The sequence below is a fragment of the Schistocerca piceifrons genome, chromosome X (genome assembly GCF_021461385.2).
Source record: "Schistocerca piceifrons isolate TAMUIC-IGC-003096 chromosome X, iqSchPice1.1, whole genome shotgun sequence".
Lineage (NCBI taxonomy): Eukaryota > Metazoa > Arthropoda > Insecta > Orthoptera > Acrididae > Schistocerca > Schistocerca piceifrons.
This window is the reverse complement of record NC_060149.1, coordinates 176,648,908-177,802,340: the sequence shown is the minus strand read 5'-3', so window position 1 is coordinate 177,802,340 and position 1,153,433 is coordinate 176,648,908. Positions and strand designations below refer to the sequence as shown.

The window sequence follows — 1,153,433 nt, the reverse complement described above, 5'->3', positions numbered from 1 at the left end:
TGATTGACAAGCACTTAACATATTGTCCCCCACCCCTTCCCCCTCCCCATTCCCCTGACCCCTCACTGCTACAGGTGCACTTCCAGGTCTGAGTTATTGGAATAGGCCCCCCCCTCTCACTCTTATCAATTTGATTAACTACTTAATTAAACTATTCATTTAATTAACCTCTCTGGTGGGAAAGTGCCATGCCATGCTGCCAGGGCCCCCCTAGCAGGAAGTTTAAATTCCAACAGGACAACGCAACCTCTACTAATCAAAGAAAATGATATCTCTACCTCCACTAACCTAAATCACCCAACTGCCACTTCCTAGTATGAACTGGCGCAAAGTTCAAATTCCAATAGTATAATGCACTACACCACTGTTATCACTACCAAACGAAGAAAATCGCCAGGAAATATCTCATTTGGCCTACCTAAACTAACCTAAGTCACCCGACTACCATCTCTTCCTACGAACTGACACCAACTTTTAATTTTGGCGGTAAACAAAATGCAATTGCCAAATACCTACTAACCTAAGAAAATGGCACGAAAGAAAAGACACTTGTACTAACTTCAGTCGCCAGACAGCCACCACCTCCTTAGGATTTGTGGGAAAAGGACTTGGACATAAGACTTTATTTGAACAATTCCATGCAGGTGTGTTCACCACAAGGTCAGGACTCCAATTGACTTAGTACACATCGCCAACACCAGAGGGCACTTTCATATGTGACGCAATCCAAGATGGCGACACCCAGTGTATTAACCAAGAGCTCCAGACTCCAACTGACTTAGTACACATCGCCACGTCAGGTGATGACGCAAGTACCGTTATTCAAGATGGCAGCATACAATGTGTTCAGCAAGAGGCCTAGAACATATTCACACCACCAGAGTGCGCTACTGTGGACTTGGAATGAATTTTCGCGAATACCACGCCCAACTGGACATGGAAGGAAATAGTTAAAGTCCACACCACGATCCTCAGCCGACCGCCACGTCCCCTTACCGATCCATGTTGGCAGGCTAACGTGTATTAACGTGTACTAACGTGCACAGTGCATGACGCCATCCAAGATGGTTGGGTGAAATGGCGGGAAAACAGATCTGAACACAAGTCTTTATTTTGCAGCCAGTGTCTCCACCACAAGATCTAGACTCCAATTGACATAGTACACATTACTGACACTAGATGGCGCTGTCATCCCTCATGTGATGTAATCCAAGATCGTGGTCCGGAGGGGAAAATGGCGTGGAAACAACTCAGGTTACGCTGGGCCGCTGGATAGAGTAAGGAGTGAGTGCACTACATTTATTTTCGATTATTTTATTTAGCCAACGAGTTTATTTATCATACTCACGCAAAAGACTCTCCCTAATGTGCTTGGCGTCACAATACACAGTCTGCAGACACGCAAACAACTCCCAGTTTTCCGAAATAATTTCAGTACAGACATGAAAACTGCTCCTAAATAATACAGCACAATGATTTCTAGACACGCTAAGTACTCGTAAACTGTCCAAATAGAGCATATCACAGCCTACAGACGTGCTCGCAAAATAATGCATTCAGCACGCGCTAGCACCCTCCGCCTCACTCTAACCAAAGGACTGTGAAGTGACGCGGCCATCAGATGTCAAACCATGCACAGGCCCCCGCTCGAGTTACGCAGGCATGAGGCGACCACATCCCTTTCACAGTTGAATTTCTGAGAAATTCCCATGCAAATACGTGTTCACATAGATACGGCTCCTGGCGCGACCGGCCAGGGACGCGCGCTCCGTCGCACCCGCCAGCCACCGCCACTGAACTCAGGTGAATGTCGCGTCGATACAGTCACTGTTATACCGACATCGCAGAATTCCAAGGTGCAGTCCCCATACGCGAGACATCTCCTAGCAACAGATGTCTTTAGCGCCTATGGCACAACAGCACACCACGCATTGCTCCTTGCACGTCATGACACACCCCTTTAACTATACATAACTGCACAGCCTTGCTCTTACCTCTCCGCGAAACGTACGCGTCTCGACTCCGCATCTAAAACTTTCTCAATATTATTCTTACTCTACAACGCTTCATCCACCTAATTCTGTAATCCCCAGAAATAGTGAACGTTCGCTTTTTTAATCTCTCACTTTTATGAACGGAAATTCTTCTCCTAACAGAACCTCTTTACGAAAATAATATCCAATTCACTCGTCCAACCCTTCCTGCTCTCAATATACGCAAACGTCCTCAACGCTATGTAGATGCTCCTATTTCCCAGAAGAAAGGATGTGAATCAATCGAGCATTATTATTCGCTCTTATCAAGTTTACCCATCGAATTACTGATACCTCCAATACTGAAGTACTGTCCGCCATTTTTCCGTGTGCAGACGTGACTTTCAGCGGTTATTTTACACTGATCACCATATTGCACGGGCAACTAAACGTCGCAAAGTCCCATACATATCGTCAAATACAGAGAGACTCTTACTCAATTACACTGCTCTCCCACTGAGGACAGGAGCTTGAATATTGAGCTACAACAGCTACATGATACAATAAACTGCAAGTGGTATATTTCAAGGGAATAATGTCACATAAATTAGCGTACATAAACGTGTACTATCGTGCACTAACGTGCACTAACGTGCAGTAAAGTGCACTCGTTTCCCCTCGGCACAATCTCGTTACTGCTTCTGCTCCAAACCAGCTTCGTAGCTTGCTCGTTTTTGTAAGCACATCTCCAGACTCGGGGATTACAAGAACACACATATTTTCACCATAATATTATACCATTTTCGCTGTACTTGCGCGATATCAAGCACTGGGCAGCATCCTATCAATCGCTAGCGCAACATAATTCCCAAGGTATAGAATGGAAATTATTTTTCTACAAACCCCAAACTTTAGCGAGGTACAGCGATGATATTTCCAGTCTCGAATACTGATGTCGGTGATGTAACAAAATCCCAATCACTCCTATAATTTACAAGCCAACTAAGGTCTTTCCCATGTCTAGAGAACAGGCAAACATGTTTTCCACATGCTAGATTCACCTACCACAATCGATCTTCTCTCAACTAAATAAAGGCGCGAAATGTGAAGAAGCAGTCAACCAAACAATTTACATGGAAGAGAATACCGACGGTCCAGTGCAAACGCATCTCCATACACAATCTTCTCAAATTTCCACTTGATGACGACAGCCTCCCAACACATACTATGTATTAGTTCACTATTCGATCGTCTAGAGGACGTCAAAGTTAACTCAGATACATTCCTGTACTCCAACAGGCCTCTCCATTGGGACGGCTGCTGCCATCAATGGGAAACGTGAATCATTCCCACCACAGGCCATGCATACACGGAATCATTCTAGAAAACCGGTCACATATATTTATTATCATTATACTTACAATTAAATGCTACGATTGCGATCTCGATTGAACGGCATTCGACAACGAGTAAAGCACCGGAAATACACCCTGCTGTTGGCAGTGGCTCTGGAAATAGAAATATCACTACCATTGTTATGACTTGACATACTCTTCCCTTTGCTATCACAGTACTCCAAGTCAAATCCATACCCTCCTTACGACTGTACATAGAAATTTCCTTCCCAAAAACACATACTTTATAAGCCTGATGCTCAAACGCGAACCTATCACCCATCTCCTACTACTACTAAGTATAATAATTCGTCAATAACTCAGTGTCTATAACACTAAATAATTCTGAGAGAAATTCAGCGATCAGTCGATATGTCTAATAAGTTTTTTATTGTGAATAGTACCACGCTGTCTTAGATAGATAGACTTAATCAGTCAGATGTTAAAACAACCAGATCGCAACAACTACTGTATGTTACTGCCACAAGCAGTATCCATGTTAAAACATGGCTTTATAAATCTAGGTACGACATTACCTCTGAATGAGGTGGTTTTTTGTAAATACCGAGACGGTGATTGTAGGAATGTGTATTATCAGACCAGCACATAGCCCACGATGCAACCTCGTGACAAAATCGGTGAATTTTGAAAGTGATTTGGCAAAGGGACGCGGTATGTGACCGGTATTTGCAACTCCCTCACGCCGCTAGATATTTAGCCAGTATGTGTAACGTATTCTGTCTCGATACCATGTCAGAGGTTCCGTTATATATCCACTGAGTTAAAGGCGATGACTGAATGAGAAAGTTTACAAACGGTAGTAAATCGTATGCTTACTGAGGTCGTAAGAAATGTACACTAGCTTTTCAGACCTCTAGTGTTACCCTATCCGACGCATTTTTACGTAAATCAACCAAGCTATCATCTCTAAAGTATTATTATAGAGTCTATGATCGGTACCAGGAAGCTGTTGGTAAGAGAGAGAACGTAAACACACGTACTCCTAAGGCTATAACGTTCTGCACTTAAAAACGGGCTATAAAGTTAGATAGCCTACGTTTCCGACCTATCAGACGTATGGAATGTAGCGTTGTTAATATTGCATTGTGAGAAATATATTTCAAGCGCATAACATACATCCTTCTTCCCGGTTTCTCTACGATGAACTAACTTATCAAACTGTAAAACGAAAAAACTACTTCCGTGAAACATTTGCTCAGTGGATGTATCGCGGAAGCTCTGATATGGTGTCAGGACAGAATGCGCTACAAATACTAAGGAGTTATCTAGTTGGGTCGGTGTGAGGGCGTTGAAAATGCCTCTTACATACCATGTTCCTTAGGTGAATTACTTTCAAAGTTCAGTGATTTTATCATGATGTTGCATCGTTGGTTGATAATACGTATTAATACGACCACCGTCACCGTATTTGTCTGGAAAAAACTACCTCATTCAGAGGTAATGTATCGTACCATGATTTGTAAAGCGGGTATAGCTTTTAACATGGATACTTGTATGCACCTGTAGAACCAAGACCGCTTGTGGCAGTGACATGCAGTAGCTGCTGCGATCGGTTTTTTCTTTAACATCTCTCTGATTATGTCTCCCTTTCTTGGACGCTGTGGTAGGACTCGCAAGAAGAACCTAAGAGACATGCACACCCATTGTTGATTTTCAGTCAGTATTATTTGGTATCGTAGGAAATCAATTATTGATGAAGTATTATACTTTGTGGTAATGGTGGGTGCGTGATATGTTCGCATTCGAGCATAAAGGTTTATAAAGTTTATGTTTGTGTAAAGGAAATGACTGTGCCCAGTCGTATGAAAGGTACAGATATTTCCATTTCCAGAGCCACAGCCGTCAACAGGGTGTATTTCCGATACTTCGCTCATTGTCAAATGCCTTTCAATTGAGACCGCGATAGTAAGATTTAATTGTAAGTATAATAATAAAAGATATATGTGATCGGTTTTCTAGAATGATTCCATGTATGCGTGACCTGTAGTGGGAATGATTCTCGTTTCCTGGTAACGGCAGTAGCCGTCCGAATGTACAGGATTGTTGGACTGTAGGAATGTATCAGAGTTGACTTTGCAGTCCTCTAGACGACTGAATAGCTAACTAATACGTAGTATATGTTCGGCTGTTTTTGTGATCAAGCGGGAATTTGAGAAGATTGTGTATGGAGGTGCGTTTGCGATGGAGCGTTATTCCCTCCCATGTAAATTGTTCGGTTGACAGCTTCTGCACATTTCGTGCTTTCATTTAGTTGAGCGAAGATCGATTGTGGTGTATGCATGTAGCATGAGGATGACACTTTTACCTGTTCTTTAGACATGGGAAATAACTTACTTGGCTTGTAAATTATAGGGGTGATTTGGAATCTGTTACATGACCGACATCGGTATTCGAGAGTAGAAATAACTGCTTCCTCAATTTGCTTCTAGTTCCTCAGTAGTTTACAGCACACTGCAGCTCGATAAAGTTTGGAGTTTGTAGAGAAATAATTTCCAGTCTATACCTTGGAAATTAAGTTGCGGTAGCGATCGGTAGGATGTCGCCTAGTCCTTGATATCGAGAAGAACAGCTAAACTGATAAAATATTATGGCGAAAATTCATGTCTTCTTGTAATCCACGAGTCTGGGGTTGTGTGAAGAAAAGCGAGCAAGCAAGGAAGCAGAAACGGTAACGCGTTTGTGCCGTGAGGAAACGACCCCGAATTTCTAGAACAGATCTGAGGTGCTGTGGGCACCTGTCAGGCATAGATGCGCTAGTGCTGAGACTGGTATATATACGGTACTGTCCGTCTCTGAGGTATATGTATGAATGATGTAAACGAGATTATTTTGTGTGGCTGAGGATATGAATTGTATGTTTATTACATCGACATGGTACGCGGTGATATATTGCCCAGATGGACGTCGGTTTCACACTGCAACATTCAAGCTCCTGTCCTCGGTGGGACAGCAGTGTAATTGAGTAAGATTCTTCTTGTATTTGACGATTTGTACGGCATTTTGTGAGGTTTAGTTTTAGGTGCAATATAGTGATCAGTGTAAAATAGTTTATTACCGTTGAATATCGCGTCTGTAGAAAGAAAGAACAGGTTGAAAGTGCTTCCCAAGGACTGGGGGAGAAAGGTGACGTATAGCCAGTGTGAGTATAGCCATACCATAGTTTTTTTTTGGGTGCTGTACAGATATAAAAGATAACTGCACTGTTTGTGTAAAATGTGTATATATAGTATTGTAAAGTTACTGTGGCTTACATTGTGTAAAATGTGTCTATATCGCAAAGTATATATATTGTAGAGTTACTATGGTTTATGTTATGGAATGACTAGAGAGAATGACTGTGTGTCCTATCGTGAGGCACGTATAAATTCAGCACATCGATAACCGTGAGGGTATGAGCGAGATTTTTTATGTGAATAATTATTTGCACTATAGATACTGAAGCACAATCGTAAAGAGGAGACATTACATGTACATTGAGCCATACCAGACTGTAGCAGCAATGGTAATATTTAATTGGAGTTACACTGGTAAATATCTTCCTGGCTTCCAATATTCTTGTGAGTCTCCTACGTATTTGATGATCTGCACATACACTCCTGGAAATGGAAAAAAGAAAACATTGACACCGGTGTGTCAGATCCACCATACTTGCTCCGGACACTGCGAGAGGGCTGTACAAGCAATGATCACACGCACGGCACAGCGGACACACCAGGAACCTCGGTGTTGGCCGTCGAATGGCGCTAGCTGCGCAGCATTTGTGCACCGCCGCCGTCAGTGTCAGCCAGTTTGCCGTGGCATACGGAGCTCCATCGCAGTCTTTAACACTGGTAATATGCCGCGACAGCGTGGACGTGAACCGTATGTGCAGTTGACGGACTTTGAGCGAGGGCGTATAGTGGGCATGCGGGAGGCCGGGTGGACGTACCGCCGAATTGCTCAACACGTGGGGCGTGAGGTCTTCACAGTACATCGATGTTGTCGCCAGTGGTCGGCGGAAGGTACACGTGCCCCTCGACCTGGGACCGGACCGCAGCGACGCACGGATGCACGCCAAGACCGTAGGATCCTTCGCAGTGCCGTAGGGGACCGCACCGCCACTTCCCAGCAAATTAGGGACACTGTTGCTCCTGGGGTATCGGCGAGGACCATTCGCAACCGTCTCCATGAAGCTGGGCTACGGTCCCGCACACCGTTAGGCCGTCTTCTGCTCACGCCCCAACATCGTGCAGCCCGCCTCCAGTGGTGTCGCGACAGGCGTGAATGGAGGGACGAATGGAGACGTGTCGTCTTCAGCGATGAGAGTCGCTTCTGCCTTGGTGCCAATGATGTTCGTATGCGTGTTTGGCGCCGTGCAGGTGAGCGCCACAATCAGGACTGCATACGACCGAGGCACACAGGGCCAACACCCGGCATCATGGTGTGGGGAGCGATCTCCTACACTGGCTGTACACCACTGGTGATCGTCGAGGGGACACTGAATAGTGCACGGTACATCCAAACCGTCATCGAACCCATCGTTCTACCATTCCTAGACCGGCAAGGGAACTTGCTGTTCCAACAGGACAATGCACGTCCGCATGTATCCCGTGCCACCCAACGTGCTCTAGAAGGTGTAAGTCAACTACCCTAGCCAGCAAGATCTCCGGATCTGTCCCCCATTGAGCATGTTTGGGACTGGATGAAGCGTCGTCTCACGCGGTCTGCACGTCCAGCACGAACGCTGGTCCAACTGAGGCGCCAGGTGGAAATGGCATGGCAAGCCGTTCCACAGGACTACATCCAGCATCTCTACGATCGTCTCCATGGGAGAATAGCAGCCTGCATTGCTGCGAAAGGTGGATATACACTGTACTAGTGCCGACATTGTGCATGCTCTGTTGCCTGTGTCTATGTGCCTGTGGTTCTGTCAGTGTGATCATGTGATGTATCTGACCCCAGGAATGTGTCAATAAAGTTTCCCCTTCCTGGGACAATGAATTCACGGTGTTCTTATTTCAATTTCCAGGAGTGTAACTTTGCGGGTTTAACTGTCAATACAATTTAGCGATCTGTGCAAAATAAATCCAGAAAATCCCAGAAAGAAAAGGTGGATGGTGCTTCGATACCAGCGGAATCAGTAATTCGGAGGGTAAATTCGATAAGAGCCAATCAGAATGCCCGATTCATTCACATCGTTTTTGCTGGGATATATGAGGCCCTACATAGCGGTGAGAACATTTGCGTATGTTGAGAGCTGAAGGCTATCACGTTAGGTCCGCGAGGAAGACAGCGTTCGGCGCTACTTTCGTAAAGAGGTGCTGTTTCGTGCATACAAACTGATACATCAAGAAAGCGAGCGTTAACTATTTCTGGATCAGTATACAATTCCCGAGAGGTCGAGTTAGCTGTTATTTTTTACAAAGCCACGTGACGTAAGAATAACATTGGGAACGTTGTTAGATGCGTTTGTAATTATGTGCGTGCAATTGGCCGTGTTGCATCAGTCACGCTGGGTAGTTAAGTATGGTTGAACGCGTGTGTCATGTCGCGCTAGGAGCAATGCGCCACGTGCTATTCTGTTATCCACGGTAAAGACAAGTGGTGGCTGGAGATGTCTCGCATATGAGACTGGCGTGAGCGCGCCTTGGAATTCTGTGACGTCAGTGTAACGGAGACTATATAGAATCAACTTTCACGTGCGTTTGGTGGCAGCGGCTCGTGCGTGTGATGGAGCGTGGAGTCTTGAACGAACCTCTGTGTGTGGTTGGACAGCTGACGCCGGCGCCACTTCGCGGAGGGAACCGGTGGTGACAAAGGGCGCTTGTTCGTGGTGATTGCATTATTTTGGGAGCAGCTCTGGAGGCTCTATTTGGATAGTTTACGAGTACTTAGGGTGTCTATACAGCATTGTGGTGCATTATTTAGGAAGAGTCTTCAAGTGTCTACTGAAATTATTTCGGTAAATTAGGAGTTGGTTACGTGTCTGCAGACTGTTTATTGTGACCCCAAGCACGTCAGAACATGTGTTTAGTGTCAGTTTGATAAGTTTACTCCATCCCTAAGTAAGTTCATTCGAAATAAATGGAGGTCAATCCTTCCTTACTCTCTCCAGCAGCCCAGAGCAGGCTGAGTCACTTTAGCACCATTTCCCCCTCCAGACCATGATCGTGGATTACGTCACATGAAGGATGACACCACCATCTGGTGACAGTATTGTGTACTTGGTCAGTTGGATCCTAGATCTCGTGGTGGAGAGACTGCCTGGAAAATGAAGACTTGTGTCCAGAGTCGTTTTCCTGCCATTTCCAGCCCACCAGATTTGATTACGTCACAGGAGGGATGGCAGCACCCTATGGTAGCAGTTTTATGCACTATGTCAGTTAGAGTCTAGATCTCGTGGTGGAGACACTGCCTGCAAAATAAATACTTCTGTCCAGAGTAGTGTTCCCGCTATTTACCCCCACCATCTTGTGTTACATCATGAAACGGACTACACCATCTTCTGCTGGTGGTACTGGGTACTAGACCTCGTGGTGAACACACTGTTTGCCTCCATCATGGATAACTGTACTTGCGTTATCACCGGACGTTATGGTAGTGCTCTCTGGTGGTGTCGATGTGTACTAGGCCTTGTGGTGAACAAAATGTATGCAGCCATCTTGAACAACAGCTACTGCGTCATTAACTGACGTCACAGTAGCGCCCTCTGTCGTCAACGATATATACCAAGTCAGTTGGAGTCCTGACCTCACAGTGAACACACCTGAATGAAATTGTTTAAATAATAAAGACAAGTCCTTTTATCCCACAAATCCTTAGGAGGATGTGTCCGTCGGGCGACTGAGGTTACTGCAAGTGTACTTTCCTTCGCGCCATTTTTTAACTTAGCAGAGAAATGCAAATTGACCTTTGTTTACCGCCATAATTCAAACTTGGTACCAGTTTGTAGGAAGAGGTGACGGTCGGGTGACTTAGGTTAGCCCAAGTGCCCTACCTTCACTCGATTTTCTTTGCTTAGTAGAGATAACAGCGGTGTGGTTCATTGTCCTGTTGGAATTCATACATGGCGCCAGTTTGTAGGGGAAGGTGCCGGTCGGTTGACTTAGGTTAACCCAAGTAAGCTATCTTTTTGTGATTTTTTTGCTTAGTAGAGATAACAGTGATGTGGCGCATTGTCCTGTGGTAATTTGAACTTCCTGCCATTTTTTGTGGGGGAGGGGCGTGAGGCACTTTCCTGCCAAAATTTAAACTTCCCGCCAAAATCTGCCATCTTGGATAACGGCACTTGCGTCATCAGGTGACGTCATGACCGTCATCTTGGATGACGTCATCGCTGCCATCTTGGATAATGGTACTTTGGGGTAGAGTAGCTTTGTTCCAATACTCACGGAATAATAGCACTGCCTAGTTCAGAGTGCTATGATAGCAGTTAGTAGTGGTCCACAAACTGTGTGTCAAACTTGCATGAACATTATATATAACAGAGGACTCTGATTTATGTTGCATTGTCGCCCATCGCTTGTGACACCATTGTTATTTCACAGGTAAGTATTGTCAATCTGCTTTATTGAAATAAAACTACTAATATTATTTGCTTGAATTGTTGTACAGAATTCCGAGAACGCAGCATTCCTCAGGCACCCTATATAAGACGAGTGGGCAAGACCCCACAATTTGAATGTCCTCTGACCACTTCCGCAACTATATTACTGCTTGGGCCATTAAAAATTAAAAAGTAAGGAGCTGCGACGTAGTGAAGTATCGACCTTGTCATGCCAATACCAAGTCAGAGACAATGTTTCGGATAACGTTTTTCAGGTTCAAATGCTAGCCTTTCAGTAGGGTGAAATAATATTTTCTTTCTCCGCAGTAGACTACCTTTGATAGTTTGATAAGAGTTCTGTAAGTGAAGTTATGACACGGGCCGTGTAATGTTCCATAATGTCGTCACAGTGGACTCGTCCTTTGCTGCAGCAACACGGGAACGGTACAGACGCATTCATTGCAAGTTTCAGTCCGCTAGAGTAATGCGGTGATGTTCTCTCAGTTTGCTGAATTTGCTGTTTCTAGGGCTTTCTGAAAGTGGGTGAAGTTAATTTAGAGCAGCAGTGAGCTAACAAGTCTTGATTCAGACTTATGCACGCCACGAGGAGAACTTCTTGAGAGATGTGATGAGTATATTTAATCAACAGCTCAGAGGTGAAGGTTACAAGAGTAACTATTTGTACTTGCTTCCGGGGGCAACACTTAACCACAAACGGATTGCATGGCTAAGCTTATAAGACTTGAGTTCATTTTAAATTTCATGATATCATCTTCATTTACCTTTCACAGACTCTCTAATTCCCCTTTAACTTACACCGAAGCAATTAATTTTCTGAAGAAATTAGGAATAGATCTTTATGATTCTTCTCTTTTGTTCGTTTTAGTAGTTAGCTGTATTGTTTCGCTTGTGACTGTTAATGTGCCGAAACGTTATGATTGTGATTATTCCAGAGCAGTAAAAGGCTGAATAATGATAATAATATCAAATATGAGAACTTTTAACATTGCAGGGCGTCAGCAATCGTGAATAATTTAATGATTATAAAGAATCCGCCTCGATTGCGAATAGAAACTGGATGTTGACATAGGTTTCGGCGCGGATAACCACGCCTTTTTCAGAATACACTAAAACTACAAACTGCCTACAGAGGCATGGTCCAACATTAACACAGAACGCCCAGAAGGTCAAAAGACTCGCATAAAATGTAAAATAAACGGTACGTGTGTACCATGTCAGTAGCTGTACTTAGCTCAAGCGTCAGAAACGTGCTTCCTCGCCCCAGCCAACGTTCGTTGGGCCATCCGTGGAAATTGATATCCCACATATATAGTTTCAGCCTATCCACGTTCTATAGTACTATAAAATCGTCCTCGAGCTAGGACATTGTACATACACACTGCGCCTTTGATCCGGTCATCGGATCACTTTCGTAACACATTTTCTACCAATCACATGGAAGAAGACTATTTCTCAATTTTTGCATGCGCGTTCCTTTCCGACATTCTCACAGCCTAGCTGCCGGCGCCACCTCAGTTTACCTGAGAGCACGCGGTCCACCGAACCTTGGCTGGGGTGCGGAAGCACGCTTCTGGCGTTTGAGCTAAGTACAGCTACTGACATGGTACACACGTACAGTTTATTTTACTTTTTATGTGTGTCTTTTGCCCTTTTGGGCGTTCCGTATTAATGTTGGACCATGCTTCTTTAGGCAGTTTGTAGTTTTAGTGTGTTCTGAAGAAGGCGTAGTTATCCGCGCCGAAACCTAGGTCAACATCCGGTTTCTATTTGCAATCGAGGCGGATTCCTTATAATGATAAAATATCAAATATACTTTCGTTCATCAGCAAACTGCAAAGAAGAATCATTTTGTGTGTAATGCACACAAAATTGCTTGTTGTGCCATTGAAAAAACAACAGAAAATCTTCCAACGTTCGTATTAATTTTGGTGGAGTACATGAGCGCCCTGCGGTGGCTGCGTTGTTTATCACTAAACTCTTTCTAGACAGCGCCGCGGAGAAAATTTTTTGGCATAACCAGGAGCAGGTCCACGGATTCAAGTAGTTGATAGTGCGAATTACGACAAATCCAGGCCGTCTGCCCAGCTACGATATATTTCCTGAACCGATGACAACACTAAAAAGGGAACTTCCCGCATAAGTCAGTTAATTCACAAGTACCGCTGCTCCACTTGAGATACCTTAAACGCTACCTCCAAACATTCATTTAGGAATCATCCAATTTCTAGTAAATGTGTTCCATGGTAAGACGATTAATATTTGCACCCCGTACAAGTCTAGTTGTCATAAATCGCAAACTGTTGCTATGGTATAAATGTTGTTACACCCATGAAGCAATAAACCAAAAATTGTGGACAGGGAAGCAATAAAGAAACGAAAACACTCTTTGCTGGAATGCAAATAACGAAAAAATTCCCAAAACTATGGCGTTTCTCCAGCAAAGTATTGGCGTAATCTTTCTTAGCAAAATCAAGCCACGATTTTCGAAAAACTTCAAGATATCACAATTTAACTATACCGCATGTATGGGTGGCGGTACCAATGTATGAAATTCGAAGAGTGACATGACATTACTGTTTTGTATTAGCTCCCCGAAATAAAACTTGTACCGGCTGATAACGCAAGTGTTTTAAGTGGGCGGGACGATTAAGTAATAACAGCAGGTAATTTAATTTGTAATCATCCTACGAGGCACATGTTGCCAATTACTTCACACGTATGTTGGTTTCCATCATATTTTCGCGATCTTTCTGTCGTAAAAACTACTCGCACCAATTCCTTTCGAGTTTCAACGGTGGAAGATAACTAACAAGTTTAGGAAAATCTATGATAACGATGCACAATCCAGCCACAAAAACTAAAACTCAGAATACTGATGGAAGTTGTGAGCAACATGGAAACGATGCATCGATGTACCGACTCAAATTTACGAGCTCACATCGTATTCCGTATGGAACGTAACCGCATGATGATACTTTGCTTTTCGCGTACATCAGTGTCTTTACCGCCCATACTAAAATAGAGAAATGACGCCGTTTTAACCTCCTGAGGAGACCCATGACCTTTCCATGAGATTAGTTTATAAAATTCAGTGTCTTGGCCACATAATATTTTATTACAATTCTTTTCGATTTCAGAGTTGCGCTCAACATCAGATAAAAAATTTAGCAGCGTCACTTAGGCGCTTAGTCTAGTTGATGTAACGTCTATGCGCCTACGTGAAGCTGATAAATTTAAAATCTGATAACGGCTGCAAAGCCGAAACCGGAAAACAAACACACAAAAACCATTGCTCATAAAATTCTACCGAAGCCAACAATCATTCCACAATAAATGATTCACCTGATATCGCTGTTTCACCAAGAGAGAAAGCACAGGCTTTCAGAAAAACGTAACATAATAGTTTACATGAAATACCGCCCCCATTGATCGTTGCTGCATCGTTAGCGTCAATAACAAAGTTATTAACCTATATACGACGAAAATGAGCTCATCATTTTAACTAATGTACGTGAAATTAAGATAATCCTGTCCCAACTGAAATTTCGGAAACGTCTGGTGTTGATGCTTTTTACAAGATATCACCAAGTGCTCAGACATTCCCAGTTGTCATAGCTAATGCTGTACTACGTTAAAGGCATGTTCTCAGTCAACAGAATCGTGCGAAGATAATAACTGCACTCAAACCAAACAAAAAAAGGGTCCTCAATACAATTATCGAAAGATCAGTCGCTAGCCCCCATTTTCAAAAGTAGCTCTACATAAAACACTTATTTGAATCCATGAAATGCCATGTCTCTCGCTTTCTTAGCAATTCTTCCGCCGTAACAAGCCCGCAATATTCATGATTTGGCAAATCTATTTCGTTTTAACTTTGTGGCCATATCAAGTATACATAATATTCAGCAGACCAGCGACTATGAGGATGCGGGCAGAAATGATAAGAAAATTCTATAACAGTTATATATGCAGAAATTGTTCTAGCTTTCAACAGAATTTTGCGTAAGATGATAAAACTAACATTTACTTCATACATGACAAGGTTTCTATACTCGTATCTTAATCACCGTACTTTTCGTGTATGCACCGCTTCTGATCTTTCACTCTGCTGGTGCTGGAGCTATACAAAATTCCCTTTTGTGGTTAACACCAGTACGGCTATAGTATACCTTCATCCGTTGACGAAACGGCGGTGAATCGCTCGGCAATACTCTAACAAATATTTACGATAAATCCGAACGAACTAAAACATTGGTTGCCAAATTGCTTTCAGAATACCACATCAAAATAACTATGCAACAGAAGTCAATGAACGACTTCCGTCCAGAACATAGAACCAGTAAATAATTTTTATGTCTAGTGGAACACGCATGCAGCGCGAACGGTAGGGAACATATTGCAGGAACAGTCTTTCTCTACATCGAGAAATTTCGACAAAGTCTGGCATCCTGGCTTAATTTGCAAATTGTCCCAATTAGACATTCCAGGAAACATGATTAGTATGACTGACTCGTCCCTGGTGGAGAGAAATAACTCTTAGGTACGGCAAACATGTCAGTACGACCAGGACTGCTGTAGCTAGGATACCGTAGGGCTCGGTTCTGGGTCTTGCACTTTACACGCTCTACATTAACTTGATAGGTGCCCGAAATTCGGAAACGGATTACTAAGGCAAGAAGCAATGGCTCTACTGCTTTGTAACAACTGTAACCCCTCCTGATGGTTATTGGTGGGGAGTGGAAGTTATGGACAAACAGAAGGTTTTACAGGTGTATCATCCTACCAACGATCCGTACGGGTCGGAGGTATGGTCTATGTCATCAAGGACACGCCTAAACAAACTACTATATTTATAATTAAAAATCCTTCACATCATTGCAAACTCCGACCGATATACGCCAAACACTCATATTAGGGACCGATTAGGTGGACGATACTTCACATATATACAAAAGAAATATGGAAACCTCTACGAGAAGCTTCCGGCCCCCCGCACCATCTTATTTCACTGGATAGGTACACGTCACCCCGACGCTTCAGGTACAAGATCTACATCCATATTCAACAGACATTTCAGGTGTAACGTATTACAACAATCATACATGCACACAATCATTCAGACACACAAAACGTGCCATTCCATTAATCATGAAACCCATGTTGGAAGTCAGACGGGATTCCATGAGACAAAATCTAGACAATGAGATGTTGCCACGTCTTTTGTTAGGGAAAGACATAACTTACAAACATTTCTGCTGTTTACAGAACGAATTATCACTCTGCAGCGGGGTACGAACCAATGTGAAACTTCCTGGGAGATTAAACCTGTGAGCTCCACTGGTACTCTAAACTTGGATCTTTATCTCACACGGACAAGTATTCTACCGACTGATCTATCCTATCACGGATCAGCCCCCCTCCACACGTCTTACTTCCACCAGCACTTCGTTACCTTACTTCCTTCTTCTAGCAGGCTCAGTTCCGCAATGCTGCAATAGAACCTCTGCGAAGTTTGGAAAAAGGAAAGAAAAGAGATTTGGATTTTACGTCCCGTAGACAACGAGATCATTAGCAACAGAACCCATGTTCGTAGCGTTTATTATTATTATTTCTAATGTTTGGGGAAGGAAAACGTTCGTTCTCGTGGAAAGGAACTATCGCAGTATTCGCCTGTAGCGAGTCAGAGTTCACAGGTTCGATCCTGGTGTCACACAGAGTTTTAATCTGCAGGAAGTTTCCTTTCTGCTGTTTCCTGGAGAAAGCACAGGGCTTGCAATCAGCAAAATTTACGGTTTTACTTCACGTTCTGCTAAAACTTTTGACATCTGTCCCTGTACACTACGTTTTCAGTTTTTTATATGTATTCGTGAGATGCCTATCTACTAGAATAGAGTGCACACAGAGGGCTATATCCGACAGCATACTAAAATTTTCGATGAGGGTCACGCTGTAAAAGGCCGGATGAATCAAATAATTGTCAAGGAGGTCAGCTTCCTATAAACAGTCGCGATGCGTAAATGTTAGGGTGGGATTGACCTACATTACTTAAAAACAGTCACCATAATCCGTTTTCATTTCTTACAGACAGCATTGGCTCTGACAATTTTGTTAATGCCGCAGAGCCGGAGATATCTTTCCATTTTTTTCTCGGCATGTACCCGAATTAAGTTTTTCTTCCTTCCATACAAAGAAGTGGTACCCTGTACTCGATATTCCTGAAAACACAGGCACATACAGAAATGCATATTGCTGTGGTACTCATAAGAAACATCTCCATACACGCACTGATCACCATTCTCGCTCAAATGAAGCCAGTTCTGGTTTGAAGTGAACGCCCCCCACTGCAAATGTCATTACTTTCTCGTCGATTCTCCATCAGTCCAATCCTGTGAGGAACGAAACCTATTTTCGTCTTTTATCTAACGCCTCTTCAATTTTACTGAAATGTATAAGTACTTATACTGAAATAATTTCAACAGCCATGTACTCAAGTCACGTAATACGCGATTGCAGTTAGAATGAGATCGTGATAAGATACCGTTCATTTCGGTAATGAGGGGAACGTTATAGAGTAAATTTCTCCTGCTAGTGACAGGTATACCCTAATGAAAACAATAAGATACAAGACTCAGTTTAGCTGTAAGAAAGGGAAAATCGTTCAACTAGTGGGGCAGGGTGAGATGTGGAAGTGAGAGCAGCAGGACGTTTTGGCACGGTGTGCGCTCTAGCCGGCAGAATCTGTGGCCAGTGCTGAGGAAACCCGACAGACAGCGATACATTTCGCAGTCAAGAAGGATTGCAGGCTTAATCCGCGCCTCTGCCACAACGTCTTGTCTCGCACTGCTACTCCTGGCGTGATACAAGTTTTCTAACTTGGCTCACAATATGAGAACTACGGGGTAATTTTTCTGACGACTTTTGCGAAGAAGCAAACCAACGCTTTTTGTCTGTGATTAAACTTAAAATTGAACGTGACGTCAAGGTAGATAGTGTGGTTTTCGTGCAGATAGAACACTGCATATAGAACTGTAAGTGATTTCTACAGATGTTGCTTCTACTTTGTGGATGTTAGACTATAACTTAGATATTACAAAGGTATGCAGCCCACGTGTAACAACTTATGGACAGAAAAATTACAGTTTGAGATGTGAAACAAAACAAAGGTAATCTTACGAACTTCTTCTAAACAAATTTCAGGTACTTCTAATCGTCTAAAACTGTACTTGAGCTTAATTGAACTTTAGGGAATTGGGATATGCACAGCTCTGTTTAAAATAACAGCTCAATGAAGTCTGTACAGCTACACTATTAATGACAAATAGCTGGAGACAGCGTTTGCCACAAAATTTCTAAGCGTAACTATCCAGAGCGATCTTGAGTGGAATGACCATATAAGACAGTCAGTGGGAAAAGCAGACACAAGACTCAGATTCATCGGAAGAATATTAGGGAAATGTAACTCATCCACGAAGGAAGTGGCTTATAAGGCGCTTGTTCGCCAGATTCTTGAGCGTTGTTCATCTATCTGGGATCCCTATCTGGTAGGAGTGATAGAGGAGATAGGGAAGATCCAACGAAGAGCGGCGCGTTTCGTCACGGGATCGTTTAGCTGGCGAGAGAGCGTTACGGAGATGCTAAACAAACTCCACTGTCAGACGTTACAAGACAGACGTTGTGCATCACGGAGAGATTTACTATTGAAATTTCGGGACAGCAATTTTAAGGAGGAGTCAAACAACATATTACTTCCCCCCTCCCATATATCTCGCGCATTGACCACGAGGAGAAAATTCGAGAAATTAGAGCCAATACAGAGGCTTACCGACAATCATTCTTCCCACGCACTATTTGCGAGTGGAACATGGTTGGAGGGATCAGTTAGTGGTACCGAAAGTACCCTCTGCCACACACCATTATGTAGGTTGCGGAGTATGATGTAAATGTTGGATTCATGGTGTCAGTTCCCTCCGGCACTATTTCAGACATTGGTCGAGTCGATGCCACGTCATGTTGCGCACTTCTGCATGCTTGCGGGGGCCCTACTCGATATTTGGCACGTGTAACAGTTTCTTTGGCTCGTCAGTATATAATTTACGCAGGACAAGAAGGAACATCTTTTGTATGTAATGAGGTTGGACATTTCCGCACAAATTGTCCGTTTCTTGTCACGGTCTCAAAATCCCATTATGAACAGCCTAATCTGATTCTCCAAATGAAAGCCACTGTGCCTAATCACGTTTCTGAAGGGCAAGGCGAGCCATTTCGTGATGGTCCCAGCGCACTGCCGCCGTTAGCCTTGCATCGGGGCTTTGCCACATTAGCTTCCGCACCGCCTCCACCTGCACTTCAAAATAAGCGTAGACGGACGCAAGATAGTGAGGAGTCAGACGATACCTCTTCGCCTTTCCGCTGTACCAAAGAGATACCGGTGGAGGGGGCCTCTCCACTCCCTGAGTTTAGACCGGATGATAACATGTCGGTTGCTTTTCAAGATTCGAAAGCGTCCAGCACTCCCTCCGTCCTGACTCCCGGGACCGAGACCGCTTCTTCATAATCACAGATGATAGGCCTGTTCCGGAGCTCCTTACTTTATCTACGGACTTGCCAGACATCCCTGAGTCGTACCGTATTCCCAACTTTATTCTGTGCCCCTAAATGGGGAAGCGTGCTACAAGTCGCTGGTGTTGGAACCCAAATAGGCCCAATTGTGCCAGCGGCACATGGAGTGAAGGTTAAAGGAGTATCGTCAGTTTCAGATTCCGTTGATTCCCAGGAGCCGCACTGCCAATATCTACCTGATACCGAATTTCCGCAGGACCCCCCCCCCCCCTCGCCCCACGTTGCCCCATGCGCCAATCGTTTTGCCGCACAGCTGCAACAAACAACGTTTTCTACCTGAGCTGGCGGTATAGCGAAAAAAGGAAAAAAAAACAAATAGGGCGGAAGAGAGGGATCTACCTCTTTACATTCAGATTCATCTGTTGACTCAGCGATGGATTGTTAACGGTTATTTGCAGGCAATCAACTGCATAGCTTTGGTAAGCGATAGATGCAGGCCTACACCTTCCTTACCTTGAATGTGAACAGAATTAGTTCCGAGCTTAGACTTGCGGCGCTGCAACAGTTTATTTAAGATTCAGGCCAGATATGATATTTATCCAGCAAGTGTTATTTGAAACTTTTTCTATTCCCGGCTGTTCTACTTTCTTTAACGTGGCTTCTGAATTATATAGTGGTACTGCGTTATTTTATAGATAGGGAAAAAAAATAACTGGTTTCGACATCCTTGATAACGGTCGAGGAACAGGTTGCACTTTTCGTAACCTTCTTTATGTCCCTTCATTTTATGGTCGTTCCACAAATCGTGCGTGTTTTTATAAAGAGGATATAGTTCATTTATTCCTTAAAATTTCACAGAAACTTCTGTTAGGCGGAGATTTTAATTGTGTTTTGCATCCTGTGGATCAGACCTCCAATTTTAATTTTAGTAAGGAACTGGACGAGCTGGTGCATTCTTCGAGAATACGGGATGCGTAAGTCTGTCAATATCCCACTCTCGTCAGGTACACGCATTTCATAGCTACTTCCAGCAGCTGACTCGATCTCTTTTATCTTTCTGACTCTGTATGTGGACATCTGTTTACTTTAGACGTGATACCCTCTTGTTTCAGTGATCTCTTTGCCATAGGTGTAACTTTAAAACATGTGCCGCAACCAGTAAAACTGCGTCGCCTCCCGGGATGTTGAGCACATACCTCTTATAGGATCCTTCCGACGAGATTATCGTTCTAGAGGTTTGGGACCGTAGCTTGCGTTTGCAGGACCGTTATCCTTCTGTTATAGAATGGTGATCAGGGCACCCCAAAGAATTTGCTCCACAAAGAGTTAATGCGTTTCGGCTCTGAGATAGCGAGGGATCACCGTCGGACCCAGGAAATTTATTATTCCGTCTTGCGTCAGCTTTATGATGGTGCCAGGCAAGCACCCTTACCCAGGCAAGCTCCCTTACGGGTTACGGATGTCCGACATGTTAAGGCGAAACTTATTCAGATGAAGAAGCGAGAACTGGAAGGACTCAGGGTGCGATCAAAACCCCGATCCTTCCTACAGGATGAGCCGACCTCCTTATATCACCTTATCCGTTTCTGGACGCGTCACAACGAACATGTATCACGTCCCTTACTCACACCGAAGGTCACATACTGACATCCAACGTGACATTTCCCCAGCGATCTATAATTACTTCACCGAAATTTATGACGGCCCTGATACTGAAAGAGTTGCCCTGATGAATTTATTCCTCTCCTCCACTGCGTGGTTACGCCCTCATTAAATGATCGCTTTCTAAGTGACTTTACTTGCGGTGATATATATCGCCATGTTGTTGATTCACCATCGCAAAAATCGCCGTGACTAGACGGTATTCCTACGGAATTTTATGTACGTTTTTGACCTCTTATAGGTGGTACCATTACGTCAATGGTAAATGAGGTGATCCGCAAGGGTTTGATTCCTGAACCCTTCAAGGTTGGTAAAATCGGACATCAAGACATTAATTAATTCCGCTCGACCACGCTACTTAGTTTCCATTACAAAACTCTTGCCCGGGCGGTTAATAGCCGTTTTTAGATACTGCTAGAGAAAATTCTTGCTGTCCACCAAAGCTATGTGCCTGGAAGCAAGATTCTGACTTCAGTAGACGAGTACCGCGACGTTGTCTCGGTGGCTGCAACGACTTCTCTCTCTGAAGCCTTGCTTTTTGTTGATTTTAATAAGGCAATTGACCGGGTCAGTCACGGTTTCTTGATGTAGGTCCTCAAGGCGACCGGTGGCAATCGTACTGTGTGCCTGGTATTACCCAATCGTTTTACTGCTATTCACGTATCTGCCCTAGTGAGTGGAGAACTTAATCCCCAAACCACCATCCGACGGGGCTTACCGCAAGGGAATCCCCTCTCCATATCTTTTTTGTCTCGTTTCTAGAACCCCTGCTTCGCCGTATTGCTGATCAGTTAAGTGGCTGGAAGATATTAGGAGAAACCTTCTCGGTACGAGCGTACGTGGATGATGCTATGGTTTTGCTTCGTCGTGTCGATGGTATATCCTTGCTCAACGACATATGGAATTCCTTTTGTTATCTTTCTGGGGACCGCATTCATGATCGGAAATGTACCCTGTTACCATAGAAGGGTTTTCAACACGTTGTCATTTCATGGGCAACGGTCTTTGCTCGCCACAAATCGTTGGGAATTACCGTGGATCGCTGTCCAACGAAAATGGCTGCAGTGAATTGGCGGGAGGTGATGAATCGAATTCAAGGGGCAATTCTTGGAAACGAACGCCGTTCCACTAGTCTCCCTCACAAAGTGCGGATCTTAGACTCCTACATTTTCAGCAAAGTGTACTAAGTTGCACAAACATTCCCGCTCCCCGCAATGATGGCGCGAAAATTGATGCCAATGGTTGCAAGGTCCCGTCCTCTTGGAGGGTTGTGACTTCCCAATATCAAAGTGAAGACTCCACTACTGGTTATACGGCGTATCGTTTTAACATGTACTCGAGCAACTCGTTCTGTTACATTTCGCTTATTTAAGTGTCTTCGACCGGCCAGTCTGACTCCGCCTGCCGATGTTGGCCGCATCAACTCTAAACTGCGGCACGTACGTGAATTTTATATTGTAATTTGTCTTCTGGGAGCTGACATTCTATCAATGACACAGCTTACCACCAAATGGTAACTTTCTCGTTATGGAGTGCAAGCATCCCTCCCCGCAGTTCAAATGGCCGCGCCATTCGTATCCTTGAAAACAGTGTGGTTTCACGGCTTCCTATCCTCCCGACGGACGTCGCCTCCTCGTGGTACAGGGTCATTCCCAATCTGATCCCGAGCAACGAACGCCTCCATCGCATTGATCTTAGTGTGACTGGTCTTTGCGAGACATGTCATCAACCTGATACATTACCACACAGGTTTGTCTCTTGTGGAAGAGAACACTGGCACTGGATACGCCGACAACTGGCCTTCCTTGTCACACGAGCAGACGCACACTGACACTCGAAACGTAACAGACGGGTGGGGACTGGGTTACTAAATTGTTGATAGTAAAATGAAACAAGTGAGTGACGTTACAGGGTGCTCATATTTGGATGTACTCACTGAAGCCGTACTGGTGGCGCTGTAGAGTATTGAAAAGTGAAGTACTACCTCTTTACTTAGCTACCTACATAAAGTTGATGACAAAATGGTTCAAGTGGCTCTGAGCACTATGGGACTTAACTTCTAAGGACATCAGTCCCCTAGAACTTAGAACTACTTAAACCTAACTAACCAAAGGACATCACATACATCCATGCCCGAGGCAGGATTCGAACCTGCGACCGTAGCGGTCGCGCGGTTGCAGACTGTAGCGCCTAGAACCGCTCGGCCACCCACCCGGCAAAGTTGATGACAGTCGGTTGCATTTAATAGGAACCCTGCCAACAGTGATAACTTTAACAAATTCTGTCGCCATCTCACTCTAAGTTGTTGAATCCGTGAGACATGGGTCATTCGCTAATTGTGACTCATGAGGCCCCTTTTGACAGCTCAGTTCCCCTGCACCTAACATCTGTGAAAGGGTTGGCGATTAATAGTGATATTAACGCCAGAAAATGCGCAACAGTAAATCAAATTAAATGAAAAAATCCTGCTTTTACTAACATCTTCCTCACAGAAGTATGACAGAATACACTGGAATGCAGCGACAACACAAGACACATGAAAACGCTTTAAAGAGACAAAAGACTAAGTACTAAAATGGGCACGTTAATAAAAATTGAGACTGAAGCTCTTTTATTAAATTTATGTTCAAAGCTAAACTACCGGCTTAATTCCCAGTAATTCCTGGCTTCATATTTTAACTCACGTGTTTGCTAAAACTTTGCTGAGTCTTAGTAACACCGTTAGTAACTCATAAGCTCTCCAGGAAACTAGACACTGTAATAGAAAACTACGGATCCTTCAATCCTATACCGAAAAGCTTTTCTTCCTCTCACCCGAAAACTAACTACGACGAATTCTCTTGAGCACTGTAGCTCGAGTTACACAGACGGCGTCTCTCCGCTTTCAACTCCTCTGTGTAGAACTTTCAGCTAGTTACATCGTGCGGTGTAGCCACTATTGCCTTAACATCGCTCTTTGCACTCCACACACGCCAATCTGCCCTTGAACTACCATCATCACCAGCCTAACACGAACTGATTCCCCCCCATTAGGGCCGGCCGCTGGTGGCCGAGCGGTTCTGGCGTTACAGTCTGGAACCGCGCGACCGCTACGGTCGCAGGTTCGAATTCTGCCTCGGGCATGGATGTGTGTGTTGTCCTTAGGTTAGTTAGGTGTAAGTAGTTCTAAGTTCTAGGTTACTTATGACCTCAGCAGTTGAGTCCCATAGTGCTCAGAGCCATTTGAACCAACCCCCATTAGGATCGGGTACACATTCTTGGCCGCTTTTAATATTTTGATTGATTGTCACATACACATTGTCAGAGACGTGCTCATATTGCTCACTCGGCTCACTTCTAACCCGCTGCCTCGCTTGTTCGCCCAGGTGAATATCCTACCATAACTGTCATCTGGAATCCGAAATGTTACCTTTAACTGGGAAGTCATAATTTTTAGCTGTCGTCCCCCATTCATTCGGTGTTTGCTATTTTTAAAAATTTCTTTATTAATCTTTGTCGTTAACCATTAACCACAGAAACGAGAAATTAGAAACTCTTTACACAATATCACAGTGTAGGCATTGTAAATTACGTTAGTACCAGTTAAACTTAACGGTAAACTGTGTACATTCATACATTCAACAGAGTCCGTAAAACACATCGTCTCGCGCCAGATCCTTTGTTTCTGTCTTAGAACCTAATATTTGCTTCTTGCAAAAAAGAATGGCGATACTGACATATTCCGTGGTGGACAGCTGCCGAAACAGGTCCGCCACAGTTGTAGGTTAAGGAATTCCTGCTTCGATCAAGGCCTTGTTAACTTGCTCGTTGTCTGTCGTAGCACGAACAGATTTTTCAGATAGCCTCGGAGCTCTCAGAGCTGCTATGGTTGCGTAAAACCCCAACTGTAGCATAGGCATAGCAAAAATTGCTGTGAATGGGCTAGCTGTTGTTTGCAGCGTTCCCTGGGCACTTGCACCCGAGCACGTAGCTAAGCCTTCTTTCGGCTTCACAGGTACGCGGCGTAATGTGCATCATTCCCACTTACTCGTCGGAGACCATTATCCAAGGACATATGATACTTGCGGCCAAGGTTTTCCATTGCCCTTTCATCCAAAGAATGATCGGTACGGAACTTATCGTTATCTCTAGATTAAAGCCTTCCACAATCACCTATCACATAGTGTCGTTATTGGGTGACTGTTTGGGGATACGGGATGAATTGAATAGAATTTTTATTTTGTGTGATGAATCGCAGGTTAACGCAGATGAGCAGGAAAACCAATAGTGTAATGTCCGAACAGTGTATCTGTGGTGTGCTGAATGATTCAGTCAAGTCGATTAAATACCTCAGCGTGACGTTGCAAAGCGCCTTGAAATGGAACAACTAAATATGGTCACTTGTAAGGAAGACCAATGGTAGCTTCGGTTTATTGGGAAATTTCTAGAAGTATGTAGTGTAGAGAAAACTTGAGCGTCCATTCTTGCGTACTGCTCGCGCGTTTGGGGCCCACACCAGGTCGAATTAAAGGAAGGCTTCGAAACAATTCAAAGGCGTGCTGCTAGATTCGTCACTGGTGGGTTCTATCATCACGCCAGTAATATGGAAATGCTCCATAAACTCAAAAGGCGCCCCCTGGAGGGGAGAAGAAGTTCTTGTCGTAAGCTTAGGAACTGATGACCTTAGCAGTTAAGTCCCATAAAATTTCATACACAGTATAGAGAGCAGCAGTGTATCTTTCACTTCCATGCGAAGATCGCATGTCACGCCATTGCTGTCCGCTGGGGATACCAAAAAACTCACATATGATACGTGACTCTCAAACCGTATAGCTCGTATCAGCATTATTTCTATGTGTCATTTCTCACATTATTTCTGGCAGTTAATTTTTGCAATAAGAGTTGATCCCAACTGCAGTTATGGAAGATCTGCTGCCTAAAATACCTGCTGAAATTGAAGTCATGAGGAAGAATATTGCAAAGATCCGTAGAATTAAATATGCATTAGCACGATGCAAATGATTTTGATGCAATAGAACATCTGTAAGTTGTGGCTATATAAGAGCAGTACTGGCTAAAGTGTCGGTCGTCGTATAGTTAAAAATATGGTGAAGTGCACGTCTAAATAACTTATATGTATGACAACCGACAGTTTGTCAATTAACTTAAAAGCAAAAGTTTAAAGATATTACACTAATCTCGCAACCTTAAAGACAAATTATGGCCGCTTGTAATATGGAACCGGCCGGTATGGCCGAGCGGTTCTAGGCGCTTCAGTCTGGAACCGCGCGGCCACTACGGTCGCAGGTTCGAATCCTGCCTCGGGCATGGATGTATGTGATGTCCTTAGGTTAGTTAGGTTTAAGTAGTTCTGAGTTATAGGGGACTGATGCCCTCCGATGTTAAGTCCCATAGTGCTGAGAGCCATTTGAACCATTTTTTGTTATGTGGAAATCTTAGTGACGAAGCGCAATCTGTGGTAAATGTTTCGTTCCGTAACAAAAGAGTAGAACGGTGTGTACATGACTGTACGGCTACATCTACATACATACTCCGCAAGCCACCATGAGGTACGACTGCTAGGCATACGCTTTTCTGTTCCACTGGCAAACTGAGGGAGGGAAAAGCCAGTGTCTACATTATTGTGTACGACCCCTAATTTCTCTTATCCTAAGGACAAACACACACACCCATGCCCGAGGGAGGACTTGAACCTCAGCCGGGATCAGCCGCACAGCCTCTCCAGACTGTGAACCAGTACTGTTGGACAAGAGCCATCTGCAGGTAAGGACGTGTACGTAGTGGCAGAATTACGATTGAAATCCTTTTGAGCACGGAGCAGATTGCCTGTACTGGCGATGGTTGTTGATGGCAGCATGGCCCTGGGTTCGAGCAGTAGATATCCGGGTAGGGGGCTCTCAACAGGTGATGTAGGATCCCAGATGGCCCAATTGGATAGCTCTAAGTCCACAGCATCGGAATTGGCACCAGCAGCAGGGCCGCAGTTAACAGTGGCAGAGTCTGGAGAGAGTTACTGGTCGACGCTCGTGGACTCGTGGGGCGACATAAAGTCCCTCTCAAGACTGCTAGCTGCCAAACATTGATACCAACGAGTAAGAACTGCAAGTATTTATACAGTCTTGGCACGTTCTAGTTTAGCTACAGCATCGGTTTCTATCACATAAGCCACAACATGTTCGTGGCTCAGATGTAAACTGCAACTGGGCCGTCAGCAGTGCAATGGCTCTGCCTTTCTGCTGAGTTGGTGATATTCCAGCTGTTGTAGCTCGGCAGCGCGTTGCGTTATGGTAATTGTCCAGCGTCATAACGGGAGTTCCTGTTGTATCAGCAAGCAGCCCCTGATGTAATAACGTTCAGTCAACTCTGGTCTGACTCGCGGCCTCTTGCATCAGCTTTGTCCGGTGTCTTAATGTTACTCAGCTGCGACCATTCAGTTATTTGAAGATCAACAATGCTGTTAACATGATACCTTCTTTGATGAGACCTCTGGAATTGCCGCGTTTTCCACGTGTAATTCACTCGATAAGATAAAACACGACTTATCGTTGGACAGGAGCCTACCTCAGATATTTGGTGGGTAAGTGGGTAAGAAATCACATTTGCCGAGCCGTAAATTGTATTCATGTATGAGAAATCGATATGGCAGGTCGCCGAGCGCACAGAGCGTTCTCTTGAAGCTGGCACGGTCTCATGGCAGATGGGCGAATCGGAGTGTGCTGCAGGTTCTTTAGTCAGTACAGATCCGACGACGCCGGCCGCGGTGGTCTCGCGGTTCTAGGCGCGCAGTCCGGAACCGCGCGACTGCTACGGTCGCAGGTTCGAATCCTGCCTCGGGCATGGATGTGTGTGATGTCCTTAGGTTAGTTAGGTTTAAGTAGTTCTAAGTTCGAGGGGACTGATGAAAAAAAATGGTTCAAATGGCTCTGAGCACTATGGGACTTAACAGCTGTGGTCATCAGTCCCCTAGAACTTAGAACTACTTAAATCTAACTAACCTAAGGACATCACACACATCCATCCATGCCCGAGGCAGGATTCGAACCTGCGACCGCAGCAGTCGCGCGGTTCCGGACTGCGCGCCTAGAACCGCGAGACCACCGCGGCCGGCAGGGACTGATGACCACAGCTGTTAAGTCCCATAGTGCTCAGAGCCATTTGAACCATTTTTGAACAGATCCGACGAAACTTCGACGTCTACAGGCATTCCAGGCAAAATAATGATACTTTCATTGAGTCGTGGCTCGATAGAGACCGTTCCTACAGTACCGTTGAAAGTTTCTTCTCTCCTTGGTTTTGCTCCGCAGCCGTGAAATCACGCTGCGTGGAAAATTCAATTCGCGGCGCACCTCACGCTGACTCTGATGGCTTCTAATCTGCCAAGCAGTCAGCCACTCTGAACGTCTTCTAAATGTGTTCATTGTATCATTCTGCATCAGTCTGACGCAAGAAATTTTGTGGAAGCCCCACACAGTACACAGAACCATTATCCCCAAGACCTCCGTCTACATGGAGAGTTGTATGTAGTGCCGCACTCACATGGGGTGTACAAATTTTATCATGTCGTCGCACGAAGTGTCAATGTAAGGCAATATTATAGAACCTCGGAGGTGCCTTCTACTAAATTTACACTTATACTCATGCCAGAAACTGTAATACGTGTAGCAGTCTTTAATCCTGCGACTATCATTGCCCAACTTTCCTGTTTCATTCACGAATGGTGCGCGCGAGAACTAATGTTAGTTTACGCACATGCCTTGATATGTGAAGACCTAGGCCTCTCCCCACCTTCTTCTTTTTAGTTATTCGCTTGTGTTTCGCTGTTCCTTCTTATACTTCTGCTTCTTCTTCTTCTCTGTGTCCTCTCAGCTTATACTTCATTTCCTTGTCCCTAATTCATTGATTTCAAAATACATTTACCTACTTTCTTGTGTGTGTTAAAGACTTCAGACATCTGCATGTGCAGGCGTGTATAGGTTTGGATTCAAGAGAAGGACGGAATGAAAAAAAGTCAAGAGGAGCAGGAATGAAGAAAAACACGAAACAACTACTTTTTTATGAAATAAAATAACGCAATAAACAAAATAAGTGCAATTCTACTTTTGTATTTTAATCCACTGCCTGACTAATTAATTAATTACGGTGAGATAAGGAGTGTTACTTCAGTCACAAATTACTGCGTTGAACATGCTAAACAGCGCAGGTGGCTCTTCACTAATTGTTGCACTCAACGAACTCGTCACGAGAAAACCGAGCACACCTGCAAGTTCCCTAATCCGTTGTTAAGAGGTTTGCGTACCTCTTGTCTGGTGAAGTTGTCTCTTGTTCTCCGCTGCTCGCGGCTCCATACGTGAATACAATCAATAGTGACTGATGTAAATGGGAAAATGCCAACGCTACATTTTTTTGTAAACATGAAGGAAAATACAGTTTTCAGAGCCACTCTAATCACAACATATAAATCCGTTTCTGCGGATCTAATCTTGACTTACCAAACTGCATTTCAGTATCATAAAATTATTTCCACACGACTCTCACGACAGTTTGGATTCACATATAAACCTTGTGTGATGCACCTGCAGTCACGAAATCGCTTATGAATGTACAACACCAGAACATGTAAAGCACGCATGTTGTCCGCATTAAAGTTCATTACGCACAACCTCGTGAGATAGATTCACTGTTTCGCGGTTGCCTGCACACGGTGCGTTTATGATTGGTCGGTTTACTCTGCCAGTCACTGAAAATATTAAATAAAACTGTAATTAAAAAATGAGCTTCATTTTGGAGTTACTGAAACCATGGTTACGAAGCTTTCAATGTGTCCAATGTCGTCACTGTAGTTGTAGTTTATATTACCACGTAAAGCGTTAAAATTATTCAGAGTATGGTGACACAATAGCTCCATACTTAACAATCTTATACAACCGTTCGCTCGACGAAAGATCCGTACCAAAAGACTGGAAAGTGGCACAGGTCACACCAATATTCAAGGAAGGTAGTAAGAGTAATCCACTAAATTACAGGCCAATATCATTAACGTCGATATGCAGCAGGATTTTGGAATATATTTTGCACTCGAACATTATGAATTACCTCGAATAAAACGGTCTATTGACACACAGTCAACACATATTTAGAAAACATACTTCTTGTGAAACACAACTAGTTCTTCACTCTCACGAAGTGTTGAGTGCTATTGACAAGGGATTTCCAATGGATTCCTTATTTCTGGATTTCTGGAAGGCTTTTGACACTGTACCACACAAGCGGCTTGTAGTGAAACTCCATGCTTATGGAATATCGTCTCAGTTACATGACTGGATTCGTGACTTCCTGGCTGAGAGGTCACAGTTAGTAGTAACTGACGGAAAGTCGTCGACTAAAATAGAAGTGATTTCAGGCATTTCCAAGGTGGTGTTATAGGCATTTTGCTGTTCCTTATCTATATAAACGATTTGGGAGACAAACTGAGCAGCCGTCTTAGTTTGTTCGCAGATGACGCTGTCGTTTATCGACTAGTAAAGTCATCAGAAGATCAAAACAAATTCAAAAACAATTTAGAAAAGATATCTGTATGGTGCGAGAAACGGCAATTGACCTTAAATAACGGAAAGTGTGCGGTCATCCACATGAGTGCTAAAAGGAACCCGTTTAACATCGGTTACACAATAAATCAGGCAAATATAAAGGCCGTAAATTCAACTAAATACCTAGGATTTTCAATTACGAACAACTTAAAAAAAAAAATGTTCAAATGTGTGTGAGATCCTATGGGACTTAACTGCTAAGGGCACATCAGTCCTTAAGCTTACACACTACTTTAACCGAAATTATCCTAAGGACAAACACATACACCAATGCCCGAGGGAGGACTCGAACCTCCGCCGGGACCAGCCGCACTGTCCATGACTGCAGCGCCTGAGACCGCTCGGCTAATCCCGCGCGGCGAACAACTTCAATTGGAAGGAACACATAGAAAATGTTGTGGGGAGGGCTAACAAAAGGCTGTGTTTTATTGGCAGGACACTTGGAAAATGTAACAGATTTGAGAAAGAGACAGTCTACACTACACTTATCCGTCCTCTTTTAGAATACTGCCGTGCGGTGTGTGATCCTTACCAGACAGGATTGACGGAGTACATCGAAAAAGTTCAAAGAAGGGCAGCACGTTTTGTATTATCGCGAAATGGGAGAGAGAGTGTCACCGAAATGATACAGGATTTGGGGTGGACATCATTAAAACAAAGGCGTTTTTCGTTGCTGAGGAATCTTCTCACGAAATTCCAATCACCAAGACCGATGAGCTCGCTGTTTGGTCTCTTCCCCCAAACAATCCAATCCAAATCCAATCACCAACGTTCTCCTCCGAAAGCAAAAGTATTTTGTTGACAACGACCTACATAGGGAGAAACGACAACCACGATAAAATAAGGAATATCGGAGCTCGCACGGAAAGATACAAGTGTTCGTTCTTTCCGCGCGCTGCTCGTGGTTAGAATAATAGAGACCGAGCAGTGTGGCGCAGTGGCTAGCACACTGGACTCGCATTCTGGAGGACGACGGTTCAACCCCGCGTCCGGCCATCCTGATTTAGGTTTTCCGTAATTTCCCTAAATCACTCTAGGCAAATGCTGGGATGGTTCCTTTGAAAGGGCACGGCCGACTTCCTTTCCCATCCTCCCCTAATCCGATGAGACCGATGACCTCGCTGTTTTGTCTCTTCCCCCAAACAACCCAACCCAATAATAGAGAATTGTGAAGGTGGTTGAAAAAAGAATGTTGAAATGTGAATCCGTCAATCCTGTCTGGTAAGGATCACACACCGCACACCGCACTTAACTGCTACGGTCATCAGTCCTAATCTTACACACTACTTAACCCAAATTATCCTAAGGACAAACACACACACCCATGCCCGAGGGAGGACTCGAACCTCCGCCGGTATCAGCCGCACAGTCCATGGCTGCAGCGCCTTAGACCGCTCGGCTAGAAGGTGGTTCGACGAACCCGCTGCCAGGCACTTAAATGTGATTTGCAGAGTATCCATGTAGATGTAGATGTAGACTAAAGAAATGTGTAGCTTATGTGGAGCTGCTCAACCGTTGTACCCCATTCTTATATAAACTCCCTGCGCACAGTTATTGTGCTAGATGGACTGCCGGTAGCCCTTTGGAAATTCACGAGTTATTCCTCCAGCAGATTTTGTGAGATTTTTTACAACCGCTCTCGGTAATGTTCTACGGTTCTTGTCCATGAAGTCTGCCGGGTCTTGGTGAGCTGTTTGTGAAGTTGAAATGCAAAGAAATAATCGCAGCTAAAATGACAGTCGACTTGGAACTTGTAGAAGTGTTGAAATATCCCTGATGGATTTGTTACTTAGGTGATATCCAAGACTAGCCCTCGTTCGAAGTCACTGAGCTCTTGTGACCGACATATTCTGCTTTTAATGCTTCTCTACGGACAACAAAATGCTCCCCATCTCGTTTTATAAGAACAGGTTCGACTCCCGTGATATCAGTGGTGTAACCCGCATTACATACTCATGTACGAATATTGCTGATCATATAGCGTATTCAAATATTCCTGATGATTTTCAAATTCAGTTGAATCCTCCTAGTGCTCGTTTCTGCAATTCTGGCATTGATGTTATTGGACTACTATACAACGGGTACCACTGTTTTAATAATCATCTCACAGAGTTAAGCCGGCCGTAGTATCCGAGCGGTTCTAGGCGCTTCAGTCTGGAATCGCGTGACCGCTACGGTCGCAGGTTCGAATCCTGGCTCGGGCATGGATGTGTGTGATGTCCTTAGGTTAGTTAGGTTTAAGTAGTTTTAAGTTGTAGGGGACTGATGACCTCAGATGTTAAGTCCCATAGTGCTCAGAACCATTTGAACCATTCACAGAGGTAAAGTTGCTTAATTTATTTTTTGCAGGTACATGTTTGCAGTCATGATACAGATTGAAATCCCATCTGACAGTAATGTAAAAGACTATCTGAGTAGCTTAACAAAATTGGTCATCCATATCCCATTTATTCACTCCTCTACCGGGTTGCTACGTATGCCTGTGAAGTAGATATCGCTAGTTATGTACAATAATGAGACAGAATTTAGGATGAACTGCAAAATTCAGAGACAATGAGTAAAATAAAACTGATTTTCATATAGTGTTTGTGAGAATGTAATTTTATGTTTTCGTAACAAATTATTTAACGGATTGCTGAGAGGTAAGACCCACGGAACTGTAAATTCCCTAATATTCATAAATAAATTGGTTAATCTGATAATTAATCAGCAAAGTTTAACTTCGGGAATACATATTTCGATTAACAATAATGTGCATATGAAACAGGTTATGTACATTTCCGGTGTATGAACTTCTGATAAAACTCTCTAAAGTAAATAAAGATGTATAGATATTTTTTATGAAGTAGATGAAACCAGAAACTGAATTGTGTAAGAGCAGAAGCACTAGCCTTTTCTTAAAGTAGCTTCTTTTCTAGAAATTTGCATAATATCCTAATTTAAATGCATTAAAAAGTAATTTAAAACGTAATTCCCATACTTAAAAACATGAGTCGATTATCGTAACTTTAATTGGTTGTTAGTACGGTTTATGGTGTCAGTCTGAAACAGGCGTGTGAATAAACCTGTCGCATGCAACTCACCGTTGCCTGCTCCGTTTATCTCTTCTTCCTATTAATAAAGTGTGGCAATAAGTCCATAATGGACAGCGAAAGCTTCGGATACTTGTACAGTGCAGATCAATAACGAAATGAATTTGAATCTTTCCCCTTGCCTGTCCTTCCTCCTTCATTTCAGTTTACGGACTCCAAACAAGCGAAACACGCGAAAAGAGCAACAGCCGCCTGTTGGATGCACGTGAAGGAAGTCTAGGAGGAGACAGCTAGCTGAAGTGGCGAGCGGTGCAATGTTCTGAGACGTGAGGAGCTGCTGCAGTAGTTCCCAGCGTACTCCCCTGGTGGTCGTCTGGGATGCTATCAATGACGTCTTGTCTGCTTCCACTTTAAATTTCCGCCGTACCTTTAGCAGGTGCACTGCCATCTAAATAGCCCCTCCAGGGCTTGCCGACAACTTCGACAGACTCTTCAAGAATTTATGTGCAGAAGTTTCCTCTGGGATAATAGAATCACAGGACTCTATTCTCACGAGCTCCACTCCACGTGCCTCTGAGCAAACGTTTGTTTAGTCCAGCTCGTACACACGAATATCTGTCACTAAAGTTGTCTACAGAATTTCTCTACATTCTTTCCAAAACACTATTCTAAATGCAGTGACTTGCAGGAAACAACCATTTATGTAGTACAATGTGACATTACTGAATTCCAAAAAATCTAAGACACCGGTACAGTAATTGCTTTACAAGTTCCTGATATGAAATTTATCACTTTATTTAAAGAGATTTTATAATGTCGGTTTGCTGCATCTGCATCTTTATCGTGAGTGAATATAATCTACCTCAAACTGCGTTCAGGAGAGAAAATAAGTTTTATATTAATTAAACTGCGAAGATACTTTCCATGTTAGAAAGTGTGATAAAACTGTCGAAAAAGCAAAAATTCAGTGTCAAAATACTCTCTGTCGTTTGGTTATAGTTGGTATTGAGACGGATGAAACTTCCCGACTCCAGCAAGTTATGTGAAGAACATTTCTTGGGAGAAATAGGTCAATTCTTTGTTATGTAACGTGGTCAGTAATAATAAAGAGATAATAATAATAATAATAATAAAATTAATGATAACAATTGTGTAAACAAAAGGGGCTGGAGAGTAATGTCATCAAGTACAGAGCACATCTACACGGGAGGTTTGTTTCACTTCACTGACGAAACCTGAAATGGGCATATTTACAGGAGTCGTTGTGATGTTGAGGTCCCTGCTGAGTACCTTCACAGTGGTGTAAAGGTGTTTGCCACTCTGGTTAGCCACAGTGCGCGTGTCTTCCATCTACTGTGTTTTCTTACTCATGCAGTTAAACTACGCAGACTGGCGTGCTGGAGCATTCTTCTTGGTGCACTCCGCTAAAGACCAAGAGACATTGTCTACCCTGTCCGAAACTTCACCTGCTAAGGAGGCTGATATGTGTAGGCGAAGGTGCAAAAGCTTCCTGGCTACCTCATCTAGCCTTCGGCACGTATCTGGAATCCTCTCTCTCATAAGTGCCAAGCCGGCCCGATGTTTTATCTTGTGTACCACTCTGGAATTCATGTGAAGTGTCATTCTGCCGAAAAAGGGTGTTACGATTCCATTTCCACATATCTGCAAGAAACTGGGAGAACTCAGCATCTTCCCTTTCCTCTGTCGATCTTTATTTTCTTGGTACATCGGTACATCTCCTTGCCGTAACGTCTCTTGATGCAATTCCTCAGACTTTCAGGCGATCTGTTGACATCCTGAAGCGTTGAGTATTCTGTCTGATATCAGCGTCGTTCTTCCACGAAATTCAGACAACGTGACTCGTCGTCCTTATCAAGTGCTACCTGAGACAGCTGGTAGAGTGAGAGGGTCTAGTGTTTATGCCTACACCCATCCCCTATCATCATCGGTTCCAGGTGTTCCATCTGCAGTCCGCTCGTGCTGACAGCGTTCTTAGGCGTTCCCTCTTCGATCAGGGGCCCCTGTCTGTGGGATGGCGTTCCGCTTTTGGCCACCAGCGGTCCCAGGCATCCTCTTTGCAGTCCGCTCCCGCTATAATCGTTCTTAGGCGTTCCCTCTTCTATCCGGTGCGCCAGGGTGAGAACTGGCACTTCGTCTTCGGTTACATGAATCTGTCTATGTGCTGGCGTCCCATTTTCGGTCCGGTGCGATTCCCGTTCTTCCCTTTGCTGTTGGCTTCCACTAGAAACGCCCTGAGACCATTCATTTCGGCCTAGTGCGCCTGGTGCTCTACCTGGGATTCGTTCGATAAGGTGTAATCTCTGTAGACAAATGTCTTCAGAACTCCGTACTTCAGCACTAGGTGGTGACAGCTGCCGGCTTGCAGGTGTAAATTATTGTGTGTAGTTTTCCAACATACACTGTGGCCGAACGAACTAGCTTTCTCCTTTATATAAGTACATCCAGAAACGGCAACTGACCTTCCTTTTCATTTCCATGGTGAATATGAAATTTGAGTTGTGTAAGTTCAGATATTACATAAACTTATTGGGCTTATCAAATGGCTCTGAGCACTATGGGACTTAACATCTGTGGTCATCAGTCCCCTAGAACTTAGAACTACTTAAACCTAACTAACCTAAAGAAATCACCCACATCCATGCCCGAGGCAGGATTCGAACCTGCGACCGTAGCGGTCACGCGGTTCCAGACTGAAGCGCCTAGAACCGCACGGCCACACCGGCCGGCTTGGGCTTATACCTACTATGAGTCCGGACCACAAAGTTGTCATTCACATACTTGAATAAGCATGTGGGTTAGGATCTAGCTATCTCCTCTTCAAATTTATCCATGAACATATTGGCAACCACTGGAGACAGAGGGCTGTCCTTCTCTCTGCTCGTAATATAGGCCCCCATCAGGAAAGTGAGTTGAGATCAGTTCAAACGAGTCTTTCAGTGGGACCTTATTGAGTTTTGATACCAAATCAAAACTGATTATTTTATCAGATTCTGTGATATGTAGTTGCTTTCGACATTGCAGAAGACCAGTGAGTAACATATGTGGTGAAAGCACTTCTCCATATATCGGAGTAGCAATTTCTTCAAGTACTAGGCTGTTGGGCACGTTGATGCACCAATGCTGCTGGTGTTGCACACCATCTTTGTCTACTTTTGACATTTAATATAACGCTCTTGTTCGTGCTTGTTTAATGACGTTGTCAGGCATTTAAGTTTCCTTCAAGATATTGCTAGTCTTGTCCACTTACACCACAGTGTCACATTCTTAAAGTCTGTATGCAGGTTCCTCCAGAAGTTGATACACACCCTCACCATAATCATCCTGCTGCAGAACGACTGTAGAGTTCCCTTTGTGACCTGGTAATACCACGATGCTGATGACTTCCCAGCCGGCCGGTGTGGCAGAGCGGTTCTAGGTGCTACAGTCAGGAACCGCGCGACCGCTACGGTCGCAGGTTCGAATCCTGCCTCGGGCATGGATGTGTGTGATGTCCTTAGGTTAGTTAGGTTTAAGTAGTTCTAAGTTCGAGGGGATTGATGACCTCAGCAGTTAAGTCCCATAGTGCTCAGAGCCATTTTTTTATGACTTCCCGCATCCTCTTGAATGCAAGCTTCTCATTATTTGAGATGTTCGCCTTTTTAACCATTGCCCTGGTGAACACTCTTCAGATTCCCCAGCATTATTCTTCTGTCACATTTCGTGAAAGTGTCTTGGCTACTCGTTCAATTCCGCTGACGCAACCTGAAATGGTCACGTTTTTAGGAGTCATTGGAAAGTACCTGAGTACCTTCAAAGTGGGGTCTCAAGCTGCTTGCCTCTTAGGTTAATCACAGTGAGAGTGCCCTTTAACTGTTATGTTTTCTTATTCATGTGCTCAGTCTTCGCAGATTTGCATGCTGAGGCATACTACACCGTGCACTCCACTAGAGAGCAAGAAACACTGTCCAGCCTGACCGAATCTTCACCCGTTAAGGAGACTGTGATGTGCAGGTGGAGGTCTAAAAGCTTCCTGCTGGCTACCACTTCTAGCCTGTGGCGCCACCTTGAATCCTCTCTGTTACAAGTGCCATTGTCTTCCGACCTTTCATCATGTTAGACCATCTAGAGTTACCGTGCTACTTAATTTTAGTGAGAACGGGTACTACGTCTCCATCACGACGTGTCCGCAGCTCGTGGTCTCGCGGTCGCAGTGTCCCTTCCCGGCCACGGGTGCCGGGTTCGATTCCCGACGGGGTCAGGGATTTTCACCTGCCTCGAGATGACTGGGTGTTTGTGACGTCCTCATCATTTCATCATCATTCATAAAAGTGGCGAGATAGGACTGAGCAAAGGTTGGGAATTTGTACGGGCGCTAATAACCACGCAGTTGAGCGCCCCACACCACCAAACATCATCATCGTCATCCATCACGACATTTCAGGTGGAAAATCAAAGAACTCAGCATCCTACCTCTCTTCAGACAAAACTTGTCCAGCTTCTTGATATTTCAGTACATATCCTCCCTGTAGGGTCTCTTGATGTAATATATCATACTTCCCCGGCGATCTATTGATATGCTGAGTTGTTGGTAATTCTGACGGATATTAGCGTTGTCCTTGCACGATAATTCGACAACGTGACTCGTTGTTGTAATCGGGTGTCACCTGAGACTGCTGGTCGAGCGGAATGGGTCCAGTATTTATATCTACCCTCTTCAACCTCCATCGTTGGCTTCAGGCGTTCCATCTGGTTTCAGATCCGGTAGCAGCCTCTTTCGGTGTTCCCATTTCGATCCTGTCTGTGGGGTGATGACCCCTCTTGGGACTGCTTCTGTCTCAGGTGCTCTTTCTGCGATCTGCTCCCACTAGAAACGTCCTTATTCGTTCCCTCTTTGGTCCGGTGAGTCAAGCCAAGCGCTGGTGTTTCGTCTTAAGTTTCATGCACCCATTTGCGCTCTAGCGGTCTGTTTTCAGTTCGCATCGTTTCCAGGCGTTCCCTTTTAGGTCTGCTCCAGTTATAAGCGCCCTGCGGCGTTCCATCTTCGGTCCGGTGCGCCTGTTGCTCCATCTCGGATTCGTTTCCCATGTCCACACACTCAGTACTTTTTTGTGGAGTTCTGCTACTGCCACCATTGCGTTTTCAGAAACTCCGGCGCAGGAACCCATGCTCTACTGAAATGGAATCCAGTGTTACCATTCATCAGGTTATTCGACGGCTTTATTTGTATAAGTCCTCTTATAACACTGTCTCAGTATCTGGGGGTCTGTCTAAAGAGCCTTGTTTCATCGTAGTTCATGGAATTACGGAGTTCCAGACAGTGTTCGGCAACGGCTGATTTAGTTGCATGTCTTAGTCGGGTGTGCCTCTGATGTTCTTTGCATCTGATGTCCACTGTCCTAGTTGTTTGGCAGATGTATGACATGCCACTTGTTATAAAGGTATATCATAAATTCCTGGCATTCGTAGTAACAAGCCGTTTTCCACATTACCCAATAGCCCTCTTATTTTGATAAGTGGACTGGAAACCTATTTTATGTTGTGCATCCAGAAAATCCTGCCGGCTGAGGAACAGATCCTGTATAAGGCAAGTACGCCACGCTCTTTGCCTCATCTTGCTCTTCTTCTAGATTGTTTTGTGGAGTGACTGATCGAGGGGTCATCTCACTCTGTTTGGCCTTGTATCCATTCTTGCAGAACACTGATGGGAAGTGCTCTGTACCTGCTGCCATACTATCTGACATGGCAAGATGTTTGCTCTCTGTACCAATGTCTTCAGAACTCTGTTCTTCTGCACTGGTTCGTGACAGCTGCTGTCTTGCAGGTACAAATCAGTGATTGTAGATCTACGACGCACACTGTCGGCAAAGGGACCAGCTGATCTCCTGTTGACGTGTATGGCAACTTGTCATATTTTTCCTGTTCCATGGTGAACTTAATGTTTGGGTGGCGTTAGTTCACGTATTCCAGAAACTCGGTGAGTCTATCCCTACCATGAGGCCAGATCACTAAGGTACCATCCACATTTCTGAAGAAATATGTGGATTAGAATCAACTTGTTTCTAATGCCTCTTCTTCAAATCTCTATGTGAAAATATTGGTAACCACTGGAGAAGAGGGCATCCCATGGCTACATCTTCTGTCTGGTCGTGGTATTGACCCCCATACAGAAAATAAGTTGAGGTCAGTGTAAGGCTGAAGTGTTCCAGCAAAACATTATCAGATTCTTCTCCAATGTGTTCCAACGATTCTTTCAGTGGAAGTCTAGCAAACAGAGACACCACATCAGAACTGAACCATAATATCAGATTCTGTGACATGTAGTTGCGTGAGACACTGCAAGAAATCCCCCAAATTTGGGATGTGATAAACACAATTCCCTATATATGGGAACAGCTGATTTTTCAAGTACTTGGTTGGGTACTTTGATGCACCAAAGTTGCTGTCAATCAGGTCCAGTGGCACAGCTTGTTTATGCACTTTTGGCAGCCCATGTAGTCTAGGTGGTACTGATAATCTCGTTCATAGTCGTTTAATGATGTTGTCAGTAATTCTGATTCCCTTCAAGAGATTCCAGGTCTTCTGGTCCACTTTGACCACAGGGTCACATTCCAAAAGTCTGTATGCAGGTTCCGCTAGAAGTTGACGCACCACCTCATCATAATCAGCCTGCTGCAGAACGACTGTAGAATCCCCTTTGTGTGCTGGAAACACCATAATGTTGCTGTCTTTCTAGAGCCTTTTTAGTGAAAGCCTCTCATCACTTGAGGTGTTCCACTTCGGAGTTGAGTTTTTATCCAGGTGATCAGCCAACAGGCCTCCCATTGAATTTCTTCTGTCACATTTGGTGGAAGTATGTTGGCTACTGGATGAAATCTGAAATGGGCACATCCCGAGGTGTTGGGAATATCGGCCGATGTTAGCGTCGGCCTGGCTCGATATTATGACAGTGTGACTCGTTATCTTCACCAGGTGCTACTCGTCGAGTGGAATGGGTCCAGTATTTATATCTACGCTCTTGTACCTCCATCGTCGGTTTCTGATACTCCGTCTTCAGATCTCACTAGCAGTCTCATGTGGCTTTTACATTTCGAAGCTGTATGTGAGGTTGCGTTCTATTTTGGATCCGATGCGATTGAGGTTTTCTCCCTGCGGTCCTCTCTCGATATATTGTTTCTTGAGCCTTCCCTCTTCGGAGTGGTTCCCAAAGCCAAGATGTATTACGTGTTTTCTCCCTTGTATTCATCTGCGTTAAGGATGAGTAAGATTGTTAAAACTTCCGATATATGTTATATCGATAATATACGCGGGTATTGATACTATCGTGACCAAGTTATCGATGCTTTGGCATATCGGTTCTTTTGTCTTATCGAGAGATATCCCCGGAGTGAAACACTTCTGACATGTGTTCTATGTATCAAATATGGTACTTGCTATAAACATTTCAGACAAAAAGGGTTTGTTTCCCATCATATATCATCGCAGTAATTTGTGTGGCTTTTGTGTCGAGTCTACGTTACTTTTACACTGCTTTTATATTTTCTTTATGCAGTCATTCATGGGGTAAGGAAAGCGCATATTCTGCCTTATACTTGGGGGTGTGGAGTGGTAATTCCCACCATTCTCACACACTGCTGATGTTTTCGTTTTGCCCGTCGTACTTATCAGTTGCACCGGTAAAAATGACTCACGAGAGTAACAAACTTTCATGAATATGCAGTACAGTTTCATTCATGTTCAAATCTGTTGCTAATTTGTATTACTGAATATAAAATTACATTAAGCCCATTGTAAGACATTTACTGTTCACATTCCAAAGACTGGTAGCAGCCGGAATGGGCAAGATATCTGCCGATGAGAACGCTACTGCCTATGAGAAAAGACAGACAATAAAAAATATCACTTTCGACTCTCTGTAATTAACGTGTATGAACGAATACATCAGTCATTACGACGAGAGCGTTGGACATCGATATTACCAAGAAAAAGTATCGATCTTTTTATATATCGATGTCTCTTCCCATCCCTGTTCTCAGTGCTGACGTTTCGTTATCGGTCCGGGTCGGTTGCAGGTGTTCTCTTTGTGGTCTGCTCCTGCTTGAAGCGCCTTCCGACGTTCCAACCGTCGGCCGCTATGGCCGAGCGGTTCTAGGCGTTTCAGTCTGGAACTGCGCTGCTGCTACGGTCGCAGGTTCGAATCCTGCCTCGAGCATGGATGTGTGTGATGTCCTTAGGTTAGTTAGGTTTAAGTAGTTCTAAATCTATGGGACTGATGACCTCAGATGTTAAGTCACATAGTGCTTAGAGCCATTTTTTTGCCGTTCCATCTTCGGTTCTGTGCATCTGGTACTCAATGCTGGTTTCGTTTCCCGATTCCACATATAACACTACTGGTTCTTTATAAATTAGCAGTTCGCCGATAGTAATACTGCTGTGGAAGAATTTGCAATGTCCGTTATCCTGCCTAGTGGAAAGGTATCGGTTTGTTTTCCGTTTCACAAAAGATTTCTATTGAAAGTTAGCAATAGCAGAACCAAGACCCCATTATTTATAAGTAAACTGCACTTACGTAAAAGAAAATGTTCGCCAGCCCGATTAGGGGAAGTTGTGCCAAGTACTAGCTCTGTCTATAAAGGAACTTAACTATTAGGATTGCCTTTGACAATCTGACTCTGTCCTAGTTTGACCAATGGTAGCTAGTTACTTATTGTAGCGCACAAAAGCTATAAGAGTAACAGTTGCACTTATTTAGTGTTGTTATTGGAAATATAGTGAAAGACTGGCTCAACTACGGCATGGTGTCCCAGAAACTACGCTATAAACTGACTCAGATCAAAACTAAACATTTTATTTAATAGACAATATGAGAAACGCTTTTAATTATAAATAAGTGAAAATATAAACACTGTTACTTACAAACCTGCGCTGGCCCTTCAAGTTTATTGGCTAATAAAGTATTTTGAATTATCCCAGTTTTAATTCTGTAACTTTAGTAGTGTACTGAGATTTCGGTAAGACCAACGTTTAGGCGAAGCATTTTAGATCATCTCTTTGCTATTGTACTTAAGTGAAACTCAAACTATCCTTTTATGAAAAAAACAGTTGGAGTACTTCAAAATCAAGTTCAGTGAATAGTTACAAAATTTACTGCTCTACCAAAGTTGTTAAATGTATTACAGAAAATAATTACTTTCCAGTTGAATAAAAACTTGAAAAAGTACGTTGCCTCGGTAAATAAGTAGGGATAAAATATTGATCTTCGATACAAAGCTCAAACAAAATAGCATTATTATTTGAATGAGAAACCAAATAGGTCGTCCGTGCACTTATACAGTACTCAACTCATAATTTCAAAGGTAGATGGTGGCTGTAGCGAATTCCTGTGACTACTCAGAAAGGTGTAAAAGTACGCATGGCACTTTTTGCGTACGAAGCCCTGTAATTTCTCTTTCTTAGCCTCGAGTTTTCGTAGTACAGAGCTATTCAGATCTTTCCGTTTATACTAAACGCCTCTGAATATCTTGAAACATTTCGCAATACGAGGAGAATTTGCACTGACAAAACTGACTTTTACTGGTTTCTGAACTTTATCTTCATTTTGGAAATGCCTCATGTTTTACAAATGTATTCAGTTTTCATTTTTCGTGTCATTTCTTTAATGAACTTCATTAGGAAAGTACAGTCTTCATATTTTCTTTTGACACACAATTTAGATCTTCTGGTAGCCTTTATAAGTCATCTGCTCCGTAATTGTCTGTGCCTTTGGTATAAAAGATCTCGTAATTGAACTGTTGAAGGTACACTGTCCAGTGGTTAATCTGTTGTTTCATAGGTGGCAATGTTTCAGAAAGGTCAGTGATCTATGTTCTGTGTGGATAGCTAGTTTATTCCCCAGAAACAATTTCGGAATTTTTTAATCTCCATATGATGGCTAAGGCTTCTTTCTCCGATACGTTGTAACTCTTTTCGTATTTATTTAAAGTACTATTTTGGAAGACTATTGTTTTGTGACCTTATTGGTCTGTATTACTTGTTTCTTGGAAAATGTGAATCCTCGTTCCATACGCACTACAATCTCCATTCATATGACTATGTTAGTTCGAGGTGGTGTAAAACGCTATTTCTCAGTATTTCACTTTTAAATTTTCGAAATTGTCTTGGCCATCTTAAGTCCTAATAAAAGAACTATTTTTTCTAAGTAGGTTATTTAAAGGGGGACTGTGAAATGTTTGCACCTTTTAAAATTAGCGATAGAACCTACAAGGATCAAGGGAAGCGTTACGTTGTTGTTTGTTCTTTTTTAGTAGCATTTAATTTTTCCGTGTCCTTGCCAGTCACCGAAGTAGTAATGATATGGGCTAGGAATTTTATCTTTCCTTTAACAAATTCACATTTCTTTTTAGTTTTGATGTCATTCACCCTGCCTGAAGAGCAGAGAAGACTGTGTTTAACAATCCACACTGCTCTTGCGATGAACAAGTCGTCTACATATATTTCAATCTAGCGCATAGTTTACGTCCTAGTACCCAACGTAAAGCTATGATCACAACCGAAACAGCTGTATTAAGACTAAAGGGACAACTATGTGCTGGTTAAACTTTCTAGCAAAGAAAAATGGAGTATATTTCCGTGATTCTGCATTCAGTGCCATCTGCCAGTATCCAGCTGTCATGTCAAATTAGGCCTGGTTAAGTATCCATATTATGAAATTTTAGCAACATGTCATCTAAATTTTCACTTAGATCTACTCCTCTTTTGACAATCTTATTTAAAGTTCGTGCGATATTCACCATTGGCGCGCCTCCACTTTATTATTTACTATTACGAGAGTACAATTAAATTAATTGTTGCTTCTTTCAATTACACCCCATTCAAACATTTTATCTATACCTGCCTGTACAGCTTGTTTCATAGCAAAGGGAACCGAATGATGTCTCACGAAAAATGGTTCACGTGCCAGTGATTCGACATGCTACTCACTGTTCTTAACTAACCCAGTTTTCTCTGAAAATACACCCCAGTTTCCCTCAAATATGTTAAAAAGTTCAGATTTTTTACTGGTGTAAGGTACTGTAAGCTCTCAGTGATTTTTTTAACACCATCATTTTTCCGATCACCATCAATTGAACTTTTAAAGGGGTAAATGTCAAAAATTATGGACAAACCTTCATTCTTTGTCAATTTAGAGTTTCAGTGTCTCAAACATAGTGTCTTGTGAAATTTCAGTTTCTTCAAATACTACCTCCAAATTAACGCATTTATTGTCAATTTTGACAACTTCATTACTACAGTCAGTAATTATGTTTCCTGTTGTAACCAACGGATCCTCAAAATCTTCGTGGCGTTCAAATCTGGAACGATCAGGTTATCACGTTCGACTCCTCATGATTTTATTGAGAATATCGCCAATACTTGACTTTTAAATGGCTTACTGATTTTGCCACTAACCCTACGACTTTGACATCATTTATGGAGGTCATTAGTAATCCGGATTTGTCTGTAATGTACTCAAAAATGACTGTGATATGGCACTGATTTATGATCTAGTGTCTGAAAGGACTTTCAAACTAATATTGTAAATGTCGACAGGACTGGTGTTTTGTTTGTTTTACTGTCAGAGATCTTTCGTTCGTCCCATAACAAACCTTGATCGATCATATGATTATTCTAAGACATTTTGTTTGCTGGCAGATCACATATGTCTTCAGAATGAGATTTTCACTCTGCAGCGCAGTGTGCGCTGATATGAAACTTTCTGGCAGATTAAAACTGTGTGCCCGACCAAGACTCGAACTCGGGACCTTTGCTTTTCGCGGGCACTTGCCCGCGAAGGGCAAAGGTCCCGAGTTCGAGTCTCGGTCGGGCACACAGTTTTAATCTGCCAGGAAGTTTCACATATGTCTTGATGTTCTTCTGGTCTTCAGATTTCAGATTCTTTTATGACTGAATCCGTTGTTGACCAGGTGTCGTATCACCCGGAGCCTCTTTCTTTCTTGCTTCTATGTTTACCTCTAGTCCTTGTTTTAATTTTCTTCATTTGGTGAAGAGCTGTCTTCAAGTGTGACCATTCTGGGTCACTGCTTGGTTCTAACACAAACACTTTTCTTACACACACGTTAAATTATTCTTCTGATCTTTTGTCAGATTTTAAATACTCAGGGTCACGTTTTCTTCTAAAGTTAGTGGTTCTTTTTCTGTCACGCCAAGATCTGCAGCAAAGTAATCGTCTGTACCGGCTCTAATAACGTTTGCATTTAGTTCTTATTTTGTGCTGTCGTCGTAAATTTCAATAATTCTTAAACAGTCGTCTGAATGTACCTCTTCCTCCCTATCGCAAACAGTTTATTTTGTGGGACGTTTCGTTAGTCAGGAATGATTCTTCTGCAAGCTCAGAATTTCATCTTCTTCCTTTCTTCTCTTCAGTGCGACCGTATTTCTTTCCCTGTTATTAATTTCAATATTACCGGCAGCAAGCGCAGTTTGCGCGGCCAGTTTTTCCCACTATCTACCACCTCTTTAACAATTACTGCTCGAGAACTTCGTGCGGCGCTAAACACTTCCATTTTCTCCTTGCTATTGGGGCATGTACTATTCTCTACGTGTCTGTTTCTCCTTTCACTACTATCGAAGTTTCTGGTAATTTTTTTTTTTTTTCCTCTCAGTAGCACCGCTTTAGAACTTGGTACAGATCAACGATCTGTTCGCACCAAACTTCAGTCCCTGACAACCCATTTTTGCTAATATTAGCATAATTTAAACTATTCTCGGCGTTTTCTTCCTCTCCTATGAACACGTTTCCTCTCTCCACTGTATCGTTATCTACCAAAACAGGTTCACTGGAATCTACTGTGTCACCCTAATCCTGTTCTGCCGTAACTACAGCTTCCGTAAGGACAGCTGATTGACCTGATGTATTCGTTACTGGCGGGCTCTCTGTCCGCAAGCTAATATTCGCTCCATCACCTGACTGCGTGACTCGTTCCTGAGCATACCTATAACATCACTTGGAGCAGCCTGCAGCGCTTCACAGTCGCTCACTCGTACACAAAGCACATTAATTTCATAGCGGTATTGTTTCTTACGTTTTGACCGTGAAAATCAGTCCGCGTTAGATTATCCAGCAACATAGGCACTATATAGTTTTCTGCGATGTTGCTGCCGTGGTGATGTAGCAGTGCAAACCCTCTACTGCGTACTGCTGACGTACCACGACCTTTGTCCCTACCTCGTTGAACCGTATTAACGCGATACCTATCACCATTATTCTGTTCACTGTCATAGTGATTACCTCTATTACTGTTGTTACTTTGAGGATAATCACGATTTCTTCTTCAACGATCTTCATCCCTAACTCTTTCCAGAAATGGAGAAATGATTTTATGATTGCTCACTAAGTAACTCCTCTAATCATCTGGCAGCTTTTTCTATAGTTCCTAAATAATCTCAGACTCGTATCGTCTATCTCTTAAGTGTGTAAATTTTCGGTAGCACGATTCGCAGAAATCTTTCATGGAGTTTCTGCCCCTATTGTCATACAGTCTAGCCATTATCAATTGTCGCCATTAATCTTGTTTCAGTTCTGACCAGTATTCCTCAACAAAATTTTGTTTGAATTCCTTCAACGTCATTTGATCCGTGATTAAATTTAGTTCCCCATCGTTTAACATCACGTGCTAATGAGCTGATAACTACTAGTCCCCCCATAATTTTTTCAGTAAATCCTGTGGATGCCAACCAGTATGTATTTTGACAGGATCAAAGCGTTTCTCGCTCTCTAACCACTAGTCTGGTCTCTAATTTTATGTGGAAGTTCACAAACTTTGCCTCGAATTTCCTAAGTGTTTTGATCACATTTCTGTTCGCAGCTCGTTACTTGTTTGCCTAGTACCTTTTCAGAGTCAAATACTATCTCTCTGAAATGTGAGGTTTCATTTCTACATTTTTTCAGACCGAAAACTCTTTCACCTACTTTCGGTACTACTAATGGTCCTACCGTTTCTTGTATCTTTATGATTTATGAATCGAAACTTTCATTGCTATCATTAATCTGCAGCTGCATAGTGGGCACATTGATATTTATCGTATTTACTTTACATTTCATGACCTTAATTCCAATACCCAAAACGCCTACTTTTTCCATCTGTTTATTGATCTTTAGACGCAATGTTTCCGTTGGATTATTAAGGCCGCTAATACCACTTGCCTGCGTTTTCAGTTGATTCTCAAGGCAAGTACCTTGCACCTTAATTTGTGTAGATAAAAATTTTAATATATCGCTGACGCTCAAAGGTTTTTCACTATCCTGCTCTACCATATCCTCATGCTCTGAAGACTCAACTGATTCATTCACCTAGTCACAATCTTTCACGTAGCCTTTCTCATCCGCTCCGTGCTTTAGTTCTTGTCTCCTTTGTGGCAGATTCATTATCTGAATCTGATCGTTTAAGTATGTGTAGAATTCGAGGTAAGCCAGTTGACACTTTGAGCCACTACTTGCGCATTCGTTTCGGTAACAGCTATCGGATTACATAACGGTTCTCGGTACTCGCTGTACCCTGCCATTCTGCTCCCTTTGACCTACTATTGTTTTTGTATCCATTTTAATACTATACATGAATTACAGTTTACCTTCTAAACTCTCCCACTGTTTGATATTATTTGCTTCATTGAATGTACTGCAAGTTGGTGCCTCTGGACACTCAATGCTTGTTATACGTTAGTTTCACTCTTTGTACATTTTCTACGATCTGTATTTTAATGTACAACAAGGAAAAGTAAGTCCTGTCACGTGGAGCCAAGTATAACACTACCGGTTCTTACTGAATTAGCAATACGCTGATAATGTTATCCCTATGAAAGAATTTCAGATGACAAGAACTTGGAATGACTGTGATCGTGGGCAATGGATAAGGTATGGAACTATGTTCTTCAAAAGATTTTCGTTGAAAGGAAGCAGTAGCAAACCAAACGGGAATCGAATCAAGGTTCTATTAGTAATAAAGTAAACCGTAATTACAAGAAAGGGAACGGTCGCCGGTTTAATTAGGAAAATTTTTATCAAGTACTGGCTGCTCTTCTTGCATCATTCAGTACACAATATGCGAACACTTTGCATCCCAGCCACCGACTAACTCTTGCCAAAAAAAAAAGCCTTGAAATTCGACCACCAAATTCATCTCTTCTGTTCCCTACAAGCCAGTTTCGTTTCAGAGGGACTTCCCTAAATGTTTTACGTTATTGTAAACGTAAAATGGTTCAAATGGCTCTGAGCACTATGGGACTTAACAGCTGTGGTCATCAGTCCCCTAGAACTTAGAGCTACTTAAACCTAACTAACCTAAGGACATCACACACATCCATGCCCGAGGCAGGATTCGAACCTGCGACCGTAGCGGTCGCGCGGTTCCAGACTTAAGCGCCTAGAAACGCTCGGCCACACCGGCCGGCCTATAAACGTAAGTTCCGTATTCATGAACCGGTATTAATAGTACAGTTGTAACACTTCCATACTCCTACAGAACATTACTTTTAAAATTGAATCCCTAAATTAATTATGTTGATATAAATGGACATTAAAAATGGATATAACTTTGTTATACATGTTACATTAAAGAGCTTTGTGATACAGAAATCACATTAATCATAAGCAGACAAAGAAGTTAATCAGATAAGTATAGGTGATATGGATATTAGTGTCACAAAGTATTCTTCTATGTCAGTGGGTTACTTTGTGATGCATACACTGAGACTGTTGGTCGTCACTCTGAAGAGTCGATACGGTTTAATTGTTGCTATGAGGGTAGAATGTTTATGTCAGAAATATTCTAAAAGCTCCAGCCCAGACCACAATCTGCTTTGGTAGAAGTTCAACAGGGTAACTTGCTGATGAGCGCCACCTGTTCTAACGTATACGGCAGAAATTCACATATCGGATGTGCTTGGCAACCGATCGTAGATTATCGGTGTCCCGGATCTTGCAAGTATCATGTAAGGTATAATACCACTCTCTGATTTCCATATTTGCTTTTTCAAACCATTATTTCTCTTGGCCGAGTACGGTTGCGTGATGGTTACCGCAAGTCTCGCATTTCCCAGGACAGCTGTTAAAATCGCTTACGGTGAATACGTTTTCTGGGATTCAGTTAAGTTAATCGAGGCAAATACTGGTATTTGTCGTCTGAAACTTATCTTTCATCATTCTGAGCTCGTTCTCCGTCTCTAATCATCTCGTCGTCGACGGAAGCTTAGGTCTACTGTTCCTTCGTTACTCCCACCCGTCCATTCCTCCGTCCTTCCTTTCTTATAATTCATGTAGCAGCGAATGCGTCCGACCCGTTAATATTTTTCGATAATAGTTGTTACAATGACATTGACGTACATTTGTATTTAGTTTGGACTGATGTATTATGTGGTCATGGGTTAATGGAATACATCCCATTAGTAATAAAAATAACACTAACGGCCCAGTCGCTGTAATTTCAAACTATCAAGTTATTATACCTATAAATAGTAATGAACTGAACTCATTGCTATATATATTGTCTAGATAGTGTTTAATTTTCTCGGCAAATCAATCACGTACTTTAGTCAGCCGGTGTGGCCGTGCGGTTCTAGGCGCTTCAGTCTGGAACCGCGTGACTGCTACGGTCGCAGGTTCGAATCCTGCCTCGGGCATGGATGTGTGTGATGTCCTTAGGTTAGTTAGGTTTAAGTAGTTCTAAGTTCTAGGGGACTGATGACCTCAGATGTTAAGCCCATAGTGCTCAGAGCCAATCACGCACTTTGAGTCTCGGTAGCCTGAAGAAACAACTGTCGAACGAAACCACTAGAGTATTTTCACTATTCATCGTTACATCAGCCACTATGCTAACTTACAGTTCCTCTGAAGACCTTAAGTGGCACCTCTGAACTACGGGATCCCTTCTGTACAGAAAGAATGTTTGCCCTTTCTTCGAAGTCCCAAACCAAACCCTTCAGCTCCGGCTTTTAGCGGAAAGAGAGTAAACAACTAAAGCACTAGTCGTCGAAGACCCAAGGCGGGATGCCAACCAAAACATTTCAGCAGTGTCTGTTACAGCCCGATATTTCTTGCCATTATTGGCTGCACCTCGTAACGTAAAGTGCCAATCAAGGTGCATGAGCTTACAGACCAAACAGCGCAGATTTATTTTTGTATATTTAGAGCCTTCAGTCTTCGTGTATCAGACCTTCCCTCTTTAATTGTCAGATAGAGTATACCATCTTCAAACTACACTACCCTGGCCGATATTTCTACTGTCAGCTGCGGTTATTCCTCGTTTTCCCAAGAAACAACAAATCGCATACCAGATTCGAGTGATGATGAAACTAATTACTGTTTTATTTAGATTCCGTTAGTAAAAATGATGTAGAATCTCGATAACATTTTTTTTTCTTTCTTTCAAGATCCGCTGGCAAATGTTGCCGCATGATTGGCTGGGAGTCTCTCAAGAGGATGTTTAGCTTCCTGGTTGCTAAGAATGCATGAACACATATTTTGCCACATACAGTACTTTCGAATATAAATGCAAGATATCATCTTTAGAGATTTTACATCTAGTATTAGGTAATGGTGCTCCGGAATTATCAACGCATTACAGTCTTTAGTTATACTTCTTACGTTTCCTGTCATTAGATACCCATCTTTCATTAATCTATCGTCTTATGCCTTGGAATACCGCAGAGACCTTTCTTGGTCCATAAACCGTCCATTAGCCTGGTGACATTTCTGTATCATTGCACTCAAAGCTACATCTTCCATTCTACTCTGCTCTGTAATCCATTGGTTTGTTTTCCAACAATTCTCACGTGAATCTCTCCATTGCGAACTTCCAGTTTTGAACAGTTTTCTCGTTCAAAGACCAAGTTTAACTACCATAAGTCAAATCTAGTAAGACACATTGTTTGCAGACTTTCCTTTTTTTTAAACACGTCGGAACCTTAGTCATTAAAATTCAACTTATTTTGCCGAAATCACTCCAGATCAGTTTCAAAATTGTTTTGCTATTTGTGCCGTCATTGTCTTCAAGCGCTGTAAATACGGCCCGTCAATAGGTATTGCGTTTGAAGTGCACTGTGGCCAGCAGATATTCATTTTTATGCAATAAAAAGGAGTAGTGATGGTCGGTATGGAGAGTGCACTCCATGTAGAGGAAGGGAACATGAGAGGACAGTCTACTAAGCTTCTTCAGTTCTAAAATTCCGTTTCAGCGTACGCAGAGTGACTATTAACAGTTTCATTTCTATCACAGCCAAATTAAATGTAGTGTCATTGAGCATCACCATTGAGATAAAAGTTTTTTGTCGTAATGGTGATCTTTTTATCATGATAGCAAATAACGGTTTGCTCTAGTAGCATCTCTTCGTGTTACATAGAAAAATGCTCTTCTAATATTTATGGACTATGGCACACAGCTTAGACAAAATATCTTGTACTCGTGGTTGTTGATACACTGATACTAGTTTTGGTTCAAAAATGGTTCAAATGGCTTTGAGCACTATGGGACTCAACCTCTGTGGTCATCAGTCCCCTAGAACTTAGACCTACTTAAACCTAACTAACCTAAGAATATCACACACATCCATGCCCGAGGCAGGATTCGAACCTGCCACCGTAGCGGTCACTCGGTTCGAGACTGACGCGCCTAGAACCGCACGGCCACACCGACCGGCGGTAGTAATTTTCACACTGTGTTGGATGACATATTTTGCTGTTGTAAACTGATTCCCGAATCCGTGTAAATCGTCTGAATATGGAGCCATTTGGCTTTGAGGGGGTTGGGGTTGTTTGGGGGAAGAGACGAGACAGCGAGGTCATCGGTCTCATCGGATTAGGGAAGCACAGGAAAGGAAGTCAGCCGTGCCCTTTCAAAGGTACCATCCCGGCATTTGCCTGGAGCGATTTAGGGACATTGCGGAAAACCTAAATCGAATGGCCGGATGCGGAATTGAACCGTCGTCCTCCCGAATGAGAGTCCAGTGTGCTAACCACTGCGCCACCTCACTCGGTTTTGGCTTTGAAAGTGATAGTGTGTAGAAACTATAAAGAACAGTTGGACGATAAAGAACAAGAAAGAAAGAAGGGGCATTACAAACATTCATTTTCTTACGTGAATTAATTGTTAATCTGTACATGATTTTTTGGATGTGTTCCTTGTAAAGTAGTTTTATGTTATTGTAACTGATTTTTGGCCCTGAAGTCAAATTTTTCTATTACATTCATTCATTCGTTTATTGACCTTTATCTGCATTATAACCAAACAATGAAGGATTAGGCTGTTGCCTGTGCCGAACTCACAAACAAAATCATTCCCGTCTTTTTCGAGGTTTTCCAGTATAACTTTTCCCACTCGCCTTGTAGTTCAGAATCTTCTGGGGAATTCTGTGGCCTAGCATTCATGAGGGGTTGACTCCAGTCTCCACGGTATTTTTGAATTTTTTCATTCAAGTTGAAAATATTTCATTCTTTTCTAATATCTTCACTTGTAATGCTGTCTCTTCTTGTGCAGACGTTCGTCTTTCTTAGGAATCTCATTTCTACTGTTTGAATTTTATTTCCTTGTTATTTTGTGGTAACTCAGCTTTCGTTTCCATAGGATAACACAGGTACCGCCATTAATTTATAGAATTTCATGATTGTCTCTTTTTATACTTTATGGGCCAATGTTCTATTAATGGTACCAGGAACAGCTTGTAATTTGGGTATTTTGTTTTCAATATCAATGTCAAAATCAAAACTTAGAGCAAAGCGTATATAAGAGATTTGAGACACTTCCTCTAAATCTGAATTGTCAGAAACAGATTTTAATCTGACTGAATATTTTCCTCGGAGTGGTATAATTTTGTTTATTATTAGAAATTTTAAATTTGTACTTCTTGCAAATTTAGTTCAGCTGGTGTACTTATCTTTGGAGGTCATCTTCGTTCTTTTGAATAATAACAATATCATCATCAAACAAAAGTACAGTCAGGTATTCCTCATTCGTTACCTTAATTTCTTTGATTACTTTTCGATCTTAAATTCTCACCATTCTTATGAATTCAAAATTCTATTCACTCATTGTATAGAGTTGTTTCCCAATTTTCGTTTCTTAGCTTCTAAAAGTATGTTGTTTCAGCTACTCGGTGCGTTGGATAGCGTCGGATGTAGAGCTCTCGTTGCGAAGGTGAACAGGCCCTCGTAAGATTCCACCCCTCCCTACTTCCCCAGTTGCCTAAGGCGAGTCTGTTATCTCTGTTCGCAATCTCCGATTGCGAGATAAACAATGCTATCCTAAAATATCAAAATGCAGTACTCAATTCTGGAAGGTTGTTTCATACAAGAGAAAGAGTGACCCTGAAGTCTCTGGCTTCTCCTCTAGGTCTCTTAGCAATAATTACAACTGAACCATTCCAAAGAATCATCCCAGAAGCAGTAACAGATTCTGGGTCTTTCAGAGTATTTAAAAAAACAACCACCTCGATGGCCTTGTCAGTACGTTTGTGTCTAAGGGTTGATGAAAATTTCCTCACGTTGTCGGCTAACTGACTGCAGCCAGAGGATCTTTTTGGACTGGAGATTCCTTTCCGGAGCGAACCTCTAAAGCAGATATGGCGCTGAGAGTCCACCGCTGGCTCCTTTCGCTAAGTGAAGCCATTTGTAAAGCCTCTCATTTCGTGTCTGTGGTTCCTTTCATCGAGCTGAGGCTGTTACGGACAGGGATCCGCCGCTTCCTTTGCTCTGACGCCTTATGACCAGGATCGCTAGCGACTTTTCCCCGTGCCTGGCAACAGAATGTCGGCAAATATACGTGCATAGGCTGTTCAGAACAAATTAACTTTGCGGTTCTCGCGAATTTAAACCTTATTTTTGGCTTAGACTGTAATTACCAAACCCCAAAATTAAGACAAGTATTGCTGGACATGAAAGTTGCCGAATGTTACTCGCAGGACTTTTCCATTTACTGTATGCGGCTAATTAATTTTTCTTGTAGCACCCCTCATAGTGAGAGTATTGTTCAAATATGAGTTAACTCTATCCTGCAAGAAAAGTAGTTTTAATTATGCCTAATGTTGTGAAAACTAGAATAATGCTGCTATTTTGTCTAAAACTGACAGAGTGAGATCGTGGCTGTGTACAATAAATTTAAGTTGATTCTTACAAAGAAGAAGACAGCAACCAGCCACTATTAATATTGCTATTTATTTAAGAAAATAGCACCGTAACCGGTTTCGAACTGACAAGTTCTTCATCAGACGGCTGTTCACATGATTTACAAGATAGACGTTACACTAAACTGACGATCATGTAAAGTGTATCTTGCAAATCATGTGAACAGCCGTCTGATGATGAACTTATCGGTTCGAAACCGGTTACAGTGCTATTTACTTAAATAAATAGTAGTATTAATAGTAGCTGGTTGCTGTCTCCTTCTTTGTAAGAATCAACCTACATTAATTGGAATAATGTTCTTTCACCTTTTTAATATTTTGATGCCCTAGAGCAAACACAAATAGAAGATATACTGCAACAAGTCCCTTATTATGTGTCTTTATTTATGCCAATATGAGATTTTGCCTTTCCTTTTTTTTTTACTTGGGATAATACATTATATCTTCATCAATACAACGTTTTCGTAGACTACAGTTTGAAAGCTGTAGCTGAACTGCGCAAAATAGTGATTCGTTTGTTTCATTGATGCACTGATGACGCGTGGCACGTGCCATGTGATCGATGTATATGTTTGTTTATAATGTAAATTAACCTAAAGTCTAATCATAGTTTTCCTATATTTCCAAACTACTTTTTAGGTTAGTTGCGTTTATAGACTTAATATAGCCTAACTTGCTACGCTACCAAAGAAATTCGCATGCTGCGACTATGCATTGATGTAAGCTGTTTGCGACACACGAACATTTGCTCCGGACTTGGACTCGAACCACTGATGTCATGCGCGCATACTGACATTGTATTATGAAGATACAGACACTGCATAAACACAGACATTGTAACCGTCAATGACGTAAGTTAAGACTTGATAAATGCCTTTCTATGACCAAAATACGAATTATACCCCAATCACTGATTAAGCACATCATAATAATTTCGTGTGGTTCAATGGTCGACTGCAGGTCTTTCAATTGGATGTTACTTCTGTGACTTGGGTGCTCCTAAACTACTCCGTTTTTGTAATTCGAAGTGAATTTTACGATATAACCAATGCATCCGTCAGCTATTTCGAAATCAGTAGTGGATTAATTACTTCACAAATCAAATGGCTATGAGCACTATGGGACTTATTATCTGAGGTCATCAGTCCCCTAGACTTAGAACTACTTAACCTTCACTAATCTAAGGACATCAGGCACATCCATGCCAGAGGCAGGATTCGAACTGCGACCGTAGCAGCAGCGCGGTTCCTGACTGAAGCGCCTAGAACCGTGCGGCTACAGGGGCCGGCTAATTCTTTAACAGCAATCTGTTATGCACGCGTTCGGTTCAGTTCATAAAGAAGTGTGATAATAACATGGTTGACTGCCTGCGAAAATGCAGTGCAAACATACCAGTGGCGAATCTTTTGTGTATACTGATAACTTTTGCAAATGCTAAAATTACGATTCGTGCTATTGCCAATGTCACGCGCCACAGCTTCGCAGGTTGCAGCTACGGCGCCTTATTTCGCGGGCTGAAGTCGATGACCTGAAACAATAGCTTTCGTTACTCGGTATAAAAGTATTGACAATTTGGAACATTCAAACGATATTAACTTATATAAAAACAATTATAAAACAAACGGGTCACAAAAAAATCTGTTTTATAACTGTTATATAAGAAACTTGAAGCGACTGTATGCAGTTTTTCGCCACAAAAGCACAGATTGAGTTTACGTAAAACTGTGAGGGTTTGGTCAGACGTGGCGACCGTGTCAAGACTTTCCGAAATCTCTGTTGCATAAATGGTGACGCAACTGAGAAAAAGTCCTGTTAAGTCGCTTTGCCGTGAAAGGACTTTCCTAAACCTCTGTTGCATAAATAGTGACGTAATAAAGAAAAAGTCCATTGACATAGCTAGACGTCGTCGGAATATTCTTTGCAGATCAATTGCACAGACTGGTGTGCGTTTACGTAACTTACGATGTTTGAGTCAGATTTTGGTAAAGTCTAAGGACTTGAGCTTGCAAACTAGTGACAGAAAATTATTCACAATGTGGTGAAAAATTTTATTAGAGTGCACGTTTCGAGATGGAGCCGAATAGTGACGCAGCAGATGGGAACACCGTGTTAGCGAACATGGAAAGTTCACCCGATTACCAACAGATGACAGCTGTAGAGAAATGCATATACGAGCAAAGAGGGTAGATACGCCAGGATCTTTTTTTTTCCAAGATTAATGTCTGAACCAATCACTATACGCTCAGTGTATGTGAAAACGAAACGTGAAACTCATGAAATGGAGAATGGGGTACTAGACCAGAGCATAGTACAGGTGCAACAACCTTTCGATACTGAAATAAGGGAACTATTTAGGCACCTGAGTGGTAATATACGTGTCGGGAACAGGAATATGGGTAGTCTACGTACACATTTCACAGCTCAGTTGGAAGAGACCGACAAGAAAATGGCGGCGAATATGAATGAATTGAAAACTGATTTTAATGATAATCTGAAGAAGGTAGAACACCAATTGGGAACGAACTTATATATCTTTTCTCAACAAAGCTATAGAGTAATAGAGCTTGGTAATCCTATGAGTTCCACGAAAAAGGAAATATCACATGTTCAAACGTAGGTGGCTGACATCAACGCTAGATTCGAGAGTGAAATGCAGTGAATCGAAGAGATTGTTGTACCTATGGTAGTTGGAAAGATGCAGACATTACTTCCGGTAGTAAAAACCGATACTTCTGCAGGAAGAAATGCAGAGATTTCAGCGTTAAGAAACACAGTTTCTACTGTACAGAATACTATGGGTTCTTCAGCGGTGTACGAGATGTTGGGTAACCCTACCACTGAAATTCGTAAAGTAGTAGAATTGTTGTGTTACAATTACAGAACAGGACAAGCAGTGTTCCATTAGTAATACAGAAATCTGAGCTACGGAGCACAGGCGAAAAATATGATTCGTTAAGTGTTGGTACCCTCCAAATTTAATAGAGAACTGTGAACGAGTACTGCCGAATTATATGAATAATAGGGAGAAAATTAATGTAGTGGCTGACGCACTAGCAAGTAATCCAAAAAGATGGGGTTCAATCTCGATACCGCTAAAATGATATTTGCAGAATTGAAAGACAAGTTTTTGGAAAAATTGTGTTCTGCTGAAAAATAAAACAATCTGTGGCACGAATTTATCATCACACGAATACCAGATAACAACGGAAGGAATTCCACGAAAGACATTTGTGCGTGGTTTCAAAAACTCGAATACCTGAAAGATAGAAAGCTTGAATCTGAGATAGTATGGGATCTCTGGAGAATGCTTCCAGAGTAACTATAAAAAATTCGAAGAGGTTTTGGAAATGGTAGAGAATAAAGATCGTTGGCGTGAAACTCGTGAACAACTAAATTTAAGGGAAGTGAATGTGTCTGATGGGGTTGACCCTGGTCGAGGTAATTTCCACAATAACAGAACGCACAGTGACTAGCAAAACTAGATTGCACGCAGGTCGAGATCCAGGCAGGTGCTGGTAAAAGCACTTGAACCCAAAGACGACAGAAAACATCAGTATTTTAGAGGTGAGTTTAAGAGCAGGAGCACAAAGCATTGTCCGATTTGAAAACGATTTTGAAAGAGGAGCTGTAATTGGAATACAATAGAAATGAAAACTGTGGATGTAAGCATGGAATAAGTCTAACAAGAACCAGTTCAAAGAAAGAACAACCAGTCGGATATTGAGCGAAATGGCTGTACGCAGATTGCAGTAAAGTATCTGTGTGAGAGTTGGTCGGAAGTGCAGATAGAAAGGCAGGTTGTGGTTTCGAATGAGAATGGCCAAGAGATGGATGAGGAAGACGAAAAGGAAGCATTTGTGAAGACATTCAGTCAAATGTATGACGGGTTTGAAGAATGGTAAAACAAAGAAGGTAGTGATCTGAAGAATGCTTTACCGACAATAAAGGGACATAAGTAGAAAAATAGGCATACCAAAAAGATCCTTTCCAAAGTTGATGCAGATGAAATAATCCCATTCGCTGATTATGTAGAAAGACTCGATTCAGTTAAAACAGCAACTTTAGAAAAAGACGGACACTATCCAGACATGAGGTTAGTAGAAAGCCATGCTGATTTAAGTGTTTAGGAAGTAAAGGAAGAATGTTTTGTTAATGACGACGATTAAATTAGTGGCAGTGATGACGAAATTGTATTCCGTGGAAAAGATAGGTATAACCATGTAGCCATTCAGAGATTAATGAAAGCGAAGAAGATTAGGTATCTGATGATGGAGTAACAATATTGCTGCAAAGTACATGTATAGATGCTGATGTGATACAGGAAGATATAGTAAGCCCGTGGGTAAATAACGATAATATATTTTACGAATCTGATGATTTTGTGGAAGAGGAGTGGAGTCTGAGAAAGAGGCACATGGACTCACAGATCTCGTGATATCATGTCGGAATAAGAACAAGGTCGCCAACTATACTGAGAGCAAAATAGAGGCTAGTGAGAATGAAGAGGAAACGTCCTCACTTCAAGATGCGTTTGCACAGGTTACCGCCACTCATGAAGATCCAGTAGAGATAGAATTTGAAGTTGATAAAACCAAATATCGAGAAGATGAGAGTATTCAACAGTGGGAGAAAGCAGTGAAAGATATGAGGAGGAAGAAACCTCCGGAAAACGATCACGAACTTAGGCTCGGACAGATTGAATGGAAAGACCTGGCAGTAGAAAAGGATTTGTTAAGCAGAATAGAAAGTCAGATATCCAAACAGAAACTGTATTTCCTACAGAAGTATATGGGAATCATCCTGCATACAGGAGCGCAAATAAGTGCTTAATCAAATGCCGTAATTTAAAATAACAAAAATAATTCTGGTGTAGAAGTTATGCCAGTAAACGGCGTGAAATACGTGTATTATGCAGTACATATTGTCACGGCGGTCACAGGCTTGAAAACATTATGAATTCTTTGAGACAGCACAGGATTCTCTATTGAAGAGATTTTGTGAGAAAGGGAATCCAAATGTTCAGTAGAAGAGTTGACAGGGTTCCCATCACGTACAGAAAGTACCGTTGATGAAAAGAAAGAGATGCTTAAAACTAATATGAGTAAGCAAGCAGAAGCCAGGTTGAAGAGTAGGAAATTTAATACTGGCGATTTAGTTTTGGTTAAGACCCACAAAAATGAAGTGTCATCAGCCACAATATAAGCAAGTTCAAGTTTGTATATAACAGCCCATTGTAATTGTAAACTGCCCCAGTACCAATGCATTTTACATACAGTTTGCTATATCAAGAGATCGTTATGAATGCAGAATATTACAGATTTAAGAAGATATGAACCAATAAGTGTGGCTAAAAAAATCATACTTAAAAGAGTAATACTAATGGAGAAGAACAGCTTAGCACCTTGTATTTCTGTTTAACAACGTCTTTGATAAATATCTAAACTATATCTTGTAAGTTTCAAACATGGAAAAACACAAACATGTAATATACAGGTACGGTCATAAGACGAAAAAATGGCCTTTGTGACAAAATTCACTTTGAAAGTGAATAATACATGATGTGTTATATATAAAATAGAGAGGAAAATAATGGTTAAACAACCAAAAGTTGAGGAAAAAGCGAAAGAGACACGTAGGAACATGGGATACTACAGGGCTCATTGTCATAGTGAAAGCTGTAGGTATAACATGACATAAATTTTGAATTAATTGTGTATGAAGACACTGATACAGTGACGTAGATGACAGCAGTAGATAAGGATTAAAAGTTTGAAATATCTGAAGAAATTTTAATTTGTAACTACAAGAATTTCCTCAATAGTGTTTTTGCGAAATGAAGGTCGCCTTCTCTCCAGGGATTCCGGTCTGAATAGGGATGTTGATCGAACATGCCAGAAGCAAATCCAGTATTACGTGATTGATATAGAGAAAGCGTTCAACAGTGTTATTCGTTAGTGCATAAGGAATGTCTTCCGCAGGAAGCAAAAAGGTTTTTCTGTTACCAAAGTCCATCCATCAAACTTACTCACAGTAAAGTAAAATAAAGCTCGAATGCAGTGAAATAAACACCAAATAAATGTTGTCAGTCACCTTTGCATGGTTCTCCGAGAATTAGAGAGATATGTCGTAAATAATACTAGAGAGTAACACAGCACTGCTACAGTACGCTTTAGTTGTCGTTGCCTGGCCTTCCCCGGCGAATGATAATAGGTAAGCCCGGGCGTTACTTCCATCTCGAACCTTTAGTCGTGCACAGTAGACAGAACGTGGAAGATGAGACTTCTGCGGGTCACCATTTGCCCATTACCCGGCTCTTTCTGAAAACCAATGACCGTGCGATGTATGCAGTTTGAATACTGTCGGTTGCATAGAGAGGGGCACTGGTGCTTCCACTAGCTTGACAGTTAACGTACACATGAGACATAGAGGCTTTGGCCTCCTCAGATATGAGGAACTAAGACGGAGAACGCACCCTCTTGGCCACCGGAGTGTTTTTTCTCGTGGGGATTGCGGGAATCGAAAGGGTATCCTGGTGAGTCTGCATTAACCATATATGCGTAGAACTTCTCTTTGTACAGTCAATGTGCGTTTCTTACCCATATGACGGTAGTTTGCCAGCTAAATAGTTCGTATCCGTATCGCAAAAAGCCGATCTCCTCCTCAGATGTGTGGTGGAAAGCACGCTGCATGCAAGGCAGTTCTTTCTCCCGGAAGTCCGCAGCACACCACTACGCTATTGCGAGATTTTGCGCAGACTGCAAAGCATAGATGTTTGTCAACAGATGTCACGTAAAAGCTGCATGTCTCTGTGGTCACATATACACTCCTGGAAATGGAAAAAAGAACACATTGACACCGGTGTGTCAGACCCACCATACTTGCTCCGGACACTGCGAGAGGGCTGTACAAGCAATGATCACAAGCACGGCACAGCGGACACACCAGGAACCGCGGTGTTGGCCGTCGAATGGCGCTAGCTGCGCAGCATTTGTGCACCGCCGCCGTCAGTGTCAGCCAGTTTGCCGTGGCATACGGAGCTCCATCGCAGTCTTTAACACTGGTAGCATGCCGCGACAGCGTGGGCGTGAACCGTATGTGCAGTTGACGGACTTTGAGCGAGGGCGTATAGTCGGCATGCGGGAGGCCGGGTGGACGTACCGCCGAATTGCTCAACACGTGGGGCGTGGGGTCTCCACAGTACATCGATGTTGTCGCCAGTGGTCGGCGGAAGGTGCACGTGCCCGTCGACCTGGGACCGGACCGCAGCGACGCACGGATGCACGCCAAGACCGTAGGATCCTACGCAGTGCCGTAGGGGACCGCACCGCCACTTCCCAGCAAATTAGGGACACTGTTGCTCCTGGGGTATCGGCGAGGACCATTCGCAACCGTCTCCATGAAGCTGGGCTACGGTCCCGCACACCGTTAGGCCGTCTTCCGCTCACGCCCCAACATCGTGCAGCCCGCCTCCAGTGGTGTCGCGACAGGCGTGAATGCAGGGACGAATGGAGACGTGTCGTCTTCAGCGATGAGAGTCGCTTCTGCCTTGGTGCCAATGATGGTCGTATGCGTGTTTGGCGCCGTGCAGGTGAGCGCCACAATCAGGACTGCATACGACCGAGGCACATAGGGCCAACACCCGGCATCATGGTGTGGGGAGCGATCTCCTACACTGGCCGTACACCACTGGTGATCGTCGAGGGGACACTGAATAGTGCACGGTACATCCAAACCGTCATCGAACCCATCGTTCTACCATTCCTAGACCGGCAAGGGAACTTGCTGTTCCAACAGGACAATGCACGTCCGCGTTTATCCCGTGCCACCCAACGTGCTCTCGAAGGTGTAAGTCAACTACCCTGGCCAGCAAGATCTCCGGATCTGCCCCCCATTGAGCATGTTTGGGACTGGATGAAGCGTCGTCTCACGCGGTCTGCACGTCCAGCACGAACGCTGGTCCAACTGAGGCGCCAGGTGGAAATGGCATGGCAAGCCGTTCCACAGGACTACATCCAGCATCTCTACGATCGTCTCCATGAGAGAATAGCAGCCTGCATTGCTGCGAAAGGTGGATATACACTGTACTAGTGCCGACATTGTGCATGCTCTGTTGCCTGTGTCTATGTGCCTGTGGTTCTGTCAGTGTGATCATGTGATGTATCTGACCCCAGAAATGTGTCAATAAAATTTCCCCTTCCTGGGACAATGAATTCACGGTGTTCTTATTTCAATTTCCAGGAGTGTATCATACTCTGCAGATGTGACGTGACCTCTCAGAGTCGATGATTTGTTATGTGTAAATAGTTTGTTTTCCTACACTGTGCCTATTGCTCAGTCTCTTTTGGGTGACAAGGTCGTATATATACTTCGACTTTTCGCATGATGATTTACGAGTCTTATAGTGACGTCACATATTAACAATGCATGGGCTGTCTGTTTAAAGGATTGTGTTATGGTATATTAATTGTCTTCTTACTCTTTTTTTCTGCCTGGGAACACTAGCTGAGCGACACTGACCTCGCTGATGGAGTTTCTAAAAGCTTAATGTTTGGGGGAGCTTGTTTCGTACTGCTCCAGAGAGAAACGGGGGGAGGAGATGGGAGTGCTTGGCGCTTATCTGCAAAGCCGCCCACATATTTTCGGCGGCGTGTCAGGACCTTTTTACCTTTATTACAGTGGATGGGATGTCTTTCTCTGAGTGCACGCCTTCATACCACTGTCTTCTCTGCCAACTCCCACGACAGCCGCACCTGGCACCAAGAGGATTAAACACGCATTGCTTGTTTCAATAAAATGTATTTCTTCACCACTGCTTGCTCTGGCTCTTTCGGTCGCGTTAGAGGTGCCGGCCGTGGCAGCGGCAAAATGGGTCGTTGCGACACAGATGTCGCGTTCCATCAGCATTTATCTGGCAAATAAAGGGACGAATTCCTCTTGTGCTGGCCCCGGCGAAGGTTCGAGTCGTCCCTCGGGCATGGGTTTGTGTGTTTGTCCTTAGGATAATTTAGGTTAAGTAGTGTGTAAGCTTAGGGACTGATGACCTTAGCAGTTAAGTTCCATAAGATTTCACACACATTTGAACATTTTTGAACCTCTTGTGCTAGGTGTGTGTTTATTGCTATTTAGTATTTGTTACACATGCATTATTTACGCGCGTCATCGAAATCAGTAAACATAAGCATTTTCACTTGATTTCATAAGTTTAGTTTATATTTACTTAGATTTTATCGTGAGGGCTTTATTATTTTTGCCAATAGGAGATTGAGCTCGTTTTAACGCATGCACTTTAATGTCACACACACACACACACACACACACACACACACACACACACACACACACCACACACACACAGCCGGCAGGGGTGGGCGAGCGGTTCTAGGCGCTACAGTCTGGAACCGCGTGACCACTACGGTCGCAGGTTCGAATCCTGCCTCGGACATGGATGTGTGTGATGTCCTTAGGTTAGTTACGTTTAAGTGGTTCTAAGTTCTAGGGGACTGATGACCTTAGAAATTAAGTCCCATAGTGCTCAGAGCCATTTGAACACACACACACACACACACACACACACACACCAGTAATGATGGGATGGTGCAGCAAGATTTTAATTCGTCTGTCTGTCATCTGTGGTATTTCTTTACGTTTAATGTCTCTGCAACAGCATATTTGACGTTGAATACTTCTTTGTGTTAATTGCAATAAGAGCATATATATTCTTATACTTTTACATGAAGGCATATAGTTCATGGAAAACATGGAAGAATATGGCAAGATTGTTAAGCTGTGGAAAATATGAAAATATATGGAAAATTATAAAAATTTGAATAAATACATAAAAATCGTAGAATTGTCGAAAATATGGAAAAATTGTGAAGAAATGAAAAATGAGAGTACTTACATACTTGCGTGGGGGTGGTGGTTATTCTCCGCTGGTACTTTGAATGACTAAATTCACGTAATTATTATATCACACTTTCTTCTTTATTGGTAGTCTCCATAGACCTCGAATGTTCTCATTGTCATAAATTTGATTTAGTATTCTTTGTAACAAATACCAATACCGTGAGCAAACAAACCTGATAGACCTCTCGCTATGGTGCATTGAACTCGAATGGAGCATTCCACGCAGCGGCTGCAGTATTAAAAGAGAAAGGGACAATTAATCCGAAAGGTCCAAAGCGTGGGGAGGGGGTCACCTTGAATGTGTCATATATATGTGCGTGGGCGGGGTTCCCAGAATTACTTATCTAAACCAATAATGACTAGTTCTTGGCTTGGAATTACAGTACCCCAAATGCATGGGAAGGTTGGTGGATAAGGAGTGGGGGAGGGGTACGTTCCCTCTCTCAAGATCATATATACTTAGAATCTCAGCGTCATGTTCATCTAGCTTACTCAAGGTCAGTGTATCCTGACATGGGCTACGTCATCATTAAATTCAAGGTCACTTGTTTCCAGATTGCCCACCACTAAAAGGCGAACGCTGTGCTCACTAGTATGGTGAGCGACTGAAACTACATGAACTTTAAGACCCACATAATTGTTATCCGTTCTACTTTTCAGAAAAGTATGTAAATGTCGACACTAAAGACATTTCGTTGATCTGTTTGGTTGATTCTTCATCGTTGTTATATTCCATGTAGTGGTACAGATGTTTTCGACTCCAATCATAATTATTTTAATATTTAACAAATCTAGAATTAGAACTGAAATTTGACATGAAAGAGATCGCAATTTTATATTTCTTTCACACGTCATACATAGGTATATTTTATCTGTGCGTCGGATTGTATCTTTCTAACTCTTTGATAGGAGTATGCAAGGTGCTTCATATCGTCCAATTTACACCTGAGATCGCTTCCTTATTCACCTACGTACATTGCAGTCAATCGTTTACGTCAACATACAGCAAATATAAATATACTGTGAATGTTGCCCTGTCATCTCTTTCTGATTAGCAACAAAATGTCACTCTTTTATGTAACCTCTTGTTTGCAGTTTCATAAAAAATATTGAGAAAATTCAGTTGATAATTTTGTTGTTGTTTACGAATTAATATCTTTCCCATTGCAGAGGTCAAGAGAGATACATTTTTCATACTTCGGCTCGCATTATAGTCTCCTGTTGTGATAAGTGACAGCTGTGATCGATTTTGCCTTTATAAGTCCAGCTTTTACCTCAGTTTTGTGAGACTGTGGTCTTTTGTCGCTCCGCTAATGAGGCCTGTATGACTCTCTGTGGAAGCAGCATTTTCCGCATTCCACGAACTCCGGGGATGCTGGCGGCGAATTCTCCGCTGCGTGCCGTCCTAGCGGCGTGCTAATGTGTACCCTCTATCGATTTTACGAGTCGTCGTTTTGTGTGGCCGCCCCCTACCCGCCCCCGCCACCCACCCCCTTGCAATTCTCCTATTATGGTTTCAGACAGGGACTCACAGCTGTGGATGTACACTGACCCACTGCGGCGCCTTCACGGATCGCGCCAAACGCACGTGCTTCCTGTGTATTGACATAACGCCTTCCCGGAATGCTTGAACATAATTACTCCGAACAAGTACTTTGAAGTCACATTACCTCGCGGCCCAGTTGCCGTCGTCGTATGTACAACGGTTCGTGAAATTATCTCCCTGTTCCTCTCGAGTGACACTTCGGAATCATCCGGTCGTTCTGATCTGCACGTGGATGTTTTCATACCGACTATCCCTTTATGTGTTTTTTCGACGCGCTCTTACGTTTTGTGGCTGTATGTCTATGTGAAACGTTTCAGCGTCGTTGACATCTCTGTAAACGACATGATGAGTCCACCATTCCTTTATGCCATTAGGAGATCATTTCATCCTAATACATTTTTGGAAGCGACTACATGAATAACATGCTGGATAATTCTCTTCTAATCTGTACTCGTAGAATTGCCGTAAAAACTTGACTCTTACAACGTTAAATTTCGTGGTCCGGTTCTTCTCCCGGGTGGCATCCCCAAAATCATTTTTCAACACCCTCCATCTCTGTGATTCTATCGTACCTTCAGTTTTCAGAATTCTTAATTATTTCAGAAGTTGTAATCCCACCGATTTTGTTCTCGTTTGGAGACCTCAAGTTATATGTAGGAATTTAGTGTAACCATACACTAATATTTCTTCATTTCTGTTTCCTTCGGCATTTATCCTGCTGAGCAACAAAGTCCACTGATGACAGATGAACGTCCATCAACAGTTCCGCAGAACCATTCGTTCTCAAACATGTGGCCTGTCGCGACGAGGCGTCGGTGTTCATGCTGCATCGAAGAACGGCGCCGTTGGACGCTTGCCCACTTGTAAAGAAGCAAAAAGGGCAAGCTCTGCCGCAGCTGCCGGTCGAGGACGTATCCGGAGACGCAACAGTTAATACGGGACATACTATTGAACACGAATTGTTACAATAGGGACTTCACACCGAGCATACTGTGTGTGTGTGTGTGTGTGTAATTGTTGACCCACATGTACGGTTCACATGGATAAGGAGATTGAAAGACCAAACAATAGAAACAAAATGTTAGGTAGGATAAACCGGGCTGTTCATTACATTGTTTCTCACAATAAATCCACTGGTGAGGGACTTTCATCCGAAGTATCAGTCAACCCTGAAGCGTCCCCTTAGAAAAATTATACATGACTGTGCTTAAACTGACACACAGTATTTTTAGCGCAACGCAATCTGACTTTCAAAAATCCCTACAAAATAATGGCTCTGACTAACATTAACCTATACCTTTCACAAATCACTTACCTCACAAAAATCTTCGTTACTCGAACTACTGCAATACAGCGAGCGCCGCTACTGCCAGCTAAATAAAAGATTCAAACTACGGAAGGCACTAACTACTGATAGGCATAGTTAGCAAATGAAAGATTTTAATAGAGAACAAACAATTTATTTACCTTAATAGTCATCAAAAGTCATAATATATATAGCAGTTCATGACATCCAGTCTTACAAATTTCAAAACTCCGCTATTTCTCTCCCCACATCCACCACTGATGGCGGCTCACCTCCAACTGCGCAACGCTACGCGCTGTTCACATCCAGCTGCCGCTGCCCAACACTACAATGGCAGACAACAATGCAAACTAGCCACAGACTGCACACAGCACAGCCAGTGATTTTCGTACAGAGCGCTACGTAACGTTGCCAATAAGAAAACATAAACAGCCTACTTACAACCTTTCTGATATATACAGGAACAATGGAAGCTGTGTATTATGTCTATATGTTGTTTAAATCTATATGAAATCTTCATTTGCAAGTACACAAAGAGGCGCATTTATTTTATCATACGTATTACTCATTGAAAACGTCGTTAGTAGTTTGGAATGCAATGTATTTACAGTTTTGGTTTGTTTAATAAAATTTAACACCTACAGCTGTACTTGCGATGTTATTTATTATACGGCTACCAGTTTCGCTGCTTCAGTACACGATCTTCAGGTTTCAACTGACGCTGGAGGGTTTAACTACAATCGTATACACGATTCATCAGTGGCCAATATCTATTAACTCGCATTCACAGACTGCCTGCAACAACAATGTTGTGTTTCCAACGTCGTTGTTACAGGTAGTCGGTGAAAACCATTTCATATATATGTTACGATTGGAGTCAACCCCCACAGAATCAGTTAAGGCCTGAAGATCTTGTACTGAAAAACCGAAACTGGTAGCCATATAATAAATAACATCATAAGGACGGCTATATGCGTTCTATTTTGTTACGTAAGTGAATGGAGGAAGTCCCTCACAACTCCAATCAGAAGGATGGACATACCAAAATTTCGGTTTGCTCGTGGATGTAAAACCAGTCCGTTAATTAAGAGATAATCCTGTGTTTCCTACTTACAGAATTAGCCACTTACATCTCGACGCGCCATGCCTTCACATTTTAGAGGGTTTTTAGATGATGTTTTTAGCTAATTTATATGATGCCTTGTATATGACACATTAAACGTTCTCATTATGGAAGCAAAACACCAATATTGTTTAATTCTGGTGCTATACTACGATATTTATGTCCCCTGTAATGTTACTGCTTTGAACAGGAATTAAGTTTTGCCGTGATCGAGTATGGTAATGGATGTTAACCCTTGCAATACCAAGAGGAGGGGGGACTTAACGCCCACCTTTTGAAAGTAATATGATCGAGTCATCTACTTTATATTTTCATGTATTTTGTACTTAAAAATTTAAGAAAATCATATTTATTGTTTTTAATGATTTATTATACCATATTCCATACATTTTTTTAAACTTTTCGGTAAAACGTAACCCAAAAATTTCAGTCTTACTAGTGAATATGACTTTTCGCAACAAATGTCATATTCATATTTTGAAGTTCAGGACCCTTCTTACACATCTATATGTATTTGAAAAGTATTTTATAAATAAAGGTAAATTTCAGTTAATGAAATATATGATATTTTAAATATTTTTGTGGTGGTCATGAAGTACCTCTCCCTTCCGTGTACACATTACGGAAAATGCGTTCGTATTTCTAAGATTGTGCTAAAAGATATTTTCAGCTTCTTTGGTCCCACTTATTCATCAGAGCCGCGCGGGATTAGCCGAGCGGTCTCAGGCGCTGCCGTCGTGGACTGTGCGGCTGGTCCCGGCGGAGATTCGAGTGCTCCCTCGGGCATGGGTGTGTGTGTTTGTCCTTAGGATAGTTTAGGTTAAGTAGTGTGTAAGCTTAGGGACTGATGACCTTAGCAGTTAAGTCCCATGAGATTTCACTAACATTTGAACATTTATTCATCAGAACCCGTTTACAAAAGATGTTTTTATCAAAAGTTAACAAAAACCAACGAAATTTTTATTCTAAATTTTTTGTGGTCAGCATTAAGTATCTCTCCCAGGTAGTACACGTTATGGTAAACGCGTTGGTATTGCTAGGGTTAATCGGACTGTATTTCGTAACATGAGGGATTAATTACTGACAGGGAGCAGCAGACACTATAGAGGGAATCGAACCAACGGTATTACAAAAAAAAGGGTTCAAATGGCTCTGAGCACTATGGGACTTAACTTCTAAGGTCATCAGTCCCCTAACTAATTAAACCTAACTAACCTAAGGACATCACACACATCCATGTCCGAGGCAGGATTCGAACCTGCGATCGTAGCGGTCGCGCGAATCCAGACTGTAGCGCCTAGAACGGCTCCGCCACCACGGCCGGCAGTACGGTATTACAGTTGGGAAGTAATTTTGTGTTCTTGCAAATGAGTGCAGTCGCCAGCCTAATCGGGCACCATAATCCCGAGTAAATATACTACTAACGAAGTAAGCTACGTGCTGTTTTAAACTTTGCTTGGAACTGAAACCTGTTTTGTAATTTTGACCTGAAAACTACAGAACACTGGAGCATGTATTATCAGAGTCACTAACCATGAGCGACACAGACGAATGATTAAAATGTATTAACAACAAACTGATACATCCTAACGCACACTGGCTCGTTTAAAGTGTGAAGGATAAAGCTCAGTACAAAGCACACTCTTAAAAAGAGATAAGCACAGATAATATGGAGGTGAGGTGGTTTCAATACTTCACTATTAACAGACAGTAAATTTGAAGTAGTTACGGAAATGTTATGTTAACTAACATGAACACTGTTTTGATGGGAAGCATATAAATCTTTGCGTTATACAAAACATAACTGTAGTATGGGGACCCTGAATATGATATGGTTTTTATAAGCTGTAACAAATTATGGCTTTAATTGCACAAACGTTTCTGGAATAATTACTGAACTTCATGAACACTTTCCCTATAAAGTTGCCTACACTACTGACTCAACATAAGATAAGGGCCCAGAAACGGTTCTGTCTATTGGCGTAATTTAGGCCTAACAATTCTAACGAGACACAGTAATGCTATACACATAAACACAAATAAATAAATAAAACAGCACTGTTACAATCCTGTAATTCATATAACATGAACTTTTATGGCATGTTCGTGGTATTTAAAATTCACTGTTCTATTATGCAACTTTTGGTACTGTGCAAAGCTTTTAATCCTGTGACGCATAGCGCTCACTACAGTGGACAGCTGTTAATTAACACTTCTTTGGTGTTTCCTATCAGTCCTCACGCTGCAAAAGCACACAGTCCGCCTCCGTGGGCATTCCCTACTTGTTTTGTGCCCTGCATGCATTTCAGGCCTGATGATTGATTGAAAACGCCAGAGGAGTGACCATTAAGATCGGCCCCTATCGTCGAAATATTGCAGTACCGACTTAATTAGAATTGAAAGTAAGTACTGTAATGAAGTATTTTTCAAGCACTCATTCTTTTGAAATGTTTTAATTACACACCTTGATGATCATGTGGTCCGCCCCAGTAGCTGAGTGGTCAGCGTGACGGATTGCCGTCCTCTGGGCCCGGGTTCGATTCCCGGCTGGGTCGGAGATTTTCTCCGCTCAGGGACTGGGTGTTGTGTTGTGTTCATCATCATTTCATCCCCATCCGGCGTGCAGGTCGCCCAATGTGGCGCCGAATGTAATAAGACCTGCGATATGGCGGCCGGACCTGCCCCGCGAGGGGCCTCCCGGCCAATGACGCCAAACGCTCATTTCATTTCCATGATCATGTGGAGCATTTGATACAAAGGATTCACTAACGACTTGAGAAAATTATTACTCCGCGAAAGTTAATAATTATTTTGAACGGTAATGATTCTGTTGTTCATTATAATCGCAAACGCTCGGTTTATTTCAGCAATAGGAAGAGGAACCCATTCAGTTGAATAACTGAGAATAAATCAGTGTTCTCGACACATAGTTAAGAATGGAACCGTCATTATTTAACAGTTCAGCACATGACTGGTCCATGCAGATACGTACACTACTGAACTTTACTTGTCTGGAAGGTGGTTTCTATAGTGACTTTCCGTGGTAAAAGAACGAAGTCGTCAGGCGTTATAATGGCTCCTGATGAAAAACGTTCTGCAAAATATTTTCTTGGAGTCGCAATTTCAATATTTAGAGCAAACCCATACCTGCCATGATCAAACAGCCATTATAAATCGAAGTTCGCGCCATAATTAATCAACTCTTGGTACAATTCTTCGCTCATTAAGAACTCAGGATGCAGGCTACCGACTATCTCTTCCACAAAGAAATCTTGCGCTATTGCACGCCAAAACACCTTTTACACTCTAGTCTAAAAATGCTCGTTGCTGAGGAACTTCCCTCCGGGTTTTGCAATTCATACAATCCTACAGCACCTAAGCATGAACCAGTTATAGTTTTAATACGTTAACACGTTTGCACAACGAAAGAACACAGTTTTAGAGAAGGACATTTACAAGTCAATTCAAATTATATAACTTTAAATAAATGAGAACAGTTGATTCCACACGTGTTAATTCAGAGAACATTATAACACAGATAATACAGTATTCATAGAAACACAGAATTTGAAAGAAAAAATCAGACAGTCGGTCTCAGAAATAAGTGTTACAGCCTCCAGCTAGCTTAATACTTAAACAATCCAGCAGTTTTGCATATCGCTGTTGTAACCCAACATGCTCTACAGAGTATCGACATGTTACCTTGGCCTGCTCGATTATCAGATCTGTCGTCAATCGAGCACATATGCGGGCAACAAATCTAGCGTCATCAACCGACAGCACTGACTGCCCGAGTGCAGCACGCATGTAAAGCCGTCCTACAGACTGACATTTGGCAATACATGCATGTTTGTATGCTTGCCTTCAACATTCTGGCGGTACTGGCATTTTACATTCGCAGTGGCTTTTCTCGGACTTTAGAGCAAACCCATACCTGCCATGATCAAACATCCATTATAAATCGAAGTTCGCGCCGTAATTAATCAACTCTTGGTACAATTCTTCGCTCATTAAGAACTCAGGATGCAGGCTACCGACTATCTCTTCCACAAAGAGATCTGTGATCTTGCGATTTTGATCATTTACGTATGTTACCTAGACAAATGTATTTCTGTAATTTCAATACTCTACATTAATTACTTTTTGTTGCAGCTGTTTCTTCCCGTCAGTGTAATATGAAGTAACTAGGCTCAAGCTGTTGCTGTGGTCTTCAGTCCGAAGATTAGTTTGATGCTGTTCTCCATGCTGCTCTATGCCGTGCGAGCTTCTTCATCTCCGTATAACTACTGCAGCTTACACCCTTCCGAATCTTCTTATTATATTCATCTCGTGGTCTCCATGTACGATTTTTAGCCGCCACACTTCCCTCCAGTACTAAATTGGTGATCCCTTTATGTCTCAGAATTTGTCCTATCAACCTAACCCTTCTTTTGGTCAAGTTGTTCCACAAACGTCTTGTCACTCCAATTCTATTCAGTACCTCCTCATTAGTTACGTGCTCCATCCTTCTAATTTTCAATATTCTTCTGTAAAACCACATTTTGAAAGCTTCAATCCTCTTTTTGTCTAAACTGTTTATTGTCAGTGTTTCACCTCCATACATGGCTACAGTCGCGACAAACACTTTCAGAAAAGGCTTACTGACACTTAAATCTGTATTCGATGTTAATAAATTTCTCTTCTTTAGAAATGCTTCTTTTACCATTTCCAGCCTACATTTTATATCCTCTCTACTTCGACCATGATCAGTTATTTTGCTCCCGAAATAGCAAAATTCATGTACTGTCTTAAGTGTCTCATTTCCTAGCATAATTCCCTTAGCATCACCTAACTTAATTCGACTACATTCACTGTCCTTGTTTTGCTTTTGTTGATGCTTGTCCTATATCCTCCTTCCAAGACAATGTCCATTCCTTTCAATTGCTTTTCCAACTACTTTGCTGTCGCTGACAGTATTAGATCGTCATCGACAAACCCCAAAGTTTTTCTTTCTGTTCCCTGAACTTTAATTCCTACTCCACATTTTTCTTTGGTTAAGTTTACTGCTTGTTTAACGTACAAATTGAATAAAGTCAAGGATAGGCTACAACCCTGTCTCACTTCATTCTCATCCACTGCTTCCCTTTCAGGCCTCTCCACTCTTATTTCTGATATCTGGTTCCTCTACAAGTTGTAAACAGCTTTTCGCTCCGTGTATTTTTTGCTTGATACTCTCAGAATTTCAAAGAGAGTAATCCAGTCAAATTTTTCGAAAGCTTTCGCTACGTTTACAAATGCTAGAAAGGTAGGTTTGCCGTTCCTTAACCTATCTTCCAAGGTAAGTCGTAGTGTCAGTATTGCCTCGCGTGTCCCTACATTTCTCCGGAATCCAAGTTGATAGTTGACGAGGTCTGCTTCTACCAGTTCTTCCATTCTTCTACGCTCATAAGGGCCATCAAACTGAAGAATTTGCGTCAGTATAATTTTGTATCCAATATAGTTCTTCGAAAATAATACCCTCCGCTTGCAGATGATGTTTTCCAGCGAGACGGTTGTCCATAAAATAAGCGGAAGTGACGTGTATGGTTAAAAATGCGTAATGGGGAAATTCTATCAAACGCCATGCTTCGAAATTTGCCGGATAATAGTGACCAAAGGTCTCGTATCAAGTACTTGTAGAGTTCACGCCACGCTGAAATGCGACTGGTCTGGCGAGGATGGCTTGAGCGTTCAGCTTCATCAACGTAAGTTTGTGATAGATAAACTCTACATATTCATGTTCGTCATCTTCTTGTTAATTACAGGTGAAACAACAGCAGTAGGCATTGATGGAAAGGGCATTAACCAAGTGCTGGTCGATTAGACCATTTCGGCATTTGTCTGCAGTGGCTTAGGGAAATCTTTGTCAATCGAGATGGGAAGGGAGAACACTGACTTACATCATCCCTGAAACTGTGTAAAGACATTTAGAGTTGAAATTCTACAGTTGTTTGTAGTTTTCAAATAGATAATGCACAGGATTTAACATCTCTATCATTCTCACACCAAGAAAATAAGCTATAATGTACCTATGTTTTTGGATAGGGCCCGCCTTTAGCAAACAAAACTGTGTTTTCCTATAGGCGGACCCTATCCAAAAACATATGTAGGCCTATTGTTAAAGCCAACACGGGAAAAAGATCTTCAACCCCAAGATGATAATGTACCTTGGTAAAACAACTGTATTAGTTTATTATCAAGGCTTCCGATTTGAAACAAAAAATGTGAACTACAATTATTTTAGTAAACTGTCTATTTATCGTAGGTGAGGCTGAGGTAAGTTAGCACAGATTTTGGGTTTTGAATTTTCTATTGTTTTCTGCAACACTTGAGGGGATTATGCTGAATGCGGCCGATAGCTTAAATTTTTGACCATAGAACCATGTTGGACCCATTAATGAAATACGCGTCAAGGTTACCGCAAACATATTTTCCCCCAAATGCTTGCATCTATGCAAACGAATCCCAGGTCCGGGATTAGTTGGCCTTATGTGTGAGCTGGCGTAAGCTGGTACGCATAAGGATACTTCGACAGAACAGAGCAATATTCGAGGAAAAACATTTTATTATATCCAAACTTGTGATAAGTTCCTTTCCAAAGAATAAATTATTCAGAAAGTAAATTACTAGTGAAGAAATTGCATTTGCACAAAAAATAATATTGCTTTATTATATAAACAACAATATGAACTTAAATGTATGAGCAGACGATTAATCCTTAAAAGTTTATTCTTATTACTATTGCTACCCACAGTTATTTGAATACAATTAGATCAATGTTTTAAATGAACCACATATGTAGCTGTTTGACAATCGTATATTTGAGTAGGTGGATTCAATTTCTGCATAAGTTTCCTTTGGTTGTATCCAATTGCATCATCCTCGTCTGTGTGACGATGGTAGACACGTGAATCTCCTTACCATCGACTTCGGCGTACTTATCAGGGTGCTGGCGGGTATGATACGTCACCAAAACAGTCATTTATACGGAATTCAGGGTGATCAGGATGCCCTTGAGATTGTCGACGATCCTTTGCTAGTCTTGTATGATGTGACCTGTTCGAATGATTTTGACGTTTTGCAGCATTCGCGGAAACTGTCGAATGAGAACCTTCATCTTCTTCTAGACAGCAGGCTGAGGTTGAAGGCTCTTCGCCATGGAGAGATTTTTCAGCCTCTGAACTGTCATTAAGGAAGGCCAAGCCGTCGTCATTTCCGGCATAATTAATAACTAACATAACTGATCAGCACGCCGTCATCAGAATCCGTACATGAAAATTCAAACGAACGTTTTCTGGGAAGGTTGTTTTTTTCAGCCATAGCTGAATTAGTGTCCTGACCTGGCTGTGGGAGAAAGACGAGTTTTTTTCTGGGGCGACGTGTATTTATTCATTTTACAGGAATTGTTTCTCTTTTAATTAACAGTAATGGAGCGTTTAATTGTCATAGGCGTGACACGAGTTGTCACAGGTTTTACAGGTAACCCCGTATGTAATTACGCCAGCTAGCCTCACTTGCGATATAAAAAATGAAATAGATACCACAGCGTCCGAAACGACAGAAACCAAAGATTATGAACTTTGCATGTACCAACAGTTAACCACTCTTTCGAAAACTTCGATGAGCAGATGCTCAATTCCATCGACATGTTCACCAGAACAAAAAAAATTCCCATCACAAAATTTACTCAACAGTCAGAAAAATGATTAAAGAGGGGTCCTGCTTTCGCGACGCTTTCAAGCAGATTGAAGTTGCGGTGGATGTTGCACCTTTACATACACTCCACACTAGCAAGCTTGCAGTACTCTATCTCCACGGTAGCAGAAAATAGAAGATGTGTGCCAACTAGCTCATTATACCAACTAACCAATGCCCCCCCCCCCCGCCCAACGCTTAAAGTATTTACTTGGCTTATTCTCACAGCACGCTTGCAAGGTGCGAAGGAGAAAGATTTGTGTCAAAAATTGAGTTCATAACCATTATCAGTCTAGAAAACAATGGTTACAGAGGTTGATATAACAGCTTTAGTAATAATTATATACTAATTATTATTTCTTAATTGATACTCCGTAATTATATTTAGTTAATAAACAGATAAGAGACCACTAGTACTTTTTATGGGAGAAAATTACTACACTAGTAAAGAATAAACCAAATGAATCCGGAGGATGCGTGTAACACCATACCAGAAATTGGGATGATTAAAACATCAGAGAAAAGGTGCACTCGTAGTGCCACCAGCATCCCTTCTTCAGTGTCTTGAAGATTCAGTGTTACACCATATTAATAAGGCCCATGAACCAATGCAAATAAGCGCAAACTGGTGATAGTATACGTCGTCTTCAGATGGCGCCGCTGCAGCATGTGAGATCTCGACCGAGGAAACAAGATATGTTTCTGCGACAAGCGATCAGGTTTGTCGACAGTATTGGCATGTCGCTGGAGCACTGTTTCAGGTTGAGACCTGTTCGTCAGTGGTTCGACGCCGCCTGATGAAGACTGGACTGTTGGCATGCATGCCATATCACCTTCCACTGTCCACAAACTGGGAGTGCCTGAGACCGCAACGAACACATGCACAGCTCACTTCTGGACGAGTCCCACCTTAGTTTGTGCTACAGTAATGGTCACAGACGTGTTAGATTCTTGGGTGGCGTATACTACCACCGCCAAATGTGATGCTTTGGGATACCCTTGGGTGCGACATGTAACTTCGTATCCTAAACGTTGAGGACATTTCGAATGTCAGAAATCACATTAAAATGCTTTAGAGCCAGATTCAGTCAACTTATGCCTTGTCATGTCAATAAGGCAACGCTACAAAGGTAAGAACAGCTGTGCAAGCTCACTTTGAAATGTAACAAGTGCCTCTGTTTCCTTGCTATTCACGTTCACCTGACATGTTCACCAATGAACGGGTTTAGTATATGTTGGAGGGAAACATATTTCTTACGATACTCCAAAAGCCACTCTTTATGTTTTTTCGACTCATGCAGCGGTCATGTTACGGAACATTCCGCAGGAAGATTTTATATCCATAACTAAATTGTTCTTAGCTAAATATGGCATGTTAAATAATCACATAAAACATATTAGTTGACCCTTTTGCGCTCAATTAACTCAGTAATTAACGTACCTGGAGTGGATGACAGGTTGCCATTGAGTGGACCACAGCGAACAATACTTAAATACCTGAAAACACGTGAAAAATGTAGAGTATGTTGCTGCTGATAACCATTAACATTAAATGACGAGGAATGTAATTTATTTTATTCGGTACTAGTGGAACCTTTCAGTGTTGTAATACATTAATAATGACCAAGACCAGTAGACCGGTTTGACTGAGGACGTGACAGTTTACACGTGTCATCGGAGTTGGGTTGTACAATGTGGCTAACGACCATTTGCGATGTCAGCTTATCAACCTGGTATAGGATCTTAACGGCCTTTAACGACCAGTGGTGATTTAACAACTAACAACACGCTTATGAATGTCTACTTTATGGCAAAAAGAGGAGAATTATTCTTTCATGTCCCTCCATGATAATATTATTAGAGACGGAGATAAACCACAAGTGGGTCAAGGGTCCCAAAGGAAATTTACGGGACGATATTCAAAGAGAACATCGTAGCATTCTTCTTCGTTAATGCAATAAACTCTAGAAACTCTAAAACTGGATGAGCAGACGGGGATTTGAACTCCGCTCCTCCGGAAACCCCAATGCCTCAAGCACTGCGTTACCACAGTCATAAGAAAGGTCGGGGCACTTCTCAAGGCTGACCGCTGTGCTATCTGTCGCGGCGTGCGCCGTCTGTGAAGACTGATGGTTCACAGTTTCCTGCATCAGAGAACTCCACTGAGAAAGTTGCCGCTGCTAACGACCGGCAGGACAAACTTGAAAAAATCAGACTTCTGCGTTCATACAGCACTTGAATCGTTGCATGTCAGTGAGTGCCTACGGGAGTCACATGTGACGTGGCACCTCTGGCGGTTTGACTGTTGTAACCTTTTCAAAAGTAACGTTCAGTACGTTGTGCTGAACCTTCTCCATGTGCAGGCGCTTCAGAAATCTTTGTGAGTGAACCCAAGCGTGCTAAACTAGAGGCCAAGAATAACGCCCTCTCTGCTCCAGGTGTAGACGTTAATCATATTTCCATTCTACATCTACATCTACATCTACATCTACATGCATACTGCGGTGGGTACCACAACTATCATCTTCTCTCCCAAACAGAACGAGGGAAAAATGACTGCCTATATGCCTCTGTACGAGCCCTAATCTCTCTTATCTTATCTTTGTGGTGTTTCCGCGAAATATAAGATGGCGGCAGTAAAATTGTACTACAGTCAGCCTCAAATTCTGGTTCTCTAAATTTCCTCAGTAGCGATTCACGAAAAGAACGCCTCCTTTCCTATAGAGACTCCCACCCGAGTTCCTGAAGCATTTCCGTAACACTCGCGTGATGATCAAACCTACCAGTAACAAATCTAGCAGCCCGCCTCTCAATTGCGTCTATGTCCTCCCTCAATCCGACCTGATAGGGATCCCAAAAGCTCGAGCAGTACTACTCTGACGGTCCTCTGGAAATTATTTTCAATTTTCTTGCGTTCATAGTAATCATTCATCCACTCATGCTGCTACTAAGTTGTATATTCTCCGAGTAAAATAATTTGCTCACAACAATTTGCCAGTAAATACCAAAGGACCATTTTCAACTATAGATGATCATGTAATTTATATACTATGAGCTTCTTGTGCCTTAAGTCAGAAATAATACCACATCGATCGAGTTCAATGTAACCTTCTTAAAAACAGTTTACATCAGCCTCGTGAACTGCAATTTTTTTATGTGGAACCTCTTTCGCAGTACCATTCTGAGTACAGGCAAACACTGCCCACAGCCATCTTTGTAAATAAAAATGTAAATATAAAAAGCTCTTCTCTCTTGACCTGAAAAAGAAACTTGTACAAACATTAGTACTTAAAGTTATTGGTTACAGGGATGTTATCCTGCAGGGTCCTTTTCAGGAAAATTCACGACACCTGGAATTCGTTATGAATGCCTATGTTCCACATTCCACCATCACATGCACAGCTATCCTGGCTACGTGCAGACAAGAGCAGATATTTCCATACCCTTTGTCTTCTCTGCTATTTTATGAACGTACACAGTCTCCCGTATTTCTCCTCGACCTCAGCGCTATTGTTTGAACAACATGGTAGAAACGGCCTTTTCCATTAGAAGGAAATTCTTTCTGTCCCTCTCCAGCGTCCAGAAACTTCTCAGCAGCAGGAACCACACTCTGGGATAATCTCCCGCATTATATTAAAAAACTGAATAACATCTGCAGCTTCAGAAGGCAACTAATGACATATCTACTAAAGCAGCACTAATAAATGCCTTTGTCGGAAATTGGAAATTTATGGTAACGTCTTATGGGACCAAACTGCAGAGGTCATAGGTCCCTAGGCTTACACACTACTTAACCTAACTTAAATTAACTTACGATAAGGACAACACACACACCCATGCCCGAGGCAGGACTCGAACCTCCGTCGGGGAGAGCAGCACGGACCGTGACAAGGCGACTCAGACCGAAATACCATTGTTCTCGTACGCAGTCGTAGACCCTATACATCATTCTGTGCAACCTGATCTTTCTCCTATCCCCGTATTCTTATCTGGCGCTGTCTCCTTAAATTCCCTTTCTCCAGAACTCGCTGTATCAGAAAACATCGGCTTTGTACGCTTATAAATTCTTTTTATATCTACCCCTATTATTATTGTTATTATCGTCATTACTGTTTTATCATAATTATCATTGTTAGTGGCATCAGCAACCGTAGTAGAAGTACTTCTAGAATTAACTTAAAATACACTCCTGGAAATGGAAAACAGAACACATTGACACCGGTGTGTCAGACCCACCATACTTGCTCCGGACACTGCGAGAGGGCTGTACAAGCAATGATCACACGCACGGCACAGCGGACACACCAGGAACCGCGGTGTTGGCCGTCGAATGGCGCTAGCTGCGCAGCATTTGTGCACCGCCGCCGTCAGTGTCAGCCAGTTTGCCGTGACATACGGAGCTCCATCGCAGTCTTTAACACTGGTAGCATGCCGCGACAGCGTCGGCGTGAACCGTATGTGCAGTTGACGGACTTTGAGCGAGGGCATATAGTGGGCATGCGGGAGGCCGGGTGGACGTACCGCCGAATTGCTCAACACGTGGGGCGTGAGGTCTCCACAGTACATCGATGTTGTCGCCAGTGGTCGGCGGAAGGTGCACGTGCCCGTCGACCTGGGACCGGACCGCAGCGACGCACGGATGCACGCCAAGACCGTAGGATCCTACGCAGTGCCGTAGGGGACCGCACCGCCACTTCCCAGCAAATTAGGGACACTGTTGCTCCTGGGGTATCGGCGAGGACCATTCGCAACCGTCTCCATGAAGCTGGGCTACGGTCCCGCACACCGTTAGGCCGTCTTCCGCTCACGCCCCAACACCGTGCAGCCCGCCTCCAGTGGTGCCGCGACAGGCGTGAATGGAGGGACGAATGGAGACGTGTCGTCTTCAGCGATGAGAGGCGCTTCTGCCTTGGTGCCAATGATGGTCGTATGCGTGTTTGGCGCCGTGCAGGTGAGCGCCACAATCAGGACTGCATAAGACCGAGGCACACAGGGCCAACACCCGGCATCATGGTGTGGGGAGCGATCTCCTACACTGGCCGTACACCACTGGTGATCGTCGAGGGGACACTGAATAGTGCACGGTACATCCAAACCGTCATCGAACCCATCGTTCTACCATTCCTAGACCGGCAAGGGAACTTGCTGTTCCAACAGGACAATGCACGTCCGCGTGTATCCCGTGCCACCCAACGTGCTCTCGAAGGTGTAAGTCAACTACCCTGGCCAGCAAGATCTCCGGATCTGTCCCCCATTGAGCATGTTTGGGACTGGATGAAGCGTCGTCTCACGCGGTCTGCACGTCCAGCACGAACGCTGGTCCAACTGAGGCGCCAGGTGGAAATGGCATGGCAAGTCGTTCCACAGGACTACATCCAGCATCTCTACGATCGTCTCCATGGGAGAATAGCAGCCTGCATTGCTGCGAAAGGTGGATATACACTGTACTAGTGCCGACATTGTGCATGCTCTGTTGCCTGTGTCTATGTGCCTGTGGTTCTGTCAGTGTGATCATGTGATGTATCTGACCCCAGGAATGTGTCAATAAAGTTTCCCCTTCCTGGGACAGTGAATTCACGGTGTTCTTATTTCAATTTCCAGGAGTGTATTAGTTCATACTCACATCGGCCCTACTGACGCTCATATAATTTTAATACTGTTTATCTTTATAAAATTGTTATTTATTAGGTAACTATTGTGTGAAAAAGGTACCGAATGTACGAGACCCTGGTCAGATGTAAGAGAGGGCCTGATGGCCCTAACCAGATCAGTATAAATAAATAAATAAAAATGAAGGAGGCGAAAGTAAGGCAACGTTCTCCGTGTCGTTCAGTTGAACCTAAGGGATGTCTCCTCGTGAATGGGCAGTGCGGCTTGTGGGTACTATACAGCCTGTCAAAATGTAAGCTAAAGAAAAACACAGGAGCGCTCGTGTATAAACGCGCGTGCTTAGCAGTAGGGATGATGATACGCCGGCCAAGGGGCGGAGTTTAAACACGGCTCTTGGCTACCGGGTAGACGGCATGGCACGAGAGACACTCAACACGCCGTAGATTTCCCTGCCGCCAAAATACGTCACACCAGCTCAAACAGACGAGGAGTCATGGCAAGAATATTCACTGAACATCTTGGAGAACTAGTATTCACTTACACGACCCAAAAAAAAAAAAATCAGATGGCTCTGAGCACTATGGGACTTAACAGCTGAGGTCATCAGTCCCCTAGAACTTAGAACTACTTAAACCTAACTAACCTAAGGACATCACACACATCCATGCCCGAGGCAGGATTCGAACCTGCAACCGTAGCGGTGGCGCGGGCTGAGACTCAAGCGCCTAGAACCGCACGGCCACTCCGCTCGGCTACACGACCCAGTAACGCTGTATTAGTTCAGAAATATATACACTAATTTCCTACCACATTAATTCCATGAGAATCCAGTGAGGTGACAGAAGAAGTATACTAGTTTATACTATAACCTTAACAGTTTAAACGTTACAAGCAATAGCCAATTTTGTAATCAAACAGATGAAGCCAGAATAAGCACCTCTCCACGGTAACACGTATTATGAAGTTAACACAGTGTAGACACAGCCATAACCTGTTTCGTGTCTTACTTATTTTACGCTATTCATCACTAATGATAGTTACATTAAATTTATTAAAATCGGAAATTAATAAAGGTTTTTCCAGGTGAGTTTATTGCAAATGTTGTAGATTGGCCACTTAAATTTTACGTTAGTTTATAAACGTGTTGTTTGTGTAAACTTATGTTACAAAATATTTCAACATGTATGTTTTAATAACAAGGAACTTAGTACACGTATAATGTTGTTTGTAGGCGGAAAGTGACTGAAAGAAAGAGGGCTAGATGTATTATGTATAGCTTTAATGTTTTGTTTCTAGTTTTTGAATGGCGGCCATAAAAGTAAATTTTATTGCTGCGAATAAGGAAGTGTGACGTAAGCAAGGCGATATCAGCGAGACGCGCTTGTGGGGCGGGGTGCTTTTGTGCTTGAGTCGCTTTAGCGGTCTGTCGGCGGTGAGTTAGGAGTAGGTAGCGCTGGAGATAAGACTTCGTCCGGCTTATCGTCCGTGCCAAGTGTGAAGCAGTGAACATTAAAGCCTGTTTAAATTATAAGTAGAAATGAAAATGTTTTCGTTTCAGGGCGTTGCTGGAGCGTATATGCATCGTAGCACGACTGCAATGACGGTGCCTAAGGATCGATATGTAGGCGAGGGAATAGTGTGGCATTCGTGTCTTTCCGAAGTGCGTGCGGTAAATGTGTAAAGGTGAACTATGGCGACTTTATTACTAAATAGGCCCAAACTGGACCAACGTACTGTAATTATTTTCTTGAATACTGAAGAACAAGCACTGATGGACTTCCATAAGAGAATGAAGAACATGTATGGGGCAGCGTGGCTGTCGAAAACAAGCGTTGTGCAAGGGTGGGCCAAATTCTGTGCTGGTCGCGCTTCCACACATCACGGCGGTCGATCTGGGAGGCTACACAAGTGGGAGGCACACGAGCACCCGGCTTATACTCCAGATCTCTCACCATTTGATTATCACGTCTACCGTCTATTAGAAAACGCCTTGAAGGGTCAACGATTCCTGTCGGACCTGGATATGCAACAGGCTGGTACGGACTTCAAGTAGCAGGCCACGGTGTTTTACCAAACGAGTAACTACAAACTGCTGCGCCGTGGGATACCGATACAGACAGTACTGTTTCCAAACGGAAACGTTTTGATCACCTCTAATATTTTCTCGCGAAATGGTAGTGCTAAACAGCCACGGGGCACCAGCAGTGGTAGGCAGCCCGGGTGGCTGACAAGTGGGATAAAGATATCATGTAGAACTAAGTGGGAATTAAATCAAAATGTTAGAAGTAGTTACAATCAAGTTACAGTAGCCCATTACAAGCAGTATTGTAATGTGCTTAAAATGTTATTAGGAAGGCAAAGAATATGTGGTATGCAAGTAGAATAGCTAATTCACAGGATAAAATTAAAACCATATGTTCAGTTGTGAAAGAAGTGTTTGTCCAGCAGCACCAGGTCGACGATATAAACTCAGTTCCTAGTAAAAATATTTCTGTTACTGAAAAATCAGATATATGTACAGTATAACGATCATTTTCTGAGCATTAATGGTAAATTAAATAAAAATTTAGTTTGTACGGGAAATCATGTAACTTTCATGGCAAATGCCTTTCCGAGATTGATGTCCGAAATACTCCTCTGTGAAACTGATAAGGGGGACAATGAGTCAATAATTAAATCACTGAAGACTAAGGACTCTCATGGTTATGATGGAGAGCCTAGCAGAGTATTAAAATACTGTGCTGCACATGTTAGCCCTGTATTTAGCAATATTTGTAATTTTTCCTTTAGAAATGGTCAGCTTTCTGAACGATTAAAGTACACAGTAGTAAAGCCGCTTTACAAAAAGGGAGAAAGGAATAATGTAGATAATTTTAGACCTATTTCTATGCCTTCAGTGTTTGCTAAACTTATTGAAAAGGCTGTGTATGTAAGGATAATTGACCATTTTATATCACACGACTTGCTATCAAATGTACAGTTCGGCTTTAGACGTCGTTTAACAACTGAAAATGCTATATTCTTTTTCCTCTGTGAAGTACTGGATGGGTTAAACAAAAGGTTTCGAATGATATGTGTTGTAACTGCGACCTGGACGGTCGCGGGGTAGCAATGACGGAAACAACAATACAACGGGAGAGGACGGACATGACCAACGAAGGACAGAACGAATACAACAAGATCGAACAACTGAGTCACCAGTACACAGAACAAGGAAGTAAGCTATCTAGCGCGAAGCGAGGTGTAAACCGACGTACGCGAGGTTAGACTGGCTGATATATATATATATATATATATATATATATATATATATATATATATATATATATATATATATATTGTGTTCCACTCTGGCGCCCTCACAGTAAAAGCGGGGCAGGAGGCGCGCGCCGCCACAGCTTATGGCGCGATGGTGCAGAGTCCTCTATGGGTCTTCGACGTCCATGACGTCTGGCGCAGATTCAAATCCCGTGGCGCGCGGTACCAGACTAGTCAATTTTTTTATTTAAATAGGGAGTTTGACTTTTTATCACAAATTTTGCTCCAGAAGTTGACCATTACGGAATACAGGGATTAGCTCACAATTGGTTTACCTCTTACTTTAGCAACAGACAGCAAAAGGTTATTATTCACAATGTAGAGAATGGCTGTGATGTGGGGTCTGAGTGTGGTAGGGTCAAGTGCGGGGTGCCCAGGGGATCAGAGTTGGAGCCACTCCTGTTCCTTATTTATATAAATGACATGCCCTCTAGTATTACGGGTAACTCTAAAATATTTCTGTTTGCTGATGACACTAGCTTGGTAGTAAAGAATGTTGTATGCGACATTGGCTCGGTTTCAAATAGTGCAGTGCATGATCTAAGTTCTTATCTTGTAGGAAATAAACTAACGCTAAATCACAGTAAGACTTAGTCTCTACAGTTTCTAACACACAATTCAACAAAACCTGACACTTTAATTACACAGATTGGGCATATGACTAGTGAAACTGAACAGTGCAAATTTCTAGGTGTTCAGATACATACTAAACTGTCGTGGAAAGCCCACGTACAGGATCTTGTTCAGAGACTTAATGCTGCCATTTTTACTATTCGAACGGTTTCTGAAGTGAGTGATCGTTCGACACGAAAATTAATCTACTTTGCTTATTTCCATTCGCTTATGTCGTATGGTGCTATATTTTGAGGTAACTCTTCCCATTCTAAAAGGATGTTTTTGGCTCAGAAACGGGCGGTTCGGGCAAAAAGTGGTGTACGTTCACAAACATCTTGTCGACCTCTGTTCACCAATCTGGGTATTTAGATATTGGTCTCTCAATATTTGTATACTCCTTACTGTCATTTCTTGTTAACAGTATTAGCTCAAAAATGGCTCCGAGCACTATGGGACTTGATTTCTGAGGTCATCAGCCCCTAGAACTCAGAACTAGTTAAACCTAACTAACATAAGGACATCACACACATCCATGCCCAAGGCAGGATTCGAACCTGCGACCGTAGCGGTCACGCGGTTCCAGACTGTAGCGCCTAGAACCGCTCGGCCACTCCGGCCGGCGAACAGTATTAGCTGCTTCCCAAGAATAAGCAGCTTTCATTCAGTTAGTATTCGGCAGAAATGAAACCTACATTTGGGTCGGACTGCCTTAACTTTTGTGCTGAGTTCATTTTCAATAAGCTACTACTCGAATTCAAAAATCTTAGTAGTAATTCACGCGCTTTCAAATCGAAAATGAATAGTTTCCTCATGGGCCTTTCCTTCTATTCTGTCAAGGAGCTCCTTGAAAAATTAAGCTATTTCTTGTTGTATTGTTGACTGCGTTTACTTAAGCTTAAGGATTGACTTTCTTTGGGTTTATAAATATTATATGTTTATCTATTGTTACTTTTATGTTGTAATTTCATGTACTGACACGTTTCATGACCTCGGAGATTTGCTCCTAAATTTGGTCCTAGTGAACTTGACGTCTAAATTAAAAAAAAAAAAAGTAAATCGTTGGACGGCAACTACAGTGTCACCCTGTATTAACCAACTAAGTGCGACAGGCATGAAGCACCCTCCCACAAACTGACATTCAGTACCCGCAAAACACAATGCATGCATGTTTGCCAGCTTGCATTCAACATTCTGGTGGTTACACCGATTATTAATAGACCAGCAAATAACATTTGTAAAGGCTTATCTCACGCTTAAATTTATCTGTGATCTTGTAATGTTAATCCCTTATATATGTTAACTAGACAAATGTAACATTCCCAGATGCCTGCAAATATGTATACATGAGTAATAAAGATGTAGAATGTTAATCAATTTTTTTCTTATTTGAATAGCTTGAAGAGTCACCGCCAAAAAATTTCATTCACTACTTTTCAGCATATCCTTGTAAATATTTGTCCTCTTCAGTTATTTAATTTTCCTATTTCACATATGTTATTTGAAAATGTTGCACTATTTCATCGATTTCGTGGTAATGCAGTGAAAATCTCATGGTCCTACTGACAAGTTCTCAAAATGTGATTAACGGACTCTGTGTTCCAGCCAAACTCTTGCTAAGTTACTCATATACCCGATCCTCTGTTACTCGGTCCGTAATTTTTAACACTAATTTTACTAGTTGGTAGAAAGAGGGCAGCTTTCAAACACGAGACTTTCAAGATTTTACCGCAGGTGCAGTGGCACTATACGGCAAGAAAGGTAATCAACATTGGAGTTTCCCGCCGATTTTATGTATTAAACAGTATGCTACTAGAAAGTTGACTCCCTGTTGTGAGAGAGCCGGCCGAAGTGGCCGTGCGGTTAAAGGCGCTGCAGTCTGGAACCGCAAGACCGCTACGGTCGCAGGTTCGAATCCTGCCTCGGGCATGGATGTTTGTGATGTCCTTAGGTTAGTTAGGTTTAACTAGTTCTAAGTTCTAGGGGACTAATGACCTCAGCAGTTGAGTCCCATAGTGCTCAGAGCCAACCCTGTTTTGAGAGGTAAAACATTGCAAATCTGCCCCGTGGTAGTCACCCGCATGCCCCAAACTGGCATATGACATTACTATGCGAGTTAACAGCAATCATTTTGTTCAAACTTGTCGTACAGGGAGTTTCGTAGTCTTTGCATCAAACGTCTAGGGATGATTGATCACGTCATGGGGAACGAGTTTTGCTACAGACGAAACGTTCGCCGACACTTCCCAGCGGCTCTAGGCATCCTTCACCATTCGTCGACCTTGAGACAACTAGGTTTCATCAGACTAGCGTCGTCCACTAGTCAGGTCTGCTGCATGCTACCTATCCCAGGAAATTCTGATTTTCAACAAGAAGACCATAAGACATAAGACTGAGTGTCTGTAAACGGAGAATGGTACTTAATAGAATCGAATGAGGAACTTGCTTTTCTCTAGATAATTCACACAATGGTTTTGAAACACCCGGCGCCTAGTTACCAAATATTTAAATTTAAATATGACACTTACTCTAATTTCAAACTAGCATCCTCTTGCAGTAAACAACATTATTGCATGTGTGGCATCATTAAAGCTTTAATTAGGTTCAGTTTCCATTGTTCAACATGGAAGGGCAGGCTGATGCAAAAAAGGCTAATAATGCGACTTCAGTATCCAGAACAACCACCTCTGGCCGTAATAACGGCCTTCATATGCCTGGGCATTGAGTCAAACAGAGCTTGGATGGCGTGTACAGGTACAGCTGCCCATGCAGCTTCAACACGATACCACAGTTCATCAAGAGTAGTGACTGGCGTATTGTGATGAGCCAGTTGCTCGGCCACCATTGACCAGACGTTTTTAATTGGTGAGAGATCTCGAGAATGTGCTGGCCAGGGCAGCAGTCGAATGTTTTCTGTATCCAGAAAGGCCCGTACAGGACCTGCAACATGCGGTCGTGCATTATCTCGCTTAAAAGTAGGGTTCCGCAGGGATCGAATGAATGGTAGAGTCACGGGTCGTAACACATCTGAAATGTAACGTCCACTGTTCAAAGTGCCGTCAATGAGAACAAGAGGTGACCGAGACGTGTAACCAATGGCACCCCATACCATCACGCCGGGTGATACGCCAGTATGGCGATGACGAATACACGCTTCAAATGTGAGTTCACCGCGGTGTCGCCAAACACGGATGCGACCATCATGATGTTGTAAACAGAACCTGGATTCATCCGAAAAAATGACGTTTTGCCATTCGTGCACCCAGGTTCGTCGTTGAGTACACTATCGCAGGCGCTTCTGTCTGTGATGCAGCGTCAAGGGTAATCGCAGCCATTGTCTCCGAGCTGATAGTCCATGCTGCTGCAAACATCGTCGAAGTGTTCGTGCAGATGGTTGTTGTCTTGCAAACGTCCCCATCTGGTGACTCAGGGATCGAGACATGGGTGCAGCCATGCGGATAAGATGCCTCTCATCTCGACTGCTGGTGATACGAGGCCGTTGGGATCCAGCACGGCGTACTGTATTACCCTCCTGAACCCACCGATTCCATATTCTGCTAACAGTCATTGGATCTCGACCAACATGAGCAGCAATGTCGCGATACGATAAACCGCAACCGCGATAGGCTGCAATCCGACCTTTATCAAAGTCGAAAACGTAATGGTACGCATTTCTCCTCCCTACACGAGGCATCACAACAACGTTTCACCAGGCAACGCCGGTCAACTGCTGTTTTTGTATGAGAAATCGGTTGGAAACTTTCCTCATGTCAGCACGTTGTAGGTGTCGCCACCGGCGCCAACCTTGTGTGAATGCTCTGAAAAGCTAATCATTTGCATATCACAGCAACTTCTTCCTGTCGGTTAAATTTCTCGTCTGTAGCACGTCGTCTTCGTGGTGTAGCAATTTTAATTGCCAGTAGTGTATTTATGTCGATTATATATGATGACCTTCAAATAAGAATTATCACAACCATATCCACACCCTCTTTTGTCCCATTGTAGGAGTCTTGTGTCTCTGATCGGTATATCTACAGACTTCACGCCATACTGAATTTTTTAACTCTGAAATCATGTGCATCTCTGAACTTCTAATCATATGTTCTTTGTCCGGTACATAAGTAATTCTGAAGTCTACTTCCGTCACATGTATCGTTCTTGATGACGCAATTTTCACAAACGGGACTTTACTCAGTCAGTTTCTGATTATTATCAATGAGGACAACTCATTAGGTAGCAGTAACTGTTGTATTATGGACAGCTCAATACAGTAACTGGTTAGCGACAGTACTGCAGACTTAATATCTGCCATTGCATGCCACAACGTTTCAGTTACTAGTTTGACGTTCTGAATTTGGCTGGACAATTCGAAATCTGAGCTAAAATGACTATGAATCCGTTATCAACGGGTTGTGCTTCATCCAGCTGCAGGCGATGGAAGCGTCAACGTAGGAAAAATTATTTTGTTAAAAAGGTTTGACCTCACCATTACAGTAAGTCCCTTGATGTGCATGTAAGCCGCACTGCCATTAATGGACGGAAGGTAAAACCCCTTCCGCGGTCCGCTGCTTCTTTCTTAGAAACGTGAATTGCGGTGGAGTGCTTTTTATCGCTTTTAAAGCTTCCATGAAAGATACCTCGGGGCACTTTATATTCTGATGAAACTAGTTGATTCTCCTTACCATGGCCGAGCTTTTCTAATTCATCAGTGTCATATTGTGTTGGAAAAAAGGTAAAGGCAATTTATTTGTTTCATTTAAGCTTTCCGTAGAACACACTCTAATGTATCACATTTTGAAACTAATTTTCCACTGAAAAAAAAATATTCCTGTTACCTCTCACATTTAAAATTCTTGATATACTGCTGGAATGCATTCACCTTTCGAAACACGAAAACCAAGTATATAACCGAACTTCTCCTCATTACTTAACAATATAGGTGTTCATTTCAAATTCTCATGGAAAATATTTATTGACAAAAATTAATAAATGGAGAAATGGCTTTCAACTGTATCACGATCTATTCACTTATCAAATGGCTTCTTAGCGTTCTTCAGTGTTATTTCACGAGGGAAGTTTAGTCGTTATTAATGAATTATAATCCGTTGATAAAAGAGAACTGTAGTCGTAATACAATTCCTCTGTGTAATGTTTGAATTTTCGGCCCTATTTTGTATTAATGTAAGATAAATATGTATATTTTTACAACTGTGTTCCATTGTTGAACGTTGTCATTGTAGAAGTAGTTCTTCTCAATTGAGCTTCTCAAATTGATTTCATACAGACTTTTCAGCGTATGCACCGCAAATGGCTAAAGTAAATGTTGGCTGAGAAACAAATGTTGTTAGAATGAAGTCTTGGTAGTCTTTTTAAATCGTCTGTGGGATATTGTTATTTAACAGGATTTTCAGTGACGCTCACTATGCGAAAGGGGTTTCCTAGAGACTGGGGTGACGCTAGGTTACTTTCCATTCATCGAGAAATCCGAAAGGAAGGAAGGAAGGAAGATTAGGTTTAACTCCCCGTCGACATGGAGGTCGTTAGAGACGGAGCACAGGTTCTGACTGTGTCAAGGATATGAAAGGAAATCGGCCACACCCTTTCAAATGAACCATCCCGGAATTTGGCTGAAGCGTTTTAGGGAAATCACGGAGAAATAAAATCTGGATGGCCGGACTCTGCTTTGAACCGTCGTCCTCCTGAATGCGGGTCCTGTGTGTTAACCACTGCGCCACCTCGCTCGACTTGAGAAATCCACAACAAGTCACCTTTAAGGGCAATGAAATGTTATTACATTCTGCTGAGATTCGTAGCGTTACTGTGTAACAAATACCTGATCACAGGTAGGAAACAATTTGACCTCACTGTAATCAAAATGGTTTTAGTGTCTGTTAGGTACCTGTAAGCCTATTGCTGACTACATCTTTCATATCGCGTAAGATGAACTGAAATGCTGATCGATGTAAAGATTCCCTTCTGGCTCGCACTTCTGTTGTGACGTGTAACCCGCTAACCTCTTTTTCTCTACGAGGAGTTCCAAATGCTTCTCGTAAATTCACTGCTACCTCCTTTATGCAAATTACATCTTATTTTCCCATGCAACTGTTCTGCCGTATCACTCGTGGCATGCTCATCTGAATGGACAGGTATTCAGTAGCAAAAACTGTTGATATTGTTCGCGGTAGAAGGTCTACACACACAGTCCAAATGTGCTAATGACCGAGGCACATAAACATCAAATTTCTTTTGTAGAGACTATTGTGAGCAAATATATAACATATCACGCATCTGAAATTTGGGGAGTTGATCCCAACTGATTTTAGTTAATTTTACACACAACTTTCGGTGCTTGTGTTTTCCATCACCACCGAAGGTAAAGAGACTTGAAGTATCAGGCGTATACTTAGACCAAAACGAATATGATGATCTTCATCGATGAATACTCAGTAAAATATAATTTAAAAGTTTACATAGTTTTCTGCAGTTTCATGAGATATTAAAAAAAAAGAAAAAAAACCGGAACGAGGATCAGGCTTTAACGTCCCGTCGACATATATAGCATTAGAGACGGAACATAAGCTCGGAATGTTGCAACGATAGTAAAGGTAATCGACCGTTTTTATTCATAGGAACACTCCCTGAATGGGTCTGAAGCGACAGAGGGAAATCACGGATAACCCCAATCTGAATGGTCAGATGCGGATTAAAACCGATGTCCTTCACAGTGGAACTCCAGTGTACTAATCACTTTCCCACCTTTTTCATCTTGAGAACTTAGCAGAGTTAAACCCCCGGTCGTGACTGACACAGTCCCAAATTTATGGTTAAGCTTCCTAATATATAAGAATTTTATTCATAGACGCGAGGTGATCCAATAAAGAATGTGATTTCATATTCTTGACACTGTTCTTATATACGTTTATGTTAGTGTTGTGAGGTGAATTCTAAGGACGGCGATAGGGGGTACAGATCTGTTAGGCGTAGCCAAAGGTTTATGAAGAATTCTTCATATCATAGCTGTTGATGATTTCTTCAAAAGTGTTTAGGTCTTGGGTAGATATCCCTCAGCTGAGCCAGTCATCCATGAGTTACTAAATTCTAGCCTACAAAGCGCGCTGGAGGATATCGTCACTAGGTAGGAACGACTCTTTAACCATTTATTTTCGTTTGTACATGTATTGTATGATTAACTATCAAGAACAGTAGCTACTTGAGCTGTAGAAATTGTGCTTCCCAAAAGTAGATGTTTACTTCATTCGAATAAGCTGACTGAGTACGACCTGTAGTGTTTTGTTGTTTGTTTTCGTGGTCTTCACTCCGAAGACAGGTATGATACAGCCCTCCGCGCTAGTGTATCCTCTGCAAGCCTCTATCTCCGAATAACCACTCCACCACACATCCGTTTGAACCGTCTTCTGTATTCATCTACATCTAAATCTACATACATACTCCGCAATCCACCAAACGGTGCGTGGGGAAGGGTACCTCGTACCACAACTAGCATGTTCTCTCCCTGTTCCACTCCCAAACAGAACGAGGGAAAAATGACTGCCTATATGCCTCTGTACGAGCCCTAATCTCTTTTATCTTATCTTTGTGTTATTTCCGCGAAATGTAAGTTGGCGGCAGTAAAATTGTACTGCAGTCAGCCTCAAATGCTGGTTCTCTAAATTTCCTCAGTAGCGATTCACGAAAAGAACGCCTCCTCTCCTCCAGAGACTCCCACCCGAGTTCCTGAAGCATTTCCGTAACACTCGCGTATGATCAAACCTACCAGTAACAAATCTAGCAGCCCGCCTCTCAATTGCTTCTACGTCCTCTCTTAATCCGACCTGATATGGATCCCAAACGCTCGAGCAGTACTCAAGAATAGGTCGTATTAGTGTTTTATAAGCGGTCCCCTTTACAGATGAACCACATCTTCCCAAAATTCTACCAATGAACCGAAGACGACTATCCACCTTCCCCACAACTGCCATTACATGCTTGTCCTACTTCATATCGCTCTGCAATGTTACGCCCAAATATTTAATCGACGTGACTGTGTCAAGCGCTACGCTAGTAATGGAGTATTCAAACATTACAGGATTCTTTTTCCTATTCATCTGCATTAATTTACATTTATCTATATTTAGAGTTAGCTGCCATTCTTTACACCAATCACAAATCCTGTCCAAGTCATCTTGTATCCTCCTACAGTCACTCAACGACGACACTTTCCCGTACACCGCAACATCATCAGCAAACAGCGGCACATATCTATCCACCTTATCCAAAAGATCATTTATGTAGATAGAAAACAACAGCGGACCTACCACACTTCCCTGGGGCACTCCAGATGATTTGCCTCACCTCCGATGAACACTCACCATCGAAGACAACGTACTGAGTTCTATTACTTACCCCTTGGTCTTGCTTCATAAATTTGACTCTCACACTTCTTTCCACTAAGAAACTGACATTTATCTGATGCCTCTCACTGTGTCGTCTCTGTAGGATACCTTGTGCGATAAATTTCTTTTTTCCCTAATTCGACACAGTACCTCTTCATTAGCTACTCGAACTAGCAATCAAATTTTCAGCATTCTTCTGTAGTACACCATTTCAAAAGCTGCATTTCCTTTCTTGTCTGAAGTGTTGATCGCCCACGTTCCAATACCGTATAAGACTACACTCTGGACAAATATATTCAGAAAAGAATTCAGAGGACTTAAATTGATGTTAGAAGTTAATAAATGTCATGTTTTCATAAAAGCTTCCCGCCTTGTGGACAGTCTCCATTTTCTATTTTCTCTACTTCGAAGATCATCGGTTATCTTACTACGCAAATAATAAGACTTATCGTCTACTCTGAGTATCTCTCTCTAACCCCACCATAAAAATACTTGTCACTACAATTAAAGAAAGAGTTGGTAGCTTTGGAGTGCTGAAAATGGTGTGCAACAGGTACCAAGAGGTTACGTTACTCTCCTCCACTGTCCTAACGCGGGACAGTAAAGTGGTGTGAACGTCCCAGTCAAGACGTGGAGAAGCGGTTGAACGACTGAAAGGAGCTATCGTGCTTGCATGTGCCCGTGACCACTCAGTGAATGAAGTCGCCCAATTTTTTGGTATACAGGGTGATTTTTCCCACCGTGTACAAACTCTGTCGACTGATTGATGAGAGGATTCGGAAAAAAAGGTCTAATGACCTTATGTCCGGAAGTTCATGGTCTCCATACTACAGACCATTCATTCAATCATACTTTGTTACAGAGACTGCAGTCTAATACACGCTGTACCATGCATCCACCGTTACAGAATGCAAGGTTTCCTTCTAGAGAGTGGTACTGTTCTTCATACGTCATGCCCCAGCGCCTTCTCCTGCCATAGTAATTGGTAACGTTCTGTCCGGTTCACTTCTCTTGCTGACTCGCCGTGTAGTGGATGTGATACAGCGTTGTACAGAATGGTTGCGTATTCGGATAGAGAGCTTACCGACATGGTGTTTACTTACGGAAAGTCAAATGGCAACGGACTGCGGGCAGCAAGCTGGTGCCAGGATACCTATACCCGTCATCAACCACAGCATTCAATGTTTGCAACAGTGTTCCGCCGTTCTGTCTGAGACAGGGGCGTTTCAGGAAGCAGGAATTCGTAAAGGACGTACCCGAAACGTTCGGTCACCAGACTTGGAGGAAAATGGGATTAACACTGTGGAAGGTGACCGCCATGTCAGTAGCAGGTAGTTGGCCCGCCAGCACGGGGTAAGCCAGACGACCATGTGGAACATTCTCCATGACAGTTGTTTCTACCCTTATCACTTAGAACGTGTGCAGGGCTTACTAGCCACAGACTTTCCACGTCGGGACCAGTTTTGTCACTGGTTTCTTCCCCAGACAACCACGACTGCAGGACTTGTATCATCCATCCTATTCACAGGTGAGGCTACATGTACGCAGAGTGGTATCTTCAGCTTTCATAACAGTCGTCTGAGGGGTAATATGCAGAACCCCCGTGGTATGACGACAGCGAATCATCAGCATCGGTGCAGCTGGAATGTGTGGTCTGGGATAATTGGTGACCATATTTTGGGACCAGCATTCCTTCAACATCGCCCAACAATCCGGAACTGTTGGCGTTTCTTGCGGGTGACATTGCCTTCCAGGCTAGAAGAAGTATCATTGATGATTCAAAGAGTTATGTGACGGGTACGTGATGGTGCTCCACCCACTTCGGCGTTAACGTACGGACGCATCTCAATCGTGTCTTCTCTGGTAGATGGATCGTTCACCGGATCTCGACCCGTCCGATTTCTGGTTGTGGGACCATCTCAAATGTATCGTGTATTTAGAGCCCATTCCAAATGTGAAGACAATGGAGCAGCGTATTCATGCTGCCTTTGACACTGTTCGTATGCAGCCTGGCCGATGTGAGACAGAACATGCTAGAGCGCGTACACGCATCCGTTGAGGCACCTGTAAACCATTTTCAGCACATGCTGTAACTATGGCTGCATGGTACAGCGAGTAGTAGACTGCAATGTCTGTAACAATGTATGATTGAATAAATGGTCTCTAACATGGAAACCACGCATTTCCGTGCATAAGTTCATTAACCTTTTCTGTTCCGTATCCTCTCATCGATCAATATCTAGAGTTTGTAGACTGTGGAAAAATCTCCCTGTATAAACGTGGACAGACTAACGTGTCAACAAAGAAATGTACCAATCGCAGTCGCTGTAACACTGTGTAGTAACAGAAATTGTAAAACGATCCTAGGTTACGGAGATGACTGTCACGCCTTGTCAATGACGATTGTTTCCAAGCACTACAGGAACTGTTGCGGCAGTGAATGCTGGCCTGACATTACGAAGGTAATTGCTTGTAATGGACATTTGGAGTGGGAAATCGCTTTTATTTCAGCATTTGAGCATTTCTCATAGCGGCACGTGAAGCTATAGGTCTCCAGTGAGTCACACATCAGACTGGACTGCTACTAACGGCATATAGTGTGGTCCGACGAGTCGCAAGAACGGTTATTTTAGAATGACTAAAGGCGGCGAGTTCACCAACGGCGTTATAGTGCGCAGAGAGTATAGTTAGGCCAGAAGTGGTCCTGTGATGCTTAGAGAGTGTTTTGCGTCCCGTGATTAGGGCCCACTCGTTATAGCTACCGTGAGCATGAACCGTGACTTTTGTTTGTGCATTTTCGGTGAAATAGTGTTCCTCATCCCTCTACATTTTGACGTTGAGTACCCTGCGGACATTCTCGTTTTCCAAGATGGCTACAGCCGAGTACACAGGGCAATAGCCGGCCGCGGTGGTCTAGCAGTTCTAGGCGCTCAGTCCGGAACCGCGCGACTGCTACGGTCGCAGGTTCGAATCCTGCCTCGGGCATGGATGTGTGTGATGTCCTTAGGTTAGTTAGGTTTAAGTAGTTCTAAGTTCTAGGGGACTGATGACCACAGATGTTAAGTCCCATAGTGCTCAGAGCCATTTGAACCAACACAGGGCAATACGCGTACATTCCTCATTTAAATAACACTCAGACAACTTAACTGGCGCCCTTAGTCACCAAACCTAAGACCCACTGAAAATCTGTTGTTCCAATAGCAGATAGTGTCACTGGCAGATATTACAGGCAATATTACTGGCCATTCTGTAAATCGTTAACTCTATCAACAATATTCTAAAGCAATTCTTTCATGGCAGAGTAAGATCTGAATTCAAGGAGATGGTATGTCACGTTAGTTGGTGCTCCACATTCTGAAAGTAGTTCATTTCTATTTTTGAGCTAAGTCAATGATATGCGAAAGCTACATTTGTTGCTGAAGTCTAGGGTTAGAGAAATATTTTCGAACTGACTTGAAAAAATGTGTGCCGACATGAACTGAAGTAGCTTCACAGATATAACAATAGATAGAGACAACGATAGTTTTTATGTATTAGTAAGAAATCAAGAAGCTAAATTCGCGTATATAACTGACTACTAATGGCACGGACTACACTATCTTACCCAGAGTATCTGGAAACTTATTAGCAGACTTGAGGATGGGGCGTGTCTACCCCTCGCCTTTATGATGGATTGAACTCTACTGGACATACTTTCAATGAGGTATCTGAATTTCTGTGGAGGAATAGCAGCCGACTCTCCCTCAACCGCCAAAGATAGTGATGCTGGACGTCGGAGTCTCGAGTGAAGTCGGTATCTAAGTCATCCCAAAGGTGTTCCTTTGGGTCCAGGTTGGGACTCAAGTAAGGCCAGTCGATTTCAGGAACATTATTATACACAAACTACTGCCTCGAAGCCGCTTCTTTATGACAGGGTGCGTTATCATCCTAATACAATCAATCTCCTTCTCCTAAGTTTTCGTTTACTGTACGCAATACACACCCTGTGAAATGTGATCATATCTTACCAAATTCAGCGCTTTCTTAAGCACGATGAGCAGTTTACACCATACCCACGAAAAACACCTCAATACCGTAACCCACCTCAGCTGTATTGGATTACCATGGGATACAGAGTGGTTCATCTCTCTAAATCAATGTTTAAAGTCATTCACTACCCAGTGTGTAACTCTGCACATCATGATTGGTTTCGTGTGGAATTTACAGTGAAGAGGCAAAGAAAACGGTACATCTGCCCAATATAATGTAGGGCCCCTGAGAGCAAACAGAAGTGCGGCAGCATGATGTGGCATGGGCTCTACTAATGACTGAAGTACTGCTGGAGGGAAGTGACGCCATGAATCCTACAGGGCTGTCCATAAATCTGTAAGAGTACGACAGGCTAGAAAAAAAAATTGAAATGAGCGCATGGCATCACTGGCGGGAGGCCCCATCTGGGGAAGTTCGGCTGCCAAGTGCAAGTCTTATTTCAGTCGACGCCACGTTGGGCGACTTGCGCGCCGGTGGTGAGGATGACATGATGATGAGGACAACAGAACACCCAGTCGCCAAGCGGAGAAAATATCCACCTTGGCCTGGAATCGAACCCGGATCCACTTGCATGGGAGGCGAGCACGTTACCATCCAGCTAAGCAGGCGGACTGATCTCTTCTTAACAGCACGTTGGAAGGCATCCGAGATACGCTCAGTAATGTTCATGTCTGGGGTGTTTGGTGGCCAGCGGAAGTATTTAAACTCAGAGGAGTGTTCCTGGATCCACTCTGTAGCAATTCTGGACGTGTGAGGTGTCGCATTGTTCTGCTCGAATTACTCAAGTCCGTCGGAAAGCACAATGGACATGAATGGATGCAGGTGGTCATATAGGATGCTTATATACGTGTTACCTGTCAGAGTCGTTTCTTGACGTATCAAGGACCCCATATCATTTCAACAGCACACGCCCAACACCATTACAGAACCTCCATCAACTTGAACAGTCCCCTGCTGACATGCAGGGTCCATGGATTAATGACGTTGTCTTCACAACAGTACACGTCCATCCATTCTATACAATTTTAAACGAGACTCGTCCAACCAGGCAACATGTTATTAGTCATCAACAGTCAAAAAAATGGTTCAAATGGCTCTGAGCACTATGGGACTTAACATCTATGGTCATCAGTCCCCTAGAACTTAGAACTACTTAAACCTAACTAACCTAAGGACAGCACACAACACCCAGTCATCACGAGGCAGAAAAAATCCCTGACCCCGCCGGGAATCAAACCCGAGAACCCGGGCGTGGGAAGCGAGAACGCTACCGCACGACCACGAGATGCGGACCATCAACAGTCCAACGTGGGTGTTGACGAAGCCCAGGCGAGGCGTAAAGCTTTATGTCGTAAAGTCATCAAGGGTACACGAGTACCTCCTAAAGCCCATATCGATGATGTTTCGTTGAATAGTGCTTACGCTGACACCTGTCTACGTCCCAGCATTGAAATCTGCAGCAATATGTGAAAAGGCAGCAATTCTGTCACGTTAAACGATTCTCTTCAGTCTTCGTTGGTCCAGTTCTTGTCGGATCTCTTTCGGTCGCAGCGATTACCGGATTCCTGATGTTCACGGTAGACTCGCGAAATGGTCGTACTGGAGAATCCCCACTTCATAACTACCTCAGAGATCCTGTGTCCCATCGCTAGTGCTCCGACTGTAACACCATGTTCAAACTCACATAAATCTTGATAACCTGCCATTGTAGCAGCAGTAACTGATGTAACAACTGCGCCAGACACTTGCCTTATCTGGGCGTCGTCGACCGCATCGCTGTATTCTGCCTGCTGAGGTATCTGTGTATTGGAATGCGCATGCCTGTACCAGTTCCTTTGGCGTTTCAGTGTATAACGGAAATGTATGACTTCCAAGGAGCTGTGCGGCCATTGTAGCGAATTCTTTTCAACCCTCTACGAACAGTCATTGTGCTAGCTGAACCACTGGTAGCAACTTTGAACCCACGAGTGATTCCTTCCGCTGACGTCATGTGACTTTTAACAACCACCTTCTGTAGTGATCAACGGTCCCTATTTGCCAGTACATGAAATTCGCCTGCTCTTGGTTTAGCTGTGAATATTCCTTCTCGGTTCGACTTCAGAATCATATCACCAGCTGTAGAAGAGTTCATATGTCTCCGACGAATTTGCTGTCGACGTGGCATCCAAATCCACGCCGGAGGTCACTGAGTTTTCCCGACCGACCTGCTCTGCTGTTACTGGTTCTGTATTGACAATGCAGTACTTCCCGCCTTCTTTTATACTGGCGAATGTAATATATCGTATATTGTGCTCCACTTGTGAAACGTTATTCCCGTGCGGAAAATGTGAGCAGTATTATTGCGATGCCACGCGAGCTATGCGCCACACATATCAGATGAACACTGTCGATTCGTCTGCGAGAGAGATTAGCTATATTTGCATTCCGGTAAGGTGGTACGTGTCATCCGGCCGGAAATAGACTTCCTGGCGAGATGACACTTTGCTCCCGAGTGCCTTCCGCCGGGCCGCCTACGCGGAACACCCAGATATGGCCGCCGGCAGACACACCTCACCAGCTACTCGATGCCAGTACCAAGATTCCTCTAGCCGTCTGCAGCGCGTCTTCCTCCATGCCGATAATAGCCCGATAATCTCCTGGTGAAATGCACCGCATTTCTCACTTAAATCCGTCTGCCAGTTCCGTTTGTCTCATAGCAGTCACGACTTAACCAGCTCGTAGAGACCTAATATTGTAATTGACAATGTGCAGATTATTACTTCTTTTTTACGAGTAAAAGTAATTTCCAAATTTCATTTGAATAACCTTGGTCCAAGGCACTGCTGATTCTACAAATACGAGTGGCGTACAATAATTACTGTAAAACATTTTTTTTCCAAAATAGGCTTGTTTTAGCCAGGGTTTCAATACACTATATTATTCCCACTCTTTTGGCTAAAAACTATGTATTTCAACATAATCTCCGTTCAGTGCGATGGTCTTACACCAACTTACTGGGAGGGTCTGCATGTCCGCGTAGTACCACTCTACTAGTTAACGTCGGAGCCAATGTCTTGCTGCATCAGTAAACTACCCATCATCCACGTACTGCTTTCCACTGAGTGCATCATTCATTGGGCCAAACACATGCAAGTAGAAGGATGCTTGATACGGGTTGTAGGGTGGATGAGGAAAAGCAATCCAATTAAGTTTTGCGAGCTCCTCTGGAGTACCCATACTTGGGTGAGGCCTTACGTTGTCATGGGGAAGGAGAAGTTTGTTTGCATTTGTGTGGCGACGAACATACTGATGACGTTTCTTCGATTTCCTGAGGGTAGCACAGTACACTACAGGTTATATCGTCGCACACTGAGCGAGAACTTCAAACAATATAACCCCTTCAGAATCCCAGAAGACCGTCACCATGGCTTAACCGGCTGAGGGTGCGGTTCAAACGATTCAAATGGCTCTGAGCACTATGGGACTTAACATTTGAGGTCATCAGTCCCCTAGACTTAGAACTACTTAAACGTAACTAACCTAAGGACATTACACACATCCATGCCCAGGGCAGGATTCGAACCTGCGACCGTAGCGATCGCGCGGTTCCAGACCTAATCACCTAGAACCGCTCGGCCACAGCGGCCGGCTTGAGGGTGCGGCTTCGAACGTTTTATTCGGAGGAGAGACACTGCGGCTCCATCCCATGGACTGCCATTTTGTTTCATGTTACAAGTGGTGACGACATGTTGCATCGCCTGTGGTGATGTTCGACAAAAAATTGTCTCATCAGCCTCGTAACGCGCACTCAGATCCGCACAGATGGTCCATCGTTGCTCTTCATGGTATTCTGTTAGGCGGCGAGGAAGCCAGCGACCACACACTTTTCAGTACCCGAACTGGTGGACGAAAGTGTCAGAACTACCAACAGAGCCGTCCAGCACCGAGGTGTTAGAGTGTGATTCTTCGATCACCTCGATGGAGAGTGTCCTCACGTTTCAACGTTGAAGGAATCACACCTGGGAGATCGGACAGGTTTGTGCGACCTTGTTGCGATGATAGACTCCTCCCCCAACGACCAACCGTGGTTTTCTTCACTTCCAGGTCTCCGTAGTCATTCTGCAAGCGCCTGTGAATATCTGCGATGTTCTGGTTTCCCGACAAATGGAACCCAATGACAGCTCTCTGCTGGCAACGCAGCTCCATTACAGACTCGACTTTGATGGGTATGTATAGCATCGCCACCCATAGGAAGTTCATGAAACCGTAGGACTGAAGCGAGAATATTCCGCGATATCCCACGACGAATTCCTCATTTTTTTCAGCCAAAAGCGACCGAGAACTAAAATGGGTTGCATTACTTATTTAAAGCTCCTCGTAAATGTTTCTGACTGATCACCTTATATTCATGATGCCGGCGCAACTAATCCTCATACATAATTTGCAAATGCCATACTCAAGTGTAGTTCGAGATATTGTGATTCTTGTGATTCACTATTACTGAAGATGCAAATGCGCAAATGCAGCACTCAAATGCAGTTTAGTATGTATTAAAACCGCCTTAAAAGTTCCTATCGCTACAACTGTATTAAAAATAGTAACAATTGGCTGAGTCTATGAGGAGTTTCATAACATAATACCGAATGCTGTTATATTTGAATTTGTTGGAGGAGCAACGCAGCGAAGGAGGAAGATGAGGAGATTAATGTTTAACATACTATCGACAATGAGGTCATTAGAGACGGAGCGGAAGCTCAGATTAGGGAAGGATGGAGAAGGAAATTGGTCGTGCCTTTTCAAAGGAACCATCCCGAATTTTTCCTTAAGCGATTTAGGGAAATAACGGAAAACGTAAGTCTCGGTGGCCAGAAGGGGTTTTTGAACCTTCGTCTTCCCGAATGCGAGTCCAGGGTGCTAATCACTGCGCCACCTAGCTCGGTGGTAGTGCAACGAAAGTATCAAAAAATGGTTCAAATGGCTCTGAGCACTATGGGACTTAACATCTGAGGTCAACAGTCCCCTAGAACTTACTACTACTTAAACCCAACTAACCTAAGGACAACACACACCTCCAACCCCGAGGCAGGATTCGAACCTGCGACCGTAGCGGTCGTGCGGTTCCAGTCTGAAGCGCCTAGAACCGCTCGACCACACCGGCCGGCAACGAAAGTATCGAGAGTGTAACGATGATCAGGGCAGACTGATGAGACGGCACTCCCTTTCTCTTTCCTATAGTTTGTCGTTTCGTACGAAGTCTGCTGGTTTCGTGATTTACGTAATTTATTTTATTTTGACATTGTGGCCATACGTCCTTCATGTCGCTACAGTCGTGTCGCCAGTAAACCTAAGGGAGGGAAGTCATGTACATGTAGTTGTCTGTGATTCGTGTAAACTTGATTCTTCTGTCTTCGTATTTTGATTGTTTGTGCCTCGTGTTTTCAGACGCAGAGACCTTAACTAAAGTGGAAAACTGCCTAGAAACCACACTCAGGCTGCTCAATGTATCAGACCGACGGTCGTTATCCGTTGTGTGATTGTCTGAAACCGATTAGAATATGGCTAAATTTCATATCTCACAAACTATAGCACTGCACATCGCGCTATACTGGCATGTCGGTCTGTTTGAACACTTGTTGTTAATTTAATTTATGCTTATAATAAAGTGGCATTTGTATATGATTATTTCAGTTAGATATCAGGACCTTGAGGATATCTATTGCGCATAGCTGACAAACGACACGCTACAAATAATATGTTCCTAACAAGTTTAAAGTCCATCTGCTGTGTTTAAGACTTATCACTCTCTTACGCTTCTGGGTAAGCTGCTGAAGCACTCTCTTAGTTGAAAATAAGAATAGTTGTCTTACGGAACACTCGATGCTTCAGTTTTTAACTTCATTTCAGTTCCGTATCGACGTCTGTGAATAAAATACTCTTAAATATATCTACTTTATCCTAAATAGACAGAAGTACCTTCAAATGACTTCCATGGTACCGTATTAGAACCAGGACTATACATCTTACGTGTTGCTCACTCATTAATGGCGTTATTTGCAGATTCAGATTTTTAATAGATAACGCAGCTGCCTTTAAGGCTGAAACTGCACAGCTATCCAATATTGATGCTATTACTTCCGAGGATTACGTAGACTGAGGCGTGAGGGAACAGCAAGTAGGTTTCGATTCATTGATAAAATACTGTGAAACTTCAGTATGTCTACGAAAGATATTGACTATAAAGCTAACTGTGCGACGCACGGTGTAATATACAGGGTGATTCAAAAAGAATACCACAACTTTAGGAATTTAAAACTCTGCAACGACAAAAGGCAGAGCTAAGCACTATCTGTCGGCGAATTAAGGGAGCTATAAAGTTTCATTTAGTTGTACATTTGTTCGCTTGAGGCGCTGTTGACTAGGCGTCAGCGTCAGTTGATGTTAAGATGGCGACCGCTCAACAGAAAGCTTTTTGTGTTATTGAGTACGGCAGAAGTGAATCGACGACAGTTGTTCAGCGTGCATTTCGAACGAAGTATGGTGTTAAACCTCCTGATAGGTGGTGTATTAAACGTTGGTATAAACAGTTTACGTCAACTACCCGAGGCGATGGATCGGCCGCCAGGCAGCCCGTGACAGAGCACTTCATCACTGGCCTCCAAGAAGCCCTGATCTTACCCCCTGCGATTTTTTCTTATGGGGGTATGTTAAGGATATGGTGTTTCGGCCACCTCTCCCAGCCACCATTGATGATTTGAAACGAGAAATAACAGCAGCTATCCAAACTGTTACGCCTGATATGCTACAGAGAGTGTGGAACGAGTTGGAGTATCGGGTTGATAATGCTCGAGTGTCTGGAGGGGGCCATATTGAACATCTCTGAACTTGTTTTTGAGTGAAAAAAAACCTTTTTAAATACTCTTTGTAATGATGTATAACAGAAGGTTATATTATGTTTCTTTCATTAAATACACATTTTTAAAGTTGTGGTATTCTTTTTGAATCACCCTGTAGTTCGGTGACTTATCAAGTTACAGTAACACGGACGGGGAAACACCAAGCAACTAACAGATTCAGAATATACGAACCTCAGACGCACATGGAAGGACACCTCTTATTATCCGATATCTTGCCGCAGTTGTATCTACGATTATTTTTCAGGAACCTACAATCTTCTACAGTTTGTTTGTTTAATCTCATTAACCTTATTACCATATCCTTACGAATTAAGATTTTACGTTATTATAAACTATACTGCGACGTTAACCGGTAATGAAAACGTTTGTCAGTGTGTTGTGTGTGTTTCTAAAGATACGTAACAAGTAGCCTAATATGAAAGCTATTTTCGATACAGTGTTGTGTTTAAATTCTCGTGTATATTTTATGGATCTCTGCATGTAAAAATTGTTACTTTGTTCGCCTATGATGTCTGACAATGGTTTAAGTTGTTTTTGTGAAATATCAAAGTCTTAGTTTATTTTCGACGATACGGGATGTGGTGCGCTTAAGAAATGACGTAACAGGCTTTTCAAGAAAAAATTCTGTCTTCCGAGTCAATAAACACTCCTTTTGTCAAAGAACAGTGCAGTGCACAAGAAATGATAATGAGGAGAAGCTCTGTTCTTGTGACTAACTCCTATTAATTCGATGCCTTGTCTTAGTGACATACTATACTATGAATGATAAAATAAGAAACAGAAAAATCAGATATTTGTAGCTGCATTATTGATATGATGTTGTGGTAATGCCATCTACGCACAGTACCATAGAGTAGTTGAAGCATATCAAGTAACTGGAATGCACAAATTATTGCTGTTAGTTGCTGAATATTGTTAATAGGATTATTGTCCTGTCTCAGGTGCCTATCAAATCGACTAAGTTCTGGAAAAGAGAAAATCCGTCAATGAACGATTTTTGCTGGTTTGTCCCGAAAGCTTGGAGTTCTCTTCACGGAACCCCATTTGTTGAGGAATTATTGAATCTGTGAGCAGCCTTACGTTATATCAGCCAGGTTCCTATTGTGCTCACACTGCCACGGATTTTGCTCTTCAAGATATCATGCTCAAATGTATTCCAATGTGACTACAACTGGAACATGGATACAAACAGCAGCGAATAATTTCGCCGCAGATAGCATTTACGGATGTCATGTTAGTATCACATACTGAATAAAAAGTGATTAAATTGGACGAACATTCGAAGTAATGGGTGACCCCTTGATACCGCTGGAAATATCAACTGCGGCTATTCGATAAAACAGAAACCATTATTACAGACTAGTTGGAGATGGGTATGCACTACGTAGTTTGACTTTTAAAACACGAAACTATTAATACTGCAGTATGAGTTGCGTTATGACGAAACAAATTTAATGATATTCCCATAGATCATTTGTGAGCATATCTGAAGCCATATATTGCCGACCTCAACCCAAAGACTTGCAAAATTCGTATCATTACAAACTGCAGCTTTTTCAGTGACAAATGTGGACGAACGGTTTTAGACTGGCCTGTAATGATCTGTCAGATAAGAGTACATTCCTAAGTTGGAGCTACATGTGTTACTGCTTTTAAGGAAGACTCCGAGATAAATTAGTTGACTGCACACAAGACCGTGGAGAATCGTATCACAGGAAGTGGACGGACAATAAGACAACAAGAAAGAAACAGTAACTAAACGTAAATGAATTTTGTCCATAGTGGATGCTGTTGAACTCCGTGACGGCTCCTTTATAGGGCGCAGAAAAATTTCCACTACCAGTCACAATAAAAGGTTATTTATTTGTCACACGACCGGTTTCGGGCTTGCGCCCATCCTCAGGTGTTTATACATTCATGTACATGTTTATATTGCTGGAGATCACTATATAAATACAAAAAAAATTATTTGCTGGTGACTAAAGAGATACAAGTGCGACAATTGTAAGTGGCAAGGCAGCGTAACTATAATAATGATGCTTCATATTTATGTAAGTACAGATATATTGGGTTTCACAAATAAATAATTTTACAGTCGACGGGCAGCCACGACGTCACGTACAAAAGTTTTCATGACTGTGAATCCCAGCCGGAAAAAGATAATCTTAGGTTTTTGATTGAGATTTTTCGAATATATGACTTTGCACGGTCACAAAATCCGTTCGGTTTTCAGGCACACACTTTGCTAATATACCATGAGGATCAGCCGTCAAGTATAAATGAAAAATAGTACCATATAAATAGCGTATTTCGAATTAAAAATTCGGATTTTCGGGCAATATTTTCATGTATTCAGGGTTCACCGCCAGGCCGTTAGGATCGTCGCGGTCGTTCTCTGCTTCCGTATCGTAACATCGACCTTGCACTCCTCATATCTGCTGTTCTGTGGAGCAACCGAGCGGTCGCTGTCACGCCTGTTTTAACTGACGTAACGCGTCAGGGAATCGGATGCCGCGCCGCCAGCGCCAGTCGATTACCCATGGCGCAGATGTCTCCGGCAGGGCGCTCGGCCTTTGCGTAGAATGAGCACTCTGTCTTCTGAAATTGGTCTCTGGTGGCTTGCATATCAGTAAAGTGAACTGCAGCGTATTCATGTAGACGTAGATGTAGCACATGTAGATGAACGATGTGCACAGCTCCAGCCCGAGGCACTTCAAGGTAACGGTTGTCTCGCGGAAAGACACTGTCGTTTCAGGTACAGCGTATATAGCCACTTGTGGAGACATTGAGAATTCATCGGAACTTTCGGAATGCAAGTAGTTGAATAGACGTTCGCCTCACTGCAATGGATAAACTGTGGCAGCCCCGTAAACAACCAATACCATACGTAACATTATAATATGTGCACGAAATATGAGTACATTATAACTGGAAAAATTGTTGTTTTCATACGCTATTAAACACTCGAAAATATGTAAATGACCTACACTGCAGAAATTTAGGGGAATGATGTGAACTAAACACTGTAATGTGGGTACGGTGATATACTGCTCTATTTTTAAAACGCTATAAAATGCGTTTTGTAATCAGTTTTTCTATTTGACACTAAATCAAGAAAAACTGAGTACCACGTTATATTTGAAATTATCAACGTGTTGTCAAAACGAGAGCGAATAAGCTGTTTAGACACCAAATCGCGAAAAATTTGGCAATTTCTTTTTAAAGCCCGCAGTACCGTCCTATAAACTCATCTTAAAATAGTGAAAAAATTCAAAATAGTTATAGGTCTATGTATGAGGCAGACATATTAGCTAGCTTCATGAAAATTTTAATCTCAGTTCATCAATACTTTACGTGACGGAGTAACAGGACCCTTTCCATACAGTCACCACTACATTTTTATCTATATTGGTGTCCAAAATTAAAGCGACAAAAGGAAATTTTGTAATGTTGCATTTATTTTGCTACAAAACGGTACAAACACGTATAGTAAACTAGAAACAATCTAAAGAATATACATTGCAAATAAATGCAAGATGCATAACGGTAGAAGAAATATTATTCTTTCTTTCCTACTGAATGGATTTGCACACACATTCAGACAACTGGTTAATGTGTTCAATATGGGATGTGACCACCTCTGACAGCAATACAGGCCTGACAACGACGGGACATGCTGTGAATAATGTAATCAGTCTCATGTTGAGGCAGTAACTCCCAGTCTTCCCACAGAGCTGCTTGCAGTCTAGGATAGTGGTTGGTGGTTGCTGACGTGATGCAAGCCGTTTCCGTAGTTCATCCCAGACACGATCTCCGGGTCTCAAATCGGGAGAGCGAGCAGGCCACGACATGCGTTGACTATCTTCCGCTTCCAAGAAAACATCAACCAACCGTGCTCTATGAGGTCGAGCATTATCATCCATCAATACGGCGTCTGGACCCACAGCACCTCGCAACAACCGCAAATGAAGACCCAAGATTCATCACGACACCTGACAGCAATTAAACCTTGCCGATTCACCCGTACAATTTCATGAAGACGGGTTCTTGCAGTAAACATAACCCCTGACGACACTTTTGGGATCCTCCTAGATCTCGGCCACTTTCCACAATGTTTGCGTGCCGAAATCGTGTTCCACGTTCAGATGCGAAACAATCTAGAATCACTCAGCAGACTAAATAGTGACTCATCTGTGAAAACCACATTCTCTCACTGTTCGACCGTCCTAGTGGCTTGTTGATGACTCCACTCTAGACGTTCCCTTCTGTGAAGACGCGTCAAAGGTAAACATACAGCAGTCTCCGACAATAAAGGGCACTCTGCCGAAAACCTTCTGCACACTGTTTGCCTCGATACAACGCGTGCAGTGGATGCTGCAAGCTCACATGCCATATGCTGTGCAGTACGGAGGCGGTACTAAAAAAAGAAATGGTTCAAATGGCTCTGAGCACTACGGGACTTAACTTCTAAGGTCATCAGTCCCCTGGAACTTAGAACTACTTAAACCTAACTAACCTAAGGACATCACACATATCCATGCCCGAGGCAGGATTCGAACCTGCGACCGTAGCGGTCGCGCGGTTCCAGACTGTAGCGCCTAGAACAGCTCGGCCACTCCGGCCGGCGGAGGCGGTACTGTCGTGCCCTTACAGCCAAATAACGGTAGTCTCTTCTGAAGTCTGCACTCGTCTTCGGGATACAGGTTCGGCCTGTGTAAACTGTCGCCACATGTGAGAAACAGCAGAACGATTCACATTAAACCATCGGGCCTCATTCCTTTCTTTCTATGGCCCTCCACCGCAGAGAGTCTGGTAGGCATCTTCTCTGTACCATCTTGCACCGCCTGTGACTGTGTACACAGCGATTGTGGCTGTAGGGCTACCTGACGAACACTACCCCGTTCCATAGGTGCCGTGGCGTCATAGTTAGCATGCAAGTCCGTTGACCGGAATGCCATCTTCCGTGCAGAACACGATCGTACTGACGTCTGGTTGACAGTTTGTATGGTCATACCGTGAATTAGACACAGGACGGGGAAACAGCGCTTTCTTGCTTTAGTTTTGGACACCGGTGTATCAGTAGAAATATTACTCCAGATTGATTTCAGGAAGATCACGTAGTAGGGTTATGGTTGTTAGTATATCCTTGACGAATCTGTACAATCTGTCAGCGTAGAAGGACCGCACTGTTGAGGTGACATTAAGCGACAAACAAAAAGCGGTGTATATTTGAGGTTTTTTCTTAAATTTCTGAATCGATTAATTGAATATTCTGACCTCTGTGTTTCGCTGAAAATAGTGTTTTGTAGTTGCTGTATGGAACAAATTAATAACAGTCAGCGTCCTGAAGACATGTAAATTATTGAGTATTATTGTAAGTAAGAGGGCTTTCTGTAGGAAGATCTACACACTCATATTGTGTAGCAACTGTCCCACATAAACCAAGCAGTTGTCTGTTATGAAAATGTAGCTTACACGCTTTGTGACACGTTTAAATTATTTTACGACCGACAAGCGTTTGATTTTAGCCGTAAATTCATTATACTGTGAAACTGCTTTCCACGGGTTTGCATTACAGCAGTTCAGACCACAACCCAGCATAGGTGAAATTTGTAAGTAGTTTAGCTTAACTGAATTGATTGAAGTAGTTGTTACCTCAGTGGAAATGTGTTCGAAGACAGAATAGTTCACATCCTACCATCCTGAGCAAGATTTTCGAGGTTTTTCTAAATCACTAACTTGAATAAGCGCACCTCTTCCTTACTGGTTGTAAATTATATAGTGAATGTATTTAAGTCGCAACCATTCATTTTGCCTGTTGTCAGCGAATGAGCGCTGTTCTGTAAGGGCATGGGAAGCAATCATCTGTCTTTATTGACAATGAGGCGTCCAGCAGTAACCCAGCGCCGTCTGCAGTGGCTCCGAAGAACAAAGGGGAAATTGACGTAGCAGTAGAACCACAGGATCTGGCGAAGAGAAAATTCACGTAGCAACTGGACCACACGGCCGGCCGGAGTGGCCGAGCGGTTCTAGGGCTACAGTCTGGAGCCGCGCGACCGCTGCGGTCGCAGGTTCGAATCCTGCCTCGGGCATGGATGTGTGTGGTGTCCTTAGGTTAGTTAGGTGTAAGTAGTTCTAAGTTCTAGGAGACTGATGACCTCAGAAGTTAAGTCCCATAGTGCTCAGAGCCATTTGAACCATTTTTTGGAACACACGATCATTTTAAAGAAATATTTAGAAAAACTGTACATCACGAAAGAATAAAAAAAAAATAACAATCTTCAAAGAGGTTTCTAAAATTATACCAGTAATAAGTGATCCGTATTACAAAGATGTGCCAAAGGTCTGTGTTAAGCCGAAGTCATCTGATGGAGAGCAAAGAAGGTGACATATGAAAAATGTGTCAGTATGCGCATCAAAGGTCATAATATCAACGTGAAAATTATTTATAACAGGGAAGAGTGATCATTCTCCAGGGAATGGGTTTTTCATATCGAGCAAGCTGCTGAGACAGTGACTGGCACGGGAACTGAGATACAGAAGGAAGTCACACGCAGCAAAGTGACCGTACAAGACCTTAATAAATGACAACAGCATGGCATGTTGAAAATTTAGTCCACAGTTCGTAACGCAACCGATCACTTACCACTTTGTACTAAGTGTTAGTTTGACGTTACGATAAGGGAACCTGCAAATCTCCTTCCTCATCCTTGCCTAACCATAGCTTGTTATCCGGCTCTAAGAACGTCGTCTTTGACAGGACGTCACACGCTATACAACTGATGTGACAATGGATACAACACTTGCAGTCAACTCTTGGGTACTGAGAGCTATCTGAATAGTGATAAGTACATCACAGAGATTCTATGTCTGTGAAACTGCACTGTGTCCACATAACTCCAAATTCTGTAACTCAGCAGAGCAATACCCAACCACATGAGTCGAGAAAAGTGCAAGGCTTCTTCGAATAACGGCGGCTTGCAGTGCTTGCGTGGACTTATGATTCTAACCAAGTTCAACCTCAACCAGAGAAAAAGCTTGAGGTTACTGTAGTGTAGAATATATCTATGTTTATTCCGCGACGTTCTCAACTGCTTCGCGGGGTTAATGATGTCACATTGTCAACAAATTTCACCAAAACTCTGCCCAGCGTCACCGTGGACGTGTCATACGACCAGAAGGTCGTCAAAGCCCCTCTTATCCGAATGTCACCCCTTATGTTGACGTTTCTGCGGCGGAGGGCAGAACTGCGACACCCAGCGTTCAAGTCACACGGTTTTCTTATGGATGGCCGCTCAGAATCGACACGAAAAAGACTCAGGGGGTGGCATGAAAGGCGTCAGTGAAACTACACCTTGCATTGGGGCTCTGATTCCCACACATTTCGCGGTCGAAAACAACAGCTCGCTGTGCGATGAGCTACAGGAATACATTACTGGCCATTAAAATTGCTACACTACAAAGATGACGTACTACAGACGCGAAATGTAACCGACAGGAAGAAGATGCAGTGGTATGCAAATGATTCGCTTTTCAGAGCATTCGCACAAGGTTGACGCCGGTGGCGACACCTACAACGTGCTGACAGGAGGAAAGTTTCCAACCGGTTTCTCATACACAAACAGCAGTTGACCGGCGCTGTCCTGGTGAAACGTTGTTGTGGTGCCTCGTGTAAGGAACAGAAATGCGTACCATCACGTTTCCGACTTTGACAAAGATCGGGTTGTAGCCTATCGCGATTGCGGTTTATCGCATCGCGACATTGCTGCTCGCGTTGGTCGAGATCCAATGACTGTTGACAGAATATGGAATCGGTGGGTTCAGGAGGGTAATACGGAACGCCGTACTGGATCGCAACGGCCTCGTATCACTAGCAGTCGAGATGACAGGCATCTTATCCGCATGGCTGTAACGGATCGTGCAGCCACGTCTCTATCCCTGAGTCAACAGATGGGGACGTTTGCAAGACAACAACCACTTGCACGAACAGTTCGACGACGTTTGCAGCAGCATGGACTATCAGATCGAAGACCATTGCTTCGGTTGCCCTTGACACTGCATCACAGACTGCGATGGTGTACTCAACGACGAACCTGGGTGCACAAATGGCAAAATGTCATTTTTTCGGATGAATCCAGGTTCTGTTTACAGCATCGTGATGGTCGCATCCGTGTTTGGTGACATCGCGGTGAACGCACACTGGAAGCGTGTATTCGTCATTGCCATACTGGCGTATCACGCGGCGTGATGGTATGGAGTGCTATTGGTTACACGTCTCGGTCACCTCTTGTTCGCATTGACGGCACTTTGAACAGTGGACGTTACATTTCAGATGAGTTACGACCCGTGGCTCTACCCTTCATTCGATCCCTGCGAAACCCTACATTTCAACAGGATAATGCACGACCGCATGCTGCAGGTCCTGTACGGGCCTTTCTGGATACAGAAAATGATCGACTGCTGCCCTAGCCAGCACATTCTCCAGATCACTTACCAACTGAAAACGTCTGGTCAATGGTGGCCGAGCAACTGGCTCGTCACAATACGCCAGTCACTACTCTTGATGAACTGTAGTATCGTGTTCAAGCTGCATGGTCAGCTGTACTTGTACACACCATCCAAACTGTGTTTCACTCAATGCTCAGGCGTATCAAGGCCGTTATTACGGCCAGAGGTTGTTGTTCTGTGTACTGATTTCTCAGTATGTGTGCACGCAAATTGCGTGAAAATTTAATTACATGTCAGTTTTAGTATAATATATTTGTCCAATGAATACCCGCTTATCATCTGCATTTCTTCTTGGTGTAGCAATTTTAATGGCCAGTAGTGTACTTTCTTGACAACCTTTGACGGTAGTGACGAAAGTGACACCCTCGAATGTTTCAACCCTTCTCGATGGACATTGTGGGGCTGCATCCCCATTGAAAGTGATCACTCCTCTTTGTAGTGCAGTGCGACTGAATGTTTGCTCTCGTGTACAGTGTGGAGCCATTAGAGATCGTTCAAAACCAGTCGACGAAAATTTGAACATGATACGAAGTATCAAAGCGAACTTCAGCTTTTTCTGCCCCGTTTCTTTCCACATACCTCTGACGTGATCACACGGGAGTGCAATATTAACAGGTGCGTTAATTAAATGGCAGACGGTCCCTCTAAGAACCCCCCGCCCCATTCCCGAATTCGGCAACACCCTCGGTGGTACAAACGCAACATACGTACCTGTCAGAAATTTCGACATCAGTTGAGCATGGAAGCTGCTCTTGTGCTTGAAGCTAGGCAAACAGCACCAGACGAGTTTCGAATGGGTTACCTAATCTTGCGACATCATTAACTCACCTTACAGCTCACATGAACTTTTGAGCTGTGGCCTTTTCTTCGCCTGTGTAGACTCCTTGCTGTTTGAGGCGCCGCCAAGACCATGGGTGACGTGGCAGAGCACCATTACAGAGGAAGGTAGAAGATACCCTTACGCTAAACTGCAAACTTTCGTGTCTCAATGAGACAACTACTTCAATAAATTCAATTAAGCCAACCTACTTACAAATGTCACCTGTGCTGGGTTGTGGTCTGAATTCCTGTAATGCAAACCCGTGGAAAGCAGTTTTACAGTATAATGAATTTGGGGCTAAAATCAAACGTTTGTTGGTCGTAAAATAATTTAAAAGTGTAACTCAATGGGAGTGATCCTTTAATCCTGTTGCACATTGTAGCTGTATGCGTTGTGAGCTGCGCCACAGAACTTCCTTCTTTAGATGACAGTGGTCAGTATGTGGAGTTCTATACAACTGCGCCCCACAAAAAGGACATTTAATTGCCATCTTGAATGATGCATCATTCACCTGCGAGTCGTTCATGGTAATGTTTTTCCCATACATCCCATCATTCTCGCTCAATTTTTGGAGCTCAGAGAGCAGCCATTTCGTAGGATTATCCACTAATTCGAATTTGTTGCGACTGGAGCCACACTAGCATAGAACGTGATGTGTTACAACATACGGTACGTCCCATTCTGTGAAGATTGTACAGGTGGCAGTCCGATCATTGTCACAACACACCTCAGGTGCTACGAGGCACGGGAAGTCGTGTATGACGAAGGGACATCGCTCCTGGTGGTCGGCGTTCATTAATTTTAAGAACCTTTCCCCTCGGCAGGCATTCCTACAAGTACCGAATTCTGGATAGAGCAGTCAATAAGGTACCTTTCAAGACACTCATTTGTGGTAAACGAGTTGAAGCATCTTCAGCAAATATTCTCGATCACCATGATGTTTGAACAACTGGGAGGAAAGTAGGCGGGACATACTTTGATGCACACGTAGTCTTCCTTCTCGCCCTCGTAGATCAGCAGCAAATCTACATTTCTGTAGCGGTGACCAGCTAATTTTCAAAGGTAGAGAGGTCCCAGTACTTCATGCTTAAATTTTTTGTTCTTTACAGTGTGCGCATGGCCATTTTCGTCTTCTCGCTTGCTAACACCAACATCCAGGCCGTAGACTTTAACTGAATAAGCAGGATTCTGCCTCTCGAATTTTGTTAGATCTTGATTTCTTACGGAACAAATAACATGACCTCGTCTAAAAAACTCTAACTCAGGCTATCTGAAAAATCTGGTAACACTATAGGCTGCGGCAGTCCCTGGAGGAAGTCTTGTCTTCTGTTCGAAGTGTTGTGCTACATTAACGCCTGTGGTCTAGTGCTGAGCAGCGCGTAGTCTGAATGTAACGTCTCGCTTTCGCAACCTTCCGTTGCCCAAATTTCTTGTGGCTCCTTTCGTCTGAATTCTGAGTGTAATAGTACCATAGCTACAATGCATTACACTTTCTGACACACGGGTAATGCCAGACCCGACGAATAACAATTTTGCAAAAGATTTCTTGGCAGACTGTCTGCCTGTAAACGTCGCATGCGCCAGACCTAGCTGGAGGTCTGTTAACTGACACCCAGGAGCGGCTGCTTCGGCTTAGCTGCACTTCCTCGCACTTTTTGGAAAGCCTTAGATGATATAGAATGCTTTACTGTTGTTGAGTGATGCTCCATAAAAAATTGTATTATTTATATTTCACGCTCGGCAGCAACGGAGGCAGACGCCCCTTTTATATACAGGGTGTTACAAAAAGGTACGGTCAGACTTTCAGGAAACATTCCTCACACACAAATAAAGAAAAGATGTTATGGGGACATGTGTCCGGAAACGCTTAATTTCCATGTTAGAGCTCATTTTAGTTTCGTCCACCTACGCTCAATGCAGCACGTTATCTACCTGTGCTGCTAGAACATGTACCTTTACAAGTACGACACAACATGTGGTTCATGCGCGATGGAGCTCCTGCACATTTCAGTCGAACTGTTCGTAAGCTTCTCAACAACAGATTCGGTGACCGATGGATTGGTAGAGGCGGACCAATTCCGTGGCCTCCACGCTCTCCTGACCTCAACCCTCTTGGCTTTCATTTACGGGGGCATTTGAAAGCTCTTGTCTACGCAACCCCGGTACCTGATGTAGAGACTCTTCGTGCTCGTATTGTGGACGGCTGTGATACAATACGCCAGTCTCCAGGGCTGCATCAGCGCATCAGGGATTCCATGCGACGGAGGGTGGATGCATGTATCCTCGCTAACGGAGAACATTTCCTGTAACAAAGTGTTTGAAGTCACGATGGTACGTTCTGTTGCTGTGTGTTTCCATTCCATGATTTATGTGATTTGAAGAGAAGTAATAAAATGAGCTCTAACATGGAAAGTAAGCGTTTCCGGACACATGTCCACATAACATATTTTTTTTCTTTGTGTGTGAGGAATGTTTCCTGAAAGTTTGGCCGTTTTTTTGTAACACCCTGTATAATGAGTACTGTATTACACTAATAGGCAAGATAACAAGTGTGGCTATAAAATAATTTTGTAGTTTGTGATCCAATCAGAAAACCTCACTACGTTGTTTAACGTTATTATTAATGTCTTATATCTCGTTTCTTTTCCTTACAGAAGCGAATCTTCGTGCAGTTCTTTCATCAGGAATTTGTATGTTTTCGTAAACCACATTGAGTAATTGCACTTGTTTGATTTCATACAATAAATATATGTGTGATTAACTGTATGAATGACTTGCAGTCCACGGTATATAGCGAAGTAGGAACAGCGCAAATTTCAGGATCCATTTATGGATTATCGAGAACTTATTGCTCATCGAATATTTAATATATTCAATTACATTTAAACCAACAAAATCGCCCATTTTTGAAACTACCCAGAGTGAAGGCAAATTTCCAACGTCTGTGTCAGGAAACGTCTACCGGGATGCCTGGTTGCTGTTTCACAGATTTAGCACAAAGGAATTACACTGAGCAGCAAAAAATTTATGACCACTGCCCACTGTGACCCTGGATGCGCCTGTTGGCTTTGTGTGCACGTGACTCGATAGCAAAAGTATGTAAGCCGAGCAGACACGGACAAGTGGTCAACCTAGCGAAGATATGAGCAGCAAATGGAGAATTCCGTTCAGATAAGCGACTTTAACAAAAAGCAGATTATTATTACGCAGAGCCTGTGTACGAGTATCTCGGAAACGGCGAAGCTGGTCGTACGTTTACGTGCTACTGTTGTGAACATCTACAGAAAGAGGTCGAAGAACAGCGAAGCTACAACTAGGCGCTAAATGGTTGGACGCCTACGACTCTTCACAGAATCTGGCTTTCGGAAGCTTGTCTATTATGTAAAGTAGGACAGATGGTGGTCCGCGGCGTATCTGCCGAACGAGCATAATACTGGTGCACGCAAAAGTGTTTTGGAGCACGCCGTTCATCGTACATTGACGAACATGGAGCTCCGCAGCAGTCCACCCTTCACATGTTGGCCCAAAGACATCGCCATTTATGACTGCAGTGGGCACGGGACCATCGGGATTCGACTGTCGATCAATGGAAACCTGTCGGCCCCTCCGGGAATCACATTTCGATGGTCGCCTCCACAAACGCCGTCATCGAGGTGAACGCGGCCCGAAACATGCAGTGCTCCACGGACACTGGCTGGTGGGGGCAGTATTATGATACGGGAGACATTCTAGTGCGTTTGCATTGGACCTGTGGTAGTAATCGAAGATACGCTTACAGATCCTAACCACCTGCATCCTTCTTCTGTAGTGGTCAATCCAAGGATTGGTTTGCAACAGCTGCAATGGCAGCTTGTCTCCATTCTGTGCGTCTTTCAGCTTTTCTCTTCATTTCTTTATAGGTGTTACATCCCACATCTTTCGCGATTGATCCATGTACCTCAGTCGTGGTCTTCCTCTTGGTCTTTTACCCTCGACATATCCCTCTATGATTGTGTTCAGGAGTCCTTTATGTCTTAATTGATGGCCTGTAAATTGCACTCTTCTTTTAACAATGAAACTCCAGAAGCTTCTCTTCTCACCTGCTCTTTCCAGAACCACTTCGTTTGTGACCTTGTCGATCCATTTTATTTTGAGCATGCGTCTATAGCACCACATTTCAAAAGAATTTAGCTTCTGCTGTTCCTCTGTCCCGAGAGTCCATGTTTCACACCCATAGCATGCCACACTCCACACATATGATTTCAAAAATCTTTTCCATTTAAAATTTAATTTCCTGCATCTATCCATTTAAAATTCTAAATTTGTGGTGATGTTATGGGATCAAACTGCTCAGGACAACACACACATCCATGCCCGAGGGAAGACTCGAAACTCCGACAAGGGGAGCCGCGCCATCTCTTCAAGCTTTATGTCTTCCCCCACGGCGATGTCATCTTTCAGCAGTAAAAGCAAGCAAAGAACATTACGAAGGCAAGGAACAGTCTAGTTAGTATGCATTATGTGTACAGATCTCAAGGTGAAAACATATGATGGCGAATAATGGTGCATTTCCCACATTTACAGCTTATTTTCTGTGCTAACGAACATAATTTTCAGATTCTTCACTGCTGAGCCCTCAAATGAATTGATTATTAAGTGGCATCTAATAATTAGTTAACTCTGTTTCTTCTTGCTTCCATCCCCACCAACATAGTTTTGCATCCTCGTGGTAATCGTGAGATTCCGTTTGTATTTCGCACAAGACTGTAGGCAGACAGAGTCGATTCCGAGGTGCAAAGTGTATGATACCTTATTGTTTCGTGACGTGTGGGGTAAGCTCTATTTCCAATTACTTTTTATTTACCTGCAATAATTCTCCGTGTCAAGCTATTAAAGTAACTGTTTTATTCTTTAGCATTCTGGGGACATTTTAATAGCGAAGAAAAATTGTGTACCTCAATATCTCACATGCTGTATGCTGCGTGAGCGGTATCACTAGCTTTGGTATTGCTGCACTGATATTATCTAACATCGACGTTAACAGGTCCCTTCTACGCCATAATGCTTCATAAATGGGGAATTATAGAATAGATCTAGCTGAATGCCTTAATTATAGATAGCCTGAAGGGCGACGTTAGGAGGTATCAGAAGCTAACTATGCATAGAAACGAAATACACTCATACCTTCCCATTGAGAGCTCGCTGAAGTCGAGCACAACACTCATAGTGGCCACTAGCACGGCTAAGGATTGGCATCACTATTACCAATATTTTCAAAAAAATGGCTCTGAGCACTATGAGACTTATCATCTATGGTCATCAGTCCCCTAGAACTTAGAACTGCTTAAACCTAACTAACCTAAGGACATCACACAACACCCAGCCATCACGAGGCAGAGAAAATCCCTAACCCCGCCGGGAATCGAACCCGGGAACCCGGGCGTGGGAAGCGAGAACGCTACCGCACGACCACGAGATGCGGGCACAAATATTTTCAAACCCTGTGATAGTGGATTTATCTCCTTACGTTGTCCTGAATTGTTGTGCTATAATGACTCGGCGTTCCCTTTCCATTTCGATGGCATAATCGTCATGTAACATTAGGCACTGAGAAATAAAATTTAGTTTTTGTACTAAAAAAGCTGTCTTACTTCATATAATTAACAACTGTTCTTACTTTAATGTTGCATTGTAAGTCTCAGCGACGGATATTACGATGATATCGTTGGATCAGTGGTTCCAAACGTCTTGTGATGCAAGGGCGGCGTGAAATGTCAGTTCCAATCGTGGTACAGGCCAGTGTACTCTAGGCTCTTATTTTCCGTTTTTTTTTAACGGAGTTGCAAATTGCTAGAAGCAAAACCTTTAACAAAATCAGATGAAAGCTTTTACACAAGCTCGACTCGGTAAGCTGTTTAAGGTTATCGGCGTCTTCACTACAGAAACGGCTCTGAAGACATTTGACTCGACCGTCAACCATACGAATCTGAGTTTTGTTCCTCGCATAGGACCCATACGTCAGCGGAATACTTATGAAGTGAATATGGTTCCTTTGCTCTAAATCTGTGAAACAGCAATCAGGCAGGGTGGTGGACGTTTTCTGACACCGTCGTTGCTAACTTCCGTCCACTCTGAGTAGTTTCAAAAATGAGCAATTTTGTTGGTTTAAATCTATTAGAATACCTTAAATATCATTTTCGAGCAGCCTTGAGTTCTTTATGCATCCATAAATGGATCTCAGAATGTGTAGAGTCCCTGCGTTGCTATAGAGCAAGGACTGTAGGGTATTTACACAGTTTATCGAATACGTTTACTATAAGAAAACAAACAACGACAGTTACTCACTGTGGCTTGGTGGAGAGGTAAGAATTCCTGACTAAAAAATTGCGTGAAAAATCGCTTCTGAAAGAAATATAAACGCGAGACAAAGCTTTATTAATAACATTAAACAACGTTGTGAGGTTTTGCGATCGAATTACAAAATATAAAATTAATTTAAAGCCATATTCATGTCTTGCCTGTTAGTGTATTACAATACTCATGATATAAAAATGAGTCGTCTGCCTGCATTGCTATAAAGTATGAAATGCAAATCGTCGACGTTTTTGTGGAGCATCATTCAACAACAGTAAAGCATCTTATACTGCCCAAGCGGTGAACGTTAGCTGAAGCTGTCGAAAATAGGGAGGAAGCGCAGCTACCTGGCCCCGGGAAGCTCTGAAGCGTACGGCGTTCTAAGACAGATAGTTTGCCAAGAAATCCTCACAAAAATGTTATTGGACACAACTTTAAATACCGTTGTGTCAGGAAGTGAAATACATTATACCTGTCCTACCATTACACTCCGGACTTCGGCATTCAGGCGAAAGGTGCTATAAAAGCTTAGGTTACTAACGGCTTGGAACGTGAGACGTTGCACTCAGACAACGCACTGGTTACACCCAGACCACGGGCATAAGTGTAGCAAAACAAGATTCCCTCTAGGAACTGCAGAGCCTACAATGTTGCCAGATTGTGCCGATAGCTGGACTTGGAAGTATTATCAGCGCGGTCCCTTCATTTGACCCATCCATAGTGATCAGCGAAGTCGTAAACTCTACTGCAGCTAGCCGCCGGCCAGGTTTTATGTCAAATACTGTATCTCACTTAACTGAATGATGTGCCTGTATGTGCTGGTTTTCTGAACTACACTCCTGGAAATGGAAAAAAGAACACATTGACACCGGTGTGTCAGACCCACCATACTTGCTCCGGACACTGCGAGAGGGCTGTACAAGCAATGATCACACGCACGGCACAGCGGACACACCAGGAACCGCGGTGTTGGCCGTCGAATGGCGCTAGCTGCGCAGCATTTGTGCACCGCCGCCGTCAGTGTCAGCCAGTTTGCCGTGGCATACGGAGCTCCATCGCAGTCTTTAACACTGGTAGCATGCCGCGACAGCGTGGACGTGAACCGTATGTGCAGTTGACGGACTTTGAGCGAGGGCGTATAGTGGGCGTGCGGGAGGCCGGGTGGACGTACCGCCGAATTGCTCAACACGTGGGGCATGAGGTCTCCACAGTACATCGATGTTGTCGCCAGTGGTCGGCGGAAGGTGCACGTGCCCGTCGACCTGGGACCGGACTGCAGCGACGCACGGATGCACGCCAAGACCGTAGGATCCTACGCAGTGCCGTAGGGGACCCCACCGCCACTTCCCAGCAAATTAGGGACACTGTTGCTCCTGGGGTATCGGCGAGGACCATTCGCAACCGTCTCCGTGAAGCTGGGCTACGGTCCCGCACACCGTTAGGCCATCTTCCGCTCACGCGATGAGAGTCGCTTCTGCCTTGGTGCCAATGATGGTCGTATGCGTGTTTGGCGCCGTGCAGGTGAGCGCCACAATCAGGACTGCATACGACCGAGGCACACAGGGCCAACACCCGGCATCATGGTGTGGGGAGCGATCTCCTACACTGGCCGTACACCACTGGTGATCGTCGAGGGGACACTGAATAGTGCACGGTACATCCAAACCGTCATAGAACCCATCGTTCTACCATTCCTAGACCGGCAAGGGAACTTGCTGTTCCAACAGGACAATGCACGTCCGCATGTATCCCGTGCCACCCAATGTGCTCTAGAAGGTGTAAGTCAACTACCCTGGCCAGCAAGATCTCCGGATCTGTCCCCCATTGAGCATGTTTGGGACTGGATGAAGCGTCGTCTCACGCGGTCTGCATGTCCAGCACGAACGCTGGTCCAACTGAGGCGCCAGGTGGAAATGGCATGGCAAGCCGTTCCACAGGACTACATCCAGCATCTCTACGATCGTCTCCATGGGAGAATAGCAGCCTGCATTGCTGCGAAAGGTGGATATACACTGTACTAGTGCCGACATTGTGCATGCTCTGTTGCCTGTGTCTATGTGCCTGTGGTTCTGTCAGTGTGATCATGTGATGTATCTGACCCCAGGAATGTGTCAATAAAGTTTCCCCTTCCTGGGACAATGAATTCACGGTGTTCTTATTTCAATTTCCAGGAGTGTTTATAGTATTGTTTCTTGTCTCACCAATGTGCCTGGATTGACATGCGCTATGATGCAACAAGTGTTGTGTAGTAATATGCATGTGAAAATTTTGTTTAAGGACACATATCTGGTTGTTGTTGTTGTTGTGGTCTTCAGTCCTGAGACTGGTTCGATGCAGCTCTCCATGCTACTCTATCCTGTGCAAGCTTCTTCATCTCCCAGTACCTACCGCAACCTACATCCTTCTGAATCTGCTTAGTGTATTCATCTCTTGGTCTCCCTCTACGATTTTTACCCTCCACGCTGCCCTCCAATGCTAAATTTGTGATCCCTTGATGCATCAAAACATGTCCTACCAACCGATCCCTTCTTCTAGTCAAGTTGTGCCACAAACTTCTCTTCTCCCCAATCCTATTCAATACCTCCTCATTAGTTACGTGATCTACCCACCTTATCTTCAGCATTCTTCTCGATTTGTTAATCGAGTGATATGTTTCTATTACCCCTGTATGATAGTGGCACATGTCCGTTCAAGAAATTAATAACTGTCATGTTGGGTGATTTGTGAAACTGGTAATAAAAAAGTAGTTTTTGTTCTGCATTTGATGGTTTACGTGTTAAACTGTTGTCGTCGCAGTACTTTCCTGCAGCTGTAATTCAGGATCTTTCCAACAAAGTTTATATGCTCGCTCTCTATTCAGTCCACGCGTGACGTCAAGGTCCAAAATAACACCCAGCCAGAGGATGATATACATGGTGCTTTCAGGGTCAGTTATAGGTCCTACAAATGTGTCAACAGAATTGCCAATTACGGTGGGCTCACGTCGAGGACGCGACATGGTACAACTCCGTTATACACTTTTCTGAAAATAACATTGAAACTTTGTTCGTAAAATGGAGCGCTCTAACACAAAAGCTCTAAGTCAATAGACAGTAAGGTCAGAGGTTAAAATACTGTGCTGACTGGCTCACTTTCCCCTCGCGGCCGCCTGTGTAGCGTGCTCTCTTCTACTTACCCTCATTAATAGTGCAACTGAATTTTCTGGGCAAACTACGTTACTTCATCTAAAGTGATGGGTATGACACAAAAATCGTTTACAGAATAGCTTGCAATCTGCTGGATTCCGAAAGGCCACTCAGTGAAGTGAGATACAGTTACGCTGATTCTTTACTCCAGCACACTGCCCACATTTTAATTTTGAGATGTTGTTTAGTGATGATTAGTTCAGATAATGAGTATAATAAGATAATTGATAAAAAATTTGTACGAGCCAGTCATCAGACAACATATTCAAAAATGTTACACACTAGTATGTTTGCCTCGTTGTGGAAACAGTAATAGGGCCATTTTTATTTCACGCATCTGTCAACAAAGTAGGTAGGTTTCATCATGGTTCAGCGTCCGGCTCCGGTAGCTGCGTGGTCAGCGCGACAGAATGTTAATCATAACGGCCGGGTTCGATTCCCGGCTGGGTCGGAGATTGTCTCTGCTCAGGAACTGGGTGTTGTGTAGTCATAATCATCCTCATTTCATCCCCATCGTCGCACAAGTCGCCGAAGTGGCGTGAAATCGAAAGACTTGAACCTAGCGAACGGTCTACCTGACGGGCGGCCCTAGTCACAACATGGTTCGGCGGAAGTCAGGTGGATTTTCTGGACTGGTCTGTTCAAACGGCAGTGGACAACCTGAGGATCAACTCTTGTGTCGGTTGGGTACCACATTGTAGGCTAAACTTATTGTGCTATCGCTGCCTATCCCGCAGGTCAATACAAGTAGCCGCCTCTCTGGTAAGAGTAGAGCGCGAAGAGAAAAGCACGAATTGTGTCGTTTTATCTTCCGGGCCTCTTACATCAGATGCCACAAATCTTTCCAAGACCTATTGTCAGTGTGTAAGAGATAATGGATACAAATCAGACTTTAATCGAATCTTAACTACAGCTTGACCTCATGATAAATAAGGATCTGTATGCTATTAGCTACGTGGCTTCTGCCTTCCAAATGATGAACAATTTATGTCAGTAACTGTCTGGCTGATGCGATAATTATATAGAATGGCGTGGATCTATAATGGTATACTCAGTACCCCAATGTGTGACAAAACTTGCCACCTATGGATGTAATATTTGATTACTAGTGAATACATTTTTTCCATTATTCCCTAGAACAATGATGTTGAGAAAATATAGAGCTAGTTTTAGTTGAGGAATAGCAGTACTGTCGCTCATACTGCCAATTTGGTATACCGAAAGGGACTGTGTCATAGTATGGAAACACACAATCGTTTTATTGGACAAAGAAGAGCGGTCTACTTTAAATACATCTTGCGTAAAAATGTCTTATGTTAGAGGAACAGTATCCATACAGTGTACCATCATATGGCTCAAAGTTTTGTTACAGATTCTGTATATGGCGATTATCGAAGCAATGGAATTAAAAATTTAACTCATCGTGTTGGTAAACGTCATCTGCTCACGCACGCTCTTCATAGCTATGGAGCAAAGTGACACTGTGGTTAGCACGATGAATTCGCATTCGGGAGGACAACGATTCTAATCCGCGCCCGGTCATCCAGATTTATAATTCCCGTAATTTCTCTACATTACTTACTGCAAATGCCTGGAAGGTTCCTTTGAAAGAGCACGATGATTATATAATTCGAGCTTGTGCTCCGCCTTCGATGACCTCGTTGTCGACGGGGCGGCTAACACTATTTTCCCCCCCTTCCTATTCTCGGCTAGCTTACACTGATTAAAGGGCTCTGAAGATCTGAAGTTAATTTAAAAAAAAAAAAAATGTACTACACATGGTAAATAACTGCATTGCAGTGTCTACACACGATACCAAAGCTTTTGGAGTAACAATAGTATATTTTATTTATTTGGTTCAAATGGTTCAAATAGCTCTGAGCACTATGCGACTTAACTTCTGAGGTCATTAGTCGCCTAGAACTTAGAACTAACTAAACCTAACTAACCTGAGGACATCACACACACCCATGCCCGAGGCAGGATTTGAACCTGCGACCGTAACGGTCGCTCGGCTCCACACTGTAGCGCCTAGAACCGCACGGCCATTTATTTTTTTATTTAACGTGATCTGATAAGGGCCATCAAGCCCTCTGTTACATCAGACCAGGGTTTCATACATACAGTACCTATTACATCATAGTTACCTAAGAATATTACAATTTTAATATGAAAACTAGCATTAAAATGATTTGACTGTATGAAGAGGTGGTGTGAGTAAATTACGTATACTAACTATGAACTGACGAACTTAATACTGGCATTATACAGGGTGATTCAAAAAGAATACCACAACTTTAGGAATTTAAAACTCTGCAACGACAAAAGGCAGAGCTAAGCACTATCTGTCGGCGAATTAAGGGAGCTATAAAGTTTCATTTAGTTGTACATTTGTTCGCTTGAGGCGCTGTTGACTAGGCGTCAGCGTCAGTTGATGCTAAGATGGCGACCGCTCAACAGAAAGCTATTTGTGTTATTGAGTACGGCAGAAGTGAATCGACGACAGTTGTTCAGCGTGCATTTTGAACGAAGTATGGTGTTAAACCTCCTGATAGGTGGTATATTAAACGTTGGTATAAACAGTTTACAGAGAATGGGTGTTTGTGTAAAGGGAAAAGTTCTGGACGGCCGAGAACGAGTGATGAAAATGTAGCACGCATCCAGCAAGCATTTGTTCGCAGCCCAGGAAAATCGACTCGCAGAGCTAGCAGAGAGCTGCAAATTCCACAATCAACTGTATGGAGAGTCCTACGAAAAAGGTTGGTTATGAAACCTGAACGTCAACTACCCGAGGCGATGGATCGGCCGCCAGGCAGCCCGTGACAGAGCACTGCATCACTGGCCTCCAAGAAGCCCTGATCTTACCCCCTGCGATTTTTTTTATGGGGGTATGTTACGGATATGGTGTTTCGGCCACCTCTCCCAGCCACCATTGATGATTTGAAACGAGAAATAACAGCAGCTATCCAAACTGTTACGCCTGATATGCTACAGAGAGTGTGGAACGAGTTGGAGTATCGGGTTGATATTGCTCGAGTGTCTGGAGGGGGCCATATTGAACACCTCTGAACTTGTTTTCGAGTGAAAAAAAACCTTTTTAAATACTCTTTGTAATGATGTATAACAGAAGGTTATATTATGTTTCTTTCATTAAATACACATTTTTAAAGTTGTGGTATTCTTTTTGAATCACCCTGTATTTTAGTAGATATGTCATTACCTGACAGTTGATATGTTATATCGGTTACGTGAAACCTAAACCAAGTATTTTGGCTTTATAAACAAATTTTCAGAAACGAATATTAAAATTTTGGTTGAGCTAAATAGCTCACACATTATAGCAGCAACTTATGCTCTTAGCAATTGTTCGTAGTGACGACCGTCATCCTCAACGTATATAACACGAGATATTTACAGAAGTGAACACGTTCTCCCCTCGCTTGTCCAAACTGTTTGTGTTGGGGAGTAACTGCTTATTCCACAAAAACTCTCCACACTACATTCTTCGAAGCGTATATTTCGCGGGCCAGTTGAATGACAGTTATTGTTGAATTTCTCCCACTCTACTCAAACCCTTTCCCTGAATTCTAACATTAGAATAATCATTTGTCGAGAATATTAACCTGTTCTCTTTGGACTGAAGAGCTCAGCTTCTCACAAGTTCTTATCAACAGTGAACCATTTTTCCAATTTGTATGACTCTTGTTGTGAAACTTTTGTACGCCTATATTCGTTCGGCTTTGGAGGCACTGCACCTTTACCTGAAGTGTGTCCGTCGGTAGGTCCCTTTACGAGTAATGGTGCATCTTCGACAACCACTCGTGAACCGTTACCAGTACTAAACCACACTGCAGACACATTTCAGATGATGATGTATCGTATTTTGAGGCACCACCACGAACGGCAGGCAGCAGGCAAGTGTTTGTTACGAAAAATAAGCACTTTCACAAACCCGTGCATGACATGCATTCCTAATACAGGAACTCGACCCGTCTGAAATTTCCATTTGTTAGCCATTGGTTCCTGATTTCAAAATACTCAGGAAAGGATCCTTTACCGTGCACATAATTTTGGAACTGAAGGTCTAGGACACCCTCAGAGAGTGTTGGGTTGAGTTGGGTTGTTGGGGGGAAGAGACCAGACAGCGAGGTCATCGGTCTCATCGGATTAGGGAAGGACGGGGTAGGAAGTCAGCCGTACCCTTTCAAAGGAACCTGCTAGCCACTGCGCCACCTCGCTCGGTTTAGAGAGCGTGCCATGCTGGTTGAGCAGCTTATTTTCTGGGACACACATTGGCTCAAATGGCTCTGAGCACTATGGGTCTTAACATCTTAGGTCATCAGTCCCCTAGAACTTAGAACTACTTAAACCTAACTAACCTAAGAACATCACACATATCGATGCCCGAGGCAGGATTCGAACCTGCGACCGTAGCAGTCCCGCGGCTCCGGACTGAAGCGCCTAGAACCGCACGACCACCGCGGCCGGCACACACATTGGCATATGTGAACTGTCGACGCTCCGTAAAAATTCACGGCAAAAGCAGTGTTTGCTTCAGCAAACGGTCTTTACTTTTGGAAGCAGGAAGACAGGAAACTTATAACTACATGACGTAAAGATAAGTAATATCAGATACCATACATATACTAGAAATGAACGTAACGACTGTAACCCGGCTAAGCGTGGAGTCGCAGTCAAGTTGAATGGCAGATATAGATCATTCCATGGTGGCATACCACGCTCTCCGCAGCCCCTACCCCGATGATGGGTGACAGATTCCGAGAATTTTCTGGCCAGCGCACTAGTCAGGGCAGTTCAAGGCAGCAGAGGAAATATATGTTCTTGTGTTGTGTTGTTGAAAAGTACGTCATTGAGGTCTGGAACGTAGAGCATAGTCACGGGCCACCACGTGTCAGAAATGTAACGCCTTCTACCCCAGTTAACGACTATGCGAGCCAGTGGTGGTGGCCCTGTGCACTCACTGGCATCCCATACCATGACCCGAGTTGCTTTTCCCGTATGACGGAATGACGATGAGGTATATTATGTAATTGAAAGTGGAGGGGGGGGGGGAGAAAGGAAAGGAATGGGAAGGAACTAATGGTATCAGCTGCATCGGGAATCTGTGCTGGATACGCGACGATGAGTGAAAATGGGTACGAGACCAAGACCCGAACCATGGGTCTCCCGTTTATTCGGTACTTGCGTCAACCACTGCGCCATCCAGACTCAGTGTTTATCGCAAAGGCGCGGACAACGTAGGCATGCTCTCCGACCGATTCACATTCCCACCAAGCGCCGCCTATACACAGTCCCCGTCCATGTCCTCCATGATCGCTAATTTTATATTCCCACTGGAGGTCGAACGAAATGTGCATCCACACTGAAGGCAGTGGATGAACTGACCATCGAAGTGAATCAGTAATATTAACGCGTGGCCTCTGTTCTTTCGAACATGTCGCAAAGAGCAGACACCCCGCATGGGAATGCAGTCGGGCAACGTTCGTTGTCCACGGACCCTCCACACTTGGGTACGTCGACCGTGAAGCTGTACGCAGATGTGGTATCACTCCTGTGTCCAGTGATGTCGTTGGGTATACCAGTGTCGGTGTGATTCTCCGCTGCCGCGGAGCATAGCATTGGTCGCCGTGCTGACAATCCTTGGTCCTAGAGACGTCGTCACTCCACTTGTCTAGCTGCAAACAGGCTGGTTTCCTGACTCAAGGTACATGACGTGGCTGTAAAACCCTGCTACAAACAAAATGTATCTCATATCCGGTGCTACCTGCGTTAGGGCATTGAGACCGTGAATGGCGTTGTGTATGGCATTCCTGAGTCCATGGTTCCTGTATTCGTATGACAGTCTTGGGATCCCGACCATCGCGAACCGCAAATTTCGGGAAACATTGAACTAGAATCTGATTAGCCATGTTACTACCGACTCGTACCGACAGATATACCTCATTCTTACACGGAGCATAACACGATCTTCTCAGAAATAAATAACATTCAAATGCGATTTCTGAACGGAAAACGCACTGCGTAATTGTTCCTTATGCGAGAAAACGTATACAGAGTTTTCGGAAATTAGCACTAGGAGAGGTGCGTCAGTAGATAATATTTTGAATTAGAACCCGTGTCTACAAACGCACTGTTTCCGTGCTACAACCATATTGGTATCATGACAACTTTTACAAGCAATTGACCCATTAATAGCCAAAGAAATTGCTCGCTTACTCGTTGACAGCTTCTCTTCAAGGTGATGCCGCACGGCCTATTTCAATTCAGGTGTGCGGCGTCTCCTTGGAACATCAGTCACTCCTGCTGACGGTGTAGGTACCCTTTCTCGAAGCCATTGCGTAATTCTGGCTAAAAGGGTATGCGATGAAGTCGGCCGTTGTGGAGAACGGTCTTCGTAATAGCAACGTAGTGCTCTTCCTTTACAGTGAGCATAGACTGCCAGCCGCGGTGGCCGAGCGGTTGTAGGCGCTTTAGACCGGAACCGCTCGACTGCTACGGTCGCAGGTTCGAATCCTGCCTCGGGCATGGATGTGTGTGATGCCCTTAGGTTAGTTAGGTTTAAGTAGGTCTATGTTCCAGGAGACTGACGATCTCAGATGATAAGTTCCATAGTGCTCAGAGCCATTTGAACCACTTTTGGGCATCGACTTTCAGAAGGACCATGTCAGTGTATTCTGGTTCAAATGGCTCTAAGCACTATGGGACTCACCATCTGAGGTCATCAGTCCCCTAGACTTAGAACTATTTAAACCTAAGTAACCTAAGGACATCTCACCACCCATGCCCGAGGCATGATTCGAACCTACGAGCGTAGCAGCAGCACGGTTCCGGACTGAAGCGCCTAGAACCGCTCAGCTACAGCGGCCGGCTGTAAACGTGTACTCAACCATGTTGCTCTTACACTGAGAGACACGTGAATGAGTCTGGAACCGGGTCAGAGACGTAGGACAGACATCAAATGATATGAGCTAACCTGATGAAACTACTACCCCCTCCATGACTACGCTGCTGCATGCCCGCCCGGCCAGCCGCGCGGTCTAACGTGCTGCCTCCCGAGCGGGAAGGCGTGCCAGTCCCGGCGCGAATCCGCCCGCGGATTCGTGTCGAGGTCCGGTGTGCTGGCCAGTCTGTGGATGGTTTTTAAGGCGGTTTTCCATCTGTCTCGGCTAATGCTGGCTGGTTCCCCTTATTCCGCCTAAGTTACACAATGTCGGCGATTGCTGCGCAAACACTGTCTCCACGTACGTGTACACCATCTCTACTCTATCACGCAAACATTAGGGGTTACGCTCGTCTGGTAAGAGACGTTCTCAGGGGCGGCGGGGAGGGGAGCGGGATTCACTGGGTGCCGAACCGCAAAATAACCCTGGGTTAGGTGTGGGGCAGCGGTGGCGTGAGTGGACTGCGATAGCCTGTTGTGGGGTTGTGAACCACTGAGGGCTACAACGGGGAAGAAGCCTCTCTGTCGTTTCTAGGCCTCCGGTTAAATACACATACACATATACACATCCTGTTGCATACCTACCTTACAAATATGTTTTAAAATTGCTGTATCACGGGAACGGTACGTTTCTGGACATTGGTTCCTATTCAGAAGCCGGCCGGGGTGGCCGAGCGGTTAAAGGCTCTACAGTCTGGAACCGCACGACCGCTACGGTCGCAGGTTCGAATCCTGCCTCGGACATGGATGTGTGTGATGTCCTTAGGTTAGTTAGGTTTAAGTAGTTCTAAGTTCTAGGGGACTTATGACCACAGCAGTTGAGTCCCATAGTGCTCAGAGCCATTTGAACCATTTCCTATTCAAAATATTGTCTACTAACTCCGCTCTACAAGTCCTAGAGGTCTGAAACGGGGATTTCCGAACACCCTCTATGGCGTTCCTTCTATCTGCTTTGTGAAGTTGCACTGACATGCTAATCACATGGATATCCAAGACTGTAGTAAATTGCGTGTTAGTATTACGGTTTTACATGCTGTCTTCATGTTGCTGCTCTTTTAACGGGCAGCATTGCATTATGTGAATAAGTATACGAGAATTCTTCATAAAGTAATTTAGTAAGGTAAGTAAACCAAGTAAGAAAAATTAGGAAAGTAATAATTTAGGCGTATCAGGCCTCTTTAAATAATAATGGGGACGTTCTAAGAATTGTTCAGTTCCTTGACAACAAAAATCCGGTCCTTGGTCACGGAGTGTCAGTAACCGGTGTGTGTTAACGTCCACAACGTAGGAAAATTTCATTCCTCCCAGACGTTCTTCCTCGATTGTCTGTAGATTATCCTCTGTGGTCGAGTCGATGTCCTTCCTTTTTGATCACGTCCCCCTCGTCTGTGAGGTCTGGGCCAAATTGTTGGCATCATTGCGCTACAGCTGAACGCGCCATTTCGTTTTGTCTATATACCGCCAGAACTATACGTCAAATCTGTGTGAAATTTAGGCGCTTTGCCTACATGAATGGCACTGTCCCGCCTACTTCATCTTCAGAGTACATTTCCAGTTTCCGCGTAGTTTCACTCCCACACTCTATTCGAGACGTAGCAGAAGTCCCTCCTTAATTACATAGATAATAATAGTGAATAATATTAATTATTATTATAATTTCTGAAGACTTTTCATTTTATAATTTCAAAACGTCTCTTCCTTGTTGCAATATAATATTTATTTACGCTCCACATTCGTTTCACCCTTTACATTCAAGACATTTTCGGTGGTATTTTTAAACACAAATTTTTTTCTTATACATTTATATCCGAAACAGTTCACATCACAAATTTAAATGATTAAAATGTTACTTAATGTTATTTCGCTGTGTTTACTCTCATCTGTTCATAGTTTACAGGGCTTACTTCCATTCCACTTTTGAAAAATATGCACATGTTCACTTCCAGATTTTTGGTCTTTTAGTTTTCGTACTTCGTTTTAAGTAAGACAAGAAGTGTGAATCACATGACTGTTGATCTAACGAGAATTTCAAATTTACCGTACTCAAACTGTGAACACAATTTTGGGATGAGTGTTTGTTCACTAGGCGCCTCTTATCTTGATCGTGTATATAAATGTTGACAACCTACTGTCTCTTCTTTTGTGTTCTTTATCTTTCTTTCCCTCCGTTTCTCTCTGCCTCCATTCCCCCCCCCCCCCCCCACCTCTCTCACCCTCTCTGTCTGACTGTGTTTGCGTGTGATTTTGTGTGTGTGTGTGTGTGTGTGTGTGTGTGAATGTGTAGATGTGTGTGTGTGTGTGCGTGTGGACTGAAGATGACGGCCAAGCAAACTTGTTATAACTTAAGACATTGCGATTAACAATGATATTAATTAGTTTAACACTTATTAACCTGTATTTAATATAACTAGAAACAAGAGTAATAATGTCAGAAAAGAAGACTGAAATGGGAGTAACAGTACCTTTTATAAAAAAACAGGTAGTTAAAACAGAGTGTTTCATTAAATGAGCGAGGGAAAGTGCGGTTTGACTACATTATGTTGCAGACAAGTGCAGCGTAGTTACAATTAAACCTTAGCTGTTTGACGTATTCCCAGTGAAAAACAAGTGGTCTTATGACATTGAATCTTAGTGGAAACATTTGTAAGGACATGCGGATGAGAAGGAACGAATACACTATTGAAAGAAACACATGATTATTTCCACAGGAGAGGGTAACAGTTCCATTTTACAAATGTGACTCACTGTGACAACTATATGCATTCACGACAGCCAGCCGGGGTGGCCGAGCGGTTCTAGGCGCTACAGACTGGAACCGCGCGACTGCTACGGTCGCAGGTTCGAATCCTGCCTCGGGCATTGATGTATGTGCTGTCCTTAGGTTAGGTAGGTGTAAGTAGTTCTAAGTTCTAGGGGACTGATGACCTCAGCAGTTAAGTCCCATAGTGCTCAGACCCATTTTTGAACTCGCGAAGATCAGCACATCCATCGCTGCTGTTTTGATAAAACAGCTTTAAGAGTTAAGTCCTGCTCACCCTGTCCAGACTCATGTTGACTGTCTGTAACTGTAATGCACACCGGTGCTTATATTTCAACCCTACACCGCCGAACCAGCTCTGGCGCATAATGGCAAGTCATGGCACTAACATTACTAAAAACGCATATTCTGCAGCGTACAGTATGGAAATCACTCCTATAAACTATTAACCCATACGGTAAATAGTTTCCCGCCTGCGCTGACTCAATTAGCGAAAGTTTAATTACCTTCACTCCGTATGTGGAAAATATAGTGACTACGCGATGCATATTTTCTTTTCGTCATTCTCATGTACAGTAAGTTTTCGCGTTAGGACGTAACATTGCTGTGAAGTGTGCCGAGGAAGGCTGCTGGTGTGGCAGCGCCAGCGACCGGCTTCAACTAAATCCTCTCCCATTCCCTGCCAAAGCCCCTCCCCCACCCACACCCCACCACCCTTCCACAGCCACTGCGCCGCGATTACTCTCTCCTCCACACCTGACGTTGCCGCCGCCGATTTCAGATCTCATCGCGTCGCTTTAATTTTTCCCTCTCGCGGAGCGTGATGGATACGAACCCCGTCATTAACGGAAGAGGGGTGGAGGCGACAAATGCGAAAATATGAATGATAGCAATACCAAAGGATGAGAACAAGACGGGATTTTCCTCTTTTTGTATTCTCTGCGGCCACTAGTCTCGTCTACAGTTCTAACAAATTACTTTTTCCGTCAACCAGATTCCTATCTTCTGCTGAGAGGTTCATAAATCTCTTTGAGGGTGCGCTACTACTAACCTTCTTTATGTTCGTGAAAATTTCTCCACAGATTTATTATTACGTTCAGCTTTCAGTACGTGCACGATCGCCTTGTGGCAAATGCGTTCCTTCTGATAGTATACAAAAACAGTTCCGTTTATGTAAGTTCCGTAGATATTACAACCGACAGTCATCTACGTAGCATTCAATTAGATCTTATTTCTTTTTCCATCACTCGACTGTTTGTCACACATGTGCAGTTTACGCAAATGAAGCATATTTACTCGAATAAAATAGCGCAAAAGTTTGAATCACACAAACATATGTAGTACAAGTGAAGTAACGCTGAAGAACTTAAGTTTGTCCGGTATTTTACCCCACCGGAGAACCTTATCGCAATTTTTTTTTTTTACTTATTGAGTTCTTCTTGGTGGCCAGCTATACGAGCTACACCGAGATCAGTCATCAATATTAGACTTCATGGCTTGTATTAAAAATGACATAATGTAAGTGTTCAGGCAATTCTCCCCACAGCGTTCTACAAGAACGAGTTATTTTCACATTTACAGTAACCCCGTACCTTTAAGTATCCACATAAGAATCAAGTCTTCTCTGAGAACCACACGATCACATTCGAACAGTCACGCCTGTCAACTTCACTGTAATTATCACGCAAATTAATAAATATTGGTTACTGCATATTCTCCAGATCTGTCTACAGGCAACGAAAAGTTAAAAGAGTGATTAACTGTTGCATAAAATGATTTTCAATTTGGGTGTCTGCATTTCACCTTCTGCGAAACACATTATATTTCGTTTTTATTATTTACCCAGATATGTTTCAGCACCTACGTGTCACCTTCTGAAGCTTTCGATATTTTATGTCAAAATATTACATAAATTTTGTCGTTGTTTTAATGTTCGTAGTCGGAAAACTGTAATATGTGCGTTTTTCATTTCTTTCATTTTTCACCTGTAATTACATTAATTGTGATAGTGGATTTGTTTAGCCGAGCGGTCTCAGGCGCTGCAGTCATGGACTGTGTGGCTGGTCCCGGCGGAGGTTCGAGTCCTCCCTCGGGCATGGGTGTGTGTGTTTGTCCTTAGGATGATTTAGGTTAAGTAGTGTGTAAGCTTAGGGACTGATGACCTTAGCAGTTAAGTCCCATAAGATTTCACACACATTTGAATATTTTTGGATTTGTTTAGGTGTGCTTGCATGTCATCAACAAAGTAAAACAATTTTCCGAGAGTAATAGAAGTACGCGGTCCGTACTTACTTTTCCCATACTTTGTTGATTCATTGGTGTGTTTTGTTGTTTGATTGCAGTTGTGATTGAAAAACGTGTACGCAATTACAATCAAACAAAAAGACACACCATTAATTCGGCACAATGTAGGAAACGTTGATACAGGACGCACACCACTACAATTCCTGAAAATATGTTTTCAGAATCAATACTTCACTAAGCAAACTATTCTGACTACTTTATAGATGACATGCGCTGTAAAACCATGAAAAGGCGTAAAAGAAACAAGACCTCTACAAATTCTGTTGCAAAATTTATATAATTTCTGGTGCCCAACGAAAAACTTTTAAAAACCGCTCTTATTGTAGTTTTAGGTTTAAGATAGAAGAACGACGACGAACTATGTATAAGACTTTTACAGAAATAAGAGATCCGTAGGATGTGGAACATCCAACAAGATTATAGTGGCAGTGGTCTTTTTTTAGTATTTAGCATGGTTTATTGGCAGTTACGTCACCGCGGCAACAAAAGTGAAGCCCACTGATCAGGTTAATCTCATTGCTAGATGGTTCAAATGGCTCTGAGCACTATGGGACTTAACACCTGAGGTCATCAGTCCCCTAGAACTTAGAACTACGTAAACCTAACTAACCTAAGGACATCACACACATCCATGCCCGAGGCAGGATTCGAGCCTGCGACCGTAGCGGTAGCGCGGTTCCAGACTAAAGCGCCTAGAACCGCTCGGCCACACCGGCCGGCTCTCATTGCTAGAAGTTAATACTGATGCATGATGAATTATTTAATGAGAGTACCGTTAGCTGAATGTTATTAAGGCTGTGGAGATCGGTGTCAACTAGAGTAAAATGCTTCTGGCGTGTGCAGAGCTACATAAACGCGTACCATCACCCTCTGGGCATCGACATTTCCTGCAGTCTCCGCATTTCAGCATTTAACGTGATTAAAGCACTGAAAGTCAGAGTAGGGATGGAAATTAGATCTGTCATATCCATACTCCCTGAGACTTCACGGACGGAGAGGGTCTGTCATGCTATTCTAGTAATTATAACATCGAGTCAAATTTACAGAGAACTCGACGGTACGAGCCCACCTATTGTGACGTTGCACTCTCTCTGGCCTGTATGCTTGTTCTGAAACATTTGGCAGAGGTGTCATAATACCGTTGTCGCCTCTCCTGATGCAAAATATGGCAACTCGTTGTTGATATCCTGTATAATGGCACAGGACGGAGTTGACGTTTGATCTCTTCTTGCACATTCTCTATCGGGGAGAGATATGAGGATCAGTACTTCTGCATCTTGCAGACGGGTCAGAGATACACGTCTCATATGTGGACGAGCATTGTCCTGTTGAAAAGTGGCATCACGGTTCTGTCATGTGAGGTTTGTGACATGTGAACACATGATGTCCTTGACACGTTGTTGTGCCGTCAGAGTTCGCTCAACCGTTACTAGACGTCACCTGGAGTCATACCCGATGACTCCCAATACCATGACTCCAGGAGTAAAGCCGCTGTGCTTCTCAAAACAGTTGGAAGAAAGGGTCCTCTCCACAGGTTGCTGCGATACTCACCGACTAAGGTCTTACAGGGTATTTCAGAATAGATAATCATCGATGAACACAATGTGACGCCATTCATCAGCAGTCCATGCTTCCTAATGACGGCACCACTCCAAACGCAAACTTCTTTGTTGTGGTGATTACGGCAGCGTCCGCACAGGACGATAAATCCCTAGTCCGGCTGCTTCTAATCTCTTGCCAATGGCGCGGGAAGACGTAGAGTTACAAGTAACCATTACTTTTTCTCGGATGGAAGACGCAGATGTAAAGGCATTACCTTGTATCTGCTGCACAAAATGGCGATCTCCCCTTATGTTGGTCAGACATAGACGACCAGAACGTTGATGAAATGTATGCCTGCCCTCATGTTCCCATGCAGGTCAACATCGGAACACCGTCACATCCTGATAACCCACAAATCCTTACATTACACGATTCGATCATCAGGACGTACGGAGACTCACAATGAGGCCACTTTGAAATTCTGTCAGGTGCTGATAACACTGTCTCACACGACTATGCGGCATCTCCATGTCCTTCAAAGTAATCACTCAGCATTTGTTACTGTTTACGCCCCTTACCAGGCGTGGTAACACATCACGTGTTTTTTTTCTTTGGTATTCTCTTTTAATCTAACATCTGGATGCAAGAACAGATCAAATGTTGCAAATGAATAAATGAGTGAATGTAACACCTAATTTAATATTATTTCAAATGTGTTAGTATAATTAGGCATTATTGTGTTTAAGGAAAAAAAACTTTATAAAATAGATAGTTAAAAATAATATGTAAGTTTTAAAAAATCTACATATTACCCATTGCCGACATGATGCAAACATATATCCTCATCCAGAATCCAGACTGCATGTGCTACAGGTCCGCTGTAGTACGCTACTTCCTAAATCACAGATTTTTAAATTTTTTATTTTAGAATAGCCTGTAATGTGCAGTACTACGCTACACAGCATTACGTCACACTCTACTACTGTACTTGGTATCAGAACTGGAATTCTTCATTTTGTCTAGATAGTTAGGCCCTGGAGCGCTGAGGCGCAACTCACGATTCACAGGGGCTATGCTGCTGGGCCACCCGAAGTGCATCTACATCTACATCTATACTCCGCGAGCCACCTTACGGTGTGTGGCGGAGGGTACTTATTGTACCACTATCTGATCCCCCCTTCCCTGTTCCATTCACGAATTGTGCGTGGGAAGAACGACTGCTTGTAAGTCTCCGTATTTGCTCTAATTTCTCGGATCTTTTCGTTGTGATCATTACGCGAGATATATGTGGGCGGTAGTAATATGTTGCCCATCTCTTCTCGGAATGTGCTCTCTCGTAATTTCGATAATAAACCTCTCCGTATTGCGTAACGCCTTTCTTGAAGTGTCCGCCACTGGAGCTTGTTCAGCATCTCCGTAACGCTCTCGCGCTGACTAAATGTCCCCATGACGAATCGCGCTGCTTTTCGCTGGATCATGTCTATCTCTTCTATTAATCCAACCTGGTAAGGGTCCCATACTGATGAGCAATACTCAAGAATCGGACGAACAAGCGTTTTGTAAGCTACTTCTTTCGTCGATGAGTCACATTTTCTTAGAATTCTTCCTATGAATCTCAACCTGGCGCCTGCTTTTCCCACTATTTGTTTTATGTGATCATTCCACTTCAGATCGCTCCGGATAGTAACTCCTAAGTATTTTACGGTCGTTACCGCTTCCAATGATTTACCACCTATGGCATAATCGTACTGGAATGGATTTCTGCCCCTATGTATGCGCATTATATTACATTTATCTACGTTTAGAGAAAGCTGCCAGCTGTCGCACCATGCATTAATCCTCTGCAGGTCCTCCTGGAGTACTTACGAGTCTTCTGATGTTGCTACTTTCTTGTAGACAACCGTATCATCTGCAAATAGCCTCACGGAGCTACCGATGTTGTCAACTAAGTCATTTATGTATATTGTAAACAATAAAGGTCCTATCACGCTTCCCTGCGGTACTCCCGAAATTACCTCTACATCTGCAGATTTTGAACCGTTAAGAATGACATGTTGTGTTCTTTCTTCTAGGAAATCCTGAATCCAATCACAAACCTGGTCCGATATTCCGTAAGCTCGTATTTTTTTCACTAAACGTAAGTGCGGAACCGTATCAAATGCCTTCCTGAAGTCCAGGAATACGGCATCAATCTGCTCGCCAGTGTCTACGGCACTGTGAATTTCTTGGGCAAATAGGGCGAGCTGAGTTTCACATGATCTCTGTTTGCGGAATCCATGTTGGTTATGATGAAGGAGATTTGTATTATCTAAGAACGTCATAATACGAGAACACAAAACATGTTCCATTATTCTACAACAGATTGACGTAAGCGAAATAGGCCTATAATTATTCGCATCTGATTTATGACCCTTCTTGAAAATGGGAACGACCTGCGCTTTCTTCCAGTCGCTAGGTACTTTACGTTCTTCCAGCGATCTACGATAAATTGCTGATAGAAAGGGGGCAAGTTCTTTAGCATAATCACTGTAGAATCTTAAGGGTATCTCGTCTGGTCCGGATGCTTTTCCGCTACTAAGTGATAGCAGTTGTTTTTCAATTCCGATATCGTTTATTTCAATATTTTCCATTTTGGCGTCCGTGCGACGGCTGAAGTCAGGGACCGTGTTACGATTTTCCGCAGTGAAACAGTTTCGGAACACTGAATTCAGTATTTCTGCCTTTCTTCGGTCGTCCTCTGTTTCGGTGCCATCGTGGTCAACGAATGACTGAATAGGGGATTTAGATCCGCTTACCGATTTTACATATGACCAAAACTTTTTAGGGTTCTTGTTTAGATTGTTTGCCAATGTTTTATGTTCGAATTCGTTGAATGCTTCTCTCATTGCTCTCTTTACGCTCTTTTTCGCTTCGTTCAGCTTTTCCTTATCAGCTATGATTCGACTACTCTTAAACCTATGGTGAAGCTTTCTTTGTTTCCGTAGTACCTTTCGTACATGATTGTTATACCACGGTGGATCTTTCCCCTCGCTTTGGACCTTAGTCGGTACGAACTTATCTAAGGCGTACTGGACGATGTTTCTGAATTTTTTCCATTTTTGTTCCACATCCTCTTCCTCAGAAATGAACGTTTGATGGTGGTCACTCAGATATTCTGCGATTTGTGCCCTATCACTCTTGTTAAGCAAATATATTTTCCTTCCTTTCTTGGCATTTCTTATTACACTTGTAGTCATTGATGCAACCACTGACTTATGATCACTGATACCCTCTTCTACATTCACGGAGTCGAAAAGTTCCGGTCTATTTGTTGCTATGAGGTCTAAAACGTTAGCTTCACGAGTTGGTTCTCTAACTATCTGCTCGAAGTAATTCTCGGACAAGGCAGTCAGGATAATGTCACAAGAGTCTCTGTCCCTGGCTCCAGTTCTGATTGTGTGACTATCCCATTCTATATCTGGTAGATTGAAGTCTCCCCCTATTACAATAGTATGATCACGAAACTTCTTCACGACGTTCTGCAGGTTCTCTCTGAGGCGCTCAACTACTACGGTTGCTGATGCAGGTGGTCTATAGAAGCATCCGACTATCATATCTGACCCACCTTTGATACTTAACTTAACCCAGATTATTTCACATTCGCATTCGCTAATAACTTCACTGGATATTATTGAATTCTTTACTGCTATAAATACTCCTCCACCATTGGCGTTTATCCTATCCTTGCGGTATATATTCCATTCTGTGTCTAGGATTTCGTTACTGTTCACTTCCGGTTTTAACCAACTTTCCGTTCCTAATACTATATGCGCACTATTTCCTTCAATAAGAGATACTAATTCAGGAACCTTGCCCTGGATACTCCTGCAGTTTACCAATATTACGTTAACTTTTCCTGTTTTTGGTCTCTGAGGACGGACGTTCTTTATCAACGATGATAATGTCCTCTCTGGTAAGCCGTCAGGTATTTTATCGTTTCGCCCAAGGGGGGGGTCCCTCTAAACTAAAAAACCCCCGTGTGCACGTCACACGTACTCTGCTACCCTAGTAGCTGCTTCCGGTGTGTAGTGCACGCCTGACCTGTCTAGGGGGGCCCTACAGTTCTCCACCCAATAACGGAGGTCGATGAATTTGCAACCATTATAGTCGCAGAGTCGTCTGAGCCTCTGGTTTAGACCCTCCACACGGCTCCAAACCAGAGGACCGCGATCGACTTTCGGCACTATGCTGCAGATATTAAGCTCAGCTTGCACTCCGCGTGCGATGCTGGTTGTCTTCACCAAATCAGCCAGCCGCCGGAAGGAACCAAGGATGGCCTCAGAACCCAAGCGGCAGGCGTCATTCGTTCCGACATGTGCTACTATCTGCAGCCGGTCACACCCAGTGCGTTCAATAGTGCAGGGATTGGCAGATGGCCGTCAGGGACTCAGGAAATCCCCGAGGCGCATGTCCTCGCTAGTTCTGAAAGGTTTTTGTATGTGGATGTTCTGCCGTGGTGCGTCTCTTTGTCATGATGTATGGCCTTTCCTTGGTTACCTCTCGGCCACATAGCCCTGCAGTGCGTAAGCTGATATTGTAGCTATCAGCAAGATCAGCTTGTGTCACACTTCCTCATTCCTTATTATGTTCTTGACTAATGTTTCACCAAGGACATTTCTACAATGGTCAGTAATATCTTGTCTAATGGCACACTCAGAGACGATGTGGGCCGTGGTGCCGACTCCCCCCACATTCATTAGTGTTTGTGGTGCGTTGTCGCATTTTCAGTAGGTACCTCTGATATGACAGGTGGAGTATAGCTGCTTTGGCCAGAAGGAAATATGATTCATTCTAGATCATCCTTTAATGTCACAGAGGATTTGGTTGGCTCTGCTCCCTCTTTCTGGCATGTCCCAGATTTCTTGCCATTCTCTATCAACGTATCCCTTATTTCCTTATTTGATGTGGCTTTTGTGCCCCGTATCTCTTTTACCTTACCGTATTCACACTTTTTGAGCCATTATTGTGCATCTCTCTTCTTTACGACTAGGCCCAGTGGTACTAACCCTAGTTTCACTTGCAGCGCCTCAGTCAGCGTTGTTCTATACGCCCCTGCCAGGCACAGGAGTTCACTTCTCTGTGCTCGCCGAAGAGCCTGTGCTGTCTTTACCTTTCTGGCTCTACGACCTAACACGCTTCACATGGCTCTAAGCACTATGGGACTTAACATCTGAGGTCATCAGTCCCCTAGACGTAGAACTACTTAAACCTAACTAACCTATGGACATCACACACATCCATGCCCGAGGCAGGATTCGAACCTGCGACCGTAGCAGTCGCGCGGTTCCGGACTGAGCACCTAGAACCGCGAGACCACCGCGGCCGGCAGTGATTATGTCGTCTGTGCTATTCACAACATACGTTGCGTGATTTTTCGTATCCTCGGTGTATTTCCCTTTGCTGAAACTGCACTGCGCTGGGCTCATGCCAGTTACCTGTCTGTGATCTCTCAGGCAGCGGCACAGAAGCTTTTCTTGTTCTTTGACTAGAATATTTACCAAAGAAATTATCCTGTGTGGTTTCGGGTTTCTTGCATCTTTGTCTTCCCCTTTTTGTAGCGCCAAAATATTCTTTATTTTAAAGATTCTGGACACACATCCCAGCTACAGAAATTCATTAAATAGCACTGTTAGATATGAAACAACGTGGTGGAACACTTCTGCCGTAATTGTATCTGGCCCAGGTCCTCCGTCTTCTTTAACTTCATTATTTCCAGCCTCACTTCTTCCTGGGTGAATGGAATCATGATCTGATTATTCGCACGCTGCTCTGGTAATTGAGAACGAAGACGCTGACAGTACTCTGTGTCTTCCATCGTCGTACCGTGCGGGTACAGCGCTCTCAGTAGGTACAGCACTGATGTCTCTCGCTGTTACATCATAGCGCCTACTGCATCGGCATCCCACTTTTCCAGGAAAACCTACGTCGTCTGTGTAATCAAAACAAAGACCTACCGGCGGCTGCAACACAACACACCACTAGGTCTCCACCAACAGCCGAATAGGGAGCGCTACCCATTCGCAGAGCCTGCAGAACAGCTTCACCAAAGGTCGCAGCTAGCCTAGGAACTACTTTGCTGCGCCAAGTACGTGATAGCAAGTAGTTCCGGCAGAAACATCCGCCAACGGGATTTATAAGACGGCGCACTGCCGGCAAAAGGACAATACGACCACGTTTTTCTGTCCATTTTCGTACAGTCACTTTTTTCTTCGAGCATAGAGTTGGCGTATTACTGCACCCCTCCTCTGTACTTCCACCGTCGGAGGGTGCCACGGAACTTAAAGTCCCACCGCCACACCTTCAACGTGCTACGCTCGGTTGTTATTCAGCCGTTGCTTTGAGTCTCCTCTCACTTGTCCACCAAGACAGTTAGGATCTGAACCGGTCACGTTGTGTATCAGTAAACTGCCACAAAAAAAGGCAAAAGGCAGTTCGACGCACCGCTCGGAGGGATATAGAGCTACCGCCCCGGCAGCCACGGCCAGACGCCTCTTCTACCTCGCTGATATCTTGGTATAGTCTACGAACCTCTTAACGTTATAGAACTGTTAGAGTTCGCTTCTCGTGAAGAGACGGGTCTTTATTTATATTATTACTATTATTATTATTTGTTATTCTTTAATTGTGTCGATCGGCTGTGGGGATCGACTCGGTTGTTCTTTTCGATACTGTATTATTGTTTCGTTTTGGTGAGTCCAATAAATTGTTTTCGGACTTGTCTTCCGCATTTCTATTCTGCTGGCGCAGATACTTCGTCTCTAATCTGTCGTCATCGTGCAGTCGAATCGTATCAAGGTTGATACTACAGTGGGTGACTGAACCTCGTTTGTTACAAAAGTGTATGGTAAACCCACCATCTGTAACCATTTGATCTTTGACATATGCCTCCGATTTTTGCTTTTTGACTGTGCGATAGAAACTCAACTTTCAGTGTCCTTATGTTTCGTCTAAGCATCTCAGGTAGCGTCTTCTAACCTGCTTTGCTCTGCATCGTAAGGACTGTAGGTCAATACACCATGGAATTTTAAACTCTTCCTACTTCCTAGCACACGTTGGTGTCTCTTGGTCTTGCGCCGTCTGCAACGCTCGCACTAATTCTTTGACTCCGTTTTAAACATAAAGTTCGCGGCCATGCAGTGTTTCTGTTTTGAATTCCGCCTTCAAATTTTTCAGCTCTCTTTGCGCATATTGTACGTCTATACGCTCAAGATGGATGTTAATGTGTAAGTAATCATTTGCATCTGTTATTTTGAAGTAACTATGATTATGGTCACTTGTAAGTCCTTGACAGACAGCTCAGGTTAGAATGAGCTCAATGAATTTCCGGTCTGACTATTTTTGTTGTGAGTTTCGAAGGCAGGTGGGTGGAGAGGCATATTCGTGACATGAAGCCCAAATTCTTGTATATCGTGACATCGCATTCTCATCTAGTTGGAAAATGTGTCTTTCGTGTCCATCCGGTAACGCTGCTATCTTTAACCTTTCTATGTATGGTTGGATTTCCTAACTGCATTGCAATTATCGATTAATTACGTAAATTTTTCTTAAGACAGTCATTACTTCTGCTGACAACGCGTGTTCGTCGCAGAGTTGGTCTTTGTCACTGTAATATTTTTATGCAGCACCACAATTTCAGTCATTACTCGATAGTCTAATGCCATGTCTGGCATGGGGAGTACTACTCGTGTACACACAGTATGTGTAGGTCCCTCTCTAACACTTCTAACAACGTGAACAAACAAAGTTCACTCTGGTGTCCATTCCAACAGTCACAGAAAATTGCAGCTGCAATCAATTGCGTACTCTCCGGTGGAGTGTATGTGGCGAAGTTACAGACGTCCGGCTATGATTCTGGGTGCTTAGCTTTTTTCTTGTCAGGCTGTGTATGTGTGGGTATTAAAACTGCTTTGAAACTTTCAGTATCTTGTTATCCATCCACGATCTAGTAAACGATGGAAATATCACATTTCACAATTTCTCTGTAGCTTTCGGTTCTGTAATTTGTAAAATAGTCTGACAGAAAAAAATAGACCTTCCGCAGTTCGTAATGGAAATATCATGTTTCCCGCGAGTTGCGCCGTTGCAGAAACCGATAGGAAAATATTCAGTTTCTGACTTTTGTTGTCCATCGTCTGTCTGACATGGAGATAGATAGTGGAAACAAGGGAGAAAGAGGAAAGTTTGAAACGAGCATGTGCGTTACTGACGTGCGAGCTGAGGGTGGAAATGAGGAAACTAATAATAAAATTTATTGTATGGAGTGTCGAGTTTCTCTCGGTGGGCATTGGGCAGACACAAGAAGAGGAACGAAATGAGCGCAATGTCTGCCGCGAGGGAGCTCAACGCAGCTGAGGCGAGGGAAATGAAACCCGCTCCAACCTGTCCAGATAAGGCTGCCTGCTTAGCTCGTGCATGTAATGCTAGAGGACCTGGATTTAATTCAGTTTCGGAACTTCTAGGTTTACGGGCTTCTATCTCAATTCAGTCATATTCGCATGGCCAAGTTTATTTTCAGTTGGAAATTTATTAGCCGAAGCAACACATTACACTGTCATATCAGAATTATCGTCCATCCATCAGTGAAAGAAATGACAGAACGTAATTTTTTTCCCCCGAAGACTGACTGAGACCTGTAGATTTAGATACACACTGCCTCTGTCTCGCCCATTTTCCCTGTAAAATTATATGATACGTTATATCAAAACGTAACAGACTTTCTTTTTAATGCAAACTAGAGCTGCACTGTTTAGTATTGGATTGTGCTCCGTATCTGCTGCGATGAGTTATGAATTTCATGCATTTCTGCACGGCAAAATACGAATTTTTCTGGAAGACGAATACCAAAGACGTGGGCAGGGAAGCTGATTGAAGAGACAGTAGAGTACCCAAATTTAGATTCCTCATTGCAAACTTGTAATAAAATTTCAATGAGTTGTAAAACGGTGCTTCAAAGAATGCACTGGAAGTACATTGCCTTTTAAATGTGGTTGAATTCTAAATAACTACAAATTTCTAATGAAATAAAGGTGATACCTTACTCCAACCATGACATAACATTGACATCTACCAAACCGATTTCGAAAAGATAGTTTTAAGCACTTAACAGAAATCTGAAAGGGGCTTGACATTCACAAACGATTATGGTGCGCAGTGCGTGGCACCGTATACAGTAGACGTTAGGAAAACAGATGTAACTGAAAACATCCATTCATACTGCGAAAACGTCACGACGTGAATTGTTTCAAATACAACGTATGTTGGGGTCAAAATGGTGTAATATTTAAAAACCCAGACGGAAGATATTCATAATAAAATATGTAACATGTCTGAGTTAAAAAATACCAACATGCCAGAATGTATAACGCTTTTTGTTCACAAACGAATATGCTTAATGTTATTAACTACCTTGTAGCTGCTGGGAGAAAATCTTATATTAAAGTCATAAGGAGGAACTGGAATAAGGAGCTCCTTACTGTGCGAATTACGAGATTCATTTCTACTAGTCCAAAATACATATGTCATTAATGTGGAGGAGGCTGTCCTCTTGTCCTTATACGACGTTCTCGATACAATATCTGACGTAAACTAGGAGGGAAAAGACGGTTTAAAAGATGTAATTAGAAACGCCATTCTGGATACTGTCAGAGAAAATTCCAACAGATATCGACCTTCCTATGGACGAAAAATATGTGATAGGTGATGTTTCCCTAAGCAGTCCAGATGTATAGCTGCCGCTAGCAGCGTGGGGTTACTAACCCCGAAATGAGATTCTTGACTCCAAACTGAAAGCTACTAAAGGTGATACGGCAGTTGGCAACGTGTCGAAACGACTTCTAGATTTTTCAGATGGCGTTAGTGAGGACAATTCCGCGATACAAATTTTGGGGAGTAGGGTCTTTCTCAGGGACAGTGTCGTGTATATTAAGGAATCTTATCGCCAGTGAGTTTTCTCAATACCCTGTGGTGGCCGTTATCACGATTTAGTTATGTCACGTCCAGCAGACATTGCCCAATACTACTCAAACACTAAGAAATGGTGGTAGTAAAATTCCTTGTCGATAGAACGATAATTCAAGTTTCTTAACAAGTATTTTTCCCACGACCACAAATTTAGTGAAAAAATATTGCTTTCCATCTCAACTCCTGTCAGCTATCACTCTATCACATAACACAAGATCTAAAATTGCCCTAACTGAGGTAACATGTTCTCTTTACTCGCTTTCTTAGTCTGGAAAAACGCTATCACGCAGTGCGTCAGTTTCAACAAATAAGTCTATCAGGCAATTTCTCTCCAACTTTCGCATTCAAGAGTTGGACACAAAGGATCTTTTGTCGTAAGTAAAGCATTTCTTCGTGTACACTTCCTGCCTTACCCCATTTTATTACAAAAGAAATCAGGTATTTCTCTTGTCTTACAATGCGTCTCATTATCAAGTCTCTATAGCGGATAGAATAACCTCCCCACCCCATCCGACCCCTTCCCTTTCTGACTGGTACCTAGTCTCCTCAAATATTGACATTAACGCCAGTCTAGTTCTGTCCCTTAATTACTGGAAGCCTTCAGACTTTTCTACGAAGAGCTAATTAAATCTGATATTATCTTACACAAAAGTGGCTGGTGAGAGGTTGTTTTACAACTTTTCAGCTTTCCTTAAGTCTAAGTATCGCTCTGGTAAGAATATCTATTCTAATTATATTCTTCTACAGAAGTGCTTGTCATATCGCGGTCAGTGTTTCGAAGAGTTGTATCCGACGCTGAGTGGCAGCAATTATCTTAAAGTGGTCCAAGACTTCCTCTTCGTGTGCCGCTTCATGCAGGTATTTAGCTGCGAATTTGTACGGTATGTGAAATAACCTTCGCAAGGCCCTGCTCTAGCGTGTCTGGAATCTGAGAAGATGAGTCTTTGCTGCCGTACCCCATGCAGAACAGCCATAATCCATTATCTGCATCTGGTCTGAAGTGATCTTCTAAAACATCAGCAGGAGCGTTCGCTTTTTCCTCAGGTCGGTAACACATCCTACCTGCGGTTTTCAGGGGCGGTGTTCGAGTTCTGGTGGTGGTGAAAGTTCTGACTGTCCCACGCTGAGACATCAGGTTGTAGCGAGGAGAGTTCTCAGCTGATCGCTGGTGCTTAAGATTGGAGAGCGTCGCATTAATTTGCCTCCTTACCAAATAAGTTCTTCGCTTGGCATTGAGGTCTCTCATAATAGGTCATTCTTTGCAGCGGTGATTGCCCTTCCTTGTCATTTCTTGAATTTCCCTTCATAGAGTGGGGACGGGCGCTCTCATGTTGATGGTGGCCGAGTGGGAGCACCTACGGCTTCAGTGACGGTGGTGCTGGAAGTAACAAGGAGTTTGTCAACACGGTGTACCTCTCTAGCCAATGACCACTCCAGGAAGCGTGATAAATGCTTGCTACAACTGTCCCAGTTTGTCTGCCGAAGATTCTTCTTGATGCCTCTGGTCACTGGTTCCATGTCCAGGCATGTGATCAGAAGACAGAGGTCCTACAACATTAGATGTCACAAAACTGTTGATGCCTTTTCTGATAGCTATCAGGATTTCCTGTATGTGGGTAAAACGTTGGTTCAGTTGGCCCACAAAAGTATACGTGTTGTTTATCAGCCACTTGCAGTAGTCGCCTTCCACTGTGGTTGGTGGTTATCTAGTTCCATGCCGCGTGTTTCGAGATGAGATCACGATCCACAAATAGTTTCCCTCTCCGTTGTAACAGCTGCCGTTCGTCACCTATACTCAGAGGTCTTCGAGACGGTGTCTAAGCTGCTATGAATGTAACGGTTCCTGAAGTTCTCTCAATAGCTGCTGCCGTTGTATCAGTAGTCTGTAGTTTTGGTTCAGGTGCAGCATATCGGCGAATAGATGCTTTCATGTAGATGGCTGTGCAACCAACGGCAGTAACGTGATCAGTCCTGTAGCATCGACAGCTAGCTATGTCAGTTCTAAGGCCGGGCTTCGTGTGAGTTTCAGTCATTTAGCGTATATCGAAGAGTTCGTCTCCCAAAACCTGTTGAAATTCTAACAGGTGAGAAAATAGTCCACTGGCATTGTACGTTAGGTACTGTAGGTCCTCAATTCTTCTGATTCTGGATTGCTGAGGTGTGGCTTCCTGCAATGGTGCCTCTGCTGATGGCTGCGTCTACAGCTTTAGTTACGCTACCAGGTAAACGAGCTAGCGTTCTACTGATGTCAGCGGTTGCTATTGTCCAGTTCGTGAGTAGTCTGGCCATGTCCGTAAGTTTCAGTTTGACTGTCTGCTGTGATTGCTGTATTTTGCCTTCTCTCCTGAGGTGATTTGGTTGTTGATGCTGAGATATCGGTAGACCAGGAAATTCTGCCCCGTCAGTATGGGTCTGGCTTCTGACTCCCTTGACAACGTATCTGTATGTTGCCAGTAGACCACATGTGGATTCCTTCCAGATGCCATGTTGCCCTTGTATTCGCCGCTGCCTTCTGCTGGCTTCCTTGTGCATCTGGCATCTTTTGTAATTTGCGGGATAGCTCTGCTAACAAAGTGCGCATTTAGCAGGGGTGTGTCCCGCTTGTGTGAACTGTCTGTAGTCATGGGGTCAGCTGCACTTGACCCCGACCGGCAGCAAAGTACAATGGCATGCCACTTGGATAAATCCTTTGCAGCAGGAACACTGTGTGTGTCCTTGAGAAATTTTCAGCTTCTCGACTTTGTCGACTAGTGGCAAAGCCTCATTAGTGTACAACACTATCGTCAAAAGAACAAATAGTCCTGCTACGGAAAAAGCCACGCATAACACGATTATATGGAGAATTGTGCGTATATTATACACCTGGGCTATAATGTTGCGCCCCTCCCCCCCTTACATTTTACGGGATGTGATCGTGATGTATGACTAATGGATATGGAAATTAGATTGTCAGTTCTTTTCCTAAAAGTTTTCTAGGCTGTTAGAAAGAAAGTCAGAAAAAATTAGGTAACATTAAAACTAGCATCTTTCTCCATGAAGTTCATTAAGTGGTTTGTTTAATGGATTTACGGTTTCCAGGCTATTTAGGCAAAGAAATGATTAAATTTCAGAAAATCAGAAGTAAATTTGGTCTACTTTCCTGCTGTTCCCTAACATAACTACACATACATATACAACTTTACAAGATATGGCCCTGAGAAACACATAGCAATCATTTAGCTACTACGCCAACATACGTGTATTGTTTTGACATACAAAGGCAACGTATTTTTAATCATCACGTTGTGCTAAAAAAATTTGGCCAGGGGGACTTCTATGTTTCATTTTGTAAAAACAACAAATTAAATACTTAAATATTCTATTAGCATAATGCACATATTTGAAGTTGTTAAGACACTTTAATTATGCCTTTCTTTTGATAAATGATCTGTCAAAAGCTAAAGGTAGGGTGTGGTCGCTTTATATTTTCATTCAGAATTTTTATGCAGCCCTGATTTATTGTTACTAAGCAATTTTCATTTTATGGCTTTGGTGTACTTTCCTGAATTTAATTTATAACCAAAGGATTTCTAGCCTTGATTTACTCTAATCTTATTTACTCACTTTCACTTTACTTAGTGCTTCACAGAGAGTAAGAATATTAAAATTGTTAAAATTGTCTGAAAACATCTTTCAGTACGTAAGCAAAATTTCACTTCTGCACTTCTACCACGTAAATCGTACAACACTTTTATCTGCACTTTAAAAGTTATTCTACAACAATTATTTTCAGACATTTATTCAAAGATGAAAATTAGTGCTCGAAGATACTTAATAAAGCACAAAAAATGTTTTTAACAGGTTCTTCGGAATAATTAAACACCAGAAAATAATCCTATATACACTCCTGGAAATTGAAATAAGAACACCGTGAATTCATTGTCCCAGGAAGGGGAAACTTTATTGACACAGTCCTAGGGTCAGATACATCACATGATCACACTGACAGAACCACAGGCACATAGACACAGGCAACAGAGCATGCACAATGTCGGCACTAGTACAGTGTATATCCACCTTTCGCAGCAATGCAGGCTGCTATTCTCCCATGGAGACGATCGTAGAGATGCTGGATGTAGTCCTGTGGAACGGCTTGCCATGCCATTTCCACCTGGCGCCTCAGTTGGACCAGCGTTCGTGCTGGACGTGCAGACCGCGTGAGACGACGCTTCATCCAGTCCCAAACATGCTCAATGGGGGACAGATCCGGAGATCTTGCTGGCCAGGGTAGTTGACTTACACCTTCTAGAGCACGTTGGGTGGCACGGGATACATGCGGACGTGCATTGTCCTGTTGGAACAGCAAGTTCCCTTGCCGGTCTAGGAATGGTAGAACGATGGGTTCGATGACGGTTTGGATGTACCGTGCACTATTCAGTGTCCCCTCGACGATCACCAGTGGTGTACGGCCAGTGTAGGAGATCGCTCCCCACACCATTATGCCGGTTGTTGGCCCTGTGTGCCTCGGTCGTATGCAGTCCTGATTGTGGCGCTCACCTGCACGGCGCCAAACACGCATACGACCATCATTGGCACCAAGGCAGAAGCGACTCTCATCGCTGAAGACGACACGTCTCCATTCGTCCCTCCATTCACGCCTGCCGCGACACCACTGGAGGCAGGCTGCACGATGTTGGGGCGTGAGCGGAAGACGGCCTAACGGTGTGCGGGACCGTAGCCCAGCTTCATGGAGACGGTTGCAAATGGTCCTCGCCGATACCCCAGGAGCAACAGTGTCCCTAATTTGCTGGGAAGTGGCGGTGCGGTCCCCTACGGCACTGCGTAGGATCCTACGGTCTTGGCGTGCATCCGTGCGTCGCTGCGGTCCGGTCCCAGGTCGACGGGCACGTGCACCTTCCGCCGACCACTGGCGACAACATCGATGTACTGTGGAGACCTCACGCCCCACGTGTTGAGCAATTCGGCGGCACGTCCACCCGGCCTCCCGCATGCCCACTATACGCCCTCGCTCAAAGTCCGTCAACTGCACATACGGTTCACGTCCACGCTGTCGCGGCATGCTACCAGTGTTAAAGACTGCGATGGAGCTCCGTATGCCACGGCAAACTGGCTGACACTGACGGCGGCGGTGCACAAATGCTGCGCAGCTAGCGCCATTCGACGGCCAACACCGCGGTTCCTGGTGTGTCCAATGTGCCGTGCGTGTGATCATTGCTTGTACAGCCCTCTCGCAGTGTCCGGAGCAAGTATGGTGGGTCTGACACACCGGTGTCAATGTGTTCTTTTTTCCATTTCCAGGAGTGTAGTTGAATGATTAGCAATAAATAACACGGTGAACCATATTTTATGTTTTACAAAATAGTCATTAAAAAAAGTTAATTTGGAAGTGATGGTTTATGCGATGGTTCGTAACCTGTCGGGTGTAGGCGTCTGGTATGACGGATAGTAATAGCGTCTACACTACCCATGGAACGGCGTACAAGATTCTTGACTTATGGGCTAATTAATTCTTCTTGGCGTCGTTTCAACGTTCTTAACGCAGCCAAACAACTTGTACTAAGGCCGAAATGATTCAGCAGTCATCATCCGAGACTATTGTGCAACAAATTACAGGCAAGGCATCGCCTGCATCATCTGAGTGTTCCCTCTTTCACTGTCCCTTCTCGTTCCCGCTCCCTCTACAGGTAGCGAGACAAAAATCCCAAACAGCGCTTACGCTTCCCAGAGTAACACCCGTGCAGCAGAAAAGCGCGCTATGTTTTATACAACAGATATTCTGCACATTGTCCCTAAGCGTGTACAATTTTATACAAACGGAAACTTGCACAAATACATAAAATTACATACACTAACATTTTCATTTCGTTAATCCACAAGAAAATGCTGTTTAGTAAATTATACATCTTACAATTCTTTACATAAGTTAGAAACATACATTAGCAAAGCACTATGAATCTAAGTATATATCACACTTTTCAAATAGTCTTCACGTATCACAGTTACAATAAGACAATGCAAAATGAAAAAAAAATTATATAAATTTCAACCACCGATTGAATAATGGTGTTATAAGCTAAAGTATTTCTCAATGCTCTGCAGTGTCTTGAAGTATAATGACTCGTCACGTCGTTTTCCTCGGTTTACCTCTGTAGTACAAGTAGTCCACAACAGTAACCACAAAAAGTCAAATCCTTCTTATAGTTCTTTGTTTCTCACATCATTAGAAATGCCGTAGATAGCTGTCTTCAACCTCTGCGACTTCACCATGGCAAAGGTGAAGTACGGTATCCCTCTCGCTTGTACAATGTCCATGACTTTGACATAACTACAGACATCAGTCAACTTCAGTATACCCGGTATCTCTTGATACTGTGCCCGCACCTCGTGGTCGTGCGGTAGCGTTCTCGCTTCTCACGCCCGGGTTCCCGGGTTCGATTCCCGGCGGGGTCAGGGATTTTCTCTGCCTCGTGATGGCTGGGTGTTGTGTGATGTCCTTAGGTTGGTTAGGTTTAAGTAGTTCTAAGTTCTAGGGGACTGATGACCATAGATGTTAAGTCCCATAGTGCTCAGAGCCATTTCTCTTGATACTGTAGCACGAGCTGTTCTGTGTCTTAGGCTATGGCTGCTGCGCGGCTCCATCTTGATTTGCATGAGTGCATTCCTGAATAACCTTACACCTGTTGCTGGTCTCCACAACTGACACTTCCGTGACTTGCTTCCGTTTCGCCTGCCTCTTCTTCGGCGGGTTAATGAAGCCTTCTTCATCTGCGATAATGGCCTGCTGTCTGTTTCCTGGAGTGGTGTTGTCATCTCTTCTTTCCCGTACATAGGTCTTCACAAGTGCAGAACGCTCGAATTACATTTCCTCCTCGCAGGAAAATTCCGTATTGCATGCCCTCTCGCAGACAATGCACGCCGCCTTGCCCGTCGTACTCAAGTTTGCCTCCCGCTATAGCGATAGTCGTTTTAGCGGTAGCGGCTGGTGGAGCGGCACAGCCAGACAACAGACGGCCGACTACCACGTGGTCCAGGCAACTGCCTCGGCCACGCATAAAGACCTTCTCTTGCATTGAGATCGCGCATTCGAATGTTCACAATCGGAAACACGACCATCGTGGCGTAATACGTCAAAAAACGAATTCATGGCGCTGCTAGTTTCGTAATAGACCAAAGACCTAATAGATGGCGCTGTTACATTTTTCTTTGAAAAAGACATTTTTTCTTTGAGATTTAAACTTAAACATATTTGCGAACATGTTTTTATACGTTGATATGAGAAAGACGTGCACTTCATTCACCATTCAGTGCTTGTATTTCATATTTCGAATCCAGCATTCTGGTATTCGGTAAAATAATAATTCAGGCAATATTAATAATTTCTATCGGTTGCCTGATTTATTTGACGATTTTTACAGTTTGTCTCACACTGATCTGTGGGAGGAGCTTGGCGCTAGAAATTTTATTTATTTATGGGCGAGGGCAGCAGTCTTCCTAGCAGCCATGATGGCTTCCCGTTTCCCATCCTTTTTCCGATCGCCAGGGTAGCACGTGGTGTCGTTTGAAAGATTCAGTAGTGGCCAAAGTTTCTCCTGTTCTCAGTTCCCCAACCTGCCTTACCAACCTGCTCGATTTTAACGTCGCGAGGTCGCCTCCTTGTGAGATTCCGGCCCTCTGGTTGGTCAGTTCAGGTGCGCGCCCGTTTTTCGCCGGTAGGGGCCAACCGCCTTCCGCGGGTGGATGTGGTCAAAGGGGCAGTAGTGCAGTTCTATTGTGACCGTGCCGGAGACCGGAGGTGCTGCTTCCAGGAGATGAAGTTCGGTAAGCATGAGCGCCGACGTGCACTGTAGACTTGCACCCTGCGGCCCAGAGGGAACCTTATAGGTCATTGTGAATAGTTTCGCGTCTTGCGGGTTTTATTCCTTTAGTACGGGAGGCTATCTAGCGATTCACGCACGGCCGGCCGGAGTGGCCGAGCGGTTCTAGGCGCTACAGTCTGGAATTGCGCGCCCGCAACTGTCGCAGGTTCGAATCCTGCCTCGGGCGTGGATGTGTGTGATGTCCTTAGGTTAGTTAGGTTTAAGTAGTTCTAAGTTCTATGGGACTGATGACCTCAGAAGTTAAGTCCCATAGTGCTCAGAGCCATTTGAACCATTTTTGATTCACGCACAGTAACATCTTTCTTAGTCTTTGCCTGATTCATGGTGGTGGTCGTTGCATGCCTGCAACCCCTTCCTTTACTAAATGGGACCCCATTTGATAATACGGCGATCGTTACTAAAATTCCTTTTCTCCTGCTATCGTGGCTTGTTATGAACGTACGTTGGGGCAGGCTGCTGAACTCGAATCTTTCTACCCCCACCCCCATTTGGTTGCATTATTGTTTAATTCTCAACTGTTTAATAAATGAGTCGTTTAATCTTACATTCTCTCTTTCATTAAGTGAAATCACCCCTAGTGTAACAGAATAATGCAGGTCTATAGCGGTTGCTATAAGGTCGTGCAGGTCTCTCGCCATTAACGATAGTATAAAGATTCAATATCGCGCGCCTGGCACGACCATTGCACGCATGGCACCGATAATAGTAATGATCATTTTCAATTAGTCCCCATTGATAAACTGGGAAGTGTTCACGGCTTAGTGTGAGTAAGTGAGCACTAAATCCACTTGATGTGGTGGAAGTAGTGGCCTCCGTTTTACCTTGCTGGTTTGGACAAAATATCAAAAATCACAGCCCCTACAGCAAGGAATAGTGACCTGTAAAATAATAACGAGCCACCGCTTTTATATGTTGTACATAATACACCGAAGTGCCAAAGAAACTGGTATAGGCATGCGTATCCAGATACAGAGATCTGCAAACAGGCAGAATAAGCGCTGCGGTGGGCAACGCCTATATAAGACAACAAGGGACTGGCATGGGTTTTAGATCGGTTACTACTGGTTCTGCTGCTGCTGCAGTAACAGGTTATCAAGATTTAAGTGAGTTTGAACGTGGTCTTGTAGTTGGCGCACAAGCGATGAGGCACAGCATCTCCGAGGTGGCGATGAAGTGGGATTTTCCAGTACGACCATTTTACGAGTGTACCGTGAATATCAGGAAACTGGTAAAAAATAAAATCTCAGACATCGCAGCAGCAGGAAGAAAACCTTGAGAGAACGGGACCAACGACGACGGAAGAGAATCGTTCAACGTGACAGAAGTGCAGCCCTTCTGTCAATTGCTGAAGATTTCATAGCTGGGCCATCAACAAGTGTCAGCGTGCGAAACATAACCATTCAACGAAACATCATCGATACGGGCTTTCGAAGATGAAGGCCCACTTGTGTACCCTTGATGACTGCACGACACAAAGCTTCATGCCTCGACTGGGCCCGTCAACACCGACATTGGACTGTTCATTACTGGAAACACGTTGCCTGGTCGGATGAGTCTCGTTTCAAATCTTGTCGAACGGATGGACGTGTACGGGTATGGAGACAACCTCATTAATCCACGGACCCTGCATACCAGCAGGGGACTGTTAAAGCTGGTAGAGACTCTGTAGTGGTGTGGGGCGTGTGCAGTTGGAGTGATATGAGCCCCCTGATATGTCTAGATAAGAGTCCGACAGGTGAGACGCACCAAGTATCCTTCCTGATCGCCTACATCCATTCATATCCATTGTGCACTCTGAAGGACTTGGAAAATTCCAGAAGGACAATGCGACACCCCACACGTCCAGTATTGCTACAGAGTCGTTCCAGGAACCCTATTCTAAGTTCAAACACTTCCGCTGGCCATCAGACTCCCCAGATATGAACATTGTTGAGCATATCTGGGATGCCTTGCAAACTGCTGTTGACAAGACATCTCCACCCTCTCGTAGTCTTTCGGATTTATATGTAACCCTGCAGGATTCATGGTGTCAGTTCCCTTCAGCACTACTTCAGATTTTAGTCGAGTCCATGCCATGTCGTGTTACGGCACTTCTCCGAGCTCGCGGCGACCCTACACGATATTAGGCAGGTGTACCAGTTTCTTTGGCTCTGCAGAGTACGATTCAACACAATAAACGTAGTGCTTATACCTTCCTCAACGTGTTTAATACATAGTTTCATGCCAATATTATTGGTCAAAAAAATATCTCTGTTACGTTTTCATGACTAAACCTCCCTTGAGAAAGTGTAGAAGGGAACAGAACTGTTTATTTTTTTTTTCATCGCTGAACGTAATCCAAGTTAATAATTGTAAAATTGGTGGCACAATGTATATGTTGTATAACGTATGGCTAACTCAGTAGCACGATTCACAGATGCAGGCTCCTACGCAGACCCCTCCGGTGGCACCACCGTGCTACAACATTGCGCGTGTCACTGCATCGTTTGTTGGAGAAATTGTTGCTGGGGGTGTGGGGGTTGGCACCTCCCTAGCTGTGCTTACCCGGAAAAGCAGACATGTAAGAACGGCTGACATCACAGCACATACAGTAGCTTACATACCATTAGTCACCATAACAAAACTACTGATTCGCGCGTGCTGACCCGCTTCAAAAATGGTTCAAATGGCTCTGAGCACTATGGGACTCAACTGCTGTGGTCATCAGCCCCCTAGAACTTAGAACTAATGAAACCTAACTAACCTAAGGACATCACACACATCCATGCCTGAGGCAGGATTCGAACCTGCGACCGTAGCAGCAGCGCGGCTCCGGACTGGAGCGCCTAGAACCGCACGACCACCGCGGCCGGCGCTGACCCGCTTGATAATTACGATATGTCCGAAAGGACTGACACCACTGATTATTTGCAGCCGCCTAGAACGAAATTAGAATTATATTAATACCGTTGGCTGCCGACGGGCGTTTGTATATATCAACGGGGATAGGTGAAAATGTGTGCCCCGACCGGGACTCGAACCCGGGATCTCTTGCTTACATGGCACACGCTCTATCTACCTTTTTTTAATAATCTAAATTTGTTCTATATTGTTCGTTTACTTTGTTTGTTGACAGTCGTTCAGGTTGTTCGTTGATCCATTCCCTCAGTTTTTTTTTTTTTATTACAGAGGGCAGCTAAACCCTCTGGCCGAACACGCTGGGCTACCGTGCCGGCCTCTATCTGAGCCACCAAGGGCACTGGGGATAGCGCGACTGCAGGGACTATCTCGCGCACGCCTCCCGTGAAACCCACATTCTCACCTTTTATGTCCACACACTACATTTGTAGTGTCCCACCCCAACGCACTCATTACTCGTGGAAGACATTTTTACCAGGTTCCGTATGAGTTAGGGGAATATGTGTGCATCCGCTCAGAAGAAGACGGTCATGACCGGTATTGCAAGAACTATATACTTATATGGATATGGTGTCTGTTCTTTCGGACATGTCCGACATGATCTATGGCATGGAGCCGCTCATTTGTTAGATACTTCCCACAGGTCGCTTAATACCAAGTCGATCTGATATGTGTCGGAAAGAAGCTGTGATAAATGTGGCGACAAATCACAGTCCACCGCAACAGTGGGAACTTACGTTCTACGACGCTACAGGTTACACCACTCAAGAAAAGGAGTTCGGCGCAATCATAACAGAGTTCCACAATGAAAGCCGCGATATGTGCAAAGGTGAGCCTGATGCTCCCGATCGGGACCGGCGGAGAGAGGGATACTGGCACAAGAACGGCAAGTAAATGCTGCGTGTTGGTAGCCTCGATACTGATCAATTGTTTGTGCATCGTGGCCATGTAAGGTTCTGCCGCACGATAGCGGACGTTTGTAAGACCAAGCACTCCTGCACGCAAGGGCGAATGAGTGTGTCACACGTACTTTGAAGATGTACCCAGCGTCAGATAATATCTGAATGCCACTTGAATACAACAACCTATCGTAATCGGCAGCGGTAGAATATGCGAAATATGAACCATTCTGGATGCTTCATAGACACTCAGGTAGGCAACAGGCTGCAAAGGGTCGAGGCGGTGTAGGGAGCTGATCATCATACGGATAACTCTCTAAATTTTACGAAAGTTGACCACTGATGTACAGCGCGTTGAAGACGTAAAGGTAATCCCAAGATAGCGGAGATGTTGGACACAGGACAGCGGCACCAAACCTTCCTGGGGTAGCCCGCGACCAATAGGTAGCGCCGTGTATTTGCGCGCATTCATCACACTGCCAGCCGCTCTCCCATGATCCGTGATGGTGTCGAGGATCCGTTCGACCTCCTCCCGAGAACGAACCAGCAGCAGGAGGTCATCTGCGTATGCACGACACCGGAAGATGTAGCCGCGTAAGGAGAGTCGAGACAACTGCGTCGTCAGCAGGCTTATGAGCAGCTCCAGCGCCACTGCATAAAGGTACATGGATAGGGTGCAGCCTTGTCGGTACTACTGTGACATCCGGACAGTGGCCATCAGAACTGCACAAAATATTCTAGCACGCCTCCCGTCAGGACAAAATTCTCAGCTTATCCATACACTACTACTGTAGTGCTCCTTGTGCCTTGTGCATCATCCTCATTACTCGCGGCATTTCGCCGAAACCCGTAAGAGTTCGAGCCAGGTTTGCATCCGTAGTGAATATATATATATATATATATATATATATATATATATATATATATGTGAGTCTCACATTCCTTGAGGAAGCCTATCTATCTGATGCCACTTGGGCAGCTTGCGTATCAATTTCGCTCCCTATTACAGAAAAACGCTTACATTTGACCTCACGTGGCTGAACGGACATCGCTCCAAGCTTCCTCTGGGCACCTTCCAGCACATTTTAGCTATACACTGAAATCTCATCTTATGGATAATTTAGTTCCATAGACGTATTTCTAAATAAAAACTGATATCATGTGCAATATAGAAAACATAGATGTGTACGCTATATTTAAATTGAAGTACGTTCTACCGGTAATGAGAGTAATATTGAAGACTGATACCCAAATGTTGTAAATTAAGCCATTGTGCTACTTCATGACCCACAGATTTCCAGCTGTGGACTCAAACTAATCATGTTTCATATTACCTCGGTAATAATTGTAAAAATGAACTAAGGAAAAGGAAGTTTGCTCCAGTCATACTTGCAAGATACGCTGATGCAATCAAACAAGCGTGTACAATGGAGGGATGTATTCGATGTGTTGTATTTGTGTTGTATTTGTTGTATTTGTTGTATTTGAGTTACAGAATTCTTCATCTGTCCCGACTGTCTTAGTGCTCTGCAAGCTATCCAGAGCACTTTCACAGCAGGAAATGTCCAGTTCGCCCAGGACGCCTTCTTCACCTACAACATGTAGGGAAGAAGGACATGATTTGCTTCACACGTTAGAGTTCCGCGCATTGCAGTGGCAGAAAGAAAAGTCCAATTTGCCTGCACGAAGTAAACAATGACAGTATGTGAAGTTTCCCGACATGCAGTGCTCTTATTGTCGAGGCGCAAGTTTAATATGAGGAAAAGTAATCTAAAGCGAGGGACAACAACTTTGTCAGTGGCCAGCCACATTAACTTGCCGAAGTGCCATATTACGCATGGGTTGCTTCTCCGGTGGGAGGAAGCTATAGTTTTCGGTGCTTGTGGCGTACCATATCTGGTGCATGTTGTTTAAACTCTACGGACTTTTTGTCCGTTTTTGGCGACTGTTGGATGATTTCATGGCGAACTTTAAAATTTTGCGTTGTAGCAGGCGTAATCTCCATATTTTTAGGACGTAGACCTTAATTTGTACCAGCGGTAATTCTACTACGCTATCCACTTCCAATTAAGAATCATTTTACCTCATGTCAGCTGAAGATTTAAGGAAATTGTGTGTGTATGTGTGTGTGTGTGTGTGTGTGTGTGTGTGTGTGTGTGTGTGTGTGTGTGTGTGTGACCGAGCGCACGCTCAGACAGGTATCCGAACGTTTTATTACGTTTGAGAGTGGATAGCGTTCTCGTGTTTTTTTATGTACTGCGCATAGGGGCACTAAAGCAATTATTCTTTCCGCCATCCATAAGCAAATGGAAACGAAACAAACATTAATACGTCACACAATGGGAAGTACCCACTGCCGTGCATTTCGCAGTGATCTGCTGAGTATGGCTGTAGACCTAGAGCTCGAGCTCAGTGGACATCGTCAATAAAAGCCGAGCGGTACGTGCCGGTTCCTTTTTTAATTAATATTTAAAATAAACCACTTTTGTTCGGATGTTTCAGCAGCTATTTCAGTTCTTTGTCAGTGTTACGGTGCGCTTTGTTGTATTCACCGTAATGAGAAAATAACGCTTAGCTACCCTGTGATGTTCCATTTTTTAGGGGAAGGGGAGATACAATGCGAGCCGACAAATCACCATAAAATGTAAATTGTATTGGCCAGTTCGTTTCTATTCTAGGATTCATTTTATCTCACAAATAACCGATCTTCTCCGTGTGAAGAATGCTTCTGAGTTACTCATATACAGATGCCATATGAGACAGTCCAAAATTTTGTTTTACAGTGGTTCATTAATAGCAACAATTTCTCCTAAAATATAATTTTAAAACTTTATAATCAAAATAGAAGTTTCAGGGAATGACTATAATTACGAACACTGGATTACGTTAAATGCTTGATCACCCTCCAAAGGCTACGCTGACAGTGAGTTTACGGAACACAATAACTCGTAGCTCGACTTGAAACCTAATGAGGGTTTTTCAGAGTTTTGGTGGTTGAGAGTTCGTATTAGAAAATGGTTCTGAGTAATACAACTAAAAGTCAGATCAGGAAGTCACAAACACTGGCTCTTTGTTTACCGTTTTACACTTAAGAGCACATAAAAACAATTTCATGTGGATTTATCTAAATTCCCGTACAGTGGGTAGTATGGGCAGAATTGTAGCACAGCGTACCGTGGACATTGAGGTCATTAGAAATTCCCTATGAAATCTGATGATCTCAATGTCTTTTTAACTTTCTAGCGTCTCAAAAGGCTAATACAAATAATGAAACAAACCAGCCTGATCAGTACTTTCACTATCACTGCTTGAAGGAACTGGGCTACGCTAGCATATATCTGTGGTCCTCACTGCTTAATGTAAACGTTACATTATTCATCACAAAAAAGGTACGCATCGTTTCAAGCCTGGCGTTTGCGATGACTGAGGTACCTTGCAAATAGCAAGAGAAGGAATGGATTTCCGCTATGCCGCTGCGTAACGTTGGTGCAAACTCGCAGACGCACCCACTAGGGAATTCCTCGCTGTCAGCCAATTTCCCAAAGGTGCTGGAGAAGCTATACATGCATCGGCTATGATGGCTGTATCGGAGAAGATGAAACGAATTACAAGCGACAGCGACACCCTACACCAAACAGCAGTCTTCTCGGAATCGATATTTCAGGTGTATTTGACATGACGCAACTCTCCGGTGCCATTAATCAAGTGAAATCGAAGGTGTACCACTTTTTCGCAGAATTGGTCGAAGTCTTTTCATTTGTTTACCGAGGACCTATAGCTTTCTTCTACTTTTATTTTCTTAACACTGAATTCTGTGCAAAATTACGGTAAATGCATGTAGCAAAAGCTTCAAATTATAATTCATTTTCTTTGATGGGCTTACCTCACAGGACCCACATGATCAAATCGGCGAAAACTTCTCCACTAATACCTATAGAAAGGCATGCGACCGAATGTCTACACTAACAATCCACAGATCGTCTGCATTTCTCAGCCTTTGTCAGCAAGAAACCTAAGACAAATTATTAGGAAACACTTAGGAATTAGAGATTGTCAGTGAGGCCTGTCGCAGGAAATAAGTCAGCATACGACATTTTATGAGAAGTCAGTTTCAGTACCTCCAACGTAATTTTTATTCGTTTGTACTTAGAAATTTATGCAAAACAAATTTGCCTGTTTCGCCTTACAATTCCATTTTCAAGTGCACCTGTGTGTGTTGTGAACAGTGAAACATGTTAAGGTCTTGCTCATGATCTGTAATGTAATTTTATAAATTACTATTTTACTTACGTCTAGGTGTCTCGACAAGTATGTACGTTATCACAGACAATTTTTTTATCGCTCTCGTCGGAAATTTGCTATAAGAGGAGCAGATCCTGATTGCTATAAAATAAACTTGTTAAAATAGCATTGCACTGTTGATAAATCGAGGGTAGATAATAAGAGGCATAGACCATACTAGGCCGAAGGAAAGCGCACTACTCTTCCTTGCAGCGAAATAGATTATACTATGGTACACCAGCAAATTATAGCCACGTAATTTCACTTATGATTACTGTAAGACATTCGATTACTTTGCCGTCAGTACTCGGGTGGATCAACGTTCACTCTGCAATACTGGTTCAAATGGCTCTCAGCACTATGGGATTTAACATCTGAGGTCATCAGTCCCATAGAACTTAGAACTACTTAAATCTAACTAACCTAAGGACATAACACACACCCATGATCGAGGCTTGTGATCAGTCTATAATGGATTGAGCCGTGTCTACAGAAAACGGTGTGAGACATTATTCAAACCGGTCTAATATAACTTCCCCAACTCGATATCTCAAACGGCACCTACTCGTGGAGGACATCTAAACACAAACTGCTCAATGCAATTTCCGGTGTTTGTCGGAGGGCATTTTGGGTACCACATTCATCTTCCCAGTCACCTTCCTTTTTGTTCCATCCGGGGGTAGTAGTACATTGCTGAAACAATTTTTTTCATGCTTACATATTGGGTAAATTCTTAGGGAAAGTGGTGGGGTTGGTGAAGGGGGCGGGATGGCATCTAATATTTAAGTGGACACATGACAACACACTGGAGAGATTGGTTTTTGCAGTTTCCTGGCGCGAACGTAGATTTTGTGAGTTACCGAACATTTCACTCTCATTTAAGTATATGGCCGAAAGAGTCAGCCTTCAGAAATTGTGAAACGACCCTGTCGCCCAGGACCGTGCGCCACAAAGAGCGCAGATTCGCCACGAGATAGGGAAAATCAGCCGTCTATTGTGCTGAATGAGGCCTACTCACCGTAGTGTGTGAGTGAGACAGAAGAGAACGTACGTCACAGGGAAACCCCGTACAAGCTGTTTGTGGCCAGGGAGACGTAGCAGTGTTAAATAAGGCGGACCTAAAATCGTCCATAAAGGGAAACATTTATGAAAACTATTTAATTTTGTAGTAATTCGGAATGAAGCCACAGTAATTTTAATCTACCATCCTTAATAAATTTTCATGGTAATCCCAATAAAACTTGAATATTGATCATATCTGTAATAGTTTCCGATTTACTATTAAAGTGAAATTAACGAGTTTTGTAACAAAGACCTGAATGCTAAAATCTGAACGCCTTGGTCGACATTGACTATCGATATTTCATGTGGAAACACATCATTAAAATTACGAATGTTGTAAATATCAACTCTGTAACTTCATTTGTTTAAAATATGTAGTAAATTTAAATTATCAGTATTTACAGTTAAGCATCAGAGCATTTCCTCCACGCAAAACTCATTGAACGATGACAGCATGACTCCTTATTGAATCATTAGGTAATAGAATATTTGTTGTAAAGTTTAGTGCACAATAGTTATTTTTGTTCTTTATTTATTTATCAGAAAGCACATTGGTGCAAGGCTACTGGCCATGGCAATCAAAGGTAAGAGTGAAATTGTATTGGTTACATGTAAAAGAATTTAATGTTTATTATGTAATCGATATTATTGTTACTTTATTTAGAACGTAAAAGTGATCAAGCTTCGATTTTTTAAATATGTTAAAATGTAAAATAATGTAGACTAAGCTGTAGCCAATCAGATGGACGGCTTCAGGAAAGGAAACTGGCCTAGTCAGTTGAGCGAGGATACTTGGCGCGAGGCAAACGCGCCCGGGTTAGGACAGTGCTCCTGCAGACGCGAAAGCGGACGGTCGGTCTTCAGGTACCTAGAAAGTGAAACGACTTAGAAAATATCTCCTTGTGTGGCATCGCAGGACTTAGTCCCTGTGCGGTGAGCAGCCGCGCGCCTGGTGTGGACTTCAACTTTTCGCGTAGATAACTTGTATTTCGCGATTGTGAATGATCGAACTGTGTCAAATGGATATGCGCTTGAGTGTAATAGTAACTCCAAATAAGACCACTTTCGCTATTAGTTTGCTTTCTGAATAAACATTATTCTAACCGAATCGCTACTGAGTGGCCTGCATCATTTATGGGTCGTTAACTTAGTTCCCGATATTATTATTACTGTTCAACCCCTAGATGAGTTCGATCCAAGACATTTCGGCGATGAGGAACCGCATGTGAGCCCGAACATCTTTGGGATTTAGCTCGCAATTTGGTGCAGCATATTCTTTAAACTTATATTTTTTTTTTATAAATATCACGTTACGTACTCAAAACATTTATCGTGTGACGACAAAACGTAAGATAAATCGTAAAGAAGTTGCAATTTTAGTACATTTTTCCTAGATCACTGCAGGACTGATTATTACATGAGTTATTGGATTCAGTAATTCTACGTATGGTTGTTACACTTGCATGATTTTGGGAACTGTTTATGTTAGTTTGATTTCGTGTGCTCTGACACAAGTAATTTTTACCGAACTTCCGTGGGGACCTATGATGTCATACTCGGTTTATGGTACTATGAGAAACAAATCTTACTGTCGAACCATTTTAATCTGAAGTTAACGTATTGAAATTTGATCACTCACCAATAAGGGATGTTTGTATCAATAATTGGTGAAATAAACTGTATTTTATGTTTTATGTTCATACGGCACATTCTGTTTGCTTACTGTGTCCTTGCTTTAGAAACAGTTATTTGATAAATATAAATCTAGTCAAATTTAGAGACATTGCGTTAGTCATATGTAGTCCGATCTGTAAATACTTGAAATACACATATCAAAAAAACATTAGCATCATATCGGTTCCGAGAGTTCCGGAAGGTGTACAGAAAATTGGAATAGAGATCAACATAAACAACATTCCCGCCCTTTTTATTGCTCATGAAAACCACACATTGCATGTTGTATCACCATACCGGTGGTGGTCCAGATTGCTATACACACCGGTACCTCTAATACCCAGTAGCACGTCATCTTGCATAAACGCATGCCTGTATTCGTCGAGGCATACTATCCACAAGTTCATCAAGGCACTGTTGATCCAGGTTGTCATGCTTTTCAACGGCGATTCGGCGTAGATCCCTCCGAGTGGTTGATGGCTCACGTCATCCATAAACAGCTCTTTTCAATCTACCCAGGCATGTTCGATAGGGTTCATGTCTGGAGAACATGCTGGCCAACCTAGTCGAGCGATGTCGTTATCCGGAAGAAAGTTATTCACAAGATGTGCAGGATGATGGCTTGAATTGTCGTCCATGAAGACGAATGCCTCGCCAATATGCTGCCGCTATGGTTGCGCTGTCGGTCGGAGGATGGCATTCACGTATCGTACAGCCATTACGGTGCCTTCTATGACCACCCGCGTTGTACGTCGGCCCCACATAATGCCACAGCAAAACAACAGCGAACACCCACCTTGCTGCACTCGCTGGACAGTGCGTCTAAGGCCTTCAGTCTGACCGGGTTGCCTCCAAATACGTCTCCGACGATTGGTTGAAGTTATATGCGACACTCATGGTTGAAGAGAACGTGATGTCTACCATGAGCGGTCTATTCGGCATGTTGTTGGGGCCATCTGCATGGCGCTGCATGGTGTCGAGGTTGCAAAGATGGACCTCGCCATGGGCGTTGGGAGTGAAGTTGCGCATCATGCAGCCTATTCCGCACAGTTTGAGTTGTAACACGACGTCCTGTAGCTGCACGAAAAACATTATTCAACATGGTGGCGTTCTGTCAGGGTTCCTCCGAGCCCTAATACGTAGGTAGCAGTCACCCACTGCAGTAGTTGCCCTTGGGTTGCCTCAGCGAGGCATGTCATCTACAGTTCCTGTCTCTTTGTATCTCCTGAATTTGTTGTGGATTTACTGAAGCATCAACGCGAAGCTCAGCAGATTGACAGGCAGAGAATGACCATTTTCACGTCCTGCGTGTTGAACCGTCTCCAGTAGTACGGATACTTTTCTATGGAAACACTACAAAAATCGATTCATGGAACGGATATTCCAAAAGCAATGACGGTTTCTTAAAGTATCATAAATTTTTCCAGATATTACAGTATGTGAGTTTGGAAATGGTACCACACTTCACGATTATAGTAGTTCACATGCGTGTGAAATCATAGACACAAACATTACGTATGAGTCATAACTTTGAGAAAAATTTGACTGAGCTATTACCTGCGAACAGATGATGTGCTATTCTGTAGTGCTGCTTACTATAATAAATGAAAAACGAGTGATTTTCGGATGTACGGAAATGGATTCGTTTCCTTGAACTGCTGTGTGGTATCTAGTCCCAATGTTCGGTTGAGACTATCCCTCTCTCCTGGTTAACTACTAGCTACTTATTTCAGTAAATTAAACAGTAATGGATTATCGATAGGAATACTCTGTGAAGAGACGATTTAAAAAGGACCTTGTAAAAACCTCTCCGTTCACATTAGGGTTTCCTGTGACTTCCATAAAAAGACATACAACAGAGAAATTGAACTTTGTTCCAGTATGCCACCAACAAAAATTTCATATCACTTGTAATTCATAAGTATAGTCTAACTAATGTTACGAGGAACCAATTTTTCGTCTGCAACACGTTACCCAGAAAACCTTCACAATCTGACATTGTTTTCTCGATTACGCAATCACGATTCATCTGGCGCTGTTTATGTGATTTCGTCGGCATCTGTACAACAAGAGCAGCACATAGCGTACACAATCTCTTTATGTGCTCATTCTCATCATTCTGTTAAGCAGTGTTGTGTTGTTTACCTCTACTCCTGCTGGGCGCACAATTTTAATCTGCCACTAGAGATTACAATCAGCGTACAGTTGGTGCAGAGAGGAAGCAATTTCGCCGAAATACTGGCGGATTTGGCGTTATTTCAAAACATCAAGGCAAACAGCAGATATAACAGTCGGGGAAATAACGCGAATTTCACGACACGTGAGCGATACCGGCATTTTGCGGTAATCACGTGCAAATTTATCCTCTGTCTGCGTATGGAGAGGAGCGTGTCCGAAGATGGGACGTCGATTTACTTGTCGCTGAGATCTGCTGTTTTAGAGAAGTAAAAATCTAAATAGCTATTTGGTATAATGAAGCAGCGTATTTAATAAAATTCCATAAATCTATGGAGCTCAATAACAATTTAATGTTTTTAAACTCCTCTTACGAATCAACTGCTATTCTGAACTAGTCAAATATTCCTGTGATTTTTTTTCTGTGCAAAATTAAATTTATTTTTCAGTTTCTACGTTTACTAATGGTTCACTGTGGGTGGTACGCCTGTGTAACATTTTTTCGCTAATGCCACCATATATAATTACCTACATATATGAGAATAACAGAATTAAATAACGGTTTCACTATTTTACTACTTCTAATAGACACTAATTCACTAAGCGTGTAGACTGTTACTTTGAGATGGCGGTGAGGGGGGGGGGGGGTCACAAGAATGGTGGGAAATACTTCCCGTCTATTACCTATACGAAAAAAATCCGGAAGTTCGTCTATGGTGAAGAAAGCAACTACAACTGACAATCATAAAAATGGTGTACGCCAATTTATGGTAAAACATTGAATTTATACAACACTAGAGAACTCGGCAATGCTTTGCAACCACTAAATATGTTTCGGAGTTGGATATCCCTCCTATCCCCCTTCTCCCCCCTCTCTCTGCGCATCTTCACCTTCTCCCTTCCTTGTATTCCCCTCCACCCTCCCCTCTCTCTCTCTCTAAATTTGAGCCTTATTTCATGGTATTTCAAGCGAAACCTTGACTGGGCACTGAAGACGCTTATAATGAATAGGTAAATCAGTTGGGGGTCATTGGTATAGGGAATAAGAGAGAGACCTTTCCAGATGCTGAATCTGAGGGTAGTAGCTTCAGCGACAGTATTTCGCATAGTTTTAACGTGTGAGCGGGTAGGATTACAAAGTTTCAGACGATTTAGATTCCGTACTAAACTAAAAAATTGTGTGACATCATGACCGAGAGCTCCCATCCGGAGAAGTTCGGCCGCCGGGAGTATGTTTTATTTCAGGTGACGCCACATTGGACGACTTGTGGGTCAGTTACGATGATGAAAAGATGAGAAGGACGACACAAAACCTAGTATCTGGTGATAAATATCCTCCTCGTTTCAGCTGTGTATGTTCCATCACATGTATTGCATTCCAGTTGGTATATTCCTGATTTATGATAAAGATCATTTTTTCCTACTGTTTTTGGGATACTAAAAACTCGGTTCAGAAATACTTCTCAAAAACAATAGAAAAAATTGATCTGTATCAGAAATCAGGAATATACCAACTGAAATCTTAGACATGTGATAGAAGATACATATGTCAAACCAGGAGGACATTTGACACCTGATACAAAGAACATGTAAGAGCGTGTAAGTATAGTACAAATCATTCGTCTTTTGCAGAACACTTACACCAACACGAACATAAAATTATACCGAGACACATAGACATCGAAATCATAATGATAAACAACAACTAGAAACACCTCCTCTCTTTACGAGAAAAGTACCACATCCAAAGAACCATAACAGTAAAGAAACAACTCATTAATGATAATACCAACTTGGCAAACCAGACACTCCCTAAATTGATTGACCACTTAATACAACATTAAATACATACATATAATCACGGGCTCCATTACCATCACCATCTCCTCCCAGTTTCTATCCTATAATCAAATTCTAAAGGTGGCAGGGGTAAAATACAGGGAGCGAAAGGCTACTTACAATTTGTACAGAAACCAGATGGCAGTTATAAGAGTCGAGGGACATGAAAGGGAAGCAGTGGTTGGGAAGGGAGTAAGACAGGGTTGTAGCCTCTCCCCGATGTTGTTCAATCTGTATATTGAGCAAGCAGTAAAGGAAACAAAAGAAAAATTCGGAGTAGGTATTAAAATTCATGGAGAAGAAATAAAAACTTTGAGGTTCGCCGATGACATTGTAATTCTGTCAGAGACAGCAAAGGACTTGGAAGAACAGTTGAATGGAATGGATAGCGTCTTGAAAGGAGGGTATAAGATGAACATCAACAAAAGCAAAACGAGGATAATGGAATGTAGTCTAATTAAGTCGGGTGATGCTGAGGGAATTAGATTAGGAAATGAGGCACTTAAAGTAGTAAAGGAGTTTTGCTATTTGGGGAGCAAAATAACTGATGATGGTCGAAGTAGAGAGGATATAAAATGTAGGCTGGCAATGGCAAGGAAAGCGTTTCTGAAGAAGAGAAATTTGTTAACATCCAGTATTGATTTAAGTGTCAGGAAGTCATTTCTGAAAGTATTCGTATGGAGTGTAGCCATGTATGGAAGTGAAACATGGACGATAAATAGTTTGGACAAGAAGAGAATAGAAGCTTTCGAAATGTGGTGCTACAGAAGAATGTTGAAGATTAGATGGGTAGATCACATAACTAATGAGTAAGTATTGAATAGGATTGGGGAGAAGAGAAGTTTGTGGCACAACTTGACCAGAAGAAGGGATCGGTTGGTAGGACATGTTCTGAGGCATCAAGGGATCACCAATTTAGTATTGGAGGGCAGCGTGGAGGGTAAAAATCGTAGAGGGAGACCAAGAGATGAATACGCTAAGCAGATTCAGAAGGATGTAGGTTGCAGTAGGTACTGGGAGATGAAAAAGCTTGCACAGGATAGAGTAGCATGGAGAGCTGCATCAAACCAGTCTCAGGACTGAAGACCACAACAACAACAACAACAATCAGCGACCAGGCGCATCCCCACTCACATCCCCCAAAAAAAAGATTGGAAAAGAAATTTTTCAACCCACCCCCACTCCTCTCACATCTCTGCGTGCGCACGCACGCACGCACGCACACACACACACACACACACACACACACACACACACACACACACACACACACACACACAAAGTTTTTTCACAGGTTGGCAACACTCAGAACGTGAACGAAAACAAACGAACAGACATAAACACTGTTACTGTTCGGAATAAAATAGTTTAAAAAACTGAAGTGTAAATAACGGAGCTCAACAAATACTGCAGAATAGCAAAAACCGCCATGTGCATGTGTGAATCGAAGTTTTCGGACGTCAGCCGACTCTAGCAAGGACGGAAGAGCAGAATATGCAAAGAAACACCACAAATAACTTGCACACCAACTTTATAAACAAAACGCTGTTTCTAACATAAAACAACCAACAATGTACAAACACGTGTATCCAGTTTGCAGAATAGCCATGGATGTTTCATAAATAAAAGTGAAACGCGTTTGGTGTGATTTTAGTCACAGCTTTACACATAATCTGTAGCAGTATTCTAATCATAAGCCGGTAAGTCATAAATAGTACTTCTCTGTTCCCAGTTAAAACTGATTACGAAAAGGAAAACTAAACAAAACAGTACAGTGTAGTGTATAAAATTGTTTACAACAGTATGTAAGGGGAAAGACTACATATGGGAGAAACAATTCCTCCCATGGTTTTAATACCCCGCTTTCATGGTTAGACCTGACTGCGACAGAGAAAACAAAATCGCACATTTTAGCCGCGTGGTCTGAGGCGCCTTCCAACAATTTGCGGGGATCCCTCTCCTCCTCTCCCCAACGGCAGTAGATTTGAGTCCTCCCTCGTGCGTGCGTGCGTGCGTGGGTGCGTGTGTTGTCCTTAGCGTAAGTTAGTTTGTTATGTTATGTAGTGTCTAGGCCTGGGGACCGATGGCCTCAAGACTTTGGTGCCATAGTACCTTACCACAATTTTCCAAATTTCCACACATTTTCATAGCACGGCATTTTTTTTCTCACAATCAGTTTTAGTAGAAAACCTGTATATTGTTCTTTAAAAACTGTAAGGCCCATCATGTCTGTTCCAATATTTATTAGACCCTAGTGTAAAAATTTGTTGCAAATCGGTCAAGAACTTTTGTAATTTTTTTGATAACGTTTCCCAGCTTCCCAGCGCAACTTCTGCAGTGTATTCGAAACAACCTTGGAAAGATGTGGGTGGGCATTTTACTGGCAAGCTGTTTCGACTACGCTGCAGAAGTTTTGCCGGGAAGCACATTCTCATTCTCCATACAGTCTCGACCTCTCCTCATGCGATTTCCATACTTCTGGAGCCATGAAGAAAGACATTCGTGGCCACCGATTTCTTCGGACGAAGAGGTGCCCGCCTGTAAAATCATGGTTCCGTAGACAGCCACAGAAGCTGTTCCCTGAAGGCACTGATCATCTTGTCCCACAGTGGGATAAATGTTTTAAAAGTTACGGCGATTGCTTTTGAACAGTAAACAGTTCGCTTACTTATTTTCCAATTGTCTGTTTCTCATTTGACTGCCGCTTATGCTTTGTGCAGTTGCGCTGAAATGCTAACCATTGGACTTTAAAAAAAATGGTTCAAATAGCTCTGAGCACTATGGGACTTAACATCTGAGGTCAACAGTCCCCTAGAACTTAGAACTACGTAAACCTAATGAACCTAAGGACATCACACACATCCATGCCCGAGGCAGGATTCGAACCTGCGACCGTAGCGGTCGCGCGGTTCCAGACTGAAGCGCCTAGATCAGTTGTAGAATTTTGGAACACGTCTTATGTTCGAGTATAATGACTTTTCTGGAGACTATAAATCTACTCTGTAGGAACCAGCACGGGTTTCGAAAAAGACTATCGTGTGAAACCCAGCTCGCGCTATTCGTCCACGAGACTCAGAGGACCATAGACACGGGTTCACAGGTAGATTCCGTGTTTCTTGACTTCCGCGAGGCGTTCGATACAGTTCCCCCAGTCGTTTAATGAACAAAGTAAGAGCATATGGAGTATCAGAACAATTGTGTGATTGGATTGAAGAGTTCCTAGATAACAGAACGCTGCATGTCATTCTCAATGGAGAGAAGTCTTCCGAAGTAAGAGTGATTTCAGGTGTGCCGCAGAGGAGTGTCATAGGACCGTTGCTATTCACAATATACATAAATGACCTTGTGGATGACATCGGAAGTTCACTGAGGCTTTTCGCAGATGATGCTGTGGTGTATCGAGAGGATGTAACAATGGAAAATTGTACTGGAATGCCGGAGGATCTGCAGTGAATTGACGCATGGTGCAGGGAATGGCAATTGAATCTCAATGTAGACAAGTGTAATGTGCTGCGAATATATAGAAAGATAGATCCCTTATCATTTAGCTACAAAATAGCAGGTCAGCAACTGGAAGCAGTTAATTCCATAAATTATCTGGGAGTACGCATTAGGAGTGATTTAAAGTGGAATGATCATATAAAGTTGATCGTCGGTAAAGCAGATGCCAGACTGAGATTCATTGGAAGAATCCTAAGGAAATGCAATCCGAAAACAAAGGAAGTAGGTTACAGTACGCTTATTCGCCCACTGCTTGAATACTGCTGAGCAGTGTGGGATCCGTACCAGATAGGGTTGATAGAATAGGTAGAGAAGATCCAACGGAGAGCAGGGCGCTTCGTTACAGGATCATTTGGTAATCGCAAAAGCGTTACGGAGATGATAGATAAACTCCAGTGGAAGACTCTGCAGGAGAGACGCTCAGTAGCTCGGTACGGGCTTTTGTGAAAGTTTCTAGAACATACCTTCACCGAGGAGTCAAGCAGTATATTGCTCCCTCCTACGTGTATCTCGCGAAGAGACCATGAGGATAAAATGAGAGAGATTAGAGCCCACACAGAAGCATACCGACAATCCTTCTTTCCACGAACAATACGAGACTGGAATAGAAGAGAGAACCGATAGAGGTACTCAGGGTACCCTCCGCCACACACCGTCAGGTGACTTGCGGAGTATGGATGTAGACGTAGATGTAGAACCGCTCGGCCACCAGCGGCCGGCCATTGGACTTCCGAGCTAGTAATGCACTTAATGCCATTTAGACGTTTGTTGCGTGCCACCTTCGTGGTGCTGCTATTTTCATGGTTAGTTGTGTAACCGGAGCCAAATACTTGACGTCCTCATGTGTTTCGAGTTCAGAAGTGAGGATCTGTGGAATTCGTACCTCTAGTATTCTGCAGCAGTACCTTAAACTATCAGAATCCTACATTTACATCTAAATGGATACTCTGCAAATCACATTTAAGTGCCTGGCAGGGGATTCATTGAACCACCTTCACAACAATTCGCTGTTATTCCAATCTCGAACAGCGTGCGGAAAAAACGAACACCTATATCTTTCCGTGCGAGCTCTGATTTCCCTTATTTTACTATGATGATCGTTTCTCCCTATGTAGGTCGACGTCAACGTAATATTTTCGCATTCGGAGGGGAAAGTTGGTGATTGAGTTGGGTTGTTTTGGGTGAGGAGACCATACAGCGAGGTCATCGGTCTCATCGGATTAGGGAAGGACGGGGAAGGAAGTCGGCCATGCCCTTTCAAGGGAACCATCCCGGTATTTACCTGGAGCGATTTAGGGAAATCATGGAAAACCTGAGTCAGGATGGCCGGACGCGCGATTGAACAGTCGTCCTCCCGAATGTGATCCAGTTTGCTAGTCGCTGCGCCACCCCGCTTGGTAGTTGGTGATTGAAATTTCTTCAGAAGACTCCACCGCAACGAAAAACGCCTTTGTTTTAATGATGTCCACCCCAAATCCTGTATCATTTCAATGACACTGTCTCCCCTATTTCGCCATAGTGTAAATCGTGCTGTATTTCCTTGAACTTTCTCGATGTACTGCGTCAGTTTTATCTGGTAAAAATCCCACACCGCACAGCAGTATTCTAAAAGAGGACTGGTTGGTTGGTTGGTTGGGGAAAGAGACCAGACAGCGTGGTCATCGGTCTCATCGAATTAGGGGAGGATGGGGAAGGAAGTCGGCCGTGCCCTTTCAGAGGAACCATCCCGGCATTTGCCTGGAGCGATTTAGGGAAATCACGGAAAACCTAAATCAGGATGGCCGGACGCGGGATTGAACCGTCGTCCTCCCGAATGCGAGTCCAGTGTCTAACCACTGCGCCACCTCGCTCGGTCTAAAAGAGGACTGACAAGCGTAGTGCAGGCAGTCTCTTTAGTAGTTCTGATACATTTTCTAAGTGTCCTGCCAATAAAACTCGGTCTTCGTTTAACCTTTCCCACAACATTTTCTATGTATTCTTGCCTATTGAAGTCGTTCATAATTGTAATTCCTAGGTATTTAGTTGAATTTACAGATTTCAGATTTGCCTGACTTATCGTGTAACCGAAGTTTAACGGATTCCTTTTAGCGCTCGTGTGAATGAGCTCCCAGTTTTCGTCAGTTGGAGTCAACTACCAATTTCTGCACGACACAGACCTTTTTTTCTAAATAGTTTTGCAATATTATTTGATCTTCTGATGACTTGACTAGTCGATAAATGACAGCATTATTTACAAACAACCTAAAGCGGCTGCTGAGATTGTCTCCTAAATTGTTTATGTAGATCTCTCCTTTACTGAAAACATCTGTTCGATGGTAGACGGAAACACCACTACTCGCTAACCACTACGCCTGATTAACTCAATCACTAATTGAGGCAGCATAGAATGACTTACTCGTGTTTATCGTCTAAGCACATGTCGATTCGATGACCAGCCGGATTGGAGCCATTGCTCCAATTCACCAAAAATTTAATCATACATTCTTGCTACTATACTGTAGTAATACAATAAGTAAAATTTCGTTATCTGCTAATCTTCATGGTATTAAAATATTGAGATCCAGCATTACAATTTCTCAGTCCAATTGTCTCCAATGAACCATCTATTCATTTGGTAACTACTTTTCACTATTTCTTGAGTTCATCAGTGGTATAACAGTTGTGAGTGCCGTTAGACTACCACGTAACCGTTTCCTTTGCAACTTTTTGATGGGATGGGTGTTTCTCGAATACTAAGTACCGGCAGGTTCATGTTTCTTTCCAGCTCCTACATCAGGAAGTGCTTAGTAGTGGCACGTGCGCGATTTGCCACTCAACTGCTAGTACACGGTTAGTCCTCCACTATAGCGGTGTGCAAGTAAGAAGGCAGGTGCTCGATTTGTTCTGCACATAAAGGGATGGAAACTTCTTTGCTGAGTTGATATTGTGCTCTTTTTTTTGTGTCCCAGAACACACGCTCCAGCTGTGTCTGGGAACTCACAACGCCGGGGTAAATGCGATGTCAGGACCCTGCTTATGCTTCTGACTCACCGTAGAAAAATTTATATGCTAGAAAAACTAGCGCTGTTGCTTCTGACAGATCTGAGAAATCATTATTTAAACTACCTGTTAACAGCTCCTTCCAGCCACAGGTATTTAACAAAATGTTTGTTACTCACCTCTGTGTGGACGCTGCTCAATTCTGCAATGTTTATCCCTCTGGCTAGAGGCCCAAAAGTGCTCAGTTCCTTTGGTGTACAGATTTTGAAATTCTGGTACGATATAATTTGACTGAGAGTGGGTAAAAATATGTCCTCCAGTTTAAGTCATCGTATGATTAACATCGCATAGATCCTAAAATCCAGCCTCACACCTACCCTAGCTGTATTGATAGATACAAGGTTTTAATGTATTCATGGTAAATGGGTCATAGATTTATTATAAAAGTGATAAATCAACTGCTTTATGTTTTTGTATTTGCTTGTTAATGCAACAGTTGACCATGAAGACCATATCAGCAATTTTAGATGTAATTTTTCTTCAAACTGAGCTTGAATGTAAGAAAGTAAGTGGAGTTTATCTAAAGTTAGTGGCAATATTGTTTTCTTTTTACATATGCTCATCACTGTATTCTGATAAAGGGTATTTTTCGAGCTCTGTCAACTGAGCCGTTGAGTGCGGTGACTTTACCACCCAACCAATTATATGTCACACACTTCTTTCGCCTTTCAGCCGGTCCTCGAAAGGAAATATGTTAACTCGCACTGACTCTGCCAGTAACTGTTACAAAATGTGGTTGCTTCATTGCATTAGATAGGTTTTATGTTTCTTACTGTTGTCATTAGTGGCAGAGATAGAAAACAACGATTACACAAATAAACAAATACACGGATGAGGGGAGCATATTACTAATACTCCTGTCGGAGTCTGTTACGTCATCGAGAATGGTTGAGTGGCACTCTCGTCTGCCTAGTGTTTCCTTTACGTTTCTTTGTTTATCTCTCACAGACGTACATGTTTCTCTGCTGTAACCTTAACATAACATGTCCTTTCTTCCTCGTGCTGCAGCTGCGCAGGAAACAGAAACAATTTTTCTCTGGTGAAACGAAAATAACCAATACTTTGTTTATCTTTCGAGAACCATTATGTCTGGCTTTGTAGCGACGATGTATTTTCTTTTGCTGTTCTCGTTACACCTTCGTGCAGTATTTCTAAATACTCCTAGGTAGAACAGTACTGAAGGTTCTTGTTCCACACGCGTTAAAGACTTCTCGGTGCATGACGGTGCGTTCTGACTTCTTACTCATTTCTGATAAGTTGCTCCTTTTTTACAGGAACAACCACTGGTGCGTGCTTCCGATTTCGTATGAACGATATCTCCCAGGGGTCAACATCATCTGCTTAAAAGACAAGAAGCTACAGCAAGTAAAGAGTCTCATTGTTTAAAAGTGTTTATTATTTAAATACGGGTGTAATCTCTACTTATGTCGTTTTCTATTGTGCGTTTTAGATTTTCATTAAATGACGGATAACATATGTCTTTTGTGCTGTAGATCTTCATTTTTGTTCATTTTTAGAATACCAAATGTAATATGATATAACTACCAATGCATTATTGTACGAAGTAACGCGAAGCAGTACAAATCTATCGTTCGTGGGATTAGGTTTTACGTTGTTTCTAAAAACGTTTAAGCGATATTAAAACTTAAGAAAGGCAACGGCGAGTTCAGTACAATGTTTTCTGTGCGGGAAATACTGTGTTTTACAGACATAATGCCCTCGTACTGACACAATTAATACGTGTTTGCATTTGAGAATAAATACTACCGTGCGTTGTCACTGGCTTACGGGTCATTAGCTTTGTTCCTAAATTTGAGATAACTAGTATATTTTGCGAGGTGACCGGCACCGGGCTCAAAGTAGAGAAACTTAACTACAAGCAGACAATGAGAACAAAGTTTACGCGAAACACAAGAAATTGTTCACCATTAAATCTCTGTCTTTGAAGTGGGTGCAATACGTATCCTGGTGGACTCTCTAGAGTCAAAGCACTGACCGAGATACCAAAGTTCTTGAAGTCCGCGCTGTGGAAGCCAAGTCTTAGCATACCTCGAGGATAACTGTCTTATCGGTGACGAAGATTCCAGTCGTATAGTGGCGCCGGACGTCAGATCGCGGAAGGATTCCAGGAAAGCTGACAGACGAACAGCGGCATAAAATTCAGAGCTCGTCCCTGGAGAACTCACTAGCCGTAGCCGTGCACGGGGCTAAGTACTTTTGAGGCGTCAGCAAATGGTGAGACCTATTTCTGACTATATGAGGCTGTGGAAGTGAGTGGGTCCACACCGAATGTACCCTCTAGGAGCTACCCCATTGCTGCCTGTTGGCGGTGATTGCAGCCGGAACTGCAGTGGCCGTGTTGGCTGTTGTAGCCCCTGCTACTTTTGGCCGCCCGCGGAGCAGTGTTGTTGTGCGGGAGGACTAAAAGAGCCACCATAACTTCACTCCCCACCTTGGAAGAGACATGATGGGACATCTCAGCGTCCCAGAAGGTTGTGGTGCCGCTGTGTGTGTCCTGGGGAAGTGGAGAACGTGTGGAACTTCTGTCGATGTTCAAGAACTACCTCACGGAATGACGACAAGAGTAATGCTTCCGTCGTTATAGAACTTTAACTAACTGTGTAAAGAAGGAAAGACGACGATAGATTATATGACACGTCACCGACGAGGTCATTGCAGGAGGGGCAAAAGCTCGAGTTGGGCAAGAAAAGCGAACGAAATCTACTGTATAAACTTTTCAAATGTCTAAGCCTTGCATTTTCTGTAGCCGATTCAGGGAAGCCACGGAAGAACAAAATCTGGATACATTAAATAAATTCAGAGTTGCGATTAAGGACAACCATGAGCTGTAGAATGGAATGACGACACTGAAAATTTGTTACGGGCCGGGGCTCGAACCCGTATTTCCCACTTATCGCTAACGGTCACCTTGCCATTTGGGTATTCGTGCACGACTCATGGCCAGAACCAAAGGAACGTAGCCTCATAATCGGAATAACACAGGCACTGAAGTATCGTATAGTAAAAATCTGGATAGTCTGAAAGTGAGCCCTGTGTTTTACCTCTCTCAGTAACTCAGTTTGCACTTACGATTCATTGAAATGCTGCTTGTAGGCAAGCATCTTTCACATTCCAAACACTGCACATACTACTGAAAAAGTTATATTAGATTTGATTTTCTTTAAGATTGTATACAGGTTGTAACTAAACGTCATGGACAACCTCCCGATTGTTGTCTTCGAGATTACCTTTAGAAATAAATTGACTACCTTAACAAATGTCCAGTAATGTCAACCGAATAGATGCAAATCGTTGAGTTTATAGAGGGCACACCTTCGACGACAAACGTGAATTTGTAAGCTGAAAAATCACAAGCAGAACTTCTTGCACGTTCAGGACGTAAGGTGGTACTGAACGCGTCGTCCACGTGCTGGCACAAAAATACTTACGAAACGGCTAAGCACAGTGGTGACATAGAAGGCACGCACTCTTACTGGCGAAATCCCCAAACGGAGGCATTGGCTCCTGTAACTTTGACACGTAGTAGCGTCGTCATATACCACTGCCGAGCGCTGGTTGCTATCCCCAAATTTTTTCCTTAAAAAAGCCTGTGCAGCCCTTCGAAATTTGTCAGTATAGTTTTGTTTCACCCTGTAACGTCCACCTCTCTGATACTTTGAAAGATGTGTTTTGATTCAGCCAGCCTTCATTTCGATTATGTATTTTTGCATATCGACTGGGGCAGAGTTCTTTGGCATATTTCCCGACCGATCGCTGATAGATTTCGATATCCCTCCGTTGCATAGGAAGTATTTCGGTTCTTTGGCTTGATTATCTCAGTCAATGAACGTGTAGGGCGTGTTGATGCCACGTGATCGCGTTGTTTTCGAAGGAAGGGAAAGTGGCAGTTGCAGTTAGGCAGTTTTAAAGTGTCAGTTGTATAGAAGAGGATGTACTGAAGCTGTCCTAAGTGGCCTTGCTATGTATTGCAGAGCATTTTATTATAAATTAGTCGCGCAGAGCAGAGTTGCGCATGAACTGCATGCTGTTGCGAGTTGATGTGAGCAGACAGCGCTGAGCCGCAAGAGGCCAGATATGTTACTTTATCTGTCTCGTACAGACGTTCTGCAGAAACTGGACTCTCCATTTAGTTTGAGAAATCGCACTATATTCTGTACTATATACTTATACGGATATGGTGTCCGTTCTTTCGGACATGTCCGAAAGAACAGATACCATATCCACATAAGTATATAGTTCTGGCAATACCGGCCATGACCTCCTTGTTCTGTGCGGATGCACACATATTACCCGAACTCTTACAGGACTTGGTAAGAATGTCTTCCACGAGTAATGAGTGTGTTAGGTAGGGTCACTACGAATGTAATGTGTGGACATGTAAGGTGAGAATGTGGGTCTCGCGGGAGGCGTGCGCGAGATAGTCCCTGCAGTCGCACTATTCTATGTGCCCTCGGTGGCTCAGATGGGTGGAGCGTCTGATTACCCTTTTCGGTTGCTAAACAAATATCTTCAGATTTGAAAAGTAAGAAGAAGTAGAAAATTGGCTTTAGGTTAAAACGACTTTCACCATCTTTAAGAAAATTCGTTATTTCAAAGTAATGAACCTTAAGTAGCGAAAAAATACCACTCATGTTAGAGACTGCATCTCTGCGTACACTATAGGCTGTAATGCCATCGTCTGGTTGCGTATCTCGAAACTATGTGAATAAATGAATACTATCTATCAGGCCAAGCTGAACAATTAACGTTTCTGCGACACATATTATTTAACCCCACTACGGTGTTTATTTAGAACATACACTTAAGATGTTCGAGTCAAAAGAGACCCGGTTTTGTATTTTGTTTCCTGTAGGTTCATTTTTATACATTGGTATACTGAAATAGTAAGTAAAGTTATTATTTACATACTTAAATACATTTATCATTCAAAGTAAATAATAGAAGAGTATACAAACCCAATAATCGAAAATTATAATTATTTGTGTGTTGGTTTTACTTCACTATGCCTAACTTTTAATAACGGTTTTTACATGTGTATGTAAGATGTTTATTCGAAAATGGTTCAAATGGCTCTGAGCACTATGGGACTTAACATCTATGGACATCAGTCCCCTAGAACTTAGAACTACTTAAAGCTAACTAACCTAAGGACATCACACAACACCCAGTCATCACGAGGCAGAGAAAATCCCTGATCCCCCCCGGGAATCGAACCCGGGAACCCGGTAGTGGGAAGCGAGAACGCTACCGCACAACCACGAGCTGCGGACTAAGATGTTTATTGCAAGTCAATTTTTTTCCCACTTAACATATTTCACTGAACTTCTGCTATCAGTTTTTCCTTATAGATGACGTCTGCCTCCCTTCTTTCACCTAGGATAATTTTCTTCCGATGTGGAGCATGGAGATACAAACAATGTTCTTCTCTCTAAACCTTCCCTTGCAGCGTTTTCTCTTGGATGATGCCCTCGTCTCTTCATACCCCCATTAATTAGATTATTGCCAAGAGTTTCTGGTAATAGTCTACTTCGCTGTAGGATGTTTGCTTTCCATTGGGGGTAAGTCGCCTGGTGTAACACATAACGGTTGCATGCGAACATGGTGATGATATTAGAGAACACAACAATAGGCTATCTGTTTGTCTTCCTCTCTACTGTGTAATTACCGGCAATCTTGTCTAGTACGTCCACAACTCCTTTCGTAGCGCCGTTGTCTAATATAATTTGAGGTTTTCTCTTGATGCCATCATTGATTTTTGCATTGTGGTGCAGAGTGCTTTGCACAACAACACATTTGCTTTTCTTTGGGAAATGTGATACGAGCGCTGTTGCCTGTTTGAAAGCAAATGTTATGTGCAATTAGGAATCCCTCTTGCCTGCAATTGTTTTGATGGGACAGAGGGCTTGTTTTTTTCTGACCATTGTGATATTTCTCTTCATTGGCATTAGCCTTAGCTCGTAGGAGGTGAAAGGCTAGTCGCATGTAATTTTATGCCCTTTCAAGCCATAAGACAAGTCAGTTACAACCCTTAACTTAATTTCTTTTCAGGGGCACTACCTGGTCATTTCCCCTCATGTGGCTCAACGTTGGATACATAACGTGTTTCATTATCACAAAGTACCCAAAACTTTTGCCTGTTTACAAGGCATATTCTGGAGGAAAAGGGAGTTCCCTCTGAATGCAACAAGTTGTTCGTCTACCGTAATACACATATTTGGATTGTATAACTTAAGTAACATCTTTACTCATTTCTCCCACAAATCGCTTATAGATCCAAACCTATCTAGTTCACGTATTTGTAGTCTTCTCTCTTGGTCATTAAATACAATAACCCTTCATATGTTTTGAAGGTTTCTAGTGACACTGCAGCTCTGAAAGCTAGACGCCTTTGTACTCATCCCATAAACTTTCAGCAGACTCATTATGTGACTGCTGCTAATAGTAACAGACCTATTTAAGCATCTAGGTCAAGAACATCTAATTTTTCCACTTACCTCCATATAAACTCATTCTTTCAGCATTAGAATGGGCGAGTATAATGTTTTTAATTGAATGGCGGGAGGAACAATTTGAAAGCTGAATACTCAATTGTAGTGCGAGAAGTGGCACACCTCATTCGTCCTGGAGTTAAGTGAACTGTATTACATGCTACACGCCGTCCCAGTTGAGAAGGGGTTCTGTCTTCCATTCAGTTGATTTACCCCTTGACATCATAAGTAAACTGCTTACCATTTGCTGCTCTGGTGTATCTTCTGTGACTGCTAGTGAAGATAAAGAGCTAGATCCCGAAATATGATCTTCATTCTTTAAACCTTCTTCATCACTATCAGATATGTTCATCAGTGTGTCTGCTATTTCGTCATCTTGCAAAGAGGTCATTATCCTGAAGAAAAAACTATATTACATGCTACACGCCGTCCCAGTTGAGGAAGGGGTTCTGTCTTCCATTCAGTTGATTTACCCCTTGACATCATAAGTAAACTGCTTACCATTTGCTGCTCTGGTGTATCTTCTGTGACTGCTAGTGAAGATAAAGAGCTAGATCCCGAAATATGATCTTCATTCTCCGAAACTTCTTCATCACTATCAGATATGTTCATCAGTGTGTCTGCTATTTCGTCATCTTGCAAAGAGGTCATTATCCTGAAGAAAAAAAACATACGAAATACATGATTTGTGAAGGTAGAAACCTAGTCACCTGAGCGGGGTGAATCACTTTACAAAGTGATGTCGTTACAGGAGAAACCAATGAATCGCACTACCTTTTCCCTCATTTACACAGAAATAAACATCCCAGTGTTAAAAAAACCATGGCTTCAATTCCTTACACACACCTTACTGCACCTGTACATGTTCCATTGTTGGCAAATTGAATATTGTGAGAATTTGCTGTAATAATGAAGTTTAAAATACGCCCGGGATATAAAAAGACCAGAACAGCCTGAGGTTGTTATTCATTTAGATGCAATAGCAATGCTCCAAAATATATTTTTTTGTCGGAATTCGCTTCACTAACGGCCAAAAAAGTCAATGAAGGCAGTTTACTGAAAGCAAATATTTTCAAAATTATAAGCCATCAACTATCATCACGGGTAAAAATAGACCCGAACACCTTACTAGGATTAAATAGATGTTAAAACGCAGACGAAATTCACAAAAGCATACCATGCTCGCTGATGAGCCAAGTTTTCACTACACTGTTCTTTACACCAAAGAAGTTACAGAGTGAAATTCTGAACCTATCGAGACAAAAGAAGTTATTTTCGTAAATATCAAGGAACTTCTTCTTCTTCTTCTGTTTATCCATTAACCCTAGCAATAAGAACGCATTTTGCAAACGGTGTATTACCGAGAGGGGTGGGCGGGTACTTTTATGCCCGCTTTAAAAAGAATGAAAAAACAAGATTCGTTAATTTTTGTTAACTCCTGATGCGTAAGTAGGGTCAAGAAATTGAAAGTATCTTTTAGCTCACTCTTAGCACAACCAAAGCATTGTCAACAACAAGAACTACCAAGGAGGGGTTTTTTTGTGACCACGAACAAAAAATTTTAAATTACAAATTTCGTTTTTTGTTGTGGACTGTTACAGACAAAATACCTTCTAAAAGAGGTACTAATGTGTATGGAGAGCCCTAAACGTGAAAATATTGAATATGACGTGCATTGTGGAAAGTCACATCTACTACTAATAAGGAGACGTCCCCAGCAGTGGAACAGACTTTTTGAAATCATCTGTACGGTATTCTAGGTTAAGATGCTACAGACGAGTGTTGAAAATTAGGTGGACTGATAAGGTAAGGAATGAGGAGGTTCTACGCAGAATCGGAGAGGAAAGGAATATGGGGAAACGGAAGAAATTGCAGTGATGTTAATACATAGAAATAATTAAAATTACATTGTTCTTTCATAAAAAGTGTATGAATGTGCCAATTTCTTCGTTTTTACAGTTATTTCTGGCAATTTTGTCCATTTGCTGGTGCAAGTATAGTTAGATTTCAGTTACATTTCACTTCCGTCGTTGTCGACGTAGTTTATACAGTAATATACATAGGCAACGAGATTGTTCTCGTCTTTGAAGCTAGGGATGTTTTGAAATCTGTATACATTGTCTTGTTGGTGTTAATTTCAGGCGTTGTTGTCGTTAATACTATTCCACATTTCAGTTTAATCCGCTCACTTAAGCCAAGGATTCGTGAACAGTCTGCTGTTATGTACAGCAGCACTGTGTCAGCCAAGCCACGATGTTTACAGTAAGGGTTTCCCGTGTATCCCAGGAGGTATCGCCGTGATGCTATAGGAAACAGATCGTTTAAGACAGTGTAAGCGGCCGAGGATAACATTGAATTTATAGTTGCATCCGAAAAGTTAGACTACACTATCTTTCAGTTAAGATCTTTGTGTTTTATTTGGCTGACCAGTTTGTGGACTTTTTCTTTGTGTTGTTCTTCCGTAATCTTTTTCGACCTGAAGTTCTTTTTAATTGGGAATTTTTCTGCAATTCCAGCTGTGATTTTAAGAATACGACTAATACACGTGGGTGTCCGTCGTTGAGTTCCATTTCTTGTGATGATTCCCTACGCGGCATTCAAGAAATTCGACCGACTTGCTGATTGTTTCAAAGACTTCATAAGGATTTTAACTATCATCGCTGTACCTTAACTTCAAGGGTTTATCAACTGGAGTAGCATCCCTCTCCAGATGAACCATCGTATATACTTCTTTATTTGAACAATATATTTTCACTCTGTGGGTGTTATTTGAGCTGTATACCACATTTTTGAAAGAGTCAGCATACTGTCATATTGTATCCTTTGAATAAGATTGAATTTCTCAGTTCTGTGCGCTATTGAAGCGCGTCTTACATCCTCCGCCACTGATTTGGAATTATTCTCAACCAGGTCGTTCGTGTTCTTCAATTTAACGCCAATCACTTCCAATTCGCCGGATTCTCTGATGGGCTGTGGTGTGAGTTGTGAAAGTTTGCTCAACGATAATAGCCGGGTTTTGTTGTTGTTTATTGTTTTTCTGCTGCTTCCTTAAAAGAACCCATTGGGTGTTGGGTTGTTTGGGGGAGGAGATCAGACAGCGAGATCATTGGTCTCATCGGATTAGGGAAGGACGGGGAAGCAAGTCGGCCATGCCCTTTCAAAGGAACCATCCCGGCAAATGCCTGGAGCGATTTACGGAAATCACAGAAAACCTAAATCAGGATGGCAGGACGCAGGATTGAACCGTCGTCCTCCCAAATGCGAGTCCAGTGTGCAAGCAACTGCGCCACCTCGCTCGGTAAAAAAACTCATTATTTCTAATATCTTCCCAATATGTTGATACTGCTGAGTACAATAGTTATATCGTCGGCATAAGCGTTAACGGCGAACGTTTGTTCACCAACATTTATTCCAGAGATTATGTGGGTTGCTGAGCGTATCACTTCTTCCAAGGAATCATAATTATGAATAATGTCATAGATGACGTGCATCCCTCCTGGACTGAGTGCTGAACAGAGAATTTTCCGATGAAGTGGCGGTTCTTTCGGTGTTTCGGAGACTATTGGATTCCGGTCTGGTAGTAGCAAATCTGTTTTGGCCTGTGGGGAGGTATAGTGTTGCAACACATTCCATGAATATTGGTGACTGATTTTGTCAAAGCCATTATCTATGTCGATGCTCAACAGTCCTATCGTTTCGGTTAGGTAAATCCATGAGAAGAATGTCATGTTTCTCAGAGAGCAAACTCCACCAATGACCTTCCTGTTGGGAACACTACAAGTTAGCCGGGCCCGAATATCTCTGGAAGAGTCTGTTTGTCTCACAGCTATTATAAGCTCCATTATTTTTGAGTCGGCACGTAACACAATTATTGACGTATCTTGAATTCGAAGTTTTGTATACAAGGACTATTAATCATGGTTCATTTTCTGAATATTTTTGGCCCACTCTGTGTTTCTTTTTCATGAGCTCCGTGAATTCCACTTTGATAACTGACCAGAAGACTTTGTAAAATTGTTATGGTATGCCAGAAGAATTCGTAAAATTCTTACGGTATACCGTCAGTGGCCGGACTCCTATTTCGTGGTTAGTATTTTATATTGTCTTCAATTTCTTCTTCTCATATGGGCTCCATCAATATAGTGACATTTTCGTCATAGGGAATTCGTGCTGTACTGTAGCAAACTTGCTGTCTTGGTAGTAACTCATGGCTGCTATCCGAAAGTCTCCGGAAATGGTCCTTAATACGTTCCATATTACTGGTATCGTTTCCGTAGAAAGACGTTGTATTTACGATAAATCTCTGTGTGCGCCGTTTGCGTTCACTACTGAGGTGGTAGATGCTCCACTGTTCCACTGTTCACCTTTTCAAGTGATTATTTTGCTTGAGAGTTCTTCATCCTTTAGTTTTAGGATCTTATTTTTGAATTTTTTCAATGCGCGAGGTCGGTGTTCCCCGTTATCTACTTTTTCTTGGAGTTCTCGAACAATCACAAAATAGAATTCGATGTTTTTCCTTCTAGTGTCACTGATACTATACGCTACGTTTCTGAACAGTTTACTAATTCCAGGTTTCACCAGTTTACCCCACTATTCAAGAACGCTACTAAAGAACCACTTCTGATCAACCCATGTTCGATAACTTCCACGGAACTCTGTTTATGCCCACACAGTGCTAAACAGATTGCAGTTTAACTTTCAGTATCGCTTTCCCATTACGTTGGGCTGCAGTGGATCTTTCATTTTAATGAAAACTGCATGGTGGTCCGAGGAATCGACGGAGATTATTTCATAGTCCTATACATCTATTCCTGTTGTGGTATAAAATCTGTCCAGTCTGGAGGCTGAAAATGGAGATATGTGTTGTTGGGTCGTGTGATGACTAGTCCATTTATGACGCCTATCAATTGCAGTCCTCCAGAGACGCTATTCTGCCGATATTACAACACAAAATCACCCCTCATTATTATTTCACCCTAAGCGTGTCTCATAAAGTACGGGACAGTTTCACTAAACAAGTTTTCTCTACTAGTTCTGTAATTTGTTCCTGATTGGGCATAAGGGTTTAATATTGTTATTTAATTTAGTTTGGCTTTGACAACGCGTCCATCCGGTTGCTTTTCTAAGTTCTCTATCTCCAGTCTCATTCTCATTAAAATGCAGCAAATCCTATGGCTAGAGCCGACATATTTGTGCACAGTGTATTGCGGTTGTTGGTTCATCTCCTCGTAAGTTACTGCCTGAAGGAACGCAGTGTCCAGGTCATTAGTTTTTAAAATATTCCACAGAATCCTCATATTTTTTTCACTTGTTATTCCGGAGATATTTAGCTGGAGTAGAGTAAGCACCCTACTTTTGTTCACTGCAGGCTGTTTAGCAGTTTTCATGTCCATATTCCCCTGATTAAATGTCTTGTCCGGATCAGTTTCCAGAAAGGTCACTTTCCATTTCCCCTTTTTCGACATCCTGGTATTCTATATCCGCATATTTCTTATTTTTCCGACTTGGAGCCTTTACATCTGGTTTGGCTTTCACTCTCGGTGCCTTTTAAGCATTTTCAGATTTTATAGACTTCTGGTTAATAATACTTCCTTCTGTTGCTTTAAATGTGTGCCTTGCAGATTGTGTGGTGATACTGAAAGTCGTTTCCATACAACCTCTTACTTTGCTTTCCCGTTTATAGTCCAGTCACAACTGCTGTTTTCACTCAGCTGTTGCTGTGTGGTTGCCTGGCCTGTTGTTTCCTGCAGTGGTTGGTGTTTACTTTCCTACTAAAGACGGCTCAAGGGGCTCGCCACGTATGGTTGCGCAGACTGCAAAACGTCTGTGTCCGCGAGAGATTCCATCCCAATCTCGGGTCCACCCATTGTTGTTGTAACGTTATCGGGCTTCTGTTTCCTTGGTACCTGTGCCGATTTTTCTTCGGGGACTTCTTCGGAGCTCGTATTGCCCATTTATAATGGTCGTCTCTTGTTGTCCTTATTTCGATGAGATAAGAACTTCCATTACCATGTCTGTTTCGTTTTCTTGCTATTGAATTAAAATCTCATACCTTCCTGGGCAATAGTTGCACACTGATCTTTGCCGGTAGCATCCGTTTGATCTTTGTCTCAGTTCTTGTGTTCGTAATTTGTTAGTGGTCTCTTGTTTAAGGATGGGAAGTCCTGTTCAACTAAAATACGGGATCGGTCAGTTGATTCCATGTGAGTATCCTCGGTGTTGCCCGTTGCAGTACTTGAAGGAATCAGTTTTTGAGTCTCCAGTCTTGTACACTGTTACAAATTATTTCGTAAAATAAACACTCGCTGTGAGCAGTTTTCTCGAAGATGTCCTGGTTCATTGCACACGTAACATAAGGTAGTTTGTCCAACATATGTTATGTGTGAAATTACAATGAAATTAATATCTTTAGCTGCTTACAGGCGTTGATAAATATCCACGGGGACAGTTGAAAATGTGTGCCCCGAGCGGGACTCGAAGCCGGGATCTCCTGCTTACTATATACATATATATTATGGGTCTCTTGCAGTCGCCTAAAAGAATGTGGGACGGGTTACTGGAAGTAAGAGAGATTCGTACAGATGTAATTTCGATATAGCACTGAGTCCTCTATCTAGTAGACCACTCTTCAAATTCGATGCTTTTAACTTGTCCGTAATTAGAAAGTACTCTTATTAAGTCCATGTTGTCTATCTCTGGGGGAATATTTAGCACCCCAACAGTTTGTTGTTCGCTGTTAGCGTTACTTATATCATCGGTACTGACAGAATCATCACGATGACGGAATTCAGTTTTGCCCTCGCTTTCCAGTAATATTCTAACATAGCAGAAATACGCAATATAGCAAAAAGTTTCCATAGCTGTAGGTTGCACATGTCTTTCACTCTTGTGAAAGGCGATCTTCACAGTATTCTTCGTGATCGAATCATTGTACATATCCACGTACCCCAACACTTGTTTACGTAACCAGTGAGCTACAAAATGGGCCGCCGCAATGCACGTCTGCACAGGCAGCGACTAAACTAAGCTGTTGATCTACATAATTCTTCTTTTTTAAGCCATAGAGAAGCATGTCGATTACTCGCAAACGGGAGCCCACCACGGCGGGTGGCTGCAGTGTGTGATATCTACGACATTAACCTATGCCACCGCAGACATGGTTTCAAAAATTCGATCCAACGGCTAGGGACCTCTCCTTGTAACTTAAAATTTTTGGGCAACGTTTAACTGAAAAATAAAATTTATGGAATCCAGCAGAAGACTTCATTAAAAACAATGAATATTTTCTTTTTAAGTTTTATAATATGAGGTATCTGGATTTATTACTATATCTTAAAAAGTTGGGCTTAAAATTCCGCTCTCCCTTCATCCCCAACCACCACCACCACCGCCTTGGTGTTGCGAGGATTAATGGATATTGGCGACTACATGACACATCTTTATTCTATGAGCTGCAGTATTTAACAGCTGTTCTACGCTTGGTAATCCTGTCCACTGCTTTGTTATCTAACCAAGATATTCTTCCACCTCCTTTTCTCCTTTTTCCTTAATCTTCCCTTCCACTATCAACTGTGGATGCTTATATTTCGTGTTCGGTAAGATACTGCCTAGGTATGCAGTTTTCTTCTTTCAAACATTGTTACCATTTCTCATTGTTTGCGAATTCTTGGCAATACTTTAGTTTTAGTTACTCTTGCTGTCCACGGTATTTTAAATCAAAGGTCTCGCTCTTCCTTACTGTTTTCATATTTAGAGCCCATCCTTAAGAATCGTATCGAACCGTAGACCAGATGTAGCATATTACAAATCGAACTCTTAACGTTTAATTCTAGGTCTGTGTGTGAGAGAATTTTCTTAAATTTTATTAAGGCGTTACGGGCGTTCTCTGAGCAACATTTTATCTCCATTTCTGTTCCCCAAACTTAACAGAACAACCTTCTACAGTACTTAAGCATTTATGCTCTTTATTTCAGGAAGCCATTGAATCTTAGTTTTGCATTTATTGAGAGTCGGGCTGCCGTGTGACAATCATAAGATTCGTGTTTTTGGTGTTATTATTCAGACCTAGATTACTGCGGTAATCTGTTACTACGTTGAAGAGTTCTTGACGATCATCTAAATTACCAACAATCAGTACTGTATCATCAGTATAGTGCATGTTGTTGATGAGAACTCGGTCAACCTTTATGCCTTTTTCTGTACCTCCAAGTGCTTCCAGCAAAATACTCTCTGACTACAAACTGAACAACAGGGTTGACAGACTGCATCCTTGTCGGACTCCTCTACGGAAATTAGCAAAGTCAATGACCTCATTATCAAACTTAACTTGTGCTGTCTGATTCCGATATAAATTATCTATACAGCGTTTGTCCTTCCGACTTATATCCATTCTTTTGAAAACTTCCGTTAGTTTATCATATTTTACTCCATCGACGGCTTTTCTACAATCAGTTTTCATCCTGATAATAATAGTTTTTCTTTAGAACTTGTTGTGCAACTATTGCTCCTGTTGCAGCTAAAATTTTCCTAAACCTAAACTGCGTTTCACCAATGAGTTTCCAATATTTTTTCATATAAACTTTGAAATAATCTCAAGGACTGGCTCATCAGACCAATGAGTATATGATCTTCACACATTCTGACATTCTTGTTCTTAGTTAGGATCTGAATGATGATAATAGCCATTACGCTGAGGAATGATCTGTATCACGAACTTGGTTAAAACTTTTGAATAAGACTCTTTATCAGAAAGTTTGAGTTCCAGTGGAATTTCATGAAGTCCTGTTCCTTTATTGGTTTTTGAATTACATATGGCTTTCTTGATATCTTCTTTTATAAATATAGGTCCTGTTAGATTATTATTCATAGAAATTACAACATTTGGTCTATCATCCGAAAAATTTCATGTTTTAGTCTTCCCATATCTCTTTCTTCTCTGCGGCATCTATTTTATTATCTTTGTTGACTCTCAATGAGACGATGTTTACTTCCTTATATCCTAGCCGATTCTTTTATCTACTAGACCAGCTAATAACATAAATTTAGTTTAAAGGAGGAAAGCATGATACACGTAAGAAATAAGAAAAACATACGACGCTTATTAAGAGTATACAGTTCACATATTCTCGTTACGAACTGTAATACGTCGATGTACGTAAATTATAAAAAAATATAAGGCTTTGGTTGGTGCCGACAAGCACCTATGACGTTTAGTGTTCTGATAGTTTCAAACAGTGATGAACACGCTTTGACTAATTTTTACATTTTTTTATATTGTATTGTTTAGTATGATACGTACTACAATCGTGACAAGATTATGTCAACTCTGTCCTGAGGTACACTTCTTAATAAGTATGGTGCGTATGTCTTATATTTTACATTTTTCATGTTCCTCTGTCTTGCTATTAATTTAAGTTGGAACTCGTTCATTGCCTTACTTTTAACTAAAGAAAATTCTTCGTTTGTCTCCAAAGATTCATAACTGCACTCCGTAACTTTGTTGACATAACTAAAACTGTACTGAAAACTTGGCTCATTAGTGAGCGTAGTAGGTTTTTATTAATTCTGTTCGCGCTATAATACCTATTTAAATAACATATGCCCTAAATAGTTAACTGTTCACATTGATCTTGCAGACAATTTCCATTTATTTACATGTTCCTCTGTACGCAATCAGACGATGGCATTCCAGCGTACAGTGTGTGTAGAAGTCGAGTCTCTAGCATGAACCGTATTTTTTCAGTGCTTAACTTTCATTACTTAGAAATAGCATATGTTCTTGAAGGCTTTAAATGTCATTTTAACCTAAAAGCCATTTTCGGTTTCCAGTTACGTTACAGATCTGAAAACGGTTGTGGAGAGACAGAAACTAGTAATCAATTGTAAAGTTTTAATGCAGTGAAGGCAAAAAGGAAGATATGTTTTAAAAAGTTAAAAGTTTTAGACAAAAACTGTTTCACACATCCAATCTCATAATTGCAAAATTTATTTTAATAGTTAATAAAATCTAAGAACTGACCTCATTTGCTTTCAAACTTTCAAAGAAAAATTCAGTCTGCAAAGAAAGGTCCGTCTGCATAAAAATTATTTTCAAAATTATATATTCAGTGTAAGCGCTAACATTTCTTTAGTCGATTACCTTATTGACTTACAAAATTGTAAGTTAATTTGCTTAAAGAATGCTCTTGGCACGAAAACATTTGGCTAGCGAGTGCCAGCCATGAAAACTTGTTCACAAGGATGAAAACGATCAACAGTATAGACTAGATGGAGAATTTTTTGCTGCATCGCCTTGCCCCGCCATCTTACTACGAACGGATGGCGAACCGAGTCTCAGGCAATCTAAATGCTAAACAATATTGGATGCAAAATGTGAGAAACGATTGTTCGAAGCTCTTGGCATGGTTAAGCGATCTGTGGCACCAACAAAAAATGTACCGAGAGCTGTAGCTATGGAAATACACAGATTTTTGAAGAAACTGCACATCTGTAAAAGGAGAACTTTTTGCCAGATATGCATGTGACATCTGAATGGCTTAATTAAACAAGTGGCAACACTGTTCTTGTGCATCGACAGCTACAATTAGAGTATAAACAGTGGCCCAGGTATTCGTCGAGGGGCAGTATAACTAGTGTTTCAGCATAGTAGTTACAAACAGTAATAAGAATTAAAAGGTACCATAATGTTCTACTACGGATAAACCAACAACCGAAAAATACACACATCAAAAAATATTTTGCATCACATCGGTTCCGAGAATTCCGGAACCTGTACAGAAAATTGGAATAGAGATCAACATAAACATCATTTCTGCCCTTTTTATTGCTCATGAAAACCACACATTGCATGTTGTACAACCATACAGCGAGACCTTCAGAGACGGAGGTCGGATTTCCTGTGCACACTGGTACCTATAATACCCAGTAGCACGGTCTATTGCATTGACGCATGCCTATATTCGTTGTGGAATACTATCCACAAGTTCATCAAGGCACTGTTGGTCCAGATTGTCCCACTTCTCAAAGGCGATTCGGCGTAGATCCCTCAGAGTGGTTGGTGGGTCACGTCGTCCATAAACAGCCCTTTCCAATCAATCCTAGCCATGTTCGACAGCCTTCATGTCTGGAGAACATACTGGCCACTCTATTAGAGCGATGTCGTTATCCTGAAGGAAGTTATTCACAAGATGTGCACGATGGGGGCCGCGAATAGTCGTCCATGAAGACGAAGGCCTCGCCAAATGCTTGCCGATATGGTTGCACTATCGGTCGCAGGATGGCATTCAAGTATTTTACAGCCGTTACGGCGCCTTCCATGATCACAAAAAATGGTTCAAATGGCTCTGAGCACTATGGGACTTAACATCTATGGTCATCAGTTCCCTAGAACTTAGAACTACTTAAACCTAACTAACCTAAGGACATCACACAACATCCAGTCATCACGAGGCAGAGAAAATCCCTGACCCCGCCGGGAATCGAACCCGGGAACCCGGTCCATGATCACCAGCGGCGTATGTCGGCCCCACATAATGCCACCCCAGAACAGCAGGGTACCTTCACCTTGCTTTACTCGCAGGACTGTGTGTCTAATGCGTTCAGCCTGACCGAGGTGCCTCCAAACATGTCTCTAACGATTTCCTGGATGAAGGCATATGCGACACTCATCGCTGAAGAGAACGTGATGCCAATCCTGAGCGGTCTATTCGGCATGTGATTGGACCCATCTGTACCGCGTTGCATGGTGTCTTGGTAGCAACGATGGACCTTGTTATGGACGTAGAGAGTTAAGTTGCGCATCATGCAGCCTATTGCGCACAGTTTGAGTTGTAAAACGACGTCCTGTGGCTGCACGAAAAGTATTATTCAACATGGTGGCGTTGCTGTCAGGGTTCCTCCGAGCCATAATCCGTAGGTAGTGGTCATCCACTGTTGTAATCCCCTTTGGGCCGCCTGAGCGAGGCATTTCATCGACAGTTGCTGTCTCTCTGTATCCCCTTCATGTCCGAACAACATCGCTTTGTTCACTCCGAGACGCCTGGACACTTACCTTGTTGACAGCCCTTCCCGGCACAAAGTAACAATGCGGACGCATCGAACCGCGGTATTGATCGACTAGGCATGGTTGGACCACACGAGCCGTGCACCTCCTTCCTGGTGGAGTGACTGGAACTGATCGGCTGTCAGACCCCCTCTGTTTAATAGGAGCTGCTCATGTATGGTTGTTTACGTCTTTGGGCGGGTTTAGTGACATCTCTGAACAGTCACAGGGCAATATCCACAGTCAACGTCTATCTTCAGGAGTTCTGGGAATCGGGGTGATGCAAAACTATTTTTAATGTGTGTAAATATGATAAGATTTTCAAAATAGAATAGCGTGCCGCTTATTTGTATACATGGTGTTAGCGCCCGATAGCGACCCAGAAGGGTTGCATTGGATTCACACCAGATGAATTTTGTGGCCAATACATCAACGTTATTTCACTACAATGCTCTTCAAACCACTTTAACACGATTCTGGCTTCCAGTCAAGGACAGTTAAACTGCTGAAAGACGACATTGCTGTCAGGAAAGACACAAAGCATGAAGGGTTGCAGGTGGTCCGCTGCTAAAATGATGTCTTTGACTACTGTCACAGGTTCCATGCAAGCGCAGGATACTGTTTCCTAAAGCATAATACTGCTTCCACCAGCCTGCGCCCGAGGCGCGGTGCATGATTTGAGCCGACGTTCGCCTCGATAACGGATAAAGGAGACGACCATCGACCTGTTGCAGCAAGAAAGATGATTCATCCGAAAAGCTGACAAGTTTACAATGGTCCACGGTCGACCGCCCACGGTCCCGTGCCCATTGCAGTCGTAATTGTCGATTTCCTTCGGTCAACATGGGAATACGTAGGATTCGTCTGCTGCCAAGTTCCATGTTCAACAATGTACCATAAAGAGTGTGTTCCGAAACACTTGTGTGTGCTCCGGCATTGTGCTCTTTAGTCAGAGATGCCACAGATCGCCATCTGCCCTTTACAAAGCATAGAAGCGTCCGACCCCCACGTGCTGCGAAGACGCCTGGACGTCTAACCACTGAGAGCCTAGTTGTAGTTTCACTGTCCTCCTAACTCTTTCCGTGGATACTCACGACGGTAGCACGTGAACATTCGACTAGCTTCGCAGTTTTGGAGATACACATTCAGCGGCTCTGCGTAACAATAATCTGTCCTTTGTCAGAGTCGCTTACATCAATGAATTTCCCAATTTGCAGCACATGGCTTAGCTAGGGTGATCTCCAATCCGTCTCACCTCCGCTTGCATACTCTCCTTACAGCTTCACGTGCCCGCATCGCCACCAGGCGGAAGAAGGAAGTAAGACTGGGTTAATCGAAGAGGTCATTAGAGACGGAGCACACGCTCGGATTGTGTCAAGGATGAGGAAGGAAGTCGGCCATAACCTTTCAAAGGAACAATATCAGAATTTATCAGGAACGATTTACGGAAATCACGGGAAACCTAAATCTGGATGGCGAGAACTTTCAATGTCCTACTTTCTCCTATGATTACGAAAGTATTTTCTAATGCCAACGTACATGTGAAGTTATGACTATCATAATAAAATAAGAGAAAGATTTAAGTGTTTTTTTTTTCGCATGCGCTGTTCTAGAGTGGAACGGTAAGGAAATAGTCGGAAGGTGTTTCGTTAAACCCTCTGACTGGGATATCAGTGTGAACTGCAGATTCGTAATGTAGATGTAAAACAATGTTTGTCTAAAAGTTTAGTGAACGGACAATTTTTTTTATTCTATTGCTTAAGCCTTGTCCCACAGTTACGCAGGGTCAGCCATCTTTAATCGGATTTGGCATGTTAATGGTTAAGGGGTGGCCGGATGCCCTTCCTGCCACCACGCCGTACCCCCCAGGACGGAATTAGTGTACTCCAACCGTCTGCGTCGAGTGTAATCCAAGGAATAGTGCGAATGAGTTCAGATGATTGTGAGCAGTGTAACTGAGGTGGAACATGGGGACCAGCCCGGTATTCACCTAGCGAGATGTGGAAAACCGCCTAAAAACCACATCCAGGCTGGCCGGCACATCGGCCCTCGTCGTTAATCCGCCGGACGGATTCGATCCGGGACCGGAGCGCCTACCCGAGTCCAGGAAGCAGCGCGTTAGCACTCTCGGCTACCCTGGCGGGTCTTAGTGACCGGACAAATACTGGCATGTTAATCGTAACGTGTGCCACAAATGCCTCCTTACAACATACGATGTGAAGCATATTCTTACTGCTGAAGCTCTTAAAATAGAGTGAGTCTGATGATCTGTGTCACAATACAGAATTTATAAATCTTAAATTTCGTCAGAAAGTGCGTTGAGGGTGGTAGAGAACAAATCGCTGTTGGCGCAAGTGCACGGAACACGTGCTATGAACCGAGAACAAGTTATACTACTTATTCAAAGGGTTTGAGGTAGGAACTCTATAGAACACACGAAGGCTAGGTTGAGCATGGAAAAGAGTGACGACAGACATCAAGCATGTGTAAGAGGACCTAGTACAAAATCCCTGAGACTGATATTAGAAGGTCGCGTGTTACCAATGCCAATTTGGACACCATTAAGGAAACAGTGACGCTAGTGCAAGATCTGAGTATCCCTTGGGTGGTTTCCGAGTTCGTGGCTGCCTCCATGTGTGCAACGCCATAGTCAAAGAGTGTAAATATCAGTTCCGCCTAACGTATTTCTTCCTAGTGTCAACGCCTAACTAAATCAGTAAATACTTACGACAATCTGAAATACAACTGTGATTGAGTGTAAGCTCAGAAACGAAAGGGACATGTACTTAGACGGGACTAGACGGCGTTTCTGTCGCGGCCCTACAAAGGCTGATGGTGCGAGAAATTCAAACATCCAAAACGGCGGATGACGAGAAATTGAAAACTGGAAGATGGTACTGGAGGGCACTTTGAAACTGCAAGATACACTGATGGGAAATCCAGAACTTCAATATGATAAAAATTAAAGAAATTGAAAAATTTATAGACAGGTAATGAAAATAAAAGAAAATCAGAAAAATCCAAGCTGGCAGAACTAGCACAATTGTGGTTTGCAAAATGGCTCTGAGCACTATGGGACTTAACATCTGAGGTCATTAGTCCCCTAGAACGTAGAACTACTTAAACCTAACTAACCTAAGGACATCACACACACCCATGCCCGAGGCAGGATTCGAACCTGCGACCGCAGCGGTCGCGCGGTTCCGGACTGAAGCGCCTAGAACTGCATGGCCACACCGGCCGGCTGTGCCTTGTAACCCCTTCCCCCTCTTTCCCGCAACCCCTTCTATCTACTGTCCCCGCCTCCAATAACATCGCACTTCTTTACATTGCATTGCAATTAAACAACCACTCATAATGCAGCCGCAGAGACACCATCTTGGCTGCGCTAAATAGTATCCAAGCAATATAAATAATATCCTGGTAAATACTTTCGAACTTAGCTCAAAAAATTCAGAGGGTGCAACTAGCTGTATTTCCACATCTAAAATATGTCACCAAAATGCATCCACGCAACTGATTATTACATCATATAAACTGGTATATGATGTGAGGCCACACTCTTCTCTGCCATGTCCCGTCTGAAAAGCTGACTCTGAGAACACGTAACGGTAGCTTCGGCTGATAAGTAACATATCGTTGTGTTGTCCAACTTTTCCTGTCCACGCATCCACATTTAATGATCTTAGATTCTGAACCTTACCCAGTGTCATCCCACGCTTGGCTCTTCTGCTTCGAATCTGATTCTCAGCTATTATGGGCCCCACACACAAACCAAGTAATATGAGTGTGAAAAGGGATTCAATTTTATCTGATCAGTCTCCCGAGTTTGATGGGCTCTCGTCCTACCCATTTAAAGACGTCGCTGAAAGAGCTAACTCTATCTAGATTTGACTACGGTAGTGTGGCGTTCAATAGTGGATGAAAGGACATACTAAGAAAACTATATGATTATCAGTATAGACATACTAGGTTATGCTTAGGCAGTACGGTCACTAACCATGCGAACACCCTCTTAACTGAAGCTCTTCAAATGCCCCGCAAATTCAGGAGGAGTTGGTAGTAGACATATATGTGCTTAGTAGGATGTCCTTTTTCAGACCTTCCTTTACGCTTCAAATCGGAGGCCCCCGAATTGATTTGCCGGAATGCAATGTTCCTCCTTGTCCTCCTCTCCTCCCCCCCCCCCCCCCCCATCTTGCCTCTCCTTCTCCTCCTGCCCTGGTGATTAGTCCCAGAATATGAATGAGGTAACTTGTCCACAAAGAACCAAAAATCCTTGGCACAAGTTTGCTCCCTATCTGTATGCACAGTTACTCAGTTGTCTTCCATAAAGTGCATATACAGAGGGACATCTAATGCAATATAATGTGCGAAGTATATAATAAACGGTCGGACTTTTAGCAGGTATACGCCATTGGCTCCATATATAAAGAGGGACAACTTGTGATATGTGCCTTTTTCTGTCCACAAATACAAGTCTCCAACATATTTTATCTCTTAAAGAAACTTCAATTTGTTTCTGCGAAAGCTGCAGATATACTGGAACCCTTAAATACGTTAGCTGTCGAACAATGATATTAGGCAGAATTTCTATTTTCTTTCCTTTAAACCATTATTCTTCAAATGAAAAGCCCGAACACGTACCATTCAGTTATTGGTTCTTCTTTTGACTGGAGAATATTCTATCTCTAATGAAATCGTTTCCACCGAAAATAGGAACAATAACGTATATATAAGCACAAACACATGGCCGTATGTTTGTCTCTCCGCCTCACTCGCTCGCTCTGTCAGATACATGTGAGCACACATGCGCGCACACACACACACACACACACACACACACACACACACACACACACAAAAGCATAACACCGGTTAGGAGATGGAAGTATTACAGAGCCGTGAGATACGGCCAAATCGCTGACGCAATATGGGTACGTAACGTTTCGATCACTTGAAAATGAAAAATAAATTTTTGTATTGTTTCAGCCTAATACAATGAATTAATCAGACAAAGCATAGAAAATTGATTGATCTCTATGATAATTGACGTCGCACTCATTCAGAAGCAGACACAGTCAAGTTATGTATGAAATGAAGTAAAATTATATAGTTTATGGCAGTGCTACGTAATGTAACCGTGCTTCATACTGAGCGTTCGTGAATTGACCTTCATGATTGCAATAAGAATTATTTTCGGTTTGTTTAGACAATGTAATTATTATCACAAAGCCTTTCTTTATAGGACAGGGATTGTAGGCCGATTGGAAATACATAAGTATGTCGTTTCTAAAAGTAAGATATTATAAAATGTATAGTTGATTTAGACATTAGGATGCACGATGTTTTTACCAAATTCTCAACTGTACACTGCCCGGTGGCTGCTCCTAGCTTATTGGACTATACGAAGGAAAAAAAAGGAAAATTAGTTACAAACAATGGTGGCCGCACATTTTACTCAATATGTAAACGTCGCTACAAATATTGAGATTTAGGTTATGATATATTTGATATGCCTGCCATCATTGGCGATGATGTGGCGCAGACCAATAGCGAAATTCTGCGTGACGGCTGAAGAGTTGGAACATCGATGCTGTCGATGACCTCCTGAATTGTTGTTTCCAGCTCAGCAATGGTTTTGGGGTAATTGCTTTGTATCTAACCTTTAGCGAAGACCTATAAAAAGGAGTCGCATGTGTTCTGATCCGGAGAATATGGCGGCCAATCGAGGCCCATGCCAGTGGCCACTGGGTACCCAGAGCCAGAATGCGGTCTCAAAAAAGCTCCTCCAGGACGTCAAGCTCTCTCCTGCTGTGACTGGGTGGAGCTCCGTCTTGCATGAACCACATCCTGCCGAAATCCTGATCACTTAGATAATGGGGATGAAATCAACTTTCAAAGCCTACACATACCGTTCGGTAGCCGCCGTGCCATCAAGGAATATTGCACCGATTATTCCGTGACTGGACATTGCACACCACACAGACACTCATTGAGGGTGAAGAGATTTCTCGATCGCGAAATGCGCCGTCTTAGTACCCCAACTGCGCCAGTTTTGCTTATTGACGAACCCATCCAAATGAAAGTGGTCTTCGTCGCTAAACGAAACCATAATGCGCAAACTAATTCCCATCATGCTCCGCGACCAATCGTGCAGTTTGAACATCCTAACGCAAACCGTTCAGAAGTTACGACGATTTTATTTCATATTGCTCAATAATTATCACACTGTGTATGTTCTTCTGTTAAATAGAGGAGTCTCTGTAATCCAGCTCAGCCGTGCAACCATGTAAAACGTCGTGGTATCTTGACCTTCATTGCTTACATATTCCGCCCTCACAATCATATTCCGCCCATCAAGACGCTTCATTCGAACCCAAACTCGATAAGATAAAGTCAGTGTTGTAAGAATTCATGTAAACGATATGCAAATAACAAGTAAGCGCACCGTGGTTGAAATACTCGAGGCTGGCGTACACACATACATTCCAGACATGATGGTCACATAAGCTTTGGCCGGCCGAAGTGGCCGCGCGGTTCTGGCGCTGCAGTCTGGAACCGCGAGACCGCTACGGTCGCAGTTTCGAATCCTGCCTCGAGCATGGATGTGTGTGATGTCCTTAGGTTAGTTAGGTTTAACTAGTTCTAAGTTCTAGGGGACTAATGACCTCAGCAGTTGAGTCCCATAGTGCTCAGAGCCATTTGAACCACATAAGCTTTCAGTTTGAGAGAGGCAACCACACGCCAGGAGGCCGGTCCCAACCCGTCTACGTCGGCCGGTGACCGCTCGTAGAGCAGACAGCGTTTGCCAAAGTGAAAGGACGACCCCGTGTTCGGCTTAAAAGTAAATTCCGCTACATTGTGTGGGAGCGGCCAGCCTACGCATTCTTTACACATAGCATGCAGTTTCAGAGATTTTCACAGGAAGACAGCAAACGCCAAACGCCGATACTACAGATTTCCGGATTGGTCGCCTTAAACGAAACGTCATTTTCCCGTTTTAGAAGAGCAATGCTGATTGGCAGACAATATTTCTGACGCCTTGAGCTGAAGGAGTAATGGAAGAGACCGACAGATATACCTCTTCACGTCTGGCGTGGAGAGGGGCCATTCCGTTGTCGCTCTTGGAGCGAGAACACGTAACGAGAGCGTGCGCGCTCGTACGTGTACTCAAAGAGCGAGGAACAAGTCTCTCCTCAATACTTCAGTGGGAGCGCACCTCTGTCTAGAGGGAATCGAAGTGCGACTCTATATTGAGTCCTTGCGGTTAAGCGTTGTTCACTGTGTTGGCCGCCACACTTATTGTGCGGTGTGAATGGACAAAGTTATAGTTAAACTCTGCGAGCGAATTTTGAGTGGCATCGCGGTGGACTGGTTATCTGACCGGTGTACCACACCTTAGACCAGGGGCGAATAGGAGTCCTTGACTTCATCAAGGCGTAGGGAGAGTTTGATTGGTGAAGGTCAATCCAGATAGAACGAGAGTTATCTTACTTGTCAGTAGCGAGCGGCGCAGACAGCAGTCATCACAGCTTACGGTATTGTGCGCTACAGCTCTTGCGAGCCCCATATTTCCTCCACAACAGTACACTTCACTGCATTTCACACGCGACAGCCTCGACCGTAACTAGCAACGTTCTAACGGATAATTATTCAAGTTGAGTAGGTGTGTCTCTCAGCCATTCCGCCAAGTCAATAACAATCTTAAACTTTGTATAGAAATTTCATTAGCGAATCCTATCCTTAAGAGGTAACTTCACATTCCGAAAAGAGCCCGGAAATAACGTGTTAAGTTGATAACTAAAAGTGCCATTGTGATTTCTCAGAAGTTTTGCAAAAATAAATAATAACTTTCGTTAGTTTCATGTTTTTCTTACACTAACTAGCACTACTCCAGTACCCAAGTATCCCACTAGTTATGTAAGAAATTTTGTGAATTTTTGTGTCATTTCCTTACAGCGGACGACTCCAGAAGATATTTATTGCTGAAAGCTTTTCAGGCATTTCTCTTTAGAACGTTAGGAGCGTCTGTCTGACTTCTGTAGTAGCTTGGGGGTGGAAATTGCATCTTGCAGGAGCCACAGGGTAAAGGGTACATCTCAGATCAATCCCACGCTCACAACCAGTACAGACGGTGTGCAGGGCCCTTCCCTGTGGACTGGTGACTATGGGTGATGACAGATTCCGCTACTTCACTCACAATGTGAACTGGCAAACAGATTATCTCTGGTCGCTCCATAGAGAGAGATTCGTAAAACCTCTGAAGCAGTCCAGTGTGTGCATTCCATATAGTTAGCCATGCGCTAAGCTCTGTCAATGTGTCCTGCGACCGGTTGGCCACTCACTGTTTTGCAAGGGACCGGTACTTACAGCCTAAGTTAACCGCAGTCACTTGAACTCTGCGCCAATATCATTTCGACGCGAGTGCTTGTTATGCTGCATGAAGAGCACTAAGCTGCAAACATCAAAAGCCCGTTACACTGCGGAGCGCTTTGACCGATAGAACGCAGGAATTCCGAAGACACTTGTAACCTCGCTGACAGGATTGGGGTAGGAATGCATGCAAACGTTAAGGAATGTCTAAAGAGCACTCACGTATTTGTGCGAATACTCTGAATGCAGCTGGCTCTTTAGCGGCAGCAGGCTGCCACGTTTCAGGAGCAATAGTCTGGACTAATTGATTAAGGACTCTTAGACAATTAGTTCCCAGACGAACGGATTGCTTAGTGTCACAGATGTTTTGCTACTACTTTGCTACAAGAAGTTGATACGTAGCACCATGACCCGCTCTGTCCTCACCGAGGACTTTTTCCTTCCGCTACAATTATCTAGGTGAATGTTAAGAGTATTTTTACAACGAATTCGTAACTGTCGTCGTTTGAAAAACAATTATTTACGTTTTAATGCCCCATGCCTGTTTATACGTGGTTGTGCCATTTTCTGTGTGTGCTAATTAATTCAATAATCAAAAGATTTTTTTTCTATAACTTTTAGTGAGACGAAACGATGCAGATTTTCTCTTACAATTAAAATAGTGCTTTCAGAAACTTTCAATTTATATAACAGTTTTAATACTTTCGAAAAACAATTTGCTGACCATTTTCATCTGGCATCTGCAACTGTATCGAACATTTCTTCCTATTTTGACGAGAGAATCTAACCTAACAGTTTTTCACTCGTAATAAATGTTTCATATAATTAGAAATGGGAAGGTCTGTGCACTTTCAAGTTATTTTGAACTATTTTTGTTGTAAAGAGACTGGTTACCAAATGTTTGAACTTTCGTCTCCATTTGAAATAGTTTTTAGGTGTGTCAGGCAGATAGAAAATAGTTTGATGCAGGCTGTGTGTACTACGTTTGTGCACTTGTATGTTCTGTTTGTCACCGTCGGATATTCCCTTTATTCACTACACTTGACATTTCACTTTCTAAATGCGTATATAGGACGTGAAACAGAAATATTCACGATGACTAGTACGTACTCTTTGCATATAAATATTTGTATGAATGTGATAAGGATAGTGAGCTTATTAACTGAACGTCTTGATCTCCAACAGTTTAATAAGAAGAGTAATATGCAGTTGCTCTGATGTGAAATATTAAGGCTGGTGACACGTGATAAGATGCTGGAGAACTACTCTGGTGTTTGGGAATAAGAACATTATATATGACACTGTTTTGTGGCTTTATATGACAACAACGTCTGATTTATCAGTATTCTGAATGTAACAACAATGTACTGTTGCGTATCACAATTTACAAACATAGTTTATTTACATGCGAGTGAATTTTTTGTCGTAACATCCAGTGTGCAATCAGCTAATGTAAATTTTCGATTCCCAAGGCACTATTGCCTGTAACTGCAACTACCAAACGAAATAGCCTCCACTATTTCCCCATAAAACGCATATTTCAGCTATAACTTGTCGTAATTTTCAAGTTCTTTAGAACGTTCCCAGTCAAACATCTGTAATACACAGAGGTGACAAGTCATGGGATAGCAATATGCACATATACAGATGACGATAGTATAGCCTACACAAGGTATAAAAGGGTTGTGCATTGGCAGAGTTGTCATTTGTACTAAGGTGATTCATGTGGAAGCCTATCCAACGTGATTATGGCCACACGACGCCAACTAACAGACCTTGAAAGCGTAATAGTAGTTGGTGCTAGACGCATGGGACTTTATGCATCGCTAGAGAATTCAATATTCCGAGATCCACAGTGTCAAGTGTGTGCCTAGGCTACCAAATTTCGGAAATTACCTCCCACCACGGACAACACAGTGGCCGACGTCCTTCGCTAAGCCACGGAGAGCAGAGGCGTTTGTGTAGAGTTGTCAGTGCTAAAAGACGATCAGCACTGTGTTAAAAGACTTCAGAAATCAGTACGGAACGTATGAGGAATGTATGTTAGGACAGTGCGGCGAAATATGGCAGTCATGGGCTATGGCAGCAGACGAGCAAGGCGAGTGCCTTTGCTACCTGTAAGACATCACCTGCAGCGGCTTTCCTGGTCTCGTGACCCTATTGGTTGGACACCAGATGACTAAAACTGTGACCTGGTCAGATGAGACCCGATTTCTGTTGGTGAAAGCTGATGGTAGGGTTCGAGTGTGGCGCAGACTCCACGAAACACATGACTCAAGTTTGAAAAAAGTCTCTGCGCAAGTTGGTGGTGGCTCCATAAAGGTGTGGGTTTACAGGAAATGGACTGGGTCGTCTAGTTCAATTGGACCGATCATTGACTGTAAACGGCTATGTTCGGCTTCTTGGAGACCATTATAAGCCATTATGGACTTCGTGTTCCATATCATGTCACTGGGCCATAATTGTTCGCGACTGGTTTAAGGAACATTCTGGACAGTTCGGGCGAATGATTTAATCACCCATATCATCCGACACGATTCCTGTCTAACATTTATGGGAATAATCTAGAGGTCAGTTAATGTACAACATCATGTACCGCCAACACTTTCGCGGCTATGGACGGTTGTAATGTCAGCATGATAAAATATTTCTGCAGGGGACTTATAACGGCTTGTCGAGTCCAAGCTACGTTGAGCTGATGCACACGCCGGGAAAAAGGAGGTCCGACACGATATTAGGAGGTATCCAATGACTTTTGCCACTTCAGTGTATTTTCTCTCGTGGGTTTCCATGGCTCAACCTCATTCTCTTATAGTAGTTTTCTGTGCATGGTGACTTTGAAGTCCCTCTTACCATTAAAGACACCAATTTCAAAAGGGCTGGGGAGAAAAGCCGCCCCCCCCCCCTGCCCTCTAGAAAAAAAAAATATTCACATACCCAGCTCGTATTCAGTCGTGTTAAAAAGAGACGTATCAGTTGAGAAACACCAAAAAATTAATGGATATTTTCAAGAAGCAAGTGTGCAGAGAGCTATCTGTTTCGAAATCTAAAAATTTTGATTACCGCGAAAATAACATGAGTCCAAGATCTCTTAAAATAACCCGAACGCGTATCATATTTTCACATAAATAAGAGATATCCTGGACTTGGCACATGCTGGAACACGTCTGGTTGAGAAAGAAGGAAGAACGAAATTTGATTTTTGGAAGAAGGGGTTTTTATGAAAACTACGTGAGTTTTAAAATGCATCTTCCATCACATCGCTTTATGAGGTTGAGAAAGGCGCTGCATAGACGCACAGCACATCCGAAACGTACTGTTTTCCAATTCCCAATCGGAAAATCCGTTAAACCCTCGAACGGCCATCTATATTTTGGTATATGCTATCTATTTCAATCAAATATGCTACGACACAATTTATTCTTTTCTCCATCTTTTGTACATAAAGTAGGATTCAGCATGAACAACGCTATTATGAAAGACATTCAACATAACAAAACAGTTCTAAATAACAGAAGACTCTCGATACGCGAGAAACCATTGCAGAATATACGCACATTACACAGCGGTGGATTGTATATCACACGAAGAAAAGTAACGAGACATCGATCACGCTAAGAAAGTTGCGGAGTTTCCCCATAAAAAGGAGACTAGGGAAATTGACTCAAGAATTCAGAAAGAGACAAAGATTTTTATTGGGCGGCGTGGCCACAGTCTTATATCTTAAGACCAAAAGAGCTTTTGCGAGGAAATGGACAATTAAATTTAACGTTAGCAGGAACATGTGTTGTTTCGTGTAACGCATTTAGTTGCGATATAGAGGCGAAAGGGGAATAGAAAGCGTCCAATAATCTCGGTTCCGTGTGTTCATACGAGCAGGCGGCGGAATTTGTGTGGCTCGTAGCATCGGCGGGATTGCGCGCCGGCTCCCGCTCTTGCTCTGTAATTGCGGCTGTGGTGCTGCGCGCCTTCAAAGGAGCGTGTGGGCCGGAAGAAGGTAGCCCAAAACTCCGGCCTGTTGAGCCCATCGAGAACCGGCAGATGCGAGGGAGGTTGCAGATATTAGCAGAAAACCCCAACGGATAACAGAAAGCCCGCACCTGTTATCGGACAGTTCTCTCCTGCAACAACACACAAATACTCCGTTCTTCACTTCTTAGCGAGTGTCACTTTTACTTTTCAGCCTCGTTTCAGAATTTGCGTTGGAGAGGTTAGTATGTGAGGAGCAATGTCAGTAAGAATTCTGTCACTTTTTATCTACATGACTACGTGGAGAATATTAGAAAAACACAAGCATTCCACAGCCCCAGATTTTTTAAAGAATCTAAATGGCATGTATAAAACGACTTCACACGCTGGATGAGTATAGTCTGCGTAATTTGCATTTTAAGAAGATTTAATTTTTCTCGCATCTCCGTGTTAATGTCGTCGTACTCCTGAATTATGTGATGTGCAGTGATATGATTTTGCAGCTACATGCAGTGGTATATGTGAATACTGTCAGCAAAATGTCTTGCGACTACAGAAGTAATAAATTAAAACCTCATTCCTTATGGCGAAGTTTTACTGCGTGAACAGAGAAAATGTAGTAAACGATAAACTGTTTTTGTTTCAATATTTTATGACGGGGTGGCTGGTGTCGGCGAGAAAAGATCCGAAAAGTTCTAAAATTATGTGTAAAGTTTGTTGGAAGTCGTTAAATGCTTTCATTCTCAAATACCCGATGAAAACAGCCCGGCTAATATGCGCTGTTTCAGTTACGCTACGTCAACACATATACACAGTTTCCAACTTTAATACTTGACTTACTGTGTTAAGCCTTAAACGTAAGACTATATTTCGTGACGAGCATATTATGGCAGCATTTCAAATTCCCCTGGAAACTGTTAGATAGGCAACCTGCTACGAGTAAATTTGCCCTCGTGCCTACTTTAGCTGTTTGCTTAGAACACAGAGTAAATTTACTATCTATATTCACAAAAATACATTTATAACCTTGAGCTTTCAGCCCTGAAAAGCTACAGAAATGGATAGGACGTGCATTGAACTTTCCAGTCACTCTAATCTTAAACTTATATTTGTCCATGTTGAACGCGAAATTTTGACCTCTGTATTACGAAATTTATAAATTAACACTTACTCCTACAGTCACAAATATTTATAAGCAAGATGCGTTTCAGAGGCGTTCTGCCATAACCAGGTGCATAACTGTTGGTTTTTCATCAGTGGTGTTACACATTTGCGTTAAGTGCGAAAAAAAAATTGTGTGTTTGACAGTGAGGTTATGTTCAGAAATATTGTTGTCTCTGTCCAGAATTATTATTTTATGTTAGTGTGCAGCATTCTATGCACGATATTGTACTGTTTAAATAATTTCGAAGATATTTTACACACAAGCCGTGGCAATATGTCCTTATCTGTGACACAGAGCACAAGACAGACACAAAACCTTGCCTTCAGACTTCCCCATACAGTTGTTTACAATGGATTTGCAAGAGCGTTCAGAAGATTCTTCAACAGTGAGAGGTGGATATCATCTGTACGACTGATAAGGTAATACATACACAAAGAGTACAGACATTTTTGCTTTTGAAAGCAGTAAGTAGTGCTAGATTTTCTACTGCCATTGTCCCGCATCGTGCGCAGAGTCGGCAGGGTTATGTACGGATTTGGAAAGGTTAATGTTAAGGGCTGGCCAGATGCCCGTCCTGCCGCCTCCCCAGACCCCCCCCCCCCCTTGAGAGATGGAATTAGTGTACCACAGCTGTCTGCGTCTAGCGTAAATCATGAAACAGTGCGAATGTGTTTCAAATGTCTGCGAGTCGTGTAACCGAGGCGTGATGTGGGGAACGGCCTGGCATTCACGTAATGGGATGAGGAAAACCGCTGAAAGCAGTAAGTAGTAAGTAGCCTATAATTCCACCATCTTTAATTTTTTCGATTACACTGATCAATGTAGCTTTTATGCATCAACAGGCATTATGTAATAGCTACAGCTGACGCACCATATTCTCAATCTCAGATGTTTAACCTCAATTTAACATTTCTTTCGCTAGTAACTACGTGACCTATATTGAGAGGCAATAAATCAATAACAGAGTAAAAGAACGCAAACAAAGAATTGAAGAAAATAACAAAAAAATTATTCGAGAGAAAAAGATAAAGGATTATATGAGTATACAGACCTGCATATATTACCCAAAATATCAGGTGAAGTTTTTATGTTTTCCTCTTTTATTTAACCTGACTGGTGATTTCTTCTTACAACATAATTACAGATTAATATTTATTGTAATATTATGGTGTCGTTTAGATGTTCAAACCCGTAAGTGTATTAGCTGTAAGAAATAAACCTTTGTATTAGAATTCTTCCTGCTTCTCTAACAGTCTGGAAAAAGAGAAGTGTGAAAAATTGTCAGCAGACATAAATCGTAGACTGGAGGACAATTGGAGTGCCACTGACACTGTAGTAGCACCACATCGATCACACATACACTGTATGGAAAATAAAACTGCCCCAGAAAACATTTATAATATAGAGATCAGGGGCTGAATGACCTGGTGCAGCTGTACTTCTTGTGAGCGGGATGGCGTTGAGCTCTCCATCTTGTGTTCTTTGCAGCAAGGCTGTGGGCAGGTACCTGGGGGATGTCCGACGACCAGTCATGAAAACAGTAGTTACTTATAAACGTTTGTTCAAACCTAAAAATGTAATGGTCGTAATGTTAATAGACGGGCGTCAGTGCCACCAGGGTGCTGGCTGGTCTCGGTGGGTGAAATGTGCGTAGATCAGCAGCAGCATCTTGTCATGGCCAACATCGTAGTATTCCACACGCACAGTGCTGTGTGGGCGACACCTGAGAGGTAGCACCCAGCAGTCTTCTAAATTTCTGTAGCATAACCTGAAGTGACATGATCATGTGATCAGAAATGCCGTCTTCTTGGATCTTTAGAGTATGTAACAATTTCGATACCTGCAACTTATTAGTATTAAGTGGTAGTAAAAAGTCTCAACGTGGTGTACTCGAACGTGCTAAAAATACAACTATTAGGGAAGACGATGTGATCAACTGAGGAACGCTTTGGTTTGTATTTATTATTGCAGCAACTGGACCATCATGGTATTGATGTTGGTAACATAAATTACACTGAACATGTACGTCTATTACCAAGAAGAATTTAAATGAGTTTACACTCATTACAGACTCATTAAGTGATAGCATTATGATGAGTAAAATCTGTGATCAGGAGAGATGGTAGAAACAATTTGAGGATGGAGAGTTTCTAATGTTACAGAAGGAAACGTGTGGTGCATCTAACATTTCTCTATTTGGTGAATTCACAAAGTTCATGGCATCGAGGTGGAATTACCATCTCTCCTACAAGGGAACGACAATGTCACAGCAAATGGAATATTGGAAAATATCGGCAAGGAAGGACTGGAAACCATTTCGTGGAAATATAAATAAATGTGGCTGTATCATGTAAAGTGGAATTGGCTGACGTTAGAATAGCTGTACTAATGGATCAGCTGCCAAGAAAATTGCGGCAGCTGTATGCAGATGACTGTTAACTTGTGGATCAGGATATAACGCAAAAATTTACTAGAACAGCTGTGTAACTACATAACATCAAACAACAATCTCTCTGCGAAAGAAGACTACCGAGGAAATAGCAATGAAATACTGAACAATGATAAGACAATTAGAATAGACTGTTTAATGTGGATGAGCTCCAGTTGCAAAGACATATAACAAATTTATATCAGCAATCACAAGTCCAGTAGTGAACAAAGATATTAGAAGATATTGGTGACCTTCTCAACGACTTTATATTGTGATCTGACATGAGTCTACCTGTCTTCATAGCCGTGATAGTTAACTCACATATGTGTGGTGATACTGGACTCGGAGGTAAGCCTGTTCGTTCGAATCCTGGTGGTGAAAAATTTTCTCTTCCAGTATTTGGTTTGCAAGTGGGGGAGAGGTAGTGGCGTGAAGCTTCTGATCATAAGTCTTTGCGTCAATGTCATCGATAAAATTACAAACCTCTCCGCAGTGTCACTGCCATGGATTAAGTTACAATCTTCTTGTCGGTGTCTCATGATAGGAGAATTTAATGGTGATCCGTCTGTCGGATGGTCACAATAAGCTGAACGGCTCCCTCACAGCTATTAGAGATCAGTAGGCTATGTATAACTGTGGGTATCACTCTCTCCCTTCCATTCATCCATAACAACATAAACTCAACGCTACACAGTAAACACTATCATCATACTCATCCACACGAAAAGATACGCACTTGACGTTTCATAAGACAGCCGAAGAAGGCAACGGCGACCCTGCCAAGACTGGCGATGCAGGAATACTGCATCTGTTTCCCTGAGGTGATTTCGGTTGGGATCACGTCCGCTATTTTTGATGTCCCACATATGACAAGGTGAATACTGGGCTGGTACTCACGTCCAACCTCAGTAACACGATTCGCAACCATTTTGAAAGCGTTTTCACACTTCCATCTGGATAGCAGTAGAAGCAAACAGATGGGGTTCAATAATTCTGTCTGGGGCGGAAGGGTTGTAGACAGGAATACCGTCCGGCCAGCCTCTAGCACTAACACCGCCTAATCCACAATAATACGCCATCCCCTTGAAAGGTGTGACCGAGCGGTTCTAGGTGCTTCAGTCTGGAACCGCACGCCCGCTACGGTCGCAGGTTCGAATCCTGCCTCGGGCATGGATGTGTATGGTGCCTTTAGGTTAGTTAGCTTTAAGTAGTTCTAAGGTCTAGGGGACTGATGACCTCAGATGTTAAGTCCCATAATGCTCAGAGCCCTTTGAACCATTTGAACCATCCCCTTGAAGGTACGGGATAAGGCCAGGAAAAATAAGAAAGAGTATGACCTACTTCACGAAATGTAGGATGCATGTTGTGTCCATTATACCATAACAGTCCACATTCCTAGTTTTTGTTGTAGTCTGCGATACCGGCAAAATACAATGTCCATAAACACACTCTAGTGCCGCGCTCGAAGTTCAATGTACTGCATGGCGCTATCTTATCCCTATTTATATTTGTTTTTCTGTAAACCTGCATATCATTAGCTTTTTGTGTAATAGTTAATATGTATTAATTGTAATACTTTAATCACATGTATTTAGACTTTAAGTTCTTAGGCTCGGTCTTTCTAACTTGTTACGAAGGTGGTTCCAATTACATGCGGGTGCTGGAGTATGTTGTCAGCAATCGTGACAACGTACATAACTTTCCAAGTAGTTCAGCTTTCACAAATTTTGTAGTTGTATCTAAACATCATCCTGATAAAAAAAGTGGTTCAAATGGCTCTGAGCACTATGGGACTTAACTTCTGAGGTCATCAGTCCCCTAGACTTAGAACTACTTAAACCTAACTAACCTAAGGACATCACACACATCCATGCCCGAGGCAGGATGCGAACCTGCGACCGTAGCGGTCGCGCGGTTCCAGACTGTAGCGCCTAGAACCGCTCGGGCTCCCTGGGCCGCTCATCCCGTCAGCTAACTGCGATTCACAATAATTAGGTGTGACTTTTTCGATCTTTTACTTATATTTGTATGCTGCAACTGTGTGTACTTTTATATCACATTACGATCAGCTTTGTACAGTCCTATCGTGTTATCACCTTTTGTAGGATTCGGAGCTGAAGATGGGCTCTGACAATTTAGGAAACCACTAATCCGATTAAACACAAAATATGATCCAGACTGTGTTTGCCTTTCTCGATTACTGTTTTGTCCATAGTTTTAAGAAATATGAGAAATATGACACAAGTTGACTAGTTTATCATGGACGTACCTGTAATTCAGAGATTAAAATATACGTTGAATATTATCTAACACAAAACTGTAATTCACACAAAATTAACAGTTTCTTACACTTCAGGGTTCATTGCAAGAAACATAATTTTATAGCCACTTGGAAGCTGCAGGTTGGACGAGATAACGTGTAAGCTCGAGTTCTGTAAGACTAGATCTTATTTAACGTCACAGAACTGTGGAATCTTGCTATTCTTTCAGAATTTCGGGCAGTATAGTGCATATTTCACATTAGTATTACGTCAACGTAGGCGACCTGGTGACTGATTCTGAGGAAATCAACTGAATTAAACACTATTTCTAGAATTTTCTGAATTTCAGCGTCTCGTAAAGCACTGAATGGAAATGGATCGCGGACAGTGGGTAAACGGATCAAGATACTAGCATCTGATTTGTGTTGCTACAGACGTATATCGGCAACTAACGTCAGGTAAAATATGAAATAAAGAAGTGTTAAAAAGAATAAAGAATGAAATCTATGAGAATCGTTATAAAGAAAAATGAGGAATTCTTTGACCATGATGAAAACATCACAGAATAGTACTGTCGCAACAATAAAATCTTCATGGACCTCTTGTGGAGTTTATCTACTGTGTGTCTAAGACGTTCCTGAAGATATATCCACTCCTTAATACCTGGGGCGAATATCTACATCTACATCTACATCTATACTCCGCGAGCCACCTTACGGTGTGTGGCGGAGGGTACTTATTGTACCACTATCTGATCCCCCCTTCCCTGTTCCATTCACGAATTGTGCGTGGGAAGAACGACTGCTTGTAAGTCTCCGTATTTGCTCTAATTTCTCGGATCTTTTCGTTGTGATCATTACGCGAGATATATGTGGGCGGTAGTAATATGTTGCCCATCTCTTCCCGGAATGTGCTCTCTCGTAATTTCGATAATAAACCTCTCCGTATTGCGTAACGCCTTTCTTGAAGTGTCCGCCACTGGAGCTTGTTCAGCATCTCCGTAACGCTCTCGCGCTGACTAAATGTCCCCATGACGAATCGCGCTGCTTTTCGCTGGATCATGTCTATCTCTTCTATTAATCCAACCTCGTAAGGGTCCCATACTGATGAGCAATACTCAAGAATCGGACGAACAAGCGTTTTGTAAGCTACTTCTTTCGTCGATGAGTCACATTTTCTTAGAATTCTTCCTATGAATCTCAACCTGGCGCCTGCTTTTCCCACTATTTGTTTTATGTGATCATTCCACTTCAGATCGCTCCGGATAGTAACTCCTAAGTATTTTACGGTCGTTACCGCTTCCAATGATTTACCACCTATGGCATAATCGTACTGGAATGGATTTCTGCCCCTATGTATGCGCATTATATTACATTTATCTACGTTTAGGGAAAGCTGCCAACTGTCGCACCATGCATTAATCCTCTGCAGGTCCTCCTGGAGTACGTACGAGTCTTCTGATGTTGCTACTTTCTTGTAGACAACCGTGTCATCTGCAAATAGCCTCACGGAGCTACCGATGTTGTCAACTAAGTCATTTATGTATATTGTAAACAATAAAGGTCCTATCACGCTTCCCTGCGGTACTCCCGAAATTACCTCTACATCTGCAGATTTTGAACCGTTAAGAATGACATGTTGTGTTCTTTCTTCTAGGAAATCCTGAATCCAATCACAAACCTGGTCCGATATTCCGTAAGCTCGTATTTTTTTCACTAAACGTAAGTGCGGAACCGTATCAAATGCCTTCCTGAAGTCCAGGAATACGGCATCAATCTGCTCGCCAGTGTCTACGGCACTGTGAATTTCTTGGGCAAATAGGGCGAGCTGAGTTTCACATGATCTCTGTTTGCGGAATCCATGTTGGTTATGATGAAGGAGATTTGTATTATCTAAGAACGTCATAATACGAGAACACAAAACATGTTCCATTATTCTACAACAGATTGACGTAAGCGAAATAGGCCTATAATTATTCGCATCTGATTTATGACCCTTCTTGAAAATGGGAACGACCTGCGCTTTCTTCCAGTCGCTAGGTACTTTACGTTCTTCCAGCGATCTACGATAAATTGCTGATAGAAAGGGGGCAAGTTCTTTAGCATAATCACTGTAGAATCTTAAGGGTATCTCGTCTGGTCCGGATGCTTTTCCGCTACTAAGTGATAGCAGTTGTTTTTCAATTCCGGTATCGTTTATTTCAATATTTTCCATTTTGGCGTCCGTGCGACGGCTGAAGTCAGGGACCGTGTTACGATTTTCCGCAGTGAAACAGTTTTGGAACACTGAATTCAGTATTTCTGCCTTTCTTCGGTCGTCCTCTGTTTCGGTGCCATCGTGGTCAACGAGTGACTGAATAGGGGATTTAGATCCGCTTACCGATTTTACATATGACCAAAACTTTTTAGGGTTCTTGTTTAGATTGTTTGCCAATGTTTTATGTTCGAATTCGTTGAATGCTTCTCTCATTGCTCTCTTTACGCTCTTTTTCGCTTCGTTCAGCTTTTCCTTATCAGCTATGATTCGACTACTCTTAAACCTATGATGAAGCTTTCTTTGTTTCCGTAGTACCTTTCGTACATGATTGTTATACCACGGTGGATCTTTCCCTTCGCTTTGGACCTTAGTCGGTACGAACTTATCTAAGGCGTACTGGACGATGTTTCTGAATTTTTTCCATTTTTGTTCCACATCCTCTTCCTCAGAAATGAACGTTTGATGGTGGTCACTCAGATATTCTGCGATTTGTGCCCTATCACTCTTGTTAAGCAAATATATTTTCCTTCCTTTCTTGGCATTTCTTATTACACTTGTAGTCATTGATGCAACCACTGACTTATGATCACTGATACCCTCTTCTACATTCACGGAGTCGAAAAGTTCCGGTCTATTTGTTGCTATGAGGAAGCAAAGTATACGCCTTTCTGAAACGAAGACACATTGCAAATTAACGCAGAAGAAACCGCGGAAGATTTTACTGCATTAACATGCCAGGGGACCTTCACATGCATACTAGTTAACATAGAGTCGGAAGATGAAAAACCTCAAGGCCAGACAAAATGATTACCCTCGATGTTAAGTGTAGATGAAGAGCTAACACATAAGGAGATAGAGGAAGCATCATACTTAGTCAAAAGTTTAATTACCGCAAAAACTAAGAAGTTTCTGTGTTGTTTTAAGTGTTCAGCATTATCTGGACGGCGTTAAAGTTCTCTTTGAGTGCTACGGAGTAAACATATCGATCCACTTCTGAGACCCTTACAAATGACAGACTCATTTCAAAATACTGGGTCAGTCTCAAGTGATATCCGAACATGCTATTCACAATTCTGTATTTCCTCGTCATTCTGAAAATCGTACCACAAACTGCGCCGTAGATAAATATCGCGTGTTCTGCGGTATACTTAATTTGATACGGTCAATTATAAACCACAGGAATTCATCTGCGTATTCCATTATTTATTAGTCAACGGATATAGGGTTTCGAAAGCTGTATTATGTAATTTAATTAACGCGTATACGTTCACATGATCTGGTTAAAACAGAATGTGTTAAATGAGATGCTTGACAAGTTATTGTGTGGGAAAAATAAGCCTGTAAAACTAGATGAAATGTTTTCTGTTACAATACATGAAGGGTTCATGAAAATGAAAAAATACATGAAAATTACTCTAGTTGGCTTGATGCTACCAAAATATCTGTAAATGGCACGTCTGTTACACAGTGCGAAAACGGAATTAAAAGTCCTACACACATGACAAAGGGCCACAGAACGATATCAAACAGCAAAACAAAGTAAGTATCAATCGAAATTTTCACAAACGTGTTCAAGATAACGGCACGTACGGGGCAATATCGTCAAAGGGAATCGTAAAGAGAAAATGTAAACTGTCAGCTCTCACGGCAGTGCCCTTTCCTGTGAAATTGCTTGCATGACAGCATAAACGTATTCGATGATGTAAATTACCAGAGGCTACGGAAAGGCTCATTATGAAGTATAGAAAAACTGGTTTTCTGCGTCTCTGTTGAGTGAGATGGAAGTGATGACACCACCTCACAAACGATATTAATATTTTACTCTCTGGTTTACGTACTCATTGAATTTTTTTCACGAAATCGTTTCTGAGAAAGAAGTAATTAATTGCTAATACATCGAAGTTGTGAATGGCGTAAGACGGGCTTGAATATAAAGTAAAATGGGAAGTTAACACCAGCTTAAGTTACTACTAAACAATTCATTTATTGAAATTGTGCGGTGTTAATACACACACGGACATATAACTTGCTCAGCAGATTATACTCCCCATTTTTAATTTAATTGCCGTCCGTATTCCGATCCTCAGCGGCGTCTTCATTACAGAAGGCAAAATAAACTGTACAATATGTTTTACTCTAGCGCCCTTTAAGGTGACTTCCGTTTTTCACAATTGATAATATTTCTTTCCTTTTATGTATTTGCTATGTTATTACATCTTATTTCTAGAAGAAACAGAAAAAAAACTAAAGGGCCTCCGCTCATAATGGAACAGCTTAAACGGATCTACATTTTTTATCTCGCCAATTATGCCTTTGTAACACCAAATTCTGAATACCAGTGATAGCTCGCATTTCTGGACTTTGACTACGATTTTGAAACGTTGTTGATTGTGAGTTATTAATGGTGACCTGACTTTCTTCATCAATACTGCGTTGGGCTCACATAAATGGACTCGTAAAGTTCGCTCTCTACTATACTTTCAACTAGTCACTTAGCGACAGCCGTGATCTACATATTCTAGAATAAGACTGCTATCAGTGGATCAAGTAATTTTGTTTCGAATTGAGGGAAATCCAATGTTTCGAATATTGTGAAACTAAACATCAGAACACTTCTGGTGATCTACTTGGCAGTGTACGACGGCTATTCCCAAAATACATCTAAAACCATAAGAAAAAAAGTGCTGAATTATTGTCTGTAATGGTACATTCATGGATACCCGTTTCCATCAATAGACCAGTCGATTTCCGTGAATGGACCATTAGATATGTATCCGAAACTACGTGATTAAACTCCTGTTATTCGAGTATGCAACAGCTGTGTGGATTTGAATATAGGGACAAAGTATAATTAAGAAATCCACGCAGGGGCCAGCATTGCCCCAAACGAAGAAAAAAAAATACAAAAAAGAAGTCAACTGAAGTTCGACATCGGATTATACGTTTCGATAACAGCACAAACTGTGCTGCCAGTATATGCACGTTTGGTATTTTGGGTGCATAACGAATAAATATATAATAATTATTCATTGAAGTGATATTTCACGTAATATGATTAAGAGGCATCCAGAATTGATACCACTTTTTAATATAACGAATTAATTCTTACTGTTTGAAAGGAATTCCGCGTTACATCGCTAACTGCGTTCACACAGCTGAAAAAGATCAGAGGGGGGCCCTTTTTCTTATGAGATTTCCAATAGAGCGCTGACAGGCGGCATAAACCGGTAGTGAGCTGGCAAGCGTCCGATTATTTCTCCTGGGAGTTGGAGTGCCAGCCCAGCCGCAGCGCTGCCGTCGCCTGTTGGACGGGGGCAGGCGCCAACGTCCGATCTGACATCCTACACCCACAACCACACCGGCCCGAGGGGTTTCAGAGAGATATTGCCATCTTAATATAGCCACTAATCTTACCGATGTGTCCCAGAGGAAACTGATCTGATCTTCTGAACTGCAGAGAATCCGAAGGACGTAGGATCGACTGTATTCAGCAGAGGTTATGCACACTTCCCTCCGAATTCCAAACAAATTATACACGTGAACATAAATAAAACCGGAAACTGCAGGGCCGTATTCCTGACTGGAAATAGAAGCAAAATGGTCCTATGAACAGGTGTCCAGAAATGGACGGTGTGCGTGTAACGACAACAAATCGTCCTAGAATGAAGTACAAAGCAGCATCGCATTCACGTCGCAACAGATGTTCAAAGAGGCCTGCAAGGAATGCGATGCATACGTTAACACGTCGCATCACGGATTGCTGTCCCTCCGAATAGTGTCACAGGCGTCATGAACACGCTATTGAAGGGTCTGGTTATAAGTAACCGGTACAACATACACAACGCTTTTCAGATACCTCCCAGAGGTAAAAATCCAGGGAGTTTAAGAGCGGTGATCTAGCAGGCCATACTACAGGGCCTCCGCATCCTATCCATGCCGTGAAAGATGATGTTCAAGTATCGGCGAACTGTAATGCCGAAATGGGGTTGCACTCTATCATGCAGAAACCACGTAAACTCTTGCATTACCAAAGGCATATTCTCAGCCAGCCCAGGCAGAGTATTCCGCAGGAAATCCAAGTACGTTCCTCCTTCGAGGCGTTGTGGAATAATAACAGGTCCAAGTATGTAGTCACACACACTGATGCTGAACCGATGTTGATGAGACGACTCAACCATTCCACGAGAATTGTCTGTAGCCCACAGATGATGATTATGCAGACTGATGATGCCAGTTCTGGTAAAGGTTGCTACGTCGGGAAAGAGGACTGATGACAGAAATCCCATAAATGGTTATGGTCTGGTGCAAAAACCATCGATAAAGTTCTTCCCGTAGAGTAAAATCAGCTGCTGATAATCCTTGCACTCGTTCCAGGTGATATGGAAAGTAGCGGCTGTCATGGAGGGTACACACAACCGTACTTTGGCTTACGCCATGTTGGCGGGCACTTGCCTGGAGCTTGTACTAGAGTTCGTCTCAGTAACCTGTAGAACACGGTCCTCCAAATCTGGTGAACTCACAGTTCGGCTCCTTTCTGCACGTTCGTCTATCTGAAAGGACCCATGATCACACAAATTCCCAAAAAGAGCTTGAAATGGTGTCTGGTGTAGCTGGTGTCTGTGAGGGTATTCGTTTTGGTATAGCTGTGCTGTATCACGACCGTTTCCATCTGCTTTTCCGTACACAAACACCATCTCCGTTTGTTCAGGAGATGAATACTGTACCATTGTGCTGCTTACAGTAGCTGCTTCAACCATGCAGCCTGCATCAGACAAGGAACACACGGTACGTAGTCAGAGAAACTTTCATTTGCTAGCGTCGTTTACCGTGGCAACGCCGCATTTCCGGACACGTCTTCACAGGACTTTTTTCCTCAATTTCCAATTAGGAATCCATCCCTGTAGTTTGTCGGCTTTATTAATGTTCACCCCGTATATACGGCGCCCGAATACAGCTACAACTTCTGCATCTACACACATACTCTGTAAGCTACAATACGGTGCAAGGTCCAGGGTGCACTGTAAAAATACTAGTCATTGTCTTTCATGTTCCACACGCAAGTGGAGCGAATGAAAAACCACTGTGTGTATGCCTCCTTACGAGCCTTAATTTATCTTTCCCTGTCTTCGCGGTGTTGAAGCGAAATATACGTCAGTGGCAGTTGAATCATTCTGCAGTCAGCCGCAGCTGCCAATTTTCTAAATTTTCTTAATGTTATCCAACGTATTCCCATTTAGCTATTCTTAATAGTACTACTCGAAAAGAACGTCGTTTGCCCTCCAGATATTCCAATCTGAGTTCATAAAGCATTTCTGTACAACTCGTATTTTGGTGGAACCTGCCGTTAACAAATATTGCACCACTATAGCTTCGATTTCTTCCATTAATCCGACCTGGTACGGATCCCAAACACTCTAAACAGCATTGAATAATGGGTCGCACTAGCGTTCTACACGTGGTCTACTCGAAAATTGACTACATCTTCCTAAAAATTCTTCCATCCTACAACTGACCTTGTAATGGTCACCTAAATAAAGAACCATTACGGCACTCCAACCCCATTTCTCGATACCGGTAATATCGTACTACTTTTCTGTGAAGCAACAGACATATTTTTGTGACAATATTCACATTTGGTTTTATTAATGTATAGGTACTCCGATGTATCGATATATTACAGTGATATGGTTCTCGTGTGTATTCATTTCTGTGAGACTGTCATAATCTTTGACTTACTTGTAACCGTTTTGGCGCGAATGCTCACAGAGCAGTCTTTGTTTCACTTTGCAGAAGTTAAGTTGTTATTTCGCTTTGTAAAATAACAGTCAAGTCTTGTGTTTTGTTGAAGTGGAAATTAAATATATGAAGATTGATACAAAACTGTTTCCCTGATGATGTGACAATTAAGAAGAAGTATATGTGAATTTACTAGAAGTTTAATAAAAATGTGGATCGTGAACACCAAGTCAAAAATTATTTCTACCATACCATTGTTCTGATCTGGGATTGTTTGATCATTAAGAATTTCCTGAAAAACGCATTTGTTAGGTCTTCAAATATTGCTAAAATAAAGATCTGGACCTTCTAGCAGTCAAAGTGGACTCACCCTAGAATCAACAAGATGAGCCATAACAACTTCGACGAAATCTACGTGGGAATCCATTCAAGATAAGTGCCCAAATTAATGACTTTTTTACAGTGACTTCATTTTTTCCATTCTGACGATACCATCCACAGTCAATAACTTTGTTGTTGCCCAATAAAGCGAACATATGCTGCGTGAGCAACATTATTAATCTGATTTCTAACCTACTTTGCAAGTGGTGGTATTGTTAGAACCTCCCGTGCTCGTTCCATTTCATATCGCTTTGCACCGTTTCCTCTAGATATCTAATCGACCCGTATGTGTCAAGCAGCATACCACTAATAATGTTTTTCGAACATTCAGGGATTGTTTCTCCTATTCATCCGCATTAATTTATATTTTTCTACATTGATAGCAAGCTCCTACTCGCCACGCCAAATGGAATTCTGTCCTGTATCTACCTGCAGGCACTGAACGACATTTCCCTGTACACCATAGTGTCGTCAACAAATAGTCACAGATTGCTGGTCACGATACTCGTCAGATCCTTTACGTATATAGGAGACAGGATCAGTTCTACCACACTTCCCTGTAGCACTCGGAATGATTCCCTAGTCTCTCATGAACACTCACCATCCAGTAAAACGTACTGGGTTCCATCATTAAAATGTCTTCGAGCCACTCACGTATACAGGAACCTATTCCGTATGCTCAGACGTTTGTTAACTGTCGGCACTAGGGCACTACGTCAAACGCTTCGCGGAATTCTAGGAATGTAGAATATCCCATTGCCCTTCATCTATGGTTTGCAGGATATAATTTGAGAAAACTGCACTTTGAGTTTCGCACAATCCATGCTTTCTAAATTCAACGATTGGTAAAAGAGCGAAGGCTGACGCTTAACATTGAGTTCATCCATCTAATGGTGTAACTTTCCATCTTAATCAAACAAACGAGTTCATTGTGGTATGGCGCGGCGTAAGTATAGAGTATGGCAGCATCTGTCTAGCTCCTTCTCATTCACATTTAGTACACATTAGGCCTCAGCGGATAGCAAGAACAAGCCGTATCGCCATTCATTGAGTTGATCGAGCGAGGTAAAACATGTCACGGTGTAAGAAGAGAACTCGAGAGAGAAAGAGAGTTGTGCGATAACACACTCCAATAAACAAGCACATCGAACAAAAAATTAGCCAACCCCCCGAGGGAAAACCACGTTAACATTGTGTAACACCACCTTTTGCCTTGATAATGGCTAGTTGGCGAGGAAGATAGTTACTTCAGGTATGCCACACACAGCCGGAAACACTCATTAATGATAAGATTGCGCAACGCTATAAATTTGCGAAGATGCCACCTTTCAGCAGCAGTTCCGAAGAGTCCCAAAAAGTTTCTGTGGAATTGAGACTGGTTGATCAACGAGCCAGTCGAAGTGCGTTAAGATGTCTGAGTGCTCGTCAAACCAGAAAAGCATTTGTGCACCGCAAAACATCACAAAACCACCTCTGTCCTGAACTAACCCCATCCCGTCCCCCACCACCCCTCCCCCGCTCCCCACACACATCTACATCCACATCTACATCTACATCTACATATATACTACTCAAACCACCGTGGCGGAAGGTACCCTGTACCGTTACTAGTCATTTCCTTTCCTGTTCCAGTTGCAAACAGAAAGAGGGGAAAGCAACTATCTATATGCATGCATACGAGCCCTAATTTCTCAAATCTTATCTTCGCGATCCTTACGTGCGATATATATTGGCGGCAGTAGGATCGTTTGGCAGACAGCTTCAAATACTAGTCCTCTAAATTCTGTCAATAGTGTTTCTCTAAAAGAATGTCGCCTTCCCTCCAGGGATTCCCCAGTTGAGTTCCCGAAGCATCTCCGTAATACTTAAGTCTTGTTCGAACCTACTGGTAAAAAATCTACCCGCCTCTGAATTGCTTCGACGTCTTCCTTTAATTCGACCTGGTACGGATCCCAAACACTCGAGCAGTACTCAAGAATAGAGTGCACCAGCGTCCTATATACGGGCTTCTTTGATGGTGAACCACTCTTTCTTAAACTTCTTCCAATAAACCAAAAGATGGCCATTCGCCTTCCCTACCACAGTTCTACAGTTCTCACAGGCTCGTTCCAATTCACATCGCTTTGCAACTTTACGCCGAGATATTTAAACGAATTGACTGTGTCAAGCAGGACATCGGTAATACCGTAACTGAATATTACATGTTTGTTCTTCCTACTCATCCGCATTAACTTACATTATTCCCGATTTAGAGCTAGCTGCCATTCATCACACCAACTAGAAATTTAGTTTAAGTCGTCTTGTATCTTCCTACAGTCACTCAACTTCGCTACCTTACCGTACACCACAGCATCTCAGCAAATAATCACCGACTGCTGTCCACCCGGCCCGCCAAATCAGTTACGTACACAAAGAACAACAGCGATCCTCTCACACTTCCCTGGGGCACCCCTTGCCTCTGATAAACATTCGCCGTCGAGGACAATATATTGGCTCCTATTACTTAAGAAGTCTTCGAGCCACTCACATATGGGTGAACTTATTCCATATGCTCGTACCTTCGTTAACAACCGGCAATGGGGCTCCGTGTCAAATGCTTTCCAGAAATCCAGAAATAAGGAATCTAGCTGTTGCCCTTAATCCATAGTTCGCAGCATATCATGTGTGAAAAGGGCAAGCTTAGTTTCAAACGAGCGATAGTTTCTAAAACCATGCTGATTTGTGGACTTAAGCTTCCCAGTCTCAAAAAAGTTTATCATATTCGAACTGAGAATATGTTCAAGGATTCTGCAGGAAACAGGAGTTAGAGATGTTGGGCTGTAATTTTGCGGGTGTGAACTTTTATTCTTCTTATTCTCTGGAATCACCTGCGCTTCCTTCAAGTCGCTTGGGACATAGTGCTGGGCGAGAGATTCACGAAGCTACGTAAGGGGCCAGTGCCGTACAGTACTCTTTGTGAAGCGGAATTTGGGTTCCATCTGGACCTGGTGATTTATTTGCTTTCTAATCTTTCAGTTGTTTCTCTACGCCAGGGATGATTATTACTATGTCGTCCATTCGAGAGTCTGTCCGATGGTCAAATGACGGTATGTTCTTACAATTCTCCTGTGTGCACGATTTATTGAACGTGAAATTTTAAATTTCGTCTTTCTTTTTGCTCTCTTCGACCGCCACACCAGACCGGTCAACAGTGGACTGAATGGAGCCTTAGACCCGCTTAGCGATTGTACATAGGACCAGAATTTTCTCGGGTTTTCTGCTAGGTCTTTTGCTGGGATGTAACGGAGGTTGTTGTTATATGCTTCGCGCATGGATCTTTTCACAGACGCTGGAACCCCTATTAAACTTTGCTTGTAGTAATTTGTACTCTCTCTTCTCAGCCGAGAGTACAACAGCCTCTTCTTCCTCAGCATCTTGCGAATTGCGTTATTAAACCATGGTGGGTTTTTTCCATCCTTTATCCACTTACTTGGCTCATCACTCTCCAGACCACGATTTACGATCTGCTTAAACTTTGCCCATTTTACTGAAACTAAGTGATGTCAGGTCACTGTCTAAGTGAGATGTTAATAACTGTTTGTGGCCGAGCGGTTCTAGCCGCTTCAGTCTGGAATCTCACGACCGCTACGACGCAGGTTCGAATCCTGCCTCGGGCATGGATGTGTGTGATGTCCTTAGGTTAGTTAGGTTTAAGTAGTTCTAAGTTATAGGGGACTGATGACCTCAAATGTTATGTCCCATAGTGCTCAGAGTCATTAGAACCAATAACTGTTTATCTGCTATATCTAGCAGAAACACTCTCCTAGCCTTTACAACTGATTTATTAATTTTCGTGAACATAGCTGCTCAAATAACATCATGATCTCTAATCCCCATTTATAAACTGACACTGTCGATAAGGTCAGGGCTATTTGTAGCTACAATATCTAAGATACACGCCTGGAAATGGAAAAAAGAACACATTGACACCGGTGTGTCAGACCCACCATACTTGCTCCGGACACTGCGAGAGGGCTGTACAAGCAATGATCACACGCACGGCACAGCGGACACACCAGGAACCGCGGTGTTGGCCGTCGAATGGCGCTAGCTGCGCAGCATTTGTGCACCGCCGCCGTCAGTGTCAGCCAGTTTGCCGTGGCATACGGAGCTCCATCGCAGTCTTTAACACTGGTAGCATGCCGCGACAGCGTGGACGTGAACCGTATGTGCAGTTGACGGACTTTGAGCGAGGGCGTATAGTGGGCATGCGGGAGGCCGGGTGGACGTACCGCCGAATTGCTCAACACATGGGGCGTGAGGTCTCCACAGTACATCGATGTTGTCGCCAGTGGTCGGCGGAAGGTGCACGTGCCCGTCGACCTGGGACCGGACCGCAGCGACGCACGGATGCACGCCAAGACCGTAGGATCCTACGCAGTGCCGTAGGGGACCACACCGCCACTTCCCAGCAAATTAGGGACACTGTTGCTCCTGGGGTATTGGCGAGGACCATTCGCAACCGTCTCAATGAAGCTGGGCTGCGGTCCCGCACACCGTTAGGCCGTCTTCCGCTCACGCCCCAACATCGTGCAGCCCGCCTCCAGTGGTGTCGCGACAGGCGTGAATGGAGGGACGAATGGAGACGTGTCGTCTTCAGCGATGAGAGTCGCTTCTGCCTTGGTGCCAATGATGGTCGTATGCGTGTTTGGCGCCGTGCAGGTGAGCGCCACAATCAGGACTGCATACGACCGAGGCACACAGGGCCAACACCCGGCATCATGGTGTGGGGAGCGATCTCCTACACTGGCCGTACACCACTGGTGATCGTCGAGGGGACACTGAATAGTGCACGGTACATCCAAACCGTCATCGAACCCATCGTTCTACCATTCCTAGACCGGCAAGGAACTTGCTGTTCCAACAGGACAATGCACGTCCGCATGTATCCCGTGCCACCCAACGTGCTCTAGAAGGTGTAAGTCAACTACCCTGGCCAGCAAGATCTCCGGATCTGTCCCCCATTGAGCATGTTTGGGACTGGATGAAGCGTCGTCTCACGCGGTCTGCACGTCCAGCACGAACGCTGGTCCAACTGAGGCGCCAGGTGGAAATGGCATGGCAAGCCGTTCCACAGGACTACATCCAGCATCTCTACGATCGTCTCCATGGGAGAATAGCAGCCTGCATTGCTGCGAAAGGTGGATATACACTGTACTAGTGCCGACATTGTGCATGCTCTGTTGCCTGTGTCTATGTGCCTGTGGTTCTGTCAGTGTGATCATGTGATGTATCTGACCCCAGGAATGTGTCAATAAAGTTTCCCCTTCCTGGGACAATGAATTCACGGTGTTCTTATTTCAATTTCCAGGAGTGTATATTCGCGTATAGTTTGGCAAGCTAGCTGCTCGGGACAGTTTCCAGAAAACATGTTCAAAAGAATTTGCATGACTGTCTGTCCGTCGTAAACCCCCCCCCCCCCCCCACACACACACACACAATGAATCCATTGACACCCCAGTCCATACTCGGTACGTTAAAGTCCCCTCCAACTAGTATTGTATGAGCTGAATATCTCCGTGTTACTGACCGTAGACTTTCTTTCAATGTCTCTGGAACTGTCACAATGGAGTCGGGTGGCCGCAAAAACATCCAACAACTAAAATGGTTTCACCTACACCTGTTATGTGCGACCAGATAACTTCAGTGTCACAATGAACTTCAACCTCAATAGAGACAATATTTTTGTCAACTGTAGTGAACACTCCCCCTCCTATGGCCTCTAATCAGGCTTTCCAACATACGTTCCACGAGTGGATAAATATTTCAGAGCTTTCCACTTCGGGTGTCAACCAGTTCTCGGTCCCAAGAATAATTTGAGGAGAACGTTCCTGGAGGGTAGTACATTCGGAAAATTTATTACGAATAATTCGACAGTATACTTCTAAGATTTTGACATTCGAAATGTCTTTACTCTGAATGCCGTCTGACTTCCCTTGTTGCGTATTGACTAGCAAGTGTTCGTCACAGCACTTCTAACTACCATCTAGTCTAAGAATCTCTCATGTGCACTCCAAAAGTACTCTGCTACCCGTATAGTTGCTTCCATTGTGTAGTGCACCCCTGACCTATCAAGAGGAATCCTACAGATCCAAACTCTGAGGGTTAAATGCCCTTATCATGCCTTCAGCAAATTCAGAACTAAAAGAGCCAAAATACCCGCTCGTCAGACCACACCACACGCCTTCAGTCAGTTTCTGTATTCTTTAGCCCTTTGGAGAAGTGCAGATACAAGTGCCACTGTCAGCAATGGCCCTGTCGAGATAACCACTTAGAAATGTCGACTGTGTGCAGTTTTCTTTCCGGTGTTCTCATGGAAAGCGGTTAAGATATGTCTACATTCACTGTCGACAGCCGTTCTGGTTTTAAAATGATTGGCGTTGACAAGGCGTGACATTCGTCTCCTGTCCCAGTCGCTTAGGATGTTTTTACGACCACAGTTCTTATGCCGTGTCACATGGCTTTAAACCATTTCTTTTAGAGACGCTAGACAGTTCATGTTTTTGGAACAACAAATAGGATAAATTCATTCACGGTGTGCTCATGGAAAGTCACACACGATTGCTCTCACTGCCGTTCTGTCACGCTTCCACTTCGACCCATCTTACTTGCAGATTCCTTACAACAAACATATCGCTTCACCATTATGCCTTACGTCATCGGCAGAGGATCACATGAGCAACTGGTATCAGTTTTGCAACATCTATAGCGCCATAGAGCGACCAGTGTGCTCTTTTGCTGGGGTTACTGTGGATAAGAATAATAAATGTAGGCCTTATGTAGGATGTACGATACAAAGTGCATCAAGAATAAAACGTATTCCAGACAACGTATTCAGCAATTTAAACAATTTTATGTTAGACCGCACGGCTAACCGAGCGGGCTCAAGTTAGATATTAATTGCTCTTCGAAATTCGGGGCATGAGTGAGAGTGCACTAGACAATTTGAACAAGACGTGGGTGAAAGAATCTATAGTGACTCGTTTGAAAGTCCTACATTCATTCTGAGTGCCTAAGGGACTACGGAAAATCTGATATTAGTAGAGATTGGAAATGCATCTCACTGTTCTATATATGAAAAAATAAGTCCCTATCTTCCATCATTGCCCAACATCGCTCGAGATGCAGCCGCTGTAGATAGACTTTCACTGTAGTGTTGCAAACAGCTGAAGATATGCTTCAGTATTTGCAGAACACAATCGTGGAATCCTGAAGAAGCTACACTGAAGTTGAAAACGTACTTGCATAGTTGTAAAAATGCCTTTCACCCTATTTTCGCAACACACAATTGATGCAAAACTATCTGCATCCTATACAGACTGTGATATCATACATAATCATCCACAAGAAAAAACCAGCAGAAGATATCACTGACATCGATTTCTGGCAATCCACTGCCCCCTGTTCCCCCCAAATGCCACACCAGCCACTACAGTAACAAACAATGGACAGAGAGTTCTAGGTTAATCTAGTTTAAGACACTTTATTTTTAAGTAACATTACTGTGTATGTATGTATAAACGCCTGACGATGAACAGAACATGTTCGAAGCGCGTTGTATTATGGTAGATTAAACACATAACAAAAAATAAAAAAATTACTGGCAGCAGAAATTACAAATAAATAACTGAAAAACTGTTACATGTTTAATTATTTTCTTTTACATCAAACTGATAAAATTTCGTGTTACCGATATAATGCATCTATTTACACAAATATTATTCAAAGCTGAATGTATTTGCTCGATTTCTGTTTCTTACTTACACCCACACATGCTCTGAGAGCAGTCTGGTATGATTTCGAAGCGATCTCGTTCCATTAATGGAGAATACCCTTACCGTCACTGATAGTCAAAAGCTACAGCCTTTATCAGTGTAAAAACAGCGGTAGAAGTGAGAGAAAGCTTGTAGTAACACGTACGTTCCGTCCAGTGTGGATCCACATCTGTGTGTAATGTATGAAGTATTTCAAATCGTCTTGTTTGTTTCAATGATGCGGCAACCGCGCTGATCAGTTACTGCAGCACAGCAATGAGTTTTCTTCACAAAAGCCAGCGTCCGAATTTTTGTGCTTACAAAATAATCAGTCGCACGGTCTGAAAATGTAGAGTTTCTGTGCTCCACAAAAACACGAGCCCAGCAATCAAAATTTACATCTCATTCAGGCGGCTCCACCCACGAACCTCGCCTCTCCCCCAGGAAAATATGCCGCCAAGTTAATGGTTCCACACTCCAGCATAGCAGAGTGAATGCGAGCAGACTTGTTTTTCATGTATTCATTATGCCATAGTAAAGCCAAGAAAGAATTCCACTGAAGGTTTTTAGCTGGTTTAGAGCTTGGAAAATCTACTACATTTTTATCAGAGAAAACGTTCCGTGGTCCATTCAAGTGATGGTTCAATAAAGGAAAAATCTCCAGTCAGAGGCTTTATATCTGCATTTTTTTATGTTTAACATCTGAACGAGTATTGTCGGGGAGTACATTCCACCTTCGTTCTCTTTAGGGATGGAGATTTTAGCATATTTATCCTGCTAATATATTTATCTAGCTAAAACTGAAGGTCGTTTGACTAAATTGAAGTTTGATTTCGGCTAGTAAGAGCTAACAAATATGTCATAAGTTTCCCTGTTTCTGAAACGAAGTAACACAAAATAGACTGTGTTATTCAGTAGACGCGGAGGTAGTTTTGCGTGAATTTCAATTAGGATTTAATTCCTTTCAGTTTCTAGTAATTTTTCAGAAAGATAACGGTTACCCTTAGATAATTTTCTTTGTATAAAAGTGTACGCCCTGAGTACGAGGCTACCTTAACTGAGATGTAGTTGGCGGGTGGGATCAGCCAGATGATGTAAAACTAATAAATAAGAGGTCTCTCAGAAGTTCCTTGCAAATGTGACAATCTTTCTTAGAAAATTCCATGTAAGATCACAACAGGAATGAATGCCAGTCACGATAGTACGCCAGGATCGAGTCGTTAAATAGAACTGCCAGGATCAGTCTGTCCCATTTTCGTCAGATTTCTGGAGCAGCTCAGACGTACCACTGGAGTCAGGTAGCCAGAGCCCACCACAGTGCATCTCGTGCTAGACTACATGCTGACCACAGTCTTCTCCTCAGAGCTCGCATACTCAGTGAGGTTGTAAGAGCCTGTGATGGAGATGCTGACGTTTACCGTTCACAAGGAGTGGATTACGCGGTCAAAGGACGAACCACCGGCTAGCAGTCTGCACCTAACAATAAGACTCAATCGCCTACAGACAAGGTAACACGTCGTCATGTTCCACTGCACCTGCTGCGTGCAGTGGCCGCGAGGTTTGAGGCACCATGATACGGATTGCGCGGCCCCTCCCACCGGAGGTTCGAGTCCTGCCTCGGGCATGGGTGTGTGTGTTGTTCTTAGTATAAGTTAGTCTAAGTAGTGTGTAATTCTAGGGACCGATGACATCAGTAGTTTGGTCCCTTAGGAATTCACACACATCTGAACATCATCCACTCCACCTTCCCACTACTTGCTGTTCTCTCCCTCGCTCGTTGGAAACCAGTAACGCCTTTCTCATTATCTGAAGACATTCATTCCTACCGCATTTCTACACTGCTGGGTTTGACAACATGTGAAACCTTCCATACTAAAGAACTCATTTTGTCTGATTTCAATGTAATCCAGAAATGATGATGAGATGATGAGGACAACATGAACACCCAGTCTCCGGGCGGAGAAAATCCCCGATGGGACCGGGAATCGAACCTGGGACGCCGTGATCAAGAGGCAGCAACGCTAGCCACTAGACCACGAACTGCGGACTCCCGACCTGAACGAACCCAGTGGAACAAACTAGGGATGATTAGGAATTCAACTTCGCTCCAGATCCCTGCGTCCAACATCACTGGCTTCTCTGGTTTCGGCTCTTGAGGACTAATGGGCTGCCATTCCTCCACCGACATTCAGACATATCACTGAATATGTCCTCAGTGGAGCTCAAGGCGTCATAAAGGCGACGGTTGGACACACCAATATTAATGTCCATTAATAGAAGCTCGGATGCATTTGATCAGATAGTGTATTTAAGTTGTCAAGTTAACTTATTGTTTCCTGCCGTGGTTTGCTTTCCGTTTGACACTTCCTGTTCATCAACAAAGTAATGAATAGCTTTGAATAAATAATGTAACAGTACACTGCGGGATTTGCGGCTGTAAGTAGGATCGAGTACGATGATTTCGGGGATAAAGCGGACAGAATATTTCCGATGGATTACACTTCGCAAGAACATCAATCGTCATTACTCATGAAACGTGATGATATTGGCAAGTTGTAACAGCCAGATTTTACACGCAGGGGATATGTACACCTCTTCATGCCCTCCTCACGAATATTATTTTCACTCACCTTACGTCTTGTGTAGTTGCGTCCCTTGCGGAGAAAATTTCGTGGGTTCGTAGGTCCATGGCAGCACTCACATTTTAATGAGGATCGCTATAAGTTTAATAGATTGTCTGGCTTCACAAGCTGCGAAATGGTCTCGAATTGAACAGTGACCCTAATATAATATAAATTTCCTTTACTTCACGTCTATGGTCACAAATCTTTTTGTCATCGGACTACCGGTTTCGATCTATAATGACCATATCCACATCTGTTTTATAAAAACATGTCCTAATATACTGTAGTGACGATGCCACTATGGCTCCAGTATATTAGGACATATTTTTATAAAACACATCTGAATATGGTCATTACAGACCGAAACCGGTAGTCTGATGACAAAACATTTGTAATCATAGACGTGAATTAAAGGAAATTTAGATTGTCTGGCTGTTGGCAAAGAGCACTTAAATAGTTTTTATGATTTATATGGTACTATTTTGTCTATTCCGAGAACTGTTCTCTGTAATCACAATCACGTTGAATAGTAATCATACAAAATTGAACCAGAATAAAATCCACAGTACTTGCAACAAGCTCTCTCACAGCATTCGTCATTATCCTTGCACGCTCACCCTTAGACTGAAGCCACCCTTCGCCAAACAGTAACCCATCAAACGCCGAAAAAGTCTATGCTTCCTTGTAAGGCCATGCTTTGGACAGCTTGATGGTTACGAGAAAATATATTTCTAAGTCGTTTGTAATCGACCACGCGTCCTATGCGTGATCACGACGCAGTAGGTCTCGCCAAATTAAGTTTAGCCGATATTTCACAATATTATATTTTGCATATACACTGAATCACCAAAGAAACTGGTGCAGACATGCGTATACAAACACAGAGATACGTAAACAGACAGAATACGGCGCTGCGGTCGGCAGGAAGTGTCTGATGCAGATGTTAGATCGTTTAGTGCTCCTACAATGGCAGGTTATCAAAATTTAAGTGAGCCTTAACGTGGTGTTACAGTCGGCGCACAAGCGATGGGACACAGCATTTCAGAGGTAGTGGTGAAGTGGGGATTTTCCATACGATCATTTACCGTGAATATCAGGAATCCGATAAAAATCCAAATTTCCGACATTGCTGCTGCCGGAAAAATATCCGGCAAGAACAGCACCAACGACGACTAAAAAGAATCGTTCACCATGACAGAAGTGCAACGCTTCCGCAAATTGCTGCAGATTTCAATGCTGGTCATCCACAAGTGTCAGCGTCCGAACCATTTAACGAAACATCATCGATGTGGGCTTTCGTAGCCGAAGGCCAACTCGTGTACCCTCGATGACTGCACGACACAAAGCTTTACGCCTCGCCAGGGCCCGTCAACACCGACATTGGACTGTTGATAACTGGAAACATCTTGCCTTTTCGAACGAGTCTCTTTTCAAATTGTATCTCATGGGGGGACAACCTCATGAATCCATTTACCCTACATGACAGCAGGAGACTGTCTAAAGTGGTGGAGGCTCTGTAATGGTATGGAACGTGTGCAGCTGGAATGATATGGGACCCCTGACAGGTCTAGATACGACTCTGATAGGTGCAACGTACGTAAGCATGTTGTCTGATCATCTGCATCGATTCATGTCGATTGTACAATCCGACGAACTTCGGCAATTCCAGCAGGACAATGCGACAATCCACACGTCCAGAATTGCTACAGAGTGACTCCAGGAACAATCTTCTGAGTTACTCCCCAGACATGAACATTACTGAGCATATGTGGGATACCTTTCGACGTGCTGTTCATAAGAGATCTCCTCCCCCTCCAACTCGTACGGATTTATGGACAGTCCTGCAAGATTCATGGCTTCATTTCCCTCTAGCACTACTTCAAATATTACTCGAGTTCATGCCACGTCGTGTTGCGGCACTTCTGCGTGCTCGCGATGGTCCTACGCGATATTAGGCAGGTGTACGACTTTCTGTGGCTCTTCAGTGTATCTTATTATGTGGCTGGAATAAGTGTTCCCCGGTAAATCAGCATCATCTTTCAGATTTGACGGATCTCAGCACAAGACCAAGAAGCCAAAAACATAACAACTGGTTTTAGAAGGTGGCTGGCACACATCGAATTCAAGCAATAAAGAAGGTATTATGCCATCCAATTCCGTATGTTATTAGTAAATGTCAGAAACAGGCTAGTAGGAACTTTTATGTGGTATGATCTGAATGCGACAGACATTACTTTGTTACAGAAAGACAATGAATATGCTTCAAATGGCTAGAAACAAACTATGAAATATGAGTGGTCTTCAATAAATGTTGTATTGGACAATGAATTATTATTATTATCTGTTAGATCTAACACCTAAAACGTTGCCTCATTTGTGTTAAGTGATGCTCCCTATCGAAGAATCTACGAGGATGCACGTGCTTAGCCAAAGGAAGTTGTGAAGAATTCCAAACCACTCGTCAAATCTGACCAGCGACACTACTGAGACGGCCGTTGTGGCCGAGCAGTTCTAGGCGCTTCAGTCCAGAACCGCGCTACTGCTACGTCGCAGGTTCGCATCCTGCCTCGGGCATGGATGTGTGTGATGTACTTAGGTTACTTAGGTTTAAGTAGTTCTAAGTCTAGGGGACTGATGACCTCAGATGTTAAGTCCCATATTGCTTAGAGCCATTTGAACCATTTTTGACACTAGTGATTAGGCAATTTTCTTTAGCACGTAAGAAGTAGTAAAGTGATTATGACGTCAAATAATAACTTCTACTTGAACTACCATGTATCAGGAACCCTGTGGGAATGGGGGCTGGGGGTTAGGTGAGGGTGTTATTGTTATAAATGCTTTCAAATATTGAAATCTTGAAAATGACACTGGGAAATGTGAGGTTTACGTGAAGAAGTTCTACGTGTAGAAATGGACAAAAAATTTCTAAAACAACACACGTATTGCAAAGCTTACTCCACCGTCTGTGAAGACGGCTCCTCTTGCAGCGTGCTACGATGCTGGGCACGGAGATTTCAGTGTCTACTACGACTGTTGACACGTACCTGTAAGCAAGCAAAAAACTTAATTACAGAACTTTATTTTACGAGGTGATAATTAAAACTTTGGCAACTCCTGTGAAACGCTGTGAAAAAATATCCTGCCAAGCAGCAGGATATCTGCGGTAACAATTACTTGAGGCTCCGTCGTAATGATCAAGGTTAGTTTCCTTTTCTGGTCTAATTTCAAATACGTATAATTTTATTGGTCTGTGGAAGTTGAGTCACGTTCTTATTCCGTGATTATAATTAGAGATTTTTTTACTGGCTGGTAAATCTATTCAAAAGATTCTGTCAGAATTCCAAACTCTTAAAACTTTTTAATAATGAGCCACATTATTTTTAGTTATTAGTTTATGCCTTTGATCACCAAAAACGATTCCATAGCTGAGGAATGTGTGTACATGGGAACAGTATGTAATTATGCGGTATTTATTGTTCCACCTTGATTTCAAAATGGTTCAAATGGCTCTGAGCGCTATGGGACTTAACTGCTGAGGTCATCAGTCCCCTAGAACCACTTAGACCTAACTAACCTAAGGACATCACACACATCCATGCCCAAGGCAGGATTCGAACCTGCGACCGTAGCGGTTTCGCGGTTTCATACTGCAGCGCCTAGAACCACTCGGCCACCCCGGCCGGCGCCTTGATTTCATGACTCTAGCGATTTGACATGGAGATTAGATTCCCTTCGTCTGATTATTACAACTGATGGTTAGTATTCATCCCTACAAATTTTGTTTCAGCCCCATGATTTTAAACGATGTGATAAACTCCTGAAATTTAATCCTAATCTCGCAATCAGATATTACTGAGTGTATTCTGTCTTTTTATCGGTATTATCTTCCATGTATGAAATTTTAGAGCTTCCATCCACTACGAAAAGTACAATACTTTGTCATTTTGCATTAACTTGCTATCATCCATCGAAGAAACTTCCCTCTGGCGAACAACATGACAAGCGAACACGTTGAGAGTGCTGTTTATCCTTTCTGATAAAAGCGAGATGTAAAGATCTTCTAACACGTCTTACAGGCACCGTCCTGCATACACACAGTGACAAGTGTATATCTAACAGTGAATCACAATTGTCTTAAGTGAAAGAAGCCTTCAATTTTCCTGTCGTGTTGCTCTTATTTAGGACATTCGAAAATTATCGAAGTAATTGTAAATTTTTATGGTTATGATGAGCGCCGATTGCTTTTTTAGTTAGTGTCCAAATGAATTTAATGCACGCGTCGTACACAGAACGTCTGACAGAAACACAAAGTAAAAGAAAGTGACCGCGAAGAAACTGCTCCATGTCATTAAGTAACGAAACAAAGTGATGGATGTTTCCCGAGGCATAGTTTCTATTTTACAGTAAATATAAAATTCCATCCACCAAACCGCATCTCGAGTCGCCATACACAAAGAATTATCAAATTATCAGAGGAATTTCTTTCCAAAAACCAAACTGTTGCTGAAATAATTGTGAGAATTGTAGTTCTGAAGAAAATTTATGTTTAAACTTCAGAAGAAAGCTCATGAAACGCCTTCACTAGAAAAACAGTTATTATTGCAAAAAGTATTCTTTATTGCTCTTGGCATAACAAGCGCGATAAAATGTATCGTTGTATTTACTAACTAGTTAACCGCCTTCAGCCATGGATAGAACAGACCGTTTGTAGAATCTGTAGGAGAGCAAACAGATGTGGAGTACCAAGAGTACGACATAACAAGAATGTACTAAAATTTTCAACTGCACAGATTTAAATAGCTCGCACAAAAACTGACAGTGTGTTTACTTTAAGCGAAATAATGTCGAAATGAGTTTTTCATGAGAAAAGAGATGTCGCTATTGTTAGTAAGTTTACTTGTGGACTAAACGTCACTAATAGTATTATGCAACCTGAAGAGTAACTAGAAAGTTGGTTGAGGCGAGTGTTTTCCCACATTGACACCTATTTGCAACTTCTGATCGATGAAATCTCGATGAGCGTAATGGTGACAGAAGCAGGCCGATCTATTGCACTACATCGAGGTGTAGCCAGTATAACGGCAGTCTTCATGAGACACTTAGAGTAACTCATTCAAGTCACGAAACCAACACCGCCTGCGGCAATCATGTACATGGGATGTTGTAGCACCACGAAAGAATACGTCGGGAATAGAAGATCGCTATTCCCGAAACTGAAACAAGCGGGACTGAAATGGGACCTTAATAGTTAAGTCTTTCTATGAAATGGTTTGAACCGACAGAGGACCACGTGGCTGCAAATGAAGATGTACTGAAGCTGAGAGAGAGTGAATATCTGCGACACTTTATGGGAAAAATCGATTAGTCCTTCCTTCAACTGGGTGTAATTGCACGCCCTTTAAATATATTGTGGAAAAGAGTTCATTTCGATAGCACAGACAAGAGGCAGCCCTGACCGTGGAGGCATTAGTAACAGCTGGCATTTCATAAATCGTCGTCATTATAGCTTGTCAACAAATCCACCTAACCGGCGGGGAAATCGGAATTACGACTATTGCGCTGTTTCTGGTTATCTACAGTGCTATTATAAGATATGATGAGGAAATTGATAGCAAAAGAATTTGACGCTGTATGTTCCAATGCACTTTATGTGTGGTACTGTAAAGAAGGTACGTTTACACATATTCGCTGACACTTCTTGCAACAGTGCTTTATCTGAGACTATTATTACATTTGTATTCGAAAAACATATATCTTTCTGATATGACAAAACGGAACTGTGATGTTTGGCAGTTCTTTGAAAGAGCAGTCGATCAAAATGAAGCTATATGTATATCGTATGGGGGTCCTACGTCATGGGCAGAGAAGCGGCTGACGCCTCAGTCAGTTAAAACGATGCCACAAAAATTATTTCAGTCATGAGAGGCCAAACATTAAGGACGTCTTGAAGTATGAAATGGAGAATTATATGAAAAAGTTTCGAAACCAAAAAAATAGGTAAAAGTGGACCAAATTACGGAGAATGCATAAGAAGCAGCCGAACTCACCTTTAACTGTTATTCTGTAACTCATAAACTGCTTGGTTTCGTTTGATAATGATGATAATGAAGAAGAAGAAGAAGAAGAAATAAAAAGGAAAAGGTCTTGCATCTCTGTTGTGGAAACACAATGTTCGCTGTTTTACGAAGCAGTAGTGATTATTCTTAAAAGTGGAAACGTATTAGCAATATCTCGAGCGTGTCAACAAGCCTCTAAAATGAAATAGGTACCTCCCTCTGTACGGAGGAAGTGACTGTTTTCCAGGACCATGTAGATCGAGTGTTTAACACTCCATCGCTGTTTATTCGTCGGGATAAACTCGGAGGCTCCGATGGAAATAGTTCGAGAGGTTCACCGTCGTAAAAGCTGCTCCGTTGTTGTTGTTGTGGTCTTCAGTCCTGAGACTGGTTTGATGCAACTCTCCATGCTACTCTATCCTGTGCAAGCTTCTTCATCTCCCAGTACCTACTGCAGCCTACATCCTTCTGAATCTGTTTAGTGTGTTCATCTCTTGGTCTCCCTCTACAATTTTTACCCTCCACGCTGCTCTCCAGTACTAAATTGGTGATCCCTTGATGCCTCCGAACATGTCCTACCAACCGATCCCTTCTTCTAGTCAAGTTGTGCCACAAACTCCTCTTCTCCCCAATTCTATTCATTCTTCTGTAGCACCACATTTCGAAGCTTCTATTCTCTTCTCGTCTAAACTATTTATCGTCCATTCTTCACTTCCATACATGGTTACACTCCTTACAAATACTTTCAGAAACGACTTCCTGACACTTAAATCAATACTCGATTTTAACAAATTTCTATTCTTCAGAAACGCTTTCCTTGCCATTGCCATACATTCTGCTCCGTAACCAGATGATATCGTCATAGTCACCATTTGCTCTACAACTAGTATCAGCGTTACACATTCTGGCCAAAGCAACGACGTCGCTGTCCAGATACAATGCATCGACGCCAGTCGATCGTTTCCCCGGCGGCACGCCACCTGTATCCCGTAGTACTGCCGGTCCTCGAAGACATGTTCGAGTCTGGTGGGCGCCGAAGTGCGCCAGACGATACCGAGCCTCTACACTCAGCGGCGTCGCAATTCCACTGATGCAGACAGCCTGCCGTCCCGGACATCGACATGCGGCCGCTGCCAAGCACTATCAATTCCGGCCGCTCAGCCGTCGAGCGGCCCTCTCGACAGAGACATCTCAACACGCCTCCCTACGCACAGGCTCCAGCCAGCAGGTAAGCTCTTGGCCTCACAGTTGCTACGGAAACTTGTACGTAGACTACATACAGGCTGTGTGCTCTGTGCATCACAGACGTCACATGACATGGGCAGAACAGAAGCCAAGAGCCTCCTCTTCAGCACCGCTGTGGACACAGTGGTATTGTAGCACTTCGTTACTTCTGCTTTCCTAAAGGAGGCGTAACTAACGCACCGCTGCCATCACGATTGGCCGACCGCAGTGCGGCCGCTGGTTCTGGTCTCCTAAGTTACTGCACACGTGATTGGAGAAAAGTTATCGAAGGGCACGACGAAAAACGGAAGAATACCTTGACCGTGCTCGTATCTGGTGCCAACAATATCCCTGTCTTATTTTGAAAACTCGTTATCTCCAGACATGTGCTACGTATCTTGTGTACTTTTGAGCTGAACTTGTGAACTTTACTTGCCCTGTTGCTGTATGCTACATTTCCTTAAGACGAACTTGCAGCCTATTCTACAGCTTGTCCTTCACCATACTCGAGTTGCGCCTAGCAATGTCGTGTCCTACTGTGTATTTCGGCTTTCTTAAATAGACGCTGTTGATGATACAAAACAGAAACATATAAGGAACAACGTCCATTACACGACTAGGTCACTAGAGACAGAGCACGAGCTCGTATTGTGGAAAGGTACGGAAGGAAATCACTACGTCCGTACCAAAGGAACGAAACCAGAATTTTCCTTAAGCGACGTAGATACATCGTGGGAAACATATACCCTGATGGCCAGACGGGCAGAGAATCCAGTATCTTATCACTACGCCAACTCACTCTTATTTTTAGGAACACACTGTTACGTACCTCTCACTTCATATACTTTGCAAATTGCGTCGAATGAAGTGGCCAAAACGCACACAGGGTGGTCCACGGTTCCAATCGTAAGCTTCTAGCAGCTGTAAAGAGCATAAGGAACCCAAGTCAGGAAATGTACTATCTCGATGTAAGAGAAGTTTGAAAATCAGATCACTTACAAATCTCCCGCTTCACGGCACGCACACAGAGGAGACAATGAGCTGTGAACTGTGGGCCGGCCGGAGTGGCTGTGCGGTTCTGGGCGCTGCAGTCTGGAACCGAGCGGGTCGCAGGTTCGAATCTTGCCGCGGGCATGGGTGTGTGTTTGTCCTTAGGTTAGTTAGGTTTAATTAGTTCTAAGTTCTAGGCGACTGATGACCTCAGAAGTTAAGTCGCATAGTGCACAGAGCCATTTGAACCATTTTTGTGAACTGTGGGCTCTCCAGGAGGAGCTTCACCTGGCGACGGTGCTGTTCGTTGCACAACGTTTATCTGCAACGCATGCTTTCATACACACTGTTCACAAATCCTACAGTTGCACGTAAATAATAAGCGATGCACTGAGGCAATCGGGAAATGTTCTCGATGCATGCAGTATGCAGCTCAGGGAGTAATGTTTCCGGTCGAGCTAGTCAGAAATGTTCTACTCAGAGATGGTGTAGGACTTGTCAGCACAGCAAAATATGGCTACTCTTCTCAACTGGCCATGTTCTGCAAGATATCTCTACAGCTTGAAGTCAGCGCCGGCACACCAGCCGGGAGCGACAGAGAAGAGAAGGGTGTGAGAAGAGGTCAGCCAATCGCACGCTGACCTACTTCCCTCCAGGACGACAACACGACAGCAGAGCCCCCTAGGTGAAGAGGACATAAGCGCCGCGCCCGACTGATGCAGCCCACTTCGATAGCTACTTCAACGTTAGCCACTACACCAACTGACGCATCGTAGCCTTTTGTTTGGCCATCTCTATGTAGCACAGTTAGAGATCAGCAGTTACTGCAGTTCAGTTGACAGACTTCGTTAGTAGCACTCGCTAGGACCAGAAGTGTTACTTGTGTTTGTCTACTCTGAAGAAGACTGATTATTTTGTATGTCGCCATTTGCTTGTGACGCATCTGTGTAATAGCGCTTGTGGGCGATCATGTATAAAGGACTAAAAGAATTCTCAGATGAAAGTTACGTATTTGTACTTCTCTTATTGTAACAAATCTCCTTAATACGAGTTGTTTGCTTGTTTGTGTAGCGAACCGAATATGCAGGATTCCTAGACACAGCATACATAATGTTAGCGCATGAAAGAAACCAACGATGCGAGAAAACAAATTTAACCCTGCGCATGAATCCAAATGACCGAATACGGTGGCCGAAGATGAGACACTTCTTGCCTACCTCGCAAATTCTGTTTCTCTCTCGTAGTTTGACAACTTCTCTCAGCCAATTATGTCTTTGTTGTCTGCAATCCTTACCAATGTGCTGCCTTTGACTCTATCCCCCCATGATCATTGCCTGTTCCAGGTATGTAATACTAAGAATTAGACAGGGCAGGTTTCGTGATGTATTATAGAGAGCTCATATTTATGTTGAGTGTCAAGAATTTGTATGTCTTGTAGTTACAACACAGATACATGTTTTCTGTACTTTTATTAACTCTACAGCACACGCTATTAAGTGACTGACTCCCACATAGCGAGGCGGTAAGCTCTAAGTTTGTCTCTAGCCAATTATTATAGTATGAAGTATGGATACCGGGTTACTGTTGGTAGATTCTAATTTCCCTGTTACCATTCTGCACGGCGATCTCTTCTTGGGTTTATGTGAAACTGGGTTTTGAAATACTTTTTCAACTGTTGCCTTCTGACGTCACCAGTTCCTTGAGCGGTTTTTTTTTTTTTTTTTTTTTTAAGCCGTTGTACAAATTAATTGTGAGAATAGAGACGTGTGTAAGAGAGTCTTCTACACGTTGTCTCTCATCGGAGTGCAGAGGTTCTACAGTTCACTTCATCATCAAGTGCCATTTTTTGTGTTTTTAACACAGGTAGGAAGTCAAATTTTGGGGTGCTTCAGTGACAGAGCGAACGTAGCTATAAACTGAATGGCGGAACCTTTAACCACCGTAATCAGCTTTGTAGAACCGAGATATGAACTGGCTCGTGGCAATAGTATTTGCACATCTTCTTCCTTTACGTACTGCGGGTATTCAGTTCAGAGGGACATAATACTTTCTATGTGAAAGATGTACTGCCGTTTTGTTACAGTGACACATTGAGAGTTAAACAAAATTTTAAACGGACCAATGTAAGGGAAAGGACATGTCCCACAGAGACCGATGCTCACATGCGCGTTTTACTTACGTTAGTAGCGACCCGCGATATGAATACGAATTAATAACGGTAACTCAGCACAGCGGCGTTGTATTTCGTCCTGGAACTTGGCAGCCCACCATCTCCAGACGTGGCCAATTGTCATTCTCTGCTGAGCAACGAGGAGTTCTGTGTAGGACACAGGGCACGAATTCGGGAAGACAGCCTCAATATTGACTTTGACAGGTTTTAATTACTTATCTTTTTTTACAATTTCTACCTTTCTGATTTATTTTTCTTTGTGGTCAAATGTTCGAGCGGGGCGAAAACAATACTCCCCAGAAATTACACAGTGGATTCTTACCCGAATTTTCATTGCCAAACGAATAGTGGAAAATGGAAAAATGGGGCATCAAATTGACCAGTGTGAGGTCTGTTTTTTTCAAAAAGAGATTTGATTGCTTGAATGTAATCGAGGTGATTAATAATTAATTAATAATTTGTGAAAAAATTCAAGTATTTCACGAAAGTAGCTGATAGCTATGGAAATTAAGTGTCGAAAAATATCAAATCACAGGATAAACTGAAACGCCACAGCTTTCTCTTGATCTATATATTCTTAACAGCAATAGAATATCGATGGATATTTAAATATGTTACATTGCATGCTTTCTGAACGAGACCTGAAAATAGAAAACAAATTAAAAACAGGTAAAATATTTTGCGAAATAATTGGTCTAATACTCAGAAATAAATTAGTTTAGAGAGTTCATTTGACGCGCCATTGAGTGATGATCGAAAGGATGCTCGGCAAATGAGGTGCTGATTGAGAATTTAAAGTATAATGTTGATCTTAGAACCCTAAAATTTTAAAGAGCTGCAGTGCATATTTGTCTGGTGGAATGTCACTTAGTGGTCTCCTTACGTCAATAGCATATGAGCGTATTAGCTGCTGCACATGATTTCCAGCACCATTCAAAATAGTGTCAAATGTTTCTCTAATCTCTTTTAATCCTTACTTTTAGACAAATCATTTCACAAAATTTGTATTGTGATGTTAGATTTCACACGTTTTAGAAGATTTATTCTTACAAGTACAAAATTTATTTCTGCTTCGATACTCGGCGATGCGCGTACCATAATATCTATTACGCATTCGACTGTTCATTGTCGATTCGCCTAGCGTATCTTCTACAGGAAAACATGTCGTGGGCTGATAGATCAGGTGAGGTTAAGAACAGTTTATAAATAGTTATAAGAATGTTGCTGTACGGTAGCAAATAAAATAAATTTCTTCAAGTTTAAGAAAAGTTTTGCCATTTGCCGTATTTCTCACTTCAGAGCAACGCTCACACCTTCTAAAGTAAATTTGGAATGATACATGATGTTTTTTTCAGTAATTTTAAAAAATCTGTTACCAGATCATAACTCTGAATTATTTGTCCTAGTAAACAACATTTCTGATCCTAATTATCATCGAGTTTTTTTATTTATTTCAATAGTAAATCGTGCAATTTACGGTAGTGACACACCGGTAAGATATGTACTTTAACCGGGAGTTGATTCTGATGACGGATGGCAGAGCGAGGTAGCTGCTGATACTTCCACAGAGTGCTGATACAAGTGGTGGTGTAGGTGATGGAGGCTGGGGTGGAGGGAGGGGTAGCGAGTTGTATCGCATTTCAAACAGCGGTGGGGAAAAAACAGGGCGAGAGCGCAGTAGAGCTGGCTAAGTAACATGTTCATTAAGAAATTTATATAATTACATCAAATGAGTAGAGCACGTGTACACGTGAAAGCTTTATTCACCATAAGCTTGTTACTAACATATTTTACAGAAGGTTTCAGTCATATATCAGTAAACAACCGCAAGTGTAAATGCATTACAAACTCGTTAAACGATGACTGACGCTGTGCGATGCAATATACAGGTAAAAATTTATCAAGTTGCAGTTTCAGCGTTGAACTACGCTATCTTCAGGTCCCTGACCGACGTGTAGGAAAAATCTACCTAGGTTGTGATCAAAATAGGTACCAGCAATCCTGGTATTAGGAGATATTTACTACAGTGATCACTTCAACCATCACCTGCCGACAAACAAAGATGGCGTAGTAGATCGCTGAAACTGGTTACCTAATATAATAAGATTGCGAATTTGACGGCTGAAAGGTGTTTAATTTGACATCCTCTATCTAACAGCCGAGTACCGCAACCATCACTAAAACGATGGACATACAGAGAAATCCAAGTAGTGTTGACACACCAGCTTGACCCCGCCACCCCACGGCTCCGTCAACCCACAAAAAGTGTTCATAAAGGTGTTGCCCTCCGTAAGGTCATTTTAAACGATTAACGACTAGGAACGAAGGAGAGACTGAGATTAGGGGAAAATCCTGAGGAACTGTCTAGAAAGTAGATTTTCCGGCTCAGCTCACCCGTAATACACTTTCGCCTGAATGGGACGCCTACTAAGTACGGTTGTGCGGTTTCAAGAATTAAACCGACGGTGTACTAAATGTGAAAATTTTCTGCAGTAGGCAGGAACATGTTTTCAACTTAATACCCCGTGTTTTTATGACATGTGGTGGATTTGTTTCTTTTGCACATAAATTCCTGCTATATTTCAGTCAAGTCGTAGTTAAAAGTTGTACAGTGGAAAGGTGGCTGCTAGAAAGAAGCACCAGAATATAGGTTTAAGCGTTGCTTTTTCCTTTTCTTAATGAAAATTTGTATTTATGTATGGTAAACCTATTGGTAGCTGTAAAAATTTGTACAGCAGCAACATTTATAAAAGCTTAGTAAGCACAAAAAAGCTAAACCTACACCAATATATAACAATACTGATGAACTTTCACGTAAAAAAGTTACCGACATTGTAGTTAAGCTTAATTTATGCGAAAACAACGAAATAGTTGAATTTAAAAGTTTAGAATTGTCTTTTTTTAAGTGTCATATTTAGGAGGGAACAGTTGCCAAGTTCTTCAGATTCCACAAGGGTCCCCATAGTAACCTCATGGTTCTTGTCTGTTTCATGTTATACTGCATTGCACATACAACAATACAGTATCACATATCACACAGTACGTCATTGCTGAATCTCAGTTGTTCATCGAAAGACCGCATCACAAGACTGACGTAATGTCTCAGAGATTTTGTTTGAGTTGTTCATGATTTATCATGTAACTTAACAATACTATGCGCTGGAGACTGTCACAGCTTCTAAATTTCCCAACATAGTACGCAATAAATGTCAGCATTGCGACTGGTGTACAAAGAATCAACATGGAGTGCTTGTCTTAGGTTTTTGCCGGTGTGCAGTCGCGAAAGACGTGAGAACTTGGCAATTAGTAAGTTTCCAACGGCCGGTGCAGACAATCCCCAAGGAAGAGAACTCCTCTTGGATCGTTACTGCAGCAATCAGTTGGTGACAAGAGCCTTTTTCTTCCAGACAACGTAACTGAGGCAACACGTAAGGCATAAAAATTCGGGAACACCTCACCAAATAAAACTTACATAATGAGATGTGCACACTATTATATAAACGCTGCAACTCATTGTTTTACCGCAGATGAGAACATTCATACATTATAACAATAATAATGTCGCATAAATTGGTCGTTTCGAAGTTATTTGTACGTGGGTCAATAAACATAGAAAAATTGAGAACATTGTTTCATACTTAAAAGTTTTCAGACTTGTGGCCTCTGAATTGGCCTATAAAATTTCGAAGATGTAAAACGCATGTATCAGACATACTAAGACAAAAAAAAGAGGCACGACGATGACCAGTAAGGAATTATCAGAATGGGACGGAAATCGGTAGATGTGATGTACGTGTACAGACAAACAAATGATCACAATTTCAAAAACTTGGATGTTTATTCAAGAGATAGAGCTTCACAAACTAAGCAAGTAAACAACACGTTGCTCCACTTCTGGTCCTTATGCTAGCAACTACTCGGATTGGCATTGGTCTATGGTGCCATTTCACTTCAGAGTGCGGCCCCTTCGGCTGTCATCCGATGCACACAACATAGCGGTAGGTCGATGATATTCTACGCCCTGTTTTGTTGCCCTTCAAGGATAACCATCTAGGGCTTACATTTCAGCTAGATAATGCCCACTCGCACACATCAAGAGTTACTACTGCTTGTCTTCATGCTTGCCAGACACTACTTCGGCCAGTGAGGTCGCCGGATCTATCCGCAATTGCGAACGTTTAGAGGTTTATAGACACGGCTCTCCAGCAAGCTCCACTTATACAGAATATTGCATGATAACCCTTCAGGAGGACATCCAACAATTGCCTCAATCAGTGCTAAGCCGAATAACTGGTTGCGTAAGGACCAGAGGTGTAGCAACGTGTTGTTGGTTGGTTGTTTGTGGGAAGAAAACATCAAATGGCTCTGAGCACTATGGGACTTAACATCTGATGTCATCAGTCCCCTAGAACTTAGAACTACTTAAACCTAACTAACCTAAGGACATCACACACATCCATTCCCGAGGCAGGATTCGAACCTGCGACCGTAGCGGTCGCGTGGTTCCAGATTGAAGCGCCTAGAACCGCTCGGTCACCCCGTCTGGCCTTGGGGGAAGAGACCAAACAGAGAGGTTATCGGTCTCATAGGATTAGGTGAGGATGGGGAAGGAAGTCGGCCGTGCCCTTTCAAAGGAACCATCCCGGAATTTGCCTGGAGCGATTTAGGGAAATCACGGAAAACCTAAATCAGGGTGGCCGGACGCGGGATTGAACCGTGGTCCTTCCGAATGCGAGTCCAGTTCCTAACAACTGCGCCACCTGGCTCGGTGGAACATGTTGTTGACTTGCTCCACTTGCGAAGCTCTTTCTACCGAATACACAATCCAATTTTCTTGAAATTATAATCTTTTTTCTTTTTACTTACCTGAGATTGTATTTCGGATCATACTATCTGCTCGTAGTTTTCTAGTTTTCTCTTCATGATGAATTCATGAGATATATGTAGAGAATGGAGTATTTTTCTTCAGACTTCGCGTAACGGAGCTCTACGAACACTGATAGTAAACCTCTCTGTGATGCACATCTAGTCCTAGCGTCTGATCCAGGAACTGCATGACCATTACCACGAGGCTGTAGCGCTTACCAAACCAACCAGTGACGAAAAGCGCTGTTCTTCTGTCTTTGCGTTTTATCTTTCTTTTCTGCTAATACTAGCTGGTTGGCTGATTTATTTGGAGGATGGGACCAAACAGGAACGATCCTGGCATTGGCTGCAGCAATTTATGGAAATCGCGGAAAACCTAGATCGGGATGGCCGGACGAGGGTTTGAGCCGTCGTCCTCCCGAATACTACCTGACAGTCGCCTCAAACTGGCTAACGATACATAAAATTAGGTCAAAGTAAAGTTGTGAGGCTAGTTACTTAGGGGGACAGTAAAATTTTATTAGTAATCTTCCAATTAATCCGTTTTACATTTGCCTTCCCTACTAAAATGATGTGATGGTTCCACTACAAAGCACTTCGGACACTTACTGCAAGATAAGTAATGGTTGGGATTATTTACAGTGGTTGAAGTACAAATGTGTGCTCAAACAATAACACTTATTTCCTTCTGTTTATGCACAATACATTAAAAGCTCCTAAGATGTATTTTCTAGGTGTTTTATAATAATTTGTATTACACAAACGATTGTCTAATACATATAGTGCAAAATTAACTTATACTTTAATGCACGATGATCTCTCAGTTGAAGACGTGATATTCCAACCGACGTTATATTTAAAAAAGAAGCAGAGGAGGAGGGGGTAACATTCAAAACTGCCAGAGTTCTTACAGCCATACATATTCCTTTACCTCATGCCCCCATAAGTACTCTGAAGTTTGCGGACAAAAAATGGCTCTGAGCACTATGGGACTTAACATCTGTGGTCATCAGTCCCCTAGAACTTAGAACTACTTAAACCTAACTAACCTAAGGACATCACACACATCCATGCCCGAGGCAGGATTCGAACCTGCGACCGTAGCGGTCACGCGGTTCCAGACTGAAGCGCCTTGAACCGCACGGCCACAACGGCCGGCGTTTGCGGACAGTCCTTGTTTTACGTTTGCTGTAAACTTACTACTCTTTACGTGGTATGTCATATTTACTCAGTCAACACCGTTCCAGTCAGATAAGCTACAGTCATTCTTCATGACAATCAACGTTTGTTGAGCGGTCAGCTATAAAAATAAACGTACGACATACATTGCTTTCTCGGGAATCCATGCTTTGCGCCTTGTCGTGTCTTACCCGAAGGACACTGTATAATGTGCAGCTGATATTTGCACAACATTTAACCAAAGCCTCATTGTTACATACACTTCACACTGCTAAATGTTTACTTCTTTAGTAATACTTCGCTCTTTAGGAATCATCGTAAGAGCTCGCGATGTAGAAGCACGTGTCATGAGTGATGTTGTTAAGTACTGATGTAGATGGCGACAGTTCAGTTAATTTGGAAAAAAAAACTGGTCTCGAAAGAGGATTACTATTACACTAATGATGATTGATCCTAGAAGTTCTAAAAATAAAATATTGGAGTGAATGTAAAGCACTATACAAGATTATTAGTTTGTCACCCAAACAACAGAATTTTTAACTTCACAACATATCAACAGATGTGAAAGTTACGGATGAAAGGTATGGCTACTAGATAACAAGCAGCGGTAAAGTTTATATTTCTGAACTGAAATTGTGTGGGAATGTTCTTAATTGAAGTCCAAATTTTTTACTTGTTTCAATAGTATATGAGGATGTTTCTTTACGTATGAGATGTATTTGCAATTTGTGATGCAAATTAGAGAAGAAATTCCAGTTCTATGCGTTTGGGTTTCGGTCCAAGGCGGGAGAAAGCTAGGCTGTCTTCCTTCAAATCAATGTGCAAACAGTAATGAGATTAGGGGCGCGTTAAATGCATTCCCATTATTTTCTTAATTCTCCAATAAATTTCTTCAATGTGTTGTCTTTGTGTTTCATTTTAAATATTTTTGTCCATTGGTTTAGACCAAATTCAACTACAGTAGTATTTAGATGAGGGAATATCACTCTATATTCTCATACATTTCGTTTTTATAAATGCCAAGATATCGATATAAGCTCTTTCTTCCCTTTTTGGAAAAAGTGTTTCCCAGTGTTTCCTGATACCACTTTATGTTCCCTAATTTGTGGATTTAGAGTTGCGATTTATATATAATTTTATAAGAAGCGAAAATTACGGTGTTCTGCGATAGTGCACGACGTCACAGCTCCCAACTTTGTTTCTTCGGCTTATCTTTCCCAGTGTAATAGCTTGTTCAGCCAACCAGTGTAGATCTGAGTGACATACTCGTATGGATAGGCACTCAGGGTAATCAAGCTAAACTATATACAGGGTGTATCAAAAATAATCATCCGTTTTTGGCACTTCTATATTTCTGAAACTAATAAACACATACAATGAATTTAGGTTTTTGATGAACGGGAAACTCTAAAACGTTTTTTATACCTTTTCTTAGGTGTTCAATATGCCCCCTTCAGATGCACGGCATATGTCAATGCGGTATTCAAATTGTTCCCACACTGCAGCGAACATGTCTTCAGTTACAGTTTCCACAGCTGCTGTTACGCTATGTCTCAGTTCATTCATTGTTGTTGGTAACAGAAGCACATAAACATAGCCTTTTATATACCCCCAAAAGAAATAATCAAATACAGGTCCGGTGACTTTGAAAACAAGTAATGTAAGGCTGAATCATTTGGTCCAGTGCGACCAATCCATCGTTCAGTAATCCTTTGATTTAAAAATTCCCCAACTTCCAAATACCAGTGTGGCGGTGCCCCATCATGTTGGCAAATGGAGTCGTTCGAATTAGTCTCCAACTTCGGGAAAAGGGAGTTCTCTAGCATATCGAGATATGTGCTTCTTGTAACAGTTTTCTCGGCAAAGAAAAGTGGACCATACGCCTTTTCCCGTGATACTACACAAGACACATTAAATTTCGGAGAGTTCTTCTCATGTTGTACAACTTCATATGGTTGTTCCATACCCCATATTCTCACATTACGATGGTTCACCCAACCATTTAACCGGAATATTGCCTCGTACTAAACACTAAGCGTGAAAGAGAACTGTCATCCTTCATCTTGCCATGAGCGAAATTACTGAACTCCACACGTTGTTCTTTATCACCTTCACGAAGAGCTTTCAGCAACTAAATTTTGTATGGTTTCATGTGTAACGGTCGACGCAACACATGCCAGACGGACATGGGGTATGTTGAGCTGTCGAGCTGCACGGCGAACGGATTTCTGCGGACTCCTTGTGAAACTATGGCGGATACGTTCGACGTCTGTGTCAGACACTCGGGGAGGCACGGCGATTTGCCTTTACACAGACAACCTGTTTTTCGGAATTCTTCATGCCATCGTCTAATGCTCTATGCTGTAGGAGGATCCACACCATATCTAGTGCGAAAGCCACGCTGAACAGTTATTACTGACCCGCACAGCGCAAAACGTAGAACACAAAACGCTTTCTGTTCTCCGGACACAATTTTTACTAGAACTGAAGTGGTCGCACACTGCTGCTACCTAGCGGGAAACTCGAGAGTTTGATCTTTCCAACAGTACGTTTTACACGCACGTATCTCAAATAACGAAATAGTTAGTATTTTTTAAAAATCGTTCTTTTTAATACTCTCTGTATACACCTGCAGTATATACTATTAATACTTCAGTAGTGGCAAAGGAATCGGGGTCGAGATTTATATTCTACCAAACGCACATCGCTGAAGACAACATAATTGTTTCTTTTCATTTTATTCGTATATTTCAAACAGGCGAACATTCCGTTCACGAGTTGCCTACCTCCGCTATGGTGACCGACTGAAACATGCAGAAGTCAAAATGATTACTGACTACAAGCACTCGTGATATAAATGGCCTTCGGACGGTTGTGGACGGCTTCGGTCACAGACATGCACTTAATTTACAGTCATTTTATTTTGCAGACTAGGAAATATTGCAGAATGGCAACATCAAGTTTTATGATCAGTTCACTAATGGATTTCCCAGTATCAACACTGATCGGCCAGAACGTTATGACCACCGACATACTATCGATATAACCCCGTCCAGGCAATAGCAGTGTCACACGGCGAGGAATGAGTGCTCTTAAGACACACTCACGGTGCATGGAGTATCAGTGAGCGTGCTGTCCGTGTGTAGAATGGAGAAGGCGCGTGATCTATCTGGGTTTAACCGAGAGCAGATTGTGGTGACCCGGAGTGGCATTTCGGAAACTGCACGGTTTATCTGGTGTTCGAGGAATGGTGCTGTCAGTGTCTTCAACACGTGGCGAAACCAAGGTGAAGCGACGTCCAGGCGTCGAGGGGTTGGACGGCCACCCCTCATCACAGATGTCGGACTCGTAGGCTAGGAGGACTGGTAAAATAGGACAGGCGGCGAACTGTGGCGGAACTAACATCAGACTTTCATGCTGTGCAGAATAAAAGTGTGTCTGAACACACAGTGCACTGAACACTTCTAACGATGGAACTCTGCCGTCAGCGATCCATCCATGTGCCAATGTTAACACCAAGACGTCGGCAACCACAACAGAAATGGGCACGTGACCATTGGCACTGGACGTTGGGGACAGTGGCTGAGCGCTGAATGGTCTGATGAATTCCGATACCTTCTTCACCATGCCGATGGGAGGGCACGAATCCGTGATCTTCCAGGGGAATAGATCATTGACACATGCACATGTAACGCGGGACGGAGACAAGCTGGCGAAGGCTCCATTATGCTCTGGGGAGCTTCCACGTGGGCATCCAAGGGTCCAGTGGAGCTCGTGTAGGGAACCATGACGGCTAAGGTGTATCGAATACTGGTTGCAGAAGACGTATACCCCTTTATAACGATCATGTTTCCCGACGGCAGTGGCATTTTTCAGCAACATAGTGCACCATGTCACAAGGCCGGGAATGTGATACAGTAGTTCGAGGAACACTGGCGAGTTAGTTGACGTGCTGGCCCCCAAAATCGTCAGATATGAACCCAATCGAACACATCTGTCATGTAATTGAACGTGGCGTTAGAGCTCATCACTCCTCCCTGGAATTTACGGAAATCAGGTGACTTGTGTGTGTAGATGTGGCGTCAACTCCATCCAGTGACCTGCCAAGGCCTCACTGCTTCCGTGTCACGACGCGTCGCCGCTGCTACTCGTGTCAAAGGTGGATGTACCGTTTATTAGGTAGGTCGACCTAATGTTCTTGCTGACCTGTGTATGACTGAAGGTAGTGGGACACGTCCAGTTTTTTTTTTCATTTCGAGTTAATGAGGCTTAAACACAACAGGCTGATGACAGTTCTCGAACTGAGATACCTGAAATATTGCAGCCCATCACTTGTTACATGGGATTACCGTTTCTTTCTACTGTCATCACTCAGTTATATTTAAGCCTCAAATATATGGCAATGAACAAATTTCGAGGTGCACCACTATTGAAATAAGGCCTTCAATTGACGTAGGATTTTCTCTAGTGAGCTTCCTATCGTACGGTTAGCACATCTGGCTGTCCTCCGTCACTGCGCTGTGTGATTACCTGCCGCATTACGCGAGGACGGCTCTGAGAATTGCGCCCGCCTCTGATCCTAGCCTGCATTTGACGTCACAGGTGCTCGAGAAGCCCTTCATCCTCGCAGCTCTGCTCGAAGCTGCACCGCCTGAATCTCCCACCTTTACGTATGCGCATAGAACGAATAAATGAAAAGCGCTAAAATAAAAATAATGTCCTTTGACAGAACTCGTCTTATACTCTCCACCTCAAGATTATTAAAATCATAGGAATCTTAAAGAAAAAATTAATTTTGGAAATACAGAAATAATAAAAATGAAACACATCCTTTCGGAGAGGGGGGGTTGACTTATGGGGTCCTTACATAATCACAGATCTAGGTCTTGCATGATATATTTGATGAAATGTTTAAAACCGTATAATGAGAATGCATAACAATCACTATTTATTTCACACACAAAAATCTAAAGGTATTTTTCCGATATTTGCTCTCAAATAATTAATGAAGTACGCAGTTGATGGGTGAAGAATCCAAATATTGTTAGTGCGATATTTTGGAGGGATTTTCAATACTAGTTTTCAACTAATATTGACTCACATATAAAGATGTTCAGTTCAAGGCTCCTTGTCATGGCTCACTTGGCTCCCCTTGTCAGAGGTTCGAGTCCTCCCTCGGGCATTGGTGGGTGTGTGTGGTCCTTAAGCCGTCGGCACACGGACCGTGCATCCGAACGTCGAGCGTTGAGCGTGCCGAGTTTCTGACGTCATAGCGTGGAATAGCACGTTCGGGAGTTTTTCCGAACGTGCAGAGCAATATCTGGCATGTCAGATATTCTGAGCGTGCTTCTGAGCGTTGACCAATGAGATGGCACAACGCCACCTACGTCACACGCACGCCGTCTCCCTTCAGTACAGAGATGTGAGGCGCCATGTTGGCATTCATTTCATGCTTATATGTATATATGCCGTTTCGGAGCACCAGCAAATTCAGAATCACTGGAAAACCCGTTGTTAACTGCGTGATTCGTTCCAATAAAATAACGAGAAACGTCATTTTCATGGCAAAGGAAGTATTGTAACTTGCGTATTATGAGAGTGGGCTGTTTGAAGGCAGCGACACACGGAAGATCCACCCAAAACGCATTGTTCTTGGTACAATTTGTTATAATTAGTAACATATCTACGTTAAGGTTTTCTGCAATGGGTAACATACTTTGATTAGTTGTTATGTCTGTGTTGTTGGTTTATCGTAATGAGTATGCCGGCACGGTAGCTCAGCGTGTTTGGTCAGAGGGTTACGTGCCCTCTGTAATACAAAAAAAAATTAAAAAAAACTGAGTTAATCGACCAACAACGAACTTCAATGGATATCTTATGACGTCCGCCCCGAGCAGATGCAACGAACAAAAGCGAACAAAATGAGATAAAAGAAAAAAAAGTTGCGTCATTGTCTTGTAATGATTTGGAAGTGGGGGCGGAGATTCGCGTCTTGACACTGCTAAATTTTATTTCCTAATATTCGCGTTTTTTTAGGTTATGATACTTTATTATTAGTTTAATATAAGTATATACTATAATATTTGTTGTTATGTAAATATAAGTTCACCTTTTTTTGAGATGTGACTGTTCGATTGGCTTAATCTACAGGACAGCTTGCGCTGCTTGTATAAAGATATATTGCTCCTTTTTCTTTTACGCATCGTAATTCACATGTTGCAAAGATTCTGCTACTGGGTAGGAACAGTGATTAAGTAAGACTGACCTTGGGGTTTTATTAAAATGTGGGAATGATGAAATAATGTTTATCTTAAGCGGAGAAATATTCCAAATTTGTACTGCACTGTTTGTAATGGAACTTTTATATGTCTCTGTCCTTACTGATTGGACATGGTACTTTCCTTTTCGTGGACAATGGAGGAAATGTGGGTTTTAATAGAGTTAACGTGGGAATTTTAGGCGGACCCGTTGAGTAAACAGTGTGATTTACGAACTAGAAACATCCCTCAACTGCCGCCGGAGTGCGTTGCGATAGCGTATATCACGTTGGAGCCCACGTATCGTATGCACAAGTCGCATCATTCCTGAACGTTCAGCGGCACGTTGAACTTGGCACGCTCAATGTTAACGTTCGACAGCACGGTCCGTGTGCCGACGGCTTTAGCGTATGTTAGTTTAAGTGGCGTGTATGCCAATGGACCGATGACCTCAGCAATTTGCCCCCATAGTTCTTACCACAAATTTCCAAATTTCTGTTTGTGTTTATATCTCAGTTCATCGGGCGGCAAACTTCACCAACGCTGCAGCGCGAAGTTGGAAACTAATTTCCACAAATAGTTAGTCGTATTCAGGAATCTTTACATAGTTTTTAAAACACGCAGCATACGTCTAAAACATATGGAAACATTATTAACATTTATCTTGACAATTCTACGTCTTAGTCTGTGGCACCTGAGTGTCCCGACTCAGTTACTCTGCTTCTCGACTGGTACGACGTGGTGTAAAGATATTCTGTGAAAAAGCCGTCTACTAGTTTTTTTTAGTATTCCTGGGAGGTATTGGTAAATGGAAACGACAGTCTCCCTACTCCGATTATATTTTCTACCAGCGATAACTGTCTGATTTGCCGTTACCTTAGTAAACACACAATTAGTACATAGAACCAGGGAATTTCTGCTCTCACTGGACTTCAAATGGGGAAGCTAGTAATTTACTTACATCTCTCGTCTACCATATACGCAATGCAGTCCGTTCCTTGCAGAGTACATCGTTTATTAAACTATGAATTTAGATTGCACAACGGGTATGGTACAAACACATGGAGACGAAATACACAGCACATAATCTGGTTAACTCATGATGATAAATACCTATTACTTTTTCTCTTCAAAACCCTGAGCTATTGGCCATTAGGTGGATTTCGTACGATACGGAAATGTGTGACGTGCTTTAACATTTTCAAATCAATTATGATCAAAATAGGAGTTAATTACAATATTCTAAATACCCAAATAAAGCAAATAAAACAGTTTTGAATTTAATATTGAAAGAAGAATGGTCTCTTAATATATGTAATTTATATTTAACATTCTGCCAAGACCCAGTAGAACTGGGGGAAGGTGTGGATGCGAAAACTAGAAAATTTCACAAAAGGGAAAATACGTCCGTCATGCAAACAAACAATGTTCTGAGAACTTTACCACCTTATTCCAATGCCATGCAACCATATAGACAAAGGAAAAAGGAGGGTGAATTACAGTGCTAGAGGATTCAACATCAGAGCTTTCGAACAATATTTAATAAACTCGATAACTTCATTTAAATTCCATCCCTGCGTCTTATATTGGGGTTCTTTCCGTGTAGAATACCATGGTACAGTCATTGGTAGTGCCTATGATCACTCAATTTTCAATTATATCACATGTGGTGGTCACGTGACACATGGGAAACGATAAAAAATTCGCGATGAAATCATTGGAAGCATGCATGAGAACCGTGAGTAGATAACTCAAGGTGATTACTCATTTTATTACCCAAATCAACAGTTACAGAATTTACTAAACATGGGTATGGCAGTGGAATTTATCACTCAACCTCATTAACTTACTCATTTAACTCAAAATACTTGGTCCAACGAGTTGAGAGATATTAAATTTTAGATACGCACGAAGAGATTCAAGTTATTAGGCACAATTACTGGAGGCACGTGGCTGTGTAGAAAAAGAACAGAGGGCACTGTCAAGTTCACCCATTTCATAGGAAATACAGAGGAATTTAACAACAAATAAAATTAAAAATATATCCGAACACGTACTTAAAAAAACTGAATTATTCCCTAACACAAAATAAGCGGTAAACGTAACTAGATTGAAATCTAACCTTTTCGTTATTGCTCTCTGACTGAGTACTACAACTTCCAATAACGGCTTCTGAGTTTTATATTCAATATATAAGTAACTTCCCCATACTAACGTGTCGCAAAAATCCACCTGTTTAACGTAGCGAATTTTAATCTGGAAGAAAGTCACTTTAACACATATACTGATGCTGTTTATAGTGTTATTAGCCACCGGAGTAAGATTGACATTGAAAGGATCGTAGTTTCGTGGCAGCGACCAGACAGTTCGGATGTTGGTTCCGGAAAAACATGAAATATTTGGACAAGAGTAGTCCAAATATGGCAGTGTAACGTTCCTGGTCGAAAACTACATGGTAAAATTTTGGGCTAAATCACCAACATGTTGACTTTGCCTTACTGGAGTGTAATAATCTGACCGTGTTGATTAGACAGTGATGCTTCTGTTGTATAGGAACGTGCCCTTCTTATAAGACTAGAAAAGTAGTCGGTATGCCGGTAATCGGTTTCAGTTTGTTTCTCATTTCCAGCCCATACGTCATGGTTTTCGCTTACACTGATAAAATAATTCAAACTATAGATGTTTATTATTCAGTTTTGTACTTTTAGATGTATTATGCTTGCCCTAAACCCAGAGGAATATTACACCATCGAGGTTGTCATTATAGCATGTGGGAGCAAGAATTCTGAGCTGTCTTGCATACACCGAATCACACTTTCGTAACCTGGCATCAGAAAGCAAACGACTATAGGGAACATAACTTAGTTTGGCATACATCTGTGAAAATATACAACGCCGTTATCAATGAACAGGGTGTTGGTAACATTCTTCCTTCGAGTCCGAAAATCACTCATAAATACCGGTTAAAATAAGTAGTCCAATATAATTATCTGGGCTGTTATGCCGTCGTCGGTTGATGAATTCTGTGGTGATTCCCAACGTTTTGTGTGTGTTGGACCTTCCATCGAGCTACGGACCCCCTTGAAGATGTCTCCCGCAGTCGCAGACGAAACGTTGGGAATCACCACAGAATTCATCAACCGACCATGGCACAACAGCCCGGATAATTATAATGGACATGATATTTCCGGCCGTGAAAGTCTACATTTTAGTATACGAGGGCATGCTTAAATCTAATGTCTCCGAATATTTTTATGTGAAAACTCTTAAAGCTTTTTACATAAAACAAACTTTTTTACCGTTCTGCATACTTATTCTTCATGTATACGCTTTTATTTCGTAACATAGCCATCCTGGTGACAAATGCATTTCTCCCAACTAAGGACCCGTTTGTTGATACCGTCACTGTAAAGTGTGTGACTTTGTTGACGGAGCCACGATCTCACCTGTGCTTGCACCACTTCATCACTATCACATTGACATCTTCGAAGGTGTTCTTTAAGTTTTGGAAACGGATGAAAAGCGGATGGGGCTCAGTCGGAACGACACGGAGGACGATCGATGACAGTGAACACAAGGCGTCGAATTGTTGCAAACTTTGCATTGTTCGTGAGTACAATGCTGATGGAGAGCGTGCTACATGTGTGGACGAACTCTTTTGCAGTTAGAAACTCGATTACAGCACTCTGTTTCTCATACATCGACATAGTTACGTTACACTCCGCTATGTTACACGCTACAGTTCGGAGTCCTCTAGTGGCTAAAGTTTGTAATTTGGGTCAGCAAAGCTGGGAAGACCGAGTAATATGTAGGGCAGATAATACCTCAGTCGGTAGTGAGAAAGGAATAAGAATTGTGAGGCATTAGTTTTCAGCACACCCTCGTACAACACTGTTCGTTGCAAGATGAAATTATCGTTAATATTATATATTCCTAATAAAGCGTTTTAGTCAGTACCCAGTTTTTATTTTATATTGGTTAATCCCATTAAAGTGCGTAGCTAACGCATTTCTAGCGCATTTTTCCCGTACCAAAGTGCTTATATCAGCATTTATAGTCCATACTTCAGGCGTTTTTTGTGTTTATATTCAGACATCTTCTAATATGTTCAGTGACTGTTGATGTGCCTTCCACTCGTCACAGTAAATGAAACGAAAGAATCACACTGACAACACAAAAATCAGTCTACGTAAAGAAGTGATCAAAGTGGGTATGAAAAAATCGAAATTTTCAGATATAGGTAGCAAATCTGTAGTCCTACAACAATAGAAAAAAGGCCATTTATAGTTACCACATCATTTCTGCTGACGATACTGAGTATGCATAGTAAATACCCGTGACTACCGTCTGTTTCAGAGGTTTTTTTTTTTAAATGTAGAAATCACCACATTTTTGTAACCTAGAGATGATCTCTTATTGGATTTTTAATACGCAGTTAACAGATTTAAGCCATTGCCTGATCGCTAAATATCCCAGACATTATTGACATTAGCGGTTTATACATACTTAAAGGCAAATAAATGGAAGGGTAACAGCCAAGTTAGTCTGTGTAACAGCAAATAACGGAAGTGTTATGTCATGTGGCTTAAGCGAAAATCTCAAATCGCGACTGTCACAGTGAGAAAGTGAGTGGAATCTGCTCATTTGATTACACCTGTAAGTAAACTGTCATCAGTCCTTATGACATGGGCTCAAATGGCTCTGAGCACTATGGGACTTAACTTCTGAGGTCATCAGTCCCCTAGAACTTAGAACTACTTAAACCTAACTAACCTAAGGACATCACACACATCCATGCCCGAGGTAGGATTCGAACCTGCGACAGTAGCGGTCGCGCGGTTCCAGACTGTAGCGCCTAGAACCGCTAGGCCAACCCGGCCGGCTATGACATGGGGAAAACTGTAATTTATTAGTGAAATAGTTACTTTTTCAGTCGTATATTTATCTGCGTACAGATATTCAGTATTACTAAACGATCAAATAAATAAATTCATGTTAGTCGTTAATCACATACCGCTGTTTGTCACGTATTTAGCAAGAAACTGTACTCACAAACCTCTCCACAGCCCTTGATGGTTACGTGTTCATGTAATTTCAAAGGGCTTCTGAAAGAGCAGTATTTCGATCCGCTACTGACATACCGATAGGGGCATAATTCAAAGAAATTTAACGGTGCCTCCGAAATATGAAGAAAAATAATCAAGTAAGATTGTGGTTAAGCATCATGCCGAAGAGAAAGTCATTGAAGACGGAGCACAATCTCGGATTGAGGAAGACTAGGGATGGAAACCAGCCATGTCCATCTCAAAGGAACCGTTCCGACATTACCTTCATCTATTTAGGAAATAAGGGAAGTTTAAAATCATATCCCTATGAGATACACACGGACGGCTATTGATACTCCATGTGCGCTCATACACACTCGCATATACACTCACGCCGACCACAGTCGACTATAAGACATCCGGTATTTATTGTTATTGTACGATGCTGATATGATTTGGACGCTAAAATGTTTCACAAACTGATCAAATGGTAATGGGAACATTTACCAACTTTATTTGCTTTAATTCCTCCACCAGCAACTCTCGGAGGCGTATTCAAACATATTTCATACTTATCGAACGTTTCACTATGAAAGAGTTCAAAGATTTTATCATACTAACCACTTTGTTTCTGTGGCCAATTAATTACCTGTGTTACATCTCCTCTGCTATGCGTTTGAGCGATTACAATGGAGGTCTCGGAATACACAGAGAGGCATAGCCAGGGCACTATTGTTCACAATACGCTTTGATCTTGGTCTGGTATGCTGTTTGACACTTGATATTAACGTATGCACTATCACCGATTGGATCCAATTACAGGAAACTATACAAAAAGGGGAATCGAAGTCGGATGCAACGCTCTCCCTAAGGGAACTGAGCTCACGATTGGTTTTTCAGATTACTGTTTCACAGATTTGTGTAAGATAAATGTGAATATTTTTAGACTCTCATAAATTTGCGTGACAGTTGACAGATAACGTTATCTAAACACAGATCTGATATTCGACACGGGAAAGGAAGTGTTATTACTGCTTACGCGTGTATCCTGAAACCAGCCAAAATACCACAAGTAAATACGCATTTGTGGTAGAATGGGAACGCTTCATCATTGACTTATATTACAAGAAGTATTTAATAAAACTTGCGGCAAGATTTCTGAGATAATAAGAAGCAAATAGGGGTTTGTTTACGCACGCTAATCACTCAGTGTGACTTGTGTTTGACAAATTGTAAGTGAATTAGTCATAATCTTTTCTTTATTACGTCCTTATTTTTCGAGTACCTAATTGATCAAAATGTAAGATAACGAATAGTATACAGCTAAGAATGAAATAAGTTGTTGCTTCTTCCTCTTCGGATATACGCAGTTATTTGTAACCGATACCTCTATTCGCTATTGAAGCCATTCCCTACGTCAAATTTTTCACGTAACAGCAATTACAGTTAAGCGTAAGCAGACGGCGAAAATGGTTTCAGGATGTAATCACGGAGGACGGAGATTGTGGGCAGTAAAATTAGTTTCCCTTTAGCAAGACACCAGTGTTCAGTGGGTGCTAGTAACTGGAATAATCTTGCGGTTACCGCAATATTCGTAGCGCAATTTCCAATTAACCATACATACGTGTACATATTAACGCATTTACACGTAACCGTAATTTACATTGCATATTGTATAGGCTCTAGATGGAATGGGAACAACAATAAAAATTGTTATAGCTCCATTCAAATTAACATTGATGAGAACTCGAGGATGTTTACGCAAATGGAACGATCCGTAACTATTTTCTCTGTTACTTAATTGAACGCCTTATGCTTGCACCTGATTCTTCGTATTTCATTCTAATGACGAATATGATTGATATCGATATCATTTTTTACTGAAAGTTTTGCGTAATGGTGGACAATTACACTGCAGTTCGACCCATTCAGAAAGGGGATATCTACAATGTGTTTTGTAGCTTCATTTCTTCCACTTGAAGGATTAATGATGACGTATCAATTTAACTGGTCTAGGATCATACATGCCTGCAGAGGCTGCTGATTATGAATTATTATGTAAGAATTTCGCTACGTTTCTGACCTTGCTCTGGTTATTATGTTAAAGCAAAGAAGAAAAATTATAATCAACAACGCACGCAAACGACAGTGTTTAAAACCAAGCCCCACAATAGAACGAAAATTTTAAGAGCTAACAAACGATAATTATATAAACATGGGATTATGCTATATAGAGAGAAATAAAGGAGGAGCTGTCTACATGACAGTAAATACTGCTTACCCAACAACTACATATTTTCCTATCATGTGGCCTCAGTCACTTACAGATAAACTCTGTTCACATAAAAACTCAAAAATTATAACTCAGAATTTCATTTTATCACTGTGGTGTATGATAGTTAATGAGCATGTATTACTGCATGGATAAAAAATTAACGTATACTTCGAAAGAATTGATTTTTGAACGTAAAATATGCACAAAACGGAAATACCATTTTGGTACTTTGCATGTAAAGTTAATGAGGAAATTAATTACTTATGATGGTAACACAGCACACATCACGGTGTGTGATACTGTAAATGAGTTCCATTACGCTATTGTAACTGACCTAAGGGATGAGAGGGACTGCGAATATCAGCAAAGAACATGTCTGCTTTGGCTCGAGGGGCCGTGTGGTGCGGACGTTCTGTTTACGTCCCTAACGTGATGTGCGCGCTTGGCGTTTGTATACTTGATACGGTCGTTTCGCGTGTACTACTGTTTTCATCCATTACAATGTCCAACTCTTATAAACAATCGACGCTGAAATACAGTTTCTAGCATGAATCTGCTAGACCTAAAGCTCTGGAAATAGAACGTTTTCTCAGAGACGTTGTGAAGATCGCGAGTTAAGAACTTATTGGTATACACCTTTCAATAGTACGCAGTGTGATGTATGTCAAGCTTCTCAACGATGCATTCTGCGACAAAGATCCTTCGAGAGACCAAAAATGGACCCACGTTCTGTCACTCCTAAGGTAATATGGATGGCGTGGAGATCGACTATGCTGGGCTGGGATTTCAGACGATCATAATCTTCGAATTTACTTTCGAACTGCTCAGGACAAGGTTGTCTCAGCGCTTCGGCCTTCCGGGACAGTGTATGGACATTTTGCGGAGAAACGGGCTCCTTTCAGCACATACCCAGTCCTTAAGGGCTTGCGTCAAGTCCGCATTACTTTAAACAAACACGTCCCGCCTATTTATACATTAGATGACGCAGCACCGCCATCATTTACGATGGACAGCCTAAGACGTGTTGAGGGTGCGGCAAAGAAGGTCACGTCCTGTCCGAATGTCTGCAGAGGAGGATAGCATAACTACCACGTGTCGACCCGATTCTTCCCCCGTTGCCTAGGTCCCCACCTATGACATATATGGCATCGCTCAAGAACTCTGTTGGCACGTTGCCGCCTCTGACGGGCACTAGCGACTCTCTGCGGATGACTGAGCCACCACAGAGGAAAGAAGCGACTTCCACGCCCATCACAGATACAGCTACTGCCCCGACAGCTATGTCGACGGACGGTGAAGCTGCTGGCGGAGGCATAAATGTTGATAACATGATAGTACCCACGGCAGCATTCGTGCCAGAAACTTGCCATTGTCGTACACGGAAGTCCACTGACGTACACAATGATCGCCAAAGCAGTGCAAGAGGAGATGGAGGAACCATCTGATGACCGCGAAACACAGTCGCAGGCAGATGATGCTTCATATCGCCCAGACGATAACGCGCTGACAGAAGCCATGGATACACGCAACCTGTGCTCACACACTGGACTGGACATGGTTACACCATTGTCAAAAGTAGCAAAACCTGACGATGATTGCCGAGGTGAAAAATGCTCCCCTGCCACTGCAGCGCCAACGCCAACGTTGAGCCCTCGAAAGTTCTAGCGGATGATGCGGTCCCCCGCCCATCTCTGTCGGCGAATAATGACGAAGAAGAGACCACGACTGAGGTTGTGCTGGAAACCGAGCCCTCAGCAGCCCACAGTCAATAAATTTCTGGTGATGTGTAGGAACACGTGCGCATGGACACTGCAGAAGATGTTGAACCATTGCATCCATCTGTTGCAATGAGTGTACATGCGCCAGTATACTTGTGGTAGACCAATGGATTGGTTCCACTCGGTTAGAAAGTGAAGTTTCAATTGCTGTGCGATATGCTACGAATGTAAGATGTGGACTTTCCACTCGTGCAAGCAGTTCGTTTGGAGACCTTTTCGGGCTTCTTCGGTTACTCATTGTACGTTACGCCTGCTATTAATGCTGGTAGTGGTACGGCTATACTGGTGCTAGATGGCATAGAGGTAGACGAGGTGACGTATTTCCGGTCTGCCAGAGGGTTGGTGAGAATCACACAAGATACACAGGTTATAAAAGTCTGTGACCTAACGGCACGGACAAGAGGTGCAGCTGGTCGCGTTTCCGTTTGGAGGATATCACACTTCTCTTCCTGGGACCCTATGATAACTGTATCCTTGGTGGTAACTTCAATAGTGTACTTTCCCGAAAGATCAATATCCCAATTACACCACGTGTCCTGCACTCTGGTGCAGGAGCTACGTCTTCTACACACTTGGGAAATGGTGCACGGTGACCAGCAGATACACATCACCAGTGACTCTGCTAGTCGTTTCGATCGCAAGTATGTCTCGCCTGATCTAGCAGCAGCGACGATGGAGGCGGAAACATGGTCGTTAGTCTTTTCCTATCAAAGCCCATACATAGGCACAGTCTTTCTCTGTTGTCAGAAGATACGAAGCAGTCGTAGCTGTTGTAAAATGAAAGTAGCGCATTTTCGGGAGCCTGAATGTTGGCGACTCGTAGTGGACACATGGACCACCTGTGAACAACGACTGTCGCGATATCAATCCACGCTGAAGCGGTGACTCGAATGCGCCATACCGTCACTTCGGCCCGCGATGACGCAGTATGGTAGAGGATAGTTCCTTTGGCATCGGCACACGACAGATTATTACTTTCCGTTGCTCTGAGAGTGTATGATAAGCCCACCGTCTCCTGACCGACAGGAGCTAATTCGTGGCACCGAGGCGAAGACCATCTCACATACGCAGCGTCGTTTCGAAGGTGTCGTGGTGCTAGCAGGTTGTGAAGATCGGGTCGGCGATGAACCTCCGTCTATGCACCGTTTTCTTCGCGAAATGCAACAGGGATGACGAACGATGACCCACGTTCTTGACATGCCACATGGTCGCCGTTTGACTCCACAGCCAGACATTGTGAATGCATTTGTTCACTACTACCAACGGTTCTACCATGAGGAGCATTACAATGGTGAACCTTTTGCTGATGTGCCACATTCAATATCGAATATCCTCGAGAGCCCAGCAGTGGAATCTCTTATGATTCCAGTTACCTGCGAATGCTTCGAAGAAGCCATAGCAAAAGCTACTAACAACACGTCCCCTGGTTCCGACGGAATTCCTTGGAGTTGTACTTGGACTTTCAATATTTGATGATTCTTAGATGGACCTCGACGTGTCAAAATAATGATGACGTCTACTGTCCCACTGCCTCCGTTCCTTGTTGCAGGCATGATTATCCCGATCCCCAAGCCCACAAGGGGACGAGGGATTGAGAATAACACCTCGCTAACCATGTTCTACAGTGACGTTAAGACCTTGACAAGGTTTCTGGCGGCGCGACTTAAGAGCGCGTTGCCCCAAGTACTTTCTATGGAACAAGCGTCCATCGGAGAAGCTAATAACATGCAACGGCGCTTAAAGACTATCGCGATCTAATATCCTTCACAGAGGCCTGTCGCCTTCGAGCTCCCCTGATCGCAGTGGGCTTTGAACACAATTTTGACAGGGAGGGCCATGGTTTCCTTAAGGCGATGATGGCCCACATGGCTTTCCCCCAGCCTTTAGCAGTGCGTCCTGCGACTTTTCCGTGTTGCATTATCCAAAGTACTAGTTAACGGATGTGTGGCGGGCCTCGTGCCAGTTTCGCAATCGGCCCGCTAGGATTGCTAGCTCTCAGCTATCTTATATGCTTTTGAATCACTTATAAGCAGACTGAATTGTTGTCTCACAGTAATAACGCTGCGAGGACACACATTTCATTGCAGGGCACATGTGGGTGATCTGCTCCTTCTGGCCAGATCACCATGAGGTGAAGTTGGCTGTGAAATAGATTGTGTGATGCGGGGCGGCGGCGTGCAATCATATGAACATGGGTGAGTCTGGAGTGATGAACAGAGGTAGAGGCCTCCAGGAGGGTACTGTATCACCAATGCAGTCGATGAACATTTTCACATAGCTGGACATTCTCTTTATCCACACTGATTCTACTCACGGCGGCGATTAATTATATACGCGTTCTACAGGCGGTACGAACAGGCGTGACGGAGCACTTATTACGAGCACTGGATATGGTCCGACGAGTCACCTTCATCAACAGCCACATGGCATCCAGCATACCGCTCCTGGTTCATATTTTCCCGATGACGGCCGTGATGGCACAATGACTACGGGCGGCATTCAGTTATTTCGTCAGCGTTGGACGTATCCCCAAGATACGGGTGGAAACCCTTACTCTCAGCACACGCGATGTTGGGTTGGGGTTTGTCATCGTAGGCAGCGGCACTGCATGTCTCCACAATGTTTACGCTGTGGAGTCATCGCCATCCCGCCGTAGCCCTCAGTGGTTCACAACTCCACAACAGGACACAGCAGTCCACCCATCCCACATCCGCCCCACACCGAACCCAGGGGTTATTGGGCAGTTCGTCCCCCAGTGGACCCCCCCAACCACCCCATAGGGAACGTCTCATACCAGACGAGTGGAACCCCTATGTTTGCGTGGTAGAGTAATGATGGTGTACGCGCACGTGGAGAACTTGTTTGTGCAGCAATCGCCAACAACCTCATTTCAAGATACACGCGCTCACTGAAATGCACCCCTTTGACACCAAATCATGGCGACTGCTTTCCAGCATCCTCTTTAGATGATGTGGCTCGCATGGATGGACATTCGTTGTCTCTTTCATAACACGGAGTTTATTTGGTGTACTGAGGATGCACCACTCAGTATCCCAGATGGCGAAAACTTTACGACGTAAGGCCGATCGGAGATCAGTCTTCGGCAGGCCGATCTCCAGAGTTGGCTTACCGGTATCCTGTCTGGCCAGGCTGTCAGCAAGTACAGTGGCCGGTATCCCGACATGTTCTGGGGTACAAATGATGGTCATTGAACGTCCACTGCTGCCGAGGGCATAAACAGACATCGAGACCAGACCGAGCATAAATGTAAAAGTGTCACTTTATCGGACGAATCCTGTTCTTTGTTACACATTAGGTCAGTTATCGTGCCTGGATATGCTGTCATCTAGGCGAACGGCTGCTCCTAACATGGGCCGCGCGGCGGCCGCCGGAAGGTTGGATAGTATTATGTTATGGAAGACATTCGCCTGGGCTTCCATGGTACCTGTGGTAGTAATCGAAGACATTATGAGATCTGTGGTCTATGTGAACGTGACTGCGGACCATCTGTTTACGAGGATGCTTGATGCCTTCCCCTTGACGATGGCGTCTTTCAGAAAGATAACTGTCTGTGTCACGAAGCGAGGATGGTGCTACAAGCATTTGAGGAGCATGGTGGTGAACTCAGTCTTATGTCTGTACTACTGGGCGCCAATTCCGCGACCACAAACTTGTAGTCGCAATTTTCGGGATTTGCGTGACGTGTACGTATATGTCTGGTGCCACACACCCCTGGAAACCTAAAAAGCTATTGTCGAAGCCATGCTACGCTGAATCACTGAATGCACTAACTTTCACAATTAAAAAAGAAAAAAATATTTTTTATTCCATGCAATATTTAAATCAGGAATTCAAGTAGAATTAACGTATGTGCGATCAGACGAAACCTTTAGTCTAACGGTTTGCCTTTGTGACACAAATGTATATGGATGGTTCAGCGTAAAAGTGTCGTGTGTAGTTCAGCATTTCCTTACCATGAGCTGCGTCTGGCAGAGTCGTGGAGACTTAAGCCTAGCACACATATCTGCGTCCACGATTTCAGGTAAGTAAGTTCTCATCGCATGTCAATAGCGTATGAATGGTGGCGCTTAAAACTGTAGTGTGTCCTGGCCATGATGAACCACACTTGCGAATACAAGATCAAAATGGCAAGAGACATTAGAGGAGGCCTAAGGTGTTCATATACGACGTTTCGCTATTGATGTTTTAGCAGATAGGTGACACTGCACAAGTGTGTAGCGTCGTTACATTTTGCAAACTATGAAGGCAAACATGACATCATTGCAGATGGAAACCGGGAAAGAGGCGATGAGAAAGCCCCTGAACGACAATTTTCCTACTCTTAGTCCTCTGTGCAGATCTAAAACAGGAAGTATATGTAGTTGCCCTACAGCTGAAGATTCGTTCGGTGTCTCTGTCTCGGTCTTAGTTTATGCTGAGTGTCAGGAGCAGATCTGTCTGCAGCACTACATATGCTCGGCCTGACAAGGCACTTTCTATAGCCAAGTCCTGCAGTTCAGTGAATTGCCTTTCGAACACTAAACGTCAACAATTTTATGTAATCCAAACCAATTATTTACATCCGTAGATTGCTTGGATGTATTTAAATGGGAGAATGAATTAAAGTCTTGTGGACTGAGATCAGTTCCGTACAGATGGAAACGAGAGGGACGCGTGGAAGAAAGATTCGCCAGTGTCGTCAAAAATATGGCACACAGCGTGGGCAACACGCTGCCTTTTTTTATTGTATCGTGTTAACACAGTACGTAGTACCTATTTAGTAGATCTAAGTTGACGAACGTCTTACCGTATCTGTTTGCGGTACAAACCGGTTTCATGCACTCCATTGTGCGCGATTGATCTTACCACTCTCCAAGTTTTTCCTAAATATTCATCAACATTTGTTTCACTTCTGATGAATGGCTACACCAACGTTTTAAATCCGAGGCTTCGGTTTTGACTCTCCTATCTGTAGTTCACGTTTCAGAGATAGCTCTTGTTAACCTGACAAGTTCAATGTATTTCTCCAGCGATCCCCTTTCGGTCAGTTGCCAGTTCTTAAAGCTGCTGATGAGGCACGATCCTACAGCAACTTTTGTGTTATGCTAATTTCAAGTAAGTAGTCTTAAACTTGAATTCGTTATCGGTGTCGAGTGCAGAGTACCCGTAGATTTTCCATTAGTCTTCTTTTAACGTGTTATTCAGCATAACTTCTACCTCGTACCTATGGTGTTTTGAACGGTATAGGTACGTTCTCACTTTTTTTATATGAACGAGGCCAACTGATTGATTTTCCTTCATGCTAATCTGGTGGTAGCCTGCATTCTAACATGATACTTCTGCTGACATGCACCGCTCTGCCCTTACAAGTCCTGCTAAGGTCCTATTCTTTTCACGCGTAAAAAGTGTTAGTACGTATACCTTCTCATCTTCCGTTTGTAAGTACATTTATTTAGGAAAGAACTAAAACGTTTTCACAAGTTGTGCACCCTGTACCGTTATTTAGGGAAGTACTAGCCGGTCGCTGTGGTCGAGCGGTTCTAGGCGCTTCAGTCCGGAACCGTGCTAGTGCTACGTCGCAGGTTCGAATCCTGCCTCGGGCATGGATGTGTGTGATGTCCTTAGGTTACTTAGGTTTAAGTAGTTCTAAGTCTATGGGACTGATGACCTCAGATGTTAAGTCCCATATTGCTCAGAACCATTTGAACCATTTGAGGGAAGTACGACTCCTGTTCCAGTATCCACGAATGTTACACTACAAAAGCCGAGTAGTCCAGAAGTAAGTATCATAAGCAATGACACTTAGCTGTCAACACAGTAGTCTGTGTGATTACCTTTTATGTGCAGGAATTATCTTCAATTTCTTGTATTTCGCTCTATTGAAGATCAGAAGCGACTCTTGCGTTTTCTGCAGAGGTTGTACACTGACTCAGAATTATTTTCCATCATTTCCTGTGGGTGATATAGCGTGAGTTAGAGAAGCAACGCTGGCATGAATCTCATTCGAAGCTCTATTCTCAGAAAAATCACCGCATTCAGTGCTTTCACTTGTCGCAGGCAATATCTCAGCAAACGACCACAAATATATTTATTCATAAGAAACGGACACCTTCCCCGTTGCTTCCTCATGCTTCCACTGGAGAGAAAATAGGAGAGCCAGAAGACAGCAGCCTAAGCATAATAAATGGCAAAGGCTCGGTGCCAGCCAATAATTAGAGGCGCAGCGAACATGGCGGTGCGTCGTGCATTTTGCGAGCCGCCGCCCGGCCGTCTACCTCGCCCCAGGGGCGAAGACATTTAGCAACGCAGCGCACAGAATTTGACTTGCAGTCTCCTTCTTCCGCTATTGGTATCTAGGACTGATAATATGGGCAACCATTGTTAATTCAAGTGGGTACACTCTTCGCTGGCTCACAATAATGGCCTCCCTACATACAAGGGAAGCACCCCAGCTGTAAGGGCTAAGCCGTTATAAAAATGATATTGTAATTCGAATATGTGTCTCTTATACGGGGGACTGATGACTTCAGATGTCAAGTCCCATAGTTCTCAGAGCCATTTGAACCATTTGTCTCTTATACCATCCATCAAGATCTTTTATCTGTGAAACTCTGTATTTGTGTGCAGTCTATTCATATATTTGAAAGTTAACGAATCCAAAGGCTACAAAAGTGTATGCCAATGACACCCAAGCCTTCAGAAGTCAGCCTCTCAGATAGGTACCAAACGTTGTAAGTCGATAGAGTATCAGCCAAAACACCGATTTAGTTTGTTCTATGTGCGGTTGATGACGTCAGCGGTTGGAGATTAAGGCAGCAAAGTTAAAGTTCTTATACATTGGATGCCGTATGAGACTTAATCTATTAAAAATTTAATTGTTTATAAGTTCGTTATTTGTCAGTATAACTGGCTGATACTCAAACAGTTGATTATTAGTAACTGTATCTCTCATTTAAGTAATGGAAAGTCAAAATGTAAGGACTTTGATTTTTCGACAAAAAGTGGTTATCCCGTACGCGCGCTGTAGTCTCACTGACAGCGCGCGTCTGTTGTCCAACGGGACATGCCTAAAAGGTAATTAAAAGTAACACCAGAACTACGGATCACAAGAAAAGCGTATCTGTCAGTATTGATCAATGGGTCTCGCGTGTGTGATTTGTGCGAGTAATTGTTCTGTAGGTCTCGCATTGGTGAGTTGGTAGAGTTTGAGGATGACGTATGAAATGGCTCGCGTTCAGACCCCAGTAATACCAGGAATAGGTCCAATGTATCGGCAAAGTGGACTATTCTTGGCGAAGACGTGCCTGGAACGTGCCTGACTGCCTTGGGGTTCTGAGTGCGTCTACCCACAAGTTGGCGGGGAGCTGGTTCCATTTTGTTTGATCCGCCAGGAGGGCACTTGATTAATTCCATTTGTGTTTTGTTTGTCATTCATGCTAATTACACATCATCATTTTTTGCCTGGAGGGCATCCTATGTAATCTAATCAAATAACAAAACAAATCTATAAAGTACTTAAAAAAATAAAGAAGTTAAGGCGACCGCTCGCGATAAGGGGGAAATCCAAGATAAAAAAAACACTGATAACAATTTTTTAACCGTTTACGGGTGAAACAGTCCAATTGGAGAACATTTTTCTGACACATAATACAACTTTTCGAAGTTTGTAGCAATGTTCTTTTGGCAGTCTGCTTTCTCTTCGTTAGTTGAAAGTAACAAACACATGTGTGACAAAATACCACACCTATCTATACAGATGTACTCCATAGGTTTACCAGTTTCAACTAACGAAGCGAAAGCAGACTGTCAAAAGAAAATTACTGCAATTTCCGAAAAGTCCTTTTACTTGTCAGGAAAATGTTCTCTCATATAAAAATTTCACACATAAACAGTTACAGTAAGTTGTCGTCAGTGCGGTTTGAACGTGGAGCCTTAGGCATCACGAACTCACACTCCACCAACTTTTTTTTACCAACTCGTAACGACATACAGCGTTCAGTGTATCTGAGTGTCCCACATCTGGAGGTTTGGGTGTGAGAAACAGTACCGTATAACAAATGATGGAGACCAGCATATTTACGAGAGTTGTAAATGAGGTATTACTGAAAAAAAAGATTAATAACTTTTTCTAAACAATAAATGTTAACACGTGCGGTAATCACAGAATGATATTTCCCGAAACGTAAATTGCTACGTTGTCATACATTCGTCCCTTATTCGTTATCCAAGTGTAAATGTGGAGTTTTAGTGAAGTGGTAGAGCCGGCCAAAGTGGCAGTGCGGTTAAAGGCGCTGCAGTCTGGAACCGCAAGACCGCTACGGTCGCAGGTTCGAATCCTGCTTCGGGCATGGATGTTTGTGATGTCCTTAGGTTAGTTAGGTTTAACTAGTTCTAAGTTCTAGGGGACTAATGACCTCAGCAGTTGAGTCCCATAGTGCTCAGAGCCATTTGAACCATTTGAAGTGGTAGAAACACAGTGGTATGGAACACTTCATGGCAAAGATCGGGGCAATGTGATCACTGTGGCTCTTAATGTTCGATTACCACTGAGTGGATGGATTGAAAATGATGTAACATGTACACAAACTGGAATTCTCAAGTGTGCTGGACTTTAATGTCTTCATCGAAATGCCACATTTGCACTTCGATGTTGAATAAGGGGAGGAAGTACAGCAACAGAGCGACTATTTTGGGATATACAGGGTGACGGAAGGAAAGAAGTACAATTTCGGTTAGTTATTAGACGGTTTAGCGTGTATTTATATCAATATAACCTATAGATAACACACTAAAGAGTCAAAGAAACTGGTACACCTGCCTAATATCGTGTAGGGCCTCCGAGGGCACGCAGAAGAGGCGCAATACCACGTTGCATGGACTCGACTGATGTCTGAAGTAATGCTGGAGGGAATTGACACCATGAATCCTCCAGGGCTGTCCATAAATCCGTGAGAGTATGAGCGGTTGAAGATCTCACCTGAACAGCACGTTGCAAGGCATCCCAAACATGCTCAATAATGTTCACATCTGGGGAGTATCGTGGACAGCGGAAGGGTTTAACTCAGAAGAGTGTCCGTGGGGCCACTCTGTGGCAATTCAAGACGTGTGGGGTGTCGTATTGTCCTGCTGGAATAGCCCAAGTCCGTCGGAATGGACAGTGGACATGAATTGATTCAGGTGATCAGACAGGATGCTTACGTATTTGTCACCTGTCAGAATGGTATCTAGACGTATGGGGAATCCCATATAACTCCAACTGCACACGCCCCCCACACCATTACAGAGCCTCCACCAGCTTGAACAGTCCCCTGATTACATGCAGGTTCCATGGATTCATGAGGGGTTTCTCCATACCCCTACACGTCCATCCGCTCGGTAGAATTTGAAACGAGACTCGTCCGACCAGGCAACATGTTTCCAGCCATCAACAGTCCAATGTAGATGTTGACGGTCCAAGGCGAGGCGTAAATCTTTCTGTCGTGCAGTCATAAAAGGTACACAAGCAGACCTTCGGCTCCGAAAGCCCATATCGATGATGTTTCGTTGATTGGTTCGCACGCTCACACTTGTTGATAGCTCAGCACTGAAACGTGCAGCAATTTGAGGAAGGGTTGCGCTTCTGTCACGCCGAACGATTCGACATCGTTGGTCCCGTTGTTGCTGGTACCTTTTCCAGCCGCAGTGATGTCACAGATTTGATGTTTTACCGGATTGCTGATATTCACGGTACACTTGTGGAATGATCGTATAGGACAACCCCCTTTCATCGGAGATGCTGTGTCCCATAGCTCGATCGCTGACTATGACACCACGTCCAAACTCACTTAAATCTTGATAACCTGCCGTTGTAACATCTGTAACCGATCTAACGACTTATATAGGCGTTGCCGACGGCAGCGCCCTATTCTACCTGTTTACATATCCCTGTATTTGAATACGCATTCGTATACTAATTTCTTTGGTGCTTCACTGTAGTTCTACACGCATTGGCATTACCGAAAAGCCAAACACAAATGCTTATTTCTTAAAAAGTACATTACTCAAATGGTTTTCACCTTTGACGATGCACTGCTGAAAATGTTCGCGGAAGCTTCTCATTACGTTCTCAGTCATTTATTGAGAAATTGCCTCTCTCTCTCTTCCCAAGTTGCGGCTTGCGACTCGTATATATTGTGGAGTGGCCGTAAAAGCATTGTTCTTGAGGTGATCCCACACGAAAACAACAGGGGCTGAGAGATCATGAGGTTTTGCTAACCATGGTTTGTGTCCGAAAAACATCGGAAGTTTTGTTTATTGACAAACCCAATCAGACGAAAGTTTGTATCTTCAGATATAGCAAGATTTTTCCGAAATGCGTCATCCTGGTTAGTTCTATTCTGTAATGTTGTGCAGAAATTGCGCCTACCCGCTTTATCTCTAAGCTGTAACTGTTGAGCCTCTCGCAGATTCCCTCCTGCGGGTTCGGGGGTTTGAATTGGCCCGCGGTATTCCTGCCTGTTGTAAGAGGCCAGTAAAAGGAGTCTCCAACGTTTCGGCTTTTCTGTGATGGTCCCCTCTCGGGTTTGACTTCCACCTTTCCCAAATTTCTGTTGACTGTGCGTGCCGTTTGGGGAAGGACGCCTTACGTGGTGTTTTTTGTTTGCCCATCGTGCACCAAGATCTTGCATGCTACTTATTGTCGTATAGCGGACTTTGCATCCGACGTATTATGGATTTCCTTCTTATCGTCTCCTGCGCCGTCCCATCCTTCCCGCCCAAGACAATTCTGGACCATTTCGGCACCCGAAATACAGCGCGGTAGCCAGTCCGTCGTGGTGGGGTTGTCATGTATCATGTATAACCCCCTGACAACACAGAGATCGCACTGCTGATGCTAGAGCTGAGATCTCCCCGCGTATGCTAAGGAGTAGGTGCCCATATTTTTTGGGGCACCAGGGCTCCAGACAATGGCCATCCCGCCAGGTGGCCCTTGCTGATGCTGGGTGGCGCACGTGGGGAGACTGTTGCTACCAGCTCTGCGTCTGAGTACGATTTGCAGATTTTGGCGTCCCCCGACGACCTCAATCTCGCCCCTACCTCGGACGCAATGGTTCTCGATTCTGGCTCTCCTTCGGTGGTGGTATAAGACCCAGTGGCGTAATCTACATCCTCAGTCCCTTCACGCCTTTTCCGGCTGTGGACAGTGGAATTTTCCAGTGGAATTGTAACGGTTTTTTCCATCACCTTGCTGAGCTCCGACTATTTGTCAGCCTTCACCCTTTTTTCTGCATTGCTCTCCAGGAAACTTGGTTTCCGGCGATGCGAACCCCCGCCCTCCGTGGCTATCGGGGTTATTATAAGAATCGGGCAGTTTATGAGAGGATCTCTGGTGGAGTCTGCGTCTATGTTCTTCACTCTCTTTACAGCGAGTATGTACCTCTTCAAACACCTTTAGAGGTTGTTGCTGTTTGGGAGAATACACCGCAGGCTGTTACTGTCTACAGTATCTACCTGCCGCCGGATGGTGATGTCCCACAGCATGTCCTGTCTGCGCTGATAGCCCAACTGCCGCCACCTTTTCTGTTACTGGGCGACTTTAACGCACATAACATTTTGTGGGGTGGATTGGTGGCAACAGGCCGAGGCACTGTTGTTGAGCACGTGTTGGCACAGCTCGACCTTCCTCTCTTAAATAATGGTGACTTCACTCATTTCAGTGTAGCACATGGCACGTACGCAGCCATCGACCTTTCGGTCTGCAGCCCTGGACTTCGACCATTTGTCCAATGGAGTGTGCATGAGGACCTGTGCGATAGTGACCATTTTCCGATCTTTCTGTCACTGCCACAGCGTCACTCTTCTGGGCGCCTCCCCAGATGGGCTCTGAATAAGGCTGGCTAGGACTCGTTCTCCTCCATTGCCACTATTGAGCTTCTTTCTCATGACGACATTGATATGGTGGTTCACTCGATAACCACCGGCATCGTTTCTGTAGCGGAAGCTGCAATTCCCTGTTGTTCCGGGTCCCCTCAGCGGAGGACAGTGCCTTGATGGTCACTGGAGATCGCTGAGGCGATTTGGGATCGCCGGCAGGCCCTCCAACGTCATAAGCGGCACCCATCACTGGAACATCATCTTACTTTTAAGCGGCTCCATGCCCGAGCCCGACGCCTTATTCCCCGACGGAAGCAGGAATGCTGGGAAAGGTATGTCTCCATCATTGGCATCCGTACCTCTCCATCGCAGGTCTGGACCAGGGTTAGGTGACTCTATGGATATCAGGCCCCATCAGCGTATCTGGGCTTTCCCTGAATGGACCAGTCTGTACTGAATCAGACACAATTGCAGAACTCTTAGCAGAGCATTATGCTCAGAGTTCCGCTTCTACGAATTACCCGCTGGCCTTCCGCTCCCTGAAAGAGTGGTTTGAATGTTGGAGCCTTTCATTCCATACGTGCCATTCCGAATCGTACAATGCTCTATTCAGTGAGTGGGAATTCCAAAGTGTCCTAGCTGCTTGCCGTGATACGGCTCCCGAGCCGGATCGTCTCCACTATTAGATGCTCAAACACCTTTTATCACTCAATCTGAGGGTCTGTCTCTTTTGTGTGTTGAGTCTGTCCTTCGGCCTACGGCTTTCGATTGGGGTTTTTAGAGTGTCTCTTGGTGGTTGGCTTTTACTTTTCTTGTTTCCATGGTCGGCTAACCACTGTAAAATTCTGTGTGCTTTAAATTCCTTTTTTCTGGTCTTTGTCTGTGTCTTTCTTGTCCTGTGTCGTCCCTTGTCACCTCCGTTGCTTGTTTTTATTCCCTATGGGTGTTTCATGGTCGTGGAAAAAGGAACCAATGACCTTTGCAGTCCGGTCCCTTCAACCCCACAAACCAACCAACCTCTCGCAGTTTATAAAGATGATTCTTTAAATGTTTTTCACAACCCTCTGCTAACACCTGCCAGGCACTTGTTTGTAGCTTTCTGCAGTTTCGACTGACAGATCGCTGTGAGCATCGTAGCAGAGCTGCATGAGCTACTCGGATATATTCCTGCTTTATAACTGTTATTTCAGGTCCCTTGGACTTTTCATAGCTTACCGAACGTGTCACGCTCTATTATTTTACCTACATGGATGTTGTCCTGCGTGGACCACAGAAATGGCTGTCTCTTCTCAAGCACTTAGCGCGTTGGACAGCTAGAACGCTCTCCACACGATATTGGCACAGTACGCACCTACACTGGATGGGTTCCACACTGAACTCAATGGTATAATGCTGAAGATGGCTCGAACACGTCTACGTATTAGCAGTGTGGCCAACTGGAAATCTGCTATTTCCCGTAGGCCACCCAATGTTACTTCGTAAGTACTATTTATGTTATATTCACAGTTTTCAGCAAATTATTAGATTTTTTTCCCAAAAAACATTTGATTTACTATCCTTGTGAATGTGCCTGTCACTAATCATTGTATCTTCATCGACTCGTACGTCTGTAGCATTTACATTCATTAATCTACAAATATCAAACTACACAGATGCGGAATTTCACAGATAAATGAGTCTGATATGTAGCAGAAAATATACATCTCCGTCTGTTGTAAGCATTTTTATTTGGTTTTATATGAGGTACATGTCTTGTCAGTGTGATATATGGTTAGGTATTACATTGAGTATAAGAAACCTACGAATACAACATTTTAGAGCGTTTAGAGAAGCGCCATTTTCCCACAAGTGTTCCATGAAGTGTTGGAGACTAATGATGTTGAGAGACGGTGTTCAAACTGCTGTGTGATTAATATTGTTTCATAGATGTTGCTGACCACCTATAGAATTTTGGTGCAAGGTGAAGCATTTGGTGCTCGAGTCACCGACAGACGTGCCAGAACAGCTGGTTACCCGTTTGGCTGAAGCTGCAGCCATTATTCCTCAAACAGTTCTTTGTTTTGCGAGTGTTACGTTATCATTAGTACGCAGTTGCCAGTTGCCCATTAATGTAAACGGATGACATTTTCTGCATCTACATAGATAATCCACAAGCCTCCGTATGGTGCGTGGTGGAGGTTACCTTGTACCACTACTAGTCATTCCTTTTCCGTTTCCATTCTCAAACAGAACGAGGGAAAAACGACTATCTAAATGTCTCCGTACCAGACCTAATTTCTCTCATCTTATTTCTGTGGTTCTTACATGAAATGTGAGATGGCGACAGTAGAATAGTTCTGCAGTGAGCTTCAGTTGTCGGTTCTCTAAATTTTCTCAACAGTGATCCCAGAAAAGAACATCGCCTTCCCTTCAGGGATTGTTATTTGAGTTCCCAAAGCATCTCCGCAATACATGTATTTTGATTGTACCTAACGGAATGAAGTCTAGCAGTCCGCCTCGGAGCCGGCCGAAGTGGCCGTGCGGTTAAAGGCGCTGCAGTCTGGAACCGCAAGACCGCTACGGTCGCAGGTTCGAATCCTGCCTCGGGCATGGATGTTTGTGATGTCCTTAGGTTAGTTAGGTTTAACTAGTTCTAAGTTCTAGGGGACTAATGACCTCAGCAGTTGAGTCCCATAGTGCTCAGAGCCATTTGATCCATTTGAGTCCGCCTCTGAAATGGTTAGATGTCTTCCAACAATCCCACATGTTTCGTATATCAAACACTTTAGGAGTACTCAAGACAAGATTTGCACAAGTTTTCTACACGCGGTGACCCACACATTCCTAAAATTCTCCCAATAAATGTAAGTCACCATTCGTCTTCACTACTACATGCCTTACATGTTCCTTCCGTTGCATATCGCCTTGAAACATTACGCCTAGTTATTTAACCGATGTGACCGTGTCAAGTGGCAAATTATTGTGTTCGAACATTGCATTTCTACATTCAGAGCTAGCTGTCATTCATCGCATCAACTAGAAATTTTGTTTATGTTCTCTAGTATCTTCCAGCTGTGTCTCAACAACGTCATCTTCGCGTACACACCAGCCTCAGATTGGTGCTCACCGTGTCCGTCACATAATTTACAGGGTTTTACAAAAATGTACGGCCAAACTTTCAGGAAACATTCCTCACACACAAAGAAAGAAAATATGGTATGTGGACATGTGTCCGGAAACGTTTACTTTCCGTGTTACAGCTCATTTTATTACTTCTCTTCAAATCACATTAATCATGGAACGGAAACACACAGCAACAGAACGTACCAGCGTGACTTCAAACACTTTGTAACAGGAAATGTTCAAAATGTCCTCCGTTAACGAGGATACATGCATCCACACTCCGTAGCACGGAATCCCTGATGCAGCCCTGGAGAATGGCGTATTGTATCACAGACGTCCACAATACGAGCACGAAGAGTCTCTACATTTGGTACCGGGGTTGCGTTGACAAGAGCTTGTAAATGCCCCCCATAAATGAAAGTCAAGAGGGTTGAGGTCAGGAGACCGTGGAGGCCATGGAATTGGTCCGCCTCTACCAATCCATCGGTCACCGAATCTGTTGTTGAGAAGCGTACGAACACTTCGACTGAAATGTGCGGGAGCTCCATCGTGAATGAACAACATGTTGTGTCGTACTTGTAAACGCACATGTTCTAGCAGCACAGGTAGAGTATGCCGTATGAAATCATGGCGGTGAATCGAGGAAGTACAGTACATACTGACGAAACTAAAATGAGCTCTAACATGGAAATTAAGCGTTTCCATACACATGTCCACATAACATCTTTTCTTTATTTGTGAGTGAGGAATGTTTCTTGAAAGTTTGGCCGTACCTTTTTTAACACCCTGTATGTGTATAGAGAGTAAGGGAGGTCCTACCACACTTCCCTGGAACACCTCCGACGATACCCGTCGAGGACAACGTACTGTGTTCTGTTACTTAAGATGTCTTCGAAACACTCACGTATATGGGAACCTAACATCTCTCAAAGGATGTTCATCACACGGCCGTTTGAACACTGTCTCTGTACATCACTAAAGTCAGAACCTTCATGGGCCCCTAGCGGTGAAATGTTACACGTAAAGAAGCATTTCATTTTATCGACTCTAAAACTATAAAATTTTGTATACTTAGTTTATCACACTCCGTGTATTTCGTCACCCTAAAACTATCATCTAAAAGATACAGTGGTACTTTTAAGTGAATGCTGGTCTATTTTTACTTCGATTAACAGTTACACGAGGTCGTGAAATTGCGACGGAAGCACAGGCGTAATCTTACTACAAACAGAAAAAAAATCAATTTTGATACCTGGAATCTTAATTTTCCGTACCGTTAATCCTATGTAGCATGGTTTCCGCTTTATCAAGGTTTGGCAAACTTTACTTTATTATTTAACTTTGTGTCCGAATGCCCTTTCTTGCCTCTACAGTCGTTAAGGTAACCTACGGGAGGGAGTCGTGTCTGCTGCCTGTCTGCGAATCGTGCACCCTTCATCCCATGCGATATCGTACTTTAACTGCTCGTGTATTACATTCTCTGAGGTGGTATTTGAAGGATCAGCTCAGCATTTGCCAGGACGAACGCAGGAAACCGTCTATAAACCACACTCAGGCTGGCCGGCGTACTGGCTATGGTCGTAAATCCACCATGCGCATTCGATTCGGGTCTGGGTCATCTCCATCCCTCGCAAGCTAGCGGACTGCGCGTTACTAAATACGAGCAGATCAACATTGCGTTCTGAAATGTCATTACGAAGTACAAATTTATTTGATGTTTGTAGCTTTTTGCTGTGGACTGAATGATACTCATGTGACTCTCAATGCAGATATGCGTCATCGAAATAAGAGATACTTTGATACTGTGTATTGTCATTCAGCATGATTGAATAAAGTGTAATTAATTCGCAGCCTGCGCTGATCAGGTTTATCGTGGAGTGTTGCGAAGTTGAATGTCACAGACTGTGCTTAAAGGATGTTCATAGTGAAACACTTACTTTTTCGTATCTTTATTAATTGGTTAAACATAGTTGTAAAATAACTTTTTCATATAAACAACTAGAGAGCATTGAGGCAGATTTTGAAGAACGCCTTTAAAATGTACCAAGGTACATGAGAACTCTGGAAAAGTGTGTTTAATGGCTGTGCTAGTGATAGCAAAATTTCGAAATTCTGTATCCGTTAATTGTAGTTTGATGTAATCGTAGCCTCGCAATACTAACGTAAATCGGAAAAATTCTATCCGATCGGGAAGTTAAAGAGCATGTCATTTAGCTTTTTAGATTACATAACGCAAATCAAATAGAAAGGGCGTAGGAAACAGAGTTAACAAATAATTTAAAATACCATCGAATCTATAAAAATTTTGGTCTTATTGTTTCATGCTTACTAACTTGTGCAGCTTATAGCAGCTTGTCATTTGTACAACCATTTCTTAACATTTTAGTATGATAAAAATAAAATGAATTAATGTTAGCAATAATGTATGAAACTTGTGTACAGTATATATATGAATAAACGGCTGATGCATTCAGAAATTGTAACGATTAGGTGCGTGTTTACCATCAATCATTGCCAGCAAAATTTATATGGATGCTGCAAGTTCGTAACGATTAACATCTGGTAAGTTATGATTGTTCTCTGTTATTTCCAGAAGAAATGTAAGCGTATGCCCCTGCCTTAAGCTGGACCCAATCCTACGGAAAAAATAAAGCAAATTGATCTGAAAAAAACTTTGTTAGTCATCAAAATCTTATGATAATCATATCACCTGAAGAGTCACAGAATTCAAATGTCTTTCTGAACATTGTATCACGTATTCTTATAATTTCCCTCCTCCGCCCATTGTGACGGAGACCTGAAACGAGCATTTTAACTTTCAGTGCATTCGTATTATTCTTCAGAAATAAAATTACTTTTTTTTGTTCTGTACATAAAAACTTGAAGTTAAATCTTAAAAGTTTCATACAAGAAAAAATTATCCGCAAATGTGTTACATGCCTGTGAAAACTGTAAAAGCATGACTGTTAATGTATGGATTGCTCTTGTTCTGCATGTGAATACTTATTGAGCTTCTTTTCCTTTTTCTCATCTGTTCTACCCTATTTTTTCCGCTCTAATCGTGATCAGTCAGCTACTCCTAATTCGATTCTTTGTTCCTGACGCAAATTTCTCCTATTCGGCCCGGTTTGTATTTGATGTGAATATTACTTTACATAAAGTTAATTAAAATGATACAACATCATACCTCGTCAGTCCAAAAAATATCCATACTGGCTTAACAGCACATAGTGAAACATTAAGATAGTAAATTTACTGCTGCAGGTGTTCCACATAGTCTCCCTCCCACCGCTTTAGTACAGTGTCCTTACAGAACGTTCCTACAACCGTGGGAATGTGTGGGATGTTGCTCAACTCATGCATCACAATGGCCTGAATGTTAATTATTTCGTCAAAGGGTTGAACCTTCATGCGACTTTCTGTACTTCGTCGTTTCGTGGCACACTATGTGATCAAAAGTATCCGGACACCCCCAAAAGCATACGTTTTTCGTATCAGGTGTATTGTGCTGCCACCTACTGCCAGGTACTCCATATCAACGACCTCATTAGTCATTAGACATCGTGAGAGAACAGAATGGGGCGCTCCGTGGAACTCACGGACTACGAACGTGGTCAGGTGACTGGGTGTCACTTGTGTCATACGCCTGTACTCGAAATTTCCACTCTCCTAAACATCCGTAGGTCCACTGATTCCGATAGTGAAGTGGAAACGTGAAGGGACAACTACAGCGCAAAAGCGTACAGGCCGAACTCGTCTGTTGACTGACAGACACCGCCGATGGTGTACTGTGTCGTATTGTGTAATACGCAGACATCTATCCAGACCATCACGCATAAATTCCATACTGCATTAGGATCAACTGCAAGTACTACGGCAGTTAGGGTTGTTGTTTGTGGGGAAGGAGACCAGACAGCGAGGTCATCGGTCTCATCGGGTTAGGGAAGGATGGGGAAGGAAGTCGGCCGTGCCCTTTCAAAGGAACCATCCCGGCATTTGCCTGGAGCGATTTAGGGAAGTCACGGAAAACCTAAATCAGGATGGCCGGACGCGGGATTGAACCGTCGTCCTCCCGAATCCGAGTCCAGTGCCTAACCACTGCGCCACCTCGCTCGGTGGCAGTTAGGAGGGAGGTGATAAAACTTGGATTTCAAGGTCGAGCAGCTGCTCATAAACCACACATCACGCCGGTAAATGCTAAACGACGCCTCGCTTGGTGTGAGGAGCGTAAACATTTGACGATTGAACAGTGGAAAAACGTTGTGTGGGGTTACGAATCACGGTACACAGTGTGACGAACCGATGGCAGGATGTGGGTATGCCGAATGCTCGGTTAACGTCATCTGCCAGCGTGTGCAGTGCCAACAGTAAAATTCGGAGGTGGTGGTGTTACGGTGTGGTTGTGGTTTTCATGGAGGGGGGCTTGCACCCCTTGTTGTTTTGCGTGGCACTATCACAGCACAGGCCTACATTAATGTTTTTAGCTCCTTCTGGCTTCCCACTGTTAAAGAGCAATGCGGGGATGGTGATTGCATCTTTCAACACGATCGAGCAGCTGTTGATAATCCACGGCCTGTGGCGGAGTGGTTACAGGACAATAACATCCCTGTAATGGACTGACCTCCACAGAGTACTGACGTGAATCCTATAGAACACCTCTGGGATGTTTTGGAACGCCGACTTCTTGTCAGGCCTCACCGACCGACATCGATACCTCTCCTCAGTGTAGCACTCCGTGATGAAAGGGCTGCCATTCCCCAAGAAACCTCCTAGCACATTATTGAACGTATGCCTGCGAGAGTGGAAGCTGTCATCAAGGCCGAGGGTGGGCCAACACCATACTGAATTCCGGCGTTACCGATGGAGGGCGCCGCGTACTTGTAAGTCATTTTCAGCCAGGTGTCCGGATACTTTTGATCACATAGTGCTGGTTCATATTGATAACACCAAGTCACCACACACATGATTTTTGCTGGAAAAAAAATTGCCCGCATTTTGCATTTCATTCACTCAAGTCCTGGGAGGCGTCCACGTGTCGTCGATTTTGCTCTGGAGTCAAGCATGACAAACTTTGCACAACGTTTGTCCCCTTCAAATTAATACGTAGATTCTTGAATTTACAGATGTTGCTTCATTGCGATTTGTGAGACAGCAACGTTGATACACTAGGGGCTACTACTTAACACCGTCTGGTGTAAAACACATCTGTTGTTCCCAGTTGTTAGTTCAAGCTGCCACCGTAGTTACTGCGCTTACGACACTTATACGCCTGGAATAAAATCAGTCTCAGAATTTTTTGGACGGATGGTGTATACTGATCACTATGAGTGTTATTATCTTGGATTCCTTTTCATTCGAATGAATTCGGTTAGGACCAAGCAAAGTACTTTAAATGCTTGTAGACATTCCTCTGTGGAGATTTGTTTCATCACTTTGCTATAGGCATGATTACTTGCTTCGGACAAAGTTGCCCCCGGTCTTCTTCCGTGTATCCTCCTGGTCACCTAGACATTATTGAACTTTAGATGAAACACTTTTATGGTCTGAATATCTAATTGTGTGATGCCTCTCGAGTTTTGTTTTTTCAGTCCAGTTCGTGGACTCCACTATTGCTTTACTTCTGTTTTCATAAAATTGAACTATTTATCTTGTAAGTATGGTTTCATTCTCTAGCTATGATAGCGCAATTTTAATCAGCGTTTTATGATATCAATGTCTGAGAACTCTCTGAACAACTGATTGCTTCTGATACTGAATTTATCGCCTATGACTTTTAGTCTGGTGACTTTTGTCATATACTATTTATAATTAATGCACTGTGCACGTTGCACAGTTAACAGTCGAAGATGTTTAATTAGGGATAAGAGAGCACCTGAAACTCTAATCCTGCCACGTGAATTAAAAGCATATATACATAATTTCTTCTCTCTTAAGATACTCGTAACATTTTGGCATTATAGTAGATGTGATAGTTATAAATGACTGAAAGAAACAGCATTTCTGGAAAAGACGTTAACCATTTATATACTAGCCATCGACCATAGGCCGGCCGGTGTGGCCATGCGGTTCTAAGCGCGTCAGTTTGGAACCGTGTGACCGCTACGGTCGCAGGTTCGAATCCTGCCTCGGGCATGGATGTGTGTGATGTCCTTAGGTTAGTTAGGTTTAAGTAGTTCTAAGTTCTAGGGAACTGATGACCTCAGTAGTTAAGTCCCATAGTGCTCAGAGCCATTTGAACCATTTGAACTTCGACCATAGATACTAGTAGACTGGCCTTGCTGTGCAGAAGCTATAGGGCTGGTGTGGCTCCAACATAAACCACGTAACTGTTGGCAAAACGTGGCGGGATTTCAAATCAGCGGTCTGCCATCCTATGTTTGTATCGTATTTTACCCACATTTCTCAATTGACTGCCAAACGCTTCCAACAAAAATTACTTTTTTATTTACGAGAAATTATGTCAGAACTACATTTGACCTGGATTTGTTCACAGTACCATTTACAAAATCTAACAAATGCACCGAACGCCCCTCTGGTGGGCAGCGGGACGTAATTACTATAAACTATCAATTAAAGTAAATTCTTTTAAACAGTAAGAGTGGGCTCGTATCAAAACTTTAAATATTGGATTCGCCGCGTTTTGAGGTCTAGTCACTTATAAAAAAAAATGGGATATGGGAATTATGTCAAATATAGGTGCCAAAATTGTCGACTTTAGGAGCAGATCCATTTTAGAGTATCAATTTTAGGTGCACTTCAAAGGTGCAGTTCCTACTATTTTTACAATAGTTTAAATTATCAGTTAAAAACGAGATATTTTAGACGAAAGGTGAGACTTTGAAGTTTCAGAAAATAATTTTGGAGCCTACATTTACAGGGTTATTACAAATGATTGAAGCGATTTCACAGCTCTACAATAACTTTATTATTTGAGATATTTTCACAATGCTTTGCACACACATACAAAAACTCAAAAAGTTTTTTAGGCATTCACAAATGTTCGATATGTGCCCCTTTAGTGATTCGGCAGACATCAAGCCGATAATGAAGTTCCTCCCACACTCGGCGCAGCATGTCCCCATCAATGAGTTCGAAAGCATCGTTGATGCGAGCTCGCAGTTCTGGCACGTTTCTTGGTAGAGGATGTTTAAACACTGAATCTTTCACATAACCCCACAGAAAGAAATCGCATGGGGTTAAGTCGGGAGAGCGTGGAGGCCATGACATGAATTGCTGATCATGATCTCCACCACGACCGATCCATCGGTTTTCCAATCTCCTGTTTAAGAAATGCCGAACATCATGATAGAAGTGCGGTGGAGCAACATCCTGTTGAAAGATGAAGTCGGCGCTGTCGGCCTCCAGTTGTGGCATGAGCCAGTTTTCCAGCATGTCCAGATACACGTGTCCTGTAACGTTTTTTTCGCAGAAGAAAAAGGGGCCGTAAACTTTAAACCGTGAGATTGCACAAAACACGTTAACTTTTGGTGAATTGCGAATTTGCTGCACGAATGCGTGAGGATTCTCTACCACCCAGATTCGCACATTGTGTCTGTTCACTTTACCATTAAGAAAAAATGTTGCTTCATCACTGAAAACAAGTTTCGCACTGAGCGCCTCTTCCATGAGCTGTTGCAACCGCGCCGAAAATTCAAAGCGTTTGACTTTGTCATCGGGTGTCAGGGCTTGTAGCAATTGTAAACGGTAAGGCTTCTGCTTTAGCTTTTTCCGTAAGATTTTCCAAACCGTCGGCTGTGGTACGTTTAGCTCCCTGCTTGCTTTATTCGTCGACTTCCGCGGGCTACGCGTGAAACTTGCCCGCACACGTTCAACCGTTTCTTCGCTCACTGCAGGCCGACCTGTTGATTTCCCCTTACAGAGGCATCCAGAAGCTTTAAACAGCGCATACCATCGCCGAATGGAGTTAGCAGTTGGTGGATCTTTGTTGAACTTTGTCCTGAAGTGTCGTTGCACTGTTATGACTGACTGATGTGAGTGCATTTCAAGCACGACATACGCTTTCTAGGCTCCTGTCGCCATTTTGTCTCACTGCGCTCTCGAGCGCACTGGCGGCAGAGACCTGAAGTGCGGCTTCAGCCGAACAAAACTTTATGAGTTTTTCTACGTATGTGTAGTGTGTCGTGACCATATGTCAATGAATGGAGCTACAGTGAATTTATGAAATCGCTTCAACCATTTGTAATAGCCCTGTATTTAGTAGTATTAGAAGGTAGAAAAAAATTCTCTTCTTGTGTTGACTGTAGGTGCTCTTACCTTATTATAATCTGACTTGTATATACAAAAAGGAGCGTTTGTGCACATGGCTTAAAGTTTTTATTTTTCAGGGCCTGTATCCAAAGCTGCCTTCGGTTTTCATTCTTAGTGAACCTATGAGTAGGAACGAGAAACAGTTATACTTATGATGTGGACTGCTAAGGCATCCAGTCCACAGTGACGGGTAGCCGAAAGAAAGGCACGCGTACACACACGCCGACTGGCGTGAAGTCTGGAACAGGATAACTATTAAATGCTAATAAGAAAAGTATGCAGCTCCTCGAATACTTAACTTTATTCTTTGTTGGTTTACAACGTTCTTCTTGAGACATTTATACGATAACTATCAAACTATGTAAGGCTAATGGCGCCTTGCTAGGTCGTAGCCATGGACTTAGCTGAAGGCTATTCTAACTGTCTCTCGGCAAATGAGAGCAAAGGCTTCGTCTTTATAGTCGCTAGCAATGTCGTCCGTACAACTGGGGCGAGTGCTATTCCGTATCTCGAGACCTGCCTTGTGGTGGCGCTCGGTCTGCGATCACACAGTGGCGACACGCGGGTCCGACATGTACTAAATGGACCGCGGCCGATTTAAGCTACCACCTAGCAAGTGTGGTGTCTGGCGGTGACACCACAACTTACATCTGTAACCGAATTATTACAGATACTTTCCAAAAATGTAATATGAGTCTGACTTTACAGGCATCACTTTCAACACTTTACGTTACGTGATACTCTATTTCAAACGTAAAAAAACATATAAAAGTCACTTCAACAGATTTCTATAAACGCATCTGCACTATCATAGAAACACACATGAAATGTAATGCCATTTCCCCCGACAAAACGCTGAGTACAGCCATAAGCGCTACACGAAACAACCATGTTTTGCGAACATTCACGTGACTTTAGCCCAGAGATGTTAGAGCCACGAAAATGACGGCAGGGCCAGTCTATTATATTTATGGTCGAAGATACTTGACCACAGTACTGAATTCTAAAGGTAATCTTTGTTGACAAATACGGACGTTGTAAGCTTTAAATGAGGCGCGTGAATGGCAATGAGGTGCGGGGATGCATGTTTATCAAAGTGAAAGGTGTGTGCGGCCCCCTCCTCTGCCGGAGCTAATTAGTCCGGAGCAGCAACCGCGTCTGCTCGCCGACGCGCGCGCCCTAATCTTCACCGCAGAGATCGGCTCGTAGCGGCGTAAACACCAGCCCAGCCCTCTCCGTATTATCCTAATTAAGTAATATGATCGTATTCCGCTTGACTTCTGTTCGAAATCAGTTCTAGACATTCCAAATACAATATTCCTTATAATAAAAAGAACGGTGGGAAACTAATATGAATCAACAGAAAGACGAGAAAAGTTACGTAAAAGAAACTGCGTAATATGAGGCGAAGTAGCAGAGAACCAAAAAAAAACGTAAGAAAGGCGATATTTTTGTGTTCATTGGATATCCAGAACGAGAGCTAGCGTGATGAAATTTATTATCTCGGTACTGCGTAATTTAGTGTTGTAGGTTTTGTCGTTAGACTCGTTCACGTCACACTTTTTTTCTGTGTGTGGAATACCTCTTTCAGTGAGTTGGCAACTTATGCTTAAGGTTTCAGATCCCTACAATGAAGCCTTTTGGTACGCAGTGATACACATCTTCTCAGACTGAAAGAATACATAAATTATTTTACCAAAATGCAAGCTTACGTAACATGGCTTTAGTTGTTTTTTTTTTCAGTAAACAGAGATATATCGCAGTAGGTGGGTGCCAAAGATAGTAGTAATAAACTTCAACACTGCTAGGTGCACACCTATTAGACGAAAATTCCATACACTCCCTCTCTTCTGTAGACAGGTGCGAGCTCTTGAGGTTATAGGTTACTCGTGCTGCTATATAATAGTTACTATTAATTTTTGTAATTATCATAATAAATCAGTATACTGCGCTGTCATGTCTCCGGAACACCCAAATGTGGTTCAAATGGTTCAAATGGCTCTGAGCACTATGGGACTCAACTGCTGAGGTCATTAGTCCCCTAGAACTTAGAACTAGTTAAACCTAACTAACCGAAGGACATCACAAACATCCATGCCCCAGGCAGGATTCGACCCTGCGACTGTAGCGGTCTTGTGGTTCCAGACTGCAGCGCCTTTAACCGCACGGCCACCCAAATAACAACGTAGTTTAAGTAGTGCATAGTTTCAGTAATTAGTATATGTAAATCACGCATTTAATGAAGTCACTGTTAGCAGACGGATAATGACGATGAAAAATAGAATGTCTGACAGTTATAGGAAGTACTCTAGAAACAGTATAGAAAGATAATTAGTGATCTTTTATGAAAGTGGGAAAGCACGTAGTAAGCGATAAAAGAAGTATAGTAAGAGCTCTTCTATTAGTGTTTACTTCTCTTTAACAAACACGTACAAGATATATCAACTTGTGGTGTAGAGAATGATTCATAGAAGAATATACACCGATAAATAAATGGATCAGAGAAAACTCCGGAGTGAGGAATGTGACAATATGTCTAATGAAAATCTAAGACAGTTGAGCTAGATACGTAGCCACGCAGTAAACGCGGTAGGGATTTACTCTATTTTGAGAGACATCGAAAGACACAGACTGCTACTGGTTGGAAGGTTTGTAGAAGATACTAGAAAACGTGCATAAATAACAGAGGGGGGTAGACTGAAATGACTATAATGTGTGGAGAAGTCTGCGGGACCTATTTATGCAGCAGAGGTGGTCAAATGGCTGATAAGAATCATAATTTGTACCCATAAAGAATGTACAAACATTGAAAAATAAGATATATTACACTGATATAGGTCTGGAAACGCATCATTTCGATGATAGAAGTCATTTTTGACAACTTATTGTACATACAGAAACAGAACGCAACAGTACAACACCTCAAACTCTTCTCACATGAAATTTTCGAAATACACTCGTTCTTACTTCTGTAATTCTTAGTGAGTGTTAAAGCCTGGTGATCTTCCATCTAGGCTCAATTTCTTAGAGAGTAATCTACTTGCTCTGCCACACAAGATACCTTTATCACGTCCATGAAACATATAGTTAATACTCATTTCAGGTTCCATAACGGAGGGTTAGGAAAAGGTTGACAGTTTCTGTAGCCTCTATCTTTTCCGGACCTAATCCGATAATTATTTGTATGGCATTTGAAAGCTCATGCTCATCGCACGTCGGCACGTTACATAGAGTCTTCGTGACCTTATTCCGGAAGACGTTGAAAGATACATAATACTCCAGGGATGCATAATAACATCTGGAACGTAATGTAACTAAGGGTTAATGCGTGTATCTATGCTAACGGGAGACAGTTGAACATTTTACGGTGGAAATAGTTTAATATCAGGAGTTGGTACGCTTTGTTCGTGCGTCTTTTCCATGCTTCACGCACTATAAAGAGTAGTGGAAACTATGTTCTCATAAGGAAATAAAGGGATCCCGGATCCACGTCGATGTAGCATGTTTTCTTCTGTTTGAGAGGAATGTTTCCTAATGCTTGGTTGTATCTTTTTGTTAAACCGTAAGTACCGGATGGCCTATGTAACGTACCCATACATACTATTCCATGAATTGTTCAAGAAATCGAAACAACGTGGCTTTGTTACTGCTAAGAACCGGCTATAGATTTCACATCCTACGATAACTGATCATCAGATGCTGAGCAGTCGTAAATAAAGTTGTCTTTGTTTTAACACACTCTTATTTCTTAGTCGGCCGCTGTGGCCGAGCGCTCCTAGGCGCTTCAGTCTGGAACCGCGCTGCTGCTACGGTCGCGGGTTCGAATCCTGTCTCGTGCATGGATGTGTGTGATGTCTTTAGGTTAGTTAGGTTTAAGTAGTTCTAAGTTCTAGGGGACTGATGACCTCAGATGTTAAGTCCCATAGTGCTTAGAGCCATTTGACCCATTTTTCTGTTATTTCTTCTTGAAGGGGTTTCACCTCCTTATTTGATGACTTATCTAGGGTATAGTTCTAAAGCAATGGACTCTTATTTCACCTCAAGTATTTGGGAAATCTCACCGATGAAACTTTCTTTTACGGTCGTGCTTGTTTGAGTTTCTCTTGTTTCGTTAGTATCGTGTGGCCAAGAAGTTGAATGTGCTTCCATTTGATGGATATAAAGCTTCCTGTCGTTTGTAAATACTGCTTCGTATTTCTTCATCGTGGCAATTCCGTTATTCACTAATGCTTAGAGACGCTGTCGTTTGTTCTGTAGAAGATCTTTCTTAACAGGGCAACCAGGTACTCATTAGCTTTGGGTTCGACCCAATGCTCTAGCCCGCGACGATAGTGATGAGGCAAAAGTCTGATATCTTAGTTCCAAAAATATTAGTTCGACTCGTGAAATATAACTACAGGATATTCGATGAAGAAAGGTCAGTCTTCGCGTAGTTTGGTAGAACTGATAATAACACATATAACATGATATTAAATAGCTACGAAGCATGTCATTTTTCCTTATAATGGAAAATGTTCTGTATTTTCATTAAAAAGGACATAATAGTTTGTGTTTGTTCAGAGGTGTATGAATAAATAACAGTCCGTCACAAAAGAATTATAGTTAGAGGAAGCGCATTGATTAGGGGAGCAGGCAGGGCGTGGCCAATAAGCAATGCGCGGGAGCGAAGGAAGAGTCACATACGAGCAAAGAAATAGACGCATGAATTCGGATGACATGGGGCTGTGCGTGTGTATAGTCGCTCGCTACTTGAACTACATAATTATTAATAGGCTGATACGATAGAATCGACATTATTCGCCGGCCGCGGTGGTCTAGCGGTTCTAGGCGCTCAGTCCGGAACCGCGCGACTGCTACGGTCGCAGGTTCGAATCCTGCCTCGGGCATGGATGTGTGTGCTGTCCTTAGATCAGTTAGGTTTAAGTAGTTCTAAGTTCTAGGGGACTGATGACCATAGATGTTAAGTCCCATAGTGCTCAGAGCCATTTGAACCATTTGAATTTTGACATTATTCTTCCAGAAGAAATTATGAGCCAAACAAAGCTATTATTGAGCGACTTGTGTGGCAGAACAAGTTGACTAACATTTTGAATAAAACAATTTTGGATATTTGGCAGCGTCATTGTAAATTACCAAAACAACAAAATTGTCAACGTTTCGACCGACTTGCTGCGATGCTCTTCAGGATGGTTCACAATAAATCGCCCGAAGAGGGCGGCAGCAAATTAGTCGAAACGTCGGAATTTTAGTTGTTTTAGTAGTTTCCAGTGACGCAGTCTAATACCCGAAATTATTTTACACAAAACTACACAGGCCGCGGAAGCCCTACGAACTTATAGAACTTGACTAATAATTCAGGTTAGGCTCTCCAGCAGAATATCGTCACCTTAAAGCAATTACAATCTTCCAGTAGCAGTGGCCATGGACCAGTGAAATGATTAGCTTTTGATGTTCTTGTTGTGGTCTCCCGTCCGAAGAATGATTTGATTCACCTCTCCAAGGTATTATATCTTGTGCAGGATTCCTCAACTCTGCTTATCTACTGCAACACGATACAAGGTGTCCCAGTAGTCGGTATTCAGGGATGTGATAGGAATGCTTATCCGAAGCAGGAAAATGCAGTAACCATGGGCTCTAAAATGCATACCTTACGAGCTCTGAGCAGTGCGTCTTGGATACTGTGAAATATACACTCCTGGAAATGGAAAAAAGAACACATTGACACCGGTGTGTCAGACCCACCATACTTGCTCCGGACACTGCGAGAGGGCTGTACAAGCAATGATCACACGCACGGCACAGCGGACACACCAGGAACCGCGGTGTTGGCCGTCGAATGGCGCTAGCTGCGCAGCATTTGTGCACCGCCGCCGTCAGTGTCAGCCAGTTTGCCGTGGCATACGGAGCTCCATCGCAGTCTTTAACACTGGTAGCATGCCGCGACAGCGTGGACGTGAACCGTATGTGCAGTTGACGGACTTTGAGCGAGGGCGTATAGTGGGCATGCGGGAGGTCGGGTGGACGTACCGCCGAATTGCTCAACACGTGGGGCGTGAGGTCTCCACAGTACATCGATGTTGTCGCCAGTGGTCGGCGGAAGGTGCACGTGCCCGTCGACCTGGGACCGGACCGCAGCGACGCACGGATGCACGCCAAGACCGTAGGATCCTACGCAGTGCCGTAGGGGACCGCACCGCCACTTCCTAGCAAATTAGGGACACTGTTGCTCCTGGGGTATCGGCGACGACCATTCGTAACCGTCTCCATGAAGCTGGGCTACGGTCCCGCACAGCGTTAGGCCCCTTCCGCTCACGCCCCAACATCGTGCAGCCGGCCTCCAGTGGTGTCGCGACAGGCGTGAATGGAGGGACGAATGGAGACGTGTCGTCTTCAGCGATGAGAGTCGCTTCTGCCTTGGTGCCAGTGATGGTCGTATGCGTGTTTGGCACCGTGCAGGTGAGCGCCACAATCAGGACTGCATACGACCGAGGCACACAGGGCCAACACGCGGCATCATGGTGTGGGGAGCGATCTCCTACACTGGCCGTACACCACTGGTGATCGTCGAGGGGACACTGAATAGTGCACGGTACATCCAAACCGTCATCGAACCCATCGTTCTACCATTCCTAGACCGGCAAGGGAACTTGCTGTTCCAACAGGACAATACACGTCCGCATGTATCCCGTGCCACCCAACGTGCTCTAGAAGGTGTAAGTCAACTACCCTGGCCAGCAAGATCTCCGGATCTGTCCCCCATTGAGCATGTTTGGGACTGGATGAAGCGTCGTCTCACGCGGTCTGCACGTCCAGCACGAACGCTGGTCCAACTGAGGCGCCAGGTGGAAATGGCATGGCAAGCCGTTCCACAGGACTACATCCAGCATCTCTACGATCTTCCCCATGGGAGAATAGCAGCGTGCATTGCTGCGAAAGGTGGATATACATTGTACTAGTGCCGACATTGTGCATGCTCTGTTGCCTGTGTCTATGTGCCTGTGGTTCTGTCAGTGTGATCATGTGATGTATCTGACCCCAGGAATGTGTCAATAAAGTTTCCCCTTCCTGGGACAATGAATTCACGGTGTTCTTATTTCAATTTCCAGGAGTGTATATTTTTTACTGCAGGCTCTTTACTTTCCATGTTTTGGGAAGAGGTAGTATAGACCAAAACAAGAAATAATATTATTAAGTAAACATGGACTCTAAAAGGAACACCTTAAGAACTAGGATCACTTGTTCAGTAGAAGAAATTTGTTTCACTGTATCGTAGATGGTGAAGTACTCACAGCTCTTGAGGTATACATTTTAGAGACCATGTTTACTAGAAATTTTACTCCGAATGGTCGTTCCTGTCATATGGATGAATACTGACTTTTCCTCCTGGAACACCCTGTGTTCGTTTTAACCTTCTTACTGCAGTAAAGCCTTGGTGACCTACAAATTTTACCCCCAACAACCCCTATCATTAACAAACCGACGATTCTTTGATGCTTCAGAATTTGATCTATCAATAAAACTCTTCGTTTGATCAAGTAATGTCAAAAGCTTTTAATTATCCGAAAAAAACACCTAATCTTCACCATTCTCCTGTGGCATATTTCAGAATGTTCCATTGTCTCACAGGCTGAACTGTTTATCATCCACGTTCCACTTTCATACAAGGTTACACATCAGTAAATGGTTTCAAAGAAGACTTCCTAATTCCTAAAATTTACATTAGATATTAGCAAACGGCTCTTTTTGAGAAACTATTTTTACGTGTGTCCAGTAATCGCGTAAACGTGAGCTATAGTGACATTAGTACCGAATGCGACCAAATAGGACCGAATCTCTGTTGAGGAGTGGGTCAATCTGGACCAACAGCGCCTCGATGAACTTGTGGATAGCATGCCAAGACGAATACAGGCAAGCATCAATGAAAAACGATGTACTAATGGGTATTAGAGGTACTGGTGTGTACAGCAATCTGGACCACCACTTCTGAATGTTTCGCTGTGTCGTGGTACAACATACAAGTGTGGTTTTCGTGAGCTATAAAAAAGGCGAAAATGATGTTTACGTTGATCTCTATTGCAATTTTCAGTACAGGTTCCGGAACTCTCGAAACCGAGGCGATGAAAAACTTTTTCTTATGTGTGTATTTTTTTCACTCTTCCGTTTTTTTCTTATACTGGCTTGCCATTTGAGCTCTTGGTATTCATACAGCTTCTTCTCTTTATTACAAAGGACCCTTTAATTTTTATATATGCAGCATCTATCTTTCCCGAAGCCATGCTTCTGTGTCTTCACATATTTGATGTAGCTTCGATAGTTTGCACTTCTTGTTACTCTCAGGCTTCGGACATCTGTTTCCTCTGGTATCTTTTTCCGACCGTAGCAGCAGCGCGGTTCCGGACTGAAGCGCCTAGAACCACTCGGCCACAGCGGCCGGCCCCTGCTTCGGACACTATTTACTCAAAGCTTCCTCTTAAAGTCCCAACCACCTCTCTTTTTCTTTTTTGGACTATTACACATCTCATCCACTTAATTTCTTACTTTTCTACAATTTCTTCAGTTTTAATCTTAAAAAATAAATTATGGTCAGTACGCACATCTGCCCCTGTTAAGTCATAAAACACTTTTTTCAATCCCTTCATCAGCTGCGAAGCTAGAAGGCATATAAATTCGTGCTACGGTAGGTGTTTGCCTTGTGCCCATCTTGGCTAATATAATGTGTCTATTACGTTGGCCATGATGCCTCATCAGCATTCGTATATTGTTATTCATTTTTAGACTTATTCGTACATTGCTCCCATTTGATTTCATGTTGTTAACCTAATTCTCACCGACAAGATGTCCTGGTTCTTTGCCTCTCCCACTATATCCAGCTTTAAGCTATCCATTCCTCCCTTATGTTCTCTAAACTACCTACGCGATTAAAGGACCTAACGCCCGACTTACCAGTCCATACAACACCAGATTTGTTCCCTTCGATGAAAATATCCTCCCGAGTAGACCACGTTTGGAGGTAAGGACGGGGGATATTTTACCTCCACAATGTTTTGCCTAAGGGAATACCATCCTCATTAAGCAATACGGTGAAGCTACATAACCTGGTAAAACATAACGGCTGTAGTTTGGTCTTGCTTCCAGCCGTTCGAAGTGCCAATTACAGCAAAGCCATGTTGACTCATGTTACAAGGCTAGATAGGTCAGTCATCCTAACTTTTGCTGCTGCAGTTGCTATAAAGGCCGCTGCCGCTCTTCAGAAAGAATATGCTACTCCGGCCTCTCTACAAAAGCCTATCTGATATGTGTGCACCTGCGGTATTATTGTTTGGGCACTCAGGCAATTCCACCATGGCGAGGTCCATGGTTGATAGTGGGAAATTGTCAATATGTTTGCAAAATGCTAAATCTTGCTTCACCGTGAAACGCTGAACCTGCAATAGAATCCTGTATTTGGTCCATAAGTGAGCATTGTTTGATGTTAGCACGTTGACTGCCACGAGGGTGCTGGCGAACACAGAGCACGGTGTATTGATGGGCGAGGCCTTCTTATTTGTAGATCATTGACTCTGTCCATCATGGATTCGGTTGGCCACGGCTGCTTGTAGGATCAGTCCCGTAGCTACTCCCTGAGCTGAGGTTAAGGAAGCGCGACTCACTATCCGGTTGCAGTATCTCATCTTTCGTCAGGCATGTAAGCTCCTCACAGCTGCCATGTCACCCTCACACCATACTGTTGCTCGTCCGCCTCTGGAACGCCTTTTCTGCAACTTTCCACGGGCCACAGTGTCATATGGGATCCGCGTGCAACGTGTGCTGGAGTCACTCAGTCTAGAGCAAGTACAACCTCAACCGAGAGTTTTAACCGTCTGCCGCCCTGATTACTGCAGAGGTCCAGGTTGATTTTAGATATAGTGCAGTACAGGAGAAATTGCAATCCTCCTCTTGTTTTTAATGCGATACTGGCTGACATTTTGTATGAGAACCACATCTCAGTAGCTATCTTTACGAATGGGTCCGAGCAGGGAGACTCCGTTGCTTGCTCTGTCGTTTCCTCGGTTCGTGTCCTCAAGTTCCAACTGCGTCAGGAATTTACTGTCTTCGACGCAGAATTATATGTGGTCTTGCGGGCACCGGGGCAGACGAGACGTTCTTCCGGGGCTTAATTCCTTGTCTTTTCCGATTCTCTGAGTGCCCTTCACTTTCTCCAACGTTTAGACCCTGCAGATGACGTAATCCAAAATAACCAGGATGTCCTCCAACTACAACGACTGGACAAGGAGGTGTCTTTTAGCTGGTCCATGCTACATGGGTATTGCGAGGAACGAAAGAGTGGATCTGGCAGCCAAGGAGGTCTCTCGTGATCCTCAGGTATTTTAGTGTGGCATCCCCCTGCATGCTGTAAGGTCGCTGTTGAGTTACAAAGTTATGCTTCGATGGGAAGACAAGTGGCTGGAAGTGGCAGACAATATGTGGCCGTGGCGTACCTCCTTCCAGCCACTCGACGGGACGAGGTCCTCCTTACTCATCTTCGAGTAGGCCACAGCCCTAGAACGCATGGCTTCTTACTCTGACGAGAGGACTCTCCAGTGCGTGGTGCTTGTGGCTTACACATCACTCTGCGCCACACTTTATTGGACTGTGAAAACGGCGTCAGGCGAGAAGCTCTGCCGTGACCACCGGCGGCATCGAAGCAGTCAGCCTGTTGAAGACAGTTCATTTACAAAAATGTCACTAAAGGATGTGAAAAGAGATCATTATAGTGATTAAAGGCTATAATGTAATCTGATGCCAATATAAAATTTATTGATTATTAGACTTCATACTCAAATGAGACGTTTTACTGTAATTTCTTGTACATTGTGTGTAAGTGTACCCTTTCTTTCCTTTGCTCTATAAAAACGGCATTGCACATGAAATACATTGTCTGCTCGTAAATGAGAGTAGTCTGTGTTCATCAAAACAGTGTGCTTCGATGACAATAGTGTTAAATGAATTAATAACTGATCTATACGTTGTGACAGTTAATATTGAATAGGTCACAAAAAAGCATTTTGAGATTAATTTCTTTTGATCTCAAACCATAGTATTGTAAAATCCAAAACAGATAGAAGGTCTGTTCTTAGTAGTATATTATAGAAGTTAACAATAAATATGAATTATAGAGAGACAGGCGAAATTCCCTCAGACTTCAAGAAGAATATAATAATTCCAATCGCAAAGAAATCAGGTGCTTACAGATGTGAAAATTACCGAACCATCAGTTTAATAAGTCACAGCTGCAAAATGCTAACGCGAATTCTTTACAGACAAATGGAAAAACTGGTAGAAGCCGACCTCGCGGAAGATCAGTTTGGATTCCGTAGAAATGTTGGAACACACGAGGTAATACTGACCTTACGACTTATCTTAGAAGAAAGATTAAGGAAAGGGAAACCTACGTTTCTAGCATTTGTAGACTTAGAGAAAGCTTTTGACAATGTTGACTGGAATACTCTCTTTCAAATTCTGAAGGTGGCAGGGGTAAAATACAGAGAGCGAAAGGCTATTTACAATTTGTACAGAAAGCAGATGGCAGTTATAAGAGTCGAGGCACATGAAGGGGAAGCAGTGGTTGGGAAGGGAGTGAGTTGTAGCCTCTCCCCGATGCTATTCAATCTGTATATTGAGCAAGCAGTAAAGGAAACAAAAGAAAAATTCGGAGTAGGTATTAAAATCTATGGAGAAGAAATAAAAACTTTGAGATTCGCCGATGACATTGTAATTCTGTCAGAGACAGCAAAGGACCTGGAAGAGCAGCTGAACGGTATGGACATTGTCTTGAAAGGAGGATATAAGATGAACATCAACAAAAACAAAACGTGGATAATGGAATGTAGTCGAATTAAGTCGAGTGATGCTGAGGGAATTAGATTAGGAAATGAGACGCTTAAAATAGTAAAGGAGTTCTGCTATTTGGGGAGCAAAACAACTGATGATGGTCGAAGTAGAGAGGATATAAATTGTAGACTGGCAATGGCAAGGAAAGCGTTTCTGAAGAAGAGAAATTTGTTAAAATCGCGTATTGATTTAAGTGTCAGGAAGTTTTTTCTGAAAGTATTTGTATGGAGTGTAGCCATGTATGAAATTGAAACATGGACGATAAATAGTTTAGACAAGAAGAGAATAGAAGCTTTCGAAATGTGGTGCTACAGAAGAATGCTGAAGATTAGATGGGTAGATCACATAACTAATGAGGAGGTACTGAATAGAATTGGGGAGAAGAGGAGTTTGTGGCACAACTTGACTAGAAGAAGGGATCGTTTGGTAGGACATGTTCTGTGGCATCAAGGAATCACCAATTTGGTACCGGAGAGCAGCGTGGCGGGTAAAAATCGTAGAGGGAGACCAAGAGATGAATACACTAAGGAGATTCAGAAGGATGTAGGCTGCAGTAGGTACTGGGAGATGAAGAAGCTTGCACAGGATAGAGTAGCACGGAGAGCTGCATCAAACAGGTCTCAGGACTGAAGACTACAACAACAACAACATGAATTAGAGCACACTAAAGTTTTGTTCACGACCCTTGTGATAGAAAACAATGATCAATACGGTTGTAGACAATTGTTTTAAATTTCTTGTGTCCACTTGCTTGGCGACCTTTTGTAAACAAAGTAATCCAACATTATAGAATGGCACTATTGACAGCTCGCTTGGTTGTGCAATTCTAGATCCTTGTGTTCTGTGTTTGCATTAAGAAAGCATTGTTGAGAACATTAGGCAACACATACACTATCAAAATAATTTAAAGTAGTAACGTGAAATTTACGAAAGAATCACAGAACTACACTCCTGGAAATGGAAAAAAGAACACATTGACACCGGTGTGTCAGACCCACCATACTTGCTCCGGACACTGCGAGAGGGCTGTACAAGCAATGATCACACGCACGGCACAGCGGACACACCAGGAACCGCGGTGTTGGCCGTCGAATGGCGCTAGCTGCGCAGCATTTGTGCACCGCCGCCGTCAGTGTCAGCCAGTTTGCCGTGGCATACGGAGCTCCATCGCAGTCTTTAACACTGGTAGCATGCCGCGACAGCGTGGACGTGAACCGTATGTGCAGTTGACGGACTTTGAGCGAGGGCGTATAGTGGGCATGCGGGAGGCCGGGTGGACGTGCCGCCGAATTGCTCAACACGTGGGGCGTGAGGTCTCCACAGTACATCGATGTTGTCGCCAGTGGTCGGCGGAAGGTGCACGTGCCCGTCGACCTGGGACCGGACCGCAGCGACGCACGGATGCACGCCAAGACCGTAGGATCCTACGCAGTGCCGTAGGGGACCGCACCGCCACTTCCCAGCAAATTAGGGACACTGTTGCTCCTGGGGTATCGGCGAGGACCATTCGCAACCGTCTCCATGAAGCTGGGCTACGGTCCCGCACACCGTTAGGCCGTCTTCCGCTCACGCCCCAACATCGTGCAGCCCGCCTCCAGTGGTGTCGCGACAGGCGTGAATGGAGGGACGAATGGAGACGTGTCGTCTTCAGCGATGAGAGTCGCTTCTGCCTTGGTGCCAATGATGGTCGTATGCGTGTTTGGCGCCGTGCAGGTGAGCGCCACAATCAGGACTGCATACGACCGAGGCACACACGGCCAACACCCGGCATCATGGTGTGGGGAGCGATCTCCTACACTGGCCGTACACCACTGGTGATCGTCGAGGGGACACTGAATAGTGCACGGTACATCCAAACCGTCATCGAACCCATCGTTCTACCATTCCTAGACCGGCAAGGGAACTTGCTGTTCCAACAGGACAATGCACGTCCGCATGTATCCCGTGCCACCCAACGTGCTCTAGAAGGTGTAAGTCAACTACCCTGGCCAGCAAGATCTCCGGATCTGTCCCCCATTGAGCATGTTTGGGACTGGATGAAGCGTCGTCTCACGCGGTCTGCACGTCCAGCACGAACGCTGGTCCAACTGAGGCGCCAGGTGGAAATGGCATGGCAAGCCGTTCCACAGGACTACATCCAGCATCTCTACGATCGTCTCCATGGGAGAATAGCAGCCTGCATTGCTGCGAAAGGTGGATATACACTGTACTAGTGCCGACATTGTGCATGCTCTGTTGCCTGTGTCTATGTGCCTGTGGTTCTGTCAGTGTGATCATGTGATGTATCTGACCCCAGGCATGAGTCAATAAAGTTTCCCCTTCCTGGGACAATGAATTCACCGTGTTCTTATTTCAATTTCCAGGAGTGTATGTCACATTAGTCGACATATGATGGCAGCCACTTCTCATGGTTGTTGGAAAGAGAAAGCTTTTATCGGAATTATTGTTTCACAGACACAACTCGCTAGATATACATTAGATTTTCTACTCCTGGCGTTCCGTTGTTAACTTGCCCACTTCTCTTTGCTCGAACGTCTGTCCACAGAATGTTTATGTTATGGAAACTAGGAACGGTTAGATTCGTAGCTACCTATTGTTTTCTGCTACTGCAGGAGTGCGATCGATTGCGAGTGGATCTGTATGTTTTCAGAACTAACTTTTACATTTTAAAGTTAGAGAGCTGGCTAAAAATACCACACGTGTTCACTAATATAGAATAGGAATGTATGTTGTAACTTCATGGTTACTGAAATAGCAACGCACTTTATGATGTGGAAGTGCTGCGACTGTAGAAAATCGTCGGCTCTTTTGAAAACGGTGAATACCAGATCATTGTTTTTATTCTAACGCACTGCGTGGAAACCGCATGCAGCCTAATTCTCATATTTTATCTGCATCTGCAATGCAGTATAAAGTTACAATCAGAACGATATCCTGGTTCTGCTTACGTACAAGCCATGATGTTCCTCCGTCGGTACTATCACACTGACATACGGTCGCATCGATAAAACGTACTACCCAAGGATGGTAGCAGAAAAAAACACATGATATAGTGGAAACAAACGTTTCCATTAATATATTTTCGCTCCGATCGGTGACACGTTAAGAGAACGTAATGTGCTAATATGCAGGAACTACTGGTGGCGCTGCAGTCCGGAACCGCGGGACTGCTACGGTCGCAGGTTCGAATCCTGCCTCGGGCATGGGTGTGTGTGATGTCCTTAGGTTAGTTAGGTTTAAGTAGTTCTAAGTTCTAGGGGACTTATGACCTACGATGTTGAGTCCTATAGTGCTCAGAGCCATTTGAACCATTTGAACTACTGGTGGACGTATACTTGGAAGATTTAGAAAATACGGTGTTCGAACAATTAGAAAACGCACCGAAGGCCAGTGGAAAAGCAATGTACTTTCAGAATCAATTTATACTTCTAAATCGGTACGCATGTGACCGCATGCCCTACCAATATAGTCCAAAACGACGGACACAAAAACGGGATTTTTCTGGGGCTTATACCTCGGGTTTTGTTGGTGACAGAAAGTGTTTTAGATGGGCCTTTATATACCTAACAAAACGACCTCCTAACTGTACCTGTCCTACAGTACAGGGTACATTTTTGAATATTAGCAGATCGATTGGTTCCTTTCACATTAGACGTGGTCTACGGTTCGCCTTAAGAGGCTCATGGAGGTACCATTTAGTTCATGGGCATTACCTCATGGGTCATCCTTCTATTTTGCTAAGGAGTTCCTTGTAAACTTGAGGTCATTTTTACGTTATATTGTTGATTGTGTTTACTTAAACTTATGGCCTGACTTTTTTAGGTTGATAAACGTTTTGCTTTCATCTGTTATTACTTTTATGTTTTAATTTCATGTATTGACACGTTCCACGACCTTGGAGATTTGCTGCTCAATTTGTTCCTAAAGAACTTGACGTGTAAATAAAAATAAAATATAGCTAATGTACGATATTCAGAATGTAGAGAGAAAGGCAGCAGGAATGTTAACAAACCTGTTTGACTCACGGAAGAGTGCCGCAGAAACGTTCAAGAATTTGAATTGCCAATTCCCTGCAATAGACGCAAATTATCGACTGAATACCGTATCCCTCTCTTTCTCTTACACTTCAATTGTCTCCTTCGCTCTGTCTACACCACAACCACTCTCTAATATCTTCCAGTATTTATTACTTTTTCGTGTCTTTCCCACTGTCTGCTCTCTCCATATGGAAAAGTGCGGACATGTTCGGCTTCCAACACTGTGGGAAAAATTTTATAGGTGCTGAGGAAGGTAGAATCAGGCAGCTGGTAGCCCACTTTTCAGTCAGAGTCTCTTAAACAGGATCATCTTCGCTTTTGTTGTGCTCCTATACGAGCATTTTTCCACTGGGTCCCTTCTTTCCCCTGCTACAACACGGCATGTCACTCATATGAAAATAACTAGTGAACAGGGGTAAAATATAGGTAATATAAAGACTGTCAACGAAAATTTTCCGCTTATAGCGTTCGAACCGTCTTACCTCCAAGTGGAGTGCCATTCCACAGGCGCTAGTTAGCTACCTCCGCTACGAAGGCAAGGTTACTATGATACAGACACCAAAGGTTTTGTGGACATTTCGTACACATTCCACCTATTTTCCTTATAAATAAATGATAATAAAAATGTTGCTGTAATCACTCTGTCGTACGAAGATATATGCTGTAAAGTATCTCCGTTATCATTAGAAGGGTTCTGGGAGCGCAATGTTGAAGTACTGAAGCACATACAAAATTTATGTGCACGTAGACTCCGGCCTGAGTTGCAAAATTAATTTGTCTTTATTTCAGTTTGTCAGACGTAAACTATTATCATTTTACTGACCCATAATAGTTATTTTCATATCCTACAACCTAAGGTAACTAGTGAACAGGGGTTGACAAGAAGTTTTCCAATAATTATCCATTCAAGGATAAATGCTCTGTCCTGCCCACAAAGAAAGCCTTAACTCAGTGACAAGTACTCCATATAATGGTAGTTTTGATGGTGAACATTGGTGTGGTTTCGAATCAAACGTTTTTCTGACAGGAAGTCAAGAAATAAGGTATCTTCCTCATTACCTTGATCCACGCCTTTCAGAATGTCACGTGAGAAATGCAAAAGTTGGTTTCACATGATCGATATTTTCCTAATCCATGGAGGTCATTTTGTTCTAGATACTTCACTGTGCTTGGGCTCAGAATATGCTTTAGTAGACTTTTGTACAATCAATGCAACTGCTATTCTTTTATGTGATTCATGTCTCGTTTCATGGAATATAATCGTCGTCAGTGATCTCAAAATTACCTAAAGGGTGTCATGCTGATTCAATTGAACATCAAGGAAACGTTTTCCTCTCGATCTACTGATGGATGTCTTCATTACTCTCAGAACTCTACTCACATATTCGAATTTTTTATATTATTGCAAATGTCGTAATGGTCTACATTTATAGCTCTGGCTGCCATGGCGGTTCATACGGGCAGCAGAACAAATTTTGCAACTATGGTTGCATCCGTTTCGGTATCGTATAGAGAGTACAAATACATGAGAAATTATACAGGGACTAATGACCCCATGAATGTACAACTAATATCTTACTTCCTACGCACTCGAGTCCCTTCACATTGCATCATACGCAAGAGCAACATATTATCATCGTTTTCCCTGATAACTGAATTACTCGTGGCTATACAAATATTCGTCCATGAAACCACAAGACCTAACACTGTACCAAAGTTTATGGGCTTGGATTAACAAACAAGTCCACAAATGAAAGTAGAATAAGAGAGATAAACTGTTAGATTACTTCAAGGAGACTATGCCAGGATAATGGGACACAGATAAGTACTAAGAGATCAACATTTTCCGAAAGGAAGGAACTGCAGTAGGAGGTGAACGATATTTGAAAATTTATTTTGGACTTTTTAAAACTGAATATAAAATGTCTCATAACTGTTGTGAATTCGGAAAAGTGTGTGACTGTTAAATATGTATTATAAAGATATGAAAATAATTATAAAACCTTTTATATTTTAAACGCAGCAAAAGGTTATAATAAGTAGCGTATAGAAACAAAGAAATAAAATTATGCCTTACGACGGAAATATATGCAAGTGTTTATATAGAGGATATTCTAAGAATTCCCTATGTCTGTCTTAAACGATTTTACCGCAGTTGGCCACGTACATCACCTTCCGGAATATGAAACCTTCCTATTGGGGTTAAGCATAAAATACTGCCTCTTCGCACTAGTATTTACTGGAAAAGTGAAATAACGACTAAATACTATTCATTTGCAGAAAAGCAGCTGGCGGCGACACATGTGTTACTGCCTCAGCAATTGTCACAGTCACAGTTTGTTGCAAAATAGTTAAAAGGAAACGTAAAAATTTCACTTCGTCAAAACATCACTAGCTGGCAACATTATGTTGCGACGGTGCACCTGATTACCATCAGGATTTATTGGTACCATCATTTCGAGAATGGTTGTATTCCACAAAGCAGAAAACTTGCTTCTGTACAGGGTAATTGAACTGCAGTGAATAACTTATATTACCTGTAAAAGCTTCTTTGGTATGAATCTGTCCTAAATTGGGAACAGCTACTAGCTGCAAGCCTCATATTTGGTCATTGTACATGTCGTTTGTCTTGGAACGTTGCGGGACTGGCCTGAACGAGATCCTACCAGATCTGAGTGACAGTTTCATTAACTGCCCGTAATTCCACCGAACGCTGACGGTACAGCACAGCAATTAAACCTCCACAGCATCTACGCGCTGTGCAAACCAAAGCCGTGGCCTTCTTGTCCCACGAGCCTTGTTATAGACAGTTACAGAGTGATTACAGCAACATTTTTATGATCATTTATTTATAACGAAAATAGGTGTAATGTGCACGAACTGTCCATAAAACTTTTAGTGTCTGTTTCATAGTAACCTTGCCCTTGTAGCGGAGGTCGCTAACTAACGCCTGTGCGGTGGCACTCCACTTGGAGGTAAGACGGTTCGAAGGCTAGAGTCGGAAAATTTTCACTGACAATATTTCGCCGTCAAGGGGAGGAGAAGTGGCAGGATACATACACTGAGTTGACAGAGGTCACAGTATGCCTCCTAATATCGTGTCGGTTCAAAATGGCTCTGTGCACTGTGAGACTTAACATCTGAGGTCATCAGTCCCGTAGACTTAGAACTACTTAAACCTAACTAACCTAAGGACACCACAGTCATCCATGCCCGAGGCACGATTCGAACCTGCGACAGTAGCGGTCGCGCGGTTCCAGACTGAAGCGCCTAGAATCGCTCGGCCACACCGAGCGGCAATATCGTGTCGGACCTCATTTCGCACGGCGTAGTGCAGCAACTCAATGTGGCATGGACTGAACAAGGCATAGGAAGTCCCCTGCTGAAATATTGAGACATGTTGCCTCCATAGTCCCCCATAATTGCGAAAGTGTTGCCGGTGCAGCATTTTGAGCATGGACGGACCTCTCAATTATGTCGCATAAATGTTCGATGCGATTCATATTGGGCTATTTGCGTGGCCCAATCATTCGCCGAAATTGTTCAGAATGTTCATCAACCGATCGCGAACAATTCTGGCCCGGTGACATGGCAAATTCTCATACACAATAATTCCACCGTTGTTTGGGAACATAAAGCCCTTAAATGGCTGAATATGGTCTTCAAGTAGTCTAACATTCAGAGGACTCAGTCCATTGCAAGGAAACGCAGCCCACGCCATTATGGAGCCACCACCATCTTGCACAGACCCTTATTGACATCTTGGGTCCATGGGTCCATGGCTTCGCGGGATCTGCGCCACCTCTTAGCAACTGGATTCGGGACTCATCTAATCATGCCACGGTTTTACAGTCGCCTAGGGTCCAACGGATATGGTCACGTGCCAAGGTGAGGAGCCACAGGTGATGTCATGATACTAGCAAGGCCCTCGCGTTGGTCGTATGCTGCCATAGCTAATTAATGTCAAATTTCGCCGCACTGTCATACTTCCTCGCTCTATCTTTCTCTTTCTCTCTCTCTCTCTCTGGCCAACGGCCTTGCCGCAGGCCGCAGTGATAACTCCTGTTTCCGTGAGATCACCAAAGTTAAGAGTTGTCGGACTTGGATGTGTGTTGTGTGAATACCTAACGGACCAAACTGCTGAGGTCATCGGTTCCTAGACTTACACACTACTTAAACTAACTTATGCTAAAAACAACACACACACACCCATGCCCGAGGGAGAACACAAACCTCCGGCGGAAGGGTGACTTGGATGGGTGATCGTCCGGGTCTGCCGAGCGCTGTTGGTAAGCGGGCTGCACTTAGCCCTTGTGAGGCGAATTGAGGAGCTTCTTAGTAAAAGTAGCGGCTCCGCTCATAGACACCAACAACGCCCCAGAGAATGGTGGGCTGAAAACATTCCCCTCCTTGTCCGCGTCCAGTGACCCGTTTTAGCTAAGTATGACACGGCGGTGGGTTGGTACCGTTAGGCCTTCCGAGGCCTGGTTGGACGGAGTTTAGTTCAGTCTTTCTCTACACAAAAACTCACGCAAAAGATTCCTCAGCAACGAGTAGGCCCAATAAACACTGGGCGATGTAATTTTTGTCAAGCAGCAGTCCAGTGCTCTGCCTCGCATCTATTCTATAGGTTAGTCAATGAGCTGTCTTTTCGCATGTACAATTACGAGGAAACAGAATTCCACTCTCACAATTTAAGATATATTTTTATGTCGCCCAATGGGCTGTTTTCCTTTTCCGAAATTTCTAGAAAAAGGAGTCGTAAACTTCCACTTTCAAATTCTGTTTTAAATAACCCAATAAACTAACTTCCCACTAAGCGAGGAAGAGAAATTGTCAGTCCACGAGAAGTGGTGCAAGGCTGTCATATTTCCATTCCCACAAGGCAACGAGAGAAGAAAATGACTTTTAACAGTAACAGTCATTCTGTTTCCCACGAGGAAGCAGATACGAATATCTCTCGACCAGCCTGGTACCCTTCTTTTGTCTACAAAAAGCGTTACTGTCGTAAACAGCATTCCAAAAAGCCGTTCTTTGAATAGAGAGGACGACTTGTAAAAATAATTTATTCTGTGCTGGCAGAACGTAAGACGAAGTTCATTATAGTGGGCGTTTTAATCGGAGTCTCGAACTGCACAGCGTGTGGGCTGCTGTTTGTGAAATCCTGAGCGCACAAGCATTACCGACGTTGGAGCAGACCGTATGGGATCTATAAACTCCAACCTGGTGGTCAGTACCTGTATCACCAACCCCTGCTCCAAGCGGTCAAAAATCCGCTGTCCGAGGATGTAGAGTGACTGACATATTTACAGACTATGTTGAACGCGTCCATTTCGCTTGGGAAACTTTGCGTATTGAAGTTTTTGATTTCCAAACAGTGTACGATAGAATAGAATTCAACTACATTAAAAATGTCATGAATAAAGTGGGGTTTGCTAGAAAATTCATGGAAATTATCTGTGTAGGTTCGTGAAATGTGCCCACCAGAGTCAAGATTTATCATAATCATTTGGAAAACATACTGGTGCACAGGACCCTCCGCCATGATTGTACTTTGTCTCCTTCTCTCTATGCAATAGCTACGGAAGCATTTCCTCAAAGATTACAGACGGCACTGACCGGATGCTGTATATACGTGTGAAGATTTCAGTAAACATATACGCAGATGACCTCAGTCTAATTTTAAATAACGGGATGATAGGGCCAGCATGGATGACATTTTCAACGAATTTCAAAGAGCCAGCGGAGCGAGAATCAAAGTGGATAAATCAGTTTTATTGACCTGGGTGCCAATTTTCATCATCGACTGCACCTATGGTTGCGTAGAGTTGACGAAACGGTGAATCCCAAGCACATGTTAGATCTCAGCTGGCAGGAGAAAGTGCTGTCAATCAAAACGACATTAAGAAGCCCATACAGTCGAAGCCTAGACAGAATACAAATGGCTTTCTACATTAATGTTTACGCATTATTCAAACTCATTAACGTGGCGACAGTCGTAGCTATACCTGAAACATATGCGAGACAGACACTTTTTGTGGCAGAGTGGCACGTCTGGAAGTTCAGTTTGTTCTAACTGGCGTTTCTCAATACAGCAAATCCGTGTATAACACTGGATTGGGGTTGAGAAATGTGTACCAGCGGTGCATGGTAGTAGTCATAAAATATGCAAGAAAAATACTTACAGAAGGTGCATGACACAAAATACTTTCAAAATATTTTGACCCTCAGTTAAGCCTGCCAATTTATATCGAACCAGAGCGCCAAATTTACAGATACTGCTACAAAGAAACAAGCAACTTAGGAGAGGACGTCCTGAAGCAATCCTAAGCAGTAGTCTACCAACAAGTAAACCATCGCGCCCCTATGCAATATACAGCAATTAAATATCCTCACACAAATAGCCCACAAGTGTAGAGAAATGTCGAAGCAAAGATTTTACCCACCAATAGAGAGTTATGTGGCTAGGTGTCATCACGGAAACCAACCCAACGCTTGCTAAGTAATTTAAAAGAAGATAGTCCTCCTCAGCCTTGTGCGGTGTGTGCTGTGTTGAAGCGAATATGGAACACATATATCTATGCAAGAAAACGTTTAGTATTGGAACTGAGTAAGGAAAAATCTCTCTCTTACTACAATCAACGTTCGGTCTCAGATAGGAACTAGGCATGGAGCGCCAGTGCATAGTTATCTAAGTATGATTCACGAGCCCAGTTACGAAAGAAAAAGGACGATGTAGAGAACGCTTTAGTCGGTAACATAATCGCCTGAAGGATTAAGACGTTTGAGAAAAACATTTTAATTTTACAAGGAAAAAGAATTACCGTAGAGGCTTTCCTGAGACCACACTGAGAATACAACAGAGAAAAATCTCTGCTTGGTGTTTATTATTACTGCTGTTATTATTATTGCTATTACGTATAAAAGTAAAAGAAGGAATTGATTTTTTGAAATATGCATAAACACTTGTAAAACCTTCTTATTTCAGTTCATTAAAATATGTAGTAGAAAAGAAAAAGGTGGCTTAATCTTTTAAACTCGACAATTCTCCCCAAGGAACTTGAGAGGCTATTCGCCTGTGGCCTATCCAAGACTCTGTCAGGTTCGTGCAACACAACAAATTCCGGACATGAAATTATCTACACAGGTACAGGGAAGTTAAGACGTGTGTTAGAGGCTCGATATTTGCAATAACTGATATCATTCATATTATCAGCATTAGATATTCATCAGTCGGTAGAAACATGATATGGATTATGACAAAATGAACCAACAGCAGTGCTATACGATATATGCCAGTACACTATTTCACTGACGCTTTTCAGAGTTGAACCTCTAGATTGTGAAATGGAAATCACGGGAATCGAGATACGCTAACAGAAACAAGGGAGGTCAAAAGATGACTGTATCCATTTCAAAAGGGACAGGAGCTGCTGTGACCTCAGACCGATGGTACAATTCGGCTGTATACAGTTTACGTCACGGGGCCTGTTTGGACTCCAGTTCTTCGAACTAGCAGATAATTAGTGTCCCTACGTGCCAGTGTGGCCTGTGATCAAGTTTGAGAGTAGTGGCTCCAACTTTAAGAAAGCTCTCCTTCTTCACTAATTTTAATATTAATTTAATGATGGACTGGAGAAATGTAGGGTCCTCTCCACTCGATATTCTCCCTTGCAGGCATGACAACATTGGTATTTGTTGGCTAGAGGCTCAAATGGCTCTGAGCACTATGGTACTTAACATCTGAGGTCATCAGTCCCCTACTTAAACCTAACTAACCCAAGGACATCACACACAACCATGCCCGAGGCAGGATTCGAACCTGCGACCGTAGCGGGAGTGCGGTTTTGGACTGAAGCGCCTAGAACCGCTCGGCCACAACGGTCGGCTGTTGGTCAGAGGAAATTAGTTTGGTAGTCGAATTGATTGATTTAATTAGGTATGTCTTTAATTATGCACTAGTCATCACATTAGCGTTATGAATCTATAATTTGATGTCTGTATTAGTTTTATTTCACTCTCTCTCTTTGTTTCCTGGTGGCAAGGGCCCTCTGGGTTGCTTCGCTACGTGCTACGTATGTCCACGAAAACTCTGTGAGTTAAAACTAGCCGCCCGGTGTGGCCGTGCGGTTCTAAGCGCTTCAGTTTGGAACCGCGTGGCCGCTACGGTCGCAGGTTCGAATCAGAAGTTAAGTCCCATAGTGCTCAGAACCATTTGAAACATTTTTGGTTACAACTGCTGGTAGTGTGTCAGTTTGCAGAAGGTAAGTTTGCATTGACAGCTTCAGAAAGGCTAGTTATATTCCAGGAGACATACACTTGTTCTTCTTTTATCCGATATTTACACTCTTTGTGTGGAAACTTACCTGAGGCACAACTAAATGTCGTGTGACTAGGGCCTCCAGTCGGGTAGACCGTTCGCCGGGTGCAAGTCTTTCGATTTGACGCCACTTCGGTGACTTGTGCATCGATGGGGATGAAATGATCATGATTAGGACAACACAACACCCAGTCCCTAAGCGGAGAAAATCTCCGACCCAGCCGGGAACTGACATTCTGTCGCGTTGACCGCTCAGCTACCGGTTGCATAACTGTGAGCGAAGTATGTTCGTAGCATATGCTTCCTCCATAAGATGGACCATTTATAAATTCCGTAAGTCAAGTGATGGAGTCAGTGACACGAAACTGGATCATTAAGATGTATTCTAGTATTCATTAAGCCCACTGATTAACTGTTGGGAAAAGTTAGTGATTCCTGCATAAATGTGCTCTTAAACCAATGTCAGATAGTGTTGAAACTGTTTATTCTTGGGTCAGCACACACAGTGTACCAGTCGGTATTTTAATCGGGAAAATTTTCTGTAGTCATTCTTCCAGGTACTTGGAATGTAACCAGGCCGCTTACAGTGACAATGATACTTAAGCTTGTAAGCAACACAAAAGGTAAAAGGGCTGTTCATATTTTAAGAGCTAGTCCTGCTTTGACATTGGTGCGCACCGTGTTAACTGCGACTGCCGTTTCGGCAGTCCAGAATGGGCACGTCGCCCAACGATTATGAAACAAATTCGGCCGAAGAACCCGATACGGAAGCCAACCGGTAATTTCTCGATAAATCTCGTCACTAATTGTCACGGATAGATTGAAGCCAATTTTACTGTAATTGCAGCCTGAATAAGCGCCATGGACACTATTCCGATGTCATCTGTATTCTGGGAGAGTACTTATAGCAAATGGGCGATACTGGCGGATTTGGCGGTCAATTTTACGCAGGTTACCAGTATTTAGAGTGAGCTCAGTTTACGCTCTGAAAGAAGACACCACCGCGTGTTGTAACTGGACACGAAACAGCAGTAAAATTTTATTTTGCGCTGTAACACCGTGATCAGTAAAAGGATATTCGCAAAAACACTGTGTACAAACGATACCTACTAATGTTCATCGAAACCTCGCTCGTTTCGCGCACCACTAGCCACAACAAATTATCACGTCTTGTTTGAACATTTTTGCTTTGCTGCGGAATATAACTGCACTGATATTATGTCAGAAAATTGGGCTAGAATATTAACTTTCGACTATGATACAATTACAGTTTTGATCTTTTCTACATTCTAATAACAAACATCTCCCCTATCTCTCAGCCCACGGAATCTTAGTGGCGTTACATCGTTAACATACATTCGTCCATCACCATGTTACCTGTAATGGAATTTATCTTTAAGGTTATTTTAACGTCAGGAACAAAATTATACATCTGAGAGAGAGAGAAAAAGAGAGAGAGAGAGAGACAGAGAGAGAGAGAGAGAGAGAGAGAGAGACAGAGTGAGAGGGAGAGACAGACAGACAGAGAGGGAGACTGTTTTCCACAGAACTGATTATTTAAGCCATGTTGGAAGTTTTTTTAAATTTTCTTTTAATCCTACTTTTATCGGGTGCTAAAGACCCACAGATCCTGCATCCAAACCACTACAAAGGAAAGGAAGAACGTTTATGGTTTAACGTCCCTCCGTAAAGAAGGTCGTTATAGGTAGAGCACAAGCTCAGATGAAAGAATTAGGTTGAAGGAAATCGGCTGTGTCCTTTCACAGAAACCTTTTCGACATTTGATTAGGTAATTAGGGAGAGTCACGCAAAAACCAAAATATGAATGACCAGACGGCGATTAGAACCGCCGTCCTGTCTAAAACGAGTAAGGTGTTTTATCACTACACAATCTCCCCCGCTTCCAGACAAGTGTAGCCTTCATTATCGCCCCCATCACCATCAACATCATCATCGTGATCATCAACTTCATCAGAAAAAAACAGTCTTCAAGTAAATTCGCCATAATATTAAGTGAAAGTGATATATACGGGGGACGTACTCTTGCTAAGATTATATCAGGTTTTAGTATCTACATATATACTCCGCTAGCCACCAAGCGGTGTGTGGCGGAGGGCACTATTCGCACCAAAGTCATATTTCTCCTCCCTGTGTTCCACTCGCGGATCGCGCGAGGGAAAACCAACCCTCTAAACCCTCAAATTTCCCTTATCTTTTAATGGTCATCATGCGTGATTTGAAAGTTGGTGCTAATAATATATGCTCTACATCCTCGGCGAAGATCGGATTTTTTAATTTAGTGAACAGCCCCTTCCGTTTAGGGGGTCGTCAATCTGCAAGTGTGTCCCACTTCAAACCTTCTATGAGTACTGTAAGCAATTTCCTTTGTTGAAGGACTGCATTGCTTCAGGATTCTACCAATAAACCGCAATCTAGAATTCACCTTACCCGTTACTCGTGTAATCTGATCGTTCCATTCGAGATCTTTTCGAATAGTTACACCAAGATAGTTGACGGATGTTATCGCTTCCAAAGACTGGGCATTTATTTTTTACTCGTACATTAATGAGGATTTTCGCTTTGTTATACACTGTAGGTTACACTTACTAATATTGAGAGATAACTGCCAGTCACTACACCACGCATTTATTTTCTGCAAATCCTCATTGATTTGTTCATAACTTTCGTGTGATACTACTTTCCTGTAGACTACAGCATCATCGGCAAACAGTCTAATGCCGCTGTCAACATCCTCAACCAGATCGTTTATGCCCGCATCTCGTGGTCGTGCGGTAGCGTTCTCGCTTCCCACGCCCGGGTTCCCGGGTTCGATTCCCGGCGGGGTCAGGGATTTTCTCTGCCTCGTGATGGCTGGGTGTTGTGTGATGTCCTTAGGTTAGTTAGGTTTAAGTAGTTCTAAGTTCTAGGGGACTGATGACCATAGATGTTAAGTCCCATAGTGCCAGCCATTTGAACCATTTGCCATCGTTTATGTAAATCGTGAAAAGCAGCGGACCTATTACGTTGCCTTGGGGCACACCTAATGTTACGCTTGTTTCTGTTGAAGTCTTCCCATTGAGGACGATATACTGCTCTTTATCTAACTGCATGTGTCATCGGATAGACCATAAGCGCACACTTTCTGGAGCAAGCGACAGTGCGGAACTGAGTCGAACGCCTTTAGAAAGTCGCGGAATATGGCATCAACCTGGGAGCCATTATCTAGAGTCTATTGCCAGTACGGAACTGAGTCGAACGCCTTTAGAAAGTCGAGGAACATGGCATCAACCTGGGAGCCGGTATCTAGAACCTGTTGTATATCATGCACAAAGAGGGCCAGCCGTGTCTCGCATGACCGCTGTTTTATAAAACCGTATTGATTTCTGCAGATGAGCTTCTCAGTGAGTAGAAACGTCATTATGTCTGAACACAAAATATGTTCCATGATTCTACAACAAATCGATGTCAGTAAAATTGGCTGGTAATTATGTGCATACTACTCTTTTTATAGATTGCTATAATCTGGGCCTTCTTCCAGTCCCGTGGAACTTCCCGCTGTTCCAATGATCTCTAACAGACGATGGAAAACAATGGTGCTATATTTGTAGCATAGCCAACATGAAATCTTACGGGTATACCGTTTGGGCCAGATGCCTTCGTGGCATCTAAGGATCTTAACTGTTTTACGATCCCAGATACACTAAACACTATGTCAGCCATCCTTGCCTTTTTTAGATAATTGAAAGGGGGAAAGGTGCAGCAGTCCTCTACCGTAAACGAGTTATTGTAAGCTAGGTTTAGAATGTCGGCCTTCTGTTTATCATCATCCGTTGCATAATCCGTACTGTTAGCAAGAGAAGGTATTGAATTATTTGTAGCGTTCATAGATTTTACGTACGACCAAAAATTTTTGGGGTTATTTTTAGAATCTGCATATAAAATATCTCTTTCAAATTCGTTAAAGGAATCTCTCATTGGCCTTTTGACAGCTGCTTTCATTTCGCATAATTTCTGTTTGTCAGCGCGACAGTGACTACGTTTAAAACGACTGTGCAAAATTCTCTGCTTTATCAGCAACTCCATGATGTTTTTTGAACCAAGGTGGATCCTAACTCTCCCCTATATTTTTGCTAGGCACATATTTCTCTAGCACATTATGGACAATACCTTTAAATTCCGACCAAAGATGCTCACTATCTTTGTCTCCCGCGGTGAATGCTTGGATCTGAGTCTGAAGATATTAATTAATGACACTTTTATTTGCTTTCCCACGCAAGAAAACTCTACGCTGTTTTTATTTTATTTTATTTTATTTTATTTTATTTTATTTTTTTTTTTTTGCAACGTCAACTGACACAGAAGCTTCAACGACATTTTGTTGCCAAGGTATCTAATATGTTCCCATCTCGATTTGGTTTTCTAATCAATTGCTCAAGGTTGTATGTTGAGAGCGCTCCTAGAATAACTTCACACGAGTCTTTGATTCTGCCCTCTGTGATAAACGTGTAAGTTTCCCAGTCAATGGACGCCAGCTTAAAGTCTCCACCTATAACTAATGGATAATTTGGATATTTATTTCCTATGTACTCAAGACGTTCTCTGAAACGTTCTGCGACGTTTATTGCGGATGCTGGTGGTCTGATTGATAGCTGTATCCAGACTATTTCACAGTCCGACCCAGTATCGATCTCAACAGCGTTTAAACAGCTTTTAACTGCAATAAACACACCACCTCCCATAGCATCAGTCCTTTCATCCTAAACATTGTCCAGTCCGAGTTCAAAATTCCACTACTATTTATGTCTGGTTTCAACCATCTTTCGGTACCTAATACAATATTGGCATTACCACTATTTCGGAGAGTAACTCTTGGATCTTGCTAACATGAGACTTAGCATATTTAAATGCTTTGGAATGACCTGTTTAGGCGAACTAACAATTTTTACAGTTGACACACCCACATCAGTGACATGAACAGGTAATTTTTCAGGCCATCAGTTTGTTTCCCGTGGGGAGGAACCTAATCTAAAAAAGAACTATGTGTACGCCACATGTACTGTGCTATCCATGTAGCTGCTACCTGTGTGTAGGGCACCACTGATCTATCGAGGGGCTTAATACAACTTTCCACCCCATAGCGTAGGTCGAGGAATCTACAACAATTTTCGTCAAAGAGTCGACGTAGCCTCTGGTTTAGATTCTCCACTCGACTACAAACCAGAGGACCACAGTCCACCGAGCGAGGTGGCGCAGTGGTTAGACACTGGACTCGCATTCGGGAGGACGACGGTTCAATCCCGCGTCCGGCCATCCTGATTTAGGTTTTCCGTGATTTCCCTAAATCACTCCTGGCAAACGCCGGGGTGGTTCCTCTGAAAGGGCACGGCCGACTTCCTTCCCCATCCCTCCCTAATTCGATGAGACCGATGACCACGCTGTCTGGTCTCCTTCCCCAAACAACCAACCAACCAACCACAGTCCTCCCTGGGTACGATGCTGCAAATCGTCATCTTGGCTTCCACTCCTCGAGAGATGGAGGCCGCCTTCGCCAATTTTGCCAGCCGTCGAAAGGACCCAAGGATTTCCTACGAACCCCGACGACTGGCATCGTTGGTGCCGACACGTGCAACAGTCTGCTGCTGGCTGCACCCTTCACGCTCGATAGCCGCCGGAAGGGCCTCTTCCACATCCCAGACAAGGCCCATCTTGAAGTATTAGTTTCTAAAAGGGAAAGCCCGACTCTGGAGGCCGCATTGATATTGACAAAAGTGATTAGAGAGACAGTGTAGCTGCTAAAAAATTTGGAAGGTCAGCCCACACTTCTGTTAAGTTGTTGGTGCTTGAGTCTGCAGTCGGGAGGAACCGTCTGAGACGTATCACCCCGAAGTATTTGAAATAATCATGGAGTTCAACTGAGAGACGGGAATGATGATTTTAGAGTTGCAACAAGCACGGCCTTCTTAAGAAGTCCTCAAAGGTTACGGATAAAATTACTGGGAAATTTTTGAAAAATTCCCTCTATCATCCATACTGAGGTGTTAGAATCCCCTTCACGGTTCACAGGAGCATCAGGGACGAGGTTTGGCGTGACGTTAACCCTATGGCACACAATAAAAGAAGGAAAACTGTTGCCAGTAGCATTTACAGCCACTGCCACTGTTTCGAGATCCCTTGTTGGGGGGATATGATGCCAACTTTGGTGGAATCCCATTGATCCAGCCATCCTTTTCAGCTTGTGGACTGATGTCACGCCAGTGTCGTCAACATTCCTAGTCATACGGTGCATGACTGTCGTCAGATTTTTGAAAGATCCCTAACGGCTGTCATGTTAAAACTCTTAGCACTCGGCAGACAAGTAGATTGAGGTAAGTAAAATAATCGCATGGCTGGGTGACATCATCTTGGAGTTGTTCGGCCGCCTTGTATAGCTCTTCCGATGTGATACCACGTCAGTGACTCGCGTGTCGATAAAGATGATGTATAAAGAGTAGGACAGCGCGAGTACTCAGTCCCCAGGCGAAGAAGATCGTTGTATCAGCCGGGAAACGCACCAGAGACTCCGTGGTCATGAAATAGCGCCACTAACCACTACACCGCGAGCTGTGGGCTAGGGTAACAGGTTCTGGTCGATATAGACTTCTTTCCGTTCATGGAAGATAAAGTCCAAATCACACCGATGTATCAGGTTCATCCTGAGGTAGTTGCATATTTCGGCTGCTCGCAAAGGAGTACTTGTAAGCAAGTCATCTAACTTCTTTTCGTGTCGACTCAAAGTAAATGTCCGAAGATTTCTCTATTGTTCAGTTAGAAGTTTTTCCTGCTCGGATCTGAATATCTACAGGCATAAGAACACAAAGAGTTAATAATAGGTCTACCGGCCGCTGTGGAAGAGCGGTTCTAGGGGCTTCAGTCCGGAACCGCGCTGCTGCTACGGTCGTAGGTTCGAATCCTGCCTCGTGTATGGATGTGTGTGATGTCCTTAGGTTAGTTAGGTTTAAGTAGTTCTATGTCTAAGGGACTGATGACCTCAGATGTTAAGTGTCATAGTGCTTAGAGCCATTTGAACCATTTTTTGAATAACAGGTCTTTTTATAAGTTTTGATGAGTTGTTAGTATGTACTGAACTGGTAAGGTGAATGTGATTTAATAAAATATATATCGTAATTTTCGTCTTACCATAGCGAAACTGAGACCAAAGACGCTCAGAAACGTCGACGGGTCGTGGTAACACTCGGTTCAGTCCAGAAGAAACCGCACATGTTTGGTTCCACTTCCAAGGTCTCTGCAGATTCAGAGTCTACCACTTAACGTCAAATGTACTACAAAATAACATCTATTCAGACTGGTTTGTCTTTCAACAAGACATTCGACACTGAAGATAAACTCAAATAATAATCTCATATTATATCATCTATCCATTGATTAAGTTTTTTGTACGCTGGGCATTTTTTACGATTACATTCTGATAGTTACATTAATAAAGAGTCTTATACTATAGTAATAACAAAGCAGATTGAACAAGGAAAAAACCAGTTCTACGTGTAAACTTTAACCGCCACTGAAGATCGTGAATCCAGCGTCAAATTCTTTACGTTTGAAAGTAATCCGAGGTCTTGATGCTGGATGGACTCTTAACGTCATATTTGTCACAAGAGATAGCACGAATCTTGTAATTAAAAATCAACTGCTGCTGGAAGTCTTCTCTAAGATTACCTTGTTAATTCTTTCGTCTGCGGCCACTTCCCCCAATTTTTCTTTTGAAATTGGAAATATTTGTTTCACCTGAAAATAATATTGCCCTTTAAAAATATAAATAAGCAATATTAAATCATAAGGGTTAATTATACACAGACATGGTACAAGCTTAAACAGTATGTGAATTAGCTTTGCACCCTCTGTGAAAACTTGGTTCCTTAACCAATTTACTGTTTTAACTTAACCCCCCAAGCTTTATTCACGAAGTGATAAAGTAATCCTAAGCTTTAAACTGCCACAGAGGAATTATCTAGTCCGATTAACCATAATAATTTACGAATAGCAAAAAGTACTATTTCTATTAATGCTACCATATTCCTGTAGAATTTTACTTACATGAAGAAAAAATAAAGAAACAGATAATTTCGTCCACCTCACTAACCACTCGTTCGGCAGGTTTGAGACCTGTCTTAGTCACGTGGCAGTTCAAAGATGAGAGTTGTTACACATTCCTATCTGCCAAACTTACCTCGGTCAACTCTGTTCCAAAACTGAAGCTATGAGAGCTGATGGTGAGTCATGACAGCATAGTTCAATTGATAAGAGCATTCCAACCGGATGGCACGTGTGTAGGTTCAGTTCTAAGTCCGGCACAGTTATGATCTATTAGCGAATTTCTGAAAAACGCACACACCCCAGCAGAGTGAAACAGTCATGTACAGTCATGTCCTGAAGAAAATCCCTCCTTCATACAATGAATATTTATGGAGAATGTTAATGGAACCTTCTACCCAATTGTCTTGATTGGTATTTAGATATAATGGCAGCATAAGAAGTGTCCGGATGAGCAACGCCTCACCTACTCCCATACTAAGGAAATTTTCATCTACCGTAGTCATTCAACATATATTCGTTGAAATATAGACTTCTGTATCCATTTAGTACATAAAAGGGTGCCTGCAACTTAACCCCGATTATATTTTATAATATCTTTTCACTTAGCCGAATAGTAACAGCGGGCTCAAAACGCGCCTGCCATTTTCAGCGGCCTATGTGAACTCACAGTCTCTGGAACTGGCAGGGATAGACAGCAACTGTGTTTCATCTTAAAGTGGCGGGCGTATTGATTCAAGATCAAGATGCAAAAAAATGGCTCTGAGCACTATGGGACTTAACGTCTGAGATCATCAGTTCCCTAGAACGTAGAACTACTTAAACCTAACTAACCTAAGGATATCACACACAACCATGCCCGAGGCAGGATTCGAACCTGCGACCGTAGCAGTCGCTCGGTTCCGGACTGAAGCGCCTACATCCGCTCGGTCACAGCGGCCGGCAATCTAGCTGGAAACCACTAGCGAGGGTAAAATTTTATATATATATATATATATACATATATATATATATATATATATATATATATATATATATATGACTGTGGGTCACACTACGCCTAGCGCATAACCACGCGCTAAGAGAGTAAATGAGTGAACGAATCTTTTTTTTTTTTTTTTTTTTTGTAGTAAGGTAAGGCATTAGGAAAGGAGATAAGGAATTTTTATTGTCTGTAATACGACATACAGTCACTAGTAATCCTTATTTTACAATTGTTGCCTACTTTGGCCCATATAAGCAGATACTCGTCAGCATTCAGCTTATTCTTTCTTCTTGTAGACAAAGAAAAGGGCTTGTCGGGAACCAATGTACCATAGGGAACCTTAGCTAGTAGGCTGCTTATTGAATTGGTCAGAAAGGTCAATGTCTATTGCCTTCATAGACTTGTACACAGGAACACTGCGCCGCCAACGGCGACGGTAACCACGTCGCACAGGCATTGCAGTGGTACGTTAACACAAGTGAACGTTGCCAGCCAACACCCAGGGACACCCAAGAGCAAAGCATCCGCACGCGTCTACAGCCGCAGAGCTGCGGAACAAAGAACTCCATGCGGGCCTGATGCAAACGTTTTGGCTTGGAAGACGTGGAGTATAGCGGAGAGTACAGACCTTTTAGCTGAGGTTCCCTATGGTACATTGGTTTCAGACAAGCCCTTTACTTTGTCTAGAAGAAGAAAGAAGAAACTGAATGCTGACGAGTATTTGTTTACATGGGCCAAAGTAGGCAATACCAAATGCTGGCCAATTCAATAAACAGCGCCTTATTTTATTGACAGTTATCAATATACATACACGATTAATCAATATACATATGAAGGTTGGAACTTAAATAGTGGCAACTATTTATTCACAACCGATACAAAAGAGTTACATGTTTGCACCTGTTGCTGTCCTTCAAAGTAGTCACCAGCGTTGTGTAGAACCCGTTGCCAGCGACGTGAAAGGCGTAGTACCCCCGTTAGCAGAGCCAGTTCTGTTGATGGTGCGAATGGAGTGGCCAACTGCCTGTCGAATCTCTGGAACAGTTCTGAAGCGAATGCCACGATGTGGTTCCTTCATCTGCGGAATCAAATCAAAGTCACAAGGACTTAAGTCCGGGGGGGTATGGTGGATGGTACAGTACTTCCCAGTCCCATTGGCCGAACAGAGCAGCCACAGCTTGCGCTGTACGGCGCACGCGCATTGTAGTGCAAAATGATGGGTTGATTGCGCAGAAAGTGTCGCCGCTTCTTTCGCAAAGCTGGTCGCAGGTGATGCTCCAAAAATGAACAGTAATACTGTGCATTGACGATCTGTCGCAGAGGAACGTAATGCGTTGGGATAACACCATCACAGTCGTACACGAGAATCACCATAACGTTGGACCGCTCCATTCGCTCAACAGAAGAGGCTCTGCTAACGGTGTACTGCGCCTTCCACATCGTTGGAAACGGATTCTACACAACGCTGGTGGCTACTTTGAACGACAGTAACGCGTGCAAACATGTAACTCTTTTGTATCGGTTGTGAATAAATAGTTAACACTATATAAGTTCCAACCCACGTATTATATATATATATATATATATATATATATATATATATATATATATATATATATATATATAAGCTTTGCGTGATCCGTATGGGTCCAATCGCACATAATAATATATATATATATATATATATATATATATATATATATATATATATATATATATATATATATAGATTCCTAACTCTTAGTCGAAAGCAATGCAGATTTTTAGTTCTTACCTGAACGCTATTAGGAAAAGAGTAAGTTAAGGCGGAGGGCAGGCATGACAGAATTAAACACCCGTATCAGGGATATAATTAATGGTGACAAATAAACAAAATTTAGTTCCGTTTACTCTTAGGTAAAAGTAAGCGATGAAAAGACGCCAATAATCGACGTTATGTAAGGTCTGTGTTGCCCCCGAAGGCTTCATTACTACGATGATTAGTTTCAACTGCTGACGTCATCAGTGACCCTGTAGTTGTGGCATTGTACTGCCCGGTGTGCGTGTTTGCTGCAAGTGAGGAATAAGCAACATTTCAACATGATCGCCCCTAAATTGAGACTTCACAAAAAGTTGTTACTTTCGTGTATCATTTCCACCATAGTACCTGATTGGTAGAAATTGGTTCAAATGGTTCAAGTAGCTCTGAGCACTATGGGACTTAACATCTGAGGTCATCAGTCCCCTAGACTTAGAACTACTTAAACCTAACTAATCTAAAGACATCACACACATCCATGCCCGAGGCAGGATTCGAATCTGCGACCGTAGCAGCAGCATGGTTCCCGACTGAAGCGCTAGAACCGCTCGGCCTAGAAATCGGTAGCAGTGAGAGGGACGGGAGGGAACTTTTCTCATGTGTGTACATCTATCTCCTATTACATGTTTAAGGGATACGTACGCACATCATTTTTGTGTACGCATATGACGAAGTACCTTTCGAATTATTTAAGTTTCATTGGGCTCCTTGTATAATTAATTTTAAAAATCGGTAGTTCTGTTTTCGAGGTTCACATAGTAATATTATGATAAGTGTATTAATACACCTCTGGCAGAGACTCACAAGTACCGACGATGGGACGTGAAACTATATCTTCCACTCTTCTGGAAGCCAACCCGTGAAGATTATCAAGTTTTATAATTTACATTTTCTTTTCTATGTCGTTGTTGATGTGACGTATTTAACTGCTAACCATTCGTAGAAAACAGCATTCTCGGCGAAGAAAAATTAATCACCCAATAAAGGGATACATGGTTTTGAATGGTTGAACGAAATGCAGTGGCTCTACCATTTTTGTGTAATTCATGTTTAGGTAGTATGATTTTTACGTATGACGTTAAATTAATTTATGGGTGATCCACCAAAATTTCCGATGACTATCAGAACTGTTTGCGAGCAGAGGCCGTTTAACTCGTTCCAGTTTCGTAGTTACTGTGAATAAGCATCTCGTGATTGGAGAATATGTGAAATAAGTCTAGTACCAATGCAACAATGAAGGTTATGAATCTAGAAGCTGCCCCCATAACTGCAGAAAAACAGATCGATATTTAATTACAGAAATTGTCTCTGATTCCTTCATGTACGTAATTATCATTCTTTTCTCTATATTAACAGCTAAACAGTAATGAATTTCAACATCATTTGTAGTAATTGCGATAGATGCCCCAGCAAGGCATTACATTTGTGTAGCGCATACTTAACATTAACCTCATTGTTCTTCCCAGCTTACGTGATCTATGTTATCCAGGATTTCGCTGCAGGTCATTCTCATAAGGGCTGTGCACTGTTTATCTCGCATTCATGTATTTCCGTGTCCAGTGCTGCAAACATTCGTTTCTACTCCTTTCAACCCATTCTAAGAACATGATAAAGTTAATTTTACAAGCAGTTTAATTCTCACGCTACTGTATGATTGTAATTTGTATGATCGGCAACTGCTCTTCTGGAACCAAAAAGAAATTATAGATTTCTTATTTATTTACTTGTGTCCACAACATAATATACATATGTAGTGTTAGTTTAATATCAAAAAATCACAATTTCACCATTTTGGTAGTTAATAACGTCCTCAGTCCGTATAACATTTTGATGCATTCTCAAAAAGTTATTCATGGTGCCTCTTGCACAATCAGACGGGCAGCCAGAACCTTAATAACCAGTTCCCGTTCAGCTCTTACTCAGATTTCATGCACCAAACCATCACGTGTTCTCAAAGGAAAAAATCTACCGTTAATAACTCCCATATTATTGTGTATTGCTTATAGCAGTAGTACATGCCACCACCGCATATATGCAGAAACTAAGCGGTGTACGCATATCGTACCTTCCACAATATTAATTCCAACCAATGTTCCGTATTGAAATATAATTTAGGATCCTCTACCATAGGTATAATCTTGGTATCGTAGATGTGATACTCGTTGGATAAGAAGCCGCAGGAGGAAGTTCTATTCCACGATCATTTTTCACAGTAACCAGAAACAACGTTATTATTGTGCTATGAAATATAACTTCCACATCGTTGAGAGGTTACGGAATGAAGTTATGGCAGTAATGCTTGAGACCCGTCAAAAGGAACAGAAGAAGCACTCACAAGACCATATTCCAAGGACTTTAGCTGTAATATCCATGGCAGGAAAATAACCATTCCCATAGTGTGTTTCTTCTACACTGAGCGTTGCGTAATTGTTACATGAAAAATCGAAATGAAATTAACGTAGTCTAAAACTTTCATGAGCTGTCGCACTGGGGATGTTGACGCAATAGTTGATAAATTGTAGTCATATACAGGACTAGTAGGTTTTAAATCCTAGTTCACCCATTCTGATTTAGTCTTCCATTGGTTCCCCTATATCACTTGAGGACAAAGCAGGTTTCTTCAAAATTCCTCCTCAACTAGGTCTAGGTGCCTTATAAGCAGGGCATCTCAACTTGGTGCCAACCAGTAAATTTCTTTCCTTCGAGAGCTCCCCATTCAGAGGATTACAAAGAACATATGTGGAGGTAAAATTTTAATTTCTTCATTGCTCCTTTCAAGTTTCTCTATTTCCAAATACACGATGGCATTGGAACTGTAAAATACATCAGAGATGACTCTTTAATTTAATCCTGTATTGTTTGAAGAAGGGAAGGCAGAAACTTGAATCTATCTATGAATCAAGACTTCCCGTTAAGAGTAAAATAATCATTGCTTTCACAAAATAAAGATTCACCTCCTCGAAACTCTTAGCCGCATCTGACCAGCTGCCTATTTGCAGTAATAACGGAGAACAGTTTCTGACTTGAAGCTGAGCACCCAACGTTTAGTGCTGTAGGCCACTAAAACATGAATCTATCTAAAGACGTTTCACAGTGTGATAAAAACAGAATTGAACACTCTCTTACACTTTATGGAAGTAATTTACCGAAATCATATGAGCCGTTATTCCCAGCTGCCTGTGGTAACCTCTTTCGAAAAATTCCCCAACTTATGCACCAGTAGGCCACCTCCAAAAAGCGGAGGTTGCCCGGAATAATTTACCGAAGAGGCACGCGGGAAAGCCGTTGCGCGTCCCTCTCAAGTATTGATACGAGTTACGACAGCGGGAGGTCGCCAGCGCTGTACCGGATACCTCCACATTGTGCCTTTTTGTATGAGAAAATATGCGTCTTTCCAACAGTTTTTACAACTTTAGTACTCTTATGTCAAGAAACCACACATCTACTACTTACTATAACGGTTTTCAGGTATCATACAAATCTGAGAACATCCGAAGCAAAGAACTCGGTACTTAATATGTTAACTGTTAGACACTACCACCGTCTCTGTGGAAAGAAAACATAACAACAGGAAACGTTATTTGTGTATAATGCCAGGTCACAAGCTCAGGGAAATTTAAATATCTGTATTTTATAGAGATCAGTATGTAGACGCATGTACTTGTGATAGGAAGCTGAAAAGTGCCTCTTACTGCAGGAACGAAGAAGTTCACACAGGAAAACTGCTTTCTACTTACCTTATCCAAGAACATATCAAAGAATCAGGGAAACATAAGTAATTATTGGGTTTAGTGATGCCAGTAGGGTATCCTCCAAAGAACTGCAATAGTAAAAATGAGGTGGGGACATTATTTGAATACTAAAGTTGTATTCTAGCAAGTTACTCACAGAGTGAGGAATACTGATTGATTATGGCTTCACAGATGTTCAACGCGCAAATATCAGTTTACTTGATTGTAAATACGCTCACAGACCATGAAGTACAGGTAGTTATGGCAAACTATATATTAGTACATAATACTAAGGCCTTTTCCAAGAAGTGAACTAAGCAAGAAAAAAACCAGTCCATCAACGTTATACGGGGTGGAAAACTCGGGTTCTTCTGTTTCCAAATACATAGAAAGCAAGTCTACGATCGCCAGTATTGGTTTTATTCAATGACCGGTTTCATTCGTAGTGATCATCTTCAGACGATATGTCTCTTTGAAGATAACGAAAGGGCAAAAAGAATGTATAGCCATGACTGGTATCATCACGTGGTACAAAAACTAGATAAAACTATGATAAACATTATTGACCTGTAATGTAGGACCGTCGTTAGTGTGTGACAACGACGGCCCTACGATGTGAGTCGTGATTATGTACTACAGTTTGATCATTTTATACTGTGTGATCTTGCCAATAATGACTATAAACTTTATTTGTCTCTTTTGTTAACTTCAAGGAAAGAGATCATCTCAAGGTGATCATTACGATCGAAGCCGACTGTGGTAGAAAACGAATACTGGTCATCATAGACTGTTTTGGTTGTTAAACTTTCGATCGCAGTTACCTTCAAGGTGACCGTGTCACCCCTTATCGCTTCTGTTTTCACTCTGCTTTCCATTATGCCTTCAAGTGAAATAATAGTTACGCCATTGCTTTCTACTCAACTCCAACACATTCTTGTGATAGGCCCATTCGTTTAGAATGTGTGCCTTCTGTGTCTTCTTTACGTGAAAGGAAATCAGCAAACTGCCTGAGAACAGCTGAAAGACGCATCATTCCTAGGTCCCAGCACATTAAAGTTGCCTTGACTGGGATGGAAGACACTGAAACGGATAAATAAATAGAAAAAAATACGATAAACAAGGAAGACCGAAAACCAACAGTTCGGCATGACACGAATGCTAGTTAATAGAGAAGCGCATGCGCGCAAAACCAAAGAAATTAGCTCCTTGTGCTGTGGCACAAGAATCATCTAACAGAATAAATGTAAACAGCTTTCTGTTAGACAAAACATTTTAGGATAACTTAATTCAACGTCGCTCATGTGTGGGCTGGACGCATGGACATCCGTAAAAGTAGTTTCGTTTGACGTATTAGTGCTTCTGTTTTGGGTCGCACTACCAGACCAGAAAAAAATCACCACGAAACTAGAGTAAAATAAAGCTCTAAAAATTGTTTCTATCTAAATTAATCCTTTTATTCAGTATGCTGGATGAAGTTTTCATATTATGAAGTTGTATTTTATCATTGTAACTCCCTCTAAGCTTACTAAATTTTTTTTGCAATTTCTTGCTGCACGTGGTTGCATTATACGACGCACTATCATGATCTATGCAACGTTAAACACTACTTGATATGCTTATAAGTCTGTGAGAAGTGTGGTGAGTTTCCCACATCATACGAGGTAGTATCCAAAAGGAACCGACCAATTTTTTAACTTATTTATTTACATTTTGAGCACAAACATTCAGCCCCTTCAAAGTACTCTACACTTGCACTAATTTACTCCTCTAATATTTTATTTCATTTTTTTAAACACTGTTTGAACTTACCTATTGTGGTGCTTGATTTTTTTATTTACACGCCAACTTCCGTAGGACCAAATTGAGGAGAAAATCTCCAAGCTCATGGCACGTGTCAGTACATGAAATTACAACATAAAAGTAATAACAGATAAAAATAAATTGTTTATGACCCCGAAAAAAGTCAATCCATAAGTTTAATTAAACACAATCAACAATAAAACAAGAATCAGCTTAATTTTTCAAGGAACTCCTTCACAGAATAGAAAGAGTTACCCATGAGGAAATTCTTCAGTTTAAGATTTTTGTATTCTAGTGGTAGCTTATTGAAAATGGATGCAGCAGTATACTGCACACCTTTCAGAACAAGAGCTAAGGAAGTCCGATCCAAATGAAGGTTTGATTTCTGCCGAGTATTAACTGAGTGGAAGCCGCTTATTCTTGGTTATAAGCTAATGTTGTTAACAAGAAATGACAGTAAGGAATATATATATATATATATATATATATATATATATATATATATATATATATATATATATATATATATATTGAGAAGCCAATGTCAATATTCCCAGACACGTAAACAGGGATCGACAAGAGATTCGTGACCTTACACTAGTTATTGCCCGAACCGCCCGTTTCTGAGCCAAAAATATCCTTTTGGAATGGGAACAGTTACCGCAATATATAGTACCATACGACATAAGCGAATTAAAATAAACAAAGTGAATTAATTTTCATGTCGAACCGTAACTCACTTCAAATTCCGTTCGAATAGTAAAAATTGCAGCATTAAGTCTTTGATCGAGATCCAGAGGGGGGCTTTCCACGACAGTCTGCTCTCTATCTGAACACCTAGAAATTTCAACTGTTCAGTTTCACTAAACATATGCTCATTCTGTGAAATTAAAACATAAGGTTTTGTTGAACTGTGAGTTAAAAACTGTAAAAACGGAGTCTTACTGTGATTTAGCATTAGTTTATTTTCTCAAGCCGTGAACTTAGGTCATGAACTGCACTATTTGAAACCAAGCCATTGCTGCACACAACTTCCTTTACTGCCAAGCTAGTGTCGTTAGCAGACAGAAATATTTTAGAGTTACCCGTAATACTAGTGGGCATATCATTTATATAAATAAGGAACAAGAGTGGCCCTAACACTGATCACTGGGCCACCCCGCACTTTACCGTACCTCACATCAAAGCCATTCCCAACACTGAAAAATAATGACCTTTTGCTGTCTGTTGCTAAAGTAAGAGGTGAACCAATCGTGAGCTACCCACAGTATTCCGTAATGGTCCAACTTCTGGAGCAATAGTTTATGATGAACACAATCAAACGCCTTAGTTAAATCGAAACCTTTTGTTTACCAATCCAGTACCTCACGGAGAAAAGAGAATATAGCACTTCCAGTTGTTAAACGACTTCTAAAGCCGAACTGTATATTTGATACCAATTCGCGTGATATAAAGGATAACTTAAACTTACATATACAGTCTTTTCAGTAACTTTAGTAAACACTGATGGCATAGAAGTAGGTCTAAAACTATCAACATTAACCCTTTTTCCCTATTTGTAAAGCGGCTTTACTACTGAGTAATTTTATCGTTCAGGAAACTGACCATTCCTAAAGGAAAAATTACAAATGTGGCTAAATACAGGGCTAACGTGTACAGCACAGTACTTTAATCTTCTGCTAGGCAGTCCATCAGATCCATAAGAGACCTTAGTCTTCACTGATTTAATTACTGACTCAATCTGCCCTTTGTCTGTATCACAGAGGAGTATTTCAGACATCAGTCTCGGAAAGGCATTTGCCAAGAAAGTTATATGGTTCTAAGCAGAAACTAAAATTTTTATTTAATTCACCGGCAATGCTCAGATAATGATTGTTAAATACTGTGCATATATCTGATTTAACAGTAGCGGAAATATTTTTGTTACGAACTGACTTTATATCGTCGACTTTGTACTGCTAACCAGATACTTCCTTCACAACTGACCATATGGCTTTAATTTAACCTGTGAATTAATTATTCTATTTGCATACCACATACTCTTTTCCTTCCTAATAACATTTTTAAGCACCTTACAATACTGTTTATAATGGGCTACTGCAGGTTGATTGCGACTACTTCTAACATTTTGATATACACACATCAAAAAAGTTTCGCATCAGCCCGGTTCCCAGAACTCCTGAAGATAGACATTGACTGTGGATATTGTATGACAGACACAGTCCCTTTGACTGTTCACAGATGTCACTAAACCCGCCCAAAGATGTAAACCACCATGCATGAGCAGCGCCTATTAGACGGAGGGGTCCGACAGCCGATCAGTTCCTGTCATTTCACCAGGAAGGAGGTACACAGCTCGTACTGTCTGTAGTTCAACCATGCCTAGACGTTCAGTACCGCGGTTGGATCGCGCCCGCATTGTTACTTTGTGCCAGGAAGGGCTCTCAACAAGGGAAGTGTAAGGCGTCTCGGAGTGAAATACAGCGATGTTGTTCGGACATGGAGGAGGTACAGAGAGATTGGAACTGTCCATGACATACCTCGCGCACGCCGCCCAAGGGCTACTATTGCAGTGAGTGACCGCTACCTAAAGATTATGGCTCGGGGGAACCCTGAGAGCAAGGCCACTATGTTGAATAATGCTTTTCGTGCAGCCAAAGGACGTCGCGTTACGATTCAAACTGTGCGCAATAGGCTGCACGATGCGAAACTTCACTTCCGAAGTTCACAGCAAGGTCCATGTTTGCAACCACGACACAACGCAGCGAGGTACAGATGAGCCTAGTAACATGCCGAATGGACCGCTCAGGATTGGCATCACGTCCTCTTAACCGACGAGTGTCGCATATGTCTTGAAGCCGACAGTCGTCGGAGACGTGTTTGGAGGCAACACAGTCAGGCTGAACGCCTTAGACACACTGTCCAGCGAGTGCAGCAAGGTGGAGGCTCCCTGTTGTTTTGGGATGCCATTATGTGGGGCCGACGTATGCCGCTGGTGGTCATGGAAGGTGCCGTAACGACTGTACGATTTGTGAATTCCATCCTCCGACCGGTAGTGCAACCAAATTGGCAGCATATAGGCGAGGCATTCGTCTTATTGCCACCATCGTGCAGATCTTGTGAATGACGTCCTTCAGGATAACAACATCCATCGACTGGAGTGGCCAGCATGTTCTCCAGACATGAACCGTATCGAAGATCCCTGGGATAGGTTGAAAAGTGCTGTTTATGGACGACGTGACCCACCAACAACTATGAGGGATCTATGCCGAATCGCCGACCAACAGTGCCTTGATGAACTTGTGTATAGTATGCGACGACGGATACAGGCATGCATCACTGCAAGAGGACGTGCTACTAGGTATTAGATGTACCGGTGTGTACAGCAGTCTGGACAACCACCTCTGAAGGTCTCGCTGTATGGTGGTACAACACGAAATGTGTGGTTTTCATGAGCAATAAAAAGGGCAAAAATGATGTTTATGTTGATCTCTATTACAATTTTCTGTACAGGTTCCGGAACTCTCGGAACCGAGGTGATGCAAAACTTTTTTTGATGTGTGTAATTCCTGCTTCGTTCTACATAATATCCTTGTCCCACTAGTCAGCCACCTGGGTTGTCTATTGCTGCTAGTACCCCGTTTAGAACGTTCTAATGGAAAGGAACTCTCAAAGAGCATGACAAATGTGTTATGGAAAGCATTATATTTTTCATCTATGTTATCAGCACTGTAAACATCTTACCACTCTTGTTCGTAGACAAGGTTTAAAAAACTCTCCATTCCTTGATTAACTTTCCTACATAGTTTGTGATTATATGTGACCTTTGTTTGAGTACCTAAACCGTTAGTGTTAAAATTTGTGCATCATGGTCTGTAAGGCCATTCACCATTTTACTAACAGAATGCCCATCTACTAATGAAGAATGAATAAAAATATTCTCTATGGTTGTGCTACTGTTCCCCAGCACCCTAGTTGGAAAAAATAGTCTGCATTAGATCATATGAATTTAGGAGATCTACCAACATCCGTTTTATTGCACCATCATACACAAAATTTATATTGAAATCACCACATATAACTAATTTCTGGTACTTCCTAAAAAATGAATCAAGAACCTTCTCTAGCTTGACCAGAAATGTTATGAAGTCAGAGTTAGGGGACCTATAAACAACAACAGTTAGAATTTTAGTTTCACTAAATTCAACTGCCCCTGCACAACATTCAAATATCTGTTCAGTGCAGTGCCGTGATACGTCTATAGACACAAATGGTATACTGTTTTTACGTACTTTGCCACTCCTCCATCCTGCAAGGAACACATTAAAAAACAGCCAGCATATCTGTATCCTGGTGAAGGAAGCCTCCGAGTTGTCAAATTATTTTTGTGGTGCTCCGGTATACCAATAATTTCAGAGTCAACATCTATAAGGAGTTCACTAACTTTATCTATAATAACTCTTATATTCTAATGAAATAATTACTTCTCTACTAGGAAACATGACGTCCTCTGAAGGTGAGCCCTTAATTAGAGGGACTTCCTTTACGCGGGTATACCTATCAGATGGTTCAAATGGCTCTGAGCACTAAGTGACTTAACTTCTGAGGTCATCAGTCGCCTAGAACTTAGAACTAATTAAACCTAACTAACCTAAGGACATCACACACATCCATGCCCGAGGCAGGATTCGAACCTGCGACCGTAGCGGTCACGCGGTTCCAGACTGAAGCGCCTTTAACCACACGGCCACACCAGCCGGCACCTAACAGATGACTTCAATCTAAAAAAGGTGCAGCTCTAAAACCAACTACTACAGGAATTTCTCCATGAGTGATCCCACCACCACCCACTACGCTGTTACCTATAAGCTTTGCCAGCCTCCCCTTCCTCTACCTATTGAGGTGCAGGCCATGCCTAGTGAAACCCGATCTGCTGATAGACCCAACTGGCACCATTGGGAAGTGACCCATGCCCTCTGCCATCAGCGCCCTCCCCAGCCCCATGTCAACGCGCCTAACAGCCGCATTGAGATGAGGCCGATCATGACGCTGAAACAATTACACGAAATGCATATTAGTGCCGCCAGTCTGAGTAGCTATCTGTACCAGGTCACCACCTATATCATATTCCCCGTCCCTATGAAGACTGTTCCCTGCTCCACCCGCTATCACTACCTGAGCCCTCCTTCGTAAAATTCCTAAATAACTCCACTATGCTGTCAGGTACCTGAGTCAAGCCTGCACTGGGCTTCACAGTGCTGGTGACCTGGTACTCACTCCCCAACACTTCCTGCAACTCCTGTTCCATATCTCTACTGTGCGAACTACCTAGCAGCAGAACCTTCTATTCCTGTTAGACTTTGCAACTGACCTAGGCTTCCTATCTGCTGAGGATTGCTGCATGTTCCCTACATCTACAGCTACAGGAGGTTCTTCTCCACTCAACTCTGACAGTGGCTCAGATCTATTGCATATACGCGAAGTGTAACTGTCTGATACCTCCTCATCCTAGCTGCCTTCTTGCCAACTGCCAGTTTCCATTCCCCACCACCGTTCACCTTCCTCAGCCTATCTTGTTCCTCCTCTGCGCATAGCAACTGCACCTGAAGGGCAAAACTCTAACGCTCCTGCTACTATATCTACTTATTTCTACTATACATTCTGCACTCCCAGGAGAAGATCTCGCTAGAATGCCCACTGGCTTCCCCACTGCATTCCCCCACTGGAAATACTTGGACAAATCCCACACCATAACGCACTACTCACAAACCTACGACAGAGCCCACACTTCTCACTCAAGGTAAAAAAGAAACTATACACCTACATTACCTAAGTTCAGTTACACCAGTATAACTATTTATAGAAGTAACAATAGCGGTCTCGAAATTCTCTGCGTACTAAGAAGCAACTATTTCCCTGCTTGACAGCAGCTCCGTCATTTTTTCTTCATCTCAGCAATATTATCACAACGCTTTCCTTTCATGTCTCTTTTCATTCTAGGAAAACGAAAGTCGCAGGGAGAAAGTTCGGGTGAGTATGGAAGGTGCGGAACAGGAGACTTGTAATTTTTCGTCAAAAATTATCATACTGACAAGGCTGTGTGAGCAGGAGCATTGTCGTGGTGGAAAAACCAGTCACCCATCTGCCACAAATCGGACCATTTCCGTCGCACACTGTTGCACAATCTTCTCAAAACTTCCGAACTTCAAAACATTAAATCGATGACTCCTCTCACGTCGAAAAAACATTTTTTTTAATGTCTGATTTCACCTGACGGCCTTTCGTGAGGCTAGGCGAAGTTCAAGTCTTCCACGGACATGATTGTTGCTTTGATTCACCCGTGATAATTTTTGAAAAAGAGTCTGTATCATTTCGGGACTCTTCTTTCAAAACTCACCATACTTCCAAGAGATCTTGTTTTCGTTCAGCAATCAGCAGTCGTGGCACGAATTTGAAAGCCACTGTTTTCATTCCCAAATCTTCTTTAATTCGCTGCGCTTAACTCCAAGTCGCTTCCGACAGCTCCACAACTTATTCAGTGATCTGCATTCGATCTTCGTTGATCGTTCCACTAATGTTTTCAACACTTTCATGTGTTCGGGCCGTATTAGGACGACCAGAACGAGGTATGCAATCAACTTACATTTCACTATTTTTGAAACAGGAGTGGCACTCAAACACTTGAGTTTTCCGCATAGCATCGCCCTTGTACGCCTTTCCTGCTATTTCAAGAGTTTCTGTTCCACTTTCTCCGAGCAAAAATCAGAATTCCTCCAGCGCATGCTGTTCTCGAATATCAGACATTGCAAAAACGGCAACACAAAAAACAGTTGTCTCTATAAACTCTGCGTAAACTAGTCCTGACCTTCTTCAGCGTACGCACTCGGCTTACTTATTATGGAATTTTTCGGCCTATGCGCTCCTAGTGGCAAAACGCGGTACTACAAAAGCTCTGCCCACCAAAAGTTAGTTCGGTTCCTTTTGGGTACCCCCTCGTGTTATCAGATTGTGAGAGAGCCTGAAAATATTACACGAGTTAGTGTTTAGCTTGACATTTTAGCTACTAATTCTCAAACCGGTGTTGTCAGTGACTGAACTCATCAGTTATGGAATGATGGTGAAAGACAGTCAGAATTATTTGCTGACTAAATAATGATATTAAAATACGTATAACAAAATTTAGTCACAGTAGTTTCTTTTGGTAGTGTAGTAATTTAAATAAGAAAAATCCAATGGCGGATCCTAGAGCCTGGGAGTACACTTCCACAAAATTAAATTCAAATGTTTTAAATTTATGTGTGGTTACTACGTTAGGTTGGTGTGACATCCGCAGAATTTTTGCCGACAATTTTTGCACGGAATTCGACATGCCTGATGTGAAATGAAGTGCCGCTCCTTCTGATACATTTGTGACATACACATTTCAGCGACTGTGTACCACTAATTTTGAGTCATAATTGATGGATGTCGGATAATAATATCAAGTGAAATATCTGTTGTTAATAACAGTGATGATGTAAATTGCTATTCACTCCCTTCAAAGGAACAAAACAGATGCCAGTATGTCGGTAATAATTAATTGTTTTGTAACAACTTTGAAGCATCTCATCTGCATGAAAGCAAAGTAACGTTATTTTCAAAATAGATGGTTTTATCGGAGAACCACGTATGTGATTCACGATGTGCAGGACAGCTATGAATAGAATTTTTCATCCCATTACACGCAGATTCAGGTCAGGCAACTGCGACAATTAATTTACACAGATTGTTTTCCTCTTGATTAAGATAGTCTACCAAATGTTTCGTTTTGTGCTGCCATACCTCAGATAATGTAATTACCTTTTCTCGTTATGAATACCACCTACATTTTCACGCTTGCTATTCCCGCCTGATTGGATTCCACTCATCGGTGGCCGACGCTTAAAACTTTTACCCAAGACGAGTAGCACATTTTCCCCAGCGGCATCCACTACACGTTGTTCAATAGGTATGAGGTGTCCTCTTGCAGTAGCTGGGCAAATAAATGATACAAACCACCGTTTATCACGTGTTGCCATTTGACGTTGTTAGTATTGCAGTATCGCACGGGTGGCATAGAAATGTTCTTTTGCATGAAGGGTTTTAAGTACATTACATTAAACCAAAAGAGACTAGTTTATCGAAAGTTCTATCGTCAGCGCTATTAGGGTAGGAAACCGTTTCCAGTGGGAAGCACCCAAGCATTTGATAGGATACTCTTCTCCCACGTAAGTTTTAATAGAAGTGTTTTCTTCGCTTATGAGGAGTGGTATTGTGTAAACGTGGGTGACAGGACTGATACCGATAGTACGCCGATTTAGAAGGCACAGAAGTTAAGGTTTCGAATTTCTATTCTTAAAATCTGGGTTCAAAATTTTGGTCCAGCCAGTAAGATTTAGATTTTCTGATGTACCTTTACATCACTCAGATCTAGCCTAACGACCTCGTCATCAACTGCACGACTGATCTTCCTTTCCTTCATTGTAATTATCTAGAAGTCGACGATAAGCTAAACAAGAACATTGTTTGTTACATTCACTGTATGATTCTGCCCTTTTTGCGCTGCGCATCCTTGTTGGGAACCAAATTACACTTGCCTTCAGATTTATGAGATGAGCGTTACCGGACCGTTGGAGTTCTTCATCAAATAGCTTAGGTTCCCTCTAGTCAATTAGCTTAAAACTGTCTACTTAAAAGGGAATCAACGTCAGATGTGTGTCTTTAGCGTGCAGCAACTACTGATTGCAATATCTGTGTACAAACTACAAATACCTCTCCCCCCCCCTTTTCCAACCCAGAGAATTAAGCCTTTTCCCTGATGAGAAATGAGGCCGTCTGGGTGTAATTCGCACACATCGTCAGAGAATGGAATTCACAACGGCGAAACGTCCAGCGGCGGAGAGACAACATAAGAAGCAGATCAGACTGGAGCACGCAGAATACATATGTTGCCTACCTCGAGTGTTTGCTGCAGACTCAGAAATTAATCAAACGAATTGAACTTCATACTTGCGCTGACAAATGATATCGTACACAGACACTACACTGGACTTTAGTGTACTTGTAGCAGGACGGAATGAATTCAGGCCTAGGACGGTGGATAGCGCTGGTTCCACTTCGTGTATTGTAAAATATTATCTGTATATCGCAGAGCATCTGCCCTGCCACTGCTACAACACTGGTTATGTTAATAGATGGAATTTGCGTTAGTACCTCTCTCTTCTACGGGATTGGCTCCAGCTTCTTAATGTTAACTGAGTCTAACCCTGATTTTGTTCTGAAAGTGGTGCCCTGTTAATTTATTACTGGCACTTTCAGGACGCCTTTTAGCACCCAGTAAGAAGTCTAACGTAATAAATCTAGCCACAGCAGAAGCTTGCATTCAGCGAAATGCGGCCCAGTTACATATAGAACAGACTGCGCAGTCTGGACTACAAACACTGAGGTCAATATTATAAAGGTAATAGCTGTCAGAACTTAGTTCCTGATGCAATGTGGAACTGAGAAGACGAAATGGAAAGAATTGAAAGAAAAAGAAGCAGAAAGTCTGCTATCGATACAAGTACGAGAAGCTGGGGATAAAGACCTTCCTAGTACGCATGAACCTAAATACCTGATGTTACATCAGAAAAGGACCCTACAACGAATCTATACTCATAGGTGCCCAGCAATTGCTGTATCTTTCACGCAGGGTCCACAAATTTATAAAACCATCTTCGAATTGTGTTCCACTGGATCGATATTCAGTAGGAAAGACGTTTATATACCCCCTCAAGTCAAAACTATACAAAAATCTGTTTTCTCGCGTCTAGTTTAGAGATGGTTTCACCATAACGCTGCCTCTACAGCTCTAATTGGTATAAACTACGTGTCAATAATTACACTACTGGTCATTAAAATTGCTACACCAAGAAGAAATACAGATGATAAACGAGTATTCATTGGACAAATATAGTATACTAGAACTGACATGTGATTACATTTTCACGCGATTTGGGTGCATCGATCCTGAGAAATGAGTACCCAGAACAACCACCTCTGGTCGTAATAACGGCCTTGATACGCCTGAACATTGAGTCAAACAGAGCTTGGATGGCGTGTACAGGTACAGCTGCCCATGCAGGTTCAACACAGTACCACAGTTCATCAAGGTTAGTGACTGGCGTATTGTGATGAGCCAGTTGCTCGGCCACCATTGACCAGACGTTTTCAATTGGTGAGAGATCTGGAGAATATGTTGGCCAGGGCAGCATTCGAACATTTCCTGTATCCAGAAAGACCAGTACAGGACCTGCAACATGCGGTCGTGCATTATCCTGCTGAAATGTAGGGTTTCGCAGGGATCGAATGAAGGTTAGAGCCACGGGTCGTAACACATCTGAAATGTAACGTCCACTGTTCAAAGTGCCGTCAATGCGAACAACAGGTGACCGAGACGTGTAACCAATGGAACCCTATACCATCACGCTGGGAGATGCGCCAGCATGGCGATGACGAATACACGCTTCCAATGTGCGTTCACCGCGATGTCGCCAAACTCGGATGTGACCATCATGATGCTGTAAACAGAACCTGGATTCATCCGAAAAAATGGCGACTTGCCATTCGTGCACCCAGGTTCGTCGTTGAGTACACCTTCGAAGTCGCTCCTGTCTGTGTCAAGGGTAACTGCAGCCGTGGTCTCCAAGCTGACAGTCCAAGCTGCTGCAAACGTCATCGAACTGTTCGTGCAGATGGTTGTTGTCTTGCAAACGTCCCCATCTGTTGACTCAGGGATCGAGACGTGGCTGCACGATCCGTTAAAACCAGGCGGATAAGATGCCTGTCATCTTAACTGCTAGTAATACAAGGCCGTTGAGATCCAGCACGGCGTTCCGTATTACCCTCCTGAACTCACCGATTCCATATTCTGCTAACAGTCTTTGGATCTCGACCAACGCGAGCAGCAATGTGACGATACGATAAACCGCAATCGCGTTAGGCTACAATCCGACCTTTATGAAAGTCGGAAACGTGATGGTACGCATTTCTCCTCCTTACACGAGGCATCACAACAACGTTTCACCAGGCAACGCCGGTCAACTGCTGTTTGTGTATGAGATATCGGTTGGAAACTTTCCTCATGTCCGCACGTTGTAGGTGTCGCCACCGGCGCCAGTCTTGTGTAAATGCTCTGAAAAGCTAATCATTTGCATATCACAGCCTCTTCTTCCTGTCGGTTAACTTTGGCGTCTGTAGCATATCATCTTCGTGGTGTACCAATTTTAATTGCCAGTGGTGTACAATATACCTCAAATATATAACTTTGATTTGGTTATGATTATGTGCTACCATTTCGTGTCCCAACACAGGCCCTATCACAACCTTTGGACAAAAGTGAGGCATGCGTGGTGCAAGGAGGACGATGACAACAGTGTGAGCAGAGGTTTACTACGTTGCAACGTAGGGAGTGGAAGAGAGCCTCATAGGATGCTTGGCACAGGTGATTTGGGAACGGAGAGAAGGAAATTTTGGCTTCGTACGAAGTGAACAAGGGTGGAAACACTTACGGATTTAATTTAAGAACATTTTGTTTCCCAATAGTTCAGTCTTATTCGGAGAGGTGTCTCACAGTGGCTTTACACACTGAAGAACCGAAGAAACTGGTACACCTGCCTAATATCGCGTAGGGACACCGCGAGCTCGCAGAAGTGCATCAACACCATCTGCCATGGACTCGACTAACGTCTGACGTAGTGCTGGAGGGAACTGACACCATGAATCCTGCAGGGCTGTCCATAAATCCGTAAAAGTGCGAGTGGGTGGAGACCTCTTCTGAAAAGCACGTTTGCAAGGCATCCCAGATATGCTCAATAATGTTTATTTCTGGAGAGGTTGGTGGCCAGTGGAAGTGTTTAAACTCAGAAGATTGTTCCTGGAGACAATCTGTAGCAATTTTGGACGTGTGGAATGTCGCATTGTCCTGCTGGAATTGCCCAAGTCCGTCGTAATGCACAACGGACTAGAATGGATGCAGGTGATCAGGCAGGATGCTTACGTACGTGTCACCTGTCAGAGTCGTATCTAGACGTTTCAAGGATCCCATATCACTCCAACTGCACGCCCACACCATTACAGAGCCTCCCCCAGCTTGAACAGTCCCCTGCTGGCATGTAGGATCTGTGGATTCATGAGGTTGTCTTCATACCTGTACACGTTCATTCGGTCGACACAATTTTAAACGAGACTTGTCTGACCAGGCAAAATGTTTTCAGACATCAACAGTCCAATGTCAATGTTGACGGGCCCAGACGAGGCGTAAAGCTTTGTGTCGTGCAGTCATCAAGGGTAAACGATTGGGCCTTCAGCTCCGAAAGCCCGTATCGATGATGTTTCGTTGAATGATTCACACCCTGACACCGAATGATTGTTCAGTACTGATATCTGCAACAATTTTCGGAAGGGTTGCACTTCAGTCATCGTTGATCCCGTTCTCGCAGATCTTTTCCCGGCCGCAGTGATGTCGAAGACTTGATGCTTTACCGGATTCCTGATATTAACGGTATACTCGTGAAACGGTCATACGGCAAAATCCCCACTTCATCGCCACGTCGGAGATGCTGTGTCCCATCGCTCGTGCACCAACTATAACACCACGTTCAAACCCACTTAAATCTTGATAACCTGCCGTTGTAGCAGCAGTAACCGACCTAACAACCGCGCCGGATACTTGTCTTATATTGCCGTAGCCGATCGCAGCGCTATATTGTGAATGTTTACGTATCTCTGTATTTGGATAAGCTTGCCTATACCAGTTTCTTTGACGCTTCGGTGTATCTTTGCACATAAACGATTACACCCTACCAGTCTGTATGCTAGTCCTTTCCAACAACTCCCGGTCCTGAGTTCTGTCTATCACATTCAGAGATGTGCACACTGCTTGGCACTCGTCCCAATAACACAAGATCATGTACTTCAACCGAGACATCATTTGTTCCTCATTATATTCTGAGGTACAGAAAATATCAACTATAACTCGTTGCACCTCAACACAATCACTCGCAGTAGGAGACAAGTGCGAGACGGTACTTTTTCCACATTATACCCTGCCACACAGAAAATATCAACTATTAGTCTTGCAGCTACCAGAGACAAAATCTACAGAGGTTATTATTCTCTAACAGGCAGAAAATTCAACATAACTGTTGCTGGACATTTATTGGAAATCCAGCTGTACTCTGTCGAATGTGAATAGAATTCTCGCAGTTTATACTGTATCAGCATCAAGTTGTCACTCTTTGGTGACTGCTCCTGAAAACTCTGCTGCTGTACCGCTCCTAGCTGCTTCGTGGTACTCACTGTCTTGGATCCCCGCACTTACTGTATATAAACTGGCTTTCTCAGAGCTTTTGAGCGAGGTTCTGGCGATTAGGTGTTTTCCCTGATTCTTCTGAAGACCTTCCTAAGGACCCTTCCAGAACCTTCCAAAAGGTTCGCGAACATTCTGGCTACATGCCATGCAAGCGTCAGCTTGGTAGCGGAGGGTATTGTACCCTCCTAGCCATGACAGCGCCATCGCTTCCTCAGCAAGTTGTGAATAAATCTGACTTCATACGGAGTGCACGGCCACGTTTTGATGTCTGCCGCACACTACGCTTTGTGCATCATCTTAAATATTACTCACAGTAAAGTTTCTCTCTTTTCCTTGCAGCCATTACATTTGTTACATTAATAAAATTCTACAGCGATGAAACCTTCCTCCCGCAAAATAACTCGTGATCACTTACACAGTGTGCCATTAATTCGTTTAATTGTACAAATGCATTTTTAAAGATTTTTCCTATAACGCAATAACATGATTTTCATTTTTCTTTTTTCCCACTATTCTTTCAGTAAAGTTCATTTTCTTCTTCATTAGTACGTTTCTCATAAATGACGACGTCATTTGCCCTTCTCGATCGAGTAGACTCAGGTGTATTGACTACATTAGTCTCAATACATACTGACTGGCAACAATTTCCACCGCCAAAACGGTTTTTGAAATGCTTAAATATTTATTTGCAACACGGGCAATGCAAGCAACACCAAACTTTAACTATCACTACAGTTAATGTGGAGGCTACATTTGTAGGTATAGAATAGTGTTTCTCTCTAATCTCATGGTCCATTTCATTTTGTTCTTGATCAGTTTGTTGCTCCACATCCTCCAGTTTTTTCTCAGCTACCAGTAGGTCGCCTAATGTAGTCCCTACATGTCTTGGTGTAAATTCTAATGGTACGTTTGATAGGTTCAGTTTTCTCTCCAGTTTTTCACAACAATCTATTTCCGTGTAATACTAGGTGTAATGTCTTTTCCAGTTATAGTGGTCTATGTTATTCTATTCGTCTGGATGCACAGCTTCGATCCACCACCTTTGAAATTTTTATAGAATATCAGCAATCCCAGGCCACGTAGGTGAATATCCCTATAAGCCTATTCCTTACTCAGAATAGTCGCACTTTCTTCCTTCAGACATATATGTAGAAATTTATTATCACTAATATGCGTCCACATAGTGTTTTCTAAGGTAATTAACTTTTAGGTGCAATTCTTTGGAATGACCCCGCTTTGTAATAAATGGACTTCACACTCGTCCTCACTGGACATGGACCACTTTATAAAAGTTTATTTAAATATTTGTATCCCGTTAAGTCCCCTCTTTGCATTGTATTTGATCTGCTGAGAGTCCACCATAGAACTTCTTAGAATTAACTAGTACTAAATACTCTCTCCCTGCCTGTATATCTGCAGTATGTCGTTCCTTGTATCGTGGTTCATCTCTTGTTGTGGTTTGGGGTGTCAACATTCTATAGAAATTGAGCTCATTGTTTTCTAGTAGTGGGATGCTAATAACATATCATAATACATTATCTGACCTCTAAACTCATTATTTTCAGCAGAAGTAACCTTACATATATTACTACCTGTCTTCAAGTTTGTGTTTCTGGCAATGTAACTTTTCTGTTAACAGTGATACGCAGCAGTATAGTATGGGTAGATTTACTTATGAAGTGTTCGCCGATACTAGTCTCCTGCGTGGATTCACTGAATGCCGTGGAAGAGCGACCGTGGAACAGTTTTTCGAGATGTTCCCACAGCGACAGCAATCACCCCACATTGCGTTCTGCGTCTGAGAGTTGTTGCCTTACAATGTGTTTCGTGCTGTAAGTTTTTGTGCTTGTGTATCAGCAGCTGTTTACGAAGCATCAAATGTAATTCTTGTAACAAACAGAATAATGGTAATTAAATTACTAGTATGTAGCAAGGTACACCAATATTGTGAGACAATACCTCTCCATAACTCTATGAATTTAATCGGAGGTGCATGTGGCACACCGACCCAATCCGACGGAAGACATGTACTCAAGATGCCAAATACGCGGCGGAAGTACATGCGAAGAGCTGCAATCACCGAAAGGTCGCTACATGTAATTCCTCTCGTGAACATCTCTCGCCGCGGTCTAGATAAACACAGCCGGGTTATCCGACAGGCTGGTATTTTCTTCCACTCTGCATGGTTTCCATCTCGCTGGCCTCCAGTTTATCTCCGCTACGTTATCGCGTCGATTCCGTTTCTCGTTTGATGCCTGTTTAGGATCTGTTGCTTGTCTTTCATTTACTCGTCTCGTGTTATTAACGAGAACGTCTCGGCTAAGATACTTGTCAGGCCACCGCGTCTTCTCAGTTCTGCCCGCCTTCGGGCTACATCTACACTGTTACTCTGCAATTCATAATTAAGTGCCCGGCAGAGGGTTCATCGAACTACCTTCAAGCTACTTCTTTACCGTGCCACTGTCGAATAGCGTGCGGAAAAACGAACAAGTAAATCTTTCCGTACGAGCACTGATTTCTCTTGTTATTATGATCGTATCTTCCTATGTAAGTGGGTGCCAACTAAATATTTTCACACTCTAAGGAGAAAGTTGGTGATTGATATTTCATGAGAAATTCCTACCGCAGAGAAAAACTACTTTGTTCTACTTCTGTTGGTTCAACAAGCGAATTCTCTCGAGTTGGTTCTTCCCACTCCTGAGATTCCGTCGCCTCGCTGCTTCAGCGTTTTGGATTGACGATATCGAGCTTTGTCATCACATCAGCAATGCAACATGGTCCTCAGGATGCACTAACTATCTTTTGTAGTTCTATTTTCTATCCGTCCCGAAATAGACATTAGATATAATTGAAGATTTTATAGCACTCATTTTGTGAACCAATAGAAGCAAAACTTCAAAGCGTGGTGCTCTACACGGTCTTATCCTCTTAGCCGCGACCCAAGAAAGTGCAACTCGTCCAACGAAAAGCCCATACCGTTTTATAAACCGGCCGCTGTGGCCGAGCAGTTCTAAGCGCTTCAGTCCGGAACCGCGCTGCTGCTACGGTCGCAGGTTCGAATCCTGCCTCGGGCATGGATGTGTGTAATGTCCTTAGGTTAGTTAGGTTTAAGTAGTTCTAAGTTCTAGGGGACTGATGACCACAGATGTTAAGTCCCATAGTGCTTAGAGCCGTTTGAACCATTCGTTTTATAAGTTACTCGTTTCCCCATTGAAAAACACATGCGGAGGGGTTTCGTAATGGCAGAAGTATCCTCTCCTCTCGGTTTTGTTTCATCACCAGAAATGAGGAAGGGGGTATATGAGTGAAAAAAGTGACGCACCCAGAAGGAGAGGAGCGAACGAAGTGAAGTTTCAAGGGTTGAGGGGATATGTGAATTTATGGTAGTTTTTGCAAAGTCGAGACAGATTTACAAAGAAATTTACGGTAGGAGCCCACTTGTCAGTATGACTTTACCCGCCACCACTCTACGTGGATACACGCTAGTAGTATGATGATAATGTTTCGTTTTTGGGGCATTCAGCTGCGCGGTTATCAGCTCCAGTACAAATTCCCAAGCTTTACACAGTCCAGTCTCGCTACTTTCACAAATGATGATGAAATGATGAGGAAAACACAAACACCCAGTCCCCGGGCAGAGAAAATCCACAACACGGCCGGGAATCGGACCCGGGACCCCGTGGTCCAGAGGCAGCAATGCTAGCCACTAAACTGCGAGCTACAGACTACACGCTAGTATGAATGCATAAGTCCATGGCATCCCCTCCCGGAGCGAGAGCTGGCCCATTTTGGAGTCGACATCCAAGGCGACCCGGCGTATGTTCTATTGGGGACAGATCTGGGGGTGTAATGGACGTCGGCCCTCCACGGCGATGTAGAACTGATATTCATTGCCGAACACAAAGCGACCCCTTCTAACACCAGTCTACGCCTCCCGATGACGACACCACTCCAGACACAGACGTTTGTGTTATGGTATAACGGCAGCGTGGACATGGCACGATAATTCCCTTACCTGGCTGCTGCTAGTCTTCGATGAATGGTGGGGTATGGCACAGAATATTGTGGGGAGTCCTTTACGGGGTCTCGGATGGCAAGCATTAATGTGAAGCGTTACGATGCACTTGGTGCACAATACTGTGATCCTCGTTGTGGTGATCAGACGTAGTCGTCCGAAATTTTGACAACGAGTATACCGTCCTCATGTTCCCTTGCAGCCAAACATTGGGTCATTGAAACATCCGAATGCTCTACAAATCTAGGTAGTGAACAATACGATTAGTCGGCTGAATAGAGACCTACAGTGAGGCCCCTTTCAGACTCTGCCACGTGCTGATAACGCCGTCTCATAGGGTTACGCAGCATCTCCGTGTCCTTCAGTCATTACTCAACATCTGACGCTGTTCACGCCCCTTATATACCTCGCCAAGCCAGGTAAGAACACTAAACACGAAAACAGTAATGCAATCTAGTCGTCGTTCTGCGTGTCACAGAGAATTGCAAACCTAATCATTTACATACCTGCCGATCTCATACACGTGTACGAAGTTAATTTGACAGTCGACAGTACCTTAGATTTTCCCGCATGCATCCCTTTACCATCCGCACTGAATTCATTGCATTACGGTATGATACCAGTGATTCATCCTTCCTCAGAACCTGAAAGATAGCGATTTGTTGTACGCAGAAGAGCCAGAGAAACTGGTACACCTGTCCAATATCGCGTTAGGACCCCGCGAGCAACGCAGAAGTGCAGCAACACGACGTGGCATTCACTCGTCTGATATCTGAAGTAGTGCTGGAGGGAACTGACACCATGAACCCTGCAGGACTGTCCATAAATCCGGAAGGGTACTGGAGATCTCTTCTGAACAGCACGTTGCAAGTCATCCCAGATATACTCAATAATGTTCATGTCTGGAGAGTTTGGTGGCCAGCGAAAGTGATTAAACTCAGAAGAGTGTTCCTGGAGCCACTCTGTAGCAATTCTGGACGTGTTAAGAGTGCATTGTCCTGGTGGAATTGCCCGAGTCTGTCAGAAGCCACAATGGACATGAATGGATGCAGATGATCAGACAGGATGCTTACATACGTGTCACCCGTTAGAGTCGTATCTAGAAGTATCATGGGTCTGATATCACTCCAATTGCACACGCCCCACAACATTACAGAGCCTCCACCAACTTGAACAGTCCCCTGCATACATGCAGGTTTCATGGATTCATGAAGTTGTCTACAAACCCGTACACGTCCATCCGCTCGATACAATTTGAAACGAGACTCGTCCGACCAGGCAACATGTTTCCAGTCATCAAGAGTCCCGCAGTCCGGAACCGCGCGACTGCTACGGTCGCAGGTTCGAATCCTGCCTCGGGCATGGATGTGTGTGATGTCCTTAGGTTAGTTAGGTTTAAGTAGTTCTAAGTTCTAGGGGACTGATGACCACAGATGTTAAGTCCCATAGTGCTCAGAGCCATTTGAACCAGCCATCAAGAGTCCCACGTCGGTGCTGACGGACCCAGGCGAGGCGTAAAGCTTTGTGTCGTGCAGTCATCAAGAGCACACGAGTGGAGCTTCGGCTCCGAAAGCCTACATCGATGATGTTTCGTAGAATGGTTCACACGTTGACACTTGTTGATGGCCTGTCATTGAAATCTGCTGAAATTTGTAGAGTGGTTGCACTTCTGTCACGTTCAACGATTATTTTCAATCGTCGTTGGTCCCGTTCTTCCAGGATACTTTTCCGTTTTTCGGCCGCAGCGAGTCGGAAATTTGATGTTTTACCGGATTCCTGATAGTCACGGTACACTCGTGAAATGGTTAAACGAGGGCATCCCCAATTCATCCCTACCTCGGTGATGATATGTCCCACAACTCGTGCGCCGACTATAACACCACGTTCAAACTCACTTATGTCTCGATAATCGGCCATCGTAGTAGCAGCAACCGATCTAACAACTGCGTTAGATACTTGTCGTCTTATATAGGCGTTGCCGACGGCAGCGCCATGTTCTGCCTGTTTACATATCTCTGTACATATGCCTATACCAGTTTCTTTGGCTCTTCAGTGTGTTTGTACGTCGTGTTGGCATGTTGTGATCCGGTCTCCAGTAAGGTTATACACCACAATAGCCATCACGTACTCTTGGAACTCTTCATTTGTAGTAATGGCGTTTTTGTAAAGAATATAGTTAAAATAATCTTACATACGGATGGAATTTTAATCAACAAATCTTGCAGTCATGGAAATACTGGGGTGTCAGTTTGGTAGCGTATATTAAAGGTATTTGTGATCAAAAACTTTCTGTTTTGGTCGGTGTGTATATGTAATATTTGTCTGATATTCTTACTCTTGTATGTTGCTTCTAATTATATTAAATAATTTAAGATTTTTGTTGCATACATACGTTTAATACTATACAATAAATAACATGAACTGTGGTACTGTTTTAGTTGCAACATGGTCCAAATCCTTGGTAAATTTCTAGAAATATTTGTTTCCTGGTTTGGCTATTTTTCCCTTTTGTTAATTTTATCTTTATTTTGTACACTACGACGTTTCGGCCGTTTAGACATTCACAGGTTTATTCTATCTTTGACTTGTTTTCCACGAGTTCAGAGCCCTCTCCCACCAGTAAATTTCAAAAATGCATAAAATAGACACTAGTACATGGCTCGGCTTTATGCTATTGCTTCAACACAACCACATATCAGGGCCGTCCGTTCCACCACGCAATGTCCATGAAATTAGATGACTATAATCCAAAATATACGCGTTTAAGAGGTTAAGAAACTTGCTTCAAAATGGATACACAGCCAAAAGGTCGTAGTATACATAACAAAAATTTTAAACAAAGTTGGCATTTTGCACGCTTGCTGTATTAATGTTATTTGTCGGTGGCTAGTTTCAGCCTTCTAGGTCCTTCTCAAGTGAGTTTGTGGTTCTGTACAAAACAGGTTATGCTACGTTAACGAATAGAAATGCAGTGATGTGAATGTAAAATTATTTTAAATACATTACATGTATCAGAAATCTGTTGTTGTTGTTGTTGTTGTTGTTTTCGGTCCAAAGACTGGTTTGATGCAACACTGCATGATACTGCGTCGTGTGCAGGCCTCTTCATCTCCGAGTAACTACTGCAACCAACATCTTTCTGCATCTGCTTACTGTATTCATCTCTTGATCTCTACGACTTTTACCCTTCACGCTTACATCTAGTTCTTAACTGGTGAGCTCTTGATGCCTCAGAATGTATTCTACCAACGTATTCCTTCTTCTATTCAAGCTGTGCCACAAAATCGTCTTCTTCCCAATTCTATTCGGCACCTCCTCATTAGTTACATGATCAACCCATCTAATCTACAGCACTTCTGTAGCACCACATTTCAAAAGCTTATATTCTCTTCTTGTGTAAACTGTTTATCGCCCATGTTTCACTTCAATACATGGTACACTCCATACAAATACTTTCAGAAAAGACGCCCTGACACATCCGTGCTGGATGTGAACAAATTTCTCTTCTTCAGAAACAGTTTTCTTGCCATCATCAGTCTACATTTCATATCCTCCATAATTTCAACCATCATCAGTTATTTTTCTGCCTAAATCGCAAAACTCATCCACTACTTTAAATATCTCATTTCCTAATCCAATTCCCTCATCATGACCTGATTTAATTCGACTACATTCCAGTACTCTCGTTTTGCTTTTGTTGGTGTTTATTTTATATCCACCTTTAAAGAAACTTTCCGATCCGTTCAACTGCTCTTCCAAGTCCTTTGCTGTCGCTAACAGAATTAGAATGACATCGGCAAACGTCAAAAATTTTATTTCTTCTCCCTAGACTTTAATTCCTACTCCAAATTTTTCTATCGTTTCCTTTACAGCTTGCTCATTATACAAATTGAATAACAGCGGATATAGGCTGCAACCTTGTCTCACTCCCTTCTCAAACATTGCTCCACTTTCCTACCCCTCGATTCTTATAACTGCCATCTGCTTTCCGTACAAACTGACATTCTTTCGCTGTCTGTATTTTACCCTTGCCATATTTAGAATCTGAAGCAGAGTATTCCAGCCAACATCGTTAAAAGGTTACTCTAAGTCTACAAATGCTGTAAACGAAGGTTTGCCTTTCCTTAACCTATCTTCTATGAGAAGCGATTGTGTTAGTATTGCCTCGCGTGTTCCTACATTTCTCCGGAATCCAAACTGATCTTACCCGAGGTCGGGATCTCCCAGTTGTTCAATTCGTCTCTAAAGCATACGTGTTGGTATTTTCCAGCCGTATACTATCAAACTTATAGTTCTGTAATTTTCACATCTGTCAGCACTTTCTTTCTTTGGAATTGGTATTTTTTTAGTGTTCTTGAAGTCTGAGGTGTTTCACCCGTCTCATATATCTTGCTTACCAGATGGAAGAATTTTGTCATGGCTGTCTCTCCAAAGGCTATCAGTACTTTTGACGGAATGTTCTATATTACGGGCCCTTGTATCGACTCAGGTCTTTCAGTGCTCCGTCAAATTCTTCACGTAGTATCATATCTCCATCTCATCTTCATCTACGTCCTCTTCCATTTCCATAATACGGCCCTCTAACATATCTCCCTTGTATAGACCCTCCATATAGTCCTTCCACCGTTATGCTTTCCCTTCTTAGCTTAGGATTAGCTTTCCATCTGAGCTCTTGGTATTCATACAGGTGGTTCACTTTTCCCCAAAGATCTCTTTAATTTTCCTGCGGGCGGCATTTATCTTACCCCTAGTGATACATGCTTCTACGTCCTTACATTTGTCCTCTAGCCATACCTGCTTAGCCATTTTGCATTCTCTGTCGACATCATTTTTGAGACTTTTGTATTCCCTTTTAACACGCTTCATTTACTTCATTTTTATACTTTCTCCGTTCATCAGTTAAATTCAATATCCTTTTTATTACCCATGGATTTCTATTAGCCCTCTTCCTTCCACCTACTTGATCCTCTGCTAGTTAAAAACTATGCCTTACGTACTGCAATATCAGCATCTTTCAATTTATGTTTTCTATTAGTTTCGGTTCACAAATGCTGTCCTGCTGGTGGACAGCTTGACATTTATAAAGGCATTATACTGAACAAAGAGTAAAGCCCAGTTTCATTTGGATGGGTTCATCAATAAGCTACACTAGCGCATTTGGGAAACTGAGAATCCGCATTTTGCGATCGAGAAGTCTCTTCGCCCTCAACGGGTGACAGTGTGGTGTGCAATGTCTAGTCAGCGAATAATCGCTGCGATTTTCCTTGATGTCACGTTTACTACCGAAGGGTACGTGAAGGTTTTGCAAGATGCTTCCATTCCCTTTATTCAAAGTGATCCTGACTTCGACAATACGTGGTTCATGCAAGACGGAGGTCGACCCATCGAAGTAGGAGAGTGTTTGATGTTTTTAAGAAACACTTTGGTGACCGCATTCTGGCTCTGGGGTACCCAGAAGCCACTTGCATGGACCTCGATTGGTCACCATATTTCCCTGATTTGACCACATGCGACACCTTTTTGTGGGGCTCTCTTAACGACAAGGTGTACAGCAATAACCCAGAAACCATTGATTTGCTGAAAACAGCGATTCAGGAGATCACTGACAGCATCGGGGCATGCAGAATTTCGCTATTCGTCTGCGCCATATCATCGTCAATGATGGCAGGCATATCGAAAATGTCAATAACCTAAATCTGAATATCTGTAGTGACGTTTACCGATTTAATAAGGTGTGTGGACGCCGTAGTTTGTAACTAACTTACGTTTTTTCATCTAGTTCAATAACTGTTACCCTGTATCATATCCACTGAATTGTAAACTATTTATCTCTTACGAAATCGTTTTCAGAACAGGAGGCTCCATTCAGAGTTTCTAAATAAATAGGCAAATCTTCTGTTCCTGTCACATGTTTCGACATAAACTGCGATGTGCTGAAAGTAGTGCAATGCTGCGTACGCCTTGTGGATGGTGGTTGGGCCAAACTCATTTTCAGAACGATTGTTGTTTGTGTCAACTGCACTGAATAAGATCAGAGATGAATTTTGTCGTGGAGACAATGTTGATTACTGATCCTGTACTGGTACATGTCTCTCTAAACGGTATCTTTAGAATCCCTGTCTACATCTCAAATGGTATAGGTGAACTTTCTCGAGTCAGATACTGTTAAAGCAAAACTCCATGTCTCAACTGAGTGATAAACCTCACATTCCCTTAATCTTCTGCAGACTGATATTCGCTGCAAATATACTAATGGAAGTATGGTGTAAAATTAGTATTGCTGAAGAATGCTCCCGAAATAGAATCTTTTCATGTCCTTTTTGTGAATGAAACGTGATGTGTGTCTTTCTTCCCTGTCTGCCATGCTGACGGTTTCACTTAGAATAAAAAGAAATGAGGTACAGTTGAAACAAACCCAGGAGATAGGAATATACCAGCTGGATTAGATCATGGAGGGACAGTGTTTACGAAATCAGATATTGGATTGAAGGAAGGAGGATTTGGAGTGTAACGTCCAGTCGATGATGTTTGATAGGGTTTGTAGGGCGCCCAACTGCGCAGTCTTCAGCACCCGTACACAGCCCTAGTTTTTACACAGTCCAATGTTTTTACACAGTCGAATCTAGCCACTGTTACGAATGATGATGATGAAATGATGAGGACAACACAAACATCCAGTCCTCGGTAGAGAAAATCCACAACCAGGCCGGTAATCGAACCCGGGACCCCATGATCCACGGGCAGCAACGCTAGCCACTAGACCACGAGCTGCGTACACGTCCAGTCGAGATCGATGTCATTAGAGACGGAGCACAAGCATAGAATGTTTCAAGGATGGGATAGGGAATCGCTCGTATCCTTTCAAAGGAACAAACCCAGCATTTGCTTGAGATTTATGAAAATAATGGAAAAACTAAATCTGGATAGCCGAACGCGTATTTGAACCTTCGTCCTCCCGCATGCGAGTCTACTGTCCTAACCTCTGCGCCACCGCGCTCGGGGATCTTGTAGTGAAAGAAGCAGATAGAGACCCAAATTACAACTGCGTAATGATGAAGAGTAAGATGCATTTGAACAACATCGCAAGGAAAAATCAACGTGGAACGGAATACTGAAATACTAAGAAATGATTAAGTGCGTTTAAATTTCTGAGGCGATAGATACTGCGATAATGAATACCACAGTCGATAATTCAGTCGAAGAAGAATGGACATCTCTAAATGAAGAAATCGTAGAAGTTGGACCAATAGAAGTAGGTACAAGACAGGTAAATGCGAAGAAACCTTCGGTAACTGAAGGAATGCTTCATTTAATCGACGAGAGAAGAAAGTACAAACGTGCTGAGAAAAATACATAAAATACATCGGCAAATTCACTTACGAATAAAATAAATGGGAAGTGCAGGAAAGCTAAGACGAAATGGCTCCAGGAAAAATCAGAATAAATCGAAAGAGATATGGTCGTCAGAGGGATAGATTTAGCATGTTTGGTAACATTAACGGTGCATTAGGAATCTTGTGTTTGCAACGTAGAAGACGTGGTGAAACCTTTTGGTATGTAAGACAAGTTCCCTTATTTTTCTTTTTTTAAAAAAAAGGAACACCTCTGTGGATGCTGGTGATCTTCCTGCAAACAGTGCGGCAACGTCGAGGAAAGGAGAATGCCGTTCGGTTCTATTTCCACCGTAAACTGTGGACTTCTGCGAGTTGAAGTGCTCGTGGAATATTTCAAGTTCTTCTTCTTCATACGGCCATACGACGGAAGTGTCGTCAGCATAGTGGAGCCGGTATTTTGGGTGCAACGTTGCGGAGTGAAGTGGCTATTCTTCGAGCGCTGCCATAAAGGGGACCGCTACTACTCGTACCCCATTGCTATTCTGTCCAGCCACTCATAAAATTTGCCTTTCCACTTGAAATAAGCGGTCGTTATATTCCGTCGCACGAGCTTACAGACATCTGGTGCCATACGCTCCCGAAAAATATTCACCGTCTCTTCTACTGGTGCATATGTGAGCAGCAGCGTCATGCTAAAGCTCCCCATAAGATCTCTGGCCCAAATGAACTACTCCTCTATGATGATGATGATATGTACAGAAAATTTGGCATCTACAGGTGTGACGTATCTTCCGTTGCAGTTTTGGGGATGACCACTTCTGTCATTTCTAACCATGGCAAATAGTCGAACTTTTTATCGAATGTTAATAACATGATGTAGTAGGGGAACCTTGAAATTTTTGTGATATCATTACCAGTTAACGAGATTCGGGGATTCAAAGTGACCGTTCTTATACACGTAATAACCGGTTAACTGTCGTAATGGAAACATGGCAAGGGTTCTAGGGTCATCGCAAGGGTTTGGAAATCACCGTACTAAAGGATGCTTTTAGCCAGCTTCTATCACTAACAAAAGCTTATGACGCACTGCATCTGTATAATGGGCACTTCAAGCGTATACAGATATTCCCGAAGTGGTTCTCCAGTGACAAAAGTGGCCTAACAGGGTCTTAACACGACTGAAGAAACTTAAGATGACTGTAGACAATTACTTAAACCCGGAAGGACTGCAAATTCAGTAAAATGTTTGTAGTAACATTTTTATTCTTGTAAGATATAAATCATAAGGCGGGTGTTTTCGATGAACTATGATTGACGAGCAAAATATCCAGAAAACATGTAAAGTGAAGGGTTTTGTGTTTACCATATACTATGCGTACTTATTTGTTGTTTATATGTAACAAAGTATTCTGAGGAGCGAAGAAATTGGTACAGCTGCCTAATATCGCCTAGGGCCCCCGGGAGCACGTGATATGCACTCGACTAATGTCTGAAGTAGTGCTGGAGGGAATTACACCGTGAATCCTGTAGGGCTATCTTTTGTGGCGGCGTTCGTAGCGACAAGCAATTCGCTTTAGAAACGGCTTGCGAAGTCACCGCCACACTTTTAATAGCGGGCCGACCGGTCCGCTGGAACAGTGAACAGAAAGATGAAAACCCAAACACTCTGATTAAATAAAAGTCGGTACTTATCTTTATTAACGAAGATACAGAAACACAGTAGTGAACTCCGTGTCTACAGAAATCTGTCTAGTTCGAGTCGGAGCGGCTAGGTCAGCGTCGGCTGACGACAAACAACAACTCTGCTGCGATGAACACACAACTGACTAGCAAGTACACAATTCGGTGGCGAGTATACAACTGAGCGGCGAATACAGAACTGTCCTAGCGCTCGCGACTCCAGCGCTTAAGAAACCAGAAGCCAGCGGTGGCGCGCGCAGACTTGCGGCGATTTCCTGTCTCGCTGGCGCTGCTTATGCGGACGGCGTCCGGACTTTGATGCTGCCAACGTTTTGGCAGCGGGCTCGGGTGGCATTACTGGCTAGGATACAACACTATCCATAAATCCGTAAGACTACAAGGGGATGGAGATCTGTTATGAACAGCACGTTGCAAGGTATCCTAGATATGCTCAATAATGTTCATGTCTGGGGAGTTCGGTGGAGAGCGGAAGTGTTTAAACTAAGTAGAGTGTTTCTGGAGCCACTCTCTAGCAATACCGGATGTCTGAGGTGTCGCATTGTCCTACTGGAATTGCAAAAGTCCGTCGTAATGCACAATGGACATGAATGAATGCAGGATACAAGATAAGATGCTTATCTAAATGTCACCTGTCAGGGTCGTATCTAGACGTATTAGGCGTCCCATATCACTTCAACCGCACATGACCCACACCATTACAGAGCCTCCACCAGCTTGAGCAATCCCCTGGTGACATGCAGGGTTCATGGATTTATGAGGTTGTCTCCATACCCGTTCACGTCTATCCGCTCGATATAATTTGAAACGAGACTCGTCCAACCAGGCAACAAGTTTCCAGTTATCAACAGTCCAACGTCGGTGTTGACGGGCCCAGGCGAGGTGTAAAGCTTTGCGTCGTGCAGTCATCGAGGGTACACGAGTGGGCTTCCTTCCCGAAAGTCCATATCAATAACGTTTTGTTGAACGGTTCGCACTTTGGCACTTGTTGATGACCCAGCATTGAAATCTGCAGAAATTTGTGGAAAGATTGCGCTTCTGTTACGTTGAACAATGCTCTTCAGTATCTGTTGGTCCATTACACCCAGGGGACATCGGCTGGTACGTACTTTTCAGTTTAATAAACTTTACCAACAGCCGTACACTTTAAGATATTTTATTTTATTTCGAAAGCAACCAATTTCAGCAATTCATTTTGCCATCTTCAGGCCCCATACGCTTTTTACGAATCAACGAGTTTACCGTATAGCGCTATAAAACTGGATATCGTGATCACAATCGTTGTGCAGCTGATTGTCATGCTGAACGAGACGACGCTCCAGATGTGGACGAACTCTTCGAATTCGGAACTCGATTACAATACGCTGTTTGTTCACGCAACGACATAATTATGTTAGATACTACCATGTTACACGCTATCATTCCGAGCCTTCTAGTGGTAGAGGGCTGAAAATTTCTACATACGAAGAAAAGAGTTGTAGAATGTTAGCACTGTTTTCCTTTATTTAAAAAGCGTTAAGAGTTTTCCCATAAAAGCGTCGAAAGCATTACTTCTCAGTTGCTCTCCTAGATTAGGAAGCCATAAACTGAGAGTAGTAGTTGTGGTCTGCTATTTGGGAGCAAATTAACTTATGGTGGGCGAAATACAGAACATATAAAACGTAGACTGGCCATGACAAGGAAAGCGTTACTGAAGAAGTGATATTTGTTAACAACGAATATAGATTTAAGTATTAGGAAGTGTTTCCCGGAACCATGAGACTGTTACCGTCGCAGGTTCGAATCTTGCGTCGGGCATGGATGTGGGTGATGTCCTTAGGTTAGTTGGGTTTCAGTAGTTCTAAGTTCTAGGGGACTAATGACCTGAGATGTTAAGCCCTATAGTGCTCAGAGCCATTTGAAGTCTTTCATGAAAGTATTGTCTAGAGTGTAGCTTTACATGGACGTGGAATGTGGACGATGAACATTTAAGACAATGAAGGAATAGAAGCTTTTGAAATGTGGTGGTACAGAAGAATGCTCAAGTTTAAATGGATAGGACACGTAGCAAACGAGGAGATACTGAACAGAACTGGGAAGACAAGAAATTTGTGACATAACTTGACTATAAGAAGCAATCGGCTGATGAGACTCATTTTGAGCCATCAGGGGGAAACTAGTGTAGTACTGAAGTGAAGCACAAGGGTGAAAACTGTAGAGGGAGACCAAAATGTGACTTAAGAAAGCAGGATCAAAAGGATGTAAGTTGCAATAGTTATTCGGAGATGAAGAGGATTGCACAGATTAGAGTAGCGTGGAGAATTGCGTCATGCCAGTCTTCGAACTGAAGATCACAGCAACAAACAACAACAACACGCGTTTCTCTGTAGATACGTCCCCGCTGTTATTTTTACAAGCCCAGTATAATGTTATAGTGTTAGGGGGGCAGGTAAGAAAGTGACGAAACACTCTATTAGTGTCGGAGGATAAGTTAGTTTCAGTAAAAGATAGGTCTGGCGCATATTTGCTACTAAAAAATATTTCTTTAATTCTGAATATCTAGCCGGCCGGTGTGGCCGAATGGTTCTAGGCGCTTCAGTCTGGAACCGCGCGACCGCTACGGCCGAGGGTTCGAATCCTGCCTCGGGCATGGATGTGTGTGATGTCCTTGCGTTAGTTAGGTTTAAGTAGTTCTAAGTTCTAGGGGACTGATCACCTCAGATGAAGTCCCATAGTGCTCAGAGCCATTTGAACCATTTTGAAAATCTCTGTTATTATATTAAATTATAGTAATGCGTTGATTCTTTTACCCATATTTGTAAGTGTTTTTCTTGAGAAAATTAGCTTATGTGGAATGTTGGGAAAAATGGGTATAACCGTAGACTGCAGTGGTGTATTGACAGAAGGCACATGTTGGCAAGACTGTTTCGACTGCGCTGCAAAATTTTCGTCGAGAAACCTTTAGACATCCTCCATACATCCTCCTAATCTCTTCCCATACAATTCCCTTCATTTTGGAGGTCCGAAGAAAGACATTCGTGTACGTCGATTTGGTGGGGACGAAGAAGTACACACCTGGGTCCAAACAAGATTCCGTAGACCACCGTTAACACTTTTCCACGAAGGCGTTGACAGCCTAGTCTCACAGTGGTATAAATGTGTTATAGATATGGCGATACTTACTTTCCTCCACGTGTTTCGCTTTCATTTGACTGCCCCTTACATCACACATCAGTGCTCCAGAGGCATGGCGAGGCATGAGGTTACACCGTGGTCCTGAGATAAGATCTTTATCTGTCTTTGAAACGTCACAGATGCTCTAGATCCGCACACCTCTGCAGCGGGGCTCAGCTCAGAGGTAAGCCAGTTATGATCCTGGTAGTGGATGAAATTTTCACTGTCTGTATTTGGCCTACAAGGTGAGGAGAGATTCTGGCCTAAAGTTCCCGATCACCCGTCCAAGCCTCTCCGCATTACCCCATGAAGTGAGGGCGTGTTAGACTGATGATGGTGATCCCTTCGTCAGATCATGACGTTGGGCTTGGCAGAAATGGTGTTTGGATGGGTTGAGGTTGAGTTGATTTAGGGGAAGATACCAAACAGCGATGTCATCGGTCCCATCGGATTAGGGAAGGATGGGAAAGGAAGTCGGCCGTGTCTTGTCAAAGGAACCATCCCGGCATTTGCCTGAAGCGATTTAGGAAAATCACGGAAAACCAGAATCAGGTTGGCCGGACGCGGGATTGAACCGTTGTTCTCCTAAATGCGAGTCCAGTGTGCTAATAACAGACACCTTCGTGCTTTTTGAGAGGAGTAGCCTGTGTGCTGGGACTGTATTTCGGCCCCTCCTACTCTGATCAACATCATATGACACGAACATAACACTCACTATAACGCACCCATTACACTCACCTACATGCCACAAATACACGTGCGCGAAAACTCTTACATATCCGCAAGGAAAGGGGCAGTGAGAGCAGGAAGATCATTCTTTCCGCTAGACGGCTGAACCAACCCCACAGGATATCCTATCCAACAGTGCCATACGACATTTAATTTAATTTAATTGATAAAATACGCTGCAAAATTCCACATACTCAAATGCAAAAATTTCCTTTCCCCTATTTTTAGACTTCGATGAGTGTAGTACAAGAATCCTGTACTGAACTTCGACCTTTGGTTATACGATCACAAATATCTGGCCGTTTCGTGATCGCACCCATAGCACACAGATAAAATTTAGCTATACAGCGTTCTGATGGACACTACAGAGTTCGAATGATTGAATGACTGAATGCAAACTGGGACTTAATTTTTCCCATCGGGAAGCTAGCTGCCTTTTAGCGTGCTTCTCTTTTTCCAAAGTAGTTTCATATGTATTATACGCGCAAGATAAGAAAAAAATTCTTATTTTTGCACCTGAAATAAAAGCTTCGAACTTGTCAGTCTGAATCACTTCGTATTCGATTCTTGCAGTTAAAAATTTTCTACGGTTTACAGATTAAAATTTGTACGATTTCATGAAGCGTGCACTTTTTCCACTCCCATTTTTCCATGAATTTCTTTAGTAATGTATAATGGATAAATTCCCTTACAGTAACTGATTCTTCTGTCTGTGGAAAAAAATTCGGACGATTGTCTTTACGTCCGCGCGGCTCTTGCACCGCGTGCAGGTCCGTTTTTGTAGATACGCCAGTTACATTTAGAGGGTCAGAACGAAATATCTTTAGAAATTTACTGACACGTTTCCTATCCCATTCGTTTGACTGATACATTGCTGTTTTCTATAGTTCAGTAGTTCCATTCATATACCTGAATTTACGAGAAAGTACGTCTAAAAATTCGTCACGTTTCACGCATCAGATAACTGACGCTGGCGTTTTCTGTTGAAAACTGAATCTAGCGTCACTGTGGATCTCCATAGAAAGCAGGAAAAAGCTGTAGTACCGTATCACCTGTGTTATCAGATAAGTCTTATTCAGAATGTTTTTTGAACCAACGCTGTCTTTCAAATAATTACCAACCATCTGAAAATAAAGTTACAAAATATTTCATTCCTTTTCCATTTTAACATAACCTTGAAAGAAACTTCCTTTTCATTGAGCGCTGTGATGTTAGCAGAGATTTTATACGTCTTCACCCACGCGCTGCATTTCCACGAACATTTTTTCTGGATTCTTTGTAGCTTTCAATGTGTTCCTCCAAATATAAATGACTGTACATGGCTATTCAGCTACCCCTACACATGTGTTAAGCACCCTGCTAGTCTATATCTGTCTTCAAAAATCGCGCTTGACATTTTCATATTCTTTCGCACGCTACACATAAACAATTCGTCCTACAGAAAAAATGACCAAGATCTTTTTGTAGATTTACGTATTTAAACTTTTTACTGGGATAAGTTTTCGCTGGACGCCATGGTTTTTGAGTTATTCTAGGAAACCGTACAAAAGCGACTCTCAAACGCACCTCCACCCCTACACTGATCCCTCACCAGACAGGATTTCTAGCGTGCTGTTCGTGACGCTCCCTCTTTTCAGCGTACAAAAGCATCCGACTACACGAACTATTCCCGAAATTCGACCTTTCTTGTTCTCTATTGATTGGGCTATTACACCAGCAGCAAAGTCGTTTGTTTAGTTAACATTATTAATTTAAAAGTGCCCTTGTGGATAATGAAAGGAAAACGACTTTTGTAAACGTTACGCTAAAACTAATTACATTGACAATTCTAACCAAACTTAACCCTAACAAGCACAGTCGTTTCGTAGTCAGAATACAACGATGTAATTGTTTATTTTATGCTGTTAAAATTCACTGGGAAATAGTTCGTGCAGCCGTAAATATTTGTACAGTGGTTGGGAAGGTGTGCCATGAACTTCATACTTTGAATCACGACCGGTGGGGGCTGTGTGTGGATGTAGAGGTGCGTTTTTCTTGGGTAGCTCGAAAACTACGGCTCTAGAGAAAATATATCCCAGTACAAAAGTTAACTGCATTAAATTTACTGTAGGACTATAGTTTGCGCGTAGCGAGCGAAAGAATACGAAAATCTCATACCTGTTTTTTTTTTTTACGTGAAATATAAATTTGCTGGCTGCATAAAACGACATCGGTAGAGGCTGTTGAACTACGACTGAAAAAGTATTTACTGCACTTTTTGACATAGTAAGTCAGGAAATTGATTTGATCTGCGAAAGGTGCCCTAGAAGTAGACCACTAACGACTTTTTTCTTCAGCAGCCATCTAGTCCCGCCATGTAGCACACAGCTTAAGGTATAATTTTTTTTACGTACATGTTTCCTGCGTCGTCGTCTTACTGGCGATTAAGAAAAGATCCCTGTTTTCTGATGCAACGTTCCACCGTCACGCTGGACGTGACCTCTGTAGTATGCCATGATTTTATGTGTATATAGCTATAGCTGCGCTCACCAGCACGCAGTCGTGATTTCTCAGACCTCCTCCCCCCCTCGCCCCCGCCTTACCGCACCCCTACGGATTAGCCGAGTTCTCTGAAGTTCTCATCATTTAATACGACTCAGGGGGCATGTATGCCTTCTGAGATGCCACAGAAACTTCAGAACAATCCCTCTCTCCCCCACCCACCATTCACGATGTGAAGCTTAGACTTGTTACTTCCCATCTTTGAACTATGCTTCATCAGACATGTGGTTTGTTGCTAGAATAACCTATTAAAATTTATCTCCCCGCTAACAAATCTACCATTTTTGCCAGGAGTAGCAACATTTACGTTCGAATTATTTTCCTTTTCTTCATTCGTAGCTTGTTGGCTATATTATGTGCTTATATTTTGAGTGAAGCAGTGTTCTCTCACTGTAACACGAGGCGTTGCAGAAATTTTGCCATGTTTTGCCGGTGGTGCGTCAATGGAAGTGTATGTCTCTTTATCCCAGGCTGTTTCAGATTTTTGGTACTGTTGTGGCCAATCTGCTCATACAAATTCATGAAGCTTTAACAGTCTTCGTTACAGTCAATAAAATGGTGTGCCTACTGACAGAAAGAGGCAGTCCCGTGTTTCCATATATTGTTGTGCAGAAGTGTGGTAGTAAACGTGAGAGTAAAATTGCAGCAATCACCCGCCGCAATGAGAGTGACGATAAGCTAGTGCTGAGCACTCGCTATTACCTTGGAACACCGCACTGAGTTTCAGGGAGGTCAGACATACACTATGTGATCAAAAGTATCCAGACACACGGCTAAAATGACCTCAAGGTTGGTGGCACCCTCCATCGGTAATGCTGAAAATCAATATGGCGCTGGCCCACCATTAGCCTTGATGACAGCGTCCACTCTCGCAGGCATACGTTCAATCAGGTACTGGAAGATTTCTTGGGGAATGGCAGCCCATTCTTCACGGAGATCTGCACTGAGGAGAGGTATCGATGTCGGTCGGTGAGGCCTGGCACGAAGTCGGCGTTCCAAAACATCACAAAGGTGTTCCATACGATTCTGTGCAGGCCATCCCATTACAGGGACGTTATTGTCGTGTAACCACTCAGCCACAGGCCGTGCATTATGAACAGGTGCTCGATCGTGTTGAAGGATGCAATCACCATTCCCGAATTGTTCTTCAACAGTGGGAAGCAAGAAGGTGCTTAAATAATCAGTGTAGGCCTGTGCTATGATAGTTCCACGAAAAACAACAAGGGATGCAAGCTCCCTCCATGAACAACATGACCATACCATATCACCACCGGCTTAGAATTTTGCTGTTGGCACTACACATGCTGGCAGATGACGTTCACATGGCATTCACCATACCCACACCCTGCCATCGGATCGCCACATTATGTACTGTTATTCGTCATTCCACACAATGTTTTTCCATTGTTCAATCGTCCAATGTTTACGCTCCTTACAACAAGCGAGGCGACGTTTAGCATTTACCGGCGTGATGTGTAGCTTACGCGCAGCCGCTCGACCATCAAATCCAAGTTTTCTCACCTCCCGCCTAGTTGTCATAGTACTTGCAGTGGATCCTGATGCAGTATGGAATTCCTGTGTGACAGTCTGGATAGATGTCTGCTGTTACACATTACGACCCTCTTCAACTGTTGGCTGTCTCTGTCACTCAACCGACGAGGTTGACCTGTACGCTTTTGTACTGTAAGTGTCCCTTCACGGTTCCACTTCACTGTCACGACGGAAGCAGTGGACCTAGGGATGTTTAGGAGTGTGAAAATCTCGCGTACAGACGTATGACACAAGTGACACCCAATGAGCTGACCACGTTCGAAGTCCATGATTTCCGAGGGGCGACCCATTCTGTTCTAAAAATGGTTCAAATGGCTCTGAGCACTATGGGACTTAACTTCTGAGGTCATCAGTCCCCTATAACTTAGAAGTACTTAAACCTAACTAACCTAAGGACATCACACACATCGATGCCCGAGGCAGGATTCGAACCTGCGACCGTAGCGGTGGCACGGCTCCAAACTGTAGAGCCTAGAACCGCTCGGCCACTCCGGCCGGCCGTTCTGTTCTCTCACGATTTCTAATGACTACTTTTGAGGTCACTGATATGGAGTACCTGGCAGTAGGTGGCAGCACAATGTACCTAATATGAAGAACGTATGTTTTTGAGGGTGTCTGGATACTTTTGATCACATAGTGTAAATGTAAATGATAAATTACCTAGCATATTCTAACAGTAGAGCATGTGGACGTTCGCCTTGTAGTCAAATAATACGTTTAAGATTATAAAGACACAGTTCTATGATGTTTTAAGATGCATATATTGTGTATGAAACCGTCTGAAGAAAAGGAAGAGTTCACTGTCAGCGTTTCATATTCGTGTCACTGTTGCTCAAGGAAGCGATAACATTGCTTTTATAAAGTTCTGCAAGATTGATTCGATCATTCAGGCGCGTGACTGTTACGGAAATTGATAATGGTTTTTTTTTTTTTTTTTTTTTTTTTTTTTTTTTTTTTTTTTTTTTTTTTTTTTTTTGGAAATTATGTTCTTTTGAGATTTTGATGTTGGTTAAAGAGTTTTTGTCGAGTTTTACAGAAAAGCTCTCTCAGTGTTTATGCCATTTCTCCACACTATGCCAGGGGTACTAAGTCTGGCATCGTGCGCAGAAGACCTTCTGTGAAATTTGTAAGGTTTGCAGAATCCCGTCTTGCAGTACACAATCTGTAACTGTGTGTAGTCTATTTCATGTAGCATTTAATACGTTCAGCAAGCGTTCTCGCAATCAGAAGATTACCAAACTTGGACTGGTGCGGAGGCCTCGACATTTGGTTTATACGTTTTACTCAATCACAAATAAATTTGCCGACTTGTTTCTGTCACGTGAAGACAACTGGCTTATATGAATAGCTTCAACTGGGGTTCTTTCTTCATCTGTAGTGGATCTGTCTTACGACAGGTTTCAACGGGATGCTCTTCATCATGTCCTTTTCTGAGCACCTTCCTTCATATTCTTGTATAATTGTCCATTATTTCAGTTCTCTTCCTATCTCTTCCTCTGATTCCTTCCAATTTTCCCTCTACAAATGTTGACTGCAGACAGTACCTACACATTATAGCCGACCCTGGTGTGGCGGGGTCAGGATGTCAAACTTCTGAGGGCTAAGGCTTAGTGGTAGACCAACGAAGGCGTAGAGAGAAGCGGCTGTCAAAAATATTAATTTATTTTCTTTCATTATTTTATCCATTTTGGATAGAGAACACCGAAGCCGATCTGTGTCTATTCGTGTGCACTGTGCATTCCTATGGACTTGGGCTATTTCAGCAGGACAATGCGACACACCACACGTCCAGAATTGCTGCAGAGTGGCCCCAGGGACACTGTACTGTGTTTAAACACTTCCGCTGGCCACACAAACATCATATGCAACCGGCCACAAGCATATTTGAAATGATTTTGTTGTACCGTCAGTAGTTTCGGGCCTGAGACCATCGTCAGATGGTAGCGTTCACTTCTTTTCTAGTTTTACATTTGTTACCTGAAATGTATCAGTTTTTATGACTGCATAGTGTACAAAACGTTTTAAATTTGCGTCCTAAAATATGACAAATTTTTGTGATTTTATAGTTTTACACTTATACGTGCTCTACATACACCCACTTCATAAGAAGCCCTCTGTCGTACGATGTGACCGAGGGCTTTTCATGCAGTAAGTACAATGTATAGGGCATATATAAGTATAAAACTAAGTAATCACAAAAGCATTGTTATTTTTTAGTACGAAAATGTGAAACCTTTTGTAAAGTACGCTCTAACAAAAATTGTTAAGAACTGAGGCACCAAAGAAACTGGTATAGACATGCGTATTGAAACACAGTGATATGTAAACAGGCAGAATACGGTGCTGCGGTCGGCAACATCTATATAAGACAACAAGTGTCAGACGCAGTTGTTTTACCGGTTACTGCTGCCACAGTGGCAGGTTATGAAAATTTAAATAAGTTTGAAAGTGGTTTTATAGTCGGCGCACGTGGGATGGGACACAGTATCTCCCAGGTAGCGATGAAGTGGGGAGAATTTCACGAGTGTACCGTGAATATCAGCAATCCGGTAAAACATCAAATCTCCAACGTCGCAGCGACCCGAAAAAGATCCTTCAAGAACGGTACCAACGACGACTGAAGACAATCGTTCAACGTGACAGAAGTGCAGCCCTTCCGCAATTTGCTGCAGATTTCAAAGTGTCAGCGTGTGAACCAGTCAACAAAACATCACCGATATGGGCTTTCGGAGCCAAAGGACCACTCGTGTATCCTTGATGACTGCACGACAATCAGCTTTACACCTCGCCTGAGCCCGTCAACACCGATATTGGACTGTTGATGACTGGAAACGTGTTGCCTTGTCGGACGAGTCTCGTTTCAAATTATATCGAGAGGACAGACGTGTACGTGTATGGAGACAACCTCATGAATCCTTGGACCCTGCATGTCAGCAGGGGACTGTTCAAGCTGGTGGAGGCTCTTTAATGGTGTCGGCGTGTGCAGCTGGAGTAATGTGGGCCACTGACACGTCAAGATACGACTCTGACGTACGTAAGAATCCTGTATGATCATCTGCGTCTGTTCATGTCCATTGTGCGATCCGATGGTCTTGGGCAATTTCAGCAGGGCAATGCGACACACCACACGTCCAGAATTGTTGCACAGTGGCTCCAGGAACACTGTACTGTGTTTAAACACTTTCGCTGGCCACCAAACTCCACAGAAATGAACATTATTGAGCACATCTTGAATGCCTTGCAACGTGCTGTTCAGAAGAGATCTGCACCCCGTCGTACTCCTTGGGACTTATGGACAGCCCTGCAGGATTCACGGTGTCAGCTCCCTGCAGCACTGCTTCAGACATTAGTCGAGCCCATGCCACGTCGTGTTGCGGCACTTCTGCGAGCTCCTACACGATATTAGGCAGGTATACCAATTTCCTTGGCTCTTCAGTGTATTTTAGGACATAAATGTAAAACGTGCAAAGAAGTCAACGCTACCATCTGACGATGGGCTCAGTCCCGAAACTAGAATGGTACAATAAAATCATTTCAAAAACCTTGTGGCCGTTTGCAGTATTTCCTACTCCGTAATTAATTTTCTGCTTGTACATCAACACTATGTCGATATGGGGAGGCACGAAAGCCCCCACCCTTCGGAAAGAGGGTCGGAAACCGGTCAGACGACTGCTAGCGACCAGCCAGCTGATTGCAACACATAGTTGTACTCCGCTTTGCTGCCGACTGCACTCGGTGTCGTGCACTCGCCCCTGTTGCACGAGCCACTGGACCGGCATCAGCGCAGCGTGGAGACGGACAGGAATCTTGTAGAAGTAGCCAAGTCCGCAGTGAATGACCGAAGCGTGCAGGGAGGAGACGCGTCCACCACGGTCTCGTAGGGCGGCTACTGTGTCCTATCTGGTGCCCCCGGGCAGCTGTGCGGTTGGTGCAGGAGTGAGCCGGTGAGACCAACACCGACTCAAAATAAGGCCTCGGCGCTTGTTCGTGACGTCACGTCAGCTAGACACGGCGAACGCCAGGTCTGTTGCAGGCATTCTCATAATGGTAGTGTCTCCCTCTCTGACACAGGAAAATGTGAAACTATTGGCAATAGTTGACCAACACACATTGTTCTGAGAGATTTCTGCAATCAATTAATTGAGCAATTCATTACACTTCTTAACAAATAGTGTACTCCTGAACTTAAATTTCCACCTGTTTTAAGCATTGACATACAAAAACAACTTCATGGTCCAGCAGCAACAGAATTCGTGCCACTTTACCTTATTTGTAAATCTGAGAAAGTTACGTTTGTACTGGGTTGCTTTTACAAGAAACTGTGAACATATTGGTGCTCTTTTTTAGGTATCTTGGTTGACTATGGGGTGAGGAGCATTGCATGTTAATGAAATATCTTGTGATTGTACACGTTGGGGGACGGGGTGGGGGACAGAAGAAAAAGCAAAAGAGAGATACTTGTTTTTTTTTCGATAACAAAATGGATCAAGTAAATATAGTTACTTGAATGTAAAATTTCCGAAGCTTGCAATGGGGCAAAGCATCTTCTCATTTTGATCTACATTTGTTTCGACAGGATTCAGTAATACAGAACTATGATCTTCATTTGTAGCTTTACGATAGTAAGAAAATCTTTCATCTAAATACCAAACATTTTGTCCAAAAATAAGAGATTTATAGTGATAAGCACGCCCAGGCGTTTCTGCCTGCAACAGTCCTGGCGTTCGCCGTGCCTAGCTGACGTGACGTCACGAAAAAGCGCCGAGGCCTTCCTTTGAGGCGGTGTTGGTAAGACCCATCGCACTGTGGCACCAAGTCGTGAGAATGCACAAGGCGGCGTGAACGAACTGTTGCGAAAGGGGCGTGGCCACCAAGCGAAAATATCAAACGGTGGACAATGGATCCACAGTTTTACGGCCGGCCGGTGTGGCCCAGCGGTTCTAGGCGCTTCAGTCTGGAACCGCGCGACCGCTACGGTCGCAGGTTCGAATCCTGCCTAGGGCATGGATGTGTGTCATGTCCTTAGGTTAGTTATGCTTAAGTAGTTCTAAGTTCTAGGGGACTGATGACCTCAGATGTTAAGTCCCACAGTGCTCAGAGCCATTTGATCCATTTTTTGAACAGTCTTACGTGAGCGCACACAAGCGGAGCGCATACAGCGAAGCGATGCAGCGAAGCGGACGCTATCACTTGGTTCGGTATGTTCGCGCGAAGTGGACGCGTTATCGCGTTTCGTTTCTCGGGTTACAATGTCTGAAATTTTGAGCAGTGCTCTTCAAGAAAGTTGTGTATTGTGGGACATGAGAAATGAAAATTGTAATAACAGAGTAAAAACAATCTGTGAATGGGAGGAAGTTACCAAAGTAATTGGTACTATAAATAAATACATACAACACATTAATTAAGCAGCATATTTTACATTCTTTGCGTAAGATTTTGTTTAAAATACAGTTTAAAACTGTCATCTTTTGCACGGCTACTCGCTATGCAGTATCTTATCTCTTTGGTAAATAGTCTTATGCAATCTCAGTCTCATTCCCTCAACCGAGATAAATAAACATATAGCTCTCACGAAACGTACTCCATTTTCTAGACTGGTTTCGATAGGTTTACGCAAAATGGAAGAATATTATATCACAATTCTTGCCTAAGGTACCCGATAGCTTTACCTATCTTTAGCATCACATACAGATTTTGTCCTTTCTGGAAAAGGGTTCATTAAATATTCCTTTAGAGTAAGCGCTGCAGGCCCGCCCGGTTGGCCGTGCGGTCTAACGCACGGCTTTCCGGTCGGGAAGGAGCACCGGTCCCCGGCACGAATACGCCCGGCGGATTTGTGTTGAGGTCCGGTGAGCCGGCCAGTCTGTGGATGGTTTTTAGGCGGTTTTCCGTCTGCGTCGGCAAATGCAGGCTGGTTCCCCTTATTTCGCCTCAGCTACACTATGTAGGCGATTGCTGCGCAAACAAGTTCTCCACGTACGCGTACACCACCATTACTCTACCACGCAAACATAGGGGATACACTCGTCTGGTGGCAGACGTTCCCTGTTGGGGGAGGGGGTCCACCGGGGACCGAACCGCACAATAACCCTGGTTTCGGTGTGGGACGGTGGAGGGGTAAAGTGCACTGCGGTAGTCGTCGTGGGGTTGCGGACCACTGCGGCTGCGGCGGGGACGGACCCTCTCCGTCGTTTCTAGGTCCCCGGTTAACATAAGTGCTACAACTCCTATGGTACTTGATAGTGGATCCTGGCAAAAATTCTTCTTTAGGTATTTTTATTCTTGCCATTTATATTGTATGTTTGCAATGAGCAGTCATCAAAACCACCTGCATCTTTCTCTTTACCGTAGAAGCCTATCTTCACCATAACAGATCTAATATTTGCACCAGAGACAGTTAATAATTTATTCTAAAGGAAGGATGGGTAGCAATGATACACGGAATCAGATTTACCGTGTTTCTTAATGTGAATGTGTTTCCCATCAATAATTGCGAGACAATTAAGGAATTGACATCTGTCACAAAAACCATGTACTTTTTGTTGAAGTCGTCTTCTGTTGATTTTAGCATGTGCTTTATTATCTAAGTCGTCGATCTAACTTAACAGATTTCTGCAACGATTGGGGAAACAGCAATATCTGAAGTGAGTGGGCGGAGCTGTATTAGTTGAATTTAATTTCAGAATGGACAGTGTCCACGAAATTATCAAATGTTGCAGGTAACATTAGAGCATACTCCTCGAATAGCAAAGGTAGACGTTTCAGTTCTTCGTACAATTCGTGAAATTATCCACGTATTAACCTTTCTAGGAAGGTGCATATTGTATTACTACACTCTGCCGGCCGCTGTGCCCGAGCGGTTCTAGGTGCTTCAGTCTGGAACCGCGCGATCGCTACGGCCACTGGTTCGAATTGTGCCTCGGGCATGTATGTGTGTGATATCCTTAGGTTGGTTAGGTTTAAGTAGTTCTAAATTCAAGTGGCTGATGACCTCAGATGTTAAGTCCCATAGTGTTCAGAGCCATTTGAACCATTTTTCCATAATGACTCTACTGTGCTGACTGGCGGCCGTTCTGAAGGCGCAAAAACGTGTTTACTTCCACCAACTCTTCACGACTGTGTGAGGTGTAGGGAATTTGTGCGTGGCACGCTCAGGTAGCACCCTCGGCGTCAGTGCGCTCGAATAAAGTACATCATCTTCTATTTTCTCCATACTGTAGCGAGACATGCCTTTCGTTTCAACTTTAAAAACCGTTTGTATATGTTGGCTACATTTAGCAGGCAGTAACAGAGCACCCAAAATGAACAAAACGTAAAGCAGCCAGCGACCACGCCTTGAGCTGTAAACCCTTAAAATTTTATGTGATACATTACTTTAAAAATAAGTATTACGATAAGTATGACGGATATCTAAAAAAGAGACACTTCATCTTCGAGCTGTGATGTGGAACGTTACGATAAGACAAAAATCAATTTTTGTGTCCGTTCGTTTTCTGAGAATCGAATGTGAAATATTTTATAGTGAAGAAAACACAAAACGGAAAGAAGTGGTTTCTAATTTTTTAAAAGAAAAGGAGAATCTGCACAGAAAAACTCCACGAGTCAATGTAGCTTCGATTTATTAACGTACAGTATTTTTTACAGCAAGAAAATTGGAAAACTTGCTGTTTTAAAGTATCGGGATCAGCTGTCGAGCGGCTGGGTTGTGCACGTACGACAGAGTACCCGCATCACATGGCTTAGCGTTGGATCTCTCGCCTGTTAGCGTGTTCCAGCGCCGCGCCGCCTTCACATTAGACCGCTCACATAGGAGGAGTTAGTGTAGGAAGCTGGTACTGTGACTGAGACTCGAACACGTGGCTGCTGCTGGCGGCTCTATGTTGCTTCCTTTCGACCTGGTACACTCCTGGGCTGCGAATTATTCTGCCACAAGATCGACAGCTAGTTATTCCAGATATGGGCGCACCTGTTCAAAATGGTTCAAATGGCTCTGAGCACTATGAGACTTAACATCTGAGGTCATCAGTCCCCTAGAACTTAGAACTACTTAAGCCCAACTATCCTCAGGACACCACACACGTCCATGTCCGACGCAGGATTCGAACCAGCGACCGTATCGGTCGCGCGGTTCCAGACTGTAGCGCCTAGAACCGCACGACCACTTCGGCCGGCGCCAGCATGTTACACGGAGTGAGTCTAGCCAGTCTCGCAATATTTCGACATCGTTGTTGCCTTTCCCCAAATGACGACACGCCATGCTCGCTAGCTACCGGCGGGCAATGCAGTATTCCACCACACCCCTCGTATATTTTTCACTTAAAATGGTAGCTGCGCTGTAGCAGAATATGCCCCAGCCAAGATTTTTTCTTCTAATCATCTCCAATAATCTTCATCATTCATCTGTTTCCTTTATTCTTAAGACTGTCAGTACACATCACCTTAAGCATTCTTCTCATATCCACATTTCAAAACTGTCTTAACATCTCCCCTCTGTCTTTTCAACTCACCTTATTTCACTGCTGTGTAACACTACTCTCCAGACATATCATGCAGGAAATTATTTCCTCACCTCCACTGGAATTCTGCTAGTTGTTAGTAAATGCTTCAGCTTTTCAAATGCTTTCTTTCCCACATATATCCTCCTCCTTATTTCTTCTGTACAGTTTCCGTTCCATGCCAATAAATCGCACAGGTAAAAACGTTATACCTTTTCTCCGTCTTCCTTAGTCTCATCACCTACGTCTTTCCTATATTTATCTTCATTTCATACTCCTCGACCCTTCTTGCAATACTGTTCTAAACTTGCTGTAGCTCCCGTTTTGATTCTGCTAGCACTGCTTGATGGTGCGCGTGTTTTATAGTCTTTGTCCTTACTTCCCCAATTATTGCACTCTCTCCTACATCCTCTAAGGCCTTACTTACCCGTTCTGCTGCAAGTATGTTGAATACCTTCGCTGGTAGTGACCATTCTTGCGTCACACCATTTCCATGCTCTCCTCATTCCGCTCTCTGTCACTTTCTACTTTGCGCACATCTCCTTTACTAACCTATCGTTCTCTGCTATATTAAGATCTCAGTACTGTACTTCAAGTTGTGGGACGGCAGGCAGTAATCAAATGGTCGATCTTTTTCGTTATGTCGTTATGAAAAGACTCTTAAATTGTCTATGCTTACTTTACACTTACCTTCGCCGTTTACAAGAGGCTGAAAACTATTTATGCGGTCAGCCGGAAAGTGGTAGAGAACATACCGACCATAATTTCCAGTCTGTAAGCCCACACGACTCTTTGTGCTCACTGAAAGAATAAATGGCTCTGAGCACTATGGGACATAACATCTTTGGTCATCAGTCCCCTAGAACTTAGAACTACTTAAACCTAACTAACCTAAGGACATCACTCACAGCCATGCCCGAGGCAGGATTCGAACCTGCGACCGTAGCAGTCGCGCAGTTCCGGACTGAGCGCCTAGAACCGCTAGACCACCGCGGCCGGCTCTCACTGAAAGAAAATGTTTCTGTTTGACATTTACTCAGCAGGATCAGGAACTACGACTATAAATAAAAGTTTTGAGTTTTAACTGTTTTATACATTCTATAAAAGTTCACACGCATTAAATATAGGTCTTAGTATTCTATATAATGCGTCTACTGGAAACAGCTCTATTAACAGTTCAGAAGAGACCTTTAGGGCAAGTTCCAAGAAAATGGTCTATCTCCGTGACTTCTAATCATCAAAAGTTAATTGCTCTCCTTGAAAGTGGAAAATAATCTCTACACTTGCCAGGCAGTTTTGTCAACATTACGGACGGCACACAGACAGTTACTTCCATGAAATCTAAGCGATCCAGGACGGTGTACAGTCTCGCGAGTTATCTTCCTACTTTTACCGAAAACACATTCAATTCCGCCCATCTTTGACGTCATCCCAGGCGGTTGACTGGCGCAAAGCAGATTGACGTCTCGGTGTCAAGTGTCTCTTCTCTGCCTTCTGGCTGTATTTATATAAGGGCACAGCGGACCGCCAAATGGAACACCTGCTATCAAACGTCATAGGCACAGAGGGCAGTATCTGAATTCCCCTTTTTCAGCCACGTATTAATTACTAGCTCTGTCGTTTAACAACTTACAATTTTGTTAATTTTCATGCAAACAGAGTTAAGTTCATTTTAGTTACTGAAAAAGTTTTGGCTCGACTGGGTTTAAGCCTTTCCGGCTACAACTCTGAGAACAGAACCAACAGTACAACATGAACTCTGAACTGCCTCTTTCTCTTTAAGATTCCTTGTAACTGTAGTTATTTACGATACAGTCTTGAAACTTGGTACGACTGTATTATGCATGAATGTAATCAAGGGGTGTAATCAGAACTTCCTGTTACTAATACAATAGATACTTGATACACCACGAATAAGGACGTTTTTGTTCCCAATTTGGTTTTTAGTAAATACCTTGAAAACTATTTGAGTTACCTTATTAGTGTTACATATTTAATGTTTTTACAGCAAATTGAGGCTACATACGAAGTTTCATCTTTTTTTTGGTAAGAACGCCGATTTTAACTAAAATATTGTTATGAGCAAGTTAAGGCTTGTAACTTTTAATTGTAACATTCATCTGCACATTCTGAAAGTTTTTAGCTTCGAAGTTTTATTGTGCATCCCCACTTTTTTTTCTTACGACAGTATATTTTGCCTAACACATTCATTTGATGTAAATGTAAATGTCGTGTGACTAGGGTCTCCCGTCGGGTAGACCGTTCGCCGGGTGCAAGTCTCTATATTTGACGTCACTTCGGCGACTTGCGCGTCGATGGGAATGAAATTATGATTATTAGGACAACACAACACCCAGTCCGTGAGCGGAGAAAATCTCCGACCAAGTCGGGAATCGAACCCGGGTCCTTAGGATTGACATTCTGTCACACCGACCAGTCAGCTACCGGGGGCGGACATGCATTTGATAATTCTGAGACTTTACAATGTAAACGTTAACATACCTAAGCATAGATCTACGAAGTTTGGAAAAATTATTTCAGTTTTTAATTTCACTCTTAGATCATGGTGCAGTCCTTTCTATGTTAAACACAGGCGAGTAACGATGACGTGACGCTGGTAGTAGTGAAATGGCGTAAGCCGCGGCACACTCGCTCGTCTCTGTACTTCCTACAATGATACAGCGCTTGTTTTGCCTTACATTCAATAAAACAACTATATGTTATTCCCTATCATTCTTCCTCCAATCATCCTCAGACAATCTGTAAACTGTCAGTAGATCCCACGCCCTTGTAGCAATAAACACGTTTAGAAAGCAATGAAAAATCCTAGCACGGTATACCAGGAACTCCTGTGGAATTTTCTTAAGAGTAAAGTGAGGATTCGTTAACAAAGCGGCGTGCTGTTTCAGTAAAACACCAAACTAAAATGAAAGAGAAGCCTGTTTCAAAACTAGTTCTGATTATCGTCGTGACTGAAGTGTTCGTTAATTTTACATCATTACCCCAAAATGATGTAATGGTTCCTTCATAACTCCGTTGCCGGTTTTCCACAATATTTCAATCCAATTGGACATCTAACAGCGTAACGAGGGAAACGTTGACGATATGTTAAGCCCTCCTAACACTTCTGAATACAGAGAACAGACACCTCAGTGACCGGAAGGACAGTTATTAATTTTGTGGGAAAAAAACGGCACCGTATCAGCTTCGAAGCTGGCCCACCTACATGGCAGTCCAACACAGTAACGTTGCTCAATGTTGCTGTTCCTCGCTTGGACCATTCAGTGTATCTCTTTTGCTTTTTTTTTTTTTTTTACAGTTCAGTACACCTTCTTCCTGTTTTCTTGCTTCATCTGTGTTCAGTTTTTGACGGGCTCTGCACTGGGACCTCTTACCAAGAAGTCTGAGGGGGAGCGATGGGGAGTTTCCCTTGTAAGTATTCACCTATTTAAATGAAACAGTGTATGGTGGCTGCAGTAGAAGGTAAGAACCGACTCATCTCCTCACATCGAAAATACACCTACCATAAATAACAGTACATGATAGTTGCAATAAGCGAGGGATTTAGAAATAAACCATATGAGACATCACATCTGAGTGTAATACCCGGCACCCGCTGCGTATTTGTAAAGGCCTGATGAGGTCGCTAAAATAATACACTAGAAGCTTGGACAGCAGTATGAACTGATGAAAGTCTTTCCCCCTTAGTACACATACGATATTGTCACTATTGTAGAAAAAACGTCATAATTTACACAAACCATAGTATACTAGTGGAGAAACTCACTCAGTGCAATTTTCGTGACATAATAATAATAAATAAATAAAGCTGATTACGTCACCCTGTACTTAGAAATAGCTGTACCTAACACCTATAATTTCCAAACAAGCTGCAAAGAGATGACGACCAAATGCAGGGACATCCCAGCTCAAGAGAAAACGGAACTCTGTTTTCTGTATATCAGACACCAGTGTTATAACAATGCAGACGGAGTTCATGCTTTCATTAGAACATATGGTGCGTTTTTTTATTAGTTGTCCTAAAATATAAATAATACATAATTATAAGCACACCACACAGATCGTTGCGTTACAGATTTGAACTGAAAATGGAAATGAGCAGATAGGTGCAGGAATATTATTTGCTTTGTGAGGTGGAAAATCATTTTTGAAAATTTTTCAGGAAAGAGCTGTTAGCTAACTCAGTTTGTTCATTAAGGATATAGTCTGTGGCACTGTTCTTGTGTGTATGTATTTCTGCTTCTTCTAATATATTCATAGGGGCTCCTTTTTCTGCTGGATGTAAAATTTTTAAGTTGTTCTCAGTGTTTCACACTGAATGGTTCTCTTCAGCAATGTGGGCTGCAGATGCAGATTTGTTAAAGTTACCAAGCCTTAAAGCATCAATGTGTTCTTTCTATCTAGCTTCGAAACTTCTGCCTGTCTGTGCAATGTAGAATTTTGGGCATGCATCATATTTGAGCCTGTATGTTCCTAAAATACTGTAGGGAATCTTGGAGTTATATACTTCATGGATTACTTTTTGTTGTAATTCATTATTTGTGTAAAGTTGATTGTGATATTTTTATTTTCAAACAAGTTTGCTATTTGGAATGATAGTGGACCTATGCATGGGAGAACAGCACATTTAGGTTTGGCTTCTGTGGAACACTGATTTGTTTTGGAGTTCATGTTTTGTGGTATACTGTTAAAACCTGTGGTTTTTGATTCCATTTTGCTGTGGTGTTTTTCTATTATTATGGTTTTATATCCATTATTATGAACAATTGTTTTAATTATATTGATTTCATTTTGTTGGTCTCGGTCACTCATTGGTACTTTTTTAATTTGGTGCACCATAGCTCTGAAATATACCATTTTTTGTCGTCAGGGGTGGCAAGATGAGTTGTCAGTTTTGACATCTGTGGTGGTAGGTTTTCTGTAAATATTAAATTGATGTTTTTGGTTGCTATTACAAATCTTCAGGTCAAGAAAGTTAATGCTTTTATTAGTTTCATGTTCAACCATGAATTTAATATTTTTGTGTATTTTGCTTAGATATGGTGCTAATGAATCATTTCATTGTTTGTACCATCAAAAAGCAAGATTATATCATTAAAATATCTTCAGTAGTAGATTATATTGTTTGAGATGTGCTAGTTGGTTAAGAAGAATTTTTGTTCTATATGGTTGATATAAATATGAGCCAATATCCCAGCTAAGCTACTTCCTATTGCCAAACCATTATGTTGTTGGTACAGCTTGTTGTTGAAACTAAAGCAATTATGCTCTAGAATAAGTGTAAGTTTTTCTATGAGCTCATAGATCTCTACAATACTAATTTTCTTATAATGTTAATAGTATCTTTGACACGGATGTTGGTATATAGGTTGACTATGTCTAATGATGCTAATTTAACTGTTGGTGGGATGCTGATGTCTTTAATTAAGCTTATGAGTACATGTGTGTTATGTATGGCGTAGTTACTTTCAAATGGATAGCATTTGGTAATGAGGTCTTTTAGTTTATGGCTTATGAAGTATGTTGAGCTGTTTCTTGAGTTAAAAATCGGGCAAATGGGAGAATTTTCTTTATGAACCTTTCACTGCGCACGCAGTTTTGGTGTTGAGGGATTCATCGCTATACAGTTACGTACTTCATATGCAAATTTATGTGTGCAACGATAAGAATGTGGTGGAAATGTATTCTGTGACAAATCTTAAGTGTTCAATATACAAACATATGTGTTCAACGATAAGAATGTGGTGAAAACTACGAACATCATTTGTTGGACGAAAACTATGAAAACAAGTACTCGAGACCGACGTTTCACGTAAGTCACATCCCAGTGCAAATCGGCAACGCAACCATCTGTGTGGCGTGCTTATAACAATGTATTATTTTTATTTTAGGACAACTAAAAATATAAAAAAAGACGCACCACATCTTCCAATGAAAGCATGAACGCCGTCTGACGATGAATTGTAATGTTTCGAAACCGGTAATGGTAACTTTCGAATAAAGGAACTTAAAATAAATTTGAGGCTGGTTGCTGCCTCAACACCATCAACATTGGTTTTCAAATAACAGCCACGGTATCCAACCATGTCATCATATGACAAAATTGCAGTATTGCAGTTGTGCTGAATACCTGCAGAATGAAACGACGGCTTCCCACTAAGTTCACAATTTGGTCACATCTTTTGTTTAAACCGTTATCATTGTTATATCAATATCATGTACAAATAAGTGAATCCATTAATAATAATCCAGAAATCGCAATCCCAGAACCCTTGTGCTACTTTATGAAGTTGATTCTACATCCATTCACCTAGGTTCTAGTTGCACAAGCCTCTGATACACCGATCTGTTTTGTTTTACCATTTAATCCACCATTGCAGTCTGGTCTCCGAAGGGACATAATTTTCTCTGGTTTTCGCCTTACCACAGTTATGGGCATAACCGCATAATCTGCCCGCTGGATTCGATTTGCCGCGCGGGATTAGCCGAGCGGTCTAAAGCGCTGCAGTCATGGCCTGTGCGGCTGGTCCCGGCGGAGGTTCGAGTCCTCCCTCGGGCATGGTTGTGTGTGTTTGTCCTTAGGATAATTTAGGTTAAGTAGTGCGTAAGCTTAGGGACTGAAGAGCTTAGCAGTCAGGTCCCATAAGATTTCACACACATTTGAGCATTTGATTCGATTTCTTCCCACGATGTTTGTAACGTGAAGTGTGACGTCCACAAATCTCATACTTCGCTGATTGTCAGTTTTATTTACTGTCCAGGTTCATAACTTTATAGTGTTAAATTTCTTTCGAAGTTATCTAAACTGAAAAAATAATGTAAATCTTCAGCTTTCTTCTGTGTGACAGGGCTTCAGAACTTAGGGATGATTTAAAGACTATAAACGCTGGTTTCCTGTTAATTACGTCTGGCATTATCAGGTACATGAATTTCTCTTCTTACATGAAACTTAGTATATCTCCAGAAGGAGTCTTGTATTGATTTAAACGTCAGATTAGGAAATAACCCGCCTCGTGTAACGGAACTGAAATGATGGTGGGCTGACAGTAATTTGGAGCCCGCACGTTGGAAACGGGCGCGCTGGTGTGAGACTGCCAGGGAGTGCACCCTGATGCCATCTATTGGCGAAACTGGGAATTAGCGCTGCCTCTCAGACAATGCACTAAGCTCTCGGAGTCAAATGTATTCTTTTTCTTGGTAATTATAAGCTATTACTGTATGATTTAATGTTATAAAGCGCTAGTAGTAAATTATTATGACTGGTATGAACTCCAGGGTAATAAATATAAATATTCTTAAATACTAAATGATTTCGGTGAAAAGGTGGTAGGGGAACGCCCTCACTCTTGGTGATACGAGCGTAGCTAGAGGTAGCTGGAGACACAGGGACTGAAGAATGAAATGGCCTGGGGAGTGTTGACGTGACTGGACGTGCGTAACTGTGCTCACGCAAAAGTGATTGTGCAACAGCGAAGAGACGAATATCGTCGCCGTTTGTGGAGTAGAACGCAACGAATGGTTGTCGAAGCCGTCTCTATGCCACTGGGGCTGATTGTAAGAGTTCCTGCGCCCAGATTTTATGGCGGACGTGCAGTAGCTTATACGAGTGCTACAGCTCGTAGTTACAGCCGCCATTGAGGGCATGAGGCGTGAAGAGCTGCGTTAGCCACATGCTTCTCACCACCAGCACCTACACGTATACCCAAGGCAAGACTGCTTGCAATTGTTAAGTCGAACTTTGTATACATGTAAAAGGAGAATACCAGTTTTCTTTTGTGCAAGTGCAGAAGACAGAATATAGTAATGAGTAAAATTACGACACATGTTGTTCATTGTGAAGTGTAGTAACCTGAAACATAGTGTAGTGAAATCAGACTGAGGCCACCATCGCCTCTTTCATTTACAATTCTTTTGGGCGTAGAATACTTTAGCGTATAAGAATGTTGAAAAGAGCAATGGTCACACCAGAATGAGTCTCCTATTTATAGTTACTTAAATTTTTCTGAGTAACCTTTCAAGTAAAGTCACTTAACTAATTCTATATCAATTGTCCAAAGAGTAATATCCAAAATCATTAAATAAGTTGACGGATAGAATTTTGTTAACCTAAGTTGCATAAGTTGTCTTGGTGGTAATTACCAAGCCAACTCACAGAAATTGAGAGAGTATTTGCTTTGTAGAATCACCTAGAATGATCAGAAATAGTAATATTCAGAATTAAGTTTAAATTCAACTCAAGCCGTTTCACTTTGAAACGAGCCAAAAAACTGATTTATTCTTTTGCTCCTTCAGAGCTGGCGACCGTAGTTATAAGTATTTTCAGGAGGATTCGACGGTAAGTCTGCTGCTCTCGTCGTGCTGATAGGATTACCCACTGCTGCTAGCAGTGGTGATTGGATACATAAGCTCACTACCAAGTTAAGTGGGTCAGGTAGGCAGTGTTACCGTGTGAACTGTAGGGCACTGTAGGCTGTGGATTGAACCCGTTCAATCATCACAGCTCTTTGGGAAATAGTCCGGTTAGGAGTGTACTAATCATTAGGTAAATACTGGCGAGTAACGGTCAAAAATGTATACGCAAGTGAATTTAGCAAGGTCCATGTAGCACCTAATTAATGTGGTGCAATGGCGAGGGTAGCAGTGGAGTAAAAGTGAGCTGAGCTTGTGGCAGCTGTGCTGTCTTCAAAGATTAATAACGTGAATTCACTACTACCTCTTACCATTAGGGCTGAGCTATTTACGGTTAAAATACGTAGCAGTAAGCGCAAAGGCGTGACAGCTACAAGTCCGTATCGGCTTTATACATACGGAAGTAGGAAGCGGGTCATTCCGTCAGTGGAGGGGGTTAAAACAACCGAGTCAGTTGAGAACATACCCCATTTACTGATGGAAAGATTCGGCGGTTCGGTCGCACTCGCTTACACTGATCTGCGGAGGTACGTTTGCACATCACTATATAACGCTTTCTAGCATGTTTCTAGGTCGTCTTTGCATTCGTTCATCGACACGGTAATGACTGAGAGCTCGCTATTTAAGATGCCAGATAAGTTTTACACCATATCATTTTAGTTTGTCAGGATATATAATGGATATACACAATATAATTTTAGTTTGTCAGAATATGTAATGGGAATATCGCACACTAGACAGATTGAAAGTGGGTACATTCCATCAAAATGCCTCAGTTTGAGTTCCGTACTTCTGACACGAAACCTGCACGTACCATCACCTATACTAATACTCGTATACTCTATCATAATGCAGTACAGTTTGTCATGGCGAACGCTGTGATGTATTTGAAAACTCAGTGAACAAGATATATGTAGGTGTTTAGTTACGTCTAACTTATATTCTTACACTTTTGATCGAGAGCTATCTATCATAATCCTTTTTTTTTTATAGTCAATACTTTCTGCACTTGATAATGAAAAGCGCCAACATTAACGGGAAATTACGGTGTTGTCGCAGGGTGTATATAAAGAAACACCGACGTTGCTTACTATGTTCCGTGGAACAGCAATCAGGTCATTTTTCAAAACGTATATCACTGTTCATAGAATATAATTTCCGAGCTGTGGAAGATCGCTGTTGAATAACAATGGAGTCAAGCTCCTTCAGATTTTGCTCCGTCGGGCAATTAGCAATGCACTCCATTAGTCATCAGTGAAAAGTGAACGCAGAAAATATTTACAGACTCTCGTTAACGGTTTGCGTGATGACGAATTACGAACAGTCTGTGCTCCCCACCAGCGTAGTGCGCCTTAACAAATAAACGGAACTTACTTGTTACGGTTTCAAACCCCGTCCACAACGAGCTCATTAGTGGAGGTGCTACTTGTTAGCCCTGCTTACGCGCACTGTGTTACGCAACGCGAATAGAATAAAGGGGATGAGGTGAAGTGACTGTGGCCAGAAACACATAAGATCCCCAAAAATATACGCCATGCGTTTCCTACAATGGACTGGAGAAGCTGTAAAACACTACAGCCAAATTAATTTGGATCTGGAATGTTTCTGGAGGCAGCCATTTGCATGCTAATATGCGACAGTATTACACCTGAACAACTTTGCTTACGATATTTACAAAAAATATGACATAAGCTGATTTCTCTTGATTCTGTAGTTTGATATGGTGCAAGAACATACCTCCTTGCCTGTAGTCGAAATGAACGATGGTAAGCCTCTCGCACCACATTTTTTCAAAATTAGTTTCAAACAAAGTTATCTGCTTTGGCATTGTCAGTTTTCTTAATGAATAAGCATTTTAACATTTTTACAGTTGGAGTTAATAGTAATAATAATAGAAATTATAATAATAACAATGTTAATTGAATTTTCCGTTGATGCCTGGTGGAACATGATAATCGTATTAACAAGGAAAACATTTCCTATGTTCTGCAAAATTATATTTATTTCATCACAATCTGCTTTCGGTTTCTCAGGCGATCTTCATGTGACACCTAAATGTCGCAAACACAGATAAACATTACCCGCGACCTACACAGGTATTATTTGTACAGACGATGCACAAATGACCGAGTGTTTACATACGAACACATTCAAATGGTTCAAATGGCTCTGAGCACTATGGGACTTAACTTCTGAGGTCATCAGTCCCCTAGAACGTGGAACTACTTAAACCTAACTAACCTAAGGACATCACACACATCGATGCCCGAAGCAAGATTCGAACCTGCGACCGTAGTGGTCGCGCGGTTCCAGACTGTAGTGCCTAGAACCGGTCGGCCACACTGTCCGGCTACAAACACATTACATTTCTTGTCACATACAAACAAAAGTGGTTCAAATGGCTCTGAGCACTATGCAACTAAACTTCTGAGATCATCAGTCGCCTAGAACTTAGAACTGATTAAACCTAACTAACCTAAGAACATCACACACATCCATGCCCGAGGCAGGATTCGAACCTGCGACCGTAGCGGTCACTCGGCTCCAGACTGTAGCGCCTAGAACCGCACGGCCACTCCGGCCGGCTCACATACAAACAATTACATTAACTAAAAATGGGAAGTAAACAAAGTTCTTATATGGAAATACATTTAACAATTTATGAAAAATATGAGGACTTTACGGTTTTAATCTAGAATTTGTGATGAAAACTTGACTTAACAAAGGGAAAAATTGAAATTGAGTCTGTTAATTAACTAATAAGCTGACATTCCATGTCATGCGTTTGTTGATTTGCAGTATTTTCAATAGCGAAATCTTTCTGTTCCTCTTAACAGAATGTAAAACTTCACATTCGACCTTATATGAATGGTTTTCTACTAAAAGATGATCAGTAGAGGTCGAATCTGTCTTCCTTAATCTCCAGCTTCTCTTATTTTTGAGAGTTGCATCGAAGTGCTTTAGGAAAGGTATGTTTGAGTTCTGAACTTCACGTACCATAAATGAAAAAAATTACAGAAATCCGATTGCCATGTGGTACCACTGTAAGCGGAGATAAATATTTTAGAAGTTCAGCCTACACTCTTTCACGTAGAGTTACAGAAACACACACTGCACGTGATCGCTGCAGATTGCCTACGCTCTCCTATCTCTCAGGGGCATAAAAAATTTTGAAAGACGTCTAGCGTCTACAGGAAGCATCAGCGAAAATTTTGTCCGCAAACATAAGTTGTTCCCTAGACTTGAAAATACCCTGCGTATGGCAACTAACATTAAATTAAAAATTATTTGCCAGACTGATCTTTATGTAGAGGAACACAAAGACTGTGGTGGTGAAATGATATTGTACCAGCGAAACAACATAATTCCCACAGTTGCAGTTTACAGATCCTTAGTAACAATTTTTTTAGACTGGAGGACTTCAAACAAATTTTGTCTTACTCTGCGAGTAAAGATGAAGTAAACCACACTGTGTGGTAACAACAGTACCAGTTTCTGAAAGAAGTCGAAGATAAATTTGACAGTAAAATATTACCTCGAATTCCTAATCTGGGGTCTATTTTAAATAGTTCCACGAGAACTTTAGAAGATAAAGACAAAAAGTTTGGAACCATTATTAAAAAAGACATTAACATTAAACCAATTTTAAATTATATCTCAGACCATTATATTCAGTTAGTTATTTAGTTAGCCATACTAGACATGATGATTCGTAGGTACGTTTCTTGGGTGCGATTGTTGCGTCAGGCTTCAGAGGAGGAGACGTTTTGCCAACCGGCGGCAGTGACAAGAGACTATCTTAGGAGCCGATACCTCAAGGACTGTGAAGTAAAAGAATTTCGTTATATACGTTATTAAATAACTAACTGCGTAATTTTATTTTATTTAATGATTCTATCATTTTTATTCTAGGTACATCTTAGGGCTTAATATCGCGATGACTGTGTTGTGCCAATATGAGGGAAACCCTCAATAGAGCGGGAGACATAATTTGGGCATTTTTGAGGTTCTAAATAAGTCAGTGACAGGATCATAGGTTCTCAATATGAATCCCAGTTGCTAGTCTATCGATGAACAGACATAAAGTTGCAGATGCCACAAAATGCAACAACATAGGCTGCCGACATTCCTAAGACCATCTTTATGCATAAATGGAGGGTTGAGTTTGCTGAATTGTACACGATACTGAAGCTTTCTGCGAAAATATTTCCACGAATCTGTGACCCTGCGTTAATGATCCTATATAGAGTGCGACCCGTAGAATACGTAAATAAGACTTCATTTATGTGGGACAATAGCATCAGGGTGTACTTACATTTTCAGCCATTGCCTAAGTGCTATCCATTCCCGCTCTGTCAAATTTTACGTTATCCATCTCAGAAATGGTATTTTCCAATAAGATATTGTTCCATTCTATACCGTTGGAGCTTTAACTTTTAAAGGGTCGTATATGACATCCAATTGACTACACGGCCCTGGTAATTTTACCCTGTCATCCAGCTGTCTCTAATGTTAGGTATTATTAATCGCCGACCATAACCTAATTATTTTCACATGAACGACTGGATTTATATGACATATACCTGGACATCTGCTCCAATACACTTTTCCCCATGTACCGAGGATTTTATGAATCTAACACACGACCAGTAACAGCTGTTTTGCTGACCCACGCTGGCCAAGCAAGCTGTTAGTTGGAACCTTGTTATACTCTTGACGAAGTCTTTTGCCTATTTAGGAAGGCCACTATTCACTTTAAATGGTTCAAATGGCTCTGAGCACTATGGGACTCAACTACTGAGGTCATTAGTCCCCTAGAACTTAGAACTAGTTAAACCTAACTAACCTAAGGACATCACAAACATCCATGCCCGAGGCAGGATTCGAACCTGCGACCGTAGCGGTCTTGCGGTTCCAGGCTGCATCGCCTTTAACCGCACGGCCACTTCGGCCGGCACTATTCACTTTAGAGCAGGGTTTAACAACTGGCCGGTTTTGAGCGCAAGTACTCGCGTCTGCTCAGGCACGTGCTCGCGAGCAAGTCCAAGGTCGTGGAGTAGGGAGGGAGGGGAGGGAGGGGAAATGCGCGTGCACGTTTGAATAGGGCCGCAGCTTGCCTATTGAAATCGCGACGACTCTGTAACGTTTAAAGTACTTCGATCAGCTCTAACAGTCACTTCACTGGTTAAGAATCATGTCAAGTCACCGTTGTGTAACCCCAACCATGCATTCGCAGTTGGGAGGAATTGTATCTGTTTACAGAAAAAGATGGTGTTGCAAAATGTTTAGTATGTCACAAAACGCTGAATTCTTTTAGGAAATTTAATTTGCAGCGACATTTTATGTCGTACCACGCAAAAGACTATGAAGTGGAAAATGTGATGGACCAGATCGTGCACAGGAAGTTATTAAACTTAAAAGAAAGCTATCCGAAGAAGATCTGGACGACGAAGAAAAATAAACTGAGGCAGCTCTCAGAGTGAGTTACAAAATTGCTTTGCTTTTAGCTAAACCCTGCGCCCCTTCACTGATGGCGATTTAATAAAAGAATGTTTGGTAGTTGCAGCGGAACATTTGTGTCCATCTCAAGTTGAAGAGTTTCGGATTGTGCCATTATCTAACATGACCATTATGCATCGCATACAGAACATGGCAGGCGACGTCCAGAGCAAGCTTGCAAATATCTGTAAAGATTTTATGGCTTATTCTATAGCTCTGCACGAAAGTGTTGATATCACTGGAACAGCGCAGCTTGCCATATTTATTAGAGGTGTTAAAAGAGATCTTTAGGTGAGGGAGGAGCTCCTCGATGTAGTAGCCATGACGAACACTACAACCGGAGGTGATATTTTAAGTAGTATTGAAGAAAGTGTTGAAAATATAGGACTGTCGTGGAATTCTTTAGTTTCAGTGTCTACAGACGGTGCACCAGCGATGACAGGGAAATAATCAGGTTTCGTTGCGCTGTTGAAGGAGAAAATGCAAAAACTGACCGTGCCGAATGAAATATGGGGCGTTTACTGTGTGATCCACCAGGAAAACTTATGTGCATAGAGTATCACTCTAAAAAATATAATGAGTGTTGTTGTTCCTACAACCAATTATATAAGGAAGCATGGGCTACAACACAGACAATTTAAAAGCTTTCTTGAGGATGTAGAAAGCCAGTGTGGCAGCCTGCCTTATTACAGCGAGGTCCGCTGGCTTAGTCGTGGCGAATTATTAAATCGATTTCTTTGTCTATTGGATGAGATACATATGTTCATGGAAATAATTAACATGTGTGTTCCTGAATTGAAAGAGCCTTCATGGAAATGTGATCTCGCATTCTTAGCAGATTTAACTAGCCATATGAATGCTTTGAACATTCCACTACAAGGTAAAGATCTGCTAATTACTCATTTCATAGATCGAATACGAGCTTTTAAAATGAAATTGACACTTTGGGTGAGTCAGCTGGAAACAGAAAATCTAGCTCATTTTCCTAAATTATCATCCATGCAAGATGTTTACAAAGATTGTGAACGTTATTCCCATAGTTTAGTTGCCCTTAAGGAAGAATTTGATCAACGCTTTCAAGATCTGACAGCACTAGACAGTGATTTTGATCTGTTCTCCTCTCCATATTCAGCGAATATTGAAGAGATTCGTCCTGAGCTGCCACTAGAAATTATTGACCTACAGTGTGACAGAGAATACAGAGACAAATTTCAGAACAAGAAAAACATTTTGGAATTCTACAGACACTTTCCTCAGGATAGATTTCCTCGTTTGCACAAACTGGCGGCTACAATAATATCAATGTTCGGTTCCACGTATGTTTGTGAACAACTGTTCTCTGCAATGAAATGTAACAAGATGCGCCTGAGAAACGCATTGTCTGGTCAAAATTTAAACTGCACGCTGTGCTTACGATGCACAAGAACAATTACTCCGAACATAGACGCAATTGTAAAGGGCAAAAAGTAACCGAGAATCTCGCACTTCAGTGACACCTTTTATTGTGTAATAGTTCACAAATTAATACGAATGTAGAGGCATACACTAAGCTAATAAAATTATGTGGCACATGTACATTCTCCTTTATTTGTTTCAATTGTCGCTGTAATAATTCGTGAGTGATAAGGTGGCCGCTGATCAACATTGACTGGCGGCAGCTGTTGTGTGCCCCACGTGACTCTCCCCACTCTCAGCTCTGGTCTGGTAGTGGGGGTAGCGTGCTCGCACTGCTCCCTGCTCGCGCCTTGCTGCTCACAGCTTGCTCTGCGAGCACGTATGTTGTGAAGCCCTGCTTTAGAGTTGGATTTCCGATGGATGTGCAATTTTTTTAAAATATATAGTTCACGGATATGAACCATGTCCTAATGCATCATCTGTGTCAGTTACTGTTTATTATATGGATTCGTGTGTCGTATTTAAAATCGGCTCTGTGTTAATGGCCACAGCCTTACTTGTAGTTTTAATTGACCAGGATGATAACTAAAAGCGCAATATTACCTGTATCGATGGAATAGTTGTTCTGCTTGTGTCTTAATTATTTGTTAGTGTCTGTGTAATTATAAATGAATTAAATTCTTGAAATTAATACAGAGCCACCGCTGCTGAGTAAACAGTACATTCCTTAAATTGGCCTAAGACTATTTTTACTAGCAGGCTGATAGCAGATGTGATTAAAATAATCATGCAGCGAACTGCAGAGGTGTGTTGCAAGTACTTCTTTAGATATCGGCATTACAATCTAAAAGTGTTACCGGCCCCTTGAGAACCCTAACTAGCGCGAAATCTGTGCTTACAACAGCTGTACGTGTTCTCTTATAAGGCGTATTCAAAATGGTAATTGTGAACTTCTAAATCTGCATGCAACGACCGCTGCCCGTTGTGTTGCATTTAGACGAAATACGCGTATGAGCTGCTCTTGTCTTCGCATCGTCGGGTGTAACTGGCGTGGCTTTCTAAACAACGTCGTTACACATTCTTCCATACAGGCTGGATAGCTATCTCTTTCTGAACCAACGCTAGTAACTCATTTGTAGAATGTCCAGCACATTCGTACCGTCAAGAGGCGATATGTCGTCACTGTTTGACACAGGAACCCCGTAAGAAGAGCCTCTCCAAATCATGTAATCTCCTCTACAGGTTTTGTAGTGATATTAGTATTATTCTGTCGACTAAACTAACGTACGATGATACTAAACATCACTTCAGTCATTCTTAGAGCTACCGTATAGTTCAATTTTCTAAGCCATTGTGACTGGCGATTTCGACAGCCGTAGTAACATTTGGGTCTGTAATAATGAAGATGAAAATTGGGCAACATCACGAGAGTGTGCAGAAACGAATCACCTTATCCTAATCCACGGTGCAAAACTATCTGCATCATTTAACAACGGCAGGTGGAGGCGAGGCTACAATCCCGTCCTCATATTTACCATTAACAGCGTTAGGCAACAGTGTGTAAGGTCCGTCTGTTCTACAGTACCTAATTTACAACATACACCAATAATCTGTGAAATATATTCTGCTGTTAATCCTCAGATAACTCCATTTCGGAGGAAGTTTAACTTTAGAAAGGCTGACAGGTGGTGATTTGCAGATTTACTGGATGCCGAAGTGTCTCCTCCAGAACCAACACCAGAACAGTACGACACCTTGACCATGGCACTAAAGAGATGTTTCAAAATATCTATACCTCGTCACTGTTGAACGTCTTAAGTCCCTGAGCTCACATCAGATCGGGCAGCCTTATTTACAGAATATAGCAAATTATTTAGAGAAAACCCTTTCAGTGAAACAACTATAAAATAGGAAACAAACACACTTCCTCTATAAAAGAGTCAAAAAGGGGAAAATGCATTAAAACAACAGAAAACCTGGATCTGAAAGGAGACAGTCATAAGCCTTGGAGACTTCTGCCACGCCTGTGCAATGACCCACCTAAGACCACACACACCAAAATATCACTGCCAACCAAATAGCACACCAGGTAAATAGGAAGCTCAGCCATAAATCCAAACACCCAAAGCTACAAAGAACTGAGCATGAGGAGAATAACAACTTTTCACTCCCATTCACGATGGATGAATTACAGAAGGCTATTAAACAGAGTAAAACTGTTAAGTCATCTGGTTTGAACGATGTACGAACTGAGCAAAGTAAGCACTTTGGATTAGGAACAAAATAATGGATTCTCTAACTCTTCAATAAATGTACTGATAGCTGTCAAATTCGAAAGATATGGTGGAAGAGCCGAGTAATTGCTATATTGAAACCTAGTAGACAAGGAAACAGTCCAAACAATTTTAGACCAATCACACTATTGTGTCACCTTTACAAACTGCTAGAGAGAACGATTTTAAACCGTTCACACGTTATTGAGCCCTTAATTATACCTCAGCAAGCTAGATTCCGCCCTGGTAAAAGCCTCACGTCTTACACAGTTCATTTTCATCAGGCTCATCGCCAAACTTCTGCGGAACCGGAGGTCCTTCTGCCTTGAACTCTAAGGACAGCATAGCCGATGGAGGTTACAGAAAAATGGCCTTCCCCAGGGAAGTCTGTTGGCTCCATCTACTAACGACCAACCCATAGTCCCCAACTGTTGGAGTTTCTTGTACGCTGATTATCTCGCTCTGACAACCCAAACCACAAACTTCGATTCTTCAATAGAAATCGACCTAAAGAGTGCTCCTGAAGGTCTGTCAAAATACTGCAGAATAAAGCAGCTAATACGAAACCCATCGAAGACACAAGTGTCTGCTTTCCATCTGAGAAATGGGGAAACCATCCGCAAGTTACAGACACAATGGTCACCTGTTAAATTGGAACACTATGACACTCCAAAATACCTAGGAATTAGACGTTCAAAAAACATGGAATGAATCTCAAATCAAAACTCTCCACCAGGAACAACCTACTGAGAAAACTGGCTGGATCACAGTCAAGATGAAACCATCCAAACCCCTGGAATGGCATTACGCTACTCCGCAGCAGAGTATGCCTGTCCTGTTTGGTATAAGTCAGCACATGCCAAACAGGTGGGTATACCCCTACACGACATATGCAGAGTTATAACAGGCTGCCTGAAGTCAGCTCCAGTCGAATGGCTCTTCCACCTTGCAGGAATTGCGCCGTCTCCTGCCCGAAGAGAAATAGCAGCAGACAGGGTCAGAACGAAGGAGTCCCATTCATGGTCTACACACCTACTCACAACGACAAAGATCAAGGAAAAGTTTCCTCAGAACATCGAATAAACTAACAACCACTGATGAAGAAGCCAGGTTTCAACTACGGAGATCTGAGACATCTCACCCTCTTGGTTGGAAAAGATTTTCAAAATCTTTACCACATGGTCATGATGATAACTGGCCAATCTGGTAGTTGGTCAATAGGCTGAGGTCAGAGATGAGCAGATCACGGCGAAGTGGGGATACATTGGAGAAAACAAAGCCTAATGTGACTGCGGGGAAGAACAAACTGTTCAACTTATGCTTCAATGTCGACCGTGTCCAGCCACCTGCACAGACGATGACTTTAACCAGACAACAGAAAATTCACTGGAAGTGGCCAAATTTTGGTCAGAGATTATATAAACTGTGTTGATCTGTCAGCAATTGTATCAAAAGTGTTGTATGTATGTTTCTGATACGAGAATTTAAAAAAAAAAAAAGGGAATATTTGCTCAATATTAAAAAAGGAATGTGCTTCAATTTCCAATGAACTGTGAATATCATCGCCAGTTTGATTATTCTACGACATAAGGTAACAGCTGTCTCCGTCCGGAAATGCGATAAAAATTCGCTAATTCTAGAGGAGAACTTCTTTTCAAAATACGTTTGTACTTCCAGTCACCGAAGTTCAAATGAATGTCCGAAAATCGTGCCAGACTTCCTGCGAAATGGGTATTTAGGTCTGCAATAGCCGCTCGGCGTGTGAATTTGTAGTGGGCAGCACCTTTCTTTTCATTTTTCATTTTCCCCTTTTTTCGCTTCAGGCGTGGCAAGGCACTGCTAACAAGCACGGCGAAACATTTTTAATTCGCGGCGACGTGATTACGTCGAATTTTTGAACCGTAAAATGGAAACAGCAGAGGAAGGACGCCAATTCAGATTTCAGCTGCCATCGGCCTGGAGCTAGAACTTCACTTTCTGCTCTCCGTGGAAAATGTATATCGCATTATTTATTTCACCCTGAAAGCGTGTGACCCTGTATATACACGTCACAGCGCCGCGGAATAAAGCTCTCACCTGTGGACTTGTGTGTGGGCGTGTGCCTCTCTCTCTCTCTCTCTCTCTCTCTCACACACTCACACACACACACACACACACACACACACACACACATGCGCGGGCTCGCATTTTGAGAAGGAATAAACAATAAAAATTTCATATATGGACAAGGGTATCGTGACTAGAATGCAATGAATTACGGAATTTTCAAAGCGCAGCAGGAGTCCATGCGGCTAAACTTAATAAATCCCAGACAGGAGAGACCGTTTCACGCAACAATCCCAAGATTTGTGTCAAAGTCTTACTGTTCCACATTGCCTTGCGTGGATTCTATCTCTTCTCAAAGCCCAAGGATTACTTTTGTCTAAGACTATTACTGTCTTCAACGTTCCACCTATTAATGTGGTCCATAGTCTTACGCACAAAGAAAAATAATCAATGCCCAAAGACAGAAAATTCTCACCATTTCTATCACTCATGTCAAATTATGGAAATCATTCAGTATTTTGCACTCAAATTCGAGACTGAAAATCACTGATTACACATAACCGGTATTTATTGGAACTTGGACAAACGTTAATATTCGGTTTGTGGGCAGTGTAGTGTCAGGAGTACTAGAAATAACTTGGTGTTAAACTTAACATAAAATATGGAAAAAATTAACTGTTTTTGAAATGATTTTTCCGAAAGTAATAACTAAACTATATCAGAGAAGCAATGAACGTACCTTTCAATGATGATCGAAATCACTAACTGAAAATGACGTACATCAAATGTTTGAATAATATGTTTTATTTCTTACTTTTAGACATATAATTTCACAAGAAATTTGACCATTTCTTTTTCATACGGCATTAATATCAAGTTTTTTCAAAGTATATACAGGGTGCTACAAAAAGGTACGGCCAAATTTTCAGGAAACATTTCTCACACACAAATAAAGAAAAGATGTTATGTGGACATGTGTCCGGAAACGCTTAATTTCCATGTTAGAGCTCATTTTAGTTTCGTCCACCTACGCTCAATGGAGCACGTTATCATGATTTCATACGGGATACTCTACCTGTGGTGCTAGAACATGTGCCTTTACAAGTATGACACATGTGGTTCATGCGCGATGGAGCTCCTGCACATTTCAGCCTCAACAACAGATTCGGTGACCGATGGATTGGTAGAGGCGGACCAATTCCATGGCCTCCACGCTCTCCTGACCTCAACCATCTTGACTTTCATTTATGGGGGCATTTGAAAGCTCTTGTCTACGCAACCCCGGTACCAAATGTGGAGACTCTTCGTGCTCGTATTGTGGACGGCTGTGATACAATACGCCATTCTCCAGGGCTGCATCAGCGCATGGGGGATTCCATGCGACGGAGGGTGGATGCATGTATCCTCGCTAACGGAGGACATTTTGAACATTTCCTGTAACAAAGTGTTTGAAGTCACGCTGGTACGTTCTGTTGCTGTGTGTTTCCATTCCATGATTAATGTGATTTGAAGAGAAATAATAAAATGAGCTCTAACATGGAAATTAAGCGTTTCCGGTCACATGTCCACATAACATATTTTCTTTCTTTGTGTGTGAGGAATGTTTCCTGAAAGTTTGGTCGTACCTTTTTGTAACACCCTCTAGATCAAGTAACAGATGATAAGTTTCAAACTATACTGTAACTTTTTATTTATTTTATTTTTCAGTCATAAAAGAAAAACCCACAATTTCTACGACAATGTAAGTTTTTATGTGCAAAATAATTAAGGCTTGGGAAAGGGAACTTTTTGACACTTCAATTACGTAACTAATAGGAGCTGTTAGTGAAATATTACAATTTGCCACATATCCCTAATTAAGTTGTCCTTAATTACCTTGATTACTTGTAGCAATTAAATATTTTTTTGCAAAAGTAGACATGCTGGCCAAATTCACTACATATTTCCAGAATGACTCCACATTTGTGTATCTCCCACTCTTCGCTTAGCTATTAAAATTCCAACCAAAATTTTCCTCATTTCACTAATTAGATTTATCTTATTTATCTTCATTATTTTCAAGCAATGAAACCCGTTTTTGAAAGTATAGACCATAGACTGTTCAATTTCATACCCCGATTATCAATTTCCATCTTTTCGTTTGGTTACGAAAATGCAGACAATTATCCATTGTGTAACTCCATGGAATTCTTGTTTTCGTGCCACTGTTAACATTTTATCAAAAAATTGGGGACCACATATGAAACGTAGTGACAGAATTCCGTCATCGTGGGAACAAAATAAGACACAGCTTACAAAGCAAGGAAGACATGAAAAGTAAACTACCACAATAGGGAGATACCTCACAAAATGTTTTTACCAGTATCAGAGACAGCCCATAACTTGATCAATACCGCGTTGTATTGAAGTGAATTATGGGCTATAGGAAAACCAGAAAGGAAAAGAATCGAAGCGTTTGGGATATAATGTTATAGAAGGTTGCTGGAAATTAAGCGGATGGATAACGTAAGAAATGATGTGGTCCTCAGCAAAATCGGCGAGGGAAGCAGCATGTGGAGAACAATGAAGAGTAGAACAAACTGGATGATAGGATACACGTTCAAAGCGCAAAAAGGTAAGGGATGACAGAGAGTGCAATAAATACTACAAATAATTGAGTACTTTTGGTGTAAGTACTACTCGCAGATGAGGAGGCTGGTATATGAGCGGATGTAATGGCGAGTTGGATCAAACTAGTCACAAGAGTGAGGAAACTAGAGTCCCACAAACTGGAAGTACCATTATATTCGTTAATTCGCGTCACATTACGTATTACCTGTAACTGTTCTTATACCACTAACTGCACTGCTAATTATCACGAAACGTGTCCGTAAGTAATAAATAAATGCAATCAAGAAACTAAATTTACTGCAGAAGTTAAGCACTTATGATTGAAATTTGGAGCGATTTTGGTTATCACTGCTGAACTAATAGGAAAAATGTTAAAGGTATTGTAATTACTTTTGTTCGTTTAACAGCTCTACTCAAGCAATAGACAAACGACATATGCCATAAACGGAATATCTCAAACCTTTCGGATCAGCATTATGCAGGTGACAGATAATCTTGAAATCAATATTTTCAGGTACGGAAGAAATGGTCGTACTTGATAATTTAATTCGTTGGCATCAACAGTGTAAACCCTCTAACAGATCCTTAAGCTCATACCTTAAGTTGAAAGTGACAACACTGAATGTCAATGCGTTCTTTAGAACGTAATCAGATGACGGAACTAAACTCTGGTTTCACAATGGTCCATTACTTGACCGACCCTGATTCTCGTAAACTTGTATATTTATGTATCTATGTGTACAGAGTGTCTCCCCTAAGAGTCGTCAGGCGCATTTCCTCTGGTGTTTCGCAAATTTCCGTACTTCCGTGTTTGCTTTGTGGAGCTGGAGTCAGAACAAACAAACACCACTCTTCACATCTGTCATGCGACGCTGTGTTGGCGGAAAGCGTCGGTTTGTTTTCCGTTACAAACAAAAAGATTTTTAAAGCGGAATTTTACGTTCCCATTTGATAGAGTGATCCCAAAATTATTCCAGTGCAATATTTATTACATCGAACTTCGTTAACATGAGCAGTAAAACACGATGAATAACAAGTACTCCAGCAGTGACTGAGCAGCGCTACCACATTTCGGTAGCAGTCAGTGCGGGCCAGAGCAGTGCTGTCGCTACAGCAGTACTAGTTATTCCTCGGGTTTTACTGTCCCTGCTAATACATATCGGTAAAACAAATTCCGCACTAGGCTAATACCGGACATGTCCGAAAGAACAGACTTCACATACATGTGATTGAGATGAGGACGGCCAATGACCTCTTCAGTTTGAAAGCGCGGAAGGCTCTAATTCTTATAGGAATCGGCGATGCCGTGAGTAATGAGGATAAGAGGCAAGGGGCACTGCGTTCGTAGTGTATGGATAAGTTCAGAATTTGAGGCGTGCTAGGGTAGTCCGTACAGTTGCGATGACCACAGGGTCCGGATGGCGCAGTGGTCAGTGCATCTGCGTAGCAAGCAGGAGATCCAGGTTCAAATCCCTATCCGGAACACAATTTCAACTGTTCTCGTGGACTTAAATCAATGCCCTCTCGCACCAAATATGTAATTCCCTTGTGTCTTAAATCACAGTGACATTGTAGCTCAGCAATGAGCCGCTCGAGATCGTGAGTCCCTTATACCGCAATACTCTGAAAGTATCCCTTAACATCCTCTGAATGTTTGAAGGTGGAGTTGTGGTCAGAAACAATCTGGAAAGCTTGTAAAGATGTTGCAGGATACGGTTTGCTGAGAGATAACAATTAAGAAGAAAGTTCTGTACGTTGTGCCATCCCCCAGTTAATTACAATTGAAGTTAGCCAGAGAACATCGTTATATTCTGTTTTGTTGCTCTTCGTGGCAGACCACCCTCGGCTTACTTCTCAGCAGGATGACGTCCGACCGCACATGGTGAGAGTTTCTGCTACTTGTATTCATGCTTGTCAAACGCTGCCTTGGCCAGCTAGGTCACCAGATCTCTCCCCAGTCGAGAACGACTGGAGAGTTATGGACAGAGGCTTCAAATCAGCTCGGGAGGGATTCTGATAATCTAACGCGCAGTTGGACAGAATTTGACACGATATCCCTCAGGAGGACATCCAAACACTCTATCACTCAATGCCAAGTCGAATAACTCATTGCATAAGGCCCACAGGTGTACCAATGCGTTATTGTCTAGCTCTATTTGTGAAGATCTTTCTCTTGAATGCATCATCAATATTTCTGCAATAGTCATCAGTTTTTGCCGTAAATGAACATCAAATCTATCGATTTCCGTCCCATTCGAGTAATTCCTTCGCGGTGCGCCGTTCATTATTATCTTGGAGTGCATGTACTATGGTCGAATACAACAAAAGTGTTGGGAAGCAGTCAAGCCATTTCAGGTGACTGAAATTAGGTGCCGCCTGAGTATATATTTATGCCACCACTCTCTTAGTCTGTCTCCTCCTTCCTTTTCCCTCTGTCCATCTCCTCCACCACCATTTTACCCATTTTCTCCTCCCCCTCTCTCTGTTAACCTGCTCCTACCCTTTCTGCCCAGTCCGCAGCTCGTGGTCTAGCGTTGCCGCGTTGCCGCCTCTGGATGACGGGTTCCAGGGTTCGATACGCGGCCGGGTTGGGAATTTTTCTCTGCCTGGGGACTGGGTGTTTGTGTTGTCCTCATCATTGAGCCGGTCGTGGTGGACGAGCGGTTCTAGGCGCTACAGTCTGGAACCGCGCGACCGCTACGGTCGCAGGTTCGAATCATGCCTCGGGTATGGATGTGTGTGATGTCCTTAGGTTAGTTAGGTTTAATTAGTTCTAAGTTGTAGGGGACTGATGACCTTAGAAGTTAAGTCCCACAGTGCTCAGAGCCATTTGAACCATTTGAACCCTTCTACCCTACTGCTGTTTCTCCCTCCATCCATTACTCCTCCTTCCTCTAAGACAATGTCCTCTTTCTCTGTCCTCTCCTCCCCCTCTCTCTGTCCATCTCCTACTCCTATCCTTCTTTCTGTCTATTGCTCCTCCCTCCTCTGTCCATCTGCTCCTCGTGCCTCCCCTATCTCTATTCATTTCCTTCTCCCCCTCTAAATCCATCTTCTCCTCCACCTCCCTGGGTCAATCTTTTCCTCATCCTCTCACTACCCAACTATCCCCCTCCTGTCTCTGTCCATCTCCTCCACCCCCTCTCTTGACCACCTTCTCCTCTCCGCTCTCTTCGTTCATCTTGTTCATTTACCTTTCTCTGTCCATTTGTTCCGCCCCACTCTCTACTCAGCTCCTCTTTTTCCCTTTCCCTGTCCATTTTCTCTTCCCACATCTCTGTCCATCCCTCCTCCCCTTTTCCCATTCTCTTTACATCTCTTCGTGCTACCTCCGTCTGTTTATCTCTTCCTAACTGTCCATATTCCCCTCCCCTTCTCCTGTCGATAGCTTCCTCCCCCTAGCTGTGTCCATCTCCTCCTTCCCCATCTCAGTCAATCCATCGTCTCCTACCCTCTCCTCTGTCCACATTATCACCCCAACCCCAATAAGAGGTTTATGTTTCTTACACCCACAGTATTTTTTTCCGTATAGTAAGAAGAATGTGAACCAATCAGTGGAAATCGATTCAGTTGTTTAGAAGGACATTTTTACCCGCTGCTCTTGTCGCGTACACGCATGTATTATATATTTAACATATTTCACACGTATTTGTAGACGTAGTTCACCTGCAACTCAAGCGAATTTCGCCCTGCAGCTTCATTTCCACGCATCTCAATGTTTATAACGTCATGTTATCTTAACTATGTGTCGTACAGTGACATAACTGTGTATCTACATTGAACGGTTAGCGACATTTGTTGCAAATAGTGTTAATGGCAAATAAGTAATAATTGTAAACGTCATGCCTGATGAGTAAGTTTTAATGCATGAACACCAAATCGTAGTAAGCGATAAACTATTTTACCAAAATGAATCTCTGTGGTTCCAGAGAACCTTTGAAGATTCAGCCACCTATGTCTGTTTCGCTTTCAGTATTTTGTGGGTACTGTCAGCGAGAAAAAGTTTCGTAAAAATTTGCAGTTATGTGTAAAGTTTATTGCAGATCACTAAATGCTCTCATTCTCACATAGTTGACGAATAAAGTTTGGGTATTCGTGAGTAGTGGCCTACACTTTTTTTGCAACCCCCAACCCTTTGATAAGTAGGTTGTTCTTACCCGCACAACGATTCTTTGCGGACGGTAAGTCGTACGTGTACCAAGTTTGGTTAACATCGGTGGAATGATTTAGGAAGAGATGAGGAACGTTCCTGCATACATACATTGTTATAATATGTATGGATTCTTGGTTTTTCTTACATCTTTCCCGTACTCTCATTAGAAACAAATATGGCACAAACGGCTTAATACCATTTGCTTATTTAACGTAGTACCAAAATTTTTATCGGTTTTTTCACAACTCTTCAGATACACTATGTGATCAAACGTATCGGGACACCTAGCTGAAAATGACTTACAAGTTCGTGGCGCCCTCCGTCGGCAATGCTGGAGCCCACCCTTAGCCTTGATAACAGCTTCCACTCTCGCAGGCATACGTTCAGTCATGAGCTGGAAGGTTTCTTGGGGAATGCTCTTCAACAGTGGGAAGCAAGAAGGTGCTTAAAACATCAATGTAGGCCTGTGCTGTGATAGTGCCACGAAAAGCAACAGGGGGTACAAGCTCCCTCCATGAAAAACACGACCACACCATAACATCACCGCCTCCGAATTTTACTGTTGGCACTACACACGCTGGCAGATGACGTTCAACGGGCATTCGCCATACCCACACCCTACCATCGTATCGCAACATTGTGTACCGTGATCGTCACTCCACACAACGTTTCTCCACTGTTCAATTGTCCAATAATTACGCTCTTTGCACCAAGCAAGGCGTGGTTTGGCTTTTACCGGCGTCATGTGTGGCTGATGAGCAGCCGCTCGACCATGAAATCCAAGTTTTCTCACCTCTCGCCTAACTGTCATATTACTAGCTTTGGATCCTGATGCAATTTGGGATTCCTGTGTGATGGTCTAGATAGATGTCTGCCTATTACACATTACGACCCTCTTCAACTGTCGGCGGTCTCTGTCAGTCAACAGGAGAGGTCGGCCTGTACGCTTTTGTGCTGTACGTGTCCCTCCAGGTTTCCATTTCAGTATCACATCGAAAACAGTGGACCTACGGATGTTTAGGAGAGTGGAATTCTCGCGTACAGACGTATGCCACAAATCACACCCAATCACATGACCACGTTCGAAGTCTGTGAGTTCCGCTGAGCCACAATTCTGCTCTCTCACGATGTCTAATGACTACCGAGGTGGCTGATTGGAGTACCTGGCAGCAGGTGGCAGCAGACTGCACCTAACATGGAAACTGTATGTTTTTCGGGGTGTCCGCATACTTTTGATCACATAGTGTTATTCGTGGTTTCTGAATTTTTTGAACGCTCGTCGCACAGCCGTCCTTACATTTGTTAGCAGAGATTCAGGCCCAGCTGAGTATGCCTAGCTTGAAACTCAACTCTTAGGGAGTGTTTTTCTGTTACACAGCCCACGATAGTGCGACGATGTACAGTGTATCAATAGGCTATCAAATCTCTGGCCGTTTGGGCTTGGGCGTCAGGTTCTGTCTACGTTAAAATGTTGTATGCAACAGATGTCATAGCATCCAATAATTCGCACAAAACGGTGATGTAAATATATTTTGATGGGGTAAGGTTTAATTAGTTACTTCCTTGGCTGCGGACGCCATAGGAAAGATTTAAGGTAGGTGAGAATGTAACGACCCAACCAAGTCGTTAGAGACAGGGTACAGGCTCTGTTTGTCTTTGGTGAAATAGGATATAACTCATAATCTTGTGTAAAGAATTTGGCAGCCATAAAGTTATTCATTTAAAACCAAAAAGCAGCCATTAGGAAAGCACAAAATCGTAAATTGTTTAGAAAGGATGGCCTTCTATCAGTGACTGAGATTTCGTTACTACCTGAAAACAAGATAGAGTATTACATGAGGGGAAAAAGATGTTTATACTTACAAACACATCAATTGATCTTGGCGGGGCAGTACCCTTTTAGGTGTATTGTCGAGTGATGCCCGAAGCTCGTTATCTATGTCCGCACTCCTCTATTAAAGGCTATTAAATCTTAATTGCTACACTTAGCTTAGTAGGAGATGTATCGTGAATGTCATTCACACTAAGAAAAAATTACTTATGGGTAAAAATGTATGTTGACTAATATATCCTTCGTTTGAGTGGCACTGCAGTCTGAATGTAAGGACGAAATTCGTGAAAATATATTTCCTTTGTTCGCTGTGCTATCTGGATTTCTTCAGTTTAATTTGATTACGTGTAACCAGTTTAATTTAATTTGAAATTGTGCTTTCAGAACTCCCTTTTCTCCAAAATTATGAATGCGTAGATCAAAGCGCAAGGGAGTCCAACGAGATATAAATTTTAATTTAATCTGTTATACTCAGTGAATGAAACACCATTATACGGCGTGACAGTCAGGAAGGAAATAGATTTTATTTTCAATATCCGCTTCCTGGAGTATGATCCTGTTGATAACTGTAAAGGTGTAGTCGTTCTTGGCAGGTAGTCTTGGTTAAGGTAAAGGTGTTTCAGTAACTGATACGTAACGAGAAAATGTTTACTGGTTTATCAAGTAGTGAGGATTCGACTTTCGTTTCACAAAGGACCGTGTCTGGTGTGCTGCCACACGCATGAGTAACTTTACTCATTTTAAACGTCTCAGCTGGATCAAATTAAGAATTTAACTACTGCGGTTCATCCTTGTTAGAGGAACATAGCGAGAGTGAATAGTGAATTCGGTGGAAGTTTTCTTACCTGAAATCACACCTTAACTCTAATATCAAGGTAATGTTTTGAATCGGAGTAAGCGGTTTATAGAGCTTCACCAGGACCGCGGAATCTGTGTATGTGGTGGTATCTGTGATTGTGAATTCTTTGTCCAACTTCCAATTCTACGGAAGAGTGTCAGCGTGGAATGACGTAAGGCAAGGTAGTCATAATGAGATTTTTGCATCAAAACGTAATATAACTCGTAGGACCTCATGAAGTCGCCTTGCTCCTGTGAGATCTGTAACTGTGCTTTCAACATTTTGTACTAAAAATATTGTATTGTCAACCGCACCTTTGTGAGCTAGATAATTCGTATTGATACTACCACTGATAAAAAGTTAAATAAGAATTATGTCTTTAAAGTTTTAAATGATCATGAAGCAAAGAAAAGGTTTATATAATTTTCTTGATATTCTGATCTAATTATATATGAACTGACATGATAGACTGTATTAAACTGCCATGGCGAGTGGTTATCTTACTTTAGATGTACCGCATTTCTCTTGGTACGCTAACTGTTACACACAATGATGAAAGCAGAAAGGTGTTCCAAAAGTGCGTGGTCATTGCTCTTAGAGGGTACACAGCTGTCTTGCAACTAGTTGAGATGATAGAAAATGTAGAGATGCTAAAAATGGTGGATTCTTACCTTAGTTTACGATTTTTAAATAAATTAACCCCTTGAAATTGTGGGGCGGCGGGTGGAATTTTTGTTATTTAAAATGTTTTGTTTTTCCCGGCCGATTAGCAACATATGTGGGGCGGCGGGTGGAATTATTGTTGTTAAATGTTCCTATTATTTATTCAGTCTTTTGCCGTTCTCAACACTGGCTCACTAACTACAATATTGGCAACCAGAAAGTGATTAGCAAAACGTGAAGCCTGTAATTAGAATTCCTAGTGCCCACTTCATCTGAGAAATACACTTATAGCTACAGCTTATAGCTCTGAGGAATTAGGAGATTGTCTGGGATTCATAGTCAAAAACGATTCTCTAAAAATGTTCACTATATTCTGAAAGTCACAGAACAAAAAGAGTCCACACAATCCAACTAACTACCAGAGCAGTTCTGAGTCTAATGCGGTGATGCAACTATAATTGTTCAAATTAAATGTTTAAGTGAATGCTCGCCACAATTTGATGATAATGTTCATCAAACGCCACGCTAAATAATGGTAGAATATCTGTCCCGTGAAAATACGACATACGCAAACTGAAGATAGATCATTAAAGTCATCCCAGAATTAACACTTCACTCGAAAACGATTTCATGGTTACGCGTATCCCGAGTAACTTATTACGGCATCCGAGACTGTTTATAGCAATGATACCAACGCGACGCGACTCCCGGCACAGGGGGTGTATTAATCAGCGTCTGGAGAGAACTAGGGCCTTCTTCTCTCGCGCAGCGTTCTTATATATAAAGCCGCGGTGCGGACGGCTAAGGGAACGCCTGATCTATTCCGCTCTCCCGACTAGCCGCTGGGCTAGTAATGCAAAATGGTTCAAATGGCTCTGAGCACTATGGGACTTAACATCTGAGGTCATCAGTCCCCTAGAACTTAGAACTACTTAAACCTAACTAACCTAAGGACATCACACACATCCATGCCCGAGGCAGGATTCGAACCTGCGACCGTAGCGGTCGCGCGGTGCCAGACTGAAGCGCCTTTAACCGCGTGGCCACACTGGCCGGCCCTAGTAATGCACCACTTTAAATTATTGAATAAATCATCGCTTCCTTTGCGGATGGCCGATGAAGCTCTCAATTTAAATGTGCAATCAGCAAACAGGTAAGTAATCATAATAAAAGTCTGATGTGGTAAGTCAAATATTTTGGGCGAGAGAATTAATTTAATTACAATACACGCAGTAGACGAGCTCTGAACTTGCCCTTTGGAGATACACTATCGCTATAGTTTTATAGTTATTCAGTTGAAACTTCTCACATCTTTATGATTACAGGGGATCTCCCTTCTACTTAAATTTAAACATCCTAGCCTTATTATTAGCCTACTTAATCTATCTTGCTTCCTTAATTTTTAAGACAAAAACCAGAAAATCATGAATATAAACTAAAATTTTAATTTGTGGGATCCAGAATACTGTTTCTACTAAATTATTATGCAAAAGGAATCTAAATACAAATTTTTAAGTTTCTAGCTCTTTTCTGTTGCGCCAATGATTTTTACAGAAAAAGTCCAAATTTCGAAAATGGTTAAATTTATTGAACTGACATTCAACACATATTGATTTAGTATTAGTCCTGACATGCTAGAAACGTTTCAGGCTATTTACTTGATTTTTAAAGTATTGCGCAACATTTATGACGTCAGAGCTAGTTACAGCGGACTAGGCTGGCACACAATGGAAAGACTGATGTGAATTTTATACGGTGTGAGTAGGCTGCTTCCCTACAACGTGCAGGTAAGTAAGCGGCAGAGGCGAACAATACGAAACTCCGCGGCTTGCAATACCAGAAGCTTTCTGATGTGAAAGTAGGCTGATGAGCCACAAGACTACGACTACTGTCCACCGCGAAACCGGGTGTCGGCCGGTGGCGATACGACCATGTGATGCGCTAAGGAAACTATTAAACACAGTAGAGACTAATGGGGAATCTGTTGCTGCAAGGAATGACAGCCACACATAAGGACCAAACATAAAACCAAGCAAGAAGAATGAAAGTAAAACATCAGTTCAAAAATGGCTCTGAGCACTATGGGACTTAACATCTGAGGTCATCAGTCCCCTAAAACTTAGAACTACTTAAACCTGACTAACCTAAAGACATCACACACATCCATGCCCGAAGCAGGATTCGAACCTGCGACAGTAGCAGTCACGAGGTTCCAGTCTGAAGCGCCTAGCACCGCACGGCCACCGCGATCGGCTAAAACACCAGTTGATAGAATTTTGTCGTAAACTGAAAGTTAAGAGTTTCCAGTACTGAAACTCGCGTCTACGTATGAGGGATGGTTCTAGAAACGATACGGATCGCAAATGGGGTAACCAATTGACAGGAGCTACTTTCAAACAGGGCAGATAGGTATGACCGAACGCCTGGGAATGAGCGTCTCGGAAAAGGTGAAGCTGTTCATATCTTCGTGAGAATGTGTGGAAAGTGGGTGAAGGACGTTGAAACAACGAGCCTGTTAGAAGGGGTCGGACTTAACTGTTTGTTGCAGAACGTAAAGGTCGGGCACTTGTTCGCTCTATAGAGTTTCGGCCACCTCTCCCAGCCACCATTGATGATTTGAAACGAGAAATAACAGCAGCTATCCAAACTGTTACGCCTGATATGCTACAGAGAGTGTGTAACGAGTTGGAGTATCGGGTTGATATTGCTCGTGTGTCTGGAGGGGGCCATATTGAACATCTCTGAACTTGTTTTTGAGTGAAAAAAAAACCTTTTTAAATACTCTTTGTAATGATGTATAACAGAAGGTTATATTATGTTTCTTTCATTAAATACACATTTTTAAAGTTGTGGTATTCTTTTTGAATTACCCTGTATTATACTAGAACTGACATGTGATTATATTTTCACGCAATTTGGGTGCATAGATCCTGAGAAATGAGTACCCAGAACAACCACCTCTGGCCGTAATAACGGCATTGATACGCCTGGGCATTGAGTCAAACAGAGCTTCGATGGCGAGTACAGGTACAGCTACCCATGCAGCTTCTACACGATACCACAGTTCATCAAGAGTAGTGACTGGGGTATTGTGACGAGCCAGTTGCTCGGCAACCATTGACCAGACGTTTTCAGTTGGTGAGAGATCTGGAGAATGTCCTGGCCAGGGCAACAGTCGAACATTTTCTGTGTCCAGAAAGACTCGTATAGGACCTGCAACATGCGGTCGTGCATTATTCTGCTGAAATATAGGGCTTCGCAGGGATCGAATGAAGGGTAGAGCCACGGGTCGTAACACATCTAAAATGTAACGTCCACTGTTCAAAATGCCGTCAATGCGAACAAGAGGTGACGGAGACGTGTAACCAATGGCACCCCATACGATCACGCCGGATGATACGCCAGTATGGCGTTGACGAATACACGCTTCCAATGTGCGTTCATAGCGATGTCGCCAAACACGGATGCGACCATCATGATGCTGTAAACAGAACCTTGATTCATCCGAAAACATGATTTTTTGCCATTCGTGCACCCAGGTTCGTCGTTGAGTACACCATCGCAGGCGCTCCTGTCTGTGACGCAGCGTAAAGGGTAACCACAGCCATGGTCTCCGAACTGATAGTCCGTACTGCTGCAAACGTCGTCGAACTGTTCGTGCAAACGTCCCCATCTGTTGACTCAGGGATCGGGACGTGGCTGCACGATCCGTTACAGCCATGCGGATAAGATGCCTGTCATCTCGACTGCTAGTGATACGAGTCCGTTGGGATCTAGCACGGCGTTCCGTATTACACTCCTGGACCAACCGATTCCATATTCTGCTAACAGTCATTGGATCTCGACCAACGCGAGCAGCGATGTCGCGATACTATAAACCGGAATCGCGATAGGCTACAATCCGACCTTTATCAATGTCGGAAACATGAGGGTACGCATTTCTCCTCCTTCACGAGACATCACAACAACGTTTCACCAGGAGACGCCGGTCAACTGCTGTTTGTGTATGAGAAATCGGTTGGAAACTTTCCTCATGTCCGCACGTTGTAGGTGTTGCCACCGGCGCCAACCTTGTGTGAATGCTCTGAAAAGCTAATCATTTGCATATCTCAGCATATTCTAACTATCGGTTAAATTTCGCGTCTGTAGCACGTCATCTTCATGGTGTAGCAACTTTAATGGCCAGTAGTGTAGTTAAAGAAGTATGGAACAAGAACGGACTACGGTAGCGGACCACAGAAGCTTGGATGTTAGGTGGCTGTGGTGGTGGTGGTGGTGGTTATGGCGATGATTATGACGAGTGACGGTGATGGTTACAGTACCTAATTGTGGATTACTATCACGAGGACACTGGATACATGATGGTATTACAGTCCGAGAAAAGATCATATATACGGCAATTTACAGGTCTACTTTGACAGATATGTGACAGGTAGTTGGCCGTGGTCGTACAATAGACACCGTCACGGCATTTGCCTGAAGTAATTCAGGGAAATCACGGAAAGCCTAAATCGGGATGGCTGTATGGAGACTAGAGCCTCCTTCCTCCAGAATACGATGTTGGTCTGTTTAAACCAGCACAACTCCATTCCGTTTATTCGCAGTGCACAATAGTGTTTCGAAGGAAAGTTATTGACTAATATAGAAAGCTGATGATACACTTTTCATTCATTTATCAGTGTCGATCACCGTAAACACTACGCATGCTATACAAAGAGTTGGTGAGCTCAGAAAAATAGTGAGATGTTAGTATTAGTGATTGCAGCACTTTGTAATAATAGTGCGAAAGTGAAACGATAGAAACATTTTCATTTTTATGAATATAAAGTGAAGCCTGTGGCGCTCAGCCTGTGAAAGGGCTTCTCGCCTGAACGCCACGGCTCGCCTTTTACTCCCAAGAAAGGTCACCGATACTCATTCAATTTGATAACTCGGCGAATGGACCGGAGGTGTCCTGGAGGGCCTAGGATAAGGAAGTTCCTACCCGGAATTGAGCGCACGACCTCCAGATCCTGAATCCAGTACCCTACCTGCCAGATAATCATAGAAATTTTAGTTATTATTGTAATTATTATTAGGGAATTCTGCCAATAAAAGGAATTTGTTAAGCAATTAACTCAATAAACTTTACTTTACATTCTCCTTGTTATTTCAGCAGGTTTTCATTCTTTCCGAGAGGGCTTGTTTACGTTCTTCCGACCACTTTAGTGTCTACTGTTTTTGTCTTGGTTGCTCTGCTGTTAATTTCCTGTTTGTCTGTCTACTTTGTGTATGGAAATGTCTCTTTCTGGACTATCGGTTGGTCTTATATTTGCACTTTTGAGGTCCTTTCTAATTTCGCTCAGCCATATTTGCGTTTTTGATTTCCTTTCTAATTTCGCTCACCCAAGGTGTTGAGTTCTTAAGTAATGTTACATTGTCTATTATCCTTTTTGTCAGTCGCTTTGCTGTTAATCTGTTAAGATGACCAAATAATTTTATTCGCATTTTCTTAATGTCAGTTTCGATGTTTGAAAAATTTTCTGTGTTGCTTTTAGCCCGTCCTTCTTCTTCTTCTTATTATTATTATTTACTTGTTTTAGGTGTTTTACTAAACACCTAGACTGTTTTATGTAAGTGAGCCGTCGTTTAACAGACTGTAATTCTAACTTATACCTTTTTCAATAAGTTAGTCTTAGCAAAACGCCTTTGTCCCTTGGTAAATTTATGGTGCAGTTTTATTCCTTGACAGAAAAATAATTTCGCGTGTAACGACACGAGCCTAGTCAGAAAGTCTTGCTGTCGTAAAGTGGGGCACTCATCACAATATGCTGTCCCAGTGTTGAGTAACAGCGTTCACCGGGCGTCACTGTCAGCCTACTGGTCAGTGCCTGGTCAATTACCATAACCACACTGGTACGCGACTCACGTGAATTCTGCACCCGCAACAGCATCCAGTAGTCATACGTTGTGGTGTTGAAGTCGCCGCTCTTCCGTAATTATGACAGGGCCGCCTGTTAACGGGTTCCATCCGCCGCTTGGACCAGTGGTCGAACTCAGTCCCTTCTCGCCATACAGCTAGTCACCGGCCCGTGGTACGCTCCCTGGAGCGCCATCGGCTTCCCGCACTCAGCGAGACGTGTCAGCCTGTCGCGTCTGCGCTGACGTTGCTCGGCCGTTAGTACAAGCATTTTGTGACGGCCTAATATTAAACTTGCAAAAATCAATACCTGAAAACAGAAAATATGAGCGTTCAGGAAATTAAATTTTAAACAAAGTTTCTTTTTCATATAATTCTGTCCAAGATGGCGAAAATGGCCGAGAAAATCCGTGAAGTTACGAAAATCTGCTTTTTCCTAATAAGTAAAGAGCTATAAGTCCGATAGAAAAATGGTGAAGTGGAAAGTTGCAGGACTTAAAAAGATCCGTCGACTGGTTTTTATGAGTATCGATTGTTCAAATGTTCAAATGTGTGTGAAATCGTATGGGACTTAACTGCTAAGGTCTTCAGTACCTAAGCTTACACACTACTTAACCTAAATTATCCTAAGACAAACACACACACCCATGCTCGAGGGAGGACTCGAACCTCCACCGAGTATCGATAGCTTTGTCATGTTTCGAGATATATATACTAAAGACTGTCAAAAAACTTTAAAAATCTGGTTCTCTGTAACTCGTTAACATTCAAGATCCCATACTCGTTATTAACTGTAGCTGTAGACCGCAGTAAGTCAAGAAAGTACATGTTTACACTTTTGTTGGGCGCGTTTTTATGATTAAATTTCTCAGTTTTTATTTTATGGAATTATCTTTATGGAACAAAATTGCTGACATTTTTGGCTAATTTAAAGAAAAATAATTTGTTCTACGACCTACTACAGCCAAAAAAAATCTTCGTTTTTACAGATCTAGTGGACGCAATTAACATTGACGCACTTGATGGAGATTAATAATAAATGCTCATATTTTCGAGAAAAAATACTAGGGTATGTTTCACAGACTTTTAGTGTTAGTAAATGAGTAATAAAGTGAAACGTGCAAGCGCTGAGTGCGTCAGCGGGAGCGGTCGGCGGAGTGGGGAGAACCGGCGGGCGCTCTCTCTCAAAACTGATTGTACACGGCTCGCGCTTGCATTATCTCTGAGAGGCGGGCTCTCTTAGCTCCGCTGTGAGGCGCGGCCTGGCGAGTAACATGCTTTCTCTTACACAAATCGCAGCCCACTTTTCCTGATAATTGCTGCGCTACACTATAAATGCATGATCTTTCATAAGTTTTACTGCCGTCATCGTGTGATCAGCAGTGGATGGTCCAAGAATAAACATGATACCATCGCCGTTCGGATCCTAAATGGCAAGCATATCGATCTTCCTCGGATCATGAGAACCAACGCTGACCCCACAGGCCCAACAAATTGTGCGGTTTCTTTTTTTTTTTTTTTTTTTTTTTGAACTATGCGAATTTGTTAACGTTACAATACTTTCACGAGTCTTGCTTGTTGGCGTCCTCCTGACATGTATATAATATATACTATACAAAGAAGAATCTGCAAGCAACAGATCCCTATTGCACCTTGTCAGACGTTCGTCTTGGATTCCAAATTTTTCTGCGTAGTACGTGGTTCTTTCATCTCACAAAGTGCGTCAGTATGAATCATTGCCTATACTATCCTATATCGGAGACCAACACAAATATCGTGTTTCCATGTCACATTTGAAGTGTCAGTTTTAAAGTTCACTGCAGTTCAGAGAAGTGTCACAGAAAGAGGCTGCATTAACGTGTTAGCCATACGAATTTTACTCCTTGATGCGAAGTTCACAGTCTTAAAATTTCAAGTTTTCTTACATGCCCCTCGCAACGTCGATTTCGTGCATACATATGCTAACAAAAATGGTGAAGCATCCAGAGGCCATTGTCGGGTGTCAATGAAATTTAGTACACTTACACATCATAGGTAGATACTTAACGACTGCCGGCCGCGGTGGTCTAGCGGTTCTAGGCGCTCAGTCCGGAACCGCGCGACTGCTACGGTCGCAGGTTCGAATCCTGCCTCGGGCATGGATGTGTGTGATGTCCTTAGGTTAGTTAGGTTTAAGTAGTTCTCAGTTCTAGGGGACTGATGACCTCAGATGTTAAGTCCCATAGTGCTCAGAGCCATTTGAACCAGCCACTTAACGATTAGTTAGAACTGCAGTTCTCTTGTCCTTTGCAAAACATCACCGTTCAGGTACACCCATCGTCAAATTTAGTATCAAGGAAGCTGCATGTTACATCGATAACACATTAGCTCAGTGCAGTGCATACAAATTGCGGAGATGCAGGTCACAACAGTCTGCAATCAGTCGATATTTATAACTGTTAAACAATATCTTGACTTTCGACCGTTGGTCATGGATTTATTTCCTGTTTCAAACAGTATAATTGGAAATCCTTTTTGTTGGTTTAAGTCCATTCAGAACTGATATATGAAAAAGTGATTTTTTATGGTCGGTAACGCAGACACTATGGCTTTCTGTGATGACAAATCGTCATTTCGTTTGTCTTTTTTATTTTCGGGAGTGACGAGTTGTCAAGTCTATAAAATCGTGCAACGTAAAAAAAGCGTGTGTGAATTCCTAAGCGACCGAACTGCTGAGGTCATCGGTCTCTAGGCTTACACATTACTTAAACTAACTTATGCTAAGAAAACACACACACCCATGTCCGAGGGTGGAGTCGAACCTCCGGCGGGAGGGGCCGTGAAATCCGGGACATAGCGCCTCTAACCGCGCGGCCACCCCGCGCGGCTCCGGAAACAACGCTGACCACGAGTAGAAGATGTAATTATGGCAGTAATATTAAGGTGGAGCTGATATGTAGCCCAGTCAGTGGATGACAGAAGAAATAATGAAGCAAGGAAAATACTTGCTCAAGATATGAAAACACTAAGACGATGTCCTTAAAGTTTATGGGTGGGTGGCATTAGCCTACATAATATCCAGGAGAAAGATGGATGTGTGTAGCTGAAATTGTAATCAATGGATGGTTGCTGGTACACCAGTGTCCTACATTAAATCTGTGACCCCACTCCAGGAGTCAGTACTGGCCGACAGCGACAATGGGAGTGAAGTGGTGGCAATGCGTAATTTTCCTTTTTCTTTATGTTGTGGCCAAACAATCACTGTGTCATTTGAGAAATACAGAGGGGAGCGAGTGTGCTGGGACTTGCCCCAGTTCACTGCTATTAGCGCGACGTCATTTTGGTCGATATCCACGTTTTTACGAAAAAGTGAAGGCGCTAAATATTAGACTTAAAAAGATGAAAATTGGAAAATTGGTATGAAGCGTCAGTTTGATACGAAATCTTTAACGATGTGACCCCATTAAGCTACCTCTAACAGTTTCCAAGTAATTTATTGAAAACTAAATTTGGAACATAAACGCCTTATTTCTAGTAGATTAAGTATCATTCATATTAATGATAGAAAGTTTTGATTAGTGCAACTGATGAAACCCATTAGATAATGTGGCTAAACAAGTTTCAAGATTTTGATGAAAATACCAATAAATACAAGGTCTAAAAAATGGTTCAAATGGCTCTGAGCACTATGGGACTTAACATCTCAGGTCATCAGTCCCCTAGAACTCAGAACTACTTAAACCTAACTAACCTTAGTACATCACAAACATCCATGCCCGAGGCAGGATTCGAAGCTGCGACCGTAGCGGTAGCGCAGTTCCAGACTGAAGCGCCTAGAACCGCTCGGTCACCAGAGGCCGGCAAATACAAGGTCTCTTAAAGATGTAGATCAGAGGTCATGTTCCACTGTCTGTTCCGTTTTAAAAATTCTAGACGGTAAAGTTTAAATGCAGGCGAGCTAAACCTTTTTTCGTGATTAAAGCTGACTTAACTCCATTAATACTAAATTAAGTCATGACAGCGTTATAACATGGTCCGAGAAAGCGGCCATTTGCAGGCTGCTACCGGGGCATGAAATGGATGACGGCAGGTGTTCACTTCGGCCGTCCGTTGCGCCCATATATAAAAGCGGCCTGAGAGGCAGTGACAGTTCACTTCGCTCCGAGCCATCACTCTGTCTGAGTCAGTCTAACGCCTGCATACTCGCTGCCTCGGATGGCGTTACAGACAGGCTGCTACTAAACTCCTGTTTTCAGTAATGATAGAAAGTGAACTCGCGAGGACTGTACACCGCCCTGGATCACTTATATTTCGCGGTATTTTTGTGCCGCCATAATGTTAACAGAGCCGCGTGGCAAGTGGTGATATTATTTTCCACTTTTGCGGCGAGCAATTAACTGTGAATAATAAAACTCAGCCGCGTGGGGTAGCCGTGCGGTCTTGGCCGCGTTGCACAGTTTGCGTGGTTTCCCCCGTCGGAGATTGAGACCTCCCTTGGGCATGTGTGTGTGTGTGTGTGTGTGTGTGTGTGTGTGTGTGTGTGTGTGGGTGGGTGGGTGGGTGTGTTGTCCTTAGCGTAAGTTAGTTTACGTTAGATTAATTAGTGTTTAAGCCTAGGGACCGATGACCTCAGCAGTTTCGTCCCATAAGAACTTACCACAAATTTCCAAATTTTCCTATTAAAAATCAGAGCGAAGGACTATTTAATGGGGACTTACCATAGAGTTTACCTCTGAACTGCTCATAGTGATGTTTATGATAGAGAGATCATCATTATTATTATTATTACTATCAGGAATATTACTACGTTTGGCCTGTGAACTTTTCTTACGTATAACTGAATCAGTTAAAGCTCAAAACTTTTATATATAATTATTGTTCCAGATCCCGCTAAGTAAGCAGAGAGTAGAAACATTTCTTTCAGTGCACAAAAGAAGAATGTGACTTGCAGACTCGAAACTATGGTCAGTATGTTCTCCATCGCTTTCCAGCTGACCACACAAGGACTTTTCAGGCTCTTGTAACAGACGGCGCTGACGCTCCACAACGAGCTTGAATTCATTGCCAGTATACCCCCCCCCCCTCGTCCCTCTGCGGTGTTTACGCAGCAGATAGAGTTACCTTGAAAGAGGTTAGAGGTCCTGTCATTCCAGAGCTTGTACCAGGAGGCAGGAGGGAGGAGGGGGTGAGAAGGGGCAAGTGTTGGAGCTTTCTATATCTTCACTTTAAAGAGCAAACGATACGCTACGCATTAACTATTACAAGATATAACGTTTCTCAAGCTAAACGGCAGATGAAATAAAGCTACACGTGTACCTCTTAGCTGGACATCAACAAGTGTACCGAGCGAGGTGGCGCAGTGGTTAGACACTGAACTCGCATTCAGGAGGACGATGGTTCAATCCCGCGTCCGGTCATCCTGATTTAGGTTTTCCGTGATTTCCCTAAATCACTCCAGGCAAATGCCGGAATGGTTCCTCTGAAAGGGCACGGCCGACTTCCTTCCCTATCCTTCCTTAATCCGATAAGACCGATGACCTCGCTGTCTGGTCTCCTTCCCCAAAACAACCCCAACAACCAACTCAACAAGTGTCTATTGTTTAGCGAGTGAGACACCCATCCCTGCCGGCCGGTGTGGCCGAGTGGTTGTAGGCGCTTCAGTCTGGAACCGCGCGACCACTACGGTCGCAGGTTCGAATCCATAAAATAGTTTTTGCTTAAATTACTTGTTCTTAGGTTAATTTGACATTTACTTGATTTTATCTTCTGTCCCCATTCAGCTGTTTACTATTATTAATACCTTTCGTTTAAAATATATTGGTCAACGAACGTTTCTAGTTTTTTAAACACCATCGGTGAGCAAAGCCCGTCCGAATATTTCCGGCAACAAAGAATTATGTATTAATGAGGCGAGAGGTAAGATTTTAATTAATTCATGGTGAAGTCTGTAATCTACCCCTCCCTTTCTCGTTGTTGCTACTGTTTACGGTGGTGAAGTCTTATCAGGCAGATTCGAGAGTAGTAAGATTTTCAATAAAATTTTTACTTATCTTTCCTCGCACAGTCGGCTCCAGATCTTCATGTCTAGGGGTCTGATCCTTGAAGCTGAAATTCTCACGTTTTTGAATAACATAGTTCAATGGGTCTAAATAATTGTGAAGAACGTCATGCAGAATTTTTGTTTTCATGATAATTTATTGTCTAATATGTTAGTATATCACACTGTCTTTTGGATTTTCACAGTAACAAAGCCGAAATTACATTGTTCGTCCAAAATACAGAAATACGTACGATCACATCAGAGGCATACTTACTACTACTTCACTCTGCGGTAATAACAACATTCCAAAGGGTTTACAATTTTTCTTGACAAATGAATTTCTATTAATTTTGATTATTATTTTATACATGAAACCAGAAATAAACGTAATGAGCAGCACTAAAATGGGTAGTTAATAATATAAATTTTAAATGTGTCAAATATTTTGTAATTTCATATGTTTTCTTTTAAAGAAAAGACATTTTTAACTGTACATTCAGAGCTAGTACATATCGACTGTAACAACGAAAACGAAGCAACTCCTTTTCATAAATTTTAACTTGAAATATAACATATTGCGTATAAAATTATACCAAATTTTTCAGAAAAACAGCTAAGATAATACTGACCTGTCCAAAATTCGAAAATATTTCTGGTGTAGACTACTACTGTAGAGGAAAAGTAATACTAGAAGAGGATGTCCCTTTACAAGTCCGATGGCATCACAAAGAGTAGGAACCCAGCCAAAACACAGATCGATTGGACTATGGCGAGAAAATATTAATATACTAAAAATTTTATGGCTGGTAAACAAAGGGCAAAACTCAGTATTGCAGACACCTGTAACAAAAAATATGAGTGCCCCGCGTATTAAATTAAAATAAGTTATAAAGAATTGATGGTAGTAGCCGGCAGGAGGGAATATGTAAGATTGGAAAGATAGACGCACATACACTACAGAGGCACGGAAAGGGAAAAGGTGTTAGCAGATCGAACTGATCGAACTGCACACGCACGGAGACAGGAGCCGCGTAATGAGAGGAGTCAGGCCGCTCCGTCGCATTGTCGCCGCTTCCACAGCGGCACCTCCTACTTCTCTGCATTTTTCGAATCAATACGCGCCGCTTGCTGCAGCTTCGCTTCCGCACCAGTAAATAGCGGCGCAACTCGCCGTTATTGTGCGAGGATTGCCGGTTCGGGCTGCGGGCGCATTGTTTCTGCGGCAGGCAGCAGACAGCCGACGGCCGGCCCGCCACGGCCACGGCGCGCCGCAATTGTTGCGTCTGACATTCTGCGCCCATCTTGTCACGCTCCGGATTCTCACAAGCACGTGGAAGCGGTCTCGTGTCGTCGACCAGTAACCTCGGTCAGCCTTTTCATACACACATCAACACTGAAGCTCCAAAGAAACTGGTATAGGCACGCTCAGTGGAAGCATACGAATTTAATGCATATTCTACTGTGTCATCAACACTTCATCTAGAGCAAACTGTAGGTTGTTACAGTAAATGCGTGAGACAGCTCCAGTGTACCGGGTGGTTGTAATTAAACTGCAACTACTCACAGAGGTCAAGTGCGGGCTGTAATTATCACATGGCAGCGAAACATGGTAGATATTCTAATGCGTTAATGCAGAATCGATTTACGCTGAAAAAAGTATTTCCAATTTTGGCCACCAGGTGCATATCTCAAATCTGAATCCATGAATGCAAGAAAGAGGTATAGAAATATTTTCTTAAGTAATGGATTAGAAACGGGACGTGGGTGAAAAAGGACAGCCGCGCGGGATTAGCCGAGCAGTCTGAGACACTGCAGTCATCTACTGTGCGGCAGGCCCCGGCGGAGTTTCGAGTCTTCCCTCGAGCATAGGTGTGCACGTTTGTCCTTACGATAATTTAGGTTAAGTAGTGTGTAAGCTTAGGGACTGATGACCTTAGTAGTTAAGTCCCATAAGATTTCACACACATCTGAACATTTTTTTTTTTTTTTTTTTGAAAAAGGACAAACAATTGAGAATGGCATAATGTTGATTCTATTATTAATCTCAGATTACAAAATTTGTTCAATACGAGCACCGGTGATGTCGAAGAGATTTTGAAATCGTAAAACTACGTTCTCAGCAGTTACTCACAGCAGTTCCGGTGGAATGTGAGCAACATGTTCCTGTACACTGACCTTCAGACAGAACGTGTCCCTGGTAAGCGGGTTCTTTTAGATATCCCCAGAGCCAAAAGTCACTTGGATTCAGATCAGATGATCTTCCAGGCCAAGCATCTGGAAAAGCTCTGGAGAGAACACGTTCGTGGAAGGTTGCATTAAGATCTTTCACAGGACGAGCGTTATGAGGTGGATGAAAACAGTGGTTTCCACACAGTTACGCTCTTCTAAATCTGGAATCACATGCTGTACAAGGAGTTCTCAATAACGTGCAGCGTTACGGTGCACCTGACAGGCCCTCTAGATCTGTTCTCTTCAAAGAAGGACGGGCCGAGAATAAAGGTGCTTGTGAACCCACACCACACAGCCACAAATAGCGAGTGCCATCGCTCTTCGTGCAGAACACGAGGTTTAACAGTGCCCCGAATTCGAGCTGTTCTGTGTATTCATTACACCCTATAGTGTAAAATGTGCCTCTTCACACAACAGAATAAGGTCCGGTCACATGCCATCAACTTCGATCCGTGCCAGAAACCGGTGAGGAAATTCAGAACTCTGCTGCGGATCATGAGGTTTCAGTTTCTGCTCCGTCTTGATCTTGTACGAGCAGGAGCGTAAGACTGACGGTTAAACTTCCTACGGGAAGCTGACCATTGGATGGAATATTCTCGTGACACTGCGCGAGCTCTGGCACTACCCGGAGTGCATGCTGCACGGTCAGTTACAGCAACAAAAACCTCGTCAGTAGCTTCCACGTGCATAGGATGCCTTCCTTTTCCAGGTTACAAAACAAGCTCACCTATGTTTCCGAATTTCATTATAGTTTTGTTTAAAACAATAAAGACATCGGGCCTCACCTTAGAACTTTCAGTACGCGATATTCTGTAAATGCAACAATGTAATTACTACCGTTCTCATCAAACAGTTTCACTAACAGCGCACTGTCTCTCTCCTCGATAGCCATACTGCTCACTCACGTTATGGCTTGTCGAAAGAAAGCGTGGATATCACACTGTCATAAAAACAGTGTACAACGCCAGATTAGCACCTGATACCACAACTAGAACTAATTTGTTTTTCAGCGTAAATCGGTTCTGCATTAATTCATTAGCGTATTTATGAAGTTTCGCTGCCATACGATAGTTACAGCTCGCACTAGACTTCCATGCGTAGCAGCACTTTAGTTATAACCAGCGGTACATCCATGTTCTGACATAATAAAATCGAAATTGCACTGAATATCATTTTGCAGGCAAATTGTATATAATATGAATAGGGTATAGAAAAATTTCTGCTACCAGTCACAATAAAAGTTTATTTATTCGTCACACGACCGGTTTCAGGCTTGTGCCCATCCTTAGGTGTTTATACATTCATGTACATGTTTATATTGCTGGAGTTTACTGTTTGAATACAAGGAAAATTATTTGCTGGTGACTAAACAGATACAAGTGGACCAACTCTAAGAGGCAAGCCAGTATTTGTCACCACTTACAATTTTATCTGTTTAGTCACCAGCGAATAATTTTCTTTGTATTCGAACAGTGATCTTCAGCAATATGATCATGTACATGAATGTATAAACACCTGAGGGTGGACACATACCCGAAACCGGTCGTGTGACGAATAAATAATCTTTTATTCTGACTTGTAGCGGAAATTTTTCTACACCCTATAAAGGAACAGTCACGGAGTTCAGCGACATCCAATATGGATAAAATTCACGCATTATGAATAATATAGAACAATCAACTAGCTTGTTATACTGACATAGAAACAGTTCAGTGTAATAAATACAATCATACAAATCGTATATTTCAAAAGGAACAGAGTGAGTAAAATTTCCAAACCACTCCATAAAAGCTTTTATATAGTCAGCAATTTTTTATGTGAGAAACGAAGATACTTACGAATTAAACGAGGAGCCACAACTATCTTTTTTAGAGGTCTAATATTAATATCTCCTACAGATCCACTTCATGATACCTTGTGAATAGAATCTGATATCTTTCTACAGCTTTTTTTCTACAAGTCATTCAACATTTTCGTACCAATAATTTCGAAATCGACTGTGTCCATGTTGGTTACTCTTCGATGATACATCAAGAACATGCTCCCGCTGTTGAGAAAATCAAGTTCAACAGAACTGATAATCGAGAATCTTGACCGCAGATATGTCTTGCAGTCTTTCAGACGAACCAGCACCGCTGCCCCAGACTTGGTGTTGATCCATCGCGTGTTCAATATCGGATGATAGTACCCCTTCTCTGCTGGACATACCCTCATACGGCGAAAGACGAGACACGTCATGCACAGAGGCACATTGCCGACCACGATAGTTACGGTTGTGCAAGTATTGTAGTGTATAGAGGCATAATGTTGTAACAGCGTACTAACCTCCAAATCTTTGAAAACCGATGAACGATATTGTGACATGTACACCTTCCCCATGTACATCTTTACAGCGGCGCATTCGGCGGTAACTTTATTTTTATGGCTGACACTGCGCGACCGCATCCAACAGCGCAGGTGGAGCAGCTCTTTGAATGAGAGAATATTCGTCGAATTGACTGGCCTGCCCATTCCCCCAGCTTAAATCCCACTGAGCACGTGTGGGATGCGTTGGGGAGACATACTGCAGAACTTCCACCTGCACCAGCGACCATTAAGCGGTTGTCAACCGCACTGATACAGGAATTGACCCCCGTTCGTCCGCAGCTCGTGGTCGTGCGGTAGCGTTCTCGCTTCCCACGCCCGGGTTCCCGGGTTCGATTCCCGAGGGGGTCAGGGATTTTCTCTGCCTCGCTATGACTGGGTGTTGTGTGATGACATTAGGTTAGTTAGGTTTAAGTAGTTTGAAGTTCTAGGGGACTGATGACCATAGATGTTAAGTCCCATAGTGCTCAGAACCATTTTTTTTTACCGCCTTACCATAAGAACACCTTGCCAAACTTGTTGCCAGTACGACAGCACGTGCAGAGTATCCACTGCCGTCCATAGTTACCGTACACCGTACTAAGTAACACGTACCTTATAATTTCTTGGGAACCATCACGAAACGGAGAGATTTCGAAGTAATTATTGCCTTTGAATAAAAGTGTAATTCCTTTTAGATTCATTGCGTATTTCTGTCAAAAAAAAAAAAAAAAAATAGCTCTGAGCGCAATGGGACTTGGCTTCTGAGGTCATCAGTCCCCTAGAACTTAGAACTACTTAAATCTAACTAACGTAAGGACATCAAACACATCCATGACCAAGGCAGGATTCGAATCTGCGACCGTAGCGGTCGCGCGGTTCCAGACTGTAGCGCCTAGAACCGCTCGGCCACTACGGCCGGCTATTTCTGTCAGCTACCTTCTGTGCCATACTGTAGCAGTTCTCTCTATGCATGATGCGAGTTTCATCGTTTCATCGAACTATGTTACCTGACAGTAACACATCATGCGAAAGTCACTGTAATCCTTAAATTCTGAACACCACTGTATTATGTTCTGATAGTGCTCCACAAGGTTTGTCGCTGGACACTCAGTTTATAAAACACGCACAAGGCGTTAAGGACATATTAATTTTTAGATTTCATTTTAATTGTGAAACCTTCCTCGTTGAATAACTTTAAAACAATTTGTTTGATCAGGGCACGTTTTCACGTACACGCTCGTTTTAACTTCGTATTGTTTTTAAAAGTGTTATTGGTTTTTGTGTAACTATCTCCGATCGGTTTTTGGTAAATTTACATCGTTTTCCAGCAGCCAAGACAAAACACTCTTTAAATTTGTAGCTCTACTGCAGCCGCGGGTTCTCTGGTATTCTCAGTGTCCGTCAGTCCTCGTGTCTGAGTACTACAGCCGTTTCTGGGCCATGCCGCGACGTCATGGCGAACGCTATAGCGCTGGCGTGTCTCCGGCTGGTTTCACCGTAGTGCAACCGGCACGCCCCCTCAGCCGTCAAATATGCGTGCACTGCCGCTCCTTCCTCTCCCGTCACAGCTAAAGGCGCGCTCACAGCCACGTCTGATTTTTAAAGTTCTAGCTTTCAGCCATAATGTTTGTACCTTATAAAAAGCAATTAATGTTATACATTCAATTATGTAGGGTTCGTGTGGCGCCGATTCAAGAACAGTATTAATATACGAATATCGTACACTAATCCGGCCCCATATAGACTACGGTTTCCTTTGCTGTGGTTGGGCCACTGGTTCTGCCCAACAAACTCTTGGCAGATGCCAGTAAAAAGCGATTGGTATATCTTGTGTGAACTGCTGTCCGCCACTATGAAATCCATTCTGGTTGAAATAATCATCCTCCATTCGAACTCAGGAGACAGTACATTGACCTAAAATATCAATTCAAATTTTGAATAAAATGATTTTGGCTACAGGGCCGCGTCGTTGTGACTTCTGAAAGAGCTAAACTACCGGCGTTTCGACCGACTTGCTGCGGATTTCTTCAGGGCGGAGTGAAGAAGTTCGCAGGAAGTCGGTCGAAACGTCGGATGTTGGCTGTTTCATTTGTTACAGCGATGCGGCCCAATACCCAAAAGTATTTTATCGACAGTGACACCGACTGTGGAAGCCTACGAACTTACATCTATTTAAATGTCCCTTTGTTTTCGAGGAGTCATGTACTGAACGACGGATATTTCCCTACTATATAATGGTTTATAAAGAAACTTCCACCACTAGAATATATCTTTAACAAAATTTAGCACTCCGTCACAGAATTGCAACAGTTTCACACCATCACTGTTTCACGATATATTACGGGAATACGACCACAGATTACAATATTCGCACAAATAAACAATCCTTCTGGTAACAATAAAACTTCATATTGTGACGATCAGACCCGATATCGTGGCTAATTCTAATTTCCTCCGAAAGCCTCGTCAGTACGAGTAGAGCTCACTGCGATGCTACGGGGATTTAAATTCGCTGAAGATTTAGATAATGATACAGTTATTATACAGACAGATTCGCGATTAGCATTGCTGCTCACACGGAAACCTTTTTATCAATAATAGCAATAATTACATCGTTTACCAGATTATAAAGCATATTGCAGGACGTCAGCACCTCACAGAAAAAGTACCATGCTATGGATAAAGGGTGTAAGACGACAAGCGAGCGTCGGCGTGCTCTTTTTTCCTCTGCGTGTCTGGAAATGGCATCCTGCTGTGACGCGCTGCCCACAAGGCGGCAGCCGGACCACGCTCACCTTCCGTTTTCCTCACTGTCGTCTCGTCTTCGACCTTCTATATAATACTTGATATCTTAAAAAATAACATTGTTTGACATAACTCTTGACACATTAAAAAGAGAAACTCCCAGTGGAGTGACATCGATCGTTGTTATGATATAAGGGGTTGACCACCTGTGGCCCCATACTACAGAGGTAGAGCCGAAATTAAAACATGTGTCAGCGGTTCGATATTATAAGCACCAGGTAGAAACATAATACGAATTTCGTGAAAATAAATTGAAAGCAATGAAGTAAGAGACGTGACAGTCCACCACTTGCCTGACGCGTTTTTAGGTGCACCGTGGTATTACGGCCAGTGAAACTGTCGGCACTCTTGCTAAGAGTGCCATCTGCCGTGTGACAAATACGTAAATACATGTTCCTTACACATACCACTTACAAGACGTGTGGTATCAGATGATAACCTTGTAGGACTGTAACCGGTGTCTATCGTACCTACAAACCGTATGATATTATGTAGCTATATCACCAAGTATCCCTGCACTACGGCGGTAATTCCTTAGTATGTGAGACAGGAGGTCTCTGATCACGAAGTTCCGCCTCCTTGGATGGTTTCGACTGCGCCTCTGTTGTAAATCGACCATATTATTTCCGGCTGCCCACCACAATAATTGGTATCGACGTATTTACAGCAGTGCTTTGTGCTTCGTGGGCAATGGTAATGGAAATACTACTGACAACGAATGACGTGTCACTATATAGGCGTATAAGCGTAATTCGGGAGAAATCGAGAAAGACGGAAGAATGTAAGTAAACTGTTTATTATTTCAAGATCAACTGTCATAACTGTTACTACATGTATCCCACTGTTAGACAAGACGGCCAATGCCTTCATGGAATAATCCTTGGAGTTGCCTATGGAAACATGATTGTTCCCTGGCGTGAATCTCTTCTTGGCCTGCAACAGGATGATACCGTCCGTTAGCATTCCTGGGTATTCTTCAGTTTTTGCAGTTTCCATATACCACTGTGCGTTAATTGCGGCGCTGTGTTCCAGAAAACCAATGAGCAACAGGTTGATGAACAGCGTCTGCTAGCACATCGTTGATGCTTTTCTGGTTTAGACTACTTTAGTTGTGGTTTAATTTTTAGTTGTTCCGCAGCCCTATGCAAAAAAAATGGTGCAAATGGCTCTGAGCACTATGGGACTTAACATCTATGGTCATCAGTCCCCTAGAACTTAGAACTACTTATACCTAACTAACCTAAGGACATCACACAACACCCAGCCATCACGAGGCAGAGAAAATCCCTGACCCCGCCGGGAAGCGAACCCGGGAACTCGGGCGTGGGAAGCGAGAACGCTACCGCACGACCACGAGATGCGGGCTGCACTATGCATTTATTATGTTTAACACAGCACGCTTTTACTCACACTATTGTGTTATGTTTGGTTTTACACTTCTAAGTATGTGTTTTAGTATGAAAACAGTGGTGTGCGTGCAAGTGTGCTGCGAAAAACATAAGAAATGCATAGCGCTGCAGAACAACTAAAAATATACCACAACTATCAGTGTCTAAAGCAGAAAAAGATCAACGATGTACTAGCAGACGGCGTTTCCCGGTGTAAGCGAAAATCACCACCACTGGTAATGCAAAAGTGAAATGCATCTGGTGAAAAAACTCACGAAATATTGTAGTAGCAATGACAGAACAAAAGTACCCTCAAGAATTGTAAAGCAACTACGGACAATATAGCCACACGAATGAAGAATTTAGTTTAAAATCTTTGGCCCAATCAAAATTTCACTGTACCACATACTTATCTTTGTACCTAATGATGGTGTAACAGACGAAAACCGGTTTGTGAATTAAATAATAAATATTGTAGAATATTACACCAGTGTTTTGTGTGATTTCATTCATGCTCTATGAAATATTCTACCAAGAACTGACGGAACAGCCAGCACTGCCTCTTACTTATTTCCAAACTGCGAACGCGAAGAACTTCTTCGTGAGCAAGAGTGGGCAAATTCATACACGTTTCCGCTTTTCTCATTTCTCTTGTGCTCAAGTCCCGTGATCATTCACCGCCATTTTCTTATTTTATTCCAATGTTCCCAAATTTTTTGGCCCGATTATCACTCCAGGTGCCGATTTCTGCGGCGTTTATTTATCTATGACAGTACTTTTTTCTGTCCTGTTCTTTGCAGGAGGAGCATATATTTAAATGAAAGTAGCTCCACCATTTTTTTCCCTTTGCGTGCCACTCCCGAGCGGACAGTTCCAATTTTTTAAACCAATTATCTCCCTCCTGTTTTATGTCGTTTGAAAAATTAAATTATAGATGAAACACTGGAAAACAAAAACAACGCTTTGAGAGCTAAAAACGTTTCATCGATTTGCAGCAGATAATTACTCAGTAATGAGAGAGAGATTTATTGAGCACAGATAACTATGAGTACATAATCAACCAAACGTGTATGATGGCTCTTTTCTTCGCCTATTTTAGTTTCCATTGTCTCACGCTTTCAGCTATTGTCACTAACCTCACAAAGATGACACTACTGGAACAATGGTTCTTGCAAAAGTGAGATAATCCGTACGTAGTATACAAATCGAAGTGCTCATATACGCGTATGAACAGCCTTATGTCACACATTTCCTCCTAAACCACTGGACTGATTTCAACCAAACTTGGTACACATATCACTTACTGTCTGGAACGAATCGCTGTGGGGTAAAAGCCACCTATACTATGTGATCAAAAGTATCCGGACATACCCAAAAACATACTCTTTTCATATTAGGTGCATTGTGCTGCCACCTACTACAGGTACTCCGTATCAGCGACCTCAGTACGAAATCGTGAAAGAGCAGAATGAGGCAATCCCCGGAACTCAAGGACTTGGATCATGGTTAGGTGATTGGGAGTCACTTGTGTTATACATCTGCACTCGAGATTTCCACACTCCTAAATATCCCTAGGTACGCTGTTTCCAATGTGATAGTGAAGTGAAAACGTAAATGGACACGTACAGCCCAAAAGCGTACAGCCCGATTTTTCCTGTTGACTGACAGAGACCGCCGACACTTAAAGAGGGTCGTAATGTCTAATAGGCAGACATCTATCCAGACCATCACACGGGAATTCCAAACTCCATCAGGATCCACTGCAAATACTATGACAATTAGGCGGGAGGTGAAAAATCTTGGACTTCATGGTCGAGAGGCTGCTCATAAGCCACACATCACGTCCGTAAATGTCAAACGACACCTCGCTCGGTGTAAGGAGCGTACACATTGGACGATTGAACAGTGGAAAAACGTTGTGTAGAGTGACTGATCACCGTACATAATGTGGCGATCCGATGGCAGGGTGTGGGTATGGAGATTGCCTGGTGAACGTCATCTGCCAGCGTGTGTAGTGCTAACAGTAAAATTCGGAGGCTATGGTGCTATAGTGTGGTCGTGTTTCTCATGGAGGGGGAGTCCACCCCTTATTGTTTTGCGTGGCACTATTTCAGCACAGGTCTACATAGATATTTTAAGCACATTCTTGCTTCTCACTGTTGAAGAGCAATTCGGGGATGGCGATTGCATCTTTCGACACAGTCGAGCACCTGTTCATAATACACGGCCTTTGGCGGAGTGGTTACACGGTTGTAACATCCCTGTAATGTACTGGCCTTCACAGAGTCCTGACATCAATCCTATAGTCCACCTTTGGGATGTGTTGGAACGCAGACCTTGTGCCAGGCCGCACCGACCGACATCGATACCTCTCTTCAGTGCAGCACTCCGTGAAGAATGGCCTGCCATTCCCCAAGAAACCTTCCAGTACCTGATTGAATGTATGCCTGCGAGAGTGGAAGCTGTCATCAAGGCTAAGCGTGGGCCAATCCCATATTGAATTCCAGCATTACCGATAGAGGGCGCTACGAAATTGTGAGTCATTTTCAGCCAGGTGTCCGGACACTTTTGATAAAATAGTGTATCTATCAACGGGGTGGGAGAGCGGTTGAAATAGCAGCGTAGCCCACAACGGACGAATGCCGTCCAGTATTTCAGAATGATAGCACTTAGTGACTTGTAATAAGCGTTACACATAGTTTAAATCCTTTCCGAAACTCTTTCTTCCGGACAATTCCCACAAAATAATGAAAGGAGAAATGTTTATCGCTTACTATATTTTCGCAGTTCATGCAGAAAAACTGCTGCATGGGGCATATTGTTTTAATTTATTACTTCTTTACTATTAAGTGGATTCGCCTCAAAGTTGGTAGACATTATTCATATACACATCTGAATGCTCCTGCAAAATTACATCGTTCTTCGACACATAGTTCAGGGGTTATGATGTCATAAACATTGAGTTGTGTAAAAATGAAACTGCAGGGCCAAATTCGCTACAGATATGGGTGGAATATTTCTAAAGGTACACGTGAAATACGTTAAACATATGTGAAATACAACTGGCATGTGGGTACGTGAACAAAGCTACAGGTAAAAAGCTAATCCTAAACCTCCCGAAAGATTTCACCCAAAGCTAGTACACGTATTAGCTGCAATCTGGGAAGAAATACTGTGGGGGTAAGAATCACCAGTCTACTGTTGGGGCGAATGTGGTAACGTGGAGAGAGAAGAGGGGAGGGCAGGGAGATAGAAGGATGAAGGTATGGGAGCATGTATGGGAAGGAGGGGATGGTCAGTGCGCGGAAGACGAGGAATTTGGCAGAGAGAGGGGAGTGGAGGAGCTGGAGAGAGAAAGGAAAGAAGGGGAGATGGACAGATACAGGGGGAGAAACAGGTCGGCAGAGAGGGAGGAGAGGAGATAAACAGAGAGAAGTGGAGGAGGAGATGGAAAGAGAAAGTGAACAGGAAGAGATGGCCAGAGAAAGGGAGGAGATGAACACAGAAAGAAGAGAGGAGGAGATGTACAGGAGAGGAGGAGTAGGAAATGGACGGAGAGAGGGAGTAGGAGGAGGTGAACAGAGAGAGTTGGAGAAGGAGATGGAATTAGAGGGGCAGAAGCAGATGAACAGGGGGAAGGCAAGATAGCCGACCACTTGTCCCACAATTGTATTTATAGGAATTAATTTCCTTGCTCTTTAGCTGCAGCACCACTATATTTCCAGCACCCGTCTTAGTGATCCAAGAGAGGTATGAAACTACTACCTCTACTACTATTACTACTACTATTACTACTAACAACCTGATGGCAGTAACTTTGGCATGTATATGGAACAAGAAAGACCTCCAATTCAAGATTCCAAGTATTTAAATTACTAACATACATTTTCTGTTATTGAAATACACTTTGGCCACCATCATACTGTTTTTAGTTTATTGGAGCTTTTATTTAAAAAGAATTCACGGTACCTTTATAGTTAAGGTTGGGTTGCACAACGAAGTTATTTACTGACTCAACAGGGCTATAGGAGGAGGACCTATAGTTTAAGATGTACTCTCAACTACAGTGAAAATGTGCCTTTTTCATATATACTGATATAAATAATTTACAGCGTTGAAAGAAATAATAAGTTACAGTAAGAGCGCTAGAACTGCCTGAGAATGGAAGCCCGAATCCAGAATTTATAGTCTGATAATAATCCACAAGGCACAGATCCAGAAATATCTTTTACATAATTTTTAATAAACCTTTAGCCGAAAAATCTATTACCTGGAACAATGGCCTTGGTTTCTGACAGAAAGGTACGTTGTCGATATTCTTGATGTACGATACCAACTACTGATCCACGAAATACTCCGACATTCTCAAATAATAAACCATTCTAAATGAAGTAATGAATGTAGATGGTCTGCTTGACCGATAGTCGGCCACTCCAAAAATACGACTAATTCTCAGTTGGGTTTACCAACAATTAATAACTGTAATTTACTATGTTTTACCTGTTAAATAAGCAACCATTAAACTGTAGTCTGTGTTTCAATACTTGTGGAGTCTTTACAGCTTAGCTTCAGAGATACCCAAAATTAAGTGTCGAAATTGGTAAGGGATACTAAAACACGACAAACACATTAATTTGTAACTGAAATTTCATAAAAGAAATTTTTGGACGGACAGATTGTCCTTCACTGGTTCTAGATAAATTTTGGTATGACTGTTCATTACCTTAAGATTCGTAGGAAAAGATGTTGCTCTTGATATCTCCGGACATTTCATACGAAGTGGAGTGAAGAATGCTATAGTGTGGCTATTTATTTCATGGTTTTTGCTCAACGTACGAATTCTTCGAAACTCTAATTGATTTTATGCACCCTCTGATTTCAACAGCAGGCATATAATACTTTTAATTCATATGTAAGATTAAGTATTGATTTGCAGCTCACCTTGCAGCGCTTTCCTTCTATTACAAAGTAACAAACGTTGAGTTATATACACTGAAGCACAAAAGAAACTGTTAGAGGCATGCGTATTCAAATACAGAGATACGTAAACAGGCAGAATATGGCGCTGCGGTCGGCAACGCTTGTATAAGACAAGTGTCTAGCGCAGTTGTTAGATGTGTTATTGCTGCTGCAGTGGCTGATTGTCAAGACTTAAGTGAGTTTGAACGTGGTGTCATAGTCGGCGCACGAGCGATGGGACGTAGCATTTCCGAGGTAGCGATGAAGTGGGTATTTCCCCGTACAATCATTTCACGAGTGTACAGTGCCTATCAAGAATCCGGTAAAACATCAAATCTCCGGCATCCCTGCGGCCGGAAAAAGATCCTGCAAGATCGGGACCAACGACGACTGAAGAAAATCGTTCAGTGTGACAGAAATGGACCCTTCCGCATATTGCTGCAGATTTTAATGTCAGCTTGCGAACAATTCAACGAAACATTATCGATATGGGCCTTCGGAGGCGAAGGCCCACTCTTGTACCCTTGATGACTGCACTGTACAACGCTTTACGCCTCGCCTGAGCCCGTCAACACCGACATAGGACTCTTAATGACTGAAAACATGTTGCCTGGTCGGACGAGTCTCGTTTCAAATTGTATCGAGCGGATGGAATTGTACGGGTATGGAGACAACCTCATGAATCCATGGTCCCTGCACGTCAGCAGGGGAATGTTCACGCTGTTGGAGGCACTGTAATGGTGTGGGGCGTGTGCAGTTGGAGTGATATGAGACCCCTGATATTTCTAGATACGACACGTACGTAAGCATCGTGTCTACTCACCTGCATCCACTCACTTCCATTGTGCATTCCGACAGACTCGGGCAGTTCCAGTCGGACAATGCGACAACTCACACGTCCAGAATTGCTACAGATTGGCTCCAGGAACACTTTTCTGAGTTTAAACACTTCGGCTGGCTACCGAACTCCCCAGACATGAAAATTATGGAGCTTATCTCGGATTCCTAGCAATTTTCTGTTCAGAAGAGGTCTCCAGTACTCTTACGGATTTATGGACAGTCCTGCAGGATTTATGATATCCGTTCCCTCCAGCACTACTTCAGACATTAGACGAGTCCATGCTACAGCGTGTAGCGGCACTTCTGCGTGCTCGCGGGGACCCTACATGATATTAGGCAGGTGTACCAGTTTCTTTGGCTCTTTAGTGTATGACGAGTACCTCTTCCACGCCGCAAAGGCTCGACGGATATCTACCGGCGTCCGTGTCATCCTCTGCCTTGCGGCGTCAGGCGCCTGTGTAATGGAGGGGTATGTGGGCAGCAGATCACTCTCCCGGCCGTTTTTCAGACTTTCCGGACCGTTGATCCTCTACTACTGGGTCGAGAAGATCCTCAACGAGGCTGAGTGCACACCGTACCGGTGCTCCCACCAAGGAAAAATCGTTTGTAGTACCGGGAGTCGACATCGGATCCTCCAAAAGACAGCTATCTATGCTGAACACTCGCTACAGAGCGAACTCCAGCTATCTATGCTGAACACTCACTAAGAGCGAACTCAGTCATTTATACTTGCTGTAACATTCAAATTTATTGAACAACATGCCTTTCGTTGTCCCTACCTGAAGAAGTAAGTCACATACGAGGGGCAGTCAACAAGTGATGCAACACATTTTCATCTGAAAGCAGGTTGCCTTTATTCATGATTCCAATACAATGTACCACTCCCCACTCTTTTGGCTACAAAACCCTACTTCTAAACATAACCTCCTTTCAATGCGACGGCCATACGACTGCTTACTGTGAAGATCAGTATGCCCGCATGGTACCGCTCTACAGGTCAACGTCAGAGTCAACGCCTTGCTGCTTCAAAAACCTCCCCATAATCCAAACACGGCTTACCACAGAGTGCATCCTTCATTGGATCAAACAAACGGATGATGTGAGATATGGGCTGTAGGGTGGACGAGAAAGAATAGTCCAATGAAGTTTTGTGAACTCCTCTCGGGTGTGTCAGGCCTTGCGTTGTCATGGAGAAGGAGAACTTCGTTTGCGTTTTTGTAGCGGCGAACGTGAGGTAGTCGTTACTTCAGTTTCCTGAGTGCAGCACAGTACACTTCAGAGTTAATCGTTGCACCATGATGGAGGACATAAAAAATGATAACACCTTCGGAGTCGCAGAAGACCGTTGACATGACTTTACCGGCTGAGCGTGCGGCGTTAAACTGTTTCTCCAGAAGAGAGGTGTTGTAGCGCCTTTCCATGGATTGCTGTTTTGTTTCCGGTTAGAGGTGATGAATCCACATCTCACCGTCTATGACGATGTTCGATAAATAATTGACACAATCCGCCTCGTAATGCGCAAGCAATTCCACACAAACAATCCTTCTTTGCTCTTTATGGTCTTCCTTTAGGTGACGAGGAACCCAGTGGACGCACACCTTTTAGCACCCCAAATAGTCTTCGAGTGTGTCAGCACTATCAACAGAGTCAACCAGTTAAGCAGCGAATTGCTTGATGTAGATCTGGTGATCACCTCGAACGAGAGCGTCCACACGTTCCGTCACTGCAGGAGTCACAGCTGTGTGCGGCCGGTCGGCATGCGAGATATCGGACACTTTTAGCGACCTTGTTGCGACCATCACTAACACCTCGCCCAACGACTTACCGTCCTTCTATTCACTGCCAGGTCCTCGTAGACATTCTGCTAGCAGCTATGCCCTTGAATATCTGGGATACTTTGGTTTCCCGCTAAATGAAACTCAATGACAGCTCTCTGCTTGGAAAGCATCTCCGTTACAGGCGCCATTTTTAAGGCTGCGTATAGTGCCAGCACCTAGAGCTTCATGAAACTGTAGGGGCGAAGCGGAAATATTCCACGATGTCCTACAACAAATTCCGCATTTTTCCAACGGAAACTTCCCGAGTAAACAAGTTTTGCGTTATTTATTGAAGCCCATCGTGCAATATTACTCTCGCTATTGGGAGTAAAATGTGGACCTTATTTCCATTTTGAATTGTATGATTATTTATTTCTAATCAAGTTGGTGATGCTACCCTCTGAAACAAAATTTCTATTGGTTTTTCAACTACATGGGATCAAATAGTCACGTAATAACTCTGCTTTGGTATCATGATGCAGCTCAGCATAGACGTGAAGAGAAGATTCGGACAGCAAAGGACGTAGAATGTTTGTTTAATTGATGAGGATTTTATCGATAAAACAAAGCTCATGAGATAGTAGTTTTCGAACGCTGGTGCTGGTACCGGTGCCGATTCTGGCACTTTCCGAGATTGCCTCTACTACACAAGAAATATAAGCCAATTGTCATCATAGTAACATTCAGAACTTTGCAAGGTAATTATCTGAGGCAAGTAGGTCAAATGCTATTACATTCGAAGAGAGGGCGGAGGAAATTCATGAGACAGTATGTTGGCGATGGTGCTGGTACTTGTGCAGCTTCTATCACTTTTCGCCATCACATCTACTGCACAAGAAATATAAGCTATATTTTACCACAGTAGCATACTGAAAGCTAACAACGTAATTATCTGAGAGAGGTGTGTCACATGTTGTAAAATACGAAGGTAGATCGGAGCTCGTGGAAAGCGTCACCACAACTGTCAATCTCGTGGTTCACGTAAGTTTCCTTGGCCCCGTCTCCTGCCTGTATTCGTGTCTGTCGCCTCACTTCACTTTGTTTATGGTGGGGACCTCTGTTACTGACGACAAGTTGCTTCAAAAAATGCTTTGTCTGAGCTTGAGCATTGTGTATTACACTGCTGTAGGGTTCTGTCTTTCCGTTACGTATTAGGCGATGCCATTAATGAGTCACTCTATTCTTAGTGTCGTGACATCGCCTCTGTGCCCTATAACTTTTGTCCTACTTTATTCATTGATCTTTTGTTCAACAAACAGGCATCCGATGCAGACATAAAACATGCAATCACAGTACGGTAACAAAATAATTGAATAAATAATAGAAAAGTAGTGGTGAGCAATGGAATGATGAAATATCAAAGTTTACGCCAGTAATTGTCTCTTAGAGCTGCAAGTTACTTGCATGTCACAGACGCCGAATGAAAAGTACGCGCTTGAAATATAACTCTGTCTTTAAGGGCGGAGTACGATGGAAAGCTGCAAGAGGTCAGATTTATTTTCTGACGATGATATTATAACCAGAAGAGAGTCAGAGAAATGTGCATCTGCAGCATACTGATTAAACTATTGCTGGGTAAAGAGAAACTCTTCTAAGTAGCTACACTACAGCACACTAGAAATTGCTATATATTTGTGGACCTTCTACATGCGATTGTGTCAGTTTCATTCATGATAATCTTGTTTTTATTACAAAACTATTGTAAGGTACTGACTAATGTATGGAAACAAGTGACATACAAAGACCGTTTTAAAGAAAAGAGCGTAATAGCAGATCTCAGTAGGGATATATTTTGTGGTATATGATGAAACTAGAAACGCAGTAATTCTACCGATTTAAATGCAGGTGATCGATAAGTCTCACAAAGCCACAGATCGTGATGAAACTTGTGACAATACAGCAACGTCAAGAATGAGATAGCCAATCCTACTTTTTCAGACACCTTCTCTTATGCAGTAATGTTGGTTCTGAATTGCGTTTTCATTTATAAGAACGGGATGTAGTGATACATTTTATGAACACAGTAAGATAGAAATTGAAGCAATATCATTTTGAAATGTTCTAACGCTGGTATTACGATTTAGCTCCTTAATATATCGTTTTCGCTAGCATGAGATGAAGCAACGACAGTAGAAAATATCTGCATGAATCTGACACATTTACTTATGACATACATCTACGTAATGATACTCACGTTTGGTTACATGTAAGATTATATAGGAAAAACTGGTATTGTACCCAAATGGCACCAAAGAGTAAATGATGTTGGTGGCAGTGCCCTGTATCTGTCAGTTCTCTATACTGTATACGTCAGACATAGCTTTTATTACTTACGACTTTAATAATATTTGCAACCAGCACTAACAAAAAAGTCATTGTAATGACAAGTTTCTAAATTCTTGATTTGTGTTTGGCAATTAAAAGTTTGAAAAATTATGTTCGTGTGCTCATACTGAAAATTTGCATGTCAGCGTATTTTTCACTCATAATTACGTACAAGTTATCACATTCGTTCATGGAAAATATAGTCGCGGCCGTCACTCCCCACAAGTTTCCCCATGCGCGGGGTTGGGCGCGGACCGCTGTTCGACTCTCGTTACATTCAGTCTGACCCAGAATCGCGAAGTGTCAAACCTATGTGCCTTCTTTGAGTATATTTGCTGTTGCAAGGTACCTTGGAAGAGAGGTGCGCAGCGTAAATTTATTGTTTTCTCAAATTCGATGGACAGAATGTGCCTCCTTGGGGCTGTGTCCTGCCATTGCTGAATTATTTTTATGCCCCAAACATACGCATCTAAAGTGTCCCATGCAGCGTTGAGAGACGCAGCGTTGTATTTGCCCGATGTACAGGCGGCCACCCTCGCAAGGTATCCTATAGAACCCGGGTATACATAAGAGTATAGCGGTGAGGGCACGGGATAGGGCCTAATGCCGAAATCTGAACACTTACCAATACCTACAATATTAGTAGTTCCGTCCATTGCTGGGACAATAACCACTTTTTCGAGACATTTAGAAGGCGCCTGGTGGAGTGCGTAAATGACGTCGATCGCAATGTGACGTGCCTTGTCTTGTGTAAAACTAGCCGCCCTGACACAGTGGGGTGTTGCCACAGCTTGATTACAAATCTGCGCCCGTTGTGTGTCGGCTTCGGCTCTGCGGCCGCCACTGTTCTTCCAGCTGTAGGCTGCCGCCGGATGGGGCGAGAATCGAATCGACGCCCTCCCAGTCACAGTGTCGAAGGGCCCCTGCCAGCGGCCGACATTCGCTCAGCAGGGCGGGACGCTGCCGCCCCGCCAGCAGCATTGTTAGGCCGCCTCACCTGAAGTAGCCCTACCGAGCCGTGGCGACAATGCACGGGGCAGCAGCTACCGCAGTTTTAGTGACACCATGGGTTGCGAGATCGACGCGTGGCCTCGGCCGTGGAACATGGATGCCGTGGGTCGACGCCTGCTGGCGCACCGGACGTGGGCGCGCACCTGTAACTGCTGTAGTTCGGTGGACTAATAAAGAGTTCACATACATACCATCTGTAATGCTGTAGTCTCTTTGGCCTTCAAGGGACTGCCTTAGTCCTTGCCAATCTATCGAAATCACCTTACCCAGGTGGTAAAGTCCTGACCACAAGAAAAGGGGCTCTTCCGAGTCTCCATACCCGTTATTGCATCCCAATCCCTCTACATTTCGTTGCCCAACCTGTGACCGTCCACACTGCTGCAAACCGCTACGCACACCTCGTGAACATCAGATGATCTAGCTCACTACTCTTAGGTGCCCCAGACTGCAACAACGCTTCACACGTTGACGACCAATTAAGACGTTGCCTATCTGTTCCCATAGTTCGTAAGCACATTTTGGTTTTTTTATTTACTTTGGTTAAATTTTTCGCAACACTAGAATACAATTTAACGCCGAAAAACGGCAGCTCTCTAACAGGCATTGTCCTTAGTAATAACAGCTAGCCCATTCTTTTACATCGATGATAGTATTCCTAACGTAGTAAAACAAGTAAATAGATCATCGTGACAAATAATTTGCTATTTTATGGAAGATATGTATTCGAGTAAAAGGTAAATGATTCTCAACGCTATTCATGATGTAAAAATGGGTGTAATAGGAAAATTTGTGAACATCTCACAAATAATACACTCTTCGAAATTCTGAACGTTGCAGGAATAAAATACAGGAAGTGAAGGTTTATCTACAAGTGGTACAGAAACCAGGCCAGAGTTGTAAGAGTCGAAGGATATGAAAACGAGGCAGAAGTTGAGGAGTGAGTGAGACAAGATTTAGCCTATCGCCTCATCTTACGCAATTTTTATATTAAGCAAGCAGTAAAGGAATCCAAGGAAAATTTGGAAAGGTAATTAAAGTTAAGGGAAGAAATAACAATTTTGAGGTTTTGCCATCGTAATTTTATCAGGGAAGGCAAGGCCCTGGAAGGTCATTTCAACGGTATCGATAGTGCCTTGAGAAGAGGTTATAAAATTGATATCAAACAAAGTAAATTAAGGGTAATATAGTGAAATTTAATCAAGAGATGGTTAGTGAATTATATTAAGAAACGAGAAAATAAAAATATGAGATGAGTTATGCTATTTGGATTGCAATATAACGATAGTCGAAGCAGAGAATTTATAAAAGGGTGGCCGGCAGTAATAAGAGAAACGTTTGTGAATGTATTTACATTGGCAATAATTTCAAGTTTATTCTGAAGGCATTTATCTGGAATGTAGTCCTGTATGGATGCGAGAAATGGGCAACAAAAAATTCATACACAAAAAAAATATAAGCTTTTGAATTGTGGGACTGCAGAAAAATGTGGAAGATTAGATGGGCAGTTTCGATAACTAATGAAGAGGTGTTGTTGTTGTTGTTGCTGTGGTCTTCAATCCTAAAACTGGTTTGATGCAGCTCTTTATCCCACTCTGTCCTGTGCAAGCCCCTTCAGCTCCGAGCAACTACTGCAACCTACGAGGGTTGCCCAGAAACATTTGTTTTCTCACAAGGGGAGGCCACCAATTGTAAATTCAGATTCGATTCATACTGCGCATAAGAAAAGCTCATGGCCAGAGGTGTAATGTGGCAAAGCACCAAGATGCACTTCTAAGCCGTTGTCGAGAAAATCGACAGTTAAAAGAAACTCGGGTTCGAAATCCGAAGGTTGCCGGATCGAATCTCGCGCTATGCAACCTCTTTTTATTATTTGTTTTTTGTAATTCAAATGTATATATATATATATATATATGTATATATATATACATGTTGGTAACTTCTTATCGTCCTGGAACATCTCATCGTATAACACCGGGTTCGTTTGCCCACCCCAAGAGTCGATCAGAAGGAGAAATTCTTTCTTTTGTACGTATGGTTGCAAAGCATTATGCGAGAAGTCCATGAATGTATCCGTTGTTAGTTTGCCGGATTTGGAGGATGTAATAACAACGTTGGTATACTTCTTGGCCTACTCGTCGACTGTCTTCTGTACTCTGGGTCAAAACGTACCTGTGGACTCTTGGAGGCATATATGTATATATATATATATATATATATATATATATATATATATATATATATATATATATAATTCCCGGCAATCAGTTGCAACAATTATGCATATAATAAGTTGATGAAAGTCGTTTGTCCTGGAAAAATAATACTTTAAATAAAACACAATATCACAAATAATATTCAAGTGGATACAATTTATTGAAAAGTTCGGTATGCACTCGCACATAATTAACAATTAGTGACCAGAAGTAGCTGGAGTATCGCACGAACCAGAGTGATAGTTATCATAGAAACATGGAAAGCAGAAAACAGCACGACATCGAGCACATCTGATAAACGATGCGTTTTCACTAGAACAATTGTTTTTTAAATTATCTGTTGGGAAACACACCTGATTGACATTCTGAAAAATTGTTCTATCGTTCGTCAGGTTTGATGCATTCCACGCGCATCGTATCATATCGGCAAAAATCGGAGAAGACAATTGGTGGTGGACGATGGATTGGATTTTTATACAATCGTCTCTGGAGTTGATGTCACGGTTTCGCTCGATTAAAAAAGCACAGTTTTGAAGGCGCTTGATCAAATTTTTTACCTGCCGCTAAAAATACACGTCACACGGTTGGACGAGAGGAGTGCACTTTGGAGGAATGACTATTATAATGCATGTTGGTAACTTCTTATCGTCCTGGAACATCTCATCGTATAACACCGGGTTCGTTTGCCCACCCCAAGAGTCGATCAGAAGGAGAAATTCTTTCTTTTGTACGTATGGTTGCAAAGCATTATGCGAGAAGTCCATGAATGTATCCGTTGTTAGTTTGCCGGATTTGGAGGATGTAATAACAACGTTGGTATACTTCTTGGCCTACTCGTCGACTGTCTTCTGTACTCTGGGTCAAAACGTACCTGTGGACTCTTGGAGGCATACGAAAACAAGAGGCAAGACTCGTCCAGACATCGTGATTGAATATTGTGCCGTATAGGAATGCGTCACCTTGTTTATGTCGTGTCGGGTTACCAGGACAGCCTTTGACCCTTTTTTGGTGAGAGTTCTGTTGAACGTGGACAGGTACTGGCACCCTGACAAACAAAATATAAAAATATCGTTTGTATAAGAAATATACGAAATCTGTGTTGTCTATCATATATCAGATTATCATATTCTATCATCATGTCATACGACATTTGTGAACAGCTCTTTACGTACCGGTTTGATCAGTATTAATTATGAAATCTTTGTCGAAGTTAGTTATCAACGTTCGCGTCTGGATCCGAAATGTGTCCGCTGCGGCCAAAATTTCGTCTTGGGTAGCCGTCTCGTTCCGGGAAACAAATTTTGTGATTTTCCGTTGCCGAATCTCATGCTTCTTTTTAAATTCGGTGACCCATGTTTTTGAAGCTTTGAAGTTGAAATCTGGGAACTGACTTGCAGCGCCCAAGGCCCACTGCTGCAGGTTTCTGGTAGGAACTAGCTGGAAGTTTTGTCGAGCTTCTACGAAGCGATCATGCACCCATGAATCGATGGTACAATATTTATCAAATTTGCTACCGCCACGTTTGATTTGCTCTTCCCACCTGGATAAATAGCCCATATTTGTCAAACGAGAGCACCCCTTTCTTTGTATAGTTTTGGGACTGCAGCCTGGATGTTCTTTGGCCAGATTGACAGCTCTAATTTTGTAATCCAGAGAAATATAATCGTACCATTTTTTTTCTTCTCGTCCGGCTCGTATTCATCTGATGATTCGTTGGCAATGGGACGCGTTTCAACGTCTTCGTAGGCATTATTATCGTCGATTTCATTAATGTCTATCAGTTCCTCATCATGAACGAGGGTTTTTTCGGCGAGTATTTGCAACGTATTCTGGAACATTTCTTCCCCAGTTACCATGACTTCACGTTGATTGATGATGACGGTTCTGCTGCGATGCGATTACTGTTACGAAGGAGGCTTCAAAATACACCAACGCATCTTTCAATTGTTGTTTCGCCACTTCACTGTGTATAGAATCTTCTTCGATCACATCACTTTCATGCGAAGGGCCCGGATCGCTCTCAAATTGTACCGCTTCCATTTTTCCGTTTGTTTAACAGGGTGTACCAAAGCTCTCACTTACGCACTGATTTTCGACGATGTTATAAGTTGCGCTAGGGACCGCATCTACCTTCTTTCGAAGTTAGCAGGCAACTACGCTGTTATGCGGCGGCTCGTTTCGGCCCATTTAGCATCTGTCCTTCAAGTGTAACGAGCGAGTAACGGAGTTTATAATTCATACCTGCCACAGCAAATTTGTGTTCGTGGGGTCTCTATTCTAATTCTAACGTATGACTTACACTATACGTATTCGTTTGGGAATATCGTTTCGACGTCTTCCGTTAACTATACGTGGTAAACATTATGAAGACAATTAATAACATTTGTGAAATACAACTTTGTTTGCGGAAAACCTAATGATGTTCAAGTCGCCAGTTTTTCCACGACAAACGACTTTCAACAACTTATTATTTGCATAATTGTTGCAACTGATTGCCAGGAATTTATATATATATATATATATATATATATACACGTGTGTGTGTGTGTGTGTATACATTTGAATTACAAAAAACAAATACTAAAAAAAAAAGGCTTGCATGGTGCGAGATTCGATCCGGCGACTTTCGGATTACGAGCCCCAGCGCTTACCGCTGCGCCACGGCTCTGCAGAAAATTATTAATCGTAGAGAGTATTTCACCGAAACGGTTTCTTTTAACTGCCCATTTTCTCGACAACGGCTGCGAAATGCATCTTGGTGCTTTGCCACATTATACCTTTGGCCATGAGCTTTTATTATGTGCAGTATGAATCGAATCTGAATTTCACAATTGGCGGCCTCCCCTTGTCAGCCGAAAACGATGTTACGATTGCGAAACGTTACGTATCTATGATTTGAAGTCTCCTGGGTGAGTACCCCAAGTTTCCGTCACTTCCGTAGAATAGCGTAACTGCAGGACAGTTTCAAAATGGCGTCTGTAGGTGATGTACGTTACAAGCAACGTGCCGGCATTGAATTTCTCACTGCAGAGAAACAAACTGTGAGGAATATTCACAAACGCTTGCGCAAAGACTATGGAGCATCTGCTGTCGACAGAAGTACAGTTAGTCGTTGGACACGGAGGGTGAGGTCATCAGAATGCGGTTCAGAGGAGATCCACGATTCTCAGGGGTCGGGGAGACCATCCACGGCTGTCACATCTGACCTGTTGCAGTGAGCTGATGTTGTCATTAGCAAGGAGGGATACATTCCTGGAAGAAATTTGAGGACGAAAAGGAGGTGATTCACACAGTGAAACACTGGCTCCGCCACCAGGACAAGGATTGGTACCGACAGGGCATACACGCCCTTGTTTCGCGGTGGAGGAAGGCCGTAGAATGGAGTGAAAAGGACGTGGAAAAATAGGGTGTGTAGATAAAACACCATTCTTTCGTGTGTGTAGTTCTAATTATGCTCAATAAAAAACTGTTGAAGAAAATAATGCAGTGCATTATTTTCTGCGAAAGCCTTGCACATCTTTCTCAATCTGCTTAGTGTATTCATTTCTTGGTGTCTCTTTTCGGTATTTACCCTACACGCTTCCCTCCAGGACTAAACTGATGATCGTTTGATGCCGCAGAACGTGTCCTACCAACCGACCCCTTCATCCAGTCAAGTGGCGCTACAAATTCCTCTTCTCCCAAATTCTAGTCAGTACCTCCTCATTACTTACGTGATTTACCCGTCTAATCTTCAGCATCCTTCTGAAGCACCATATTTTGAAAGCTTCTATTCTCTTTTTGTCTACATTGTTTATCGTCCATTTCTCACACGTATACATGGCTACACTCCATACAAAATTCTTTCAGAAAAGGCTTCCTGGATCTTAAATCTATGCTCGATGTTAACAAATTTCTCTTCTTCAGAAACGCTTTTCTTTCCATTGCCAGTCTACAATTTATGTCCCCCTTATTTCGGCCGTATTCAGTATTTTTCTTCCCAAATAGCAGAGGTCGTCTACTACTTTAAGTGTCTCATTTCCTAATCCAATAATCTCAGCATCACCTGATTTAATTCGATTACACTCCATTATCCACGTTTTGCTTTTATTGATGTTCATCTTCTATCTTCCTTTCAAGACACCGTCCATTCCGTTCAACAGTTCTTCCAAGTCCTTTGCTGTCTCTGACAGAATTACAATGTCGTCACCAAACCTCAAGGTTTTTATTTCTTCTCCCTGGGTTTTAAATCCTGCTGCAAATTTTTCTTTGGTTTCCTTTACTGTTTGTTCAGTGTACACATTGAATAACACCGGGGATAGGCTACAACCGTGTCTCACTCCCTTCCCAACCATTGCTTCCCTTTCGTACCCCTCGACTCTTATGACTGCCTTCTTGTATCTGAAAATGAAGAGGTACTGAAACGAACTGGCGAAAAAATAAATTTATGGTACAACTTGACTAAAGAAAAGTTTCGGTTGGCAGGACACATAATGAGGAACTAAGGAATCTTAAATTTGGCAATGGAGGCTAGTGTGTACGAGTGGTGAGGGGGAAATTGTTAATGGAGACCAAGGCTTGACTACAATAACCGGGTTCAAAAGGATACGCAGAGATGAAGATTTTTTAAGTGGTTGGACTAGCTTGGACTGCTGCATCAAATCAGTCTTTGTTGTGAAGACTAAGAAATCAACACAAAAAATGGTTCAGTGAAATACATTAAATAATAAATGTAGGTGCTGATTTCAATCTGGACTATCCCAGTAAAGCCCTTCGCTGATCCGTTCTAAGAAAGTCCTTCCGGCAGCGCTTCGGCGAATCGTTCGGTTAGGTAACGAGTGGCTGGCAGGTAAGAGTGGCGGGCACTTTTTGCGTGGCGCAGACGGGCTCTGCGCGCCTCGCGCCGGCTGGAGCGCGCTCCGGAGTCCGGTGTTCGGGATCGATGCTGGCATCAGTATGCGGGCCGCAGCACGCCGCGCCACGCGTAGCCGGAGCCTGCCCGCGCCGGGACACGCGCAGCCTGGGCCGCGGATACATCACCTGCTGAGCAAACCGCCAGCCCCTAAGTCGGGATTCCGACTCCAAAACACGTTCCACGCCACACCGCATCGTTTACCGCTAACGAAGGTACGTCCGTCGGCGTGTTTTCGCTGATATGTGATTGGTTCGGGGAATGTATGACTAATAGGAACTGGTACCTTATATTGGACGGGGAATGCTTCACATAAAAAAAAGTAGCACCGGGTGTTCCCCAAGGAACCGAAATAGAGTCTCAAATGTTCAAAATATATAGGAGGGGCGTTCAGTAAGAAAGACAACACATTTATTTTCTTCACCAGTTACGGAAATGTGAAATTTGTTGTGGGACATCGTGGAATATTCCCAATTCAGTCCCTACAGTTTAATGAAGTTCCGATAGGTGGCAGCTCTATACGTACCATTCAAAATGTAATGTCTATAAAAGGTGGTGCTCCCTAAGGAGAGAGCTGTCATTGAGTTTCTTTTGGCGGAAAACCAGAACATCGCAGATATTCAGAGGCGCTTGCAGAATGTCTACAGAGACCTGGCAGAGAACAAATGTCCTGTGAGCCTTTGGTCGAGGCGTATGTCACCATCACAACAAGGTCACCCAAACCTGCCCCATCTACCGTGTGCCACCCAGCCGCACACAATGTGAATCTTGCAATATTGGAACGTGCGGACAGTCTCATTCGAGAGGATTAACGGATCACAAGCAAACACCTAGCTGCTCAACTGAACGTCTGTGTTGGTAGTGTATGTTGGTAGTGTTGACACTTTCGTCTACCAGTTGGGAGCATGCCAGTGTGGCCGAGCGGTTCTAGGCGCTTCAGTCTGGAACAACGCGACCGCTCCGGTAGCAGGTTCGAATCCTGCCTCGGGCATGGATGTGTGTGATGTCCTTAGGTTAATTAGATTTAAGTAGTTCTACGTTCTAGGGGACTGATGACCAAAGAAATTAAGTCCCATAGTGCTCAGAGCCATTTGGACCATTTTGAAACCAGTTGGGATACCCAAAGGTGTGTGGCCACTGGATTCCTCGCCTCCTAAAGAAGACCATAAAGAGCAAAGAAGGACCGTCTGTGCGGTATTGCATGCGCGTTACGAGGATGATAGCGACAATTTTTGTCGAACGTCGTTACAAGTGATGAATCATTGTTTCATCGCTTTGAACTGGAAACAAAACGACAGTCCATGTAGTGGCGCCACGTGAGGTAGCCATGCGGTCTAAGGGCGCCTTGCCACGGTTCGCGCGGCTTCCCCCGTCGGAGGTTGGAGTCCTCGTTTCGGCATGGGTGTGTGTCTTGTCGTTAGCGTAAGTCAGTTTAAGTTATATTAAGTAGTGTGTAAGCCTAGGGATCGATGACCTGAGCAGTTTGGTCCCATAGAACTTACCACATATTTCCAATTTCCATGGAGTGGCACCACACCACCTATCCTCTGTAGAAAAATTTCATGTCCACCCACTCAGCAGGTAAAGTATAGCGACGGCCGTCTGGGCCTCTGAAAGGGTTATATCTCTTTGATGTCCCCCCTTATGGTGCAATGGTCACCTCTGAAATGTGCTGTGTTACCCTCAGGAAATTGAAGAAGCAACACAGTTCTGTCTCATGAAATTGAAGAAATGTCTTCAGCGTGTTTGTCGCCACAAAAATGCAAACTAATTCCTCCTTCTCGATGACTACGCAAGGCCTCACACAAATATGCACACCCGAGAGGAGCTCACAAAACTTCATCGGATTGTTCCTCCTCGTGCACGCTACAGTCCGGATCTCGCACCTTCCGAATTCCATCTGTTTGGCCCAATAAAGGATGCACTCTTCAGGAAGCAGTGCGTGGGAAATGCGAAGGCTATTAATGCAACAAGACGTTCACTTAGACATCGACCAGTAGATTGTAAAAATACGGGCATACAGGCCCTTCCAGTAAGGTGGCTTGAGACTTCCTCATTGACCGGAGATTATGTTGAAACATAGTGTTTTGTAGCCAAACCAGAGGGGAATAATATCGTCTACTGTAATCCGGAATAAAACCAACCTGCTTTCAGAAAAAAGTGTGTTGTATTACTTATTGAACAACTCTCGTCCAAATGTGTTATCAGACAGGTTCGGGTTTCCTGCAAGATTGGCAGCCGACTAAGCTGTTGTCTAAGGGACGAAGTTGTCTTTGGGCGATCGTCAGTAATTACAGAAACACATGGACAAATTCTCCACTATATATAATGAATGGTAGCTCTATTCTCATATGGACAGTTGTAAGGCAGTACCTGTAATATAGACAAACAAGGCAGATGCTGACAGTTATAAATGTTACCAAATAATCAGTTTCATAAGTCATGCTTGCAAAATACAAATAAAATGGTTCAAATGGCTCTGAGCACTATGGGACTTAACTTCTAAGGTCATCAGTCCCCTAGAACTTAGAACTAATTAAACCTAACTAACCTAAGGACATCACACACATCCATGCCCGAGGCAGGATTCGAACCTCGGAGCGGGCGCGCGGTTCCAGACTGTAGCGCCTAGAACCGCTCGGCCACCAGGGTCGGCTGCAAAATACAAACACGATTAATTCGCAGAGGTATGGAAAAACTGGTAGAAGACTACCTAGGGGAAGATTAGTTTGGGTTTCAGAGAACTCTAAGAACACGGTGGGAATACTTGACCCTACGACTTAAGAAATGCGTCGAAGAAAAGCAAAAATCTACGTTTATAGCTTTTGTACATTTAGAGGAAGCTTTTGTCAATGTTCACTGGAATACACTATTTTAGCTCCTAAACGCGTGTAGGTAAAACACAGGGAACGAATAGTTGTTTGTAACTTGTACAGAAACCAGAATGCAGTTGTAAGAGTCGAAACTCTTGAAAGGAAAGTTTGTGGTTGTGAAGGAGGTGCTAGAGGGTTGTACCCCATTCCCTTTGTTGTTCAGTCTGAACATTGAGCAAATGGTGATAGTACCCAACAACAGATTTGGAGAAGGAATTAAATTTCAGCAAGCAGAAATAAATACTCTACGGACACTTTCGAAAGAACAGACACCATATCCATGTAAGTATATAGTTCTGGCAATACCGGCCATGACCTTCTTCTTCTGTGCGGATGAGCACATATTACCCGAACTCTTACGGGACTTCGTAAGAATGTCTTCCACGAGTAAAGAGTGTGTTGGATAGGGACACTACGAATGTAGTGTGTGGACAGATAAGGTGAGAATGTGTTCCTCGCGGGAGGCGTGCGCGAGATAGTCCCTGCAGTCGCACTATCCTCTGTACCCTCGGTGGCTCAGATAGATAGAGCGTCTGCCATGTAAGCAGGAGAGCCCGGGATTGAGTCCCGGTCGGGGCACGCATTTTCACCTGTCCCCGTTGATATATATCAACGCCCGTTAGCAGCTGAAGGTATTAATATATAATTATAATTTCGTTCTAGACGGCTGCAGGTCATCAATGGTGTCTGTTCTTTCGAACACCATATCCATATAAGTATATGTATCCATTCATGACTATTGCGCATTCCGATGGACTTGGGTAATTACAGCAAGACAATGCGGTACCACACACGTCCAGAATTGCTACAGAGTGGCTCCGGGAACACTCTTCTGAGTGCCTTCTTATGCCTTGCAACGTGCTGTTCAGAAGAGCTCTTCACCCCTAGTATTCTTAAGGATTTATGGACAGCCCGGCAGGATTCATGGTGTCAGTTCCCTCCAGCACTACTTCGAACATTAGTGAAGTCCATGCCAGGTCGTGTTGCGGCAGTTCCGCAGGCACACGGGTGCCCTACACGATTTTAGCCACGTGTACCAGTTTCTTTGTCTCTTCAGTGTATGATTATGTAGATGTAGACATAAACTACCAACATGAAGCAACAAGGATACAGCCCGAAACAATGTTGTGCACACATAAGTGCGAAACCAGATACGAGCGATTCCCTTAGTCTCAGGTAGAGCGCCAGCCTCGCTCTCACACACACATTATACTAATGATCTCGTCGTACGCTTCCTCGCTGCCGAACTATCCCCTTACTTCGACAGAATTCCTACCTGTGAATGCTAAATTGTGCCGGCCGGAGTGGCCGAGCGGTTCTAGGCGCTACAGTCTGGAACCGCTACGGTCGCAGGTTCTCATCCTGCTTCGGGCATGGATGTGTGTGATGTCCTTAGGTTAGTTAGGTTTAAGTAGTTCTAAGTTCTAGGGGACTGATGACCACAGCTGTTAAGTCCCATAGTACTCAGGGCCATTTGAACCATTTTGCTAAATTGTAGTATGCCACGGCTCGACGAGCATTTTCTGTGAAAGACAATTAAATGAACACCCTTAGCTGCTTACAGGCGTTGTCGTACGTCAACGGGGACAGATGAAAATATGTGCCCCGACCGGGACTCGAACCCGGGATCTATTGCTTACATTGCAGACGCTCTATCCACCTGAGCCACCGAGGACACAGAGGATAGATCGATTGCAGGGATTTATCTCTGGCACGCCTCCCGCGAAACCCACATTCTCAGCGTATTGTCCCGCACTACATTCGTAGTGCCCCTGGCCATTATACTCATTACTCGCGGCGCGTTGCCGATTCCCGTAAGAGATGGTCAAGTGACCGGTGAGCCTTAACTATATATATACTAAGATGGTATCTGTTCTTTCGGACATGTCCGAAAGAACAGATACCAACATAGTATATATTAAGTGAAAGACGTTCATCAGCTTGATTTGGCTCAACTTGATCGTAAGGCGTTCTTGATTAAGTCCTGATTCTCTTAAGAGTGTCCAGTGGATGGAGGCTGTCAGAAATGGAGGCTGTCAGAAACTCCTCGCTATGATTGTTTAAACGGTAAGTTTGTAGGTTCTCTTGTTGCTCGGTTACAGAGTACGCACCCGCAACAAGGTGCACACATAACGACAAAGGTACAGCACAAAACTTCTCTATCATTCTGTAGCTGTCGGAATTGTTCAGTGACACGACACGTACACATGTCCGCTAATCAACACATCTCTCGAGCAGTTTAGCACAACAGTGAAGTGCCTGTGTGTAGTTCTATTTTGTGGTCAGAGATTTAGTATCTTGTTAAAATTTCAGTGAAATGAAAGTCAATAATCCTAAATTTATGTACTTCTCAGTTCAGTATTGTTTTTACTGTCGAGTAAAATAATGTATGGTGACAGTTGAGCAAGAAGAGAATGTGTTCAAGGCGGCGTTATCAAACATATTTTTAACTAGTGATAGAACTGAAGTGAGATTAAGAAAGCACCAGAACTTGTCGACATTTGAAAATGGATTTTTATAGGAATGTGTTACTATTTATGAATAGAGCACTTCCGAATCCGAAAGAGCGAACAAATTATGAACTGCAGTCGACATCATATTAAACCTCACCTAAATTTTTAAATTTCTAAGAGTTATTAAAAGTCTGCATAAGTCCCTACGCGCTGTACTACGCAGGACGTGTGGATGACACCTATGTGAAATTCTTTGAATAAGGTTCACCTGCTTAATCTAAGTGACAACAGTTGGCGGTGAACTTCTGCTGTTTTTATCGTGTTGTTGATGAAATAGTTAGAGACTGTAGATCGGTGTTAACCTAAAGTCTGTGCCGCTTGTACTTTGTTGAGATAGCCCGCTATCCTTGAGAAGACGTACAATGTCATCGGGATCATTCCAGCGATGAAAAGTTCGTGCTACCAGTTAACTGAGGCGAATTATCTTCAATTGGATAGTTGATAGTTGATGAATCTCCCCAAAATAACGAACTTGACTTCAGAGATTGGTCTGAGCGGGGCGTTTCATAAACCACTAACAATTTTTTTTGGAAATTCGGGGTAAGGTCTTATGAGACCAAACTGCCGAGGTCATTGGTCCCTAAGCTTAGACACTACTTCATCTAACTTAAACTAACTTACGCTAAGGACGACACACACACCCATGCCCGAGGGAGGACTCGAACCTCCGACGGGGGGAGCCGTGCAGACCGTGACAAGACGACTGAGACCACGCGGCTACCCCGCGTGGCTAAGCCACTAACAGCTAGAACGGCTGAAATCAACTGTAAATGTGCTTAAATTATAATACAGGGTACTCATACAGTCCACTCGAAGAGCACCGTGTCAGCAGCCACAACCCGACCTGTCAAGCGATGCGGCAACGTCTAATACAAAATTGTGAAAACGTGCAGGGTCGCCACATTTGAACGCAATTGCAGCACGTCGAGAGAGGTGATACAAATGACTGTTATCTCAGCGAAGACACAGAACAGAACACAACACTTTAACATTGTCGCAATTTCTGAAGTGTTCAGCAGGTACATGTGGATTCTCTTGCCCCCATTTGCGTGAGATTAATCGTCTAAGCTTTCCCGAAATATGAAAACTGTCTCGTCATTGACGATTAATTCGCTTGCACATAGACATTTTCAAGATGATTGTACATATCAATGCAGAAATGCTGACTACGCAATTTGTCGTCGTGGCTAATGGCTTGTAGCAGCTGAAAAATATGAAGCTTCACTCCTAATCGCTTTTCGAGAATTTTCCAGGCTGTTAGCTTAGTGATGTTTAGTTCTCCACTAGCACGACAGGTAGATTTTGTAAGACATCGCATCATGATGGCCCTCACACGATTCACTATCTGTTCTCACAGGCTCGATCAACCCGAACGTTTTGCATCGCGTAAACAACCATATTCTTCAAATTCTTTGTACCACTTATTGTGTTGTTCTAAAATGGTGGTGTCTTGTGATACTTGCCAAATAGCAACTGATTGGCAACAGGGAAATTCTAGAATACAAAACGCACTTATTACCCGGTTCGCCACATAAAAATAATCATAGTAATTACATGCTATATAATTTGTTAATGTTGCGTTTTACCATTTACCTATACTGACTTTTTGAAATCTTTCACAGACTTTGTAATTACCCTGTATCGTATCTGTCTGAGTACCAGCCAATGCCTTTTATCTGTCAAAGTATATATGTTCCTCTAGCACCATCTGAAGGTCGTTGTGCTAGCCTCATTACGTTGTAAGTCTACAAACCGCACTAGTGAGATTGTCACTGTGTTTGGTGGTGTAGTGTAGGTACTAACGGTAAATATGACTAAGAGGAAGCCAATGAATCCTGTGAACATCGTTAAGCCGCTGCGCGGGAAGGTATGGCTACTGTGCACACTGCAGAATGAAGAGTGGAGGATGAGCCGTCTGCATGCATGTCGCATCATGTCATGTGCTCTGAGGACCTAACAGAAACAAATACCGACACACTGAAGAGGAATAGTGGCTATGCATCTTAAGACAGAGGAGAAGTAGCAAATCGGTATGAGAGTTCCAAAACTTCGGGAATGCTGTATCTGACAACTGAAGGGACTACAAACCAAAGTGAATAAGCACCTTAACCCCAAAAAGTATCACGCAAAAGTACGGTTCGCTGTACTGATAACCAAACATTGTGCAATATTTCTGGTGATTATTATAACTGCCGCTACTACGCTTACAGAAAAAATACTAAATAACAGCTGTAGTTTCATATTTTCGAAATCATGCTGCAAGGTAATTTTACAATACCTGTCCAGCGACTGGAAGACTTCATGTCACTTTAAGGGAGACAAAATATTAAATTTTATGGCTTAAAATCAATATGTAATAGTACAGTATGGAAGAGCTGGACATAGTGGTTTAATAGTCTGCTACTGACGCATTCGAACGTGTATTCTAGTAGCTACTAGACAATCGACAATTTACGCTTTTCTTGGCGTTTTACGAGTGCTTTAAAAGAAGAACGTAACGTGTCGTCCATGTGGATCTCTACTTCAGGGCGTCTCCACACGTCTTCAATGGTCATCGGGCTCAGTTCTAAGAGGGACACATCACTAAAGACAATTCTATTCGAGTCACTGAAATTCGAGGCCGAAGATGTGTCTAGAGATGGCAAAGACAGCGGTAGGATACCAATCTGACAGTCGCCCGCCATACTGCGCGACAGCTGGGATTTATGGCCGTCGGTGTTATTTCATTTGACAGCAGAACCCCTTCCATTATCATCCGTGACACCCTCACGGCACAACGATACATCTACAGCCACGCGGAGTGGCCGCGCGGTCTGAGACATCATGCACGGACTGGGCGGCCCCTCACGCCGGAGGTTCGTGTCCTCCCTCGGGCATGGGTGTGTGTGTTGTTCTCAGCATAAGTTAGTTTAAGTAGTATGTAAGTCTAGGGACCGATGACCTAAGCAGTTTGGTCCCTAAGGAATTCACACACATTTGATACTTCGAAAATATACGAAGGTTGTCCAGAAAATAAGTTCCGATCGGTCGCGAAATGGCCACCACAGTGAAAACCTGATGAAGCTTTGCACAGATGTGTTGGGTAGTGACTCTAGTATGACCGCCGATCGCACCACGACGCTCTTTTCAGTTGTCAGCGCACTGTGAGCGAATAAAGGTGCCTAGAACAACGATGTCTCCAGCCAAGTAGGAGGACTCGCTAAGAGGCTTCGCCTTAATGAATCCAGCCCACCTAACACAACTGCCACACACTTCCTTCTTCATGGCAATTTTCAGCCGCACTCTGCAGGGGCAGTGAAGACGCTCCTGCAGCCTTTTCGGTGGGAAGTGTTAGATCACCCACAAAGCAGCCCTAATTGGCTCGTCCTGAGTGTCATCACTGTTCACATGAAACGCTGGATACGAAGAAAACACTTGGGCGCAGGCTACGGGCTATAGACCAGCGTAGAGAATTATCGGGAAGCACAGGCGGCTGCCTTCTGTGACGATGGTGTTGGAAATTTGGTATAAAGCTCCGACAGATGTCTAAGTCGGAGCGGCGACTATGTACAGAAGTACCTGGAAAGTGTAGCGTTCTCTTGCAGATAAAATGTTTCTGATATTCACTGTGGTTTCTATTTAGTGACCGAACGGAACTTACTTTCTTAACAACCCTAGTAATACGCCCCGTTTTCTTTCCTTCGCGGGAAGCCGTCCTGGGATTTCCTTCCAGCAAGGAAGGTGAGAGATTGTAAGGCTTGTCTTCGTGCTTGCCTAACAGAACGTTGGCCAGCAAGGGCCCTCCATCCATCTCGGGAGTTTGACGATCTAAGCCACCAACTGGACATAATTCGGCACGATACCACTCAGGAGGACATCCACCAACCCTATCAATCAATGTCAACACCAATAACCGCTTACGTAAGGGCCAGAGGTGGTCCAACGCGTTATCGACTTCTTCAGTCTATGAAGCTCTTTGCCTTGAATAAATCATCCAATTTTTCTGAAATTGTAATCATTTGTTTGTCTGCACATGTCCATCACATCAACCGATTCCATCTCATTCGGATAATTCCTTCGTGGTGCGTTGCTTTTTTTTTTTTTTTGTTTTAAAATATATTTGAACAGGATCTGAATACATGCGGCCGCCGGCTTTCGCAGCTTCAGAGTACGTGTGTCGTCGGCTGGTGAGCTTGCACACAGCTGAAGTCTCTTGCTTACATCGTAACATGTTTTTGCCCTTCGTACGTCTTTCGTAAATTAACAATATTCCTTTGTTTATTTAATTAATGGGTTTACTGCAAAGCCGCGCGGGATTAGCCGAGCGGTCTATGGGCGCTGCAGTCATGGACTGTTCGGCTGGTCCCGGCGGAGGTTCGAGTCCTCCCTCGGGCATGGGTATGTGTGTTTGTCCTTAGAATAATTTAGGTTAAGTGGTGTGTAAGCTTAGGGACTGAGGACCTTAGCAGTTAAGTCCCATAAGATTTCACACACATTTGAACATTTTGTTTACTGCATAGCGTTATTATTGTAGTGAAGCCTTCATGACCCGTAAATTGCTCCTAGTACCAGTTATGCCTGAATATGATTTCAGTTATTAATATTTAATAAGGTACAATCGCCGTTCCGCGCTAGAACATTAATGGTTCCCCTACCTCTTTACTGTCGAGTAAGATCCATTCTCAAGGCTCGCATTCCGGTCTCAGCTTTCGTGATTCACTGTTTGTGCCACATGGTCCGGTTGCTACCTCTGCCTCCATGCTAATCTGCTTCCTGTTCACTGTCAGTTTATACTGTAACACTGCTTAGTGCAGCTGATTTCGGCTGTCTGCCGAGCTTCAACAAACGTAGAGTTTGGAAAAGTAAGTACCCCTCAAAACGAGAGACACTTCTACATCTGCGTCTACATAGATAATCCGCAAGCTGCAGTACGGTGCATGGCGGAGGGTACCCTGTACCACTATTTGTCATTTACCCTCCTGTAAAATGAAAATATTTGGTGAGAACTATGGGACCAAACTGCTAAGGTCATCGGTCCCTAGGCTTACGCACTACTTAATCTAACTTAAATTAACTTACACAAAGGACAACACACACACACGCACACACATGCCCGATGGAGGAATCGAACCTCCGACGGGGGGGAAGCTGCGCGAACCATGACAAGACGCCCGAGACCGCACGGCTACCTCGCGCGGCTTATCCTCCTGTCCCACTCGCAAATAGATGGAGGAAAAAACGATTGTCTGCAGCCGGCCAGAGTGGCTGAGCGGTTCTAGGCACTCAGTCTGGAACATCGCGACCGCTACGGTCTCAGATTCGAATCCTGCCTCGGGCATGGATGTGTGTGATGTCCTTAGGTTAGTTAGGTTTAAGTAGTTCTAAGTTCTAGGGGACTGATGACCTCAGAAGCTAAGTCCCATAGTGCTCAGAGCCATTTGAACCATTTTGATTGTCTGTACCCCTTCTTATGAGTCCTAATTTCTCGTACCTTATCTTCATGGTCCTTATGCACGATGTATGATGGCGGCAGTAGATCCGTTCGGCAGTCAGCTTCAAATGCCGGTTCTCTAAATTATCTCAATAGTGTTTTTTCACAAGAACGCCGCCTTCCCTTTAGAGACTCTCATTTGATTTCCCGAAGCATCTCCGTAACACATACGTATCGTTCGAACCTACCGGTAACACATGTAGTCGCCTGCTTCTGAATTGTTTCGATGTCTTCCTTTAATCCGACCTGGTACGGATCCCAAACACTGGAGCAGTACACAAGCGTCCTATATGCGGTCTTCCTTCAAGTGGACCACTTTTTCTAAAATTCTTTCACTAAACCTAAGTCACCATTTGCCTTCTCTACCACAGTTTTCACATACTCGTTCCACCTCACACCGCTTTGTAACGTTACACCCAGATATTTAAACGACTTGACCGTGTCAAACACAACACTAGTCATACTGCATCCGAAAATTGCAAGTTTGTTCTTCCTATTCATACTAATTAACTTGCATTTTTCCGCATTTAGGGGTAGCTGCCATTCATCACACCAACTGGAAATTTTGTCTAAGTCGTTTAGTATTCCCTCAACTTCGACACCGTACCTTACACCACAGCATCATTAAAAAACAACCGCAGATTGTTATCCACCCGTCCGCCAGATCATTTGTGTATACAGAGAGCAACAGCGGTCGTATCACACTTCCCTGGGGCACTCCTGACGATACCCTTGTCTCTGATGAACGCTCGCCTTCGAGGACAACATACTGGGTTCTAGTATTATTAAGTCTTCGAGCCACTCACATATCTGTAAGTTTATTCCATACGCTCGTACGTTAGTTAACAGCGTGCAGTGGGGCACCGTGTCAAATGCTATTAGGAAATCCAAAAATATGAAATCTGGCGGTTGCACTTTATCCATAGTTCTCAGTAAATCATATGTGTAAAGAGCAAGCTGAGTTTCGCACAAGCGATGCTAAAATAATGCCTGTTAATGGACAATGTTTTGTCACAAAATCGACGATCGTCCTTCAGATTGGTAAATGAGAAATTTGGCAGTAAGGAGGATAGGGTTAATATCACCATTTGCAAAAATTTGTGTTAGTAGAAAATTTGGTGCCCATAGGATAGGGTTAATATCACCATTTGCAAAAATCAGTGACAGTAGAAAATTTGGTGCCCATTGCTGCTGCTCAAACTGACTGACGTGCCGAATGGAAACTACTGATGGTTTCACTGACTTGAAAATCTAATTTTGCCAGTTCACATACGGATATGGTACGCAGCCTTCAAAACTCCAGTGCACAGCTTTGTCCATCTTGCATTGACGCACAGACACGCTGCAGCACATCGCCTCTCATGGGAAGTGGGGCTATGGCAGGTTCGTTTAGCCGAGCTCTTTAAAGCGCCTCTTTTGGGGTACGGGTGGGCCAGGATGAACTGTGTCGAATCTGCCTCGAGAATTAACGACGGGTGTTGGTGAGCCGGCCAGAATGGGTTTCAATTTTAGACGGTTTAACACGTCCACATTACAATGTCTCGCTCTAGAACATTGATTTACTATACAAGTTTCATCCCGGGGAGAGTGGTACTATCAGGATAGGTACCCAGCCACCAGATTCCACAAACATTGACTCAACCCGGGCAACAATGGCGATCCGCTGTCAGAAACGGGAAAGACAAAAGAGAAGAGAAGAAGGGACAGTAACTACACTCCTGGAAATGGGAAAAAGATCACATTGACACTGGTGTGTCAGACCCACCATACTTGCTCCGGACACTGCGAGAGGGCTGTACAAGAAATGATCACACGCACGGCACAGCGGACACACCAGGAACCGCGGTGTTGGCCGTCGAATGGCGCTAGCTGCGCAGCATTTGTGCACCGCCGCCGTCAGTGTCAGCCAGTTTGCCGTGGCATACGGAGCTCCATCGCAGTCTTTAACACTGGTAGCATGCCGCGACAGCGTGGACGTGAACCGTATGTGCAGTTGACGGACTTTGAGCGAGGGCGTATAGTGGGCATGCGGGAGGCCGGGTGGACGTACCGCCGAATTGCTCAACACGTGGGGCGTGAGGTCTCCACAGTACATCGATGTTGTCGCCAGTGGTCGGCGGAAGGTGCACGTGCCCGTCGACCTGGGACCGGACCGCAGCGACGCACGGATGCACGCCAAGACCGTAGGATCCTACACAGTGCCGTAGGGGACCGCACCGCCACTTCCCAGCAAATTAGGGACACTGTTGCTCCTGGGGTATCGGCGAGGGCCATTCGCAACCGTCTCCATGAAGCTGGGCTACGGTCCCGCACACCGTTAGGCCGTCTTCCGCTCACGCCCCAATGTCGTGCAGCCCGCCTCCAGTGGTGTCGCGACAGGCGTGAATGGAGGGACGAATGGAGACGTGTCGTCTTCAGCGATGAGAGTCGCTTCTGCCTTGGTGCCAATGATGGTCGTATGTGTGTTTGGCGCCGTGCAGGTGAGCGCCACTATCAGGACTGCATACGACCGAGGCACACAGGGCCAACACCCGGCATCATGGTGTGGGGAGCGATCTCCTACACTGGCCGTACAGCACTGGTGATCGTCGAGGGGACACTGAATAGTGCACGGTACATCCAAACCGTCATCGAACCCATCGTTCTACCATTCGTATACCGGCAAGGGAACTTGCTGTTCCAACAGGACAATGCACGTCCGCATGTATCCCGTGCCACCCAACGTGCTCTAGAAGGTGTAAGTCAACTACCCTGGCCAGCAAGATCTCCGGATCTGTCCCCCATTGAGCATGTTTGGGACTGGATGAAGCGTCGTCTCACGCGGTCTGCACGTCCAGCACGAACGCTGGTCCAACTGAGGCGCCAGGTGGAAATGGCATGGCAAGCCGTTCCACAGGACTACATCCAGCATCTCTACGATCGTCTCCATGGGAGAATAGCAGCCTGCATTGCTGCGAAAGGTGGATATACACTGTACTAGTGCCGACATTGTGCATGCTCTGTTGCCTGTGTCTATGTGCCTGTGGTTCTGTCAGTGTGATCATGTGATGTATCTGACCCCAGGAATGTGTCAATAAAGTTTCCCCTTCCTGGGACAATGAATTCACGGTGTTCTTATTTCAATTTCCAGGAGTGTATGTCCAACAATCTAGCGCTTAGCGGAGTGTGTGGTAGCGGCACTTGTTTGAAATGATAAAGCTGCCTTTTAAAGCTATTCAGGCAAACCGTAGGAAGCGGTGGAACCACTTTCTGTTACCACACAGCAAGGTGATAGGTTCTCCTTCTGCTCCCGAAGCTATCAGCGCATAGCAGAAGTACAGATTTGTCCCTGTCGTTGATTTACTGTCCCACTTACAAACACAAGCTTAATGAAATCCCTATCCCAATAACTTTCGGAAAGTAATAGTATCTCTGACATACCATTTCGCTGATGCATCTCGAGAAGAAATTCTCAAGATTATTGCTTTATAGTTCTTACTGTGGAGGACTGCTACCGCCGCCTGTCTAACTGAGCGAAGCAGGCTTACCCACGCTGCTTAGCTGCTGTTCAACAATAGGGAAAAGAATGACTTTTAACGTAAGTGGAAGTACATAAAGTTATACATATAAAGAAAGGCATAAAAATTTAAAAAGGCATGTAACAGTAAACTTATTACTAAGTGTGCCTTCCGATTTGCTTTTACTTTCAGATATCGTAAATTTACTTGAATGCACCCCAAGAATTGTGAAAAATACAATTTTTACCATTTAGATTATAAGTGAATTATGTTTGCGTCAAGTGAAAGGCAGCTACATGGAGTGAACCGGAAGTCCATCGAAAAAATTCCGGAAATTGTTCAAAGATATTGTCTGAGTATTTTGATATAAGGACCCATTGTCTGCCTCCGGTTTTGTTCTCAAGCAATATTACTTGTACATTGACACAATACGCAGCTCTATGAATAGGTTTTCTGATAAAAAGATAGTCGATGTGTATCTCGTGCATAGGTTCACGGAATGTAGTGGAAGAGAGGCACGAAGACCGTATGCTTAAAGGTTCCGTCAGTGACGTCAGCCACACCACAGTTCTTTTGCTCTTGTACGGAGGTTCCTACGAGAAGTCACGTGATATCGTGTTACGGCGGTTGCATACCACAGGATTTTGCACCGTTCCGAAGGTATTTACGCAGCATGGAAAGTAATTAGCTAACAAACCGAATAAACCATAATTACATTATTACTCTCTAACGATCCATCGGGGTCCTTAGTCGAAAATACTCGAAAATATCCCTGAAGAGTCTCCCTAATTTTGTTGGCAGAGTTCCAACTCACACTGCAGAACTTAATAAACTGTGTAAATGCAAGGGGAATTAGCTTCTAACTCGAAACAATTTGTCTAAAATTCGAACTGCTTCGAAATGAAGTGTGTGTTTAATTAAACAAATTGCCACTCGCTTTCTCAATAGCAGCTGTCACTGTTTTGTGCCACTGATTGTGGCTGTCGTAAACCGCATTTCCATTTACACGGAGAGCTTGTCAGTGTGGTACACCTATCTTGTCACTCACTCTGATTTAGCATTAATCCCTGTTTTAGATAGGTCGACCGTGGAGATATAGGAATTCACTAGCTCGATCTATAACAGCATTCATGAGGCTACAGTTTCTTCGCATAAAAATACCACTCGAATAAAACTATTCTAAAAACCTGTTGATTATCCCCTTTATGTAGCTCGCAATTTGTACACCATTCGAATAAAACTAGTCGGAAAACCTGTTGATTAACACTTCTGCGTTGCTGACAGTTTGTACGTATTGCTAATACAGTGGAGGCATACCTAGTGCCTGTTAATCAGCAAATATACAATAATAAAACAAAGGATTTATGTAATGATAGATGAAACTGAAAGTCTGCTGTCTGTGATCATAATTAGATTTTTTACACTATACCGTAAATAAGAGGCCAAAACACATTTCAATCGCTGCGCTATGGTTACGTTTACTCCTTGTTGATTTCAGTAGCTGGAAAACGGCCTGATTTCTGCCTATTCGAGTGTAGCGAATCAAAGAGCAGATTAAATATAGGCGATTTAGGATTGCTTCCCGACAATTGAAAAGATGTATTTCTGAACATAGGGTGAATATACTGTTTAGTTTATTCTCAATTCCATACATTAAAATTTGTGAAAATAGCAACACACAAAAAACTTACATCAAAATGAATCTATAGACGTTGTAGAAAATCAGATACGATTGTTGCGAACTGCTACGGTCGCAGGTTCGAATCCTGCCTCGGGCATGGATGTGTGTGATGTCCTTAGGTTAGTTAGGTTTAAGTAGTTCTAAGTTCTAGGGGACTGATGACCATTGATGTTGAGTCCCATAGCGCTCAGAGCCATTTGAATCATTTTGATTGTTGCGAGTTGGTATACGAGGGTTTACCAGCAAGTAATGCACCACATTTTTTTTTCTCAGCGAAAAACGATGCTACGAATGCGAAACGTTATGTATGTATTATCTGAAGTCTCCTGAGTGAGCGCGCCAAGTTTCCGTCACTGCCGACAGATAGCGTAGCTGCAGGACAGTTTCCAAATGGCTTCTGAAGGTTATATACGTTACAAGTAACGTGCCGTCATTTAATTTCGCACTGCAGAGAACGAAACTATGGTGAATATTCACAAACGCTTGTGTAAAGTCTATGGAGCATCTGATGTCGACAGAAGTACATTTAGTCATAAGTTACGAAGGGTGACGTCATTAGAAGGCGGTTCGGCGGAGCTCTACGATTTTCAGGGGTCAGGGAGACCATCCACAGCTGTCACACCTGATACACCTAGCCCCCTCTGACTTCCACTTGTCTGGGCCATTAAAGGATATCATTCGAGGACGACATTTTGAGGACGAAGAGGAGATGATTCACACAGTGAAGCACTGGCTCCACCACAAGGACAAGGATTGGTACTGACAGGGCGTGCCCTTGTTCCGCATTGTAGAAAGACCGTAGAACGAGATGGAGATTACGTGGTAAAATAGGGTGTGTGGATAAAACACCGTTCTTTCGCGTGTGTAATTCTCATAATGTTCGATGATGAATTTTTGAAGAAAGAAATGCGGTGCATTAATTTCTGGACAACCCTCGTAAATGCTGAGCTGGGAGCAGCCTCTCGTTTGTAAAAAGGAAAGGTCAGTGTTGCGCGAAGCTCACTGAAATCGAACAGTTGGAAGAAAACGGCTTCATCTGAAAACAACAAAGCCTAGAACGCTATATACGCTGCAGCAGCTCAGGGGCCAGAGTGTCTATCTGCCACTGGCACTGGTTCAATATCCGGTAATGCAACGAATTTTTCCTTCCTTGGAGGACTGGGACAAGGTGCACTTACCCTCTTGTTGCCCACTGCGGAGTTCACTTCGAGAACAATTAACAGGGGTTGGGATTGGTTTGTGTTGGGGAGGAGACCAGACAGCGAGGTCATCAGTCTCATCGGATTAGGGAACGATGGGGAAGGGAGCCGGCCGTGCCCTTTCAAAGGAACCATCCCAGCATTTGCCTGGAGCGATTTAGGGAAATCACGGAAAACCTACATCAGGACGGCCGGACGCTGCGTTGAACCGCCGTCCTCCAGAATGAATTAACAGGGGTTGGACAAAGAAAATGGAAAAATGCGAGAAATGGCTCCTTCAACATAAGCACAAATTCTAGCGAACCCTGTAGGTCGAACTGTTGCATTTGACCAAGAACAGCATTTGTGCAGTGTCCTCAACATGCTGAAAGTGTCAGTCGTGGCCAGAATAGTTTTCTTTGTAATTTTAAGTGCATTATGTGGGATACAATTGAATTCGAATGTGAGAACATTGTTGGTGCTCGTATGATGGGTGCTTTCATAACCAAGATAGCAGAGGTATTTGATCTTACACGAGGTACCGTATGGAAGATTCTTTTACGGCATACAGAGAAAGTGCGCAAACATCATCTTATAAACCACAACGCGGACGAAATTGTGAGTTAAGTGAGCAGTACGGATGGTCATTCAGGAGGTTTGTCACGAAAAGTAAAACAACGATAAGTGCAAAGTCATACCCGCGAACCCTGTCGTCACGAAAACAACGTGAAAGGAGCTCCATAAGCTGGAAATTTCAGGGGACCTGCGGTTCCAAAACTACTCATCAGTGATGCAAATGCTCGTAACAGGAAAATGTGGTGCCAAAGCCATAAAGACTGAGCTATGGAGCAATGGAAGAAAGCCATAGGGACGATAAGTCTTGTTTTATACTGGTTCCAACGTCTAGCCGAATTTAAATCCCGAGAGTGAAAAACAGCGAGGATCGGTGGTGATTTGCGGAGCCTTATCACGGTATTCCATGGCTACTCTGCAAAATCGCATTGCTGCCAAGCATTATGTGACCATTTTGGTTGACCAGATCCGTTCCGCTGTTCAGTGTTTGTTCCCTAGTGGTCAACCAGCGTTGCAAGACCTGTCACATCTCCCCTGGCCACCTCGATCATCACATGTCAGTATTATTGGGCCTTCTGGTCTGCTTTGGAGAGACTGGGGCGTTACTCCTATTCACCTCCACCACAGTTTTCTGAACTTGCCAATATTTCCCCGGACGAATGGCATAAGATTCCTCTTAAAAACATAGAGAACCTACATTTATCCATTTCGAGAAGACTGGTGGCTGTTTTGAATGCCAACGGTTTTACTACACCGTATTAGACATGGTAATGTGTTGTGTTGGCGGTGTTTCATATTTTTGTCCACCGTCTATAGCGGCAGTCAAAGGTGTGGAAATTGAAAGCGGCAGCGAGAGAAGTGTACTGACAACGTGTTCCTTTTCACCATAACCGAATGACGATATTGGCAGAGGATTATACGGCGGGCTAAAGGCATCTCATTTCCAACAGAGCCTGAAAGTGGAATTTGTATGTAATGACCCCGTGTCAGCACGTTAGTGGACCCAAATGTGATAGGACGAAATTTTTATGAGATAATTCTTTGTCAGAGAACGTCACAGAGTCTCGTGGAAAAATAAGGAGGAAGGAAGTTAAGATTTTCTACATCCTACGAGTATAAAGGTCAATACAGACAAGCTCAGATTACAGAAGAATGAAGCAGGAAATCGACCCCGTGTTTTTTAACGGAATCAAACCTATATTTGTCTTAATCAGAATACGTAAATTACGAAAAGCCTTTAAGTACGGATGGACGGACAGGAATGTAAACCACCGTCCTTTCGAATATGTGTCCAGTGTCTGCAGCGGTGCCAACTTGCTCTACTGTCACGTGAAACAGATGACACCCCAGTCAAATACAGAACTTTTAAACGCTTATGTTTCGATAGATCTATATCTTATGCACCCACAGGAAACAAGCAAAGATGAATAATCACGAAAGGGCAAAGGATCCCACGTGTATAACGCCCGGGGGATAAACATCATATACTGCTGTTTCTCACTTCGAATACTGCACAGGTTGTATAAACAAAAGGACGAGGGTTACATCTTATACGACCCCGCGCATAAACCTCTACGTGCCTGGTTTCCTCGCTGTTGTCTTCTTGCTTCTCCCACTGAGAGCTAGAGATACGGTTCTCTAACGTTAATTAGTTGTGGCAGGTTGGGGAGACATTCAGATAATAAGATCCAACGTTACCCGGTAAGATCCTAATATCTTCTCTTAATTACACACTTTAAATTTTGAGCTGTACTGTTCACAACTAACATATCAATAATCCATGTAATTGTGCACTGGCAAAAAAATGGCTCTGAGCACTATGCGACTTAACTTCTGAGGTCATCAATCGCCTACAACTTAGAACTAATTAAACCTAACTAACCTAAGGACATCACACACATCCATGTCCGAGGCAGGATTCGAACCTGCGACCGTAGCGGTCGCTCGGTTCCAGATTGTGGCGCCTAGAACCGCACGGCCACTCCGGCCGGCTGTGCACTGGCACTCCACCCACGTAGTCTGCTGGTATGCAATGAAGTCTCTTGTCACTCGGTTCATATTCTTGGTGTACAACCATACAAAATCCGCCGTTCAAACAAGCTGTCCTAAATTTAGAAGAGTGACATAATTCTTCCATTTAACATTAATTTCATCTGGTGCCGTTTTAGTTATTTTCACGAGCGTAAGCACGGCCGATCGCGACGCGGCGCCATGGTGATGTAGCGGTACGATATCCTAACGAAAGAGGTCTTCGCTCAAGGTATCTGGTCAGACCGATTATGTGTCTCTCTCTCGCTGTTAAGTTTCACACAGATAATAGTGCACTATACTTTTCTTCTCCGGTAATCGATCCGACGCGGTTGGTTGTTGTTACCGCGATACGACACACGATTTGGGATTTATCATTCTCAAATAAATCACCAGGACCAAATCGTCATCACTGATATGAAAATAAACAACTTCCGTCGTGAGAATCTAAATTACTTCTACTAGTTTACTACAGCTGGCGTTCTGCTGCCGTGGCATAGGCTCTGCGTGACACGCGCACCGCGGAAGCGGAAGCCGTCGGCACACGGACCGTGCATTCGAACGTAGCGTGGAAATAGCTCGTCGGGGAGTCATCTCGTACGTGCATGTCAGATATTCTGAACGTGCCCTTGAACGTGTAGGAATGAGAGGGAAGAACGCATAATTTTTGTCTTAAGTGGATAACTACTGTGAATTTGCACCGCACTATTTGTAGCGAAACTTTTCTAAGCCGATATCCTTGTTGACTGGACATGGTACTTTCCTTACTGCCTTATAAAATATGTTCATGTATATTGAAGATTTTTTTTCTTAATACCACAGACAGAACAACGTGACTAGCATATGAACAAGGAAGGAAATGTGCGTTTTAATAGAGCTAACGTAGGAATTTTATTTCCGTCCTTTTTGTAAACAGTGTAATTTGCGAGCCAGATACAGCCGACAACTACCACTGGAGCGGGCTGCCGTAGCTTATACCACGTTGAGGCACACTTACCGTATGAACAAGTCGCATCGTTCCTAAGCGTCCAACAGCACGTTGAACTCGGCACACTGAACGTTGGCGGTCCGTGGGCAGACGGTTTTAGCCGCGACTCCTCTATTATCGAACTCTGCGCTCGTCGGAGAATGACTATCGATATCCGCATGTGCGACAGGCAGCGATACTACAATATGCCGACCCCACGGTTGTAATGAAATATCGAGTAGGATTATGAAGATCAGTGCACCATATAGTAGTCTCGCACTCAGACACCTGTGCAATGTCTAGGAAGTATGGAAAGTTTCCTGGCAGATTGAAACCACTCTATAAAAAGAGATGGTAGAAGAAAATGGCTCTGAGCACTATGGGACTTAACATCTGAGGTCATCAGTCCCCTAGAACTTAGAACTACTTAAACCTAACTAACCTGAGGACAACACACACATCCATGCCCGAGACAGGACTCGAACCTGCGACCATAGCGGTCGCGCGGTTCCAGACTGTAACGCCTAGAACCGCTTGGCCACTCCGGCCGGCTTCTGTGGAACACTACAGGTGCAGTGAAAAAGCTTAGCAGTACTTGACCCCATATCTGGAAAGTAAGAAGCGGAAGATTGTCCCCCAGTGTCAACAAACAGGGAAGTGATTACAATACTAGAATGTAGAAAAAAAGAGGGGGGGGGGCGGTCATAGTTTTGTGTTCTGGTTCTGCTGATTTTCTTAGTCTCAATGATCGACAAGTGAACATGAAACGTAACTCAACAAAATTTCACTCTGTAGATGAGACAATTGCTATTAAGAAAGCTATGGAAATTCGTGTAAATGTATTATTTAATGGGTTTGTCGGTAACATCAGCACGTGACTTTTACAGACGAAATTAACGCCTAACTGCTGCGAAACGCAATGCGTACAGGTCCTGATACGCAGCTCTTGCCACGGCAAAGTCATAGTGTCCCAAGGTGGTCCAATGCCGACCACTTTAAATCTTTATTTCTGAGGCTAGACAAAATTGTTTTTAGGAAGTATCAGTTCAAGATCTTGTGCAGAAAGCAATTACTGTTAACTTTGCCGAAAGAAACTTCATTATCTCCTCCATTCTTTACTTTGCTTGCTTTCGCTCTACTGCCTCGTGTGCTATAATTTCTCTGGGCACTCACCAAAAATATTCTTAGCCGAGAAAAGGATGGTCAGACTAATTTGCGGTGTCAGTTCTCAACCTAAGTGTACGCTGTTGTTCAGGTTTCTTAGACTTATAACTCCATTTAATTATCATAATTCCGTTCCTGTTAATATCCTCCATAGCGAAATTGGTTTTTTATGATGTTGATTTGTCCAGAAGGAACTGAAACAAGTATTCAGGGAACACTAGACGCAGAAATGATTTGCGCTTGGATAACACTTCCTTAAGAATTCTATAGAAACACTTCCACTATTTAGCAAGTTTCATTTTCAGTAAGCTTCTAGCAGAACTGAAAAAAAGAGTAATAAACTCTAAGATTTCAAATCTAAGTTGAAGGGTTCTTAGAGGCACACTCCTCCTATTCTGCACATCAAGTCCTCGTCGTATTTGAGACCATTTTTCTGTAGAAAATTTCTCTTTAATATGTGATTTATTCTTATATTCTCTCATAATTTTTTCGTGTTTTGTGAATAGTTTAGTTACTTTTGTTTATAAATTATCTAATGAGCAGCCTGTAAATTATTCTCTAACTCTGGCCATTGGATTTCAGGCATGCAACTACAGAAACCCTATTTCTATACCTAATATTTTGGCCGTATACCTTTCGGCCATCCTTAGAGTGAGGCGAGAAGCCAAAGCTGCGGCCTTTTCTCTCTCCTTTCAAACACGCGGACCGCATTACTGTGCATGCGGCCACAGATACACAATCTCCATAGATGTTATTTTGGGAGAAAGTACTATTTGTAAATTCAGTCTGTGGTTACACGGTCAATCGATGACGACATATCGATGTATCATTAGGAGCTACACTGAAGCGACGCCTTTGCGAGATAGTTAAAGAAAGCACCGAATTCCATGCTTTTTCGAGGCTTAAATCGTATTCTATGTCAATTAAATTCTTCGTCAAAACAAATTCCTATGATTCCTTTAGCAGCGAGTCCCAAAAAGGTGAAATCGACACTAAAATCTTGACATTCTCATACAGCATAGAGTGACAAGTGGCTGACTCCTGTCATAGTCGTTCATTGACCAGGCAGCTTTGGATCGCATTGTCGTACTGAAAATGATAAATAAGGAAATAAAATTAACAACGGAGTTGACAGACCCGGAGAGTGATGGTTTGGGTTACCAATGTTTCATCACTTGTTTGTGGCCCTATAAACAGAAACCATTGCATTAGGAGAGTATAGAACACAATATTTAGCCGCTCGTTGAGATAACTTCTGATACCACGTTTCAGCAGAATAGTACCTGGACATGCATGGTGGGCAACAGAGAAGCCTTCTTCAATGGAAGAGGAATACCAGTACATCCCTGGCCTGCACGTTCATCGACAAGTTGCTCTCTGGACATGTCCACGATGTGATTGATTGCCAACTCACTCATTATGATTCTGTACGAACAACTACTGTATCAATGCTTTGTCGGTTCGCATTGAAAACACTTGGAAGAAAATTTACCAAGATAATATCAGAACCCTCCTTGATTCTATGTCAGTACTTTGCCTGTTACATGTTTCTTTGTTGATGCCTTGTTTTTACAAATGTTATTGCATTTAGCTTTATTCACGAAGTTTTCTTAATTAATGCGGAAAGTTTCAATAATTTGAGTAGCCAGTTTCCCTGAGCGGCACAATCGTATTTTATTTGTGTAACCAGCTTTGGATTAACATGGTATAAAAGATACAGCTGTTGGATAATACATTGCGTCATGAATATGCGTCCAGTCCATGCGCGTAATATCGTTAGTGACGTATTTCTCTGCCGGTGGTACTGCTTTCTATTGTATAATGCAATTAAACTGTTGGTAATGACTCAACGACGTGTATAATTCAAATAATCAAAAATCTGAATTTCAGTAATATATTTAAAGTAACGTAATTTACATGAAAAGAGCTGAAATACTGTTCTCAACAGCTATTTGTTAGGCACTGGATTGGAATTTATTTTCCTGCCTGCTTTTCCACATTTAGGTTTACCGCGTTTTTCCTGTATCTCTTAAGGCCAATTCCAGAATGCTTCCTTTGGAAAGGATATAGCCGATTTCCTTCCCTGTCCTCCCTCTTACCGATCTTCTGCTCCGTCTTTAATGACCTCATCGTCGACGGGACATAATGTTCCTTCCTTCCTTCCTTCCATCCTTCCTAATGAGCGAGGTTGCGCAGTTGTTGGCACACTGGACTCGCATTCTGGGGGACGGCGGTTCAAACCCGTGTCTGGCCATCTTGATTCAGGTTTTCCGTGATTTCCCTAAATCGCTTCAGGCAATTGCCGGGATGGTTTCTTTGAAAGAGCACGGTCGGCTTCCTTCCCCATCCTTCCTTAATTCGGTGGGACCGTGGACCTCGCTGTTTGGTCCCCTCGCCCAAATTAACCAACCAATCTTCATTGCTTCCTTTCTAACATGTTTGTCAGTACCGACAACTTACGCCATATAGACTTTTCACTATACATAAAACGATACACCTACCAAATCCATTTTAAGTTAACTTCACTGTACTATTACAGACTATTTGGAAGACAATTAGGGCTGCAGTAGCACTTCAACGTAAAGTACATTCTATTGATGCCTCATACAAAAGTAACCATACTTCGCAATATAAACATGTAGATGGTTGAAGGCTGTTGCTCCCCCATGTTTATCGTACATCAAGGATGTTACTTTTCGTTAATGTTATTTGTTGTGGACGTGCCCTACAGTGCCTTCTCGTAAAACCAGCTTTGAAGAGAAAGAACGTCTTTTATGTGTGACCACGACAATCGGTGCAAAACATTTCCCCGGTTCACTATTAATATAAATCACTTATCTACGAACCCCAGATTCCTGACTTCACCATGTGCAGATTTCGAGAAATTCTGTAAAAGCTTTACGAAAATCAGCATTCTTATCAGGGTTCGCACTAACCGCTGTGGTATCCACGTGACGAAAGAAGAGTAAAAGCATTTAAGAAGTCGCTGCAGAAAGATTTCCGTAGCACGGACGGCCTCTGACAGTCAAACTTGGGAAACCTTTCGAGAAGTTCATCAACGGAATTCGATTGTGCAACTATACAAAGAAGAAATGCCGTTACCGCCATCCAGGCAGGACTTGGGAACCAAAAATATTTACGAATATCGTTTCAAGGGAAAAGAAACACAATCAAGCTTCACACGTTGCTGCTGCTTGCCGATTCTGGGCATTTATATTTGCCTATTTTCCAGTTGCTAGTACAGAAAATTGTACCAGGATAAAGAAGTGTCCTATGATTACGTGGCTCGACAGGACGGTGGTAGACCTTTCGGGAGAGAAATCATGAAACCTGGTTGACAGTTGCGACGCGAGTTAAGGCGAAAAGTATGGGACTCTATTTCTGTTCGTCCATGGACAGAATGTTTTCTTTATCTAAACGTCACCACTTTAATTTAAAAAGAAAGCTGCAGAATGGTTACTGGCTACTGGTCAGAATTCTATTGACTAGGGTGCACACAGCAAGCTGTTCGGGAAGGAAGAGGCCACATGGTGGAAACCCGAGACCAATACCACCTCATAAATAATGGATGCAACGAGCCGACCGCCTACCAGTGTATTTGGCGATCGTTTGTCCATTGTGCCACATCCATAGTGGATCGAGTTGCTGCTAGTGTATTCTGGTGGCAGTTCATGTATACTCTCTTATCAATTGCTTCATTGGCTACGTATGGCGTCTGCTTTTGAACGTGAACATGCATTTTTTATTTATCTTTAAGGCTAACGTAACAAGTGCTCGATAGCATCTAATCGTTTCGTATTGATGTGAGTAGGAGTCGCAGGCTACGGATCTACTGAGTTGAACATAGATCTGGCTGAGTTTATTCATTAATATCGGTCCATTTCGGAGATAGCAGAGAGAAAGACTTAGAGACTTAGAGGGCTTACTGTTTAGGCCAGAAGACACTGAAAGCCGTTCGGTAAAAAAAGGTCTGCAACAGAATCTGAGTGGGTTACAAGGGAGCTGTTGAACTACGGTTTTTGTCGCCTTGGACAGGTCAATCGTGTGTGCAAAGTTTTGTTAGTGTTTTCTTTACTTTGCTTGCTTTCGCGGGAAACTGATGTTGTCTTCCAGGCCAATTGCAGTGGTCTCGTTCTTGTAACATGTTAAAATCGTTGCCTTAAAAATGATCATATTTCAATGAATACGGCAACCAGTCACTTCGTTATCCATTCTTATTTAAGCTAAGACGCGTTACTGGCTGTTACCCACCTTAAATTAACTTTATACATATTTGAGTGCGTAGTCAGTACATAGTTACAACATCGACAGCAAATTGGATGTTGGTGCTGCCTTGTGTAAAATAATTTTGTTTATTTGCTATACTTTGCGAGTTGTATATTTACCATGTATTGCTGTTTGTGTGTACTGACGTTCTACTCTGCTTGTTGTTACTCCTATTTTCGCCGTTATGGATGTGGCATAAACACTTTTTTACTTCTATTTTGCACAAAACCAGTCCAGTATCCAACATGTTTCCAAACGACATCTTTATTTACATCCGAAAATTCTTCTATGATCAAAGATTACATTTTGCTTACACCCACTGCTATGATCAAAGCTATATTTCGCTTACAATTTCTGTATGGCTAAAAATAACTGAAACTGTTTAACATGAATGTGCTAAGTACTATATATGGTTATTAGATAAATATATTAGTGACTTTGAGTCATATGGTCTTTTATATGAAATGAAAATAATATAATACATTTATTGCATTACTTTTTGTTTCTTTCTTTTTCCGTCGCAGTTGGAATGATATTTATAAACAGTAGAAAGATTATGTAGAACGATTTTATGCACTGGATGTTTTCACATTGGATATTTTTTTCATGGCTGTGCGTAGTGCGTGGTTGTATAAGGACGTTATGGAAAATCCATAGAAAAAATTTGTTTGGTAGTCATTTTTGGTCATTTAGGACACCATTTGGGAATCTACATCTACATCTACATCCATACTCCGCAAGCCACCTGACGGTGTGTGGTGGAGGGTACCTTGAGTACCTCTATCGGTTCTCCCTTCTATTCCAGTCTCGTATTGTTCGTGGAAAGAATGATTGTCGGTATGCCTCTGTGTGGGCTCTAATCTCTCTGATTTCTTCCTCATGGTCTCTTCGCGAGATATACGTAGGAGGGAGCAATATACTGCTTGACTTCTCGGTGAAGGTATGTTCTCGAAACTTTCACAAAAGCCCGTACCGAGCTACTGAGCGTCTCTCCTGCAGAGTCTTCCACTGGAGTTTTTCTATCATCTCCGTAACGCTTTCGCGATTACTAAATGATCCTGTAACGAAGCGCGCTGCTCTCCGTTGGATCTTCTCTATCTCCTCTATCAACCCTATCTGGTACGGATCCCACACTGCTGAGCAGTATTCAAGCAGCGGGCGAACAAGCGTAGTGTAACCTACTTCCTTTGTTTTCGAATTGCATTTCCTTAGGATTCTTCCAATGAATTTCAGTCTGGCATCTGCTTTACCGACGATCAACTTTATATGATCATTCCATTTTAAATCACTTCTAATGCGTACTCCCAGATAATTTATGGCATTAACTGCTTCCAGTTGCTGACCTGCTATATTGTAGCTAAATGATAAGAGATTTTTTCTTTCTTTGTATTCGCAGCACATTACACTTGTCTATACTGAGATTCAATTGCCATTCCCTGCACCATGCGTCAATTCGCTGCAGATCCTCCTGCATTTCAGTACATTTTTCCAATGTTACAACCTCTCGATATACCACAGCATCATCCGCTAAAAGCCTCAGTGAACTTCCGATGTCATCCACAAGGAATGCACATCTGTGAGGATATATTTCGATTTCTTTTCCTTTGTTGTTACTTGAGGTTCATCATCGGCTACATGTAGGGAAAATGTGGATATGTTTAAGTTTCTTAATCGAAGGGCATCCACGTCTTCCCGGAATCGTATGTTGCAGTTTCTTCATGTCTGGCTAATGTATGTCTTTGAACATGAATTGCAGTTCAGTTAGTACATTTCTGATATGTTTTATGGCTTCCTGTTATTTTACATATAATGGATGGCTTTGTCTTTAATTTTATTATTTGTGTAAACCCTGATTGTAGCATTTGTTTCTCGGAAAAATATTTGCTACTTTATACGACAATTATTGTAAAAATGACACACTTTCTGTTAGCTGCGATGTGGTGTTATTTAGTGTTGGTTTGTCTTTGTGATCAGTTACGTGAGAATCTATTTTACTTTTTAGCTCATCTATTAGTTTTACCCTGTAGCCATTATTGTAAGCGACTGCTTTAATTATGTTTAGTTCATCAGTTTAGTCTTTGGCTTCTAATGGGATTTTGTTCATTCCATTGAACATTACCCTGTACATAGCCAATTTGCTATTATCTGGGTGGCATAAGGTTTTATTTATTGTGGAATCTGTGTATATTTGTTTCCTCTACACTTGAAATATATGTCTCTTGTTGGAGCAACTTACGGAGAGATCCAGGAAATTCAAACCTTTGATTGATGCTGTTCAGCAGTGAAGGTGATACTGAAGTATATGCGCTAGCACAATAGGAACTCGGAATACACAAGTCCGAAAACGATTCATTGGACTCACCAAAACGAAACAATAATACAGTCTCCAAAAGAACAACAGACTCGATCCCAACTGTGGATCATCACAGATATATAAAATAACAAATAATAGAAAAGACCTGACTCTTCACGGGGAGAGACACAACAAAACAATTTTACAATGTCAAGATGATCGTCGATTGTACCAAGTCCATCTGCAAGAGATCTGGCCATGGCTGCTGGGGTGGCATCTCTGTATACTCCCAAGCAGTGAGTCGAACTGCCCTTTGCCAGCAGTATGCCGCCCTATCAAGGAGCTGTTCTGCAGCATCTGCGAACGGGTAGCGGTCCCTGGCGTCCGTTGGTGGAGACCTAGTGTTGAGTTGTGGACACCGGTAAATAATTGTGTTGACAACACAGACGACATAGGTTTTGCTGCTGAATATGCACCCTGTGATGCATGCATCCCGCGTTGGTTGGACATAAAGTGGGATGCCGATTCAGTAGGCGCTACGCTGTTTCACGTGGGCGGCCACAGCAAATATTCTCATGCATTTTATTCATTTCTTTTGTGAAGTCCTCAGTTTCTTCTGTTGTATCTTCAAATCATTTTGTGTATATTTATGCCTCTCTTATGGAGAGATCTAGGAAATCTAAAACAGGGAAAGATGGGTAATATACAATATGAACAAGAGCCAAGAGGGAATAATCAGAGTGGAAGAGCATGAACAATAGGCTCAGATAAAAAAAGGATGTAAGACAGAGATGTAGAGTTTCGCCTCTACTGTTCAATCTATATATCAAAGAAGCAATGACAGAAAGTGTGGAATTAAAATTCAAAATGAAAGCATATCAATAATAAGATAGCTGATGCGATTGCTATCCTTAGTGAAAGTGAGGAAGAATTACAGGATTTGCTGAATGGACTGAACAGTCTAATGAGTACAGAAAATGGGTTTAGAGTACATTGAAGAACGATGAAAGTAATGAGAATTAGCAGAAATGAGAACAGCGAGAAACTTAACATCATGACTGATGATCACAAAGCAGATGAAGCTAATGAATTCTGCTATCTAGGTAGCGAAGTAACCCACGACGGACAGAACAAGGGGGATATCAAAAGCAGACTAGCACTAGCAAATAGGGCATTCCTCGGTGAAAGAAGTCTAGTAGTGTCAAACAAAGGCCTTAATTTGACGAAGAAATTTCTGAGAATGTACGTTTTGAGCACAGCATTGTGTGATAGTGAAACATGGAGTGTGGAAAAAATGGAAAAGAAGAAAATCAAACCATTTGAGAGGAGGTGCTAAAGAGCAATTTGGAAAATTAGATGGACTGATAAAAAAATGGTTCGAATAGCTCTGAGCACTATGGGACTTAACTTCTGAGGTCATCAGTCCCCTAGAACTTAGAACTACTTAAACCTAAGTAACCTAAGGACATCACACACATCCATGCCCGAGGCAGGAAGGCAGGATTCGAACTTGCGACCGTAGCGGTCCCGCGATTCCAGACTGTAGCGCCTAGAACCGCTCGGCCACTCCGGCCGACTGGACTGATAGGCAGTGGAGGTTCTCCATAGAATTGGCAAAGAAAGGAACGTATGGAAAGCACTGACGAGAAGAAGGGAGAGGATGGCAGACCATGTTAAGACATCAACAAAACTCTTCCATGGTGCTAGAGGGACCTGTAGAGAGTAAGAACTATACACGAAGACAGAGACTGGAGTACATAGAGCAAATAATTGAGGACATAGCTTGCATAGCTAGCACAGAAGAAGAATTCGTGGCGGACCACACTGAATCAGTCAGAAGACTGATGAATAAAAAGGAAATCATCAACAGATCTTTACAATATATTATTTTGTTAACTAACAGGAGATTTTCATTAAAGAATTTACATTCTAAGTTATTCATGAAAAGTCAGCAAGTAAACTGACAAGACAAATGCCCATACCTAGGCCATTTTTCTGCTGGTACATTTTGTTATTAGAAAAGAAGTAATTATGTGACAGTACTAATGTTAAAAAATCAGTGAACACATATATTTCTGATAAGAACAAGTTTTTGTGCTTAAGCAACTTATTTTTATTTGTATCTATTGTTCTATAGACAGGTATGTTTGTGTAGAGGTTCGTGACGTCAAATTATGCGAGCTTAGTTGTCGCGAACCTGAATGTTTTTTATATAATTATTAGTTCATAACTATTATGCACTGAGTAATTTTCTTCAAATTTCAATGTGTTGCTGAGGATCTCATTCAGTTTCTTGCTAAATTAGTAAGTTGGGCTGCTTTGAGAATTGATGGTCTGGCGTATGGGGCAAGACTTTCTGCAAATCTTAGGCTGTACCCATAACAGAGAGGCGGAAGGATTCATAACAGTATAGTCATATATGTCTTATGCAGGTAACAGTAAATAACTTTTTTCATCATATTTTAAGTTAATTTTGAAATTTAGGAGTGGGAGCTGACAAAGTTTCTCTTACATTATAGTTATTGAAAAATCAGTGGTTAGAAACACAAATTCACTACCATGCATTACAACAGCAGAGCTGCATTTGTTTGCCTTTACAACTGAAGCATTACTGCCCCTCAGTTCACAAGATAATACGCAGATGACGACAGGCAAGGGTTAGCAACTACCAACGTCATAACTTAGCAAAAGGTAAGGTCCTATGTAGAATCGCTAAGCTTATCTAAGGCTTCCATCCAGCCCTTGGTTGACCAGTCTGGTGTTTCAGTAAAAAACAGCAAAAAGAAGACGATGTTTGAAATTTCGTGTTTAAGAAATCGCTCACGAAGGTGAACAGTTCAAACACACTGTAGTTTGACTATCCCAGTGAGTTTCGTACGGATGACATGGTAATAAGCACCCCTGGCGCAGACAAACAACTGGAAGAGTTGAAAAATTACCATTTGCGAATGGAATCCCAATTCGGTTTTACAAAGTGTACTCTAAGGGATTGGTTCCTCACTCAGCTTGCAATTATCGCGAGTCCCTCGCCCAGTGCAAAGTTCAAAGCTATTCTAATAGAACGCAGCTGGCTCCTGTATATAAGACGGGTGAAAGAAGAGACCTGCATAATTAAAGACCCGTATCCTTAACATCGGTTTGCAGAAAAATTATTGAGCGTGTACTCAGTCTGAATATAATAAACTTACGCGAGACAGAAAAGTTTCTGTCGAAAAACCAGCACGGTTTGAGAAAGCATAGCTCGTGCGAAACTCAGCTCGCCCTTCCGGCAGATTGGATAACTCTAGATTTCCGATAAAACATTTGGCACACGACCCCAATGCAGACTGTTAACGAAGGCACGAGATATAAAACAGGTTCCCAGGAATGTGAGCACTTCAAAGATTTCTTAAGTAACAGAACCCAGTTTGTTGTCCTCGACGGCAAGTATTCATCCCCCACAAGAATATTACCGGAAGTGCCCCAGGGCATGTGATGGCACCACTTTTATTTTATGTATACACAAATGATCTAGCAGACAGGGTGGGCAGCAATCAGTGGTGATTTGCTAATGATGCTGTGGTGTACGGGAAGGCACCGAAGTTGAGTGACTGCTCTTGCTCTAGGACGTTTATCATTATCGTCCCTCATTACGAAGCCTGGCCCGCACCACCTTGCAACAGCAGCAATTGAGGTCCCAGGATGTCGTCACGATACCCGACAGCAGCTAAACCTTGCCTATTCACCTGGACAATTTCATGAAGAGGTGTTCATATGGTCAACGTAATCCCTACCCTCAACATTAGGGGTCCTCCTCGAGATCGGTCTCTTTCCAGAATGTTTGGGTCCCTAAATCGTGTTCCACGTTCCCTCCAGATGCGAATGCGTCAAGAATCACTCTCCAGGCCAAATTGGCACTCCTTTGTGAAAAGATCATTGGCTTACTGTTCGTCTGCCCAAGTGACATATTGACGACTCTACTTTCGACGTTCCCTTCTGTGAAGACGCATCAGAGGTACATAAACAGTAGGTCTCCAACAATAAAGGCCACTCTGCTGAGGCCTTCTGGACAACGTTTGTCTCGATACAAGACGTCCAGTCGATGCTGCGAGGTCAGATGCCAGTTGCCGTACAGTGCTAAGGCGGTACCGTCGTGCCATGGCATCCAAATAACGGTCCTCTTCTTCTGATATCACACGTGGTCAGCCCTGTCCTGGTCTTTGGGGTATTGTTTCGGTTTCTATAAATTGTTGCCACGTCCGAGAAACAACAGTACGATTCACATTAAGCCATCGGGCCTCAACTTTCTGCAACTGTCCTGCTTCCATTCTTCTTATGGCCCTCCACCGCAGAGCGTTTGGTAGGAGTTTTCTTTGTGCCATACTGCTCCGTCGGTGACTGTATACAGAGCCATGGCGAATGTGGGGCTTCCCGGAAAACTCTACCCCGTTTGATAGGTGTCCTGACGTCATCGTTGACGTGGTTGTCCGTTGACCGGAACGCAATTATCTGCGCCGAAGACGATTGTACGGAGATCTGTTGCCAGTTTGTATGGTTATACGGTGAATTAGACACAAGACGAGGAAATAGCGGTTCGTTGCTTTAATTTTGGACTCCAGTGTAGTTCTTTTACGATTGAAAGACATACAGATGAGATCCTCAAACAGTTTTTTTCTACCGTAGGCTGATGTGAACTTTGATCCCTTCCAATTTATGGACCGTATTGAGCTTCCGCTTAACGTAAGGGCAATCAGCGAAAAGTATGAAAACGAAACCAAAAAAGAAAGCTACCATACCATGTGTGAAGTGTAATCGCTTTGCCGCGAGGAATTAGCCGAGTGGTCTTAGGCGCTGCAGTCAAGGACTGTGCGGCTGGTCCCGGCGGAGGTTCGAGTCCTCCCTCGGGCATTGGTGTGTGTGTTTGTCCTTAGGATAATTTAGGTTAAGTAGTGTGCAAGCTTAGGGACTGATGACCATAGCAGTTAAGTCCCATAAGATTTCACACACATTTTGATCATTTTTTGTAATCGCTTTGGGGAGTGTCAAATCATCAGGACCTTAGCAATAAAGTTAAAGAATATGTGTTAAGCAAATAGGAAGCTAGTTTTTCCATACTCAGTGAACACAAAACCTGTTAAGAGACAGTACAATTGTTTCATTTTCGGGGTGGGTCACCTAACGTTACCGCTGGATATATTTCGTAAACCACATCAAATACTGACGAACCGATTCCACAGACCGAACGTGAGGAGAGGGGCTAGTGTAATTGGTTAATACAAACCATAAAAAATGCACGGAAGTATGTTTTTTAACACAAACCGACGTTTTTTTAAATGGAACCACGTTAGTTTTGTTAGCACATCTGAACATATAAACAAATACGTAATCAGTGCCGTTTGTTGCATTGTAAAATGTTAATTACATCCGGAGATATTGTAACCTAAAGTTGACGCTTGAAACATCCGACGTTCAGTTGCGTGTTGTAACAAAAACGGGCCACGGTCGGCGAGCAGCATCTGCAGGGACATGTTTACGATGACGACCGTGTTTACGATTGTGGCTGTAGTGCACTGTTGTGGTTTGGTCTAGCTGTCGCAGTGTCCGCATGTAGCGCTTGCTGCTATTGTTATTCTGCATTCGTCTCCGCACACAGACCAACTGTAGTACACCGTGTTACCAGACGTCTGTGATAGTGTAGTGTTGTAGGAACTGTGACCATGGTGTATTGGAACTCTGAAAAGGCGGAGATGATACTCATCTATGGCGAGTGTCGACGAAATGCAGCTGAAGCCTGCAGGGTGTATGCAGAACGGTACCCTGACAGAGAGCATCCAACGTGCCGCACATTGCAAAACATCTACCGCCAACTGTATGCAACAGGTATGGTCGTAGCACGCAAACGGGTCCGTAACAGGCCCGTCACAGGAGAAGCGGGTGCAGTTGATGTGTTAGCTGCTGTTGCCATGAACCCACACATGAGTACACGGGACATTGCGGTAGCCGGTGGACTGAGTCAAAGTAGTGCCATGCGCATACTGCATCGTCACCGCTTTCACCCGTTTCATGTGTCGCTACATCAGCAATTACATGGTGATGACTTTAATCATCGAGTGCAATTCTGTCAGTGGGCATTAACAGAGAATGCGTTGCAGTTCTACCTGTTTAGCGATGAAGCGGGTTTCACAAACCACGGGGCAGTGAATCTACGGAACATGCATTACTGATCCGTGAACAATCCTCGCTGGCTCAGACAGGTAGAGCGACAGCGACCGTGGACTGTAAACGTATGGTGCGGAATCATTGGCGACCATCTCATTGGTCCTCACTTCACTGCAGGGGCCCAAACAGCTGCAACATACATCGCGTTTCTACAGAATGATCTGCCAACGTTGCTCGAAAATGTCCCACTGGAAACGCGTCGATGTATGTGGTATCAGCATGATGGTGCACCTGCACATTCCGCAATTAACACTAGGCGGACCCTTGACAGGATGTTCGACGGGCGTTTCATAGGACGTGGAGGACGCATAAATTGGCCAGCCCGTTCTCCTGATCTTACACCTCTGGTCTTCTTTCTGTGGGGTACATTAAAGGAGAATGTGTACCGTGATGTGCCTACAACCCCAGAGGATATGAAACAACGTATTGTGGCAGCCTGCGGCGACATTACACCAGATGTACTGCGGCGTGTACGACATTCATTACGCCAGAGATTGCAATTGTGTGCAGCAAATGATGGCCACCACACTAAACATCTATTGGCCTGACATGTCGGGACACACTCTATTCCACTCCGTAATTGAAAACGGAAACCACGTGTGTACGTGTACCTCACCCCTCATGGTAATGTACATGTGCGCCAGTGAAAAAGTTCAGTAAAAAGGTGTTAGCATGTGGACGTAATGTGCTGTTCCAGTCTCTTCTGTACCTAAGGTCCATCACCGTTCCCTTTGGATCCCTACGTAATTCGGTGCTCTCCGATACACACGATCGAACAGCGGAGGCGTGGTACTCAAGCGTCAACTTTAGGTTACAACATCTCCGGATGTAATTAACATTTTGCAATGCAACAAACGGCACTGACTACGTATTTGTTTATATGTTCAGATGGCCTAACAAAACTAACGGGGTTCCATTAAAAAAAAAAGTAGGTTTGTGTTAAAAAACATACTTCCGTGCATTTTTTTATGGTTTGTATTAACCAATTACACTAGCCCCGCTACTCACTTTCGGTCTGTGAAATCTATTCGTCAGTGTTTGATGTGGTTTACGAAATATATCCAGCGGTAATGTTAGGTGACTCACCCTGTATAGTCCGCCATTAAAAAAAAAAAAAAAGGTTCAAATGGCTCTGAGCACTATGCGACTTAACTTCTGAGGTCATCAGTCGCCTAGAACTTCGAACTAATTAAACCTAACTAAACTAAGGACATCATACACATCCATGCCCGAGGCAGTATTCGAACCTGCGACTGTAGCGAGTCCACCATTCCACAGGAGTAAAAAAAGTTGTTTTATGTAGCGCCTTAAAGACAAAATGCCTGCCTCTGCGACCCAGTGCTCAGCGTGTCTGACTGGTGGGCAGAGGAGACGGTTTCGATTCCCGTTACTGCCAGGGAATTTTCCAAGATGGGAGGACAGAAACTGAGGAGCTACTTGAATGACAAGTAGCGTCCCCTAAGACTGGGAAGCTGAGAACGGCAGGGGGAGACGTCTGCTGACCCCATGCCCCTCAGCACCGTATGACAATGACGCCATTGGCAGAGGATGACGCGGCGGCCGGTCGGTACTGATTGGCTCAACAGAACTGATAAACGGGCCTTTAGGTTAAAGAAAAGAAAATATAGCGCATTCTCCCGTATGGTAGTACGTAGCTTCCTTTGAGTGGTATCTGAGTGAATAAAAGGTGTATCTTTGCATAAACTGTGCTATGTTGTCTGACAACCTCATAGTTTTGAGAAGAACAAAAACCTTCAAATAAAAATACAGTTCCATAATAAGATACTCTTCCACTTTACTGGATGGCAGGCGGTACTGAAAGCGACTACAGTATCTTGGATTGGCGAGTATAAGCAAATCAACGATCTCTTGAATGCACAGAGAAAAAGTAAAGTGACTTTTGAGTACCACTTCTAAAATAATTTTAGAAAATTTCTCGAGGACGTATGACCGAATTATTGCGCTTTACATAGCTGTCCCAGGATCACAGTACGTATACGCTCTTTACATCTACGTAGCTGAATTAGAGTACTGGCATTTGAAGCTAACTGCAGAACGATCCTACTTTCGCCATCGTTCATTTCGCGTAAGCAACACGAACATAAGAAAAATTAATGCTCTCGCGGAGGCCCATAGGAAGTGGTTTTCCTCTCGCTCTACTTGTGAGTGGAACGGGAAGGGATATAATTGGTAGTAGGTGTACAACCAACGCCCTGCCACGCGCCGTACAGTGGCTTGCGGAGTAAGTATGTAGATATTAATGTGGGCTTAATAATCTGAATGGTGTCTATTAATGGCTACAAGCTGAATGATGAAAGTAATTGTAGCATTGGCATGTCAATTTAATAGGCAAAGAATTTAATACAAATTATGTTCTGACAACAGAATTTGAAAGAGATACTATGAGAAATTTCCCTGACTGCCACCCTATAATAATTTTTAATAAGTTTAATATCAGAATTTCGTTCATAAACGCAGAAGTGATTCTTATTCTCTGCCGGCTAAGCAGCAACCGCAGCCTTTGTTTCCCAACTCGCACGCTGCGCAGTCATCACTGTTAGACTTTAAAAGTACCTCGTATTGTCATCGACAGTGACGGAATTCGTTGGTCTCTTGCTATTCTGTGTGGCAGTGCAACATCAGCAGTCGCATAGTCATAAGGAAATAAATGACACAATAAATAAACGCTATTGTCTTACTTGTTCCTAGATATAAATTTTCCCTACTTTCCCTAAAGCACTTAAGGGCAGTACCGGGACTACTGCTTTGCAAATAACTCTACCGATTTTCTTCCCCTTCACCAGTTCGAGCTTGTTGCCCATCTCTAAGGACCTGTCGTCGATAACCTGTTTCCCTCCTACCTTTTTCCAGTGAAAATCGTTGCTAGTAAGCGCCCATTGTAATGCCGTAGCACAGCAATTAACAACGAAGATATTGTGAAGAGGCAATTTCCAGCAGTGTGGCAAAATTGGGGCAACAGTAAAGATATGTCGTGTGACCACAGCAAATGGCGAACCGGATGGAGCAACGATGCAATTCATTAGTCCCGTAGCACGACTGATTGCAGTTGCAGCGCTATCATTAAAACTGCTTACAAAGCTTCCAGACTGCAGTTAGCTCAGCGCAAACCACATCCGCTTTATCTGCTACAAAATTTCTAATTAGGAGCGAAAATTATCTTTCCTGCTGTCACCCAAGTTTTGATTAGAAATTGCTGCATCGTGTGTCTGACTGAAAAAGCAATGGATACATATCACAGCGTTTTAGATGTTACGTAAAACATGGAAGTCGCTTTAATCTTCAGTAGAGACGTACAGTCTTAACTAATGTGTGTACAGGGTGTTACAAAAAGGTACGACCAAACTTTCAGGAAACATTCCTCACACACAAATAAAGAAAAGATGTTATGTGGACATGTGTCCGGAAACGCTTACTTTCCATGTTAGAGATCATTTTACTTTCGTCAGTATGTACTACACTTCCTCAATTCACCGCCATGATTTCATACGGGATGCTCTACCTGTGCTGCTAGAACATGTGCCTTTACAAGTACGACACAACATGTGGTTCATGTACGATGGCGCTCATGCACATTTCAGTCGAAGTGTTCGTACGCTTTTCAACAACAGATTAGGTGACCGATGGATTGGTATAGGCGGACCAATTCCCTGGCCTCCACGCTCTCCTGACCTCAACCCTCTCGACTTTCATTTATGGGGGCATTTGGAAGCTCTTGTCTACGCAACCCCGGTACCAAATGTAGAGACTCTTCGTGCTCGTATTGTGGACGGCTGTGATACAATACGCCATTCTCCAGGGCTGCATCAGCGCATCAGGGATTCCATGAGACGGAGGGTGGATGCATGTATCCTCGCTAACGTAGGACATTTTGAACATTTCCTGTAACAAAGTGTTTGAAGTCACACTGGTCCGTTCTGTTGCTGTGTGTTTCCATTCCATGATACGTTACATTAAAGATAAGTAATAAAATGAGCTCTAACATGGAAAGTAAGCGTTTCCGGACACATGTCCACATAACATATTTTCTTTCTTTGTGTGTGAGGAATGTTTCCTGAAATTTTGGCCGTACCTTTTTGTAACACCCTGTATACGTTGCGGGTGACAGTTATTACAAACTGAAGATTAATTAATGTTTCAAGCAAGAAGTCTAGTACATAATTAGACAAAAACCTATTGGATATTTTCAGTGCAATGTCGTATTTTAGTAGGCAGAATTAATTGAAAACTTGCACTGAATAGCCAAGGAAACTGGTACACTTGCCTAATATCATGTAGGCTCCCGCGAGCACACACAAGTGGCGCAACACGATGAGGTATGGATTCGACTAACGCCTGAAGTAGTACTGGAGAAAATTGACACCACGAATCCTGCAGGGCTGTCCGTAAATCCGTAAGAGTACGAGGGGCAGGAAAACTCTTCTGAACAGCACGTTGCAAGGCATCCCAACTATGCTCAATAATGTTCACGTCTGGGGAGTTTGGTGGGCAGCGGAAGTGTTTGAACTCAGAAGAATGTTCCTGGAGCCACTGTGTAGAAATTCTGGACGTGTGGGGTGTCGCATTGTCCTGCTGGAATTGTCCAAGTCCGCCGGAATGCACAATGGACATGACTGGATGCAGGTGAACAGACAGGACGCTTACGTAGGTGTTACTCAGGGTCGTATCTAGACGTATCAGGGGTCCCATATCACTGCACTTGCACATGTCCCACACTATTACAGTGCCTCCACCAGCTTGAACAGTCTCCTGCTGACATGTAGTGTCCATGGATTCATGAGGTTGTCTCCATACCCGTACACGTCCATCCGTTCGATACGATTCGAAACGAGGCTCACCCGACTAGGCAACATGTTTGCTATCATAAACAGTCCAATGTCGGTGTTAATACGTTCGGGTGAGGCGTAAAGCTTTGTGTCATGCTGTCATCAGGGCTACACGAGTCTGCCTTCGCCTCCGAAAGCCAGTGCCAATGATGTTTCGTTGAATGGTTCGCACGCTGACATTTGTTTATGGTCCAACATTGAAATCTGCAGTAATTTCTTGAAGGGTTCCATTTCTGTCACGCTGAACGATTCTCATCAGTCGTCGTTGTCCCGTTCTTGCAGGATGTTTTTCCGGCCGTAGCGATGTCAGAGATTTGATGTTTTACAGGATTCCTGATATTCACGGTGCACTCGTGAAATGATCGTACGGGAAGATCACTACTTCATCGCTACCTCGGAGATGGCGTGTCCCATCGCTTGTGCGCCGATTATACTACCGCGTTCAGTTGAATCTTGATAACCTGCCATTGTAGCAGCAGTAACCGATGTAGCAGTTGCGCCAGAGACTTGTTTTGTTATACAGGCGTTGTCGACCGCAGCGTCGTATTCTGCCTGTTTAGATATTTCTGCATTTTAATACACATGCCCATACCAGTTTCTTTGGCGCTTCAGTGTAGAAAGAAACTGAGCAGTTGGTTACGAGCGTGGCCTCTATTTGGCTTCTGACCACAGCTGTAAATACTTTCCAGAGACATCTACTACTTCAGTGTTATCTGCTGCATTCTAGACGCCACACACACACACACACACACACACACACACACACAAGCGATATGGTACTGCTGCAGTGAGAACTTTCTAGCTAGTCGAAAACAAGACTGAGGCTATCAGCACATGATTTAATACCGCCTGTCGCCTTTCACCCAGCAACGGATCCCCGAACTCTGTTCACATGAGCTAAAGAATCATCCAGAGAAAACGTTTTGTGGAGCTAGTCTCAGTGAATTAGCTGTATTTCACATTCAAACATTTTCGATTTCATTCAAAATTTAACTTCCTTCTAACGGTATGTTTGTAGGTAGAGGTGCTCTTGGGTATTATTTTTGCATTTAATACAAGAAAATTAATGCTAAATACTACGCGTTGCTGCTAGTTGTCAAGAGAGTGCAGGATACATGACAGACAACTTGGTCATTATATAGGCAGCTATGTTTTTACTAACTTTGAAATTTCCCGTCTCCGTGCAGAAGTTGTGTCATTACTGACTATAAATTCTGCCACAAGTACATCTACATTTATATTCCACATGTTATCTTGCGACGTGTATATGCGTTGTCGACCGCAATGCCGTATTCTACCTGTTTACACATCTCTGTATTTGAATACGCATGCCTATACCAGTTTCTTTGGCGTTTCAATATTTATAAGAGGAAGAAAAATATTTGTTGACTCTACGAATGCACGCTCTAGGATTATTATTATTAATTGTATGATAATTACACATCACTTTAGAAATACAAGTAGAATATTATAGAATATGTACATAATTTACAAATTAACAGATATATTATTATATAATTTATTTCATCTGCTGTTGAGTCAAAGAAGTCCGTGAGGTTTCCAGGGTGGGAATTTTGAGGACATTCTTCCGTAATTTCTGTGACAGTGCGTCTTGGAAAGGCGCAGGTGCACACTGCAGTGGTAGTGTTTCCCCATCTGTATAGTAGATTACCGCATCTCCCGTGGTCGGTCCAGAGCCTGCTAAATTACTCCGTGTTCTCCAGGGTAGATCAAGCTCTCATGGTTTGTTGTTGGCATGGAGAAAGGTCTGGAGACCTGGTAGAGTATTATTGTACCACTCCTGCCTCTAATATTCGTGCAGATTGAAGTTATGGTCCACCAGGTTGCACGTTGTTCTGAATGGGATGATGTCTGGGGCGGACTATGTTGATTTGGACAAGAGGTATGTCGTCATGGATTTACAGCTTGCTGGTTTTCTTATATTCCCCGAGAAGATTATTCTTTCTCTTCAGGTTACGTGAGGAAATGCCGCTCGGGGCAAGTAGTCATAATACTGGAGCGAACTTGATTGTGCTAGTAACAGCACGCATGATTTAATTTATTTGTTTGTCTACCAGCTGCTTGTGACCGCTGTTTATCCAGGCAGGACTGCAATACTCAACCGCTGAGCAGACAAGGCTGATGGTGGATAATAGTGAGGTTGAAACTGCTGAATCCATGTCGTACCACGAAATTTTCCCAGAATTTTCTTGATCTCAATTTAGCTTCAGTCTTTGTTAGGTCCTGTTTAAACGACACCGTTCTGCTAAGTATAACTCTAAGATACCGTAAGTATTTCTCATAGGTCAGGCGGTTAACTTCGAAAAATAAGCCCAGTTCTCGGTTGGCTAGGATATTAATCAAATGAGAGCATGTGGATCAGTGTTCTTAGGGTTAGATTGAAGTCCTCGTTTACGAAAGTATTGTCCCATTTTACTTGGGTCTTCTGTTAATATACTTGTATCTTCGATGACATCGATTTGTTTGTGCTGTGTTGTTATTATCCAGTCAGTTATCGGCATAATTGAACTTCCTGAACTGAGTGGCTGGCATGTAGCTTCACGTTCGTAAGTGTAACCTTAAAATACCCTACACATGGCGCCAAGTTGGTGCCAAGCAAGCAACAACATGGACTGCTAGACAATACTCGTGTCCTACTACCACAACACGTATCTATGGCTCCTGACATCAGCTACAGTTCTTTCAAAGACCAAAGATCTAGATATTTTCGACTCACTAATAGAATTTTACAGATCAACGTTCAGAGCATTAGCAGATCCAGATGTTAATGTTCATCAAAACTCTGCCTGGAAAATCATGTTGGTGTGATTGCTGTCCAAGAAACACATGCAGATGATATAGACCAATTCAAGTCAAGGCGTACAAAACCAGGATACGACCTCAACGGTGCAGCTTACCATCCAGCCTACGGGATCGCCACATACATGAACGATACAGTAGAGGGTGCTTTCTTAATCTGAACAGAAACCTCTAACGAGGAAATTGTTATAAAAATTGGAGATTTAAATATTTTAAAAATTTACAAGCCTTAGATAGTTCAATGGAGATCTCCAGTCTTTCAGACACATCACAATCCAGGTATTTACACGGGTGGTTTTAACAGCCACCACGAGCAATGGATGTATAACTCGGATAAATCCAATGGAGAAACATTAATTTCATGGGCAGAAGAACACAATGTCCCCCTAATTTCTGATGACAAGGACCGATCCACATTTAGATCAGCTGAATGGAGGCAAGAGTACAATCATGATCTATGTTTTGTATCTTCAAACGGTAATCTACAGCCATTAGCAATCACTCGGAGAGCTCTGTCTGATTTCCACCTCCCGCCCCCCCCCCCCCCCCTCCAAACACACGCACTGCACCGCCCAGTAATAACTGAAGTAGACTTACAGACCCCACTGGTAAATTCCTTTCCCATCCCACTCTCGCACTTTCAGAAGGAAACTAGTCCGAATTCTCTAAAAATCTTGATAAAATATTGGGATGCATTCCTCGGGTGCGCAGAAACTAAGGAGGATTTGTGGGTATATTTAGCACACCAAGAAAATTAATTTCTAGAGGTTATCGGAAGGGGTACATTCTTGGATGGTCTGGTGTCAGCGAGGACTTCATCTCAATTGTAGAGCAAGAAAAAGCATACGAACTGCTGCATAGCCTTGACTCTACGCGCTGGCAAAATGGCTAGTCTCTGCTATAAACTTGACTTTAAATAATCAAGCAGAAAAGCATCATCACTGTTACGCAACTTGGGAGGTGCAAATCCGACAACAAGCAACAACAAGCTTATAAAACAGAATACAGTTGGTGCACACGTCGGCTCAACATCTAAACCAAGTATTTCTCGTCCTTACGCCATACAAGGGAAATGGGAGCTGAGTAACACGATGGCAGAATGATGACATCAGAAACCATATTCTCTCCCATTCACTCCTCAATAAATTTCAGCGGCTTTACAAGACATTAAATGATGTAAAGCTCTAGGGTTTAATGGTACACATCCAGAATTACTCCTGCACTGTGGTAAGCATGCTAAAGCACAGCTAGTCCCATTTTTCTCCAACATTCTGCAAACAGGATCCAATCCACGACTTATGAAACAGATAAATATCACTGGCATCTGAAAACCAGGTAAACCCAGTAACATATCTCGAAGTTATTGTCCTATTGCCTTCTGAGTATACGTACAAATTACTTGAGAGCCTGCTGTACAATAGATTGCGTGTCGAGATATTTGGAAAGATTCCTATTGAACAGAACAAATCGTAGTTGTGTGGATCAAGTACTTTCACTGACAACTTACACAGAAAGTAGCTTCCAGAAACAACTAAAGACCTCTGATGTATTTATTGACCTGATATCGTGTGGAGGCAGGCTGTTGTCTATCAGCTGCTCCGTGTAATACCCTGCAGAAGAACAGCAAAATATCTTAAATGTATGGTGACTCACAGACCATTTCAGGCAATAACAGGCAACACTACTAGTGACCAGAAGACCCTTAACAATGGTCTACCTCAAGACTCTGTCCTCTCTCCGCTACTATTTACGCTCTGGGAAACTTACCAGTAACGCAGTCGCCGTGCGGTTCTAGGCGCTCCAGTCCGGAGCCGCGCTGCTGCTACGGTCGCAGGTTCGAATCCTGCCTCGAGCATGGGTGTGTGTGATGTCCTTAGGTTAGTTAGGTTCAAGTAGTTCTAAGTTCTAGGGGACTAATGACCACAGCAGTTGAGTCCCATAGTGCTCAGAGCCATTTGAACTATTTTAACTTACCAGTAAACAACACCGTGATGCAGAATATCTCTCTTGCAGGATCTTCCATTACAGTTGGTTGATCATCTCTTTGACACTTTTGTGTTTACTAAATGTACCTTCAACGAAACGCGCAGCTCTTCTTTGGATCTTATGTATTTCTTCTACCAGTTCACTGGTACAGATCCCATACTGACGATCAATACTCAAATATTGGTATAACGAGGGTTTTGTAAGGTACCTCCTTCGTTGACGGACTACATTTCCTGAGGATTCTATCAATGAATCTCACTCCAGGATCTGCATTTCCTGTGAATTTTTTTTTTTTTTATGTGGACGTTTCATCACAAGTCGCTTCCCGAAATATATCATGGATGTAACTGCTTCGGGCGATTGATCAGCAATCCTGTAATTATACAATCTGTATGTATACGTAGTACTTCGCATTTACTTACGTTGAGGTTCAATTGCCACTCCTCTGCAGGTCTTTCTGCATTTCACTACAGTTTTCTAGCGTTGTGATTTCTCTCTATACATCATCATGCGTGGAAAACCTTATGTAACTTGCGGCGTTGTCTACTAGGTCATTTATATACCGGGTTTTCATTTTAACTGAAGTCATTAATATATGTATAAAACTACACTTCGGATAAAAAGAAGGTACAATTCCAATTTGTTTGTCTCGGAGAGAGATATTCAACAATATCACACTCGACCCACCACCCCACTACGTGCGTGGGAGGCAGGGGGTAACTATGAAATCTTCAATGGAAACCACCATTTTTTATTGCAGATTACGATTCTAGAGCAAAATCTTCATCAGTTTTTTCTGAAGCATTTCTGCTTTGTGGCTCCCGTGGACGAACAGAGCAAGCCGTATCTCATACGAAAGTTCTTTTCTGAACCCTTGACCTGTGTTTCTTTTCCAACCATCAGGATCACTTTGCTCCTTCAGAGCTCTACGGTACCCTGCTGCTTGAAGATGTGCACTCTCGCACACTCTATCTCGAATCGTATTGCTAACCGGCCATGCATAGCAGCCTTTCCTTTGCTGAGCGAGTTCAGTTGATTTCCTATCTCACGGTCACTTATTTCGATATCAACAATTTTGTCGTTCGTGTGTCGATTTCAGGAGGTATTACAGTGCGCTCTACCACTGTGGAACTGTTTTTGAGAAAGATGTTTAGTATTTCGGCCTTTTCTGTGTCACCCTCCGTTTCAGTGCCATTATGGCCACAGAATGTCTGGACAGATGGATTCGCTCCGTTACTGATTTAACATAAGACTAAATTCTCTTATCATTTTCTCCTTATACTAATTAAAGCTTCGTTAAGTTTTTGTTGATCTGTGAGACATTGGTTACGTTTAAATTCGCAGTGAAGCTTTCTTTGCTTTCGTAGCAGGTTTATAATATGCTCGCCGAACCACGGCGGGTCTTTTCCATCCCTCACGCCTAAAATTGCATTTCTGCGTAAGCCATGATTCTTTTTGTTTCTCCGCGTCTTTCCAGTAGTGATTTCTATCAGATTGCATAAATGACGCCCGATGCACTGATCACTGTAGTCATCCTTTCGATAGAGGAAATTTAAGACACAACAGTCTCACTATCCGCTTTTTGGATTAGTTCCATTCTATACAGCAAAGTGATCCCTATTAAACTGAGGAAAACACAACGGTGAATGTCATTGTTTAATACATGCGTTTTGGCAATAATCTCTTGGGAATTCTGAGCAAATGGATACGAATGTGGCTCAAACGATGTAGGGGTAATCCACAAACAACCAACGAAAGTTTGTCTTCACTCGGCATTAATATTTACGATTAATTTTTCTGAATAAGAGCGTTCCCAGCGAGGTTCCCCCAACCCCACCCCCGCACCAGAAAAAAATCTTTGCAAACCGAACTCGCATACTATCATCTTTTCCCTCTAAACAGGCTGGCGTATCATCCGTACCAGTCTGAAGAAATTGTGAACAGACGTTCCACATGTACTAGTAGCAAGTATGTCAACAGCTATTTGTCGTGAAATAAACAGAAGAAGAGACTATCAATACTGTCGAAGTGTAACTGAACCGTCTGCCTACATTAGAATTTGTTTAGTTGTAGACTAGACGTATAATGAATGATAAATTAATGTTTACGTGTCAACAGTAATTGGAATAAATTCTACTGTAATGTAATCATGACCCATCTCTTTTTTCAGGTAAACAAAATTACTGCATAAAAGAACAATGCATGGAGAAGACCATATGTAGTTATCATACCCGAGAAGATTTATGAGAGATTTCACAATTCGTTCGACAAATACTAATACCGAAATTTCAGCAACTTTACCGGAGGTAAGTTTCATAATATTTTTGTTGCCTACATCATATGTTTACTTTGTGTAGGAGGAGAGTGGTATCATGTGCAGCTAGATCAACAGTTATTTTTTTACATACGTAATTGGCAGATTAAGAATAGACCTTTTCCTGTCGATAAATTTTTCGCAAGCCCCCTTCGCCATAGATAAAAAGACTCTGTGGAGCTAAAATGTGTATGTATACTGATAATTAATTAACGAAAATAAGTCCTAGGTATACTTTGTAAGGAACGTTGAACAGCAACGAAGTATCACAGCCCTACTGTAATATACGGGGTGATCAATAATCAGGAAAAATATGACATAAACTGTCCCACGTATTAAGCTTGGAACAGAAAGCTGATTTTACAAGATTAATATCTCAATAAAGGGCAATGCAACCGAATTTCATAGAGTCGAAGGAGGGCTTATGTGCTGTGGGGCGGCGGATGCGTTTATTAAAAAAATTAAAATTGCATTGCTGCATAAACGCTTGCATGTAGAAATCAGTTTCTAGCTTTTAGAATGTTGTTATTGCTGTCTTTTGCCGTTCTCAACACTGGCTCTCTATTTACTCCGTGACCCCCAGAAAGTGATTTAATAAAACTTGGAGCCAGTAAATAGATATCCTAGTGCCCACTTTACCTGAGAATGTTCTTATAGCTGCAGCTTATAGCTCTGAGGAATTAGGAGATTGTCCGGGATTTCTAATCAAAAACGGTTTTCCAAAATAGTTGAGTATATTCTGAAATTCACTGATAAACAACACAAGTATCCCTACAACCTAACTAACAGAACAGTTCAGAGTCTAATGCGCTGATGCAACTATAAATGTCCGAATCAAATGTTAAAAAGAATGCTCGCCATAATTTGATGAAAATATTTCATCAAACGCCACGCAAAATTTTTGGTAGAATGTCTGTCCCGCGACGGCACGTGAAAATACGACAATACGCAAACTGAAGCTAGTTAATGAAAATCATCCCAGAATTAACACTTCACATGAAATGTTTTCATGGTTCCGCGTATCTCTAGTAACTTAATACGGCACCCGAGGCTGTTTGTAGCAGATACACTGAAGCGACGCAACTACCGACACAGATGGCGTGTCATTCAGCGTCTGGAGAGAACTGGGGCCTTGCTTCCTCGCGCAGTGTTCTTATATATAAAGCCGCGGTGCGGACGGCTGAGGGAACGCCTGATTAAATCCGCTCTCCCGACTAGCTGCTGGGCTAGTAACGCACCACTTCAAGTTACATAATAATTTATAGCTTCTTTGGCTGATGGCCGAAGAATCTCTTAATTTAAACGTGCATTCAGCACGCAGGTAAGTATTGATAATAAAATTTTGACGTGGCTAAGTTAAATACTTTAGGCGAGAGAATTAATTTAATTGCCCTGCACGCACTAGATGAGCTCTGAACTGGCCCTGTTGAGATCCGCTATCGCTATAATTTTATAGGTATTAAAAAGAAACTTTACACATCTTCATAATCATAGCGGACCTCCAACCTATTTAAATCTAAACTACCTATCCTTATTTACTAGCCTACTTAATCTATCTTGCTTCCTTCAGTTTTGAGACGAAAACCAGAAAATCATGAATTTCCACTAAAATCTTAATATGTGAAATCCAAAGTACTATTTTTATTAAATCATTATGAAAGATGAATCTAAATATAAATTTTGAAGTCTCTAGCTCTTTTCTGTTGCGCCAATGATTTTTCCAGAAAAACGTCCAAATCTCGGAAATGGCTGAAGTTATCGAACTGATTTTTAACACACATTAATTTAGTATTATTTCTGACCTGCTAGAAAAGTTTTAGTTCATTTGCTTGATTTTTAAGGTATTGCGCAACATTTATGACGTCAGAGCTAGTTACAGCAGACTTGCTGGCACACAACGGAAACTGATGTGAATTTACTACAGCGTGAGTAGGCTGCTTCCCTACATCACCCTCTACTTAAATTTTTTTGTTTATGAATGTTAATGAATGAAAAAAAAATTTAATTACAAAAGGGAAGCAAGAGTACAATTTAACTCCCTATGAAAAATCAAAATTGAAATATAAACCTGTAGAAACATTAAAGAAAACTGATTACCTACATTAATTATTTAAATTGTAGGCATGTTCACTGCCTTTTCAAACAATGTCATTACTCAAAATTTTAAGCAAAGTCAATGAAATATTTTGGCATACATATTGCCTTAGACAAACAAACACAAATTTTTGAGGACAGGAAAGATGAAGAGTGAGTGAGACCTGAAATGGGAAAGAAGATCTCACACAGCTGGGACTGCACAGCTGCCACACTGTGTCGAGGTTAAAGAACAACCTCCTCCCTACAGCATTCATTGGTTTAATGCTGTAAAGAAGAGTTAGAAATTTTAGGTGGATAGAAAAGATGAAGAGTGAGTGAGACCTGAAAAGGAAAGAAGATCTCACACAGCTGGGACTGCACAGCTGCCACACTGTTTAGAGGTTACAGAACAACCTCCTCCCTACAGCATTCATTGGTTTATTATTGACTTGATAGTCATAACAGAAAATTTTGTGTTGGAAAGTAGAGGTAAAATTTTTGGGGATAGGAAAGATGAAGATTGAGTGAGACCTGAAATGGGAAAGAAGATCTCACACAGCTGGTACTGCACAGCTGCCACACTGTGTGGAGGTTACAGTACAACCTCCTCCCTACAGCATTCAGTGGCTACCTATGAATCTGCCAGGTCGATCTGAAAATACTTTATGATGCCTTTTTAGAACCTGTCTCAGTTCTTCCTTTTGATTGGCTGAAATCTTCTCGATTTCCTGCAATTTAGCTTCTATCTTGTCTAACATAATTGCTTCTTCTTCTTCTTCTTCTTCTTCTTCTTCTTCTTCTGTGTTCAGCTTACTGTTACTAAGATTAACACCTTCGTCCCAATACTTCCTATATTTCAGAACTCGAATAGGCAGCTCCCAAGTTTCATGATCAGTTACTACATGTTTATCACTAAAAGGTACTATAATTACTCCGGTTATTGGCAAGACCATTTTCAACTGGCTTCCTTCAAAGTCAACAACACTCTGATATTTTGACAAGAAATCTATGCCAATTAAAACCTCAATACTGAGATTATTTACAATTAAACATGGATGATCAATTAAATTACCATTAATGTTAAAGGGTAGTAAAGCTTCTTGCTTTACCGTTTTTGAAACCTTGCCAGTAGCACCAATTATTCTTAGTCCTGATACCCTCATTACTGTAAGCTTGTCTTTACCAGGTAATGCATCAAAGAAGGACTGAGATATCGCACTCACTTCACTTCCACTGTCTAAGAGACAACGTACATTGATACCCAACATATTCACTATTATTATAGGGTGGCTTATTCTAGGTTGTGCAGGTGGTTCCTCAAATTCATCTAATAGTTCCTTTTGGATTTGTCTCCAACTAAAGTGATCAACATCTGTCTTCATTACATTTAGGTCACAGTGTGTAGGGGTTTCCTGAATTACATTCTCAGCTGCTTTTTCCAGTCAGTCTATTAATTTTAAATCGAAACACCGCACGACTTCATTACATTTAGTTTGCTGAACATAACCCAAATTACTGTAGTCTGAGCGATTCTGCGCCTCCAGACAGGGCATAATACTAGTTACAGCTAAACCACTTTTACCATTATCGTCGGTTTCCTTCTCAAGTGACAACTGGTCACAGCTACTAGGTTCATCGACCCCCAACAGCCTACCCTCTACATTCTCACTTATCTCCTGTCCTAAATCTATTAGTACATTATCAACATCCTGCACAGGCACTTTAGATAAGAGCACATCATCCTCATCGTAAATATAAGCATGAATTTCTTCTGCTTCTTCACCTGACAATTCAATATTTTGTAGCTCATCCCTACTGTTACACTGCTGCGCCTTCTCTTTCTCTTCCCACTTAGAAAGCGTCTCTAACACGGTATCTATCAAATACTGTGAGTGATCTAATATTTCTGTTGTATCCTTAGGTGCTACCGACTCTTCCTCCACATGTTCAGTTTGAGTATTCTGATCTGTCTTACCAATTCCCTTAACTACTGGCATAGGAAAAGTAACCGCCTGGTGAGCGCCAGTGTCCTCATAGACGGGAACTAGTTTTCCTGCCTCGGCATACTACTGTTTCCTTTAGTTTCATTATAGTTAACTGGCATAGCCTTACTTTCCGTACTGTTGTTTACATGCATATTTCTGTTTGGAACAAAATTATTATCCCTTGGACGCCATTGTTGGTTCTGATAATTATTTCCCCAATTCCTATCTCTCTTAGGATTACGAACACCTACTGTTCTGATGTTTACATTGCCATTTTGCTCGTTCCTAAAATTACTACTATTATTGTTATTGGCATTTCTGTTATTACGTGCTTGCTCCTCATTGGCAGCAACACGTTCTACACGTTCCAAATACTCAATGAAACGATCCAGATTGTCTCTAGGGGCTGATATAATTCTAGTTTGCCAGTACCATGGCAGTTTAGCTTCCAGACCTAGTATAATCATTTCTGGTTTTAGCTTTTCCGCCAAATGTGACAAACGTGAAATCCATGACCTAGCAAACTCTTTAATTGATTCCTTGCCTGCGTTGAAGCGTTTCCCACTCCAAAATTCTCTCAACACTTCATTTTGCTTATTGCTAGATCAATACTCATTAATGAAAGCTGTTTTAAACTCCGCTAATGTTTTACACTTCAACATAACATCAGCTGACCAACGCATAGCGTCGCCTGCTAAATGGCTTTTAATAAATGAGATTTTCTCTCGTTCAGACCAAGTCGGTGGAATCACATCTTCAAAATCGTTCCAGAAATCTAGCGGGTGGATATTTTTATCTGGATCGAACCGCAAGAACTGCCGACACCCGATAAAAGCGGCGTTTGCAGCTACAACTTGTTGTACATTACCATTACCAGAAGTTACTGAAGCTACTTTACTCTCAATGTTAGCAATGTTAGTACTTATATTTTCTACTCTCAATTCAACATTATCTACTCTTTGTACAATATGAGTAGTATCAGCTTTGATTGCATCTATGTCTGCTTGACATATGTTTACTTTAATATTAACATCTTTAAATCTATCTGAGCACAGTTCAGATTCCGCTTCGATCTTTTCTGTTAACTTGTGCTCCAGCTTCGCATCTTCCATTTGGAAGTCTTTGCGAACCTCAGCAACTTCGGATTTAACTGTTTTATACATTTCAGAAAACTGTTGAGCAACCTTTTTCTTAATATCCTCATGATTGCAATCAATTTTATAATTCAAACTGTCTAGATCCTCTTTCAACTTATTGCAACCAGCCTTGAAGGTATCGTCCATTACCTCCAATCGTTTATTAAAATTTGTTTGGCTGGCCAAAATTTCAGACTTTAATTCAGCGTTCATTCTAGCATTACTGGCTGACATTTCAGCATTACTGCTTTTGACCTGTTCACTTATTTCAGCCTTTAATTCAGCTGTCATTTGTGCATTACTGGCAGCTATTGCTTGTAATATAACATTTAGATCAACAGCCCCAGCATCTTTGGGTTGCTCAGTAGCTGGCTTTTTATCACACTCAGGTGACGAAAAACTAGCTCCAATACCAGAATCATCACCACTACATGAAACTTCTGATTGATTAGTCATATCTAACTGCTCCTTCTTAAACTCTACCATCTCTGATGACTGTTTCATTTTTAATTCATCAGAGAAACTATCATCCAATAAATTTACAATTTCTACTTTCCGCTTTACTACAGGGGTCTCTATTATTGAATCATTGCCCCTTCCCACACTACTGTCAGGAGACAATACTTCATGTTTCACTTTAACATTACTACTTTCCTGCATTTTTACACTTGAACCGTTGTCAGAATTTACAGTTCCCTCAACAGACATAGGTTCTGATTTAAGTTCAACCTCAGTTTCTTTTGGCGATTCCATCGCCGACAGTCTTTTAGTGCAGGTTAGTAAAATTTTTAACAGCTTTTCACTTAACTTAGTTCCTTCTGCACGACGTATGGCGTTGCCGGCGCGGCGTACCAGGATTCCTGATGCGACGTGGCACGTTGAACCGCAGACGGCTCTCCGACGGCTGTTGTGTGTTTGCGTGGCCCGCAATTGCAGGCTCTGCGCCGGCTGCTCCAGCGGACGACTGCGGTACGGCGAGACTGGCTTCTCGCGATGCCGGCAGCACCGCTAGACTCAGTGCCAGCCAGCTCCGTCAATCCAGATGCGTTGTTAATCCAATTGCGTCGTCCATATGCACACGTAACACTTTCACTGCTCTATTACTCAGCTGCGTGTCGCATTTCACTCGCGAATCCGAATAGTTAAAAATCACTTTCACTTAGTTGATTTCCCGGCCGATGCACCATATGTGGGGCGGCGGATGCGTTTATTAAAAAAATTAAAATTGCATTGCTGCATAAACGCTTGCATGTAGAAATCAGTTTCTAGCTTTTAGAATGTTGTTATTGCTGTCTTTTGCCGTTCTCAACACTGGCTCTCTATTTACTCCGTGACCCCCAGAAAGTGATTTAATAAAACTTGGAGCCAGTAAATAGATATCCTAGTGCCCACTTTACCTGAGAATGTTCTTATAGCTGCAGCTTATAGCTCTGAGGAATTAGGAGATTGTCCGGGATTTCTAATCAAAAACGGTTTTCCAAAATAGTTGAGTATATTCTGAAATTCACTGATAAACAACACAAGTATCCCTACAACCTAACTAACAGAACAGTTCAGAGTCTAATGCGCTGATGCAACTATAAATGTCCGAATCAAATGTTAAAAAGAATGCTCGCCATAATTTGATGAAAATATTTCATCAAACGCCACGCAAAATTTTTGGTAGAATGTCTGTCCCGCGACGGCACGTGAAAATACGACAATACGCAAACTGAAGCTAGTTAATGAAAATCATCCCAGAATTAACACTTCACATGAAATGTTTTCATGGTTCCGCGTATCTCTAGTAACTTAATACGGCACCCGAGGCTGTTTGTAGCAGATACACTGAAGCGACGCGACTACCGACACAGATGGCGTGTCATTCAGCGTCTGGAGAGAACTGGGGACTTGCTTCCTCGCGCAGTGTTCTTATATATAAAGCCGCGGTGCGGACGGCTGAGGGAACGCCTGATTAAATCCGCTCTCCCGACTAGCTGCTGGGCTAGTAACGCACCACTTCAAGTTACATAATAATTTATAGCTTCTTTGGCTGATGGCCGAAGAATCTCTTAATTTAAACGTGCATTCAGCACGCAGGTAAGTATTGATAATAAAATTTTGACGTGGCTAAGTTAAATACTTTAGGCGAGAGAATTAATTTAATTGCCCTGCACGCACTAGATGAGCTCTGAACTGGCCCTGTTGAGATCCGCTATCGCTATAATTTTATAGGTATTAAAAAGAAACTTTACACATCTTCATAATCATAGCGGACCTCCAACCTATTTAAATCTAAACTACCTATCCTTATTTACTAGCCTACTTAATCTATCTTGCTTCCTTCAGTTTTGAGACGAAAACCAGAAAATCATGAATTTCCACTAAAATCTTAATATGTGAAATCCAAAGTACTATTTTTATTAAATCATTATGAAAGATGAATCTAAATATAAATTTTGAAGTCTCTAGCTCTTTTCTGTTGCGCCAATGATTTTTCCAGAAAAACGTCCAAATCTCGGAAATGGCTGAAGTTATCGAACTGATTTTTAACACACATTAATTTAGTATTATTTCTGACCTGCTAGAAAAGTTTTAGTTCATTTGCTTGATTTTTAAGGTATTGCGCAACATTTATGACGTCAGAGCTAGTTACAGCAGACTTGCTGGCACACAACGGAAACTGATGTGAATTTACTACAGCGTGAGTAGGCTGCTTCCCTACAGTGCGCCTGTATAAGCTAAGAGGAAAGCGCGGGCCCGTATTGTAAACATTATTCTATCTTGAAGTATCGGCTGTTCTTTATTTTTATAGCTCAGAGTTCAAGTGGAACAGGACTGTACATTCTGTCACTGCCGGCAACGTGTGGTTCACAAGCTCTTATACGCTTATTTGCGTTCTACGATGAGTATCTACCCAGCGCAGTCTTGTACAAGTCAGGACTTCGGTGTGGGATGTGATACATCTGTGAGGGAGTAACATAACCAGACCTTTAACTTCTGCAGAGCACCGTCAAGTGGTTAACTTCTTCCTGTATTTTCTGAACAATAATTTCAGGAAGAGAAAAATAACAAACTCTCTTGACTTCTTGTGCAATACAGCATGCGAGCCTCGTAACATTTTTCTTCATTTACTGTACATCGGAAGGATAGGCTGGACACCAAGGGTAGCGATGTATTTGTTGCCATAGAGAGTTTAAACGTATCTCGTGAACATTCCTATTTCGAAATAATTTCATTGAATGCCAGCCAGCGTCAAAGCTGAGTCAGTCATATTAATGAGATGCTTTCATAAAAGGCCTTCATCAGAAACTGCAATACCGGAAACTTCAAAGAAAAAATCCCAACACCAGGAATGTGCAAGGTAAACGAAAGTTGGCAGGCGTGTTTCTGCATCTGAAAGAAAGTCCAAAGAGATAGTTTACCTTCGATATTGGACGTAGGGGGTTGATGTTACTCAGAAATGTCTCAAAGGCGACAAAAACGCCATTATTAGCAGCTCACAGAGTTTGAACGTGGTCGTGTAATAGGGCTACCAGAGACTGGACGTCCCTTTCACGACACTGTGGATAGACTCGGCAGGAATGTAGCCACTGTACATGATTGCTTGCAACGGTGGTCACGGCATGGTACGGTCGCGAGAAGACCGGGCTCCGGACGACCACGTGGCACTACAGAGAGGGAAGACCGTAGTGATCCGTGTATAGCTGGGCCGCATCATTCTGCGTCTGTAGCAGCAGTTCGAGTAGGAGTTGGGACCTCAGTGAGACAAAGAACTATTACAAATCGGTTACTTCAAGGACAACTCCAAACCAGACTCTCTGTAGAATGCATTCCACTGACCCTAAACCACACGCCACTCGCGGCTTCAGCGGTGTCAGTGAGAGCTCATTGGAGGGCGGAGTGGAGGTCTGTTATGTTTTCTGATGAAAGCAGGTTCTACCTCGGTGCCAGTCGACCAGTTCAAGTTCAGTTGGTCCATTCGAGAGCGATATGTCTGAGCAAGCGGGCGTGTTTACGAGCGCGGCCGAGGTAGCAGCCTCGTCCACGCAGGAGGCTAATCGCAATATGGCGATCAGCCGTCCCTCCTAAGACGTCCCGGCAACGGCAAGAGGAAACTGAGCGACATCCTAAGCGGCAAGTGGATACGGACGACGATTGATAGCCCTATAAAGATTCGGTTGAAGAAAGCATGGATCTCGACTCGACTCCCGCTACAACAGGGCGCAAAAGAGTGATGCCTCAGAGGGCTAGCGACGCACGTCCATCCTCTGCAACCAGCGATGGCGAATTCACCAAACGACCTAAGATGAAAGTCTCTACACCAAAAGTGGCGACTGCACAAACTCCAGTACAGTCCAGCAACGCTTACAAAACTGGTTCAAATGGTTCTGAGCACTATGCGACTTAACTTCTGAGGTCATCAGTCGCCTAGCAACGCTTACAGAATCGTTGCAACGGATGACCCAGCGAACATAGAAGGATCTTCTTACCGTCAGTATGTGAAGGGACCAACACCACGAGAATAGTGATTCGCTACCCAGAGATTTACAGTCTGCTGGAGATCTGGATAAACTAAATCTGAAAGTAACCTTTCACAGTGAAACATGCTGGTGACGATAAGCTGAAGCTCGCCCTCACCACCACAGCTATGTGAAGGTCATGGGCTAGTTGGATGATGCTGGCATACATAATTACACTTCCCCACAATCAGTCCACCAAAGGCTCATTAAAACAGCTATCCACGACATATCGATGTCATTCACCAACGAGGAATTCAAAGAGTACCTGGATGTCAGGGGTTTTGATACATCTGTCGTCAACTGGGAAAAGCCGCCAGAAGCGACACAACCCATTTCGATGGTAATAACTATACCAGTGGACATAGGGATGCACCGCAAGGTCTTCCAGATAACGCGCCTTGGCCGCCTTGTGGTTACAGTTGAGGAGCTCGGGGCTACAAGGGGCCCTACGCAATGTCATCGGCACTAGAAGTTTTATCGTGTCACCCGTCACTGTACTACGCCGCCTCAATGCGTGAAATGGGGCGAAGGACGCTACTACCGGCAATGGTCACATCCAAAGACCGACGAATTGAAGTGTACGAACTTTAGCGGCTCCCATCCTGCAAAGTACAGGGGGTTCCGACATCACAAGCGCAATGGTCTCCTGATGCGAGGACTTTCACCACTGCAAGTGGAGACAAGAAGAGCAGCCACTGCCATGAGAACCCATTCTACGGTTCCTAATACTGTCTTCACTGGAAGTTCGCCAGTGGTTCAATGCTCTAGCCCTATCCGCTTCGGTACTCTGATGTCTGACACCATCAGGGACACGTCCTCAGTAGCCATAAAGACGGATGATGCCTCTATTTCTGCGGCAGCGGTGCATCTTCAGTAGTGGTATACAGGGGTTTCTATAGCACTTTTTCTCCAACTCATCAAAACCGGCGTTGGCTCTGTAACCTTTCTTGAAACTTCCCTTAAGTAATCTGACTCTCAATTTCTCACCAACTTCGTACTTCGGCGTGATATTTTCAACGTAAACCGCCTTCAACAAGTCTTTTTGGTTCTCCTTGGCCACACCCGTTGGCGTCATCTTTATTGTTGAATTCTTTGTGTTGTACTGATCGATCAAGTTTTCAATCAGTTCAGTCCATTTACAGTTACCTAGAAGAGCCAACTTTTTCCACTTTTTTCCTTCAGCGTTACGTTAAATCCTTCGACAATGGATGCTTTCAACTCTGAAAGTAAGGGTTGATCCCATGCTTCTTCATCACTTATCGAAATTCTTTCTTGAAGAAATCTTTATCACTGTCTGTCTGTAGATTTCTTGTTGTTCTCTCCTGCAGAATTTCTTCCAGCACATCAACAATTACAGGCATCCTTTGTGTATCTTCGAGATGCCTTTCAAGTTCCCCGAGTCCGTTACTAATAGATCAACATGCTGAAGATAGTCTATACCAAAGGAGACAACACATTAAAAAAAAAATTCTCAATGGTTTGGGTAGTTCTTTGATGATTTCTTCACGAATGTCTCCTGAGAGCTGAGGATTGAGTGCAGAGTGACTGCTGAAGGACTCCTCAGAGTGCATCCCTTCATTGTGCTCGTTCACTTTCAGTTTTTTTAACAAACTTACTCTTCTTTGACTTGCGTACAGTAAAAAGACCTTCAATCCTTTTTCTTCCATTTTTTGTTGCTGTCCATTGACTGTGATGTGTGTTGGTAAATTTTTTGCCCTTCAAACACCAGACGTGGTTAGAACTGTCCAATTATTGGGTTTAACATTCCATTTAAATTACTGCCCTCCTAAAATAGTTTTATTACAAGTACATACATGACAACAAATGACTTAACTCAAGTTCTATATACTCTCAGAGTTCTAGTATAGTTCGTCTTCTCTCAAATAGGTTGTCTTGGTGTGTTTCCACTAAATGAACGGAAGACTATTTTCTTACTCTTGTTTATGTAGTAACTTATCCAGTGTGTACCAACGTTGTCAGAGAAGTCTAAATTTACTGCTCCAAACTCGAAATTTCTTGCGTTGTTAGATAGTTCATCAATCATAAAACATCACGATATAGGTTGATTTTCCATTGTTTTGACCACTTCTCTAGATGATAATTTGATAGTGATTTCCCATATTTTCTAGTTATGTCTTCGATATGTTTTGTCCCGCTTCCCTTATTCTCCATTACCATGTTGTGTCTCTTCTGTTCTTCCAATTCTTTATCCTTTTGTTTCTTCGTTATTACTACATTTGCATCAGCAGCTGCCCCACCGGTCAATGAACCAGCAGTAACCGCGAAGTATAGTAATCCATGCAACATAAATATATGAAATCCTCCTCCACCTTGTTTCATTCCTCAGACTTCTTTCTTCTTCACGAAATATTCAACAATTTCTGTTCACAACGGGTACACCCAGTGTTACGAGCAAACTTCCACCAGTTTTTTGAGCATCAGTCAAGAAACTGTCGATGCCGTGCAGTATTTCATTGTTGAGTTTAATTTTGATTCACTTTGCCTTACTCTTACCACTAGGAAATCTGTTGTAATTGATCGCGAAATTGTTCATTCATGTAGAGAAAGGTTTTACAAACCGGAACCGTTGTCATCTGTGCCCATGCCTAGTTTTTCTTTTTCCATACATTATTCCTTTTAGTGTCTTTGCGGCCAATTTTTGACCAAAAGAGGCAACATAACTATCCATTCCCTCTTTTGCACTCAGTAAAACTTCTTTGTCAGAATCATGTCTTTTATCTAAATCTTTGTGTTTTCCGTAGGCAATGTCTTGTCTTTTGCGTGCTCCATCCAACGGTTTATTTCTTGGTCTCCTCGAGCTAGTTTTTCATTCAGTTTTGTTCTAGGACCACAATAAAATCTGGCAGATGCGTTTCGAACGGCAATTTGTTGGTCAACTTGTTCACCATGTCTTCTTCCATGTCTTTCACTCTTTCAGAAAGTCTGAGGAAGATTGTTGGTATATCCTACGGATTGTTTATTATGAATTCACTTAATTTAATCTTTAACGTCTGTGTTACGTCAACCGTTCCGTTGTAAAAAACTTTTTCCAGTCATCTCTTCACCACGAATAATCATTAATCGGTCGATTAGTTGACATATATTACGCATCTAGATGTACTCAGCTGGCTTGACAGTGTACTTTTTTATCATGTCTTCACTTAGTTTCTCATCTACTGAAGAATCAATTTCCTCCAGTTGATTACTTCTTCACCTTAAACTCGGGAAAAGTCATCAATGACTTCTTTTGCCAATTTTTTGCACTTAATATCTCTATTCGATTTGATTGTGTTGGAATTTTTGTCAGAACACGACGCTCCTGAGTGGAACAAAATATCCGCACAATTTGATAGATGAGCACTGGTAAATTTTGTGCTCATATTGTACTTAGTAATATGTCTTTTGTTTAAAAGTAACATAAATCCATCTGTGCCTATATTGGCCTTTTCACCAACTGTTAGTTCATCGCCATGAAATTTTACTGGTAATTTAACAACAAATTTAAACGTGCCAACTGGCCCTAACCCGAAGACTAGGCCTTTACTGCAACTGACTTTATCCAACATCTTTCGCTGATGTTTATCTTCTTAACGGCTCGTTCTCCTCGTGGAACCACTTTTTTGTGCTTTGAAGCTCTTCTTCGTAGTTCTTCAATAAATCTTGAATTTACAACTCACTCAGTGTGAAATCACGTTGTGGGCTATCTTTACGTTTACTTGCTCGTATGTCGTTAAATTCTTCAAAATAATGATGTTGATGGAAGTATGGAACCATTTGTTTCGCAGCTTCTCCGTTTTCTTCGATTATTTTAAACGCATTGACACCCAACCCTTTGGTTCTTAGCGCTTCAGTCTGGAACCGCGCGACCGCTACATATCCTGCCTCGGGCATGGATGTGTGTGATGTCCTTAGGTTAGTTAGGTTTAAGTAGTTCTAAGTTCTAGGGGACTGATGACCTCAGATGTTAAATCCCATAGTGCTCACAGCCATTTTGAACATTCGGTTCCTTGTTTGACTCGTTCTGTGGCATCGATGGTTGGTTGATCCTCCTCCTTGTACTTTTCGTAATCTGTTCATGGCTGTTTCTTCCATGTTGGGAAGACCTCCATCAAGTCTTCTTTTTTCTTCCTGTTTCGTTCGGCTTTTTAACCACTTCCTCGTCGTCCTTTGACAGCATTTATCAAAGAAAAGAACATAAACTTTTTGAGAAACGTCTACTTCAACTTGTTAAACATTCACGTTCATGTCAAAAAATGTTAGATTTTTTTTTCTGTACTTGCCATCGCTGGTCCTCCTTAACGTATGTATAGTTAAAAAATCAAACTCATCCTCAATGTAACATTTACCACAAATCTCCTTAAGGTTTTTAGAACAGAGCTTTTCGCTGTTCTAGGTATCATCAGACAATGTGGAGAAATTACAAACTGGCACAAGTATAAACACTGTTTTTCTATTCTAAAGATCTATTACGGTTGCTGTACCAGTCGTGGAGTCGAGTGATTTTAATCTCCATAAAGTTGTTAAAATTGATAGCAGTATCAAGAAACCCATGGTAGATATGTTCAAAATATTGAGATTGCCTCTCACGAGATGCTTTGGTATTTTCGAGTAAGTTTGAGCCAAGTAAAAACAATATGTTCCCTTGTATCTTCCTCTAGTGAAAAATTCTCTAACGACGTCCTGTTTTTCAAGGATGAAGTCATCGAATAAAATGGCTCTGAGCACTATGGGACGTAACAGCTGTGGTCATTAGTCCCCTAGAACTTAGAACTACTTAAACCTAACTAACCTAAGGACATCACACACATCCATGCCCGAGGCAGGATTCGAACCTGGGACCGTAGCAGTCGCGCGGTTCCGGACTGAGCGCCTAGAACCGCTAGACCACCGCGGCCGGCGAAGTCATCGAACACAACAGTGGTGTGATTTCATCATGATTTTCAATGAATGCAGCGATGTTCTCGTTAATCTTCCTACAGATTTTCATTAGTTCTTGTTACTTTGGGTAATACAAACTCTTCGAGTAAACAAATAAATGCTGAATTCTTCCGAGTTCATCCATCCTGGGGCTAAGACGTAGTTATGGATCATTAACGTTGTTTTTCTACATCGACTCATTCCTATCATTGCACATCAAGTGATTCTCATGCTTTTCTTCCGATTTTTTCTCGGGAATTCTCACCTTAGGTTCGCCGTCTGTCTCCTTCATTTAATTCGTGACTTTTCTCGTAGTAAATGAGTGGAAAGTCTTCAGTACTCAGGAATTGGTTAAGTACACCTATGGAAGGTGGTTATCGTGATGTTGCATTGGTAGGTTTCTACACAACGAAAATTGCCACTCGTTACCTTCCATTTGAGTTAATTAATATCAGCTTCAACCTTGCTGATGGTATGTACGTGAAGGATGATGAGCATTCTCGTTAAAGAAGAAATATTATTGCCACTGTCATGACTAAACCTATGCTTAGTTCGCCAATAATTTTTGAACCACGTCACCCCTTGTTCGTGTCGATTCATGAAAAAATTCGTGAGTGGGAGGTAACCATAGCTGATGAAAATGACGAACTGGTTGAATCTGGTGACACTTGTGTGACAGTTAACTTATAAATGGGCTAGCCAACTTTTTTTTGTTCATAGATGAACAACATCAAGAGCTATCGGTTCTACTCGTCACAGTGAACGAGAAAACAAAATTTATCCTAATTCGTTGTGATAAGGACATGGAAATCAAAATAAATATTGGTGATGGATGACTTCGTCCTACACTTGCTTAACTTAACATGAGCTTCAGTTTTATTCATACTGGTGGCACAGATTATACGCCATGAGATTGAAAATCCAACAGAAAACTGATTGACTACTACGTGGTGAAGTTGTTTGATGTTATCACCATAAAGAAAGGAAATAACGTTTCGTGAAAGATGGCGCGACCGTTCATTTCTTCATCAGTCCCTTTCACGTTTGATTTCGCCTCTAGCTGATGAGTTAATCATGGAAGGCCATATCATCAACAACGGAAAGTTTAAAAGTTACAATAATAAAGTACTTTTTTCAACAAGCGTGCTTGGTGGTTTCTTCAAAGATTATAAAGGAAAGATGTGGGAAGTTGATCTAATTGTGATCTTTCCTTGCTGTTCAAGTCCAAGCGATGCCAATTTTCGTTGGCCTCATATAAATAATAGTAATCTGGACCAGCATTCATTTCCAAAGGAGAGTAAAATTGTTGTAGAAACCGTGTAAATCCGTCTTCTCATAGTTACGTATGAAGCAGAGTATTCATTCAAAATAGAACGAGAACGGTTCAAAAATTCTAAGATTCCCATATCTTTCCTTGCACCACGAGTCGTCGACATTGAATGTTTGGGTAAGAAGAGAAATTTAGAGATAGACATCATAAATTCCTACAGTTCAAAAGAATTTGTCATGCCTCACATCATCCTCGTTGTGTTTCAGACAAAACAGAAAAATCAGTTGGTTGACTCTTCCTTGTTCGACCACATCAAACTAGAGAGTATCCACCAGAAGAAGGAAGAAATGAAAATTTTCCTCACGAAGTGTTGAACGTACTCCCTACAAACAACTTTTTGAAGGCATATTATGTTTTTCGTGATTTTAAACGGGATTACTCAACCGAAGACTAATGTCAATGTAGATCCATTTAGTTTCATTCCAAATTATCCAATTTATGTGACATGTCACGAAGAATGACTGTGTTGGCATCACAGATAAATACAACAAAGTTGTAGGCAACGATCGAAGATAAAATTTCGAAGGAGACATTTGAATATATTGTCATGTATGATAAGATACATTTGACGTATGATGCTCTACACAGAATTTTCAGCGAATACTTCTTAAAAATTTGCTTGTGTTTCTATTAACTGTGGATGTTAGCAAATGTCTTTTTATGTCACATGTAAGTAATTCGGTTTTACAGGCACACATCACTCGAATTTTTTCACGTTCTATGAAGCATTTTTTTTTACATATGTTTACATGGTAGTCCTTATGTTAACGGTTTAGGTAACAGCAGACAGTACTTTTAATTTCATGACACTTCAGGAATTGTTCTTTTTTTCTCTTCATCATCCTTTGAGGAGAACATGAGTTTCTTGCTCGTGAAATACCTTTCTTGACCATATTTTTTCACACACGCTTTACATGTCAATTGATATAAATCTCTTATGTGCATGGCAGTCATGGTGTGACTTCACCACTGCACAGTGAGTACACCTTTTTGTAGTCTGCAACATTTATATTTTAAAAAAAATCTGGATTTTCTCAACATAAATGAATCGACGTGAACTGAGAAAATTTGCTCTTTCTTTCTTTCCAACCGTTTGTTATCCTGATGATGATGATGAAGAGTCTGTCTTCATAAGTCAGTTGAGTGACAAACATGTTTCTAATTTGTTTAATCTCAACGGTGATGATGAAATTTATGTGTTTTTAAGTGTTATAAGAAACGAAACTTACTCGGAAGTAATGTCGGTAGTTTATATATCTAAGATTCCAAGACACAGCTCTTGTTGTTGTGAAGACTAACCCATTTAGTTCATTTCACATCTAATGCTTCATATGTAATGCTTCCAATCGAGTTCTTCGTTCTGTATTTCTTAACATCATTGAACAGACAGTCTTTGTTTGTAAGGTGTCAGGCAAATCCAACACCTTCCATAAAAACCCTGACATGATAGCAAATCCGGCAGTATGTCACATAGTTTCGAATAAATCCTGACATTAAATTAACCAAAGTAATATGATCAACGAGTGAGCAAATGGAATACCACAGACTAACACAAGAACGCCTAAATGCATGTCACACCTTCCCACTGCGAAACAGATGCAGTTCCGAGGGGAGAAACGAGAACAGAAGCCGAGAGCAGAGTCATGTAGGCTAGGAGGCCCTACGATAAGGGACGGACACCCACGTCACCAGCCGAACGTCAAGACCACCCCCAGCCCATGTTAAAAGATAGAGCCATCCAGAACAATAGTATAGATCTTACGATAACACTAAAAGGGCGACACCAGCTGCAAGTTTTAGCGTGAGAATATACGCGTCTCTGTTGCGTTGCAAACGTTAAAAACATTGCCCCACCACGAAAAGTATAACGTTTCTGATTTGATATACAGAATTTTTGTAGGCGGAGCTTAAGGTTAACATTGAGACCCTGATTGGTCGGTTGAAAACACAACCAGTTAGCTTTTCTTAAACCAACTTCGGTAAATTGTAGTAAGGGGAAGTTAGGTGAGAGTTGCTTCCGAGACGGCGAGGTGAGTGGAGCTGCACCGCCCGCCGCCCCCTGACACTGCCTAAACACCGTCAAGGTAATTAACGCACGCAATGCCGCATAACAGCGCATAACGCTTCACTCAGAACTGCAGAAGTCTCATCTGTTACATCACCTTTTTGCGTAATACTAGTGTCGATCGTCAATTAAAGCTCATGGTATTCACATTTGCTACTAGAAGTTAAAATCTGAAACGCGATGATTTTTCTATTATATAATTATGGAGAAGCCACATCAGCCACTGTAATTTACGACAAGTTAAATAAGTAATTATAGATAATTGAGGGTCACTGTAGACCATTTTGATAGTTTTCTCTTTTATGAAACTTAACTTAAACCTAGATTATAGATGTGATATGGCATAGGTCATCCTTCGATCCATTGTAGAACTGGGAAACCCATTCAGGGAATATTTGTTCACATTTTTGTTGAACGCAGTTGGTTTTTATCATCCTGTATTGAAATATTTCCTTTTATCAATAGTGCAATTTGTCAACAACGTTTTGTGAGTAGACTAAAAATTCCAATGGTAAACTTAACTGCTTTTTTGACGTTATTTTACCAACTAACTAAAAATAAGAAAGCCTTTAACCCCTTCCACTAAATTTAGTTAGTATTAAGATTCTTTTACAGGGAGTGCAGTGGAACTGACGCTGAATTCATTAAGTATTTGATTATATCATCGCTAGTCTCAGTGAACTCTTCTGAACTCTACATGTCATGTGTGGTCTGGCGTCTCCTTACCAGCAACAGGTCCCAGGTTCAAACTAGTCAATTCCCTAAAAAACGTGCTCAGAGTGTCGTTGCACGAAATTGGTAGGGAGACACTACTTAGAACAAACAGACACCACGCAGAATGTTAGAGGTTGTCTTGAAGTAATGTCTTATCCTTTATGACACATTTTTTCACTCCTTTCGATTTTTTCTCTTCCTTATCATCAACCTTGTATGAACACATTTTTTCCATCTCTGCTGGGCAGTCATTTGTGTCAAGTTTTTCGATCATCGTCTTCATGTCTTCGTAGAATTCATCAGGTAACTCGAATATACTCATACTAACGGAGATCGATGATTTGTACCTTTTTCATGTGGATGGCAACGACATTTTCGTTAAAAATTGTTCTTTCTTTGGTGTTTGGCTTTGTAATGAGTTCTTCACACTTTTATACACTCGAGACCTACTCTTTAACCACTCTGTTTCTTCCATTTTCCATCCGTTTGCCGAAAACTGAGCTATTCATCAACTTGTAGAACTCTTTGTCAAAGTCATTCGTTGCCTTCGTCTTCAACTCTGTGTTCAAGTCTATGTGCTTCTTCAAACAGTCAGATAACTTAATCTTCAAGACTTTGTGTACTCTTGTCATCTTCGTCCCAAGAGACAGGTACTGTTTGAAATTTTTGTAGTGTACAACGCACTTTTGTTTGCCACTCAGTGTAGTCAACAGCTTGGTTTCTTTGGTGTTGGCCGCAAGTTTATATTCTGGAGAAAATGGTAAACTTTGTAAAAATCTTGTAATTCCTTCGGGTATTCTAGGTCAACTTCGAAGGTCACTTTTTTTTCTATCTTTTACTTTTTGGAGAACTGAACGAATAAAACTTAGTATAAGGTAAAAATGGAGTCATGGCATATCCATGTATGTTGTTTGCATCGAGTTACAACAGAAAATTTGTTGTCTTCATTAAGTGGTGGTTCTTAAAAGAATTGTTGTTCATGTTGACATATGTCTTACAACACTAGGATATTCCTCCTTTTATCCTTGTCTCAACTATTGGAATCAAGCCGTATACATGAAGAAGATCGAGTGGTTGTTTAGTGAATTTTAACCACGCGTACCAGGATAATGATGGTGCTGTGTAATACCAAGAATGATCGAGAGCGTAAGCATTCGCACAATTTTTTCTGAGATTTTCAAACACGTCAGTCAACAACAGAACGTCCGTCAAAAGGTAAATATCACGGTAGTCACGAAGATTTTTGATTTTACATTCTTTCCATACCACCTACGCATCCACATAAGCTTCATCACTTATGGCACAGTCGTTTATCTTCTTGTCAAATTCTTCCTTCGGTGGGGAGCGTGTTTCCTCAAACTTCTTCCAAGAATCCATGTAATCTTGTGGATAAGCATCTTTTATCATCACTAGATCGACTAGATTATTTGGAAAAATTTTTTATCAAGTTTGTCATCTGTTCTGTCTTCAGATTAGACCAAGTTCTGTGAAGACTTGATGCCATGAACTTAAACGTGTCAATAAACCTCGTCTTCAGATTTCCTGCCTTATTGCTGAACTTGTTGTATCTTTCTTGATTGTTGTAATCAAATCTATATCTTTTTCATCGTAACCAAACTCATCTATGAACAAATAAGTCATTCACTGAAAAGTTGTGAAGATAAACTGGAACAATCGTTGGATGATTCAGTGGTAGATTACACCGATTTTCCAGCCAAATAATCATGGTGACGATCGTTTTTGTTCTCTCGTGAGTAAAGTCTTATACACAGTGGATATTTTCTACACTTGTCTTTTATTTTCTAGACTTACCTTTTATTGACTGTTCTACTCATGTGAGTGGTCAGTTGTCTGTCATTAAGAATAAAATCTCGAAATCTGTATAGATGACGAGAAGAACCTTTGTTGTGTGTTGAAAATTTTTGAAGGCTGTATGTTAGCCTTTCACGGGTAATTCAACTTTGAGTGGCTTGTTGACTAGACAGTTTGATGTGCGTTCATCCAGTTTTTCCTTACTGTTGAAGTAGAGTAGACACAAGTCACAGATAAATTTTGCATCCTTATGCTTTGATACCTGTGTAAAAACAAATCTTGACAGAGCATTTATCCAACAGTAATGGGAGTCCTCATATTCTTTGAAATATAGTAGATTTGCGTGTTTCTCTCTCTTTCTTTGTTCGTTACTTTTAAAGGGTACACCTGAAATATTTCCTGAAACGATTAAACGTGGCTGAAGACCTTGACTTTTCCCTAAGTCTTGCGAATGTCATCAACTACGAATGGAAATACGTTTTCATTTTTCATCTATTTCAATGTCATCACTTTTGTACTTACCTACCCTTTGTGGGTCCTTCTTTAAAGGGAACAAAGCAGATTTTATTGACCGTAGAGATCATTTGTCATACTTATACTGTATGTTGATGCAAGGTTTCTTAGCTCTTATTTCTGGTAGATCGATGTGTGTTGATCCTCTGAGTGGAACATACTGATGAAGACAAATAATTCTGTTCAACGTTCAACCTGATCCACGTGCTCGGAAGTCAGTCATCTTTGATAAAAATCTCTTTTTTTGCTCTTCTGTAGAACTTGAGAGAGTCTCTCTTTGTGGTTCTCTCGCTTCCTGGCGTTCTGAATTCACAGAAGAGAGAAAGATTAGTCTTCAGCCCGTGATGAACCCTTAATTAATTTTTTACAATTTTCGTAATTTCCCTGCTTGATACGCTCGGCAAAATTTTGGTTCGAGTAGACTGAGGTTGTTCTAAGAATTTGCCCTCTGTAGTCTGGTGGAAAACGACGTGTTCACCCGGAAGACCACTGACTGCCGACGATGCGTGGGCACCGTTCTGGCATCAGGATCGACTGTTTCCTGCAGGCGACTTCAATGGGAAACACGCGGCATTGAGTATCCGTCTGACGAACATCCGCGGACGCCGCCTTTCCCACGCTGCTGAACACGATGGATCGAAAGTCATTCGCCCTGGCTAGCCCACGCAATAACCGAGAAATGGCACACACACAGACGTCCTTGAGTTTGTTACTACGAAAGTTTTCGCGAGGTGCATAGCATGGTGATCAGCTTTCCCACTTACGTAACAGATGCGCTAACGACTGCAGTACCGCCAACCAGAAGACATGACCGCACAGTTCCATCGCTGCCACGGGCAGTTCTCGCCATGACCCGTGACAGGAACCGCGTCCAGAGGGACTTGTGCCTCACGCGCGACCCTGCGGCGAACAGGAAGGCCAATCTCTTGTGCCGACAGATACGGGCTGCCCTGATAGATGTTGGGAACCGTAGATAGCGAGACAAGATCGCGGACTCGAAACCTGGAACCACATCCTGCGACATGGTGCGCTACTTCCTGCGCTCACGCCCCTACCTCCCACGACTTAAGACGCCGGCTGGTCCAGTCTACAAGCCACAGAACAAGCAGAATACTCTTGTGGATATATTTGAAGCAAACTTCCGATCTAGAGACGAGCCTTGGGATGCTCCACGTACACAGATGGTTGAGGGCAGGCTCACCACGTACCGCCCTGCAGCGGATTCCGCCGACGATGATCCTGACGATCCCATCCCAGCGGTTACTCTCTGAACGTAGCGGTTACTCTCCTGGTTTCGGTTTCTGCTCATGTCCAAGGCTCCTGGACATGATGCAGTACGGAATCTGGCCCTGATGGCACTAACAAGTAAGGCTAATGCCGTAACTGCCGGTATGTTCACTAGCATCATCCGCAACAAGAACGTGCCCCAAGCTGTTGAAACCCGCTCTCACTGTTGCTGTTCCGAAGCCAGGCAAGGATAGAGCCGATCCTAAGAACTGTAGGTTTATTAGCCTACGTCCATTTCTGAACAAGATCTTTGAACGAATCTTCCTGCTATGGATCTCTCAGAAAATTGTGGAAGATGGACCTCTACCTCTTGAACATTTTGATTCAAAGAATGACACTCAAATATGCTCCAGTTCCTTTGAGTGGTTGAAGAGATCATGACTGCCTCCAACCATTGGTAATACTGCGATTCTCTCTTTTTGGATGTGAAGTGAGTGTTAGAAAGCGTTTGGCACCAAGGTCTACTGTTCAGACATTTCAGTTTTAGGTTTCACGACCACTACGTTCAGCCGATGGAAAGTTATCTCCAGGGATGGACGTTCATAGTCCAAGCACATGAGGCCATTTATATTGTCCGAAGCAGCAAGGCAGGTATTCTACAACGATCCATCCCTTGGCTGGTCCTCCACTTCCTCTACACCTTGGACCTACCCAGGATACTTCAAGTTACACGGGAGTTTTACACGGACGACAATGCCCTGCTTATGAGAAGTCGATAGTTACTGGTCACACACTGACGCTTGAAGGAGCCGTGTTCAGACCTAGCGAACTGAGCAGCGATGCGGGGAATAGGCTTCATTGCGACTAAGGTACAAGCTATACTGTTCGCCAGGAAAGGTCGTCCAGTAATGAAACAACTGCAGTTCTTCGACGATCCTACAAAATGGACTGATGTCGCAAATTGCCTCGGTGTCACCTTTTACCCTACGCTACCAGGAAAAAGTATGTGTGCGATGTTAAGGGGAAAACAACGATCCATCCCTTGTCTGGTCCTCCACTTCCTCTACACCTTGGACCTACCCAGGATGCTTCAAGTTACACGGGAGCTTTACACGGGTGACACTGCCCTGCTTATGAGAAGTCGATAGTTACTGGTCACACACTGACGCTTGGTGGAGCCGTGTTCAGACCTAGCGAACTGGGCAGCGATGCAGGGAATAGATTTCATTGCGACTAAGATACAAGCTATACTGTTCGCCAGGAAAGGTCGTCCAGTAGTGAAACAACTACAATTCTTCGACGATCCTACAAAATGGACTGATGTCGCAAAATGCCTTGGTGTCACCTTTTACCCTACGCTACCAAGAAAAAGTACGTGTGTGATGTTAAGGGGAAAGTGCTGCAACGACTTGGTGTATTCCATCCACTCCTGCATGAAGGAGCCACCTTTCCGGTCGACTGTAGCCTCACCCTCTTCTGGGCCTGCATCTGCCCCATCACGGGCTACGTGTGGAGGGCTTTGGACACCACCTACGGTCTCTCCAGCAGACGCAGAACGTCGGCCTACGAAGGATATTTCATGTACCTTGACAATTTCCGGCATAACCTATGCATAAAGCAGCACAAGAAATGGAGGTCCATGACTGCTTCCAACATCATGCCCGCAGGACGTACGAGAAGACAAGGGAGTCCCCCTCCCCGCTCATCTGTCAACTCAGATGAGGTCACACACAAACCGCTTTCAGCTGGACATAAAGTCTTGTCGCCTTACTACGACCTTGCTATCCATGTCGCCATCGCTCACGACCGACACATCAACACACTGAAGAAATACATGAACATTAACCATACTGCAGTTACATTAAATGTCCAAGGATAAACACTGCCTCACATCCTTCATCCCTAGGAAGAGACGAAAGCGGATCGCGCGCCTCGGTGTCAGTGATGGCCGTAGGTTGGTTAGAAGGCGGCCAAGTGAATAACTGCACTCAACCTGCGTGCTAGAGTTAACCTGGAGTTATGGGCTGGGACACGATTTCGTAGGACAGGAGGAGCACTCTCGTGTTTCGGACTGCAAATTTGTACGTCAGTCTGGCGATTCGACCTTTCGTGCTGCCATACATGAACAGCATTCCAGATGGTGTTTTCCAGCAGAGCAGCGCTGGTCCACGTACTTCAGTTGTAACAAAGCATGCTTTAAGAGACTCTACATGTGGCCTTGAGTGCTCGATCTGCAGATCCGTCTCCAATCAAGCACGTGTGGGAAATTATCGGACGACAACTCCAGTGTCATCCACACCCAGCATTAACCGTCCCTTCATTCACCGACCAAGAGCGACAGGGATGGAACTGCATGGCACAATCTGACATACGGTACCTGTATGACACTATCCATACACGTCTGCACGCTCTCATTCAACGTTCTGTCAGTAACACAACTTACTAATATACCTATGTTTCACATTTGCAATGGCTTTTCTCGCTCTTACAGTAACCTGTGAACTTGCAACGTTAATAATCAAATATTTTACCTAGACATGGGTGTTCCAGAAATTCCATTACTCTACATTAAATATTTCTTGGTGTTGGGATCTTATTCCCTCAGTATAGATAATGCGAAATAACTCATTCACATTCCAGCAGCCGGCTAGCGAACGCCACCGCAACAACGAATCTTTTTATCTGCCTAGAGAAAGGCGCGAGCCATTTTGCTTTTAAAGGGGTCCCGCCAAACTAATGTGCTGACAATAATCTGCTGCGTAATCATGGAACACTCTTCACGGTCGCGTATTGTGATCTCTTTAGAGGGAGAAAAACTGCTCTTTAACAACATCAAGAAGCGAAATGTAATGTTAGGAGTATGTAGGCGAGTTACTCGTCCACCTAGTACTGGTACTGAGGTGAGCTGAAATTGTTTGCTGGTACGGGTGCGAGTCGGCTGGACGAGGACGTCCCGGACGTGTCCAGGTGCAAAGCCGAGCAGCGTCACCGGAAACGAGTAAATCGCAGTGCTGGGAGTTTGGACGGTTGTCGCTCGCATTGCTTTTGTGCAGGTGACAATGCTAAAAAAAACGGCAGACTGTCAGAAAATCTTAAAAGTGGCTACGTTCCAGCTCTTTGAGGTTCGATAGTAACTCACAGTCAAATATTAGAGCAAATCTGAATACATCTACACCCACAGAAAAAATGAAGCACATCAAATGACACAACAGTATTTCATTGTCTTTGTAGTATAGCACTGCACTAGAGCTGCCATCGCTGAAAGCTAATTATCTGTATCTATGCCATTTATTGATTTATGACGTCTTTTATATCTGTTTCATTATGAAAATGTTTGTCAGAACACTGTATCCATAACAATTACACAGAAAATGAATACAGCATGAATACCTCATACTTCGTCATAGTTGAATATTTATTTAATTAACAATTTACTATTTTGGCAGTAACCTTATTTAAATGTCGATTGCAAGTATTATTAAAAATCTGTGCCACTTTAAATGTGGTCAGTCTTATATGTTGGGTGGACACCAAAATTGAACAGTGAACCAAAAGACGCTTCTATTTAGACGGCATAAGTAATTGTTTCAATAATATTTAGCGATAATCTGTAATCATTTAACGCCAGCGCACTTGCGCAAGAATACTGGCTTGCATATTTATGAAGCAACAATTACCAGTATTTGTTGCAAATGAGCTGAATGTAACTAAACGTCAATAACATTTCTTTCATTTAAACATCGTTATTATACATTAGTTCAGCGTGGGAAAGTGGTCAACTTGAATCAAATGATGTATGTAGAGCTTGAAGACGAAGTATTTTTTTTTTGGGGGGGGGGGGGGGATGGCTTTCAGCCAATGGAGAAGCAGACAGTAGTGGAACTCTATGAGAGTCAGTTGGAGACTGGGACTTTTTTCAAGTGACGAGTTCAAAGGAGGGGTTCTGGACATTTTGTGTCGAGTGCTGGAAGAACGCAAACCTACCTATGGTAACGTGCATAATTCAATCGTGTAGGTGACAGATTCAGGGCAATGAACGGCCGCTATAGGCTGAAGGGACTTTATACTTCGAGAGATCTCAGTGTTCTCCAGAATAGGACTCTAACCTCTTCCTCTGAGCTTAGGCAGTGTATGCGTTACTCTTCTTTGTATCGTGTGTGCTAATTTTTGAATCATCACATTTAGATCTGATCTATTTTGAGCTGGTGAATATTTCGCGTATTGTGATTAAGAAATTGACATCGCTTTCGTGTATCTTTGATGACTATTCAGTGGGGATTTTGTACCATTCTCTTAACGCTCTCACGCAACTCTACTGCATTTGATAAGGGAATTTTCTGTCTGTATTTTAACCGTATATCGTATGATCACTTCCCGATTATTTGAGATGTCCTTTCTTGAATAAATATTATTCAACATAATCCTCTCTCGTCTATATCAATTATAGACATTATAAAAGAATCCTTGTTATAAAATTATTGTATTTTTGTATACCTTATTAACTCCGTATTTTACCAATGCGTAGACTACTCGACTAGAGGACCATAGCTATAGGTTATTATTTCCAGCGAATTATCTGTGGGCCATGAAAGCATACGTGCGTGACTCGACCCTATCACTACATGGAGCTATTCTTCTTTAAACACTGATGTGAATAGTCCCCGTACATGACGTACGATTAAATACAGGTGAAAATGAAACTGATTTGCTCCTATCGGATGCTGTTTAGAAGGTCAACTACTCTACAGTAACCGTTAGGTACCGTTGCAGAAGGCACAAATATAAGGGTTTAATGTCGCAGTTGACACCATTGTCATTGGGAACGGAGCATAATCTCAAGTTCGGGGAAGACTAAGACTAAATTATCGAGCTATTCGCCTTCAGCAATTAAGGGACGCCACAGAGAAAATAAATCTCATGAGGAATATAATTGTAGAAGTGTGTGGAATTAAACAGAACGCAGTTTCCGAACTTACCTGTTAAGGTTAGAAATATGCACCATCAGTGTAAGAGGATTGAGTAGATAATACTTTGTAAGATAATATTGATATGTACACTGTTGTTGTTGTTGTTGTTGTTGTGGTCTTCAATTTAAGAAAACTATAGTAACATGCAAAGCAATCGTAGACAGCATTTTCAAAACTCTGATTGTGGAATCTTGACTCCATCTGAGAACGCTCTTACAGCGACTAGTAGGTGAATATTTATTTCTCGTCAGAAATATCAGCAAATGAGACTTTTTGGATACGGCTGCATTCTCACAATTTTGTAGAACAAGAGTTTCATTTCTGTATTCGTAACAAGCGGGATTGCGCAGTGGTTAGCACACTGGACTCCTCTTCGGGAGGACGACGTTTCACCGGGTCCGACGATCTTGAAGCGTTCAATTCACTAAGGCTATCGATAATAATATAGATAGAACTAATCAGAATGGAAAACCACCATACGAGGTATATCAGAACTATCGAAAGTGTGGAACACAGAATCGCCGGAATAATAGAGAAGGGGCACTGCACAGAATTGGAAGTCGTTGACTGTATGAATGTTACGAGAATCTGTAACCATGGGCACGTAAAGTGGGTCAGAAACAATATTAGCCACCTTTTCCCGTTGTAATTTTGCTGTCTAAACATATTTTGGCATTTTCAGGCTGCTTGAATCAGGGCACTAGGTGTAAAGTAGACTGTCTTTCTGGCACCCAAAATCACTAGTTTTAAATATTATCGATCCGTTACGATCCATATTCGAAAATATATGTACGTTACCCGGCATCTCTCAAGGTAATGTAGCGGTTTTTTACTCTTTCAATGGCAGAGATCAAATGGTTGAAATGGCACTGAACACTATGGGACTTCACAGCTGAAGTCATCAGTTCCCTAGAACTTAGAACTACTTAAACCTAACTAACCTAAGCACATCACACACATCCATGCCCGAGGCAGGATTCGAACCTGCGACCGTAGTGGTCGCACGGTTGCAGACTGAGTTGCCTAGAACACAAAGGCCGGTCATACACAGATCATTTTTTGTACGCTTGTTTTCTTTTTATGTCTTTCACTTCATTGTAGGCCTCATGATCTGAGTAAAACAAAAGCGCGTAGGATTGCGCATTTCACTTCTGGCTACGGCCGTTCACAGAAACCCGGCGCTCTAGGTAGCCTATAGCGAAGAATCAGACATTGCTGCCTCCAACGAGCGAAGAGCGAAGCTGAGCTCATGTAAAAGTTTGTCAGCCCGGTGGCATGCAGTAAAGGAAAGCACCACAGGTCGGGTAACAAGATAACTTTCGTTGACAATAAAAATTTATTGCCGTTTGGAGAAGGTCCTTAGCGGGAACTTGTGGGAGAGCCTCTGAATGCCTTCTCTATGAACTAATGTTAAAGCTGTTATACAAGTAAATAGAGTTGTACCGTCGAATACGACAGAGTGTGGCTTGAATTGCACGATAAACTACTTGTGTAAGTTTACCCACTGCGGTAAGGCATTTAGCGCTTAGAGTTCAATGAAACCACTTGCCCGTGACAGCATGTCACCCAAAGCAAATCTGGAATTTAATCCAGACCCGATTTGAGATGCATTTACAAACAACACAAATGTTGACGTCCTGTCATCTACAGGGAGTAATAGAGGAATAAATAGCTAGTGGGACAGACGTTTTCGATCTACTACTAATTTGAGGCATTGAAACGAGATGCGTTTTCCCAGAACCTGTCTCCGGAAAACAAACACGGAGAAAAACGTTATACGCCAGGAAGGAATAGTCAGATATAGACGCTATTCCATATACATGTAAAACATTAGCTATGTGAATGATTAGAATTTCAGTCATATGCTGTAGCTAGATTTTCCATCATAGTGCATTAGCTTTGTCATCACATGGTCTTACAGTGTATATTCTGAGGCTGCACTGCGTCATATGAAGAGTGGAAATGAAGAACTTTGTAAATGCTAGGTCTGGCATTTGTTGCGAGAATAAAAATTATATTTTGAGGAATTTTCTCGTGTCCGAAAAACCGGCCCACATCTGATCTTGACGGTCACTTTCGCCCATTCCCTACTTCTAATCAAGAATGCATTTGGACTTCAGTTTTTTCCTAAACTGTTTGTCTATATGTTCAACCATCTCTACACTTCCGTGTTTCGTTGGTGTCATATACACGTCACGCTTGTCTTCCCATCTAAGACCCAACAAATCGTTACAACTCCAGCCTGTGGATGGTTTTTAAGGCGGTTTCCCATGTAACTCGGCGAATGCGGGCTAGTTCCCCTTATTCCGCCTCAGTTACATTGTGTCGGCGAGTGCTGTGCAAACACTGTCTCCACGTACGCGTACACCATAATTACTCTACCACATAGTTTGTAAATCTTTAATCCAAATTTCACTCTTTTTGAAGGATTTAAGTTTTTGTTTGCTAAACATCCTTCATGTTTCATTAACGGTTCGTCTACATTTACATTTTCATCCAGCGATTAAATTTCTTGACATTTCTCACTCCAGAGGTTGATAATAGGTCTTCGAAGCCGGTAAATACCATCAGGAGTTCCACTACTGGAAAAATCTAGGAATTTCGAAATCTGTTTAAATTTTTAAAAGGCACTACTTTTTTTAAATATTGGCGTTTCTGCTAATGGTCTTTTAGAGCACTGCATTTGGACATTTCGTTTTCTGACTCCAGCCACCGAAATACACAGAGCATAGTAGGCCTTCATTACGTCGAAAGTAACAGGCTACCAAGCGTCGTTTACTTACTATTTTTCCTCTGCGTTCCCTATCATCTGGCGCAGTATGAGATTTGTTTATGTAACTTGTATTCCCCATAATCTGTCATCAAGTATAAGAAAAAATAATTCTAGTAATCTTGGCTGTTGAATTACATTATTTCAAACAAATGCTTTAATACCATGCATCTCAGAATATTTGTCCGGCCGAAGTGGCCGTGCGGTTAAAGTCGCTGCAGTCTGGAACCGCAAGATCGCTACGGTCGCAGGTTCGAATCCTGCCTCGGGCATGGATGTTTGTGATGTCCTTAGGTTAGTTAGGTTTAACTAGTTCTAAGTTCTAGGGGACTAATGACCTCAGCAGTTGAGTCCCATAGTGCTCAGAGCCATTTTTTTTCAGAATATTTCCAAACGATTGGTGTATTTTTTTTCGCTTCCTGCCAGTTCCGTGTTACACACGATATACGTACTGAATTTACCTCTTCACTATCATCGTCTATAACTAAACATTTTGCACACTTTCTCTTTTGTATAATCACGATGCTTTCACTGGATTTGTCATCACTGCTTCCATGTAAACGACTCTCTCTTGATATTAAGTAAAGATTTCTTAAATTTGTCTTCAGAAACGAAGGCACAAAACCACTAGCACCCTTGATTTGTAACGTAGATATACGCAATTGTGATCAATTCTCGCAGTGTAATGATAAGAACTAAACCATGACTGTAACTGAGAAGTGTTTGTCTAATGGGCAGACTCGTGATGTTTACGCTTGGCCATATTTTCGTTCCCGCGAGTGTGTCTCGCGATATGTTCGTTTGGTCCGCATTTGTTTCCGTATTTCTGACTCGGGATATTCATCTTTGGTCCAAATTTGTTATCATGAATGAGATTTGTCAAAGTACAGCAAGGGGATAACAATGTTCTAATTGTTGTTTATACTAGTTTTTGGCTGTTTATTTTTCAAAAGCTAATGTAAAGACCAACAAAATAGTATACACGTGAAAATTCGTCTGAAGATGAACCTGTTAGTCCAAGACCGGTAACGGTGTTATTTATATTAGGAAGTGACGTTATTATGAGTAGCTAGTTACTGTTTTGTTCTTTGCAAGAATAAATTGATATTTTGTACACGGCCACTGTCTCAAAACGTCAGTTCTCGACGAAATAGCAGGACAAAAGTCATTCCAAGTGAAGTTAACGCCTAGGCACAACGTTTTACACTACTGGGCATTAAAACTGCTGCACCACGAAGATGACGTGCTACAGACGCGAAATTTAACCGACAGGAAGAAGATGCTATGATATGCAAATGATTAGCTATTCAGAGCATTCACTCAAGGTTGGCGCCGGTGGCGACACCTACAACGTGCTGATATGAGGAAAGTTTCCAACCGATTTCTCATACACAAACAGCAGTTGACCTGCGTTGTCTGGTGAAACGTTGTTGTGATGCCTCGTGTAAGGAGGAGAAATGCGTACCATAACGTTTCCGACTTTCATAAAGCTAGGATTGTAGCCTATCGCGATTGCGGTTTATCGTATCGCGACATTGTTGCTCGCGTTGGTCAAGATCCAATGACTGTTAAAAGAATATGGAAGCGGTGGGTTCAGGAGGGTAATACGGAACGCCGTGCTGGATCCCAACGGCCTCGTATCACAAGCAGTCGAGATGACAGGTATGTTATCCGTATGGCTGTAACGGATTGTGCAGCCACGTCTCCATTCCGGAGTCGATAGATGGGGACGTTTGCAAGACAAAAACCATCTGCATGAACAGTTCGATTACGTTTGCAGCAGCATGGACTGTCAGCTCGGAGGCCATGGCTGCGTTTACCCTTGGCGCTGCAACACACAGGAGCGCCAGTGATGGTGTACTCAACGACGAACCTGGGTGCAAAACGAATGGCAAAACGTCATTTTTTTCGGATGAATCCAGTTTCTGTTTACAGCATCATGATGGTCGCATCCGTGTTTGGCGACATCGCGGTGAACACACATTGGAAGCGTGTATTCGTCATCGCCATACTGGCGTATCACCCGGCGTGATGGTATGGGGTGCCATTGGTTACACGTCTCGATCACCTCTTGTTCGCATTGACGGTACTTTGAACAGTGGACGTTACATTTCAGATGTGTTACGACCCGTGGCTCTACCTTTCATTCAATCCCGGCGAAACCCTACATTTCAGCAGGATAATGCACGACCGCATGTTGCAGGTCCTGTTCAGGCCTTTCTGGATACAGAAAATGTTCGACTGCTGCCCTGGCCAGGACATTCTCCAGATCTCTCACCAACTGAAAACGTCTGGTCAATGGTGGCCGAGCAACTGGCTCGTCACAATACTCCAGTCACTACTCTTGATGAACTGTGGTATCGTGTTGAAGCGGTATGGGCAGCTATACCTGTACACGCCATCCACGCTCTGTTTGACTCAATCCCCAGGCGTATCAACGCCGTTATTACGGCCAGAGGTGGTTGTTCTGGGTATTGATTTCTCAGGATCTATGCACCAAAACTGCGTGAAAATGTAATCACATGCCAATTCTAGTATAATATATTTGTCCAACGAATACCCGTTTATAATCTGCATTTCTTCTTGGTGTAGCAATTTTAATGGCCAGTAGTGTATTTGTGATAATACACTTACAGAAATACAGCATTTAATTTTTAACTAGTAGATATGTAGTCAAGAAAATACACATCTCATATGTCTTTCACTTTTAAACCTGCTGTGGAAAGCACAACTTGGCTCAAAGACCATACGCCATCTACTAACGCAAGTTTCAAAGACATTCTTCAATGTTTGGCATCTGTATCGAGTCTACTGACATGCAAGAGACCACCGAGAACACAACAGCTCTGAAAATGCGTTTAGTGATAAAATGGCACTTACAACGTTTTCTGCTTCCACTCTTCATATGAGTAGTGGACACTGAGTGGGTCCATGGAAAGTGCTTCATGTTCCTGTAAGACCAAGGTACCAGCTCTCATCAGAGTGTGAAAGAGGTCTTCATGTGGCCGGCTAGACGAATTGTGCGTTATGTGGGCATGTGAGACGTTTGGATGTGACAACAGCAGAGTGTTGGAACTGATGGGAACGTGAGGGAAACGACTCGCGTCTTCAATGTTCATACCAGCCATACCTGACGATACCAAGGGACAATTGCCATATTGTGTTTCGTCATATCTGCGGCCGCCGTCCGGGCAGAATAATGGATTTGCAACAGCACTTCATGTCATCCCGTACCAGTGATCGAATACTAGCCGAAGCAGGGCTCAGAATCAAACTGCTTTTAACATCCAACCACAGACAACTACGTTTCGACTGGTGTCGTATTCGCGAAGTATCTACTGCAGATGAGAGGCGCCGCATCATTTTCAGCGATGATACTACATTCTGACCTACATCGGAAGACTATCGTCAGTGAGTATGGCAGTACCAGCGTGAGAGGACTCATTCTGTTAACATTTTACAATTATCCACCGGTGTTATCCCTAGCCGATTAGTATCGGGAACCGTCAGGTAGTACTTCAGGTTACCTCCGGTGGCGGTTCAAGCAACACTGAGCAGACAAAGACACCCTAACCATTCTTGCGTTAACTCTCAAGATACAGTTTTCTGGCAGCTCCGTTTAACATGTCTACGATCGCCCACGATGTTTAGGTTTCGCTGAGTAAAATGATGCTATCTGTCGCCTATCCTTCCATCGTCACTATCAAAGACAAAACGGCCCGCTATACCAGTTGTGGGCCAATTTACCGCAGAAGTGAATAGAGGTTTTTTCAATCCAATCAGAGCAGGAAGAGAAGCCCAAGGGGATGCAACGCCCTACTGGCAAGTCACCAGCATCATACTCGTATTGCCCAATTTCGTTGTTTATTTCATTTCATCCTATTGTCTTAAGGCTCTTCATTTTTTTTTTACATGAGTGTACGTATTGGACAAATAGCACAGAATATCGGAAACTGCAGTTTAGGGTTTATATCCTTCCATCATCCCGATGCTTCATACTGTTGAGATAGTTCTATACTTTCTTAGGTAGCTGTTCAGAATATTTTGTTCAGTGACTCTAGGTACACTGCTGGCCATTAGAATTGCTACACCAAGAAGATATGCAGATGATAAACGGGTATTCGTTGGACAAATATATTATACTATAACTGACACGTGATTACATTTTGCCGGCCGCGGTGGCCGTGCGGTTCTGGCGCTGCAGTCCGGAACCGCGAGGCTGCTACGGTCGCAGGTTCGAATCCTGCCTCGGGCATGGGTGTGTGTGATGTCCTTAGGTTAGTTAGGTTTAAGTAGTTCTAAGTTCTAGGAGACTTATGACCTAAGATGTTAAGTCCCATAGTGCTCAGAGCCATTTGAACCATTTTTTGATTACATTTTCACGCAGTTTGGGTGCATAGATCCTGAGAAATCAGTACCCAGAACAACCACCTCTGGCGGTAATAACGGCGTTGATACGCCTGGGGATTGAGTCAAACAGAGCGTGGATGGCGTGTACAGGTATAGCTGCCCATACCGCTTCAACACGATACCACAGTTCATCAAGAGTAGTGACTGGAGTATTGTGACGAGCCAGTTGCTCGGCCACCATTGACCAGACGTTTTCAGTTGGTGAGAGATCTGGAGAATGTCCTGGCCAGGGCAGCAGTCGAACATTTTCTGTATCCAGAAAGGCCCGAACAGGACCTGCAACATGCGGTCGTGCATTATCCTGCTGAAATGTAGGGTTTCGCCGGGATCGAATGAAAGGTAGAGCCACGGGTCGTAACACGTCTGAAATGTAACGTCCACTGTTCAAAGTACCGTCAATGCGAACAAGAGGTGATCGAGACGTGTAACCAATAGCATCCCATACCATCACGCCGGGTGATACGCCAGTATGGCGATGACGAATACATGCTTTCAATGTGCGTTCACCGCGATGTCGCCAAACACGGATGCGACCATCATGATGCTGTAAACAGAACCTATTCATCCGAAAAAATGACGTTTTGCCATTCGTGCACCCGGGTTCATCGTTGAGTACACCATCGCAGGCGCTCCTGTCTGTGTTGCAGCGTCAAGGGTAACCGTAGCCATGGTCTCCGAGCTGGTAGTCCATGCTGCTGCAAACGTCGTCCAACTGTTCGTGCAGATGGTTGTTCTCTTGCAAACGTACCCATCTGTTGACTCAGGGATCGAGACGTGGCTGCACGATCCGTTACAGCCATGCGGATAAGATGCCTGTCATCTCGACTGCTAGTGATAAGAGGCCGTTGGGATCCAGCAGGGCGTTCCGTATTACCCTCCTGAACCCACCGATTCCATACTTTGCTAACAGTAATTGGATCTCGACCAACGCGAACAACAATGTCGCGATACGATAAAACGCAATTGCGATAGGCTGCAATCCGATCTTTATCAAAGTCGGAAACGTGATGGTACGCATTTCTCCTTCTCACACGAGGCATCTCAACAACGTTTCACCAGACAACGCAGGTCAACTGCTGTTTGTGTATGAGAAATCGGTTGGAAACTTTCCTCGTGTCAGCACGTTTTAGGTGTCGCCAACGGCCCCAACCTTGAGTGAATGCTCTGAAAAACTAATAATTTGCATATCACAGCATCTTCGTCCTATCGGTTAAATTTCGCGTCGGTAGCACGTCATCTTCGTGGTGTAGCAATTTTAAGGGCCAGAAGTGTATTAATGATGGCAGTGTCCGAACATCCAGTGAACTCAGCCTTTTTTGTGAAATTTGCTTCCATTCACCAACAGTCACATGTCTCTCATGGTTTTCGACACAATTCTCCAGTCTGTTTACACCGTTCATATACTCCTGTTAACACATCCGTACTATTCACATCTCTTCGCGCAACCGACACGTGATGTATGTGTGCTGCTTTAGAAGACAGGGTTGCTGTGATAATTTTTTTTTCGTTAATCAGTGTGTGGGCCGCTACACTCTGACGGCTTGTTGTCTAAATCGCTAGACCATTTCAGTGACTATGTGATCATGTTAGGTCGTCAGAAACGCTAGTGCTACACTGCACAGAAAAAAATGTGGAAATCGACAACAGAAGAAGGTTGTATCTCAGATAAAACAGAGATCGATGGAAGCCTCTGGACGTATAAAAATATAGCTTGTATGTGCCTCTGTCATGTTTCACACCAGATGACACCGCCCAACGGACACGTTTCACCCGTGACATGGAGATCAGTACATCGCATGTGTCGTATATTTGGAAACCAGTGTCACTGCTGAGGATTTATTCTGGTAACAGATTTTTCACTTCAAATCTCTGAGACCAGGAAAAGCTTGTTGTAAAATCAGAGAGACATTTTATAATTCAATGTTCTTGAATTCTGTATTTAAAAACGAACTGGATATTTACTTTTTAAAAGATATTATTAGACACAAGAGCAGAATCCGACAAAACAAAATTAGAGTTCTTGTGATCTTAATCATATGAATATGCATCAAGCATCAACGTGGTGGGATTTACATTCTTTTAGGTTGCCCGTTGAGAAGCAGTTGTGGTACTTCATATCTTTAAATATTCCATGCTCATCATCAGATAAATCTACGCAGAAATTACAGTCTCATTTTGCGTATACGTCTGCATTACAACTGGTACAGCATGAAAGGTTGTCCGGTGAAATATTAGGTACTTACAGCGACATATTTCACTTGTAAACACAGTAACCTAAAACAGTATTATGGTACCTTATATTTGATCTGTAAAGCAACAATTTATATTTTCCAAGTTGCATGCAACGTCTATTGTTTGCTTGTTCTTCGTATGTTCTGTATGATGCCGAGTGCACAGCGTGTTTCCGTAAGAGCATGCTAAAAATGTAGCAGGACATAGAGAATGCTCCACTGAACAATTTGAGGTGGGGAACCTGTGAACGGAGAAGCCAGCTTAAGGTCGTGTGGAAGTTATCTTGTCTGTTTTCCAGCTTATTTGCAGTAACATGCTTACAAGGTCACATGTACTGCGCTATTTATTTACATTCTTTATTTCCTGCAGGGAAACAAGAAAGGTGAGCCTGATTACTAGGAAGTTATGATGCAGGTTTTGTTTTCTTTACTTGTCCATAAGGTGGCTCTGTTGTATCTTATTTACATTTTCCCGTGACAGAACGTGCTATGAATCAACGTCAGAACCATTCATTACTCCCAAGGGAAACTCCCCATCACACCCCTCTCAGATCGCTCACTGGAAAAACTGGGCATATTTCAAGCATAAAAACAGGAAGAAGGTGCACTGAACTGTGGGAAAAGAAGCAAAATAGAAACAGTAAACGTCCTCTTTTAGAATACTGCTGCGCTGTGTGGGATCCTTGCCAGATAGTAATGATGGAATAAATCGAAAAAGTTCAAAGAAGGGCAGCATGTTTTGTATTATCGTGAAATATGGGAGAGGGTGTCACAGAAATGATACAAGATTTGGCTTCTACATCATTAAAAGAAAGGCGTTTTTCGTTGTGACGGAATCTTCTCACGAAATTCCAATCACCAACTTTCTCCTTCGAATGCGAAAATATTTTGTTGACACTGACCTACATAGGGAGAAACGACCACCACGATAAAATATGGGAAATCAGAGCTCGTACGGAAAGATATTCTTTCTGCGCGCTATACGAGATTGGAGCAATAGAGAATTCTGAAGGTGCTTCGATGAACCCTATGCCAGGCACTTCAATTTGATTTGCAGAGTATCCATGTAGATGTAGATGTAAAGTTCAGCATGTGCGACATCTAGTGACTTCGACCAACCGTGGCGTCGTGGTGGGTTACAGTGTCACACTGCGAAGGAGGAGATTCGTGTTCAAATCTCCCTCATACCCCACTTCTTCTTTTTCACAAAATTATGAACTGTCTGATCGGTCATTGACGTGTCTATTCGCTGTATTAAAATATGTATGTGCATTGTGGTGTAACGTCCGTTTGCAACAGCGACGTGCAACAAAGTGACTTCCAGACATACGTAACTCCTATTTGTTCCACACGAGTACCACATGTTATGCCTATTTCATTCCGTTTTGTAGGTTTTGACTCTTGAAATACCTTCGTTGTAACATAGTTCACACCAGTTTATTTGTTGTTTTCATTTCTGTGAGAGGTGTGTGAGGCATCTCACCTGCTCTCAGTATTCATCACATTTACTTGCGACGGTAATATGTTCTTACCACATGACTCATATTCTGGAACGAATGTATAGTATGACAATTGGCAAGACTACAGAAGCAGAACAGACACGGACAGTTCATAAATTTGTGAAAGAAACAAAAGACGGGGCACCAGGGAGGTTCGAACACGGATCTCTGACTCTGCAGTCCAACACCGCGTCTACACAACCACGACGCCTTGCTTATTGAAAGTCGCTCGATGTTGCACATTTTGAGGTTGGACTGTTTATAGTTTCTATTTTGTCTCTTCTTTTCACGGTTAGGTACAACTTCTTTCTGTTTTCATGCTTGATCTACGTTCAGTTTTGACTGGCTATCCACTCGGCCATTTCACCACTGCACCGAGGGGGCTGCCATGGGGAGTTTCCGTTGTCAGTGCTATTCAGAGACTTACAGTGCAATACGATGGAACAGTACAGTTACAGTTTCGCAGAACTCACTGACGTGTACCTTGTGTATGGGGAACTAAGTTACAATGCTGTCGGTGCTGAAAGGCTCCACGAAAAAAAATTATCACCCACAATGAGTCCATGCAATTTTTGTGACTGACTTTGCACCGAGGGTCGCATTGTGCCAGTGGCTGCTTCAAAAATGGAATGATCGACCGGACTTCCTCCGAATCGTGCTGTTTACTAACGAGGCCTCATTTGATAGCGATGGTATTTCGAACAGCAGGAATAGTCATGTGTGGGATGAACAAAACCCTCACGCTGTAGTAAGTCAAACCATCAACCGCCATTGTAGGCGACAATCTCATTGGGCCATATCTTCTACCTGGCCATCTGAATGGCCTCCTGTTCCGGAGTAACGACAAGGTGCGGCACGAAGATGAAGAACGCAAAAGCAGAGAAGGCTGTGAGATGGCGTCAGCCAATAGTTCGCTGACTAGGACAGCACCAAGGCAGGAGCGGCCTCTACAAGAAGAGAATATGAGAGCCGCTCCTTCCAGCATCAGCCAGACAGTAGAAAACGGACACTAGTAGACCCGCACTTGTTATCCATATCCAGTACTTGCACAGACATTGCCGCCAATGTCGCCAATTACTTGCGACGCGTTCTTGTAAGCCATAGTATTGTTAATCTACTTTGTTGTAATAAAAGCCATTAAAATGATTTGCTTCAATTGTTGCTCAGCTATCCGAGAAAGCAGCATCCCTTAGGCACCTTGTAAGAGACGAGTTGGAACGAACCCACACCTCCTGTAGTTCGGTTCGTTCAAAGAGTTCTATCTGAGTTGTTGGAGAACGTACTCTTGGCTTTTCGTGAGAGGATGTGAATACAAGATGACGGTGCACCGCCTCACTTTAGTGCAGATGCCCGCAGCCATCGCCGGCCGCTGTGGTCGAGCGGTTCTACGCGCTTCAGCCCGGAACCGCACTGCTACTACGGTCGTAGGTTCGAATCCTGCTTCGGGCATGGATGTGTGTGATTTCCTTAGGTTGGGTAGGTTTAAGTAGTTCTAAGTCTACGGAACTGATGACCTCAGATGTCAAGTCTCATAGTGCTTATAGCCATTTGAACCATTTGAATCCGGAACCATCTTAATGTTGTGTTTTCTGATCTCTGGGCTGGAAGGGAAGGTCCTATTGCACGGTCTACGAGGTCACCTGACCTGAATCGCCCTTTTTATATTCTATGGGTATATCGAAAGTTACTTGTGTATGAGACCCTAGTGGATACAGAGATGGAATTAGTTGCCAGAATTGTAGCTGCCTGTGATGTGATTCGAAATACACCAGGGATATTTGTCGAGGTGCGTCAAAATCTTGTTCGCCGATGTCGTGCTTGCATTGAGGGTGATGGCCGTGAGTTTCAGCACATTTTGTAAGATACGTTATAAATGGTACATTCATTACATCAGTGATGGTATTTGCAGTTAACTGTAACTCATGTAAATAAAAAAGTACACAGAAATGTGTTTTAATTCCTGTTATCTCCTTAAGCTGGCTTCTCCGACCGCAGGTTCCCTACCTCAAATTGTTCAGTGGAGCATACTGTGTGCCCTGTTAAATTTTTGGACGCTCTTACGGAAACACCCTGTATGTACACAAATTGTTATGTATTGAGGGCATTGCTACAGACGTTTTTAGCACAGAAAAAATACAAGCTTATTCTTATTGTAGGTTATGTCGGTTAATATCTCCTTCTGCAACTGTAATAAAAGTCTTATTAAGACCAGCGCGTTTCACTCTATTTTAAAGCATGTTCAGTGGTCACTGTAACAAAATGGCTTTTCTTAGAATTTTGTCGGCTAGGATCGTGACAGTTCTCATGCTCTCACTTACTACTGTAAACAGTATTAAACTGTCATCGTTACTCACGGTTTTTTAGAAATAAATTGTGATTACCCATGATAATTTAATATTGTTTGTGGTAGTAACTGAAAACATGAAAGATTTTCATAGTCCTAGCAAACAAAATTGTGAGAAAAGCCATATTGTACCAGGGCTCTTTGAAAAGTGTCCGCAGCTCGTGGTCGTGCGGTAGCGTGCTCGCTTCCCACGCCCGGGTTTCCGGGTTCGATTCCCGGCAGGGTCAGGGATTTTCTCTGCCTCGTGATGACTGGGTGTTGTGTGCTGTCCTTAGGTTAGTTAGGTTTAAGTAGTTCTAAGTTCCAGGGGACTGATGACCATAGAATTTAAGTCCCATAGTGCTCAGAGCCATTTTTTACTTCTGAAAGTAAGGTCCGATCGGTCGCAAAGTGAAAATCAATGTAAAAATCAAAAATGTTTTATTTGCAACAGTTTGCTACAACTTCCAGCTACTTATCTACACAGTCGTCGTTCCGACTTAGACATCTGTCGTAGTGTCGTACAAACTTTCCAGTACCATCGTCATAGAAGGCAGCCGCCTGTGCTTTCCGCCAATGCTCTAAGCTGGCCTACAGCTCGTTGTCTGTGCCAAAAGCTTGTCTTCATAGCCAGCGGTTCATGTGAGCAGAGGTGAACCTCAGGGGTAGCCAATTATGCGCTGTATTGTGGGTGATCAAACACTTCCCATTGAAAACGTTGCATGGGGCATTTTCATTACCCCTGCAGAGTGCGGACGAAAATGGTCGTGCAAAACGAAACACATGACAGTTACGTTATGTGTGTTGTACAGCTTCAGGCGAAATCTTTCATCAGGCACTCATACTTGGCGGGAGACATTACTTTCTAACCATCTTTACGTTCTCACTGTGAGCTCAGAACTGAAAAGAGCGACGTGATGCGATCGACGGGCATATTAGACACAGTGCCCAGCGCATCTGTGCAAAGCTTCATCAGATTTTCACTGTGTTTTCCATTTCGCACCGGATCGGACCCTACTTTCCGAATAGCCCTCGTATCAGTGAGCACTGAAACTGCTTTACAATTAAAAAAAAAGGCAACTGGTCTTAATAAGACCAAATCGTAAAAGACGGTAGGAATATATAACTGCAACTGCGGAAAAAGTGGTTTTAAACAAAGAAAACAACATTATGTTTTTCGGAAGGGGTGTAGCGTTTTATGTTATTCCTTACCATATCAGAACTAAGGAATGAATAACTCCGACCTGCTGAGAGTTATGGATGCATCTGTCGTTGGCCCAGTTCCTGGCTGTCATGCCGACACATAGGCGGTTGCGTTGCGCTAATGTCGTGCAAGCGAAACCGAGGGCAGACCGCAAGCGGGTAGGGACACAGAGGTCAAGCCCTGCTGTTAACAGTAGATGGAGTCAATTGCTGGCGAGAGTTAACAGAGGTGGCCGCAGGGGGTTGACATTCGGCCGTTGGCGTCTGTCGGCTGGCCTTCCGGACGTGCCTCGCTTGCCGCCACAAGAGCTTAGTGGCCCTGTGGTCCTTACAAACAGGGGCGCCACAGCTCCAATAACAGCACAGTAACGCCGATACAAGGCCGCCAACCGTATAAAATAAGACAGTGTTTTCGCTGTTATGCTGATTAGACTCTCTTCAGCCAATACTGAAAACACATACTACCACAAAATAGCCTAAAGTGGATGAACGGTTATCCTATTGGATTCTCGCACATAACCTGAAAATTCTAGTCTCAATAACATTATTAAAGGTTGACAATGTCAAAATTTTTTAAGTACGTCTGTACTCATTACGGAAATGCGGATCCGCGGAGTGGCCGCGTGGTTAGTGGCGCCATGTCACGAACTGCACGGCCCTCCCGCCGGAGGTTCGAGTCCTCCTTCGGGCATAGGTGTGTGTGTTGTCCTTAGCGCAAGTTAGTTTAGGTTAGTTTAGGTTAGTTTAAGTTAGTTTAAAGTAGTGTTTAAGTCTAGGGAGCGATGACCTCCTCAGTTTGGTCCCTTAGGAATTCACACATATTTGAACATACTGAACGGAAATGCGCGAACGTATGAAGGTAATGGTTACTGTAATGTGTTCTCAATTATACAAAGACAGGGAAAAATGCTTCGGACGATACTTGCTTACATGCATTATAATAGTCTGTATATCGTGTTCCAATCATTACATGAACTACTAGTTTGTGTAGGTACTGTGTGAAAAGCGGTTCCTCGATTTCCGCACCATATCAAGACATTGTGGACGTAGGATGACTTCACATCAAGATGCTCAAAAACTGTTGTAACACTTCAACATGAACGACAACCATGTGCCATGTAATGTTATAGGAGTGTGTACTTCTTTAGAAGACTGACAATTTTCCAGTTAAAGCTTCACGTAACAGGCATGAAAGCCAAGGATGATTAGACTTTAATGTCCAACAGAAAATGAGGTCGTTAGAGACGGAGCACATACTAGAATAATAAAGGGATGGAAGCTGCAGAATACTTTTCAAAGGAATCATCCCAGCATTGACCTAGGTGGGCTTTAGGCTACCGTACTGAAACTTAATCGGCATAGATGGGCTGGAATTTGGCTTCTTTCCTACTGGATTCGATTCCAGTGCCTTAACCACTGCACTTCGCTGGTCGATATTAATTTATACCTTAGACCATTGTTGTTATAGTTCTCGTGTAATATGATTGATTTCTTTTCTTATCCATTCATTACTTATGTAAAGACTATTTTAAAATTACTTAAGAGTGCAAAAATTCATTTAAAAGCAAGATGGAGCTTCGCGACAACTCAGCGGAAAGAATATCTTCTCACGACGGTGTAAATTATGCATCGGTGATGCCTCGGCAGTATGTCAGGAAAGTGACTTGTATAGTTTGTGTATCACAGATAAATGGGTGGATACAGTAACACATCACTGAAACCGTAGCATCATTCTCATGCTACAGTGCAACAGAACAAGCATGCAGGGTGTCTCAGAAGTAATGGTCAGTTTTCAAGGAAATGACGGGAACGATCGTTCGAAGAAAAATGTATAGCTAAGTTCTGAATGCATACATTAAGAGCTATGAGCAATTATTCATATTCGATACTCTGAAACAAATCTCTTCTACTGCTAGCACTTTCTTTCCCATATTTTGAGGGTTGGTTGTACTCCATTAAACATAAGCCCTAAAGTGCATACCTTAAGAGCTACAAGCACTTGTTCATCTTAGCTTCTGTGAAACACACATAGTCTGCTGAACAAATGCTGACAGCTCCTACAGAATGCATCTTAGAGCCCATGTTCACTAGAGGTTTTTTGTCTTGGTTTTGTCCATAGTACCTCGTCCCAAAATATGTAAAACAAAGAACTTGCACTAGAAGAGTTTTGCTACACAGTTTCATATATGCAGAACTGCTCATAGCTCTTAAGATATGTATTTAAGAGCTCACGTTTAGCCATTTTTTCTTGTCTTGGTTTAAGGAACCTATCTTCGTGGTCTGTAAATGGAATTTAGTTACACCTTGTATACTAGCCTAATAAAATTAAGTCTGTGCATGATGCGACTTGTAATGAAAGTCTTAGCTAATCAATAGAGTTACGTTCTGGTTGTTGTCGTCTTCAATCTGAAGACTGGTTTGATACATTCTCCATGCTGCTCTATCCTGTGCAAGCGTCTTCTCCTCCGAATAACTGCTGGATCCTGCATCCTTCTGAATATGCTTGCTCTCTCTGTCTCCCTCTTCGATTTTCACTCCACACATTTCCCACAAACACTAAAATGGTAATGCCTTTATGTCTCAGAATGTGTCCTATCAATCGACCTATTCATTTAGTGAAGTTGTGCCACAAATTTCTTTACTTCTCAGTTCTCTTCAGTACCTCATTACATACACGATCTACCCATCAAATCGTCAGCATTCTTCTGTAGCATCACATTTCGAAAGCTTCTGTTCTTTTCTTGTCTAACCTGTTTATTGTCAATGTTTCACTTCCATACACAGCTACAATCGGTTCAAATACCTAAATAGCTCCAGAAAATGCTTCTTAAAATTTAAATATACATTCCGTGTTAACAATTTTCTCATCTTCTGAAACGCTTTTCATTCCATTGACAGTCTACATTTTACATTCTCTCTGCTTCGGCCATCATCAGTTATTTTGATGCAGAAACAGCAAAACTCATCTACTACTTTTAGCGTCTCATTTCCTAATCTGATCCCTGCAGCATCACCTGATTTAATTCGGTTACATTCCATTACCCTTACTTTGCTTTTTTTGACGTTCATCTTATATCCTCCTTTCAAGACAATGTCCACTCCGTTCAACTGGTCTTCCAAGTCCTTTGCTATCTCCGACAGAATTACAACGTCATCGACAAATCGCAAAGTTTTAATATTTCTCCCTGAACTTTAATTCCTACTCCAATTTTTCTTTGGTTTCTTTCACTACTTGCTCAATGTAAAGAGTGAACAACATCCAGAATAGGCTGCAAGCTTGTCTCATTCCTTTGTCAACCACTGCTTACCTTTCATGCTCCTCGACGCTTATAACTGCCGTCTGATTTCTGTATAAGTTGTATGTAGTCTTTCGCTCCCTCTGTTTTACCCCTGCTGCATTCAGAATTGCAAAGAGAATATTCCAGTCAACATAGTCAAAAGCTTTCTCCAAGTCTACAAATGCTGTACATTTACGTTTACCGTTCCTAGACGTATCTTCAAGGAGAAACCGTGAGATCAGTATCGCCTCGCGTGTTCCTATATTTGTCCGGAATCCAAACGATCTCCCCCGAGGTCGGCTTCAGGCAGTTCTTCCATTCTTCTGTAAGGAATTCGTCTTAGTATTTGGCAAACAATTCTTATTAAACTGATAGTTCGATAGTATTCACACATTTCAGCAGCTTCTTTTTCTGGAATTGGAATTACTACCTTCTTCTTGGAATCTGATGGTATTTACCTGTCACATACATCTTACACACCGCCGGGAAGAGTTTTGTCATGGCTGGCTCTCCAACGGTCATCAATAGTTCAGACGGACTGTCGTATACGCCGGAGGCCTTGTTTCGACATACTGTTGTGACAAATTCTTCTCGCACTATCATATCTCCTATCCCATCTTCATCTACCTCCTCTTATCTGTCTATGATATTGGCTTCAAGTTCATCTCCCTTGTATAGATCCTCTGTATACTCCTTCCACCTTTCTGATTTTCCTTCTTTGTTTATCACTGGTTTTCCGTCTGCGTTCTTGATATCCATAGAGCTGTTTCTATTTTCCCGAAAAGCCGCTTTAATTTTCCTGTAGGTGGTATCTATCTTTACCCCTTGTGAAATATGCTCCTAAATCTTTGTAACTGGCGTTCAGCAATTCCTGCTTAGCCATTTTGCATTTTGTGCCAGTCTAATTTTTTAGACGTTTGTATATGTCCTAGATTGCTTCATTTGCTGCATTTTTACTTTTTCTCCTTTCATTAATTGAATTCAATACCACCTGTGATATCCGTTTCTACTAGGCCTTATGTTTTTATCTACTTCATCATCTGCTGCCTCCACTATTTCATCTCTCAAAGCTACCCATTTGTCATCTACTGCATTCCTTTGCCCTGTTCTAGTCAGTCGTTGCCTAATTCTCCCTCTGAACTCTCAACAGCCTTTTGTTCTTTCAACTCATCGAGGGTACATTTCCTTAATTTCCTAAATTTTTGAAATTTTCTCATTCTTATTTCCAGTTCATAATCAATAAATTTTGACCAGAGTCCGCATTTGATAATATACAATTTTTAAGAAATACATAAGTTATTGACCAATTCATACCGTATAACAGGTGTTTCCATACAAGTGTTAAAACTAGTAAAATATGAAACTGAATTAACTCAAAATGTCTTAAAATTTAAAACCTGGCTCCGAAATTTCTTTCTTGCCGTTATATAATCAGTCTGAAACTTTCCGATGTCGCAAGTTCTCGTCCACAAATACAAACCTTCTTTTATGATTCTTAATCCAAGTGTTAGCTACGCAAAATTCCACCAGGCAGCTTCCCTTTTCTTTCCTTTCCTCCTGTCCATATTCACCTACTATTTTTTCTTCTCTTCCTTTTCGTACTATCGGTTTTCCTTTTTCCCATCACAATTAAAGTTTCGATTACGTTAACTATCTGAATAGTTTCTTTTTTCTCATCACACATATCTTCAATATCTTCATCAACTGCGGAGCTAGTTGGTATACAGGGTGTTACAAAAAGGTACGGCCAAACTTTCAGGAAACATTCCTCACACACAAATAAAGAAAAGATGTTATGTAGACATGTGTCCGGAAACGCTTAATTTCCATGTTAGAGCTCATTTTAGATTCGTCAGTATGTACTGTACTTCCCCGATTCACCGCCAGTTGGCCCAATTGAAGGAAGGTAATGTTGACTTCGGTGCCTGTGTTGAGATGCGACTCATTGCTCTACAGTAATAGCATCAAGCACATCAGTATGTAGCATCAACAGGTTAGTGTTCATCACGAACGTGGTTTTGCAGTCAGTGCAATGTTTACAAATGCGGAGTTGGCAGATGCCCATTTGATGTATGGATTAGCAAGGGGCAATAGCCGTGGCGCGGTACGTTTGTATCGAGACAGATTTCCAGAACGAAGGTGTTCCGACGGGAAGACGTTCGAAGCAATTGATCGGCGTCTTAGGGAGCACGGAACATTCCAGCCTATGACTCGCAACTGGGGAAGACCTAGAACGACGAGGGCACCTGCAATGGACGAGGCAATTCTTCGTGCAGTTGACGATAACCCTAGTGTCAGTGTCAGAGAAGTTCCTGCTGTACAAGGTAACGTTGAGCACGTCACTGTATGGAGAGTGCTACGGGAGAACCAGTTGTTTCCGTACCATGTACAGCGTGTGCAGGCACTATCAGCAGCTGATTGGCCTCCACGGGTACACTTCTGCGAATGGTTCATCAACAATGTGTCAATCCTCATTTCAGTGCAAATGTTCTCTTTACTGGTAAGGCTTCATTCCAACGTGATCATATTGTAAATTTTCACAATCAACATGTGTGGGCTGACGAGAATCCGCACGCAATTGTGCAATCACGTCATCAACACAGATTTTCTGTGAACGTTTGGGCAGGCATTGTTGGTGATGTCTTGATTGGGCCCCATGTTCTTCCACCTACGCTCAACGGAGCACGTTATCGTGATTTCATACGGGATACTCTACCTGTGCTGCTAGAACATGTGCCTTTACAAATACGACACAACATGTGGTTCATGCACGATGGAGCTCCTGCACATTTCGTACGCTTCTCATTAAGAGATTCGTTGACCGATGAATTGGTAGAGGCGGACCAATTCCATGGCCTTCACGCTCTCCTGACCTCAACCCTCTTGACTTTCATTTATGGGGGCATTTGAAAGCTCTTGTCTACGCAACCCCGGTACCAAATGTAGAGACTCTTCGTGCTCGTATTGTGGACGGCTGTGATACAATACGCCATTCTCCAGGGCTGCATCAGCGCATCAGGGACTCCATGCGACGGAGGGTGGATGCATGTATCCTCGCTAACGGAGGGCATTTTGAACATTTCCTGTAACAAAGTGTTTCCATTCCATGATTAATGTGATGTGAAGAGAAGTAATAAAATTAGCTCTAACATGGAAAGTAAGCGTTTCCGGACACATGTCCACATAACATATTTTCTTTCTTTGTGTGCGAGGAATGTTTCCTGAAAGTTTGGCCGTACCTTTTTGTAACACCCTGTATGAACTTGCACTGCTGTGGTGGGTGTGGGCTTCATGTTCATCTTAGCTACGTTAATGTGTTCACGATGCTGTTCGTAGTAGCTTACCCGCATTCATGTTTTCTTATACATTATTAAACCTACTCCGGCGTTACCTAGTGATAAAATATTTAGGCCTTACATATGTACAAATGTAGTTTCAAAGGTATGAAGAAACTATATCTGGTGAATCAATTTGTAACCCCGTCTCACCTACTTGATATCAAAAATCGATTAAATTTACACCCTAACGACATATAATTATATTAACAAAATTTATATTTCATAAGGCTGCACAGGATTCTGTGAGAGTCTTTGTGAGTAGTGGCATATAAACAACATGGCATTGTACGTGTTCATCTGGAATAGTGTCAGAAACATCTCATAAAACTGCCTTAAGAACCAAAATGGGACAATGAGCGATTCACCTACTGACGACACCGTAAACGCATTCAGAGCATGTTATTTTGAGGATGGGTTCGACGGGTTTCTGACAAATCTTCCAAGTATCGGTCCTTGTTAAGAGTACTCATAGACTGCAGTAGCGTATGTTGCCCAGTATAATCGACGCCACCCAAAACATGACATTCTTATTCGTTATAAGGTGGGCAGCGTACTATGAGAGATGTTTTCAATCTTTGTATTGCTTTACTAGTAAACCTGCACCGCTGCAGATCACTGTGATGCGACAATCATTGGAAAATAAGATTTGTTTAAAAAGGCTTAATCTGTTGGGGATTAGGGAATCTCCATCTGGGTATGAAGGGTTTTTAAAAAAGATACATAGAATACATACACACAGTACACGATGCAGCACATACTGGAATGCACTGCTACGAACAGTAACATAGCTTTATAACAATTTCCACGTCGCTACAGCAGTTGACTTGTATTTAGAGGAAGAGTGCGTAAAAGCTAGTGAGGGCGTAACAGCTATTTTAATTTTTGAGTCCGCACAGAGCATCGTACAACAACTGCATAATATCGTCACTTGAAACAGCTTCTGATACGCACAGTCACCTCCACTAACCAGGATAAGCTGCTGTCTTGCCATCACGTTTTGTATGATTTTGAGACCCAGTGATCTAAGGTAAGTTCTCACTTCAGGTAATTATTGCAAATTAATATAATAAGTTATGTTTTTCTAACATAGCTCTATTGAAAGCGTAAATATTTAGCAACAAATTTCCAAGTCGACCATTGCTTCATCGGAGCTCGTTGCAAGCTAAAATTAACTTGTGGTACAATGTCTACGAGGGCACAGTGGCTAGCCAGTGGTCACAATACTCACCCTGAACAAAAACCTTTTACTTCCGTTTTTACTGTTATTTATGTGAAGAAATATTGAAACTATCAACAAGAAGGCATTGCGAGGGTTTCAGTTACTCGTAACTCAAAACAGTGAAAGGATATTTGCGACCGTCTCCTGTTTTTGAAGGCAAGATCTTTCGGCATGACAGTTAAGGATCTCTGATTTACAGAATTTGAACAATATTAAGCCTAATTCTAATAAAGAGGCCAGACTAGCTGGAAAGGGCTGGATTTCTGGTTTCCAGAAAAGATTTCCATCACTGAGGTTGTGGTCAAGTAAAATTTTGGAAGTTTGTGGTAAGGTCTTATGGGACCAAACTGCTTAGGTCATCGGTCCCTAAGCTTACACATTACTTAATCAAACTTAACCTAACTTACGCTAAGGATGACACACACATCCATGCCGAGGGAGGACTCGAACCTCCGACGGGGGCAGCCGCGCGGACTGTGGTCAAGTGCCTGGTATATGCAACGTGGGCCTACGAACAGTACGCAGCATTATGCGAACGGAAACGACAATTTGTGCGAAAACTGTACCTGAGATTCTTTTAATGAGTTTACTGTTCTGGGTTGTAATGATTAATTTTTCTCGAAAAAATAAAAAAAGTAATATTATGTAATTAATTTTTTACTATCAGTACCGGTATATAATTCGTAGAGGAAATTAGTTCGGTTTTCTCTCAATACGCTTCCTGAAAGTTAAAACTGGTTTTCTCTATTTCTTTAGTTCTTTCTTTTAGCTATGTGGGAAAAATGCCCTTCCCGTTGGTCACAATGGCCACTCGAGCATTTTTCAGAATCATGGTTATTTAGGTGCTTTATCTTTGACCAACGAGAATGAAAAAAAAAAAAAAGATTTAGGTACGAGGATAGTCTGGCCGTACACTCTGTGATTTTTGAACTCCCAGATCAATTTAAACTTAGCTAAAAATTGTGTACAGCGTAGCCGTTATGTCTGCCCTTCCGCCTTACAGTCCGTCAAGGGTAGTTACATCTACTCTCCGTCAACACTCCGAAGGCCACCCAACGGTGTGGCGGAGGGTAGTTTTGGTACTACTAACTGATCCCCCTACGCTGTTCCATTAGCAAATGGAGCGAGGGGAGAGTGACTGTGGTTAACCTTTTGTATTAGCTATCAGTTTTCAAATCTCATCGTTGTGGTTGTTTCGCAAGACGTAAGTGAGAAGAAGTAATATGTTATCCGACTCGTCCCGGAAGGTATACTCCCAAAATTTCGGCAGTAGACCTCGCCGTTACACTCAACGCCTCTTTTGTACAGTCCGCCACCGGAATTTGTTGAATATCTCTGTAACATTCTAGTGACAGCTGAACGAGGCAAGAAGCTTACTTGTTTGTCATTACCTCCTAACGTCAGTTTTATTGGACCACTGCTTGATTTTCAAGTTGTCCAGTTCTGTTAGATTCACGACTCCCGCTATTTTACTGTGATGATATCGCTAAGCCACACATGGATGATAATTTCACGACGTGGAAAACCACGTCCACAAAGGAGACCTCTCATTATTCAAACCCCGGTACGTGGTAATGCTGCTTCATTCGGAGCAGAGAAAGCATAATGGTCCCTCACGGATCGTCCAACATTAGCGCTCAGTAATTCACGACGTTCAACGCTCCGTTCCGCTACGCGCCTGCATTAGTGTCAGTGGATGCTACTCAGCCGGCGCACGCACCATCGCTCAATAATTCTGATCACTTACATGCAATACTGAAACGCTACCGCTCTATATGATGTTCAATGGCCCGTGATCGTCCATGACTGGCGTTCCAGAGACATTGCAAATTAGTACTGTATGCAGTGACCGTAAACCATCAGCATAGATTCTTTTCGAAATCAATAGTGCAAACTCTCCCAAAGTTAACCATGTTGCACATCTACGAATACGTGGTACCTACAAACACTCATTCTAAGACTGGAAACATCTACCATTTCTTGCAACGCTTCCAATATTGTTTTTTTTTTTTTAGGAAATATGCTCTCATTTTTTGATCATCCGTAACTTGTAATGAGAACAATCAGAATATTTGGCCTAATTGCAGGGCCGGTAGAAAACCTGTATCATTCAACACATAATTTGTTACTGAGTTTCGCCGCATTTTAGCCATATCCTGAACAAGAACATCTCCCAGTAGTTAGAAGAAAGAACAGGCCATGGCCATCTAAAAGAACCGTTGCAGATGGGATCCACAAATCTGCAGTCGAATATCCTGGACAGCCACCCGTTGCACAAGCTTATGAAATATTCTGACTTCGTAATGAGGTACCGCGTCCATGCCAACGAAGATGGACTTGGAGAACACTGATCATACGTAAGCCAACTCAAGCTTTTCTCATATGAAATCTTGAAAACCACGACAAAAGGCAGTTAGGTAGATAGAGTGTTTCTTGTCACCTGTAAATTATTTCACACACTACCACACCTGCGCTTATTGTCGAAAGTACAGTTGTATGGACGACAAGTCAAAATTTGTGACTGAATTCCGGATTTCCTGCTATGGAAAACACGTCATATTTTCTAAAATGGATACAAAACAGTGTCAGGAACGTCCCAGAGAAATTGCTTTGGATCACCTTTTGTTCCTGTTGCATATTAATGATCCCACAGACAAACAGAAAAGGTTCTAAATGCCAAGTCTTCCATTTGTCATGAGAATCCAGGAACAATGTATCTCTCTTTGCACATAACTTTTTTGTATCTAAAAATATTCAGAAGGTACCTTGACACCAAAAAATCATGCTGCCCACCCCAAAAACGGAGACAAAATGGCTCTGAGCACTATGGGACTCAACTGCTGAGGTCATTAGTCCCCTAGAACTCAGAACTAGTTAAACCTAACTAACCTAAGGACATCACAAACATCCATGCCCGAGGCAGGATTCGAACGGAGACAAATTAGAAAATAAATAATCTATTACGAACGTTCTAAGTGCCATATCATGAATCTGGTTCTAAATGCCAAAGCGAAAATTTTTGTTTCATTTACCATTAATACAGGTGCAATAAGTTTCATTTGTGATAACACACAGAGAGAAACACAGTGGTAGTATATTAACTAGTAGAACTGCAGTCAACAAAGACATTTCTGATATATTTTAAATTTATTACAAGTGAATAGAAATATAAGAGAAGGCCGAATGGCCCTAAACGTGCCTCGACAAAAACGCCAATAAATAAGCAATTAAAAATTTCTATGAAGGATGTGTTCAGTAAGGGAGTAATGAGTGATCATACCGCCACCCTGAGGCCATGTAGGCCGTTTTTTCAAGTATTAAACATCTACGCTCGTACTCTATACGTCACTGTGTCGTACATGGCAGAGGGCACACGTTATTGTGTGTTAGGCTGCAGAAACCAGGATCACTTACCTAAGGCATATCCTGCGAAATGTACTAAGGACATCAACTCAATCATTTGGAAATGGCATAAAAGGCCGAAACTTGGGTCGTAATTAAATAAACAACAATACAGTCAAATGGCGGTGTGTTCATTTAAAAATTATTATATGACTTTTGCTCACCAACATAAAAAAACTGTTTACTTACCTAAGGCATAGGAGGATATTCTCGCTTGCCCAATTTATAAATCCCACGACAGTTATAACATATATATTAAATACAGAAATACCTCTCTGGTAAACAAGATAACAAAATATTAACTAATACACTGATAACGAAACTCAATCTGTACCAAATATACACTGATCAGCAGAACATTATAACCACCGACCTACTATCGATATAAACCCGTCCAGCAATACCAGCGTCACCTGGAGATGAATGACTGCTAGTCAGACACACGCACGGTGCATGTAGTATCAGTGGGCGTACTGTCGGTGCATAGACTAGGGAAGGCGCACGATCTATCTGGGTTTGACAGGGAAATTTGGAAACTGCACAACTCTTCGGGTGTTTCAGGAGTGCTGTGGTGAGTGTCTTCAACACGTGGCGAAACCAAGGTGAAACAGATTCCAGACGTCGTGGAGTTGGACAGCCACCCCTCTTTACAGATGTCGGACGTCATATACTGGGCAGACTGGTAAAACAAGACAGGCAGCGAACTGTGGCTGAACTAACATACTTTAATGCTGGCAGAGTACACGTGTGTGTGAGCGCACGGTGCAGCGAACACTCCTAACGATGGGCCTCCGTAGCCGACGACCCATGCATTTGCCAATGTTAACGACATGACGTCAGCAAGTACGACTTAAATGACCACGTGACTATCGGTATTGGACGTTGGCACAGCGGCAGGGCGTGGCAGGTGTGGTCTGATGAATCCCGATAGCCGGCCGGGTGGCCGAGCGGTTCTAGGCGCTACAATCTGGAACCGCGCGACCACTACGGTCACAGGTTCGAATCCTGCCTCGGGAATGGATGCGTGTGATGTCCTTAGGTTAGTTAGGTTTAAGTAGTTCTAAGTTCTAGGAGACTGATGACCTTAGAAGTTAAGTCCCATAGTGCTCAGAGCCATTTGAACCATTTTTTGAATCCCGATACATTCTTCATTACGCCGATGGGAGGGTGCGAATGCGTCGTCTACCAGGGAAACAATTCCTTTGCATCTGTAGTGCGGGATGGAGACAAGCTCGTGACGTCTCCATTATGCTCTGGGGAACATTCACGTGGGCATCCACGGGTCCAGTGGAGCTCTTGCAAGGCACCGTGACGGCCAAGGGGTATCGTACACAGGCTGCAGATCACATACACTCCTTCATGACGGTCATATTTCCCGACGGTAGTGGCATTTTTCAACAAGAAAATCTGCCATATCACAAGGCCAGGAATGTGATGGACTGGTTAGAGGAACACAGTGGCGAGTTCCAATTAATGTGCTGTCCGCCGACTGGCAAGATCTGAACCCGATCGAACAAATCTCGGATGTGATTGCACGTGACGTCAGAGCTCATCGTACTTCTCTCAGGAATTTACGGTAATTAAATCACTTGTGTGTGCAGATGCGGTGCCAACTCCTTCCAGCGACCCATCAAGGCCTCATTACGTCCAAGGCCAAGACGCGTCGCCTCTGTAATCCGTACCAAAGGTGGACATACCGACTGTTAGGAAGATGGTAATAATGTTCTATCAAATCAGTGTTTACTCAAAGATGTACGAGGAAACGAAAGGACAGATCAACCGTGCACCACATATTTACACTAATAATTTAGATTCGGAAGAAATACGCATATGGTATAGAAATATATGACTTCAAAAAAGCCTATGATGATGGTAATGGAAACTATTTGTGGCATACTATAATTCGGAAACCACAAACGCTTAGAGATCTTTCCACAGCTTTAAATTAAAAATTTCATTACAGACGGATTTAGTACCCACCCCAGTGCAAACAAGTACACTCCCTTTCCCCTATTCTCTTCCGCCTACCGATATAAAAAGTAAAATGTGTTGTGACTAGGTGCTCTCGTCCGGTAGACCGTTTGCCGGTTGCAAGTTAGTCCACCTGACGCCACTTCGGCGACTTGCGCGTCATTGGGGATGAAATGGTGATGATGAGGATAACACAACACCTAGGCCCTGAGCGGAGAAAATCTCCGACCCAGCCAGGAATCGAACCCGGGCCCTTAGAATTGACATTCTGTCGCGCTGACCACTCAGCTACAGTGGGGGGACATTTAAAAAGTGATCCGCCACGTCGGACACCTGAAAGAGGGCATAAGACTAAAAAAATGAAGTTCCAGTATTGGCTAACACCCAGGACATAGGTCTTTTAGGAAAGGAAAGAGGATTTTTCGCTCCCACAGTTAATCAAACCACTCAGAGAAGCTGATTTTTAATTAAATGTCAACAAAATAAAATAGTTTTTGTTCGCGCATATACCCAAAGGCAACGATAAAATGAAAGTCCCAAATAAAATATTTCAAAAATGGTTCAAATGGCTCTGAGCACTATGGGACTTAACATCTGAGGTCATCAGTCCCCTAGAACTTAGAACTCCTTAAACCTAACTAACCTAAGGACATCACACACATCCATGCTCGAGGCAGGATTCGAACCTGCGACCGTAGCGGTCGCGCTGTTCCTGACTGAGGCGCCTAGAACCGCTCCGCCACACCTAAAATATTTCAACAAGTAAAGCAAAAAAATCTCTGGGAATCCTTTCAGTGCAGCAAAAAACATGAAAGACGATATTAAAACTAGCATTGTAAACGCAAATACAACCATTGCTATCGCGTCAAATATATTACTGATATAAAATATCTCTAAGAAGAGAAAATCATGTCTGTCAAACGAGTGTTAATATGTGCATGTGTAACCCAGACTCTGACTAAAAGTATGAAAAAGCCCTCAGGATATTAGACAAGAAAATGCTACGCACAACTTTTGGAGTGGTGAAGTCCTGTGATATGCCAAAAACACATATACTACATGACTGTGGTAAAAGAATTCCAAAGAGAAGAAGAGCACCGGAACAGTGGAAAATCAGATATCTCGACCTGGAAATAAGCCTAAAATTTTTGTGACTTGCCATTAGGAGAGACCATTGTAAAAAGTTATTCGCCTCCGTAGCTGAATGGTTTGTGTGGTAGACTGCGGGAGACCAGGTTTCTTTACCCGGTACTGTCAGCGATTTTTCCCTTTATGGTGGGACTGGTACATATTGCACCTAGCATTGTGATGCCAAGCGACACCTCGATTGATTACTAGCGGTTCATGGTCAAGAAACCCGACAGCGACCGCGAGAGCACTGTGGTGAGCACATGCCCCTCCATACTGCATACGATGACGCCATTGGCAGAGGATGACACGGCGGTAGGTCAAACTCAATTGACCCGTCACGGCTTAATGCAAAAATAGGGGAAACTGTAGTGAAGTCATTTTGCATGCATTATAATTGCATCATAATAAGTCTATGCTCCTTAACAGACAACCTCTGTCGTAAACGAGAGGCAAACATCCCTACAAATTGTTTCTTCTCGGTATGAGTATGTCAGTACGTGCCTGGTTGTGACTAATTCACTATGTGGTCTTATGCTACAATGTTGCTATGTTATGTGCAGTTAGTATTTATTAAGTCGTCTATATTAACAGCTAGTTATGCATGTCTGAAACATTCTTACGTTTCGCTAGGTCCACACTAGAAACTGCTATAGATTTAAATCGGATAAATCCTCCATAAAGATCACCGCAACAATTGCGAAAAGCCTAGATTACAATGAACGATATATGTCACTCTGATAATTACAACACGTGGAGTTATAGCCCTTGTACCACTTCTTTGGGATATAACTGAAATTATTTCCGTATTTATGTGAGTTACGACCATGAATAACGCGTCAGGTCTGTTATCGGTATGTGCTGAACCTGCCGATACCACTATTGTGCTTCGACCCATGAACCCATTATAATGGTGGACATGAACCACTCATCTAAACCGAATGTGCGTGAAATGTTCGTCATAACAAGAATTATAGTTATTCTTTTGATATATTATACGTTCGCTTTGTCAGCTCATAACCATATTATAACGTTTTAACAACCGTAGACCTCGGGCTACCCTACAGATCAGTCTGTCATCACTTCACCAAGGGAGGCGGCATAATGTTGTGACATTGGAATCGCTTTCGGTGGGACCCATCGAGACATTCAAACCTACGCTCTTCCTGAAATGTATAAAACATCCTTGGACTTCTTGCTGCGTGATTTCAGGATAAAACGTCGCGCTTTCGACGATTTCCACTATTGTCATTGTCAGGAGCAACTGACTAACAAAATCGTATAGCCCTAAGACGGCTCCTGATTGGTCAGTAATCACGCCATGCTGTCTCTCCCGCCATAGGGTAAAGATTGCAACGATTATTTATGGCCCTTCTCTGCATCAAGAGCTCGCTTCCATGCACTGCTAAGTTTATATCCACCGACACGGTTGAAGGTATCCTCACAAATTCTTATTTCTGCAGCCCCATTAATGAAGAGTTCCAGTATGTGGGAGCCTAGGACAATACTTTCGTTTCGCCAAACAGTATTTTATGTTTGCTCGTGAGGCTGTGCTCAGCAATTGCAGATTTCTCTGGTTAACGGTTAGTATGGCGTTGATGTTCCGGAGAACGGTCGGAGACAAAAATAAAATACTGTTTGACGAAACGAAAGTATTGTACCAGGCTTCCACAAACTGGAACTGTATAATTAAAGAGGCTGTAGTAATAAGAATGTGTGAGAAAACCGTCGGCCATGACGGCGGATATAATCTTACCGGCGCATGGAAGCGAGCTGTCGATGCAGAGAAGAACCAGAGATATTCGTCGCAATCTTTATCCTACGGCGGGAGCGGTGGTGCCACCAGCGCAGACGTTGACACCGTTTGCGACGGCATGATGTACCTACCGACCAATCAGAAGCCGTGTTTTGTGTATATAAGGCCACAATAGCAACGATTGTGATACACCCCTCAGACATCAACACTCCCATCACCGCACACGACATCGCACTCGTCCTCCGCCCCTGGTCATGATGGCGTCACTTACCACCACCTCAAGGAATCTCCCTCATCCTTCCTGGCTGTCCTTGCTACCGTGCACAATGTCCTCCTCTCCACTGGATTTTACCCCGACCTGTGGACGACTTCCCGTGTCCTGCCGTTCCCTAAACCCAACAAACCCCAATCTGATACCTCTTCCTATTGTCTCATCTGCCTCACCTCCGTGTTCAGTAAGATCTTCGAGACCATCCACACTCACCGTATTCACCGCCTCCTTACCCAGCACCACCTCCTTTCCCTTACCCAGTGTGGCTTCCGATCTTCCTTCTCAGCTGACGACCAGCTCGTTAACCTTTCAACCATCTTTCCCTGCACCTTAACTACCGTCACTCTGCTATCTTTGTTTCCCTTGCCCTCCAGAACGCCTAAAACCGTGTCTGACATCCCGGGCTCCTCTTCAAACTTCAGACCTATGCTCTCCCCATCAACTTCGTCCGTCTCGTTGCTTCCTTCCTCTCCCGTCGTTCCTCCTATGTGACTATCCACAATTCCAACTCCTGTACTTTCCATCCCTCTGCCGGCGCGCCCCAATGCTCCGTCCTTTCCCCTCTCCTCTATCTCCTGTACACTGTTGATACGCCCAAACCTCCCCCACCTGTCCATCTCCTCCAGTTTTCTGATGACACCGCCTTCCTAGCCCTTTATCCTACCCTTCAACGGTCCCAACGTACCCTGCAAACCCACCTTGACCAATTCACGGCTTGGTGCAACCAGTGGTTCCTCCGTATCAATCCCTCCAAGACCCAGGCGATCATCATAGGCCGCACCACCCGCTCTTTCCATCTCCATGATTTCTAGCTCACCATTTATGGCCGTCTTATCCACCTCACTCCTACTCTCAAATACCTTGGCCTGGCCCTCGACCGCCACCTCACCTGGACTCTCCTTACCATCCAACACAAAGCTCACAACCGCCTCCGCCTCCTGAAACTCCTGTCCTGCCGGACATGAGGTCTGCATCCTACCACCATCCTTCACACCTAAAAATCCTTGCCTCGCCCCATCCTCTGTTATGCCAGCATTTCTTGGATTTGCGCCCCTCCCAGGTTCTATAAATCACTCCAAGTCCTCGAATGTCATGCCCTCCGCCTCGCCATTCGCATCCACCTTCCGTCCCCCACACGCATCCTCTACGCCATCGTCCCCTTCCCCCAACTTCTCCTTTTTCTTGAATACATTCGCATCTCATTTGTGAGATATCATTGAATACACAGTACGTCCTTTCGAATTTCTCTTTGCTGTTGTCGGTTTATGGCAGTGTATAATCAACAAATATCTAAATATTAATTTTTGTACCCAGACAGGCTCACCAAACAACCAAATTCGTTGTGAGGGAGGTGATGGGATAGAATATTTGTAATGTATGTGTTGTGTCTAGACAAGACAGCCTAGACACAATGAGAGGAATCCGAAAGGCACGTGCTTAAACTCACGCAGGCTGGCGTGAGGTCTGAAACAGGATACGTAATGAATGCTATAAAGAAAAGTACGTAGCTTCTGGAATACTTAACTTTAATCCACATTTGTAGAACATCGCTCTTGATGATACATTAATAGAATCTCAATATCAATTGAATACGGCGCCTTGCTAGGTCGTAGCAAATGTAGCTGAAGGCTATGCTAACTATCGTCTCGGCAAATGAGAGCGTATTTATCAGTGAACCGTTCCTTGCAAAGTCGGCTGTACAACTGGGGCGAGTGCCAGTACGTCTCTCTAGACCTGCCGTATGGTGGCGCTCGGTCTGCTATCACTGACAGTGGCGACACGCGGGTCCGGCGTATACTAATGGACCGCGGCCGATTTAAAAGCTACCACCTAGCAAGTGTGGTGTCTGGCGGTGACACCACAGAACGAATCGTGCGCTGCCCTGCTAATATTCAACAAATTAATTACTGTCTTTGCATGGTACTTGTTGTCCTATTGTTGCTTCTTAAGAAAGTTCCTGATATTGTTTGTAACCACTGGAGGAGACAACAATCTTTTATACTGTTAAGTAAGTACAGGGGATGGACAAAACTATGAAAACACCACAAACCCAACACATTATCATGCCTAATACGACGTAGCAATAATTTGGTATTCAAAGCAGCTTCCAATCCTCTCGGAACCGATACACATAAGTCCTGTATGTTTTCCAAGGCAATCTTATACCGTTCTTGTTGCAAAATAAAGAGAAGTTCAGGTTAGGATGTTGGAGGTGCATAGCGATCACCCAAATCCTGGACGGGGTGAGATGTGTTAACAGGGGTCCAGTTCGTCTTGGAACACAGCATCACCACTGGCATACAAACGCTGTGCCATGGTATTCACCTGATCAGCCAAAATGGTCACATAAAATTTGGCAGTAATGCGATCTTGTAGAATAACCTAAAGTCCCATGAAATACCACGACATCCCGCCCAAATCATCTGTGGACCCCCGCCATGTTTCACTCTTGGGACGTAGAGTCGGTCACAAGATGGAAAAGTGTGGTACAACACCCATTCGACAAAATGACTTTCTCTTATTGCTCCAGATTCCCGGTTTTATGGTTTCGGCACCATTTTTTCCTGTTACGGGCATTTGCATTACTGATGAGTGGTTGTGGAATTACAGAGTGCGACATTCAGTTCTGCAGCGAATTTTGCAGATGTCATCGTCTGATTTTTCGTCACGATCTTCTTCAGTCACCGACAGTCACGATCACTCATCACATACTTTCGTCCGGGTTGTGGCTTAGGGAAGGATGTTTTACCGCTTTACCTGCATGCGGTAAAAATCTTCAATACGGTGACTCTTCAAACACCAAGCGTTCGGCTACCTTGGTCACGGAAGCATCTCTCATAGGAGCACCAAAAATTTGCCCAAGTTCGAATTTAACTCCGACGTAACGCACTTAGAAGTAAACAGAATTATCGAACTATATGAAAAAAACGTAAATTAGTTACAAATTACGGCGCGCACACACTTTATTCAGCCGCGCGGGATTAGCCGAGCGGTCTAGGGCGCTGCAGTCATGGGCTGAGCGGCTGAAATGTCTATTTGGAACAGATGTATGTCTAAAAGAAACAAACAGAAACAGAAATATGAACGGAAAACTGAAACAGAAATTAACAGTTGAAATCTCCGCGTTATTGGAGATACGTTAACAAGGGATATAACATACACGAAAAATTTGTAAGGAAAACGCTTGAAATATCTGGTCCGCAAGTAGGAATTACCATAGAAAAGTAGAAAAATTATTTTCTTCTATTATGTAAGTAAATAGCGTCAAATGCAGAAATGGTCGAAATGCGTGGCTGTCTCGTAACACAAGCTAAAAGATATTATGAGAAAACTGTAGCTATTTCACACATTCTTAGAGTGCCATGAGACATTATCCGTGACGTTTTGACTGAGAGAATTGATTTTAAAATTGTTGGTGACCAGATTTAGAACGGTATAGTACAAACAGGCACATAGTGACAGATCTCTTAAAAATGAGCTATGTTACAAAATACTACGAATTACACTGTATTATAACGGCAATTATATGAATTGTAGCATGTTCTAACATCAAAGTTGTTCCACTGTTTTGCCTCTAAAACTCTTACGTGGAATGTAAGTACGTGGTCGTTCTAAGAATATACCAACGAAATGATACAACATTAAAACAAGAACACGGAATGAATGTAGGCCTAATTTTATGATTGTAGCTGTTAGGAAAATGAAACCTCGTTGACCAGAACGATCCCTTGGTTTCGCTCACTCTCGCTAATCACTAAGATAACGTCCTAGCTTATCTAAGGGTGGTCTCTTTGAAGTTAGGATTGCCTGTAACCCACAGTACAACTGCAGATCCGGCCACCCAGCTTACGAGTTCAAGCCGCACTCCACTCGAACGTAATCACAATAGAAAGCTAGATAGAGGGCATCCGTTTCTAGTCAGCTACAGACGCAATTACCTTAATATAATGGATTTCTGAGATTTCTAGGCAAGACAATAGCTTTTAGGTATAATGGAGTCGATAATTGTGTGGTTGTTGGCTATTGGAATTCTGTCAGTTGTGCCTGCTAATATAATCTGTCGCTGAGTTTCCCGTATCCACTTTCGAAAGAGCAGGACAGAAATATTTGCGCCCGCCACTACCATGTCTGGGGATATATTACGCATGCAGTGTAATACGTTATTATGGAAGATATTGTTTGAGCTAAAAAATGCAATAATGGTGGATGAAAACGCGCCGGCATTTTTCACGCCACACAGGTAAACCTTCTATCGTTCAAAGAAATGTCAAATTGAGAAGTGGAGGACGCTGAGTAGACTGCGCCTTGTAGGTCATTTAATCTTCAGGATTGGCCTAGGTCCTCATTTTCTTAAACTGCGAAGATAACTACTGCAGTGTCCAGTCCTGTTTATTATTATTTGAAATGTGTGCATGTGGAAATCTCCAGCAGATTTACCCCGCTTTTGGAGACTGAATGTACTCATGCAGTTCTGTAGTGCGTATGGATTCTGCATATAAACTGTCCTTGAATGTTGATTTTAACATTGTGTGTTTAGAGCAGTGTTGCTCATTTTGTGTGCTGTTACATCTATAGACAATACAAGAAAGTTTGTTGGTTATATAATACAAACATTTGAAAATGGCTTACAGCCGTAGCTGTGCAACAATGAAAGCAAAATAAAAGGATATCTTAATCCGCCGAATAGCCAGTGCTGTAGAATGTTATCATTAAGACAATATGAGATAGGGTTACCCGACGACGGACTTCGGGCTTTGTGTTTCACCCAGTTAATTAGCCTCAGAGTATCCACTTTGTTTGGCCACCGATGTGGCATGCAGTACAGCTTACAATATCAGGCCCTTTGTGTTCTGCTTCAGTGCCGTCAGACCTACGAAACTGAGAGGCCCCGACGTGTACTTCATTCTACATGTTATGACAGTGTGCGTTAATCTTTTTCTTAAGAAAATGTAGACTAATACTTTATATTTCGCAGTTTTGCATTAATGATGTGCTTTTCAAGGCCAATTGATTGTGTCATCATCGAATTACGAGGTAGAATATCGACTGTTGGTAGTTACGTGTTCAGCAGTACCAGTGTTAACATGAGTCCCTCATAATGCAATTATTGGATTGATTTAGTCACTGCCTGATAGGTAAACGTCTCATATTAACATACGCAATAGCAAGGGGGAGTTAGGGGGTGGGCTGGTACTCTATGTCCACCTTTTGAAAATACTGTAATCTAGTCACATACTTCATAATTTAAAAAATTTCGAAAAGAAATATTTATTATTTTTTTATGAATTCTTCTACCAGATTACATAAATATTTTGAATTTTTCAGCAAAACTTAACCCATAAATTTGAGTACACCCCCGCTGGTAGTCCATGTTATTGAAAGTGCGTTGATATTTTTAAGAGCGTGCTAAAAGATATTTTCAGGTTCTGTACCCTACTCACACGTCAGTATCACTTTAAAACGTATGTTGTTAACGTTAGTCAACAACAGTCAACGAATTTATTTTCTTTTTTAATTTTTTTGATGGGCATTAAGCACCATCCCCCAGCCCGTCGTAAATGCACTTTAGGGAATTTACGTTGGTCCTACTAAAGTTAACAGAGAGGGTACATAATCCTATAAATGTGCAACAAAGAATGGGAGTGGAATGCAAGTTTCCTTTGAAAGCACGTTAGCCAAGTTCTCGTTGGTTAAGTGTTTACTTCACAGGCGAGCAATGCCTTGCCTAGAAGGGGCTCGCCAGAAGGCATCAATAGCTCTCCTGTCCTCCTCGCCATACAACGAAAGTCTAGCCGGTAGTTAAAATGTTAACAAATCTCTGCACAACCGTGTTTCCTCATATAATTAGTGCAAAGATTTAGCGTCTAATAGCAGTGAAGGCCATTGTAGACGTAAAATGTACACACAAAAGAAGTTACTTTCCTTTAAACAAAGGGTCCCATTTACGTACAGGAGATCAGAAAAAAGTTCAAAAATGAATGTCAGGAAACAATTACTTGTTGAGATATGGGGCATTTTATTTGTCACGAGAAAGTCGGTATTCAGTAAAGCAGACTCCATTGCTGTTGATGTTCAATGCTCATTTCACGTTGACTGTGTCTGCATCAACCATTCCGTACGTTTCATGTTGAGGTGCACTGTGAACAATGTGAACAGTGGAATGCAGTCAAATTGTTCTATGTTGCAGCTTACTCATTTTGAGAAGTGAGGGGTGATCTGTGATAGTACCTTAGTGAGGATAAACTTCTTTGTGAAGATCGCTAATACTAACCTTTATTCTTGATAACCGGTTTCGGTAATCAAAGATACCATCTTCAGATCTGGAGGAGTTTACACAGGGTGACTACGTATAAAACAATTCTAATGTACAGTATCAGGTACAATATAAAATAAAAAACAGCATACCTCGACGTGTGTCTTAAAATAGCAGTAAAAGTACTTTTTCTCGTGAAATGACAGGTACGTAACAGACTAGGAGACTGGCGCATCGGCATGTCATAATTGAAACAGCTGTGCACACTGTCATTCACCACATACGTCTGTCTTATGTCACTCACAACAGAGTACATCATTCAGTTATGGCGCCGCTAGACTGGCAAGTGGCGATCAGTGAAGGATAGGCGTTGACAATTAGACCGACCGGTGTCCCTGGTGTAACATAATTTCTTACTTAAAATCTTTTATATGAATACATTACAGTGTGCTAGCTAAAACGTTTAAGAAAATAAATCCAAAAACATGTTTACAAAAATTGCTGTCAATAACTATCTACGGCAAGCTATCAGAATTATTCTTAAAGCGTTAATTACGCAATGTGCCATTGTACTTGTTATATCCTAGCCAGTAATGCCACCCGAGCCCGCTGCCAAAACGTTGGCAGCATCAAAGTCCGGACGCCGTCCGCATAAGCAGCGCCAGCGAGACACGAAATCGCCGCAAGTCTGCGCGCGCCACCGCTGGCTTCTGGCTTCTTAATCGCTGGAGTCGCGAGCGCTAGGACAGTTCTGTATTCGCCGCTCAGTTGTATACTCGCCACCGAATTGTGTACTTGCTAGTCAGTTGTGTGTTCATCGCAGCAGAGTTGTTGTTTGTCGTCAGCCGACGCTGACCTAGCCGCTCCGACTCGAACTAGACAGATTTCTGTAGACACGGAGTTCACTACTGTGTTTCTGTATCTTCGTTAATAAAGATAAGTACCGACTTTTATTTAATCAGAGTGTTTGGGTTTTCATCTTTCTGTTCACTGTTCCAACGGACCGGTCGGCCCGCTATTAAAAGTGTGGCGGTGACTTCGTAAGCCGTTTCTTCAGCGAATTGTTTGTCGCTACGAACACCGCCACAAAAGTACTCGTAGAAGCTGAATTTATGTTTAGTACAGTTACAGGAAATCATTCACAATATATTGCTTAACACAGGCTTTAACAGCTTACAAAAAGCCATAAAATATTTTTAAGAAATTTAACAATTTTTTTTCAAGTCTTCAAACTGTATGGGTAAAAATTACAATCTGGGCCTCAACAATGTCATTAAAGGTAGCAGCGTAAGTTGTGGTTACATCCAAAGTAATTATATTTTCTCATTTCAAATCAATTGGCTCTAAGCACAGTGGGACTTAACATCTGAGGTCATCAGTCCCCTAGACTTAGAATTACTTAAACCTAACTAACCTAAGGACACCGAGCGAGGTGGCGCGGTGGTTAGCACAATGGACTCGCATTCGGGAGGACGACGGTTCAATCCCGAGTCAGGCCATCCTGAGTTAGGTTTTCCCTGATTTCCCTAAATCGCTCCAGGCAAATGCCGGAATGGTTCCTTTGAAAGGGCACGGCCGACTTCCTTCCCTAATCCGATGCGACCGATGACCTCGCTGTTTGGTCTCTTCCCCCAAACAACCCAACCCAACCTAGGGACATCACACACATCCATGCCCGAGGCAGGATTCGAACCTGTGACCATAGGAGCAGCTCGGTTCCGGACTGAAGCGCCCAGAACCGCTCGGTCGCAGCGCCCGGCTTCCTCATTTCATAATGAATTTTTTTAGTATGTCATTTAAGTACACTGTCGTTACGTTTGATGTAACCACAGCTTATACTGAAACTGTAACGACACTGCAGAAGACCAGATCGTAATTTTTACCCTAAATCACGGATGTTGTACTCCTGCCAAGCATTCTTCGCATGCCCATACTCTACATCCGTTATAGAAGGAAGTGTGAGTTCAGTGGTGAATGAGGGTATACCGGAAAATGTAGTTTTGTTGAATCTCTCCATGGAATACGCCAAAGACGGAAGACTAGAGATAACTGAGGCTGCAGGAAACTGGCCAGTGTTATCAACTGTTGAGGGCCGTGTATCATATAATGCGTAATCGTTTGTCACATCTCAAAGGAAACTACATCACACAGCGTGATGAAGGTCTGCCGCAACGACCCGTACTTATAAACGTTACTACTTTCTTATGGAATCCTATATGGTGTCCAAGCTGTTAACGAGGATTAATAAATTTAACAGACTACACTGGTGTCCAAAATTAAAGCAACAAACCGCTATTTCCCCGTCCTGTGTTTAATTCACGATATAATCATTCAAACTGTTTACACATGTCCGTACGATCGTATTCTGCACAGGAGATGGCATTTCGGTCAACAGGAAACCACGACAACGATGACGTCAGGGCATCAGAGTAGTGTTTACCGGATAGTAAATGGCTCTGAGCACTATGGGACTTAACATCTGAGGTCATCAGTGCCCTAGAACGTAGAGCTACATATCCATGCCTGAGGTAGGATTCGAACCTGCGACCGTAACGGTCGCGCGGTTCGAGACTGAATCGCCTAGAACCGCTCGGCCACACCGGCCGGCTTACCGGATAGTACCAAATCCACAATCGCCTACCAGACTTGCTTTGCTGGAGGGCCATAGGAAGAATGGAAGCAGGACAGTCGCAAACCCATGTGACCCGATGGCTTAACGTGAATCGGTCTGTTGTCTCCCGGATGTCGCGACAGTTTATAGAGACCGAAACTGTATCCCGAAGACAAGCGCAGGGTCGACCACGTGAGACATCAGGCTATAAGGGCACAAGGGTACCGCCTTAGAACTGCACAACAACAGCCATCCGACCTCACATCATCCACTGGACGCAAACGGTGTAGAAGAGGCTTCGACAGAGTGGCCTTTATTGTCGAAGACCTGCTGTATGGGTGCCTCCGACGTGTGTTCACAGAAGGGAACGTCTAGAGTGGAGTCGTCAACATGCCACCTGGACAGTGACCCTATATTCTTTTCACGGATGAATTCCGGTTTGGTCTGGTGAGTGATTCTCGACAGATTCGTATTTGAAGGGAATGTGGAACACGATTTCGAGATCCGAACTTTGTGTAAAGAGATCGATATCGTGGAAGATCGCTAATGGTGTCGGCAGGGATTATGTTGACCACTCGAATACCCCTTCATGAAATTGTACGGATGAATCGGAAAGGTTTAACTGCTGTCAGGTACCGTGATGATGTCTTGGGACCACATGTACGATTGTTGCATACTGATAGCAGATAATGCGTGACCTCACAGAGCACGAGCGGTTGATTTTTCTTTGAAACGGAAGATATTGCACGCAGGGCGTGGCCTGCTTGCTCTCCCTATTTGAATCCCATAGAGCATGTCTGGGACGCATAAGGGAGACGGGTTGCATCACATCAAAACCCACGAACCATTCTCCAAGACTTTCGAACAGCTCCGCAGGAAGGATGGGCTTATTGCCTCAACGCGACATTGATGACATGCTCCGTCGTTGTCAGGCCTCTATTGCTGCCAGAAGTGGTCAGACGACATAGTAATCACATTAACCAATTGTTAGAATGTGCGTGCAAATCTATTAAGTTGGAAAAAAAGAAGAATATTTTCGTCTACTGTTCTGCATGTTGCAGCTGTTTACGTTCTGTATTCTTTACATTGTTTCTACTTTGCTATCATTTGTTTACAACTTTTTTGTGGCAAAATAAAGGCAAACTTGCAAAATCTCCGTTTGTTGCTTTAATTTAAGACAGCAGTGTATAATTACGAGGGGCGTTCAGAAAGTAAGCTCCGATCGGTCGCGAAATGGAAACGACTATGAAAATCCGATAAAGCTTTGCACAGATGTGTTGGGTAGTGTCTCTAGTATAACCCCAGTTAGCATCACGTCGCTCTTCTCATTTCTGAGCTCGCAGTGAGCGCGTAAAGATGTCTAGAAAATAGTGTCTGCCGCCAAGTACGAGGGCCTGGTGAGAAATTTCGCCTGAAGCTATGCAGCTAACATTACATAACTGTCGTGCTGTTTCTTCTTCAAGACAATTCTCAGCCGCATTCTGCAGGGGCAATGAAGATGCTCCTGCATCGTTTTCAAATGGAAATGTGAGATTACCCACAATACAGTCCGCAATTGTCTCCCCCTGAGTTTCATCTCTGGTCACATGAACCGCTGTCTTTGAAGACAACATTTTGACACAGACAACGAGGTGTAGGCCAGCGTGGAGAATTGGCGGAAAGCACTGGCGGCTGCCTTCTATGATGAGGCTATTGAAAAGTTGGTACAACGCTATGACAAAAGTCTAAGTCAGAACGGCGACTACGTAGAGAAGTAGCTGAAAGGTGTAGCTAATTGTTACAAGTAAAACATTTCTGATGTTCACTGTGGTTTCAATTTGGCAATCAATCGGAGCTTACTTTCTGAACAGGCCTCGTATTTTGTAACTGAGCTATCGCGTCATATGTAATTGATCCGAAACTTTATGATAGTATCATTCTGTTCATCATAATTCATGTACAACTTCAGTGCAAGCTAAGATATGACATCTTCCATAGATTTATGTGTTTAGAGAGATACTTCCCGTGAAACTTAGTTTTATGTGACGAAATATTAAGTTCACGAAAACCGATTAGCGAAAATTGCATTTAGGACATAAAGAGCAGAGAAGTAAATTAGTTAGAATAATTAGAAGTGGCAATATAGATATCATCATTTTTGAGAACGTGCAAATGATGTTCAGTACGCATTTCCTAGCAACACATTTTCTTTTTTTTTTTTGCAGGTGTGTTACTTAGACAAAAGGTCTTCATATCATTTCCAATCTCTCCTGATTTTGGGTTTCAACCGTTCTTTTGTGCCCTTGCTGAAGCAATGACCAGTGCAGAGATACACACAAAAAAATTTCTGGGTCACGTCACACTGTTAAATCTCTTCATCTACACACAATTCGCATTCCATTTCGCAGACACGGTTCCCATTCGAAATTCTTACAACATCAATAAGTTAATTAGAAATGAAATTGTTAGAAGAGTCATAGAGAATTATTATCACGTCATAGGAGGTAGGAACGGGAATCTTAAAATAAGTTGTATACTGAAGCCCCAAAGAAACTTGTATAGACATGCGTATTCAAATACAGGATATGTAAACAGGCAGAATAAGACGCTGCGGTCGGCAAAGCCTATATAAGACAACAAGTGTCTGACGCAGTTCTTAGATCAGTTACTGCTGCTACAATGGTATGTTACCAAGATTTCAAATGGTTCAAATGGCTCTGAGCGCTATGGGACTTAACTTCTGAGGTCATCAGTCCCCTATAACTTAGAACTACTTAAACCTAACTAATCTAAGGACATCACACACATCCATGCCCGAGGCAGGAGTCGAACCTGCGACCGTAGCAGTCGCGCGGTTCCAGACTGTAGCGCCTTTAACCGCATGGTCACCCCGGCCGGCACCAAGATTTAAGTGAGTTTGAAAGTAGTGCTATAGTCAACGCAAGAGCATCTCCAAGGTAGCGATGAAGTGGGGTTTTTCCCGTACAGCCATTTCACGAATGAACCGTGAATATCGGTGCTGCCGGAAAAGGATCCTGCAAGAACGGGACCAACTACGGCTGATGAGAATCGTTCAATATGACAGAAGTGCGTCCGCAGCTCGTGGTCGTGTGGTAGCGTTCTCGCTTCCCGCTCCCGGGTTCCCGGGTTCGATTCCCGTCGGGATCAGGGATTTTCTCTGCCTCGTGATGACTGGGTGTTGTGTGATGTCCTTAGGTTAGTTAGGTTTAAGTAGTTCTAAGTTCTAGGGGACTGATGACCATAGATGTTAAGTCCCATAGTGATCAGAGCCATTTGAACCATTTGACAGAAGTGCAACCCTTCCACAGATTGCTGCAGAATTCAGTACTAGGTTATCAACAAGTGTCAGCGTGCAAACCATTCAACGAAACATCATCGATATGGGCTTTCGAAGCCGGAGGCCGACTCTTGTACCCTTGGTGAATGCAAGACACTAAGTTTTACGTCTCACCTGGGCTTGTCAACAGCGACATTCGACAGCTGACGACTGAAAACATCTTACCTGGTCGGACGAGTCTTGTTTCAAATTGTATCCAGCGAATAAACGCATACGGGTATGGAGAAAACCTCATGAATCCATGGACCCTGTATGTCAGCAGGGGACTGTTGAAGCTGGTGGAGGCTTTTTTAATGGTATGGAGCGTGTTCATTTGAAGTGATATGGAACCACTGATACGTCTAGATACGACTCCGACAGGTGACATATACGTTAGCATCCTGTCTGATCAGCTGCATCCATTCCTGTCCATTGTGCATTCCGACGGATTTTGGCAATTACATCAGTACAATGCGACGCCCTACACGTCCAGAATTGCTACAGAGTGGCTCAGGAACACTCTTCTGAGCTTAACACTTCCGATGGCCACTAAACTCCCTAGACATGAACATTATTGAGCATATCTGGGATGCCTTGCAACGTGCTCTTCAGAAGAGATCTCCATACCCTAGTACTCTTTCGGATTTATGGACAGCCCTGCAGGATTCACGGTGTCAGTTTCCTCCAGCACTACTTCAGACATTAGTCGAGTCCATGGCACGTCGTGTTGTGGCACTTCTGCGTGCTCACGGGGACCCTACACGATATTAGGCAGACGTATCTGTTTCTTTAACTCTTCAGTGTAGATACGCAACAAATGTATCAAAATGGAAGAATGACTTTATTTTCCAGATCAGATGCGTAGTGGGGTCGTCAAGTTGTTGTTCATCCATAAACGGGATTTCAAGACTCCAGATCATGTAGAGTGTTTGAATTCGAAGAGATACACTTTTCGCCTTAAGAGGTAAATATCTGATATATGTAGGAAGCTGCGAATACGGTCAACCATCAGCTGTATAAGACAGTAACGACAATGAAAATTTGTGCTGGATCAGGACTTGAACCCGGATATCCCGCTATCCGAGCGTGACTCGCGGTCACAGTTCCACATGTCGTTTTTTTTGTGTCACAACCTGTTCTCCTACGCACATTATGTAGTTCTCTTACAGGGAAAGACATTTTATATTTTATGTTAAATATCTGTGCTGCACCAGTGTGGGGCTGATCTGGAACAAAGTACGCCAAAATTAATTATTATTGATGAACTACGTATCGGTTTCTCCCTTTGTACTGTGGGTTATATAACTGACAATAAAAAAATTGTTATTTACACGAAAATATTACACTGAATTTTATCGTTCCGAATAAGTGTCCGTTGTCAGTATCGTACAGACATGGCAACAGTATTCGTTTTAGCTTTATATTCTGTTTTTATTTGTCGATTGGATTCTGTCTTGTAATTAAATTACTCGCGCAATATTTGATACTGCTATATTTATTCAAACACTGCAAAACGATGATTTAATAGCACAATGTAAAGATACTTGCAACAAATAAATAAAAAGTTAAATATTGGTGACGCCACCATAAATATTTGCTTTACGAGTAGTCCAATCCGACGAAAATTTGCGAAACCTCAAAATGTCTGTTTCCTTAAAAAAAAACTCTATAGACGTTATATTTCTATCTCGGATTTCACGATTTCGACCTTATGTCCGTACTGGCAAAAATAAGACTTGCTGCTTTCTTCACATGTGCAAATGTCATTACCTGCGAAAAGTTATTTCTGAAGGATTTTATATAAATTACGTGAAAAATTCAATACTATAAATCAGGCGTAATTAGCTGTATAGAGCCGCATCACAGTTGCAAATGGTAAAGCCTATAATTAGCCGACTACTTGTCATTATGTCGTACCTTCCATCATTCCCCGGGCAACATGGGCTCCTTCACCCTACCGTGTGTCTGTAGATGAATTCCACTCAGTTTTCCACAAAAATCGTAACATGGCATCAACTTTAGTAAATGTAACCGATGACCTTCAGATAAACACAGACGGAAAAGAGAAAGCCACATTTGAGTATAGCCTTCGATACTACGGACTCTGACATTATACTTTGCATTGTGTGTGTGTATTGTGTATCGGGGACCTAGAAACGAAGGAGAGACTTCGTCCCGCCGTAGCCCTCAGTGGTTCACAGCCCTACAGCAGGCCACAGCAGTCCACTCACTCCTCCACCACCGCCCCCACACAGAACCCAGGGCTACTGTGCAGTTCGGCCCCCAGTGGACACCTGGCGGGAACGTCTCATGCCAGACGGGTGTTACCCCGAATGTTTGCGTGGTAGAGTAATTATGGCGTACGCGTACGTGAGAACAGTGTTCGCGCAGCAGTAGCCGACAAAGTGCAACTGAGGCGGAATAAGGGGAACCAGCCAGCATTCGCCGAGGCACCTTAAAAACCATCCAGAGGCTGGCCGGCACACCGGACCTCGACACTAATCCGCCGGGCGGATTTGTGCCGGGGACCGGCACGCCTTCCCGCTCAGGAAGCAGCGCGTTAAGACCGCGCGGCTAGCCAGGCGGGCTTTACTTTCCATACTTAGCTCCTAATTTTTTTCCGGATTTAATGCAATAGTTTCATTCGATAGCAACGTGCAGCCTATCAGTGTGTAATGTTCTGTATTAATATATCACAGTACAACCGTGTTCTATTAAGCATGCTGAAGGATTCCCTGTTAAGACCAATACTCTTCTCATTGTACGTTAATGACGTATCATAAGTTCTGTCTCCCTGGAAACACCAATTGCACCCTGAGGATCTCCTGTTGTATCTACGTGCAAAACCTATTTGTTTGAGGATTGCTATAGAGAAATTTATATCTCACCTGTTTGTGTTATAACAATGGACACAGAGAATAGCTCAGTACATGTAAAACCCAAGCGATTCTAGTTGTCCACTCCAAAATCACCAGTCGAAAATTTCGTAAGTCCCTCTCATGCTTAGTCCCAAGCGGTACACACATAAAAATCGTTCCGTTCTTTAACAGATACCAAATATAGCCTCTGGAATACAGCTCTGTTGGTTTCTTTAACCAGGTTCTGGAGCGTATTTGTTCACCTGCGTGGAATACTTCCTCAAAGTGAGGTAGATTTTACCTGGTACTGCAAACGCTTTAAATTATATTCATGCCACCGCAGAAGAACAGAAAGCGGCGTACATGTTCTTGAAACGCCGCGCGGGATTAGCCGAGCGGTCATGGGCGCTGCAGGCACGGACTGTGCGGCTCGTCCCGGCGGAGGTTCGAGTCCTCCCTCGAGCATGTGTGTGTGTGTTTGTCCTTAGGATAATTTAGGTTAAGTAGTGTGTAAGTTTAGGGACTAATGACCTTAGCAGCTAAGTCCCATCAGATTCACACACATTTCTTCTTGAAACAGAATGTGTGGCACGTATTTTGCTTCACATATTTTGCATTACAGTTATTGTTAATAAAAGTTGTCCTGGAAGTAAAAATTTTTGAAATATATAATATTTGGCTTGTAGTATTGGGATATTGGTAACAACAGATTTTGGTTATAGCCAACAGAGTTGTTACTGAAATATGCGTTTGGATATATTTTGCTTTCTCACTTCGTATCTTGCGGTGAGAGATTTCGACCGAAGAATTTTTTTCTGTGTGCGTTCTATTAAAACGTGGAGCATTTCTCAATCCTCCAGAAAAACTGACGAAAAGTTGAGACGCGATTTCAGATTTCAGCGGAATCGGCCGTTAATTCATAGCGATTTGACTCTGCTGCTTCAACAGTAACGAGGACCGTAAAATGGGAGTAGCTGCTCATTCTGAGCACTATCCCCTCTCCTGCGCTTCGGAAGGGCTAATGTGGCCTGAGGAGCGCTTAAAAGCTGATTGCGATCTCCGAGCTGTAGCAGGAGCTCTCGTCAGCCAAGGCTCACACCGGCGGCCGCTCGAACGGACGATTACAATTGAATGCGGTGGGATCGTGGCGAATTTCTACGTTTTTGCGAGGGAGCGAGTGACAAAAACCCGTTAACAAATATTCGGGAATGAAGAGATGCGCCTTAATGCTGATCTTCATCGCTCTCTCTACAAATTTCGATTTTTCTCTCTATGTCCGAAAGAAATCTTAATCACGACAAGGAAAATGTTGGTTATCGTTGGATGTATAGAGAAAAGAGTGTATTTTTCATTTTGTCTTATTTTTTGTTATGCCAAATCCACTGGTATTTGTGAAATATTGACACCACAGAATCATCAAGTTGCTGTCATTGTCATAGTTATAATTTGTATAATTCGAAGAGCTAAATGTAAAGTACAACACAAACGCTTGTGGAGCATGGGGACTACAGCAGTTATGCAGCGAAGCTATTCAGTGATCTCCTGCTGGTGTTAATCGTTTCATTATTTTGCTGCAATACTTGAGTCCACTGAAGCTTAAAAAAATGGTTCAAATGGCTCTGAGCACTATGGGACTTAACATCTGTGGTCATCAGTCCCCTAGAACTTAGAACTACTTAAACCCAACTAACCTAAGGACATCACACACATCCATGCCCGAGGCAGGATTCGAACCTGCGACCGTAGCAGTCCGCGGGTCCTGACTGAGCGCCTAGAACCGCTAGACCACCGCGGCCGGCCACTGAAGCTTAAATTTCGGTCTCTACAAAGTAATGTTATACAGACAGAAGTTTTGAGCTTTTGTCGTCCACCATTTGCGCTTTTACCCCTTGAAGTTCTCTTGTTTCCAGGACTATCTGATTCCTTTTGAAATGTGTACGGTTCCTGGATGTAGTGGACATCGATTTAGTGTCAACTGTTAGTAACACAGCCATATTTTCGTGACTGTTCTACGTTTCTGCGTCCAAGTAGACTTACCTCCAATGTTATTTAGATGCAATTCCTTTGTCGTATGACGAAATTCCATTTCGCTTTACAGTTTCTGCGCAGTCTGTTTCTAAGACAGCCAAACGAATTGTATGTCAAGTGCATTGAAATTTCTGAATTACAGCTGCGTAATACTGCGTTATGTGTAAAGTCCATCTTATGGTGCTAATTTCTCTCAGAAGAAGACCAGTAGAAAGCTCCTGAGATTTTCTAGTCACAGCTCTTTCAGTTCCCACTGCAGAGCACTCTAATTTTATTTTCTATTGTTCGCGAAGATACTTTACGTCATTCTCTGTGACGCGTCGACTCCCTATAAATGTTATTTTATTATCAAGTTTGTCGCATGTGATGGTACGTTATTGTCTTAGTCTCACGAAGATAATTTCATAACAGTCAGTTTTGAGTATGTTGCATATTCATTATAATTGCAACGTGGCTTTTCACGAACAGTTTTGCAAGATACGCAACTGTATACTCATGCCGGTACTCTATATTCAGCAGGTTAATTCATGAGAGATTACGAATATTACGTGGTAACATCCTTAAATAAAGCTAGTCTAATGCACGTATAACAGACGTTTCTCCATAACTCCGACATGTTACGTAATTACATCCGTAGCCGTTCTGGCCAACGCGCTTTAGGGCAATACTGTTCGAGTGAAAAGCGTTCTGAAAGAAACTTTCATCACAGGAATTTAAAGAGCTAAGAGAGTGGGGGAAGCAGGAATTGGGAAAAGAGATTAAAGGTGTTCACACACAGTTACTGATCACCATAGTTTTTCCTATTTCTTGAGATAAATCTCTCTTTATAGAATCTCGTGAAATCAGGACATAATACCTTTTTTTTATAATGATCCATCCATTCGACAAGGGTACTTCAAGCTTGACTCTCCCGTGATGGAATTCGAGAGCAGTAAACTATGTTATAGATTACATTCAAAATGCTACCATCAGGCTGTCACTCTCACCAGAAGCAGAATTACAAAATTCACTGCACATGCAACTATAACAGTCACCTACAAGAAGAAATCTTACACCAATTACTCAACGCTAACATTCCGCGATGGAAAGATGTCAACGCACACGGAAACGAGACACCATTAAGTTTTAATTAAGCATGTTGACATTTTGCTAATAATTTCAGGTATGGGTTCCCCATATGTATAAAAAAAAGAAAATCACTACAACATGTGTCAAGAAATATCTGGTTTGCGAGTTAACGTCTTCAAAACAACGATACTCACCAGAACGTTTTTCTTCAGACAGGTAATTGCCTGCTCAAAAGATGTTCAAAATGTCAGGCTCCTGCTTGAATACAGGCCTCACGTCCATGTCTCCTGCAAACAGGTTCCTAAAATCCGGGAGTATAGAACATTTTCTCTCAGCCTTAATATTTCGTCCATAAGGTACGGCACTATGAGGGCTGCGACTGTTGATAAACACTAATAAAGCAGTTTCAATGATTTATACATAGATATGTTTTTTTCATATATGAACGGGTTGCTGCAGAATATTGACGAGTGTACAACTCAGTTATTGTATTAGGTAGTTATAAATACCTTTTTAAAATATGAATGTGCTGGAACCTTGTATACAACAATATTGATTAATTGGTTGTGTAGATAAATACGTTTTCCTTTTGTTTTAAGAAAATGTGAATGGGCTGCACTTGAATAGAGATAAGTGCACACATCAGTTATTATACAAATTTCTTTTATATAAAAGATTACAAGAGATCATGCATATGTACTGTAGGTTGAACTTAATGAGGAATGAATGGAAGTGGTTGGTTACATTTAATTGCTGGGTATTGAAACTGTAAATTATAAGAATACTTTAAGCACTTTGTCAAAGCTTTTGAAAAAGTTGGTTGTGCCTGTTTCATTATTGTCGTTGAGTTGATGTCCCGAAAATTACTTTCTGTGTATATGGATTTCAAGTTCTTCAAACAGAGACATTCTATGTCCTTTGTTCAGTGTATGTAGTATTTCAGTGTTGTCTTCTGTATTCTAAAATGGATGTCCTGTATCTTATATATATGTGATGCTATTGCAAATTTGTGTGGTGTGTTGTATCGCAAATCGCTGATGTGTTCTTTGAATATGGCGTGTAAGTTAACGATCTGTTTGACCTATGTACAGAGCTGGGTATTTACTACATATAATAATATATAAACCAGCGGATTAAAATTTATTTGCAGTGCTTTTGAAATTATGAGGAAATCTTTCGAAAATTTTATTGTTTGTTTGGAATGCAGTTCTTATTTGGTATCGCTTAAAGATATTGACAATTTTTGGGGAGATGTTACCTAGGAAGGGATTCATGTTGTTAGTGTTCTTTCTTGGTTCTTGGTGGTTATTTTGTTCATTTCCCTTTTTCTTTTCTTAAATAAATTTTCGTTTGGTGTGGGTTTATACCCATAAGCTGCACCTATTTGTTGTATGAGCTTTGTTTCATTTTGGAGGCACTCATCACTCCTTGGGATTTTTAGATCTCTATGGGTCATTAAGTGGTAAGCTGTTAATGAGTGGATGCTTGGCTGGCAGAATAAACCATGTATGCTTATGTCCGCAGTGGTTGGTTTCACGTAAATTTGGATGACTTTTTAGTTACCTTCTTAGAAGCGGGTTAAATTGAAGAAGTTAATGGAATTATTTATTTCCTGTTCACAGGTGAATTTAATACTCTTGTGCATTTTGTTGTATGTTTGGAGGATGTCTTGGACTTCATCTTTGTTTTCCCCATCATCTACATATCTTCTGTAGAACTGAATTTTTTGGATGCATGTTGGTATTGTAAGTAGGCTGTTTATATTTTCTTATTGGCAAAGTTATGTAGCGCTCTATGTGAAAATGAAATCACTGGCTGTGCTGTGTGCAGTCTGTGGCTGCTTTACATTGTTGTAATACTCGCCATTGTAGTGTTGGGCAGCGGCAGCTGGATGTGAACAGCGCGTAGCGTTGCGCAGTTGGAGGTGAGCCGCCAGCAGTGGTGAATGTGGGGAGAGAGATGGCGGAGATTTGTAATTTGTCATGAACTGATATATATATTAAGACTTGTGATGATATTAAGGTAAATACATTGTTTGTTCTCTATTAATATCTTTCATTTGCTAACTATCCCTATCAGTAGTTAGTGCCTTCCATAGTTTGAATCTTTTATTTAGCTGGCAGTAGTGGCGCTCGCTGTATTGCAGTAGCTTGAGCAGCGAAGATTTTTGTGAGGTAAGTGATTTGTGAGAGGTATAGTTTAATGTTAGTCAGGGCCATTCTTTTGCAGGGATCTTTGGAGAGACAAACATTTATTTTTACTACATCAGTGATACATGTTTACGTAATTACACTGTTGGATAACTTCACACTTACGAAATTGTATTTTGTCTGTACTGTGTGAACTCTTCATATTTTTTTGGAACCATTGTGATACTATGAGAGCTTTGAATGATGTATTTGGTAAAGGGATTATGATTTTTAAAGTACGTTTGAGGCAGATGACACTTTTGACATGAGCAGAGAATTTTTTTAATTATTGGAGGAAGCTACGACGATTTTGAGATTTGACCGAGGTGTTATGATGTTATTTTTACGACGACGATGTGTATTATGCTGCTGAGGTATGTTTACGATTAATAGGCTGAGGCTATATGAGTTATTTGATTATGCTTCATATTTATAATGACGAAATATTGACGAGTGTCGATGGATACGTATATGTGTAATAAGGTAAGGAGTAATGAATAGTGGGTAGGGACTCTTGACTTGTGAAAAAGGATGTTGGAAACCAAGAATCGTACTTTAAGAGTTATGACATGTGTGAATCATGTGTGAATGTATCACAATGCCACTGAACATTTTTTGGACACTGTTATATTCATAGGATTTTGTTTCTACAGATTTGCAACGCTAATTCTTGACCTGTGAAATATTTCTATGTGAGGCTGTCACTGTAGCGGTAAATATTTCCGTAAGAAAGTTAAGTGACCACCTGCACGTAATGCGTCGCGGGCACCCAGCTGTGTCAGACGCCTGGAGAAAAAGCCATTATTGTGAGCCCTTTTCAGCGGCACAGGTAGAAAAAAAAAGGGGACGTGGGACGTGTCAAACACCTGGAGAACAAGCCATTAGGGTGTGCCTTTCATCGCTAATGCGACACCCTCGTTACTTGAAAACATATGATTACTCGCACTTTGTGCTAATTACTGAAATGCTTATGAATTGATGGGAAATATTCGTACATCTGCACACCTGATTACGACAAGCGTCTTTCTACGAGAGTTGAGAGAATTTCTACTAACTTATGAAATGTCACATGACTATTGAATGATATTTTTATGCTTTGGTTTGCGTAACTGCTTATTTCATTTGATACCTGTTTTTCAGCTGTGTTGCAGCATTGCTTTTATAAAATGAAATGCATTTGCTAATGTGAACACTTTCTGTCAACGGATCTATTAAATAATTATTTTATGATCCACATTCTTTAAAAAAAAAGGAGCACTTGGAAAGGAAAGAACAATAAGAAGGAACTAATAACAGTAACACATAATTTTCTTTTCAAGTACTTGGTAATTTCTTTTGTAGAATAAATTGTGATGCATCACTCTAATGTTAAGATGTGACATAGGTATTAAACATGGCCATTTTAGTGTAATATTTTTTCTGCTTACGCTATGTCATGTTTAGGTATAAGTTGCTGCTGTTTGCCAGGCATAGTGTTATTGAATTTGACTTTTGCTCATTTATGCTGCTAGCTTTGCCAATTTGCAGTTTTTGCATTGCTGTTTATAATAATTGTTTTACGTGCTGCTGCATTGCCTCGTCCCTTAGTTTAGCATCTGAGCTCAGTAGATTTAAGTTAGCTTAAGAGGGGGTAGACTATATGAGAAACTGACTATGGAGAATAGGTAAAGAATGCATTGCGAAGTCATATAAAAAGGATTTGGGCCCAAATGAGTATTGTACAATCAGAAATAATTATTTTGAAAGAAATATGAACAGAATACAGAAAGCATGCTTGGATAAGATTTTTTTGGGGGAAGCAAAGGTTGAAATAAGACGAAAGATCTATAGAATGAAGTTTTGGGTTGGACTGCAGTACCAAATGTTACACTGAAAACGAACCCTGTCCTTTCCTATTGGTGTTATCCCACTATGTGTTTGTGTACCCTTGTGTAGTTGTTTTCTTCCTGTCTCTGTGTAGTTTCATAGAATTTTTCCCTCTTTTAATATTAAGCTACATTCACTATGATGAGGAATACTGTTATCATCAAATATAATTGGCATTAATAATATGTTATTTACTTTGTAAAGATATTAGACATTATTCATTCTGTTTAAATGCTTATGTGTGAAGTTGATGTTTCGAAAGTTATTCTGATCTTTTATGTACGTACTCATGTCATAATTCCTGTAACACTGATGTCTATGTTAGTTCGATTCTTTTGTAAAGCCTGTACTACAAATGTTATCTGTATTGTTATGTTCTTTAATGATGTATTTTGTACCTTTGTTATTGTATTCTTCTGTTATAAAATTGTAATTGTCACCAGTTCATGATATTATTAACTTGTAAGTTACATTTCACTGCACACGTTTCTGTTGGTCATAGTATATGGACAATATGTGAGAAGTTGGGACTGTTAGTGTTTGCACATGTGTTAATAATTCCGCAAGGGACTGGATAACAGCATTGCTGGTTCTAAGGACATGTCAAACAAATTTTTTGTGAGTGGACAAGGGGTGGTTTATGGACTTGCTATATTCTCCGCAAGACTCTTCGATGGTGATTGTGCACCTGCACAGTCGCAACAGATGGCTGCTGGCCGTGTCTACAAGGACTACAGTAGGTCTACATCTTTGATGATTCATCAATACCATTATTTCTACAAGGACTGCAGTGGGGTCTGCACCTCTGGTGGCCCACCAATACCGTAATCTCTACCAGGACTACAGTGGGTCTGCTCTGTGATGACCTACCTACCAATATTCATCAAAACTTCGACTGACTCTGCAGTGGGTTTGCTCTGTTGTGGCCCATTACCTGTCAGCATGTCGAGAGTCAGCACTGACTTTCCGTTGGAAGGACAACACTACTTCTTCAAGACTGCATGGAAATCCACTACTTCCGTGTGCATTTTCTTCTACTGCTCAGACTTTGAGAAAAACACTATTTTACTGTGATGAACAATGTGGACTGTCTTTATGGACTGTGAGAAATTTTTAGCTTTTGACCAACGTAGTATCAATAAGTATGTGCATTGGATACCTTTGTTAGTGTAATTATGAAAAATTTTATCAAATCATTATTGGCCACTGGCCAAAAACATTTGTAAAATTTTTTGTGGGGAGCATGGGGGCTATGTAAGTAGGCTGTTTATATTTTCTTATTGGCAAAGTTATGTAGCGCTCTATGTGAAAATGAAATCACTGGCTGTGCTGTGTGCAGTCTGTGGCTGCTTTACATTGTTGTAATACTCGCCATTGTAGTGTTGGGCAGCGGCAGCTGGATGTGAACAGCGCGTAGCGTTGCGCAGTTGGAGGTGAGCCGCCAGCAGTGGTGAATGTGGGGAGAGAGATGGCGGAGATTTGTAATTTGTCATGAACTGATATATATATTAAGACTTGTGATGATATTAAGGTAAATACATTGTTTGTTCTCTATTAATATCTTTCATTTGCTAACTATCCCTATCAGTAGTTAGTGCCTTCCATAGTTTGAATCTTTTATTTAGCTGGCAGTAGTGGCGCTCGCTGTATTGCAGTAGCTTGAGCAGCGAAGATTTTTGTGAGGTAAGTGATTTGTGAGAGGTATAGTTTAATGTTAGTCAGGGCCATTCTTTTGCAGGGATCTTTGATAGTCAGATTGCGTTGCGCTAAAAATATTGTGTGTCAGTTTAAGCACAGTCATGCATAAATAGTACAAAAGGGGACGTTTCAGTATTTGTGAAAAGTTTGTGCTCTAGGTGATTGAAAAACATTTCGGCTGTTCTTCCTGATGTTCTGGCACCTACAGATAGCCCATTTGTTTGTTTGTAGATATTTCAATTGAAAGAGAAGTAATTATATTTCAGTACCAGTTCCAGAATCTTAGTCATTTCTGTAATTCCTGCAGGTGGAACTTCTTGTATTATATTAGGTTTTGTTTAACAGCAGCTAAAGCGTCATGAATGGCGATGTTAATATACAGATTTGTTATATCTAGAGAGATCATTTTTTAGCAGTGTGTATGACTCTCGGATCTGTGAGAAATGAGAAGCTATTTTTTATTGAGTAGTTATTTTCAAACACAAAGTTATCCTATAGACTCTGCTTCAGTTTCTGTAAACTTTTGTACCCAGAGTAATTTATTGAATATGAGACTGATCTTATAAAGCCATCTTTTTGTGGGGCTTTACTTGAGATCACAGACATGATGCTGTTTGATATTCATGCATATACATTGGTGCTTTTACCTTTCACTAAGCAGGAAGTTAGCATTTTTGAGGACATCCACAACTTAAGTTTGGAACTTGTTGGAGGGTCTTTGTCTAGCTGTATGAGATTATTTTCTTCAAAGAACTGTAAGGTTCTCTGGATGTATTCATTTTCGTATAAAATAACTGCTGAATTCCCTTTGTCTGCCTTTGTAACAATTGCTTTATAGTTTTTCACTTTAGTATTTAAAGTGTGGAGTGCTCTATTTTTGTTAATGGTGGCGGTGTTTCTAACTGTTTCCTTTGCGGTTTCTTTCTCAAGCAGATCATTGACCCATTTTTGCTACAACATGCGTTGTTGTCCAACTTAGCGACATCAACTGCATTCTTAGTAGCTACTGTTAACTCTTTAACATTTTTAATGTTGAGTGGTTGTTCTATGTCGTATTTCAGACCTTTGTTAAGTAGATCAAGTACTTTATCATTGAATTCGATTTCGCTGGTGATTATAGCTTTGCTACAGAATTTATGTTTCTCCCCTGAATCCTTATTAATTGTGGTAGTGATGTACTCCTCGTTAACGTTGTCACTGAGTTTGTGTCACACATAGTTGGAGGAAAAATTGGCATTTTATTCGCCAGTACTAGATGACTATCGTATAGTTGTCAATTTAGCAAGTCGTTCTTTCCCTGGAGTACACTTATTTCTCGACATTCTTCCGAACTATGTTACTGGATCATAAACGCCCCACTCAGGATGTAACTTCTACACCAGATTCAAAGAGCACATCAGTGCCTTCCGATACAACATACCACAAAAGTCTGCAATAGCATCTCATATAAAAGATACAGGACATCCATTTGACAATGTAGAAAGCAACCTTGTAATACTACGTACGCTGAACAAAGGACACAGAATGTCTCCATATGAGTAACTTGAAATCTACAGGGTGGGGAAAAATTGTGTTACGAAATTTTAACCCTGGACAGCTGATGCTACTAGGAACCAAAATTGCTAATGTTGAGTAGGTCGACAACGCACCATTTTTAAACTGCGGAAACATGGCGCCACGCTCTTCGGTTGGCCGCGGGATTGACCTGTTGCCAGATGCTCTGAACAATGCATGACCGTGAATGCGTTGTCTGCCAGAGATCGCACTGTATCCAAGGCGGACCGCACGCTCAGCGGTAGCACGCCAGCCCTCTACTTTGGGGGCCTGGGGGCCAATCCGCTGGGGTCCCAGCACATCAATTGTAAGACCGGGAACAAACCCGTCAACAGCTGTAAGTTCGCGTACAGAAAGTCTTTTACAAATTGTGTCGGCCCTGAGTAGGGACTTTTTTGTAGTTAGGACATTGTTTTCTTAAAGCAGGTGCTTGAACTGGCGACCCTCCGACACGACACAAGCTTGGTAACGTCGAACAGTGCTTTGCCAAACTTATTCAAAGAGTCCTGGCATTGCTCTGATGTGATTGGCGGCATGTAGATTGCGATTCGACAACCATAGCGCAGCCCCGTCAACTGACGAACGGCAACAGGGCAATCCCACGGCCAATCAGAGTGTGTGGTGCCAAGTTTCCCTAGTTTAAAAATGGTGCGTTATCGACCTACAAAACATTAGTAATTTTGATTCCTACTGGCATCGGCTATCCAGGGTTAAAATTTCGTGACATAATTTTTCCCCACCCTGTATATACACAGAAAGTTATTTCGGGAACACCAACTCAATGACAATAATGAAACACGCTCAACCAACATTTTCAAAAGCTTTGACAAAGTACTTAAAGCACTCTCATAATTTACAGTTTCAATACTCAGCAGTTAATATAACCACTTCCATCCATCCCTCAGTAAGCTCAACCTATAATACATATGCATGATCAGTTGTAATCTTTTACGCATAAGAACTTAATATAATAATTGATGTGTGCACGTGTCTATATTCAAGTGCAGACCATTTATATTTCTTTTAAAAAAAGAGAACGTATTTATGTAGATAAGCGTTTAATCAATATTTTTGTATACAGTGCTACAACACAAACACATTTAAAAAGCTATATATAATTACCTACTAAAACAACTGATTTGTACATGGGTCAGTATTCTGAAACAACCCATTCATATTAAAAAAAAAGTATTTATATAGAAACGATTCAATGTTTTGTATCTCCTGTAACATGTACAATATCTTTGAAGTGGCTACGTAATTGCTATATCCAGTGGAGAGGACATACATCAGGCAACAGACTGCAGACTTTTTAGGACTCTGTCATCCCTGTAGGTACAATTCACTGTCAGAAATTCATGTTTTCTAACCTCTAAAGTGCCTTTTCTGACTAAATAATTTATATCATTAGCAGAAGACGCGACTGTGAAAAGACGACTGCACTCTTCACCATCACCTGCCATGTAAATAAACAGTTCTCTACCTGAAGATAATGGCGTGAACCATCGAAATGCATAGTGGCAGAACAAACAAATGACTAACACACGAGCTGTTTTATTTGTATTATCTCAACCTGCCACAGTCCGACTCCGAAAGGATTCCATGTCAGGCACCGGAAACGATTAAACCAATGATATTAAATGACCCCACAAGCAGGAATCGATAGAATTAAAATCAGGTTACTGCGGAGACAAAGCAACTGGTCAACCTCTTTCTATCTATCGATCAGTAAACATTCAATCCATGTAAATCAGAGAAATAACACTGTTTATAAGGCCTAGACGCGGAAAGCAAGCTTTTCCCCCACACATGTTGCAACGAACTTTTTTAATGTCTACATACGGGGAATACATACCTGAAATTATGCCCTCTATTTCTGAAACACCCTGTAGATGACACGTGATCTATAATCCGACCTTTGTGAGCCAGACGAATTAAACGCTCTTATTTTCATAACCTGTCTGCAAAGCATCTGCTGATTTACGGGCCATGTTGTAGAGAGACAGGACATGAAAATAAATTTTTCCTTTGCACGGTATGATGTAGCGGAATCGCCGCATGATCTTTGTAGACATAAACTTCTACCTCTTCATCAGAAAATCTCTTTGCTTTCTGACTATTTTTGCTTTATCTTGAGTGAATCTGCCACGTCTTTAAAACATAAGAATTCAAATAGAATTAACAATTTCTGTTGGTCCTAAAAAGGCTGATAAAGTCCACTTTCTGACAGTCTAGTTGTGCTTATCTGCGACTCAGCAACGCCACTATATGATGCCCATCACGTTACATGCTGAATTTGTAATTTGTGTATTACATATGCACGTCTAATTAATTCTCTCTCTCTCTCTCTCTCTCTCTCTCTCTCTCTCTATCTCTCTCTCTCTCACACACACACACACACACACAAACACACACACACACTGTGTGTGTGTGTGTGTGTGTGTGTGTGTGTGTGTGTGTGTGTGGCAAGTATTGTTTTAGACTAAATCCCTCCGAAGAGCGCGGGCACTTGAAAGTTCATCGGAGCGCTTATGCTTAGTATGTTTCTCCAGGAGAATTTCTGCTACGGGCAGAGTGATAGGTACTTTCCGTTGTTTGTCTACCACTGCGAGAGAGCTTCATTAGACAGCTCAAAGCTGCAATTCGCCGATTTCAGCTGGCTGAATAACAAAACATGTGAAGGAAAGCTGAGGAGATAAACGTTCCAGCTCTGCCTCTGCAGTCTGTTCCTCTCGCGTAAGGATACTGACTACATAACAGAAAGGCAACCTGCATTTAACAGATCATTATTGTTTGCTTTGGGCGTTACGCAGTGCGGAATTAAACCCTGTCAGAGATATCCCATAAAGACCATTCAAATTCTACAATGTACATTGTGGAACTGCGTCAGAGAGTTATATAACCGCAAAAACGACTTAAACTACAGACGAGAAAGCTTTAGCGGTTGCTTTTAATGCTGGCCATAAAACAACATTTCGCTGAATTCTAGCTACGTGAAAAGGCACACATACTGCTCAGAATTTTGCTTTAATGATGTCTAGCAACAGTCGAATTAAAAACCGTCAAAAACCTTTAAAGTGTATTGCGGCAACCAAACTCGCTCACAGGTCCAGATTACACAAAAGTTAATTACCCAAAAAATATTAAAGTCTATGACAGCCTCCATTAGCATCAAAATAACTTCTGTGTATCTAATTTACTTGAATTTTCCAGGTCTTGAAATGTGTTGGCTCTTGCATACAGTATAGTAGCAGTCATAACGGAAAAAAATCCCTCGTCTACCTCCTACCGTCACCGAGGTTGCATACTTTATATCGGGCTCAGGAGATGTTTACAAAATTTGAGTAGAAATGCTCAGTAAAGGAGAATCGAATTGTGACTGTTGCATTGTAGAAATGGTTTCGTGGTGTGGTCGCAGAGATAAGCATAGCCAAGTGAGAAGTCCGGTGTCCTAACCAAGGGTTGGTTATAGCTGTGAATAGCGAATAGTGTCTGTGGCGGAAAGTTTGTAGCCCTATTTACTTACATATTTATTGCTGGCTTGCTGCGTTTCTGAAGAGGAGACATTTGCTAACATCGCGTATAGATTTAAGAGTACGGAAGTTTTTTCTGAAAGTATTTGTATGGAGTGTAGCCATGTACGGAAGCGAAACAAGTTCGATAAACAGTTTAGACAAGAAGAGAATAGAGGTTTTTTAAATGTGATGCCTTAGAAGAGTACTGAAGATTAGATAGATAGATCCCATAACTAATGAGAAGATACTGAATCGAACTGCGGAGAAGAGGAATTTGTGGCTCTATTTGACTAGAAGAAGGGATCGGTTGGTAGGAGACGTTCTGCGGCGTCAAGGGATCACTCGTTTAGTGTTGGAGGGGAGAGTGGAGGTAAAAACCGTAGAGGTAGACCAAGACATGAATGCGGCAAACAAATTCAGAAGGATAAAAGGTGCAGCAGTTACTCGGAGATGAAGAGGCTTGCACAGGACAGAGCAGCATTGACAGCTGCATCAAACCAGTCTTTGGACTGAAGACCATAACGATAACAACAACAAGGCTGCTGCCTTCAGATCTGTTGTTATTTATGCAAAAGGTTGTGTATCTAATTCTCTTTACAGCGTGTTGCATTTTGTAATTGATAGCAATGTTGTGTTTTTACGTAGTAATGATGACAATGATGATGGGATGATGATAATGATGATGATCACTTAATAGCACAATATCACGTATTAGTAGCGATATTAATTGTGAGAACATATGTGTATGTATAGTCTGTGAGCTGCTGAGATGTCGTATTAACTTCCGGCCAGTGGATCGAGAAGTCTCAGATGTGGATAGGAGTGAGTGTGTTTGGATGCGTGGGCCACTCACGAGGTGCGTATCCCACGTTTTTCGCTGCAGCTGACCCGTCTGATCCTGACGTCGATGGTGTCGCAGCGGCACTACTATCAGAGCGGATTGCATCGGCTCCTCCTCTTCCCGCCGCCCCCTTGACATGGGCATGTGGGATCGGACATTCCCACACTTGTGCATCTGGCGACGTGACCGGCTCCTCTGATTCCCGCTCTTCCCATTTTTGTTTGTGATGGTCGCCGTCGTGGTCTCAGTTGGCCAGCAATGCGGGGATTCACGTGGCTTGCTAGCGTCATGGCAAGATGCTCGTCATTAATGATTCTAAAGTTATTGATATCGATACCGCTGTGAAGTGCAGCACAATACCAATCATTCAACTCTGCTGGTCGCAAATTCGTAAGAAAGACGACAGCGGCCTGAGTAGTCATTAGACATCGTGAGGGAGCAAAAAATGGTTCAAATGGCTCTGAGCACGATGGGACTTAACATCGGAGGTCATCAGTCCCCTAGAACTTAGAACTACTTAAACCTAACTAACCTAAGGACATCACACACATCCATGCCCGAGGCAGGATTCGAACCTGCGACCGTAGCGGTCGCGCGCGTGAGGGAGCAGAGTGGGGCGTTCCGCAGAACACACGTACTTCGAACGTGGTCAGGTGACTGGATGTCACTTCTGTCATACGTCTGTACCCGAGATTTCCACACTCATAAACATTCCTAGGTCCACTGTTTCCGATGTGATAGAAAAGTGGAATCGTGAAGGGACACGTACAGCACAAAAGCGTAAAGGCCGACCTCGTCTGTTGACTGACAGAGACCACCGACAGATGAATAGGGTCGTAATGTCTAATAGGCAGTCGTCTATCCAGACCATCACACAGGAATTCCAAACTGCATCAGAATCCATTGCAAGTACTATGACAGTTAGGCGGGAGCTGAGAGAACTTGGATTTCATGGTCGAGCGGCTGCTCATGAGCCATACTTACGCAGGTAAATACCAAACGACACCTCACTTGGTGTTAGGAGTGTAAACATTGAGCGATTAAACGGTGGAAAAAGGTTGTGTGGAGTAAGGAATCACGGTACACAATGTGGCGATCCGATGGCAGGGTGTGGATATGGCGAATGCCCGGTGAACATCATCTGCCAGCGCGCCAACAGTAAAATTCGGAGGCGGTGGTGCTATAGTGTGGTCATGTTTCTCATGGAGGGGGTTTGCACCCCATATTGTTTTGCGTGGCACTATTTGAGCACAGGCCTACATTGATGTTTTAAGCACCGTCGTGCTTCCCACTGTTGAAGAGCAATTCGGGGATGTTGATTGCGTCTTTCAACACGATCGAGCACCTGTTCATAACGTATGGCCTGTGGTGGAGTGGTTACACGACAGTAACATCCCTGTAATGGACTGGCCTGCACAGAGTTCCGATCTGAATCCTATAGAACATCTTTGGGATGTTTTGGAACGCCGACTTCGTGCCGGACTTCACCGACCGACATCGATTCCTCAGCACTCCGTGAAGAATGGGCTGCCGTTCCCCAAGAAACCTTCCAGCACCTGACTGATCGTATGCCTGCGAGAGTGGAAGCTGTCATCAAAGCTAAGGGTGGGCCAACACCATATTGAATTCCAGAATTACCGTTGGAGGACGCCACAAGCTTGTAAGTCATTTTCAGCCAGGTGTCTGGATACTTTTGATTACATAGTGTATCAACCTCTTCAACCAGTTACGTGAAAGTGGTAGTGTAACGCCTAGGCAACGTAAGATAAGTTGGTTGGTTGGTTGGTTTGGGGAAGGAGACCAGACAGCGTGGTCATCGGTCTCATCGGATTAGGGAAGGACGGGGAAGGAAGTCGGCCGTGCCCTTTCAGAGGAACCATCCCGGCATTTGCCTGGAGTGATTTAGGGAAATCACGGAAAACCTAAATCAGGATGGCCGGACGCGTGATTAAACCGTCGTCCTTCCGAATGCGAGTCCAGAGTCTAACCACTGCGCCACCTCGCTCGGTAAGATAAGTAAACAAGTGGCGATAGAAGAGGGGGAAATTAAAGTTGTTGCTGTTGTTGCAGGTGATTTGCACATTAGCTCCCGCATAGTCTCACGGGGAAGTGGCGTCAGTCAGGCAAGTGTTTTGCAGCGACATAGGTTCCATCCTTACCACATCTCCCTTCATCAAGAGCTGAATGGAAACTATCATAAGAATCGTGTTAACTTCAGTACTTAGGCATTAAGACAAGACGCTCCAGATGATTCCACACAGTGGGAGTGGACGCAGAGGATCTGTACCTCGTCCCCCGATTTGATACCTGTAGACTTTTTTCTGTAGGGAAAGCTGAAAGACGCTGTCTATAAAGTACATACCAACGACAACCGATAATGTGCAAAGACTTATTACTTCAACCTGATACTACAGCTCCGCTGAAAGGCTAGGACGATCGTTGCATACCGGACTGGAAACGTGTATTGCTGCTGCCAGTAGTCATTTTGAACACAACCAGTGATGGTCAATTGTCTCGTTACTGGTCAGAATCTACATAACCAGAGTATGCACTTGCGTTGTATTTTAGCGTGTCCTTCAATAGGTATTGTACAAGTGTCGGTCTGGGAAATTCTCAAAATACGAGATCTCGTAAACAACTCGCTTTAGAATCCTGCAACAAACACCACTGACAGTCTAATATAACCTACTTTTAATCTGTTAGTGTCCAAAGGCATTGCTCCATTCAAAAAATTGTATGCCTGCACAAAAAATAAACTTTCTAAGAATTATTACAGTCTGTTGATTGACTAACAATGAGCCCGTGACTACCAGTCCATTCTGTGAAAACCGCACATCAGTATCACTTTTCGTTTTCGCGTTTCAAGTTTTAGGTGTGTGTGTGTGTGTGTGTATCTTCATCTTTATCTGCGTGACGGTTCCTAAAAGTATTTCTGTGCGGATGCACATTACGTCCGAACTGCTCTGGGAATCAGGGTGAGCTGCCAGCAGAAGGAGAATGGATGGGGACGCTACTTGCGTGCGATGGGATGGGAGTTTGGGTCGGATATGGAAAGCGTGCCAGGATAGCCGAGGTGGATGCCGGCATGCTGCCTCAGCGAGCCAGTATGTTCGGTCAGATGGATAGTGGCCCTCTGTAACAAAAATACTGAGTGAATGGATCAATGATGAATTTGAACGGGTGTCATGGGACGTTCGCCCCGAAGAATTGCAACGAACAATGACGAACAAAATTAGATAAAAAAAAAGCAAGTGGTCAAAGCGACAGCTCGCGTTAAGCGTGAAACCGGGTTCGAGCCCCGGTCCGGCACAAATTTTCATCCGTCACCTTTGGACTCACTTCAAAGGCCCAGTACGGCTAATATCGTTGGTTTCTCTTAATTTACATGTGTTATATGTGTCCTCATCTAGTGGAAAGTGTTGTACCTGGAACATAGTGTATTTAAGAATATATGATGTTTGTTGGTCGGTGTTTCAATCTACTGATTTTAGAATCACATGAAGGAATGCGCACAACGAACAACCATATGCAGTTTCCCGTGTTTTCTACTGTTCTCTTTGTAGTGAGACATGAGGCTCAGTTTTGTGCAGCGTTTGTAAATATTACGAGCTCTGTATATCTAAGTGCTGTATAATACGTTAAAGCTATTTGGAAGATGTTCTTAATTTTCATTTACAGAGTTTTATGGTGAGGAAAATTCTGCATTGTTTAAAACTATTTACATAACGTGTTGATGGCTAAGCGATACTTTAGCAGCCGTGAAGCATTGTGTACCTTAAAACGGAATGGAACACGTGATATTTGCTAATTGCTTCTGTTATGTCTCCATAATTTTCCCTGTCTCGAAAATGGAAATTTGTGTTAGTTGCCAATAGGTTCTACATTAGAGTGTTTTTAACTTGTGTATCGTTTTTGAAAATATTTCTAAATTTGATTACTTTTACTGATTATTGTTACGTAGTAGAGTAAATACTGTATTAGCAGTATTTTGTCATTACAACACTCTTAAATTTGAATAGAATATTTCTTTATTTCTTTCTAGGTAAATGACAATGTTGCACCTCGCAACATTTTCTAACTTTTGGAAGAACCTCATTTTTCGGGATTAATGTTTGCAACTTCAAAAAAAAAAATTACAGCGGGGATTAAGTGAATGCAAAAATTTCTGAATGGAATAAGAAAACATATAAAGTTCTGTTACAGGACTGCCTAGGGGTGCCAATCTGAAAAGTAGTCCAAGGTATTAGACTATCTCCTACTCTGAGTAGAATTTAAATTGATGTGGAGACCTTTTTCATGAAACGATTTTAACTGTAAAACATTTAATTTCAAGACCCCCTTCTTATCATAGTAGCGCACTCGGTTAGTTTTATTCAACAGTGGCAGTAGCAGACTGAGAGAACACGTGTAACATAGAGAACACAGTTGCAGAAGTCATGATACTGAAACATTTGGCTTGGGAGTACATTGTCCTGTAATTCTGTACACAAGTAGTTCGATGACGAGCCAGTACCACAGCACACAACAAGTCAAAAGTGCCAATGAGCATTTCATAAAACTGTCGAGTGATCGGGCGACGTACTAGATGTTGATGGGAGAGCTCGCCACTCTGGTTATCCCAGCTCGGTGAGGATGTCCGGCGACTCTGCTGCGCAATAGTATTCGCTGAGGCAAAGAGCAGTTTTGTGGGTGTAGGGTCGGGGTTCACGATGACGCGAACACTCCCAGTGCGGTTGCAGCCTGTTGGTGGCATCAGTGACGAGGACTGCTGTTGCGGTGGCAGTTAATTAGACCACCAAGGGCGTAGTCGACTCCGATGGGGCAGTAAGGTGCCGTGTCTGTCGGCCACTGTTGCATCTCCTTGCTTTGTGAAATCTGGAAAGTCGAGATCCGTCCAGGGCTCCTACCGGACGTTCTCTGCCGTAATACAGCGAGCACGACGAAAAGTGAGACGTGGTGCTGCCGTTTGGTCTTGTGCCGCCACCATTGGCCACTAACCTATCCTCACGATAAATCGGAACTTAGGATTTCGTTGTCATTGACGTCTGGTTTCAACCAGCTTTCTGTTCCCATTACTATCTCTGCATTATAACCTTCAGTAAGCGATACAAATTCTGGATCTTTCCTTTGATGCTCCTGCAGTTTACTAAAATCATAGCAATCTTTTCTATCTCTGATCTGCGTGGGTCAAGATTCTCTGAGCTCACTGTGGCTGATTTAACAGGTAAATCGTCTTTGATCCCAAGGGAGAGGTCTCTGACCTAAAAAAGCCCCATGTCCACGCCACACGTACTCCGCTACACTAGTAGCCGGTTCCTGTGTGTAGTGCACGCCTGGCCTATTAAAGGGAACCCTACAATTCTGCACCCCATAGCGGAGGTCGAGAAATTCACAACCGAAGCCGTCGCAGAGTCTTCGGAGCCTCTGGTTTAGACCTTCCACTCTGCTCCAAACCAGAGGACCGCGATCAGTCCTAGGTACAAATAGACAGCTTAGCCTGCTCTCCGCGTGCATTGCTAGTTGCCTTCACCAAATCAGACTGCCGCCGAAAAGAGCCGAGGATGGCCTCAGAACCCAAGCGGCAGGCGTCATTCGTACCGACATGTGCCACTATAAGCAGCCGGTTGCACCAATTCAACTCGATAGCCGTCGGCAGACCTCCTCCACATCACGGATGAGACCTCCCATCAATTCTTTCCCGCCTTGCCTGCTATCTCCCTGAGGGGCTCCATCACCCACCTAACATTGGAGCTCCCAATGACAAGCATACCCACCCTCTGTACTCGTCCGGACTGGGCAGGAAAATCGACCGCTGGCCCAACAGGAGAGGGATCCCGTGCTGGCTCAGAATTGGCATCAACACTGGCAGCACCTCGTACCTCTTTCTAAGAAGTAGGGAGCCAGCCGCACGGCTTGCTCCCACTTTCGCCTTCCGCCCAGTGACACTCGAACCCACGACTGTCTGCCACTCACTCTAGAGTGAATACGGACGGGTCAGATGTTGCGTATCAGAAGCCGCACCGACGACCGGATCACCCGGGGATTCCAGTGGCAGCAAAGGTGTCGCTGGTCTCGCCACTGGCGCCCCGACGTCACAGCAACTTTGAACATTAGCTAGAAGCTTGTCGACGGTAGCCAATGCAGCTTCCACCTGTTTACGGACAACAGCCAACTCTCCTTGTGTCCTCTCACAACAAGCACAGTCCCTAACCATATCGTACTGTGTATAAAATAGATATAAGGTCTCAAATGGCGCTGCTGAGTTTGAAATGTATACAAAATATACCAAAGGAGAATGAAGTAACACTAAAAATTAGTGTGCAGATTTCTCACTGTACTCGGAGACCTCAAGCTATTAAACAGAAATAAATTTCTTTACTGAAATTGATGTATTTACAGATACCTGTTATTAGAAACCTTGTTTACCGAAAAGTTACTGCACGAGATAAATATTGAAACTAGCATGCATTGACCTAAACTGTATGCTGTCTACTAGCACAAAATTAAAACTTAATTGCGTGACGGAGTTTCTGGCGGCGGGAAAATTTACACTAGGAAGCAGCCCTACACGAGGATATTCAGAAGACTTACGCGAAAACAAAAACTACGATTAATTTTCTAATTACTAGCCTACACAGTAAAGTATGCACGTATAGTTCACTTCTTTGCAGAAGAGCGTGAAAAAAAAACAAAGACTAAATTACTGACGAAGAAAGAAAGACTTCGTCTCTGGGTTTGGTGCTCAGGCCGTGCTCCCAATTGGAGGAGCCGACCGGGGTCCAATGTTCGAGTAAGCGGCAGAGCAATCCTAACGTCGAACTCCATGGCAGTGAGATACGGTGTCAAAGAAGATTACTGTGGGTGTAACTACCAGCTGCGGTATCTTAGAACAATGGGGAGTTTGAACTTCTAACTCATGGCAGATTTCACAGTCCCACGTTCGTCAGTGCATCCTCAGATCGATGAGTTTCTTAGTTTTTCTGTTCAGACAAACAGTCATGTAGCCGTTATAAAGTCAGGCTGAGAAACATTTTACGAAGTCAGATGCGAGAATTTTAAGTAATGCTGACGCCACCTATTAGCTTTGCTGACTGATGGTACCAGTTATGTAATTCTCATGCTTCATTCTGTGGTTGTAGCTTTAGTAATTTCATGATTATTACGTAAACTGGAAGTGGAGGGTTGATAAAGGAAAGGAACTCTTGATATCAGGTCCATCGGGACTGAATGCGGAATCTGCGGATGACGAATGAAAATGTACGTCGGACCGGGACTCCAACCCGGGATCGCCTGCTTACTAGGCAGTTGCGTTAACAACAACGCGCCACCAGATACAACGTTTATCGCAAACGCGAGGACTACCTCAGCACGCTTATCGGCTAACTCACACTCTCACGTAGTGTGACGTAACTGCGGTCACCGTCCATGTCCTTCATGCTCGCTAATTTTAGATTCCTGTTGGAGGTCCGAAGTAACTGTGGATCCACACTGAAGGTTGTGGATTCATTACAACGTTTTGCAACGTGTCATACAGAGAGTCAGGTACGTTCAGTTTTACATAGAGGGTGACCCAAAATTCAGCACTAATTTACGAAATAATGCAGGTAGAGAGGTAAAACTTGACACACATGACTAAAATGACACGTCGTTTAACTGAAACCGAAAACGAGGGCAAAAACCAGCGCTGGACAGCAGCTGTCTAGAAACGCCGCATGAGAATCGTCAGGGTAACGGATGCAACGTACGGTGGTATGATAAACAGTCGCATCATCCCTTGCCTGACTGATAAAAATCTGCTAGGAGGTACGACATTTATATATGATGGCCCTCGACTCCATATTGCTACAGGTGTGAAAGATCTCTTGCGCACATCGTTTGACAAGGCTCGCGTGCAGAATCGCAAATTCCGTCGTGTTTGACGTCCCAGATTCCCAGACGTCAATCCGTGTGATAACTGGTTGTGAGTATACCTGAAGTCGCAAGACTACCGCGATCATCTGACCTTATTAATTATGCTAAAAGACAACATCCGACGGCAATTTCTCACCGTACCTACTCATATGCTGTACAGCGCTGTTCACATTTTCCATCGACCACAGGTGTTGTTGATGAATGACGGCCGACATGCTGAGAATTTATTATAAAGGACACCGTCTTTAGAATGAAATTTTCACACTACAGCGGAGTGTGCGCTGATGTGAAACTTCCTGGCAGATTAAAACTGTGTGCTGGACCGAGACTCGAACTCGGGACCTTTGCCTTTCGCGGGCAAGTGCTCTACCAACTGAGCTATCCAAGAACGACTCACTCCCCGTCCTCACAGCTCTAATTCCGCCAGTACCTCGTCTCCTACATTCCAAAGTTCACAGAAGCTCTCCTGAGAACCTTGGTAGAGTACTTGACCGCGAAAGGCAAAGATCCCGAGTTCGAGTCTCGGTCCGGCACACATTTTTAATCTGCCAGGAAATTTCAACACCGCCTTTGCTAAAGATCAATTGCTATGCCAATTATTGCTTTTTTATGGCATGAAGCACCATTTGTTGGTCCTTTCGCGCATTTTTCCATTTGTTCTCCGTACAACACCATGTCATTGGAAGCATGTATATCAATTTTGTCCCTCAACCTACATCATTCCGTGAAGTGTTGAAGTTTCAAATGTTAACGTACTTTGTGGTCGCTCTGTATACTGGCGGTTTATTCTTCCTTCTTTTGGATAATATTATTAGCCTTGTAATCGGAAAATAAAAACGGTATGTCAAAACAGAGATCGAGTTGGCGGTAGTTTTCTGAATGAGCTGAGAGCCTAAAACAAGCTATTTGCATCTTGTCTGGGCAGTTCTATGCTACAAGGTCGGGGGGTGGGGGTTGGGGATGGGGGAGGAGGGGAAATCGCAAGTATCGACAGTTATGTAAAACGATTCACAAAGATTATTATAACTCTGCGTGTGTGTGTGTGTGTGTGTGTGTGTGTGTATTGTGAGTTTATGTATATGTGACTACGTGCATATAACTATTTCCAAATTAGAAAATGAAATTATGTAGCATAATAGCTGTGTGAACAATACAATACAGCTCTGTCAGATATTTTACGAGACGTGCTGATTAAGTAATGCAACACATTTTTTTCGCGGAAAATGTTGGTTGAAAAAATGCCTAATTTTTTGCGGGACATCGTGGAATACCCCCGCTTCAGCACCTATACGTCCATGAGGTTCCGATATGTGGCGGAGCTATACATAGCCTTCAAGATGTAGTCTTGAAAGGAGGTGTGTTCCAAGCAGAAGGTAGTCATTGAGTTTCTTTTGACTGAAAACCAGAGCATCACAGATATTGACAGGCACTTGCAGAATGTCTCCGAAGAACTGAAAGTGAAACAAAGCACGGTGAGCCGTTGGGAGAGGCGTCTGTCACTGTCGCAACATGAGTGCACAAGCCTGTCCTGTCTCCCACGTGCTGGCCGGTCGCACGCATTTGTAACTCCTGCCATGTTGGAGCGTGCGGACACTTTCATGCGAGGTGATCGACGGATCACAATCAAACATCTCGCTGCTCAACTGGACGTCTCTGTTAGTAGTGCTGACACACTCGTCCACCAGTTACGGTCCTCAAAGATGTGTGCCCGCTTGGTTCCTTGGCGCCTAACAGAAGACCGTAAAGACAAACAAATGGAAACGAGTGTTTGGCATCATTGGCCGGGAGGCCCTTGCGGGGCAGGTCCGGCTGCTTTGGTGCAGGTCTTATTACATTCGACACCACATAGGGCCACCTGCGCGCCAGATGGGGATGAAATGATGATGAAGACAACACAACACCCAGTCTCTGAGCGGAGAAAATCTCCGACCCAGCCGGGAATCGAACCCGGACTTGTAGGACAGCAATCCGTCACGCTGACCACTCAGCTATCGGGGCGCACAATATAAACAACAAAGCAACGAAGGACCATCTGCGCAAAATTGCTTGCACGTTACGAGGCTGATCGTGACAATTTTTTGTCGAACATCATCACAGGCGATGAAACATGGGCTCATCACTTCGAACCGGCCACAAAACGGCAACCGATGGTGGCCTCCACACGTCTCCGTCGAAGAAAAAGTTCAAAGTCGCACCCTCAGCCGCTAAAGCCATGGCAGCAGACTTCTGGGACTCTGAAGCGGTTATTCTGTGTTATGTCCTCTCTCATGGTACAACAGTAACCTCTGAAGTATGTTGTGCCACCCTCGGCAAACTGAAGAAACGACTTCAGTGGTAAGTTCCTAAGGGACCAAACTGTTGAGGTCATCCGTCCCTAGGCTTACACATTAGTTAATCTAACTTAAACTAACTTACGCTAGGGAGATCATACACACCCGTACCCGTGGGAGGACACGAACCTCCGACGGGGGAAGCCGCGCGAACCGTGGCAAGGTGGCTACCCCGCGTGGCGACTTCAGCGTGTTCGTCGTCATAAAAATGCAAACGGCCTTCTCCTTCTCCGTGACAACGCAAGACCTCACACACCGCAGAGGGGCTTACAAAACATCGTTGGACTGATCTTCCTCATCCACCCTACATCCTGGATCTCGCACCTTCCGACTTCTGTTTGGCCGAATGAAGGCTGCACTCCGGCGGAAGCAGTACGTTGGTGGTGGGGAGGTTACTGATGCAGCAACAAGTTGACTCCGAAGTCGCCAATAGAATAGTACCATGCAGGCAAACAGGCCCTCCAGTAAGCTGCCGAAAGGCCGGGGCATTGAACGGAGTTTATTTTGAAAAATAAGGTTCTGTAGGCAAACTTTTGGGTGATAGTATGGTGTAATGGAATACTTAATAAAACCAACCTGCTTTCAGAAAGAGTGTGTGTTCCATTACTTATCATTACTTATTTAACGCCCCTTGTATTTTAAGCATTGAGAATGTTATGTTTAAGTGCGTCTGTATTAGAGAGACTCCTCTGATCTGTTGTGGGGCTTAGGTAGGTGCGTGTAATTAGATACCCCAAAACAGGCTTTGATGGCGCAGCGAGTTGATTAGCAGAGCAGCAGTTTCATGGAGCCAGGTGGATGACCACTGGCAAATCATAGAAACAGTACACTGTAGGACATTTATTTAGTGCATTGTGTACAGCGGTTGTATGGTTGACTTGCTGTGTTCAGCAGCTGGGCGGAGACGCTGGCCCTGCAGTGTGGAAATAGTGCTGAACTCAGTAGGCGACCTTCGAAGATACGGTATGGCGAAGACACAGCGTTCCTGGCCAACCAGGCAGCAGTGGAGCGGAGCACACTGGCGACCAGAATTGCGCATCGTCAGGCCTCTGGGAGGCGACCGGCACACAGCTAAGCCAGTCGTTGCAGACAGCGATAACATCGGCTGGTGCAGATGCCCGGCTCGGTCTAGGAAGCGCCGAGCTCACATAGATGAACAAAAGGCCCTATCTTAGGATGCAATTGCAGTGACCTGCAGTTGGAGAGTGCGCCCGCACAGGATAGGCTGCTACTCGGCTATTAGTGACGTCCTGGTGTGTACCATGGACACCGGATAGGCAGTCTTGAGCCGGTAGAGGTCGGACATCAGATTGTCCCTGGCTGGAAGGCACCAGTTCAGCACCCAGCGGCATCAGGTCTAAATTTAGCCTGTAGTTTCACAGATATTGGGAGAGGCCTCTCTAGTAACAGCAGCTAGAAGACCAATTTCATGTCACCTGCAATAGTGCAGCATCTCTTGAAGATGGCTGCAGCCCGTGACAGCTGGGCGTAGCTGAAATGGGTGGTATTTACGATGGTTTGACACACCCCTGGTTTGCCAAGGCATCACTCTTCACTACATAGATCAAGAATGTAGCCTGGAGCCAGGCCCAGACGTGAGGTAACCAAATCATAATTCCTACAGCGTGGCAAATTGGAAATTGGATATTTGACATAAGTTCTTTGGGACCAAAATGCTAAGGTCATCGGTCCCTAAACTTACACACTACTTAATCTACCTAAACTAACTTACGCTAAAGACAACACACACACACACACACACACACACACACACACACACACACACACACATGCCCGAAGCAGGACTCGAACCTCCGACGGGGAGAGCCGTGCGAACCGTGGCAAGGCGACTCAGATCACACGAATACCCCGCGCGGCTACAGTGTGGCATCTGTACTTTTGCTGTGTAGGTGTTGCAACACTGACAACGGCGTCGAGGCTGATTATGTCAAAAATGGTTCAAATGGCTCTGAGCACTATGGGACTTAACATCTGTGGTCATCAGTCCCCTAGAACTTAGAACTACTTAAACCTAACTAACCTAAGGACATCACACACGTCCATGCCCGAGGCAGGATTCGAACCTGCGACCGTAGCAGTCGCGCGGCTCCGGAATGAGCACCTAGAACCGCTAGACCACCGCGGCCGGCGCTGATTATGTCGTATCGTGTTCTACTATTAGGCAAGCGTGGTGATTAAACATATAACACGTCAGCCTCAGTAGCAAATAGAAACCTATATTCACCTAGGTTTCAGCCAAAATAATTTGGCCTTCTTCAGAAGCTATTGACACTAAACTATTGCATGCCGAAGTCTGGCCATGTCAAGTATAAAACCATAACAAAATGGTTCAAATGGCTCTGAGCACTATGGAACTTAACATCTATGGTCATCAGTCCCCTAGAACTTAGAACTACTTAAACGTAACTAACCTAAGGACAGCACACAACACCCAGTCATCACGAAACCATAACACCATAGTACCCAGTCATAAATATACAGGGTGATTCAAAAAGAATACCACAACTTTAAAAATGTGTATTTAATGAAAGAAACATAATATAACCTTCTGTTATACATCATTACAAAGAGTATTTAAAAAGGTTTTTTTCACTCAAAAACAAGTTAAGATATGTTCAATATGGCCCCCTCCAGACACTCGAGCAATATCAACCCGATACTCCAACTCGTTCCACACTCTCTGTACCATATCAGGCGTAACAGTTGGGATAGCTGCTGTTGTTTCTCGTTTCGAATCATCAATGGTGGCTGGGAGAGGTGGACGAAACACCATATCCTTAACATAGCCCCATAAGAAAAAATCGCAGGGGGTAAGATCAGGGCTTCTTGGAGGCCAGTGATGAATTGCTCTGTCACGGGCTGCCTGGCGGCCGATCCATCGCCTCGGGTAGTTGACGTTCAGGTAGTTACGGACAGATAAGTGCCAATGTGGTGGCGCTCCATCCTGCTGAAATATGAATTGTTGTGCATCTTGTTCGAGCTGAGGGAACAGCCAATTCTCTAACATCTCCAGATACTGTAGTCCAGTTACAGTAGCACCTTCGAAGAAAAAGGGACCAAAAACTTTATTGGCTGAAATGGCACAGAAAACGTTTACCTTAGGCGAGTCACGTTCATACTGAGTTGTTTCCCGCGGATTCTCAGTGCCCCATATACAGACATTGTGACGGTTGACTTTCCCGTTAGTGTGGAAAGTTGCTTCATCACTAAACACAATCTTTGAAACGAAAGATTCATCTGTTTCCATTTGAGCAAGGATAAAATCACAGAAATCGATTCTTTTAATCTTATCAGCTGCAGACAGTGCTTGAACCAATTTCAGACAATAAGGTTTCATAACTAACCTTTTTCGTAGGACTCTCCATACAGTTGATTGTGGAATTTGCAGCTCTCTGCTAGATCTGCGAGTCGATTTTCCTGGGCTGCGAACAAATGCTTGCTGGATGCGTTCACGGCCGTCCAGAACTTTTCCCTTTGCACAAACACCCATCCTCTGTAAACTGTTTATACCAACGTTTAATACACCACCTATCAGGAGGTTTAACACCATACTTCGTTCGAAATGCACGCTGAACAACTGTCGTCGATTCACTTCTGCCGTACTCAATAACACAAAAAGCTTTCTGTTGAGCGGTCGCCATCTTAGCATTAACTGACGCTGACGCCTAGTCAACAGCGCCTCAAGCGAACAAATGTACAACTAAATGAAACTTTATAGCTCCCTTAATTCGCCGACAGATAGTACTTAGCTCTGCCTTTTGTCGTTGCAGAGTTTTAAATTCCGAAAGTTGTGGTATTCTTTTTGAATCACCCTTTATATTACTCAGCTGAAGAGAAACAGCGGTCACCGACGCCTGACTCCATTTTCTTTAGTCGAATACTAATGTATTCAAAACTGAGGAATTATTTTGACCGAGTAGTAGCTAGTCTTTCTTACAGGCTCCGAATCCGTTTAATGGTTCTCGTTCTCCTCAGAATTAGTTCGGTTACATATTACGCCATTAACGGTTTTAATGCTTATGTTAATCCAATTCCTATCGTAAAGGTAGCTACTGTTAAGCGTCTATATTTCCATTGTTGCTCGCTGCGATTAGTTTCGGCGCAGCTCTCGCGGCCTACCGACCTCGTCCGCGCAGTAGGCCCTGTTGTTTCTCTTCAGATGAGTAATATAGGTTTATGCCTGGGTACTACGGTGCTATAGTTTTATACTTGACATGGCCAAACTTCGGCATGCAATAGTTTAGTATCAATAGCTTCTGAAGAATGCCAAATTATTTTGACTGAAGCCTAGGTAAATATTGGTTTCTAATTGCAACTTAAGGCTGACGTGTTATATGTTTAACTGCTGACGGGATTGCAGGATGTTAAAAATTCTTAAGCGTGGTGATTCTTGCTTTGTCAGCGCAGCCCAACTATACCGTCTTCAAAAGAGCAGTTTGTCAGCTTCCGTCTGCTTCACCTTCCTAAAGCTTCTTGTGTCAGCTTGCAGTCACATTTTCTGTTAACGCAGCCATGAATTTCGACCCCCAAGTACAGTCGCAGCGGCGTAACAGATCTTTGGATACGAACTAGGTCTTCTCCTTGCGCTTGGTAAAATTTGTACTAGTATAAATTTCATTTTAAGTCTACTTCGTGCAGGTTTGAGAAGATGGTCGATAATAGTTGAATTAGTCTTGCTGCTCCACTTTTGCGGAAATGATGTCATCAATGTAGTTTGCACACTATGGTATGTTTTGAGTTACCAACTACAGTAACTTAGAAAGACTGCGGATAATCCAACTGTTCCAATCCTCTGTTGCAATACGCTGTATCTAAATACGTTGAAAGTAACATGAATGACTGCAGTGTGTTGAAAAACCTCGTCTAACGGCTGTTGCATATAAATATTTTCGACGTCAACATTCGAGTGATGTTTTCCATTAACTAATTTAGGGAAAAGCTCGTTGGGCCTAGAATAGGATACGAATCCGCTACTGACTGAAAGTTTCCATCCTTTTAAAACCACCGCATATGTTTCAACATTTATAAGGCGTTTTGACAGTTACAACTGGTGTTGTACAATTGAAGACATGCGTGGAAAAACGGGCTAACCCTCAAATAAAGAAAGTTAGAGATAATTGTTGCCATATGTTGCTGGGTACGGGACCTGTCAAAAGTGACGATGTCAGTGTCAGTTTTGATAGTTCCCGTACCCAGCAACAGATGGCAACACGTATCTCTAACCTTTAACATTTGAGGATTAGGCCGTTTTTCAGCGCATGTCTTCAGTTGCTTGTGGTCGCTGGACAGATTATCGTTTTTTTATTTTAATCTTCTTGGTTCCTTGTTTAGATATTTTCGAACTGATAACAGTATAGGTCGTGCGTTAACTGATTTAGGTGCAGCCTTTGGGGCTGGCCGGGGTGACCGAGCGGTTCTAGGCGCTACAGTCTGGAACCGCGCGACCGCTACGGTCGCAGGTTCGAATCCTGCCTCGGTCATGGATGTGTGTGATGTCCTTAGGTTAGTTACGTTTAAGTAGTTCTAAGTTCTAGGTGACTGATGACCTCTGAAGTTAAGTCCCATAGTGCTCAGAGCCATTTGAACCATTTGTAGCCTTTGGCCGCTGTGTTAAAACCGCTTTCAAGTGAATGGTCGCTTTGAAGTGAAATACTCAGCCTGTCATCCTAACATTGTAGCCTCTTCGTGGTGCAATATATCTAATCCAGTGAAAGGAAAGAAGGATCTGGCTATTTCAGTGCCTCGTGCCTCACTTCCCTGTCTGGTGCTTGCCCTTAGCATAATATCACGGAATATGAAGTCCCCATGTGACTGTAAGCAACCAATACAACCAAAATTGCATTTGCGACTTGTTCCATAGTCTTCGGCAATCCAGGAACGGCATCTTTATTAGGCTGCTTCTTACTATGGTGGAAATTCAAACGAGAGCTAAAACATAGATTCGACTGAAAAAATGAGTATAAATAACATCACATGTGTCGGTGAGAGACAGAGATACAGAATCCAATAAGGGAGAAAATTATACAAAACATCCGGTTCCGAGTCACCGAGAATATATGAATCTCATACTTCTGTAGCCTCATCAAAAAACTGAAACGCAGAACTACAGAAGGAAGAAGCTGCCGCTGAATTCGACGTAGATGGTTCTTTTACCTACGGCGAGAACCGTTGCTACAGCTGCACGTACGATTTTTGTAACTGCTTTACCTCCTCAGACACCTCAGCGGCAATGGGAAGAACTGGCCGTCGAAAGGAGGATATAAAACACCAACTTCCATGTAGAGCTGCAAACTGTATCGACGTCTTTCCGAGGCTGTTTGAAAGCATCCAAAAACTGTTTTGTACAACAGATATACAACGATAAGGAACTCTGAAGTCTTTCCAGAGCATACATGTTAAATTATGTTCAGTATTAGTTCTTTCTTATAAAATTTTCTTTATTTTTAGCCAATATACATCATTAATGTTATTGTTTGTTACCATTATTACTATTGTTACTATTATTATTGTTATTGTTCTTAGTAACCCTTCGCTGATATAGACAGTAGAGTTAGTCATCAATAAAAATATTTTTGTCATTATTTCATTTTAACTATACAGCTATGAACGAAGTTTATATATTTTACTATATATGAAAACAGTAACTGTTCCTGAAAGAACAGATACCATTGGTGACCGTGCAGCTTCTCTAGAATAAATGATAATTGATTGAAACCCTCAACTGCCGAAAGGTGTTGTTGATATACCTCAATGGGGACAGATGAAAATGTATGCCCCGACCGGGACTCGAACCCGTGATCTCCGGCTTACATGGCAGACGCTCTATCATTTTTTTTTTTTTTTTTTTTTTTTGATCGTTGTGTTTGATCGTTGCGGACGTCATATGACATCCGTTCAAGTTCGTTTGTTGATCCTTCCACAGAGGTTTTTTTTATTACAGAGGCCAACCAGCTCTCTGACCGAACACGCTGAGCTACCGTGCCGGCCTTTCCCAACTGTCCACAATGTACATACGTAATGTACCCTAATAGATATTTGCCCATCCACTCATTATGCGATCAAAATATCTATTAGGTACATTACGTATGTACATTGTGGACAGTTGGGAATGTGGGTCTCACGGGAAACGTGCAAGGGATAAGTCCCTGCAGTCTCCCTACTCATCTGTGTCCTCGGTGGCTCAGCCGGCACGATAGCTCAGCGTGTTCGGTCACAGGGCTTAGCTACCCTCTGTAATAAAAAACTGGGTGAACGGATCAACGAACAATCTGAACGAGTGTTATCGGACGTCCGCCACGAACAAAGTCAACGAGCAATATAGAACAAACTGAGATTAAAAAAAAGATGGATAGAGCGTCTGCCATGTAAGCAGGAGATCCCGGGTTCAAGTCCCGGTCGGGGCACACGTTTCCAGCTGTCCCCATCGAGGAATATCAACAACACCTTTCGGCAGCTGAGGGTTTCAATTAATTATCATTTATATATTTTGTTTAATCATTTTAGAACACGATAAATATTTTCAAAAATAACTACACTTAGGATCCAAATCATTAAGACCAGCTGCTCAGCGCCGTGTTATCCCACGTTGGGAACGCAATACAGCAGCGATTCTGCATGACATGGATTCGACAAGTCTTGGCCGGTTTACGGCGGTATACGGTACCAGATGTCTTCAGACAGGCCACGCAACTCTTGTAAATTACGGGTCAATGTGTCGTGAGTTCGAAGCTGGAGCCCAGCAGCATCTCAGATGTGATCCATCGGGTTGAGATAAGACCGATCTGGTGGCCAAGACAGTAACTTAAGCTCACTGTCATGCCCCCTAAACTATTGTAGTCCGATTCTGGCCCTGTGATATGAGCAGTTATCTTGCTGGAAGATGTCATCGTTGTCGGGGAAAACATCAAACACGATGAGGCGCAAGTGGTTGCCAACAATGTTCACAGGTGTCATGGTGCCTTTGACTACCACTGTACGTCCCATGGAAGCCAAGGTGAATGACTTCACCGGTCATTATCCGCTGTGCGTTGCCCCGTGTTCAACAACAAGCGCTGAACGGTGTGTTTCGAAACACTTGAGCCTCCACCAGCATCGTAATTTGTCGTCACATCTGTCACAGATCACCACCCCTCTTACTTTACAAAGCTGGAAAGCCACCGACCTCCACGTCCTGCGGTGATATGTGTGTGTCCAACAACTTTTCGTCTACGTGTGTTTTCGCCGCTCCTCAACCGTTTTACATAGAAGCTTACGACAGTATCACGCCAACAGCCGACCATCTTCGCCGTTTTCGATATTCTGGTACCCAGGCGCCGAGTTGGTTCAAATGGCTCTGAGCACTATGGGACTTAAATTCTGAGGTCATCAGCCCCCTAGAACTTAGAACTACTTAAACCTAACTAACCTAAAGACATCACACACGTCCATGCCCGATGCAGGAGTCGAACCTGCGACGGTAGCGGTCGCGCGGTTCCAGACTTTAGCGCCTAGAACCGCTCGGCCAACCCAGGCGCTGGATCGTTAGAGATTCTTATGTCAGTGGGCTTCCCCATATGCATTCCCTATCGTCGCAAGAATGATTCGCTGTTCTTCTCTGATCCGGTTATGTGCTTCCTACAACGTCAACATCCGTCATTAATTCTCTCAGGCTGCAGTAGTCATAATGTTTCGCGCATCAGTGAATATTATTCTGACACAGCGTGGAGAATAACTAGTGACTTTTCGATCTGATCATGAACTTAATCTTCAAATTTACCGTAATATCGTTCCCAAACATGTGTGTTGCTCAACCCTTGTCCATCATCGACGGAGGAATATGAAAGAAATACTGGCCAGAGAGCAACAGGTAGCTTGCAGTCGATGCCCTTATATCAGTGCACCCAGCGGTGAACCTGTTACGTTTCATACCGTGTATCGGATACTACAGTAATGTTTTGCAATGTATCTTGTGCTACAATACTACTTTTCACACTCGAATGTGGGTGAACAAGACCTGTAGATGAAGAAATAAAACACAGAATACTATGACATTTATACTCATAGAATTGTATATCCTTCAATTTCCTTTTTCGTGGATTGGTAAAGGAAATAAATGTTTCTGGCTTATAGCAACTTCAGTACCTAAAGCAAATAGCTTGAAAAGCAGCATAATTTTAAAAAAATGGCTCTGAGCACTATGGGACTCAACTGCTGAAGTCATTAGTCCCCTAGAACTACCGAGCGAGGTGGCGCAGTGGTTAGCACACTGGACTCGCATTCGGGAGGACGACGGTTCAATCCCGTCTCCAGCCATCCTGATTTAGGTTTTCCGTGATTTTCCTAAATCGGTTCAGGCAAATGCCGGGATGGTTCCTTTGAAAGGGCACGGCCGATTTCCTTCCCAATCCTTTCCTAACCCGAGCTTGCGCTCCGTCTCTAATGACCTCGTTGTCGATGGGACGTTAAACACTAACCACCACCACCACCACCACCCTAGAACTTAGAACTAGTTAAACCTAACTAACCTAAGGACATCACAAACATCCATGCTCGAGGCAGGATTCGAACCTGCGACCGTAGCGGTCTTGCGGTTCCAGACTGCAACGCCTTTAACCGCACGGCCACTTCGGCCGGTAGCATAATTTTGCCTAGCACTTGATTCACTTCAACAATGTCCACATCTTATGTAAAAACCTTAAGAGAAGTCAACCAAATTACTAAGAAATACAAATAAATATATCACCTGGTGAACAACTTCCGATTTTACTTTTTCAGATTTTACTTTTTCCTGATAATTTGTGTTTCACTGAAAGGATTAGTGAATGGAGTACACATATTGTATTTTGACTTATGTCAGAACTGATGAATTGGGATGATATTCAAGTGTTCATTACATAAATTGAGTCTCAAATCGAAATTACGGAACACACTTAATTCGCACAAATACTGGCGCTAACGTCGTACATGTATGTTCTTTAACACCGAAATGATATGTAAAACTTGAAAATCATGTTTAAAAAAAGGAAACATGGAACTGTAGTCTCGTGTTTACGAGTAGAACCACCGAGATCAAGGTCTTCGGGCTGTTGGAACCAGTAGCGCAAAAATTGTATTTCTATGTATTCTTATCATTGAATAGCGGAGAATATTTGTACTGTTCTCGGGTGTCCAGCCGGATGCAGTCCTCTTCGTAACACGACATTCGGATAGCGTGCCTCTCCATCATCTTGTGGTGATAGATGTAGAATGTTGCCACGCGGGGTAGCCGTGCTGTCTGCGTCGCCTTCCCAAGGTTCGAGCGGCTACCACCGTCGGAGGTTCGTGTCCTCCCTCGGGCATGGGTGAGTGTGTGTTGTCCTTAGCTTAAGTTAGTCTCAGTTAGATTCAGTAGTGTGTAAGCCTAGGAACCGAAGACCTCAGCAGTTTGGTCCCATAGGAACTTTCCACAGATTTCCAAACTTTCCATGTAGAATTAGGGTTTTTTTCATTCCCGCTTGAGTAACGCGAGCGAGCCACTGGGAGAACTCCTCTACTGGACCTAAGGCGATGCGCATTTATCATAGCGTCACGTACTGTTGCATAAGCCTCGACATAGTAGAGGTTGCCATTGTCGTGACTTAATTTGGCAGCTCGCGACCGCGCGTTCAGTGGTTCTCGCTGCTCGGCGAGCAGGCGTTGATTCGTTCGTGTTTCAGGGGCGAATGCTGCACAGCTTGCTCGCGGCTGCCCCTGTCGGAGTCGTCTACTGCACGGCTGGGCGCTTCCGTGCCTGCGGCGAGTCGTCTTTCAGGCAGCCACGCGGCGACTGTTGCTGCGTCCGCCTGTGGCTTCCCCCACCATTCTCACTGACGGGTTCCCCCACCCGCTCGCGCTGTAGATTCGGGGCTTGCGCGTCTTTGTCGGGCACGAACCGCTCGGCCGCATGCCGATTCTTTGCTGCGCTTGCCCCTCGCCGGCCACGTATTCTTTTGCCACATTTTTCTGGCTTTCCTGCTTCTCTCTTCTTGTTTATGGCGTGGGTGCGGTCTGAGAAGAACTTTCATCTCGCCACGTGTAGTCCTCCACAGCCGACACACACAGAAGGAGCAATTTTCTTGTCTCAGAAGCGCAAATCGTGGTTTCCAGCGCACCTAAATGGTTCAAATGGCTCTGAGCAATATGGGCCATAACTTCTGAGGTCATCAGTCCCCTAGAACTTAGAACTACTTAAACCTAACTAACCTAAGGCCATCACACACATCCATGCCCGAGGTAGGATTCGAACCTGCGACCGTAGTGGTCGCGCGGTTCCAGACTGCAGCGCCTAGAACCGCTCGGCCACTTAGGCCGGCCCGGCTCATATCTGCCACATCTTGGCGGAAGATGGCAGTATTTCGCAACGTGGCCAAGTTCCTGGCATATGAAGCACTATGGCTCCATGTTCAGATCCGAGGGGAGAGACTCTGCAGTTACTTGGGCTAAAAAAAAAAAAAAAAAAAAAAGAATTGAATGATGGTGTAGCATTGTTGGCCAGGAGGCCCCGTCCGGGGAAGTTCGGCCGCTGGGCCCAAGTCTCATTTCAGGTGACGCAACATTGGGCGACTTGCGCGTCGGTGATGATGAGGACAACACAACACCTAGTCCACAGACAGAGAAAATATCCTTCCAGGCTGGGAATCGATCCCGGGTCTACAACATATTAGGGAAGCACGTTATCATTTTTTTTCTTTTTGACCGAACACGCTGAGCCACCGTGCCGGCTATCACTCAGCTATGCAGGCAGACGGAAGCCTAACAGGTTCGCCACCTTGAACACCTCGCTACCGTCTTGAGTCCGGCGTCCGTTGTCGACTATTTTCACAGCCAAGATGGAAAGCAGCATTTTCTTTTTGATGGCGCGATTGTGAAAACGTACTGCTGTCTCCCGAAATCCGATGTTGACCACTTTCGCTTTCCGACATTAGTGGAATACTAACCGTTGGTAGGTCATTCGTGTCTTCGGTTGGCGCAGGGAACTCCCCGCCAGAGAAACCCCTGGACTTCTCGGAAGATTCTCTGTGTTTTCTTTTCCTCATACTGATTGGCACACAGGATAATTTCGCTTAGCGTAGTGAGAACAGCATACGAACATTCGTTTCGCCTAACAGTACAGGATCGGTCGCTACGCTCTCTCCCCTACAACAGTGTAGTGCTGAATAACAGGGATGCACTAAACACGCCTGCCCAACTGGCGAGCGTCTTCGCTTCATTCCGCCTGACTTTATACTTTTAACGCTCCCCACCGTTCCCCCACCACCCGGTAGCACGCCGCGTCACGTGGAGTATTGAGGGGACAAAATCGCCGAGGCCGAGACTGTGATTTTAGTTGGCTGAGATCTGGGTACCAAGCTTTGCTGAGGGTGCAGCCACTCGTATTTCAGTAGCCCTCTTCAGAATACAGTCGCAAAACGACAAGGTCTATCTTAAAACCTCCGCTCCTTCATATTTCATTGAGACTCCCACAGTCATGCAATATTCTGCAACCACCGATTTCGTTGGATGTTTAAGTTCGGTGCATCTTCTGCGTTCCTTGCATCTTTCTTCGATTGCCCGCTCAGTCTGGCCGCATATGCATTACCGTATGAAAATACGGCAAACGCCCGGTTTATAGAACCCAAGTCGTCTTTCACCATGCCTAATGGTCCACGCGTTTTTGGAGGTGGACGGAAATCGCGTTTAATATAGTACGTCGAGCCATAGTTGTTCCGATTTCGTTCGATACTTTGCCGGCGTACGGCAGATACGCCATTGTCTTACCCTCCTTGTCGTTTTCTATTTGCTGGGTCTGTACCTTCTGGAAGCACGTCGGATTTGTCTCCCGCCATATCCGTTCTTCTTGCATGCGTCCCTAACGTGATTGTGCTCCCTTGGTACACTTTCTTCGTACGATATTGCATGGGCCCTATGTACAGTCGTGCTCAAAAGTATTCGAACGACCTGAATTTCATTTCGCCTCATTCGGATGCAACCGGCATAACGCAGCTGTCTAGCAGGTCCTCTAATCGCTCCTTGGTACAGTCGTTTGACTATTGAAAATGGTTCCAACAAGTTTCCACTAGAAAACACTGCTCTGTGTCGCAATAACTCAAGATGTAAAGTAATACCACGATACTACAAATATCAGGGAACACTTTGTCATAGATAAGACTGTCCTTAAGGCTTGTAAGCTCACATTTATTACAATAAATGACATACCTGAAATGTTACCACTCTCATTATTAGGTTAGATAGGTAATGCACGTAGTAAGTTCGTCGTATACATGATTTACTCTTGGAAGTAACATACCGTTCTTATTATTTAACACAAAATGACATTAAAAATTTAAGTTATTCACGAGCAGCTAGTTGAGGATATTTATGAACTTCAAATGACACGACGAACCGTCTCGTTCTGTATATGTATTCAAACCCAGGTCATGCAGACTAAGCAAAGATCTCGTGACTGACGGAAACTGTTATTCCTGATTAGCCATACAGAGAGTGATATACCTCGATTTTAGACAGTATCAGTTAACAAATATCAACTTTAAATTACATAACGCAGACATTTTTAACGGACGCGAATTCCTACCCAGCATCTACTGTCCCTGTTAACGAACTACGAGAGATGTTAAATATTGCTTCTTCACATGTAACTTACTTGAAATGCCGTGAGGTAAAGCTTTGTGTTGGACAGGGATTCGAACCCAGATTCTAATCGGATTGATATCGAAGCACAATCAACTGTGACATATCGGATTTTCTCGGCAGTAGCTGGACGTTTTAACTGAAATGACGAGACGAAACATAAATTTTTCCTTCCCAGGACTCCAATCCGGCACCTACCGCTGTTATATTCTAGAGAAAAAGAACGTTAGATATGGGTTTGTTGCAACAGCAGCGACATGTGAGCATGTTTGAACTAGAAATAATATGACGAAGAGTTCAGTGCTGACTGGGAATAGAGCCCCACACACATATCATTGTTGACTACACACAAAGAGACGTCAGCTTGTAACGCCGGAAATGCATATCCTCCTATTTCCATCTATTGCACTGCAAATTTTTTTCCTTGTTTTGTTACCTGAAGATATAACATTTCTGTGTCTTTGTATATTGTAATTGTTTTACTATTTGTATATATATATATGCATTTATGTCGATGTATAATTGGTTTGTTTTGTGAATATTATTTGTATTTGTACGCTGGGCCTGGCCTAGGGAGAACTATGCTATCGAACGAATACATCGATAGGTCGTGTTGAGAACCAAAGTGTTTAGGATCTTTGGTAGTGTTAACTCTGCCGCGTGGAGCGCGGGAAGAGGGAGGGTCTGGCTGGGGTGGTGCAGTGGAGCAGGTGTGTTGTGTGAAGCTCCCGCGAGTTGCCGCGCTTTCGGGGTTTGGCAGCATGTAATTGCGCTCGACTTGCGATGATAGTTTCTGACATGGTGTCACGGACGCGAAGCATTAGCTGGCGCACATCAAGAGCCCGTTTCGTCTGGTGACCGTGTCGAGAAGAAGGCGCGCCAACATCCAGCTTCTGCAACAGCGACGGCCGACAATGTGTGACTGTCGCCACCTCCTCGATCGACGACTTCAAACCTTCAATCAGCCAACAAGGAAGACCGGAAGCACGTAAAGTTTTAGAACTGTATGGCAGACCTCAGCTTTTCAAACTTTTAATATTGTTGCATCACAAAGTTACAGCAACTTAGCATGAACCTTTGTTGCTCATTGTCCCAATTGCATTGCCAAGCAGGGTCCCTTCCTTTTCCGAAATGAACCCGAGTGTCGTTGAAATTCAAACGCCAGCATTAAAGTAATATAATTCGATTTCACTGCTTTAATTTCAGAGTTCAGTTAAGGCATTCATAGATGGCTACAATATTTAGATTACACAAGCACAAATTAAGAGTGCGAGTTTTGTTACCGTATTTTAGCTTACCTGTGACTGCAGCTCAGCTTGGTACGTACTAAATTTTATTATTGTTAATTGTTCAGAATCATTTAACTCAAGTTCAAAGTTAAATCTCTTATTTCTAAATTGCGTAGATTCAAGTAGCTTTTGAAATGATTGTTGAGGTAGTCCAAGACTAACCGTATTTTAATGAATTTCGATGTGCTTCAGAAAGAAAGCTCACTATTAACTTCAGTCACTAAATTAACTTTCGATTTTCCGGTTTTATTAATTCTTTTGCTAAATTAAGTCAGAGTGTAGCAAAATTTATTACTTCTGACAAACTTTCAGTTTTCACACTGCATGTGTCTACCTTCAGTTGCCACGGTTCTAGTGCTAATTATATGTGTAATAACCTTTCTTTTTCAGTTACTGTAGTAATTGTCCTTAGGACTGGCGACCTTAATTTCCTCCAAATCTCAAATATCTAATTACCGCTAGTTAATTGTTAGCGTAACGGCCGCACATTTACTTTCTTTATTAACTTACTCCTTTTCAAAATTAATTTCCACCAGTTCCATTTGCATTTTTCCTTTCATTTAGATGTAACCCTTTCCTCCCTCTTTACCGACAAATTGACTTCGGTGACGATTGCTTTTCCCAAATTTCCATTAGGTACACGCGGTTTAATTTTTCACTGTCATTAAGGTCGATAAGTGAGGGAGAGATTACAAGCTACCGAATTTTTCTCCACCAGCAGCTTGGAATAGCATCTAGAACTTACAGTGATCTCGCAAACAGTTCTGTGTCTCACTGGGAGTAAAAAGCGTCAAATATCGTTAGTGTTGACAACGAATGAAAATACATTAAACATCAAAATTATTATCCACCAGCAGATAGGTGTTCTTACGCTAGAGCTTGATAATACACAATGAAATCTTTAGTGCCGGACCAGGATTCGAACCCATTCACGCGCAACATGTGGAGATGTTGAGGAATCTGCAGTTTTGAACAAACAACAAATTGTAGGCGAACTGTATTGTCACGAAGGGATCAAATTCCGCGTTAAGGGCGGTCTGAGTTGCATTTCCAGTTCAGAACCAATTTTATCGACATACATAAGCTCAAATAAAAGATGGAATAAGTGTCCTGTAATACTACATAACGTTTGTTTCGCCACTAGAAATAAATAACTAGTATAAGAAAGGTTACTGGTGACAGAGTTTCTAAATGTCGCCACTCCAGACTTTATTGTGGTTCAAACTAACGTCTACTTGGTAGAGAAGGAATATCATTTTTAATGTGAATTTCAGACCACAGTGCCATTATATCTTCTTCACTTGGTGTAGCCAGAAGAGAATGGAATCTTTCTCTCCCTATATAAAATCATTGACACAAGTTGGACTCGAACCCAGACCGTAGGTATATGAACCTACCATCAGTCCAACAGACCACCAAATCCTCTTCTCTGTGACTCATTTTTCTATCGTAACGCCGTTGCTCCACACTGGATGAGAATTCTGACACACAGGCTCCCTGTAGTAATTTGCAGCATGTTCAGTAAATTCATTTACTTGGTTGACCGAATCACCATGAACTAGCTGCCTTGGCTACCCAGTGCATACATTCGACTCTATTTTGTAATCACCGAAATAAAATCACGTAACTGCCACCTACACAGAACAGCCAACAGTGTAGGATGCAGAAATTTATTTAGGAAGTGTTCCTTTCCACTTGAGATACTCTATTGCACTTTCTGATTGTTGAAAACGTCGTGCAGTGCAAAAGAAAATCAGTAACTCTTTGTCTCTCAGAAGTCTAGACCCAGCCATATGCATTATCTGAAAGGGCAGTTGAATGCTGAAGTTCTGGAGGAATTGTTGAGTTCATGGTAAGTGTCGCGCTCTGTAGATAAGATGTCGCGAGTCCGAATACGTTCACTGCTACGTTTTTTAAAACGCAGTTCTGCTGTCTGCTAAAGTTATCAATCTAATGGAACTTTGAACATAATTCCCTTCATTTCTCAACCCAAAATAGTCGCATGTCAAGAAACGGCTAACTTCTGCGACATTTTGTTCTTTTCAGCTTTAATAGACAGCCAGGCAGCAGATTCGTCTCGAAACTTTTGTATTATGTATGGGGAGAGCGCATCGTGTCAAAATACGTCAGAGAAGTATTTTCTACATTAGCTGTCGTGTGGTGGTGGCATTTTATTCTTCTTCAAACCTTGTTTGACAGCTTTAACTCAGAAAAAGTTTTCTACATGCATGTAATCAATAAACTGCATGTGCATTGTCAGACTGGTATAGATAACATCAGAGAATTCGCATATATCCTTGATGATTAATATCTCTCTCATGTTTACTAATGTTTTAACAACACTAAAGGAAAACTTACGAAAATTGTGCACTGTATTATAAGAAATGAAATAAAACTACCCACGATAAACTTACGACGGAGGTCCGTTGTAATAAAACTGAGTATCTGTACACAAGCGTGCCTCTATGGACACGAATTAGTAAAATACTACTCATTTACATTTTGATCGGGTCTGTGTTTAATGGGTATGCTGTGACATGCTCAAGGGGTATACAAATGTGGCATTTCATGAATAAAGTTACTTATTCCTAGAACCCAAAATTTTCTTGCCAGCAGCGGAAAGAGGCGTTGCCTGTTGTGCAGCATTGTAAGTTTGTAACCATTGTACTATGAGCCGAAAGTATTTTCTTGCGAATTCCTTACCGATATTTGATCTGACTGCTTGTAGCTCTTCCACAGAAGGGACAAAAACGTTACAGTTAGTGAGACTGGAACTGCGAACCATAACAGACGCTTTTTCACAGGTCAGTACGTTACCAAAGAGCTGGCGAAGAGGTATGGGTCTCTTACCAGGCCAATTGTTGCTAGAAGTCGTAAACCACTATTTAAAGGACGAGATTAGTTGCGATTTCCACGTGCAACGACTTTCCTGGGCTGAAAACCGTTAATTTTCAATCTTTTATTACACCTCAAGCGATAACAACTCAGATTATTCAATGGAAATGATAGGTAAAGTCAAGTGAACTTTGAGGCTTATTTCCGTGCACACCAGGAAGTAAATTGTCGATCACAGAGTTGCCAAACATACCCTGCCTTGTTGCCAAATCTCAGTTACAGTACCAGCAGTAAGAAAACGAACCGATGTGATCCTACAGCGGGCTGGGAAGTGACTATAGCTGGGGTCTCCAAGTCGCGGCTGCAACGGCCTGGAATACGTAATGCGTCTGATTCGCATTTCTGTAACTAGGTTTAGGGACTGGAGCGTAGTTACTAATAATACTCAGAACTCACTGCAAACTAAGCATTATAAATCAGTAACTCATAGTTATTTTTATATTTCTTTCGTAAGTGTACTCAAAACTAAGAACTCATTCACAGATATTTTCGTGCCTCGCTGATAGTCGAGCGCTACAAACAAATAAATATAAAAAGAGAATGTGTGTGTGTGTGTGTGTGTGTGTGTGTGTGTGTGTGACAGAGAGAGAGAGAGAGAGATAAAAATCGAAAAGAATGAGAGAGAGAGAGTAAAAAATTGTTGTAAAGAAATTGAATCATGGTATGTAAAGAAATCTTTCATTAAAATAACACGTTCCACATCATTACGAAATGTCGTATTCATGATCTATCGAACAAGAATTAATCTAATGTAATCTAATCTAATAATATCATATTGAGAAACAGCAATGAAGAGTCATGATTTACCTAAACTTTTGCCAATTCCAGTAACCAAATCTAAACTTGACAATAAAAGACGAAAATTTTTTTAATGAACAGGGACTCCAATCAAGACCCTTCGTCCCTGTTAACTAACCACGAAAGATGTCTGATATACCTCCATTCTGAGGTAACAAATAAACCGGGACTCCTATCAAGACCCTTCGTCCCTCTTAACTAACCACGAAAGATGTCTGATATACCTCCATTCTGAAGTAACAAAGTGCGCATGCATTTAAAGATGAAGTGCATGATGTGGAGTTCTGTGACGGAAGTTCGAACCCAACACATAATCGGATTGTTAACTAAGTAAAATCAAATGTTACGTATCGGTTTTTCTTACCAGCTGCTAGGTGTTTGAATCTAAAATAAGGATACAAACTTTCGTGCCTAAGCGAAAATCGAACTGCACACCTACCCAGCTTAAGTATCAGCTGCTTAATCACCAACAGTAAGATGTGTGCATGTTTGACCAGGATACGACACTTAATGCGATTGTTGTCAACACATGAACAGACATTAAAAATGCACGTTAATTTTCACTAGCAGGCCGGTAAGCACGTGACAGGGCTTGAAATGATATTCTGAATATTTTTTTATTGGATCAGTATTCGGACCCACATACTTACCTTTGGAGGAGACCTACAGAAGATTGCAGTCTTGGGAAAAAGAACGAAATGATTGAACTATACGGTTCCGAGAGATTCAGATCCTCGAAAGAGGAGATACTAATTCGAGTCACAGTCCACCACCAAATTTTCAACGTCTTTAGTTCAATCAAGTGTCAGTAAAATAAGAGTCCTGTTCCTTTAAATGACTATCGGTTCATCAGATAAAATAAAATTTTCTAATGTAAGTAAGTTTACTGGCGACTGTATTTCTGTTTACCATGACTTCCGCTATGTCATTTCCCAACGTAAACCGGCTATGCCCAGTTGGTAATGAAGGAAAGTGACGTTTAATGCAGATTCTGGATTATAACGTCTTTCTCTTGAGGTTACCAGAGGTAAAGCAAATCTGTTTGTGCCTCTTAAAAGTAAATGCATGAACCCACGTTTTGCACCTGTGATGGTTCGTTCCACCAGACCATTGTGGCCACATTTCCCAGCCCCAGGAGTGTGCTGTAACGGATGATGTGCTTAGCTTACAAAATTAGTCACGGTGTAAAAAATGCGAGTCTATACAATGGTTAAGTAGAAGCAAGCTTCTGTCGTGGAGATTAGGCTATTCTTATGTCAGCAGGATGTAAAGACACTTCTAGGCATCATAGGATAGCCATTTTGAAATTTTCACAAATTCAGCAAATTTCTTAGTTCGAGAAAATCAACTGTGAAGTGTGAAGTTACCGGATAATTCGATTATTACCGTCATTATTACTATCATTTTCTTCATACCGCTGCTGGAACACATCTGCTTGAAGATCATTTAATGCCTTTTGGTCGTTACAGAAGTAGTTTCCCAAGATCAGGTTCCTTCCGTGTCTGCGGAATCCTTTTCATGTTAATATCAAATATCAGCAATTACTCGAAGATTACATTAAAACTAAAGTAATTGTTGAACATGTTACTTGATAACAAAAACACGCTGCTTTTCTTCATTTACTTACGCCTAGAAATGGCTATCGAGTACTGCCAAACCAAAAGGCAAGAGATCTTACTGCCTTCCAATATTCGTCGCTGTCATTTCTTCCATATGATTTGGTCGACATGACCTGTTTCACGTTGTGTATGACAGACAATGCTTTAGAAAATCAATTGTTTTCCTTTGCAATAAACAGAAAGATTTTCATTCTAAGCTATCCAAGTACAAAATTTTCGCAATACGTAACATTTGATTTTACTTAGTTAACAATCCGATTATGTGTTGGGTTCGTATCTCCGTCACAGAACTCCTCATCATGCACTTCATCTTTAAATGCATGCACACTTTGTTACTTCAGAATGGAGGTATATCAGACGTCTTTCGTGGTCAGTTAACAGGGACGAAGGGTCTTGATAGGAGTCCCGGTTTATTAAAAAAATTGTCGTCTTTTATTGTCAAGTTTAGATCTGGTTACTGGAATTGGCAAAAGTTTAGGTAAATCATGACTCTTCATTGCTATTTCTCAATATGATATTATTAGATTAGATTACATTAGAATAATTCTTGTTCCATAGATCATGAATACGACATTTCGTAATGATGTGGAACGTGTTATTTTAATGAAAGATTTCTTTACATACCATGATTCAATTTCTTTACATCAATATTTTACTCTCTCTCTCATTCTTTTTGATTTTTATCTCTCTCTCTCTCTCTCTCTGTCACACACACACACACACACACACACACACACACACACACACACAAAATCTCTTTTTATTTTTATTTGTTTGTTGTGCTCGACTATCAGCGAGGCACGAAAATATCTGTGAATGATTTCTTAGCTTTTAGTACACTTACGAAAGAAATATAAAAATAACTGTATGAGTTACTGATTTATGATGCTTAGTTTGCAGTCAGTTCCGAGTATTATTAGTAACTACGCTCCAGTCCCTAAACCTAGTTACAGAAATGCGAATCAGACGCTTTACGTATTCCAGGCCGTTGCAGCCGCGACTTGGAGACCCCAGCTATGGTCACTTCCCAGCCCGCTGTACGATCACACCGGTTCGTCTTCTTACTGCTGGTACTGTAACTGAGATTTGCCAACAAGGCAGGGTATGTTTGGCAACTCTGTGATCGACGAGTTACTTCCTGGTGTGCATGGAAATAAGCCTCGAAGTTCACTTGATTTTACCTATCATTTCCATTGAATAATCTGAGTTATTATCGTTTGAGGTGTAATAAATGATTGAAAATTAACGGTTTTCAGCCCAGGAAAGTCGTTGCACGTGGAATTCGCAACTAATGTCGTCCTTTAAATAGCGGTTTACGACTTCTAGCAACAATTGACCTGGTAAGACGAAGATAAGACACATACCTCTTCGCCAGCTCTTTGGTAACGTGCTGACCTGTGAAAAAGCGTCTGTTATGGTTCGCAGTTCCAGTCTCACTAACTGTAACGTTTTTTGGGTTCTAGGAATATGTAACTTTATTTATGAAATTCCACATTTGTATACCCCTTGAGTATGTCACAGCATACCAATTAAACACAGACCCAATCAAAATCTAAATGAGTAGTATTTTACTAATTCGTGTCCATAGAGGCACACTTGTGTACAGATACTCAGTTTTATTACAACAGACCTCCGTCGTAAGGTTATCGTGGGTAGTTTTATTTCATTTCTTATAATACAGTGCACAATTTTCGTAAGTTTTCCTTTAGTGTTGTTAAAACATTAGTAAACATGAGAGAGATATTAATCATCAAGGATATATGCGAATTCTCTGATGTTATCTATACCAGTCTGACAATGCACATGCAGTTTATTGATTACATGGATGTAGAAAACTTTTTCTGAGTTAAAGCTATCAAACAAGGTTTGAAGAAGAATAAAATGCCACCACCACACGACAGCTACTGTAGAAAATACTTTTCTGGCGTATTTTGGCAAGATGCGCTTTCCCCATACATAATACAAAAGTTTCGAGATGTATCTGCTGCCTAGTTGTCTATTAAAGCTGAAAGGAACAAAATGTTGTAGAAGTTAGCCCTTTCTTGACATGCGACAATTTTGGGTTGAGAAATGAAGGGAATTATGTTCAAAGTTCCATTAGATTGACAACTTTAGCAGACAGCAGAATTGCGTTTTAAAAAACGTAGCAGTGAATGTATTCGGACTCGCGACATCTTATCTACAGAGCGCGACACTTACCATGAACTCAACAACTCCTCCAGAACTTCTGCATTCAACTGCGCTGTGAGAGAAAGAGTTACCGCTTTTCTTTTGCACTGCACGACGTTTTCAACAAACAGAAAGCGCAATAGAGCAGCTCAAGCGGAAAGGAACACTTCCTAATTAAAGTTCTGCATCCTACACTGTTGGCTGTTCTGTGTAGGTGGCAGTTACATGATTTCATTTCGGTGATTACAAAATAGAGTCGAATGTATGCACTGGATAGCCAAGGCAGCTAGTTCATTGTGATTCGGTCAACCAAGTAAATGAATTTACTGAACATGCTGCAGATTACTACAGGGAGCCTATGTGTCAGAATTCTCATCCAGTGTGGCCCAACGGCGTTACGATAGAAAAATGAGTCACAGAGAAGAGGATTTGGTGGTCTGTTGGACTGATGATAGGTTCATATACCTACGGTCTGGGTTCGAGTCCAACTTGTGTCAATGATTTTATATGGAGAGAGAAAGATTCCATTCTCTTCTGGCTACACCAAGTGAAGAAGATATAATGGTACTGTGGTCTGAAATTCGCATTAAAAATGATATTCCTTCTCTACCAAGTAGACGTTAGTTTGAACCACAATAAAGTCTGGATTGGCGACATTTAGAAACTCTATCACCAGTAACCTTTCTTATACTAGTTATTTAATTCTAGTGGCGAAACAAACGTTATGTAGGGTCACAGGACACTTATTCCATCTTTTATTTGAGCTTATGTATGTCGATAATATTGGTTCTGAACTGGGAATGCAACTCAGACCGCACTTAACGCGGAATTTGATCCCTTCGTGAGAATACAGTTCGCCTACAATTTGTTGTTTGTTCAAAACTGCAGATTCCTCAACATCTCCACATGTTGCGCGTGAATGGGTTCGAATCCTGGTCCGGCACTAAAGATTTCATTGTGTATTATCAAGCTCTAGCATAAGAACACCTATCTGCTGGTGGATAATAATTTTGATGTTTAATGTATTTTCATTCGTTGTCAACACTAACGATATTTGACGCTTTTGACTCCCAGTGAGACACAGAACTATTTGCGAGATCACTGTAAGTTCAAGATGTTATTCCGAGCTGCTGGTCGAGAAAAATTCGGTAGCTGACGTCTCTTTGTGTGTAGTCAACAACGATGTGTGGGGCTCTATTCCCAGTCAGCACTGAACTCTTCGTCATATTATTTCTAGTTCAAACATGCTCACATGTCGCTGCTGCTGCAACAAACCCATATTTATCGTTCTTTTTCTCTAGAATATAACAGCGGTAGGTGCCGTGTTGGAGTCCTGGGAAGGAAAAAATTAATGTTTCGTCTCTTCATTTCAATTAAAACATCGAACTATTGCCGAGAAAATCCGATATGTCACAGTTGATTGTGCTTCGATATCAATGCGATTAGGTTCTGAGTTCGAACCCCTGTCCAACACAAAGCTTTACCTCACGGCATTTCAAGTAAGTTGCATGTGAAGAAACAATATTTAACATCTCTCGTAGTTCGTTAACAGGGACAGTAGATACTGGGTAGGAATTCACGTCCGTTAAAAATGTCTGCGTTATGTAATTTAAAGTTGATATTTGTTAACTGATACTGTCTAAAATCGAGGTATATCACTCTCTGTATGCCTAATCAGAAATGACAGCTTCCGTCACTTACGAAATCTTTGCTTAGTCTGCATGACCTGGGTTTGATTCCATATGCAGAACGAGACGGTTTGTAGTGTCATTTGAAGTTCATAAATATTCTCAACTAGCTTCTCTTGAATAATTTAAATTTTTAATGTTATTTTGTGTTAAATAATAAGAACGGTATGTTACTTCCAAGAGTAAATCATGAATACGACGAACTTTCTACGTGCCTTACCTATCTGACGTAATAATGAGAGTGGTAACATTTCAGGTATGTCATTTATTGTAATAAATGTGAGCTTATAATCCTTAAGGACAGTCTTATATATGATAAGGTATTCCATGATATTTGTAGTATCGTGGTATTACTTTACAGCTTGAGTTATTGCGAAACAGCTTGAAGTGTGGAGATACAAATCAGCGTGGGTGACTTCCTGTACACAATGTGACCTATAGTACGCTCTGTTTTGCGCTTGACTAAGTTTTCCAAAACGGGGAATTCGCCTTTTTTCCACTCCATGCTGAATTTGATACTGGGGTACAGAGAGTTCAGGTATCGGAGGAACTACTGAAGTGTTTCACTCCCTTGTGGCCACACCAAGAATGTGACATCAACGCATTTGAAAAAGCCTTTAGACTTCAATACAGCTGTTTCCACAGCTTCTCTTCGAAATCCTCCAAAAAACGTTTGCCACATCGGCGACAGAGGGCACCCCATTGCGACGCCATTGAAGAGAAAAAGTGTGTCTGTGAGAACATATTCGAAGAGATCAGTCACTAGCCGAGCGGCTCTAGGCGCTTCAGTCTGGAACCGCGCGACCGCTACGGTCGCAAGTTCGACTCCTGGCTCGGGCATGGATGTGTGTGATGTCCTTAGTTAGTTAGGTTTAAGTAGTTCTAAGTTCTAGGGGACTGATGACCTCAGAAGTTAAGTCCCATAGTGCTCAGAACCATTTGAACCATTTTGAGATCAGTCATTGTCAGGTCGAATTTTTCCCTGATCTACTTTAGGGAATGACTAAGCAGCACTCAGGTAGAGGCCGTATCTAATCTCACCATTAGATTCTGGTGACGAATGCGTAGTTCTTGCAGCAGTTGAATGAAGTATACAAAGACGTGGTGCTGCAGTTAGATGTTTGGTCAGTTGGTATGTAGATGCACCTGTGTTGTTCACAATTGGACGTGGACGAACATCTTGTTTGTGAATCGTTAATTAACCGTAGAGACTTGGTCGTGCAGCTGCTCTGGGTGGAATCTTCTTGACGCTTTTCTTCGGTAGGGACTAGTGCAGAAGCTAAATGGTCTTCTTCTTCCCACTGTTAGTTGGGTCTCCCTTCATTTTTCTGTGTACGGGATCCTCGAATTTCACGATTCTACTCGGACAACGAAAATAGTACAGTGGCATTTCCCTTGTCCTCAGATAGAATGACTTCTTCAGGAACATTCCATGGTTGTAGACTGCTAGCCTTTTACGCTTTCACGATGATCGTCCTCGGTGGAACCGCTCTTTTGAGCACGCAGCAAGTTTCCACACGCATCTCTTCCGTCGCTGGCGAGGGTGGAAATAGTCGATCTACGTGCAGTTATCAGTGACCAGAATGGAGGACTTAATATGTCAGAACTGTGTTGACTTTGGAGAGGTGCGACATGCCTGACACGCAAAATGGCGAAGAGGTCGCTTGTGGTAGGAAACATACGTGTTTTATAATTCCTACATGCTACGTTATATTAATGCTCATCTTGTTATTTAATATGTTTCTTGTATATGTCGAGCCAGAAGAACCAATAAATTATGAAGATTACTGAAAGTTCCGGAAGACTTTTTTTTTACTTTTTACAATTAACAAAATCTATTATATAAAATTCTGCAAAACGGCGACTACGAACCTGTACAGACTACGCAGTTTCGACTTCTACGATATCAGTGAGAACAAAGCAAAGTGTATAGAGCTCCTTCATTTTCTTGTACAGAAACGGAGTTCATAGTGCTCAACTCAAATCAGCCGTGGAGGCACATGTTCATTCTCGCCGAGAATTCGAGGAAAGGTCACAAACTGAAAAGTCGAACGCTGCTCTAAATCACAGCGGCAGGCGACATGCGACTAACCCTGTAAGGGAAGTAAATTTAGTCCAATAAAAGTAGTCTCCCGTGGTTGTAGTCATTTAATTTTAAAGTTCCTAGGTATAAGCAGGATTCTGTTGTAAAACAAATGGTTCAAATGGTTCTGAGCACTATGGGACTTAACATCTGAGGTCATGAGTCCCCTAGAACTTAGAACTACTTAGAGCTAACTAACCTAAGGACATCACACACATCCATGCCCGAGGCAGGATTCGAACCTGCGACAGTAGCGGTCGCTCAGTTCCTGACTGAAGCGCCTAGAACCTCTCGGCCACACCGGGCCATCTGTTGTAAAATAGTTTAAGTGTAACTAAATGGGTGAGACCGACTTGCCGGTCACGAAAGCAGCCACCTTCTTCTAGATCTACTGCTGGAGGAACTGATATACTGTATTCGGTAGGATTGATTTATATTTCTTCATGGTCCAACTATAGATCATGACTTCATTTCAAAATTTTTAATAACAGTCTGTTGAACTGATTGGTTTCGCATTTTGCAAGTTGCAGGAAACCATTTGATGGGTTCCCTTGGTGGACCGAGTGGGAATCTGCACGAACGGTGACTGGCAGTGAAAGGTAAAACGGACTTATATTACTGTAACGACTGTTTCACTGATGCGGGGCACGGGATCAGAGCAGCGGTTTATAGCCGGAAGCGCTCCTATTTGAAGTTGACAATTTATTTATTTTATTTATTTATTTATTTATTGTTCCGTGGGACCACATTAAGGAAAAGTCTCCATGGTCATGGAACGAGTCAATACATGAAATTATAACACGATTGTAGAAACAGATGAAATGAAATATAAGAAACATATTCAGGCGACAAGTCGTTAGTTTAAATAAAGAAAATCAAGAATGTAACACTGGAATTTGCTTAATTTTTTAGCTCTTCCAGGAGCTCCTCGACAGAATAGAAGGAGTGAGCCATGAGGAAACTTTTCAGTTTAGACTTAAAAGTGTTTGGGCTACTGCTAAGATTTTTGAGTTCTTGTGGTAGCTTATTGAAAATGGATGCAGCAGAATACTGCACTCCTTTCTGCACAAGATTCAAGGAAGTGCATTCCACATGCAGATTTGATTTCTGCCTAGCATTAACTGAGTGAAAGCTGCTAACTCTTGGGAATAAGCTAATATTGCTAACAACAAACGACATTAAAGAAAATACATACTGTGAGGGCAATGTCAAAATTTCCAGACTATTGAATAGGGGTCGACAAGAGGTTTTCGAACTTACACCATACATAGCTCGAACAGCCCGTTTTTGAGCCAAAAATACCCTTTTTGAATCAGAAGAATTACCCAAAAAAATAATACCATATGACATAAGCGTATGAAAATATGTGAAGTATACTACTTTTCGTGTTGAAATGTCACTTATTTCAGATACTGTTCTAATGGTAAATAAAGCGGTATTTAGTTTCTGAACAAGATCCTGAACATGGGCTTTCCACAACAGCTTACTATCTATCCGTACGCCTAGGAACTTGAACTGTTCCGTCTCCCTTATAACATGCCCATTCTGTCTGATTAAAATATCAGTTCTTGTTGAATTGTGAGTTAGAAACTGTAAAAACTGAGTCTTACTGTGATTTAGCATCAAATTATTTTCCACAAGCCACGAACTTATATAATGAACTACATTATTTGATGTTTCAATATTACACACTAGATCCTTCACTACCAAGGTGGTGTCATCAGCAAACAGAAATATTTTTGAATCACCTGTAATACTAGAAGGCATATGATTTATATAAATAAGAAACAGCAGTGGCCCCAGCACCGACCCTTGGGGAACGCCCCATTTAACAGTGCCCCATTGGGACTGAACATCATTACCACTCTCAATATTGCGGAGGATTACCTTCTGCTTTCTGTTCTTAAAGTAGGAGGCGAACCATTTGTAAGCTACTCCCCTTACTCCATAATGTTCCAACTTCTGCAGTAATATTTTGTGGTCAACACAGTCAAAAGCCTTCGTTAAATCAATGAAAACACCTAATGTTCGCAACCTTTTATTTAATCCGTCCAAAACCTCACAGAGAAAAGAGATATAGCATTTTTAGTTGTTAAGCCACTTCTAAAACCAAACTGTACATTTGACAGCAAATTATGTGAATTTAAACGCTGCAGTAACCTTGTATATACAACCCTCTCGATAACTTTAGCAAACACCGATGGCATAGAAATAGGTCTATAATTGTCAACATTATCCCTGTCTCCCTTTTTATAAAGTGGCTTCACTACCGAGTACTTTAATCGGTCAGGAAACCGACCACTCCTAAAGGAAAAGTTACAGATATGGCTAAGTACTGAGCTAACATACATAGAACAATACTTCAGTATTCTGCTAGATACCCCGTCATATCCATGAGAGTCCTTGGTCTTTAGTGATTTAATTATTAACTCAATCTCCCTCTTGTCAGTATCATGGAGGAGTATTTCAGGTAACAGTCTCGGAACACTTTTTTCTAAGAGCGCTATATGATTCCCTGTTGGGACTAGGTTTCTATTTAGTTCACCTACTATATTCAGAAAGTGATTATTAAATACTGTACATATATGCGACTTATCAGTAACACGGACATCCCCACTACGCACTGATTCTATATTCTCGACCTGTCTCTGCAGACCAGCCACTTCCTTTACGACTGACCATATGGTTTTAATTTTATCCTGAGACTTAGCTATTCTATCTGCATACCACATGCTTTTTGCCTTCCTAATAACTTTTTTAAGCGCCTTACAATACTGTTTGTAATGGGCTGCTGCATTTAGATTGTGACTGTTTCTAACGTTTTGATATAATTGCCACTTTGTTCTACAAGATATTCTTATCCCTTTAGTCAGCCACCCAGGCTGCCTGTTTGTGCTAGTACCCTGTTTTGAACGTTCTAATGGAAAGCAACTTTCAAAGAGCACGAGAAAAGTCTTGAGGAAAGCATTATATTTATCGTCTACTGTATCAGCACTATAAACATCTTGCCACTCTTGTTCCTTGATAAGGTTTACAAAAGTCTGTACAGCAACTGGATCAGCTTTCCTAGAAAGTTGGTAACTATATTTAACATGTGTTGCAGCACAAAAATCTTTTAGAGTTAAAATTTGTGCATCATGATCTGAAAGGCCATTCACCTTTTTGCTAACAGAATGCCCTTCTAGTAATGACGAATGAACAAAAATATTATCTATGGTTGTTCTACTGTTCCCATGCACTCTCGTTGGAAAGAATACGGTTTGCATAAGATTATATGAATTAAGGAGGTCTAGCAGCATCCTTTTCCTTGCACAATCACTTATACAATTAATATTGAAGTCACCACATATAACAAACTTTTTGTGTTTCCTATAAAGTGAACCAAGAACCTCCTCTAGCTTTAGCAAAAATGTTGTGAAATCGGAGTCTGGGGATCTATAAATAACAGCAGTAAGAAGTTTAGCTGCACTAAATTTAACCACACCTGCACAACATTCAAACACCTTTTCAGTGCAGTACTTTGAAACATCAATTGACTCAAATGGGATACCGTTTTTCACATACATGGCTACTCCCCCACACCGCAAAGAGCTCCTAGAAAAGCTGCCAGCCAACCTGTATCCTGGTAAAGGAAGCCTCTGAATTATCTCCTTATTTAAGAAGTGTTCAGATATACCAATAATTTCAGAGTCAACATCTATAAGCAGTTCACTAACTTTATCTCTAATACCTTGTATATTTTGATGAAATATACTAATTCCCTCATTAATCGGATACCCAAGCTTTGTAGAAAGTGGTTTCTTTGTTAGAGAGACTTCCCTTAAGCAGGAATACCTATCAGCTGACTTCAATCTAAAAAAGGTACAGCTCTAACACCTACAACTACCGGAATTTTCCCATGAGTGATCCCACCACCCCCACCTATGCTGTCACCTATAAGCTTTGCCAACCTCCCCTTCCCATACCTGTTGAGGTGCAGGCCATGTCTAGTGAAACCCGTCCTGCTGATAGACTCCACCGACACCACTGAAATGTGACTCATGCCTTCTGTCATCAGCGCACCCCCAAGTCTCATGTTATTACGCCTGACGGCTGTATTAAGATGAGGCCGATCGTGACGCTGAAACAGTTCCACGAAATGCACATTCGTGTTGCCAGTCTGAGTGGCTATCTTTTCCAGGTCACCATCTATGTCATACTCCCCATCCCTATCAATACTATTACCAGCCCCACCCACAATCACTACCTGATCCTCTTTAGTAAAATCCCTACATAACCCCCCTATGTTAAACGTCACCTGAGCCAATCTTGCATTAGGCTTCACAATGCTGGTGACCTGGTACTCACTCCCCAATGCGACCTAGTTGGCTCTCATGGCTGCCAGTCAAGTTGTTTCAGGCATGTAGCCATATTTTCCACTAATGTTGTTCTTCTTCTTTAATATTGCATGGACCTCTTTAATCGTGTGGGATACTATCCCTTGCTACTTGACTCGTATGCAAGTCTTGTTAAATTTTATCTTATTACCGCAATCTTACTAGTGTTCGCCCTCTGATGATTTGTTATGCTGCCAAGCCGGCTCTAGCCTCACGAATAAGTTTTCTTATTCCGCCGCTGACACCCTTCACTCAAAGTAAGGGTGGTGCTGTCTGCTGTTGGTATGATTCCTGCCTGCTGTTTACATATTTCCTGCCTGCCTTTCTATTGCAGCCGGCCGCCGTAGCCGACAGTTCTAGGCGCTCCAGTCTGGAACCGCGTGACCGCTATGGTCGCAGGTTCGAATCCTGCTCGGGCATGGATGTGTGTGGTGTCCTTGGGTTAATTAGGTTTAAGGGGGGACTGATGACCTCAGACGTTATGTCCCATAGTGCTCAGAGCCATTTGAACCATTTTTTGAACCTTTCTATTGTATACGCCGGGCTGATACCTTGCGACGCGACCACCACTATTACAGATGTGTACCTTGGGTAAGGCACAGCCCATGCCGCTAGTATGTAACTCTACTAGGGGAGATCGCATGGAAACAGCGGACATCACCCTGCCTCGCCCGGCTGTTTTCAACCGAGCCTCACACATCGTGTGGAGCCAGTTTACCCGCCAAACGCCGCCGCAGTACTCATCTGTTAGCGGCTGTTTAGGTAGCCATTCGACCACTTTGCGGTCACATTTCTGGTGCATCGTTGCTGTGCATGGAGCTTCCGTCTTACGTAGTTTACGTGCACACAGAAGCATAGATATCGCGAGAGTCAGGAGAAAGCCATTTTGCTGCCGCCACGCTCGGTTAAGACCCTTGTAGGCTAGGTTTCCAGACTAGCTGGATTTAGGACCATTAGGGTTAGGTGACGAGCAGAGGCAGGGCCCCTGCGGCCTGATAAGACCAGGCCAGTGCGGGCACCACTCTACATGAATGAGGACATCCCCTTCTCCTGTCAAGGCGAACATGGACGACGGACAGCCAGTATCAGATGTCAACCTACGCCCGACGAAATACGCTCCTTCAATCTGTCAATAAGTCAAGAAACGTAGTCACACCGTGATGGAGGACGGCCGACAATGACGACGCAAATAAAAATGCGAAGAACTGCAACACGTCACGGGGAACGGAGAAGGCCAGGCATCAAATCCTTCTTCTTCGGAGGAGTGTGAATGCATCTCCGTAGGCAAAGGGCACGAACCGAGCCTTCCACGCCTATCAGAACGCCGCCCAAACATTTATCATCAAACAATTAATATTCTAAAACTTCCTGGCAGATTAAAACTGTGTGCCGGACCGAGACTCGAACTCGGGACCATAGCCTTTCGCGAGCAAATGCTCTACCATCTGAGCTACCCAAGCACGACTAACGCCCCGTCCTCACAGCTGCGCTTCTGCCAGTACCTCGTCTCCTACCTACCAGACTTTCTCATTCTGGAAACATCCCCCAGGCTGTGGCTAAGCCATGTCTCCGCAATATCCTTTCATTCAGGAGTGCTAGTTCTGCAAGGTTCGCAGGTGAGCTTCTGTAAAGTTTGGAAGGTAGGAGACGAGGTACTGGCAGAAGTAAAGCTGTGGGGACGGGGCGTGAGTCGTGCTTGGGTAGCTCAGATGGTAGAGCACTTGCCCGCGAAAGGTAAAGGTCCCGAGTTCGAGTCTCGGTCCGTTTTAATCCGACAGGAAGTTTTACATCAGCGCACACTCCGCTGCAGAGTGGAAATCTCATTCCAATTAATATTCTGGTTACCGGAAGTGGAACTGAAAGAGAAGCACATCCAGCGGGACACTCGGGCTCTTGACGTGTACTAATTCCAGCAGAGAAACAACGTCACAGTTGAGTTAATACCACGACGCCCAATGACGAAGCGGCTAACGTGATTTATGACGTCAAGTACATGAACCACATCAAAGTCCGCATCGAGGACTACGGGACAAACAGTGATCCGACGCATTTTCGGATGTGCCAGCGGTGGACACACACTATTAACTACTGTCGGCTCCTGTCCAGATTTTTCTGATGTAGAAAGCCTCACGCTTCTAAGGACTGTAGCGTACCGAAGTACAAGGCGGCCAACTGTGGAAAGTCGCACCCTCCATCTTGGAGGGGGTGCCAGTACCGTTAAACACCGCTGAAACGCTACAAACCGCCAGCTCCAAGCAAGATATACTCCGTACCGCACCTTCTACCGCACAGATAGTACCGTAAAAGATTGATTTCCCGACTTTACGGGGAAAGGGAACAGCTGCTCGACGCCCAGGAGGTAACAGATTTGCCCCCCCCCCCCCCCCCCCCCCCGCTCCTTTCCCGATGCCTCTATGCGTGACACGGGGAACAAGCGACGACCACAGTCGATTAGGTCTTCGGTGATATTAAACCGCTTACGCAGTCCATCAAGAAGGACAGTCTGTTGGAGAACTGGTGGAAACGGGGAAGAGGATGATAAAGCTAAGAACACCCTCACGAAGATCTTCATCCTCTTAGGTGGAATTTGCGGACTTCATCTCCAGAGTTAACGTTGATATCCTCCTACAAATAGAGACACACCAACTGAGACATTCAAGCTGTGGAATATGGCCAGCTATTGTTCCGATAGACTCAACAGACGATGACGAGGCACCGCCATCTTCGCCCCTCAAACCATCATCCACATGAATGAATCGTCACATCGTATGCACTCTTTGAAGACCAACCCAGCAGCGTTTCGACAGCGGTGGTCCGAATCATTGTTGTGGCACCATATAACCTCCCCCCATCCCCCCATCCCCCCGACCCCCACCCAACTCGTTCTTCATGGTTGGGGATATCAGCGCTGAGTATCAGGATCGTAAACCCTGAAGGGCAACATCAACTGGACTTAGAACATGATTTAGAAATTAACGTATGGGGGATCACGGACCCGACATACATTCAGAGACCCATGCACAGTATCTTGATATCACTATTGCTATGGATCTTCGTCACGTCCCAGAGTTACGGACAATTAATGATCTCAGTTCGGATCACCGCCTGGTGCACAGAAAGGTATGGAGCGTAGCACCGCCACCTTCTCCTAGAACAGGAAAGACACCAACTGGCACCAGTACTTCAGATATCTACGCAATAATGTACGGCCTACAATTGATATACGAACACGAGAACAAATCCATTCAGCCGTCACCATTCCGATGGGAAAAATTAAGAAGATTGATCACCGCGCCTCCATTACTGTCTTCAAAGATAAACTACAACAGATGTCGTTGCCACCCTTCCTCCAGCAGCTAAAAATGCAAGTGAATAGTTGCTGCGTCCCCAGGAGCGTCTCCAGACACATCGTCGGCCTGAAGTGTCATTGATTAAAACAGAATTATCTTCTGTGTTGAGTCCCCCTTCGAATTGAGCACCGATGACCAGCGAAGATGCCCCGAACAACAGTAAGATACTGACATGATTGCCGCTCACCATACGGCCCGACAACCAAGAGTGAAGGTCTGAGTTGCCGCTTAACTTCATAGCAGGACCCCTTTGGTTGTCTGCACATGTACATCACGTCTATCGATTACCGTCCCATTCGAATAATTACTTCGTGGTGCTTCGTTTCTCTCTCTCTCACTCTCTCTCTCTCTCTCTCACTCTTTCTTCTTTCTTCCTTTTTTTTTCGCTTGAATTTGCGTGCCCAATGTTCTGATGAGCTAACTTCAATGCTAAATGACTTGGAAATGGTGCAACGTATCGAATTTTTTTCTTAACAGTCATTTCTCAGCACAATCTACCCTGCAACACCGTACGAGCTTATGGTTGGACGGTTGGTTGTTTGGGGAAGGAGACCAGACAGCGTGGTCATCGGTCTCATCGAATTAGGGAAGGATGGGGAAGGAAGTCGGAGGTGCCCTTTCAGAGGAACCATCCCGGCATTTGCCTGGAGCGATTTAGGGAAATCACGGAAAACCTAAACCAGGATGGCCGGACGCGGGATGGAACCGTCGTCCTCCCGAATGCGAGTCCAGTGTCTAACCACTGCGCCACCTCGCGTTCGAGCTTTTCAGACGGTTTCTGACCACCCTGTACACCTGCATCGCAGTCGAGGTACGTTGCATATACGCTGCAGCAACGCGCTTAAACGGGAACTTTTTCATCGCCCGTTATAGTATGTCTGGCATTTTCTGTCTATGAGTTTAATTGCAGTGCTTGACAAGGGAAGATGATTTGCGACTGTATCGCCTAGGATACCAACGGAAGATACTGTTACTAACATCGAAAGTGGAATCCGCTTTCCGTATCAAATAGCATAGAAAACGTACCTATAGGATAGAAAAAAGGTCAGCATCGGTCGCAATGTCATCTGTCGTTCTCATTGGAGATACAGATTTCAGTTAACATCATTATGTTCTAAGTAGTCATGTACTCTTAGCGTAATGTTGGACTAACGCTTGTAAGCGCCGAAGCTACACTACTGGCCATTAAAATTGCTACAACACGAAGATGACGTGCTACAGACGCGAAATTTAACCAACAGGAAGAAGATGCTGTGATATTCAAATGATTAGTTTTTCAGAGCATTCACACGAGGCTGGCGCCGGTGGCGACACCTACAACGTGCTGACATGAGGAAAGATTCCAACCGATTTATCATACACAAACAGCAGTTGACCGGCGTTACCTGGTGAAACGTTGTTGTGATGCCTCGTGTAAGGAGGACAAATGCGTACCATAACGTTTCCGACTTTGACAAAGGTCGGATTGTAGCCTATCGCGATTGCGGTTTATCGTATCGCGATATTGCTGCTCGCGTTGTTCGAGATCCAGTGATTGTTAGCAGAATATGGAATCGGTGGGTTCAGGAGGGTAATACGGAACGCCGCACTGGATCCCAACGGCCTCGTCGAGGGCATCTTATCCGCATGGCTGTAACGGATAATGCAGCCACGTCTCGATCCCTGAGTCAACAGATGGGAACTTTTTCGACGACGTTTGCAGCAGCATGGACTATCAGCTCGGAGACCATGGCTACATCACAGACAGGGGGGGCTGAGATGGTGTACTCAACGACGAACCTGGGTGCACGAATGACAAAACGTCATTTTTTCGGATGAACCCAGGTTCTGTTTACAGCATCATGATGGTCGCATCAGTGTTTGGCGACATCGCGGTGAACGCATATTGGAAGCGTGTATTCGTCATCGCCATACTGCCGTATCACCCGGCCTGATGGTATGGGGTGCCATTGGTTACACGTTTCGGTCACCTCTTGTTTGCATTGACGGCACTTTGAACAGTGGACGTTACATTTCAGATGTGTTACGACGCGTGGCTCTACCCTTTATTCGATCCCTGCGACACCCTACATTTCAGTACGATAATGCATGACCGCATGTTGCAGGTCCTGCACAGGCCTTTCTGGATACAGAAAATGTTCGACTGCTGCCATGGCCAACACATTATCCATATCTCTCACCAATTGAAAACGTCTGGTCAATGGTGGCCGACCAACTGGCTCGTCACAATACGCCAGTCACTACTGTTGATAAATTGTGGTATCGTGTTGAAGCTGCATGGGCAGCTGTACCTGTGCACGCCATCCAAGCTCTGTTTGACTCAATGCCCAGGCGTATCAAGGCCGTTATTACGGCCAGAGGTGGTTGTTCTGGATACTGATTTCTCAGGATCTATGCACCCAAATTGCGTGAAAATGTAATCACATGTCAACTCTAGTATAATATATTTGTCCAATGAATACCCGTTTATCATTTGCATTTCTTCTTGGTGTAGCAGTTTTAATGGCCAGTTGTGTAGATTGGATATGTGTTGTTATAATACGTTGAGCCTACATGATTGCTTCTGCGCAGTGATAATAGCTACTCAGTTACCTGATATCTAGATCCGCAATCAAAAAAAGACGGATGACATTACGACCGATGCTGGCCTTTTTTCTATCCCGACGTAGATCACATTTGTGAGGAACAATCATTTCTATGGAATCGAACATGATGAAAGCGTTCTTCTGTTCACACATACTGTTGACACTAGTGCTTCATTTAGGATTCTGACGACCTCAAGTCTGAATCTCTGAAGTGAACAGAAGGAACGTAAGATAACAGTCACTTGCTGACTTCGTGGGGAGGCACTTTGCTCACTTGCCCATAAAAGGGACTATCTCCACTAAACTGCTCTGTCAGCTGCAGGGACTTCGAGCTATAAAACGGCAAAGCTGAATGTGTGCTTGGTCCTGAAAGTAACAGATAGAGCATTAATGTCTCTCCTGAACTGCTTAGCGATATCGGGCGAATGCAGAGGGGGTATCTCGTCATGATGCTGTACTCTCGTCATACATTAACTGCAGAATCACATTTTATCCCGCTAATTTTGTTACAAAGTAACAATAATAAATGCAAACAGCGTTTGCTCTAACGAAAGGAACAACTCCCTCCAATATATATTACAAATGGTTTGGTATTGTTTAGAAGAGAGCAGTAACGTGAAATAGTTGAATATCCCGCATTGTATTATCAGCAAAGTTACTGTGAGTTCTATCTAGTCTTTCCTCTCTGAAGTATTCTTTGACTGCTGCATTTTTACACGTTTCTGTCAGTTTCTCATTCTTGAGTCGAGTGCTAAATGGAACTTAAGCTGTCAGCAAATATTTCAGTTGCTCTGAAACAGTAAAAAAAAGTGTAAATCAAAAAACCACTTATTTCCCGAAAAAAATTCGAGAGACAAACTGGGCAGCAGAAGGAAAAGGTCTCAGCATCCCAAGCCAAGGCTGCATCTTTGAACATAAGAGCGTGAAGTCTCTCATTAAATGTCAATTGTCCAAGTTGAAACCTGCGAAAATTAGTGATGGCGTTTCTGACGGAATTACAGTAATATTGAGGGACTACAAGCTGAATTATATTTTATGATCTACGAAGTCAGAGCGAAATGGGATGACGGTGGTACAAAAGTCATGTTTATTATAACATTTTGACGTTATATCAAGCGTTGTACTGATGTCATGGTGACAGATCGCTCCCACCTAGGTTTTTTCTCGTTCTTATTTGCACAAGTTCACTCCAGATTGCTAGTTTCCATCATAAGCTGAGATCATCTTCATATCTACTAATAAAAGGGAAGGAAACATTAATGAATAATTACTTCTTTGGATGACATAGATAATAAAATATTTCAAATTAAACATGTTAAAATTGTAATAACTTTATCTTGGAACACTTTCATTTGGTCCGTGCTTGTATAGAAAAACTACAATATAGGAATTGCTAATCTCCCTTGATGCAAAACACTGTTTGTTACTTATTTACTTATTTTATTGCCCAAACTAGTTTCAGCTACAAATATCGTCATCAGTGCGTTCTTGCATTCCTTGTTTTTCAAACATTGTTTCCTGTGGATACTTTCATACTACTTTATTTATTGCACGTTACAACATGGTTTTAATAATTGTTGCCGCTGTTTGTAGCAAATTTTCAATACTTTTTCTGTTGCCGTTTTTCTCGGTATACATCATGCCATCTGCAACTGTGTGAGCGGCTGTTAGTAAAGAAAAACTAAAACGTGACCTTACGTATGTCAGCGTTATACACTACTGGCCATTAAAATTGCTACACCACGAAGATGACGTGCTACAGACGTGAAATTTAACCGACAGGAAGAAGATGCTGTGATATGCAAATGATTAGCTTTTCAGAGCATTCACACAAGTTTCGCGCCGGCGGCGACACCTACAACGTGCTGACATGAGGAAAGTTCGACGACGTTTGCAGCAGCATGGACTATCAGCTCGGAGACCATGGCTACGGTTACACTTGGCCTTGCATCTCAGACAGCGGGGCCTGAGATGGTGTACTCAACGACGAACCTGGGTGCACGAATGACAAAACGTCATTTTTTCGGATGAACCTAGGTTCTGTTTACAGCATCGTGGTGGTCGCATCAGTGTTTGGCGACATCGCGGTGAACGCACATTGGAAGCGTGTATTCGTCATCGCCATACTGCCGTATCACCCGGCCTGATGGCATAGTGTGCCATTTGTTACACGTTTCGGTCACCTCTTGTTCGCATTGACGGCACTTTGAACAGTGGACGTTACATTTCAGATGTGTTACGACCCGTTGCTCTACCCTTCATTCGATCCCTGCGAAACCCTACATTTCAGCAGGATAATGCACGACCGCATGTTGCAGGCACTGTACGGGTCTTTCTGGATACAGAAAATGTTCAACTGCTGCCCTGGCCAGCACATTATCCATATCTCTCACCAATTGAAAACGTCTGGTCAATGGTGGCCGACCAACTGGCTCTTCACAATACGCCAGTCACTACTGTTGATGAACTGTGGTATCGTGTTGATGCTGCATGTGCAGCTATACCTGTACACGCCATCCAAGCTCTGTTTGACTCAATGCCCAGGCGTATCAACGACGTTATTACGGCCAGAGGTGGTTGTTCTGGATACTGATTTCTCAGGATCTATGCACCCAAACTGCGTGAAAATGTAATCACATGTCAACTCTAGTATAATATATTTGTCCAATGAATACCCATTTATCATCTGCATTTCTTCTAGGTGTAGCAATTTTCATGGCCAGTAGTGTAAATTGGGATTGCGGTAGCGTTGTGGATCCAGTTTTGGTGTGTACTAGGCTGTTAGTTTTTCGTATACTCACATTCATTGGGCGACGGACAGCTAATTTTACACACAGGAAAACAAAACTTTTGCACTTCTTTTCTCGTGCAAAACATTACGCCATCTTGCTGTTCACGTGTGTTACGAGAAATACACTCCTGGAAATGGAAAAAAGAACACATTGACACCGGAGTGTCAGACCCACCATACTTGCTCCGGACACTGCGAGAGGGCTGTACAAGCAATGATCACACGCACGGCACAGCGGACACACCAGGAACCGCGGTGTTGGCCGTCGAATGGCGTTAGCTGCGCAGCATTTGTGCACCGCCGACGCCAGTGTCAGCCAGTTTGCCGTGGCATACAGGGCTCCATCGCAGTCTTTAACACTGGTAGCATGCCGCGACAGCGTGGACGTGAACCGTATGTGCAGTTGACGGACTTTGAGCGAGGGCGTATAGTGGGCATGCGGGAGGACGGGTGGACGTACCGCCGAATTGCTCAACACGTGGGGCGTGAGGTCTCCACAGTACATCGATGTTGTCGCCAGTGGTCGGCGGAAGGTGCACGTGCCCGTCGACCTGGGACCGGACCGCAGCGACGCACGGATGCACGCCAAGACCGTAGGATCCTAGGCAGTGCCGTAGGGGACCGCACCGCCACTTCCCAGCAAAATAGGGACACTGTTGCACCTGGGGTATCGGCGAGGACCATTCGCAACCGTCTCCACGAAGCTGGGCTACGGTCCCGCACACCGTTAGGCCGTCTTCCGCTCACGCCCCAACATCGTGCAGCCCGCCTCCAGTGGTGTCGCGACAGGCGTGAATGGAGGGACGAATGGAGACGTGTCGTCTTCAGCGATGAGAGTCGCTTCTGCCTTGGTGCCAATGATGGTCGTATGCGTGTTTGGCGCCGTGCAGGTGAGCGCCACAATCAGGACTGCATACGACCGAGGCACACAGGGCCAACACCCGGCATCATGGTGTGGGGAGCGATCTCCTACACTGGCCGTACACCACTGGTGATCGTCGAGGGGACACTGAATAGTGCACGGTACATCCAAACCGTCATCGAGCCCATCGTTCTACCATTCCTAGACCGGCAAGGGAACTTGCTGTTCCAACAGGACAATGCACGTCCGCATGTATCCCGTGCCACCCAACGTGCTCTAGAAAGTGTAAGTCAACTACCCTGGCCAGCAAGATCTCCAGATCTGTCCCCCATTGAGCATGTTTGGGACTGGATGAAGCGTCGTCTCACGCGGTCTGCACGTCCAGCACGAACGCTGGTCCAACTGAGGCGCCAGGTGGAAATGGCATGGCAAGCCGTTCCACAGGACTACATCCAGCATCTCTACGATCGTCTCCATGGGAGAATAGCAGCCTGCATTGCTGCGAAAGGTGGATATACACTGTACTAGTGCCGACATTGTGCATGCTCTGTTGCCTGTGTCTATGTGCCTGTGGTTCTGTCAGTGTGATCATGTGATGTATCTGACTCCAGGAATGTGTCAATAAAGTTTCCCCTTCCTGGGACAATGAATTCACGGTGTTCTTATTTCAATTTCCAGGAGTGTATATCGCATGCAGCGAGAAGGTTGTGAAAACTGTAGCGGGAGTTCTGACGACTCCTGTTCGTTATTTATGTCTGTGCATGGGGGGGGGGGGGGGGGGGGATGGTTCTTTCGCATGAGTGCGTTCTGTTGTGTCCTGGGTCAGTTCTCTCAGAGCGGTAAACAGTGTGTTGTTACAAAGTGTTGTATTTTCATGTATTACGTTTTCCCTTTCCACTATACCCTTTTGTATGTAGTAATTTTCTTCAGTGGCTAGTTGTCGTTATAAACCGTTCCTGTGTTTCAGGATGTGTAGATCGCTTTCGATATTAGCTGGGTTACGATTTTCGTTCTTCGTTCATTAAGTATTCTGCGAAAGCTGAATGTTCACTGTCACTCTTTAGAGCTCTCATGGGCTCTGTGTACCTCGTTCGAAAATATTTGCTTGTTTGTCCTATGTATTGGGCCTGACAGGAGTTACATGTGAGTTGGTATATTCCAGCATTGTTGAATTTGTCTGAGGTTCTTTTGTCTAGTCTCAGCCCATTTTGAACTGAGTTGTTTGTTCTGAATATTATTGGGATTCCTTGTTTTTTCAGTTACAGTTACGAAATCATCCGAACGTGTTGTTCTTTAAGTGGAGATTTGACACTTTAACGTGGCTGCATGAAACAACAGTGTACATGTTCTGTACCCGTTATTAATCTTTGGTTTTTTTACGGCAATGATATTGTGTAGTGTGTAATCTTATTTATGGGTTTATGTTCATGAAAATCATTTCTTGAGAGGTCTACGTGAACCAATAAAAGAAATGCACCAGCATTCTGAATAATAATTCATTATGGAACAAGAATATGTTGGTCTTCCTTTTCGTTTGGTTCAAAGAATTTTTAATCAGTCAAAGTTAAGTTGCGAAATAATTTTTCCGTTCAGATAAATGTCGTATCGTGTAAAATGAAAGTTATAAACTGGTGTAAATAGCGCTAATAAGAAGATGCCGTTTACATCGCCACAAAAATAATGAACCTTGTCCAGTCTCCAACGACAAACTCTGTTAGCATTTAACTCGGAAGAATACAACAGGGTGGTGTTGCCACAGCTCTGTCGCTTTTACTCATTCTCTCTCTCTCTCTCTCTCTCTCTCATACACACACACACACGCTTTCTCTCTCGGTCTCTGTCACGGAAACGATAATGCCGTCACACTATCTAGGATTCAAATTACCTTTTCAAATAACTAAAAGCTGTTTGTACAGCAGAACATTTTGAAGTACTGCAGCGAGTTGAGGTGCAGATCTACTCTCAATGTATCAATACCTCTAACATGCCATTGTAAGTTAATGTATAGAGAATCCATTACTATACATCAGAATACTCTCGTTCGTAATTCGACACATTTGTAAATGTAAAGATAAATGATACCACTAAGTGTCCAGAGTTACTAAACCGATAATCAGCTGACCCTCAACCATCACAATTACAAGTTGAAGCAATCAATTTCTGAAATAGAGAAGCTAGAAAGAAACCAAATATCAGCTTAAATGGAACAACACTATTAAACACAGAATCATAAATATACCTAAGTATCACCTTTGATTGGTTTTTCATCTCCAAAAAACGCAGTGAGAGCTTGAAAACATAAGAGTCTGGCAAGAACCAAATTGCTTCGTAAACTTGTTACATACCACTGGGGAGCGAATCCATAGCGGACTTCAACTCTTGAGCCGTTCTACTCTGTAGGTGAATATTCTTGCCCCATGTTGATTCGCTGAGACCATTGGAAGAACGCTGATAGTGCGCTAAACAACACCTACAGGATTATCACTGGCTCTGTTAAGTGGAATTTACTAAGCGCCTGAAAGATAGTAATTATTCCTATTGTGGGTACATTTCCTGCAGGACACAACTTCGATCAAGTAGGAGCGTAATGTACTACTTGCAGCGCTTCTTTTCCCCTGCCCGTTCTTCCCTCCACAGTCAACCTCCCCAGCCTTCTCTCAGTTCCCCACCGTCTATCCTCGCCTCCCTTCACCTGGCCACGTATGCCCCCCCACCCCTCAAACCCTTCTCGCCCATCGTTTCTAGCGCATGCTCCTTCCCCTCTTCTCCCTTTTCACAGTCACACACCTTTCTGGCAAACTGGCCAATCAAAAAGTTTCTAAGCCAGTTGTTCTACACATATTTAGCTCTCCCAATCATAGCTCAGTATTTTACTGCCATATCACACCGTCTAATCGCATTTCTCAACTCCTTCTTAGGTCACGTTATTTTTTTATGATAAAACGGCAAACAGACAAATTCCAGTAGCAAGAATGAGTGTGCCATAACTTCATTCTCATCCAGCAATCGTGGCAACAGTATATTGTCTGCATGGCACCGGAAATTTTTATGTCATTGTCAACATTTGTTCGTTTTCCATACTCTGGAGACCGACAACTATTAAACATTATAAAATGAGTAGTTTGAGAGGATATTACTGGCTTATTTTGATAGATGTTCTGCTTACGAAATACACTCCTGGAAATGGAAAAAAGAACACATTGACAACGGTGCGTCAGACCCACCATACTTGCCCCGGACACTGCGAGAGGGCTGTACAAGCAATGATCACACGCACGGCACAGCGGACACACCAGGAACCGCGGTGTTGGCCGTCGAATGGCGCTAGCTGCGCAGCATTTGTGCACCGCCGCCGTCAGTGTCAGCCAGTTTGCCGTGGCATACGGAGCTCCATCGCAGTCTTTAACACTGGTAGCATGCCGCGACAGCGTGGACGTGAACCGTATGTGCAGTTGACGGACTTTGAGCGAGGGCGTATAGTGGGCATGAGGGAGGCCGGGTGGACGTACCGCCGAATTGCTCAACACGTGGGGCGTGAGGTCTCCACAGTACATCGATGTTGTCGCCAGTGGTCGGCGGAAGGTGCACGTGCCCGTCGACCTGGGACCGGACCGCAGCGACGCACGGATGCACGCCAAGACCGTAGGATCCTACGCAGTGCCGTAGGGGACCGCACCGCCACTTCCCAGCAAATTAGAGACACTGTTGCTCCTGGGGTATCGGCGAGGACCATTCGCAACCGTCTCCATGAAGCTGGGCTACGGTCCCACACACCGTTAGGCCGTCTTCCGCTCACGCCCCAACATCGTGCAGCCCGCCTCCAGTGGTGTCGCGACAGGCGTGAATGGAGGGACGAATGGAGACGTGTCGTCTTCAGCGATGAGAGTCGCTTCTGCCTTGGTGCCTATGATGGTCGTATGCGTGTTTGGCGCCGTGCAGGTGAGCGCCCCAATCAGGACTTCATACGACCGAGGCACACAGGGCCAACACCCGGCATCATGGTGTGGGGAGCGATCTCCTACACTGGCCGTACACTTCTGGTGATCGTCGAGGGGACACTGAATAGTGCACGGTACATCCAAACCGTCATCGAACCCATCGTTCTACCATTCCTAGACCGGCAAGGGAACTTGCTGTTCCAACAGGACAATGCACGTCCGCATGTATCCCGTGCCACCCAACGTGCTCTAGAAGGTGTAAGTCAACTACCCTGGCCAGCAAGATCTCCGGATCTGTCCCCCATTGAGCATGTTTGGGACTGGATGAAGCGTCGTCTCACACGGTCTGCACGTCCAGCACGAACGCTGGTCCATCTGAGGCGCCAGGTGGAAATGGCATGGCAAGCCGTTCCACAGAACTACATCCAGCATCTCTACGATCGTCTCCATGGGAGAATAGCAGCCTGCATCGCTGCGAAAGGTGGATATACACTGTACTAGTGCCGACATTGTGCATGCTCTGTTGCCTGTGTCTATGTGCCTGTGGTTCTGTCAGTGTGATCATGTGATGTATCTGACCCCAGGAATGTGTCAATAAAGTTTCCCCTTCCTGGGACAATGAATTCACGGTGTTCTTATTTCAATTTCCAGGAGTGTAGCTATTGTGAGCAGTATGTATATTGATCTTCTGGAACTCGAAACCAATGGAACCGTTATTTATAAATTATAGAGCGCAGCAATCAGTCGTCCTTTTTTTGTGTGTTTTATTTGGAAAATCCACGAAGTTTGTATCTTTACAAAAGAGCCAAAGAAACCGATACACCTGCCTAATATCGTGTAGCACCTCCGTGAACATGTAGAAGTGTCGCAACACGATGCGGCATGGGCTCGACTAATGTCTGAAGTAGTGGTGTAGGGAATCGACACCTTGAATTCTGCTGGACTGTCCATATAGCGGTAAAATTATGACGGGGTGGAGATCTCTTCTGAGCAGCACCTTGCAAGGCATCCCAGATATGCGCAATAATGTTTATGTCTATGGAGTTTGTTGGGCACTGGAAGTGTTTAAACTCAGAAGTGTGTTTCTGGAGCCATTCTGTAGCAATTCTGGACGTGTGGGATGTCGCATTGCCCTGCTGAAATTGCCCACGTCTGTCGGAATGCACAATGAACACGAATGGGTGCAGATGATCAGACAGGATGCTTACGTACGTGTCACCTGTCAGAGTCATATCTAGATGTATCAGGGCTCCCATATAACCCCAACTGCACACGCCATTACAGAGCCTCCACCAACGTGAACAGTCCCCTGCTGAAATGCAGGGTCCATGGATTCATGAGGTTGTCTCCGTCTCCGTATACGTCCATCCGATCGATACAATTTGAAACGAGACTCGTCGACAAGGCAACATGTTTTCAGTAATCAACAGCCCCATGTCGGTGTTAACGGGTCCAGGCAAGGCGTAAAGCTTCGTGTCGTGCAGTCATCAAGGTACACGAGTGGGACTTCGGCTCCGAAAGCCCATATGGATGATATTTTGTTAAATGGTTCGTACACTGACACTTGTTGATGGCCCAACATTGAAATCTGCAGCAATTTTCACTTCTGTCACGTTGAGCGATTCTCTTCAGTCGTCGTTGCAGGATCTTTTTCCGGCAGGAGCGATGTTGGAGATTTGATATGTTACCAGATTCCTGATATTTGCAGTACAGTCGTGAAATGGTCTTACGGGAAAATCTCCACTTTATTGCTACCTTGGAGATGCTGTGTCTCATCGCTCGTGCGCTGACTATAACACCACGATCAGACTCATTTAAATCTTGATATCCTGCCATTGTAGCAGCAGTTACCGATATAATAACTGCGGAAGACACTTATTGTCTCATTTAGGCGTTGCCGACCGCAGCGCCTTATTCTGCCTGTTTACATATCTCTGTATTTTAATACGCATGCCTATGCCAGTTTCTTTGGCGCTTCAGTGTAGAATACTATCGCTTATAGCACCAGCTTAACAGGAACATCAACCAAAATGCCAAGTCGAACACTTGCTATAATGGACATAAATACACAAAATAAACACCTATAGTTGAGCAGCTCGGCCTCTGAGAAGTCGTGGCCGATAACTTTCCCCTGCCCGACATTGTGTTCCGTCTCTGGTGTCCTCGTAGTCGTAAAGATTCGTTTACGCCTGTGCACCTCACTTCTAGTAGCCGTGCAGCTGTGCTTTCCCCACACACATGTAGAGGCACGCGTGTGGATTGCATGCCAATTTCTCAACATCTACGTGCTATTCATTCCAGTCACAGCTTTGTTCACACAGGGGGCCTCTACTTCCGCGTGGGGCAAGCTACAGCCTCAGGGCGAATAGCCGCAAGACACACAGGTGTAAACGCACCTTACGCATGTTTAACCATAATCTTTCTTCGCTTTTCAAAATTACGGAGGATAGCTTTTAGACAGAAATATTGTTGTCGAGAGGGGGGAGAGAAATGGAGAGTGAGACAGAGAGAGAGAGAGAGAGAGAGAGAGAGAGAGAGAGAGAGAGACTGTGTTTTCGTCTGGGGAAAGATGACATAATGCAACCACAATGAAAACTGTTTACCAATAATTCGATCGAGAGACCATTGTGACGAGGGAGATGTATGCATGATCCCCAGGCATATGTGGCAGATTGTTAGGACAGAATCATTCACATGCCTTTGTATACAGGACATGTTACTGTTAGATATGATGTAAGGCACTTCAAATACTGCCTAGATGTCACCCATTATTTTCATTGTGAGTGAACTGGTAATCAGTTAGAATCACATGTTGTAGATACTTGCATAGAGTCAGCTCTAGCAGCAGCCATGCATACATAAACTGCTGCATTCGCACTAGCTTCCCGAAAATGCAGCTTGCCGACGCTCATACGTAGTGAACACCTCGTATACACAGACCGCCTCTTGATTATTACATGCACTAACGCACATGTAAAAGTTCAACTGCTAATATTAAGTAATAACTAACATCCTGGAAACTGATGCTGAGATAACTGTTAACACACTGGGTGTATTATTTGATGTTTTTATTTTATCGCGCGATGGAAAATTGTTGATGGTTTCAGAATTACTTTTGCAAACGGTAACTGAATTCTATTTAGATGTGGTCCAAATAAGGATAATTTCGTGACAATAAAAGTGATTCAGATGTACTCTATTACATTCTTGCAGCTGCTCCACGGTATTATTTAATATTGTATTTGTCGACAAATCCCACATTCAAGCACCAACTATTATGGTTAATAAATGTACATAAAATATTTTAACCTCTCAGGTTAAATAATCTAACAAATCCATAAATACTAATGAACTTCCAGACTGAGATTAACGATGATCTCTCTATTGCACAGTATCTGGGCTGCAGTATATTTGTAGTATGGCAGTAGACCGTTATTTTCGTAATGGAAATGAGTGTCATATCTGTAGTTAACCAGCTAGTGAGCGGTTCTAGGCGCTTCAGTCTCGAACCGCGCAACCGCTACGGTCGCAGGTTCAAATCCTGCCGCGGGCATGGATGTGTGTGATGTCCTTAGGTTAGTTCGGTTTAAGTAGTTCTAAGTTCTAGGGACTGATGACCTCAGATGTTAAGTCCCATAGTGCTCAGAGTTATTTGATTAACCAGTGAGTAGAGGTAGATACCAAAATGCCTTAGTGATGGAATCAAGTAACGCACAGCGAATATCGGTATGTGCTACCAACCCACTATGATGACCACTGAAATTTATTTCCATGTTCTCGGGAATGTGTTGTCTTGATCGCTAAGGACATGATTTAATTAATGAAAGTGCGGTTTGAATATGTTGGTGGCTACTTTCACAGTCGCTAGAAACAGATCAATCAGCGAGCGGAAGCCCCTCCGGACGTGACAGCGGTCGCAATTTCATTCATTAAGCCGGACGGCCGTGGATTCTGAGAAGCGCTCTCTCTTCATGTTTCCGTCTCATTAGAACTCTCATGAACAACAGTTTACTGTTTCCTTCCCAAGTTTCACGTCCAGTAAATTCACGACTAATGAGCTGAACTGATCGATAAAGACAAAAGAGTCACTGTTAAATGAACAAAAGCACTCCACAGCTAGTCGCTAAACTTTAGACTTGTTAATCACGATGCTCTGTGAATAATTAGCCTCATCCTCAGGTCTAAACCTTGGCTTTAGCTCTTCGGCGTAACTCTCATTGAGTCATGTTGTTATAAAAAGCAAAACAAAAAAGGTCTTTTCTGTCAATAAAATACAGTACGGTTTACTTACATAGAAATACGCTTGCTGATATGACTTTCGGGATTGTTGTAGAGATGTTATAATACGTTGGTGCTGTATATTCTTGTCGGCGAGAGGTACATCTGAACTTTACAGCGTTAGAAAACTGATGATGATTGATATACAAGGTTCTGTGATATGTTTACGCTCCTTAATTTCTAAAGGAATCGAACATCAAAGGGAAAACTAGAGTTCCACTATAATAGTAGCAGAACCAAGAAGATGATTTTAATTATCTAACTAGTGACGTAACAGTTCCAATAATTAGTCCCTACTGATTCGAATAATAGGAAAAAACATATTATCCGTAACATGTGAGAGCAAAAGAAATGTGTAAGGAAATATTATGTTTAATTTTATTTATTTTCTTACGTCGTTTAACCTTGTTCACAGGGGGCTTAGTAAAAGACAATTATCGATGGATCTAAATATTGAAAGCGATGGGGATGCTATTTGCGGTGCCGGAAATAGTAAGAAGGCAGGGCCTATTTACTTTAACAAGCATATCTAATGTGTAAATTACTTGTGGTACCGCTACATAGGCGTATGGTACATTCCGTTCAACAACTGCAGAAAAAAATAATTCGATAGCTTTCTTGTCTTGTTAAATCATTTTTAAGTTTCTCCCAACTCTGTAACAATATCAATTTATATATGATTAATTTCTTTGGTATTTCCGTAACTATTGAATATAAATGATTCCTTGAACATTTGTAACAAAAAGAAATTAATCCGTAACAGAATCCCAGACGGCAAAAGACCACAACTTTTTGAGAACACTGTCAACGTTGCAGTGAAAGCTCCATCTAAAAATGTCGTCTTAGGTACTAGCCATATGATCAAGGAACCAGAGGTTCTCTGTATCAACTGTAATAATACTGTAGTTGCCATGCACTAATTCTGTCGATAAACATTACCATCGTATAATAAAGTGGATAAAATTCCCAAATATATTAAAGTTGTTTACCGCCAGAAATTAGAACTATTGTTTGTGTCTTTCATACAATATATGACACTCCCTCTGCTGTCCGATCTCTACTCATGATAAATATATTCAGATGGAAAAATTGAGTAAAGCTACTTAATTTCCTATAGAATAATGGCTGAAAATTTAAAATCAACTTCTCTTTACCGAATAGTCGATGTCTAGATCAAAACCATTACAACATACGTCGTTCGTACCAACAAGATCCTGTCCGTGATCGATGAACTAGTATGAGGCAAATGCCTTCATTTCTTAATTGCATTTCTTTCTAGTTAGAAATGTGTGACAACTGTAGCCGTTGCATAAAATGTCTAATAATAATATTTCACAGTAGTTGTTCAAACATGTATTACTTAATCTTACCGCATTTATACCAATTTTAAATAATTATTTCAATGTTTGTAGCAGAAATAACCTTCCATAGCAGATAAAATCATCCCAGCCCGTAAAAAGACATAATCTTTCGAAAACATGGTTAACGTGGCAGGGAAACGCTCTGCCGGAAGATGTCGCTTTGGTTATTGCTTAGCACTGTACTTCGTGCCGTCGGGATAAAAGGGGGAAATACAGACAGATTAGCACTAGAACCTTTTATTTCTGCAATATGGAATTCAGTTTTTAACATATCACCACCAAATTTCGTGATTTCCCTCCTTTGTTTCGATTTTGAAAATATTGTGCAGCAGTTTGGTGTGTTTTGACGATTTCATGGAAATATCGTGAAATATACATAGAAAAAGAGAAAAAATCAATTGAACTGTGACTACATTCCTTTTTAGAATGTTTCTGTTCTCGTAATTGCAAAAGTACTTTCGTTGCAGTATGCTGTGGTCAACAATCACTGCCTTAAATAATGGTAGACGCACTGTCTGAAGTTCCTGCGCTTGATATTCTGACGTAACGTATCCATCGTTACTTAGAAGAAGAACTTCTTAGCCAAGGTCGCAATAAAATTGTTGGTAACCGGTTTCGGTAAAACTAATTTACCATCTTCAGATCTTCGTGAAGGTTATTCCAAACATCTTGTGCCAGCTACACACAAAATCATTCCATTGAATTTCCAGGTACACAAAACATGAAATGAACGAGGTGTTGACACGTCAGAACTAAAATTTGCTAATTTTGATGTGCCAACCTATCGCTCATTTCATGTTTTGTGTGCCTGGAAATTCAATGGAATGATTTTGTGTGTAACTGGCACAAGATGTTTCTAATAACCTTTATGAAAATTTGAAGATAGTAACTTTGTTTTACCGAAACTGGTTATCTGCAATAAAGTTATTACGTGGATCTCGGCCAAGAAGTTCTTATTCTCCTAAGTAATCACAACAGATCGCCCTTTAGAGCACAACATGAGTAAACTAACAACTTATCAGTCGTATTTCGTATGTCACTCGACTGTTAATCAGATAGTGATTTTTTGCCTGTAAGAGCGTTTTCAGTTATGTCGTGCCAGTTAGTTGGATGGTTGGTTTGGAGATTAGACGGATTAACTATAAGATTATCAGTCACTTTGTTGTGTCAGCATGATCTTACTAATGAAGAGTTTCGGCGTATTCTGGAGAACTCAGATATTTAATAAGAAAGTGTTCTCGGAGTCAGATGGTGATTTTACGCCAAAGACAACTGACGATGAACATAGTGAGACTGAGGAGGTGTCACTTTCAGTTAATATCTCCCCATATCGGTTCTTTCCACAAAGTTCTCGTTAGTCAAATGGCGCAACAGTGAAGATGGCAGCTAAAGATGGAACGGAATCGGAGACTGTTAATGATCCGTCGCCCTCCGACATCTTTTGGATGAATAGATGCTTGTATCATAGAAAACACACAGAATCAAATGCTCGAAGTGAAATAAAAAACAGCAAGTGGGCTTCTTCATCGGTGGATTCTCAGGTCAGAGGTGCATTATGTGCTAAAGGATGCTTGGATGCTTGGATGACCTTTGGCCGCCTACTTGGTAGGCCAATTCTGTCAGGGATAAAATGATAAGAGACAGTTCCCACCAAGTTATCAGATTCCTCTGTTTAGATGAGAAGCCATGCTGAGATCGAGGCATCCTTCCCGTCAAGTTTGCCCTTATTTGTAGAATATGGAACGTCGTGAACATAAATACCACTCACGGGGTAGGTATTTAGCCTGTTCCCGCTGGCCGAATGCTTTTACAAGGCAGTACAAAAGCGGTTTCTGATCGTGGTACATGTGATCAGCATTTCGCCAGTCCCTCCAGCCGTTATTGCTAGTAGATGGATGAGGACTGTGCCCTCTGATTCATTAATCAAGCAGCTCCTCATTTGACCTCGTGAAGCTGTTCCAGGCCCCCTACATCACAAAAAACTTGAGCAGGTAACAGGAATAGAGACCGAGCCTTTTCGCACCGAAAGAAGTGACACAAGGCATTCGGCTGTTGCCGTCCCAGTGGAAATATTAAAACTAATAAGTAATTTCTTCCAAGAAGACTAAGATGCAAGAGTACCCAGTTTATGCGAAACAACTTAAAGATAAACGCAGACACAATATTACGGTAGCTGCAGACATGGCATCCAAGTACGTTCGCAATGTCTGTCAGCACACTGGTGATGAGGGAAGCCGGCCAGACACCTGATCATTCGGAGAGTATATCGCTCTTGGCCATTTCTTGAACTGATGAAGGAATGTGACAACAGACAGCTTCTTCAAATCCCTTCAGTTTGCAAAGAAACATTAACAGAAGAAAACGTCGTTGATGGGAACAATGAACAAGATTCGCTGAGAAATTCCCAGCAACGTAAGAGCAGTTCTGACGTACATTCCACTACCATCTTTAAAAAGACTGGTAAGTGACGGTGCAGCCTCACAGTGTACAAAGGGAAGAAAAACACGAATCTCATTATTCTCAGGTTACTACGTTCTCAAGCTGTCGTGAACGAAGAAGGAAACAAGGAACCTGAAACTGTTACCTTCTATAACGCCAGGAAGTATGGCGTGGATGTCATTGATTACACGAATCGTAAATTTTAGACTACAGTTGCTTCAGGAGATGGGCAATGAATAATTATTTGTAATATCCAACAGGAAGCAATAAATACGTGGATCATCTGCACTCTAATTACAAAAAATAACCGGTGGAGGGACATGTTCATTTTTCAGCTGATAAATGAACTCACCAACTGGAAACCATGAAGAGCAGAACAGGAACAAGTAAGTAATAGAATGAAGAGGCAACTGTAGGATTGGACGAATAAAGAAATCCAAGCAGTGTCAATATGGAACGTGCAGAGGAAACAAGATCACGAACGTCACTCCAGCGCGTTTTGTACTTAAATGCAGTGTTGAAATAGGGTCAGCGGAGAATCCGAGTCACTGTCGGATACTGAGTCGATGGTCAAGACTAAGAGGTCGAAAGCTCGTGGTATTTTAACAGCTACACACGACTGGAAACCGGAAAACATTTTATTCAGTTGAACATTGTATTGCTTCGTCTCGTAAATAGTAACACAGTTGACTCCATGTTGACATGCTGTACAGAAATTGGTCAGGATGTTGCAGTTCACTCCGGTGGCACTCTTCCTGAGGTCGTCCAGTGTGTGTGGAGAGTTTCTGCAAAGACATATTACATGTCTCCAGTGCTTCGAGGAGCGATCTAACAGGTTCAACTCAATAAATACCGCAGGCTTTCCACTCTATAAACATCAGCATCTTGCACGAAGATATTCTGGCGCATTACCGCCTCGTAAGATAAACCTATGGCCAAAATATTGACTGTAGAGAAGAACAACTGGTTGGAGAATTCCGTTCCGATACTGCAAAGTCCTCACATTACCCTCGACAGCGACGAGAGGCATCCGACAGACGACAGTGGCTCCGAAAATAAATGACTCCGCTCCATGCCGAACCGACTGAACTGCATACCTGAGACGTGCATTCACATCTGGTCGCTTCCATACTGTTCTACAACAGAACCCTGTGTCGTTGAACCAGGTGTTCCCTTGCCCACCTTCTTCGCACAAGACATGGCTGTAGGTGTTTATACTGTTGTCCTTGATTGGCTCCGAATTGATCGTATGGAGATCGTTGCGTACCGTCAGAGTCAAAGCAGTTGTCTCCAGAAAGGTAGTGCATTCCTTTGTCACATTGTCCTCGGAGTGCCTTCCAGCCGTAATTTGTAGGCAGCGAACTTCAGCTGTTGTCCTTGATTGGCTCCGAATTGATCGTATGGAGATCGTTGCGTACCGTCAGAGTCAAAGCAGTTGTCTCCAGAAAGGTAGTGCATTCCTTTGTCACATTGTCCTCGGAGTGCCTTCCAGCCGTAATTTGTAGGCAGCGAACTTCAGCTGGTGTTAGTGCGCGCAGATGACCACTACGAGGCAGATATTAAACGTTTTCTGTCTCACAATAACGGGTGAACGTACAAATGAAGTCACTGTGGTGCACACTAGTATGTGGGCAGTTGCCGTGCTAACAAGGCATCTTGCCGTAAACTGGTTCAGGCACCATCTAAGCTTTGAATGACACAGTCAGTAATGTAAATGAGACGCACTGTCCCGTTCACAGAACTGCACTGAGAATGCAGGTTTACTTTTACCTCTGCAACACGGGTGACTCTACACACTGATTTCCTGAAGTCGGAATGGAATTGAAGAGTAGAAATAGAAAAGCTGTTAATGCCATTTCTTTCAGATACGTGTTCTCCGTGCTATTGTGTTCTCGGTACTCTGCCGCATGTCCCTATACTTGGTCGAGGTGACAAATAATACAGAAAGTCATTCAAACGTGCGTTACTAGACGGTGCGTGGTCTTTGTATCAAGCTGTACTTCCCTTTCGGATTCCAAACTTTAAAGCTATGAGAAGGGGTTTGTACTGACTAATGTTCAATTTGTTAAGAACCTAATGCTTATTCCTGTACCTGTATTATCACAAATAAAACGTAATGACTCAGTTTTAATGGCACTTGGAACAAAACTACTTTCCTGCCACTTTGCTGAAAACTGATATTTGCGAGACCATGGCTGTGTACAAAATACATGTTGTACTTGCAAAGAAGAAAACAGCAACTAGCCACTCTTAGTAATGATATTTATTTACGCAAATAGAAGTAGTACAGGTTTCGAACAGGCAGGGCTATTTTCTGAAGGCTGTTCACGTTTTTACTACTACGCTCTCTACGTTAGGTTTTGGCTGTTCTTTTTCAACAACTAATACAAACAACAACTAATGTAATATAGACGTGAACAGCCATCTGAAGATGGACTTGTCGGTTCCAAACCGATAGCGGCGCTCTGGTTTCCGTTTCCTTCTTTGCAATAATCAAAACTTTATTTGCAGCTAGATGGCACTTAGAACGTTCTTAATAAAGCATTTAATTTATAATTTGTTTCATTATTTTTGGCGATAATGCGGTGAGCAGCATAATTCCGAGGTCTCAGAATATCTTCTCAATTTTTTGGATACAAAGCTGTTGTATAAAAGGAGAGTAGCATTGCTTTTTCATTCTCTTTATAAATGTGAGATCAGGCGCCTGGGACCTTTACAGTCTCCACTATTCAATTGACAGATAGGTTTCAGATAAAATTCAGTGAAATAATCAAGTCAATGAAGAGACGTCAAACTTTTCTGAACAATTTCTTAACTTTCACAGTCATAAATAATGTGTAATATAGGCTATTAGGTACATTTTGATTAATTAATTGTTGGAAATGTGAATGTAATTATGTGCGGATGCGAGCCGAGTTGGTGTCGCTTCGCTCTCAGCTTCAGGCTGTGATGGCTTCGGTTACACAGCTTGAGGCTGCAGTGGATGGGCACCACTGTTGTGGGCCGGCCGTGGGGATCCAACGGACGCCCAGCACGACGGTGGACAGCCAGTTACTGCTTGCACTGAGGTTGACCGCTCACCTGTGGTCGAGTGGGAGATCGTTCCGGAGCGTAGCAGTTGGCGAAAGACTTCCCAGGTTGCCGCACGTAAGGCCTCCCCGGTTTGTCTGACAAACAGGTTCCTGGCGATGTCTGGGGCTGACGTTGTCGCTGAGCCAGATACTGTCGAGGAAGACTCTCAGCCTGCAAGATCCGGACAGTCACAGAGGGTGTGGTTATTGATAGCTGGGAGCTCCAACTTCAGGCGCGTTATGGGGCCCATTAGCGACATGGCTGCCAAGAAGGGAAAGAAAACCAATGTGTACTCCGTGTGCATTCCGGGTGGAGTCATTCCAAATGTGGAACGGGTCCTCCCGGATGCCATGAAGAGTACAGGGTGCAGCCAACTGCAGGTGATGGCTCACGTCGGTACCAATCATGTGTCACTTTGGATCAGAAGAGATTCTCTCTGGTTTAGAGCGGCTAACAGAAGTGGCAAAGGCTGCCAGTCTTGCTTGCAAGATGAAAGCAGAGCTGACCACTTGCAGCATAGTCGACAGGACCGATTGCGGACCTTTGATACAGAGCCGAGTGTAGGGTCTGAATCAGAGGATCAGACGGTTCTGCGACCGTGTGGGCGCCAAAGGGTGGTTGGGTTTCGGGTTCCGCTGAATAGATCAGGTGTCCACTATACGCAGGAGGCGGCTACACGGGTAGTAGAGGGTATGTGGCGTGGACTGGGCGATTCTTTTAGGATAAAGTATCTCGGGAAAACACAAGAAAGGCTTCAGCCACAAATGGTGCAGGCCGAACACAGGAAGAACGTAGATACAGGGACCATAGGTTAAACAGTTGTAAATTGCCGTAGCTGTATTGGGAAGGTACCAGAGCTCCAAGCGCTAATAGAAAGCACTGATGCGCAAATCATTATAGGCACTGACTGCTGACGAAGAACCTAACGGTGTTCAAAAAGGATAGGCTAAACATGGTTGGCAGTGGCGTGTTTGTTGCTGTTAGAAGTTGTTTATCTGGTCGCGAAATTGAAGTACATAGTTCATGAGAGGTAGTATGGGCAGAGGTCATTGTTGGCAAACGGCATAAAATAAATAATTGGATCCTTTTACCGACCTCCCAAATCCAGATGATGTTGTTGTTGTTGTGGTCTTCAGTCCTGAGACTGGTTTGATGCAGCTCTCCATGCTACTCTATCCTGTGCAAGCTTCTTCATCTCCCAGTAACTACTGCAACCTACATCCTACTGAACCTGCTTAGTGTATTCATCTCTTGGTCTCCCTCTACGATTTTTACCTTCCACGCTGCCCTCCAATACTAGATTGGTGATCCCTTGATGCCTCATAACATGTCCCACCAACCGATCCCTTCTTCTAGTCAAGTTGTGCAACAAACTTCTCTTCTCCCCAATCCTATTCAATACCTCCTCATTAGTTATGTGATCTACCCATCTAATCTTCAGCATTCATCTGTAGCACCACAGTTCAAAAGCTTCCATTCTCTTCTTGTCCAAACTATTTATCTTCCATGTTTCACTTCCATACATGGCTACACGCCATACAAATACTTTCAGAAACGACTTCCTGACACTTAAATCTGTACTCGATGTGTCCGCAGCTCGTGGTCGTGCGGTAGCGTTCTCGCTTCCCACGCTCGGGTTCCCGGGTTCGATTCCCGGCGGGGTCAGGGATTTTCTCTGCCTCGTGATGACTGGGTGTTGTGTGATGTCCTTAGGTTAGTTAGGTTTAAGTAGTTCTAAGTTCTAGGGGACTGATGACCATAGATGTTAAGTCCCATAGTGCTCAGATGTTAACAAATTTCTCTTCTTCAGAAACGCTTTCCTTGCCATTGCCAGTCTACGTTTTATATCCTCTCTACTTCGACCATCATCAGCTATTTTGCTCCCCGAATAGTAAATCTCATTTACTTCTTTAAGTGTCTCATTTCCTAATCTAATTCCCTCAGCATCGCCCGACGTAATTCGACTACATTCCATTATCCTCGTTTTGCTTTTGTTAATGTTCATCTTATATCTTCCTTTCAAGACACTATCCATTCCATTCAAGTGATCTTCCAAGTCCTTTGCTGTCTCTGACAGAATTACAATGTCATCGGTGAACCTCAAAGTTTTTATTTCTTCTCCATGGATTTTAATACCTACTCCAAATTTTTCTTTTGTTTCCTTCACTCCTTGCTCAATATAGAGATTCAATAACATCGGGGAGAGACTACAACCATGTCTCACTACCTTCCCAACCACTGCTTCCCTTTCATACCCCTTGTCTCCTATAACTGCCATCTACTTTCTGTACAAATTGTAAATAGCCTTTCGCTCCCTGTATTTTACCCCTGCCTCCTTCAGAATTTGAAAGAGAGTATGCCAGTCAACGTTGTCAAAAGCTTTCTCTAAGTCTACAAATGCTAGATACGTAGGTTTGCCTTTCCTTAATCTAGCTTCTAAGGTAAGTCGTAGGGTCACTATTGCCTCTCGTGTTCCAATATTTCTACGTAATCCAAACCGATCTTCCCCGAAGTAGGTTTCTACTAGTTTTTCCATTCGTCTGTAAAGAATTCGCGTTAATATTTTGCAGCCGTGACTTATTAAAGTGATAGTTCGGTAATTTTCGCATCTGTCAACACCTGCTTTCTTTGGGATTGGAATTATTATATTCTTCTTGAAGTCTGAGGGTATTTCGCCTGTCTCGTATATCTTGCTCACCAGATGGTAGATTTCTGTCAGGACTGGCTCTCCCTAGGCTGTCAGTAGTACTAATGGGATGTTGTCTACTCATGGAGCCTTGTTTCGACTCAGGTCTTCCAGTGCCCTGTCAAACTTTTCACGCAGTATCATATCTCTCATTTCATCTTCATCTACATCCTCTTCCATTTCCATAATACTGTCCTCAAGTACATCGCCCTTGTATAGACCCTCTATATACTCCTTCCACCATTCTGCTTTCCCTGCTTTGCTTAGAACTGGGTTTTCTCTGAGCTCTTGGTAATCATACAAGTGGTTCTCTTTTCTCCAAAGGTCTCTTTAATTTTCCTGTAGGCAGTATCTATCTTACCCCTGGTGAGATAAGCCTCTACATCCTTTCATTTGTCCTCTAGCCATCCCTGCTTAGCTATTTTGCACCTCCTGTCAATCTCATTTTTGAGACATTTGTATTCCTTTTTGCCTGCTTCATTTACTGCATTTTTATATTTTCTCCTTTCATCAATTAAGTTCAATATTTCTTCTATTACCCAAGGATTCCTAGTAGCCCTCGTCTTTTTACCTACTTTATCCTCTGCTGCCCTCACTACTTCATCCCTCAAAGCTACCCATTCTTTTTCAGCTGTATTTCTTTCCCCCATTTCTGTCAATTGTTCCCTTATGCTCTCCCTGAAACTCAGTACAACCTCTGGTTAATCTGTTTGTCCAGGTCCCATCTCCTTAAATTCCCACCTTTTTGCAGTTTCTTCAGTTTTCATCTACAGTTCATAACCAATAGATTTTGGTCAGAGTCTACATCTGCCCCTGGAAATGTCTTACAATTTAAAACCTATTTCCTAAATCTAATTCAGATGATACAGTTGCTGAAAGGTTCAAAGAAAACTTGAGTTTGATTTTAAACTCGTACCTGACTCATACGATTATAGTTGGTGGTGACTCTAATTTACCCTAGATATGTTGGCGAAAATATATGTCTAACTCCGAAGGTACGCTTAACATCATCCGAAATTGTGCTAAATGCAGTCTCAGAAAATTATTTCGAGCAGTTAGTTTATGAGCCGACGCGAATAGTAAACGGTTGTGAACACACACTTGACCTCTTAGCAACAAATAATCCTGAGTTAATAACGAATATCAAAAGGGATACAGCAGGGCTTCACAACATACGTGCTCGCGGAGCAAGCTGTGAGCAGCAAGGCGCGAGCACGGAGCAGCGCGAGCATGCTACCCCCACTACTGGACCAGAGCGGAGAGTGGGGAAAGTCACGTGGGGCACACAACAGCTGCCGCCAGTCAATGTAAGTCTGCGGCCACCTGCAGGGATATCACTCACGAATTATTACTGCGACAAATGAAACAAATAAAGGAGAATGTATACATGCCACATAATTTTATTAGCTTAGTGTATGTCTCTACATTCGCATTAATTTGTGAACTGTTACACAATAAAAGGTGTCACTGAAGTGTGGGATTCTCGGTTATCTTGTACTTCTTGCCCTTTACAATTGCGTCTATGTTCGGAGTAATTGTTCTTGTGCATTTTAGGCGCAGCGTGCAGTTTAAATTTCGATCAGACAATGCGTTTCTCAGGGGCGTCTTGTTACATTTCATTTCGGAGAACAGTTGTTCACAAACATACGTGGAACCGAACATTGATATTATTGTAGCCACCAGTTTGTGCAAACGAGGAAATCTATCCTGAGGGAAGTGTCTGTAGAATTCCAAAATATTTTTCTTGTTCTCAAATTTGTCTCTGTATTCTCTGTCACACTGCAGGTCAATAATTTCTTGCTGCAGCTCAGGACGAATCTCTTAAATATTCGCTGAATATGGAGAGAACAGATCAAAATCACTGTCTAGTGCTGTCAGATCTTGAAAGCGCTGATCAACTAAACTATGTGAATAACGTTCACCGTCTTTGTGAACATCTTGCATGGATGATAATTTAGGACAATGAGCTAGGTTTCCTGTTTCCAGCTGACTCACCCAAAGTGTCAATTTCATTTTAAAAGCTCGTATTCGATCTATAAAATGAGTAATTAGCAGATCTTTACCTTGTAGTAAAATGTCCAAAGCATTCAGATGGCTAGTTAAATCTGCTAAGAACGCGAGATCACATTCAAACGTGCGCGCGCATCATTTCCCCTCCCACCCCTCCCTCCCTACTCCGCGACCCTGCACCTGCTCGCGAGCACGTGCCTGAGCAGACGCGAGTACTCGCGCTCAAAATCGGCCAGTTGTTAAGCCCTGGGACACAGGGATTAGTGATCACAGGGTTGTCGTAGCGAGATTGAATATCCTCCAAAAATAGACGAAAAATATACCTATTAAAAAAAAGCAGATAAAAATTCACTTGACGCCTTCCTGAGAGACAATCTCCACTCCTTCGAAATTAATGATATAAGTGTAGACCAGATGTGGCTTAAATTCAGGGAAATAGTATCGGCAGCAATTGAGAGATTTATAACAAAAAAAATTAAGAAATGACGCAGCGAAAGAGAGTCTGGTCGTATGTGAAGTATGTTAGCGGCAATAAACAATCAATGCCATCTCTGCGGGATAGCCACGGAGATACTATAGAAGACAGCGCTACCAAAGCAGGGTTACTAAACACAGCCTTCCGAAGTGCCTTCACAAAAGAAGACGAAGTACACATTCCAGATTTCGAATCAAGAACAGCTGCCAATATGAGCAACGTAGAAGTAAATATCCTCGGAGTAGTGAACTTAAATCACTTAATAAAAGCAAGTTTTCTGGTCGAGACTGTATACCAATTAGGTTCCTTTCCGAGTATGCTGATGCATCAGCTCCATACTTGACAATCATATACAACCGTTCGCTCGACGAAAGATCCGTATCCAAAGACTGGAAAGTTGCACAGGTCAGACAAATATTGAAGAAAGGTAGTAGGAGTAATACACTTAATTACAAGCCCATAGCAATAATTTCAATATGTAGCAGGATTCTGGAACATATATTGTGTTAGAAAATTATGAATTACCTCAAAGAAAACGGTATATTGACACACAGTTAACACGGGTCTAGAAAACATCGTTCTTGTGAAGCACAACTAGCTCTTTGTTCGCATGAAGTGTTGAGTGCTACTGACAAGGGATTTCAGATCGATTCCGTATTTCTGGATTTCCAGAAGGATTTTGACACTGTACCACACAAACGGCTTATAGCGAATTGCGTGCTTATGGAATATCGTCTCAGTTATGTCACTGGATTGGTGATTTCCTGTCAGAGAGGTCACAGTTCTTAGTAACTGAGGAAAGTCATCGAGTAAGAAGTGATTTCTGGCGTTCCTAAAGGTAGTGGTATAGACCCTTTGCTGTTCCTTATCTATATAAACGATTTGGGAGACAACCTGAGCAGCTGTCTTCGGTTCTTTGCAGATGACGCTGTCGTTTATCGACCAGTAAAGTAATCAGAAGATCAAAACAAATTGCAAACGATTTAGAAAAGATATCTGAATGGTGCGAAAATTGGCAGTTGATCCTAAATAACGAAGAGTGTGAGGTCTTCCACATGAGTGCTACAAGGAATCCGTTAAACTTCGGGTACACTTTAAATCAGTCAAATATAAAGGAAGTAAATTCAACTAAATACCTAGCAATTACAATTACGAACAACTTAAATTGGAAAGAACACACAGAAAATGTTGTGGGGAAGGCTAACCAAAGACTTCGTTTTATTGTCAGGACACTTAGAAAATATAACAGATTTACTAAGGAGACTGCCTACACTACGCTTCTCCTTCCTCTTTTGGAATACTGCTGCGCGCTGTAGGATGCTTGCCAAATAGGACTGACAGAGTACATCGAAAAAGTTCAAAGAAGGGCAGCACGTTTTGTATTATCACGAAATATGGGAGAGAGTGTCACTGAAATGATACATGATTTGGGCTGGACGTCATTAAAAAAGGCCTTTTTCGTTGGGACGGAATCTTCTCACGAAATTCCAAACACCAACTTTTTCCTCCAAATGCGAAAATATTTTGTTGACATTGACCTAGATAGGAACAAACGACCACTACGATAAAATAAGGTAAATCAGAGCTCGTACAGAAAGATGTAGGTGTTCATCCTTTCCGTGCTCTATGCGAGATTTGAATAATAGAGAATTGTGAACGTGCTTCGGTGAACCCTTTGCCAGGCACTTAAATGTGATTTGCAGAGAATCCATGCAGATGTAGGTGTAGATGTAATAAGTCAGAAGCAAAGTTGTCGTTGTTACTGAACTGAAAGTTGATACTTGTTGAAACTTTTTTTTTTAAATCTTTATGGAGCGTGAGTGTCGCAGCATGGTTATTCAGTGAAATTGTTGAAGTTTACATACAGATGATAACTGCGTACTGTAGAAGGACTTGAACCCGTGCGCCACGCTTTTTCCGAAAGAGCCCTGCCGGCACCGTACACGACCCGCTGCATTCTGCAAGCGCGTCCCTCCACCCCTCAGGAATGTTCTCCTGCAAAACGTACTGGACCACACACTCCTCGAACAGATACTGATGATGATTTTTTCTGCAATAAGTACGTAGATCGTTCTGTGCCACAATTCATTGTACATAGTTAAATCTAATTTATGTTACGCAGTAAACTCCCAGTGGCTACTGAAAATTATGCATCATAACTAATTGGTGTCTATTTCTTATTAATAATTCTATGATATAAATGTTTATGGATTTCAGTTCCAAACAAATGTTTTGAATAATTTTAAAATGATTTCGTATTCGCCATTGCCTTTTTTTTTACCGGTACGGCCGGCGTTGCTCATATGTGCAATAGGCACGTATTTAGTTTCATATGTTTTTGTCCATCCATCACAAATCGTTGGATTGTGTGACAAAGGTTGACACGAGCCCTAAGGGCTCACGTCATTTTTATCATTTTTATTAACGTTGATTACCGCTGTGTTTATAGCACCTGTAACATCTTTAAATTATCTAAAGTTGAAGTTGTAACAATGGATATTGTAATAAATAGTACAATCAACGGTGAATGCGAGACTGTGATCCCACAGCAAATACAACTGCGTAAAAAAATATCAAACTGTATTAACGCAACCGACCTATTTCCCTTTGCTCGAAGACGTGTTACGGTTCAGCGACTGATGGAAAGAAATTTAAATGCAATCTCACTTTTCAAAGTCAAGCCAGAAGTATTCACATTCAGAAATGGAATGGTCTGTCATGTTTCTTTCTTACTGATACTGCATGAGCGGCTAGCCGAACGACATTTCTTGAGCAACTTTATCCCTTTCCTCTCGTGCACGATCCCGCTAAATACTACCGGCCCTAGTTATTCTGTGTGTTGGAATGACAAGCGCAAATTGAACACTGTGCTGTGGAAATACTCACCAAGAATTTTTTGAGGCTTTGGTATGGAGAACTATTTGGTGTGGTTAGTTATTGATAGACTGCGTTGCGCCTTTTTAATAGTGTTTACTTAGTTTTATCCTTTTCATTGGTGAATTCTGGATCTTGTTATGTTGCTCTGCTTTAGGCAGTTGTTCCACTCCACAGTTTATGTTTCAGATGCGTTCTTGATGGTCGTGTGTGTCACTCTTTTCTTTTCAACTGGCGGCCGCGAAATATGAAATAAGTTACGATCTCTCTCTCTCTCTCTCTCTCTCTCTGTCTCTCTCTCTCTCTCTCTCTCTCTCACACACACACACACACACACACACACACACACACACACACACACACGCACACATACGCGCGCACGAAATGAAAACAAATCGGAACGCATTTGAAATTTCGCAACTGACAATCGAAAATAAAACGATGAAGCAAACTACTGTCAAAAGCGCATCTGAAACATAAAGTGTGCTGTGAAACGTGTCTCTAAGCCACAAAAACATAACAGGATGCAGAATTCACGAGTGAGCAGGAGAAAACGTAAGAAAACGCTGTTAAAATACGCAGCACAATCTATGAATACCTAAGCTCATCAAATACTTCCACCTACCAATGCTCGAAAATATGTAACTGAGTGTCGACAAGCCAATCATACAAAATAAAAAACCAAAACTCACATTAGGCAGACCAATAAAAAGTGCAGCCCAGAACAAGTCAAACACAGCATTTGTGAGCGTGAAAAGGGGCGTATGCCACCAGTTTGCCGAAATATACAGTTTATAAGATTTTATCGTAGACAAAACTTCAATTCAGAAGTTGCTGTGGCACCTTTGTGTTGCAAATGACATAGTGTATTAATTTCGACTGGCGCTGATTTCTGTTGGTGTCCACATGGCGCTCATTACGTAAAAAAAGTAACTGTAGATATGCAGTTTAGAAACCTCAAAATCTCACGTAACATAGTTTTAACCTGCGCAACATTTGCATGTATATACTTCAGAAGCAATTAAAAAAAATAAGAAAAATACTGAGGATGCCACAGCTGTGGTGAAAATTTTTGGGTATTAAAATAAAAATTGTGTAAAATTTTTGGGTTTTAAAATAAAAATTGTGTTCTTGTAAAAAGTGGGTATCATTTTAACTTCATTATTGAAGCTTTAGTGCAACAACTGCTGTTATATGAACTTATGACCTCAAAATGATTGAACCTATATGTGAATATCTAAACCAGAAGCACAATCCGTCTGCTTTCCAGCTCGAAAACATTCCATAACTGCCATACCAAGCATAGTTGTAAGATTTTCCCAGCCCTCTGACATCACATTCCAAGATAATGGACCTAGGGATACTGTTGCTGCCTGCAATGTCACCTGTCAGAAATAGTTTCTCCAGTTCCTGCCTCACTGCAGTCATATACCTCATCACTTATTTACTTGACACTCGTGTTCAGTAGTCCCTCTGAATTGAGCTATGTGTAAATGGAAAGAAATCTGGCAACCATGAATGACGGTATTAGTGATGTCGTAGTCGATGGGGAAGAGGCAAATTTGCCAACAGTTTAAATCTACATCTACATCTACATGACTACTCTGCAATTCACATTTAAGTGCTTGGCAGAGGGTTCATCGAACCACAATCATATTATCTCTCTACCATTCCACTCCCGAACAGCGCACGGGAAAAACGAACACCTAAACCTTTCTGTTCGAGCTCTGATTTCTCTTATTTTATTTTGATGATCATTCCTACCTATGTAGGTAGGGCTCGACAAAATATTTTCGCATTCGGAAGAGAAAATTGGTGACTGAAATTTCATAAATAGATCTCGCCGCGACGAAAAACGCCTTCGCTGTAATGACTTCCATCCCAACTCGCGTATCATATCTGCCACACTCTCTCCCCTACTACGTGATAATACAAAACGAGCTACCCTTTTTTGCACCCTTTCGATGTCCTCCGTCAATCCCGCCTGGTAAGGATCCCACACCGCGCAGCAATATTCTAACAGAGGACGAACGAGTGTAGTGTAAGCTGTCTCTTTAGTGGACTTGTTGCATCTTCAAAGTGTCCTGCCAATGAAACGCAACCTTTGGCTCGCCTTCCCCATAATATTATCTATGTGGTCTTTCCAACTGAAGTTGTTCGTAATTTTAACACCCAGGTACTTGAGAATTGTACTATTTATCAAGTAATCGAATTCCAACGGATTTCTTTTGGAACTCATGTGGATCACCTCACACTTTTCGTTGTTTAGCGTCAAGTGCCACCTGCCACACCATACCACAATCTTTTCTAAATCGCTTTGCAACTGATACTGGTAGATATTACCAGAAGGCTCATTGCTACACAATTGTTAGATACCTTTGAATATCTGTGTTAAAGGTTGTGACCAATGACAGCGGATAAGTTGCATAGGAGGGAATGCGAGTGGACAACCCTAAAATCGATTCCCACCATGCGGGGCGGCGTCGCAGATTAACTAGACGGCCGAGAGGCGTATTACCGGCTGTCAACGGGGAGAAATATAACTTAATTACTGTCTCGAGCCCAAGAGGCGCAATTTGATTACTAGATGGCGTTAATTCGGAGCATTCGAGACACGCCAACACAGACTGTTACCTCACAGGTAAGTCACGCGGACAGGTTTCCACTATACCTTAATACTGGTAACAACTACAACTAAATAGCAAAATTCATACATTTGAAATTCTCGCAGGGAATGCGGTTTGAGCTATTACAGGTCTACTGCTTTCAGCGATTTCTGAAATTACTATGCCTCTATTTGGATTTTCAATCGGATTGAGGTCATAGGTATATCCATCAGTAATTGTTCCACATAGATTTTTATAGTGAAACTAGCTGGGATACCCAGCTTCTCTCAAGGAGTCGATATGAGATTGTGTGATAGCTGGAATAAAAGGATAAACGTTAAAGTACAAGAGGTAAAGAAATTTTATTGAAAACATATTCTAACTATTTACATTACTTGTTTATAAAGAACATTTTTCATTTATTATGCATAAGTTTTTCGAATTTCCTTCTCGAGAGAAAGCTACGTATAGTTGACGATGGGCGAAGCAGGAACCTTTAAGGTTGATGAAATATTTTAAAGTCTGTCCTTGCATTTTGTTAAATGTAGGCTAATTTGATCGGAAATTGCGGACTTTTAGACCGGAATGGCAGTTTAGTAGAGATCAGTGGTATTCTGGGGATAAATAGTGTGTGACCTTTGTACTTTCCAGTCATAATTTCGGCTTCTATGACGTTATTCGATAGCTATTTGACTTTCGTCCTTGTTCTATTACATAGTTTTAGTGAGTTGAGGTTTCTGAATAGCATTCTCAGAGATCTAGTTTTACGTCGGAGGCAGCGTAATGGCATTACTCGTACTTTCAAAGAGTTTAGAAGTTCTGTAGGGTAGTTCATATTTTCTTCAACGTTTACCGTCGAGTCGATCGATTTGTATATTGTCTCTTCACCGAGAATTTTCTTTTGAATATTAAAGTTGATGTCGTTCACACTATTATATTTAGTTTCCAAAATTTCCTTTTCAAATAGCCAGTCCGGATCGGTATAGTTGTGAACAATGTTTCCATAAATTTGGTGGCTGAGTTCGTTTACAGCAGTGGCTATGTTGCAGAAATCGCTGTTGAGTTTAATGAGGCCGGTCATGTAGTCAGTAGGATATGTGCCTCCACCTGTTTGCAAAAGTTGTGGAGCAAAATATGCTGTTGTTTCGTATTTCGATAGTTCTACTCTCAACTTTTTTGTTAGTAGCAGTATTTGTATGTGTGAATTTTTGAAGCATCCATTGAACTCGTCTGCTGGTGTTGACTTGCGGATAACTGGAAGTGTTTGTCGAAAATCTCCTGAGAGTATGAGTAGAGCCCCTCCCATCACTTCATAGTTTCCACACAAGTCTTGTAATGTTCTGTCCATGGCTGCGAGTGATTTGTTATGTGTCATTGCGCATTCGTCCTAGAGAATAATCTTAGCTCGCCTTAGAAGTTGACCCCTTCCAGATGCTCTAGAGATTTTACATACGGGGAATTGTTCTTCCACTATATTCAAATGTAGGTGTAGGACGGAATGAGCAGTTCGTTCTGCTTTCATAAGTGTGGCTACAGTACCGGATGATGTAGTGCAAGTTCGATGTGTCGTTTAGCACGTATTTCCGTCAGCAATAGATTTATTGGAAACGTTTTCCCGGTGCCACCCGGTGCGTCTAAGTAAGTAATTCCGCCAGTGTTATTGTCAATCCGATCTATGATAACGTTGTAAATTTCCTTTTGGTTTCCATTGAGGAGTTGTTTGTTGTGGGCCAGGTCGAAGTAGTTTGTTGATGTAGTTTTTGCCTTTCTTAATTTCGAAGTTTAGCACACGGATAGCATCCTTTCGTGGTGATTGCATCCCAAGTTGTACTAAAGCCTGGTTGGTTATCTTCTAGGCGAAAGACTGTTTCATTGAAAATGTCGTCGTTGAATTCGATGGTCAGTTCAGGATGAGTTTGTCGGATTTGGTACAGTACGTCATCACTCATACTCTCTTTGAAGGAGTCCCATAGGTGTTTTGGACTCGATGGGTTACACGTTGTTAGAATTAAGGCGAATAAGTCTCTCATGTGTTCAGCTGAGGCTGTGAGTGAGGTTTCTTGTAGTGTTAATTCCCTGTGGACGTTGTTTCCCAGTATTCCTAAGCTTAGACATGCTTCTCTTTACGTCTGACATAGGTAACCGTCCAGTCTTGAGATCTATGGAACTTTTTGGTCTCTCTATTTCGTGTAGCAACATCCGAAGATAGAAACATTCGGCGTTGTTCGGATGGTGGGTGTATACTCAGCCTAGTGTGTCACTTTTCATGATGTCAGGATGATCTTCACTGGAATTCATTGTTTTCGTCGTTGAAAGATTTTTCTTGTTGTATTCCACTCATCATAGGTGGGGACGTCGACATATAGTAGTGTTTTCACAAGTGGATCTGTCTGGCACAGTTGGTAGAAAACTGTTAAAGTTGTGTTGTGTTCTGAGGCGGTTCGCTTGCAGTTTTTCTGACGGTGTCTTTTGTGAAGTAAAATCTCTGTCCATTCCCCAAATGTACAGCTAGATATTCCACAGTTGGTTCCCTTTCGTGTATGGGAAAATCAAAAATCCACCACGCTGCTTCGTTACTGTTGATATATCTTCCCTTTTGGTACATGAGGACCTAGTACTTTCTGTTTTGTTGTTCGCTGTCTTCGGCTATTTGAAACACTTCGAGACATATTTGATGGATTTTACTAAATTGCAGTGCTCTACGTTTATTTTTGCTTGGAACACTTTGGAAAGTAGTGTGTTATATGGTACTACTCACTGATTATCTATTTCCAGTTAATGACTGCTTCGTATTTATATTTTTGCCTTGAAGGCGCCGTTTTCGGATGATCGTCTTCTGCCATCAACTACGGTTCGTGTATCGTCCAAGTATCGCTTTGGATATGTTATTGTACATATTTCATCACTCATACATGAGAATTGGGGTACAATGGCCCGAATGGTCGGTGAATCGTGTTCTTCACTACTATATCGTACAGTTGCGGATCTTTTTGTGGACTCGAAAACTAAGTTTGGGTGATTTTGTCGATATACGTGGGATAAACTCTGTCGTGTAGCCACATGGAATTGTGTGAGTGAGGCAGTCCCCTTTTTCCATTCTATCGTGTACATCCAGCAGCTAACGGTTCTAGATATACATTTTGTGATGACTTTATAAATCTCATTTCTTTTTGTTGGAAAACCCAGGCTGTTATGTCGTGTCGATGAATGGGGTCTTGTCTGTATCCTGGTTGTTCTGTGATTTCTGGCCACTACGAGTTGCATGGGAATGTTCTGAAGAGGTCAGGTCGTCCATATTTTCTTATGTTGCTCATGGCATCTTGAGTGTATTTGTGGATGTGTCTCGGACTTCTTATGTATGATAAGGGTAAGATTACCATTGTTCCAGTGTCGTCAATGTTTCCGTCATTTATAATTGCATCTCGAAGGTGGATGTATTCTTCTGTGTGTAGTTTCCTCTGATTCAGTCTTATGTAAAGCATCCATCCCGCTTCTTATGCTGATATTTTCAACGCTGCGTTCCAGTGTTTATTATAATATTGTGTCCCTATTCTTGATTCTTCAATTCGTTCATTTCGTTGTTCTTCGGTTTCTCTGCTTCTCATGCCTCTGGTTGTCGTTCGTTGGAAACTTAAACGTGCTTCGCACTCTTCGTCTGTTTCCTTTTTTCGCTATTCTTATTTTCGCTGTTTTGCTTCAGAATCGGCAAGATCTCTTCCCATTTTACCTTTGAGCATTGCATAAAATATTTAATCAAATCAACTTTTGCTCAACAAATACAGTAAGTACACTTTACTCATTTTCCACACTTTATTTCCGATTTATATTCAGTCACTGTATCACTTTGACTACTCAAAATCTCCACTGTTTGTTTTTATTTACTCACTGCACTACTTTTTCGGTTACTTACTTTGTCGCTGATAAGAAACTGACGTTCGAGCCCACAACAGGTCTTGCTTTATGTACTCCTACCATTGGGTAGCGCCACCAGTGACGAATTCAGAACTTACCAAAAAGGTTCGAATAGTCCACAATGTTCCAGAAAATTCCACAACATTCGAGAGCATTTCGAACTTTCCACAATGATCTTGGATGTTCCTGGACATTCTGTAATCTTTCCGAATGTTCCAGGCTATTCCCGAACATTTACTAATATCGTCGAGCATTGTGGAACATTCGGGTACGTTCTGGAATGTTGTCGAATGCTCTCGAATACTGTCGAATGGTGCTGTCGAATACTCTCGAATGTTCTGGAATGTTCTGTAAATTTCTAGAAGGGGGAACTTCCCAGACCTTATTTCTTCAAAAGCACGTCCTTAAAGTAAAAAAGGGAACTTCTTCATGGATGGGGGATACTGGGCTACAGCACTATATAACTCCCTTGCTTGTACCGGGACTCGTTTCCGAGTCTTAGCGGTACGGACACTGTACACTTACTTTTGTAAAATATATTAATTAAAGAGCGTCCCCCTGTTTACAAGAACTCAATTTTTATTTTGTTTAATACCCAAACTTGTTTCACCACATTTCTGGCATCCTCATTGGTTCTTTTATTGCTTCAGAAATATATCCACACAGATTGTATGTGGCTTAGGAATATCTTACATTGTTTTTTGACTGCATGTCTACAGTTACTTTTTTACGCAAAGTATACCCTGTTTCTGCCAACAGAAATGAGACAAAAGTCTCATTAATACAACATGTCATCTGCAACACAAAGATGTTACGCATTGCGTGAACTGCATTTTTTTAGAATAAAATTTTTAAAGCGTGTATTGCGGTATTTTAATGACAGCTCATTCTACTGTCATATTGCCCTTTTTATTCTTATCATTGCTGTATGTGGCTTGTCCTGGGCTGTACTTAGTTTTTATTTGCCTGATTTATGTGAATTTTTATTTTTATTTTATTTACCTGATTTATGTGAATTTTATTCTTAATTTTAAGGTGACCTGTGGACATCCCGTTAGACTTTTTTTAGGCTTTGTTCGGTATGGAGAAATATTTGGTGTGGATTGATATTAATAGATTGTGTTTCGTATTTTAACGGCATCTACTTACGATTTCTCTCACGTATTGTTGAATTATGTATCGTGTTATGTTTTTGTGGCTTAGAGACACGTTTGACAGCACAATTTACGTTTCAGATGCGTTCTTGACTGTCGTTTGTTTCACTGTTTTACTTCCGATTGTCAGTCGTCAAATTTCAGATTCGTTCCGATGTCTATTCATTTTGTCATCTTGTGTGTGTATGTGTGTGTGTGTGTGTGTGTGTGAGAGAGAGAGAGAGAGAGAGAAAGAGAGAGAGAGAGAGAGAGAGAGAGAGAGGGAGGTTGAGAGGGAGGGGAGAGGGAGGGACAGAGAGCGGAACTTGTTACGGATTTCAAGGCCGCCGATTGAAAAGAAAAAAGTGACATACCCGACCAACAAGAGCACATCTAAAATATGCACTGTGTCGTGAAACATCACAGCAAGAGCACAAGATACAGAATTCTCCATTGAGCAGGGGAAAGCGTAAGTAAACGTTGTTAAAATGTGCTACACAATGTATGAATAACTAACTACACTAAATAGAGCTCCACACCAAAGCCTCAAAAAGATTTTTCCGATATACCCAGGTCATCCCAAATTCATAAAAAAAGCAAGAAACACATTAAGCAGGAAAATAAAAACCAAATGCAGCTCTGGATATCTCCATACAACAAACGTAAAAAAATGGCACAATTTTAGCGGAATATATAATTAAAAGACCTGTATTCTGCACAAAAATTTAAATCAGACCTTTCTGTAACATCTCTGTATTAGAGATGACATAGTGTATTAATTTAAACTGGTGGCTAATTTCTCTTGTGAGCCACAGGGTACACATTATGTAGAAAAGGGTACTAGTAGATATGTAGCTTAAGGAATAACAGATCAGGTGTAACGCATTTCTAACCTACATAGTATTATATATAAATATTTCACGAATAATAAAAGAAAAAACAGCCACTGAAGATGCCACAACTTTATTGAGACATGTTTGGGTGTTAAACAAATCAAGAATGGTGTTCTTGTAAAAAGGGGATCCCCTTTAATTTAATTACTGTTTTCTACACTATGGGAACAATTAAAAATTCCATGATGGTGCAGGTTTGAGAATGTGCAGAACGCACATCATTACTTGCAGATCATTACTTGCCTATTAATGTGTTGCTCGTGCTTGAATATATACTGTAACATGTCCTGAACATAAAATATCCATATGAACAATATGTACGTGTATATACGTTTTACTTCACGACAGCATTGATACCGACTCAGCTGATATAGACATACCGTATTTTGTTTAAATTATAATCGAATCAGCAATTTTTTCAGGAAAAAATGATTGTTTTTGAAAAGGTTCTGTCTAGACAAAGGTTCCGGCATTTTTGCCTGGGATGTCAGTGAATATATCGTATCACCGATCCAGGAAACGGAGATGCACAATTTGTTCCTGTGCTTTTCTAATCGTGATACATATCAGTTTCTCATCAAGCTACTATGCGCTTTAGGACACAGCGGCACTGGAGGACCGAAAACACCACTATGTGCACCAAATACAGTCAGTACTGCTGGCCCTACTGTGTGCAGATGCAGTCCTGTTGAATGTCATGACGTTACACATTTCCAGTGAGCTTCGACTTTGTGTGATGAAATAGTAGCTGGATTAACAATTAGGCATTACAATTATTAAATTTTTTTGAGAAATTACTACATAATCTTCTCCAAATCTACTACATTCAGCATTATGATTCCAATGATTTCCCTCCCATATAACCAAATATTTCAACTAATCATGAACAGCTGAAAATGTAAACTTGCTGGGAGTGAACAAAGGAGTTACAGTAATTTTATCCCACAGCGTTTCGAATTTATCGAATATTTGGGAAGCTTCCATCTTTTCCGATGAGATTCTGTTAAAGGGAAAAGTGTTTTATCGAAAATTCGTTACACAGGATATGATATCAATACCACAGTCCTGATTTATTACCACTAATAATTACTTTATGTAAAGAAATACTCTACCTGACAAGAAAAATAAAGCACTCAGATGACGTGATCGGATGTCAATGTAATTAACATACACGTACACGCCGTCAGAGTGCATGTGAAAGATAATAGTTCTAATTCAGTGTTGGTTAGATGGCTGATTTTGGGGAGGGGGACCAAACAGCGAGGTCATTGGTCCCATCGGATGAGATAAGGATGAGGAAGAAAATCGGTCGTGTCCTTTCAAAGGAACCATTGCCTGAGAAACCTTTGCCTGAAGTGATTTAGGGAAATTACGGAAAACCTAAATCAGGATGGACTGACACAGGTGTGAACCGTCGTCCTCCCGAATGCGAGTCCCGTGTGCTAACCACTGCGCCACCTCACTCGTATGTAATTGCTTGTGACAGTAAGTACTGACACCAGAGAGCATTAATCTTGGCCTATTTTAGTGTCGGTACTAGGGCTGGCCGGCTGCATAAGAGGCCTGAACAGCTTTAGATGTTGAGTTATCACTTTGAAGTACCCGGAGATGTCGTGTACACGTGTGAGACAGTGTCACAGACAGAGTTTGGAAAGTGCCTCCTTATGAATCTCCATTTGGCCCGCTGGTAGATTAGTGCAATACCGAGATTTGTGGGGCACTCCTCAGTCGACCGATTTTGGACACCATAGGAACGTGAGGGCATAAATACTCGTCGTTAAATTTCCATTCAACAACATCCCACAACCACAATGCCTGGTCGCCGTATTGTGCACCAAATGCATAGTAACTCCTTCATGTCTGTGCCTGCCATCTGAGAACATGGAATGGACTTCCTGCAACATCCTGCGTAAACCCCTCCTTGACCCGAGACTAGCAGCAGTTGGACTAGGGAATTACCGTCCCGTGCGTATGCTCCCATTAACACCTTAACACCAACGACTGAATCTGGAGTGGTGCCATGAACGAGAAGCATGGAATGCTGATAAATGGCATCGCATTGTGTTTGGTGATGAATCTCGGCTCTGAACTACAGCGGATGACCAAAATCTGTGAGTATGACAGGGACCCCTGTAGACGTCCCATACTTCCAATGTGTTGGAGAGGGACAAAGTTGTTGCTCCTGGTGTCGTAGTGTGAGGAGCCATCGGATATGTTTTCAGGTGGCGGCTGGTAGCTTTTGAGGAACTCTGATGGCATAGCAGTCATCAAGATCTTCTTGCTCCTTAGTCTGTAAACTACCATGCGATAATACTCAGAAGCGCCAAGGAAACTGGGATAGGGATGCGTATTCAAATACAGAGATCAGTAAACATGCAGAAGACGGCGCTGCGGTCGGTAACGCCTATATAAGACAACAAATTTCAGGCGCAGTTGTTAGATCGGTTACTGGTGCTACAATGGCAGATTATGAAGACCTAATTGAGTTTGAACGTGGTGTTATAGTCGGCGCACGAGCGAAAGGACACAGCACCTGTGTAGCGATGAAGTGGGGATTTTCACGTACAATCATTTCACGAGTGTTCCCTGAATATCAGGAATCCGGTAAAACATAAAAATATCCGACCTCGCAGCGGCCATTAAAAGATCTTGCAAGAACGTGACCAACGACGACTGCAGAGAATCGTTCAGTGTGACAGAAATTGCTACAGATTTCAATGCTGGGCCATCAACGAGTGTCAGCGTATGAACCATTCAACGAAACATCATCGATATGGGCTTTCGGAGCCGAAGGCTCACTCTTGTAACCTTGTTGACTCCACGACACTAAGCTTTACGCCTCGCCAGAGCACGTCAACACCGACACTGAACTGTTGATGACTGGAAACATATTGCCTTGTCGGACGAGTCTCGTTTCGAATTGTGTCTAGAGGATGGACTTTTTTTGGTATGGAGACAACATCATGACTCCATAGACCCTGCATGTCAGCAGGGGACTGTTCAAGCTGGCGGAGGCTCAGTAATTGTACGGGGAGGGGGGGGGGGGGGTGAGCAGTTGGAATTTTATGGGGTCATTGATACGTCTAGATACGATTCTGACAGGTGACACGTACGTAAGCTTCCTGTCTGCCCACCTGCATATGTTCATGTCCATTGAGCAATCCGAACGGACTGTAGCAATTCCAGCAGGACAATGCAACACCCCACACGTCCAGAATTGCTACAGAGTGGCTCCAGAAACACTTTTCTGGGTTTAAACACTTCCACTGGGCACCAAACTCCCCAGACATGAACATTATTGAGCATATCTGGGATGGCAGTCCTGCAGGATTCACGGCGTCAATTCTCTCCAGCACTACTTAAGACATTAGTCGAGTCCATTCCATGTCGTGCTGCGGCACTTCTGCGTGCTCGCGGGACCCCTCACGATATTAGGCAGGTGTACCAGTTTCTTTGGGTTTGGCTATGCTGAGATACATCAATGACCAGGAAGATAACTAGATCTCTCTCAAATAGAACTCGCGTGTGAGAAGCTTGGACGTCAACTCCGTCCCAGTGTCAGCTTCGAAGATATCAAGGACCGGCAAGAACAGATGTGGATCACCTTACCTCACGATAGGATACAACGAATGCATGCAGCTCTCCGCAACTGAAACAGTGCATGCTTGCAGGTCAGAGAGGCTGTAACGTCATACTGATGAGTGGGCTGTTACTGCCAAGGTCTTTGTTGATTTGACCCGAGTTTGGAATCACTGAAACAACATCACATACCATCTCAACTCGTGAAGTTTCATTTCGTTTCCTGGATGGCTCAATTTCTTTTGGCAGATAGTGTCTCTTTTGAAATACGGCTTTGGTAACGAATTACATTTCAGATATTGTTTTACAGTGCCATCTTTTTAGTTGATGAGTTCCAGTCTCGTGGCAAACAGTAAGCATTTGTAACTTGTCTGTGGGTGTAATCTATTGAACCTAGGTTTGCTTGCTTAGAACTTGCTGTTGTGACAAGTGAAATAACTCTTGCATTACTTTGGTATCAAATTCAGTTATCGGGGATCCTCTTCTCGTATATCAAGCGCTATGCAACATCATGTATATGGTACCTCAAGATTGCACGAACTTCAACGAAGACCATTTCTTTTGAAGTCTTTCAAAAATGGTTCAAATGGCTCTGAGCAGTATGGGACTTAACTTCTGAGGTCATCAGTCCTCTAGAACGTAGAACTACTTAAACCTAACTAACCTAAGGACATCACACACATCCATGCCCGAGGCAGGATTCGAACCTGCGACCGTAGCGGTCACGCGGTTCCAAACTGAAGCGCTTAGAACTGCACGGCCACACCGGCCGGCTTTTGAAGTCTTTATATGGTGCGTAAATATACAAATAAGGAAAAAAACAATTTTAAACTTACCCGATAGATTCGGTTGCACCCATTGAGTCTTTCAGAAAATTTTACTTTCACTGTCTAAAATGGCGAGAAACACTAACCTTGCAAGTTCTGTGTAGTTTTATACATGAACTTTGACAATGATCGCCTCAATTACATTATATATAGAACCGTGAAACTGGTAAAGACCGACACAATAAAATTTGTACAAGGTAGAGAATGTCAAATCAAAACACCTTTCAGCCGTTTAAATGTTTAAATTGTTATTTTATTGGGCAACCAGTTAACAGCTTCGGCGATATATTACACCATCTTCAGTCTCCCTGACCGACGTGTAGGAAGATTCCCACCTCTGGTCTAGTCAGAGTAGAGGTCAGATTTCAATGACTGGTATCCGTAGATTTTTTAGGAGCGGTCAGTTCAGTCATCACCTGCCGAGTGTTCCAATGGAGAAATGTCAATATTCACAGATATAATAGGGACTATCATTTGATGGAAAAAAGTCTGATAAACATTGGCTCTAAGATGCATGCCTTAGGAGGGCAGCCCTACGATTTCGCACCCCACACAGCAGAAATCCGCAGCCAAGACCCTCACAGAATCGAAGGAGCCTTTGGTTGAGCCCCTCCACTCAGCTTCAAATCAAAGTTCCCGATGAATTCTGAGAACGATGCTTTAAGCTGTACGTTCTGCTAGCACCCCGCGCGCGAGGACAGCAGTCTTCATCACCTTCACCAGCCGCCTATACGAAATGAGGATGGGAGGAGACGGCGGGAAAAGTTAGGATTTGTAGTTTCCGAAATAATGGGCTGCGCAGTACACATGTATCGGAAAATTTTCTTTGGCGATTTCAGTGTTCGTGATACGCTACTTGAACTTCCCCAGAAAATTACCGAATATCTGATCACAGATTTTAAACTAAGATAAGTAATTTTTCATCTACTCAAGTCAGTGGAATATGCTAGTATTTGCATTGCAAATGCAAAACTGCTTACTTTATTTGATAGGGAGTCAATACGTGTATCCTAGCTTAAGTTCTTGTCCACATTTAGTCCCAGGAACTTCATTCATAGGTTGTTTGTCATGTTGAATCTTAAGTTCCACATATTTTAAATGTTTGTTTCTGAAACCCGTTTAACTGGAACCAGTTTTTTGAGGCATCCAATGTGCTTACGATGGAGCTCGGCATTTTTTCTGCATCGTCATCTTCAATTAAAACAGAAGTATCGTCTGAAAACACTACTGACGGGGAATTTAAATTAGTGGGTAAGTCATTTTCGTAGAATAGGAACAGGATTGGCCCCAAAATGGAGCCTTGAGGCACTTCTTGTGATACTGTACTCCATTTAGAATAATAATTCACTGCATCTAAAGTGATAGTTACCCTTTGTTTTCTGTTGGTAAGTATGATGTTAGCCAATTTCGAACATTGTCCTTAATCCCGTATTTGCCGAATTTGCAGATAAGCAAGTCATGATTCACGGAGTCAAATGCTTTTGTGAGATCGCGAATGATAACTGCAATTTACTCCTCTGATCTAACGATTTGCCTACCTCCAGATGCGGCATCAACGAAGGCTGAGGCCTTACTGTGGCCAACCGGGTTGCATACACTCTGGAACTGACTAAACATACTTGTAGCACACCCGTTGGGCTACTCTGGAATGTATAATTTTTTTTGCAATATTCCGATCACACAAGGAACCTTCACACACAACCATCATTCAGTAACAACCAAGATTATCCAACGTATCTAAAGCACTACTTCCCGAGTAGTAAGAATTGCACAGTTATTTTCTTTCGATACTTTTGTTGCATTCCCACAGTGTCATCTCTGATACGACTGAATCATGGAGCCAAGAAACAGGCGCGAGGACACTTGTGAAAAGTTCAGATTTGAACACTCGTAGAAAATCAAAATGTGCCAGGCTACATACCTTGAAAAAAGCGGTGTTGAAATATTTTCCTTACCTGTTATTTAATCAGTGTGACTGAGCAGTAAAGAAAAAATTAAGATTGCGTTACTAAACCATAACGTGGTTTTTGTAGGTGAATTTAAGTGATACTGTGAATTTAAGTAATAAATTTAATCTCAATAGGAGACTGAATTTCTCTTCTGCAACATATGTGCTGTAGAAACAGTACCAGTGTGGGCACATTTCACCTCTCTCAAGAGATATATGGGGGTTCAAGTATACAAGGGTTATAACTCAGAAACCGCGATGCCTATAAATATTTTTACGAGAAGATTCCAGAAGCAATTATTTTTATTTCGGTCCAATCCCCTTTCGAGATATCTTAGGAAACCCACTATTCATTATAGAGTTTCATGAAATATTTTCGCAGAGTGAAGTGTGTTATCTTGAAAAATATCTTACGAGTACGCAACGATAGATTTGTAGAAAGCTGCATTGTTTTATTTTACCTATTCAATAATTCTGTGCATTATTACTACCTTAGTAATGTATTTGATATTTTATAGCTTGGCTAATTTACACATTACTTTTTTAAAGGAAATATCCATATTCTAGTGCTCCATGCTATGTTTTTAGTAACACTTTTTAGCTTCAGGTTTCTGGAAATAGTGTATCAAAACAGCTTACGGTAACAATTACGTCTTTTTTGTATTTGTGGTATCAGTAACATTTCGGATCTATTTGTAGAGACAGGGATAGGGCTCTTCGACTATTGTATGGCAAGTGTTGCCCATCGCTATTTACTTGGTTTACCTGTGCATCTTTGGCATTCTGTGGTAACGCTATTATTTTCCTATTTGTTGGCTGTGACTTTATGGGATGTATATGTGTGCCGAAAGTAAACTCATGTCGAATGTTAAACACAAACAAAAAATACGAACCGGACGTTCATCTGTTTTACCGTTCTGTTTACTTAATGTTGGCCCGCGCATTAAATATTTGTCTGCTGTACGGGGCCGAAGGACACTATTGTGTGCACACTGTTCGCTAGTGCTTTTATTAATACACGTGTACCAGGGCATGAACACACAAACACACATACACAGCCGGCCGCGGTGGTCTCGCGGTTCTAGGCGCTCAGTCCGGAACCGCGCGACTGCTACGGTCGCAGGTTCGAATCCTGCCTCGGGCATGGATGTGTGTGATGTCCTTAGGTTAGTTAGGTTTAATTAGTTCTAAATTCTAGGGGACTGATGACCTAAGATGTTAAGTCCCATAGTGCTCAGAGCCATTTTTTGAACACATACACACACACACACACACATATATATATATATATATATATATATATATATATATATATATATATATATATATATACGAGAGTAGTCATTTGGAACAGTTTATGGCTGCACTTCGGTTTCAGAAATGTTTGAAATTCTTTGTTCGCTAACAAAACATGGCAGACATTCTGTAACAGTGAAAGTAATTTTCCGTTTTTGATCGATTTGGTTTCCGTAATGCATCCGACGATTTAAAGGTTCTGTCTCTTAGATTAAGTGTATACTTAAGTCTTTTCTACAGTAGCAGACGCTTGGTCGACCATCATACGTTGAACTACAGTAATTAATGTCACTCCCACTTCGTTAACGCATTATCTTGTCTGGTTAGTGCAATACAAGTATGTTCCTCCTATCATTTGTATGACATTAAGGATTTCTCTTGAGAATTGTGCAAGTAATTCTAACTCTAGTTGAGAAACTACATAAATGGGTAGGACTGTTGTGACACAGAGTAAAGAAATGCAGTATCTTAGTAATTAGTATTCTTCGTAACTACCAGCCACAAACTATGGATTTATCTGTCACTGGTTACGTCAAGCGGTTTGGTTGCGGTAATTTTGTGAGATTTATTTGGAAAACGTGTAGAGATTTAAAATGTTTGAGGGTTCATTGCACCACTTGGTAATAGTCCTAATAAGTCACTCATTAAAAGATGACCTAATAGAAGAATTTAGTAGCCATTGGGCTTAAGACTTGTCACAATAGATTGCTGCGAATTTCTTCATTTGAATGCCACATATTGACCCTATTATCTCTGTGCAGTTAAATCGAGGACGTATTGACACGTCTGTAGAACACTCATTAGATAGCTAGAGATGGTCATTTACAATAAACCTTCCCATCTCTAATTCAGTTTGCTTTAGACAGTCAAATATCAGCCATAGTTAATATCCATTCACTGTCAGCGGCTGATCTTAAGAACACTATAGCATAGTGTTAACCTCACTGCCCTATTAATTTTGTCTCCAGTCGCTTATGGTGTCATTTCGATAAGGTACTACGTACGTGTTTTCTCGTCGTTGTAGTGGGAGCTGCGTCGCTGCAGATATGCTTGAGAAAGGCAGGTGTTCCCATTCAGGGGCCATAATGTGCCGCATTATCCCCGCGTATCAGCCAATAATAGCCTGCTGATGGACGGACAACAGCTCTGCATTAACCACTGGAGCCGATAACTTTCATTACGCGAAAAGTAAGCGAATACCCGTATTGTACTTATAACCTTATAATTACCACATCAACACCGACACGCTGATAGAGTTTAGCCATTCACTACAGTTAATAACTTCAGTTCCGGCACTGAACAGGCGCCGGCCGCTGTGGCAGAGCGGTTCTGGGCGCTTCTGTCTGGAACCGCGCGACCGCTACGGTCGCAGGTTCGAATCCTGCCTCGGGCATGGATGTGTGTGATGACCTTAGGTTAGTTAGGTTTAAGTAGTTCTGAGTTCTAGGGGACTAATGACCTCAGATGTTAAGTCTCATAGTGCTCAGAGCCATTTGAACTGAACAGGCTTTATTATTACGAAATTTTTGTCCACTCATTACAATACTTGGGTTTCAATAATGCAACTATTCCAAAACAGGGTCAGGGAGAAAATGTGTCCAGTATAAGCCTTGCTACTCCTTCGTTTACTTTTGAACAGTATTTCGTAGGTCCACTTCGAAGAAACTTATGTCTAACAAGATTTTAGGTTTACTGAATATTTCCATTCTTACGAACGTTTTATCTCGAAAGACTTTTCTCGTACCGCATACGCTTTTTGTTTTCTTTGGTATATTTGTGGAGGCAGCATAATACAGGGTGACAATTATTGAACACTATGAAATAAAATTGTCATAACCTCTGAACGGTTTGCGGTAGGACGTTCAAGCGGCATGGTTTGCCGATGAGCATGATGGGAATTAATATGCGCATGAACACGCGCCTTGGCTTGTTGTTGTCGACCATTTTCATTCGGATGGGTTCGTCAATAAGCAAAATGGGCCATTTGGGGAACTGAGAATCCGCATTTAACGATCGAGGAGTCTTCAAAAATGGCTCAAATGGCTCTGAGCATTGTGGGACTTAACATCTGAGGTCATCAGTCCCCTAGACTTAGAACTACTTAAACCTAACTAACCTAGGGGCGTCACACACATCCATGCACGAGGCAGTAGTCGAACCTGTGACCGTAGCAGCAGCATGGTTCTACACTGAAGCGCCTAGAACCGCTCTGCCACACCGGCCGGCTCGAGAAGTCTCTTCATAATCAACACATAGTCAGCAGTAATTCAGAAAATATCGTTCTTTTGAAACACAACTAGCTGTTTATAATCATGATGTAATCAGTGTTGTCGACATAGGATGTCAAATTGATTCCATATTTTTAGATTTCCTGAAGGCTTTCGACACCGTTGCTCACAAGCGTCTTCTAACCAAACTGCGTGCCTATGTAATATCGCCTCAGTTGTGCGACTGAGTTCGTGATTTCCTGTCGGAAAGTTCACAGTTTGTAGTAATAGACGGAAGAAAGTCATCGCTTAAAACAGAAGTAATGTCCGGCGTTCCCCAAGGCCCTCTATTGTTCCTGATCTATATTAACGAAATAGGAGACAGTCTGAGTAGCCCTCTTAGATTGTTTGCAGATGATGTTGCAATTTACCGTCTTGTAAAGTCATCATATGACCAAAACGAATTGCAAAATGATTTAGATAAGTGGCAATTGTCCCTGAATAAAGAAAAGTGTGAAGCTATTTACATGAGTAATAGAAGAAATCCGCTGAATTTCGATTACGCGGTAAGCCACACAAACCTGAAGGCTGTAAATTCAACTGAATACTTAGGGATTACAATTACAAATAACCTAAAGTGGAACGATCACATAGATAATGTTGTGGGTAGAGGAAATCAAAGATTGCGATTCATTGGCAGAACACTTAGAAGGTGCAACAGGTCTATTAAAGAGACTGCTCACACCATGCTTGTCCGCCCTGTTCTGGAGTATTGCTGTGCGGTGAGGAATCCGCATCAGGTGGGACTGACGGATGACATCGATAACATTCAGAGAAGGGCAGCTCGTGTTGTATTATCCCGAAATAGGGGAGATAATGCCACAGACATGATACGTGAATTGGAGTGGCATCATTGGCAGAGTAATCACGTGGACGTAGAGGTAGACGAAACGGGTGACTGTGTCGTGTGCGATGTCCAGTCACGAACTAATCAGTGCTATATTCCTTGACGGACGGTGACTACCGAACGGTACGTTGGAAGATGGTTTCATCCCCATTATCCAAAGTGTCCCTGAATTCAATAGTATGCGGTTCATGCAAGACGGATCTCGACCCCATCGAAGCAGGAGAATGTTTGATGTCCTGGAGGAGCACTTTGAGGACTGTATTTTGGCTCTGTGGTATTGAGAAGCCGTTGGCATTGGCCTCGATTGGTCGCCATATTCTCCGGATCTGAACACTTGTGACTCCTTTTTGTTGGGCTGTATTAAAGACAAGGTGTACAGCAATAACCCAAAAACCATTGCTGAGCTGAAAACGGCCATTCAAAAGGTCATTGACAGCATCGATGTTCCGACACTTCAGCAGGTCATGCAGAACTTCGCTGTTCGTCTGCACCACGTCATCGCCAATGATGGCAGGCATATCTAACATGTCATAAACTAAATCTGAATCCGAGTATCTGTAGTAACGTTTAAATGTTGGATAAAGTGTGTCACGCTGTAGTTTGTAAATAATTTACGTTTACTTCCATATAGTTCATTAATTGTTGCCCCGTACGTTCTACAAATATACACGTGGTATTTGCTGAGAATGCAACGAGTTTACAAGTTTCCATCAATCAAGAAGAGAATACAAAACTGACAGTATCTGATAACGATGTGTGTCGAATAAGATTAAACTGAGCACGTCACTGGGGATAAGAAGTGTGGGCAGCTTAACGCCGTTTCATAGCTTACATAGTTCAGTTTTAGGTTCACGTGGTGATATTGAGCTAAACAGTAAGGACGCAAATTTTTTTTGTGTTGAATTAATTTCTCCAGGAGATGTGCCATGTGCGTTCTGCTGTCGCTGTCTTGTAGGATGAAAGCAAAACCAAATGGGCTGGCATAATGATGTACAGTTGCTGGCGCAATTCGCGAGGCAACTAACTTATCATTACGTCTGCTGCACTGCACAACATGTAAGGAGACCCAGTGCTGCCACCAGCCTTTCAGCTCACTAGCGTACTGTGGTGTGCGTACTGTAAGACCTTCAGTACACACAATCAGATTATTTGACTTGTCGCTCTAACGAAGTAGGCGAGTGTCAGGAATATGTCTCCTGGTCTTATCGTGGCGTGTTTATCTTCTGCTGTTAGGTCAGACGATAGAAATGCCACTTGCACGCTTAGAGTAGCAGATTGACGGTGACCCACTTTAAACAGAACTTGATTAATTTTCACACACATTTATTAAAACAATAACAAGCATAAAAATTACTTAACTTGGTTCTGGATGCTATTTACGATTGAAAATCTGAAGTTCCTTTGGTATTGGTACGTTAACCATATTCTCACATATATTTCTGATATTTGACAAAAGTGTCTATACATTTATCTTCATGGCTATGTACAGGAATATGGTAATCCTATTGGGCGCAGACTGAATTTTGACTATAGACTGGTACAGACAAATGTAGAACTCGTACAGACTGGTAACGACTAATGCAGACTGCCTAATCGGAGGTCTGTACACTCGTTATAATACCTCGCGCGTTCATGTATCACTGCCCGAGTATGATCCGCGAGGAGAAAAGGTTCTACGTTAGCAGCAATCTCATTGTCTGCGTTACATACAGCGTGTTTCAAAAATGACCGGTATATTTGAAACGGCAATAAAAACTAAACGAGCAGCGATAGAAATACACCGTTTGTTGCAATATGCTTGGGACAACAGTACATTTTCAGGCAGACAAACTTTCGAAATTACAGTAGTTACAATTTTCAACAACAGATGGCGCTGCGGTCTGGGAAACTCTATAGTACGATATTTTCCACATATCCACCATGCGTAGCAATAATATGGCGTAGTCTCTGAATGAAATTACCCGAAACCTTTGACAACGTGTCTGGCGGAATGGCTTCACATGCAGATGAGATGTACTGCTTCAGCTGTTCAATTATTTCTGGATTCTGGCGGTACACCTGGTCTTTCAAGTGTCCCCACAGAGAGAAGTCACGAGGGGTTCATGTCTGGCGAATAGGGAGGCCAATCCACGCCGCCTCCTGTATGTTTCGGATAGCCCAAAGCAATCACACGATCATCGAAATACACTCCTGGAAATGGAAGAAAGAACACATTGACACCGGTGTGTCAGACCCACCATACTTGCTCCGGACACTGCGAGAGGGCTGTACAAGCAATGATCACACGCACGGCACAGCGGACACACCAGGAACCGCGGTGTTGGCCGTCGAATGGCGCTAGCTGCGCAGCATTTGTGCACCGCCGCCGTCAGTGTCAGCCAGTTTGCCGTGGCATACGGAGCTCCATCGCAGTCTTTAACACTGGTAGCATGCCGCGACAGCGTGGACGTGAACCGTATGTGCAGTTGACGGACTTTGAGCGAGGGCGTATAGTGGGCATGCGGGAGGCCGGGTGGACGTACCGCCGAATTGCTCAACACGTGGGGCGTGAGGTCTCCACAGTACATCGATGTTGTCGCCAGTGGTCGGCGGAAGGTGCACGTACCCGTCGACCTGGGACCGGACCGCAGCGACGCACGGATGCACGCCAAGACCGTAGGATCCTACGCAGTGCCGTAGGGGACCGCACCGCCACTTCCCAGCAAATTAGGGACACTGTTGCTCCTGGGGTATCGGCGAGGACCATTCGCAACCGTCTCCATGAAGCTGGGCTACGGTCCCGCACACCGTTAGGCCGTCTTCCGCTCACGCCCCAACATCGTGCAGCCCGCCTCCAGTGGTGTCGCGTCAGGCGTGAATGGAGGGACGAATGGAGACGTGTCGTCTTCAGCGATGAGAGTCGCTTCTGCCTTGGTGCCAATGATGGTCGTATGCGTGTTTGGCGCCGTGCAGGTGAGCGCCACAATCAGGACTGCATACGACCGAGGCACACAGGGCCAACACCCGGCATCATGGTGTGGGGAGCGATCTCCTACACTGGCCGTACACCACTGGTGATCGTCGAGGGGACACTGAATAGTGCACGGTACATCCAAACCGTCATCGAACCCATCGTTCTACCATTCCTAGACCGGCAAGGGAACTTGCTGTTCCAACAGGACAATGCACGTCCGTATGTATCCCGTGCCACCCAACGTGCTCTAGAAGGTGTAAGTCAACTACCCTGGCCAACAAGATCTCCGGATCTGTCCCCCATTGAGCATGTTTGGGACTGGATGAAGCGTCGTCTCACGTGGTCTGCACGTCCAGCACGAACGCTGGTCCAACTGAGGCGCCAGGTGGAAATGACATGGCAAGCCGTTCCACAGGACTACATCCAGCATCTCTACGATCGTCTCCATGGGAGAATAGCAGCCTGCATTGCTGCGAAAGGTGGATATACACTGTACTAGTGCCGAAATTGTGCATGCTCTGTTGCCTGTGTCTATGTGCCTGTGGTTCTGTCAGTGTGATCATGTGATGTATCTGACCCCAGGAATGTGTCAATAAAGTTTCCCCTTCCTGAGACAATGAATTCACGGTGTTCTTATTTCAATTTCCAGGAGTGTATTCATTCAGGAAATTAAAGACGTCGGCCGTGCGATGTGGCCGGGCACCATCTTGCATAAACCACGAGGTGTTCGCAGTGTCGTCTAAGGCAGTTTGTACCGCCACAAATTCACGAGGAATGTCCAGATAGCGTGATGCAGTAATCGTTTCGGATCTGAAAAATGGGCCAATGATTCCTTTGGAAGAAATGGCGGCCCAGACCAGTACTTTTTGAGGATGCAGGGACGATGGGACTGCAACATGGGGCTTTTCGGTTCCCCATATGCGCCAGTTCTGTTTATTGACGAAGCCGTCCAGGTAAAAATAAGCTTCGTCAGTAAACCAAATGCTGCCCACATGCATATCGCCGTCATCAATCCTGTGCACTATATCGTTAGCGAATGTCTCTCGTGCAGCAATGGTAGCGGCGCTGAGGGGTTGCCGCGTTTGAATTTTGTATGGATAGAGGTGTAAACTCTGGCTCATGAGACGATACGTGGACGTTGGCGTCATTTGGACCGCAGCTGCAACACGGCGAACGGAAACCCGAGGCCACTGTTGGATCACCTGCTGCACTAGCTGCGCGTTGCCCTCTGTGGTTGCCATACGCGGTCGCCCTACGTTTCCAGCACGTTCATCCGTCACGTTCCCAGTCCGTTGAAATTTTTCAAACAGATCCTTTATTGTATCGCTTTTCGGTCCTTTGGTTACATTAATCCTCCGTTGAAAACTTCGTCTTGTTGCAACAACACTGTGTTCTAGGCGGTGGAATTCCAACACCAGAAAAATCCTCTGTTCTAAGGAATAAACCATGTTGTCTGCAGCACACTTGCACGTTGTGAACAGCACACACTTACAGCAGAAAGACGACGTACAGAATGGCGCACCCACAGACTGCGTTGTCTTCTGTATCTTTCACATCACTTGCAGCGCCATCTGTTGTTGAAAATTGTAACTACTGTAATTTCGAAAGTTTGTCCGCCTGAAAATGTACTGTTGTCCCAGGCATATTGCAACAAACGGTGTATTTCTATCGCTGCTCGTTTAGTTTTTATTGCTGTTTCAAATATACCGGTCATTTTTGAAACACCCTGTATTAATACGCGGATCGGCGGAAACAGAATCTGGTCCATCTCTGTGGCAGCGCCATCTTGTAGTGCGGAGACGGACGAGCGCTGCGCCTGCGCTGTTGTGCTTAGCGGGGCGCGCTCTAGTGGGAAAGTTGTGTACACAACAAGTACCTTCACAAAATCGAACATAAGCTGCCAAATGCGCCCAAGATAGGAAGAGCAAAATTTGAGTTTCAAACGAAAACGGTTTAACACCAAGGTCCATTTTCTTCAACCATAAAACTCGTGGGGAAGATAGTCATTTAAGAGCACCAAGGCCCATAACATCGAAGTTCCTTTTGATGACTGTTTCTTTGCATGACATGATGTGGAGCTCCTAAAACGTATTTACTAAGAGATACGTAATTTTATTTTTCTCTTGTTGTTTTAAGCACTTGACAACTGACACACGGTTGTCGACATTTCTGTCATAGTAGTGTCAGTGAATTGAGAGAACAATACGACTTGATTTGCTGGAGTTCAGGCACACTACTTGACATTTGTAACACATTGGAGTAAAACAATGCATGTATCATAATGTAATTCCGAGAATTAGACGTCGGGCAGCGAACTACTGCGTAGGCTGTACTTCGTGATTCTGTCTTCTCCAAGTGAAATGAAGCCCGTGCACTAACAACACCGGCGCGATTATTGCAAATACAGCATAAGACTTGAGGAATACCTGAAAAAATAGGTTGGTGCATTGGCGCGTGGCGTTCTCGTTTGTCACGTAGGTTGATATATGTGTACCTATTAACTGTCAATTTTCATTTGAGATTCTAGGTAATTTACTTGGTTAACATAAGATACACTGAAGAGCCAAAGAAACTGGTGCACCTGCCTAATATGGTGTAGGACCCCCGCAAGCACACAGAAGTGCCGCAACACTACTTGACATGGGTTGAACTAATGACTGAAGTAGTGTTGGAAGGAACTGACACCATGAATCCTACAGCGCTGTCCATAGATCCGTAAGGGTACGAGGAGGTGTATATCTGTTCTGAACAGCACCTTGCAAGGCATCCCAGATATGCTCAATAATGTTCATGTCTGGAGAGTCTGGTAAGCAGGAGAAGGGTTTAAGTTCAGAATACTGTTCCTGGAGCCACTATGTAGCTATTCGGACGCGTGGGGTGTCGTTCCGCCCTGCTGGAATTGCCCAAGACCGTCGGAATGCACAATGGACATGAATGGATGCAGGTGATCAGACAGAATGCTAACCTAAGTGTCTCCTGTCAGAGTCGTATCTAGACGTATCAGGGGTCCCATATCACTCCAACTGATCACGTCCCACACCATTACAGAGTCTCCACCAGCTTGAACAGTCCCCTGCTGACATGCAGGGCCCGTCTATTGAGTCATGATGTGGTCTCGATACCCATACACGTCCATCCGACCGACACAATTACAAATGAGAATCGTCCGGCCAGGTAATATGTTTCCGCGAGGCATAAAGCTTAGTGTCGTGGAGTCATCAAGAGTACACGACTCGGCCTTCGGCTCCGGAAGCCCATATCGATGATGTTTCATTGAATGGTTCTCACGCTGACACTTGTTAATGGCCCAGCATTGAAATCTACGGCAATTTGCGGAAGGGTTGCACTTCTGTCACCTTGAACGATTCTCTCCAGTCGTCGTTGATCCCGTTCTTGCAGGATTATTTTCCTGCCGCTGCGATGTCGGAGATTTGATATTTTACCGGATTCCAGATATTCACTGTAACTTGTGAAATGGTCGTACGGGAAAATCCCAACTTCACTGCTATCTCAGAGATGCTGTGCCTCATCGCTCATGCGCCGAATATAACATCACTTTCAAACTCACATAACTCTTGATAACCTGCCACTGTAGCAGACCCCTGTCGTCTTATGTAGGCGTTGCCGACCGCAGCGCTGTATTCTGCCTGTTTACGTATCTCTATATTTTGAATATGCATACCTGTACAAGTCCCTTTGGAGCTTCAGTGTAGTTCCTTGTTTATTGGTTGTAAAGAGTGTTTGTTAAGCGTTAGAAAATCGTGCGCCAAATCGCATAGTCAAATATATGTGACATATGTGTTTGCTTTGGATATCGATAAGGGAGGGAGTGGCGTGCGAGTCGTTTCAACAATAAACTTAAAGCGACACGACAAACAAAACTTCCACGAACGTACTGCACCGACCTATTTTTGTCAGATAACGTATGTTGGCAGTGATAGACTACATAAACCAATATTCGTCGCATCATATGCTACATTAACTGTGGTTACGTAGCTGTTGTTACTGCAGAGGGCTCACTCGTGTTGCAGAAGGTATTTAATGCGAGAAATCAAAGCGCCGCAGTAAATAATTTTATATGTACCAGTGCAAATGCTGAAAACGAGCGCTGTGGATCATAAGATCAAGGCGCAGAGCGTTGCGATCACTTACATTGATGCTGGCTGTCCTCAGAAGGCCGCTGACCGTCGTCTGCTGCATCTGGAGGAAACTCCTCGCCAGCACTTGTTCTGAGTGGGAGATGCAACTGCGATCTCTAACGCGGAACTAATCTGGAATGTTTTGCTATTGGAAAAGAAATAAGCGTTTGGCGTCATTTGCCGGGAGGCCCTTTGCGGGGCAGGTCCGGCCGCCTTGGTGCAGGTCTTATTACATTGGGCGCCCTGCGCGCCGGATGGGGATGAAATGATGATGAAGACAACACAACACCCAGTCCCTGAGCGGAGAAAATCTCCGACCCAGCCGGGAATCAAACCCGGGCCCATAGGACGGCAATCCGCCACTCAGCTATCGGGGCGGACGTTTTGCTATTGATTTCTGGTTATACCTGGAAGTAAACTATCTTTCCAGCAGCGCGATACTATTAGTAGACGAAATGTGGTTTAAAAAGTAAAGGAAGTTGTGAGCTATTTCAATATAAGTTGACAGTCGACGCATTTGTGTTTCTCAATCCCAGTTTTGTGGGTTCAGGTGATGTGGTAGACTGGCTCTTAGACATTACCTGAAGGTATCGTGATTGATTCTCACCTGAGCTACAAGTTTTAACACATACCGTAAGGCCTTCTTTACTTCCTTTAAAGCCAAGTGAAGAACGCTGGGCTAGACAGTTGTAAATATCCCAATGACACATGATGACTTCCGCCACTAATTGGGCTGAAGGCGGATATCACAGTTAATAAAACTCTTAGGCACACAATTTAGTTTTTGTGTGGATACTGAAGTATACGAAGTTTAAAAAATCGTTATCTGGTTGTGAACAGATAACTTCGCGAAATTCGTTTGGTGCTTTACAGTTCTATGTTCTGTTCTTAGTATCCACATTCTTTCAGCGCCATGAATAACCACAATAATTTCCGTATAGGTATTGTGAACCTTAAGTATCATAAAAATTAAAAGTAAGTATTGCTTTGTGATCGCAAAATCATTGAGAACAATATCCTGAATTGTATCACAAACATAATATGAGCAGGTGAAGAAAGATAGAAGTTTTTGTTTGTTGATAAATGTTACGTCAGCTTCTCATAATTCGTAAGCAAGCTTATCTTTCTAGCAAAGCTCGGTTCTTTGAGTTTTCATTTCAAATAATTGCGTGTGTTATTAGTAGGTCCCAATATGCTATCGAATAATTGTCAGTAATTATCCTAATAAAGTGGCGATTTTGGACGAATTTGGTGCTGCTGTGTAGGCTAGTAGACGTAACCATATACAATATTGTATTGGTATTGTGCCACACACACACATATATATATATATATATATATATATATATACAAAGAAGTAAGACATATTCCTGTCCACACGTAATAGCACCGTATTACAATGCAAAATGAAGCTGGAAGCTTAAGATACGTGCTTGAAAATTACCCAAGCTTGACATTGGCAAGTCGCACAGATAACAAAATGCCCACTGTACACTGGATCGGCAACAACTAAGGTTACAAGATAGGCTCTTCGGTAAATTTAAAAATTATTGTATGCAATAAAAGTGAAGATACCTGTTGGAAGTAATCATCACAGTACATGTTATACCAGAGAAGATGTTGTGCTGTTATGACATGGGCCTACAAGGTTCGAATATATGGCCTGATGATCGATCTGTAAAATAAAGGATTTCAGTATTTACGACCGATCCTGCCATTTATCCCAAATATGTTGATAAGAAAAATAATGTAGCCTACTTGGATTAGGTTTGCATTCTCATGGCAGAAAGGAGCTGCTGTCGATAGTTTGATGTCTGTCATCAATTTCACGAAATGTTGTGCGGTGTATACACCATTTTATTCCATTATGAGAGACATTTCAAGTAATGTGTCTGAAGTACGAAATCTCACGTTGTATTTCTTTTCCCATTCAGCGACACTACGACAACAGCGATGTGGAGAAGCGAGTGACAGTCGAGAAGAACATAAGAAATTGCGGGAAAAATAAAACTGTGAGTCAGCTAGTAAATCAATACGAGCTCCACTTCATGTCAGGGGAAAAAAAACACTTACCACGATGAGCGTCGTTATGCGATATGATTGGCTGTGGTGCTCATAGATGGCAAGGCAATCCCCCAACGAAGCTTTGTGCGAAACCGTATGTTTCTAAATTCGTTATTGTTAACTACTAAGTTGAGGCCAACTGGCGTCTTATTTTCCGTTTTCTAAACCGTATACTAAAGTCATAGACGAGTCGACAGTACGCTGGACGTAATACATCTCCTTCCATGTTACACAGTTTAACAGACAGTAGAGTTTTGTAGATCAGAATAACGAAAAGGCGAGGGTCCTCGCAAATAGTGTCATACATAAGATTCGGTGTTCCAGCCCTACAGTCCTGCACACTGACTATTCCACGTGTAAAAAGAGTTGCGAAAATATGCGCTCATGTACAGCTGCGCTGCATGAAGCACACACATTCCACATACGAAGGAACAATTTTCACGGGCGTTCTGGGAACTCGCTAACGCAACACAAACCTCCTTTCACCGTTCCAGATAAACTGCGACTCGTCCATCTCCTGCAGCCTTGCTACCATGTATCTGTCTGCAGACAGCTGCACTTAAACAGCCGCACACTTTACGACACTAAATGAGTGTGTAACAAATAGCCCTCTTACGGCACTAAATGCATGTATAACAAGTATTTGGAATGGTGCTACTTATCCATCGTTAGCCAGTTATACATGTATCAGTGATTTCCGTAGGAGGTGACTTGTCAGGAGAGTTTATCATTGCCGTCCGCTTGATACCAGCATTAAGAGCTTTTTTTTCTTCATTAAACTTATATGAAGAGAATAATACTCTTACTTACACTGTATTTCCCCTAACGTCGGTAGAATGTAGACATAATATGAAATACTTAGATACTACGTAGCACTCTACCTAACATTGATACACTAGTCTCCTCTAATCACCGACGAACAGGTGAACTTATAGCATCCCGATAAGGTTATCCAGAATCTTGATAAACCATGAAAAAAACTCCAGAGCCCCTCGGCAATAGTTTTCAACCAATAAACAACTTCAAGAGTCCCATCCGCAAATGTCTTAACCAATGAATCACCGACTCCGAAATTCCATATAATCAAACGTCAGATTACTTTACAAATGAGTTAATGGATGAAATACTTGAGGTTAAGCACGCAAGCGAGACAAATATTAAAAAAGTTTTGAAATTATGGTTAAAGTTTCTTGGAAGAGGCGTGTTTCTCTCATTTATGATACAGTGGATTAAGATAGTCTGGCTAATTTGCTCTCCATTTAAGCAAAAGCAAGTTTTCCACGCATCTCAATGATTATGACATATCTCCTGAACTATGTGTCTTACAGTGATATACTTTTGCAGGTAAATTCAATGGCATATTTAAATACTGTCTGCGAAGTGTGTTGCGAGAAGTCAGTAGTAAAAAAGTAATAAGTCGAAACGTCATTCCTGAAGCTGGAGTTTTAGTGCAGACCATTTTAAGGAAAAGCAAATTTTCCAGGCATCTAAATGTGTATGACATATCTCCTGAATTATGAGTCGTAAGATGATATAATTTTGCGAGTGCACGTAGTGATATGGGTAGTTACTGTCTGCAGACTGTGTCGCGAATAGAGTAGTAAAGATTAGAAAAGAAGTGTTTCTTCTTCTTCTTCTTCTTTCGCTTGTGCCTTTTCGCCACGGTTTGTCAGGGTCGGCATGGTTAGGCACGGATTTGGCAATGTTAATGTTAAGGGGTGGCCGGATGCCCTTCCTGCCGCCACCCTAAGCCCGCTGGGACAGAATTAGTGCACCCCAGCTGTCTGCGCCTAGTGCAATCAATGGAATAGTGTGAACGTGTTTAATGGTTGGTTGTTTCGGGGAAGGAGACCAGACAGCGAGGTCATCGGTCTCATTGGATTAGGGAAGGACGGGAAAGGAAGTCGGCCGTGCCCTTTGAAAGGAACCATCCCGGCATTTGACTGGAGCGATTTAGGGAAATCACGGAAAACCTAAATCAGGATGGCCGGACGCGGGATTGAACCATCGTCCTCCCGAATGCGAGTCCAGTGTCTAACCACTGCGCCACCTCGCTCGGTGAACGTGTTTAATGTCTGCGAGTAGTGTAACAAAGGTGGGACGTGGGGACCAGCCCCGTATTCACCTAGTGGGATGTGGAAAACCGCCTAAAACCCACATCGCCGAGCAGACTCGATTCGGGGCCGGCGCGCCTACCCGAGTCCAGAAAGTAGAACATTAGCGCTCTCGGCTAATCTGGCGAGTAAAGAGTAGTAAAGTAGTAACAAATCAAAATTTCATATCTGATGCTGAAGTCATATTGCATGCGCAACAAAAATGTACATTTTGTATAGTTTTGGAGGAGAGGGATGTGGACGGGTGTGTGTCAACGAGATACACTTTCGTAAAGGTTTGAAATTACACTTAAAGTTTGTTGGAAGTAGCTAAGTGCTCTCGTTCTCAAACACTGGGTGAATAAACTACGGGCATTGGCGCCATCAGTTACGCTGCCTCACGAAAAACACACCGATTATAACTCCAATACTTGTAATACTTTGTTAAACTTGTAACCTAAGTTTATACCTCTTAAATAACAGCCTTCGACTAAAATTTAAATTTTAAAACTCAGTCAAAAACTACGTGAAATATTGATAATAAATTTTTTTGTGGGCCCTGGAAGCCGCTAGATGGACAACTTGCAAAATGGTTCAAATGGTTCTGAGCACTGTGGGACTTAACATCTTAGGTCATCAGTCCGCTAGAACTTAAAACTACTTAAACCTAACTAACCTAAGGACATCACACACATCCATGCCTGAGGTAGGATTCGAACCTGCGACCGTAGCAGCAGCGCGGTTCCGGACTGAAGCGCCTAGAACCGCTCGGCCACAGCGGGCGGCTCAGTAGTGTCACTGGTCAGATCTAACGAGTGGTTTGGAATTCTTCACACCTTCCTTTGGCTAAGGACGTGCATCCTCGTAGATTCTTCGATAAGGCGCATCACGTAACACAAATGAAGCAACGTTTTAGGTGTTACATCTAACAGATAATAATAATAATAATAATAATAATTCATTGTCAAATACAACATTTATTGAAGCACACTCATATTTCATAGTCTCTTTCTAGCCATTTGAAGCATATTCATTGTCTTTCTGTAACAAAGTAATGTCTGTCGCATTCAGATAACCCCACATAAAAGATCCTACTAGCCTGTTTCTGCCATTTAGTAATTACGTACGAAATGGGATGGCACAATACCTTCTTTATCGCTTGAATTCGATGTGTGCCAGCCAGATTCTCAAACACTAGTATAGTGATCGTACTTAAGTATGTGAGAAACACAGCTAGATCTATTCACATATCATATCTTGTAAACAGTATATGCAGTTGGACAATAGGGTTGTGTGTTTATAGTTTTCCGAAAGGCATTTGACACTATCGCAAAGCCGACTAATAACCAAGATGTCACCAGGAGAAATATATTCGTAGATATATTTGCATCTACATCTACACTCCAGTCCGCAAGCGACCTTAAGGCGTGCAGCGAAGGTTCTCTGTTACCACTGTCAACACCTTTCTTGATCAAGTCGCGAATGGATCTTTGGAAGACCGATTGTTGGCAATCCTCAGCATGATCTCTAATATCTCTAAATTTTGGTTCATAGCCTATCTGTGACATATATGTACGAAGAAGCAATTTATTCGTTATCTCTTCCAGGAAAGCACGCTGTCAGAATTTTAGCAGTAAACTATATCATGATGCAAAACAACTCTCTTGCAGCGTCTGCCACTGCAGTTGGCTGAGCATTTCCGTAACGCTTTCGTGCTTACCAGACAAACCTGTGACGAAGCGTGCGGCATTTCTGTACATCTTCGTTCTTTTCTCTATCAATCTGTCTACACGGATTCCAGGATGACGACCAGTATTCAGGTATTGGTCGAACGAGAGTTTTGCAAGCGACCTCCTTTGTGGATATAATACACTTTTTGAGAACCCTTCATATGAATCTCAGGTTGCCATTTGTCTTACCTTGCGATTTGTTTCATTTGGTCGTTCCACTTCAAATCGTTTCGTCTTCGTGCACCTTGATATTTTAACTGCTCCTGTAACTCCTTCTGTTGATTGTTCGGTAGTCGCGTAATCGTAAAATACTGGGTCTTCCCGCTTATTATGAGCAATACATTGCATTTGTTTATGTTGAGGTGAACTACCAGTCGCCGCCCTGGGTGGCCGAGCGGTTCTAGGCACTACAGTCTGGAACCGCGCGACCGCTACGGTCGCAGGTTCGAATCCTGCCTCGGGCATGGATGTGTGAGATGTCCTTAGGTTAGTTAGGTTAAAGTGTTTCTAAGTTATAGGGGACTGATGAACTCAGAAGTTAAGTCCCATAGTGCTCAGAGCCATTTTTTGAACTACCAATGCCTACACTATCAGTCCTTGGCACGTCTTCTTGCATTTCACTACTATTTCCTAGGGTAGCGACTTCTCTGTTGGAAGCAGCACCATCTGCAAAAAGCCTCATGAGGATGCCTACGTTATCCACCGGATCATTTATACACACATTAAAAAAAGCTTTGCATCAATCCGGTTCCCAGAACTTCTGAAGATAGACGTTGACTACGGATATAGTATCACAGACACAGTCCATTTGACTGTTCAGAGATTTCACTAAATCCGCCCAAAGATGTATATCCATGCATGAGAAGCACCTATTAGACGGAGGGGGTTCGACAACCGATCAGTTCCAGTCATTCCACCAGAAAGGAGGAACACTGCTTGTGTTGCCTGTAGTTCAACCACGCCTATATGGCCAATACCGTGGTTCGATCGCGTCCGCATTGTTACTTTGTGCCAGGAAGGGCGCTCAACAAGGGAAGTGTCCAGGCGTGTCGGAGTGAACCAAAGCGACGTTCTTCAGACATGGAGGAGATACAGAGAAAGACAGGAATTGTTGATGACATGCCTCGCTCAGGCTGCCCAAGGGCTACTACTGCGGTGGATGATCGCTACCTACGGAGGAACCCTGACAGCAACGCTACCATGTTGAATAATGTTTTTCGTCCAACCTCAGGACGTTGTGTTACGACACAACCGTGCGCAGTAGGCTGCGTGATGCGCAACTTCACTCCCAACGTCCATGGGGAGGTCCATCTTTGCAACCACGACACCGTGCAGCGCGGTACAGATGGGCCCCACAACATGACGAATAGACCGCCCAGGATTGGCATCACGTTGTCTTCACCTATGAGTATCGCATATGCCTTCAACCAGATAATCGCCGGAGAAGTGTTTGGCGGCAACCCGGTCAGGCTGAACGCCTTAGACACACTGTCCAGTGAGTGCAGCAAGGTGAAGGTTCCCTGCTGTTTTGGGATGGCATTATGTGGTGCCGACGTACGCCGCTGGTGGTCATGGAAGGAGCCGTAACGGCTGTACGATACGTGAATTCCATCCTCCGACCGATAGTGCAACCGTATCGGCAGCATATTGGCGAGGCATCCGTCTTCATGGATGACAATTCGCGCCCCCATAGTGCAAATTTTTGAATGACTTCCTTCAGGATAGTGACATCGCTCGACTAGAGTGGCCAGCATGCTCTCCAGACATGAACCCTATTGAACATGCCTGGGATAGAGTGAAAAGGGCTATTTATGGACGACATGACCCACCAACGACTCCGAGGGATCATGTCGAATCACCGTTGAGGAGTGGGACAATCTGGACCAACAGTGCTTGATGAACGTATGGATAATATGCCACGACGAATAAAGGCATGCGTCAATGCAAGAGGACGTGCTACTGGGTGTTAGAGGTACCGGTATGTACAACAATCTGGACCACCACCTCTGAAGGTCTCGTTTTATCGTGGTACAACACGCAATGTGTGGTTTTCACGAGCAATAAAAAGGGCGGAAATGATGTTTATGTTGATCTCTATTCGAATTTTCTGCACAGGTTCCGGAACTCTCGGAACACAGATGATACAAAACTTTTTTTGATATATTTATATGTATATATATTGTGGAAAGTAATGGTTCTATGAGGCTCCCTCGTGGTACGCCCGAGGTATTTTGTTTATTAGGCAGGTACTTTGTTCATAAGGCGGCAGTGCAGAACCGTATCGAACGTCTTCCGGAAGTTACGAAACACGGCTTCAATCTGGGCGCCGGTAATCACCTGCTTTCTGGGTCTCTTGAACGAACAGAGCGAGGTGTATTCCACACGGTCGTTGTTTTTCCAAACTACCTTGATTCCTACAGTGGAGATTTTCGGCTTCCAGAAAGGTTATAAAACGCGAGCATAAAACATGTTCTTAAATAATACCATTTTACCGACATCAGAGAAATAGGACTTCATTTTTTCACTTCTGCTCGTTTTTCAAAGTGTACTCTACGGCATTGGCCCCTTACTTAGCTGAAATTTATCAAGAATTTCTAGCCGAGCGCAAAGACCCAGGCAACTAGAAAAAAGCGCTAATGACTCCTGCATATAATACGGGCGAAAGAACTGTACCGCAAAATTACAAGCCACTGTCCCTATCATCGGTTTGCTCCAGAATCCTGGAATATACTCTCAGTTATAATATCGTAAATTTTCTTGAGAACTAGAATCTTCTGTCCACGAAGCAGCATGGTTTTAGAAGGCATCGCTCGTGCGAAAGTCAGCTTGCCCTTTTCTCACATGCTGTACTGCGATTATGGATGAAGGGCAACAGGCAGATCCCCTATTTCTAGATCTCCGGAAATTCCTAGTTGGTGCGATAAATGGCTGCTAACACTCAATGTAGAATAATGTAAGGTAATGCTGACGAGTGGGAAAAACAAACTTGTAAAGTTCGGATACAGCATCAGTAGTGTGCTGCTTGACACAGTCATTTCCTTTAAATATCTAGGAATAACGTTTCAAAGTGACTTGAAATGGAATGAGCATGTGATATTTGTCGTAGGAAAGTCAAATGGTTGACTCCGGTTTATTGGGAGAATTGTAGGAAAGTGTGGTTCATCTGCAGAGAAGACCGCATATACGACACTAGTGTGACTTGTTCTTTAGTACTGCTCAAGTGTTTGGTACCCGTACCAGTTCGGATTAAAGGAAGACATCGAAGTAATTTACAGGCGACTGGTAGATTTGTTACTGGTAGGTTCGAAAAGCAGGCAAGTGTTACGGAAATGCTTCGGGAATTGAAATGGAAATCCCTTGTCGGAAGCCGGCCGCTGTGGCAGAGCGGTTCTAGGCGAATCCTGCCTCGGACATGGATGTGTGTGGTGTCCTTACGCTAGTTAGGCTTACATAGTTCTAAGTCTAGGGGACTGATGACCTCAGATATTAAGTCCCATAGTGCTTAGAGCCATTTGAACTTTTGTGTTAGCAGAAGAACCAACACCGTATTACGAGTGGAGGCCGAAATGCACGCGTTTTAGCTCACGCAGGCTGGCGTGAGGAAGGAAGAACCATACTGACGTGAGGTCTGGATCGTGACAAGGAATGAGAATTCAGAAAACGGACGTAATTTGTTTGATACTTAACTTTAATCCATTAATGATGAACGTCGCTCTTGACGGTATATGAGTCACAATCTTATCTGTTCAGAATACATTCTTGAAGTAATTATAGTAACTGAATAGGGCACCTTGCTAGGTCGTAGCAAATGAAGGCTATGCTAAACTGTCGTCTCGGCAAACGAGAGCGTATGTAGACAGTGAACCATCGCTAGCAAAGTCGGCTGTACAACTGGGGCGAGTACTAGGGAGTCTCTCTAGACTAGAACTGCCCTGTGGCGGCGCTCGGTCTGCAATCACTGATAGTGGCGACACGAAGGTCCGACATATGCTAACGGACCGCGGTCGATTTAAAGGCTACCACCTAGCAAGTGTGGTGTCTGGCGGTGACACCACATGAACCATTTGAACCTTGTCGGAAGATGAAATTCATTTCCAGGAATACTAATGAGAAAATTTAGAGAACCGGCATTTGAAGCTGACCAGATTCTGTTGCCTCCAAGATACATTGCGTGTATGGACCACTAAGATAAGATACGAGAAATTAGGGATCATACAGAGGCATATAGACAGTTGTTTTTTCCTCGTTCTATTCGCAAGTGGAACAGGCAAGGTTATGATTTGTAGCGTTACGGGATACCCTCCGCCACGTGACGTAAGATGAATTGCGATGTAACGATGTAAATGTAGATCCTTCCTGAAAACGGGAATGACCCGCTATTTCCTCCAACCACTAGTTCCGCTCCTCCAGCGGCCCATTGTAGACTGCTGTTAGAAAAGCGTTTTCTTTCGCACACTCTGAAAACGGCACGAGCGATTTCCATCTCCATGTTTTCGTAATCAGATCCTGTGCTTCGTTTCCGATGGCTCCGCTGCCGATGAGACGTTAAATTCTAATTTTCCTTCCTTCCCTCCTCTATCGAATCCAGTGTTATTGTGAACGGCAGATGCTTAACGGAAATAAAAGTAACTCCTGGCGTGTCTCAGGGAAGCATAATAGCACATCTGATGTTCCCATTACACGTAAGACATTAATTAGATGGAATCAGCAGCACTATAAGACTGTTCACTGACTATGCCTTTGTTTACATGAAAAATCGTATAGAAATGCCAAAAAAATTGTAACACATCTCATCGCGTAGGTATTTAGGGATATTAGTGCGCCCCGATAGCTGAATGGTGCCGGCACGGTAACTCAGCGTGTTCGGTCAGAGAGTTAGTTGCCTTCTGTAATAAAAAAAAAACTGAGTTAATGGATCAACAACGAACTGAAACGGGTGTCTTGCGACGTCCGCCCCGAGCAGATACAACGAACGAAAAACGAACAAAAGAGATTTAAAAAAAAAAGGAATGGTCAGCGTGACCGACTGCCGTCCTAAGAGACCCGGGTTCGATCCCCGGCTGGGTCGGAGATTTTCTCCGCTCAGGGACTGGGTGTTGTATTGTCTTCATCATCATTTAATCCCCATCCGGCGCTCAGATCGCCCAATGTGGCGTCGAATGTAATAGGACCTGCACCATGGCGGCCGAACCTGCCACGTAAAGGGCCTCCCGGCCAATGACGCCAAACGTTCATTTCCATTTTAGGGATATTACTCAGGAGAGAATTGAAATGAGATGAATATGTAAAATCAGAATTAGGGAAGTTGTACCACAGGCTTAGATTTGTTAGAAGGGTTCGGGGAAAGTGCAGTGCACTATTAAAAGAAATACGAGTGGCATTCAGTAGGTAATGTAATGATTTTCTTTTCTGAAAACATGCTGGTTTTTTTCAGGACTCCAATACACCGTATTGTTCCCCACTCTTTTTGGCTACAAAACACTGTTTTTGAACAAAATCTCCGTTCAATACGACGACTTTACGCCGCCTTACAGCGAGGGCCTTTATGCGCGCATGTTACTACTCTACTGTTCGACGTTGCTGGATCAGTAACCTCCCCATCATCCACGTACTCTATTCTTCATTGAGCCATACAGATGGAAGTCGAAAGGTGCGATATCCGGGCTGTAGGATGGATAAGAAAGAACAATCCAGTGAAGTTATGTGAGTCCTTTAGGCTGAGCAGACGTATGTGAGGCCTTGCGTTATTTAGTCAGAGAAGTTCGTTTCCATTTTTGTTGCGACCAACAGGCTGAAATTGTTTCTTCAATTTTATGAGTAAGGCACAATACACTTCAAAGTTTCGAGGGGGGACATAAAAGAGAATAACTCTTTCAGAGTCCCAGAAGACCATCGACATGACTTTACCGCATGAGGGTGCGGCTTTAAATTTTTTATTTCGGAGGAGAGCTGATGTCCATGAATTGCCGTTTACTTCCACCACGAAGTGATGAACTCTTGTTTTATCAACTGTGACGATGTTCTACAAACATTTATCACTATCAACGTCGTAACGCGTAAGCAATTCCGTACAGATGGTCCTTCCTTGCTTGTGTTATGCAGTGAGGAACGCAGTGTGCACACAGCTTTGAGTACCCCAGCTGTTAGACGAGTGTGTCAGCACTGCCAACTGACATGTCCTGCTGTACAGCGAGGCGTCTGATTGTGACCCGTCGATCACCTCGAATGAGTGTGTCCGCACGTTCCAACATTGCAGGAGTCACAGCTGCGTGCGGCTGGCCGGCACGCAGGAGATCGGAGAGGTTTGTGCAACCCTGTTGCTATGATTTCAGACGCCTCTCCCAACCACTCACCGTGCTTTTGTTCACTGCCAGGTCTCTGTAGACATTCTACAAGCGCCTATGAATATCTGCGACGCCCTGGTTTTCCGTCAAAAGAAACTCAATGACAGCTCTCTGCTTGGAACGCACCTCCGTTACGTGCAGCGTCGCCACATATCGGAACTTCATGAGGCTATAGGAGCTGCTGCGTGAATATTCCACGATGTCCACAACAAATTCTACAGTTTTTCCTACGGAAACTGGCTTGTTGAACGCCTCTTGTAACAAGCGCGCTGCTAGGATCATATTCGGCCGCCTAATAGCCCATAAATGCTGGGGGAACATAAATCGGAACGCTTAGATGAAGACGACATTGTTCTCGCGAGAAACCTGTTGGGTAAACGCAGAGCACCCATATTTCCGGAAGGCCATTCTGTTGCCACAAATCATGAGAACAAGGTAAGATATAAGAGGCGTATAGAGGCTCAATTCGCGAATGAAGCCTTAGAGAAGAATATTGGTACGGAATACCCACTGCCACGCACTGTGTAGAAGCTTGTGCAGTATTTATGTACATGTGAATGATATTAGACGTCAGCACAGGCGCTGCATACAACATGATCTTTAATTGTAGAAGGCTTAACAGTGTTTTTTGAACGTGCCTGCAAACCAAATTGATTCTAAAACTGAAAGTATAGTTTTCGTTGCACTTTTAGCAGACTTTTTTTACACATGTTTAGTTGTTCTCGCCTTTATTGGCTGTGTTGTAATTTTCAACAGTTTCAAAGAATGATACCTGAATTACTGCGAAGCGTGTAGTAATTGCCCTCCACAGTCTTAAGAAAACTCATGATGGTTTCACAAAACACGTGAGGCGTAGCGCCTTCGCATCGCTCCTGTCACATGTGTGGGACGATATCGTTATAGGCATGAGTCATCGACAGATGTCACCAGCTGACATGGAACTGAGTTACAGACCTGCACGTGGTTGTACTAGTAGGCGGCAGAGGTCAGCAGTTGACGGACAGTGCTAGCAGTCGTAGTCAAAACAATGTTGTAAAGTTATGTTTGATTAATATTTAATGTATTTGCATAATTATAATTTTTATATGTGTAGTAATGAGCAGTGTGAGTGTTGTATGAGTGAATAAAAACAGAAGTAAATGAAAATTGTTTTGTTTTTTCACCCCAGTTAAACTATACATGGGATTTACTATAATTAAATGTGCAGTCAGTTTATGGTACTAATAAATCGTGAATAGAACACAAATTAATCGGTAATTTCATAAGGAGTAATTTTATATTTGATACTTTTCTAAATTTATTTATTTAGCAATTGCCATAGAAAGAAATGTTTTACTATGATTGGTCATTGAAATAAAGCGCGGGTTAGCGCGGGATGATACTGCAACCTGATTTGCTGTTTATGATATCAGCCAATCAGAAAAATGCAGGCTCGCGCCAGTCTATGCTGGGAACAAAGCCTTTGGTGTGATCTAGTGAAGTCGCGGCTGAGGGTTCGAACTAGCAACATCTCATTGAAAGCAGCTCCGACGAAAGTACTGTAAAATCGCGGGCAAATGCTAATTGCGAGTTCGCGAAGTAGTACAAAGCGTATTTAAGTGAACGGTGTAGTGAAAGTCGTGTGGAATTTCGGACGGAATATCAAAATTATTGCTTTTGACTGTTAGTTAAAACCGCATGGCGTGTTGTGCGGTCTAAGACTGGAACAGGTATTACGTGTAGAGCAGAGTGCACAACATTTGAGCGAGCATTTTCATAACTAAACGATCCGGTGAGCTCTATTAACTTCGGTAACGGATGTAAATACCATAAACTGGCTACACGTGTGATTGTGGTGTGTGTGGGAACTTTACATTTTGTAGACACTTAGTACGGACTTGGCAGTATTAACTGTGATCTTTATCGTAAAAATACACCTGAAAATGTACATTGCCGAGTTAAAACTTTTATTTCAGTATTAGCCACATCCCGTTTACTGGACAATTCTATGTATGTTGCGACCTGCAATAGACAGTAGTGGTCTAGTATTTTCTACTACAGCTTAGCTAGACAAATGAACACTGCTGGACATTGGCAGGGCGGTAAAAAGTAACGTGCCGTGCCGCACACGGACAATGACATTATGTTATTTCAGCTTTATTTCTCTATTTATCGTGAGGAAATGAGAACAACTACCTTCTTCTTTTCTCTTAAATGTGCTCCACTGGCTAAAATCCAGTGAAGTGCGGTGTTTGTCACCTACTGAACTCGTGGCTGGTGAGAACACCTTCGATTCTGCTTTCCACTGTAGCACTTTGTCAGATTAAACAGGGACGTTTGAAGCAACTCGTGAGCTCGTGAAGCATACAATCCGAGCACTCGTCCAGAGGGATTTAGTCAAACGTAGAAACAATGAAGGTAGCTGCACTCGACTATAACAACATTTCATTCAAGTAGCGGTGCGGATATTTTAATCTCTGCCCCGGCGTCATCCGGAGATATCTGTTTAACAGACGCTGTCAGATACCTCCCCTTTAAATTTTGCTGACGTTGTATAGCTCCTCTGGCACAGATAACTGTTCCCCTTCCGTATTGTGTTACTTTTGGGGAGTAGGGACAAATATAAATGTAATTTATCTCCTGAAAGTTCTCCCTCCAAAACCGAGTTTATTCTTCATTAACCTTGACCTCGGCAACACGCAAGACAGTAAACGCGTGAACATTGTGTACGGTCTAAATGTTGCAGGAAAAAAAGAAAAATCAGGTAGCGCTTTCAGGTGGAGGGGGTAAGCTGTCGCTGTTGGCAGTGGGAGGTGAGAGACGTGGGCAAACATTGGCGCTCGCCTCGCTCCCCTCTCATTCCGCCCGTAATGAGCTCCACGTGGTTTGTGTTGCGTCTCCTAAACGAGCAAGAAATTAAACTCTCTGTAATGAACATGTTACAAGCGAGTTCTCTGTCTGGCTGTGGAACGGCTTATCGAATTCGCACTGTGAGACGGACTTAATGACCATCTCTTAACGCTCTTCGACTTCTAAAAGTCGTATACTGGTACGTCTCATTATTAAAGATCTATATGTTTCCTCCTAGCAAAAAGCGTCCCTAAGCCTCATCTCATACTCTAAACACATAAATGTATAATGCGTGTAGATAGAGAACATTGCAGAGAATGAAAACGTCAAGCTCCTGCATCTACAGGAGGAGGGCTTCATACATGGAAATGAAATAATATTGCTGGTTTTTTCAGGAAGGTAAAGAGTGTCCTAATTTAGTGTACTCGGAACTAAAGACAATAAATTTCACGTCCCTTTCTAATGTAACCATACCAGTACTCGTCTGAAGTGACAGAAAATCAAGATCCGTGTTACTGTGCGTTTTGTTTGTAGCCGGACACCAATTACGTAGGTCACTGCGAGAATCACGGAACGTACAGGTACCAAGATTGATGTAATGTCGATGGGCGGAAACGTGGTAGAAAGTGAACGATATGACTACAAGTAACGCGAGCTCAAATCAATACTGGTGAACAAACCCCAATCATCTTAAACAATAACATACGATGTCGAAGTCTAGATTCAGAAAGCGGTGTAATAATTGTATTCGTGAATCATGATAATCAAGGTTTCAAAGACTAAATACGAAATACCGATTCAGCCGCAGGGCTATTTATTCGTTTCTCGTGGTGGACCAACGCCTATACCTATGCAGCGTGTTTGCCAGGAACCCTGGCGTCGATGTAGCCGAAAGCAGAACACCCACACCAATAACATCACCTCAATCTACGAGCATGTCTCCATGTCGATGCAGTGACCGTATTTCAGTGATTTGAATCCCGTTTCTGTCGAATACCACTCCAAAGTCCTAGCCACCGTGTCGTAACTTATGATCTACCTGCGTTGTTTTAAATTCTCTGTGATTTTTCTATGAAATTTAGGGCAATTTCCATAATAGTTTCCTTAAGAAGGCCAAGATCGGCGGCTTATCCAACAAAAACTAAGGCAATATTATTTCTCGGCTTTACGAGAAGACCATCTTGCACACATGCACACAAAAAAGAAATGGATGTGGTACGATAAATTTCAAACCCATTGCTCGACGGAGACGTAATGCTGGCATGAAGGTAAAGCGGGATTTCGACTAAAGCTTGAAAGAGTCACTGAAACATACTGCCTGACAAAAACAGTGAAGCACTCAGCAGACGAAGCCGGTCTTTATTCACGTGCACGCCATCGGTGGGTATGAGAGCGACTGTCTGTGACAGGTAGGACAGCCACAAAGTGCATGGGAGTTGTTCGTATTTAGTGTTGTTACCAGGCGTGTTAGAGTATATTAGTGACGAGAACAGCGTCAGATGTTCATTTGTGACTGAGAAGGACACGGAGATGCTACCTTATGAACATCTGTCACAGTTTGAAAGGGGCCTTATTGTGGGTCACCATATGCGGGACTGCTCGAATCCTGCAATACCCACCGAGCGAGGTGGCGCAGTGGTTAGCTCGCTGGACTCGCATTCGGGAGGACGACGGATCAAACCCGCGTCCGGCCATCCAGATTTAGGTTTTCTGTGATTTCCTTAAATTTATTCAGGCAAATGCCTTTATGTTTCCTTTGAAAGGGCACGGCCGATTTCCTTCCCCATCCTTTCCTCATCCGATGGGACCGATGACCTCGTTGTTTGGTCCCCTCCCTCAAATCAGCCGGCCAGCCAGATTTTTGGGCCATCTGGATGTGATAGTAGCCCGATGTTGGTCTGCATGGCAATGTGGGGGCAGTCATACACCACGTCAAGTTTCCGGTCGACCACGTCTGACCACCTAAAGGAACGATCACTGAATTGTGCACAAAGCACATAGTAACCCCTTCAGAGCTGCACCTGCGTCCGAGACCAAGTAATGGACAGTCTGTGTCTTGCAGATCTGTTGGTCGGAGACTAGCATCAGTCGGACTAGGGAATTTCCGTCGCAAGCGAGCGCAATCTGTCGTTAACATTACAACACAGAACACATCGTTTAGAGTGATGCTATGACCGGGAGGGATGGCCTGCTGACGAATGGCGACACATTGTGTTCAACAACGAATTGCGGTTCTGCACTACCTGCAATGATCGTCACCAGCGGGTATGGCGGAGACCTGTGGAAAGGTCCGATTCTGCCATTATTTGGGAGGGACACAGTGCTGTTATTGCAGGCATCATAGTATGGGGCGCTGTCGGGTATGATTTCATGTCACGGTTGGTAGTGATTGACGGACGTCTGATGGCACATCGGCACATCACTGACATACTGGGTCCTCATTTGTTACCTCTCATGCAACAGTATTGTGGTGCCATTTTTCAACAGAACAGCACTCGTCCACACACGGTACGTGTCTCTGTGAACTGTCTGCGAGATGATGAGTACTCATATGGCCAGCAAGATCCCCGATCTGTCTCCGACAGAACATATGTGGGGCCAGTCCGGATGTGAACTCCGTCTCAGTGTTAGCATCCATGATGTCAAGGACCTGTTACAATATTTGTGCTCGAGCTTGCCTTAGGAGAGGATACAGCGGCCTTCCGACAGCCCTCCTAAGAGAATCGGGGCATGTAACCACATTAGAGGGGTGCAACATCATACTGGTAAGTGGCCTCATACTGCCAAGTTCTTTGTACGTTTAACTCGATATGGTAATCACTGATATAACAACACCATGTTCATTAATCGTGGCCATTCTGGCTAAATGGCTGTTGTTGTTGTTGTGGTCTTCAGTCCTGAGACTGGTTTGATGCAGCTCTCCATGCTACTCTATCCTGTGCAAGCTTCTTCATCTCCCAGTACCTACTGCAACCTACATCCTTCTGAATCTGCTTAGTCTTGGTCTCCCTCTACGATTTTTACCCTCCACGCTGCCCTCCAATACTAAATTGGTGATCCCTTGATGCCTCAGAACATGTCCTACCAACCGATCCCTTCTTCTCGTCAAGCTGTGCCACAAACTTCTCTTCTCCCCAATCCTGTTCAATACCTCCTCATTAGTTATGTGATCTACCCATCTAATCTTCAGCATTCCTCTGTAGCACCACATTTCGAAAGCTTCTATTCTCTTCTTGTCCAAACTATTTATCGTCCATGTTTCACTTCCATACATGGCTACACTCCATACAAGTACTTTCAGAAATGACTTGCTGACACTTAAATCTATGCTCGATGTTAACAAATTTCTCTTCTTCAGAAACGCTTTCCTTGCCATTGCCAGTCTACATTTTATATCCTCTCTACTTCGACCATCATCAGTTATTTTGCTCCCCAAATAGCAAACCTCATCTACTACTTTAAGTGTCTCATTTCCTAATCTAATTCCCTCAGCATCACCCGACTTAATTCGACTACATTCCATTATCCTTGTTTTGCTTTTGTTGATGTTCATCTTATACCCTCCTTTCAAGACGCTATCCATTCCATTCAACTGCTCTTCCAAGTCCTTTGCTGTCTCTGACAGAATTACAATGTCATCGGCGAACCTCAAAGTTTTTATTTCTTCTCCATGAATTTTAATACCTACTCCGAATTTTTCTTTTGTTTCCTTTACTGCTTGCTCAATATACAGATTGAATAGCATCGGGGAGAGGCTACAACCCTGTCTTACTCCCTTCCCAACAACTGCGGCCCTTTCATACCCCTCTACTCTTATAACTGCCATCTGGTTTCTGTACAAATTGTAAATAGCCTTTCGCTCCCTGTATTTTTACCCCTGCCACCTTTAGAATTTGAAAGAGAGTATTCCAGTCAACATTGTCAAAAGCTTTCTCTAAGTCTACAAATGTTAGAGACGTAGGTTTGCCTTTCCTTAATCTTTCTTCTAAAATAAGTCGTAAGGTCAGTATTGCCTCACGTGTTCCAGTATTTCTACGGAATCCGAACTGATCTTCCCCGAGGTCGGCTTCTACTAGTTTTTCCATTCGTCTGTAAAGAATTCGTGTTAGTATTTTGCAGCTGTGGCTTATTAAACTGATTGTTCGGTAACTTTCACATCTGTCAACACCTGCTTTCTTTGGGATTGGAATTATTATATTCTTCTTGAAGTCTGAGGGTATTTCGGCTGTCTCATACATCTTCCTCACCAGATGGTAGAGTTTTGTCAGGACTGGCTCTCCCAAGGCCGTCAGTAGTTCCAATGGAATGTTGTCTACTCCGGGGGCCTTGTTTCGACTCAGGTCTTTCAGTGCTCTGTCAAACTCTTCACGCAGTATCGTATCTCCCATTTCATCTTCATCTACATCTTCTTCCATTTCCATAATATTGTCCTCAAGTACATCGCCCTTGTATAGACCCTCTATCTACTCCTTCCACCGTTCTGCTTTCCCATCTTTGCTAAATGCCTATGCGGAATAAATATTTGTATTTTTCTGGTACCAGTCACATGGATTTAGCCTGTGTTTAATTTGACATACTCCAAAGCGTTTGAAGCATGTATTGCTCATCATCAGGAATACAGATAAATGTTACTTAAACATAAAAATGTGTTTTCTGCTGGCATGGAGTCGTGCCTGGTAATTTGTGGTGACTGACACCACAGGCTGTGTTAGATGCAGATAGTTTTGCTTTAATTGTTATGGTGCCAGAATCGCATGATACGCTTCTCATGTGTCAGGGTCCACTTAAATTTTGGCGTCCCAAAGCTTCAGTAGCATCGTTGGTGCACTGGCGAAGCTGTTGTGTAACATTACAGAATCACACTGTTTAATCTGACACTAATTTCAATGTGCGATTTGCACAAACGTTTCTACACAATTGTGAACAGTATATAATTAAGATAATATGGCGTCCCCTTAAATATGTGACACTGCCAAATTTTGGTATAACGTATGCTAAATTATCTAGGTTATTCGAAAACAAACATTAAAATATCAGTTTCAGCACCACCAACAACCTACTTAGGAGGAGTATTCACAAAAAAAAAGCCACACACAAATCTTTGACGCATCTGTATCATAAATTATTACCTGCAGCCTATGCAATAAATATTATGTAGTCCACACAGGTAGAAATGTCAGAACTTAATTTAAAGAATATATAGATTGCTACAGACTACTACTGCTACTGGTGAGTAGCAACACATATTAAAGAGACACAGTCCATTCTTTCAAAAATTATTCTATTTTAGCGCAAAATCAAAAAAGTTAAAGAATGGACGTTATAGAAGAAATGGAAATACATGAATTTGAGATAATATTCTTAATGAGTTAACTGAATTCAAGAACTCAAAATTCTTTGGTAGTCTTAAGCCAGTTTTAAAGCAATAGACTGTAGACGTGCTAGTATGAATTGAACGAAAAAATGGTTCAAATGGCTCTGAGCACTATGGGACTTAACATCTACGGTCATCAGTCCCATAGAACTTAGAACTACGTAAACCTAACTAACCTAAGGACGTCACACAACACCCAGTCATCACGAGGCAGAGAAAATCCCTGACCCCGGAAATGAACGGCTACCAAACTGTCAGTATCGCGAAAATCGCTGTAAAGAGCGATATTCAATACTCATTCACACGCTGTAAGGCCGCCATATAGCATTTAAGTGAATATTGTTTACAGTTGTGTAGAAACGTTTGTGCACTGAGATACGTCAAAATCAGTGTCAGAATAAACACTGCAATAATGTAATGTTTGGGACGCAAAATCGTAAGCGAACAACTGTCATATACAAAGTGAATCACATGAACATTGCACCATAGTAGCTGACGCAAAACAATTTGCATCCCACACAAGCTGTTGTGTCAATCACAACATTCTACAAGGGAAAGTTCGACTTCAGCAGAAGATGCAACTCGTAATCGATTTCTGTCCACCCATCGCCCTTCCCCCCCCCCCCCCCCCACCTCTTCCCCCAAATACGGCAATAGCTACTCCAGTATCAGAACAATTAGCCAACAGTCTATGTTACTTACATTTTATCCTTAAGTAACATTTATCTGTATACACAAACGACAGATGATGAGCAAAGAATACTTCAGCCGCGTTGCATTATGATAAAACATAAAATAAGTAAATGTTATTGGAAGCAAAAAAAAATATTTAACATCACATATACTCTCAATCCGTGAAGTTTCATTTATTTTCCGCCTTTCCTTCTGAGTGCTCGTCTTTATTGTCAGGCATGTATGTGTTTCACTATGATAAGGATAAAAGTATACTTAATAATTCAAGAAATCGCGTATCTGTGGTATCGCGACCATTATTAATATAATGAAAAAAAAACTGGATTATTCGCTCATTTTTGTAGGTAAGTTGTTTCGTCCCGGTATACAGGTCATCTTCACATCTAAAGTAAGACTGAAAAGTGCAGTGCACCACGAAGATGAGGATATAACATTAATCATTAGATGAAAATGTCTTAGTGGCGTATCGAACGGTCCCAAAAATAGCACTAAACAAACATACTCGGTATAATTTTTATGGCATCATTTATTGCCAGACCGACTGAAGAATTATAATGCAGAATCTTTCTCGTACAACTCTGCTATTCTGACTCAAGGAAACATAGTCCTATTTTTAAAAACGCACTAGCGACGGATATATTTATACACGAATAAACCAAAACACTAAGACTGTCTGCTTAAAAGTGTTGGTCCACCTTTGGAAACAGTAAAGTAACGCTTCTGCGAGGAATGGACTCGAAAAGTTTTTAGTGGGTTTCTGGAGGGGTGTGTGGCACCAGATGTGTAAGCACAGGTCACCCAAGTCTCGTAAATTACGGTATATTGACAATTTTTACTTTATGGACCGTCTGGCTACAACTTAATGAAACACAACTTTCGTATCATACGCGTTTCGCCTTTATGCTCTGCAGTGGCAGTGGCAGGTTGCGTGGACGATTTTATACATATTATGATCCCGTTCCATTTTTGGTGTCATTCCTCTTCTTATAAATGTCACTTGCGGTTTTTTTCACATCTCACAGAACTAGGAACTGAACTGTTTTGATGCAACTGAGGACGACAGGACTAGAAAACTCCTAAATAACGGGCAGGCGGTTTGTGAGCACGGAGCAGGTACCCGATAGAATTTCAGATGTTTTCCATCGGGTTCACATCAGGCGAATTTAGCTGTCAAGATATCAACCTGAGTTCGCTCTTATGCTCCTCCAAGCACTGCAGCACTATCTTGGCGCCGACCGAGGTGGCTGTGCGGTTCTAGGCGCTACAGTCCGGAACCGCGGGACTGCTACGGTAGCAGGTTCGAATCCTGCCTCGGGCATGGATGTGTGTGATGTCCTTAGGTTAGTTAGCTTTAGGTAGTTCTAAGTTCTAGGGGACTGATGACCGAAGATGTTAAGTCCCATAGTGCTCAGAGCCATTTGAACCATTTGAACCACTATCTTGGCCTCGTGGCACGGGCAGTTATCCTCCTGGAATATGTCTTCGCTGTTAGGGATTACAACAAGCACGGAGGGATGTAGGTGGTCCCGATAACGTTTACGTAGTCCACATATATCACGATGTCTTCGAGTACTACCAAAGGCCCCGTGGAGACCAGACTGAACGTCTCTGATTGCATATTGCTGTGCTCACCGACCTTCGGCAGAGGCGCAGAGCCCCATGTTCAACAATGTGCGCTGAACGGTGTGTTCCATAAGTTTTGTGTCTTTACCTGTCATCAGATCTACCACAGATTACTGTCTATCCTGCTTTACAGATTGAGCAAGCTTCCAACCTTCATATTTCATGAGGAGGCGTGGGCGTGCAATACCTCGTCACTTACTCGCGGTTTCACCGCCCTCCAACCTCGACAGTAGCACGAGAACAGCATACCAGGTTCGCCGCTACCGGTACGCTTGTTTCCAGGTTCCAGGCTTTAGCAGGCTTGCCTTTGTCAAAGCCACTTACGTCTGTATATTTCTCCCATTTTCGGTCCATATATTCTCTAGAATGAGACTCTACACGCATCACATCTTCTCATTCCATGAGTTATTTTGTAACATTTGCCTTTAAGCATTTACTACTGTATTCATTTGGTAGGAGACGATCTGGAACATCGAATTGCTTTGTGTTACCTTTATTGCGGTGTAATACTTAACCAAAGCTACCTTCGCTTATAGCTACTATCTACTGTGTAGAGCTATGGGCCGTTTATAGCGGTATTGCTCCAAGAGCCCTTATGAGCGGATTGTTTGATGATGCTGCTTTTTGATATTGCGTCCTTTCTCGAATCTCTGTAGAAGTACTTGTTCTTCTGCTGCCTCGCGGAGGTGTTTCGACGGGAAGCTTACCGCTAAATGGAAGATCTTTCTCAGTGCCTTATTCTGAGCAATCCACAGCCTCTACCGATGCGTCGTCTCTACATTTGTCCATGCTGAATTGCCGCAGTCCTTAAGGGGCATGATAAAAAATAATGGTTCAAATGGCTCTGAGCGCTATGGGACTTAACTTCTTAGGTCATCAGTCCCCTAGAACTTAGAACTACTTAAACCTAACTAACCTAAGGACATCACACACATCCATGACCGAGGCAGGATTCGAACCTGCGACCGAAGCGTTCGCGCGGTTCCAAACTGAAGCGCCTAGAACCCTCGGCCAAACTGGCAGGCGGCATGATAAAAAGTCCTGAGAAAGCTAGTCCGTTCCTAAAGGAAAGTTGTGAATTTTTAGTTACGATTAGATATAGTGCCACCTATCGCTGGTTGAGTTTGTCTCTTACTTCCACTGTTTGCTTTGCCATGCCAACATTCTGTCCACTATAACACCTAGACGTTTGGCGGAGGCTGTCCACATGATTTCTTAGGCAAGTAGTAGCAGCTGTGGAACGTGAAGTTTTCGTCTACTGGTGAAGAAGACTATTTAGTTCATGACATTGAAAGCTATTCCCTATTTGCATGACCAGATTTTTAAGTTCTCGACGTGCCTTTTGTAGTCTCTTGTGCATATACGGCGGCCATCTCCGGCGTCAGCTACGCAGCTACACGTATAGCTTGTTCTATTCTTGTTGTCTTCGGGTGGTAGGGTGTGTAGATCGATTACAATGTCAGCGCAAGACCTGTACGCTGCTCCACCCTTCTTACATTCCTCTGGTTCTTGATGCTGCCTTTGTAGTGTGGACTGCAAAGATTTTCTGCTGAAGATATGAAGTACTAGTTAAATGTAGGTTTTTGGGAAACCAAATTCTCGTTAACTCGTCCTTTGTGTGGCCATTGTATCCATAGTTTCTTTAAAATTCTTGAGGGTACTCTTGTTCTGTCGTTGCAACTACAACTTGGAAGTACAATAACGAACAGAATACAGTGTTTTGCATAAACGTGTGTTGTGAAAAACATAAGAGATGAATAGTGCTACAGAACAACTAATAATTAGACTAAAATTATCAGTGTCTAACGCAGAAAAACAACGATGTTCTAGCAGACGGCATTTCCCGATGTAAGCGAGAAATCAGGCGAAAATCACCGTACGTACAAATCAACATATTCTTAACGAATTGTTTTTCGATCAAAAATCAAATCAAAATGCCAAAACTTAATTACAGACCAGATGCTTTACCTCAATAAAGCGAAACGATGGTTCAAATGGCTCTGAGCACTATGGGACTTAACATCTGAGGTCATCAGTCCCCTAGAACATAGAACTACTTAAACCTAACTAACCTAAGGACATCACACACATCCATGCCCGAGGCAGGATTCGAACCTGCGACCGTAGCGGTCGTGCGGCTCCAGACTGTAGCGCCTAGAACCGCTCGGCCACTACGGCCGGCTAAAGCGAAACGAATCTGGTGAAAAGCTCACTTATTTTTGTAGTTGCAACGACAGAACAAACATACCCTCAGAAATTCTCGTAGCTTCCATAGTAGTCCTCTGTACCAGATTCTGCCGAATGCCTTCGTAATGCGTAGCAAGACAGCGCAGCAGAATTTTCATTTATTGATGGCGAGAGTAATTTAGTTAACTGGTCTTCATAAATGGTGAGTGGTTGAATGTTCTTTCTGAAAACTAAACTGCTCCTGAGGTAATATTCCGCTTTCCTCGAATATTCTTCCATATTCTTCTTAGTACTAGCCTTTCAAAGACCTTACTAAAACGCGGTAGCAGACGTATCCGTCTAGGGTTATTTGTATCCTTTCTGCACTTCACGGGATTTGGAACTGATAGTATAACAGCATGTTCCCATTTCATTGGATATTTCTTTTTTCGTAATATCTAGCGGGAGGTCTTAGCCAGGCGAAGAAAAGGTACATAGAGCAATTCCATAGTTCTCTGCTAATGGTTTCGTCCAACCATAGTGTCTTAATGTTCGGTGATGCAATGTCTTCAGATTCAAATGTGTGTGAAATCTTTTGGGACTTAACTGTTAGGGTCATCAGTCCCTAAGCTTACACACTACTAAACCTAAATTATCCTAAGGACAAACATACACACCCATGCCCAAGGGAAGACTCGAACCTCCGCCGGGACCAGCCGCGCAGTCCATGATTGCAGTGCCCCAGACCGCTCGGCTAATCTCGAGCGGCTAATGTTCGGTGATGTTTTGATGGAATTTTCTGATCTCTTTGGAAGTAATGGGAGAGGCCTCCCTCTCACCCATCTCGTCATGTACATCGAAATAGATGGTGATGTTCTCTTCGGTCATCCTTACATGCAAAAAGTCCACTGGATCACGAACCGGGTTGACATCGTCCTGGGAGAGCTTTGCCGCTAACTGTTGATGTGTAGTCTGTTCCAGCTCACGTTTCGAGTGCAAGTATTCTTGCCCTTGTCTTCGTGAATGTCCTGACAACGTGTCACACAGATGCGCCTGGTCGATGTGACGAAAGTTTGTCTGCCCATCACTGATTACTGTGGTTTATGAGGATGGCCTTAATTTCTCTTCGAAGTATAGGTATCCTCCTCTTAAGGTGCAGTCTCATGTGATTCGCCAGTCCTTTCAAAATTGATTTAACTGTTGCACTGAATCTAGTATCTCCCTCGGTAATCCAGAGGCCGGACGGTTTAATCTTCTCAGTGTTGATGTGGAAGTCGCCACTTCTTGATTCGCTGCGTTATAGTAGTCTTCCATCCCTTCAACGACGTTGATTTTCCCCTCTTCGCAGTCCTGCAACAGGGAATGGGTGGTGTGTTCCCTGCCCACGGTTCACCTTGTTCTCTTCAGGTTCATCATGGTATTCCTTTGGGCTTCAATATAACAGTTAGATGATCCGACGTATGCGGATGGGAAACTTGGGTTGTCATGAACTGGTTTACCTCCTTAGTGACAGCAATGTCCAGGATGTCAAGCTGTCCTCTGTTTGGGTAGCAAGTTCGTTTTGCATCTACATGTACAGTCGGCAAACCACAATCAAGTGCTTGGCACTTAGTACGTTCCTTTGTACCACTTACTAGGACTTCTTCCCGTTCCATCCACGTATGGGGCGTGGGAGGAATGATTGTTTAAATATCTCAGTGCACGCTGTAATTTGTCCTCTGGCCACCACCATGTACATGTGGTCGCTCAAAGGCTTGCAGGTATCCCTGTCGTTTGTGGTGGCTTGTCATTGAATTCCACGTTCCACGCTTAAGATTTAGTATCCTGCAGCAAAGAGCTGCCCCCGCTGTTGCTCTTGCATCATGAAGGTCCAAGTGTCTTTGTGGCGGATAATATGAAGCAATGAATGCGATGACTTCTGTTATCGTCTCCACTGCTTTTGCAGAGGTTGTAATGGTGCTGAGAGCTGTTGTTGGCACTGTACATCGCCTGAGAGAACTTTTTATGTAAATTGTGGTGCACCTCCAGCTGAAAAGTACTTCGAGTAGTTAGTTCACGAGCCCACTCGCATAGTAAACTGTTGTCAAAACGCACCAGACCTCTTAGCAACAAATAAGTTTGAGGTAATAACCAGCAGGAAAACGGATACAGGGATTAGTGAACACAGGGTTGTCGTAGCGAGACTGAATACCGTAACTCCCAAATCCTCCAAGAATCAACTCCAAATATATTTGTTAAAAATGCAGATAAAAATCCCTTGAAGTCTTCCTCACAATCTCCATGGCTTCAATTCAAAGAAACAGTGTCGACAGGAACTGAGAGATTTATGCGAAATAAGTTAACAAACGACGGAGCTGATCCCCCATGGTCCACAAAAAATATCAGAACACTATTGCAGAAACAACGAAAAAACCATGCACAATTTTAAACTAACGCAGAATCCCCATGATCGGCGATTTTTTACAGAAGCTCGAAATTTAGCACGGACTTCAATTCGAATTCCTTGTAATAGTTTCCACAGCGGAACTTTGTCTCGAAACCAGGTAGAACATCCGAAGAGATTCTGGTTTTATGTAAAGTAAACTAGCGGAAAGATGTAATCAATGCCTTCTCTGAGCGATAGCAATGAAAATAGTGTCGTGACAGACCCACCAAAGGAGAGTTACTAACCACAGCCTTCCGAAATTCCTTCACCAAAGAAGACGAAATAAGCATTCCAGAATTCGAATCAAGAACAGCTGCCAACATGAGTAACTTAGAGGTAGATATCCTCGGACTAGTGAAGCAACTGAAATCATTTAATAAAAGCAAGTCTTCCGGTCCATACTGTATACCACTTAGCTTCTTTTCAGTGTATGCTGATGCAGTAACTCCATACTCAACAATCATATACAACCGCTCGCTCGACGTAGAATCCGTACCCAAAGACTAGAAAGTTGCACAGGTCACACCAGTATCCAAGTACGGTAGTGGGAATAATCCAATAAATTACAGGCCCATATCATTGCATTGCTTTGCAGCAGGATTTTGGAAAATATAGTATGATCGAACATTATGTATTACCACAAAGAGAACAATCTATTGACACACAGTCAACACAGTTTTAGAAAACGTTCTTGTGAAATACACCTAGCTCTTTACTCACACAAACTTTTGAGTGTTACAGACACGGGATTTCAAATGATTCCGTATTTCTGGATTTATAGAAGGTTCTTGACATCGTACCTCACGAGCGGCTTGTAATCTAATTGCATGCTTACGGAATATTGTCTCCGTTATGCGACTGGATTCCTGATTTTCTGTAAGAGAGGTTACTGCCCTTAGTAAGGGCATCTGTTGTTCCCCAAGGTAATGTTATAGGACCTCTGCTGTTCCTCTATTATATAAGCGATTTGGAGTCAATCTGAGCAGCTGTCTTAGGTTGTTTGCAGATGATGCTGTCGTTTGTCGTCTAGTGAAGGCATCAGAAGATCAAAACAAATGACCAATCGATTTAGAAAAGATGTCTGTACGGTGAAAAAATTGGCAGATGACCCTAAATAATGAAAAGTGTGAGGTCATCCACACAAGTGTTAAAGGGAATCGGCTTAACTTCGGTTACACGATAAATCAATCAAATCTAAATACCGTTAATTCAACTAAATACATAGGAGCTACAATTACGATCAACTTAAATTGGAAAAAAACACATAGAAAATGTTGTCGGAAGGCGACTCAAAGACTGCGTTTTATCGGCAGAGCACTGAGAAGATGCAACAGATCTACTGAAGAGTCTGTTACTCCTGTCCGTCCTCTTTTGGAGTACTGCTGCACATTGTAGGATCCTTACCAGATAGGATAAACGAAGTATACCGAGCCGCGCGGTATTAGCCGAGCGGTCTGGGACGCTGCAGTCATGGACTGCGCGGTTGGTCCCGGCGGAGGTTCAAGTGCTCCCTAGGGCATGGGTGTGTGTGCTTGTCCTTAGGATAATTTAGGTTAAGTAGTGTGTAAGCTTAGGGACTGATGACGTTAGTGGTTAAGTCCCATAAAATTTCACACACATTTGGACACTTTTGGAGTATACCGGAGAAGTTCAGAGATGGGTAGCATGTTTTGTATTATTGAGAAATAGGGGAGATAGTGTCACTGACATAATACGGGATTTGGAGTGTACATCATTAGGATAAAGCCGTTTCTAGTTGCGGTGGGATCTTCTTACGAAATTTCAGTCACCAACTTTCTCTTCCGAATACGAAAATATTTTGTTGACGCCAGCCTACGTAGCGAGAAACTATCATGATAATAAAATAAGAGAAATCGGAGCTCGCTAGAATAGATACAGGTGTTCGTTTTTTTTTTTCGCGCGCTGTTCGAGAGTGGAATAATAGAGAAGTATTGTGAAGATACTTCGATGAACCCTCTGCCACGCACTAAATTGTGATTTGCTGAGTATCGATGTAGATGTAGATGTATATGTTAATCTGCAGTTTGCTACGATAGCCATCAGGTCAGGTTTTTAATGGGTCTCTCTCACCAGATAGAGCTCTACGTTTGCATTCGTCACCAAATTTTGGACCTCTGGTAGTCTTTTGCACACGAGCGGCTTCTAAAAGGCGAGATGGTGGTAAAATACTCCTGTTTTCATTGTTTTTCACACTGTGCCTCTTCGTGCCCTGTAGTGGTAGGCATCTGATTAGTCTTTACCATTCTTTGTGTTTATGACAGCCTCCATAGTTAACAGGTTGATTCAGTCCACGTAGTCCACAGTCGGCAGATGCTTCCTTGGGCAGTGTGCTTTGTGTTGTCATGTGGTCCGCTGCACTTGACGCTCGTGACCGACATAGCGCAGTAACGTGTCACATAGCTAAACTCTTCACATCGACATCACTGAGTTGGTCTTCTTGTCACTGTAAGCTCCTCAATAGAAACGACCAACCATCCAAGCCCTGAAAGTGGAAAACGTTCCCTGTGCTGAGGCGTAGCTTGAGGTATAACAACGCCCAACGGCATTACCCTCTGAGTCCCTGCCATTCTGTGGTGGTCCACCACAGTGGCAGCAAGATCTAGCCTCTTCAGTTTTCCCCTGACGTCTTCTCGTGGCATGATTCCCTATATCCCGGAATCAAGACCTTGGGCATCTGCAGATTCACACCTGTAAATATACAGTAAGTAATTCTATGGACTCCCACCACTTCCATTACTTTAACATAATCATGTGTAGCTTATTTTGATATTAAGTTTATCTCTGCTGGCTTTCAAGTATAGATGGCTGCTGGCAGTTTCTCTTTAGCCAGTCATAGAGCTTCTTGAGCGTTCCAGGGTACATGAACACAATTGGAGGTGATTTCTGCTGTCGTTGTTGTTGTTGCACTGGAATGACTTCCGTCGCTCGTTCATCGTTTTGCACAGCTTCATGTGTGTTACTGGTCTGTAGAATCGACGCTTCGCCCGTTTTCTTCTGTTTGACTTGACTTTTCTTCAGAGGTTTCGTAAAGCCATCTTCACAGGCCGTAGAGGGTTGCTAGCTGATAAATGGATCGCTTCGTTTGAGCCTGTAGCTTGATGCAGGCTTGCTGACAAATGACAGGATATGTTTAAACATTAATCCTCTCGTAGTCAATATACGAAGGTGAGTCAAATAAAAACCTTAAATATTTTTTAAAATATTATTTATTGTGCAGAAGTGGTACAAAGCTGTATCACTTTTCAACATAATCTCCCCCACGCTCAATGCAAGTCCTCTAGTGCTTACAAAGTGCATAAATTCCTTTAGAAAAAAATTCTTTTGGTACTCCGCGTAACCACTGATGCACCGCGTGGCGTACCTCTTCATCGGAACGGAACTTCTTTCCTCCCGTTGCGTCTTTGAGTGGTCCAAACGTATGGAAATCACTTTGGGCAAGGTCTGGTGAGTATGGTGCATGAGGAAGACACTCAAAATGCAGGTCTGTGATTGTTGCAACTGTTGTATGGGCAATGTGGGGCCTTGCATTGTCATGTTGCAAAAGGACACCTGCTGACAGCAATCGACGTCGCTTTGATTTGACTGCAGGCCGCAGATGATTTTTTAGGAGATCTGTGCAGGATGCACTGGTGACAGTGGTCCCTCTAGGCTAGTAATGCTCCAAAATGACGCCTTCTTCGTCCCAAAAGAGAGTCAGTATAACCTTCCCTGCTGATGGTTCTGTTCGAAACGTCTTTGGTTTTGGTGATGAGGAATGGCACCACTCCTTGCTCGCTCTCTTCGTTTCCCGTTGGTGGAAGTGAACCCAGGTTTCGTCCCCAGTAACAGTTTTTCAAAGGAAGCCATCACCTTCTTCAAAGCGCCGAAGACGTTCTTCACAAGCATCAACACGTCGTTCTCTCATTTCAGAAGTCATCTGCCATGGCATTCATTTTGTAGACACTTTGTGAAACTGGAGCACATCATGCACAATGTGGTGTGCTGACCCATGACTAATCTGTAAACATGCTGCAGTGTCATTCAGTGTCACTCGGCGGTTTTCCTTCACTATGGCTTCAACTGCTGCAATGTTCTGTGGAGACACAACTCTTTGTGCCTGACCTGGACGAGGAGCATCTGCCACCGAGGTCACGCCATTTGCGAACTTCCTACTCCATTCGTAGACTTGCTGCAGTGACAAACATGCACCACCGTACTGAACCTTCATTCGTCGATGAATTTCAATAGGTTTCACACCTTCACTACGCAAAAACCGAATAACAGAACGCTATTGTTCCCTGGTGCAAGTCGCAAGTGGGGCGGCCATCTTTACACTTATACTGCGACGGTATGTGTGCATCAGCACTATGCTGCCACCTACAGGCCATTCTGCACGCTGTTTGTAGCACGCTTACCAATTTACAGGATAACGGCGTGAAATTTCGATTTGTTATTACAAATTTAAGGTTTTCATTTCACTCACCCTCGTACATAGATTGGTCCGACCTACTCGAAGTCTGGGGTACCCTAGCCCTGGTAGTCTGAGGTGGAGCTACCGATGGGGCCACCAGCGAGGGTAGACACGCCGTATGGCGATCGGCTAACTTCGAAATGGACGATACGCGTACAACACTCCGACTTTCTCGACACTGAGAGCTCCCGTGATGCCCAGTCCACTTCTGCACCGCTTATACAGGGTGGTCCATTGATAGTGACCGGGTCAAATATCTCACGAAATAAGCGTCAAACGAAAAAACTACAAAGAACGAAACTTGTCTAGCTTGAAGGGGGAAACCAGATGGAGGTATGGTGGCCCGCTAGATGGCGCTGCCATAGATCAAACGGATATCAGCTGGGTTTTTTTAAATGGGAACCCCCCATTTGTTATTACATATTCGTGTAGTACGTAAAGAAATATGAATGTTTTAGTTGAACCACTTTTTCACTTTGTGATAGATGGCTTTGTAATAGTCACAGACGTATAAGTACGTGGTATCACGTAACATTACGCCAGTGCGGACGGTATTTGCTTCGTGATACATTATCCGTGTTAAAATAGACCATTTACCAATTGCGGAAAAGGTCGATATCGTGTTGATGTATGGCTATTGGATCAAAATGCCCAACGGGCGTGTGCTATGTATGCTGTTCGGTCCAGCCGGGGTGGCCGAGCGGTTCTAGGCGCTACAGTCTAGAACAGCGAGACCGCTATGGTTGCAGGTTTGAATCCTGCCTCCGGAATGGATGTGTGTGATGTCTTTAGAGTTCTAAGTTCTAGGGGACTGATGACCTCAGAAGTCCCATAGTGCTCAAAGCCATTTGAACCCCCCCCCCCCCCCACTTTTCTTCTGCTCGGTATCCTGGACGACATCATCCAAGTGTCCAGACAGTTCGCCGGATAGTTACGTTATTTAAGGAAACAGGTAGTGTTCAGCCACATGTGAAACGTCAACCACGACCTGCAACAAACGATGATGCCCAATTAGGTGTTTTAGCTGCTGTCGCGGCTAATCCACACATCAGTAGCAGACAAACTGCGCGAGAATCGGGAATCTCAAAAACGTCGGTGTTGAAAATGCTACATCAACATCGAGTGCACCCGTACCATATTTCAATGCACCTGGAATTGCATGGCGACGACTTTGAACGTCGTGTACAGTTCTGCCACTGGGCACAAGAGAAATTACGGGACGACGACAGATTTTTTGCACGCGTTCTATTTAGCGACGAGGCGTCATTCACCAACAGCGGTAACGTAAACCGGCATAATATGCACTATTGGGCAACGAAAAATCCACGATGGCTGCGACAAGTTGAACATCAGTGACCTTGGCGGGTTAATGTATGGTGCATCATTATGGGAGGAATGATAATTGGCCCCCATTTTATCGATGGCAATCTAAATGGTGCAATGTATGCTGGTTTCCTACGTAATGTTCTACCGATGTTACTACAAGATGTTTCACTGCATGACAGATTGGCGATGTACTTCCAACATCATGGATGTCCGGCACATAGCTCGCGTGCGGTTGAAGCGGTATTGAATAGCATATTTCATGACAGGTGGATTGGTCGTCGAAGCACCATACCATGCCCCGCACGTTCACCAGATCTGACGTCCCCGGATTTCTTTCTGCGGGGAAAGATGAAGGATATTTGCTATCGTGATCCACCGACAACGCCTGACAACATGCGTCAGCGCATTGTCAATGCATGTGCGAACTTTGCGGAAGGCGAACTACTCGCTGTTGAGAAGAATGTCGTTACACGTATTGCCAAATGCATTGAGATTGACAGACATCATTTTGAGCATTTATTGCATTAATGTGATATTTAGAGGTAATTATGCTATAAAAGCAAGCGTTCTCAGAAGTGATAAGTTTACAAAGGTACATGTTTCACATTGGAACAACCGAAATAAAATGTTCAAACGTACCTACGTTCTGTATTTTAATTTAAAAAACCTACTTGTTACCAACTCTTCGTCTAAAATTGTGAGCCATATGTTTGTGACTATTACAGTGCCATCTATCACAAAGCGAAAAAAGTGGTCCAACTGAAACATTCATATTTATTTAGGTACTACACGAATATACAATAAAAATGGGGGTTCCTATTTTAAAAAACGCAGTTGATATCCGTTTAAGCTATGGTAGCACCATCTAGCGGGCCAACCATAGTGCCATCTGGTTTCCCCCTTCAAGCTAGACAAGTTTCATTCTTTGTAGTTTTTCCGTTTGACGCTTATTTCCTGAGATATTTGGCCCGGTCACGATCAATGGACCACCCTGTATACTAGCCTCACCGCTTCACGTGCCCATAACGGCACCAGGGAGCATTCAGTCTTGCAGCTGACCGTGGTTGTAATGTTTTGGTTCATCAGTGTATGTAAGTAAAGATACATTTCGATAACCAGCACAGTGGGCCTTTGGAATCAAGCAAGCATTGTCTGAGCCGTATTCTTCTCACATCAAAATAAACAAAGTTCATGTAAATGTGAAAGTTAGGAGGGACATCCTGCACAAACAGTATTATTCCTACTATTAGTCCGTGACTGAGGTGAAATGGTTCAATACAAAAAACCTTTCGCTGTGTAGTTGATTGTCAATTTTAGAGAGGGACGCAGATTCAAGGCATATACAGAAGATACTGAATTCATGTTCGTAGTTCTGTAATGACAAAAGCTTCCACAGCATCAACTGGAAAGTAGTGGGAGTTCACGTAGGGTACCCCAGCTTAGCTGCGCAGGTACAGGGGAAGCCCAAGTCTCAAGAGGCGTGTTGCAAACTTTGGGCAGCAGCTTGCAGACTTTGCATTACGTCCAGTACGAGTGCGAAACCAGCCAAGTAGTCCAGAGCCCCCCGCAGAGAACAGATGCTGCTTTTGCAGCTAGCAGGCTTGCAGTTACTTTACAAATCCTTCGGTACTGACAGGAAAAATATTCTGCTATCAAACTGATTTATTTAAGTTCTTCCTATAATGTACTTAGCATCTGGTGAAATATAGAGTAACGAAGCTCTTTCGTAAGTCGGTGCTATTTTGTATAATATCGACAGTTTTGGAGAACTGCGGCTGACACATTGTACAGCATATTTTCAACATACCTTATGAGTAGGTTATAACTTAATTTTTGTTCACGTTATTTAAATGTGGATTACTGTGCATGACTTCATAACTCACGAACAACGTGAATGCTTCTCGCTGGAGAAACACCGTAGGTTAAAAACAAATACTCCACGCGGCCGCCGGCCTCTGTGACCCAGCGGTTCTAGGCGCTTCAGTCAGGAACCGCGCTGCAGCTACGGTCGCAGGTTCGAATCTTGCCTCGGGCATGGATGTGTGTGATGGCCTTAGGTTAGTTAGGTTTAAGTAGTTCTAAGTCTAGGGGACTGATGACCTCAGATATTAATTCCCATAGTGCTTAGAGCCATTTGAACCATTTTGATCGACGCGGCCATTTCTCGGCAACGCGCCCGTAAAACAAAACCTTTAAATGTATGTAAGCTCTCTGAAGAAAAAGTCTATGTTTCCGAAACCGGTAACCGTGTTTTAAATAAAGCGAAGGAAACCAGATTTTAGCAGATTACACGTTCAATGCTTATCAGATGTATCCAAGCGATTCACATGTACCGCGACCGGTAAAATATTATTTTACTTTCGGAGAGATCGCTTTCGTACTTGTAAGATAAGGACATTTTTTCAGTCTGCAAGAAATAGTAATCTAAACACAGGCAATTTAACTGTTGTTGTGGTCCAGGAAATTATTCTCGTTTAAAGATATCTCCACTGTCAGATAGCTTTATCTGTGTCAATTACAGTATGAGGCAAGACAGAATCATCACTACCTATTAATTAACACATCAGAGAATTGTAGACGTAGAGTATAGTGCACAGGTTAAGTACACCAAAATTGAGAGATAAAGAGAAAACGGAGGGATATCACTTGGGTATTACAAAATCGACTAAACTGTACTTTCTGCAGCTTTGTTTCATGTCTTCTACTTGGTTTCTTGACGTTGCCCTCTAGTGAATGGCATTAATGTGCTTCCATTAAACTAGTCTTACTGGCACAGAAAATGTAACGGCATATCAAGTGAATTAGCATAGTTCTTTCACTTATGAAACACTTGTAATTGGGCTGGATAACACGTCCTTCATTAGTTTTACGGTGTTTCCACAGCCCTAGTAGCTAACAAAAATCCAGATACTAAAAAAATCTTTTCTGAAAATAGTTGCACTTAAGAGAGCAGTACGACAGCAATGTTCCAACGTGAATGGAACTCACTATCCCTACTCGAAAAACAGTCTGAGCAGCTTATATGTTCATGTAAGTGCCGAAAATCATCAAGTTTCGCACTGTGAAATATTATAACCAGGAAACTGGTGCTCATAGTACTAATGTACTTTATCTGCAGTCTAATTTACCGAGTTTACACCGTTGGAGTAAAAGCGGCGAGTAAAAGGCAGGCGACCGGTATCAAAATCTGATAATTGTCGGAGTGTGGGAGGAGGAACCAGCTCTTTCAATACATTTGCTTTACCGACTGCAATGTGCTAACTTAGCGAGTGAAATACGCAGAACTATTCACTCGTCGCTTGCTAGACTTTAATATTTGTAGGTTGACGTTCTTTCGTCTTTGCGGGAAGAAGAGAAAAAAACATGACATTTGAGGTAATGCGCCTCATCGACAAGTGAATCAAAGAGCCCGAAAACAGAAAAAAGTGGACCAGTTCCTTAAAATAAATGTGTTGTCATTTTATTCTTGTACCTTTTCTCCTTATTTTTCTGTGTAACATAGCACGACACAGAGGCTTTATCCGAATTTAACAATGTCACGTATTACATACTATGCTCTCTTCTAAGTAGTGTAATCACAATACATTTTTAACAAATTTTTCTTAAGAGAAAGAAAAGAAAGGAACAACTGCAGATATTTTGTCAGAATAAATAAATGTTTCACCTTCGACCTGAAATGTTAAGGTCGTGGTCGTCACAGAAGCAACACGAAATATGAAGGGAAAGTTTTGATTCATCTACGGGTACTCCTATTTATTTAATGGAAAAGTTGATATTTTTCCTATAACAGCTGTGGCTAGATATTATTTATTCTGTTTCCGACTGGAAGGTAGAGAAAGTATCTGGCTGAATCGATCAAACTAATCTCTCGCTCTATCGTTTTGATATAAAAACAGAAGTAATAGTTTCAGATTTTATATTAATCGACGCCTTCAGAAATTTTCCAATTAATGGCATCGTCTTCTACCATAATTCATGAAATAACGTTTCTAAGCATCTACATTACGATACTTTACTGGCTAAATTTTCGGATGACAAATATATAAGTGATTTTTCATTTCGTCCAATCTTCTGCTTCAGAATGAGTTCTTAAGACTACAAAAATTTGGAGCATCTGCAGTTTTTTTTCCGAACCCCCGTCTCTCATATAATTCATCCTCTAACGTTAGTATGGCACCTCGCATTCGCTCTGTAATCGATCTTCATCGTCCTGTACTTAGCCCACCATAGATTCTCAGGTGAAAGGCGCATTGCTGATAGGATATTCAGAATTTTAGAGGTGTTCTTGCATACTAAGCTTCCTTTTATTGGACTTTGCTACCTCTGGATCACGGGGTCCCGGGTTCGATTCCTGGCCGGGTTGGGGATTTTCTCTGCTAGGGGACTGAGTGTTTGTGTTGTTCTCATCATTCCGTCATAGTTCATGAAAGTGGCTAGACTGGACTGTGTACAGATTGGTAATGTGTACGAGCGTTGATGACCGCACATTTGAGCGCCCCACAAACCAAACATCATCATCATCATCTTTTATTGGAACTGGGGTGAGCTATCATTTACAACAATAACTGAAAATTATTTCAAGAACCGTGTGGGCTTTCTTCCATACCTACAGATACAGCGCTTTTGTGTAACAAACTAAATTCTCAACTAACGAAATGCGCGCGTGCCTGAAGCTGACAGACGCAACAGTATCAGAGAATTTGGTTCTCCCAGTGTTGCACCTAGAGGATAAATAGCCCGTAGTCAAAATACTGTGTTCTATCCGTCGAACGGTATCAGTGTATCGGTCGTCAAGTGTGGTGCTGTATACGGACGTCCCTATATATCGCTCCGAAACTTAGACAACAAACGTCCCTCCTCCCCTCCCACTGTTCTTAGCATCTTGACAAAAGGTCAGATGGCACGACCGCCATGTTAGTTCCTGAAGATGATACAATCGGTGATACGACACGCAAACTGCTACGGTTTATTATTATTATTATTATTATTATTATTATTATTATTATTATATAACTTCCTTTTGGGGGAAGGGAGGTGAGGGAGGCAGGTGAGCGTGGAGGGGGTATCATCACAGTCTTTAGATTGGTTTGATGCAGCCCACCAGAACTACATGTCCATTGTGAACTTGTTCATCTCTGAGTAGCACTTACACACCACGTCCTCGATTATTTCTTGGAAATATTCCAATCTCTGATTTGCTCTACAGTTTTTTCTCTCGACGACTTCATGTAGTATCATGGAAGTTATTTCCTGAAGTCTTAATGTGTGTGCCATCACCACAGCTCATCTTCCAGTCAGTGTTTTTCACACATTCCTCCCTTCACCCATTCTGCAGATAACCTTCTTATTTCTTATATTGTCAATCCACTGAACTTTCAGCATCTTTCTACAACATCACATTTCATATGCTGCTGCTCTTCTTCGATTATTCAACTACAAGTAATTTGTGCGTTTTTTAAATTTCCATGCAATAATTAGTTTTGTTAACTCTGCAATTGTTGAAGTGAATATTCGAGGTACGTTTGTTTTTTAATGGTGATGACATTTCTAACGTTGTTGGTGGGATTATTTTATCACCACATATTACGGAACCGTGTATATATGTCCTGCAGTATACTGTATATTGTCCTGTAAGCTGCGGCTTTATTGATGGTGAAGCAATTATTGACATCTCGCCAGATTTGTTTCGTAAGCTGGACAAGGTGGGGTGCCCGTACCGTGCTGCGTAGGTTGAAAGAGTTACACCAACAGAAACAAATGTCGATGTTTTGGACTCAGTGCGTCGCCTCTCCGTTTACTTCACGAGGGGAGTCCAGCAGCAAAAGGAAGCAATGAAAACAAAAAAGAAACATAGATAAAAGAAAGAGTCGGAACTGGACTTCCAAGACTGCGTGAAATACACACAGATAGCTTTTAATTTCTCAAATGCTTGCAACTGCATAACAGTTCAGTGATGTAATTCGGAGTATATTTCCTTATAATCAAAGAATCCCCTTTTGTTCTTTTCTGTTTCTTATTAATTTGGGATTTACATTATTGTTATTTTCTAGTGGTTTTAACGAAGCTATATAAAATTCGAGTTCGTTTTCCGAAGGAGCCACATCGACACAGACTTACGACATTCAGAAAACTTAACTAAAATACGAAGTAGAAGGCTGGTATTCGTTCTCTAACCTATATGATCAGATCTGAGGACTTAAAATATTATTTATCCACTTGAAACTTTTGCGATTGCTCTTCAATCCACGTGAATCTCTCACAAAGGTCAGTCTATGTTTATTCGCGAAGTGCCGCTGTTGGTTACAGGGAGCAAACTCTACAACCTTTAAAAAATGCTGCAATGACTCCTTTCTTGTAGGGGTAGTAAACAATGTTGTGAGCTGCGTTATCATTCTCCCTGGCGGTTATCGGTTTTCTGGTGAACACAGCTCGCTGTGACACCGCCCGCTTATTCATAACTTGACTCTTGATGGATTGCTCTGAATGAATAAACTCAACGTAATAAAAACGATTTATCACTTTCTCGGCTCGCCGTTTGTTTAGAAGAATAATGTACGGTACATGGATGAGAAGAGTTCTGATATGTGGTAGACCACAGAAAATGAAAAAATAAATAGTTGTTGAAAACATCTTCTAATTTTGTAAATGCTAACATTCTGAAGAGAAAGTTGCTCCAATCCCAGTATCGAGTAGAAAATCTCGACCATCCTATATGACATTTACTTGAATCACTCAGATTAACGAAAAGGAAAATAAATCCGATAACTAATGAGATCACTCCCTAATGTATCAAATTATATAGGAAAAGTGCAAAATTGGAAAAATATTTTGCGTTTCCACACAGCTATCTTGAAGAGTAGTGTACCGTATATGTTTTGGCGCACCCTAACCTTCAGGCATCTGCTGAAGGTCATGAAGGTGATCACATGATCGTCACATGTAAACCCATCCAACATGGCAGAACTAACTCAGTTGTGGAAGTGGGATGTTTAAAATGATCCCTCTCTCCAGCCAACCACAGCCTAGTATTATAATGAAACAGCCAGTCGAAATCCAAGGTAGTGGAATTCGCCCAATTGTGCAAGTAGGAAAACTGAAAAACTCCAGATGGCGGAACTAGCCAAGTTGTGCTTTGTTCCCTATGCACCTCTCCCTCTCTTCTGAAGGTAATAAGAGGGTAGTATTAAAATGATATGTGAAAATGGCACCAAGTTACATTATTCCTGTGAAAATCAAAGCTCTATATGTAGTCAGCATAATATTAAAATGACGTGTAAAAATGGTATCAAGTTACATCATTTCAGTGAAGACATGAGGTAATTGTATACACATACATGCTTCTGTGCTTAATCAGCATAATATTAAAGTGATGCTCAGAAGTTGTGTAAAGCTACATTATTTCCATAAAGTCAAACTAAAATGGCAAAAAGCTATGGTAGTTATGTATACATAACCCTATATAAACTCAGTATAAAATTAAAAAATATGTGAAGTGATGCCATGTTCAAAGTTATGTATTCAGGACCAGTTTGAGAAGGTTTCTTCATAAAAGACGCTCATCGTTGGACACCCCACTCTCCCCTTTGGTACATTTTCTCCCCTGTCAGTTTTTTCTAATTATTATGGTACACGTTCTTTACAAATCTTAACCTTGCCTAGCGCCCATGTGAACTAAGTGCCCAGGCGGCTGCTACTAATTTTTATATCTCCCACACAGACGTCTTACAGTTGTGAAACCTCTGGAATCCCCTCGCATTGGTGTTCCAAGCAGCTGTTTGTGTCATCTGGCCTTAGAAAAGCCATGTATACATTATTCATATAAACGGTGTAAGATAGTTGCCTCTGAATACATACACACGTAAAATGGTTTACAGTTAGATGTTAAACGGCTAAATGGTGGGTGATAAATGGTTAAATACTTAAATGTTCAATGGAGAATGATGGTCAGTGGAGAATGATAGTCAATGGATCCTGATAGTTACTGGAGAATGATTGTCAATTGAGAATGACAGTCACTGGGAAATGATAGTCAATGGAGAATGATGATCAGTGGAGAATGATGGTAAACAGAGAATGATGATCGATGGAGAACGACAATCAATGGATAATGATGATCCACAGAGAATGATGATTGATAGAGATAATGATTTATGCAGACTGATGTCAATGCAGAATGATGGTCAGTGCAGAATAACAGTCTGTAGAAAATGAGGGTCAGTATAGAATGGTGGTCGGTAGAGAATGATGGTCAGCAGAGGAGCATAGTCAATGCAGAAAATGACAGTCAATTGAAAATGATGGTCAATGAAGAATGGTGATCGGGGGAGTACAACGGTCAGCAAAACTGCAACAATTTGCCCCAAAGTGGTAACAAATTATACTGAAACTGTATCAACTTTTCTTTCCACAAACAGTAACTAGTTACCCTTCAAACTGGATCAACTTGCCAACAAACTATATCAACTTGCCTCCAAAATATATCAACCTGCCAAATACTGTATCTGTCTTCCCTCAAACTGTAACAATCTGCCCCTCAAACTGTATTGACCTGCCCTTGGCCTGCATAAAATTGCTCCCAAACTGTATGAACTTGCCTAGACTGCATCAACTGGCCTGGTGAACTGTATCAAATGGCTCCAAAACAGTATCAACCCGCTCCAAAACTGTATCAGTTTGCCCACAACCAGTGTCAACTTGGCCCCAGACTGCAAAAAATTGTTCCTCGAACTGTATCAGCTTTCCGCAAAACTGAATGAGCAGGTCTCAAAGTGTATCAGCTTGCCTCCAGCTGTAACAAACTGCCTTGAAACTATGTCAACTTGTCCTCAAACTGCATCAGCTTTTCCGCAAACTGTATCAACTTATTTCCAAGCTGTACGAAATTACCCAAAAATAATAACAAATTACTGCACAATTGTGACAAACTGTCTCAAAACTATAACAAATTGCTTGAAAACTGTAAGAAATACCACAAAATTGTAACAAATTAACCTTTACTGTAACAAATTTTCCTGAAATTCTGACAAATAACGCCTGTACTGTAACAAATTGCCTCAAAACTGTAACAAATTGCCCAGCAATATAGTAACAAATTGCCCTCTATATTGTCTCATCATTTAAATTTCATCTCACAATTTTTTTGTGTTCCCTTGTCATTATGCACATTGTATTTCTATAGAACACAGTAATTGTAACACCTCTCTGCCTTTCTCATCATTAAATACATATCATCTCTTGTTTTTCTCTGTGGCCATGCAGCATATAAAAGTACTTCAATTTTTGTGCCACATTCCGAAAAGGTATGGATACCTGACGTCTCGAACTTTCCCGTTATTAGTACACTCACATACCCATAATGGGTGTCACTGCAAGCCCACTTGCTGTGAGAGACTAAGAGCAATGTGGAGAGTTAGCTTCACGCATCTCTGCTGCAGAGAGAGAGGGAGAGAGAGAGAGAGAGAGAGAGAATGATATGTCAACTTTCTAACCTTATGTTGCGTGAAACAAAAACTACAGAGGCAATGGAAGTAAAAAATATTATTAAGACATAAAATTTACCAAAAGATAATTTTTCATGAGAAGTTTTTGCATACAGTGCATTTGTATTCAGTGTTTCTTACTGTCCGCCCAATTACGATGGATCACTAAATATCTATCGAAGATTGGCATCAGAAAAATGGTATTCACCTAAACTTACAATCTAAAATTACGACTCGTAATTCACAATTTTCATGTATTTACTTTTTCAAGTATTTACGTTTTTAAAGGTATTTGTATTACTTACATTTTTCAGATATTTAAATTTTATTCAAATTTTTCGGACATTTACATTAGTTAAATTTTTAAAATAAAATCAATCATCATCGATCCTCAGGTGCTCATTTGAACATTCAGTATCACCTTTACCCTAAGGAGTTAATTTTCATTGCTTTATTGTTGAAACTCTGAGCAGATTTGACGTAATCTATTTTTCATTATCAGTTAATAAGCATTCCCGGTAATCATGAATACTGAATTCTTTTGGTGATGAACACTTCACATCCATTGATGTATGCATTACACGTTGTATCTCAGTTTCAAGAGTATACGTTTTTGTTCTCAGTTCTGTGTGTCCAGTAATAATCTCTCCTGTCAATTCATATTTCAGTAACTAAACCTCCTTTTTATTGACATGTAGGACGTAATCACTTATATCATAGTTCTTATCAGTGATGGTCTGATTGGGTAAAGAGGATGAGGAGAGAGTGTAAGGTACATAGCACAACTTGGCTAGTTCCACAATTTTGTGTATTTTCTAATGTTTCTACTTGTGCAATTATGCCAGTTCTTGTGCCTTCGCTTTTGATTAGCTATTTCAATTTAACACTATGTTGTTATTTTCTGGAGAGGGGGAAAGGGGGAATGTTTCGATGGCATCACTGATCATGATGATGCTTTGACTGATTAGAATGATGAAGTCCCAATTAACATCCTATGTGGCAATAAAAAAGAGGTTTGCCAGGAGAGGTCATTATAGAATTCATAGGACTGAGAAAAAAGTGTATACTCTTGAAGAAGCACAATCTGTAATGGACAAGATGTAAGGTACTAAATGCACCGTGTAAGCTGAAGTGTCAAACCACCTACGCACATCGCATTAGTAATTTCGTAAATATTGTCTATACTTAAAAGATAGATGGGACCACCAGTGCCTCTGTAGCACAGTTGGCGAAAATTTCTTTACTATAAATCCAATATGAAAATCGAAAAAAGCCATTTCTAGTGCAACGGCTTTTTCGAAGACTACTTAACGTCTTCTCAGTTCAATGACAACTAAATTTTCGGTAAAATTTTGGTTTGGCAATTATAATAGCTATCCCATATTTACTTTCTGAGGATGTTGCTAGTCTGATGGCCGGCTTCTTCCGCAAATTATGCATGGTTTCTCTAAACACACTATTATTCATCGATTTGATACAAATCTTATCGAACTCATTACGTGCACTCACGAGTTTTTTCGCGTTAATATGAATGTATGGCTTCATCAGGAAGCTTGACTAAATGATTAAATTCGATTAATATTTTTTAAACCAATTTATTTTGTATATGCTATTTTCAGATCCCTGCAGTAAATAAAATCGTTTTTCTTGTTATATATGGTCAAAAATAATTTCTTTTCTTTCTTACTATTGGATAGAGGCTTCATTTTATCCAGCACTAAGGAATGTAAAAAAATGTAAAAAAGCACCAATAATCTCGGAGTATCCAAATCCAGTTGTAAAATATACCCTATGTAGGAATCGTCTGGTTCGTTTTCCACCATAAAACATTTTATTCTCTGGACGAAGCAATTAATTACGGGACACTGGAAGATGCTACAAATCACCGCTCCTGGCAAACCTCTTTTTTATTGCCACATAGGATGTTAATTGGGACTTCATCATTCTAATCAGTCAAAGCATCATCATTATCAGTGATGCCATCGAAACATTCCCCCTTTCCCCCTCTCCAGAAAATAACAGCATAGTGTTAAAATGAAATAGCTAATCAAAAGCGAAGGCACAAGAACTGGTATAGTTGCACAAGTAGAAACATTAGAAAATATACAAAATTGTGGAACTAGCCAAGTTGTACTATGTACCTTACACTCTCTCCTCATGCTCTTTACCCAATCAGACCATCACTGATAAGAACTATGATATAAGTGATTACGTCCTACATGTCAATAAAAAGGAGGTTTAGTTACTGAAATATGAATTGACAGGAGAGATTATTACTGGACACACAGAACTGAGAACAAAAACGTATACTCTTGAAACCGAGATACAACGTGTAATGCATACAGCAATGGATGTGAAGTGTTCATCACCAAAAGAATTTAGTATTCATGATTATCGGGAATGCTTATTAACTGATAATGAAAAATAGATTACGTCAAATCTGCTCAGAGTTTCAACAATAAAGCAATGAAAATTAACTCCTTAGGGTAAAGGTGATAATGAATGATCAAATGAGCACAGTTGTGTGCAGTCAATAGCACCTGAGGATCGATGATGATTGACTTTATTTTAAAAATTTAAATAATGTAAATATCTGAAAAATTTGAATAAAATTTAAATATCTGAAAAATGTAAGTAATACAAATACCTTTAAAAACGTAAATACTTGAAAAAGTAAATACATGAAAATTGTGAATTACGAGTCGTAATTGTAAGTTTAGGGGAATACCAACTTTCAGATGCCAATCTTCGATAGATTTTTAGTGATCCATCGTAATTGGGCGGACAGTAAGAAACACTGAATACAAATACACTGTATGCAAAAATAAAGTATTGGCATTAAGATACACTCCTGGAAATGGAAAAAAGAACACATTGACACCGGTGTGTCAGACCCACCATACTTGCTCCAGACACTGCGAGAGGGCTGTACAAGCAATGATCACACGCACGGCACAGCGGACACACCAGGAACCGCGGTGTTGGCCGTCGAATGGCGCTAGCTGCGCAGCATTTGTGCACCGCCGCCGTCAGTGTCAGCCAGTTTGCCGTGGCATACGGAGCTCCATCGCAGTCTTTAACACTGGTAGCATGCCGCGACAGCGTGGACGTGAACCGTATGTGCAGTTGACGGACTTTGAGCGAGGGCGTATAGTGGGCATGCGGGAGGCCGGGTGGACGTACCGCCGAATTGCTCAACACGTGGGGCGTGAGGTCTCCACAGTACATCGATGTTGTCGCCAGTGGTCGGCGGAAGGTGCACGTGCCCGTCGACCTGGGACCGGACCGCAGCGACGCACGGATGCACGCCAAGACCGTAGGATCCTACGCAGTGCCGTAGGGGACCGCACCGCCACTTCCCAGCAAATTAGGGACACTGTTGCTCCTGGGGTATCGGCGAGGACCATTCGCAACCGTCTCCATGAAGCTGGGCTACGGTCCCGTACACCGTTAGGCCGTCTTCCGCTCACGCCCCAACATCGTGCAGCCCGCCTCCAGTGGTGTCGCGACAGGCGTGAATGGAGGGACGAATGGAGACGTGTCGTCTTCAGCGATGAGAGTCGCTTCTGCCTTGGTGCCAATGATGGTCGTATGCGTGTTTGGCGCCGTGCAGGTGAGCGCCACAATCGGGACTGCATACGACCGAGGCACACAGGGCCAACACCCGGCATCATGGTGTGGGGAGCGATCTCCTACACTGGCCGTACACCACTGGTGATCGTCGAGGGGACACTGAATAGTGCACGGTACATCCAAACCGTCATCGAACCCATCGTTCTACCATTCCTAGACCGGCAAGGGAACTTGCTGTTCCAACAGGACAATGCACGTCCGCATGTATCCCGTGCCACCCAACGTGCTCTAGAAGGTGTAAGTCAACTACCCTGGCCATCAAGATCTCCGGATCTGTCCCCCATTGAGCATGTTTGGGACTGGATGAAGCGTCGTCTCACGCGGTCTGCACGTCCAGCACGAACGCTGGTCCAACTGAGGCGCCAGTTGGAAATGGCATGGCAAGCCGTTCCACAGGACTACATCCAGCATCTCTACGATCGTCTCCATGGGAGAATAGCAGCCTGCATTGCTGCGAAAGGTGGATATATACTGTACTAGTGCCGACATTGTGCATGCTCTGTTGCCTGTGTCTATGTGCCTGTGGTTCTGTCAGTGTGATCATGTGATGTATCTGACCCCAGGAATGTGTCAATAAAGTTTCCCCTTCCTGGGACAATGAATTCACGGTGTTCTTATTTCAATTTCCAGGAGTGTATTTGATGTAAGAGTCGACAGTTTCCTTATCATAAACAGCCATGAATCTGTTGTTTGCAACTTCGTGTCAACAAGGACAATGGCCAATTCTACCTCTGATACCATGCCAAACTAATTGGAGTTGTTTGATGTCGGTTATCAGCTGCATTTCCGCTTTATTAATTTTCAGTAGAGCAACCAACACCAAACCAGGCACAGAACGTAACGTGCAAGATCTAACCCGTATGTCCTAAGGTAGCGACTGTAAAAGTTTTCGAGCACTTCGGCAAGGAGTAAGATGCCAATTTTCAAATATAAATTTGATCTTTCTTCAATGAATATAACCATATATTCCAAATTCTTTCGTGCTCAGCCTCTGCTCTTATTTCACCTATTAATATAGTATTAAAACTTTTCAACTGCGGGCAGGCAACCTCCCAGTAAAACTGATTCGTTGCTCACATACTCGTATGGAAAAACTCACTTATGATTTACTTTCTATCTTGACCTAAATATGTCCTTACCTTCTGTTTATACGTTTTTAGATAAGACACACAAATTCCTGTGATTAGGCCAAAATCTTTATCAATTCAATAGACTGGAGCTTTTTGTTGCATTGCCATGCTTGGTGCTACATAGCAATACTTTTCATAAAGGATTTATATTTATATATTCGGTGGCAGACCAGAAATGCGATTTTGATTTAATTTAATTCCTTCATCACCATCTCTTTCTCTTGTTCACAAACGTTGATGATAAAGAAACCTCTCGTAATTGCTTAGATTGTGGGCGACAACAGAGATCACATAGTGAGGCCTGTAGTTCGCATTGTCACTGGGATGTGCAGAAACCTCGGTATGAACCAATGAAATGACAGTGGCCCCTGTGATTTACATCGCCTTCATCAAATGGTCACTGGCAAATATGGCAAGTCTCTGTCAATCTAAAAGGCGTTTCTTCTTCTGGGCTTGTTACCGTCTTTTAGTTTGTGATAAAAATACACTCATATTCTCAGTGACTGCATTAAAATGTTCATTTAACCGTTCCAAGCCAATCGCTGCTTGTGTACAATTATCACGGAATATTTTTCGTCATACACGAAGGGTATGTAGTAGTAAATTCTGAATGGTTTAAGAAAATATACCTGATTGGAATACGAACCAGAGTGAGAGCTGTGAATGGAAAAAGCAACTGGTTCCCGTACATCTTACATATCAGCATAAATTGCAAAAGACAGTTTCAGCTTGCTACTAAACGCCGTAAATTTTAGAGACTCGTTTACGCCACTAAGCAATGTACTGGTAACCAGTTTAAACTGTGCACAGTCAACTAAATGTGACTCTACTTTTTCGACGAGATAAAATAACTCAGACGTCGGTCATGGACTACAGTATATTAATGAGAAGGGATAATGCTTTTCTGTGCTAGCCTCTACAAGCTTTCCATGTAATAGGAATGACATATACCTGTTTTAGTAGTCTGCAACAATAATGTATTTACATGTCTCTTGTAACATTGTTTTGTGATATGCAGCGATAAAACTTGGAATTCTTTGTCATCTCTGTCTTCCACGACCATTCATTTATAATCTGAATACTGAAAACTGTAGACATTTACAGAGACGTCTTTGTTCTGTTATTCAAAACTGTAAAAAGTTGTAGCTCGTCTGGGAGCAGTATGTTGACAGGTTACAATTTATCTGTGTATGTAAAATATTTGAATACATATTCTGCGTCGTTATTTACGTTATATAAATCCGCTAGAATTGACTACTTACTATAGACATTATCATGTGACTGGAAATTTATTACTGTGTGTATATCTGCAGGCACCTTGGAGTTTAGTGTATACTCCTACAACAAATCCCTTATTCTCATTGATTTTAAAGTGCAGTTAAACTATCTACTTCAATGCCCAGCCGTAATCTCTCATTTGAAAAATATCGGGTTTCGTTCACAGATTATCAGTGACATTACTCCAGTATAAATCATCACTAATTTCAGACTTCATTACTTTCGCATTCTTTGTACTGAGATACATCTGGCTTTTCCTCGGAGAAACTTGTAGACTAGCAGAACTCTAATTTTAAGTGATTGTTTAATTAAGGAAACTTTGTTCTCGAAAACGAGAAATTAGGCATCAGAATAAGTTCTAAGCTCCTTAAATCAAAGCCTATTATCTGTCACGCTATTACATATTCGTTTTCTAAATACTGACTCGAAAGCAAGCCATTGGAGATAATCTAATTTAATTCATTTTGCTCTCAATTCATTCTGTACAGTAATATTATTAGGTTAGTTTTCTTCTTCTTCTGATTATTCACTGCTTCTGTTGCTTCTTGTGACTGCTTAATCAGGAGCAGGGTACCAAACCGTAGATTCTCTTCTCCTGCTTGCAGAGTTTGTAAAACTGATGGAGGAAACTTGTCTCAGTTGTATTCACATTTATGAAACATGTGTAACAAATGTCTGAATGACAGACTGCATAAAGAGAAGAAGAATTAAAATTTTTGTAGAGAGTCACCACACGTGTCGAATTTCCAGGGGAAAGACTGCACTCTCTGATCGCCATTGCTCGCAATATTGACAACTGGGATGATGAGACATCAGTGCGAGGTTATGAGGGCTGTGTTACTGTTTTAGTCTGACGAAGATAATCAGCACATGGTATAGTCAGAGCCACAAAGTAAAACTTCGATGGATTATTTTATACTGCACTGTTTCTGACGAAATAAGCAAAATTGACAAGAATTTAGGTGTCTAGATTCGTACGTAGGCGTGAAAGGCGTAAATGAAGCGCACTTAACACTGAATTGCAGCTCCAGCTTTACTTAACATTAGCCTCAAGCTTTACCTAACATTAGCCTCAAACTTTGAACATACAATGTCTGAAGCTTCTTATTACACTTTTAAATCAGAACACTAGAATATAGACTCTGCCTAGATTCATTTTAGTTATTTCAGTACTTAGAGACAGTGCCTGATACAGCACTACAAGGATTTTACGTCTAAGGAAGATGATTTCTACTTAATGAAATTTGCGAAATATAAATACGACCTGTCACACGGGATACCTGATAAAATCTGTTATTTAATTTATTTATCATCAGAAAATCTCAGCTATGTGATCACAGCTAGCACAAACGAAAAATGGTCAAGTATTTTGTGTATTTCTAACCCAAAAAACAGATACATATTCGTACCTTGTCTACTTTCAAGGCAAATTCTTAATAAACAGAAATACAGAACTTGCGCTTTCTCCTACGCCTCCATTTGGAACTTTTGAGTGCTTCCCCAATTTTCTATCAGTAACATTACATTTTATCCAACTCATGTTAACAACTTCAAAAACAGAAGTAGAAAACATAGCAGGCGAAAGCTCTCTGTACTGCTAAGGACGTGAAATTTCTGACAACCAGCTAACCGAATACGACCGAATGCAGTTTGTTTGGGCTCGCCCGCTGAGAGAATTATTCGCTCATTTGCCCTGGCTCTTCTTAGAACCCGGACTCCAAGTAAGCCCAAGCCCTTCCTTCGGGAATTCTTTGTGGGTGCCGGATTTCGTGTGACAATAAAATAAATGACGGATGACCTTTATTAATTTTAAAATTTAATGCACAATCCCTTCTCCTTGTCCGGCTGAAGTAACTTTAGGTTTCATGTTTCTTAGAAATGAAGAAGAGAAAGATGAAGCAAGAGCAGGATCATTTCTTTATTTCTTTCCTTCTGCTTGAGAAACATGACGCAGGACGTGGACTCGCTGTCGGAACACGCCAGGTGGGAAACTTTCAGTAATACTGATCTAACAACGCGCGACACTACACAAATTTTAATTAACTGTCGGTTCACTTGCCATGGACCGATGACAAGATATTCAGATTTTATCTACATGTACACATAAAGTGCGCAAGACACTGTACAATAAGCATGAAGATACTTCACGGCACAATTAGCCATTTTCTTTCGTAACCCATTCATAAGTGAAGCGAGGAAGAAAGATTGTGTGAAAGCCTCTGTTCGCGATCCAATCTCTCTCTTACTCCATGACCTCTGTACTGAATATAGAACTGCGGAATATAAATGTTGCATAATCTCCTTCGAAGACTTGCTCCCTTAATTTTGTCCAATAGGGTTTGTGAAAATGACGTTACCTTTTCCCAGCAGTTCCCAATTAATTTCCTTGAAAATGTCGCTTAAATTTTCACATAGACTATACTGAATGTATGTGCTCCCCTACCGACGCGACGCTTGATAACGATACCAAACACAGAATTCCTTCAGTAAATATGCCCCTATTTTACTTTAGCTACTAATATTATCACCTTTTAGTTCCATTTCATATCGATTTGTTATATTATCAAATTTTTCAAATGGCTCTGAACACTATGGGACTTAACTTCTCAGGTCATCAGTCCGCTAGAACTTAGAACTACTTAAACCTAACTAACCTAAGGATATCATACACATCCATGCCCGAGGCAGGATTCGAACCTGCGACCGTAGCGGTCGCGCGGTTCCAGACTGTAGCTCCTAGAACCGCTCGTCCATCCCGGCCGGCGTTATATTATCCATAGGTATTTAAGGAAAGTGGCAGAACCTGAAAATTTACTGTTGATGCTATACCTTAATCTTATTTCGCTCTTGTCATTCTTCGTTGGCACACACTTGCTTTCATCCACATTTAAAAGGAGCTGCATTTTACTATCCCAAGCAGTCACAATGTCAAAAATTTTAAGCATTTCTTCCCACTCATAAACGGGGTCGTTTATGTAAGAGTCTTTTGTAGGGGTAACCAGCATGTTTCAAAATTTAAAAGGCCAAAAAAAGTTGTTGTGCTCTCGTCCGAAGAATGAGGCCCATGGCAAAGTTGGTACCTCCTAACGGAACCACGAACATAGTCGCAGCCAGACGCAACGACGAACGAGGAACGTCGGCGTAAATACGCCCTCGAGAGTTCGATTTGCCACCGCTGAGAGCGAAGTGCCGCTCAGCCCGCTTTACACTCATCGCCGAAGACGACACCATCGTCTCACTACAACCAGCAGCCTAAGAGTTGTATTAGTTAGGATCTACTAAGTAAAAGCTATAATCAAATGTACATTGAGACAGGCGACTAATACCTTGTACTGTACCAAGTGATACGTTAGTGTTCAGTAGCAGTAATACAAAGTTAAGTATTTCGTCTTGTTGAAGTCATAATAAAGTGATCTAATACTTTGATTCTTTTGTGTCAAGAACCCACCGCTGTGCCCACGAGTGTTGTTTCGTCCGGCGCAGCAGTTATAATATATCTACACTGGTGTCCAAAATTAAAGCAACAAACCGCTATTTCTCCTTCCTGTATCTAATTCACGATATAATCATACAAACTGCCAACGGATGTCCATACGATCGCGTTCTGCACGAAACATGGCATTCCAGTCAACGGACAACCACGCCAGCGATGACGTCAGGGCACCTATTAAACGGGGTGGTTTTTGCCGGATAGTCTCACAGTCACAATCGCTGTGTTCACAGTCACAGATGGTGCAGTATAGCACAGAGAAGACGTCTACTAGACTCTCTAAAGTGGGGAGCCATAGGAAGAATGGAAGTAGGACGGTCGCAAACTGATGTGGCCCAATGAGTTCCTGTGAATCGTTCTGTTGTTTCTCGAATGTGGCGGCGTTTTGTAGAGACCGAAACTGTATCCTAAAGACCAGAGCAGGGCCGACCATGTGTGACATCAGAAAGAGAGGACCGTTATTTGGCTGTAAGGCCACAACGGTACCGCCTTAGTACTCCACGGTGGACGTGTTGTATCGAGGCAAACGGTGTACAGAATGCTTCGCCGGAGTAGTCTTTATTGTCGGAGACTTCCTGCGTATGTACCTCTGACGCGTCTTCACAGAAGGGAACGTCTAGAGTGGAGTCGCCAGCATGCAACCTGGACAGTCGAGCAGATGAGTCTAGATTTGGTCTGGAGAGTGATTCTCGACAGATTCTATCTTGGAGGGGAAGTGGAACACGATTTCGTGACCCAAACATTGTGGAGAGAGACCGGTAACGATGAGGATCCCTAATGGTGTGGGGAGGGATTATACTGAACAGCCGATCTGTTCTTCATGAAATTGTACAGGTGAATCAGTAGGGTTTAACTGCTGTCTGGTATCGTGACGAGATCTTGGGACATCGTATAGTGTTGTTGCGAGGCGCTGTTCGCCCAGACTTTGTATTAATGGACAATAATGTTCGACCTCATAGAGAATGGGTGGTTGATGTTTTCTTTGAAACGGAAGATACTGCATGTATGGCATGGCCTGCTCGCTCTTCCGATTTGAATTTCACAGAGCATGTCTGGGATGCATTGCGGAGACAGTTTTCATCACGTCAGCATCCATCTACCACTCCCCAAGACTTTCGAGCAGCTCTGCAGAAAGAATGGGCGTTATTGCCTCAACATGAGATTGATAACATCATTCATTGGATGTCCCGTCACTGTCAGGCCTATGTTGTTGCCAGAGATGGTGACACCCCATGCTGAGTACATTAATCAGTTGTCTGAATGTGTGTGCAATTCCATTGAGTGTGAAAAAATAAAGAATATTTTCGTCTGCCGTTATGGATGTTGCAGTTGTTGACGTCCTGTATTCTTTACATTGTTTCTACTTTATTATCACCCGCTTATACTGTTTTGTGGCAAAATAAATGCAACCTTGCAAAATTTCTCTTTGTTGCTTTAATTTTGGACACCAGTGTATTTCCACTATATTTCTCGAAACGATGGTTCACGGACTTAAAAAAAGTTCTAAATCTGATACATTACTTTTATTGTTATCAAACAAGCTTTAAAGAAGCTTTCATGGGACTATATTAACTAGTTTATTAGCGCATGAAGAAAATGAATGCATATTACTGAATGCTACAGCATTTTGTAAGCACAGATACAAAGGTCACCTGTTTAATGTTACTGTCACATTAATCAGGACGTTCTGAAAATTTGATGTGTTCGAGCGGTGGGAGAATACTGAAGGCCTGTACAGGAGTGGAGCGGAAAGCAGACTACATAACAGGCTCTAAAAGCAGCTCGCTTATTATATCAAAGTGGTGGCATCCAGTAAAGAAGTGACGCCAGAGGCTGCTCACTAACACATTTAGGTATGCTAGCAGTCGCCTCCGGGCATCACTGCCCGATAAAGAATTCCTAGGTTCTAGCAGAAACAATCTCATAACGGCACTTTCAGATAATCCCTGTGCGATGCAGTACAGCGTACTAGCGTACGCCTTACTTTAGTAGAAATGACAATTTACAGAGGGGTCTGTTGCTAAAGTTAAACCTCTGTTAAATCTCCATTTAGTATATTCCCAATAAATGTAAAATGCACATGTATAATAGCTTTCCCCATCCTGTAGAGATATTGTCAGTAAAATGCAGTAAACAGCAATGTTTCATTCAAAAAGAATGTTCTCATGAATGGAGCTGGGGTGATCTAAAAACTCCATTAATTTTTCTTCTCCATGAGGCCACACTACGAAAGTGTCATCCACGTACATCCAAAAAACAGTTGGTTTGAGGGCTACTGATTCAAGTGCTCTCTCCTCAAAATCCTCCCTTTCTTGGATGTGCTAGTTAGACGGAAGAGTGATGGCTCTCTGGGGCATTCCGTTTATCGTAAGCCCACACATACTGACTTGTATTTAAATTCGTCCAGCTGCTATCACCCATCGCAAACAATGAGTGTACTTAAAACACTTGTGCATCGAGCTCATGCAGAGTCCGATGCAGATAGTTTGCCTGAAGAGCTTGCCCATCTGAAGAGGGTTTTCAAAGAGAATGGATATTCTACCCGGCAAATTAGCAAGGCACTTACAATTAAGCCAAAGAAACAGGGAGTGGAGAAAGAAGAGAGCACGTCTACTAAATCTTTAGCTTTTCTTCCCTTTGTTGGCAACATTTCCTTCAAAATTGCAAGAATCCTCCTCGGTTTCGAAGTGAAAGTAATTTTCCGTCCACCATCGAAGATTTCCGACCTGCTGGGATCAGTGAAAGACGATCTGGTATTGCGGAAGGCGGGAATTTATAAAATACCTTGTCAGTGTGGCATGTCACATATAGGACAAACATTGCGAACAGTAGAAGTACGTTGCACTGAACATCAGCGCTATACTCGCCTTTTGCAACCTAGCAAGTCTGCAATTGCTGAGCACTGCATTTCCACTGGACACTCAATGGAGTATGCCAAGACAACAATTTTGGCCACAGCAACATCCTTTTGGGACTCCGTCATAAAAGAATCAGTGGAAATTCGCATGACAGACAATCTTATCAACCGTGACAATGGCTACCAGCTAGATAATGCGTGGAACCCCGTCATCTCTAAGATCTGCTCCAGACGAAGACGTCAGAGTACTCCGATGGCCGCGGCAATTGACAACACCGAAGACAGCTGAGTTCTGCAGTTCCACCAGCGAGGGCGCTGCTGGCGGGCGGTGTGGTTCGTCTCTCCATATGATTTTGACGCATGTGCGGAATACTCGATGCACGCTATATATTACGGAACGGAGGGCGTCTTCGTCAGTTCGATGGCTCACCTGCGGATGGCTGGCAGTTGTCCAGTCGAAATATCGTCGATGGAAGCTAACGACGACAGGCTGCAAGCCTGAAATCTTTTTGAATATTCAGTTCGCCGGGAAAATTTTAAATTTCATAGCAATGTTTTAGTTGAATTAATTTCGAACAACAACATTCTTTCGAGGAAGAGTAACATATGGGTCCGCTTCTCACAGTATGAAAAACCATAGACTTTTGACAAGCCAAGTTCACTAACAAAAATATTGTAAAATTTTGATGAAGATAACGCTTCCCAGATTCATTTACGAGGGAGTGCTGAAAATTAATTCATATTACTTTTTTATTATTTTCTTAATATCGGTTGAGGTCGTAACACCGAAAATGCAGATAAAATACCGTCTGCACCATCCAAAATATTCGTTGATAACTTGCACTGTACTTTTGATTCTGAAGCTGTAAGCTGTATTACAGAAACTATATTTAATACGTAATCGATGTTCTTGTGTATTTAATATTGGCTGTATATAATTGATTGTAATTATAATGCAAATATTGCAAATTGCTGGGTAATAATTAGCTGTGTCGATGTTTATCTTTGCGTATGGAAAGTCTGTGTCGCGTTGTGAGCAGAGAGGAAGCAGAGCAGCTTGAGTTATGAAAGAGTGTGGAAGTGTTTGTTGGGCGCTCCCGCCGACGTGGTGTGTAGCTATGCTCTTGCCAGTGTATACGCGTTTGATTCGTTATTCTGCGATTATTGAGAGCACGGAAGGAGCGGACAGGCGGAGAAAACTGCAGTTCCAACTACTGCTTGTCCCATAATTATCCGTGGTTCTGGAGACGACTCGGGGTTCTCATCGAACAGCAGCAGCAGCAACAACGGCTGCTCAGCATTGTTGTCGGCTATATTCTTCGTCGTCCGCAGAGCCACATCGTGAGACTATTAACTGGCAAATATAGTAATGTAGAGGCTTTACCCAGCAACATATATTTCACAAATAGTTAATACCTTGAATAATAACTTGCAATAGTTAAAACCTGTGTTGCCGGCCGGGGTGACCGAGCGGTTATAGGCACTACAGTCTGGAACCGCGCGACCACTACGGTCGCAGGTTCGAATCCTGCCTCGGGCATGGATGTGTGTGATGTCCTTAGGTTACTTGGGTTTAAATAGTTCTAAATTCTAGGGGACTGATGACCTTAGAAGTTAAGTCCCATAGCGCTCAGAGCCATTTTTATTTGAACCTGTGTTATCATTGTCCTGAGACATTATTAGGCTCCCTTTCCTTTCCATGCAATCACCGAGTGTCGTAAGCATACGAAAAGTTAACTATTTACTACCAGTTAATGTGTTTGGTAAAGTCCAGTTTCAGTCTAATTTTTCTGCCAAAGTAACTTTTCGTTCTTGCATTGCTAACAGAGGCTACTTAAAGTAAATTTCACAGGCAAAACTAATAACTAAATCTCAAATTAAGAGTGCGCAATTTCATTTGTTCTGTATCTAGCTTAGCGAGTTATTTCTGCTGGCTTGATATGTATTTTGTTGTTGTCATTTTAAAAGTAAAACCAGTTGCTCATTTGCTTTAAGTAAATTCAGTTCAATCTTTCAATAATCAAAAGTAAATTGCTTGCCTTTTTCTAAATTTTGCATTCCGCTACACTGAGCTTACAGAAAGTTAATTTTTTTACGTAACAAAGTTTAAGTTAACCCAGTCATTTATTTAACCAGTAATTTCATTTGTTACTTTCAAAATTTATTATTTCAGAGTGAATAGCTGCAAACGCAGTGCTTTCTGATTCATTTATTTTCTCATGAACTGTTTTGCTGTGGAAATGCGTGACAACCTTCTGTTGCCACTCCAGTGATTATTTGCTTAAAATTCTTTGCGTTTACCTTTCTCGAGATTCTGGAGACTCATTTCCCTAGCGAGCTGGCGACCGTTTAATTATCCCTTTTTTAGGTTCTCAGTGTTTTCTTCGTGTTATCTGTGATTTTTTTAAGTAAATATTACGTAGTACGCTCCCCCCCCGCCCCCCCCCCCCCTGTTCCCTGTGCGGTTGCATTATATTCCACCCATTTCAAAATTATCATCAGTATTTAGCTTCAATTTGGAACAGATTCTTCCTTCAGAAGAGTCTGTTATACACTTTCCTCCAACTAACCTGTGTTATTTTCCTTTGGTAGCTATAGCTTTACTCACTGTAAAATCTCATTAGGCATATGCGATCACGATCAGTTATAGCGCAGATGCCTATGCATTTGAATGAAGAAACGCAAAATCACTTACTTTTGGTCATTTTGTGTTACTAGATACACAGGACTGCAGTCTAGTTATTTAAATTCGCCTGGCTCGGAGAAATGGATTAACGTTTCGCCCATTCAGTATAAGAATACTGCAAAATTAGGGGCTCGTGTGGAATGCGACCGACTAACCGAATTAAACATATCTACTCCAGTACTCATTTGTACCAAACTCTTATGATCCCAAAATACGTAAATATAAAACAAAATATTTTGATGTCGCCTTAGATGTGTCTGAACGTGAATTCAACGCTCAGATAAGTAAAATAAATGACGTAATTTGAAATGGATGGTCACTGTATGTAATCGTTATTCATTTTGTTTGCTACACTTAATATATTTCTTGTAATATATACAATATACAGGGAATCCCAGAAATGTTGCGACAAACTTCGATGGATTATAGAGGATGTCTTGAGGAACAAATCGAGGCTGGGAACCCGTGGCCAGAAACGTCATCCAGCGACGCTACAGAGCGTTGAAGTTACAGGCGTTTGCCACTAGGCGACACCTTCAGCAGCGAACTTAACTTTGTATGCTGACAGACAGTAGCGGAACATCTCGCAATGTTATTTGCTATTCAACGATCGCAACTGATTGCCACGATCGCCAGTAGAGAAGATGCAGCTAGCTGCTGCGTAGAAAGCCGTTGTCTCCTATGAATGCAATGCTCTCCTGCTTCTGACATGGGTTTCCATCTGCATTTTATTTTTCTCCTGGAACCCTCTAAAATCTCAACGTTTTTCTTCTTCCTCAACACACTCTCAACAACATCTCGAAGTTTATCCCAACATTTCCGGGACGCCCTTTGTATAGTAGACAAGGAATTCTGTACTTCAAGTTTCCCCTTAAGCATCTCCCTGAGTAAATGTAGATATGAAAACAATGCAAAACACAAGTCTTTCAAAACCGTCATCTAGGAAAATGTAACGTTTAGGTTATGAGTTGAATTACGTTAATAACAGGAAGGCGAAGGCAGAGAAAAACCATCGATACTTGATTTGAAGGTTCTTTGAAAATTTGTCTGATGAAATAGTTCGTCAACGAATAAAAGGCAGTGTACGGTCATGAACAGTGATGTAAAAACGACACTGGTGACTGTGCCTACAAAGAAAAACTCATATACACAGTAAATTGAGGAGTTAAGCCATTACTAAAACCATCAGATTTACGTTTAATTAAAGCCAACATAATGTGGTTGGGTTGGGTTGTTTGGGGGGAAGAGACCAAACAGTGAGGTCATCGGTCTCATCGAATTAGGGAAGGATGGGAAAGGAAGTCGGCTGTGCCCTTTCAAAGGAACCATCCCGGCATTTGCCTGGAGCGATTTAGGGAAATCACGGAAAACCTAAATCAGGATGGCCGGACGCGGGATTCAACCGTCGTCCTTCCGAATGCTAGTCCAGTGTGTTAACCAACATAATGAAAGACAATTTCTTAACAGCTGTATTTCTTATGTTATTTTGGTATTTTTCTCATGTATGTATAATTGATTTGAAGATAATACTGTCTCATCTTTACGTACCTGTTAGACGGGTCAATATTGCCTTTAAAAAAATGGCTCTGAGCACTATGGGACTTGTCGTCTGAGGTCATCAGTCCCCTAGAACTTAGAACTACTTAAACCCAACTAACCTAAGGACATCACACACATCCATGCCCGAGGCAGGATTCGAACCTGCCATCGTAGTGGTCGCGCGGTTGCAGACTGAAGCGCCTAGAACCGCTCGGTCACTCCGGCCGGCAATATGGCTTTAAATCGATTGTACGGCATATACGTGAGATAAACATCGATATAAAATAACAAAGTGAAGAAATTGCCTTTTTTTGTTAGAACTAATTGAAAGCTTAAAGTACAATGGATATTCCGTACGTAGCCGTCTCGACGAAATGAGAAAAAAAACTGTTTATAAATACCTTGTATGTCGAATTGATATAGTACATATTGGAAAACAAAAAAATTGTATTTCAAAACCAAAATAGCGCAGTCGACATCGAACAGAAAATACGGTTTCTTTCGTAACACGGTATGTAATAACCGGGAATTTATTTAGTAATCGGTTTAGACCAGACAACGCTGCAGTTGCGTATAGATCTTTTTTTTTTTTTGTTAAGATTTCTGTGTTATTACCACGAAACATTATATGCATAACGTCACTAAAATTTAAAATTCATCAGAACCGGTGTTTGCGCTACACAGCATAATGGAGCAGAATTTTATCGACTGAACTGTTGACGACTTCGTGCACTTGATCGTAGGTGTGTACGACGCAGCCGGCAAGGTACTAACTTTTGTGAAACCTGTATCTCCATGACAGAATGGTCAGAGTGAATCCACATTCGCAGAATCTGTAGAAATGCGATCAATACTGACCCGACATGGGCTACACGTAGGCCCAGCAGAAGCATCTCATACATGATACATAAGAGCAGTGCCAGGCCACCCTCGTCAGTGCTGTCGTAAAGAATGGAATCTGCTGACGTGAGAAGGTCACAAAACGACTGTAAGAGTGAATGGGAAGGAACAGTTGGTCTCCGAACCTCACAGAGCACATTATGACTACAGTAACCTGAGTGTGAAACCAGTGAACTTGAGACAGCCATACGAGGAGGTGAACCGACACTATACTCGTACTATAGAATCAGTTCACCCCGCGTGATGTGAACCGTCCCGTCCGCATGGCTGTAAAGCTCTCTGCAGACTCGACCATAATGGTGGATCAATGCTGCATCTCTGTGAACTAGCTTGAGTCTATTTTTCAACGTTGTCTGCTGTGGACTTGACTGTGGGACACATGTGTTATGTAGATGTTACGGTTCACAATTTATGCACTGGCGAGCAAAGAACCTGGTACACCTGTTTAATATCGTGTAGAGCCCCCGCGAACACGCAGAAGCGTCGCAGCACGATATGGCATGGACTCCGTTAATGTATGAAGTAGTGCTGGAGGGAACTGACACCATGGATTGTGGAGGGCTGTCCATAAATTCGTAAGAGTACGAGGGTGTGGAGATCTTTCCTGAACAGCACGTTACAATGCATCCCAGATATCCTCAATAATGTTCATGTCTGGGGAGTTTGGTGGCCAGCGGAAGTGTTTAAATTTAGAAGGGTGTTCCTGGAGCCACTCTGTTGCAATTCTGGACATGTGGGGTGTCGCATTGTCCTGCTGGAATTGCCCAAGTCCGTCTGAATGCACAATGGACTCGAATGGATGCAAGTGATCAGACAGGATGCTTGCGGACATGTCACTTCTCAGAGTCGAATCTAGACTATCAGGGGTCTCATATCACTCCAACTGCACACGCCTGACATCATTACAGAGCCTCTGCCAACTTGAATATTCCCCTGCTGATATGTGCGGTCCATGGATTCAAGAAATTGCTTCCATAACTGTACACGTCAATTCGCACGATATAATTTGAAATGAGACGCGTCCGGTCAGGCAACATGTTACCAGTCACCAACAATCCAGTGTCGTGTTGACGGTCCCAGTTGCGTCGTGCAGTCGTCAAGGGTACACGAGTTGGCCTTCTGCTCCGAAAGCTCGTATCAATGATGTTTCGTTGAATGGTTCGCACACTGACACTTGTTGACGGCTCCGCACTGAAATCTGCAGCAATCTGCGGAAGGGTTGCACTTCTGTCACGTTGAACGATTCTCTTCAGTTGTCGTTGGTCCCGTTCTTGTAGTATATTTTTCCGGCCGCAGCTATATCGGAGATTTGATGTTTTACCGGGCTCCTGATATTCACGCTACACCCGTGATACGGCCAGCCGGAGTGGCCATGCGGTTCTAGGCGCTACAGTCTGGAGCCGAGCAACCGCTACGGTCGCAGGTTCGAATCCTGCCTCGGGCATGGATGTGTGTGATGTCCTTAGGTTAGTTAGGTTTAATTAGTTCTAAGTTCTAGGCGACTGATGACCTCAGAAGTTAAGTCGTGTAGTGCTCAGAGCCATTTGAACCATTTTGAACCCGTGATACGGTCGTACGGGAAAATCCCCACTTCATCGCTGCCTCGGATATGCTATGTCCCACCGCTTGAGTGCCAACACCACTTTCATACTCACTTAAATCTTGACAACCTGTCACCGTAGCAGCAGTAACCTACAGGGTGTTTCAAAAATGACCGGTATATTTGAAACGGCAATAAAAACTAAACGAGCAGCGATAGAAATACACCGTTTGTTGCAATATGCTTGGGACAACAGTACATTTTCAGGCCTGAAAATGTACTGTTGTCCCAAGCATATTGCAACAAACGGTGTATTTCTATCGCTGCTCGTTTAGTTTTTATTGCCGTTTCAAATATACCGGTCATTTTTGAAACACCCTGTATCTAACAACTGTGCCGGACACTTGTTGTCTTATATAGGCGTTGCCGACCGCAGCGCCGTTCTGCCTGTTTACTTGTCTCTGTATTTGAATACGCATGCCTGTACTAGTTTCCTTGGCGCTTCAGTTTATTAATGACCTAGTTGTTAACATTGGAGGTAACGTGCGGCTATTCGCAGAAGATGCTGTTGTGAATAGAAATGATGTAATGCCAGAAGACTGTAGTGAAATGCCGAAAGACCAGCAGAAGACAACGACTGGTACAGAAAGCGGCAATTGACAGCTAACGAATATTAATGAAACGTAGTGCAGGGAATAGGCCAACGGAATCGCTAATGTTGGATTACACCGGGGCAGGTCATGATGTGCCAAACTTCATGAGCGGCGAGTGTGTGGGCCATGGGGGGAGGGGTGGGGGGGGGGGCAAGACTCGGCTTCTCTGGGTTTTGTTTGTCCGTTCCCGGAAGTTTCCGGTACAGCGCGACATTTCGTTCAACACTGTGGTGTGTTATATTTGGATTGATAAAACTCTCTTTAGTTCGTCAGAGCCGTGGTGGGTAGTGAAAATTTGCTGTTAAACGATATTAGAATACCATAAGGAAAGGACATAAAAACTTAGTTGACTATGAAAAAGAAAAAAATTGCAACGATCGACAGACGGGACTCATTATTTAGTACATCAAGAATCATTTTCTGCTAAGTTAGCAGGTATGCAGACCATGAAGGTATTGGTGGTATGAGTAGTTAAATGTCTGAATCGCAAGTGTTGTTGCACTACGAGCTGCAACAGTTTTCGTGGAACAGAACGAACAATGTGGAGACTTTATATATTACTGCAGAGTACGTAGGATAAGTCAAGAGGTATGCCTGGAACGGTTTTTGATTAAAAACCCACCCGTTTTTGGATTTATGAAAGAAAAAGTAGTGCAGGAACGAAAATCAGAACATCCTGAATTGATTTTAGACCTCGTATTTTAAGTGGACTTGACAGCACGCTACCTACAGTACGACACCGCAGAGCGATGAACAACTTCTTTTCTATGTGATGAAGATGCATTAAAAATAAAATCGTGTCATGGAAGGGACACATTGTGACCAACAAGCTTACTGCCGTTAAACAAAACGCAAATTTTGAAGAATTCATTGTGGCCTTGATGTTTTTGAGACCTTCTGCAGTTTCAGCCGGAAGCGCCCCTATGCATGTGCGCATGTAACTGATTGACCTGCAGAGTAATCCTTTTACATCAAAATTTTCCAGGACGTCAACATTGGTTTTCTCAGGTATATTTTCCGCGTCTCCATAACGAGGTTGCAAAAGTGCTACAATATTTTGATCGACATACTTGTGTGAAACACCTTTCTTCGATTATGAAACTAAAGAAGTCGCGATTACGTAGCAACTTGAACGCGAAAATCAGTGAGATTGCCTGCATCGCTCTGTATGTCGTCAGTTTGTACAACATAAAAGTTATGTTTTCAGTCCGCCAAAAAATAATTAGATAATACTGAAAATTTGTTTTCTTTGTCATCTATGTTACTGAGATATGTGCAATACAAAACCAGATCTTATGCAATGCAACCGCACCGCCACTTAAATGTGGCTCGTTTGTAGTTTCCCCCTCTCCCCCGTTCTCCCGCTCAGACAGTGTGGAGTGGCGCTGAGGGAAGCGTGCGGCGAAGCTGAGTGCTGTGACGCACGTGCCACCTTTGATTACACTATTGATGATAAATCACTAGGAACAGTAACTGCCGTAAACTGTCTAACGAAAATCTTTCGGAGTGGCCTAAAGTAGAATGATTATATAAAATGGAAGGTAGGAAAGACAGATGCCAGGTCGAGATTCATTGGGAGAGTCTTAATCAAATGTAAGAACGTATTTACGAAACATTTGCTCGTCTGATTCCTGAGTATTGCTCATCAGTGTTGGACACCAAACAGGCTGGATTAATAGAAGAAATAGCGAAGATTCATCGAAGAACGGCGCGTTTTGTCAGGGGATCGTTTTGCACACACGGTAGCGTATCGGACATGCTCAACAAACGTCAGTGGACGATGCTACAAGAGAGTCGTTGTGCATCATAAGAAGTTTACTGTTGAAACTCTGAGGGCATATGTTACGTGAAGAGTCAGAAAAACACATTTCATCCTCCCAGATAGGACTCCCGAAATGATCTCGACTAGAAGAATCAGATAAATAAGAAAAGTGCTTATATCCACATTGAGAATGAGGACGTCAGGTGTTGTGGGCTGAGTGTCAAAATGTGACATTTTGCGGACGAGTCCCTCTTCAACCAGTTTCGCATAGTGACCGGATATGCGTTAAACGATATCTGGGTGTCCACAAACTGGCATCCTGCATTCTTAAACAGCGTGGTGAATAACTGCTAAGTGTGTTGCTTCGAAGTGCCACTTCAGTTCACGATGCTGAAGCCACCTGAACTCTAATAGTTACGTCACGGAGTTACTGGGGATGGAGATCCTGACCCCAGTTCCACCTATAATGATGCAGTTCCACCAGATGATGTTACGACCGCGCAAGCTTATTCGAAAACTTTCCTAGTCTGTACATTCTCCAGATACGTTTCCAAAAGTAACATCTACATCTTGATATATACTCCGCTAGCCACCAAGCGGTGTGTGGCGGAGGGCATGTATGACAGTCTCGATCAGTTGCGAACTCTCACACAAAATATAGGAACAGATTCATCAGAAACTTAAAGAGACTTCAATTTGATCAAACATTAATGTGTATCCATCAGCTCTGTAGACAGTCCGAGTCGATTGTAACAGGAATCAACAATTAGCGAGAACTATTTGACGTTTCGTCGTTATGCTAAATTCGTAATTGAATTTATTGTAACAAGAATCTTTGTGGTTGACCTTCAATTGATATGAGGCCTTTGAGACTAAATCTGTTACGCATAATGGTGAACACACAGCTGTATATAAACGCAGCACAGGGCACGTCGCGTAAACACATTGGTTTGGGGACGAATTTCGACATGTTGACAAATCGAATATATTTATGTCGCGTTTTGATTTGTTTAATTGTTCCAAATCGTAGGAAAAATTAAAAATAAAAGTGTACACATTGTGAGCTCGGTGCGTGCGTCACAATATGGATTTACGGCCGCAGACAATATTCGCACGAAACAATTCATATCCAGTGAGAAGTGTCAACAAACAGCTCTGGGTGATGAATGAGACGGTAAAATTGCGCTGAAGTAGATAGGCGAAAACGGGATCCGGACGGCTGCTCGTGGGCATTACCACAGGGAAATTGGACGATGCTATTAATAAAGCATTCATGGAAATTTTATAGAATAGCATTTTTACGGTATTTGTAAAAATGTTCCTGATAGTGATAGTGTCTATAGTGCTCAATTACAGTTATCAATGCATTAATCTTTCTTCCGCATGTTGCAAATTAAATTATAGAAGAGCTTTTTAAGTTTAATTCTATGATCCCAAACGACCAATATTGTGATCAGCGGTAAACATGTAGGGATTAAATTTTATTCCCCGCAGAGAATTTTGCATTTGCTGTTACTGATGTCTTTACGTAACTCCAGTCGTTAGTCTGCTACTGTTTCATTCTTATATGGAAGGCATTTAAATAATTCTCTTTCCAGATAAGATTAAACTTCCTCATCAGTCTTAGGAATTTACACATTTCATTTATCCAGTAGAAAAGAGAGTCTGTGAAGGATTAATTTTAACCAAAACGGAACAAGACATGGCATAAAGTGTTTTTCATGTATCTAACCTGTAATGTATCAGCCTTTACATTTCTCTGGAATTTACCTACCGCCAGCTCTCCCATACATTTGCTCAACTGACTGTCCTGGGAATCGGGATATGCTGCATCCTAAGAATAGCTTCCAGCAAGACACACTTTCTTTGCAGAGTAGTGAACGCTTTGTGAAATTTCAAACTTTATGTCGACTACAAGGAGAACATGGAAAATTGTCCTAATATAGAGTAACTTTTGATTTTGTCTCATATCGCTAACGCCTTAAGAATCAAGCATTACTTTTACGCTTATACTGAAATTAAGGATTCTAAGATTAGGTTTATTTGGCTTTTAGCTCATTAAAGTAAAATATTCCCTGTGTGATTTCTCTTTAGAAAATCCCTAAAACGGTTCCCAATATGGGGTTGGCTCTTATTATCGGGTACCAGCTTTTCTTACAATTTTCAGTTAGAAATATGACAATAAAATCAGTATTACTAGAAAGAGTTTAACGTAGTTTCCGTAAATAGATAATGTACTGTTTACGTTTTACAGACACAAAGAGAAAACACTTAAACGAAAATGCTTCTCTTGCGTTAAATCAGAAATCCCAAAAAACGCTCCCAATATGGGGCGGCTTCTATTATGGGGTACCACATTCCTTACAATTTTCAATTAGAAATATAACAAAAATTCGATATTACTAGAGTAGTTCCATAAAGAGATAACGCACTGTCTTAAGTTCTTCAGTCATAAAAAGGAAGCACATAAATCAAAATTATTTTTTTAATTTAAATCACCTAATGTTAATGAGAGGAAAACAACTAAAATGATCGCATTAGATTTATTATTCAGCTATTTGCACTTCAAGCACATGTAATTATTTTTCGTATTACCTGCACGGCTTATGTGAGACTATTCCAGACATTTTTGACAACGGATCCACTCACCTCACCGATTATCTGAGAACAACCCTGCACAATACAAACATTCAGCATCAGCTTCATCTTCACTTTCATTTCCCCAATCATCATCCTCTTAGAGAGAAGAAAATTCTGAATCTACTGTAGAAGATGAAGTTGGAAGGCGATGAAGTTCTGATCATCACAGAACCAGCTCTAGAGCTTCTTTGAGCAGCGGAATTAGAATAGACTCAAGTCTGCAGATGGCACCAACCAACTTGACGAAAGAATTTTTGATCTCGAAGAGGGTGAGTTTTGTTCAGAAAAACCCGCCAAGCCATCAGTAGTGACATTACAACATTAGGATCAGATGGCGGGAAACACACGTCTGCAGCACTCACGATGTCCGTTGTTGAAGTTACAGGCCTATCATCAGTTGTTTGAAGCCCATTGACAGGTGACTGTTGATCTTGGCCCTCGGTAAGTGCTTCATTTCCAGAGTGTGCAGCAAATTCATGGCTTCTGAACACATTTCGGTTCAGCAGATGGAGTCTACTTTTTGTAAAACAGTTAACTGCTGTTGTAACAGTTGCAGCGCGGAGATAGGCATTGCTAAATAACCCTCCCACCTGGCGTATTGTAACTTTGCGAGGGAAATTATTTTTTAACCACGACTCAGTTTCCTGTCAGTAGAAAGTCTTGAGCTGTTTCATAAATGCCAGATCTAAGGGGCTGCATCTTAAGGGATTGTGGGGTGGAGGACATACTACTGAAACCTCAGTTTCGCTTCCCGGCACAATGACATCCATATTTCTGGTGTGGGAGTAATGTCAGTCAAGTACAAGGACGATTTTGTCGGTTTTACCACTGCGATAAAGTGTCTGAACCACTGTGTGAAAATATTTGCCGGTATCCTCCCTGAAACATGACAGGCATGAACTGACGCTGGTAGAGTTGCATCCATCGGCTGTACTTGCATGTTTTTGCAAGGATGTGCAATTAAAAGCGGAACATATTGTCCAGAAGGAGTCATACAAGCTACAACAGTAATGAGGCAGCCACGCTCAGCAGATACCAATGACGCCACTGATATTTTTCCTTTTAAGGCAATGACTTTAGTATTTTTGTGTTGCAGTACACTGATCCATGTTATACCCGATTAGGATTGAAACTAATTTTCTGCATTTCCGATTCCAATATGTTGGAAGGAATATTCACGTTCTCCTGAGAAAAGGATTTCACACGAGCTATCAAAATTCCCTGTGGCCTTCTAACAGACAGTGTTGATGAATTGTCTTTTAGAAATCCCTGCAACTACCTTTTTCCGGCAGATTCGATTTCTTCATTGAACTTACTTGGGATATTATCTGTCACGGCGAACAGGTAAGCCAATCGTCTTAAATCAGTCCTAGTTACTCATCAACTAACAGGCAATGCCTTACCAGGTCAGATTCAAGACCCGGTGGAAATACAGGCATTCTTCCTAACTTTGCAGTAATATCTTCATTATCAAATTCTCGCCTTTCCTTTACATGCGTTTCTAACTTTGTTTGTTGTATACAGAAATGTCCAGCTGGTTTTAAGTAGCCCATCTTTGCTTAAAACGTCTTCCACAGCTCCGTTAATTTCTTCTTTATCCTAATCCTTTCTTTTCTTCAGTGAAGCCATCTAATAATAAAAAATTAAATAATGTAATATAATATAATATATCTTCTTCATTTCAAAAATATGATAAAGTATGTATTCCCCCATAAAACTAAATTCCTCAATAAGCTCCTCCAAATCTGGGGTACCCATATTACATGTCACTACCGCATATTAAGCTCCCCGCCTTCTTCACCTTTCCTCTTAACCACATGCTGTACCGATGCACGAAAGTGAATAAATACTGAAAGAACATGTAACTGTAACTATAACTCCTCCCGAAGAGCCGGCCGCAGTGGCCGTGCGGTTCTAGGCGCTACAGTCTTGAGCCGAGCGACCGCTACGGTCGCAGGTTCGAATTCTGCCTCGGGCATGGATGTGTGTGATGTCCTTAGGTGAGTTGGGTTTAATTAGTTCTAAGTTCTAGGCGACTGATGACCTCAGAAGTTAAGTCGCATAGTGCTCAGAGCCATTTGAACCATTTGAACCTCCCGAAGAGACCATGAAGGCGTAACGGTACAGACCGGCCGCCGTGTCATCCTCTGCCCATAGGCGTCACTGGATTCTCATACGGAGGGGCACGTGGTCAGCATACCGCCCTACCGGCCGTATGTCAGCTTCCGTGACCGGAAAAATAACATGTACTTACCATTAGGACGAAATAAATGAAGCACTTATGAAGACGAAACCCTAGCTTTCAACAACGATGCAGCCTGATTACCGTAGCACAACAAAAAATTTTCAGATGGCTGATACAAACAAACTTATGCAGCCACAACGAGCTACAGCTCACCAACTGCTTCCGGTCATAAGATAGAGTACTGACGCATATAGAACAAGTTCTGATATTTGCCAGTAGAAATCAGGTGTCGCCAGGAATAATAACTAGGTATTCCACATTAGGCGGTACCGTCATATTATGAGCCTCTACCCTACTGGCTGGTGATTGTGGTCGTGAGGTATGTTGCTATAGCTATATAGCTATATTTATAGATCGTGGCAGTCAATGGCGTAGAGAGTGAATATCTCAGTCTGTAACGCTACCTCCGCGACTTCCACTTTCGATGTATTCAGTACAAACAATTAAACGATAAATAAACAGAATACTACGTAATTTGAAATATACACTCTAGGACAGTAACACGAGGCAGCACAAAGGAGTTACGCAAATTTGTCACAAACTGATATACGTGCAGGTATCGACGAAAATTGCAAAATTGTAAACTTTAGCGGCCGAAGCATGAGTGTGTGACGCTGCAGTGCAATTTCACCACGCAGCTGACAAGCCTAGTAAACAGAGGTCATGTCGATACCAGGTCAAAAAGTCTTTGCAAATTTAATTCCGTGTACTCACTTGAAAAGTAATTATCCATCGCAGACAGGCGCGTGATCAACAAACGCAGATGTCAGCATTTGAGAGAGGACATGTAACTGGGCTCATAGAAGCCGTTTGGAGTAATCTGCAAATCTATCAACATTTCAAAAGTAGTGATGCCACTCGACGATGTTGGCTGGAATAGGTGAATGATGTGGAAGACAGGGTCAAGACAGAACCGGTCGACCAAGAGAGACGAAAGAACGTGAGGACTGAAAAATCGTCAGAGAGACACTCAGAGCCACGGATTTATCATTATCATCGATCAGACGTGCCTCTGGTGCTTCGATGACCACAAGGATTATTAACAGGTGGCTCACCGAAAAAGGGTTGAGCTCACGGCACACCTTGCGCTGATTACCTTTGACCTCTATTCACCGACAAGCCCGTTTGCAATGGTGTCGGACACATTTCGGCCTGGAACATCGTGGACTGGTGTAGAAATGTCTTCAGTGATGAATCACTGAGTCCCAGTGACCAGCGAAGACTTGTCTGGAGATGCCGTGGACAGCTTTTGGATACCAACCTTACTGCCGCCCGCCATATGGCCAGACAACCAGGTATGGTGGTCTGGGGTGCCAATTCATTTCATGGCAGGACCCCTTTGGTTGTCACCGGCGGCGCGCTTACGTCTACGATACTCAGCACCCCGTTTTGTTGCCCTTCCTGTCAAGCTACCCTGGGCTTACATTTCGGCAAGGCCATGTCCGCCCCCACACGACGAGAGTTTCTTGCCAAACCCTACCTTGGCCAGCAGGGTCACCGGGTCTTTCCCCAATAGAGAACTTTTGGACTATTATGGGCCTGACGCTCCAACAAGCTCGGGAGTTTGACGATCTAAAGCACTAATTGGAAAGATTTTGGCACGATATCCCTCAAGAGGTCATCCAACAACTCTGTCGATCAATACCAAGGCGAATAACTGTTTCCATAAGGGTCACAGGTGGGCCAATGCGTTATTGACTTGCTCTATCTGTGAAGCTCTTTCTTTTGAATAAGTCATCCAGTTTTTCTGGAATGGTATTCATTTGTTTGTGTGTACATGTAAATCACATCTATCGATTTCCGTCGCATTTGGATAATTCCTTCGTGGTGTGTAATCGTATTTCTTTTTTCTTTGCCTTATGCACATGGCTGTTCGAGCTACGTAGCTTAGGGCGACGCCGAATCCTACTAGATTCCACAAAAATGCTAAAACTGCTTTAGTAAACTGGCGAAGGGCAGAGAAGGGTGCAACACCACTATACTTGTCAACAGCGCTGTACTGCCCAGCCACCCACAACTTTCCCACTCAATAGGTGGGAGCACAGATATGCTTTAAAAAAGGACGCGTTTGGCAGTGTTTGATAACAGATTGGTATTTCAGACTGGCGCGGTTGGTGCTTCGATTTCTCAGACAACACAGTGTCTGGAGTGTTCTTGTGCTGCCGTATGTATATCATTGATCATAAAACAGAGAAATGAGCTGTTTACATAGCTGTTGACGACAAATAAAGATAAACGACTGAGACAATTATGAGATGCAGATGTACAGTGTAGGTGATAGCCCACTGCAGCCTTGCATGGAATTACTTACAATTGGCTACAGTTTTCGTTCGGCGAGATAATTCCTTGAGTATCAAGATTTGATGGCTACTAAGACAGAGCTAGGTACTGACCTGAGGAAAGGGAAAATGTCTTTTCGCTGTTGAGATAAGGTTTTTACGTGAAAGCATGGGTTTCTGCTTGAGTCCTCATTTACGTGGTACAGATCACAAATGGGCCGATAGTGGTTTCCTTACAGCAGCTGGTCGGCATCAGGAAACATCTTTGTCACTCTATAATTCTAGCTCAATATTTTTGCGTTAAAAGGAGTGACGAAACAGTTCGTGGGAAAATACAGGCACCACCAACTTCTCCTCCTCCTCAGAAGCAGAATCCATCAATTATAAACAGTCTCATCAATCTTTTTCCTTCGCTACAGTAGGGAGGTGCGTCTTACATGCTCCAGGTTGCTCTTCTTCCCGCGCCAGGCTGTCTGCGGGGCAGACTTCCTTCCTGCACTTCCCACACTTCTCCAAACTGGTTCAAAAACCCCGTGGACATTGCACGTATTTCACACCACGCACATGACCCTATGAATCCTTCGCTCGTTGGTATCACTGGTGCCGAGCTGTGGCTACGGATATAACTATATGGTACCTTTAGTATGGTTATGAGAGTTCTGACCCAGTTATTTATGACCTGTCACCTTTATCTCCCTCTTATGAATGTTTTATGTGTTACAGCGTGGTAGGCAGATTGCATACAATCGAGTGCTGTTCTGTGTACGCCACTGCACTAGTCCGCTTGTCACCTTATCTCGTTATAGTGCATTTGCACATTAGGAGAATAGACATTATGTTTACACTTTATTTAAAGACAATATGGTCTGTAGCAGTTGCTGCAGAAGATTAGGTTTTGCAACCAATGGACGCACAGGTCTAATCTTTCCTCATATTTTATGCCCAGGTCAAAACAGATTTTTCAGCTGCAATAATATTGTAACTTATATTGCGTCCACCTGCCAACACCAGAAATGAGCTACCAAATGGGATGATAATGCGTAACACAGATTTCTTCCGTTCCGTTAAAGAGTCTACCTTGTCATCTATTGTGAACTGTATAGTTACAGTATTTTTACGTAAGTAATAATTATACGTTGCTTAGTATCACATTTGCAGGTCGGTGTTTGATGCATAACATCCGCCCGCATAGTGACAGCGCAGTGCAGAGCTGCTTCAATAGTATGAAAGGAATTAGGTGTTTAATAAACGCGTTGTTCATTTTTCCCACGTGCTATTCGAGAGTATTCAAAGAAGATGGCATGAAGTGTATCATATTCAGCCCTGACCAATCGAAACTCACACTATATATAAAAATAAAATCATAACTGACAACAGAAAAAGTTATTCTGTAAGCAAGACCATTACTCTCATTTCCTCCCGAAGAAAGAGCGAAGTCTCACTATTTCACAAATGGTAGGATAGAGTCTACACGATAAAGCTAGTTTCTCATCTCTGCATTACAAATGGTATTCTGTGTGTTTTAAATGTTTCATTTCGAGGAAATGTGGCATAAAATTCTTGTTGATTCTCTTGGAATACTGTAGTGATGCAACGGTACCATTCCAGTACATACAAAACTGTCTCGGCCGCAACCAGTCGCCGTCAACGTATGCCCTTACCAAAACGAAAATATAAACTGCTAAAACGACGTACAAGCTTCACAGTCAGGTGAGATTTCCTCTCACATCTCCATAAACACGACACGACAGAAATGCGCATGGCGACAGACAACCAATACAAAAACAAAGGTTAATACATTAGGAAACCAACGCCCATACCTCGATCACGACAGATGATGCTTAAGAAAACCAATTACGAAGTATTACGATAATTATTCATTTTACAGTTTCTGTACCTTAGTACCTCGCAGAACAGAAGATTTTATGCATGATTTAGGTGTAATTTGTGCCACTGTAATGGTAACAACACAGCCACGAGAAAATTGCCCCAAAATATACTTATCAAAAGTTACAAACTAAATAAATGCGTAAAGGGAGTGGCGCTTCCTACTGGTGACACGTTTGAAATGTAGTTACAAGAGTTTTGTAAACCATTCTCATTTTATTATTTATGGACCATTGCTGCCAGCAACTGATTCAATGCTTATAAAAGCGGTAATGACCTCATATTTCTGAAAAAGAAAGAGGGCGATATTGACATATTATTTAAAAAATCATGCGTCTACCATTATCACATTGTTTCCATGCCACATACAGCGAACCAGTTGTGACTTGAAAAGGTTGTACACTCCTGGAAATGGAAAAAAGAACACATTGACACCGGTGTGTCAGACCCACCATACTTGCTCCGGACACTGCGAGAGGGCTGTACAAGCAATGATCACACGCACGGCACAGCGGACACACCAGGAACCGCGGTGTTGGCCGTCGAATGGCGCTAGCTGCGCAGCATTTGTGCACCGCCGCCGTCAGTGTCAGCCAGTTTGCCGTGGCATACGGAGCTCCATCGCAGTCTTTAACACTGGTAGCATGCCGCGACAGCGTGGACGTGAACCGTATGTGCAGTTGACGGACTTTGAGCGAGGGCGTATAGTGGGCATGCGGGAGGCCGGGTGGACGTACCGCCGAATTGCTCAACACGTGGGGCGTGAGGTCTCCACAGTACATCGATGTCGTCGCCAGTGGTCGGCGGAAGGTGCACGTGCCCGTCGACCTGGGACCGGACCGCAGCGACGCACGGATGCACGCCAAGACCGTAGGATCCTACGCAGTGCCGTAGGGGACCGCACCGCCACTTCCCAGCAAATTAGGGACACTGTTGCTCCTGGGGTATCGGCGAGGACCGTTCGCAACCGTCTCCATGAAGGTGGGCTACGGTCCCGCACACCGTTAGGTCGTCTTCCGCTCACGCCCCAACATCGTGCAGCCCGCCTCCAGTGGTGTCGCGACAGGCGTGAATGGAGGGACGAATGGAGACGTGTCGTCTTCAGCGATGAGAGTCGCTTCTGCCTTGGTGCCAATGATGGTCGTATGCGTGTTTGGCGCCGTGCACGTGAGCGCCACAATCAGGACTGCATACGACCGAGGCACACAGGGCCAACACCCGGCATCATGGTGTGGGGAGCGATCTCCTACACTGGCCGTACACCACTGGTGATCGTCGAGGGGACACTGAATAGTGCACGGTACATCCAAACCGTCATCGAACCCATCGTTCTACCATTCCTAGACCGGCAAGGGAACTTGCTGTTCCAACAGGACAATGCACGTCCGCATGTATCCCGTGCCACCCAACGTGCTCTAGAAAGTGTAAGTCAACTACCCTGGCCAGCAAGATCTCCGGATCTGTCCCCCATTGAGCATGTTTGGGACTGGATGAAGCGTCGTCTCACGCGGTCTGCACGTCCAGCACGAACGCTGGTCCAACTGAGGCGCCAGGTGGAAATGGCATGGCAAGCCGCTCCACAGGACTACATCCAGCATCTCTACGATCGTCTCCATGGGAGAATAGCAGCCTGCATTGCTGCGAAAGGTGGATATACACTGTAGTAGTGCCGACATTGTGCATGCTCTGTTGCCTGTGTCTATGTGCCTGTGGTTCTGTCAGTGTGATCATGTGATGTATCTGACCCCAGGAATGTGTCAATAAAGTTTCCCCTTCCTGGGACAATGAATTCACGGTGTTCTTATTTCAATTTCCAGGAGTGTAATATTCTACTACAAATCATTAAGGTGTATCAACCAAGATTTTGTTTGCAAAACGAATAAAAGTATTTGTTTGCAAAACTTATAAGAGTATTATAGAGTTGTCAGACATGAGATGGCTAGTGTCAGCGGAGGTACCTCATCAGAATACCACTGTTTGTAGGCATTTAATAAGTGTGGATAGTCTTTCACAGGGTTATAATAATACCATTTATCTGCACTTTAGTATTCCCTGCAAAGCAATATTGTTAAAACATTTAGACCAGTAACACACAGTTCAATATCACGTGTACATAGGCGCCTTGTGATTTGACATACATCAATACATACTAATCACAGCTCGCTGTCATTGAGGAAGAATACTACTGCATTCAGAACCCAATTAAAGCTTATCTGAAAGACCCAGCTTGTACACAACAAATCACCCTACACTGACGAGAGTAATAAAACGACTAGAGGGAACAGGTTGCGGGACAGTTTGTTATAATTTTGCTGTGAAATGGTGATGCAGTGTGCGAAGTGTCCTGTAGTCTCTATTGTGTGATAGAGTAAGTTAGCAGAAGATGATAGACACCATGTACTGCAAGATAAATTTTTACCCTAACACGGAGGTCACAATATTAAGTGGATGAGATTTTACCGGTTGTAGCTGGACTATGATGATTGTTTCGTAGATAATACAGAAAATTTACACTAGGGAATGACATAGCTTACTTTGATACAAGTATCTAACTTGGTGCAGCTAGCTGATTAACATGACTAACGTAAAAAGCCAGAGAAACAGCTCAAGACAGACGGCTGGGCAGAAGGTTTTCCAGGGCTACCTGCCGATGTTGCGAGCACATATGCCGAAGCGTCAGAGTGGGTACCTAATGTCATCAAGCGTAGAGGCCAGGCCTTTAAATAATATCGACCTAGCAGAAAGGCAAAAACACCTTTGTCTACTCGGCCCAATTACTTCACGCCAGAGCTCCAGGCTTATTTTGGCCTATGTGACCAGATCCGATACAGTAGAAAAGCTATAAACGACCGAGCCAGTATCAATACCCCTCATTTTTGGTCAAAGGGATCGCAGTCTGGCAGACACCATCTGCGAGGAGAGGTCATAACTGAATGCAGGCCTACTTCTGGCTCTAAGTCTGGTGCCATGGACTTAGCAACTTTTAGCTGGTGGGTCACTTGAAGGTCTACTTCCAACCACTGTCAGACATGCCCAGGAGGGCAGATGTTAGAGGCCAAGACGGTAAAGCCACCCAGCTGCATCTGGACATGCGCGCTTATTGTCGCTGTTCACCTCCGCTCACAAAGGCGAGCACTTCCTCCCAGGGTTTATTCCTCAAAAAGTACAACGATGAGATTCCACACCTCCCGGTACGTCCTGCTCTGCGCTGCAAAGCTATACCCAGACGGCATATGCACTGCCACATACACCACATGTCAGCGTTGCATCACAGCAGGCTGTACGCCACCGCCTTCTTCAGCACCTTCCGACCCACTGCCCGTAACACATGCCCTGGAGGGTACTGCCATGGCAGAGCGTCACTGTGAGTGTTGTAGTTTGTCCTTCAGTAAAAACTACTGATGTTGTTGCTCATAATCCTTAAAATAACCACAACCTCGACTCAGCACAGTCACCACTGAAACGAATATTTGCAGCTGGATCCAGCATCACGTCGCAGCCACAGTGGTTAGCATAGGGTGTTACAGTGTAGTGAGTTGCCGAACTGTTTTTTTTTTCTCTTCTCCTAGTTTCGTCTGCAGATGAGATAGGTACACGATGCAACTGCCATAAGGACCTAGTACTAGATTCGTGAAGCCAGAGGAAGGTTGCTCGTTTGTCACAATTCTGTGGCAATATTGAGGGACATTATTTGCTGCTAGTGATTTGCGAACAGTGCAACCTGTTATGTCACAACACAGCATGTACTGTCTCAGCACCAATGTAGTGTTTGACACTCCTCCATTAAGGCAATGTACCAAGTTGAGGTGGCTTATGATTAGGTATAAGATTTCAGTTAGTGTTTTATGACTGCAGTTGCGTTATTTTTGACCTGAATTGTTGTTCATCATTGCACTTCTTTTTATGTGTTGTGGTTTAGTGGATAAAGGTTCCACAATGGTAGAGTCCTAGATGCATTGTGTTTCTGGGCAGGAACTGATCTAAGTTATTACTGAATCAAATAGCACAACTGTAGGCAGGTAATACAGAGATCCAAATGGTTGCTATGAGGGAGGGTGGGGCATCGTCCAGTTTGGCCACCCTTTTCTTGAATTCAGTCGCCACTAGTTTGGTTACCCCGTTTTCTGGTAAGTCAATTGAGAATGTGTTATTTTTCCTGGATGATTTGGTAGCACCGGTGAGTGTTCCGTTTAGATTCTGGATGAACTACAAACTGTTCCAAATGGCTAAGTTACGTCTGACAGACGAAGTAAAAGCGTTTGTTAGATAGCATGAGGGTTTGAGAAACGCTCTTACATTTTAGCAATTAAGGGAGGGTCTCCTGAAGAAGAAGAGCTCGAGATTTTTTTCGTAAGTAATTCAGTAGGATATCACAGAAACAGAATGAATCAACACAGAGGTTAATCTGTAGAGTAAGGAAAATCAATCTGCATACTTTTGAACTGATGGACAGGGATGAGGCAAAGCAGATAAGCACTGTACGCTTTCTTCTGGGGTCTGTTGCCTGACATTTCAAGGGAAGGTGCAGTCATGTATGTCAAAACACATAAACACTGCCATCAGGGTAGCTACAGGGCTGGAACAAGTAGACATACCGACAAGGATGCGTGATAGGCAAAACATCTTGTCTACTGGCAGAAGATATTATAGATGTAGACGTTATGGTCACGTCCAGAGGCAATGCCGTTAGCCCCAATGTGGGAAGTGTTTGTAGAAATAAAAGTAGGAATGGGCAGGGGCGATACAGTGATAAGTTAAACTCAAATTCGAACTCCAAGTCCGCCTGCGATATTCCCAATTACTTTCAATACTGTGAAGAAGTATGCGGAGGTGGAGTGTTGCTTTATTAGGGTTGTGGAGGGTAGAAAGCAGTATGGAGTTCCCAGGTTGAGATGGAGCTATTTCAAGAGTGTGAAGTTGTCCCTCATGTATGTGAAGTATACTAGATAATCCTAGGGCTAGACCTTCTGTTCAATCAGTTACTGAAGAAGGATACAAAATTCGTGTGGGCAGCGAAGTGCGTAGCCACATTTGAAACTCTGAAAGAGGTTCTGATGTCAAATGCAATGTTGATCTTTCCACCTTATGAAAAGAAGTTTGTACTATCAAGTGTCATTCCAACTATGCATTGGGATCTGTTCTGAGTCAAGTAATACATGATGAGGAACATCCGGTAACTTGCACTTCATGACAGTTGAAAAAAACAGAAGAAATACGGCGCAACAGAGCAGGAGATGTTGAGCTTGATATATGGGTTTACATGTTTCAGGTGCTATCCTTATGGCAAAAAGTTCAGGGTATTAACTGATCATGAAGTGTTAAAATGGATGTTGGGGTTTAAGGATCCATCAAGACGATTCACGAGGTGAACATTAAAACTGAGTGAGCTGGACTTTTAAATGATTCATAAACCACAAAAGAAGCATTGGACCACAGATGGTCTTAGTTAGAATAAAGGTTACAGTAGTGCAAGCACTATATCACAGCCTTGTGGAGTGCTACAAAGCTCAAGCAGCTGATACAGACATCAAACTGTTTGTAACACAATCATATTCATTGTGCATGACAGTTTGTTATATAAGTCAAATACGTTGCGGCTTAGTATCTGTTGAGCTGAAAGAGAACGTACTGAAGGAAGCACAGAATCTTGTGTTACCTGGAGGTTGCAGGGCGACGAATGGGAGTGTGGTGGAGCGTTACTAGCGGAGCATGAGGGAAAATGATGCACACCAGTACGTAAGGCATTGTTTACTGTGTGCATAATCGTCCAGTCTAAGCCATCAGCAAGTACTGCTACAAAGGTTAATAGAGACAATCAAACCTTTTGTGATGAAAAGAATGGTTACTTTAGGACCTTTTTGCCAGAGGCCAGTGGGAAATGACTACGTTCTGACCATTGTTGATCGTTTCACTGCAACGAACTGCAGTGATCACCATTCTGAATTAGTTTCCTGTAGTCGTTTTATTACTGATAATAGTTGAGTGTAATTTCTTGCGTACAAATTGTCTCTTTCAGATATTCTTTAATTGGATTATAAATGCTGTACTATTTTTTTCCAGTACATTGTGCTGTGACTCCCATGTATTTGGAAAATCTCACATTACACGCCCCCTGTTGACATATCATGTTGATCTCTGTAGTACATGTCTATTACGTTAAAAATATTACTCTGCAGAGAATAAAAAATGCTGATAGATATATATTTTTTTTTGGCTGTGAGGAAAACTGTAAACTTATATTAAACACCTACAAGTGATGGTATTATGTTGAGGTACTTCCACTGGCATGTGTCATCATCTATCTGACAATTCTATATTGCTCATATGTTGTGGCAGTAAAATCTTCACCGAAACATTTTAGGGTTTTCTATTTGATTATTATAGTCTTTCCAGATTAGAACTGCTTTGCTATATGCGGCATGGAAGCTACATAGTAAAGGGAAATGCGTGAGCTTTTAAAAAATAAGTAAAATAAGTCAGCATTGCCCTCTTTCATGTTTTACAAAAATTGAGTCCGTACTGCTTTTATAAGCATTGGAATCAATTGCGGGCAGCAATGCTCCATAACTAATAAATTAGGACTGATTTACAAAGATCGATGTAACAGCATTTCAGATCTGTTATATGGTCCTCAACACAGGTCGCAGGCCGCAAGGCACGACACTGCATACATTCAGTAACAACTGCACTGCTTATGGGCTCTTCACCAGTCAATTCATCGAGAGACTTGAATAAGTGACACTTGAACCCTGTGCTTGCGCTACTCCCTCCACACATTTGGTTAGTTCCTAACTGTTGCTAAGTATATGTTACGGGAATTCTCGTGCGGCTGTGTCCTTACTATTATAGCACCAGCAATTGGGTGGTAGAATGAAAGGTGGAGCGAACACACTAATTGTTAAGAAGTGTGATATTGGCATATTTAGATACTACTATTATATAATTATTACCTCGCGGTATATAAATAATTAGTATCCACCTTTGCCCTCCCACTGTACAAAAGAAAGATTTTGCTATATTTCTGAATCACAGTAAAAGTCAAAATAACTGAGTTCCATGTCTGCGTGGGTTACCTCAATCTACATGACTACTACGCTTTCCGCACTTATGTGCCTAACAGAGGGTTCTTCGAACCACCTTCAGATTCTTTCTTTACCATTCCACTCCCTAACAGCACTTGGGAAAAGTGAACCCTTAAATCTTTTTGTACGAGCTCCGATCTCTTATTTTACTATGATGATCATTTTTACATATGTTGGGTGGCGACAGTAAAATATTTCCACATTCAGAGGGGAACGTTTGTGACTGAAATTTCGTGAAAAGATCTCGCCGAAACGAAAACGCCTTTGTCTTAATGATTACCATCTTAACTCGCTTATCACATCCATGGCACTCCCCCCCCCCCCCCCCCAATTTCTCGGTAATACAAAACTAGCCATCCTCTCGCATTTTAGTGGTCAGTTTCAGCTAAACAGTATACAAAATCCTTTTCTTCTGAGTGTTTTTGAGATACAGGAACTGTAAAATGAATATGCTCTGTAATACTTCGTAATTAGACCTGGTTTTCTTCAGCATTATCTGTCGTTCTCGAGATATCGGTGTTAGTTTCCTAATTGTTTAACTTCTGTTTTTGTGTTGTTGTCTGTCGGCATGCCCGTATGTGCCATGTCGTGTTTATGTGACAGGAAATCCCACATACAAGACTTTATCTTGCTAAATTCCATCTTAATATCTCATTTGTGATCAGCTAGTTGTTAAGATACACAAGCAAATAAAATAGGACTAGGAAAAGAATTGAGCACATACCATTTGCCACATAACTACATCTCTCAGCTTCTTCTCCATGCAGTTGCCTTGATCGTAGATAAGATCGTGGAAGCATGACCTACTACTTCCTGCTGTACTTCCTCCCAGCAAGTTACCAAAGCTGTAACGTACAGATCGTTAACCACCGAGACGTTGTTCCATATTTCGGTGAAATATAAGTAATGGGTTTGTGGGCAAAACAACTTATTTATACGGCCAGTCACTATTTTGTTTTGAAATACAGTATGCGTTTCCTCAGGTCAGCGGTGATTTTGATATACTGCCTCTTCTTCTTGAAATACGACAATTCCACTCTGGAATAGCTTCTAAAAAGAAATGAACGAAGCATGTATGACAAGCGAAAACCTTTATATACTCTTAAAGGAGCACTGAATTCTGCCGTCACGTTATCGGAGGCTCTGGCTCTGAGCACTATGGGACTTAACATCTGAGGTCATCAGTCCCCTAGAACTTAGAACTACTTAAACCTAACTAACCTAAGGACATCACACACATCCATGCCCGAGGCAGGATTCGAACCTGGGACAGTAGCGGTCGCGCCACATCGGCCGGCTCACGTTATCAGAGGAAATTATACAAAATAAGGTGATACTAGCACTCCGTCTTCAGCCCACGAGTGGCCTACCGGGACGATCCGACCGCCGTGTCATCCTCAGTGGAGGATGCAGATAGGAGGGGCGTGGGATCAGCACACCGCTCTCCCGGTGGTTATGATGGTATTCTTGACCGAAGCCACTACTATTCGGTTGAGTAGCTCCTCAATTGGCATCACGAGGCTGAGTGCACCCCGAAAAATGGCAACAGCGCATGGCGGCCTGGATGGTCACCCATCCACGCCCGACAGCGCTTAACTTCGGTGATCTCACGGGAACCGGTGTAGCCACTACGGCAAGGCCGTTGCCAAGGTGATACTAGGCAATGCTTAATTATTACTAACGCAAAAGGAGGGTAGTTACAGTGCAATTCACAACTGACATCAGGAAATCCTCTTAATGGGACGGAAGTAATCTTATTACGTATCGGATCCCATTTGGTAGCCCAAGGCTGGTGCTACTGTTGAATGTAGTAAAAATTAAAATATAATTACTGCTGAAAAACCTGTCTGTCCCTGTGCATAAAAACGAAGCAAGACTGATGCAGTGCAAATATTAGCTTTAATAAATAGATCAATCATATCAGTCATTACGGCTGCTACATCAAAATGGTGTCTGTTCTTGGTTCAAACGGCTCTGAGCACTATGGGACTCAACTGCTGTGGTCATAAGTCCCCTAGAACTTAGAACTACTTAAACATAACTAACCTAAGGACATCACACACATCCATGCCCGAGGCAGGATTCGAACCTGCGACCGTAGCGGTCGTGAGGTTCCAGACTGTAGCGCCTTTAACCGCTCGGCCACTCCGGCCGGCGTGTCTGTTCTTCCGTACATGTTCGAAAGGACAGACACCACACACATGTACCTATATACATGCAAAATAAAAGGTTATGTGTCAACGGCCTCCGAGCATAGTATGTTTAAATGAAATGTAAAGATAATACCTATTCTCCTCAGCAAGAGAAGGCGACTCATAGACCGGCGCAGTTGTGTACACAGCAGAGTGCGTGGCTGCATGCGAATTTCCCATTGCCCCATACCTCTCCCATCCAGATGGCGCAATGGCTGGAAAGCACTAGCTGTTCCTACATGTTTCCGGCATTTCACACGCACCACTGTGATATGAAAACGCAACAGATGCGAATGGAAATCCCAGCGTTCACAACGACTCAGAAAATTGTGGTTTTAGAAGCATTTTTTGGGTGAGATAAACGTATGTGCTATTAGACATCTGTGGACTTAGTGGGAAATGCTTGTAATCGAGGTCCTGTGTTACGACTGAGAAAAAAATGCAGTCCTAGCACGAAGTGCAGAGTGAGATGGGATCATCAGCCTACGGCCAAGATGGTGTGATGGGAGAGAGAGATGTGCCTACCAGTGGTGCGTCCCTCGCGCTGCACATCGTCCAGACTCCAGAGCATCGCGGAAGATGGCGTGGCTGGCGCTTGCGCTGGCTGACCGCTGGTGGCATTCAGGAGGCTGTGAATATTATAATAAAGCATTGTAATGGTTACCTTCCTTCCTTCTACACTGGGCGGTACAGTTTGTTTGCACAGAGAAAGACCTGTGGTAATTTTTAAACATGGAACCACGTGCTATCAGTGTAATCTGTTTAAGAAATGAATTATGCAGCTTCACACAGTAATTATTACGTAGCAAGAGTGTACCTTACTTTAAAAATGAACCCTAACATGTCCACATTGCAATTTTTATGGAACAAGAGTGTAATTTAATTTCTAAGACTTAGCGATTTGCTGTCATCTCGTAGAATCGGATGTACTGCCGGTAGTCCGCGTCTTCCCAACACGATATTTCGACGTCGTAACTCGGCGTCTTCATGATGAAGACGCCAAGATATGACGTCGAAATATCGTGTTCGGAAGACGCGGTCTACCGGCAGTACAATCGATTCTACGAGATAACAAGAGTGTAATTTGTTTAAAAGAGTCTTTCACATATGCAAGTGGACTGTATCATATATATTTTTCATCTTTGTTAAAAAAAGAAACTGTTATACGACAGCCATCTGGGATCCACCATATTGGGCCATAAATTATCATTATTAACCGATTGATAAGAATAATGTTAATGACAGCCACCTTGCACCGCTATAATGGGTTATAAATTGTCCTAATTAATCCAGTAAGAGTCACAAACTGTCGTAATTAGTAAATAATTTATAGATACACTGTGTGATCAAAAGCATCCGGACGCCACCAAAAACATATGTTTTTCGTATTAGGTGAATTGTGCTGCCACCTACTGCCAGGTACTCCATATCAGCGACCTCAGGAGTCATTAGACATCGTGAGAGAACAGAAGGGGCGCTTCGTGGAACTCACGGACTTCGAACGTGGTCATGTGATTGGGTGTCACTTGTGTCGTACGTCTGTCCACTGTTTCCGATGTGATAGTGAAGTGGAAACGCGAAGAGATACGTACAGCATAAAAGCGCACGGGCCGACCTCGTCTGTTGACTGACAGAGACCGCCGACAGTTAAAGAGGGTCGTAATGTGTAATAGGCAGACATCTATTCAGACCATCACACAGGAATTCCAAACTGCATCAGGATCCACCGCAAGTACTGTGACAGTTAGGTAGGAGGTGAGAATACTTTGATTTCATAGTCGAGTGACTGCTCACAAGCCACACATCACGCCGGTAAATGCCAGACGACGGCTCCCTTGGTGTAAGGAACGTAAACATTATACGATTGAATAGTGGTAAAACGTTGTGTGGAATGACGAATCACGGTACACAATGTGGCGATTCGATGGCAGGGTGTGGGTATGGCGAATGCCCGGTGACCATCTGACAGCGTGTGTAGTGCCAACAGTAAGATTCGGAGGCGGTGGTGTTATGGTGTAGTGTTTTTCATTGATGGGTCTTGCACCCATTGCGGTTTTGCGTGTCATTATCATAGTACAGGTCTACATTGATGTTTTATGCATCTTCTTGCTTCCCACTGTTGAAGAGCAATTCGGGGATAAGGACTGCATATTTCAAAACGATCGAGCACTTGCTCATAATGCACGTGCCTGTGGCGGAGTGGTTACACGACAATAACATGCCTGTAATGGACTGGCCTGCGCAGAGTCCTGACCTAATCCTGTAGAGCACGTTTGGGATGTTTTGTAACGCCGAATTCGTGCCAGGCCTCACCGACCGACATCGATACCTCTCCTCAGTGCAGCGCTCTAAGAAGAATGGTCTGCCAGCACCTGATTGAACGTATGCCTGCGAGAGTGGAAGCTGTGATCACGGCTAAGGGTCGGCCAACACCATACTGAATTCCAGCATTATCGATGGAGGGCGCCACGAACTTGTGAGTCATTTTCAGTGAGGTGTCCGGATACTTTTGATCACATAGGGTATCAATAGTAATAGTAATCCGTTCGTGGGGTGTGCAGATAAACTCGGCAGCCTCCCCTGTGCTATTCGTAATAGACAATAATAGCACAAACACAGCATTACAACGCACAAGCACACATTGCAGTCATCCAGACGATGCAGTAAAAGTCACTATACTTCATAGCATGTTGGGTGGAGCTATGTAATATGTTCACGTCAGCAATGTAAGATCAAGCAGTGTTCCCACTGCTTACTCTCAGACCGTGGAACTTCGTTATCGGTAGCTCCTCCACCTCTCCTAGGCAACTCTAAATATCGAAGGTGTTCGCACAGTTACACCTAACAAGAACGTATGACGCTTTCCTCTACACGCCGTAAATAATCTCGGGTGTTGGCGCTCACGCGTTCCCATTATGCACGGAGAAGCACTAACTTCAATTAAACTACAGTTTTTTGAAAGTCCCTGTCTAAGGGAGCTGCCGTAAGCGGCTTCGTGATTACTACCCGTAGCAAACGTTTGGTGACAGTCGCTGGAGCCGCAGCCTCGCACAGAAACAAAACCTGGGCCGAGTTTAGGATCGATAGCAACCGTGGAAAGCGCGGCGACGCGGAAGCGCTCCCGGTGTGACGCGGGGCCTGCAACTTGGAACGACTCTGTCACGAGTCTTGGACACGGCGTCCCCTGCTGCCCCACGCCGCTGCAGACGCCGCGCCACCCAACCAGCGCTGCCCACGTCACCTGCCCAATGAATTCAGCGGTCAGCGAGACACTAATCATCTTTGTACCTACAAACACATGCTAAAAGAAACTCACCAGACCTAGATTTTTGGGTCGTTGTCGTTTTCTAACAAAAAATCTCTTCCATCTTCAGAAAAGTGTATGCCCATCGTTTCCTTGGTCGACCTGTTTCCCGCCTTCTTTTCGATTTGTAGTCCAGTATTTTCTGCAATAATCCTCCACAGCCAATTCTAAACACGTTTCGTTACACATATCTCTTTAATCAACTATTTCCTCATTAACAGCACGTACATTCGACTTAATAACAACGTTTCGTTTTTCTTGTGGAACCCTTCAGTTTTCTCAGTTACCTCATCCCTACTCCTTGTATTTTTCTGTCACCCTTCTTCTCATTTATGTAATTTTCGTTTCCGTACAACAGTAATGACATCATCATAGTTTTATAAAATTTTATTTTTGTGTCATTTCCGGTTGTGTAGTCAAATGTTTGGTCTATCGTTCCAGAAATTATTTGAAATTTTTTTCAGTTTTTGATCTGTGACATTATCATAATTATAACTTAAGTCGCACCCCAGATATTTAAAATGTATCTGCCGTTCAATTATTGAATTCTTAAATATTATCTTCGCAAACGACCTTGCCTCAGTGGTTACACCGGTTCCAGTCGGATCACCGAAGTTAAGCGCTGTCGGGCTGGGCAGCACTTGGATGGGTGATCATCCGGTCTGCCGAGCGCTGTTGGCAAGCGGGGTGCACTCAGCCCTTGTAAAGCAAACTAAGGGAGCTAATTGATTGAGAAGTAGCGGCTCCGGTCTCGGAAACTGACATACGGCCGGGAGAGCGGTGTGCTGACCACATGCCCCTCCATATCCCCTTCCAGTGACGCCTGTTGGTTGAGGATGACACGGCGGCCGGTCGGTACCTTTGAGCCTTCATGACCTGTTCGGGAGGAGTCATATTATCTTCGGGTCTTTTCGGCATTTACCTTGAGATACCATAACTTTCGTCTTATATAGTGAGATTTGTAAATTGTTCGATTAATAGCATGTAATGAATTTTCAGCTCGTTCCTCACAATGGATGACGAATCAAAATTTTTCGGTCCGCTAGCAGTGAGCATCAGAGTTACAAGGTGTGGCGGGGCGTGATGCTCTCTCATTATCCTTTAAACAATCTGTCCACCTACCTGGACAGGCTCCAGGTTGTCTGCCCCATCACTCTGCGATAGTAGACACTGGTTTAGTCGATAAAAGCAAAATTCAGCTAAATACCCACCACGCAAAGACCACATAACTCCAGTCAATGGGCAGCATCTGAAAGTTAAACTCTCAAACGTTCGGGATTCGAGCATGTGTCGTTGAAAAAAAACTGTCAAGGATTTCCTTTAAGTAGGTTTATTGTCTTCAAAACAAACAAAACGCCTATCATGTTCGTATTTAACATCCCGACATCAATTATGAAATGTTACGGATTGCCTCTATTCCAAGTTCACACCCGAAAGGAGCCTGAAGATTAAGTCCGGCCGATTTTTTAACGTCCTGAACAGTCACTGACCCACGACTACTTGCGAGTTAACACATTCAGTCGTTCAGTATGCTTCTTATACAGAAGTGCTCGCCATAATGACTCGTCATCTGCACGAAACATGCCACGCGGAGTTTGTATAGGACATGAAAGGTTCGCACGCAAATAATTCATTAAATAAACCATTCACAAGGCTCAAACTTTCACGAAATAATGCTGGTGTCTCTTTTTATCAACTACAGCCGGCCGAAGTGGCCGAGCAGTTCTAGGCGCTTCAGTCTGGAACCGCGCGACCGCTACGGTAGTAGGTTCGAATCCTGCCTCGGGCATGGATGTGTGTGATGTCCTTAGGTTAGTTAGGTTTAATTAGTTCTAAGTTCGAAGGACTGATGACCTCAGAAGTTAAGTCCTATAGTGCTCAGAGCCATTTGAACCATTTTATCAACTACACGAGAACCTATCAAACGGACCGATTTCTTCATTTTGGTACAAATTTGATTAGCGCGATTTAACATAGGTGTTTACTAGAAGATGGCTCCCGAGTGACTATATCGATTCATAGATCCGGAAACTGGAAATTTATGGTAATTCCTATGGGACCAAACGGCTGAGGTCATCGGTCCCTAGGCTTATACACTACTTAATCTAATTTAAACTAAGTTACACTAAGGACAACACACACCCATGCCCGAGGGAGGACTCGAACCACCGACGGTGGGGCGGGGGGGGGGGGGGGGGCAGAGAGGATCCGCAGCCGTGCGAGCCGTGACAAGGCGCCCAAGACCCCAGGGCTACCTTGCGCGGCCATAGATCTAAGGCACAAAGCCATCAACGAGCGGAAAACGTTGAATTCCTATTGGCTAGTAGGTTAAGCAGCCAATCAGATTATATCGAGCACTTCTATACTCGCTGTATTTTTAATGTCACCCGCAATTTAAACTAGAAATCCCTTAATTCCGAAACTAAATACAATTCAATAAAAAAATGATTCCCTTCCACAAAATAAACTACTAACAAATTTAATACTCAACGCCCCTTCTGGCTGCCTTTTACAAAATCAAGCTCACTCGGACATACGCCACAAGTTCCCCTACTGCACAACAACTTTCTCACGCTTATATTTACATAGTTTTAACAAAATATCGCATTCTTACTTTACGTATGTGCCTCATTCACTCTCTCATCTCTCCAAAACACTCACACAACCAAAACACAATGAAATAATACTTTTCCTGGTACTGTTAATTGCGTCAGAAACCTGTGGCAATTAAACTAAAGAAAATTCCAGGAAATAAGGTTTTATGAACGCATTCTCCTGGCTGTAGTTTCAATTGATACTGTAGACGAATACATTACACTCCATACTCAGTATCACAATGCCAGCTTGGTTATTATGTATTTCAGGTAAAAATTTATATCTCTGAAAGTAGTGAAGTTACTGGTCTGAAATTTTAGCAGTATGGTTCTATTATCATAGAAGTTTGTAAACAAAGTATGAAAAAGATCAATTAATATTTAACAGTACCTCCTCACATTCATGTGTAACGTACGGCACGCAGCGCTAAACATGTACAACGGCTCGCTCGGCCCAGTAGCAGGCACCAGCTGTACGAGCGTGAGAACCAAAATCCGCGCTTCTTCTGGCTTCACGTTAAGCTAAGCTACACTTTCAATGCAAGATGAAGACTGGTAATTGTCACTTGGCCTGGGAGGTCATATGCGTTCTCAACATTCTTCCACAAATCATTCCTGTTCACGGCTTTTGTGGTCTATTATCCTTTTTTCAGGCCACTCGCCTCCGTATCCCTGTTGATATCATCGTTTCATCCTCTCTGCGGCCTTCCTCGGACCCTTTGCCCTCCAAATATCCCGAGAATGCTACTCGTGGTAGTCTTCCCTCTTCCATCCTAATTAGGCATCCTGCCCACATCAATCTTCTTTTCTTCATCCTTCGGACAATAGCAACGTGTGAGTATAGGTTTCCCGGTTTCCCAGTTGCGTTTCCTTTTTTTTTTTTTTTCTTAATATTTTCCATTCCTGTGAATGGGTGTCCCTTGTGAGACGAAATATTTCTTTTAGTATAATTCTCTCGAAGGCTAGCAGTTCATGTCCATCTCTTTTCCTTGAACTAAATATTACAGAGCCAGATAAAGCTACCTCGAGAATTACACTCGGCTATCGTCTGATTTTAAAACGTCTCGAAATTTCTCTATTCCAAACCACGTCTCGTAATCCGTAATATCCTTTATTTTCCGCGGCAATCATTGCCTAAATCTCAATTTCCATTCTATTCTGCTCACTAAAAATGCTTATCAAATATTTAAATATGTCTACTTCATCAACTTTCATTTGGGTACCATCATTGGGAGCATTGCTCACGACCTTGTACTCAGTTTTCTCCTCATTAATTTCTGAACCTGCTTCCCTTGCAATATTTCTGTTCGCTCGAAGGTTTATTACAATATCGTGTAAAAAGTTGAAGTAAATCGATGGGAACTTTTAGAGGTTTGTGCTAACAACGTTGAAGATCAAACCTATTTTTGTATAGTAGTACAGAATTTGTATAAATATTTGTACATCATATCCAGCCTTTGTCTGTCTGAACTTTTATTAGAGTATCATGTAAATATATGAGGTAAATAGGTCAAGAACTTCCTGAGATTTTCGGTAACAATATTAAAGAACAACTTCCCGTAGTATAGGTCATGAACCAAGCATACCGAATATTTATTGTTTTATTTGATAGAGGATATATGTACTTGCTATCGGCATTATCTATCACTTAAGATTCTCGGTATGAAACCACACTACATAAATGAAGACAATATTTTTGTTAGCTTTAAATGCTGTCCATGTCTTTTTTACAAGCACATATCAGTACGAACATTTATTGGTGATTCTCACTAGCGCCACCGCACAGCTGTAACTTTTACCTGCACAAACTGGTAGGCCAAATCGGTTTCAGTGTACGATGAATTTTATTTCGAAAGTTGGTAAGGTTTTGAGACCAGAAGAACTGTGCAATCTGTAAATATTTTTTTATTTAATGTTGCAACCTTATCACAGAAATACATGCATTTACACAGCTTACAATGTGACAATATTCTGACAGTTGTCAAACGAATGCATCTCTTCCTCAGAAAGTGAAATAATCCTAAACACAACAATAGTAAATTTTATTCTTTACAAAATTATTCTTACAACTACGTCATGCTGTTGGCCAGTACTAAGATAAATCATCCGATTCCTGTTCAACGTTCAGTACTATTTAGGGTGACAATCAAGTCTATGGAGGATGGTTAGTTTTGTGACATGTTGAGCAAAATATTACCCAAGGTCGCTCGAGTTTACAGTGGAAGCAAGCTGGTGAACCAACAAGTTTACACCTCTGCCCGCGGTATTTACCTTACCTGCGATGAGCTGTCATCTACATGGCTGCTCTCGTTATCTGAAATTCCTATAAAAACTAATTAAGCCTTTGCCGATTTTTCCAGCAGAAACTCTCCCTCTGATTCTCGTTATGCGAGAAAACACAAACTCTTCCCAAGTCTTGGAATATAGCGATATGCACGCGCATGGCTGGAGCAGCGTGCACATTAAAATTCCCTCTCAGTCCTCACAAGAACAGTTAACTAACTGGCTGGTTCGTTTCTCCACAGTTGTAGCTCAACGACACTACAACTAATATCCGACTGAATGTCAGCCGCAGTGAACGCAGTGTTCACACAAATTTTTCCTCTGCGTCGTACAGAGCGTTATGCGCCCCATTCTGCACTTGACGCCAGTTCAGAGAAAAGTCCCCGAAAATTTTGCTTTTTTCTTTCTCGTAGCCGAACTCTCCCCACCTGGATTCTTTCGTTCTCCACGTCACTACATTTTTCTACCAATAGGAGCGTTTCTCTTATTTTTTGTGGAAAATCTCTATGCCAATCGCAAGCGCCCTTGTGCCCACTCCAGACGCCTAAAAGTTACATGCATACATCACATGTGCACAACTCGCTGTTCAACTGTGTCACTGGTTTTGTTTGTATCCATTTCGAATTCCGAATCGCAGTTCTTTAAAGCTTCTTTCTGTCCTACTTCTGGTGGCCCATTACTTGCTCTCCAGTATGCGTCACCTGTCCGGTCGCTGAATCCCGTCGTTGGACGCCCCTAAGAGGTTTTCGTGGTGCCTCCCATGGTGCAGCCTCTGCTTCTGCCCGTGCCTGCTTACACAAAACGTTTCCTCTCGCTGCTTGTTTCACTTTCTGCTCACTGACATGCATTATATAGGAGCGGTGTGTTAATACAGTCAATTGAGTGTCATCCCTATGCATTACATACTTAATAGGCAAATCTGCTCATTACCGCTGAAGTACGTTAGGTGTCATATTCACTTTTCTGTTACGATGTATAAAACTCTTATGCATTGGGCGAAATTGACCTTCATTTATTCTATCTGCCACCTTACAAGTTCTAATGTTGATGAACCACCGTTTTTACCCTTATTCTTAGTTACTGTGTCAAAGACGGCAAGAAGTGAAACATGTGACATGAAATAATACAAGAAAAAATCGTTATCCAGTATTGATGGAGTTGTTTATAAAGCCCATTCTCATCGCAGACTCATCTCAGAAATTTATTACCTTCATTATTAAGTATTATAAGTATTTACGTCTTGTGTTGATAACGTTACACTCACCAGTCACTTCTCCAGCGTTTTTACACGTTCCAGCAAATAATTGTAATCATGTGCAGTATTAGACATTTGTAGAGCATCAGACATTCAGACACAATTATGATTCAACTCCTGCATCCGAATGCGGAACTGAATTCGGCCTTAATAAATTATAAGAAAATGCTGTATGTGTCAAGAGAAGGGCAGCTACCTTTCTATTATCGCGAAATAGGTGAGAGAATGTCAGGGATACCACAGGCCAGTTGGGGTGGCAATAAGTAAAACCTAGGTGTTTATCATTGGGGCTGGATCTTTTCTCACAATTTCAAACACCAACTCTCTCGTCCGAATGCGAAAACATTTTCTCAGCAGCATCTTACATAGGTTGGAAAGTCTATCATAATAAAATAAGAGACATCAGAGATTGCACATAATTGTTTAACTGTCTGCTTTTCCTGTGCACTATTCAAGAATAGAACAGTAGACAGCTAGTCTGAATGGTGGTATGATGAACCCTTTGGCAGTCGCTTAACTATGAACTGCAGAATAGTCATACAGATAAACATGTATAAGGGAAACAAGACAGGGTGTGGATTACACAAAAGAAAGTCTCAAGCTCAATGAAGCTAGAACCTGCGAGCACCGCTCGCAGCATTTGCATGGATCTTGGAAACAGAAGACTGCATGTTGTTGAAATATTTGTCATCATACTCGGGAGATGTTGAAGCGTTTATAACTCAAATACCGCTAGCTTGATCTCACAATTCACCGTCCAAAGACTGTCGCCGCGCGGGGTAGCCGCGTGGTCTAGAGCGTCTTGTCACAGTCTGTGCGGCAACCTCGCTCAGAGTTTCGAGTCCTCCCTTGGGCATGGGAATAAGTGTTGTCTTTAGTGTAAGTTAGGTTAAGTAGTGTGTAAGCTTAGGGACTGAAGTCCTTAGCAGTTTGGTCCCATAAGGTCTTATCACAAATTTCCAAAAAAAAAAAAAGACTTTCAAATGTTGCAAAAAAGTATCCCCAATAATCGGGAATAATGTATCATGGCCAACTTCGTATTTCGCTATACACACAGAGCACAGACCAGTGGTATACGCTGCCTCAGTCAATGCGTAACGTTTCAGTGCAGTAATGAATGACACAACTTACCATCTTCTGATGCAATCATGCGGCTATCCCGTAACAAGGCCTGCAGCGAAGAGATGCTTCATTTTGAATAGGCTGAGGGTTCTTGTTATTGTGCATGGTAAACCCACACCTGATGGTAAGAATGTTTTAGTTAACTTTCTGTAGCCTGTGGTATAAGATAAGCTCCAGGACGACCCTTTCGTGTTTCACCATGAAACAGCACTCACCAAATTTGTATTGGATCATACTGAAGATACACTATGTGATCAAAAGTCAACAACCACTAAAATGTACATGGAAAGCATTGGCATGTTAGAATACCGAACAAAATATTTGTGGCTCTCAAATACATCACTTGCAGAACAGCCTCTAGCCTTGATAATAACCTCAGTTTGGTGGGGGACAGGGAACACAAGGTTTTTGAAGTGTACCGTATCGCCGGCCTTTGTGGCCGAGTGGTTCTAGGCGCTTCAATCTGGAACCGCGCGACAGCTACGGTCACAGGTTCGAATCCTGCCTTGGGCATGGATGTGTGTGATGTCGTTAGGTTAGTTAGGTTTAAGTAGTTCTGAGTTCTAGGGGACTGATGACCTCAGATGTTAAGTCCCATGGTGGTCAGAGCCATTTTGTACCGTATCCAGGTGACATTGTTTATTCATAATCAGATCACACATATTTACCAAACATCAGGGGTGTCGACTGTTACACTATGTGTTCGAAAGTATCCAGACACGTAGCTGAAAATGACTTACAAGTTCGTGCCGCCCTCCATCGGTAATGCTGGAATTGAATATGGTGTTGGCCCACCATTAGCCTTGATGACAGCTTCCGCTCTCGTAGGCATACGTTCAATCAGGTGCTGGAACGTTTCTTGGGGAATGGCAGCCCATTCTTCACGGAGTGCTGCACTGAGGAGAGTTACCGATGTCGGTTGGTGCGACCTGGCACAAAGTCGACGTTCCAAAACACACCAAAGATGTTCATAGGATTCAGTTCAGGACTCTGGTTCAAATGGTTCAAATGGCTCTGAGCACTATGGGACTTAACATCTATGGTCATCAGTCCCCTAGAACTTAGAACTACTTAAACCTAACTAACCTAAGGACATCACACAACACCCAGTCATCAGGACTCTGCCCAGGCCATTCCATTACAGGGATGTTATTGTCGTGTAAAGACTCCGCCACAGGCCGTGCATTATAAACAGGTGCTCGATCGTGTTGAAAGATGCATTCACCATCCCCGAATTGCTCTTCGACAGTGGGAAGCAAGAAAGTTCTTAAAACTTCAATGTATGCCTGTGCTGTGATAGAACCACGCAAAACAACAAGGGGTACAAGCCCCCTCCTTGAAAACCACTGGTCCCGGTGGAGGTTCAAGTTCTCCCTCGGGCATGGGTGTGTGTGTTTGTCCTTAGGATAATTTAGGTTAAGTAGTGTGTAAGCTTAGGGACTGATGACCTTAGCATTTAAGTCCCATAAGATTTCACACACATTTGAATTTGGGAAACACGACCTCACCATAACACCGACGCCTCCAAATTTTACTGTTGGCACTGAACACGCTGCCAGATGACATTCACTGGGCATTCGCCATACCCACATCCTGCCATCGGATCGCCACATCGTGTATCGTGATTCATCACTCCACAAAACGTTTTTCCACTGTTCAATCGCCCAATAATTACGGTCCTTACACCAAGGGAGGCGTCGTGTAGCATTTACCGGCGTGATGTGTGGCTTTGAGCAGCCGCTCGAACATGAAATCCAAGTTTTCTCACCACCCGCGTAACTGTCATCGTACTTGCAGTGGATCGTGATGCAGTTTGGAATTCCTGTGTGATGGTCTGGATAGATGTCTGCCTATCACACATCACGACCCTCTTCAACTGTCGGCGGTCTCTGTCAGTCAACAGACGAGGTCGGTCTGTACGCTTTTGTGCTATATATCTCCCTTCACCTTTCCATTTCTCTATCACATCGGAAACAGTGGACCTAGGGATGTTTAGGAGTGTGTAAATCTCGCGTACAGATGTATGGCACAAATGACACCCAATCAGCTGACCATGTTCGAAGTCCGTGAGTTCCGCGGAGCACCCCATTCCGCTCTCTCACGATGTCTAATGACTGCTGAGATTGCTGATATGGAGTACCTTGCCGTAGGTGGCTGCATAATGCACCTAATACGAAAATGAATGTTTTTGTGGGTGTACGGATATTTTGATTACATAGCGTATTTCACTACGTGAGACGTATCAGATAATAACTTATCTGATGTTATTTACTATATAGCTCTAAATTTCTGTTCTTCATTCATTACGTTATCGACACTTTGTAAATTTTTGTAAAAGTTTGATTTGTATACTGTATTTGTTACACAAAAGATTTGTTTCATCTTTTGTTGCTATGTGGCTCTACTTTTGTTCATCGCCGCCCCCTGGTGGCTTAAATTGTATTCCTGGTTATCACGTTATAGCTAGTCATTTAGCCTCGCATAACAGCTTTGTTTGTAACCTGCTGTCTTTAAATATCTTATCGCCAACATGTTCACGATGTGTGTTGCACCTGTTAAATTTTGACGACACTTGTCGTTTCATACATCTGTATGGTCCTTGTATAGCCACATTTGCTGTTATTTACGATGTATTTCTGGTTTCAAGACAATCTAAGTTGGGTTCTGCGTGAACCGCGTCAAATAAAGTCATTCGTTTATTCGCTGGTGGTTTCTTGTTTAGTGACCAACACAGCAGTTGTGCAGTACTCCTACTGACTTGCGATATGAACGCAATCTTCCTGCTTAACGTCAGCCGACAGTTACAAAAAAATGTTATAGATTTTTTTTAATAAAGAAATCGACATATGTGAATGACACCTGCATGTAGCTCTTTTTCATAGAGAAAACGTATCTTATTTGCAAACTCACTGACATGTTCTACATCATAGCAGTTTTTTACGAACATAATCCACGGAAAATACATGAAAGTAAGCTAACCTAAAATGAAGAATTGAACTGAATCAGCTATGTCTTCTCTGAACAACACCTCTTAAAGTTAATACTGAATTTCGCTAACAGCTGTACATAATTTTTTATGTATAAATTAACAAAGCTTATGTTCAATAGAATAATCACGAAGTTAGAAAGGTGATCTCCAAATCACGTTACTAACAATTTGATACCGGTTAACTCAACCATTTCTTCAAAGTTACTTCAGTACTCCACCAGTATAATTTTCTGTTACGTTTTTGTAAAACGCTTTCCACTAACGTCAAAATTCTTGGTCTGGTGATAGAGGTTCATTCATCGGTTATGGTGGAACCTGAAGTATCTGTACTCCGAATGCATGTGCTCACGGTGATATGAATTATTAAAACTTTCTCGGGCTTCTAACCGCGTCAACTGGTTAGATTCCCACGGGCTTCTCGCCGTTACCCCTCAGCCATTGTGAAGGGGCAACTGTCTGGCGTAACGTCTATGTACTTTTTCTTACAAATTCGTTCTCCCTACTGGAACCACACTGTTACTCAGCCAAAAAGCAGATAAAGTGAGTAATAAAAGGAATATTGCATCATTAGGAGATCTGTTACGCAGAAAGAAATTCATCTCACATATGTTGTCAAAATCATAACTGAGGTGATGCTTGAAACCACTGTCTCATTTTTTTATATTTGATGTTAATGTCACATAAAAACGAAACCTAAATAAAGTATAAAAAGAAATGGAACTGAGGTGCTAATTTTTTTTCTTTTGTAAAAGAAAAAAATGTCTGTTTCCTGACAGTATCACGACATTTGTTTTTATCTGGTTGAAGAAACCTCGAAAAAATTAAAAAGACAGGAAACAATGAAACATTAATTAAACTGCGTTATGAGATATTTGAGCTATATTGATCTCTATTTACATTTGTAATCGAACAAATGAACCATTGCTACGTAGTTAGCCGTCACAGGGCGACAGCGCAGTGGTTGACACACATTGCTGACATTAAAGACAAGCGCACTTCAAATCCCCGTCGACCGTGCTAATTTAAGGCCTCCACAGTTACTAGAAAATGTCGGTCTCATTCCGTTAAAAAAGTACGTACGATTTCCTTTCACATAGTTTCTCTACTACACTACTAGCCATTAAAATAGCTACATCAAGAAGAAATGCAGATGGTAAACGGGTATTCATTGGACAAATATATTATACTTGAACTGACATATGATTACATTTTCACGCAATTTCGGTGCATAGATCCTGAGATATCAGTACCCAGAACAACCTCCTCTGGCCGTAATAACGGCCTTGATACGCCTGGGCATTGAGTCAAACATGGCTTAGATGGCGTGTACAGGTACAGCTGCCAATGCACCTTCAACACGATAACACAGTTCATCAAGAGTAGTGACTGGCGTATTGTGACGAGCCAGTTGCTCGGCCACCATTGACCAGACGTTTTCAATTCGGTGAGAGATCTGGAGAATGTGCTGGCCAGGGCAGCAGTAGAACATTTTCTGTATCCAGAAACGCCTTTCGCAGGGATCGAATGAAGGGTAGAGCCACGGGTAGTAGCACATCTGAAATGTAACGTCCACTGCTCAAAGTGCCGTCAGTGCGAACGAGTGTTGACCGAGACGTGTAACCAATGGTACCCCATACCATCACGCCGGGTGATACGCCAGTATGGTGATGAGGAATACACGCTTCCAATGTGCGTTCACCGCGATGTCGCCAAACACGGATGCGACCATCATGATGCTGTAACCAGAAAATGGATTCATCCGAAAAAACGACGTTTCGCCATTCGTGCACCCAGTTTCGTCGTTGAGTACACCATCGCAGGCGCTCCTGTCTCTGATGCAGCGTCAAGGGTAACCGCAGCCACGGTCTCCAAGCTGATAGTCCGTGCTGCTGCAAACATCGTCGAACTGTTTGTGCAGATGGTTGTTGTCTTGCAAACGTCCCCATTTGTTGACACAGGGATCTAGATGTGGCTGCACGATCGGTTAAGCCATGCGGATAAGATGCCTGCCATCTCGACTGCTAGTGATATGAGGCCGCTGGGACGGCGTTCCGTATTAGCCTCCTGAACCTACCGATTCCATATTCTGCTAACAGTCATTGGATCTCGACCAACGGCAGCAGCAATGTCGCGATACGATAAACCTCAATCGCGATTGGCTACAATCCGAACTTTGCAAAATTGGGAAACGTGATGTACGCATTTCTCCTCCTTACACGAGGCATCACAACAACGTTTCACCAGGCAACGCTGGTCAACTGCTGTTTGTGTATGAGAAATCGGTTGGAAACTTTCCTCATGTCAGCACGTTGTAGGTGGCGCCACCCGCGCCAACCTTGTGTGAATGCTCTGAAAAGCTAATCATTTGCGTATCACAGCATCTTCTTCCTTCCGGTTAAATTTCTCGTTAGTAACACGTCATCTTCGTGGTGTAGCAATTTTAATGGCCAGTAGTGTATAACTCAAGCTCTATGTCAGATAAGCCCGTCGTCCACGTTTCGTTAAATCAGACCCTTTCTCTCGTAATTCTTCTTCATATTATCAGATCTGACATGTGACGAATCGCACGTCTACCTCAAAAAATTACATATTGACATAATGGAGAAAATGAATCTGACACGAAAGTTGTTCGTATAATATATAGGGTAACAGTCAGGTTGGTATCCCACCACTGTCCGTGGCGTACCCAACACATCTTCACTGGTCATCGGGCTGAGTTAGAATCTGTAAATGACCAGAATACAGGAATACGCTAGGGTTGTTGATATTTTTAATAATATCGGAATCTGATATATCGATACTTAAGAAGTATCATTATCGGCCGTCAATAAAATGTTATCGACATATCGAAATATCTCCTGAAAGAAAATCGACGTAACGGCCTATAAAAACGTCAGCTGCACATTGTAAATAGACTGCCGGTTTTAGTGCTGTACAGGGTTATTACAAATGATTGAAGCGATTTCACAGCTCTACAATAACTCTATTATTTGAGATATTTTCACCTTGCTTTGCACACACATACAAAAACTCAAAAAGTTTTTTTAGGCATTCACAAATGTTCGATATGTGCCCCTTTAGTGATTCGGCAGACATCAAGCCGATAATCAAGTTCCTCCCACACTCGGCGCAGTATGTCCCCATCAATGAGTTCCAAAGCATCGTTGATGCGAGCTCGCAGTTCTGGAACGTTTCTTGGTAGAGGAGGTTAAAACACTGAATCTTTCACATAACCCCACAGAAAGAAATCGCATGGGGTTAAGTCGGGAGAGTGTGGAGGCCATGACATGAATTGCTGATCATGATCTCCACCACGACCGATCCATCGGTTTTCCAATCTCCTGTTTAAGAAATGCCGAACATCATGATGGAAGTGCGGTGGAGCGCCATCCTGTTGAAAGATAAAGTCGGCGCTGTCGGTCTCCAGTTGTGGCATGAGCCAATTTTCCAGCATGTCCAGATACACGTGTCCTGTAAAGTTTTTTTTTCGCAGAAGAAAAAGGGGCCGTAAACTTTAAACCGTGAGATTGCACAAAACACGTTAACTTTTGGTGAATTGCGAATTTGCTGCACGATTGCGTGAGGATTCTCTACCGCCCAGATTCGCACATTGTATCTGTTCACTTCACCATTAAGAAAAAATGTTGCTTCATCACTGAAAACAAGTTTCGCACTGAACGCATCCTCTTCCATGAGCTGTTGCAACCGCGCCGAAAATTCAAAGCGTTTGACTTTGTCATCGGGTGTCAGGGCTTGTAGCAATTGTAAACGGTAAGGCTTCTGCTTTAGCCTTTTCCGTAAGATTTTCCAAACTGTCGGCTGTGGTATGTATAGCTCCCTGCTTGCTTTATTCGTCGACTTCCGCGGACTACGCGTGAAACTTGCCCGCACGCGTTCAACCGTTTCTTCGCTCACTGCAGGCCGACCCGTTGATTTCCCCTTACAGAGGCATCCAGAAGCTTTAAACTGCGCATACCATCGCCGAATGGAGTTAGCAGTTGGTGGATCTTTGTTGAACGACGTCCGGAAGTGTCGTTGCACTGTTATGACTGACTGATGTGAGTGCATTTCAAGCACGACATACGCTTTCTAGGCTCCTGTCGCCATTTTGTCTCACTGCGCTCTCGAGCGCTCTGGCGGCAGAAACCTGAAGTGCGGCTTCAGCCAAACAAAACTTTATGAGCTTTTCTACGTATCTGTAGTGTGTCGTGACCATATGTCAATGAATGGAGCTACAGTGAATTTATGAATTCGCTTCAATCACTTGTAATAGCCCTGTATATTTAAGTACTTATTTATTATTAGATGTTCTGTACCGCAAAAAGTTATCAGCATGTTGGACCCCCCTAAGAGCATGAATTGCAAATGGTTCAAATGGCTCTGAGCACTATGGGACTTAACATCTGAGGTCATCAGTCCCCTAGACTTAGAACTACTTAAACCTAACTAACCATAGGACATCACACACATCCATGCCCGAGGCAGGATTCGAACCTGTGACAGTAGCAGCAGCGTGGTTCCAGACTGAAGCGCCTAGAACCGCTCGGTCACAACGGCCGGCATGAATTGCAAGGAAAACGATACACGTTCACCCTTGGCGATAACCATTTTGCTAGCAATGGCAAATGCATGTAAGCGGTGCAATAAAAGGTGTCCGATGGCTCCGTCGTCCGGTTTCGTCACATACTGGATTTTTCCGGAATACTTCATGTCAACTTATCTGTTTTCTTTTTTTTTCTTTTTTTTCATTTCTGCAAACGCCAGCGACCTAGCGGCTGTAGTGTCAAAATTATGTGGTGAAGTTAAGCGTAGCAGTTCGTGTTGCCAATGCCGAGAGTGGATTACGTCAGCGTTGCCCCTCACACGTCTCCATCCACTGCAAAGACCAATCTTATCATTTATGTTTTTTTTCATCATTTCCAGCAACAGTTTCTGAAGAATACCAATGTGAAGAAATAGCACACTAGTTATGTTCAATTTTTTTTTTTTTAACGCAGCTGCTGTGCCGTTTCTTCACGTGGGAAATCCGGAAATCTTGTTACTCTGCCACGCGAAGCAGCCGTGCGGTATGAGGCTCCTAGCCACGGTTCGCGCGGATCCCCCCATCAGAGGTTCGACTCTTCTCTCGGGCATGGGTGTGTGTGTGTTGTCGTTGGCGTAAGTTAGTTTAAGTTAGATTAAGTAGTGTGTAAGCGCCGGGACCGGTGACCTCAGCAGTTGGTCCCATAGGAACTTACCACAAATTTCCAAAAATTTTCTTGTTAATCCATTCATCCCCCCCCCCCACCCTCCTCAGTGCAATAGGACTTCTTCTTTGTGCCACCTACACTTGCTTCACACAGTCAAAGAGAAAGACTGGACGTGATGAAAGCTGAAACAGTAGTAATACTCCTTCATACAGTGAAAGTGAAATTATGTTCCACTGCAATTTCAAATATTTACTGAAAATTGCAAAAAAATATATTATAAAATATAATTATCGGCACTCGGTATTGCCATTTCGATATCGATATATCGGTGAAAAGAAAACACCGTTATATATCGATACCTCGTAGAAAAAATATCGATACCTTATTATCATTCCTACCAAAAATGTGTGTTCCTGTGCATGAATCACAGGAATATGTGCGAGCGTAGGACGTAGACACTGAGAAAAATTTATGTTTGGGCGAGTCCGGGTCTTGGTTTAGCTGTGAATCTTCTTTCGCATTTAAATTTCACGATCACAGCACTTGAACAGGTTAAGAAGCCTTGAAATGTTCCTGATGGATCTCCTACTCACGTGACACCCAATGATTAGTCCCCGTTCGAAGTCACTGACCGATCCATTCTGCTGTTACTGTTTCTCAGCTGGTAACGCAATAAATCGTGCAAAGGTTACAGGTATCTTTAATGCCATAAGATATAGATACTGAGCTTCTTAATTAATCGCTGGTTTCTGGAACATTCGAAGCCGAGCTCGTCTTTTCTCCGTGAAAGTATTTTATTTCTGTATAATGAAAAAATTGCCCAGCGCTAGTCGTGGCGTGGGGAAAGTAGTCGAGTAGTCGGTTTTGAGCTTATGTACGAAGCGGTCGCATGGCGTCGCGCCACGGATAAGTAATGTGCAGAATTTAGAAGAAAGTGGAATAATAATTGTATGTGTTAAGTCGGCAGTAGAAAAAAAATATTTCAGTTGTTCTACTAAAGATGAGAGGTATTAATTAAGAGATTTATGGTTGATACAGTGTCGTGTTTGAGAGTCGGTAATTGTCGTGAAGAAACACACTGTTAGTAAAACATAAAATGAAAATGCTTCTGTGATCAATGCTTACGTGTTTCGTTAATGGGGATACGCAACGTAGCAATCATTACTTCAGTGTGAATGTAAAACAAACATAACAATGAGACTGGATGAATATAGGTATTCTTAGGAAAGTGTGCTACGTGCAAAAGAAACAATAAACCAACAATAATTTGAATGGTGCTATCATTATTACTTCTTTCATTCATTAAATAAATAACTTTGGTGTTTGCAACGAATAAGGGACACGTATACTGAGGTGACAAAAGTCATGGGATACCCCCTAATATCTTGTTGGAGCTCCTTTTGTCCGGTGTAGTGTAGCAACTCGACATGACATAGAGTCAACAAGTCGTTGGCACTCACCTGCGGGAAGGCTGACCCACTCTACCTCTACAGCAGCCCATAATTGCGGAAATGTTGCCGCTGCAGGATTATGTGCAAGCCGGCCGAAGTGGCCGTGCGGTTAAAGGCGCTGCAGTCTGGAACCGCAAGATCGCTACGGTCGCAGGTTCGAATCCTGCCTCAGGCATGGATGTTTTTAATGTCCTTAGGTTAGTTAGGTTTAACTAGTTCTAAGTTCTAGGGGACTAATGACCTCAGCAGTTGAGTCCCATAGTGCCCAGAGCCATTTGAACCATTTGATTCTGTGCACGAACTGACCCATCCATTATGTTCCATAATCCTTCGATGGAATCCATGTCGGGTGATCAGGCTAGCGAAATCATTCACTCGATATGTCCAGAACAGTTGTGGCCCTGTGACACGGCGTATTGTCATCCACAAAAAATCGATCGTCGTTTGGGAACATGAAATTCATGAATGGCTGCAAATTTTCACCATGTAGCTGAACACAACCATTTCCGGTTAATGATTGGTTCAGTTTGACCAGAGGACCCAATCCATTTCAGCTGCAAGCGATGTCGTAGTGTTGGCAAAGGCACTCTCGTAGGTTGTCTGCTGCCAGAGCACATTAACGCCAAATTTAACCGCTCTGTCCTAACGAATACGTTCGTCGTACGTTCCACTTTGATTTCTGCGGTTATTTCACACAATGTTGTCAGTCTATTATAACTTACAACTCTACGTGGACGCCGGCCGCGGTGGCCGTGCGGTTCTGGCGCTGCAGTCCGGAACCGCGGGACTGCTACGGTCGCAGGTTCGAATCCTGCCTCGGGCATGGGTGTGTGTGATGTCCTTAGGTTAGTTAGGTTTAAGTAGTTCTAAGTTCTAGGGGACTTTTGACCTAAGATGTTGAGTCCCATAGTGCTCAGAGCCATTTGAACCATCTACGTAGACGCCACTGCTCTCGGTCATTAAGTAAAGTCCGTCGGCCACTGCGTTGTCCGCGGTGAGAGCTAATGCCTGAAATGTGATAGTCTCGCCACACTCTTGACACTGTGGATCTCTGAGTACTGAATTCCCTAACGACTTCTGAAGTAGAATGTCCCATGGGTGTAGCTCAAGCTACCATTTCGTGTTCAAAGTCTTTTGATTCCCGTCGTGCGCCCATAATGAAGTTGGAAATCTTTTCACTTGAATCATCTGAGTACAAACAACAGCTTCGCCAATGCACCTTCCCTTTATACCTTGTGTATGTTATCATACCGCTATCTGTATGCATATCGCTATCCCATGTCTTTTGTCGCCTCGGTGCATTCGTATTCTACAGTCTGGAACCGAGCGACCGCTACGGCCGCAGATTCGAATCCTGCCTCGGGCATGGATGTGTGTGATGTCCTTAGGTTAATTAGGTTTAAGTAGTTCTAAGTTCTAGGCGACTGATGACCTCAGAAGTTAAGTCTCATAGTGCTCAGAGCCATTTGAACCATTTGTATTCGTATCAGGCACACGCACAGGTTATTTTCCTAACGAAACGTGATATCTGTGTGAATCTCCGATAATTCAGTTCGATAGTAAGTTTACAGCCCCACCTCCTTTTATACTAGCGGGTATCCTTCTCGCATAACCTACTGACCAGTTCTCGTGTAGCTTGTGGTGTTCTGATACTATGCAATGGCGACGTTTCAATACCTTTGTCCTCTGTAATGTGATGAGGTTGACACACGAAGCAGTCCTTAGCGAGAAGGTGACAATGGATTGCGTGGGTGTTCACCAGTTCATGTCGTAGAACTTTGAATATGCGAGTGATAAGCTGTAGTCTGATCTATCAGTCCGCGTTTATACAATACACAGTTGTGCTTGCAATTGACTCTGTTAATAGGAACATGTCAAAAATCGAGTTCCTCACTGCACAGACAAGGCGGTTGCACCTATTACACTCAGTGGCTAGAAGTGTTATTTGCCATGCATCGTGCATCCACGATGTAGTCCGCGCATCTTGACCATCCTGAATTTGACCATAACGCGACCACCAATACAGATTCTAATGACAATCCGGTTTCCTGAGCCGCCGAACCTTTTCATTGCAATGGTGAGAAAAACGCCGAATATTAAACACAGCTATCTTTAATTCACAGTTGCTAAGGACAATTTCAGTCTAACTGTGCAGATTTAAAGCAGAACCACCAACAAGTAGCAGCAGGACGAATAGATTACCCTGGAATATCAAGGAGATATCGCCAACTGGAAGAACTGTACTTGAAGGGTTAGCAAGTGCGACGTCTGAAATTCCGTGGTCTCCCGTCAGACAACTGGATCGGTGGCTTAATAACTCTGAAGCATGCATCTCCTTACAGTTTTAAATTAAGTGATTATTCGCTCCCAATTCCTCAGGAGATAGAGCATTCCGTCTTAATACTGGCGTGCATTAAAACTTATTATAAATTAGCCGACGCAGTTTCTTTCATCTCCTTCCCAAATGTCGTATCTATCATGAGCAATTGCGCACCTGTTGATCGTCGAGTGTGACAGAACAAGAAAACACGGACTTCGGACTCGTTTATGCTAGACTTTTCTCTCTTTACCCCTCCCCACATCACTCTTTCTTTCACTCTGTCTCTCCTTTCTCTCTCTCTCTCTCTCTCTCTCTCTCTCTCTCTCTCTCTCTTTCTTGCTCTCTTTCTGCCTGTCTGTCTGTCTTTCTATCTACTAACTACCTACCTACCTACAAACAGTCCACCCCCAGTAGCTCAGAAGTGTACAAAATGTATGTCAGCAAAGGTTGGAAGTCTGACCTTGTAAAACAATTATCCTGTGTAATATATATAAAAAAAGATAATAAATAAAAAAGTAAAAAAAGAAAAAAACAAAAAAGTGAAAAAAATGATCAGCGCGACAGAATGTCAATCGTAAGGGCCCGGGTTCGATTCCCGGCTGGGTCGGTGATGTTCTCCGCTCATGGACTGGATTTTGTGTTGTCCTAATCATCATCATTTCATCCCCATCGAGGTGCAAGTCGCCGAAGTGGCGTCAAATCGAAAGACTTGCACCCGGCGAACTGTCTACCCGACGGGAGGCCCTAATCACACGACGTTTACATTTTATTTACCTACCTACTTATCTCTCTATCTGTACCTCGTACAGCCTGTGATTTACACGAATACTTTATTTCATTCACGTCAATAGTACAAGACTCCCGCTATTATTCTCTTGTATACATTATATGACTACCATCATTCAGGCGTCCTCAGCCATCCTTAAAAAGGGGAGGTAGCTCATCTAAAATGAATAAAATCGAATAAAAATGATTTTTAAATGTGGCTGATCTACCACCCGTCAAAGTCGTTTACCTGTAAAACTCTAAATATGTGTCCAATCGACGTTTGAAGCTTAAAGCATGTCAAAATTAAAGAAGTATAATTTGCTGAATAAGCAATACCGTGTAGCGAGCAAGTACGATCATCATATTACAAGTTTCATAAATGGGTTATTATTCGACGAGAAGCTAAACATTTGTTTCAAACAATAAGTTAGATGTTAGTATTCGTCCTCCGCAGTCTGTTTGATAATTTGGCTTCTTGAACCTCTTTGCCAGCCGCGAGTGTAGTGATATGTCTGGACTATTGTTATAGTCTCCAAAGGCATACACGAAATGGAAAGAAACTTTAAAATTCTCCAGAACTGCTGCTCTAACAGCTTTCAGATCTAAAGCAAGGATTTACGCATTATCTCTATCTTTGTCAAACTGCGTTATCGCAAATTCTTTAGAAACCTTCAGTTCTGATATTAGTTTCTCTTGAAGTGGCCTAGGTTTCGCTTTTTGTAAGACTGACTTTACTGACAGAGACGGAGCAGTGGTTAACACACTAAACTTCGGAGGACAGCGGTTCACATTTCTTGCGTTTAATATCGACTGCAGTTGGATTTCGAACAAATGCCGTTATAACGGCTCAATCCTTCCTTATACGGCTCTGAGCATTATGGGACTTAACATCTGTGGTCATCAGTCCACTAGAACTTAGAACTACTTAAACCTAACTAACCTAAGGACATCACACACATCCATTCCCGAGGCAGGATTCGAACCTGCGACCGTAGCGGTCACGCAGTTCCAGACTGAAGAGCCTAGAACCGCACGGCCACACCGGCCGGCTTCCTTATAAGGTTCGTATCTGTAATAATAACAACCGTTATAAATACTGCCCAATATTCGGCCATCAATACGCCGTGGCATACTTGTTCCTGATGTTTCTGGAGGTGAAGATTCACTTTGACTTACAATTCCATCAGTTGCCGAATATGATACTTCAGATATTTTGGAACTGTCATACACACACTGTTCCTGCTAATAACTGTGTGCTCATTTCATACTTGTCAGCTACAGTTCCCATATATCGAAGAGGCACGTTAAACTTCACTTGGTATCGCATGCCAATAAATCTGCAGTCACAGCTGTCACAGTAATGTGAAGGCATTTTAATTAAAATTTTCATTTAGAATCAGTTCATGCTCTCCACAGAGTCAAATATTTCTGCTGCTCAGTCACTAGTTCATTCGACAGCAGTGTTCTTAATTTCGATAACACAACTGAATGTTTCATACATCTATTTGATATTCCCGGGCAGTTACTTATGCCAGACTTAATTCCTTAGAGCAGTTAAGGTGCTTTAGCCGGCTACCACTGACTTTGGCTCGTTATTGAAAGCAGTATTAGCTGCATAGAAGCTGAAATATACGTACTTACTCCTTGTGCTACTAACATATAGGTTGCATATACTTTTCTCATATACACAGAAGTACAATTCGAATTAATATCGATCTGGAGTACCTTTTCCATCTTTCAATAATAAACTGAAAATGCTCGTATATTTTTTCCACACTAGAAGCGTTTCAGAACTAAGTGAAGTAGCACTATCAAAAACGTGGAATGAGTATTACGGAATTTAACATTTATTACCAACATAAACCTTGTAATTGAGGATTTACCTTATGTTGATACCGTGTAAGAGCTATTATTTTGCTGTTATCAAAGTCAAATGATATTTAGTTCCTGTTTAGGGATACAGATGGCGGTCTGTACCAAATTTTTCATTAAACTGTGTAATCAAATTACTTATTTGTATTTAGTGACGCATGAGATTTAATTATGATGAGTTATAAAACCCGTATACCGTGATTTAGATTTCATTTTATGAATTAATTTAACGCAAAATCAGAATCTTGATGAAAATATTCAAAATTTGGATTTAACGAAACAAATATAACCGAAAACGTGAGCAGAATAGACAAGCTTCGAGCTGGTTACATTTTTGCCAAGTATTCGCGTCATTAACAGTTATTCCACCAAGGAAAGGGGATGTCAAATTGATTCCATGTTTTTAGTTTTCCAGAAGGCTTTCGACACCGTTCTTCACAAGCGTCTTCTAACCAAACTGCGTGCCTACGGAGTATCGCCTCAGTTGTGCGCCTGAATTTGTGATTTTCTGTCAGAAAGGTCATAGTTCGTAGTAACAGACGGGAAGTCATAGAGTAAAATAGAAGTAATATCCAGCGTTCCCCAAGGATGTGTTATAGGTCCTCTATTGTTCCTGATCTATATTAACGACATAGGAGACAATCTGAGTAGCCGTCTTAGATTGTTTGCAGATGATGCTGTCATTTACCGTCTTGTAAAATGATCAGATGATCAAAACGACTTGCAAAATGACTTAGATAAGATATCTGTATGGTGCGAAAAGTGGAAATTGACCCTTAATAACGAAAAGTGTGAAGTTATTCACATGAGTACTAAAAGAAATCAGCTAAATTTCGATTACGCGATAGGTCACACAAATGTGAAGGCTGTAAATTCAACTACATACTTAGGGATTACAGTTACAAATAACCTAAATTGGAATGATCACATAGATAATATTATGGGTAGAGCAAACCAAAGACTGCGATTCATTGGCAGAACACTTAGAAGGTGCACCAGGTCTACTAAAGAGACTGCTTACACCATGCTTGTCAGCCGTATTCTGGAGTATTGCTGTGCGGTGTGGAATCCGCATCAGGTGGGACTGACGGATGGCATCGAAAAAGTACAAAGAAGGTCAGCTCGTTCTGTATTATCGCGAAATAGACGTGATACGTGAATTGGAGTGGCAAGCATTAGAACAAAGGCGTTTTTCGTTGCGACGGGATGTTCTCATGAAATTTTCTCCTCCGATTGCGAAAACGTTCTGTTGGCACCCACCTACATAGGGAGAAATGATCATCACGATAAAATAAGAGCCGGCCGGAGTGGCCGTGCGGATCTAGGCGCTGCAGTCTGGAACCGAGCGACCGCTACGGTCGCAGGTTCGAATCCTGCCTCGGGCATGGATGTGTGTGATGTCTTTAGGTTAGTTAGGTTTAATTAGTTCTAAGTTCTAGGTGACTGATGACCTCAGAAGTTAAGTCGTATAGTGCTCAGAGCCATTTGAACCATTTTTTGATAAAATAAGAGAAATCAGGGCTCATACCGAAAAATTTAAGTGCTCGTTTTTCCCGTGTGCCGTTCGAGAGTGGACGGTAGAGAGACAACTTGAATGTGGTTCATTGAACCCTCTGCCAGGCACTTTATTGTGAACAGCAGAGAAATCACGAGAATTTGGATGTAGGAAGGCTACAGAGTTATCCATCTGCCTCTTGCCATATAGTTTTATGTAACACATAGTTTTCGGAACAGTTCTGGTAAACATGGCACCCTCTTCTTAATTCAGAAGAAAGTATGCGTTTACTGGTTTAAAACAGAGCACAAATCGCTAGCGTCTCTATTAGTCCTATTTTGCACATTCGTCATCAGGTGCGAATGACGTATTTTTTACAACAGGTGGTGCATACAAAGAGCAGGGACGCTTGCTGCATTCCCTTGGAAAAAATTTGAAGCTTTTTGTGTTACCAACGTGGGCAGGACATTCGTAGTTAATTTCGAGACCGATACGATTACTCTTTATCAAGGGTTTTTTCTCTTTTTTTTTTAAAAAAAAAACTACATCTGAAGGATCAAATATGCCCTCGTACGAACGATAGCAGGTATTGACTTCACTTAGGAGCTTAGATGCGTGAACCTCATTCGTTGACTCAGCTCACAACACAAAGCTCATTCATTACCTTGTAACATATTCCAGCGACGAGTACGTGCATACTCCGAACGAGACTACACAGTGGTAAAACAGTGAATTCATATTCCGGCGAACATCGATTTCGATTCTGATTTTCTTCGATGTTTCTAAAGTAATTAAGGCGAAAGACGGGATGATTCCTTTGAATAATCACGACCGATTTCCTTCCCCATCGTGACCGAATTCAGGCTTGTGCTCTGTCTTTAATGACTTCGTAGTCGAGACGTTAAAGTCATAAATAGTTCAAATGGCTCTAAGCACTATGGGACTTAACATCTGAGGTCATCAGTCCCCTAGACTTGGAACTAATAAACCTAACTAACCTAAGGACAGCACACACAACCATGCCCGAGGCAGGATTCGAACCTGCGACCGTAGCAGCTGTTCCGGGCTGAAGCGCCTATAACCGCTCGACTACAGCGGCTGGACGTTAAAGTCAAATCTTCTCTTCTTTTTTAGTTTGTAGGTGTATTACTGCACTATGCGGTAAGAGTAGCCGCTTTGTTTAAGATTGCGATAACATTTCTGCGTGAAAGTTATTCTTTATTTTATTTACTGATTTATTCATCCAGGCAAGAGTGGGGCTATAAGGCTCTCTCTTAAATCTGGCCATGTATTCTAAGTATTTGACATTACGCTCATTACGATAGTTTGGTTCTAAAACTCTCACAATTAATATGGGGTGAACATAAGTGTAACACACTAATGGACCAAACTATTACGATCACAGCATATTGATAGGTTGAATATGTTAAGGTAGCATTGTGATGCACCTGCTGCTTAAGGAAGGAGTATAAGCGGAGCAGAGACGAATGGGGAATCATTCTAGATACTATAGGGCTTGCAAAATGAGGAAGTTTACTGACAGAAGGCTATTTGACAAAGGGCATATGATAGTACACGGTGCCTCGGAACGAGCATCCCTGAAAAGGCGAATCTTGTCCGCCGTTCGCGTTCTGATGTCCTGAGGTTCTATGAGTAGTAGTTGAAGACGGAGAAACCACGAGTAGGCGACTAGGCGTTGTGTGACAACTCCGTATCGCAGAACATGGAGGTCGAAGGCTTGCCCGCATTGTAAAACGGGATAGGTGGCAATCTGTGGAGGATCTACATCTACATCCACACTCCGCAAGCCACCAGACGGTGTGTGGCAGAGGGTACTTTGAGTGCCTCTATCGGTTCTCCCTTGTATTCCATTCTCGTATTGAAACTTCCTGGCGGATTAAAACTGTGTGCCGGACCGAGACTCGAACTCGGGACCTTTGCCTTTAGCGGGCAAGTGCTCTACTGATGGAATTAAAGCTGTGAGGACGGAGCGTGAGTCGTGCTCGGGTAGCTCAGTCGGTAGAGCACTTGCCGCGAAAGGCAAAGGTCCAGAGTTCAAGTCTCGGTCCGGCACACAGTTTTAATCTGCCAGGAAGTTTCATAACAGCGCACACTCCGCTGTAGAGTGAAAATGTCATTCTACATTCTCGTATTGTTCGTGGAAAGAAAGATTGTCGGTATGCCTATGAGCTGGCTCTATTCTCTCTGATTTTATCCTCTTGGTATCTTCGCGAGATATACATAGGAGGGAGCAATATACTGCTTGACTCCTCAGAGAAGGTATGTTCTCGAAACTTCAACAAAAGCCCGTACCGAGCTACTGAGCGTCTCTCTTCAAGAGTCTTTCACCAGAGCTTATCTGTCATCTGCGTAACGCTTTCGCGATTAGTAAATGATCCTACGTTGGATTTCTGTGTCTCTTCTATCAACCCTATTTGGTACGGATCCCACACCGGTGAGCAGTATTCATGCAGTGGGCGAACAGGTGTACTGTAACCCACTTCCTTTGTTTTCGGACTGCATTTCTTTAGAATTCTTCCAATGAATCTCAGTCTGGCATCTGCTTTACCGAAGATTAGTTTTATATGGTCATTCCATTTTAAATCACTCCTAATGCCTACTCCCAGATAATTTATAGAATTTACTGCTCCAGTTGCTGACCTGCTTTATTGTAGCTAAATGATAAAGGATCTTTCTTCCTATGTACTCGCAGCACATTACACTTGTGTACATTGAGATTCAATTGCCATTCCCTGCACCATGCGTCAATTCGTTGCAGATCCTCCTGCATTTCAGTACAATTTTCCGTTGTTACAACCTCTCGATATACTATAGCATCATCCGCAAAAAGCCTCAGTGAACTTCCGATGTTATCCACAAGGTCATTAATATATACTGTGAATAGCAACGGTCCAACGACACTCCCCTGCGGCACACCTGAAATCACTCTTACTTCGGAAGACTTCTCTCCATTTAGAATTACATGCTGCGTTCTGTTATCTAGGACCTCTTCAATCCAATCACACAATTGGTCTGATAGTCCATATGCTCTTACTTTGTTCATTAAACAACTGTGGAGAAGATCTGACTACAGCGTAAAATGCTGTGCAGGCACAATAGTTAGATAACATGCTGTTCAGCAAACATAGGACTCCGCAGCTCACGACCCCTGCGTGTTCCATTGTTGACCCAACGACATCGGCAATTACGACTGCAGGGACACGGGGTCATCCATACTCGGCCGTGTATCAATGCAAATGTGTTGCGTGATCGTTTGTTGTTCACCAAGCTGGTGGTCGTGTCCGGATAATCTGCCATCTGGGAGACCTGTTGCTCGTAACATGCAACGCGCCACTGGTATAGGTCGGTGGAGCCACTATTACGTTATGGGGCCATCCATGGAATATTACGTACTAATCTAAGGCACAATAATAGCTGTGAACTAGGTGAATTTTACTGTTGCCCAAGTGTATCCTTTCACGCATGATGTATTCCACGACGGCGATTGCATATTCCAGCAGGATACGTTGCCACATGACAAGGCTAGAATAGTATTACAATGGTTTAACGAGAATGGTAGTGAATTCATGCTGATGTCTTGGCCATCCAATTCGACTAATATGAACCCGATGGAACACACTTCTGACGCTATCGGGCGACAGTTTTGTCGCCACAAACCACCGGCCCGTGAATTTTGGGAATTGTGTGACATGTGCGAAGACATAGAATCAGTTCCACGGATAATCTCTACTGTATTTGCGTTTCGAAAGTGGGCGAACGCTTTATTAAGCAGGTGGTCATACTGTTTTGGGTCATTGGCGTAACTATTGGAAACACTAGTAACTACGGCAGAAAAAACACAGTTTGTACTACTTAATGGCAAGTGAAACGCGAAAGAAAAGTCATGCAGGTAGACAGATTTAAACTGGAAGTTTTGACACCATTGGACGTGAGATGAGGTGTGGGAGTACGAGAGAAAGAGTATTGCGAACACCCGTAGTTAGGAAAAGTGGAGAGAAAATGGCGTGACTGAGTGAGGAACGAAAAGACAGGGAAACATAATTAGGAGAAGATGGTAGCATTTGATTCATTGTTTTACAGAAATAAACTGGCCATACCTGATGGCTGTTAGGGAAGTGTTATGAAATTGACAAAATGAACTGCTTCAGCTTCTTCATAAATGCAATACGACACTGAAATGTACGCAGAGGGCAGGGCACTTTGTTCCAGAAGCGGATAGATACATAAGGTCTGATTCCATGAACAGGTGTACAAGCACACATAGGAGCCGATGAAGTAGATATAGCATATGGCAACTTGTTGGTCACTGAAAGAACAGGGCCTGCTACAGATTATGCAGATATGTCCATAGCTTAGGAGTTGTGATGGCCACTACCCAACAGAAATATCACACTAGCACATAGACATTGACGAAAGACCAAAATCAACTGTATAAGTACTGGTTCAACTAAACCAACATTAATTACACCAGGACATCATGAGGCATGATTTTTATGTGCAGGTAACGTCTACTGTAGTATCTAATACAATATGCACAAAAGTGCTGCTTTGTTAGCATATAGACGAGGCCAATGGATTTATCGATTGGCAGACAGCTTTTCAGAGACTGAGGGGTATACGGCTCTGATCTAGCATAGTGGGTAATCACTAATAGTGGTGCAGTTACAGTTATGAACCATTGCACATTGCTGCTAGATTTCCATTTGTTCCGTTAGTCACACGATGTTAACACTACTGGCCATTAAAATTGCTACACCCCGAAAATGATGTGCTACAGACGCGAAATTTAACCGACAGGAAGAAGATGTTGTGATATCCAAATTATAAGCTTTTCAGAGCATTTACACAAGGTTGGCGCCGGTGGCGAAACCTACAACGTGCTGACATGAGGAAAGTTTCCAACCGATTTCTCATACACAAACAGCAGTTGACCGGCGTTGCCTGGTGAAACGTTGTTGTGATGCCTCGTGTAAGGAGGGGAAATGCGTACCATCACGTTTCCGACTTTGATAAAGGTCGGATTGTATTCTTTCGCGATTGCGGTTTATCGTATCGCGACACTGCTGCTCGCGTTGGTCGAGATCCAATGACTGTTAGCAGAATATGGAAATGTGGGTTCAGGAGGGTAATACGGAACGCCGTGCTGGATCACAACGGTCTCGTATCACTAGCAGTCGACATGACAGGCATCTTACCCGCAAGGCTGTACCGGATCGTGCAGACCCGTCTCGATCCCTGAGTCAACAGATGGGGACGTCTGCAAGACAACAACCATCTGCACAAACAGTTCGACAACGTTTGCAGCAGCATGGACTATCAGCTCGGAGACCGTGGCTGCGGTTACCCTTGACGTTGCATCACAGACAGGAGCACCTGCGATGGTGTACTCAGCGATGAACCTGGGTGCACGAATGGCAAAAGGTCATTTTTTCGTATGAATCCAGGTTCTGTTTACAGCATCATGATGGTCGCATCCGTATTTGGCGACATCGTGGTGAACGCACATTGGAACCGTGTATTCGTCATCGCCATACTGGCGTATCACTCGGTGTGATGGTATTGGGTGCCACTGGTTACACGTCTCGGTCACCTATTGTTCGCATTGACGGCACTTTGAACAGTGGACGTTACATTTCAGATGTGTTACGACCGTGGCTCTTCCCTTCACTCGATCCCTGCGAAACCCTTCATTTCAGCAGGATAATGCACGACCGCATGTTGCAGGTCCTGTACGGGCCTGTCTGGATACAGAAAATGTTCGACTGCTGCCCTGGCCAGCACATTCTCCACCAACTGAAAACGTCTAGTCAATGGTGGCCGAGCAACTGGCTCGTCACAATACGCCAGTCACTACTCATGATGAACTGTGGTATCGTGCTGAAGCTGCATGGGCAGCTGTACCTGTACACGCCATCCATGCTCTGTTTGAGTCAACGCCCAGGCGTATCAAGGTTGTTATTACGGCCAGAGGTGGTTGTTATGGGTACTGATTTCTCAGGATATATGCACCCAAATTGCGTGAAAATGTAATCACATGCCAGTATTAGAATAAAATATTTGTCCAATTAATACCCGTTTATCATCTGCATTTCTTCTTGGTGTAGCAATTTTAATGGCCAGTAATGTGATTGCTACATGGAACAAAAATAGCAGTATCTTCTTCTATCTCTGACTTCTCACTGTGTCAACTGTGGTACCCACACATTTGAATGTTATTATACATTCTGCTCTTCCCAACACCAATCCTCATGATCTAAAGAATAACATAGGAATTTGTGTCTATTCTTTGACTTGCGTGTATATTTCTATAATGCTCTTACAGAGCCCTTCCTACTCTGCAGCTGTGGCTACTGACTTCCAAGAATCCTCCCGGTAGTGGCGTTTTTGTGACGATCTCCTTTAGAATAAATAGTTCAACTCCAATATATCTCTCTTCTTATGCATTCTCGATGTGTTATTTTCACTCAAATATGTTTGAACTGCTACGTGTTGCTTCTCCGAGATATTTCAGTGATACGACTGAGTTCTAGGCGCTCAGTCCGGAGCCGCGCAACTGCTACGGTCGCAGGTTCGAATCCTGCCTCGGGCATGGATGTGTGTGATGTCCTTAGGTTAGTTAGGTTTAAGTAGTTCTAAGTTCTAGGCGTCTGATGACCTCAGAAGTTAAGTTCCATAGTGCTCAGAGCCATTTTTGAAACATACTTTGTTTGGTAGATATTGATGTGATACAGAAAATTCAAATTTCAACCGACATGTGTCAAGCGGTTTTCGTGGATTATCGGTGTGCTACAGAGAAATTAGACCCCTAGCCAAATGAGTTACAAAAAGAGCACTGTCTTCCGTACTAATTAGTTGCAGTGCAACAGGCATGGCGTCAAGACCTGACAGTCATGTTTATTTCATTATACCGAACCACCTGGTAATACTGTAAATGACTTTTTAGAGTATAAAGCGTCGGAATTTTACACACATGACGTCTGAAGCGTTAGAGCAGTAAAGAATGAGATACATACGGAACTGCCTGACGTCCCAAGCCCATGCGTTTGCTTTATTACGTTGAGAGTGAAAACTGTCAGTCGTGTAGCGCCCAAGGGTTGCGCTTCTCCGCAGGTTTTACCTTTGCGAATGTCAGGTCGTTCGCAGGCTATGTTGTACACCAGAGCTTCCCAACCTGTCTGAAAGAGCCAAAGAAATAACCAGCAGCTCCGCAAGATCCTACATAGACTGCAATAAACTTTACGAGTCCATCCCACGCGTTTACGCATTGTTAATGACAATGCAATAGTAATGGATAGGAACGTAGCATATTACACTGTGGTGGGTGCTACTGAATTTCCGACTCGGACTTAAATTAAAAAGGAGAAGTTATGAGATGCTATGTCGCACCTCTTCACGACTATAGACTCTGATTAAATACACATATGAGGTGTACAGTAGCTGTGTTAGTGTTACAGCAGAGAAAAATGAACATCTGTAACGAAGTTGTAAGAACTATAGTAAACCTATAGTTTTCTTATGAAAGGGAATATCCAGTTTAGTGAGAGCAAATGGCTTCCTTGTACCAAGAAGTGGAAAATCGAAGAGGGGCAAAAGATAAGGCATTATCAGAAAACATTCTACCGGGAGGAATAACACTGGATTGTTAGTAACTGCCGAAGGTGGTGGGTCAGTTCTGAAAGACAACATGGAAAAAAACTGCGTTATATTGAGACACCAAATACATTATAGGGGTTGTAGTGGGAACCGTACCGTTATGTTAATGTAGACAAAGATTAGTCTCCAAAGAAAAAAGTAAATGAAAAGTTGTATCGGACTGTGAGCTTAGTTTAAACAAGATATAGCCATGTAAGTGGAAGAGGATACCGAAAGTATGTAGCCGTGAAAAGGGAAGTGGATAACCAAATTCGGTAGCGCAGTTGTTAGCGCACTGCACTCTCATTTCGGAGGACGACGGTTCGAACCCTCGTCCGGGCATCCTGATCTATGTTTTCCGTGATTTCCCCGAGCCGCTTTAGCAATGGTTCCTTCGAAAAGGGCATGGCCGCTTTCCTTCTTCGTCCTTCCCTAATTCGAGCTTGTGCTCCATCTCTAATGACCTTGTTGTCGACGAGACGTTAAACACTAATCTCTTCCACCTCCTCCTCAGGACGTGGGTGATGGAAAGACCACAATGAAATGAAACAGTTTAGATAAAGCTGAAGTGAAAAGAGTGACTTTATGAAACATGAATTGTGGTCTTTTATATCTGAAATAGTTTTATAGTTATAGTCACTATCAGTTTTTAATCCTACCTGTATTCATAGTTCAAAAGCAACTGCACAGCATACAGTATATCGGTTACACGAAAAATCAGTCTAATCTAAAAGCTGTAAATTCAACCAAATACCTAGGTATTACTATCACGAACAACTTAAATTGGATGGAACACATAGAAAATGTGGGGAAGCCTAATCAAAGACTGCGTTTTATTGGCAGGACACTTAAAAAATTTAACAGGCCTACTAAGGAGACTGCCTACACTACGCTTGTCCGTCCTCTTTTAGAATACTGCTGCGCGGTGTGGCATCCTTACCAGATGGGACTTACGGAGTACATCGAAAAAGTTCAAAGAAAGGCAGCACGTTTTGTATTATGCGTTTTAGACAGGTACGTGCCGAGTAAAACTTTGAGGGACGGGAAAAACCCACCGTGGTACAACAACAAAGTTAGGAAACTACTGCGAAAGCAAAGAGAGTTCCACTCCAAGTTTAAACGCAGCCAAAACCTCTCAGACAAACAGAAGCTAAACGATTTCAAAGTTAGCGTAAGGAGGGCTATGCGTGAAGCGTTCATTGAATTCGAAAGTAAAATTCTATGTACCGACTTGACAGAAAATCCTAGGAAGTTCTGGTCTTACGTTAAATCAGTAAGTGGCTCGAAACAGCATATCCAGACACTACGGGATGATGATGGCATTGAAACAGAGGATGACTCGCGTAAAGCTGAAATACTAAACACCTTTTTCCAAAGCTGTTTCACAGAGGAAGACCGCACTGCAGTTCCTTCTCTAAATCCTCGCACAAACGAAAAAATGGCTGACATCGAAATAAGTGTCCAAGGAATAGAAAAGCAACTGGAATCACTCAATAGAGGAAAGTCCACTGGACCTGACGGGATACCAATTCGATTCTACACAGAGTACGCGAAAGAACTTGCCCCCCTTCTAACAGCCGTGCACCGCAAGTCTCTAGAGGAACGGAGGGTTCCAAACGATTGGAAAAGAGCGCAAATAGTCCCAGTCTTCAAGAAGGGTCGTCGAGCAGATGCGCAAAACTATAGACCTATATCTCTTACGTCGATCTCTTGTAGAATTTTAGAACATGTTTTTTGCTCGCGTATCATGTCATTTCTGGAAACCCAGAATCTACTATGTAGGAATCAACATGGATTCCGGAAACAGCGATCGTGTGAGACCCAACTCGCCTTATTTGTTCATGAGACCCAGAAAATATTAGATACAGGCTCCCAGGTAGATGCTATTTATCTTGACTTCCGGAAGGCGTTCGATACAGTTCCGCACTGTCGCCTGATAAACAAAGTAAGAGCCTACGGAATATCAGACCAGCTGTGTGGCGGGATTGAAGAGTTTTTAGCAAACAGAACACAGCATGTTGTTATCAATGGAGAGACGTCTACAGACGTTAAAGTAACCTCTGGCGTGCCACAGGGGAGTGTTATGGGACCATTGCTTTTCACAATATATGTAAATGACTTAGTAGATAGTGTCGGAAGTTCCATGCGGCTTTTCGCGGATGATGCTGTAGTATACAGAGAAGTTGCAGCATTAGAAAATTGTAGCGAAATGCAGGAAGATCTGCAGCGGATAGGCACTTGGTGCAGGGAGTGGTAACTGACCCTTAACATAGACAAATGTAATGTATTGCGAATACATAGAAAGAAGGATCCTTTATTGTATGATTATATGATAGCGGAACAAACACTGGTAGCAGTTACTTCTGTAAAATATCTGGGAGTATGCGTGCGGAACGATTTGAAGTGGAATGATCATATAAAATTAATTGTTGGTAAGGCGGGTACCAGGTTGAGATTCATTGGGAGAGTGCTTAGAAAATGTAGTCCATCAACAGAGGAGGTGGCTTACAAAACACTCGTTCGACCTATACTTGAGTATTGCTCATCAGTGTGGGATCCGTACCAGATCGGTCTGACGGAGGAGATAGAGAAGATCAAAAGAAGAGCGGCGCGTTTCGTCACAGGGTTATTTGGTAACCGTGATAGCGTTACGGAGATGTTTAATAAACTCAAGTGGCAGACTCTGCAAGAGAGGCGCTCTGCATCGCGGTGTAGCTTGCTCGCCAGGTTTCGAAAGGGTGCGTTTCTGGATGAGGTATCGAATATATTGCTTCCCCCTACTTATACCTCCCGAGGAGATCACGAATGTAAAATTAGAGAGATTAGAGCACGCACGGAGGCTTCCAGACAGTCGTTTTTCCCGCGAACCATACGCGACTGGAACAGGAAAGGGAGGTAATGACAGTGGCACGTAAAGTGCCCTCCGCCACACACCGTTGGGTGGCTTGCGGAGTATCAATGTAGATGTAGTAGATGTAGAAATATGGGAGAGAGTGTCACAGAAATGATATAGGATTTGGGTTGGAAATCGTTAAAAGAAAGGCGTTTTTTGTTACGACGGAATCTTCTCACGAAATTCCAGTCACCAAATTTCTCCTCCAAATGCGAAAATATTTTGTTGACACCGACATACATAGGGAGGAACGATCACCACGATAAAATAAGGGAAATCACAGCTCGTACGGAAAGATACAGGTGTTCATTCCTTCCGCGCGCTATACGAGATTGGAATAATAGAGAATTGTGAAGGTGGTTTGATGAACACTCGTCCAGGCACTTAAATGTGATTTGCAGAGTATCCATATAGATGTAGATGCAGATGAAAAATATCCAGACACCCCCACGTAACGCGGAATTGACCACTATATGTCACGAGGGGCAGAGCCGCTAATATAAAAGTAGGCAGAGAGTACTGTCTTGTCAATAGAAATTCAGTAACAGCGGAATGAGTCGGTCAGGTGACTTCAATGACTTCGAACGTGGACTAGTCATTGGATGTCAACCTGAGTAATAGAGCCATCAGGGACATATCAACCCTTCTAAAGCTTCCCACGTCCACTGGTGGTGACGTGATTGTGAAGTGGGAACGCGAGTGAATAGGCACAGCTAGACAAATACAAGGTAGAAACTAGGAAATTTGTGGCAAGTTCCTGTGGGACCAAACTGCTGAGATCATCCTTCCCTCGACTTACACACTACTTAGTCTAACGTAACCTAACTTACGCTAAGGACAACACACACACCCATGCCCGAGGGAGGACTCGAACCTCCGACGAGGGGAGCCGCCCGAACCGTGGCAAGGCGCCCTTAGACCGCGCTGCTACCCCGCGCGGCAGGTAGATGGTTCAAATGGCTCTGAGCACTATGGGACTTAACAGCTATGGTCATCAGTCCCCTAGAACTTAGAACTACTTAAACCTAACTAACCTAAGGACATCACACAACACCCAGTCATCACGAGGCAGAGAAAATCTCTGACCCCGCCGGGAATCGAACCCGGGAACCCGGGCGTGGGAAGCGAGAACGCTACCGCACGACCACGAGCTACGGACACGCGGCAGGTAGACCTCACGTACTGACGGAGAGGGACCGTCGAGTATTGCGTAGGGTGGTTGTAGAAAATCACATGCAATTAGTGGAAGGAATCAATCGTGAGTTCCAAAGTCCTACCAACAGTCCATTTGCGCTGTGAGTGTGCGAAGGTAGTTAAAAAGAATGGGATACATTGGGAGAGCCGTCCCCTCTGTATTAGCCTCACATTCCCGTGATCAGTGCCCAGCGGCACTTCCGGCGGTGAAAGAGTGACGTCACTGGAAAATGGATGACTAGATTTGAGTGATTTATACTGAGAAATCAAGCCATACACTGTGGCAATGTGATGGAAGGATTAGGGTTTGGCAAATGCCTGGACAATGTTACCTGCGACCAAGTGTAGTGTCAACAGTGAAATTTTGGGGAGGTAGTAGTATGGTGCACTGTCCTGACGTAGGTTAGATGAGGCGTATAAGAGGTTCAGGTCAGACCGCCATTTCCAAGCGGTCAAGAGAAAATGCCGGAAGTTAAACTTCCAGTGATGGCAAGTGATTCCTCAGATCAGCACCAATCACATTTACACGGCACCTACTTAAAGGTAGGGATTTTGGGACTCGATAACGATACTTACAGGACACTCAAGGAACTCAAGAGTCAGAATAGTACATGTTTACTGCATTCAGACGAAACCACTGTACCGAAGGGTGTTTCAAGGTATGAGAAAAATCAAAAAGTTCGACTGTTGACTCAGTAGAAGTCAGTGTCCGAGTTCAAGGGGTGAGAACCAGCTAAATTTAGCTGTCTCTAGTAGCATATTAAAATTCAAACATCTGAGAAAACAGATGGCAGCAGATGACACACAAACAGGCACGCTTCATGTTCGTGCTCTACAGATCGAACAGAACACACTTGAGCCAACAGAGTTACACAGAGGAGCTAAACACAATAAAAAATAGCAGAGGAAAATAGTTAAAAGTTCCATATGATAGAGAAATTAAACCAACAAACTTGTAAACGGAAAAAGAACGAACACTCCAAACACACACAAAACCTTACACAACACAGAACAATACAATACACAAAAACAACGACCACATACAAGACACAACAGTGCAACAACACACACACCACTCAAAATTGCACATACTCACATACATTAACAAAATCGTCCACAGAATAGGCAACATAAGAAGAAAGAGGGACTTCAAATAGGATACAGAACAGACAACACAACACAGAAAAAACTCAGAACACAGGAGACACCCACACACAAATTCAGCACATAAGAAATATACGAAGTCACATGCAGCACTTGCCAATTACTATACGAGGTGCATTCAAGTTCTAAGGCCTCCGATTTTTTTTCTAATTAACTGTTCACCCGAAATCGATGAAACTTGCGTTACTTCTCGACGTAATTGCCGTGCAGACGTACACATTTTTCACAACGCTGACGCCATGATTCCATGGCAGCGGTGAGGGCTTCTTTAGGAGTCTGTTTTGACCACTGGAAAATCGCTGAGGCAATAGCAGCACGGCTGGTGAATGTGCGGCCATGGAGAGTGTCTTTCATTGTTGGAAAAAGCCAAAAGTCACTAGGAGCCAGGTCAGGTGAGTAGGGAGCATGAGGAATCACTTCAAAGTTGTTATCACGAAGAAACTGTTGCGTAACGTTAGCTTGATGTGCGGGTACGTTGTCTTGGTGAAACAGCACATGCGCAGCCCTTCCCGGACGTTTCTGTTGGAGTGCAGGAAGGAATTTGTTCTTCAAAACATTTTCGTAGGATGCACCTGTTACCGTAGTGCCCTTTGGAACGCAATGGGTAAAGATTACGCCATCGCTGTCCCAGAACATGGACACCATCATTTTTTCAGCACTGGCAGTTCCCCGAAATATTTTTGGTGGCGGTGAATCTGTGCGCATCCATTGAGCTGACTGGCGCTTTGTTTCTGGATTGAAAAATGGCATCCACGTCTCATCCATTGTCACAACCAACGAAAAGAAAGTCCCATTCATGCAGTCGTTGCGCGTCAACATTGCTTGGCAACATGCCACACGGGCAGCCGTGTGGTCGTCCATCGGCATTCGTGGCACCCACCTGGATGACACTTTTCGCATTTTCAGGTCGTCATGCAGGATTGTGTGCACAGAACCCACAGAAATGCCAACTCTGGAGGCGATCTGTTCAACAGTCATTCGGCGATCCCCCAAAACAATTGTCTCCACTTTCTCGATCACGTCGTCAGACTGGCTTGTGCGAGCCCGAGGTTGTTTCGGTTTGTTGTCACACGATGTTCTGCTTTCATTAAACTGTCGCACCCACGAATGCACTTTCGACACATCCGTAACTCCATCACCACATGTCTTCTTCAACTGTCAATGAATTTCAATTGGTTTCACACCACGCAAATTCAGAAAACGAGTGATTGCACGCTGTTCAAGTAAGGAAAACGTCGCCATTTTAAGTATTTAAAACAGTTCTCATTCTCGCCACTGGCGGTAAAATTCCATCTGCCGTACGGTGCTGCCATCTCTGGGACGTATTGACAATGAACGCGGCCTCATTTTAAAACAATGCGCATGTTTCTATCTCTTTCCAGTCCAGAGAAAAAAAATCGGAGGCCTTAGAACTTGAATGCACCTCGTACATAGGACAAACATGCAGGAGCTTTAAAACAAGATGTTCACAACACTGCAGAGCCCCAAAAAATAACAGCACCCATAGCACATTTTCTGACCACCTAATAGCCCACAACCACCATCAAACTACAATAGCAATAAACTTAAAAATACTGCAGTCCAGCTACAGCCTATACCACATACTAACAATAGAAGAAAACTTCCACATACGAGTACATAAGGTAATAGCAGAAGGCAAACAATTTTTAAATGAATACAATGCGCTCTGTCAAGGCACATTACTGAAAACATTAAAGGAACTTTGCAGAAAAGGCAACACAAACAGCTAAAGGAGCTTATACACACACGCATAAAAGCGCTCGCACACGGACACGCATACACACACACACACACACACACACACACACACACACACACACAGAAAAAGAGAAAAAAAAGTAAACAAAATTTAAATTCCGTGTCAAACTCACTCGCGAACAAATCAACGCCGACGGGTTCAGGACACACAACATACACCGTCTTTTGCGAAGTAAAAAGACGATTGCAAAACCGAAAATACGCAAAGTACATTTAATATGTGTGAACAGTGCCCTCTGAACAAGAAAGAAGAAAGATCAGTCACAGCAAAACGTGAGTAATAACAACTATACACACAAAACATGTTGCCAAACAAAAATCACGTTTTATAAAAATCAAGGTGTAGGTTAACTCGCTGATAAATTTCACATTTACATCGTTGGTTTGCGGATGACAGGTTATCAGTGCAGGACACCATGCAGATGATCCTGCAAAACCATGTAATGTAACATCAAGGTAAGAACAAAAACGAACAAATCCTTTCTTTATACCACATTTTGTTAGATCAGCTAAAACCTAAATTATTTCACTTTTACAGTTGTCCAATAAACCAAACTCACTAATGATGGCACAGAGGTGCTGAAACATGTTTGAGTAACAAGAAGAAACAATGCTTTGCATAAAAAGCGGAACCTATATCCAATAATGTGTCCAGATAGTTTTGATCAGATGACGTATAGCAGATGCAAAATAAGTGTCGCCGGAAAATGAGATACGCGGGAGAAAATGTTTGGATGAGTACAGAAGTATTTAAGGATGGACAGTAAAAGATACTTCACTTAATGGACGCTAGATTTAGGAAATGGCCTAAAAAATTATATAAAATATTTGCGAGAAAAAACCTTTTGCGAAGTATTTTATCGTTTCAGACATTTGTTTTCCATGGCGTTCCTCTTTCAACTAAACTGTGTTGTAATTTGCGCCCAGCAATCAATGAATGCGCTGTCTGAATCGGATACGCCGCTGTTACGGAAAAAGAAAACATTACTAGTGCTCTATTCAGATAGCCGGCCAACATAGACACTCACGTGTAATTTCTCCACACTCCTATCGGATGACTGAACGAAACAATTACCGGTATGGACTCCGCAACTTCCTCGACAACAGTTTTCTAGTTCTCAACAGCACAGCTATCTTGCCATTAAGGGGAGTTGGAATGCCCTATCTCGCCAATGTTAAATTTGCTAACTTTGTGTACCTTTTTCTTTGGAACTATTATCTTCAGAACTTTGAAATTCTGGCAGAGGTTTTCAGCATATATTGTGAGCCCACTGAACTAGAACCAATGTTTTCTTTTTGTTGGTATAGTATTTATGAATTTTTTACCATTAAGCCATTTTTTATTGGAAAAAGTATAACATAAACTTCCCTAGTTCAGAGAATAAGCCAGTTCTTGTCATGATTCTAGTTCAGTGGCCTCTTTGAACTGTTTTGCAGCATTTCTGAAAATTTGAATGTTGTTGGTTGAGTGGTTTATGAGATAAAGGTACATGTAACACTAAAAATGTCAAATGCCAGAAAATGCGATTAAAGTAATTTATTATGAAAATTCACAAATACCTTTTATTCTATTATCAAAAGTGTCCAGCAGAGTAATCAGGGTCATCTTCTAGTTCTTCTTCTTCACCTAGAAGCTTTCTTCTCCTTGCTGCCCTTGCTTTTTTTGTATTAAATTCAGCTGCATACTGAGCCTTCCTTACTCGCACGCTGTCCAGAAGCTGAAGACCTCTGATGGTGTTGATACCAGGAGCAATGCCGAGCCTTGCCATGACCTTTAGCCTACCCATATGACCATCATTGAATGAAATAACAGCATCACTGACTCCCCATTTCAATGTTTTTATCCCAACAAATACATTCTTAGGTACACGAGTCCAAATGAGGTTGTTGAACGACTCGTTTTGATTCTGGGTACAACCATGAAGACATTTTCGCAGAAGATCAGGATGCCCCAAGTCTCTATATATTGGTTTAATTACTTCCATAACAGCCAATGGAATATAATTTTTATGGTGATAAGGATCCCCAGTAGCTTGAGATTTTCTATAATTGCACCATGACTGAGGACCATCTGGACAAGCAAAATGTTGAGGATTATCATCAGTTGATGATCGATGTAAATATGTGGCCCATACAGCTTGTCTCATTTCCTGCAAATTATTTGCATTATTTCTTATTGCCATACCATAGTATTGTTGTAATTCATTTATAATTTTATCTGACAGGCGACCTCTAATGGTTTTACCATCTGACAAAATTTTGTCCTTCAGATTCTGTTTCAGTTTCCTTAGACGAGTGCCCATTCGTTTCTGAACATGACCGACACATTCTAGTTTAGTTATTGTCTTATTGACATATGGCATGGATTCTGTAACACTTTTGTATGCCTTGGAGTCCCCATCTCCAAGGAATTTTGTGTAAAATACTCCCCGTTCTTTTTCTGATCTGCTAAACATTTTCACAGCAGCGGCAGCCTCCATGCCTCCACTCGTACCTTCATAATTCTTGCTACATATGTGAGCTGCTTCTATCTTACCAGATGCACAATGGTAACAATGTTTAGTGAGCACTTCATAGTCCAAAACTTTACCGCTGTCCACACTAGTAACAGTAGCAACAGCATTTTTGGATGTGTGACCCCTTTTCTGCCAGGTTCCATCAAAAGCAACAGGGATATCTGGGTTTCCTTCATTTATATATTTTGCTTCACTGGCAGCAGCTTTCATTGATAAATCTGCTACAGACTGAACAGCATCTCCTATCACTTCAGTGTAATTGTCAATTTTAGCAGGTGGAGGTGGAAGATTCATTATGGCACAAAATGTTTGAGCAGCAGTATGTCCTTTACCAATTGCTCTCATTGCATACATTAGCCTGATATTACTCTCAAACAAATTGCTACTGCATGTTTTAGAGCTCCAAAAACAGGTCTCATTTTCACAACTGGCACAAACTATAGCAATTTTGCAGGAAAGTCCTATAGATTTTGTTATGTTCATATCAAAAGAACCTCCACAAAGATTACAACACAAACATTTCTTCATAAACTCAGTAAAAACAGGAAAGTCGACTAAAACATATTGTTCATTAGAAGCTTCATCTGTAATTTCACTTGCACAGTTTGATAACTTCTTTTTTGATGCACTGGTGGGCGTGTCTCCTTCACACATCTCAGCTGTACAAACGTCAGAACTTTCACCAGCATCAACAGGTGCTGAAGCAGAATCACTTGAACAAACGTTATTTGTAAATCTATTACCGCGAAACTTTCGCTTTTTAAATAATGATGCACTCCTAGGCATCGTAGAAACTACGCACTCACCACTGAAAGTCAAAACAAGACAGATAACAAACTCCAAATGAGCGACAAACTAAACTCGAGGCTCAAAACAAACACTCACAGATCAAAAACTGAACAATAAACACAGCTAGTCGTAAAAACAATGGTACCTATGGAAGGATCAAAGATTCTACAACTGAAGAGTGAAATCCACAGCCTTCTATATGTAATGTTTTCGGAAATGCGAAGATTTAAATGTGTACAAATCACAAGATGGGTAACTTTGCTGGGCGCACATGTAATTTTGAAAAATTAAATAAAAATACTTCCAATTGGAATTTCTTAACAAATTTTGCACCATTTTAAGCAGAAAATTTCAAATTAAGTTATAAGGTTAAAAACTGAAAATGTGAATTTTTTCCATTTTCCGGCATTCCAACTCCCCTTAAAGACTTCTATACTCTTATATTTGAATCCTACGGTTATGTCGCTTAACTGGACCTGTATTTTGATTTCAAACTCTTTGTGAATGGATGTTTTTATTTAAGACAACTGTGGATTTGTTCAGCGGTATTAATTTGAGGTCACGTTGCTGGCAGTCGTAATGTTTGCTCTTGACTGCGTTTCTGGCCATCGACTTAGCTTCAATATTGGTTTCCACGCGATACATGGTTCACGGCAGTGATGTACCTACTCTGTATCTGTACCCAAATCTTGCAGCTCGCTGAAGACAGCAGAGCTCCTCTGATTGCCCCACTGCTTGGCGCATTCAGTACAGCAGTCGCAGACAGGTCTAGATCATTACGTGACGATGAAGTGAGCAGCTACCTGGGGTTCTGGCGAAAGCACCAGATCTAAGATGTTGCTGCTGGTCTGACTACTCCTTGTCCAGCGCAGTGAGCATTGCTGCCTTCCATACTGCAGGTTGTAGCACTTCGGAAGCGACTGGCTGTGTGCCATGGCCTGCTCAAGGCAACGATAGATGTCTCTGCGGTCAGGATATTGCGGTCGTACACTGTGGTAGCCTTTCTAGCTGACGAAGTAAAACAGCTCAGCTCGATGTATCTTCAGGTGGCACGTTCATTGTAATTTTGGAGCTATTACTTCCTGTACACCCTTCGTAACTGAAAACCTGTCAACTTCGTTCTCGCAACCTGCGTGAATTTTATAGAAAATAATAAGATCCCCACCGGTAAACAAATATCTGTGTATGTATAGTACCTGAGAGATTCGGTAGCTCAGGTCTTTGAGGCCATCCTCTCTCACCGTATTCATCGCCACCTTAACCAACACCACCTCCTTCCCCTTACCCAATGTGACTCCCGGCCTTCCTTCTCCGCCCACAACCAGCTCCGTAACCTTACCAATATTCTTTCCCTCTAACTTAACTCCCGTCGCTTCGCTATCTTTGTTTCCCTTGATCTTCAGAACGCCTATGACCGTGTCTGGCATCCCGGGCTCCTCTTCAAACTCCAGACCTATGCTCTCCTCATCAACTTAGTCCGTCTCGTTGCTTCCTCCCTCTCCCGTCGTCCCTCCTATGTGACTATCCACAATTCCAACTCCCGTACTTTCTATCCCTCTGCCGGCTTGCCCCAGGGTTCTGTCCTTTCCCGTCTCCTCTATCTCGTGTGCACTACTGATATACCCAAAGCTCCACCACCTGTTCATCTTCTCCAGTTTGATGATGACACCGCCTTCCTAGCCCTTTATCCTACCCTTCAACGGTCCCAACGTAACCTCCAAATCCAGCTTGGCCAATTCACTGCTTGGTGCAACCAGTGGTTCCTCCGTATTAACCCCACCATGACCCAGGCGATCATCATAGGCCGCACCACCCGCTCCTTCCGCCTCCGTGATTTCTACTTCACCATTTATGGCTGTCCTATCCACCTCACTCCTACCCTCAAATACCTTGGCCTCATCCTCGACCGCCACCTCACCTGGACTCCCCATCTCATTACCATCCAACACAAAGCTCACAACCAACTCCGCCTCCTGAAACTCCTGTCCGGCTGGACGTGGGGTCTGCATCCTTCCACCATCCTTCACACCTACAAATCCTTGATCCATCCCATCCTCTGTTACGCCAGCGTAGCTAGGATTTCCGCCCCTCCCTGGTTCTATAAAGCCCTCCAAATCCTCGAACGCCATGCGCTCCGCCTCGCCTTCCGCATCTGCCTTCAATCCCCCACGCACATCCTCTATGACCTCATCCCCTTGCCCCACCTTCTCCTTTTCCTTGAACACATCCGCACACTATATATTGTCCGCTGCCTTGATCCCCTTCAACCCCTGGTGTCTCCCTTCATCTCCACCCCCAACCCATTGCCGCGCCTTTACCGCTGTGTCCCACCCTCTCTCCATCTTCACACCCTCCATCTCCTTTCCCAACGCAACTTCCACCATCTACCCCTCTGGACGGTGAGCTTCGCCCTGACATCTACCCTTCCTTCCAACTCTAACCCCATCTTCCTGCCTCCTCGTGAAGGCTCCCTCTCCTCCCTCTCCCTTCTCCTGAGTGGATTCCCCCTCCTACTCCCCCTTCCACTCTTGTGCTCCCTTTCAGTGCCTCTGCACTCCCTCCTGCCTTGTTTTCCCTCTTCATCACCTGCCTCACCAGTCTCCTGCCCTTTAGTGTACCTGCTGACACCCCTACTCTCTTCATCCCGCCTCCTCCCCTGCTGCCCCTTGCTCTCCCCTCCTTTTCCATCCTCTCTAACCTTTCCCTCAGCAGGTCCCACCTGTCAGTTTTATTCTTCATCATGTGTGCTCCAAGTGGGTTTTAAGTGTGCTGTTCTGGAGTGTTTTTTAATACTGTGGCCAACTTTTAACCTGTGCATGTGCATTCAGTGTTTTCTTTGTGTTTTACGAATTGCCACTTGAGTTTTTTAACTTTCTGGTGACTTTTTTAATTGTCCCCCATGAACGTCTCCATATGGGGCAGGGGAATGAAATCATAATAAAGAAAAAAAATCGGTAGCTCGATCAGGAAATACTAGACTACTAACCTTATGCTCTGGTTTATATCCCACACTGATACTACGTGTTTCTTTTTTTTCGTTTATCGCTTATTACACATTTGGTCACGATTTCTTAACGTCAAAAATTCGAAGTTGCACCATGGTACGGAGCCAACATTAAAATGGATCAGCCATTTCTAAGGTTAGGCTAATATTCCAATTTGGTATTGGTTCCACACACTTGACAAGTAGTCAAAGAGAACGGGAAGGGGGGGGGGGCACGAATGTTCTTTAAGCAGTTCTATTTATAGACAACGTCTTTAATAGTTCTTGGAGTACGCTGCTTTGAAAAACTTTAATTAGTCTCAAATCTCCTTTTCAAAATGTATCTTCCATTTTCTAGAAAGCTGCACTGTCTAATCCAAAACTCTCTATTTCCATAATGATCACATGTTAGTGGCAACGTTACGGAGTATTTTACTGATCTGATTTGTATCCGCAATTGGACACAATTAAGTTCTTTGACAGTCAATGTCCTCCTCATGCACCAAATAAATCAAATGCATCCCGGAAACGTTTACGACAAACGATGCTCTGGTATCTAGGAGAAGTTTCGTGGATTCATTTCATTTCTGACGCACGTTTTTGAAAACTCGCGGAACTCTCTCAGCAGTTCGCAAGAAAATCTGTTTTGAACATTACAGCTATGGAGAGTCACATTGTTGTCACCAGACTGCAAAGTCTGCAGACCCATCTATCGGTTCGTACTGAACGACCAAGCTGATCGTTAAGACGCGATCAACTTGTAGCCAGTCAGCACCATATTTACAGGACACGGTGTCTAGCCGCGCGGGGTAGCCACGTGGTCTAAGGGCGTCTTGTCCCGGCCCGCACGGCTTCTCCCGTCGGAGGTTCGAATCCTCCCTCGGGCATAGGTGTGTGTGGTGTCCACAGCGTAAGTTATTAAATTAAGTAGTGTTTAGGCTTAGGGACCGATGACCTCAGCAGTTTAGTCCCGTAAGACCTTACCATAAATTTAAAAAACAGCGTGTCCCATCCAATGGACAGGTGTGCTGGGCGCTATCTGTGTACCAGCTAAGTGGGCTGTGTGTCGGTAGGATGTGGTTGCACTTCATGAGTGCCGTTCCCGTACCTTGGTCTAGTTACTGCAGCGCAGCGAAGCGGCACATTACTTCGCTTCGACAACGAGCGAATGTCTCTCCAAGCACTGGCCGGTTACAGTGTTGCTTATTGGAAAGCTAGGGTCACGTCTACATACCCACTGGAACAGAGCGTTTCCGATCAGTTAAATCCTGCCTAGTCGTCAAATTTTAATCCTGCCTAATCGTCGAATATGGGGTATCTTGGAAACCTGCTTCCTCGGATCGAGAGACAAACAATTCAAACAAATCGTATTAATGAGTTTTATTACTAAAAGTAAATGACAATACTTAACTTTGAGAATTACATAGATGTGTCGCAAACAAAGGGTGACATCCGCAACAAACAAGCTTCTTCAGTATAACAATTCTAATACAAGCGAAGTAATGAGCTTCGACCCTTCTACTCAGGTCGCTAGTCTTGAAGCTTCTCTTTGACTGGCCAGCGACCAGTCGGGCGTGACGCTTATGTCCTCTTCGCGTAGAGGTCACTGCTGTCGCATCGTCGTCCTGGAGAGGGGTCGGTCAGCATGCTGTTTGCTGACGTCTTGTCACAGCCCTCTCTGCTCTATCGTTCCCGGCTAGCGTGCCGGCGCTTGACGTCACGCCGTAACACGGTCCCTTACTGGTTGTTGGTGATAACAGGGACTTATAATTAGAAGGTCGTGTCAATATCGGAAATTAGTCTGATCTTACCAATCAGCTCTGTCAAGAGAGAAAAATTGCTGATTTTGTCTTTAGTGGCAAACAAATAGAAAACTAGGCACAAAGGAGAAAGCAAAAAGACGATATGTACTGCCTTCTAAATATTTTTGACCATTTGTGTTTATATTTTCTCCAACAAATAAATGTTGACGTTTTGAAATATTTATTCATCATGTATCCTATTCTTCCTGCAGTGTGTAGAATTTACCATACGGCATCTGACAAGAATGTCAATTACGAATTTTGTTTTGTTATTACGGCACGAGTCTACCATTTTGTTAGACAGCACTCTTTCACCGTTCAGTACTTCGCTGAGCGACGCGCTCTTTACTGACTATGTACCATGAACAACAAAGGAATACAATCGTTGCTGACACTGTCCTAAAATCTGGCATGTGGCCTGTCCGTGGAGTGGAGCAACACCGACTCAAAGGAAGGCCTCGGCGCTTGTGCGTGACGTCACGTCAGATAGGCACGGCGAACGCCAGGTCTGTTTAAGGCATACTCATAATGGTGGTGTCTCCCTCTCTGACACTGGAAAATGTGAAACTATTGGCGGTAGTTGACCAACACACATTATTCTCAGAGATTTCTGCAGTCAATTAATTGTGCAATTCATTACACTTCTTAACAAATAGTGTACTACTGAACTTAAATTTCCACCTGTTTTAAGGATTGGCATACAAAAACAACTTCATGGTCCAGCAGCAACAGAATTCGTAATTCTTTACCTTATTTGTAAATCTGAGGAAGTTACGTTTGTACTGGGTTGCTTTTACAAGAAACTGTGAACATATTTGTGTTCTTCTTTAGGTATCTTGGTTGGCTATGGGGTGAGGAGCACTGAATGTTAATGAAATATCTTGCGATTGTACACGTTGGGGGAGGGGGTGGGGGACAGAAGAAGAGGCAAAAGAGAGATACTTGTTTTATCAAATAAAAATTTTTTATCTTATAAAGTTTCTCCTTTCAGTTGCAAGAGGGGAATATTTATCTTTTCTAATGTGCATGTTTAAATGGTTCAAATGGCTCTGAGCACTATGGGACTTAACATCTATGGTCATCAGTCCCCTAGAACGTAGAACTACTTAAACTTATCTAACCTAAGGACATCACACAACACCTAGTCATCACGAGGCAGAGAAAATCCCCGACCCCGCCGGGATTCGAACGCGGGAACGTGCATGTTTAAAAAAGTTTAAGCTCAGCAGTATTTTCGATGTATGAAACTATTTTGTTTCCTGTTTAGAATTCCTTTCGTTGAAAACGACTGTAATCTAATGACTAGCAACAGTTGAACATTTACACATGTAAATTAGTTCACATTTACAGTGACGATGTCAAACGAAAATAAATAAATACATAAATAAAAGAAACGAGTTAATTGTAAGGGTGTTGGGGTAAGTTTCGATAACTAAATGGATCAAGTAAATACAGTTACTTGAATGTAAAATTTCCGAAGCTTGCAATGGGGCAAAGCATCTTCTCATATTGATCTACGTTTGTTTCGACAGGATTCAGTGATACAGAACTATGATCTTCATTTGTAGCTTTACGATAGTAAGAAAATCTTTCATCTAAATTAAACTGCAGAATCCAAAACAACACCAAACATTTTGTCCACAAATAAGAGATTTATAGTGATAAGCACTCCCAGGCGTTTCTGCCTGCAGCAGACCTGGCGTTCGCCGTGCCTAGCTGACGTGACGTCACCAACAAGCGCCGAGGCCTTCCTTTGAGTCGGTGTTGAGTGGAGCCTGTCCGGGGCGGTTGCCGATCGAGGACTGAAGTGTTGGTGTGCAGCGCAGCGATGCGGCTCAGTAGAAGCTTCTCTCTGCTGGCCGCGTTCTGTGTGACAGCTGCAGTTGGTGTGAGTGAGGATCGTTGCCCTAGTTGGCCCCTGAAGCCGCAGTAGAGCGTCGGCGGTGGAGCGCAAGGACATGGCTTATACTCGTACTTCTACAGGTTCCCAATGACAGCGTCCTCATCGCTCCTGCCCAGCTGTAAGCATTCTGTGCAGCAGCTGCAGCAATATTTGTGTCTGCAGATGTGGGTCACCTGTGGCTATATCGACAGCCTCCGACAGCGCTATAGGATGTCGATGCTGAAGCTCAGTGATATGGCTCATTAATTACTTCTGCTGTCCTGGCTTGCGAGTCCTCAGTAAATACTATCGTGTCTGTCTCTCGCAGCTGTAGTGATTTGTGTGTGTTTGCAGGTCTGGGTCACGTGTGTGGCTTCCCCGGGAGACCAGTGGATGGCGGCTTCTACTTAGACTTGAAGGTTGCGCGGCCGGGCGACACTGTGGAGTACTTCTGCTGGCCCGGATTCTCGCTGTTCGGAAAGAAGGAGCGCGTCTGCCTGACCGAGGGCTTTTGGTCCGACCACATGCCCGTCTGCAGTAAGTACCATCATCCATTCCACAAAGTTTTCCTTGTATGTACTTCCCAACACCGTATCCATCAGGAAGGCCAGGGTATGCAGGGAGGATAACTTATGTCAGTTCCGTGTGACTGAGAGGGCACCCATAGAGTAAATATCTCTGGAGTGAGCATTGCGTTCTGCGCATGTTGTCAACATTAAACCAGGATTGTCACGTGTTTTCGGGACTTCGCTGTGCGTGTGTGCTTTCTGCAGGGTTTGAAGTTTATAGTCTCGAGAGGTTTTGTTGTGTTTCGCCGTTTGGTGATAGTGTAATAGCGATGGTGAGTTACTGTTGTTGCTACGGATGCAAAGAAAAATATGAGAAAGGAGGGATACGTGATCACTGGGTGTTGTGTGATGTCCTTAGGTTAGTTAGGTTTGAGTAGTTCTAAGTTCTAGGGGACTGATGACCATAGATGTTAAGTCCCATAGTGCTCAGAGCCATTTGAACCATTTGAAAGGAGCGATAGTAACTTTTCATGGGTACATACCATGTAGCTCTAATTATAGTTTTCATATTATTAAGAGACACTGCATATGTTTAAAAATTTCGAGACGCATTATAATTAAGGCTTGATTCTGTAGACCTATTTTTCTACGATTTTATGACTATATAATAGATATTACGGCTCGTAAAAAAGCTTACAAACAATCACTTCCTCTCGTAAATTTGTTAGTGGAACAGGAAAGGGAATGGTTAGTTGTTTCAGCAAATACTATCCTCCATGCATTTATCAGTGACTTGTCGATTATGTATATATATTACGCAGTCTATTATTTATTTAATAAACTGGGAGCAAGTACGTAAAATGCGTTAAATAATTACTTCAGAGTGTCACTAGTAAGAAAAATTGTGCATTAGGTCGCAAAAACGAGAAAATAAATACACAGAAATAGCAGAAAAAAGGACGAATTAGCAGGGATATAATCGCTAATGTGTGACAAATTCGGTGTTCTTCGGACTCTTGCAAAAGTACTAGCATACTGTCAAGTCGTTTTTCAAGACTATCACTGCAAAAATGTACGTCAGGCTCTATAATACTATATAGTACCGTATTGTTGTCTACATAGTACCGCGCAGTCAGCGCGTACAAAACTTTCCCACTAGAGCGCGCCCCGCTAAGCACAACAGCGCAGGCGCAGCGCTCGTCCGTTTCCGCACTACGAGATGGCGCTGCCATAGAGACGGATCAAATTCTGCTTCCGCCGATCCGCGTATTAATATGTAACACAGCCAATGAGATTGATGCTAACGTAGAACCTTTCCTCCTCGCGGATCACACTCGCGCAGTGATACATGAACGCGCGAGGTATTATAACGTGTGTACAGACCTCCGATTAGTCAGTCTGCATTTGTCTTCACCAGTCTGTACCGGTCTACATTTGTCTGTACCAGTCTATAGTCAAGTTTCAGTCTGCGCCTAATAAGATTACCATATTCCTGTACATAGCCCTGAAGATAAATATATAGACACTTTTGTCAAGTATCAGAGATATATGTGAGAATAAGATTAACGTACCAGTACCAAAGGAACTTCAGATTGTCAATTGTAATTAGCATCCAGAACCAAGTTAAGTAATTTTTATGCTTGTTATTATTTTAATAAATGTGTGTGAAAATTAATCAAGTTCTGTTTAAAGTTGGTCACCGTCAATCTGCTACTCTAAGCGTGCAAGTGGCATTTCTATCGTCTGACCTAACTGCAGAAGATAAACACGCCACGATAAGACCACGAGACATATTGCTGACACTCGCCTACTTCGTTAGAGCGACAAGACAAATAATCTGCTGGTGTGTGTACTGAAGGTCTTGCAGTACGCACACCACACGTATCATACCGAAAACTACCAAAAATCGAGTGCATCTGAACTGTGACACCTATCGCAAAGAAGCAGGATGTAATATCACTTGCCCTTAAAAGTTACGTAGCTGGATTATTCCCGGTATCAAATGGATACTGTTAAAATGTCTGCGCCACATATATAAATAATCCACGACACGTTCGAAAAGAATCCGTCTGTACTAGGGATGTAGTGACATTGTAAATATGCAGGGCCCTATACGGACAAACACACGACGTCCCGAGAACACGTGACCAGGCCGGCAATGTATGTTGACAACACAAAATCTGTTCTGCGCATGTGAATGCTCACTCCAGAGATATTTAGTCTATGAGGGCACCATGAGATATAACACAATGTCTTACAAAATTGGACTCAGTGCTGTTGAAAACTGTCAGCATCAGTCACCAAATAGCCTATTCTTACCCTCCTATAACAGGCACCTGCTACCTACAACATACTTAATTGAGAGTATTCCTTGTGAGACTTGGGCCGATTGTTTGTCTGTCAGACAGTTACCGTTCTGATAACTTCACCAGATAAACTATTACTCACGCCATGAAAACAAAATACTGATGGTTTTCGAGCGCCGGAGATTGGGTAGAACTGGCATTAGGCGATCATGTCACCATACATCGCTGACGTAATTAACGGAAATGAAGTTATGTGACTCTGACAGGTCGTGTGGTACGGAATCAACACTGTAACACAGATCGTCGTGGAGACGTGACAATGTCAGAGCCGAAGTATAGTGTTTGAATGTGCCTATGGCCTCACTGTGAATTAAGTTGCCCGATTTGTTGGTACACTGAGGTAATACACTACTGGCCAATAAAATTGCTACACCACGAAGATGACGTGCTACAGACGCGAAATTTAACCGCCAGGAAGAAGATGCTGTGATATGCAAATGATTAGCTTTTCAGAGCATTCACACAACGTTGGCGCGGGTGGCGTCACTTACAACGTGCTGACATGAGGAAAGGTTCCAACCGATTTCTCATACACAAACAGCAGTGGACCGGCGTTGCCTGGTGAAACGTTGTTGTGATGCCTCGTGTAAGGAAGAGAAATGCTGCTAACGTTGGTCGAGATCCAATGACTGTTAGCAGAATATGGAATCGGTGGGTTGAGGAGGGCAATACGGAACGCTGTGCTGGATCCCGACGGCCTCATATCACTAGCAGTCGAGATGACAGGCATCTTACCCGCAAGGCTGTAACCGATCGTGCAGCCACGTCTCGATCCCTGAGTCAACAGATAGGGACGTTTGCAAGACAACAACCATCTGCTCGAACAGTTCGGCGACGTTTGCAGCAGCATGGACTATCAGCTCGGAGACCGTGGCTGCGGTTACCCTTGACGCTGCATCACAGACAGGAGCGCCTGCGATGGTGTACTCAACGACGAACCTGGGTGCACGAATGGCAAAACGTCATTTTTTCGGATGAATCCAGGTTCTGTTGACAGCATGATGATGGTCGCATCCGTATGTGGCAACATCGCGGTGAACGCACATTGGAATCTTGTATTCGTCATCGCCATACTGGCGTATCACCCGGCGTGATGGTATGGGTGCCATTGGTTATAAGTCTCGGTCACCTCTTGTTCGCATTGACGGCAATTTGAACAGTGGACGTTACATTTCAGATGTGTTACGACCCGTGGCTCTACCCTTCATTCGACCCCAGCGAAACTCTTCATTTCAGCAGGATAATGCATGACCGCATGTTGCAGGTCCTGTACGGGCCTTTCTGGATACTGAAAATGTTCGACTGCTGCCCTGGCCAGCACATTCTCCAGATCTCCAACCAACTGAAAACGTCTGGTCAATGGTGGCCGAGCAACTGGCTAGTGACAATACGCCAGTCACTACTCTTTATGAACTGTGGTATCGTGTTGAAGCTGCATGGGCAGCTGTACCTGTACACACCATCCATCTCTGTTTGACTCAATGCCCAGGCGTATTAAGGCCGTTATTATGGCCAGAGGTGGTCATTCTGGCTATTGATTTCTCAGGATATGTGCACCCAAATTGCGTGAAAATGTAATCACATGTGAGTTCTAGTATAATATATTTGTCCAACAAATACCCGTTTATCATCTGCATTTCTTCTAGGTGTAGCAATTTTAAAGACCAGTACTGTAAAAATAATGGGATAGCGATATAGACACATACAGGTGCCGACAGTATGGCGTGCATAGGATACAGAGAAAGGCAGTGCAGTGGTGGAGCTGGTGTTTGTACTCAGGTAATACGTGTGAAATGGTGTCCGATGTGATTATGGCTCCACGACAGAAATTAACAGACTCTGAACGCGGAGTGGTAGTTGGAGCTAGACGCATGGGATATTCCATTTCGGAAATCGTTAGGGAATTCAATATCCCGAAATCCAGACAACCAAGATTGTGCGAGAATACGACATTTCCGGCCACGGACAATGCAGTGCCAGACGGATTTCACTTAACGACCGAGAGCAGCTGCGTTTGCGTAGAGTTGTCATTGCTAACAGACAAGCGTGAAATAACCCCAGAAATGAATGTGGGACGTACGACGAACGTATCCGTTAGGACAGTGTTGCGAAATTTGGTGTTAATGTGCTACTTTAGCAGATAATCGACGCGAGTTCCTTTGCAAACAGGATTGCAGCGCCTCTCCTGGGCTCGTGACCATATGGGTTGGACCCAAGACTGTGACGTGGTTCCTGATTTCTACATTTGCATAATATACACTCCGCTATCCACCTAGCGGCGTGTGGTGGTGGGTACTATTCGCACCAAAGTCTCATTCCCCCCCCCCCCCCCCCCCTCTGTTCCACTCGCGAATCGCGCGAGGGAAAAACGATTGTCTGAACGCCTCAGTACGAGCTCTAGTCTCCCTTATCTTTGAATGGTGATCATTGCGCGATTTGAAAGTTGGTGGTAATAATATGTGATCTACAGCCTCGGCGAAGATCGAATTTTGAAATTTGGTGAGCAGTCCCTTCTGTTTAGCGCGTCGTCTATCTGCAAGTGTGTCCAACTTCAAACTTTCTATAAGATTTGTAACGCTCTCGCGATGGTTTAAAGTACCAGTCACGAATCTTGCCACTCTTCTTTGGACCTTCTCAATATCTTGAATCAGACCCAACTGGTAAGGGTCCCATACAGACGGACAATACTCTAAGACTCGACGATCTAAAGTATTGTAAGCAATTTCCTTTGTTGAAGGACTGCATCGCTTCAGCATTCTGCCAATAAACCGCAGTCTAGAGTTCGCCTTACGCGTTAGTTGTGTAATCTGGTTGTTCCATTTGAGATCATTTCGAATAGTCACACCCAGATACTTGACGGATGTTACGGCTTCCAAAGACTGGCAGTTTATTTTGTACTCGTACATTAGTGGGATTTTCGCTTTGTTATACGCAGTACGTTACACTTACTATTATTGAGAGATAACTGCCAGTCATTACAGCACGCACTTATTTTTTGCAAATTCTCATTGATTTTTTCACAACTTTCGTGTGATACTACTTTCCTATAGACTACAGGAATATCGGCACACAGTCTAATTCCGCTGTCAATGCCATCAGCCAGATCGTTTATGTAAATCGAAAAATGCAGCGGACCTATTACACTGCCCTGTGGCACACCTGAAGTTACGCTTGTTTCTGTTGAAGTCAGCCCGTTCAGGCCGACATACTGCTCCCTGTCTGTTACAAAACATTCTATCCATTCGCATGTGTCATCGGATAGACCGCAAGCGCGCACTTTTTGGAGCAAGCGACAATGCGGAACCAACTCGAACTCCTTTCGAAAGTCGAGGAATATGGCATCAACCTGGGAGCCGGTAATTATGTGCATCCGATTTTCTACCCTTTCTATAGATTGCTATGACCTGGGCCTTCTTCCAGTCCCGTGGAACTTTCAGCACTTACAATGATCCCTGATGGATGATAAATAAGAATGGTGCAATACTTGTAGCATATCTCAGACAATTCCCCCCTGGCAAGCACACCGAGTGAACGTTGGACTTCTTCCCCGTCCTAGCCGCTATGTTCCTGAGGGGCTCCATGACCTGCCTAATGTTGGAGCTCCCAATAGCTAACAAACCCCAATCCCCACGTGCTTGTCCGGACCTTGCTGAAGGAGTGGCCACTATCTTGGCTGAAGGTGCATTCTAATCCGGCTCAGCCTCCCCCCACCCCCACCCCCCACCCCACAGCATCAGATATCACACTGAATCTATTAGCAAAGTGCGTGGGATTTGGCAGGAGCCTGGATACCCCTTGCAGCACAAATTCGAACTCTGCTTTATAGGAACCGATGGGCTTACAGTACACGATCACAAAATCCCACAATAAGATAAGGAATTTAAGCAGACGGCGAGCTGAGTCTTAGCTTTCTGCTAACTAAACCGTTTGTAAGAAGGCCTGAGATGTTGTATTATAACACTGATTTACTCAGATATTGAAGTGTACCACTAATTTATCACGTATTTTACGTTTGCTTAACTGCTAAAGCTCGCAGGTTGCGCTAGTCAAACGTATACAAGTGAGGTTATAATTCACTGTCAGTATCACGTTTCCTAATAAAACGTATAAAAACTGCTACCTTCAATGTATCGAGTCCAAACGACACTAATGAACGTGAATACTGAGTATTGTACCCTAACTTAAAATGATTAACCCTGGTATTTATAATGTAAACATACGTTTACGTACACGCGATAAATGACACAATAAAACGTATAAAAACGGCTACCTTCAAAGTATCAAGTCTAAATGACACTAATAACTGTAAATACTGAGTATTGTACACTGACTTAATTGATAATCACGCTTATTTAACGTCAGTTAAGAATGTAAACAAAGGTTTGCGTACACGCGAAACTGTCCTAAACAGAAACTTCGCTTTTCCTATTCAGACACAAATAAAAACTGAAACCTTGAATTCAACAAGTCTATCTGACTCTAATGCACGTAAATACTATAGAATATACAGCAAAATGAATTAATTACTAGCTAAATTACTTATCTCGTAACACAGCAAGCGAAAACCGCTAGCAGCCGGTGTCGGGGCTCTGTCTGTTGGTGAGAGCTGATGGTGGGGTTCGAGTGTGGTGCAGAACTCATGAAATCATGGACCCAGATTGTCAACAAAGCACTGTGAAAGCTGTTGGTTCCTCCATAGTGGTGTGGGGTGTGTTTACATGGAATGGACTGGGTCATTTTGTTCGAAACAACCGATCATTGACTAGAAAGGGTTATGTTCCACTTCTTGGTGACCATCTGCAGCCATTCATTGACTTTATGTTACCGAAAAACGTTAAAATTTTTATGCTTGACAACTTGCCATGTCACGCGACCACACTTGTTCGCGAATTGTTTGAAGAGCATTCTGGATAATTTGAGCGAATGATTTGGCGACACATATCACCCGGCATGAATCCCATCGAACACTTATGGAACATAATAGAGAATACAGTTCGTGCACAGAATACGGCACCGGCAAGGCTTTCGATATTATAGACGGCCATACAGGCAGCGTTGTTCAGTATTTTTGCAGGGGACTTTCAACGACTTATTGAGTCCATGCTACCTCAAGTTGTTGCCCTACGACGGGTAAATGAAGGTCCGACACGATATCAGGAGGTATCCCATGATTTTTGTCACCTCAGTGTCTATCAAAGAAGACTGTCTAATGTGTCGCATCCATGTAAGCTGGCGTAAGAACAGTTATCATAACAAGATGGTAAACGGTGGGAACCGAACCCCAGAAACACGAAACTGCTATTGCCAATTTAATGCTGGTAGATCTCAGAGCAAAAATTACGAAAAGAACTGAACGGAATGGTCATTTGGAGTCGCGTACCTTTCAAAATCCATTTCTCACAAAGGCACATAAAGTTGCTCGTATTCATTGGGCCAAACAACATAGAATCTAGGCAGTAGCTCACCATACACTTCCAGTGTGGCTCGACGAGTTGCAGTTTCGCGTCCTTTCGAATCCTGCAAAGCATAGGACCAATGAGGCGTTTAACCAGAAGTGTATGGAGGGTGCAGTTCAGGCCGTAAGCGGTCCTGTGATTTTTGAGTGATTATGACTTGGACCTACTCATTTAGGTTACTGTGAGCATGAACCAGGACTTTATTGCAACATTCTCGGTATCCTTGACTTTCCCTTTATGCTAAGTCTTCATGATGAGTATGTTGTGGACACTCCCATCTTCCAAAGTGACAGTATCCGAGTTCACAGGGCTGCAGCGTATTCATATGTATCTTGTTTGAGATATACTCACCTTAACTGGGTGGCTAAATCACCCGATCATAATAACTGTAGAAAATGTCTGGGATTATTTGTAACAGAGAGTGCAACATACACTATGTGATCAAAAGTATCAGGACACCCTCAAAAACATACGTTTTTCGAATTAGGCAAATTGTGCTGCCACCTACTGCCAGGTACTCCCTATCAACGACCTCAGTTGTCATTAGACATCGTGAGAGAGAGGAATGGGATGCTCCGTGGAACTCACGGACTTCGAACGTGGTCAGGTGATTGGGTGTCATTTGTGTCATACGTCTGTACGCGAGATTTACACACTCCTAAACATTCCTAGGTCCACTGTTTCCTATGTGATATTGAAATGGAAAGATGAAGGGAGATGTACCGCACAAAAGCGTGCAGGCCGACCTCGTCTGTTGACTGACAGAGACCGCCAACAGTGGGAGAGGGTCGTAATGTGTAATAGGCAGACATCTATCCAGACCACCACACAGGAATTCCAAACTATATCAGGATTCACTGCAAGTACTATGAAAGTTAGGCGGGAGATGAGAAAACTTGGATTTCACGGTCAAACGGCTGCCAAACATCACGCCGGTAAATGCCAAACGACTCCTCGCTTAGTGTAAGGAGCGTAAACACTGAACGATTGAACAGCGCAAAAACGTTGTGTGGAGTAACGAATCACGGTACACAATGTGGCGATCCGATGGCAGGGTGTGGGTATGGCGAATGCCCGGTGAACATCATCTGCCAGCGTGTGTAGTGCCAACAGCAAAATTCGGAGGCGCTAGTGTTATTGTGTGATCGTGTTTTTCATGGAGGGAGCTTCCACCCCTTGTTGCTTTGCGTGGCACTATTCGCAGCACAGGCCAACATTGACGTTTTGAGCATCTTCTTGCTTCCCACTGTTGAAGAGCAATTCGGGCATGCCGACTGCATCTTGCAACACGATCGAGCATCTGTTCATAATGCACGGTCTGTGGCGGAGTGGTTACAGGGAAATAACGTCCCTGTAATGTACTGGCCTGGAAGTGGAGTGAAAGCTGTCATCAAGGCACCATATTGAATTCCAGCATTACCGACGGAGGGCGTACGAACTTGTAAGTCATTTTCGGCCAGGTGTCAGGATACTTTTGCTGCAGTCGACAACCCTGATGTTTGGTAAATATGTGTGATCTGATCATTAATGAGCAATGTTACCTGGATACGGTACACTTGAAAAAACTTGTAGTCTCTGTATCCCACAAAACTGAGGTTATTGTCAAGGCTAGAGGTTGTGCTACACGTGATGTCTTTTGGAGCTACAAATATTTTGTTCGGTGTTCTAATATGCGAATGTTTTGCATTATTACATTTTAGTAGTTGTTGACATTTTCTAAGGAGAACTGTATTGAACATACTGCGCTACTGGAAGCCTGTAGAACCGACAGCATCTGGTCTTGTAACCGGAATCCGACATGACCGAGGGTCGCAGGCCGACCGGCCGAGGGCGTCGACTGTGACTTACCAAAACCACAGAAAGACAATAGCTATGGCCAACAATGAAGTCGACGACAACAACGGCAAGTCCGAACAGTGAACCAAATCGAGAACCTAGATGTAGTAAGATCCGAAACCAAACAACAATGGTTACGAAGTATGATTCGAGAGCACAGTCAGAACACGACTGACCACTGACCCTTTCCTTTTTATTTATTGTGACTGCATTTCCCACATGGGCAGGGGAGGGCAGGTAGCAGCATAATCTGCCACTCTTCAACTGGGTAACATTACAGTTAAAAAAAGAGGAAACTATACAAAAATGGAGGACATAAAAACATAATAAGTGGAGACAATGGGGATTAAAACATACACTGACATGGAGACGTTCATTGTGGGACAGTTAAAAAGTCAACATCAAGTTAAAAAAAACAGTTGGCGATACTTTGACCACATAAAATACACTTAAGTCACACACACAAGTTAAAAGCTGGCCACAGTATATAAACACTGCAGAATTAAGACACAAAAAACTACTGTAAGAGACAGAACACACACGATGAAGAATAAAAACTGCATGGAGGGAGCTGCTGTGGGAGAGGAGGCCCCGTGCGGTTAAAGGCGCTGCGGTCTGGAACCGCACGACCGCTACGGTCGCAGGTTCGAATCCTGGCTCGGGCATGGATGTTTGTGATGTCCTTAGGTTAGTTAGGTTTAACTAGTTCTAAGTTCTAGGGGACTAATGACCTCAGCAGTTGAGTCCCATAGTGCTCAGAGCCATTTGAGAGGAGGCCTGAGAGGAGGGGAAAAAAGGGGAGAGGAAGTTCAGCAGGGGAGGTTGGCTGGAGAGGGTGGGATGAAAAGGGAAAAGGGGTTGGGGGCGCACCATGGGACAGGAGATGGGCGGGTGGGAGATGGAGAGAGAAGGCAAGTCAGGAGGGAGCGCAGAGACACAGAAAGAATGCACAGGAAAGGGAGTGGGGTGGAGGAGGGAGGAAAACCACTCAGGGGAAGGGAAAAGTGAGAAGAGGGAACCCTGAGGAGTAGGAGGGGGAAGGTATGGTTGGAGTTGGTAAGAGTGGTAGAGATCAGGGCGAAGCTCATCATCTGGGTGTTGTGTTGGCAAATGAGGTGGAGGGTGTGGAGATGGAGAGAGGATGGGAAACAACGGTAAAATGGCAGCAACGGGAAGGGGTACAGAAGATAGAAGACACCAAGGGGTGTTGGAGATCGAGTGTGGGAGCGATGTACAGAGTGCGTATGTGTTCCAGAAAAAGAAGAAGATATGGGAAGGTGATGAGGTCGTAGAGGATTCGCGTGAGGGACGGAAGATGGATATGGAGGGCGAGGCGAAGTACATGGTGTTCAAAGATTTGGATGGCTTTATAGAATGTGAGAGAGGTGGAAATCCAGGCGACGCTCGCATAAAAAAGGATGGGGCTTATCAAGGATTGGTAGGTGTGAAGGTTGGCGTCCCCCTGTCCGGCCAGACAGGAGTTTCAGGAGGCGGAATCTATTGTGGGCTTCCTGTTGGATCAAGAGAGATGGGGAGTCAAGGTGAGGAAACGGTCGAGGGTGAGGCTAAGGTATTTCAGGGTAAGTGTGACGTGGTGGGGACGACCATAAATTGTAAGGTAAAAATCGTGGAGCCGGAAGGGGTGGGTGGTACGACCTGTGATGATTGCTTGACTGCTGATGACCTGTGCTGCTGGCTTTATAAGGCCATCACGAGCACGAATAGGCTGGCGCAGTGGGCATGGCCCACGAATAGGTCTGTGGCGGCGAACGCAGCGCTCACAGATTATAGGAGCGCCACCTAGTGGCTGTCGTCGACGTCCATGCGTTCTGACGGACTGTCCAAAATGTCGGACTGGAATACCACATCTGGCATCTTCAGTTGCAAGGAGAACAGCGGCGAATCGCGAGATTTTACGACACATGGATCTGGATGCACTTCCTACTAGCTAATATTCGTTATACATTGTGGCTTTCTTCAGACATACATATGTCTGCATGGCAAACAAGGACTGAACCTCGGTTTTGGAACACATCAGGCCGAATTAATTAAAATATGATGAGTAAATGGTGACGAGTTCTTCTTGCTAATTATGGCGGATAAATAATTGTCTGATGGTGAAGTTAAACACTATTGTTTCCACCAGACAACGACTCGCGATGACCCATGTGCATCAGAACGAATAAAGGGTTTAAAAGCAAGAACACTATTGTTTGCATGACTCCCATGATGCGTGGTTGTATTTCAGAATGTTGGCTACATTTCTAACCGGGGAACAAGCAAAGCATCTGTCACATTAACCCTAAATAAAATCAATCAAAAGTTAATACGTGCAGGTAGGCAGTTGCGGTGGAATAATGTTCACTTCTCGCAGAGTTTTAATTTTCAACAATTCACAATCGTTTATTATGAAAGTAATATCTGTCTCTGCGAGAGATTAAGCAGGCTCACCAGCACAAGCACTCCTTGGCCATTGTCAAGTGCTATGACTGCCAGTGGGCTATTGGTGTGCCCTTATATACGCTAGCTGCCGGCTGTGAAGTCACTGGTGCCCGTGACATTGCCATATATGGGCATGTTTTGAGTCGGCGTTCGATGTGCCCTCTTCAACCGCGCGATTGCTGGATCCCACGCAGCGCTGAGCTGCAAGCCACCGTCTCTATTCAGGGTGTTTGTGGTAATTTTTATTTCAATAGCTTCCTTTATTAAACTGTCCCAGAAGCCGTTAGTGTGAGCCACGACAGAGGTATCGCCAAATTTTATGTGGTGACCGTTTTCTAACGCATGCTCAGCTAACACAGATTTTTCTGGATAGCGCAGGCGTAAATACCTCTCATGTTCTTTCCTGCGTTGTTCCACAGTGCGCACTGTTTGTCCGATGTACTTCTGGCCACACTCACAAGGTTATCGCCGCGAGACTGCACTCATACATCACGTAGTTATTGATTTTAGATTGAACTGAAGCAACATACAAATTTTTACATTTCTAAGTCTAATATTTAGCGCCTTCAATTTTTATTAAAAATGTGGATTCTAAACACAATTTTTATTTAATCAAGTTTAGACTCACACCAAATAAATTTGACATACATTGGCACGTTATGGCGAATTTATGGCTTTCTAGCTTTATTATTTAGCGCCACTTATTTTTTTTTAAACTATGTATTTATGAAAACCACTTATTTAATCATTCAAAGACTTGATATTTAAAACATTATTACATTAACGTATATGCTGACAAAGTTTAAAAATGCAATTTTTATCTTTTAATTTTATTCGTAATTATGATGCAATACTTGTGCGCCATGCGCAGACGCGTTATCGTGACGTGGCGCTATTAGTAGTGAACTGGGGTAAGTCCCGGCTCACTCGCTCGCCTCTGTATCTCGCAAAGTATCTAGTTCGTCCGACACAGATTTTTCCGCGTCCAGACAAGTTAAAATCTTTCAGAGCCTCGTCTTCGACACAAGTGCATTACCAAATAGTTGGAAATATTTCTGATGCGCACACGACACGACTTATAGCCGCACATATATCCTGTTTGTTCCTGACCTCCACTCAGACAGCAGGACGAATGTTTAGTGTCCCGCGAAAATGGCTGCCTATACTTATAGCTTCGCACTTACGTGAGTCAAAAACTGCACACTTCCAACTTCCGGGAGAACGTGTAAAATATAAATTTAAAGTTGCACATATATATTAAACATGAATTTGGACGCAAATTTTATCAGCTTTCCAAGGCTGTTCGTATATTTCGCGTTATGCACACAGATAGTATGTTTGTCCATATGGACGCTATCTTGCATCGGTATGTCGTCAACAAATATAAAACTGTTATAACTTCCTTGCCCGCTGTGTGGTTCTTTAGCGGATACAGAGCGAGGAACAGATGCCGCTCATGAACAGAGATTTCGGATATTAATTTATTCTACCTCTGACGTCAAATAATACAAATAATATTTAACTTTGTTGCTTTAGTTGCAGCGTCATTTGTTAACAGAAAAAAAAGGCGCTGACCACTATGGGACTTAACTTCTGAGGTCATCAGTCCCCTAGAACTTAGAACTACTTAAACCTAACTAACCTAAGGACATCACACACATCCATGCCCGAGGCAGGATTCGAACCTGCGACCGTAGCGGTCGCGCGGTTCCAGACTGTAGCGCTCGGCCACTTCGGCCGGCTGTTAACAACAGATTTGAATGTTGAAACATATACAGCTACTGCAGATTTACAAATCAATCAGTCTTCACTACAATAACTATTCAGTAGATCATGAGTCCAGATTATAATGAAAGTCTGTAAATGTTATTCAACTGGCAAACACACATATAGGGGTCAGTTCATGAATTTTCGAACCTAAGTATACCAACCGCTGGATCTCCGGATAGAAGATGCTTGCATCTCGTTGCCAGTGGCGTAACCGTAGTTTAAAAATGCATAATACTCGCAAATAATCTCCCATAACAAGTCGACAGTACTCTCTGAGACCTATCCATGGGCACTCTGATTTTATAAATCGCTTAAGACGTTAGTGAGTTAGCAATTGTCAAGGATCACTCTATATATAAAACATTTCAAATTAAATAACTTGAAAATTAAGTCTAGTAGCCAGGGCACAACCTTACGCACTGGTCTAAATTTCGTCTTTAAAACCATATCACTGGCTTCTGTGTCATTGGTTTGGTTCGGTTTTTATTTAGAGTTTTCTCATTGTGACCTGCACTCAGGATTTCTCATGCTATGAGATCTGCCAGTCATCGCACCTCAAAGGTCCCGCCACCTACTGATACCGCCTCAAAGATCGTATCCGGCCCAGTATAGCCCCAGCAGCTTTTTTGGCTGTTTACAACACTCGCCGATTTGGCTGAGAGCGTTACAACGAGAAGTGCGCACGGCCGCGTCTGTTCTTAAAGTGTTTCGTAGTCATTTCCGGTATGTATCGTCTCAGTCTGTGGACAGATATTCACCCTTCCACTAGAGGGGAAAAAGGACCAACGGCATTACCACAGTGGTAACATCGGTTCCTGTCACATAGCCTATGTTAAGCACCGTCGGATTGTGCTAGCACTTGGATTGGCGACCGTCCGAGCCTGCCAACCACTGTTCGGAACAGGAGCACACTCAACCCTCGTGAAACCAACTGAGGAGCTATTTGAGTGAGATGTAGCAGCTCCGGTCACGAAAACTGATAACGACCGGGAGAGCGGTGTGCTGATCACACGCTCCTCCTTGCATGTATCCAGGGAGGCCTATCGATGAGGATGAGTTGGCGGTCAGTCGGTACCATTGGACCTTCCGAGGCCTGTTTGGACGGAGAGGGGGAAGAGGGGCAGTAGTCTTAATTTGGTCTCCGCTGTGTAGCCCTTATATTCTTGAAAGTTCTTTCTTTACGAGTCTCTATTTGCTATCTATGTAAGAAATTTTCTACACGGTTTGTAACTTGTAGTACATTCAGAATACTTTTTGGTGTAAGTTGTACGATCCAATGACCCATTCTTGACAACGAACCGCTAGAGACTGTGGCAAAATTAACGGAAAAGGAAAAAGAAGATCTATCCTGAGGCAAGCTTTAAATGCAAAAATTGTAATATGCCTATGTTGAGGACATGTGACAACTCTCCAACAGGCTCTTCATCACATAACTAAAAAATGGTTCAAATGGCTCTTAACTTCCGAGGTCATCAGTCGCTTAGAACTTAGAACTAATTAAACCTAACTAACCTAAGTACATCACACACATCCATGCCCGAAGCAGGATTCGAACCTGCGACCGTAGCGGTCGCTCGGTTCCAGACTGTAACGCCTAGAACTGCATGGCCACACCGGCCGGCCTCACATAACTCGATGGATGGGTAGGTGTCAGACTATAACAAAATGTTTCTGAGTTCAAGTCTCAACAGGTCCTAGGATCTGTTATTGCTTGTTTCTCTCTGGCAATGAATAACGTATGTTAGATATTCCAAGTTGCACCGTTGTTCAGTTAAAAGCCGCCCAATGTTTATCGACTTTCCAGAACTACTACTTGTTGATAATCGATTCTTCGATGGAACGCGCTTTTGCCGTGCAACATGGACTTCCCGTAGCCGTGAGCTGCCAATTCAACAAATCGTGCTTTACATTTTCTATCTTTCACTGAATGTCAAGTCGTCGGAACTCTCAGAAATAACTGCATTTAGACCTAGCACAAAGTAAATGCGCAATAAATTTCTAACTACCAGACTTTAGAATGACCGGTCAATGACTGAACTTTACTAAATGCTTGCTAGTATGTTAAATGAGCTTAGTGATCACAGGAGGAGGGAAGCTGTGCTGCTATGCACATTGGGGACAGGTTTAACGAATTAAACTGATGCGAAAAGGGTATTTATTCACAAAATGGAACGTACTCCCGAACTTCATTAAACATGCGACACGTATAAAATCCCTAACACTATGGCTCTGTAAGAATAATTGTATTAATTATCATTATTCTGGGAGGATTAAGTTGACTCAGGCAACAAAATTGACGCTCATGTGCTCACACACAAAGAGGCAAAATCGCACGAAATTGTAAAGGTAATGTTTATCATTTTCTAGCTAAAACTGAATCGTCAAAATTGGCGACAGCTAATCTAAATCACGATACATAAAACAAATTATGACCGGTTAAAGTGCACTTTCGGCCCGAACCGAATCTAGTTAAATGATAGCAAAATTATCACTCGTGAGAAACACACAATTTTTCTGACGCATGACTTTAACATTACAGAAATTTTCTAACTTGAAAAATATGATGTTAATCCTAAACAAAACCACGGTGTAAGTGCAGACAGAAGCAGCACATCTTATTCACTGCGTACCAACACGGCGACTCTTCTGCGACTGACTAAACTCTGTACAAAAATCCAGTCTACCTCTTCTCCGTGCATATAAACCAAAATACTCGAAGGAGCGAACTGCCCAGTCAGCAAGACGAATTTGGCAGAGGTAACAGGGTCCTCTTCCTGTCAGAAGAGAAGAGAGACAACACCGGTTTTCTCTTGTCCAAAATTTTCTGTGAGTTCACCGAATAAAATCTTAATGAACGAGCCGATTGCACGGAGGTCTGAAGGAAGCAATCGTGGAGCCGCGCTTCAAGAAAGCCCCCACAGTTAAGGTCCCGCAAGAACAGCGCCCAAAGCCAGCTTCGAAAATTAATTGGCGTTCTTTGGCCTTTGATACGAACTTGAACCAATAACATCCACCTAAAGTCTCCAAGTTTCATGTTTTTACAGTTACACCTACGTTCATACAATCTGACGGTCACCAGCGTTCAGGAAATGTGGTTAAAGGCACATGACGTACTGAATATCAAACGTGATAAAAAATGAAAATAAAACAAACTCAATTTCGTTTCCCACCGTCATGTTGTTCTCTGATATGCCAGAAATATGCCGGCCGCGGTGGTCTAGCGGTTCTAGGCGCTCAGTCCGGAACCGCGCGACTGCTACGTCGCAGGTTCGAATCCTGCCTCGGGCATGGATGTGTGTGATGTCCTTAGGTTAGTTAGGTTTAAGTAGTTCTAAGTTCTAGGGGACTGATGACCACAGATGTTAAGTCCCATAGTGCTCAGAGCCATTTGAACCATTTCGAACCAGAAATATGACAAAATACAGGCAGAGACACGACACCCTGCAGTACGAGATAAAGCTACAAAATTATTTGAAAGGTAGGTTGATTGCCACTTTTCACAGTGTTCTAGTCAAACTATGGAGACGCTGTAATGACTCAGGTAAGTCAGATCAAAGGTCTGAGGAAGGCAAGGGTACACCACCTCAAATACAATCAGTTCCATCAAGAAAGTGTACGCCGTTATCTGTATGAAATAAAAGTCACTATTATAAATGTATACTTACATAAAAATACATGTTATTACTAATTGCTCACTTACCTAATAGTTAATCGAATCGCCGCCATTATCGATTATAGCTTGGCATCTTAGCACTCTCTTCGGTAAATCATCCATGTTTACAACCTCTAAATATCGTTTGACCCACTTCGGAACGAATGTCTTTGACTTTCTGAGAATTTTAGCAGCAGCTCCATATGAAAGCTTTAGTCCCTTTGGATGATTCACAAGGAATGTTTCCTTCTGACGCTTCACATACATTGCACTCATTTTGAACTGCAACAGACAAAACAAAACATTCAGCTCTCACACCGTTTATCTACACACTGTGCAAAAGCGCATTGATTACAGATTGGAGACCTCTACCAGAGATGTCGCTCCGGACGTTACACTTAAAATTATGGCGTACACTTTCTTGTATTGTGGAACTGACTGTACATTCACGTCTAGTAAAGCACAGCGTTGTTCTAACCAGTCTTTTGCATAGGGAAACTTAACATACTCAAAAAATGGTTCAAATGGCTCTGAGCACTATGGAACTTAACTGCTGTGGTCATCAGTCCCCTAGAACGAAGAACTACTTAAAACTAAGGACATCACACACATCTATGCCCGAGGCAGGATTCGAACCTGCGACCGTAGCGATCGCGCGGTTCACGACTGTAGCGTCTAGAACCGCTCGGCCACTCCAGCCGGCTTACATACTTAGGCTTTTAAGCAAGCCTACAAAAAGCAGAAAGTGCAACATTCGAATTTACATCTACATCTACATGGATACTCAGCAAACCACATTGTAGTGCCTGGCAGGGGATTCATCGAACCACTTTCACAATTCTCTATCATCCCAATCTCGTATAGCGCGCGGAAAGAATGAACACCTATATCTTTCCGTACGAGATCTGATTTCCCTTATTTTATCGTTATGATCGTTCTTCCCTATGTAGGTCGGTGTCAACAAAATATTTTCGCATTCGGAGGAGAAAGTTGGTGATCGGAATTTCGTGAGAAGAGTCCGTCGCAACGAAAAACGACTTTCTTTTAATGATGTCCAGCCCAAATCCTGTATCATTTCTGTGACACTCTCTCCCATATTTCGCGATAATACAAAACGTGCTGCCTTTCTTTGAACTTTTTCGATGTACTCCGTCAGTCCTTTCTGTTAAGGACCCCACACCGTGCAGCAGTATTCTAAAAGAGGACGGACAAGCGTAGTGTAGACAGTCTCCTTAGTAGGTCTGTTACATTTTGTAAGTGTCCTGCCAATTAAACGCAGTCTTTGGTTAGCCTTCCCCGCAACATTTTCTGTGTGTTCCTTCCAATTTAAGTTGTTCGTAATTGCAATACCTAGGTATTTAGTTGAATTTACGGCTTTTAGATAACACTGATTTATCGTGTAACCGAAGTTTAACGAGTTTCTTTTAGCACTCATGTGGATGATCTCACACTATTCGTTATTTAGGATCAACTGCCACTTTTCGCACCATTCTGATATCTTTTATAAATTGTTTTGCTGTTTGTTTTGATCTTCTGATGACTGTATTAGTCGATAAACGACAGCGTCATCTGCAAACAACCGAAGACGGCTGCTCAGATTGTTTCCCAAATAGTTTATATAGAAAAGGAACAGCAAAAGGTCTATAACATTACCTTGGGGAACGCCAGAAATCACTTCTGTTTTACTCGATGACTTTCCGTCAATTACTACGAACTGTGACCTCTCCGACAGGACATCACAAATCCAGTCACATAACTGAGACGATATTCCATAAGCACGCAATTTCACTACAAACCGCGTGTGTGGTACAGTGTCAAAAGCCTTCCGGAAATCCAGAAATACGGAATCGATCTGAAATCCCTTGTCAATAGCACTCAAAACTTCATGTGAATAAAGAGCTAGTTGTGTTTCGCAGGAACGATGTTTTTTAAACCCACGTTGACTTTGTGTCAATATACCGTTTTCTTCGAGGTAATTCATAATGTTCGAACACAATATTTGTTCCAGAATCCTGCTTCATATCGACGTTAACGATATGTGCCTGTAATTTCGTGGATTACTCATACTACCTTTCTTGAATATTGGTGTGACCTGTGCAACTTTCCAGTCTTTGGGTACGGATCTTTCGTCGAGCGAACGGTTGTATATGATTGTTAAGTTTGGAGCTAATGCATCAGCTTACTCGGAAAGGAACCTAATTGGTATACAGTCTGGACGGGAAGACTTGCTTTTATTAAGTGATTTAAGTTGCTTCACTACTCCGAGGACATTTACTTTTACGTTACTCATGTTGGCAGCTGTTCTCGATTCGAATTCTGGAATGTTTACTTCGTCTTCTTTTGTGAAGCCATTTCGGGAGGCTGTGTTTAATAGTTCTGCTTTGGCGGCACTGTTTTCGATAGTATCTCCATTGGTATCGCGCAGAGAATGTTTGTGAATTTCTAAGAGACCAAAGTGCTGAGGCCATCGGTCCCTAGATTTACACACTACTTAAACTAACGTTAACTAACTTATGCTAACAACAACACACACACCAATGCCCGAGGTAGGACTCGAACCTCCGGCGGGAGGCGCCGCGCAGTCCGTGACATGGCGCCTAGACTGCTCGCCTCGCCAACTCCGCGCCGCCCAGCATTCGACTATGGGTGTAATTTGGTACTGAGAGCATTCTGCATCCCAACCAACATATACATGACTAGTCTGCAATTTACATTTACCAAATTGACGGAAGTTTCACAGAATCACTTTCAGGCTATTCCATGGACGTTGCCCTCTCGAATAGCACGTAGGAAAAATGAACACTCATACCTTTCCGTGCGAGATGTAATTTCTCTTTCTTTATTAAGATTGTCATTTTATCTCATACAGTTGGGAGAGAACAAAATATTTTCTCATTCGGAGGAGAAAGTCGCTGATTGAAACTTCTCGAAAATATCTCATCACAACGAAAAACGCCTGTGTTTTACTGCCGGACACTCCAAATAAGTGTCACACTCTTCCCTGCTTCGCAACAGCAAATAACGAGTGTGCCCTTTTCTGAAATAGCACTGTCATTAAACTTATCTTAGATTTATGCACCTATGCTTTTAAAATATTGAAACTGAGAAACGCAACAGATACAGTTTTAATAAAAGCCCAATCTCTCTGTCCACTTCTACTCATATTGAATCGTCCAATTAGACTTGTGCCTGTGTATTCTTCCGTGGCCATTATTATCTTAAATATAAGTTTCCCGGTTATATGATCGCGTCGTCATGCTATTGTATAGAACAACATTGGAACCGTTGTTGCAAATGGCCGAAGTGTTGCCTGCACAACAACATGACGGCTCGATTAAATTTTATTTAAAGTGATACCCAGTGAAACGTTATAGTACAATGAAAGACACTATGTCGTAGATACATCAATAGATTTTTTTTTTTTTTTTTTTTTTTGGTAATCAATCTACTGACTGGTTTGATGCGGCCCGCCACGAATTCCTTTCCTGTGCTAACCTCTTCATCTCAGAGTAGCACTTGCAACCTACGTCCTCAATTATTTGCTTGACGTATTCCAGTCTCTGTCTTCCTCTACAGTTTTTGCCATCTACAGCTCCCTCTAGTACCATGGAAGTCATTCCCTCATGTCTTAGCAGATGTCCTATCATCCTGTCCCTTCTCCTTATCAGTGTTTTCCACATATTCCTTTCCTCTCCGATTCTGCGTAGAACCTCCTCATTCCTTACCTTATCAGTCCACCTAATTTTCAACATTCGTCTATAGCACCACATCTCAAATGCTTCGATTCTCTTCTGTTCCGGTTTTCCCACAGTCCATGTTTCACTACCATACAATGCTGTACTCCAGACGTACATCCTCAGAAATTTCTTCCTCAAATTAAGGCCGGTATTTGATATTAGTAGACTTCTCTTGGCCAGAAATGCCTTTTTTGCCATAGCGAGTCTGCTTTTGATGTCCTCCTTGCTCCGTCCGTCATTGGTTATTTTACTGCCTAGGTAGCAGAATTCCTTAACTTCATTGACTTCGTGACCATCAATCCTGATGTTAAGTTTCTCGCTGTTCTCATTTCTCAATAGATTAAAGGTTAAAATAACAGACCATACAAAAAATGTGAATTCAGTAAACGTGATAGGGTATAAATAATGATGACGATGTTTGGTTTACAGGGCGTTCAACTGCGCGGTTATCAGCGCCCGTACAAAGTCCCAATTTTTGCACAGTCCAATGTTTTACGCAGTCCAATCGAGCCACTGTCACGAATAAGGATGAGGACGATGAACAGATGAGGACACCACAAACATCCCGGGCAGAGAAAATCCCCAACCCGGCCAGAAATCGAACCCGGGATCCGTGATCCAGAGGCAGCAAAACTAGCCAATATACCACGAGCTGCGGACGATAGCGTATAGAGGCCTCCTCCGTAATACAATACTGGAATAAGAGGGAAAAGAAACGAACACGTGTAACCAAATCGCACTGAAACGCCGTACTGAGAGAGAGTGATGCAGATATAATTCGATCCATCGTTTTGTGTACAGTGAACGAACTTCGTCCTGAACATGAAAATCATTGAATTGTATTTGCTAGTCTAACATTCTTCCGCTTGGAGCATCGTTCTGTGATAGAAAACCCTTTAGAAGTGTGCAGTGACAAAGTACCTAGATAAAAATAAACGATTTGTACGTTACTGCTGGGAACCGCGTAACGTGTGTGAAGCCAAGGTCGGTGCTCAGCCAATGGCGTAAACACTATAGAAAACAGATGTTACCACTACAAGCAACGTGACCTTCAGTGAGGATGAAAGAAACCAGGAACAGCGTAAAGGCACACACATACAATCAAAATTCCAAAATCAGAGTTGATGTCTTAAAAGCGATGTAAATCGTTATACTTGAAGATAAGTGTGTGGAGGGTACAACGACAAGGCTCGAAATCACGATCCAGCGGCATGGCCACGTATTAATATCGCTACGAAGACCAGAGGTCATCCTCACGTGACTTTTTTTGCCGCGATCGCTGAAGTGGCGACAAGCTCATGTGGAACTGCAATGACGGAAAGAAAACGCAACACCAAAAAATGAATGAAATTTTGAGACTAAATTTTTCTAGGTAACATATTTAAGTGATTAACATTGTAACATCATAGACTAATGAAAGAGCGAGATAAGCCATTGAAAATGTGAAAGGCTGGTAAATTAATAACTGGCGTAACCACCAGACGGTTGAATGCAACCATGCATTGTGTTAGACAGGTGCCGGGTGTCAGTTTGTGGGATGGAGTTTCATGCCTGTTGCATTTTCTCGGTCAATACAGGGAAAGTTAGTGCTGCTTCTGGATGACGCTGGAGTTTTCGTTCGATGATGCCCCCTATATGCTCGATTGAGGAAACATATCGACAATCTGTAGAGCATATGGGGTTACAACAGTGGTATGTGGGTCAGCGTTATCCTGTTAGAAAACGCCTCCTGGTTCAAAAAATGGTTCAAATGGCTCTGAGCAGTATGGGACTTAACTTCTAAGGTCATCAGTCCCCTAGAACTTAGAACTACTGAAACCTAACTGACCTAAGGACATCACACACATCAATTCCCGAGGAAGGACCCGAATCTGCGACCATAGCGGTCGCGCGGTTCCAGACTGTAGCGCCTAGAACCGCTAGGCCACACCGGCCGGCACGACTCCTGGAATGTAGTTCATGAACGGAAACGCAACGGGTCGAATCACCAGTTTCACGTACAGTTTTGTAATGCACCCCACTCCATAACTCCAGTGCAGGTCCAGTGTGCCTAGCAATCAGACAGGTTGGTTGCAGGTCCTCAGCTGGGCTCTTACTAACCAACACACGCTCGTCACTTGCACGGAGCCAGAACCAGCTTTCATAAGAAAACAATAGAACGCCACCCTGCCCTCCAATGAGATCTCGCTTGACACTACTGATGTCGCAAATGGCGGTGGTTTATGGTCACTGGAATGCAGGCGTGTAACTGTTCTGCCAACTGCTGCTCAAATTGCTGCTGCAGATGCCGTGCGATGGGCCAGAGCCATACACTGTTCACGATGACCTTATCTCTCGGTAGTGCCACGTGGCCGTCCAGAGTCCGGTCTTCTTGCAGCCGTGCATTTTTGTGAAGACTGTTGCCAGCAATCACACACAGGGGCTAGATTCCTGCCAAGGCTTTCTGTATTAGCACAGAAGGAAAATCCAACTCCTCGTACACCTATTTCACGACCTCGTTCAAACTCAGTGAGGTGCTGATAATGGCGTCTTTGTCGCCTTAAAGGCATTTCTGACTAACATCAGCTCACAACGTCCAATCTCAAACGTAACTAACGCTAACGACATTTACAGCGTGTATTTAAGGCAAACCTGATTTGTATTCTCATAGTGGCGCTACTAACTCTACTCTGATGCGAATGATACAAAATTTGAGTAGACATCATCTTTCATATGTAGAAACACGCCTGTCAGCTTTCGTTTATGTCGCACAATTCCTTATTGGTGCTGCGATATTTTTTCCCTCGGTGTATTTACGTGTACCAACATTCTGAGTTGGCCTCCATATCATTAAAGAGTGGCAGGTTATTGGAATTTTTGTATTAAAAGTCAATTGCTCAAAGTCTTCAGTCACCATGAGAATAAGGCTGCAGGTATTTTACAAACTGATCAGCTATCTGTTTCAGATTATGTGATTCTTCAATTTCCCACGGCTTAACAGATCATGGCAACGTTATCCCTCACCGAAATAGTGTGTCCGATGGACATGGACATACGGCCATTTCACCCGTGCACTATTAAGTCATTTTTTAGACGACGTTGAGATGTATATGGTAAATTGTTAAAAATTCTCGGTTTGCATTTACTTTCACCTTAAAGCAAAAGGTAGATGATTGTAGTGTGTACATAAGGAACTAGCTGATCCACTTATTATGAAAGAGATCATTCAGCCACTATTTCCTGATTTGTTTTAGTATTCTGTTCGATTTTTTAAATTTATATTTAATTATATATAGAGTATATGTGTTGTAGACACTGTAGCTGTACGAACGGAACAACTCGAAAATCAAGGAAATGGGGTCGTGTCCTCCTCTAAGGATTCATCGCTGCGATAAGTACGATGTTCTGTATCTTCGCTTGAGTTTATTCTTTCCAAGGAGACTAGTGTGCTGCTACGTTAGCTTTTCTTGAGTCGACCTTGAACATTCAATTAGACGTGATATACAGGGTGAGTCACCTAACGTTACCGCTGGATATATATCGTAAACCACATCAAATACTGACGAACCGATTCCACAGACCGAACGTGAGGAGAGGGGCTAGTGTAATTGGATAATACAAACCATACAAAAATGCACCGAAGTATGTTTTTTTAACACAAACCTAAGTTTTTTTAAATGGAACCACGTTAGTTTTCTTAGCACATCTGAACATATAAACAAACACGTAATCAGTGCCGTTTGTTGCATTGTAAAATATTAATTACACCCGGAGATATTGTAACCTAAAGTTGACGCTTGAAACCTCCGACGTTCAGTTGCGTGTTGTAACAAACAGCTGCAACATACATCGGGTTTCTACAGAATGATCTCCCAACGTTGCTAGAAAATGTCCCACTGGAAACGCGTCGACGTATGTGGTATCAGCATGATGGTGCACCTGCATATTCCGCAATTAACACTAGGCTGAGCCTTGACAGGATGCTCGACGGGCGTTTTATAGGACGTGGAGGACGCATAAATTGGCCAGCCCGTTCTCCTGATCTTACACCTCTGGACTTCTTTCTGTGGGGTACGTTAAAGGAGAATGTGTACCGTGATGTGCCTACAACCCCAGAGGATATGAAACAACGTATTGTGGCAGCCTGCGGTGACATTACACCAGATGTACTGCGGCGTGTACGACATTCATTACGCCAGAGATTGCGATTGTGTGCAGCAAATGATGGCCGCCACATTGAACATCTATTTGCCTGACATGTCGGGACACACTCTATTCCACTTCGTAATTGAAAACGGAAACCACGTGTGTACGTGTACCTCACCCCTCATGCTAATGTACATGTGCGTCAGTGTAAAAGACCAATAAAAAGGTGTTAGCATATGGACGTAATGTGCTGTTCCAGTCTCTTCTGTACCTAAGGTCCATCACCGTTCCCTTTGGATCCCTACGTAATTCGGTGCTCTCCGATACACACGATCGAACAGCGGAGGAGTGGTACTCAAGCGTCAACTTTAGGTTACAATATATCCGGATGTAATTAACATTTTACAATGCAACAAACGGCACTGATTACGTATTTGTTTATATGATCAGATGTGCTAACAAAACTAACGGGGTTCCATTTAAAAAACGTAGGTTTGTGTAAAAAAACATACTTCCGTGCATTTTTTATGGTTTGTATTAACCAATTACATTAGCCCCTCCCCTCACGTTCGGTCTGTGGAATCAATTCGTCAGTATTTGATTTGGTTTACGAAATATATCCAGCGGTAATGTTAGGTGACTCACCCTGTATAACTAGCTTCCACGGAAAACAATAATTTTTTCTTGCTGTGTGGGACAATAAACAATAGAAATCATCAAAAATGTATAAAAAGAGACTGATAGGTGAATAAATAATCTTATGTTCATCGCGTGCTTTGGGATCATTCCTTCATTACACATTATTTCTGTAAAGGAGTGAAACTTCACTCTCACGTTGCACTAATCGGTTCGAATAACAGCCTTACTCCTGGGTTTACTGCCCGTGTGGGCAGCTTCCTAGTGCATTATGATGACTCAAGGCCAACATATCAATGTATCTATTGTAATTATATTGAACTGTTTCAACAATTTCAGCCTCGGTGATGATATTAAGAGATAATATGTTGTTGTGATACCTTACTTCGTGATTTTACCCCAATGATCTTGTGTGAATGACTTCTCATTCTCGTGGAAAATATGCACGATCAGTTATCCAACAAATTGTGCCACCATGTTTCATTTACAACACATTTCTGCCAAATGACTTCTGTAACTACCAAGAAAAAATTTGTGCTCTGATGAAAAATTGCCGGCCGGGTGGCCGAGCGGTTCTAAGGACTTCAGTCTCGAATCGCGCAACCTCTACGGTCGCAGGTTCGAATCCTGCCACGGGCATGGATGTGTGTGATGTCCTTAGGTTAGTTCGGTTTAAGTAGTTCCAAGTTCTAGGGGGCTGATGACCTCAGATGTTAAGTCCCATAGTGTTCAGAGCCATTTGAACCATTTTTTTATAGGATAAGATAAGCGTTTTTACACCTTTAGAAATACCGAGAACTATCAATTGTTGGAAACCACGAAATCCCTAGATCAAATTACACAACGAAACTTCCAGATATTACAATAAATCGAGAACAATATTAAAACATTACACATCTGCCTCTGCATTTATTCATTTCTTACGCTATATGTTTCGGCACTTATCTTCCATCTTTGCGTGCCACTTCATAAAAATGCATACCAAGTAACTATTTGGCACTCAACAGAGACTGAGATAGAATGTAAAATATAAAATAAATTACTTCAGGTGAGGTTCCATATTTAGAACACTTTGCCGATATGTGGCATCATTGATAGTGCTCACCTCTCACAAATATATTTGCTTTACGACAGCGCTGAATGGAAAACTTTTTAAGGAACTTGAATTTATATTATTTAGTTATTAAACTTTGAGATAATGAAGCGAAAATTGAATTCTTAATTTAAGAGCTTATAATCTAAAACAGTATATATTGTAAGTAATTGGAATAATGTTTGCGTAAATATTAAAAATTCTAAGGGAAAAAAGCTATAATTTGCAATAATGTTATTAATACACATCTCATGGAGGCAAAAACTTCCTAAAGCCCATTGTTAAAAAGATAATAAGGCATGTCAATTGCCAGACAATACATTTAAAGGAAATTTGTGTCTGAACCATATAATGATGAATCGAAAACCATAAAAGCATTTCATAAATTCTTACTGAACTTCGGTTTCAGTATTTAATTCACGAAAGAGTGATTTCTGATTCCTACGTACAGTGTACGAGAAATATGCCTTTTCCAGTGGTCTCGCGAATAAACAAATTCATTGGTGAAGGTTGAAGGATTTATTACAGCTTAGCCATCTTCCCGCGCGAGTCACCGTTCTATCTGCTGACACATACAAGTGGACAATCAAAATAAAGATTCACGGACATTCACAAATAAGAAATGAATCTCTAGATAGATGATGTGCTACAAGCCATTCATCTTGAAAATGAGAATCCGCTAAAACTGTTAGTTACTAAGGTCAGCATCTAACTAGTCTTGAGAAGGCACTTTTTCCGATGCCAATGTTGTTCAGCTTTCACGATAAGAGGCGGACTGTCATAGATGACAGGGACCGACTTTATCGAATGGTATATGTCTATGCACTCTGTAAACATCTGCCTCGCTCATTTTGTATCTACGCTTGCCTTTTCTATGAATTTCCTGATCAGTGAAGTATAGCAGGATATTAAGTTGCTAAGACTAATGAAGGAAACAGATTCACGGTGTAAACATGACGAAAAAATAATTCGCTCGTTAGGAATTAACTCCTGTGATATTTACAAATGCTGTTACCTTAGGTCACAAGGACTAATGCAGTCGCCGACCGGAGTGGCCGTGCGGTTCTAGGCGCTGCAGTCTGGAACCGCGGGACCGCTACGGTCGCAGCTTCGAATCCTGCCTCGGGCATGGATGTGTGTGATGTCTTTAGGTTAGTTAGGTTTAAGTGGCTCTAAGTTCTAGGGGACTGATGACCACAACAGTTAAGTCCCATAGTGCTCAGAGCTATTTGAACCATTTTCTTTGACTAATGGAGACACATTAACGAAAGGAGTATAAATACATTTACGTGATGTATTAATGTTAAGGCTATGTCAGAGGTCGGTTTCCAGCTCCTTACGAGACGGTGAACTGCAACCCAGAGTAATTGTAAATTGCAAGAGATGAAATTTGTGGTTAAGATATTGAAAATCCGAAAATGTACATTACACAAATAGACACAGTGTTCTCTTAGTTGTGTAGTGCAAGAGGAGATACGGTTGAACTTACTCCGATAACAGAGTTCACAGACGCACTCCAGTGCGATGGGATGTTGGTTTGTTTGGCCTGCAAGATACACGCTGATGAAACACAGTTCCTGATTAAAATACAATGTTTTAGTGTCCTTTTCTTTCTCTCTAGGTATTGGCCTTCGGGACGAGCCCCTACAACCGAATGCCATTTCTGACGATACTAGCGTAAGGACAACAGCATACCGAGTATCTGAGCGGAGAATATCTCCCTCGCGGCAGGTAATCGAACCCAGGCCCCTGCGGTTAGTAATTCCCCGCCTACGGCTGGTTGTGAGTACTTGATGAGGACTTGTTTAGGGTTTATGAAACGAGTTGAGTTGTTTGGGGGAGAGACCAAACTGCGAGGTCATCGGTCTCATCGGATTAGGGAAGGAAGTCGGCCGTGCCCTTTCAAAGGAACTATCCCGGCATTTGCCTGGAAATGACGGAAAACCTAAATCAGGATGGCCGGACGCGGGATTGAACAGTCGTCCTCCCGAATGCGCGTCCAGTGTGCTAACCACTGCGCCACCTCGCTCGGTTTATGAAACGTGGAATAATGTAAGACTAGTAATACATGTAATTATTACAATACATATCTGAAGGTGATAGTTTATAGCTTAAACTGGTCATTAAAACGCAACATTACGAGCTAGGTAGGCAATTGCAACATCGATATGCATAACGTCCAAGCCCACATTCTGACAAAAAGTATCAGAAATCACTATTTACTCCTTTGTGTCTTCTTGCAACAAATACGGCGAAAAGGAGCAGAACTTTTCATTAGAAATCCTACGCAATGGAATGATGCGAATGCTAGTAAAAGAGTCCTCGAACGGTACTGTTTTACTATACAGGTAGGTTATGATTTTGAAGCGTGAGAGGCAATAGGACGCAAGTTTTACGCATTTGGCCGCGAGGGGAACCACAAACTGCTCACGTCACATAACAGCACGCTATCGAACAATGGAGAGTGGTTATCCGCCACGCAGAATAGAAATAACACCGCTGCAAAATTTCTTCATTCAGTGGTGTACCACGGTCGGTTAGAATAAATATGCTATGTGTAATCAACACGTGGCCATACATATTTTCCACGTGAAAGAGGCTTTGGCCACTTGACGTTAAGGGAAAAAGAACTGATACACAATGTATAATGTAGAACAGTGGTTTAATGAACTTAAAGCTGCATTATGTTGCCTTTGAGGTCACAGAATTTATCATTGTAAATCAGGAATGGTTTCGGATTACGAATCATACCTCTGCAGAATGAAGATCACTCTATAATCAGCAATGGCCTACGTATGAAGAAGCAAAAATGAAGCTTAGTACTGTACAAGATACTAGCGTTCACAAGTAACATAGTGGCTGCAGCAACATAATCACAACAGCATACTAAGAGCAGTATTTCACATCAAATGCAGCGACCGAACGAGGTAGCCCCTGCACTCGCATGCGAGACGGCGGCGGTTGAAAACTTTGTTCGGCCATCCAGAGTTAGGTTTTCCGTGGTTTCCCTAAAGCGGATAAGGTAACTGCTGGAGTGGTTCCTTTGACAAGTACACTGCCGAAACCATTCCCCAACCTTCCACACTTGAGTTGGTGCTACGTCTATAACGACCTCGTTGTAGATGGGAAGTTAAAATCTAGTCTTTCTTCCTTAAAAAGCGAGGCACGCGGTATGGATGGGGCCACATCTGGTCTATCATAAATAAATATAACTGTAGTGGAGAGTGTGAGAAATACAAACAGTACACACATTAATCCCGCAGCAAACTGAAAGTAACTAGAAAACGTGCACTTGACAGTAAACAAAAAGCAAGATTTTTCCCATATAATTTTGAGGAACGTGGAAAGGTATTTCGCTATGTAAGGAATATAACATATACATATAACAGTCGGATCTTTCATATATGAGGCTGTGCGTGGCTATTACCTTACAGAAAATCACTGTTTACCCTGGCCTGCAATGAAAAAGTTGTGTTTAAAGCAATACATTATTCCTAAAGATTTTTTATGCTAATTTCAGTAAGAAGACAGAAAAATTCTATCACCCGTTAGTTTCACACAAAATAGCATTTTGATTGAACATGTACAGAAATAGTGCATAATACGCTCACCGAAATAAATGTTTCAGTACTTAGTGATATTAGTCACCATCCTTTAAAGAACATACTTAAAGCTTCAGAGAGATGGAGATAATGTAGAGCTGATAATGTGTACTGGTGTTAGGGGCTAGTCGGTTGTATGGAAGTGAAATATGGACGATGAACAATTTAGACAAGAAGAGAATAGAAACTTTAGAAATGTGGTGCTACAGAAGAATGCTGAATATTAGATGAGTAGATAAAATAACTAATGATCAGGTAGTGAATAGGGCTGGGGAGAAAAAAAATTTATGGTTCAACCTGGTAAGAGGAAGGGACTGGTTGGTAGGACACTTTCTGCGACATCAAGGGATCACCGGTTTCGTATTGGAGGGAAGTGCGGAGGGGGGGGGGGGGGGCGGATAAAATCGTTGACGGAGACAAAGAGATGAATACAGTAAGCAGATTCGGAAGAATGTAGGTAGCAGTAATTATTCGGAGATGAAGAGGCTAGCACAGGTTAGAGTTACGTGGAGAGCTGCATCAAACCAATCTTCGGATTGAACACCACAACAACAACAACAACAACAACAACAATGGTTGTACGTAATCAGCTTTGCAAGATGTGTCGACATGTCGACGTGACAGAAAGGCAGAATGGAGGTATCGTGTTGGAAGTGCGCATGGTCCCTCCGTGAAGGATGATGTCCGACAGGTTTGTTTATCACTGTAGGCTATCCGACATGTCTACAAGGACTGGTGTACCACCTATAGTCGTATAACAGGGCGTAAGAACAGTAGCCATAAGGAGAATCTTAACCGATAAGGAACAGAGACCACCGTCGCGGCCTGCCAATGGGCGTTGGTTTCATACTAACAGTTACTACTGCTATTGGTGAATGCAAATCCATCTCAACTGTTTTCCGTACGGACACAGCAACCAAAGCATCATGCATGGGACATTTGGAATCGGGCACCTCTCTAAATGCCATTGCTCACAGTAGCGTTGTAACGCTACAAGTCTGTGGACCAATGAGGCTTTTAGCGCGCAGGGTGTAGAAGGTAAGATTCAGGTCGCAGGTGATTCTGCGACATTTTCAGGCCAAAGAGGTGCGGGGCGTCGGGTGGGGTAGGGGAGGGCAGCACTTATTTGGCTGGCCGAGAAAGTAAACCAGGATTTGAGTGTAAAATCCTTTAGGGCGTTAGGCCGCGTCATTTTGAAACTGAAGTCACTTTTAAAACAGACGTTTCAAAGTCTTTGCAGCAGACTTCGTCAGTTACCCTGAAGAAGAACGCTGTTAAAACGGTAGAAATATCGATTTTAATTGCAGTTTTAATTTAAAAATTACGCAGCTTATTACCCGAAGGTATCGTATTCAAATTGCACTGCACCGCTTACAGTCACATTACTGCAGTGTGAGATACCAGTATATAATTGTATAAATATGAACTACCATGATAAACAAATGTGTCACTCCCATCACACCCTGCAGCTTTTCAATCTTGTGTTTCCTACAATTAACTTATGAAATTTAGTGATATCCAAATATCTGTATACAGAAATTTGTGTACATATATCTACTTAATAATATGCAATGGGTTTCCTTTGAAGTATCTCGACAATGATTACCACTGACAGTACAAAATGAATTGCAAGTAAAAACAATTAATCCAACTGACATTGAATAATAAGTTTGCGCTTAAGGTGAAAATAGTTTCCTGTTATTAACATATATTATCCACATCTCACACATCATCTTTGCTGTGTTTACATCCTTAGTCGCTATTTAAAGAAAGATATCTTTGTACATTTCCTTGATGATAATCTCAGTTTTGTAAAGATAAACATCAAGTGTATAACACATGTACGGTGCTCAACACGTAATTTGAGAATATTATGAAGTGCACCACAGTAACTTACACTACTGGCCATTAAAATTGCTACACCACGAAGATCACGTGCTACAGACGCAAAATTTAACCGACAGGAAGAAGATGCTGTGATATGCAAATGATTAGCTTTTCAGAGAATTCACACAAGGTTGGCGCCGGTGGCGACACCTACAACATGCTGACATGAGGAAAGTTTCCAACCCATTTCTCATACACAAACAGCAGTTGACCGGTGTTGCCTGGTGAAACGGTGTTGTGATAAATCGTGTAAGGAGGAGAAACGCGTACCATCACGTTTCCGACTTTGATAAAGGTCGGATTGTAGCCTATTGCGATTGCGGTTTATCGTATCGCAACATTGCTGCTCACGTTGGTCGAGATCCAATGACTGTTAGCAGAATATGGAGTCGGTGGGTTCAGGAGGGTAATACGGAACGCCGTGCTGGATCCCAACGGCTTCGTATCACTAGCAGTCGAGATGACAGGCATCTTATCCGCATGGCTGTAACGGATCGTGCAGCCACGTCTCGATCCTTGGGTCAATAGATGGGGGCGTTTGCAAGACAACAACCATCTGCACGAACAGTTGGACGATGTTTTCTTGCAGCAGCATGGGCTATCAGCTCGGAGACCACGGCTGCGGTTACCCTTGACGCTGCATCAGAGACAGGAGCGCCTGCGATGGTGTACTCAACGACGAACATGGGTGCACGAATGGCAAAACGTCATTTTTTCGGATGAATCCAGGTTCTGTTTGCAGCATCATGATGCTCGCATCCGTGTTTGGCGACATCGCGGTGAACGCACATTGGAAGCGTGCATTCGTCATCGCCATACTGGCGTATCACCCGGCGTGATGGTATGGGGTGCCATTGGTTACACGTCTCGGTCACCTCTTGTTTGACGACCCGTAGCCCTACCCTTTATTCGATTCCTCCGAAACCCTACATTTCAGCAGGATAATGCACGACCGCATGTTGCAGGTCCTGTACGTGCCTTTCCGGATACAGAAAATGTTCGACTGCTGCCCTGGCCAGCACATTCTCCTGATCTCTCACCAACTGAAAACGTCTGGTCAATGGTGGCTGAGCAACTGGATCGCCACAATACGCCAGTCACTACTCTTGATGAACTGTGGTATCGCGTTGAAGCTGCATGGGCAGCTGTAACTGTACACGCCATCCAAGTTCTGTTTGACTCAATGGCCAGGCGTATCAAGGCCGTTATTACGGCCAGAGGTGGTTGTTGTAGGTACTGGTTTCTCAGGATCTATGCACCCAAATTGCGTGAAAATGTAATCACATGTCAGTTCTAGTATAATATATTTGTCCAATGAATACCCGTTTATCATCTGCATTTCTTCTTGGTGTAGCAATTTTAATGGCCTATAGTGTATTTACAATATGTGTATTGCGGTGGAATTCAAGAACGTATACATCCAGCTATAAAACCATATGGACCACAACAAAAAACGAACCACTATCTACTGGAACGTACGTAGTAAGTATATATATATAATGCAAAATAGTTGTGTTCAACTGTATACATATACTATACAAATTTTAAAAAAACTACACTTTAATGTATTTTCAGTAAAGAAACAACTTATAAAGTGGTACTAAATACTCAAATAAATATTCTTGTGCAGTGTGGAGTAGACGACATCCTGTTGACCAAAACATCTATGTCACGAAAAATAGTGGCCATTTGAAGATGGGCATGGTAGCCCGAAAAGGGTTATGGCAGTAAAATAAAACATTCCAAAAGTATTTGTGGCTGGTTGCGTCATTCACCGACAATATACGACGCATATATAGGTAAAGAAACAGACGACAGAATTCGTTCCTATTGTCAAAATGTGGGTAGAGCTTTAACAATGGTTCAGATCTAAGACAATGTCTCCCATGTTTGGGATTCCTCTTAATTGGAATGATTCCTGGAGTCAAAGTGGTGTCTGTTAATTTTTTCTGTGATGTATGTGGCTTCAGTCTTACAGCTAAGGAGGTGAGTTTTATCCGATCTCCCCATCATTTGTAAGTCTAATGTCTGTACCTACGGGAACATTAGATTTTATTAATATCTCTGGCAACAATGTCTCGGATTCCTAAGAAATATTCGCAGGTTTCGAATGCATTACAAAGCCCAGGAATTCATAGAAGCTGAATATAACAGTTCATAGAGAACCTTGATTATTCAAAGAATTTCTCAAAACTAATAGTCTCAAGGTTAAAGGAAAAAAGCATTGGCTCTTGCAGCGTCTTTTTCATTACACAGAAGGAGAAAACAAAGGTTCATCCTATTATGTTCCACAAAACGCAACCTAGTTTATTGTAAGGACATACCTAGAATGTTGGAGATTTTTAGCGTACATTCCTACGTAAACGACAGATGACAGTTCTTCGTCTGGTCAAACAGAAATCTCACAGCAGTGGTTCATCAAAATGTCAAAAAATTCGTAGTAATACCTCTAGACTTTCTGTGCAGCTGAAAGATTGCTATGAGCATTTAGCTATTGTTTGTTCTCACAAAACTAAAATATAGCGACCATGGGTGCATCATATACGGTGGCTATTTCCATAAGTATGGAATAATAAGATTACACGAAATAACCCTGTTTTTTGTTTGAATGGTACAGCCGTGGTTTGGCGCGACACTGGATCAGAAAGGAATGCCCTTCGACAATGAACTTAGAAACTGGAAGCAAAAATATGGGTCACAATAACTGATGAGAATAAAGTTATCCTGCCTCCATTTAAATATAAGTTGGGATTAAATTAAGAATTTGTGGTGGCTCTGTCAAATGACGCTGAATGTTTTAGATGTCATTGCGCAAAACTTTTGGCAATGTTAGAAGCAAAACTGAAAACTGTTTTTGCTGCCATAGACTTTCTTAAAATTTTCAGAAATGAAAAGATTAGTAAAACGGTTACGGAAATTCATAAACAGCTTTCAAGGAAATCGTTCCTTTAAATAGTGGGAACTATATTTATTACATTTAAAATATTCAGTTGTTCAATAAGAATGAAAGGCCACTTCCTCTACTCACATTTCATATACTTTCCTTAAAACATTGATGCGATGTGCGTGCGGTTAGAGCCACTCGGCTGGTAGACCAGTCGTCTAGTGTAAGTTTTTTTAGTTAACGTTACTCCGGTGACCTGCTTGTCGAAAAGCATTGATGAGGAACAGACAGAAAGTTTCCATCAGGATGTTAACAACGTCGAACGTTGACGCCAGAGTAGATGTTTCGTCAACGTGATTGCTGAAAGTTGTTGGATACTACATAAAGGTCAACTGCATGTTGTCCACAACAGTAGCTCCAAAACAAGCTTTGAAGATAAACGAGAAAGGAAATTTAGAAAAACTTTGTGAGGTAGGGCAAGTATTTTGAGATTTATTTCTTGGGTAGTGGTATTGCATACGTTCATTTTAATTTCCTGTTTGAGGTAGCTACGTGGCATAAGTACAGCTCAACAGCCACTTTCTGTATATTCCTTGAGTGATTTGTGGGTGCCGGCCGCGGTGGTCTCGCGGTTCTAGGCGCGCAGTCCGGAACCGTGCGACTGCTACGGTCGCAGGTTCGAATCCTGCCTCGGGCATGGATGTGTGTGGTGTCCTTAGGTTAGTTAGGTTTAAGTAGTTCTAAGTTCTAGGGGACTGATGACCACAGCAGTTGAGTCCCATAGTGCTCAGAGCCATTTTTTTGATTTGTGGGTGGCTCTTGCATACTAGAAGCTAAATGCGCTCCCTTTTAAACCCGTATATATAACTGCAATAGCCGGCCGCTGTGGCTGAGCGGTTCTAGGCGCTTCAGTCCGGAACCGCGCGACTGCTACGGTCGCAGGTTCGAATCCTGCCTCGGGCATGGATGTGTGTGATGTCCTTAGGTTAGTTAGGTTTAAGTAGTTCTAAGTTCTAGGGGACTGATGACCTCAGATGTTAAGTCCCATAGTGCTGAGAGCCATTTGAACCATTTTTATAATTGCAATAGATTCACATGAAATTTAGAAGCAAAAAACAATTTTCAGTGATCCACATTTCACAGGTTCAAAAATGGCTCTGAGCACTATGGGACTTAACTTCTGTGGTCAGCAGTCCCCTAGAACTTAGAACTACTTAAACCTAACTAACCTAAGAACATCACACACATCCATGCCCGAGGCAGGATTCGAGCCTGCGACCGCAGCAGTCCCGCGGTTCCGGACGGCGCGCCTAGAACCACTAGACCACCGCGGCCGGCTTTCACAGGTTGCTCATTATTTACATTACGTTGTGTATATTTGGAACATTCCCAGTGCTGCATTTGCCAGCCTGTATCTAGTAGCAGAACTGCATTAACATACTAGGAATCTAAGTTGGCTAAAAACTAACTTGTTCCCACTCACAACGAAGAGAAATTAGGTGACGCCGAACTCTGTAGTGTACACGATAGGCGCGATCTCGTGTATGATAGGGCCACTGTTGCCTGGTGCGGGTCACGTTGGCATCGAGCAACGTGACAAGCACTGCAATTCATACGAGAGCTCGCACGCGCGTCCAGTCCATTATTCGGTCTGCCGCACGAGTGGGCAGCGGCCAATTGTGTAACCCCGCGAAGAGCGTGGCTTCTGTTAAATCAACCTGATTTACGCAGTTAGATTAGCGGCCTTCGCGTCTCGGTGAATGTCACTTGTAAGCAGATCACCCAACAATTGATACAAAGTGTGCAACCGTGGACTGTACACAAAATACTCGCAATTGTTCTGTAAAAGCGTAGCTTACGTAACCATACACGGACAGTAAGAGAACGAGCGAGGTAGCGTTGTGGTAACAGACTCGGTTCAGATTCGGAAGGACGACCGTTGTAATCCCCATTTGGCCATCGAAATTTAGATTTTCTGAGATGTAAGTAAATAGAGTAAATACTTGTAAGGTTCCTTTCAGAAGAAGAAGGCTGACTGCTTTTCCCATTATCTCCTAATCTGAGCTAGTATTCCATCATCGAGGACAAAACGCAATTGTCATCCTGCGACTTACGATGGTTCAAATTTCATTTAAACCACAGTTAAAATCGTTGTACAGGTCGTTAACGACTGCCACACTACTAAGGCTATGTTAATAGTTCTAGAGAACAGCAGATATTGTATACACTTCCTTATTCGACCTAGACGCTTCTTTTCAGTTGCCTGTTGAACTGTTTAACAGCACGAAGATTCTCCCACTGCTAATCTTCTTTCGTCATTACATTTGCAAAATGCTGGCTCATAAAATCTGTTTTGTGTAGGTCACATTTTATATCATTACCTGTTATTTCTGACCGTCTCCATGGCATTGGCTATCATATTACAGTACACGGATGAATGCTGGCAGTAAAATAATTTCATGGACTTGTGTGAGGTCTGGTTTGTGAACATTTGTCATACAGCTCCAGGACTGAGCGTTAGTAATAGAGCAGTGGTATTCTGCCACAGTGAGCCCCTTGTTCTCCTTACGTAAACAAACCAGCCACAAACCTAGCGTCCTTTCGTAAAGCAACAGCTCACTTGTTATTTTTATGCTGGAGTAATTAATGACCCTACTGAAAACAAACTGGGTACGTTTGCTCTTAGTTACGTTTACTTAAGTGTAATTTATGACAACATACCTTTAGCCTAATCTTAATTACCATTATTTATGAACCAAGATTGTCGCCTCCACCTCTCCGAGTAACCTATTTTCGCTCTTATCCTATTGTAAACAACCGACTCACTTGTGCTCTGAACTTATGCTTATGAAAATCTACATTTTGACCCGATGCTTGTAGCCTAATTTTAATTACCACAATAAATGACCCAAAATGGCCGCCGTCAAGATCCCCCTCTGCATTAGCTCAATAGTAGGATAGGAAAGTTGGCCCATTGGTGGGTTTTTACCACCACTGCCACTAGTTTCCTCCCCAGAATTCATCGATATATAGTAGCCACCGTCATGAGAGAGATTCATCATTCATGTTCTGTACATCGATCGATCACTATGACATGTTAGCAGGAGCAGCAGCAGCAGAGTTTAGCCGTGGAGTATGTCATCACCATTGATGGAGACATCAAGCATGAATGAAAGCAAGTGGCCTGCAATAATGTTCACATGGTCCACAGCAAAAATGTTGCATTCGATTACTACGACAGGTGACATGGAACCCCAGATATATGTCTCCATAACATAATACTGCCCCGACTGGCCAGCATCCGTGGTGTGGTACATTTTTTGAGCAGCCGTTCAACTGGATGACGGGGTATTCAGACAGTAGCACCGACAAGGTGTAACGAGAATCGTGATTCATTCCACCAGGTGATACGTTTACATTTATCCAAGATCCAGTTTCGATAGTCCCATGCGCAGTTCAGTCGTAATTGACGATGTCTTTGGTTCAACATGAGAACAAGTATACATCATATGCAGCGGAGCCCCATGTTCAACAATTTGCTCTAAACGATGTTCACTGCCCACTTTTGCCTGCACTAGATTTGTACTCTGGAGTCATATCTGCCTCAGATCTTGTGCGAAGCAGGTAAACCTCCGACTTCCACTTTCTTTGATGATGCATGGGCGTCCAATACCCTGTTGCCTACTTTTACACTGTCCAGTCACATTAATGTGGACACAGGTCAAAAGCCTGAATAACCACCTTTTACAGCGCGGACCGCGAGACATGCAGGAAGAGGTACAGACAGGGATGTAGAGGTTTTCTGACCCCAGCGCCACGGCGAGCTACGCTGGGTTTGTCAGTAGAGGATCCATAGTGTGAAAAGCCCAATCGAGGTGTCCCACAGGTTCTCGACTTCTCAGAAGTTTGCTGGTAAGGATAGTACAGTAAAGTCTAAACCTAACTAACCTAAGGACATAACACATATCTATTCCCGAGGTAGGATTCGAACCTGCGATCGTAGCAAAAGCACAGTTCCGGACTGAAGCATCTAGAACCGCTCGGTCACATCGGCCTGCTCATGAAGAGGGAATACTAACATCTGGTAGCGGTGGACATGTTCCCCAAGGATAGATGCATACTAGTGTCTATCCATCGTGTCTTCCAGAATAATGATATTACCCAGGGAATGCAACGAAAATATTTCGCAGGCCGTAACGCTCCTTCCTGTTTTCAGGATGTTTGGTTTCATACGTCTCACGCCGTACACGTCAACGGACGTCTGTACGATGGAGCATAAAATGTGATTCATCTTAGGAGGTCACCTGTCTCCACTCAGTGGACGTCTAGTTGCGGTATTATTGTGCAAAATTTCAGCCTTCGTCGCCGACGAACAGCAGTCAGCATGTGCGCATGAACCAGGCGCCTGCTCCAGTGGCACATATGCAGCAATTTTCGCTGAACCGCCATTGGGAAGACACTTTTGGTAGCCCCTCTGTTCATCTGGGAGTCAGCTGCTCAAAAGTTGCACGTATATTCGCCCGTATACATCTCAGAGGCCGTCGTTGACCCTTGTCGTCTATGGTTCGAGGTTCATAACTATTGCCTTGGGGCTGGGTTTGGATAGCGCTATTTTGCTGTGCACGGTATACTTTAACCACTGTGGCACGCGAACATTTTACAAACATAGCCATTTTCGAAACACTTCCACCCTCGGCCCGAAATCCATCGATCATGCCATTTTGGGTGTCAGGTAAATTGCTCCGTTTCCGCACAACGACAACAACTATGATGTTCTCCACGTCACCCTGAAAAATTTTGTAAATTTGTGGTAAGGTCTTATGGGACCAAACTGCAGAGGCTATCGGTCCCTAAGCCTACATACTACTTAATCTAACTTACGCTATGGACAACACACACACCCATGCACGAGGGAGGACTCGAACCTCCGACGGGGGGAGCCGCACAGACCGTGACAAGGCACCTGAGACAGCGAGGCTACCCCGCGGTCTGTCTTTTTTTTTTTCCTTTATTGAATTTCAAGTCCCCCCCAAAGTGGGCGGGCTGACAGCAAACAAATGGTTCAAATGGCTCTGAGCACTATGGGACTTAACATCTGAGGTCATCAATCCCCTAGAACGTAGAACTACTTAAACCTAACTAACCTAAGGACATCACACACATCCATGCCCGAAGCAGGATTCGAACCTGCGACCGTAGCAGTCGCGCGGTTCCAGACTGAAGCGCCTAGAACAGCTCGGCCACACCGTCCGGCGGCTGGCAGCAGCTTAGTACGCTGCTCTACAGCCTACAGACTTGTTAAAAACGTAAGAAGAAAAGAAACAAGAAAAACAGGCGATAAAACGGTGACTTAAATTGTAACACGGCGGAAAATTGTGGAAAGTTAAAACAGAAAGCAAAGGAGTTGGCAATGTTAATAAAACACACAGGAATCAGATAAGTAATATAGTAGACACACAATTAAAAAAACATGGCGACAGTCTGGTTTCTGTTCACAAGAGATAAAAAAATCACACCCAGCGACAGTATGATGGCCGTTCGCAACACTTCCCAAAAGACACACAACACGGAACACTCACTGTGAAACACTCACAGTAAAACACTGCTCGAAAATGTTGGCACAAAGATGACACTCCCTAGCCAAGGGCAGATGGGGGGGGGGTCCTGGATGAGGGGGAAAACAAGGAGGGAGGACAGGAAGAAACGAAAAAAGGGGGGGGACCAAAGGAGGGAGAGGACTCATAAGGGGGGGAGAGGGGCAGGGCAGATGCGAGAGGGAATGGGAAAAGGCAGAGGACGGTAGGTGGGGAAAAAAGAGGAAGGAAGGGGGGGGAGAGGGAGCCCAGGAAAAGGACAGAGGAAAGGAGGGGGAGTGAGGATCTGAGTTGTTAGGAGGGATAAATGGAGGGAGAGAGGGCATCAACCGGGAGGGGGAGCTGATGGAAGCCACCTTGGGAAAGGAGATGAAGGGTATAGAGATGGAGGGTAGGGGGGGGGGGGGCACAACAATGAAGACATGGCAGGGGGGCGGGGATGGGAGCGCGGCTGTCCCCCTGACACGCTTTATATACCCTCCACTGCTAGTGCTGCCGTCTGCCGCCTGTGAGAGGTTATTGGACACTGACGTCGTGCATAGGCCGTGGTCACATTAAAGTGACACGGCCGTGTAGTTTCACTAACTAATCACTCTCTATAGACGCTCACAATAGCAGCACACGAACAGCCCAGTATCTGTTCTGTTTCTGAAATGCTCATCACCAGGTGCCAAGCCACAACCGTCTTGCTATCGTCTCAAGAATCATTACAGCATCGTCTCTGCGCCGCTTGTATTCACTGAAGGGCAAAAGAAACTGGTACAGGTGCCTAATAACGTGTAAGGCCCCCATGAGCATGCAGAAGGGTGCTGAAGGGAATTGCCACCATGAATACTCCAGAGCTGTCCATAAATCCGTAAGAATACGAGGGGATGGAGATCTCTTCTAAACAGCACGTTGCAAGGCATCCCAGATATCCTTAATGATGTTCATGTCTGGGGAGTTTGGCGGCCAGCGGAAGTGTTTTAGGTCGGCCGCGGTGGTCTAGTGGTTCTAGGCGCACAGTCCGGAACCGCGCGACTGCTACGGTCGCAGGTTCGAATCCTGCCTCGAGCATGGATGTGTGTGATGTCCTTAGGTTAGGTAGGTTTAAGTAGTTCTAAGTTCTAGGGGACTGATGACCACAGATGTTAAGTCCCATAGTGCTCAGAGCCATTTGAACCATTTTTTTTTGGAAGTGTTTTAACTCAGAAGATTATTCTAGGAGCCACTCTGTAGCAGTCATGGATGTGTGGAGTGTCGCATTGTCCTGCTGGAATTGCACAAGTCCGTCGGAATGCACTTTCTCCGATTCTGTCTTTTGTCAAACACATCTATGTATCGATTACAAAATACAGTTAGCTATTTGTGTTCGCGTTAAGAATTGAGGTAATAATAACGTCTCTTTTAAGACGAATAACGGCTTATTCGGTTCAAAGCATAAGTATATGTCGAAGAACATTTACAGTTTACATTTTAAAATGAAATTTTCTACCAAGTAGTGACGAAAGAATTCATAAACGTCCATTGTGTTACAAGGAACGCTTGTTTCGAAAGTTTGTGTTATTTTGTGATACGTTCCACTGAATTTAATTTCAACTAAGGAAGTTGTAATCGTTGTTCAGTAGAGCCTAACAGACTCCCATCGATCGCAGTACGCAGGCGGCCACGCTAAATGATTTTTCCACACACTTATAGAAGTCAAGCTTCAGTTTAATTGTATGTAACTGCTCGTTTTTATAACATTATTCAATGTCGAATATTTTGTTTTTGAATTAGAAGTGGTAACAGTAACGTACTCTCTATTTTCGCTGGTTAGTGGACTGTCGATAATTAATATAACTTGTAACGTATTATCGTAGTACCTTGATGTACATCAGTCTAATATTTCTTATGCTTTTAATACTTTTTACACTGAGACAACAATTTTTTTGCACATTGCTGTTATTTAAACGATGTAAGACAAAACACAATATGTACATATAACTGGGACCTAAGAGTAGCGGTAGGGAAAATTTTAGTATAAAATTATTTGCCGCATCTGTTTTTTACATAAATTTGTTGACCCGTAGTGTTACATTGTCTCTCGCTCCATCTTATATCGTCTTATAACAGGAATTTAGTGCTTTACTTAGGAGACCTGCCTGGACAAACGAGCACGTTAAGGCGTTGCTACCACGATATAAGGAAGCGGTCCCACCTCGAATCGAGTCCACCTCGTGGACTGACGACGAGGACTGGTGAGCCAGTCTGGATTATGTTTTTAGGCTGTTCCAGACAACCAGCTAAGTAAATCTTGAGTTGGTTCCTACTTTCCACCTTAGATACACGCTATGCAATCATTTAAAAAAAGTTCTCACATATGAACAGAGATTACTCTAGATGCAGACAGGGGGTACAGAGATTCCGTCCAGGCGGAATCGTGGCGTCATGAAGTGCATTCGTTCATTACGCACCCCCAACATTGCTTCAACAAATTTAATAATCTGATCCTGTAGAGGAAACGGGTAAACGAGAAAGAAGAATAATATTTTACCTAGGAGTGTGCGTTTCCACGTGCAAACTAATATTCGTAACCCTTAGATTTAGATAACATAGTTTAAAACTATTAAATTCGTAATAAGTAGAATTAAAAATTAACAGTCGGGTCCTGTCATAGACGTCATACAGCAAGTACAGTAACTGCCACCGACTTCATTAGGATCATATTTTACTGTACTTCATCATTCTGAAAATCAGTCGTCACTCATTACAATCTTCTCAGACTTACCACAGGACGCTAGTGACAGCGAGAACTGGGTTAATAAAGTGCAAAATGACTACCTAACATTCAGTAATTAAAAATATTACAATGTATGTTAATCAAAATTTAGATAATCCTAGGCCATAACAAATAGACGGTAGCTTACATTCAGAACAGTGAGTACATTCTGTGGTACCTTGGAAATGAAGGTTCCTCCACAGGTTATACGTAGCATACACTTAGGCTCCTCCTTGACCACTCAAATACTATAGAGTGTTTTTGAGTTTGATGTAAAAAGAGCCAAAGTTGCAAGATTCGGTTATTTTCATTTAATTGATGACTGGTTTTGGGTTACCTGAAACTATTTCCAAATCATCGAGACAAATATAATATTTTCCGTAATAGCACGCAAACTATGTGAAGACTGTACATATTCGTATAACAATGTTAAGTTTTCCTATGAAATGCTGTATGTTTATCCTGCCGTTGTTCATCGGAAAACTTGACTTTGAATTAGGTGTACGCACAGTCTTAACATTTATTGGCATGATATAACGGAAAATACTGTTTTGTCTATCTGAATGGTTTGGAAATGGATTAAGATAAACCTAAACCAGTCATCAGTTCAATTAAAAACCAGAATCTTGCAACTTTGACTTTTTTTACATCAAACTGGTTAACACAAGTTGCCTTCCCGTAACTAACCCACCACGCTGGAAATCACAACATACAACTCATACACTGCTCATCTGCCAAATAAATAACACTACAGTTGTGGTAACGCATATGGTTGCAGTCCCTATACATGTGGCAATTAAATTCCTTCTACCCATATTATTAAGACAGTTCATCTTTCAATAACACACTTGCAGTTCTGAATTTAAAAGCTTAACAGGACGCTATTGAGTGACAGATAATACCTCACGAAATAACTAGCATGGGAGGGATAACACAGCTTTAAAAATACCATCCCAGCTCGGAGTTTGAGATTTGATAGGCACGTTGATAAACAATTGAAAAAAAATCTGAAGGAACTAACTAGCATGTGGAGCTCCGCTTAACTTTAAAAAACCCATTACAACATCATATATCATGTAAACTGTGACTTATACTTATTGTGGTGTCACCGCCAGACACCACACTTGCTAGGTGGTAACCTTTAAATCGGCCGCGGTCCGTTAGTATACGTCGGACCCGCGTGTCACCACTATCAGTGATTGCAGACCGAGCGTCGCCACACGGCAGGTCTAGAGAGACTTCCTAGCACTCGCCCCAGTTGTACAGCCGACTTTGCTAGCGATGGTTCACTGACAAAATACGCTCTCATTTTCCGTGACGACAGTTAGCATAGCCTTCTGCTACGTCATTTGCTACGACCTAGCAAGGCGCCATTACCAGTTACTATTGATGCTGTAAGACATGTACCGTCAAGAGCGATGTTCACCAATTATGGATTAAAGTTAAGTATTCCAGCAGCTACGTACGTTTGTTGTTAGTCTCATTTCCTTGACCTGTTCCAGACCTCACGCCAGCCTGCGTGAGCTAAAACGTGTGCCTTTCGGCTTTCTCTCATAGTGGGTTGGCTGTCTTGCCAATCCACAACACTTATTAACAACAACAACAAAGTACGGTACTCGTTTAAATTAAAGAGTTGAAAGAGCTATAATAACACATCCTGGCTGCCCCTGTGATCGAGAATTTTATGTAAATCGAATACAGCAAGTACCAGGGTAAAACCTGGGCCGATATACCATTTCTTACAGATGGTCCACGTAAAATTCACACACCACACCCACAGTGGCAACAAGCTCAATCAACACTGGCTGCGTCCGTAATGACTATACAAATTCCGGACTGATGTGGCCTGCGAGCCCTGGTCTAATTCATTTACACAAGCAAAATGCCGTGAGACTGGTAACGAACCCTCGGCCCAAACTGGCAGTTCCAAGTCCATAAGCTATGGAGAGGAGAGACACACCAGAAACACGGTCCTAAGCAGCCCTCTGTATGTAACAGAAAGCACCGCATGCGTTCTATATCTGGGTGAGTGGGGTGCATTTATCCACAATTCTTACCTTCCTGAATATTCGACTGTTCCCAAATAGATGCGCCAGAGTTTCGTTGAAAAGTTTGGTTTCGTACATCCACAGCGTCTGGGATTAATCCGAAGTCGAGGACAGATGGCAAGCAACAGAGTTCTGCAGATACCGTGGCAAAGAGTAACACCGCTACGCCGCCCCACTTCATCTACGAGGTCTGCCCAGAAAGTAATACACCGCATTTTTTTTCTTCACGCGAAAACAATACTACGAATGCGAAACGTTACGTATGTATTATCTGAAGTCGAGCGCCAAATTTCCGTCACTTCCTACAGATAACGTAGCTGCAGGACATTTTCACAGTGGCGTCCGTAGGTGATGTACGTTACAAGCAACGTGCCGACATTGAATTTCTCACTGCACAGAAAGAAATTTTGTTATATTCACAAACGCTTGTGCAAAATCTATGGAGCGTCTGCTGTCGACAGAAGTACGGTTAGTCGCTAGGCACGGAGGGACAGGTCATCTGAAGGTGGTTTGCCGGAGCTCCACGATTTCTAACTGTCGTGGACACCATCCACGTCTGTCACAACTGACATGTTGCAGCGAGCTGGTGTCGTCATTCCCGAGGACAGACGCAATACGACTCGGCAGCTGGCGCTGCATGTGTCAACCAGATAGATTTTGCATGGTTAATGGAAAGAGTGTAAACCATGAAATGGTGCGAACGTGTTGCAAATGTCTGCGAGTCGCGCATCTGAGGCGGGACATGAGGACCAGCTCGGTATTCACCTAGTGGGATGTGGAAAACCGCCAAAAAATCACATCCAGGCTGGCCAGCACACAGACCCTCGTCGTCGCCGGCCGCGGTGGTCGTGCGGTTCTAGGAGCTGCAGTCCGGAACCGTGGGACTGCTACGGTCGCAGGTTCGAATCCTGCCTCGGGCATGGATGTGTGTGATGTCCTTAGGTTAGTTAGGTTTAAGTAGTTCTAAGTTCTAGGGGACTGATGACCTAAGATGTTAAGTCCCATAGTTCTCAGAGCCATTTGAAGACCCTCGTCGTTAATCCGCTGGGTTCATCCGATCCGTGGCCGGTGAGCCTACCCGAGTACAGGAAGTGGAGCATTAGCACTTTTTTTTGTAATCTCATTTTGTTCGTTATAGTTTGTTGCAATTGTTCGTGGCGGACGTCCCCTGACGCCCGTTGAAGTTCATTATTGATGCATTCACTCAGTTTTTTTTTTTTTTATTACAGAGGGCTGCTGATCCTCTGACCGAACACGCTGAGCTACTGTGCCAGTGTCATCCGTTCAAGTTCCTTGTTGATCCTTTCACTCAGTTATTTAATTACAGATGCCAAACAGCACTCTGACCGAACACGCTGAGTTACCGTGCCGGCATCCGGCGGGTGTCACGATGTTGAAAATAAAATGTTAAATGTGACGTGACAGCAGTTTGACAGTTCCACTCTTACGGCGCTACATGTTTTCAACACGATCATCATTTTTTTTTTAGTGATACGGAGTGACTGGAAATCCACTAATCAAGCTGTACCAATAATCCCAGGCTTATTATGAACTGTAATCACCATACGAAAATCTACCCGTCGCTCGTCAGCGTCAAATGGTGTGTAATGGCTGTGATTCGCAGAGAACTTAAGAAGAAAAAATTTCTCCAATAAAATCCAAAATCATGTAAAAATTTGCACAAGTGCCTGATATATTGCTAAATTAATCCTTCGAATTATGTTGACAAACTGAGCAGCCGCACTGTCTCTCCTGAACTGCCCTGAGAATGTACGTTTTCTGCTTCCTCCATTACACAGACGGCTGCTTGTAACTGATTTACTTTGATCAAAATGGGACTGATAAAACAGTTTAGGATCATAAAATAAAAACTGCTCAAGTGTGGTTCAAAATCTGTTTTGAGCAGTTTGTAACTCATATTTTAAAACGTTTACTAAGATTGGACTTTTACATTTGCCTTCACGTGAGGCCTAATAAAAGAAAATTGTCCCCATGGCTATAGATAGCTCTCTCTCGAGTTTTCTCGAATTCACTCGGATTCAAGACCGAATGAGTAATTTGACATTTGTCGATGGAAATTACAGAAATATTACATTAGCGCAACTGCATAGATAGTAGTGATGGACAACACGAAACTGGCAAAGAATCGACGACGAGAATCTCTATTGACCCATTTCAGTACAGCTTTCTACAGTGTTGATTACTGTATAATAACTGAAAAGTGGGAAGGCTAATTGCTTTAGCCCTCCTTGTGAGTTCATTCTAATCTATGCTCCACGCGAGTAATATGAAGGAGGCAGCAGGTTATTCATTGTTCACTCACTGAAAGCAGAATCTGGAAATTTTCTGAGTAACTTTTTGTGAGACAAACGGTATCTTTCTTCGTATCGCTGTTGGTTGAGATTTCAAACCTTGTTTTATACTCTGTCGGCAGTCAGACTAGCCAACAACTATTCACACTTGCCTTCTTTGTATACTATGGATGTCAGCTTTCAGTCTGATACAATATTCAATCTAAGATCCTGAGCGATATTCCGTGCAGGCACTCAGATGTTTGTAAAGACCTTTTTTAACCACAAGATGCAGTTTTCTGCCATAATACCAATAAATCTCAGCCTCACATTTGTTCTTACCTACAACTGAGCATACATGACTGTCCATCGTTGTATCTCCTCAAAGGTGTTTGTGTGACATGTATGAGTGTAGTTGTCCCTCATTGAGTCAGTTGTGAAAGAAAATTACATATTTTTGTGTTTCTTGAAGAGCACACAGTTATATTTCTCTTAATTAATAACCGTTCTCAAGGCTTCGTTCAGTTTCTTTCGAGTGTAACTAAATATTTGTATTTTTTCTGTGTCCATTTACACTTCTGTGTATTAAGATCTTACAGCTCTCGAAGAATGAAATTACAGTGAAATCAGAACTTCAGTTGCTTACAGGCATTGACAAATATCAACACGACAGGTGAAAATGCGTACCCCGACCGGGACTCGAACGTGGTAGCTCCTGCTTACATGGCAGACGCACTATCCGACTGAGTCACCCGACCGGGACTCGAACGTGGGAGCTCCTGCTTACATGGCAGACGCATTATCCTACTGAGTCACCGAGAACACAGAGGATAGTGCGACTGACGGGACTTATCCCTAGTACGCTCCCCGTGAGACCCACATTTCCAACTTATTGTCCACACACTACGTTAGTAGTGCCCTGCTCATTATACTCATTACTTGCGGCTGTCAATCTACCGATTCCCGTAAGAGTTTGAGCAATGTGAGTGCATCCGCACTGAAGAAGATCATTGTCCAGTAAGCCTTATCTATATGAAGATGGTATCTGTTCTTTCGGACATAACATTGGTGATCTTGCAGCTCTCGAAGAATGAAATTACAATGAAATTACATTTCACAAACTCGCACGGGAATCGGTAGATTGACTGTCGCAAGTAATGAGTACAGTGGGCAGGGGCACTACAAATGTAGAGTGTGGACAGTAATTTGGAAATGTGGGTCTCACAAGGACCATGCTAGGATAACTCCCTGCAGTCGCACTATCCTCTGTGTCCACGGTGGCTCACAACCAGTTGGACAGAGCGTCTGTCAGGAACACGAGATTCTAGGTTATAGCTGGCTGATTCCGGCGGGGGTTCTAGTCCTCCCTCGGGCATGGGTGTGTGTGTTTGTCCTTAGGATAATTTAGGTTAAGTAGTGCGTAAGCTTAGGGACTGATGACCTTAGCAGTTAAGTCCCACAAGATTTCACACACATTTGAACATTTTCAACTGTCCCCGTTCATATCTGTCAACGCCTGTAAGCAGCTAAAGGTCTGATTAAATTGTAATTTCATTCACTTCTGTGTGTTGCTTTTGCAGTGCAGAACTTCCAACCTCATCCTACTAAAAATTCGCTACGCAGGTTAGGGTAGCTCACTGCTGACAGCTGATTCTTCTCTTACGAAGATGTCGGGGTTCTCCTGTTCGATGCACCATCTTTCCGCTTAGGAAACATCTCCTAGAACGCAAGCATGTTCCGACGGGTTACGGTTTGGTGATAGGGTAATACTGACGAATATACACTCCTGGAAATGGAAAAAAGAACAAATTGACACCGGTGTGTCAGACCCACCATACTTGCTCCGGACACTGCGACAGGGCTGTACAAGCAATGATCACACACACGGCACAGCGGACACACCAGGAACCGTGGTGTTGGCAGTCGAATGGCGCTAGCTGCGCAGCATTTGTGCACCGCCGCCGTCAGTGTCAGCCAGTTTGCCGTGGCATACGGAGCTCCATCGCAGTCTTTAACACTGGTAGCATGCCGCGACAGCGTGGACGTGAACCGTATGTGCAGTTGACGGACTTTGAGCGAGGGCGTATAGTGGGCATGCGGGAGGCCGGGTGGACGTACCGCCGAATTGCTCAACACGTGGGGCGTGAGGTCTCCACAGTACATCGATGTTGTCGCCAGTGGTCGGCGGAAGGTGCACGTGCCCGTCGACCTGGGACCGGACCGCAGCGACGCACGGATGCACGCCAAGACCGTAGGATCCTACGCAGTGCCGTAGGGGACCGCACCGCCACTTCCCAGCAAATTAGGGACACTGTTGCTCCTGGGGTATCGGCGAGGACCATTCGCAACCGTCTCCATGAAGCTGGGCTACGGTCCCGCACACCGTTAGGCCGTCTTTCGCTCACGCCCCAACATCGTGCAGCCCGCCTCCAGTGGTGTCGCGACAGGCGTGAATGGAGGGACGAATGGAGACGTGTCGTCTTCAGCGATGAGAGTCGCTTCTGCCTTGGTGCCAATGATGGTCGTATGCGTGTTTGGCGCCGTGCAGGTGAGCGCCACAATCAGGACTGCATACGACCGAGGCACACAGGGCCAACACCCGGCATCATGGTGTGGGGAGCGATCTCCTACACTGGCCGTACACCACTGGTGATCGTCGAGGGGACACTGAATAGTGCACGGTACATCCAAACCGTCATCGAACCCATCGTTCTACCATTCCTAGACCAGCAAGGGAACTTGGTGTTCCAACAGGACAATGCACGTCCGCATGTATCCCGTGCCACCCAACGTGCTCTAGAAGGTGTAAGTCAACTACCCTGGCCAGCAAGATCTCCGGATCTGTCCCCCATTGAGCATGTTTGGGACTGGATGAAGCGTCGTCTCACACGGTCTGCACGTCCAGCACGAACGCTGGTCCAACTGAGGCGCCAGGTGGAAATGGCATGGCAAGCCGTTCCACAGGACTTCATCCAGCATCTCTACGATCGTCTCCATGGGAGAATAGTAGCCTGCATTGCTGCGAAAGGTGGATATACACTGTACTAGTGCCGACATTGTGCATGCTCTGTTGCCTGTGTCTATGTGCCTGTGGTTCTGTCAGTGTGATCATGTGATGTATCTGACCCCAGGAATGTGTTAATAAAGTTTCCCCTTCCTGGGACAATGAATTCACGGTGTTCTTATTTCAATTTCCAGGAGTGTATAAACTAGAGAGAAGAGAATGTGCCTACATTCAGGACGGTATATGCAGCTCTTCATAGGGTTCATCCAGTATATTTGCCCACCTTCGACTACTGTGATATCGGACAACAACATCCAAACAATGACGATCGCGGAGCGCTGACTTCATGACTAATTAATGCGACAGATTCTCAAAAACTTCATGTAGGTAATTATGCTCGATGAGAAGTTGCCACTACCACACTTTATTTACAAAAACCAGCTCCTCAATAATCTCATCCCAAATATCAGTCCATAATACTGGGTCACTAGGTCAAAAATATTTATGAGGTTTCGGTTCTGTGCATCTAAATTACTGTTATCCTGCCCTCATACCACAGATGTTCACGTGCTGTGCTGCAAGAATGCGTTTATGTAATAACCTACCTCGTGATATCAGAGAAGTTATACACATCCTTAATTTTCAGAACTTATGGATTATCTCTTGTATAACACTATTTGAGCCTTTGTAGCTCACCGTGAGCTTGAACATCACAATGTACAAACTCAAGATTGTTACTGAAAATATTTGACGTGCTATAACTCCCTGCCTCCATTTTCTTTCTCACTTTCTGTTTTATGTCGTTATTGCAGCATTGTGAATTTTGATTTTGTTTCGAAAACTTACCTGATCTGATTACATTCTTTGGTAATTACTTAAATTTGATGTCTCTGTACAAATGACGACGAATCAGAGAAGTTTAAAATAGCACGGTGTCACAATATGTGGTTCTATAACGAAGGAAGCCATTATTTCTGCTAAAAGTGGAAATTTGTACTCCAAATGGGAGATGTTTCAAGCGAGTATAATTTAGGTTGCTTCAAGCAGGATTGTGTGAGACACATTTGTCCTTAAAATATTAATTTAAATTTGAATAATATGAGGTGTAGTAAGTCCTACTCTTCTAGAAGTAGTTCTTAATGACAATGCTTGATGGTTTTGTTGCTCGTTTTTCGCATTTATTGCCTAAGAAAAGGCACATCTCTTGTCCACTGTTTAGGAATACATAAGAATCAAGTCATATAGTATGCAGCAAAACTGAAATAATTTGTGTCATGTGAAATCATATATAATCCAGTTTGAATCTGTAGTTCGATAAGATCACAATTTCACAAATAATACAAGTAACTGATTGTAGATGTTTCCTCAAATGTGCTTAGTGGGACCACTATACCATCTCTAAGACTTTATAGCAACTTTCATCGGCACTAATTCCAGCCTGATTAATTTCTTTTACGTAAAAATTATAGCAATTTAACACAAAGTGTCGCGACTGTGAAATTTCTATTTATATTAAAAAGTGCGTTTAAAAATAAAAACATATCTTGCTCAAATACTGTCCAGGTTTGTAGGTTTGCCTCGAGCATAAATAACATTTGTCTGTGCCTTCAAAATACTATTTTCGGTGCTAACGAAGTTCTAAGACTCTTTAGAATTCCCACTCTCTTACAGTTGTTTGTATTGCAATAATTAAAATTTTTCGAGAGTCTACATAACAGGCAGGATAACAAAATACCAGTTAAAAAAGTAGTATCAGTTATAGCAGTCGCAGTAGCAGTAGTAGTAGTAGTTCTTATTTATTCTTGGATCAGTTTAAACACTGTTGGTAGGTACATCGAGCCATATATAGTCGTATTAACATATTACAAACAGAATTCCACTACAGTTATATTACAGTAGTATTCTAACTTAGGCATGTGAGGCAGAAAATGTCAGTTATAAAAGAGCAGTTATGCATTGTGTTGCAGTTTGCTTTAATATAAGTACTGGGTCATCAGATTACTAACACAACAATTAGATAACGTATAAATTTTATTTATACATAATAGAAATGTATTATGCTATTGATGTATAGAACAAAATAAGTATCAGAAGGTCCTACTCGAGGAAATGTTTTGCGATAAAAATTACTATATTTCTACATCTACATCTACATCTACATGCATATTCCGCAATCCACCATACGGTGCGTGGCGGAGGGTACCTCGTACTAAAACTAGCATCTTCTCTCCCGGTTCCACTCCCAAACAGATCGAGGGAAAAACGACTGCCTATATGCCTCTGTACCAGCCCTAATCTCCCTTATCTTATCTTTGTGGTCTTTCCGCGAAATGTAAGTTAGCGGCAGTAAAATTGTACTGCAGTCAGCCCCAAATGCTGGTTCTCTAAATTTCCGCAGTAGCAATTTACGAAAAGAACGCCTCCTTTCCTCTAGAGACTCCCACCCGAGTTCCTGAAGCATTTCCGTGACACTCGCGTGATGATCAGACCTACCAGTAACAAATCTAGCAGCCCGCCTCTGAATTGCTTCTATGTCCTCCCTCAATCCGACCTGATAGGGATCCCAAATGCTGGAGCAGTACTCAATAATAGGTCGTATTAATGATTTATAAGAGGTCTCCTTTACAGATAAACCACATCTTCCCAAAATTCTACCAATGAACCGAAGACGACTATCCGCCTTCCCCACAACTCCCATTATATGCTTGTCCCACTTCATATCGCTCTGCAGTGTTACGCCCAAATATTTAATCGACGTGACTGTGTCAAGCGCTACACTACTAATGGAGTATTCAAACATTACAAGATACTTTTACCTATTCATCTGCATTAATTTACATTTATCTGTATTTAGAGTTAGCTGCCATTCTTTACACCAATCACAAATCCTGTCCAAGTCATCTTGTATCCTCCTACAGTCACTCAACGACGACACATTCCCGTACACCGCAGCATCACCAGCAAACAGCCGCACATTGCTATCCACCCTATCCAAAAGATCATTTATGTAGATAGAAAACAACAGCGGACCTACCACACTTCCCTGGGGTATTCCAAATGATACCCTCATCTCCGATTAACACTCACCATCGAGGACAACCTACTGGGTTCTATTACTTAAGAAGTCTTCGAGCCACTCACATGTTTGGGAACCAATCCCATATGGTCGAAACTTAGTTAGGAGTCTGCAGTGGGGCACCGAGTCAAACGCTTTCCGGAAGTCAAGGAATATGGCATCCGTCTGATACCCTTCATCCATGCTTCGCAAGATATCATGTGAAAAAAGGGCGAGTTGCGTTTCGCAGGAGCGATGCTTTCTAAAGCCGTGCTGATGCATGGACAGCAACCTCTCTGTCTCAAGTAAATTCATTATATTCGAACTGAGAATATGTTAGAGAATCCTGCAACAAACCGATATTAAGGATATTGGTCTGTAATTTTGAGGATCCGTTCTTCTAGCCTTCTTATATACAGGCGTCACCTGCGCTTTTTTCCAGTCGCTCGGGACTTACGTTGAGCAAGAGATTCGCGATAAATGCAAGCTAAGTAAGGAGCCAATGCAGTAGAGTACTCTCTGTAAAATCGACCTGGAATCCCATCAGGATCTGGCGATTTATTTATTTTCAACCCATTCAGCTGATTCACAACTTCAGGTATGTCTATCACTATGTCCTCCATACGGGAATCTGTACGAGACTCAAACGGCGGTATGTTTGCACGACCCTCCTGCGTGAAAGATTTCTTAAATGCTGAATTTAAAATTTCAGCTTTCGTTTTGCTGTCTTCCGTTGCCAGGCTAGAATGATCAGTGAGTGACTGGATGGAAGGCATCGACCCGCTTACCGATTTTGCGTAAGACCAAAATTTCCTGGGTTTTCAGCAAGATCTTTTGCTAAGGTATGATGGTGGTAGTGGTTGAATGCTTCGCGCATCGCTCTTTTTACAGCAGCATGAATCTCTACTAACATTTGCCTGTCCTCATTCTCCCGATCTTTATTGTACCGCGAGTGCAACTGCCTTTGCTTCCTGAGCATTCTCCGAATTGCGCTGTTAAACCACGGTGGGTCTTTTCCGACCGTAACCCACTTTCCTCAGTCATACAGAAAATTATTGATGAGTGTGATAATCAATAATTTTAATACACTATGTGACTTAAAGTATTAGGACACCTGGCTGAAAATCACTTACAAGTTTGCGGCGCCCTCCATCGGTAATGATGGAATTCAATATGGTGTGGTCCATCCTTAGCCTTGATGACAGCTCCCACTCTCGCAGGCACACGTTCAGTCAGGTGCTGGAAGGTTTGTTGGGGAACCGCAGCCCATTCGTCAAGGAGTCCCGCACTGAGAAGAGTTATCGATGTCGGTCGGTGAGACCTGGCACGAAGTCGGCGTTCCAAACATCCCAAAGGTGTTCATAGGATGCAGGTCAGGACTCTGTGCAGACCAGTCCATTACAGGGATGTTATTGTCGTGTAACCACTCCGCCACAGGCCGTGTATTATGAACAGGTGCTCGATCGTGTTGAAAGATTCAATCGCCATCCTCGAATTGCTCTTCAACAGTGGGAAGCAAGAAGGTGCTTAAAACTTCAATGTAAGCCTGTGCTGTGATAGTGCCACACAAAACAACAAGGGGTGCAAGCCCCCTCCATCAGAAACACGACCACACCATAACACCACCGCCTCCAAGTTTTACTGTTGGCACTACACACGTTGACAGATAACGTTCACCGGGCATTCGCCATACCCACACACTACCATCGGATCGCCAGATTGTGTACCGTGATTCGTCACTCCACAAAACCATTTTCCACTGTTCAATCGTCAAATGTTTACCCTCCTTACACTAAGCGAGGCGTCGTTTGGCATTTAGCGGCGTGATGTGTGGCTTATGAGCAGCCGCTCGACCATGAAATCCAGGTTTTCTCACCTCCCGTCTAACTGCCATAGTTCTTGCAGTGGAGCCCGATGCAGTTTGGAATTCCTGTGTAATTCTCTGGATAGTAGTCCGTCTATTACACATTACTATCCTCTTCAACTGTCGGCTGTCTCTGTCAGTCAACAGACGAGGTGGGCCTGTACGCTCTTCTGCTGTACGTGTTCCTTCACGTTTCCACTTCGCTATCACATCGGAAGCAGTTGACGTAGGGATGTTTAGGAGTGTGGATATCTCGCGTACAAACGTGTGACGCAAGTGACAACCTATCACCTGACCACGTCCGCGGTCCGTGAGTTCTGCTCAGCGACCCATTCTGCTCTCTCACGATGTCTAATGACTACTGAGGACGCTGATATGGAGTACCTGGAAGTAGGTGGCAGCACAATGTGCCTAATATGAAAAACTTAAGTTTTTGGGGGTGTCCATGTACTTTTGATCGCACAGTGTACACGGCCTGTACTTCTCAGGGACACTTACCATGAGACAGTTTCGAATTTTCACGCCGGCCGGTGTGGCCGTGCGGTTCTAAGCGCTTCAGTCTGGAACCACGTGACCGCTACGGTCGCAGGTTCGAATCCTGCCTCGGGCATGGATGTGTGTGATGTCCTTAGGTTAGTTAGGTTTAAGTAGTTTTAAGTTCTAGGGGACTGATGACCACAGATGTTAAGTCCCATAGTGCTCAGAGCCATTTGAACCATTTGAACCTCGAATTTTCTGTACATACATGTGAATGGAATTTACTGGCTTCAAACATTCCAAGGTGCTGCCATTGTGCTCTAGACACAATGGAGTATGGGTTTCCGAATCGGAGTGCGTTGAGGACACTATGCCCACATGAAGTCGCCACAGTTCAGCAACATGGGCAGGTCTACAGAGACGGCGCTGTCGTTCATGAGAATGAACACCTTGAGCACAGGACAATTCAATATACGAATAAAATGATCGGCAACTACGGTATATCGACAACCGCAGGTGAGTAGTTGGTGCTGCTGACTGCCATGCAGCCGAGCCAGGTTCGATTCCCGCTACTGCAAAGGATTTATGCTTCGTGTAAGGACTGGAACGGGCGAACGCAGACTCGTGATGTCAGTTGAGCACGTACTTGACCGAGCAGTAGCTGCGCCCCCTCCACGAGAACTGACAACGGCTGTGAGAGCGGTGTGCAGACCCCACACTCCTTCATACCGCATTCAGTGACGCCATTGGAAGGGGATGAAACAGCGTTCTTTCGGTACCGATGGTCCCACCAGTGCGGAGTTTACCTTTACCATCAACATGCACTGAAGCGCCAAAGAAACTTGTATAGGTTTGCGTATTCAAATACAGAGATCTGTAAACAAGCAGAATACGACTCTGCGGTCGGCAACGCCTATATAAGACAACAAGTGTTTGGTGCAATTGTCAGATTGGTAACTGTTGCTACAATGGCAGGTTATCAAGATTTAAGTGAGTTTGAACATGGTGTTATAGTCGGCGGACGAGCGAGGGGGCTCATAATCTCTGAGGTAGCTATGAAGCACGACCATTTCGCAAATGTACCGTGAATATCAGAAATCCTGTAAATCATCAAATTTCCAGCATCGCCGCAGCCGGAAGAAGATCCTGCAAAAACGGGACCAACGACGACTGAAGCGAATCGTTCAACGTGACAGAACTGCAAGCCTTCCGCAGATTGCTGCAGATTTCATTGCTGAGCCATCAACAAGTGTCAGCGTCCGAACCATTCAACAAAACAACGTCGATATGGGCTTTCGGTGGTGGTGGTGATTAGTGTTTAACGTCCCGTCGACAACGAGGTCATTAGAGACGGAAGAGCTTTCGGAGACGAAGGCCCACTGGTGTACCCTTGATGACTGCACGACACAAAGATTTACGCCTCGCCTGGGCTCGTCAACACCGACATTGGATTGTTGATGACTGGAAACACGTTGCCTGTTCGAACCAGTCTCGTTTCAAATTGTATCGAGCGGATGGACGTATACGGCTATGGAGACAACCTCACGAATCCATGGGCCCTGCATGTCAGCAGGGGACTGTTGAAGCTGTTGGAAGCTCTGTATTGGTGTGGGGCGTGTGCACTTTGAGTGATAAGGGACCCCTGATACGTCTACATACGACTCTGGTGGCAAGTGACACGTACGTAAGCATCCTGTCTGAGCATCTGCGTTCATTCATGTCCATTGTGCATTCCGACTGATCTGGGCAATTCCAGCAGGACAATGCGTCGCCCCAGACGTCCATAATTGCTACATAGTGGCTCCAGGAACAGTCGTCTGAGTTTAAATACTTCCGCTGGCCACGAGACTCCTAAGACATGAACTTTATTGAGCATATCTTCGATGCCTTGCAACGTGGTGTTTAGAAGAGATCTTCAGCCCCTCGTACTGTCACGGATTTATGGACGGCACTGTAGGACTCATGGTGTTAATTCCCTCTAGCACTACCTCAGACATTAGCCGAATCCATGTTACGTCGTGTTGCGGCACTTCTGCGTGTTTTCTGGTGACCTACACTACAGGTGTACCAGTTTCTTTATCTCTTCACTGTGTATCTCCGCCCGGTAACAGATTCTCCATTGAAGATGCACACCGGAATTCTAGCACCAGTGGTAATACGTGATAGACTATTACCATTGTCACGTTCCTGTAAGTCTATGACACGGTAACGTGCTTTATGATATCTAATAGCCATTTGTCTAAGTCTCTTGTTGTTTTAAAACTGTATTTATATTAAGTTGTCCAACCGCTGCCTGAGAAACCCATTCGCGGTTTCATCACAATTTCAATCTAGTTCATCGGTAGACTGGATCCTGTGGGACGCAGAGACGAATTCGCCACCATAAAATCTGAATGTGGGTACCTGTTGAATAATTGAAGTATTTGCAATTTATGATGCAGTATTGAGCCCTTCATTTAAATTTGCTATGAACCTATCATTTCGTTATGTTGAATAGTTGACGCTACGTCCATTGAACACACGGACAGATGACGTATCTAATACTTCCTCCTGTCGTAAGATTATATTATTGCAATTCACAACTCGCAGATGTTGTGACACTACACCTACTCTTCACTGAAAACCTGTACTATCACGATTAGTATCACTTAAATGATTCATTTTAGCCATCTTCAGACAGAGCTGTATACTGTTCGAAGCGTTATTACACTACAATGTATTCCGTCTGTCTTCGATACCTCCTGTGATCGTGGCCGACAGGTTAGGTAGAAGATTTCCCTGGCGAGTGACACAGATTGTCGGTCCACGTAATTTACTAGTAACTCCATAACCATAAGCCACTGAAACGAAGCGTTAATATAAAAATACCATTGTTCCCTCAAATTTGTCAAATAGTGTATTTGTACTTGTTGTTGTGGTCTTCAGTCCTGAGACTGGTTTGATGCAGCTCTCCATGCTACTCTATCCTGTGCAAGCTTCTTCATCTCCCAGTACTTACTGCAACCTACGTCCTTCTGAATCTGCTTAGTGTATTCATCTCTTGGTCTCCCTCTACGATTTTTACCCTCCACACTGCCCTCCAGTGCTATATTTGTGATCCCTTGATGCCTCAGAACATGTCCTACCAACCGGTCCCTTCTTCTTGTGAAGTTGTGCCACAAGCTCCTCTTCTCCCCAATTCTATTCAATACCTCCTCATTAGTTATGTGATCTACCCATCTAATCTTCAGCATTCTTCTGTACTTACTGTGCTCAGTATGGGGCGTCACCTCTCTGGTAACAATACAGCCTGACAACGACGGGACATGCTGTGAACGATTCCATCAGTTCCATGTTGAGGCAACATCTACAGCTACGTGATTACTCTGCTATTCATAGTAAAGTACCTGGCAGAGGGTTCAATGAACCACCATCAAGCTGTCTCTCTACCGTTCCACTCTCGAACGGCGTGCGGGAAACACGAGCATTTAAAGTTTTCTGTGTGAGCTCTGATTTGTCTTATTTTATCGTAATGATCATTTCTCCCTATGTAGGTGGGTGTCAACAGAATGTTTTCGCAATCGGAGGAGAAAACCGGTGATTGAATTTTCATGAGAAGATTCCGTCCAAACGAAAAACGCCTTTCTCTTAATGATTGCCACTCCAATTCACGTATCATGTCTGTGACACTATCTCCCCTATTTCGCTATAATACAAAACGAGCATCCCTTCTTTTTCGATGTCATCCGTCAGTCCCACCTGATGCGGATCCCACACCGTACAGCAATACTCCAGAATATGGCGGACAAGCTTGGTGTAAGCAGTCTCTTCAGTAGACCTGTTGCACCTTCTAAGTGTTCTAAAAATGAACCGCAGTCTCAGGTTTGCTCTACCCAAAACATTATCTGTGTGATCGTTACAATTTAGGTTATTTGTAATTATAATACCTAAGTACTTAGTTGAATTTGCAGCCTTCAGATTTGTGTGACTTATCGTGTAATTGAAATTTAGCGAATTTCTTTTAGTACTCATGTGAATAACTTCACACTTTTCTTTATTCAGGGTCAATTACAACTTTTCGCACCATAAAGATATCTTATCTAATCATTTTACAATTGGTTTTGGTCATCTGATGACTTTACAAGACGGTAAAAGACAGTATCATCTGCAAACACTCTAATAGTGCTACTCAGATTGTCTCCTATGTAGTTAATATAGATCAGGAGCAATAGAGGGATTATAACACTTCCTTGCGGAACGCCGTATATTACTTCTGGTTTACTCTATGACTTTCCGTCTATTACCGTGATCTTTCTGACAGGAAATCACGAATCCAGTCGCACGACTGAGGCGATATTCCATAAGCACGCAGTTTGGTTAGAAGAGGCTTATAAGGAACGGTGTCTAAAGCCTTCTGTAAATCTAAAACTATGGGATCAATTTCACATACCCCGTGGATATCACTCATTACTTTGTGAGTGTAAAGAGCTAGTTGTGTTCCTGAATAAGGGCTGACTATGTGTCAATAAATCGTTTTCTTCGAGGTAATTCATAATGTTCGAACACAGTATATGTTCCAAAACCCTTCTGATAATCGACGTTAGTGATATGGGTCTGTAATTCAGCGGATTATAATTATTTCCCTTTTTGGGTATTGGTGTGACTTGAGCAATTTTCTAGTCTTTACGTACGGAACTTTCTGTGAGCGAGCGTCCATTTTTCCTGTAGAGCTGCTTGCAAGTCTTGGAGTGTGGTTAGTGGATGTTGACGTGATGCAACCAGTCTCCCTAGTGCATGCCAGACATGCACTATGGGATCCAAATCGAGAGGGCAAGTCAGCCACGCCGTGTGTGCAATATCTTCCGTTTTTCATTAAAACATCAGCCACCCTTGCTCTAGGAGGCGACGCATTATCGTCCATCAATACGAAGTTTGGGTCAAGAGCACATAACAACAAACGCCCATGAGGCCTCAAGCTATTTTCACGATATCTGACAACACTTAAACCTTGCTGATTCACCCGACCAGTTACCTGACGAAGTGTTTGAGTTGTCAACATAGTCCCTATGCACACCATTGGGGATCCTCCTCGATATAGGTCTCTTTCCAGAACGTTTGGGTCCCGACATCGTGTCCGACATTCCCTCCAGGTGCATATCTGATGAGAATCATTCTCCAAACCATATCCGAAAACAGCTACAAATAGCTCATTGGCCACGTCTTCGACTGTCCAGGTGGCATGTTGACGACTCCACTCTAGACGTTTCCTTCTGTGAAGAAGCGTCACAGGCACACATACAGCAGGTCTGCGACAATAAAGGCCACTCCGCCGAAGCCTTCTGTACACCGTTTGCCACGATATAAAACATCCAGTGGATGCCAGGTCAGACGCTAGTTGGCGTGCAGTAGTAAGGCAGTACCGCAGTGCCCTTACAGTCAAATAACGGTCTTCTCCTTCTGACATCACATGTGGTCGGCCCTGCCCTGGTCTTCCGGATACAGTTTCGGTCTCTATAAACTGTCACCACGTGCGATAAACAACAGAACGATTCACATTAAGCCATCGGATTACATCATTTTGCGACTCTTCTGCTTCCATTCTTCCTATAGCCCTTCACCGCAGAGATTCTGTTAGGTGTCTTCTCTGTGTCATATTGAATTGTCTGTGACTCTGCACTCAGCGACTGTGGATGCGGGACTATTCGCTAAACACTGCTCCGCTTGGTTCGTTGACCGGAATGTCATCTTCGGTGTAGAACACGATTGCACGGACATCTGTTGACAATTTGTATGATTATATCATGAATTAGATGCAGGACAGGGAAATAACGGTTTGTTGCTTTAATTTTGGACAGCAATGTAATTAATTCTAGACAATATAGAGCATAAAGTTACAGGACTCTTCAAGCCCATTAGAAGAAACGAGAAGAGGAATTTTCGAACAAATATATTTGGCTCGGTAAGTTATTAAAATCGAGAAAGGGAACGGGATAGAAATAAGCAGCAGCACTGCTATATCACGTAGAGGTATTCGGACAGCCGCAAAACTATGCTGTATTGAGTTTCACTTTGAGACAGTGTACTGTATATCCGGGATAACAACAAACGCCCGTAGTCAAATTTACAGCGCGGGGCATAAGTAAACGGGTCGGCCGGGAACGACTAATTACAGGAGCCGCAACCAATTAAACACATCAAATACGCATTTCGGAATCGGAACTGCAATTAAGGCCCATTACTACACAGAAACGAGAAAACTGGAAACTCGTTGTTAGCAGGTACCGCCGTGAGTGCTATTTGCGCGGTTTTCCTGCCCCTTCTTTTGGAATGCTGGTAAGGGTCACGGTTATTGTTTTCATACAGCTTCTAAACGACAGTCAAATTATCCTCTTTGTATTATATGAAGTAGAATGGAATAAATACGAGTGGTGATCCATATTAGCTGAAACATTTGTGAAGGAAGTTTTAATTGCAATAAACGTGAAAATCACATTCCTACGATTATTTTCTGGATGTTATCCGAGAAAGCATTATAAATCTAATTATGTGAATAATTGCCTGTACACATCGGTGTTATAACTCTCTCTAAATGCGTACAGTTGCAATAATATCAGCAGTAAAATAAGAGAAGAATAATTTTGGGTTTCACGCTACTTCAGTATGTAAGTACGTTTCTGCGAAGACACTTGAAATGGAATACGCAAGAGCCAAGCAAAGCAATACCAACAAACAGACAATTTTTCTTTTTTCAAATAGTAATGAACAGATGACTTCAAATACTGACATTCTGTCAGATTTAAATACGAAATTTGTCCTTGCATTCCAAAATAATGTAACCATGTCGTCGATGCTATGAATTTTGTTGTTATATTTTCATTACGAAGAGGAATGGTGGAATATTTCATGTGGCTGCACACGGTCCTTAGCTCCAAAGCAAGGATATCCCCGTTATAGTGGCTTTTACAGATTGAAACTTCTCAATGTGAGTCGCTTCATTGTGTCTATTGAGCTGCTTTCAGCCTTTCTATACTTATTTGCACCTCTGCGGGTCGGTACATCCGTGCTTTCCATTCTGAGGAGAAAAATGAGCAGTACAGTGTTCCATGAAACAGCCACGGTGATACATCAGTAGAAAAATATTGTCATTTCTCAATGTAAGCTTTACATTTCGTACACCTATATGTATACTAAGTATACATATAGTCCTGTATTTGGTTTTTCCATTTACTTACTACTTTCCATTCCATGTCTTGCCTGCTAGAGAGAGTGTGTGAGACTGTCCTTATTTAATGCTTCCATATACTTTGATTCTTGGACAGGGATTCCTTGAGTGGTAGTGGTAGTTTAGAAGCTGTTGTATAGAGACTATGTAACTTCCGCTGGGCCTAATACACGTTAGGGCAGACTGGTCAGCAGCTCTTTCATAAGCTGGCACGGGTAGCCGGAAAGTATTTTCTCTTTCCATTTCCGCAACTTCTTGGGGACCTCTGTCTGGACTCTGGACTGTTCTAACACTACATGTAGTGCCAGTCAAGAAACGGCTAATAGGATGCCCTAAAAAAAGGAAACACGGAACTTATGAAATGAATTTAAAATTGAGAATGGAAAAAGGGTTCTAACCCGACGAACAAACATACACACACATAATGCATTCATACATAAAAGATTCACAGTAACTAAAGCGAGAAATAGGTCGTACAAATCATTCTCTCATCGCCAAGTAGCGGCAGGGGCTCAGATTCGCGTTAGACAACTAAAATATTAATAAGGATACTCGCACTCCCTAATTGTAGTCAGTCCACCGTGCGGGCTTTCAATACTAAAATAATAAAATGGTGGTAGTTATGGCCCTCAACTACGTACCCTCCGACTCAAGAGTTGCAATATTAAACGTTTTGGCTGGTTTCGTTGTCTAGGGGCTGGAATTCGTAGTTGCCACATTACAGGCCAAATACTGCTGAGTCTATAGTATAAGATAAGAATACACGCATTAATCGAATGGTCGAAGGTTTCTATCACTCGGCAAATTGCGAATTATGAATATAACATATAAATTTATAAATGAAAGATTGCAATTAAATAAAATGGTAGGTACTATCTTAACGACTTTAAATGATGAGTACGATAGTAAAAGTACTTTTGAGAATGCGGTATATGTCTGCAGAACACTTATTGGTGTCGATGGTCCAGCAATTAAATAAAATACAAGTTGAATAACAGAGAAACAATAGATTCCTACTGCACGTAATTAGTTATGAACAACAACATAGCTTGCGAGATATTCACTTCTAAATGCACACTATGTCTTCACTATAGAGGCCACGGAAATATCACAAGTGCACAAATCAGCACTACGAAATGTTTCTATCTGCCGCGACCACGCGCAAACCGCTCCACACTCTCCAAGTCCCTCTCGCTACTCGGCGTCCGTCGCGCCGTCGCGTCCAGCACTTCCCGTGTCGTGTACCGTATCGCCCGTGTCCTGTGCCGTCCTGCCCAGAACTCCCTCGTGTCCTCTCCGGAAACCATGCTCTTCCCCCACTTCCATCCAGTCTCCCCATTCACGAGCGCTGTGATTGGCTGGAGCGCTCCGGCCGTAGAACAAAGGGTAGGCCAGTAGTCTAATGTCTCTGTGCTTTCTAAAACACAGTAAATATTTAAACAATTTCTTCATGAATAGTATACATCGAATATAAACAAATACATGGATAAATAAATATACAGAGGGGTCCAAAAAATGTATCCACTGTTTAAAAGTCCATAACTTGAAAACTAATTGACGGAATTGTCTCATTTATGGTGAAAGTGTAGCTGAAAGTCCAACTTGAAAATATCACTGTAGGTGTTCGAAATGTTCACCATTAACATCCACACACAAACGATGCCGCCGAACTGCAGCACGAACTACTGACTGCAACGTGTTCAGTTGGATATTTGCACATGAATGTACGAGGGATTCTCGAAGTTCATCCAATGTGCGTGGTTTTTGTGTATAAACGACGTCCTTTAGTGTTTACCACAGGTAAAAGTCCAAAAGAGTTAGGTCTGGGGAACGTGGTGGATACTCCACAGCACCTCTGCGGCCTATCCATCTTCCTGGTAGATTTTCGTCGTCGTCGTCGTCGTCGTCGTCGTCGTCGAGATACGCCCTAACACGATTTTGGTTGTGGGCTGGAGCACCATCTTGTTGAAAGTAAACTCTTCCGTCTCCATACAAGTCTCGGATGGCAGGTAAAATGGGTGTCTGAAGCTTCTGAAGGTATACCTCACCGGTAACAGTGCCGTCAAAGAAGAATGGCCCAATGAAGCCCCGGTAAGACAACCCACACCACTCATTTACTCCTGGCAAATTCACGGCTTTTTCTACATGGACGTTCGGATTTTCGGCGGCCCAGTAGATGTAATTGTGGCGGTTTACTGTACCATTGAGTTAGAACTGTGCCTCATCAGACCACACAATCACCTTTGAAAACTCTTCATCGTTGCGCACCATGTTAGTAAACCACTCGCAGTACTCCATTCTACGATCTGGGTCGTCCTCGTTCTTTGCTGTCTTCAAAATTCGCCGAACACTTGAGCGACTCACTCCAGTTTCACGGGCACACTGTCTCACAGACTTCTGTGGTGAGCGAGTGAATTGTTGTAACACACGACGGGAGTTAGCTGGACTTGCTACTGTTACAGGTCGTCCAGATCGTTGTTTGTGTACATCTCTAACACAGCCTTCGGCTTGAAATTTGTCTCGAATACGACGAATCGTTAAACGTGTCGGTGGCTCTGTTTGATACTCATTTCACCATTGCCGTTGAACCTCATTAATGTTTTCGTACTTAAAATACCACTTCAAAACTGTCTTCCTTTCATCGAATGTAAGCCTTGCGCCAGTCATGTTTACTCGAGTAATTAGGTGCAACTAGGAACAAAACACTGACTATCTGGCGACTGTAATCTGACAAAACAAAACATCGCAAAACAACGCTTGTGTGGCGATTTCCGGAACTAAAAACTATTACACTACCAAAGATGAGACAACTCCATCAATTAGTTTGCCACTTATGTACTTTTAAACAGTGGATACATTTTTTTGGACCCCTCTGTATTTATAAGCATGGTGCTACCGTGTTTTCGTGTAACTGTGGAGTACTTATGGCCTGACGCGATCGATAGTAATCGGACACTTTGACCTCCAATAACTCATGTACTACTCAAGTTTCATGCCTGTAATTCATACCAATTTAGGTTTACACTAAAGACGCGTAGATCGACGAAATCGGATAAACCGTTTAGATCAAAAAATGGTTCAAATGGCTCTGAGCACTATGGGACTTAACATCTGTGGTCATCAGTCCCCTAGAACTTAGAACTACTTAAATCTAACTAACCTGAGGACATCATACACATCCACGCCCGAGGCAGGATTCGAACCTGCGACCGTAGTAGTCACGCGGTTCCGGACTGAGCGCCTGAACAGCTAGACCACCGCGGCCGGCTAAACCGGTTAGATTTTGGAAATTAGTTACTGGGTGTTACTTGTATAATTTATCGTCAGATACTAAACTTTAAACTAATAAAGATATTGGAAATCTGATTACACCATCAGAATTGTCGTGCAAATAATGGTAATATACATTTTTCTTTTTGGGGCATCATGATTCATCTGGCCACTATTAATTTCTATACGAACTGTGAAATGTTTGCCATGATGGTTTCACAGAGTCCGCCATCTTTGGCACTCTCGACATACAAGTCTGTTTCATTGAAACAGCGTCACCTTGGAATTCCCAGCCACGTGGCTGGACCATGCGCTAGGGCTACCCCTCTTGTCCGGCTAACGTTCGCCACCACGTGTTTGTTGCCACGCCCCGGCTGGCCGAGCGGCCCGTGTGGCCACGCCAACTTAGCTTTCACGGCGCCACAATTCGCCCATTACCTTACATTCGGTACGATTTACCACAGCTGTATTGCTAAGAAACGTATTAGCATATCAACCTCGGCCAATCCTTACACATTCCCATTACCAAAGCTTACATAACAAGAGATGACCAGAACAGACAACCTCACTTTCGGGCGACCCAGCGCACAGTGCTGTTTCATACTGGTGGACAGAGGTCCCCAGACAGTAGCGGAAATGGGCAGATAAATACGTTCCGGCTATCTGCAGCAAATTATGCCATAGCCGCTGACCAGTCTCCCGTAATGTCTCTCTGACCCAAAAGCAGCCACATAATCTCTACACAAAAGTTGGCTGAACTCCTACTACCACTCAAAGTATCCCTGCACAAGCACCAAAGGACATGTAGGCACCACAGAATGGATTGCGGGCTTTCTCGGCGAATTTCATATATGAATTCTTCAAGGGTTGTCAGCCGAATAGCGCCGTCGTCTCGTAGCAACGTTTCGATGGAATGCATTTCCATCATCTTCAGGTGAAGTCTTCGACGACGCTACCCGACTGACAACCCGTGAATTTATTTAATTCATGAAAAATTAATGAGCTGTTACATTTTAAAATTCATGTACAGAAAAAAAATCAAATGTTATAGTTCATTGTATCAATTTTTACTACAGTTTTTAATATATTTGGAAAATTCTAGAGTTTCATGCACCTGTAAGTATGGTTAGTATGCTGTGCAAAATTCATGGAAGAATCTCTTTTACTCATGAAGAAAAGCGAACCTATAGCAACAAATGCAGCCAATAGTAAATGAAAAAAAGGATGAAATTTGAGATGTAAAAACATATTTTGTTATGTTTTTGAACTTCCACTGCTATGAGTGCGAATCCTGAACCTTTCCTGGTCATGCAGACAAAGTTTTATCAATTTATTTGTAAAAGTATAGACAGTGGATATTAAAATGTCCTGTGATGCCTCTCCAAGTCGGCCCGTTTGACGTTATACCCCGTCAGCATGATCTCCTCCATTATTTTCAGAGGAGGAATGTATTTGCCGGTCTGTAGCTGATAAATCAGTTCCTTTGGAAAAGAATTTCACAACGACTCCCTCGTTTCTAATTTTGCTTTTTAAATTTGCGTTTGACCAACTAGAACCCATTCAGTTCAATTCCTTTATTTTATTTGTTGTTGTTTCCTATTTTTCCAGTATTCCCACAGTTTCTCCTCATGTTATCTTTTTCTTTCTTCTGCCTATGTTGTTTCTGATTTTTTTAGTTTTTCTGCTTTGAAAGCATTTTAAATTTAGTATTGTATTCCTAAAAAGGTTTCTTTCATCCAGCTCATTTTCTTCTTTCTGTAATCCACACTTTTCTCGATTTCTGCTTCCAGAAATCTTCTTTTTTTGTTGTTGTTGTTGCATTAGCCTGTTCCCATTCATTCGGAAGAGGTGTCTAAAAAAGATTAGTGTTAACTTAACCATTACTTCTGATACTTTTCTTACATTTTTATAAATCTCCTCATTACTGCCCATTTTCCAAACATCTAGAGTTTGTATTGCACATTTACCTCTCTCATAATACGTCTTTCAAATACTTCTGTTCTCTCCAGCTTATAGTTCATCGCTAGACATTCATATCCATATAAACGCACAAATCGTACCACGATGTTATAGCGTCTTAGTTTTGTTTTTCTACGTAAGAATTTCTTGTTTCAAATATTCTTTGCCAAAACGCGTTTGTTCCACTTCGTTAACTCTACACCTGTTTAAAATTTCTCATGTCCATTCCGTTTTATAGTTTCTCCAAGATATATGTATTTAATTACTCGCTCTGTTTTACCTGTTTGTGTTCCTATGAATTTTGCAGCCTGTTTTGTATTTGTCATGAATTTTATTTTTCAGGACCCTGCTATTTGCTATCAAGAAAATTTATTTGGACAACTACTCCTGTCAGATTTTCTGAAAGTAGTGCAAAATATTCTCGAAACGTCAGGTAGAATTTGGTTTGTTTTTGTTTCCAAAATTATTGGCTAAATTTTGAGATTTTAGCTCAAAATTTGGCAGACTTACAGTTTTTTCTAGAACGCTGTTAAAGACTAAACACTATAAACCATTCCCTTTGTCTAACACCAGTTTTTATTTCAAATGGCTGAGATACTTCTCCCTATAACACCAAATTCTCTAAGGATCTTATGTATTGTTTCTCTGTCTACCGAACCGTATGCTTTCTAGAAATGAATAAATGGCAGTTTTATAGATTTTATGGTTAACAGTTCTGTGGCGAACTAGTGATTTTAAGTGCAGGATCTTCCTTTTCGATAGCCAACCTGATATTCTCACAGTTGTTTGTCTCAAGTGTCTACAACTCTGTCTAGAAGAATTTTCGATAATACTCGTATTTTGGATGCCAATGGCAGAAGTGACACTCCTTTGTAATTATTGACATTTCTATTTTATTTATTTATATATAGTTGTATAACGACTGTTTTTCGAGTCACAGCTCCATTCTCAAGCTGTCAATATGTTTATATCAAAGCCGTAGAGCTGGAAACTGGCATGATGACCTTAAAGCTAGTCAGAAATAATTAAATATACGCTGCCTACCTAAAATGCACCCAGAAGACATGGTCGGATGTCAAAGTAATTTTTTCATACACATACACCATCAGTGAATACGTAAATGATTACGCCGGCCGGAGTGGCCGAGCGGTTCTGGGCGCTACAGTCTGGAACCGCGCCACCGCTACGGTCGCAGGTTCGAATCCTGCCTCGGGCATGGATGTGTGTGATGTCCTTATGTTAGTTAGGTTTAAGTAGTTCTAAGTTCTAGGGGACTAATGACCTCGGAAGTTAAGTCCCATAGTGCTCAGAGCCATTTGAACCATATAAATGATTACAGTTGTAATTCACTGTAAGAGGTAGAATGGTCACCAGAATGCATTAGTGTTGCTCGTGTTTAGCATTGTTAGCAGTTTTGGCAGGGTATATAACAGGCGTGAATAGCGTCAGATGTTGAGTTATTACTGTGAAAGACAAGCAGATGCCTGTGTACGCGTAGGGGCCGTAGGTAACTAGTCGGCCGGCTGGTCTACTCGTAAGGCTTTTGCTTGTGAGAGTACCCCAATGTTGGGACGACCACCGCAAGGAAAGATAGCAGTATTTTGCACCGAAAAGCGCATCGTAATCCCTCAAATCTACCCCTACCATCCGATAAAAAGTAATGGGCTCCCTGTAACATGTTGCGTTATGTGTTAACTCTCACGTGACAGTACTGTGGTGCCATTTTACAACAGGACAATGTTCTCCCGCTTATATCACGTACCTCTATGAACTATTTGCTTGATTATGAGGGACTCCCGTGTCCAGCAATATACCCAGATTGGTCCTCGATAGAACATTTGTGGGATCAGCTCGGACGTCAATACGTCCCTGTACCAGTATTCAGGTTATCGAGGACGAGTTACAACTTTATCAAACCCTCCCGAACAAATTAAGTGCGGTTATCCGGATCGGATGCCGTACAATTTCATGCTGATAAGTAGATCGTACTGCCAATTCATTTGATTCTGTAATCACTGAAATAACATCATATAATCTCTCTAACCCTTGAAGTTTCATTCCGTTTCCTCCTTCCCTTGTGGGTGCTTCACTTATTTTTGTCAGGTAGTGTAAATAAATTAAATACTATAAAGTCGTACGTGTATTCTTTTCCCGAAAAAAAGGTTACCTTGAACACGTTTCTACCGCATCCTGAAATAGCGATTACTTTCGAAACCTTAGTGTCATATATTGACAATATAATTACTTGTAAGTTGTTACGCCTAAGGCTGTTGGGAGGCATCAAGGGCACTCCAAGATAGGAACGTAGGCCAAAGTGGTAGTGTTTAGGTTACCGGTGCTAAACAGTAACACTAGAGTCCTGCAAATTGCAGACGCTCAAGGCAACTGCCTCAGGGTAGAAACTTCACTTTAGAGAATTAACTGGTAACTCCATCCACCGTCTAGACGATGTTGTAAGGCGTCACAGTATAAGATGGCCACGAAAACCCACGCAGCAAGTTTGATACTTGCTCCTGAGAACTGCACGTATGTAGGTTTCCATAGGCCAGAGTGCTACTACAGCAGTCCCCTCTCATAAAATGACTGGGGGTGCTTCCAAGTGACGGAAAACATTATTGTGCTGACCACAATAGGAGTGGCAGTGACGTTTAGCTTTCAGCTGAACGCAGTTGCTACCAAACTTGGAGTTTCTTAATGTGAAGTCCACAAGCATCCCTACCTACCGAGTAGGAGGATGGGAGGAATCTAAATGTGGTTGGCCAGAGCCGTCCTGGAAGTGCAGAGTGTCTCGTCAAATTGGCCGAAGCCTGGTAAGTGCCAGTGGATTGACGGGTCGAATACAGGAAAGGAGAAATAGTGCGCCACCACGATTCTTTAAAATCCCTTGTTTTTGTATTCAGAGGGAGTTATCAGTCAGATCATCGAGGCACTGACTCCATGTTGCTAGTGGCCACACTCAGTAAGCTCCGACATGTCCTTTTCCTCACTTGGAGTGCTGTTCTCAAGTTTGTACTTAACATGCTGCTACCGTTAGTGCTCACGTCCGTGGATTCAGAGACTGACTTCTGTTCTGCAACGTATTGCGTCCTTTGCCTTTTCTACTGTTTAAAATTAGCCTTCAGTATAGTACTTAGTCTGATTGTTAATAAATAGTGTTAACCAGACTCCGGACTTCCATGAGACTCCGCTGTAAGCATCCAGTCGAGTCTCAGAATCCGCGCCTCTCGTAGGTGCCCTGTGACAGGTCATCAACATGCCTTCTCTGGGAATTTGTCTTTCTTCATTTGCTCCTCACCACTCGGAAATTGCAGACTAACCTCAAAAACCCTGTCTTCTCTCTATCTTGTGATAGGACACAGCCGGAGGTACTCTTTAAATCTGCAACATACCAGTATATTCAGACATGTGTTTCTCTTTGCAGGTGAATTTCACTATTCATTACATACTTTCGCACGCTCATTAATAGATGATGTAAATCTGACAGGAACTGAGGACGGGTATATAAGTGGCGGTAAACAAATGGTTCAAATGGCTCTGAGCACTATGGGATTTAACATATGTGGTCATCAGTCCCCTAGAACTTGAACTACTTAAACATAACTAACCTAAGGACACCACACACATCCATGTCCGAGGCAGGATTCGAACCTGCGACCGTAGCGGTCACGCGGTTCCAGACTGAAGCGCCTAGAACCGCAAACCACACCGGCCGGCAGTGGCGGTAAACCCCATGCCTTCAAGTAAACACTACTACAATATTGGAGTAACGTAAGCTACCAGTGCTACGTCTGCGAAGTGTGGAGTACGTCTAAGGGAAAGTTCAGCTTATTTTCTAAATATTACCACAAAGGTTAGCTTATCTCTAGTCCAAAGTACACAAATAACAATTTCCATGACAAACAAAAGTATGCATGAAAGTTTTTGTTCCTAATGAGTGAATCACATTTGTTCTTGTGGTCTTCAGTTCAGAGACTGGTTAGATGCAGCTCTCCATGCTACTCTATCCTGTGCAAGCTTCTTCACCTCGGAGTAACTACTGCAGACTACATCCTTCTGAATCTGTTTAGTGTATTTATCTCTTGGTCTTCATCTACGATTTTTACCCTCCACGCTGCCCTCCAATACTAAATTGGTGATCCCTTGATGCCTCAGAATATGTACTACATACCGATCCCTTCTTCAAGTCAAGTTGTGCCACAAATTTCTCTTCTCCCCAATTCTATTCATTACCCCCTAATTATTTATGCGATCACCCATCTAATCTTCAGCATTCTTCTGTAGTACCACATTTCGAAAACTTCTATTCTCTTCTTGTCTAAACTATTTATCGTCCACGTTTCACTTAAATACATGGGTACACTCCATACAAATACTTTCAGAAACGACTTCCTGACACTTAAATCTATACTCGATGTTCTCTTCTTCAAAAACGATTTCCTTGCCATTGCCAGTCTACATTTTATATCCTCTCTACTTCGACCATCATCAGTTATTTTGCTCCCCAAATAGCAAAACTCATTTACTACTTTAAGCGTCTCATTTGCTAATCTAATTCCCTCAGCATCACCCGATTAAATTCGACTACATTCTATTATTCTCGTTTTGCTTTTGTTGATGTTCGTCTTATATCCTCCTTTCAAGACACTGTCCATTCCGTTCAACTGCTCTTCCAGGTCCTTTGCTGTCTCTGATAGAATTAAAATGTCATCGGCGAAGCTCAAAGTTTTTATTTCTTCTCCATGGACTTTAATTCCTACTCCGAATTTTTCTTTTATTTTCTTTACTGCTTGCTCAACATACAGATCGAATAACATCGGAGATAGGCTACAACACTGTCTCACTCCCTTCCCAACCACTGCTTCCCTTTCATGCCCCTCGACTCTTATAACTGCCATCCGGTTTCTGTACAAATTGTAAATAGCCTTTCGCTCCCTGTATTTTACCCCTGCCACCATCAGAATTTGAAGAAGAATATTCCAGTCAACATTGTCAAAAGCTTTCTCTAAGTCTACAAAAGCTAGAAACGTAGGTTTGCCTTTCCTTAATCTATTTTCTAAGATAAGTTGTAAGGTCAGTATTACCTCACGAGTTCCAATATTTCTACGGAATCCAAACTGATCTTTACGGAGGTCGGCTTCTACCAGTTTTTCCATTCATCTGCAAAGAATTCGTGTTAGTATTTTGCAGCAGTGGCTTATTAAACTGATAGTTCGGTAATTTTCACATCTGTCAACATCTGCTTTCTTTGGGATTGGAATTATTAAGCCGGCCGCGGTGCTCTCGCGGTTCTAGGCGCGCAGTCCGGAACCGTGCGACTGCTACGGTCGCAGGTTCGAATCCTGCCTCGGGCATGGATGTGTGTGATGTCCTTAAGTTAGTTAGGTTTAAGTAGTTCTAAGTTCTAGGGGACTGATGACCACAGATGTTAAGTCCCATAGTGCTCAGAGCCATTTGAACCATTTTTTTGGAATTATTGTATACTTCTCGAAGTATGAGGGTATTTCGACTGTCTCATACATCTTGCTCACCAGATGGTAGAGTTTTGTCAGGGCTGGCTCTCCCAAGGCTATCAGTAGTTCTAATGGAATGTTGTCTACTCCCGGGGCCTTGTTTCGACTTAGGTCTTTCAGTGTTCAGTCAAACTCTTCGCGCAGTATCATATCTCCCATTTCGTCTTCATCTACATCCTCTTCCATTTCCATAATATTGTCCACAAGAACGTCGCCCTTGTATACGCCCTCTATATACTCCTTCAAACTTTCTGCATTCCCTTCTTTGCTTAGAACTGGGTTTCCATCTGAGCTCTTGATATTCATACAAGTGGTTCTCTTTTCTCAAAAGGTCTCTTTAATTTTCCTGTGGGCAGTATCTATCTTACCCCTAGTGATATACGCCTTACATACTTACTTTTGTCCTCTAGTCAACCATGCTTAGCCATTTTGCACTTCCTGTCGATCTCATTTTTGAGACGTTTGTATTCCTTTTTGCCTGCTTTATGTACTGCATTTTTGTATTTTCTCGTTTCATCAATTAAAAGAAGAGATCTTTTGTTACCCAAGGATTTCTATTAGCCCTCGTCTTTTCACCTACTTGATTCTCTGCTGCCTTCACTATTCCATCTCTCAAAGCTACCCATTCTTCTTCTCCTGTATTTCTTTCCCTCATTCTTGTCAATCGTTCCCTAATGCTCTCCCCGAAACTCTCTACAACCTTTGGTTCTGTCAGTTTATCCAGGTCCCATCTCCTTAAATCCCCACCTTTTTGCAGTGTCTTCAGGTTTAAGCTACAGTTCATAACTAACAGATTGTGGTCAGAGTCCACATCTGCCCCTGGAAATTTATTACAATTTAATACCTGGTTCCTAAATTTCCGTCTTACTATTATATAATAAATCTGAAACCTTCCAGTATCTCCAGGCCTCTTCCACGTACACAGCACTCTTTCATGGTTCTTGAACCAAGTGTTAGCTATGATTAAGCTATGCTCTGTGCAAAATTCTACCACGTGGCTTCCTCTTTCATTCCTTACCCCCATTCCATATTCATCTACTACGTTTCCTTCTCTTCATTTTCCTACTACCGAATTCCAGTCACCTATGACTATTAAATTTTCGTCTCCCTCCACTATGTGAATAATTTCTTTTATCTCATCATACATTTCATCAATCTCTTCGACAACTGCGGAGCTAGTTGGCCTATAAACATGTACTGCTGTGGTAGGCGTGGGCTTCGTATCTGTCTTAGCAACAATAATGCGTTCACTATGCTGTTTATAGTAGCTTAACCGCATTCCTATTTTTTATTCATTATGAAACCTACTCCTGCATTTCCCCTATTTGATACTATATTTATAACCCTGTATTCACCTGACCAGAAGTCTTGTTCCTCCTGCCACCGAACTTCATTAATTCCATCTGTATCTAACTTTAACCTGTCCATTTCCCTTTTTAAGTTTTCTAACCTACCTCCGACCCGTAGAACGCCAGTTTTCTCTCTCCTGATAGCAACGTCCTCCTGAGTTGTTCCCTCCCGGTGATCCGAATGGGGGACTATTTTACCTCCGGAATATTTTACCCAAGAGGACGCCATCAATCATCATTTAACCACACAGTAAAGCTGCATGCCCTCGGGAAAAATTACGGCTGTAGTTTCCCCTTGCTTTCAGCCGTTCGCAGTACCAGCACAGCAAGGCCGTTTTGGTTAGTGTTCCAAGGCCAGATCAGTCAGTCATCTAGACTGTTGCCCCTGCAACTACTAGAAAGGCTGCTGCCCAAGCTATCCTGTCCTCAAAGTCTTCTGCCAGTTAGGTACCTGGATTTCTATTATACTCATATATGTCTTGGTTGATGTGAGCCAATATTTGGCATCACGTCGTGCTTCTCCAAAAAAAAAAAAATGGTTCAAATGGCTCTGAGCACTATGGGACTTAACAGCTGAGGTCATCAGTCCCCTAGAACTTAGAACTACTTAAACCTAACTAACCTAAGGACATCACACACATCCATGCCCGAGGCAGGATTCGAACCTGCGACCGTAGCGGTCGCGCGGTTCCAGACTGAAGCGAAGCGTGTGGCGCGCAAATTTTTCTCGGGACTGAGACCTGGCTGAACCCTGAGATAGGAAGTTCTGAAATACTTAGTGAGGGTTGGAACGTGTATCGGAAAGACAGATTGAACACCGTAGGAGGTGGTGTCTTCATTGCAGTTGACAAAAATATTGTGTCTACTGAGGTCGAAGTAGAGTGTGATTGTGAAGTTACCTGGACACGTTTAACAGGGCTAGGAGAAATAAAGTTAATTGTTGGGTGTTATTACCGGCCCCCAGGTTCCACCGTGACAGTTCTAGAATCATTCAAAGGGAGTCTACTCTCTGTATCGCAGAAGTACCCGGATCGTGCTATATTAGTCGTAGGCTACTTCAACCTACCTAGTATAGACTGGGATGTCTATGGATTCATTACGGGTGGTACAGACAAGCCGTACTTTTGAACACATTATCCGAAAACTGTCTTGAGCAGCTAAATCGACAGCCAACACGTAATGGAAATATTTTACATCTGGTAGCCACGAACAGACCAGACCTCATCGACGGCGTCAGTGTTGACAAAGGGATTAGTGGTTCAAATGGTTCAAATGGCTCTGAGCACTATGGGACTTAACTACTGTGGTCATCAGTCCCCTAGAACTTAGAACTACTTAAACCTAACTAACCTAAGGACATCACAAACATCCATGCCCGAGGCAGGATTCGAACCTGCGACCGTAGTGGTCTTGCGGTTCCAGACTGCAGCGCCTTTAACCGCACGGCCACTTCGGCCGGCAAGGGATTAGTAATCATGACGTTGTCATTACGACTATGATTACGAAAGTTAAAAAGTCGGTCAAGAAGGCTAGGAGAGTATTCTAACATACCGCCGTTTGAGTCTCGTACAGATTCCCGTATGGAGGACATAGTGATAGACATACCTGAAGTTGTGAAGCAGCTGAATGGGTTGAAAATAAATAAATCGCCAGGTCCTGATGGGATTCCAATTCGGTTTTTCAGAGAGTACTCTACTGCATTGGCTCCTTACTTAGCTTGCATTTATCGCGAATCTCTTGCTCAACGTAAAGTCCCGAGCGACTGGAAAAAAGCGCAGGTGACGCCTGTGTATAAGAAGGGTAGAAGGACGGATCCTCAAAATAACAGACCAGTATCCTTAACATCGGTTTGTTCCAGGATTCTGTAACATATTCTCAGTTCGAACATAATGAATTTCCTTGAGACAGAGAAGTTGCTGTCCATGCATCAGCAAGACTTTAGAAAGCATCGCTCCTGCGTAACGCAACTCGCCCTTTTTTCACATGATATCTTGCGAAGCATAGATGAAGGGTATCAGACGGATGCCATATTCCTTGACTTCCGGAAAGCGTTTGACTCTGTGCCCCACTGCAGACTCCTAACTAAGGTACGAGCATATGGGATTGGTTCCCAAATATGTGAGTGGCCCGAAGACTTCTTAAGTAATAGAACCCAGTACGTTGTCCGCGATGGTGAGTGTTAATCGGAGATGAGGGTCTCGTCTGGAGTGCCCCAGGGAAGTGTGGTAGGTCCGCTGTTGTTTTCTATCTACATAAATGATCTTTTGGATAGGGTGGATAGCAATGTGTGGCTGTTTGCTGATGATGCTGTGGTGTACGGGAATGTGTCGTCGTTGAGTGACTGTAGGAGGATACAAGATGACTTGGACAGGATTTGTGATTGGTGTAAAGAATGGCAGCTAACTCTAAATATAGATAAATGTAAATTAATGCAGATGAATAGGTAAAAGTATCTTGTAATGTTTGAATACTCCATTAGTAGTGTAGCGCTTGACACATTCACGTCGATTAAATATTTGGGCGTAACATTGCAGAGCGATATGAAGTGGGACAAGCATGTAATGGCAGTTGTGGGGAAGTCGGATAGTCGTCTTCGGTTCTTTGGTAGAATTTTGGGAAGATGTGGTTCATCTGTAAAGGAGACCGCTTATAAAACACTAATACAACCTATTCTTGAGTACTGCTCCAGCGTTTGGGATCCCTATCAGGTCGGATTGAGGGAGGACATAGAAGCAATGCAGTGGCGGGCTGCTAGATTTGCTACTGGTAGGTTCGATCATCACGTGAGTGTTACGGAAATGCTTCAGGAACTCGGGTGGGAGTCTCTGGAGGAAAGGTTGCGTTCTTTTCGTGAATCGCTACAGAGGAAATTAAGAGAAGCAGCATTTGAGGCTGACTGTAGTACAATTTTACTGCCGCCAACTTATATTTCGCGGAAAGACCACAAAGATAAGAAAAGATAGATTAGGACTCGTACACAGACATATAGGCAGTCACTTTTCCCTCGTTCTGTTTGGGAGTGGAACCGGGAGAGAAGATGCTAGTTGTGGTGCGAGGTACCCTCCGCCACGCACCGTATGGTGGATTGCGGAGTATGTATGTAAATGTAGATGTAGACCTTACAGTTACACACCATTGGATTCGTCTCGATAGTCGCTATCAGAAAATAAGTACCTAACTATAGCATCCCATTAAAAAAAAAAAAAAAAAAAAAAGTTGACCGTCATATTTCTGAAGCGACCCCACCTAGCAAAAAAAAAAACACATCATATTATGGCCCCCGTTGACCCATGTAACTTTTGCCCACAAACGTTTCAGCTCCTATCATACTTTCGGAATTATTCTTGGTGGCAATAGTTAATGACTCACCCTGTATGACAGTCACTGATGGGCAGAGTAAGTAAAATGCAGTTTGAGGATACAAGGAAAATGCCACCTCTTCACAAGCAGCACCTCGACTTTATACTGCATTTTATAGCATAAAATGCCAGGCCTCACGGTTATTTCCTGGCATAAAGTAAGACATACGCAGCTCCTTCAATCACTTGAATTTACACCAAAATTTCGAATAATCAAGATTCACAAATACTACGCATCGTGGCGATGAAAAATCAAACCGAACTAATTATAAAACGAAATTATAAAACGAAATTACAAAACGCTTTGTCCGTAATCTAAAACCAGAGCAAGCTAATCCAACCCATACTTACCAACACAGATTGAACAATGAGCCAAACACTTTGTCTCCCAGTGGGCCGCTACCCCAGGCGGCTGGTGTGAGGAAGAAAGAAGCACTTTTGAGAATGCCTCCACCCTGCACCAGAGTGAAGCCTTCACTTCCTGGCACTGAGTTATGTCTCTGGTCATATCCCAAGGAGCTGAAAATTTGGCACTACATGCCAATAACAGTACGATACTCTCTGATTATAACCAACGGCCTTGCCGCAGTGGTAACACTGGTTCCCGTCAGATCACCGAAGTTAAGCACTGTCGGGCTGTGCTAGCTCTTGGATCGGTGACCATCCGGTCTGCCGAGCACTGTTGGCAAGCGGGGTGCACTCAGCCCTTGTGAGGCAAACTGAGTAGCTACTTGATTGAGGAGTAGCGGCTTCGGTCTCCGAAACTGACATACGGCCGCTACCTCAGTGTGCCGACCACATGTCCCTCCATATCCGCATCCAATGACGCCTGTGGGCTGAGGATGACACGGCGGCCGGTCGGAAGCGCTGGGCCTTCATGGCCTGTTCGGGAGGAGTTTAGTTTACTTTACTCTCTGATTATAGGGGAGTGTGCTTCAAAACATACGAATATTACCAATTATAAAAAACAGACACACACACACACACACACACACACACACACACACACACACACAGGGAAGAAAGGAAGGGAAAGCATACTGCATCAGGGAAAAAAAGTATACGAATGTCCATTTTTCCTTACTAAAAGCTAGACGATTAAGGCTGCAACAAAGTGAAAGAGAAAAATTAAAATCGAAGTAACGAGTCACTGACAACGAGTTGAGGCACACCCTTTCAGTGTCCGTTGTGCCAATGATTCGATCATTATCAAAGTCCGAAACATGGCGTTACGTTGCATGTGGACGCCTTCTGAGCATGCTGTCTCTTTCTGTAATAATGGCACTTTTCTGGACTGCAAACATTGAAAAAGTTTCATGTAAGAATGAAATTTTAGTCGACGCGTCCCACTGGAATGGAACTATTTGGCAGCATTCGGTCAAGGTATTTTTGGTGTAACATTTTCTAGTTGTACAAGTGCAAATTATTAAATTTCAATTATTATAATTTCAGTACATTCACCAAACATTTTGAAAAAAAAATTTTTCAAAATATTTCTCATTTCCTGCATTCGGACATGTTTGCTGTTGAGATACGTTAAAGTTCATCACATAGTGCGTTGGCTCTCCCTGTCTTTATTATGGATGTAGCTGAACATCTTCTATGAGACTTAGCTTCTGATGGTATGTCAAGCTGAAGAATAGCTTTCGCCACTGGACTGTAGAAATTCCTCCTCGACAACGACGGCATTCTCCGCAACTTGTTTTATCAGACGGATACGCATGGCAATATTGATCGAAAGGATATACACAATTTTTAGTAGATCAAGATGTGTGCGCCGGCCGTGGTGGCCAAGCGGTTAAAGGCGCTACAGTCTGGAACTGCGCGACCGCTACGGTCGCAGGTTCGAATCCTGCCTCGGACGTGGATGTTTGTGATGTCCTTAGGTTAGTTAGGTTTAAGTAGTTCTAAGTTCTAGGGGACTGATGACCTTAGAAGTTAAGTCCCATAGTGCTCAGAGCCATTTGAGCCATTTTTGAAGATGTGTGCCTGGAAGCTGTGTTTCTCGTACAAGGAGGATAGTAGATAAAACAATACGATCTTCTTTTCTTAGGCAGCGTCTGAAACTCGCTGTTTAAGGTCATTTCTCTTCTTTTATTTTCTTTTATTCCCTACTCCGATTATCAATGGAATGATCTTTTTTAGAGACGCGTTGGCGGAAGCGTCTAAAGCTCGCTGCTAGAGGCCGTTGCTCTTCTCGTATTTCCGTTCCTTCACCACTGTCATTATAACTGGAATTTCGTTTCAATTGTAACCCAGTATAAGAAGAACAGTTATTCTCTACTCGTTTAACGTTTTTCTCATTCTTAGCACCAAAGTGAAACAAAGAGACTTCACCAGAAACATAAATAACCGAGTTGTCATCAGACAGAAGCTCCTTTTTCGTGCGATTTTTCTCAGGTGTCCAACGATCAACATTCACGTGGACAATGCCCTGAGGATATATCATAAAATCCACTTTTACTGTACTGTGATTATGCGTGTAGTTCATAACTGGTCTCTATAAAATAACCACAGCAGTTCATGAAATAGAGTCACAAAATCTTTCTCTCTTCTTAAGAGACGGTCTTTCTTTTTCTTGTAACATTTCAAGGGTAACCCATCATTTATCGCTCTCTGCCTCAATCGAAACGTATAAGGAAGAAAGAATGGTGAATATAAAGGGATACATATTTTGGATGAAGTAGGTGCCTGCACTCACTGGTTTCGTAGAGCATGACGGTAAAAATTTCGACGCCACTTTATCATTCCACTCGCACGGCGTATATTCAAGTTGGTTACAGATGATGAGGACGAGTCCCAACCGGCCTAGGTTTCGGGGCCTCCACGGAAAAAGGATACTGACCATGTGTCTGTAGTAGGAACGTCACAAACAGTTTCGCAAAGTGAAACTGTAGGAAGAGAAACCGTTCATAATGATCTGGAGGTATGTGAAAGTGCGAGCCTGAGAAAACGAAGCGATAACCCGTGGGGTGTGCTATTGCATGTTACTTTTGGAAAAAATGAACATAATAAACAAAACGCTAGCAACATGCAGTGACACCTAACCGGTCCAGGATAATGGCTCAAGAAAAGGCCAACGACATCATTAACTTTATACCTGATGGACACTTCGTTGAAGTTAGGGGCATGTTGCGTGCAACGGAAACATGTGGTGCAGACACTGCACATGCTGCGCAAGAGTTAAAACGCACCCAAACGGAATTCGATTATACAGTTTTCAAGAACGGTAATTATATATCAACTTTTATATGGAAAACATTTTTGGTGTATCATCGTTTCAAAGATATTCCCTCTAAATCTAATATGCCAAGTTACATTTTGCGGTGTATTTTGTCAGTTAAAATTGAAATTCAGGACCAACAAAAACAATACGATTTGCATTATTTTGCCCATCTACACACCCATCAAGTTTCATCAAGAGCGTTTATTTCCTCTTGGGATTGTTCCCCTTAAAGTTATCAACATTCTCTTCAGACGAATACCATGGCAAGTTTCAAACACCTTTTGTACGCATTGGGTACATCATAAATACCTCATAATGTGAAAGACAAGTTTTGTAGTTGACTTTCTATGTATTTCTCGTTCTTTGTCACAAGAACTTGAGAAAGGACCAATTTTCAAAAGTTTAGTTACTTGCACAAATTTTGTAGAACTGACAACTGGTATTTTCCCAATCTGTGGCGCTAGAGACGTACACACTCACCCAGCAGTTGCTGATATTCAAGTATACCAAGTGAAAATGTTTTACCATGTAATTATTATCGCACACATGGTACAATGTGAGTAACCAGTACCTGCTGTTTACTTGAATTAAACTTTTAAAGTTACTATTCCATAAGCCTTTTATTGAAGTATCAACTTGACTTACTTATGAACAATCCCTTTTTTCACAATACTGTATCTCAAGCAACATTCAACAAAATTATTTTTGCAAGTAATTGCCTAAAATTGTGCCTCAGGAAAAAAATATGTGGGTGTATACATGCATATAGAAGTCTTGTGTATTAAATATATTAGTTAAAACCAACCAGTTTCAATGTCCATAAATAGAAGCTACTAAAAGAAACTTAAGTTACAAAAATTTTACTAATTCCATAGTGGAAATTGTTGGCTACTTTAAATGATGTCTTCCTAAACGTGGCTGATATTTAGTGTCAATCTATTTTTAAGGAATTTTGTTCGTTGTTGTTGAGGCTGATACAGGTTTTATTAATAACTCAATTACAATATTTCTTCTCACTCCAATTTATATGACTAGTGCTTTGAAGGATTTTCGTTGGAGGCTTCTATGTTCCTTTTACGCCTGGTGGAAATTAGTAGGCATAAACTGTTGATTATCGCCATGACATAATGCTTGGCGTGCTGCTACCCTGACATATGCAGGGTTGCAGTGTTCTAGTTGCTTATAGTGGATGACGTTATTGATATTTTTTTATTGCACAGCAAGTTCAGATCAGTTTTTCAGTAAGATTTTCATAATTAACTACATTTGATTGGAACATGGAAATAGTTCTGAATTTTGTGAAAAGATTGAAATGTTAAATTAAATCTGAAATTGCGATAGTTTCTACTACATTCATTTTTAAATATCTTAATGTGTGTGTTAGTTTAGGTGTTTGTCTCGATAGCTTATGAAATATCAGGAGCTGTGATAAGCGAACAATACTTTCAGTTGTTTTGTGGCTCTATCATCAAGTGTAGGAGAGTCTGAGTCTTATCTTAGACTTTTAATATGCTTTCTGTAAATGTAATTAATATGTTGAATGTAGTTCCTCCCACAGTTAAACACAAAGGATTTACATATTAAAAATGCACCATGTTTACGGAATTTCTTCTTCATCATAAAATTCTGGCTGACATGTTGATATTCAAGACTAGTTGCGTGTAGATCCACACTTTGGTGTAATCCACAGATGGCAGTTCGACATTTCACTGTAGAGTTGTCAGGTAGAGCACAAAAACTTTCCATCTGATCTCAGCGTGTAGCATGTGAGTTTCTCCATCTGATAAACTTCCATACATGTATGTGAGGTACACTAATACTCTAATGATTCCCAGAGTTTCTACGTTTTGCTAAACCAAAGATTTATATAAGCTAATGTATATCATTTACCCTGCAAGTGTCGAATTATCCAGAAACTGAAACACACATTTGACAACAAAATTACCTTTGAGAATGTAAGTGCCATGAGACCTCTGAAGGAAATCCCAACTGCTTAAGAAGTTGACGGTAATATGTATATTCATGGTCCTTTGGATTAGGGGGAGCTAATAGGCAACATGTAGTAACGCTCTTCACCCTGATGGCAACGAGAACGCTTCGTGTAGTAGATTTCTAAGACACAGAGAATGTTATGGGAGGTTCTGAAGCGTGACCATTCAGTCGTCGTTCTATGTAAAATATCTCCCTTTGAACTAACATTATTTTAAATAATAATCGTGTAGTAAAGTAGTAAGTCTAATGTGCCTAATAATAGCTACCATAACCTTTCGCTAAGATATTTTTGTGGCTCAGTGAATAATGGTAACTACTCCTTTCAATAAATTGAGTAAATTATTGTCACAGTATTTTAATTATAATCGAATTTGACTCGATGGTTAATAAACAGTCTTTTATTCATTGCTAATCAGTAGCACTTTGCAATTCGCTCTGTACCGTATAGGCAATACTCAACTCGAATGTTACAGCGAAGTAAGTAACGCTGATATGCCAAATCGTCTCCGAATACAATTTCTGTAACTATTGACCATGAGACACCAAAAATTACCAAAAATCAATTAAGGGAGATGATCTGATGCGCTCAAAAAACTAAGAAGGCCGAAAATACGTTAAATTGTCTCATCCAGTACAAGGTATTCTTCATAGTGCCACACATAATTTATGATCTTCGTTTCACGTCAGACATCGAACAACGAACAATATCAGAGAGTAAATCCGTGATCAGGTGAAGCACGAGATTGCTCCTGCATCGATTATATCATCACTGGCATATGAGATTTCCTTATTTTATTTCACGATATACAATAAAACTCATGGAAATCGGTCGGAGCTGTGCCAGGGTCCGCGCGCCACGCTCAGAGACGTCTTCTTCGTGAACAGCAGCAATGAAGTTGTGTGATATGAATAGGGCGGAATTGCAGAACCTTACCATCACTGGAGTTTCTTCATATCGCTATAGCGCCATTGGAAAGTGACGTTGGTGGTACACCGTCTTATAAACATTGGTCAGCTCCTTTCCTTGCTTGCTAATCTACTAGGGTGTTTCAGCAAGTAACAAGAGCTCTCACCGATGTGTAAATACACTCCTGGAAATTGAAATAAGAACACCGTGAATTCATTGTCCCAGGAAGGGGAAACTTTATTGACACATTCCTGGGGTCAGGTACATCACATGATCACACTGACAGAACCACAGGCACATAGACACAGGCAACAGAGCATGCACAATGTCGGCACTAGTACAGTGTATATCCACCTTTCGCAGCAATGCAGGCTGCTATTCTCCCATGGAGACGATCGTAGAGATGCTGGATGTAGTCCTGTGGAACGGCTTGCCATGCCATTTCCACCTGGCGCCTCAGTTGGACCAGCGTTCGTTCTGGACGTGCAGACCGCGTGAGACGACGCTTCATCCAGTCCCAAACATGCTCAATGGGGGACAGATCCGGAGATCTTGCTGGCCAGGGTAGTTGACTTACACCTTCTAGAGCACGTTGGGTGGCACGGGATACATGTGGACGTGCATTGTCCTGTTGGAACAGCAAGTTCCCTTGCCGGTCTAGGAATGGTAGAACGATGGGTTCGATGACGGTTTGGATTTACCGTGCACTATTCAGTGCCCCTCGACGATCACCAGTGGTGTACGGCCAGTGTAGGAGATCGCTCCCCACACCATGATGCCGGGTGTTGGCCCTGTGTGCCTCGGTCGTATGCAGTCCTGATTGTGGCGCTCACCTGCACGGCGCCAAACACGCATACGACCATCATTGACACCAAGGCAGAAGCGACTCTCATCGCTGAAGACGACACGTCTCCATTCGTCCCTCCATTCACGCCTGTCGCGACACCACTGGAGGCGGGCTGCACGATGTTGGGGCGTGAGCGGAAGACGGCCTAACGGTGTGCGGGACCGTAGCCCAGCTTCATGGAGACGGTTGCGAGTGGTCCTCGCCGATACCCCAGGAGCAACAGTGTCCCTAATTTGCTGGGAAGTGGCGGTGCGGTCCCCTACGGCACTGCGTAGGATCCTACGGTCTTGGCGTGCATCCGTGCGTCGCTGCGGTCCGGTCCCAGGTCGACGGGCACGTGCACCTTCCGCCGACCACTGGCGACAACATCGATGTACTGTGGAGACCTCACGCCCCACGTGTTGAGCAATTCGGCGGTACGTCCACCCGGCCTCCCGCATGCCCACTATACGCCCTCGCTCAAAGTCCGTCAACTGCACATACGGTTCACGTCCACGCTGTCGCGGCATGCTACCAGTGTTAAAGACTGCGATGGAGCTCCGTATGCCACGGCAAACTGGCTGACACTGACGGCGGCGGTGCACAAATGCTGCGCAGCTAGCGCCATTCGACGGCCAACACCGCGGTACCTGGTGTGTCCGCTGTGCCGTGCGTGTGATCATTGCTTGTACAGCCTTCTCGCAGTGTCCGGAGCAAGTATGGTGGGTCTGACACACCGGTGTCAATGTGTTCTTTTTTCCATTTCCAGGAGTGTATATCCATGTATAGATAGAAGAGACGGACACAGTTTCAAATCCCCCGGTAGATGGAGGCAGCTGTACCATGCCGCTTCTAATTACAGTTTGATAATGGCGGCACTGACGGATACGTGGCCAGAACCTGAAGTGAGAAGCTTAAAAACAATTTTTTTTTGTTTAAAGTAGTCATACCCAAACGAAATTCATTACCAACTAGTGGAAATTCATGGAGTTAGTGTAATGAAACGAAAACAGGTATGGGTTTGTTGCCCGCAGTTTGAAAAAGGCAAACGTGTGGCGCGTCGAAGGGTTTATTCAAACCGATCGTCACATTAAACTGAGACAGACTGCACACGAACTCAACATCTGCTTTGGCATTGTAGTGGGTTTCGTGCACAGTGAATTGGTACACGTGTTCTAGCCAGGTACCGTGAGAATTCGGAGACAATAATGAAACACAGAGAATGAGATTATCTCTCCAGCACAAAATATTTCACATGGAAAGTGACAAGCAAAGGATCTCGGAGCATCATGTGACACCTAAGGTGAAGAAAGCATCAATTTTGTGGATAAAGCCTTCATATCCCACGATAAGAGGTTCAAAACAAAGAGCTATCCGCGAAGAAAGCTATGGCGTCGGTCTTTGGGGACACGCAGCGTGATATGCTTGCGATTTTCCACACCCACGTTGACGGTGAATTATGCCTATTTTTGTACAATGCTGAAACAGTTGGAGAAATCGATTCAAGGGAAATAACGACTGCTTTACAAATGCCGTTTTGTCGCACGATAACGCACGACCGCGTAAGGCTACTTTTGTGTGTGATTAGAGTAAATGGAAGGATGGATGTAAAAATTATTGGCCGCTAAACAGTGTGATAATCAGCACCCTTTCACAAGAACTCCATACTGATGAATGAGAAGTACTCTTGCGAAACGGAAAGTAAATGTCTTATATCGATAGCTATAGCAATATATAATGTCACATACAACTTCCAGTAGATCTAGACATAGCGTTGTCACATGTTAAAAGAATTAATGGAAGTCAGTAAGAAGGCTGATTTATCGCGGAACTAAGAGGATGAGCGAACCACTAGAAAGCCCATTAAAAACACCGTCGAGTTAGCTTGAGCAGGAATCCTGACACCACACAAAATAACAGCACTTGGCCTGCAATTATTTCGTCATTATCTAAAATTTAGGGTAAGTCGTCGATAGGCCAAATGCTTGCCTCCTCTGAGTATACAACACGGAAGACGTTAAAATATGATTCACTTTGAATGATACACCGCAAACACTGCATACCGGTGGGTTTTATTGGAGCAAGAGGTATGAGTGCGTCATCGGGTAATGTCCTATACGAAGACGAGTGAGGATCACTTCGTCCCTACGTGAAGCACGAAACGAGATGCGCCATAGGTGAATAGTCGGTTTGACCGGGCGCACGTTATTGTTAGCCACTACCGGCCACCGTCTTTCCCACTCAGCCAACACTCTTTTTGTCATCTATGATGCGAGAGCCTGGAGGGGAACTTGAAATTGAAGTGTGTATTTTCCTAGCAGACTTCATTCCGTGTTCTCTCAGTTTCCACATTACCATCGATTCCTATGTGTCCAGGGACCCAGCGGAAGATCGCCTCTTTCTTCCGCCAGTGCAGGAGGAGGACACTGTTCTGTACCATCTGAAATATTCTGTCTGTTAAGAACTTTTCCTGAATAGCCTGCAGAAATCAAGAGAACCTGTTCAGATAAGTAACACACCTCCACCTAAAAGTATTACGTGCTCCATGCCTTCTTGACTTCCCACAGCTCTGCACAGTACACCGGGAAGTGGCGCCGGCCGCTGTGGCCGAGCAGTTCTACGCACTGCAGTCAGGAATCGCGCTGCTGCTACGGTCGCAGGTTCGAATCCTGCCTCGGGCATGGATGTGTGTGATGTCCCTAGGTTAGTTAGGTTTAAGTAGTTCTAAGTCTAGGGGACTGATGACCTCAGATCTTAAGTCCCATAGTGCTTAGAGCCATTTGAACCATTTGAAAAAACACGCAACGTTCTTGCTTTGATCCATCGGCAAAAACCTCCATTTGCCCGCGATAATCAGACAAAATACCCTTAAAAAGTCGTTTTAAAAATAAAGGCAGAATGGTGAGCTTATTGTACTCCGTCACGTCCAGCTTAAGAGAGGGCCAGTCTTATACGGAGGGTATTTGCTCCACCCCTTTGTAAAAGTTGTTATGTCTGCTACACCAGGTTTCCCGAGATAATCCTTCACATGGACAGAGAAATGCTTAGTAGACCGATGATCAGTAAACCTTCGTTGCAGGAATTTATCAGCCCCAATATCGAGAACGCGGTGGGCAGAAATGGACCTCATCTTGAATATTCATCGCACCAAGGGGAGTTCTCGCTGGATGGTAAAGGTGGCCCACCAGCCAGCCTCTGCACAGATGCTAGAAATGGGACTGCTTCGGTAGGCTCCTGTGGACCGTCTAATGCCTCATGGTGGACAGCAACCAATATATTTAAGTAGGAAGGCCTAGTTGATCCATACAATATCCAGGCAGAGTCATCCAGTGTGCGGACGAAGGTTCTACAGAACGTGAGAAAACTGGACCGATCTACTCCCCAGTTCTGACAGGTAGGACATCTTTAGATGTCTGGTACCTTCAGGTCATGGAGGTATTGTATGGCACCCATGTTAACCTCTGATCAAGGATCAGGCCCAAAAACCACTGAGGTCTTAAAATCCAAGCTAGTTCCCCTCAACCAGCCTTCTGGGTAGGGAAAGGATTGCCGCAGACCTTATCCCCCATCTGCAGAGATCACCGGCTGCGAGTAGTGTAAACAGTGGAAAGTGATATGATGGGTGGTTCCGAGCACTATGGGACTTAACTGCTGAGGTCATCAGTCCCCTAGAACTTAGAACTACTTAAACCCAACTAACCTAAGGACATCACACACATCCATGCCCGAGGCAGGATTCGAACCTGCGACCGTAGCGGATGCGCGACTCCAGACTGTAGCGCCTAGAACCGCTCGGCCAGTCCGGCGGGCAAAATGATATGATACACATACGTTATGTAAATAGTGAAATTTCAATAGAGACTGGTCGCTTCGGTAGTTCGTCATTTTATTCGTATGTAACCAGATTCGCTCTTATTCGTGCGTAAACGGATTGCCTCGTATGACATAAGCACTGACAGAAGCTGCATTCGTCGGAAACGCTAATACACAATGGCTGTAGGATGAGGCTTAACCACTAGAATAATTGCGAATGTATTGATTGTGATTTTACTTTAGTATGTATTAAAACACACACACGCACAAAGAATCGTGCGTGCTCGTTCTACACGAAAATTTATGTCTATATACCCAACACTTTTCTGTATCCTACTAAAAAAAAGATAATTAGGAGCGAAATAAACCAAAAGACTAATGATTATGTGGCACGACAACCATATTTTCGGAAGTGCAAAGCTGTTCCTTTTCCCGGCAGAAAGGTGGCAGCAACCTGCGGCCGGAACCGTGGCTGCTACTGTAAGAGCGTGGCGTCCCCATTGTATTATTACTTACGAGCGCTACCCGGAATTACGCAGTACCGTGCACAATAGCCATCTTGGTGTGTTATAATGCGGCGCGCTTCTGTTAACCTGGTGCCGCTGTGTGCGCAAACGGGTGTTTCAGGGCAAGCACATACGCGTCAGCCAAGTGGTGCAATGTTTTAAGACACTGTGCAACCTCACATTTACGGCCAGCATACGCGCCCTGTGTGCGGTACTGTACTTGGCTCCTAACTACGTCTCATACACTGGAGCACAACCTACTCAATCCACACACTTGGCCCAGTGCTTGTTAGACGGGCTACGGCAAATATACCAAGCTTCTTATTAACATACACTCAATCTTTAAAAAGAAAATAGTGGTTATTGACTGACGAAGTACACTGCCATGGCAGTGAAAACCATTTCATTCCTTATGTCAGCGACTACCAGACTTCTTGATCATGGGACCTGCTTATAAAATTTGAAAGTAATCGATCAGCTACTGTGATTCCTCCAGGCAAAATGCACCTGCGGGAGGGGAGTGAGTATTCTGAATCTTGAGGGGGTATGTACTGTGTAAATCAGTCATATAATTATTTTCATAAGACATTGAGGTCATTCGCATCACTGTGGGGGTAAAACGACCTGGGTCACAACTCTGAAACAAACATTATTTGGCACACAGTGGTTCATGAGTGAAACAAAAAATTGAGAAATTAGCTGAAACAAGTATTTATACAACATTTTCGTGTGTTACATAAAAAAATGTAAATATTCATGCAGTGAGAAGAAACATATTTTGTTGCTATTTTCCGCTTTCAATCAATCGTTGCAAAGCCTTATACTGGGGGTGAAGTTAGTCACAATAAGTTTGAATGTGTCACTACCCTGAACAAACACATCTTTTATCATTCCACCGTTCTCATATCAGTGATTCTTTCGATCGATGACCCTGGGGACGTGGTGTGAATCTTCATGAGTAGCTTTATTTATTTATTTTCCCTTAGGCACGCGACATTATAGATGTCTTGTAATGACATAATAAAATAAAAGACTGTAATGTATCAGAATGCTGCTATAATTGTTAATTATTAGACATTTTACATTATCAGTAGGACTATTTCGGCATTATCGCCATTTTCAGGCTATATCCATATTGCATTGTGGCGCTGTCGCTGTCTTATAATTTTATTGCTGCACAGAGCGTTCCGAACTGCAGCCAAGTTTTTAAATACCTATCTTAATCTCTCTTAATTGCTGCTTTCCGAAAATGTAAGCGAGGTCTTTTATCCCTTGTATGTACTGTGGTTTTGACAGCTACAATTGACAGCTAATCGTAGCTGTCAAAACCACAACGTATATACAATCGATAAAGACCTAGCTTACATATGCGGACAGAAGCAATTAATAGAGATTAAGGTAAATACTTAAAAACTTGGCTGCAGTTGGGAAGGCTCTGTGCAGCAATAAGATTATAAGACAGCGACAGCGCCACAATGCAATACGGATATAGCCTGAAGATGGCGACAATGCTGAAATAGTCCTATTGTCAATGTAAATCGTCTAGCAATTAACCATTATAGCGGCATTCTGGTACGCTACAGTCTTTTATTTTAGCTTTATTTATGTTTGGTGTTTTACGATATTAAGAGTACGATTGATGTGCGACAGATTAACGTTTCTTCTGTCTCACTTTTTCTTTTCTAGGAGCTGAGTGTACAGGAAAAGGCTCTTCAGGTCATTAACGAACAGTTTTACACTGCTGTTCTGTATCCCCTTTCTTTCCGATGCCAAAATTGCATCGCACAACAAACACACACGTTTACCAGTAGCTTCTTTGAAGAGAGAGTCTTTTTCTCACTCCGAACGCAAATGATAAGTAATTTGTTTCTTACTTTTACCGAAAAATCTTGAACAATTCACTCGTAAACACTTGTGAAGGAATTACAGAGCTATTCATTACTAGCTCCAGTATTACAGAAGACTTCTGCTTGCAAACTACAGAACGAACAGAAAATATACATGTATCAGTGAATAGAGCATATCTCAAAGCTTTTGACCCTAATTACAGGTGCTCAATCACTGGCAAGAATGGCCCGCGAACGCTCAACAGTAAACCTCTTAGGAAATTTGTTCATTGACTTCCAATTATTTTTGGTTCTACAGTCTTCATTTGTTGACTACCATAAAGATCTATACTTGTATTATCATGATTAAAATAATAAGGAATAAACAGATGAATGTATTTCTAAAATTATCATTATTGATATTAGCGTTGTTGTGGAACTTAGTCAGACATATTTGAAACATCGTTTAGACGTATACTGAAAGGTTTTTCAGGCTTCTGGAACAAAACTATTTCCTCTGAGACTGCCTTTCCACATAGGCCAAAGATGAGGGCTCTTGGGATTCTAGCTAGACGTTTTGATGTGTAACAGATAAACGCTGCAAAGGTTGACAGGTAGGATCCGTCAGTCTGCTATCTTCTGCACTTCCATACTATGTCAGTAAATGAGCCCCACTGGTTGTAAATATCACTGAATTCGATATCCCAGCTTCTCTGTCATTGGTGTATAAGAGCACTAAGTTGACTGACTAGTAAACCGGATTACACAGAATTAGTTAAACCCGACATTATTTTATTGGTAGTGTTGCAGAAAATTTTCAGAGTGTATGCAAATTTCTTGGTAACCCTCTGGAGTTTATTTGTAGTCGTTTCTATACCGTGTATTGCTCACATTCATACTCTGTATTCGCTTTGTGCGAGAAATGAATCTGCAACCTGTTTCGAGTGTTGGTAAATTCCTCTATTCCTATATTTCGTCTGTTATTGTGTTACCTTAGACCTTTGTTTGCTGTGAACGGCCGGTATATTTTACTTTAAATACTGATGGGTTGAATGAAGCTACGAGGAAGATCTCGCTTAAGATAAAAAATTGCACGTCGTTCCGTCTTACACGGCGTTCCGTCAAAAAGCTCTATTGAGTTAACTCAGAACAATGGACGCGAAACAGTGAAGAGCTGATGAACAAAAAATAGTGTCCTTGGTTACTCTGATCAATATCTAATATAATAGAACGACCAAGTCAACAAACTCTTTTCACTTGGACAACAAATCTAATCAATCGTTCGACAATAAAGAACAACATTTCAACGGTTAGCGGACATTTCATGACCAAATTTGTAAACTGTTTGGTGTCACCATTAGTAAATCAGCTTATCGGATGAGCTATTGAAGCTCACAGTCCTACTTCAGGTGGAAAGTACACAACTGTATTTAATTTCTGTGTATGACCGATGGTGTTTTTATAGCACATCACCTGAAGATTGCTGTCACGTCAATTTTAAATGCCACACAACCCTAGATGGAACTAGCGAATCGACCTCGCCCGACTTAGTAAGAGCGTGAAAGAACAGCCTTAATCCCCAAACTCAGCAAGCTCATACGTCAATGAGATGAATCTACATTTATAGGACGGAAAGAAACTGGCCCGGATGCTTGTACCGAGAGGTGTAGCACAGTGGTTAAAATGGCTCGAAGCACTATGGGACTTAACATCTGGGCCGGCCGAAGTGGCCGAGCGGTTCTAGGCGCTTCAGTCTGGAACCGCGCGACCGCTACGGTCGCAGGTTCGAATCCTGCCTCGGGCATGGATGTGTGAGATGCCCTTAGGTTAGTTAGGTTTAAGTAGTTCTAAGTTCTAGGGGACTGATGACCTTAGAAGTTTAGTCCCATAGTGCTCAGAGCCATTTGAACCATTTTGAACTTAACATCTGAGGTCATCAATCCCCTAGAATCAGAATTACTTAAACCTAACTAACCTAAGAACATCACACACATCCATGCCCGAGGTAGGATTTGAACCTGCGACTCTAGCAGCAGCGCGGATCCGGACTGAAGGGCCTAGAACCGCTCGACCACAGCGGCCGGCTCACATTCTGGAGGACGACGGTTCAAACCCGCATCCGGCCATCCTGATTTAGGTTTTCCGTGATTCCCCTAATTCGTTTAAGGCGAATGCTGAGATGGTTCAGTCATAAGGACACAGCTGCTTCCCTTCTTCATCCTTACCTAATCCGAGCTTGTGCTCCGTCTCTAATGACCTCGTTGTCGACGGGACGTTGGACACTAATCTCCTCCTTTAAATGCTTGTGTGTGGTTGTCTTTAAAACTCGAACAAAAACCCAAAACTAATATCATCAACAGCTGCAGAGCTAGTAGAAGACGCGTAGAGTAGAGAAAGTGTACGACATTTCTTACGAGGTGCATTCAAGTTCTAAGGCCTCCGATTTTTTTTCTCCGGACTGGAAAGAGATAGAAACATGCGCATTGTTTTAAAATGAGGCTGCGTTCATTGTCAATACGTCCTAGAGATAGCAGCACCGTACGGCAGATGGAATTTTACCGCCAGCGGCGAAAATGAGAACTGTTTTAAATACTTAAAATGGCGACGATTTTCCTTATTTGAACAGCGTGCAATCATTCGTTTTCTGAATTTGCGTGGTGTGAAACCAATTGAAATTCATCGACAGTTGAAGGAGACATGTGGTGATGGAGTTATGGATGTGTCGAAAGTGCGTTCGTGGGTGCGACAGCTTAATGAAGGCAGAACATCGTGTGACAACAAACCGAAACAACCTCGGGCTCGCACGAGCCAGTCTGACGACTGGATCGAGAAAGTGGAGACAATTGTTTTGGGGGATGGCCGAATGACTGTTGAACAGATCGCCTCCAGAGTTGGCATTTCTGTGGGTTCTGTGCACACAATCCTGCATGACGACCTGAAAATGCGAAAAGTGTCATCCAGGTGGGTGCCACGAATGCTGACGGACGACCACATGGCTGCCCATGTGGCATGTTGCCAAGCAATGTTGACGCGCAACGACAGCATGAATGGGACTTTCTTTTCGTCGGTTGTGACAATGGATGAGACGTGGATGCCATTTTTCAATCCAGAAACAAAGCGCCAGTCAGCTCAATGGAAGAACACAGATTCACCGCCACCAAAAAAATTTCGGGTAACCGCCAGTGCTGAAAAAATGGTGGTGTCCATGTTCTGGGACAGCGAGGGCGTAATCCTTACCCATTGCGTTCAGAAAGGGCACTACGGTAACAGGTGCATCCTACGAAAATGTTTTGAAGAACAAATTCCTTCCTGCACTGCAACAAAAACGTCCAGGAAGTGCTGCGCGTGTGCTGCTTCACCAAGACAACGCACCCTCACATCGAGCTAACGTTACGCAACAGTTTCTTCGTGATAACAACTTTGAAGCGATTCCTCATGCTCCCTACTCACCTGACCTGGATCCTAGTGACTTTTGGCTTTTTCCAACAATGAAAGACACTCTCCATGGCCGCACATTCACCAGCCGTGCTGCTATTGCCTCAGCGATTTTCCAGTGGTCAAAACAGACTCCTAAAGAAGCCTTCGCCGCTGCCATGGAATCATGGCGTCAGCGTTTTGAAAAATGTGTACGTCTGCATGGCGATTACGTCGAGAAGTAACGCCAGTTTCATCGATTTCGGGTGAGTAGTTAGAAAAAAAATCGGAGGCCTTAGAACTTGAATGCACCTCGTATTTGCAGATGTCAAATCACTTTGCAACAGTTAAAACTATAGATTCAACGTCACTATACATCCACGATTCCTAATTTCTGATCTTGGGTTTATGGTCAATACTCTATCGTTTAACACCGAATACAGATCCGTGAATTTGTGAGACATTATTTCATTATATCCTCTAGAGACCCTTAATATACGTAAATACAAGTACAAAAACTGCGACGGACCACTTTTGAAATATTTGTTTGCTCCCATAACTAATTTTCAACCCTTTTCGCACTCATCTTCAGATAGGCATACAAAATTTATCTCTTTAGTCTCGTAATCTAATTCTGAGTTCTGGCTCTGTGACAAAAAGGTAGGAAGCGGAAACACTTTAAAATATCGCGATGAGTGACAGTTACTAGGGGATTTCAAAAAGTAAATTACATGTTGTTTTAGCAGGGCAATTAACCTTTATTGAACGCTGGGCTGAAATTGAAAAGAACACACATACACGATTTTACGAGGGATGGAACTGTAATAGTGGCAACTATTTATTAACAGCTCGTGCAAAATAGATATTTGTTTCAATGTTTTACAAACCATCAAAATAGTCACCAGCATTGTGTATAACCCGTTGCCAGCGATGTGGAAATCGTAGGGTACTCTTAGCAGTGCCAGTTGTGTTGACAGTTGGAGCGACGCGGTCTATTGGCCGACGAATTCGTAGCAGTTCTGAAGCAAATGCCGTGAAGTGTTTCCTTCAGTTTGGAAATCGAATTGAACTTACGAGGGCTTACGTCAGGGGAGTGCGGTTGGTGGTGTAGCAATTAGCAGCCCCATCAGTCAAACAAATCAGTAACAGATTGCACTGTACGTGCTTGAGCATTGTCCTGAAAAATGATAGTCAGGTCGTGCAGAATGTGTCATCACTTCTGTCTCTAAGCTAGTCGGAGGTTGTGTTCCAAAAATGAATAGCATAGAGAGAGAAGTGATGATAGTTTCTGCAGGACCTGACCATTATTTTTCAGGACAGTGTTCAAGCACGTACAGTGCAATCTGTTACTGATTTGTTTGACTAATGGGGCTGCTAAACGCTATACCACCGACTGCACTCCCCTGACTTAAGCCCTCGTAAGTTCAATTCGATTTCTGAACTGAAGGAAACACTTCACGGCATTCGTTTCAGAACTGCTACAAATGCGTCGGGCAATAGACCGCGTCGCTCGAATTGTCGACACAATTGGCACTACTTACAAGGGGAAGGCCTCAGACACGGCCAACCGATTCGGCTCAGATTTGGCAGGTCGCTTGTTTACAACCTAAAACGAAGAAATGTGAGATATTTTGGGTCAACACCCCCGCGGTTTTGAGAAAATCACCCCTAAAGGTTATGACGAACGATCGACTCAAAGTTGGCGGGATCGATAGATAATTGTAAATAGAGCATTTTTCGTCACCAGATATGGGGTCCGAAAACGCATACTTTTCCAGAAATCGAGGTAAGAAACTTTTACAACTACCGCTTCTGTACCCACATGGTCAACGCTTTTCGCTGACAGCACCGATAACGCCGGCACGGTAGCTCAGCGTGTTCGGTCAGAGGGTTTAGCTATCCTCTGCAATAAAAAAACTGAGTGAACGGTTCAGCGAACAACCTGAACGGGTGTCCTGAGACGTCCGCGCCTGATGATGAAAAGTGCTCTATTTACAATTATCTATCGATCCCGCCAATTTTGAGTCGATCGCTCTTCATAACCTTTAGGGGTGATTTTCTCAGAAACGTGGGGGTGTTGACCCAAAATATCTGAGCCGAATCGGTTGGCCGTCTCTGAGGCCTTCCCCTTGTTAAGAGTATCCTAAGACTTCTACATCGCTGGCAACGGGTTATGCACGATGCTGGTGACTACTTTGAAGATCAGTAAAACTTTGAAACACGTATCTATTTTGTAAGAGCTGTAAATAAATAGTTGCCACTATTAAAGTTCCAACCCTCATGGTTTTCAACGTACTTAGTAAGTATCTGTAAACGACAGTTGGAACTTTGTACGAGTCGTTCAGTTTCTCAACTATAAAAGTCCGCTCCTTGGTCACGGAGCCATTCGAGAACAGCTGTGTACACGTTCTCATCGTTCGAAAAACTCTTTCCCTCCGGATGTTATTTCAGTTTCCCGCAACGATGGAAGTTGGATGGCGCAAAATCTTCCTTCCTTCCGAATCAGCTTCATCCACGGCTCTGGGGCGTTCGTCAGATTGTTGGCGCCATTTCACTGCCGCTAGACCACACACTGCTTTTGTTCCATACATCGACGGAAATTCACTGTGAACCTAACTGAAGTTAAGGCGATTTTTTTCCGTAAGAATCGTATTGTATCGCGCACCTCAACTTTGGAGTAGATTTCCAGTTGCCGCGCCATTTATATCGCACATTGTTGCACGTGATATCCGATCCGCAACAAAGCTGTCTTTCAAGGAAACCAGAAACTCTCATCTGGCAGTGTGCCACTTTTCTTGCGCAGTGGCCTAGCTTGGCTCTCTTGCTGTGCAGTGCCCTTAGTGTGGGACGACATGTGTAACAAAGGCTGAACAAACAAAACGTTTTGCAGCTGCAGAAATCTACGTCTCCACATAAATGTTCCACCTAGAGGCACCAATAAAATAAGGAAGAATTATTAAACTGTTTCTTATGTGAAAAAGTTAGGGCCATACCGAAGGGTCAGGCCAACCGCAACTTCTTATTGTTTAACTATATACCACCCACATACACTTCTCTCTCTCTCTCTCTCTCTCTCTCTCTCTGTCTCCCTCACACACACACACACACACACACACACACACACGTGCGCCCGCACGCGCATACAATACACCCGTTAAAGCTTTCAAAACCGGTCACAAATGCATTTGTAATACGGACGACGAGTCATATTTAAAAAGGTAATTCTTTTACTGATTATGGAATTTTCATTTAATATCGCCCTTTGCTTCAGTCGATCTAAAACTAATCCTCATTTTATGAAGCTTTCTCACCTGAATAACTAGAGATATTATATTTTAAGTAGCTCTCGATTCGGGAAAAGATGTACTTTTTTGCACACATTGTTGGTCTCTTACGCCTTATCCATGCCACCTTCGCCGCCAGTAATATCAGTGTTGGAAATGACAGTTCTAGTTAATGGGTTGTAATCCTCTTCTTGTGTGTCCGACTTCGTGCAGCGAGCTATTACCACAACCCTGCAGAGGGTAATGTTCGCGCCGTTTGATTGGGAGTAACTTCAAACAGATGCCGCTCTAATTAGGGCGCACTAATGCATCAGTTGTGAGAGGGTAGTGAATTATTACCAATATCTCCATCCTGGCCTTTGTCCTACTGCATCGCATTACGCCTGCCATTACTGACTCCACGTCACTCCCCAACCAGTCTACGTGTGCATTGCTCACATTGATTACGTGCACGCTTTTTAGAAAATTCGCAGTACATTTTTATCAGTGTGCGCCTTCTTCATCGCTCTAGACTCAATAAAGATAATTAACATATTACAGTTGTCTATTTTGCATTTTTAGCTGTGGGAAACAGAAATGGAAACAAAGAAAAGGGTATGGCGGGTGTTACTGTAAGCTGATTGCTGTCCAAAATGTGATAAATGCATCGTACAGTCTAGCCGAAAAAAATTGATGTTGTTATTTTAGAGGTGAGGAACACAAATTAAAAGATGTTAATGATGCATAAAGCAGTTTATTTGTCGTCGAGATCTGTCCGAATAGTGGAACAATGTTTCGTTCGAACTTACATTTCGATAGTTACAGTGTAAGGAAGTAAATGAAGGTAATGCCCGGTTGATTTTACAGAGAGTACTCTACGGCACTGGCCCCATACCTTCTTAAATTTATTTTGAATCTCTCGCCCAGCACAAAGTCCCAAGCGACTGGAAAAAGGAGCAGGTGACTCCAGTATATAAGAAGGGTAAAAGAACGGATCCGCAAAATTACAGACCAATATCTCTAACTTCTGTCTGCAGCATCCTTGAACATATTCTCATTTCGAATATAATATATTGTCTTAAGACTGAGAAGCTTATGTCCACGAATCAACATGGTTTTAGAAAGCATCGCTCGCGCGAAGCTCAACTTGCCTTTTTATCACATGATATACTGCGAACTATTGATGAAGGGCAACAGGCAGGTTCCATATTTCTAGATTTCCGGAAAGCATATGACGCGGCGTCCCATTGCAGGCTGTTAACGAAGGTACGAGCGTATGGAATAAGTTTTCAGATACGTGAGTAGCTTGAAGACTTCTTAAATAGTAGAAGCCACTGTGTTGTCCTCGACGGCAAGTGTTCAGGGTATCGTCAGGAGTGGCCCAGGGAGGTGTGACAGATGACGTTGTTGTTCTCTATAAACATAAAAGATTATGCAGACAGGGTGGGCAACAATTTGCGGCTGTTTGCTGATAATGTCATGGTGTACGGTAAGGTGTCGTGGTTGTGTGCCTGTAGGAAGATACAAGACAACTTAGACAAAATTTCCAGTTTGTGTGATGAATGGCAGCTAGCCCTAAATGTGGAAAAATGTAAGTTAATACGGATGAGTTGGGAGAACAAACCTGTAATGTTCGGATACGCCATTAGAAGCAGCGTCCTGCTTGACGCAGTCACATCGTTTAAATATCTGGGCGTAACGTTGCAAAGCTACGTGAAATGGAACGAGCATGTGAGGACTGTGGTATGGAAGGCGAATGGTTGACTTTGGGAGAATTTTAGGAAACAGCTGTTCACCTGTAAAGGAGAAGGCATGTAGGACGCTGTTACTACCTATTCTTGAGTACTGCTCGACTGTTTGGAATCCGTACCATGTCGGATTGAAGGAAGACATCGAAGAAATTCAGAGACGCGCTGCTAGATTTTTTACCAGTAAGTTCGAACAACACGTAAGTGATACGGAGATGCTTCGGGAACTCAAATGGGAATCCCTGGAGAGAAAGCGATGTTCTTTTCGAGAAACTCTACTGAGAAAATATGGAGAACCGGCATTTGAAGCTGATTGCCGAACGATTCTACTGCCGGCAACCTACATTGTGCGTAAGGATCACGAAGACGAGAAACGAGAAATTGGGGCTCATACGGAGGCATATAGATAGTCGTTTTTCCCTCGCTCTATTTGCGAGTGGAACAGGAATGCAAATTACTAGTAGTGGTACAGGTTACCCTCCGCCACGCACCGTGCGGTGGCTTGCGGAGTATCTATGTACATCTACATCTGCATCTACATGATTACTCTGCAATTCACATTTAAGTGCTTGGCAGAGGGTTCATCGAACCACAATCATACTATCTCTCTACCATTCCACTCCCGAACACCGTGCGGGAAAAACGAACACCTAAACCGGTCTGTTAGAGCTCTGATTTCTCCTATTTTATTTTGATGGTCATTCCTATCTATGTAGGTTGGACTCGACAAAATATTTTCACATTCGGAAGAGAAAGTTTGTGACTGGAATTTCGTAAATAGATCTCGCCGCGACGAAAAACGTCTTTGCTTTAATGACTTCCATCCCAACTCGCGTATCATATCTGCCACACTCTCTCCCCTATTACGTGATAATACAAAACGAGCTGCCCTTTTTTGCATCCTTTCGATGTCCTCCGTCAATCCCACCTGCTAAGGATCCCACACCGCGCAGCAATATACTAATAGAGGACGAACGAGTGTAGTGTAAGGTGTCTCTTTAGTGGACTTGTTGCATCTTCTAAGTGTCCTGCCGATGAAACGCAACCTTTGGCTTGCCTTCCCCACAATATTATCTATGTGGTCTTTCCAACTGAAGTTGTTCGTAATTTTAACACCCAGGTACCTAGTTGAATTGACAGCCTTGACAATTGTACGATTTATCGAGTAATCGAATTCCAACGGATTTCTTTTGGAACTCATGTGGTTCACCTCACACTTTTCGTTATTTAGCGTCAACTGCCACCTGCCACACCATACAGAAATCTTTTCTAAATCGCTTTGCAACTGATACTGGTCTTCGGATGACTTTACTAGACGGTAAATTACAGCATCATCTGCGAACAACCTAAGAGAACTGCTCAGATTGTCACCCAGGTCATTTATATAGATCAGGAACAGCAGAGGTCCCAGGACGCTTCCCTGGGGAACACCTGATATCACTTCAGTTTTATGTAGATGTAGATGTAGATGTAGATGTAGACGGTATTACAGAAATGCACGGACCGTATTCGCTATCTCGGTGCCAAGAGGACACGTTTTCCACGGAAACACTAATCTATCATTCCAAACAAACCGATACGATCTAAAATTTGTTTCCTTGCTCCTTTAGTTAGTGTTAAACACATCTTGGACAAGTGAATTTCATATGCAGCTGTTTTACTTCGAATTACCGACACCCATGACCTCACTTCTTCTACGACAATAACAAGCTAACTAAATTTATTTGGTAAAAATTAAGTACTAAACAGGAGCTAACAGAAGATTCAAATATTCCTCAATTTACTGATGACGTACCTACATCTTCAATTTGAGGGCTATCATGATCAGTGCATTGCTAATTATTTGCGTATTATTCACAAGAGCCTTGAACAGTGTCACATCTTCAACGTAAAAAGGCCATTGTTGAGACTCTACCTGGTACTAAAGAACGCTGTCATTATGGGTCTTTCACAACTCATACTTAATAGATAACAATTATTGTGTTGCCACAGTAGTTTATATTTATTCATTCAATTATGCTTATTTAAAATGTCAAAGACAAATCAAAAGCGTTATGAACATACGCAGAGGATTTCGTCTACGGTCATAGTTTTTTCTGTTATCATACAGGGAGGCATATTTGTGCGGAGTGAGGATATAAAATAACTGGTTTATGAAGCACAGTGACAGATTCTCTACTGCGCCTCCAGCTTTTCCAACACAACTGTACTGTTATACATCTCACCCTACCACACATATCCGTTGCCTGTCGCACTCATTTGGTTGACAGCTAAGTCAAATTATTGCGTTATTTTCCTCTTTATTTTGATTTAAAACGCATTTACTTGCCAAATAAATCTGGTACATGTAATAAAACTCTGAAAGTTTGTTATATGTAAAAATGAGCAAGGTTGCATTTCAGTAGGTTTTTTTCCGTTTAACAAATTCGTGGAGATTGCACGCCCTCGGCAGTTTAAAAATAATGATCTCTAAGGACCAATGCTATTTGACATAGATTAGGATTTACTAGCGGAAGGGGTGACAAGACAAATTTTCTTACAGGAAAGGTAAGAGGAACAGACAAATAATATCTATTTGTCCGGCCCTAATACAATGAATAAACACACTTGCATTACTAAGGAGCGATCGTTTATTCTGAAAGCAGCTACATCAGTATGCCTCATAACAAGATCACAGAAAATAGTGAACCATTTAATAGCTGAAACTTCCTGCCAGATTTAAATTATGTGCTTCACAAGGACCCTAACCGGGCATCATGCCTTGCCTGTTTAATAGTTGATATTTTGCTAAAATCTTTCACAGATCAGATGTTCAGACGAAAATATGATACCGAAATTTCGCACATGATTAACATTAACACGATCACAAACGCAGAGTACGCGATTGCAACCATTTCCTCAACGGGTTCTTCCTCACCCTCCATATGCTATTGGGCTGACATGTGAGATCAATAACTGAATAGCGATGGTTCCTCACAGATATCGTACGGTCCGATAACTCACTTACATTAATTCCTCTTCTTTCAGTTAGACGCGTGTAGTCTGCAAATTAATGACCATACAATCTATCCTATAAATAACAGCCCATAATTTGCATGTGCAAAGGACACAGAGTGAAATTTTTGACTGAAAAATGTAATTTGTTTCTTAATTGTACAGCTACAAACAATACTCGCCAGATAAATGTTATTAATTACAACCTACTACAAGTCCTCAGGTATTAGTTTGGTCGGATTGTGTGTTCCAGTAACGCAAACTGATTTTAAAATAACTAGCGAGCACAGATTTTGTACCACTATATTAGGGAATGTAGTTACGGACCAGCCCTCAATGTAATGTTCAAAAATGTTCAAATGTGTGTGGAATCTTATGGGACTTAACTGCTAAGGTCATCAGTCCCTAAGCTTACACATGACTTAGCCTAAATTATCCTATGGACAAACACGCACACCCATGGCCGAGGGAGGACTCGAACCTCCGCCGAGACCAGCCTCACAGTCCATGACTGCAGCGCCCTAGACCGCTCGGCTAATAAGGCGCGGCTCAATGTATTGTATCATAAAAGTTAACACGCACCGGTATTCGTAGAACGCAGTATTCTAACACCTATAAAGCAACGTCATCCCGATACGCAAGATGTTTAATTACCGGAAGCAAATAAAGTTAAGGCATTTACCGTGCCTACAAACGTGACTCAGTCAAACTCCCTCAATCAAGAAACGAAATCTAGCAAAACATTAGTCTGGTCCTACGTGAAGTCTATTTCTAGAGAAGATTTCAGTTCCGCGTCCAACAGCGACAGTCGATACAATTTCTAAGCTGGACTACGCAACGATCTGCTCAAAACCAGAGTTCTTCTCCCTGTCCCACACTCCAATTTTACTACGTTAGGAGCATGAACATCTGCTGCCAGCGACACAACGTGTGCTGCTCAAAACGCGAATACACACTACGAGGCGCGGAATGCGCTACCCGAAATGGTTCACAGCCTCCTCACAACTGAACTGATTCAGTCGATCAGTGCGACCTTAGGAAAAAGGCCATTTATTTAAGTATAGATTACCATTACATTAAGACTTTTAAAACCGTTTTTACCTTCCCAGGCTGGTTGTTTGAAGACCTTAAACTTCATGCTACATCTGCTGGTGCTCTTTCAATTACAAAAACTGAAAATCTGTCAATGCGTTAAAAATGCACCCAACAAAGAAAATAAACAAAAACATTTGTGTACCAGTTAATACGGTAAGTCTTTTTGGAGCAGCATTTTGTGCGCTTTTCGTTGGCTTTACCGAAAGTTCAATATTTTACACTACTTTTAAGTACAGTTAGTTTTATTAATCTCTGTGTCTTTTAAAATCTGATTTTACTATGAAATAAACATTATATGTACAATATTTCTACGAAAGAAGATAGATAATGTGGCGAAATTTTCATATTTACTTGCGCAGATGTGGCGCACGCACACGAAACTGTACACCTGACAGATTTTCAACTTCACCTCTGGGTGATCCTTCAACGGAAGAAAACATATTTGCCGCAGTAGACTCTCTACTTGCTATTTTTCATACGATTTGCCATGTAAGTTGCTCACTTTCCTTTATCGTAGTACTCTTCGCTTTCTTTCGATAAAAAACTTTCTGATACACAAATATCAATGGATTCTTCAGTGATTTTGTTCCTTTTACGTTTTTAGGAACAAACTATCTAAATAACTCTAACAACTGAAATATAGATCATATTAACGAAAAGAGCAACGACACCAAGTTCTCGTATGCTGACGTGAACCGATAGTGAGACCTCTTGACCCGAAAATTACTGAAGCGTCTCGTGCGCACTCTCGGTCTAGTTACCTGTACAATTCGAATGCCAATTGTTCTCTGGTTGACTGTGTTGTCGTGTCGCAGTGTTTTATGGCATACACGATCCAGTTAATATGTGCAGGTTACTTTATTGGTGTACTGGAATATGTGTGAGAGCCTCCGGTCTCATAAACTCGCCTGCTTAAGGCAGGAACATTATCAACAGTCCTCTCACAACCAACGACAGATGTACAGACTGCCTACGTCCCAACAAAAACTCTTCCATTCAATTCACAAATGTGATGGATACGTTAACGCTAGGGTCTAGTCAGTGGTGGAAGAAAGTTAACATCACTCTAGGATTAGGCCTTAGGCCTGTTATGACGGGCCGAGTTCTGCCTACAAGTAGTACGAGGAATGATCTATGATCGTGGGACATGTCAACAGAATGTCGCCAGTCTCTGCAGCCGTTATTTCCAGTAGATAAATCCTGATGATGCCGTTTCTTGTTTATTCTAGTAGCTCCTAATTTCACATCTCGGGGGCTGGGTGGAATGTAAACTCCCTAAATCAAAAAGAATCTGAGGAGGTACCGCGAATCGAACCCGGGTCCTTCCAATCCGAAAAAAAGTGACGCTAAACATTTTTCCTTTTTCATTTTTTCCCATCTGTCTAGTATAAGTGGACAGCGCAAAAGCCAATTAAATATATCGATTTACGACTATTTTATAAACGGCATGTCAAATGACCTCAAAGACATGCTTCAAAGTTATATACAGCTGTAGGGTATAAATTCCTAGTTATTGTGCGTATTCACTGTAATGTAGTTTCCTGTCATTAACCTGCATTGGAAAGAATTGCTTGTTTCTCAGTTACTGTTATTTAACTGCAAGAAGTTTCTAATTTGTCACTGCAGAAGCCATTCCTTTATTTACGTTCAGCGCTTCTAGCAATCTTGGATAATATTTTAGCCATTGCATATTTGCCCATTTGTTTATGTAAAGACTGAGCTCGCACCAAATTAATATACAGAGTGATTATAATTAAAGTTAAGCTTTCAAACCGCTGTAGAAATAACACCACTGGTCAGAACGACGTCAATTTGAAACGGAATATTATGAGAGAAGGCGGAAAACGTATGGCAGAAGGAAAATAAATAGTTACAAAATGTAGCAATAGGTGGTGCTGTAAGCATCATAAATTAATTGTGGTGGACTACAAATGACAAACGAATCATACAACAATGCTTAAGGTGTACGTTTGGCGTTAAACAAACAATACTACTCAATGTGCATGGGTGTACAGGTGTGATACTGTTAGTTACGTAAGCCCATCCACCACGGCAAGTTCATATCACATCGGATGGGAAAAATCGGTTTTTAAGTGTCCTGAGGCCAAAAACCGCATAAAAAGAATCAATCACATCGGTTTTTTATTGTCCTGAGGGAAAAACCGAATAAAAGGCATCAATAAAAATCAAATCGGATAGTTAATTTCTGTGTGAATGGCGAAAAACGTGTTCAATATGCTGTCCATCGTTTTCTGCAACAAGCTGAAATCGAGAACCAGCATGTTCCACAACTGATCGAAGTGTTTCCGGGGTCACCTGCAATGCGTGCCTTCAATGCAGCTAAGTTTACAATGTGAACACTGAACAGATATTCTGTCAGATAGCCCCACAGCCAGAAGTCGCACCTATTAGGACCTGGTGATAGGGACGCCCAGGCTGTCGGGAAAGGGCAGCTGATAATTGTAGCATTTTCGAAATGGCGCTTCAGCAGCTGCTTGACTGGATTTTCAATGTGCGGAGGTGCACCATCTTGCATTAAAATGATCCCACTCACACATCCACGCTGTAGGATAGCTGGAATGACGTGGTTGCGCAAAAGACACTCGTAGCGCTTACCAGTGACGGTGCAGGTAACAGGACCGGAATCACCTATCTCTTCCAAAAAATATGGCACTATGATAAATGCTGCCGTAGACCCGCACGACACAGTGACCTTTTCAGCATTAAGTGGTACTGGTTGATTTGCGTGTGGATTTTTCTTTGCCCATATTCGACAATTTTATGTATTGACATAACCTGTCAGATGGAAGTGGGCTTCGTCTGTCCACAAAATCTTCCACTACCAATCATTGTTCACTTCCATGCGAGCAAGAAATTCCAAATCAAAGGCCTCTCTTGCTGGCAGGTTAACAGGAAGCAACTCGTGCGTATGGGTAATTTTGAATGGGTAGCAAAGAAGGATGTTTCGTTGGATTTTACTCACCGTGCTTATGGGTATGTTCAATGTTCGGGCAACTCTCCGTGTACTACACATTTGCACACCACCACTCGTCTCCTCCTGCATTGCTGTGGCCACTGCTTCCATTGAATCGAATCAATGCGTTTCCTCCCTCTACCAAGTTGCACACCAAAACAACAAATCTTTTCGAATTTGGGAATCATTTCCTCCAGACCCACGGCAGTCATCGGACCAGCGCCTTTTTTCAAACCCTCCACTGTCCGGAACTTCTGCAGAGCGACGTGTGTACAGTCATAATTCTTGTAATACAGCCTTACAAGCAGAGCGCGATCCTGCATTGAGACAGTCATGGTGAACGTCGCAGACGCGAAAGGAAGAAAAGCCGTGTATCTGGCGCGCTTATACCAACTTCAACGTGCTCATGACAGGTGTTTTCATTTACGTATTCTGATTCGTATCTATTGATCAATTTTCACACTATTTTTTTTTTCTTCTGCCATTCGTTTTACCCTTCACCGATAACATTCCGTTGCAATTTGACTTAATTCTGACCAATGGTGCTGTTTCTACAGCGTTTTGAAAGTTTAACTTTAATTGTAATCACCCTGTACATTATCAACAGATTTTGTGTATCTGTGTCTTCAAATGTTAACTACGCTTCATACTGATGTAGGCGTAAAAGTTTCCTGTCGAACTGAATTAAATAAGGCAAATAGAAACTACACTCCTGGAAATGGAAAAAAGAACACATTGACACCGGTGTGTCAGACCCACCATACTTGCTCCGGACACTGCGAGAGGGCTGTACAAGCAATGATCACACGCACGGCACAGCGGACACACCAGGAACCGCGGTGTTGGCCGTCGAATGGCGCTAGCTGCGCAGCGTATGTGCACCGCTGCCGTCAGTGTCAGCCAGTTTGCCGTGGCATACGGAGCTCCATCGCAGTCTTTAACACTGGTAGCATGCCGCGACAGCGTGGACGTGAACCGTATGTGCAGTTGACGGACTTTGAGCGAGGGCGTATAGTGGGCATGCGGGAGGCCGGGTGGACGTACCGCCGAATTGCTCAACACGTAGGGCGTGAGGTCTCCACAGTACATCGATGTTGTCGCCAGTGGTCGGCGGAAGGTGCACGTGCCCGTCGACCTGGGACCGGACCGCAGCGACGCACGGATGCACGCCAAGACCGTAGGATCCTACGCAGTGCCGTAGGGGACCGCACCGCCACTTCCCAGCAAATTAGGGACACTGTTGCTCCTGGGGTATCGGCGAGGACCATTCGCAACCGTCTCCATGAAGCTGGGCTACGGTCCCGCACACCGTTAGGCCGTCTTCCGCTCACGCCCCAACATCGTGCAGCTCGCCTCCAGTGGTGTCGCGACAGGCGTGAATGGAGGGACGAATGGAGACGTGTCGTCTTCAGCGATGAGAGTCGCTTCTGCCTTGGTGCCAATGATGGTCGTATGCGTGTTTGGCGCCGTGCAGGTGAGCGCCACAATCAGGACTGCATACGACCGAGGCACACAGGGCCAACACCCGGCATCATGGTGTGGGGAGCGATCACCTACACTGGCCGTACACCATTGGTGATCGTCGAGGGGACACTGAATAGTGCACGGTACATCCAAACCGTCATCGAACCCATCGTTCTACCATTCCTAGACCGGCAAGGGAACTTGCTGTTCCAACAGGACAATGCACGTCCGCAAGTATCCCGTGCCACCCAACGTGCTCTAGAAGGTGTAAGTCAACTACCCTGGCCAGCAAGATCTCCGGATCTGTCCCCCATTGAGCATGTTTGGGACTGGATGAAGCGTCGTCTCACGCGGTCTGCACGTCCAGCACGAACGCTGGTCCAACTGAGGCGCCAGGTGGAAATGGCATGGCAAGCTGTTCCACAGGACTACATCCAGCATCTCTACGATCGTCTCCATGGGAGAATAGCAGCCTGCATTGCTGCGAAAGGTGGATATACACTGTACTAGTGCCGACATTGTGCATGCTCTGTTGCCTGTGTCTATGTGCCTGTGGTTCTGTCAGTGTGATCATGTGATGTATCTGACCCCAGGAATGTGTCAATAAAGTTTCCCCTTCCTGGGACAATGAATTCACGGTGTTCTTATTTCAATTTCCAGGAGTGTATATAGTTTTCATTTATGCACATCGTGGTAGTTTGGATTAGGAAACTTTGCAAAAAACCGTATCTCAGATAACCATGAAGAAGCAACAGTGAACTCTTGGTCGATATTACTGCCATAATACCCATAAGAAAGGTGAAGTACAGCCTGCAGCTCTCTACAACACCACAGACGAAACTTGGAAGTCAGTGGATATAAATTTATAACATACAAAATGAAGGAAAGGTATTGCTAATACGCCAGTGAGATTTGATAAAAAATGCGCGACGTGTCAGGGATATCCTTTATAATGAATAAATATTAACTAGAGAAGTTAATACCGAAGCAGTCGGTGACTGTATAGCGTTATTGTTGTCTGAACAGATTTGATGGCTGTTATTGTCAATGGCGTAAGTGCCCAATAACGCTGGTCATTACGAGGAAAATGAAAATGTTCGGAGAATGTTATGTTTGTCCATATTAGTGCACAGTTTTGTAACCTAGTTATAATGTGAAACTGAGACGTGTTGGCCGTTATGGCGATCGTACGTTGCACAGTTCTCTCTTCTTATTGCAAAACGTTTTCTGTGACCCTCGGAGCGTGGTGGGACAGTAGTTGGTAAACTGGACTCGCTTTCGGGAGGACGACGGCTCAGAACCGCGTCCAACCATCCACATCTAGGTTTTCTGTGAATTCTCTAAATCGCTTCAGGCATATTTCGGGTTAGTCCCTTTGAAAATACACGGCCGATTGCTTTCCGCATCCTTGCTATTAATCTAGCTTGCACTCCGTCTCTAATGACCTCGATGTCGAGGGAACGTTAAACCCAGTCTTCCTGTTTTAGTGTGACCTCTGATAGTTTCCATAAATTATAAGGTTCTTCGAATGTGTTGAAATAATGTATATTAATCTATTTTAAAACAGAATCATCCTTTCTTCCACATCTCTGAAGAGTGAAAAGATACGAGCATGACTCTCACATTACGGTCTTGTCGGAATCAGTGTTTCGACATCTTAATGCTTTCAGGAATATTAGAGATACGCACTTTATTCTAAATAATAACCTGAAACTAAGAGAACTTGAATGATGACACATTGTGTCAAAATCATAGACATGTTTTCCGTTACAATGAGTCAGTATATCTGAAAGGAGAAGCTTGGAGCATGCTTCTAGAGCGCCTGAAAAAAAAAATACCCAGGAGGGGAGAAGGAAACGAAATGAAAGTTCTCGCAGTGTTTCACTATACGATAAGACAGCTAGGATTGACTGTTTAACGCAGGTGTCCTCCAGTTGTAAAGTAAAACTGATATAATCCATTTACGAGTAAAATTACTAACCCAAGGGTGAAGAAAGTTATTGGTAACCATCTTGTAGGTATTATAAAGTGCACAGACATTCGACTACGTGAAACATTCACGTCTTTCTTCACTAAAGATCATGACATTACTAGGCTGGAACCACTACAGACCGAACCGTGTGTTTGAGACTTGTGCAGAACTGTTTATTAATGAGCACAATGACTTGTAATTTTCTTTTCAACTACTATGTTATGGAACATAATTAAGTTATTTCGATATTAATTGTCAATTCCCCGCCGCTATCACATTATTTTGCCTCTGGTTTCTGTGTATTACAACGACGATATCATCCTCTCTGCATATCGGTAAAGTACCGCTATCACAGTGCGATATTCAAGTATAATACCTCGTAAGATTTGCAGCTTTTATGTTTAAACTTTGCTTATTAGAGGTCCGAACGTGAATTCTGTGTTTGAGTACGTGATATTAGTAGTATACTTCACTTGTAGCAGTAGGGCTGGTAGAAGCTCTGACGCCATTTCTGGATGTGACCCACAAAACTTTTCGCCACAACTACTTCCGCAACTAAATCTGTACCTTATAGAGATTAATATCAATTTACTACGTGTTACAGCACTTGTTTAGCGTTTATAGCAATGGAGGGTTTCATACAATGGTGTGCTTACGGAGAATGTCGTGAGTTAGGCGTTAGTCGTATTGGATGCCTCATTGTTTTTGTAAGGTGTACGAAATCTTGCATATAATACAACTTTCTGGAAGTTTCGTTGAGATCCTACATATATTACGATAAGAATTGCGTTTTAATGAGATGTACAGACAATTTACGTGATGCAATATTTAATTTAGAGAACATACTGTAATTGTGCCTGTACGGCGTGAGATGTCTCCAATAAATGATAGGTAATTTTATTTATTTCCAAGATATCGACTCTAACATTGTCTTTGGAAATGTCACAACTCTCACTGTTACTGTATTTGGTCGTTTCTCTTGTGATTGTGTGTTCATAAACAGCCCATGTCGTTTCATACTTTAAGTGTAATGTCATAAAAAAAACACTTTATTCCTACCTTCGCTGCTAAGACAATTGTGTCATGCATGTGTGTGTGTGTGTGTGTGTGTGTGTGTGTGTGTGTGTGTGTGTGTGACTGTATCTTGTTGATGTAGTTGATTAAAGGTTTTATTATCGTGAGCCACAGTTTCCGAAATACAGCTCCACATATTGAATACACACTTCACATATTTAGATACTGCTGTACCGTAAACATTACATTTTCAGATGAAATCTAGAACAATGTGACATCATAGATGTGGTAAAGTAATTGATTTGAGCCTCACCCACTCGTTTTTTTATTGTTGTTAACCTCCACTAGGCCCTACATAATCGATGCAGCCATGACACTTTTCGCACTGCCGAAGTATTTTGCAGACTTTTTATAATGTTGTCACGCAATAGATGTGGTAAATAATATACTAAATACGGTCTGTAATGCCTCAAGAGAGCCTTGCTACCGTATTTCTGATAACATACTTCGTTGAAAGTTGTTATGGTACTTATATTCCAGTAGGTTTGTGTCATTTGTAGTAACAGCAATAATTGGCAATCAGTATCATCAGTTATGTTTTTTCTAGTGAATAACATGATGCATTATCTTTGCTTGAGATCAATTTAAAATTGCAAATATTTAATTTGAGGGTATATTGTAAATTACATCAGGGGTAGGTCTAATTAGCTACATTCAGTGTGTTAGTTTGCTTCGTAATTGGCTGCTTAGTGTAGTATTTTACCCAACACGTATTTCTCGGCAGTTGCAACGCTGGTAAGGTTAGTTTTACAACATAGGTTCTTTAGGCCTATCTTCTAAAATTTCAACTGTTATTAAGTACAGAAAACATGGAGTACATAGATAAGAATACTGCACACTAATTTGGCGACTATGTGTAAATTAACAATGGCACTTCCACTTTCATCACATTGCACATGTATTTTTGCAGGCAATTTAGAATATTGCGACACCTATCAAATATAAGTGATTTAGAGAATGGGTGGAAGCAATACTGTGGCGTTTGAGAAGTATGATGGACAAAGAAAATAATTAATTTACGATTTTGTTTCGTCTTAAGCCAAATGTTGTACTTAGCAAGGAACAGTTATCGTTTTCACCAGTGCAACCATCGTTTTCAGTCATCTGTTGGTGGCAGTATGAACTCATGGTACAACAAATGAGCAATGCACGTGTTCTACAGTGCAGCTATCAATTAGTGAATGTAAGAAATTGTGGTACATAGATCGAACTAAACCCGTTTTCTACAGTACAGTCATCTGCTGGTGATAGCAGCCACAGAGATGTGAAACAGGAACTGATTTTATTTTGTGTTTTCAGGGTTTGTGGGATATTATTTAATGACAAACTCATGTTCAACAAATACGAATTCCTAATTCGTTGTTTATATTTTATAAGCAACTGTTGGTTTTCAATTATTTATAGAGAAAGATGCTATATACCCGTTACAGTATTCCTTGACGACTGACGTACAGCTTCAGATGAATTGTACCTATGTGACTGCTGAATCAGTCCTTAAACGAATTCTTGGAAGTCAGTAATGCAAACATAGTTGACCAAATTTTCAGTATTTCAGGCAAACCAGATACTTTATTGTAATTTGCACTTACATTGGCGTTACATATTAACTTATTCTTGTGACATGACCAGATCGCAGTTTCTCTACTGCACCGCATACAGGTGGTTACCATCTGCACAAGACCCTCTCCATGCCCATAGTACATGGCTGGATGCAGCTCCTGGCATGCACCTGGCGGTAGCGAAGTGAATATGCTGATATGACATGCACGACTGTCTCATTTGTAATTTAACACCGCATGTAAAAAAGTTATGATGCTGATTTCCTGGTCGGTAAGCCCACTTACTTATTACTCACATGTCTATCGAAAGTTTGGTCTTATGTCAAAGCGGTAAGTGGATCAAGACAAAATGTCCAGACACTCTGTGACCAAAATGGTACTGAAACGGAGGATGACAGACTAAAGGCCGAAATACTAAATGTCTTTTTCTAAAGCTGTTTCACAGAGGAAGACTGCACTGTAGTTCCTTCTCTAGATTGTCGCACAGATCACAAAATGGTAGATATCGAAATAGACGACAGAGGGATAGAGAAACAATTAAAATCGCTCAAGAGAGGAAAGGCCGCTGGATCTGATGGGATACCAGTTCGATTTTACACAGAGTACGCGAAGGAACTTGCCCCCCTTCTTGCAGCGGTGTACCGTAGGTCTCTAGAGGAGCGTAGCGTTCCAAAGGATTGGAAAAGGGCACAGGTCATCCCCGTTTTCAAGAAGGGACGTCGAACAGATGTGCAGAACTATAGACCTATATCTCTAACGTCGATCAGTTGTAGAATTTTGGAACACGTATTATGTTCGAGTATAATGACTTTTTTGGAGACTAGAAATCTACTCTGTAGGAATCAGCATGAGTTTCGAAAAAGACGGTCGTGTGAAACCCAGCTGGCGCTATTCGTCCACGAGACTCAGAGGGCTGTTGACACGGGTTCACAGGTAGATGCCGTGTTTCTTGGCTTCCGCAAGGAGTTCGATACAGTTCCCCACAGTCGTTTAATGAACAAAGTAAGAGCATATGGACTATCAGACCAATTGTGTGATAAGTCTTCCGAAGTAAGAGTGATTTCAGGTGTGCCGCAGGGGAGTGTCATAGGACCGTTGCTATTCACAATATACATAAATGACCTTGTGGATGACATCGGAAGTTCACTGAGGCTTTTTGCAGATGATGCTGTGGTGTATCGAGAGGTTGTAACAATGGAAAATTGTACTGAAATGCAGGAGGATCTGCAGCAAATTGACACATGGTGCTGGGAATGGCAATTGAATCTCAATGTAGACAAGTGTAATGTGCTGCGAATTCATAGGAAGAAAGATCCATTATCATTTAGCTACAATATGGCAGATCAGCAAACGGAGCAGTAAATTCTATAAATTGTCTGGGAGTAGGCATTAGGAGTGATTTAAAATGAAATTACCATATAAAATTAATCTTCGGTAAAGCAGATGCCAGACTGATATTCATTGGAAGAATCCTAAGGAAATGTAATCCGAAAACAAAGGAAGTAGGTTACAGTACGCTTGTTCGTCCACTGCTTGAATACTGCCCAGCAGTGTGCGATCCGTACCAGATATGGTTGATAGAAGAGATAGAGAAGATCCAACGGAGAGCAGCGCGCTTCGTTACAGGATCATTTAGTAATCGCGAAAGAGTTACGGAGATGATAGATAAACTCCAGTGGAAGACTCTGCAGGAGAGACGCTCAGTAGCTCGGTACGGGCTTTTGTTAAAGTTTCGAGAACATACCTTCACCGAAGAGTCAAGTAGTATATTGCTCCCTCCTACGTATATCTCTCGAAGAGACCATGAGGATAAAATCAGAGAGATTAGAGCCCACACAGAAGCATACCGACAATCCTTCTTTCCACGAACAATACGAGACTGGAATAGAAGGGAGAACCGATAGAGGTACTCAGGGTACCCTCCGCCACACACCGTCAGGTGGCTTGCGGAGTATGAATGTAGATGTAGATGTAGATCCTCAATCTTAAGATGATCTCTTTCGAATTGTAGTCGTAACTGACGGTGTCTGTGAGTCAAAAAGAGAACTCTTAGGAGTCGTCTGCTGTCGAGCGCATTGTTACAAAATTTGCAGTGAACGGTGTGCTCAGAAACACTTGGGACCTGCAACAGTGTTCTGTGTCGTCAGATGTTTCACAGATTTCCACTTACCTAGCTTTAGAAAGGGAGCAACCCTCTGACCTCCATCTTCTGTTATGTGTTATAGACGTATAACACTTGTCACCTAAACGTGGTTTCAGCGTCCTTTAACCACTTTTCATACATGATGACGACAGCAGAACGCGAACACACGACCAGCGTCACCGTTTCCGAGGTGCATGATCACAGACGCTGGACCATAACAATCTGCCCTTTCTCAAAGTCGCTTATGTTAGTGAGGTTCCTTATTTGCAGCCCTTATTGTCTCAGCTCCGCTTGTATACTTCTCTTCTCGCGGCACGTGCTTGTAGTCGTACCAGGCGGCATTCAAACTGTAAGTAGCCTGTTTGTATGTTGGCAGCACTATAGACTGTGTTAATATCGCTGTCACAGCTCTGAGCCCATTGTAAGATATTCTGTGGTTGGACGGACTAGCAGTTAGCGAGTGAATAGAGAAATTTATGGACATGATTTTCTTAGTGAAGACTCTGTGTTTGTAGGATATGTAAAGGGAGACGCAAAGAAATGTAGGATGATGGGTGTCATTGACAGTATTTGAGCTGTGGCATTATTGACAACTATATAATTTTTAGAACTGGATGTCACATGAATAAGGTAAAATTTTCTAAAGACATTGTTTGCTCTTCAGAAAAATCTTTCTTTTGCTAACCATATGCCTCCTAGTAGATAGTCTATAGTAGTTAGAATCTTTGTATTTAGCGGGCTGTAGTCGCTGCCTGCTGTAGTTCGTATTGTGAAGATTTTATGTGAAGTAATTGACTTACATAAAAAAAAAATGGAGTTCGTGATTGAAATGAGTTTCGGCATTTAACAAAGTTGGAGGTAGTTAAATATTTCTTTAATTTCATATTGTTTGGACTTTTATTATTGTTTAGATTTCTTGGAATTCAGGGCCAGCGTAAGACTACATTGGTGAAACTATGTCTTTACTTATTTTTATCATTTAAACACTGACTTACAGAATTTTCCCTGGCAAAGACAACTCAAGTTTACCCTATTTATTTCTAACCGACAATATGCAAGCCCAACGCAATCTCACTACTCTACAATGACAACATGCCTTGCAATACTTAACACAAAAGAATGGCCCTGAATTCCAAGGAATCCTAACGATAATAAAAGTCTAAAAATTATGAAATTAAAGAAATATGAAACTATCTCCAACCATGTTAATTCCCTAAACTCAGCCACAGAATCTCTTGCCGAGGGCCCTGAGCGCTGTCACCGATATTTACACAGTCTATGGCGCTGCCAACATACAAACAGGCTACTCGCAGAACTACCGCATGAGAGTGGTCAGAGTATGTATATACTCTATTCTTGTCCTCTTTTTTTCCTTTTGCAGACGAAGAAAAAAAGTTAACGTTGTTCATACGGAACCAAGTTAAGAATGTCCTGTGGTGATGTCGGCATAGTCTTTGCTATTGCTTCTTGATAACGTAAAGCTAATGGCTAACGAAGACCTCAGTATAAATAACCACACACACATGATCACATGGCTCTAAGCACAATGGGACTTAACATCTGAGGTCATCAGCCCCTAGACTTAGAATTACTTAAACCTAACTAACCTAAGGACATCACACACATCCATGCCCGAGGCAGGATTCGAACCTGTGACCGTAGCAGCAGCGCGGTTTCGGACTGAAGCGCCTAGAACCATTTGGTCACAGCGGCCGGCCTGTAAATAACCTGCAACAGTTTTATGGCCAGTAATACGCTTATTGGCAACTTAATAACGCGCACAATGGTAATCAGTTGACGAAACAGATGTATTTTACCAAATTTATTGATAGGGTTCCCGTGAGGTCTTTGCGACTTGCTTACAAAAGGAACGGGCAGTTTTAATTCTGTGGCTTAGCAATCACTAGATCTGCTTGTGTTACAGCGGCAGCTTGTTCCGCAGTGATATACCGAAGTTCGGCACATAGTGACACCTTATAGCATCGTTTCTCTATTGAGACACAAAGAGCCATATAATAATAGAACAACAGAACCAACATCAGTGGCTGACCACAGTAGAAATGCTTCGAAAGAAGTACATATACGCGTACCTCTTGGAGGGTGTGAGAAGCAAATGACCGCATTTGCCTTTGTCAGTGCTAACAAAATTCCATATCAAGTGATAACACAGCCAGCCACAGCGAACATACAGCTTTATGTTGTGGCTTAGCTGTCCATTTAACACAGTTATCGGCTGCGGTTCTGTTCGAATTCTCAGTGCCCGTGCCGTTCGAAGTGTAATTGAAGAATAAAAGCACAGATTGAATGACAATAGCCCTATGAAAAACCACGAACTAACACATAGAGACAAAATCACACAGAGAAAGATTAACAAAAAGCATTAATGGAATGCAATCCGTGTGTTAGCAATATTAACAAAGGATAAACACCAGAGGCTGCGCTTCAGTACCAGATATAGCGACAATTTGCGGAATGTGAGTAATTTGTCATTAATAACTCCTGCGTTTTTGGAGGCAATGGTGACAAACAGGGAAAATGCATTATTTATTTATTTATGAAGCACCAGTTTTCAATGTAAAGTTGGTTAAGGGACAACCGCTGGTGTTGCTACACTACTGCAGCTATTCCCGTTATACGGTTTGTAGGCCTATATGGATTGAGTGGTTCGTTTTCTGCTCACGTTACTTTATTTTGCACCGCTCATGTATCTAATGACGTGTGGGGTTTGGATTCAGGAAGAGAAGGAAGGAAAGCCTGAGCCTTCTGAGACTAAAACAAGGACTTAAGCATGGAGTAAAAATGAACTAACAACAAACAACCAAAAGTGTATACCTTTGTGGATTTTTAAATCAACATCACTGCTAGGTAAAGTTCAGTACTGCGTTTCACCACGTTCGCTGCGTCATACTTGAACTCTCCTTGGCGTGCTGTCCACAAGGTGTTGGAAATTCTGCATCCCAAGCCTGTCTCATGTTGGACGGCTGCCGTCCTGAAGTCGTTCATTGTGGGAGGATGGTTCTTGTGACGATTCACCGCGGGAACTGAACTGGCTCCAAGCATTCTTGATCGCGTTCATGTCAACAGATGCCACAGACCATCTAGTTCAGTTGATTCCTGCCTTCAGGAGGTAGGTGACCACGAGGCTGGCGCTGTGTTCTCTTTTGTTATCGCCTTGTAAGATGAACCCATCGCGAAAATACCGTCTGTGGAGCTAGAACGTAGGTCCGAGGATCTAAAAGGTCCTCAAATACCTTCGATAGCCATATGATGCCTCCAGTATACGTTCATAACAGCGTCTCAAAGTATGTGTGAGCCGCCTGCCGCCTAATTACGGGGGACTGTATGCTTGAGGCGAGCATTCGTAGCTGTTCCTGCCCACCTTCACACGCTTCTACGACGGTCATCAACTGTCAGACAAATCCTGCACTGTTCAGCGAGTAGAAACAGGCAGCATTAATACAGACTCAGTTTCAGGTTTTGCTAACCTGTCTACTTCTCACACCACAGTGTTAGATGTGCATACAGTTGTTCGCAATGGACTTGACATCTGAGGGCAGACGGATCATGTAGAAAGAGTTGCGTAATGTCTGGGTCGATAAACTCATCCTTGTTGCCCAAAACTAAAAAAATAAAAACAGCGCGCAGTTCTATTGCATTCTCCTCGGCGTAACTGTTGGGTTGGGTTTTTTGGGAGAAGAGACCAAATGCCGGCCGGAGTGGTCGAGGGGTTCTGGGCGCTACAGTCTGAGACCGCGCGACCGCTACAGTCGCAGGTTCGAATCCTGCCTCGGGCATGGATGTGTATGATGTCCTTAGGTTAGTTAGGTTTAAGTAGTTCTAAGTTCTAGGGGACTGATGACCATAGAAGTTAAGTCCCATATTGCTCAGATCCATTTGAAAGAGACCAAACAGCGAGGTCATCGGTCCCATCGGATTAGGGAAGGGTGTCGGCCGTGCCCTTTCAAAGGAACCATCCCGGCATTTGCCTGGAGCAATTTAGGGAAATCACGGAAAATCTAAATCAGGATGGCCGGACGCGGGATTGAACCGTCGTCCTCCCGAATGCGAGTCCAGTGTGCGCCACCTCGCTCGGGAGCGTAATTGTTTCTATGGTTTACTGGGTAATACTGCCATCAGCTTGGTACAGATTTAAAACATATATTCACTGAAATCACAATGTAAAAATCTGTAACAAAGATTTTAGATTACGTTACTATGTTGACATATGTACAATACATATGACTAAGGGAACATAATAGAAAATGAAATGAATTCAACAGAGATCGAGAAGCCTACACCTGAATAGAAAAATATATTTTGCATACACGTTACAAACCCGTAGAAAACAAAAGAGGGCTTTGTATATATTTGCGGATAGTCATAACATAATATATCAAGAGTACTTGTTGGAAGCGGCATCTTCAGTTTCAGTACTTTTGCAGTAAGCTGTTTTGCTGTGCTTCAGGAAAACAGTAAGTGGTTGACATCGTCTTCTTTCTTCAGACAGTCGCAGAAAGGAATATCCTTGATGCCTATGCAATGTAAATGGGATGTAATTGAACCACGGTTAGTATGTATTCGTACAAAGGTAGTTCCCAGCTTCCTAATCGCATAAAATTTTCTAATCCAGATTGTGCTGCTAATTACCTGCTGAACAGCAGCGCAGTATTGACCTTTATGACTGATTTCAGAGCCCCAATCCTCTACCTGTTCTTCCTCGGCGTACCTACGAGTCATAATATATATCTAGTACTGTGTACTAATGTATACAGCGGATGACCAGTAAGAGACAGATCTGAATTTTTTTCGTCTCACAGTTGCGGTTTAGTGTTCGAATTACGAAGATGTGATGTACGCGATTTCGGCGGGCAACTTCCAGTGCTGAAAACTCTTCATGCTGTGAAATCACAACACCCGCATGGTCCATGCTTTAAATCACCGCCGGCTGTGGTGGCCGAGTGGTTCTAGGCGCTTCAGTCTGGAACCGCGCGACCGCTACGATCGCAGGTTCGAATCCTGCCTCGGGCATGGATGTGTGTGATGTCTTCAGGTTAGTTAGGTTTAAGTAGTTCTAAGTTCTAGAGGACTGATGACCTCAGAAGTGAAGTCCCATAGTGCTCAGAGCCATTTTTTTTAAACGGCCCTTCGAGGACTGATGATTGATATAAAAGTGTACATAACCCGGACTGTACAGTTCAAATTCAAAAACAGCGCCCTCTTCTTATCTTCAGTGGGTTTACTTTGACCTCCATGTTGTGGTCAAGAGAATGTTGAGAAAGAAGTTTCCGATTTAAAAAACGTAGGTCACAAGGGTGCTGCAAAAATTGTACTGAACAATCTTAGTTCCATAGAAACGCAAGCAGACTTATGCTTTTTTATATCCTCATAGAAAATCCATTCAGTGTCACCACAGGTATTAACGATGCCATCTATCATCGTGATGCTACTCATTATCTGAGTTGGTAATGTAACCCGCAAACTCTGAGTTTTAGTTCTAGCACTGTCTAGTTGTAGCACTCATGTTCTTCAAATTCATCGTAATTAGGCTACAGAATGTTTATCTCCATGATCAAATGTCTTTAATATTGACCTGAGGTCTCAGTTACTGTCCTTGAAAACGTCGAAACACTACACGTCAGATTTAGCTGTAGCGATCCACATGTTTATACGCAGTGCTGTGAAATGGGTTTGATGTATTTACAACGCCACTCAGATATCAAGGCACGCAGCTTAACAACAATACCGATGCTCAGAGAGTTCGCCTTTGATTTTAATGTCGAACGGTAGGTGTTATTTTCAGCTCACCCCTGTCTCATTTCTTGCGTTAATATTCCTGTAGTAGAAGGTGCAGTACGCTTCTGACATTTCCATAGTAAATCTCATGGTCAAAGTTGTTTTACCTCGTGTGCTACCTAGTTCAGTCCCCAGTGCCTGAAGAATGTGTCATTTAAACAATTTCCTTAGTGAAGTCTTCCGAAAAATGTTTTTATCTTCCTCAGTTTATGACTTCATAACAGAATGAATCGTGTTTTGTAACAAAAGCAGTGACGGATCTAGCAAGCAGGACACTTCAGGCGACTCATAGAACCGGCCGAATGAGTGAAAAAACAAGATGAAAATTTCGGCAGAATATAATAGACACAACGAACCAGTACAATGTAAGAGCTGAACGAGAGAAAAAGAGCGAATAAAGATATTTTTTCAGTGTATGAGCATTTTATCTGGTAGAAGTGATTCTCTACAGAAGAGCGTAACCCAACTATTTTAGCAGTTGGGTAGGAAAGTCAATATTCAGTTCTATTAGGTAACAGAGCAAAAAAATGTGGGAAATGTAAATTTTGTCAGCATGACTGGAGGATTGCTTTTGAACGCTATGGAAACTCGTGCAATTATGTAAGTAATCCAACACTCCTCTTCCCTTCGACTCACACACACACACACACACACACACACACACTCCGCACACACAAACACAAGCCCGCAGAGCCTGCTCAGTTGCTTTATCGGTACAGGTATTGGAGGCACAGCACATGCATTATTCATCCTGGGTAACGAGTGGCTCGGAGACTTAACATAGTGTACGTTACAGTGCGATAGATGTTAACAATGTTTGTTGTTGGAAGTGCTGATCTAATTTCTTCAGTAGCTGTAATCGGTTATCTGCTACGAAAGCAGTTTGAAAAGTATGGTTCATGAAGAGAACGATGATGAAATATAGCTGGCAAGATCACTGTGAACGAGTCGAGGCTGTGATTTAGTAGTTCTCTTTCGAAAGCCTTCCGATTCCGGGAATATCTTAGGACGACTTAATTTTCTTGTATTTCCATTCAGCTCTTGTGAGTGTCCTAGGGCTGCTGTACGTCATATAAAAATCAGGAAGTGTATGTTTCCTCTCACAATTTTATCATTTGCTTGAAATGTATCGCTCCATGGTCTTTCAGACAGAGGCTAGTGTACAGTCATACGTTATTTCAACAAAACGAGAAAGGTTAAGCAGTAATAATACTGATGGCCCGAAGCCGAACAGTGTTGTGGTGTTGTATTTCACTCACGCTTGTATTTTACAGATGTTCATCTGCTTCATCACCGAGAGTGGTGCCGCGCTGTTTCAAACATTTATCTCGTGTTCCGGAAAAGGAGGTCTCATATTACCGTCATGCTATAACGTCCTTCCCTTCCTCGACACATATTATCCATGTCCTGTTACTTGTCTGTGAAAGGTAAATGTCCAGGGCACGAGTCCCGACCGTCACACAGATTTAATTTTCCGGAATGTTTCACATCAGGGCACACTCCGCTGCAGAGGGAAAATTAATTCTGGGAACTACCCCTCACTCTGTGGCTAAGCCATGTCTCCGAAATATCCTTTCTTTCAGGAATGCTAGTAGTGCAATGAGACTTTCTGTGAAGATTGGAGGGTACGAGATGAGATACTGGCGGAAGAAAATCTGTGAGGACGGGTCGAGTCATGCTTAGGTGGTTCAGCAGCTACAGCACTTGCCCGCAACAGACCAGTGTTACGGGTTCGAGTCCCGGTCGGGGCACACATTTTCAACTGTCCCCGTTGATATTTATCAACGCCTGTATGCAGCTTATCGTCTGGATTTCATTGTAATTTCATTACTATCACCTGTTTATACTGTTTCGTTGTAAAATAAAGGAAACCTTGGAAAATTTCCGTTTGTTGCTTTAATTTTGGAAACAAGTGTATTTCACTAATAACATTTCTCATACAAGTCCCAGTAACGCAGGTACAGCGTGGTTTTTTTCAACAGCACACGGGAACGATTAGATAACTGGCACATACAAGTAATTACGTTAATGCCCTATATATATAACACAAACTTTTGCCCTGAGGAATGGCTTTGAATAAAAATTTTAATTTGCTGATTGTAATAACGTGAGTTGTTGAGAAACTGCAACTGCAATTTTGTATCCGTAACATTGTTGTAAGTTGATTGTGTTGATACGTACAATTCTATCACTTCTAGATCAGTTATAAGATTTTGTAATAGTGTCAGTGCTTTAGATTAAAGATAATTACTGCACATTTCACTTTTAGCAGTAACATTGACCCAGTTAATAATTTCGCGGCGCCATGTTGTAATCTCCCCCTTCCTTCCTTCCTTCTGGCAGCTGTTGTCGACATTAAACAATGCCCAGTCCAAATAATTAATAAACAAAGTCTTTTATGAAGATTTGAGAGGAATGAAGATTACAATAATGTTTCAAGTTTACTTAGCTTGTCATGTTGAGAAGGTTCCAGTTCTTCTTGTCTAGCAGTCTGATTATTGAAGCTGAAAATCTGACATCAGGTCCTCACGGTTGGTTTGTACTAAATGAATTGGAAGATTGTTGTTGCAGAATTTTTTACGTAAATATATTTCCACTGATTTTAGTATATTATACAGTATTTTTATGTTTCACATTAGCAAAGCCGAAATTACATTGTTGGCACCTATTATATAAAAAAAACGCCCGATCACATCAGACGCAAGATTGCCACACTCTGTTTGCGGAAATAATATTCCAAAGGATTTACAATTTTTCTTAACAAATGAATTCTTACTAGTTTTCGTTACATTATTAATTTCGATTATTATTTCATAAATGAATCCAGAAATAAACATAGTAAACAGTACAGGATTACGTAATTAATAATAGATATTTCAAATGTGCAAATAATTCGTAATTTCAAATGTTTCTAAAAAAATTACTTTAACTATGCATTCAAAACTAGTACTTATCGATTATAATATCGAAACTAGAATATTTTATAAAGTAATCCCTTTTCATAAATATTAGCATGGAATATAACATACTGTGTATAAAATAATATTTAAGTTTTGAGAAAAGCAATTGGGATAGTATTGAGCTGTCCAGAATTCGAAAAATATACTGGTATCCACAACTACTGTTGAAGAAAAGTAATGCTAGAGGTGGATGTCCCGTTACAATTTCCTGAGACAGCAAACTTTCAGTCTTAGACTTTCCCTTGAGGTGATGAGAATTTATCGCTAGTGTCGCAACACCAACAGTTTCCTCCAACATAGTTGTAAGTGCTTCATGACTGCCAATTGAAGAAGACTACAGCTGCCTCTATCAAGCCATTGTCTTCAAAGCTATGCAGCTTCATGATGATGAAGCTAGCTTTAATATCCATGCATAGTGTCGCTATATCCGAGATCGTCCTTTCCGTTTCGCCCGTGTGACTCCTCATACCAGACACATCTACATCATACTCCGCAAGCCACCTATTGGTATGTGGCGGAGGGTACTTTCAGTACCACTATCTGATCCCTCCAACCCTTTCCACTCGCGAATAGTGCGTGGGAAGGATGATTGTCGGTAAGCCTCTGTATTGGCTCTCGCCACGTTCATGAGTTCAGCTCACTCGGCGCGCCTTGCAAAATCCCATCATAAAAAGATCAATTCTTTAGTCTATTGTCACCGTCACATTTTCTTTAAAGGAACCAGTGACAGTACAATACATGCATGTGCTATTTTTGGAATAAAAGTTATTCACAACTTTTGTTTTTGTTCTTTATAATAAAAATAGGAAACAGTTTCCATATTCGAGCAAAACAAAAATCGTATACGTCATGTGAGTTTAAACTTAAGTTGTATGTTTTACAAGGCCATCCAGATACATATTTCCCATAGTTTACCACAATTATTTGAGGTGAAGTCCCAGACAGTATCTTTAACAATGACATGGCCGACACATATCTGTCACCTAAAATAATGTTTTACGTTTAGTAGAGGTGATTCAGTGATTCAACCGTAAAATGCTTTTGAGACTAATACAGCGTTATTGATTCGATTTATCTTATAACTGTTCTACGTTGCTGCAACTTCTGTATTTCGTAGCCTTTCAGAGACATATCATAGATATCATTCTTCCCATACATCAATACTTTAAAAGTAGTTCGCCGTTTTAATGGGCTGCACTCCCTTCTGATATTAAATTTCTCTTTCTTTTGTCTGCAGAATTTATATTTTTTCGCAACACTTGTGGAACTTCTCTCTCAGTGATCCAGAAACTTTGTCCTCCCTCGGTTCTTCGTCAGGAGTAAAATATTCGGTCCGTTTTAAATCTTTTCTCTCTTCACCGTTTTAAGTATTATGGACAATAGATCATAGTTATAACTTCTTTGTTAGATTCTATAGCATTCACAGTAGAAGATGGAATCCTGGACTGTACTAATCATTGATTAAACTAGAACCTTCCCGCTGTCGTAAAGCATTAATGAAAATAATATCTTGCTGCACTTCTTTACATAATCACATTTTCCTAACTTCAGTGTATTAATGGAAGCATGCTGATTGTATGAAACTTACTGAAAACTGAAACGAAGATATTATTCGTAAATCATATTAAAGGTCGATCGAAATTGCCTGCACTTATAAGGGGTCTCTGAACCGTCGTATTAAGCTCTAAAGTGTAGAGGAGTACTGGGTGTAATATACCGTTACTTGGCAGTAGTAAAAATATACACAGGGCATTTGTTTTAACTTGGAACAACAAAGTGTCTAGGAAACGATGCACCTGGTGAAAAAATGTTTTAGGTGAAAATTTGATGTCAGTAAAGGGGGACTTCGTCTGTGCTACAACTGGCGGCTTCTTAACCACCCCTCCTGCGTGGACGATGTCAACTTTGTATATTCAAATGGGAACCCGCCATCTTTACTGCATACTCGGATTCTACGCCAAAAAATATGTACGGTTTACTTCAACTATTGTTCCCCATTTGTGGTAGATGACGCTGTAAGCGACAAATAGCAAGTTTGCCTGTTTTTGCAATTACGAACAACGCATCTGATTCTACATTTCATTTACGATGAACCTTTGTGTTCTGACGGTTGATACTGATCTTAAAACGTTACTTGAGAAATACAAATGTTGTTGTATCCAAGGTTCTCGGGTGTCCAGCCGGATCAGTTCGTCGAAGTTCCACGATATTTCGGCGGATAACCGTTCCGCCATCATCAGGTGGTGCTGATGGAATGATCTGTCTGCGCTGTGTCCGTGGTATTTATGTCCGCGGGGTCCCGAGTCGTACCCCGGCGCGGGCGGCCGGCGGGGCGCTGCGTGGTGGGAGGGGTGGGGGAAGCTGCAGCCACGCCCGGTGGTAGGCGCAGTCCATCTCCGTCCGCCGTGGCGGAAGGATCTCGCGTCCGCTCGTGCCGTTGCTCTTTGATGGTGTTTAATAACGGTTTCCAGGCCTTGCTAAGTTGAAACCCGGCGTCCCTGTTGATGAGGTTATCTGTTGCTCGAATTTCTATGGCCTGCTTGTAGATACTGTCCCAGTAGGCACTTGTGGCAGTCAGGATTTTTGTCTCTTCAAATTTCGCTGTGTATCCGGTTTCAATGCAGTGTTCTGCTAGGGGCCGGCCGCGGTGGTCTCGCGGTTCTAGGCGCGCAGTCCGGAACCGCGCGATTGCTACGGTCGCAGGTTCGAATCCTGCCTCAGGCATGGATGTGTGTGATGTCCTTAGGTTAGTTAGGTTTAAGTAGTTCTAAGTTCTAGGGGACTGCTGACCACAGCTGTTAAGTCCCATAGTGCTCAGAGCCATTTGAACCATTTTTGTTCTGCTAGGGCCGAATGGCTGGGTTGGGGTAAGCGGGTGTGACGTTCGTGTTCTTTGCATCGGTCCTCGACCGTGCGAACTGTTTGGCCGATATGGGATTTGCCACAGCCGCACGGTATTTTGTATACGCCCGCTTTCTTCAGCCCTACGTCATCTTTTGCCGTTCCTAGTAGGTCACGAATCTTTGCTGGTGGCCGGAAGACTGTGTCAATCTTGTGTCGCCTTAACAGTCTCCCTATTTTTGACGACACGTTGCCAGCAAACGGCAGAAAGGCCAGAGCTTGTTTTTCTTCTTCGGGTTGTTCTTCATCTCGGTTATTGCTGCACTTCTGTTGTCGGAAGGCCCATTGGATTTGGCGGTTGCCATACACATTCTTGCGGAACACGGTCTCCACGTGTTTGAGCTCCGTTGTCAAGTTCTGTTCACCAGAGGTCGAGTGTGCTCTATGTACCAAGGTGTTGAGCATTCGATTAAGCTGCGCCGGATGGTGGCAGCTGGACGCATGTAGGTACCGGTGTGGGCTTTCGGTACACACTGTGACCCAGTGAGCCATCAGACCTACGTTCCACTAGGACATCAAGAAAGGGTAGTTTTCCATCTTTCTCAGTCTCCATCGTGAACTGAATGTTACTATGGACCGAATTTAGATGTTGCAGAAATATCTGTAGCTGTTCCTGTCCATGTGGCCAGATAACGAACGTATGGTCCACGTAGCGAAGGAAGCATACAGGTTTCAGTTCGGCGGCTTCCAGTGCTTCCTCTTCGAAACTCTCCATGAACAGGTTGGCCACCTCAGGGGAGAGCGGGCTCCCCATGGCTACTCCGTCGGTCTGCTCGTAGTATTGACCGTTGAAGACAAAGTACGTCGATGTTAACACGTGCCTGAACAGTTGTGTCAGCATACAAAATCCCGTGCGGCTGTGGCAAATCCTATACCGGCCAAACAGTTCGCACGGTCAAGGACCGATGCAAAGAACACGAACGTCACACCCGCTTACGCCAACCCAGCCATTCGGCCCTAGCAGAAAACTGCATTGAAACCGGACACACAGCGAAATTCGAAGAGACAAAAATCCTGACTGCCACAAGTGCCTACTGGGACAGTATCTACAAGCAGGCCATAGAAATTCGAGTAACAGATAACCTCATCAACAGGGACGCCGGGTTTCAACTTAGAAAGGCCTGGAAACCGTTATTTAACACCATCAAAGAGCAACGGCACGAGCGGACGCGAGATCCTTCCGCCACGGCGGACGGAGATGGACTGCGCCTACCACCGGGCGTGGCTGCAGCTTCCCCCACCCCTCCCACCACGCAGCGCCCCGCCGGCCGCCCGCGCCGGGGTACGACTCGCGACCCCGCGGACATAAATACCACGGACACAGCGCAGACAGATCATTCCATCAGCACCACCTGATGATGGCGAACGGTTATCCGCCGAAATATCGTGGAACTTCGACGAACGGATACGGCTGCACACCCGAGAGCCTTGGATACAGCACATTCGCCGGGAAAGCCTGAGGTCTCACAAATGTTGTTGTACATTACGAATGATGTGGCTATATGTTGAAATTTCTGGCAAATAAGCTACTTGCATGATAATATAGGTTTCTGTTCCCTGTGGGGTTGATAATGGTGAGTCCCTAAACCATCGGAATGCTTGATTTCGGTGGCCACCCTCCGTGCCCCGCCGTCAGAGTGTCTCATTTTGGTGTGTTACCATTCAACCACTGTAAATCTCGTGCTGGCAGCTACGCAGCTACCAGCGGAATACAAACCACAACCATTTTAAGTAAAATGTGTCTAATGTGATAGTGAAAGGTGCACCTGTCATGGATACTAACCGAAATCGAGCAACCCAATAGTGATAGGCAACGCGTCTCACCAAAATCAAACACCTCGATTGTGAGAGGGAAGGCGACTCATCGATATCAAGCTCCCCAATGGGAACGGTAAACTATTACATCCACGTCGTTGTTTCTGGATCACGCTAAACGTAGTTCCTAACCAGACATTAAAGCGGCTAACCACATTATACTTTACCATCAATTATACAACACCGAAGTACAATTCGACCATAACTATGAACCGTTAGAACACAGATGTTTACCTTTAATACTTAAGTGAAACGTAGAATCAGATGTGTCGGTTCTTTATTGCAAAGGCAGGCATACTTGATACTTGTCGGTTACAGCGTCAACTACCACGAATGGAAAACAACGGTTTGAGTAAACTGTATGTTTATTTTGGCGTAGAATCTGAATATGCAATAAAAATTGGGGGTAGGGATAGGGAGGGGGTTCCATTTGAAAATATAACGTTGAGTCCTCCCATGCAGCAGGGATTGTTAGGAGAGACGTATGTCCCCTTTACTGACATCAACTTTTCATTTATTTGTCTCAAATTAAAACAGACACCCTGTATGTAATTGCAACCCACATTTTCGCCTCTTCAAGTATATTTAATCATACAGTGCGTAAAGTTGTAGAAAGGATCCATATTCCAATATATTACTGAAATACTGGCAATTTTAACACAAAACGCCAAACTAAGATACCCGAAAAAGGTTGTTTGCTGGTCCGGTTGTAGTTCTGTATCAGACCCAATGAAAGGAAGTTGTTGTGAGCGAGAAATTGCCTAAAACGGCACCAAGCCAATTAATTAAGAAAAGAAATGTGAGACATGGTTGAAAAAAGTTGATTTAGCTACACCGTATCGCGAACCTTCTTTCCTGTTGGTTATTTTATAAGATAATATAAGACTCTTACGACAGTTTACCGAAGTACAAGATTTCCTTCTTTACTTGCAAAGAACAAAGGACGTCTTATAATCAAGTCGGTATCATTCATAGAATGCACAGTGTAGTACAGAAACATGATATAAAAAGCTTTTTAACTTGTAAAGTGTTTCCCTGTCTCTCGTCTCTGTGGTGTTTCGCAGACTGCTGTTTCATCCCTACACGTGATTTACAAGGCGTTCTCACAGAGAAGCGCTTGCATACATTACCCTCTGTCCAAACCTACAGGAGGCTTTTCCCAGGAACAAGAGCGAAACATAGGACAAAGGGCATCTAACAACGTGCATGTTGGTAGTGATTGTGGTAACGCTTAACGAAATACTTGAGCTACACTTTGTTATTTGCCAGTATAAATTCACCTTAAACGGGAAAGTACGTAGTTTTGTGGAATACCTATATGATCTATGATACGCAGCAGCAAATAATTGTGTGCCACGAATAAATTAACAGAGCATTAGATGCTATCAACGGCACTGTTAATAACAACATTATGAAAACCGTCAGAAACTAATTATTAACTTGGTAAAACTACCTAAGCTGCGTCCGCTGATAAAGACTTCTTCTTAAATGTTCACCAGCTCAATCACTACGATATTCCCTTCCACACCATTCACCCTCAGTCTCTAAAGGCTTCGTCGTAGACAGAACGTTAAACTCTAATGTACGTTCTTCATTTTCAGCTCTCTCCAAGACTTATTTTTGCAACTTTTCGCCCTGTGTCGTACAAAATAGAACACTTTTGTAGGGTCTTTGTGTTGAAATATAGTATTAAAATACGGTCACATATCACATAAAAAAATAAAAATAATATTTCGAGAAATACTACAAATAAATCAGCCAGCCAACCAGAAAACACGTTCAAATCTCTTACTTACACTGTGGGAAAGGGAGAGTGTTACATAGTGAACACCTTGAGCGAACGCTATCTAATCTATACCGCTGCAATTCCAAATCTGTGCCATTTGTTGATTCGAATTTCATACTTGATGACTTATTTTCGGTACAGAGAAAGAACCATACCAACAGATGAAAAATTGTGTGTTTTCACGATCGCTGTAGTATATGTCTAAAGTTACTGGAACTGTTCAAGTGGAGGTCGGAACCTAGCATACCCAGAGGAAATGCACATGCAAGTTACCACCACCTTACACGTTTTGACAAGTGTCCATCATTGGAATGAGGGATATGGGAGCATCATATCGATAGATGACACAGACAATTGTCTGCAGAGCAATATGTGACACGATTGAATCAGATAAAGAGTGTGGGAAGAAGAATAGGCATGGGTCCTCCCACATGGACTACACCACTAGCAGACCTCAGGACTGTTTGGTTGGCTCTGGCGAGCAGACGGATGATAGCAGTTGAAATGGAGAGAGGTTAGGGGCAGAATGTCACCAGGGAAAGGAGGGAAGGGGAAATTGGGTTGAGATCTCGAGTAGCCATGCGTCGTTTACCACTTACAGCTTATCAGAATTGATAGACATTTTCATGGTGTAGAACCTCAGTCAACTGGGACATTGAGAGTGTTCAGTTATGAGTCTCTGTTCTGTCTGTGGTAGATGCATAGACGCCAATGTGTCCGTAAGCGAGCCAGTGTATGGTCACGGAGATTCTCGAGAAGCGTAAGTCTCCAACTTCTGGAATTGTGATGTAGGGAGCTATTGGTAAGGACCACAGGACTGATTAAGGTATTGTTGAAGTGAGGCTGAATGTTCGCCATTATGGGGAAATGATGGTAAAACCAGTTGCCATTCACTTCATAATCCGGCTAAGAAATGACATATTCCAGCTCGATAACACAAGACACAAAACTGCACTTCACACCACAAACGCCGGGAGAAATGTATGGATCCTCGACAGCTTGTAAATTTCAGTAGGATCTGCCTTCTATTTTAGTTTGCGAGAGGGCACTGAGGTATGCATTTAAAAGTTTCATGAATTGTCTAGAATAAAGCCTTAATGTCTGGCCTATACATTTTAGTTTGTTTCAGAATGGCTGGATAATCGTTTTCATGATTAATGATCAGCTACGCACTTTTATCTGCTGCACAATTTTAATATCTACTCTTAAACATTTGGGACGATATTTTTTATTTTATATTACTAAGTAGAAGTTTTACTGTTAGTCTCTCCCTCTCCCTCTCTGCATAAGTGCGTTTGTACGTATGTATTTTAAAATATCTTTTTTGTACGTGTAAGTGTGGAATTCTCCTACATTTCATAGTTTTTAACCAATCTCGTGTCAATGGTTTTTTTGTATGTATGCTGAACACCATGATTTCGTGCACCATTTCCTAAGAATATTTTGTAAGTGCATTTGAAGCAATGTACTTGTTTTTCAACCGCATACTTGCGTTGGAAGAGTAGCGTACCAATAATGTTGTGGAGTGACTAATTCTTGTCTCTTTTAGTGCCATGAACACTGTAGACAGCTCCACATCATAAATTGTTAATCCTAAATTTGTCTGATGCTTTGGTTGTACGATAAGTGATGAATAACTTCTTGGATCAATCTCCTGTCCATCCTAGGATTTCATTTTGTTACTCATCGCTTCTTGTAGCTGATTTATGTGGGTGACAAAAGCCAAGGTGTACTGTGATTAGTCTATCTGAAAAAGTCACTGCATAGGCGTATCTCCTATCAAAGCACTCTGAAATAGTCTTTAATAGGACTAAACGGTAATGGTTTTACCATTCAGTGAGAACGGTGAAGATGGAGGTTCCTCGTAACTTTGGATAATGGAATTTGGATGATAAAGGTACTGAAGAGAATGTTATATGAGGAAATGGAGGAATTTGCGAATCAACAGGAAAGGAAATGATTAGTAGTGGTACAAGGTACTCTCCGCAACACACCTACGGTGGCTTGCAGAGTATGTATATAGATGTAGATGTGGGTGTACAGGGTGGAGCAATTAAAAGTGGCCGAGACGAGTGGATACGATTGGACATGAATCTGTGGCAGCGTTAACCGAGTAGGAAAAGAGACGTACATTCACTTCCTACAGGATGGAGCAACTGCCCATACAGACGGCAGAACCTTGGAGCACATTTACACAGTCTTCACGCCTGACAGAGTTGTTAGCACGTCAATCTGTTCCCGGTCCTAGCTGGCAATCCAGGTCACCTGATCTGTAAGTGAGCGATTACTTTACGTGTGTGTGTGTGTGTGTGTGGGTGGGGGGCAGGGGGGGGGAGCGGGGGGGGGGGGAGGGGCTGGTCACAACCCTCACTCACAGTCTTCAAGAACTGCAGCAGGACATTTCGGAAGAGACTGCAGAAATTATAGCAGTCCAGCTTGGATCTGCCTTCAGTAGCTTGCTGACATGGGCGCAAAAGAGCCAAGAGATGAATCGTGGTCAGTTCAGACCTCTGCTACAGATAGGTTAGCATTTTACTTCCTTTCCTTTCTTCTGTGTACCCTGGAACGCTGTTCTCTGGGATAATTTTAGTTGCCCCACACTGTATAGCTTAATGTGCGTGAGCAGGAAGCCTGGCGAAGGGCTAGTCATTTGAGTATTTGAAGCAGTTGGTGAAACTTAACACGGGCAGAAGGCCATTCCACATTTGTAGAGATGAGAATGGGGTGAACGACGGGCCTGTGTGTATGGATTGCAGGGAATTCAGCCCTCACGTTCTACCAGTTAGTACCACCATACTGTATACAGGGTGTTACAAAAAGGTACGGCCAAACTCTCAGGAACCATTCCTCACACGCAAATAAAGAAAAGATGTTATGTGGACATGTGTCCGGAAACGCTTAATTTCCATGTTAGAGCTCATTTTAGTTTCGTCAGTATGTACTGTACTTCATCGATTCACCGCCAGTTGGCCCAATTGAAGGAAGGTACTGTTGACTTCGGTGCTTGTGTTGACATGCGACTCATTGCTCTACAGTACTAGCATCAAGCACATCAGTACGTAGCACCAACAGGTTAGTGTTAATCACAAACGCGGTTTTGCAGTCAGTGCAATGTTTACAAATGCGGAGTTGGCAGACGCCCATTTCATGTATGGATTAGCACGGGGCAATAGCCGTGGCGCGGTACGTTTGTATCGAGACAGATTTCCAGAACGAAGGTGTCCCGACAGGAAGGCGTTCGAAGCATTTGATCGGCGCCTTAGGCAGCACGGAACATTCCAGCCTATGACTCGCGACTGGGGAAGACCTAGAACTACGAGGACACCTGCAATGGACGAGGCAATTCTTCGTGCAGTTGACGATAACCCTAATGTCAGCGCCAGAGAAGTTGCTGCTGTACAAGGTAACGTTGATCACGTCACTGTATGGAGAATGCTACGGGAGAACCAGTTGTTTCTGACCATGTACAGCGTGTGTAGGCACTATCAGCAGCTGATTGGCCTCCACGGGTACACTTCTGCGAATGGTTCATCCAGCAATGTGTCAATCCTCATTTCAGTGCAAATGTTCTCTTTACGGATGAGGCTTCATTCCAACGTAATCAAATTGTAAATTTTCACAACAAACACGTGTGGGCTGACGAGAATCCGCACGCAATTGTGCAATCACGTCATCAACACAGATTTTCTGTGAACGTTTGGGCAGGCATTGTTGGTGATGTCTTGATTGAGCCCCATGTTCTTTCACCTACGCTCAATGGAGCCCGTTATCATGATTTCATATGGGATACTCTACCTGTACTGTTAGAACATGTGCCTTTACAAGTACGACACAACATGTGGTTCATGCACGATGGAGCTCCTGCACATTTCAGTCGAAGTGTTCGTACGCTTCTCAACAACAGATTCGGTGACCGATGGATTGGTAGAGGCGGACCAATCCCATGGCCTCCACGCTCTCCTGAACTCCTCTTGACTTTCATTTATGGGGGCATTTGAAAGCTCTTGTCTTCGCAACCCCGGTACCAAATGTAGAGACTCTTCTTGCTCGTGTTGTGGACGGCTGTGATACAATACGCCATTCTCCAGGGCTGCATCAGCGCATCAGGGATTCCATGCGACGGTGGGTGGATGCATGTATCCTCGCTAACGGAGGACATTTTGAATATTTCCTTTAACAAAGTGTTTGAAGTCATGCTGGTACGTTCTGTTGCTGTGTGTTTCCATTCCATGATTAATGTAATTTGAAAAGAAGTAATAAAATGAGCTCTAACATGGAAAGTAAGCGTTTCCGGACACACGTCCACATAACATATTTTCTTCCTTTGTGTGTGAGAAATGTTTCCTGAAAGTTTGGCCGTACCTTTTTGTAACACCCTGTATATTATTTTGAACGCTTAGAAGATGAGAAATCCAATTTTTGTGACCAACGGTTAGAGATACGGAGAACTCGTAATTCAGAAGACAGGATGTTGGTTTGAACCTCACTCCTCGTGATTACGATTCTGTTTGCGAAACCACTGTCTCACCTCACTCATAATATACATTAATGGTACCGCCAATGATACAGTAGTCTCTAATGTCTTTCATTAGAATGTACAGAAGAATACTTCGACGCTTCTACTTTTCACCTCAGCTCGTTTCATGAACGCTCCAACATGATACTACTCTTCTTTACGGGTGCACATAGTCTATATGCACTGCTAACATACCTTCTTCTCACGCTGTGTGGTCCTTTAGTGGATACAGGAGCGAGGAATATAGAATCTGTTCATGAGTAGAGACTCATATGTTAATTTATTCTACATCTTATAGCAAATACGAGGCGTATTCCGAAAGTAAAGTCCGATCGGTCGCGAAATGGGAGTCACGGTGTGGTTTCCATTTCGTGACCGATTGGGCATTAGTTTCGAAATACGCCTCGTAGGAAAAATAAAACAACTTTGTTGCTGTAGTTGCAGCATCAGTTGCTAACAGTAGCTTTGAATATTGAAACATATACAGATGCCGCAGATTTACAAATCAGTCTTCAGTACAATAACTATTCGGAAGATCACGAGCCCTAGCCAGTATGAGAGTCTGTAATAGTTATTCAAGTGTCAGACACAAAAAATTGGGTCAGTACATAAATGTTCGAACTTAAGTAGACCTGCCGCTGGAACTCCGAAGAGGGAATGATTGCATATCATTGGCAGCGGTGTAATCGTTGGAGGCAGCGCCTCGTGCCGTGGTCACGGCTGCAGGAAACGGGGCGGCGTAACTGGCGGTGCGTATACGAGGCGTGTTTTTTAAGTAAGTACCGTTTTGAAATTTAAAAAAGGCGTGCTAAGATTTCCCAATAATTTTATTTTTACATGAAAGCCTGTACCTTAATCTACTTTTCTACATAATTTCCGTCAATATTGAGGCACTTGTCATAACATTGTACCAGTTTTTTAATACCCTCTTCATAGAAGTCTGCCGCCTGACTTCTTAACCACTGCATCACCACTGTTTTGACATCGTCTGGAAGACGCTGACCGCCCAGATGTTTCTTCAAGTGCAGGAACAGATGGTAGTCATTGGGCGCAAGATCGGGGCTGTACGGAGGATGATCTAGAGTTTTCCATCGAAAAGATGTGATGAGATTTTTGGTCTGATTCACCACATGCCGACGGGCATTGTCTTGCAGCAAAATGATGCCCTTGCTCAACTTCCTTGGACTGTTGCTTTGATTCTGGTGTGACGTAGGCCACCCATGACTCATCGCCCGTAACAATTTGGCTTAAGAAATCATCACCGTCGTTGTATATGCACTGTCTAAACGTTTGGTTTTGTGCACATCCGTCAACATTTTCGGTACCCACCGTGCGCACAATTTTCGGTATTTCAAGTGCTCGGTCACAATGCTATACAAAACACTAAGAGAAACATTAGGAAAGTCATCCCGCAAGGAGGACATCGTAAAGCGTCGTTTTCTCTCACCTTACTGACCACTTCCTGCACCAAACTTTCATTTACGACCGAAGGATGCCCACTCCGTTGTTCATCATACACATTTGTGCGGCCACCTTCAAATGCCCTCACCCACTTTCTTACCATTCCATCACTCATAATGTTCTCTCCGTAAATTGCACAGATCTCAAATGGTTCAAATGGCTCTGAGCACCATGGGATTTAACTTCTGAGGTCATCAGTCCCCCTAGAACTTATAACTACTTAAACCTAACTAAACTAAGGACATCACAGACATCCATGCCCGAGGCAGGATTCGAACCTGCGACCGTAGCGGTCGCGCAGGTCCAGACTGTAGCGCCTAGAACCGCTCGGCCACTCCGGCCGGCGCACAGATCTCACGATGAATATCGATCGCTTTTAGGCCTTTAGCACTAAGAAATTTTATGACAGCCCATACTTCACAGTCGGCGGGACTTACGATTATCGGAGGCATCTTAAACACTCGCTACACAACGTAAACAAGGAAGAATCAGACTGTAATGGCGTCAGAGAGTAGATTAAGGTACAGGCTTCCATATAAAAATAAAATTAGTGAGCTATCTTAGCACCTCTTTTTTTAATTTCAAAGCGGTACTTACTTAAAAAACACCCCTCGTATTTGGATGTGCGGCCGATCGGATAGCGTCCGATACCACACCCGTCCCCTTCCAACTCTGAAGGCGCGGCGGGAGGCGTGTGCTGTGGATAAGGTGTGGTTGGTTGCTTAGCTGCGGGCGGCGGAGCACACCAAGCTGCGCCCCGACATTGCGTCTTGCAAGCGCCAGGGAAACTATCCCGGAAAACAAGGCGCAGGACGCATCCGGCGGCACAGGTAGGAGCACGGAGCGTGCTGCAGGGGTTGCCGGCTACTAAAATTATAGCCGATGGTGACGGTAACGGCGTCGAAGTCCATCGGGACGGTGATGACAACGACGTCGCAGGTGGTCAGGTAGCGACTTACATCGGTGGGACGGCCGCGTGTGGAGGCACCCGCTAGGTAAGCTGCATTGTGGTGGACAGGTGTGGCCACTGCCTCTCGGCGACTGGACGTCGTGCAGTGAAGAAATCTGAAACAGTTTGATCTACAGCAGGATCACTGAATTTACGAAGCCGTAGCTGATTTTGGTGGCTCTGATGCGTGCCTGCGCTGTCGCGATAGTAAACTGCGGTCTGCCAGCTGATCTGAGAACAACGCCGAAGTCTTATAAATGTGGCTTATTGTGCACTCGGTATTGAACTCTGACGTTCGGGGATGAAGTCTGAAGCTGGAGCAAAGCCTTAAGGACGAAGCAAATAAAGCAAGGCCCAGTGGCGTCTGTCATGCAAATGTTCTGTCGGTGAAATGTCGGGGGCAGGCAGGAACTCAGAAAACATCAGTAAGGCATCTTCACGTGAATGTAAAGCTCGAAGCTTTGATATTTGCGTACTGAACGTCCGAACGATACATTCGGCCACGTCGTTAGACTGTGGCGAGAATGGTGCTGTCATGAAATGCTGTATTCCACTGTGTTTGCAAAATTGTGCAAATTCCTTGGAAGGATAAGGAGGTCCATTGACAGAAACAACTCTTCGTTCCAAGCCTTGGAGAGAAAACACAGAAGCGGGTGCCTTGATGTTCTGGCGGCATTCGTCGAGTGCACTGGGATAACAAAAACGTATTTGCGGTAGGTACTGACTATGATCAGCGAACGTGTCTGCCAAAAGTGGCGAGCAAAGTCTATACGGAGGCGTTGCTATTGAGTTCAGAATGGTTCAAATGGCCCTGAGCACTATGGGACTCAACATCTGAGGTCATCAATCCCCTATAACTTAGAACTACTTTAACCTAACTAACCTAAGGACATCACACACATCCATGCCCGAGGCAGGATTCGAACCTGCTACCGTAGCGGTCGCGCGGTTCCAGACTGAAGCGCCTAGAACCTATCGGCCACACGGCCGGCTGCTATTGGGTACCAGAATCTTGCCAGGAGTAGAATTCCTCCTGCGGAGCTGCCTGATTGACCACGCAAGCGCGACATTATGTCGTCACACGGTCTATTTGCTTACGTAAAACAAGCCATGTACAATGTTGACAAGCCAGGTGCTTATTGCGAACTGTTCCCCAATGATCGCTATGTAAAACACACCTGCAATTGCAACAAGGCGGGAATTGACACTATTGTCTGTTCGTTAGGCGTGTGAGGCAGAATCACATCGCTCAGAAGAGATAAACTAGTGCGGTGCCGAAAACATCTTCGCACTAAGAGATCAGGTATCCACTTCTGAGAGCTTGGTCAACATTTGGGACTGTAAATTTTTAGCAATCGTAATGACTGGTCATGCTCCGTGGCTTGTGCTATCTGCCATGAATCAGTAGGAAAAGAATCAAGTGTTTGCAGATCAGGATAATCAATATGTAAACAAAAAGCTTCCGACGCGTCGAATACTGCATCTGTGCCAACAGGTAAAATCGAAAATGTATCGTCGTTTTCATGTTACGCCGTCGAGCTTTAAGAATTTCGTATTGGTAATTTGACAATAACAGCGAACAACGTTCAAGCTTTTGCGCCGTGCAGTCGGGAGATTGTTTCGAGGGATGAAACAATGCAGTCAAAAGCTTATTGTCTGTGATTACGAAAAATTTTCTGAGATACAGGTAATGATAAAATCTAGTGTCGTCATATATTACAGCCAGGACTTTCCTCTCCATAAGACTATAATTAATCTGAGCGCTGTGCACAGTTTTGGACGCAAATGCGATGGGACATTCTGTTTTGCTAATTTTGTGGGATAAAACCTCTCCGATACCACAAGTGGTTTGAGTGGGTCGTAGTGCTTAGAGGAAGGCTGACTGAGCAATGCATTTTTCAGTCTTTGGAAAGCTTGGTCACAGACTTTTGTCCAATAGTACGGAACTTTTCTACGTCTGAGGCGGTACAGAGGCACGGCAATTTGTGCAGCATTAGGAATTAACTTTATGTATTAGGTCAATTTTCCAACAACAGATTGTAGTTCCCATAAATTCTCAGGAGATGGCAATTTCTGAATTGCCTGCAAATGGTTGTCGAAGGACGAGCGCCACTGGCGTCGATGATATGTCGTAATTATTCAATAGTTACGTTGAAGCAACAACATTTCTGCAAGTTTTATTTGAGCCCCGTCTCAGTTAAAACTTGAAACACAGTCAAAATATTTACGATGTTGTTACAGTGTTTGCCCGAAGACGGTTATGTCATGATAATTAAAATAGGAAGGCGCCTTGGACGTTGCTAGTTCGAGAAATTTTTGAAAAAACGCAGGTGCGGAAGCACTTCCGAAAGATAGGCATTGATATTCAAACAAGCCGACATGGGTATTCACAACAAATATTTTCCTTATCTCTTCGCTGAACGGTAATTGAAGATAGGCTTCTGAAAGATAAACTTTTTAGAAGAACTGTCCTGCCGCTAGGGGATCCAAAATTTCCTCTATTAATGGGAGCCGGTATGAATCAATGACTGACTGAATTTACCACGAGTTTGAAATCCGCTCAAAGACGAATCTTCCAATCTGGCTTACGAATGACGACTAAGGGTGACATCCACTGACTTGCTGAAATAGATTTTAAGACGCCAAGGTATTCCAGTCCCTGAATTTCTGTAGCGACGTCGTCGCGCAATGCCTGCGACACAGGGCGTGGGCTGCAAAATTTGGATTGCGTATTAGCTTTGAGCGAAATGTGAACATGAAGATCTTTTAAACACCCTCGAGTAACGTCGAGCAGATGTTCATCCTTTTCTGAGTTGTTGAGTTGCGGCATGGGAAACTTTTGTGTCAAGAGTATGCACAATGTCCCGTGTGTCTAAGCCGAAAGAATGAAACGTATCCATCTGAAAATATGGGCTCGTGCGTGAGCGGACTACAGTGAGGCACCGCCTTCCCCGTGTTTTTGTATTTTGCGGGTAAAAGGCACGTTCCAAGCACCCAAATGTTGTCGCCATTATAGGCAGTGAGATGCAGACTTGATGTTTGCAAGGGTAGTTGGCCAATTTTTTCGTATGTATCCTAGTTAAACCATGTGACAGAAGCCCGGTATCTACTTGAAAAGGCAGTGACTCGTTACGAATTTGTCATGTATCCCACAATTTGCGGTGTGTTCTCTGAATACAGTTATCTATTCAGTGTCGTAAAAAATAGTTCTGCCTCACGGAGTGGTCGTGCGGTTTGAGGCGCCATCTCACGGATTATGCTGCCCCTCCCGCCAGAGGCTCGAGCCCTCCCTCGGGCATGGGCGTGTATGTTGTCATTAGCATAAGTTAGTTTAAGTAGTGTGTAAGTCTAGGGACCGATGACATGAGCAGTTTGGTTCCTTGAGATTGGGAGAGTATTTTTGAAGTGTATGATTCGCATTAAACGCGCATGACTGCGTTTTCTGCGTGTTCGTATGTCTGCTTTTTGAGAATGGGAGGCACAGAATCTGGACATGAAGTGACACTGATTTCTATCCGTTCCTGCTTTTCATTATTCCCGCGTCAAGCAGAGGAGGGCTTTCTAGTCTTTCGCAGACAGACTGGTTTTGCATGTCCCATGCAATGACAAAAATGGCGCTCACCTTGTCTGAAGAAGCAGTTCTTCCGATCCTGGGTGACACAGCATTTAACACCTGACTTCGCTTTGCGGGAAGCTGGGGCAATAGAATTGGCATTGCGCCGGCGCAGCAAACGCTGAATGTAGTGTTTCCGGCCTTATTTGCACGGTGGTGACTTGCGGGTGTTGGCTCGTGGCTGTGGCTGGGACACGCATCATTTATCTCAAGTGAAGCGATAACTGGTAAACAGAAATCTTGCTCGGCTAAATTGGTTAGTTTAGTGTTGTTTAACGTCCCGTCGACAACGAGGTCATTAGAGACGGAGCGCAAGCTCGGGTTAGGGAAGGACGGGGAAAGAAATCGGCCGTGCCCTTTCAAAGGAACCATCCAGGCATTTGCCTGAAACGATTTAGGGAAATCACGGAAAACCTAAATCAGGATGGCTGGAGACGGGATTGAACCGTCGTCCTCCCGAATGCGAGTCCAGTGTGCTATCCACTGCGCCACCTCGCTCGGTGCTCGGCTAAATATTGAACTTCGTGTGCATCGGAAATTTTATGAGATGCTTTACAATTTCGGCACTCAATCTTTGCTCTGTTAACTTCTGATTAATAGCATCACGAAGCATTTCACCCTGATTAGACGTGCAAGAGATACTATTTAATTTACATTCTCTAGTCATGCCCTGCAGTTCCGTAATCCATTCTTTATAGAATCTTCACTAGGACGTTGCTTCCGGAAAAATGTAAACCGTGCAGCAGCAACATGTATTTAACTCTCAAAAAATTCGTCTAATTTTGTAAATATGATCCTGCGGGGCTGGGTTTGGGACTCACAGTGTTGAAACAATTTCACTAGGAGGCGTTAAGTGTACGCTCCTACACATGAAAAGAAAAATGCACGATATGATTCACCTGTAATTTTGTAGGAATTGAAATGTTTTGGAGCTGTGTTATGTGTTTCCTTCGTCTCATCGAACTACCGGAAGGGCGGACACGACAGCGGAATTCCTTCCTTAGCTTCTAGAGTCTTTTGCCTCTGGGCTGCTTGCAGTTGTACGAGGCAAGAAACTGCTGATAGTAGTCCTGTTACTGGTTCACTCTGAAACTGAGCAAGAGATTTTAGACGCTGCTCAGCACTTATATGTTGCTCTCCCTGGTTTTCCATGATCCCTTAGATATCTGAACTTTAATATTTCAGCGCATGTATTTCAATTTAATATGTGCGCACACACACAAAAAAAATGGTTCAAATGGCTCTGAGCACTATGGGACTTAACAGCTGTGGTCATCAGTCCCCTAGAACTTAGAACTACTTAAACCTAACTAACCTAAGGACATCACACACATCCATGCCCGAGGCAGGATTCGAACCTGCGACCGTAGCAGTCGCGCGGTTCCGGACTGCGCGCCTAGAACCGCGAGGCACACACACGAATCAGGATTCCATAGAAAGAAAAAATTCTCCTGGTCTTATGTCCAAAGATCCTTATTCAACTATGCCATTCTCAAGGCTAGTCTGTTATAACTGTCTTTCACACTGTATAGTTATTTAGTGGATACAGGGGCGGGGAACGGTTGCTGTTCATGAACAGGAAATTCAGACAATATTCTGCATCTAATATCAAACAGTAAAAATAATACATAACTTCGTTGCTGTAGTTGCAGCGTCAGTTGCTAACTGTAGCTTTGAATGTTGAAACATACACAGATACCACACATTTACAAATCAGTCAGTCTTCAATGCATTAACTATTCGGTAGATCACGAGCCCTGGGCACTATAAAAGCCTGTAAATGTTGTTCAACTGCCAAACACACAAATCTGGTCAGTACATAAATGTTCGAATTTAAGTACACCCTCCGTTGGAGCGCCGGAGAGGGGATGCTTGCATCTGATTGGCAGCGACGTAATCATTCATTGGAGTGTCCTCGTGCCGCGGTGACAGCTGTAGGAAACACGGCGGTGTAACAGGCAGTGTACCCATTTGAAAGTGCAGCCGACTGGATAGTGGCCGGTATCGCTTTATCGATGGTAGCCTGTTCGAGTCTTTGCACACCGCACGTATCAGATGTCTTTCACTGGTTATACTCTACAATTACCACCAGCTAAGGTGGGTTGCCGCGAGTTTCCAACTAATAGGCCTGTTGATAAAATATCGATACATAGATATACCGATACATTTTACAAAAGTATCGTTATGTATCGGCGATATCTTACCCCCCAATATATCAATATCAAAATGGCAGTGTCGAGTGTCGATATTTTTATTTTATATTTTTTCCACAGTTTTCGGTACATATTTGAAGTTGTTCTTTAGAAATTGGTGCAGAACATAATTTTACTTTCACTGTGTGAAGGAGTCTTACTACTTTTTGAGCATTCATTCCGTCTAATCGTTCTCTTTGTGTGAAGCAAGTACCGGGTGTTTATGATTAAACCTTCCCTATTTCACACGTTGTTTCACGGAAACTAACTACAAAATGAGTACCAAACTTTGTATCTTTAATTTACGGAGTATGAGGTGCATGATCTCTATGCGTGACAGTGCCGTCGTCCAGTTCCAACTATGGCCACCAGGTGCCGTGATCAGTCACCGTGATTCATAGTCACATAGTCCGCAGCTCGTGGTCGTGCGGTAGCGTTCTCGCTTCCCGCGCCCGGGTTTCCGGGTTCGATTCCCGGCGGGGTTAGGGATTTTCTCTGCCTCGTGATGACTGGGTGTTGTGTGATGTCCTTAGGTTAGTTAGGTTTAAGTAGTTCTAAGTTCTAGGGGACTGATGACCTTAGCAGTTAAGTCCCATAGTGCTCAGAGCCATTTGAACCATAGTCACATACATCTGACCAGTCGCAGTGCACTTGTTGACGTGCCAACAAGAGCTTGGACAAAATGAGGCAGGGAATTATTGGTGAATCTCTATTATCGAAACAACAGGAATGCTGCAGCTGCTCTTCAATATCGCCGGCTAAAAGGATTATGGAAGGGTCCTATTTCTCCAAGAAAATGGTTCAAATGGCTCTGAGCACTATGGGACTGAACTTCTAAGGTCATCAGTCCCCTAGAACTTAGAACTACTTAAACCTAACTAACCTAAGGACATTACACACATCCATGCCCGAGGCAGGATTCGAACCTGCGACCGTAGCGGTCCCGCGGTTCCAGACTGTAGCGCCTTTAACCGCTTGGCCACCACGGCCGGCTCCTATTTCTCCACCTGCTGTGCGGAGCATGATACAGTTCGAATCAACTGAAGAACTGGGTGGTCGCTGCGGGAATAGGTCGACGATCGGTTGCACCACAGGTGTTTGATGAAATCGCTGTTGCTATGGTAGACAACGCTGCACGCAATTCCCGATCGTCAGGCAGTACGCTTGCTGCGTCTTGACAGTTGAACATCCCGTGGTAGACTGTACGGAAGGTGCTTCTAATCTTTCTCAAATGGTATTGGTACGAGGTCCATATCGTACAGCAGCTTGCAACACTGGACGCACGACGACGTGTTGACTTCGCTCTCCACTTTCTCGCAAGAATTGAAGTTGACGAGGACTGGTCCTGGACTATCCTATGGACAGACGAAGCTCAATTTTCTCTAACTGGTGAGGTGAACACACAGAACTGCCATGTCTGGGGATCTTCACCTCCAGTCACTGTGAATGAAGTTCCTCTGTATGGTGAAAGTGTCACCGTATGGTGTGGCTTCACGACTATGTTCATCATTGGCCCATTCTTTTTTGAACAGGTTGGCGCTCAAGGGCCAAAGACGTGCAGTGTTACTGGCCAGCTTTACTCCGATATGCCTCGCCAGCATGTGTTACCCGCACTATAAGAGAGAGATGCATTTAACTCAACAGTTTTCAAGCAAGATGTTGCCTCACCACACATCGAACGTGTAGTTCACCTGCTTCTCCGAAACACATTTAGAAACGGTCGAATTATCAACAGACCGTTTCCAAATTCTTGGCCGGCACGATCACCTGATCTCACTCTTTGTGATTTCTGGTTGTGGGGCCACCTGAAGGACAGGGTTTACCAGGGGAACGTTCACGCATGTGCTGATCTGAAGCGCAGCACATCAAGAGAGGTAGCTAGCACACCTACGGACATGCTTCTTTCTGCTGTGAAGAATGCAATCCTGCTCTTTCAGACTCTTTTGGACACTGACAGGTGCCATATTGAGCCTCTTTTGTAGCAGTAATTGTACCGATATGTAATGGTATGATGTACCATAGCAGCACATTAAAAGTGTTTCAATTCAACTCATTCTGCATTATTTCTCTTCCCCGTGCCCCTGACGTTAATGCCACCAAGTCTGGCACTCGTACGGTAATTATTTTCTGTGCTAAAGCGTGTTAAATAGGGGAAGTTTAGTTACAACCACCCGGAACATGTAGCACAAAAGAAGAAGTCCGATTGCACTGGAGCTGACGTAATCGGCGCTTGCCGCTATCAACAGAAACTGCAACGTTTAGTTTCACCACGCAATTTTGACACTATAACTGCTAGGTCGCTGGCGTTGGCAGAAATAAAAAAAACAGATAAGTCGACATGAAGCGTTCCGGACAAATCCGATATGTGACGAAACCGAACGACGAGCCCATCGGACATCTTTTATTGCGTCACTTAAATGCAGTTACCATTGTTAGCGAAGAGGTTACGGCACACGTCAACATGCATAGTTTTCCTTTCAATTCTTGCTCTAAGAGGTAATAGGCAGGCTGCTAGTTTGTTGATGTACAGAATATCTAATAATAAGTCAATAGTTAAATATACAGTTCTAAAACAAGCAGTATATTTACAATGTGAAGCCGAAATTTTTATGGGCCGGTACGCCGATATATCGAGATATCGACACTTTTGGTCGATATATAGGGAGCCTGTAGTAATACTTTTTTAAAAAAATATCGATATATCGGATTCCGATATTTTTAAAAATATCAACAGTCCTAGTACATACCGTGGTTTGCTGCGGCAAGTCTCTGTCGCTGAATATAGTTCTGTTCGGAAGCATAGTCACTGACTACCATTTCACATCGTACCGCCTAAAATATTCATGGCGAATCAGTACATGTTCTTCGTTTATGCAATGCATGGCAAGCGTATTTTCCTACATTGTTGTTGGGTGTGTTTTTTCGAGTTCAAGGTAGGATTAAACGGTAATGGTCCCTCACACTTGCTGCAAGTTCCGTTTGAAACGGGACTTAGTTGATCAGTTTCGAATCGCATGTCCACATGAACAGAAATATCCTCGCGTCCATAATTTATCCGGCAGCATACTAGGTATTCAGTAACAAGTGAGCAGAGTTCTTTGGTAACACTGATTTGTGGCTACTGAACAATGTTTAATACCATGGTCCGTTTTGTAAAGTCTGATGTGTGCAGTTGCGTATACGCGACTGCTTTTCCGTACCTGAAGTTGTTTCAGTCAGATCACTTTAATAACATGAATCAGTATCTGTCTGTTTACTTTGTTGACTATTCCTTTGTCTGCTGCTGGAACCACTTGGTTGTGTATGTTCACGACCTGCAACTGGCCATACCATGATTCGTTTTCCTGTTTAATGGCACCGCTAAAACAAACAGTGCCTATACATTGCCGCGCGGGATTAGCAGAGCGGTCTGAGGCGCTGCAGTCATGGACTGTGCGGCTGATCCCGACGGAGGTTCGAGTCCTCCCTCCGGCATGGGTGTGTGTGTTTGTCCTTACAAGGGAACCTCCCCATCGCACCCCCCTCAGATTTAGTTATAAGTTGGCACAGTGGATAGGCCTTGAAAAACTGAACACAGACCAATCGAGAAAACAGGAAGAAGTTGTGTGGAACTATGAAAAAAATAAGCAAAATATAGAAACTAAGTAGTCCGTGCCCAAGATAGGCAACATCAAGGAGAGTGTGAGCTCAGGAGCGCCGTGTTCCCATGGTTAGCGTGAGCAGCTGCGGAACGGGAGGTCTTTGGTTCAAGTCTTCCCTCAAGTGAAAAGTTTACTTTCTTTATTTTCGCAAAGTTATGATCTGTAAGTTCGTTCATTGACGTCTCTGTCCACTGTAATAAGTTTAGTGTCTGTGTTTTGCGACCGCACCGCAAAACCGTGCGAATAGTAGACTAAAGGACGTGCCTCTCCAATGGGAACCGAAAACATTTGACTGCAAAGTCATAGGTCCACCGATTCCTCCACAGGAAAACACGTCTGATATATTCCATACGACACTTGTGACGGCATGTGCGTCACATAACAGGAATATGTTGTCGACCCACCTAACTTGTACACTTGGCGAAAGATTCTTCTACCTTGCCCGATTTAGGTTTTCTTGTGGATGTGATAATCACTCCCAAAAAAGTGATGAAAACAGAAGAGTTTGTCACATAAACTGCAACAAATGAATGCCACAGTTTCACAGTCGCACAGTCTTCCCTGTGCTCTGTCATAACGTTTTCAAATTTTTCCGTGTGTAGAGCGTCAAATCCTGCATATGTCCAAGCAAATCTGAACATGTCCTGGAATTTTGGAGAGCGAAGTTGATTATGGTGAGTGCCTGAACTTTGATAATTGTCTGAAAATAAAAAATTAAACTTTTCACTCGAGAGAAGACTTGAACCAAGGACCTTTTATTCCGCAGCTGCTCACGGGACCACGGCGCTCCTGAGCTCATGATATCCAAGATGTTGCCCATCTTGCTCATGGACTACTCAGTTTGTATATTTTGCTTATTTTTTTCATAGTTACACACAACTTCTTCCTGTTGTCTCGATTGATCTGTGTTCAGTTTTTCAAGGCCTATCCACTGTGCCTACTTATAACTAAATCTGAGGGGGGTGCGATGGGGAGGTTCCCTTGTTAGGATAATTTAGGTTAAGTAGTGTGTAAGCTTAGGGACTGATGACCTTAGCAGTTAAGTCCGCCGGCAGCTCTGTTTTCTGATAAGTTCTCACAGAACGTTTCAGTCAAAGGACGTCAGATTCAGCGTTATTTCATTTGTCACAGATTGCATAAACTAATGCATTGCACAAATGTTTGTCCATAAGATAAACTTCTATGCACAATAAGTACGTATGCTTTGCAAATATTCTTTGGTAATATTAACTAATGGTTTCCTTTAGATACAAATGAACATGCTTCACGTTGCGCTTCACAAAGTTAATCGTAGTGACCCAGTAACTGAGAGTCAGAGGCGTTATAAATCAGTTACAAGATGTTCCAGAATTTTTGTTTGGATATTTAAGATACAAACTGAAGACTACGGTAACCTTTCCCACATTGTCATCAAGCAAACTGTTCACTGTGTCCTCCTGCGGAGAGTACGTTCTCAGTATCTGCATAGGCAAAACGCTGAAAATATTTTGACAGTGCTCGTGAAATAATTAGATCGTTCGATAGAATTATTAGCCCTCAGCAGCACCTTTTTCTGTCAGGAATTGGATCTTAATAATGGAATGTTCGTTTAGTCTGATGGGAAAGGAGTCACTTTCCCTTAAAAAAAAAATTGATGTGGTGTTCTTACACTGCAAGGTAATCGTTTTCTTAGGATATCTTTTTGTAATTAACAATGGCCGTATCTGTAGGCACACAGACGTTGTCTAAAACATACAAGTAATTCAAGGTGCCAGTTCTATTAAAATAAATTATAAGAAAGATGTTGCCAGTGCGATTTTTGTAGGAAATTTATCTTACATCTTCTCGACGTCTAGAAGAAGATTATGGAAGTGAAGCTTCCTTATACAACTGCAGTGCTTCATAAGACAACCACGCCGAATTCATCCAACCGTCGTATTGGTTTAGTTAAGAAAAACACATACTCTAGTCACAACGAGCATCGTATTTCACTGTTACGAAAAATCGCTGAGTCCATATACCGTAAGTTAGGTAGGAGCGGCCGTTAGCCGAGTCTACCTGATTACAGAGAGCAAGCTGTAGTCACAATGCAGCCGGATTTCCTACTCAGGCTTCTGCTGTGACGGAATTTCGTATTTTCAAAGGCTGCGGGTGAAGCTGTGCAAACAATCCCTTCACTACAGGAACAAAGGTGACGTCGTAAGCCTCGTACTATTCCTAAGCTCCTAACAGGATTTCACTTTGTGGGACTTTTGTTAATAATGGAATCCTTATCGGCCATCCTAGAGTTAAAAGTAGTGTGTTTATCTCCATTCAGTAAGTCACTGTTAATTAGTTGCAGGATGTACAGTGCATTATATCGTTTCTGAATAGGAAGATAGAAAAGCGTAGCGTAAGAGCTGAAGATAAAAATTTTAATTTGTGGTGTGATCTTATGGGACCAAACTGCTTAGGTCATCGATCCCTAAGCTTACACACTACTTATCCTTACCTAAACTAACTTACGCTATGGACAATACACACACCCATGCCGATTGAGGACTCGAACCTCCGAAGGGGGAGTCGCCCTAGACAACGCGGCTACCCCGCGCGGCAGCTGGAGATAACTGACAGCTTGTACATGCCTTTCAAAATTCTCATTGTTCTCATTATATCTTCATACGCAAGATTAAGTAAGCATAACAACATTTGTAGATAATACCAAGTAACCCGCTTCATGGAATTGCGCCAGAATTTCTGATATCTCATTCATAGATCTGAACAACTGTGCGAATATTCTTCTTCCTCTTTTAGTAAATCTGTTCTCAGAGGGGTAACAACTGGACGTCCTCCATCTCTCTCTGTTCTGTGAATCCTCCTTCATTTGCTTGTAACTTCTTCCTCTCTTCACATCTGGTAGCACTCCAGACTTTTTTCTTCCTCTCCCTCTTTTTCCTGCTACTTCCCCTTCCAAGATTCTTTGCAGTAGTCAGTGCCTATTTAATATGTGTCCAGTCCAAGATGTTTTCCTCTGCTATATCATCCTCATGAAGTTCCTTTCCTTTCCTAACCTGCTTAGCAGCTCCTCATTATTCGGTGAGTCTATCAGTTTCAGTTCCTCCATTCTTCTCAAAAACCACATTTCAAAACATTTTTAATTTTTCTGCTCTTTCTGTCTGTCTGTCCACGTTTCAGAACCATAAGACACCACACTCCGCACAAGGCATTTGACGAACCTCTTTCTAAGCGTAGTTAGGATGCTTCTGGCTAACAGCAATTCTTTCACTCTCCCGAAAACTCTCTTTCCCCTGGAGATTCTGCGTCTCGCTTTTTCTGCATAACTGCCGCTGGAAATTATCTGTTTCTCAAATACTGGAATGACTGACCCTTCTGTAACACCATTTCATCTAGTAATATATTAATCGTATTGTCTTCTTTTCCGATTCTAATCACATTCGTCTGGCAAATATTCAGTTTCATTCCGAACGTTTTATCCAGACTTTCAATATTCTCCATCATTACTCGGAGCTCTTCCTCTGTTTCTGCAAACAGTCATATCATCACCGTAACTGATGACTTATTCTTTCTCCTCCCATTACCAGTCCTTACCATTTTTCAAAGAACTTATTGATCAGCTTTTCAGCATATATATTGAAAGGTGATGGTGACACAGTAACCCTGTCCAACACCTCTTCGAATACCCACTTCTTCAGTTTCATCTTCTTCTACTCGAACTATCAATTTATTTCCCATATAGAGTTGCTTTAGCAACCTTTCTGCCTTTCCAATCTACACCAGTATCTTTCAGAATCTTACAGAAGTCAATTCTGTCAAATGTTTTTTTTTCCAGTCGATAAAACTAACATACATTTTTGTATTCACATCTAAATATCTTTCTGCTGAAAAATGAAATGTCGTGTGACGAGGGCCTCCCGTCGGGTGGACCGTTCGCCTGGTGCAAGTCTTTCGATTTGACACCACTTCGGCGACTTGCGCGTCGATGGGGATGAAATGATGATGATTAGGACAACACAACACCCAGTCCCTTAGCGGAGAAAATCTCCGACCCAGTCGGGAATCGAACCCGAGCCCTTTGGATTGACAGTCTGTCGCGCTGACCACTTTTTTTTTTTTGCCTTTGCCTTTCGCGGGCAAGTGCTCTACCAACTTTTTTTTGTTTTTTTTTGTTTTTTTTATTTATTTTCTTTTGACCTTTGCCTTACGCGGGCAAGTGCTCTACCATCTTTTTTTGTTTTTTTTGGGCAAGTGCTCTACCAACATTTTTTTATTTTTTTTATTTTTTCGCAAGGGAACCACTTTTTTAAGTTTTTTATTTTATTTTATTTTTTTTATTTAGTTTTTTTTTTATCCAATGTCAGGCTTACCACCTTTGCTGACATACATTTTGTTGTACTATCGCATAAATAGTGTCTACGAAGTCCATATGTTGACAAATAGTGGCTAATTAGAAAATTAATTAATTAAGGAAATGAATAAAACTGAAAATGCCCAAATGAAAGACATGACGACATTGCGGATAGTACAAATACAAAAGAAACATGATCCTGTAGCAATGAAATGAAATTCGTGTCGGGGGCGACACCTGCTCACGACCCGACGTTCGATAGAGCAAGAGAGCCATCTATCGACTCGTTCTCCAGACGTTGGTGTAAGACTGGGTCGTCTTCTCGAAATTAACTAAGGGTCCGTAAGTGTGATCGATGTCTATCTCGGCTTCTTCGTCTGTCTCATCTCTCACCCGTCACACCCCATCTGGCCGGCGGGTCGGTAAATGTAAGTCGCAAGTAATTAGCGAAGTCTTGCCTATATTTCTTATGCTGTTGCAGCTTCGTGTGTCCATCCAGGAGAAAATGCCAAAAATCAATTTTGTCCTTTTCCGATTCATTATACACGTAGCCCACCACCATTCCCTGCACCCATGTCACTGCATTGGTTTTTTTGGGCCGGGAAATAAGATTCTTGGGGGAAAAAAAGTGTGTCTGATGAAATTGTGTGAGGGGCGGAGCGTAACAGGAACGCCAATATCTGTTGTGCCAAGTGCCACACTGGAGCCGTCCCACTACATGCTAAACGATGTTCATCAGTGTCCACTGTTGCGCAGCCTAAACATAGTGGAGTGTCTGCCAAATGAATCGCGTGCCGCCGTTGATTCGTTGCGAACTTCCTATTTATTACCACATACCATGTGGAGCGTACCGACGTTGGGAGGTAAACGTTCCGTATAACGCGCCATATCTGTCGCCAGTTCTTGTCTGGGTACTTCTTTTCCAGGGCATTCCTGGGGCACCGGCGCAGTAAGAGTTGGTATACGTCTCGCGTCGTCGGTAGTCGTGTTGTTGGGAAGGAATCTCTGACATAGCTAAGCTCCAAAAAAAAAAGACTTGAAATGTGACAGCTTCGGTGAAATATGGCCGACAATGACTGGGGGCAGCACTGAAGTGGGCGCTAGTACATCGGCCAACGCACCCGAGATATTTCGAAATTGACCGCGCCACTGTCGGAAAATCGTACTGACGAATAACGCCCGTGCCTTTTCATATACGTTCACTAGACCAAGTCCACCCTCTCCAGGTGGTAGCGTAAGTGTTGTCTATCGGATCTTAAACAGGTGTCCCACACTCACGTAGGTTCCGAAAGTTGCTTGTATCCGTGATGCCATTGTGCGCGTTAAAGGCAGGACATGCGCTACGTGAGTGAGTCTCGGTGCTAGGTATACGTTAACATAGGTCACCCTCTGAATCATATCCAACGCTCTTAATTTCTGTAACAGCACCATTGTCCGCATCAGCTTCAATATGCGTCGGTAGGTATCCGCTGCTGTCCGCTGCACACCCGTGTGGAACGTAATACCTAGGCATTTTATACTCTTAACTAAGATGAGCGGGCCTTCCTCCCCCGGTTGTAATCCTCGACCGACGTTCATGCAGCGTGATTTTTGTAGATTAAGCACGCTTCCTGCCGCCATCCCGTATCGCTGTATCCATGCCAACGCAGTACGTACTTCTTCGCCTGTCCGTGCCACCAGCATCACATCGTCAGCATAAGCGCGGCAATGAAAGGTCAGTCGTGGCAACGGCACTCCCTCCAACCGTCTTCGGAGACCATATAGACAGGGTTCCAAAGCCATTGCATACAAAAATATCGAAAGGGGGCAACCTTGACGAACTGACCTTGAAATAACAATGTAGTCAGTGCCCCGCCCATTCACCGAGACCTTTGACCGTACGCCGTGTAACAGTCGCATGATCACTAGGATGAAGGCCTGTGGGATTCCCAATCTGCCCATCACCGCATGCAAAAAGGTATGATCCACTCTGTCGAACGCATGATCGAAGTCAATAGCGACGAGTGCCCCACGCACTCGGCATGCCGCTACTAATGTGATGATATCTCGGTAGTCACCGAGCGCCGTATGTACGTTACTCGTACCGCCGAGGCTAGTTTGATCTATGAGGAGTCCATCAGAAAGTGAAGACCGCAGGCGAGCCCCAAGGATGCGCGCGAAAATCTTATAGTCGCAGTTCAAGAGAGTGAGTGGTCTATAATCTCCTGGATTTCTGCCACCGCGTGGTTTGGGTATTGGGATGATGATACCCTCCGTGAATTCGGCAGGTATCTCAGTCTCCGGTAACAGGAGTTCGTTGTACATCTGAATCCAGGTCCGTCCCATGAGGTATACAAAGGCGCGGTAAAATTCAATTGGGAAGCCGTCCTGTCCTGGGGACTTGTTCGGAGCCCCCCTGGCAATTGCGTCTGTCAGCTCGTCCTCTGTTATCGCTGTGATGAAAGTCTCTGCATCCAGTGGTGGTCCTCTATCTGGCATTTCCGAGATGACATCATGTAGTGTCTCGTGGTTCACATGTACAGGTCCATATAACTGGAGGAAATAGTCGTTAAACACATACGCAATATCACGCTGGTGCACAACTTGCTGGCCAGTTTCAGAGATTAGTTCCCTGATCAATGTCCTGCGTCGTCGTTGGCGTTCACGTACCACGTGGTGCATGGAGGGGGTTTCGGCAGCAACTGTGTCCGCCAATCTCGCCAGGACCATTATACCTTCCATTCTTAGTCTCGTCAGCTGTAATAACTTGGCTTTTATCCTGCGCATGGCCGTGTGCCTTTCCGGCGATGGTTGTTGGGTCATCAGCTCCCTCAGGGCTGTAAAATAAAAATCAGCCGTCGTGCGGTTCCACTGCGATTTGTCCTGCCCATATCGTATCAACGTTCTCCGTAACGTTGGTTTTGCGCATTTAATCCACCACTGGAGAACCGAGGTGTATGCTCGTTGGCGGCGGACGCAGGTCTCCCAGGCCGCCTCTATCGACCGGTGACATTCAGTGTCACGTAAAAGTGCACAATTCACTTTCCAGTGACCCTTACTCCGCCATATCTTCTGACGCGGTAGTGAAATCGTACAGACGTACGCCATATGATCCGTAAAAGCCGCTGGCCAGATTTCGGCATCCAGTATCGCCGTCCGTAGAGCTCGTGTCACATACACTCTGTCAAGTCTACTCGCCGAGTGTCCCGGTTCAAACGTATAACCCGGTCTGTCACCATGCTGCAGTTCCCAGGTATCCAGAAGCGCCATTTCAGTAATCAACGCACGCAGTTCCATGCATGGCACATAATGAGGCACTTGGTCCTTTTTGTCGACGACACAATTAAAGTCGCCGCCCACTATATAGTTATCATAGCGTCCAGCAAACAACGGTGCTATCTCTTCGGTGTAAAAAGTCGCCCTTTCTCTTCGTTTTGTGGAGCCAGATGGTGCGTATAAATTGATGAAACGAACGCCGTCGACAGTGATCGCTATGCCACGTGCCGAAGGGAGAGACCTGACGTCCTCCACTCCTATTCCTTCCCTGGTGAGAATCGCCACACCGCATCCACTTTCATCGTGCACTGAATAATGTGCCTCGTAACCGTAGAACTCTGGCGGCGATGTGAAACGCACTTCTTGTAGGAGTACAATATCCACGTCCGCAGCGCGTAACATATCTTTCAGCATTTGAATTTTAAGCGGTGTCCGTATGCCATTAATGTTTATCGTGGCAATGCGGTACGCCTGGCTTGTGTTCATCAGTTGTAGGGCGGTGTCATTAAGCGTCTATCTGCACCCCCGGCGCTCCTCAACACACTCAGTCGTTCAACATTTCCTGATCCCTCCCGGCCTCTGGCCAGGACTATCCCCAATCGTCGCGTTCGTATTTTCATCCTGTTCCTGTTGGTCCATTTCTTGCGCCCAGTCCCCCAGCATATTTCCGGAACTGGTCGAAGGATGGGAGGCAACGTTGTCATCGCTCTGATGTTGGACAGTTGTCATCTCCACTTCCGCCTTCCGGTCACCAGAAGGAGAGTTCAAGTTATCGTCGCTGTGTAGTTCCTGCATCGTCATCTCGGTATCTGTTGAATCCACTGGTCTCAGGTCGATACTGTCGTTGTCGTCCACTGTCCCCTCGGGACTATGGCTATCGTCAGCAGAAGTCAGTCGACGCTTCTTTCTTCTCTTCGGCGAACGCTGTTTCCGTTGCCTTGCTTCCGCATCGGCTGTTTGGGTTGCGTATCCTCCGTCTTGGGCCTGGCCTATCACGCTCTCGGTGGAAGCACTGGCAGCCACCACGGATGACCCTGGAGCGGCCGTCAGCTGCATCTCTTGTGTGGTGTCCTGTGTCTGCTGTGGTGGAACCGGTGGTCGGAGTTCCAGTCCGTTGGTGTCCATGTTCTCTATAGGGGGCAGCTGCTGGTGCCCATCGGAAATCTCCCTCACGTCGCCTCTCAGGGCTTCCACAAAGGTCAACGGTAAGACAGTCGTCTGTTGTGGCGCCTGAACGTCATCCCGTGGAGTTTGCACTAAACGTCGCTGGAGGCATTCCGAGCGGACGTGACCTTCTTTCCCGCACCCCGAGCAAGTGCGAGGTTGCCCATCATAGATTATAATCGCTCGACAACCTCCTATGTACAGATAAGAGGGGACGTGCTTTCGCAGTTCTATCCGTATTTGTCTCACCCCATTTAAAACGGGGTACGTGGTAAAACTCGTCCATTTTTCGGCCACATGGGATAGAACTGTACCGTATGGTCGAAAGGCGTCGGTAACAAGTTCAGGCGGGACCTCAAACGGAAGTTCGAAGACTCGTATAGTGCGGATCCCCATTCCCGCGTGATCGACTGTAACCGCACCAACATTCCCGTCGGCATGACAGAAACGATACCCGTTCGGTGATCGTTGTAGAAGTCTTTAGCAAGCAGCCTCGTCAACAAGCTTGACATAGACGACGCTTGAAACGAGCGATAAATTGATTCCCACGATTTCCTGTGGATCGATTTTTACCTCTTCTCTGAAGAAACGTTCAATCTCGTGTGCCTTTGGTCGTGTATAGTCGTTCGCAAAACTGAACTTCAAAGTCGTTTTTCTGTACGAGTGTGCCATCTCGTTCTAGACTCACAACACCGCACACGCGAAGCTGCTCCGGCGTAAACAAACAGGCGCGCGCACCACAGCGCGGCCGGCAGGCAACACGGTCCGCACTGTGTCACTGCCGAAGGCAGACTGGATTGACAGTCTGTCGCGCTGACCACTCAGCTACCGGGGGCGGACATCTTTTTGCTGTCATCCTCAGACGCCCAAGTTCATCTCTGGTTCGTTTCACTTTTCTAAACACGAACTGATCTATATTCTCCTTTACTTTCCTTTCTATTCCCCTCAGCACTATTATCATCACAGCCTTCGTAACATGGCATATAAAACTAATTTTCCGATAATTCTTACATTGATTGGCATTGTATTTCTTTGGCAAGGTAACCATTACGATCTTAAGGAGATCTTTAGGCTAGATACTTGTGTCACATGTTCTGTTGATCAGATTCATCATTATAGCTATAGTGTCATTTCCTAAGGCCTTCAGAGCGTCGGACGGTGTTTGATCACAGCCCATCGCTTACCTTACCTTAACAACCTGGATCGCTTTCTCCACGATCCACGATCCATTTTGTTATTATTGGCCCCCCGCCCCCAGCAATTTTCGTCTCATTTTTGTTATCTGAGTCCTCTGAGACTAATCCTTCAGGAATAATCATACGGATCATTTGCGTATGCCCTACATACGTCTTCATTTACGTATTCATTGTGCCGGCCGAAGTGGCCGTGCGGTTAAAGGCGCTGTAGCCTGGAACCGCAAGACCGCTACGGTCGCAGGTTCGAATCCTGCCTTGGGCATGGATGTTTGTGATGTCCTTAGGTTAGTTAGGTTTAACTAGTTCTAAGTTCTAGGGGACTAATGACCTCAGCAGTTGAGTCCCATAGTGCTCAGAGCCATTTGAACCATCGTATTCATTGTTACCTTTCCCTGCTTGTTTAGCATTTATTGCTTGCTAAGTTTTCGCGGTCCTTTCATTGTTATACAGTTCGCAGTTCTGTATCTTACTTCTACATCTACATCTACATGATTACTCTGCAACTCACATTTAAGTGCTTGGCAGAGGGTTCATCGAACCACAATCGCACTATCTCTCTACCATTCCACTCCCAAACAGCGCGCGGGAAAAACGAACACCTAAACCTTTCTGTTCGAGCTCTGATTTCTCTTATTTTATTTTGATGATCATTCCTTCCTATGTAGGTTGGGCTCAACAAAATATTTTCGCATTCGAAAGAGAAAGTTGGTGACTGAAATTTCGTAAATAGATCTCGCCGCGACGAAAAACGTTTTTGCTTTAATGACTTCCATCCCAATTCGCGTATCATATCTGCCACACTCTCTCCCCTATTACGTGATAATACAAAACGAGATGCCCTTCTGTATTTACTTTACTTCCTAATTGTAATATTTCCTCACACTGGCTTTTCATTCAGTCTTCTCTTGCTTTGTCAGTAGTCCTCTTAAATTCCTTGACCAGACTTTTATACTGTCGTTTTCCTTCTTCTGAAGATATATTTTTTTTTCATTTTCTTCTCTAATTCATTTTATCTAAGACATTCTGTGAAACCAAATCCTTTTTATTCCTCCTTTTTTTCCTCTTTTATAACTTAATTCTCTAAAGTTTCGAGCATGCCATTTCTGATGCTAACCTACTCTTCTGATATATTCATACTCGATCTCAACTGTCCCAAGTTTCCTTCCATACTATTTCAAAGGGCTCGGCGTCTTCATTTTTCAGTTGACCAGTTACGAGTTGTTTCTTCTTAGTATGTTACAGTCTAGTTCTTATGTCTGCTACAAGCAAGTTGTGATCTGTATTGGTATCTACTGCACAGAAGATTTTTGACGATCTGATGCTGTTTTAAAGTCTCTAATTGTTTAAATTTAATTCGTCTGGTACCTGGCTTTATCACCAGGGCCCTTCCACATGTAAAATCTCCGTTTATGATATTGAACCAGTGGTTGGCAATCCAAACGCCAAGACTCCAACAAAACCCTACCAGATTATCTCCTCTTTCATTCCGTTGCCCTAGTCCCTAATCTCCTGCAAATATTTCCATGCTACATCTCCCCACCAAGCTGTTCCAAACTCCATTCATCAATGTTCTCATTGACCTTTTCAGTTTCTTCAAACACCTTTTTCTGTCTGTTCATATAACGCGTCCACCCCTTCCTCATCTGCGTCCGATTTAGATATATACACTTAAACAAATAAGGTATGTACAGTCACTGAGAGGTATTATTTTTATTATGTTCTTATCCACATTCTTCTTGTACAATGAGCCTACTGCTCCCTCTTTGCGATCTCCTACCCTACAAATCATCTTATACTCTCCAGAAACCAGTTCTCCTTCCCACCGCAGTTCACACATTTCTAAAACGCTGATGTTATATACTGTATCTTCACTTCTTTGTTAACATTTTCTATTTTACCTTTCTTTTTCGTTATCCTCACATTCCAAGTTCCAATCCTTCCGGAAATTTTAGTCTTCATCTTCTTTATTCTCTCAGCGCACTGTTTGCCAGGGGTAGCGCCCACCCAGTGGTCAGATTGCAGGCATATTACTCCGGAATATTTCTTCTCATGAACAGTCATTCCACGAAGGGTTTTGTTCAGTGGAACTTGGGGTACCACAAGGTTCTTTATTGCGATGGTTTCCCCTTGCCTTACAGATCCTGCTGATTTCCAATAGGCCCTTCCACCTTTAAGACGTGATTTCTCATTTCAGGCGCATGAGCGTGCCCTGAACGTGGAATATATGAAGATCTAGTTTTGACCCGGTCAGAATCTTGCCACGCTGCATGGCGTTGGTAAACATATGGTTGCTGAGTTTTACCCCTTGCCTTCGTCTCCTTCCCTCTGTGGGGAAATCCATGTGACCCCGCTACTGACTCGCTGGATGCCTGCCCAGACGTGCAGCGGCCCCTCGAATCTGTGGACGGCTCCTCCTTAGCTGCATTGCCCGGCCACTACACAACAACTTGCCAGCCACATATCGCTCAAGCAAAACTCCGTTCTTTGCCCCATTGAGCAGACGTACTACTTGTGACCTAGGAGAATGTCATCCAAGACTGAAACATTCATGATACTTGAAGTTTTATTCGAATATCGTGACGTGATTTTCTTACTGTTTTCAGTAGCGGCTTGGACTAAGGATATAATAAACTAGTCTGTATATTGAGCAAGCAGTAAAGGAAACAAAAGAAAAAATCGGAGTAGGTATTAATATCCATGTAGAAGAAGTAATAACTTTGAGGTTCGCTGATGACATTGTAGTTCTGTCAGCGACAGCAAAGGACTTGGAAGAGCAGTTGAACGGAATAGACAGTGTTTTGGAAGGAGGATATAAGATGAACATCAACAAAAGCTAAACGAGGATAATGGAATGTAGTCGTATTAAGTCGTGTGATGCTGAGGGAATTAGACTAGGAAATGAGACACTTAAAGTAGTAGATGATATTTGGGGAGCAAAATAACTGATGATGATCGAAGTAGAGAGGATATAAAATGTAGACTGGCAATGGAAAGGAAAGTGTTTCTGAAGAAGAGAAATTTGTTAACATCGAGTATAGATTTAAGTGTCAGGAAGTCGTTTCTGAAAGTATGTGTATGGAGTGTAGCCATGTATGGAAGTGAAACATGGATGATAAATAGTTTGGACAAGAAGAGAATAGAAGCTTTTGAAATGTGGTGCTACGGAAGATTGCTGAAGATTAGATGGGTAGATCACATAACTAATGAGGAGGTATTGAACAGAATTGGGGAGAAGAGGAGTTTGTGGCACAACTTGACAAGAAGAACGGACCGGTTGGTAGAACATGTTCTGAGGCATCAAGGGATCACAAATTTAGTATTGGAGGGCAGCGTGGAGGCTAAAAATCGTAGAGGGAGACCAAGAGATGAATACACTAAGCAGATTCAGAAGGATGTAGGTTGCAGTAAGTACTGGGAGCTCAAGAAGCTTGCACAGGATAGAGTAGCATGGAGAGCTGTATCAAACCAGTCTCAGGACTGAAGACCACGACAACAACAACAGTGACATATCATTGTGTTGTGTTTAATGAACTCCTCCCAAACTATTATCAGATAATTTTGATGAAGAAACAATCCTTAATCGACAAGGAGAGGAGTAATAATCAGGGGAGTGAGCAAGCTATTGGCCCACAGCCACTAACAGTTTGCCAGTAATTTGGCTAGAAAGACCCTGATTCCATAATGTATGAGAACTTACCCTGTATGGGTGGAAAATGAAAAGCATTTTTAAAAATTAAAATGTCTTAACTTTATTTGTTCCATGGTTGCTTATTATCATAAGATGCTCTTTAGCATTGTCTCTAAGTCCTGAATACCACGCAGCGGTCGCAGGTTCGAATCCTGCTTCCGGCATGGATGTGTGTGATGTCCCTAGGTTAGTTAGGTTTAAGTAGTTCTAAGTTCTAGGGGACTGATGACCACAGAAGTTAAGTCACATAGTGCTCAGAGCCATTTCAACCTGAATAGCAGTTTGCAAGACTACATTAATGTATGCTTTTGTCTAAGATCTAGATACACAATGGGCCCATGGCTTTCTGTTTATGATGCAGGCTAAAACCTTAACATGAAACTATTTACCATCTACCATCCCTTCCGTGAAGTTTTTTTGACCGTGGATGATAATAGTAAATAATGTTGAGAACACACCAATGGGTCACTTTCTGAAGCCTCCAGCCTTTCTGTTGGAAAGCCAGGCTCCGACAATTATGTTCTTCCATGTGGTATAGGGAGGTCTGTCACAGGACATTTTAGTGACAGTACTCTCGCAAGAAATAGGATTTGATAGCCTCTCTTTATTACTTTACCGGGAACTCAGTTTTAGCACATGCTCCTGTTTCCTTCACTGCATGGGACGAAAAAATTAATCACTGTGCAAACGAGCATTTTTACGGACATTAAACCAACAAGTCTGCGATTGGTATTTCACAGAGTTTCCGATGTTATTACTTTTACACAGCGTGGTTTGAAAACTTAGGTAAAAGTGCGACTACAGCTCTTTACTTCCGGCGCTTCGTGTCACTGCACAGGTTAACTAATCTCTACTGCTGCAAATCAAAGAGTGATACGTACGCTAACAGAAGTGTTCTCGCCGCAGAGGGGCGTGAATCCGGCAGCAGAGAACAATTGCGAGAGCCAATTAACCGCCTGGCTGGGTGCCGCTCGCTCGCCGCCGCGATCCTCCAATGGCAGCGCAGTTTACAAACATTTCTGCCTCGATGCCGACAGCATTTTGCCGCAGGTCGCCGCTTCCCGTTGCGGACTTATGTAGGTGGCTGCTGCTCCCGGCAGTTGTTCTTGCCCAGCGGATACATGGCTAACGTCAACTTGGGCCCCGCTTTGTTTAGCGCTCGGCTGCTGGCTCCCCAGCGCAAGTTGCGTCCTTTTGTAGTATAGGACGAAGTACACAACCCTGTAAAGCTGTGCGGGCCAGCATATTCGCTTACACGTAACGAACCTACTTCTGCGTCCGACGGACGCTGTACAAATACGAGGAACTTCTGTTTCAGAGGAGCCAACAATGCTTCATACAGTAGTCGGTCCACTTGTGACAATATTTTCACACCAATGACCTCAGCTCGTTCCGGTTTGCTGTATACTGATTTGCGTCGGTGATCCGTAGTTTTATCTTCAAGTCAGGCCAGAGAATATAACGCATTTCTCCCTATCTCTGTCTCACTACGCCTTTAAAGACAATCTGTGACGTTCCTGATAGCAACAATCATTGTTTTGTGTTTTGTAGCACATCCCTTCCGTAATTCATCAAGAGTTACCGCGGATATGAACCTTGTACCGGGTGATGAAAAAGTCAGTATAAATTTGAAAACTGAATAAATCACGGAATAATGTAGATAGAGAGGTACAAATTGACACACATGCTTGGAATGACATGGGGTTTTATTAGAACCAAAAAAATACAAACGTTCAAAAAATGTCCGACAGATGGCGCTTCATCTGATCAGAATAGCAACAATTAGCATAACAAAGTAATAAAAAGCAAAGATGATGTTCTTTACAGGAAATGCTCAATATGTTCACCATTATTCCTCAACAACAGCTACAGTCGAGGAATAATGTTGTGAACAGCACTGTAAAGCATGTCCGGAGTTATGGTGAGGCATTGGCGTCGGATGTTGTGTTTCAGCATACCTAGAGATGTCGGTCGATCACGATACACTTGCGACTTCAGGTAACCCCAAAGCCAATAATCGCACGGACTGAGGCCTGGGGACCTGGGAGGCCAAGCATGACGAAAGTGGCGGCTGAGCACACGATCATCACCAAACGACGCGCGCAAGAGATGTTTCACGCGTCTAGCAATATGGGGTGGAGCGCAATCCTGCATAAACATCGTACGTTCCAGCAGGTGTTTATCAGCCAGGCTGGGGATGATGCGATTCTGTAACACGGTTGTCATGCGCAGTCACTGACGTTTTGCTGTCCAGCGCCATCCGTCGGAAATTTGTGCACTTTGTTTTTTTTTTGTTCTAATAAAACCCCATGTCATTCCAACCATGTGTGTCAATTTTTACCTCTCTATCTACATTACTCCGTGGCTTATTAAGTTTTCAAATTTGTACTGACTTTTTGATCACCCGGTACTTTGCAACATTGGTCTTTCCAGAAATGTAGTAATTGCAGTGGCTATCCCTGCTTCGAGGGAGGTACTGCTCTTGTTGAAAACTTTAGGCGTCCAACTCGAAAACGATGTAGAAGAAGCATTCGTGTGAGAGTTCCGTATGCTCCCGATATGTATAGTAATTGTGTCATCAGGTACAACAGCCGTTCTCTTCTGTTTATTCGTACAGCGTGTCCAAAAAATACAATGGAGCAGCCGACATTTTATTAATTCAAAGGTCCTTTCATGTAAGATGTTATACGAGGTGTGGCTAGAAAAAAACCGGACTAGTACTGGTGAAACAATAAAACGAATGCAATAAGGCTGAAAGTCGCGTGGCCTGTCACGTGACTCTCGCTCCGCCTACTGCTCGAGTTTCATCTGCCTCCTGCACTCACTCTGCCCGTGGCGTCTGTTTTAAGTATTTCACGTTTTGTCTGTGCGTCGGAAAATGTTGAGTGTACAGAAAGAACAGCGTGTTAACATCAAATTTTGTTTCAAACTAGGAAAATCTGCAAGTGAAACGTTTGTAATGTTACAACAAGTGTACGGCTATGATTGTTTATCGCGAACACAAGTGTTTGAGTGGTTTAAACGATTTAAAGATGGCCGCGAAGACACCAGTGATGACACTCGCACTGGCAGACCATTGTCAGCAAAAACTGATGCAAACATTGAAAAAATCGGTAAACTTGTTCGACAAGGCAACAAGTCAACTCCTGTTAACTCAGACACTGCTCTGATTGTTAAACGGCGATCTTGTCGAACAAGTTTACCGATTTTTTCAATGTTTGCATCAGTTTTTGCTGACAATGGTCTGCCAGTGCGAGTGTCATCACTGGTGTCTTCGCGGCCATCTTTAAATCGTTTAAACCACTCAAACACTTGTGTTCGCGATAAACAATCATAGCCGTACACTTGTTGTAACATTACAAACGTTTCACTTGCAGATTTTCCTAGTTTGAAACAAAATTTGATGTTAACACGCTGTTCTTTCTGTACACTCAACATTTTCCGACGCACAGACAAAACGTCAACTACTTAAAACAGACGCCACGGGCAGATTGAGTGCAGGAGGCAGATGAAACTCGAGCAGTAGGCGGAGCGAGAGTCACGTGACAGGCCACGCGACTTTCAGCCTTATTGCATTCGTTTTATTGTTTCACCAGTACTAGTCCGGTTTTTTTCTAGCCACACCTCGTGTCTTCTCCCTCATAAGGTCCTCAACGATATCTCAAAAGTAGCTGTCCGTCGCGAAAAGTTCCAGCTTCGTTTCTTTCCTCTTAATTTCAGATTATTATTATATCTTCCACAGGCAACTAAACGCTGACACACGATCATAGAATGTATCAAAACTAAGGAAGCGCATTACACAATAATAATGTAGGGAATGACGGGCATGACCCACAAGTCACCTCGTCATTCTCGACCAACGAAGTCGACGAATGCGCTTTCCCAGTCGTCGTCAGCTTTCAGAAACTAGGAGCCGCTCATTCCGTTGGCGTCACGGGACTGAGTGTACATCGTTCAAGTCCTCCTGTCAATGAAATATCCATCGAAGAACAGGAAATCGAACACGAAAAGACGTGTTGCATGCTCCACTTACGAGGCACACGTGTATCCTCATTGTAGGAGTAACGCAGCAAATCGTCCATTCGTTTTAAGAAGTTTGTAACACCTCATTTTATAGCTGTGCCTGTGCTTTCTTCCTCTGGCTAAGGTCCTGAGAACTTCCCTTGACGGCCAGAGTTTTCCATTGTGGAGAATCTTGTGGAAGTCCTCACAGGGAACAGCCTCTTACAGATGTGTTACAAGTGGGAGCAGGAAATGGCCAGTGATATTATCTACATGCCGCTCTAAATCTGATTAGCCGAAGAGCCTCAATGTTAAATAATTCCGTGGAGTTATTTGGAACTCGCGATATCAGGAATCAGAGTTCAGATGGTAAAACCTCTGGGGCGGAGTTTGTGTTTTAAAGTGCGTTTCAGAAGTTTATAGTTAGTGATTCTTCGTGATCAATGAGGTTACTTTTCCGTTACGGCAAGCCTACTAAGCATTCCAGTGTGTGTTTACGTTAAGTGAGTGAACTTCTTCTTAGGTAAGATGCCTCAGAGCAGAACTTGGAGTCATTAGCTAGCTGCAGGTGGTATTGGATAAATATGAAGAACTTCTCTACGGTTAATTAACATCAATAAATTTTATTTCTGTCCGTCAAATTTGGCTGAGTCGCCTTGTCACGGTTCTCGCGGCTCCCCCCGTCGGAGGTTCGAGTCCACCCTCGGGCATGGATGTGTGTGTTGTCCTTAGCGTAAGTTAGTTTCAGTTAGGTTAAGCAGTGCGTAAGCCTAGGGACCGATGACCTCAGCAGTTTGGTCCCATAGTCGTTACCACAAATTTCGAAAAAAAATTTGGCTGTTGTGTTTTTGTGTGACTTTTTTCACCATTCATTTTGAAATGTGCTCATGTTCTGATATTTTGGTGGATATCAGCTTGAGTTTCTAGTAACCACATGGAGGCTGCGAACACATTCGAGTGCTGCGGTCGGATCTCTGAATCTTTTCTGAAAGTAGTTAGACAGCTACAACGATTTTCATTCTTGACTTTGGAATTATGACATATTTAACCTTGAATGAGATTTTCACTCTGCAGCGGAGTGTGCGCTGATATGAAAATATGTTTCATAATAGCGCACACTCCGCTGCAGAGCGGAATTCTCATTCTGGAAACATCCCCCAGGCTGTGGCTAAGCCATGTCTCCGCAGTATCCTTTCTTCCAGGAGTGCTAGTTCTGCAAGATTCGCAGGACAGCTTCTGTGAAGTTTGGAAAGTAGGAGACGAGGTACTGGCGGAAGTAGAGCTGTGAGGACTGGGCGTGAGTCGTACTTGAGTAGCTCAGATGGTAGAGCACTTGCTCGCGAAAGGCAAAGGTCCCGAGTTGGGGTATCGGTCCGGCACACAGTATTTAACCTTGTCGCACGGGAGGATGACGCCCTTATTTAAACACATTTGACATTGCAGCAGAGCAGAAAATTAATCCGGGTCTGCGTACAGACGTTTCCGATTGAATCCACGGATCAGTACATCACGTAATCTGTGACGCTCGCTGCATATGGTCAAAGTAGAGCCTGCACCATTCACTATCCCTCTGCAGATCATGCTGCTAATCGATACTGTCTTCCGTCGTTGCTACTTTCCTACACACAACCGAAACACCTGCGATCACTCGTAAAGAGCATCCGATGCTTTCTACTGGATCACTTATACATTGTAAATAGTAACGGTCCTATCATACTACCTTGGGTTGCTACGGAAATAACCTTTAAATCTGTCGATTTTGTTCCGTTAAGGGCGACGTATTGAGATCTGTCCGCTGGGAAGCTTTGACTCCAGTCGCAAATCTGGTCGGATAAGCGACAAGCTCGTAGGTTTTTCACTAACCGGCAATGCGGGACGGTGTCAAATGTCTTCCTGGAGCAGAGGAACAAATTATCGGTCTGAGCGCCGTTGTTTACAGCCCTGTGAGTCTCATGGAGGAACAGAGTGAGTTTAGTTTCTCAAGATCTCTGTTTGCGGAATCCATGTAGATTTTTATAGAGATTTTCGCTGTTTAAAAACATCATATTTTTCCAACAGAGATATGTCAAAAATTACATGCATCTCTCCTGCAGCCCTTCTTGACAATGAAATGACCTACTTTTTTCCAGTCTTTGGGTACCCTTCGTTGTTACAGCCGGTAGAAGAGGAGCAAGTACTTTCGCATAATCTGTGTAGGATCTTATATGTATCACATGAGGTTGTTTTCTGTTGCGCACTCGGTTGCCATTTCGGCGTTAGTACGACGACTGAAACGATGGGCTGTGTCACGATCCTCCGTGGTCAAACAATTTCCGAAGACCGACTTGAGTATTACGGCCTTCTCTCTGTTTTCTTCCGTTTCGGTGCCAGTGTGGACATTGGGTGAATGAATACAGAATTTCGAACCGGTTACTGATTTTACATAAGAGCCGGCCGCAGTGGCCGTGTGGTTCTAGGCGCTACAGTTTGGAGCCACGAGACCCCTACGGTCGCAGGTTCGAATCCTGCCTCGGGCATGGATGTGTGTGATGTCCTTAGGTTAGTTAGGTTTAAGTAGTTCTAAGTTCTAGGGGACTGATGACCTCAGAAGTTGAGTCCTATAGTGCTCAGAGCCATTTGAACCATTTTTTTTACATAAGACGAAAACTCCTTAGGGTTTTTACCGAGCTCGGGTGCCAAAATTTTACATTCAAAGTGATTGAACGCTTCTCTCATTGTTCTCCTCATGGTCAAATTCGCTTCGTTCAGCTTGTTTGTCAGCCAGGTTTTGACTTTTCTCGAAAGTGTGACGAAGCTCTCTTTGACTACGCAACAGTTTCCTAACACCGCTATTAACCACAGTGGGTCTTACCCATCCCTTAAGATTTTGCTCGGAACACATTATCTATGGTATATTGAAAGATCCTTTTGAATTTTTCCCTTCGTGGAAATTTTGGAAATTTATAGTAAGGTCTTATGGGACCAAACTGCTGTGGTCATCGGTCTCTAAGCCCAATCACTATTTAATCCATCTTAAACTTATGCTAAGGACAGCACACACACCCTTGCCCGAGGGAGGACTCGGACCTCCAACCGTGGAGGGGGGGAGGGGGGAGGGGGAGAGGGGGGGGGGAAGCCGCACGGACCGTGAAAAGACCCCTTAGACGAAGCGGCTAACCCGCGCGGCTCCGTTTGTGCTTCACATCTTCGTCATCACCATTGAATATTTGATGTTGATTACTCACGTACTCTGCAATTTGTAACCTGTCACTCTTGCTAAGGGGCCGGCCGGTGTGGCCGAGCGGTTCTAGGCGCTTCAGTCTGGAACCGCGCGACCGCTACGGTCGCAGGTTCGAATCCTGCCTCGGGCATGGATGTGTGTGATGTCCTTAGGTTAGTTAGGTTTAAGTAGTTCTAAGCTCTAGGGGACTGATGACCTCAGATGTTAAGTCCCATATTGCTCAGAGCCATTTGAACTATCTTGCTAAGGAAAAATATCTTCCAGAATGAAATTTTCACTCTGCAGCAGAGCCGGCGCTGATATGAAACTTTCCGGCAGATTAAAACCGTGTGCTGGACCGAGACTTCACAGAAATCGGGACCTTTGCCTTTCGCAGTCAAGTGCTCTACTAACTGAGCCACCCAAGCACGTCTCAGGATCTGTCCTCACTGTCTCAATTCCGCCAGTACCTTCCAAACTTCGTAGAAGCACTCCTGCAGACTTGCCCGCGAAAGGCAACGGTCCCGAGTTCGAGTCTCTGTCCGCAAACAGTTTTAATCTGCCAGAAACTTTGATAACAACGCACACTCCTCTGCAGAGTGAAAATTTCACTCGCGAAACCTCACCCAGGCAGTGGCTAAGCCATGTGTCCGAAATATCCTTTCTCCCAGATATGCTAGTTATGCAGAGTTTGCAGGAGAGCGTCTGTGAAGTTTAGAAGGTAGGAGACGAGATACTGCCGGAACTGAGACTGTGAGAAAGGGGCGTGAGTCGTGCTTGGGTATCTGAGTTGGTAGAGCACTTGCCCGCGAGAAGAAAGGGTCCCGAGTTCGAGTCTCGGTCCAACACACAGTTTTAATTTGCCAGGGAGTTTCAAAAATATCTTCCTACCTTTCTTAACACTCTTTGTAAAACCCGCAGCCAAAGTTGCTATCACAGCCTTATGACCACAGATACATTCCTCTACGTTTAGTTATTCAGTAAGCTCAGGTCTGCTTGTTGCTAGGAGGTCTAAGACGTTAGCGTCACGAATTGGTTATCTAACTGTTCTCGAAGTAATTTTCAGGGAAGGCATCCAAAGTAATGTCATACGTATCCTTGTCCCTGGTACCAGTTTTGATAGGAAGACTCTCCCAGTCTATAGTTGGCAAGTTGAAGTCATCTCACATTACAACATCATGATCAGGGAAATTAGAAACGATATTCTTCAAGTTCTCTCTTAAGCTCTCTACCATTACAGTTCCGGACGCAGCCGGTCTATAGCAACATGCGATTATCATTTTTGATCGATCTTCGATGCTTAACTTCACCGAGATTAATTCACATTCGGAATTCGTGGTAATGTAGATAGATATTACCGCATTCTTCACTGGAATAAATACGCCTTCACCATTGTAAGTCGTCAGGAGACAGACGGAAACGTCAACTTAACGTCGCTTTCCGAGTCATATTCAGTCCAAAATGAGGTGTTATTAAGGTAGTTGAGCGTGCTAGCAATTACGCTTTGATAATTCCCATACGAATATTCTGATAGCCAAAAGAGCCCGTTAGTGTGAAACCATCGGGAACTACATTAATATCAAACTGCAAGAACTCGAGACAATACGTGGACTCTTCCTTCGCTGGGTAACCTCACACTGTAATTTAGGATTCCTTCTGTTCTAGCTGTAATGCAAATGGAACTTCACATTCATGAGACTCTTTCCGCTATTCTTGACAAACGTCAGCAACTTGTAATCATTGCCAGGCACAACTGTGTGATGATAATGGTTCAGGTTGTTAGTAGTTGTGGTGGTGTTATGCTCTCAAACTGCTTACTGTAACGTTAAAGGTGGCGCACATAATTTAGCGCTGACTACCTACTTAAGTAAAGATAGTGTTGTGGCGTCGTCACTTCTCTTTATTTGGCCTCAGCTTGAGTAATCCAATGGAACGAACATAATACTCCATTCACGAGCTGCTAATGATGCCGTATGACAACAGTTATCATCGTTCGGGTATTATATTATTTCTGCAGTGAATTGCTTGACAAATATTACCGTCAGCTGTGCAGCTGAAATGACTCACTACACAGGTACTCTATGTTGCACTTGGTTAAGTGATCAGCTCGTTGCAATCCTGTTTCTACTCTTGCTAACTCCGTAAATACAGGAGGGAACGCCTGGTTAGTTAATAACTCATCGTACATATCTGTGAGCTCATTCCCCATTACATCCCACTTGCGTACATAAAATTTGACCGGGATTCCATCGGGACCTGCGGACTTGTTCCTCGAAGGGTCGTTAATTATGGTTTTCATTTCCCGCCGTCACGTTTGCTGAAAGTTCTTCACCGTTCAGTCTATCTATTTCCGTTCCAGTGTAGAGATCCCTGTAATACTTCGCTACATATTGTTTTATGGCGGTCTGAGTAGTATGCTCTCCTCCGTCATCGTCCGCCAGAGCTGTCATTATTCTCTTTTTCCCTCTACGTGTCTCCCTTATCACATGGTATAACGACGTTCGTTCCTGCATAAGACCGTCCTTGCCTCGAGCTTGCGTACGCACCCCGTCCAGACGTTGCCTGGCTAGGGCCGTTATTTTCGACTTAAAGCGTTTCAGTTTGATGATGTTAGCCAAGCGGCCATCTGGTTGTTGATAAAGTTCTCGCAAACAAGAGAAGTGATACTCCGAAGTTTGTTTGCGCTGATATGATTGTTCTTTTGCATACTGTATAATGCATTTACGAAGTACGGTTTTTGCATATTCGGTCCACCAAATGATCCGCTCCCGATATCTCGTTTAGGAGCATAAGCATTTTTGCCAAGTCTCTATAATCTGTTGCTTAAGTTCAACATCCTGCAATAGTGAGACGCTAAGGTGCCATACTCCACGGCTACGAAAGGTTTTTTGTCGGATATACCTAAACGAAACATGGTATGCACAATGGTCGGAGAAGTTTATAGGCCATATCTCACAATCATCAATATTACGCATGAATTCTTTAGTAACATAGTGTTGTGACTGCGACTAGAACGGCCGCGGGGTCGAAGTTACGGAAAGAACGGCGGGACCCGCGGAGCGGCCCGCGAACAACAACACAACGGGGGAGGACGGACACGACCAACTAAGGACAGAACGAACGGACAACAACAAGATCGAAACAACGGAGTCACAAGGAAACTAACAACCACGTCCGATCGTACACTGAACAAGAAAGTAAGTAAGCTGTCTAAAGCGAGGCGATGTGTCCGAAGACATACGCAGGATTAGACTTGCTGGCTGAGTTCTTTTTTTTTCTTTATTGATTTTCAACCCCCCCCCCCCCCCCGAAGGGGGTGGGCTGACAGCAGCTTAGTACGCTGATCTACAGCCTACAGACTTTTTTAAAAACGAAAGAAGAAAGAAACAAGAAAAACAGGCGATAAAACGGTGACTTAAAGTGTAAAATGGCGGAAAAATGCGGAAAGTTAAAACAGAAAGCAAAAGGGGTTAGCAATGTTAATAAAATACACAGGAATCGGACAAGTGACATAGTAGACACACAATTAAAAAACATGGCGACAGTCTGGTTTCTGTTCGCAAGAGATAAAAAAGCACACCCAGCGACAGTGTGATGGCCGTTCGCAACACTTCCCAAAAGACACAACACGGAACACTCACTGTAAAAACACTCACTGCACGAAAGTGGTGGCATAAAGAGGACACTCCTGAGCCAAAGGCAGATGGGGGGGGTGACCTTGAGGAGGGGGAAAAACAAGGAGGGAGGAGAGGAAAAACCGAAAAGGGGGGGAACCAAGGAGGGAGAGGACTCATAAGGGGGGAGAGGGGCAGGGCAGACGTGAGAGGGAATGAGAAGAGGCCGAGGAGGGAAATGCAAAAGGACTCGGGGGAGAGAAGGGGGCAGAGAGAGGGGAGGTGGGGAAAAAAAGAGGACAGAAGGGCGGGAGAGGGAGCCCGGGAAAAGGACAGAGGAAAGGAGGGGGAGTGAGGATCAGGGTTGCTAGGAAGGATAAATGGAGGGAGAGAGGGCATCATCCGGGAGGGGGAGTTGATGGAAGCCACCTTGGGAAAGGAGATGAAGGGTGTAGAGATGGAGGGTAGGGGGGACACAACAGTGAAGACGTGGCAGGGGGCGGGGATGGGAGAGGAGAGGAGCAATCAGGGGGTGAGGGAGATCAAGGCGGCGGGAGGTGTAGAGGATGTGGATATATTCGAGGAATAGGAGCAGATGGGGGAAAGGAATGAGGTAATAGAGGATCCGCATGGGGGACGGGTGACGTATACAGAAGGCGAGGCAGAGTGCTTGATGCTCAAGGATCTGGAGGAACTTATAGAACTTGGAGGGGGCAGATATCCAGGTGGGACTGGCATAAAAGAGGATGGGACGGATTAAGGATTTGTAGGTGTGGAAGATGGTAGAGGGGTGCAACCCCCATGTCTGGCCAGAGAGGAATTTGAGGAGTCGGAGGCAGTTGTGGGCTTTGGATTGGATAGAGCAGAGATGAGGGATCCAGGTGAGGTGACGGTCAATGGTGAGGCCAAGGTAAGTGAGGGTGGGGGTGAAGTGGACAGGACAGGCACAGACAGTATGGGAGAAATCCAGGAGCTGGAAGAAACGAGTGGTACGACCTACGATGATTGCCTGGGTCTTGGAAAGATGGATTTTCAGGAGCCACTGGTTACACCATGCAGCAAAAAGGTCAAGATGATTCTGGAGAAGGCGTTGTGACCATTGGAGGGTGGGAGCGAGGACGAGGAATGCGGTGTCATCAGCATATTGCAAGAGGTGTACTCGAGAGGGGGGTTGGATATATCGGCCTTGTACAGGAGGTAGAGGAGAGGGGAGAGGACAGAGCCCTGGGGCACACCTGCAGAGGGGTAGAAGGTGTGGGAATTGGCATTACGGATGGTAACATAGGAGGGGCGGCGAGAGAGGAAGGAGGCCATCAGACGGATGTAGTTGATAGGAAGGGCGTAGGTTTGGAGTTTAAATAGGAGACCGGGATGCCAGACACTGTCGTATGCCTTTTCGAGGTCGAGGGAGACAAAAATGGCGGAACGACGGAAGTTAAGATGGAGGGAGAGGAGATGAGTGAGGCGGAGGAGTTGGTTATCAGCAGAGAAGGAAGGTCGAAAGCCACATTGGGTGTTGGGGAGGAGGTGGTTTTGACGGAGGTGGTGATGGATGCGCCGGGAAAGGATGGATTTCAAGAGCTTGCTGAACACTGATGTGAGACATATAGGACAATAGGAAGAGGCATCAGATGGAGGCTTGTTGGGTTTGTAGAACATCAGGATATGGGAGGTTTTCCGAAGGTCGGGATAGAAGCCAGTGGCAAGGATGACATTGTAGAGGGTGGCAAGGACTGAAAGGAAGGAGGGAGGGCAGTGTTTGAGGTGGCAGTAGGTAATGCAGTCGTGGCCAGGAGCAGTGTTGCGTTTAGTGCGGAGTGTGAGGCTGATGTCCTGTGTAGTGATGGGAGTGTTGAGTTCAGATGGTGGTGTGTGGCCCAAGTACTGGAAGCTAGGAGCAAGGGGAGGAATAGAGATATCTGTATGGTCCACGACGTCAGGGAAGAGGGAATAATCAAAGTGGGGATCATCTGGAATTGAAAAAACATCTGAGAGGTGAGAGGCGAAGTGATTGGCCTTGCTGAGGTTGTCAGGAAAGGGACGGTCATCGAGGAGGAGAGGGTACTGGGGGGTGGGGCGGTTCCCAGTAAGGCGGTGGAAAGCAGACCAATACTTGGAAGAATTTATCGGGAGCGTGGTGTTGAGTTGAGTACATGTCTGGCGCCAGGCACGGCGTTTCTTCGCAGTAAGCAGGTTGCGGATGTGTCGTTGTAATTGCCGGTGGCAGGTAAGTGTATCCCGGCCACGAGTGCGGGAAAAAAAGAGCGGTAGAGGCGGCGTGACTCTCGAAGGAGAAGGACAGCCTGTGGAGGCAGGGCAGGGTGGGGCTTTGGTGGGGATATGGGTGGCGATGGCGTCAGACAAGGTCTGGTGCAGGAAGGCAGCAATGCGAGAGATGTCATCAGGAGATTGGACGGTAAGGTCGTGGCCGTTAACCTAGGTGTGGTTGGAGTCCCAGTAGGCATCCCAGTTGGCACGGGAGTAATCATGGACAAGTTTAGGAGGGACGTCAAGGCGAGGAGCGTTGCGGGGATGGCGACCATTAGAGATAGTGAGGAGAACAGGAGCATGAGGTCAAGGACATCTGTGGTGATACGCCCAAGGAGGTTGGTAGAGGCAAGGACCACATCAGGAGTGGTGTTGGATTCGGGTTTGGTGTGCTAAGGCAGGGGAACCAGGTCTCCCTGGAGGCTGGTGAGAAACTGATGCCACCGCTGGAGGTCGGCAGGACCACGGCTGTGGATATTCAGGTTGGCGGCAATCACGTAGGTGGAGAAGGTGCGGTCAGTGTGGGCCAGGAAATCGTACGGGATGGGGGTCCGAGGGCGGACATAAATGGTGGCACAGGTGATGGTAAGGGTGGGGAAGAAGAGGCTGAGGGTGACATGCTTGGCGGGATTGTTAAGGAGAGGTTGGGGCCAGACAGGGAGGTGCTTGAGGTAGCCTATAGCAACTCCGCCACACGCCAGAGGGTATGGGTTATCGGTGCGGTGAAGGGTGTAAGGAGCCGTGGAGATGGAGATACGGGGTTGAAGGAGGGTTTCATTTAGGACGAAGGCATCCGCGCGGTGCTGACGGAGGGTGTGGAGGAAGAGGAGTTTGTGGGTGGGCAGGGAGCGAATGTTGTGGTACAGGATACGGTAGGGTTGTTGTACCATGGGAGGGGAGAGTTAGACGAGGCTGGTGAGGGGTTGGTTGAGTAAGAGGTAGGCGCTTAAATACTCTATCGAGGGCGCCGCTATTAGTCGCTGGAACAACGTGTTCCACTGTGGTGCCCTTACACTAAATGTAGGCGAAGAGGTTTGCGCCGCCACAGCTTACGGCGCGATGGTGCAGGTCTTCGACGTCCATGACGTCTGACGGGGATTCAAATTCCGCGGCGGGCGATACCAGACATAGATTCTGTCTAACCTACTTGCTGACGTACTACTGACGTAAATATATCCGGTGTGATGGGGATTCAAGTAAGTCCAGATGTCTTGCAGTTCTAGTTCAGTCACCAATGTTTGTAGCTCGTAACAAGTGTTAAAACTGGGCGTCCGATCTCCACGGCGCAACACACAGTTAAAATCTCCGGCAAGCATGGCGGCGGCTTCAACGTCCTTTAACAGTTCAACTAACCCATTCCGATAAAAGATACTTCTGTGTCATCTTTCATTAGTCCTAGGTGGCGCATAAACGTTAATTAAAATGCTCATGAAGTTGAACAGTTATATCCCGCCCAGTCTCTAAAATCGCTTGAGCTCACATGCAACACCCTCTTCGAATAAAACTGCTGTATCTCCTTCATTTCCGATGTTGATGATGGCTTCATAGCCTGGGGAATACAGAAGCGTCCGATTCCACCAGTCTACTTTGACCCATGACGTCACCAACATGGCGGAAACGACCATTCACTACGACTCCAATATCTCCCCTATGACGTCATTACGTAAACATGACAACAAACAAGAGAACACATCGAAAAACCATCACACATATCTTCCTCCAAAAACATAGTCAAACTAACGGGACAAGCGTGGGAAATTGGGGGTTTTTGGATGGGGACAAACTAAATATAAACACACAGCACCGTACCAAACGACACAAGACGACAAAATAATACAACACAAAATTCCCAAATTCCACTACACACTATATCCTCTGGAATCGGTCACTTTCTTTCACCTATATAGCTCAACTGCAATTATCAATACCACATTATAAAACTCCAAACATCACTCCACCGTCACAACTATTGGTACCACAAAAACAAACAAAATTGGAATGAACACTTCCCTTGACCTATGTAGCTCAACTGCAACTCACGATACCAAAACACCGCGCACTGGAATCGAACACTTCACTTCACCTACACAGGTCAACAGCAACTCACAAAGGCAAATCACCGATACCACCAACCAAACAATTCAGAAGTACCTGCGACCGAACCGCCGAATCTTTCCATCAGTAAATGGGGTATGTTCTCAACTGACTCGGTTGTTTTAACCCCCTCCACTGACAGAATGACCCACTTCCTACTTCCGTATGTATAAAGCCGATACGGACTTGTAGCTGTCACGCCTTTGCGCTTACTGCTACGTATTTTAACTGTAAATAGCTCAGCCCTAATGGTAAGAGGTAGTAGTGAATTCACGTTATTAATCTTTGAAGACAGCACATCTGCCACAAGCTCAGCTCACTTTTACTCCACTCCTACACTCGCCATTGCACCACATTAATTAGGTGCTACATGGACCTTGCTAAATTCACTTGCGTATACATTTTTGACCGTTACTCGCCAGTATTTACCTAATGATTAGTACACTCCTAACCGGACTATTTCCCGAAGAGCTGTGATGATTGAACGGGTTCGATCCACGGCCTACAGTGCCCTACAGTTCACACGGTAACACTGCCTACCTGACCCACTTAACTTGGTAGTGAGCTTATGTATCCAATCACCACTGCTAGCAGCAGTGGGTAATCCTATCAGCACGACGAGAGCAGCAGACTTACCGTCGAATCCTCCTGAAAATACTTATAACTACGGTCGCCAGCTCTGAAGGAGCAAAAGAATAAATCAGTTTTTTGGCTCGTTTCAAAAGTGAAACGGCTTGAGTTGAATTTAAACTTAATTCTGAATATTACTATTTCTGATCATTCTAGGTGATTCTACAAAGCAAATACTCTCTCAATTTCTGTGAGTTGGCTTGGTAATTACCACCAAGACAACTTATGCAACTTAGGTTAACAAAATTCTATCCTTCAACTTATTTAATGATTTTGGATATTACTCTTTGGACAATTGATATAGAATTAGTTAAGTGACTTTACTTGAAAGGTTACTCAGAAAAATTTAAGTAACTATAAATAGGCGACTCATTCTGGTGTGACCATTGCTCTTTTCAACATTCTTATACGCTAAAGTATTCTACACCCAAAAGAATTGTAAATGAAAGAGGCGATGGTGGCCTCAGTCTGATTTCACTACACTATGTTTCAGGTTACTACACTTTACAATGAACAACATGTGTCGTAATATTACTCATTACTATATTCTGTCTTCTGCACTTGCACAAAAGAAAACTGGTATTCTCCTTTTACATGTATACAAAGTTCGACTTAACAATTGCAAGCAGTCTTGCCTTGGGTAGACGTGTCGGTGCTGGTGGTGAGATGCATGTGGCTAATGCAGCTCTTCACGCCTCATGCCCTTAATGGCGGCTGGAACTACGAGCTGTAGCACTCGTATAAGCTACTGCACGTCCGCCATAAAATCTGGGCGCAGGAACTCTTACAATCAGCCCCAGTGGCATAGAGACGGCTTCGACAACCATTCGTCGCATTCCACTCCACAAACGGCGACGATATTCGCCTCTTCGCTGTTGCACAATCACTTTTGCGTGAGCACAGTTACGCACGTCCGGTCACGTCAACACTCCCCAGGCCATTCCATTGTTCAGTCCCTGCGTCTCCAGCTACCTCTAGCTACGCTCGTATCACCAAGAGTGGGAGCGTTCCCCTACCACCTTTTCACCGAAATCATTTAGTATTCAAGAATATTTATATTTATTACCCTGGAGTTCATACCAGTCATAATAATTTACTACTAGCGCCTTATAACATTAAGTCATACAGTAATAACTTATAATTAACAAGAAAAAGAATACATTTGACTCCGAGAGCTTAGTGCATTGTCTGACAGGCAGCGCTAATTCCCAGTTTCGCCAATAGATGGCATCAGGGTGCACTCCCTGGCAGTCTCACACCAGCGCGCCCGTTTCCGACGCGCGGGCTCCAAATTACTGTCAGCCCACCATCATTTCAGTTCCGTTACATACCCCACCAACCATCATAACAAGCAAAAAATACACCGAAAAGAATGACTACTTACCACAAAAAAGTTCCGGCGCTGCCCTCTAGGTCAGCCACCACAATCTCACACACATGTAAATGCGCACTGTTAAACTTATCCGTCATATCCATACCTAACAAAGCCAGCAACAAATTAATTTAAGCAAATTCACACGAGACGTACAGCAAACAGCACTACAATAACTTAGAAACAACAAAAAGTATATCGTTAACTCACTGAAACCAATTCCTATCGAAGCACAGTCAAAAACAATACCTGACGGGTCAAGCAGTAGCACGAAAATGAATCGAATACACCACATAACATGCAACCCATAAACACACCACCAGAGGGCACCACCGACCGCAACAAAACGACACCTATAAGCGCGCCACACTCACGGACTAAACTCCGCGCCGTCGTGACATCACACACCACAGAAGTCGCCGGGTGGAATCAGACGCTTCCGTTGACCCATAGCCTGATATGTCCGCCACTCTAAGTGTTACAACCTCTTGTAACATGGCAACATCTATATTAGCAGCATAAAGATAATCTTTCAAACATTGTAACTTTACCGCCGAACTTATCGGCGAGACATTAACTGTAGCCAGCTTGTAAGTCTGCATAAAACTGTTTACTACTGCTCCGTATCTTCCGACCAAAGCGTGCTCTGAACCGGAAGAAACCCGGAAGATGGTTTCACGGTTGTATTCATGTGATTGTCTAACTCCATCACAACGTCCTCATTCCAAATGGGAACCATTACCCTCATTGCATCACCCACCGCCGTTTCCCTTGTCTGAGATTTCTTAAGGGTTTCTCTTGTGCGTGTTCAAAAATGGTTCAAATGGCTCTGAGCACTATGGGACTTAACATCTGAGGTCATCAGTCCCCTAGTAAGACAGTAAAACACAAATAACTGTCGCAGATATTTATTTATGACATTTCGTTTACACTCAGTGCATCGATGTATTACAAGTAATTACAATCTAGCCCCTAAACCTAATTACAGAAATGCACTCATCCCGGCGGAGGTTCGAGTTCTCCCTCGGGCAGGTGTGTGTGTTGTCCTTAGGTTCATTTAGGTTAAGTAGTGTGTAAGCTTAGGGACTGATGACCTTAGCAGTTAAGTTCCATAAGGTCTCACCCACATTTGAACATTTGAACAGAAATGCAAATAAGACTCATTGACATATAATGAGGATATTCTGGCCATTGCTCACCCACAACTTTGAGACGAAGCTATAGTCACTTCCGAGGCCACACACAGAATACATCAGCTGGTATCCTTCTGGGTAGTACAACTGAAACTTGGCACAACAACGCCGAATATGTTTGGCAACTCTGCGATGGACGAGTTACTTTCTTGATGGCACAGAACTATCCTGCTAAATTCACTTGATATTAGCGTGTCACTTCAGCTGAATAATGTGAGTGATTTTCTCTTGAAATGTCATTTAAGGATGCCATTTAATGCTTCTGATTCCACGAAAATCGTTCCACACGGGAATTACAGCTGCTCTCGTCTCTTATGTTGTCATTTATCTGTCACAGCGCATACGGAGCAAATAAGTAACACACAGGGGCCACTCCTCTTCGCTAGCTCTGGGGGTAACGTGCTTGCCTACGAAGGACAAGCTGCTCTCGTTCGCCTTCCGAGACTCGCTGAATGTCATGTTACTAGTTCTTTTGTAGCAGAGCTACAAGCGGGCAGACAGAAATTCAATAAAGGAACCGTAAGACAACGCTCAAGCAAAATTCGTACTTTCAGTACCCCTTAGTGTCAGAGCGAAAACCTTGTGGTACTGCAGAATTCATAATGCCACATTTGTTTTCTGCCTACATATTTTTTTGTGAATACATAACTTTTTCTATGAACTGCCGCATTTTTCATAATACTTGAGCATCATACAGGACATGAAGTAAATACAGACATTTCGAAGTGGAAGTTCCGTAACATCCTACTATTCCGTGTTAAAATGGGCACAAACGTCTTACCGACACTTAACGCTTTATTAAGAAACTGCCATTGTGATGTTTCTGCAGTAAATTGAATGTAATTCGTACTAGTACAGTGAATATTTTAATTGCATTTTCCATTAGTTTATTGAACATAACAGTAATCATAAAAGACAAATTAACCAGCAGCAGTATATTCTTTCACAATATATAAAACAATCTGACACTGCTAAAGTACACTACTGGGCATTAAAATTGCTACACCACGAAGATGGCGTGCTACAGACGCGGAATTTAACCGACAGGAAGAAGATGCTGTGATATGAAAATGATTAGTTTTCAGAGCATTCACACAAGGTTGGCGCCGGTGGCGACACCTACAACGTGCTGACATGAGGAAAGCTTCCAACCGATTTCTCATACACAAACAGCACTTGACCGGCGTTGCCTGGGGACACGTTGTTGTGATACCTCGTGTAAGGAGGAGAAATGCGTATCATCACGTTTCCGACTTTGATACAGGTCGGATTGCAGCCTATCGTGATTGCGGTGTATCGTATCGCGACATTGCTGCTCGCGTTGGTCGAGATCCAATGATTGTTAACAGAATATGGAATCGGTGGGTTCATAAGTGTAATACGGAACGCCGTGCTAGATCCCAACGGCCTCGTATTACTAGCAGTCGAGATGACGGGCATCTTATCCACATGGCTGTAACGGATCGTGCAGCCACGTCTCGATCCCTGAGTCAACAGATGGGGACGCTTGAAAGACAAGAGCCATCTGCACGAACAGTTCGACGACGTTTGAAGCAGCATGGACTATCAGCTCGGAGACCATGGCTGCCGTTACCCTTGACGCTGCATCACAGACAGGAGCGCCTGTGATGGTGTATTCAACGACGAACCTGGGTGCACAAATGGCAAAACGTCATTTTTTCGGATGAATCCAGGTTCTGTTTAGAACATCATGATGGTCGCATCCGTGTTTGGCGACATCGCGGTGAACGCACATTGGAAGCGTGTATTCGTCATCGCCATACTGGCGTATCACCCGGCGTGATGTTATGGGGTGCCATTGGTTACACGTCTCGGTCACCTCTTGTCCGTATTGACGGCACTTTGAATATTGGACGTTACATTTCAGATGTGTTACGAGCCGTGGCTCTACCCTTCACTAGATCCCTGCGAAACCCTACATTTCAGCAGGATAGCAGGATAATGCACGACCGCATATTGCAGGTCGTGTACGTGCCTTTCTGGATACAGAAAATGTTCGACTGTCGCCCTGGCCAACAATTCTCCAGATCTCTCACCAATTGAAAACGTCTGGTCAATGGTGCCCAAGCAACTGGCTCGTCACAATACGCCAGTCACTACTCTTTATGAACTGTGGTATCGTGTTGAAGCTGCATGGGCAGCTGTACCTGTACACGCCACGCAAGCTCTGCTTGACTTAGTGCCCAGGCGTATCAAGGACGTTATTACGGCCAGAGGTGGTTGTTCTGGGTACTGATTTCTCAGGATCTATGCACCCAAATTGCTTGAAAATGTAATCATATGTCAGTTCTAATATAATATATTTCTCCAATGTATACTCGTTTATCATCTGCATTTCTTCTCGGTGTAGCAATTTTAATGGCCAGTAGTGTAGTTTACAAATTCTACGCTGACCATGACGTACATTTACAACGTATTGAGGATATTGCACAGGTGACGTTCGTGGTCAAATACAACAGCACCACCTGAAGGCGTAACTAGATCTGCATTTGTGTTTAGGCATGCAGTTTTCTCATGTTTTTGTGCAACCCATGTATATCTTCCCTACCAGATGGAATAGATTTATCATGGGCGGCTCTCCCAAGGATCTGCACAGTTCCGAGGGAATGTCGTCAACTCTATGGGCTTTACGCTATTTTGTCGAAAGTCGACATGTTGAGAAACGTGGCTGTTGTACTTAAGGTTTATAATTTATATAAAAAACAGCTACCAGCCACATGTATGGTTTAAAAAGGTTTATTATCTTCAGACCATGACCGGTATCGGATTTTTCTTTAGAAATCCATCTTCAGATGGCAGATTACAAGCATTCTTAGTTGGACTTAGTTTTGTTTGTGTTATCCGTTTGCTGCACTGGGAAAGAAAAGAAATATTTTTGTTGTCATATCGGTAATGGTATTTTTACGAAAGATTTACTTCTTTTACAAAATCTAATTCCTCATGAGATGGTTTTTATAAACATTAGTAAACTTGCAGGTTAGTGTACTAACGAGCTGTGTAGTTCTGCCTGACGAAATATTCGTGCGTTTATGTTTTCGAACGCAAGCTTAATACACTTTTCAATATGCACTATGTGAGTGCTATTCCAGTCAATGGACGTCACTTTCAACCTCATCATCTTAATTACACACGCAGCACACACGAATAACATTTACAAAACGTGGCCCAGCTTCACATTACAAACGAGAACAATATTTGCAAAGACCTTACAGTCATAAAGATGTTAACTTACAGATGCTGTATAGTCGATATGGGTACAGTAAAATATCTCTTTGCTATTGTATGAAATTAATCTATAACGGAATAAATAAAATTACATACAAATAAGATTACAAACATTATATGTAGTACAGAATTACTGTGTGTTACTAATTAGTTGTTACAATAGTAGGAGATAAATTCTCTTATATGACATAATATGCAATGCACATGTTTTCATTATGCAATTTTTCAATGACATACAATAGCAAAGAGATATTTTACTGTACCCATATCGACTATACAGCATCTGTAAGTTAACATCGTTATGACTGTAAGCTCTTTGCAAATATTGTTCTCGTTTGTAATGTGAAGCTGGGCCACGTTTTGTAAATGTTATTCGTGTGTGCTGCGTGTGTAATTAAGATGATGAGGTTGAAAGTGACGTCCATTGACTGGAATAGCACTCACATAGTGCATATTGAAAAGTGTATTAAGCTTGCGTTCGAAAACATAAACGCACGAATATTTCGTCAGGCAGAACTACACAGCTCGTTAGTACACTAACCTGCAAGTTTACTAATGTTTATAAAAACCATCTCATGAGGAATTAGATTTTGTAAAAGAAGTAAATCTTTCGTAAAAATACCATTACCGATATGACAACAAAAATATTTCTTTTCTTTCCCAGGGCAGCAAACGAATAACACAAACAAAACCAGGTCCAACTAAGAATGCTTGTAATCTGCCATCTGAAGGTGGATTTGTAAAGAAAAATCCGAAACCGGTCATGGTCTGAAGATAATAAACCTTTTTAAACCATACATGTGGCTGGTAGCTGTTTTTTATATAAATTATAAATCTATGGGCTTTGTTTCCACTTAGGTCTTTCAGTGCTCTGTCAGATTCTTATCGCAACATCATATCTCCCGTCTCGTCTTCATCTACCTCCTCTTCCTTTTCTATAAAATTGTCCTCATGTTTGTTTCTATTATATAGCCCTCTACATATTCCTTTCAACTTTCAACCTTCCCTTCTTTGCTTACTACTGACTTACCACCTGAACAACTGACATTCATGCGCCTGCTTCTCATTTCTTCAGGGAATCATCTCTTTTTCCCCCTAGCTATGCATCCTTCTTCAGTCGCGCTTTTGCCCTCTAGCCGTTACTTCTTAACCCTTGGTCGCGCGGAATCACCGTGTGCTTTGAGGTGCTGTGTCACGGATTGCGCGGTCCCTCCCGTCGGAGGTTCGAGTCCTCCCTCGGGCCGGCCGAAGTGGCCGTGCGGTTAAAGGCGCTGCAGTCTGGAACCGCAAGACCGCTACGGTCGCAGGTTCGAATCCTGCCTCGGGCATGGATGTTTGTGATGTCCTTAGGTTAGTTGGGTTTAACTAGTTCTAAGTTCTAGGGGACTGATGACCTCAGCAGTTGAGTCCCATAGTGCTCAGAGCCATTTGAACCATCCTCCCTCGGGCATGGGTGTATGTGTTGTTCTTAGCGTAAGTTGGTTTAAGTAGTGTGTAAGTCTAGGGACCGATGACCTCTGCAGTTTGGTCCTTTAGGAATTCACACACATTTGAACATTTTCTTAACCCTTTTGCGCTTTCTAACAATTTTATTTTCTAGACGTTTGTATTTCCTGTCGTCGGTTATATTTGCTACATTTTCTTATTTTCCTCTTTCATCGGTTAAATTCAATAATATTCATGGATTTCTGGTACTGCTACCTTCTCTATTTCATCTGTTAAAGCTACCCATCCGTCTTCTATTGCATAGCTTTCCCGTGAGTCGGTTCAACGTTGCACAACGCTCCCTCTGAAGTTCTCATCAACCTCTGGTTCCTTCATTTTATTAATGTCATATCTCCTAAATTTCCTTCATACTTAATTTTCTACCTACTAAAAGTACCTTGCATAAAATTTTCACTCACTTTGAGTATATATGAGCAATTTATCTATCCTCTTGCAACATTTGTTTTTATGAATCAAAGAATACTATAAATAAAAGTGTATAGCACATAGTAATGTTACTGCAGAAGAAATCTCGTTAACAGGTAAAATACGTGATACAATATAAACGAAACGTGACTAAACAGTCCCACAACTATTGATTGTCGTAACATAAAACATGTTTCTAATTACTTTCTACGTTTTGTAAACCAAAAGTAACATGGATGCAGTTTGCAACTATAGGAATTGCAGGAGTACAGGATATACTTAGATATGCGTTGCTCTTAATCATGGGATCTACGAACTGAGTAGACAGAAAATTTTATATATCGCACAATTATTTTCAGTGTGACAGTAGACATATGAGGAGGGAAACAACTAACAGCAACATACGCCCTAGAACATCCCAAACATGAGACTGAGGATGGAAGAAAATGTTGCCCACTTCACGCGCAAAACTGTTTTCAGTTAATGAGACAAAGCCTATATGGTGGAGTGTTGTCGTCTTACTGAATAAAATCGTTACTTATTGTGTCGTTTTACTGACGTGTACGAAAGAACAAACATATCAGTTCATACCAGTCCAACATCAAGGCACTGATTGCTTTGTCGGATTGTACACTGTCCGTCCTAAAAGTTTCGAGACTCGTTTTATTCTTCGTGTGTGGCCGACTTCAGCGCAGTAACTACGGCTACAACTGTAAACAAAAAAGTACATTCGGTCAGACAGTGTTAAGTAAAGGACTAGGGGCCACCGTGAGGCAACGTCTTGCGGTACAAATCAAAATGGAGCAACTTCTCCAAACTAAGTGTTCAAGACATTCTCCAGAATGTTTTAAAGTAAAGTTTGTGCAAAGTTTGTTCCATAGACCTTGACTCTTGAACAAAAGCAACAACGCGTGAGTGCCTGTTGCCACTTGAGTGCGATGTTAAACGCAAACAATCCTTTCGTGGCAAAAATCATGACGGGTGACGCGTTCTGGTGTTATCAGTACGAACCTACCTCACGACTTCTGATTGCAGATATTCGGACGAAATATAAACAGTTTGCTGACATAACCGACAATGAAGCCAGTGCGATGCACGGGTTGAAAATCATTCCAAAGAAGGATTTTTCTGACAGACTTTTATGGTAGCATAAACGTTCTGTTTGTTGTACTGAAGTGAGAGGAGACCATGCAGAAGATGTGGAAGCATTGAAACCACTATCTTAACCTTTCTCTGTCTTTTTTTTTTTTTTTTTTTTTTTTTACGAACCCAGTCTCGAATCTTTTTGGGTTCCCGGCATATCTTTCAAAACTGTTCGGAGAATAACGAATTTTCACAAGATAAAGATACGCTCTTCATGAGTTTAAAATTCAGACTCGTACATGTGTGAAGTGAATGCTGGTCCATTCATGGGTAGGACAGTGTACATGGTGGTGAACATACTGATAACGTTTTCGTGACAATTGTAAAGTGACATGAGATTGATCTCCGATGTAGAGCACTCAGTATCACATTTATGGTGGCAGCAAACGAGAGAGAACTGTGGTCGTACTCCTTCGAGAGCTCAGAAGCATGTCGTACCTTTAGTCCATTATCGTTTGGGCGTGGATACAATTTCTGTGGATGTAAATTGAAGCCACTGTCTAATATGGACGTGTACCACCTGGCTACACCTCTCTGATTTTAGACAGGCCTTAATCTGCCTGTGCTCATCCACTACACTTTGCCCGGTTTTATGATACCTCGATTCCATTTGACAAATATGGCTGCCTAACCTATCTATAAAGTTTTTTCGCAGCACCAGTTACTGTAACATTCTGAAACAAGTAGGAGCCGCAGTACGCTTGTAACTGGATAGGAGTGCATTCCCATTGCTTTGCATATCACACTCGTGGTAAAAACTTTCTTAACATAAGCTAACCAGACATCTTCACTCGCATGGAACACGTACTTCTATATGAAATAACTGCAAATAACTACACCTACCCCATTAGAATTACACATTTGTCACTGGGAAGCGCTATACGTGGTGTCGAACAAGTACCAGGTTGCTAATGAGCCTATGGCGGTGACTTGTCATACCACTGGAGTGGTATGTATGTGCCTGTCGTTTGTGAAGAAATAGCGTCAATTACATGGGTCGACGTAAATGTGTGACAAAATGAGAGAAATGTGCTATCGTATTTGGACATGTCCAAGAGCACACCATGAAAGACGTTGCCAGATTCTGTATGTGATTTCTGTTCTCTCGGACATGTCCGACTTACTGGTAAAGAATATGATGGACGCCAATATTGGACAATGTGTGGCTCAGATCAGACATCTGGATCACTACTAGCATAAAGGTGGCGCCACACACACACACACACACACACACACAAACACACACACACATATATGTGCCTTATCACCCTGCAGTAGCTTCACTGCGTAACATACATCAATTTCCAGTGAACTTACAATCAGCTTTAGAAGACATTGACTAGTCATTGCAGCTGGTTGTAATAAATAGAATAGTTAAATCATATATTTGACCAAGAAGATTTTAACTGAAGTGACTGGTTTATTCATTCAGTAACTCTTTGAAATAATTAAAGGTGGCGGTCCTACAAAAACTATTCAAATAATTATTAATGAAATAAATCACCCAGTGAAGATTAAAATAGTGAATTAATGTGAAAATAGCAGATTCCCGAATATTAACTCAAAAAAATTGTTCAAATGGCTCTGAGCACTATGGGACTTAACTTGTAAGGTCATCAGTCCCCTAAAACGTAGAACTACTTAAACCTAACTAACCTAAGGGCATCACACACATCCATCCCCTAGGCAGGATTCGAACCTGCGACCGTAGCGGTCGCGCGGTTCCAGACTGTAGCGCCTAGAACTTTTTTTTTTTAATCTCATTTTGTTCGCTTTTGTTCGTTGCATCTGCTTGGGGCGGACGTCGTAAGACATCCGTTTAAGTTCGTTGTTGAGCCATTAACTCTTTTTTTTTTATTACAGAGGGCAGCTAACCCTCTGACCGAACACGCTGAACTACCGTGCCGGCGAGTAACTGTTCAGAATGCTCATCTCGGCAATACGTCGAAAATACTGAATTTTGACTAAGCCCCACATCACACAAATGTTTTCAGATTCCCGAAAATTGTTAAAGTATCTATTTTGACCGCATGCCTCCCAAGTTAAACCATCTCTTGAATACTATTCTTACGACCACCCGAAGGTAACAGCCTCTTCGCTTGTGTAACATGAGCTCTCCTTTCGCACCGTCCATTGGCTACCATTGGCCTCTGAAAAACACCTCCCCCACTCCCAACTACAGCGCAGCTGAGCCCCAGTAAACCGCACGATCGTATATAGGAACCGCACCTGTGCGCTACAGTTTGTGTCCCGTCTCAGTTAAAGTCTTTCTTAATAAAACGGAATGCTGAAAAAAATAAAAATCTTAATAAACCGGAGTACTTAATAAAATGTACCACTCCGTGACATCGAAATAAGTGTCCAAGGAATAGAAAAGCAACTGGAACCACTCATCAGAGGAAAGTCCACTGGACCTGACGGGATACCAATTCGATTCTACACAGAGTACGTGAAAGAACTTGCCCCCCTTCTAACAGCCGTGTACCGCAAGTCTCTAGAGGAACAGAAAGTTCCAAATGATTAAAAAAGAGCACAGGTAGTCCCAGTCTTCAAGAAGGGTCGTCGAGCAGATGCGCAAAACTATAGACCTATATCTCTGACGTCGATCTGTTGTAGAATTTTCGAACATGTTTTTTGCTCGAGTATCATGTCGTTTTTGGAAACCCAGAATCTACTCTGTAGGAATCAACATGGATTCCGGAAACAGCGATCGTGTGAGACCCAACTCGCTTTATTTGTTCATGAGACCCAGAAAATATTAGATACAGGCTCCCAGGTAGATGCTAGTTTCCTTGACTTCCGGAAGGCGTTCGATACAGTTCCGCCCTGTCGCCTGATAAACAAAGTAAGTGCCTACGGAATATCAGACCAGCTGTGTGGCTGGATTGAAGAGCTTTTAGCAAACAGAACACAGCATGTTGTTATCAATGGAGAGACATCTACAGACGTTAAAGTAACCTCTGGCGTGCCACAGGGGAGTGTTATGAGACCATTGCTTTTCAAAAAAATGGTTCAAATGGCTCTGAGCACTATGGGACTTAACTTCTAAGGTCATCAGTCCCCTAGAACTTAGAACTACTTAAACCTAACTAACCTAAGGACATCACACACATCCATGCTCGAGGCAGGATTCGAACCTGCGACCGTAGCGGTCACGCGGCTCCTGACTGTAGCGCCTAGAACCGCACGGTCACCCCGACCGGCCATTGCTTTTCACAATATATATAAATGACCTAGTAGATAGTGTCGGAAGTTCCATGCGGCTTTTCGCGGAAGATGCTGTAGTATACAGAGAAGTTGCAGCATTAGAAAATTGTAGCGAAATGCAGGAAGATCTGCAGCGGATACGCACTTGGTGCAGGGAGTGGCAACTGACTCTTAAAATAGACAAATGTAATGTATTGCGAATACATAGAAAGAAGGATCCTTTATTGTCTGATTATATGATAGCGGAACAAACACTGGAAGCAGTTACTTCTGTAAAATATCTGGGAGTATGCGTGCGGAACGATTTGAAGTGGAATGATCATATAAAATTAATTGTTGGTAAGGCGGGTACCAGGTTGAGATTCATTGGGAGAGTGCTTAGAAAATGTGGTCCATCAACAAAGGAGGTGGCTTACAAAACACTCGTTCGACCTATACTTGAGTATTGCTGATCAGTGTGGCATCCCTACCAGATCGGGTTGACGGAGGAGATAGAGAAGATCCAAAGAAGAGCGGCGCGTTTCGTCGCAGGGTTATTTGGTAACCGTGATAGCGTTACGGAGATGTTTAGCAAACTCAAGTGGCAGACTCTGCAAGAGAGGCGCTCTGCATGGCGGTATAGCTTGCTCGCCAGGTTTCGAGAGGGTGCGTTTCTGGATGAGGTATCGAATATATTGCTTCCCCCCCTACTTATACCTCCCGAGGAGATCACGAATGTAAAATTAGAGAGATTCGAGCGCGCACGGAGGCTTTCAGACAGTCGTTCTTCCCGCGAACCATACGCGACTGGAACAGAAAAGGGAGGTAATGACAGTGGCACGTAAAGTGCCCTCCGCTACACACCGTTGGGTGGCTTGCGGAGTGTAAATGTAGTTGTAGATGTAGTATGTTTCGCCTTATACTATTACAATAAAGGTATTTACATTACATACACTCCTGGAAATGGAAAAAAGAACACATTGACACCGGTGTGTCAGACCCACCATACTTGCTCCGGACACTGCGAGAGGGCTGTACAAGCAATGATCACACGCACGGCACAGCGGACACACCAGGAACCGCGGTGTTGGCCGTCGAATGGCGCTAGCTGCGCAGCATTTGTGCACCGCCGCCGTCAGTGTCAGCCAGTTTGCCGTGGCATACGGAGCTCCATCGCAGTTTTTAACACTGGTAGCATGCCGCGACAGCGTGGACGTGAACCGTATGTGCAGTTGACGGACTTTGAGCGAGGGCGTATAGTGGGCATGCGGGAGGCCGGGTGGACGTACCGCCGAATTGCTCAACACGTGGGGCGTGAGGTCTCCATAGTACATCGATGTTGTCGCCAGTGGTCGGCGGAAGGTGCACGTGCCCGTCGACCTGGGACCGGACCGCAGCGACGCACGGATGCACGCCAAGACCGTAGGATCCTATGCAGTGCCGTAGGGGACCGCACCGCCACTTCCCAGCAAATTAGGGACACTGTTGCTCCTGGGGTATCGGCGAGGACCATTCGCAACCGTCTCCATGAAGCTGGGCTACGGTCCCGCACACCGTTAGGCCGTCTTCCGCTCACGCCCCAACATCGTGCAGCCCGCCTCCAGTGGTGTCGCGACAGGCGTGAATGGAGGGACGAATGGAGACGTGTCGTCTTCAGCGATGAGAGTCGCTTCTGCCTTGGTGCCAATGATGGTCGTATGCGTGTTTGGCGCCGTGCAGGTGAGCGCCACAATCAGGACTGCATACAACCGAGGCACACAGGGCCAACACCCGGCATCATGGTGTGGGGAGCGATCTCCTACACTGGCCGTACACCACTGGTGATCGTCGAGGGGACACTGAATAGTGCACGGTACATCCAAACCGTCATCGAACCCATCGTTCTACCATTCCTAGACCGGCAAGGGAACTTGCTGTTCCAACAGGACAACGCACGTCCGCATGTATCCCGTGCCACCCAACGTGCTCTAGAAGGTGTAAGTCAACTACCCTGGCCAGCAAGATCTCCGGATTTGTCCCCCATTGAGCATGTTTGGGACTGGATGAACCGTCGTCTCACGCGGTCTGCACGTCCAGCACGAACGCTGGTCCAACTGAGGCGCCAGGTGGAAATGGCACGGCAAGCCGTTCCACAGGACTACATCCAGCATCTCTACGATCGTCTCCATGGGAGAATAGCAGCCTGCATTGCTGCGAAAGGTGGATATACACTGTACTAGTGCCGACATTGTGCATGCTCTGTTGCCTGTGTCTATGTGCCTGTGGTTCTGTCAGTGTGATCATGTGATGTATCTGACCCCAGGAATGTGTCAATAAAGTTTCCCCTTCCTGGGACAATGAATTCACGGTGTTCTTATTTCAATTTCCAGGAGTGTAAAAGTTCAGTTTCTTCTGGTTCAGGCGGTACCAGATAACATATTACAGTCAATAATTTCATATAAATAATTAATAATGTAGTTCTGCACAGTATAGTATTAAATAAATAACTAACAACTAGAATGCATAGATGATTGATGATGAAAGCTTCATTCTGGATTCACTCATAGTGTTCATGTGGAGGATATGATAATTTGACCCTGGTATGCACTAAATCTGTGTTATAACTTATTATTAGATTGATTCTGGCTATGTAGCACTCACAACCGATAGTTATAGTGCAATTCTACAGTCTGATACAATGTCTAATGAGGCCAAGCGTAGTGCTCCCCCATGATGAAGCTTCACATAATCCTCAAGAGATTTACTTCTGTTCAAAAGCTAATTTCTGTTCTATTAGAGATATCATATACTTCAGTGTTTTAATACACTCCTGGAAATTGAAATAAGAACACCGTGAATTCATTGTCCCAGGAAGGGGAAACTTTATTGACACATTCCTGGGGTCAGATACATCACATGATCACACTGACAGAACCACAGGCACATAGACACAGGCAACAGAGCATGCACAATGTCGGCACTAGTACAGTGTATATCCCCCTTTCGCAGCAATGCAGGCTGCTATTCTCCCATGGAGACGATCGTAGAGATGCTGGATGTAGTCCTGTGGAACGGCTTGCCATGCCATTTCCACCTGGCGCCTCAGTTGGACCAGCGTTCGTGCTGGACGTGCAGACCGCGTGAGACGACGCTTCATCCAGTCCCAAACATGCTCAATGTGGGACAGATCCGGAGATCTTGCTGGCCACGGTAGTTGACTTACACCTTCTAGAGCACGTTGGGTGGCACGGGATACATGCTGACGTGCATTGTCCTGTTGGAACAGCAAGTTCCCTTGCCGGTCTAGGAATGGTAGAACGATGGGTTCGATGACGGTTTGGATGTACCGTGCACTATTCAGTGTCCCCTCGACGATCACCAGTGGTGTACGGCCAGTGTAGGAGATCGCTCCCCACACCGTGGTGCCGGGTGTTGGCCCTGTGTGCCTCGGTCGTATGCAGTCCTGATTGTGGCGCTCACCTGCACGGCGCCAAACACGCATACGACCATCATTGGCACCAAGGCAGAAGCGGCTCTCATCGCTGAAGACGACACGTCTCCATTCGTCCCTCCATTCACGCCTGTCGCGACACCACTGGAGGCGGGCTGCACGATGTTGGGGCGTGAGCGGAAGACGGCCTAACGGTGTGCGGGACCGTAGCCCAGCTTCATGGAGACGGTTGCGAATGGTCCTCGCCGATACCCCAGGAGCAACAGTGTCCCTAATTTGCTGGGAAGTGGCGGTGCGGTCCCATACGGCACTGCGTAGGATCCTACGGTCTTGGCGTGCATCCGTGCGTCGCTGCGGTCCGGTCCCAGGTCGACGGGCACGTGCACCTTCCCCCAACCACTGGCGACAACATCGATGTACTGTGGAGACCTCACGCCCCACGTGTTGAGCAATTCGGCGGTACGTCCACCCGGCCTCCCGCATGCCCACTATACGCCCTCGCTCAAAGTCCGTCAACTGCACATACGGTTCACGTCCACGCTGTCGCGGCATGCTACCAGTGTTAAAAACTGCGATGGAGCGCCGTATGCCACGGCAAACTGGCTGACACTGACGGCGGCGGTGCACAAATGCTGCGCAGCTAGCGCCATTCGACGGCCAACACCGCTGATCCTGGTGTGTCCGCTGTGCCGTGCATGTGATCATTGCTTGTACAGCCCTGTCGCAGTGTCCGGAGCAAGTATGGTGGGTCTGACACACCGGTGTCAATGTGTTCTTTTTTCCATTTCCAGGAGTGTAGAAGCATATGCCTGCTTAGTGATGTTGGTGTACTCGGATAAGTTCTACGATGAGCGGCTGAGTTACAATTGAATCTTTAATCTTTTGATATTCTTTCACTTTTAAAAGTAACGGAAGTCCCAGTTCTTAGTTCTGGCGAAGCGTCCCGTCCGCCGCTGTTCCCTTAACGAGCGTGAAATTGCACGCCTTGTACCTGCGCTGACCTGTTCTACGTATCAAATCGCTAACCGCCGGTGGGTTGGGATTTATCCTGTGCCGCTCAGGCTAGTGGCCGGATTTCGCCGCCGTGGTTGAACAATACTTTCGTGCTCTCAAGATTTTAACATAGCTGGCTGCGCCTCCTCCAGCATATGTGTTATGTTAGAATGGGTTGGGTCCACTCATTCAGGTTACCATGATTATGAAACAGGATGCTGGTTTCAACTTGCTCAGTGAACACGTGATGCCCTTTCAACTACTTCTTCATGACAAGCATGCTGTGGACACTGCTGCTTTCCAAGATGACAACAGCCGTGCTCACAGAGCAGCACTCATACGTTTCTACGGCGAACACTCATACACCCTACCGCACCTCAGCTCGCCCACTAAACCTGCCGATCTTTATCCCATAGGAAATCTATGTAGTCTCTGGATCAGCGGTTTAAACGTACCATTCAGTATCTCTTTCGTCTGGTATGCCAGCGGGATCTCATCTCCATTAACTGGCTTCAGCTTCAAGTGACATATCTGCAGATACTTTTGGACTCTCTTCCTCGCCGAATTGAAGGCACTTTCAAGGCTAGATTCGGTGTTGTACGATATTAGCGCGATGCTTCTAGAAATGGCAAAATTTTCGTCCATTGTTGTTACGTATTACATTCCTAAATTTTTCAGTTATATAACTTTTTCTGGGTTTCTTGTTTGTCCAATTTGTGTAAAATTGTGTACTTTGTCCAGGAATGAAATATCTGCTGTCGTGTGTTTACAGTGGAGAACCTGGCGGAGGGACAGCACACGGCTTCGTCCATAGTAAAGCAGGGGCAGGTATCCAGCCTGGCGGTGGATGGCGACAGGACCACATGCACCATTCTGGATCGCGCCACCACACAGCGCTACTGGCAGGTCGATCTGCCGCCAGGTGTGCGCATCGGTCACGTCGCCATCACCATCTCCCCCCTTGACGGTAAGTCACCATCTCTGTTCAGTTAAACCTAATATCAACATCCACCAAACACGGCGGTACGTCAGTGTTTCTGTTCAGTTAACTGATCTTACCACCTCCCCCACACACGATTGGTCAGCGTGTCTGTGCCGTCAAACCTGGTCTTACCGTCTCCACCAAGCACTGTACGTAAACGACATTTTAAGTCAAACCTCATCTCACCATCCACACACGCATTTACGGTAAGGCAGGCTATAACCCTGGCTCACTGACGCAACCGTTCGCCAGCCACTGTTAGTAATGCGAAGCACGTATCTTCCACTCATTCAGTGATCCTCCTTAATTATAATTGGACTCACCATTTCCCATTAGTCGAATTGGGTCACATGGAATCTGTTCTTTGCGTGTGCATGGAGAAAATACAGAACCAACGGTTGCAAAAAATTTTATTCCCCATCTAGATTACATATAATTCTAATGTTGCACCTGGCTTGGGATTCATCGAAAAATCTCTAGATCTTTAACGCTAAGGAAGATAAAATTGCTAACCATAATAAGATTATAGCCTAAGGTTAATACGAGGGCGTACTGAGTAGTAGTCTGTCCAAACGTTTTACTCTGCTTTCAATATAGGTTGAAATGTTACGTTTCATGTGTATTACTTGGTCGATTTGCTCGGTTCGCTGACGCAAGTTGCGACCTTGTGGCGCTAGAGGGCAGCGAATTGTAGAATGTAACATGGTGGCGTGTAACGTAACTATGTCGGTGCATAAGGAACAGTGTGCTGTAATCGAGTTTCTATCAGCACAATACGTTCCTCTAGTGAAGTCAATAGATCACTGAATTGTGTTGTTCGTCCTCGTAATGAAGGAAATGGTGGTGGTAACTTCAACGTATGTAACAAAACTCGGAGTGAAGGAGAGCGTGGTCGTGGGTTTGAATCCTGATTGGGGCATGGATGTGTGTGATGTCCTTAGGTTAGTTAGGTTTAAGTAGATCTAAGTTATAGGGGACTGATGACCACAGAAGTTAAGTCTCATAGTGCTCAGAGCTACTTGAACCTCTTTTTACAGGCACAGCTTTCAGGAAAGTGAAGCGTATTACAAGAGCGTGCAGGTCATCCTTGCAGAGCTGTGGTGCAGCAAACTTTGTGCACCGTGGGTCCCTGGAATGTTCATTTATGTCATGAAACAGAGGAAATTGGATGCTTGTAAAAACTTTATTTGCGTTTTGAGCGCGATGGTGATGTGTTCCTCAATAACATTGTGACAGATGGTGAAAGGTGGGTTCAGCATTTTGACCCCGAGAACCAGAGAGCATTACTGGAATTCCACCTCTAAGGGTAATCGACGCCAAAATTTCGAGACGATGCCATCAGGAGTCAAAGTCATGCTCACAGCGTTCTGCGATGTTTAAGGTGTGGTGGATTTAGAATTCATGCCTAAAGACACCACCATAAACTCTGCAAGGCACTGCGAGACCCTCAGAAAACAGAAAGCACTTACTCGGGAAGTTTTCCACACATGGAGCACCCCCTCCTTCAGCAAGGCAGTACCAGACCACACAAGAGCGCTGCGGCATCTGCAACAGTCAAACACCTTGGTTTCACTATCATCGATCATCCTCCATACTGTCCCGACTGGGCCCTATCCAATTTCCATCTGCTGCCAAAACTTAAAGAACAACTTCGAGGACTTCACTTTCAAAAAATGGTTCAAATGGCTCTGAGCACTATGGGACTTAACATCTGAGGTCATCAGTCCCCTAGACTTAGAACTACTTAAACCTAACTAAACTAAGGACATCACACACATCCATGCCCGAGGCAGGATTCGAACCTGCGACAGTAGCGATCGTGCGGTTCCAGACTGAAGCGCCTAGAGCCGCTCGGCCACACCTTCCGGCGGACTTCACTTTGATTGTGATGCAGCGGCGCAAGCAAAGATGAGCTGGTGAATCTGTCACCAAAGCCAAACATTCTATAGTGACGGTACCTTCAACATGGCCCGTTGTTGGGAGAAATATGTTCGTCGCCAGGGAGACTATGCGCAGAAATAAATATGTAGACATGACGAATAAAGACGTATAATGTTAATGAAGATTGTGTTATTTAAAAACCTTAAAGAATTTTCAACTTAAAAAATTCGCAACGCACTACTTTTCAGCAAGCCCTCGTAACACTACTGTTGCACAATTTCTAAACAAACTGTACCAGAAGTAATTCAGTATCTACACTACTGGCCATTAAAATTGCTATAACACGAAGATGACGTGGCACCGACGCGAAATTTAACCGACAGGAAGAAGATGCTGTGATATGCAAATGATTAGCTTGTCAGAGCATTCACACAAGGCTGGCGCCGGTGGCGACACCTACAACGTGCTGACATGACGAAAATTTCCAAGCGATTTCTCATACACAAACAGCAGTTGACCGGCGTTGCCTGGTGAAACGTTGTTGTGATGCCTCGTGTAAGGAGGAGAAATGCGTACAATGACGTTTCCGACTTTGATAAAGGTCGGATTGTTGCCTATCGCGATTGCGATTTATCGTATCGCGACATTGCTGCCGCGTTGGTCGAGATCCAATGAGTGTTAGCAGAATATGGAATCGGTGGGTTCAGGAGGGTATACGGGACGCCGTTCTGGATCCCAACGGCCTCGTATCACTAGCAGTCGACGTGATAGGCATCTTATCCGCATGGCTGTAACCGATCGTGCAGCCACGTCTCGATCCCTGAGTCAACAGATGGGGACGTCTGCAAGACAACAACCATCTGCACGAACAGTTCGACGACGTTTGCAGCAGCATGGACTTTCAGCTCGGAGACAATGGCTGTGGTTATCCTTGACGCTGCATCACAGACAGGAGCGCCTGCGATGGTGCACTCAACGACGAACCTGGCTCCACGAATGGCAAAACGTCATTTTTTCGGATGAATCCTGTTTACAGCATCATGATGGTCGCATCAGTGTTTGGCGACATCGCGGTGAACGCACATTGGAGGCCTGTATTCGTCATCGCCATACTGGCGTATCACCCGGCGTGATGGCATGGGGTGCCCTTGGTTACACGTCTCGGTCACCTCTTGTTCGCTCTGACGGCACTTTGAACAGTGGACGTTACATTTCAGATGTGTTACCACCCGTGGCTCTACCCTTCATTCGATCCCTGCGAAACACTACATTTCAGCAGGATAATGCACGACCACATGTAGCAGGTCGTGTACGGGCCTTTCTAGATACAGAAAATTTTCGACTGCTGCCCTGGCCAGCACATTCTCCAGATCTCTCACCCATTGAAAACGTCTGGTCAATGGTGGTCGAGCAACTGGCTCGCCACAATACGCCAGCCACTACTCTTGATGAACTGCAGTATCGTGTTGAAGTTGCATGGGCAGCTGTACCTGTACACGCCATCCAAGCTCTGTCTGACTCAATGCCCAGTTGTATCAAGACCGTTATTACGGCCAGAGGTGGTTGTTCAGGGTACTGATTTCTCAGGATCAATGCATCCAAATCGCGTGAAAATGTAATCACATGTCAGTTCTAGTATAATATATTTGTCCAATGAATGCCCGTTTATCATCTGAATTTCTTCTTGGTGTAGCAATTTTAATGGCCAGTAGTGTAGATGATTAGTCCGTTAGTTTCTATAAGCAATTTGCGTGCTACCCTCTAGAGAAAGACATTGGTGAGATGCTGTTCACGAATTGTGCAAAAGAAAGCCAGTAGGGAGGAGTGTGTGTGCGCGCGCGTGCGCGTTGTGCTGGGAACGGCAAGGTTGCTCTTCTGTGCGGATCTCTGCCCATGGTGGCGATTCAAAGTCACGGGGCGGGCACCCTGCATTCCTGAAGGCGTTTAGCCCTTTGTGGTGTGAACTACAGTATGCAGCATTGCAATTTCCTGCCATAATATGTGATTAGTTTCCTATCAGGAAGGGTATGACGACAGTGTTTAACATTCTTGCTACATACTAAGAAGCATCTGACCACTCTATAAATTATTACATCAGACGTGGTGTGATATCCAACAGTTCCGCACATCACGATTGAAAGATCTGGAGTGAATGTGAACGTATGCTTTTCTGGCGTATACAGCTGGTGAAGACTTCTCGGGCTTCCAGCCGGGTGGCGGTGTCTTCCAACTGCGACGTTTCGACTAGTGACATACTCATCATCTTCTGGCGAAGTGACGAGACTTTGCGGATGCCTGTCCCTTTATACCTGCGGCGTGCCCCCCCACCACCTTGCTGCGGGAGGCTGGATCCAGTGGAGCCCATGGGCGGTGTGGAAGGGGAGACGCGTGCGCCGTTCGTATCTCCGTCAGAGCATTCCGGTCGCGTCTCGCGAGCTGGACGGTTCTTGGTGCGTTCACGGCGTATTGCGGCTAATGCTGGGTGCCATGCCGCGCTAAGTTGAAACCTTCGTCCCTGTTCACAAGATTCTCGTGACAGACGGAAGCAAGACCTGTCGCTGACATTTCAGTTTGGTTGGTTGACTGATTTGGGGAAGGGGACCAAATAGCGAGGACATTGGTTCCAGAATATTTCAGAATGACACTGAGTGGTGCATTTGACTCTGGCTATGTTGTCTGTGGTATGGCGGCAGTGGCAAACGACGCATGATTCATCGAGATCTCAGCCTAACTTCCAGTAATATGTTATCCACAGTTCGTGGTGACACTCTGCCTGTAACTTCATACCGGATTTCAATTGTTGTTTTCTGTCTATTCCTCAGAACCAGTCCAAAATTCTTACTATCTACTGGAAAAACGTATGCCAGTTCAAGCTGGACGTGCAACTCCTCTGTGCACGCTGTGTTCCGACCTTCACCTGTAAATTTCCGACAACTTTCCACATCCAATAGCGATCACACACTTCTCTAATAGTGTACCTGCATCAATGGCTTCTTGCTGCACCTGAAATGTTGAAAATATTCACACATTACACACATCAAAAGAAGTTTTGCATCATCTCGGTTCCGAGAGTTCCGGAACCTGTACAGAAAATTGAAGTAGAGATCAACATAAACATCATTTCCGGCCTTTTTATTGCTCGTGAAATCCACATATTGCATGTTTTACCACCATGCAACGAGACCTTCAGAGGTGGTGGTCCAGATTTCTGTACACGCCGGTACCTCTAATATCCAGTAGCACGTCCTCCTGCATTGATGCTTGCCTGTATTCGTCGTGGCATACTATCCACAAGTTCATCAAGGTTCGGCGTAGAGCCCTCAGAGTGGTTAGTGGGTCATGTCCATAACAGCCCTTTCCAAACATATGCAAGGCATGTTCGATAGGGTTTATGTCTGGAGAACATGCTTGCCACTCTAGTCGAGCGATGTCGTTGTCCTAAAGGAAATCATTCAAAATACGTGCACGACAGGGGAGCGAATTATCGTCCATGAAGACGAATGCCTCGCCAATATTCTGCCGATATGGTGGCACTATCGGTCGGAGGATGGCATTCACGTATCGTACAACCGTTACGGCAATTACGGCGCTTTCCATGCCCACCAGCGGCGTACATCGGCCCGACGTAGTGCAACCCAAAACAGCAGGGAACCTCCACCTTGCTGCACTCGCTGGACAGTATGTCTAAGGTGTTCAGCCTGACCAGGTTGTCTCCAAACACGTCTCCGACGATTGTCGGGTTGAAGGCATATGCGACACTCATCGGTGAAGAGAACGTGATGCCAATCCTGAGCGGTCCATTCGGCATGTTGTTGGGCCCATCTGTACCGCGCTGCATGGTATCATGGTTGCAAGGATGGACCTCGCCATGGACGTCGGGAGTGAAGTTGCGCATCATGCAGCCTATTGCGCACAGTTTGAGTCGTAACACGACGTCCTGTTGCTGCACGAAAAGCATTATTCAACATGGTGGCGTTGCTGTCAGGGTTCCTCCGAGAATATAATCCGTAGGTAGCGGTCATCCACTGCAGTAGCAGCCCGTGGGTGGCCTGAGCGAGGCATGTCGTCGACAGTTCCTGTCTCTCTGTATCTCCTCCATTTCAGGACAACATCGCTTTGGTTCACTCCGAGACGCCTGGTCACTTCCTTTGGTGAGAGTCCTTCCTGCACAAAGTAACAATGCGGACGAGATCGAACCGCGACACTGACCGTCTAGGCACGGTTGAAATACAGACAACACGAGCCGTATACCTCCTTCCTGGTGGAATGACTGGAACTAATTGGCTATCGGACGCCCTCCGTCTAATAGGCGCTGCTCATGTATGGTTGTTTACATCTTTGGGTGGGTTTAGTGACATCTCTGAACAGTCAAAGGAACTGCGTCTGTGATGCAATATCCAGAGTCAACGACTATCTACAGGAGTTCTGGGAACTGGGGTGATTCAAAACTTCTTTTGATGTGTCTAGAAAGAAATTTCAATTTCAAAATTCCATAGGCATGGGAACATAGTACCCTCAGTTGTGTGTGATTCGACCAGAGAGAGATTATGTTTCCGCCGGCGAAAATTTACACGGAGCCTCAAGACAGCCCGAACTGACGTTTGAAAGGGATAAAATGGAATGTATTATTTATGACGCGGTCCTGCTAGCTGAACGATGAAACCGTAAGCGGCTCGCTGGAAGGATGTAAATACAGGTCTCTGCTGATGCTTTTATTTTGTATGTCCTTTCCTGTTTCACTACCGTTCTGGAAGACGATAGGCAAGTTTGACTGCCGTGGCCTGAACTACCTACCTAAAACTTCAGTGCGTGCTGCTCTTTTCTCCGTCGCAGTGTCGTTCGTAGAAATACGGAAATATTCCAACACAGCACAAAACTTCGATACGGAGGGAATAAATGCCGCTATACCTATTACGGCAACACAGTTCTGGTAATGTCAACTCTATTCTGAATATTTTTCTTTCACATGGCAGCACCGTTCACACGCTATTTTCGTATGTAAATCGGAATCCTCTCCACCGCCAAACTACGCACGTCTGCCCATCGTTTTCTCATGAACATTATCAAGTTCTTCATACTGCGATAATCACTTTATTCGTTCCTAAATATCGCAGAAATACGTTCACTGTCACCACATAAAACGCATCACGGTATTTTCACAGTTAATTCTTATTATAAAGTCCACTGTAACAACACTTGGCTCCACCAGTTCGGCCCAGAAGATTTCTTTACTTCGGAATACCATAATACTCGGATTTGCGGGTCAGCCACCATGGGTCGCTCCCCAGAGAAACAAACGGGAAATTAACGGCGGACTATCGATAGCTGCATGCAACGACATTCAGCTAACAAACCTACTTTCCGATCCCGATAATGACGAAACTTTTAACTTTCTATCAGCGTATTAGTAATCCCAATCGTCGACTAATTCGTTCTTGGCGACTATTAGGGAAAACTGGGACATTTTACTGTCCTGCAAAACGTTGCAATAACGTGAAGGAGTGATTAGAGAATTACAAAAATCCAACATACATTGCTGGAAAGGAGATTTTAGGGATACCGGCCTTGAATACCTGTCATTGTTTAACGATACCCTATCTTACATTGCCGTTGTAAATTGACAGGAAAAGATACAGTTTAATTGAATATTTGCACTGCGAATTCTCCTTCATGTCTTAGGGGTATCACCTAAAAGCTGAACAAGTGTGGTGTGATTCAAATCTCAGCGAGGCGGGATTCATTATTTTATTATTTTATCAACCCAGTTTTTAATACGACATTGAAGACAAGGATCTTGTGACGAATTTCTGCTGTATATCAATCAGACAACAAATATTTATTTTCTTCTGTCACCCCCACTGAGAAACACAGAAAAATTTAAAACTGAAGCTATAGTAGAACTCACTTATATCCCTGGTATATGTTTTTTAAACCAGTTATTTATGTCGTTCACCAACATTTTTCAGTCACTTAAGTCTCATAAAGCTTCATTCCGTGACGATTTTCGGCAATGATATCGATTACGATGATTTATTCCACAATACCAGCTGTAACTACTTATTTTAAATCGCTTTCTGTAAAATTACTACCGGTCTTTTGCACTCACATAGCACTGCTGTTTGTGATTCTTCTACACTGCACCGAATATAATGAACGACCTCTTTTGCAACTAGTGTCACGGCCTTCGTATTACTTTTCTGTGACAACATATCGTAAATACGACATTATAATTCATAGCATGACAGTATTTCTGTTACCGAGCAAGGTGGCGCAGTGGTTAGACACTAGACTCGCATTCGGGAGGACGACGGTTCAATCCTGCGTCCGGCCATCCTGATTTAGGTTTTCCGTGATTTTCCTAAATCACTTCAGGCAAATGCCGGGATGGTTCCTCTGAAAGGGCACGGCCGACTTCCTTCCCTAAACCGATGAGACCGATGACCACGCTGTCTGGTCTCCTTCCCCAAACAACCAACCAACCAAGTATTTCTGTTACACAGACTCTATTTCCATTTAAAAATCTGCACTTCCATACACAATTATGTGGCTACTTTAAGCCAGACTGCCGTTGAATAAAAATGTTCAATCGTTTTCGTTCCGGGGCGGCAATTAGTTGAAGTTTGCAATTCATATTTCGTTTCGTATTGCTGCTCTTACTATTTGTCCTGCAGTTAGTATTATTAGCTGTTGCAGTATACAGTCATCCGAGCTCGAACGATGGTGGTCTAGAGCGTTGGTGTATTTCATAAAATTTCAGGAAGTGGTAACTATAATCCGTTTCTGTATGCTAAGACCCTTGCAGTTTATACGAGCTAAAAGTGAAGGTACTTGGCTTGAAGCTGTTGCCTCTTCCGCCTGGCTCCCTCGGCAGCGAATTCCGTGTTGCTTACGTTGTACTGTAGTGTAGCGACGTCGCTGAAGCGGCCCCTCCAGGGGCTACTAGCCCGGCTTGCGATATATGGAGCTCCTGGGTGCTCAGTCGTCGGGTTTCCCCCCAGTCCCCAGCCCCCTTTCTTCTAGACGTTGTCGAGTGTCCCAGAGAGAGACAGTGCCAATACGTTTAAAACCGGCGTGGGAGGGAAGACGCAGGGAGACTTCCTGTCGCCTTAAGCGATCCACTCTGGAGTTTATGTTAGGGTTTACCCATACGCAGGTAAAAAACAGGACCAGCGTTCTATGTTACGTTCGTCATTCATTGATGTTTTCGGATAATATAACAGAAAGTTTGTTGGCCAGCAGACACGAACGCATGTGTCAAAACAAAAAAAGTCTCCCTTTCTGTCGTTCATATACAATAAGCTCCGTGTGGCTCACAAAATAAAGAAGTTGTAACTTCTGTTTTAGATGCAAGTAGCAGATCGTCTTTTAATGAAACACCTCATTGTTTCTCAGTGTTTGCTAAAAATGTTTCTCGCGGAGTGCATGACTGAGTATTTCAAGTGGGGCACAGATGCTTATTATCTTGCCGGGATTTGACGAACTTGGTCCATTAAGGAGCAAAAATTTCTTCTATGTTGAAACCGTATCATTACTGCTGCCATTTCGAATCTCCCAGAGGTGAGGCAATACATCGTACTGGCAGTGGATGGACCCGCCATTACTGACATGAGTTCTCGTTTTGCCAAAAAAATAGTAAGAAGAGTGCTATCTCGTATGTGCATATAGCCAGCCAACATAAGAGTACATTGCCACGAGTTAACTACTCATGAGAGCGAAGGGTCTACTATAGTGAGAGCCCAAACGTCGCACATCTATGCAACGATGTACCGAGCGAGGTGGCGCAGTGGTAGCACACTGGACTCGCATTCGGGAGGACGACGGTTCAATCCCGCGTCTGGCCATGTTGATTTAGGTTTTCCGTGATTTCCCTAAATCGCTCCAGGCAAATGCCGGAATGGTTCTTTTGAAAGGGCACGGCCGACTTCCTTCCCCATACTCCCCTCATCCGATGAGACCGATGACTTCGCTGTTTGGTCCCTTCCACCAAACAATCCAATCCAATCCTATACAACGACAATACCAGCTGGCGTGTTACTGAGTGCAATTCAGGACGCTATCAATGCGAATCAGGGAGCTCACCTCAAAGGTGTGCCAACAGGTTCCAATATACTCCGTTCTAGGTAATTTTTGGCATAAACTAAACATAGTATGACTTCATAGCCACTGCCGGCTATAGGGGGAACTCTTACATTTAGTCAAAAGTTACCTCCCCCCATTAGGAAACTTATTGCTGCTGAACTGAGTGAATCTACACGACCCCCACCTATGCCAGCCAATGCCCAGCTTGGCGGAATTAATTCTACTTTACCGAGTAGATTCTTACTTGCGGCAGATACTTGGGATCCAATGTTTAGTAATCATTTACGCAACTTACATTTTGTGTAACTGGCCGTAAAATAATATGCCAGGGATTTCACACATGGGTGACTTGTATGTACCTCTAGTGGAACCGGTGAGCAGAGGACACACCGCCCACTGCCACATCTAACAGCAGGGTACGAGATCAACACTGTGAACATCTGTCATGTGCCTGAGAATTTCTGTTATTACAGTTTCGTTCGTACCTCTGGAACACCGCGTTAAGCTGCCTACGGTAAAATCTAGATGAATTTTTCCTTCGACGTCTGTCTACCCACCATTCCTGAAGTCGGCAAAGACCGTGCTTCTCTTAATTTCTTGTGGCACGTTAAATACGTGCGAGTATCTCCTACTATCTGTAGTTTAGCTACATTCAATAACTATTTGTTACTCCAATTTCCCTTCATAGCCACTGTAACCGAATTATCAGCAAACAGGAAGTCATGTTCCCTTCGTTTCGCATAAAATGGGTGACCGACGAAGCGGCGTTATTATCGAGGATAGGTGCATTAGTATGTGATCATTCCCCTGTTTTCTCCTTAGTTGCCACTATTCTTTCTGAAACTGAGCTGAATAGCTTTCTTAGCCGATACTTGCTTTCCCATGTTGCCTACTTACAACCATCAACACAAGTATATAGTATACCCAACACAATATGAAATGGAACAAGAAACAATAGGGAAACAACCGTATAGGCCCAAACAAACTTTAACTTTTAATTACCCATGCTGCTGCAGAAGCAAGGAGGCGACTGCGTTATTCTGGTTATTCATACACATCTTCAGCAGTCATTCTGACACCAGTTATAACAGGATGGCAAGGATGGATTGGTGTGGGCAGAGGTTCTGTGCAAAAGGTGGATGGAGATACAGCAAGGGAAAGCAGTCCGCAGATACAAGAACTTCTTTATTACTGCTATTTAGTATCGCTGGACTTCAAAGCTACTAGTGCAGAACACAGCGCTGAACGGCCATCAGCGCCGTGGATGCTACGTCAGGGAAGGTTTGCGTTTCCCAGCCAGTGTGGTGCCAGCCCAGTTTAGATAATCTACAGAAATATTTCAGAATGCGTCATGCCCAGTGGTGTAGGACATGATACACTACTGGCCATTAAAACTGCTGCACCACGAAGATGATGCGAAATTAAACCGACAGGAAAAAGATGCTGTGATATGCAAATGATTAACTTTTCAGAGCATTTACACAAGGTTGGCGCCGGTGGCGATGCCTACAACGTGCTGATATGAGGAAAGTTTCCAACCGATTTCTCATACACAAACAGCAGTTGACCGGCGTTGCCTGGTGAAACGTTGTTGTGATGCCTCGTTTGCAGTAGCATGGACTATCAGCTCGGAGGCCATGGCAGCGGTTACCTTTGACGCTTCATCACAGACAGGAGCGCCTGCGATGGCGTACTCAACGACGAACCTGGTTCCACGAATGGCAAAACGTCATTTTTTCGGATGAATCCAGGTTCTGTTTATAGCATCATGATGGTCGTATCTGTGTTTGGCGACATCGCGGTGAACGCACAATTGAAGTGTGTATTCGTCGTCGCTATACTGGCGCATCACCTGGCGTGATGGTATGGGGTGCCATTGATTACACGTCTAGGTCACCTCTTGTTCGCATTGACGGCACTTTGAACAGTGGACGTTACATTTCAGATGTGTTACGACCCGTGGCTCTACCCTTCATTCGATCCCTGTGAAACCCTACATTTCAGCAGGATAATGCACGACCGCATGTTGCAGGTCCTGTACGGGCCTTTCTGGATACAGAAAATGTTCGAATGCTGCCCTGGCCAGCACATTCTCCAGATCTCTCACCCATTGAAAACGTCTGGTCAATGGTGGTCGAGCAACTGGCTCGCCACAATACGCCAGCCACTACTCTTGATGAACTGTGGTATCGTGTTGAAGCTGCATGGGCAGCTGTACCTGTACACGCCATCCAAGCTCTGTTTGACTCAATGTCCAGGCGTATCAAGGCCTTTATTACGGCCAGAGGTGGTTGTTCTGGGTACTGATTTCTCAGGATCTATGCACCCAAATTGCGTGAAAATGTAATCACATGTCAGTTCCAGTATAATATATTTGTCCAATGAATACCCGTTTATCATCTGGATTTCTTATTGGTGTAGCAATTTTAATGGCCAGTAGTGTACTTTGGTAGGGAAGGGGATGACTGGAGTCCCCACGTCGTAGTTCCGAGAAGGCAGTAGAGTGCCCAAGCACCCAGACACTCAGACGGCAGACAGAACTTCGGAGTCTAGTGACGGTAGAAGTAGTAGCGGCACCGATGTCACGTGAACAATACTACTAGCTTCAAGCTTCATTGCTGCCCAGCTGTACTACTGTGATGGTCCATGAGGTGTTTAGATGCCACTTCACGGTAGTGCCTGTGTGCATATGCCACACTGAACGCTGAACAGAGGCAATGTCCGAGGTGGTGGTTGTTAACGAAAGCACGTTTCAATGACGCGGTAGTGGGTTAAGCAGAAAAGGTTTCGTGAAGGCTGGCCCAAGGCACTGAGACACAGAACGGTGTCACAGAGCTTCTTGCTGCTGCTGGAGGGTGTTGATCAAGCAGGGGCGACGACCAGCAGTGTCCTATCGTGCTGTTGTTGGCTCCAACCTCTGCTTCAGTCCGTGCCTTACAATTGGTTTGGGAAACATCATCTGAAGTGGTAATTTATAATCTTGGGTTCGTCCTGTAGCTTCGCCCCCGACGTCAAAGGAATCCACTATAATATATCCATTTATAATGCTGGGTAGTTTCTTAGGCTGACTAAATGTTTATTTTCTACACTGTGTGCAATAGTTTTAATGTTATGATTTCCAGACGGATTCATTTCTTTCATAATACCAAAGAAATTATGCGGATCATCTTTTATTACTATTACACACATTAATGTGACCATCTGTTAAAATCTTGAATAAACACATTCTGCAGCGTGGGCGTGCAGAAAGAGAGGCAATGAGGTTCTGGAGAGTACCAACAGGAATGTAGGGATTTGCTGACTCCAGTGCCCTGTCCCGCAGCACTAGCTTTCTCGGTTTAATGTCTCTGGCGCGAACAGCCCGATCGAGGTGATTCCACAGGATCTCGATTGGGTATAAATCCCGGGAATTTGCTAGCCAAGGGTGTATGGTAAACTCATCGTCGAACCACGCACGTATCCTGCAAACTGTATGACATGTTGCATTGTCATACTGGAAGATGCCATAGTGTCAAAGAGAAAACAGATTGCATGCAGAAGGGGGGGGGGGGACACGGTCCTCAATGATAGACGCATACCTGTTTTCAGCCACTGTGACATCCAGAATGCTGAGATAATCAAAGGAATGCCACGTTCCCCAGACCATAATACTATCTCCTCCGACCTGGACATTTACGAAAAGTGTTGCAGGGCCATACACACCAACGGCCTTCTGTCTGATGGAACATAAAACGTGGCTTATCTGAAAATGACACATGCCGCCACGCAGTGGGCGTCCAGTGGCGTTCGTCGCAGTCATCATGGGTGAAAGATCCAGGCTCCTGCTGCGGAGGCCCATACACAACAACGTTTGCTGAACAGTCGTAGAAGAGACTGTTGGTAGCTCCTTGGTTAATCTCGGTGGTCAGTTGCTCAACATTTGCACGTCAGTTCGCCAGTGCACATATTCTCAGCCGACGCTCATCCCCGTCAGCTATAGCCTGAGGTGCACCACAGTTGCCTCCGCGCCGTTTTTGTATAGCGCCATATAGCCATACACGATATGCTTTAACCACGGCGGCACGAGAACAGTTTACAAACTTAGCCGTTTCGGAAATGCTTGCACGTTTTGCCCGAAAGCCAGTGATGATGGATTTCCGGACGTCAGATAAATCGCTCTGTTTCCGCATTACGTCAGCGACTGCACTGTGGTCCACGTCCCCATTATATGCTTTATAAGCTCTCCATTGCTATTGCGGCCACTTACCCTCTGTAAGTGGTTATTGTACGTTCATTTCCAACATACACAGTGGTTACATTAGTGTGACTGGACTGTGTATAAGCTAAATGGATATCTGATGCAGCTGGCCGTTGTGGTCGAGCGGTTCTAGGCGCTTCAGTCCGGAACCGCGCTGCTGCTGCTACGAGCGCAGGTTCAAATCCTGCCTCGGGCATGGATGTGTGTGATGTCCTTAGCTTAGTTAATTTTCAGTAGTTGTAAGTCAAGGGGACTGATGACCTCAGATGTTAAGTCCCATAGTGCCCAGAGCCATTTCGTTTAATATCTGATGCATCTCTTAAACGGTACAAATATTTAATGAAATATTTGAAAGCTAGTAAAATTTTCTGCTTTTTTCCGTTATTGTGTCATCCGTTATCTTAAATAACGAGATGTCCTGTAAACGGATATTTCTGGTTCTTTTCCTCCTCATATTGTTATGATTTTGAGTCGGTTCTTGCATAAAAGTTTTATTGCAGTTCTGCATATCATTTGGAAGGAATTTCATATTGTTTTGTGAAATTGGATATATTCTGTAATGCTTCTGTTACTAAGTGTTTCATATTACTGACTTCTCTTCAACAGTTAACAAGTTTGGCTATACAGGGTGAGACAAATAAGTTAGTTCCACACATACAATGACCAATGGGACCAATGTTTTGAAGTACGCAAGAAATGCTTCAAATGGCTCTGAGCACTATGCGACTTAACTTCTGAGGTCATCAGTCGCCTAGAACTTAGAACTAATTAAACCTAACTTACCTAAGGACATCACACACATCCATGCCTAAATATCTCATGAAAGAGCCTTCTCCGAACTGTAGGTAGTTCTCGCAACAGGCTGGAAATTGCGTGACTATTGGCTTGGCAACAGTAAGTCTACTAACTGACAGCACAATCCTACAATAACTATGTAATGTCTACTAACGTGGTATGGTCTACACTGTATTATTATTATTATTTCTTTTCTTTCTCAGACGTTATGTCTGGTTAAAAATGGAAAGTGACGCGGATCTTGATCAAGCGTGACTTCCTTTTAACTGTGCGGTATATGTTACATTGCATTTAAGAACTTTCGGGTAATTGAACAAGTATCAATAATTACAGATTTCTGTAGTTCTATATATAAGTTTGGATGTAGCTGTATTGAGTTGATGTACTGGTGGATATTCTGTGGTATGACTCCTGTAGTTGATAGTATAATCGGTATAATGTCAACTTTATCCTGATGCCACATGTCCTTGACTTCCTCAGCCAGTTGGATGTATTTTTCAATTTTTTCTCCTGTTTTCTTCTGTATATTTGTTGTATTGGGTAAGGATATTTCGATTAGTTGTGTTAATTTCTTCTTTTTATTGGTGAGTATGATGTCAGGTTGGTTATGTGATGGTGTTTTATCTGTTATAATGGTTCTGATCCAGTATAATTTGTATTCATCATTCTCCAGTACATTTTGTGGTGCATACGTGTATGTGGGAACGTGTTGTTTTATTAGTTTATGTTGTATGGCAAGTTGTTGATGTATTATTTTTGTTACATTGTCATGTCTTCTCGGGTATTCTGTATTTGCTAGTATTGTACATCCACTTGTGATGTGATCTACTGTTTCTATTTGTTGTTTGCAAAGTCTGCATTTATCTGTTGTGGTATTGGGATCTTTAATAATATGGTTGCTGTAATATCTGGTGTTTATCGTTTGATCCTGTATTGCAATCATGAATCCTTCCGTCTCACTGTATATATTGCCTTTTCTTAGCCATGTGTTGGATGCGTCTTGATCTATGTGTGGCTGTGTTAGATGATACGGGTGTAGTGTTTTCTTTTTCCAATTTACTTTCTTCGTATCTGTTGATGTTATGTGATCTAAAGGGTTGTAGAGGTGGTTATGAAATTGTAGTGGTGTAGCCGATGTATTTATATGAGGGATTGCTTTGTGTATTTTGCTAGTTTCTGCTCGTTCTATAAAGAATTTTTTTAAATTGTCTACCTGTCCATAATATAGGTTTTATTATTATTATTATTATTATTTCTTTCTTGTCTCAGACGTTATGTCTGGTTAAAAATGGAAGGTGACGCGGACCTTGATCAAGCGTGACTTCCTTTTAACTGTACGGTATATGTTACATTGCATTTAGGTTCTTTCGGATAATTGAACAAGTGTCAATAATTACGGATTTCCGTAGTTGTATATATAAGTTTGGATGGAGCTGTATTGCATTGATGTACTGGTGGATATTGTGTGGTATGACTCCTGTAGTTGATAGTATAATTGGTATAATGTCAACTTTATCCTGATGCCACATGTCCTTGACTTACTCAGCCAGTTGGATGTATTTTTCAATTTTTTCTCCTGTTTTCATTTATATATTTGTTGTATTGGGTATGGACATTTCGATTAGTTGTGTTAATTTCTTCTTTTTATTGGTGAGTATGATGTCAGCTTTGTTATGTGGTGTTGTTTTATCTGTTACAATGGTTCTGTTCCAGTATAATTTGTATTCATCGTAATATCTGGTGTTTATCGTTTGATCCTGTATTGCAATCATGAATCCTTCCGTCTCACTGTATATATTGCCTTTTCTTAGACATGTGTTGGATGCGTCTTGATCGATGTGTGGCTGTGTTAGATGATACGGGTGCTCGTCATGTAGTGTTTTCCTTCTCCTATTTACTTTCTTCGTATCTGTTGATGTTATGTGATCTAAGGGGTTGTAGAAGTGGTTATGAAATTGCAGTGGTGTAGCCGATGTATTTATATGAGTGATTGCTTTGTGTATTTTGCTAGTTTCTGCTCGTTCTATAAAGAATTTTCTTAAATTGTCTACCTGTCCATAATGTAGGTTTTTTATGTCGATAAATCCCCTTCCTCCTTCCTTTCTGCTTAATGTTAATCTTTCAGTTGCTGAATGTATGTGATGTATTCTATATTTGTGGTATTGTGATCGTGTAAGTGTATTGAGTGCTTCTAGGTCTGTGTTACTCCATTTCACTTCTCCAAATAGGTAGGTCAATATTGGTATAGCATAAGTATTTATAGCTTTTGTCTTGTTTCTTGCTGTCAATTCTGTTTTCAGTATTTTTGTTAGTCTTTGTCTATATTTTTGTTTTAGTCCTTCTTTAATATTTGTATTATCTATTCCTATTTTTTGTCTGTATCCTAGATATTTATAAGCATCTGTTTTTTCCATCGCTTCTATGCAGTCGCTGTGGTTATCCAATATGTAATCTTCTTGTTTAGTGTGTTTTCCCCTGACTATGCTATTTTTCTTATATTTGTCTGTTCCAAAAGCCATATTTATATCATTTCTGAATACTTCTGTTATCTTTAGTAATTGGTTGAGTTGTTGATTTGTTGCTGCCAGTAGTTTTAGATCATCCATGTATAGCAGATGTGTGATTTAGTGTGGGTATGTTCCAGTAATATTGTATCCATAATTTCTATTATTTAGCATGTTGGATAGTGGGTTCAGAGCAAGGCTGAACCAGAAAGGACTTAATGAGTCTCCTTGGTATATTCCACGCTTAATCTGTATTGGCTGTGATGTGATATTATTTGAATTTGTTTGGATATTAAGTGTGGTTTTCCAATTTTTCATTACTATGTTTAGGAACTGTATCAACTTAGGATCTACTTTGTATATTTCCAATATTTGTAGTAACCATGAGTGGGGTACACTATCAAAAGCTTTTTGGTAATCAATGTATGCATAGTGTAGCGACCTTTGTTTAGCTTTAGCTTGATGTGTCACCTCTGCATCTATTATTAGTTGCTCTTTACATCATCGTGCTCCTTTGCAACAGGCTTTTTGTTCTTCATTTATAATTTTGTTCTGTGTTGTATGTGTCATTAATTTCTGTGTAATGACTGAAGTTAATATTTTGTATATTGTTGGTAGACATGTTATGGGGCGATATTTAGCTGGGTTTGCTGTGTCTGCTTGATCTTTAGGTTTCAGGTAAGTTATTCGATGTGTAAGTGTATCAGGGAATGTGTATGGGTCTGCAATGTAACTGTTAAATAATTTAGTTAGATGTGAATGTGTTGAGGTGAATTTCTTTAGCCAGAAATTTGCTATTTTATCTTTTCCAGGGGCTTATTATTATTATTATTATTATTATTATTATTATTATTATCATTATTATTAGTGGCAGCGGTCACCCACAAAGCGTTGACAGCCCAAAGTCTTCTAATTTCTGAATGTTCAGAGATAAGGAGTCCAGCAATCAAGAGATTCAGAAGCATTAGGCCTATTTATATCCCAGACGTTTTAATTACGTTGATTTTAAATGAGGGTGTAGGGGGTGCACGAAGCAAGTTCCACTGCGGTGTGAAGTCGTGCAGAGGAAGCGTGTTTTGTCACAAGCGTTTCCTTCAACGTAGATCCTTAGCTTTCTTTTGTAGCACTCGCGATGTGATAAAATTGCTTCACCATTCCATGAAAAAGACCTACAAAAATTAAATATCATCCATCTTTCGCCATTTTAATAATAAAAGTGTTCAAGGAAATTCTTTTTCATTCTAAATCTTAGTGACGAGATGATAATGGTGGGTGTGGTGATTTATAACTACTATCTCGTTACACTGAAGAGTAATGGTCTCAGAAAGGTTGGGAATCACCGCACAAGACGTAAGACAATCCGCGTGGCACTAAGATGACGGATGTCCCATCCATTCTGCACAGATAAATAAAGACTGCCTTAACAGAGCATTTGGACATTGGTAGCCGGTGATATGTGCTAGTATGCTGTAGCACACTGTAAATACAACACTAAAATATTGCCATTTCACTTCGAATGCGTGCCACAAATCGCACAAAAATTACACCATTTCTTCTCGAATGCATGCTGGTATGCAAATAAAACAAACGAAAACATGTTTTGTAGTGCTCTCTCCGCGATAACAAGAATCGAGTGTCAAGAACTGAAATGATACTTAACTGCACTACTGTCAACAAAGAGAAGGGACACAGCCATATATTTTCGGCTTCGCATGCTCTGGTGTGATGTCACCTCTGAGGGCAATGTGGGTGCTACGTTGCTCACGTAACAAGATCAATATTTTTCTTTGAAAGTGCAAGTTAAGTATTGTGCAAGCAGCATAGCGAATCCTGTACGTAATCTGCTAAAGAGGTCCTTTTCTAGTAGATCTTTGGAGGAGAAAGTGAGGGTTAACTAGTTAGGTATACCTACTCCACATTTAAATCTAACATGAGCAGGGGTGGGACATGAATCACCAATTAGGCTTAAACAATGTGAGTGGTAGATGCCCCTTTCAAGTTCCTACAGTATTTCACCTGACTAGTCCGCAGGAAAGGTTAAAACACTCTCGGATTTATTACAAGTAGACAAGGAGGTATTTTTTAGTAGATCTTAATGTATCGGTGCCGAGGCGCAGTCTCCTGCCAGCTGCTGCCGCCGGAGTCGGGTGTGTGAAGCTTTCAGGCTACGATGGGGTAAACAAAACCTAGCCGGAAATCAGCACGAAAATGTTCAAATGTGTGTGAAATCTTATGGGACTTAACTGCTAAGGCCGTCAGTCCCTAATCTTACACACTACTTAACCTAAATTATCCTAAGGACAAACACACACACCCATGCCCGAGGGAGGACTCGAACCTCCGCCGGGACCAGCCGCACAGTCCATGACTGCAGCGCCCGAGACCGCTCGGTTAATCCCGCGCGGCGGAATTCAGCACGGCCCACGGCCGAACGTTTGTGAGCAACGCCAGCGACAACATGCAAACAGACAATAGGAATTCCACTGTTAGACTGAGAACTCTGTATGGGCAATAACGTCCTCGTATCGAGATTATTGACAACTGATTAGCTGAAATAATCGATTTTTCCAAACACGAAGTATACAGTTTGTCGCACGATTCTCTCGCCAATGCCATTTCCGTGAAAGCAATCAACGATGACCTATCTACAACAGTGGTACGCCACTTCTATAGCCCCATTGATTTTCCTACCTCCACGGGAGGAACACAAAGTATTTGTGACATATGCCGGTACGGGTCTCTGCACTGTAAAGGTGTACAATTTGCCCTTTGACATATCGAATGAGGCTATAAAACAGGCTCTAGGTCAGTTCATAACTGAAAATACAGCAGGAGACAATGTCCACGAACAAATACACTCCTGGAAATGGAAAAAAGAACACATTGACACCGGTGTGTCAGACCCACCATACTTGCTCCGGACACTGCGACAGGGCTGTACAAGCAATGATCACACGCACGGCACAGCGGACACACCAGGAACCGCGGTGTTGGCCGTCGAATGGCGCTAGCTGCGCAGCATTTGTGCACCGCCGCCGTCAGTGTCAGCCAGTTTGCCGTGGCATACGGAGCTCCATCGCAGTCTTTAATACTGGTAGCATGCCGCGACAGCGTGGACGTGAACCGTATGTGCAGTTGACGGACTTTGAGCGAGGGCGTATAGTGGTCATGAGGGAGGCCGGGTGGACGTACCGCCGAATTGCTCAACACGTGGGGCGTGAGGTCTCCACAGTACATCGATGTTGTCGCCAGTGGTCGGCGGAAGGTGCACGTGCCCGTCGACCTGGGACCGGACCGCAGCGACGCACGGATGCACGCCAAGACCGTAGGATCCTACGCAGTGCCGTAGGGGACTGCACCGCCACTTCCCAGCAAATTAGGGACACTGTTGCTCCTGGGGTATCGGCGAGGACCATTCGCAACCGTCTCCATGAAGCTGGGCTACGGTCCCGCACACCGCTAGGCCGTCTTCCGCTCACGCCCCAACATCGTGCAGCCCGCCTCCAGTGGTGTCGCGACAGGCGTGAATGGAGGGACGAATGGAGACGTGTCGTCTTCAGCGATGAGAGTCGCTTCTGCCTTGGTGCCAATGATGGTCGTATGCGTGTTTGGCGCCGTGCAGGTGAGCGCCACAATCAGGACTGCATACGACCGAGGCACACAGGGCCAACACCCGGCATCATGGTGTGGGGAGCGATCTCCTACACTGGCCGTACACCACTGGTGATCGTCGAGGGGACACTGAATAGTGCACGGTACATCCAAACCGTCATCGAACCCATCGTTCTACCATTCCTAGACCGGCAAGGGAACTTGCTGTTCCAACAGGACAATGCACGTCCGCATGTATCCCGTGCCACCCAACGTGCTCTAGAAGGTGTAAGTCAACTACCCTGGCCAGCAAGATCTCCGGATCTGTCCCCCATTGAGCATGTTTGGGACTGGATGAAGCGTCGTCTCACGCGGTCTGCACGTCCAGCACGAACGCTGGTCCAACTGAGGCGCCAGGTGGAAATGGCATGGCAAGCCGTTCCACAGGACTACATCCAGCATCTCTACGATCGTCTCCATGGGAGAATAGCAGCCTGCATTGCTGCGAAAGGTGGATATACACTGTACTAGTGCCGACATTGTGCATGCTCTGTTGCCTGTGTCTATGTGCCTGTGGTTCTGTCAGTGTGATCATGTGATGTATCTGACCCCAGGAATGTGTCAATAAAGTTTCCCCTTCCTGGGACAATGAATTCACGGTGTTCTTATTTCAATTTCCAGGAGTGTATTTCAATGACATAAATTGTGGGAGCTGCGCGGATAGAGACCAAAATAGCCGCCTTTATCCACGCGATCTTCTGCACCGCAGAGGGCTTTGGATGAGCTTCTGGAGCTCCAGAACGAATCAGCTGATGCCGAAACATCCGAGAAAAACCGACCAAAACGCGCGTACAAAGACACGGAATCCACAGACGGACAAAGCAAACGACGTACATATAAGAGAAAAATAAATTCTAAATGAATGGTCACAGATGATGATCTCCTCACAGCGTCTCTCACTATGGGACAACTGAAGCACTATAACGACCCTCAGCAGAACCAATGGAGGTCAGTCGTCTCGAAGACCAGGTCGCAACATTTAGTGAGCTGAAGGCACCGAGGACTAACTGAATCTGCACATGCAGACCTACAAATTTGCCATCTTAAATCAACCGTATAACGTCTGATGTTAAGCTTACATCAATATTTGTACGCTGCTGACGTAGATGTCACATTCCTTAAAGAAACCAACGACAGCAAATTTGCAGCCGCGAAAGGCTTCGACGCCATTATCAACATTGGACCCAACACAGGTGCTATGATGAAGTTCAAGAAAGGAATTCCCCTCAGGGAGAGGTATAGCCGCTCGGTTGCACGACCGGCAGTTAATAAACATTCATGCTCCCTCGGGTACTAATCACAGAGCGGAAAAAGCGTGACTCCTAGAATGACTGTATATCGCAGCTTTTCACATCACTGTGTGCGCTGGTAATCCTTGGTGGAGATTTCAACTGTGTTATATGTAAAGATGACCGAACCCCGGCCACAGTTATTCGGGTAACGTAATACATTAGTAATGGACATGGCCATCGAGGATGCCTGCCCGTCAACTACATATATGTCACAGCGAATTCAGTCAACCGTCTTGGCAGATTCTACGCTCAAAGAGACCTGCCAAACTTCACTGACTGTGGGATGTCGTATGTCAGACTTTCAGATAATACTGACCTCCACATATTGGTACGATAGAAATAACGAGGGCTATGGCACATCAATTTTAGTCCTCTGTTGTACAAGGACTTGGAAGCCCAAGTCGAGCATTTTGGCGATCTGTGTTGGCTGTGCGGCCATAATTTGTCTGGAAAACTTTGGTGCATCAGGCAAGCTAAGATGAAATTGAGAAACTGCTTAAAAACCTACAGTCAGTCGATCCAGAAAAAATAAGACGACTAAGGGTTCTATTTTCTGGCGCCTCAGCAGGAATACTCAGAACCCGTACCTTCTACTTCCGCTGGCTTCCGAGTTCGTGTCCCAGACTATGCCACCCGGCGCAGCAGGTTGAAAATGGCTGTGAGCACTATGGGACTTAACTTCTGAGGTCATCAGTCCCCTAGAACTTAGAACTACTTAAACCTAACTAACCTAAGGACATCACACACATCCATGCCCGAGGCAGGATTCGAACCTGCACCGTAGCGGTCGTGCGTTTCCAGACTGTAGCGTCTAGAACCGCTCGGCCACCTCGGCCGGCGCGCAGCAGGTCCCCTCCTACTTAATCACCGCTATATGCGATGACATGGGGAACCAATACAGCAGGGAGACTGATGTCAAAGCTTTAATTACAGAGCAATACGCAGACCTTGTAATGTAAAGAAAACACAGACCTCACACACACTAAGACGTGGCTAGGACCACCGCATCAGTACACAGAACCTTAACCGCAAGATGTACAACAGAGGCATTGCACTCAGCTATATAAGCGGCACCACGAGGCCAATCCCCGGAAGCGGACGGATTCCTAGAAAAGTTTAATCGCGCTACTCGCATCTATTAGGCAACTTTTTCGCAGAAATGATTAATAAAGTGCTTCAACGTGCGAGCTTACAGCGGATTTCACTCACAGAATCACAGTACTCATTTCTGAAGCATCTAAAGCCATGACCAACAAAGCTCTACGGCACATTTCATTGTACGGGAGATAGGAATGGAAAGGAAACGAGATGGGAAAGAGATAGGAAGGAAATAATGACATCTCGCTGCACTTGGGAATTGCGGCAGTGCAACGGATAGAGTTGAAAATTTGTGCTGGACCGTGACTTGAACGCGAATGCTCCGCTTCTCTAGAATGGTTGCCTTAATCGCATCGGCTATCTGGACACGATTTCCGTCAGACCCAAATTCCCTACTTCCCGCTAGCCGCACCGCAGCAGCTCCCGTCCTTTAACCCCCTATTCGCAAATTTCTGATTCCCGTAAGAGGTAGTACGTGGCCTGTGCAACCTCACTCAAGCTTTTTTTATCAGACGCTCAACGCACCAATAGAATTTTAGATATGAGCGGCTTACGTTCTGTCTGACAGAACAGACACCGTTTATATCTATAACGATTACTTTATTAAATTCCGACGTCAAACTGCTGACGCACGCTCTTAACAACAGACTGAAACCTCTTTTAACGTGTGTCCTGGTATCATACCAACATAGTGCCACTGAGGGGCGTTCAGTGATGAACATTTTAGCCCATCATAGAGATTTCATTAACATGGCCTGGCAAGCGAACACATTAACTGTCATCGCAGTTTTAGGTCTAGAAAGTGCTGTTGTACAAAGTGTCTGCTCTTGATTTTCACTCCACTTTCGCTGACCCCATCGCCTCATGTATCAGCAGCACATCCAAGAGATCACAAATGAATGAATCGCTAGTTTGTTTGCGGCCATCGTGGAACCCTTGCTACATTTCCACCACACTTTGTCGGGTCTCAAAACAATTGTCCGAACCTAAGCAGATGAGGTCACCTTGATACTCCAAGATGACAGACACACAACTCGCTCACCAAATTCTAGATAACTACCAACAGTACACCTGTGCTCTCTTGAATGTAAACATATATGCAAACTTATCCATAGGTCGGCACCCGGAAGAATTACTACATCCTTGGTTGCCACAAGCAAACTTTCGGAAATATCTAGAGATGTTCTTTACTGCCTGCCAAAACAATATGAAAAGGATCAACTGGGGCATTAAGATACAAAATATAAAAGCCATGTAACTTAGGCAAAACATGAGGTACCTCGAGCACCTCCACAAAGTTTCCGTAGTCAACCAACACATCCTTACACGACTGCAGCATGCAACAGCAATGCTGACTATGCCTAATGCGATCGCACATGAAGTCCTAGCATCAACACCTATGTACGTCTTGCAAGACAATGTATACAAAGTTACTCTGAAAATCACCGCCGCAACCAGCAAGCTAGTGGAACTCTGACATAAAAATCCAGGTATCCACTGCAAAGCGCTTCTTCTCAAAAGGGCATATAAAAATCACCAGTAATATTAATGGTAGCATAACTAAATACCTCTAGCGATCCTTCCCCCAGGAGATCGATCCATCGCTGGTCCCAGACGTCGAGGTCCAAGAACATGTTGCCATCTACTACCAAGCTCTATACCAGATGGAAGAGGAAGTGCTTCGCAGCTCCACGTCCTTCATCTACCATATTTTCTAGCCCTCTTCCGCCGCAACCCGTAGTAACCAAGGTCCCACAAGTCAAATTTCTCAGGGTATGGAGTAACGTCTTTAATCGAATGACACCTATATACGTGGAGAAAACGAGGTATGATGTGATCACCAACACTGTGCCTAAGAGTGAGAAGATGAATCGAACCAATCTTGCACAGAGGCGGCTCTGCAACTATTGTCAGAATCTCGATACTATCGAATATCGTTCCTCGAGTCGGAGATAAACGACAAAGAAACTGGCTCTTTTCACTAGGACGGCGCCTCACACAACACCACATAACATTTGTTGCAACGGACTGAGAATTTTTCGTGCCCGACAAACATTACACCTAAGTGTGGTTGGCTGTGCATCTCGTATGCTATGTCCTACATTCTGCACAATTGGTTCAAATGGCTCTGAGCACTATGGGACTTAACTTCTGAGGTCATCAGTCCCTTAGAACTTAGAACTACTTAAACCTAACTAACCTAAGGACATCACACACATCCATGCCCGAGGCACGATTCGAACCTGCGACCGTAGCGATCGCGCGGCTCCAGACTGTAGCACCTAGAACTGCTCGGCCACCCCGGCCGGCCCATTCTGCAAATCTCGAGATTGAAGACTTCATGGACCTGCACACATTATTTGTCACCTTGACCTTAAACATGCTCCTGTCTCTAGGCAAGGGACATAGATTGGAGCTAGACACAGGCTCACACAATGTTTTAAAATACTTCCAGATACCTCTCCCAAAAACTGATATTCCCATTTTCCAAAAAGGGTTATCGGAATGTATCGTGTCTTTATCGGGGTATCGGCAGTTTAAGATTTTTTGTTGCTTTTGTGAAATTCTTCATCGACAAATATAAACGTCTCAGCATTCAGATTACCCGTATTTGAGTACACTCGATGTCTTGTGTTTATACCATGCATTAGATTTATCACAAGATACTAATGATTCCAGAACTATAATCATTTCTAGCCCAAAAATCCCAGTATTGTTTTATTCCCCGACTTGTTACAATCGAAGCCTGTAAAATTGGTGTCATGGAATCAAAAATGGATTTTCTGTGTTCCTTGAGAGCCTCACCTCACGCCATTTGTATGCGAGTCCACAAAGCATCAGTAGTGATTCCTGGTAGTGGTCGACTGAGCTTATGCCACACATGTTTGCTGGACGATCTCACAGACAAACACGCAACCAAGAAAAAGAGGCTTAATCTTCAAACTTCGAAAAAAAATAAGCACATATGTCTGAGCATTATCACGTTGAAGACAAACATGTGGATTTGGTTGAAGGAGGATAAGTAACTGGGCCCTGAAAACCTTCCTTTTGTGGCGGTTGCTCTTGAGCCTGGCCTCAGTTCATACGAGTTGAGTTCGCGTATCCTACTCGGTGCCGCTAAAAATGATCAAAGGTGACATTTACCCGGTATACAGTCAAGCAATGGACACCGTCACACTGCAGTTATCATGATAGTGTCTAACACGCACAAGACCATTCTTGTAGGACAGTTTGAAAACGAGATTCGTTTGGAAAGAATGTTGTCTGCCGCTCTGGATTTCTGCTACGAAGTTGTAGGGATGGTGATTATCGCTGAAACACCGAATTTTGGTTACATCGTTCTTTTCGTCTGTAGTGTAATCTGAATGTTAAAACCAACAAAAAACCGGTTTCTGAAATAACGAACTTACGCTTATATTACTATTGCTTCCAGTAATAAACGTAGTCTTTGCGCAACGACTGAAAAATTCTAATGAAGGTGAGGGAGTAGCGTATCACGATGGAAATGGGGCTGACACTGTGACAGAAATCGGTCCAGTCGTCTCCAGCAAAGACTGCGATAATGAAGGAAAACGAAAGGTCGTAAGTTGACTTCCATGCAACGCCACTTTTGGATGACATCAGTTTCTCACTCAGAATAAAACACAACAATAAGGTTTCAATTACTATCCCAGGTTTATACACTGAAGCGCCAAAGAAACTGGTATAGCCATGCGTATTCAAATACAAATATATGTTAAAAGGCAGAATACGGCGAGGCGGTCAGCAACGCCTATATAAGACAACAAGTGTCTGGTGCATTTGCTAGATCGATTACTGCTGCTACAATGGCAGGTTACCGGGATTTAAGTGAGTTTGAACGTGGTGTTATAGTCGACGCATGAGCGATAGGGGACAGCATCTCCGAGGTAGCGATAAAGTGGGGATTCTCTCCTGCGACCATTTCACGAGTGTACCGTGAATATCAGGAATCCGGTAAAACATCAAATTTTAGACATCGCTGCAACTGAGAAAAGATCCTGCAAGAACGGGAACGACGACGGCGGAAGAGAATCGTTCAAGGTGACAAAAGTGCAACCTTTTCGAAAATTGCAGCAGATTTCAATTCTGGGCCATCAAAAAGTCTCAGCGTGCGAACCATTCAAAGAAACATCATTGATATGGGCTTTCGGAGCCGAAGGCTCATTCGTGTACCCTTGATGACTGATCGACACAAGGCTTTACTCCTCTCCTGGACCCGTCAACACTGACATTGGACTGTTGATGACTGGAAACGTGTTTCCTGGTCGGTCTCGTTTCAAATTTTATCGAGCGGACGGACGTGTACGGATATGGAAACAACCACATCATGCATCCATGAACCCTTCATGTCAGCAGGGGACTGTTCAAGCTGGTGGATGTTCAGTAATGGTGTGGGGCGCGTACAGTTTGAGTGATATGGGACAACTGATACGTCTGCATACGACTCTGGCACGTGACACGTACGTAAGCATCCTGTCTGAGCACCTGCATCCAATCATGTCCATTGTGCATTCAGACGGACTTGGTAAATTCTAGCAGGGCAATGTGACACCCCACACGTCCAGAATTGCTACAGCGTGTCTCCAGGAACACTCTTGTGAGTTTAAACACTTCCACTGGACACCCGATTCCCCAGACATGAAAATTATTGAGCATATCTGGGATGCCTTGCAAATTGGTGTTCAGAAGAGATCTTCAGCCACTCGTACTCTTACGGATTTATGGACAGCTCTGCAGGATTCATGTTGTCAATTCCCTGCAGCACTACTTCAGATATTAGTCGAGTCCATGCTGCGCCACTTCTGCGTGCTCGTGGGTGTCCTATACGATATTAGCTCTTCAGTGTGGCATGTCAATAGAATAATAGATATATGAATCAAATCTACCTTTTCTTCCGAGGAACGTCGTGGATGCTTTCCCCTTGTAATTGTGATGGCGCAACGTTGCTGTGCCTAGTCCCGCATTTGCTCTTTTAAAGCGAACGGAACGTTGTTCTTCACTGCTTCCCCACTTCGTAAAATACTTCCAAACTGGGGATTGTACCATTCTCCAACACAACGGATGCCCGGGGACGACAACAAGAAACTACCGCATAGACTAGCTGGGGGCAGGTTCTGCATATTGCACGTACACGACTAATGTCTAATAACTCAAGCCACAAGGCAACGGGTACATTATTGTCTCTGCAGTGTTGTACCGACTGTTTATGTCATGTGTTTATCGCTTGTTTAGAACTGTAGGCGTTTTTATTAAAATATTTCTGGTCACCTTACCCAGTTTCTGTAATAATTCAATATTTCAAAGCATTGGAAATTTTACGAATAGACATTTCAACTACATATGCGTCTGCATCTGTACGCCCAAGCCACCTGCGGAGTGTAGCAGAGGATGCTTTGTGTACCACTGTTACTGCCCCTCTTTCCTATTCCAGACGCGAATTGTATGCGGAAAGAACGATTGTGGTAAACCTCCGTGTGGACTCCAATCTCTCTAAATTTATCTTCGTGATTTTTTCGTAGGTTGTCTCATCTAGGAACATCCACTCTCGGAACTTTAATAATAAAACACGCCGTGATGTATGACGCCTCTCTTGCAGCATCTGTGCCACTGCAGTTGACTGATACTCTCTGCGACGCTTTCGTGTTTACTAAGCAAAACGAGGATAATGGAATGTAGTCGAATTAAGTCTGGTGATGCTGAGGGAATTAGATTAGGAAATGAGACACTTAAAGTAGTAAAGGAGTTTTGCTATTTGGGGAGCAAAATAACTGATGATGGTCGAAGTAGAGAGGATATAAAATGTAGACTGGCTATGGCAAGGAAAGCGTTTCTGAAGAAGAGAAATTTGTTAACATCGGGTATAGATTTAAGTGTCAGGAAGTCGTTTCTGAAAGTATTTGTATGGAGTGTAGCCATGTATGGAAGTGAAACATGGACGATAAATAGTTTGGACAAGAAGAGAATAGAATATTTCGAAATGTGGTGCTACAGAAGAATGCTGAAGATTAGATGGATAGATCACATAACTAATGATAAGGTATTGAATAGAATTGCGGAGAAGAGGAGTTTGTGGCACAACTTGACAAGAAGAAGGGACCGGTTGGTAAGACATGTTCTGAGGCATCAAGGGACCACAAATTTAGTATTGGAGGGCAGCGTGGAGGCTAAAAATCGTAGAGGGAGACCAAGAGATGAATACACTAAGCAGATTCAGAAGGATGTAGGTTGCAGTAAGTACTGGGAGATGAAGACGCTTGCACAGGATAGAATAGCATGGAGATCTGCATCAAACCAGTCTCAGGACTGAAGACAACAACAACAACAACAAATGAAACTCTAACGAAACACGCCGCTCTTCTTTTCATCTCCTCTGCTTGCTCTGTCAGTCCTATATGGTACGGATCCTATACTGACAAGCATATTCAAGTATTGGTCGAACGAGTGTTTTGTAAACTACTTCCTTAGCTGTTGGACTACGTTTCCTGATGATGATATTTGGTTTGTGGGGCGCTCAACTGCGCGGTCATCAGCGCCCGTACAAAGTCCCAATTTTTACATAGTCCAATTTTTACGCAGTCCAATCTTGCCACTGTCACGAATGATGATGATGATGATGATGATGATGATGATGATGATGATGATGAAATGATGAGGACAACACAAACACCCAGTCCCGGGGCAGAGAAAATCCCCAACCCGGCCGGGAATTGAATGTGGGACCCCGTGATCCAGAGGTAGCAACGCTGGCCACTGGACCACACGTTTCCTGATGATTCCTCCAATGAATCTCAATCTGGCATCTGCGTTACTAGCGACTGATTCTATGTTGTCGTTCCATATTAAATGACTCCGTACACTTACTCCTAGGTATTTTATGGAAGTAACTTCTTCCAGTAATTGTTCTGTCATCATACAGTAAAGGTTCTTTCACTCTATTCTCAATACGTTCGATACAAATTAATAGGCCGATCTTTTACCCAGTTATTAGTAAACAACGAAAAATACCTGTTATAACGGAGACCAAACCAATACCGAAAAATGCAGGTTATTCAGAACTAAAATAACGGTGAATCTTATAACCGAGGGGTTGTTCCCATCCCTACAACGTTGTCGAGCCAACCACAACCTGACGCGTTTGTGGTTTCTCGACACTGAAAGGCCACTCAGTGACGTAAGTGGCACATTTCACAGACAGCATCGGGACGTCGACACAGACAGGCCCTGTTGTAGTGCATGGAACGAACACTGACCGACGCTGTAGGTCCTTTACGGCGATGTAGAAATGATAAAATCATCCTCTGCCGCATTCCGCTGTGCAGTATTTGCTCGTCACTCTGTGATGTGTGTACCTCTTCCATTCTCTCGTTTAACTCTCACGTCGCTGTACTAACAGCACATCGTATACGAGTCGAGAAGTAATGGTGTAACGAATCCATTTCACGGAGACTAATCATACTGCCACTTCGAAAATCAATCATATGTTGATTTTACGCCATTCCCTGACGGCTAGACTTACTGCTCCTTTTTTTCGTGATTTTACTTCATTCAGTGGTTCTTTGCTGAAGGTGCTTCGTCTAACACTTTCCATTCACACATGGAAGACCACTTCCTGGCCTATGTGCATACAATGTCAGTTTAATCTTCATATTATATAGACAAGAGTTTAGACTTATTCGATCCATTCTCTAGGGTACTAAAGCTTTCACAATCATTGATATACAAATATTTCGGCAGAGGCGGTTACTGTTGGACAAACGAACCTGACATCCCTAAAAGGTAATCTACAGATGTGATATATTGCAAATCACCACTGCATAAACTCTTCCGATCGTCCTCCAATTGGGAAAATTTTATTTGATTCTGCAGTTGATACGACGGTATTTACGAGTATGCAAGAATAAATTAACTGAATAATAGTTGTGAAATAACTAATAAGTAAATGAACTCCTCCTGGCTACAGTGATTATGGAACTTTTGCCTCTTGTGTCAACTGTGTGAGCAGTGAGGTAGGCCAAATGAAATACTCTTAATTAGCTGGAGACAGATTTAAAACCTAATAAATTAGGGATAGTTTAAGTGCGATTTAGATAGGTTTAAGCGCCTTACCAGAACTTAAGCATGGAATTCGTCAGTTGTTCAGTCTGCTGGAGTTCTTCGCGAGGTTTGCATGTCACCAAAGAGTGTCGTTTGGGCTGATTACGCAGACAGTCAAAATATAAATACTTTAAGATTATTGATTACATACAGTCGCAGGCAGATAACGAGCACAACCAGCCTTTTCTCAGTCATTCTGTGACACCAGGAGAGGCTCCGGCCACAGAAATCAATGTCCGAGTCTAGAGCCAGCAAAGGCATCGCCCCCTTTTAAGGACAGGGATAAATGGAGCAACGAAGTTCCCCCAGTCACTCCAGCCGAATTATCGCAGGGGTGTGGGTTTCTATATCCGTCGTAGTTTTTTGCAACGCCGCCGCTATCAGTGATCTCAATAGAAACATAATGTTTTGGGACATATGAAGATAACTATAGTATTCTAAATTTAAGTATCGTTACTCGCGGTACAGTAAAGAAGTACACCCCTACACATAAGTCACGACGACAGAATCCATTATCGTGTGGACTCTTTTTTAAATACGGTATCTTTGCACCAGAAGACTTAGCTACAGAGTGCCAGTAGATGTGCACTTGTCGCTAGCACTTGCTGCTCGAAGGTACTGAGCATTACGTACCTTAATATCACGTGCTGTTTAGAGATTACACTAATTTCATGAAGACGTACAAATAGTCTCGGAACTACCTGTACTAGCTGATATCTCCATCCAGCAGGACTGTGTGTAGTAAATCAAAAAATTTCCCTTCGACGGCACCAATAAGCCCTTACCTACATGTCGGTTGCTTTGCATCCTTATCTTACCTGAGCACCAGCGTAGTTACGCCGCTCACGATTTATTTGTGGTCAGACCTAGCCTTACCCAAAGCAGATGCAGGACTTTATAGTGTAGTTTCTAAGATACATACGTGACGTGAGGGAAGAATGAATGTCGAATGCCCAAGTATCTTCCATCCATTTGACACACACTGCTATTCCACTTTTCAGGTTTTTGTTGTTATGACAGAACACCGAACTAGTGATACCATCAAAGATCGCATAGATCCAGCATTTCGTCACCATAAAGAGCTCGTAGATGCAGCATTGAAAAATTAGTTCCTTAATGAACAAAAGTATTACTACTCATTCTCGATGTACTAGCCTCATATAATTAACTTGTAGGCTCTGTACTCTGTACCTGGTAGCCATGAAACTCAGTACAGAATATTGCGACAGATTAATGGTAAATCAATGGAAATACTCTTCGCACTGTGAATGACGTATGAAGGAAAGAAAAAGTATAAAGGCTGGGAGGCTATCAGTCATCATCCTTCTCCTTAAATCCAAAGAGGACCATAGCTTCCTAAGTAATTTTCACAGTGCTAAGTTTGCTAGCTACGCAGGAAAGAACCTTGCAGTCACGATAGTGTGTCGATCGATATGGTTTTTAGAGACCAAGAAATTCCTTAGTTCATTAAATCTGATTTTACTGGAAATGAATAGACAACTGACATTTAGCAGCTAAACGTCTTCGAAGAAGTCCACAGACGTTGGTTATGTGGTCGATTCTTGATATTCAGAAAATCCTTCCTGTATAATTCTTATTGCATGTATATCATTAATGACGCCCTGACTCCATGTGTAAGAAGCAGAATTACACGGTCCTTAATTGAACAAAGTGTACGGTGAGAATCCTAGTGCAGTGCCCACTAGCCGTGAATGTTTTCACATCTTTCTGCTACAATTCTGCTTCTGGTAATACTGAATCGATCTGTTACATCTTTAGTGGATTACTTGCTGATCTTTCCCGGCCATATTGGAAATTATAATCCCTTTCCAATGTACACGTCATATTTCTCCAAGAAAGCCCCTGTAAAATGAATGCCAGATTTTGCGCTACGTTTTCTCTTGTCTGATAATCAAACTAGTTGGTGCAGTGGTAAGATACTGAACGCGGGTGAAAGGTTGTTCAAATTTCCGTCCTTTTGTCCGGTTAAAGTATTCCGTAGTGACCCTATATCGCTACAGCCAAGTGCTAGGAGGGCTCCTTTGAAAAGGACACTACCGAATTCCTTCCCACATCCTTCTCTAATCCGAGAATTTGCTCCGTACTCAGCGACGGCACGTCGAACTCAAATATTTCGTGCTTCCTTCCTTCCCTCCAGCTTTTTTAAATGCTACGATACCAAACAGCGCGTGGCTTACTTCCAGTGAAAATATCAATATTATTATACAATTACCATCTTACTGTCATTGCTTCTGGTTCATTGTATGGGGAACGACGCGGGTAGCTGTAGACTTTTATCTTAAAAAAAAAAAAAAAAGGTTCAAATGGCTCTGAGCTCTATGGGACTTAACATCTATGGTCATCAGTCCCCTAGAACTTAGAACTACTTAAACCTAACGACATCACACAACACCCAGTCATCACGAGGCAGAGAAAATCCCTGACCCCGCCGGGAATCGAACCCGGGAACCCGGGCGTAGGAAGCGAGAACGCTACCGCACGACCACGAGCTGCGGACGCTTTATCTTCGGTAAAGTATAAAGGAGGCCTTTATTCAGCAATGGATGGAAATGGCTTTTGATGAGGATAATGATGTTGATATTAGTTATAAATACTGCTCTGTCTACTGCTCGACGCGTGCTGAAAACAAAGATGTCGTGTGTCCAGACAATTTTATTGTCATCGTCACTATCGCAATTATTATCATCATCATCATTGAGTTATCACAACTCCGTGTAGGTGGTAGACAATCTTCTATAACAAGTCAGCCATATACAGGAAAAATAAAATCGTATTGCAATACGTATCACATCGTTATGTCCGAATTTTATCAATTTACTGCTTACAATAAGCGACATTCTATAGCTTGCATAGAGTTTATGCATTATTTATTACAATTCTGCTCCCACTGACACTCACCCTATATCTTATACTGCACAGTTACTCATTTTAACTATACCTCTATCTCACACTCGTTTGCTCACACTGTTAACCGTACGAAGGGTGGTCATAACATTTCAACTATCGCCTAAAAAAGTCCAGTTGGCACCTTCAAACTTGGTGATGGGTCTAATTCTTGTCTGCATCTTCACCGTTGAATACGACGCCTTTTTTCCATCCCGAATGACTTGGCTGCGGTGATATTTGTAGAAATATACATTTTATTTGCTCAGCAAAAGGTTCAGCTTTGAAAAAACCGACTCGTCATTCTGCAAATGCCCAGCACGCAATTATTTCTTCACCCGAGGAAAACGGGAGAAGTCACTATGGGCACTATGTTAGAAGACTGTAGAAAGAGGTGGATCTGGGGACGGGGGTTAAAGGCAAATTCTGATGGTCCAAGGAAACAGGAAACAGCATGTGTGACTCGATCCCGTGCAAAATGAGGTGGGGCGTTTTCATGTATAAAAATACCCATTTTACAGCTTCCCGAGTCGTTTCATCTTAACAGTCTCCCGTATACCCGTCAGAAAATCTCGGTCGTATTGTGCTGTGACGGTTTGCCTCTATTATCACCAAACTATGGCAGTCCCAAAATCCTCCAGCATCATTTTGGCCCATGGCCTGGTTGGGTCTTGGCCGTCTTCTGGGATCGTGAATCAACATGTTTCCAGTGATTACGTTCCTACTTTGTACGCCGATCATAGTGAAATACCCAGCACACTTCATTAAGTGCCGCGCGGGATTAGCCGAGCGGGCTGGGCGCTGCAGTCATGGACTGTGCGGCTGGTCCCGGCGGAGGTTCGAGTCCTCCCTCGGACATGGGTGTGTGTGTTTGTCCTTAGGATAATTTAGGTTAAGTAGTGTGTAAGCTTAGGGACTGATGACCTTTGCAGTTAAGTCCCATAAGATTTCACACACATTTCTTTGAACTTCATTAAGTGGTTGAAGAAGTCACCTCGACTGCGCTTATGTAACTGTAGCATTTCCGATGCTGTGTCGGAACGGCGGGCTTTTGGAATGGGTGTGAGTAGGGACGGAACCCACCGGGTGGCAACCGACGTCGTGTTCAAAATGTAGTGCAACATGTTGATTGTCCCTTTTTCTACTATCACCTCGATTTTGATACACGAAACTGCGGACACCACAGCCTGATCTTCTCTTGCGATTCCCCACAGAGAGATGTTGTGCGACTTCATTCTATGTCATTCGCACTCGTCTGACCACACTGGAAGCGTAAGCGCCGTGTAGCTGCTCCTTCAAATGATAGTGCATTGTTGTCGTACACTCCCACCACTTTAGCCCGGATTGTTGTAGCGTTGTTCCCTTTCAAATTCAGATACTGAATAGTCGCATGATACTCCACTTTACCAGTGGGTTCTGCTGAAATGCGATACTTTTTTTTCTGTCATGCACGGTTGTCATTGTGTAGCAGGACTACAAATATGCAAACTACAAAGAAAAAAAAAGGGAGACGATGAAGTGTGAGTAGGGCACGACTCGCGCTCTGAGGTTCCGTACCGATCTCTTCTGTGCAGATACGCACCAGGCTCGAAATCTTACAGGATTCGATGAAATACCGCGAGTAATGAGGATAATAGGCAAGGGTCACTACGTTAGTTAAGAGTTTGGATGCTACAGGATGCGCGCTAGTGTAGTCCGTGCAGCTGCAATGATCACTTTGTCCGGATGTCTCAGTGGCCAGAACATCTGCCTAATAAGCAGGAGATCCGACTTCGAATCCCGGTCATGCGCAAATTTTCCACTCTCCCCACTGATTTCAATCAATGCCCGCTCGCAGCCGACGTCTGTAATTCCTTTGTGTCTTAATTATGTATGCAGATCGTAATGATGGTAATTTCGCGTGCCTTAATGGCCTAGTGCAAGTCTTCCTATTGGACGCGTATTCAGCGAGTTGCGTGTCCCTAACTGTAACCAGTTATCCAACCTGGGAAAGGGGACCTACATGGAATCCGTACCACATGTTTCTGGCGACTCTTCACATCGTTGAGAGGTAAAGATTAGGTTAGAACAAATATTGAAGGAATCGTGGTTCGACGGAGATGGAATCCCTCGACCTCTCGGTTTCTAGGCACTCTCTTTACCGCTTTTTCTTTCTTGTACCGTCAGGAAAGAACGGACACATTCGGCTTCAGGCTGGGTGCAGACAAGTTGGACAGAAGTCGAATTCCGAGGCGTGGTCACGATGCCTCCCCCTCCCTCTCCCCCTCCTTGCCTGGCACTGTGCTGGTCCCTCGCATGGTACTGGCCCTCTTTATTTTTATTTATTAATTTTTTAAATCTTACAACTTGCTACTCAAAAAGGAATGAATCAAAATCGGAGTTAATCCTACATGGCTCTTGTCACTTAAAACACAACAAAACTCATTTCTTGTCGTTTCCTGCAACATGTTTTTGTTTATTTACTATTTTTATTAATTAAAGAATAAGACAAACAAGCCCACAAAAATTAAATAAACTGTGTAACACATGGAAAGAGAATATGAGGAGAAAACTACGAGGACCGGTTAACTGAACCAACACCTTGATGACGAAATACAAAGTTTATCATATTGACGAATTAGTCACGATACCGTGGCAGGTGCAAACTTTCCATTATATAGCGGCCATCTATAGGTGGAAGACGAGTAGGTCCTTAACACCCCTTCCATCTACAATGTGGCCTAAGAACCATGCAATGGTATTTTACATTGCTCTCGGAAAGTAGGAGGAGCCTGGACGCAGTAGAATATCAGCCGATAAGGCAGTCTCAGCGGAGGGAGAGCTAGAAACGGTAATTGTTTTTCTTTTTTTTTTTTAATCAGTGGCAGTTATCTTCGTGACTATCTGTGACAGGTAAATCTATGTTGTACCGTGTCTATGGGGGGGCAGCGACTGCACTGGTCCGTGACCAAATCCAATACGAAACAGGCGATCACTGGTGCGTAACAGACTACGTTCCACTCGATATCACGAACACGCCACCGCCATTGGGAGAACATGATGGCTACGATGACACCACACCGTCTTCCAAGAAGTTTGCGGTGATGGCCGTTCAACCTGGGTCGTACAGTCAACCCCCCCCCCCGCCCCCCCCCCCTCCGGGCATTAACAAAAACGTGGTAGTGAGATGCTGCCTTTGTAGAATATTAGCCCCCAAATAACTGACTGTAATATAAAATTCACGGACACGTTTTAACTGGAAATTCACTCGACCATCATCGTCAGGCGGATCAAGACTGGCCGGCCGCAGACAGAAAAATAACTGAGACTTGAATGTGTCGACTGCGTGAGAGGTAGTCTGCACGGTGCGCCGAAGAAATAAAACAGACGCTTTCCTTTGAATATCGGGAGGTCCCAGACCACCGAGAGAACGTGCACGCGCAACCACCTAGTATCGTAATCGAAAAATGTGATATTTCCACAGAAAACGATAGACAGATGTTTCAGTTTCCTAGACATCATCGAGGGAAAGAGAAGATCTAAGTGATTAGTATGCTTTGCAGAAGACGTAGGTATCCGGAATTCTATCTTTTTGAAGCAGGTTAACGGAACGCCGTTCATGCTCCAAGCTTGCTACTTGTGTCTTCTCCGTAACCGACTTCCAATTAAGTGTAGCCATTTGGAGTGGAGAACGTTCAGTTACCACTCCTAATATTTATATCTATAGACCACCATCGCCCACGAAATGACAGCATTATCGAAACTGAAAGTGGAGTTCCCTGAGAGAAACCCCTACGGATGGTAATCGGGGCCATTGACAGACACCGCAGCTTGAATACTCGTAAAGAAATTATACAAGACCCTACGCTCGTCAATTGTGTACCCAGCGGCTTCCAGTCCCAGCAACAGGAATCCACGGCTCACCCGGTCGAACGCCTTTTCAAGAGGGCCATGAACAGAAGTAATAGTTACCACCAATGTGACATCACGACATTCAGCTACCGGCGTCAGAGTGGTACGACCAGGAATAAAACTTTGATGCTCAGTGACAACTTTCCCCTGCAACGCAGACAAACGGCTATTCACTGCCATCGCCGCAGTCTTGTTATCAAAATTTAATAAGGTATTTGGAAGAAATTTTTCAGTTTCTGCTTGACCACAACTTTTATGAGTTAACACAATTTTGCCAGTTTTAAACGAGCCTGGCACAAACCCCTCTTTAAAGACTTCGTACAGTATCAGTGTAAAAATAGTACCCTACAAAGGCCAAAAACGCACATAGTACTGCTTAGGCAGACCATCTAATCCAGGCCACGTACGATAAGGCGATCTAACAGTAAGGTCATACCCATCTCACAGCGAAAAGCTTCTAAGAACACAACATTATGAGCAGGTATAAATTTACGACCCAAAGCCTGGATAAATAAATCGGGTGACGTATCGACAGGAACAGGTACCTGACACAGCAAAACTGCGAACTGATGTAGAGCAGAGCTGGCGAAATGCTGCACACTGCGGTAGTAAGGCACAGGTAAGCACATCTCAGCTAGAGGGAAAAGCAGAACAGTGACATGTGTAACTAGACACGTATACCAAATGAGCGGCGATGATTCCTCTTCCTTGTTTACGCGACACCAGGAGGACCGAAGCACATCCAGTCTTGCTTCCCTCTGACGACTGTAACCTTACCACCGGGCATAAATAGCTACGGAGTGAGCATAGCCTACTGCGCAAGTTCTCGACATCAAACCGGCTAGTCACGTAATACTGAGACGTCGCTGCTTGTCTGCAATCTGTGGTAACAGCGAAACTTTAATATTACACGTACTCATCTGTTTTTATATGAGTTTCTACATGTTTTAGCAGTACGACCATGGTGCAATATTTTTGTTGCTACGGACGTAAAGAGAATTATGTGAAAGGAGGACCAGTTACTTTTCATAGATACTTACAACAAATCTCTAATAGTGAATATCATATTGATGTGAGGCGGCCGCGCGGGATTAGCCGAGCGGTCTGGGGCGCTGCAGTCATGGGCTGTGCGGCTGGTCCCCGCGGAGGTTCGAGTCCTCCCTCGGCATGGCTGTGTGTGTTTGTCCTTAGGATAATTTAGGTGAAGTAGTGTGTAAGCTTAGGAACTGATGACCTTAGCAGTTAAGTCCCATAAGCTTTCACACACATTTGAACATTTGATATGAGGCGCTTTATTTGTTTAAAAATATCAAGACGCAGTATTATAATGTCTTGTATTATAGAGCAAATTTCTGCGATTTTTTCTTTTGCCCGTGTGTTTACGAGAGAGATATGCTAGATAAATTTGCAAGTGCGTTTAAGCTGGCAGTCAGTGTTTACGTATTCGTGCTATGTTCAGCAAAGAGGTACTGTGCTATGATAATGTGGCAAAAAAGCACAATACCCTTACTTTTCACAGCTTTAAAACAATTTCAGTTCCAGGTATAAAATTGTCAAAATCTCTATAAAATACGTATACAAAGTTTCAAGTTCTATCTAGCGAGGTAATAACACTGAAAATACGCTAAGCGATATACTGACTAACATACGCCATCCCAATGCCACGTGACTTGAGCAGCAGGAGAAGATGCGAAGTTGCTCGTTCTGCGCATCCGAAAACTCACTCCATAAATATTTATACTCTATGAACGTTAAGTGAGACGTACAGGGAAATGGCGAATATACGCTGAAGTGACAAAGAAACTGGTATAGGCATGCGTATTCACATACAGGGATATGTAAATAGGCAGAATACGGCGCTACGGTCAGAAATGCCTATATAAAACAACAAGTGTCTGTGCGCAGTTGTTAGATCGGTTACAGCTGCTAAAATGACAGGTTATCAAGATTTAAGTGCGTGTGAACGTGGTGTTATAGTCGGCGTACGAGCTATGGGACACGGCATCTCCAGCGTAACGATGAAGTACGACCATTTCACAAATGAACCGTGAATATCACGAATCCTCTAAAACATCGGATCTCTGAGATCGCTGCGGCCGGAAAAAGATCCTGCAAGGACGGGACCAACGAAGACTGAAGCGAATCGTTCAACGTGACAGAAGTGCAAGCCTTCCGCAAATTGCTACAGATTTCAATGGCGGGCCATCACCAAGTGTTAACGAAACATCATCGATATGGGCTTTCTGAGCCGAAGATCCCAATCGCGTACCCTTCATGACTGCACAACAGAAAGCTTTACGCCTCTCCTGGGCCCATCAACACCGACATTCGATTGTTGATGATTGGAAACATGTTGTTTGGTCGGACGAGTCTCGTTTCAAATTGTATCGATGGGATGGACGTTTACGGGTATGGAGACAACGTGAAGAATCCATGGACCCTGCATATCAGCCGGGGACTGTTCAAGCTGCTTGATGCTCTGTAGTGGTGTGGGGCGTGTGCAGTTGGAGTGATGCGGGACCCCTGATACGTCCAGAGACGACTCTTTCAGGTGACACATGCATAAACATCCTGTCTGATCCCCTGCATCCATTCACGTCCATTGTGCATTCCGAGCGACTTGAGCAATTCCAGAAGGAAAATGCGAAACCTACACATCTAGAGTTGCTACAGAGTGACTCCACGAACACTCTTATGAGTTTAAACACTTCCGCTGGCCACAAACTCCCCAGACACGGAAATTATTGAGCATATCTGGGATGCCTTGCAACGTGCTGTTCAGAAGAGATCTCCACCACCTCGTATTCTTACGGATTTATGGACATCCGTGCAGGATTAGTGGTGTCAGTTCCCTCCAGCACCACTTCAGATATTAGTTGAATCCATACCACTCGTGTTGCGGAGCTTTTGTGTGGTCCCGAAGGCTCTACACGATATTAAGCAGGTGTACCAGTTTCTTTTGCTCTTCAGTGTAGCAAAAAAGCAAAGAACGGAAGATCTTTGTTCTCAGTCATTTAAATACGACTGGGAACAGCAATTTTTCTTTACAGAAGTAGGTGAAAACTCATAGTGTTTGCTGTGCCTCGAAGTAATAGGCGGCCAGCATGAGTTCACGACTGAACGACACTACAACTCACTTCATAAAGACTAGCGTGGTGTACTGAACTGTGAAGTACAGGTAGCCAAATTAAGTGCGTTTAAGGAAAGGGATGAGGTACAACATGTTTTTAAGGTAAGTCGTAATAACTGAAACCTATTGAACTCTTCGTTTGATGTGTTACATTCGTATCTATCTTACTGTACAACGTACTGTTTTCAGTTTTCCAGAGTGACAATCTCGGTACATCTGCACTGCGGGCAAGTTTCAAAATTGCGTTAAGGATAGCATGGCACGGGAAACCATTTTCCGAAAGGGAGTTTCTAAAAGACTATGTCACTGATGCTGCAGAACTTTTGTGTCCCACGAAAGTTAGCGTGTTTCAAGAAATCGGCCTTTCCAGTCCAAGAGACAGGACGTGTAAGTTTTAAAGCCAGCAATGTGCACAAGTTAAAAATAAGGCTAAGGACTTTGTCGCTTTCTGTGCTGCGTTGAATGAAGCAACAGATCTTACAGATACAGCTCAGGTAGTGTTATACATATGAGGTATCTCTAACGCTCTGCGTGTAAAAGCGGACGTTTTGAATTTAGTGGCTTCGAAGGGGACAACGACGGGTGCAGACTTACTACAAGTTGTCGAGCAAGTGATTGATGGTGTCAGCACGGATTGGAATCGGTTAATTTCAGTGACCGCACCTGGAGCACCGGCAATTTGAGACCATCACAGAAGATTCATGGCTAGGTCTCACAGAAGAGATGTATGGAATTCACTGCATTCTACATCCAGAGACGCTTTGTAAAAAATCAGTAAAATTACAAAACGTCATGAAAAGTGTTGTGCGTTCTGTAAACTATCGGAAAACGCGTGGGCTTACGCCTCGCCAGTTTCGGCAGTTCTTGGAGGAATTAGGAGAGCAGTGCGATGGCATACTTTACTCTATCGAAGCATGCTGGCTCAGCCGAGATAAAATGCTGAAAATATTTTCTGATTTACGTTTGGCCGTTGTACATTTCTTACATGAGAAGGGAAAGAGTGAATCGAAATTAGAAGACATTGACTGGATATCAGAGCTTGCATTTCTCGTGGACATTACGTTTCACATGAACGGACTGAAAGTCAGTTTACGAGGTGAAAATAATTGAATTCCTGACATATTGTGAAAAGTAAATGCTTTTGAAAGGAATCTTGCTCTTCGGCAGAGCCAACTATTGTCTCAAAACAGTGTATATTTCCCTACACATGGTTAAGTCCAAGAAAGAGCTAAATTTCAAGAATACGTGTCAATAATTGTACAAATTTGGAAGCAATTTCGACCACGATTTGTCGATGTTAGGAGCATGGCTCCTATCATTCGTTACTTTGTACAGCCGTTTTCAGCATCAGCTAAAAATGATCTACAGATGGAGCTGATCGACCAGCAGAGCAACACACGGCTACATTGCCATTGTAGATGGCTATCAAGATTTAAGTTAGTGTAAACGTGGTGTTATAGTCGGTGCACAAGCGGTGGGACACAGTATCTTCGAGGTAGCGATGAAGTAGGGATTTTCCCATACGACCAATTCACGAGTGTACCGTGAATATTAGGAATCCGGTAAAACATCAAATCTCCACCATCGGTGCGCCCGCATAAAGATCCTGCAACAACGGAACCAAACGGCGACTGAAGAGAATCTTCAGCGTGACACAAGTGCAACCCTTCCGCAAATTGCTGCAGATTTCAAGGCTGGGCCATCAACAAGTGTCAGCAAGCAAACCATTCAACGAAACATCATCGATATGGGCTTTCGAAGCCGAAAGCCCACTCGTGTAAAGCCTTACGCCTCGCCTGCGCCCCTCAGCCTGGAAACATGTTGCCTGGTCGGCCGAGTCTCGTTTCAAATCGTATGTGACACTCCACACGTCCATAATTCTTACAGAGTGGCTCCAGGAACACTCTTCTGAGTTTAAACACTTCCACTGGCCACCAGACTCCCCAGACATGAACTTTATTAAGCATATGTGGTATGCCTTGCGACGTGCTGTTCAGAAGACATCTCCACCGCTCGTACTCTTACGGATTTATGGACAGCGCTGCAGGATTCATGGTGTCAATTCCCTCCTGCGCTGCTTCAGACGTTAGTCAAGTCCATGCCACTTCTCCGTGCTTGCGGTGCCTCTCCACGATATTAGGCAGGTGTATCAGTTTCTTTGGCTCTTCAGTGTATATCCATGTTCAGATCTACTTATGTATGGGAAAGATTTTTCTCCATAATGAAAATAAATTAATGAACGTTTCTATCGAGTATTAATGCCGAAAATCTTCGCGATCGCTTGCTTTTATAAATGTCACGTGCTTTTGTATCTGACATTAACTTTATGGTTTCAAATCACCAGTGATTCAGATTTCTTTCTTTTTCTGGTTTAAAACTGTTATTTACTATCTGTGCCTCATACTGCTCCATGTTATCTCAAAAATTTGGTATAAAATGTTTGTTCGAGGCTTAAAAAAAATATCCCTTAATTATTGAGAGTCATGCTGGATACCCCAGACAGTAAGAATATTTAGGTATCTAGTAATGTGGGCGTAAAACAAATCCGGCATATTTATGCACCATTTGTTTTAATGTTTTGTTTTATAACTGTAACATTCGTTGATAGGGCGGTTGAGTAACTCAATACCTTTCCACAACTGCATTGCACACTGTGAAATGAGCACGAGAGTGCCCAAGGTACATTGTATCCCAGCTACTAGATATCTATATCTACATTTACGTGATAACTCTGCTATTCACGATAAAGTGCCTGGCATAGGGTTCAATGAACCACCTTCAAGCTGTCTCTCTACCGTTCCACTCTCAAATTTGGTTGAATTTACAGCCTTATCTGTGTGACTTATCAAAATTTAGCGGTTTTCTTTTAATAATCATGTGAATAACTTCACACTTTTCTTTATTCAGGGTCAATTTCCAGTCGGAGCGGTGACATCTGTGCTTAGAGACATATACTAAATGAGAGGTTACGGTTCCATTTCCCTGTTCGCACGTCTGGTGGGTGTACACACTGTGAACAAGAAGTTGCACATGTACAGCAGTTCCGCACACGTGCAGAATTCCTGGTAGGCCTTGATGTAGAACATGCAATACGTCCTTTTGTACCGTCACAACGTTGCCGTCCTCTTTCTTGAGAGACGTGATACACGGCGGTGGACCACGAGTCTGATGTGCAATAAGATGATATAAAGAAGACAATTAATCCGCTACCAAGGAACGTGGTTTGACTCGTAGCCTTAACCCTTCCATTTGACACTGTTTCGACCGTAACAACTGCGTCTTCACACGCCTGAAATCGTAAAGGAGCCTGATGAGCACTTTCATAAAGGCCACTTAAGTGACTGTAGTAAAATTCTTGTGTCTTCCGGAATTCCTTCGTTCTATCAGCGCAGAATTGTATAAAGTTTGTCTAATCCTCGGCTTTGCCAATTGAACTCACTATTCCAAAACTGAGGCGTAGCATGCAGATGAACAGAGACTACTGTCCCACATTTCCCAGATCTCCTCACTGGAGTAACAACACTTGGTCGTTCCGACGTCACCTGATTGGCTGACATTCACGGAACAGGTAATTTTAGGGGCGTCTCAATGTGCTGCTGTTGAATCGCTGGATCATTAGAAGTTCAAAAATGTTCAAATGTGTGTGAAATCTTATGGGACTTAACTGCTAAGGTCATCAGTCCCTAAGCCTACACACTACTTAACCTAAATTATCCTAAGGATAAACACACACACCCATGCCCGAGGGAGGACTCGAACCTCTGCCAGGACCAGCCGCACAGTCCGTGACTGCAGCGCCTCGGACCGCTCGGCTAACCCTGCGCGGCGAACATTAGAAGTCTCAACGACTTTCCCCACCCTTTGATGGTTCCGGAAGAGTTACCTCAACCGCGTGAGGGGTACTAGAAGAAACACTAAGGTCTCCAGCAGCTTTTTTTCTTACTCTCGACCTCATCAGGAATGCATGACTCAGGATTACAAGATAAATTGATTGAAACTGTTAGTTCAGTGAGCGGTGGGTGAGAAGTATCCGCCTCCTCACCATCTTGCGTACGACGCCTCTTATTTTACCCTTCGGGCGCTGCTGGCTGGGCGACAACAATTTCAGGACCGTGATGCACAGATAAAGGCGGAAAGCCGGGAGCAGCAAACTGCGCATCCCTCTGTTGTTCCATTTCACCCGGGGAAGACGCGACACCAACCTCGTGAGCAATAGAAACGAGATCAGCTGACGTCAGTTTTCGACGCTGTTCAAATGAAGACTTCAGTACAAATATCCGCCGCCTGCAATTTAGATCTAAGGTGACCACTTTCATTGTATTTCCCCACTTGCCCACTATACGTTATATGATTGCAGTAACCACAGACTTCTAGATGGGAAGGAATTTTACGTTTGACCTACCATCTCCACTGAACGGATTACGTTGTAATATTGCAACCGGTGTTGAGTGTGCCAGCATTTGCATCTGATACCCCTCACATCGCCATAACGGAGTACTTCCTTAAGTAGACTCTCGTCAGCTTCCGGCGAGAAACTGAACACTCGAACACTGATACAATCCAGTTCCGTGTTAGCAAGAAGGAACGTACTTACGGAACCATCACGGAGCTCAAAGGTAACTGGAGAATCATGACGAGAAAACGCAACCTACCTACTTGAAGCGGATCCCAAAACCTTACGGAAAAGACATCTTAATCAAAATGGGCAGTATTAACCTTATCAGATGTGACATGAATTGTATCAACGGGTTAATCATCAATCTCAAAAGATCCACCGAGCGACGTGGTGCAGTTATTAGCACACTGGGTTCGCCCTCGGGAGGATGACGGTTCAAACTCGAGTGTGGCCATCCTGATTTAGATTTTCCGTGATTTGCCTAAATCGCTTGAGGCAAATGCCGGAATGGTCCTTTTGAAAAGGCACTGACGATCTCCTTCCCCATCCTCCCCTAATCCGATGAGACCGATGACCTCGCTGTTTGGCCTGATTCCCAAATCAACCAACCTCAAAACATCCGGGCTGCACGGGACGTATGGATTTGTCGAAACTAAAGCTGAGTGTACCGTTTCTTGGAACACACTTGGAACCCTTGGGGACTACACCGCTGCCAACGTAGACATACAACAACTAATACTATGAAACAAACAACAATGTTACACACACGAAGACGCAAATTAGACTAAGGAAAAGATGTCCAGGCGCGCGCGACGCTGCGCTGAAGCAATAAACTAACAGACTTCCCCCCGGCTCTGTTCGTGAAGATAATAGCATGCAATCTCATAGCAGATGGTTCTTTTACGAGTGTCACACGCGTTCCCTTCCAACGAAGTCCCTAACTGCGCCATCACTGTCTTGGCAATCAGGTCACTGAACGATGAAGACCGAAATTGTTCTGCTTCGCTTACGACCATTATTTATCTAGGAACGTTCTTTATAAGTAACGTTGATCAGGGTGGCGCTGTACTAAGACCCTGGATCCCGTATTAGGGAGACTACGGTCTTCTTTCATTCCCTTATTCGTTCAAGGTGTTGCGAGCTAACATCCCAATGATGTTCGGGCTCACATGCGGTTCCCCTTCGTCGAAATGTCTTGGCTCAAACTCGTCTAGGGATTGAACCAAACGTATCACATTACACGCCCTAAATCAGACAACTGTGAATCCTTTGGTTAAATTGTCTGGCTGATGGCAAGTTTGCGAAATTATATGAAACATACAGCGTTAATATAACATATAACAACAGTAATAATAATATTGGGAGCTAAACTAATGACCCATAAATGATGTAGGCCACACAGTAGCGATCTGGGTAGAATAATATCTATTCAGAGAGCAAACTAACAGCGAAAGTGGTCGTATTTAGAGTTAATGTTACACTCTAGCCCATATCCATTTGACACAGTTCTATCATTCACAATCTCATCGCGAGACACAAGTCCAATACCGATATTTACACGAAGAGTTAGAGTTCATACCAGGTGCGCGGCTGCTCATCGCTCAGAGACTAAGTCCGTCGATACCACACAACGCGAAATTTTTTAAGTCGTTACACTTCCTGGCTACCTAAGGACCGACCGTCCGCTTTCGCGTCTCCACCAGCACTGACCCTTTGCCCGTCTCCGGCCCCGTTTACTGCGCACCGAAAATCCTCGCTCAACTGTCTAGTGCAGTTCCCTTTCCTTAAGCCGTCCATCTGATTGGGTACAGCTTATTCTACATTATTTTACATTTTAACATATTTAAATAATCAAATCTTGACCACTTTCACGCTCTAAATAAAGTAACAACAATATGCATTACTTGATAAACGTTAAATTCTTTGACATAAAACCAATACATTTTTTCCTTCTTAAGCTGGAGTGTCACGGCGAGTAGCCTCGCACCAATGTGCTTTCCGATAAATAAATAAAGAACGCAAGTAACTATTATGCACTAAACTTTACAACTTTACCTAACGATTCAAAAAAGTGTCATGCTGACATCGTTCAATGTGTTTTTTGTGGAGAAAATGATGATCTGATACTTGAAAATATTGATAATTTAAATTACTATATCTTTTACACAAATAAAGTTAAAGAGTTTATATTTACAACATTTGTCATTTTAATGATGCGCTTTTATATGAAATGTCGATCGTTGAGATCGACCAAAGCGTTCAGATTTTAGCATTAAGGTCTTTGTTACAGGACTTGTTAATTTCACTTTTACAGTAAATACTAAACTAGATGGTGTTCCATGTGTGGACGATCTCTTAGAATTCGAAGCTCAATGACAGCACGCTGTTTCTCAAGCACCGACGTAGTTCCATTACACACCGCCATTTTACAAACAATATTTCGAAGCCCTCTAGCGGCAGATGCTTCCAAATATGTAGACATGCAGAATAAAGGTGTAGAATGTCATTAAAGTTTGTTTTATGTAAAAATATTAAAGAGATTTCACGTAAAAATTCGGTGGTAGTACTTTTCGACATGACTTCATAGCAAACCCTACCGAACAATACAAAGTGGTAGGATTTAAGTCACATTTCAGACCATATCCCTAGATGCGATCTGAATTAGTTAAACATTCGTGTGCACATATCAATACTGAATTCACTTTTGCCTTGTTCACGCAGTTCAGTTTCTCTTCCATAATCCCTACCTCCGTTTGTAAAAATCTCGATTCCGGCCATAGTTAATACTGTGTTAATATAAAGTCGCTTAAAATCTGAGAATATAAATCACCTGAAGTTAGTTGCAAAAATGAGAACATTTGCAGTAATATTCAGAAACTAAACACATATTTATTCATGTAATAATTTTCCAGAAAGGTATAAAGGGGCAGTTTTTTAATTATCTTAACATTCGAAAACAATCATCTGTACAAAATGAAGCAACATTCTTCCATATGGGCGTCTCTTAGCAAGTGAATCAGTAACGTGACTAGTATTTTAAATTGCATCCTTTATTGTCCTCTTGAAACGATAATGTTTACTCCAGCTATAACAGTACAGAAATTAGCTAGCCTCATTTACCGATTCTCATATTGACAAAACTAACTTCCTTCTACGACAATGAATAGAAGTACTTCACAGTGGCTGCGTAATGTTTGTTGGTGCTCTTCACAACTCAGTGTTCATACGTCGTATCCTGACCAATAGATGAGTATATTATTAGATATTCTCAGATACACACTTACTTTTACCCTACAACACCGGCTTTAACACAAAAACAGCCTACAAGGCACAATTTCACGTCCAGGATATTCAACAGCCTTATGTCAAAAGCGACTGATGTCCACCTCTGGATAAAAACTGTGTAGATTCCACCACTTGCCGAATATAAATATTTTAAGCTGTCTCTCGCAGAATATTTACATGTTTGCAGCTTTAAAGTTTTCTAAACTCTTAACAAAAGCAGTTATTTTTGAAGGTATACAAACACAACGTAGTTCAATATATGTCAGTCTCAGGACAAAGAAAACCTTAAACTTTGCCTGATGTACTGAACGCACACTAATATTGTTTCCTCGTCCTTTCATGAAACATCATTGTGTAACACTTTTGTGACAACCTTCAATTCGTTCTTCCTTATATCTTGGTTAGTATGAAACAGTATCTAGTTATTTCGGCAGAATATAATCATCATACTATAATCATTATTTAGATTAAGGTGGTATTTGAATAATTTAACCCTCAATTACTACTGTTAATTTCAATATCATCTGCTTACTACTATAACTAGGTAGCGTAAAACGCGTTAAAAAAATTCTGGGAAATTTAAAACTCCACTGTACACAAAATGTTTCAGATAATTATGATCTGATGTGTTCATTTAGTGTGAAGATGTGTGCTTCACGGTTTGTTCCAATTTTCCTTTCAAAATTGGTTTATGTTTACTAAAAAAGTATGTATCTTCTTTTGCACTGGTCGAGGTGTCAAGTTACCTAATAGTGATTTCCAAAATAAACCAACTGCACCATATTCCAGAATGGCTGTAATTATTTATTACAATGGCGCATCTTCAAAAATAAACTGTTACTCATTCACTTTTCGACCTTCAAACACATTATAAGTGATGTAGTTCATTCTCCTAAAATGTCCGATTCCTGATTCTAGTGCGGGAAGCAATGACTTGAATAGGAACATAAAATCATTAGACATTTTCGTGTTTAGACGTGTACAAAAATTTGGTATCTGAGAATATCTTGTTAATTTTTCTTGTTTTCTTGCTATAGTCCAGAGCTCTGATATTCTCGTCAAAACTTGATGGAGATCAGAGTTTACGAATGTCCTATCTGAGATCTGTGCTCTCTTCTTGCCTTCTCCTCTCTAGCCCTGTCATTTACTAAAATGTGGGAATTATAATAAAGTTTAAAATCATCTTTATTGACCTCTACGCTATTGTAGGCCATGTATGCACTTTACTGGTCACTTTTGCGATGCAAAAACTAAAATTATTATGTTGTAATGAAAATATCTTCTTGTACAAGTAAATATGGGCTTTAGCTGCTTCAATACTATTTTCTGCGTACACACATTCGTACAGGGAGTACATGAGTGTGATTTTAAATGACAGATTGAGGAGTTTTCTTTTTACCCCAGAACAACTGCAACAACTGCAAAACTTTCGATGTCATTCCTCGCACTTTCCAAAAGTTCTGGCAAAGTTTCTTTCTTTATGTGATACCCCATTTGTCTTCTGCGTTTGCGTTTACGGATATTCTTTTCTTCATAGCTATATGCACAACACATTCACAGGGTCAAACTGTATTTAAAAACAGTTTCTTTTAAACTTTCGACAGGAGAATAAGCAGTCATTTTCAAGGCACAAACTGGCTTTGAAAGTGATGTGTGTTCACATATTCATAATCGACGGTTCTCAAAACTTTGCACGGCTGCATTCCCATGAATTATTGGAACTTCCAATTTATAATTTTCTGTAACTCGACGTTTAGTTTTATTCACTTGCAACAAGATAGATTACTACTTTTAGAAATTTTTATCCGTTACATTGGATTATTTCAGGTGACGTATTATTGCTTTCCCCAGCAATTATATAGATCCGTAACTGGTTTCTACATAACGTCTCTGCCATTTGCTTCTTCCATTGCGTTTATAAATCTCTGTCGCAGTAATGTCTCCTATCTCACAACTTCAGCATCCTCTTCAATCCAGCTTTTGGTCAAATGCTTGAGCAGAGAGGAAACAAAACTGCCTGGAAAATAAACAATCGATTATTGTCCTAATTTTGATAGCCAAACGAGGAGTGGTAAGTGGACAAACTGGTTATCAAATTTTTGTAAAACTTAGTTTTGCAAAGACTGATTTACTTGCTTTAAAGTAATCGGTGTAATTAAGCACAATGTAATTACTGGTTTGAGGGTAAATTGGAATCCTTCACGAATAGTGCTTGCTAGCGTGGTAAATGTGTGTCAAGTAGTTCGTTTCTTCAAGGCCTAGCTATTTTGCCAATAAGAAGTTACATTCGTGTATAAATTGTGGAACTATTTCTTTCGCGTTGAAAAATCAAATGAATATCAAATTTGAGCATAAATTACTAATTCAATACTTTATCTTGATCTGTCTTTTTTTAATATTAACAGAATACTGATCGATATTAAAATATATTGCATTTCATGTTTATTAACAAAATTTCAAAATTTGAAAATAAACATAATAACTGAAAAACGGTCAATTGCTTTGTGAAATGATTGGTCTAAGAGCAAGAAATAAAATAAATTAGAGAGACAGTTGATGCCGATCATTTGCATTACAAGATTTCGTGCAATAATCAAAGGCGCGTCAAATGTTCCTCTACTGTATTTCGTTTGTTCCTCTTGGAAAACTCATTTAAGACAACATTTTAATCTGTTTTTACAATGCTCTTTAAAATCCTTATCACAAACTTGAATATTCATGTGATGACATTTTCATGAAGATTATCTTTCTCTTTCTAACGTGCTGGCTATAATTCTCTGCTAGTGGTTCAGAACCGCTGCGTTTTCTCTTATTTGTTCTCCATGTTTTACTTTTTCAGAGCAGCTTACCTAGACCTTTCCCGTTCTCTGTTTAGTATCTAGTTCGTGCCGTGCTTACGCCATTTAACCGCTTTCGGTGACCTTAGAACACATTTTTACAACGTCGTGTGTGCAGGTCAGCCCAGCTCGAACACCAGCGGTGTTAATCTCGGCCTAGCAGACCGCAGTCTGGTCCAGGGCAGCAGAGCTCCGGCTTTGTAAGCCCCTGTGGACAGTTTCGTAAAATCCAGCTAATCTGGATTTACTCTCTTACTTCAGACTGACAACTTCAGCACTAACAAGGGCACTCGACATCCAGTGTGCTAAAACCACTACGAGACAACGACACTGAACGTAAACATTCGAGGGTAGTCGTAATCACGGCCATCGATGTTGATACACTTTTATACCAGAAGATACGTAACTCTGATGACTTTCGTGTCATCTGGACAGTCTTATGACCTCATAAATCAGAGGTTGTTGATCGAGTGAGAAGCTATAGTGATTAAGGCAAGAGTTGTCTGCATCAGCATACACTGCCAGAAAGAAAATCCAGTACCCTCAAGTACGAGGTCATTTTATTGACATGTAAAATGACATCTAGTTCATCATTGTAGGAGTACATGATAACAAATTCACACCAAATTAACACGCATGTCAGAGTAAAGGGTGCCAAAACAGTCACACCAGCCACACAAGTTCACAGTGTAACCCCTCTCCTACCACTCTGACAGCAACGCAGGCGTGTATTCTCGCATGCCAACGATCCTTAAGGTGATGAATGGTATAATGCCATAGATTTTCTCAAGTATCTTGCGCTTGTTGTTGCAGTTAGGCAATGGTTCTTGCAAGTCCTGGAAAACAAGGACGTCCACACTACATAATGTCACACACATGTTCAGTTGGCGAGAGATATAGTAACTACGTTGGTCATGGCAGGTGTCGTTCACAAGGAAGGGCAAGTTGCGTCGCAGAAGTCGTATTTGGACGTGCGTTTTCTTGCTCAGAAAGCACATATTCTTCCTGTCGAGGAAATGGCAGTAGCGTGGGGATAAAGCCTCGGCAATGTAGCGGGCACTGGCTACTTTACACTGGCCAAAGACCATATGTGGCCACGAGCTCTAACTGATAGCCCACCACGCCATGATGCCGGCGATGGTACGTGTGTTTTGTGGGTGAATGCACAGTGGAGAAGGCAGTTCACTAGGTCTACGTCGTACCCTGATGCGTCCATCACTCGCAGACAGCATCTACTGTCATCATTCCACTCTCCAATTAACACTTTAACGGCAGCAGAGAATCTATGCTTGGCGGTGTCGTGGTATCAGTGGTAGTCTGGCTAGAGACTCACATGGTCCTCATACTGCTGCAGTCAGACGATTCCCAAAGGTACCCTATGTGATCAAAGGTATCCCGACACCTGGCTGAAAATGACTTACAACTTTGTGGCGTCCTCCATCGGTAATGCTGACATTCAGTATGACGATGGCCAACCATTAGCCTGGATGACAGCTTCCATTCTCACAGACATACGTTCAATCAGGTGCGGAAAGGTTTCTTGGGGAATGGCAGCCCATTATTCACGGAGTGCTGCACTGATGAGAGGTATCGATGTCGGTCGGTGAGGCCTGACACAAATTCGGCGTTCCAGAACATCCCAAAGGTGTTCTATAGGATTCAGGTCAGGCTTATGCGCAGGCCAGTCCATTACACGGCCTTTCTTGTCGTGTAACCACAGAAATCACAGTCTGTGCATTATGAACTGGTGCGTGATCGTGTTGAAAGATGCAATCGCCATGCCCGAATTGCTCTTCGACAATGGGAAGCAAGAAGGTGCTTAAAACATCAATGTAGGCCTGTGCTGTGATAGTGCCACACAAAACAATGAAGGGGTGCAAGGCCCCTCAAAGAGAAACAAGACCACAACATAACACCACTGCCTCCGATTTTTACTGTTGACACTGCACACGCTGGCAAATAACGTTCACTGGGCTTTCGCCATACCCACACCCTACCATCGGATGGCCACACTGTGTACCGTGATTCGTCACTCCACAGCACGTTTTCCACTGTTCAGTCATCCAATGTTTAAGCTCCTTACACCAAGCGAGGCGTCGTTTGGGTTTGATGTGTGGCTTATGAGCAGCCGCTCGTCCATGAAATCCAAGTTTTCTCACCTCCTGCCTAACCGTCATAGTACTTGCAGTAGATCCTGATACAGTTTGGAATTCCTGTGTGATAGTAATCCTATTACACATTACGACACTTTTCAAATATCGGCGGTCTCTGTCAATCGACAGACGAGGTCGTCCTGTACGCTATTGCGCTTTTCGTGCCCCTTCAAGTGTCCACTTCACTATCACATCGTAAACAGTGGACATAGGGATGTTTAGGAGTGTGAAAATCTCGAGACCAGACGTATGCTCAGAGCCATTTGAACCATTTTTCTGGAGGGTACGTGAAATAGCTCATTTCTGTAATGTTTGTATACTGTGGAATATTCGATGTTTTATCAAGTACTGGCATTCTGGAACGTCCGACCCCGGTAGCTGAAAGGTCAGCGTGGCGGATTGTCAATCCTCTAGGCCCGCGTTCGATTCCCGGCTGGGTCGCGGAATTTTCTCCGCCCAGGGACTGGGTGTTGTGCTGTCCTCATCATCATCCTATCACCCTCATTGACTGCAGGTCGCCGAATTGGCGTCAAATTGAAAGAGCAGCACCCAGCGAACGGCCTGCCCGACGGGGGGCCCTAGCCATACGATTAAATAAATAAGAAAACTCTGGAATATTCGATTTTTGTGTAAGTAGCAGCTCTTTCCGTTCAGTAGTTCAGTACCGTTTAAAATGTGTGTTAGTCTCCGTAATAAATGTGCATTCAGTTCTAAGTGTTGTTTTTAATGGTTGACCTTGCTTTCGGATTTGGACTGGGATACGGTTACGGCAGTAGCATTTCTCTTTATTTTAGTTCACAGAATATATCTACACTAAGGTGTCAAAAGTCATGAGATACATCCTAATATCGTGTAGGAAATTCATTTGCCCTGCGTAGTACAGCAACTCGACATGGTATGGGCTCAATCAGTCGGTGGATGCCTCTGCCGAAATATAGAGTCTTGTTGCCTCTATAGATGTTCATAATTGCAGAAGTGTTGTCGGTGCAGGATTTTGTGCACGAATTGAACTTTCGGTTATATCTCATAAATGTTCGATGGGATTCATGTTGGGCGACCTGGGTAGCCAAATAATTTGCTCGAACTGTCCTGAATGTTCGTCAAAAAAGTCGCTAACAGCTGTAGTCCGGTGACATGGCCCACTGTTATCCATACAGACTGTATCCTGAAAGAGGCAATGGAGATCCGGCTGCATGACGAGGTAATAAATAAAGACAGCGGTTTCCAGTTAAGCGACGCCTGTGATCCAGCCTTGAGTATGATTAAAACACGACATTCTACACGTAAATCCGCTCTTCTCAGGACACGTGAAGCAGGAGGCGCATTGTCACCACGGCGGGAGAGTTCCGCACGCGGCCGTGGCAGCGGAAGGACTGCGTTCTGTAATCTGTCGCGAGGCGCCGCACTTCCCCCACCACCCGGCGCCGCACTTCTCCCACCACCGGCCGCGGACCGCACGGAAGCGCCAAGAGTGAGGCTGCGGGAGAGGGGTAAAAATTGTATAAAGTCGGCATCCATCAGAGATCAATCAGACTCCAGGAACTCCTGAACATGGGCAGAAGTCAGCTTGCCAAAATGCCGCGCCTATTGGACGACGCCACCCGGCTGAATACCCGAGAAATTCTAAGATTTCCGTACGCCAGGAAAACCTCAGATCACGCATTATATCTGGTTGCGTACGACCAACTCCAGTTGACAAAATCTACCATCTTACAAGCATAGCACCCCCGGATATCATTCGAAGAATAGCAACAGTGTTTGAGAAGAAGAAACAGGAAAATCATTGCAGGCATCCCATGTTTGGAAGCGAAGCGTCGCATCGCAGCCTGAAGTCAAGAATGAGCTTTCTTCAAACAGCTGAGGCCATTACATCACCGTCTTCCGCTAGCTGAATAGAATTGTGGCGAAACAAAGCAACTGGAAACAACAACTAAAACCTAAATGTAGAACCCGCTGCTGGTTTTCAACTACCCTACCAATCGCGGAAGATGGCCGGCCGGTGTGGCCGTGCGGTTCTAGGCGCTTCAGTCTGGAACCGCGTGACCGCTACGGTCGCAGGTTCGAATCCTCCCTCGGGCATGGATGTGTGTGATGTCCTTGGGTTAGTAAGGTTTAATGAGTTCTAAGTTCTAGGCGACTGATGACCTCAGAAGTTAAGTCGCATAGTGCTCAGAGCGATTTGAACCATTTGAACTAATCGCGGAAGACTTTAAACAGACTGTGAACTGGAGTGACGCGTTGCAAACAAAACTTGAAGCGGTTTGGCTACATTAGTGGAGATGCAACCTGCTAATGTGGAGAACTTCAGGACAGTGAACACTTCTTGATCTTCGGAAGTTGTCTGAAGGCTGTACGCTGGAAGACCCATTTTCAGCAAATGTCCCAGCAATCAACCCTCCGAACTTGGAGCCCCAAAATGAACTTGACATGTACAAAGTCTAATGTATGTATTATAGTATATTGTACTGTATTATTTTGAATATGTAAATAACTGTACTGTCCTGGACACGAAAATAGTAATAGTGATATGAGAAAATTCCTTTCTTTATTCATTATTATTTGCAACGGCCTTGCCGCAGTCGATACGCCGGTTCCCGTGAGATCACTGAAGCTCTGCGTTGTTGGGCGTGGCCGGCACTTGAATGGGTGACCATCTAGCCGCCATGCGCTGTTCCCATTTTTCGGGGTGCACTCAGCGAATAGTAGCGGCTTCGGTCAAGAATACCATCATAACGACCGGGAGAGCGGTGTGCTGACCCCACGCCCCTCCTATCCGCATCCTCCTCTGAGGATGGTCCCGGTAGGCCACTCGTGGCCTGAAGACAGAGTGCTTTTTTCTATTCATTATTATTTCGTAACGTATTGTGTTGTGTTGTCAGAAACGTGTGTCAACCTTCTGTTGTCGTACGCGATCACGGTCATATTATCACATTAAAACCGGTTAGTAAGGGGGGAGGTTACAATATCTGACTCCAAATGTCCACTGCATGCAGCTACATTCGCCACGTTCACTAGGAAATTACACTACCTGAAAAAATAAGCATCCAGAAGACGTAGTCAAATAGCAATGTAACGTCGCATACGTATAAATCAGCGGCAGGTATGTAAATAATTAGAGTCGCAATTCTCTGTGACATGTAGCAAGGCCACCAAGGCGCATTAGTGTTTTTCGTGTTTAGTGTTGTTACAAGTCCTGGTATTGCATGCAAGGGGCGCTAACAGTTTTGGATGTTGACTGATCACTATGAACGACAAGGAGATGCTACCTACTAAAGTGCGCGTCATTTATGTTGGCGGCCGAGTTTAGTTTCGTTCTGCGCATCTGACGACACAAAACACAGTCAGCCAATGAACAGAGAACGACGTTGCCAGATCTCAACTGCAGTGCAGAGCATGGACGAGTGTCTTCAGTTTTAGAAACGTTCAGGCATAAATGAAGTAATAGAACAAAAGCAATGTCTGGATAGCAGACTGTCTTTTATAGAAAGTTTGGAAAAAGCATTCTTTATACCAATTGCTTCATATTCTATTAATTAATTAAACCAAACAAGCAATAAGACTCCTAGTTCAGGCGATAACAAGGAAAGGTGTTTGTATCAATCTCACGAATCGCTTTTTCGCAATAAAGAACAGCGGTAATTGTTTATTTCCTATTGTCCTTCGACGAAACGTGAGTAATTCATAGTCATACCAACAGTGTTTGTCAGAATTTTGCGTGACATGTAACAGTCCTCATGGCGTTGTGCAGTCACATGGGGTGCGTTAGCGTAACGGTTAAGGTGTTAAGCTTCTCTGCGAAAGGTTATGAGTTCAGACCTTGTCTGGTGCTTAATATTTTCATTATTTAAAAACAATATCGAAGTGCCTTACATCACGAATTATATTCGTTGGAATGCAATTTTTTGAACATTCTAGTGCTTTGTCTCTTCATTAACCCTTTCGCTGCTGCAGACACGTGCCCCCCGCATTCCGCGCTGTGCGCGATTTTGTCATCACTGCACTACTCACCTGTGCAGACACATGGTGTTCCCACTGCTTTGACACACTAATCATTCGATTTCACAAAAACTATCTGGCCCAAAAATTTGATTTTTACACGTCTTCTTGATTGATACTTCCCCCCATAAATGACTTAATTTTGTTTCGATGTTCAACGCAGTTATTATGCAGCATTAAATGTAGTAAACCATTGCAAGAAATTTTGAAGAGTTTGCAGAGGTAGAAGTCCATAGCGTATACTTTCCGTATGGTCGATTTTAGTTGCCACAATGTTGAGAATGAAATGTGGACAAGATACCTAAATTTCATATAAAATTTACTGTATAACAATATCTCATTTAATTTAAGTACGACATAGGTGTCGTATGTAATATTCAGAAATATTCCATCTTTCGCGACTGTAATAAAAGTTTTATGTACACCGGACGCGTTTGGCTTTATTTTAAAGGACTTCAATCAATGAAAGGTATGGCTCATACACAATGGTACTCACGTTCTCTTTCTTGTTTTTGTTCCACAGTCGCAGTTTTACCAATGGTACTGAAATATACTCCTCTTCTGCAACTGTAATAAGCGACTTATTTAGACCAGACGCGTTTCTCTCTTTTGAAGCATCTTCAGAGGACAGTATTTTGTCTCCTCCATTGCCAAGTCACCTTTCGTAGTTTTGTGCTGCGGTACCACAATATTCAACGTTTGTGTTGGCTGATCAGTGTTTTAGCAAATAAATGTTTGTGTGTGCCACATACAAAAATTATATTTGACATAGCTCAGAGCACTTCACTGATAGACGGTATATTCAAGTCCTAATGTTTTTGTAAGTCCACAGTTTTGTTTAATGTATTTTGTCTACTTGCTTTTGATTGATTGAAGTGCTTTAAAATAAAGCCAAACGTGCTCAGTGTAAATAAAACTTTTGTTACAGTCGCGAAAGACGGAATATTTCTCAATATTACATACGACACCTATGTCGTACTTAAATTAAATGAGATATTGTTATACAGTGAATTTTATATGAAATTTAGGTATCTTGTCCACATTTATTTCTCAACGTTGTGGCAACTAAAATCGTCCATACGGAAAGTATACTCTATGGACTTTTACCTCTGCAAACTCTTAAAAATTTCGTGGAATGGTTTACTATATTTAATGCTGCATAATAACTGCGTTGAACATCGAAACAAAATTAAATCATTTATGGGGGGAAGGTATCAGTCAAGAAGATGTGTAAAAATCTAATTTTTGGGCCAAATAGTTTTTGAGGAATCGAATGATAAGAGTGTCAAAGCAGTCGGAACACGATGTGTCTTCACAGGCGAGCAGTGCAGTGACAAAATCGCGCACAGCGCGGAATGCAGGGAGCACGTCTTTCTGGCAGCGAAAGGGTTAATGCGGCCGTGGTGGCTTTACTTCATGAACTGCGCGCTCCCCCCTAAACGTAAGCTTGCGAACTATGCTATACTATGGCGCTGCTTCTATTGGCGCGTGCGTCGTGTGCAACTGGCAACGCAGCAACCTCCCGCGTCTGGGCGGGCATGCGCGAGCCGCCAAGATAAAAGAATTGAACTATAGTGTAACATGCCATAATAACAGTGATCGTAAAAAGATCCCAACCAAGAGCGGTTGGAGACGAGTGTGGGGTCTTGCCTGTGACAATTGGATTCGGACCAGCTAGCAGTTGCGTCTGTCAGTCAATGTAAATCCATCTTAGCTAAACTGCTTGATAATAAAGTTAAGGAAGCAAAGTCCATAGACTGAGAGGGCATGTGATGTTATTGCAGAGATTATAAAAGCGGTTGATATTTACGATGAATTTGACAGTACGAGCCCACTTATCTGTATAATCCCCTCTGGCCCCGACGCAAACGCCGATTAGGTTGGGAAGAGTGTAGTAGAGCAGTTATATCATCCCCTGAGGCAAGCTAGCCCACTATTGTTGCAATCGGTCCTTGACAGTCTGGAGAGAGGCACCGGGACAGAGCTGACTTCAAATTATCGGCGTATTCAGCCCTCTGCATAGCTTCATCCTGTCGTCGTAATGAACTTTGGATGGCCACTATCCATGTTTCAGTCACTTGCTCCTACTTGTTGACAGCCGACAGTAGCCTTCTGTCAGCCCACAAAATGAAGGTGGATAAAGATATGGAAAAACCAAGAACACAACACATTACGATACCTAACACAGTGAGAATCTTATACGATTCTTCCTGCAAAATAATGAGTTGTGACTCCACAGAACATTGCAACAGTTGAAGCCATAGTGAAAGAAAACCGCCGAGTGACACTGAATGACATTGTAGCACGTTTACAGATTAGTCATGGGTCAGCACACCACATTGTGCATGATGTGCTCCAGTTTCACAAAGTGTCTGAGAGATGGGTGCCACGGGAGCTGACTCCTGAAATGAGAGAACGTCGTGTTGATGCTTGTGAAGAACTTCTATGGCGCTTCGAACGAGAAGATGATGTCTTCCTTGCAAGAATCGTTACTGGGGATGATACCTGCGTTCACTTCCACCAACTGGAAACGAAGAGAGCGAGCAAGGAACGGCGCCATTCCTCATCACCAAAACCATAGAAGTTTCGAACAGAACCATCAGCAGGGAAGGTTATGCTGACTCTCTTTTGAGACGAAAAAGGCGTCATTTTGGAGCATTACGTGCCTAGAGGGACCACTGTCACCAGTGCATTATACACAGATCTAAAGAATCATCTGCACCCTGCAATCAAATCAAAGAGGCTTAGATTGTTGTCAGCAGGCGACCTTTTGCAACATGACAATGCAAGGCCCCACACTGCCCATACAACAGTTGCAACGATCACAGACCTGAATTTTGAGTGTCTTCCTCATGCACCATACTCACCAGACTTTGCCCCAAGTGATTTCCATATGTTTGGACCATTCAAAGACGCAATGGGAGGAAAGAAGTTCCATTCTGATGAATAGGTACGCCACGCGGTGCATGATTGGTTGCGCGGACTACGAAAAGAATTTTTTTCTAAAGCAATTTATGCACTTTGTAAGCGCTGGAGGACTTTCATTGAGCGTGAGGGAGATTATTTTGAAATGTGATACAGCTTTGTACCACTTCTGAACAATAAATAATATTTAAAAATATGTTTAAGGTTTTCATTTGACTCACACTCGTAGATTAGTAAATGAGACCCTTAAAGTGATAGATGGGTTTTGGGAAGGATAATAACTGATGATGATGATCGAAGTAGGGAGGATATAAAATGTAGATTGAAAATGGCAAGAAAAGCGTTTCTGAAGAAGAGAAATTTATTAACATCGAGTATACATTTAAGGATGAGGAAGTCTTTTCTGCAAGTATTAGTATGGAGTATAGTCATGTATGGGAGTTAAATATGGACGATAAACAGTACAGACAAGAAGAGAATAGAAGGTTTTGAAATGTGGTGCTACAGAAGAATGTTGAAGATTACATGGGTAGATCACGTAACTAATGAGGAGGTACTGAATGGAATTGGGGAGAAGAGAACTTTGTGGTACATCTGCCTCAAAGAAGGTTTCGGTTGGTAGGACCCATTCTGAGGAACCAAGGGATCACTAATTTAGTACTCGAGGGAAGTTTGGGGTGGGGGTTCAAAATCGTAGACGGCAAAAAGAGATGAATACAGTAAATAGATTCAGACGGATGTAGGTTGCAGTAGTGACTCAGAGATGAAGAGGCTTGCACAGGATAGAGTAGCATGAAGAGCTGCATCAAACTAGTCTATGGACTGAAGACCACGACAGTTATATTGGTATGGTGACAGCTTTGAGTAGCCTTCACTCTTGTTGCTATTGTTCTATTTCAAACGGTACTTTTCCATGTTACATTTTCCAACAAGTACTGATCAGCGACTGAAATTGTAGTATAACGAGTTAAATGGGCATCCGGAACCAACAGCAATAGCTACAGTAAGTAGAAAATATCTTGAACCAACTTGACTAGTTACAGGAAATTAAGCATGGAGTGCTTCAATTTCTTATACATGTACAAAAAGGGAAGTAACCTGCTGTGTACAAAGTGAAGCACTGTTAACACAAGCGGGGAACACTGACACTTAGCGACAATGCTTAAATGTACCACGCCGTTAGTCACAATTCTTTGAACATTATTACGCTAGTGATAGACATTTGCTAGCCACAGGAGCAACACCTGATTTTATGGTGCCATAACGAAGAAGGATGAGGCGGAAAACTGATGTCATTTTCTCTTGTATCTTTTCTGTGGCTGTAAACAATGCATTCGATTTAGTCCGACAGGCTATTATAACGATAATTGCTACGAGAGTGGCATTGGGAAAGACCGATCGTTTAACAGTCGCTAATTATACTTCAAAAACTTTCGAAACGTCAGCTTTCGTTCGTAAATATTGGTTGGCGCGCTGAGGTAAAAATGAATCGCTTGTTGCGGTAATTGGCAGCAGTTGACATCGTTTGGCTGAATTTGCACGTCACGGAACCTGTATTTCGAAATATCTTGGAAACAGCTGTTCTCACTCGGCACTCAATGAAAAAACAGGAGTTTTCATTTTGCTGTTAGTCGACCACAACGTTATTGCACCTGTGAGTGATGGCGCTTTAGTGGGCTTATCGTGAGTTAGCGAGTAATCGGGGTCGACCGTGTATGCACAACTGATCCGGAAGCACGACAATTCCCGGCGGTGTCAGGGATTTTCTCTGCCTCGTGATGACTGGGTGTTGTGTGATGTCCTTAGGTTAGTTAGGTTTAAGTAGTTCTGAGTTCTAGGGGACTGATGACCATAGATGTTAAGTCCCATAGTGCTCAGAGCCATTTGAACCATTTTTTGAAGCACGACAGTGAGGTGCGTTTTACATAGCCATCACTTGTTTACTGTAACATCAATGTGTGTTTCCGATAAGGATAAATGCAATAATATCGTGGTTAAGTAATACTACTGCGGTAATTAATCTCAATAACAAATAGCAATCGATTTCCACGCTGCAATAACCACAGAGTTTACATAAATTCGTTATATATTCCACGAACGGACTAAAACAGCTCACAAAAAAATCGTTTGAACTGAGTTTCTGAAATTTACATCACACATATTACAATAAATTTCTGTTACTGTCCAGTTAACAAGAAAATAAGGAAAAATTGCTGTAAACACACTGCGGAAAGTGTAAAACGCCTCAAAGCGGCCACTGAGCGTGGGGGCACTTTGGTGAGAGATTGGAATCGTAATCGTGATAACAGCGGATCAAATCTCCCTATGGCGATCCAGATTTAGATGCCCTTGATTGCCATATGGATTGATCCTACTGAAACTGATTGGCTCCATCTATAACACAGGACAGATACCAACCAACTTCCAGAATTTCATCATTTGAACAGTACCAAACCGTAAGCCTCATACCGCATGCGTCGAAAATTACCATAAACTTAATTCTGAGGAAAACTGAACAGAAGGTGAAGATTTTGCTTATTGAAGATCGGTTTGGATTCAAGAGGGAGTTAAGAACAAGAGAGGTGATTCTATCAATGAGGCTTCTTACCGAAAAGCAAAATATGAAAAATAAACCAACTTATATTGCCTTTGTAGACCTGGAAAATGTATCTGACAATGTTATCAGGGAGGAGAGCTCCATATCTCACAATATTATCTGGGAAGAGATCGTCAAAGTGTTGAAGAAAGCAGATCTAAAACACAAAGACTTGCAGGTGATACGAAGCTTCTATAAGAACGAAGTGACAGTGATTAGGGATTTCCATCAGGAACAGGAAGCAAACATTACGAAGGGTTAATACGAGAATATGTACTGTCTCCTTTTATATTCAGTGCCCACATCCAGAGAGCTGTAGACCAAGTTCGTGAAACTGCTAAGGTGAGGATCAAAATTAACGTGCTGAAGATATACATGCTGCTTTACGCAGATGATATTGCTGTGGTCACGGAGACGTAATACGATTTAAACAATGGGAAGGATTTTCTGTAATTAGTATGGTATGTGAACAAACAAGCGAAAGACTAACATAATGGTATGCGGTGCTGAAGAAGAATATAAACCTTAAAGAACAAGAATTGGAAGAGAAGAGGTAGAAATGGTAGAGAAATGTACCTATTTGGGGAGCAGGATTACAAGGTGTGATAGAAGTCGGAAAGAAGCTGTCAGCAGAATACGACAGGCCGAAATTACACTTAATTTAACAAAGAACTTACTCACCAGCAAGAATATCAGTCTGGAAACAAGGAAACCGATTATGAAAGTATTTGTTTGGAATGGGGCCCCAAACGTTTGTAAAACTTGGACAGTAGAAAAACAAGAGAGAAAATCGCTAGAAGGCCTGGAGATTTGGTGCAGTAGAGGGGATGATGGATATCAGCTGGAGAGATAGAGTTACCAATGAAGGGGTGCTGAGGAGAGTGAAGGAAACGAGATCTGTGTTGCGGAACATCCAAAGAAGATGCGACAGACTCGTAGGACACATTTTAAGATATAGTAACATCATTGTAACGATAGCAGAAGGAGCTATTGACGGAAGGAATGGCCGGGGACGACCATGGATGTTATACATGCAGCAGATTTTCAAGGGTGTGGGGTGCGCTACATACGTGGAATTCAAGAGGAAGGCAGAGAAAAAAGAAGACTCGCGTTCTGTTGCAAGACAACCTCTTGGTTGAACAGTAAAGAGAGACGGAGATTTCCGTATACTTCTTAAAACACATACCAAGAAGGTTCAATTGGAAAGGAAACGGTCGATTTAATTCCCCATCAGAGCTTGTACCCGATCTCTAATCACGTCCCAATTCTTCCCTTCTCTGAGCTGGTCAACCCATTGTGTGTTTCCAGTTACCGAAATTAAGTCAGGATTTCTTGAAACATCTTGAATTATCAAACTGTTTCCTTCTTCTTTCGTAGCTACTAGCGTCACAGCATCACTTATGTAACGTCCCACATAGTTATCGTGCCAGTTACGTATTCAATCAAGGTACTGGAACAATTAACTTCCTCAGTTAGTTACCTCCAGCACCTATCAAACAATATATTCTATAAAGCGAAGCAGTAATTAGATAAAACTGAGGCATCTCTCAAGATTGTGAAAACTAAACTAGGAAAAATTGAGAGCACTACCAAATTCACGTATCTAAGACAGTAATTGAAAAAGACATTTCGAAGGAACCGAGAATTGAAGCAAGAATTAATAAGATGGAAACAGCTTACTGCCTCACTAAGAACGGGTATAATAAGAAATGCCTCAACGCTAAACCTTGACACTACTCGACAGTAATTCGTCCACAAGCACTTGATGCAACAGAATGTTAACGCTAAATAAAAAGGCGATGTTGCAGTTGTAAATGATTTTACTACTACTAGTACTCCTAATATTAAGTTTCCTTTTGTTTTTGAGAGGAGAAGGGAGATTTAAACTGCTGTCATGAGAGGCGATAAATTGTTGTTGATAGAGGCACGTCTCACAGGAGGTAATTATTTTGCCGCTGCGTGTACCCTGAGAGTAGACGCGGAGCCCCGCTTGAGCTCATTACGGAGATGGGACGCCAGATTGTCCCCCTAAGCCAAAGCTGCTACCTGCACAAGATAATGCCCTACGTTCCCCCATCACTGCCGCAGCACCCACCTGATAGCCCACCCCGTTCAGCGTTAAAGCAAAGTACAAACGCGTGCCCACATTCGCTTCGCTGAACAATGGAAAGAAACAATGAACTTTTTTCACCTTATTTACCCCTCGGTTGTCTGTAGCTTCTACATAGGGGAATTACTAGTGGCGGAATTATGCAGAATTAAGATTGCCTGGAATTTTAATCCTCTTTCTCTGCATACTATAAGAGAGTGATGGAAATACATATGACTGAGCAACCTGAGATAAGTATTGTTGGAAATCCTGAATTTTGGTTGTCTATACACCATATATTTTAAGTACAGTAAAACGTTAAGCGGTTTGTTAGTTAGTTAGGCGACTGTTTTATTTGTCTACAGATAATGTACACAGTCATATTTTACAAGTCATCTTAACGCGAAGAGAGACAATTAATAAGTTAATTAATTAAAATTATTACAGACGCGTTTAGCTCTCTCTATCTGTTTTTTTTTTTCTCTCTCTCTCTCTGTCTCTATCTGAAACACACACACATAAACACACACACTCTGCCCTGTAAACGTTATATGTACATCAAAACTATACATACACTACACAACTCATACTACACACGTTTATGCGAACTTTTCTCCTGACCAATGAACAGTGCTTTGTGGTAGTCTTATCCAGTTGGCTGTCTCACCCTATATTAACTGTTGCGTATCATGGGCATATTTTTCTGTATGGTACAGAATAACGAAATTGTTTCTTTCTAATTTATATTAGTTTTTAACCCATTTTTACTTCTCGTTCTCTGTATAACCCTTGATTGTGTACTACATGTAATTGAGGAGGTATGCTTTGGGGGAATTTTGAAACGTCTCGATGGTATTTACATCTTGAATATCCACAGAAAATTTATTGCATAATTCTATTCCCTGATGTAAACTTGATTATCTGTGTTTCTTGTTTACATTTTCTTTTTTAGTAATTTGAAGATTGTGTCCATGTTCTTTGAATTGGTTCACCAGAAGTTGATTTCACACATAAGTAGTGAATATTTATATTGATATCGTGTCTGTTACACAGACGAAACTCCAGTGGCATAACATACTCGTGACATACTCATGATCACATATTTATGATCACCTTCTCTAGTGGTGTTGTGTGTTCATTCTGCTTCGGGCAGAAGTCTGTTTTTATCACTAATTTTGTATTTGTCATACAATCTATGGAACTATCAACCACGATTGATATTACAGTTGTACTTTACATTTTTATGAAGAAATTCCTGTTCTTTGGTTCTTGACACCCAACGTTGCTTCATTTGAATTCATCCTTCAGAATTTCGTTTTCTTTTGCTATGAGAGTTTCGGAGTTTTATCTGTGATTATATAAACTGAGAAACAGATAAAAGTTATGTGTCGTGTGTGACATTCGGGTAAAGACGCTTAAGAGCTGTAACCTAGGAGGTTACGTAACCATAAAGTTTGTTATTTCGTGTACAGGTCTACATTCCCTTAAATATGATTCAAACCTTTAGACATTTCCATGTTATGGTTGTGAATTCCTTATAAAATGTCGATTTTCATCAGAGTACCTCAGTTCGGAATCTGTGAACTGAAATGGCAGGTTTGTTGGAAACTTCAAATAGGCAAAATACTTATGACAAATTTTAGGCATAGACAGTAATCTCAAAAAGTAATGTGTTCAAGTGAAAATGGTGGCGTATCTTATATGCCTATAGCTACTGGACTGGGTCTTTTTTGTGGTAGTTTGTCTTTTGTTGTCTACGAATTATTAGTACTGTTTACTGGCGTTTTATGCCAGTAGGGTAGAGATTCTGTTAATATGAAGTTGTTTACAAATGTTGTGTATGGTATGTATTTCCACTTTTAAGTGCTGTAGGTTAACAGGGTATCTTATGCTACACTTTATGCTCGTCTTTCAGCCGTGTGCTAATGACAGTTATTGAATGTTAATTTACCTATGTCTACACAACTTCAGAGAAATACAGCGAAACAGAGTGATTGTAGCGTGCTAGCGAGTTATCTCGAGTATGTAACAGTACGTTTCTCCCCTCATCTCACATATTCGTAAAACTTGTCTGGTTATTCCGATACCTGAGGACAGAGTCTAGCCGTGCGGAGTGGCCGCGCGGTTTGAGGGGCCGTGTCACGGATTGCACGGTTCCTCCCGCCGGAGCTTCGAATCCTCTCTCTCCCTCGGGCATGGGTATGTGTGTGTTGTTCTCAGCGTAAGCTGGTTTAAGTTTGTTTAAGTAGTGTGTTTGTCTGGGGACCGATAACCTTAGCAGTTCGTTCCCATAAGTATTCATACACATTTGAACATTTTTGAATTTGACAGTCTATAGAACTCGCGACGTTCTTTGCAAAACAGGAAATCTCATTCATGTGAATTCGGCGTCTCTTTAATAGCAGGAGCCGCTATGCAGCAGTCGTATCCAAGCACAAAGGCGTCGTGGTGTCCACCCCCCCCCCCCCCCCCCTAAGAGGTTATAATATAATCTAGTTCACACGTAGAATAGATTCTAATCTAATCTAACCTCCTTTGATCCTGCCAAAAACTGACGAACATGATCGACCGCACTATGACCACACTATCGGCTGATGTTATCGGGAAACCTCTGGTGATGGTGTCTGATGACAGTTGTCGGTGCCACTGTGAACGCAATCTAAGACGATGCGGTCGGGACATTGGAGCATGGCGCACTCAAACAAGAGTGGAGGAAGTCGAATGCAGCTACCCTCCGCATCGAAAGCAGCCGCACTGACATACACTGCAATTTCCTGTCACTTCATGCACCAACCATTTCGAGAGAGCACAAACGCCACCTGCAGACCTTTGCTGAGCTTACCCATGACTATACTTCTCCTGTACGGCTCACACAGAACTACTGTTACATCGCTCCACAGCGCGTTGGTAAGCATCTTTTATGCCAGTGTTTTCTACAGAACGAACAGTATTTGTAACGAACAGCGAGATGGAGATGAGTGCTACAGCTATGTTGTGAATCTTAGATAAATCTTTCAGTATAGTTGTGGCATACCCATTTTCAGTATATTTCTGGTCCTTAACAGAAGAACGCATTCGGGAGGACGACGGTTCAATCCCGCGTCCGGCCATCCTGATTTAGGTTTTCCGTGATTTCCCTAAATCACTCCAGGCAAATGCCGGGATGGTTCCTCTGAAAGGGCACGGCCGACTTCCTTCCCCATCCTTCCCTAATCCGATGAGACCGATGACCACGCTGTCTGGTCTCCTTCCCCAAAACCAACCAACCAACCTTAACAGAAGAAAGGAAAGCTTTAGCTTGCGGATGAATAACAGCGGCTCCTTCTACAAAGAAGCAGCATTCTAAAGAGGATGGTGTTTTAATTCATATTAAAAAATTTTATCTTGATTGTGTGTCGACTGCCGCTTGAACTCGCGCATGTTACGACGGAAGTCTACAGTAAGAGTGAACAGAAACAAATTCGTGGCAACAGATGTAGATATATGCACTGGACAATGAGAGATGCATTAAATAGCTGCAGTCATTCATTTATCTCCACTAGTACAAACCCCCTCCCAGTTAACAAATATTTTTCTCGAAAACCTAACACACTTGTGACTGTCTGTGTCTGGTGAGGAAACTATCGCTAATCGCTTACTTATAAAAATAAGTGACACTGGGACGAATAATGGAAAAAGATACACGAGCTATAATCTGTACAGGAGAAAAGTTACCTTCACAGCCAGCGATGTTTTTAGGAATACATTATCCATGAGGCTCGTACACTCTTTAAAGTCTATGGAAAAACAGCACATACTCACACACTTTTGTAAAGGTCAAACCAAAGATGACAATAGGGAGAAGTGAATAATAGAGCCCCATTATACGTACACGTTTAGCGATGAATTTTAAGCGATTTTTTCCGTCAGACCTGGGCTCATTTACACACAAAGCAGGAACCTTTAGTAAGGTAAGATACTTAAAATATAGAGATAATTAACGACTCTTAACAGTCAATATATCGCTTCAGTACGACTCATAGTGCTCCAAATGCTGAATACTTTCCCCCGTAATAACAGTAAAGCTGCTCGCGGCTGATCTACTGTATATATGACGATCGGTGCCTGCCTCAGTGAGCTGCGGTATTGGCCACAAACCTAATTCCCGAAAATTCCGCGGATACTGCAAATTAATCATATAATTACTTGTCACTCAGATCCTATACAGAGTTTAACGTTATATATTAATTGGTTTTGATAGCCACCCTATTTTCCCTCCATACGTTTGTTTTTCACATTCAGTTCTCTTGTTATCCAGTACTGCATACCGACTGATTAAATTGCAAATGCCATTACCATCTATTGTAACCATATGATTACTGGTAGTAAGAGATATGTCTGAAAAATCCTTTCGGAGAGACATTATGTTCGCGGAAAGTTGACTATTTCAAACATTTTAGCTCTTCAGTGTTCAGAAAGTGCTATTATGTCGATCAATATGTTGTATGATCAGTTTCTTCATTGCAAATGATCCTTTCGCCTGCCACTCAGCAGCAGTCTCACAATACCTCGGCAACAGAATAGTAATTAGTCCACACTGAGGTCTTCTAAACATTCTTCCAATGGACGTATTAGCAGACATTCATTGTCGTCTTCTGATCAACATCTGTCTATTTGGCTTCTCAGTTGCATCAACAGAGTTGTTTTTGTTGATGAGCCCGAGTGCTGGATTGGCCGTACAAGGTCCAAGTGTGAGGGACATGTCTACAGGGAGCGAACTGTCACGCTCACGATGTTTTACTTCATTGGACAGTCGCTTCTTTTCTGTCCACACATAGATGTCACCGTACTTAGCGATTGTGATCACGGGCAATGTCTCACTCTTCTACATTATTACATCAAAACGGTTCAAATGGCTCTGAGCACTATGGAACTGAACATCTGATGTCACCAGTCCCCTGGAGCTTAAACTACTTAAACCTAACTGACCTAAGGACATCACACACATCCATGCCCAAGGCAGGATTCAAACCTGCGACCGTAGCGGTCGCGCGGTTCCAGACTGAAACACCTAGAACCGCTCGGCCACTGCGGCCGGCATATTACATCAACCGATGTCGTTTCCCAGTGCCGACATATCCTTATGACACCTCTTGAACATCTCATAAGTAGGACTGCAGCACCCCACCCATCCTCATCCCAGACAACTACCGCATGTCCCGTATGAAAAACTGCCATCGAGTCAGACTCAGACACATTACAATACAATGAGAAACAAAAGACAACTACTATTGCCCAAAATCATGCAGCATCAATTGCGCCCGGGTCGCGAGCAGCAGATATTCTTCTTTGCAAGTTGCAGGACATAGTTGACAGCCATTAGGTGTTCCATGGTGTGGTCTTGTCCGCCATCACAGTTGGTGGTGCCCACAGGGAAATTCCGTTTCTGAAAGCTACTCCTAGATCTTACAACTCCAGATCGAAGGCTGTTGAGTGACTTCCACACGATCCAATTATATTCACGCGCCGGTGGGAGGGTATCTGAACTTTTGTACTGAGATACGTTTTCGCTTGAGGCCAAGGTTTGCGAGTCATTCAAGAAAATCGCTTTTGGAGCTCACTTTTGGACGGTTTTCTTGAATAATTCGAAAACTACAGCCTCTATCGAAAATGTATTCCAGTACAGAGTTTATCTACATTAAATTTCCTGCAGACCCCGCCTGTACATTTGTTTCTGTACGAGTAATAGTTTGCAAATAGTGAGCAGGAGAATATGAAAATCTTGCATTTGGTACTTGAAGGCATTGCGGGTTGCGTAAAATCCAGACACAGGGACAGCTGACTCACACTGTATACAGGAGGAGTCACGTAAGACATTACACCCCTTCCATTTCGTAAACAGTTCCAGATATCGAAGGGAGGTTTACGGCATCGAAAGTATGCTTGGGGCCGCGTACATTTGTTAAGTGATACAGATTCTTGTATCGATCGAGATATTGAAGGAGGTATGATGTTTAAAATTGAATGATATACGTTTCTTAATCGCATCCGAAAGCTCTTGAAGAGACGAAAACGGTTAATGCTTGTTAATTTTGAGGTAGAAATTGTTCGCAAAAGAACCAGAGAAATATTTTAAAACTGAAAGGTAAGTCGGCTGGAATCGGCTATTGCTTTGTAAATACGTTCATGTCAGGCTACGTCGTTGTATCATGCCTCTCAATAATGTACTTGTCTGAACTGTAGAATTAGCGGGAACTGTGTCCTCTATCGGCAGGTCATTTCCGTTTGAACATTATCAGCCTGCAGAATTGTACACAAATGAGGAGAAGTTAGACACATTCGTTTTGTACGGCGAATGTGAAAGAAATGCTGTCGAACCTGTACGCTGTATAGGGATGTCTGTTCTGATCGTCTCTGTCCGTCGCGCCAGTCACTTACAGCAATTATTAGGTCAATAGTGCTAACAGGCAGATTCGGTGTCAAAAGAGGACGAGGTCGAAGACAGCAACTGACAGAGCACATAGAGAAGCTGTTCTGGCTACGACGTTTAGCAATCCGCGTGGTACCACAAGACATATTGCCAATGAAATTTGGATGAGCCAGACGAGAGTCAGTCTCATATTGCACCAATGTAAACTCCTCCCTCATCATCCTTCACTACGTCAGGCAGCCGGAGGACGTGATTTCGAACGTCGTATCGCAATTTGTCGTTTGGCTCTGCAGTGCCTTGGAGACGACACAAAGTGTATTTATGTCGTGAAGAACAGTATATGACGAAATAGTTGTACCGAGTGGCAAAAGAACAATAGTCCACCACAAAAACGAGTGAGAAACATGATGAACAGTGTGTGGAAGACGAGAACACAAAGATGTGATTATATGGCAGTGATAAAAGTGGTAGTGCGACTTCCAGACCAGTTGTGAGGAAGCGCAGATCAGCAAATCGTAAGTAATTACTTTTTTACAAAAAAGTCGCAAAGTGAACTGTTTAATAATCTAAAACTAACAAAACTGTATCGTTATAAATCCCACTGATGATGCCTTAGAACAGGAGAAGGCGATACGCGTATGGGATAAATAAAGTAACTAGAAGCAGGAAAAGGCAGTTTTATTTACAAAACAAGTAACCATAATTAAATTTGGGGTTACACTCGTCTGGGGGTGGAGGTTGGGGGGGGGGGGTCCACTGAGAGCCAAACCGCATAATAACCCTGTGTTGTGTGTGGGACGGCGGTGGGGTGAATGAACTGCTGTAGCCAGCTATAGGGTTCTGTACTACTGCGGACTACGAGGGGTACGAAGCCTCTCTGTCGTTTCTAGGTCCCCAGTTTAATACACACTACACACACAAAACAGTAGTTTCCTTTTTTCGTGAATAGAGTTGTTTCTCGTCAACGTTTCTGTTTCAGCTTTGAAAAGTATACAACAACGGAGACGATTTGAATGCAAAACTACGTGACGAAACTGTAATTGTTGTTACCGTATGTACCTAGAATGTACACACATTTGAAATAGTTCTCCCATGTCCTATGCGATGCACCAGAAGCTAGCATATGCCATAGCTCCATACAAAAAACATCGTGGCTGACCCTCTATCTATGTCGTACAGGAAATGAGATTTTATTGCAGTAGCATAGACCTGTCTTGCTGCATATAACGATGGAGCCTCGCATAAGAATTCTGCATGGCGGCGTTTACATCGCGATAGCCGACCCCGGCCCCATTGATTTCCAATTTTAATAGATGTCTCGAATTCTTTTGCGAAAGGTTTCAACGTCAGTATTAATAAGCAGTATATGACGTTAACTGTCTTTCCAAGAGCTGCTGAATGCGGTTATGAAAATAATATGGTTCCAGTAAAAAAAAAAAAAAAAAAAACTGTACTTGATTCACTATATTGGTTGCTACCAGTGCTCTGGGCTTTATCTATACAAAACATAATGTACCCCTTATCAAACTATCAACTGTGGAAAACCTTGTTTCGGTATCTGGAACAGCTCACGAAATGTTTTACGTGACTCACCCTTTATATGAATGAGAAGAAAAACAAGTTTCTTACTAATGTTGTTATTGAAATATTACTGAATTATATTAGTAATTAATATTACAGTAGCAGACAGCAACAGTGACAGAATTAATCAATTGAAAGATATCTGAGCCAGTTTAGTCCACTGTTTACAATTATACTGGGCATAGTTTTAAGTAGGCTGAGAGTTCACTTACTTGTAATGTCTTTACATATCCGCATGACGATGGCAGCAATGTCCCTACGTCCTCCGATATCGTTCCCCACTAACGTGTGAGGGAAAAAGTTTGTGATAGGCAGATTCAGTGATTTGCAATGACTTCGGAAGAAAAAAATCACTGCTTCAAATATCTTTTGTGGATAATGTGTTCCCGGCAAACATGGTAGCTTAAGTAAAACCAGTTCTTAACCATCGCTCCAGCCTTAAGATCAGTTAATAAAATGCCTTTCCAGGAAGCTTTTGATGAGACAGGAGTTGTTTCACAAGATGGTAGTAGCATTCTGGAGTACTGCAGCGCTGCATATTTGACCGGTTAGGACTCACCTGCTAAACAGAGGACCGAACTTGTAGTGGCTGGCCCCACACGAGTCTGTTCGCTCACGCACTTGCTCCGTGTCTGTTCTCCGGTCTCCGGACATGTGAATAACCGAAAATAATCGATCTTCGCTAAAGACCCGCCTCGCTGTAGTGGACAGACAGACATCTGCCTCTTTCACTCCTTCCCTCCTTCCCACCCCCTGCTCTGTTGTTGTTTCTTTCTCTCTCTCCTCTTTTGGGGCTAATATAATGTGTCCAAAACGCTTTCGTTGTATAATTAATTATTTACAGCAGGTGGAAAATTATTTCAAACAGAAGATTTATTCTGCTCGTCAGCGATACGAAATTACGTATCAGGTGAATAAATAAAATCCCAGGAATTTAGGGCACTGCTGCTTTTATAAAGAAAACGCACCAAATACATTATACATGTGCAAAAACGTAAGTTTTCATACTCTTCACTTATTTAAAAGACAAGAAAATTTGTAGTTACTATTCATGAGCAGCATATTTCTGACGTGGTCAGGACTTCATTGGCTGCGGCAATTTGTAAATAACAGGCCAGCTTTACTAAAGCACAGTTCAATGTGTGCGCTTGCTACTGGGATGCATAAAATACGTCTAGCAACTGCAGCTATTCCTAGTTGGTCTTTTTCATGTGCACTTCAAGACTTTATCATTGCCAGAATTAATTAAAATAAAAAGAACTACTCAAGTTGCGTACACTTACACACAGTACACTTAAAGTAGTAAAGGAGTTATGCTATTTAGGGAGTAAAATAACTGATGATGGTCGAAGTAGAGAGGATATAAAATGTAGACTGGCAATGGCAAGGAAATCGTTTCTGAAGAAGAGAAATTTGTTAACATCGAGTATAGATTTAAGTGTCAGGAAGTCGTTTCTGAAAATATTTGTATGGAGTGTAGCCATGTATGGAAGTGAAACATGGACGATAAATAGTTTGGACAAGAAGAGAATAGAAGCTTTCGAAATGTGGTGCTACAGAAGAATGCTGAAGATTAGATTGGTAGATCACATAACTAAATGTGGAGGTATTGAATAGAATTGGGGAGAAGAGGAGTTTGTGGCACAACCTGACAAAAAGAAGGGACCGGTGGGTAGGACATGTTTTGAGGCATCAAGGGATCACAAATTTAGCATTGGAGGGCAGCGTGGAGGGTAAAAATCGTAGAGGGAGACCAAGAGATGAATACACTAAGCAGATTCAGAAGGATGTAGGGTGCAGTAAGTACTGGGAGATGAAGAAGCTTGCACAGGATAGAGTAGCATGGAGAGCTGCATCAAACCAGTCTCAGGACTGAAGACCACAACAACAACACGACTCAAGTTGCAGCAAAGTATTCGTTAGTATTCCAGTCGCTGAAAGAATCCGTTGTTCTCGTTCGCTATGACACTGTACTTGAAGGCTCTACGTTAATGAACAGCAGAGAAAGAGAGTTCATACATAGCTGACGTGGAAACCATAGAGGCCTACCCGGGAAAAAATGGGTTATGTGTTTTTGATATGCGGTACTAGATGCAGGTTGTGACAGGAGGAATGGTCAGTGTTCAGGGATATGACAGGAACGATCATTTGGAGCAAAAAATTTCGTATGGGCATACACCTTATTCAAAATGGTTTCCTTGATGGAACACATTTAACGTACATCACTCTTTACTTTCTGTATTATTCAGTATATTGCCATTGTTTACAACGTGGAACAGTAGTGTTGAGGAAGTTGAGCCAAAGAATTTGATATATGACACTTATGATCCGTCAAGTCGGAAAACTACCTCAAACTTGCCTTCAAATATTACCTAAGCTACGGCCCATGCTCGTCGTCCGAGATATTCAGTGTCCTTTCGCTCTATTCACGAAAACCGTTGTTTCCAGAGAAAAAAAGAACTTATTCAATTAAATTGTGCAAAAAATTGCAGAGAACTCTCAAAGTTGCAGTATTAATTTCCTTTATTACTTGATTGCTAGCTACGAGCCGAAGCTCTTTATCAAATCAACCGATGAACAGAAACCAAGTATTAAGCTCTTTGTACAATACAAAACTGTGCCACAGTATAACTGATGACGATTGGTACATACTTATAAGCTATGCAGTAACATACATTACGACAGTCACATGAATTTTCGCTGTAGTTAAACATTTCTTTAGTATAAAAAAATACAGAGCTGAGCTTCATTCTTCTAACTGAGATATGAAAGTGTGGAAGATATGAAGACTAGAGTAGGAGCGCTTAATGGAAATGCTTCCTTTAGGGCAGCATTACTTTAAATATATTTTTCTCTGTTTTCAGTTTTTCATAAATTGGTTGACCGCACACGCGGTAACCACGTTACAGAATATGTACTTCCAATAAAACGCTAGAATTCTTAGAAGAACATATTTAAGTTTTAATTTGTAATGGAAGCAAACAGGAGTCTATATGTCATTACGCCAGCATAATAATCGGCAAATCAATTCAACAAATTGTTAACGCCAAGACGAAGCTAGTAATACAAAACAGATTTTCAAAACACCAACAAATAGTTTCATAGACAAACTTAAAAAAAAAGCTTAGTGCGCCATGGCCAGATAGGAAAGTCCAACACGAAGTACCACACAGTGAGGTATAAAATCATTACATAAAAGACAGGCATTAAACAGTGGCAAAACCACACATTCAGGTATAAAACCATTTCATTGTCTCGGAAATAAAATAGAGTTAAATCTGCCTTTAAAATCGTGGTAAAAAGGTCTTATACTCACAAGAAAACATTTTTATAACCTTTGTATCTTATCTCACGTAAAGGGAAGGTGTTTTTCGTGGAGTTCCATTCTTTTCCTCTCAAAAATAAGCGTAGAGCAGAAATCAATAATAAAAGATCACAGTACTAAGGTAACGGCATATTTCTAAGAGAACTATAACACTGTTCTTCACCCTTAAAACGTAGCTTCATGGCTATAGGAAAATAACGGCATCAGATGTTGTAAAACCAAACTTTTATGCGTTATTGACTATGAACCCAGAATATACCACTCTAACATTAGTTACATAGCTTCATAAAAATTCAAGTGAATATAATTGTATGTGTTGCGCTTTCTGCTTCTGTGAGCCAATGTATTGGTTACTTCCACCTATTCGTGTAGCTAGCAATATTTTCCTATATTTGGCTTCAAATTCGTATCCTTGATTCTGCACCAGATCTATTTACTGTCTTCTTTCCCGTCCCCATTTTCAACCCCCGCTTCCTTCACCCCATACCCCGCCCCCCTCCCCCCACCCTCTTGCTTAGAGATGTGTTGCATGGACGCGCGTGCTATTTAAATTCTGACAGGCTGGTTGTTGCATGTTAGCCAGTTAACTCAATACAAATAATTGTCTTGCCCTCTGTGCTTCAGGGAGCCAATGCGTTCATTACTTTCACTGATTTGCGTATCTTTAGTGTATTCATAACTCGACCCTGAATTCGAGTTCCCCCCTTTTTCCCCCACCCCACGATATTCCATCTGCCTTCCCCCCCTCCCCTCCCCTGTTTGGTGTGTCCACCACGGTCTCGGGTGTATTATAACAATTCAGATTATTGTTGCACTTTACAGTAATAATCTTCAATAGGTTCCTTAATATGATACGTATGAATAGCTGTCGTACATTATTTTGGTTGGTTATTATAATTTACTTGCCTATTTCTCGGGTTGCAACAGGGCATTATTAGTTTTTCTGAAGCTAGCTAACTAATGTGAGAGTGGTGTAATTTGGGTTCATTTGGGTTCATATAGAATTTCGGTTTTACAACATTTGACATCCTCAGTTTTTTTATATATCCATGACGTCATATTGTATTGTTAAAGCACTATTTTAAAATTTTGTTAGAAATATGCTGTTACATTAATATTTTAATATCTTATTAATGATTTCCGTTCTACCCTCATTTTTGAGTGGTAAAATAGTGGAACTCCACGTTGTGAAAAAACCTTACGTTTGCGTAAGATAAGATATACCGTTTATGAATATATGCTTTTGTGAGTATAGGACATAGATACCACGATTTTAAAGGCTACTTCTTATCCAGCTGTATGTAATGGTTTTATACCTGACTGTTCGGTTTCATTCATGTTGAATTTTCCTCTCTTACTATGGCTTACTATGTTGTCACTTAAGTTTGTCTACGATCCTATCTGTTGGTGTTCTGGAAATTTGTTATCTACTAGTAGCTCCGTTGTGGCGTTCAGAATTTGTTGTATCGATTTGCCAATCGTAGCTTCGACATGATGACGTACGGATGCATGTTTGCTTCCGCTGCAAATTGTAACTTAAATATCTTCTTGTAAAGATTTTTGGTTTTTATTTGAAATATGTATTCTGTAATGTGTTACAGCATGTGCGGTCAAACACCTAATAAAAAACTGAAAAAAGAGAAAAATATACAAGAAGTAAAGTTGCTTCTAGACGGCACAGTTCCGATAAGCGCCACTACCCTAGTTATTTATTTATTTGTTTAAACGTCAAGTACCGTAGGACCAAATTGAGTATCAAATCTCCAAGGTCATTGAACGTGTCAGTACATGGAGTTACAACACAAAAGTGCTAACAGATAAAAATAAATGTTTATAAACGCGTAAAAAGTCAGTCCATAAGTTTAAGTAAACGCAATTAACAATACAACAAGAATCAGCTTAATTTTTCAAGGAATTCTTCGACAGAATAGAAGGAGTGAGCTATGAGGAAACTCTTCAGTTTCGATTTGAAAGCCCGTTGATTACTGCTAAGATTTTTGAATTCGAGTGGTAGCTTATCGAAAACTGATGCAGCAGTATACTGCACACCTTTCTGCACAAGATTTAAGGAAGTCCGATCCAAATGCAGGTTTGATTTCTGCCGAGTATTAACTGAATGAAAGCTGCTTACTCTTGGAAGTAAGCTAATATTGTTAACAAGAAATGACAGTAAGAAATATATATATATATATTGAGAGGACAATGTCAAAACACCCAGACTCGTGAACAAGGGTCGACAAGAGATTCGTGGAAGTACACCACTTATTGCTCGAACCGCTCGTTTCTGAATCAAAAATATCCTTTTAGAATAGGAAGGGTTACCCCAAAATATAATACCATATAATACCATACGTCATAAGCGAATGAAAATAAGCAAAGTAGACTAATTTTCGAGTCGAACGATCACTCACTTCAGATACCGTTCGAATGGTAAAACGACACCATTAAGTCTTTGAACAAGATCCTGAACGTGGGCTTTCCACGACAGCTTACTCTCTATCTGAACACCTATAAATTTGAACTGTTTAGTTCACTAACCATATGCCCATTCTGTGAAATTAAAACGTCAGGTTTTGTTGAGTTGTGTGTTAGAAAGTGTAAAAACTGAGTCATACTGTGATTTACGGTTAGTTTAATTTCTACAAGCCATGATCTTAGGTCATGAACTGCACTATTTGAAACCGAGCCAATGTTGTACACAACATCCTTTACCACCAAGCTACTGTCATCAGCAAACAGAAATATTTTATTGTTGCCCGTAAAACTAGAGGGCATATAATTTATAAAAATAAGGAACAGGAGTGGCCCCAACACTGATTCCTGGGGCACCACCCACTTGACCGTACCCCATTCGGACCCCACATCACAGCCTCAACATTGCGAATAATGCCCTTTTGCTGTGTGTTGCTAAAGTAAGAGGTGAACCAATCGTGAGCTACACCCGTGTTCCGTAATGGTCCAACTTCTGGAGCAATATTTTGTGATCAACACAATCAAATGCCTTAGTTAAATCAAAAAATATGCCTAGTGTTCGAAACCTTTTGTTTAACCCATTCAGTACCTCACAGACAAAAGGGGATAAAGCATTTTCAGTTGCTAAACGACTTCTAAAACGGAACTATACATTTGGCAGCAAATCGTGTGATATAAGATTATCAATTATCCTCACATATACAGCCTTTTCAATAACTTCAGTAAACACTGATGGCATAGAAATAGGTCTAAAATTATCTACATTATCCCTTTCTCCCTTTTTATAAAGCGGCTTTACTACTGAGTACTTTAATCGTTCAGGAAACTGACAATTCCTAAAGGACAAATTAGAAATATGGCTAAATACTGGGCTAACATGTGCAGCACAGTACTTTAATATTGTGCTAGACACTCTATCGTAACCATGAGAGTCCTTAGTTTTCAGTTATTTAATTATTGACTCAATCTCCCCCTTGCCTGTATCACAGAGGAGTATTTCAGACATCAATCTAAGAAAGGCATTTGCCAAGAAAGTTATATGACTCCTGTAGAAATTAAATTTTTATTTAATTCACCATTACCGATCAGAATATGATTGTTAAATACTGTACATATATCTGATTTATCAGTAACAGAAATATTTTTACTGTGAACTGACTTTATATCATCAACCTTGTGCTGCTGATCAGACACTTCCTTCACAAGATACCATATGGTTTCAAATTTATCCTGTGAATTAGTTATTCTGTTTGCATACCACATACTCTTTGCCTTTCTAATAACATTTTAAGTGCCTTACAATACTGTTTCTAATGGGCTACTGTAGCTTGATTGTGACTACTTCTAACATTTTGATATAATTCCCACTTTTTCTACATGATATCCTTATCCCACTGGTCAGCAACCTGGGCTGACTGTTACTGGTAGTACTGCGTTTAGAACATTCTAATGGAAAGCAACTCTCAAAGAGCATGAGATATATGTTAAGGAAAGCATTATACTTATCATCTATGTTATAGGCAATATAAACATCATGCTATTCTTGATTCTTGACAAGGTACAAAGAACTCTCTATTGCTGTTGGATTAACTTTCCTACATAGTTTGTAATTGTATGTGACATTTGTTTCAGTACAAAAGCCTTTCAGTGTTAAAATTTGTGCATCATGGTCTGAAAGGCCATTCACCCTTTTACTAACTGGATGCCCATCTAGTAATGAAGAATGAATAAAAATATTGTCTATGGCTGTGTTACTGCTCTCCTGCACCGTAATTGGAAAAAACACGGTCTGCATCAGATCATATGAATTTATGAGATGTACCAACATCCTTTTTCTTGCACCATTATATACAAGATTTATATTGCAGTCTCCACGTATAACTAATTTCTGGTACTTCCTGCAAAGTGTATCAAGAACCCTCTCTAGTTTGAGCAGAAATGCTCTGAAGTCAGAGTTAGTGGACCTATAAACAACAACAATTAGAAGTTTAGTTTCACTGAATTCAACTGTCCCTGTGCTATATTCAAATATCTGTTCAGTGCAGTACCGTGATACGTCTATGGACTCAAATGGAATTCTGTTATTTACGTACAAAGCCACTCCCCCACCCCGCAAGGAACTCCTTGAAAAACAGCCAATTAATCTGCATCCTGGTAAAGGAAGGCTCTGAATTGTTAAATTATTTAAGTGGTGCTGTGATATACCAATAATTTCAGAGGCAACATCTATAGGCAGTTCACTAACTTAATCTCTAATACCTCTTATATTTTGATGAAATGTGCTAATTACTTCTCTACTTGGAAACATTACATCTTCTGCAGGTGAGCCCTTAGAGGATCTTCCTTTAAGCAGGTATACCTATCAGCTGACTTCAAACTTAAAAAGGTGCATCTCTAACACCAACTACTACAGGAATTTTTCCATGAGTGATCCCACCTCCATCCACTACATTGTCACCTATAAGCTTTGGCAGCCTCCCCTTCCAGTACCTATTGATGTGCAGGCCATGCTTAGTGAATCCCGATCTACTGATAGACCCAACTGGCACCACTGAAGATGTGTCCCATGCCCTCTGCCATCAGCGCCCTCCCCAGTCCCATGTTAACGCACCTAAAAGCCGCATTAAGATGAGACCGTTTATGACGCTGAAACAGTTACACGAAATGCACATTATTGTCACCAGTTTGAGTAGCTGTCTTTACCAGGTCACCACCTACATCATATTTCCCGTCCCTATCAAGACTCTTCTCTGCTCCACCCACTATCACTACCCTATCCTCCTTCGTAAAATTCCTACATAACTCTCGTATACAGTCAGTCACTTAGGCCAACTTTCCACTAGGCTTCACAATGCTGATAAAGTCTTCCTCATACCTTCCACACTTCCATAACTCAGTTAGGAGAATGAAGCTCAGCCCTGTACTACTTTATACTAAAAATGAGTTTCATTGTAGCGATAATTCATGCTAATGTCTTAATGACTGTTACTGCGTAGCTTATTGGTACGTAGCAGTTGTCATCAGTTATACTGTGTCACAGTTTTGTATTGCACAAACAACTTAATATTTCGTTTCTGTTCTTAGGTTCATTTGATAATGAGCTTAGGCTCGCAACTTGTCATCAAATCTTATGGGACTTAACTGCTAAGGTCATCAGTCCCTAAGCTTACACACTACTTACCTAACTTATCCTAAGGACAAACACACACACCCATGCCCGAGGGAGGACTTGAACCTCCGCTGGAATCAGACTAGTCATCAAGTAATAAAGAAAATTTGTATTGCAACTTTGAGACTTCGCTGCAATTTGTTGCGTAATTTGGTTAACCAGAATAGTTGGTGACATCATGTCTTGAGAACTCTTGAACTTAGTAAAAAATCTATTATGTATTAAATTTAATGTGGTTTTATTTTGGGAGACACGTCTCCGCTAGAAGTCGCGGTTTTGAAGTTATTCAAGAAAAATATACAAAAGTAACATTAAATGTGATCTCGCTCGGAAACCATTTGGAATGGCCTTATGAAGTTTGTACCTATAACGGGCGTTCCTGTCTGATACCTGAATATTGGTCATTCCTCCTGGAACACTCTGTACACTTACCAGCCAGAACATTTTGACCACCGACCTGTTATCGACATAAACGCGTCCAGGCGACAGCAGTGTCACCAGGCGGGTAATGACTGCTGGTCAGACACACGCGCGGTGCATGTAGTATCAGGGTGCGTGCTGTCCATGTGCTGAGGAATGCGCGATCTTTTCGTAAACTGCACTACTTGTCGGGTGTTCGAGAACTGCAGTGGTGAGTGTCTTCAGCACGTGGTGAAACCACGTCCAGTCGTCGTTGGGTTGGGCGGCCACTCCTCATTCCGGACGTCGTAGTCTAGGCGGACTCGTGAAACAGGACAGGCAGCGAACTGTGGTGGCAGTAACATCAGACTTTAATGCTGGGCAGAGTACAAGTGTGCCTGAACACACAGTGCACCGACCACTCTTTACGATGGTCCCCCGTAGCCGACCGCAACATCGGCATCTACGACTGAAATGGGCACGTGACCATCGGCACTGGACGTTGGCGTAGTGGCCGAGCGTCACATGGTCGGATGAATTCCGATACCTTCTTCATCATGCCGATGGGAGGGTGCGAATTCTGCGTCTTCTCCTTGATACCCGCACTGCGGGACGGAGACAAGATGTCGGCGGCTCCATTATGCTCTGGGAAATATTCAGGTGGGCATCCATGGGTGCAGTGGAGCTCGTGCAAAGCACCAAGTAATATCGTACACAGATTGGAGACCACGTACACCCCTTCATGAAGATCACGTTTCCCGACAGGAGTGGAATTTTTCAACAAGATAATGCGACGTGTCACGAGGCCAGGAGTATGATGGAGTGGTTTGAGGAACCCAGTAGCGAGCTCTAGTTGATGTGCTGGTCCCCCAAATCGGCAGATCTGAACCTGTTCGAACACATCTGGGATGTGATTTAACGTCGTGTCAGAGCTCATTCCCCCCCCCCCCCCCCACCCCAGAATTTATGGGAATTAGTTGACTTATGTGTGTAGATGTGGTGCCAACTCACTTTAGCGACCTACTAAGGCTTTATTCCTCCCGTGCCACGATGTTTGTTATCTGTGCCAAAGCTTGACATACCGGCTATTAGGCATTCTGCCTGATCAGCGTTATGAGACACAATGAATTGACTATATAAAAAAGATTTCGTTAATGATTGCATGTTCTACCTGAAAACGTGCACATATTTTTCGGAAAGAACTCAGAATTTCCTGCCTTTTATTTTCTATTATACTGAGATCACCAAAAGATGGCAACGAGAAAAGTAGTAGACTTATGTAAGGAAGTTATTACAACCTTTCCACAAATATACGTCGGTGCCGTATTTTCAGTCCTTTATATACGTCGGTGCCGTATTTTCAGTCCTTTGTACGTTCTGTTAAAAAAAAATGTGTATGAGTATGTATCAGTTGGGGTAGTTAACTACAAATCTATTCTCTCGTCATATCACCACGAGAGCGTACTTGCAACTGCGACAGCTAAACTCCCCTCAAAGGCATTGCTATTGACACTGCAGATTTGTTGAAACTTGTGAAACTGAACAGTAGTTAACTGGATCCTAGGTTCGTTTTCGGCTTCTAATTCTTCTATTGCATATTTAAATGATTTCAGAAAATAAATAATTCTTGTATCTGCCTCATCTTGATAGCGTTCGAATCTTTAAGCGGAATCCTTTGTCGAGGGTAAAAACAAAATTCGCTATACGAAGGTGTAAGTACTATAGCATAGTATACAAGATGTTCCAGCGTGTACTGACTTCTTCTAGATATGAGAACTGTCTTGGACATAAGCCACTTTTCTTCATGTACCGCTCAAACATTTTTCAGTACTAATTGTTGTTAATATGAACTTATTTTGATCGAAAGCGTAAGTGCTGCGTAAATACAGTGGGCAGCAGAAGGAATCTGGTAGTTAATATCCAAATCCTTTATTTTATTGCTACCCTGGAAGGTGACAGAAACAAAATCATGCAATATGTCCGGCAAAATGTTGAACTAGCCATCCTCCCTTCTTTCATAGTATTCACACCAGTCTTGTTGACGTTCCTTACAGGACAGCGGTACGTCGACGACATGCCACTCCCCGTTTTGTTGCCTTTCATGGCAAGCCATCCGAGGTTTACATTTCAGCAAGATAATACCCGCCCGCACACGGCGAGAGATTTTACTGCCTGTCTTCGTGCTGGCCAAACTCTACCTTGGCCAGCAAATTGAGAACGTTTGGAGAATTATGAGCAGTTCCCTCCAACTAGCTTGGGATTTTGACAGTCTGATGTGCCAATTGGACAGAATTTGGCAAGATATCCTCAGGAGTACATCCAACAACTCTCAACAATGCCAGGCCGAATTACTGCTGGCATAAGGGCCAGAGACGGACCAAGGTGTTATTGACTTGATCAGTTTGTGAATGAATGATCCAACCATTCTGAAATTTTGATCATTTGTTTGTCAGTACATGTGCATCACACTTGTCGATTTCCGTTCCATTCAGAAAATTCCTACATGGTGCGCTTTTTCTTTTCTTAGGGTGTACTTAGGGGTCAACCTCGACTATAAGTTTCCTTTTTAGCCGCACATGCTGGCCGAGAATGTACAACTCATGCATGTTCAGCACCAACTATACCCCATTCTGGCCAGTAAGCAGATTAATGCTAGAATAAAATTTCATTTATACAAAGCAACGGTGTTATCTGCTTTATTGGATGGCTGCTCCAGGTGGGTTATCACTTGCCTCACTAACCTTAAATCACTCAACTCGACTGAAAGTAGATAGACACTGGTTCTGTAGCTCTAGATCGGTGGCCCCGCATAAGATATGTAGCGCCACTATGGAGGCTCCTCAATAGCAGGTTGAGTGCATGAATCACCATCTCAGCAGGACATATGGACCTCGGGGCCCACCCTTTGCTTACGCTTCATTGAAGATAACCATAACCCAAGTACATCCTCACCCCAGAAGAACAGCATGAAGGGAGGCTAATACACTACACACACACACACACACACACACACACACACACACACACACAATTCTATCATTAGATCTCTTCTGGATCGTGAACGTCGCCTGCATGCACAAGTTCTCTATCGGTGAATCGGTGACTACAGTAGTACGGTCGGCAATGGAACGGGACCCTCTGAACTCCGCTTTGGTTCTGTGTTGTGTTCAGTGACTCACCGAGATAATTAAACCATTTTCACGTAACTATTTTTGTGTCTCTCATTCTCTGCTTTCGGTCTTTAGCACCCACACATCGCTGGAAGATAAAAATTTTCACATCTTTTAACGATCTCGAAAACTATCTATGAGTACCTCATATAAACCCGAATTCTTTTATCGCGGATTCCTTTTGTTACCCCAAAAGTGGGAAAAAATTGTAGCTGCCGAAGAACACTACTTCCAGTAAATTATTTTACATTATCCTGTAAAAATAAAAGTGTTGTCTGTCTAAGAAACAACGAGAAGAAATTCACTAGCCGGCCAGAGTGGCCGAGCTGTTCTACGCGCTACAGTCTGGAACCGCGCGACCGCTACGGTCGCAGGTTCGAATCCTGCCTTGGACATGGATGTGTGTGATGTCCTTAGGTTAGTTAGGTTTAAGTACTTCTAAGTTCTAGGGGACCCATGACCCCATAAGTTAAGTCGCATAGTGCTCAGAGCCATTTGAACCATTTGAAGTAATTCCCTAGCTTACTCAGCCAGTACTCCACAACCCTTCCTTTATGTGGCTTATCGAATGGCAGCCATCTTTGTTTTCGAGACTATAATCATTCCAGTCCAGGCAGCCTAGCACTACGAGCTGAATTAGCCCGTAATTCTGAGTGAAGTCTGCAAAACGGCTGCTGATGCGTTGCCTACGGCTCGATGCACACGAACGGTTTATTATTGCAAACCCGCCGCTCATTTTCTCGTGGGTTTCAGCAGTGCATATGAAACAACGGATCCGATCATACTATGGTGATCACGGTGTGAACTCGCCGCGAGAACGAGGCGAGAGAATTGTGATCGGCTGCCACTGTTGCATCGCAGCGATATCGCCAAGCGCGGCGAAGCAGCAGCCGTTGTAGGGTGAGCTGGAGCGCAGCCCAACCCACAGCCACCGTCAGGCTGCCACGGATGCAGACGGTTTGCACACGGGATTATTGATTAACATCGTGAAAAAATATCCTGAAATACGGGACACGTTTCACAAGGAGCATCTTGATAAGATTAAGAAGAGAACCGCGTGGTTTCAAGTGGGTGCAAAGTTTTGTGAGAATTTTTCTGCGAAACCGAATGACGAGAGAAATGATATAGTGAAATATGACAGTAACTATTTTCTGTTTGTATTCTAAAGATACCGGTAAGGTTTTTGCTCAAATTTCTCCATTTAACATTCTAAACAGCGCTAAGCAGCAAACGCTTTGCTCCCTCGTTCTGGACGAAAAATCTTCGGTTAACTATGCACGTTCTTAGCTGTGGTTGCTGTACGTACACAATAGTAGGTAAAGACGTAGATCAGAAAAGAAGTCTGTCATTGGCGAATAATTAGAGTGTCAAAGTTAAATAGAATCCTTTGTTTTAATATATGAACTCTTATACTATTATATCTATTACTGAATAAGATTTCAATGTCTTATTCTAGACAAGAACTTAAATACTTAAATTTTGCACTGTTCTGAACCACACGATAAACTAAATTATTAACGTAAATAAGTAGGCTGAACTACAACTAAAAAGAATGCTACTTGGTGGGGGCAACGAAGTGTGAAAGAGACGAAATAGTGGTTCCTTGATGAGACAGAAGCAGGCAGGAGGCTGTCATAAGCGAAATCTTGCCACGTGAAAGACTATTGAATTTACATTGCTATTAAAATGTGTGCAATTATATATTTTGTGGCTGCAGTACAATAATGCATTGGTTACATTGAACGGGATGAGGCTACATAATTCATTTCAAACTGCCATTGCCAATATTTAATTGAATAGTATTAATAATTTTAATATAATAACAATAATTAATATTCAATAATTTTCAAACCTTTTTTTTACAAATGAGTTCTTATGAACTGATGGGAATCACAGTGACTGAAGACTCTTCAAGCCGTTTTATGCATTATATTGTCCTTCATTGCGAACACCGTCGGTTTCGCACCGTTACGGGTTCGCCCTACGAAAAATCTAAATCCTATTCTAAATAAGCCTGTTCTACAAAAAAAGCACTTTAGTTAACAGTGCATCATCTGAGGATTCACCTGTAATGGTACGAAAGTGGCAGTGTTCCCAAGATGGGACTACATAACAGCTAAAGTGGCTTGAAGAGTCTGTATTCACTTTGAATCACATCAATTCATAAGAACTTATTAGTAAAATGAGGTTTAAACATTCTTAAATACTAACCCTATATCTTTGTTTTATGTGTAAAAGACTGGAAAGCGCCCATCTTTGCACCCTTCAGTGGTATTGCACCATATTAAGAACTTAGAGGAACAAGTATTGTGTCAAAATGTAGTAGAATCATTAAAACGTCTACCATGTTGTTCGAAAAATTTAATCTGCACACTAAGCTCAGAAACACAAATTTGGTTTACGATGGGTCATTTTGGCGCACTTATAACTCGAGCAACTAGGTACTTTCCCGACTGCGCAGAGTCACCATAAACAAGATTCCTCAGATAGTCCTAAAGAGAAAGCACAAAGCACATTTGTGTGTATAGGTGTCACTGCTTGGACCGTGTATCATTTACCGCACCTAACGGGTCAGATCTTCTTGAGTTTTATGCCACAGGTACCGATGCAGTTCTAGGGAGATTCATCAAATAATATTCGTTTCCAGTTGTGGCTCCAGCACGATGACAGGCCAGCACATTTTACAGTTTCCATTTAATATCATCTCGAAGCAAAATTCGTGAGGATTTGACTGATAGGGGAATCAAGATTCGCCGCTAATATCACCAGACATGATTCCATTGGCGTTTTTTTTAAATTGGGCTTGTTTATAAAGAATGGTTGCAGGTATTATGGGAATGACAAAAATAAATTACGATGGAGTGGAGGGATGCTTTAGATTGAGTGTCTCAGATGTAATTACGTAAATACAATTTATGCAAGGAACGTGGTAGTTACGTCGAGCAATTTTTTATTAAGTAAGAAGGGTTGTTAGTCCAAGATACAAAAGAAAAACAAAGCGAGGCGATTTGATTTTCCTTGTGACAGGTTAATGTACCATTTCCGGACATGTGATACACAGCATAAATTTACCTACTAAGTTCCCTATGAAACATCTAGAAGTGTGTATGAGGGATTACGCAGCACCCGGTATGGACTTGGTCACCGCGCCGGCTTTAATGCCGCTCGCGGTCGAGAGGCGGATTCAATACACACGATATCTGCTGCTATTGACTGGTCACTGTTTGGCTTCCATTGAAGGGAAGGATAAAAGAATGCTCTGCCCTCCGTCAGTGTGAACTCGCCCACGCATCCTTTTAAGAGGGATACTGAAGAGAGCGTGAGGCCTTCAGATTATTGCAAGGTCGTTCACAAAACCCAAAGAAATTCTGGGCGAATGTAAAGTCTGTTCCTGGGATCAAAGTTATTGTTCAGTCATTCACTGACGAGACAGGAACTGACACTCAGAATAGCAAGTCAAATCAGAAAGGCCTAACTCTGTTTGTAAATATTCCTTTACAAAGGAAAACCCAGGAGTTGTGCTCCATTTTAGTTCTCGTACCACTTAACAAGATGAATGAAATAGATGTTACTGTTAGTGGCGCTGAGCAACAACTGAAATCGTTAAAATTGAACTAAGCCCCACGACCCATTCTATATCTACATCTACATCTACATCGGACAGTGTCGGAGGGTACCCCGTACCACTGTTAGTCATTTTCTTTGCTGTTCCACAAGCAAATGCAACGAGGGGAAAATGTCTGTCTATATGCCTCCATATGATCCCTAATTTCTCGTATCTTATCTTCGTGGTCCTTACGTGCATTGTCTGTTGGAGACAACACAATCGTTCTGCAGTCAGCTTCAAATGCCGGTTCTCTAAATTTTCTCAGTAGTGTTTCTCGTAAAGAACGCCACCTTCCCTCCAGCATCTCCGAATACCTGCGTTTTGTTTGAACCTACTAGTAACAAATATAGCAGTCCGCCTCTGAATTACTTCGATATCTTCCTTTAATCCGACCTGTGGCGGATCCCAAACGCTCGAGCAGTATTCAAGAACAGGTCTACTAGCGTCTTACATGCGGTCTCCTTTACAGATGAATCTCACTTTGCTAGAATTGTTCCAATGTACTGAAGACGACCACTCGCCTATCCTACCACAATCTTCACATGCTCGTTCCATTTCATATCGCTTTGCTCTGAACATTACAGGTTTATTTTTCTTACTCAGCCGCATCAGCTTACATTTCTTTTACATTTAGAGCTAGCTGTCATTCATCACACCAACTACAAATTTTGTCTAAGTCATCTTGCATCCATCTACAGTCACTCAACTTCGACATCTTACCTTACACTGGAGCATAATCACCACACAACCGCAGATCGCTGCCCACCCGTCCGCCAAATCATTTATGTATATAGAGAGCAACAGCGGTCCTACCACACATCCCTGAGGCACTCCTGACGATATCCTTGTCTGTGATGAACACTTGCCGTCGAAGACAACATACTGTGTCTAAAACTTAATAAGTCTTCGAGTTACTCATATCTGTAAACCTATTCCATTACGCTCGTGCCTTCTTTAATAGCCTGCAATGAGGCACGGTGCCAAACAGTTTCCAGAAATCTAGAAATATAGAATCTGCCTGATTCCCTTCATCTATAGTTCGCATTATATCATGTGCAAGGGCAAGCCGAGTTTCGCAAGAGCGATGCTTTCTCAAATCATGGTTATTGGTGGATGTAAACTTCTCGGCCCCAAGGAAATTTATTATAATAGACCTGAGAATATGTTCGAGAATTCTGCAGGAAACCGATGTTAGGGATATTGGTCCGTAATTTGTCGGATATGTTCCTTTGCCCTTCTTATACACAGGAGTCACCAGCGCTTTTTTCCAATCGCTTGGCACTTCGCCCTGGGCTAACGATTCGCAATAAACGAAAGCCAAGTAAGGGGTCAATGCCGTAGAGTACTCGTTGAAGAATCGAACTCGGATTCCATCTGAACCTGGCGATTTATTAGTTTTCAAGTCCTTCAGTTGTTTATTTACGCCAGGGATGCCTATTACTATGCCGTCCATACCGGAGTCTGTTCGAAGGCCAAAGGACGGTATGTTTATACTATTATCCCGTGTGAATGATTTCTTGAACGTCAAATTTAAAACTTCGGCTTTGGTTTTCTGTCTTCAGTTGCCGCACCAGACTGGTCAACAAGTGACTGGCTGGGAGCTTTAGACCCACTTGGCGATTCTACACAGGACCAGGATTTTCTAGCGTTCTCTGTCAGACCTTTTGCTAGGGTATGACGGTGGTAATAGTTGTAAGCATCCTACATAGATCTTTCCACAGACGCACGATTTTCTACTCACCTCTGCTTGTCGCCATTTGCGCGTTCCCTTTTGAACCGAGAGTGCAACAGCCTCTGGTTCCTCAGAATTTTCCGAATCTCTCTGTGAAACCATGGTGGGACTTTTCCGTCCTCCAATCACTTACTAGGCACATAATTCTGCAGACCACGATTTACAGTTTGCGTAAACTTCGCTCATAATTCCTCTACGTCCATCATACTGGAAGTAAGCGATGATACTACACTGTCTAAGTGAGATGTTATCCTCTGTCTATCTGCTCATTCTAGCAGATTTATAAACTTTCATAACCATAGTTGCTATAGTGACTGCTGATCCCCGTTTCTACACTGACGTTGTCGATAAGGTCCTGCCTATTTGTAGCTACAAGATCTAAGATGGATTCCCTGTCAGATTCTATGCCCAATTTGTGTCTGTGTAAGCCTCCTGTTAACTGTAATCTGCTGTAGATACTTCCAATTAAAACCTGTGCTGAGTAGTTTAAAGAAATCACAGGTCACACCAGTCTACAAGGAGGGCAGCAAAACTGATCCACTAAAGTACTATCCTGTACCATTGACAACTAGCATGTTAGAAAGTATTCCGAGCTCGAACACAATTAGGTATCTCGCAAAGAAGGACCTCCTCCATGACAACCGGCTTCGATATCGAAAACATAGATCATGTGAAATGCAACTCGCACTTTTCTCACATGACATCCTGAAAGACATGAAGGAAGTCAGGTAGAGATAGTATTTCTTTGTTTCCGAAAAGCACTTGACTAAGTACCACGCCTACACTTATCAAAAGTACGATCGTATGGGTTATCAGACGATATTTGTGGCTGTTGAGAATTTCTTGGTAGGAAGGGCGTAGCATAATAGCTAGGATGGAGAGTCATCGACAGATGTAGTAGTAACATGGGGTTTGTCCCAGGGAAGTGAGCTGAGTCCTTTGCCGTTCGTGTTGTATATTAATAGTCTTGCGGACAATATTGATCGAGACATCAGACTTTTCGCAAATGTTGCCGTGAGCTATGATGAAGCGCTGTCTGAACGAAGCTGTACAAATATTCAGTCGGAACTTGATAAGATTTCAAAGTGGTGTAATGATTGGAAGCTTGCTTTAAATCTTCAGAACTGTAAAATTTTGCACCTCACAAAATCCACTGATGATTATAATAGCAATAATTGACAGTTGTAATCGTAAGCTCGTACACATACATGGGTGTAACACTTAGTAAGGACGGACACATAGACTCAGTTGTGGGTAAAGCACATAGCAGATTTCGATTTCTTGGTAGAGTACTTGGGGAATGCGATCAGTCTACAAATGATATTGCTTACAAATCACTCTTGTGGCCCATAATAGAATATTGCCCAAGAGTGTGGGACCCATACCAAAGAGGACCAGCAGGGGATATAGAACGTACACAGAGAAGGGCAGCACGAATGGTTAGATGTTTATTTGACCGGCGGGAGAGTGTCACCTCAACGTTGAAAGAACTGAACTGGCAGACGCTCGAAGGCAGACGGAAACTATCCCAGAAAGCCCACTAACAAAGATTTAAGAACCGATTTTAAATGATGACTCAAGAAATATACTAGAAACCACTACATATCTCTTCCATGGGTATATTGAGAACAAGAGTAGATTAATTACAGCACGCAGAGAGACATTTAAACAATCATTCTTCCCGCGCTCCGTACATGAATCGAACGGGGAAAAGTCGTAATAATTGGTACAGTGAGAAGTACTCCCTACCATGCACTTCACAGTTGTCTGCCGATTATAGATGTAGAACCACATCTGTGTGACGTCCACGACAACTTACAAGTGTCAGTAGTGGTCAAAACAATGTTTTGTTTGGTGTGAGTGCATTGTTTAGGAGGTAAGTGAGTTCCAACATGGGCAAATTGTTGGTGCTCGTATGGTGGGTGCATCTGTAACCTTGATAGCCGAAGGTTTTGATGTTTCAAGAGGCACCGTGTTGAAGATTTATACAGCTTACAGCGAAAGCTAAGTAACAGGGCGGACGAAAATGTTTGTTCAGTGATCGTGGCGGGCGGTCACGGAAGAGGGTTGTGACGAAAAGCAAGACGGCGGCAGCTGCTAAAGTCACTGTAGAACTGAATGTCGCGAACGTAAGAAACACAAAGGGGCTCCGTAAATTGGAAATTAAAGGCCGAGCTGGAATTGCAAAACTACACATCAGTGATGCAAATGCACGAACAGGAAAATGTTCTGCCAAAGCCATAAAACCTAGACGATGGGGCAATGGAAGAATGACATTTGGTTGGCTGGGTCTTGTTTCATATTTTTTACAACTTGTAGCCGAGTTTGCTTTCCAAGAGAGAAACATGGTGAGTGTTCGGTGATCATGTGGGCAACTTTATCACAGAATTTCGTGGGCGCCAAGGTTACTCTGCAAGGTCATATTATTGCCAGGATTATGTAACCGTTTTAGCTGATCAAGTGAATCCCATGGCACAATGTTTGTTTCTCAATGGTGATGTGACGACAGAGCTACTCTTGATACAGCTCGCATAGTCCATGACTCGTTTCATGAATACGAGGATGAACGGTCACATCTGCCCTGGCCACCACAGTCATATTATTGAGCCTTTGTAGTGTAGTATGGAGAAAGAATGCGTGATCATATTAATGGTCATCTGCAAGTTGTAAACTTCCATAAGCTCATGTACCGCAATTAAAACTATGGGCTAAACATAAAACTAATTAGGAAAAGGTAACCCTGTTGAAACATGAGTCTTGGATTAACCACATAGCACTATATCCATATACATTATAAAACTGAATATATGTACGTATGTATGTATGTATGTACGTGTATATACACACTACTGGCCATTAACATTGCTACACCAAGAAGAAATGCAGATGATAAATGGGTATTCATTGGACAAACATATTATACTACAACTGACACGTGATTACATTTTCACGAAATTTGGGTGCGTAGATCCTGAGAAATCAGTAACCAGAACAACCACCTCTGGCCCGTAATAACGGCCTTGATACGCCTGGGCATTGAGTCAAACAGAGCTTGGATGAAGTGTACAGGTACAGCTGCTCATGCAGCTTCAACACGATACCACGGTTCATCAAGAGTAGTGACTGGCGTATTGTGACGAGCCAGTTGCTCGGCCACCATTGACCAGACGTTTTCAATTGGTGGGAGATCTGGAGAATTTGCTGGCCCAGAACAGCAGTCGAACATTTTCTGTATCCAGAAACATGCGGTCGTGCATTATTCTGCTGAAATGTAGGGTTTCGCTGGGATCTAGTGAAAGGTAGAGCCACGGGTGGTAAAACATCTGAAATGTAACGTCCACTGTTCAAAGTGCCGTCAGTGCGAACAAGAGGTGACCGAGACGTGTAACCAATGGCACCCCATACCATCACGCCGGGTGATACGCCAGTATGACGATGACGAATACACGCTTCAAATGTGCGTTCACCGCGATGTCGCCAAACACGGATGCGAGCATTATGATGCTGAAAACAGAACCTGGATTCATCCGAAAAAATGACGTTTTGCCATTCGTGCACCCATGTTCGTCGTTGAGTACACCATCGCAGGCGCTCCTGTCTGTGATGCAGCGTCAAGGGTAACCGCAGCCATGGTCTCCGAGCTGATAGCCCATGCTGCTGTAAACGTCGTCCAACTGTTCGTGCAGATGGTTGTTGTCTTGTAAACGTCCCCATCTGTTGACTCAGGGATCGAGACGTGGCTACACTATCCGTTACAGCCATGCGGATAAGATGCCTGTCATCTCGACTGCTAGTGATACGAGGCCGTTGGAATCCAGCACGGCGTTCCGTATTACCCTCCTGAACCCACCGATTCCATATTCTGCTAACAGTCATTGGATCTCGACCAACGCGAGCAGCAATGTCGCGATACGATGAACCGCAATCGCGATAGGCTACAATCCGACCTTTATCAAACTAGGAAACGTGATGGTACGCATTTCTCCTCCTTACACGAGGCATCACAACAACGTTTCACCAGGCAACGCCGGTCAACTGCTGTTTGTGCATCAGAAATCGGTTGGAAACTTTCCTCATGTCAGCACGTTGTAGGTGTCGCCACCGGCGCCAACATTGTGTGAATGCTCTGAAAAGCTGATCATCTGCATATCATAGCATCTTCTTCCTATCGGTTAAATTTCGCGTCTGTAGCACGCCATCTTCGTGGTGTAGCAATTTTAATGGCCAATAGTGTATGTATGAATGTTCCCTATCTCCTCCTAAACTACAAGAATGGTTTCAACCAAATTTGTTACACATATCACTTACTGACCGAAAATCATCACTAAGGATGTAAAAAATACCTACCTGCCAAACGGGTTGGGGGTGTTGGGGTGGGGGTGAGAAAGCAGTGTAGCCCACAACGAGCGAATACCAATGCTTCAGTCATCCGGTATTTGAGAATGAGACCACTTAGAGATTTGCAACAACCTTTTGACATAATTTCAAACCCTTAATCAGTTTTTCCTCGCTGACGACGTTCATAAAATAATGAAAGGAAAAATGTTTACCGCTTACTACTTTTTCACTGCTTATGCAGTAAAACTGTCGCATGAAGCATGACGTTTTGATTTATTACTTCTTTACTCCTACGTGTAAAAGCAATAAATTTCGCAGATAATAGCCGCATATGTCACTTAATGTACCTACAAAAATATATCATTGTATGACACGTATTTTAGGAGACAGGACGCCAAATAGAGAGATGCGTGAAAATGTGAGGCATCATGTATGACGTTTTAATCTATTACTAATTCTATTCGTAACGTATTTTCGCAAACAGTGTCCACATGTGGCATGGAATGTACATGGAAAAATATATGGTTGTACGACACATAGTTCAGGAGACATGATATCATAAACATGGAAATGTGTGGAAAAATGCCGCATAATGTGTAACGTTTTCATTTATTACTTCTTTAGTACTAGGTCTATTCACAACAAATTTCGCAAACAGTAGGCCCCATATATCACTGGGTGTACCTACAAAATTATTTCTTTGTACAGCACATAGCTCGGAAGAGACGACGTCATAAACATTGAGCTGCGTGAAAACGAAACTGCATGACGAAATACGCTAGAGATACAAGTAAAATATGTGCACAAATACTTGTGAAATATGTTAAATATAAAACTTCCTGGCAGATTAGAACTGTGTGCCCGACCGAGACTCGAACTTGGGACCTTTGCCATTCGCGGGCAAGTGCTCTACCATCTGAGCTACCGAAGCACGACTCACGCCCGGTTCTCACAGCTGTATTTCTGCCAGTATCTCGTCTCCTATCTTCCAAACTTTACAGAAATCTCATTCTGGAAACATCGTCCAGGCTGTGGCTAAGCCATGTCTCCGCAGTATCCTTCCTTTCAGGAGTGCTAGTCCTGCAAGGTTCGCAGGAGAACTTCTGTAAAGTTTGGAAGGTAGGAGACGAGATACTGGCAGAAGTAAAGCTGTGAGTACCGGGCGTGAGTCGTGCTTCGGTAGCTCAGATGGTAGAGGACTTGCCCGCGGAAGACAAGGGTCCCGAATTCGAGTCTCGGTCGGGCACACAGTTTTAATCTACCAGGAAGTTTCATATGAGCGCACACTCCGCTGCAGAGTGAAAATCTCATTCATGTTAAATATATGTGAAATATATCTGACATGTGCAGAGGCAGGAAATTTCGCGGCTAAAAAGCGCATCCTAAATCACTGGAACGATTTCAACAAAATTTGGTAGACATATTAATTACAATCTGGATAGAAATATTGTGGGGGTTAGAATTACCAGCCTTCAACTGGGGTGAGCGTGATAACTTGCGGAGAGAAGGTGGGAGGAGGAGATGGACTGACAGTCATGAAAACTAGGAGATGGGCACAGATTAGTGGCGAGGAGGACGTGAATAGAGAAAGGAACGAGCGTGAGATGGACAGAGGCAGAGGAAGGAAGTGGTAGGCAGGGAGAGCGAAAAGAAGAGGCGAACAGACAGAGGGGTAGGAGGATATGGGCAGAGAAAGGCAAGAGGAGGAAATGGACAGAGATAGGAAAGAGGGGGAGGTAAAAAGTGTGATGGACAGAAGAGATGGACAGACAGAGCGGGGAGGAGGAGATGGACAGAGGGGAAAGGAGCAGGTGGGCTGAGAGGGGAGAAGTGGATTGACAGGGAGAGGGAGGATGAGTAGATGGACAAAGAGTGGGGGTGGAGAAGGTGGACAGAGAAGGCTGGTGGTGTAGATGGACAGAAGGGGCGAAAGGAGGAGATGGATAACGGAATAAATACAAACCTGGGAAATGCTAGGTATTTACCTAAAGTGCGCGTCATTTATGACGGCGGCCGAGTTTAGGTTCGTTCTGCGCATCTGACGTCACAAAACACAGTCAGCCAATGAACAGAGAACGACGTTGCCATAGCTCGACTGCAGTGCAGAGCACGGACGAGTGTCTTCAGTTTTGGAAACGTTCAGTCATAAATAAAGTAATTGAGCAAAAGCAATGTCTTGATAGCAGACTTTCTTTTATAGAAAGTTTGGAAAAACCATTCTTTATACCAGCTGCTTCATATTCTATTAATTAATTAAACCAAACAAGCAATAAGCCTCCTATATCAGGCGATAGCAAGGAAAGGTGTTTGTATGATTCTCACTAACCGCTTTTTCGCAATAAAGAACAGCGGTAATTGTTCGTTTCCTATTGTACTTCGACGAAACGTGAGCAATTCATAATCATGCCAACAGTGTCTGTCGGTATTTTGCGTGATATTTTAGTCTTCCGGGATATATATATTGAATGACGAGCTGCGTTAGTGTAATGGTTAAGGTGTATGGCTGCTAAGCTTCTGAGTTCAAACCTTGATCGGTGCTTAATATTTTCTTTATTTAAAAACAATATCTAAGTGTCTTACTTCATGAATTTTATTCGTTTGAATGTAATTTTCTGAAATTTCTAGTGGCAACTAAAATCGATGATACGGAAAGTATACGCTATGGACTTTTACCTCTGCAAACTCTTCAAAATTTCGTGCAATGGTTTACTACATCTAATGCTGCACAATAACTGCGTTGAACATCGAAACAAAATTAAGTCATTTATGGGGGGAAGGTATCAGTCAAGAAGATGTGTAAAAATCAAATTTTTGGGCCAAATAGTTTTTGTGAAATCGAATGATAAAGTGTGTCAAAGCAGTCGAAACACCATGTGCCTGCACAGGCGAGCAGTGCAATGATGACAAAATCACGCACATCGAGGAATGTGGGGAGCGCGTCTCTGTAGCAGCGACAGGGTTAATGCGGCCGTGGTGGCTTTACTACATAAACTGCGCGCTCCCCCACCCCCAACCCCTAAACGTAAGTTTGTGAACTATACTATGGCAGTGCTTCTCTTGGCGCGTACAACTGGCAACGCAGCAATCTCCCGCGTCTGGGCGGGCATGCGCGAACCACCAAGGTAAAAGAATTGAACTATAGTAATCAATTAAAAGAGAACATCATTTGAGCACAAAAAGAAATTGGATTACAAATAAAATTAATTTATCATAGTAGTTCTGCTGTTCAAATACACGAATGTAAACCTAATTAAAGATCTAACTTAAGTTCAGAAACGCCGAGAATTCGGAATAAATAGTCGCTTAACATGAAAGATTGTAATGTCTTGGCAATGAGCGGGAGGTAGTCATCTAACAAATCAGCTTCAAATGCGCAAATATGTGGTGCCCGCTCAGTGACTACGTGATTACCCCCAAGGAATGGCTAACTAAAGCGTGCATACTGCTTCAAAGACAATCTTGAATGAAGCCTCAATCTCACCACCATTTTATAATAGTTACTCGCTCCTATCGTCACACGTACCTCTATGTCTCCTCAGGCGTTTGCTTAAGACTGCATAACTCACCGAATTCTGCAAGTCGTTGAGCAGAAGAATGTGTGTGCCACGATCTTCTGCTGATTGCTGTTGGAGTATAAGAAGTCCTCGCTCGCCGAACACCGAAAAAGAAGAGATTGCTGCTCACTCAGAAATGTGTGTGAAATCTTATGGGACTTAACTGCTAAAGTCATCATTCCCTAAGCTTACACACTACTTAACCTAAATTATCCTAAGGACAAACACACACACCCATGCCCGAGGGAGGACTCGAACCTCCACCGGGACCAGCTGCACAGCCCTTGACTGCAGCACACAAGACCGCTCGGCTAATCCCGCTTTCTGTGTGCCAGTAAGGTGGCTTTACAATATTTTGACCAATGATACAGTAGTAAATAAACCAACTAAACACTGCAACACCAGACCATTTGCAATAAGAAACAGATCTAATTACATATTCGTAAATTACAATTGTTCGTAACATTAGTTGACGCCATTGTTAACATGAAGTTCATTTAAATGTCAACAAACTTGTATTTACCATCAACTCAGCTACATAGATGGTTCAGTAGTTCATGCAGGTCGATTTCCTAGCTCATTGTGATAAACCTTTCATTATAGCAAGTTCACAGTTCCTACTAAATATAAGATTCGCTTCATGTAATGTCCTCTCTATCTCATAGATAATGTCTTCTGAGGAAATTTCCTAAAGGTTCTGTGCGTATAGCCCATAGTAGCATTCAAAACAACACACGCCAAACCATCCTTCTCATGGGTAACGATGAATATCAGTTTTCCTGATGCAGACCCCATGGAAACCATAGTATTATCGCCGTAGAACTTCATCACGTCACGTGGGCAGCAAAACATGATAATAGTACCGTTATCCATACGATAATTAACAGCGCGACAGTAGGAGTTCTGCGTGCTTGTGCTACACAACTACCGGTGTTTATTTCTCGACAGACAGGCAGGTAAATTAGCGGTTTGCGACAGACAATAGGCGGCTACCCTTGTGGAGCATTTCCTGGCGACGGGCCCGTAATGGAGGCTGCCAGCCTGTCAGCAGTGGCGCAGGTCGTTTGGAACTTGCCAAGTGGGTCTGCCAGTGTATGCGTTGCCTGGAGCAGGTGATCTTGGGTAAATACCTTGCTCATGGCTGTGTAGATCAAGCTAGTGAAATATTGTAAAGGCTGACAGCTCGCCCCATGCCTCAAGAATGGTGGCAGTGTCTCAGCTGTGTCAACAGCATCCAGCTCAGGTTGCTCTCGGCTCGCCGACTTACAGACTTGGTTACATGGAATTAAGATCACTTGTGTGGCTGTGTAGACTTTCCGGCGTATTAACAGATCAAACTCTCGTCAGGTATTCAGCCGTATGAAACCATCATCTGCTCACAATATTTCCGGTGTCCACCTAGCCGACATCATCACATGAGAAAAGTTAACTGGCTCTCACCAGTAACTGATTCAAACGGTGAACGACTGAACCTTTATAGGCAGCGGAAATATGAAAGAACATGCGCTAAGGTAATGGGCAAGCGCTAGAGCGATCCTGCTGCCCCCTTTGCGTAAGAAAAGTTGCAGCACCTCCAGTGGCGAATATTGTCCAAATAACGATATTTCGTTAAAATTTATTACTCATAGCCGGCCGATTCAGACGACGTTACTTCTTCAAAACTGATAAAACGGTCTTCTAGGACTTGTGGAGGGGAGTGGGTACATAATATTTTGAATAGGCACCGATGCCTGGAAACGTAGCGATTCCTTTCCACAACGGTTTCAGTTCAGAAGTGTAACGCGTCCAGAGGGAAGCAAAGAAGTTTCAGAGATGCTTGTCCTGGTATGTAATACGATAGAGAGCGTGACGAATACTACATCAGACGGTCACCTGATGGGGAGTGTGGTACAGAACATGCCTCGTAGGTACAATGTCAGTAACAACACTGGTGGTCGCCACATAGAGCTGCTGCTGTAATGCGTCAGTACTGTTCTGTACGTACAGTATGCTGGGTTTTTTTTGTTTCGGAGTAATGTAACCACGTAATGTTTAATTGTTGATGCAAACGTATGTGCTTAAGTGATAAATGGATGTTTTGTTATGTCGTCTTTCGAGCTGTTATCTAGTATGGTACTGCGTCACGCCTAAATCAGTTCCTCAAGAAGAAGTAGACGAGTTAAACATCTGCACTGAAACCGTCTTAGAACTGAAACGGTACATTGCCGGACGTGGATTCCTATTCAAAATGTTATGTACTCTTTCCCCTCTACGAAGCTTAGAAGTTTTTAACATGAATTTCTGAACATTCTAGACAGAGGAATATGAGATATTAATTGACGTGCTTATCTTCACAATCACCGAGGTTCCTTCATATAAATGTGATTGTTTATCAACTGATATCAATCCATCTCAAACCACATGAATGTTAAGAAAATACGAAAATTGAACAAGAGATGCGTCATGCAATTACAATGAAATCCAGACCATTAGCTGCTTACAGGGGTTGATAAATATCAACGGGGACAGTTGAAAATGTGTGCCTCCGCCGGGTCTCGAACCCGGGGTATCCTGTTTACATGGCAGATGCTCTGCCCAACCTATTCTTTTTTTAAAAAAAAAAGAAAAGAGAGATAGTAGATCAGAGGGCAGAGAGGGCAGGGGTCGTGCTTGGGGGCCTGGCAACGGTGTCCCCGTCTCCTTACAGGATAAGGGAGAGGAGGCAGGAAGGAAACATTGTACATGTGTGTCTAATTCTTTTTCTCCTTCTTGTTTTTTTATTTGTTTATTTGTTTAATTTTAATGTCCCAGAAGGAAAATCATATATGAAAAATAAAGGAAAGAAATATAGGGCCGAAGTGAGATCCTCGTCACTTCACTGGCTGTAATATCCTATCCTGGGAAACGACGTAAACCTGGGACTCCCCACCGCTTCGGGGGTCATGAAATATGCTGCCTACAAAGTTCGCAAAGTGCGTTTTATATTTAGAGTGGCGTCGGATGATTTCGTGTTTTTCTAGTAGATAATGCCAATAGTCCATGCCCAATATCAAGATCCGCGAGAGTACGTAGTGCGATGTGTGTCCTCCAATCCAGCGGACTGCCGACGTTTTCTGTGAAGGGAAAAAGACAGCGTCAGGGGAAAACAAAGCGTCCGTCGTGATCGTGGATTCGTCGGTGCGTCGGAGGAGTACCATGATACTTTGCGTCAGCCGCCAAACATCCTCTGCCTCACCGCAGTGCAGAGAATGTTTGTCGGTGTCCTGCATTCCACATATAAGGCAGAGCGGGGAATCTACCATGCGAATGTCGTACAATCGTTGGTGGTTGACTGTCTTGCGGTTGATTAATGTATACCAAGACGATCTCGCCGCCGTGGTGAGGAGAGGCGTATGGACAGCTCGCCAAATCTGTCGCCAATCCCACGTTGGGTATTTAAGTTCGACAACATTGGTGCCATGATGACGCTTCAAGTATCGATATATGTCACGGGTAGTAGGGATTCCTGTAGAACGTATCTGTAACTGAACATAACTAAAATCAACAAAGAACCGCGCAACGTGAGAAAAAGAAGGCGATATTGTGCTACCGCCACCGAAGGTTCAAATGACGAAGGAAGAATCACGTCCAGGATCGCCGACGTGATGGCGTGTTGCCGTCGGTTCCATGTTCGGAACGTCGCTCGCAGGTATAGAGCTAGAGCCTTGTTCTGCACATTCGTGAGACGAAGTCCTCCAGAATGGTGTGGGAGAGTTAGTCTCGTATTTGACCTTAAACAACATCCCTTGGCTGCCATAGTATCCCAAGGCCGCCATTAACCTGTCAGCAATCTACGTGGCATTGGCAGTACCTGTGCCAGGTGCAGCAGTCGTGAATTCGGAGCACTTCGTGGATTCGGAGTGAATTGTTCCGTATGTGCATTCAGACGTGCTGGAGCAGACGTCTGTAGCTCGCCGTTGCTGATTGCCGTAGCGATCGGGTGAACAATACTCCTAAGCATCACAAGCTGTCCACCGTCGTAAACGGACTGTGCAGAACGTCCAGACCTCGTCCGAAGTGCATTATCTTGGATTTATTCACGTTGACCCTGCTTCCCGCAGCTACTCCGTACGTAGTAAGGACAACCGCCTTACGTACTTCGTTCTCCGACCGAACGAGTATCATCAAGTCGTCGGCATATGCACGACACTTGAAGGAACTCGCACGGAGTCGGACGCCTGTAAGAGTCCGTCCGAAGGTCTATTGCAAACAGCATCATCGACAAGGGACGTCCTTGCCGAACTGAGCTGCAAACAGGAATCGTTCCTACCTCCCTGCCATTGACTCTCACCTTCGAAGGAGCGCCGCGAAAGAGGCCCATGAGGACGGTAATAAAATTGTGAGGTATCGCCATGCGTCGCATGGTCGAGTCAAGGACATCATGGTTGATCCTGTCAAAGGCACGATCAAAATCCGCTGATACGAACGCCGCTCGCATGCGACAAGCTTTCGTCAGGGAAATTACGTCACGGTATTCGCCTAGGATGGAATGGATATTGCTCCGAACCCCTAGACAAGCCTGGTTTGGTGGTAATGTCTTGGATATTACAGTCTTTAGCCTTGCCGCCAACATTGGCGCAAAGATCTTATAGTCAGTATTGAGCATTATGAGCGGTCTAAATTGATGGGCGCTGACACTTGCTGCAGATTTCGGTATTGGTATAAGCAGTCCCGCCATGAACTGCGACGGAACGTCCGTGTCAGGCCCCAATAACTCATTATACATCAACACCAATTGGGACATCATTAAATCCGCAAATTCGCGATAAAATTCGAGTGTCAAACCCTCTGGCCCAGGGGATTTATGCACCGCACCCTTCGTGGGTACCCTCCGTATGTCATCTTCGGTTAGGCGTTCCAATAACGCCTCTGCATCAGGACCATCCACATCCGTGTGTATCTGTCGCAAAATTTTTACTACTATCCGATTGTCCGTCGGCGTCCCAGTGAAAAGGGGTCGGTAATGCTCCAGAAACCCAGCAGCAATGTCCCGTTGTGACATCAAGGGCCGACCATCACCATCATGGAGCACTGTGGTCAAGGATAGGCGATTACGTGCATGTCCCTTGGACACATGATGCATGCCAATACGTTCTCCATCGCGGTTGTCCAAGCACCTATTACAGATCGAAAGTCCCCCCAGTCGAAGTCTCGTGATTGATGAAATGCACGCCTGAACGCGATGGACTTCCGCTTGACGCTCGGGCGATGGGGCCCTGGAGGACAGGTCACGGAGCACCATGTAGTAATAATAATCAAGTGTATCTCGGAGCCATTTCGCTTTTTCCTTGCCATACGTTATGAGAGCTCTTCGCATCGCCGGTTTTGTACATTGTAGCCACCTTGAAAGAACCGCACGGTGCATCGGTAGACGGCTAGTGCATGCCTGCCATGTTTCTTCGTTCCACTGGCGACATTCGAGATCCACCAATAAGGATGAACTAAGTTTCCAACAACTACGGCTCCGCCAGACCCGCTGCGGTGGGAGGGTTTACGTGCATAAATATGCAAGGTGATCCGTAAAAGCTGTGTGCCAACGTCCAGCAGCCAACACGTGATCTCCTAATCCGTCAGAAACATAAATCCGATCCAGCCTGCTCGTCGAGTGGCTAGTAAAAACGTGTAGCCCCCTCGCTGCCCATGGATCTTTTCCCACGTGTCCATGAGTGTCATGTCCCGGCAGATCGTGTGCAATGCGTAGCAGGAGCTGAAATTAGGGGTTTGATCTATCGGTGTGAGAACACAGTTAAAATCCCCTCCTACCAAGATGTGGTCATATCTTACATGGAATAGGGGGACAATCTCCTCCGAGTAGAATCGTGCTCGCGCCTGTCGATTGTCATATCCGGAGGGTGCATAGATGTTGACGATACGAATGCCGTTCACGGTCATAGCCAAACCCCGAGCCGAAGGGAGGTGATCGAGGTCACACATCGGAATCCCTTCCCGGACCAATATCACTGTGCCACGTTCTCCGTCTGGAGTCGGCGCTAGGTAAGTGTTGTAACCACGCACGTCGGGAAAGGCAGCATTGCAGGTTTCCTGCACCAGCAGAATATCCACGTCTGTGGTGTAAATCAAGTCCCGGAAAAGTTGCATCTTTGCAAGCGCACTTACGGTGTTAATGTTCACTGGTCCCACCTTATATGCTTGGTCCGTTGTCGTTGTCATGCTCGTGCGATGTCATTGGGAACTCCAAGGGCTTTAGTCCACTATTCGTCCTGAAAGGGGTGCCCGACAACTGGTTGCCCTCCATTGTTTTCGTTCCGTGGTGTGCATCTTGTAAGTGAGTCGTCATCAACGTGGGGTGCCGATTCTTGTATCTCTTCGACTTGTTCCTCCCAGTCCAGAAACGTACTCTGATGTATTTAGATGTGCCTGCCGGGACATTGTCCCTGACTCTTCCGCCGGCAGTGCTGGGCCAGTCGGTGTCAATGAAGAGGGACCGTCTGAAAGGCAGGACTTCCGGTCACCATCTGAAGGAATCCTGTCAGCGTCCTCTTAAAGGCACGTGTTCCGTGTCAAATAGTTCTTCGGCTAGGATAACTTCCGTGTCCCCTAGGCTAGGGGGGGACGTGTCACCCGAACTATGGCGACGCTTTTTGCGACGCTTCGGCGATCATTGTTTGCGTGCCTTGCCCTCTGCTGCCGTAGGCGACGCCTCACTGTGTTCGTCGAGTGGTTGTTGGTCCGTTGCTGGCGCCACTGTCTCGACCTCGCCTTACACGGCGTGTGCAACATGTGAGGGTTCGGAAGGTTCCTCCCTCATCTGATGTGACGTCGGTCTAGGGGCATTCTCCGTGTCACCTCCTTGCTCCCTTAACTCGGTCTACTCTTGCATCAACACGTCTTCGTCACGCTCCGAACTTGGCAACAACTATCGGCGGGCCACCGACGCGTACGCCATCGGCAGTTGTGTGAGAACTTCTCGCTGTGACGCGTCTCCATGTGGCAATTGCATGACGCGGCGTTGTTGCACTCCGAGTGGATATGTAATTCTCCAACACAGCTAGAACATGTGCGTGGCTGGCCATCGTAAATCACAATAGCTCGACATCCTCCAATGTATAAATAAGAAGGTATATGTTTGTTAAGGACGATCCGCACCTGTCATACGCCGTTTAGCACGGAATAGTTGCTAAAACTTTCCCAGCGTTCAGGCGTATGACTGAGTACCGTTCCATATGGTCGTGGCCGGCCGGTGTGGCCGTGCGGTTCTAGGCGCGTCAGTCTGGAACCGCGAGACCGCTACGGTCGCAGGTTCGAATCCTGCCTCGGGCATGGATCTGTGTGATGTCCTTAGGTTAGTTAGGTTTAAGTATTTCTAAGTCCTAGGGGACTGATGACCTCAGCTGTTAAGTCCCATAGTGCTCAGAGCCATCTGAACCATATGGTCGTAGCGATTAGGTAACCATCGATTCTGGTACCTCAAATGGCAGTTCAAATATCCTAATGACCCTCACACCAAGCCTGAAGGAGCTACTGTTACATCGCTGATATGGCCATCAGAGTGTCGAAATTTAAATCCTGTTTGAGCAGCGGCGAGAGTTCTTTCACACGCAGCTTCATCGGCCATCTTGACGTACATTGTACTGCTTAAAAATGGATAGGTGTAGTCCAATTATGTCTGTAGCAGGTAAACGAACTTCTTCCCTCAAAAAATGCTCTATTTCGAAAGCCTTGGGTCTGGCACATTCGTTGTCAAACGTAGTCTTTCTAAAATTGTCTGCCATGGTGATCTATTCAGACAACAACACGCGCGAATACCAGCGGTGTAAACACTTTCTCGTCCATGCGCGCCCGCAGCCAGGACAACAGGTCCGTGCCGCGCCACCGCCTAAAGCGAACTGATGAGAAACAGAGGACACAGAGAATAATGCGACTGAAGGGACTTCTCTGGCACGCTCCCCGTGAGATCCACATTTCCAACTTACTGTCCACACATTACATTTGTAGTGCCCCTGCTCACTATACTCATTACTCGCGGCACTCAATTTACCGATTCCTGTAAGAGTTTGAGTAATGTGAGTGCATCCGCACTGAAGAAGATCATTGGCCGGCAAGCCTTATATATGTGAAGATTGTTCTTTCGGACACCATCTTCATATAGATAAGGCTTACCGGCCAATAATCTTCTTCAGTGCGGATGCACTCGCATTGCTCAAACTCTTAACGGAAATCGGTAGACTGACTGCCGCGAGTAATGAGTATAGTGTGTGGACAGTAAGTCGGAAATATGGGTCTCACGGGGAGCGTGTCAGAGATAAGCTCCTGCAGTCGCACTATCGTCGGTGTGCTCGGTGGCTCAATTGGAGCCGGCACGGTAGCTCAGCGTGTTCGGTCAGAGGTCTGCGTGCTGTTTGTAAAAAAAAAAACTGAATCAAGGAATCAACGATCAACTCGAACGGATGTCTTGCGACGTCCGCCCAGACCGAACGCAACGAGCTATATCGAACAAAATGAAAAAAAAGTTGGCTAGAGCGTCTGACATGTAAGCAGGAGAAGAGGGGTTCGAGTCCTAGTCAGGGCAAACATTTTCAACTGTCCCCCTTGATATTTATCAACGCCTGTAAGCATGTAATGGTTTAGATTTCATTGTAATTTCATTCCTAGAGAGCTGGAAGATCACCAGTGGTATCAATATGAAGATGGTATCTGTTCTTCGACAGATACATCTTCATACAGAGATGCGTCAGTCCAGCAACAGCCTGATACGCACCTATCACTCTTGACTTCCATCTTTTTCAGCTGTACTTGCCACAATTTTGCAGGAAGAAGGTTATAGAATTTCGTTGAATACCGTGAAGCACTTACATTTATCCATTCATAGAAAAGTGGAAGCTGTTTTGAATGACAGCGATGCTTCCACACCGTATTAGGCATGGTAATGTGTTGTATTTGTGGTGTTTCCATACTGTTGTCTACCTCCTGCAGTTTTGTTGCAAAAATGGAGTGAATACAGGGGCTATAAGAGTACGTACTGCGGAGTAACATGGGGCTCGAGCAGTAGGTTCTTTGTATGATCATGGTCGGAAAGATTTTCACGTTTATGATGTAATTGGTGTGGATGAGGGTGTGATTGAATGTACAGCATAGTGTTATGATTATATCTAATGTGACGAGCATGGAATGAAAGTGACGCAAACTCTAAAAAATAAGGCCGTCACACCCAAACTGAGAACCAATACGTTTACTTTCGATTGCAGTGACTTCGTAACTTCATGGCACAATTTTGATAATACTTGTTCTTCACGATTAGCTGTTTTGTTTTGTAGCGAAAACAGTTGTTGCAGGAACCAATCTGTGCATACTGACAAGTTTTTACTTTTGTACAGCATAATGAATCGGTACAGTATCTTTCAGTTGTCGTTTACTGGGCGAGATGGTGCTGCGGTTACGACACTGGAGTTATATTCGGGAGGATCATCTTTCGAAGCCCGGTCCGGACATGCAGATTAAGGTTCTCCGTATTTACATTAAATCAACTAATGCAAATGCGACGATGGTTCCCATGAAAAAGACAGGCTTATTACTATCGACTTGTCAGGCTTTGCTTATTCATTGATATTTGTTCAGCTCCAATCATCTCGTCACTGATGACGTGTTAAACCTTCCTTTCTTCCTTTTTCCTCGTTTCTTAGTTGGAAGTTTGGAAGTCTGCCGCTTTCAAGCACACAATACTGAACTTCTAAGGAATACTGATCGTTTGTGACACTCTGGAAATCACTATTTCCTTAATATTAGTCGCATTGATTTGGATCATGGTAAGTCCTAACACTGTCAATAGATCACTGTATTTCAGAAATGGAGTAAACTTGCAAAAACTTCTTTGACTTCCAATGGCTTCGACACCCATTCAGGAGCTCGTTTTGTACTTAACAATAACGTTTCTAATTGTATGAATGTGTGACAGATGGAGCTCACGCACCCATATCAAGGTGTGTACAGGTCACCGAAGCTGAACGTCGGCTCGATGAAAACGTTCCCGGTGTTCTTCGACATGATTCCCCCTCGGGGCCAGTACGTCAGTTGGCAGAGAGCCATTAGCTCTCCAAAGCAACTGCATAAATTCCACACAGGCCGTCCGCGGCCTAAGAACAACGACGGTCTCCTCTGATTACAGGGGGCCTCAGCGAATACATTATGAAAAACAGGTAGAATGAATTTCTTCAGTTAAGCACGCCCTACAGCTGTGTCTAAGTGAGTAGACGACATTCAAATTAAGCTTGTGGCATGAATGAAACGGGAAATGTTTCAGCTTTCGTCTCCTTCCTGTCCCTTTCTTCTTGATTTTTTGGCACACGAGTACACGCCTCTCAGACTAAACAAACAAAACAAAAACACCAGCTATGTTAATTTTGCTCATGTTATAAAAGTTGCTCAGCATGTCTGGAGGAACTCTTGTTACGCTTGTCAAGTGGATGTTTGCTCTTAATGAGAGAGATGGACATATTCTCATGCTGGTTGCAATCAACTACTGTCAACAAAATCTTGTCACGTGTAGAAAATCTTCAAAGATCAGTAGAACAACAGTAGCATATATATATATATATATATATATATATATATATATATATATATATATATATATATATATATGAAAAAACGACATTCGTTCCTCTAAAAACGCCGTTTTCTGAATACTAAAGCGGTAGAAAATACGGAGAACATTTAGAGGCCAGTAAGACACCTAGATCTGGTTACCACCTCTTCTTTAGAACATGAAACACGTACAACCGCTATAAAAATGAAGTAATCTGGCTCAAGATAAAATGAAAAAGCTACGCTCAGCTGACTACCCCAAAATACAATTTCCAAAACACGTGTCTGTCTGTGACAAACTGAAATGGATATTAACTGCGTGCGACTTGTTCCCTCCAATTGAGAAGACCCCTCACATTGTTAAACACTGAATGCCTTTGGTTTGAACTGGATCAGCAGGTGATACATCGATTTCGGGAATGTAAACTACATGTCGCTAAAATCGAGGTCTACTGTATACAAATATTCATTTGGTGAGGTATCTAGACAAGAAGCAGACCTGCAAGATTCGTCATCTAGAGATGCTGGCTTATATATCAAGAGAGCCGAGCCATTTCTTGTTGTAAAATCGTCACACAAGTGATCTCAATGGTGAACACGATTTTGTCTTCAGTACTTCATTTCCAAAGAGCAAGTTCATCTTAAGGAAGTGTTGGATCCCAAAATCGTGCCCTCTCTCTATAACACTCACGACATTCTTTTATAACTAGATGTAGCCTATGTACAACATCAAGCTGCGTTTCATCTACTGTTTCGTCCCGATGTACACTATAATCACTAATAATCTTCGAGAACAGTATAATCGTACTGCAAATCGACATCAGTGAGCTGGGTCTGTAAATCAGAGGAATAGGAGTAACGTAATCAATTGCAGTTCCATATCACTGACGACGATTTGTAGCAGGAAATTACCTCGTAGAAAACAATCTATTGACACATACTCAACAACGATTCAGAAAATGTTGTTTCTGTGAAACACAACTAGTTCTTTATTCACATGAAATAATTAGTGCTATCGACAGATGATCTTAAACTGATTGCATATTTCCAGATTTTCAGAAGACTTTTGACACTGTTCTCACGAGTGAATTAAAATAAAAATGCTTACCTACGGAATATCGTCTCAGTTGTGATAATGCATTCGTGATTTCCTGTAAAAAAGGTCACAGTTCGTAGTAGGTGACGAAAATTAAGAAATTGTTCAAATGGGTCTCAGCACTATGGGACTTAACATCTGAGGTTATCAGTCCCCTAGCCTTAGAACTTAAACCTAACTAACCTAAGGACATCACACACATCCATGACCGAGGGAGGATTCGAACCTGCGACCGCAGCAGCAGCGCGGTTCCAGACCAAAGCGCCTAGAACCGCTCAACTGACAAAAATCGTCGAGTAAAACAGAAGTGATATTTGGCGTACCAAAAGGAAGTCTAATAGGCCCTCTGGTGTTCATAAAGTAAGCAAGCCATTTAGAAGATAATCTGTTCAGCCCCTTTAGACTGTTTTCGCATGATACTGTTATTTACCGCCTAGTAAGATCATCAGAATATCAAAACCAATTGTAGAATGATTTAAACAGGATATCTGTATAGTGCGAAAAGCGACAGTTGTCTCTGAATAATGGAAAGTGTGATGTTAACCATACGAGAATTATAAGAAATCCATTACATTTCGATTACACAATAAATCACGCAAATCTGAAGGCTGTAAATTCAACTGAATACCTGGGGATTACAGTTACGAACACGTTAGATTTGGACGACACATAGATAATGTTGTGGGAAAAGGAAATCAAAGATCACGATTTATTGAAAGAACACTTAGAAAATGCAACAGGTCTATTATTTTACGTTCTGAGAAGATATCTGCATTATTTACGGAAAAAATACGTAGATTACGATTAATCTCTCTCTGGATACTAATCACTGTCAGACACACTCAAACGAACCATTCTTCTGGAGTGTTAATCGGTGTCTAGGAACAGCAAATGCTTCACCTCCCCCAACGAAGAGAAACCAATAGGAGGTTAGCAATATTTGTCAAACAATATTCATCTCACAGTAGATTGAACAGCGACTTTGAACATCACTAGCGTCAAAACCTCCATGGAACCATATTGTGGAAACAGTGCACCTGTGATATTTTTGCCGCAAAAGAAGAATATTTAAATGCGAACATTTTTAGGTTAGGCTTTACCGTGACTGTTACTGACATTAAATGAAACAACAAGTTTACTGTTACCAGTCACCGTTTTATTTTTTCCACGACGCGTTTCGAAGGTTTAAACCTCCACCATCGGGTGGATTTACATTAGTTAGTGTTACATATGTGTGTATGTTGTGTTACGACATTTGGAGGAACTTGTGGCACTGTCTCCAGTGGTCACAGGTTCCTTTTTCTGTCGTAACACTTCACATGTATACTGCCACATTTGTAAACAATTCAGTGCAGAGGGTAATAGGAAAAATGACCTTTAAGTATTACTCGGTTCTTTCAATTTGACCCTGTTATTGATTTTCGTACTCGGGTGGTAAAGGATAGCAGCTCACTGATAGATAACTTCTTTATAGACCAAGATAAGTTTAACCAGATATTTTGCTTATTTTTTCACAGTTCCACACAACTTCTTCCTGTTTTCTCAATTGATCTGTGTTCAGTTTTTCAAGGCCTATCCACTGTGCCAACTGATAACTAAATCTGAGGGGGGTGCGATGGGGAGGTTCCCTTGTAAGTGGTTCCTTGTAAACGGACTCTCACTGAATTTTGATAAGACACAGTACATACAGTTCCGTACAGTAAATGGTATGACGCCATCAATAAATATAGACCTTAATCAGAAGCATATAGCCAAGGTAGAACATTCAAAATTTTTAAGTGTGTCCATTGATGAGAGACTAAATTGGAAGAAACACATTGATGATTTGCTAGAACGTTTGAGTTCACCTACTTATGCAATAAGGGTCATTGCAAATTTTGGTGATAAACATCTTAGTAAATTAGCTTTCTAAGCCTATTTTCACTCATTGCTTCCATATGGCATCATATTTTGGGGTAATTCATCACTTAGGAATAAAGTATTTATTGCACAAAAACGTGTAATCAGAATAATAGCTGGAGTTCACCCAAGATCATCCTGCAGATATTTATTTAAGGATCTAGGGATATTCACAGTAGCTTCTCAGTATATATACTCTATTATGAAATTTGTTATTAACAACCAAACCCAATTCAAAAGTAATAGCAGTGTGCATAACTACAATACTAGGAGAAAGGATGATCTTCACTATTGAAGATTAAATCTAACTTTGGCACAGAAAGGGGTGAATTATACTGTCACTAAAGTCTTTGGTCACTTACCAAATAGTATCAAAAGTCTGACAGATAACCAACAATTATTTAAGAGGAAATTAAAAGAATTTCTGAATGACAACTCCTTCTACTCCATAGAGGAATTTTTAGATATAAATTAAGAAAAAAATTAAAAAAAACAAAAAAATAACGAAGTTGTTATATTAACTTAATGATGTTGTTAAATTAACTTAATTATGTTATGTATTGGAAAATTTAACTCGTTCCACATCATTACGAAATATCGTATTCATGATCCATGGAACTAGTATTAATCTAATCTAATCTAATAGCATTTTTGAAAACGCTAAGAATACAGACACATCTCACAGTCGACTAAGGGTACAAACAATACAAAATATCTTCAGTGAAGTCAGGTGATACGTTCACTCAGTGTACAAGAAGAAATCTGATTTGTATCAGTCCACTTTACAATCATTTTAAAAACACACATCTACTACAGACAAAACAAATCTGTAAAAATACAACTAAATAGTAATGCAATGACATAAAAGACGCACAAATTTAATAGAAGCTTCTGCACATTGACATCCTATGACGAGGGATTATCAAAAGCGTAACACACGAAACACTCAAAAATGATACTGCAAAACTAACGGAATTATGATCCAAGGTTGTAGTGAGGTCTGAAAGGCTTAAACGACAGGTCTCTACTCTTTAACATCCGTATAAAGAAATCAGAAAACACATGAAAGTATATTGAGAGTAAGACACAAACCACACAAATCAACTTAACTACGCAAAAAGTAAAATCTAGGTTATGAATGTGAATACATATTTATATATTAGTTACCAAAAATGGGGCTGAAAGATTATCACGAAGGCAAAAAACCACCATGACCAGCTCTGGCACAAAATTTAAGGAACAAGTAGAATGGAAGCACAGATTACACTGAATTTGTTTCCTGTATCGTATGGCGCTCTTAATATATTTGTTAAACACTTCAGCCTATCACTGAGGCATCTTAAACAAAAATTGATCTCGGCAACATATTGCACACTTGTTCAGATGAGAGAGGGTTTGAAGATATGTGCAGCTGATGACTACACTGTATTGCACCATGTCTTGGGGGCACTCACGGGATTAGGGCATCTTTGACACCGGTATTTAAAATCTGAATGTTTACGAGCGAAGATACTCGACATCTTTTTCTAAGATTGCGGTGCAGGCATTTACACTGTCTCTTATCGTTGATTTAGCCAGCTCATCATACGCACATCAGTCGATAATTTTTGTCCATGGTAGGTGGTTCATAATATGTTCAAATGGTTCAAATGGCTCTGAGCACTATGGGACTCAACATCTTAGATCATAAGTCCCCTAGAACTTAGAACTACTTAAACCTAACTAACCTAAGGACATCACACACACCCATGCCCGAGGATGGATTCGAACCTGCGACCGTAGCAGTCCCGCGGTTCCGGACTGCAGCGCCAGAACCGCACGGCCACCGCGGCCGGCTCATAATATGTCCAGCGACGGCTGCACAAAAAATATACAAGTAGCGATGATTAAATAAATTTATTTATTAAGGATTAATAACATCTCTACTCCATATGGATTGAAAAAATAGTCCCATCTTGAAACAGAACAATAATACTTCTGCTGGCTGAAGTATGGTTAGATCGTCAGTGAGTTTAAGTTAATTAAACACACTCATTTTAAAAGCAATTTTCCCTTAGGATACTCATTTTTAAAGTAGAACTGAATGAACACAGTTTAAGTCCCATAGATACCACAACTTTCTAAATCAAGTGTGCAGCCGTCTGAATGTTAAACAGGAATAAATTTGTAAGTCCACAACTCTGCCATGACGACAGAGTCCCTGTCTTCTTCGGAGAGGAGGCCATAAACACCTAAGTCCACATCTGGCAGCGCGCACGGTCGTAAAGTAAGAAGCGAACGACAGCGACTTCGTAGAGGTGGCTCTCGGATGAGAATCCTGATTGAAACTTCCTGGCAGTTTAAAACTGTATGCCGGACCGAGACTCGTACTAGGGACCTTTGCCTTTCGCGGCAAGTGCTCTACCAACTGAGCTACCGATACACTACTCACGCCTCGTCCTCAAAGCTTCACTTCTGTCAGTACCTGGTCTCCTACCTTCCAAACTTCACAGAAGTTCTCCTGCGAATCTTGCAGAACTAGCACTCGTGGAAGAAAGGATATTGCGGAGACATGGCTTAACCGCAGCCTGGGGGATGTTTCCAGAATGACATTTTCGCTCTGCAGCGGAGTGTGCGCTGATATGATCTTCCTGGCAGATTAAAACTGTGTGCCGGACCGAGACTCGAACTCGGGAGCTTATCCTTTCGTGGGAAGGGCAAAGGTCCCAAGATCGAGTCTCATGGATGTTATGGCAAGGGGATCAACCATCAATTCAGGGGCATACGTGAAGACTCTGAATAAACTCAAGGACCGTTTCCAACGCTTTCGATCGGAAAAGAATCCAGCAGCAATATTGCTCCAACTGGATAATGCACACCCACACACAAGTCTGAGAACCAAGGAACACATCGCCAAACTGGGTTGGATATCATTGCCGCATCCACCCTACAGTCCAGACTTGGCACCCCCTGTTTTCCATTTCTCCATCTCTTTCGGTTGCTTAAAGATTCTCTATGGGGAACACACTTTGAAGGTGACGAGGGTGTCATTCATGCTATGAAAACATGGCTACGCTTACATGACAAGAGTTTTTACCAGCAGGGGATACAAGCTCTTCCACAACGTTGGCGTACGGCCATATAACGTGATGGAGACTACGTAGAGAAATAGGACATGGACTAGACATGTTGATGTTTATTGTCACAAAATTCTGACTCTTAACAATAAATATTGTCTGAGAGAAAAAATGTGGGGCATTACTTATTGAACGGCCCTCGTAGATAAAAGTAACGAACACCAAACAGAAAAGGCCTAGAATATTTAAAAGAAATTATGGCAAAGACTTACCTCTTATTACGCTACCTACTTTCTCGTTGGAATCGTTACCTCCAGCTTGACTGTTGCATCCACTTCCTATTTATACACCCATCTTTACTTCTCCCTTTATTACGGCTAGTTTTGTTTCTCGCTCAGTCTTCCGCGGGGTTTTTGTGTGATTTTCTTCGTCCTTTGCTTAAGCACCTTCTTCCGAATGGTCTCGAAATGATCGCTTCTCTCTGTAAACTCTTTCTCATCCTTAACAGAAAATCCTACTGTTCCCTCCACTTATTCCTCTTAATACAAATAAACTCCAGTGCTAAGACTGACGCTTCTCCTAATCGGCTCGGTGCATCAATCGTGCCTGGAAACTCCTAGTCTTCTCATATTATTCACCACAGTAATCTGTCTTACTGATTACAACTAAATATTCACTTTAGGGTTTCTTCAGTTTTCATCTATAACAGCGACCTGCTACTAAGGTAAACAGTAATTAATACAGCACTTTATAGTTGATGGACTATAATGAATTCAAGCTATAGATAAAATCTCCACTCTCCAGTCAAGGTACATTCTCACTATCACTCTACGATGAGATTAGGACAGTTTGAGTTAAACCAACACTATCTCAGTTATTGGTCGTCTTCCACACACAACAACCAGCAAATCGTTTGACGAACCTACAATGAACATAAGCCAGATCTAATTTCATAAACATTTAAGCTAACGAACAAGACACAAATTGTACCTTACATTAAAAAAGAAGAATGGGTTCTTGGGAAGATACAAGAAGTAAGAATCATGTCGTTGATAAATTTAAGAAGGGACGTTCATTAGAAAGTAACTACTCTATTCACACATAAAAATAAATGCATACTATTACTCAACCAGACAGCCACTTGTCCAATCAAACTCAGAACTACATTGAGATGGTAAATGTCATGGGATAGATAGGGGCACATATCCAGAAAATAGTAGTATCGTGTACACCAGGTATAGAAGGACTGTGCATAGGAGGAGCTGTCGTTTCTACTCAGGTGTTTCATGTGAAGGGGATTCCGACGTGACTAGGCCCGCATGACTGGCATTGACAGACTTTGAAGGCGGAATAGTAGTCGGAGCTAGACGCATGGGACGTTCCATTTCAGAAATCGTTAGAGACATAGTATTCCGAGATCTATAGTGTCAAGAGTGTGCCGAGAGTACAACGGGGCGGGGAGAGGAGACAACACTGCTAGCTCTTACTAAATTAGCAATACACCGATAATGTTACTCCTGTGAAAGGATTTTAATACTGATCGTGACTGTGGTATGAATAAGGTATTGGTTATTTTTCATATTTCAGAAGATTACTATTGAATGGAAATAATAGCAAAACAAACTGGATTCTAAACAATATTCTATAAGTTATAAAGTAAACTGTAATTACGGTCGCCAGCCTAATAAGCAAAGTTGTACCAGGTGCTAGCATTGCTCATACAGAACGTTAACAATTGGCAGTTACTTTACTTGATATTGAAATTCTGTTTTTGCTTATGGGCTACGAGACAGTGCTACACTTGGTCAAGCAATATACTTTTGGTCTGGCATGAATAACTCAGAAAGAATATTAAAACGTTTTTTCAACAACTGAATCACAGTTGAACTTACTATCTGTATCATAAAGCAGGAAGATAATGATCATTATAAGTAGATGATTTACTCATGGTGTTGTGATGGAGTACTACTAACCTGGACATGAGGTTCTTTTATAAGTTTAATTACTGAAAAATATTGTCATTGAAATCTTTCATTTGTACTGATTATTATTTTTATTCTCAAGGAACATTCGCTTCCTTATACTAATTCGCTCAAATGAGACATGTTATTTCCCGATATAGTGTAGTTTGAATAGTTGTTGCTATTTGCTTACTACGGTTCACATACGTTATAAGAATGAAAGTTGTACTCCTTGAGGCCGGCCGCGGTGGTCTCGCGGTTCTAGGCGCGCAGTCCGGAACCGTGCGACTGCTACGGTCGCAGGTTCGAATCCTGCCTTGGGCATGGATGTGTGTGATGTCCTTAGGTTAGTTATGTTTAAGTAGTTCTAAGTTCTAGGGGACTGATGACCGTAGCTGTTAAGTCCCATAGTGTTCAGAGCCATTTTTTTGTACTCCTTGAGAACTGTAATTGTAATATGTAATTTAAATCTGGCTCAGCTATTAACATGGGGACCCAGAAACTATCAGTAAACTCAGATCCATGCTGGAAATTTTAATCACAACGAAATATAAGAAACACTATTAACTATATACACATGAGACTTGCACAGTACTTAATCCTCATGCCGGCTCTTCAAGGCTGCTTGCCAGTAAATATTATGAAACAATACAATTTCTTTGCAGGTAACTGTAACACTGTGCTGAGATTTCAGTAAGATGAATCTTTAAACTGAATACTTTACATAGTAAAGAGATAGCAAAGGTATGCCATAAATAATAAGCCAAATTATTTCCACATCTGAGCTATATTATATGCTCTTCCTGTGCTTCTTGCACCGTTCAGTTCACAAGATGAGAATACTTTTGTCTGCTAGCCACCGAATGACTCTTGCCACAAAAGAGCCTTGTAGTTCTACATCTACATCTACATTTATACTCCGCAAGCCACCCAACGGTGTGTGGCGGAGGGCACTTTACGTGCCACTGTCATTACCTCCCTTTCATGTTCCAGTCGCGTATGGTTCGCGGGAAGAACGACTGTCTGAAAGCCTCCGTGCGCGCTGTAATCTCTCTAATTTTACATTCGTGATCTCCTCGGGAGGTATAAGTAGGGGGAAGCAATATATTCGATACCTCATCCAGAAACGCACCCTCTCGAAACCTGGCGAGCAAGCTACACCGCGATGCAGAGCGCCTCTCTTGCAGAGTCTGCCACTTGAGTTTATTAAACATCTCCGTAACGCTATCACTCTTACCAGATAACCCTGTGACGAAACGTGCCGCTCTTCTTTGGATCTCCTCTATCTCCTCCGTCAGACCGATCTGGTACCGATCCCACACTGATGAGCAATACTCAAGTATAGGTCGAACGAGTGTTTTGTAAGCCACCTCCTTTGTTGATGGACTACATTTTCTAAGCACTCTCCCAATGAATCTCAACCTGGTACCCGCCTTACCAACAATTAATTTTATATGATCATTCCACTTCAAATCGTTCCGCACGCATACTCCCAGATATTTTACATAAGTAACTGCTACCAGTGTTTGTTCCGCTATCATATAATCATACAATAAAGGATCCTTCTTTCTATGTATTCGCAATACATTACATTTGTCTATGTTAAGGGTCAGTTGCCACTCCCTGCACCAAGTGCCTATCCGCTGCAGATCTTCCTGCATTTCGCTACAATTTTCTAATGCTGCAACTTCTCTGTATACTACAGCATCATCTGCAAAAGCCGCATGGAACTTCCGACACTATCTACTAGGTCATTTATATATAATGTGAAAATCAAAGGTCCCATAACACTCCCCTGTGGCACGCCAGAGGTTACTTTAACGTCTGTAGACGTCTCTCCATTGATAACAACATGCTGTGTTCTGTTTGCTAAAAATTCTTCAATCCAGCCACACAGCTGGTCTGATATTCCGTAGGCTCTTACTTTGTTTATCAGGCGACAGTGCGGAACTGTATCGAACGCCTTCCGGAAGTCAAGAAAAATAGCATCTACCTGGGAGCCTGTATCTAATATTTTCTGGGTCTCATGAACAAATAAAGCGAGTTGGGTCTCACACGATCGCTGTTTCCGAAATCCATGTTGATTCCTACATAGTAGATTCTGGGTTTCCAAAAACGACATGATACTCGAGCAAAAAACATGTTCTAAAATTCTACAACAGATCGACGTCAGAGATATAGGTCTATAGTTTTGCGCATCTGCTCGACGACCCTTCTTGAAGACTGGGACTATCTGTGCTCTTTTCCAATCATTTGGAACCCTCCGTTCCTCTAGAGACTTGCGGTACACGGCTGTTAGAAGGGGGGCAAGTTCTTTCGCGTACTCTGTGTAGAATCGAATTGGTATCCCGTCAGGTCCAGTGGACTTTCCTCTATTGAGTGATTTGAGTTGCTTTTCTATTCCTTGGACACTTATTTCGATGTCAGCCATTTTATCGTTTGTGCGAGGATTTAGAGAAGGAACTGCAGTGCGGTCTTCCTCTGTGAAACAGCTTTGGAAAAAGGTGTTTAGTATTTCAGCTTTACGCGTGTCATCCTCTGTTTCAATGCCATCATCATCCCGTAGTGTCTGGATATGCTGTTTCGAGCCACTTACTGATTTAACGTAAGACCAGAACTTCCTAGGATTTTCTGTCAAGTCGGTACATAGAATTTTACTTTCTAATTCACTGAACGCTTCACGCATAGCCCTCCTTACGCTAACTTTGACATCGTTTAGCTTCTGTTTGTCTGAGAGGTTTTGGCTGCGTTTAAACTTGGAGTGGAGCTCTCTTTGCTTTCGCAGTAGTTTCCTAACTTTGTTGTTGTACCACGGTGGGTTTTTCCCGTCCCTCACAGTTTTACTCGGCACGTACCTGTCTAAAACGCATTTTACGATTGCCTTGAACTTTTTCCATAAACACTCAACATTGTCAGTGTCGGAACAGAAGTTTTCGTTTTGATCTGTTAGGTAGTCTGAAATCTGCCTTCTATTACTCTTGCTAAACAGATAAACCTTCCTCCCCTTTTTATATTCCTATTAACTTCCATATTCAGGGATGCTGCAACGGCCTTATGATCACTGATTCCCTGTTCTGTACATACAGAGTCGAAAAGTTCGGGTCTGTTTGCTATCAGTAGGTCCAAGATGTTATCTCCACGAGTCGGTTCTCTGTTTAATTGCTCGAGGTAATTTTCGGATAGTGCACTCAGTATAATGTCACTCGATGTTCTGTCCCTACTGTTGTGGCGTAAGAAGCTAGTTACGCCACATTGCGGATTGAGCCGAAAGAAAGGCACTCGTACACACACGCCGACTGGCGTCAAGTCTGGAACAGGATAACTATTGAAAGGTAGCAAGAAAAGTACGTAGCTGCTTTATACTTAACTTTTATTCGTTGATGAATACAGCTTTCTTCTGGAGACATTTATACTATAACTCTCAAAGTAGGTAAGGCTAATGGCGCCTTGCTAGGTCGTAGCCATGGACTTAGCAGAAGGCTATTCTAACTGTCTCTCAGCAAATGATAGGAAGGCTTCGTCCGTATTGTCGCTAGCAATGTCGTCGTACAACTGGGGCGAGTGCTCGTCCGTATCTCGAGACCTGCCTTGTGGTGGCGCTAGGTCTGCGATCACACAGTGGCGACACGCGGGTCCGACATGTACTAAATGGACCGCGGCCGATTTAAGCTACCACCTAGCAAGTGTGGTGTCTGACGGTGACACCACATTCCTCCCCCACAAATCGGCGAACGGTCGTGTTATAAGGCTTCCGCCCGCCGTGGGGAGGACCCCATGTTGACGTATGCGATGAGGTGGGGAGCCTAACAACAGGCGAGGCTGTGCCACCCGCACCCGGCCATTCGGTCCGAGGGGAGCTAGGAAACGCCTGAAAACCTAGTCCAGGGTGCACGTCAACATGCGGTGTATGCGCCCGTAAAGAGACAGGAGGGGCCGAAGGGTCGACCTCCATTGCGTCGGGGTAGCCGACGCGCGATGACGTCATGTGGTCCGGAGCGGGCGGGAGTTCCATGGCGGAGGACAGCTGGTCACGGGAAGCGATCGGCGGCGCGTGACCCTGGGAGGCGCTTGGCGGCTGCAGCGAAGCGTCGAATGTGGGCGGCGCCGGCTGAAGTACCGGCGGCTGCGGCGGCGGCGGCGGCTGCGGCGGCGCGTTGCCATGGGGCAAAATGGAAGGCATCGTCGGTAACACCTGGGGATGAGGCGAGCCAGTAGATGGGTCCCCAGGGCGCTGACCGGACGGCACCGTCGCTGAAAGCAGACGGGGAGGGGCAGAACCCGTGCGACGACAGAGGCGCAGCTGATTGAGATGCCGACGCACCTCATCAGAGGCCCCCAAAACCAAATACATCGCGCGGCCGAGGAAGCGAAGAATGCGCCCTGCGAGCCAACGCCGTGAACCTCGATAGTTGCGATAAAATACAACGTCGCCTGGAGCAAAAGCAGGAGTCTGCCGCTGCAAAGGAACCTGATGCGGCGGATGCAGCAAAGACATCAAGGTGCGATGAGGACGACCATGGAGCAACTCAGCCGGCGAGCGACCATCTCGGGGCTGAGAGCGATACGAGGACAAAAAGAGCAACAACGCGTCCTGCCGAGAATGCGACTCTTTCAACTTTAACATCTGTGACTTGAAAGTCCGGACCAATCGTTCAGCGGCACCGTTTGACTGAGGCGAAAACGGCGCGGATGTCAGATGTTGAATACCATTGGCCTGGCAGAATGACTGAAATTCTGCGGACATGAATTGTGGGCCATTGTCGGAAACAATAGTCTGCGGAAGACCTTCAATGCAAAAGATAGCAGACAACGCTTGGATGGTGGCGGAGGACGTCGTGGAAGACATCCGGACAACAAAAGGAAAATTACTGAAGGCGTCGACCAGAACCAACCATCGAGCATTCCAGAATGGACCAGCAAAATCAATGTGCAAGCGTTGCCAAGGGGAAGTGGCTTTTGGCCACGCAAAGACTTTCCGCGGCGGCGCGGATTGTTGTTCGGCACACGTCATGCAAGAAGAACACATATTCGCAATCGCAGCATCGATTCCGAACCAAGTACAGTGCTGACGAGCAAGTTGTTTCGTTCGCACTATACCCCAATGTCCTTGGTGAAGAAGCCGTAAAACAGAGGACTGTAACGAACGCGGGACCACGACTCTGGACTGATCATTATCAGAACGCAACAACAAAACACCACGTCGAACAAAAAGTCTCTCCTTGTGAGCAAAAAATCGGCGAACCAACGGATCCTCGATCCGAGACTTTGACAAAGGCCATTGCGTAGCAACAAAACGCAAAACAGTAGCAAGGACAGGGTCAGCAGCTGTGGCGGTAGCTACACGACGAAAATCAATCGGAAACGATTCGACCACTTCATCCGTTTCCGAATCAATGAACATGCAAGCAAGTTCGGAAGAATCGAATGCTTTATCCTCAGCAACAGGCAAACGGGACAACGCATCGGCGTTTCCGTGCTTAGCAGTGGACCGATACAAGATATCGTAGCGGTACTGCGAGAGAAAAATAGACCAGCGAATGAATTTCTGCGCTGTACGCGGAGGTACAGGCTTGTTCGGATGAAAAAGCGATGTCAAAGGTTTGTGGTCTGTGATGATGGTAAAGTGACGACCATACAAGAAATCATGGAACTTAGTAACACCAAACACGAGCGCCAAAGCTTCTTTCTCTATCTGTGAGTAATGTCTTTGCGCAGATGAGAGCAATTTTGACGCAAAGGCAATAGGGCGATCACGCGAGCCAACTTTGTGCGCAAGCACAGCACCGATCCCGAAATCCGATGCATCTACCATCAACAAAAGGGGTTTCTGGGGATCGAATGGCGTAAGGCAAGTATTAGAAAGCAACGCCGATTTCAACTGGCGAAAGGCGCTCTCGCATTCCGCCGTCCAGACGAACGGAACACCCTTACGGCGTAAGCGATGAAGCGGAGCGGAAATGGAAGAGGCATTGCGCAGAAAGCGATGATAGTAGGTAATTTTACCCAACACACTCTGCAGCTGCTTCACATTTGGAGGGGAAGGCAAATCGTGTATGGCACGGAGGTGCTCTGGACTCGGATGTATGCCTTGGGCATTGATGACATGGCCCAGGTATGGTAAGTCCCGAGCAAAAAACACACATTTGTCCTTCCGCAAGCGAAGACCATTTTGTCGCAAGACCTGAAATAACGTTCGTAGGTTCGCAAGATGATCTTCTGTCTGTCCGGAGATCACTATATCGTCCAGATAGTTTGCTGCAGTAGGGACCGACGCACAAATAGTTTGTAAATATTGCTGAAACAATGCAGGGGTGGATGCACACCCGAACGGCAGTCTTTTGAACCTGTACAACCCAAGATGCGTGTTAACCACCAATACGCGCTGGGATTCGTCGTCCACCGGTATTTGCAAGTACACATCGGCGAGATCCAACTTCGAAAAATATTTTCCCGGACACAGTTTAGCAAAAAGATCTTCCGGGCGGGGCAAAGGAAAAGTAGCAGTCACTAGTTGTGGGTTCACTGTGGCCTTGACGTCCACGCAAAGTCTCAATTTTCCGGAAGGTTTTGGCAAAATTACTGAGGGTGAGACCCAGAGAGAAGCTTGCACACGTTCAATTACACCCTGTGATTCTAGATCGTTTAATGTTCTTGCGACCTCATCACGCAATGCGTGGGGAACATTGCGCGCTCTGAAAAATTTCGGTTGCGTGTTTACTTTCAGTTCCAAATGTGCTTCATAGTTTTTAGCGCAACCTAAGCCCAGTGCAAAAATGTCTGCAAATTCGTCACACAGACGAGAAACACTGTCTGAAGGCACAGTTTGATTCACTGATAGGACCTGATTTAAAATAGACATGTTAAACAACTGAAATAAATCTAAACCAAACAAGTTCACTGCAGAAGAAGAACGAAGAACGTAAAATGACACAGGTTTTGTATGTCCCTTGTATGTGGCAAGAAGGCTGCACTGTCCTAACACAGGTATATTCTGTCCTGAATAACTATGTAACTTAACATTTGCGGCACGCAACGGAGGTGCACCCAGTTGTTTGTATGTGTCGTGATTGAGCAATGAAACTGCAGCTCCGGTATCGAGCTGGAACGGTATGACGTTGCCATTAAAGTCCAAATCTACAAAAAGTTTATTGTCCTGCTGACGACAAGAGCGACTGTTTTGTGCAATTTGAACAGACACTGGTACAGCATCACATGCTAATTGACGTGATTTCCGGCGACGTCGACGCACAGTTTTTGTGGGATGAACACAGTCACTGTTAGAGAAAGTGTCACTGGACGAAGTGGAATTAACTACATGAATGTCCATGGGCGAAGGTCCACGATCCTGAGTGTCCTTGGTTCGATTCCGGCGCGAAGCAAAGGGCCTGGAATGATTGTGATTGTCTGATCGGAGCTTTTTCTGGCAAACACTTTGAACATGTCCTTTCCTATTACAGAAAAAGCAAATAGCTTGGCGTGATGGGCAATGTTCACGCGAATGTCTTGTAGCACACCGCGGGCATGATTTCACTGCATTTGTGGGCTGGCGCGGCACACCTGGTTTAGAGCGCGGCGGCAGCTGCGTTTGTGTGCGCGAGGGCAGTTGACCCGGCCGCGCAGCTCGCCCGGCGGGCCGGTTAATGTTACACACTGCTGGCGAAGTTTCAAAAGATTCCTGAGCACAGTCAAGTGTGTCTTGTCTATCCAATATCTCTATCACTTGTTGAAGGGAGGGATTAACTAGTTTCAAAATGTGCTCCCGTATGCGAACATCAGAAACGTTCTGTGCAATTGCATCACGTACCATTGTATCTGAATAAGAAAGGCCACAGTCACAGTCAAAGGCACAGTCCCTAGTAAGTCCTTGCAATGTTGCTACCCACTCGCTATTAGTTTGACCGGCCGTACGTTTTGTACGAAAAAACGTATACCGTTTTGCAACCACATTAACTGTTTCTTTGAAATAGTCATCTAAAGCAGACAAAATTTCTTCGTAGGACAGAGTTGCTACGTCGCGTCGGGGAAACAATTTCACTATCACACGGTAGGTGGACACACCGACACAAGAAAGCAAAAACGGCTGCCGCTCATTACCTTGAATTCTGTAGGCGGCTAGATGGAAGGCGAACTGTCGGGACCATTCTGTCCACGATTCGTGTGCCGCATGAAAACTGCGAAACGGCGGTGCAACTGCAAGTTGTGGCTGCGGTAGCGGTGAAGCGGCGGCTGCCGCATCGGTTTGAATGGCACGTTGAACCTGGACGAGCTGTCCAAGGGCATCCAATAACGCCTGCGTCTGCTGATTCTGCAAGCGATAAAATTCGGACAGTACATCTGGCGAAGCCATGACACAAGTAAATGTAAGCAATTAGAAAGAACAAGACCCTTTCCGTTGTCTCGTCGCCAATCTGTTGTGGCGTAACAAGCTAGTTACGCCACATTGCGGATTGAGCCGAAAGAAAGGCACGCGTACACACACGCCGACTGGCGTCAAGTCTGGAACAGGATAACTATTGAATGGTAGCAAGAAAAGTACGTAGCTGCTTTATACTTAACTTTTATTCGTTGATGAATACAGCGTTCTTCTGGAGACATTTATACTATAACTCTCAAAGAAGGTAAGGCTAATGGCGCCTTGCTAGGTTGTAGCCATGGACTTAGCAGAAGGCTATTCTAACTGTCTCTCGGCAAATGAGAGGAAGGCTTCGTCCGTATTGTCGCTAGCAATGTCGTCGTACAACTGGGGCGAGTGCTCGTCCGTATCTCGAGACCTGCCTTGTGGTGGCGCTAGGTCTGCGATCACACAGTGGCGACACGCGGGTCCGACATGTACTAAATGGACCGCGGCCGATTTAAGCTACCACCTAGCAAGTGTGGTGTTTGACGGTGACACCACACCTACCACCCGTCCTAAACATCTGAGTGTCCCAGTCTATATCTGGTAAATTGAAATCTCCACCTAAGACTATAACATGCTGAGAAAATTTATGTGAAATGTATTCCAAATTTTCTCTCAGTTGTTCTGCCACTAATGCTGCTGAGTCGGGAGGTCGGTAAAAGGAGCCAATTATTAACCTAGTTCGGTTGTTGAGTGTAACCTCCACCCATAATAATTCACAGGAACTATCCACTTCTACTTCACTACAGGATAAACTACTACTAACAGCGACGAACACTCCACCACCGGTTGCATGCAATCTATCCTTTCTAAACACTGTCTGTACCTTTGTAAAAATTTCGGCAGAATTTATCTCTAGCTTAAGCCAGCTTTCTGTACCTATAACGATTTCAGCTTCGGTGCTTTCTATCAGCGCTTGAAGTTCTGGTACTTTACCAACGCAGCTTCGACAGTTGACAATTACAATACCGATTGCTGCTTGGTCCCCGCATGTCCTGACTTTGCCCCGCACCCGTTGAGGCTGTTGCCCTTTCTGTACTTGCCCAAGGCCATCTAACCTAAAAAACCGCCCAGCCCACGCCACACAACCCCTGCTACCCGTGTAGCCGCTTGTTGCGTGTAGTGGACTCCTGACCTATCCAGCGGAACCCGAAACCCCACCACCCTATGGCGCTAGTTGAGGAATCTGCAGCCCACACGGTCGCAGAACCGTCTCAGCCTCTGATTCAGACCCTCCACTCGGCTCTGTACCAAAGGTCCGCAGTCAGTCCTGTCGACGATGCTGCAGATGGCGAGCTCTGCTTTCATCCCACTAGCGAGACTGGCAGTCTTCACCAAATCAGATAGCCGCCGGAAGCCAGAGAGGATTTCCTCCGATCCATAGCGACACACATCACTGGTGCCGACATGAGCGACCACCTACAGATGGGGGCACCCTGTACCCTTCATGGCATCCGGAAGGACCCTTTCCACATCTGGAATGATTCCCCCCGGTATGCACACGGAGTGCACATTGGTTTTCTTCCCCTCTCTTGCTGCCATTTCCCTAAGGGGCCCCATTACGCGCCTGACGTTGGAGCTCCCAACTACCAGTAAGCCCACCCTCTGCGACTGCCCGGATCTTGCAGACTGAGGGGCAACCTCTGGAACAGGACAAGCAGCCATGTCAGGCCGAAGATCAGTATCAGCCTGAGACAGAGCCTGAAACCGGTTCGTCAGACAAACTGGAGAGCCTTTCCGTTCAGCCCTCCGGAATGTCTTTCGCCCCCTGCCACACCTCGAGACGACCTCCCACTCTACCGCAGATGAGGGATCAGCCTCAATGCGGGCAGTATCCCGGGCAACCACAGTCGTAGTACGATCAGGGGATGCGTGGGACGAGCTGGCCGTCCCCGATAAACCCCCATCCGGACCCCCACAGTGATGCCCATTGGCAACAGCCTCAAGCTGTGTGACTGAAGCCAACACTGCCTGAAGCTGGGAGCGAAGGGATGCCAACTCAGCCTACATCCGAACACAACAGTTGCAGTCCCTATCCATGCTAAAAACTGTTTTGCAAAGAACGTCTGATCTAATCTACAGAGAGCGCAAACAAATCAACAAAATTTAAACGGTTATTAAAATACAAGATTGCCTAGTAAATGCAGTAATGCTGCTACTTGCGCACTGCTGACACTGCTCGGCGGCGGAAGGAGACTACGCGAATTTACACTATTCAGGTACTAAAACGCCATGCTACAACTCTCAAATACTTTAATACGCCCGAAATTTATGAATTAAACAATGCAAGTACCAAAAACACGCAAAGAAATTAAGAATTAAACTATGTAACAAATGAGTGAGCTAGGAGTATACGACTTGCTGCTCAGCTGCTTATCCAACGGCGGCAGGGAGCACACTGACTGTGACCAACCGACACTGGCCGTTCAAAACAAAAACAGAAGACAAACGACTACACGAATTTACACTATTCAGGTACTAAAACGCGATGCTACAACTCTCAAATACTATAATACGCCCGAAATTTATGAATTAAAGAATGCAAGTACCGCCAATTCCCCCTTTTTTAACATTTCCATTTTTTACGGAACATTATCTTTAAAATAACTTACATCGATTAATAACAATTAAATAAATGGTCACAAATAATAAATAAAACATTTACACAATAGTTACATCAAAGAATATGATTATACAGAAGTCACATTAAGTAAAAACGAACAAAGAAGTTAGATAAGACAAACATAGTTAATATCGATTGTAGTGTTTCAGGGAGTATATGTGACCACTTTAAATGAAAAGGTCGCTGCATTTAGTTAAAGTTTCCTAACACATGGGATAGAGGCAAAAACATAAACAAACTCATTTACATCAGTCCCTTACGAACACGGAAGGGGGGATGGATACCGTTAATTTAGCATGGGAATTTAGCACGAAATTCCTCTTATTTTGTTAGACAGAATGACTACTAGGATGAATCTACGGTCCTGCGCTCATATGAAATCCCTGAAGCTAACAAGAACGGACAGCCCGTCATCCCAAACCACAGTAAAATCTAGGGCATCGTGGATAATTTATTTTATACCGAGCCTCTGTGGGCTCATTTGAATCTTATTCCCGTGATCTTTGCAATCACGTACAGTGGAAATCAGATTGTCCATCGATCATGTGGTGTCTCATATCATGACAAGAACAATCAAACAACTTGCTCAGTAGAGGTTGAAAATACCGCTTCAGTTGTAAATTACTTTATTTTCACACGACCAGTTTAGGATTGTTATAAGCCCATCCTCAGGTGTCGTAGCTGTGCTGTGGCCCCCGAGCTCCGCGCGTACCTGGCGTAGTGTCCTGCCTATGAGCGCAGAACAGTATTGATTTTAAAGAGAAAGGGATTGGTACTATGGTCACCTAGAATTGGCAAGGAATTACCAGAAAGGACGTCTACAAAATCAGTCAGCAGTTTCATAGTAAACGTGCAAAATGTTACAGGAGCGCGCAATAATTCGAACCCATGATTCTCACTTCCATTCGGTAGAAATTAATCTTCACACTCAAAGTAAATCAAGTAGAAGAAATTAATCACAACACCTGAGGATGCTGATACGAACAAGTTTGAATGCGATCCGACTTACAATATTTCAGCCTGACTTAACAGGCAAGAAAGACTACAACCCATCAGAAACCTGTGTACTCACCGGCTGGCTGTCTCCGCGTGTCACTCAGAAAATATTTCACCAACCTCCCCCGGAAGCCGAACTCAGCGTCAGTTCCCTATGGATGAGTGGTAACTGGCTTATCCCTAGCCTCTGCTAAAGAGCGTGACCGCTGAGTAAACCAGGGCTACCCGAAATGTACGGACGGGTCTTGCTCCTAAACACGCTCAGAATAACGAAAGGGCCCGGACAGAAAGATCTGCACGGAATTCTACAGAACCAATCAAAGAACAGGCCTTTAAAAAGGGCACGATGGCTGGTTTCTGCCACTGAGAATAGTGCCCGCCTTCCAGGCATAAAGAAAGCCAACGAACTTTCCCTCGGCTCTCAAAGAAAGAAAGAAACGGATACTTCTCTGACTTGCGGCCAAGTCGACATATCATGCAGGTGTCTCTAATAGGACTTTGTATATAAACAGTACTGACGCTGTTAATTCCAACAAAAGAACAAAAGTATAAAATAAAAGCAATCGGCAAGCAGAAAATCCTCCCCCAAACATCAGCATGTAATAAATTACAAACTTACGTGATAGAAAACGTTGTCCAGAAATAATAATTAAGGGGAGGATAAAATTATGAAAGAGAATGTGAAAATAACAGACACTTTTCACTATTACACACGTTCGTTAAGCGTATGACAGTATTTTTTCCCTCGCTTAACACACGTGTATATAGTGAATGGTGTCTGTTATTTTCGCATTTCCATTCATAATTTTATCTTCCCATTAATAATTACTGCTTTCTGTCAGGTACATTTGTGTTCTGTCAGATGCCGATGTTTGAGGAGAATTTTCTGCTGAAGAATACCTCTTACTATAACAGAAGAATTCAGACATGCACAATGTAACAGAGGATGCAGATCGAATTTGCGAAATAGATAACTTGAAGACAGAACTGCGAAAACTGCATTCTACTTTCAGGGACAATGGCTGCGACTAGACAGTATCAGGATACACAGTAGCAAGACAAAATAAAGCTCGAGGAACGGAGAGGTGGAGATGCATCAGCAGCACATCACCCTCCGAGCGCGGATGTGAAGCTACGGCCTGTTATCACTCGCCTAACGGAATACGAGTCACAGTGAATACAGAAGGAAAGCTGTAAAGTAACGGGAATGTGCCGTACTAGCTAAGCAGCCTTTTACCTTCGAGAGGAAGGCAGGAGAGGCGGCTGAGTGAGCAAAGCGGGCTGACAAAACGAATAGCGATGGTAGGTGCCTGCTTTCAACGCCGTGGCTGTCAGCAGTTGCCGAGCTCTGGGCTAACAGCGCTTGCTGCCCCACAGGGAGAGCTGAAGGAAAGAGGCGCACTGTTTTCTTTCGTAACCACAAAAAATCGCGGGAGCAGCACAACATTACACCACATGAATGGTTCTCATTTGCAACAACAGCAACTGAAAAGCAAAGTACGTCGTTCCCATCCTCCCTTTCATGTCATAAAATTAAAAGAAGAACTACATACTTTTATTGGAAAAGATGATATAGGCAGGAATGATAATTCGTATTTATTTATTTTACACGTCTAGGACTTAGAAGTACAAAATAATTAAAATGCAACATAATAAATAAAAGTACAGTACAGCAATAAAAGATTCTGGTGGAGTCCCATTTCCTGAGGTTCGTCTTGCATATTGTCACTCCTGTTTTCAGTCGGTTTAGAGCCTTCCTTGTCGCATATGGCAGATGAAAGCCCGCGGCAGGTTCCTCTTTGATGTTCTTCCTATCCCTTTCTTGCCATACCGCTGATAATACACCACCGGGACAAAGATAATTAGTATAAAAGACCTCAAGTGGCACTGGTCGCGTCGCAGATACCTGAGCTGGAAAGACTGATGGCAACAATAGCCAATATTGAAACATGACGACACATTTCGTTGCCAGAGATTCTGGTTGAAATCCAGGCCGATGTTGATTCTGCTGTGCTATAACAGTTCTGTACTTAAGCCAATTTGTTTTTATAACTGTAAGCCACAGGTCTTGTGTACATCCGCTGTCTTATATCTTGCTCTCCTTTTTTTCCTGCTTTCTGTGCTTTCTGTCATCTTTCACTGGGATGATGTTCACAATGCTCCTTTCTCCTCTTTTTCATTTGCTGTGTAGTTGTTGAGAACACTTTGGCTCCAATTCTACCATTGCGGGATAATTCTGTAACGTAATACGAAGTCGTTGTCCGACACATCTCGTATCAGAAGTGACAATCCTTATGGTAGATTAGATTAGATTAGTTTTCGTTCCATAGATCCGTGCTGAGGAGATCCTCGTGGATGTGGAGGATGTCAATATTGCAAGCTTTATTTCTGGTACGACTATCATGTCTTCCCTTTCCTTTTGTATACGCTTATCATGTGCGGAAATAGTGATACTGAGTGAGCTTCCTTCCGAGTGCGACTAACAAAAGTATAGTGAGACACGAAATGAGCTATCGTCATTGGAATGCAAGCATTGTTTCCAATTTGTGGCGTAAGAGAGACACATTTGACGGAGTTGTCGGTTTAGAACTAAAGAAAAGCGAGAACATGTGGAAACAGGTCCTTGAGGGTATTGTGAATGTGACGTTAACACTGGAATCCTAGAACACTGCTTTTGCACTCGATAAGGTGATCAGATAGTGGCGACAAGGAATGAAAGGACTGGGTGGAACACGGCCGCGGTGTAAGAATAAAGGCGTACTGGTAGATTGTTTAACATTGCGATCTTGTCCGAATCACTAGAAGAGGTAGTTAACCAAACCACAGAACTGAACTGCAGAGACAGGCAGCTAAAGCAGGCCTACAGATCTCTTTCGAGAAGACACAGTATATGACAAACATCACGACAGCTCCTAGACGGATGACAATAAAAGCAGGGAAAATTCAGAAAGTGGAGAGATTCAGATACCTTGGAGAATGGATAGACAGTGGACTGACCGAAAAAGAAGCAATGGGAGCACGAATAAACAAAATGAACTTAGCATATAAACTAACTATCAACACCTACAATAAGAAGAATATTTAGATAAATGCGAAACTGAAACATTACCAAACAGTGATCCGCCCTGGAGCTCTATATGCAGCGGAAACTCTCAACTTAGCAAGAACCGGAGTGATCAAGAGGCTATAACTGATACAACGAAAGGTTCTTAGGAGAATATTAGGACCTCGTAGAACAGAAGATGGTCAATTTAGAAACCTAGCCAACCAGGAACTGTATACCAAGATAGAAAAATTTCTGACGTCATCAGGAAATTCGGACACATCCTCAGAATGGACCAGGGGAGGTTAACACGGCGAATGAACAAGAAAACCAAAGTACTATGTATCCAAGAGATACAAAGAGATCTGGAAGAAATGAGAATACAGGAACCAGAGAGATACAACAGGGAGATTTTTAAATAAAGAATTCAGGCCTTCAAAGTTTTCGATGACAGAACGAGACCCAGAACCAAATCATCTTGGACAGAAGAACGAAGAAGGTTGCAAGGTATGAGAATGAAAGAAAATTGGGAAAGAAGAAAGACCAGAAGAAACGAAGTTGAAGTGAATTACCGTGGTCCTAAGGTGGCCAAAACGAAAGAAGAAGAAGAAGATTGCTTTCGGGGGACGTAGGGAGAATGCTGGAAAATCGGACAGTGAATACTTTTTAGCAACTATAGAACTTCCTGGAAAGTACGATTCGGTATTACGCGATCTAATACACTAACATACACCCGAAAGTACCTCAGCCCTTCAGTCCAAAATGAGTTAATAACTGCCCTATCATATGCAGATGAAAAAAATATTAATGACATTAAAGCTGACCCATTATTTTCTATTACTGCAGTTACAACACAGTAAACTTCAAAAAGAGATCAACTAACTCAGATGTTTAGATAAGTTACAGTTTCATATCATGTCACTGGAAGACTTTGTGACGTGAAGATAGATGAAGGTTTTTTAGGTTTTCGTGAAATAAATGATCAAAGTACATTGGAGAACGAAAGGAAATGCTAAGCGTAAAAGACGGAAAGGGAGTCATGTTAAGTAAATGCAGTGATCATGATTATAACGATTGTGGCAACGTGTCTGTTAAAGCCCTTCGTTTTGCTAATGTCGATGTCAGAAATAATACTGATATCTAAGAGAAGGAAACTAAGAGAAACCTATTGTTTTTTTAAAATCAATTACAGAAATTTGAATTTATTTGTCAGATAGTGCTGCAATAAAAGATTCAAGAATGTACTAATCTAGCATCTCAAAAAACGACGCCCACTGATTTTCATGTCACTAGTGGCAAAACATTTTCCCCGTACAGGTGGTTAAGAAAGTTTCAGGACATTGTAATTTGCTCATCACTTTCTTCTATTGATGTATCTGGTCAGTGCTATAAACATCGAAAAACTACCAGCATAATTACACAGAACTTTATTAGTCAACACAGCAAAGAGTGGTAAAAGAAATTGACAAGGGAAACTACCTGCTGGTGCATTCATGTGTTATAGGCGCGGTTTCCCGCCTATTTAACATCTTCTGTATCAGTAAGTTGCTTTTTATATAATTTTAAATTTTGTTTGAGTGCGTTAAGAGCTGTTAGGGCACTAGTATTTACTGGTTCCTGAACATTTTATCGCCCATATTCCGATATTTTTTACTTTTACCTTTTAGGACACAGCAGTTTTTTTTCCAAATTCTGACAACGGCAGTGTTCTGATGGGACATTTGAATGCGCAGCATCCTATGTGCTTAACACCATAGTTTGGCAGAGCGTTGGCTTATTTTTTTCTGACTATCCAATTTTGCTAGATAAGGGTCATGTCCTTTATATGAAAGGTTGTATTTTTTCTGTAGGCCCTTCTGAAGATGCCTTGTATATGACGAAACAAGTCATTGGAGGATAAATAAAATAAAAAAATCCAGTTTTGAAACCAAGACTTTTTGTTCTTTCATCGTATAACTACACTAAGCTGACAAAAGTCATGGGATACTTCCTAATATAGTGTCGGATCTCCTCTAATCCGGCGTAGAGCAACAATTTGATGAGGCATGTACTCAACAAGTCGCTGGAAGTTCCCTGCAAAAACCTGGTCCATTCTGCCTCTATAGCCGTCCGTAATTGCGAAAGTGTTCCCGTTGCACGACGTTGCAAGCAAATTGATGCCTCCATTATGTCCCACATAAGTTCGATGGTATTCATGTCAGGCGATATGGGTGGACAAATCGTTCGTTCGAATTGTCCAGCATGTTCTTCAAAACAGTAGCGAAAGATTGGAGCTCGCTGACATGACATAGTTGTTTGGGAACATGATAACCAATTCCAGTCAGTGATCGGTTCATCTGGATCAGAGGACCCAGTCCATTCCATGTAAACACAACCCACAGCATTCTGGAGCCTTGTTGACAACTCGAGTCCATGGCTTGGTGGAGTCTGCGCCAGACCCGAACCCTACCATCACGTCAACCAACTATAAAAGGGACTCATCTGAGCAGGCCATGGGTTTCCAGTTGTCTAGCATCCAACCGATATGGTCACGAACGCTGCTCATGTTGTCGTACTTGTCAGCAAAGGCATTCTCGTAGGTCACCTGCTGCCGTATCTCTAACGCTCTGTCCTAACGGATGCTTTACATGTACGTCTCACATTGATTTCTGCATTATTTAACGCAGTCTCACTTGTCTGTTATCACTGACAGACGTACGTAAATGCTGCTGCTCTCGGTCGTTAAGCAAGTGCCGACGGCCACTCTGTTATCCGTGGTGTGAGGTAACGCCTGAAACTTGGTATTCTCTGCACGCTCTTTGAACTGTGGCTCTCGCAATACTGATTTCCCTAACGATTTCCGAAACTGACCGACCGCCCCATGCGTGTAGTTCCAGCTACCACTCCGTATTCATTCTGCTAATTCCCGTCGTGGCCATAATCATGTCGGAAACCTTTTCACATAAATCAGCTGAAAACAAATGACAGCTCCGCCAATGCACTGTCATTTATGCCTTGTGTACACGATACTACCGCAATTTGTATATGTGTATATTGTTATCCCATGACATCTGCCACCTCAGTGTATATTGAAACCGGTTTACACCATCCCAGATTTTAGGTTTTCGCACTACTTACGTCCCATTCGGTTGGTGCTAGCGTAAACCCTATTGTTTCAATTAATTGTTTTCCTGCCACTAAAATTATCGTATGGCTGACGTTTAGAAAGCTTCGAAGTGGATTTTCATATCGATTTATGTGGAAACTACGAGGGTTGCCCCAAAGTAATGCACCGCACTCTTCTTCTTCAACAATTATTTATTAAGCATAATGATAATTACACACACACGAAAGAATGGTGTTTCATTTATACACCCTATTTTTCCACGTAATCTCCATCCCGTTCTATGGCCATCCTCCAGCGCGTAAGAAGAGCGTGTATGCCCTATCGCTACCAATCCTTGACCTGGTGGCGGAGCCAGTGTCTCACCGTGTGAATCACCTCCTCATCGTCCTCAAAATGTTTTCCACGAATGGTACCCTTTAATGGCCCAAACAAGTGGAAGTCCGAGAGGGCTAGGTCAGGTGTGACAGCCGCGGATGGTCTCCTGTTCGCTGCAAATCGTGGAGCTCAGCCGAACCACCTTCTGATGACATCACCTTCAGTCCCCAGCGACTAACTGTATTTCTGTCGATATCGGATGCTTCACAGACTTTGCACATGCGCTTGAGAATATTTCCCACAGTTTCTTTCTGTGAATTGAGAAATTGTGTACAAAAAATGGAATATGGTGTAAGTGCCACAAACTTAAATTTTCAATATTCAGATAAATGTGTCTTAAATATTGGATGATCATATTAATTTTATGAAAAAATATGTGTATATCAGAATACCTCTACAAAACATGAACACAGTTCTTTATGAATATGCATAAAGGGAACAAAACTTATATCGAAAAAGAAGTAAGTGCCATCCTTTCGTTTTCTGGAAAACGCAATAAGTGCCTTACTAAGTTTGTGAAAAAGTTGTAAGTGAAAAGTTTATGTTAAGTTTTGAGAACGTTTAATAACTTTACATATAATTTTACTCTTTCAATGCTAGGCTAATATAAAAAAGGTACAAAATAAAATTTTGGATGGTTTTTTTGAAGCAAAGTTGTCTGTTTTTAGTTTATTCCGCTTCTTCTTTCATCGGTAAGTAAAAGCCACCGGAAGACCAAAAACTGAATCATATGTCTAAATTTATTTTGGGTGTATCAGCTATATTCATAATATTTTGACTTTTTATTCACTTTCGAAATTAGTTCTTATACATTTAATCGTCTTTGACTAAATCAATTTTATTTTAAAAACACGGGCATATACGAGAAATCAAATGCAAAGTTATCTGCATTTAGCAATCGAAATAAACTTACAGTACTGTACTTCTTTCCTCCGAGCAGTCCTATTCCTCATCTTCTTCCTACACCTCCATGTTGCAGGCCTCTTCATCTTTGTTCTCCAACAGGGCTCTGTAGAAGTCCTTGTCTTCTTCTTTCTCTACATAATCTATCATTTCCAAAACATCATTCTTCTTTTCTTGTCAGATTTTGGATTTAAAGTGTATTTTTGGCAAGTCACGAATATCCGGTACATTGTCGAGATTTGCATCTTTCCTTAAAACATCAACCTTTTTCCAAGTTACCATAACATCACCTTCAAGGCAAATACATCATGGCGGTGGCACTTACATCCCTTCCCATCTCAGCCCCACTGGCGCTTGCACAGTGCTGCTATCTTCGAACTGCTCTTGAAACTAGTAAGAATTTTCCTGGCAGTTGCAACCTTTCTCGTTTCATTACGCTTGGCTTATACAACCCTTTTCACTATAAGAGTTATTTTTTTAAATTTTTGGCACTTCCTCCATTTTTTGTACTCAGTTCAAGCACGTTGCTTGTAACGTACATCACCTACAGACGCCATTTTGAAACTTCTGCAGCTGCGTTATCTGTCGAAAGTGACAGAAACTTGGCGCCCTCGCCAGGAGTCTTCAAACAATACATATGTAACGTTTCGTATTCGTAGCATTGTTTTCGGCTGAGAAAAAAAATGTGGTGCATTACTTTCTCGGCAACCCTCATACACAGTGTTCCCACTCACGCACGACTTGTGGGACAATCCATAACATAAAACTGTGAGGTTTATTTCAGAATCTAAATCATTTTGAGTTCAAAGAGAAATGTAGGGGGCACTTCTATGGGCACCGTCAGAATGTTTCCGCAATTTTTCGTCATCTGACTACTCTAAACTGCAATAAATCATCAAAATAGCATACGAATTAATTTTCCCTCTTACATTGGGCGAGCGACTCTCAGTTGAAACGTCTCTCCTGTACGGGAATATACATAATGGATGTACGAGTGCAAGTTACGGGCACATTGTTGCCAACATACGGAAATTTTGGTCAGGTCGTGAAGCAGGCATGGACTGATCGCAATATACAGGAAATATGGATTCCAGTCGCGGTCCAGCACAAATTTTCATTGTCACTCCATCATACAGCTGATGGTTGTCCATATTCGCAGCTGAGAATACGTTCCATGTCATATCAGACAGTAGGCACTTTCACGGATTTGTTTCGGCTTAGGTTTACAATCGAGTGAATAGTGTGCATTATTTAGGTATTCTTGTTTGCAGAATTATTTGATTTTATTTATTTTTGCTTGCTTGGTCATTGTCCCAGCTGTCCCACTAGAGCACAACTACACGCAGCAAGAGCCATCTGCTTCATGGGTTAATTAATGGTAGAATTTCTGTGTGTTGCTATTAATGCAAGTACGATCCAGCTTGGTGAGTACATAATTGTGCCATTGACTTCCAATCATCCTTTGGTGTTGGCTGCACATTCAGTGGTCGATGATATTACTTGACGAAATTCATAATAGGTTTTGTGTGTGTTGCGTTTGGAATTTTGCTGATAAACCAAGGACGATTCAACATGGTGAATACGCAGTTCTGTTGTTGATTTTCGATCACCCACATGGTGTTGGAAGCACAGTCAATGATCATTAATCGCTCTTGAAGAATTTCATGTCAGGCTAAGAGTGTGTTCGTGTGAAGATAGGACAGGGTGCACCGTTGATTTATATGTGTTTTGTTTCGTCTCGTATTTTTATCTCCTACATTACCACTTGTCCTCCAATGGTATCTTGTGATTAAGTTGTCACTGTTCTCACTGAATCTATTCAGACCCCACTAGCCATGTTGTGTGGGTAGTTACTAGAAACAGTAGCCATTAAGCAATGTGTGAGTTATATGAATACTAAAGTTACGTACGAGAAGTACCTTAATTACGGTAGCAACGTAAGTTCCTCCCAATCCCATTCATAGTAAACTACGAGACCACTTTGGTGTAGATGTTGAGCGCCCTCAGCGCACGAAGTAAGCTATACATACGTTTCGTTCACCTTCGAAATTTGATTTGGTTGGAGTCCTGTAATAAATTGTATCTTTAAACGAGAATTACCCTCGGATTGTTCACACTAATAATTTAGTCACCTTCCACCCCCCCTCCCCCGCTCCCCAATTCTGACAATGCAGTCCTGAACAGATTTATCCTCTGAAATAACAGTAATTATATCAGAATATCATGATCATGTGGATATTTATCGTGTCAGATTGTGCTGCAAACAGTCTCATTCAGTTATCTCCATTGGTTGCCTGCGTTATCCGTTTTGGTATGCTGTTTAATTCAAAGTAAAGCGTCTAATTAATTGAATAATTATTTGGTGCAAGTCCTATTAATCAGCAGCAAGCACTGAGTCAAAATAGGTCAATGACTAATAAGAATATTCGACAAACCTTAGGCTTTCATTGTCGAGTCTCGTTAGTATAATATAGAAAGGAGGTGTAATCTTTCAGTATATATTTCGAATCCTTCGGTTTTCCTTCGTTTGTAAAATACAAATACTGGTAATTTTTTCACCCCATTCCTGCGCTTTTACACCTAACCGTGCACAAACTTCTAACTAAACCACATTCGTGCACCACTGCTCACTTGCAACTCATTGTTGACTGTGAAAAAGATGAGAGATACCGTTATCAACCACTAGCAACTCTCTCAAGCCCTACCGGTAGGCAGAGTTTCGTGCCTGCACGTAATTGAGGCGTTTACGGACGAATGTGGTGCCTATTTGTATCATTTATTATGAAATTAATTAAATGAAGTCTGCTGTCCAACAATTACACAATGAAAGACTGCATAGGTTTGCAGTTGTTACAATGAGGAAGATTTCCTGCTTCTACCGGAAAGTAACAATCAGCGGCCATACAGCTTAAATGAACAGCCTTCAACAAATGAATAGAAATGTAATACAATACGGTACCTCATTACAGTCGTTAACCATTATTTGAATTTTGAAGGAATAAGTTTTGTCTAGTGTGCTTTGTCGTCCATTATTTTGTTACACCAATGGCTGTGTGAGGTGTATGGAGACGTGTGCGTCTAGTAATATGGAAATTGGGAGGGTGATTTTTCTGAGATGGAACTCTCACCATGGATATCCATCTTAATGAGAGACGTTTGTGCCGAGTAAGTGGATTAGGGACTCAAAAGACCCATCGTGGTTTCATACCAAATTTCGGAAACTGCTGACGAAACAGAAGTTGTTGCATTCTCGACTCAAGGAACAACACGTTTGTCAACAGGCAAAACTCACTACAGAATCGTGCGCAACAAAAAGATCGAAGCGCGAAGCATACAATTACTTCTACAGTCATTCGTAGCTATTTAACCATCTCACCTAACAAAATCCAAACAGATTTTGCACTAATAATTAAAAAAAAAAAATATTAGTAAAAGATCTTTCCGAGCATCCGAAAAAATTCTCTTCGTACGTAAAGTCACTAAGCGGGTCGAAGGCTTGTCTTCACTGATTCGTCGACCAGTCTGTTGTGGTAACAGGAGACAGCAAAAGCAAAGTTTAAGTTAGAAATTTCGCGTTTAAAAATATCGTTTACGCAGAGACTCCCGTACGGAGGACATAGCATTAAACATCCTTGGTGTTTAGAATAAGCTAAAAGAGTTGAAAACAAGTAAGTCGCCAGTTTTGGAAGGATTTCCATTTCGGTTTTACAGATAGTATTCTACGGTGTTGGCATCTTAATCAGCTTGCATTTGTCACGAATTCCCCGCCCATTGCAAATTCCTGAGCGACTCGAATAAAATGCAGGATTCTCGTACATACAAAGGGTTAAATAACGTACCCGCATAATTACAGACCAATGTCCTTAACATCGGATTGTTGCAGAATTCTCGAGCATATTCTACGTTGGAATGCACTAAAGTTCCTTGAGACAGAAATACTTCCATTCACAAATCTGAACCGATTTAGAAAGCACTGCTTGTGCGAAACTCAGCTTACCCAGTTATCACACGATATCCTGAGAAACGCGAGTGTTCATGAGAGATCAGGATATCGTCAAGAATTTTGGTGGAAACACCAAAAAACAACATATTACCATGTGTAACACGTTGTAAGAAACACGTTGGCATTCAAAACAACTCACAGTCATCGCGAAATGGATAAATACGGGTTCTACATGGTTTTCAACTTGTATGTATGTATTGTATTGTATGTTAACCGGGGACCTAGAAACGACGGAGAGGCTCCGTCCCCGCCGCAGCCGCAGTGGTCCACAACCCCACGACGACTACCGCAGTCACCTTCACCCCTCCGCCGCCCCATACCGAACCCAGGGTTATTGTGCGGTTCGGCCCCCGGTGGACCCCCCGGGAACGTCTCACACAAGACGAGTGTAACCACAATGTTTGCGTGGTAGAGTAACGGTAGTGTACGCGTACGTGGAGAACTTATTTGCGCAGCAATCGCCGACATAGTGTAACTGAGGCGGAATAGGGGGAACCACCCGCATTCGCCGAGGCAGATGGAAAACCGCCTTAAAACCACCCACAGACTGGCCGGTTCACCGGATGTCGACACAAATCCGCCCGGCGGATTCGTGCCGGGGACCAGGCGCCCCTTCCCGCCCGGAAAGACGTGCGTTAGACCGCACGGCCAACCGGGCGGGCGGTTTTGAACTTACTCGTATACCATACCTCCTGCAAAATGGTGGCAAGTTCAGGTAACTATGATGGCGGTGGTTAGCGGTCACACAACATTCTCTCCAAACTAGACCACAAAGGCTCAACAATACTGAGATCTGATGGCTTTGTTAGTCAAGGGACATGTGACAATTCATCCTCCTAAAATGGTCACATGATCCTTGGCAGTAATGCTATCTTGCAGAGTAACCATGGGGCCCATGGAAGACCACGACATGGCTGCCAAAATTATCATGGAACACCAGCATGTTTCACTCATGTGAAGTAAACTAGCTTAGAAGTTAAAGAAGTTGTGAACAGTGCGAAACTAGACTCATTGGGATAAATGATATTCTTCAATTGCACCATAATCCAGAACTTATGGACTCCGAATTTTACGGCACCACCTTTTCTTGTTATGGACATTTGCATGACCGATAAGTGGTTTTGGAATTCCAACTAGCCCTGCAATTCCTCGCTCTTTTTTTTTTTTTTTTTTTTTTTTTTTTTTTTGACGGGTTCTGCAGTGGCATTTGCAGCTGTCGTTTCCTTACCTTTGGCCACAATCATGTTCAATGACTAAGTTTCACGAGTACGCAATACGACTTTTCATCTATGTTGTGACTCTGCGGTCTTTTCCTGTATGCGGTATAAACATTATGTATGGTGCCTCTTGGAACACCAAAGACTTCGGCTGCCTTGCATTTGGAAACATCCACCATAAGAGCACCAACAACCTTCGCTTTTTAGAATTCACTTAGCTCAGACATAATGCACTCACGACTACACAGGACACTGTTCAGACCACGAGTGACATTTGCAATGTATTGAGGACATTGCACTAGTGGCGTTCGTGGTCAAATACAAGAACTCAACATACATCATGGCTAGAATCTGTATTTATGTTCAAGGGTGCATTTGTCTCGGTGTTTCCATATTTTTGTCTAACCCTTGTACATAAATGATCTGAGGGATAGGATGACCATTAGTGTGGGACGGTCTACTGATGACGGTGTAGTGTACGGGAAAATATCGCCGTTGAGTGAGTGCAGAAGGATGACTCAGACAGAAAACTATGATTATGGTGAACTACAGGTTGCGCTAAATGCAAAGAATATAAGTTAAAGCTGATGTGTAGAAAAAACAATCCTGTAGTTTTCGAATACAGTTCTAGTGGAACGCTTCTTGACACAGCCACGTCGATTAACTATTTAGGTGTAACATTCCTAAACGATATGAAATGGAATGAGCACGTTAAGTCGGCAGCAGGAAGACGAATGGTCGCCTTTGGCTTCTTGGAACAAGGCTACAGAAAGCTATTGCAACCCATTGTTAAGTACTGCTTGAGTGTTTGGTATCCTCACCAGGTCGGATTAAACGAAGTTGTCAAAGAAATTCAGAAGCCTGCTGTTATTGGCAAGTTTAATCAACACGTGAGTGTTACAGACATGCTTCGTGAACTAAAATGAGAATACCCGATTGGAGATGACGTTTCCTCGTGAGAGTCTATTGAGAAAATTTAGAGAAAAGACAAGTGATGCTAATTGCAAAAATAGTCTGCTGTCGCCTACGTGCATTACGCCTAGGCACCGTGAAGACGAGGGAAATTAAGGTTCGTACAGAGACATATAGACAGCCGCTTTCGTGCTACATATGCTAGGGGAATAGGAAAAGGGATCATTAGTAGTGGTGGAAGGTCAGCTCTACCTGGTACCGTACTTTATTTTTCAGGTATAGTGTCTTTTTTAGATTCTACTTATTTAACAATGTCCGTCCCTTCACACATGCATGCATGTCTGAAGGAACATATACTGCTTACTGTACAAAGCTGAATTACCTATTACTAACATTATTCACTTATTACGAATTCTTTGACATCAGCTCTATTAGTGACACCTGAAAAAACATACTACTACCACTATATTCAACCTTTTCCGTACAAACAGCCGCCAAAAACATTATCTCGATACTTTGAAGTGGTCAAGAAATATTTTGGATGTGCATGCTACGATGGTACCCTGTCGATTGTACTTTGGAAACTGCTGGCCTTTCGCGTGCAAAACAGAGGTATAAATTTATCCCATGTTGATTTTATAATGGCACTTTGTGGAAAAACATTCCGTTAACGCTTGATATAAAAATCTGACACTTTCATACAAAATGTCAGCTGTTTTTTAGATTAAGCTAATTACTTGCTTCCATTCATTCTCATTTAATTTGAAAGCTAAGCCTAAAAAATTATTTGCGTTTAAATTGCAAAATACTTCAGCAGTTTAAACTCTCTAAAGATTATACAGACGCTTACTTTCTGTATTTTAGACGATAAGTTGCCATAATTTAACAATAATACCAGTGCGGACATGTAAGAATTTTCTAAGATTGACAGATATGTAGTTTTATTCGTTTATATGTTATTTACACTGACGGGGGGAGTGTATTATGTAATATTAGATATATTACAGTGCAACAGATATGCATATATTTCTACGCAATAATTATTCGAAGTACGATAAGGTTTTTCATAAGACTAAATTATAATTACAGTAAAGCACAATCAGATCCAATAACAAGAATCAACGTACATAATCGATAGCAGTCAATCTATACAAAAGCTCAGTGAGAGATAAAGACTGATCTGTCACTATTTCAAGTAATAACCTATTAGTTTCAGCGAAAAAACCTTTATTGTTATGATAGTGGGATCGAGGGGATTGAGAACAATAAGGAATGTAAGGATTGAGAGTCTCATTGGCAGGTGTGTTATACAGTGAGGTGACCGGTCTCGGGATAGCAATATGCACAGAACAGATGGCGGTAGTATCGCGTACACAAAGTATAACAGGGCAGTGCGTTGGCTGAGCTGTCGTTTGCACTCGGCTGATTCATGAGAAAAAGTGTTACACACGATTATGGCCGTACGACAGGAATTAACAGACTGTGAACGAGGAATGGTAGAGGGAGCTAGACGCATGGGACACTCCATTTCGGAAATCGTTAGGGAATTCAGTATTCCGAGATCCACAGTGTCAAGACTGTGCCGAGAATAACACATTTTAGGCATTATCTCTCACCACAGACAATGCAGTGGCCGACGGCCTTCACTGAACGAACTAGAGCAGAGACGTTTACGTAGAGTTGCCAGTGCTAACAGACAAGCAACACTGCGTGAAATGACGGCAGAAATCAATGTCAGACTACGATGAACGTATCCATTAGGACATTGCGACAAGGTATGGCGTTAATGGGCTACGGTAGCAAACGACCGATGTGAGTGCCTTTGCTAACTGCATGGCATCGCCTACAGCGCCTCAGCTGTGCTCGTGACCATATCGGTTAGACTGTAAACTACCGGAAAACCGTTGCCTGGTCAGATCAGTCATTTCAGTTGGCTAGAGCTGATGACACGGTTCGACAGTGGTGCAGACGCCCGAAGCAACGGACACAAGTTGTCAACAAGGCATTGGTCAAGCTGGTCGTGGCTTCATAATAGCTGGGGATATGTTTACATGGAATGGACTGGGTGCTCTCGTCGAGCCGAACCGGCTATAGAGGGAGCAAGGCTCAATATTTCTCTAGGAGACTTCCAACGACTTGTTGAGTTTATGTCACATTGAGTTGCCGTACTATGGCTGAATTATATATGAGCATTCTTGGGTCTTTTTATTTCACTCTGCTCCTCAGCCTCTTTGGTGGTTTGGCTGTGGATTTCGATTACAATACACTTTATTAAATTTCTCTGATGGGAGCTTAAGGAGCCGTTTTCTATGTTGCACGCAACCTAATGTTCACTGCTCAAAAAAGTCACATCTGCTCTGCGGCCGAGCGGATCTAGGCGCTTCAGTCCGCAACCACGCTACTGCTACGGTCGCAGGTTCGAATCCTGCCTCGGACAGGGATGTGTGTGAAGTCCTTATGTTAGTTAGGTTCTAAGTCTAGGGGACTGATAAACTCAGTGCTTAGAGCCATTTGAATCATTTTGTGATATCTGTCGTAAGGTCTTATGGGACCAAACTGCTGAGCGATGTGGGGTATACAGTGTAAAGAGTACCGGAAGGAGGCGGAATCGAGTGCAGCCGTTGTCGTAACGTGAAAACGGAGCGCTTTATTTTGCGTCCAAAACGGCATGATCATAGGCTCTCCAGCCAAAGGTGGAAGCATTTCCGAAACTGCAAAGTTTTTAAACTGTTCGTGTGCCGCCGTGGTTAAGCTTTACCGTACATGGGAAAACGGTGCTATCTAAAACCAGAGCCGAGACAACTGTGGTACATACCGGCCCATAGATGACAGGGATGAACGATGGCTGCGGAAACGTATACGGAGGAATAGACGTGCAACTGTTCAGCAACTGTCCGCCTGGATGAACCAAGGGCTGCCAACAGGAACTTCTCAATGACCGTTTAGCGAACGTTGCTACGCATAAACCTTTCCAGCAGGAGCCTCGTTCATGCCCCCATGCTAACTGCTGTTCATCGGCGACGAAGGCTAGAATTTCCTCTCCAATACCGCAGCTGGACGTAGCTGGCGACAGGTAATCTTTTCAGATTAATCACGTTGTATGCTCCATCGGAAAAATGGCCAGTACGTCGTGAAACTTTTCAAAGCAAACGCCCTACAATAATCGTCAGAAGAGTCCAGGCCGGAAGGCGGAGCGTTACGGTCACGTGAATGTTTTGTCAGCATTCTTATGGTCATCTCGTCATTCTGGAAAGCACAATGTATCAACATATGTACGCATCTACCCCTGGGGAACATATCCACCCATACATGTAGCCTTTTTTCTTCGGCACTATCTACCAGCAGGAGAAAGCAACGTGTCACGCAGCTCGCAGTGTACGTGCTGATATGAAGAGAACAAGTATGAGTTCACCGTACTCCCCTGGCCACCAAACTCCCCGGATTTAAGCCCAATTGACAATCTGTGCGACCATCTCAATCGGGACGTACAGTCGTGGGCAAAACGAGCGAGACCCCTCGCCTTTTCGTTATGCTGATCAACAAAGCTTTAAAGTCTGCTACACAGCTTAACAGGCAAGGCGACGAAGTGCTACCAACATACTATGCACAGGCGTGAAAAAAAAAAGGCTCTGAGCACTATGGGACTTAACATCTGAGGTCATCAGTCCCCTGGAACTTAGAACTACTTAAACCTAACTAACCTAAGGACATAACACACATCCATGGCCGAGGCAGGATTCGAACCTGTGACCATAGCGGTCGCACGGTTCTAGACTGAAGCGCCTAGAACAGGCGTGAAATGGACAAACTATCCGAATTTTGTCAGACTGTTTTCAATCATGTGTAAGACTATATTAACTATTTTATTCTAACGGATGACATTGAGACAGTAAATAACAAGAGGAATTACAAAACTCTCAGAATCAATATAGAGAATTCAAGTGTACAGTGGATTCAAAAGTTTGCTATAATGGCGAATAATTGCTTTCACTGACTCCTTCATGCCTATGTTTTCTCAGTCAGACAATGTTTGAAACTAGCACTAGCAAGGTAAAACATTTTTCCACAAATTGTCTAATTGGAAGTCGAAGAGAATGTTATGTAAATTACGATCACAACAAACATTATTCAAATACACTGATCATTGTAGGCATCCAACTCTTTTATTGTTTGTTACATCCGCAGTATGCAAACTGGCAACGCCACCAACACACAATACAACTAAGCTATGAAACAACTGTAGCAAAACAGAGCATCCTCGTTGCCCAAGTGGTGGATAAGACGACTAATTCGCAACATAAATGTGAATGTAAGCAGCAGTTTCTGTTGGAACGTGCTTCCTGGACCAAATAACATACATTTCCTACGTATTCAATGCGAATCATGTAGCAAATGTAATTTAAAGAACATAAAAATATCGAGTGGATTTACTAACATAATTATTAACCATTCAAGGACGTAAATCGATGATCAGATAGCTGTCAAGCGTATTCTACGGTGTTACCATTGTCCTTTAGATTAGCAGCAGGAAGAAAACGTTCGCTCAGCTGATGTGCTGAGATAAAGCTCGCGGTTCTAAGACGCCACAGCATCGTCTGCCACCACTTCGTGGGAAACGAAATACCTCAAGTATAAGCCAATGTGTTGTATTCGCGTATCTGTGACTATGACTCGGCGCTAAACTGTGGTTATGGATAGTACGTATGCTCAGATTGCGAATCTAACATCATAAATAAAGGCAATGGGAAATGAATTAGGCGTCCTTCCTCTCCATTACATCAAATATATTTTAGTTATTCTATCTTAAATGAACTGCGCAGAAAATCATTCACCACAAGTGAATCACTTTTTAGTAACACCGGATGATATTAACAGCTTGCCGGCGCGGGTTAGCAGTGCGTTCAACGGCTTCATATCGCGGACCGCGCGGCTTCTTTCGCCGTCGGTTCGAACCCTTCCCCAGGCATGGCTGTGTGTTACGTTGGGTTGGTTTAAGTAGTTTTAGGTCCAGGGGACTGATGACCTAAGCAGTTTGGTCGCATAGTTCTTAGAGCCATTTTTTGACCTTCCACGTAAATTTTCTTTACATAAACGGCTGTATCTTTAGATTTCGTTGACATAGAAGCTCACTTTTTTACACCACCAAGGGATGGTATGCCGCAGAAAGTGCGATACACTTCTGCTTATTATGTCTACCCGTACTAGAGGTAAACGGGTTTTATGGGTTGGGTAGACAGACAGACGGTCAAGAAAGTAAGACTAGTATGGTTCCATTTTTACCGATTTTGGTGACGAAATACTAACAACGAAAATAGCTACAACAATTATTAAAGATGAGGACGCATAAATAATTCCCCCTACTCTTTATTCGAAACGTTCTAGTTGCAGTCGATACATCAGCATATTAATCGTTGCTACGCTGTCGATCCAAATCACGTTTACAGGTATGCAAATAAAATCCATTTGCTTATACACGTGGTAATTCAGATCCCAGTATTAATGCCACCGCGTTTTAGAAGTACGAGCATTCCCATTGTTAGCTAGCTTAAGAAACACTTCGGCTAATGAACGTTTTCTGGCTGTGGCGAGTCTAATGGAGAATACGAAACATTGTAGAATACGTTTGGCAGCTATGTAGCCGTTTATTTCCTGGGGTGGTGCAGAATTATCCTACTAAATTTACTCGCTAATAACAGTACTTTGTTATTTCGATAAACTTCCCAAATGATTGTCACATAAGCAGTAACATAAAGGTAGAAAATTCTAGTTTTTGAGTCCAGAAAGCTCTATGCAACAGAAACTGCAGATCATTTTGCCATTTTCATTCCGAAATTGCCGGCTTATTCATGTCTGGGGAAATAATAGAGGGCTGTTGCCTGGGTTGTCTGCTAGCATAGTGAAAGGTGTTTGCTGCTGCAAGGGAGGTCTGGTTTGTTTTCGGGTCTAATCTCGATGGAGGCAAATAGACTATCAGTAAAGCAATTTTAAGAAATTCTCGCGCTCCCCAATACGTTTTATTGCTACCTTTTTTCTGTACCGGCGCCCTGTGGATGTAAATATGAAAATCTTGTAGAATTTCGTACTTGTTACTGCCTACTTTTTCCGCTTAATTGACTAGACTTGAATGATTTTTAACTGAATTTCGTTCTGAATCTTACCGCATTGCCTCATTTGCACACTTTCATGGTAGGTCCGCAACGGTAATCCAGTATGACTGGTCTGAACGTTGACACAGACCGTTTCGCGGCCAAATGCGCATAATATTTAGCTAATTCGTAACGATCTGGGGTACTTTGTCTTACTAAAACAGTTATGTTATTTCGATAAGCTGAAATACATTTTTATTAGTACAGTTCATACTAATTAGCGTTTCTTCTTTCATTTATATCTTTTATTTACGTGTTGTGTTTAACACACTAATCAGCATTAATATAGCCTTACACATGATTGAAAACAGTCTGACAAAGTTCGGATAGTTTATCAATTTCACGCCTGTGCATAGTAAGTTGGTAGCACTTCGCCGCCTTGCCTGATATGCTGTGTAGCAGACTTTAGAGCAGTGCGGATCAGCATAACGAAAAGGCGAGGGGTCTCGCTCGTTTTGTCCACGGCTGTACATGCCATGGATCGTCAAGCGAGAAACCTAGTGCAGTTGGTCATTGCACTGGAGTGGCATGGCTCGGTATCACTTACGGTAACTTCTGGCACCTCATTCACTTTCTTCCTACACATCTCGCAGGAGTCTGCGCTACGACTGGTGGTTATTCAGGCTTTTAGCAGTTGGTCACATTAATGTGACTGGACAGTGTATTACCACACTCTGGTGAAATTGTATTTTCGATTTACGTTATTTATCATTTCTATTATTA

The 1,153,433-nt window shown here is 43.0% G+C and overlaps 1 long non-coding RNA gene across 1 annotated transcript; it reads left to right on the top strand.

The window, feature by feature from the left end:
• The first annotated feature begins 439,741 nt into the window (after positions 1 to 439,741).
• On the top strand, positions 439,742 to 1,002,757 carry LOC124723047. Its single transcript, XR_007006487.1, has 3 exons — positions 439,742 to 439,857; positions 808,132 to 808,314; positions 1,002,597 to 1,002,757. It is a non-coding gene; the product is annotated as an uncharacterized LOC124723047 (long non-coding RNA).
• The last annotated feature ends 150,676 nt before the right edge of the window (positions 1,002,758 to 1,153,433 follow it).